At 39.2% G+C, this 947,240-nt stretch overlaps 3 protein-coding genes, 2 long non-coding RNA genes, 3 other non-coding genes and 6 pseudogenes across 22 annotated transcripts; 7 read left to right on the top strand and 7 right to left on the bottom strand.

Moving 5' to 3' along the window:
- Positions 1-116,304: 116,304 nt before the first annotated feature.
- Positions 116,305-748,836, top strand: EXOC4 (exocyst complex component 4). 2 transcript variants are annotated; one of them, XM_016148762.2, is made up of 18 exons: positions 116,305-116,432; positions 136,521-136,710; positions 146,200-146,394; positions 163,400-163,584; positions 172,000-172,109; positions 189,639-189,882; positions 207,997-208,171; positions 292,383-292,528; positions 296,789-296,877; positions 397,831-397,927; positions 558,999-559,218; positions 615,230-615,366; positions 629,413-629,568; positions 646,462-646,640; positions 687,576-687,717; positions 695,896-696,074; positions 698,910-699,069; positions 747,328-748,836. In XM_016148762.2, exons 1-18 carry the CDS (start codon positions 116,347-116,349, stop codon positions 747,563-747,565), a joined length of 2,928 nt encoding a protein of 975 aa, XP_016004248.1. In that variant the 5' UTR covers positions 116,305-116,346; the 3' UTR covers positions 747,566-748,836. The 2 variants fall into 2 exon arrangements, with proteins under 2 accessions (XP_016004248.1, XP_016004249.1); XM_016148763.2 differs by lacking the exons at positions 558,999-559,218; positions 615,230-615,366; positions 629,413-629,568; ... (3 more) ...; positions 698,910-699,069; positions 747,328-748,836 and adding an exon at positions 444,307-446,337.
- Positions 122,545-122,663, bottom strand: LOC118611073 (annotated as a pseudogene).
- LOC118611144 lies at positions 129,092-129,209 on the bottom strand (annotated as a pseudogene).
- Positions 211,985-212,100, bottom strand: LOC118611250 (annotated as a pseudogene).
- Positions 273,856-273,962, bottom strand: LOC118610862. The gene has a single exon (XR_004954124.1). It is a non-coding gene; the product is annotated as a U6 spliceosomal RNA (small nuclear RNA).
- LOC118610920 lies at positions 601,013-601,131 on the bottom strand (annotated as a pseudogene).
- On the top strand, positions 648,412-648,485 carry TRNAA-UGC. The gene has a single exon. It is a non-coding gene; the product is annotated as a tRNA-Ala (tRNA).
- Positions 739,719-745,351, top strand: LOC118610811. Its single transcript, XR_004954103.1, has 2 exons — positions 739,719-742,639; positions 744,066-745,351. It is a non-coding gene; the product is annotated as an uncharacterized LOC118610811 (long non-coding RNA).
- A 15,023-nt stretch (positions 748,837-763,859) lies between the features above and the next one.
- On the bottom strand, positions 763,860-764,108 carry LOC107512835 (annotated as a pseudogene).
- A 6,882-nt stretch (positions 764,109-770,990) lies between these two features.
- On the top strand, positions 770,991-866,242 carry LRGUK (leucine rich repeats and guanylate kinase domain containing). Of its 9 annotated transcripts, none has more exons than XM_036231131.1 (20): positions 770,995-776,445; positions 782,988-783,095; positions 785,373-785,454; positions 788,477-788,577; positions 792,059-792,140; positions 798,809-798,933; positions 802,966-803,109; positions 807,930-808,010; positions 809,661-809,747; positions 811,020-811,126; positions 815,681-815,800; positions 822,243-822,339; positions 826,240-826,353; positions 828,444-828,645; positions 828,971-829,066; positions 847,630-847,769; positions 855,714-855,802; positions 856,877-856,999; positions 862,491-862,639; positions 865,564-866,242. In XM_036231131.1, the coding sequence occupies exons 1-20, from the start codon at positions 776,149-776,151 to the stop codon at positions 865,704-865,706; spliced, it is 2,487 nt and encodes an 828-aa protein (XP_036087024.1). In that variant the 5' UTR covers positions 770,995-776,148; the 3' UTR covers positions 865,707-866,242. The 9 variants fall into 9 exon arrangements, 7 of the variants coding, with proteins under 7 accessions (XP_036087023.1, XP_036087024.1, XP_036087026.1 ...); XM_016148757.2 differs by having other exon boundaries at positions 770,996-776,445; positions 862,488-862,639; XR_004954094.1 differs by lacking the exons at positions 862,491-862,639; positions 865,564-866,242 and adding an exon at positions 849,446-849,554 and having other exon boundaries at positions 856,877-856,988.
- Positions 780,312-780,418, top strand: LOC118610851. The gene has a single exon (XR_004954114.1). It is a non-coding gene; the product is annotated as a U6 spliceosomal RNA (small nuclear RNA).
- Positions 866,243-870,911: 4,669 nt separating the features above from the next.
- Positions 870,912-907,361, top strand: LOC107512837. Of its 6 annotated transcripts, none has more exons than XR_004954097.1 (6): positions 870,915-871,954; positions 887,164-889,128; positions 892,038-894,054; positions 894,443-894,613; positions 897,005-902,955; positions 905,270-907,361. It is a non-coding gene; the product is annotated as an uncharacterized LOC107512837 (long non-coding RNA). The 6 variants fall into 6 exon arrangements; XR_004954098.1 differs by having other exon boundaries at positions 870,918-871,954; positions 892,038-892,264; positions 893,874-894,613; XR_004954100.1 differs by having other exon boundaries at positions 870,919-871,954; positions 887,164-887,301; positions 889,004-889,128; positions 892,038-894,613.
- LOC118611129 lies at positions 879,849-879,967 on the top strand (annotated as a pseudogene).
- SLC35B4 (solute carrier family 35 member B4) lies at positions 895,833-932,670 on the bottom strand. The gene is made up of 10 exons (XM_016148764.2): positions 932,402-932,670; positions 927,563-927,676; positions 913,355-913,457; positions 912,195-912,244; positions 908,924-909,005; positions 908,679-908,739; positions 907,059-907,168; positions 905,650-905,725; positions 903,178-903,253; positions 895,833-902,225 (listed from the first exon to the last, which is right to left on the bottom strand). Exons 1-10 carry the CDS (start codon positions 932,476-932,478, stop codon positions 901,979-901,981), a joined length of 996 nt encoding a protein of 331 aa, XP_016004250.1. The 5' UTR covers positions 932,479-932,670; the 3' UTR covers positions 895,833-901,978.
- Between the last annotated feature and the right edge of the window lie 14,570 nt (positions 932,671-947,240).

Genomic DNA, 947,240 nt, shown 5'->3' with positions numbered 1-947,240 from the left:
GGTGAAATCATATGACATTCATCTTTCTCTGACTTACTCCACTCGGCACAATACCTTCTCGGTCCATCCATCCATGTTGTTGCAGATGGCAAGATTTCATTTTTTTTTTTTTTATGGCTAAGTAATATTTCATTGTATATATGTATCACTTCTTCTTTATCCATTTATCCATGGATGGACACCCAGGTTGTCTCCATATCTTGGCTATTGTAAATAATACTGCAATGAACATATGGATGCACATGTCTCTTCGAAGGAGTGTTTGGGTTTCTTCGGATAAATTCCCAGAAGTGAGATTATTGGGTCCTTCTTAGTCTGTTATTATAGCCTTTGTTTTAAAGTCTGTTTTGTCTGGTAAAAGCATTGCTACCCCAACTTTTGTTTTGTTTTGTTTTCATTTTCATGGAACATCTTTTTTCAGCCCTTGACTTTTAGTCTCTGTGTGTCTTTCGATCTAACATGAGTAAACTTCTTATTTTTAAACTATCTTATTTTCCTTCATCTTTCTTGAGTAAATTTTGTCTATTAAAATTAGTATGTGTTCATTGTAGTAAATATAAATAAACAAAGGATTGAAAATTAAAATCACTCATAAATACCCACTACCTATAAATAACTACTGCTAATACGTTAAGAATATACACACTCTTTTTTTCTCCAAAATTAGTGAGATCATATAGTACATACTGTTCTTAAGCCCGCTAGAGACTTTGTTTAATGTATTGTGACTCTTTTCCATGTCATTTTCTCTTACGGCAATATTTTTAATGATTGGATAGTATTCCTTTATATAATAATCTTAATTCATTTGTCAAATTGTCTACTATTGGGCATTTAGGGTTTTTTGCCCTAATTTTAAAAACACTATTAACAATGCTTTGATGAAGATTCTTGCAGGCAATTCATTGTGCATATTTTTTATTATCTCCCTCAGACAAAATCCTAGCAATGAAATTATTGGCAAAAGAATGTCTATTAAAAGACAAATATTATATGATTCCACGTGTATGAGGCGCCTAGAGTAGTCAAATTCATAAAAATTGAAAGTAAAAGAGTGGTTACCAGGGGCATGGGGGAGGGGAAAATGGCGAGTTATGTTTAATGGGTACAAAGTTTCAGTTTTCCAAGATGAAAAGAGTTCTGGAGATGGATGGTGGTGATAACTGCACAGTGATATAAATGTATTTAATGTATAACTGAAATGTACACTTAAAAATAGTTGTGATGGTAAAGTTTATGTCCTATGTATTTAACCACAATAAAACAAAATAAGAAAAAATGTATGTATATTTTCAAGGTTCTCACGTATTTTGTCATTCCTGTAAGCCAAGAAAATGTACAGTTAGTTCTACCTGTAGGACGTGAAATGATCGTTACCAGCTTGATAAAAATCAATAGCTCACAGTTTCAATTTGCATTTACTTTACTACTAGTGAGGTTCAACATTTTTGCACATACATATTCTTTGGATTTTTCCATATGTGAACTCATGTTCTTTGTCCATTTTTCTATTGATATTATTTTAATGTATTATAGTTTATAACTTAATACTTTTTATCTCTATATTTTAATTATAAACCTTTAAAGAGTAATTCTAACTTTATAACATTAATTGTAATTTTGTCTTATACTATTATGATTTTATACTTTTTAATCATTTTATATCTATTTTTAATTGCTAATCTTTCAAATTTGTTCTCAATTTTTTACAATTGCTGTTATCTGATTTGAGTCTTTCTGAATGTTTTCTTCCAACCATTTTATCTTCTTATATAATCCTTCTTTTTATCCCATCCTTCTATTTCTTTTGAAAATCATCTTCTCTGCTTTCAATTATCTTTTTAATTATTACAAGACTAATAGGAGGAGAAGCAGGAATAGCAATAGTTCTGGGTGGGGACAACTCATGATGTGCAAAGGGGTTTCAAAGTCTCCTTTTGCTATCCACCCTGCGGTTACTCTTCTAATTGACATTTTTTTCCTTCGAAGGCTGGTTCCTCACTCCTTGGGATCCACAGATCAATTCTTCTGACCGCAGTAGCAGCCTGGGTAGGCTTCTGCAGGACGCTATTACCTCCCGTCGCCATGGGTTGATATGTAGGATTCCTGACACATCTAGCCACTAGATTTGGGGCAAGCTGTGCCAACCGTGTCCCATAAGGAGGGTGGGTAGGAAGGCAGGAGATCACACCTGAGGAAGACCCCTCCACGGACTGCCTTTCTCCCCATGATGATCAGAAACCAGAGGGTGCTGCGCCTCTGTAACAGCACCCACTCTTTTTCCTTGCACCCTGAAAGTGGGGATTATGTCTTACTGAACTTTCTATTCAGGAGTTTCTAGTCTTTGATGTATGTTTGTTAAATGATTAATTAATGCGAACCACGTACATTCTCTTTTATGAAGAGCTGGCATGATGCAGTGGAGGCAGAAATCTCAGGTTCTAGCCTCACCTTTGCGATTAGTGAGACCTAAGGTGGGACGTTGGAGATAACGTTTAATTTCTCTAATTCTTGGTTTCTCCTCTCTGAGAAGGAATAATACCCACCTGATCGACCTTATAAGGGTAATATAAAATAGACTTGCAGATTGTTATGAAGATTTCAGGACAATTTTTAAATTATTTAAATTTAAAAGTAGTTTGGAAAAATTTAGTAGACTAAAAAATGACTAAGCTGTAAGTCTACTTGTCTTCATTTCTTGCTCTTGCGCAGTAAGACACAAATGTGGTCGCCCATCAGTTCTTCCTTTCCTTGTACTCCATCCCCACTCCTGGGCAGGTGGGGCTACCCGGTGGAGGCAGAGGCACAAGGATGGGTGCATCTGTGCTGGGAGGGCCTGGGTTGACTCCAAGAGAGACCCCCAGAAGACGGAGAGGGGGAGAAGGGAAGAGAGGTGGACAGCCCTCATGGCCGTGGGATTGAGTTATGACACATACACACATACATATGTATGTATATATGTAGATTGTGGAGAGGGTACCAGAGGGTAGCGACATAGCATGGGAGTATTAAGAACTGGAGAATGGGGTGACAAGGAAGATCGGGAAATTCAGCAAGTGTTTCTGTGGACTATGAAGTGGCTTCCCTTTATTGTCTTTCAGTAGATGCCAGTTGTATCAGTCAGGGTTCTCCAGAGAAACAGAAATACTAGAAGGATCGATTGAGAGAAAGATGATAGATAGATAGATAGATAGATAGATAGATAGATAGACAGACAGACAGACAGATATTTCTAGGAATTGGATTATGTGAGGACTGGCAAGTCTGAAATCTGCAGGGCAGTTCAGCAAGCTAGAAACTGTGAGGCAGAAATAATTATTTAGGAAACCTCAGTATTACAATTAATGCCTGTAACTGATTGGGTGAGGCCCACCCATGTTATCTAGAATAATTTCCTTCCTTAAAGTCAACTGATTGTAGATGTTAGCCACATATACAAAATACCTCCGCAGGGACACCCTGATTAGTATGTGACTGAATAACTGGGTACTGTAGCCTAGACGAGCTGACACAGAAAATTGACCACCACACTGGCAAAGTTGGATCTGCTTTACATTTTTGTCCCGGGACTGATTCTTTGAGACCCTGAGCAGAGACTGAACCACACAGTGCAATGAGATTTATTCCTGCTAATGAGGATAAAGTCTTGCACATACAAGCATACAGAACAGTGCCACCCCATGAATTAAGTGGGTGCTGTGCAAAGCATTTTTGCCGATTAAAATTGTGGAGTGAGGGGAGAAAGAAAAAATAATTGGATGGGTGGGCATTCTGGCTCTGCCCTTAGGGCATTCTGGGAGGGCCTTCTCTCTGAGGGTGGACAAGCTGAATGTGTCCATCCAGGACGAAGAGTTGGCCCAAGGAAAGGATGGTGCTGTGAGAGTGACCACCTCATGTGAATATTCTCATCCACAATAACTTACTTAGTGCCTGCATCTGAAGAGCCCAAAGGTGCTATACAGTTGTAAATAGAAATGCCTCCTAAGAAGAAAGAGGTGGGTAGGAGGGACGCTGGGGAGCAAACTTATTCAAGCAACGGACAAAAAAGGACACTGCAAAAGATGTCTTGTGCAGCCTCGTGATCTGAGGCAGAACTCACCCACATGCATCAGGTCCACTCTCTAGGGATGCTCAGAGCCCTGTGCTCTCCAAGGCCCCCTTCACCAGGCAGCCAGACAAGAGCAAAGCGAGGCGGCAGCTTCCCGTGCCCCAACCTCACTCTCACCCTGAGTCCCCGCGAACCATTTCCTCCCACCCAAGCCTTGCATCATTGATCGCCAATGGGCTGTTGAAGCCCTCTGACTTTGCAGAGAGAAAGACTTCCTGGATGGGGAGGCCGTCCTCCGGATCCCCCTTCCCATGTTCCATTCCGTCAGCTGAATCTGAGCACAGAAAACACAAGCCTTGCCAGCCCACAAATCACTTCTAATGATCCCTGAGAGAACCTATCAGGGAACTTCAGGCAGCGACCTGGAAGTCTGGACGTACAGCTACAAAAACACGAGGCGAGGCAGGCGACATGCGGAGGCTCATTCCACTCGGGGAGCATCTCTGTTTCCTTCTTTCGCAGATCATTGTGTTTGCCTCTTTGTCTGCTGTGAAGTCGACATGTGTCTTATGTAAACACATTAGGAATTTATAGTTAATCTCGAGCTGTGATGAACCTTGTCAGTCTCGTATTGGTATCACGTTCATGACTCTGCTGCCTGTGTGTCCTGAGAGAGGGATTTAGTTAGGAACGAAATCCCTGTAAGAAATGCCAGCCTTCCCCTCTCAGGCTATTAAATGGTTAATATAGTTGTGAATAGCAGAAGGGAGAAATCTCCGCCCCCCCTTCACTTCATTTCTTCTGCTCTGCCTTCTGCTGCCTTTCAGAGCTAGGGTGGGGTGCTGATACCCAGGTCTCACCTCCAGCATCCACAGTCACTGTCCCCTTTCAGTCATGATGGGCTCCAGCACCAGAGCCCATCTGACTGGGGGAGGGGGTGCATCAACTGCCACAGCCCCGATTTTAGATTATGACTATGGCAGATTGAATTTTCCAAAAATGGCTACAGTAATATATTTCTGATGTTTCACCACACATGCGTTTTTTTTCTGGAGCTTTGCCACTCTCTATTCAGAAGTGGGGTCTCTTTTCCCTTCCCTTGAGCCCGGTTGGGACTTTTGTGACCTCAGTGAACAGAATGCTGCCAAAGAGATACTATACGACATCTGAGGTTTGGCCATCAAAAGCAATACGGCTTTTGCTTGGCTCTCTCTATCTCGAGATGCCATTCCAGCCGCCATGTGTTCCAGGTGACATTTCCAGCCCAGGTCCCCACCTCCAGCTGGCATCACTGCCAGACATGTGAGCGAGTGGGACTTGAGGTGACTCCAGCTTATTATGCTGACTGGCATGCTGATGAGCTCCCCCACGATGAGCCCAGCCCACATCACAAATCTGTGAGCAAAATGAATATTGTCCTGTTGTTCAACCCATAAAGTTATAAGGTAATATGGCAACAGCCATAGTAACTGAAACAATTATTCTTCCAGATCCGAAATCCAGGAGCCCTGCAATGACTATTAGACTCCAAGTTTAATGACTCTGTCTCCTCCAGACCAATCCTGAGCCTTGGTTTTCTCAGGATGCCCACTGTGACTGTAAATGCCTCCCCTGATGGCTTAGTGGAGAAGGCTGGGGCGATGAACCCTCTCATCCTCCTCACTCTAACTCTCCCCTCCCACAGGAATAAAGTTTGGTCCTGCTTCTGCCTGGTGCCCAGGAACTGACTTCTCCGCATTATTCTGACCCATCTTTGCTCTGGGATAGAGACTAGCCTGACCACCGACTACCCCTGGCAAGGCTGGCTTGCTCAGAAGCCCTTGTGACAACTATTGCCCGAGCCAGGACAGGGCGTATCATGCCCGAGAATGTTTCTTGCCAGGTGGTGACACTTCAGAAATGGACTTTGCAGATGGGCCAGCTTCCCATGTCATAGGGTTCCCAGGGACTCCCTCTATCCAGTCCCAGACTGTCTCAAGTAGATACCCCTTCAATAACCACTGGAATATTACCAGAGGGTGATTTAGGGTAAATGTGTAAACAGGTTGGTATTAAACTAGGAGTTCTGAGCAAAGCGAAAGTTCTTAGAAGGGTAGAAATTTGAAATTATTATCTAATCTTTCAATTCTAAAGTACAATCTGGAGGTCTCTCTCTATTTAACAAAATGAATAAAAATATATTCTCTTAACTGCTGGTAGCAAATTTATTTCCAGGGAAGGAAAAAAAAAACCACTTCTGTTGGAAAAATTCCATCACTTGATTGTAGGCAATTTCCGCAGACACGAACATTGGCTGATGTCAAAGTTTCAAAGAAGGCTGAAAACATATTTTGTGTAAGACAAAGAGATATTTTCGCTCTCAAATGGAGAAGGGAGGGAAAAAGTGAAAGGGGAGAGAGATGGGCTGGGGCCTGGGTGGAGGAAGAGTGTAGGCAGAGACAGAGGAAAACCACGCATCCTAGTGTGTTACGCTCCCCTGAGACCTTCACGGCCTCAGAAAGCCTGCTAAACACATGGCGTAAGGGCAGGTGCTGTGGAAAACAGCGAGGACGCTGGGGTTTGTGTGAGGCAGGTAGAGCCAACACGGGAACACCGGAGCTGGAGGCGGGGTTAGCGTAAGCCTCGAGGAAAGGGCAGTGAGAGGCTGGGAAGCGCCTGAGGCCATGGGGCAGGGAATCAGAGCCATCCTGCTTCCGCTGTGCAGGCGCCTGCGAACTCTGGCGGAGAGGGATTCCAGGCACCGCGGGGCATCTTATATTTTCATGCTTCCCCTGGCCTCCCACCACGCAAGGAAAAAGCTATCTGTGGTCACCGTAAAATATTTAGACAGTTCAAAAAACATAAAAAACAAGGTTATATTTTGGTGTCTATCTTAGAGACATATATAAAAGATACTTTTCTTTAAAAAAAAAATAGGATCAAAATAAATAGATCCTCTTGTCACCTCCTTTCCCAACTTGTAATGTGAACAATGATATAATATCTTTCCATGTATTTGTTCCTCTTTACTGGGAATAGTCAAAACACTATCATGGTTGGTGAAGAATTCTAAAAAAGATCCACCCAATTTTTTGAAAAGGGTTATTTTTGGATAAAGATATAAATGTTTCTACGTGTCATATATTAAGCATTTGGTCACTGACAACCCAGCAAACTCTCTAGAAAGTAGTCTGGAATTTGCACCAAGAGTGATTCATTTTCATAAACAAAATTTCAAATATTGTTTATCTCTGTCATCAGCAGTATCAACAGAATTGGAAAATACCAGGGCTTTCCTCAGCTGAAGGAGCCTGTAAAAAGCACTGATAGGAATAAAGTGATCGATGTGTATACTATTAAGTATACAGAAAAACAGAAATCGATGTCTAGGACAGCCAACTTATTAATTTGGTTATTTTCGAGGAGGAGAATGGGATGTGAGGTGATGAAGTTCCTATACATACTTTACTACTATCTGAAAAGAATGCTTCATAATTCCTAAGTCTAAAACCAACCAATCAGCAGTAAATAAGTAAAAGACTTGCTTTTTGACTTTGATGTAAAGTGATGAAGGGACATGTCCTACCATGTCCCTGGCCTGTTTCTGGATGTTGGGGAAAGGGACAGTGACAAAAAGTTCCCCTGGGCTTCCTCCTCCTCCCCAAGCAGGGGCAGGTGGGGACTTGTGGCCCATGGGGTCGTCACATTGCTGATGAGTATCAAATCTAAGCAGCGCCAGGCAGCCTCCTCAGATTTCTAAGAGACTGTGGTCTCCAAATGATATTCCTTTCATTCGAACATGGGGATGAAGCTTTTTGTTTTTAGGACAAAACTTTCAAACCATACCATCATCAGTAGGTATGCACCCTAGGTTATTTATCCAAAAATGGGATAATTTTCAACAGAATTACTGTTTGGTACTCTCTAGGCTTCTCTGAGAGCCACAGGCTTGATTTTGGCAGACAACTGGCCATGACTAGGAGTAACTAGTGACCTTGGGAAAGAGTGGAGTTTGAACTTGTGCTTCGAACCCAGAAAGAACAGAAGTGGGTTATTTGCAAGTAGATACTGTTATCTGTGTGGACAAAATGTGGCACCAAAACGTAATGCATCATAATTATAAATTTAATTTGCTAAATAAAGGCAAATTACTATATTCCTTGTTTATTCCCATGAACACGCATGGGGCTCCCTCTTATGCCAGAATGTTTTCTCCTTAATAAAATGGACTGAGCACAGTATATAAGAGAGGCTTATAAGCAGGGGAGTGTTGCCTTTTAGCTTGGACGCGCCTTGCCTCTCCATGTGTAACTGAAGTCATTGCTACCAAGAGCAAAAATTCTGTCATGAGTAGAAATCAAATTCCCAAAGTGCTGTGGAAGTGACAGAATCAGAAATTAAGAAACTCTCTTTTCATGCTTGCTTGAATTTATCCAAGGAGAATTCAGATTGTACAAGCATGCTAAGGCTGAGTTAGAAATTATAAACCCCCAAGAAGCCCTCATGAACCAGTAGCATTTTCACCGGAAATGTCTCTTTGACTCAGCACTACTCTGAGATGAAGCTATTCCGTCGTAGCTTTAACACGGTTATATACAAACTCTTGTGATGCTGGTTTGCAGAAAGTTTGAATACGCAAGTGATGTTTTAAATAGGCTTTTCGAAGAAATACATTTTCAAGTCCCCTTAATTCTTTCATGTCTTTTATCCTTTGAAACTCAGGGAGGGGTTTCCTGATCAAATAGGACATACTCTCCAGAAAACACTAATCTCATGCTAAGCATTTCTTGCCCTCTTTCTACAGAGTGATTGTGTTATGAAGAACAATATTGCAATATTGCAATATTGCAATTCTTCATCCTTACAAAGGACTAGCTCTCCAAAGCAGGTACTGTTTTGTGTCAGAGAGTTCTACCTCTAGTGGCTTTCTGTTTGGGGTGGCACTTCTAAGCATTAATGCGCACCTTAAACCGAACACTTAAACACGTAAATTCCTGGCCCTGTTTACAGAAATTGTTTGGGGGTCGGGTTTGGGGTGGGGCCCCAGGCATCTACCATTTTTTAGAACATCCCAGGTGATTCTGTTGCAGGTTGTCCAAGCCCCACATTGCCGCTCCAGTGGTTAAAACGGCCTTGGTGGCCTCCTGGCTCCCGAGACTAGAAACTGTCATCATGTAGCATTTGACATTTCCCTGCCTGTCATTTTGCTTTTCAATACTGATTGTTTCCCCAGTGTACATAATGACTCTATTAAGACTCAATTTTTACTTTCTTCTGGTCCCACAAGGTCCAGACTTGAGATAGAGATAAGTTTGGAGGTATAAGATTTTAGGCTGGTTGATGTTTAAATCAGAATCTAATTCTGATACAAGGTATAATGTCTCTTTGCTAAAAACAGCTTAGGGATCCTGAGCAGAGAAAATATTCACGTGAATAGGAAAAACACAATTCACTGCGGAAGAAGTGAATTACGTGGGTTTTTTCCTCCCCTGAAATGTCATTCTGTATTTCATAAAGCATAGTTTTAATGCTGAAGGGGGAAAAAAAGTATAAGGTCTGTTTATCTAAAACTGTAATTGCTAAAACCATCGCGATAGGACATTTCATGCATCCAGTCCCCAGGCTCCTCTCAACTCACACGAATAACCAGGTTGGTGAAGCACACAGTTTGACTGGGATGGTCATAATGTCCTGATTCGAGACCTCGTGCTACAGAAATCATTGTCTTACCACTGGGTCAAAAATGTTTTACCTCTATTTTGACCTTCTACAAGCCCTCTGCTCTACTGAGACTCTCTCGGGATAAAGCAAAATTGAAATGAACTAAGTAGAGTCACAAATGTTACTTCACATAGGGTCCCTGGGCTTCTTAAAGATGCCAGTAAGGTTAGGAAAGTTGATATCGCCCCTGAGCTGCAGTGCATAAAGGGATGACATCTACCCTCTTCTAACAATTAAGGGTCTGCGCACAGGGTGAACAAGAAGAATTAGGAAAATAGATGGCCATGGACAGCTGTTGGTTTTTGTGCCCCACTAATCATCCTTTCTCTTTCTGGTAATGGGATTCCTTTTCTTCTATGGCAAAAAAAAGAAGAAGAAGAAGAAAAGAAAGAAAGAAAGAAAGAAAGAAAGAAAGAAAGAAAGAAAGAAAGAAAGAAGGAAGGAAGGAAGGAAGGAAGGAAGGAAGGAAGGAAGGAAGGAAGGAAGGAAAGAAGAAAGAAAGAAAGAAAGAAAGAAAGAAAGAAAGAAAGAAAGAAAGAAGGAAAGAAAAGAAAAAGAAATTTACATGTGGTTGCGACAGAGTTGCCCCTGCCCCTCACCACGATCAGAGTACTTTGCCCCTTTCTGCCTCTCCACCCCAGGCCTGGAGTGGTTGGTTCAGGGAGAGACAGACGGCCCAAAGAATCAGTCAACAGCTCACCTGGTACTTTTCTGTCAGAGCTGAAAGAGACCTTCTCCTTTCAATGGGATTGCTAAACCAGCAGGAAGGGATTCTTGGCCTGTGGGACGTCATCATTATCATCACAATAAAAGAGCCTATCTGAGAAAGAGAGAGAGAGAGAGAGAGAGAGAGAGAGAGAGAGAGAGAGAGAGAGGTGGCTTTCTGCCACTTGCAAGCCAAAGAGCCCTGACTACTATAAACTGTACATTTATCCTTGAGATTTATGGCATGATGCCCCACTCAGCCCCTTTCCAGTTGGTGCATACATCTCCCAGTTTCCATAAGTGCTATGCTAATGACTTATACCTATGCCCTTGACAAAATGTGCTCCAAGGTCAAAATATGGTGGACAACGATTGAAGCAATGATTGATGTCAAGACTACCGATGGTAATATGTGCTTCATCTGTTCTGCATTGGTTTAACTAAAATATGCAACAATCAGATTCAGAAGGCCTCTTACGCTCAGTATCCACAGGTCTAGCAAATCTGGAAGAAGATGATGGAAATCGTGACCCTAAAAGTGCAGACAAATAGCTCAAAAGAAGTGACTTTCGATAGCATTGGAAAAGACACAGAAAAAGTTTGCCCATCTATTTATCCACTCCATGACATCTTTGTTAGAAAAGGCAAAATGCTAAAGGAGCCCAAGTTTGAACTGGGAAAACGCACGGAGCTTCACGGTGAAGGTAGCAGTTCTAAAAGTCTGCTGGGGATGAGACAGGTGCTCAAGCAGAGCGAGCTGATGGATATGAGAGCCCCCATTCCAAGAATCTGTTTAAAATTCAGTCTTTTCATGATGACAAGTAAAACTTGTTCAAGATGTTTAAAAAAGAAAAGCAAGCACTTGGTCTGTTTTATTTACTATTACAAGCATAGCAGCCGGCACATAGTAGGTGTCCAATGACGAACTGTTGAACGGATATGCAAATATTGTTTATTATTGAACTTAGCGGTTGACCATGACGCAGTGTGATTTTTGGGTAGCCCATCTGCTTAGTTTTTTCTGAACCTCTCATTAGTATTTTCCAAATGCCCCAACATCACTGTCACATATCCATTTATCATATTCTCATACGCCTAAACATACCGGTTCCATTTTCTCTCTGGAGATTACCTCCAGAAGCCTATGTCTTTCTCCAATCTTTTTGTATTTCATCCTGAGAATTCCCTTTACTGCTCCCTTGTGTTAGTCCTGCTTTCTCCTTGATTCCATGCTTCCCCTTTTGGGGGTTGCTCCCTTGTTCTCATGGAGCATATCCTCCATAATCTTCCCAAGAAAGGTCTTCTTCTTTCTTTCCCTAAATACAGTCACATTCTGAGATATCGAGAGTTAGGGCTTCAACATATGAATCTGGGGGGACACAATTCAGCCCATCACCAGGACCTATGTTGATAGAGCCTCCAGCATCTGATAGGGGGGCCATGGAGAACATGTACCCTCCCTCAGTTTCTGTGGGCAAGGGAAGAGAACACTCCAGGGTCTGCACAAAAGACTAAGTGCTTCGGCTCAGAAATGGCGCACAGTACTTACATCCACAACTCACAGGTCAGGACAAAGCCCATGGCTCTGCCCAACTGCAAGGTGGCCATGATGTGCAGGCTTCCACAAGCCTGCACGGAGAGCAGAGGCAGATACTGACAAGCCCTGGCAATGACTATCACAACCACCAACTGAACATCTCTAGTGCAGCGGCCTCACATGTGACAAGTCCAAAGCTGAGCAAACCTTCTCCCACCCCTCCCCGCCCCCACATTGGAGCCTGAGTTGTGTCTGTTTTCTCTCAGAGACTCATACCATCATACACCCATCCACTTACCCGAGCCTGAAACCTGGTGGCCATTCTCTCCATTTCTCTCTAAATATAATTGGTCATAAAGTCTTTTTGATCCCATTACCTTAAAATATTTTGATTTGGTTTTCCCTCTTCATTTCTAGTATCACCTTAATTTCTACCTGCCTTGCTTCTCTCCTGGAGTGTTAAAAGGAGCTTCTTTTGAGCAGAGAGTAGAGTGGGGGTGGGGGAAATGAGGACATGTTGGTCAAAGAGTACAAACTCTGACTGTAAGGTAAATAAACGCTGCAGATCTAATTCACAACATGGCGATTGTAGTTAATAATACTGCATTATATACTTGAAAGATGCTAAAGAGTAGTTCTTAAATGTTCTCACCACAAAAAAAAAATGGCAATTATGTGACGTGATGAAGATGTTAATTAAACTATAGTAGTAATCATTTTGCAATATATAGGTGTATAAAATCGACATGCTGTCCACCTTAAACTTACCCAATGTTATATGTCAATTATAGTTCAATAAAGCTGAGAAAAAAGAGGCTTCTTTTTACCCCTCCAGGCTTCAGGCTTCCGCCCACTCTCTACACAGCTGCCAGAAGTTACCCTTTAAAATTCAAATGGTAAAAGGTCACTGCATTACCTTCAATACTCCACTTCCTTCAGGCTACAGTTCAAGCTCCTGGGGGTTGTAGAGACGTTAGGTACTGCTGCCTCTACTCTGAAGCCTTCGGAAGCTCCCCATTTTGCAGAGCTAGTAGCCACATCTCTCCCTCCAGGATCCCACAGAAACAGACACAGTCTGCCCTGTACACACACTCCTCTCTGCTCTCACCTACTCATCCATCCGTACTCACCTGGTCCACCCATGAGAACCTTCTCACCATCTCTCCAGTACCTCAAGCCTCACTGCTACAGGACCTTGCCTTAGCCAGAAACTCTACCTAGAAAACTCTTTCCCCAGCTATTTGACGATTAACTCCCTGATTTCCTTCAAATCTTTGCTCAAAAATCACCTTCTCAGCTCTCCTCACCCCATTCACTCCTCATTCTTGATCCTATCTACCTGGCGTTTATTTTATCTTCCTTATACTTACCTCCTTCTGACAAACTATTTTTTTTTTTTACTTGTTATTACTTACTTCCACTTTCTCCCTGCTAGAATACAAGCTTCAAGAAGGTAGGGTAAGTTTGCCCATTTTATTCACTGATGTATCCCAAGCACGTAAGAGAACATAGCGCATAGTAAGTGCTAAATGAATACATGACAGATTGAAAGAATGAATCTTACATTATCTTACACAGAATATTGTAATCATCTATTTGACATATCTGCTGCTCCCACTAAAATGTGAATTTATTTCCGTAACCCCAGAATAATGCCTGACACATACATGCTCAAGAAGTATTTGGTGAATATATAAAAAAAATAGGGTAAACCCATCACTCTATCAATAAGGTCACTGAGGCCCTCAGAGATGGCTCCTTGTCACACAGCGAGTAGATGATAGGGTCCTAGCTAGAATTCAGGTCTTCCGTGTCTCTGGCCTGAATTCTCTCCACTATACAGCCCGACTCTACTAAAAATATTTTAAAGTACATCTTGTCTCCCAACTATGTTGTAAATTTTGTGAGCTGCTTTGAAACTCAAATGGCATCTGATGTAGTGCTAGGTAGATGTAATACTTATCCAATAAATATTTGTGGTTTGAGTGCTCAATAAAAATATTATTATTGTTAGCGTCGTTTCCACTTTTAATGACAGAAATGATAACAACCTCCAAGCAGTCTGCTTTAAATAGGTTCAAGACACTGAAACACAATTTTAACAGTGTCTTCCATCAGCTCGCTCCCTGGAGAGATGAAATGAGTTCATAATGAGATTCCTGCAATGAGTCAAAAAGCGGAGGGGATGAGTACAGGGTTTTGCTACAGTAGACACAGATGTTTCGCTGGTGTTTGCGAGCCCTTTTTTTCCTCTGCTACTCAGAGCTAGCACCAGGCCACAAGGGAAGGCCGGTGCTATGTGTCCCCATTGCTGAGCACACTCTCTCTTTTCTGAGCATCACCCCTGCAGATCTAGTTTAGCTGTGATGGAGGGCTGGTAGAGAGCTGATTGTCTGCTCAGGATAAATGGAGTGTGTGGTGTCGGCTTACGGAAAGCATAGACGCCTCTGAATCCCACACAAAATAACGAATTGATTAATTGCCAGAAACTACAACAGATTATTTTCTCCGTCGGAGATTGGTGCGAAGACTCTTATTTCAAGCTCCTGGTTTTGCTTGATTTTAAAGTATGGGTTCATACCATCTGGTGTTTTTAAACTTTGGTGATGAAAATGTTAGTTCAGTAGAATCTGGGCCAGTGGTAGCCAAACAAATAATTGAATGAGTAAGAGCAGGGTTTCATCATTTCCCTTGATGCAACTATCATGTCATTAAGAAAAGGAACAGAGAAAATAAGAAAAATTAGCTTGGCTCGGAACGGCTCTTGCTATACCATTCTCCATTCTTGATATGCTGTTCTGCTGCTCTCCCATCTAGGGTCGATCCAGGGAAGGTGTCCCAACGATAAACGTTCAGAATGCGGGCCCATGCATCCTCACGCCTGAGAGAGACAGTTCAAGATCTCCTTCACCCTAAAGGACTCTCTGAGACGAATAAAGGAATGCCCTTATTCCTGGTGCTCTGTGACTTGGCGGTACCTTTTCTGGCTGTGTCTCATGTCTCAAGCCCCTGAGCTGCCTTACCTCCGGCCAGGGTGACCAAGGATGACACCTCTGTGTGGGCAGCATCCGCTCTCATGCTCCCTCCTTGAGGTCACCTCAGCACTTCACTGCCTTCTCTCCATGCCCCAAATAGCACAACAAAGAGACAAACCCATCTAAAATAACCCAAACTTCAAAAGCACTGGAAAGTTGTATTCATTTTGACAGATTTCATGATCAGGCAGAAGAGAGAGCTATACTACTATTCAGTCAGCACAATTTTATAAAGATGCCCTCCAATTCCTAATAATCCACCTGCCCTTCCCGCCGCTGAGCCGGCTCTCCAGCTGTTTGGCGTTCAGCATTGCCCTCTCCAGAGCTTCATTTTCTCATGGAACGATTTAGAGCTTCCCTGGCTTCGATTTGCATCCTCACAAAGAATTTCCTTGGCATCCATCTTTCTTAGAAGAAAGGGAGATTGAAAATGACATTTTTCCCTTTGTCACATTATGTAGAGGGTTGTTTCGCGGGTGTAAAGTGCTGAGGTATGGGGTATTAGGCACTGAATGCTATGCGAGTTCAGTTCTGGTCAGGTCTTCTGAGTCCAGGGGGGAAATAAGGTCTACGAGTCCAGATATGTGGAGGAAGTCTCTTCGCCCCTTTCTTCATAGAAAGTGAGATTCATAACACCTTCCCTACCTCATCTCTGCAAGGTGGGATTAAAGCTGAGAAAGCATTAGAGAGAATAATTAACAGACCCTGTGAATTTGCATCATCTGGTTGAGATTCTGTGAAATTCCTTTCCCGGACTTACTTACAACTTCTGGTGGTTTCTATCTGTATCCAATTACAACCTCCAAACGCCTGAGTCTCTGGAATTATTGGCATGTCCATGCCAGTCTAGGGCAGTGCTTATCTTATTAACCCTTTGTTTCTGCTTTTCTTATTGATAAAGAAAACATTGCACTGAAACTAAAAATCATCCATTTTCTATTATTTTTGGCATTATTTCTCTTTACTGAGAGTGTATTTCCAAAGGTTTCTAAGGAAAAGGCAAGGAGTAAAAGTCATGATGGTAAATTGAATTACGTTGTAGCGGAAAGAAGATGACTCTCAGATAAAAAGAAAATTGTAATAATATATGCTATATCTTTTATTTTTAGCAAAAGTGCTTCTTAAAGAAGATTTCACCAAAGGATTTTTCTATTAACTTGACACCCAATTTAGCCATACAGGCATGAATAAATAGGCAAAGCAGAGAGGGAAATTGAAAGTCCAATTAGATTTGGAAGATCTTGTTTTCCTTCCTTTTCTCTGCTCTGATTCATGGTGGTGATTGTGGGAAGGAGATGATCTTCTGCCTGGGCATTTGTTGCTACTAAGAGATCCAAAAAACAAAGGTAGGTGGAATTTTCTTTGATGCCAAATTCTTTCGTAAAGCCTTTCAGAGGAAATTGGTCTACCTCATTTTATTTTCAGAAAATTCATCTAAGAAAATTTAGCTCTTAGCACGGCCTTAACACTGTCCCTAAGTCTTCTGGGATTCGGTCTGTGTTCTGACTTTCTGAAGTCTCCTTCTAGCCTGTCACTTTCATGCTCAATGGACCTGTTGATTCCATGACATGCCAGCACATGAATCCATCTGTCATGATGGCATGGTGCCCTTGCTGCAGGATGACATGCCAATATTCACCAGCCCCAGTGCCAGCCAAAGTGGCATTAGCAACAATGCCCTGTGTGACACAGTAAACTGTATACCATTCAGCAAGAAGGCCTTCCCAGGGAAGACAGAAGCTGCCAAATGAGGAACATGTTTCTCATTATGGCAAGTCACACATGGCCCATTTCAGTGTAGACCCTGTCCTGTGGGTAATATTAACTCTGCCTGCAGAGAGCCATTGTGATAGAGAGCAACTCCTCCATACTGACAGACACACTCCAGAAAGGAGAACTTGGGGTCATCAGAACACCCATAGGGTGACAAACTCTCACAATGTGTCAGGCCTGGGCTGGGGGATTTCCTGGGATGCAGGATTTTCAGGACAAAAAAAACTAGAAAGTCTCAAGCAAACTGGGGTGAGCTGGTCCCTACCTGCATCTCCATCACTAGCCCCGCTGGGTAAATCCCCCCTGTCCTGTGTCTCCATCCAATCTTGTTTCCATTTTCACTTTTATAGCAGGCATCCTCTGAGATGGCCCCAATGACCCCCACCTCCTGGTTTCACTTTTTTGTTAATGACCTGCAATTTGAAATGGACTGGGCCTATCCACTCACTTCTAATGAGAATAGGGCAGAAATGAAAGGATGTCAGTGCTGAGATTATTTTAGAAAAATGACTGTGGCTTCCATCTTGGGTACTTTCTAAGTTTCCTCTTCCTTTCTCTTTCCTCCTTCTCCCTCTCCTTCTCCTACTGAGGATAACTAGCTGCCATATTTCAATCAGCACTATAAAAGATTGTCCTATAAGTATCAAAGAATTGACGTCTCTGCCACCACCCAGATGTCCCTGACCTGAGACCTGCCAACAGCCCCCTGAGTGAACCTCCACACAGGTTCTCCCTTTGTCCATCCCTGAGCTAATTGCGGCCCCTTTGGACACCTTTACTGTAGCTTCATGAGAGGCCCTGAGTTAGGGACTTAGCTAAGTCCTGCTGGGATTCCTGACATATAGATACTGAGAAAACAAATGTTTGTAGTTTTAAGCTAATATGTTTTGGGGATATCTGGTTATATGGAAATAGATACTACAACTTTAAACTATAAGGAGGCAGACTCAGTCCAGAAACACACCAGTCTCAGAATATCACAATATTTAGAATTTGCAGGGACCAGAGAGCTAAACTGTTCTGACCAATTATTAGGAAGGTGAGGACCCTGAGGTCGAAGGAGGCGAAGGGAATTGTTATGGAGTAAGTCAGTGACAGCTAGAGTTAAGGCCCAGAGTGGATCTTCAGACTCCTGCTCTGGTGAGTCTGTTAAAAGCTGTTGCCCAGCTTGGCAAAGCCCAGCACCCAGAACCTTGCTACCTCTAATCTGGTTCACAAAAGGAGACTGCCTGAATGGAGCAGCATCTTCCTGATCAGTCTCTTCCCTGCTGGAAGCCTTTCTCACGCCTATTAGCTGGCTGGATAGTTTTTTCAAAAGCTTTTTAGGTGAAGTGGATTTGAGTCCCATCTCTCATTTGGTTCCATTTTTAAATTATTTTGCTTCTCTGAGATCTTTCAGGGAGAGAATTTACCTCTAGCTTTGTCACAGAGTTGATCAACTTAATAAAATCTTTTGTACATGGTCTAGAAACATTGAAGATTTTCCCTGGCTCTGACAATCAAGAAACCTCTTATCCTCTTTAAATCAGATTTCTACAGTAGAATAAACTATCATTTCAATTTAATTCAACAAGTAGTCCTAGATCACCTATGTCAGCATTTGTTCTAGAAGATCTGGAATGAAAGGCAGAAATGGAAAAAGTATAGAAAATGAATATTATCCTCAAGAAGTATCTCTACATGGAAATATAATCATAATTATAGTCAAGATAACATTTAGCACCATGGACTCATTTATTTTTATCTATAAGTTATATCTTTTATTTAAAAACACTTGAAAAATGATGACATGTTAACAGTTGTTAATTCTTACTGCTGAGCCCATGGTTTTTATTTTCTTTTTAAAAAATATACACTATATATATTTTTTATAATACATACATTACAGTGTATATTAAAACACATATTTTTATGATACATATATTAAAATGTATGTAAGATATACATTATATTTTTCTGCATGTATTTTCTCCATATTAAGAGTGTGTGTGTGTGTGTGTGTGTGTGTGTTCTGTGCTTCTCAGCCAGCTCTGACTCCTGCAGACCCCATGAATGAGTGACGTCCGCCACGTCCCGTCCTCTGCAGCCCAGCTCAGCTCCTGCAGACTCACGCCCAGGGTTCTGTCACGGATGGAGTCCTCCACCTCATATCTGGCCCTCTTCTTTTCCTGCTGCCTTCTATTTCCCCCAGCACTGGTGTCCTTTCTAGAGAACACTGCCTTCTCGTGATGTGCTGGAAGATGGACGGCTTCGGTGTTGACAGTTTTGCCTCCAGTGATGTTTCAGGCTTAATTTGCTCTAGGACCCACTTGTACATCTTTCTAGTGGTCCAGGGTATTCATAGAGCTCTCCTCTAATACTATATTCCAAAGAAATCACATTTTTTTTTTTCATTTCAGCCTTCTTCATTTTCTAACTTCTGCATCGCACAGAGTAACTGGGAATACGAGGGTGTGGATGATCTTAGCCTTGATCTCTAACATTTGATGAGTATTCACCATGTCTGAGGCACTCTAACAAGCACTTTAGATGTATTTCTCACTAAATCCTCCCACTAATCTTCTAAGTACTCTTTTTCCTTTGTTCCAGTTCAGAAAAGTCGAGTTACTTACTCAAAGTCACCTAGCTAATAAATGGAATTAAAATCTATTTTTATCTTATTCAAAAAACCAGTGATCTCAATCACCAAGCTTAAATTCTTACCAATGAGAAGTAACAAAAAGAATGTCTAGGTGGGGAAATAAGAGATACATGTACAAAATAAGTTCAGGCAACTTCAGTAAGCTGCCACGCTAGCTTTAACCAAGGGTTAAATCTCAGTGACTGAGTTAGCAGTCAGAAAAGGGAGAAATCAATACTAGCTAATATAATAAGAGAAGGTTTCATGAAATAGATTCGCTCAATCTTTATTTCTTGAGCACCTGTTATGTGCCAGGCACAGGTGCTAGGGGATAAAGTGAGAGTCTTCCAGGGGAGCTCACAATCTATGAAGACGGATAGGCCATCAATGAGTACATGAATAAGGTAATTTCAAATTATGACAAACGCTACGAAGAAAACTAAAATAGCATGAAAGAGTTAACAGAGGTGGGGCTCATGGATTGATTGATGTAGAAGATCCAGTTGATTAAAGTTTGAAATTATTTTCCCATTCTGCCTCATTTCTCTGAGATAGAGAGCTTTGCATGAGAAGGAAACCCCAAATTATAATCAGTGAGGCTTGTGGGGAGGGGACCCACATGTGAAGATTGACTGTGTCAGGTGAAGTATTAGATTATTCTACACATATGATATCATATGGTAATATTTGGATGTGTTAGCAGTGTGTAGGGAGGAAATAGTAAGATCACGTGCAAAGCGAGAGCAAGAAAAAGTGTCGTGAGTGTGGGCAACATACCAAACAAGGGAGGGCACAGGGATACATATTAGGAATTAGGGATAGGGTATTTCAGACAAATAAAGAAGAAATGGACTTTTGAAAGCCAGTGTGGGGCCTTGAATAAGAAAATAAGATATGGAACAAGAGAATAAAATGATGAAGCTGGTATTTTAAGCGGCTTATCCTGGCTCTGGATAACAAAGGGCAGACAGTGGTGGAGAGACAGTAGTGGGGGCAGGAAAATCTTCAGGATTTTCTTATCTACAGTTCAGATGAGCCATAGGGAATCCTTACCTACGAAGGCAGGGATTGGGAATGGAGGGATGTACCTGAGAGACATTGCAAAGAAAGACTCAACTGGCTAGCCCCAAGCGCTAGGACCGGGACGCCGATGGATGTAAGTTGCGTGAGATCCCAGTTGCAGGAGGCAGCATTGTTTTTTGCCCAATGGTTCTGGAGAATTCAGTTCTTCTGGTCTGTTGATGTTCGAACAGATTGTGAAAATGATCTCTCCAACTTTTTCCTTTTGGACTTGAGATAGAAAGTTTCTCTGAACTACTTACTTGGGTGGGCGGGAAGACTGTGAGTAGGAGTTGAGCTTCCGGGGGCAAGAGAGCTGCTGCACAGATGGATATATTACAGAATACAGACTACAATCGGCTCTAGCATTTAGAAGATTTAATTTCTCACTAAAATCTGTTCCACCCTTTGAGAAATAACAAAAGAACTTGTGCCATATGTTTCAAATACCACTAATGCTCCAATACTTTTCAAAGATATTTAAACGACTATCCCTTCTCAGTCCTATAATTAACACCCTATTCGCCAATATATATGTTTTAATTGGATTCCAGGTTTCAAAGAGTACAGATTTGCCGAAGTTGCCACAAAAGAAAACAGGGAAGGGCAACGAAGTATAAGGATTCGTAATAATAGGAAATAAAAATGGGACCCTTTCTGTCTCAGAATTTTGGCTCAGGCTTCCCAACTCATGGTTATAAGTGCAAACTACCCTTACATTCTACGCTACAGTGCTAAACTACTGATATAAGACATGTAAAAAGGGGTGGTGGAAAACATTTTGGCCAGCACTAGCCCATCACCCACCCCCAGGCCATATAAGAGAAGGCAAATTGACTAAGAGAGATAGAAGCCGAGACCTGCGATGTTTGCAAAGGGCCATCCATCACTGCTCTCCACACCTCCTCTCTCTTCCACAGTGCAGCAAATGTGCTTTGTGTTCTGCCTCATCCCCTGGCCCTTGCCACTTCAGTGGGCACTGACTCAACTACCCACTGGGTACCCCCCACCACCAACTTCCTTTGCCTGAGTACGTTCTTTGGCTCTCAAAACCCAGACCAGAAGTCCTGGTATTAATGCCTCCTCACCCTTGAACCCAGGTAGCAGCCTTCAAACATCGACTGATAGAAGTTGGTATCTAAGTACCTCAGGCCTCTTGCCCTTTGGGCGGGATATGCTTCTGGAGACTCCAACTTGCAACACTGCTCTATATGATTTCAATGCTCTGAAATGTGTGAAGATTTCTTTCCTTTTATTTATTTATTTTTGTCATAGCACATGGTCAAATCGTCCATGGGTCCTTAAAAATCATCTTCACATGAAAGATGCTACATACTGTGCTACTGGGTGCTACGAGTTTAGTTAAAATTGATTAAATTCTTAATTGTTGTAGTCTTCCATAGTCTTATTGATTTTTGTCTCCTTTTTTTTCTATGAATTTTTTGAGGGAGGTGGATAAAATCTCTTGCTCAGATTGTGGATTTATCATTTGTCTTTTTAGCTTTGTCCATTTTTGCTTTATATAATCCTTTTGGTAACAGTAATTATACCATTAAAAAGTGGTCATTAAGAAAAAAACCGCTAACAATTTTTTTTTCTACTAAAAGTCTATTTCACCCAAAGTTAGTATAGCTAAACGTATTTGCCCAGTATAACTTTGTGCCTACAAATAGTGAAAATGTTCCTCGCCCAAAGGTTCCTTGCACCCATTTCCCTTTCGCCTGCTTTCCCTGCACCCTTCCCCGTCAGTTTCCAGGCAACCACTGATCTTTTTTTTTTCTATCACTGTTGATGACTTTGCTTTTTATAGAATTTTATAAAAACGGAATAATACATTATATACTCTTTTTATACGCATTCTTTCACAACATAATTATTTAAAAATTCATCCATGTTTTGTGTATCATTCCTTCTTATTCCTTCGAATATTCTCTCTAATAATCCCCTCTCTCAGGGACACTACCAGCACGTATATTGGACCACCTGAGCTGTCTCATAGCTCACTGAAGCTCTTTCCATTTTTTAAAATTATGTTTTCTCTATATTTTATTTTGAATAGTTTTCATTGCTATTCGCCATCAGGTTCACTAATCTTTTCTTCTGCAATGTCTAATCTGCTGTTAATCCATCCAGCATGTTGTTCACTTCATACATTGTAATTTTCATATCCAGAAGTTCGATTTATTTTTTTAATAGCTTCCATATCTCTACTTGCCTTTTTAAATATACAGAACACAGCTATAATATATGCTTTAATATCCTTGTCTGCTAATTCTAATATCTTCATCAGTTCTTAGTCATTTCAATTAACATATTTTGCTCCTCTTTCTGGGTCATATTCTCCTGCTTCTTTTCATTTCTGGTAATTTTTAATTGGATATCAATCATTGTGCATTTTACCTTGCTGGATGCTGGATAGTTTTATATTCCTATAAATATTTGTGAGATGTTCTAAGATGTAATTGGGTTACATTTAAACCAGTTGATCTTTTCTGTTCTTTTTTTTTTTTTTTAAGGTTTGTTAGGTAGGACTAGAGCAGCCTCTCATCTAGGACTAACTATTCTCATCGATGATGCAAGACCCATCTGGCATCGACACAATTATGTGTGAATCAAGTTTCTAGTCTGAATGGAGGAACAAGCACAGTTCCCAGCCCTGTGTGAGAGCCTTTTGAATGGTTCTTTCCCCACGTTCAGATACTTTCTTCACATGCATGCACTGATCAAGACTCTGCTGAATACTCAAGAATCCTCTGCAGATCTCCTGAGTTTTCTATCTCTTCGGCTCCTTCTTTCCCAGTATTGTGTCCAGTAAACTTTACCACCTGTGTCTTCTTGAACTTTTAGCTCTGTTTCCTTAATTCCGGGAGTCCACTAACTTCTGCTTGGGTTCTTCTACCCTACCCAGTACCTGGAAAGTTTTAAGACATTAAACTGGGACAATGGCAGGGCTCACCTTATTTGTTTCCAGACCACTGTTCTTCTTTGCCTAATTCAAGTGTCTTGAAAACCAATGTTTCAAATATTTTGTCTGTTTCTATTGTTTGTTTCTGGTGGGAGAGTAAATTTGATCCCTGTTATTTGATCTTGGCTGGAAGCAGAAGTTCCATTTTACTTCTTATTTTTCTATAGCTTCATATTTTAGATGTGTTTTTTAAAAATAACATATAATTATATCTTTTAAGTCTAGCCTAAAAATCTTTGTGTTTTAGCTAAATCATTAGTTCACTTTTATTAAGCAGTTACTGATTTATTTACATTTATATCTACCATCTTATCTTTACATTATTCCTCTCTATTCTATATTTGCTTTTTCCTACTTTCCTTTTTGATTTCTTTTAAATTGTTTACTTTTTGTTTTTCTCATTTTTTCCCCTCCGAACTACTTTCACTTTGTGAAAGTAAGTTTTGTGAACCTAATGATATCGTCGGTAAGATTCAGAATAAGGATAACTCAGAATCCAGGTGACATAATGAAATCACAACAGGCTTCTGAGAAGAGAATATAAGGAATGAGGAATATGCGGCATGGCTACTGAGTAAAAAATTAATTAATAATGGTAAAGAAGATAGCTCAAAAAAAAATAATAACTTGTTTTATCAGGAAAGATTCTGGTGGAAGAGGTAAAATGGCAAATGCTACTGTAGTTTTAATTATGTCTGCATGCCTTATGGGGCCCAGCAAGCAAATGAATTCTTTAAGAAGATCCCAGAGATGATGGGAGGTGGCGGTATAAAAATCTAATCTTTTCTGGACCTTGCCCTTTCCCTAAATAAAAGGCCTATTCCTCAGGGAAATAATAATAATAATTACATCGATGATTGAGTATCTTAAGTATATAACGTGCAATGCAACATTATTACATGGTTTTCTCATTTAATCCTCCCAATAATCCTTTGACATAGATTTGATTCTATAGGACACTGCCTGTAGAACACTTAAAATCCTCTGAGCCTCACTTATCTGTTAATCTAGCCAATGCTATAGTGACCAGTCCTGCACACACTCCAGCTGGCTTCAGACAGAAGCGACCTGGTGATATCTGCCCTAGTCCCATGTTTCCTGGAGCTTCTCTGCTCATGCTCAGCATGGGTTGCTATGAGAAAGTCCTTTTGGGATGGGTACACTCAGAAGCTGGAAGAATTCTCTCATTAGAATTCTCTCTGACCTCTAGAATAAAAGCCACTGTGCTAGGAAGAATAGTGTGGAAGCTCTTTTCACTATTCCCATCCCCCGTTTTTCTGGCCAACACAGTAAAATCTCAGAAGGAATTGTAGAGATTAATACTACCATCAGAGGCTTAAAATATTCAGGAGCAGTGGTCCCCATGTTTCCATTCAATTCACTTACTGGATGATGAAAAACAAAAACAAAAAATCCAAGGTAGATCATGGTGGATGACACTCATTAACCTTAATCAGGTGGTAGTCTCAATTAGCAACTGCCATGCCAGCTGTCCTACCTTTATTAAAGCAGATCAACACGTCCTGTAGCTCGTGGCTTGTGGCTATTGATCTGGCAAATGCCTTCTTCCCCATCCAGATAAGTATGGGGAGGCTCAGAATCAATTTGACTTTACAAGGCAGGAACAGGAGGGCATTCACTGTCTCGCCCCGAGGCTATGTTAACTTTCCTGTCCTCCGCCTCAACCTCCCAGAGTCTACAGGGACTTAATTGTCTTGACAGTCCACCAGATCATTAATGAATCCCAGGAATGGGATCTGGTGAAATGGGAGGGCGGGTCCTGGATGCTCTTGTGAATAAGCCAGTTTGTGGAGATAAATTCTATGACGACTCGGGTTGCAAGCACTACTAGTACAATTATTTACTAATAATTTAAAATATTTTAATTAAAATAATTTTAAACATTTGCCATAGAAAATTTTAAACACATACAAAATTAGTCAGAATAATGTATTAAATCACCATGTATCTCTCAACTAGCTGCAAGTTATCAACTCATATCTAATTTTGTTTCATCTATAACTTCATTTCCTCCCTCCCATATTATTTTGAAGCAAATCCCAAACATCATATCCTTTCACTCATAAATATTCCATATATATCTCTAAAAAGGATGTCTGTCCTTTTAACATAATTACAATATGATTTTTGCATCTAAAAATCCTTAAGAATTCCTTAATATCATCAAATATTCAGCCATTTTTCAAATTTCCAGTTATTTTACAAATGTCAAATTTTTTAAAGCTGGTTTTTTGAATAAAGATACAAATAAAATCTACACATTGCAATTGGTTGACATGTGTTTAAGTCTCTTCTAATTTATCAGTTCCCCTTCCATCTAACTGGTTTTGTTCCTTGCAATTTATTTATTAAAAAAAAAAAATGGGTCATTTTTCTAGCAGGTTGGATTTTGCTAAAGGCACCCCTGTGATGTCTTTTGGCATGTTCTCCTATGTTTCCTGCAAATATGTAGTTGGTGATGAAATTTTTAGAAGTCCATATAGGCTGAAACGTACTAGGATATCCACTCTAAAGTAGAGGACAGATTTTTGTACCTTGAACCTCTTATCATTTAAAGAGGAAGCAGAATATTTGATGAGACTTTTTGGATTTTGAAAGTAGCATGCAGTACACTTGAAAACACTATTCTGACCAGTTTATCAGGTGGCCATAAAGGCTTCTATTTTCGAGTGGGATCCAGAATACAAAAAGATCTCATCAACGGTTCCAGGCTATGGAGCAAACCTCCCTGTCACCTGAGCCACGTGATCCAGCGGATCAAATAGTGCTGCAGAGATCCCTGGCAGGTAAGAACACCAAGCATAGTTTCTGGCAAGCCCTGACATGAGGATTATAGCAGGTTTCTGTAGCAAGACCCCACCCTCTGAATCAGAGAAGTACTTTCCTTCTTAGAAATAGTTTCTGGTATACTCTTGGGCCCTAGTAGAAATCTAACACCTGGGACGCCAAATGGCTATGAAACCCAGCTGACCATTCTGAGCTTACTGTTCGCAAACCACCAAGTCATAAAGTTGGGCACAGCAGCAGAGCACTATGCATAACAAAGAGTACATTTGGGATCCTGTCAAAACAGGTCCAGAATGCACAAGCAAATTTATGATTAGTTGGCCCAGTCCCCACATCACCTACTCCTGTTGCGCCATCTACCCCTCAACTTACACCAATGACTTTATGGAGCAGGAGGAGGGTGTCCTGACGGCCAACTGACAGCCAATCAGAGGATTATTGGGAGGAAGAACAAATTTGCATCTTGTTCATGGATGGGTTGGCATTACATGTTGGTGCTGGCCAAAGATGGATTTCATAAGCCCAGTGGTAAAGGGAAACTTTTCTAGTAGACAGAGCAGTGAGCAGTAATACATTTAATTATTCCATTCCTATAGATGGAGAAGTAGCCTGGGGTCTGACTAAACACAGATTTCTGGGCACTGGTGAATGTGTTAGCTGATTGGTCAGGGGCTTAAAAGAATAAGACCAGAAGATATGAGACAGAGAAGTCTACCAAAAGACGTGTGGATGGACTTCTGGGAATGAGCAGAAATCATGCAGGTCTTTATGTCTCACACTGATGCGCAACAGAGAACACCCCTTGCAGGGGAGGCTATAAAAAGCCAGGTAAATCGACAGAATGACTCATCCTATGGATGTCAGCCAGCCTCTTTCCTAAGCCACTCCAGGGGTAGACAACGGATCTAAAAACCATGGTGGCAGGAATGGAGAGACTATGCAGAGGTCCCACAGCATGGGTCCCCTCTCACACTAAATGTTCAATCTGCAGTGACCTTGACCCCTAGATATGGCATCATTCCTCAAGGACACTACCCGGACACTTCGTGGCAGATTGATTATGTCAGACCCTTCTATTCCAGAGGGAGCAGAAGTTTGCCCTTAACAAAATTATACTTACTCCAGATGTGTGTCTGCTTTTCCAGCCCACAGTGTTTCTACCAGAGCCACTATCACTGATGTACCGAATGCCTGTGTGTGGTGTACAGCACAAACACAACATTGCCTTAGAAGAAAGGGTCCATTTTTAGGGCAAATAGGTGCAACAATGAACACATGACCACAGGGCCCTCTGGCCTGACCATGTATCCCGTTATTCAGAAGCTACCAGCCTAATAGAATACTTTATTAAGAACTGTTATCCTCAACAAGGCTCCATCTCAGGAATAACGTTGTGTTGGGCTGTGACATTTTGCTCCAGGATGCAGTATATGCATTGAGAAGATATGTGATGCTGTCTCCCCAACAACTAGAATGCATGGAGCAGGGAGGGATTGTGCCGGGGGGACTTAGTCACTGAACCTGAAGCTTCCACTGCCACCTGATCACTTTGGGATCCTCATGCTGAGGCACGAGGACACTAAGAAAGGAACTATTATCCTGGCAAGAGTCGTTGACCCTGATCACACAAGGAGCTACCGTCACAAGATGGCAAGAGTATGTCTGGAACCCGGGGAGCTCAGCGGGGGGAATCTCTTCGTGAGAGGTGAATGGCAACTGCAGTGATCACTGCCTGGCAGAGCAAGGCGAACGCAGCTTAGGCTGTTTAGAGATGACTGTCTGAATCACCCCCACGAGAGAAGCAAAGGGGGCAGGAACCGATGGATAAAGGTTCACTCTCCACTCCCCAGACAACTGACTCTGCCTTGCACTTTATAAGTCTTCTCAGGAAGTCTCCCAGAAGCAAATAGCTCGTTTCTTAGAGCTGAAGCCTGCTCACACGGACATCTATACAAGGGCTCTTCCTCCTGTCCTGCTTCATGTACGCTGTCCTTCGCCCCTGTTGTCTGAGACGACACTCCTCAGTAAACTACGTATCCATAGGCCTCTGTTTTAGACTCTGATTTCTGGGAACCTAGGCTAAGACAGATACTACTGTTATTTCTACTTTACGGTTGCCAATTAATTGCTCGTCCATAGTCACACGACTATAGAACAGTGGAACTAGGATTCAGCCCCATTCTGTCCGACACCAAAGGCTACGCTCTAAACCCGTGCTGTCCAATAGAATTTTCTGTGATGACAGGAATATTCGCTATCTTTGCCGTCCAATGTAGCAGCCACTCGCGACATGTGACTACTGAGACTTGAAATGTTAGTGCCACTAAGAAACTGAATTTTAAATTTTATTTAATTTTAATTAATTTTAAATTACATAGCCACGTGCGGCTAGTGACTATCATGTTGGACGGCTCCTGATTATCCAAACCAAACAGTTCAAAACCACCTCCTCTCAATTGCCTTCCAGGAACGATTTAGGATAAGTGATGAATCACCACTGATTACATATTCATTAAACAATCTGCAAGCATAGTAGCTAACACCAATAAAGGTGCATTTGATTATTCTTGCCGAGATCTAATTGAAAAAAAAAAAAAAAAGCCTCCTGTCGGAGACTAGAAATTTATTCGACAAATTAAGCACCAATCAGGAGCCAGACACTGTGCTAAGCAGTGGAGAGACAATGGTAAATAGGACAGATGTGATCCTTGCCCTTCTCTTGGATAAAATCAAGGCCAACTATTACAGGAATATTATCTCCCTTTGTCTTCTTTTATCACCAAACAATTCATCTGTATAGGAGATCATTTTTTTTTTCACCTACTTCCTTGACCTTCGGTAATTTCGTTGTTGAGTTATCTTACCAACCCAAGGACTTCTGAAGCACGGGTAGAGAAAGGAGCATGAGCCCTACAGTCAAATATCTCTGAATTTGCAGCAAGTTCTACTTTTAAAGTCCTGCCCTATCTTAGGTAGTTACTTACCTCTCTGAGACTTAGATTTTCTCATCTGTGAAATGAGGTGGTGAAGATTAAATGAAGTCATGTATATCCCAGCACCAGAAAGTCCCACAAAAATGTTACCTCTCTTTTCTTCATTCTGACCTTTAGGTATCTCTCGCCCTAGTTCTCCTTAAGTATTTATAAAAACTTTCCACAGAACAATCAGCATGAGAGCCCACTCTGGGAGGCCGCTGATAATGATAGGTCAGCTACAAGACAATACGTAGGAAAAATTCACCAAAGGAGATAAAGTTAGAATCCTGGTAATCGCATAGCTTTCTCAAAAGGAAGAGTAAGTTACAGGCTCATAATCGCAAAGTCCTGCCACGTTCACCAGGGAAACGGGTTTGGGTTACTGACCAGAGGCATGCAAACACCAGGTAATAAAAAATAGGTGACATGAGAGCTACGCTCCTTGGATTACTACAGGAAATTTAACCCCGCTCAATCTACATGCCTAGCGCTGCTAACAGATGCTTTTTGAATACCCACTGTGCTGGCCCCAGGGGCATGACGATCGTCACAACCTGGCCTGGATCTTCCAGGCTGAGGTGGTGGAGTACCATGTACGACAGATATCGTAGGTAATATGTGACAAGAATCAAGTTATTAGTACAGCTGCCTTGTCCTGGGCTGCCTAATGGGCCTGGACAGTGCGCCAGAAGTCGTGATGTGAAGGGGTTTACCAGACAGCCTTAGAGAACAAGGCCAACTGGTCAGGTCACAGTCTACAGTGGGAGTTGGGCTGGGCCCCTGAATGATATTAATAGAAAAGCTCCAGGTTCTTGTTTGAAGCAAGGTGGGATTTAGTTTCCGCTCAACTCAACCCAGGTCTTGCTAGCTCTCAAAGATGAAACTGGAGTCTGGGACGAGTGCATGCCACTGGCTCTGGCCTCAGCTCCTAGGCAGGGCATTCTGGCAGCAGCATCCTGAGCTACTCAGCAGTATCCTCAGCAGTATCCTGTGGCAATGGCTGAGTGCCACTTGGCCCAGGAACCCTGGCTATGGCTTTATGTGGTAGCTCAACATCTCTGAGGAGACTGGGTTTTACCTGGGGAGTCAAAGCTCCTGGGAGCATCTTTGAGTGTCCACTGGAGGAAGAGAGCCCTGAGGACCAAGGGGATCAGGAAAGGCCTCCCAGACGTGGAGGATCTGCACAGGTGACCACACTGTGACCTGTGTGAATGGAGCCCCCGCAGCTGCTCAGTGTGCAACCTGCACATATTGTACATGGATAGGCAAAGAAGGGGATTAAGCATTCCAAGCATTGAAGACAATGTGAAAGATCCAGAAACTCTAATGTGACTCACATTCATTCATTACCACTTTAATCCTAGGAATACTCTATAACTCACAGGCATTTTCACCTCATTTTTACTTCAACTCTCTCCGTATCTCTGAAGGATTGCTCTGTGGCAAGTATTATTACCCTCAGAGCAACCTCAGTAGAATACATTAAAAGTAGCAACCCGGTTTCTGAGAGTGAATTATTGGCAGAGATGGGAAGGGAAAGCTCCTCATCCTTAGGTTCTAGCTCCTCTCTAGTTCTGCCTTAAGTTCTTTCACTTACAGTTTTAAAAAATCAACCCGATTTTTCAAGGACGATGGAAGAAAAGTGAGCTGGCCGTGAGTTCACTCCACTAAAAACAAGGGCCAAAGCTGGGAGTGAAAATTTAAAAATCATTTATCCTTGCGCAGTGACAAACTGAAGTTGCTATAAATGCCAAGAGAAAACAATACAGAGAAAATGGATAGTGCTACTGGAACATGTTCATAAATTTGTGCGGTAAATGTGCTGTGTGTTTTCCAATTGGCAAACGTCTGACAAAATTAAGGTACTGGAAAATCTAAGTTAATGTAACATTCCTCCACTATACAATTTAGATTTATTGCCTGAATTTTTACAGGTCTTAAAAACGGCTTTTTCTTGACATTAAATATTTAGCAGTTCACAGTTAGTCACTTTAATCTTGAATCGTTTCATATCGCATAATATGAAGGGAGGTGGGATGCGGCTGCATCCTGGGTTTGGGAACAAGTTTGGGGTTGGGATGCCAGAGTGGAAAACATCAGTGTTTCAGAAATCTCTTGCACTTGAAATAATGAAATGATGTCTTAAAGGCTTTCAAGGAAGGTACTGTGGGAGCAGGAGCGATGGCAAGCCTCTTTCCTTCATTACTATCCATTCCTGTTAGCAAGGATGGGAACAGACATTGGTCATTGCTTACTGTGTATGGGAGAAATTAAGGCACCAACAGCACCTTTCACATGGTTGGCAAATAATCACTGGTGCTAGATAAGTACATGGGAGGTTGATTAGAGTGTGCTCTCCATCTTTGCGTATGGTCAAAATGTCCATAACAGAAAGGAAAAAGATAGTACCAGGAAAGAAACATGAAACGAAAAAGAAAAACAGTACATTTCACCCCAATGACAGGGTATGAGTGTGAGCCTTTCTCTCTCTCTCTTTCTCTCTCTCTCTCTCTCTCTCTCTCTCTCTCTCTCTCTCTCTCTCTCTCTCTCTCTCTCGTTGATCCTCCCTTCACCTGCACAGTTTCCTGTGCTTTTCTTCCAAGCCATTCTGAGTCATATTCCAGGACTGTCATTGTAAACATAAGCTTAAGTCTCTTTTAAGATTTCAGTTCGGGAGAAGCCAGAGAAATAATAACCATCACAATAAAAAAGAACAATATTTGCCATGTTTTGAACTCTTACTAAGCGCTAAGCCTATGCTTTAATATACCATCTTATTTAAATTCTCTGCTCATCCTCCAAGGGAGCATATTAATACTGTTTGTCAGATAGAGAAACTGAGGCTTAGAGGACTGAATCACGTGTTTAAAGTCACGAGAAGGCAGAGCTGGCACTAGAATCTGGGTCTATTGTTCCCAAAGCGCCAGCTTAACTCCTGTGTTGAAGCTGATCTAAACTATAATCTAGAGAAAGGGCTCAAAGGAGCCCCTTTAGGCTGATCATCAGGGGTCAACTCTATTTCACACTTGAGTTTGAAATCATCATGCCATCCAGCATCCAAATTTCAGGCTGCCATCCTCCCTAATATAGACACAGGAATTCGTGATGGGAGAACAGGAGAGGGGGCATGTTACAGGTGACATCAAGAGTGATACCATTTTTTTGTGAAGGATTAATCTGGACGGTGTCATAACAATGAGTTTGTCCTGAAGACATGCTGGGTTCCCAGCTGCAAGTCAATGTGAAAGGGAAGAAACCACGAATAAGAAGGGCTGGGGTTGAGGTGTTAATTTTGCTCTGTGGGTGGTCCTCAGGGGAGAGTAGCCAGTGGTCTTTGTCCCAGTGAGAAAAGTACGGAGGGAGGGAAGGAGGGAAGAAGGCAGACAGGCAGGCAATTCCCAAGTCCAAAGGGCTATAGAAAATTTGAGCTTAGTTGAGGATGACATAAATACATGGGGGCCCAGCCCACTGAGTGAGGCATGTCAGCAGAAATTTCTATGATGCTGAGATGCTTAACAGTGGAAAAATGGCATTATGAAAGTTCAAGAAGTCCATCCTTATTATAACCCAAAACTAGGTAGGAGATTTCCCAAGTGCCAGAGGATGTCGAGGCCCCTGTCAAGAGTCTGAGGTCCAGAGAAGGACCCTTGCCCCAACAGAAACCCGAGAGTTCACATCAAATAGTCAAGGTCATGTGGGCTTGAGACTGGTCCCTGATTATTTGTTCAACTCTACCCTAAACCTGCCCCCCTCCAACACTGCAGATGACATAATGATTCCAGGAAATACTACTGTAAAGCCCAACATGACTTCTGGAAGGGAAAGGTCAACATATGTATTAGCCTTTTTATATCTGCATTTTCTAATACAACGCCTAGTCCAGAATGGATCTACAAAAATGCCGGTTGAAAGAATGATGGGAAGATTCTATACAGGGACATGATATAGAAACGTCATCACTGAAAACAGCAGGTCTCCAGACTCGATTTAATTTGGACCTTCTTTGAGCACAACCATCCTACTTGTGCTGTGTGGGACCAGGGCCTCACTCCAGTTCCCTGGTCTCCTCATAAAGACCCAGCTTCAAATGCTGGTGTATAGAACTGGAAAGGGGTTTCCACAGCCTGGTAAGACTTTCTCCCTGTGGATCTGATTCTCATTTTTAGGGTCACCCCGCCCCATTTCACGAGCAGCTGTTACATTGCCACTGGAATCTGGGCTCCAGACACTGAGTAGAAGGCCCTCAGAGCAGCTGGCTCAAGAACCTCGAATTGCCCTGATTCTGATAGAGTCACTAAGGGAACAGTGCCCCAGCATGGCTCAATTCTCATAACGTAATTGAAATCTTGCTGCATTGGCCCTTTGTTGCTTACTGCACTCAGAGTAGCTTTGAGTTAAACCAATCTGTATTCTGCAAGCACAGGTTTCTTAGAGACGATGCAGAAAACATCTTACTCTAAATCAAGTCCTTCACTTGTAGAATCAACAATTAGAATCTGTGTCGGGCTCCCTGTGGCTAGTGGCAATCTCCTCTGTTCTATGTCTTCCAGAGCCTGGTGAATGAGTGTAACGGGCTTCCTGCCACAGGGGCTGGACATGCTGCAGACTCTGGGGCTGTTGGGCTCCTCTTCCTCATCTAAATTCTAACCTTCTGCAGGAATTATCAGTGTTTGTCTTAAGATCTCTGTGATGGATGCTTCGTTATATAACCCAGATCCCCCAGTGAATGTGTTTTCCTAGTTGAGTATTCCTCATTGCCTTATTACTGTCCAGTCCGCCCCAGGACCAGCTAGTAAACCTAAATAGGAGGAAATGCAGAGTTTTATCTCCAGATGGTGACTCTTCTATGGACTTTGATAAGACCACAAGAAAGGCATTTGACTTTCCTCAGTCTTAAGGCCTTTGTATATTACAGAGAAATAGACAAAGGGGGGAAGCATATTTGTTAGATGACCAAATTCTCAAGAAAAGGGAGCATGAAAGAAATGTAAAACAATGGACATGAGACACGTTGCTTACTGCAAACTCCAAATACAGAGATGGTGGAGGAAACGTTTAAATGACAGCTGTATAACTGTGGGTTTAACTCTTGCCTTTGATCTGTGCTTCTCTTTAAGAATAGTGAGCATTTCTGCTTTTTCAGTGTTTAAAATAAGAAGGAACCTTGAGGGATTGACTCCAGAGTGAGTGTTTTAATTTTTTTTTTTTAAATTCTTCCTCCAAATGGCAGAATCTCAGAACTGCTGCTTGTAACTACCTTAGAGAAGGAAATGCCATTAAAGGCAAAGGATAGGCTGGCAAAGGAAGGGGAGAAAGGGACCCTAGGGAACCAGACGGTTTCAAGCCAAAGCTGGCCCAGAAAGTGGACGTTTCTGCATTCCTTCTACAGCCCCATCGTCAAGGAACGCTAGGTACACATTTTTCATATCTGTAAAATGGAATCGGCTTTACTTGGTGCCTCTCTAGCTGCTGTGAAAATGAATAGACTTAAGCAGAGAAGATCTTTTCATAACATATTCACCTAGACTGAACCACGAAGTGATGAGCGGTGAATTCCAGATGTTGACGATCCCCTATTGCTATCATTTCTCTCTGCGTTTGCCTCTTCTTTGACAGCTCGGGGTATGGATGGCATCCTGAAAAGGCTCGCCGCTCTCTCTGTCTCTCCCCGCTCCTTTCCTCCCTCTCCCTTTCCCTGTTTATTTCTCCCTTTGATGAAAACTGTCGTATATCAGGGTGAGATACTTTGCATATATTTAAAAGCAACCGGATTTTTTTTTCAACCCCAGGTATTGCACAAGTAGCAAACACAATCAAAGATCAACTTCTTGGAAATATGAAAGTGTCTTTTCAATGATTCGGGGAAAGCAAGACACTTCTAATGTGAAGATGTTTACCATCTGTCCCCCAAATATAGTTCTTTTATCAGGAAGCAAAATGGGCTGGGGTTCAGGAAGATTCCACAGCTTCCTTATTTTATATATATATATATAAAATTTTAATTTCAAAGAAAAATCTGGGTCAAAGATTTATCTACTTTTGTCACAGATAGGACCCTTCCTATAGTTTTTCATGGATGTCTGCAGTTTCTTAGCATTTGGAAGTTGGACTGATCATCGACGAGGTAGGGAAATCCCAACATGTTGTATCGGTAACGACATATTCTGGGCCCAAACAAACCCATCTCCTCCATAGAGGCAAACTTCCTCTGCTGAGAAGTGCTAATGTACACTGATCGGACTAATGGCAAGCCACTGACAGGTGACTAACGCTCTCTAAAAAGTTTTCTGGGTTATATAAAAGTGACAAGGGGCCTCTGACAGAAATAATAATGCCATGTTTGTAGGGCACTTCATTCTTTCGTGAGGCTCGAACGCACATTTAATCCTCATTACAAATGCATGAGTTAGAAAGGTCAGTTTTTCCTAGTCTTAAAAGATAAATAGCTCACCAGGGGTCTGTCAGGGTTGTGATGGTTAATTTTATATGGCAACTGAACTGGGTTACAGGGTGCCCAGATACTTGACTAAACAAGTATTTTTAGATGAAGTTAACATTTGGATGATGGACTTGGTATAGGGCTTTCTCCTCCCAAATGTGGGCAGGCATCACCCCATCCACTGAGGGCTGGAATAGAAGAAAAAGACAGAGGAAGGAAGAAATTGGCCCGTTCTGCCTGATTGTTGAACTGGGGCGTCGATCTCCTCCGGCCCTCGGTACTACTGGTTCTCAGGCCTTCGGACCCAGAATGGACTCTACACCATCTGTCCCCAGGTCTTCAGACTCAGATCGAATTATACCGCCAGCTTTCTTGGGTCTTCATCTTACAGATGGCAGATTGTAGAGCTTCTCAGCTTCCATAATCTGATGAACTATTCGTGTGTGTGTGTGTGTGTGTGTGTGTGTGTGTGTGTGTGTGTGTTCTCTCTATTGGTTCTGTTCCTCTAGAGAACCCTAGCACAGGAAATCAGACCTTTCTTCTCTCAGAACTTATTTTTTCTAGCACATAAGACACATGCTCCCTCACGGGTTGCAAGGCTAGCCAGTGGATCTGAGTAGCTAGCATCAGGAGCTATCAGTCCAACAGAATGTATCATAGCCTCGGGCCCACACTTAATTCTACTCCTACTTAACTGTGTGGACCTCTCTGGAGAAGATGTTCATGGTACCACATTTCCTTGACCCACTTGACTTCAGCACGGAAGGGGTGGACAGTTCCATGCACATGGCAGTATCCTTCCAGCATGGGGTCTCTACCTTGCTGACCCGGGACTTTCTCTCAAGCTTCAGAAAGTGCTCAGCAGCCACCTGCAGGTCCAACTTTGGAGTGTAGAGGGAGTGGTGTGAGATTAACCAATAAAAAGATCAGAGAGTAGACAACCCAACTTGTCTGTCCCATGGCGGGTGGAGCAGTTTTGAGGCGTCTTCTACACTGTTCCTCTGAGGTTGCCAGGAGGACTGAGCCCGAGCTGCCCACAGCAGTGATCAGTCATCAACACACCTCTACTACCTCTTACTCCTTCCCTGTTTCACTCTCTTCATCCTCTCAGTCCTGTTTCTTGAGATCACCTCCCAAATAAGCTCCCTATACTGAAGTCTTTGTCTCGGGCTCTGCTTTCAGAGAAACCCACACCCAAGTTGGTCCTCTTCCCTAATCCACTCCCCCTGCATCTCTCTCTCTGGGTTGATGCCTGCTCACTTGCCTTACTAATCATCACCAACCAGCCCCAGCTCCTCTGTCAAACATTCCCTCCTTGCTAAGTCAGCTCTCTTCCTAACAGCAGTGACACTTGCTAACGACTGAGTCAATAGCTTTGCTGTCCCAGAGTCCTAAAGGCAAGGAGCTACTACTGCACTTACACCCTCTGTCACTTACCACATTATGTGGTAGCTTCCTCTTACTTCTCTGCACCCCCTAGATCAGGGTCAGCAAACTTTCTTTAAAGGGCCAGACAATAAATATTTATAAGGCTTTGAGGGCCATGAGGTCTCTGTCCTTAACCACTTGACTCTGCTATTGTCATGAGAAAGCAACCACAGGCAACTTAAAAAGGTCTGAGCGGGGCTGTATTCTGAAAAAACTTTACATATGCACCCTGAAATTTGCATTTCATGTCATTTTCACAGGTTAGGAAATATTCTCCGCCCCCCCCCCCCCCGCCCCACCATTAAAAATAATTTAAAGAACGTTCTTAGCCCTTGGGCTGTGCAAAAACAACCAGGCACAGAGTTGGCTGACTCTGCCTTAGACCCTAAGCAACTTGAGAGAAGGAATGACTTACTCAGGAGGCCTCTGCTCTGTTTTACATAGTTCCCGGTACAAGGAATGTGCCCAGTACTAACTAGGTATTTTTAAAAATGGGGTAAATGCCAGTCCCTCCAGGGCTTCCTAAAAAACATCCACTGGTCCCCATCTTCCTATGAAGTCTCCCAGAAGGTAGTTGCGCCACCCCCCACCCCCCAATTTAATGCCCCTCAGGCTGTAGGGTGCCTTCCTCAGCACCAAAGGCTCTCTGAGAAACATTGACACCACATGGGTTTGTGTTCATTGCCTGCAACATAAAACCTCCTTTCCCGGTCTTGTTTTCAAAACTTTCCAGGAAATACTTTGGCACAGTCAGCGAGTGACTTTCAGTGTAAAAAATAGGGAATGTAGGTGACAGGTGGTTCTGCTGCTCTCGTCAGAGGAAGAAAATGGGAAATTCCAACCACATCGAAAGCTTCATTATTGCAATGACACACATACCAGGGGAAAATAATCGCAAACTCATCAAGCAACACTACCAGCCTGGTCTTCTATAAGGCCCAAGTACAGGCTGCTGACCTGTACCGGTCCATGGCCTGTTAGGAACATGCCGCATAGCAGGAGGTGAGTGGCAGGCAAGCTAGTGAGCAAAGCTTCATCTGTATCTGCAGCTGCTCCCCAGCACCAGCATCACCGCCTCGGCTCTACCTCAGATCACTGGGCATTAGATTCTCATAGGAGCACTGGTCCCTGGTACCAAAAAGGCTGGGGACCGCTGCCTTAGGTGACTTCCCCATTGGTTTCATCCTCAGTTAGGTTTACCATCTGCAGACTCAGCTGAAAGGATTTATCACCTCCTGATTCTGCTGCTAGAGCAAGTAACCGCCATCGATAAGATCAGCTGATTTAACAAATTGAACTTCAATATCATTTTTCCAAGAAAATGTATCATCCTCGATTCCCCTCTGGCTTATTGAAACAGTCCCCACACGAGATAAAAAGAGGACGTCCTGAAACCACGTGGCCTTTGGGTTCAGCACTACTCTGATTCTTGGAGCTTGTGTGGCCACATGCCACATCCAAGGGCTTTTGGAGAAATATGGTGAGGGTGGGAAGAGACTGTCTACCTAATGACACCAAAGATCCTGTGATCGTCAGGCGGGGACCCCGGGCTGACCCGCACCAAAGACGTGATGTGGGCAACAGCCCAGACCTCTGATCATCCCACCCAAGTCTTCCTCTCCTTGGTGCGTTGCCATATAACCTTATTTCCAAAAACAGGTCCTCAGGTCTTGGCCACCCACTCATTTATCAGAAGCTGCTTTCAGAAAGACTATTGATGAACTTCATACTGAAATACTGGGCTCCCTAGAATAATTTAGAACTAATTTTTTTGTTGTCATTGCTGTCTGTCTCTTTCCACTGGAACATGAGCACCACAAGGTCAGTGTGAAGCTACTTCCCTGACTTAAGAGATGCCCAGTAGACCTGTCTTGAAAGAGTTGATGAATAAGTGGTATGCAGTTGGGCGCACAAATGCTGTTTTATTGGCCACCAGAAAAGAGAGTAGGGGTGAGAGAGAACAGATATAACTTCTGCTTTAGAAAAGGCCTGAGACTCCTAGACCTACACATAATCGAATGTTTCTATTCGTACAGTTTTTATGTTTGTAGCAGACTTAATATATTTGTAGTGCTTAGAACAGTGCCTACCTCAGGGAAAACAATACGGGGGTTTCTTCAGCACGCAAACAAGCATGAATAAAATAAATAAAAAGATGGCACTCCTTCCCTTGTTGCCGAGACAAATTAGAAAAGACAGCCTCTCCCCACATCCACCTCTGTCACCCTCCTTTCCACCTTCTACCCCCATCTCCTTCCTCCCTCTCACTCACACCAAATTACTTTTGGTTTGTTTGTTTCAATTTAAGGCTATTGCTGCTGTTGATTCTTACCAGGTTTTAGTGGTCTTGGAATGTAGAGGTGGGAATACTCCTATGACTATACTCTTATGACCTGGTGGGTAACTTTGGGATTGACTTCCTTTCCTAAGATGATGATTGTTGATGATGATGAAGATGTAAAGATGATGATCATAGAGAAGATGAAGACAGTGACTGCAAGGCAATCTGCTTGCCATGGGCTATTCACTCTACCAAGAAGCTCTTTCTTCATTAACTACTCTATGCAACCCTAGGAAATAGTTACCATTTTTATCTCCCTGTTTTGCAGACAGAGGGATTAGTTAACTTCCCCGAGGACAAATTACTCGCAACTGGCGGGGCAGGGATTCAGACCCAGGTCTGTCTGTCTCTATTCATACATATTCTGCATGAGACATTTAACTAAAAGTCATCCTTAGATTACCTCTAAGTCTTGCCACGACGCTGCCAGGGAGAGTTACTGTCCCCTCCCCCATCCTTCTGTAGTTGTAACGAATGAGGCTCAGAGGAGCTAAGTGACTTGTGCGAGGTTACGGCTAAAAGTGGCGAAGCCGGCATTTGAACTGGGAATTCTCACGTTCTTTCCGCACGCTGTCCTGTCGTCCCAGCATTGTGGGTCATTTTTTTTTATTTTCTCCTTTAAATTTTAACGCTATTTTTTTCAAATTTTTGATAACAAGCATTTATTACTTTTATTTGTCTCTTTATAGTTTTTTAATTACAATGGTAATACACGCTTATTGTAAACAATTTAACACTGTAGAAGACTATATTACTTTTATAATGAGGAGAAAAGTGATGTTATTGCGTATTTCTTTAGATTCACTGATGATTTTTGTTGTTGTTGTTGTTGTTGTTATCATCAGCCATTCTTACAGGGAAAAATGAGGAAGGCCTGTGGCAATACCCCCATTCTTCACACGAAACCCCCAGTAAGTAGTGAAAGTGGAATTTACTATTAGCTTATTTTGGGAGATTCAGTACAACTCTCACGCCTCCCTTCCACCAGTCTGCAGACAACGGCACAGAGAGGGCGTGTTTCCAGAGGAAGAGACAGATTCATCTTGTTTTCTTAGAGACTCAGTGCGAGTTATAGGCTTGTGGGGGTCCGGGGTTTCGGGGTGGGTAGAGCACACAAGGGAGTATTGGGGGCAATCAGGGCTCTAGCGGCCTGCACATCAGGAGGATCACGGCAGGATACAGCTGGCCCATTCAAGTGGGAAAATTGAGACAAGTTTAATGAAGGGGTGACTTACAAGGGTGTGGGTGGGGTCAAGGGAAACCAATTAGCAGTGGTAAAGTACCCAGATAACAACAGCAACAGTTACCAGCCTGGGCCTGAAGGTGCAAGAGGAGGTAGATAGGGAAACGCCAAGACAGAGCTGTCGGGAGGCCCACTCACGCAGAGCTTTGGCCTCAGACTGTGTGACAGAGTCACCGCCAGCCCACAGCTAAGCAGTAGGGACACCAGGGGAGTAAATACTACTCCAAATTCTCTCTCCTTCCTCAGCTTCCATCAGCACCTTTTGCAGGCCCTAACGAAAGTCAGAGGGAGAGGGAGCCCTGTGGGTGCAATTCGTGGTGGCCATAACCTCCAGGGGCACAGCGTAAGGGCAGTAGTGACTACGGAGGGGCCAATGGTACAGCCGGCGTTGCACCCACCATCTCTGCCCAAGGCGAAGTCGGGCAAAGCAGACGGGCTGTACGGTTCCCAGAATGTGGAGGCGCAAGAGAAAGGAACCAAGACGATAGCCCTGGTGACCGCAGAGCCACTCCCCTCTCTTAGAACAGACTATATTTTAGAGCAGTTTCGAAGTTACAGAAAAATCGAAAAGCTAGTACAGAGCGTTCCCATATACCTCACATCCAGTTTCCCCCATTAACGTCTTCAGTAAGTATGTTACATCTGTTACGATTAATGAACCAATATTGATATATGACTATGAACTAAAATCTATGATTTTTTTTTCAGATTTCCTTAGTTTTTCTCTCATGTCCTTTTTCTACTCTAGAATCCCATCCAGAATACCACATGATATTCAGCCAAACAGATTGCTAAGGCTCATTTTGGCAAAGGCAGTTTTCCAGGCTTTCTTTGTTTTTGATGTCCTTGACAGTTTTGAGGAGTACTGGTTAGGAATTTTGTAGGATGCCTCTCTATTGGAATTTTTCTGTGTTTTTTCTCATCATAAGACTGGGGCTATCCTGCAGAAGAAAACCGCAGAGGTATATCAAGCATATCACAGCATATCAAGAAGACGTACTAGTAACGTGATTTATGACTGTTGATGTTGACCTTGATCACCTGGCTGGGGTAGTGTTTGCTGGCCTTCTGCACTATAAAGTCATTTCCCCTCTCTAAACTTCGTGGTTTAGCGTTTTTATAAAGTTTCCATTACACAGACATGATTGAGTAAATCATTGGCCATTGGTGATTGACTCAACCATCAGCCCCTCTTCCCTTTCTGGAGGCGGCTGGCTAGGATCGGAAGTTCTAATCACATGGTTGGTTGGTTCCTCTAGCAACCAGCCCCATCCCTGGGATGTTGCCTCATTAGCATAAACTCAGGCTTGGGTGAAAGGGGCTTATTATGAATAATAAAAGATGTCCCTCTCACCTTATCACTCAGGAAATTCCAATGCTTTTAGGAGTTCTATGCTAGGAACCAAAGAGAAAGGCCAAATATATATATATATTATATCGCACTTGCCTTACTTTTAGAATCTACTATTTCTTCTAGGAGCCCTGGTTCCTTTTATTGGAGAATGTTATTGGAAACTAAAATCTGGGTGCTAAGTGTGCTATTGCTACTGAGGCATTGTTCATTTACGCCCTTCCAGCTAACAGAAAAAAAGACATTTATATATATATAAAATTATATATATATATATACACATATACATACATATATATATATATTTCTGTCTGTATCTGTATTAAGCTAAACATGAGCTGATACTGATGTCTCCAAATCAAATTTATTGCCAAATGATAATAAATCATTCTAGGTTCCTTCCTTTGCTGATCTGTAAATTTCTACTCCAACAGTGAGAAACCTGGCTTCTACCATTTGCTGGTCATTCCCTTCACTGTTTCCTTCCAGTATGCCTGCATAGCAGTATCAGAACTGTTAATCTATACCCCTGCGGCTAATGACTTTATCAACTAGAATACAGTACTTATGTTCAGTGTCTTTCATCTTTAGTCTTAGAGACTCCATTCATTTCCAAAATCCCTTAGGTCGACACCTTTTCCCCTGCCTCCTTCAGTGAGATTGTTTTATACTTTTAGATTCTCTTATCATAGCTTGCATTTTTCCTGGGAAAAATGCAAATCAATCCCCTAAATATTTTTTTTTTAATTATATACATTAAAGTTTACTTTTTGTGTAGTAAAGTTCTGTGGGTTTTGACAAATACATAATGTCACATACTTATTACAGTATCACACAGAATAAGTTTATTGCCTTAAAAAAACCTCTGTGCTTCACCTGTTCATCCCATCCTCTCTCTCCCCTGAACCCTTGTAAACCACTGATTATTTTTACTGGCTGTATAGTTTTACCTTTTCCAGAATGTCATGTAATTGAAATCATATAATATATGGCCTTTTAGACTGGCTTCTTTCACTTAGGCGCTTAAAGGTTGCTTCATGTTTTTTTGGTAGCTCAATAGCTCATTTCTATTACTGAATAACAGTCCATAGTATAGACCTACCACAGTTCGTTTATTTACCTATTGAAGAACATCTTGATTCCTTTCAGTTTTTGACAACTATGAATAAAGCTGCTATAAACATTTTTGGGCAGGTTTTTATGTAAATATATCTTTTCAGATCAACTGGGTAAATACCCAGGAACATGAATCCTGGGTGGTGTAGAAGGACTATGTTTAGCTTTGCAAGAATCTGCCAAAATGTCTTCCAGAGTGACTGTGCCGTTTTTGCATTCCCACCAGGAATAAATGAGGATTCCTGTTGCTCTAAGCCTTCCCTTTTAATTCAAATCATGTCACTCACAACGTGAAGAAAATCTCCTAGCCTCTCTCCACTGCTCCAGAAGTCAGGGTTTCCACAAGACAGAGGTGGTGACTGAGGTGTAAGCCCTTAGAATCCACCATTTCTATGGCTCTAGGGGCTACCAGTTCCCAAGGGGAACCTGGAAAAGCAATATTTTTGCAGTAGTTGAGGAGGTGATGATTCTCTGAATGAAACAAGGGCGAGTGTGTAGAGGACACCCAGGAGACTAGGAAATGTCATTACACAGCCAAACGGTGCTTCTATCATATCAAAAAAAGGAGCTTTACTCACCAGACGCTCAAGATGCACATATCTTACGCGGTTCCAAGGTTTCCTCACATACACTGCAGCCAGGACAAGTTTACCAGCAGGAGCCTTCAAAGTGAAAAGATGTGATATAGCAGCAAAGTTAAGAACTTGCCAGCTTTTTCATTTGCCGACATTTGACCACAAAGATGCATTAAGCTTGTACTATGGGCCAGTCACTGTGCTGGGTGCTAGCATCCCAGAACTCCCAGTGCAACAAGGGAGGCCAAAACATCCACAAATCATCACAATTGAATGCAATGCACACAATAACAAAGGGGCACACATTGATTTGGGAGCTAATGATACAAAACTGGTAGGTAAACGGGAACAAGTTAAGTGGCAATTTCGACAACAGCTTCTGTATCCAGGGAGCCAAGCCAGTCAACCTGAGGGGCCGTAATTACTTTTTCAGGCTTATGCTAAATTACTGCAACTAGCTCTTCGTAGATGTTTTTGAGAGAGAGAGAGAGGATGGAGTCCCGTGTGTTTTTTGTGGTTATTGTGGAGAAAAAGATGGCAGGAGGTAAAGGAAAAAAGCCCAGTGATGGAGCAGCCCTGAGCTGAGAGAGGCAGAGAGACATTTATTATAAGAGCAGCTGCACCTCACGCTCACCAGTTTCCAAATCTTCCCCATCATTTGGAGAGAAGACAGCGCACATTTTAAGGACACCGCGTAATGCAAGCGATTGATGGGTCAACATGGCTGGCTGGGCTGATTTTATAATTACGAAGCAGATCTTTTAGACAGAATGGTTACCCCAACTGAGTAATTAAGAGGATCGTTAAGGAATGTTGCTAGGCTGTGCATCACCCGGGGGGCTAGAGCTACCACATGGTTACGACAGAAAAATACAGTCAGGCTACATCACAAGGTCATTGCTAATTAATTGAAACAAATATTTACAATAAAAATTTCTGTATATGAAGTATTTGCAACAGTTTGCTGAGAGAATCATAATAGAGGGATCTGATCAGGGGTGAAAATAACAGAAAAACAGGTGTTAGGCTCCAGGTTAGAGGAAAACCAATGGGCCAGTTGAAATTGGATGGCCCTTAGTGTACTTTTGGTTGAATCCAACTCTGTAGCACTGGTTAGGGCCTTATTTTGTCCAGCATATTCACCCTCGGGCAGACATGGATAAAATGGAGAAGCTCCAGAAACAAATAAGATTGATCTGAGTTGGAAAGAGCACCTATGGGGAAGATGAGAGAAAAGAGATGATTTCCTTCAAGCTATAAACCTGCATAATACATTAAAATAAACTTTTAGAACCATGAGAAGTTTTAGAAAATATGTTCTTCGGGGATAGAGATTTACCATTTCCATCTATCCTGAGCACAAAGAAGAAGTACGCCTCAACTACAAAATGAGAATTCTGAACTAAGCGCAAATCTGAATGTTTTAGATTCCAAAACAGGAGGCTACACAAATATTTCATGTAATTCCTCTGGAGCCCTTAGAATTGAAGAGAAGTCACAAATCCCAACACAGGCCCGCCTCCATGCTCTGCACAAAATTTCATTTTTATTTTTATTATTGTGGACATCTTCTTTGTTGGACATTATTAACCAGCCTTTGCTAGATGAAAACAGTACTTTGGAAAAAATATAGACCAAATCAATAACAAAGGACTTGATCTCATGCATCGAAACTGGGGTCGGTCTGTAGATTATAACTGAAGCCACTGGAGGCTTAGGTGCACATTACATATCCTTTGGAGGTTGCTTCTCATCTTAAGAGTATAGAAATTAATGATTATTTGCCTTCTATTTTCACTGCCCCCTACTAAAGAACCACACACACTATAATTACTCAAAGCTCTTTCCTTTCTGAAATGACCTTAACTGTTCCCTGTGCTTCGCAGTATCTCACTGGGTGAGTGTGGAGGTTCTCTGAGAGCTTCGCACCTGCCTCACTCGCAGGACCTAATTAGAAACCACATTGTTGGAATGGCCTCTTCTCTCTGGAGAGACAGGAGGCTCACCGCTGGTGACAGGCAGAGGAGAGCAAGAGCCTCAGTTCCCCAAAAGCTGTGTTCCTCCAGCTGTGATATGAAAAACTGCAGGATAAATCTAATGCCTTCGTGGTTTGTCAATTTTATTCAATCTTCAGCGTTTAAAATCAAATTTTAACATTATAGCGAATGCATATGCTTTATATCATAGAACGAAAATTTTACATGAGCTCTTAAAAGAAAATGAGAGTCTTCAAAGAAATTTCTTCCCTAATAAAGTTCTGGAAGAGGCTTCAGAATCCCAAGGATATGCATTTATTCTCCTCCATCTAAATATAGTTTAGAGCAGTGCCATCCATAGAACTCTGGGATCATGGAAATGTTTTATATAGACACACAGGCTATCGAGCATTTGAAATGTGCTAGTGAGACTGAGGAATTTAATTTTTAATCGTATTCCATTTAATTAATTAAATTAATTATATAAAGAACTCAGACAACTCAACAACAACAACAACAAAACAAACACTATAATTAAAAAGAGGACAGAAGATCTGAATAGATATTTCTCCAAAGAGGAAATACAGGCAGCCAATAGACCTATGAAAAGATGTGCAAGGTCACTAATCATCAAAGGAATGCAAATTAAGATCACAACAAGATATTACCTCACATCTGTCAGAATGGCTACCACCAATAAATCAAAAAGCAACAAATGTTGGTGAGGATATGGAGAAAAGAGAACCCTTATACACCATTGGTGGGACTGCAAATTGGTATAACCACTATGAAAAGCAGTCTGGAAGTTCCTCAAAAAATTAAAAATGGATCTACATTTTGAATCAGCAATTGCACTTCTGGGTATTTATCCAAAGAAAACCCAAACACTAATTTGTAAAGATCTATTTAGTTCTATGTTCACAGCAGTGCTATTTACAATAGCCAAGATATGGAAGCAACCTAAAGGCCCATCAACAGACATTGGGTAAAGAAGTTATGGTTCATATATACAAGAGAAAGATAAACACTATATTATTTCACTTATATGTGGAATCTGAGGAATAAAAACAAATTAAAAACAGACTCACAAATACAGTGGACAATTTGGTGTCAGACAGAGGGGAGGGGAATTAGGGGGCTGGGAGAGTGGGGTGAAGGGCTAAAGAAGTACAAAGTAGTAGCTGATAGATGGTCACAGGGATGGGGAGCATGGCATAGGGAATGCAGTTAGCATTAATATGTTAGCTAGGTGGAGGGTCAGGGGAGGGATCATTTTATGATCTATATAGGTGTCTAACCAATGTACTGTACACTTGAAACTAAATTTAAAAAATTCTTGCCTTTAGGAAAAAAAAGAATTCATGCAGGAAAAAAAATGTTTTCATATAAAATAGATATTATGTTCACATTAAAAAATAATTTAAAAATGAATAAATAAATATAAATAGCTACATGTAGCTAGTGGCTACTGCTTTGGACAGGTTTAATAGAAAACTTTATGTTTTACTCCAACTTCTCCTGAGAAAAATCTTTGGAATTAGGGAAGACTTAGGAAATGGAACAGAGTAGGAAGTTGTTTTTTTTTTCTTTTTCTTTTTTTTTTTTTTTTTTACCTTTTTTTTTTTGTCAGTCATTCTTCACTTCTGCTCCCAGCCCAAGCATTGAAAAGACCAGCTTCTGGGGAAAGCCAAGAATGGCTTTAGAAAAGGAAGTGTGAGGAAATCTGGGAACCCATCCTGAGTGTCTTGCGATCCTCTCAAGATCTTAGGAATCCTAGAAGTACTCATTTTTAAGTTCATCTTATAGAAGTGGAAACCGAGACTTCGGGAGTGGAGCTATCTACTGCTTAAATGACTCAGTGAAGGAAGCGGAAGCAGCGCTCACAGTCACCGTTGGCTGTAATAATGAACTTGGGTCCTCCTCAGGGGAAGGTGGTGGATTGCTCTTCACCGGCATGCAAGGTTGTTAAGATTTCAAAGCCAGACAATGCTCTGAAAAATTGATCATATGTGTCACATGATTTTCAAATGCCTCTCTGATCTGCGCTAGTAACTTATCCAAAGTAAATCATAGGGAAATATTAATATGTTATAGTAAGTGGAAAAAAGGGCACAAAATTATGTTATATTTACATATATTATTATCATGTTATAGATTATAATTATAATATATTATAATAATCATTACATACAACAAAGTATATATAATATGTATTTTTAATATATGAATCTTGAGTTTATTTAATGCGTGCATATATCTATAATAAAAATTAGAAAATATACCAAAACATTAATGTGATTATTTCTGAGTGGTAAGATTATGAGTGATTTTAATTTTCTACTTTATACCTTTATATTTTTTCTATTTTGTAATTTTCAATTTTTTTTAAACAGATATTATTTTTATACTTGGGAAAGCCAATTATTTATAGACACCAATATCTCATTTATTAATCATAATTTAGTGTCTTGTATTCGGTGAAGGCCCACATTGCCATAGCTGCTACGGACACATACTGGCGTGCTTTGGTCCTGCCCTTAGAAAGTGGGTGTCCTGGAACAGTTCGCAATTTTAAAGCCCGCTTCGCTTTCCATGTCCATTTTCTCTGAAGTTGGTCCTGCATGGAGAAAGGTATGTTCAAGAGGCAAAGCCAGTGGGCAGGAAACAAGGGAGGTCTGACAGAAGTAGTATTCTGGGAAGAGACTGGTTAGAGATCCTTTCAAATGGCAAAGAACTGGGATTGTTCTGGATAGCAAACGGTTATTGTCAGAATGTGCAGTCTTGTAGGCACCTGGTAGAAAAAGAAGTGTGTTTTTCTAATTTACAAAAGGGCAACTTCTGGGCTAATAGTAGCCTTGCATAGACAACTTGGGTATCAGTGGCTTGATCATATTCAGAGTGAAATGCAAATCTGGCAAACGATGAGGGGTTATATGGGAAGTTGCTCTCAAAGAGATTTCAAACATTGAGGCAAATGGTCAAGATCTCAAGCATATCTAATTTCTAACCACAAACATGCAATTCCAGGCTCATCTCTTCCCTGAGGCGGCTTTCGGTTGAAGCTGATAGGCTTCGTTTTTTTAAAGCAATTGCTTGCAGAATTGGGTAAATGCAACTTAGAACTGAGCAGTGGTTTCTTAGTTGTTAAGCCCATTACCTAAGCAAGATGGCTCCCCCTCCCCCACTCCCGGTCCACTGACAGACAGAGAATCAGTTGAAAGCAGGGCTTTCTGTTGTGATGTGCTGCTCCCACTGAGAACACACTGCTTTGCAGGCAGGCTGTGTAACTTTGCATTATATATCACCCAGCTTGCCACATCCTGTTATGTTGTATCCCATCAGCCTAAGCCATGATGGAGGTAAACACAACCTGGAGTGACATGTAGCACTTTGTAATGCGTTGTAGCATTTAAATCTACATCAGCCAAGTTGCACACATTGACTTAGACACAAGATGCTCGTTATTCAGAGGATACGATCTAATGTGCTGAAAAGTGCTAGCTGAGGGTATAAAATGCATCAAGGGAGAGCATCTGTGTCACACTCCAACTGAGAGCCAAAGTTCATTCACTATATTGAATTATCAGTTCTCCACTGGAAAACTCCACAACCAGGGGTCATTATGAGAGAGGATCTGACAAACAAAAATATTCCGAACTTTTGGTAACAGAACGATATGTCCAATCTACTGTGGGACAGGTCATGCTCTGTGAGGAGAGCCTCAAGTATCGATACTAACGAACCAACGGGTGCAGTGGATGCTGATGGATCAACAGCAAGTGACTTTTGAAGCATACGACTGGCTTACCAGTGTCATCTCAAATCAGAATAATGCTAAGTGATTTCCCTGGAGTTTAAACTTAAGATCTTGTTATCATAAACTTTATAACCAATTGATTAGATATATAAAACTTTTCAGGAAAACTATGATGACGAATGAATGAATGACCTGGGTCTCTAAAGCCAACTCTTTAGTATAAATAAAGATTTGACACTAGAATTCTATCATCTCCTCTTCTTCCAGTTGCTGCTTGAATGAGTGGGACTGGTAGTCATGGGAAACCTTATACTTCCCAAACCTAACTCAAAGATGAGTAAGGAAACTTGGGAACACACAGCCCTCAGAAACTGTGAAGCATTGGAGTGTGGCTCAAGTTGCCAGTTTCACAGCAGGGTGGGAATCCTCATAGGTTCTTCTTAAGAAAAGGGGATTCATTGCAATTTCAGGGGGGCTTTTAGAGCTCCCAACCTGTCTTTGGATTATAGATGCTTCCTATTATATCCCTTTTTAAAAATTTTGTGCTTGGGGTTCTGTTGGCCCAGTTAGAGGAGGAAGCATCTGGAAAGAGGAGTCAAGGTCACATTTCTCAGGAGACTTTTTTATATTATTATTAAATACAGTTGACACCCTCCCATGGATAAGCCATCTATCCAATGACTTGTTGATAAGTAGCAGGCCCAGTGCTGTGATGTCAGGTAATCCTTTAGCTTTCAAATATCCATCAGCCTTCTCTGATGTGACTAAATTCTTACCTTCCTGCCTCTGTCAAGACTATATGATTGGCTATAACAGAGACCTGCTCACACTAACACAATCAAAAAAGTGCAGCTAGACCTTGCCAGCATCGGAAACTGGAAAGTCATCTGAGTCAAAGCAGAGCCTTTTCCACCTCAAGTGGTCCCTTTTTCACTCTGGAGCCACATGACCTCTAACCTTCATTCACACTGCCTGAACATCTCTCTGACTCTGACTCTCTCTCTCTCTCCTTCTCATTATCTTTATTTTTATTTTTCTCTTTGTCAATCTATCTGTCTCTCTTAATCGGTTTTCTCTGCCACTCTATGTGCACATGAACAAATATGGCTACCATGGCCTATTTTAATTCTCCTTAGTTTGACAGTCTGAAAAAAAAAAAATACTAGTATATCGTAGCTCCGATAAAAATTCCCGGAAGACCTCGGCTCACATTTGGTCTACTCCAGTTCAATCAGTATAGTCTGCTGATTGTCCACCTCGGCCATTCGGTCTGGGTGGGAGGGCAGGGCCAAGCGGTGCACACAGAGCTACACCGTCACGTGTTCTCGTGACTATGGAAACTTGTCAGAAGTGGGAACTGTGACCTGGGCATGCACTCCAACAGGCAGGCTTGTCACTTGTTTTCTCTTTGCACTAATTGTATCCTCCAGCCAAAGGTGCACATGGATCATGGTATAATGAAAGAGAATGGGTGTGGGGGTCAGACAGGCTCGGCTTAAAGACTGGTTCAGTAGTAGTCACCAGCCATTTGACCTTGGTTAAGGAGCAAAATCTCCATTTCTCTGTAAGGACAAAGGAAATAGCATCTATCCCAAGAGGTGTTTTTTTAAGAACTGTGACCTATTTTGGAGCAAATCACCTAAACCCAGAATCTTCTTCACTTCCCATTTAGTCTACACTCACTTATTTCTAGCTTTTTCTTCCACCCTTCCCTTGAAATTGTTTTTATTAAGGTCGGCTATGACTTTTCTGCTGTTAATATGTGTCCTAATCTTCCTCTTTTTTTTTTTTTTAGAATTGACCACTCTCTCCTTCTTGAAAATGCTCTTTCTATGGCTTCTATGACAATATATTCTGTTTTTACAAATCCATGTTGCTTTCTTAAAAATTGTCTTAATACGTAAATGAACAAAAAGAGATCATGATGTTTTGTATCATCACAAAAAGTTACTACTGCTAACATGTTTGATTCTCTTTTGTTTTTCATTCATTTCTTTATGAAAATCACTCCACCATTTTGTAAAAAAAAAATTTACTTGCTCATGATATAAATTTAATTAATATAAAAATGTCAAAAAAATAAGAAATTTAGAAATAACTCAAATCTCTCCATCTTGAAATTTTATTCTTTCTTTAGGATAATGCAACTAATACTCTTTGTTATCCAAAGCATCTTTTTAAAATGCAAATATGAAACAAGAACAATAGTTGTAAATACATTCTTAAAAAATGAGCTCACACTATAGATGTCATTTTAAATTAAAAGAGTTAAACTTAATTTTACTTTATTTTAATAGATGTGAAACAGAAGAATTGTTGAATTCCAAATAAATCTTTCTTTCACTTCAATAGAGACAGATTTTTAAAATATTTCTTTAAAGCTAAAAAGAGAATTTGAAAAATATTAGGTGAGAGTCATTACACAGTTTTATTTTAGATGTCATCATTCTTACAATTCCTCTCAACATCCTTCACCCACCTCTTCATCTGCATTAGCTATATTATCATTTTTTCATAGTGTCCACATTTGTAGCTTTTACTTTTGTTTCTGTACATAATTTCTACAGTTTCTTGGGATCTGGTTTTGGTTTTATATTTGGCGCTATATTCAAATATACTTAATGCTCACTACCAGGCCTTTTATCATGGAATGTCTGTCCTTGAGTTTTTTATTTTGATTTATCTCAAGGTGGAATTTCGTTACCCATAGTTTTTCCATAAGTGCTCATGGGTCTGTATTCTTGGAGTTATTTACTTGAAGGCTTCTTAGATAATGTAACATTCACAGGTCACACTCTTTTTCCCTGAGAACTCTGATTATGTTCCCCCTCTACTTTCTTCTAGCATAATGCTCTTTGGGAAAAGTCTAGGGCCAGCCTTATTTATTGTCCCTCACTGGGTGAATGAGAAAATGTCTCTTCACCTGTGTTCATATAATTTAACTAGGTAAGTTAGCATAACTAGACTATATCTTGATGTTCCATTGTCTGAGCAATTAAGGTAATGTATTATTATATTACATATAATACATATGTTATATATAATCTATAATATGAAATGCCCATTATAGAATGTAATCCAGGGGCTGACCAAGACCACAGACCAAACTGGCCCACAACTTATTTTTGTAAACAGTTTTACTGGAACCCACCCCTGACCACTTACTTATGTATTATTGTCTGTGGCTGCTTGCCTACTACAATGGCAGAGCTGAGTAATTGTGACAGAAACCATATAGTCAGCAAACCTAAATTATTTATTATCTGACTCTTTACAGAAAATGTTTTTCAACCCCTGACCTCAACATAATCTTTTCCCCAACACACATTTACCTTTTCTCTTATAAAAATCAGAAAATGTAGCCACTGAAAAAAAAAACTTTACATTTTACTTTCTAATCTAAAACTTTGTTTTCTTTAAGAAAAGTTTTCATAAAATCTAGACATGTACCACATCAGCCTTTTCTTAATCATCTCCAAAGAAGAGACATTCACATGCATTCTATAATTTCTAAATTATATGGTGTTATCTTTCAAAGATTAGCTCAATTCTATGTCCAGAGACCCATCTACAGTTGAGATAGAATGATGCTTCAATTTAAAACTATCTACGTTTAGAAATTTGCCCTATTGCCTTCATATGGTCAGGTGGTAATAGGGCCATGTGCGATTATAAATAACTGATCAATATCAACCACAGCATGAGGTTTGATGAGAATGGGGAAAAAAGGTGAAACTGCTTCTGATTTGAGTAAAGCCAAAGAAAATTAAGTAAACCTATTAAAGGTAATTTCGAAATGGTTCAGATTTTAAAAGAGTTTTACTGTAATGACTTTGAACTGCACTTGAGCAGGATTCATCTGGTCCTTCTTCTTGAGGGATGGGCAGCTTGTTCCATAGGAAATACCTGGAGAGATCATTTCCGGCTCTGTGGACTGCCATCTACATTCACTATCTCTCATGTACCAATTTGTGAAGAGAGCGATGAGGGTAGTGAGATAAGAGGAAGGATTAATAGTCTGCTTCCTGGTGACTGGGAATGTTGAGAATAGATATTTAGCAGAGGGTGAGATAAGGAATCTCCACACTTGATGTGTGTTTGTACATGGAAGATATTATTAATATATCAGCCTTTTAGATATCCGATTGCCTTAGGTCAATAAAAATTAGAGGCAGAAGTTTTATTTAACTGTGTGTTATCTACTTTTTGCAACTTGAAGGAGAGGTAGGCTAGTTAATTCAAAATATATTTGGAGTGGCTGCATATTTATAACTTATATCAAAGGTTAAAATATAGCTCGTTCTATTTTCTCCTTCATGGATAACAGAGTAGGCATCCATAAACCTGAGAAATATTGTAAACATAAACCTAAGAGTCAACAGACCTAGCATGTGTGTGGCTTGGACAAGTTTTTTAATCTTCTGTGTCTCAGTTTATTGATCTTTAAGATGGAGAAATAATTATAAGAGTTAACCTAGTTGAGCACTGACTAGGTATGATGCCAAGCGATTTCCATGGCTTATCTCATTCAATTATATACATCTCTTAATGTATATACTATTATTATCCCATCTTACATGAGGAAACTGGAGGGTAGAGAAGTTCAAGTCACTAGTAAGTGGTGAAACTGGGATTTGAACTTGGCAGTCTGGCTCTAAAGAGTATTCTGCCTCCTATTAATAATGATATCGTTAAAAATATAAAAGAGAAAAAATTCACTAAATTTCTTATCATGTGCTTTGTATGTGGTAAGCATGGAACAAACCGTAGTGATCTAAAATAATGATCATGGTTGTGATGGAAAGAAAAATACAAAATCAAAGTGATTTAGAAAAGGTGTAATATAATCCCTGGAAGGGCTGCTGGCCCCAACCAAATGGTTCTCCTTACTGGAGAGAGGGTTTTTCTTGTACTTGATCCCACTTGGGACAAAAATTGTCTCTTCCTGCCACCGTGCTGATACAGTTCAAACTTGCTGAGGCCATTATCATAGTTCTAGATTTTGGTCTTTGACTATGCGGCATGCGCTCAGCCTTTATCTTCTACCGAAGTCTTAAAGTCAGATAATCTTTGCATATTTATGTGGGCTGTCAAGTAGAAAGAAATGATTACTTTTTGCTGTGGAAAGCTTGGGAATGGGACCCACATAGGCTAATGGGCATACGTGGGAAAAGATGGGCATATGCCCCCTCTAAGAGTCTAGTCCTGGGCTTCTGCCTCTTCCATAGTAGGCTGGTGGTAGAAAGGAAGCTTGGGAGATAAATCAGAATCTGTGAGCTGAGAAGGGAATGCAGGGAAGGCAGGTGATAAGAAGAGATGAAATCTAGGTAGGAACAATGAAAGACATTGGCAGGAACTGTGAATTACAGGGAGATGGAAGTTGGCATGGGGTCGCATGGTGAAGGAGATAAGCAGTACTTCTAAAGAGTGGGCAAAGGCCAAAATGACTGAAAGCAGAGACTTGAAAAGATATTTGTACATCCAAGTTCATGGCAGCATTATTCACAATAGCCAACTTAAAACAGAACGTTATGACCAAGATGTTTTATGTTAACCTCATAGTAACCACAAAGAAAAACCTTTAGCAGATACACAAAAGACAATAAGAAAGGAATCAAAGTATATGACTATAAAAACCACAATAGCCAAATGTGGAAATAATCCAAATGTCCACTGATGGATAAATGAATAAACCAAAAATGGTCTATCCATGCAATGAAACATTATTCATCCTTAAAATAGAATAAAATTCTGAAATATGATACATCATGGATGAATCTTTAATATTCTAGGTAAAAGAAGCTAGACACAAAAGAATAGATATTGTATGATTCCACTTATACAGGGTACCTAGAGTAGTCAAATTCATAGACAAAAGTAGGCTGGTAGTTGTCAGAAGTGAGGGCGGCGAGAAATGGAGACTTATTGTTTAATGGGTACAGAGTTTCAGTTTGTAAAGATGAAAAAGTTCTGGAGTTAGATGGTGGTGATGGTTGCAAAACAATGTGAGTGTACTTAATGTCACTGACCTGTACACTTAAAAAAAGTGGTTAAAATGGTAAGTTAGGTGTTATATATTTTTTACCATAATAAAAATAAAGGACATCTCACAATAAAAAAAAAAAAAGAATGGGCAAATATGAATGACATGACTTATCATAGTCACCTTCTAATGCACATCTATTACATAGATCTATGTTTATATCTAGTGGTGGTGGCAGCTGGGGTGAAGAGGAAACTGACTAAATATGTATAACTTTCGTTTCTGCCAATCTGAACCCATTGATCAGAAATGAGGCCTATAATTTATTCTTGGGAGCTGCCACAAAATTTGGGCATTCCTGCCCTCCTGCCAATCACTCTGCAAAGAATTCCATGGTGCCCAAGGGAGACCACATGGAGGGTGTCATCACCAGGATTCCTGATGACTGAAGCTGGCAAGATTAGATCAGCAGGAAAGTAGGTCAGTGGAGAAGCCACTTGCGGGCTTGTGGAGACTTCATTCTGGGGATAGAAGGGCAGACTGTGCTGCTGACTGTGACTCAGGGCCCAAGCCCCTTCACATACACAGTGGGTAGAGATGGTTAACATCACAAGGTTGCACAGAGCCCCCAGAAGCCAAACAGCAAGACTCTTGGCAGATCTGGGAGGCTATAGAGTGCTGGCAAATGGGGGCATTACGGGACTCTAGTCTCCCTACAATTAAACAAATAATTAAGAAATGAGAACATATTTTTCCAGTGTAAATTGATAGATGCTGGCCGGTAATGTTAGCATCAGGAATAAATTGAGCAGAAATCTGCAAAGGATGTTATTGCTATTATACAAATAAAGATCTGTCTCTGCAACCAATCAATTCAGCAGATATATACCAACAATCAAATTGTTAAAAATGACTTCTATAAATTACCCAGTGTTCCGTCTAATGGCACCAGAAGCAGCTGTGATACAATTTAGGGCTAATATAACCATACGTTGAGAGTGCTTTTTCATTCTGATGGTTTTGTTCCCTTCTAAGCAGCATAGGAGAGCCCACAGCCTCTGCCTGATGCGCCCATGTGAAAACGAAGTGCATTTCACTTCATGGGTTAGCAAACTCACTTTGACAAAAACACTCAGGAATATATGCATTTAATATGGGAAGAATAATTCAATTTTCTTTCTATTATTTTAGCTACAAGGTTGCAGTATCCTTAATTCTTCATTAAACCCTCTGGATTGCAAGGAAGTTGCTGTTCTTTATGAGCTGCCATACCTCTCTCAAATGAATGTGGAAAACACCCACAAAGGGACGTTATAATCATGTATTTTTCAGTCTTTCTGAACAGCCATTTCAATGAAATCAAAATGATTTAGTACCTTTTCTTGATAACTGCAGCACCTGAAGACTAGCTCTGTCCAAACTTCAGTTGTCTGTTAATGCCTAATCGCCAAGTCACAGGATCTGTTGGTGGCCTTTTTTTCCCCCTTTGCATATTCATGTCAGCTGATAAAGCGGTTAAATACTGGCTGAACTGACAGCAATTTTCCCAGTAGGGAGCCCAGACTACACAGGAGTCCACCTTTACTCTATAACACTTTCGAATTTAGGTCTTACATTGAAGTTTGTCTCGGAAGCTTAGACAGTGTCCAAGCTGAGACATGGCTTCCTTCAGACACAATTAACAGTGAGAGCAAAACATCTCTGGTCTCCTACTGAGTGTTAAGTTCTCTTCTCTGAAAATAGGACACCAGGAGACATGTCAACACAAATAAACATGGTCCCTGCCCTTGAATAACTTACACTATGGTGAGGAAATGGCTGAACAATTGAATGGTTTGGGAATCACTAAGGTGATACAAACTAGGGGGAGTCCTGGGACATAGATCTGCTTTAGGAAAGTTTCTATTTCTTCCCGAGATGGAGGTAGACAAGTTCTACACAGGCCTTTGTGGAGGGTAAAAAAGGAGCCACCTCCTTGTCTTGAATTCAGTGATCTGACAATCTAGTTAGTTGATGAAGAAACTTGAAGTGATGGCTTATAAGACAAGAGAAATAGAAACGTAGAGGCAGGGGGAGGAGGGAGTGGTCTAGGAGAGCTGGAGTCAGGGACAAGTCTGGAGAGGCATCACTGATCTCAGTGATATTAAGTTTGACATAGAAATAATATGCTCAGTAATCAACTGAAGTCTGAGTCTGGAACTCAGGGGGAAAGTCAAGAATAAAGATATAGATTTAGAAACGTTGTTTTTGCGGACTACTGCTCAGGTATATTATTGAATGTCCTAGAAGTCTTGTTTCTCACCCTCAAAAATATTTCATTTATTATTATTATTTTTTAGCGCACCTCCAGATTCTCTATTCTTCTCCATCTTGCTTTGTGACCCAGGGGCAAGGAAGCTGACCTTTGTAGACTGCACCATCTTGTCCTCTGGCTGCTAAATGTTTTGGCCAATGGGAGACCCAGATGAAAGATAACAGTCAAGAGGAGAGTGAGGTCAAAATGTCTATTCCCCATGGTTCCCCCTCTTTGCTTGGCCACCTCTCTGTATAGCTTCTTGCTTTCGGTTCCAGTAACAACTCCTTCTTGCCAGAGTGGCCTAGAGGTGTTGACAGCCTCCTTATGTTAGCCTGTGGTATGTGACATCATTCTTTATTAGTGTCCCCAAATTCTGACTATACTTTTGTAAATAGTGCCTTTATTAAGCTTCATAAACTTTGATAAAGTTCCATAAACTTTATCGAAGCTTATGAAACTTTATGAAATTCACCTAATTACCTAGTTTGAATGCACTGTCTTTTTGCTGACATCATAGAGTTCTCTGAAAATTTTGACTGATTGGTTGATTGATATTATTTAATCTTGGCTCTAATATACTTTCCTTTAAAAAATTTGACAACATAGTACTGGCCTTTGGGATGATTGCTTTTCCGGAAAGAAAATGCTTATGGTAGTTTTCTCCAACCTAAATATTCATCAATAGGAATATGGTTCAATAAATTATAGCCCATCTCTATATATGATATGGAAAAAAAGAATGAGATAATCTTACAGGTGTGGACATGGACATATCTCCAAGGCATGGTAAATTAACAAAATCAAGCAGTGAAAAATAGGTTCAGCATAACCTCATTTATGAAAATTATATTAAAGAAGATAAAATGAAACTTTTCAAATGAACTCTTGGTCCTTCACACTCTAGTCCTAAATTTTTCTTTTGACTCATCTCCTACTATATTTCTGACTCAACCTTACACTTCAGCTACATTATACAGTAGCTAAATTAGAACAGACATTTAATGTTCGGTGGGCGAAAGAGTTACAATTTTTAAACATGTCCTGGACGGCCCACCCCACCATCTTTATTGAGGTATAACTGACAAATAATAATTGTATATATTTAAGGTGTATGACTTGATGTTTTGACACACATATACATTGTGAAATAATTGCTACAATCAAGCTAATTAACATATCCATCAGCTCATATTTACCTTTTTTTCTTTTCATTTGTGTGTACGTGTGTGTAGTAAAAATACTTACGATCTATTCTCTTAGCAAATTTCAAATACAGATACATTGTTATTAACTCTGTTTATTCTGCACTTTCAAGATTCCATCACTTAATTGTAATTATATCACATGGTGTAAATATATTATAAATATGTATTAAGTAAATATATTGTAAGTATATCCTCTAACATAAACTTTATCTTTTTTTTCATTTTTAATTAAGTTTATTGGGGTAACATTGGTAAATACAATTATATAATTTTCAGGTGTACATTATGTTGTGCGTTTACCATCCAAAGTCCAGTTTCCTTCAGCTAGCATATATTTGATCCCTTTTACCCACTTCACCCTCTCCCAAACCCTATATTTGACTTCCTTTACCTCGTCTACCTCCCTTCTCCTCCCCCATCCCACTAGTAACCACTAGTCTACAATCCTCTGGGAACCACTAGCCTATAGTCCATGTCCATGAGTCTCTGTTTGTTTGTACTGCTCATTTGTTGCTTTTAGGTTTATATCCCACATATAAGTGATATCATGTGATTTTCAACTTTTCCTGCCTGGCTTATTTTGCTTAACATGATTATCTTAAGGTCCATCCATGTTGTCACAAATGGCAGTATTTCATCTCCTCTTATGGCTGAGTGATTTTCCATTTCATATATGTACCATAGCTTTTATAGGACACTTTGGTTGCTTCCATGTCCTGGCCACTGTGAATAATGCTATGAACATCAGCATGCAAATATCTTTTCGGATTTTGGTTTTCAAATCTTTGGAGTAAATGCCCAGGAAAGAGATTGCTGGATCACATGGTAGATCAATTCTTAGTTTTTTGAGGAATCTCCATACTGTTCTCCATAGTGGTTGTACCAATATGCAGTCCCACCAGCAGTGTATGAGGGTTGCTTCTTCTCCGTATTCTCTCCAACATTTGTTACTTGTCCTGTTGAGTATAGCTTTGGTAACAGGTGTGAGATGGTATCTTATTGTGGTTTTGATTTGCATTTCCCTAATAGCTAGCAATGTTGAGCATCTTTTCATATATTTGTTGGCCATTTGTATGTCCTCCAGGAAGAAGCGTCTGTTCAGGTCCTCTGCTTATTTTTTGATTGGATCATTTGCCGGGAGGGGGGGAGGGGTTGTTGTTGTTATTGAGTTGCATGAGTTCTTTATATATTTTGGGTATTAGGCCCTTATCAGAGGTGTTGCTTACAAATACAGTTTCCAATTCGGATGGTTCTCTCTTTACCTTGTTGACAATTTCTTTTGCTGAGCGCAAGCTTTTTAGTTTAATGTAGTCCCATTCATTTATTTTAGCTTTTGCTTCCCTTGCTTTTAAGGTCAAATTCATGAAATTCTCTTTAAGTCCAAGGTCCTCGAGTTTAGTTCCTGTGTTTTCTTCTATGTATTTTATTGTTTCAGGTCTTATATTTAGGCCTTTAATCTATTTTGAGTTAATTTTGGTGTATGGTGATAGATAACAGTCTAGTTTTTTTTTTTCTTTTGCAGATGGCTTTCTAGTTTTCCCAGCACCATTTATTGAAAGGATTTCCTTTCTCCACTGTATTTAACATAGACTTTAAATGCCTCCTTACCTGTGACATCTTCCCAAACACCTCAAGCTAGAATTTTCTGTCCCTCCTCTGCCATTCTATAGCAATTTATAACTGTATCTAAGCACTTAGGACACTTCATTCTGTATTCAGATCCAACTTCTCTACAAGATTTTAAGAACCTCGAGAGAACTTTTTGGCAATTTTATATTCCTAATACAGAGCATAGCATCTCACATGTAGTAGGGACTCCATAACTAATTGGTATATTGTCTTGAATTAAACCTAATTGATTGTTAGGGTTGGGCAAACCAGGTCTTGCTGCCTATTATAAATCATTAATTGAATGTCTCTTAAATAAACTATATTGATTAATTTAATCATGAAATTGAATGTCATCGTATTTTAAATAATTTGCTCTAAAATTTCAGGTAATTTAAATCTAAGGCATAAAGCAGATGGTAAGAGTAAGAATATAAGTAGGAAAAAAAAGAGAAGGGACTCAAGCAAAGACCTGGCCTGGCCAATGCAGGAATGAACGAGAGAGGAGAAGGTGGCACATACTTGAGCGACCTTCTCTCCCTTCTCTCCAGAGAGACAAGCATATTTTCCTGTCTACTTTAGCAGCGGTTACCCCCTGTGGATTTCCCAATGAATCAGAAGCCTCCTCTGCACAGACCCATAATCCACAGCTTGTAAGTCATTCTCAAGTCTCATTTATTAAAAACTCATTTATTTTTCAACAACACCAGATTTCTGATTAATTCCCAGCACCATGGGTTACTTAATGCAGTGGGTTTCACTGTCATTTCTGATTTCCCAAAGTGCTTGATTGATAGAAGATATTGTAGGCTTCGTCTGTCAGCATATTTTTCCCTTGTCGAGTGACAAAAAAAAAAAAAAAAAAAAAATTATTGATGAAATTGCTCTTTAAGGTGTCTCTTAAACAAGATAGAAATATGATATGGCATTGGAGACCTACAACTGTTTGGCACTCCCTAGGGAAACTAAAGTCATGCTTCAAAATGTCACTGAAATGTAAGAGATGCCCTGTCTGTTCTCTGCCTCGAAAAGTCTGGCAGAGTACCTGGTTGTGTTTTCTCATCTCATGTCAAGGAAGAAAGAGATTCATTACCATTTTGTTATTTTATGAGGGTGATGAAATGCAGTGAAGTAGATTCAGAAACATAAATCATCTTTAAATGAAACCAGCCTTATCATTTGTTTGTTTGTTTTTTAATTTTTCAGAACATTAAAGACCAATTTCAATTTTCGAGAGTAATCCTTAGAAGACAAGATATAGTCATTAAGGCTCGAAAGGAAAAAAAAAAGTTTTCATGTAACTAACCTGTCACACTGAGTAGAAACCCTTCTGTATTCATTTACTTAACCTCTCCCTTGGACTGAGATTACTTCCTCAACTTAGCCACAGAAACAAGCTAGGAATCAGGAATTAGGTATACAAATCCTGTCAAAAGGGGAAGGAAACAGGTCTTTGACATGTTGGCAGCGCTGTTTCACAGTTTGGTGTACTCTGCTAAAATGTGGCAAATCTTCCCTACAGACGTTCCATTTAGTGTCGTTGGTACTTTATCTCTGTATTTCTAGATACCCGAGAACCCTCAATGGAAGAACTGGCCACCAATGGAAAGTCCAATTCCCTCTCGTTGTTCAGATGTGAGGATAAACAATCAGATCTTCCTCTTCTAAACCGCTCCTTCCACCGCCCTCAGTGACGACAGCCCAGAGACTCGAATTGGCTTCCGTGCCCAGTGTGTCCCTTCCGCGTGGTGTCTGACAGGGGGCTATTGTGCCATGTATGAAAACATTCATTGTCAACAGTTTATATACTACCTTGAACAGCTTAGAGGATGCATACTGTGTAAAACTAAGAAATAAGGAGTCAGGAGCCCGAAAAGAAAGCATAATGCAGGATAAATCTCCGACCCCTTTCCGTCACCTCTGCTTGCTTCCCTGGAGGAATCTCTAAGGGGCCAAACTGGGATCCAGAGTTCTTAAGATTCTGCATCCCTGGGTTCTTTAAATATCAAACAATCCCACTCATGTGCAAGTTCTCAAGTATAAATAATATTCCACTGACAGTGGAATATTGTCTATTGACAATGTCTATTGACACTCTACTATCAGAAAAGTGAGTGCTTTACGATATTTTTCAAAGAGGGGGTTAGCATAATTTATCTACAAGCATCTGCATGCAAGAACATGTACTTACTGAATGACTAAACTTAGAATGAATGAGGTTTTAGTGCCCTTTACAAAAAATATAGTTTAAAAAAAGTCTCCATTTTTCACTAAGATTGACTGAGATTAAAAAGCTAATATGTTAAGATGGTGAGGAAGATATGGGGAGTGGACACTTTTATACTGTTGTATATAGATTGTTGCAAACTCTATGGAGGGTGATTTGAGAATATCTAACAAAATGAAAATGTGCTATCAGATTTCTAATTTTAAGATGGCAGAGTAAGGTTTTTTTCCTGCTCCCTTTTCTTCTTAGAAATCACCTGAAACCAATAAGGATAATGAGAAACAAAACACAAATTTCATAATCCATGAAATTAAGAAATATTTATAACTTCAAATTATCATATATGAAAACAAATGAAAGAATTAAAATGACATATCTGAATGGAGGAAGCCAGTGTAATTAGTTAACGATAGGATTTTTAAGACCCTAAAGACCACAGAAAGCGAGAGTGAGGAAAGGGGCTAAAAATGGAGATATTGATTAAAAAGTCTGTATAAGGAGCAAAGAGAACCCCTCAGAGCCTCACACCATTCTGAGCAGCCAGGTGACTTATCCCCATATACTCTGTACCACAAAGAAATGAAACCAAGGTATATTCAAACTCAGGACGCCAACCTGTAGAAGGCAGGGAATAAACACCAGGCTAAAGGGGGAAAAAAAAAAAAGATTTTATGTAAAATGAATCCCCATCCCCCACCTCCTACCCCATGCTCAGATGCCAGAACACTAGAAACCAGCCAGCCTCATTGCCATGGCCTTTTTATCCCACAATCCTCTACTCAAAGAAAATAAATTATAGAATTCTCCTCTGGAGTAACTGAATGTCCCAGAGAAAATACCCAGAGATACAGGTAGTTGTGAATTCCACCAATGAGAATCAAGCAGCATGCTAGTCTACTAACATACAACAAAACCAGCGAGCTCAGCCCTTTCACAGCTACTTTTAAAATATGAACCAACAACCAGCGATCTCTTGACTTTTGAGGAAGTCTTACAAAATAAAAGACACTAACACACCCGCACAAACACACACACACACACACACACACACACACACACACACACACCCGCGTACATACATACACACACAAACACAGGAAAGAAAAGGAACTAGGAAGAAATAGAGAAAAGGTAGGTAGCAGACAATTTATTTTAAAAATTATATATAATTGATATTCTTAGAAAAAATGAGAATAATTTATCTGTAGGAAAAGAATGGGAACTATAAAATAATTACAGAGAAATAGCTCTTAAAAAATTTAAATATTACAAAAAATTGTGTATGGTTTTCAATAAAGAAGTAAAAGAGTTTTTTTTTTTTAAAGAAACTCTCATAAAATAACAAAAAGATATGGAGATAAATTGTGGAAGAAACAATTAGAGAAATAGAAGTTCAAACCAAGAGATCCAACATCTGATTAATGGATATACCACTAAGAGAACAAAGAAGTCAAGGGGAGGGAATTATCAAAGAAATAATACAAGACGATTACAGGACATGAGTCTCCAGATTGAAAGATCCCCAAAATGTCAATACAAAGAATGAAATAAACTCACACTGAAGGACGGCATTGTGAAATTTCAGTGCTTCAAGAATAAAGAGCCTAAGCCTTTTAGAGATTTTTTAAAAGTCATATGCAACAGATCAGAAATCAGAATGACACTGGCTTTCTCGACAGCATTATTGTAAATTAGAAGGCAATGGGAAATGTCTTTATAATACTGGGAAGCTAGGATCTTAGTCTAGAGATGAGTCATCAGAAAATAGAAATAAATAAGACTGCTCAAAGTTTCATAAAATAGTGCATTGCACTTTGAAAAATCAATTTTACTTACAGGAATTTATTCTATTGTTATACTCACGCTAGTGTGCCTTAATACCATTAACGAAAGTGAGCCCTGATTAGTCTAAATAAAGTTTTATTAAAACACAGCCTCGTCCACTTATTTACATATTCTCTACGGCTGCTTTCACTACAGTGGCAGAGTTGAATAACCTTGACAGATAATTGTGCAGCCTCCAAAGCCTAAAATATTTATTATCTGGTCCTTAACAGAAAAAGTTGTTGACGCCTGATCTAAGCCAGTGGCTCTCAAACCTGAGTGTGTATCAAAATTATCTGGGACCTATCAAAACACAGATCATTGTATCTATCTACCTTTCGAGTTTCCAACTTAGTATGTCTAAATAGGGCCTAAGAATTTGCATTTCCAATTGTTTCTAATGATCCTCAAATTACCCTATATAGGCAAATACCTGTTCTGTGTCCTATATGAGCTGGTAATGGACGGTTCTCCGTCCTAAATGCCAGGTGTAACCTAGAGCAGGGCATTCAGTACAGCATCGCTCTGCCCCCCACGCAATCAACAAGCACTCTGCCAAGCACTAGGGTGGAACTCATAGCTCTCACTTTGCCTTATCATCGGCCACTTAATTTTTCCTTCCAGGTATTTGGAGGGAGAGCCATAGAACCTGGAAAAGAATGATAAGATCTGGGTTCAACTTTCTATTCTACTATGTCGTTGCGTAAAACAGTTGACCTCTCTGAAGCCCTGGAGATAATAAAATGCTCTTATCTACTTTATGGGGCTGTTGTGAGAATTAAATGAGAAACTCTATACAAACTATACCATTAATGTTAACATTTCATACACTAAAGTTACGTCGTTATATATTATTGTTAGTAATCTATTGTAACATTGATATTATTGATAACCCTAGCAGCTCTAAGCAGATGTAGCAATGAGCAAAGAAAAAGGCTGTGCCTAGAAAGAATTAATAAAACATTAATAAAATCCATCTCTGATTAAAAAGAAGTCTTTTCACCCATTATGCAGCTTCAGACATTATTATGCATTCACAGGTAAATATTTGTCTTCATTCTTGGCAGAAAATAGAAGTATGCAGGACAGGCGAGTGGTATTAATAAATCCAACTTGCCAGACTGAAAGCTCAAAGCAAACCCTGTCTGTGTTCCTGCCCAGAGGATCTTCTTAATCTCTGGATTTCATTCCCATCGAAATCAGCCTCCAATTCCATGCCAGCCTCTGAACACCTCCAGGTGCTCCAGCACCTTCTGCTGAATTACTCCAGAAGGACCCAACACAATGAGAACTACTCACACAGGAAAACTCGGAAAACTACTGCCAGCCACCTCCGAGCTGTGAAAAGCCATTAGCTGATAATGACCCTTGGCACAGGCACCAGTCGGATTGGAAGTTAATGCAGAACATGGCAACACAGCATAGCTCATTACTGTCCCCTCCGGCCACCTTGCTCCCCAGAGGCACCTGAGCTGATGTTTGCTGGCTGGCTGACCTTGTGAGTATCTTTTCTCAAACCTCACTGCTGTACTTCTTGGAGAGGTTAGCCAGAGGTGGAGGCCTGCCTATCTGCTTCGTGTTTGCTCTCTAGCTATTATTTCAAGGTCAACTTAACTCACTGGCAGCCAAGCCCCAGGTTACCCATCAGGTTGGCACATGCTGCCGGAGTCCGGATTCAAAGCACAGTGCTTACATGTGTTCTCCCTTGCCATACTCCCTAAGGTACAGTTTTACTTATTCCAGGGTTTGTGGCCTCCTAGCAATTCCCTGCTCCCAACACACACGGAACTCAGGTGACTCTCCCTGAGAGCTCTTGGCCGATGCCAAGCAATTCAAATCACAACAGTATGTGGTAAGAAGACTCAGAGACCACGAGGGCTATTTGCTGCCTTGGGAAAACGGGTGTCGTATAGTCCACGTCGGAGCGGGGCCTCCTGACCCAGCCGTGTTAGGACACGATGTGCCCCCAGAAGTGAGAACGCAGATGGCTCCACCCTTTGGAAGGGCTAACGAGATCGTTTATGCGTTTGGATTTGGAAACTCAAAGTCTGAAACACTCAGTCCAGCTTCTGATTTAATATCAGCGTATGTTTCTCTACCTGGAATGAGGGCGTCAGAGAACTAAGTCTGGTGCTTGCTCTGCCACCAGTTTACTTTAGGATCTCACATCAGTGACATAACCTCTCTGGGCCTAGGCTCCCTCCTCTAAGAACAATGAAGAAGTTGCATTATGATTTCTAAAGTTTCTTCGAATTCTAAGGTTTTCTAATTCTTTTGAAAACTAGAGATGCCATTCCTACCCCCTTACCTGCCTCCCCCCAACACATACACACATATATTCAGGGAGAATAGAAACAATTTTTTTTTTTTTTACTGTGAATCTAAGCAAAATGTAATAAAGAAGGTAAATTTGCTGCCAAAAATCTACATAATGTCTTCTCAAGCCAAGCAGAAATGGCATTTGGATTGTTTGCTGTTTTGAATTATCTGCACCACTGAACTCCTGCATTTGTGCAGATAATTGGGAGGTGACTATAGAGAAGGAAGATACCCAGTTGTCACATATGGATCACATCACAGTAGCGTTTCTCAGAGTTTGGGTTAGTGTGATTAACTAAGTTATGGAGCACAAGGAAAAGTATGAGTCATATCTCTATAGCTTTATGTAGAGGAAAATCTCTTTTCAGATGTCTCTAATTGAACTCTTAATCATAAAAGAAATAAAGAGGGTAAAAAACGCATGTGTTCACTAAATTCTTAATCAGTACACTCTTGCATTCATGAATTTTGGTTTGTGATCACAGTAACTCCAAAGGCAGGTACAGTAATTTGTCATTTTATTGATGTATGAGTTTGGATCACCCGTGCTGAGTGACAAGTGACAGGAACAAGGCCTGTAGACGGGGACAGCACCTAGCCAGTCACCGAGCAGCCACTCAGCGTCTTATAGGCAGCGACACACAAATGCTGTAAAGAAGTGATTTTACTCTGACACTTCCATAAAGCTGAAAAGGCTATAAGCTTGTCTGTGAAGATATGCAAAGGAAACACGTAACTTGGAATGCAACTCAGAAGAAAGTCCGGCGCCTGTACGAATGTTCCCATTCGCTCGAACTCAGAAATGTGAACAAGTCCTCGTGGTAAAAGTCCTGAGGGCTACCAAGGTGGAAACAAGAAGCTGCCTCAGGAATTAAAAGCAGTGATTTTAGGACAAATACAAATTAGTACTCAACAAAGCAGGTAGTAAAGAAATGAAACATGTTGCCCCTGAAGGTAATATGCGATAAAAATAGAAATAGGCTCAAAACTTGCTTCGGATAAAGTTAAGATTTATATACCTACAACTGAATGTTGCCTTCATAATAGGAAATTCAGGTATATTTGACACCTGACAGAGAATAGCTGTGCTTGCCCACAAACATTCTTTTCCCCACTCTGAGACAACTGCTGCTGTTGCTACTATCCATCATTTATTGAATACTAGGCAATTACTAAAAACTTTATACGTATTACCTTATTTAATCCTCATAGATACACTGTATTAAGTTTATTATCCTCAGTTCAGAAAAGAAACTGAGCATTGTACAAACCTCCTGGGTTGACTGTTCACAGCTCACATAATCTCCTCCACATGACCACATCCATATCACATGATCCTGATCCCTTCCCCACACTGCCTGTGATATAGGGACAAATACCTGACCCAACCTAAACCAGGCCAATTGTGTTCTCTTTCACAGAATGTGAAATGAGGGCACACGGACGTGGACCGTGTCCGCTAATGACAGAAATTTAGTTAAAGAACGTATCCTTGAAGAAAGTGGAACTTCTTACATCGTTGATGGGAATGTAAAATGGTACAGCAGCTGTGGAAAATAGTTTGGCGGTTCTTCAAAAAGCTAAACATAGGATTACCAAATAGCCCAGCAATTCTACTTCTAGGTAAATACCCCAAAGAACTCAAAACAGGGCCTCAGATACTGATATGCTAATGCTCACTGCAGCAATATTTACAAGTCAAAAGGTGGAAAACATCCAAATGTTCGACAGATGACTAGATAAACAAAGTGTGATATATCCATTCAATGGACTAATATTCAACCACATAAAGGAATGAAGTACTCACAAGGCAGAGTCTATACACATGTTACAACATGAATGAACCTTGAAAACATTATGCTAAGTGAACTAAGCCAGACACAAAAGGACAAATAGTGTATGATTCCACTTATATGAAATACCTAGAAGAGGCAAATTTATAGAGACAAAAAGTAAAAGTTCAAGATTACTAGGAGCTCGGTTAGGATTTTTGGAAGAAGTATTCAGTGTTCAAATCAAGAATAAGCCCACTTTTACTTTTGCACAAAATTAGCTTTTGTAGGCTGCAATCTGACTAGTACAGATATTTGTAGAAGAACAATCCTGTATTTCATTATTTATTCAATCAAAAGAAAGCCCCACAATTCAGGACGAAAGTGTCCCATCACTCTGGACCACACTGATGTTCAATTTCTTCTTTTACTTATCAATTTGGGTAAGTCTGACTTATCAGGTCCGACAATTCAGTGATCAGCCATGTTAATCATAAAAATATATCTTAAATTTAAGTTGAAATTCTATCCATGAACACACGCAGGGCAATATCCTTATATGTGGATCTAGAAAGGAGTAGCAACCATTACACTTGACTTGCAAATGTAGCTGCCTTTACTGCAGACACGGTTGACTGATTACAAAAACCCCCTTCCCAAATGTCTTCCTCCTTGGCATTTCCCACTATTGGGGCTGGGGTGGGGAGCTCTCCTGCAAGTAGGAGGGAGTGCATGACTCGCTTTTTTTGGTCTTTGAGGTATAAGTGAAAAACTTTCGGGCTAGGGTGAGGGATACTTCTGGAAAAGAATTTTTGATTTCCTGATCAAAAGAGAGATGACCATGAAGGTGAATCGCGAAGGAGAGTGCTGTGGCCATCATCCCACGTGGCGATAGGCTTAAGGATGAAGGCCAACAAGCTGAGGATGTAGGGCAAAAAATACGTAAAGACTTGGGCCCTGGAAGCAATACTAGAAACCACTCGCCTCTAGAATTTTTTCTCTTCTTTAAAAACATTTTTCTCGAAGTGCAATATACATGCAGAGAAAACACAAACCATAAGTATGCAAGTCAACAAACAAAATCTCACAAACTGTATACACCCAAGAAAGCAGAACCCGGGTCAAGAAACGACATGATCGGCACACCAGTGTCCTCCCATGTTCGTGTGTTTTTTCAGTCTTCACCTTCCCAAGGAGAATCCCCTTCCTGCTTCTAACAGTGCTAATTAACTTGGCCTAATTTTGTACTTTATATAAATGGAATTGTACTGTGTATATTATTGAGTGTCTGGTCTCGTTTACTCAATATTATGATTGCAAGGTTTTGCCTTATTGGCGTTTGGAGTTATGGTTCCTTGGTTTTCATTACTGTATTGGATCCATATATGTATATATCACAATTTATTTATCGAGTCTACTGTTGATGAGCACTTGTGCACTATTCAGTTTTTGGTTGCTATCAGTGAACATTCTCAAACAGTCTAATGATAAGCATGTGTGCACATTTCTGTTGGATATAAACCTAAGAGTGGAATTACTTGGTCTTAGGAGATGCGCTGTCGAACAATTTTTTAAAGCGGTTCCATCAGACATCTTTTTATGTGTGTGTGTGTGGGGTGGGGGGGGGCGGGAAGCTGTCTTTGGTTAAACCGCTATAAACTGGGTTTTCAGTAACCTGCAACTGAATGCATTCCTAATCAACAGAGCCTTCTTGGTGTTTTAAAATATTTTTATCAATTAAATTGAAAAGTAATTAAATTGTTTCAGTTCGAACAAATATAGTTGGGGAACTTAGCATGAAAAACTGCATTTCTAGCTTATTTTGAAATATTAAAAGATCTCATGAGATAGAATACATTCCTATATGGAAATAATAGGTCGGATTTGAAAAGAATAATTGCCAACACTTACACAGTGCTTATTACGTGCCAGAAACCATTCTAAGTGCTCTATCTATATTAACGCATTTAGTACCCCCAACGATCCTACAAAGAAGATACTGGTGATATTCCCATTTTACAGATAGGACACTGAGGTACAGAGAAGTCAGATATTTAGGCCATGATCACAGAAGTAAGAAATGATAGAATCAGGATTTGAACTCAGACTGTTTGTTTCCAGGATCTGTGCTCTTAACCTCGGTATGCCTTCATTAGAAGGGTCTGCACGCTCCAGCTCCCCATCACTTGCTACTGCCTAAGAGCCAGTTCTGGTCTCATGCCAGACTTCTGTGGCCATTTAAATTTGCAACCTTAGCATTACACATTTTGTGAGGGAAAGAAAGCCCAGCCTATAAATTCAGGACGCTCCCTTTAACCTCCCAGGATACTTACCACACCACCAAATTACTAACTCTTGGCACTCAAAATAATTCCATATATTTACCCATGTGCAATAATTTTTCAATTCATTATACTAAATTACCCACTATCCCCCAAATTCCTGTGGATCAAATAAAAAAAAAAAAACCTATTTCTTTTTGGTCAGTAGTTTAACAAATAATTGTGTTACAGTACGTTAACATCAGCACTGTTTGGCAGGCTAAAGCTTCTTTAGGCCCGGAAGCTCAAAGATGCTGACAGAATGAGGCAAAGGGAAGCGTTAAGAGGCCTGGGAGTAAGCGGCAAAATGGTGCAGAATGATGTGACACGATTTGGAGGAAAGCAGAAGTAATCAGAAAAGAGAAAATTACCCGAGCAGAGGCAAGTCATCTAGGAGAGCCTTGAAAGCAGGCGGCAAGTGCTGAGGGGAATATTTCCACTTAGTCTGAAAGTTCTGAGAGAAGAGAAAGGTAAACGGGAGATGAGAAACGCATCGTTTGGGTTGATTAGTAACTGAGAAATTCATCTGCCAACTGGAACTGATGGTAAGGGAAGTGGCCTCTGAAAAGTGAAGGAAAAGACATTCTTAAGTTTGAAGGAATGTAGAGAAAAAGAAGAGGAGAAAGGATACGTAGCGGACATTAATCGTTACTGACTTTCTCACAGACGCGACCCCTCTCCCAGGCTGTGTAGATCTGCAGAATTGATCTCACCCACAGGTCCAGAAATTGACGTGTGGCCCAAGCATGGCCAGGCGGCATATTACGTTTTGCTGACTACATCGAATATCAGTTCAGTGATGGGTATGCAACCCAAGCCAGGCAATGTAATTCAATCCTATCACTTTCACTGGAATTACAGGGGAAGATAAGCTCTGGCAAATATTTCTAGCTATTATTAGAAGGATGATAGATGCTTGAAGTGGCTAGGGCCCTCATAGAGAAAATCTTCTTGAAGATGATGTTATTACAGATGAGAGAAAATAAAACTGAGTTCTAATGATTTAACATGGTTCAAGCCCCCGGACCCAGCCATACCTGAAGCTCTGGACTAACCCATCACGGGAATCTATACGCTCCTTTCTGTGCTAAAGTCAATTGGAGTTAGATTTCTATCACCTGCAACAACAACAATAACAACAAAATCTTGATTTATTTCTTTACACCCAAATTATAATCTACAAGGAATAGACTAAAACATGATAGACCATAAACTGTTAACAATTAAGAGAGAGGAAGAGAGAGAAAGAGACTTTGCTAGTAGAGAATACAAGGATAATGGGTCTAAATATATGTACCCCAGAATTATCTAGAGAAAGGTGGAGCTGGGAAACAAAACCGAAGCCCCTGTGGGAAACTTAATGCTGTTTGGAAGCGGGTTGGGCCGTATGAGCCCTGATGTTCACTCCCTTCCAGATTCAACAGTCAGGGCCCCACTGTCACATCTCCCACACTGTACATCGAAATTGATAGGTCTCAGCCCACCTGTACGGTGTGGGCGGAGCCTGTACAGTGTGGGAGATGTGACTGAGAAAGTGCACGGGACGGAGTACAGGCGGCGGCTCTGGACGTAAGACGTCATGCTTTAGATGCAAGAGCGTTGCCTTGCGGAGGAGGGCGATGTATGTTTCTGATGGTGTAATGCCAGCCATCTCCTGGGTTGGGTGCCCTGGCCTATTTAATCGATGACTTTTCTTGAGATTTCTTTTGCTTTTGATTGCTTCTCTAGGCCTTTCTCATTATTTTTTTTCTTCCCACCTTCCCCTTCCTTTGGTCCAATTTCCATTTTTTAAATATTTTTCGGTCTTTTCTTCCTCAAGTGAGTTCAAAAGAGGAACTTGAGATTGTCATCATTAATCATTTGGTATTTAATTGGGTTTTGATTAATATCTATGGATTAAGGTCACATCCTTCACTTAGAATTTCTGGCAGTGTGATAAAGGTGTATATAATTCTAACCCTGAGCCCTAAACTAAAATACTGTGGACTAGGACAAATCACCTGTCAACATTATGTTAATGTTCAGCTCCCAAATTGTAAAGACAGGTTTCTCATGTATTACAGACAGCTTTAATTTAATCACCAGAATGGTCTTCACTGAGCACTGATTTCTACAACTGAATCTTTAAATTAAGAACTCCCTCTTCCTCTCCCAGTCCCTCTATGTATATGTATATATATGTGTATATATACGCATACACACATATGTATATATATGCATGTATCTTATACAAATAATATTTTTAAGAGGCTGAGATTATGGGTAGCATTGTTTTCTCATTTTAGTCCAAAAGTTTCAAGAGAATACTTTCCCTAGGTTTCATCTGTACCTAACCTTAATAAGCCTTACTCATTCCAATTCCAGATGAAGCCCAGTATCACAGCTACAAGCAATATTGGGGAGACCCCTCCCACTTAAAAAAATGTTTATAGGATCCCCATCATTATTTGTTATATTGGTGTAACTATTAACATGTCAAAACTTTTTGGAAGCAACTAAATATTTTTCCAACATACCTATTTATAGATATATTTTATCTCTCTTCATCGACTTCCTCAAAAATCAAAGCTAAACTTCAGTCAGCAATCCTTTTTCAGGTCCCCTTTCTCCCACCCTTATGTCCGTCCACTCATCCCTCAATTTTAAACCTCTCTCTTCGCCACTCCATCTTTTTCTTTCAACATTTATTGAAGGCTTTTTGAGTGCCAGCATTGTCAACTCGGAAATGACATTTAAAAATCCCTTACGGCTAAGTTACAGCCACTATTATTCTCTATTATTTGACTTAATCCACTGAGGAAATAGTTTTTAATTTCATCATTGGAAATTTCCTCAGTTTCTGATTTCCCCGGGGATTGTGTTAAGTAAGAAAAAAAAAAATTAGTCTCTTTTTTCCTCCTAAGATCTTAGTGGGTTTGAAGGCTGATATACATCATTGAAGTTTGCTATTAGGTTAGTTAATTATGGCAAGCACATAGTTGACATGCTGTGATGATGAAAGAGAAAAAGAATAGCCCATCAGTCAGAAGGGCCTCTAAATGATTTTTTCATAATCTAGGGATATTGAAATTGATGGGTCTCAGCCCATCAACTAACCAAATATAGCATCCAGTTCTTACTGAAGCAGGATCTAGAATTTTAAGGAAGCAAAATCCATAGGATCTGGGGTTGGTTGCACCATGTCACAATTGAATGAAGAATTATTTCCATGTTCCACACTTGTCACTAGCACCAGGACAAACGTGCCCATATTCTCAACATGATCTACTGTTAGTGCCTGACGTCTTTTTTGACTGTTCCATTGATAAGACTCCTTTGGCTCCATCCCTAAAACACGTGACTTGACTCCCTGAGTTACGAGTGGCCTTGATTAGTTACGTTCCAATGTCCGAGCCTCTGCCTCCATCACCAGGCCACAGGAAGAGCGTCGTCATTTTCCTGCAAATCTTGGGACACCAGAGAACTTTGGAGTGCAGGGAAGCTTGCCGAAAGTCGACTCCTGCTGTCTTTGCTGCGAGCCAAGTCAATTTCCTTGAGGTGGAAACCACCCACCTAGCCAGGTGACTGGGGTCAGTCAGCAGAGATCCAGGGGTGCTTGAATTGTTACCCCTGAGCACGAGAGAACAGCTGGAAGACATATTAGAGAAAGTAGGTGGTAAACCCACTCTCCTGTACGCCTTCTCTATCACCCATTTCCTTATCCTTCCTCCTCCTTCCTGTTACTTCTACTTTTACTTCATTTCATGCAAACGAGTATATTCAGAGTTTCCGTTATTGGACCAGGAGTCCTGGACTGAACTCAGGGCTGCTGCAAAGAGAGATTTATAACCCCATCATGCCTGCAGGTCAGCACCATGGGAGCCCCATAATGGTCATTTTCCGACCAGAAAAGATTTTTCGAGCCTCTTTACCAAAGTGCAGTAAGTGTTCCCTCCATTTTGAAGTGTGTCTGTGTCTTGATCTGCATACACTCTATCTCCTTAATAAGGGTGCCAGCAGCCTGGAGCAGTTAATATTTCCATCCTGACCTCTGCCAATGATGGCTCCCTCTTAAAATTACCATGTATCATTTTCTCTGAATAAAACTGAATATTAAAAAAGAACATAGAGAGGCTTTAGACTGAACAGGATGACAGTATTTCATCCACAGAGACAGAGGGTGTTAAAATGTTCTACAGTTGAACACAGAGGAAATTTCTTTCCCCTCACACCTCTGCGAAGCCCAAGGCTGTGTCTAACAGGTTTTCAGGGTCATCTTTACACATATTTACACTCTCACAGCTCCTATAAGGGTATCTAATCTTGTTTCAAAACAAAGTCAGCCAGGATGCACCACCTTTTCAATCTGAACCAATTAAATCTTATTTACTTCCCAGCTGCTAGAGATTCAGGTACTCGTTATTTATGTAGAAATTTGGCAAATGTCAGACAAACCCAGTGATGCTTATCTGGAGTCCTGTTTGCAAAAGATGGTGGCAAAGGGGTTATGTAAATATTTCCCAGCCTCTGCTAAGACTGCCTCATTTGAGGTTTTAGACCACAAGGTCATGCAAGGTCTGAGCTGGAGTGAAATGGTGATACTGACTGTCTTACTGGCTTCTGAGCGCTTCAGGACAAAGAGCATTACTTATTTCAATCATATAACTGTTTGCTGCACAAACTCGGTGTGCAAATATGTTTACAGTTCTTTTGTTTTCCCATTATTATTGGCCCTGCAGCAAAACTTATCCACGCGCCTGCTGGCAGAGAGCCCAAGACTTCACTCTTGAGGTCCAACTTGATACTTCGAATTATCAGTGGACACTAAAGGCTTAATCTCTGGGGAAAAGATGTTGAAAATGAGGGTGCCAGTTCTTCTAGAGAGACAGCTTACCAGCGCACACTACAATCCTTGAGGTCCTCCCCGATACCTTTACCCTATGTTTACCTCTTAGGGCTCGTTTGCTTCTCTGTCAATTTCTCTGCCCTTTATCCTAAGAAGTATTGCCTGTGAGTAGCCTTGCAAACCTCCCTCACACTGCAGGGGCCACTCTTTTCCTTGATAAGATGAGAACAGTCTCTCCAAGGAAAGTTTTTAAGCTCCGCTGTCAATGGACACTGTATAATCTCTACCTTTTAGGCACACAAATCCCAGCACGTCGCGTGGTTATTTCTTAATTCTTGATGCAAATCTAGGACTGAAAATCTCCCTAAACTAACCCAGATGTCCAAAACCCACAAGCATATCATGCTCATATCTTCTTTAAGACTCCAGATCACCACAGCACTGAACTCCACTTGCCAAAACCCCAGTTTCTCTTGGGAGGCCCCTTTAGTGCCTGCCAGATGATGGTGCCAGAAGAAGGAGAAGGCATTTGCCCTCGAGGCCGGCCAGTTATTCAATAGCAATGGGACCTGCTGGGCTTCCTGCTGACCTGGAGTCTCCATGTCTGCCCCTGCCTCCAACCAAACGCCATGCCAGGAGAGGCGGCCAGCCACACGACTACCTGTGTGAGACGAGTACAGCTCTTTGAGTTTACAGCCATTCTCACCGTGGTGGTTGGTGTCAGTGTGCGTGCTAGGAAGGCCGGGTGATAATTTTAGTCCATGTGCTCTGCTCCGAACCAGCCCTGTTTGCCGGCAGCCCCCCAGCCCAGGTTTCCTCCTTTCCTGCATGCTTTTGTCTTCTCTTATGGACTCAGATGTGCTATTTTGTGATCTGGCCTCAGGCTGGAGGACTAATACCTCGTCTACCCTTATGTCTTTCATACTCAGAGTGAAGGGGGCAGAGTCTAACATATTTTCCTCAAGTGACTCTATTGCCTCCATTTCTGAATGCATATAGAGATGTAGGATGGGATTGGGGAATTACTCCTCTCTCTGGCCACAGCCAAGACCTAATCCGGCACTAGCCCCCACAGCTAAGCTCCAATTATTGCCAACCCAAAAATGATCTTTACTTGTAGTTAATTTTTTTTTGAATGGTGTAAGATAGGGGTCTAACTTCATTCTTCTGCATGTAGTTATTCAGTTTGATTAGTACAATTTATTAAAGAGACTCTCCTTTCTCCATTGAGTCTTCTTGGTTCCCTTGTCAAATGTTAGTTGACATAAATGCATGGGTTTATTTCTGGGCTCTCGGTTCTGTTCCATGGGTTTGTGTACGTTTTTATGCCAGTATCATACTTTTTTGATTACTATCGCTTTGTAGTAATGCTTAGAATCAAGAATCGTGATGCCTCTAGTTCTGTTCTTCTTTCTCAGGATTGTTTTGATTATTGGGGGTCTTTGTGGTCTGTTGTAAATTTTAGAATTGTTTTTTCTATTTCTGTGAAAAATGCCTTTGAAATTTTGATAGGAATTGTATTAAATCTATACATGGCTTTGGGTAGTGTGGGTATTTTAACAGTATTAATTCTCCTGATCTATAAACATGGGATCTTTTCATTTATTTATGTCTTCTTCACTATCTTTTGTCAATATCTCATAGTTTTCAACATATAGATCTTTCATTTCCTTGGTTAAATTTATTTCGAAGAATTGTATTATTGTTGATGCTTTTGTAAATGAGATTGTCTTTTTTATTTTATTTTTTCATAGTTCGCTGTTGGTATATAGAAATGCAACTGATTTTTGTATGTTTATTTTGTATCTTGCGACTTTAATAAATCCATTTATTAGTCCTAACAGTTCCTTGGTGGAGTCCAGGATTTTTCTATATGAGATCGTATTATCTGCAGAGACAAATTTACTTCTTCCTTTCTGATTTGGATGCCTTTTACTTCTTTTTCTTTACTAACTGCTCTGGCTAGGGCTTCCAGCATTATGTACAATAGGAGTAGTGAGAGTAAGCATCCTTGTCTTGTTCCTAATCTTAGAAGGAAAACATTCGACCTTTCACTGCTGAATAAGAATGTCCGCTGTGGGGCTGCCATATATGACTGTTATTGTGTTAAGGTATGCCCTTTTTAATCCTGATTTCTCAGAATTTTTTTCATGAAAGAATGTTGAGTTTTGTCAACAGCTTTTTCTGCATTTATCGAGATAATTAAATGATTTTTACCTTCCATTTTATTAATGTGGTATATTATATTTATTGATTCGTTGATGCTGTGCTATCTTTTTAGTCCTGGTAAGTCTAAATAAGAGTTTGTCCTTTTTTTTTTTTTTTCCTTTACATCAGCTCTCAGTTTTATTGATTTTTTTTTCCCTTCGGACTAATTTCTTCTTTTTCTAGTTGCCTCAGGTGTAACATTAGGCTGTTCATTTGAGATATTTCTTTTTTCTTAATGTAGAAGTATACTGCTACAAACTTTTCTTTTAGAACTTCTTTTGCTACATCCCATGAATTTTGATATGTTGTGTTTTCATTTTAATTTGTTTCAGGATATTTTTAATTTCCCTTTGGTTTCTTCTTTGACCAATTTTTTGTTCCATGGGCGTGTTGTTTAATCTCCATGCATTTGTCAAATTTCCAGTTTTTCCTGGGATTGATTTCTAGTTTCAAAACATTGTGATCAGAAAAAATACTGATAAGATTTTAATCTTACATTTGCTAAAATTTCTTTTGCGACAATATACAATTCACCCTGAAGAAAGTTCTGTGTGCTCTTGAGAAGACTGTGTATCTGCCTCTTCTGGGTGGAATGTCCATTTAGTCTAAGGTGTAGTTCAAGTCCATTGTTTCCTTATTGAATTTCTATCTGAATTTCTATTCTTGAAAGTGGGGTATTGAAGTCTCCTACTCTTATTCTGTTTTTGTCTATTTCTTCTTTCAGATATATTGATATTTTCTCTGATGTTGGATGCACATATATTTACAATTGTTATAGCCTCTTGATGAACCGATCCCTTTATCATTATATAATGACCTTCTTTGTCTCTTATAACCAATTTTGACTTAAAGTCTATTTTAAAAATTTTAAAATTTTTTAGTTACATTTGACACTCAGAATTATGTTAGTTTTACTTATACAGCATGGTGGTTAGGCATTCATTAAATTTATGAAGTGAGCACCCTGGTAAGTTTAGTACGTGGTACATATACTACCCACTGACACCATACATATTTATTACAATATTTTTAAAGCCTATTTTAAGATCTAGGCATTTTGTTGTTGCTGCTTTATTGTGGCTTATTTGGATCTCAGGTCCAGATGATTCTATTGATTATATTCCTCTGTTCATGGCACACTGTCAGCTTTGGTTGGATTTGTTTTTTATGTCTTAAAACTCGAAGAAGTGTCTTTTGTTGTTATATTCATCTTAGAACCACCTTTCTACCTGACTAATTATGAATTTACAGGATAGTTAAATTCCAAGAGGGGACATAGCTGGGCACAGCAAAGGAATTCTTTGTTCTCAAAGGCTAAATCATAGGACAAGGTACTTGAGTAGACTTTGGATCTAAAGTTAAAAAAAAATTTTTTGGTATAATATGAAAAGCTATAATGCACATTTCTTCTTGTTTTAACAACCATGCTAAAATTATGAACCTTTTGCTTCTCATACCTTGTACCATGTCCCCTTTTGTCCTTACTGAAATGAATAATTTAAATCTGATCCTACTCCGCGTAAGTTCATCAGTATCCTTAAATTAGTCCTGAGGAGCAGAAATGAGAGATCCTATGCCTTACTAGCAACAGCTACATGACTCCTTTTCCATTCCCTGAAACTCATACCACATGTATTGGTACAACTTTTAGATGAGCTGGAGGCATTCTCTTGTCCCATAGCAAACAGAAAGATCATTCTTTTCTTTGATGATGTTATAGTCTTACTCTCTTTAATCATCATCCTAAAGCAAATAATGCCATCAACTAACCTATCAAAAAGAAAAGCCAAAAATTAAGTATGCCAAATTCAAAATATTTGCCATGGACAGATGTGGTTCAGTTTCTAAACTAAATAATTTTTTTATTTAATTTAGTTATCAGAGATACTTTACTTATTGAAAGCTGTTTCCTAAGAAAAATCTTGACACTGTTAACATATGCACCTAAAACCTACCCAGAGTAAAAATGAAATGGCTTTCCATCTAAACAAGAATATACATCAAACTCCTTTGCTTTTAGAATAAAACCTTGTCATAGCCATCTATATACCAGATACCTAAAGCACACAAATATTCTTAGATCAATAATGTGGAAGGTCTATGCTTTAGGTCTCAAATATCCTGCCCATAATGCTTTGTTAATTACCAACCTGAGACAACTGATAATTGTAAAGAAATTTCCAAGAAGCATAGCCAACTCTTTATTTATCTAGACTAAATTCTCCTCAAGCCTAAATTCTCTCATGTCAAGTCAAAAATTAGCAAATAACATGAATATGGCAGACATCTTGAAGCTACCTATGAGAACACGTTAACAAATCCATGACTTAAATTCCCCTCTTGGCATTTATCAAGAATATATTTGAGAACTTTCCTAATGAAAATGTTTCTATATCTCAAATAACCTTGAAGATATTCAAATATACCACATTAATTGAATATCTCCATGGCAGATAAATTTATTTTAGAAGTTAGTAGGGAAAAACTTCATGTTAGTACATTTAATGTAATAGGTAATGAAGACTACCTCAGGGATTATATTTTTTACCTTGGCTTCCAGGGAGGTCAGAGCTATGTTTTGGAATCAATCGTAGTTTTGCTTAACTTAATTTTTTATGACACAACTATAATCACCGATTGCTTGGCTCCTGTTTTTTTTACTATCCTTTGGTGGTTCTCTATTATTTTAGTCTTTATTGTAAATAATTTAAAATTTTTTGGGCAATAGATTAAATCAAAATAAGAAATAAACTGTTCGAATTTTTTATATCGCCATTCTAGGGATTTGATAGAGTATAGTAGAAAATGGAGAGAGAGAAAAAATGAGAAGGCATAGATAGAGAGAAACAGAGTAAAGGTAACTTTTCTGCCTAAAATGAAGAGTGGGAAGAAATAATCTGGTCTATGAAAGTCCCTTATTTTCTAAAATAGATTAGAATTTGCTCCTATTCTGGATACTGAGCAGTTAGATCTCCCACTACTGCTTTGGACAAACTGTTAGTGACCTTTTAACAAACACAAAGAGAGAGATACCATCCTGGTGACTAATTTTAATTTAAGAGAAATAAAACATTAGGGCTATTACCAGACATGACTTTTTATACTGGTATATGACTGTTGCTTGCTTGCTTATTGGGGGCGGCGGGGGGGGGGGGGGGGTCATTCCTCTTTTCCTCATTTCACCCAATGGTCTCTTTCTAGTTCTGTCATTTCTAAGCCCTCGAGACCACAAGTACACATGTGCTCAGCAGAGACTCTGTCATCAGCCCATCAGTTCCTTGCACTACCTTCTGTGCCAGACTCCTCTCTCCGACTTATAATTCCCAGGTCAGTGTGAATTGGCTGATGGTAAGTGTCTCTGATGTTCCTTCCACCACTTCAGCTGCAGAGTTGAGCTGTTGCCAGTCAACAAACAGGATGTCAGGCTCAGCTGTTTCAGTCAAAGAGACTGATCCTTTTCAAATAAAATCTGTTGGGGTGGATAACATAAGATTCTCACATGCTCTGACAGGGAAGGGTCACACTAGGAAAGAAATATCAGGCCACAGTCAGAGAGAAATTTATATGCTATTCTAGACCTCAGCAATTACAGAAAGGGATCTGAGAGACAAGTTGAAGGGAAAAGATTTCAATATGACCTAAAAAAAAATTTAGTTGGCTAATAAGCAAACTGATTCTGTAGTATAATTGTAGTCATAATATTGTAGAACTGAAAAGATACCCACGATAATAAAATTCAGGTTATATTAAGTGACAATCTGTACACTACCTTAAAATTGAATGTAGAACTGTGTGGTTATGTGCAAACATTCATTTTCCTGGAAAAGAAAAGGAGTCATACTTTCATCAAATTTACAAAGAGGTCAGCAATCACAAAAAGGTCCAGAACCTCTCACTGATCTAATCCAATGCCCTCATTTCGTAGAGCCCATCCAATCATAACTAACTCAAGTTACTGTGCTAAAGCAGAGTTGCCAGGTGAGAGATTAGGAAAGATCAATCTCAGGAATGGAAGTTTTCTAATAAGATTTTTTAAAAGTCCTATAGCTTGTAAGACTAAAAATACCGTAAAAGGGCAATGACGACAACAACAAAAAAGGCTGTACCATATGAAACAGTAAATGTACAATTTTTCTAATCAAAGTATTTCAAGCATGATATTTTTATGATCATTTTATGTGTTCAGAAGTATAATTTCCCCAGAGGTGCTGAATCACTTACAATAGCAATACTTGCAAATAAGAGATGCTGACATCAGTTACTAACACATCTAGATCCTTTTGAATGCTCCTCTCATCAAGAACACATGGATAGCCCAGCACCCTGGTCAATCAGTTCCTCAATTCACAAAACACCAATAAACATCACCTCCACTTTTGCTCAGCAATTTACTTCCAAGACCACATTCTTAGATTCTGTCATCATCTGGAATGTCTCTGTTTCTAAACAAGAGCTTTCACTAAAGTTCTGATCATGACAACTGCTTTCACTCACCCATCATTCTCTCTGTACCTATTGGTTTACACTTTGACATCTCTACTTTCCTGAACCTTCTGTTTCCCCATACCCAGCACTGTTCTGTATTCATTGCTTTGTCTTTCATCAACTCTCTTGTCTCATTGTCTGTCCAATTCAACCACCTGGTCAGATGACCTTTCTTGACTGACTCAACTGTCCACATCATCTGTTTCTGTATTAGTCTGTATTAAACTGTATTAGTTTAATATATGTGTTAGAAACAGAATTAATATATATACTTGTAGTCTGTATTCTATATATATAGACTCTACATAAATTTATATAGACTTTATATTATATATAAATATATATAGACTATATTATACATAATTATATACTCGTACAGAATTTATATTATATAGACTTTGTATTGTATACAATCACATATAATTCTATATAATTCTGTAGAATTATATATATTTACATATGAAGAGAGATTTATTTACTTAAGGAATTGGCTCCTGCAGTTATGGAGACTGAGAAGTCTCAAGATCTGTCGTCCTAAGTTGGAGACCAGAACAGCCAGCGGTGTAAATTCCAGTCTGAGTTTAAGTCTGAAGGCAGGAGAACGCTGATGTTTCAGCTCAGAGATAGGCTGAGAGAGCGAATTCTTTCTTACTCATCCCTTTAGTCAGGTCTTGAACGAGTTGCATGAGGCCCGCCCACATAGTTTTATTTTTAAAAGTATTTTAACAGTTTTATTGAGGTGTAATTGATGGACAAGAAACCACCCATATTTAAACTACACATATTACAGTTTGGAAACCTTTTACATATGTATACACATATGAAACCGTCCTCACAATCAAGATAATAAACATATTCATCCCTCCATCAAACCCTTCATGCCGCCTCTCTCCATCAGTCCCCGGGCAACTACTCATCTGCTTTCTGTCACTATAGATTTGAATTTTTCTACAATTTTTAATAAATAAAATCAGATAGCACATATTCTTTTTTCTTGACTTTTCTCAGGTACAATATTTTTAAAATTAATCTGCGTTATTACATTACCATTAGTTAATTCCTTTTTGTTGCTAAGTATCCACTGTATAGATATAATCTTTGAAATCATTCACGTGTCGATGAACATTTATGTTATTTCCATTTGGGGGCTATTACAAATAAATCAACCTGCTATATACGTATCCGTATAAGCCTTTGTATAGACATATGTTTTCATTTTTCTTCAGCAAATACCTAGGAGTCAATGGTTGGGTCATAGGGGAGGTATATGTTTTACTTATTAAGAAACTGCCAAACTGTTTTCGAAGTGATTGTACCATTATTCATTCCCACCAGTGGTGTATGTAGGTTATGAGAGTACCAGTTACTCCATGTCCTCTCCAACTCTTGGCATGATCAGTCTTTTAATTTAACCATTCTAATGGGTGCGAAGTGGCATCTTATTGTACTCTTAATTTGCAATTCTCCAACGACTAATGATGGAGAGCATTTGTTTATGCTATTATTTGTCATCTATACCTCTTCTTTGGTGAAGTGCCTTCTCAAATCATTTGCTCATTTTTAAACATAATTGTTTCTTTTCTGATAGAGTTCTGACAATTCTTTATATAGTCTAGATCTAAGGGGTTTTTGTTTGTTCCTTTGTCTTTTACCAGATATGTAATTTTCAAATATTTTCTCCCAGTCTGTGACTTGTCTTTTCATTATCTTACTGACGTTCTTAATTTTGATGAAGTTCTTTCTTTCAAAGTTCTTAATTTTGATGAAATTCAATGTATCCATTTTTTTTTCTCTTATGGCTTGAGTTCCGGATATTGTATCTAAGAATTCTGAGTTCATAGATATTTTCTTCTAGAAGTTTTACAGTTTTTTTAGGTTTTATAGTTAGATCTAAAATCTATTCTGAGGTTTTTTTTATATGGTGTAAAGTATGGATCAAAGTATTTTTTTAGTATGTAGTTGCCCAGTTGTTACAGAATCATTTATTGCAAAGACTTCTTCACTCCACTGAAGTGCTTTTGTACCTTTGTTGAGAATCTTGGCCATATATGTGTACATCTATTTCTGAACTCTCTAATTCGTTCCATTGATCTATTGATCTATCTTTATCCCAGTACCACACTATCTTTATTACTGTATCTTTATAAAATGCCTTGAAATCAGGTAGTATTAATCTAAAATTTAACATACTCTCTTTCAACCTAGTCTTATTCCTGTCTTCTTCAGCTCAATTTATTCATGCCAGAAGAGTATCATCTTGAAATTCTTCCTCCGCTTCTACATTTTATCAATTACCATTGCAGTACTTCTCTTCATCCTTACAGTGGCTCTTCTTGGCCACTATCACCCTTTTATTACATCTTCAATCTCAAGCAAACTCTCTTTCTTTTTCTCTCTCTCTCCCTCTCCCCCCTCCATCTTTTGCTCCCTGCCTTCTCTCTTTCTCCAAGCTTTAAAGTTCGTGAGGACAGAAATCATGTCTACCTTTTACCAATGTATCCCAAGCCTTTTGCATGAGGCTCAAAAAATTTACTTAGATAAACAAATTAATTAGTATCTCAAGCCCCTTGCATGGGACTCAATAAAATTTAGCTGAATAAACAAATTAATTAGTTAACTTATCACTTGAAATTTTATAACACATGCAAACTAGTCTTTTAACAGATTTCCTCCAGCCTTGGCCCATCCAATCCATTCTCTGCAACGTGGCTAGAGTAATTTTTATAAGCCTATTTGATAAAGTGTGTTTTCTTTTAAAGTCCTCATGGCACTTCATTCCCCTCAAGACATTTTCTAAGTTCCTTAAATTGACTTCCACCTCCCTACCAACCTGGCTCACACTTAGCTCTCTAGCCCCAGCTCTCATCATACCCGTGGTTAACATTATGTTGCATGCTCTCTCTCACCTTCTGATCTGTGCATGCTGTTTGCCTACTTGGAACAATGTTGTACCCTCCCTCTTTCTTCTTCCCTTCCATCAGGCTAATTTCTATTCATCCTTCATGCTTAAGTTGAGACATCTTCCCTGAATCCACCACACCTGAGCTAAATGTTTTTCATATTTTCATATTTCCAGAGCAGCAGGTATTTCCACTTATCGCAATATATCATATTTATCCATATACTCTGTGGGAGCAGGGAATGTGACTATTTTGTATCTTCAGCATCTAGTATAGTTCCTGGTACATAGTGGGTGCTTTATAAATATTTGTTGAATAAATGTTACTACTCTGACCTACATGATTTAAACTATGAGCATGGCATTGAAAACAAGATCAACATTGTTTCAAATGCATTGTTTTATACTGAGTTAAAACTTTTTTGAACAAAAATCAACTTCACACTTTTAAGAAAGGTTTCATGTGAAGATATATGGATAACTTTTAAAGAAATCAAAGTCTAAACCGGTGCTTTTCAAAAGTCAGTGTGCAAAGAATCACTTGAAGAACTTGTTATAAATTTCAGATTGCTGGATCTTGTTCCAAGGGTTTCTGCTTTAGCATATCTCAGAATATAACAAGGAATCTGTCCTTTTAATAAGCATTGTATTAATCAAGGTAGCCTTTCTGCCATAACAAATAACCTCCAAACCTCAGATGATTAACACATAAAAGGTTCATTTCTTGCTCATATCCCAATTTAAATGGACTGGTTGCTTCCCATGCAGAGATTCAGGGATCCGCACTCCTTAAATTTCAGGGTTCTATCATCTTTTAAGGACTTGGAGACCTCTGTGGAAAAACCCTGTCTCCAGGCAAAAAAAAACAAAGGAAGACTGAGAACATGATGTATGTAATATGTGAGAGTTTTTACAGGCTATCATGGTAGTGGCCATAATAAGTCTAGGGCTGAATTCAATCAAGAGGTCACACCTAACTGCAAATTGGAAAGGGGAATGAGTCTCATGAAATGTTCAGGTGGAACAGAAAAGGCTTGGATATTGGTGAACACTGGCACTTCATCTCCAGTGCCCTTTGCTTCAAATGCACTAATCTATGGGTCATTTGGGGGGGGGGGGGGTGGATGGAGAAACATGTTATGTGGCAAAACTCGGTTCATGTCTTTTAAATTTTAAACACGATCGCTCATAGTATAGTTTTTCCTAGGCTCGATTTTAAAATGTCTTTATAATTTCTCTTTAATCCTTATATTAAAGTCATATAATATGCCAGATGGTTTATGCCCATGCTTTTCTGCCTTAGGGTAAAAGTTGTTTCATAGCTTCCATCAACGATTGGCTATTGCGATAACTTGAAGAAGCATTTCAATGACTCCCCTTGCTCATAGCTTCTCCTGAAGGAGTTCCACACAAGTTTCAGGTCTTATCATTGATTTTTCCCATGGAGCAGCATAAAGAGGAGATTGTGACCAGGTAAGATATTTGGGCCATTCAGAAAAAAACCTCTTCGTAATTAATTTTATTTCTATATCTCTCTTCACTTGAGTCCCTTTACATCTTTGCGTTTTTTTTTTCTTTTATGTGAGCACACACTTCAATATTTTATTCTGCACATAAATAATTTTCCTTAGTAACTTCTTAAGAACTTACGACTTTGATAAACTGCCTTCTTAAGTAAACTGCTTTCTGAGGAAGATTACATAAGAAAGTAGGTTGTAAAAATTATACATTGTAAAAGCCCTAATATAAATTACTGTGTGCAAATATTTTGCCCTCAAAATTCACATTTGAAACGCCATTTAACATCAAAAGTGTAAACTTTTTAAAGGAGATTTTTAAGGTTTTTTTTTTTTATATATATATAGGACTCAAGGACTGTAGAAATTATTTGGATAATTTGAGGCATGGGGCAGGGTAGGAGAGAAAGAATTGTTTCTGCTTTAAATATGGAGTTCATCTTCATCTTCATTTTGTACCTTGTAGAAACAGAGCTATAGATGAAGACTAGGAGATAATTATTCTAAAATGCTGAGGACTCACTGAGAGGAAGAGGGGGAAAATTGGAAACCTTCTGGTTGGATTTCTCATTATGCCATCATGAGTTTTCAAATTCTCCTTTTTCCAATCTTGAGTAACTTTGATGTTATCACTCCCCCAACCTCTGCCTCGGTTCACCCGCCCTATAGACCAAAAAGTCCTGCACTAACTAATCTATGAACTTGGGGAATCATAAGTCGGAAGAACTGTACCAAACCTTAAAATCACTTTATTCTATTTTTAAAAATAGTAAAAGAAAAGATTGTTGAAAATATTGTTGGCAAAATGAGACTCTGTCTCCAATAATTAAAGGAATCATTCTCATTCTCAACCTTTTTCAAATGGCCAGGGAGATGGGGTGAAAAGAAGCTCAGCCTCCTTCCAAACAAGCAAATGTTAGCTCTTCGAATGTAATTTAAAGTTCAAGGATAAGCAGGTGGAACACATCTGGGACACAGTGTCAAAGGCTCTGTACAGAGTTCCAGGAACGAAACTCCCTTAAGCCCTGGAGTGGGTAAAGAGGTTGGTAAGCTGTGGCCTTTCTCTCTCTCTGCTGAGCTTACACTCTCACTACCATTGCAATCACCACAGATGAAAGTTTTAATAGCGTTTCAGGTTAATATTTCCCAAGCTCTTGCTCTTTAGGCCTCGCTGAGACTGGGTCCCAGAGGCTTTGTGTTTCAATCTTCATCGTGTGGAGCAGGTTCTAGAGAGAGCTCAGTTAGGATGGTGGAAATAGTTCTAATCTAGGAGGTTCTACCCTCTCATCCTTCTGCTTCCATTTTCTCATTGAAAATCTCAGATGGTGCTATACATTCCATGATTGTGCAAAAGGATGGCAGCTTGAAGACAAGAGGCTTTGAGTATCTTTTAGGAAGAATTTCCCGATGGCTTTTATGTGAGGCCATATATATCATTATGTTTAGATTGCTTTTATAGCAAATATAGAAAGGGGCTGATATTAACGCTATATTTTATATGAACTCAGGGCTCAATTAACTATCACTAATGAAAGTTCATTAGAATTAGCATAATCATAATCTCTCTTAAGATCCATTCAATGGGATTTCTTAAAATATACATGTGGAAACAATACAAATCTATTATCTTTCAGTTCGGGAGCTCTGAATTCCAAAATAGGTCTGGCTTAAGTCAAGGTATTGGCAGAGCTGCATTTCTCTCTAGACGCTCTAGGGGAGGATCTGTTTCCTTGCCTTTTCCAGCTTCTACCAGCTGCTGCATTTCCTGGCTCATGGCCCCTTTCTCCATCTCCAAAGTCAGCAAAGACAGGCCAAGTCTTTCTAATTCTTCCATCCTTCTTCTTCTTCTGCCCTCCTTCTTCTATTTTTAGACCCTTGTGGTTACACTGAGCCCACCCAGAAATCTACTTATCATTTTTTTTTTGCATTAAAAGTTTTTAAAATTGTGGTGAAATACGCATAACATAAAATTTACCCTCTTAACTATTTTTAAGTATACAGTCAGTAGTGTTAAGTATATTCTGATTGTTGTGTCTTCCCTTGGGTTAAAAAAAGAAATCCAAGTCCCCGTAAAATATGATATGACTTGTATATTTAAAACACACTTCCAAAAATCCTTGTCTTAAAAAGAAAATTGATGCAGAAATCACAAATTATTGAGAAACGAATGGCCACAGTAGCTCCTTACATCAAAACTTGTGGTATGTGGCCAAGGAAAATTTATTGCCTTAAACATACTTATTAGAAAATAAGAAAGATTAAAAATAAAAATTTAAAAATGAAGTAGTAAGTCATCATAAGGACATTTGAAAAGAACACAAAAGTAAAGGGGAAATATTATAAAAATAAAAGCAGAGGAATGCAGTTAGCATTAATATATTGGCTAGGTGTAGAGCCAGAGGAAAGAGCAATCATTTTATAAACTACATAAATGTCTAACCAAGGTACTCTATACTTGAAACTAATAAAATAAAACTTAAAAAATAAAAATAAAAGCAGGAATTGATGAAACAGAATATAAATATAGTAGACTTTATTAATATAAATAAACTATTTTTAAAAAACAGTAAAATAAACAAATTTTGGCAATTTCTATAAAGATAAAAAATATAAACCTCAGAAAAAAGAAAGCAAACAAACTAAAGGTCCAACAGCTATTTTTTAAATTCCAAGAAATTATGTAAATTTTATACCATTATGTTTGAAAATATAGAAGAAATGGATAATTTTCCAGAAAAATATACATTTCCATATTGACTTAAGGATAAATAAGAGGTAGAAAACTGAATTCAATAATTCAATACCTATGAAAGTAATTGAATAGGCAATCAAGGACCTATCCTTTAAAAGGCTCAGTCTCAGGCAATTTATACACAAGTTCTATCAAACTTTCAAGAAGCAAATGATTCTTATATAAGTTATTCCAGGAATAGGAAAAGATGGAAAACATTCCATTAATTTTCTACATTAAAAAATGGAAAAATGAACATTGACAAATGCTTTAAAAATCTGCTCAAATTTAATTCTTATTTCTGATTAACATTAAGTGCCTCATACCAAAGCAGGAAACAAAACACCCCTAACTTGATAAATTACATCTGCCATAAATTTAGCCATGGGTTCAGAGAAAGCAGAGGAACCTTCAGTGGAACATTAGAAACGTTCCCACTGAATCCAGATGAGGGAAGGGTGTCTGCGTCAGCTCGGCCATGCGATACTGTGCTGGAGCTGTGAGCCCGAAGACAAAGAAGTAAGTCCCAAATATTGGGGAAAGGTAATAAAAATGTACTTATTTTTTCCTTTACAAATTACCATTTAACGGGAAAGTTCAAGATAATTACTTAAAACTATTAGGGTTGATAAAGAAAGTTCAAAAATTTGAACCAGATTTGAAATCAGCATATAAAAATTGCATTTCCTATTTCTTCTTAAAATCCAATAATAACATGTAATAGAAACAAAAGAGATTTCTTTCATAATAACAACGAAAATTAGAAATTACTTAGAAGGCAACCTAATAAGAAATGTGCAATATCTGTAGGAAGAAAATAAAATAATACATTGAGAGACTTGCTATGTTTCTAAATGGGGACATTTAATATTATAAAGACAACTATTATCTGTTTATAAACTAATTACCATCCTAAGAGCAACAAAACACGAATTTAAATAATACTGAGAAGAAGAGCAATGAGAATGAGTGATCCACAGCTCCCTGCAATGGCATGAAGGAATCTCACAAGTACTATGTCAAAAAAAGCCAGATATAAAATAGCGTGTATTGTATGCTTCCATTTATTTACAGTACCAAAACAGGCTCAAGGAATCTATGTTCTTAAAAGTGAAGTCTTAGAGGATGACAGTGACAGAAAGGGCTTTCATGCAGGGTGCTTCATCTGGGTGCTGAGTCGTGTGTTTGCACTAGGTTTTCTAAAATTCATGTAATGGTACACTTATGGGCAGTTTTTCATATGAATACTATATTCAAGCTTAAAAGTTTTTAAAAAATGAGATAGCATTATTTTCCCCATCATATGAGTAAAAATTTAAAAGACTGTTAATCTCTAATATTGATAAGGGTAATCAATGTACCCATTCACAGAGGCTGGGAAAATAAATTTCAGAAACAAAATTTGAAGGTATCTCTCAAAGTTTTTAACTTTCATTTCTTTTGACCCAGAAATTTCACTTCTACATAAACGCATCCTATATACATAGTGACACATGTACATTACGCTTGGGGGCCATTTTACACAGCGAAGTCACTAGCGCGAAGTACGAAAATGAAGACCACTTGGCACTAAGCGGACTGCAAAACGGTTACTTGTTTACAGCGTGAGAACTGAAGGCAGAGGCAGCCTTGTTAGACATCAGCTGGGAACGTGTGCACTGGGTGACTCAACTTTTTCTGCCACTCTGTGCATATGCATGAATGGCCGTGGAAGAGACTCGAGTAATGATCCGAGGGGATAAACTGTATATACACATACTTTTAACGAGTCGAACAGCGCCCGAGGCTTTGTAAGAAGAAGGCACCACTGGCTTCCCCTACCCCAATCCATCTTCCTCTCATATCATCACCTGGCCACCTGGTTCCCTTCCTTAGGAAAACCAAAGTTACCATTGTCGTGTATCTTCTAGAGTTATTCCAGATGAGTACAAATGCGTGCACTTTTACATAAAGTTTGCATAATACTCTGAATCTTGCTTTTTTTTTTTTTTTTTTACTTAATATATTTTGGAGATTTTTTTCAGTGTCAGTACATAATAATGCTGCCTCATTCTTCCTGAGGGTTGAATAATCATTGCGTGGAATACTATTTATGTAACTCTATTGTTATCCTTTAGGTTGTTTTCAAACAACATTATCATAAATAGCCTTGAATAAGTACAAATATACAGAATAAATTATTTTAAGTGGAATCTCTGGGCCATAAGGTATGTGCATTTTAAGTGACTAGATACTTCCCTTTTTCCTAACATAGTAAAATGTTAAATCTGTTTTCGGTATAATGAATATATAAACATTGTTCACTGTTGAGCCAACTGATGTGCCATAATTACATTTATTTCCTTGTTCAAATTTGTTTTACCTGAAGTTTAAAAATACTCATTTTTTAAATTTGCTTATTATTCTTTGAAGGTATAGTCAAAATTTCCCATACAATCACAGAGAAACGTAATATGCCACTGCAAAATAATTTTCTCTGTACTCAAACTTTTCAGAAAATTGATCCTTTCTAATTTTTATTTCCTGGAAATATTCCTCTTTTACTATCCACCTTCCTGCTCCAATCCAGACACTCTGGCTTAATTTCTCCAGGAAGTAATTGTCTTATCTCCTGCAGAAGTGGGTGAGAGTAACTGTACTGGATCTGAAGTAGAGGTGGGGACATGCATGTTGCTATACAGCCTTTTAACTGATCTTCCTGTTTTGTGCCTCTTGCGGAATCATTTGTCATTCCTCACTCACTGTTCCATCTTCATGTAGTGCGACTCAGAGTTATACATGACAACATGGAATTTGTGCTTCTGCTCATTGTTTTCATTGTTTTGTGGGGGGAGGGGAGTGATTTTTAAGAGGAGAAAGGGGATGTATCATTCAGGGGCCCAAGAGGAAACGCATGGCATAATAAACTTAGCATAATTTGAGAATGTCCAATAGATGGACTACTTACAAAGGTATGAGCTGGATGTCGGGAACCACAGGGGAGGCCAGAGGCTGTGGCAGAGCCGTTACTCACCCAAGCCCCCAGCCTGAGGGGATACAGAAATGTAACTGGGATACAGAAGAGAGAGTTAAGTGGAAAAAGGCATCGTGAGAGAGTAGTAGTGACCTCTCCTGTGAAGAGGCAACTAGAGACCTCATCGTTCTTCCTTCTCATTCTTCCTCCCTCTCAGCTTTTGGGGATGGAGTGAGGGTCCTTCATGGGTGGAACTCGATCAGGATCCAGAGGTCAAAAGAGCCCACTGCTGGTTCCATACACACACATATCAATCTCCCTGATGCAAAAAGCAGGGTAAAAAGTGAAGGGGAATTGGTCTGGAGGGGGAACAGAAGATACCTGGCCCAGGGGTAGAAATGTCGTCCTGGCTTTAAGTGATCTCCTGGCTTTAAATGTTATTTCTATATTTGACACCTAAATCGATGCTATTAAGGTCTAAATTTACATCTCAAGTCAGACAAAGCTAGACTTGCAGCTCCACCTGCCTACACAACAGCTTCACTTGTACGTCTAACTGACATCTCAAGCATAACATGTTCAAAACCAAGTTCCTGATGTCTACCCCCAAATGTGCACTGCCAGTCACCCAGTTGCTCAAGTCAAACACCAAGAGTCACCAATTCCTTATGTGAATTCAAATGCAGTCTTACATCGTATGCTATTTTTTTTAAATCTTCCCCTACGATGAATGCCGGGAGTTGATATATAAATACCAGAGAATAGTAGAATATACCACCCAAAATATGACTGAATGAATTCAGTACATGCCACCTCAAAATATGCTGCTTTGGTATACTGATTATTTGAGCTGCAGGCAATTGAAAAACAGCAAATGCAGGGAGAGGCTTTCTCTGAACTCCCCTTCTCTGCCTGAGTTCCAAAGGGAACTCAGTTGTCATAAATCCCCTCTCTGGGAGTTTCATCAATGAGGAAAGATCGACTCTCATTACAAGAGAGGAGACTAGAAATCAACACCACACCCAGACACAGAATATACCTCCCGTATATTCTAAAGATCTATTTATCTTCCCCCCAAATTACTTATTCTCTGCTTACTCTATTAAGATGCAATATAAGCCCTAATTCTAAACCACCTCAGAGCATTACTCATCTTTCCCTGGGTATCTCTCATGTGCGTATGAGGTACACATGTTAATAAACTTCTGTTTTCCTGGTGACAGATATGCAAGTCAGAATAGAGCAGCCGGGATTCATACGCGGTTTAAAAGCCACCTTCTCAAAGATACAGCTATTATTCTTATTTCAGCCCACATAATTCCTTTGTTTGGTGTACATTGGAACTAATTGGTCTTCATTGCTGAGCGGGTGGCATTCGGTTGTTCCCCAATACTGTAATTAAATTGATTAACCCATTCTTTCATTGATCTTTAAATTTTCAGTGTTAATTAATTTATCAGCGATTATACCATATAGAGTACAGCCTTGGTTTATTTGGGCTTAAAACATTTCAATTCATGGCAGGCTCACTAGCACTCGCTAATGATTTGATGTATCTTCATTTAATGTCTAATGTCCAGACTTTGACAGTGTTAAGAAAAAGAAAATCAATCCAAAATATAAAAAGCTTCAACATTACTTGGGATAGTATTGTCTAACCAGTACAAGTTTCTGTTTGGGAGGATGAAAAGATTCTGAAAATGAGTAGTGGTGATAATTGGTTGCACAACATTGTGAATATATTTAATGCCACTTAAATATACACTTACAAAGGTGACGTATGTAAATTTTATGTTATATATCATTTACCACAGTTAAAACACACACACATGCACAGCTTTTAAGTTTGAATATCCTTATTTGTTCTCAGAAAAAAATTGGAGGTTCTTTAAAATGCTGTAAACTAGACCCTAAAGTCTGTAATGTCATCTAGAGTACAGACTGTTTAATAGAGTCCTCTTACCTCCCACCCAAGCATCCATTCCCAGGAGCTCAGCCCAGTCTATGATACATAGCAGGCCTTAAACAGAACTTATTAAATTGGATTTGGAATGGTTATACTGATGATGAAACAAGCCTACATTCATTATCTAGCAGTGAATAGAAACTGAAACAGATCTCACCTCATAGGACAGAGTCAGGTCTGGTTATTATTGTCATTATCCAGCTCACTCTCCTGTGCAAGAGCCTCTTATTACCCAGAAGCCCATTCCCATGGTCTCTTGTTCCTCTACCATGCTCCTCGTTTCTTTAACAATTGCTTCACATTCTTGCTGTCCTAATCTTATATCACTTCTGTTTCAGTCTCGGATTAGAGCAATGATATGAGCTCAAGATGAAAATTCAGATATAATCTGATTAGCCCCTCTGGAGTAGGAGTCTTGGGTTCACATCATGTCATACTTGGCAAGGGTCTGTCTAGTCTTTCCGTAGCCTAGGTATTTGTATTGAATATGGAGCAATCTGCAGACTGCCCTCCTTCAGAATCAGAGGAACCAGCCCCTCACTTCATCTCACCTCCTACCACCTCGGTCGTTGTTTGCTCCTTGTGCCTTGGTTCTTTAACCCCCATCTACTCCCAACTAAATTCCAGCTAATTCTTCCCACCAGACATCCTTATCTATGGGGAGCGCCGCCTCTTCCCCACTCCACCCCCCACCATTTCCTTGCCAAACTCAGCATGCTTAGTGGTGTATCCTAATCAGGGACATGTTGGTACGTGTTTAATAACTGGTTCTCTGGGAAAAACAAATTGATTCAGCAGCTTTTGCTCATTTTTGTCGTATTAATATTTCTACCTTAGACAATTTCAAGCAATGTAATGTCACTAAATATGGAGTTGGGAAGAGATAGACCATAGCACTCCATTACATAGTATTCCCACCTGTGCTAGCCCGGCTCAGATTCACATCTAATGTTTATTCCCCTCCCACACTGTTCCAGAGTTGGTCTGCATAACCAATAAAACATGAGAGAAGTGATGGTTTGTTCCCCTCAAAGTTAGCCTACACAAGACACTGCTCCTTCTCTCTCTCCCTCTCTCTCATCAACTCACTTTGGGGCTAGCTGCCATTCTGTGAGTGGCCTGATAGAGAAGCTCCTGTGGTAAGGAACCGAGGCCTCCAGCCAACAGCCATGCGAGATAACATTCTTGGAAGAGAATCCTCCAGCCCCAGTCAAGTTCAAGATGGCTGCAGTCCCGACTGACATCTTGACTGCAACGTCATGAGAAACCCCAAGCCAGAACTACTCAGCTCCGCTGCTCTCAGAGTCCTGATTTAGAACCTTGTTGAGCTAATAAATGTGTGTTATTTTAAGCTGCTGAAGTTTGGAGTAACTTGTTATGCAGCGATAGATACCTAATCTCCCACTATACATGTAAAATAGATGTAAATAACCTCAAGAGCATAGATGATAGTAAAATAGTAGTAGTAAAATAATTAGAAAACGACAAGGTTTGGACAGTAACTACCTTTGTTTTTAATGTAATTTATATAATTATGTTTGACTAATAAAAATTTTAATAAATGTTTGCATAATTAAAGTTTTAACGAATGCTTGAAAAACCCCTGAAAATTTAACTATCAGTTCTCATGAGCCTATGTAAGCCAGTTTCAGCCACCACTGACTTTTATCTGATGATTGCCAAACTTTTTGGTTGCATAAACCTGTCAGGAATGATTCTTTGAGCTTAACAACTGCAAAATACCAGTAGTTCATTTTACATTATATATAACTAGCATTGTACTAATATGGTTATAAAATTATTTAAGAAAAAAACCCGATATTTTAAAATAGATTTTATTTTATTTGTGATGTAAAACTTTTTCAGTGGAGACCTTTTAAGCAAGAGAAATGGATCAGCCCTATCAGATCATCACTGTTTTCATTTGTAATGTGGCTGAAAGACAACCTACGCCCGGAGAAGGTAAAATGTCAGCCCTGCCAGTTTCTTATTGTTCCTTTGTACTGACATTATTAAAATTCAATTTAATTTATGGCCTCCCTGCAGGAATATCTTCAAGGTCCTTCTGCATTCTGTGGATTGAAACTAAACATAACCTGCATTAAGATCATGTAACTGTATGCGTGTAAATTGCAGTATTTCACAATTCTATGAAAAAGCTAATGAGGATGGGGCTCACTGTCAATCTCAAGTGATTGTGGAGGCCTTACTCTTCCCAGGACGTTTGGCTTGCCACAGGTGACAAGCCACGAATGGAGCCAATGAGGGTGGGAATGTCAATGCATATATTAAGTATTAAAGTTTAACTCCTTTCATTTTGTAAGTGAAATAAATATTTATCGTTTTTCTTGATACACCCATGGATTATTTTATCCTATCCTTAGAACATCACATGTCTCCTCTCCCCCACCTCCGCCCCTGACATACTTTTACCTTTAGAGACCTATGACCTAATCCTTGGCTGGCAACCAACACTGACAAATTGATAAAGGCTCCTGAGAGGTGCATCCCCTCTTGTAAGAGGTAGGAAATGGCTGTAACATGGATTAACAAAAGTGGACTGGATGCAAGGGATATAAGAATACAAACAGCTAGAAAAGCTTAGCTATCTCTGTGGAGCTAAAAGGAACAGACCACGAGAAGGATATTTTCAAAAACAAAACAAAACGAAAAATTACAGCGGAGACCCAACATGGGTGATAGATGTAACCATCAGAGTTACAGTGCTTTGTTAAGAGCAGAAGTCAAGAAAAAAAAAAAAAAAGCCAGTAAGATAAAGACAGAAGCCTTAAGTGTGATTTGCAAGTACATTTTGAGTCCCTAAAGTTTCCTTTTCTGGGAAAATTTAATAGAAGAATAAAGCAGTCACCGATCCTCCTGTAGAACATCTATAAATGTGTTATTTTCCAAAAAAAAAAAAAAAGTCTTTAAAGATTATCATTCAAATGCATATTTTTCTGCATATTATAAAGTAATTTGTCACTTCCTTTGTGTTTTGATAGATGTTTCCTGGTGTTTAGCTCCAGAACGCTTCCTTTCATGTATCTGAAGCACTGTCATTTCCTAAGACTCCAATGTGGCTTTGAAAAGAGACTGTTTCTCCCCCAACCATCACCTGCTCTGTGATGGAGGGGCTTAACCCAGAGAAACTGGAAAGTGCTGGTGACTTATGCTGAACATGGCACTTGGCCTGCCTTAGTTAAACTCCTTTATCATTATTTATAACACCTTTGACTAGTTGTTGGGATTAGGGTGAAGGTGAATAGAATATACTGATGGTTTTTTAATCGAGATAGAAGCATGTATTCAATGTGGTATTCCCGGAGAGAAAAACACGTAAAATAACTCCATAATCATAGCCCTTAAAAAATTTTAAAGTATCTTCACATCCTTTTCTCATTGGAGCCTACTTGCAGTCCTAGATTGAGATTATTTTTATTTATAGTTGAACAACCTGAGGTCAGGTGGCTCACCCAATTTATACAAAGCTTGTTGCTCAGGTAAATACACACAGACACAGCAGGTCCTATGTTCCAGGATATGTGGCAAAAAGGGAAAATGAAAGATGAGTTTTTCTTCTTTGGCTTCATGTTTTTGCCATCTGCCTCCCCCAACCCCGTCCAGGTTGAGGTAAATTGACAGTCCTCATTTACTTTCTACTTGTTTTGAGAAGACTTCTAAATAAAGTCAAACCTTGAGAGTGAGATAAGAAAACAAAGAGAAAAGAGACAGGGTCGATGGAGATATAAACCATGAACGAAGATGATTGCCAATATATAGGGATCTCCAACCCCCCAGTCATGGACCTGTAAAGATCAATGGCAAGTTAGGAACTGGACCATCTAGCAGAAGGTGAGCAGCAGGCAAGCAAGCAAGTAAAGCTTCGTCTGTATTTGCAGCCGCTCCCCAGCATTAGCATCACCACCTCAGCTACATCTCAGATTATCAGACATTAGAGTCTCATAGGAGCATCGGTCCCTGGTGCCAAAAAGGTTGAGGACCACTGATATAAGGGACGGAAGAGGTTAATTAGAAATCTGCTTGGCTCTAAAACAGAAAAAATGGAGACAGTTTAGGAGGATCAGGAAAGAGAAAGGAATCAAGGAAACTCCAAATTTTCAGACGACTATTTAGCCTTTTCATAGCATCTTAAAATGAACAGAGACAGTTTGACAATGTAAGACTGTATAAATTGGGTGAGCTACATGTCTTCTCTGAGCCTCAGGTACACACGCGCGCACGCACATACACCTGATTTACAATTGCCAAATACAAAATAGTTAAATTTATATTTCGGATGAAGTAATCAATGATTTTTTTTTAGTCTAATTATATTCCAAGCAATATATGGAATGTATTTATACTTTTAAATTTTTCTTAGGAAACTTAACTTTGGGTAGTGAACACACAATTCGATACATATATGAAGTATTACCGATTGTACACTTGAAACCTATATGATTTTATTAACCAATGTCACCCCAACATATTTAATAAAAAATGTTCTTCATAATGTAATTCAAATCAAATTGGGTGCCCTGTATATTTATTAAATCTGGCAATTCTAATTATATTTGAGACCTACTTTCTACCTCTGAATGTCGTCTGACTGGTGCTGAGGACATCGTCACTGTCACCTGCTGGCCTATGATGGAACAGTCATTTTCTTGTATTAGAACATGTATATTAGTTTGCAAATAATTCTTAGTTTGAGTCCATAAATATTCCCGTTTCACATCTTAAGTACAGCTCCCACTGTGCAGGTGCTGGGAAAAGTTTTCAAGTACCTATATCTTGGAATTTGCTCTCTTTCTCCTCAAATTGTAGATCTGCTCAATCTCTTCCAGTGCCACCAAGATAATCTCATGTGCCAAACTGGAAAATATCTCCATTTAAATCACAAGTGAACATAATGTCCACCTCCTTATGGACCACATAGTATACTCCTACAAAGACTGAATCGTCAAGATCAGCATTTTCCCTGCATATCCTACTCTTTGGGTATAAGATCTATCACAAAAAGTTTGTAGAATCTCCTTCCAAGGGGTTAATTTGAAAGGCCATCTCAAATGGATTGAATTCAGGTTTACCAAATGGCAAGGGCAAAGACCAAACAATTCTTCAGATTATATTGATTATATTTTTATTGGCAATATCCAAGTCTCCATTTTGCTAGGAAGAACACATAAAATTAGACTTGTAGAGACAGTAAACTCTTGCATACAAAGAGTATAGAGGGATTGATTCCCTTATCCCTGCCCACAGTCACGAACCTGACCCCATCAATAGCTCCCCATGTTCAAAGCCAAAAGAAAGTATAATTGCATTGTGTGCTTTCGAGGGTTGTTTTGGTGCACAGAAAAGGCCATTTAGAGGTTTTTAAATTGCTATTAAATGTGTTCAAGTTTAATGTATTAAAATCTACATCCAATCTTCCTTAAGTTTTTTATTAAGATGAAATTCACACAAAATTAGCCATTTTAAAGTGACTAATTCAGTGGCACTTAGTACACTCACGATGTGATGCAACCACTGCCTCTGTAGAGTTCCAAATCACTTCTATCACTTCCAAGTAAAACCCCTTACCCATTCAGCAAATTTCTGCCCAATTCTCCCTCCCTCTAAGCCTTGGGAACCACGAATCTGCATTCTGTCTCTATGTATTTATCGATTCTGGATATTTCGTATAAATAGAATCGTATGATCTGACCTTTTGTTGTCTGGCTTCTTTTACTCAGCATAATGTTTCAGAGGTTCATCTACATCATAGCATATATCAATACTTCATCCCTTTGTATGGCTAAATAATATTTTCTTTCAGCTTTAAAATTTGGCTTACAAATCTTATTATTCTATTTCATAGAATTAGCAAATTTCAAACAATAACTTTTAAACTGATTAATATTTAGTCCATTTACATAGTTAATTAAAATTCCTTCAAAAATTCCAATAGTACTTATACTTAACATATTCAATTTTCTTTAATACTTTAATGAGCTTTTAAATTGAAATATAACTCATATAAAGTACACAACCGATAAGTGTGCAGCTGCATGAAATCTCACAAAATGAGCATCCCTAAGTAGCTATCTCCCTCATCAAGAAATAGAACATAACTATCCCTGCAGAAGGTCCCTTCTGTCCCTTTGCATTTTCCTGTGAAAGAGTTGTCTTTAAGCCTGGAATCTGAATGATTTTCTGTGGGAGATAAGCTTATCTGCCAATTGTGCTACCAATTACTTGCTAGTCACGTGCGTACTTTAACGACGAAAGTTGCTTGGCGCAAAGGACAAGACTCAGAAAGAAGCTCCATGTTTTCTTGTGGCTTTTAGTATCTCTGGCACCCCTCAGAAGCCCTCCCAGGGAACGGATTCTTCCTTTTGTGTTGTGTACACAGCAGAGGTTGCCCTTAAGTGTGAAGGGATTGAAAGTGCAAGAGAATGACATTGTATATCAATTTTATGCTGGGTTTATGCTGAAGATCAACTGCTAGCTACTGTATATAAATGTCCCACTCTTATGTGGGCAGTTAATCCTTTTGTTATGAAAATGCTTTCCGTACTGCCAGGGATAGACAGAGGAACTCAATGGGCTTTAACGGCTTTTGCTGTCAAGGGTTCCCCATGCCTAGATTTGGATAAAGAGACACCCTAAGAAAAGATGCCTTGAGAAGAATTATTTCTAGTAGAAGCAGCTCGATGAACAAAAGCTCAGAGCTAAGATAAATGTGGAAAGCAGTTAAGAGTTCATTCGGGTGAGAAAAGCAGTCTGGAGCCATACAGGAAAGGGCTTTAAAAGCCATGGGTGGAGTCCGTTGTTCGGCAATCTGGAATCTCTGGGTGGTTTTGCAAAGAGAGCTGATCAAATACTAATCCTTCTCCCCTTCATCATTATTTTTATTTTCATTTTCAGAGGGATTTCCAATGCGAAGTGTGAAACTGATGAGTGATGTTTCACCCCTGTGGCTTTTGGAGGGACATGAATCTGTTCAGCCAGGCCTTTCATTGGCCTTCCAACCTCATCATGGTGTTGGCTGCCTACCCAGCCTGCTGAAGGAGTTCAGGACATGCCACATGCAAACATCCTGCTTTGGTGCATTGATTATTTTGAGCTGAAGGCACTTGAGAAACAGCAGATGCAGGAAGAGCTCTTCGAGTTCTACTTTTACCTTAAACGAGGCCATAAAATTTCCCATGAGAAAGGTGGCTTTTCTGTACCAGGAAGAGAAGAGCATCCCCAACACCAGAGACTGGGAATTACTCGTCTGCCTAGGAAAGGAAGCTCCCTGGACAGCTTTTGCCACAGAATACTGGGGCGGGGGCGGGGGGTGGGGCGGTTAGAGTAAAAGTGGTTTTGCGATCTAAGGCAAAATAACAAAGTGCTGTTATCTGAATATCCAGTACACAGCGCCCTTTCAGAACTATTGTACACTTACTGCACAGTGCAAAGCAAAGCCCTCTGGGAATGAGCACTTACAATGGAAAATGGTTTATTATCATAATGGAGGATTCAATTACTTGCTCTGATGAGAGGTGGAGGAGTTTCTAAATTCATTGTATTAATTTAGAGTTTTGGGGGGAAATAATTAAAAATGTAGGCCACCTATGGGTGCTGCGTAATGTGGATGATATAGTGTGATTATAATGGGAATATGATACATTTTATTTATACAGTCTCTAGATACAAAGAGTATATTAGGTATTTGTGCAGCAGGGCTCAGAAGCCTAAAACAAACAAGATTAAAATCAGCAATAAACCAGATCTGGAGAAGCCAGTGAAATTCAGCAATAAATTTGACGCAAAACCAATGTGATATGCCAAAGGCCTTTCAGAATTTGCTGCAGGCTGAGGCTTATGTTTTCACATTGTAATGATATGGAAGGATAGAGAAGGTGGGGTTGATGACTGTGAAGGAGAGGTCAGCCAGGGAGCCCTTCCAACTGTAAGAGCAATTCTGATTTTGTAAAGAAAATAGAATTTTCCTGGCCTACAGATTTTTTGTGAAAACTCTGTGTGTGCGCACATGTGTGTTTACTTCCCCTGCTCACTCGTTCCTGTGCAGCTCATAGACTGTATAGTCAGCAAATCCTTCCTCCTACATGGCCCCACTTTATCTTTCTAGGTTTCCTACTAATGTGTTCTCCCTTTCTCTGACTCGCAGTTCTGTTTTTTTCTAGCTCTGTTCTCAGCTTCCAATCTTTGAAAACCTCTAAACCTTTAAAGCCCTCATGTTAATGTAACATAGCACACTAGACGGACACAAGGTTGTTGAAGTTGGATTCTGCAAAGGGGCTGTTTAGCTTTTGTTTACCCGCTCAGGACAGGGGAATATAGACTTAATGATATGGGGTTCATTGGGTCCAGGCATCTAAATGTAACGATACTTAGGAATATTCCTTATCTCAGAACTTTATGAAAATGGCAGCAAAAATTAGTTGAAAAAGACTGTTCTCTCTGTAAGGAAAATAGCTTATTTTTCTCTAGGCACTTGTATTAAATATACTCTGAAGTATACCTTCTAATACTCTGGTAAAAAGCCTAAGCCAGTAGGTTGAAGAGAGAAATTCATGTCTAGTTTGTGCCCTCTTTTATATGTTCCTTGTTGGTCTTGCTGCAAATGCAAATACATTTGCCTGTCAAAGAATCACCTCTAAGGACTGAATCTTGATTATGTGTTTCCTGTGAAAGATTTGCCCATCTGTTATGTAGTCTACAAATTACTTATTAGTCACCTGCTCACCTTGCTAACAAAAACGGGGGTGTGGTGCTGCAGCATTTATCCTTCTGCTCAGAGTGCAACACAGCCTCAGTCTCACTGGCCTTTGTTTTTGCTCTGGTGCGATCCGTGTTCCCTGTACGGTGGTGATCACAGGGCTGCGTTCATCCCCTGTGGTGGGTAGTAGTAGTACTACTTCCCGCTTGGCCGCTGTGATGAAAGATCCTGCTTTGAGCTACACAATGGTACCTTCTGGGTAACATCATTAACACTCCCTTCCTCCCGGTGCCATTGACGGATGGTGTCATCGTTTAAACATATCATTTCTAAAACTATGCAGTAGCTAACATCAAGTTATAATTGTGCACTGTTCTTGTGTTGTTTCCCTATTTGCCGGTGTGTTTCTACAAGGTGGACTCTACTTTCACATTTGCTTTATTTTTCTCCATGTCCAGCCCTTTGCTATGTATGTATTAAATACATAATGAATATGCTTTTCCCACATAAATCTTCTATATTTTTTCTATCAATATATCATTTTAAAAATGTTCAAACCTATAGAGAAGTTGAACAATAGAACTCTGAAAACCTGCATACCTAGATTTACCAGTTGCTAGTATTTGGCTACATATGTTTTATCTGTTTATACATATCTTTTGTTTCTAAACCATCTGAAAATATCTTACAGAGACCAGATTTTTCACCAACAAATACTTCAACAATTTCCTCAAAATAAGGACATTTTCCTATATGGCTACAATAGTCTCATGACAAAGGAAAAAGAACACAGTCCATATTTAAAATTGTTTTAAAATATCTCTTACAGCTATTGTTATTGCTTTTTAAAAACCTAGGATCCCATTAAGGTTCATGGATTACATTTTGTTCTTACATCCAAAATATCGCTTTGAATGAATATGAAAGTTCAAAGTCGTTTATTTACTCTTTCTTTCTCACAGTTCTTTTTGCTAGAATCTGGAATAATTATTTCTAACTAAAAAGATTATAGAGAAACCAGAAACAATATATTTAGGACACCCAGAACATGGTTTAGTATATATATCAAACACCTGTTCTTAGAAAAGTTAAGACTGTTATCAGGTTAAAATAGGGCTGATAGTCTCCTGATATACACCAATATAGTTGTAATGGTGTTAATATTGAAATGTTATATATAGCAGTCCTCCCTTATTCATGAGGGATATGTTTTGAGACCCCTAGTGGATTCCTGAAACCATGGAGTACTGAATCCTACATATTCTATGTTTTCTTCCAATAGATATACATACCTATATATAGGTATATACATAACTATGATAAAGTTTAACATGAATAAGTTAATAATGAGATTGACAACAATAACTAATAAAAATAGAACAATTATAACAATGTAGTGTAATAAAAGTCATGTGAATGTGGTCATTCTCTTTTTCTGTCGCATAATATCTTTTTCTACTGTACTCACCCTTCTTCTTGTGTCGATGTGAGGTGATCAAATGCCAAATCTATTATTCGCAAATCCATGCAGCAATCCTTATCGTAGTAAACGGCCTGGTGTCACTTGTTTCAGGGGACGCCTTGCTGAGGTCTTCATGTAGGCTCAATGCTTTCTGGCACAACATGTTGCCATCGCTCGGAACATATTTTCTGTTCGTGTCCACAAATCTAATGCCTTTTCCGCCTCAGCTAAACATTTATCACGCACTGTGGCCATAACTTTTGCAGTCTGAGATGCGACACCCAAACCAGCATGAATTTCTTTTTCCTTTTCGATTTCATGGCTAGAAAGACTCATTTCTCCCATAGGATCTTAGCAACCTCAGCATACGGGGGTTTTGTTTCTTTCTTTCCTCAGTAAGTCGAGAACTTTCACCTTGTCACTTAAAAGAAGCACGTTACGGCTTTTCTTTGGCATATCTGAATCACTAGCACTGCCGCTCTTGTGCTACGGGGCCCTTTTTAAGTAAAATAAAGGTTACCTGCACACAAGAGCTGTGGGCGATACCGCGACAGTTGTCCTGATAACCAAGATGGCGACTACGTGGCTAGAGCGCGAGTGTCCACTGCGTGTAGACGCGGGGCGAAGGGATGAGCCACGCCCCGAGAAACCGCGCGAGATTTCATCGCACCTCAGAAGGGTGTGCGACTTAAAACTTACAAGTTGTTTATTTCTGGAATTTTACATTTACTATTTTCAGACCGAGGGTGATCTCAGAGGAAGTAGGAGCACAGAAAACGAAACTGTGAATAAGGGGGATCACTACTGCACTGTTAGTTAATAACTGTCGCCCGAAGCCCTCCACAAGGTGCTCTCTTCCCCGGACCTCTCATGGCCGCTCTACGGCACCTAAAGCCTTAATTCCTGGCACCGCAGATGACCTCCAGGACCAGGCTGAGATGTCTATTCAAACTGGTCAGTACCTGCATCAGACCATTTTTAATGTTTTAAATATCTCCCCTGGATTGAAAGAATGCAAACCTCGAATGCACCCATTCCAGATTACTGTTTCTATTTTAGTTTTCCCATCTGTTAACTGAGATTATTTGTTTAAAAAATTATTTTAGAACTTCATATATTTTAAGTCACTTCATAGGTTTAGGATTAAACAGTTTTAACTATTTAAGGTGTTAAGTTGCCCTGTTACTCATTCCCATAATTCTCTGCATGTTGCTTTTCATTACATTCATACTAATCTCACTCCAACCAAAGAACACAGCACTCAGTGCTCAGGTGAAAACCATATTTATTAATTTACAACTGTTGGCACTGAACAGGTGGCAGTGACTGTTTCTTAAGAATTGTATGCATATCTGAGCATTTGTTTACTTAATATTTTTGAAATTAAGTGTGGAAACTTTACAAATCTGTAAAGTTAAATAAATATCATCTATTTTGCATTTACTTAGTGCATGCAAGTGTTTATGAAAGTGGTGCTTCTGAGCAATTATTTACATAATCAAAGAATTTGATGAGCTTTTGAGCAATCATTTAATTAAAAAAAATTTAAGCTTTAGAATGTGTAAAAAGTGAATGAATTGTGTGTAGGAACTCTGAAAAACTGAATCAGAATTGCCAGTGAAATATTAGAAGAGATTTTTAGAGACTGAAATGGAACCTGGTTAGAGAATGCTGAAGATGGGAAGTGAGAAGAGTGAAAGGTCATAGAATTTCCCCAATAGATGCTCATGGTTGACAGACAGTCATTTCCTTAGCAGGACACAAATGTGAGCACCGTGCAATGCAAAATATTAGTGACAAAAGTAAAACACAGTAAGTAAAAGCCAGAATATTGAAACTATAAAAGTCTGCCAGAACAATGTCTATAATACTGGGTAAAGCTTATTGTAATAATTTATTTAAATTATTATTTTTTGAATACGTAACACTTCGTATGGTTAAAAATGTTAAAATTTCACTCCTACCATTCTGCCACCCAGTTCCCTCTGGAGGCAACCAAGATTATCACATTATCAGCTTCTTGCATTCTTAAAAGTATACGTAATACATATATAAGCCTAATATATTCAGAATCTATATAAATTCAGTATATATATTCATACTTCAAAAAGTGAATGATATATTTGACAATACGTTGTTGTCACCTTAAAAAACATAGTAAAATTGGATATAAAGTATAAGATATAAAACCAAGTTAATACTATGTAACCACTGCCTCATCAAGAAAGAACATTATTGCTCATCTCCAACTACTACGTTGTCTCTCTTACTCAGAAGGTATCCATGATCTTGACTTACAACAGCATAGTCCACTGTGCCTGTTTTTGAACTTTATATGGATGAAATTACACAGTATGCATTCTTTTGTGTCTGTCTTTGCTTATTCCACATTATAGTTTTGAGATTTATTCATGTTGTTGTGTGTAGTTGAAGCTGACCTCTTTTTCACTGTTCTAGGATATTCTATTGTATGACTTTGTATGACTGTGGCATTGTTTGTGTATTCCACTATTGTTGGGTGTTTTCTTGTCATGCCCAGTTTAGGGATATTATAACTAATATTGCTTTGAATACCCTTTACATGTCTCTTGGTGCACAATTACTCATATATCTGTTGGGAGTATATATATATATATATATTGCAAATAAATCTTAATGTGTTATCATTCTCTATACATAGGCAATGGAAGTTTTTTTCACAACGGATTTTATGAAACAGGACTAATCGAAGCAAGGTAGTTTTGGAGAGCTAATCAAATTATACCATATAGGTAGCTGTTTTTTACCTATCAGCTGAACCAATTCAACTTAATAATCTGTTCAATAGATGTTCAATTGATAAAGAATAATTAATCCCATTGTGGATCAGGTTCCCCTATGAAGACTTTCAATCTCTGGATAACAAATGGTGGTCACATCCACTACAACAATTGTATTATCTTTTCATAACTGCTACTAACCAAGAATTAAGGGAGCTTTGGTGTGTGTATATGTGGTGCATGAATATTTAGATGAGTACCTGGTCTTTGGCTTTAAAGGGTAAGCAGAATATTAGCAAGGTAAATTGAAAGAAAATTTTTCTTAAAAATAAACATATTCTGAGTGGCTTATAATATCTTATGATCCCTAAGTCTCTCAACAAACCTGAAGATAGGTTGCAATATTTTAACAGATATGGAATCTAAGGCACAGAGTCACTTTGGGCTGAGCAAAATGATGTAGGAAAAAGGGAAATACAAGAATATCTGGCATATTTGGGACATGGCTATCGAGAGGAGAGGAGGCATCTGAAAAATGCAAAGGGAAGAGCTTACAGAAATGACCAATGCAGCCGGTTATAGATTAACCACATCCTATAGATCTCTGAATGGCCTTCTGGAAACTCTTCTCACACCTACAAGACAAACGATCTGTAAATAGGAATTCCTTCCCCCTTGCAGCCCTCACCCAAAACTCTCCCTCCCCATCCTGAGTCATGAGGTACATGTGAAATCTCAGACAAAGGAATCACGTGCCCTTTGTATGGACACTGTAGGGGTATACAAGCTGTAAGAAATCTAACCAAGGAGAGCTCGTGCTTTGGTGCTGTTAAGCCCCATGTGCTCCACCAGCTAATAATTTCTCCTTCCTCTAACAAAGTTGTCTGAGCGTACAATTTCCTCCTTCAGGTGTCGCTTCCTGCAACAGCTAGAGAGTACATACAAAGAGGAATAATAAATAAGGAGGCTGGATAGTTTGGATATGATTTTCTAGTAAACAGCTGAAAAAAAAACGTTACAGGCAATATGAATCCTTGGAGATTTTTAAAGCAAAAGTAAAAGAATCGGATTCCTGCCTTTTTGGGGTGAATCTTTATAGGATTTATTTGATATGTATTACAAAATATAAAAACCACACAAAGCCTAATTTCCACTTATATGGTGGTAGATTTGACATAATGAAAATATTTTGAAATCCAGAATACAAAGAATACAGCATAATTTGATTCCTAAGTCATTAGTTGATAAGCAAGCCTCACAGAACAGCCTCATGTCTGCAAAGGCTGCAAACACTGGATAACACATTCGAACTGACAGATTTCAACAAGTGTGGTGGGTAGACTGGAATGAGTGTGATCTATGAGAAAGGGGTAACAAGGGGGACACTATGGAAGGAGTTGAGGAAGGAGATGATGATTGGGCTATGGTAGTGGGAATGCCAAGAAGGGGACAGATCGAAGACACATCATGCAGGTCAAAATGATACAACTTGGTGTCCAACCGAACAATGACTTAAAAGATCCAAGCTCATTCTCTCTCTTACTCTCTCTCTCCATTTATCTTTTTTTTTTTTTAAGGCAAAATTTATAACATGAAATTAATCAGTTTGAAGTGCACAATGCAGTGGCATTTAATATATTCACAATGGGATACAATGCCATCTATGTACAGAACATTTCATCACCTTGGTGGGAAACCCTGTGCTAATAAAGCTGTCACTCCCTATATTTGCCTCTGTCTGGCTCTTGACAACCACTAATCTACTTTCTCTTTGAATTCACCTCTTCTGGATAGTGCATAGAAAAAGGATCACACAATATGTGATTCTCTGTGTCTCGCTTCTTCCACTTAGCATAATGTTTCTGAGATTCAACCATGTGGTAGGATCTATTAGTACTTCATTCCTTCTAATGGCGAAATAATATTCCATTATATAGATATGCCACATTTTGTTTATTCGTCTATCCATTCATGGACATTAGGGTTGTTTCTTCTATCTTTTGAATATTCTGACTAGTACTACTATGAACATTCATGTACAAATTTTTATTTGAACATCTGTTTTCAATTCTTTTGCATATATATCTATGAATGTGATTGCTTGGTCATATGGTAATTTTGTTTAACTCTTTGATGAATCCACAGCAGTTCCATTTACTTTATATTCTTATAGGTAATGTCCTAGGGTTTCTTTTCTCCACATACTTGCCAACACTTGTTATTATCCTTTATTATTTTTTTTAAATTATACCCATTCTAGTGGGTGTGAAGTGGTATCTTATGATTTTGATTTGCATTTACTTAATGACTAATGATGTTGAGAATCTTTTCATGTGCTAGTTGGATATTTACATATTGCCTTTGGAGACATGTCTATTCAGATTCTTAATTCATTTAAGAAATTGGATTATTTGTCTTTTTGTTGCTGAGTTGTAAGAGTTCTTTATATTTTCTGGATACTAGACTTTTATCAGATAGAAGATTTACAAATAGTTTCTCCTATTCCGTAGATTGTCTTTCCACTCAATAGATGTTTGAGCCATTTATTGAAACAGAAAAGATAGGGGAAGAAGCCAGTGGGGTTAGAAGAGGGAAGGAAAAGTGGGTTCAGTTGATGGCATTGGTTGGATATCTGGGTGAGGATGCCCAGAAAGAATTTGCCTATACATGAAACATTTTATGCATTTGGTGTTTGTTGAACGATGGAATCTGGAAGAGGATTTGAGTGGCAGTTGCTGCCTTAGCTACCAGCAGTCAGAGGCTCATGTCCCCCAGAAACAAAAGACATTCCCCTTTTAACAAAGTTATCCTTTATTATTGAAAATGCCATTTTTAGCAAACCTTAAACACCCAGGAACACAAATGCAGCATGAAGATTAAACTGCAATTTCCCAATCAGACAACATAGGCAGAACCAGGTAGTGAGAATATGGAAAACAAAATCAACTAGTGAGAGGTACAGTCTATTGAGATCTTACGAATTTCACTCCAAATAGAATACAGTGGATGCACATCTTAAACTAAGCTTATATTTATGTAAGATTTATTTAAACTGAAGTAATTAAAATAACTGATATAAAACTTAAATCCCAAATAAATAAAACAGTTGCTTTTTTCCATGATGAAAGCATCATTGACTTTTTCCTTTATGCTGTGCCTTGATTTACTCGGCCATGCCTAAAGCACATTATTTATATCTAGGCGAGCTGACTCTTGGAACCAGGAAATGTTAATGGGGGCATGAAATAGTTCCTTTCTCAGAGTTCTGCCCACCTGGCTGGTATTATGAGATACTCTTTTAAAAGTCCCCTGGGTCTGAGTGTCCTGTAGACACCAGGCTTGGCATGTTTTTATAAACCTCAATGAAGCATTCTGCTGCTGAGCCAGCCTGACTTACACATTTAATTTATCCACAATAATAAGAATATCAATACCTTGGATTTATATAGAACCTCTCATCCAAAGAGGTCAAAGCATTTTAATTTAATTGGATGTTCCCGTGGCTTTAAGAGCCTCTGGGTATATTTACAAATGTAATAATAAGAAACAGTCTGCCCTGGTTTACAGTATAATAGACAATATAAAACAAGACCTGAACACACACTGCTTCTTACCCTCACTGCACAAACATAACCAATGCCTGGCCATGAGATTCAAGGTCTCTACTGAGCAGATGTCCATGTGTCTCTTCACCTATGACACCACTTTTTCTCCACAAATCCTTTATTCCAGGCAAATTATCCCCTTAACATAGAATGCATGTTTTCACTTTGCAGCTTAACCTCTCTGTGTGGCCCTTCTCTTTCTCTTGAGGTGTTTAAGTCTCTACCCCACTTTTATTTTATTTTATTTTATTTATTTTATTTTATTTTTTGGTCTAATTGAATTATAACCCACCTATTCCTGGAAGATTGCTATAGTCATTCTAGCCCTCCTTGCTGATTTCCCATCGAAACATCTGCAGGATTTATGCTCTTATTCTGTGGGCATTGAGTAGACGCTGTGGTTTATGGTAATTTCCTTTTATTTTCCTGCAGAGCATGTCAGCCCCTCCACCAGAGAAGCCTATAGTCAGTTCCTTACATCTTGACAAACTTTAGCTGGTTCCAAGGTTTCAAGTAGCCTGGGGAGTTTGAGAGTCTCCAGTTGAAAGCCGAAGGTTTAAATGGGCAGACCCACTAAGCCTTTCCCTTATTTATTTATATATTTTTCATTGTTCACAGTTTAGTGCAAGTTTGGAGTGAGCTTAGAAGGTCACCTAGAATAGAAGCAATGTGAAAGGGTCTGTCTGTCACCTGAAGATGAAAGGTGCAGTGGGTAATGTTTCCTAAGGTGGAATGTGAAAGAAGTGAAACAGAGAAGCAAAAACAGTTTATTAAGTTAAGATTTAATTGGAGTGTGTCGATTTAATTATCACATAATTGTGTTTCCAGTTTGTGAAAAAAGTAACCCATCATTTTTGATGCTTATCCAATTCTTGCTGCTGAAAAAAGCTCTTTTGTTTATTTCTGTGTATAAAAGCCACACCTAACTATTCATAGAAAATTTGGGAAACAGAAAAGTGTACAGAAAAAAAAAACAAACAAAAAATTACCTGTATTCTTACTTCTTAAAACCATTTCATAATACCCACAGAGGTGTATTTTAAACAAAATTTGTACCATACTTTAGTAATAATAGCTGGTATTTACCCAGTGCCGATAAAGCACATCTCATACAGTCTCACAATAATCCTCTAAGGGAAGTGCTATTATCAACTGCTCACAGATAAGGAAACTGAAGCACAGAAAGTTTGAATAACTTGCCTAAGGCAACCTAGCCTTTAAGTGGAGAGCTGGGATTGAATCTAGGCAATCCTCCTTGCACAACATGCATTTTTTTTTTTTATTGTGGTAAAATACACACCACATAAAATTTACCATTTTGACAATTTTAAAGTGTATTATTCGATGGCTTTTAATATAGTCACAAAATTGTGCAGCCATCACTACTATTAAGTTCCAGAACATTTTCATCACCCCCCCAAGGAAACCCTGCATCTGTAAAGCAGTCATTTTCCATTCTCCCTTCCTCCTCCAAAACACCTGGGAATTAGTAATTTGCTTTCTGTCTGTATGAGTTCATCTATTCTGGATATTTTGTATAAATGAAATTATACACTCTGTAGCCTTTTGTGTCTGGCGTCTTTCTCTTAATATAATGTTTTCTAGGTTCATCAGTGCTATAGCATGCATCAGTATTCTATTCCCTTTAATGGCTGAATAAAATTCCATTGTATAGCTATATCATATTTTGTTTATACTTCTATCATATACCACTTATTATGCCACATTTATCAATTTCATTGATGGACAGTCAGGTTTTTCCACCTTTTGGCTATTGTGAATGGTGCTGCTATAAATATTTGTGTACAAGTTGTTTTTGTTTTTTTGAGTACTTGTTTAAATTCTTTTAGATATATACCTATGAGTGGAATTGCTGGGTCATGTGGTAATTTTATGTTTAACTTTTTGAGGAATCACCAAATTGTTTTCCACATCAACTACACCATTTTACACTCCTACTAGTAATTTATGAAGTTCCAATTTTTCCGTATCCTTGCTAATATTTATTTTCCATTTTTCTTTGCTCCCTTCTTTATTTTCGATTTTTAAATATTATAGCCATAGTAGTGCATATGACATGGTATCTCACTGTGATTTTGATTTGCATTTTCCTAATATCTAATACTATTGAGCATCTTTTCACCTGTTCTTTGGCCATTTCTATATCTCCTTTGGAGAAACGTCTATTCGAGTCCATTGTCCAGTTTTTAATTGAATTTTTGTCTTTTGCTATTGAGTTGTAAGAATTTTTTCCATATGCTGGATCAAAACTCACACATATATTTATAATTTGTATATATTTTCTCATATTCTGTGGGTTGTCTTTTTACTTTCCTGATAGTTTCCAATCTTGATGATGTACAATTTATTTATTTTTCCTTCTGTTGCTTATGCTTTTGGTATCATAAATAAGGATTCTTTGCCAAATCTAAGGTTGTAAGAATTTACCCCTATATTTTCTTTTAAGAGTTTTATCTTTGACACATAGGTCTTTAATTCATTTAAAGGTAAATTTTGTATGTAATTTGAAGACTGAATGTGTGCCACCCCCAAATTCATGTTGTTCCTAACCCCCCAAAGTGATGGTATTAGGAGGTAGAGATAAGTATTTTTATAAAGGAGACCTCACAGAGATATCCTGCCCCTTCTACCATGTAAAGATACAGTGAGAAGTACTGGCTATGAACCAGAAAGTGGGCCTTCAGCAGAAAATGACTATGCTTTCACCTTAATCTTGAACTTCTCAGCCTCCAGAACTGTGAGAAATAAATTTCTGTTTATAAGCTACCCAGTGTACAGTATTTTGTTATAATAGCCTGAATGGGCTGAATAGGGTCCAACTTAATTTTTTTGCAAGTCGATATCCTGTTTTCCCAGCATATTTGATGAAGAGGTTATGCTTTATCTGTTGAATGATATTGGCACCCTTACAGAAAGTCAATCGATCATGGATGTGTGTGTTTATTTCTGGACTCTCAATTATATTATTTTTATATAAGTACCACACTTTTGATTACTGTAGCTTTTTAGTAAGTTTTTAAATCAGGAAGTCTGATCCTCCAAATTTATTTTTCAAGATTGTTTTGGTTATTTTGGGCTCCTTGCAATTGCATGTGAATTTTAGGATAGGTTTTTTTCAATTCTGCAAAAAAGGCCATTGGTATTTTCATACAGATTGTATTGAATTCGTAGATAGCTTTAGGGAGTATTGACATCTTAACAATATTAAGTCTTTCAATCTATGAACACCGGATTGTCTTCCCATTTATTTAGGTCTCTTTAATTTCTTTCGGCATGTTTTATAGTTTTCAGTATATAAGTCTTTCACCTCCTTGGTAAAATTTGTTTCTAAGTATTTTATTATATTTGAAGCTGTTGTGAATGAAATTATTTTGTTAATTTCCTCTTTGGACTGTTCATTGCTAGTGTATTAAAAACACTACTGATTTTTTTTTTGTCTTGCTAATGTATCCTGCGACCTTGCTGAATTCATTTATTAGCTCTAATCACTTAAAAAAAAATTCTTTAGGATTTCCATATGTGAAATCATGTTGTCTACAAAACAGAGATAGTTTTACTTCTTCCTTTGCAATTCGTATATCTTTTATTCTTTCCTTGCCTAATTTAGCTAAAGTGAATAGCAGTAGCTAAAGTGGGCATATTTGTCCTGTGTCTGATTAGCCATGGTTTTTAAATAAATATCCTTTATCATGTTGAAGATCTATTTCTAGTTTTCTGAGTGTTTCGTCATGAAAAGGGGTTTGGATTTTTTAAAAAGCTTTTTCTGCCTCAATTGATAGATGATCGTGTTTTTTCCCTATTGCTCATATTCTTAGCTACTAGGCCCAATTAATTCTCTTTAGACATTGAGTTAATTTTATAGCCTACTTTTTGTACTTACACCATGAAAATCTTTTCATTAAAGGTCATTAAAATTACTATAACCAGTGGTATATGTTATATCCTCATAGGGAAGTTCTGTAATTTATTTACTACTTTTATGTTTCGAAATTTTCAATATTTTCTCTGTATCTGTATTTCTTTAGAAACAAAGTCCCTAGAACTGGAATTACGGGGCCAAAGGTGATGAACACTGTTAAATAAATACTCCTGATTTTTAAAAATCAGTGTGAACTTCTATCAGTGCAGTCTGTTTATTTTTTATTTTTTCCAAGCTTATATTTTTATTTTTTTAATTTTATTTATTTTTAAAAATTTTTATCCCTCCCTCTCCCCTCTAGTTTCAGTGTCTGTTTAATAAAAATAGTTATGTTCTGTGATTGCTGCTTCATAACTCCAGGACCCCTGAGTTTGCTTTCTATTTATCTCTGAAGTTCTTTAGTCTTTCCTGCTACTAAGCAGATCATCTCTTTCCTTCCTTCTCCGTATTTATTTTTCTTTATCGTTTCTCGATTTGCCCACTTTCCGTAATCTAATCTTTGTTATTTGTTAATTTCACCTTCTGAATGAATGACTAAAGCCAATAAGTCAAATGCAGGAAATATGTAAACTTACCAGTAAAAATATTAATAAAGCACACATGTACATTATTACTATTCAAATTTTACTTAGCTTAGGAAGATTAAGAATTTGAATCTGATCAGTTTCGGTTTTTTCGGTCTTTAACAATATCTATTTGGATTCCTGAGTGCATATTTCTTAGAATTATCTGAAGTATAGCAACACTAGAAAATAGTTGAACTCACATAAAACAAATGTAAAACATTTAGCTTTAGAGATATTAAAAAAAGCATTTGTCTCTATTCATTTTCGTATTTTACTCTTTTAAAGTAAAACCTTTGCATAGAGACATCAAGCATAGAGCCTCCCCACCCTCCACCCCACTTAAATATACACCCCTACGAACACAATTTGGCATCGGCGGATAAATTAAATTTAAAAGCTTATATAATTCTAAAAACGAAGCAGCTAAAAAAAAATCCCTCAAGATAATAATAAATACAAATATGACTTCACGAAGTGGTCACTGGTTTAGCTTTCCTCCGCGCCCAGGAACCGCGCAAGGAAAACTACTACTCCCAGAATGCTCAGCGCGCGCGCCGGGCCTCGAAACTTGCAGCCTTAGTCCCGCCTCCTCGCTCCGGCGATTAGCCAGTTCCATGAATTTCTCTTCTCACATTGGTGAGCTCTCCGGCGAGGTCAATTACTACATTGCCTTCGGTTTCCTCTAGCCCACCGTTCCCGCCCCCTACCAAGATGGCGGCAGAAGCAGCTGGTGGGAAATACAGAAGCACAGTGAGCAAAAGCAAAGACCCCTCGGGGCTGCTCATCTCTGTGATCAGGTGAGGGAGGCAGGAGGCAGGGTCAGGGGACAGGGGGCAGCGGGCAGCGGCTCAACCTCCGCCTTGGAAAGGAGAAGGCTTAGCTGGGTTCCACCCTGCCGTCCCTTCCCTTCCCTCCTTGCCTCCCCCCAGCCCCTCCCAAGGGTCTCCACAGATCCCCCTTTTTCTGTTGGGCTGGAGGGAGGAGCCTCGCCTTTTCTTTAGGGCCAGAGCCTTCCATTCGGGTGCCAGGGCTCTAAAAGCACGCCGTTTGCGGCTCGGTAGAGAAAGTCAGGTGTGCTCATTTATGCAGACCACGTTTAATTGTTGATTGCCTTCAGCAGCGCTCACTAAGGAAGATGCTTCGTTTCCTGGCCTTCTGGGCTTTAAGGCCCTAAAGTTTGGAGATGCCTGTCACGATTTGCAGATTGTGTTGTCACACTTTGGATACCTCCAACCACCTGTGAATGGCCACAACCTTCGCATACAGGATTCTGTAGTGAGCTGGCAGAAAGGCTGTGGGTTTGAAGGCACACATCGTTTTTGATTTTCGTTCTGCCTTCTTACTCCTGTCTGTTCCTTACACTTAACAAAACAAGTTTCAAGTTATCCTCTATGCACATTATTTTCCCAGAGTACATCTGGTGGGAGTGGGAGCGGCGGGTCTTCTCGGGGCTTTTAAAAAAAAATGAAGAATTAAAGGTTGGGGGAACCCTTTCAGACATTATTAAGGATGCTAGAGGTAGTGACGAAAAACCCGAATAAAATGTTTGACACGTTTTTACGTTGTTGACATTTGAATTTCACCTCAGGTATTATTCATAACAGTCCCGTCCCTTAACCCCCACTTTCCCCGTGAGCGAGTCCTTGGAGGGCTCCTGGAGTGTACTGATATTTTAAAAACCTAGGCCCAATAGTATCTGGTTAATAAGCTCTTGAATAAATGAACAAATTTAACTTTTCAAATAGCCTACTGCTCATGGACTGATAAAGACCTATCTCATGGGTGTTATTTAGGGACCTCTAGTTTAAGATTGTGACATAATTAATCATTACCAAAAGTTTTAAAGAATTAAGATGATAATTCTTTGTGTGGAAATAACATACTTGGTAGGCCATACAGAGGAAATGCTGTTCTATTGTGGATCCACATTCCTGCTATAACAATACACAGGTAGTGTAGATGTTTCATGATATTAAAGTATTTGTAGCTTCCCATCTTAATCCTGTGTGAAAATATAATACATGAATTTATTTGGATTCTTTTTTGAACTTATTTTTTTCTGCCTTGCAGTCAACTTTCTTTTAAACAGTACGTATTTACTGCCTGTTTGTAGTATGGTGCTTGGCACTTAATACATACTTAGTAAATATTTGTCAAGTGAATGAGTGAATGCTCTGAGTTTTGCAAAGATGAATTAGACATGATGTTACAGTAGGCTAGACTTAGGATGTCATAGATGACTATACTTGAGGGATAAAACATGTAAATAAAAACTATGACATAAGACTAGAAGAGACAGATGAAATATGGGAATCAGGAGGAGGGGTGATTACGTCTGGTGGAAGTGGAGTGAGGGAGGGGTTAGGGTAGGTAGCAGCTATGTACAAATGACCACCTCACCTGTGTACTTAAGATTCTGTAGGCTTTACCCATTTCTTTTAGGCTATAAATCAGTTTTCTTAAATGCAGTTAAATTTACCCAAATGTTATATATTTGAAAAAAGCATGAAAAACAAACTAGAGGTTTTTTACTAATACCAATTCAGAAACATACATTGCTTTCTGATACCTTTGTGTTCTTCAGGGGGAAACTCCCACTGCTGGATGGTGTGGAGTGTGAATTTGTGGTTATTCATCCATCTCTTACGCCTATATACACTACCTTCACATTAGCCTTAGGTGTTTTTTTACTCCGACTTCTTTTGTGTATTATTGTTTTCATTTTTCTTTTGACTACCTCAGACCATTTTAACAATACTTTTTATTTTGTTATATCTGTTACAAGCATGGTATAACGGAGTGTTCAGATCTAACATTGTGGGTAAGTTTAGTAAGAATTGGAGTTCATGATTACATATGACCTTTTTAAGATGATGTTGTTGGTATTGAGTATTGATGTTTATATTCAAATTTCTTTTACGGAAATTTTGGGGTTGGAGTAAGGGTGTTGCTAACTCTCGTATTTCCTCTGTGATGGGCTTTCGAACATACCCAGTGGTTTAAATTGCGTAAAGAGTGGATGTAAATGAGAGGATAGTAGTGTTAATTTGATGTTGGGGTCTGAGAGAGTTGGAGGGAAGAGTACTTCCGGGAATAGAATGAGGAATGTTGTTGCTAAGAGAGTAGATCTTAAAAGTTCTCATTACAAGAAAAAATTTGTAACTGTGAGCAAAATTTACTGTGGTAATCATTTAGCCACATACACAAAAGTCATTACATTGTATACCTTAAGTGAATAAGTATTGTATGTAGCTGCTTTGTCTATTTGTTCAATTTGTGTTTTCTGTGTTACCCTTCTTGCAACATTGTATTCATGATTCTTAATTCCTCCTATAAAACTTTGTTTACCTCCTTTTATCCTTAACCTGTTTTTAAATTTTCTCTCAAAGACTATAGCTTTCCTGGTTGCTTTGGCAACAAGCCTCAAAAAGGAAAACCCATTTTAGACATGTTTATAAAATCTGAGCATTCCCGAAGATGTATCTTTAGGGAATGTGGAACTGTATGTGCCAATTTTCTTTCATGTTTCCATGGACCTATCATTTTGTCACAATAAATTACTTGTTAGTGATAGAATCCACTGTCTTTTGAGAAGTTTGCTTAGTTTAGCTTTATCTTTTATCTTTTTTTTTTTTTTAATCACTGAGCAGTTTTTCTTTTTTGGATAATAAAAAAACTGTTAAAAATTCTCCCTCGATTCTCTTGTTTAGATATGTAAAAAGTATCATTTCTAGACTACATTATGTGTGAACATAACAGTTTTAATGTATTTTTTAATGCTATTCCTATTAACAGGAAGAGCATTTATTGTTATAGTCATCTTTTAATAGCAGATAGGAAAAAAACTGCAGGTGAATAAGGACAGGGTAGGTGTAGACATGGGATATCCCAATCTCATCACTATTTCTAGCCATAGTACGAATAGTTAAATAATCACTGTTTTGCTAGAGTGCTAAGTCCATCACTTTAAAGTATTTAAATGTCAAAGATGAAGTATAGTGTAACTGTAATAGAAGTAGTACATTTTGCAGATGGATATTTTTAAAAAGTATATTGAGGCTTTTTATGAAATTCTTAACCATTGAAAGAGTACTAAATACAAATATTTCAGGACAGTCAGATGTTTCACAGGGGAGGTCCTCAGGTTGTGAGGTGGGGCTTTGATGAGACAGACAGTGCTTGGAATTGAGTCCGTTGGAGGCTGTGGCTAACTGCAGTTTTTGGTTTTAAGTCTTTCCACTGGCCCTTTAAAATGGAACTAATTGGGTGGACAGAGCTGTGATTACCTGCTGATGTACGATTCAGACAGTTTTACATGCGTGCACACACATGTCCTTTTCTATTGCTCTCCTCCCTTCCCCCCCAACCCATGTTAAGTATGAAGTTGGAGCAGGTAGCCTTTCTAATCAGGTAATTAGCAGGGTGGCATTTGAGAGATGCTATTTTATTTTTGCGAGTTTTTGTCAGATTTTTAATTGGGAAATGTGTCTACCACTAGCTGTTAGGTGATTTGCTTTCCAATTAAATGTTGACTCTCTTCTCTTTATAAGTTGGCCTTTAATAACCAGTTTAATTGGGAAGACAGACTTGGCTATGACTTGAGGAGACCTTATTGAAACCACAGAGCAGAGCTTTTGTAGACAGACTCTGGCTACAGATGTCAAGGAAGTTTGAAGGCAAGTTGAAGGCTCACGTTTCATCAACTTTCATGTCTTCACAGAAGATGGAATTTCAAAAACGTAGAAAATCCTTTATTGTGGACACCTGTTAAATTCCCTTCCTCCTCAGAGAGTATTTTGGTCAGCCCCATATTTAATTCAAAGTAAACTTTGTAGAAGGGGTCCAGGCTTTGATCATAGCTTTGAACAAAGAGCTCTGAGGTCCCTGACACAGTTTGTGGCTGTAAAGGGATGTGCACACTGTTTGGAGCTTGGAAGTAGAGTCCTGGAACTTGTTTTAGGTGGTTAGTTTTGTTTCCGGCACCACCTCCTCTCTTGATTTAAGCCACTTGTAATGGTTTTTAGGGTTTCTGCCTCCCTTTGTACCCTGGTGAATCTTGATGTTACTGATGCAGTAAGGTTTGAAAATTACGACTAGAATACCTGGAGACTAAACTTTATAAACTTTCTCGAAATCCTGGGATATCTGACAACATGTGTGGCAAACAAACAAAAAATACCCCCACCCCTTTTTTTTCCTGGCTAAACACACAGAATTAGTATCTTGGGAACCCATGTCATAGTTTCTAACCTCATGTGTAATTTTTAACATCAGAATTTCTTGAAGGCTTCTAGGCATGTAGTTCTCATGTTGAGTAATATGGTCAGATTTATTCAAGCCATGACTTACAGGTGTTTGCGGTCACAGTTTTTGCTGGAAGGTGTGGCATAGTTAGTAGCAGCTTATTGTATTATCCATGTAAAGTAACCTGGGATCAGCCCTGAAAGCCACCATGTCTTAGTGTCTCATTTGTAAAATGGGGTGACAATATGATCTGCTGTGGTTTGGGGGAAAATTAAATACGAGGATATTAAAGTGCCTGGCATATTTGGCATTGAGAAAGCACTTACATGTTCATTCCTCCTCTTTAGGAGCTGCAGCTTCTCTGGTTAGAAACTTGATTTTAATATTTGCCAGATAGCAACCAGGGTATTTTCCACCAAAATATCCTTGCCAGGTTGGCTAGAATATTTGATTCCAGTTGTCGGAATGTTCTCTTTGTAACCAGGGAACCTTGTGTAGCTGAATTCAGATGGTTTTTATTTGCCAATTTGAGACTTAGCTAAAGAAGCTAGCATTAAATATATGTATGCTTACTTGTGTATGTAAAACATAAAATATAAACAGACAACATATAAAAAACATTTATTAGATTGAGGATAGAAAAGCCGTAGCAAGCAAATCAAAGGGCCCCATGATCTCTGTGCCTAGATAACCCTTGTTACCATTAAAAATTTATGTATATGATTTCTAAAATCATATAATTTTCTAAAATAAGTTACATATTTAAAAAGTTCAAATATTTCCAGAGGAACAAAATAAAAAGTTAAGACTTTTTTCCCTTTTCATTTCCTTCCTGAAATACATCCCTGTTAAGTGTCCTGTGGTTCCTTGAGGAAAACAGAAGACTATAGCTCCATGCAAATGTATAATCTTAAGAGAATATGTGTTATTTAATATAGTAATGCAGTTATGAATTTAATACTTAAGGAATATTTATAAAGAGTACATATAATATACTTTCTTTAAACAAGTGGGATAATACTATGTATACTTTTTTTTTTTTACCTTCATTCATTTGTTTTTCTTTATCTAGCACACATTGATCTGGGTCTTTCCTTTTAGTGGCTATGTAGTATTCTGTCATATGGATACACCATAATCTATTGAATTGGTGGATTTCCTTTTTGATTTTATTTTCTTTGTTAAGTTTATTTCAGTTTGTTTCAGTTTATTTCTTTTTATCGTCTGTTAAAAATATGTTGCAGTGAGGATTCATGTGCATTTGGGTTATATCCATGATTTAAGTTCATGGCAGTGGTGATGGACTAGCTGCATCAGAGTTTGTGTATGTGCACTTGTATTTTGACAGATAAGCCAGAATGTCTTTCAGAGAGATGGTAATTTATCCTCCTGTAATTGGTGTATTAGAGTACCTGTTTCCCCATGCCCTCGCCAGAAACTAGATTTAAAAAATTTTTTTTACAGTATAGTTGATATACAATATTAGTTTCAGGTGTACAACATAGTGATTTGACATTTACATACCTTACAATGTGATCACCATGATGTGTAGTAACCATCTGTCACCATATGAAGTTATTGCGATGTTATTGACTATTTTCCGTATGCTGTACATTACGTCCCTGTGACTCGTTTATTTATTTATTTTTATTTATTTATTTTTAATGCCTACAGCACCTGGTCTTCCTAGGTGGTCTCCTATCCAAGTACTAACCAGGCCCGACCCCGCTTAGCTTCCAAGATCAGACGGGACTGGGCACGTTCAGAGTGGCGTGGCCGTAGACTGACTTGTTTATTTTATAACTGGAAGTTTGCACCTCTCATTGCCCTTCACCTTTTAACCCATCCTCCATCTCCCACTCCTCTGGCAACCATCACTTTGTTTTCTGTGTCTGTGAATTTGTTTTTGTTTTGTTTCATTTGTTTCGTGTTTTTTAGATTCCACGTATGAGTGAAATCGTATAGCATTTGTCTTTTTTTGACTTAATTAGCATGAAATCCTTTAGTTTTATCCATGTTGTCGCAAATGGCAAGATGTAATTCCTTTTTTATGGCTGAGTAATATTCGTGGTGTGTGCGTGCGCGTGTGTATCACATCTTCAGACACTGTATTTTTGATTGTCTTTATTAACTCTGCTCTGCTGCACAATCGAGAGAGGAATATTTTTTCCATTGTCATTTAGATAGGGCTGTTGGATATATCTGGATATTTGTGTTTGCAAAAATTTTTTCCAGTCTGGTTTGTCTTCTCATTTTCTTGACAGTGCCTTTCCTGGAGCAGAAGTTTTAAAGTTTAATGAAGCCCAGCTTATTAATTCTTTCATGGATTGTGTCTTTGGTATTATATCTAGAAAATCATTGCCATACCCCAAGATCATCTAAATTTCCCCCATGTTACTTCCTAGGAGTTTTATATTTTGTGTTTTATATTTAGGTCTGTTTTCCCTTTTGAGTTGGTATTGTGAAGGGTGTAAGATCTGTTTAGATTCATTTTTTTTTTTTGCATGTGGATGTCCAGTTGTTCCAGCACCATTTGTTGAAGGATTATCCTTTCTTCACTGAATTTCTTTTGCGCCTTTGTCAAAAATGAGTTGACTCATGTGGATCTGTTTCTTGACTCAGTCTTTTCCATCTGTCTGCTAATCCTAACGACAGTACCACACAGTCCTGATTTATTGCTTTTATAAGTTTTGAAAACACATAGTGTAAGTTCTCCAATTGTGTTGTGTTTTTTCAAAGTTATTTTGGCTATCCTAGGTCCTTTGAATTTCCGTAGCAATTTTAAAACTAGCTAGCCAGTTTCTACCACAGTACTTGCTGGGATTTTGGTTGGGATTGCATTGATTAATGTGGGAGAATTGAGTATGAATAGTATCGAGTCCTCTGATCCATGAACAGGGTATATTTCCCCATTTAATTTTTAATTTCAGCAATTTAAAAAAATTTCAGCAATTTAATTTCAGCCACTTAAAAAAAAATAGATTTCAGTGTGTAAGTCCTACATATTGTGTGTCAGACTTCTCTATTGTAGGCCACTTCAAGTAGTCCCACAGCTCACTGAATACTGAGGTTCGTTTTTTTTCCCCAGTTTTTTTTTCTTGTTTTCTCTTATACACCTTTTGTTGCTGGGTTCAAGTTCACTAATCTGTTCTACAATTCCTAATATGTTAATTCCATATAATGTGATTTTTATGATTTGTAGTATTGATATCTAGAAGTTTTTTTTTGTTTGTTTTTGTTTTTTTGCTATCTTTAATGTCTCTGGTCATAAGTTCAGTCTTTCCTATAGTTACTTGAACATGTGGAATACAGATTTTATAAATGTTTTAGTGTTCTTGTTTACTAATTTTATCATCTGTGTTATTTTGGGGTTAGTTTCAGTCAATTGATGTTCTCCCCCTTTAAATGCCTTGTACTTTTTGGATACTAGATACTGTGAATTTTACCTTGTTGGGTACTGATATTGGATGTCTTTGCTTTCCTATATATATTCCTGAGCTTTGTTCTTGGTTGTGGTTAAGTTACTTGGAAATGGTGTGTCCCTTTCAGGTCTTGTTTAAATTTTGCTAACTGGGAGCGGAGCAACATCTGTTCAACATTTATTCAAAATTAGGGCCAGTTTTGTCTCACCACTTTGGCAAAAATTTTTTGAGCACTCCTCCCAATGCTCTGTGAATGATGGGAGTTTTCACTCCAGCTGCGTGTGGTTTCAGATCGTTGTTCCCGTTAATCCTTTCAGGTGTTTCTTTTTCAGATCGTTGTTCCCGTTAATCCTTTCAGGTGTTTCTTATTTTGAGTAGTTTCCTCCCACGCATGCGCTGATGATATTTAGCGGCGGACTCAAGGACGGTACCCTACAGATCTCCACTCCATCGCTCGGCCCTGCAGGTCTAACCGCCTTAACGTCCAGGGTTTTGAAACCTGTTTTTTCTTTTTTGTTTGTTTCAGTTGGTCACAAATGGCCAGAGAAGAAAGTAGTCACATGTCCTTCATGATGTTATGGCATGAAAGTGAACTAGGTATCTTGGCACTGTTGGTCTTTCTGATTTTGCAGTGTATTAAGTAGTTAAATAAATACCTTTATTTTTACATAGTACTTTTTCAGGAATTTTTCCTTCAGAACTCTTAAAAAGCTTTGGAACTCTTATTGCATCTGTTTATGTATTTCTTTATTTTTAAGAATATGGTTCTTGCTTTATTGAGTGCCTGAGATAGTAAACGGGGCTGGTAAGTGTTTTTTTTTTGTTGTTTGTTTGTTTTGGTTGGACGGCATAATATTTTGACTTTTCGTTGGTGGTTTTGTTTTGCTTTTTGTTTTTGCTTGTGTTTGGATATTTGTAATTAGCACTTGCACTTTCCCATTTGTGGTGGCGAGCTCTGCTCTCTCTTCTATGCTGCTGCTTGCATTTTTAACTGCTATCAGGTCATGGAGTGAGTTACGACCTTGGTCTACTTAGCATCCAGCCCTTTATTTGTTGGGAATATCACCTTGAAAAACATGGGAGCTCACCACTTGACAGGAAGTTCTAAGGGAGAATTGTGTGCCATTTGACATAGTAAGAAAATTAAATATTTTAAGATCTTCAAGTTAACCTTTTTAGACTTTTATTTATTATTTAAACAATTATTATAAAGCTGGTGTGAAAAATAGTAGCATTTAATTGAAAAGGTGTTGTTCCACTTTCAACTTGGTGCCTATATTTGTGCTGAATATAATGGGAAACTTTTTATACCCAAAATGTCACATGAGAGCTTGTTAGAAATACAGAACCTCAGTCATCATACGACCCACCTGACCAGAATCTGCATTGATTCCCAGGTGATTCGAATGCACGTTAAAGAAACCAATTAGCATTTTAATGTCGTAAAGCTGAGATAATTATATTATGGTTATATTTATTTTTAAAAAAGATTATTCTTAAGAGATAACATCCTGAAAGATATACCAGTCATAATGACACGTCTAGAGTTTGCATCCAAATAACTGGGGAAGAGGGCTTGAGTCAGGGTATAGATGAAACAAAATTGGAAAGTGTTTAATTGTTGAAGCTGGGTTTATTCAAGTTTCTTGTGTTCGTGTTTGAAAACTTCTGTAAAAATGTACATGCGTATGTGTGCTTACACATGTGTCTATTTGGAGGAGAGGGAAGAGGGTGGGAATGACAAGGTTCTGGAGATTAATAAATCAAAGAAATGCTAAATAATATATTCTGCACGTCCTGTTCACCTAGCCCTGACTCTTGATACCCTCCCTTCCAGGAGCACCATGCACGTAACATGTTAAAGGCTCCTGGATGTCTGTGGTTAAGAACTTTCAATTTGTGTAATCCAGAATTTCCACAATAACCTATTACCACATAACACCTATTAATATCTTAAATACATCATTTCCGAGGAACTCACCGGGAGCTCCATGTGAGGAAATAGCATAGACTTTTAAAATGACCAAAGTCTACACTGTGTTATAGCGAAAATGTTCCATTGGAGATGAAACCTAAGATCACTGTGGATAAAGCTTTAAGGATGATATGGGGGCTTCAGATGGAAGAGCGAAAGAGGCAGAGCTTGGTTCGGTAAGGGTGGGGGTCGATTTTAACTTGACTTTGTCAACCCTGGACTCAGTTTTATGCTTTACTAGGGGTGATTTTACTTAATTTTAGATAATGGCCTTCTCTGTTGGCTCCAAGATTTATAGCTCTTGGTCCCCAGAAGTGTTTTGTATAACTGAGTTAATTGAAATATTGAAAAACTGCATGTGTTGGGTGTTGTAATTGGCCCTAAGTGCTGTCTGGAGCAAGACACCAGTGAATTTTCAATTGACTTTAAAGCAGAAATTGCTTACTGTCACTTGGTATTAAATGAATCTCTCTGCACTGAATTAAGGGATGTTGTTTTTATGCATCAGAAAACTTTTTCAGAGGGACTTGTCATCATGAATTGCTATCAGTTGGGATGGGATTATCTTGTATTTTGTGGGCTCTAATAAGACATAATTAAGAAACAAGCAATTGCAGTGTATAATTGAATACAATAAAATCCGATTTAAAAGTGTAATGTAGATATGGTTATGCTTTGAGTGAAGTCATCTTGTGTGATGATATAGTGATATACATCTCAAACATTTCTTTAATTTGTGATTTTTAACAAATAGAATTATGATGAGGGTTTATTTTATAATTCTTCGGAAGTATTTATAGACTCCTCATCATACACAAAGTGTAATAGGCTTTTGAGACCTACTTGTCTGATTAGTGTTTATATTCTTAGCAATCTCTTTCCCTCCTCTTTCATTTGTACTTTTACTCTGCTCATGCTTAGAACTGTCTTTAGTTCCCTTGCTGACATAATAGGTATATGTCGCTGTCAGGCATTTCTTAGTTTGGCTTTTTCTATTTTAAAGGAAAAGAAAATCTGATGCTCACACTTTGAAATAAGGGCTAAATAGATCTAATAGTGTAATCTGATGTCTTCTGCTTAATAGCAGTTTGGGATAGAAAAGAGGATAATGTTTTGAAGAATCATGTCAGCTCTAGACTCTTGTGTCAAGATCAATAAGAAAAAGGAATATTATGTTCTAGAAAGATCAATAAGCTAGCTAATAGTTAAGTTTTGTCCAGTTAAGTTTTGTCTTAGAGTGAGGTGCCAAAACAGGTTAACTCTTGAAAATTTAAAAGTATTCAGTTTTTGCCCTATTATATATAATGTGTTAAAATATTTTGTAAGCAAAATCAAGATTCTTCACTTTACGCAGTTTATAAAAAGGAGCATTGATTGAGGGGTTCAGGTGTTTGATGAGTAAAAAGTGCAGGGGCTCTGTAACATCTGGGCCCTCTGCTCAGAGGCCCATTTTATGCTTTCCAGAATGGGGATCAGTAAGGAGATTTGATTCCTATTGTAGATTGTGCTCTGTAGAGCTGTAACTTCCTGATAAGTGATCTTTGGATGTGTGGAGCCTTACTTGTAATTAGTTTTTCTGAGTTGCTTGAAGGCATTTCCATTAATTGTTTTGTTAATCTTTTTTATTCCTGGAGGAGAGGTCACTGGATGCCAACAAGGAATGCCCTTAGTAGAAAATTAAGCCTATTAACTGTTTTCAGAAAGCGTGACTTAATGCTAATTATTCTGCAGGTGTCTCCAAAATTCAGGTGTATAATGTTAAATATTTCTTATAGCAGGTTAATTAGTTTAGTTATCTGAGGCTGTATTAGGCAGCTAATTCTTGTGGATTTGCCAAGAATCTGTTGCTATGGCCAAGGGAGGGGTGACTGATAGCATCTGCCTTGAGAATTTACCCAACCAAATTAATACTGCCTTTGTTTTGTAGGGTGGTGAGTTAGTCTGCTCAGGCCGCTATAATAAAATACCACAGACTGAGTGGCTTAAGCAACAGAAATTTGTTTTCTCACAGTTCTGAAGGCTAGAAGTCTGAGATTAAGGTACTGTAAGGGTTGGTTTCTGGTGAGGGCTCTCTTCCTGGCTTGTAAATGGCCACCTTCTCGCAGAGCCTTTCTTCTTTGTGTATATGGAGAAAGGGGGCTCCCTCTTATAAGGACATCGAGTTCCTTAAGACCTCAGTTAATATGTATTACCTTCCTTATAGATCCTACCTTCAAATATAGTTACTTTGGGAGAGCTTAGGAGAGCTTAAACATATGAATGGAATGTGTGTATGTGTGTCACAATTCAGTCCTTAGCAGGGGACTCTTTATTTGTTAACGTGCCCTAAACTGCTTCCAGAGTGATATTCTGTCATTACCTGTAGGTAACCTTAAGGCCCAGGCAAGAGCCCTGGCCAGGTTCTTAATTTTTCACGATTAGTTGTTAACCGTACTGCTGCTTTTCTGAATTTTAATATTTAAACCTCTAATACCAAATACTTGTACTGTAGACTCTCTTCAAAAATAACTATTGTCTGGTCAACTTGAACTATTAAAAAGGCTTGCTGAGAGGAAGTAATTTGGAAAATATGATTTATTTAGCCTATAAATTCCCAAATTTCTATCCTTAGTTTAAAATGGATTATTGGAAAGCTACGTGGACTATAATCAGTCTTTCAAAATCTATAGGTCTCAGTCATGTTTTAATGTTGTGTTCTTGAAGGACTTAAATGCCCATGTAAAATTTGTTACTTTGTTTTTAGGAAGTTGTTGAGAACATTGTTCACTATACTGTATATTGCCTTCTTTATTTTTTTTATTTTTTATTTTTTTTATGCCTACACATCTGGTATTCCTAGGTGGTCTCCCATCCAAGTAGTAAGCAGCCCTGACTCTGCTTAGCTTCTGAGATCAGACGGGATCAGGTGTGTTCAGGGTGGCATGGCCATAGACACCTTCCTTATTTTTTTAAGTGAAAAATTTCTTTTTAGAGTTTAAGACTAATTTAAAATTTGTTTCCTCAGAGGAACTGGAATCTATCTTTTTGATAATGAAGGTTATGCAATTGACTGTTTTTGCATTGGCTGCTAGGTACCTCAGAGTTAGATTGGGGGCTCATTTCATATAACCTATGTTTGTCCATATGACCAGCATACTTGTGTTTTCCATTTATATGGCATTGTTTTGTCCTGCATCTCTTTAACAAGTTCCACTTCTGTAATGTCTGCATTCTTGTGGAAACCATCTCAGATCTTTTTTTTGGAAAGAGAGGATAGAATTAAAATGAAACTTGAAAGTAAATATTGTTATACAATATTAGTATTCACTATTAAATCTGGTTTGAAAGCTGCCATTCTTTACCTAACCTGCTAACCTGCAGGTGGCTTCAAAGGATACTTCCAGAGTAAAAGCCCACAAACTGTACCTGATCTGGCTCCCAGTTTCCTCCCTGACCTCATCTCCTGTCCCTGTCACCCTTCCTCACTTATCTAAAACCACATTGACCACTTTGCCATTCCTTGTTCCTTGAACAGGACAAACATGTCCTGTTTCAGGGCCTGTCCATCTTCTGTTCTCTCTGGAATCTGCTTTTCTAGATAGTTCCATCTCCCTCCTTCCCCCTTCCTAGAATGCTCTCTTCAAATGCCATCTTTTTCTGAGAGGCCCTCCCTGTTTTCCTTATGTGAAATAGTCCCCATCTTCCTATCCTGCCTTGCACTTTCCATGACTGCGACCTCCCAGGCTCCACGTGTTGCATGTTTCTATTTTATTGTCTGCTTCTCCACAAGAGTGGAAGCTCCACAGGAGAGGGATTTTGTTCACAGCTGTAATTCTAGCCACTTAGAACTGTGCCTGCTAAGTAGAAGATGCCTAGTAACTATTTGTTGAATGATTAGATGAACTAAATAGTCACTACTACTGTTTTTTTCTTTCCTAGAGATTTTTACATAGGCATTTCTTTGTAGGAGATAATTTAGTTGCAATTGTTTAAGTCAGGAAACAACCTTCCATGACTTCTTCAGATCTTGCATCTTGCTGTACCTCGCTCATTATTTAGCTTTTCGTAAGCACTTAAATGTACCTGGCACCATAAGAATACAGAGAAAAGGTCTGAACTCAGTTCATAAATAAATATCCTTAGGCACTTTCCAACGGGGGAGGCTTTGGGAAATTTGGGGGTGACACTGTTATGATTCTCAGATGATTTATTTTGTTCTTACTGGTGCACAAGCCCACATTTCCATTGCACTCGATATTTTACAGAGCACATGCACACACTTCTCCAGTCCTCACCACCATCCGGTGAGGCAGGTACTCTTATTACCTTGTCTGTTTGACAAGGAAAGAAACAGACCCAGAGAAGTTAAGTGACTTGTCCAAGGTTAGAGAGCTTGGAAGTTGCAAATACCTCACGTTTGATACATTTGATGAGAGCAGAAAGAAAATTTTCTGGTGTATTTCTGTTGGTAGCATTCCAGATTTGTCCTCTTTCCTTTTGCATTCCCTTCTTCTGTTTTTGAAAGTTACTGTCCCTCTTGAATGATGGGTTACTTTGGGTGACTAACCTTATTTTCATAGGTGTACTTTTTTCTTTTATTTGATCTTCCTTTTGTCTTTTGGAAGAGTGCTATCTACTTTTGTGTACTTTCTCCTGTCTGGACTCCATTACTCTATTAAGTCTGAAGTGAAAGCAAAATTACTCTGTAGAAGGAGCCAGTGATAGTGACTAGTTATTTTCCTTTTAAAACACTTGACTGGCTACCCTGAAATATCGAAACTGATATAAAAAAGGAAAACTGACAAATTCCGTTTTTTTAGCTCTGCAGTTATTTACTCTGGGTTTTTATGATTGTTTATAGGGCTTCCTTGGAGCGAAAGGCTGTGAATTCACTAGACCCATATAACATTTGTGTTCCTACTTGGTGCTGTTAATAGCTTAATATGTGTACCATGGTTCTTTTAGCTCATGAGGTGAATAAATTCCTTCCTGTGGGTTAATTAGTCATGGTTAGAGATGTAATGCATCATGCATGATGCCAGAGCTGTCTTAGCCCCAAATACTTAGTGATCCAGAAATGTCTTTGTGTCCGACTTAACTGGAACCTAGTTTACGGTTTTCTGATCCTCCATGAACTTGGTAATAGTTTGTGAATCATAATGGTTTTGAGATAGGAATGGAAAAAATATAAATGATTCAGTATCTTGAATGCATCTTGGGATGGCAACTTCAAATTGTCCTTTGCTCGTACTTTTTAAATCTTGTCCAGATTCAAGACGTTAACTACTAAAAAAGCTGCTTGTGCTCTTTTTACATTTCAAGCTATCCACACTTTTTACATGTGACCTGTGGCTTGATTAGGGTGTAGTCCTGCCGTTCTGGAGCTTGAGGGCAGGGAAAGTAGGGATTTCATAACATTTAAAGTAGAAAGGGCGTGGGCTTTGGAGTTGAGTATACTTGGTTTTAATTCCAGTTCCAATAATAGCTGTGTATGAGTGCAAGTTACTTTACCTCTCTGTTCCTTTGATTCCTTATCTGTAGAAAGAGGGGCGGGGTGATACTACCTCACTAGACTATTTTGAAGATTACCTTAGGTTATGTCTGCACAATAACCACTAACTACGTTGCCTGGCATATAATAGACGCTTGACACATATCCTCTGCTTCACTTTTACCTTTCCTTCCCAAAATGTAGCACACAGGGGTGCATGTACATTTCTGCATTTAACTTTAAAGTTTCCCAAGTAGAAGATGAGTGAGAGCTGACTTGTTAGCACTTAGTGTCCAAAGGGTCTTGGATCATTTTTGGACTAAATAAAACGAGGCAATGGAGCTTTAGGCTAGTGTCTATTATGGGTTATAAAACTGCTTCCCGTTTGGACTGGTCACGCCATATTAGAAGTATGTTGTGTTCAGTTCTGAGTACCACATGTTGAGAGGTGAGATAGGGAAGCTTTTTAGAACCAGACTGCCTAGGATTGAGGCCTGACTCTGCTCTTTGAAAGCTCTGTGACTGGAAAAAACTCAGGTGTCTTTATCAGTATCAGTAAAAGGAGGAGTCATAATGGCACTTACCTCACAGGATGGTTCTCAGGAATAAATAATTATATGTAAACCACTTAGATTAATGCCAGGCATGGAGTAAGTTCTGTGTGAGTCTTAGCTGTTTTTGAAGAGACCTTGGAGGAAAAAGCACATGATGGTTGTGGAAGAAATGGCGGAAGAAACTGAAGGCATTTCACTGGGCGAAGAAAGAAGGGCTGACAGCCCTTTATCATTTTAAGAGAAATTTTATGAGAGAATAGGCTTATTTTGTGTTACTGAAATAGGTGGGAACTAGGATCAATAGGTATCAATTATCAAGAGGTTGATTTTATTTTATTTTAATGAAAGGCTTTGTAATAAGTAGGGCTGTTCAAAATTGCAGTGAATTGCTTGCGAGCTAGTGAACTTTCCATTGCACAGAGGCTTAGGAAGCTGAGAAGTTCCTGCCCTGGCTAGTGAGGTAAGCTAGATGATGGGGTGTTCTACATTGTTATCAGTTCACATCAAGTGACTGGCTTAAAGTAAGATAATCTCACAACAAAATTTGCTGGGTGTTGGCAGCTTGCCTGGGAACTTTCTCTCTGGAATTAGTCTGCTTTATGGTCTATTATCCATTCATTTTGCAAATATTTATGTGAGCCATTGTATTTCTGGTCTCATTTTGGAGAAAAGAACAGGTTGGGAATGAATCTTCATTTACTTGACACCATCCCATCCTTGGAGGAACCCAATGAATTAGGTTTCATTAGTGTTGGGAGACAGTTTTTCTTGGGAGTGTTGTGTTTTGGGAGTTCTTTTGAGCAAAGCACCAAGTGCCCTTTGTTTTAGACTATCTTGTCAAGGATGTTTGTTTAGCAAACAGCCCTGGAGGACAGAGATAATCTCTCCCTTCAGAGCAAGGGCAGCCGTGTTTACTGTCCAATATAAAAGATTCAGTTTTCTAAGCTCAGAGTTCCTCTCCAGTAACTCACAGTGTGTGTAGGTATCCATCTGGGCCCATCCGTTTAACCCTCATGAGGCTTGGGGGTAAGGGGGACTGAGCAAATAAGCTGGTGCTTATGCTACTTGCTGTGCTGTGAATAATGAAGTTCTTAGCCTCTGACCCAGGAGTTTTGTGTCTTTTATCAGCATCCATAAAACTGCGATAGGCTGACTTGTTAGCTTGTAGATTGTATAAAAATCATAGCCTCTTCACAGTTCTTGACATGAAGGAGTGAAGTGAGAATCAGGTCAAATCTCATGCCCAGTGCCAAACGATGTATTATTGGAGATGAAATTCAAACTTGTCTCCAAAGGGTGTCCTTTCCATTACATTGTAGAAAAATGTTACCGTTTTTGCTGCTTCTCCTTCTCCCACTAGGACTACTGCTATCCTACTGTAACTATGATAGCTAGCAACAATAGCCGACATTTACTGAGTACTGATGATATGCCAGGCCTTGTTTGGTCTCATTTAATTCTCACCAACAATCCTGTAAGGAAGGAGTACTTACTATCTCCATTTTATAAATAAGCAAAATGAGATACCATTAGCAAGGTCACAGGGGCAGTAAACGGTGGAGCCAAGATTCTAGCCCAGGCAGTTTGACTCCAGAGCCCAGGACTCTAGCAGTTAGAGAGCATAATCTGAAAACAGACCAATTTGGGTTTTGAATCTCTGTACTATCCCTTACTCTCATTGTGTGAGGTGGAGCAGATTAACCTGTTCAGATCTCAGCAGCTGGGTCTGTCAAAAAGGGAAGGGAGGCTAATAATAAGACCAACTCAAAAGGGCTGTTATGAGCATTAAACATACATTCTATAAAGTAGGCAGCACAGCTGGTTCCTAGCAGCTAGTAAGCCTCTCTAAATATTAAGCAGCTATTATTATTTTTATCCTTGCTGCCTTTTCTCTAATTAAAAAAAGAAAACTTTAATGATTTGTAGACTCAGAGTTCTCTAATTTAAGGTTCCCCCTCCCCCCCCCACTAAAGGCAAAATGTCATTCAGCCCAGTTTACACCAAGAGGATGAATTTCAAATGTAGGGCAAACCTGGCCCAAGCTATTTTCCTTGTATAAATATTTTCTCTAAAAATGAAAATCGCTAAAACCCCCCATAGACCCAGGTTACTCTTCAGTCTTTATTTTAGTAACCCTTTCCGTTTCCTAAATCACTCCTAATGCTGCGGTGACGTGTTGCAGTGACAGCCGGTGCCCGGGAAGGCGTCCTCTCTGAGCCTGACATTTTCCTTAACGGTAATTCTACTTAACGTACAACGTGAAACGTTTGCCAAATGTTCCCTTCCACAAATGGTGGTGGAGAGGAACTCATGCAAAGCATTATAAAGATGGCAAACTGATTCATCGTAGCTTTGAAAATTCTGTGGCCATTTGCCGTTACAAGGGAAGATAATAGAGTTAAATATCTAGAAACTCTTCCCTTTGGGACAGTTGATAAATTGCAGGCATTTTCTGATTGTGCTTTATTTTAGATTAACAGCTGGGAAGGTTTCAGATTTAAAGAGCAAAGTTATGTATCATAGAAACAACAGAAAGACATGCTTAGTTACTCTGTGTACCCAGTATCGCAAGTAATATTAGTGGCTCTGTCTTTGAAACCAAATCTCCCATAATTCTCCACTGTGATTTACTGTATTAGTCCAACACTATCTCTATCTGAAAGTAACCTTGGAGGTAATTTGGTGCAGCATCACCAATTGATGGAGGAAGACAGAGTTTGCCATAGTAAAGGCCTTCCTTCAAGTCTGGGAGTTCCCAGTGTGTTGCTTTCCTGAGTACCCCATACTCCTTAGAGGTTTTACTTTTTCCTTCATTGCCACCCTCTCCTGACTCATGCTAGATCTGATCTCTTGGCATCTATAACACATTTACAAAGTTCTGTTCGGAGGTTAGATTGAAGTCAAGACTGGCCTGCCGAATCTCTCTCTTAATTGAAAAAGAAGTTTTTTATATTATGTGGCTCATGAATTAAGATCTTTTGCTCTAAATGACAGTTTGGAGAAGTGCGTTGTACAGTATTTTGCTTGCAAATACCTACGAGTGGATATGTGATTGATTCACTGACAGACCATCTCTGAAAGCAGTTCTAATGATGGACTTTTAATTGATTGCATCAATCATTGAAAGCCTAAAATACCCCCTCCCTAAATTAAAAAAAGATAAATGAAATAAATTGTGTTGAATGTATAAACTGACAAATCTGAGGGAATTTAATGAAACTAAATTACTGCAGCCAACAGATAAGAGAAAAAGGTTTCTTTGTTATGATTATAACACTAAATTAAAAAAAAATTATCCAAGAATAATAATAGAGGAAACAGATCTATGGCCCATGTATCAAACTAAGTTATTGAAAGGTTTTTAATAAGTATCTCATTCTGATTATTTTTGATTCATATCAATCTTGTTAGTGCTGCTGGAAGAATAGTAAATGTAGGGACTGCCTTGTTGTATAGCTCACGTTATTGCTGTTGTAACAGGTTTTAGAATTAATATGACCTTATTTCCAGGCCGCTGGAGACTCTGTACCAAATTGAGGTTATTTAAATGAATGAGCTATTTGGAAGGTAGCCCCTCAGCGTGTGAGTAATTTTATCAGTTAGTACACTTTCAGCCATATATAAAAGAAGACCAACTGAAAGCGACTTAAACAATGGATACTTATTTCGCCTAACAAGGCAGCTGCAGGGTTGGCTGCTTTGGTGGTGACATGCCAATGACATCATTGCAGTCACTTGGCATTTCTTTGGTTTTCCCTTCTATGATTGTAAGGTGGCTGAAGTATTTGAGTATCTCAGCATCTTAACAATATTCAGTGTTGGGGAAAAGGATCTGCTTCTTGTTAATCTTCCTGAAAGCAGACTATTCCCAGAAGCCCTTAGGTCTCTGGCCAGACTTGTCATTAGTAAGGAGGATAGAATTACCAGGAAGGACTAGGATTCATTCAAACAAATCAGGACCTGTCTGGACTCTTGCAGAGTTTATACTGCCTCTTTATCTGATTAAAATTGGTATGCCAGGGAATAAGTAAAGGGAAAGCTGCCTTGGATAGGCACCAACAAATCCATTTAGGTGGTCTATTGGAATTTTCTATGAAGGTGGTTTCATATTTTCTGTTAGTAACTTGTTTCATTTTCTAGTCGGTGGGGTGAACGTATTGACTAATTCATCTTTTTTGCTTTTAAGTTTGGCTCAGCTTTATGCATTCTGTCTTCACTAGGACTTTATCTACTAGCGATGATGTGGAAGACAGAGAAAATGAAAAGGGCCGTCTTGAAGAAGCCTATGAGAAATGTGACCGTGACCTGGATGAATTGATTGTGCAGCACTATACAGAATTGACAACAGCCATTCGCACGTACCAGAGCATCACAGAGCGCATCACCAACTCCCGAAATAAGATAAAGCAGGTGAGCTTCCTTTCCTCTTGTCTGGTGATTGCAGCACCTTCCTCTTTGTCCAGGTGTTGTGGCTTGGAGCTGGGTGTCTGGGTATTGGCTAATGGCCTTCACAAGTGATTCCTAAGGACGCTTTCAGGAGTTATGCAGGTGGAAGTGTATATGCTGAAAAAGCCTGGCCGGAGAGGGTCACAGAGGGCATCCTGGGCTTGCTTTTTCCTTTTGTCTATCCTTGGCTTCTGCCATTAATTCTCACTGCAGGGTGAAATGACACAGATGGCACAACTTGAGGGACACTGAAAAGAATCCAAACCAAAGAGGAGAGCTGTTCAGAGGCTCTGGAGCCCTTACTATGAGAGGCTCCCATCAGTGTATCGAATGTATTTCATGTGCTCATATCACGCTTTGTGTCTGTGTATTGCTGTAGTGGTTGAAAATCTTTTGGAAGTTTTACCTCTGAGTATGCCACCTAATTTGAAGTTAGTTGTGCTCTCTCTGCAGTGAGTATGTAATTTTTGTGGAGAACGTCTAACTTACAAATTATTTAAATATGTAATGAAATGTTTATGAATACCACTATTCTTTAATATTCTTTAGTAGTGTTAAGCATGTATTAATTTTTATTTTGTAACTTTTTATATTTTGAAGCTGTTTCTTTTTCTTCCTTCTGTCTTTCTCCCTTTCTTTCTGCCTCCTTCCTCCCTCTCTCCTCCCTCTCCTTTTCCTGCCTTTTTCCTTTTGTGATGGTGTATGAAAAGCTCTCGGTTCCTGGGTACCGTGTCTTTAGTGCCTAAAGGATAAGCATTCATCAGGGGTATTTTTATATTTGGCTAAGGGAGGAACTGATCAAATAAATGTCGTATACTGTCACATCACAGTTATTTGGTTCTTGGTCATATATTCTGAAGGTCACCCCTTTAACACCTTTTAGTACTCTTTAACAAGTAATAATAATTTCTACCACTGGTTTAACACCGATTCCTTGCCAGGCATGGTTATGTCTATTCCTACTTTGACAAACTTAGGTTTTGAACTCTGGTCTCCCTGACTCTAAAGTGCTTGTTGCTGGTTTTCAAGCATTTTTAAAGCAGTAAACTTCTTCACCCCCCCTTTTTAAAATGAGGCGCCCAACATACCAAACATTAAAGGAAGTGGCGCTCCTTTTGCTTGACGTTGATGTGACAGGTCTGGAGCCTCAGGCTTGGTCTCTCTCCTCAGCAATTGGTGGCTGCCCCTCAAGCACTTCTGTGGGCCGAGGGCCACAGAGACCATTTGAAATCACTGCCCTGTGTGATTTGATTGGTTCAGGGATTTCCTGGACTGGACCTCTCCGATAATAGTTGTGCTTATGACATTCTCATATGTTTTCTTCCCTGTCTTCTAGACCTTATATGAGGATTTTGTAAGCAGATATGTAAATTATTTTTCCAAGAATCCTGTTGATATCAGTTTCACCTCTAAGAGTACAGTTCCAGAATCAGTAAGCTCTTAATCTTTTTTGAAGCATTGTGCTGACCTCTTTACATTTTAAAATTAACAGGACATTTTTGAAAGGAATACTATAATTCTTAGCCTTTACAGTGGTGAGTTCATCCTATGGATTTATCTGTGAAGCTATAGATCAGTTCCTCTAGATTTAAAGTAACCCGTAGTCCATTTTGACCCAATATACTAAGTCCAAGAGAGGTCAGAAAAATGAATGTGTAGAGCTGCTGACCTTCTGGCTTTGCCTCGGGTAATCACAGTCAGGGTGAAGGACCTTTGGTATTTGTGTTTTCTGATTAGTTTTCTTGACTGAAAGGACTTTGTCCTAATCTCAAGGGAAGCGCTGCAGGGTTTCTGCCTTGACTCCCTATCCCTCTGAGGCGATAGCATCTTTGCTCAAAGAGTGTTTGCTGGTATTGTAAAAGTGTCTCATCTTGATTATTTCACGTTTGTTTAGTAGCCTCAGTCTTCTCACTAATCTCATTTTTAAAGTATGGTGAGGTTTCGAGCAAAAGAAAACCAAAGAAGAAAACTTGTGTTTATCAGTTGTCAAGAAAAAGTCACGTAATTCCGTTATGAATTAGCTTCAGTACTGGGGAGAGAAAGGCAGAAGCTCTCTTCAAAAAAGCCTTTAATAATTGACAAATGTGAGAAGAAAAAAGGGGAAAAATGAAAGCGAATTTACTTTTATTGTATAATTTGACAATTTTATACTGTGAAAGTCCATTTTTTATCATGTAGGAAACACTGGTGTTTTCCTCGCTGATCTCCGTGTCGTTTTGGTTTTAAATTGCACTTTGATTATGTACAAAATATAGGTACGTGTGTTTTTAAGGTAAAAATGGGATGATTGCTAGACTAGATTATTTCAGAGCCAAGCAAGATGTTGAGAATATGTGGATCTGAGTAGAAATTTTCTTTCTGCTCTCTGCCAAAAGAATGAATATTTACTCAACAGAAATTTGTTGAGCGCTAGCTGCATGGCTGGTTCTGTTTTTGATGCCGAGGCTGTAACAGTGGAGAACACCGGTCCCGCTCCGCGTGGCGCTTACACACTCGTGGGAGGAGACAGAAAAACAAAGGATACTTTAACAGCATTGGTTTAGTCTCTGTGTATTAAGTGTCTCTTTTGTGCTGAGCATTGCTCTAGGTTCTGGTGCATAAAAGTGAATAAAACAAAAATTCCTGTCCTCTTGGAGTTTACATTCTAGTCAGGAGAGACAGACTATAAATTAATAAAGAAAATATGGTATAACAAATGGTAAGAAGTGCCAAAGGAAAATAAAAGGAAAGGAGATTAGGGAGTTGCTGTTCTAAATAGATTGGTCGGAGAAGGCCTCACTGAGGTTACAGCTGAGCCAATAGCTGGAGGAGGTGAAGGAGAGAGAGAGTTAGGAAGCCACCTCAGGAAGGAGGAATAGCGGATATATAAGCCCGAAGCAGGAGCATGATTGGAATTGTCGGGAAGCAGCAAGGAGGCCAGTGGGGCTGCAGCAAAGTGGGGAGAGGAGCCGGAGAGGGAGGAGAGCTGGTGGGTGAGGGATGGCAGAGTGGGCCAGGTCAGGCAGGGTCTTCATCACTGCGAGGACTTTGATTTAAACTTTGGGTGTGATGTGAAACCATGGTATGGTTTTGAGCCCAGGAGTGACATGTTATGATTAAAAAGGCCACTGTAGCCACCGTGCTGAGAATAGATGTTAGTGAGAACCAAAGTAGATGAAAATGTTCGTGTTCATGCTTTGTTACCTTTAAAAGCTGGAGATCACAGAATTGTTTACATTTCCCATTTTGGTATTAGTTTCATGTATGGAGTTGTGTCATATTGATGGAACCTATGTGTATCCTGGAGGATAGATAATAGGAGCCGGCAAATTTGACTCTCTTCCAAGATGGTCCACACTTTTTTACATCAGTCAAGTTCATTTGGAATTTTTTTAGATTTAAAAAAAATGCAGATCTATCCAATTGATCTTTCCAAGTAATGTGGACACTAAGCAAAATACCTGGGTGGTCCAAGTATTGGAAATACATTACAAAATTGATAAAAATGAGATGTTATTGTATTAGAAAACTTCAGAGTCCACAAGTTCTGCCAGTGTCTCTAATAATGATACTACGGCAGCAGCACCAAAATAGATAAATATGAATAGATACAAATTGGAAACTTGGGCCCTATAGTGATGTTTGTTGGTATTTGAATCTGAGTGTTTCCTCCTTGGTATAGTATGTGGATGAGATGATAGCATTTTTCTTTAAAGATACTAAGTCCACCTAATGCTTATCCTAGGAGCATGTAGGCCGAAGGAAAAATACAGATACTTGTCTCTGTTTTGATGTGTGAACAAATACATTACATTTAACCCCAGTTTTGGCTTCCTTGTTGATGCTAGGTCAAGCTCTTAACTCATTTTTCTTGCCTGTAATTAGATATAACTATACATGATCATCCAAATGAAGTCATTAGGACTTAATCATTGAGTAATACAACATTCATTCATTAACATTTGGCTAAATAATTTTGTGGCTTTTATATGAAAGTATGCCTTGAAAGGTAGAATTAGATAGAAGAATATCCTTAATATTTAAAAAGTCACAGTAGAACAAGATGGTTTTGGTAGGAAGTTATTTATAGTTCACATATGAGATGGAAAATCCTAGCTGCTTGTATGAAAAAGGGTAAAAAAGCCTCGAAATGGACACGCTAAACAGTGGGCAATAACGAGATATCATAATTCTAGGTAGTCGTCTGCAGTGCATTACTCTGCGACTCAAAAGCTGAGGATGGCCCTTGGAAAGGGTTGAGTGGAGCCTCTCAGAGAATTTAAGACCTTAGAATGGTAGCTAAAAAAAGTAAGGGAACAAAAACCTGGGAAATAAGTTTGAGGGTAATTTAAAAATGACCTATAGTTGTAAAGAGCTTTTGAACAGAATAGTGAGCAATGTTTCTAAAGTTCATTCTTTCTAGAAACTTTCTATAAGATTCTGAAAAATAAAAAAATAGACGGACCTTTACATCGGGAAAATACTAGTGAGAACACTAATATGTACATTTATTTTTACTATGAAAGGACGATACCATGGTATTTTGTACTTTATAATTAAAAATAATTTTTATATTTTCATTTACCATCTCTTAAAAATGGGGAGCTTTTCAGACTTCTGGTTTAGAATTTCAGTGATGCTGGCGTGTTTGTTGTACTTACTGTATGTAAAATGTACACTTAAAGGCATTTCCCTCCTTTATTCTTGATCCATATTCAGTGTGTTTCTGATATGACTTAATAGTTTCCGCCCCCTCTCCGTGCCTGTATCCATCAGCCTCTCTCACACCGACCTCTGTCCCTCCTCTCGCACATGCTGCCACAGTGTTATTCAGAGGCCTGGTTACTATTCTTCCCCTCTCTTTCTCAAGGTTGGGTTGCAAAAATATTGGTCTGCTGTCTGTCTGATGCTACATATCTAGTCAAAATAATCCCTTGGGCCCCGTTTTCCTTATTTTCTCTTTTTCTAGTAGTCTCTAATTAAAGTGACTTGCAGGTCTTATGTATTAAAACTGAAATTCTTGTTACCGTAGAACAGGTGATCAGGAGCAATTATGAAGTTACTATAGTTTTCAGGAAGCAAAGGAAACTTGTGTTTGAGGAAGGATTTCTGTACTTTGGTTTTGATGTTATGATTTGAACTGCTTGGCTCTTCATGGATTTATTTAAGGAAGAAGCAGAGAGTAATATAATTTTTCAATTTTAATTCTCCTGATAAATAGAATGAAATGAAAATGCTGTCACCACATTTATAAATGTAGAACAGGCATTTGAGAAATAAATGTGTAATTTGGTACCTTTGTCACATTTATGTGTTATTAATTCATTGACAGACATAGTCCTATTTCTCCCATTTGTTTAAAAAATCATATTTATTGAGCTATTATTTACATATAATAAAATACAATATTTTTGACTGTAGTTTAATGAATTTTGGCAAATGTTTATGCCCTTTAATGTGTTATCATCACCCCAGAGATTTCTCTCCTGCTTCTGCAGTCATTTCCACTCTCACATCCTTTTTGAAGCAACTGCTTATTTGAAATGATCACTGTAGATTATTTTTGCCTATTCTAGGTCATCCACTATGTACTCTTTTGCATCCAGCTTCCTTTACTCAGCATGTTTTTGAGATTCTTCATATTTTTTTTTTTATTGCTGACTAGTATCCCCCTAGCCCCTCAACTTTTAAAATAACATGTCCTCATAACTGTGGCTTTGAAGTAAAAAAAAAAAAAAAAAAAAACAAAAAAAAACTAAAGCCTCAGGGAAATTTATTATTAAGAGTTCTGAAAGCTTCTCACGTCTGCAGCTTTGATTAGCTAACTCAGTTTAGGGAATAATTTTGGCGATGTTCATTTTTCACACAGTCCAATGCCATCTCGCCCCTCCCCCAGTGCTACTATCCTTTTTATTTTTCGTTCATATACTAAGCAAAAGTGAGAAGGGAGTTGATTACATTGTGTCTATCCTAGTGTGAAAGGCCTTAATAATCAGAAAGGAGTGTGCCAAACTTGGTAAGTTTATTCCCCAGTCTTTCCATCAAGAGCCTAGTTGAGTGTTGTACGACATAAAATTTATTTCAACTCTTTCCATGGTAACCATTACAGAGGAAAAAGCTGAGATTTATAGAACCAAGGTGATATGAGAAGAATATCAGAAATCAAATTCTAAGATTTCAACTAAGATTTAAAATACAATGGACTTAATACCTAGAGTTCTTAACCCAGAGACCAAGAGTGTCAAGGGAATCTGGGAATGGCCTTGAGAAGTGTTTTAAAAAATCAGATAAAACCACAAATGCTGATAAAAAAACAAAACAAAACAAAACAAAAACAAACAAACCCAGCACTCCCCTACCTCATCCTACCCCAGTCCCAATTCCAACACTTCTGAGGCACTGACTTTTTACTCTTTTAGTGTTTCCCTCCCCCCGCCCCCGATATTTCTATTTCTGTATTTCTGAGTAACATATTTATACTATTTTTCTCAATTGTCCTGTTTTTGACACTTATATGAACTTCCAGCTATGGAAGATGAGGATTTAGTCACTTTCCCACTTTCTCCCATTCTTCCACATCTTCCCTCCTCCTCTCCATACAGTTGTATCCTAGTTTATGGTTAAATACATAGTGCTCACTTTATTATAACTACGTAAGTATTTACATCTAAGCCATCCAGAATACCGTTTTTGCTTGTATAATTTTGTTGCTTTTCTTGGAGTCAGTGACTGAATAATGCTGTTGTTTTTTTCTGCATCGGAGCCCCTAGCCCCCTTCCCTGAATCCTGGGTTTCTTCTTTTTTTCTCTTGTATTGACAGAGCACTTTCTTCAGTAGCTTGCTGAGATAATGGTACACATAAGATTTTTTTTTTTGCATGTCTGATATGCATTCTGATTCACACTTTTTTATGGGTCCTGTCCCGACTTCGAAAGCTTTTAAGAAATTGTCTCTTTATTCCTTGTGTTCTTACATGTCAGGATAATGTGCCCTGGCTTGGGTCTCTGTTTCACTCCATTGTCTTCAATACTTGGTGTACTTTTTCAGTCTGAAAATTCATGTCTTCTGGGTAATTTTCTTCTGTTGGTGTTTTTATCCACTTCATATATTTTCTTTTCCCTCCCCTGGAAGTCCTGTTTGGCAAGTATTGGATCTCTTGGATCAAGCCCTTCATTTTCTTTTATCTCTTTTCTACCCGTGTCTTTGGATATTTATTCAAGGATATCTTCTAGCCTTTGTAGTGGCTTTTTTAAATAATATTTTTAATTTTGAAGAGTATTTTTATTCTTGAGCTTTTTTTTTTTATGCATCTTGTTTTAGTTTCTTTGATCTAATATCTTATTTTTCCTAAGAAAAGTAAAGTGTTTTTTTTCTTTCTGTTGTTTAGTTTGTTCCCCCTCTCCCCTCCAATACTTTTTTTGTTTGTTTTGATTCCTGTCTTTCGATATTATAGTCCTTCCTTGACTGGTGATCCTTACTTAACTATTTGCATGTAAGAGGGAGGCACTACAAAGCCGATTGGGCCCAGCAGTTTCCTTGGTGGCACCTCATATATCACTGTCCAGGGTCTTTATATTTGGTCACTTTTGCCATGGGAAAGCCATAAGTTTCCATGTTGGGGCTGAAAGGCAAGCTGGAGCCAACTGTGGAAGGAGGGTGGGGGCCCTGGGGGCTGAGGATCTTACCGTTCCAAAGGCCCTGGACTTCATCTTCCTTTTTCTGTCCAGTGCCACACACCCTCCCCTCAGCCGTGTGTCTGGTCTAGATCCTTTTTGATTCAGTTTCTTCAGATCATAAACCTTCTATTTGGCCATTGTTGGGGTGAGGAGGGAATTACCTGTCTTTGTGGTTTGATGAGGATTTAGGGCTTATAATACTCCTCACAGAAAGTTTTAACCCTTCGGTATTCTTGGTATTGCCTTTCCAGTGTTACCAAACCCCTCTCCAGGCTAAGATTTTTCAGATTCTTCTGCTAATTTGGTTTCCTACCATCCACTGTCTTGCCAGCTTCTGAAGTTTTGTTGCCATCTCTTATTTGCTTTTTTCTTGATGTTTTATGCTTGAAAGTAATTCTTTTGCTATCATTTTGGTGGGATTGCAGGAAGGAGTACATGTAATTAGGATTATCTTTAGCAAACTTTCAAAGTGGTCTCTGACCCCTCCAAAAGCTGATAAAGTTCCATTATTTTTAAATTAAAAAAATTTTTTTTTAAGATTGAAAAATCTCCTTATTCAGGGTTCTTTTTCCATTGGAGAGTTTCATAAAAGTATGATTTAGGTATTATCCTAAAGTTGTAGGAATAGATGCTTTTTTCAAGAAACCTTCTAATCTTAACATTCTATCTTCATATTTTCCATGTGTGTTGGAAAAATGTTGAAATTTAGCTTTATAATCACCAGAAGTATAGTGTCAGTTTGTGCACCACATGAGATCTTGTAGAAGATGAATTTTCAGTTATCAGGAGCATTGTAGATTTCCTAGGGTGATGAAAGTGACCTGTATATTGCTGGTTTGAATTATACAGGTGTATGCATTCTCTGAACTCACCAAATGGTACATTGGAGATGTTTTCATGCATACATTTTACCTCAGACAAAAATAAGACTGTAAACAAATATTAAATTTTAATTGAAATCAAAATATGTGTAAGGAATATCAAAAGCATGTGAAAGTAGTTCTGTGATTTGTGAAAGGTCATTTTTCAGTTTATTTTGATCTTATTTTTCCATGTTGTAAAAATTAAAAATTTTCATTAAGGCGAAAATGAAAATCGACTCATCATGTACATTGTGACTACCCCTCCCTGCTCCCTTCTGCCTCCTTCTGTCTGTTAGTGCCTGTGCTGGTCACTAAGCTATGCAAATCTATGAGAACGCTTGTGATTGTCTTAATATTTAAAAATCAGAGTACATGGAAAAACTTTATGCCCTAATTTATTTTGAGATTATCTCTGGATGTGCCTACTGTTTTCTGGAAACTAGCCTTATTTTCATTTTAGTCAGTCGAGATGAATGCAAGTCCCTTGGTTAAAGTTCTTGATCTAACAGGATGGACCACGTGACCTATGAGCTTGACTAGGAAGTATGAAAGAAGAATGAGAAGAAATAATAGCACAGACCCTCATATCAATCATTCCTTTTTGAATATATTAACATCATTGTGGTGATTCATATTTTCAGAGTACTTTATATCCAAAGTAATTTTTTTCTAGATTCCCTCAAAGGGAAGTTAGGAGTAGTCTTCTCATTTCACAGGAGAGAAAATATAGGCACAGAGAGGTGGAGAGGGACCCAAGTGAGTTAGTGTCAGAACCAGGATTAGAATTTTGTAAGCTGACCAACCAAGGGGCATATGTGGGAGTGGGAACGAGGACCTGTTACTTACAGTAGTACCGGTGAAGGGTACTAACCAGATTTGGGGTTTAGGCTGGCAAGACTTTGGACTGACCCAGGATTGAATCTGTTTTATTGTAGGTCAAAGAGAATCTGCTTTCATGCAAGATGCTGTTGCACTGCAAACGGGATGAGCTTCGGAAATTGTGGATTGAAGGAATTGAACATAAGCATGTACTGAACCTGCTGGATGAGATTGAGAATATCAAGCAAGTGCCTCAGAAGCTGGAACAGTGCATGGCCAGCAAGCACTATCTCAGTGCCACCGACATGCTGGTAAGAGAACAGCCTGCGCTCATGGCCACTTCTGGTATGATATCAAAGCACTCCTTTTTCTCTCTGAATTCTGTAATTCACATAGCACATCACCAACTGCCTTCTTGGTATTCATGAGCCTTTGCAGGTAAAGCCTGGCTGGTTCTCTTCCTAATTCCAGTGTTTGGAATGGTAGGCGATTATTATTTATGTATTGTCTGCCCTCGGAACAATAGCAAGAAATATAATGGTAAGCAATCAGTACTTTAATTATGTTGGAATAGTAATGAGAGGTGTTTTAGCTTCAGAGGAAGATAGTTAATCTCCTTTTAAAGAATGAAATCTATATGAAAGAGAACTATAGGAGATTTGTAAACTTGATGTTCCACAAATTCTTTGAAAGAATTTTTACATTAGGGCTCTGTTTTTTCCTTTACATTGATCGAAAAGAAAGAAAATAATTTGGGGGTAGTAATTATGGAAGTAACTTTGTTAAGCAGAAGCGCTCCACAGCTTAGCCTTTAGCCTTGATCTTAATCTGTTCTGCTACTTTTTGAATTAGAAATGAAATTTAGAGAAGGTCTCAACTAGTGGTGCATGTGGCTGAGCATCTAGAAGATGAATAAAAAGTAAAAACACACATCTTGCTGTCTAATAACCCTAACTTTCCCAGGGCCTGTGGCTCTTGGAGAGGGCCCACCCCACACAAAACACACTCCCCCTCCCCCCACCCCTCACCCCCCATCTCATTCAAAGTTGTCTGAGGACTACAGAAGCCCTCAGTAGCAGATGGAGTATATTTGGATTTTCTTTTCCATGACAGGTGAAAGTCTCATCTTTGTTTCACCAAATTAGATGGGCTGTAACACTGGAAAAGGTACTGAGAGGAATTATTGGGAGAAATGGGTTAAATCTTCTAATTGGTTCTAATTCATTTAGACTTTCAAGAGGAATTTTGCCATAAGTCCCTCATAAGAGGCTTTTAAGGAAATCTGGTAGCTTAGGGGTGAGATGCACCGTGATATTCTATCATGGATTAAAACCGGTTATGTAGTGGGAGTGGATAGTCTGTTTCTACAGTGGAAGGAGGTTAATAACGATCTACTCCTGGGTAGCAGAAGAATTGGATCTTTTCAGTATCTTGTTCATAGTGACATCTGTAATAAAGACTATAGGGTGTCTGACAAAAGAAAAATGTCACCTTTCAGCTTAACTCTTGGTTTACATTTTAGGAATGCATATATGTGCTAAATTATCAAGACTCAGCAATCAAAATAGATAAACATATATATAGTTAGCTATTTGACTCACACCTATTTGAATCACATTTTTTTTTTTTTGTGGCGGGCCTGCTTTTACTAAGTACCATATGTTAAAAATAGGTTAAAAATAAAAATAGAAATAAATTCTATTTCTCTTAATTATGTTCCTTTTAGGATTTCAGATTTTTGTTTTATGGTCTTACTACTTAAGGGCTAATTTATTAAGAGCTAATTAATAATGAATACCGTCTCTTTTTTTGACGTATTTTCTTAAGGATCCCATTAAAAAGCTTTAAGTTCTTGGTTGCAAGTGACAGAAATCCAACTGTAGCTAGCTTCAGTAAAAGAATCGCTTTACTCACGTAACCGATGTGCTAAAAGGACAGGCATATGTGTTGAATGCCACCGTATGTTCTTTCGCATGTCTTGTTCTACCGTAGATGTTTCTTCCACATGTGGGCGGAGTTTGGGTGTTTAGGGAGAAGGGTGTAGGCTGTGGCATACATCTCTTCAGCTCTGTAGAGGAAAAAAATCTTTCTTAATATGAGGGGTAGATTGGGCCAGCTTGGGTACTGTGATTTTCATCAGTTCTAACTAAAACCAAGTGGCTGGGCGGTGTGGGGAGCCTGGGGTGTGGGGTGGGAAAGAAGAGCAGTCACCTTCAGAAAAGGGCGAGTGTATGAGATACACTTCCCAGAAGTTTCGTTTTTCTATTTCTAGTTCTTTATATATTCTGGGTACTAATCCTGTGTCTGTTAGATGGATTGTAAATGTATTCTCTCTGTTGGTGGTATATCTCGTTTATAATGTCTTTTTGTTACAAAGTTTTAAAATTTAATGCTGTGAAATTTCTTATTTTTTCTTATGTGATTTTTAAGAAAAAATTTTTTTCTATTCCAATGTCATATAAAGAGAATCTCTTATGTTCTGTAACCCATTTAGAACCTATTTTCATATATGGTATGAACTGGGGATCTAATTTTGTATTTTATATAAATAGCCACTTGGCTCAGACCATTTATTGAATCTGTTTCCTACCGATTTAATGCTGTCTTGGTCCCATACTAAATTTTCACATATACGTGGGTCTGTTTTTGAGCTCTTTATTCAGTTGATCTCAACTATATCTGCACCAAAACTATGCTGTTCTAATTACTATAATTTTATGATGTATCTTGATAGCAGGGGAAGACATTCCCTTAACTTACTATTCAGAATAGCCTGTGCTATTCTTGGCCCTTTACTGTTTCATATGAATTTTAGTATTAGCTTGCCAAGTTCTACAAAAGGTGTGATGGGATTTTGATTAAACTTAAGAGAATTTTATCTTTTTAATATCGAGGTTTTCAGTGAACAGGATATGTCTCATTAATTGAAGTCTTCATTTATGTCTTTTATAGGGCTTATAATGCATTTCGTAGAGATACTGTATTACATATATCTTGTTTCTGAGTATTCATTTTTTATTTTTTTAAAAAATGGCTCTATTATAATTTCCAGTTGTTGCTGATATATAGGGATGCAGTCTTTTTTTTTTTTTTTTTTAAATTGATAACATATTTCCCTGAAACTAATCCCAATCCTGTTTGCCTGGACAATTATGATTTATTCTTTAAGACTTGGTTCACATTTCAAGTCTAAATGTCCCAGGGAAATTAGATTCTTTTCTTTTTTTTAAAAAAAATCATCTATTTTTCTGTATACTTAACATGAATAGATGCTTTTCTTTGTTTCCATAAGCTGTATATATTTCATTGTGATACAGTTGCTGTCATTTGTATGGTAGGTCAGTGAGGGCAGGGTCTATATCTTAATCTGTTTTTTGTCCTGTGCTTAGTATATTGCACTTCATATAGTCAGAGTTCACAGATCATTAGCCAAATGGGTAACTGTGTGAAAGACTTTCATACCACTAAACGGAAAAAGGCAATTTCTTTCTAGGACCTCTGCTCTGGTCTGATTTTTTTGCCTTTTTGTTATTGTGTGTGTGTGTGTGTGTGTGTGTTTTGTTGTTGTTGTTGTTTTTAATGGCAAGTTTCTCTAGTTTCTGATTTTTTGCTTTTTTTTTTTTTTAAATAAGCAGCAGTAATGATATAGATTGAGCACTTACTATGTACTGGTACCATTTTAAGTATATTAAATTTGTTAATGCATTTAATTCTCTTATAGGAGATAGGTTTCTGAAATCATTCCCGTTTTTCTAGATGAGGTAGCCACTTTGCATGATCTGGGGAGTTGGCATATCCTAATCTACAATAAAGATTTCATGGAGGTAGGATTTAAGGTGTACTCTAAAGATCAGATACATTCTTCATTTTGGCTTTATGTTTGTAAGAGTGAATAGTAATGTTTATAATTGCGCTTTCATTGGGCTTTATATGAGGAAATAATCACATTTCCTTTTCTTATGGTTATGTGCTATTAGAAGTAAAATCTACGTAAGGCATCTATCTGAAGGGTCCAAATGGAAGTCTTTGCTAAAAGACATCAGAGGAAAGTGAAGACAAAATCCAGCCTTTCAAAACCCTGTGATTTCTTTGGATTCGTTTGACAAAAGATTTTGCATTTTTATTTTAAGGCAGGTGCAGATGTCCAGTAATTTAATCCCTATTCAGGTTAATAAATCCAGAGTAAATAAATCAGTGGTGACCTATGGCTCTTGTCAGCTTCTACAATTCCTACTCCACCATTAGACGAGTCTAATACCTATAGACTTAGCTTCTAGATGGGATATTTATTTCTTTTGATAAGATAACCTGAGTATTGCATAAAATGATTAAATTGTCATGACAGGAAATGTCTGCAAATAGGCCTGGCCTTTTGTTTCCTTCTTCAAGGTAAACAGCTGCTGTTAGCTTACAAAAAGCTAAAAGTGATCCAACAAGAAGCCTGTATCCGTCACATTGAAATCAGAGACTTGATTTATATTGTAGCCTGTAGCTTTGCGATATGTATGGTTTAAATTAGACCTTTGCAGTCATTGTGCTAGGTTGATGCAAACACATTAATGACATAATTTCTGGTGGCTGCATCACATTTCTGCAGTCTGTCCTTTGTATTCCACTCACATTAATTGAAGTAATTTTGCCAGTGAAGCGTGTTTCAAACCTCTGCATTTAAATTGAAATTTTAATTCCCTTATTGTCTTGAAAAGACGGCTGAAGATGCCTTGTTACAGGTTTCATTATCACTCAAAACACTCCAGCTGCTGGTTCTAATGTACAATGACTGATTAATTCTGGGAAGAATTATTAATATAAGAATAGCAGCTTCTTCCCAGTGGCATGAGCTAAGCAGGAAGGTATTACATGATAGTTAATATTTTTGTAAACTTTTTGCTAAAGGAAAATTTGTATGGAAGTCTGCATCAAACTGGAATTGTACAGATGAGCTTTGTAAACCACTTACACAAGTTCTGATTTATCAAACCGTAGAAGTCAATTCATAATTGTATTCAATCAGTGGGAACCAAGCCAGCGTGAGTAGTTTTGAGGCACTTTAGCTGACAGTCACAAGGCTTGTGCCTAAAATAATTTCTTCGTTTCTAAGTCTTCTGGAGATCAGAGAAATTTTGAATGTTTCCTAATCATTTTGTCTTTTTAAAAATTTATATGCATTTTTAAAGAGACTCCATAGCTATATAGTCAGATAAGGATTATTATGATAATTGTAATAACTTATATTGATGTAGCTGCCTTCTTCCCAGAGGATCCCAGAGTGCTTTGGTCAGAGACTGGTGTGGTAGAATTATTTCACTTAACACTGTGAAAATGTGGCAGCATCTGGAATAGAGAGAGTAAGGTAGCTATTTAATTGCATAGTTTTAAAAGTCCCTATAATAAAAATAATCATATTTGTAATATTTTTATTTTACAAGATCCTCCGCAATTATTGGACAATATTCAATTTGTCAGCATGGGTCTTAGCGAGGGTCAGGTGAACCTGAGCTTGAATACAGCTTTGATTTTTGCTAGCTCAATGACTTGGGGCTAATTATTTAATTTGACTTTGCTGAAAGTTGGAGTTTAGAATAAAGGATTATTCTAAGGGATTCTTGACGGGATTAAGAGATATTAAGCTATACTTGTAAAGTAGGCACAGTATACATAGTAAGTGCTTGGAAATGTTATTTATAATTATTTTGACTGATATGATAAGAAAGGATTTGGTGATGGCTCCCATGTTATAATCTCAAACTGTTCTGAGGCAGACTTTTTTAAAAAATTTATTTTTCGATTGTAGTTGGCATGCAATATTATTAGGTTCAGGTGTACAACATGGAGATTAGACATTTATATAATTTATGAAGCGATCACCCCGGTAAGTCTAGTACGTACGCATCTGACACCATACAGTTATTACAATATTATTGACTATGTTCCCTATGCTGTACTTCACCATCCCCGTTACTGTTTTGTAACTACTAATTTGTACTTCTTAACCCTTTTCCCTTTTTCAAACCACCTTCCCCCCGCCCCAACCCTCCTTCCCATCTGGCAGCTCTCAACATGTTCTTTGTATCTGAGTTTGTTCTGTTTTATTTGTTTTGTTCTTTAGATTCCACATGTAAGTGAAATCATACAGTATTTGTCTTTCTCCACTCAGCACAATACCCTCTAGGTCTATCCATGTTGGTTCAGATGGCAAGATTTCATTTTTTTTTTTTATGGTTGAGTAATAGTTCATTATATTTATGAACCACTGCCTCTTTATCTGCTCAGTCATTAATGGACACCCAGGTTCCCTCCATATCTTTTGTTGTAAATGATGCTGCAATGAACATCTAGATGCGAATATCCCTTCAAAGTAGTATTTTGGATTTCTTTGGTTAAATACCCAGAAATGGGATTTCTGGATCCTTCTTTGTTTCTTGATATAGCCTTTGTTTTAAAGTCTGTTGTTTGGTATAAGTATTGTTGTCACAGTTTTTTTTTTTTTTTCATTTTCATGAAATCTTTTTCCATCCCTTTGTAAATCTTTTTTTTTTTTTCTTACGACCTCCCAACATTTCCTGTAATACCGACTTGGTGGTGATTAACTCTTAGCTTTTTCTTATCTGGGAAGCTCTTTATCTGTTCTTTGATTTTAAATATTTTTGCTGGATAGACTAATCTTGGTTGTAGGTCCTTGCTTTTTGTCACTTTGAATATTTCATGCCAGTCTATTCTGGCCTGCTAAGTTTCTGTTGAGAAATTGACTGACAGTCTTATGTTATAGGAGCTCCTTTATAGGTAACTAGTTGCTTTTCTCTTGCTGCTTTTAAGATTCTTTTGGTTTTTAAACTTTGGCATTTTAAGTATGATGTGTCTTGGTGTGGGCCTCTTTTAGTTCATTTTGTTTGGGACTCTCTGAGCTGCTTGGGGTGATTTGTTTCGTTCACCAGGTTAGGGAAATTTTCCCATCATAATTTCTTCAAACAGGTTTTCAATTCCTTGCTCTCTTCTCCTTCTGGTATCCCTATGATAAGGATGTCGATATGCTTGATGTTGTCCCAAAGGTCTCTTAAACTGTCCTCATTCTTTTGAATTCACCTTTCTTGTTGCTGTTCTGACTGGGTATCCTCTGCTACCCCAGCCTCTAAGTTGATGCTTTAATCCTCTGCTTCATCCAATCTGTTGATTCCCTCGAATATATTCTTTATCTCAGATATTGAATTTATTTCTGACTGGTTTTCTTTTATGTTTTCCATCTCTATTTTTGTTTTTCTCTATCTTTTTTTTAAGTTCTCAGTTCATCTGCTCTTTCCCTAAGTTCATTGAGCATCCTTCTAAACAGTGTTTTGAACTCTGGTTATATTGCTTGTCTTCATTTTGTTTAGTTCTTTTTCTGGAGCTTTGTTCTGTTCTTTGACTTGTTTTGAGCTGATAAGAGTTGAAGTAGGATTGGCAAGTTAAGGATTTTTGGTTTCTTCTTCCTTAGCATGGATGGATAGAATGAAAGACTACTCTGCATTTTATACAAAGAAATTACTGCAGGCAGAGATTTGATTTTCTCAAAAAACTAGTCTGCTCTAACACATGCACTAATGGATGGTCAAGACCTTAAAGTTCTGTGCCTTATTTTTGAGAATTGGCATGGACAAATTTCAGATTCTGTGTCATCAGCTACCTCTTTACCTGACACAATTACATATTCAAGGGTATCCATTGACTGTCTAATTATAAGCAATGTAATTTGTTGGTAAACTATCCAAGATCAGTTTGTTGCAAAATCTACTCTTAAGTAACGTGTTATTCTGCTGAGTATTGTAATTCGATATAAGCCAGTTCACTGTTGGAGGGTGCTCATCCAAAACATTTTGCATAAGAGTAGTTGATCTTAAACTATTCTTTTCGTCAGTGCTTAGATAGCAGGACCAGTGGAGCAACTAGGTTGCTTCTACTGGCGCCAGTAAAACTGTGTCATTGCTAAATAGAGTAATTCTTCTTTTCTCATATTATGGTCAGGGAAGGGGTGATCATGCATCCACTATCAAATGATTAATGTATAAGTAAGGAAAAAAGGGCCAAAACACACATCTCTTTCATCTGGCCTGAAAGTTTCTGAGATCTGTTTTTTCCTCATCATGACTGTGTAAAAGGTATTGAGGCGAAAGCTCTAAAAATATCAGGAGTTAGAATATTCTAGTAAACTTATTGTACTTACCTGAAAGTGGTTCAGTGACTCTGCAAAAATGTTTCAGTATTCCATATAGATTTCTCTATAACTTAGTAAAAAATATATCGGGATCAATAATGAAATAGCCACCATCTGTTCCTAGTGTAGAATATTGACTTGAGTAACCGATGCCAGTGTTCTATACTAATAATTTATCAGAAAGAATCTTGCACATATTTTGATTGACAGACAAATGAATGTGATGCCATTGTTGATCACCTGCGTTGTTGGTCTATATGCGTTTGTGAAGGTCGTCTTAACCTTGAAGGAGCTTACACACTAGTAGGGAGAGACAGATGATGAACAAATACAGTGTCTCTCATGTGATAAAGAGGACCAGGAATGTTAGGGGTGGGGTAGTATGACAGCTCACTATTTAAATAGGGTGGTCAAGTGTAGCTGCTTCTAGCTGCATTTGGGACCCCTTTTTTTTCCCCTCAGACATCTGATTTTCTTTTCAAAAAGATTTAGGAAAAGCTGAAAATAAAGTTATTAAACAAATAACCTTGGTTTTTGTGTCCAAAATTGAATCGCCTTAGTGTGGCAGCTTTATTTCTTACCTAGAGAGTAAACGTATAGGGCATCATTGCTGCGCAATGCTCTTTTCATTTAGATTTGCTTTTGAAGACCTGTTTCTAAAAGCCATAGTGATAGGAACCAGGGTATTGTGTTGGATTTCCCTTCCTTTTAGTTTGCGCTTTTATCTGTTCTTCAGTTGCCTCTTTTATTTTGAAGCAAATAGAAATTGTTTTATTGCGCTAAACATCATAAGGTTCAGCAATTTTCAGTTCTTTCACTTGGCTGCAGGGCCGTGATTCCCAAACTCTTCACATTAGGGCATCCTTCAAGAATTCTAAAACCCAGGTCATACCCTAGACTGATTACATTGAAATCTCTGGGCGTAGGACGCTAGCTTCAGTAATAGTTGACATTCTCCAGGTGCTTCCAATGTATAGACAAATTTCGAAGCATTGATGTCAGATGTTGCCTATGCTATGCAATAAAGCAAAAACGAATTGCCCTTGACTTTAACACTAGCTCTAAGAAGTTATAGACCAAGTATTTGCATAGGAGAGACATCACAGTGCTGTCCTCACATTTATGTACAAATGTTGGAGTTTGACTAATGTTGCTTTGTTGCCATCCTCTGTTGCAGTTTTTGGATAGAGCTGATGAGTATTTAACTTTTATTCTGATTTTATAGCAAGATTACTTTGTCAATATGAATTCTGTTTAATGTTTAAAGTAGATGCTTTTTAGGTTCGGGCTGACTTAGCACTCATCAGAGCTGTCATCTTGGTGCTGATTCCTGCATCTTTTCTGTGTGTTCTTACTGGTATATTGCTGGGATTTAATGGATTGAAATTGGGGTAAAAATTAATTTATTGACAGGTGGTGGCTAGGTGGTATAGTGCAAACAAAATGGATTTAAAAGCCAGATGTTTTTAATTCCAGTTTGCACCTAACGATTCATCAGTTCTGTGAGCTTAGACAAATCACTTTCTCTCTTTTTTGGTTGTAAGAATAAAAATGTAATTTTTTACAGGTAAAGTGCTTTGTAACAAAATATAAGGCAATATACAAATTTCAAATGCTGTAGGTAGCATTGTCATCACTGTCATACAAAGTCAGGTGAAAACAAAAGGCAGTATGGTCTTGGGCTTGTGTATGTTGCATGATTTATCTCCTGGGTGCTTCCATCACAAATGCATACATGTTTTAATCAGATAACTGTGTGTGTGTGTGTGTGTGTGTGTGTGTGTTCACATTTACACATGTTAGTCTGTAGGAGGAATGATCTAAATCAAGAATAACACAAATCCTTTGCTGACATCCTCCATCATATTTTGGTTTTCAACCTCACACATGCACTTGTTTGAACAGGTTTTTTGACTGGTCAGTCTAGGCCAGATGGGGTTCCTAGATATGTGTAAATTGCAGCAGGTGACAATACTCATTGTTCATGGGAGCCCTCTGTATCTGATGATGGTCTGAGCTTTTGCTTGGCTTGAGAAGATAGGAGGAGCTTGTTAAAGAGGTACATTTTCTCTGAGATTCATCCCGGTACTAATTGTTGCTTAGCTCTTAAAATGGGAAAAAAAAAAAAAAAAGGCCATATCCCTTTTGCATTCTTTTGTGGGATTTTAATAGCTTATGTTAGTAAAGAGCTGTATAAGTACTGCGCATTTCTAATGGATTCGGACCTCTTACAGAGTGTGGGTGAATTGTCTTGATATAAGTGTGAGCCTGAAGTGATTCTCAAAGACCTCCTTTGCCAACTTTTTCTTGTCCTAGAATAACAAGTAAGATGACAAATATAAGTGTCTTTGGGACACTTGTTAAATGAGAACATCTTGCCTAGTGGTCTCTTGTATTTTGGAGTAGAAACCCAGGTTTCAATGCTCTCTCTATGGAGCACTGGAAACTGAACATTAAAGGGATCATAAGATTAGGAACAAGGATTTTTTTCATGAGATTATTTCATAAGCAATTACAATTCTTATCTTTCTCATAAGGTGTTAGGTATAGTTTAGTTTCATAAGGAAAATAATTGATCAGATCTGTTTTAAGTACATATAGAACAAAAAAGGGTTATAATTTGACGCTATGCATCAGAAGCCCTAGATGTGCGTGTACCTTTGGCCTTGGAATTCTACTTCTAGAATGTTCTGTTAAGGACAAATTAAGAATTTCAATTGTTATGTGTTCAGAAATATGTATACAAGGATAATTATCACAGTACGATTTATGAAAGTAAAAATAATTAGCAATTAAGTATGGGAATTGGTTTAAGTCATTTGTGGAATAGTCATAATAGATTGGTATGAAAAATACTGAAAACCATATTTAGTGATGTCAGGTGTTCCCAATATGTTGCCAAATGAAAACATTTAAAAATAACAGTTTTTAAAAAATTTTGTGTGGACAGTGATTGGAAGGCGTGAGTTTAAAATATATTGTCTAATTAGGGAGAATATGGGCCATCTTTTTCCTTTGTGTTTTACAAGTTTTCTTGATTGAGTGTTTATAACTTCTGTAATTTGGAAGAAAAATAAAGGTTAAGAAAAATACATTTCTGTTTCACCTTTTTCTTTTTTTTTTTTTTTAAATCTGTAGAATTGGGGCAGGACCCCAGTTTTGACAGCCTTTAAAGGTACTTTACAACTGAAAACTCTTATAATTTAATCCTCAGATACTGTCATTCTGTGAGGCTTGGGCTGATGGACTATCTTAGGAAGACCTGGCTTTTCCTCCCTACTTCATAAGAGAAAGACTTTTGCTTTCATAAAATATAAGAATAATTTGTGGTAGAATGCCATTATGTTTAAGAAAAACAAAACAAAACGAAATGAAAACAAAAATAAAGGAGAAACACCAAAGAAAGCTTAAAAATAACTTAATAAAATGGTATGCTTTCAGAAGAAGTCTGTTTCATAGCAGTAATAGGTTATTGTTCATAAAGCTAGAAGTCACATTTGATCTCTTTTGAGTTTTGTTTTCTAAGAGATTTGAAGATACTTTGAAGAAGATATTCAGACGTAAAAGGCCTTTTCTTTGACAGCACTTTATCTTACAGCCCCCTCCCTTCATTCACTTATCAATAACTTCATCTCATTTGCTTTATCCTGGAAATTCCATTATCTCCCAGGCAGTCTATTGCATTAAGCCTTTGGTACCTAATACCGCCTCATTTACATTGACACATGCTTGACCTCAGCCTTTCTCCTCTCTTTGTTAATGCACCAACAAGCACTGATATCTCTCTGGAGCATTATCATTTGGCTGTTAGCTCAACTAATAACAACCCTTCATTTGAGCTGATGAAGGTTTATTAAATAAAAACGTGCAATAACCCTGGCAGTAATGAAGGGAGAATGGAGGTGGGCAGCATCCTGTTTTTAATGGTGAGAGCATGCTGAGTCTGCATTATAGGTATTGGGTTTCCTGAGGGAGAAAGGGCACCTGAATGGGTCGGATCAATATTATGTTAGCAAACCGATTTTAAGAATTGGCATTTTTGATTGCTTGATTTGATCACTGTCGACTAGCTACAAGCTGAGGAGTTTGGGGAAAAAAGAGTGCTCTTGCTCCAGGCACTCGGCCTTGCCTTGTGCCAGCAGCTTTCTTGGGAAGTCTGTCTTAAGTACCAAACTGTCAATAGCCCTGAGGCCTTCAGTCATTGGCAGAGCAGAGCCTACTGGAGCCTAAAACATCTTCCTCTTCTGGGTTTCAAAGCGTGTTTCTTTGTTGTTTGTAGACAGATTTTTGGTGTTCTTAAGGCTGTTCTAACAGTTTAATTTGTGTCATATATGTAGGAAAGGAGAAGGTATCAGTTCTCATGAATAGTCTAATATCATATCTTTTACTGTATTGGGTAAGTTGGGCCAAGATGACTTTTTCAGAATGTTTGTCTTACTAGAAAAATGCTTCCTTAAGGGAGACATACTGACCTATTGAAAAGTGATAAAACATTTTGGAACCACATAACTATCAGAGTCCTGAAGGAAATATTTGTTTTGGACTCAACAGTGGCAAACATTTGCTTTCTTATATTGTTGCCAAAATAAGCATTTTCCTTAGCTAGCAGATGGTTTAGTTATCAGGTTGGTTGGTTTATACTTGAGTTTTTCTTTTTTCTTTTGGCTCGAACCTTAGTTCTATTGAGTAACAGTTACTAATGTCATTTACCTTTGTATATCTCACCTCCAACCAAAAGTTTTATAAAGACTAGTAGTTTCCTTTCTAGCTTTTTCTTTAAGGAAGCTAAGCTGCTATTGAGAATGGCCAATTTTGGTGTTTCTCCATAACATTTTCATTGGTTTACGTTAAAGCACGAAACTAGATATTTTTAGCTAATCAATTTGAGTGATACTAGTAGAAGATAAGCACTTAAATATGAAATAATAATTTCCTAATTTAAACTAAAATGAGACTGAGAAATAGACATTTGGGAAAGAAAATATGTGGGTACCACAGTTCCTAATTACAAAGAATTATTTTGTTACAGACTTTCCTCTTATCTCAAGGTGAAATTTTTGAAATACCGGACAATTCTTGATTGTGTACATTTTAACAGTACCTTTGACCTATTTTTCGAGTTAAGTATGCATTTTTCGAAATTTCTGTTTTAGTGGGTAGGTTTCTAATGGCCAAACATATTGTCTTGGTCAGTATTATGTGTTAAAACGTTTCGTAAATGTTTGCTTATTTTCCTAATCCTAACAAATATTTGTTTTCAACTTCAAAACAGTTCTGTTATCTATATGAGCAGTTTCAAACTGTGTTGAGTAGAACTCAGTGTTCTGTTAGATAATAATTGGAGTTCTATGAAAAAAATTCCCTACTAATAGTATCTTTTTTCCCTAAAACAACATTTTTGAAGATACGTTTAAAAAAATTCTAGATAAATTTAGTTGGCTCATTGTGTGGTAGTCTATTACACACACAAAAAATGATGTGGCATACCTGAGAATTCTAAAAGGTCATACATGGTAGAAATCATTTGGGCCACAAATGAATGATATTTGATTTGTGAGTAGATGTATAGACAGTATTTACCAATAAACTGTTATACTGTATGTTGTCTGTTTGATCCTTCATCTGCTACATTTTTTCCTGTAATTTTAATATATATATATATTTGTGACATTATTTAGTGTTGTGTATCACACTTATAAACTCAATTTTGATAATTTCTCATAGCCACTAACCTGTGAGACCATTTACTTTGATGAAGCTGCATCTCTTGAATTTCTGTTGATGTTTCATTAGTGTTGTTTTAAGTGCTCTCTAGTCATTAAATTTGCAGAACAGTGAAATTTATAAAATAACCATTTCTCGTATATTAAAAGAATCTCTTTAGTTGTATTTTTATTAGTGGTTATGCTCATTCCTAAATGTAAATGGATTCCTCTCCTAGTGAAGCCTTAGTTGTTAATAAGTGCCTGGAAACCAGACCCCCCAGTACACCAGAATAGGCTGTCTGTGGTGGTGGTTGGGTTGACTGTGCTGCCTCACCAAGGTTTTCTTTGTGTGTAAAACTTTACGGTACGAGCTACTTACAACCAGGTAGGATAAACGTCAGGCCTCTAAACTGAGGTTCTAGAGATCAAATGTTGCGTTGACAACTATCTCCTTTAAATTGGTTTGAGTAAATTTAGAGTAGGGGAAGACAGTGACCTTGCCTAGTTTCCATAATTGTAGCTTTATAAATAGACTTTTATTAAGAGAAGACCTGAAAATAAGCACTGTATTTTCACATAGAAATAATAGCCTATTCTCTATTCTTTGTGGTTTTTCAGATCTTTGAAATTAAGATCACTCGTGTGTGTATGTGTGTATGTATGTATATATATATGTGTGTGTGTGTATGCATGTATATGTGTGTGCATGTGTGTTAATTATATTTGTATTTGGGGTCATATTCAGAAAATTTGTCGTCTAAATGGTTATAATGGTTCTGTGAAGGAAATAGCACTTTATTGAAAATGCTGCATTGAAAAACTGAGATTTCTTTATCCACAGAATAAGGAGATTCTGTTAAAAATAATTTCAGTGAATGTTGGTATGTGCCAGGCACTGTGCTGAGTGCTTTATCTATATTTAAAAAAAAATTAATCGAATGGCTTTGAAAGTTGACATTGCTATTTAGTTTCGTATTTGGAACGTGAGCAGTTTGGGTTAAAAATCTTCATGCAAATTCCTACAAACAAATCAAGTCTGGCTGTGCAGTGGGTGGTTTTTAAGCTTAAATATCTCAGCTGGATTTAATTACCTTAAGGGATAAGGCTACATGATGGGCCAGTGGTTTACCAAATTATTTTTCATTTTCTAGATCTCGATGTCACTAAAGGTTAATGCATCCTCTTTTCTCTGCTAGCAACCCAAGTTAAAATCCATTTTAGAGCATAAGTGTAAATGAATTTGTTGTTGTTTTTCCTCCTTGGGGACACTTTGGTCATTTCGTGAGGCTGCCTTTCTATTTGGAATGGCTGGCAGCTTGCGCAAGGCCCAGGGGCTCATGTAGCAGGGGCACTTGCAAGTCAGCATGAAAATGAACTGGGGGGCTTCAGAGGGCACAGCTGGCCCAGGGCTTGTCACTCTTTCATTCCTGATTCTTTCTCAGTTAGCTTAAGGAAACTTGTTTGCTACCGACATTTGATTATAGCACATCATATGAGGAAGCCATTGCAGCTTCCTCTCTTCTTTAGCCAGTTTGCATTGGGCAGCTACCAAGGTTTCTATATTCACTGTCCACAAGCTCCTCAGTGACCGTGTATATTGGTATAGATCTGTGATCAATATTTATCACTGTTTGTTGCATGGCTTCCATTGTCTATTGCTTTTGTATAAATGCTTTCTTTTTTAGGAGCATGTTTGTATGCGTGATTACATTTAATGTTTTTACCCTAAAGTATTAATTAATACCTTTATCTGTACATATTAGGAATATTTAGAAGTGTGAGCAGATAATAGTCATGGTACGCTACTCCCTTCAGGGAGCTTGGTGGTGTTCTCTTCCCTCCGAGTTCAGCTTGTAGTCATCTCTGCTGTTACTATTTTCGCATTCTTCGTGTTTTTCTACCTCCTCCTTTTTTTTTTCTCCCAAGGAATAATACCTAGAATATCCTATTCACTTTAATCTTTTTATTAATTAATACAAGATTTTTATACATAGACAAATATAATTTTATATACATGGATAAATGGGATCATATCATACATGCTGTTTTTTTTCCCTTTGCAGTTATCACTTTGGTTTCAAAATGTGTTGCTCTAGGTTCCCCAAGCCCATCGTCTCCATTTGTTATAGGCATTCCTACACCATTGTTATTCATCCAATCCTTTTTGTCTTAAAATCTGAATCGCACTTTACACCAGGAGTATCTTTCTCTCCATAGTTTATCTCCTGTTCACTGTTCAAACCCATTTCTTCTGCCAAACTGGAATAGGCCAAGAAGAGGTGATGATTGCTACCGTCCACATGTAGCATTCATGTAAAAATTGCACTGACCACTGTGTGTATGTGTGTTGAGAAAGAGTGTGTGGACCTACATGTAGATGTAGGCTAACCAAGCTCCGGTGCATGATCATCATGAGAATTATTAAGAAATTTATGTTATGCTTTTATTTAGTCTTAGTTTTAAAAAGCTAACTTTGAAAGTCGATATAAACCATAAATAAATACATGGAGTTCTTATGAGACTTAATGATATAATCGTTTAATGGGGGAGGTCATTTTACTTGTGTCCATAGTTGGCAATGTATGTGGGTATGAATTTGGATGTATAGATTTGTTTTGGTATTTTAGATGCCTTCTTGTTTATCAAGATTGTTTTCTTTAGCATTGTCTTAGATGTTAAATCCTTCAAGGGCAAAAGTAGGCCTGCCTGTGTTATGCAGTAGTGCCCCCTCATTCACCGGGCATGTGTTCCAGCATCTCCAGTAGATGCCTGAGAAACCGCAAATAGCACCAAACCCTGTATATGCTATGTTTCTGCCTATAGATACATACCTGCTATAAAGCTTAACTTATAAATTAGGCAGTTTCACAGTTAGAAGATTCGTTTCAACCATAGATCTTAGCAATCTTAGCTTGTGATTTTTTTCTGAAGTTGAAAGCTTTTACCTTTTCACCCAAGGAAGCACTTCATGTCTTCTCTTTGGCATATTCAAATTGCCAGCATCACTGCTCCTGTGCTTTGGGGCCATTATTAAGTAAAATAAGGATGACCTGAACACAGCACTTCAACACCATGACTTAGATGGCTGCTGAGTGACGGGCGGGTAGCACATATAGTGTGGATATGCTGGACAAAGGGGTGATTTACATCCAGGGTGAGATGGAAATGGACGGGGTGAAATTTTACCACACTACTCAGAACAGTGTACAGTTTGAAACCTATGAATTGTTTATTTGAATTTTTCCGTTTACTATTTTTGGACGTTGGTTGACTGTGGAGAAAGTGGTCTGCTGTACAGAGTATGATGTGTACTTATAAGGTTTTCATAAACTTTGACAGTATCTTTTTAAAAAGTAGTCCTTCATATTTTTAATCTTGTTAGGCTATTTAGTAGTTATACTTGTCTTTTTCCCCTCCTTTCAGGTGTCAGCAGTTGAGTCTTTGGAGGGCCCGCTGCTCCAGGTGGAAGGACTGAGTGACCTTAGGTTGGAGCTTCACAGCAAGAAGATGAACCTGCACTTGGTTCTCATAGACGAACTGCATCGGCACCTGTACATCAAATCCACTAGCCGAGTTGTGCAGCGTAACAAGGACAAGGGGAGAATGAGGTTGGTTAGAGAGGCTCTTTGCTATGGTGTATTGTGGCAATGTAGAATTTTAAAGAATATTGTTTGTTTCCTAGAATATTGTTGTAGTTGATTTTACTACTACTACTTCTTCTTTTTTTTTTTTTTTAACATACTGTCTTTGAAACTTTAAGATGGTTTTATAACAGCAAATACTGTATATTCTGAAAGTCTGGCATTCAGGGTTTGTTTGTTCCTCCATTGCACATTATGGTCCTCATATGTAAAGGTACAAAAGAAACATTTGCTTCGCGCCTTTAATATACTGGAGCAGAGATACTCTGATATATCTCCAAAGGAAGAGAAAATAATCTTAAATTGAATAATGAAATCAATCTAAGTAAGAAATATGGACTATGAATGGAAGTTATAAGATTCTCTGTTGCTTAAAGTTCAACTTTAGACAGTCCTCTTTCTGAAATAGTTTAGGAGAGGTTCAGAGAGAACGCTTTACTTTAATCTGAGTTAACTGTAGCACAGTCCTGTATTTAAGGGGCTGGCTGGAATTCATTAAGTGAGTTTAGACATAGTAGGGAATAAGACCAAATCTTAAGACAGTTAAGACAGTAGGACATTGGTGTTATTAACATGTAGTAGAGAGCTATCTATGCATGTCATCCTCTCTAGATTCCTTTAAAATAGCCATGGGATCATCTCAGAGTACAGGTTAGCAGTATCTACTGAAATACTCATGTTCATAGTTTTTCATCAGCTATAGACAAGATGAACTCTGGAAGCACTACTTGCTGGGAATGAGATCTTTAAAATCCTATCCTGTTCAAACAAAATTTGCCAACTTTGTGTGTGATGCTTCAGTTTTAGAGACCCTGACAAAGAATGAGGTGTTTCTATTGCTTTTCTGCAGATAGGCACTAGAAAATCTTCAGCGAGACTCACAAATTGAGCTAAGGTTACGTCCCTGAGACTTCAACACGGGATCTCAGTAGGATAACTGTCACTGCCTTAGCGGAGGCTAAAGTGGGTGGGGCAGTATTAGGGGAATTCTTTTCACAGTGTCTGTGGTAATAGCAGGTCTGAATAGATTTCTTCCCATGCAAGGATAAAACAAAAATACAATCTAGGTTCTGTGAAAATATTCTATATAAGGGAAAATGAGAATTACATCGAGGTCTCAGAGAAGAGCATTTGTTTCAAAAAAATTTACAAAGCAGAACAAGAAAAATTTAGCACACTTAAGCTCAAACTTTCTCAAAAGATGTAAGGTGATGTAGTATTTTAAATGATTGTTCAGAATTTTCACTCCTTCCCCTTCCACTTAAGTAGGAGAAGTGTGTTTCCTGCTCTCTGAGTTTTGGACTCTTGCTCATGCTGATTGTCAGTACGTGACACAGGAGGGGCTTGTGCGAGCATACCCTCTCGTGCCTCTGCTATTGCCATGATGGCGCTGGTCTCGGGAGGGGGATGAGAGACATGTGGAACTGACCCAAGGTCAGCTGAGCTGCCCAGCGTGGATCAGCCAACCACCAAAATACGTGCTTATTGTTGAATGTCACTGAAATTTTGTGACTGTATACAGCAAACACATGGCTTATATAAAATGTTAGTGGAGAGCAATAAGAACGGAATTGGAAGATGCAAAAAGACCTAACTAAAACACGAATAGAGTGTAAGGAAAACCAAAATAAAGTAGGAAATTATGTCTCTGTTTAAAGCATCAGCAAGAACTGGATAGTGATATTGAGTGAACACTTAGCTCATCCTGAAGAAAAGACAAGATAATGAAAGAAAATAGGTATGGAAGATGGAGAATAGTGATCAATAATTTTAGATATTCTCCAGAATGACACTAAAATGACAGTGTTATGAGCTGAATTATGTTCCCCTGAAATTCATATTTTGAATTCCTAACTCACAAACTATGACTAAATTTGGAGATAAGGTCTTTCAAGTGGTAAGTTAAAATGTGGTCACTGGGTTGGGCCCCGATTTAATATGACTGGTGTCCATATAAGGGGAAATTTGGACACAGACTAGCACAAAGGGAAGACCATGTAAGACACAGTGATAAGATAGCCATCTACCTGGAGAGAGCCCTCAGAAGAAACAAACGTGGCCAACATCTTGATCTTGGCCTTCTAGCCACCAGAACTCTGAGAATAAATTTCTGTAGTTTATGCCATCCAGTGTGTGATATTTTGTTATGGCAGCCCTAGAGAATGAATACAGAGAGAAACAGAAGCAATAATTATAGAGTAAAACGAAACCTACTTAAATTGGAAAAAAAGACCTTGGTCTGCAAATCAGACCAATTTTCTGTTAATTCAAGATGAAATTAATGAAAGCATTACTCTTAGATATGATTAGGAAGTTTTTATGAATTTCAAAAAAAAATTCTGTAAACGTCTCTGCTGAGACATAGTTACTTGTTCATTCAATATCTGTTACCCCGTTCTTGAGTTTTGACAATCTTATTTTGTTCTTGGTGGTTATATGCCCAGCTGTAAGGCTACATTTTCCATCCTCCTATATAGCTAACAGTGATTAGTAAGACTTCTGCTTGCAAGCTGTTGAATTGGGGATCATAGCACAATTCTGTAAGGGTGCCAGCTGAATTGGTGTGCTCACTCTTATACCCTTTACTTACCTTCCTTTACTTCCTGTGTTGGACATGGATTGGTACCATCAATCCATCTTGGACACAAGATGACCTTGAGGATGGAAGCTACATCTCAATCTCTTTAACCACATGGAGTCTCCATTAAAACCTTGAATAGGTGACATCTTTTATATGACAGGAAGGAAAAACTTAGTTTTATTCAGGCCACTGCTTTTGGGTCTTCTGTTTTATACAGTTAAATCTAGTGCTGACACATGGGTGCAAAAATCAGGCTCACCAGGATTTGCTGAACATGAACTACCAGAACACAAAGTGTTGAATGGAGAAGAGTTGGGACCAAAGATTTCTATACACACCCAAGTGGACGTTGCTACGCATGGAGGACAGAGACATTCTCAGATATAAATGAACAACAATAACAACAAAAAAATCACTATTTTTCTGAGACAAATACTCAAAGATGAACTCCGAGATGTAAACCAAATTTGGCAACTTGAGAACAATAAAGTTGTAAGTAGTTTATAGCTAATATGAGGACTAAACACCATTAAATATGTAAATTTACATATAAATAACTGCCAAATCTATTTTTACAAGATTAAAAATATTAGCTGAAAATTATTTCAAAAAAGGTCTGTGTGGTCAAACACTATATAATAAACAGGATTGTTAGTAGAGATTGAAATTTAGAGAGGCAGGAGATAGGAATTCCGAATTCTTAAGATGAGACAGAAGTTTTATTTTGGGTTTTAATAATTAGAGAAAATATGTTTAATTCATTTAAATTTTTGCATATCAACATTATATAACTTAAAGATTTCAATATTGAAAAGTCACTAGAGAAGACAGCACAAATAAAACATATTCTCTACTGCAAGGGAAGATGTATTAGCTGGTGTTCTTGATTGCAAATAGCAGAAGTCAGTCCTAGTAACTAAAACAAGGTAAGAAATTTAATGAAAAGGTAAAGGTAGGTCACAGAATGTAGGGGAAAGAAATCTGTATAATCAGTCTCTAAAATCCAGGAGGGATCAAGGGAGATGAAGCAGCTGAGCACACATCATAGACAAGTCACAGGAAGGGTCTGTATGGTTGGGTTGCTGCCTTGCTTGGAATGATGCCTACAACTGCTAGGTTTTTAATTCTCGGGGAAATGATCTTTAAATGTCCCTGAATCTTTCCTTTAATCTCTTCAAAGTCTCAGATGGAAGCATTCAGCTTGTTGAGCCTGGGGTATGTCCGGCCTCTTTCAGCTTTTAGAGTAGGAAGTAGGGTTCTCTTTTCTTTGCTTTGACCCAGTCAATGGAGGGTATCTCCAAATACAAACACTGTTCCAATTGTTGGTATCCAAAAACAAGCACATGGACACCCAACAGGTTTTAACTGCAGGAGAAAAAAGAAATCACATAAAGGCACATACGTATAAAGAACAGATATTTTTGAAGTAGAATTTGAAAAGATATTTATTTAAATATGTATCCTTTATATATATATTTATATAAAGAAAGAAAGAAATGTATGTATGGATATTAGAAAATTCCTGAAAGGATGATGCTAAAAAGGATGATGAAAGGAATTACCTGTGGAAAATGGAAACGGGGGATGAGGAATGGGAAAGAAAGACTTATTCCATACCCTCTGCCCTGTGAATGCATTTGTCACGAGCATGTATTATTACTTTATTAATAACAGTACGGTTCTTGATGATGCTTTTGAAGATTTTTAAAAATGCAATGACAACATGTTTACCGTTGAAGGGAAATACTAGAATTTAAAATTCTATATAGGATGATCCAAAGGATGTTGAGTGTGTGCGTGTGTGTGTGTGTGGGGGGGGGGGGCTGGGATGGTTGGACAGACAGACTCCTTTCTGTTAAATATTTTGGAAGGCATTACACTAAAATTTATGAGTAGATTATTTTCTTTGTGTTTTCAGAAAAAAACCCGTAATGCCTTTAGAGTAAGATAAAATCAATAAAAAGCTATTTTAAAAATAGTTAATCCCTTATTGCATGCATCTGGGTTAATACTTGATTAACCTTGCTTTCTTGGACACTCTCTAGTTTATTGAACAGAAAACTTCAGGCCCATGGAGTTTGGTGTCCATATTTGTCTCTGGGTGTGTAAACAGCGTCCTTGACCCTATTGTGTTATTTGCTGCTTATTTTGTCTCTAAAATTTTTTTCTTTTTATATATGTCTGTTTACTTTTTGTTATATTTTAGTTCTTTCTCTTTTTTTTTCCTCTTTGCTTAGATTTTAGCTTTACTTCATTTAGTATTACATGTCTTTACTCTTGATCTGTCATTTGAGACCATGATTGTTTTTTACTTTTATACCTCTGAATCGTTATTTTTTCCGTATGTTCTGATGGATCTTTATAGAAAATTACTGTGCCAGCCATTCCTATTTTATTATTCAGTTAAATTTTCTTACTGAGGGCATATCATCCGTGACAGATATTTCTCAGCTCAGTTCGATTTAACAAAGTTATAAGCACCTGTTCTTTGACAGGTACTGTGCCAGCTGTTGGGGTTATAGAGGTGAATATATTAGTTACTAGATGTTCAACTTAAAGTTCAACTCACCGCTGTCAAGTTTTAGTTTGCATGTAAAATAAGCCAAATAAGCTGCCTCTATAAATTTTGGATATAGTCGGACACATTTATTACTAAGTGAAGGAACAGAAATAAGTTCAAATTAAAAAGCCAATGTTTAATAAACCGTTAGCACTTCTAACTCTTCTTAACAAATTTTTTTATGGCTTGAAATATTGAAATTAAACACATTTAGATGTGGCTCCTTACTAGATGGCCAGAAAGTCCTTGGGATTATGGTGGGAAGGCTTGTTTTTGGTATATTTTAATTTACTTTATAGTTTTCTTGTCCACCATCTTGTGGTTATGAAATAGCAAACCACATTTAATCTCAATATACAATTTGTATTTCTGGGGAGATGGTCTTATACTAGGAAAGGTTTTATGTCCATCAGCTGTCTTTTTCAGCTCAGCTATGAATGATTTTGAATGGACTTCACAATTTGTAATCATGTGTTTAAAAAGAAAAATAACTTATCAATATTTCTTTCAAAATAAAGCCATTCAGATCATTCATATTGGAAACTTAGAACAATCTGTTTTTTTCATTTTCAAAAATACTTCCTCTGAGAAATTCAAAACCCTTTGAAGTTATTAATTAATACTTTGTGAACCTTATCATTGATGTATCATGTAAACAGACTTTTTTCTGTTTTTTGAAGTGAAAACTGATGGACATACTATTTCAGTGCCATACTACGTAAATGCCATGTTTTATAATAGCACCTACCTTCCAGTTGAGCTTCATGTCTGTAGTAACTGATCGAGTGGGTGTGTCCCCTTTCTCTTGTGCTCTTGAGATGAAGTCCTTTTGTAAAAGAACAAGAGAAAAACTGAAAGTCATTTCCAGAGTAACTTGCCTTTGGGTTAGTGTTCACAAAGGAGAAAATTGAAGCCAAAGGGAAAATTTTAGAGAGAGGAGTCTATGAAAATAGTTTGCAGTAAATTGACTTTCTAAGAGTTTATTGATGGAGTTTGAGGGCCCTTCTGGCTCTGATAATAAAGTCAGCAGGTTGCGTTTTTCAAAGTTAAAAGGGCAAGCCATTTATCACCCTATATTTAACCGAAATATATTTTTAGATTAAAACTGAGAAAATAATTATAGGTTTTAAAGTAAAGTGAATCATGTGCACATCTGTGTTTATAGAAGTGTGTATCATACTCATATATATATGTATATGTAGATATATATATACACACACACATATCACTGTGAACATACGTATGTACTAACTACTGCTTCATTTATAGGCTTGGCAGGCAGCACTCCAGCTATATACCTGAATTTTCCTGCTAATTGATACTTTCATTTAGCAATACTTTAAAAATAACTGCTTTTGTTATGGAAATATTTATAAGTTGTATTATATATTTTTCCTGCCATTTAAAATGGAAATAAATCTTAGTTACTCAGTAGTAGTAGAATCATAAACATCAGTGATTATCCTCTGCTCTTTGGGCGTGTGTATCCAGGGGCTAGATAGGTGTATAGAGCTGGTTTTCCAATTGTGAGTAAAATGAAGATAGAAGAGGATGAGGTAGTTGAAAAGAAAAATGAGAAGACAATAGTAGTAAATAAATGAAAAATTAAATGGATTTGTCTATTGATGTGATAGATAAATGAATGTGATAAACTAATGGATTTGAAAGCGTTTTCTTTAAGATAGATAGGCAAATAGGAAATTACAGCTTTATATTGGTGGAAAGGAGTTATTGGAACTATATCAGTTCAGTTCTTGGTAAATGTTTTCTGTTAACTTTGTATCTTCACTTGAGGGTTCACATTGGTCTGTAAGTGATTCCAGTTATTGGAAATGTGCTAAGTTTGGTTTAGCTCACATTTTAGTCATACTTGGATCTTCCGCACTGGGAATAGTGCCAAGCACATAACAGATGCTCAAGACTTGTTTGAGTGATGATTCCCTCTTCCTCTTAAGTGAAAAGGGAGAAGTTAATGACTTTCATTATTTCATTATTCTTATAGCCTAGGACAATGGATCACACACATTATCAGCACTTGATAAAAATAATACCTTAAATGATAATTTCACCCTCTAACAAAGTTTGTTTTTCAGAGTTTTCTGAAAGAATATATACATTTTTTATTAGCTTAAACACACACACAACCCTAGCACTTTAGTTCCAAAAGTAGTGTAGGAGGGAGCTGGGGCTGTATCACTATAGTGGGCGTGTAGGGGGTAGATAGTTTTCAGAATTGCATACATCCTTCCATCCCATTTGGGGAAAGTTTCCTGCAGTTGTGGTCTCCTATCTGCTCTCCCTCTGCCTGCCCTCCCTTTATAACATACTTTGCAAACCACTTCCATGAGTAGGTACTGCTACAGATGATGTGTACTGGGATTGGAAAGGGATGGTGAAGATTATGGCTTTGACCCCTCTACCCTTGGGACTTAGAGAAGCTTTTCTGTTGTTGATACAAGATGGTTAGATGATTTTCTAGACAGTAGGGCACAGGTGTTATTTGCATTGGCATTGCCTACATTCTTGCATTTAACAGATGCCTATAAATGGGAATTAATTTGAAAATGTAATTGTTTTTTAGTCTTTATGCTATTTAAAATTAATGTGTTTATTTTGGAGACTCTAAAGTTAATCATTGAGACGAAAGCCTAAGCCTTGGAAAAGGTGAAAAGGGTCATCAAATACTAAATTAACCTGTTCGAGATTTCTTAAATCATCTTTTCCTGAAGTGATTCTCAACTTGATGAAATTTATGAACCTCTTTTAAAGAAAACTAAATGTAGTGAACTCCCAGAATATGTCAAAAAACTCCAGCTTGAAAAACACAAGTCTAAACTAGGCTTAACTACAATTAATCTTCATTCAGTTATCATGATATGGTGTCATTTGACCTTTCTTTGCCAATAAATTAATTTTAATTCAGAAACAAAGGAGGGTGCTGAAATTGTGCTGCATAATTTGATTATAAGGTGGTCATCCAGACGATCCAGAACATACATCATTTTTTTTTAAACTTCCATCAAAATGAAAAGACAATAGAAATTTAAATACTTGGAACCCTTAGAATACATTCTTATACCCGTCTGTGACAGTCACCACTTTATGGAAAATATACGTGGGAGATATTTAAAGTCACAGTGTGAAAAGGGCTCATGACAAAAAGGAAGTGATAAAGGACTGGTATGTAGTGGGACTTAAGTTGGTTTTGGAGTAAGTGGTAATTACTGCCTTTCCCCTTTAGCTCCCTTGTGAAAGATGCTTCTCCTGGTCCTCTGATGGATGTTACAAACCTTCCCACTCCTCGAAAATTCCTTGATACGTCTCAGTTTTCTACTCCTGGAAGCTCAAGTGGTAAGTATTTAATTCTCTAGCCACTAAACTTCTTTTTAGTTTGCTGCAGTTCCTGGACAAAGACCAGGACATCCTGAGGTTGGTGTCTTGGGGCCTGTGATGAGCCCTTTGCCACCCTCAGAGGGAATAAGACAAGATGATTGGTGGGGACTCTTGCATTTATCAGGGTTGAAAACTGACAGCTGAATCTGTCCCTGCTGAGTCACACTGTGGATGTGCTTTATTTTATTGGCACTGTTTATTTTTCTGAAGTCGAATTTGAATGCTTTTTGATGGAGTATGTGTTTTCCTTTCTTGCAAGACCCTCTGTTGCTCCTGTTAGCTTTTACCCAGCTCCTTCATGTATTATGTTCCCTGTCTGGTCCGTTGAGTGTGTGATCTCTGATTCATATCCTGACTCCTGCACCTTCCTAGTGGCCTCTCCACTTCAGTATGTGTGTGTAAACACACCCATACACACATAATGCACTTTGAGGACATAACCACAAACTAATCATGTTCCTATTCTGATACTCTTGAATAAGATAAAGGAGAGCCATTTTGGCTTATATTTAAATTTGGGGGAGGGAGGTTATATTTTGATTCTGTGTGCATGTATTTAGGGGAGTTCTGGTATGACTCGCAACCTGCCCATCACAGAGTTCAGCTCAGCCTCTGCAGAGAGCTTAGCTTCTCTGCTCTTGCCGCTTTGGGTTGGGGAGAAGGGGACTGGATGTCTTGTGGGATGCCCTGCAGGTTCCATTCCTTTGACAGCCAAAGTCTGCAGTGCCTTTTAAAGAAATAGTAAAGTCGATTATCATTGGCTTTTCAGATAAAATTAGTTCTCATAGTTCTTGTAGCTCAATAGTCCTATAGAGCTTGAAATAATGAAAAGGTAGAACAATAATTTGGATTTGATCAATTTGTTTTGTGTAATCAATTGAAATTATTGTTAGTTTTTGAGAGCCTAACAATATGTTGTTGGGGCATATTAATTACCTTTTAAAATATCATTTTAGTAAATTTTAGGTTTTTTTAGGCTTGGAATCTTGGCGTTTATTGCTTTTACCATAGGGATTATTTTATAATACATTTTTCTGTTAGTCGTCTTGGTTACCGATTTTAAAAAAACCCGAACACTGGTTCTTATATGGTACTTTACAAAGGTTTGTACTCAAGCCTCTTCGTGGAGTCACAAGGTTTTGTTTTCTCCCTCTTTCTGATATAGTGTTGCTTTTCTTTGGGGTTTGACACCGTATGAGCTGTTGTAGTGTGTGGCATTATGAAACAGAAAATATATCTATACATTTGATTTATGTCTTACCTCTAGCTTTTGTGGAAATTACCAATTGTTATAGTTTTTTGTTTTTATAGTGTGAATCATCATTGCTTAGCCCGATTATGTCAATTTGTGTAAATGTTGCTGAGTTAGTAGGCAAGTGAAATAAAATTTTAATTTTATGAAGAAATGATAGGGCAGGTGTTTTGCAAATGAAAAGTGCCGTATAAATACCAACAAGCTGAAAAAGGCCAGTTATGGAAAATTTCAGTAGAGACTTAATTTTGCAATATATATTATTTTTTAATAAGAAAGCAGCTCTTTTTGATGGTCACTTTTTCCGTTAGGCCCTGTTGTTAGCATTTATCACTTAGTGGATTTCTTGTTGACACTGTGACTTTGGCAGTCTGTTCCTTCATTATTGGGAGTGACTCTTGAAGCCATGTGGTAGTTTAGTGAGGCTGGGACCATTATGCAGACTGCTGGTAGATATGCGTACAGACCTTTCTTTTTAGAAGGGCTCATTTCCTTGACTGTTTTGAAGACTGTTGATCACGTGATTTTTCTGTGGATGATCGAAAATTATTAATGGTTAATTATTGATTCAAATCAATAATAGCATAGTTAAGATGTGTTTAGTGCCTTCTATCTGTGAAACAGTATTTTAAATGCGTTACCTGGATTAACTCATTTAGTACCTCAATAGTCTTTTGAGTTAGGTACTATAGCAGGTCTTTGAATGATGTTTTGGTTTATGTTGATGAGGTGCATAGGAACTTAACTCTTGTTTATACCGGTTAGCCTGTTGTAAAGTTGGTTTTGTTTTGCTTAAAGTTGCAGAACCTATTGACAACATTAAGTGAGGACTTACTGTATTTTTAGCCCTATTTTACAGATGAGAATACCAAGGCTGAGGGAGGGTTAATAGTGGTTTAGGCTGACATAGCTGACAAGCAGTAGAACTGTGATTTCAAATCAGGATTTGGGTTCCAGAGTGTGCTAAGTTTTTTTCCTGGCAAATGAGCTAGGTATGCTCTGTGCATTAATTTTCTATTGCTACCATAATGAATTACCACAACACAAATTTATTATTCTATAGTTTTGTAGGTTTAAAGTCCAGTATGAGTATCATTGGGCTAAAATGAAGATGTAGGCAGGGACACTCTCTGGGAGAATCCATTTCCTTGCCTCTTCCTGCTCCCAGAGGCTGCTGCTCTCCTTGACTTGCAGTCCCCTTCCTCCATGTTCAACACCAGGGACGGTCACATCCTTCTCACATCACATCTCTCTGACCTACTGTTCTGTGTCCTTGTTCCTGTTTTAAGGACTCCTGTGATGAGATTGATTCCCACCCGGATAATTCTGGATACTCGGATACTCTCCCCATCTCTAGGTTCTAAACCTTAATCACATCTGTGAAGTTTCCTTTGCCATGTAAAGTGACATTCACAGATTCTGGAGACGAGGACCTGAGTATTTTTCTGGTGTCATTAGTCTGCTTATCACACTCTGCACTGCCTATTTCCTGACTTATTTTATCTTTGGGAGCCAACGTGTAGAAATTTGACTTTCTTGAAATTACGTGTGAAGTCTTTTTAAATCATTGCAGTTTTAGTCTTTAGGACTATATTAATCTGGGTCACACTATCAAAGGGATTGTATAAATGAGGAAGATGTAAAAAATGTAGAGAACTGCATAAAATGTTACTAAGTACACATAAAAATGTGTGGCCGATGAAATATACTATAATAAAGGGCAGAAATTTTGTTTTATTAATAATGAACAGTAAGTCCTAAGAGTCTATTTGTAAAGTGCTCTGCAGGTCAGCCTAGAAAATAGTAGTCATTTTCTGCAGTGAGTTTAAGAGACACTCTTAAAGCTCCCCTCTCATCTCGTGAAATAATAGGATTGAAGGTGTAATCCATTAGAACTGATGTTTTTATGCAGGGAGTTCCAATAAAGAATCCCTGGGTATACTAGATCTCCCATTGCAGTGCCATAAATTCAGATTGGTGGTAATTCCTGAGAACTTTCATGTTAGTTTAATTAAATGAGAGTTTTGATTGTTTGTGAATGAGTCATTTTTCACATGTCTTATTTAGAGGTAGAGTTGTAAACGACTTTTCTGTGAGAGATTTCCTGTCAGTTTGTGTTATATTTTGCAAGATATATTGTTCAACCGTTGCAACAGTCTGGTGAGGTAGTTAGGACCAGTACTGTTGTCATTATCAATATGATTATTGTATTTATATTACATTTAAGTATATTATTAAATATGTAGGTTATCATGAAAGTTGTATAGAATTATAAATGTGTATGCATCATCTAATTAAAACATAAAACATGCAAAATCAAGGCACAGATTGGCAGAAACCTATTAAGAGAAAAATGATTAGCATCCACTTAGCTTTCCTACATAATAATGAAGAAAAGAAATGGCATAATAAATAGCTGGGCAAATAGTGGGCAATTCACAGAAGAGTCCATATATAGAGAAAGATTGGCCTGACAGGTTAAATATTCAGAATATATAAAGAACTTTATAAATGAATAAAACAAGCTAATAGAAAAATAGGCAAAAATATGAACAGGAAGTTTGCATAAGAAGACATCTATGCTAGTAAACATATGAAAAACTGCTATACTCTACAGTTAATCATATATTTTTAAAACTCATTTTATAAATATGACAATCGAATCCAGGGAGGTTGAGTGATTGGTTCAGGTTGAACCAAGATGCTAATTAATCATCGGTGGCTGACCTCATGCTGTTCCCACTCTAAATATGTAAGGGATGTATTTTCCAAGCCTTTTTTTCTCTTTTCACCAGTCACAGTGTTTTATAATTTACAGGGAAACTAATGCGTAATTTAGATGTAGTGATTCAACTATAACTTGAGTTGAAGGATGGGAAAAGTGTGGAGAAAAGCCAATAATTGTAGGAAAATGTTGGTTTAAGCTTTTGGATTCTCAGTAAGTCCTTTCATTTGGCATACTGCCTTTGGAACGTTTTGACTGAGCAATTACTCCCAGAGTACACAGGCATTTCATTTGTACCTTCTTTATTCATTTTATTCACGTTCCTGCTGGGCTTGCTGTGAACATAACTGTAATGAAACTGGACTTCTTTTCTGTTTGGTACCAGCTCAGGTTAGGCAATAAAACCTAAAGAGAGCACAAATTAAATGATTTTCGTTTTTGCCGCTGTTTTCTTGCTGTGTATTTTATTCATAGTCTCATTCTGGGACTTAATATTTATCTTAACACGGGGTCTGACATTTTAAACATTTTTTTCTAGTTGGGGTCAGAGCTATTAAACTCAACATAAAAAGGAGAAAAAATTCCTTTCCTTGGAACTCACATGTCCAGAATAATGAAGATCTGATTCTCCAAAAAATATTTGAGTTACTTCTGTCTTCAGGTCGAGGTCTCCCAAGGCATTTTAACAGCGGTTCCTCAAGTATCTTACATTTGTCATTTGTCCTTATGATGTATCTGTTGATTTCTATCATTTGTCATAAAATTGAGGAATATATACAGGATAGGCAAAATAAAATTAATCGCTCAAATGTATTTCTACAGTAAAAGTGAAGCAAGGCTAGAGTTTATTTTTTCAGTATTCAAAATATATTTATTATAAATATAAATATTCATTTATCAGAGATATATGAATACATAGAAATAACCATATAGATATATATGAATATAAAGAAATAACCATATATATAGATATATGTAGATATAACCACCACTATATACTTCCCACTAGATTAATAAATGTTAATATTTTTCTCTATTCACTTAAGATTCTCTTTTTTTTAAAAATGAAACATTATGGGTATAATCAAAGCCCCTTGTGATTATGTGAATTCTTTTTTAATTCCTTTCTTTTCTCTTTTACTCCAGCGGTAACTGCTATTTTGAAATTATTCTTCATCTTTTTCCTGTATGTCTTCATTCCTTTATTATGTGTGTATATGTGTACTGTTGTGAATTTGTAAATATAGAAACTATGGTTTATATATGTGTATATTTATATATAAACAATACACATTATATGTTTATATTTAGACTTATTCACCTGAAAGTTTAAGGCTTAAGTAAATTGTATAACTTAATGTACTTACTTACTTAATTTTAATTGTACGATTTACTTAATTTACTTGTATAAAACAACATATTATTCTACTACTTGGGTTTTTCATTCAACATCTAATTTTTTTGGATTTTCTTATGTGACAGTATAGCTCTAGTTTTTACATTTTAACTCCCGTGTGGCATTTTATTATAAAATAGATCATTAACCATTTCCCTATAGTTAAGGTATAAGTTGTTCTCATTTGTTATAATTAAGGACCGAGGGCAATGAGTATTCTTGTACATATTTCTGTAGGACAGAGCTGTCCAGCCCCTGATTTCTTGGGAATGGGTTATAGGTATATCCGAGATATTGAACCTTTCAGCCTTTGGGGTAGCTGGGTGGGTCTTGGGCAGTTAGAATCCCTAGGCAAGTCCTCTTTAGTCACATGCAGCCACCTCCATTTACCCTAGTTGTACTGTGTATGTACTATTATTTTCTATATGGGCCACGATGTCTTAAAGGTGGGGAATCCCTTTTCTTAGGGTTGCGTGTGTACGCATATAAGAATGTGCATTTTAAACTTTTCTTGCCAAATGGCTTTTTCAAGTGCTTATAGCAACATAGATGCCTCTGAGCTATGTGTGAGAGCTTTTGTTTCTCTACTTCCTGCCCTTAAAATTAGCTTTGGTGAACTTTAATTTCTGCAAATTGATTTTTACATATCTGACAAGTTTTGATTTTATTCAGTTTAAGTTATTTTAAATCATTTCTCTGGTTTCTAGTGGTATTGAGAATCTTTCTATGTATTTGGACCTTTTGGGTCTCTTGTGATTTGTTTTTTGTTTGCCCAGTTTTTATCAGGCCATTTCTTTCTCCATTAATATGTAAAAAAGACAAGTAGATGCTAAGCATTTTTCTGTTCCGTTTTCACCCATCTCATATAGTCAATCTTGTTAGTTTCTAGTTTATCTTTACTGTGTTTCTTTTGGCACAAAAGAGCAGGTATGTTTTTTTCTTACATCTTTCTTCCATGAAGGGTAGTATACTATAGATACTCTTATATTTTGCTCTTTTCACTTTATAATATATCTAGGGAATCACTCCATATTAGTTCATTGAGATTTAGATTTCTTTTTACACTTGAATAGTACTTTGTTGTGTCTATTTACCATAGTTCAGCCATCCTCTCATATATAAGCATTATTACAAGCAATGATACAATGAATAATCTTGCGCATATGTATTTTCATATTGTTGGAGATGTATCATTAGGGTAAATATCTAGAAGAGGGATAACTCAGTCAAAAGAGAAGCCTATATGTGTTTTTTCTGGCATTGACAATTCTTCGGAAGAGTTGCATCAGTTTACATTACCACCAAAAGTGTATGAGACTACTTGTATCCCCACTGCTTTGCTAAAGAGTGTTATCATAGTTTTTCATTTTTGCCAATTTGATAGGTGAAGATAATATCACAATATTGTTTAATTGGCATTTCTCTGATGATGAATTGGGTCGAACAATTTTTCTCATGTTTAAAGCCCATTTTTATATATCTTTTGTGAATTGTTATTATGCCTTTTATCACTTTTTAAGTTTTAACTATTAATAATGGATTTCCTAATGTTGAATCAATTTTTCATTCCTAGAATAAATCCCTCTTGACCATGGTGTATTTTCTCAAAGTGATGTTGAATTCTGTTTGCTAGTAGTTTATTTAGGATTTATATATAGGTGTTCCTAAGTGATATTGGCTTGTAGTCTAAATCTTGTTATATTTTGGTTTCAGTGTCATAATTTACTTCATAAAAGGAATCAGGAAGTTTTCCTTCATTTTCAATTTTCTGGAAGTAATGTAGGGAGGAGGCAAGAGAACTAAAAAGTTAAATCAAGCTATGTTCAGAGACTGTAATATGCTGATCAGCCCTGCAGCCAGGCCATGGGGGACACCTGCAGAACAAAGAAAAACTTCTTCTGGGGTTGCCAACAACTTATTTTTCACTACTGTGAAGGGGGAACAGGAAAAAGTCTTTAAATGGCTGCCCTACACAAGATAAAATTGTTCATTCCCTATGGCTAAAACCATAGAGAACCTGTGGATTAAATGCTGGGAACTGTCAGCAGGCCTTTCACGCTACCTATTCTTTCCTTTTCACGCTCCATGCTCTTACCCTTCCTCACTGTATGTCCATATCAAAGGAGATGGGTAAACCAAGTCTTTGAACTGTAACTCAGAGGAACTAAAGAATGATATATACACTGAATCCCCTCTTACTGTCTTTACCCTGTCCCTCTCAGTGTCTTTCTCTGGGTGTCTCTCAGTGCCTTTACTCTTTCTCTCACTGTTCTTGTCTCTTTCTATTGTCTTAGTCCTTCTGAGTCTCTCTTAGGCTCTCTCTGACACTCTGAGAGACCACGCTCTGTCTGTGGAGTGTTTACCCTTCTCTAACTTTGGTGTGTGCGTTGAATTCTTTCTATATTCTCCGCCAACAGTATAGAAAGAATTCTCTCAGTTCAGGGCTTCGTTTCCCTCCCACGTGGGAATTTGCCTAGTCCTTCATCACAATACTTTATAGAGCATTGGGGCTATCTGATGTTTAAACGTTTGGTAATTGTTGTGTGAAACTGTTTGATCTCATACTTTTTAAGGTTTTACTTTTTATTTCTCAATAATTTTCTCTACTATGTAAATCGTTCTCTTAAGCATTCTGTCTCTAGTGGAATAAATTTTAATCTATTTTTCTAGGAAATTATTCATTTCATTTAATTGATCAATTATACGTACGGGTCTATAAAGTATTATGGCTTTGAAATTTTTTGTTTCCGTTTTGTCATTCATTTGTGCCATCTCCCTTTTCTTCTTGATCAAAGTAGCTAGAGGTTTGTGTAGTATGTTTTTCATTTTCCAGAAATAACCAGGATTTGGACATATTGATTAGATAATGTATACTGTTTTTTTTCTCTACCTCATTGTCTTTTATCTTTATTATTTCCTTTGTCATGTTTTTTTTCTAAGCTAGAAATTGAAATTATGCTTTGATTTTCACTGATAAGTGTTAATGATATTAATTTTCCTCTAATCAACACTAAATGTATCCTATAGACATCAATATGTGGTGTTTTCATTATCATTTTGGAAAAAAAGATAATGTCTTATTTCAGTCTGTTTCAGGTGTTTTTAGTAGAAGAGTTTCAGCTTTAAAGGTGAAAGGGTCTTTGTGTTTTGTTTTTATTAGTACTTCTAGTTTTGTTGCACTGAATTCATGGAGTGATGTTTGTAATATTTCTACTTTATGGAACTTACATTTTCTTTGTGATTAACATATCAATTTTTGTGAATGTCCCATGGGTATTTTAGAAAAAGAATAATTATTATTAAGTGTACTATTTGATATATATCCATAAGATTTATCTTATTTAATTATGATGGTTAGGTCTTCTGTCTCCTTTTTTTTTATGTGTTGCATTAAAATTTTCTGTTAGTGTGTTTTTCCTCTATGTATCACCTTTGTTTCAAAAGGTGGTTGCTGTTTAAGTTGGTACATAAATAATCATAAGTGTTATAGCTTCATCGTGAATTGTGGCTTTTGGTATTAAAAATGCTCTTCTTTGTTATGGTTAATGCTCTTTGGCTTACATTGGTTTGTTCTATATTTCTAGCTTCTCTACATTTGTTTTAGATATGTGTATAGTATATAGGTGGGCCTTCCTTTGAGTCAAATTGAAAATTTTATAGACCAGTTGGATCTGTTTGAATATATTGAAATGACTGATAGATCTATCTCAACTGTCTCAACTGTACTTTATAAATATGTGTATCTTTGCTATGTTTCTGAGATATCAATTTTTTTTTTAAATCTTTGTTTTTTTTTTCTAGTGTTTGTCTTTTAATATATTTAATATATATAACCATTGAAAATATTCTAAGCCTCTTTTTTTCTGTAACTTTTAACTCTCAGATTTTTGTTTTTATTAATATCCTTTAATTCCCATCCATTCCCTAGATAACAATAATATACTTTATTTTCCCTTTCCTCTCTTCTGCCAGTTTTTATTTGCATTATTTTAACTTTTTCACAACATGCTACTTTTGTATAGCTGCCATTCATCCATACTCTTGCTTTCGTTTTGTCTTAAACTTTTATTTAAATATTTTAGGTGCTCATCTGTCTTTTTGCTCAGACTTTCTCAGTTTTTTCGATTGGATAAGGCTCATCTAAAAGATTCCTCAAGAAGGGCTCATAGGTGCAGAATTCCTTCCATTGAAAAATACTCTTAGAATGAGGCCGAAGGCATCACTCGGCTCAACTTCAAACTATACTACGAAGCGGCAATAATCAAAACAGCATGGTATTGTCAGAAAAACAGGCACATGGACCAGTGGATCAGAATCGAGAGTCCAGGAGAAAACCCATGTTTTAATGGGCAAATAATTTTTGACAAAAGAGCCAAAAACATACAGTGGAGAAAGGAAAGCCTCATCAATAAATAGTGCTGGGAAAACTACAAAAAAAGAAAACTAGATTATCTATTATCATACACTAAAATTAACTCCAAATAGATTGAAGATCTGAATATAAGACCTGAAACAATAAACTGCATAGAGAACAACATAGGAATTTAACTCAGGGACCTTGGACTTAAAGAGAATTTTATGAATTTGACCTCAAAGGCAAGGGAAGTAAAAGCAAAAATAAATGGATGGGGCAACATCAAACTAAAAAGTTTCTGCACAGCAAAAGAAACCATCAACAACCATCTGAATGGGAAAATATATTTACAAGCAATGCTTCTGATAAGGGCCTAATATCCAAAATATACAAAGAACTCATACAACTCATAACAACAAGAAAAAAATCCAATTAAAAAATGGGCAGAGGGCCCAAACAGACACTTCTCCCAAGAAGACATACAAATGGCCAACAATCATCTGAAAAGATGCTCAACTTCACTTGCTATTAGGGAAATGCAAATCAAAACCCTGATGAAGTACTATCTCACACCTGTTAGAATAGCCATTATGCAGAGACAAAGGATCCCTCATACGCTGCTGGTGGGACTGCAAATTGATATAGTCACTATGGAGAACAGTATGGAGGTTCCTCAAAAAACTAAGAATTGGTCTACCATATGATCCAATAATTCCTCTACTGGGTATTTATCCCTAAAGACTTGAAGGCTCATATCTGAAAAAGATATTTACATGCTGATGTTCATAGCAGCATTATTCATGGTGGCCAGGACATAGAAGCAACCGAAGTGTCCTACAATAGATGATTGGCTAAAAAGCTGTGGCACATATATACAATGGACTATTACTCAGCCATAAGAAGAGAGGAAATACTGCCATTTGCAACAGCATGGATGGACCTCGAGATAATCATGCTAAGCAAAATAAGGCAGACAGAAAAAGTTGAAAATCACATGCTACCACTTAGATGTGGGATATAAACATAAAAGCAACAAACAGGAGAAACAGAGACTCATGGACATGGACAATAGACTAGTGGTTACCAGAGGGTAGGAAGGGAGGGGGGAAGGGAGGAGGTAGATGGGGTAAAAGGGGTCAAATATGTGGTGACAGAAAGACATCTAACTATGGGCAGTGAACATACAATGCAATAACTATATATATCATCTGTCTCTATCTGGATATATAGATAGTCAAATCATACACCTGAAACTTAATTGATTTTGTTAATCGATGTCACCATAATAAAAGGAAAAAAATCTTAAAAACGAAAAATACTTTTTTACTTATAGCCTTGTTATTTAAAGGGCAGCTCGAGTGGGTATAAATTCCTTGGTTTATACTTTTGCTTATTGAGCTTTTTGTGTAAAAAGCTATGTGTGTTTTATGAAACTTCTGATGCCAATCTAATTTTTTTACCCTTGTAAGTTACTTGATCATGTAGGCCTTGAGGACTTTTTTAGCTGAGGAATTGAATAGTTTTAGTAGGATATGTCTTGATTTGATTTTTTGGGGGTGTTAATTTACCCCTGATACCCAGTGGACTCTCATTTTGTAAATTGAAGACTTTTTTTTTGGTAAATTTTCTTGGTTTTTATTTGAAGTATTAGTTCTATTGTTTGTTTTTCTTCTAATATTACTTTTTTCTTTGGCTTCCATTTCTACTACTTTCTCTTTGGTCTTTTTATTTCTTTATAGCTCCTTATATTTCCTATTTTGGTTCTTTGTATTTCCTCAATACCCTTTATAAAATATTCATTTGAGTTTATTCTCCCTTAGGTATTTTATAAATTATTTTTCATGAATGAGATAATTTTGTCTTTTTCTTTCATATATTAACTGAGTTTTGTCAATTTTCTTACACCTTCACTTGTCCATGTGTGTTCTTAGTTTTTGGATTTTTGACTTAAGTTGGCTTTTTATTTCCACAAATTCTTACTTGAGTATATAATTCCATCTGGAGTATTGTCATGTAGTTTTCTTGTGTTTTATGGTTGTTTTATTACAGGAATTTTCCTCTGTTGCGCATTTGATATCCTGAATTTTTTTTTCGATATACTTCTATATGAATCTGTTCATTTTCCTGCTCATTTTTATGATATTGGGGTGTTTATAGGAATCTTAGCTCATTAGCTCCCTCTTCTGTCACTATAGCAAAATCTAGATACTTCAGTAGACTTTTTTGTTTTGATGGGGGAAGGTTGTTCTTAGAATTTTGACTCTAGTAGGATCCCCAATTTTTCCTTTTCTTCTTTCTACCGTCACCATCCAGTAACCACAGAGCATTTCTCTATTTTTGTCTTGTTTCTCCCCCAGAAATGATGTGTCTCAAACACTGTTCCTTCAAGTTGTGTCTGCTTTTAAGTCTCTTACCTATAGTTCATGCTCTAATTTGCTTAGTTAACTTTCAGTATTTCAAAACTTAGGGTGGACTTTTTCTAGGAATTGTTTTAGATCAATCTTAGGTTCGTCATTAGCTTCCTGCTTGTTTCTTCATTACAGTTTTGCTTAGTCTACCTTTGTTTGCAACAAAGTCTTGTGGCTGAGCATGAGTGAAACAGGAGCATGAGAGATCACTTGCTGAGATTAGGTGTTTTTTTCTTATTTTTATTTGTAGTTGTTTTGAATTCAGGGCAGTTTCTTTGAGTTATCCAGAGGGCATGCTTGACATTCTATGCTGTTTTTGGAAGAAATATTGAGAGATGGGGACCTCAGCAGCCACCATTGTCTTCAACCCAAAATTTCCCAAAGCTAGAAATTTTAGAATTATCTGTTTTTCCTTTCTTTTGACTTGTTCTTGTGTTTTAATGTCACATCTCATTTAATGCACATAATTCTGTAGATAATGTTATCGCTACATTATAGGTAAAGAAATTGAGGCCCAGCAAGATTTCATGACTTGAGAGAGATCATACAACTAGAAACTGGTGGAGATGATAATCAAATCTAAAATGTATGATGCTCAGCTTTTTTCTACTATATCATGCTGTCTCCATGGGCAATTGAACTTATAAAAACATACATTAACAAAGGGCTGCAACCTTATACATTTTAGTGACTATTAATATAAACTATTAGTTCATCTTTTTTTTTTTTTGGTTCCTTTTCTTACCCTGTATCCCTGTTATATTTTTAGTAGCTTCTATTAGCTGCTATTCTTTGATCTTCAAAGTTACATCCTTCTTGCTCTAAATGAGATAATGCACATCAAGCACTATCTCAAGGGAAACTAATTCAGCAGATGTTAGTTTTGTTTGTTTTTATTTTAATCAAACCTTCCACTCTACCTTCCCCCAAGGCAAAACAAACAAACAAACAAACCCATCATTTCCCCTTAGCCCACTTTTACTTATGGAAGGACCTGTGCACATTTACTGTGCTTTAAAACTCACTGCAATGTGGCATTCGTCTCTACCTCAGAATTGAAACCAGCCCTGTTTTGAGGCTGTAAAAACTCCTAGATCCTATAAATGATAGCCCCAAGTAGCAGTTGGCAATAGCCTTAGGCAAGGCAGCCTCCTTTCAGGAGTGGAATGTATATTGTCTGTAGTTTTCTTTAAAGTAATTTAATCTGTACCCTAGGGGTGCTTAGTTAACATAGTTGAAGTACCCTAATCAGGAATCCACACTCCAGGGGTAGTTAGTTAATGTTTGAAAGACTCTAATCAAGATTCTATACTCTAGAGGCAACTGGTGCCTCAGATACTGCTCTCTCAATTTGCACCAGTGGGTGCATTAATTACAATAAAAGATGTTAGAAGTAATTTTTCATTGGTGAACCGAATAGTATTTAAGATATGTAGTTGACCAAGTGTCTCCACTGGGACATGAATGGAAGATAAGGATTTGGTGAGGCTAGCAACCTACCAGTCTAGTCTAGAGCTTGATTGGTCCTGGGCTTGCAGCCCTTGGTGAAGGACTTTGTCAGCTTACCTGGCCAGTGGAGCTTAAGTCTCTATAAACCCGCATGGGCCAAATCCACCTGCCTTTGCCGGTTTCTCTACCCAGACAGAGCTCATTGAACACACACTCTGGCTCTACTTATTGTTTGCATTTCTTGTCTATGAAGATTTTGAGCCAGACTTTTTCTTTTTAAATTTCTTAATATATATTTATATAATAGTTTTTTTTTTTTAAAGCATCTTGGGTATCAGAAGTATGAATTTGTAGTGACGCTTGGATCAGAGGCACAAGAATTATTTTTAAGTGGTAGCTCATTGTTTTCTGCTTGAGAATATTGTCAGTATTCTGAGGTCAGGTTCCCATCTGTGGGGACAGCATTGTAGATAAGCAATTCTCATCATGATAACTTTAGTGGTCTAATTAGGTTTGGTAATTTTTTGAAGGCTCTTTTTTATATTGAATTCTGTTCAATACTGGCAGACAATTATATTAGGATAATATTCTCGAATATATATAGGTAAAGTTATATAGGTCAAAATCATGTGGATTTACATAATTTAGGTACCAAGTATAGTGTAAGGAATGACATTTATCAGGATTTTTTTTTTTACAGTAAACACTACCATTATCTTTTAGACCTTAATTAACACGTACAAATGATATAGTGTATTCAATAAAAAGTTTATTACCATAGCCCTTATCTTCTGCAGTTTGATGACACTGTTGTAGAGGTATGGCCTGTGTTACTGATCTTTCTTTCCAAACATACTGAGAAAAGAAAGCCATGGACTGGTGTTAATAGTTTTCTTTACTCAATGGGAAACAGAAAAAGTAGTTTTCTTTATAAAATATTTAGCTCCATAAATGGGTTATGCACCTTTTTAATCTGTTTTTTTTTTTTTAAATGGGCTATGTATAATATAGGTATACATAATCAGCTATAGGCCTTATAATCAAAGATGGTAGAGATTTAAACTGTAGTTAATAGAATCATGGAATTGTAGAGTTTGAAATGACCTTAGATATTTAGTTAATCATTTCATGAGTCCTAAAGTGTCTTATTTAAACCCTCCTTCCAGGATTTCATGCCTAGCCTCGACCACCGACATGAGTTAACATCCATTTAGAAATGGATATATAGGCATATATGCCTGTCTGTCTGCCTTATAGGAAACAGTTGAGGTCAATAGGATTGTAGTAGAAATAAATGGTTAAAGGACATGAAAGTGTTTTAATATTTAATACTATTCTATCATTGAAAGCATTTAACACAGGTTTAAGATATTTTTACTTGTTAAGATCCTCAGCAAAAAAATCAAAGATAAGAAAATTGGAAAAGGGTGTAAAGTATTTCTATTTTTTGAAATGTTCTGAAACCTACATATTGAGTACATATTATAGAAATACAAGATATAAAGGGATGATTTGAGTTTGGAAATATGTACATTTTGTTCTAATTGTGGTGTGAGGCCTTACTGAATTTCAGCATAATTATTTTTGTACAAGGGTTTTTCCATAAAGCACCAATCATTCTATCTGACCTCACAGAGCTTTAGTGATTATTAGACTAGTCTTCATGGTTGATTATATTATCCTTTTAAATTGCCTTTTAATTTTCAGCCGATGTAAGTGAAATAGATAGTATAAATTAATTAATATTGGATCTGTTCAGTGTTTATGCTCTAGGAGATTTCAAGAGACAAACAGAAAGAAAAGATTCTAAACAAATGTGCCATTGGGGCACGTTTTATTATTCATATCCTGCTTATTTGTTATTTTTAATAAACTCATATCAGTGCGCATATAAGTAGCTATATGTTCCATAATCCAGGGGTTTATTGATTTAAACTATGTCTCATTGCCAATCACTTTTGAGTCAGGTGGCTGCAGATTTCAAGTGGCCTTTACATGGTCCTATTTGTTACTCATATGTGCTCTTTTGTGAAGATTATTTTGTTCCTACTAAATTTGTTACTTTTTTTCCTGCCTGAAGTTCTGCTTATCGTTTTGCTTCATTTTCCCCCTCTAACGTGCTACATTTAGATGGCTCATTGACTGCTAAGTACTTTTCTTGCTGTTGGGGTTGGTCTTGTAGGATGTAGTAATTATGTGGCCTGAGGTGCCTAGAGCTTTATGTATAAAACAAAACCAGTAACTAAAATGTCTATTCTTGAAATGTCACATTTGGGAACATTGGTATTCTATTTTGATTTGCCTTCAGAATTGTTATGTCATCTTTAGAGCATAAGGCTTCTTGGTTCTACTCCTAGATTACCAGTAATAATAATAATAATAATAATAATTGCCATATCAACAAATGCCCTTGATGTCATGAAGAAAATCATGATTTTTTAATTTAATTTAATTTAATTTTATTTTTTTAATGTGCTTCTCTCTACTTATGGGTTTCTGGGCTCTAGAGAATCTTAAGGCAACAGCATCATCGATAAACATGTAGAGGACTTATTAACTTTGGAACAAATTTGTATAAGTAATCTCATTCATGTCATTCAGTATCTTTGGTTCATAGTTAAATACCTTTGGTTCCCATTTAAGTACATTTTATGAGTTGGGAGCAAAAAAGTGAGATTAGCCTACGTGCCATCTGAAGTAGAAGTTTTAGAAAGTTTATGTAGTGGTTACAAGGGCTTCATCTACTGGAATATTTTCATTCTTCTCTAAATAAATAGATTTCAGTGCATTCCAGTGATGCTGAACAACTTAAAGTGGGCTTGTAGTTTAGTTAATCTTGAATCTACTATAGATGAATGTATACATTCTGTCAGGGTATTGTATACTTTTATAGTCTTCCAGTTGTTTTGAGGAGTGGAAGAGAGGAGAAGATGAGGTCCATATTTAGGCTCGTACTCATTTTTGCTTTGTCTGCCTTAATCCAGCCATTTTTAAAATGAAGGAATTATTTTCAGGCCGGAGGTTTTTAACCCGTGGTTCTCATGGCACTTGCGAAACCTCTGAAATCACATGAGAGTTTTGGTAGTTGGAGGGAAAGGATTTCGGGAGGTAACAGAAGCCTCAGATCCCAGTGCCACCTCCCCAGCTTCTCACAGGGGTCAAGAGCCTCCGTTCTAGCCTATTTCTTTCATTCCCAAACCAGATGGTTTGGATGAAAGCTGTAGTCTAAAGATCAACAAAGACTTCTGACATGTAATTACTTCTCAGAAACTTCCATCAATAAGCAAAACCTATCTTCAGTAGGTAATGATGTTGCGGTAGACATATGTTTAAAAAAATAGGGTTTTTTTGTTTGTTTATGAAATACTCCATTACTCTTTTCCTCAAAGTTTTGTCTCATTTGTACATACTGGTTTTCCTTTATTTTTCTTCATTTCTTTTATCATTTGTTATAATTTTAACTTATTTACCTTTTCTGCATGTATTTGTAACATTTTTATTTCAAGCTACTTATCTCTTCCAATTAACAAATAGAAATTTAAGACTGTGGTCTGGCTTTTTAGAATTCTGCAGCACAAACTATGACATTTTATATAGTGAATCGTGAACTGACTGAGTGAGTCCTGATAGAAGTGGTAATCTGTGGAAACTTCTCATGGAAATTTGCTTACTTGTTTTTAATTGTTTCTATCTTTTATTATGGATAGATATGATTTGAAGAACATATTTTTATTTTGTGATTCTTAGATAGTTACTGTGTAAATAAAATTTAATTACATTTTTAATTGAAAAATCTTTTCTGATTCCTTTAGGGGAGTCATCAAAGCAGTGATCTCATTTACTAGACCCATTCTGTTTTCGAATGGGATTTTGTAATGGAATCTGTGTCTATTTATTTTTCAGTGAGAGAGATAAACCTGCAGGACATCAAGGAGGATTTGGAACTGGATCCGGAGGAAAACAGTACCCTTTTTATGGGCATTCTCATCAAGGGGCTGGCCAAACTGAAAAAGATCCCAGAGACCGTTAAGGCGATCAAAGAACGCTTGGAGCAGGAGCTAAAACAAATTGTGAAAAGATCTACAACCCAGGTGGCAGACAGTAGCTATCAGAGGGGAGAGAACCTCACTGCGGAGAACCAGCCAAGGTAGACTGGAGTGCAGTTTGTTTTGTTAATAACTTTATTTATTGTATCTTTTCTAGGGCATGTGGGGGTAATTATCTTCTGTAGATGTTATTTCTTGAACTTGGGATACTATACCCCATACGAACTCAGCTTGGTGAAAACAGCTTGGATGGGCATAATTTAGCCATCTTTTGATGTAGTTGAGAAGTTTCAAAGCATTTTGTCCATACTCAAAGAATGAAGCAATTATTGTATATTTACTAAGTACTAAACATTTCAAGGCAATTTATATAATCTCATTTGAGTCTCACTACAACTTTATGAGCTACTTATTAGCATCCACATTTTACAGTTAGGGAAACTGGGGCTCAGAGAGTAAGTAATTAATTCAGGGTCCCAAACGAGAGGCTGGTCTTGGAATTGAATACAAGTCCATGGTCTTTCCTTTGCTTTTCGCTTTAATGTATGACGATATTCGATAATAGAGAAATCAGTCTCAGAATTCCTCTCTCTGCTTAAAACAAGTAATAGGATTTGGATTTCATAATTCTTGTTTTATAAGAGGAAAACTGAATTTGTATTCTGATCCAAACTCTGTCTTGACTATCAGACACTGGGAGATCATTTTTTCCTAACTGAAGTTTAGGTCCTAGACTAATGCCATCTGGTGGTGGGGCAAGATATTTGTAATTGAGGCTTTCCTAGAAAATCCGAATTTACTTTGTATAAGTCACTGTTCCCTCCTCCATCTCTGTTTCTCCCCACAAGTCCTCTGCATATACCAGACGTGGGCAAGGCAGGAGTTTGGCGAGGGGTTAGTGGTGGTGTGGTGGGGGAGGCCAGTGGAAACTACAATTTCATCTGAGAACAGAGGGCAAAGTAGAGCATATCTTCTCAGTTGCTCAAATAATGTGACTTCCTGGGAGGTGCTAGACAGTGTGTAGAAGGGATCCTGATCTTGTTGACACGTTGTTAAGGGAATACTGCTATTTGTAATTAGGGCTTTAAAATTACTTTTAAAAGAAAATAAATTAAAAGGAGAAATAATAGTAGCTTACTTAGTATAGAATTCTCCAGGCTTCCTTTAAAATATTTGGAAAAATTAATTACATTTTTATATTTTATGTATCTAAATAACATTGATTTTAATTATACTTTAAACTCTTCAAAAATGAATTTCCTTGTAAATTTGAAAGTGTGATTGTTGAAGAAACCATCCTATACCCCCCTCCTGCCACAGAATATTTCAAATCATAAGTTTTCATGAACAAGCAAGGGTTTTAGAGTCAAACAGACCTGACTTTGAATGCCAGGTCTATAATTTGAGGAGAATAATACCTGTCTTATAGTGTTGCTTGTCTTGTGTCAGATGAGGATATATAGTTAGCGTTTAGTAGAATAGCGTAAGTACTTTAACATGCATATGTGTGTATATGAATATACAAGTTTATCTTCTTGGTTCTTTCCTCAAATTCCATGTTCTTGATCCACTCATATTATGATCCAGAGAAGCTGGGGAATGGTCCTAAATTGAACTTTCCTTTTCTTCTTTCTTTGCCTGGTGCCTGGATTTCCTCGAAGACCTTTTACCTCCTTACTCATGAATACTACAAAATTTTGATTTGCTGCTTGCCTTGTTGCTGCGAGTCCCTAGAGGAATAGAATACACTGAACTTTCATAGGGAAATAACATAACTATAGTATATATTGGAAATAAAACAAAAAGGCATGGATCGATAACTTCTCTGCAGATCTTATTACAGTACCCTTAAAAGCAGTGCGTCTTTCAAAGGATTTTGACCTCTTCCTCTTCTGTTCCTTAAGCCCCTTCTGGAAGTCACGAGTGGAAACCCAACAGTGGAAGTGGAAATTCAGCATGCTGCCTCTGGAAATAATAAATGTTTCTCTGTGAAGAATGAGTCAGCAGGAGGGACTCTTCCTTTTTCATTTTTTGGTCAATATTTTAAAGGCTTTTGTAGACAGGATATACATATTGGACACTGGCAAGTGAACAAGCTATTTGTCTTGGTTTCATGTCTGTAACATGATCCCATTTTATAAAATGTACAAATCTGAAAATTTGGGCCCAAATTCTTTGTGATAAAAATAGTACAGAAAACGCAAATGTTTGTGGTAAACCATTTTTTGAAGATCAAAGATTAAATTCTTGGCCTGAGATTCTAAATGACTGATAATTTTGAACTAGTCTGTTGTGGCTGGGTGCTATCAAGTGCTTTTTAAAAACTTGTCAAGAAATAATTATCTTAGAAACGTTATGCAAAAGTGATTTGCATTGTTGCTTCTAGAGGTTTAGAAGATTGAGAAGGAATTTTGTGAGATTGTTCCTTGAAGCTTGGATGGTACTTTGTGTTTATTCAACTTTACTGGGAGGAGTTAGTGGCACTTATTTTAGAGAGAAGTCAAGTTACAGTATTTGGGATTATTTTTTATTTTATTTTATTTTATTACCACTGCAAGGAATCTAATGCTAATGTTATAAGAATCTGTTTTTCTAAAAGAAAGTTAGAGCATTGGCAAAAAGAACCGTGATTCCTTCTTCCCTGGGACGCATATTTTCTTCCTCATCCCTCAATGAAATAACCTATTCCAGATCATTAGCATATAAATGCTACTGTGAGGCAAGATACCGGCACTGTAACTTTTTCTAAATGTTTCATTGTTCAGCATCATCTTATTTAATATATTCTGGTTGTGATGCATTGCAGGCTTTTTTTTCCATTTGTCTTTATGTAAAGAGAATTAATGTTGTGTGCTATTTTGCTAGAAAAGTAGAAGGAAGTAGGCTAGTGAATTCTGTCCTACAGAACCAGAATACATTCATAGCCATTTTTTAAAAATCACTTTGGTGATCCACATATTGGATTTTATTTTTGATTCCCCTTCCCCAAGCTATCTAAACTAACATTTCCCAAAGTATCTGTTGTCTGTTTATAGGAAGACTATTTGTCTTTCTGTTCATTCATAATCTGTCTAGTATCTATAAACCTATGCTTCCTATTAAAGGAAAATATTCCACTATTATTGTTGCCACCTCGATAAACATTAGAGTAATAACATGTGCTTTGCTAATCTCCCAGGACCACCCGCTACCCATACTGTCCTCACAGAGTCAGGCAGTGTCTTCAATTTCAGACAGCTAATGCGATCTGCTGCCTGTGCAGCTCCTAACCAGCTTCTTCAGCTCCTACTGCCTAATCATTGATTCTTTCCCAAAATCTAGCTCACGAGCATTTTCATATCAATTTTATTTCAAAGAAACTGGAAGAAGTTCTCTAATATTTAACAAACAAAGGCATGAAGAAAACATGGAAGAAATAAAATCCCTTCAAAGGTGTGATATCTTGTCAAGAGTATAAAAAAGAAAAGAATGATTGGCATGTGTAAGGCAACCACTCCGTCTATTTGAATATGGTCCCGTTTAAACGTTAAGGCAGAAAATTCATTGCAGAGGGAGGTGTTGGAGGTCTGTTTTGCTTTGGAGAACTTGGTCTTGAAGAGGGCAGAAAAGATTGAATGAAATTGTGGTTGCCAGGGAGACCTTTTTCTCTTTTGGGAAGAGGCCATTTTGCAATGTTCCTAGATCTTTATTATGAGTGAAAGAAGAGTAAGTGATAAAAAAGCAGAGAACAGGGCATGATCAGTGCCCACTTTGAAAGTCATGTTGAAAGTTTTGTGGAAAACACAGGAAAGATATACTTTAATGTTAAAAGTATTTGTATTTGATAGTAAGGTTGTATGTTTTATTTTTCCACTCTATTTTGGATCTGTTAGATTATAGTGAAAAATAAATTTGTGTTTTAAGAATTAATTTAAAGTATTCGAGTTATTTTAATCAGGAGAAATAACTAAAAATGAAAATCTATTGGGAATATCAGTATGGAAAAATATAATACCTTTTTGCAGATCAAATGGATCGTGTCAGTTAGATCACTTTTTGTGATGTGTGTGTTTGTGTGTGTGTTTGGTTATTATCCGACTGCTCATAGAAAAGAAGCTGCAAGAGAAGAAAACATTCGTTTGCCTTATTCAGCATCATATCTCCAGAATCTAGCACAGTACCCACCTGACTCGGGGTAAATATTTGTTGAATGAAAGATTGAATTCCATGTATACTTAATATCTGCCACGGGCCAGAAATTGGGTCAAGCAAATAAGATGTGGTCTCTGTCCTTACGGAGTTAAAAGTCTAGAGAGTAAGAAAGACATTAATCAGAGAACCCCGAGATAAGTATATTACTACAAATTGTGTTAAGCACAACAGAGGAAAAACCGTGTATCATGCGAGCATGTAACCATGGGACCCTGAGCTGGTCTGAGTAGGTGGGCATGAGGGGAAGTCGTGTGTGTGTGTGTGTGTGTGTGTTTTAATGAAGACGGCTTTTATTGCTTGGTACTAGTTGTAGTTATCAAAGCTCCATTCATTTGATAGCACCTACCAGTTTTTTTTCTAGTTGTACAGTTAGCTTGATATCGACATATAATAAATGTGAAGGAAAGCAGCCAGATTCTTAATATGCCATTTTCAAAGTTTTACTGACCTCCGTGGTTGATTAAATTTTTATAATTATTGCCAAGCATACAATACCTAGTTCTCATGTCATCCGTAATGTTTGAGAGTTCCTATATTCCTTCGTCAATAGATTGTATTATCAAACATTTTTATCTTTGCCAATATGATAGGTGAAAAGCAGTATTTCCAAGGTGGGTTAGATGTGCATTTTTCAAGAAGACATAAGTGAGGTTAAACTTATTTTCATTTGTATAAAAAATGATTTGTTATGATATTTGGGTTATAGCTAGATATATTACTTCAAAATAATTCGGGTTGAGAGTGGGTAGAGGTATAGATAAAACAAGATTAGTCATAAATGATACTTACTGAAGTAGGGTGATAGACATAGGGTGGGTCATTATGCTAGTTTGTTTACTTTTTTAACATTTGAAAATTGCAGAAATGTTCAAGTAATGTTTATGTCCTTTTACAGTGAACTATCTTTTTCTAGTTTTTTTTTTATTATTGATTTGCCGGAACTCTTTATATATTAAGAAAATTAGTTTTTAGACATTTATATCACAATATCCCCTCGTTTCCCTTTTGACTTTATGATGTCTGGATTTAGACATTTGTTTTTATTTTTATGAGGTTACATTTATCAGTATTTTCTTTTTTGGCTTCTGGGTTTTGTGTCAAACTTAAGACTCCGTCCCTTTTAGATTACAAGAAAAATTTCCCAAACTTTCTTCTAGTACATTTTTAATATCTATATTTTTGATTCATCTAGAATCCGAAAAAGTGGCTACACGACTTTTAAACAGATATAACACTTATTACACTGTATTGTGGTGGACTGTATACCCCTTTTCAGTTCTGCTTTCCATGTGTCTGTCATGTAATCGATTGCCAGTGTTAGCTGAATGAGTGCTGAGTAATTCTAATGCTGAATCATCTACTTTATAGTCGTAGTCTTTTCAAGGTTGTTATTTGCTTTTCCTAATTTTTTTTTTTTTTTGGTTTCTCAGTCTATGAAGGCTGTAGATTTGTAGGAATACATTGAATTATTGCTCTAAATGTTGAAAATAAAAGTATTTAAAAATATTTTAAAAATTTAGAATCCAGACGTCGGAATGAGGCCATGTTGTTGTAATAGAGGAGTCTTAAAAAGTGGTTTTATCTATAAGAAGATCTAATGACACAGGTGCCAAGGTTAGCTTTGTAGTACAAGCAGAGTGTTTATGAAAAGAGAAATAAATACAATATTTTTCATGATTTCCTTAGACCTATGGCTAGAGTGAGGCATGTGTTTCTTGTTCAGAAAAGTAGCATTATCTTTCATCTCTCTCTTACTCTTGTATCTGAAATGTAGGATTTTGTGAGATTGGTCATTTTATTTTACAGAACAGTCGGGAAGAGCAGCTTTGAAGCAAGGTCAAGCGTTTGTCCTTGTGCCTTCCTGTAGCCATTCCCAAGCACTGCATGTAGCACCTGGACATGCTCGGAATCCGGAAGGGCCTCGATGTAATTTAGATGAGTAGTTAATTCAAATCAAAGCAGGCGGGAAGCAAGTAAATTTGACTTCGGTGATTATGATTCCATTTGATTAAATCTCTGCTTTTGATTACATGTATCAGTGAGAACATGCTTTAAATACACCCAGCTATTAAACACTGAAGGGTATGAATAGGATGAAACAGGGACTTATAGAAATTCCACTGTTCCTCAACTGGAATATATTCCCTGCAGCTTTACTGAAATATTTTTAAAACAAATGACAGGAATTAATTTTACATATGGGACTTATTATACCAGTTGTTAACTAAAATATACAATTCATTGCCATAGAAGGTAGGTACTGGTCCCAAATCTATGTATTTTCTAGTAAGACTTATATAAATTAATTGATAGCTTCATAACATGGTGAATTACTGAAGTCAGTAATGTTTATAGCTCTTTTGTAAACATGAAGTCAGACAGCTGTCTTTCTGATTGTATATTGTCCTTTGGTTTTAGTCTCTAGAGAAAGGGTGCTTGGCTGGATAAGCCAGATGTCTTCCTCAGTATTACATTTTCTAAATCATTGTTTTATATTTGTCAGAGTAAAAGAAGAAGGTTTTTGATTTCTCTTTTCGCGTACTACAGCAGGTTTAAATTAGAGATTGCACCAATTAAGGGAATAATAGCTAAAATTTATTGAATGGGTCATTCCTGATAATGTTACCGGGTATCCGCCTTCATGCTGCATCAAGGCCACTTCTCTCTTTGGCTGATAGTGGGAGCTGCCTTCGGTCTTGTCATTTTCTCTGTACTTGTGAGTATCACAATACAAAAGATACTCCACACACAAACTAACTCAATCTTTTTCATTGTGGAAACGTACAAAGACTTGCGTTAAATGAAATTTTCCCTTGGTGATATTTAGGGGTGGTGTCAGATATGATTAAAGCACCTTTGTGGACGTGTCTCAGGTTGTATTTCTCCTGGGCTCCTCAAGCACCTGGTCCCTCCAATTATTATGGTGTCTAACCAGATTGAGCTGCTAAGAAGGGAGTGAACTTTGTGTTTGCAATCTGATTTAGGAATGAGCATATGTTAAATGTTCGAGGAGTTTAATGAATAAGTGAAAGGTTCAAAGACAATTTTTAATAAGAAGACAATTTTTATTTATTTTTAAATATCAGCGCTGCTCACAGTGGGATCTAAGAATCACCACCAGTGTCACTTGAGAGTTAGGGATGCAAATTACCCCTGTGGTGGAGGGGTGATTAAGTCAGAATCTCTGGGTGCAGGGCCCACAGGAGTACATGCTTCAGATGATTCTTACGTGCAGTAAAGTTTGCAAACATTCTTTATAACATCACAGACATCATGGAGTTTGCAGTTTTGTAGCATTTATGCTTTGCAAAGCGGTGTGCCATCTGGTGTCTCACCTGAGTGAGCCTCACCATTGGCCTCGTCACAGGTGGGGGCGTTATTATTAATCCCAGATTTACCCAGGGAAATGTGAAAGCCGAAGTAATTTGACAGTTCACAAAGTTTGGTGGTGGTGGAATTAAGAGTAGAAGTAGTCTCTCTCTACCATGTAAATTTGCTTTTGGCTCATATAAACATGACTTTCTCATTTCCAGGGCCTGATTTTGTTTTTCTTCCGGAGAAAGGGATGTCTGCGCTGACATATCCATTCTCCCACACCCCCCATTGCGATCAATGGCAGGCCTCTCAAAGATAGCTGGACATGTTAATAAGTCTGATAAGCAGCCATAGAGTAAATGGATCTTAATTAGCTTACCTGAGAATCAAACTGATGGCTTAGAAACCAAAACAATTCCCCTAGAGACTCAGTATATTCTTGTACTGAGACTAATATACAACTAAATTCTAAGAATACGCACTTAAAATCTTAACTGGGAAGTGAATTTATAATTTTTCTGGTGTTCCACTATGATGAAATATTAATTTCGGAATGGAGAAAAGGCTTTTCACCCACCCTAGATTTATTGAGACATAATTGACACATAACATTGTGTAAGTTTAAAGCATATGACCTGTTGATGTGATACACTTATGTATTGCAAAATGAGTACCATGATAGCACTGGCTAACACCTGCATCACATCAAGTAATCACATATCTTTTTGTGGTTGGAAGAGTCAAGATCTCTCTTAGCAACTTTCAAATATATAATACAGTATTATTAACTGTAATCACCATGCTGTACTCTAGATCCCAGAATTTATTCATCATAGAGTTGGAAGTTTGTGCTTTTTGACAGCTGTCTCCCCATTTCCTTCACTCCCCCAGCCCCTGACAATCACTGTTCTAGTATCTACTTCTTTCTTTCTTTCTTTTAGATTCTACATGTAAGTGATTTATAGTATTTGTCTTTGTCAGATTTCACTCAGCATAATGCCCTCAAAGTCCATCCATGTCATCTCAAGGAGTGGGATATCCTTCCTTCTCATGGCGGAATAATATTACATTGCATATAATACATGCCCCATATTCTTTATCCATTCACCTGTTGATGGATGCTCAGGTTGTTTCCTTATCTTGGCCATTATAAGTAATGCTGCAGTGAACATGGGGGTGCAGATATCTCTCTGAGATCCTGTTTTCATTTCCTTTGGATATGCACCCAGAAGTGGAATTGCCGGAGCTTTTGATTGTTCTGTTTTTACTTCTTTGAGTAACATTCATACTATTTTTCATAGTGGCTGCACCAGTTCACATTCCCACCCAACAATGCACAAGGAACCCATTTCTCTATATCTTCGCCAACACGTATTTACTCTTTTTGATGATAACCATCGTAACATGTGAGGTGATATCTCATGGTGATTTTAATTTACGTTTCTCTGATGATTAATGCGGTTGGGCACCTTTTCATGTACTTTTTGGTCATTTGTATGTCTTCTTTGGAAAAATGTCTGTTCAGTTCCCCTGATCATTTTAAAGTCTTATTGTTGGTTTTGTTTTTTGAGTTGTGTGAGTTCTTTTTATATTTTGGATTATTAACCCCTTATCAGTTATACGATTTGCAAATATGTTCTCACATTGTGTAGGTTGTTCTTCATTTTGTTGACGATTTCTTTTGCTGTGCATGTGCTTTTTAATTTGATGTAGCTTCACCTATTTTTTCTCTTGTTGCCTTTGATTTTGTTGTCACATCCAAAAAATCATTGCCAAACGGTTGTCAAAGTGCTTGCCCCTATGTTTTCTTCTAAAGATTGCTTTTTGGATATGGTGTACGTTAGTGGTCCACTTTCATGCTTTTGCATGTGGTAGTCCAGTTCTCTGAACACATTTTATTGAAGAGATTATCCTGGGAAAAGCTTACGAGAGAATGATAACTAATACTTTAATTAAAAGAAAGGGAGCCTGGGTTTATTTTGTAATTGTAGCCAGTAATTTGCTGCACATTAGAATGAGAAATTCCTTCCTAGTCATCTCTCCAGAATTTAGACACTGAGCCTGAGAGGCTGACGTGTTAAGTAGGGAAGTGACACAGGAAGGAAGTGTCTAGAGCCCAGTTCTGCGTTATTTTTACTGTGTTTCATTCTACATTGCTAATAGTTTTTTCCTGTTCTTTTCATAGTGCAGATGGAGAATTAGTCAGCACTCTTTAAATAGTAACTTCTTTTTACATGAATATTGTTATTAGTAAGTGGTGAAACTTATTGCTACCTCTTAAAAGCAGGTATTAGATAACCTTAGAGATTAAATGTGACTATGTCCTATTTGAAATGAAAAATACTAGCTCAGCCAAGTTTATTACAAAAATATATATGTGAGATAAAGCTATGTAAAACTAAAACCATTTTGATATGAAGTAATGATGATTAAAATCTAAGTTCAGAGTTCAGTATTTTCTTACCTTTTAGATCCGAGTAGTAGTAGGGAAATATTCTGTGGTTATTGCCTTTGTCTGTTAGGGGGAAAATGCAGAACCCTGATATTAAGGTTTCAGCAGATAAGTAGGAGAATAGAACTGATTCTGCCTGCGTGTGTGTGTGTCTTTGCTTTGTGACCAAGTAAGGCTGCTTCTTGGCTGAAAACATGTGTTTTCCAGCCAAATGACTAATTCAAGGTTTCCTGGATGTTAAATTTAGATTCAGATAGTTGTATCTCACCTTCAAAATTAAATGTTTTTCACAGCTTGATGATACAGTTCTATACAATAGACACTTCTTTCCTTGTGCAATTGTGACTATTCCTTAACATTTTCTTCTTACTTCTCTGCCTTTTTTCATGGGAGTGCTTGAAAACGAGACACATAGGGATAACTTTGGGTAGGAAGTTAATAGATCGGGAAGCAAAAGCAACATTTTACTTATACATATAATAAGGCTGTTTTTAAAATTTGCCAGGTAATTAGATGAGTGTTTAAAGGACAAATATGTTCTTCATCTTGGCAGTTTTCGTGTGTGTGTGTGTGTGTGTGTGCGTGCGTGTGTTTAAGGCTTAAAATACATTTTATTACAGCATTATGTTAGCTCTGAACATGTATTTTTCAGCTTGTAACTGTACTCTTATGGTTCTTATGTTGAGGTTGATAAGGTTATCTTTTTGAGAAAGTAGTTTTATGTGAAATAGCTGTAATTCTGGTCTTCTAAAACCAGAATATTATAATCTATAAATTCATTTCCTTGCTATTTATTATCCATAATCAGGTCTCTACCTCTTCCATCTATTAGAGCTCATTTTTTTTTTCTTTTTTCTTTTTTTTTCAGCAGATACTTATTTATTGCCTATCATGTTCTGGATATTATGACAAAAACTAAAATATAGTGATACATCAGACATAGTTCTTAACTCTCAATGAGTTTACATTCTAGAGGGGGAGAGGCAAGGACAGAAGGGCTGTTTTAATAACCCAGGGAAGAGATGATACGACCTGCATTAGCAGAGTAACAGTGACAGTGGAGTGAAGTGGGCCTATTTGACAGAAAATAAGGAGGAAGAAGTAAAAGAAGTTGGGGATTGATTGGATTTGACGGGTGGGGTGGGGATTATTTGCTGGAACAAGTGGTACCATTTACTGACTTAGGGAACCTGGAGAAGTAGGTTTGGAGCGGAATTTGATGAGTTCCATAGAACACATCCTACGTTTGAGGTCTACGGCTTAGGGGAATGGTCTGGCCAGAGGTATGTTTGGGAGTCATTAGTGGATGCAGAGCTGAGGACATAGTGGCGAATGAGTTCACACGGAGAGCATGAGGATTGAGAATAGTTCACAGCATTCAAACAACAGGCGGAGGGAGAGGTTGCTGAGAAGGAGAACCAGAGAGGTGGAGGGAAAGTGGCGGAGTGCGGGGTTGTGGAGCCAGTGGAAGGCAGTGTTTCTAGGAGTGAGTGGTCAGTGGAAACAGGGGCTGCACTTATGTGAATAAAGACAGAAGGGTGACTATTAGATTAAGCAAAGTGTCATCTGAGACTTTAGCAAGAGTGTTTTCGTAGAGTGCCAGTGCGCAGTGGGAAAGTAGAGGTAACACAGACGGTTCTGCTGATTCTCTTCCCAGCCTTGGTTTCCCTAGCATCCTACAGTACCGATACCTCTTTGGCCTCTTTTCTTAAAATACTTTCTTTTTTCCTAACACCCCTTTATAGGAACATTCTCCAAAATTCAGTCCTTTGTACTCTCTTTATTTATGAGCTTTGTTTTCCTTGTCTCCAAATGAGGATAAAAGTGGTCCAGCAGGTCCTTGAATAACGTTTTGTTCCAAGTTTTATTATAATGTTGATGGGATGCTGTAGAAGCTCAACCCTTGTTTATGCCTCATTAGCTGTTGGTTAAATTGGTTTTGTTACATGCTGTTTTGCTTTGAGTTCCGGAATCGATCATTGACATTGAGGACTTACTGTACCTTCCTCAGAGAGTTGTCTTGAGAGAGAATTTTATGAGATAATCCAAATAAAGCACTTCACGCAGTGCCTGGCATGTTCTAATCATTGTGGCTGTTGTTGACGTGGTGGTCTTTGTTGTCATCTTTGTTGCTATCATCCTCATCATCGTCATTTCACGTCAGCCTTACTATTTTAGGAGTCTCTTCCATTTTGACAGCTTTAGCTGCCAGCTGCATGCAGAGGGCCCCAAGCTGGTGTCTCTAATTCTAGACTTCTAATACTGCCACCCTACATTGCTCATGCTTTTACTCATCATGGACTTGGACACCCACAAAATTTGAGTGCTTTTTCCATTCCGGGCATTGGGACATGTGTTAGGGTCAAGGTGTGGTTACAAAGAAGCGTGAACAGGGACTCCGTTTTCACTTTCTGGCCTAGGAGGCCATGCATGTCACTTTTTTGTCACTTTACACAGTCCATTGTGATCATCTGATTTTGTTCGGAGCAATTATAGAATTACAGAGAAATGAAAGAATTAGCTCTTCTGTGAATTAAGCATCTTTTGGTTACAAGTCACAGAACCCCAACGCCAAGAAATTAGATTAGAAAGGGAGTTTTGTGGGATGACATGGGACCGGCTTCTGGAACACGACGAGCAGCGCTCTGCCCCCCACGCCGAGGGTCGGGCGGAGACGCAGGCGGACGTGCGGCATGCGCAGCAGCTCTTGTCTCCGTTTTAGTTTCCTCCAGATGGTAACTGCTAAAGGTGCATAAATAACTAATTGCTTTTCATTACACTTTTCCGTATAACTTTGCATTTAATTCTCACAATCAATTCGTGTTTATGAAATTGTATTTGAGGAAAGTTCTGTTTCAGGAACCAGGAATCTGGAACAGTTCCATGGCTATTTAGTAGAGAGCTGGTGTCAAGTCTAGGTTTCTAATGACAGTCCTTTATGCTGGCATTTGTACCACATTGCCATCCCAGGAGCAATAGTTTCTCTCACTGTTTTCTAACTCTTGAAATAACCTCTGTGGGGGTGGGTGTGTGTGTGTGTGTGTGTGTGAGGTAGGGTGGGGAGAGAGAGAGAGAGTGAGAATGAGTGTTATTTTCTTCTGAAGGGTAGAAATTACAATTAATTGAAATTCTAATCTCTAAGGTTCTTAGGCTTATTTCTATATGAGGCTGTCTCTTAATTCAGTTTAAGGAATCATCTAGTAATTTAATGATTCTGCCTGCTCTATTGTCTTTTAGATCAGTGGTGAAAACCTTGAGCCTCACAGGATTTAAGCAACTGAGCTAACTGCAATGTAGTGTTTTATCTCTTATTTATTTAATATTTTGTGGTGGGAATGGAGCTGGGAATGATTTTAGTGGGGCTTTGTGTGTTTAGGTCATTCTGAGTATGTCTGCAGCTAAAGGCAAACCCTTGTTTTCTCAACATAGCATTGTGTGGGAAGTCAAAGTGTATATGAATATTAACAATATATTTCAGTTTATTTCTGGTAGCTTTAAATTGGGTCAACTAGTGCGGATACGTTCTGTTTACGTGAATGATTCCTAATGTCTTTTATTTGTTGATGCATCAGGGGCGAGTCGTCTTACTTTCTCTTTTTTCAAGAGAGGATATGTTGGTTGCAAAGTATGTGATTGACTTTGGTTTCTTTTTCCTCATTAGCCATTTACTCTTCATCCCACTGCTGAGTTCAGCTTCCCGTGCTCCTCTGAAACCCTTCCTGCCAAGGTTACTGGGAACCTCTGAGTTGTAAATTTCTCTCTTTACCTTATCTGACTCCTGTGTAGCCTTTGACTCTGTTGATACTCTCCTTTGTCTTCTAAAATTTTCCTTCCTGACTGACTTCCTTCCTCCTCCCTAGTTACTTCCTAACCATCTTTTCGATGCTGCTGTTTCAGGGAATGTTGGCTGTGGGACCTTGCTTGCTTTTCTTTTTTCTTATTCTGCATATTATCCCTGCGTAGTCTCATTCTCTCAGATATTTCTTACTTTTTAAGTTTCCAATGTCAGTCTCTCTTCTGAGCACCAGACTTGACTATCCAAGTACCTAATACCTTAACATAATCAGATCTAAACCTAACATGCTCCTTCCAAACTTTCTCTTTCTCTCTCTCTCTCTCTCTCTCTCTCTCTCTCTCTCTCTCTCTGTCTCTCTGTCTCTCTCTCTCTCTCTCTCTCTGTCCCCTCCTCCCCCCCTTCTCTCCCTCCTCCCCCTCTCTCCCTCCTTCAGAGTAGATCAAGCTAGAAACCCAGACAGAGGAATCTTGACTTTTTCCTCTCTTTAATATCGTACTATTTCCTTGACTGGTTCTATTCAGTTTTCTGATTTGATCCTTGTAGCAGTTCTGTGAGGCTTCTAGAACAGGTATTAATGAATGCTTTGATTTTACAGATGGGAATACTTGGAAAAGTTGACAGATTTTTTTCGTAATTAAAAGGTTAGGAATGATCAATGCTAGGAAAGAGTGAATTTGTTTCGTTTCTTACAAGTTACTTATATTAGAAGGAAAAACAAACAAAAAACAAGTGATTCAGAAGCAAAGAGCTAATATCTCTTGGTAGTAAGAATCTGAAGGGGTCAGCTTTCAAACTTCACATTTTAGGATACCATGTTCCTTCTTTCTCTGCTTTTACATTTTTTTTTTTCCTGTTCGGCCCTTACTGTCTTCACCCAGAGCCATAGCTGATGGTTTTTTAAAAAATAGATATATTGACATATAATTCACATGCTATACAATTTACCCACTGAAAGTACAGAATTCATTGGTTTTTAGATGATTCACAGGATTACGCAACCATCACCACTGTCTAATTCCAGAACATTCTTTTTGCTAACCCAAAACAAATCCCTTTATTAGTCAATTCCCATCCACCCAAGTAACCACAAATATATTTTCTGTCTCTATAAATTTGCCTATTCTGGATATTTCGTGTAAATAGCATAGTACGTTATGTAATTTTCTGACTTGTTCACCTAGCATAATGTTTTCGAGGTTCGTGCACGTTGTAGCACGTATCAGTACTTCATTCCGTTTATAGTCAAGTCATATGCTTTTGTATGAAGTACCATGTTTTGTTTGCTCATTAGTCAGTTGATGGACAGTTGGATTGTTTCCACTTTTACCCTTTTACTATTTAATATTACTATTACGAATAATGCTATTATGAGCATTTGCATACAAGTTTTTGTGCACATGTTTGTTTTTGTGTGTCTTGGGTACACACTTAGGAATGGGATTGCTGGGTCCATATAGTAACTCTGTGTTTAATGGTTTGAGGAGCTGCCAAACTGTTTTCCAAAGAAGCTGTAACATTTTACATTCTCACCAGCAATGTATAAGAGTTGTAATTTCTCTACGTCCTTACCGACACTTTTTATTGTCTGTTTGATTACAGCCATCCTGGTGGGTTGGAGTGGTATCTCGCGGTTTTGATTTGTATGTTTCTGATGGCTAACAATATTGAACGTCTTTTTGTTTTCTCATTGGTGGTCATATATTTTCTTTGGAGAAATGTGTATTCAGATAGATCCTTTCTCCACTTTTAAATTCAGTTATTTGTATTTTTGTTATGAGTTGTGAGCCTTCTTTAGATATTCTAACTATAAATTCTTTATCAGGCATGTGATGTCTAAATCGTTTCTCTCATTTTATTGGTTATCTTTTTACTCTCTTGACAGTATCATTTACAGCACAAAAGGTTATAATTTTGATTTTGGAGCTTCAGGTTTTATTATTGCCATGATTGTGTGATGAGAAGGCAAATGAGAACTTCTCTTTTTTTGAAATGGGTGTTTCAAAGTCAGCAAGTGCTACGAGTAGAATCTCACCACGTCTCGCCTGTCTCTTCTCCCTTTTTCCTTCCCCCGTTTAGTCTCTCCTGTGGCTACGGTGGTCACACTGCAGCAGATCTGTCTTGGCCTTGATCATTTAGGAGTGAAGGAAGTTGGCACTCTCCATATTTTATCGAGGGATCGCTCTTTCTATGATGTTAATAGTTACCATGGATCTCATCTTACACCTCAGTTCCCTGCTAGGTCTCTTTATTCTAAATAGAGCACGTCCCCTGGTTTCTGAGTTGCTCTTGTCCTTGAGTAGCAGTCATGAGCTGGTGGCTCTGGAGATAACCAGACAGCACTCCTCCGTTCAGAGGAGCCACTTCTCTTCTGGTGTTTTCCGCTTCATTGCTGCTTCGCAGGCATGTACCTAGAACTTCATGCCGTTGGGAAGTCGGACATCAGTGTGCCTCAGGCTTCTGAATGTCATGGATCGATATGATTTCACAAAATGTTGGAGTATAACATAAGGTTATAAAGTTTTAATTTTGTCAAGTAGGGACATTTGGCAATATAACTGCCACCATGAGAGAAAATAACAGATTTTCCTGTCAAGAGAGTACAAAAAAATATCAAACAAATTTAGCTTTGTGAAAAGTCAATATATGGCCTTATTTTTCTTATTTTGCTACGCACCACTGATAAATACATTATGGTCTGTGGATTGATATTTGGGAACCACAAGCTTACCTACTCAACATAAATCTTTTTTTTGAAAAATAGGACCTTCACTTAATCAGGCATTTACTCTGTGATGCCAGATACCACTTTTATACAGATTATTTCCCTGCACTGAATTAACTATTTTGGCTGTTGTGTCAGACACTCCTGTTAGTAATTTGTCCCTCTCTTTGCTGATATTTGAGTAATTCTCCAATAACAAACATGAGAAAGAAGAATCGTTTTAGGTATATATGAGTATAAACATAAATTGACCTTTAAAAGATTTTTAAAAATCATCATTCAGAAGGTAGGATGGCTCTTATTTATAAACACGGTGTGTAAATTCTGGATTATGTATAGTCTAGACTGAGAGTATGACATAAATTTTATTGATTCATCTAAATGAAACTGTCAAATAGGTATTAGGGTTTTATCTTAAGGTAGTTATTGGCTGTCACAATGACGCATTAATTATAATAATTGGGCAGTAAAGAAGCCAGAGGAATAGATAACATGCTGTATGTTTAGATGAGATTGTAGTCATAACCTTTTGTTAATGGTAATAAGATCTCGTTAGTTGACACTGCTGACAAACTCTTTTGCCTTGCTTTTCTACTTTCCAGGTTGGTTTATAAGTCTATTCAGAAACTACGAACTGAGAGCCACACAATATGCAATAAAGGTCACATCCAAAATTTTTTGTCCTTGTTCATGGTATCCACATTAAATTCATTCAGCAGAGTTTGCTGATCATTGTCCTAAGTCCTTCTAAGTATACAGATGTATATAGCAGTGCCTACACCGAAAGACTAATAATGGAGAAGGGAGGTAAAACGTCTATGTATAAATAAACGTGACCCATGTTTACTGAGACGTATGTGAGCCACATGTGGTTAAGTCAGATAAAATGAAGTAGATAAAATACTATATAAGTTCAGAGGAAAAGCAGATTCCGAGCCCGGTGGTCAGTGAAACTGCAAGCTCAGTGGTAGAGGAATTATTTGCTTCCATGACATAAAGCTCCGAGCTATCTCTGAATATACATCTTTATTCTAGAACTGTAGTGAGAGGTAGGTGGCTAAATACACTGACATGGAAATCAACTTTTGTTCTAGGCCCAGCTGCCTCCAACCTCATTTTGTGTCCTTGAGTATATAAAATTGATGTAATAATATGTGTCCAGCATCTCTCACTATGAAAAATGAGTTAATGCGGATGACTAAGCTGCTTCCTGTGGTGAAAGTCAGATTGCTTGGCAGGTGTATATTTTTTTCAGGCAACCTCAGCCATGCATTTGAATGTAGTAAGCACAGCTGTCCACGACTAAAAGGATTAGTATCCTTACCAAAGTGGCCAATTTATTGCTAGGGAATAGCATGGTCTATGTGACATCCGAACTGCTGTCTGAAAAATTGCCTGAATTCCTTGGGGGAAACTGTCTACATGAGTACAAAATGGTAGTATTGTAATCACTGAAATGTTTGTGTATTGCACTGCTACTGGTGGTTTAGAGGCTTTACAGTTGGTTTTTAAATTCTTATGTCATTTCCATTTTGTAGCAGAGGAATCGAGGCTTAGATAAGTTTTCCAAAGTTTCTTAGATCATACAACTGTTTGAAATTAAGCCTGTTGTAATCTGTTATTGTGCTGTTTACCTGTAGTGTTCTACTTCACTTTAGTCTGGTGGTTTTCTTGCAGCCAAGTGTAAATCATCTCTGTGTGTATGTTTGTTATTTACTTGCTTGGTTGTTTTTGGCTAGGTTACTTCTAGAACTGCTGGAGTTGCTGTTTGACAAGTTTAATGCTGTAGCCACTGCACACTCTGTGGTCCTGGGTTACCTGCAGAACGCCGTCGTGACTCCACTGACTCAGCAGGAAGATGTCAAATTATACGACATGGCAGATGTGTGGGTGAAGATCCAAGATGTCCTCCAGGTAAGGTCCTTTTTACAAAGGATGCTATCTTGACTCATAGTAACAGGTTGGAACGATGACAGAAAAATGAACCACCTACAATATTCTCTTAAACAGGGTGAGAAAGTAATGTTTTTGTTTCAAGGTGATGCTACTGATCTCATGAACTCTATCATCTTCACAAGACCTTTTAACAAACTTTTTTTGCCAGCCTTTAAAGTCAGAAGGAGCTTCTCAGTATGTAGTGATCAAGGATGTATGGTATTTGGCTTTTGGTTGTAAGGTACTTTACTTCACTGGAATTAGTTACATAATAAGGTAATCAATATAAAAATGTTCTTAAACACTATTTTATAAACATACATGTTGGTTAACTTTATGACCATTTTCCTACAGTCCACCCTTCCATGCATTGGGGTGAATCACTCACCGGTCAAGAGCTAATTTTGAGAGGAGAATAAATCTATAAGTGTAAATACATCATTTTGCTTGATTTGTTTAAGATTGGAGGAATGGTATTACTGTTTGATATGTTGCTGCAGAGATGGTATTTAGAAATTTTATTATATTTTCTCTCCATGTGCCGGTAAAATATATTTGATTTGGCCAGAAAATTAGAAATAATACATTTAAGAGTCAGCTGAAACAAATTTGACATAGCTAAATAGAAATGTCTTGGTTAACAGTACCTACTAATATGAAAAAAATTAAGTATATGTAGGGAATTGAAAAAATATAACTACAGGAATGAAATTACTTGCATGGAAAATAGGAGTTTTGCATTAATAAATAAATAATGAATGGAAGTTGTAGTTATTTTTGAGAGTATAGACATGTTCCTGGTGGGCTGAATGATTGAATTTATTCATTCATTCGGCATTTTTTTTTGAGGCAGTAGTACAGTCTGTGTACTTCATTGATGGTTCAGTAGAAAGAATATGGGTAGCATGTTCCCTGAGTTCCTTTTTGCTTCTATGTCAATTACTATATGCTCGTAGCAGGCGTTTGATGAATATTCGGGTATTAAGTAAAATACCTTTATTGTTTAGAAACTTGCTGTTTAACTTCTTGTATCTTGGTTGGCTAATCTATCATATGGGAGTAATATGTGCCTTTCGTGTTACAAATTCATGTTAAGGATGAAATAAGACAATAGATTTTAAAGCGATTTCAAAAATAGAATTAAGGACTTCATTTTCAGGCCATGTTGAAAGGCCTGTTGCAGGCAGCTCTAAGACTGAGTGAACTCAGGCAGTCAGCACGGTCAGTTGAGAAGAGAAAGTATGAGGTGAGCTCCACAGTCATCCCAGCTGCTGCTTTGGGGATGTTTTTCAAACGACAGCACATGAAACCTGAACAGCAGCAGACTCTCTAAAAGGCAGAGATTAGAGTTCAGGGATGTAGAGGTAGCTTTGATTTGTGGTTTAGGGCACTGGTGAAGCAAGAATTGCGAAAGAGCCTCAAAAATCTGGAGTACCAGTGATCCTTTGTTCAAATATGAAGCTGCATACACCACAACGCCTGGTAGGAAAGAGCGATTGTGGGACTGAGCTGCATGGAGATTCCAGAAGGTGCCAAATGCTTGGAAATGTTGGAGTTCAAACCACTCAGTGTGGGGAGGACTTGTTGAATGTCCTGTGCTTTTGATGTGACCTCAGAAAGGTTATGTCTTAGGAACAAGGCCCTTCTAGTTGTAGGGTAAAGGTTACTGTAGATCTCGCATGACAGAGACCAAACTAAGTATCTATGGTATCAGCCTGATCTACCCGCATACTAATTGCCTGCCAGAACAAAACTCATTATAAAGTGAGACATTATAATCCAGATTCTCAGTAACAAAGTGTTCATAATGTTGAGCATACAATTGTTATAATTGTGAAAACACCAAAAAATGTGACCGATAACTGGGATTTTAAAAAGTTGATAATATCTGAAATGAAAAATTCACCAGATTTAGCATCAGATTGCATACTATAGAAGAAAGTATCAGGGAACTTGAAGATAAATCAATTGAAATAATTTATACCGAAGCACAGGGAAAACTAGACTGAGAAGAAAAATGAGCGAAGCCATAATGTCCTATGGGACAATATGATGTAGTCTAACATTTGTGTGGTTGTAGGTATGGAAGGAGAGGGGGGAGATAAGGAGAGAAAATTATAGAGGAAACAGTGACCAAAATTTTCTAAATTTGTTGAAAAACATAAACCCACAGATCCAAGAAGCTCAACAAATCTGGAGCAAGATTAACACTAGGAAAACCTTGATACATCATCATCAGGTTGCTGAAAACCAAAGAAAAAAATCTTAAAGATAGACAGAGGAAAAGACATATTGCCAATGATAAAATTTTTTTTCTAACATCTCATGAGAAACGGTGTAAGCTAGAAATCAATAGATGGCATCCTGAAAGGGCTGGAAAATACAAAAATTGTCAATCTGGAATTTTATATCCACCGAAAATATTTTTTGAAATGTAGGTTAAATAGAGACCTTTTCAGAGGGATTAAAGCTGAGAGAATTCGTCACCACTAGACCTGGACTTCAAGAAATGTTATAGACGGTTTTTTTTTTTTTTTTTTAAGGGAAAGGAAAATTATGCAGATGGTACCATCTATAGGAAAATATAAAGAGGACCAAAAGTGGTAAATGTGTGTGTAAGAATAAAATTTTCTCATTGTTTAATTTTTATTTAAAGCTAAAATAATAATATTTGTGGGTTTTAGAATATATTTAGGAGTAAAATGTGTGATAATTATACAAATGATGAGAGTAGGATAAATGAAACTGCAGTGCTGTAAGTTTCTTACATTATACAGGCTTACCGCGGAGATACTGCAGGTTCAATTCCGGGCAATGGCAATAAAAGGAGTATTGCAGTAAAGCGAGTCCTAATCTTTTTGCTGTTGAAGGGTCTTGCCTTCAATTTGTAAAAAGCATAACATCTGTGAAGCACAATAAGACGAGGTATGCCCGTATAGGAAGAGGCATGATGGCTAAAGTGTACTGGTAAGTTCAGCATGCATGTTTTCATCCCTAGAGCAAATGCTAAAATTGTAAAATAGACGTATAGCTAAAAAGTTTGTAGAGGGGATAAAACTGAATAGTGAGTAAATATTTAATTATTCTAAAAGAAAGCAGGAGAGGAAGGATAGGCAAAGAACAAAGCAAAGATGGGATGAGTAGAAAATAGCAAGGTGTTAGACTTGTACTTACCCTATAAGTAATTGCATTAAACGTAAATGAACTGGCCACTTCAATTAAAAGGCAGAGTTTGTCAGATTGGCTTAAAAGCAAGAAAAAATAAGACCCAACCATACTGTTTATGAGATGCATTTTATATTACTTTTTAATTTGTAAATTTCAAATGTTTAGAAGAGTTGTAACAATAAGAATAGTACAGTGGGCATCCATGTATGTCTTTATTCAGATTTAGCTATTAATATTTTACTTTATCAGTTGTTTTCTCTATCTGTACATATGTACATGTATGTATATGCACACACACACACACAAATATTTTTCTCTGAACAGTTTAACAGTAAATTGTCAAATCTATTCTCTGTGTTCTAGTTTTGTCAGTTGCCCCAGTAACATCCTACTTGATAGAGTTTTTTTTTTTTTTTTTTCTTCTCCAGTAGAGAATCCGGTCTAGGGTTAGATATTGCCTTTATTTTCCAGGTCCCTTTAGTATCACTTAAGCATGAACATTTCCATAGCCTGCTTTTAAAAATGATTTATTTATTTATTTATTTTAGGCAAGGCAACCCTTGATTGACCTCACAGATTACAAGGACCTTGTCAGTTTACAATCCCTTATTTTTTATATTTTTATACCTACAGCACCTGGTCTTCCTGGGTGGTCTCCCATCCAAGTACTAACCAGGCCCGACCCTGCTTAGCTTCTGAGATCAGATATAGGGCTTGTTCAGGGTAGCATGGCCATAGACTCATAGCCTTTTTTTTGACCGTTTTTAACAGTGGTATTTTGAAGACTATATATCCATGTTTTAATACAAGTTTTTTATTTTGGGTGTGAGAGATATACTTTAAATATAAATATGTAGATAGATTAAAAATATACAAATGAAAGGAGGTATACCATGAAATACTAATAAAAATAGTTTGTATTATGCAAACATACTCTATTGGAATATATAATATCATCAAATAGAATTTTTTTTATCATAATACTATGGCATTTGAAACCCGAATACATAGTATGGTATGGACTATGTAATCCTAGTCTCACAAGATTATAAAATACTTCATAAGTTTTTATGATCTCTGCTATTTGACTTAGATAAATGTTCTAAATTCATCAATCTTTTAGGATCCTATTTATAATACTATTGTGAAGAATTATGGTCAGGAACAAAATAAGATATCATGCCTTAGCTTTCATATTTTGTCAAATGTACATGATTCCTACATGACCTAATAAAACCTATTTATGTCATATTAATATTTATAATAAACTAAGAAACTTTAAGTTCTATCAGACATTAACTTAAAATGTAAAAATGACTAAAAATGTTTTTCACATAGTAAATGAGTTTTGCTTTTCACATATGTGGTTTTAAAAGAGTGATTTGGGAATCCTATCTTGATATTATGAAATGAGTTATTTGTTTATTTAAATAGCTTGATTGAGATATGATTTACATACCATAAGATTCACCCATTTAAAGTATAGATGTCAGTGATTTTTAGTATATTTACAGAGTTGTGCAACCATTACTATGATAGCAATCTGGCACTAGTAGTACACAGGAGAATATTCCCCAGCATGGATTTAGAAAAGATTTTTGTTTTCAGTTTCCACGTAGAATTTTATATGCTTAGGGCCAATTTAGTTTTCATCTACTTGTTGGTGGAATACTCTTTCTGTTAAAGTCATTCTTGGAGAACAAAGTCATTGAGAAGACCAAAAGACACCTTCGGTTAAGTATGTACCAGCATGAATGAAGGTAATGGGATCATATGATGAATGGAGTTACAAGTGTCTCGAGTTCAAATTTCAGTGTTTCCTTGAACGGAAAATGTTTTTTTTTTTTTTTTTTTTTTGCTGAAAAACTGAATTGTTCTGTTGTTATTGAATCTTGGAAAAGAAAATAATTTTTGATCCTGTAAAGACTTCAGCAGTTTTTCTCCCCTAGAGCCTGGGCTTTCCCTGGCAGGCAGGATCCATTCTGTAGTTGGAAGGCTCATTTGTCTCAGTGCATTTGTGTCTGGGGACGGCTTAGTGAGGACACAAGGCTGTAGCTATCATAGTAACAGGGTGTCAGAGTTTTCTCCTGGTGTCAGCCCTGTGACCACACACCGTGACGCTCCTTTTTCAGTTTCACACTTTTTTTTTTTGAAACTGTGATAATAGAAATACATGTTTTTGCCTCTTTGAGCTCAGCAGCACCTTCCAAAATGTCACTTACTTGGTGACATGCCTGTCACACTATTGGCTGCACATCAAGTATATAAAGTTGAGATACATTAGAAACAATATTCCATTTATTGTGGGATTCTGCATAATATAGGAAATAAGAGAATCACTTTGAACAAACCCATTTTTCAGGTTCTGTGATTCTGAAAAAAATCTCACTTTTTTCATCTCTTTTTTAAAAACACCGCTGCCCAGTTAGCCATTGTTGGCTTAAATGTGTAACCCTTCGCTGTGCTAAGCAGTGATCTGCAGATGGAGGCAGGGAGTCCAGTTACACTGTTCGCCCCTGATGGTGACCCCCAAAACAGGTCACTTCAATTTTTAGGCCTCGATCTCTTTTTTCCTGGAGATTAACAGAGATAGAACATAAAATATTTTTACTTTTGTTAACTGCCACATGAGTCTTTAAATAATGATAAAATTAACCTCAGGCAGAAAGAACTTGAAGTTTGCTGTTGGGTAGGAAAATCCACAAATCTTACTGGTACTGATCCATGAACTGGAAAGCTTTCTTGAGGAGACGGATGCAATTTCTATTTCGAATCCAGATCTGAAACCAGTTTATTCTTAGGTTTCGTTTCATTTGATATTTTGGCTAGCTGAGGATTCCATACCTTAAAACTAGCTTTTTGTCAGTATTTCAAGCCAGATAACTTGTGAAATTGTTCCTGCAGAAATAGTTTCATCATTTCTCAGCGTTTAAAACTTTGATAGCCTCATTTTTGGGTGGCATATTACAATCATGTTGTCAACCAGGCTACTGAGTCTCCAGAAAGATGCCGACTCCTAGAATTTTTGTTCCGCCTTGTAAATGGATAGATAGTATGTTGCCCTATGAACAGAATTAAGTTAACCTTTGTAAGCTAAAGGAGAAATCTTCCTCTAAATGGGGCTCAGCTTCTATAGTGCCGAGACTCTTCCGATATTTTATGTTCACTGCTAATGCTTAAAGCACAAATTGATGAGTAGCAAAAGAGATCCTTTTGGCTCCCAGTGTAGATGTGGCAAATGCACAAGTCAGAGTGCTCAGGAGTATAAGGCCAGCGAAACCTGAGGTGAACATCATGGATACCTCAATACAGGGACAAACTTAGAAAGTAACAGCTTGACAGCTGATAGCCCAGAATAAGTGGATCTGGTGGAAAGTCCGATCTCTTTAAATTTCCTGTTACCCGGGGAGGGTCTACTTGTGTCTGGTTAGACCTTAGTCTAGCAGACCCAAGGGTAGAAGTAGCAGGTCTTCCTTTCAGCCCCACACGCCCAAAACTTATCTTTGTCTGGTTTTGTATGAGACTTTGGACCATTAAAGGCCAAGTGCTCCTCAAATGATTTAAGTGTCCTCGTGAAGGCCGCGTGCTTATCAGGCTTTGGTGCACTTGGGCCAAAGCAAAGGGGTTGCTAGGAACAAAGAGGCCATAATAAGTGGTGGTGATTAATGGTGACAGGTGAAAGAGTGTGAAGTATAGAGTTTCGTCCTATGATTTAAATGAAATTAAAGCAACTGACATTGCTTCACTAATGTTACTCTTATCTACCTGAGATTTTAGAGCAACAAAGATTATATTTTCATGAATTAGAAAAAAATTTTTTTTCTTAACCTATTCTGGTCATGGAAATCATTGGTAAGTATGCCTAAGTTCTTGTATAGTGGTAGTTCTTTTAGTTCATTGCTGCATCCCATATTACTGAGAAACTTCGTGGCTTAAGACACAGCCATTTTATTTGCTCCCAGTTCTGTGAGTCACAAATTTAGTTAGGGCTCAGCTGGGTGGTCCTTTTTACTTCATGTGGTATTAACTGTGATCGTTCACGTGGTTTCTTCACCTAAAGACCAGGCTGGATTAGGAAGTCCAAGAAGGTTTCTCTGCATGGTTTTTCTTGTCATAGGACCTTGCCACATGGTGGTCTCAAGGTGTTTGGTCTTCTTACACGACAGGTGCCTTCTAGTGAGGAGCATTCTAAAATGCAAAGGCAGAGCCTAAAGTTAGCGTGTCCTAAGGCCCACCTTTGGATTTTACATGCTGTCACGTCTGCCACATTCTGTTGGTCAAAAGGGCAGCCCAGATTCAAGGGGGAAGAACACAGTTCATTCAGTGGGAAGAGTGGCAAAGAATTTGTGGCTATCTTTATTCTGCCAAAATATTGTGGGGTTTGTAGGTTTGATTTTGCAGAATGATCCACTGGAAGCAGACTGTGGTATGAGATTGTTGCTCTGGGTCTTGGTCACAAGATAAAGGCTAACATTTTATTCTTGCCTACTACTCTTACTTGGTTAGAGAATGTTTAAATGATTACCAGGCTCAGCAAGTTTTACTAGTTTGATCATATTAAATAAAAACAAAGACCACTGAAGTCGCCTTTAGGAAAATACAGGTCTTTCATGGAATTGTTTTGTTCAAGTGAGCTTATAAAGATTCTTACAGTAATTACACTTTATCTGTCACTTTAGACTCAAGCACTAAAATGCTTTCTTTTATCTTATTAATCTCTTTGACTTTTGTTTTTATCATGTCATTTTGTCTCCATTTTAGAGATGGAAAAACTGAGATAAGAATTTTAAATCAATTTTTTATCACCAAAAGGTCAAATGTAGAACTCAGCTTGCCTCATCTTTTTAAATTGTTAAGTCAGTGGTTTATAAATGGACTCCGGGTTATACTTTGACATCTTGACATTTAATTTAAAACCTGTGATACCCTTTTAATTTATTTAGTTGAAATGATTTTAGTCCATATATTTGTAAAACGAGGGCTTCGTGTTGAGGAATATGTCACACTAGGCGTTTTGCTAAGTGTATGTATAGCAGGCAGTGTATTTACATCTGTACATATGTACATGTTTTCACATTACGAAGATTGAGGATTTCAAGTTTAAGAAGAATAGGAGTCACTGAATAGAAATTTGGCTTCTCCACTTTTAAAATGCCAAAGATTTTGATAAATGCAGTAAAATTGGTTCAAGCCTTTGCATTACTGTATAGATTAAGGAAATTAAGATTATTTCATTCATGTATTGCAGTGGCTTCAGATTAGATCATCTGAATGTTCTGAATATTTTGGTAGTCACAGCTGTTAGTGGTCGTCGAGCCTCCCTTTCCCACACCCTCTACTCACCCCTTTCTTCCTGCTTTCCCCCTCTGCTCCCCTCCTATTTTTGGAGTAGTTTAATTTTCTGTTATATATATATATATATATTACCTTTATGAAATGGTTGTCAGCAGGGAGCACAAAGAAGTTCTGGGGATTACTGTTCCTTTGAGGATGTGCATCTGTGCCTATTTGTCACTCCAGTGAGGACTGTATTCTAGTAACTATGTTAGTTTTCATTGCTTATATTGTCGTTCTGGATAAAGTTTAGAATATAGAAATCAAAGACATTACCGATGTGTGTGTTTCATAGTACACAAAGCTTAATATAGAAATTGAGTGGAAGTTAAAACGCAGGATGTTATTATTTTATGCCTTTGACCGTAAACCTTTTGAGGTGAAAGATGATATAGAACCTGCTGTTATAGTATTTCTTTTTATTTGAGCCTATAGAATCACCATTATTTGAATGAGTCCTGCTAATGAAAGAGTTACTGAAAGAAGAGTTTTCTGTGAAGCTCAGCTGTGTTGTGGAGCATCAGATCGCCATGGTTGAGGTGACAGGCACTGATGCAGAGGTCAGACGGTGTGCTGGGTGTGACCTGTCGAGTCCCATGGTTTGCCGTTTTAAACATGCATGATCCGGTTATGGAGTCTTCTGGATTCTGTTATACTAGTCATGGTCAATCTTAGTTTGGTCTTCTCTACTGTCTTAAAACAGGAACATAGAATCAGAATTACCTGTTGACCCCGCATCTGGAAAGCCTCCCTCAGTAGGATTCTAAATGATTCTAATGGACACTGGTTAAGAGATAGGTTTGGTCATATTAAAACCAAGAGAAAAATATACTTCTTTTTTAAAATGGTCATATAAAAGCACTATGAAATTATTTTAACCTAAGACAAAACATAATATACAGCAGTTTAGGGTCCCATGGAAAAATATTCTATGTGAACACAAGTGCTAGAGGAGATTGTAAAAGGAAGAGGTCAGAATGGGTTAGAGTTGCTGAGTTCATGGACAGAGTGGAACTTGGCACATTGTAATGTATTTCTACTTGCTATAATTTTTTGCTGTATGTCACATTACGTTAGAGTTGAATATATAATATGAATAGTAGTATAGAAAGGTAAAGAGAAGGGAGGTTTTTTGGCTTGTTTGTTCATTTGTTTTCTTAGAAAGTATTACCAAAAAAATAAAGTTGAATAATTTGGAATGAATAAGAGATTGAGTTTGGACTTTACCCCTTTTGGTAGAGGGCTGTTACTTTTTTCTTTTCTTTTTTTTTTTTGGTATAGAAAATTTCAAATATGTTCAGAAATACATAGACACGTATAATGAACCTTCATGTACTCGTCCATCCAACTTCACCAGTTTTGGGAGTTATCAATTTACGGTCATGTTGTTTCTTTTCTACCCCTACTCTTTTACCTTTCCTTTATTTTGGAAAAAAAAAATTAGAGATTATACTATTTTATCTGTATTTCAACATGAATCTCTAAAAGATAAGGACTCTTAAAGAAAACATAACCGTACCTGAAACATAATTTCTTTCTTATCAGATATCCAGTCAGTGTTTACATTTCAAGTTGTGTCAGGTATTGTAATTATGTTTTTTACAGTTCATTTAAATAGAATCCGAATAAGGTTTAAATTTTGCAGTTTGATAAGTTTAAGACTCTTTTACCTGTAAGTTTCCTTCCATCCTTCTCTTTCTTTTAACCCCTTGAAATTTATTTACTGAAGATACCAAATCATTTGTCCTGTAGAACTTTCTACATTCTGGATTTTGTTGATTGCTTTCCATTGGTGTCATTTGCTATTTGTTATTGTCTTGTAACTTGTGTCTGGAAGTCTAATCAGATTTAAGTTGATGGAGGGCATGATTACTTCATAGATGATGGTCGATATGCTTTTTTGATAGAGGAGCAAAATGGTGAAAATAAGTTTTAGGATGATTTATCTGGCAGCAGGGTGCAAAATGAATTGGCAGGGAAGGAAATAGATGGAGAGATAACAATAGGGCAAGTTCAGGTCAAGAGGGAAATATGAGACTTGGGTAGGGACAGTGAAAAGAAAGAGGACAGAGATTTTGAAAGAAGAGTGAATTTTTGAAACCTTTAAACACTGACTCTAAGACATGGGGAGCCATCATCAAGGTGAAGTTTTGAACCTGGGTGGTTGGGAATCAGGAGCTGGAAGATGGTACTTTGTGCCTGTTGACTTTGAGTTATTGGAAGAATATCTTGTAGAGTTGTGTTATAGGCCAGTAGAGATTGAGCATAGGAGGCTAGTAGAGAGGTTAGGGCAGGAGACAGAAATTTAGGGATCGTCTAATGATAAAGCTGAAGCTATATAAATGGACCAGATCAGAAGCTCATGAGTATGAAAGTGAAGTGAGGACTATTTCCCTTAAGTAGCTCACCAGCTCAACAGCTATCCATAGTTGCCATGAAGAGCATATTATACAGTCCCTAGAGATGGTGTTTCTTGGACTGATGCCACATTTTACTTTTGAATTTTTGTCATCCTATGTGGGTGATGCAATAGCAAATTTTTTAGCAGAAGCCAAATGTTGTTTAGGTCAAGGGCGGTGGCTTTCAGAAGCTGGCAATTCCTTAGGGGATGTGGACAGACACCATGAAGAAGAAGTAAAAGCCTGTTTTAACAGGTCTGGAAGTGAGCCTGGAAGGAAGTAAAGAAACAGAGCAAGCAGGACAGGAAGTATATTTGGGCCAGCAGTAAGGAAAAGACCTTGAAGTTGAGATGATTTGATATTTGTTTCCCTCTGAATCTCTATTAGCCAGCTTAACCTACACCATTACTGAGAATTGGTTAGTGAGAGTGGGCACCAGTTTCTTGATATCTTCTCTTGTTCGTCCATTCTTATATCCATCAGAACTCCAGGGAATGTGGTTAATGGAAAGCTACAAAAACTGCATATGGTCATAAAAACATTCTTCCTAACTTGAAGGATCTTGAGAAAATGTGTTTCTCAGAGATCTCAAACTGTTTAACACCATCATACTTACCCACCTATGTTTTATGTATACTTTTGTCCAGTTGTAGAAGAATGGACAGAATAAGTGTTGATTGTTGAATCTATGCTCATAATACAACCAAGTATTGAAAAAAGGTGATGGGCACTTCTTCAAGGCAAGTGGTCTTAAAAATCATTTAAATTTAGTTTTTCATTAGTAAGATAACAAATTTTATAGCATTCAGAGATGCAAATTTTTTTTAGTAGTGGCATGAATATTCTTCAATTAATTGCCTAAAAGTTTCGAAGGATTTTGAAATTATAAAGTGAACAACGCCAACAAAATTCATCGCTTTAAAATATGTATTCCATCTAAGGAAGACAAGGGCTGCCGCCAAGTGAACTACATACAACAGATGACGAAAGCTCAGCACGACATAGCCAGTCTCACGAGGGTGATAAATGACAGCATATTAGATATGTGTTAGCAACGTGATATGGCAGTGAAAAAGGCCAGCACTATTTTGGGCTGTGCTGCACAAAACAGCATCTCATCACAGATCTGGGGCCAGTCATCCCTGTCTACTCAGTTCTGGTGAGGCGGCATCTGGGATGCTGCATCGGGTGTTGGACACGTGTGCATCGGAATGATAGACAGACGGGTGGGAGTCCCAAGCAGAGCATCTGTAGTGATTAAGGGCTTCAGATGAGGCAAGTCTCGGTGCTTTTTGGAAAAGTTGGCATGTTTAGGAATGAGCATGGAAGCAAAAAGATGTTAACCTTTTCAAAGATAGGATGATACTGAAGAAATATCGTCATCGTAATGTTAGTCACTCAGAGAGTTATGACTAGCCAATAATTGGTTTAATATAGAACACTTTTTGAGGGGTTACTCAAGCATTTTCACAGATAACAGATTATCACAAAGGGGCTCCAAAGCAAAATTAAGCAAGTACTTGTTTATTGTCACTTGTGTTTTTATCAAGGGATCAACAAGTATGGCAGTGCCTGCTGTGCTGGGAAAGGGAATACAAAATAACTATTGATGATGTAGGTCAGATGCTTTTGACTGGAAATTCAAATGCAAATGCATTGGGAACAATGAGGGTGAGACTTTATAGTAATTCTTAAAAATTCAAGTGTGAAAGGAATTATTTACTTTCACAATAGTATACGTGAACACGGCATAAAGAAATTAAGTGCAGAATGTAAACTGAACGTCAGGGAACACTTCTACTTTGGACCATAGGATAGTCCCCAGGACAATGGAATTGAATTTCATTGGGCATTTGACAGAATTTAATGTGCATCAGTGGAGAAATAGACTGACTATCCCTGAAGGCTTTTTCATTTCTTTCTTCTCTGAGTCTGGGCCCTTGTTGATGATCTGGTCACCTGCTGTGATCAAAAAGAAACACCATCTCTTGTTTTTCTTTACCCAGGCATGTTTTAGATGCTCTGCTGACTGACATAGGCTAAAGGGGAGCTTCACTGCCCTGAGGCTGACCCTGCACCCTCCTGCCTGATTTTATAGAATTAACTCCTCGCTGTATGGGATGCAGCACTAGTAGGGTCAGTCAGGGCCCTCACTGAAGGTGAGTCAATTTGAGAGAGTGGCTGGTATGTATGAGGTCAGGGTCTTCTTCAAAGACTCATAATAACCTAACAGGGTTGCACACTGGCTCCCCTGGGGTGTTTTGGGAATAGAGTAGCTGCTGGGAATATAATACCAGTTCTGTTTCCACTCCTCCCAGGATTTTACTTTAAGGAAAAAGGTTATTCAGTGGGCTGGATGACCATAGACTTTTCCTGTATCCTGTAGAAATCTGATAATGTCACGTTCCTGGATGGGAATGGACTCCTGGAGAAAAGCTGGACTCCTTATGGTCTGATGATGATGTGTGGGCCAGTCTATAATCAAAGAAGTAAATTGAAAATGCAAAGGAAATTTTAGGTTTATTACAAATGGTCTGTGTTTCCCTGTAATAAACTAGTTTGTTGGATAAGATCATTTTCTTGGCTTGGCATTCAGATGCTTCTACAATTTAGACAAAGCCTGTTCCTCCACACCTAGTTTTATTCTTTTCTTATAGAAATGCTGTATTACAATTAAATTAGTCCCTTTGTCCTCTCAGTATGAGTCTGTTCTTTCTCACACCAGTGCTTTTGTCTGTGCTTCGCGTCTCTCCGTCTGCCTTTGCCGCATTCCTGGGCACCTCGTCTGCCGTGCTCCCGTGTGCTCTGTGTGGTCACATCTATGACAGTCACTGATCATTTCAAGAATTCGTTGCACTTTTTGTTTTTATCACTTATTTGACATGTCTCCTATTTTTCTTCCTTTGCAGAATCTACATCTTTCATTTCAATCAGATAAAAGTCCTCTGGAGGACCATTTCTTACTTGTCTTTAAGTTTCTCACAGTTCTTTTGCACTTTCAATTTTTAATTCATTTGTCAACTGGTCTTTCAGCCTTTTGAGAAAAGGGACTGTTATTCATTAATTGTGGTTCTACTCTACCCAAGAATTTGACATAGCTTCTTATGTGCAGTATGCACCTAATAAATATTTTTTGAATGAATGAGTAGTAGATACTCCAAAACATATCTATTGATTGATTTATTTAAGATTGAATTTTAAATGCCTAGTAAATATGATGAACTTTGTAGATTTAAAAGGCATGTGGCAGAGGAATCATAACATTGTGAAAAAGTTCCCAGGAGACCAGTGCACCCTGCTTTCTCTTATACTCTAGAGCAATTATACCATCCCATGGTTTCTGTCATCCAGGTAGATCAGCTCAGGGATTCAGGTAAAGGGCATGAAATAACGTTAAGAGAAATCATTGATAATTGAGTGTATCACAGTATCGTTACTAGATAACTGGTGCTTACTCATTGCCATCATTTTCATTGTAGGTGTCATAATACATTTGGAAGAACAGTGAAAAGTTTGATTGCAGGTTAAATTAAAATAAAACTATCCAAAATTGTCCTTATTTGGAAAAAGAATTCACGTTTTGATTTTTCATTTTGATTTTCTCCTTATTCAAAAAATTTTTATTCATATCCTGCTATAAGTGAACTATACTTGCTGTAAATTAAATCCACTTCTTCCAGGGACATGTTTTGTTTATAATTGCCTTTTTGAAATGTTAAGTCTTTAGGGTCCTCAGAGCTTATATGATGTAATTCTTTTGAGGAAACGCTATTTCATCAGAGCTTGCATTTCACCTGCGGGGCAGCTGGAGTGAGTGGCGTGGAGGTGTTTCCTCTGAGTAGTGTGTGAAGAGTTCTGCGGTCCTCTAAGAGGTGAGGCGCTTTAGGAGTGTAAGACTTTTATTATAACTGCGGACCTACTATACACAAAGAACCATGCTAACATCGTTGATGATTCTTTTGCATAATCAAAGAATTAAACAAAGTCATATTAATTTTCAGCTCCGTTAGAGATGCAAGAATCAGAAAAGGTGTTCGCCAAATGGGAAGGGACTAAATTGGTAGAATGAAATTTTAATTTCAAGCTTCAAGAGAATGTTACAAATCTAGCATAAAAATCCTACCAAAAGACCAATAAAGTTACGAGGAGAAAAAAAAAATGGAAAAAATGAACTACAGGAATATGAAATTAAAATTGCTGTAATTGAGTCAGTTTATGGTAGTAAATTACTTCTGAGAGCCTCAATTTGAGGATGCCCAGCTAGTCTCTGGTAATTAGTATAATTTTGCTGCAGTCACCAAGTCTTTATGTCATTGTTGCTGGTCAAACAAAAGGCAGTACTTTTGCCTTTTTTCTTACCTTGTGCCTAGCAATTGGTGGTGATGAAAAATCCATTTACTTGTGGAAGAGTAAAGGTGAAATTTCTAAAGTGAAAAAGGGACATCTAAAGTGCTCACTTTAAAGAAAGTTTGCATTTTTAATATAAAATACCTCTAATTTTCCTCAATGTTCATATAAACACCATTCCGATATATGTGAAGAGCTATTGTTCCTTTTCTGGAATCATTAACAAGTGGACTTGAGAGACAAACATGTATGCAAAGAAGAACCATGCCCCTTTCTTTAAAATAACAAACTGGAAGCAGCCAGAGGCTCTTGGGAAAACCCTTATCTTTTATATCTGTTATGCTCTTGGTTTTATATCTGCTGCATCTTCCTTCAGCCATGGCTAACTGGGATGGGACAGGGTATGAGCAGTTCACAATATCAAAGGAGCAAAGGAATAGGACCCTGGAATGGTGGTGGTTGTGAATCCATAGATTATTTGTATTGAACTTCTCTGTGACTCTGGAGGCAGTGAGTTTTACTGCTCAAGTGAAAAAAAAAATTGTATATATTATACACATAGTCTTTAGAAAGGAAAAAGCCATCTGTTCGTTTTGCCTATGTTTCTGTGGGGATTTAATCTGACATGGATCACTTGGGATTTGTAAAGAATAAGCCGGTGCTAACATTTTATGAAAAAGAGTGCCAGGAGGTGGGGGCAGGGGGCGGGAAACCAAAACTTTCTCTTCAGGGATGTTTAGCTCCCAACTTAGCAGATGCTTTTTCTCTCTCTCTTTTTTTGTTTTTCTGTTTCATTTAAAAAAAAAATATTATCGTATATGTACATGGCGAACGATTTTTTTTTTTTAATTTTAACCTTTTCTGACTCTTACTGGAAGAGGTTTATTCCTCTGTTTTACCATGAAAATTTCTCAGGGTAGGCAGTGGCATCCAGAATGATTTTAGACAGACTAGTGGTTCAGAGTGCGGTCCCTAGACCAGCATCATCAGCATCACTTGGGAACTGATTAGAAGTGTAAATTCTAGGGCTCTGTCCCACACTCACTGGTAGAGAAACTCTGGGAGGATGGGGCCCTGCAGTCTGTGCTGAAAAGTCCCATTGGTTAGGGGAACCACAATTTAGACACCAGACTGTAAAAAGGAAATACCGGTGTTGCTTCAGGAAACTTCAACTCTCATACTCATTTGTGCTGATAACTATAACCTGGACCAAACCTTAAATGCGTTATTTAACCTTCAGCCCTCAACACTTCAGAGCTCAGTGGTATTATTCCCATGCTCAGATGATGACACTGTGTCTAAGCTCACGATTGACTTTGAATTCTTGTCTGGTGTCAACGTTTATTGTCTTTACTACTCAATAGGAAGATTTTTTAAAAAATGATTTTTATTGACTTGTGACTTTTTACAAAAAAGTATATCATCAAGCAGTTTGTTATATGGCAGGTTGGGTCCCAAGAGCAAACCAGAGTATAAGCCTAGAACTCAATTCTAGGCCCGGCTCTGCCTTTATTCTCTCCGATTCATTTAGTCAGCCTAGCATCTCACCAAATAGGCTTCGTCCTGGGAGTCTTGATTCTTTAGGTGACTATCACTTCCCTGTGAAGTGTGCTACCTTTTTAAAGCAAGGCTTTCACTTCAATCTGGAAAGATGAGCACAGTAGAGTGACTTTTTTAAAGATCATCATCTCCTTTCAAGGTGAAGAGCTATAATTTGCTCATATTGATCTTGGTGTTATAAGACTGAGGTCTTCCATTTCAAAGAGCAAAGGAGTACAAACCAAAATGCTAAAGTTCACTTTCACCTGCATTTTATTTAGGAGTCCATTTGCAAACCAAAAGTATATCTTTGACTTGCAACTTCGCTGTTTGTCATAACAGTCATGATTCTGTCATCTCAAGTCTTAATTTATAACAACCTTCGAACCACCCTGGATCTACTCCAGACAGCTCACCTAGCCATCTTTTTTAGGTCTGTACATGTCTTTTAGTTTTATCGTTTCGCCTTTTTTTTTTTCTTCCCCTGTTTAACCTGAAGTTGCAGTCTCTTCAGCTGAATTATTATTAGCTCTTGGGCATGTCTTTGTTTCTTGTCTGTCCACTAATAATACTATGGCATTTCATAGCAGGTGCTTAATAACTTCACAAAGAATTAATATTTTGGTGCTTCCTCGTCTTGCTATGCTTTCCTACATCATTTCAAGCCTGCCCTCTATTATTTCATTTGTCTTTCAGTATTCATAATTCATCCTATTACCTCTAAGCATCTGTACTTGCCATTCACCTACTGCCGATACATCATTCTCTTCTCTCTAAACCTGTTCTCTCGACATTAATAATAGAAATGATACCTAACATTTATTGAGCGTATACCACATGCCACTATGCTTAGTCTTTTACACACATCCTGTGTAATCCCCATGTTGATAATGCCATTATTATTCTTACTTATAGGTGGTAAAAGTGAGATTTAAAGAAGTGACTTATCCGAACTATTAAGTGGTGAGGCCGACATTCAAACTCAGTTTTTCCTAATTGGAGTTAAGACACTTCACCCCTTTGATATATGATCTCCGTCGTTTTCAAAATTTATGTAAACCTTATTATGGCTTTGTCTACTTCCCTTTATTATGGTATCTTACTCATGTATTAGGCTTAACATACCTGTTGTAATCTGGAAAAAAAAAATGTGTAGAGACTCTGAGCAGGCCCTCCAGGCCGGCACTCCCACATGTGACATCTTGGGAATCTGCTACTTAGAGGGATCCGAATATCATAAGAGGCCATAATGAGCTATACTCTCCCAGGCAGAGATTTATTTTACATGGCACAAGTGATCTCTTCACCATAGTTCATACTTAAGATTGGTTGCCATTTTCAGTAGGTTCTGATGCAAGGGTAAGGACAAGAATGGATACATGGTCCTGTTAAGAAATAGGGTCGTATCAGCCTTTTTCTGGTTTAGTTACCTCCTTCTGCTATTACAAACAGTTCCTTTTAATCCAGGATCTTAGTGACTTTGTGCACTTGTGTGTCAGTCCTTTTCTTTATTTCACATTCACTCTCTGCATTTGCTTTATTTAGTATGTTGAACTTTTGATGTAGACTAGAGCACGTGGGGCCAGATCTTCATTTTAATAATATTCCCTTTGCAGACATTCCCCAATAATCCTTTCTTTAAGCAAGGTTTGCAGAAGGAGCTAAAAGCAGAATGACAAAGTGAGTTTTTGTGTTCCTTTATTTCAGTATGTTCCACATTTTCAACTGAAGTTCTAGAGACCAAAGAGAACTGGATTGCTTTTAGTTCCTTTGACTGTGAGCCTAACTTAGTGACTTGACTTCCATTTTCTCTAAACGGAATTACTTACATGTATTTCAGAGGATGACCTGTGGTGTAATTAGTATCTCTAAACTGATTAGAGAATGTAAAACAGTATTTAGGTGCTTATTATTTTTAAATTACATTTATGAAGGTTAAAATATTGATAACTCAACCATCATTAGCATCATCATCATTTAGAATTTGTATACCATTTGCACTTTCAAAGTGCTTTATTTATGTAAATTAGCTGATCCTCCTGGCATTTCTATAAATTATGTCGGTATTATCCTCTGAAATGTTGACATTTTTAGTTACTGCTTTTATTTCAGCCAAACTACACCTTGTTAAAAGGGTGAAAGTGATTAATAGCTTTTGTACCACTAAAGGGAAATGTTCTTACATACCCTCGAAGATAACTGGGTGCCTGGAAATACTGACATGGCCGCCAGGCTGATATTTGAGAATTAATTTATTTCCTTCGTATGAAGAGTATATGTTGGTTTTTTCTTTCCCCTCTTTCACCTTCCCACTTCTCCTTCACCTACTTATTTTGTATTATATGCATAAAAATGTGGTTACATTGTAAGTGTATATTTTTCACATATTTTCACAAACTAAACATACCCACCTAATCAGTACCCTGGTCAAGAAATAACACACTACCAGGGTCTCTGAAACTCTCTTATCACTTATTTGTTAAGTTCATTTAAGTGCAAGATTGTGTCTTGCAGACTAGAGATATAAAAATCAATGTAGTTCAAATTATGAGCATAATGAGTTTTCATGCTGAGATGTTGCTTTCAGTTATGAAATTGATTTTTATATATTCCAGAAATTTTATCCCACTGGCTTAAAGTAGCATCTAATAGTCACAGGAAGAGATGTACATCTTATGAGTAGTGTAGAAAAAAATACAGTGTTGAGTATCACAGGAGTAAAGTTGGGTTCTTTTAGGAAAAATTCACATGGAGGTGGGATTAGAGACCAGCTGCCTCTTGGGATAGAGAGTTGGATGGACAGAAGAGTTGGACTGAGTTAAGAGAAGAAAAAAGGAGGCGTGTAGGAGTGGCATATATTCCAAGGAAGGGAAATAGGTTTGTCTTACATGTGGCATGTTTTGGTGATGGAATATTCCACTTTGTTTTGGAATAGATGGTTCCTATAAGAGCACAGTCACTAACTATTCAGATTCGAGAGGTACATAGGGCCCAGATTTTTGAGGCTCTTGAATGACAGCTAAGGATTCATAGTAAACTGACACTTATTGAATACCATCTGTGTGTTAGACATAATGCCTAAGGCTTTTATATGTATTTCAAGTTTACACTCAAGACAAGGCTGTAGGTGCAGAGGTTAGTGACGCTGAAGACATAAACACCTAGAGAAAAATGGAGAGACTGGAGGCAGGAAGAGCAGTTAGAAGAGTGTTGTGGTGGTGGATCAGGCACAGGCGATGTGACCTTGGATTAAGCTTGGTCCCAAAATTTATAAATCCGGTTACCTCAAGACCCTGGACCTAGAGATAAGAGGCTGTAGAGTTTCTTGACTATTTTACATACAATCTAATTCAAGAGTTTTCAATAGTATAATGAGTTTTTAGTTGGTAGATAAATTTTCAGTCACCTGCTATTGATACATATGTATGCTCTGTGCTCCCGTTTCTGTGGCGTTGGTTAATTTAGGTGTACCCATCTAATAAGTATTTCCTAATACCTGTATATAACCGGTTTGGGAGTCACCCTAATGACTGAAGATTATAGTTCTACAATGCTCTCTCTTCAAGTTTTTTTCTTAGGAAATTTTGCCCCCCCCCCTTTATTTTTTAAACAGCAGTATGCTAATATCAGACACTGAATCTGGTTTATAGTTTCTCATTTTTCTCTTTCTCATTTCATCATTTTAGGAATAAAAGCCAAATGTCTTCGAAGAATTAACTTTTGACCTCTTTCTCTCAGTTTTAGTACTTGTTGGCCATAACAATTATCCGAGGTTTGTCTCAGTCCCTCCTTCCCTCCATCACCTCTCTGAGAAGTCTTGTTCCTCTGTTTTATGTTACCTCTTGGGTTGATCAACTAGATGATGAGAGGATGGATATAGAGATAGGTGGAGTATATAGATTAGTAGAGTAGTGGGTATGTGGGAAATGAATTGTGTGGTAGAGAAATAAGAAGGAAGGAAGAACAGGTGTAGAGAGTAAAACATACATAGACTGAAACAGGACAGAGAAAAAGAAGGTGTGAGACCTCTGAGTGATGGTCTGAGAAGCTGTTTGCAGCCGTAGGTTCATAGTCGAAGTCAGGTTCTAAAATTCTTAACCACGTTGTACAGGAAGCAGTAAAAAGTTATAAAAATATCTTTCAAGTATTTTTTTTTTTTTTAAGTCACCGTGATTCTTAGTGCCACGCCAGGGCGTGCCTAAGAACCCCTTGTTACCATCACCATTTGCATTCAGTATTCCTTAATGCCAGAGTGAAAACGATTTTTGTATTGGGTGCTCTGATGAGATGGGGCCTCGTGGTAGAAATGCTGGTGTTTTCATTTTAGCTTTAGAGAGGCAAGTTGTAGACAAGTCCCCTATTTCAGTGCTTCTCAGGTTTTAACATGCATATGAATCACCTGTTGATCTTAAAATGCAGACTTTTATCCAGTAGTTCCAGTATGCTGATAGATAATCTGCATTTCTAACAAGCTGCCAGTCGATTCCAGTGCTGCTTGGACCACAATTTGAGTAGCAAGACCCTCATTAATATTTCTTTGAACAGGAGTAGAAATCTTTTTACTCAGAGGAAACACGCCATCTTCAACATTTCTCGTCTTGAGATACTGGGAAGTGTTTGGGGTCTTCAAAGGGCTGTGGTCTCTACTCTTCTTCAGTATCCTTTTCTCCTAATTACTGTAATCTTGCTGCATTTGCGGAAAAACTGCAGGGAGGCCATCACATTTGACCTAGAACTCAAGTTCTGAACCTCTTTGTGAGTTACCAACAGTATTAAAAATTTATTTGTCTTATTACAGTGATTGGCCATTAGAGTGATGCCGACATTATTTATTGAGTCCTGCATCTTTGCTTAACTCATTGCTGGGTGCTGAGCTAGCTATGTTCTTTACTTTAGTGACTTCTGAATATTATCATTCCAGATGCTCCATATCAAAAATGTCCCATATCAGTCACTAAAGTCTAACAATTTCATTGCTTAACATCTCTAAATCCTTCAATTTCATTCTCTGCAAGGCTGCAGCTTTGGTTCAAGGCACCATTCTCTTCCCCATCCATCCTTGCCTCTCTAGGTTACGATAACTAGACTATTAACTGATTTAGCCCTCTTCTGATCTCCTCTTCACATTGCAGCTGGGATCATATTTTTAAATGATTTATCCCTCCTTAACGTCCAAGCTCTTAAAGGTAAGTCTGAACTCCTTGACATGGCACTCAAGGGCTTCCTTGAGTGTGGCCTTGGCTGTTTTACATCTCATTTTAGTCCCCTGATGGGGGTCCTATTCTTCCTTGCCTCCACACTTTCTCATTTATCATACCTTCTGTGTAAGAGAATTTTTTCTCACCTTGCCTTCCTTGGATAACACTCATTTATCTTTTACTTCTGAACTCGTCAAGCTTTCTAGAAGGCAGTTCCTGAATTTACAGTGGAGGGTTAGGGACCACTGTCATGGACTTTTCCTAAAGTCCTGGGTACTTTCCTGCTCCAGCAGTTTTGACCGATGTTTCTTGTTCTTGGCTCAGTTGAGTCCTGTGCACAACCATATTCTTTTTTTCCCTATTTTTTTATTGTGGTAAAATACACATAAAATATACAGTCTTAACCATTTTTAAGTGTACAATTCTGTGGTATTAAATAACTTATCATGCGCAGCCATCACCATCATCCATCTTGGTAACTCTTTTCATCTTGTAAAACTGAAACTCTATGTCCATTAAACAGTAACTCTTATTCCTCCTCTCCACACCCCCTGGCAACCAGCATTCTTTCTCTCTGTGGTTTTGAATGCTTTATGTACCTCATGTAAGTGAAATCACACAATATTTGTCTTTTCGTGACCAGTTTATTTCACTTAGCACAGTATACTCAGAGTTCATCCATGTTGTAGGATGTGTCAGAATTTTCTTCTTTTTAAGGGTTACTATTCCATTGTATGTATATATATCACATTTTGCTTATCCATTCATCCATCGATGGACATATAGGTTGCTTCTACATTTTAGCTATTGTGAAAAATGCTGCTATGGACATGAGTGTATAAATATCTTTTTGAGACTCTGCTTTCAGTTTTTTGGGGTATATATCCAAAAGTGGAATTGTTGACTCACGTAGTAAGTCTGGTTTTTTTTGGTACAGTGGCTGTGCCATTTTACATTCCCACAATAATACACCAAGGTTCCAGTTTCTCAACATCCTTGCCAATACTTCCTTTAGTTTAGTTTTATTTTTGTTTGTTTATTTTTGATGGTAGCCATCTTAATAGAGGTGAGTTGGTATCTCATTGTAGTTTTGATTTTTATTTCCCTGTGGATTGGTGAGGTTGAGTATCTTCATGGGCTTCTTGGCTATTTGTATATCTTCTTTGGAGAAATGTCTGTTCAGGTTCTTTGCCTATATTTGAATCAGGTTGTTTGCTATTGAGTTTTAGGAGTTTTCTGTATATCCTGGATGCTAATCCCATATCAGATATATACTATTGGCAAGTATTTTATTCCATTCTGTGGGTTACCTTTGTCCTCTTTTGATGTACATAAATTTTAAATTTAATGAAGTCCTACTTGATAATTCTTTTTTTGCTGCCTGTGCCTTTGGTGTCAATCCAAAAAAATTGTTGCTGAATCCAGTGTTGTGAAACATTAGCCCTATGTTCTCATATAAGAATTTCATAGTTTCATCTCATACGTTTAGATCTTTTATCGATTTTTAGTTATTTTTATATATAGATAAGAGCCCAACTTTATTCTTTCGTGTGTAGATATTTAGTTTGCCCAGCATCATTTGTTTAAATTCTCACAACGTGTTCTTCGTGCCTGGCATACAAATATTTATTGAGTCAGAGACTGAATTAAAAAGAAAGCTAAAAGTTAGGTATTATATTTTTATTTTGCCTAAGACAGAATGTACAATGATTTTGAGGCTATGGAAACCTTAATTAAAATCATACAACATTGATTTGGTAGTAAAGTTTTAATGATGTACATAAACAAATGTTAATAAAACAAAATTTGTAATTTTATGTTAGTATTTAGGCAGTGATCCGTATTAAATATGGAGGAGGGAAAACATGTGGAATAATAATTATAAGACTAATAATAACATTTGAATACAGATATAGAGAAGTTGTAGAAATTGTAAAAAATGAAATTCTTTTTGTAGTTTCTCTAGATCATGGTAAAATAATGTAAATATTACCAACAAATATTGATATTAAAATTCCTGTTTTCTGAATATAATTTTTATTTGCTATTTGAGGCAAATGTAGCACCCTATGATGGTAATGGGATTATAACTGAGAGCTAATGAAAGTAAAAGAAATTGCAACTATTTGTTTGTGCTGTTTACCCATCTAACTACCTGACTTGTCAACTGTTTGCCTACTGTGGGCAAGACACTGTTAGATTCTGTGGTTGCAAGCAAGGTGATAAAACGTACATAATTTGTAAAAGCATTTCAAGTATAAGTCTGCTTTGGTGGTCTTGATATAGTTAATAATTGTATAGTGACTAACTCCTTGCAAAAGTTTCATGTACCTTATCTCCTTTTATAACTATGTCACAGATGAAGAAACTGAGGCTGAGAGTAATTTATACAGTCATATGGCTACCCAGTGGAGAAAATAAACTTGAACCCAGAATAGACTCTTACACCAAATCTCATGCTATTTTTTTATACCATTCTGTGCTGCCTCCATGGGCTACCGTGGAATACCTCCCAGATCCCTAACAAGTGTTCAAGATCATAGTTTTAAAAATACTTCTAAAAATTCTTATGGCATATGTTTTAATGCTTAGTAACTTTTGAGCATGTGGACTAATAAAGCCTATCATATTACCTATTGGGTCTCGGTTGCTTGAAAACATTAAAACTGTGATTTTACCCTTAATGTTTTCTGAGATTATAGTTTTGTTTAGCTGTAAGAGGAAGGTATGTATATTTTGAAATTGATTCTTTCTCTTTGCCTTTTGTAATTTCTTTGCTATATTGATAAACTATAAAGGATGAAATTCTTATAGCTCGAAGAAACTTAGAGAAAGAAATATATTGCATTCTAGCATATAAATAAAATGCAATTCTCATAGTTCACTTTAGCTTAAATTATTTTTATATCTGCTCGTCATTTAGGCAACAGTTATTTCTGTTGACAATATCAATTGATAAAAGTGAATGTAACCATGGTTTATTAAATGTAATATCAATATGAATGTGAAGTGGTATAATTATAATATTCAGCTTGTCAGAGAGAGGGACCAATCAATTGCCGTCAGTGTGCATGTCCTAGAGTATGTGCAAGGAGCCTCGCGTCCCTTATAAGGACAGCTTCTCTTGTCCTCATTGAAGGGCTCGTTGACTCTTGGATTTGACAAAAAATCTCCTTGACAAACTTTAGTAAGGTTCCTCTGAGTCCTTTTCCCAACTAGGCCTTGACTTTGTGCTTATGTGTCTGATCTTGCTGAGTCCAGTTTTAGCAAGAATCCTAGTAAGTCAGTTTATTCAAAACTACTGTTCAGGATTTCTTCTAAGCTCTGGGATCATCTCATTTCACCTACATTTCAGTGTTTTGTCCATGTTTTACAGCATGGCTGCCAAATGTCAAAGCTTGGTTTTTGAACCTAAATCAATCTGACACCGAAGGCTACATACTGCATAGGAATGTTATATTCCTTCTCACATTTTTTTTTTTTTTCATTCCAGCATATGTGAGTTCTGTATATTTTCATAAAATAGTAACACTAGCCATGAATTCTGGGACTATCTGGCTAGGAGGAAAAGGTTAAATAGGTATCAGTGATTCTTTTCATTTATTTTTGCCCATTTTAATTTTCAACACTTTATAAGGCCAAATGACCTCTCTGAAGCACATAGGTAGCCTGTTTTAGGACCATCTTATATAAAGTTTTCTCTTTCTGAAGCTACCTGGAGTGACTACATAAAAATAGAAGTGTAATCAAAATCAGATAAACCTCCCAGTGAGTCAGTATATAGATTAATCATCATTGTTCTTACTCATAGGCTGTGCCTCTGCATTCCTCATCATGGATTGTACAGCCAGCTAACAAATTTATAAATGGTTTGCTAAAATACAATAACAGAATTATCAAGCTTTATTGCCATTTTATTGAGGTTTTGTTTTCCTGCTACAAAACTACCATTTTGATGGTCTAAAAATACCAGAATTTCAGCTGCATTAGGGTTACTCTTTTGCCTAATTTACTCCCTACTGCACACGTGAGAGATGTGTCTGTAAGGTCTGTGCTACATGCTACAGCTAAACACAGTGCTCCCCTCCCTTGTCAAAGCAGTCATGCTCAGTATCACCAGCTCTGAGAGGCCGCATATGCTGGAGGCTAAATTTCTTTGTTTATGCTCACATTGTTTCAAGAAATGGCCAGAGGAGTTGATTTGCTTTTGTTTCCCCAAACATTTCTATTGTTTCCTTTAGAGATCACTAACTCAGACAAGTGGGTGTGACTTCCTCTTATCCACATCCTGAGTCCTGCTCAACTCTTCTTACTATGGAGCATATTAGGCATTGGGCAGGCTGTGGTCGTTCAATTAATTCCTCCTTGTTGTTTTTTTTTACCCCCTAAATATTGTAATTACCCCGGGGATCTGATATTCTAAAGCAGAGGTCACCATCTCCCCTCCACCCCCACCTACCCAATCCCAGGCTGCACAGCAGGGCATGAGCCGCAGGTGAGTGAGCAAAGCTTCATCTGTATCTGCAGCTGCTCCCCAGTGCTAGCTAGTATCACCGCCTCAGCTGCACCTCAGATCATCAGGCATTAGAGTCTCATAGGAGCACTGGTCCCTGGTGCCAAAAAGGTTGGGGACCACTGTTCTAAAGAATGTTACTTTTGGCCAGTTCGGTAAGTATTAGAAATACTTTGATCTTCATAGCTCTGAGTTAAATAGCCATACAGGCTAATTAATGGAAGGGGGTTGAATGAACTAGAAATTACTGGACCTTACTTGCAGGAAAACCTGTTGTCAGTTAACATTTTTAAAGAATTTTGCATTTTCCTTGTTTTTTATTGTTAATTAGCCTATCGATATGATGATCTCAAGAGAATATTAAGAATTATTTCCCTTGTTTTACAATAAAGACATAAAGACTAAGCATGTAGATTTGAAGGAAGTCTCTTTTACTGGACTAAAAAGTGAAAATTATATTTTACCCTGGCCTGCCAGCTTATCACCTTTTCATTTTTTTTCCCTACCTCCAGACAGCCTATCCTGCTGAGCCAATACACAGTGAATGTAGTTTTGAAATGGTTTTATGTTCATGAGCACCACAGAGCCTGTAGGCATCATAATAATATATTGAGCATGTGTTTCGAGGTAGTTCAGAGTCTTTTTATTAGGACTTATAGGATATTACAGAGAAGGGAGATAGACAGCATTATATTAGAAAAAAGCATTATGTTAGGGAAATCAGTGTTTTGCATAGGGTTATCAAAAACTTAAGATAGAGGGATGTGTGTGTGTATGTATGTGATTTTCTTTTCCAAGTGAGGCTATAAATTCATTTATATTGTACATACATGGACATTTGTCTACTGTCTCATTTTGTATTTTGCTCAGATAACTACATTTGAGTTTGCAAAACATGCTTGTAAAATTTATTGTCTGAAACCTACATCAGCATCAATAGATCTAGACTATTTAAATTGTGCTAGGTCAGCGTCTCTCATTTTCCTAAAGTTTAGAACTGGCACTACATTGGATGGGACATTTTCTTAAGAAGCGGACAGTGTAGATGCTAGCTATCTTTGGGTCAACTTTTATCTATTTTTTGGCTATAGTTTATAAATTTTATATTTAATTCATAAATAAGTAATTATAGGTCAGCCATCTTTTGTATCAGAAGGAACTTGACAAAAAGAATGTGGTTAGTGTAAACTCATACCTTTATAAAAAGGAGTGAGACTTCATGTATTACATCTGTAGAGTTCTTTTTATTTAATGGAAAGAGGATTTGGAATATATATATGTATGTTTAGGGCTGTCAAATTGAGGGTATTTGGTGACTAGTAAAACCTTTGTTTTATGTTTCTCAAAGAATCATGCTGAACTGTAGTCATTTTTGGATACAAAGGAAAGGCCTTTAAATAGTTTGTTAAAAGTGTTAACCAAATGTAAGGAAGTCAAAGCATCTTTCTGTGATCTATAGATTGTAGATCCTCACTGATCAACTTTATTTATGGTAGTGTTGTCTTTAATAGTTTGTAATGTCATTAGAAATAAACGAGAATTTTTATTATTAAACATTCTTAGTTGTTTATGCATTTTAAAAATATTTCCCATTTCCTGTTTTTTCTTGACCTCTGCCAGTATGTTAGGCATGTTCTTATACTTGGGGAATTCTAACTAGATCTTGTCACAGATGTATATCTGTAGATTTCATGATTTCAGGGCTTGGCATCAGCAAAAGTAGAATAATTCCTTTGTCTTTACATTCTACCTAAACACATATTGACATTCTCAAGTAAGTTATTTGAACCAAATTTCAACATCAAATACCCCGGTGAAAGCATCTCTAGGTGCAAATTATGGTCAGATTATGAGAAATTTATCTTCAAGGTCGCAAAAGGCTGGCTTAGGGAATACTGTGTCCCAATGTCAAGTGGAACTCTTGCATTGTTGTTTACACTGAAGTACTTAAATGTATGTCCTTACCTGCTTTTCTTATGCCTTTTAAAAGTCATGGAGTAAATCATCATAACAAAGCCATTTTTTCCCCCTCGATTTTGAGCTGTAAGTTCTTTGTGCTTCTCTAATAATGCAGTCTACTTTTAAGTGTGGCCTTTGAAAGAAAGTAGTAGGACCCTAAACCTTAAAATGAATCATTAAATACAATCACCTTTCATCGAGCTTGTTTATAGTGTGTTGCTTCTCAGGGGTTGTTACTTGACTGCTGGGCTATAGACAGTCCTGCTCTGCAGTGGCCAGTCTAACTTTAAGCCTAGTAAAAGCTTCTAGGCTGTGCAGAATTTTTGATTTGCACCTGCCGAGTCCTTCAGAGTTCAGCTTTCTTAGGCCAGTATTTGGTGGGCCGGCATGAGTTAGCTGAATAAAAAGTGGCATCTTGTGGTGGGGCATTTGATCTTTCGTTTGAATATTTTGGATATTTTAATATTTTTATCCTTATTTTGGGTAATATCTAATTTTTTCACTTCTGGTGTAAAGTTAGCATCTGCCTGAGGGTAGCCTGTTTCTGCAACCTCACAATTTTATATTAATATCAAACCAACATGTAGAATCAAATATCCTCTAAGTTAATTTAAACAGAGCCCAGGCATAAGCCTAGTTCATATGACAGCAGCAAGCATGAGAAAAAAATTAGCAGTCATAAAGAATATTTTCCATAAGTAACCCCCTCAATCATATTAAAATTTAAGGGGAAGATAAACTTTGAGGGTTCTTTTTTCCCCATGAAAACGAAATCCAAAGTAGTTTGCAGTCATTTCTCTATCTTTGTCAAAACACTGGTTTGATAGCAAAGTAGTATGCAAGTACTCTTGTCACTTTCTTTAGAGGTGCTGACGGTGTTGTTGGTGCTCAGTTCATGTATAATAATAACATTTTTCAGGGTCAAAATGTGGCTTGTCTACCAGGGTCAATGCCAGTGCTCTTAGGAGAAGGGTGATTGGCATTTTAATCAGTGCAAATGTTCAGAACCTTTGTCTGAATAACTGTATTTTTAGCTCTTCAGATTTTCCTTCTTTGTGGTTCAGCACTAATCCAGAGGGGACAGCTCCATCTACTGCAGGCCCATTTCAGAATGATTCCTTCTGTCGAGTTCAGTGATTTTCCTTTTGCACAGCTGATTGAATTTTCTTCTGATTTACAAGCTTCAATGGAGGTAATGCTGAAACTGGTAATTTGTTTCAAAACCAAATTCCTTGTCATTTTGCCTAGTGCTTAGGTCCAAAGGAGTTACCAGTGAGCATTCTAAGTTCACTTTATTTAATAGTCATGTTCTGTTGGCACCTAGGTAGATGGTAAAACTGCCCTTGAGAAAATGTTGCTGTAGATGGTCTTTCTTTAATCATCCCTAGCTCGAAACTCCTTCCACAACCTGATGTTGGCATTTTATTGGTGAGGTCAGAGAAGTTACAGTGAATTTGGTGTCCGATGAGACTTGACTTTCAGTTCTGCCACTTTGGCTAGCTCTGGGATATCGTTCTTGGATTGATTTGCACTGACTGATCAGCGAGGGCAGCTGAAGGCCAGGCCATCTCAGCCAAAATCCGGCAACTCCAAAGGGCCATTCGAGCGCCATAGCTCCCCATAGTGTCAGTTGCTGCTGTGTTGGGCATTCGTTATGGTTTGACGGCTCCCTCTGCTCCATCCTGCTTCCACTACTTCTCTGAAAGGAAGCTGTGGGTGTAAATCCCAGGGGTACTTTTTAATAAGCGTCCTGCATGCTAAACTCCATCTCAGAGTCTATTTTCTGCTGACTTCAGTTTGGGAGTTTGGAGAATAGAGACTAAATGATAGAATTTGGATATTTTCCTGTAGGCAATAAGGGGCCATTGAGATGATTTGAACTCAGAAGTAATATGCTGAAAGCAGCGTATTAGACGTTTGATCTGGCATCCATATGGATCACACAGGGGTGAGACTGGATTAATCATCATGGTCACTTCCTGGTCTGTATATCGTATACATTTTTATTTCTCAGACTTAGCACACTGTGGTAATTATGTGTTGAGTTAACTGTTTTTATTGTGACCTTCTTGGGCCTATGGCACGTGTTGTATTCATGCTTTATTTCTCAGCCTGCAGAATGGTGTTTATGGTATATCATGGGCACTCAATAAATGTTCATTGAAAATAGGTTGATGAAAGATTCTGTGTTGTGCCAGCTTGAGTCAGATTCTCATGGAGTCAAGATAACTTGGTTATAGCCCTGAGAGGTTCCCAGAATCCGGGAATGTTGTGCAATGCTGGGGAGCATGCACAGATGCTCTGTATTGCATCAGACTTCCTTTTGTGGGCTTGGAGGTCTGCACTGTATATTGATGACTTGCAACCCAGAATCTTGGGTTTATAGAAGTCCCTGAGACTTTATCAGCTCCAAGAGGTCTTGTCACTTGATGACTTTTTATTCTAGGAGGTCTGAAATTGGAACAAGTCTGTCTTCTCTTTCGGATGAGAAATGTCTTTGGGTCAGTTTTCTTTAAAAATTCTCCTTCACTTACCTTATTCCTCACAGACTTACACATTCTTTTCCATTCTCTAGTCTATTTAGGTAGAATAATTTTTAAACTAATTGTAGAAATCAGTAAAATCTGTCTGAATATATTCCTATAATATTTATTAATTATTAACTTCATAGTGTCCTGCAAGTTGACTACAGGATGTTGAGTCTAAACAACAGGGCAAGTGATGTTAAAACAACTTGTTAGAGATAGAAAAGTCAGAAAAGGAAGTTATATTGGGAAATATGTTTATTTTATATAGGTTTATATTAAAATGACAATGGGCATTAGGATGAAATGTCTAGACAGTGGTAGTTCAAAACAGAAGGCAAGGGAGGCACTATAACCAGCTTTTTTGGGGGAAAAATGTCAAACTTTGAAAAGTATTGAAAGAATAATGCCATAAACACTAATATACCCTCACTTAGGTTTGCCAATTGTTAACACTTTGCTACACTTAATCTTTGTGTGTATACATATATATACACACATACGCTAAATTAAAGTATATGCGTGTGTATGTATTTATAAAGTATGTGATGTCGCACACATCAAGACACTTTACCCCTAAATATCTATTCTGTATCTTCTTACAATAAGGCCATTCTTCTACAGAGGTTCAGTACTGTTATTACACACAATTTACTGTTGATACAATAATGTTACTTAATATGCAGTCCATATTAAAATTTCTTTAATTATCCAAAAATATCTTTTATAACTGGGCTTCTGAGAATAATCTAGAATCCACCCAAAGATTGCATATTACATTTTGTCCTGCCTATTTAGTTCTCTTTAAACTAGAATAGTCCTTTCACTTTTCTTTGTTATCAGTGATATTTTTGAAGAGTCCAGGCCATTTGTTTTGTAAGAATGTCTCACATCTGGATTCTTCTTATTCATTCCTTTTGATTGGATTTGTTTTGTCAAATGTGGGCAAGAATGCTACATAGGTGATATGGTGTACTTTCTGCTGTCACTTCGGGAAGTACATATTACTTTCTTCTGTTACTGCCACTATTAAGTTTGATCACTTGATTAAAGTATTTCCTCCAATTCTCTTCATTTTAAGGAGACAGATCTCCATTATAATTAATAAGCTATCTATAGAGTGATATTTAGAGACCATTTGTCTATTATCTTTCTCAACATTTCACTGGATAGTTCTTGCATCCAATTTTGGTTTTCGTCTGAATCAATTATTACATTTGTGATTATAAAATAGTTAGATAATATAGATTTGAAATGCATTAGTTACTGATTAGTGGGTATAAGGATGGATTTGATAAATAATCAGCAATAAATGGTCCTAGAGTTGTTAGCTTTCTATTTGGAAAAAGTTAAAATTAAATACTCACCTCACACCATAGAGAAAAATAAATTTCACATAGTTTAGTTCTAAGTGTGAAAAGCAAAACTCATAAAACTTTCATAGGAGAACATACAATATGTATTTTCATGACATTGTGATAGGGAATAATTCCTTAAGACATAAAAATTACAAGCCCTAAAACAGAAGATTGACATTTTAAAATATATTAACATAAAAATTTTCAATATAACAAAAGACATTAAAACAAATGAAAAGAAACAATAGACTGGGAATACATATTTGCATCTCTTCTAAGTGATCAAATACAAGAACTCAGAGTTTGGAAGAAGTCATACAAATCAATAAAGAAATGACAAACTACTCAATAGACAATGGACAAAGGATATGAGTAGGCAATTAACAGAGAAGAGAGATTGAATATTCAATTATGAAAGATGTTCCACTTCATCAGTAACCAGGGAAATGAAAAGTAAGAACTTGGTGAGATTTCAATTTATACTTACTGGCAAAACCTAATAAGCTTGATAACAACAAGTGTTGGCAACGGTGAGAAGAAACAGGAACTCTTGTATATAATTGATTAGAATAACTTAGAGTAATATTTTTAGTGAGCAATCTGGAAATATCTGGTAGAGGTGGAAATGTGCATATTATGCAATTCAGCCATCCTGCTTTTAGGTATTAGCCTGGAAAATTGTCACTCATATAAAACAAGGAGACGTGTACAAGGATGTTCATTATAGCACTACTTCAAATAGGAAAAAAGGTAGAGGAATTGATAAATGTTGAGAAATTTGCTCCCCACACACTGGAGCAGTTAAGTTTAAGATACATAAACTGGTTATACATGTGTCCATATAGATGAATTTTAGAAACATAATACTAAACGAATAAGCTGTAAAAGAGTAATGTATATGTGTAATAATTATTATAGACACTTATATGTGAAATAGAATTATAATATGTGTATATAGCATGTGTGTATAGATGTAAACTGGTCTATTGAGATATAATTCATATCTCATATAATTCATTTTATTCAAAGTTTATAATTCAGTGTATTTTAGTAAGTTCACAGAATTTTTCATCTATCACCACAATCGATCATTTTTAGAACATTTTCATTACTCCTAAAAGAAACCCTTAGTCACCATTTCTCAAGTCTTCCATCCTCTCAAGCCCTCGGCAACCACTAATATACTTTCCGGGTCTATAGATTTGCCTATTCTGGACATTCCATGTACATAAATGAGGCAGTATGTGGTTCTTTGTAATTGAGTTCTTTCAGATGGATCATATTTTTAAGGTTCATCCATGGTAGAACATGTATCAGTCCTTCATTTTTTTAATTGTCAAATAATATTCATTGTATGGATAAAACACATTTTATTCATGTATTCATCCATCGATGGACATTTGGGTTGTTTCCATTTAATGGCTATTATGAATAATACTGCCAGGAACATTTATGTACAAGTTTTTGTATAGAAATACGTTTCAATTTCTCTTGAGTGGAATTGCTGGATTATATGGTAACTTAACTCTGTGTTGGAACTACCAAATTGCTTTCCATAGTGGCTGCACCCTTTTACATTCCCACCAGCAATGTGTCATGATTTTACTTTCCCCATATCCTTGTTGACACTTGTAACTTTCCATCTTTTTTATTATAAACGTTCTAGTGCATGAGAAGTAGCATCTCTTTATAGTTTTGATTTGCAGTTCTCTGATGGCTAATGATATTGATCAGTTTTTCATGTGTTCATTGGCTCCACATTTTAAAAATGAACAGTAGTATGTGTTGTTTCTCAAGATATATCTGTATAATCAAAGTATAAAAATGCGAATTGTGGAGAGTGGGGCTTTAGCTATATTTGTCTCATTTTACTCCTTAGAAAATGAAGAAAAAAGGCATGACACAAGGCAAAATGTTACCATTTGTTAAAGAACGGTCATAGATACCTTGTTATTTTGTTTTTGTGTGTGCATGTGTTTTAAAAAAACCACTACATTCTATATCTATATCTGTAAAGGCAACTACCCCAAAATAATAGTTGATGTGGTCAGAGTTGGAAATTTTTCTAATGAAGAATTTCAAAAGAATAGAAATTCCAGAAATGTCTTGATGCCTGCTTCTATTTTGGTGAGATATGAGAAATAGGAAGTACAGTTTGGTCAAAAAGGTTTAAAGGAGAATTATTTATTAGTAGATACTGCGTGAGGGTTGTCAACAATGTCAAATGTTGCGGAGACAGAGAATGTGGTCTTCTTAAATAAAAAAATAACGCAGCAAAACTTTTTGTTTAGTAATCAGCTCGTTAATATCCTTCAAGGATAGAGTTATGATTTTAGAAGCAAGGTTTAAATTTAAATTGCAGGAGTAAGCAATATATAGTGTGTGAGAAAAACAGTGAAACACATTGAAAAGGTTGTCAGTAAATTGGAGAGAAATAGGGCAATAACTTAAAAAGAAAGATGGAGCAAAGAACTTTATTTAGTCTCGCTCATCAGAGTTGGTACAGTACTTGACCATCATCCATGTGATCAGATTGGCATTCCTAAGTGGCACAACAGCAGCCCCATTCTGATTTAGAAACTTGAGAGTGACTATATCTTCTCTCCTGCCTCTCTTGTTAAAAACATTGTGTATTTGCACATGTGACTGTTTTACTTTCTAGCTCCTAAGATCCTTTAGGTTATTTATTTATCTCTGTACTTTTGCCAACCACAAAACTTTGCATACAGTAGACGCATAAACAATATCTTAATTTAAAAAGAAACAACTTTATTCTCATGGAGAGGCCTTATGGGGAACCCATAAAAAAGATTGCCCAATTAAATGAAACAGTGTGGACAAAGTGTATGCAAATACCTAAGTCATGGTCAATAAGTGTTAGTACACCCTTTTTACTCCTCCATAACCAGATATGTGAGAGGAGATAATCAAGGAAAATAGTTCTAGAAGTGGCAGAAAGATTGACCGGGTTAAATTTTTAAAGAAGGAGAGCTGGGAGGAGGGAGGATATGCTGGTGTTGGAGTAGACGAGGAACAGTGACGGAACCCATGGCTACTGCCCTCTGAAGGGCGAAGTGAGGTCCTGTGGTGTCGGAGGTAGCAACGTGGGGTATTAAATACAATGAAGAACATTCGGAACCTTTTTGTATGAATGAAGAAGTAAAAGGCAGATGACTAAATGCAACATCTAGCAACATTGAGTGTTTACATGAATTTAGATAGCATGAATAATATGTGAACATTTGCTTTTTGTGCTTTGGAAGCTGGTATTGAAGAAGAGTGCATAGAACGCATAATATAAGGGACAAGATTCATAGGGCTGAAAATTAAAGATTTGGTGACATGGGAATTTTCTTTTAAATGCTTGACTTTTTTACATATGGATAAGTAATTATTATTTTTCTTTTTTTTAATATTAAGTTTATTGAGGTAACATTGGTTAATACAATTATATAATTTTCAGGTGTACATGATCATTTGACACCTATATATTCTATTGTGTGTTTACCACCCAAAGTCTAGTTTCCTTCAGCTGCTGTATATTTGATCCCCTTATCCACGTCACCCTCCTCCTAAACCCTATATTTGACCCTCTTTACCCTGTCTACCTCCCCCTTCTTTCCCTACCCTACTCGTAACCACTAGTCTATAGTCCTCTGGTAACTACTAGCCTATAGTCCATGTCCATGAATCTCTGTTTGTCCTGTTCATTTTTAAGCAATTCTTTTAATTGTTTTTTTCTTAGAAGACAGAACGCAGGCTGAAGAGTTGAAGTAAGACTCTTGCTCAGTAAAAATCTTTCATTAGAACCATCTATTATTGGAATACACTATTTTTGATATATAGGGAGTTTCCGTCAGGGGAAGAATTCAGAGGCTGGGATGTGAAGTTTGGAAGATCTCACTGCACATCCACTAAAAACATTTTTCAATGTGTAGGGTGTTAAAAGGTTTTATGATAAGAAGATTGATGGGGCAAGAAAATCTAGTTTGCAGTTAGGAGCAGAAACAATGTAGTGACTATAAGCCCAAGCTAGGTTGGGTGTCAGCTGTAGCCAGAAAGGAGCCAATGGTGTAAGACAGTTGTGATGTCCATGCCATGGTTACCGCCTCTTCTCTGCCTCTTTCCTCTCGCCGTTAACAGCATGGGCTCATCCGTCAGATCTCCCAGTGCTTGTGTGATGCTCAACAGTTCGTCTCATCAGTCCCTTTGGGCTCCATGCTTTTTTTTTATTTTTAACCCTCATTTAATATTTCAGAACGAATAATTATCATTAACCTCTTTGAAATCAAAATCAGGGAGTTTTAAGTTTATTCGTGGGGTGTGCATGTGAAACACAAACTTTTTTTTTATACATATCCAGCTTTTGCATGGTTTTCTTTTCACATTCATCAATCAGTAGATGAATTTTTTATTTTGAGTAAAAGGCATATTATTAATAACAAATGTTTTTTTCTATTTTTACTAAAGCACGGTTACTAAGTAATTCTTGTTTTCTGACTTTTCTGCTTCCTTTCATCTCCCCTTTGTAACAGGACAGCAGCAGTTTCGTCATTTGCACTCACCGTAGGAAGTTAATGCCATCAAACATGCCATGAAGTCCAGGACAAGGGACAACTAATTAGTATAGAATTCATGTTAGTTTCCTTCTTGGCTCAGTGCGTAACGCCTGTAGGTTATAGGATGTGCTTTTGTAGGATTCCAAACTCAACCCTTTTTTTTTTGATGTGGTACATTAGTGCCCTGAGATTTACTATTGATTAGTTTCTCTTGCTTCATCTGAATGTGAAAGGAATGGAAAAGTAGCTTGGATCATAACGTTGCCAGTTACCTCTTTTTGCTTACTAAGGGTGTGTGTTGGTTCCCAGAGAACACTGAGTAATCAGCCTCTTCCTTTTATGTTGTATGGCCAAGATACAGCAGTTCTGCCTTATCCTTGGGGATGCATTCTAAGACCCCTGATGGATGCCTGAAACTATGAATAGTAGCAGCTCCTGTTTAAACTGTTTTTTCCTGTACGCAGATACCCATGATGAAAGTTAAATTTATAAATTAGGCACAGTAAGAGTTTAACAACCATAGCAAAATAGAATAATTAAAACAATATAGTTTTGTAAAAGTTATGTAAATGTGGTTTCTCTCAAAATATTGTGCTGTACTTTCCTTTTCACTTAAAGGAATTACTTTCCAGCTACTCTTTGGCATGATCACTACTCTTGCACTTTGGGGCCATCATTAAGTACAGTAATGGTAACTTGAACACAGCACTGCAGTACTGTGACCGTCTACTTGATAACTGAGATGGCTTCTAATCGACTAAAGTGTGGGGTGGGGGGGTAGTGTATACAGTATGGACAAAGGGATGATTCATGTTCAGGTGTGAGATTTCATCATGTGGTACTTAGAGTGGTGCACAATTTAAAACATGAATGCTTTATTTCTGGAGTTTTTCACTTAATATATTTGAATTACAGTCGACTGCAGGTAACTGAAACCATGGAAAGAAACTGCGGATAAGGGGGGATTACTATCCAAGTCACAGTTTTCATGGAAAATAAAGTTTAGTAATGCCTAAGAAGAATGTCTAAAATATACACAGTTTGGTGAAGTGCTGGAGAAAAAAAAAATGGGTCATCACATTGATTCTCTTGGGGTGAGGGTGGGAGCCATAGCAGAATCTCAGGTTAAAACTTTTGTAAATATGCATGACCCACCTCTGGAGGTTTTGCTGTAGCCATCACTCCCTGGCTTCTGCATTTTCCTTTCTCCTGCTTTTAATCATTGCATATACTCATATACTACCTATAACTACCTTAGGGAGTGTCTTGCACACAGTTAGATATAAGATGAAATGAGAAGCACAATGCCAGCGCGGATACTCAGGCTGGAAGACCATTGTAATTGATTGGCCAGCTGTTTTATAGCAAACTCTCATATAGGGCATAGGGTTAGATAAAGCCCTCATACATGATACGCTTTTAGAATTTAAATTGAAAGAGAAAAAAGGACGTTTATGGGAAAATATTGTAAGGACTATGGGTACTTTCATTATTGAGAAAAAGGTCATTCTTGACTGTGTTTAGAAGTGATAAAGTGGTTCAATATGACCTTCCCGGTAGTAGTGGATTCAGGGAGTGTCGTGCTGCAGAAGAGACAGAGGAGAGTCCTGAATAATGGTGTCACTCGAGTACCAGGTGTCTAGGCAGAATTAAAGAAGGTAGAGCGGAGAAGTGATTTCAAGAAAATAAGGAGGTGGTTTCAATTTGAGGGACATCAGACGAATCATCGAATGAGAATTCTGGTGGTTGAGGAATCACGCCGCAGGGGCAGAGGAGCCGATATGTGGTCAGCAAGATGGAAGATACCAAGGAGGGAAAGGAAAAGAAGCTCATGGCCTGGGACAGATTAAGGCCTTATTTACTGATCAAGTGTGAAATTCTCTAATTTGGCATTTATTATCGAAATAATTAAGAATTAAGTTCTGAGAACCAACAGTAAATAAATTTACCACCTGACTCATGGCGTGTTCATGTGAAGCCGGTTTAAAAGGGATAAATCAAAGACCGGATGAAGCGAGATCAGGAAGGTAACAGTGGCACGAGCATACATACTCAAGTATTATTGAGTCCTGTTCTGAGAGCCCTGGAGTATCTGCTTTATGTTGTACGGAGGTAGTAGTCTGTTTGGACAAGGGCGATCTAAAAGGTCAACCCAAACAGAAGGCGACATGGTGTCAAATGACGAGCAGCGCTGTGCAGAGCGGGAATCTCAGCTCTCAGGTGCCAACCCATACCTACCATAGTCGTTCTCTGTGACTGCCTTACAATGACCACACAGTCTGTGATTTAAAGCAGCACATCCATTTGTCATCTCACAGCTTCTGTGGGTCAGCAGTTTGGGCAGCTTCTCTGGGCTCCTCTTCATCAGGGCCTCTCACCAGGCTGTAGTTAAGGTGCTGGGTTCACTGTAGAAGCTTGACTGGGAAGGAATTTGCTTCTTCCAGGCTTCCTTGATCGTCGGCTGAATTAATTTCCTTGCTGCCTGTTCAAAGCCAGCAATGGGTAGGGCAGTCTCCTAGCAAGACAGTCTTCTGTGATATCATGTGACGTGCTATCACCCTTTGTCGTATTCTGCTGATTAAAAGCAAGTCACAAGTTTCTCACACCCAAGGGGAGGTAATTATACAGAAGTATAGATATCAGGAAGTGAGGATCATGGGGGCCACTCTAAAGCCTGTCCGTGACACCAACAAAATCAGTACATACATTTTAACTATATTCCCCAGGTGGTTACATTTTAAGAAGCAGTGTTACAGATGGTGGCTTCCAAGAGAGTTGATTTAGAGGGCCGAGAAAATTCCTTGTGCTTGGCTTGGCCACATAAGCTGTTTTATGACCAGCAAAATGGTTGTGCAAAGGCATATTCTCATTAGAGAACTTGTGTTACCTCCCCCTTCCCCCTCCCCATGCCACCGTGGGTTAAGTGTAGTGTTTTTTACTTTTGTGATGCTGTCAGACACTACTTTCTGAGAGTCTGGGAGTTCCTAACTTTCACATTTTGAGAAAAGTTGTTCTTTTCCCTTTTACTATTCTCTTTCTGTCATGGGGGTTGATAGGAGATACTGGACCTTTTTTTTTTCCCCCTTCCTTCATAGCTGAGCAACATTAGGGATTGCCTAACTATCCTCAGCCTCAATTCTCTTGTTTGTGAATTCTAGCATTCCACTCTTACAGGGGATTGCCTGAATTGAATGAATTAAAGAACATGAACACTCTTAGCAGTAAAACATTGTGTAAAGTCGTAATGGATGCCTTTCATTGTATGTGCCTAATTCACAGCACTGCCCTCTTGTGTCTGTCTGACCACAGTCTTAGAACAGGGATGGGTCCCCTAAACAGACAGGGCCACTCCGACTCTCCATTTTGGCATTTGGAGTCAAAAGATGGCCATTCTGGCCTTGACGATAATGTAGGGAGATTAGAAACCAAGGCAGCTTCAGTGCAGCTGTCTTCCACTCGTTGGAATGAGTAACAGAGAAAGCTTGTCACAGAAGGGAGAGGAAGATTAGACCTGCACAGAGAACCGTGGGGAGAGGAGATGCCTAGGCTTCCAGTCTGCCTTTTCACTTCCTGCCTGCCTTTCCTGGTGCTGGCTACATTTCTGGCCTTTGAATTATATAAAATACTTAAATTTTTTAAAAAAACAAATTATTTTTTATTTAAGTTATTTTGAGTTGTTTTCTGTTGTTTTCAGTTAGAGAGAGAAAGTGAAGACCAGTAAGTATGGTACTTGATTTTTTTTTTTTAATCCCCTAACTACTCATTCCTTTTCCTTCTCCCTTTTCTGTATAATTTGTTTTTAAGGCCTCTTATAGTTCTTCATTTATTGAACAGCTATTGAGTATATTTTTCGGGGCACTTTGGAGATGCGAGATGAAGAAATATGATTCTTACCCATAAGCAACTTTTAGTTTACTGAGGGAGATGGACATGTAAATGACCTCATATTAGGCAGAAGAAATATGTTATGTGCAGTGCAGCTCATACGAAGTGATTTTTATCTTTTGCTACATAGCCTGATTTAAGACCATTTAAAATTTTCATTTTCTTGCCGAGAACCAGCCTTTTTGTCCCCAGGTCATATTAAGGTCCTGACCGATGCTTTTGGCCCGGGAGTTGGGATCCCCTGATGGAGGCAAAACTTAAAACAAAGTAAAACAGAAGCTCAGATCTGTGATTAAAAAGAAAAAAAAAATGCTCAGTGGAAGTTATTGGCTTTCCTGGGATGACTAAGTCACCCTAACTTGTGAGTTTCTTGAATATTTCCATGTTTAAGGTTCTTAGTGGTTCTTTGTTTCTTATAGCTTGTTATTTATCAAAAGGTTATTTATATAGCTTGCATTGCATAATAAAAAAAAAAGTACCCAATATAAAGGTTCTATATTCCCTACAGCTTGCATTACATAATGGGTGCTTAAACTAGATGGAAGCCAGTGAAATTATAGTCAAACTGCATAGGGCTGCTTTTAGAACCATATTTTCTTACACAGGGAGGTTATATAGGTTATGTGTGTTACTGGCTCATGCATTTTTTCAAATTGACCCAGTTCAGAATGACATTCAACTTAGAGCTGATTGAAATGGGCATTGGTGGAACATCCCTTGGGGATCTATGGAGCAATTAAAAAAAGCTAAGAATCTCATTTTAATCATAGAAGAAATCTGTAGTTAGAATTTTAGGCAACTATATGAAGCGTTATCTTACTAAAGAAATGGAGGGAAATGCTTAATGCTTAACTAAATTAGTCTTATTTTGAAAATATCATTAGAGGAAGTAATACAATTAATGGAGTAACTAACCCAGGGCGAGCTAAATAATTTTCTTCGATGTGAGAATTCTTGTAGATATTCTAGAATTGTTCTAGAAACGTCATAACGCAGAGGAGTGGAACCATAGGTAAAACTAATATGGCCTTAGACATTCTGTTGCATCTTTTTTTTTCTTGACTTAGATGAGCCTACGTAGTTTTCTCAGCACTCTTCATCTTCACATCACTTTGCTCTTTTGGCGATTGTGTGTCTCTGTGCTACTTTCTACCCTGCTAGATTTTAAACTCATCGAAGACGAGAACCATGTGATTTCCTATTGTCATGGTGTCTCCAGTACCTAGCACTGTCCTTGGGCATAGAGGGCATTCGGTAATCATCGAATGAATGGATAGATATTTATTATTTATTCATATAACCCTGCACAAATATTCTCTCTATTTCTTATACAAGGATACACCAGAAATATTTATAAGTAACATCATTTTTAGGCTCTCAGGTTATTGTATATTTGATGTTTAGTAGTATGTGTATGGTTAGTAAATGCTCCATAAAAGTGTGATCACTTCGATTCTTATTTCTTTTATTCTGTCTGAGAGAAGTTAACCTTAAAAGAAGAAAAGAAGAATAAGAGAGGGATCAATAGGTGGGGCATTTATAATGTTTAACCCGTGACTTGGCAAATGACTGCCAAAACTCTCTGGGGGCAAAGCCTCTAGTAATTAGGTTGGCCAGCGTACAGTCAAGGTTAAGGGAGTTCTCATGCCTGTGCGAACTGAGTCAATGGTGGTTGCAGTTCCAGTGGAGGAAACAACGCCATCTTCCCAGGGCCCATGCTCAGGAGAGAGGCGAGGCCCTGTCAGGGTGCCCTTTGGGGAAGGGATGTGCTCCATGGCTCACAGTTATGAGTCTTCAGAGAGGGACTGTGAAGACCATGAGCTGAGCTGCTACATGGGGTGGGAGATATTGGTAATGAGTTGTGTTTCAAGGGAGGACACGTTTTAGAGTTGGATTTACTGCTAACTGACACCCTTCCTTCCTTAGATGTTTTCTCTGTCTGTGGTAATGATGATCTTGGCACAAAGTGTAGAACTGGTCAACATATCTGCCTGCCTGGATGATGGAGGTATTTCTGAATTCAACCTCGCTAATTCGGTGCTTACTTGAGTCATATCATGCTCCAGTTGGGGGTTATGGCTATAACTGCCACAAAAGCAGCTCTGTGTGTTATGCCTGCAGATGGCTCTGAATCTGTCAAGGAAAGAGCAAGATAAATATTTTCTTATAAAAGGATGAGTTAAACACTTATTGTTTAGAAACCAAGCTGATAAGCATATTACATTGTCTGAGGCACCAGAAATAAGCAAATTAATTACATGCAAATAACTGTTGTTCATGAAGTGTGGGATAATAATAGTATCTGTTTGGATGTTTATGGTAAGTTTATTTACATGGCTCAATTTTCTGCTAATTTTTCTGTGAAAAATGATAAATACTTATTTCCCTTGCCTTTCTTTCAGAAATACTTCATTGTAATTGTAAAAACCGGTACTTTGTTTTGCTATCATTGCCTTGCCAAGGGTGATAAAGACAGTATCTGTGTGTGCATGTTGAAGAAAGGACTGTTTATCGTGTGTGGGTTTTTTTCTGCCTTCAACAAATGCCCGCTGTCATAAGCATCATTTTGTAATACAGAGGTTCTTATTATTGAATAATAGCACTCATGTATTAGGTCCAGACTGACTTTCTGTTGATCTTTTTCATGAACATCTTTTGATGTCGGCTTCTTGGCGAACTTCAGACATTTCCTTTCTTAAGGCAACCCAGGGAATTGAGCAGTTTATATTGATGGTGTGAGCCTCTGCCTTTTCTGCTAATGAGTGATTGGGCTTATCTTGAAAAGATGGCTCTAAACTCTGCCTAGTGCTCCACACTGAATAAACCTCTGCATCCTGCTGCGACTCCCCATGCTCCCGTGTGTGTATGTTCCTTGAGGTACCTCAGAGGTGATTAGATGAGTTCTTGTTTCTTTCAGGATAATCAGTTCTTGTGGGTCATTAACTTGAGTTGTATTATCAGACGCCTCATAAGCTAGGAAACATTTTGGTTGGAATAAGGAGTAATTGCTTTTCTATCCAACTTTCCAGGCTGGGCTTATCCACCGAATGCTTCCTTCCATCAGATGATACACATCGCCAGTTACCGTTTTGTTTGCTCTCTCTCTCTGTGCTAAGTCTCTGGCATTTTACTCACTTCTGTGCATTTTCATCAACAACCCTCACATTCTGACATATTTTTAAAGCTGTTACCTCACAACTTGCCAAACACTGTGATTACTTCTCTGCTGTTCATAAAACAGGAAGTAGAATGGAAAGGGACTTTTGCTCTAATTTTTGGTCGAGTGGGAATTTTAACATTTAGTCAGAAAGGAAAACAGAGCATTTTGTACCTGGGATTAGTTTGTATCTGTTACTCTCCAAACTTGTTTTGCCATTTAGTGGTTACCTGTGTGCATCAGGGTACAAGAGAACATGGGGGTGGCGTAGGGAGTTTGAACCGCTGAGTTCTGTAAGTTAACATCTTGCCTTCGAGGACTCTCTTTGCTAGTCCTCTCCATTGATTGCCATGGTAGAGATTAGAATTTGGAAGGCTTGATAGCCATTATTTTCTCACTGTGTTTCTGGAGGGTGGGATGAGTGGGTATGGGTATTATAGCATGTGTGCGTACATGTGTGCACACACACACAAACCCACACCCCTTGGGGAGCCACAGTTCCTCCTTTCAGATTGAGGTCCCTAGGTAGAGAAATCATACTTCCTTTTCATAATCCTGATTAAAAGAAGTAGAACAATCAATTGGTAGATTTAGAGGAGAGAATCTATTTCCTTATTACAGAAAAGGATGAGAAACATAACTACTTTGTGTTTCCAAATTATTTGCTTTCAGTCTGTGATGCTTTCGAGAGTTTGAGAAATAGGGTATTTAACTTCTCAACTTATGACTGATGGGATCATGGTAAAAGTGCTCCAGCCTAATGGAAGCTTAAAGTGCAGCTCTCAGGATTGCTGAATCACACTTGACAGTGATTTGTATGTCTATGGATTATTAAACCTCAGCATAGGGAATGTCCTGATTTAAAATTTTTCAATTTTATTCACTTGGTCTGAAGTAAGGAGTGGCTATCCTTTCTGTAGTCTTGTGTAGTAGAGTATAAATTTCTTCTCAACCACAGATAAGTTTCTGGTCAGGGCCAACTAAACTAAGCTTTAAGGAGTTCTTTTGCTTTCCTCCTTCTCAGAGAATTACTAACATTTCCTCCATCCTTGACGTTGTGCGTTCTTCACTGACATCTAAATGCCATTCATTATTTCAGCCGCCATAAGTAGGTGCCACGAACGGGAGCACACGCCTGAGAGTAATCAGGAAGAAGTGATCTCAGAACAAATGCTAATCATTCTGTGTTCATATTTTATTAAATTTATTATGTAGGTCCTCATACAGTTCTCAAAATCCCTGAAGCTTCCTGAGTTTGGTTAGGTATGCACAAACTTAATGTTCAGAAATTTGCTGTTGTAGAATTTATAAATCAGGAAACTGATTCAGTAATTGTGGCTTGAAGACTTGTTTAATATAATTTCTAGATTCCCTCAGCTGCATTCCACATCAGCGTGTTATTCTACTTGCTGTTTATTCCACAGGCATTTATTGTACTTATCGTGTATACGTGGTTCCGAACCGTTATACTAGGACTTAAAGCTAATTTTGGCAAAATTTCTTAGAGTGAATATCATGACTTTTAAAAAAATTTTGTATTTTGTGTCTTCCTTTCTTTCACTAGTCAGAAGTTACCTTATGAATAGTATGCACATGTGTATACCTGAAAATCCTAATTCAGTGAGTCAAAAGATGATTAAAGGGGGATGGTAGAAATACCGATGCACTGGAAAGACTGAAGCATCAGGGAAATTATGAACCAAGAGAGAGATGACTTGAGAATAGGGATTGAGGTAATTAAAAATATGTGTTAGAAGAACAATGATGAAGAAGAAATAGGGAATATGTTGATTTAGTAGGTACAGGGGTACGGGAACAGCGAAGTCTCAGAATATTAGAGAAAGAGTTGATGGAAACATGCCTTTCCATATTCTATTTTAATTAACTTGAAAGATGTTTTTCTTGGACCTAAAATAATGGGCAAAGTGTAAAATTTACTTTGAAATCATAATCTGAATATTTTAAACATTTCACTATGAAATCTTCTGCTTTCTATTTCAATATGCCATTTTCTAAGTTTTGTTCAATTAAGTGATTTTATTACATATTTCGGCCAGTATTTTTTATTATATATAATTTTGTAAAGATTTAAACAATTGTGATATCATTCATGAACCGTAAAAGTCACAATTTTAAAGTGCACAGTTCAGTGCTGTTTAGTATATTCACAAGGTCGTGCATCCATCACCACTGTCTAATTCCAGAACATGTTCATTACCCCAAGAAGGAGCCTGATCACTGGCAGTAAGTCACCTTTAGCAGTCACTCCCATTCCTTCTCCTCCCCAGCCTTCTGCAACTACCAATCTACCTTGTGTTTTTACGGACTTACCCACTTTGGACATTTCTTGTAAATAGAGTAGTATAATATGTGATATTTTGTGACTGCCATCTTTTTCTTAGCATGTTTTCAAAGTTCATCAAGGTTATAGCAAGTATTAGTACTTTATTCCTTTTTATTGTCTAATATTACATTGTATGGACATTACATTATCCATATATTATCCATTCATTAGTTGATATAAATCTAGATAGTTTCTACTTTTTTGGCTGTTGTGCATAATATTGCTTTGAACATTCATGTACAAATTTTTGCATGAAGATATATTTATAATTTCAGTATACCTAGAATTGGAATTTTGGGGTCATATAAGGTAACTTTTTGTTTAACTTTTTGAGGAACTTCCAAACTGTTTTCCAAATTGGCTGCACCATTTTATATTCCTACCATATTGGGCATATTATTTAAAATGTAACTGACAAACCATCAAAAATGAGTTTATCTTTGTTTTCTACACTTCCGGACATAATATATACTGGAATGAGTTTTTATCTGAAGCTTTGAAAGGTCATAGAATTTTAGAGCTGGGGGGATTCTGAGGGGTCCACCCTTGCCAAGCTTTCATCATCACAGTCATCTTGAATTCACCCTTCTCCTCGAGCTTGGTGGTCCATTGCTGACCTGGTACAGCATTTTCGGACAGTTTTACAGCTTTGCTTTGGGGTTTATTGACATTTAATGAGTGTTTTTGTTCTTCTGAAATCATTTGCATGTTTACTGCTGAGGCTAGCATTCATAAAAGGAGAAAAACATTTAAATAACTGCATTTTACCTAGGGAAGATAAATTACAGTTGCCCATCAATAAATAGATAACTTTCATAGCTGCCAAGATTATTAGATTGTAGAAGACTATAAATTTTTACCCTCCCTTGTGAGTCACTTGCCTTAAAACATTCACAACTAATTATCTGAAAGTGAGACAAGTTAATGCAACTTTGCTATCTATTTACTAGTATTCTTTTCTTTCCTAATCACCCTTGTGGATGGAGGAATCAATTTTATCAGTCTTTCCTCCCTATTCTGCTCTTCCAGAGTAATATATGTTTAAATTAAATGTAGCATAGTGTAAGTAAGCATAGATTACCCTCTATCTGAGGCAGCTTTCTTAGAGCCACATTTGCATGTTAAGTGGAGTTGTGTGCCATGAAGGATAGGTTTATAGAGTGGACCCGTAATGAAGTTGAGAATTGCTGTGCAAAAGCTATAGACTGTAGGTAGGAACTTAGAGCCTTTGAATGCAAGGGTATGTATTTCACTTTCTTTTGACAAAGGCTTTATTTTATAAAGCTTTATGGGAAACAGTTAGTTCAATTACTTTAGTTAAGGCTCATTCCAGGAAGCAGAATATTAAGATGTTACTTGAAGATATTGAGATTTTCTGCTTTTTATAATGTTTCGCCAGCTGATTGATACCTGGTATTAAAGTAAGTGGTTTAACAGATTCCTGAATTCTGTTCATATTTGTCCAAATCTGTGGGACATAGCCTAGGGAGGATCATAGGCTGTTAAGGTAGTAATTATGTTTGTAGTTTATTCCGTCCATGTAGTGTTGGGAGTTGAAAGTGGAAAAATATTAAAGGATCCTCCTTTCTGTTAAAGTAAGAAGTGTATTTATGCAGATTAGCTTGGGGTGGTAGAAAATAATACCAGGCTTTTATAAGATTTGAGTTCAAATTCTGGCTCTATGACTAACTGGTTTTGTAATCTTGTTTAAATTACAGAACTTCACCAGGGGTCACTTACTCATTCGTAAAATGTGGATAATAATAATTCCTGACAACATAGCTTTCGTGCTTGTTGAATTACTGAGATGCTAATAAAGCTCCTAATCATTTCTGTTTATACCCAGAAATATATTATATTCTCAGTTATAAAGAGTTTTTTTTTTATTTTAATTTTTATTCTCTAATGGGCCTGAAAATGACAAACTATTAAAAACTCTTTTACTGAAAAAGTATAGTGATGAGAACCTCTGTATTATCAGCAGGATACCAGCTATGGGTAGACAAAAAACTCTCTAGCAGCCTGCATCTGAGGATGTAGTAGATTGAATTATTATTCAGCAAATATTCATTTCCTAACTCACCCTACCACCACCACCCCTTACCTCCGTGAGGGTAATATGCTTCCTACCCGTTGATATTGGGCTTAGACATGTGACTTCTCATGACCAATGGAATGTCAGTAGAAATGCCACAAACAAAGAAGTGAAATGTGCTTGTGCACAGGGCTTGTTTTTTGGCTAAATCCTGGATGACCAACACAAATGTGAGCGAGAAAGAAATGCTTAGTATTGTGTGTTACTGAGTTTGGAAGTGGTTTGTTGCTCAGTGGTGTTGTGACAGTAGCTAGTCAGGTGCAAAGGGATGCTGATTTCTTCTAAAGATTTCCTTTGGACATTGATTCAGGAGCCTTAGCTTTCCTTGTAGAATCATACATTTATTGTGGGATTGTACCTATTTTAATGTCAACTTTGTGTCCGGTCACTGAAAACTTCAGGATTGGAAGCTCAGCTGAAAGGAAAGCTAACAATCCTGATCTGGAAGGAGGGTGCTGGCTGACTGTGGCTATTTCTGCAAACCTGTCTGTACTTGGGAGTGGTTAATGGCCATTGGCTCCTTTCTGTTGGGTAAAGTCCTTCAGTTTCCTTGGTGGTGAAAAGGGCAGTGAATAATACACAGACAGTCTCTTTAATTATGGAAAGAGCCTATTAAAATTCCATTTTGTCTTTAGAAGTAAACATAAAGGAATCTGGAGGAGGCCAAACACCTCTTTAAAATAATGATAGTCTTGGGCTAATTTCGTCTCTGTGCCTCCAGCATCATTAGGTGCCAGTCCTACTGTGCAGGTTCATTTGCAAACAAATTGATTAGAGAGGAGAGGCTGTGTGCTCAAGACTTCCCTAAAGCAGAGCTTCCAGATACCTGCCCATTGTTTAAACCAATTACCCTCGTCAGTACTTTTATTTATTTTCTCTCTACCTAGCAAAAAATGGGGGAAAAAGATTGTTTATTTCAGAAGGCATTGGAACTCATCCTTCAAAAGAGAACCCTGAAAAAAAGAGAAAAAAGGATATTGTGTAAAAGCTCAGAAGGTTTTCAGAATTTCCCTTTCCTGCCCATTGTAAACATGATCTTTCCCTTTGCTCTGAGCTCCCCCCTCTGGCATTCATGGTATATTTCTCTTCTATTATTACAAACTTCAAAGCTCCTCTACCATATTATTTTTGCAAACCCTCTAGACTGTGAAGTGATGATGGGGCTGCTTTCATTTCCTAGAGTTTGGTGGGTTGTGGATTAAGGAATGCAGAGGAACTGTCTGCAACATTTATTAATTTTTAATTCAGTGCAGCAAAAATCGGAAACTCAGTGCACCATTGGTGTCTTCAAAGATACTTTGGGCTTTTTTAAAACCACATTTGAAGGCTTGTGTGCCCAGGCTGAAATGAGTTGCCTTTTCACAGACCTCAGGGTTATGCTGTCATAATAGAGAAATCCATAAGGCTCTTTGTTTTTGTAATTAAAGCTTTATCCTTACTGCTTTTTTTTTAAAAAAATTGTTATCTTTGTTTAATGAGTCTGATTGCTGTGTATCGTAGGTAAACTCCTAACTAATGAATCATATTTTCTTTAAAAAGAATATTGATAATGCCCAACTTATTTAGCACTGCTTAGGAATGTGATATTTTAAAGCTTACTTCCTTAGAAAACAAAATCTCACTCTTTTAAGCACCAAATGTTGTATTTTAATGTCTTCAAATGGAACATTTTGTACAATATATTTCTTAAATTGGGTCTGTAGGGTCGGAAAATGTTTTCCTTTACCTTCTTAAGGACCCTGGGTTGGTCTGAAAATTAAACTGAAAAAGACAAAGTTAACAGGAGAAAAGCATACAAATTTATCGAATTTTCACATGACACGGGAACCCTTATATGGAAATGGAAGACTCAAAGACATGGTGAGACCTACTTGCTTTTTTATATTGGTCGAATAGAGATAGTTGTAGAAAAGTGACTAAACTATGTGAAGAAACTAAAGGAAGATAAGGATTATTTTAACAAGGTCTATTTAAATAGAATTCTCTTGATCTCAATTTCTCATCCTTGATAAGAATGTACTTTCTGGTATAGAGAGAACATCTTTCATATAAGAATTTCATCTTCTAAGATAAAGGAGGTCAGAGTGTTTTTATTGTATTTGCTATTTTTCAAGTTCCTTTAATTCAAACTAGTCAATATGCCAACACGGCATATTTTGGGGTGACATGCTCTGAACTCGGGCCTTTTTGTCGTGAAATACTGAGCACATTTAGACTTTTCTTGACGATTGAAGGGCCATCATTTTCAGCCTGGTTAACTAATGCTTAATTTGAACTCTGCAGCACCGCCCTTTATCAAGTGCGTTACGGTGTGTCAGAGCTCACCTTTTCGCCTACACAGGCATGTACTGTGTTGCGCCCACTTTGAATGAGCTTCAGACTTTTATTTCTTTCTCTGTCACTTGTCTGTTTTTCATGACATCTGTTTTTCCTCCCTTGCCGTGTGGCTGTAGGTTATCATGTATATCTACCGCTTCATTGTGTCCATCTCAGGCAAGCCTTATCTTCTAGGTTGCCCAACTGCCCTGTGGAGTCTGGCCCAAGGTGGTTAAAATAAGTAAACAGAGAAGTACTCTCTAGATTTTGTAGCATAAGTAATTTTAGCTATGGAGGTGTCTCTTTGCTCTTTCTTTCCTGTTCATTAAAGTTCTCACTGTCCAGGTTGCCTGATAAATAAATTAGGTAGTGTCGTGCTAACAATGGTAATCAAATTATACCTAAAGCACCTCTATTGTAGCATTCTCTCTCCTAATCCTATCCATCCGCATTTTTATCACTTGAGTTTTAGATTTTCCATGGACATCCATTTCTGGGGAAAATGTTCCTTATCCAGTAACGTGTTAATTTTGAGACGTATCTAAGTTAGGTGTAAAGTGTCTTCCATTGCTTGTTATGCTACCTGGATTATGTGAATGAGTAAGTGAATGGATAAGTGAATGAATAAACCTGCTTCTTTTGATACTGAAGTGGGTTTTTTTCGTTCAAGTCAAATCCTTGGTTAGATTTTTTTTCTGGTATTTTTTAAAAGTAATATCAACTATAGTCATCATGTTTTACATCACATTCTCAGATCTTATAGCTGAAAGTTAGTTTGTACCCTTTTACCAACCTCTCTCTGTTTTCCCCAACCCCCAACACCTGGCAACTCTTTTTCTATGTTTCCGAGTTTGACTCCTTTATTTTTATTTTTATTTTTGATTCCACATGTTAAGTGATGCCATGCAGTATTTGTCTTTCTCTTCTGGCTTATTTTACTTAGCGCAATGCCTTCAAGACTCATCTATGTTGTTGTAAATAGCAAGATGCCCTTCTTTCTCATCTCATAGCCGAATAATACATTCCTGTGTGTGTGTGTGTGTGTGTAATGTATACTACAACTTCTTTATCCATTCATTTGTTGAACACTTAGGTTGTAGCATTTTTGACAATAGACAAGATACGGAAACAGTCTCCTTGTTCTTGTCATGCCTTATTCCTAAAGGTAGTAGTATTAGGGCGTTTAAATTATCTCAAACACCTTTTTTTTTGTATGTGTATTTTGTTTTAAAGAGATAAACCTTCCTCTTGCCAATGTTTTAAGAGATTGATGTTCACACCTTTCTGAAGAGTTTTTCTTGGCATCCAGTCCAACTGAGTGGCTGTGTCACCTGAGCCTTCCTTATGTCCCCTTTCACCATCTCAGCCCATGTGCCCACACTCGCCCATCCGTCCACCCTGAGCTTTGCCCTCCGAATGAGAGGATCTTAAATTGGACTCTATTCTAACTGGCCCCTTTAGAGCAGAGCTATAGTTACTCATATAAATGATATTGCTTTTGGGTCTGCTTTCTCCTTTGTTCTGCATTTGGCATTAAGACTCATAAATGACAGAAAACCCTTTCCCCGTACTCAGGACCAGCACCTGTTTCTTCTTTGTCTCCTTTTTCTTGAGAAAAGGCGGTGTGCTTTCACCTCATCTCCCCCGATTCTAACATTCATGTTTTGAGGGGAAGTCTACTGGCATAATCCTTCTTTATTAAGACCTTAGAGGTCAGTTTTAGGGATTTGATCAGAGGACTAGGACTGACCTGTGAAGTAAACAGCCTTTGTAAGTATCTTATACCTTTCCTATATGTGAACTGAGTGGCTTTCAATTTAGTTTAATCAGTGTGGTGTTATTAATATGTACTACATGGAATGCGTTATGCTGTACTCAAAAAGATACCCCAAAATGAAGTCCCCTCTTTTAATTTAGCTTGTAGGAAATGAAATATTTAGCTTTTTTTTTTTTGCTTAAGTTTATAATTTTTTGAGATGTTTTTCCATTAGCTTTCTGAAAAGTATATGCCTTTATGTAAATTTGCCTGTCTGCCCTGTTTATAAATTAAGGATAAATTAATACAAATATTTTAGTGTTTGACTGTGGATGGGGGTTGTGTTGCTATGTGTGCGTATGTGAGGAACTTCCATGATTCATTAAATTATGTTATAGTAAAGGTAGTTTTTTAGGATTTCTGTTTATTTTTGGTTTCTCTTTAAACTTAGCATAGTCTCCAGAAATATACATTAAAGGATTTTTTTTTAAGAAAGTACCGAGACTATTTGTTCACATTTATAATACATATTGTACTTTATTTTGCTTTTATTTTATATTTTTCACATCTTCTATATTTATGTTACTCAAATTTTTAGGTTTTTATTCTGATATGGTTTATGATTTAATTATCCACTAGACGTTCAAATATTTAAACTTTGCTGTTACATAGAGGAAAAAGAGGCTATTATCTCCTTTGTGGTACAATTTTCTGCTCGAAAAAAAATGGAAAAGTTTGGTAGCGTTCACATTCTGGCTCATTGTCTTTACACATGTTCAGCTATCTGGTGCTCACCTGCCGTTTGCTCTAAACTTGGTGCTAATGTTGGATAGTGAAGAAAAATGCCTCTGGACTCATGGCCCTCACCATCTACACGGGAGAAAATGTCACTGGTTTTACTTTACCCCTAACATTTCCCATAATTTCTCTTTGTAATCATTTTAAAATTGATAGAATTACTTCATTATCTAATTTTTTTCCTCCCCCTCGAATCTTCTGTTTCCCCATTTTGCTGTGGTATTTCCATAATGATGGTAAATGACTCCTGAGCTGTGTGAGTGAATTCCCTTAAGAGGCTCAACTTGCCATCGTCTGGGCTACTGATTGGTATGAGTTCAGTTTCGTCAAGTGTTCCCCATCTGCTTTTTGTCAGTCGCTATTTTTGCAAAGTCTTCATTCTCTCTAATTATACAAATATGTCTTCTTCATTTTCCTTGTCAGAGACAAATGAAAAAGAATTTGTTCAGTTTCCGAGCTAGTTCATTTTTAGCAGCAGCATCCTTTTCCTACTCTTTCCCCCGCCTTGATAATTTTAAAAACTCGTCTTCTCATGTCTGACTTATTTGGGTATCAGGAATTAATTTGCTACCTCTGATTCTCTAATTTTGAGCTGACTGTAACAAAGACTTTCTACCTTTCTCTATGTTTAGTTCGGATCAGTCTTCATAGATACTTGAAGAGTTATTTGTGAAACTACATTAGGTGTTTCTTGTTCATTATCATTTTTCCCAAGAGAAATTTTAATCTTGTGTTAATTATTTAATTATCCTAATTATGTCTCAGATGGTGCTCCTGGCCTCTTGCACACTGATGGAATTAATCCTTCATCCCAGGGTTTCTCAGAGTTCCTGGTTCTTTAATATTTGTACATTTATGTTGAAATGGTTCTTACATTGGTTCATAACTAACTTCCCTTTGTTTTTGTTTGTTTGTTTGTTTTGCCATTGCTCAAGTTCTGTCTCTCCTCTGTCCAATGCCCTACATTCCTTAGATTTTATTTACTTTTTTTTTTTTTTTTTTGTGATTGCTCCTTTCTTTTCATTGCCTCCAATATAGGTAATATTTTCTTGTACACTGTTCTCAAACTTTAATGGCCATGAGAATCACCATGGAATTCTTGTTCAAGAATTGCTGGGTCCCAGGCTCGGAAATCCTGATTCATCTGGTTTGTAAAGACCCTAGATGTCTGCGTTTTTAAACGGCATGTAAGAGGTTTTGGTGCGGGGTCCTCTGGCCCCTGCTCACGGGGTTCTTTGTTACCAGCCTTTACCTCAGATACGACAGCCAGATGTTTCATCTCAGGACATTTTTTTGCAAATTAATTTATAAAATGCCTACTATCTGCAAGGCACTGTGTTGGGCACACAGAATATCTAAATGAACAAAATGGACTTTGCCCCTGATTTTGCACTGCTCACAGTAGATTGACTTTTTTTCATGTCTTCCTCATCTCAAAAAACTTCTTTGATTTCCTGTTGTTTACATATTAACAGTGAGTCAGTTCTTCAGGATTTTTGCTGAGGGGTTTTAGAACATAAGAGCAGTTACTAGGAATCAGGAGACTTAGAGCCCTGGCTCCCCCCAAACCCCCCACTGATTGTGTGTGTGTGTGTGTGTGTGTGTGTGTGTGTGTGTCGTGTGTGTGTGTGTGTGAGAGAGAGAGAGATGGATGAAAGGAGGGATATTAGATCACTAATGTTCATTTCAGTCGGTGTTTGAATTTCGGTCATGTTCTCTGTCTTCAAGGTCTTCAGTCAGAGTTAGAGGAAATATACCATACTTCATCAGTTCTAATATGCCATCATTTTAAGAGTCCTTCCAATTTCAGAGATGTTAAAATGTGAAATAATACACATCATATAATCAAAGAAATACTGTCTATATGTGTATGTGTTCGTATTTATGAGGATAATGATAGTACACAAAGCTACCTTCTAACTACTGACACATAATTACCTAGGACCAAGAAAGATGTGTCATTGGTCTGGCACTAATGAAAGAGTCGGGATTTATTAAGAGACATAAAGTCTGTAACACAAAAGAAGCAAAGATGAAGTGGGAGACTATCTCTCAGCCCAGATGACCCTTCCTGTGTTTCTCCTGAATCCTTCTCACTATCGAATTGTGGAGTGTGTAGAGATTTCTAACAATGAAGTCATCAGGGCGACTATAACTCAGTGGGTAGCTCTTCCATCCATCACTCAGTTCAGACAGCTCAAAGAAACCAAACTTAGGTTAGCACAGTGCTTCTCATGAGTTACAGCCTCTTTATTTTTTTTCCTTTTAATTAAATGTGTTCATTTAAGAGCATTTTTAAAAACAAGTTTAGCGATCCAATTGAATAATCGCTTGCAACCCTCTCCCAACCCCCCCACAGACTCATACTTCATTCCCAAGTCAGGGTCTTACAGAGGTAAGACCCTGTAACTACCTTTTACACTTTTCAGAAAGTTATTCTCTTCATGTTTCTACTGAGTCTTATTGTTCCTGGATGGTATATTAAGGGACACAGAGCTTCGAAAATACTGTACTTTTATGAAGACTCTCACTCCGTTATTCTTCACGTCTTTTTATCTCTGCCCTTAGCTGCCCGCTCAATTCCTCTTCCTTTCAGGCACTTTTAGCCTTAGAATTAACTTCTCCTGCTACATTTGGTCACCAATGTTCATGATTTGACTGGAAGTATTTTTAGTACTACTGGGAGGTTTTAGTTGAAATCTCTCATTTCAGACGTTGTAACTTTAACAGCTAGCAGTAAATGCCAAATAAGTGATATGGACTCGAAGTACCAGGGGAGTTAAAGGAAAGGAGAGATCACTGAGTTTTTGGAAAATGCTTCAAGATAGGAGTGGTTTTACAGATAAGTAAGCCAGTAGGACTGGAGAAGCAGTACCAGAGACAGGAAGGTAGAGGGGCGGGTGGGGGGAGGGTCAGTACTTAATGGACTAGCACAGAGGGTCTCCATGTAAGACAAAGGAGAGAAAATCCTTTCTAGGGAGGTTTGGGCTGGGTCATTGGAAGGTCTAGAAATCGCAGCTAAAGATTTTCAATTTTATAGTTTATGGAGTAAGCATTTCTAGTATCTCAAAAAGGCATTTATCATTGTCTAACAGGCTTCAATCAGCCAGTCATTAAGGATAGGGCTGGGAATGGTACAATGAGGCTAATTCTGACTAAAATTGCTAAGCCTTCTTGTGTGCTGTATGTGCGTGTGTGTGCGTGTGCATGTGCACAAACACAATATACGTACTAGTGGATGTTCCTGAGATGGGATGCCTTACGCAGAGTGGAGGGGAGTACAGCACTGCTCACACACTTCTTGTGAGTAATGTTAGAAAGCTGTGAAACGAAATTCCGACCACACGGTCTTTTAGATCTGCCAATTACTGATGGTCATCCCGCTGTCAAGACTTGCCATAAGCAGTGGAGAACGATTGGAGGGTTTTGTTGTTATTGTTGTTGTTTTTCTTTTGTATTCTGTGTATATATTTAACCCTGGAATTGATACTATGAAATTATTGTTTTAGAAAAGAGATTCCGAATGTAATTTACATGATGAATTGGAAGGGGTAAGACTCAAGGCCAATTAAAAAAGACCCTTTTGAAAGTCTAGCATGAGATACAGAGGGACAGAATAAGGACAGTGAGAACAGAAGGAAAGGAATGGTTATTAGAGAGGATGTACCAGGAGAATTTATTCACTTAGCAAATTTATTATATCCTGAAGATTTATAGTCGAAAAAGCCAAAATGTCTGCTTCAAAAAGCCCTTACTGGTGGGCGGACAGACACTTGAATTGTGATCGCAGGATGTGCGTAATGACAGAACACTGACGGAGTGCGGTGGAAACCGAAGGAGGATTCCTCGGCTCAGGAGGGGACGGAAAGAGCTCAGGAGGAGCCTGAGAGGGGTGGTGTTTGAGTATTTACAAGCTACAGGGAAGAACCTCGTAGAGAAAGAGGGGTTTATTTATGATCAGGGGGAGAGAAGGGAGAATTAATGAAGTGAAATATGGAGGAGGTGGGAGTAAATGGATTTTGATTACCATGAGAAGGCATTTGAGGGACTTGAAGATTGGCTGGATATCGAGGACAGAGGTAAATCAAAGCTGACCGAGTAATCAGTTTTGTGTAACTAGAAGAACACAAATGCTGGTGCTATTTGTAATAAAGAGAAGATGAATTGGTTTTACACCCATTTGAGTTTGAGATGATGGCAGTTCAATGGGAAGCTTGTAGCAAAGGTTGATAAGGTTGACCAGTGAAAGATAAGGGTGAGCACCATTGATCAAAGAGTGTAATAATAACAATAATGTCATCGGCAATACTAAGCGCATGTCTGTGAGAGTGGCCGAGCGAGGGGCTGTAGTTGCTGTGGGAGGCGTGGAGCGAGCCGTAAGAAAATGTGCCTCCCTGTCGTGGTGGCGCCACGGCGTCTTTCGCAGGTGGTGTGTTTTTCCAGGAACTCGGGTGTGAAATGAGGTGGAGGCTGGACCTGGAGTGGGAAGAGTAAGTAGTGCGTGAAGCAGAAGGGTGGGTTTCTGGAGATGCCAGCGGGGGAGGCCCAGCACGAGGGGAAGATGGACAGTAGACACGCCGGTGTCTCGGTCAGCCGTGTGCAGAGCAGAATGTGGACTCATCTCTGGTTTCTTCGCCAGAATGCAGCTGGTTAGTCTTGGATGGAGTGAGAAATGAGGCCTGTAGGTAAGCACTTGGTCCGTGAAGTGCATAATAGTGGTGGAAAATGGAATACCGGAAGCTCCAATGGGACCTTTCCCGTGCTCAGGCACAGGGTGCGGAATCCAGCCCTGGGCGAGTGTGTGTCGCTGCTGCTCTGCAGATTCAGTCGCACACCTGCTGGCTCGCCTTTCTGGGGACTGTTAGGGGAGGTGTAAGTGGCCTTTAGGAAAGGATCCCCCATCTTCCTGGCTATGAGGGGCCAGAACCAAGCATGGTACCTAAGGGCCCTGGGGCTTCATCTTTATCTCTTAAAGTTACATTCCCAGGGAGGTCAGCCAGAAAATGCCCCCCAGAGCAGCATGTGGTGAAGTGAGGCGTTGTCTTCTGTGCACAGAAAGTTGAGTCCTGAATGAGGAGAAAGAGGCAGCCGCATTCAGGTTTGGAAAAGGGAGTGAAGGACTTGCATTTGTGTTTGGCCATACTGAGTTTGTGGTGCCTGGGAGACGAGGTGTTAAGTGGCAGTGGGCGCATGCTTCTGGGTGCTCAGGAGAGAGGTCTGAGCTGACAGACTGGGAGGTTTTAAGAGATTGTATTTTCAGGTCACAGGACTGGACGAGATCTCGAACTCATACTCTTTGAGGGTTCTTTTTAATCATGTCTATTTGTCTACAGATGAACTGCATAATAAATTCTTATTTTAAATAGAACAGATATTTTGGAATTAGGTAGACCTTTATGGGCATGAGTATGATTTCGTGTGTGTGTGTATATATATATGTATTTTCATGTTTCTGGATCACATGTATACTGTTTGCTAAGTTCTTCCTACCTATGTTCTCGATTCAAACAGATAGCATTTCTCAAATTTTAACAAATCTTGACAAATTGAAAAATTTCTAAACTCATTATAGAATCTACTGAAGTGTGCATATGCAGTCATAGGTTTCTGATCTTCAGATTTAATAAGAGTCCCTGAAATCCCTCTCTTAGTAAATATTGTATTTGAAAAGGATTGCTGGAACATGTATTAAGTTAACACACATCTGAGGTTCTAAAAGCCCTGAGAGGCAGGAAGGTGTGCGCTCTTTCTCTTAAAATTATGTGTAATAGGCTTTGGGATAGGAAGTAACTTGTCAAGGGCAACACAATTAAGGATCGTTGGTGCTAGTCTTAGAGCCCAGGGGCCTAGTTTGTGCCTCGGCTCTGTTCACTACCCCAGTGGTTTTCTGCTCTGGCTGTACATTAGAGTCATCTTAGGGAGTAAAAAACAAACAAACAAACAAACAACAACAAAAACCTACTATGCCCAGGCCCCCACTCTGGAGGCCTGGACATCGGTTTGGTTTTTTATACTCTCCAGGTGATTCTGATGTGGAGGGGTGGTTGTGAGCCGCTGCCCTATACCAAACTGCCTCATCAGGAGCTGTGTTGATATCACATGTATTGGCTCCTTAACTCTGAGAGGTGACTGAGCTCACCAGGACACTTTCTAATAATGTTAGTAAGGAAGGCCTCTCTGTTCTTTCCAGTAAAGTTATGGACACGGCCCTTCCTCTTACTCTCACTGTTTTTCCTGTCTGGTTGTGAGCTTGAATGCATCACACTTTCTTTCTCTGTCATCAACATTCTCTGCTCCTGTACCTGAGACCAGTGAAGCTGGATCAGTCTCTTTCTTCCCTTGGCCTAGTACAGTTATAACTGCAAATTGTCGATAAAACTGTTTTATCATTTAAAAGGGGACTTCGTCCGTTTTAAGATTGATTGATATGCTTTTGTATTTTTTGCTCCATTCTTTAAGTTATAAAACATTCTTTAAGTTATAAAATTCTCTTTGGTGACTAGGTGGTGTTTTGAATGGATACTGCCAGCTTTTAATGCAGGTGTGTCTGTAAAATGAAGATGGCGTCTTCTCTCGTTTGCTTACTGTTAGCTAGTGAACACATGCTTGCTTCTAGCTTGGCTAGCTTAGTGCTATTCAAGGTGTGGTTCTAAACCAGCATGAGTATGTGTTTACTGTTACCTAGCCGTAACGAAATTAAGTCCAGAAATTGAGCTTGAGCATTTAGAAACTCTTTGTAATTGGTCAAAGTAATTTCATTCTCTTGAATTGAATAATAAAATAAGAGCTTGGGTTTTGTTCATCTCTTTAAAATTCTACTCTTTTGTGTTTTATAAAAGTAGCTAAACTGATCTAGTTAACGTAGAGCCATGGACTAGATTTTGAACCCAGCAGGAACTAAGAGGACTGTGGCCACCCTACTTTTTTCACATGAATAGTGATCATGTTATTGATTTGGTGCCGTTTTGAGGATGTAGAGTAACAAACTGTCAGGTGGTAAACTTCACGTTCTGGTGATGGGAATCAGCCTAGAATTCAGCCTCAGTTTGTAATATAACTTTCTAAACATGTTTTGGACACTTTGTTTGCCACCTGTCCTCCTTAGGCTGCAGTTACATGTCCATATGTTTATTTAGCCCTTCGAAGACACAGGGCCATTCTGGCAGGTTCAATGTTGGATTTTTAACCATGAGTCAAGAACTAAAGTGGAAAAATTGTTTTCAAATGGCTCTGGCAGCTGATGTTTCCATTTTTAAGTGAGTCTGGCCAAGTCAACTAACCATTTCATCATTTGTGAGATTCAGATATATTTTGGCTCTGCACTGTTATGTTCTAGAAGATACATCATTTTCTAAAGCATATGGAGGCATGAAAAACATCAGTGTTGACCCTTTTCTGTTTTAGGCAATCAGAGACTTCTGCTTGCTTCTTTCCCAACCTCAGTATATAGCTCTTACAGGTGAGAAAGGAAGATTGGTTCATTCTCTGTTCTTCCCCTAGAGGCCACCGGGAAGTTCCCTTTTCCCCTTTTTTCTTGTATTATTATTTTCTAAGATATGCTCATTACAGAAATTTTGGAAATAATGTTCCCAGGACCTAGAAATAACTGTGTTCATATTCTAGTGGATATCTTTCTCCAAATATTTGCTTCATAAAAAATCATAAAATTGCCCTCATATCAGAAATGCAAAATTCTAGGCCCTTCTGTAAGCCATTTTATTCTACTTACATTCTATAAATGTAGTTGTGTGTTCATTAGACATATATAGAAAATAGCAAAAACCAATAAAGTATAAAATTTAAAAATCATCCAGAATCCTACATCCCTGAGATAATTTTTAACTTATGTTTATTTACTTTTGATTTTTTTTTTAAGCATAGTTGAGTTTATATCCTAAGTATTTTTAAGCATACCTAAAACAGGCTTAGTTATAGGACCTAGATGAGCAGAGTTAATTTAAAAAGCTAATGATTAGGTCAGTCAGTATGAGTGTCAAAAGATGCCAAAACTTATTTCTCAAGTTCTACGCAAAAGATGTTATGTTGCTCTACGTAACTGTTCCCTTTTAGAAAGAAAAATACACTTTTTATTTAGTAGTTCTCCTGAAATATTGTCCCAAATGTGTTTGAAATGGTCGAACCACTATTAGCAAGTGATAGAAAGGATAACACTGCGGTTGTCTCAGGTGTCCAAATAAAATATTTAGACTGTGGGTCAAAGTAGGTGGTTGCAGGTGGATGGCGGGAGAGGCACAGGTCAGGGAAGCGTCCTCTGGCCACGCCTTGCCTTGAGCTGCGGCGTGCCCCACTGTGCTCAAACCCATGGGGTTACTAACATCGGGGCTGGGACAACCTACCAGTCCTTTTGTGTCATGACTTCTTATGCTTTCAATCCTAACTGCTACTCATCCTTGGTGGCCTAGAGTATGTCTGAATACCCTCCCTCCCTTACAACATTGTGGGTAGAATCATGTGTACCCCCGAAAAATATGTTCAAGTCCTAACAACTGGTACCTGTAAATGTGGCCTTATTTGGAAATAAGGTGTCTGCAGATGTAATCACGTTAAGAGGAGGTGCCGCTGTGTTAGGTGGGCCCTGATCTAATAACTAATGTCCTTAGAAGAAGAAGGAAATTTGGATATAGAGAAAACAAGACACAGAGAGTATGCCACGTGACAGTGGAGGCAGAGGTTGAAGTGATGCAACTATAAGCAACTACCACAAACTAGGAAGCACCCTCTCCTAGAACCTTGGGGGAGAGCGCGGTAATGCCAGCATCTCGATTTCAGACTTCCGGCTTCCAGACTAGGAGAATAATTTCTGTTGCTTTAAGCCGCCTTGTTTGTAGTAATCTGTTTCCGCAGCCCTAGGAAACCAACATACTTCCCAAGAACACTGGGTACTTACTTTTTGAACTCTCTCAAGTTATGTTTTCTGAGCTTTTTAAAATGTGAGGAATTTTTTTTTTTGTACACACTCTTTTTCCTTAATCATCTGGTGACAGTGTTCCATAGCCTTATATAGTGTTACAGAAAGTATAAAGCTATACTCATTTTTGTTCTTTTTATGAGTTCTTTATTTGGCCTACTTTTTAAAAATTTGCATCACAAATTGAATCTAATGAGATAGAGTCATTTCATTGTCAAAATCTCCACCACCAGTGTGTAGCCTCTTGTTTTACTCATGGCATTTTCCCCTCAAAAGCAAGAAAATATACTTCGGGGTGTGTGCATATGTGTTCATGTGTGTGTGTGCGCGTGCACGCACAGGTGCACCCATGTGCACACATATATATTTTTTAAAGTTGTTCCTATAATTCTTGGATTGAATCCCTGTTCTCAAATCTTTATATCTATCATCTGTTCTCAGTCTTTTCAATCTTTGTTATTTTTTCCTTTCTATGTTTGGGAATATTTCTTAAATTTGTTTTTTGCATTTCTGATTTTACTTTACGGAATTTAAATGATTAACTTATTGTTTTTATTGCAGCTTTCTCTTCTGTTACAGCATTTTTATTTTTCTTGCAATTCTTCTTATCTTTCCGTTATCCACTTTTAATCTTATCCTGGTATCTTTTCCTTTCAGCCTGTTTTCTTTTTAAAGAGTTCTTTTACTTTTGGAAGAGGCCATGTGTTCTTTAAAGCTACTGAAGTTGCCAGAATTTATTGAAATTTTCTTTTTTCTAGTTTCTTGAAATTTATCTCTTGGTCCCTTTGCTTTTCTTGTTTACTCATTTTTAATTGAGAGGAAGTTCACCTAGACCCAATGTTTGCCAGGTTTTGGAATATGAAGACAGACTCTTAGCTTATTATTTAAATATTTGGGTGCTAATGAAATCATTTTCTTAGTTTTACTGCTAAAAATCAATTTCATGTGTACACCTGCCTGCTTAGTTCCTAGTTTTCACATAATGCAAATCTATTTCCTTGAGATGGAATCTTCAACCTCCATTTCTGCCTGACTCCCTGATACATAGAGAGTAGATGACATATTAAAATAAACATAAGTGCATCTTCCATGATTGTTTTCGTCCTTATTTACAGTCTTTTATGTAAGAGGATTCTATTTGTCGGAGCCCCACTGCCAGTCCTCTCCTACCTGCTAGCACACTGTTTCCCTTTGACGTGCTGTTTCTAATGGATGTAGACAAAGAAGTGCTCGTGTGGAGTGGACAGCAGAAGGGCCAGGTGCTTCGCAGGTCACCCTCTGCATAATAGTGAGTGGTGCGCAGTTTGGGAGGGTGGGAAGGCTTTCTGTACCTGCTTCCACGTGAGCAGATACACTTCCCATTGGTGCAGCAGTTAAACCATTAAGTTTAAACCAGAAAGGTGCAGGTTTTAACCTTGTCCCATCAGCCTTGTATTTCATGGAAAATATCTTAAAGATTCTGGCAATAATTGTGTGTGGACGTAGATTTATTTATTTGTTTGTTTGTTTTTGGTCTTTTGCACTCATAGGTTTTTTAGAGAGTACGTGGGACAGATTGTGTGGGGTACTACTAGCCAAATGCCATCTTAACATTTTAACTGGAAAGACTGATATTCTCATTTCTCCTCATAGATTTCCTACTGGCTTGTAACTTAGGGCAAGATCTTCTCTTAATCTTATTTCCTTTGGGTTTAAATTTGGATTTTAAATAAATACACTTAACGTAAATTAATATAAATATTTAGATAAGTTACTAACATTTTACTTATTAAGATAACATTTTCTTTCTTGCATTCTTGACAAATGAATTTTTCTTTCATTCGTGTGATAGATTCATAGTATTTAAAATGTTTCACTTTTTTTCCTCTTTTTTATATTTTATTCTCAGTCATCCCCAGACATATTTTGCTTAAAAAACCTTGAGTCAGAGAAAGCGTTACAGGGATTTGAGATGGTGACTACCCATCAATAAAAAGCCATGCTAAGGACAGAATGAAATGGACCCCCAATTATGATTTTTTTTTCAGGAAGGCCTTCGGCGTGTTGCTTGATTAGTGTTTTGATTGGGTACACCTGTGCATCCCATACCTAAGTGACGTGGAAAGAGGTCAATGATTTTGAGTTGAGAAGACAGAGCTATGTCCCAGGATGATCCCAGAGAGTTGGTGCCTTTCTATTATACTTTTTTTTTTAATTGTTGTAACAAACACATAAACTATACCATCTTAAGCATGCAATTCAGTAGTGTTAATTTGTTCTCATTGTTCATTGCTTTTAAACCTTTTTCTTCTACCATTGAGAAAAGGCAAGGGTCTGATAATTAGTCCAATGTGCTGTGATTTGATGAACAACACAGTTTTTTCTATGAAGTGCATGAGAAACAAGGACCAAAATAGTCAAACACACACATAAACGTACATACAATAAAGAAATATGGTAAATTTAAGAAGGGAGGGAAGAGGAATAAAGCTTAGATTAGAAATGGTCCCTATAGGCAGCAGTATCAGTACATACCTCATTTCCTTGATTTAAGATACTAAGAAGTATAAGATTAGGAAAAAAAGAAAAAGTACCTTAAATGTGTTTATCTATTTTTAAACAACTGTTGATAACTTTCTAAAGATATGTTATAAACTAGCCTTCAGCTCTTGCCCATTTCACATGTCCAGAGAAGCTAATGCTCATCGATTCTAGGTAATAGCCTTTTTTTTTTTTCTCAAGAAAGTTATTTTTAACTAGGTTGTGTTGTTTCCACCATTATGGATTGTCGACAGCAACTGACAGTGTAAGCAGTGTGCAGGGTGGGAACATGTTCTCAGTAATAATGACAGACCAGCCATCAGAATGTTACACATGTGAACTGCTAACCTTTGTGTTTGCCCTGAACAAACGAGCAATATATGGACATTTGAAATATATGTCTGTTTAACATTCTGTTATGTGAGGTTATTTCTATTTCTGTAGTCCATTTTGTATTTTTTTTGCATATGAAAAGTAACTTACAATGGCATCACCAGTTGTTCATCAATCTTCCCCTGTTATGTAAAGTCTGCCTGTACCCACCCTTTGTCAGTCTGTAAATTTATCATGACACATATACATGGAATGGATTGTTACCTTTTCTGGGGGGAGAATAAACCATAAATATGAACGAGGCTTTAAAAGAGCCTAACATAAATCACTAAGAAAAATCTGTAGTAGATGGGAAGAATATAAAAACCACTGTGAATTATAAATAATACATTGGGCTATAGAAGTCATTTTATATGAAAGCAGAAATATATTCTTCCTACAATAAGGCTCAATGATTTTAATAACATGGGTTGACCAGATTGTACATAGAATATAGTACAAAGTTCTATAGTAAAAATTCTTGGTGATAATTGATAGCACAGAGCACTGAGGCTTGCTTGCTGTTGAAGAGTGTGTTTTGTGTACTGCTATCAGCATATTATCAAAAGAAATCTTTACTTTTTCTTTTACCTTTGCTTTTTTTCTCTTCATGAATTTGTGTGTCATCTAGGAGCAGGGTCCATGCTGATCTTCTCTGTATGATTCCAATTTTAGTATCTATGCTGCCGAAGCAGGCATTAGCATTTGGATTTTTAATCCTTTAAAAATTGAAACTGTTGAAAATTTTAAACACTATATTTTCACTTAATTAAAGTGTTTTCTCTGAAATTAGCGATTAAATTTATAAAGCATCCAGAGAACTCCTTAATTTTTTTTCCTGTTGTGCCTATTTTAACAAGACTTTCCAAGGAAAGTAATTATGAACATGTAAGTTAGTAACCTTTTAAACATGTATTAAAGAGAATATTCTTTATACTTAAAGGTATCATCTCTTGGTTAATCAGTTGTTTTAGCAAACTTTTTTTGCTTTAGAAAATTTTCTTTATAGTATACAACTCTTAGACAATTAAGAGTAATATGTTACATGTTAAATGCACAACTTTATTTTGAAAGTAGGATGATTTCTTTCTATATAAAAAGTGCTTTGTTCATTTTGGAATTGAGCAGCCTTTGTGCAGGAGATGAAGAAAAAGTATAAGACCATGCTCGTTCTTAGGTGCTTCTTAGTTGAGATCAAACATATTTTTAACAGCACTGACATTTCAAGACAATATATGATTAAGTCCTAAATTGTGTGGTTCAGGCTGCTTTTAAATGTCAATCTTAAAGAAAACTAAAGACAGGCTACTATTACATTTTTACCTGTTTTCACATGTAACTGAACTGAAAACATTATTCATTTCCCAAACAGATTTCGAGATGTTTTCTTTTATTTGTAAAAAAAATTTTCTTTCACTCTGAAAGAACTCTTTATTTTTATATTTCGTATTAATGTTTTATATTATACTTTTAATTCTCCAACACTACCTTCTTTAAGAGGATTTGCTTTGGTTCATTGTTGGGCCGAAGGTTACAAAATATAAAATTTCCTCCCTGCTAAAAACAGAGCATATTTCTAATGTAGCAATATGCGATTATTATTTAATAGGAATATTATTTTGCCAACTTTCAACTCATCTTTGACAAAGCTGAGGAATATCACTATCTAGATGTCTGTTATTGATTTTCAGTTAGAGTATCTTGACTGACAAATGAGGAAAAAAAGGCATTTCTTAAAGTTACGTTTAGGACCTTTTTTATTATGGAGAGTTCTAGGTTTCTTTGAAAGGTGTTTCGGAGTTGATGAATCTGAAAATTCAAGTAATGTGATTACACACACACACACACACACCCCCCCCACACACATGCAGGCGAGCTAGTGATTGTCCAGATAGAAAAGTACTCACTGCAAACTGCATGTTAATATGCATAATTGACATTTTATAGATTTAATAGGTTTTAATTTACTACTATTTGATTTAAAAATTGAATGATTAGCTATAGTCCTAGCAGTGTTTTAAGCAATAAAAGAAACAATTCCGTAAAACATAAGCAGTGCAACTACTTCCTTCTTCGTCATGTCCCAAAGTATAAACATATTATTTACCTATGTTATTTATTAATTTGAAGATTATTGATTATAATAGCCTTACGCTCTGAGAATCTAAATTATAAAAAATTATTATGCGAGCTGCCTTTTTCCTTCCACATTGGGCTAAACCGGAATGTTTTTGGTTGCTATGCTACATTTTGTATTCAGTCCATGGAAGCTGTTATTTAAAGGTAAATACATGTTTTTTAGTTGAAAGAGAATGCAAAGAAAATGAAAGCAACTGTATCCCGGCCTATACATTGTCATTAACAGTTCTAATTTCTGCTTGCATGTTATTGTAAGTGAATTCTGGAATCGCTGTAATTTATGAGTCACCAGATTCTAGAGGGGTCGATGTGGCTAGAAAATGTTTAGGTAATGTCTTCATGGGTCTGGAAGAAAGAATAGCTGTTCCAAGGCCAACAAAATAGGTACTAATTATTATATCTTCACTGCGTAAGTACATCACACTCAGGAATTGTAAGTTCTATTGCCTTTCTGGAACATGTCATCATAATTTATGTTTGTGACCATGCCATTTAACGCCCTCAGAAGGGAGAGAAACTTCAAGATGGAGCTACTCTGGTAGAATGGGTAATAATAAAAAACTGGATTCTCTACTATCTAACCAGTGTCTCATGTGTGAGAAAATTTTGGAGATGACATAGATTGAGGTCCACAAGCTTCTATGAGCGGTGCAGAGAATCACCTTGTACCTGATGGTAGCTGTGCCTTCCCAAGTTCTCAGAAGCTGCTACTGGGCTCCAGCTGCCGGCCGTCAGGTATCATATTGCCCAGGATAAAGGACATGATAGGTGATTTGAAGAACTAGGTCACTCCACATAGTGGCTGAATGACAAATTAAGGTACTTAGGTAGTGCCTACCACAGGCCAGAGACTGTATGGAGAACAGAGCTGAGCGCTACGTCAGTGGCCGAAATCTCTGTCCAGTGCTTTCGAATGTACACTTTTGGTGCGATGTTTATAATATTTAGTGTTATTTGCAGTGTTATTTGTGTAAGCCAACAGAGAAACTAAGTGCTGCGGTTCAAAGGAATGGAAGACCACTGAGCATTGCTTTGCTCCTTCAGGGCATAAACTGTCCTATGCATCTGTGTGTGTGCAGCGCCCAGCACAGTGCTTTGCGCTCTTAAATGCTTATTGAATGAAGGGAAACACCAGTGAGAAGTTGTACTGGGCCTTGAAAAGTGATTGAATTTGGTAGCAGAGAGCAGTGAGATGATTTTTCAAGTTAGTAGGACTCTGTGGATAAAGGCACAAATATTGGAATGATTTTGAGACAGACACACTTGTTTGATTTTGCGATGCCCTGGAGAGGTCAGTCTGATTAGTGGCTTGTGGTGGATTTTATGGTGACAGGAGGTTGTTTTCAAAGACCAGTTCCCGGGAATTGTGTTCTGTCTTTACTGAAGCTTTGTGCTGATTATCTTGTTGGGTAAACCTCCTTGAGGAGAATGGGATACTAAATGAGGCCAGCCTTATGGATTTCATCTGCATAAAAGCCATTTCCTCATATGAGATTGTGCGCGTGCGAGCGCACACGCGTGCACGTACACACACACACAGTAAAACTCAGTGTAAGCTTCTTTAGAGAAATACAAAGGAGAATGAGACACTTTTCTACTGAGAAATTCTGTCTCACAGACTAATCTCAGAAGTCCTGATCACCTGCCTTAACTGTGTCCTGTGGGTCACTCTGGGGGCAGGAATAAGAAGTAAGTGCCGAGCTGAGCACGCCCACCTCCCTGCAGCCTAGAGCTCGCCACGCTGGGCTGCATCATTTTCTCACTCAGATTGCTTATTAAACGCCTTGTTGACATGTAGTGGATTGACCCAATGTAACACTCTGAAACTTAATCTTCAGGAAGAGGGAGCTCCTATTCTAGTTTCCAGTTGATATGTCCCAGTGTTGTGCCAGTTCTTGAGAGGCAGTCACAGGTACTGCTAAATAAAAGGACCTAACTTTAGTAGAGGTATTTTCCGAAAAGAACCATTTAAAACTTCTCCCTTTCCCTGTTTCCCACCTTAAGTTGGCTAACCCATTATATTGTATTACTTTTTTCACTTATGGATTTCTTTAACACAGAAGCTTCTATAATAAAATTGAATTCGGATCGTACAATTACTAGAAATAATTTAGTAGTAGCTGTGGCTCTGGTAGGAACACTGAAAACCCATGCTTTAAAAAAGTGTGCTGTAGGTACTTTGTATTGAACAAACACTGAACCTTTCTCAGACACTTAGAAGGAATAAAAATAAAAAAAGAATTAAAAGCATAATCGGAGACAAAAATAGACAAATAGTAGGATTGTAGAAGGAATTATTTTTTTCTTCCATAAGTGCATACTTAGCTTAAAGAATCATTTATTTTTACTGGCTAGATATTACACTCCATATATTTTCCGATGTTGAGTTCTGCAGTTATTTTATTCTTCTTGGTCGTCGTTATGCTCAGCGGTGGTGGTACCTGGCTCCTCTTATGCTGGAGAATCTGAGATTGAGTATTAAAGCTGGAACGAGGACCTGACCGAGGTTCAGGATCTGTCATTTATCCTATTGCAGAATACAAGCACTCGCAAATTCTGTGAAGTGCACTCCAAAGACATGGGTTTGCTTTTCAACTGTGATGACACTATAATTGATCAAATATATTCTTTCAAAGAATCATAAATTCTTATTGGAGTTTGAGGAGATGTCATGTTCATTTGTCAACATGTCACTCCAGGGACACAGGTGCAGCAAATTTATGGCGGAAGCACCTCGTGTTTCTCCTGAGCCACATAAATATGAAGCAGACTTGATTGAAGACGTGTGGCTTTAGATTACTCCTCAGATGGAGAGCAATTAAGATCTCCCTGTAGAAGGCATTTCACCGTGAGTCTCAGGTTTCTGAGCAGCGTAGGCAGGTATCAGGTCTGAGGGGACACCAGAGGAACTTTTGGAGACCTGCAGATGCTGTCTCAGAAAAGAATACTAAGGGATTTCTTCTCTGGCAGAGTGACTACTGCACATCTTTAGTCAAGTGCATGATTAACTTTGACATTTGAAAATAGAACTTCATGCAAAAATAAACATGGTACTTCTGCATCTTTAATTAAGGTGTTTAGTTCCTGTCAAGGCTGATCGAGTCCCCTCCCACCCCCCACCTCCCCACATGAAGGGCAATATATTCTCAACTTCTGAAATTTTAGAAACCTGTACTTAACCTTTAATCGTCATTCCATTTACATGGAAATCTGATTAACAACTTTTAAAGTTCATGAGCTCCTGGTAAATGCAATTAAGACCTTTTTGGAGTTTGTTATTAAGAGCTGGCATTTAAAGAAGTCTGGGACCTGGCTACTGTTGCTGTCTTCTCCAGAGCAGGCTCTCTTAAGCAATTAGCAGAGAACAAGAGGTACACGAATTGTACTGTATCGCTTCAGAGTTAACACGGTTGGTATTTAGCATGCTGTCTTTTCCTTTTCTGTGACTTGCTTCATGGCGTGAGCTTGTTACTGAAGGGTAGATTAGGGGCAAGGATAATTAGATGCCCCTGTGTCAGTTTTCATATCTGGGGGAGTGTGGCTCAGTTTCCCCTCCCTCTCACGTCCTGAAGTTATGTTTACAAACATTCACTCTCACTTGGTGAGGAGTCAGGTTAACCATCCTACCGCATTGCACTTTATCGTGTCTCTCTGCTGGATGTAGTAGTTGTTCTGAGAGTTAAAATTAAAAGATATGAATTTCAGAGAAAGAAATGATTCAGGTATACAACTTCTTTGTAAACTCATAGGCATTTCAGTGTTCAGACATTGCCCTTGGGGCGTGGAGGCAGAAGGAAGGAGTTAAATATGTTGGAGTGGGTCGAGGTAGGTTGCCAGTGATTAACAAACTGTGGTGTGCTGTATGAAAAATGGGGGGTGTATAGCCACAGGATCCTATTGGACCGTATGCAGCCAGTCTGGCAGGTTTTTTATACTTGCTGATAGAATCAGACCCTTTGATGGAGGCGTATGATGCGTTTCATAGGCACTCTGCATAGCGCTGTGTTTACTGGCATTTAGAGGAGTGATAAGAGGAAATAATGAAACAAAGTAGCAACAAAGGCAAATCAATAAAATATATTACATATAACAGTATTATCAAAGAATACTCGAATCTTTACATGTTTCTGTACTGTTTGAAATTTTTATGAGCATACATTGCTTTTAAATAAAAGATCAAAATGAGGTATTGGGGGAAAAGTTAAGTTAAATAAGAAAACCCACCTAAAGGAATTAAATTTTATGTCAGAAATATCAGTAAGTAGTTCTCCATTTTTGGGCTCTAGAGTTTCTATATTTACTATAAATGTACATACACCAGTAATGCAGTTAATTGGTTAACCTTTTATAGGATAAGCTGATCTTAAGTGTATGAAGTTAGTTTAATCCCATGTTTTGAATTAACATATACCATTTCAGTAGAAATAGTGAGCAATCATCACAGACTTATTATCGATTTGGATTTTTTTGGTAACGAAACTGATAAAATAGGATTACTTTTTATTTAACCAAGCTGTGAACATACATATATATACAATATATGTATGTATACATACATCACCCTCGTATAGAATAATTTTGCTTATATCGTAGACAACATCTTTTACAGATTTAAAAGTTGACAAAGTCTAGAAGTTACTCTTTCAGTTATAAGAGATTTTAGTTAAGGTATTTCAGTGTGAGGTGAATTCGTGGTAATATAGGGACATGTTGGACAAGGTGTTTTTTTTCAAGTTACATTGAGAGTTTAAGAGAAACATACAGGAGAAGTTAAATATACAGTGGTATATGATTAATTACCAAGTGTTGATAACCATCTGCTGGTCCTGCAGGAATTTAAAGGATGATTTTAGATAAATTGGTCATAGAAGACTTCATGAATGTAGTAGGAGCTGACTGGTTCTTTAGGGAAGGCTAGGATTTAGGCATGTGGGAAGATCATTCTAGATAGGGATAATATGTATGTATTCATAGCAGTGTGTACCTTACTGAATTTTCCATATGCACAATTTATACAAAAGAGTGTAAGACGTGATTAGATAGACTGAAACCAGATTCTGAAGAGCCTTAGATGGATTCCGTGGAGAGCTTCTTCGTGGATTCCCTAAAGAAAGGAGCCACTTTGTCTCTATAGCCTTGTGCTTTCTATCCTCAGTGCCTCCAAACCCTCTTATCGCCCAGCTTTCCCTCCAATCCTAATGGGAATGTACCTGACACAGTACCTGCCACTCAGTAGGTACAAAATAAATTTTAATTGGAATAATAAGTGCAGATTCCATTTTGAATGATCCATAAGCAAACATTTTTTATAGGTGTCAGTACTCACAGATTCTAGATAACCAAAATGAAGGTATCTTTAGTAACTGAACTGCTAATTGAAAATTCTGAGTCGTAGCCACTTAATTGAATAAACTATCTCCAGAGAGCAATTTGGGTCTTTTCCAAGATGCATTAACTCTTTCAGGTCATTAGGGTGGCACTTATCTCATTGGAGCAGACATTTAATAAATGGTATCCCTGTGATGTGAGTAAATTAATGTACCTCAAAAAGCTTTGGTTTTCACCATGAGTGTTGTAGTTCTACTCCAGGAAGCTCATGTGTGACTGTGAAACATCAATAAGTGGCTGCCCTTTGGAGCATTGTGCTTTCAATTTAGGTAACCTACTAGGGAGCACCTACTTTGTTCAAGACACTGTGTTAGATGTTAACAGAGATACAAAGGAAAGGCATGGCCTGAACTGAGAGGAGAGAAGGCAGATAGATACCTACAAGATAAAGTCCTTGAGAGACACAAGCTGCCATGTAGATTTTAATGAGAATGAGACATCAGAGTTAACAGTTAAGACCGATAGTAGGGACATGACTTAATCACACAGTATGCACATTTATGTTTGTTCATGTTGTGTGTTTGTGTATACAAATAAATATAAACAGATATATGTATGTATATACATATATTTTCACATGTAGTGGTAAAATATGAGCTAGATCAATTAGCATTTTTTTAATAATTTTCACAAATATGCCCCCCCCCGCTTATATGAGATATGAATTATTAATGTCTGGTGTTGATGTGCATTGAATATGGTGAAGATGTGAAAAACCGGAAAAAAAAAAAAAGCCAGCATCTTTTGGAGAGAGGTCTACTGGTTGTCCAATAGTTTGAATTTAGGTGTCAGCCTATTGGTGGGAGATTGACCTCCAGACAGTAAGGAGGATAAGAAAGGCCTGTCCTCCTCAGCAACACTTGTTACACATTGATGTCTGTTGTGAAGATAGAGACAGCTAGTTGTTGTCGTCAGACAAAGGTTAAGTGACCTAAAAGACCTTGCTAAGAGAACTTTCAGCAGAAGATAGCGATAATACCCCTATGAGAAGATAAAACTTTGAGGGCGTAACGGCTGCTTCTGCCTCCTCGTGCATGGGCTTGGTGTTTTCTCTGGGCACGTGGACTCTGATTTGTAACATTCGAGTGGAGCACATGTAGTTTGTTAAAATCAGTCAAGTTATACTTAAATTCATTTCTCGCTCTCATTCCCCCATTTTTGACAGATGGAAGAGGTAATTACAAGCTGGGGAGAAAAGGATAAACTCAGATATGACAGAAATCCTTGGGACTTATTTAGGGAATAGGAAATAATCTAGTTTAACCAAAAGGTAATTATTTAAAAAACCACAAATAGGAACGAAGGCTCCAGAAGTCAATTGGAGCTGCGGAAGGTACTGAATATCAGTAAGGAGTCAGAGGCTTGTTTTGCAGGCTAGGAGGAAGCCATTGAAGGGTTTGAGCAGAAGATCGATGATGTGTAACTGTGCATTAGTGAGCTTAATCTGGTATAGATTGTCATGAGAAGTGTGAGGGCAGGATGGCCAGTTGAGAGATTGTTGTAAGAAGCTATGTGAAAGATAATGAGGAACAGATTTAGAGGGATGAGTGTGGGAATAAAAATATTTGAAAGAGGAAATGGACATAAGATGAGTAGTAGAAAATCTATGGGATTTGACAGTTGCCTCAGAGTATAAGACTGAGAAGAGTCACAGCTAATTTCAGATTTTGACCTTTGAAAACCAGATCCTCTTGTAGGCAATGGCAGTACCTACCTGGAGCTTGGGAGGAAGTATGATGACGCAAGGAGATTTGGGAATCATGTGACGAGAACATGGAAGAGAATAAGAGTAAAGATACTGAGTATTCACCAAATTAGGAAGGAAAATATGGTAGTCAAACTTAGGTGAAAGAAAACATTCTAAAAGTTTGGAGAATGAATACTAACAAGTCTGAATGTAAGTGATTGAGGTCTTTGTTGAAGAGAGGAAGGGAAGAGGAAAGAAGGAGAAGAATGATAATGGAAAGGTGAGGATACGGAAATAACTTTATTTATGTTTAATAACACAGGTGCTTGTTATGCAACTGACGTTATTCTAAGTGACTTACAGCATTAGCTCATTTAAGCCTGACAGTAGTTCTATGGGGTAGTTAATATTATTCCTCTTTTGAAGTTGAAGAAACCAAGATTTTGAGGCGAAGAAATGCCAGCAGATTTCTGAGTCTCATTCTCAGAGATTATAATAAACTGTTATGTGCTAAGCATTTAAATGCTATTTATTTTCATTCTCATATTCTACAAAGTAGGTTTCTGTTATTACTCTTATTTCACAGTTGAGGGAAATAGGCTTAGTGAGATTAAGTAACTTGCCAAGGTCATAGCTAATAAGTGATTGAACTGATTTCTAGCACAGACTTTTTATATTTCTTTATTACCCTCTCATTTTACAGTAGGGCACATGAATCTATTTTAAAGTAGTTCCGCAAGTGATTCCTATGTGTAGACTAATCTTTCCAGAATTTCAACACAAAAGTTGAAGGAAGAGGCATATATTTGTTAGGAGGAGATAAAACATTGTGGGTAGAGGGGAGAATTCAGAATTGAAGATCTTGGAGGTGGAATATTTCTAAAGGAGAAAGGATGTCAAGGAGTAAGAGAGTAGAGGCTGTTGGAATTAACACTGAGAAAGACTGTGTGATGAAAAAAGGAGTCATTTGCATTGTGATGAAATGTTGTGTCTCGGGACACAGTAAACTTATAATACCAGTAGCTGAAGTCTTTGTGATAGTGTAAGATAATCACAGAGCTTTGTGGTCATTTTGATGAGAAAAAAGGAGAAAGTATTATAAATAGGTAGAACGAAGTCTGTTTGAGTGAAGTGGTCAGGGAATACAATGAAACCGCAGTTAGGAATGTGCCATTGGACATGGGACCGCTTTTGTGTCTTCCCCTAGCATGGCTCTTGTCTTCTATGTACTCTGAATGGGTTAGAAATTACAAACCATCAGAATACTATGGGACTAAACATACATGGAGGAAAGATCGACAGAATTGAACAAAGTAGAAAATTCAACAATTATAGTTTGAGATTTCAATACTTTTTTCAAGAATTAATAGAATAACTGGACAGAAAACATAAGACTTGAATGGCAGTATCTAGCACCTTGGCTGAAAGTGGCATATACTCTACCGAACACCCTCAGAATACAGATCATTTCACATTAGCAGCATATTCTCCATGATAGACCATCTACTACACCATAAAGTAAGCCTCAATACATTTAAAGGATAGAAATCACACAAAGTATGTTCTTTAGGCACAACAGAATTAAATAAGCAACAGGGAGAAATTTTGGACTCCTCAAATGTTTGGAAATAAAACAACAAATTTCTAAATACATCATTGGCGTAAGAAGAAAAACAGAAAATCAACAATCTTAGTTTGCACCTGAAAAGTTAGAAAAATAATCAGACCCAAAGCAAGCAGAAGGTAGGAAATGATAGATTAAAGTGAAAATCAATGAAATTAAAAAAAATCAGGAACAATACAAAAAAGTAATGAAACCAAAGGTTTGTTTTTTGAAAAGATCAAAAACTGATCAATTAAAAAAGAGTCAAATTTCAAAACAAAAAAAAACAAAATCAAAAATGAAAGAGGAAGACATCACTATATACCCTACAGAAATTAAAAAGATTAAGGGAATTATTATGAACAACTTTATGCTAACCATTTAGACAGGTTAAATGAAATGGAAAAATTCCTAGAAAGACACAAATACCAAAACTGATTCAAGAAGAAACAAATATGAATTGTCTTAAAACAAATAATTAAAATTTCTCCTACATGTACATAAGCCACAAAAATGTTCTATCAAACATTTAAAGACATAATACCAATGCTTTGCAAACTCTTTCCGAAAATAGGAAAGAGGAAACATTTCCCAGCACATCCTATGAGTCCAGTACTACCCTGGTAAAAAAGTAAAAGACAACAGGAAACTGTTGAGTGGTATCCCTCATGAACATAGATGCAAAAATCTTGAACAAAACATTAGCAAATTGGATCCATCAACATACAAACTGTATTTTGTACCATCAAGTGAGATTTGTCATAAGATCAATTAAAGTACTATACTATATTAATAAAGGATCAAATCCACATAATCATCTCAGTACACAGGAGAACACTTGATACTCATTGATGGTTTAAAAACAGAAAAAAAAAAAAACCTTCGGGAAACTAGTCCTACAAAGGAACTTTCTCAATCTGATAAAAGACTCCATGAAAAAACCTGCAACTAACATCCTAGGGAAAAGTTTTGAAATGTTAGAAGTGTTCTAAAATGATTATGGTGATGGTTACACAACTGTATGCATTTACTTAAAAATTGTTAAACTATACACTACAGTGGGTGTATTTTGTGGTGTGTAAATTATAACTCTGTAAAGCTGTTTTAAAAATGTGGAATAAAATCAAATTACAAATATTCAAAGATATATGACCCTCACAGTATCCTTCAGAGACCATATAGGCATACACTTAACTGTCCTAATGGAAGTTAATCTATCAATCATGGGATTCCCATTAACATTATTTTCCCTTTTACAATTATGGATTTGAGGTTACAAATAAATATGAATAAGGAAGTATATTCCAAATTTAAACTTTGTTGTCTTTATCAAATCTTTTCTTCCTGCAGTCTTCCATCTATTTTTATTTCTCCTTTCTTTCACAGAATAACTAGTTAAATTTTTTTTTCTCTGCACTGACTCCCTGATGTATCCCTTTATGTTCAATCTCATTAACACTGCTTTAGTTTAAATTCTTTTTTGTTTCCCCTTGAACTATCTTAGTAGGTTTTCTCTTCTCATCTCCCTCCCTTTATGGTGTTTTTTAAATCATTTATTTTGCCCCAAATCCCATTGCTTTCTAATATGTTATTTGATATGCTGGCATATGATTAGAGTATACTTATCAACATTTTATTTACCTATTCAAAACTTGTTATTGCCTTGTCATTTTGTATTTAACTCCAGTACCTGAACCTGGCGTTAAAGGTCCTGATACGTTAGCTCATTTGCCACCTTTCCAGATGTACCTCTCAGTTTTCATTTTTATGTTAACCTGAGCTATTTGCCATTCACTAATGATCCCCTGAATTTCCCCATCGCTGTTTCTTTCTTTGTGCTGTTACTTCTGTAACTTATTTTTTAATTTTAAGATTATATGTCCTATAGAGTCATGATCCTGAAATTTTGTTCTCATTGTCGTAAGTAGGAACAATCTCGTCCTACAAATATTCACATCAGTTTCTTTGTCCTGATGTTTGCCACTTTCTCCCTTGCCTTGCACTCCTTCCTGTGTGTTTCTGTTACTAGATAAACACAAATGAGGGAAGGATCGATTGGCTTTAATTAAAAAATTTTTATTTATATGTAGTAAAATTCACTTCTTTTAATATTAGAGGATTTTTTTTGAGTCCTGTGTTTATATCTAGCACAATGACTTGCATATTTTATGTATTAAATATGTTTAATTAAAAAAAAAAACTCTTGAAAGCTATTAAAACTGAGTTTTCCTTGTTAAAAGTTCTTTTGTTGAGATGGGGAGAAGAAATCTAAACATGAGTTCTTTTCTCGAGGCTTTGCTGGTCAGGTATTTATTTGATGCAGGACCTAAAAATACATGTGTACTCTTAGAATTTTTTTGGTTTGTTTTACTTTCAACACTAAAGAACTATTCACAAGACCATGCTAATAGCGGTGTTAATTATAAAATTGCCATTGACGATGGGTATAATTAGGCAGCCATTCTATTTTCAAAATGATTGTTTATTTTTCTTTTGGCTTCCTTTACCGCAGAATATTTTAGTCTTTATACATTAGGGAAATGAGACTGCTGTATTCAAAAAATAAGCTTTTCTGTTTTTTTTCTTTGTCATTAATATTTCATTTACTAGCAACTCTATGGAGGAGATCTGATAGCTTTTAGTAATTCCGAGTGGTGGTCCTAATTTAAAAAATATTGGTACATTGTTTTGACCTCTGTTGTAATGTTCTCTGGAACCAAGGTGATGGTTTGAGATGGGTGTATTTTACTGATTTTGCTCTTCCTCCTTCTCTTGATTTCTCAAATCGCCGGCATCCTTCTATCCGCGTACCTAGGCCTTATCAACTCCGTCTAGTAAGACAGTAGTTTCTGCTTGGGTTCTACCCTTCCTTGCTCCATGACACCTGGGAAGTGCTCTCTGGGAAAAGGCAGAGGATCTCGCCTGTGCGCTTCCTTTCTTTTTTCAGGGATTACAGCCACCAGTTTCTGCCTAATTTGGTTCCTCTCTAGGGCCTTCAAATTCTTATTTTCTATATGTTTCTTCAGCTTTTAAAATTATTATCAATATGTGGGTTAGTCCACCGGAAGCTACTTTACTGTGTCTGGAACTCCTGGGCATCTGTATTTTAAAAGAACAAATTATTGAAAATTAGAGTATTTAATGCTGGCACATTCAAGATACTGCCCAAGAGACACTGAGTCTGAGTTCATAATGGGAGTTTTTTTTTTTTTCCCACTTTGTTATTACTCCTAACAAAAAAGCAATCTAATGTTCAGATTCATCAGTGGGGACAAATACAGTACAGCTTTGATATAAATCATCAAACATTTAAAGTCAGTAGTCAGGAGAATTGGTTTCCACTACTTCTGCTGTCATGAGATATCAGGGTTCTGCAAAGACATATTTGTGATATAAATGTTCCTGAATGCATATTAGTACCTATTCATTTATCCTTAGGTATGTTAGTGAAGAAACAAAAACCTATTTGAGCTATTATAAAGAAAAATAAGGAAAATATTCTAAAGGCCATAAGGATATATTGTGGAACCCAGGGTAGAATATCTAAGACCGTATCAGCAACTGGAGTCGAGACATAGAAAGCCATGACAAACAGGTTTGCAACCTTTCACTTTCTCTCCTGTGGGTCCATTTCTCTCTCTCTGGTTATCTAGTTTATTCTTTATTTTCTCTCTCTGCAGATTGGATTTCTTTGATTTTCCATCCACATAGTTAAAGGTGGTTGCCCCAAAGAATTTCCATCTCCTCTCTTATTGACCAGCAGAAACTGTATCCCACCAACATCTTCCTGGGAAAGTGAATCTTATTGGCTCATTGAGGGCTGGCTGTCCGCCTGGTGGAATAGCTTCTTGCCAAGAGGGGAGATTCTCAGGAAAAAATGGCTACCAGGGTCAGTTCTTAGATGAGGAGAGGGTTTTCTAAGCTGGGAAGTTTCTGGAAAGGATCTACCTACCAAATTAAGTACCTAGAAGCATCTGGCATTTCAGTGTGTCACTACCTGGATAAACAGAGAAGCCGAAGAAAGGGGACGTGTCAATTTTAAGCCAGAAACCTCCATATTTATTTTTAGAAATTTCTGTGTATAAACACAAGCAGACACAGGTAATGTGTCAAAGAGGATTAAATGGTAAATGAGTGATGTCACCAATGTTATATCAAGTTATAAATCTCAAAATTATGGCCCTGCTTTTATGCATCATGAGATTTTGGACTAGCATCTTAGCAACTAATTAAGTATTATATCAGGAGATACCTGACCACCCTAATTCATATGTTTTTTAAAGCATTATATTTCTTTGCTTCAACTGCAGAACCATCCAACATACTAGGTATTCAAAAAATATGTGAATCATGATCTCACTGGGATATACAAAGTTTCAGGTGCTTTAAAACTGTGTTTTTATATTTCTTGACTTTGGTTTTACAAACTATTACCTTTTAAGTTAAACTCACCCACAAACTTTGACTTTTAGGTTTTGAACTCTTGATCAATAACAAATAGAAATTTCTGATATTTAGAAAAGAAATGAGTGTCTAAGATGTGAAGGAATTTCGAGCCAGCAAGAACACAGACTTATCTTCTGCAGATTTTCTATGGGCAGGATATATTTGATATTATGTGTAACACCCTTTGCCCCAGAATTCCAATCTTGAGTGATTTTTCCCAGGCACTTATAGGCGAATGCTTAGGATATTCATGTACGATTTGGAAGATGCAGTACATTATCCACAGTGATATAGAGTCACCAAGAAATTACGTGATTGATTATATTTTAATACTAGATGTCTAATATTTGTGTCAAGACTGTAGTAGAAGATTTAGCCTAATTCATTCAGATTTCAAGCATCTTAGAAATAGGAGCTTATTTGTTTGTTTTTTATTTGAGATATTTAAAATCACTTCTACCAATTCGGGTGTTGAAATACAACTTTACCTGTTTTCAAGCAGTATTTTCCATGTGGTGGTGAAATAGTATTAGGAAAAAGAAGCAAATACATCACAGAAATAAACAACCTAAAGCGTATGATTAAAATCACACCTACCCCTTTTTAATTTTATTTCTATTAAAGATGTTTGTACTGAGGATTCATTTATAGGGCTCATTTTATTTTTAAGACTATCTCTAATTTGTATTTTATATATATATATATATATATATATATATATATATATATATATATATCTCAAGGCTTCTGACTACATACTATTTAAAATTCAGTGAGTCACTTTTTTTGATTCTCTGATATGTTGCAAGGCTCTGGGGTAGGAGTAAAGAAATATAATGCTTTAAGGATTATAGCATGTAAATTGGGGGAAGTCAGGCTTCTTTTCATCAGATAATAGCTAGTATCAAGTGGTTTTTGACGAGTACTTATTTAATGGTGTGTAAAAACGGGTATTTTAGGAGTTCTGAAAAGAGGATGGCTGGCCTAGAGCAGCCTGGGAAAGAGCCATTGAAGAGAAACCAGTGGAACTGTTTTTGGGAGGGTTTATTAAGCCTTTTATTTTAGGAGAGAGAACAATCTAGGTTGGGCATTCCAGAAATGAGAAGGCCCAGCCATGTTCAGGGAAGAGCTAAGTGGGTGATTTTGGTTGGAGTGTTGGGTTCGCTGCGAGGAGAGTGAAACGCAATCAGAAACGTGCACTGAGATGGGATGGTCGTGCATTATGAGATGAGTAGCCTACGGCGATGGCAGCAGCAGCGCTTTGGGAAGATCACGCTGTTGGCGCATGGGAAGGACTAGAGACGAGAGTCAGGAAATTCAATAACAGCTGTGTGAGTCGAACTAAGTTGGTGGCTGTCAGAACGGACAGGAAGGGGCAAACTGATGGATTGCTGAGAAAGAATAATAGACTTGGAGACCAATTATTTTATGGATACAAGGGGTAGGGAATGTATCCAAAGCTGGTTCCGAAGTTTTAAACCTGAAGAGCAGTGAGAGTAAGAAACGACTAACAACAGCAGCAGCAACAACAAAAAGACAAGGAATTACTGATGTATTGGGAAGAGGATTTAGGTTTCAGAATTTAGGGTTGATTTTCATTGTTGAAATATGTGACCGTATCAAGCAGTCACAAATGTGGGACTGGAGCTTGAGAGAGAAAACCGGAATAAATCATATCACGGTGAAGGAAATAATATATATGAAGGCTGTGTTTTGAAGTTTGGAACCTAAAGGCAAAAGGGGAAATAAGATTTTAGATAGGTCACGAGGATCAAAGCAAGATTTTTGTTGAGGGGTAGAAATAGCACATGTTTGAAGATAGAAAGGGAGAAGCCAGTGGATAGGAATGGAATAACAATGCCGAAAGGTAATAATTGAGGAGACTTTGTTGAATTGGAGAAAAAGAATAACAATCTTTAATACCAGGGATTTAAGGATGCTGATTAGTTAAGCCTTCGCCAGTCAATATTTTATTTTACAAGGCCAGTCATTGAATTATGATGAGGACAGGTAAGCGCCTCAGAAGAATTACTTGGTTTAGTGTAGAACTATCTCTGTCATTTTGGTATTAAAACCATTGAAACCAGTGCATTTATAGACATCTTTCTATGTTATATCAATTTGATGATTCTGTTCTTGTTTTACTAACCTGCAAATTTGATTATAGACGCCTGCAAACTTTATTAGCCTCAGTGAAAAATATACAAATTGAGTCCCTCAGTTGAGTTGCTAAAGTAAAGACCGAATTCAGTACTCTCTCTGATGATTGGGCAGTTTGGGCAGATGTATTAAAGTTTATTTACTGCCATTCTCATTGGCAGTTTTTATGCTCTTAGTAAGAATAGAGTGCCATGGGGGAAGAACACAGGCTCTGGAGTCAACTGAACCTGGGTTGAAATCCTGGCCTGTTATGCTTCTTTTATTTATTTATTTTTTTTAAGTAAGACTTTATTTATTTTTTTTTTTAAGAGCAGGTTAAGATTCACAGCAAGATTGAGGGGAACATACAGAGATTTCCTATTAACTCCTGTCCTCACCAATGCATGTTGGCTACTTTATATATACCACTAGTTCTCAGTTTCTTAATCTCTAATATGCAGATCGTAACTCCTTCATAGATTTCAGGATTGAGGAAGATTACGTTTTTAAAATATCTGATATTTGTTAAGTGCTCAGTAGTGTGTATGTGCTCATATTAGAGGCATAATTGCTTTAAAACTTACATAGGGTCAACATTATGTTTACAGGGTGCTTTATAGATTTTTTTTTTTTGACGAAAATGCTTAATATGGTCTTTAAACTTGCATTGAATGAATGAATGAATGAATGAATATATATGGACATGAATGAATAATTGCATGGACCTTGAGTCTTTGAAAAGCTTTTATTTCAGTTATGGGTAGAATTGCATATATGTACTCTACCACTTGGGTATCTTAAGAATTTTTAATGTGTCTGATTATGGAAATGAATTCATATACTTTAGTTGCAGGTTAGATACTCTTAGGAGCCGAGATGATTTCTACTACAGACCTGCTATTTTCTTTCACAAGACTGGGAACTTGTCAGAACACTGGATTGGAAAATACACAGATGACAGTTGATTCTAGCCCAGGCCCACACTTCCTGAAGCTCTAATGTGGATTGATTTTATAAGCAGGACCTGTTGGCAATAGTTATATATATATTAAAAAAAGGTGTTTTATTGTTTCAAAGCTCTTAAGGTAGGTAGTGGCCCTAGAAATTATTTGCAGGTCAGGACATCTTGGCCTGCTGTGGCCCAGGAATCCTCTGAGCGGTTGGTTAGAGCACTTGCCCTCTGTGCTATTAGAGGTAGTGAGAGGGCGTGGGCCTGAGACCAGTGCCTAGGGTGCATTCCGCAACCCCTGAACCTTCTCCTGGGCCTCATTTCCTTCTCTATAATCCGAGAATTTATATGATGGAGATAATACATCTAAATGGATTTGCTCCTTCCCTGCAACCTAGTAAGCCCTCAGTAAATATTTTGGCATTGTAGCTGATGCTGGTGTAATTTGAAATAATGAGGATTAAATTATGGCTCAAGGAGAACATTAACTCAGCATAGTACCTGGCATGTAGTAGACCCCTGATAAAAATGTTCTCTTCCATGTTCAGATGCGCACCACACCCTGTTCCTAGGCAGAAAATAGATGACTTTCTGGCTATAATGAATCTTTCCTCAGATCTACCACTAGGAATACGAATAGCCAGGTTAATATACTTCTGCATGCCAAGGAAGGATAAGGTTTTAGAATTAGGTTTTTGTGGTTTACAATTGCTTTTCCTAATAGCATGTCGTAAATGTGTGTATTAAACTGCTTATCTGATTGTACAGATGCTGTTGACTGAGTACTTGGATATGAAAAATACTCGTACGGCCTCTGAACCATCAGCTCAACTGAGTTATGCCAGCACTGGACGAGAGTTTGCAGCCTTTTTTGCCAAGAAGAAACCTCAAAGGCCAAAAAATTCTCTTTTCAAGTAAGTATCTCCCTGTTGGTGAGATGGCAGGTGTCAAAGTGTTAGATCCGTGTAGGATGACTTTCTACTTTATTGGTGGCCATTACTTTACCTAGTTAAAGTTGATTCGAAATAATTTATAGGAAGTGACTATATCTCCAGGTTTTTGTACTTTTGTTTTCTGCCAGGGCAACTGGCTATTTTGGAATATGGTTAATGGACTATCTAGAACTTTTTAAAAGAGTTGTGGGAATTTGTTTCTAGAGAATTTTATATAAAATGAGGGGAAATGAAACTCTCTAGTTATATCTGGGGAATTTATATGAAATGAAAGGAAATGTAATATTTCAGTCTTTGTAAAACCCCAAGTGTCAAGAAACAACCTTTGTTAATAAAGTTATGTAAATCTCTCAGGCTACGTAGTATTGGGTTTTATTTGATTTAACAAGGGAACAATCTGGAAATTTTTTTTCTAATTACTAACCCCACTAGGCCACGTATCCTAAGTGTATATCACTTGGTAACAGCTAATAGTTAATGTAACTTTAATAATAACAACAATAATAAAAATAGCTACTGCTGAGTGCTAACTATGTATCAGGCACTATGGTAGATAAATTCCTCAAAATAATCTCAATTATACATTATTCAGATTACATCAAATTTTAGCAGCTGGAGTTCTGATTAATGCTTACTGAGCCCTTACTAAGTGCTAGCTGAGGCATTAAGTCATTTTCATGGATTATCTCATTTACTCATTAAGACCCAATAGGTGTAGGTTCTATTTTTGATCTTTCTTTGTATGTGTAAAAAAAAAATTGAAGCAAAAGAGAGGTTCAGTAACTTATATAAGTTTACATAGCTAGCAAGCGTTAGATTCAGGATTGCAATCTTGACAGATCTGTGTGTTCTTTTAGAAGTTAATAGATATTTAAAAACTTGTATCTGTAAATCTAAGCATGTAAAGTGACTACAGAAGTATCATCACAGTTTTTCGAATAGTTTGAGGCTCCGGTATCTTTTATTGATTCACTTTGGAGAATTTTTTTTTTTTAAATTATGGATTCATAGAATTTTTAATCATTAAGGAAGTTTCAACAGTTTATTTATCCTGTGGTCTAGAGAAGAGATTTACTGTGCCCACAGTGGAATAAAATTGATTCTGTTTATTGAACAGAATGTTCTCCGCCCCCACCCCCAGTTTTATTCAGGTTAGATGCAGTGTCAGTAAGAATGCTTTAGTTTGCAAGTAACGTAGAACCCCAGATGAACCACAGGACAGTTATCGTCTCACACAGTGGTTGTAGACGGTTCCTTAGTTCACCAGTAGAGAGATTATCAGCAAGGATCAAGCCCTTTCCATTGCTCTGCTTCATTTCCACGCCAGTAAAGTGGTGATGCCAAGGAAAATAGGGTGTGAGTCTTCCTGTAAATCTGTTATTTTAATTAGTAGGCTTTATTTTTTATAGCAGTTTTGGGAAAATCAAACACTTAATACAAAGAGCGCCCTTACGTTCCCTGCTCCCACAGCTTCCTCTATTAATAACATCTGGTATGAATGTGGTGCATTTGTTACAAGTGCTGAGCTGATATTCACACATCATTCTTAGCTGAAGCTCATTGTTTACACTCTGTGTTGTACAGTTCTGTGAGTTTTGAGAAATGTATGATGTCACATACCCACCTTTAGAGCCTCACACAGAATAGTTTCACTGCCTTAAACATCCTATTTTTTGCTTGTTCATTCCTCCTTCTTTTCCCTGCTCCCTGAACCCCTATCTTTTGACTGTTTCTTTAGTTTGCCTTTTGCAGAATGTCTTATGGTCAGAATTGTACAATATGAAGTTGTACAGACTGGCTTCTTTCACATAGCAATATACACTAGAGGTTCCGTCCTGTCTTTTGTGGCTTGATAGGTCATCTTCTAGTATCACTGAGTAATAATATTCCACTGTGGGGATTTACCGTTCAACTATTGCAACACACCTTGGTTGCTTCCATAAAGCTGCTATCAACATTCTTAGGCAGGTTTTTGTGTAGATGTATGTTTCAACTCATTTGGATAAATACCTAGGAACGTGAAGACCATGTTTAAGTGGCTATATCATTTCAGATCCTTTTTTTAAATTAATAATTATCACTTATCCATTAATTTTTCCTGCCAGTGACAAAGCTCTTCTGCAGGTTTTCCTCAGGAAAACTAGAATTGAATTTTATGCCCATTCCTAAACCAGCCACTAGCAAAAGGAAGTAGACCATGAGTGAGATTGTCTTAATCCGGTCAGGGTTCATCTCTGGTGACACGAGCTGTAGGGGGAGCCACTTTTCCTGAGCATAGGAAAAAAAAAGAATTACTAAGTGAAGAGGCAGCAAGGAAGCAGAACACCCAGAGAGAATGGGAGCTGTGCCAGCAGGGAAGAAAGATGGTGGCAGGAGGGGTGGTTGATAGAGGATAAGACTGCCTCAGATGCTGCCCGTTAGGCCTTCCCCCCACCCCCCTCCTGCGCCCATCAGTCTAACCCCACCAATCTAAATCTAGGTATATTGGTTTTTTGGTTGCATGATGTCAGCCATCACCCCTAACTTTCAATCTCAGACCACATATACTTTTTCAAACGTTTAGGCAATCCCGAAATTGTGGTATTGGAAAACATAAATTGTTGAAAACGAATAAGTGAACTTAATTGTTATACTTTTATTATTATTGCATAGTAATAAAAACTCATCACCCACACAGAATTATGCCATTATTATAGATCTGCCTTTTTAAGTCTTGGTTCTACCATTAGTAAGCTGGGGGGCCTCAGTGCCTTTGCCCATAAAATAAGGAGGTGAGACTGAATCATCTCCAGTGCCTCATTTACTGTAAAGTTATATCAATCGTGACTTGTTCCAAACATAAAAAGGATTCCTGAGTAGCAAAAATACATCAGGTCATAAAGGATTAAGATTTTGGCGAGCTGTAATCTGTTTTTATCACATCTATGAAGGACTTTATTACTCTCTTTAATTGCCCCTAGTCAAGGTTAATTAAGTGTGTTTAAGTTCTCTCTTAGTGTATAATGCGCTCCTCTCTATTCTTTTCTCAAGAGTTTATTTTTTTCCCCTTGTCATTTATGATCAATAGCTGTCAGCATGCTTTTTGGAGGTCATTGGCTTCTTTTCTGTACTCGACTGGCAGGTGGCACTTTAAGTGCCACAGACTTTGCCTTCCTTTTGGCTGCAGTGTCCTCTTAGTTCTTGGCAGGGTGCAGAGAAGGGATCAAGTAACCCAGTGTATCCCTCAGACTGACATTGATCTAATTATTCGTCTCCCTTGTCAGAGAATGGGTAAAGAAGGCACAGTTAAGAGAATGATGGTGTTCCTTTAATGTTGCCAGAAACCTATTCCATTATCACTGTTGTTCCTTCATTATGTTACTGTTTACCCCTTAGTGGAAGAAATTTTAGAAGGATTTCTTCTGTTGGCCTGTTATTCTGACTTCGAAGATCTCATGTTTGAAATGGAATTTCTTAGCACATCACAGGATTTACTGTTTGATATAATTATACTTTTATTTTTTTTTTAAACCTACAAGTTCCTCTTAAGACTGTGATTTGCTTTTGTTTTTATTTTGGTTTTTAGAGACCCTTTCTAGATTGTGAGATTTCCCCCATGTTTCTGACCTCTGAAACAATTTCTGGGTAGATGTGAACAAACATTCTATAGGTTGGTATATTCGAGAGCATTTTATGTGGCAGGTGGCCAGTCAAAACCCTGGCAGCTCTTTAGAAACTATTATTTTTAGGACTTTTAAGTAGAGACCATAAATGCCTTGCCTTTGGTGCAGTTAGCAGCATTTCTAGCATGCCTCTTGTACTAGTCCCTAACCGGAGGAGTTAGAAAGACAAGGTGTCTGCTTTGAGGAGCCAGGATTTCTGTGGTGACAGCTGACAGTCACTGATGGCCTTTGAGCCAGATAGTAGCAAAATTAGAATGACTATAAGTTACTTTTGTTGATGTGTGCGTAGGGATCCTGGCAAAGGATCTGGAGATAAAAGAAAGTTGTGACTGATCGGAGTTGTACCAGTTGAAATAGAAAATGAGCAAAAGATCCAAATACTTTTGTGGAAGAGTGTTGGCCTAGAATCTCATTCATAATCAAGGTCCGTGGCAGCCCATCCTGGCCCTGTTGTGGCATGGCCAGAATGTCTAGGTCATGGAACATTAGAATACGCAGCTAGACACGCCGCCTGTGTGGTTACCACCTAACCCTGTGTTCACCGTGCGTTTCACTGCAGGTTCGAATCGTCCTCCCATGCCATCAGCATGAGCGCCTATTTGCGAGAGCAGAGAAGGGAGCTCTACAGTCGGAGTGGAGAACTACAGGGTAGGTGACCGAACTTCCCTGGAAAAATTAGTTTTCTGGAGGAAGATCTGAAATGTTTACAGAATGTGAATTTGAGGTCTGCATTCACAGGATTCTTTTAAAATAGCAAAGATTTAAAGACTGGATAATCTGTCTCTTCTCTCATTTTCCAGCATCTGCTGCCCAACGGCTAAAATTATTTATGTGGCCACAGGATTAATAGATCTGCTACCATTCACGTGGGAACTCAAAGCAGAAAGAGATGTAATCAGTCTCTCTTTTGCTTTAAGGGTGGTGGCAGACATGAGTCTAGTCCCATTCTGGGTGATGCCAGTCTTCAGTGGCTGCCACTGTTACTTTTTGTTACTATTTTCAGTACTTTCTGGAATACGTCAAGAGTATCTGAGATTTGCACAAAGGCAAATGAGGCCCCTGTCATTTAAAGGGAAGAAAGATCCCTCTAAACAGTACGTTCTAATCAACCACGACTTTGATACACAGAATATTTGATACCCATATGTGGTTACTAAAAAGTTGTAATCTGCAGAAGGCAATACTTAAGAAAGTAACTTATAAATAAATTTAATGAAATAAAAAACAGACCAATAACATTTCTTTCTGTGACAAAAAGGATCTAATCATGGTAAATGTAGTCAAGAAAGATTTGTTAGGATCTGCTAAGTGCAAGACACCTTAGGCATTGGAAGGGGTAGAAGTCAAGTACAAGGATAAAAGATAAAGACTTAAGATCTAGTTATGAAAAGTAAGGTGTGAAGCCAATAACAATATCAAGTGAATGCTATCAACTAAATAGATGGTATGCATAAAATTGCTACAGGAGTTGAGCGAAGGGAGTGGTTATTAGATTATTTTAGAACTGTAGGCTCTCTCAGGGATGAATAAGAACATTTTCAATGTTTTGATGCATTGGAAACACTTGGAATATTTTAAGATGACTAGCTTATACAATTAAATATTTAGTTTTTAAGACTCATCATAGTTCTATGTCAAAATATTATGAAGTAACCAGCTAGTGTTTTTGGACTTAAAGACTATATTGCCCAGTCATTCCTGTGTTTACCTTCATTAATCTAAATATCTATAATTTTTCCTAAAGATCCTGCTATGCTCTCTCATAGGTATATCAGGGCAATAATTCCATAGCTCATGTATATAGTTACCATAAGTAAAAGCCTAGAAATATGATGGAGGATATAAGGAAGAGGAGGTTAACCCACCACCGGTCTGTTTCATATTAGTGTTGCTGTCCGTTCTGGAAAACAGTGCAGGAGTACAGAGCGAGCTGGAGCACATGGAGGAGTGACACGCTCTGCAGGGAGTGGGGGGTGGGGGAGGCGGGCCGCTGTCTCCCTGGAGTATAGGGCGGACCGCGACCCGTGTAAGGAGACGGCAGTGGTGGAACACACGTCCTCAGACTGCCACTCAGGCCATACCACGGCTAGACGTATCTCTCATAATACTCAGAGTGTCTAACGTTAATTCCGGTGTTGGCTAAAGGAGTAGTTTAAATTTACCTTCATTTTTCTCTCTACCTGCCTTCTAGTATTTGAAATTCCTTTAATGGGGACAAAGAAGACTTTTAATTTTTTTTTTAAATCTGGAATCGTGATCATTTAATTTTTTATTAATTAGCTTAGATTTTTAAACTAGTTTTAGGTTCACACCAAAATTGTGCGGAAAGTACAGAGAGTTCCTGCACCCGCCCCCCCCAGCTCCTGACACACACAGCCTTCCCTGCTGTCGACATTCTGTACCACAGCGGAGCCCTGCTGTTGACGCTTAAGGTGAAAAGCCGGCCACATAATTAGTGGAAGACCACCTAAGCAATGAAGCTTGTCACTCTGATTCAGGCATGATTAGTCAACGAGGATAAATGACTGATGCTAGACTCTTTCTTGTTGGATAGTAAGAATAGAAAGCGTTCTGTGCTTCAGCCACGTGGAATGATTTTCAGTGGCTGTCCACCCTCGGTTGTCTGGGATTTCTCGAGAGACAGTATAGCACAGAGCAGAGGATTCTGGGACCAGGTTGCCTACATTTAAAATCTAGCTTCCTATTTACTAGCCTCTGTGCCTCTGTTTTCTTATCTCTAAATGGTGATAAAAATAGCAATACCTGTCTCATGAGGTTGTTGTGAAAGTTAGGTGAGTTAAGCTATGAACACTGTTTAGAAAAGTGCGATGTGTAGTAGATTTGTTTTGCCGCCTTCTTCTCAAATATTATTACAGGTACTGACTGTTCAGAGTTTTCATATACATTCTGTTTGTCTCTGTCTGGCTGAATCCTATTCAGCTTTCCATCTTAAATTGATTTCTTACTCATTCCGATGAGCCTTCCCTGTTTGTCCCTCCTTTCCCTAACCTACTACATACACTGTCTGTCTGTCTGTCTCTCTCACACCTTTTAGTGTTCTGTTTCTGAGCACTTTCTATACTGAATTGTGGATTAAGGCTCACTCGTTTTGAAGTCCGCCACAAAACTCTAAACTCCATGAAGGAAATACTATTTTATGTCCTGTGCTTAGCACAGCGCCTGGTTTAGTAAATATTTAGTAAATACTGACTCAGTGACAGAGTAAATGAGGGCAGCTGAGGAAGGAGCTTGCCATTGACTGGAAAGGGCCCAGAGGAGACGGGGCTACTGACAGCCATTATCAGTTTCATAGGTTTTATTAGTTTTTAAGCTTAAGGAGTAGAGACTATAAATTTTTGTGCAGATATTTTGTTGTTGTTGTTCCCTGCAGCTATGCATAGCGTCATTAAATAGAAATGTTGCCCTGGAGTCTGGCCTAGGACAATACTACTGTGTGTAATTGAAAACTATTTTAAAATCCAACTAAGTTACAGAGGAATTTAGTTCTGTGAGACTGGTTAATTGAAGAATCACTATAATCTAACTAGGAACTTTTCCATCTGTGAAAAAGTTAATTGAAATATGGAACTTGCAAGCAGTAGTCTATTGTACTTACTAGAGTTCAACAAAATAGGAAAATTATCTCTGATTACCAGGGCGAATGTAGTTAGCAAACATATCATGCTCATAATAATCGTTAAAAAATAATTGAGCTGACGCATCACATGGTTGGTGAGAGAATAGATCAGCTGACCAGTTTTTGTAAAAATTTGATGGTATTTCATTCAGGAACAAAAGTTTCTTTCATATTAATGCTTTTAATATTTCAGTAAGAAAAAGGGGTCAAATCACACCTATTTTCCATTTAAAAAATGACCATTTTTCTCAGTTATTCTGTTCATCTGACTATTCCAAGGACCATAGAGGGATCTGCATTTCAGCATATCCTTGAAAAAGCATAATTGAATAGTTCAGTCAAATCATAAGAGACTGGCAGAAGATCTTTGTCTATTAACGCCACACATCTGCTTCCCAGTGGTTTGGTTCATCGGGTCAACTTTTCCTTCTGTTGCAGGGAAAGCAGTAAAGAAATCCACCAGAAAAGACCATCAAAGTAACATTAAAAAGCTCCAATTTTACAAAAGTTAAATTCCTGCCAGCATTTTCATTTTATCATGCAATTAAAAATGTTACTCAACCCAGCAACACCCAAGGGGAAAATAGAATGGAAAAAAAAGATTTCTTTGGTATCATCAACCCATCTCAATTGGCTCTAACTGTTATGGTACAGATGGTTCGTTATATAGTCTGCTGTTGGCAATTGAGCTGAAGAGGTGGGGATGCTGTTTCAAATTGTGTGTGATAACAGGTGGAAATCTAACTTGTGTATGTGTCTACGTTAATCATCGACTTCCTGTTGTTTTGAGCCTCTCTATTGCTTCATTGTATTGCTTAGACAGCGGTGTTGTAGGTTAGAAAGATATTAGTTTTAATGAACATTTAGTTTGAGTACAGCTTCTCACATTTAATGCGTGATTCTTCAGGAGAAAAAGGTAACTGATGAACACATTCTCATGAGGGTTAAAAAAAAAAATAGTGCTGCTCGCAACCAAAATAAGCTCTTAGGTTATTCAGTCTCACTGTGCCTCAGTTTCCTCCTTGGAAAATAAAGCTGTTATCAGTTCGATATTAAAACTCTGGAGAAATTAGGATAGCTGTTTTAATCTAATTTATATTAGAACGGGGCTTTAAAAACTTTATCACTGTGGAATTATGAGAAGCGCGTCCCCTTGTTTGTCTCTCATTTTTTCCCTCCCCTCCCACCGTTTCATTGAGTTGGCTCTCCTCGACGTCACTGCGACCTCCATCTTGGCAGGCTCAGTGTTCGTCTTCCTGTGTTCATCACGCTTGACCTTTCAGCAGCTGTTGCTCTTTCCTCCTCCTCATGTTTTTTTCTGGGTCTTTTCAGGCTCTCTCTGAAGTGTCTTATGGTTTCGTCCTGGGATGCTTCCTGGGATCACTCTTACCCAGGCGATCTCAGCCAAAACCAAGCTTCGCTTAGTGCCAAGGCGTAGATACTTCGAGCTCTAGATCTTCTGCCCAGATCTCATTGTTGTTCCTTGACCTCTTCCAGCATTCCAGTCCCTACCCCCATCCTGTCATTCTTTATCATAACGTGTTTTCGTTTTTCTTATAATATTTTTCTCAACATGGACATTTCTTATTAAATTGTTAAATTTCTACTCTTCCCTCAGAATACCCAGAATGCAAGCCTCATCCATTCATTAGTGCATGCCAGTGTCTAGGACAATGCTTGGCTTGCATTAGGCATTTAAAACATATATGATGGAGGCCTCTATCCTCAGTACCTCCTTATTTGTAGATATGAGCCCACTTATTTGAGAAACCCTCGTGGGAACTTTAATAATCAGAATCGGAGTCCTGTGACTTGTCTTTGGTCATTTTCAAAGATAATAAAGCTCATGTCATGAATGGATAGAGAACATTATTTGGCATTGATCCAAGTAAAAATGTATACTCAGTTTCGATTACAATTTCTTTTCTGTCTTGGGGCTACTTAGTACTTCTGTATGTCCTCAATAACATTACCTTAAGAGTGCCACTTTTATTTCTATTAGTTTAATGAGTGGCATTTTTATATCCCTGACATTAAAATATTCTGAGAAGCTCCAACCACTTGAGAATTGACTTCGCTAAGAGGATTTGCTTTATATCGTAAATATGGAAGTACTGGCATCAGGGGAAAAACTGGGCTCTTAAGCTGAACTGACCTGAATTTTCTGTTTTCCTCTCTAATGGGTTGTTGGTGATTGGCGTTGTGGATACTTAAAGATATTGTATGTAATTAATCTGTTTGGAGGTTCCTTGCCTTAAGGTAAGGCAATATTTGAAATAGATTAACTATGAGTTGATTATCCTTTTTACACAGGATATATGATAGGAGTCTTTTAAATAGCAGGCTGTTCTATAATGGAGCATTTCAAGCAAGATTTCATTTGTGCACACATTATCAGGGACGTTTTAGCTGAAGTGAGATATAGCAATTTTACACTAATGTCATATTTGTTCCACATCCTTAAATATAAGAAGTGCTCATAAAGCTTTATATCCTTAAATTTGATTAGAAAATCCTTTGTAGTCTTTTAAATTTTGTTTGACGTCTTTGTTAATAACAATATACAGGGTATATGGAAAAATGTTTTTTAATTTCAAAATAATCTAATTATTTTAAAATAACCTTAATCGTTCATAGCTATCTCTTTTTAGGTTGTAATATAGTGTGTAAGAATTGATTCTCCTTTCTTTTGTATATTTATATCCTTTTTAAAAGACTGCTCTTAATTTACTTAGATGTAAGATTTGCGCTATAATGAAATTATAACACAATTTTTATAAATGCTGATTTTTTTTTTATCCCTTAGAAGTAGTAAGTCAAATATACTTTCCTCAGGTGATGAACAGACCAATGCATTACTTCAAACATTTTGGAAAATGAAAGTATTCTTATACCAAGATTGTCATTGAGTATATCACTCCTTAGCTTTAACCTGTGCAATGTAGATATTTATTTTATTTAAAAAGGTTCTTTGTGGATTTCATTTACATAAAGTGGATTTATTTTTCTGAATAATTCCAGTTCATATAACATCCTCTCTACCCGTGGCAGCTGCATCGTGTGGAAGAGCCTGGAGGTCACAAGAAAATGGAACTTGAGAGTGTAAAATAGCTATCACAAAGCCTTAATAAAGCCTAGTAAGACCTTCACTCTTGAGAAATAATCCTTGGTCATCACGCAGAGCTAGTCAATGACATACAACCTTATTAAAAAAAAAAAAAAAAAAAACTTTTGTTCTACCTACTTATTCCTTAATCCATACAGATATGGGAAAAGAGGGGATGCTGTTAAATGAGGTATGTATTTGAGTTTTAAATGGCACGCATGGATTTTTCATTGTTTATATTATACTTGTTATTTTTTTTTTGAAAAAAGTATGACAAAATAACAGCTAAAACTTTTAACACGAAGTTAACAGAAAATTCTAAAAGTTAACTTCTAATATTTGGTTCACATTAAATTTTTAATGTAAAAATAACAACTTTGGTCATTTTTTTTAAAGACTTTCTTTAGGACCATGAAAAATTATATTTTTGGCAACTCTTGTACTTTATATAATGTAACTAATTCTGACTTGAGCTTTTTTAGAAAATAGAGGAAGACTACAAATATTTATGGTATATAGTAAGTTAATATTAGAAACTGATAAGAATGCTAAATAACAAGTTTATTATTATCGTATCAATAAGGCACAATTCATAAGGTGATTTTACATTTTCAAAATGAAGGTTGGGTCCTTTCAGTAATGCTAATAGAGAAAATCTTTTCTGAAGTGATCTTATCAAAATTCAGAAGAAATTGATTTAAACGTGCACATAACACATAATATGATGTCTAGAAAGTAAACCAATAGGTTTTACTGGTAAAAGTACTTTAAAACTCATAATCTGTGCTTTTCAAACTCATTTTTTAGTCATAGAACCTGTCCTCTGTTTAAGTCTTATTTCACAGGAGTATTGAAAATAAGTTTAAGTGGGAATAGTTTGACAAGTGGAGTTGGAGGCTCTCAGACCCGCCTGCTTAGACACCCCCACTCTGTCTCCCCTTTTCCTCTTCCGTGGGTCCCTTGAGGCACCATTACAAAACCAGAGACTCCGAAGCAGCTCTCTAAGTAAAGGAAAATTTGATATGAGAGAGAGATGGTGTTACAGATTTGTACGGATATGACAGAGTAATCAGTAGTGGGTGGTAAGACCATTGATTCTTCATAAACAACAACATAAAAAGACGTTGGATATGGACCTTGTATCATTTAGGAGAATAAATTTTTGATGGGTTGGAACTCAAATGTGAAAAGCAAAATAATCTATTGACAAGTATATTCATAGCAGCATTGTTTCAATAGCAAGAACCTTGAAACAAATACCGTAGACAGGAGGCGAATGGATTTGTAAATTGTGGTGTAGCCATACAGTAGAATATTTTGTAGTGATGAAAATAAATGAACCATACTATTCATTAACTTGGTTGATTCTCAAAAGCATAAAAATACATATGATCTAATACCATCTGTATGAATGTTAGAAACAACTAAATAGTATCTTTTTTAGTTATACATCCTTATGTGCTGACAATGTGATAAAGGTAAAGTAGGGAGCATAAATATAGAACTTGGGAGAGAGATCACCTCTGGGGAGGATGAAAGAGGGTGTAATCAGAGGAGCACATGGGGCTTCAAGGGTAATGGTACTGTTTTGTTTCTTAAACTAAGTTAGGAAACACTTTTGGTTTTATTATTTTTAAACTACAAATGTCATATGCACTCTTATATTTTATACATTTTATAAAAAGTACAAGTACAAACATAACATTTAAAAAAATTTTTACGCCTCCAGAAATAAAACCATGTATGTGGAATAAGACTTCTATTTAGAAATCTAAATCGGATTTGGAGTTTGCTGAGACGGTTGGATTGGTCGTTTGGTCTACACCCTTCCGCTGAAACTCCAGGTGCAGGTTATTAATGAACTGGTACTGTGCATTAGGTAGTTCATGAGAAGACAGCTTCGGGACAGGAGGGCTCCCTCCCCACTTACCCGCTCCTTCCTCTCTCTCGTCCTTCATCTGGTCTGTCAGAACCTAGCATCACGTGAAGCCAGCAGCTATTATGCTTTCGTTTCCTGTGTTTTCTTGGACTTTCTGTTTATTTATTAATTCTGTATAGATTTATTATGTTTATTTGTACTGGACACTTCACTAGGCCTTTGGGAGCCAATGATTAACAGAACCTGGTTTTGCCTTTGAAGGGCCAAAGAATAGAAGGGGACCATGAATGTGTCACAGAGATTGGCTCTTGTCCCCCAACATTTGTTTTCTTCTATATTAGTAGAGCCCCTGGTTTTTAGCCAGACACATGGCGACCCCAAAATACAAACAGTGCCAAGCTTTCCTTGCACCTAGCCATGGACACGTAATTTAATTCTAACCAATGGAATGTGAGTGAATTTGACGTGTATAACTTCAGGTCTTCCGTTTAAAAGGAAGGAGCAGACTCTCTTCTCTCCCAGCCCAGTGCGTGTGTAAAGGTGTGTGTACACATAGTGTGAATGACACGTGTGCCGTCTTCGAGCACGCAGGTGAGACAGCACCGTAGGGATGGTAGAGCAGTGAGATAGGAAGAGCCCGGCTTTGCGATGCCGTGGAATGTCACACCTCTGATGACCAGAGCCACCGTACTGTCCCTGACATCTCCACGAAGAGAGGAACGAACTCTGACTTAAGTCACTGGTACTTCGGTTGTGGTGCTTGCAGCCCTACTTATATCCTAATTAATTCAGCATGCAAACAAGTGATCACAGTACTGCAGTACGCATTATGATGGAGTTGTGTGTGTGTGTGCGTCTGTGTGTGAATATATAAATAAGTATGTAATTGAGATGTCTGTATAAGAGCTGGGAAAGGCAGGGAGTATTTAAGTATTTAAGTTTCAGGTATTTCATAAGTATTTAAGTTTCAAGCTGCTTATAAAGGATGAAGAGAAGTTTTTCAGATAAAGAAGAGGTGAGCATGGCAGGAATAAATGTATGAAAGTGAGAGTATAGCTCTTGTCATTTCATAACATGAATTGGATGTAAGTTTTTCTATTAATTAAGGAAGTCAATTTATGTATACAGACCTCCACTCATAATTCATGACTTTCAAGAACCAGAGATGATAGGAAGGACGCCAAAGCTGCTGTGAATGACTTTGGCCGTTATTCATAACAATAGGAGATTAAAAATTGATAGGAACCAGTGTTGTGTACTGGTGGGGATAGGAAGGTGAAAGTTATTGTTATACTTGAGCAAAAGCTAAGTGTAATCACATACTGGACTTTGGTAGTAGAGCTATGCCACTCTATTAGTAAAAATCCTATAGGAATATAACTTTGTTTAAATGCAGTTATTGTAGTGTATGTATCAGATCGTGCATGGTAGATTCAACTGGAGACATTGGCAGGGGCTGTATCGTGAAGGATCAGCCTAAAATAATTCCAAAGTATTCTGTTCAGCGTGGACTACAAATAGCAGCTTGTTCTGTATGAAGATTGCAAAATTCTGTGTGCTCACATCTGATTTTCAACTTGTAATTTTGGTGTGGATGAAAACATACATCAAGTTACTTTTGGCTTCACTACAATTTTAAACTCAAAAAGCCCATATTATAGTAATGTATGATAGTATATGTGAATGCTACATGAATATTATAATAGTCATAATATAGGATGTTCATTCCTAGAATTGTGATGACATCTACTGAATTGCAGCCAGTTCATTTGCATATTCATGCCCACTTAGCTCAAATAAGTCCCTGTTTGTTTGCACATTAATGTCTGATTTCAGCACCAGTTAACTAATTTACATATCCCTGTTCAGTTGGTTCGTGATGTTCATATATGGGGTATTGGTGTGGCTTTTTGTGCTTTGAGTAGCTTGGAGAATATCATGGTTTAGAGGAAACATGACTTATGACTCATCCTGCTTTTACCAGGCAAGCCACTTTACCTTTCTGAACGCTAGACTATTTATCTGTATAATGGAGTTAGCGACACTTACCCTGCCCAGTTTTAGGGTTGTTGTATCAATTGACATATTGGAGATAACAACATATAGTCAATATTTTTAGGCCAATTATATTCTAGACCCTGTTCCTGGGACATCTACATCTGGGAGAGTTCTAGGTGCCATGGAAGACAAGACAGGCAAACAGATATGGTTTTAATGAATCTCATAAGTACTTTGTGAAGCATGGAGGGGAAAGCACCTAGTATTCCTAGGGGGAATCATGGAAAGTGTTACAAAGGAGAAATCATTATACTGAAATCGGAAAGATGAGTTAACCACACTGGACCAGAGAAAGGGCACTCACTGCAAGTAGGAAGAAGAGGCAAAACAACACACACAGATGTTTGAGAGCTTTGTGGAATTGTAGGTGTTTTTATGGTTGAAGTATAGAATGTATGGAGAAGATTGGACCTAGACAAGACCTGGTATAACAGCAGGAAGGTTTGGGTTTTGTCCTGCCTGTGATAACGAGTCCTCTAAGGCTTTAAAGCAGGAGAGTGACATAATCAAATGTGCATTTTGAAGAGAGCATTCTTTCTGGTGGCTGTGTGGAGGATGAGTTGAGTACCGTGAGATTGCAGTCAAGGAGGCAAGTTGTGTTGTTATTTCAGGTGAGAGCTTATAAAAGTTCATGCCAGCTTTTTAGAAGGGGAATAGCAGTGAGAATGGAGAGGTGGGAATAGATCCAAAAGCTAATTGGTAGAATCAGTTGGACATGGTGACTCATGGTGCGTGGAGTTTGAGCAAGAGATAGGCATTTTGGCTGATTCCCAGTTTTCCAATCTGGTGATTTGTGTAGATAACGATGTTATTTGTTAAGATAGGAAGTTTAAGAAGAGGAGTCATTTTCATGGAGTGTTAGATAAGGGGTAAAGGTAGCTTTTAAAAAACATATTTTCATGTTTGTTTCTCTTTTGGTTTTCTTTAGATCTCTCTAACTGTATCTAATCTAACTAATCTAATTATTATCAACTCTCTTCCGGTTAAGGCATTCAGCAGTTTTTGATTACCTATCACCATTCCCTTCTTAAACCCTGGGTGTTGGGGTTATGATTTTCTTTCTTTCTTCCTTCCTCCTACTTTAAATAGCAAATACTGCTTTCTCTTTTATAGGCTTTTGTTGATCCATTAATTTTAGTGCCCATTTTAGTCTCTGAAGAATATGAATTCTTTAATTTTTATTCCTAGGTATACTGTGTATTTACATTTAAAATCAAGCTACCATCCTTCTTTTTTAAAAACTCGTGATTTTATGCAAGTCACTTAACCACTTTTCTCATTTCTGATGAGGAGTTAAATGATTTCTGTGACTCTCAGTCCAAAGCTCTATATTCTAGAGTCTCATCTCCTTGGCACCACCTGTTCCTAGGGATCTGAGTCTGAAGTCTAGTTAAAATTTCAGAGTGTAGTCTCTGCTGTCAGGCTTACTACCTGGGTGGTTTTGGGCAAATTAACTCCTTTGCATGTCTGTTTGATTTTCTATAAACTGTAAATATATAATATGTGTACTTCATAGGGACATAGTGAGGTGGAATGAGTTAACGTGTATAAAATATTTAGAATTGGCCTACATTAAGTACCAAGTAAATGTTAACTCTTGTTAATTTATCTCTGATCTGGAAGCAACTAACATCATTCTTCACACATAGGAGACGCTCAATAAATTGTTTAAAATTAATAAATGAATAAGTGTGCTAATGGACAAATAAATTCAAGTAGGATCTCCTAGAATGATCTTTAGAACATTTTTTTGTCCTGTGTTTTTCTTTAACAAAAGTCCTCCAAGAGTGCTGAGAAAAAGTGTTTACCTTAGCCATCATCCAGATCTGATAATGTTAAGTGGCCTCCGCTGTGATAGTCTGGGTGGAATTCGCATACATCTCTAACCAAGAGGGCGGCACTTAGGGGCTCCCTAGCGCTCATCTAGCTCATCTATATCCACTCCAGAGATAATATTCACGACAATAATGTAAGTGGCCATTTCTCTTCAAAATAATTTTGATCTTCATTGTCACTAACCGTGAATTTGACTACACAAATAATTTAAATTGTAATGCCCAAAGGGGATAATTAGCTCAGTTTTAGATGGCATTCATTTAGTTTTTAGCCATAGTTGTTTCATTTTATACTTTGGAATTTACAGCTCAAATATTTTGAGAAGTAATAATATGCATTGTATAAACAAAAATTGTCTCTGACACACGAGCTTTTAGTTCGTACGTGCGTACCAGGCAGTGGTTCATAGGGAAGAGATGCTGAGTCACTTCCGCTCTGAATTTCGCTGCTAAAGGTGTCCAGAAGGAGCCTGACTACAGCCATCTTTCTTCCTCCTCACAAATAGCTTGCGTATTTTCTACTTTATCAAGGCAATTTACATATAAGAAGCCACATTCATTTAAAATGAACAATTTGGTGAGTTTTGATAGATGTGTACACCCATCAAGATACAGAACATTGTCATCACCCCAAAATTTACTTGCATCTTTTTGCAGTGCCCCATTTTCTCCCTTCATTCTCAGCCTCAGGTAACTACTGAAATGACTTACGTCATAATAGGTTAACTTGCAAGTTCTAAATTTTATGTAAGTGGAATCATATAGGATACAATTTTGTGACTGGCTTCTTTTATTCAACACAACGATTTTGACATTCATCGTTATTGTTGGCTATATCAGTAGTTTGTGTGTGTGTGTGTGTGTTTATTGTTGAGCAGTACTCTGTTGGGTGGATATACCACAGTAGATATGGATATACAACATTGTTTGTTCTTCCAGCTTTTGATGTATGTACACGATATTTCTGGTATTTGGTTATTGTGAATAATACTGCTCTAAACATTCATGTACATGTTTTGTGTAGGACATATATTTTCAATTCCTTTGGGAATACATAGCAGTAGGGATGTTGCATCATATGGTATGTGTATATTTAACTTTTGAAGAAATTGCCAGTTTTCTAAAGCGAGAGTACCATTTTATATTTTCACCAGGAGTGTTTGCCAACACTTGGTATTGTCAGTCTTTTTAATTTCAGATATTCTAATGGGTATACAGTGGTGTCTCATGTGGTGGCTTGTGCACTTTTAATGTAGTCTCTTATGATGTAGAAGGCTATACCTGCGGGTTTGAGCAGTCTATATTCAAATTGGAATCAACTTCAAATCCTTTTTCTCTTGTTACAGTAATTAGTCCAGACTTATTACTCTGTGTCATTTCTTTTGAAAAAACTTTTTAAAAAATATCTACATCTGTGACGTTTTTCAGTATGGAGAAAATATATGTAACTATTTTACAAGTCAGCATGAAAGCCACATATATTTTCATTTATATGTTAAAAATAGTGCATACTGAAAGTACTCATCGTGCATTTATATAGGTCTAGCACCTTCTGATAGTTTGTATGTCAAATAGCAGAGAATGAATTCTAAATAAGTCCTGCTCTTGAGCTAAAAATTACCAATTGTTACTTTATTAGTAATCACAGGACTAATGCAAAATACAGCTAATTAAGACTTTCTATTTTTCTTTGAGTGCCACCATGGCAGGAAATGGTATCTTAAACTGACAGGCTGCAAATTAAAACTTGGAGGATGCAAAACCTACTCTAAGGAAAATGAAGTTATATATAGGTGACTTGTTCCATTTGAATTAATCAAAGGGTTGCTGGTGTAGACCAGCTGTGTTCTCTGATGACAAAAACGAATCTTGACATTTTGGATAATGAAAATTCAATTCAGCACCTCTTAGAGGTATGTATGATAATACATTGTCAGTCAGACGAAGGGGTGGAGGGGAGAGCAAAACCCCTGTCTTATTAAAATAGACGGTGTGACAAGTGGACAGCGCTGGATCTCTAGTTCCTAGGGGAAAAAAATGTCAAGGGAAACCTCTTGTTAAAAAATGATAGGAATAGCTGTTTTATGGAACGAGGGTGAAAAGATTTTACTTCTGCTGCATGACCTCTTTGACGGTTGCCTTTGTTCATGATTCCTAGTTTCATGGTTTATTTTATTGGGGTGCAGGGAGAGGCATGAAAGGCCTGGAAAGGAGACTCACTTTTTTGGTTTGTCAGTATTAATGCAATCATCTAGTTCATACCTTGTAAGCCCACTTATTATTTCCTCTGCGTGTTTTTTCTAGTTTGGCGGATTAGCTGCACTGTCTCTTCAAAGGCTATTCAATCAAGGAGGGGTTATTAAAACCGGGGCGATTTATGACTGAGAATTAATTAGAGAAGCATTTTCATGCAAAACATCCAATTTTTTGATTAGCAATGGAGCGGGCCGCAATTAACACTCTAGGAAGCTTAAATTTCCAGCTTTTTGATTCTCAGGAAATGAGATTATCAAACCAGGGTCAGACACTTGACAGGAAAGAGGGGGTGGGGAGTGTGAAATTATATGTAAAGAAAATTGTCTTTAGATTTTAATTCTGAGATTGCTGTTTAGGCAATGGAAAATTCAGAGAAGGGGAAGAACAAAAAATTTGAAAACGCAGGAGCCTGCAATCCCTGATTCTTTTGTGACCTCTTTACTATGCAAAGTATCTGTTGTAAATGTTTGCTTGGAATATGTTTTAGAAGCATAGCAATATTTTTTGTTCCTGTGTTTTTACTTATTATTCAGTCTTTCTCCAATAAATTTCTTTTAGAGATATTCAGTGGCTGAACAAATATTTAAAGTGTTTATATGCTTTGGAGAGAAGCCAAATTTTTTTCATTAGAAAAGGAACCTTCTTTTCTAAGTGGTGGTTTGCTATTTTTGTAGTCTATTTCTTTGGGGAGGGGGGTGTTTTTAATGATTTTAAATCACTTGAGGCATTGTTTAGATAGTTATCTCAAGGCATAGATTACCACTTAATGACATGCGACCTTCGTCAAGCCTAGGTATGCCTGACATAGGTCAGGCAACCCATACCTCCTGTAAGACAAAGTGTATTCTGTCATCATAATTAGTGCTCCCTAAGTATAGACAACACAGTGAAAATTCATGTTTTGAAAATATTTTTTACCTTCTCTTAATTTAGACATCAAATTTCAATTGAGAAATAGAGGAGCAATGTATCTTTTATATTAGCTCACTTCGCGGGCGTAAATGTATCTTTCTCTTCTTTATGCATTAGGTTCCAAGATTCCTAAGTCAAAGGACCTTGACAGTATTTTTTGATCATCCAGACTTCTCTTTATTGCTGTTTTTTTTTTTTTTTTGTACTTTGAATGGTGCTCTGAAGCTTTCTGTAGGTACTATTGACGAACTGCTTGATTCCCACTATCAGAGAAATTGTTAGTATTGGCTACTAAGGTGGCTCACTGGTGAAGAACAGTTTCTAGGCCTAGGGTAGAGGTGGGGTTTGAAGATTGGTTAATGGGCCTGTGGGAATCTGGCTTTTCTCCTCTTCTCCCAGCCTTGATCTTCTCTATTTACATAAAGGGTAGCAGCTTTTGTTAGAATCTTGGGGTTTTTTAAAAACAGCTTCTGGACTGTACTAAGCAGTTTCTGAGTGGTACTAATCATAAATGGAAGAGGCCATAATGGTCTCTCTATAATCAGTGATTTCTGTCATTCCATTTTTCTCCCCAAAGCATCTCTGATTTAAGAACATGATTCATTGATCTGGTCTTTCATTCTTCTAATCCCAGTATAGATTCGCAGCTTTATTTGTCAGTCTTGCTTAATCCTCCTTCCTTTACTGTTGAAGAATATCTATCACTGGATGAGTGAAAATTGGCTGCGGTTTAATTTTGGAGAAAGGAGGAGGAAAAACTGACAATTATACGCTGGAGAGTTGATCTTGTCAGATTCGTAACAGTCAACCTCAATGCTGATCTTTATGTTTTTGAGTGTTGATGATTATGTGCTTGTTTTGGTGCCCAATAAATATTTGCTGAAAGAATTTATGGTGTTATGCTTCTAGATGTTTTCTTTGTTGGATAATGCTTCTGCATCTCCAGATCCATCACATAGGGGTCCTAAACAAATGAATTAGGGATATGTAACCTACTTGCTCATTCTTTGGGAGGAGGGGTATGAGGTTGGCCTTCGGGGAGTCTGTGACCCCTGCATTCTATGCAGATTTATGGAGGAAGGGGGAAGAAAGTGCCTTGGTTTCATTAGGTTTGCAAAATACTTTTATTACACATGTATGTGTGTAAACACACACATTCACAAGTACATACACAAATCAGTTTCCAACTTTGAGAACCTTGTTATCTATAGAAGAAGAAAATAAAATAACTTAAGTAAAAGCACACAAAATGATATCCTTTTGTAATAAGTATGAACTAAATACATATATACTTATATTCAAATATTTTATTAAGTATAAAAAGTAGGCAGAAATAGTTGAATCTATAATAATTGAGAAAATTAATCAAGAGACAGTAATTAGATATGAATCATTTTAAGGAAAGCAGGGATTTTTGTTTAGTGGTGTGGAAAAATCAAGGTATTCTAAATTTTTTGGTTTTTTGTTTTGGTTTTCTAATGTTAGATTTTTTAAAAAAAATAACTTGGTATGGCTTAAACAATCAATCAATTAAGTAACTTGATTTTGCTTTAAGAGGCTCACAATTGGTAATAGCCTTATTACAAGCTGGAATTCCGAGAGGTGGGGCGAAGATGTCAGGTGTTTTACTGACAACACTTCTGCTTTGTTTGGTTTGCACTGTGCTGTTTCTGTAGTGGTGGATGGTGGACTTGGGAGAAGCGATTTAAAAATCTTTGCTGGTGATGACTGGAAAAGATAGCTTTTACTTTTCAGTATTATATTATCAATCTTAATAGTGACTGACTTATATATGTTTATATGATTACATATATTTATCTGTATAGACATAGATATTAAGGCTATAGATAGATATTTAATTATTGAAATTTCTACTGAGAAAATTATATTGTTACTGAGTGTCCGAAACTATTCTTTAATCTCATTTCCCTTTAAAATACTTGATTTGTTAATGATACCCTTTTCTAGCAGAAATAGTGTAGGCATAAAGAAGCCCATTTTCTTAGGAACCTAATCAATCTAATTTATGAAAATAGATTTTTATGTACAAGACTAGTGAAGTGAAAGGTTGACACATTAGGGTTCAAAGCAATAGATTGGGAGAGATTCAGGTTAGAGGTTGAAATATATGAATCATTTGTGTGGTAGATGGGAACCCTGGAGTTGCTGAGCTTATGCAATGGCGAAAAATGGAAAGAGAAGCTCAAGACTAAGACTTGGTTAAGAAAGTTCACACCTTTAGACACGTGAGTGCCTTGAATAAGTTAAGGAGAGAACAGACAAGTGGGCAGCCAAGGTTTGTAAGTGTAAAAATCTTCTACTAGCAGGTTTTAAAACTCACCTAGATGAGGTCTTAATGATTCCCAGTTAGCATAATCAAATGTTTATTTTTGCTTCTAGTGCCTTTCTGTCAGTTTTGAGCTGAATCTGTCCAAAATTATGGGTCTGTTTTAATGGTCGAGTAATCTCTAACTCTTGACTACAGGTTCTTGGATTAGAATTGTATGTCTTGTGCAACCATTGTGATAATGGTTAATGAAAAACAGTCTTTGGCTAACTAACGGAATTTTGTCTTCAATGGAAATATCTTTTCTGATGACATGAAGTAAAGCAGAGCCATGAAAATATTTCTAATATAGCACCAAGAATTTCTCCCCTTCTCTTACATGAACTTTCTTTGTGGTCCTGATAATTGCAAGACCTCACAAGTTTCTGAGAGAACCCCCAGCTCACTTTGATTCTTCTAAGAATTTAGTACTATTGCAAATCACATTGGTGTTTTTAGATTTCTTTATACTTTCTTGATAGTATAATAACAAAAGCTAAAAGCAAGACATTCTATAGTTAGATTCCCTTAAAAATGTAAAATATGTTGTAGACGATTAGTAGCTTGGATGACTTACCACATTTCTCTCTGGGAGTCTTAATTGCTATGGTTTTGTGGTTGTGTTCAACTTAATTGCCATTAACCACTGTTGAAGTCTCCTGCTTACTTACGGTGTAGTCATTGCTCGTAAGCAGCAGTTTGTGCAGGATGCATGAACAGACCCCGAATGTATAAATCCTTCAAAATGGTCTTTCCCAACTAGAGTTTCTTTAAAATGGGAGATATGCTGAAGAAATATTTTCAGAAAAACTCTTTCTATAGCAGTTGACTTATTTGGTAGTTATATTAGAATTGATAATTGCATGATGGGTTATGTCTTAGTATACCTAAATGAATTAGGAAGATATATTGCTTGATATTGATGTGTGATTGATTTAACTCTGTGGTAGTGGTCCAGTAATCTAAATAGTCATGTATGTGACTGAAAGGTGGATGCACTTCAGTGATGTTAAACCCCTCAACAACATTCCATTCCGACTCTAGAGGGACTAGGAAGCATCTTCCGAGAATATAGTCCAGTGGTTGTTAAACTGTTCCCTAGAACACTGAGAAGCCTGAAAAGGTTTAAGAATTTAACCACTCAGGATCCCTAGTGCTCCCTGCAAAGCTTCAACCAGGGAGGACGAAGGTTTTTGTTTTTTTGTTTTGTATATTGGGATTCAATATAAGATTTTTTTTCTCCCAAGTGTTCCCGTATATAGTTCTGTGTTTTTTGAATTTTATACATGAAATTATAGTTCATGCTTGACTAGTGTAATATTTCTTAAAACTTAAAATCTTTCAGCCTTTCACTCCTGTTCCTCTGCACAGACTACATGCATTGTGAGGAATTTAGTGTGCATTTTTGTAGTCCTGTTTATAAATTTATATGTGTATTACATGATTTCACATGAACACATTTTCCAAATTTTGCTATTTCAAAAACGTTCCATTGAACACTCTTATGAACATTTGTGAATACTCCTTTAAAACAGATGTCTAGAGGAGGAACTCTTGAGTAAAAGGATAAGCCTATTAAAAATTTAAATATGAAAATTTAAATTTGAACAGACTACCGAATTACATTCTAAAAAAATGTTTCTAGTTTTTGTTTCCTCCAAAAGTCTAGGAAAGCATTCATTTCTGTCTTTGACATCATTTGATATTATCAGTTTTTACGCCAGGTTTAGCATCTTTTTCTAATTTATTTGACATTTGTAGTTTTTTCACTGAATTATTATTGAGTCTAAAACTATTTGATTCTTGACCCCTTTTCTACTTATTTATTGGGTGTTTGTCTGTTTTTTCTTCTCTTTAATGATTTTCTGGTACTTTATATGTTCCAGATGTTAATATGTTATACTTTTTTTCTTTTCCTAGTCTGACATTTAGTAGATAAGATTTAATTTGGGGGGAAAAATTATTTTTCTAAAAGTAATTTTAAAGCCACTAGCCTAGTAATATTTTTGATGGTATGATTTCTTTCAGATAGATGGATATTTAAAAAATATTCTTAAGTAGAAATTGCAGTTTTCCTTGGGTAACTTATTCTAATGTCTCATAATCCCTACAAACTTTGTTTCTCAACTTAATAAAAATAAAGAATAATTAATATGTTCAACTTGTCTGAATATCTAAAAAATTTTCCTACCAACATAAAATATCAAGATGTAGTGTCTTTTAGTTAATATTTCAAATCTTTAACTACCAAGTAGCAACTTGACTTCAGTTTTTTTCCCCTAAAATTAGTCTGTTTTATAGACTATGATCATCATAGAGTTCCATATGGATAGATTATGAGTGGGCATCATCTGTACTTTTTAGAAGGAAGAACAGATGTTCAATAACTTGCTGTAGATCATACCACAGCAGAACCAGAAATCAGAATCTCAGTCTGTTGAGCTGGGCTCTCAAGATAAAATACATTTGCCATGCAAATGGGGCATAACCATCCTGTCTGGCAACACATGGCTCAACATATGGTATTTCCTGTAGAAGACATGAGAATCACTCCTGCGTTCTCTTTCTCAGAACCTACATGTAGAGGCACTACCTGGCTGATAACTGTACCTGAGCATGGCAGGAAGAATTTTAGCAAGACCAGTTGACTTTTCCCCTCCATCAGCCGCAGTTAGGAATGAAGTATAAACTGAGATGTAAACTAGGGCATTATAATTTCTCTCCATGGCCACAGAGGTGCCGAACTGAATATATAAGAACATTTCTTATCTGTCCTTGAAAAATTATGTCTTTTCGTTGAAAGAAGTGGAATACAGATACGTCCTGAGACTATTTTACAACCTTGGGTTCATCAGAATACCTAGAGGGTTTGTTAAAACACAGATGGCTGGACCTCATTTCCTTAGTTTCCAATCTAATAAGTCTGTGGCGGAGTCTGAGAATGTTCTTAAATGATGTCAATGCTGCTGGACTGGGGAACACACTTTGGGAACCACTACTCCAAACCTAGTAATAAAATGCAGACCAGCTACTTTTGTTACCTCTTTTACACTGTAGTGCTTGGGAATGATCTTCTTTCCCCTGCAGAAGAACAAAGCTAATAGAATTATGCATGTGCATTAAGGGATCATCAACCTTACACCTCTTCCCCTGGGCCCAGAGCAATTTGAAAAGAGACATTCCCATCAAATGACATAAAACCTGTAGCTATAGTAACAAATTAACAATTACTCGGGTCTATAATTGGGTGTTTGTATTAGTCTCCTTCATTTGGGTTTCGTGCATGAGTTACAGAACTGGAGGTGGGGAAACATTTAGGAAAAGGACGAAGGATGAGCTTTCAAACTGTTATCCAAACAGATTTTAGACTCTAATTTTGTTTTTAATATGAGTAGTCAGTTTAGATGCTGATAAGGAATATCCCACATTCTTGAAAACAATAAAATACTATAAAAGATACTGTCTTCATGCTAGGTGTTTAGTTGTACATTAGGATTGAGTTTTTATTCCAGACTTTTGATTATTTTTGGTCCTGAGCCATTTTCAAGGAAATTGAGTAGAACCTGCTGGTTGCTTAGTCAGCATTCCCTTACCAGCCTGCTTCTCCTCCTTAATTTCCCTACTTCCAATTGTATTCTAGATGGTAATGTTCTCCGGTTAAAAAATACATTTCCTAGTGTCCTTTGCAAGTGGGTATGATCAATAAAATATAAGCAGAAGTATTCGTATAGGGCTTCTGAGAAAACTTCTTAAAAGGAACTGATTTAGCTGAGATCTACCTATTTATAAACATTCCTCTTCCTCTCTACCTGGAGTTTGGATCCCATGGCTGGCTGAAGTTTCACCAGTCATCTTGGACACCTTGATACTGGAAACCAAGCACTAATGTTGTTAGAGCAGGAAGGTCCCTGATGACCGCGGAGTCAGCATTCCAGCCTGGACTCTGTACCTTCAGATTGGAGAGAGATGTAAAACTCTGTTTTGTTTGAACAATTTATGTGTATTTTTTGTTATTTGCAGGCAAACCTTGCTATTAATATTAACAATAGTATTTTCTCTCTTTTTAAACAAGGGTATACTTTAAAACCTATGAGACATTTCTACTGCTGGCCCTGTAAATTTATTATAAATTATTTCACATGTATAACTGGATCCCTGTCATCTTAGACTTTTTCTTTTTTCCATTTTCTCCTCTTGAAATAGCACATTTTTGGATTCAGATACACCTGTCTTATTTTTAACAAATTGAGACATAATTAAAATAACAAAATTTACGCATTTTAATAAGGGTAAACAGTGATATTTGGCGAATTCACTAAAATTGAGTTGTACAAATATTACCAAAATTCAGTTTTAAAACATTTGTCACCCCAGTAAGATCCCTTGGGGTCATTTACAATAAATTCCTGCCCTAGGCTCAGGCAATCACTGTGAAATCACTACTTTCTGTCTCTACAGATTTGCCTTTTGGGACACTTCATATAAATATAATCCTACCATTATGTGATCTTTTGAATCTGGCTTCTTTCAGTTAGCATAATTTTGAGGTTCATTCTTGTCATAGCATATATCAGTAGAAAAGCATATTACTTTTTCTTATATATTCATATAATATTATATGACTATATCACATTATGTTTATCCATTCATTGGTTGATGGAATTTTGGGTTGTGTCCATGTTTTGGCTATTTTGCATAATGCTATTGAATTTTCCTCTGCAAGGCTTTGACACTGGTGGCCTTGAACCTTAGCTTCTCCACTTCATAGTGTGGTAACTTCAGGTAAGTTTCCTAACTACTCATCTCTAAAAGATGTGATTTACTTGTCTCTAAAAGGTGGTGATATAGTCTTCTTCATGAAATTATTAAAAGAAACACTGTAAGAGTTCATTTATTAAAAAATCTAAACAGTGGAGGCATATAATCAATAGGATTATTTTAAAAGCATACATTAAAAACAAATCACACCATTACAGTGATTTTCAATAATGCCCTGTGGGGGTAATGGGACCCACAGGGCTGCAAATGACTATTGTGTTCAGTTCATTATGGATAGGGTGGTACAGATAACTGCAGAAGCTATGACTATATTAGGGTATTCCTGATAATACCCAAGTAGTGATGTTTTGGTGGTTTATATGGCTTGGCAGGTAAGAACCATCTCACAGTTCTAAATTGCAGTGCTCAAGTATATTTTTTAATTAGGGAGGCAGTTAGAATTGAAGGTAAAGTATATGAAACTTTTGGCCCTATGCTTAAAAGTTTGATCTGTTTTCTAGAAGGAGCTTTCTGAGATATTTCATATATTTTCTGTCTTCTTGAACAGAATAATTTAAACATAATATAACTTTTTATTGATAACTTTGAGTCATAGTTATGAACTTCAAACAGTATACTATACTACACATTAAGTCTTTCCATCCTCTTGGTTCAGAGCATCTAGCACCCTGGCCCTTTGTGTTCTTGCATCTGCTTTTTAATTTAATTCAATTTAATGTTGATATATTTGTTATGTCTTTCTTATTGTCAGACATTTTTTTGCTTCTGCTCTTATTTTACCTCTAATAATGTGTTTTCATCCTTTAGACACCAAAATTGGATATAAGAAAGCATTGCTTTGTGTAAAGTAAGAGTAAATAGACTTGAAGTGAGCAGTAAGGCTTATGAAATTTGTAACATCTATCTTGTCCTCTGGGAGGACTTTTTTGTTTCATGAAATTGCTAGATTCGTGAAATTGCTAGATATATGTGAGCTATATCCACTCTCCAAATTGCTGGACTGGGCAGAGAACAAAATTGGGTGTTCCATTGAGTGGTATTTTTCTAGCACATTTGTGACTGGCTCAGGGCCCCATTTCATGCTTGTTAATTTATGTATATAGTATGATAGGTAACATTTATTGAGCGTTATATTCAGATATTGTTCTAGGTGATTTACGTGTGTGAGTGGTATTGATGATATTTTGTTATTATTGTGCAATCTAATTTGATTAATTAAGTTCTAATATTCAATTCACAGGAACATTTCTATATTTACAACAAGTAGAAATTCCTCCATGTAATTTCTGATAAATCTCCTTCTGGAATTTGACAGGGGTGTTTCTGGGGAGCACCAGATAACCCCTTCAGTATCTAAATAACTGATGAAACACTACCTAGTCTAGCTTTAGAAAGTATTCATTGATACAAGAGGCACAAAAGTTCAGAAAAAAGAATAATAAAAATACAAAAATGTGTAACACAGAATAGATTAACATTTTTTAGTTGATCAGATAGCAGTGATACTCCGAGGGCTTAGACTTAGGAGTGCTAGGAACGAGGCACAATAATGAGACAAATCTGGGTCCTGCAGGAGGGTGTGGGTTATTTTTGAACCCATATTTTATGTTCATTATACTATAGTAAATTATATTCTCTGAATATAAGGACGTTTTTCTCTGATGTATTGGACTAAGGATAGTCTAAACTTTCTTGTTGCTACTACGGGTTTATTATTAATGAGATGTTCAGATTGATAAACCAAGTATTAAATTCTAGTTCTTATTATATTCATATCAAAAGAATAAATTTTTAGAGCATGTTTCACTTGTACACATCTCTATAAGATAGTTTACTTTCATTATTAGCTGCTCATTTTTTGATGTGACTTTATACTCTTGTTGGTATATTATTATACTATGAGAAGGATAAAAAACTAGACTAATATTTTTTGCAGCCAGTTAATATTGATGTGTTCAGGGTATTGAAAGAACTTTAGAACATACATTCTCTAGGTGGGCTATAAATCTTTACATATAATGACAGATCTCTCAGTCTGTGGCACAGGACACCACATTTTCCAGTGGCACTTGTTTTTCATCAAACCAATCTTTTACAGTAGCAGAAAGAGATACTCTAGTTCAGCCATTTTCTGAAGAACTTAACATCATGTCTTATAATTTATAATCATTAAGATAACATAATGTAACCAAGATAATGAAAACATGTCATTGAAGAGCCATATTGTCAGTAACTGGTTTCATCAATCTGAATAGAAAATTTGTCTTTGATGTTAATTAACATCTCATCAATACATCTTTGAATTGAATCTTTGTTCAATGGCAGTGCTTTTAAAATACAGGAATGATTTTGATGCATTCTATTGAGATTACAGTCTGTAATCTGGGTTATATGACAGTCTCAGCAACTGTATGAGCACTAGAAAGTTTGGGGAAGCTTTGGTTTTTTTTTTTTACACCTTTTTTTCTTTTTTCTTTTTAAGATACAGCATTATCAAAATATAATTCACATGACCACATAATTCATCCATTTAAAGTGTACAATTCAGAGGTTTTTAGGATGCACACAGAATTGTACAGCCATCACCACAATCAGTTTCTGTAGTCCTGTACCTGTTAATACTCCCCATTTCCCCTCATCTCCCCTAGTCTAGGCAGCCACTGATCTACTTTCTCTCTTTGTAGACATTCTTTTTCTAGACACTTCATATTAATGGAATCATACAATATGTGGTATTTTGTGACTGGCTTCTTTTACTAATATCTTTTCAAGTTTCATCCATATTAAAGCATGTATCAGTTCCTCATTCTGTTCAGTGCTAGAGAATGTTCCATTGTATAGACATTTTATTTATGGATTCATCAGTTGATGGACATTTGGGTTGTTTCCACTTTTTGGCTATGATCATTCATGTACAAGAGTTTGTGTGGACAAAATGTTTTATTTTGATTCGGGTATATAACTAGAAGAAGAAAGGTTGAGTGAAATGATAACTGTATTTACTGCCAAACTGCTTATTTTTTGTAACATTCAAACCATTCACAGTAGAAAACATTTAAGTACCATTTACACCTATATCCACCTAAATCTAGTCTTTCTACTCCAAATGTGTGTATCTACTTACATATCCTTCTCATGAACCATGGGATATGTGATATACTATAACCATGAAGAGATTGATATCGGACAATAGAGACTAATGAGAACTTCACAAAGTTATAGGTGTTCTATCCATTTGACAAAGTTCTGGAGATGGATCATGGTGATTCAGCAGTGTTAATGTACTTAATGCCACTTTATACTTTACAATGGTTAAAAGGGTTCAAATGGCAAGTTTTATGTATATTGTACCACCATAAAAAATGTATATCCACTGTAGCAATGAAGTATTGACAGCTGCCTAAATCCTTAATAGTGGAGAAATGGTAGGAAATAAATATTTCATTTAATTTTTAGAAAGTATTAGGTATTAACTTAAATTTTGTGACTATTTAATAAGAACTAGTTATAAATAAAAATTAAATATTCAGTACAGCCTCAAACATGTAAATAAAATATGTAAAAACATGTATGTGTTACCTTGCAAACCATGTGAAAAAAAGTTTACAAAATAATCAAGGAAAAAAGTCAACAGAAGAGGAATCTATATATACTTAACAAAAAATAAAAAAGTTTGACAAAAGTTGGCTACAACCTAATTCACCTCCAAATGAAAACTGTAAATAGTTTAGAGAAGTTGAGAACTCAGGCCTGCCAGGCGGTTTTATTAGAAAGCAGTTTTCAGATGAAGTTCTCATTGTAAAGCAGACCATTAGACCAATGGGAATGAATAGATGTCTCAGTTTCGTTAAGAACTTACTGTATGTGATAAGTCAATGCGAGATGGACATAGCCAGCAAATGGTATAAGAACAAATTAATAATAAAAAATTATTTAATTCACATCATTTTCTGACAAAAATTAGATACAGATGTTTAAAAGACTAAGTGTGTAACAAATCAGAAAAATTAGAAGGTAAAAGTATTTATTAAATGTTTGGATATACATAGACTTTTTGCTTAAAACAACTGAAGAAAAGGATAATTTAACATCACTATATAAAAATGTAAGAACTTTTAAAATATATAAAATTAAAAGTCAAAAAATTTTGAATAGTATTGCAACAAATTTGGCAGAAGGTCTGAAGTTTTTACCCGATTTACGCCTCTTTGTTTGCGCTGTGAGACCCATGCATGTCTCTTCATTTTCTCCCCACACGGTCTCCTAATCAGTGTTTTTGTGTCTGTCTGTCAGTGAGGGTTCCTTATTCCTTTTGGTATTTGCAGGGACAAGCATAAAATCTAACCCATAGATGGAACTCAGTAATATCTGAGTGGGAACAAATTGGATTTTGGGACCCGTGTTTTACTGAGGTGTACATGCTAACAAATGCATGTCAATTGATGAAGCCAATGTGAGTAAAAGGGAGAAAAGTGTTCAGGTAAATTACTGTACAAATGTAGCATCAATCATGATTTTTGGTGCAGAATATTTTAAAAGGTGAAATATGTATTGCAGTAAACAGCTTAATGGATAGAGGAGTCACGTTATAAATGCAAATAACACAGCTTATTAGTTATGGATTAATTATGGGAGATCTTTCTGTCGCCCTTATTAATTCTTCTCTGTTTCAGTTCCTGAAGTCCTGCCTTCACTTTTCCTTTCTTATTTCACTTCTCCCCTTCTTTCTTGATCTTTTTCTTACTCTCTGCCTCAGCATGAGAGTGAGGTTTTGGATTTCATGTGTGACTTTCCCCACTTAGCTATAAAAATCAACCAAGTATGTGTTTCAGAGAGCTCCAGTTTGATGGGAAATAAGCTTCGAATGCAAATGGTTACTGTTGGTGATGGTGTATAAAGTAAATAAAAGGATGTTGGCCCGTCAGGGCTATTCCGTGTACATTATATGATCCGGATGGTAAACTGAGCCTGTTTAATATTGGCAAGTGGAAATGACAGTGTTTATAAATTTGCAGAGTGACTTTGTATGAATCAGGCGTAACTTTTATTACATTGAATACACTTACTATTGTTATCTTAATATGATTCTATTAGAGCTGTTTATGCTATGAGAAACTAGCTGAAAATTTGAAATCCTTAGAAATTGGATGATTTTTATTTTACCTGATCTTAAATGATGGTTATAATTAAGATTTTGTGTTTGTTATTTATTCTACCATAGCATGTGAGAAAAAAAAAAAGCCTTTTCTTTTATGATTTTCTCACTGAAAATAGCTGTGTCATTTCTATTTTAAAATGCTCTGTCTTAAACAATAAGTGTTCCATATTTATATCTATAGTTTTTGAAGTTTGTATTGCCCCCAATGCATTTCAACAATAATAGGAAGAGTAAAAGATTACCTAAAATTATCCCCCCAGAGCAAAATATACTGTTTATTATTTATGATCTTTCCAGTTCTATGTCATACATATTTGTGACTTTAACAGTATAATGATAATGGTTTGGATTTAGCGGTCCTTAAAAATGGATTCAAGTAGTTTATCTCATGACACCTATTCATTAAATCAAAATCAGCAAAGGTATTTCATCAAGACTAATATTTGTCCTCCTCAACCACTAAATTTTAAGTTGTGAAAATGGAGTCTATACCAACCTTCGGTATTGTGTTACAGCTTAATTTTTAAAATAGTCAAGCTAGCAAAAGCTCTTCCTGAAGAAATAATGCAAACACACCCCTAAACTGCAGGTGTGGGCCACCATTATCTTTTCAGAGTTTTGTGCCTTTAATGTGTTTTGAGTCTCTGAGGTGCATAATATGTGTGATTTGCCTGAGTTCCAGCCATAAGTTAGTAGTGATTTTTCTCCATTATGGACTTTACACATAATGAATTTCAGGAAACACCTTCTTCTGCTTGTAGATAAAGACAGTAATATGATGGAGTGATCAAATACAAATGCTCCTTTAATTTATTTTACCAAGACATTTATCCATGTTTTATTTATAAGGCAATTGAAGTCATTCATTTTGTATGGAACCCTTCCTCTTCTGAATAACAAATAATACATTATCATATATTCTGCATTGGTGGAGAGAGTGATGAAAGCTATATGCGAAAATAAAAGTTTAATATTTTGGGCTCATTGGGCACAATTATAGTGGCACTTTGTTTTCAACTGAATCATAATTATGTGTGTAGATTTTTCAAAAATTGGGACAGCATATTGCACAGAGTAGGATAGAAAATAGAAAATTCTTTGTTCAAAGAAGGAAAGGGTGTTTTTTTTTTTTCAGAAGCAGAGCATTTTAAATGCACAGAATCTGTCTCAGAAATAACCCTTTGTAAGATCCTTGCATACGCATAATTTTACGTAGCTTCATTATATGGGTAACTGGAATGAGATAGCCTGGCTACCCAAGGATCTATGATGTGGCCATACGAAAGCATGGCCAACTGGTTTGTTTTGAACTCCTTTCTGAAACTATCCCATTCGAAGAGCATCTGCAGCATTTCATTTAGAAACCAATTCATGTTGCCTACTAGTGTTTCAGTCTGCACTTTGTGTTTGCTTTTGCCTAATGTCATAAAGAAATACATCTAAAGCTGTTTCGTAGTGATGATTGTTATTTAGCCTCAGTTGAAATTCCAGCTAATAACTCTAATATGCCACAGCTTCTTATGTGCTGATTGCTTGAAATTACCCAAATCTGGGATAGTTTAGAAGAAAAGCTCATTCCAGAAAGGAAAGCTTGAAGTTTAGGGTCTCATGGCATAAATGGCAGATGATTAGATAGCTAGTGCATACCTCTGTTAAGGGAGATACTGCATGTTAAATTTAGTAAGGATTTAAATATATTAACCATTAATAGCTCCTTATAAATTAGTTTGAGTGGGTCCCTGTAATGTTGAGATCATAGTTTACTGCTCTGTTTTTCCAAAGCACGATCCCAGGCAACTCAGACCTTCCCATCAGATTCCTTTCAATAATGAGCTCTTTCTTAGAGCACTGAAATTACCCTGACTTATAAACCACTGTTTCAGGAATATCCCTTATGTACAGGGAATGAACTATTGAAACATATCTGATAATTATAAAGATATCAGTTTGTGATTATTTTAATAAACTGTATAGAATTTCACAAAGTTATTCTGTTTTGTGAGGCATTTGAAATCCTTTCTACACAAAGGGCTTTTGACCTAGTCTGTGTTGTGTGACGTTTAGCCATTTGAATTGTCCACCACAGGTTATTTGCTAGTTACTACTTTCATACTGTAAGAGCCATGACTCTTGTAGTGCCTCATAGTGTCCCTTCAGTGGTACCTTTAACAGTATTTGGACCGAGGGAAATGTGGCTCTTGATGATGTGTTTGCTGAGTTATCACTGAACTGCCTTTTTCTGTCTCTGAATAACCACTGCTGTTAGCTTACTATTGCCAAGGTCAAATTGATTGCTGGAAATTATTCCTATTGAGACCAGATAAGCCATCTCAACCATTTTAAGGTTTTATTGTAGTTTTCAACTGAGAATAAGCTGGTGTTGCTTCCCAGTGCGTTTGTGGATTTCAGAAGAGAATAAGATGCCTGTGTTTTTCTTAGAAAAATCTTCCCCACGATAGGGTTTATGCTGGAGTGTGCAGTACTCTTTGGGAGTATTTCCTTTTTCCCATGCTACATCCTTCTTGGGAGTATTTCCTCTTTCCCATGCTACATCCTTCTTACCTTTTTTGAATCATGAACGCTTTCAAATTCTCAGAGTAATGTCAAATAAATGAAAATGTACATGGGAGTACAAAAGGAACTAACTGTTGAAATACAATGATAATAAATAACAAGATTGAGTGGTATGTCTAATAATACAATATTTTTCAAAGCAAGTATGAGCAGAAGTGTAATTTTGAGATGCAACAACCGTAATATGATATAAAAAATATTGATTTCTGTTGGTGACAAAATTACAGATGTGTTAATACTGTCATAGTTGTTGCCTGTAATCATAATGGAAGGAAATGCTGAATTTCAGTTAGTGCTCAGTAAAATAAAGAAAATACTTTTTTTACCCCCATGCAAGGTCATGTACTCATTGAATTTTACCCATGGATCCCAGATTAAGAAGCCCTTTTCTGAAGGGATTCCTGCTTGTCTGATCAGTATTTTCCTGATTCAGTGTTCCAGACTGAGAGAAACTGTTACTTTTGTTCCTGAGGGGCTGACTGCCATGAACATTAGCAGATAAGCCCTATCATGCCACTAAGGATTCAGTGTCTTTAGCTTCTTCCACCAGAAGAGACATATGTTTGGTGCATTATTTCCCTTTCCCCAATAATTGGCTCTTTCTTTACTTGAGAGACCAATCCAATATTGTTACACAAGCTGTTGAGAAATTCTCATTTCTTTGGGATGGTGTAGCCCAAAGCATAAATCAATTTGACAGAAATACCCAATCTTTTTCTTTCCAATTTGCTCAAATAAGTTAATCCCATTTATAAATGTTGGCCACTCCTCCTTTATCCAAGTGGATGTCGGGTTAGGACTTTGTTTGTAATACAGGATCAGTAATTAGAAGTAAAGCAGTTACTCACTGGACTAAGAAGAAAGACCAAACTGATTTGCAGAGAATTTTTTTTTTTTTAAATACATGATCTAAGATTCTATAAAACTTTTCCCATTGATTCTCTATTTTATTTCTCAAGAGAAAAGTTTACTAGGATATAGCTTCCTGCAACAAACAAATGTATCATGACTATCTAGTTTTTAGCAAATCGATTCACAAAGGCATTTCATGTCTCTGGGCACATTATTGAGAATCAGCAGTAAGAATATAACTAATTTTACTGTAGAGACTTAATGGGAAATAGATTTAGATGACAATAGAAAATGAAGCAAAGTTACAGGGACACTAGCCATAATATTACCTCTATTAATTGGATTTTTCTTGCATGGAGCAGTAATTGGTTTGAAATAAATAATACATATTTAACTCATGCACTAGTTGGGCCTTTTATGTTGATTAACTAAGGGCTCCTGCATACGGATAGAGACCTTTACCTGATTTATCTGAACCTTGAATCATAAGCGTGGTATGTCTGTCATATTGTAGACCCTGAGCTGTGGGTAAAGCAATGAGAAGATTTAGGCAGTGTGGTGGGATGTAGTTCGGGAAGGTTGGGAAGCCACTGAAAAACTGGAGAAACATTTAAAAACCCTAATTAAAATGGCGTTCCAATTGTACAGAAGGGAAGAATTGTATATAGATAAGACAAAAGGTTTCAGTTCATTTTGTGACACATAAAAAATAGGAATTGCACCCAATTAAGAAAAGTGACAGTAGTTGAAAGTGTTCTACTCAGTAGGCCACTGTAGGAAGCACTATAAAGCAGTCATCAAAATTCCCAATGAAATGCAGCATTGTTGAAAAATAATCAAAGTTCTCTCCTGTTTTTAGCAAAAAATGGGGAAAGGGGACATATTTACTGTTCATTTTCACTTTCTGACATTCTTGAGTATACCAGTCATTTTCAAACTTTATTTGCATCAGAATCACCTAGAGGGCTTGTTAAACACAGACTGCTTGCTATGTGCCGTCCTAGATTTCTGATTTGTTATTAGGTGGGACCCAAGAATTCGTGTTTCTAGTAAGTTAGATACCACACTTTGGGAACCTCTATACTTTATCATTGACTTAATCATTTCCTAGTCTGTGGTTTTGCTTTCCGCGATTTGTACCCGAGGTCAGCTGAGGTCCGAAAATATTAAATATTAAATAGAATATTAAATAGAAAATTCTGGAAATAAACAATTCGTAAGTTTTAAATTGCAAGCCGTTCTGATTGGCGTGATGGGATCTCATGCTGTGCCATGGTATGCCCTGCCTGGGCCCTGGGGATGTGTATCGTTCCATTTGTCCAGCACATCATGCTGTAGGTGCTCCCTAGTCACGTAGTCTTGATTATCGGACCAACTGCTGTGGCATTACAGTGCTCTAGTTCAAGTCACCCTTATCTTACTTAATAATGGCTCTGGAGTGCAAGAGTGCTTTAAACTATCACAGTGTCTACATTTAGGAAAAAACTGTATACAGGGTTTAGTAGTTCTGGGTACCCACTGGGGGTCTTGGAATGTGCATGAGGGGGCACTGCTGTGCATGTCAGTGTGTCTTCAGTTACTGTGATGCCGAGTTTAGCTTCAGCGATTTCCCTGGTTAGGACCTGTGTACATCCGTGGCTATACGTTGTTTTTCCTAGTGACTGATCGTCATGTTGTATTCACATTGTCACCATTGCTTGGTGTTTGCACACGTAAATAGGAGTTAGGGTCTTAAAGTCTCTTCTTTGGTCATTCTATTTATCGGTTTTTTCAAATTCCGGGTAACCATCTAAGACATTAAATGATCCAGGACTGTTGAAAGTGCTCAGATTGAGAGCATATACGTATGCATACTCTATAAAAACGTTTGATTTTCTGTAAACCTAAATCTACTCTGAAAATAATTTTTTAAAAAAGTGCTCAGAGCCAGCATGTTTGTCTGAACAAAGGAAGGGATTAGAAAATATCCATAAACGTGACAGTTACTAGAGAAGAAAGAGGCTGGATGTGCAAGGTGTGTAGTGGTTTTTTTTTTTTTTGGTTTGCTTTTAATCGCTGTTCATTTATACATCCAAACACCAACAGATGTGTGAGTTAGCTTTTGCCCTGCACCTCTGGCTCTAGGGACTACAGAGTTTTTGTGTATGGATTCTCTGCCTCAGTGAACTCTGTCATTGTTCTGAACAGCTGGGAATGGAGTATAAGCTCATTAAGACTGGAGATGTTATCCAAGCCTCCCCTGGTATCCGAAGAGCAGAGAGTATGTTTGGCTTCCCCAGATCCAAAGTATCCATTTTGTTACCACCTAGTGTTCTCTGTGCTTTTATTGAAAAACTCTATTGGCCCCATTTCCTCTTTGAATGATGTGCACAGTTTCCACCAGCTGTTCCCTTGTTATCCTTGTCTCCCTCTTCTTTGGCTTTTTATTATTTTGATGGTGTATGCTGTGCCTTTTATTTCAAAAAATAAAACCCCAGTGTAATTAGTACGTATCACTTGTTTATGCAACTAGAAGAATATTTAGAACATATTTCCGCTAATATATCACTACCATTCAGACACCACTGTTGCTTGGTGATACAGAGCAACTTTGCTGGGGAGGGGGTTGCAATTTAAATTCATTCTGCTTACCAGGGGAGGGAGCTTACATTTGAGTCCTGATTTTGTGCCGCGTGCTTTGCTCATATTCATTTGATCATGGTAATAAATCCGTGAGGTGTGAGTATTATCCTATTTTGTAGATGGAGCCCTGAGCATCAGAAAGATCAAATAACTCAATTGATAAATTGTAGAGGATGGATTCACATGTGTGCCTTTCTGATGCTGTAATCTTATTCTACTACTTATGCTACTTTTTGGTGAGATATATAAATTCAAATTCCATGTTCATTTTTCATGTGGCATCGTTGTCTGCTTATAAGGCATGATCCTTCCGAACAAAAAGAAAGACAACTAGAGAAATTATGTTAAGAATACCTGTTTTATCTGGAGCTTCAGATGCATATCTAGGTCATTTTTTTATTTAGAGAATTGTTCAGTCTTGCAAATGAAATAGGTGGGGATGATCAGGAATAGGAACCTGGAGCTTCTTTTAATTGAAGAAATATTTCAGCCTCTCTACTAACATATTTTGGGAGTTTACACTGTGCCAGCCACATACATGCATTATTTCATTTAATCCTATAGGAAGTGTAGGAATAGATGTGAAAAACTAGGTCCAGAGGAGTTGAATAAGATGCCCAAGGTCACCGAGCCTGCAGGAATATAGCCCAGGCAAGAGCGGACAGCAGATTTCAGATCTCCGGCAGTTTGAAATGTGGATGGTGTGATATTGTAGCCTAGTATATTATTTGAACACCTGACTATTTTCTTTTTCCATTAGCCAAATAGAAATATTAAGAAAATGAAGGTCCTATCCCCCTTTGAATACCAATCTCCTAAAGAGAAGTACATTTATTTGGTATACTTTTGATTAATCCAAGAAAGTTGGTGACGATTTCTATGTCACTCTAGCTTAGGTATAAATGGCAGGAGCTAGGAGTTTGGGGCATAAAACAAGGCTTAAAGCAGTGAGAGAGTGCCTAGAGGTTATGCACTTATACAACTTGGTCAAAGGAAAGAGGATATGAAGGATGTGACTCCGATTCACTTTTCATACTATGGCATCTGTGAGGAAGGAGCAAACATGTTAGGTGTCTTGGCCTATTAATTACATAACCTTGAATGATTTTCTTGGTTAAGGCTCTGTAAGATGCCATGATGTCAGAAATGTCTCACAAGATTCAGGGAGGCAGGACATAGTAGAGACTGTCGTCATTAAACATTTGGGGGGAGTAATAAATAGCTCTTAGTATACACATGCATACAGATACATCAATGCACGTATTTTCTGTAGCAAAGCAAAACTAGGAAAAGGACAGTAATATTCCTAGCGAGAAAAAGATTTTAGTTAAAAGCAATCATTTGGTACTCGTTTATATCCTTTAAAATATAGCTGGTATTGTCTTTATATGCAAAGGTATCTTTATTTTGTTGACTCTAAACGTACTTACATCGACTTTCCGAGGTTAACTCTTGAACCACATATTGTGCTGTGGGTGTTCTGTGGACCCTAACCGTATTGGACAGTACCATGCTGCTTTAATTAGTTTTAATATAATAAACCGTTTCACGTTGAGCATTTTAGATTGAGAGTGTTACTTGGCCTCTCACTGCAGATTTATTAACTGAATTTATGTTCTTTTGTTAAGTTGTAACAACTAGGTGAAAGCTAGATGGGAAACAATGGGACGTTGTAATAAAACAAAGAGAACTTTGGCTATGTCAGGGCTTGTGCCACCCTTTTGAGACCCAGGGAAGGCTTGCGAGTGGGTCTGTCAACCTCAATAGGAAAAAAGACATGAAAAGAATAAAAATATAGAAGTCCTTAGGGACATAAATCTTGGAGTTGCAGTTATGAATTTAGTTGCACTGCTTCTCAGTGAAACTGACTTTTAATAATGTGATAGTTTTTTTATTTTTTAAAAAAATCCTTCTTATTAAATAGTTCTTAGAAATTAGCTATGGGAAATAGAGGCTTGGTAGACCTAAAAGTACTCAGTTTTTACCATTTTTATTTTTGAGGAGCCTAGTTCCTTCCAAAAATCCTCTGAACTTTTTCTCTCTCCCTTAGCCTGACCTTGACTCTTTAACTGTATTCATTAGCATATGCCCCAAAATAATTCAGTTATTTTAGAAAAATAAAAGGATGAATGGGCTCAGAATGACAACATTTGGGTTAAACCGATTCCGTGAAAACCCTCTTTGGAAATGAATATTGATTGCATTCTCTTCCACTTTAAATAGAGAGAAGCTGAGTAACCACACCAATGGGCGGGTACTTAGTTTACTAGTTAATTTCCTTTCCGGAGTGCTGTTCATTCATGATGCTGTGGTTGTAGGTTAATGACAGGAAACAAAGTGCAGTGGTGAGAAAGCGTTGGCCTAGGAGAAAACCTGCTTTTGATGCCTTTTTCTTCTGGAAGTGAATGGGATCTTGGTGTGGCCAAGTTATAAATTGGCCATATCTATCCTTAAATTCAGAAACCATGTTTGATTTTGAACCTTAGCAGAAGAAAAAAATGAAATATTTATTCCAATATAAATTTGTTTAGAGGCGCCTGTAATTGACTTATTTAGAAGCAATAAAGTAATTCAGATAATTTCAGAAAATTTACTTTTGAGAAGCAATTCCAATAAAGGATAATTTAGACAATTGTATTATGCATGAGAAAAAAATACTTACTAAAAAGGGAGTAACGATGCTATAGATGGTTATTAAGAGGAGAAATTCTTTCTGAATATTGTCCGTTCCCTAAGATTTCAGGGTGAAAGTATATGGATGGTGTATGACCCAGAAACAGTCCTGTCACTGATTGCTACTGAGAATACAGCAATTGAAGATTTGCCTGTGTTGATTGACTTTTCAGTATCTGATTACAGAAGCTCCAGCAGTGTGTCTTGTTCTTTGATCTCCTTTGTTACATTTTTTCAGAAATGCTTGTAAAATGTGTCTGGTTTATTTATAGATTTTTGGATTCTTAGAAGACCACTAAACCATTTCTGTTTAGTGTCTACCAGTAGACTGTTTCAATTGATAGCAATATTAACATTATATAAAATCTGAATTAAAATTTGCTAGAATTCTGAGGCTAATAGTTTTGGCATATACCTATTCTTTGTAGAACGCCGTATATGTGAATGTTTGTGCTAGATGTTTGATCTTGAGTGCTAGAACAAGGGCCTGTGGCAGGACATGATAGCTTGCGGATGCCAGCTCTTTTAGAATGACTTAATGGTACAGGTTATGTTTTGAGTAAATTAGTCTTTAAGAATTAGAGTCAATCCTGGTAACATAAGAATCTGGTCCTTTTATTTAGAATTTAACAGTGGCAGAATGTATGAATGGACTTTCCCTTCAAACGACCTCTCTTTAGCCGGTTCTCCTCTAGCTCTGAGGGTAGCCTGCTCAGTGTGGGGTGCTGGTCGGCTTGCCAGTGAAAGCTATGGCAGTGCCGGTGCCGACTGTGCCATCTCTGTAGGTTTTCTGTTCTTGTTTTGCTTCGGAAACTGTGCTCTGCTGCTGGGAACATCGGTGGAGGGATTAAGAAGACTATGTTGGAAAATAGACATATCTTATCCACATCTTGCATTTTGCCAGGAATATATTTTGACTCTTACGTATTTTGTTTCCTCATGTGTTAATATACCGATTTGGCCTCCATGGCGTGGGAGTAGATAGTGAGAAAAGGGAAAGTAAAGAAAGTGAGGTAGTCGTGTTGAAAGTTGTGGATAAGACACCGAACTCCAAGTCTTTGAGAATGACAGATGCGAGAAGTCCACATGGCATTTGAGAATTAGTGTAGATCAGAGAATTTTGTTTCAGCTCTGATAAACACTCGGTTGGTTTCTAGTATGCCTTGTATTTTGATAATGAAACCATTCCCTCTAGCTTTTGACATGCTGTTTTGCTCAGCACTTTGGTTCTATGTATTGCCATTTTTGACTTAGCATAGGATTTGAATGATAACTGCATATGTTTTTAAACGATGTCACTTTGCAGTGTATATTTGCTCAAATTTATGTATAATCAGTAAACATATATTTTTGGTGTTTCCTTTCTGTTTCAGAGGTGTACGTTTGGCTGCCGTTGTTTTCAAAGCCCCTCCATTTTGTCCTGGGTTGAAGAACCTCAGCTAATTTTAATCAACCCTGAACTGTCATTTCTGTTCATCACTGTCACATTAGCATCATTCCTGTTCATCAATGTCACATTAGCAGCAAATCTGAACTTGCTGATTAGTAAAGTGGATGGAAATCACAGCTCTGTGTGTGTCCAAATAGCTACTCATCAGCAAGCCTTGTGATGGGGTCTGATGGTTTAATGCAGGCCTTAATCAAGGGCTGAGAAATGTTTTCTCTGCAGTTAACCTAGTAGTATTGAATTACATTAACATGTATATACACTCACATACACATGTACACACAGAAGTCGTGTGACATCAGTGTTCAAAGTCAATCAGGCTGAAACAAACAAAGGACCTAAATAAGTGACTTTGGGGATGGCTTCTCTAGTAATTTCAAGTCAGCAAACATACTAGCATATTTACCTATGGTCTCATTGAGTCATTCATATCCAGCTGAAAAACTGCTTGTTTGAAAATATGCTGTCTTTGGGTACATAAACTGAAAAACTATGGGATAGAAGGGTTACATTTTATGTTCAGAGCTGATGTTAGTTGCTTGCTTCTCAGTGGCACTCGTGTAGTTGTGTTAACACACATTTGGAATCTGGCGCTTCTAAGGCAGAATACTGAAGGGCATATGGGTCATTATTTGGAGGTAGGGTGGGGTCATGCATTATGAAATATCTCTACACTCGAAACAGCGATATTTTTTTAAAATAACAAAGTTTTTATGAATCAGTTAAACTCAAATACTATATATTGAGTGTCTACTCTAAAACTTTATGTCTTTATGTACTTGGCTTTGACATGCCCTTTTTATTTTGAGAGGTAAATGTCATCCTGACTTTACTGATGAAGTTCATAGCACTTGTAGGTGACTTCTCCACACCACTGTCTGGAAGTACAATCTGGACCTTGTATGCAAGTCTTGCTGACTCCAGGTGTAGCAATTTGTCTTTTAACCACACAGCAGCTGCCTTATTTGTGTGGCTTTACATGATGCTAGATAATTATGATAAGGACTTCATTTAAAAAAAAAATTTCTTATGCCTTGATGCCTACAATCACATCTGAATGGCGACAGCCACTGTGAATCCTAGCTTTACTTAGGATAAGCACTATCATTGGAAGCATTGTAGAAAGCAGGGATGACACCCACGTTCACACCGACTTTCTCTGAGAGGATTATAGAATTGACATTCAAACTAAGGACAGGCACAGGACTCAGGTGCTATTTTATGGAAACCAATTTAATGCATATTTTAAGTAATATCAATTTTCTTATCTGATTAAAAATTATTTTTACCTTACAGATTTTTATTTTTCTTTGTAGACTCTAGCCCCTCCATCATACATATCTATCATCCAAACATGTCATTATCTTTCTTCTGAGACTAGTGAGCACGCATGCTGTTATAAACTAAATGACCATATTCATTTTCTTCCACGATTTTTGTAACTATGACATTATCTCTTTATTTTTTGATGGCTAGATTGATAGAGTGCTATCACATTTATTTCTCTTGTCTTTTATGTCAGACTGGATGTTTTACTCTGCTTCTATTCTGAGTCTAGTAAGTTTTGTCTAGAGATAGAACTTTGAGGCAGCAGCATCACGTAATGAAAAGAGTGTGGGCTTCCGAGATAAGGACCTGAATTAGAATTCTTGCTCCTCCACTTACTTGCTTTTCGAGCTACTAAACTTTTTCCAACCACATTATCCTAATGGTAACAATAGGAATTAGTCCTGTTATTATGAGGATTAAATAGGTAGGCCAGCCAAAGAGAAATGGCTACCATATTCCCTACCCAGAGTACGTGTTCACTAAATTATCGTTTTCCTTTCTTTGTAGTACTGTTTCCCATACCTTTTATATTTCCCTCCTCCTCTCCCTCCCCTCTTTGTCTTTCGCTCTTCGTTACCTCACAGTCTAAGTGATTCTTACGAGATCGCACTTAATTCACTTTGAAGATTGGGTTCGTCATGCTCTGGTGACGAGTGTTACACAAGGAGGGCCGTCGGTGTTGCGTCTCACCAGCCTTCTTATTTCAGTGAGCTATTACTGGGTACAGTCTTCATCACACCACTTTTTTTCCCAGTCACACCTGTTGTGTCCTATGTTGTTTAGTTTATCTGCGCTCGTTCCTTTTTGTCAATTCATTTAAAAACTCTCTTTGTCTAGTTGACAAACATCCTGCCAGACATTTTTATCCTGGCCGTTGGAGTAGGTACGGTTGTGAATAACAGAGACTCAACACAGTAGCGGTATAAACAAGATAGAGTTTTATTTTTCTTTCATGTAAAAGTCTGGCAGTCAGGTCCTGGCATGGCGGCTTTGATCCACGGCATCCACCAGGACCCAGGCCCTTTATTTTATTATTATTTTTTTTAACTTTTAGTCATGCGTGCACTCCATTCCCAAGGTTTCCTTGTCCATGGTGGGTATTTGAGGTCTTGCCATCATATCTACACATTAATCTGCAGGAAGTAGGGGGGGCAGAGTCGGACAGTGTGCCCCTCTCTGGGAGTTGCCCACAGTGACTTCCTCTCACATTTTTCATTGGCCAGAACATAGTTATATGACCATGCTTAACTGTAAGGAAGACTCAGAAATGTAGTCTGTTTTCAGTCATTCATGTGCCGCGGAGGAGAGAATGGATATTTGAGGACAACTAACAGCATCTACCTGGTTGTTTTATGTGAGATGTGCTATGTCTTTAGCTAAAGTGCCGGAGAATCAAATACATTTCTTTTATAGTATTTATGTAGCTACCTGTTTACTTCTTATACCATACTTTATCTTTTTAAGTCTACACTTTCTATGGAGATAGAATAACATATATCTATTCTATTTTGTTTCTTTCCAGCCAGGAGAAAACTGTCTCCACTAGTCAGAATCTTTATTCTTGAATGAACCTGCTACCATAATCATTGGCTGCACACTTAGCAGGCAAACCTAGCAGAATGCTGTGTTAGATTTTTTCCTCCACATTCCTCTGAAAATAGTCCAACATATATATTTCAATATTGTTTTCACCTAGCATAGTAGTGGTATAGCACTCTTTAATTTTTTATTTTTATCAAAGCATCTGTGGAAATGTAGTTCACATTTGAGATTTGTTAGGACTCAAGTGTAATCTTGAACTGTATTGAAGGTGTAATTGTGAAAAGTTTTACATATTGACCACAACAGCCCATCCTTGTGGTTCCTTTCATTTTCTTTTATAATGTTTCTTTTCTTCATGGCAACGACTATAAGAACACTCCGTGCTTTTTTTTTTTTTTTTTTTCCACATATGTTATTGTGGTTGACAGATATGTGAGGCCATAAGAGTTATTTTAATAGATGAGGCAACTGGGTTCAGAGGTTGGTTAACTTGTCCAAGGTCATGTAACTAGGGAGCAGCAAACATAAGACTCAAACCTAGATCTTTTGAATCCAAACTCAGTTCCTTTTGCACTGCGGTATAGGAGCTGGATATTTTCTTATTTATTAATAATTATCTAATTTGGTGATTGGATTTGATATTAGGTATTTCTTTTCTTATTTAGTGCTCTTTCACTTACCACAGATTGTGAATTTTTTGTAAATTCTGGTTACTCCTTTTTCAGAATGGGTGGATCTTTCTTCATGGGGGAACCATCATTTCTACCAAAATATTTAGCTGGAGTAGAGTTGTTTTTCTTTTCTTTAAAAATTAGTTTCTTTTTGAATTATAGTTGACACACAATATTATATCGCTTTCATGTGTACAGCATAGTGATTAGCTACTTATATTCTTTATGGAGTGATCACCCTCATAAGTCTAGTGCCCATCTGACACCATAAATAGTTATTACAGTACTATTGACTATATTCCCTGTGCTGTACATTTTATTCCTGTGACGATTTTTAAAACTGACAATTTGTGCTTCTTAATCCCTTTCACCTTTCTCATCTATTCCTCTTAATACCCTCCCATCTGGTGAAGATCAAATCATTCTCTGTATCTGAGTTTGTTTCTCTTTGTTCATTTATTTTGTTTTTTAGATTTCGCATATAAAGTGAAATCATATGACATTTATCTTTCTCTGTCAGACCTATTTCATGTAGCATAATACTCTCAAGGTCCATCCAAGTTGTTGCATATGGCAAGATTTCATTCTTTTTTTTTTTATGGCCGAGTAATATTCCATTGTTTATATGCACTACATCTTTATTCATTCATCTATCTATGGATGCTTAGGTTGCTTCTATGTCTTGGCTATTATAATTGGTGCTGCAGTGAACATAGAGGTGCATATATCTATTTAAATTAAGTTTTTTTAAATTGCTATTGAACAGTTTCTCATTTATAGCTTAAGATCTCCTTCCCCTTTCCAAAAATCTTTTAATCCTTTTTTCTTTTCTTATATGATTGCATTTATAATATATATTAAAAATTGTGTCGGTGCTCTCAAAGAGCTTAAAATCTCTTTAGGGATACATAATATAAGTATAAAGAAAGGGTCATATTGCCACACTTGTCTCAGAGAAATCTCTCTGTGTGTATGCTTTTTTCCTTTTATCTAGCACATTTTTTAAATATAAACTGATCCTGATCTGTTATCTGCTATTCTAGAAATGTTTACTTAATTGTCATTCATTCTCATTCATATTCTCTCTCTCTCTCTCTCTCTCTCTCTCTCTCTCTCTCTCTCTCACTCACTCACTCATGTACCTTGTACCTATGGTATGCTTAAGAATCTGCTTTATGCCATTACTTCTAGAAAGAACAATTTTATATTCTCTCTCTCTCTTACACACACACACACACACACACACACACTCTCTCTATCTCTCTCTCTCTCTCTCTCTCTCTCTCTCTCTCTCTCTCTCTCTCTCTCTCTCTCCATCATCTTATAATTGCAAAGAGTGTGGCAGAAGGCAGTGGCACAATGTCCTACCCCTGAATGGAAATGGATCTAGCATCATTCTTCATTCTTTGAAGAATGAAGAATGCTTTGACTGGGTAAGAGAATTTTTTTTATTTTCATTGTCATCAGCTGGTATTGACACAAATAGCCATTGCTCCTGTATCTCATTTTGTCTTTAACTTTACCTCCTGGGCTGTATTTTTCCATCTTGCATAACTGCCAATGTGTAAACTTTAAAACAAACTCAAACTGTGAGCTCAAGAACCAGCTTCCTTTGGCAAGACTGATGTAACAGTTCTGGATCTCACTGACTTAAGGGAAGACAGGCTTAGTACCTGTTAATCAAAGACAAGAAAAGCCGTATTTCTCAGATATAAGTTCTCTCTGAAAGCTAACCATCATATCCATGTAGGTTGTGGTATTTATTAATTTGGAGTTTTTCTTTTTTTGTTGACACAGCAGTTTTCAAGTATAGGAAAGGAAATTATAATTTTATAAAGCATGAGTACTTTCCTCAGATTCCATCACAGATATAACTTGGATTTTTAGTTGTCCTTATGGAAGAAGTTCATTGCTTTATGAAGTTTATGAATCCCTGGACCTGGAATTTGTAGACTCTTTTCCAGAAAATTTGAATGAGGCATGCTGAGGGGTGCATCTGCTTTAGAGGTAATGAAATCACTGTAGATAATCTCTCGGAATCCCTTCTTGCTCTGTGATTCTTTGCTAAGCCATTCTATAATTCAGATATGTAAAATAAATCACCGACAGCAACCTCCAAAACCTAAGAGGAGTGGTTAGCTATTTTCTCTTGGTAGCTTTGAGTCCTCCAGAAGGCAGGCATTAGATAAACATAAGGCATTTTTTGTTATTACTATTGCCATTACTTGTTATTTATATAGCACCTGCCTCACTAATGCAATTGCTTACAGGAGCTGCAATTTTATTCCTGATGGCCACTTTTTGTCATTATGTAATCTGTGGAAAACCACACATAGCACCTAAATGTTGCCATTGGATTTCTTTTTTGCTTCAGATTTCAGCCCTAAAATACTGTTTCTGTCCCATTTGTCAATGAGCCACTAATGGAAATTTTTAAAAAACATATGGTACTGGGCGCTCAGGAAGAGAAAACATTAAAACCCAGTGTAACTCCAACTGATTACCCCTTCATAGTTCTTATTACCTTAGAAAACTGTTAAATGGACATTAATAAGTTCTTCATGCATGGCTTCCTTTTTATAAAAATTTCTAAATTGCTTAGTTGCCTTTTTATTTACTTTTAAATTTACAAACATAATTTGCAAATCTGCTTTCACTTACTAATGCATAGCTCATTAAGTGTGTGTGTGTGTGTGTGTGTGTGTGTGTGTGTGTGTGTGTGTGTGTGTTTCTGGTAAACTGCCATTTCTTATTCAGAAGCTTCGGGTCTCTTATTTTGAGAGATTTCGGCCAGTGGTAATCAATTTGCATGTTGTGGAACAATACTGTGACCTGATAGACTTTGCCAGTTTTGTTGCAAAGTACATAGCTTCCCATTAGAAAGTAGACAGAGACTTCGTTGCAGAGATATGTTTATGTATTCTCTATTAACTTCTCATCTAAAACTTTTTTAAAAAGTTAATTTTTAATTAAAAATTTTTTTTTTCCAGTTACAATTGACATTCAATAATATACTAGTTGCAGGTGTACAGCATAATAAAAAAAATTCAAAAAGTTTTGTTTTGAAATTTGGAATCTCTTGCTGTGTGAGTGTACTTTTACATAATGTATCAAAGCACTTCTTGCTAGTTACTTCCCTTTTTCTGACATTACTAACAATGTGTTTTTAATTATAGGAACATGAGAGTTTTCACATTAAGATAGGTAACAACAAGGAAAATCGTGGCTCATATTCTGAATATTTATGTCTACATGAAATAATTAGGTTTAATTAAGCTGATTTGTAGTCTTTGTTTACTTTTTTCCCCTTATTGGAAATGATTCTCTCCATTATTTCAAACAATTTGAGAATTTATGCACTACACAGGAGTGTAAGTCAGGTATGCCTTTTCTGAGAATAGGCCCAAATGGCATTCGGATTCATTTCCTGTGTCTGAATGCCCATCACTGTTGCCTTCTGCATTTTTTAGCACTATTGGTTAACATTTCCCTGGTACCTTTGAAAGCTGTTGACCATAAACATTTGGGAACAATGATGCATGGTGCCTCTTGAACACTTCCTTTTGGGTGTAAATCATCTAACCAGGTATATTTATATTTTAATGAAAAAACTTCAATGAAAAATTAAATACGTACTTATGCCTTTACTTGGTGGATGTTCCAGCCATGTGATAAAGTAAAAAAAAAAAACTCTAGGCAGGTTGGGAGTAGATTTTTGGGAAGGAAGTTTGCTGAGGTGCTGTATTTGCATCTCGTGAATGTAGGTTTACAAGTGAGGAAAACAAAGGCTCAGGTGTCTGTCATGGTAGGCAAGGACTTTTGACTCATGGGAGACCATGAGGTCCTGAACCCTTCTCTCAGGGTGCCTCTTTTCTTAGTACACAGGATAAGTGTGTTTTGTAAACATATTCTAAAAAATTATTTTGAAATATGCTGCTTGGAGAATACTCATTTATTACTTTATTGAGATATAATTGACATATACCATTGTGTAAGTTTAAGGAGTACAGCCTGTTGATTTGATACATTTATATATTGCAATATGGTTACTTCCATAGCCTTAGCTAGGACCTCTGTCATGTCCCGTAATTATTCCTTTTTTTTTTTGTGGAAAGAGCAACTACGATCTAGTCTCTTAGCAGCCTTGAGATTTATAATACAGTACCATTGACTGTAACCACTGTTCAATGGATTAGCTCTCCATGGCTTATCTCTTAGCTGCAGGCTTGTACCTTAGACAGCATCTCCCCAGCTCCCCCATTCCTGGTGCCTGCTAACTACCATTCTGCTCTGGTTTTTACAAGTTGGGCTTCTTAGATTCCACACATAATTGATATCATACAGTATTTGTCTTTATCTGTTTGACTTACCTCGCTCAGCATAACGTCCTCAAGATCTATCCATGGTGTTGCAAATGGCAGAAATTTCTTCTTTGTCATGACTGAATAATATTTGAGAGAGGGGGAGGGGGAGGGTGTGTATGTGTATCCATCTATCTGTTGATGGACACTCAAGTTGTTTCCATATCTCGGCTATCCTGAATAATGCTGTTACAAACATGGAGTACAGATATCTCTTCAATACATTGTTTTCCTTTCTTTGGATATATATTCAGAAGACAGATTGCTGGGTCATATGGTAGTTCTAGTTTTAATTTTTTAGGAACATCCATACTGTTTTTCATAGTGGCTGCACCACTCTACATTCTCATCAATGGTGCAAAACATACCCATTTCTCCATATCCTTCCCAGCACTACCTCTTGTTTTTATGATAATAGCCAGAGATGCCTATTTAAAAATGTCTACAAAATGATGGAAATGTTTTGAAACTAATTTAATGAATGGCATTAAAGTCAGTTATTCTTTTATGTATTCAGGAAATTTTGAATTGTTCTTTTCAAACTTGATGGATTCAGAATTAAAGCTTAGATTTAAATTTAATATTAAGTGTGTTTAGACTGGAAATATGCCAATTAAGAGCCATAGGATGACCACAGTTGTCAAAAGAATTGTTTGCTTATTTTTAGTTAAACTGCAAACATAATATCTTGAATGTTTAGGGACACTTGAGGTTTTTAAGATTTGTTCTTGAACTCTTTGTTGGCTTTTCAGTTTATGTTTTTGATATTTAGTTCCCTTTGGTAATGATTTGTGAAGGAAATCAGAGATTTTTTTTTTTATGTCTTCCAAAATTCACTTTGTATGCAAATTGAGTGTCCTGACATAATCTCTGTAAGCCTAAGATTTTTTTCCCTGAGGCATATCGTTATATTTCTATTTATTATTTCTTTTTAATTCAGTATTTCTTTGGAATCTCAGTAGATCACCTTGAGTATCCAGATGTAATTTAATTAATTCTATTGACTCCATCCAGGCTGTCATTCAGTTGATACTCCCTACTATTGAATTTCAGAGAAGTATTTTTATACTTACAATATTTAAGTGCTTATACTGTGGGCAAGTTTCTTTCTTCATTTTACTTGATTCCTTAATTCCCATTTTTGCTTGCGTTGCTCACTTGAGCAGCTTCACCTATCCTGCATACAATAAGCTTTCATATATTTAATAACTATTATTAGGTTATTCTCAGGCTGTCTTTTCTTCAGGCACAATAATCTCCATTCCTTTAATCTTTATTTCTATACTGCATTTATCCAGGCTTTAATAATTTTAGTGGCTTCTTCCAGATATTCTTTAGAAAAAAGTAGTATGAGATTATAAAATGAACCTATTGCTAGAAGTATGCTTATTGTTTATCCTTTGTCTCTGTCAAATTCTTTGAGAGCCTCAAACTGAAGCCTTCATGGGAACATTTATTATTTGTTCAAATATGGCCATAAAAATCGACTTTGCAATCATATTGAGTCATCTTGACAGTGCTGTGAGTGACAGAAACTAATCTTATCTGCTAGCTAGCATTCTTAAAATGATAAATGGACCCTCAGTCATTAGTTAGCCTGTAAACGAAATTAGGTTTATCTTATTTCTCCAAGAAATAGCATTACTTAGAAAATTTTGAATTATACTTTTCCAAACAAAGTTAAATAGTAAAGGCTAGGGGCTACATTTTTGATTATTATTATATATGTGTATTTTTTTGCCTTTGAGCACCAAATAATGGTACTTTGGGAAAATAAATGTGTTAAGAACTCAGCAGATCTTTCCCGAAGAGAATAAAAGATTCCTCATCACCATGCTTATAACCTAACTTAAAATTTATACCCAGGTAGACTGAAAAAAATACATGTTTAAATTTTTACGAGATATTTGTGCTTTGATTTTTTTTTTTTAGATCTAAAATAAAATGGTAAATCTTAATAATCACAGCATGTCTAGGACTAATGTCTTGATTGTTTTATCTGTCTTCCTTCTAGTCTCCTAATCATTTAAAGATCAAGTTAAATTGAAATTTAGTACAATTCCTGCTGGTAAAGTGACTTTTATAGTAACTTCTGCCATTCATTTGTTTTCCCAGTAGGAAACTGATTTACCTTACTTCTCCATGTGATTCTGATATCTTTGGTTTGAAATTGTCTTTTGTCAGTCAGGATCAAGGACTTTAAAACCATTTTTATCAACTCCTATAACAAATTAAATTAGGTCATCTCACAGTGTCTGATGCCTTTTTCTTCTGCATTTTAACTGAAATTTCAGAATCTCAACACTGTCATTTTTTTCCCTTTCTTCTATTCTTGATCTCCAGGACCATGCTAATAAGTTTGTTAGATGGTATTTTGTCAAATGTGCTTTAACCAAATCAAGGGAATTAAAGCAGTAACCTTTTATGTTCTGTTTCTAAAGCAACAGGATATTGATGTACTGGGTTGATTGGCCGCAGAAAAAGCCTTGTTATCTTCCATTTGTAGATCTCCTTGCCGCTTTCTCCTGGTCAGCATGCTTCAGAGCTTTGTAGCTCATGTATGAAATAATAGCGAGATAAGGTTTGAATGAATAGGAGGATAACTCTTCACCTTTTGCTCTGATTATTTTGTTTTTTAATTCCATTTCTCCTTGAGACTTTAAAAGTCCAGGGATCTGTAAATATGCTCGGTGTTTGAAAATTTTCAAGGGATTAAAAAGGTCACTTAAGCATTTTTTTTTTTTTTTTTGCCCGTGTAGTAGTAATTTCTCTGCCGAATACTCATATATGAGTGATTTCCTCCCTCTTACACTTGAAGTTCAAGACTTGTGCTTTATGGAGAAAAAAATAAAGTAATGCCTCCTTTATTAGTATCACTAAGAACTGAAGTGACTCTCAAAAGTAAATTTTCCAGATAACTCGGTCCTTCTTCTGGGGTTCACATCAGTCCTCCTTCTGGGGTTCACTGGACACGGTGTGGGCTCTCAAGTCAAATCTCAGTAAGGATCCCAGCTCCTTCAGGTTTTAGACATTGAACAAGCTGTTGAACTTCTCTGAGCATCAATTTTCTTTTTTCTAAAGACGGACTTGTAGTAATACCTACTTCAATGGTTTATTCTGAGGATTATATATGTACAACATTCTGGGATAACATGTGGTGTCAGATAGCCGTTTCATACCTTTTAGGTTCTTTCTCTTTTCCTATTAATTATGTAATTCGATTTGACTTCCCTTTTATTTTTTTCACATTTTTATAGTCATGAAATCATTTATATTTTGTATTCAAATGGTTTTCTTATCTTCCTTCCATATTTGGTACAGGTTCCCATGTTCAAATTCTTTTTCTCACAGGCTTGAAATATAGGGTTTTAGAAGCCACCCAGTCTGGCTACTCACCCAACACTTGACTTCTTTCTGCATTACTTCTTCTAGTAGTTTTCCAGTCGGAATATATTGCTTAAACATACCAGTCCCAGTTCGACCCAGTCTAGCCTCAAAGAATGTCTAATCCCAGCCTTACGTGGCAGCCCTTGTGGTACATAGGGATGGCCAGCGTATTTCCACTGAGCTGCTGCTTTTCTGGGTGAAAATCCTAAGTTCCCAGTATATGTTTTCAGATTTCCAGTGCCTTTGACATTCTGATTGGTATTTTTGACTGTTTCAGTTGGTTCAAATTGCTCTTAAAATATGGATACTCTTTTCCAGATATGATTTGACCTGTCCAGAGGAGAGTTGCATGATTTACTTCTCTTGTTCTAGATACTGTTCATCTGTTAATTTAATATTACTCTAGTTATATTTTATAGCCGATTAATGTGTTGATTCTCACTGGTGCTGTTTTAAAGCTACTTTTGTCTATTATTTTGAAGAGCAGAGTTATTAAAATATAATTTGCATACAGTAAAATTTACTTTTTAAATGGACAATTTGATGACTTTTGACAAATGTCTACAGTCATGTAACCATCACCACAATTGATAACATAGAACATTTTCCCTCATTCCCAGATGATCCCTGGTGCCACTTTATAGTCCGTCTCCTTCCCCACACCCAGCTTCTGGCAACATTTGTCCCTATAAATTTGTCTTTTGAAAATACCATTCTACTCTTACATGGCTGATATTTCTGCTCTGTTGTAGAACTTGGTCTTTGTTCTTTTAAATTTGCTTCATCTTAGCTCTGGTGCATAGCTCTAGACTATCTAGTCTTTTGGGATCCTAATTCTGTTTTTATTATCTTCTCAGTCTCATGACATGCATAGATGTGATATGCATTTGGATTGTATTTTTCTTCCATGTTATTGGGGGAAAAAATGGTTACCAAACCAAGAGCAAAGGGGGCAGACTCCTTGTTTGACACTAGAGAATGTTCTCTAAGTTGAATAAATTCTCTAATTTATTCACTTATCAATGTCTTTTGGTGTTGTATTTTAATCTACCTAAGTATATTATTGTCCTGCTTATATTTATACATATATTTTAACCAAGGGCAGCATAAGAGATCTTGGCAGATACTTCGTTGTAGTCTGGAACACAATTTTAACCCTGGATTTTCACTTACGTAATAGTCGTAACCTTTTCTGCCTACTAACATGACGTTCAGACTATCATATGGAGCACTGTTTATTAAAATTCATGTTTCACTTTGTCATTCCTGTTCTTTGTCAGTTTTAATTTTGAAATTTATGTGCATTTTACTTTCCATTAGCCATAAGTGGTAAGAAACTAATGAATTTTGTTTCTCCACTGACTTTTTCTTATGAATCAAAACTTTTATGAATTATGTTTTAAGAATTTGTATTTGAATTGAAGCCATGGTTTCTGTTATGAATCTCTCATCACTTTCATTAGGTATTAAACAACTGGTAGGGAAGAAATGTTATGTAGTGAACCATTTATATTTACAAAATAAGCTTTCCGAGGCAAGCACTGTGTCTTCTTTGTGTACCACTGTGGCCCCAACATGAAGCAGAATGCCAGACACAGTTGGTGCTCTGGAAATGAGAATCTTTAAGTCTAGCCTCAACCTCTTTCATAGCAGAGAGAACTGTGTTCAGTTGTATTAAATATTGGGCCCTGTTAGGTTTATTTTATTATATATTTATGGTCATCATTTATAACACTTATTTTTCCTGTATAAATTTAAATAATGAAGGTTTTTAAAAAAAAATATCGTTCCAAGTTTGAGACTGTAAAACCTGTATCTCTGAGCAATCCTAGCATTTAATGACATCTAGCTTTTCCCCATGAGTATTAATGACCATGCTGTTTTTCATTACCCTGAGCATTGTCATTATTAGTGAAAGGCTTTTTGTCCTTTCTCACCTATTTTCGTGAGTTAAAAATGATGCAGAAGCACCAAAGTTAGCTGAAATGCAGTAGTGTGAGGGCTGTCCACTGTTCCCTGACCCCACAAATGAGAGCTTAGTGCCATCTTCCAAATTATTACCTGTGATGGTCTTTTTAATGTGTCAGCTCGGCTAGGCTACTGTCCCTAGTTACTCAATAAAACACTCATCTGGGTGTTGCCAGAAAGGTATTTTGTTGTTGTGGTTAGAGTCCATAAACAGTTGACTTTAAATGTGGGAGATTATCCTAGATGATCTGGGGGGACCTGATTCCATCAGCTGAAGGCCTTAAACACAGAGCTGCAGCCCTGCAGAGGAAATTCTGTCTGTGGACAACAGCTCTAGCTCTTGCCCTAGCATGAGAGCCTACCCTTCCTCACAACCTTCCCTAAGGATTTTGAACTTGCCTAGTCAGCCCCCAATTCCAAAATCTTAAGATGTATCTGCTGTTGGTTCTGATTCTCTGGTTGAACCAGAGCCGATGCAGTTCCCCATCAGAAGAGGTGGTCCCTGATAGGTTCATAATGAATAGCGTGATGCAAAGCCTGGTTCTTAATTCATTCGCTTGTCCTATATTACTTGTTATAAAGACCTTTGCTATGTGAGAAATGCCTGTGTTTTGCATACTTTTCAGTTGCACAGCTGCCGTAAACTTTACTGTTGTAGCTACTCTTTAGAAGTACTTTTTCTTTAGAAGGAAAGTTTCATCTTGTGATTTTTTGGTCTAGAGTATAGGGAGATAATGATTTTGAAATTTGGGTGGTTTCAAAATTGCTCTGTTTACTTTTTAGGAAGGAAAAAAGTAGCCGCTGAGCATTTCAATGTACTGTATTCCCTAGTTAGGTGTAGACTAGGTTTATACAGGTTTGAAATGTGAATCTTCTAGAGCACCAGAACAGGAAGTTGATACAGAGGGGATGTCAGTTGCTCTGAAGTTATATTCCAGGATTCTATCACATGCTGATATAGTGCCCAAGCGTATGGATCTCCATACGCTGTTTCTTTTGGGGTTTTTACCACCTGTAATCTAGCTGATTTTTGTTCATTTCAATTTGTCCCAGAGGTAAGCAAAGTAAATATGGAAATGGAAATAACATGTCAGAGTTAAGTGCTGAAGTTTGGGATAAGTTACTGTTATTATGGTAATTACCAGGAAAAAAATAATTCATTAAATGAGTCCATTAGTACAATAAGCAGTAGTGTTTCTATCACCTCATTAACAGCGGGGAGCAGTGTATCCATTTCTGACTTGTGGAGTGGAGTGGGAAATTAATTTTATTTTATTGAGTCTTCATGAGAAGATCATTTTCGACATCTTTAAAAGTAATAATAATAATGAATTTAAATATATTTTCATGGTTCAGGAATAATGGTATTGTGAATGGCATTTGGCATTTTGATTGGATATAAAAAGTAATAAAACTGGTTGCATTCTGACTGCATGATATTGCAGTTGTTTTGTATCATTAAGAACGTTTGATTTCAGAAATGAAAGAAGGAAAACATGGCTCCAGTGGACCATGGTTTTTAGACCTCATAAAAATGCTTCTTGGAGCCCCAGACAGAGTTATTGGTTTATGTGTCAGCTAGCATTATTTTACATTGCATCGAAAACATTTCAGCTTCTCTTGAAAGCAGCTGTTTTAATAGGGCAGAAATCACCAAAGATGTCTTTATGTGGCTGTTGTCATGTAAAAGCAAAAAGATACTTCTGATACACAATCTAACGTATGTTTGATACTTTTAACTGGAGATATTTTATTGATACTCACATGTTAGGGAAATCGAGGCATAATTATTGGTATTTGAAGTTATTTTGAAAGTCAGATATGTTAGTCCTTATCTCCTTTCAACCATAACCATCCCTGGAATGTATGGCAAATTGAACAGTTATTTCAGGTCCCTTCTGCTGAGACTTAGTGGTGACTTGGAGTCGGGGTGGGGAGGAGGGATTGTCCCCCAGCTGGTGAGAGAACTTATCTAGCATGTCTCATCCACACAGTCAGCCCAGTCTGCCCGCGTGAACGTATTCACCATCATTTTCATAGCACCTGGCACAGTGTCTGTTGCAGAGTACTAAACACCATATTTTCTTGATGATAATAATAAAAAAAATCGTCTTTTTTCACGTTAAGTATTTCTGCAGTCGAGGCACATGTTACCATTACCGTCTTATGTTTACCTTCATCTTCACAAGTTTTTATTAAATCTTTGAACACAGCGCATTTGACGAAATAACAAAGAAAGGAAGGGGGAGACTTTACCCTCCCTCATGTCTCATCTGCTTGCCATCGGTGTGGTCGAAGGGCCATTTGCTTAATGCGCTTGAGCTCTAATCCTTCCCTTGCCATTTACTAGTGGGTAGGAGACACTGGGCAAGTTCCAGTATCACAGGGACTAATTCTTTATCGATAATGTAGGGACAGTATTACATATCCTACTTTACAGGATTATTATGAGAATCAAATAAGATAATGGGTACAAAGTGTTTTATAAAGTGTGATATGCACATAAAAGATTATATTGCCGTGTGTCTGCGCATGATATATTTTTCATTCCCGCTGCTGTTCACTCAGGCCTTTTGCTACCTCAGTCTTGGGTTATGTCTGTTTTCCACTCCACGAACACCCTGTCTCTGGCTTTTATAGAATGTGCTGAGTAGCCCTGAATAATATTTGAAATATGTTAGTTTTCTTTTCAAGGCTTGTTTACTATGCCACCTGTCTACTCTTCCAACTGTTATTTTGTCCTTTTTCTTCTTTTCATTCCATTCTGTAAAACTACTTGGCGCGCCTCAAGCTCCTTACACTTGCCGCCTATGTGCCTTTGCATGTACCTAGAATCCTTTCTCCCTTCTAACCTCATTTGGTCTCTACCGAGTAAATCCAATCTGTCTTTCAATTTCTATCTCAAAAATGATTTTCTACCTTTAAGTTCCCCGCCCCCCACTTTACTAGACCCAATTTTTCTTTAATAGAAATGGAATAGGTGAAGGGAGCCAGGAATAGAGGATGGCATCCATGGGGAGGCAGAACGCCCCAGTTTCATTTTCTCGTGTTACCAACACAGTGAGAGGTGATCCAGGCTTTATTTTGTTGTTGGGAAATTAGAAGTCGTGGTAGGTTTTTCTCTCTCAAGTAGCGTGCGACCAGTGCCTCCTGCCTCGACCCGTGTCGGTTCTGGAATGTTTCAATTTTTGTTTACCTCCTGTGGATTTATGTAGATCTATAAATATTTCTATTGTATGTAATATACAGGAATATCTTAACTATATCTCATTATATAAATTCCTTAGGAACTATACCATTTAGAAGAATGCCATTTTCCTTAGGAAATATGCCATTCAGAGATGCGTTATCTTGAAAGTGAAAATTCAATTTTTATATCAAAAAAGTTCACAGTTTATCTGTCATATAAATTTAGGTTTCCGGTTATCAACTTTTCTTAAGCCATACTTTATACCACGTGGCAATATCTGTACGAATGAAGCCGCCGAGGCTTGCTTCTGAAAGCCGTGAAACCCGCGCAGGCGCACTCCCATTGGCTGATCACATTTTTAGCTTCAGCTTTCAATAATTTAATAGTGTTCTCTAGAAATCTTTATTGTTAATAAAGGTTGAGCAACAAATATCTTGCAAATGTTTAAATTCTAAGTTCCTGAGCTCTCAGCAAAAATAAAATCGTTATAATTTTCATCAGTTTCCAAGTAAATTGGTCCCCAGTAGAGAAACCCACCGTGTCGCCCTCCGCCCATCGTTCTGGCAGCACCCGCACCGCTTCGCCTGTTCTGTGTTTCCAAACACAGCCAATCAATTATTTCTCCCTCCAACAGTACTGCTGTGTATCAGAATCTAATCACAGGGCCCATTCAAGTTTTAGATTTTGTGGCCACTGTCATTTCCTCTTCGTTGCTGTACTTGAACTGGCTCTTTTTCTAAGCCTGCCCGTCATGCTACAGTCTAGCATCCTGCATGGCACCTTTTTTTTTTTTTTTTTTAAATCAATGGAAAGCCACCCAACCTCTCAGGGAGAATTTAATATCTTCTCATTCTTATTCTATTATCTCCTTATACCTTAACAACCATCACATTGTCTTATAATTTTTTGTTTATGTATTCATCTCCCTAACAGATTTTTCTGACCAGGAACAGCATCTTACTGATTTTTTATAACTCTGATCCTTGCAGCTTACACGCAGTGTAAATGTTTATGGAATCAAAACATGAGTTAACAATTATGAGATTCCTCATCTTCTAGTTCCCTTCAGGTATAGCAGTATGTTACAAAGTATATAGAAACCTCCAAGACTGCTACCGATGGAAAGCAGTAGATTAGAAGTTATTGGAAAAAAATGAACCTAGCCTGTATTGCCCTTAGGGTATGGATTAATTCCTGTAACACAGAATTGCCGCAGTAAGTTATTTATCTAAATAACAAATATTTACTCAGTCTAAGGGACTATGCTAGATTTGGCTATTCTTTATATAGAGTAAGGTATCTAAATAGATTTAAAACTAGCAATAATTAAAATGCCTATTTGCTTTGCTGGTCCCTGAGTGTATAGTGGTTTAGGGGATGGTAATATTTTAGCTACATGTTCCCAGGTAGGACATGTCGGGTCTCATCCTCAAAGATAACCTATAACTTTTATTCTTTTTTAGCTACATTTTTTTCTATAAAATAGTAATATTTTGAGTAATATCCATGTGCCCCTGTTTTTATTTTTATTTATTTTTTTAAATAAACGTCAAAGACATGAACTTTTTTCCTTTAAGAAGTTAGGTTTCTATTCAGGAGCTTTGGAGTCACATGCATAGAAAGAGCATAGACTTTAAAATCAGACTGCCTAGGTTTAAATTTTGGCTTTGCTATTTCCACTGGATGATTTTAGGTATGTTTACTTTAGCATCTCTTTGCTATTTCATCATGTGGAAAATAAGGACAATAGTGGTACCTACCTTAGGGTACTTCTGATGATTAAATGAAATAATGCACGTAAGACTTACCTATGATTGTTAGAGATTAGGACACACACTCGATATGCAACTGTTTTGGAAGTACAAATAATAGTGACACATTTCTAGGTAGCATGCAAAATGCAAATTTAAATTTTCAGAATTTTGAAATTTTACTTTTTATATGTAACACACAAGTTAATCATGCTCTTATTGACAGAACCGGCCAGACATATTAGGTTGTTTCTGATAGAGATGGGTTGTGTATATACTGAGAGAATTGTAATCAATCGAGGTGATTTTTCATTGACTTCATTTTTGCTCTCAATTGTTGCTGATAGTTAAGTTGTTACAGTGTGGCCTGGTACCTATAATCTTTAACTTGTCACCGGGTATGTTCTTAATAGATTGTTGTAACTTTAATGAAATCCAGTCTTGCTGAATCACTAACCCTGCTTTCTCCTAGAAGGCTCTTTATTGGGACCTGACAGATCACCTCTCCAGAGCCTTCAGACGTCCCGGCTCTCTAATTCTTCTCCATAACGAGTTTTGTGCGTCATGATAAAATATTCATGTTAAAATAGGTTCTAAACTAATTATCTGCGGCCAGCAGTTGCCACTGCAGTCATTTGCTGTTAGCTTGGCTCAAGTTAATGGCTTGTATTTCAGTACAAATAGTCCCTTCTGGCTGTTCTGTCGCTGATCCTTATCCTAAATGGAATTTCCATACATACATAGAGTTAATTCTTCTTATTTTGAAAGGATATGTCTCGTCCTACTTTTTCCAGCCCATTTTGTTGAGATTAGCCTTATTTTATTGTCCATTTCCTTATCGCTCACCTCCATCTTCAGTCCTCGCATTGCTGCCAAAATTCCTGACTCCTACACCGTCCAGAAAGGAAAGGTCAAGTTCCAACTTCAACAGAATATTCTGTCAGGTTTTTAAAGAAACTAAATAAGAGGTACCATGGGAAGGACGCGTTTTGGTGGGTAAGACAAGCATTCCCATTAAGGGAGTATTCCGATAGGAATTAACTGCTCTGGGAAGAATCAAGGGACCAGACACAAGGGAGATAAAACATTAATGGAGTACGTTTTATGGGTATCGGTGGAAACGATGAATGAAATGGTGAAAGAGCGGGTGGATTCAAGAGTAGAGTACTAAAGACTCAGTATTGTAGGAGGGAGAAGAAAAGGAGCCATCAGTAAGGAAACCGTGATACCCAGGACTGGGCCGAGTTCCCTGCCCAGGACTTTCTTCGACTCTTTCTGCTTCCCTCTGTTCAGAATGAGTGAATGAATGTGAATGAAGTAGGTCAGAGAAAGAGAGTAGTTTAGGTAGGCAGAGGGTGGGCCCCATTCGGAGTCTTTAAGTGCCTCTTACCTCAGTGTTGATCACTGAACTCTTCAGAACAGAGCAGCTAACCTGAAGCAGTTAACTGTGGTTGACCAAGGAGACAGACATCCATCTCTTCCACATAAGTAATGCAGCTTCTATTCAACTTGACTACCTTAAAAGTCATCACTCTTTTAAATACCACCTGCCCTCCTCTTCTCCGTCTCAAGTAAAACAAACACAAAAATTTTCAGTTGCATATTGATACTCCACCACTTAACTGATACATACTGTATGCATTTTGTAAACGGCCTAGGGAATTCATGAGCCCAGTGCTAGAGGTTTTATTTTAAAATCAATGCTTTCCATTTTTCATGAACTTTAAAATAAATTAGAATTTTATTTTGAATAAATAGAGTTATTAGATTCATACTCTTAGAACTTGGCAGGATGTTATGATGCAGGTGTGAAGTACATAAAACATGCATGATTTTTATGGAGCTGTGAATAGTAAAGAAAATTCTCCTGATATTAACTGCCCAAATCCAACAGCCTATTGTACTTAAAAGAATGCCAGCATGGGGAATTAGTATGATAAGTGTTTACCACGCATTGTTTCTGACCCATGTCATATGTTTGTTAATTCAGCCACTCTTTATTCCTTGATCAAAGCAGAAATATGCCTATTAAAACACCCGTGGTGAAATGCTTCCTGAAAGGGGATGTTAGCTGGCATTTTGATTCTCCATTTTTTTTTTTTGTAAAAACATTTTTGCCTTGAAATCTGTTATAAATGTAAATCCCAAGATATGTGTAAAAGGGAAATCTAATAAGAGCATTACAGTTGTGGCTTCTTAGAGTTCAGATATAAGTTGAAATTAAAAGAGTTACTACATATTTTATATTCATTTTCAGGGTATAACTTCATAATAATCAATTTTCTAAATTAAATGTGCGAATAATAAATATACTTTATTTTAAATTCATGAAATACCTGAGGCATTTTCGAGGATAAGTAAACATTGACTACTTTAACAGGAAAAATATGTTTAAGCTAATCCTTCCCCCTTTTTAAATTAGAACAATAACTTTGGAAATGACAAACAAATGTACATATTCAAATCTCTTTCCTATTTCCCCCACTCCCAATTTTAAAGGAATTTAAAGGAATATTAAAAGGAATATTTTTTGCTTTTCTGATACCATTTGAGATATCAGAGTGAACAGTATTGATGCTTCCTCACATCACCAAATCAGCTTTCAATTGTTTGGAAGGCGAATGCTGGTGTTGAGCGCCTCTCAGAGAAGTGTGAGGGACAGAAGAACAATCCTGTGCCCAGCTCTAGCATCTCCGGGGTGCCGTATGACCGACCACATTAACCCTCATTACTTCCTATTTTAAGACTAAAGGGCATAAGAGGAGAAATAGATGATAATATACAATCATTATGCAAAATTTTTATCAGATCTTTGATTTTAAAGTTTTTAAATCAAACCTTGGTTTGCATTTGATGTGTTTCTATTTTTTTCTTTCCAAATTGCCCGTTCTTATTCCTGGACCATTTTTTCTGTACTTATTGATTTATATAGATCATGGATATCCTTCCTTCTTAAGTATTGCAAAATTCTCTCCAAGTTTGTTGCTTGTTTTATTTTTAAATCTTGTTTGAATATCATTATGCAAAAGTTTACAATTTTGTGTGTTAATTCTGTGATTTTTTCCTTCACAGCTTCATTTTTAGTTTTGTTTAATAAACCTTCCCTACCCCAATATATATATATATATATATATAAATGCTTTTTTTCTATATATATATATATGCTTTTTATATATATATAAATGCTTTTTTCTAAACTCTTATAATTTAGTAGTTCAAATTTTCCTTATGATATCTAATCAATAATATTTAATAATGCTTATGATATCTAATCCACATAGAATCAATTTTTATGAAAATATAGAACTTCAACTTAATTTTTTTTAGATGTAAAATCAGGTCCCACCTCCTTTTAGTGACCAATCTGTCATTTATCCAGTGATTTGAAATATATACTAATCTCTGTTTGTATATTCAGCTTTTTTTTTTTTTTAAATTTCGGGTGAAAAAGAGCCAGCTTAGTGAGTCTAAGCAAAAAGGGGGTAATTTTTAAGGAGAGTGGGTTGTCCCTCAGAACCACAGAACAGGAAATGTGACTGAGTCTTGGACAGACAACTGTGACCAGGGTCTCAAATGCCATCAGGTTCTTATTCTCTTTCTTCCTTTCTCTTTGTTTCTTATCTGCTTTTGTCTCTATGTTTTGGCTTCATTCTTCTTTCTCACTCTAGACGGTTTTTTTCCCCCTCCTAAATGATTCCTGTTCTTTTTACCTATGTAGAAAGAAACTGATTCTTAGTCTCGAGTCCAAAAATCTCAGTTGGGGCCAGCTGCCCTTCATTGTGTTATGGAAATGAAGTCATGTAAGAACATAGCCAGTCCTGACCGGACCCAGGTAGGTAAAGGTGCAGCGACTGGTAAAAAGCTAATACTTTCTTAGCTGTCCACTGGACGAGGATTCGATTCTGGGCTCTCTAGAAATTTAACTATTTACCAGTGCCTGTTTCATTTAGCACTCTGTACTGTTCTTAGAAAACTGTAGAAGTAACTTCTCATTTTTTTCCTTTTAAAAGTATTATTGGCTGGTACTTATTTTTTTAGATGAAATTTAGAATCAGTATATCAAGTTCCATTACACATCACATTGATTTTCTTTCATGGAAATATATTGAATTTATAGATTTATAAGCAGAAAATTGGCTTCTTATTTTGAAACTAACTTTCCAGAATTATGGTATGCCTCTCTATTTTTTTCAATCTTTTATGTTAAACTATCTTACATTGCTATATTAGTGTCAAATAAAAATTCATTTCTAATTTCTGTTTAACCAAATACAGATTTATGAAATAATAATTTAGACAAAAGAAGAAAATAAAGGTTTTCTATAATCATGCCACTCAGGGGTAACTATTTACATTGAAGCACATGATGGGCTGCACCTTCCACAGGGATTAAATTTTGGGGGTACAGTGAAGTGGCACTTGTCTCAGTTAGGAATGCATCACTTGTAAGTAACAGGTAACCTGATTACACAGGAATTTATGTAAAAAGTCTGAAGATAGGCAGTTGGTTAAATGACTCAGTGGAATCAGTACTCATTCTGTACAATTCTTTTGGCCTTTTTCTAGTAGTCACAAGGTAGCTGCTGCAATGACAGTCATTATATTCATGTTTGAGGTAAGAGGGTAAGGGACAGGATGTGTCTGGCTATTATCAGATTGCCGAAAGTGTTTTCAGGTCACACTGGCGTATGTCTGGTCACATGACCACTTCTCTATGCAGATAAGGTTGGCAGAAGCGGGCATTTTCATGATAGTAATTGCATTTTGCATCTGTTTTTGCAAATAAGGTGAAAATCACCTTTGGAAATATTAAATTATAGAAACTCAGTTTTGTACTGTAGATAGTTAAGTTCCTCCACATCTTTAACCATTGTTTTTCTATACCCCTTAATTCTTTATTTTTTGCCCTCAATGATTTTGTCTGCCACCTGTACAGTGCAGAAAATGGAGTCCTAGAAACCCCGGAAATCCTTTATACTTTGTTTCCATCGGTTTTAAATGCCATTTCATGACTAGTTAAGACCAGATTGCCTTGGCCAGTCCTCATGAGTTGGAGTGGTGACTCTGTTTTTGTTGATTTGTTTTTACTGTCAAGAAATAGCTGAACTTCTGTGAAGGGTGCCTTTGTTCTCTTAGTCAACACTGCTCTCCTGCTCAGGTGACCCCTCCCCAAGGTTTGGTTTCTGCTCTGATGACAAGAAGGCAACAGAAGTGTCACTGGGCCACACCTGATGTCTGGATTAGACTCATGGTGCTTCTTTGAATACTGGGTTCTCTTACTAGGTTCCTCTGCTTCTGACATTGCAGCCTTCTGTTTCTGGTTCATATAGTTTTCTAAATCCCATTCATCTGCTACTTCCAGACTTGTCATTTTTATTAGGTCTCATTTCTTTAGCAGTTATGGCATACCCCTTGACAAATAGAGTTCTTTCTTACCTAGGAAAAATATTAACTTTATTTTAACCATAGCTGTCTTTATAGTGTGTGAAGAGCTGGAAAATTACAATTAGTTTCAGATAAGCACAGCTAAAATATTCTTATTTTCTAGTAAGGCAACAAATTGAAAGAAGGATTGAGGGCATTGAGTCATTGTAGTTTCTAATGATACAACTAATGGATTATGGGGTTCATGTATCATACTGAGACCTTGTTACTTATGAAATCTAAAATAAAAGGATCTTAATGTGTCCTTAGTAATCCTCAAGCCTCTTAATAAGAGCTTTTAATTTTTAGTCCCCGAGTCACCACATTTTCGCATTGCTAGCCCCCCTGTGGCCAAACTGAATACTTCTCTAATTAATTTTAATAATAGAGCGGCTCATTAGGAACGCACTGGTCTGCTGGGATAGACTGGTGACTTCGAAGTCATGAGAAGAGGATGAAATCATTTTTGTCATATCAGTGGCAGTTTTTTTTTTTTTTTTTTAAATTTATAATGGCTCTTCAGGCCAAGAAAGGGGCTATTTGTGGTCAGCATTTGGGAGGTTCAGTGTTTCATTTCATTCGTTTGATTCGTAGTGGAAGGTTGTCACACTCTGGCAGTAGTGGCCATTTTAATGACCTTTTATAGCGGCATATGAAATGAAAAGAGACTGAAGTGTCGGAAGGAAGGAAAATTATGTTTTTAATTATGAAAGTATCCAGAACGAAATGAGCTTTTTAAAATTAAGTCTCAAGAACTGTATGTTTTTAAAAAGTGAATCCAAATTGGGCAAATTAGCTCTCTCTCATGAACATCTGTAAGTATTGAGTTTAATTGCCCTGCAGCTGCTGTCGGCTGTGAGGTTTGTAGTTTCATTCTTCCATTGTTCCTCCATGGTTACATGGACTTTATTTCTTCTTTCCTACTGGTGCCTGGGTGAGACGGGTTTGCTTATGTAGAAAAATGAAGTTGCCTGGTTATTTTTAAGAAATACAAGCATGCTTATCTGTTACAGCCTTTTCCTCCAAGCGCCCTAACAGATGAGTTGAATCTGCAGCAGCTGTTTCCTAGTTATATGTGGTTTGCGTGGGAGGTGTCTGATACACGGTCCTCCTTTTCTGTCTGTGTTTTTGCGGAAATGGACTTGGTAAAAAACTAGGTAGCAGAAGTTTGTTGGAAAAGAAATTGGATGAATCCTAGACTAGATGAAGACCTTGCAAAATAGAGCCCTAAACCATAGTGATTCAAATATACTTGCTTCTACTTTTCAGTATGAATGTAAAATTGGGTGGTGATAGAAATTTGTTTTTGCAAAATTGCCAGGAATTGAATAAGTTACACATTGAGACCACTGTCTTTTGACATCAGCCACTTCGTCCATCTGAACTTTCCTGTTGAATTTACTCTCTAGGCCTGATTCTGTAGAATTCGAGTTACTCTAGAGGGGAAAAAAAAATGAAGGTGTACGAATTTATTTTTAAAAATTTTCCTTGGCATAGGTATTGCTCAAATTGAGCTTTATGGAAAGGACATTTGCTTCATGGGAATCTTCTGTTTTGCCTACTCAGGTGTAGATCAAAGTCAAGTCCCCACCTTTTTGCCTTCTTTTTTACTTATTTTAAATAAAAAATATATTAAAGATGTTTTACACTTTCAACTGTAGCTTTCAAAACCAACTTCTAATTATCAATTTTTAAGGTTAGGATCAGTTAAAATGCTGAATTTCAGTGACTGACCAGTAGGAGATAGGCTAAGATTTTTACTCTCCTTTTAATAATATATCAAGGCTTGCAAAACGTAAGTCTTTTGTTATGCAGTGTGAAGACAAAGAGGAAACAGATGTGAATTCTATTCTCTATGAGTTGGTAAATGTCCCAACCTAAGGCTTAGCTGCAGGTTGTTCTGGGGCTGCAAGTTGAGGCCTGTGAACTAGTTGCCAAGGTCGGTTCTAGCAGCCTGAATCATAATGTTCAAGAAGGTCTATCAGCTCAAGCCTCACACAAACAACTGTCGATAACCCAGGGCTCTAATCTGATGAGTGAGGAATTCCAATAGAAATCTCTAATTTGGTGAGTGGTAGTGTTGGCTGTCTAGTTGTACCATTTTAGTTTGAATTAGTGGCCCAGGGTGAGACTTTTCCCATTCAGAACCGTAGCACAATGGATGGAGAGCCAAAGCTGCTTAGGAGCTGGGGGGAAGGTAATCCCAGTGGTTGGACCACATGTGAGGAGTAGATAGGGAACATCAAAACTGGGTGGCTTCTTCCGAGCATGCTGGATCCTGGGCTTCACCTCGTTTATTCTTAGTTTTTCTCATCTGTGAAATGATGACAGTTAATCATTGTAGTCACCTCATGAGGTTGTTCATAGGCATTAATTAAAAGAGGAAATCCATGTAGAGTGTCTGGGACACAGTGTTCAGTAAATATGTTGTCTATTACAGATATTGCCCACTCACAAGATTTAACTTAGGTGCAGACTTGGTTAGAAATGGCTCGTGAAGGAGCTAAGTCTAAGCCAGTGGTTCTCAAATTTTAATCGTGCGTCGGGAGCACCAGAAGACATGTTCAAACTGATCCCCCCCTTAGAGTTTCTGACTGGATTTTGATTCTGGTATAGAGCTGCCAGATAAAACAGAGGCTGCCCAGTTACATTTGAATTATAGATGAGCAGCAACTACTTTTTAAAGTATGTCCCATGAAATATTTGGGACATTCTTAGACCTAAAAAGAAATCTATTGTTTATCTGAATTCGAATTTAACTAGACATCTTTTTTTTTTTTTTTTTTTTTTGGTATATGTTATTTTTTTGTTTGTTTTTGTTTTCCTTCACCTCTGGCAACTCTAGTATGGGCGGGGCCTGGAAATTTGCATGTCAAGTGAGTTCACTCCCAGATGCTGCTGCTGCTGCTGGTTCTGGACCACACATTGAGAACCTTTCAGTATCTGCAGCTGGTGGAACTGAGAACTGTGACAACAGTTGTTTTCAAATAACTGTAGCACAAGGTGTAAAGTTCTCTGCAAGTTCAAGGATGTCGAAGATACAATGAAATAATGTTAACGTCTAAATAGTGACAATTTAGTGGGGGGTATAGATATGTGGTGTAATTTTTTAAAAATAAGGAATATGAGTTCAGTAGCATTTATGAAGGGTATGTAAATGCATTGGCCTGAATGAAGAGAAGATAATAGATTCCATTTTTTTAGCATGGTTCTAATTTAGCCATATCTTCATGAATTTCAGATTTATAGCTTTTTAATGCCAAGAAATATATTTTGGGTTTGGAGTGTGAGGGCCAAGGGCCAAACTTTAAACTCATCTAGACTTTTATCTGTAATCTCTCTTTAAGTCAGAGACTAGAAATTAGAGTCACACAGAAGCAGTACGAGAGAGATTATTTCATGAGCTTTAGAGGTAGATAGTTATTTAGCCCAATCTAAGACTCAGTTTTCTGTGTAGTGGAAATAATAATAATACCCATCTCATTGAGTGGTTGTGAGCATGACACACGAGAGTACACATACAGCACAGCTTAGCCTGTAGTAAGCACTTAAATTCCGGCTATAATAGCATTAGGATTGGCAGAAATCTTCAGTTTAGTAGGTAAGTTCTTAAGCCTTTGGTAATAAATTCTTTGAATCAAGTTGGGTTGTTTTGACAAGAAACATCATTAATCCATTATACACAGTCAGTGTGCATTGGTTAAAGATACATATTTGAACTTATTTACTTGGTTTCCTACCCTCTAGCATATTAGCTTCATAAGGAAAAGGACCATGCTTCTCTGTTTTCTCCTTAGTGCCTAGAACAGTATCTTATGCATAGTAGGTGCTCAGTTAATATTTGTTTAAAGAGTGAAGGATGACCACCACTGGCAAATGCTTTTAAAGTATATTTAAAAGATTTTTTAGTTATGTATAGGTAATCTTATTATATTTGAAGATTGTTTCTGTAGATATAACATTTGACTAAAGGTTTAGAATATTCTAAATAACAAACTAGGGCATATATAAGAATCATAGAGAATGTCAAGAAAAGGCTTTTATATGTTTGTGCATTCTTTGAAAGTACTGTGAGAATGGTCACTTGATTTTTTTTAAACCTTTTGATATACTATGCTACATTAAAAAATTTATATTTTATTATTTTAAAAAAGTCAACATAAATAGGTAATACATTCACATGCTTCAGAATTTAAAAGTTTTAAAGTGCGTGGTAAGCATCTCTCTGCAACCCCTGTATTCCAGCCCCCCTGTTATCTTTCCGACAAGCAACTGGTGTCATTAGTTTTTTTGTATTTTATTTCAGAGATTTTTTTTTTGCATGAATAACAAATATATGTATATTCTCTTTTATTTTACATAAATGATAGCACATTTTGAATACTATTCTGAACATTTTCTTTTTCAGTTAATATACCTCGGAGTTTCTTCATTCTTCTGGTGAGAGAGTATTTCATTGTACTGATATACCATGATTTATATAACTACTCCCCTAATAAAGGGCAGTTTGTTTTTAGTTCTTCGCTTTTACAAGCAGAGCTGCAATATAAATGTCCTTTCATGCACGTGAAAGATCAATTCCTGGAAGTGGGATTTGTGGGTCACATGGTCTGTACATTTGTGATTTTGAAGGACACTGCCCCTGTGACCACCATAGTGGTCGTGCCAGTTTATACTTCCACCAAGCTCTGCTAGAGGCCGTTCCTTCAGGTCCTTATTAACACGGTATCAACAAACTCTCGACTCCTTCGCATTCTGTGTAAAAAACGGTGTTGCGTTTTAGTTGGAATTTGTATTTTCATATATTTCATATAAGAACTTTTTACATATATTTTTTGTGACCTATGCATATTATTTTGAGTAATTTTAAATTGCCTCACTTCCCCCTTTTTATTGATTTGTAGGCATTCTTTATCAGGTAATTTAGCACTTTGAGATATGAGTTTGCATTTTTTCCCCTATTTATCTTTTGACTTTCTTTACCACAGTTTTTGCCATCGGAATTGTTTGATTTTTCTTTTAGTCAGTAAACAAGCTTTTCTTTTACAGATTCTTTGTAACACAGTTATAAAAGACTTTTTTCTGGCTGAAGTCATAATATAAGGAATTTTCTCATGATTTCTATTTTCCAGTTTCATTAAAAGTTTAATCTATTTGGAAATTATCTAAATGTAAAATCATTTGACTTCTGCTTTGACTTTGCTTTATTTGTGACCTCACTAATTCAACTAATTTTTATCGAGTACCATGTATGTGCAAGGAACTTTGCTGGGTGCCCTCTTTAGGACGTCTTAAAGCTTATTAGGATCTATAGGTTTTGCAAAACAAATTATACATGAAAAAGTATAATAAGTAGAATGGTAGAGATGTTTGAGAATGCAAAGAAAAGACTGATTGATTCTTTCCATATATAAGAAAGGACAGGACTCATAATAAGGAAATATGCAGATCATCCTAGTTTTCAAAGTGATCAGTGTCTTAAAATAATTTAGTTTTATAAGGTGCTAATTGAAAGATTGATTTACAGTCTGAGTTATAAGAATGTTGAATGTATCATGTGAATAGATTAACTGATGTTATTACATTTATAATCCTGGCATCCTTAGTGATAATTTATTAGCATGAAGAAATATCAGGAAAAAAAACAACTAGGAAAACTAATTTGAGAGAGACAGTTTTCAAGGTGAAGGAAAGAATGGTAGCACAAGAACAATAACATAACAACATTACAATTTTGGACCTGCCTTTGAGAAAGAACCAAGAATAATTAATAAAGATTTTTTTCAAAGGCCAAAGTATTAATTTAAAAGAATCTCAGATAACTAGAAAGATGACAGACTAAATCGTGAGGCGATATAGGAAAAGAAACTTAATAATGTGAGGAAATGTTTAACATTTTGTACAACTGATGGAAGAACATAAGTGGAGAGTTCTCAGTCATTCTACAGCAGGGGTCCCCAACCCCTGGGCCACGGACCGGTACGGGTTAGGAATTGGGTTCTCCAGCAGGAGGTGAGTGGCAGACGAGCAAACGGAGCTTCATCTGTATTTGCAGCTGCTCCCCAGCACTAGAGCCAGCATCACTGCCTCAGCTCCACCTCAGATCATCAAGCATTAGATTCTCATAGGAGCACTGGTCCTTGGTGCTAAAAAGGTTGGGGACCACTGCTCTACAGGACTTGACTGAAGGAGACAGCAAAAATGTTAGATATATCCAAAGGACATACATAAGTAATAAGAGAAAAGCTTAAGTTTTGAAAGTAAGATGAAATATGTAAGTTGACATAACCTTTAGTAAAAATGAAATTTGATGTAGTTATTTTCAAGTGGAGAAGATATCAAATTGTTTTCAAAGCAGAGTAGGGATATATAACTGTATAGTTACACATGCATTAACTCAGTGTTATTAAGAGAATAAAGAATGAGGAAGATCCAATATTGGGGAAAAGCCAAAAATATATGTAGATTATATTTCAAATATAGATGTGTATATATCTACACACATAGACACACCCATAGATATTAAATTTTGTTCTCAGAGAGCCAAAAGAAGTATAAAACATCTAATAATTCTTCAGTTTTGATACAGTCTTCTGCATTTCATGCATGAAGATTAATATTGTTCTTTTTATTCATCGAATCATTACGTTTTCAGGCTTCTCCCAGCAAATGTGTGGCGGCTGCTAGAGATATTGTCCTTTTTTACATCTGTGTCTCAACCGGAATATGTTTGAGACCTATGCTTATTACCAATGCATACACTTTTGTCTTTCTGTTCACCGCACCACTAATTTTTATAAGATAATAACAAAATACATTAAATATCAAATACTTGCCTAACTGCTTAGGTACCAAGATGGCAGTGCTGATGACACTGAATTGTGAGCTGTCAGGAAAGTCCTCAGTGGATTAACTGGAAATATTTGACAGTTCAAATCTGGTTTAGAAAAGTTGAGTTAGTAGTGTCAGTATATAATGTGTAATAGCAGCACTGTATGGGTATTGACAAGCTCACGTATTCAGAACCTCTGCAGACTCTTCATACTATGAGGAAATAACGGGTATCAGCCCCCCTGAGACTGGGGTTTGGGAATCTGAGGTATTAGCAGTAAATGTTATCATCCAGTTCAGTCACATTATTTTTATAGTTTAGGAGAGTAAAACTTAAAGGAGCTTCTTCCTGTTTGTACAAGGCAAATTTGGTGAAAGAGATGCTATTAACAATTAGGTTTTCTGACTTGTTTTGTTGTTTTTTTAACGTGTTATTCCTTTGCCAGAGTTGCTCTCAATTTTCAGTGTACCCCAAGTGATTCTTGGTAAAAATGCAGATTCATGATTTCCAGTCTCAGGGGATCTAATTCAACAGAACTGCTCTCTGGGCCAAAAATCTGCAGGTTTAAATAAGTCCCCACCATGATGCAAATGGTACACGTGCCAAGCTTCTCACAGGGTGGTCCATGTCACCTATGAAACTGACATATATCAGTGTCAAGAATCCAAGCTCACATTTCTAGGGAGTAGTGAAACCAGGACTTTCACCCACTCCTCGTCATCTTTTTGATGTATGTTTTTCGTGTTGTGGAAAGTAGGATGACTGACAACCTGGAGGTTTGGAATAAGATTTAGGAAGCAGCTGAAATCAATATGATCCACTCCTTAGGGTGATGTATGCTTGTTAATAACCAAAGTAAAATTGTTCAACATGAGCCACCTTTAAATAGGCATTTAAAAGAAGTAAGACTGTGATAACAGTTTTAAAAATGATTTAATTTGAAACTGATCAGAGATGCCAATTTAAGTATTGGTATTTCCATGCTTAGTACTCCTGGGGACTTTCCCTCCTAGACAGTGGAATTTAGAATAGTTTCAGGACCCTCCCCTGTAAGTTACGAGGCTGAAACTTACAGTCTTGCAGAAGGTCCAACTTAAATACATAAACAATTAAGGGAAAATATAAAAAGATGATTATTAAATGATTACTTTTGTGGCTCTGGGTCATGTAATGGTTCACAGGAGGAGGCACAAGTGTGAGTCAGAGTAGTGACCAGGTAACCCCCTTTGATGGTCTGTACAGACAAAATGTCATCAAACAGAAGGGAGCCAGTGTGGAAAATACTAATAAAAATGAATATCTTTAGACTGAAGAGTAATGAAAAATTAGAATTCACTGAGAAAGTAGATAAGGAGATTTTCTTTGTTAATGAGACTTCAGGTGAAAATAAACTAGGAGACGATGGATAAAATCTACTGGAGAAGGTATTAATGTTTATGAATAAAGGATTTAAGTGTCAGTAGGTATTAAAGAATCCAAACAAGTATTTGAGTGGTCATAGTTGTTTCTGCTTAGAGGTACTTTAAAATAACATTCCAGTCTATTTTCTTTCATTTTTACATTATTATAGCTTAACTTCTTGTCAAGAATGCTGCCTAAATTTCTCCTCCAAATTTGCAGAAATTCACACAGTCCATCTGAATCATAGCTGTGAGTTATTTAATAGACTAAAACACAAACCTGCCTGGAAAAGAAGACTGGAATTGAAAAATCAACAAGCTTAGGAAAAAACTTGTAAAAGCATACTCAATATAAAAATAGCAATAGATCAAGAATAATAAACAACCAGGTTGCTTGGATAATTGTTTTACTTTGAACAATGTAAGCAAAAAGAACCAATAGTTTTTCTGTGTGTATATGAAAGGTTTCTAGCATTTGGAAGGTTATAGTACAGGAAAAGAAATTTATACAAAAAAAAAAAAAAGCAATTCCTACTGGCATAACAAAAATCACTAGTAAAATAAAATAAAACTCTAGGGAAGATATTTTACTAGTTTGAAGAGCTGTTGAGATATTGAGGAAGCTTTTGGGAAATTTCTAAGTGCCATCCATTGAAACAGCATGATTTTGATGGTTGATTAATCGAAGAATAGTGATATCTGAATATGATCTATAGTGTCTTAAGATTTATGACTCAGCCTCCTACTCATAACTATGAGAAATTTTCCAATTTAATAAACTAGCTCCCTCACTATAAAATGGAACGTTTTGGGGAAATAGTCTATTAGTTTTGAATTTTTCAATTATGTATCTCCCACTTACCAGGAATTTGTAGCCAGGTTCTAAGATAATATTTTAGGATATGATCATATCATTAAGTGCTTAATATACATAGGTAATTTGAAACTATACCAATTCTGAAACAAAAGAGTGTGGTCATATATAGCTGTGATAATATGCGAGTAGACAAATCTTGAATATAGTTCATAGCTGACTTCGGAGTTCCTGATAATAAAGAAAGCTGATACTAGTCGATGATGTATGTGACACTTATAACTTTACAGAGAATGATAGAGCTAGAAGCAACTCCACTGTCACAGAATGACAAAACTTAGATGTGGAGAGGTAAATTGGCTACTTATTGACAGAGATAAATGGGAACCTAGGATTTTTGGGCACCAGTCGAGGTGAGCCATGTTGCTACGCAGAAGGGTGGAGGAAGGTCTAGTCTCACTGATAGTGAGACAGGGCAGTGCTTACTCTCGCCCTCATCCTCTGGCAAGTCTTCACCTCCCGTCTCCTACTCAGGCCTGTCCGTTTACGGCAATTGATAGGAGGGGGTCAGGGACCCAGGAAGCTTGTGGCGCACAGTCCTGCAGAACTTTATGGACTCAGAGCCGGGCCTTTAACTGCCAGTCTGTGGTTTTGCTTCGTGGCTGACAAGGTTGGTTGTTCTTGTATTCAGTACGAATTGAAGTTGTTGGGAAACTATTTCCGCTGTGAGGAGATATTCTTCAGTCTTATAAAAATTTAAAAACCTTTTGTCAAATGTTATAATTATTTTCATTATTATTTAAAATATATAAAACATTTTGTGTTTCTAATGTAATTTTTATCATTGGTTATTAGGTAAAATTTGTGATAAGCTCCTGCTCTTATTGATAGGCTGGGCGATAGTACATGAAGAAGTAGCTCTGGCTCTTGAAGGTAGCGAGAGCGAGCGAGTGAGCACACATATAAATGTATGTAGTTATACACATATGCTTGTATGTGCAATTTAATTTCAAGGTTCAAAGTGGTACAATTTAATTATACATATAATCATATATATATACATATAACTATGTTTAAATAACATGTACTCATATATGCTTTTTCAGATATATTTTGGGGGAGAATAAGACTTAATCTAGATTACAGGCTTTTAACTAGAATGTAAGCTTCTTGAGAACAGGAATTTTTAAATAACTCTGTTGTTCCTCTCACTTAATAGACATCGAATGAAAATATTTGTCGATTGCCCTGATTTTAGCACTAAGTAAGGTGGGCATTTCTTTCTAAAGGACAATTAAGGTCAGGGCGGTTTCTGTCTACATATCAGCCAGTTTGTCAAAAAGGGTTGCTGGCCGGCCACCACTGATAACTGCCTTTCTCCTGAAGTGCCTGCTTTTCACATCTGTGAAACACGACGCCCGTGGTCAGGGTAACCTCTGCTTCTCTGAAATGGAAGTGTCCTCACTCTCGTTAATACTGTACTTGTTTCTCATGCTGGCTGCTCTCCTTTTCGTCTCCGTCTTTTTCTCATCAGAACTCTGCCTGTGCTCTTTGCCCAAATGCATCTGAAATGATGTCACCTGCAGAGACGATAATTTGTGAAGATTTGGGACATTTTCAGAGTTAAAATATTATTCTTAATCTTCAGCGGTCATAACAAATCTGTTAGAAACAAGTTTTTCAAAGGAGTGTTATAATAAAAATGATACTCTTGGCAGAACAGATGACCTGATCGTTTAGTGTGCCTTTATATTACTTATGTCGGTGAAGTGCTCACCGATAATCAATTATGATTATACACATTTGTTTTTTTAAAAAAAGACATACTCAGTTCCCAACTTAAAAAGTCTTAGTGATTTTTTCCCCCATGGGAAGTCAGTATGTATTTATTACATGTGCTTTTGAAGGTACCATGTTTCTTTTATCACCTAGAGCTAACCTGTCTCCAAATCTTCTCTCTTTCATTTAGATTTAACTCTGTGACTTCCTGAGTCTTTGCCTCACACCTGAGTTACTACGTACACCTAATGCTGTCTGTTCAAATTCTGATCCATTCTGTACACTGCATTCCTAGTGTCCATTACTTATACCTGGACCATGAGGCAGAATCATAACATGGACAGGGGACGTATTGGTTTGTAGTAGAGCACTAACTTTAAAAGAGTTTCCCTCCAACTTAAACATAATTTTGGCCCCTAACACATACAGTACCACTTAAATCTTGAAAACATTTAATGCATATTTGATGAATTGGTACAGTTTCCTTGATTTAAAAATTCTGCCTTAGTGGTAGAGTCTGAGAATGGGATGGCTGTAGAAAAAAGTCAGTCCAGTATGTTCATTGTCCAGAGAGCACCAGCTCTGGGAATGAAAAGACAATATCTTGAATTTAGTTGTAATCAGCACATTAGAGCAAAGCGGGTTTACATCATAGTAGTGCTTCTCTCCTTCTATGCTTCCCCGATGCCTGGTGGTGTACACAATTCAGACATATTCTGGTGTGTGGTTATACGTCTTCTAAGTGTCTGTTCCTTTCTTCACCTCCAGTTCAGCTTAAATGAACCTTTCCTTGGTCCCATAAGGCCAGTCTGTTTTTGCATTCCTCAGTTCTGATTTCATTTGGCAGGAGGACTAGACGTGGTTGACAGATTATATCTGAAAAGGGCTTTGGTAATTGCTCGTTCTGTTCGGTGACTGTGTAGCTGACAGATGGGCATGTGAATATTGAAAGTGTTCTGGACCTCCACGTACTTCAGCTCCTGAGTGCTGAGCATGGCCAGCTTTTTATTTTCTATTAGCGAATTTAAAAAGAATTGCTTGGCTCTTTATATTTTTTTTGAACCTACAACTAAATCACGTTTATGGCTAGGTTCTCTCCCACCTCTTCCATACCCCGCTCACTATATATTTCATGGAATAAAGAAAATTCTCAAGATGTTAGTGCAGGCTGGCATGAATGGGTGCCAACAGTTCTTACAGACTTGTTAAAAGATTTATTTTTTGCCTGAGAATTACACATATGGCCTAGAATGATAATATTAGGATCTGTGTTGGTTGAGATAATTGGCAGATCACACCTTAAGAAAAGTGATTGGTTGGCTTGTCTCCTTCATTTTAATTTGTTGTCTCCATCACAGTCAAATTACCATTATGTAGTATATTGCTATGCCTTTAAAAAAAACCCATTTAACCCATTTATAGGGGCATCTGGTAGATGAGCCTGAATTATTTAAAACATTCTCTTACATGGGCCAATTTAGTAACAGGCAGCAAAACCAAAATGAGCAAAAGAGGGGATCCCAATAATCTCAGACCTATAGAGATGGTTTCTTAAATGGGGGGGGGGGGTGCGGATAGTCACCACCCAGATAAAGCTAGAGGTGATCTCACACAGTCTCAGTAGAAAAGTAAACTATCAGAAGTGAAATGGGACTTGGGAAACCATCTCAGTGAAGACTGGTTCCCACGTGGGGCGGAATATATTTCAGGCCGCAGTGCACTGTGGGACAGCTGAGTCTGAGGCCTTTGCACCCACGCAGCCCTTTCATACCACAGCAGCTCTTTACTGAGGTTCTTGAGATTTAGGGCAGATTAATCCATCCATTTAACTTCAGTGATGACAGGTGAGATGATGACCTTTAAAATATCCATAGTGATGATAATGATTAATTCAGCATTTGTGTAAGTATTGGCATTATACAATAATCTTGTTGTAACACCCAATTCTTGCAATGGTAATTGACATTTCTGCTTACAAAAAAGATACTAAGATTAACTTAATTTTTTACTTTCATTCACTGTTATATGTGTGTATGTGAGTGCATGAGAGAGAGATGTAATTTGCTCAGAGTTGGATATATATTTTCATTTCTTAATAAATGGAAGAAATATGCTCATATATTTCTAGACATAGGAAGCTGGCAAACTCTTTCACAATATAAGTTAAAGAGAGACATAATCAAAAAGAATAAATTATACAAAAGATGGAGCTGGGACATACATACCTTTGTTAAAGTTTGAATAATATTTCAGATTAGAAAAGTAAAACGTGTTACCTCCACTTGCCTTTAAATATTTACTCCACTTAATGCATCCATCAGACTTGAGGAAGCTAGCAAATATATGGTGAAGTAATAAACTTATACTTGTCTTTTTCTTCCCTTTAATAATATTTTTCTTTATGAAAATTTTTAGAACTATAAAATGCCACCTTGCAAGTTCATGGATTATCATCATAAGCATTTTCATTTTCTTTCTTGTAATAACTCTTCCAAGATATCTGTTCCTACATTTAGTGTAAATGATTATTATCAAGTTAGAAAATCTCTTGGTTAATTGTCTAATGTGTTTTACTGATAACCGAAGTCCCCAAAACTTAAGTGACTTGTTTAAGAGAATACAACAAATTAAGTCACACAGCCCAGAGAAGAGCCTAGATCGCCTCCTTCCTGCTCAGTATTCTTGCCACTGATCGTGCTGCCTCCCATGACATTCTCAGTCTGGAAAAGTCAAGAAAAGGCAGTTTTTAGTCTCGCAGTCATTATCAACGTTTTCATCCGTGTTTTAATAATTATAGAATTTAAATTTAAGAACTATAGAGTTCAGATTTATTTTCCACAGGCCTTATGTGTAAAAAAAAAAAAAATGCTGACCACATATTTGTTGACCGACTGAATGAAATTGGTAGTTTTGTTTTGCATATGCATTTTTTCTGACTTCTCCTTCAAATAAATGTTAACATAAAAAAGAAACAGAGATGGATCCATCTGGTTTATTTGGAAGGATATTATCACATTATGCAAGTAAGTGTTTGTAATTGGAGACAAATCTGTATGGTAAGATTATAAATTTTTAGAATAATAGGTGTATAGGTGTTGCTTTCATAATCCTCCAATAGGTAGATGCAAATTTTTTCCATCTCAGCATACATTTGAAATTGTTGATCTTAATGTTATTGTCTAAATTTGTTGAAATTGTAGTACTTATCTCTGATAATGGGATTGTCATGTGAGTTTCAAGAAAAGGCAGTCCATGGTTCTGTGGCCCCTTTTGGCCATATTTCTGTCTTTTGAAATGAGTTTCATCTTTCATTAAGTACTTCGTGGGATTTTTATGATTTACCTGGTCATCCTCAGTCCGTAGGAAGGAGTCTTTTCGCTTTACCTGATGCTGCAGAACCTCGAGTGCAGTTCCCGCATTGCTGATTATTTATTGGGCGACAAAACATCCAGCCTCTTGTTCTTTAGTAACATGGTTTTTGAACTTAGGATATATTTTTATATCTCAGAATCAGTGAGAATAAGAAGTGCTCATAGAATTTTTGGCTATTATAGTTATCACCATGACTAAATGGAAACCATAACATGATTTGAAATATACATAGCCCTGGCATGGTGATGTGTTCTGGATAGCTCCTTGAATTAATAGGTGATTTGCGCTGTTACATCAACATGAGTTGCTTCACTTTGGGGAACTATCAGTCAATTTGCATAAATTTATTTATAATGGAAAAGTGAGTAATGCACTATTAGTTTTATAAAACAATTGGCATAGCTGTCAAAGTTCTTTGCACCGTTAGAGCAGGAGTTTCCCAGGGCATTGAAAGAAAAAGCAGAGAAATAAATCTTTAATGACATGGCATTCTCCTTGTTCTCTTGGGCTTGTCGTGAAGAACGGGCGTTGGAGGTGTTGGGGGTGGTGTTGAAATTAGTTTGGAATCACGAAAAAACAAAACACAGCTCTTCAGATGGCCAGGGCAGAATGACTTAGGCACACCACAATTACTCTGCCTCCATCTGAGCTCATGTTCAATAGCTCTTGTTAACCTGAAAAACTCTAGGATTATGTAAATAATGAACGGGCCAGAATGCATCGGTTTTTGTAATGTAGATGAATGTAAGATGTCTCCTCAGGTCTGAAATTTGCATATTAGAATAATTTAGTTATCTTGTTCTTTAAAGAACTAAATGGCTATGAATATTCATAGATTCAATTAAAATATTAATGGTATACTGATACTTCAGTTTTAGATCTCTAGCCCTCCATAAAGAGTTTCATTTAAACTTGATTAACAGTGAAGGAATACTTTAGCATAAAATATAAAATATTGGCTTTTTGTCTCTGAAATGAAAATGTACCTGACATGAATGAGTAAGTAATTTCTTTATCTTTGCAGTACGTTGGTTCTTTTGATATAAGAGACCATTCTTGAGTATAGAGTAAGCCATAGACATAGTATGGATATCTTTTGGTGCTTAAATACTCCTTTTTAATTTATTCAGCACTACTGTTTATTATGTGGTCTAATTGCTTCATTAACTTTATTTTTATTAAAAATTTTTTAAATTGTAAGATCCAAATAACATAAAATTTACCATCTTAACCATTTTTAAGTGTGCAAGACAGTGTTGTTATATTCACCACCATCTATTTCCAGAAATTTTTCACCTTTCTTGACTGAAACTCTGTACCTATTAAACAATAATACTGCATTACCTCCTCCCCCAGCCCCTGGTAACCACCATTCTGCCTTCTGTTGCTATGAATTCGACTACTCTAGTTACCTTATATTAGTGGAATCATATAGTATTTGTCTTTTGTGACTATTCTTTCACTTAGCATAATATATTAAAGGTTCATTTGTGTTGTAGCATGTGTCACAACTCTCTCCTTTTTTAGGGCTGCATAATATTCCATTGCACATACCATGTTTTCTTTATTCATCTGATGAATATTTGAGTTGCTTTTGGCTATAAAAGTAATATATTAATATTGTGAATGTTGCAGTGAACATGGATGTACAAATATCTCTTTGAGACTCTACTGTCAATTCTTTTGGATATATTCCCCCAAGTGGACTTACTAGATCATTTGGCAATTCTATTTTTAATTTTTTGGGAATCACCATACCATTTTACATTTTACATTCTCACCAATAGTGCACACTGGTAGGAAAGTCTCTTCATATGCTCACTAGCACTTGTTATTTTCTGTTGTATCTATGGATTTTAAGTTATGGGACTTAAATATACTTGTAGAGAATCAAATAATACAGAAAGATATAAAGTAAATTGAAAATTCTTCTTCACACTCTGTGATTAGTGGGGGAAGGAGAAGGTGTAAAGGGCAGGAAGCAATGTGACATGACTTCGGGCCTGGCAGATTAGGTGGGCAGGGTCCAGCTTCAGGGGAGTATGGGTGGGGTGTAAAGCGGAGGAGTTCAGATTGCTGAATTTGAAGTGTGTGAGATATTCAGGGAAAATCTGGAGTTCGGGAGCGAGGTCAGGGCTACACATGTATTTGGGCTTCATTAGCATTCAGGTGGTAGTTTACTGTGTATTTGACCATCCAGGGAGAGAGTAAGAAGAGCAAAGAACTGGAGAACAGAAACTCAGTTTCTCAACATTTCGGAGATGTATGGAGGTCGAGGAAACCAACAGTACTTATCCGGAGAAACAGTCGTCATCTCCCCTCAAAACCCCTTTCTTTCTAAGTTTCCTTTTCCTCTCATGATAGCATTGTCAGTGTAGTCAGAATTCAAAATTGCAGCTCTTCTCTGACAGTAATCTTTGCCTCATCTGTCGCCAAGGGCTTTTGTCTTTTCTTTTCCAATACTCTTTAAATCTGGCATTTGTTATTTATTTATTTTTTTCACTTACATCATTTTTTTTTTTCAGCCCTTCGTTTTGAATCTGTCACAGTTTTCGCTTAACTTCTCCTCTCTGGAAGCCTCTCTCAGACTTTTATCTACTTAATATATCAGAATGTTATAATAAGCTTTCAAATGACAAAGAAAAATTCTGTGTAAGAAAAAAGTTTGAAAGTGTTCACTTGTGAAAACACAGGTCCTGATATGGAAGGCTCTACAGAATTTATCTTGATCCTTTTGAACAGAAACCTCAGCGTAAGTTTTAGGATTTTGCCGTTCTGCAATATTTGATCCTCCTGAGTTTGCATGTCTGTGCTCTCATGCCGTTTCCATTATCACCTTCTCTCCTCACTCATACAGAGGCCCAACTCAACAATTCAGGCCTTATTTCCTCTTTTAAAAGGGGGCAGTGTGGTGCTGTATAAAGAGCTTTGTGCTAAACTTTATGTAGCTATTATCTCTGTAACTTTCGAACAACTGACTTTTCTGACTTTCAGATTCCTTGTTTGTAAAAGAGGATATTGTATGGATTAACTTAATAAAAAACGCAAAGCATGAAGCACAGTAATTAATATTTCTGATCTTTGCCCCTCTGGGTCCTCTTGTTCATTAACTTATTCATTCATTCACCAGATAGTTGCTTCAGCAGTGCTGTGCGCAGTGGGGGTGCAGCAGTGAACAGCACGGACAAACATCTCTGCCATCATGAAACTTGTGTTTTAGAAGAGGAGATGGGTTATAGACAAGATAAAAGAGATATGTAATGTTTTAATAATGACAAGTGCTAAAGAGAAAAATTAAAGCAGGAAAGGGAGACAGGAAATATCAAGATGGAAGGTTGAAATTTTAGATGGGGTGGATGGGTTAGGCCTCTCTGAGAAGTTTTCCAAAATCCTTGTCCGTCAGGATGTGCATGTTTAGTCAGCTTTGGTCTCAACTTCGTTATGGGATTCTTGAGCAGAAGGCCAGTTTGTATTAGCTGTTCGTATCCCTCACCCCACTTGTATTGCAGAGGAAATATATCATCGTGACAAGGAATAGATACAATATCAAAATATAACTGGAAATGATAGAAAAGGCAAGGCCTTCACACCTAAGAGGACATTGGTGGAATTCCATGCAGGTTAAATATTCAGTACTTACTTAATGTAATTATTATTAGACCAGACACTTATGATTGCAAAGTCAAAACCAGAAGAATAAAGACTAGTTGGCTCCATCAGGCGTTATTAATTGCTCTTTGGAGACTTTGAATGAGGATGGCAGTGCCTTTGGGTTTCACAGTGGGAACTGGGTCCCTGAGAAGAAATTGCCTGAACTCAAAACTAAGTGAAACGCCAGTGCTCAGACCGAAACTGAACTAGACTGGCTTTGGAAAGGTGGGGAGTCCACACCTAATTTATTCAAATCATTTGGTATTTTATAAGGTGTTTCTATGTCAGACTGAACAAAATTCATCAAGTAAAATGTCCAAGTTTAGGCATCATTGTTTGAACTCATCAGTAAAATTAGATGATGGCTTGAATATATAATTAACCATTAAATTTATCCTCCAGATTCTTTTAGCATCCAGCATACAGGCAGGAAATTGGAATCAGAAAGAGGAACTCAGAATGTGCAACTCTCATTTCTGGTTCAATTTTTTTTTTTTCCCAAAGAAAAATTATCCTGAGAGGAGTTAAATTTTCTGCCAACAATGGCATGAAAGCTATGTTGTTGCTATTGCTTTTGTTTTCAACTTTGGAAAAAGAAAATCCACCCAACACTACACTTCGATTAGTTTGAGCAGTTGTTTTCCCTTAGGGGAGACTGTAGACTACAATTTCCTCACACAAAAAAAGTGGTGCCCGAGCTCTAACCAAAGTTTGAGTTTGTTTTTCCCTTGGGGATTTGATATTTTCTGTTTCCTGACATTTTTACCATTGTTAGACACACTTCTGTATTCTTGCCCTGTATTCATCCCCTAAGGGAATTCGTGTATTTTATCTTCTAGAAGGCAGGAATGTCTTCTGATTTGGACAGCCATTTAATTGTTTAAATAAATCCAACTATAGTGTGATAGACCAGTCATTAGGAACTGGGCCATGTGGCAGTGTTTAGATTCATGAGGCCCAGATCCTCAGTTCAATCCAAAAAAGAAATTAAATATCAAATATACAAAACGAATAATTTCTTTTTTTTGTTCCTACCCCACCAGACCCTCCTTACTCCGCCCTTTACAAACACTAAATAGCATCTTAAAAAACAAAGTGTCATTTTTTTTTCCTTCAGTATTTCGCGTTTGCTTATTTATGTTTTTGTGTTTGGGAGAATAATAATTTATTAGCCATTAAGTAAAATAGTAGCAAGGATTGTGTTTACGCCATTATCCTCCAGTTGTTTTATATAAAATGAGATGTCTAAATATAAAGGGAATGAAAGCCTCCTACTTTGTCGCTTCTTTTTCAGCTGTTTTCATGTAATTCTTTTTTAATAATTAAAAATATGTATGTAGTTATCATATTTTCTAGCAACATTGCCTTCTTTCCTTCATTTTTAACACTGTATATATTTATTTGACAAATATACTTTCTGGGTCTAAGTTGCTGATATGAATTTGTTAAGGGGCTTATTTAACAGCCTGCCTGCAGAAGTGAGTTCTCTTAGTCTGCACACTGCTGGACAGAGTGGGCAGTTTATTGGGTTATAAAAGGTGACATTGGTTTTGAGGGGATTGAATGAATGCAGGGTTGAGAAGTGGATCACCTGCTTTCATTTGCCCAGTTCTGTGGCCACATGTGGATTCAGAGAGGTAGATATGGGTCTGTGATGTGTGTTACATCCTGGGAGTGTAATCTGAGTCCATTGAGGCTAACCAGTTTTTGTATTTTTCTCATTCAGAACTCTGAAATCCACGTGCTGAGATTAATCTTTCCCAAACAAAAGTCTGGCAAGATCTGGATTTGAGTTCTTTGCAACTAAGGAGCCTTTGGAAAATATTTTCTTTTGGCCAATATGTTGTATGCAGGAAGGTTCACTCACACCTGAGATTATCTGAAGAGGCCTTAAATGATCCTCCTGACAGATAGATATTGATTGAGGGGGTTGAGTCTTTAAAAAATTAGGAAAGCCTTTCATTTGGTCTCAGTAATTTTTCTCAGTCTTCATTCATTGTGAAACTCAGGAGAGAAAGGACTATAAACAGTCACCACTTCTGTAGATAAATATTATGGTAGTGTTTTGTTTGGTTTTTATAAGTGAAACGGGACGATGAACAACATAGAGGCAAGGAGAGACTTGTTAAGGCAAGATTGGAGATGCTGCTTTATTCCAGCCGTGGACTCTTGACATTTCTTCATTAGTCTTGGTATCCGCAGTGCATCATCTGAAATTAACTCTGGTAATCCTTACCCAGCAAGCAGAACCTTCAGAGCCTGAGATAATCTAGCTGGAAATCTTTAAACCCTACGCCATCTTGCTCCCTGAATTACTAATGTGTGTTCAGTTATTCAGTGGGAGTCTGTTGTCTTTGGGAGTCCAGATTGAGAAGAATAGCTAATGAAGTCCACCTGTCAGATCTATGTAGAAAATAATCATAGGAGATCTTTAGGATGTAAGTTCTTAAATTACGGAAATCTCTGCTGATTTTAGACTCTTCAGTTCTGTTTTCTGCACATCAAAGGATTCATGTAAAAGACAGTCCTTTCCTTATTAACATCTAGTTGTCACACTCTTGCACCTCACTTTTCCAAAATTCTCTTGTTTCTATAATAGATGAGAAAGCATATTTGAGCAAATACAGTAAAATATACAACATCTTAAAAACAAGATACAAAATAATTTATTAAAGAAACAGATAAACCTGTGTAGTGTTTTATTCTAATTAAATATTTAAACAGAATAAATGCATTCTAATTTCCTATCACAGTCTACATTTCATGTGGTTACAAAAAGATGTAGAATTTAATAAATTTTTTAAAAAATGCATTTATCCAAAACAAATTTCTTTGATGCCTACCTGAACATTAGATGAAAATAATATTCTTCCAACAAGTAGAATTGGAACATAACGATTGAGACTGTCCTCCATCATGAGGTAGTCCTGTTGCCCATTCTGGATGTCACCGAAGCAAAACTATCACAGCCCGAATTGAGAGAGGAATTTGAGGATCTCAGGATTGTCAGGAGCCTTAAAGGGGAACCAGTCTGGTGCAGGTTAAATGTTGAAATTGTATAAAATGTTTTGTATCCAAAAGTCCTTTATTTCATTTATTTTGGTATCTGCATGATGATGCAGTTGGGAAAGTGGATGATTCTTTTTCTGCGAAGTGCAAATTCATGTCCAGCTGTTGTTTCCCTATCACATTACAAGTTAATTAGAGCAGATATTGGAAACCAGACAGATTATCCTCGACTTTTGAGAAGTTTGAATGTTGCTTGTATGGCCTAGCATTTTTGTTTTAAACCACTGTCCATCTGCAGGGGTCTTAGGCAAGGCGCTTCACTTTTTATTATCTTGATAGTCTCATCAGTTGCTTCAATAACAGTACTGTGAGGCTCAGATGAGTGTGACAGCAAAAGTAATTTGGACTTTTAGTAGCTATGTTATTGTAAGGTGGTATTACTTATGTAGACTTATTTTTCTTCAGTGAAACGACGGTGCTGTAGTTTTCCACTTGCCCAATCTTCTAGGTGCATTGTACCCTCTATTATTTGCATTGATGGAGAGAATCAATGTTGTGAATTTTCCAAAAAGGCAGATAATTAGAAAATCATTTAGAAAATATTTCAGCATTTATATTTACACATGGGTCTCTCCGATGTTCCAAGAATTTATGATTCAGAAAACAAAAAGGCAAAAGCACAAAGTCAGTCTGATTCAAAAGAAAATTGGAAACTTTACAACTTTGCCATCTTATCCCTTTGTTCCTCAGCAGCCTGGTGTGAGGCAGAAGTGCATCTATGTCTCTAACCAGGGAAGGTTTCCAGCTTTTAAAGCATTGTTAGCTTATTTTCATAACAGTTCAAACCTTGGCTCAGGTGGGACCAGACATTTGTAATATAATCCTTTTTTTTTTTCTTTAGCTTCTATAGCAACGTCAACTACATACAGATTATGCCATAATTAAAGAGTCACTATACACTTGAAAGCGGGTTTGCTGTGAACCCGCCGTCCTGGGAATAATCCCCTGAAGATCGTCCTCGCACCAGGGCCCGCAACAGGGCCGGGAACTGCCACAGCTGCAGACAGACCCCTGTGCCCCGCCGCTCCCTTGCTTACACGCCACTTTTTTGTTTGTTTGTTTTAGTTAAGAAATAGTTTATTTGGCATATTTAATTTTTAATTTTTATTTTATAATTTTTCTTTTATAAAAATTAGATAATTTAAAAAAATTTTTTATAAAATTTTTATTTTATAAACCTCTTTGTAATTGGGGTGATTTTTCAGGAGTAAAAAGTCCCAGATTGCTCTTTTTAGTTAATTGAAATACTGAATTTTGATGTTTATTGGTGTTAGTGGTTGGAATACTCATTGATAGTCATAGTTTTTCTATTCAGAGAAATTTCTCCCCTTTTGTTTGTGGGAAGATCTGGTGGAAATATTTGGTGATATAAAGCAGCCTGTGGAAATGTTTGGTTATCTGTGTGTGGGTCTGTAATTTCAATTAGGAGCTAACTCATTCCCTACAGTTCTAATAGGCTGTGAATAACTCAGAATTGTTGTCTGTCTGTCCTTTCATTGTATTCACATTCCCTAGGTGGAGATCATCTTTATAAATATACCACACATTTCAGTACAGCTTTTCCCTCCCCGTACCCCTCTGTCCCCTGCTGCTTTCTCCAGTTTGCTCCTATCTGGTGAAAAAGCCCTATCAGTATAGCAGACAAGATGAGCTCTCAGTTCCGCTTTTCTTTTCTTTCCTCCCCCTTGGTGACAGAGGACAGCTCTGCAGTGCCTTCTCCAGCTACAGTAAGAGTTACGGCATCTGCTCTATCTTAAGGCGTGATCAAGGACTTCGCCATTTTGCCAGGACGTATCCTCTGTAGAGCTGGTGGTAGAGTTAAGTCAAGCTTCATGGCTTCCAGAACAGCTGGGACTCATGTCTTTTGCCAGCAGAGGCTTGGCACCAAAAAATGCTCTATCCCAAATTTCTATTTTGAAGCAAGCCTCCAGACCATCTCTGGGATGTGGGGACAATCCAGTCCAGATCCTGCACCTGCCCACCCAGCTGGCCACCAGTTATACAGGTTCACATCTTCCAGTGTTTTTATTGATTATATAACCTTAATTGTGTGACCGGATGCCTAAATGTCAGTGTATGTGAGTGTATGCATGAGCGTGCGTATTTGTATAAATACACAGTTCCAAACATAGAGCTACTGTAGGGTATCACAAATAAATTTTATCTATAGAATGTGTGTATGTATGTGAACTTTATTTTAGAGTTTTGCTATATTGGGTCTAGCATGATGCTGACACACTGACTTTTATGAAATTGGTTTTCATTAAAGTCTGCAGGTTATTCTTGTACTGGCAATGGCTTTGATTAAGCACTGTATTAGGGTCATATCCTAGAATAACAGCATTTCGAAATCCCTGGCTGTTTTTGAAAGAATTGTGATTAAAGTTCTGGCTGTTTTCCCGTGATTACTAACGTCTGCTGAGGGTTGAGTTCCCCCAGTTGTTATTGGCGATTGAGTTGTGTGGCAGCCCCGTGTGCTTTCTTGCCAATATCAGAGGCATTCTCCAGGGAAGTGATTTTGCATTGAAATGAGAGAACTAAAAGCTGTAACAAAATTAACACGGGGTCTAGGGTTTCTGATGTGACTACAGAGCTAGAATGGGAATGTTTCCTGAAGTCTAATTCGTCTGTGATTGAATTTCAGACAAAACAATGCGGCCATGATGAGAAGGGAGAGAAACCCCATCTCAAAGAGATTACGGGTGAACAGATTGAAGAACACGATATGGCAGGGTGCAATCCAGGCAATTGGATATTTTGGCTTCAGCCAGGTCTTCTTGACAGGTGTGTTCTGGGCCTTGGCACGAGCACCCCAGGCAGCAGCACACGTGGGGACCCTATGCTGTTAGGAATGATCTCTTTTGACATTATGTGTCAAAAAAAAAAAAAAAATGGAAAATAAATGTCTAGGTGTGTTGAGGGGGACAGTTACCTAGGTTTTTAAGATATACTCTGGAGTTATGATCACCAAAAAAAATAAACATTTAATATCTACCACTGCCCCAGTTAATATATTCTTTTGTGCATAGGCAAAAAAATTTTTTTTTAATTAAGAATATTGGATAGGAATTTTTTTTCAATTTCTACTAAATTACAGTCCTACATAATTTTATTCTTTTGCATACTGGTTTTTGATCTTTGGATGTTTTATTTTATTTTTATTTTAATTTTTTCAAATTTTAATTTTTTTAAAATTTTAAAATTTTATTTATTTTTATTTTTAAAAATTTTTTTAAGTGCCCGATCTTTGGATGTTTTAGAACTTGGATATCTTCTATCCATGTAGGTTATGCATTTATTGATAAGGCATCGCAGCTTAGCCTTTTCTTTTCTCTCACTAACATACACAAAATATGTTTTCTCTAACATACACAAAATAGTTTTGTGTTACCTCTCCGTGAATTGATTTAGAATTTACCATTTGTACTCTACAAAAAAAATAATTTGAAAACTCAAGTGATGTTATGCAAATACCTAAATAAAGTTATCTTAACTTGGGAGTTCTGAACTTAAAGAATTACCACAATCAGTACTTCTTATTCGAATCTTTTTTCATATTTATACTAACTTTTGGACTGATTTCAAGGTAGAACAATGGACTTTGGGTCTCACCTCTGCTCCTCTTTTACACATCATTAGATATTGATGTATGAAGAAGAGAGAACAGCAAAATAATAGTAGGTGTTTATTTATGTATGAACTTTAGAGACGAATTCTTCAGTCATCCATCAAATACTTTCTGAGTACCCCGCTTTTATCTGATAATGTTTTACAAGAGCAAACAAAACAGAGTTCCCGCATTTTTTTATTTTTTATTTTAAATGTTTTTATTGAGATCAAATTCACATACTGTGATATTTACCATTATAAAGCGTTCAATTCAGTGATTTTTAGTATGTTCATGAAGTTGCACAACCATCACCACTATCTAAGTCTAGAACATTTTTATCATTTCCCCCAAAAAACCTTTAGCTGTTAGCAGTCACGCCCCATCACTCCTTACCCTGGCCCCTGGCAACCACTAATCTATTTTCTCTCTCTACCGATTTGCCCGTTCTGGATATTTAGTAGAAATGAAGATATACAACATGTGGTCTTTTGTGTCTGGTTTCTATTGCTTAGCATAATGTTTTTAAGGCTGATCCAGTACTGAGTATTTTATTCCTTTTTACCGAGATATGGAAGACTATTGGAAGAGCAAGTAGGAGATGAGAACCGGGTCAGAGTTTTTGTTTTGGGGCATTTTATATTAGAGTCATGCCTATTAGAAGCCCAGATATTGGGTAGTCTGTTGGACAGATAAGTCGGGATTTCAGGGGAGAGGTCTGGACTGAGTTGAAGTGTCATGAACGTATAGATAATATTTAAAGCCATTGAGTTAGATGAAATGTTCTAGGGACTGTATCAGGAGCAGAAAAAGGAGTTCCAGGATTGACCCCTGGGGTACTTGAAATGCTATAAGGTCTGGAAGATGAGGAGGAATCAGCAAAAAAATGGAGAAGAAGCAAGGAAGACACTTCACAGATGTCTTAGTAAGGAGGAGAATCGAGAGATTACAGAGTCCTAGAAGCTAAGTGAAAAAATTGTTTTAGGAAAGGAGTGGTTATGTCAATTGATGTTTCTATATCTAATAAGAAAAATACAGATTGAGAATTGTTTATTAAATGAGACCATTTTAAGATGGCAGCTTCCACACTACTATCAAAAGAGTGAATGTGAGGGCCCCAGAGCTGTGTGTATTTCTGGCAGGTTGCCATGGCCCTTCATCCCCAACAAACCTCACAAACTCACCTCTACAAGCTGTTCCATCTTATCAAATGCTTTATCTCATTCATAGTAGTTACTACAAAGAGGCCAGATTCCAACATCCTCAGACCCCTTATCCCCAATACCACTCTGTACATTTCCATTTCCCTCCTCTGTCCAGTGTCTGAATTTACCTGTCTCTCTTTGCAAATCCCTTGTATCTCAAACATCTTCATTGAATGTTCCATTAACCTCCTTCTTAGAGCAATTAGAACTAAAGCCTGTCTCACCTTTGAGGTGCTGCTTCCTTGCTACTTGTTTTAAATGGTGACTCTTGTTTCTCATACAGAGGATTGGTGTCTTCCTTGCCTCTTCCAGACCATTTTCTTTCCTTCTCACTAAAAATTCTCATGCCGTCAAATTATTCTGTCTGTTGTTATTTCTTGTTGTAGATGTTTACAGAGCCTCCGATTGTTCCATCTTGTTCCTAGCTGTAAATCATGCAGTATGTCTTTGCTAACAAAGTATTTGGTTTGCCAAGTTTGGGCAACCATCATTGTTACAGCCTGGCTTTAATGTACTTTATAATAGCAAGGACCGTTTTTTGAGACCAGTTTTTTTTTTGGAAACATTAGTAAATATGGAAGATGGCAAATGCATTAGTCAAGCTTCTGCTGTACTGACATGTTCTTAGAAAAATGCATGAATTTTAAGTGGTTTATATAGTTGAAAGGAGAACTTACCACATGTGTCAGATATGCTGATCAAATGATAAAGTGAAAGAAAATTGAGCCTCAACCTTTTGTGCAGCCAGTGAAAGTAAGGCACATTGCAGTTTTCTGAGGCAGATGGAATGTGAACAACTAATAAATCAGGTTTTGAAACATTGAAGAACAACTTCTCTCAATGCATATGGTGTTGGATCTTAGACAAGATCATATTTGGAGTAAAAATAGAGGAGACAGCATCAGAGGACAATGTATCTAAGCATCTACATAAGAATGTTTAAATCCATTTCATGGCTGAAGGTCAGAAATTCAGTAAATAGGTGATTATAGTGTGCCAAGAGGGGCCTTCAAGATCTCCGTGGAGTTGTATGTGAAAGAGATCAGCATGAAAGTGTATCATTCTTCGATCATTCTAATATTTCCTTCTCTATTGTGCTTTAAGATCAGAAGACTGTAATCTCTTTACAGACTTCTTATAAGAAGCATTAACAGTAGAAATGCAAATGATATAATGGACACATTTGCATCAGTGGTTACGGTCTTGCTTTAAGCTTGGAGCGTCTGCAGTATGGTCAGCTCTTGTTCACTGAGTAATAGAAAATGGACCATTGCGTAAAAGTACATACAACTTAAATATAAAAATGGATTTTAGAAAAGCATACAAGTATGGCTCTGAAGTTCGAATTTAATATTTACCAAGTAAAGATATCGGAGAAAATAGCAAGCAAAAATTATCATCGTTACATAATTTTAAGTCATTTTTTATGGACTATGTTTTAGTTATAAGTGGAGTAAGAAGATTTTTTTCTTTACTGTTTTGAAATAAGACATTTTTAGTAGAATTTGCTTCAACTTGAAGTTCTTCAGGGTTTCATACAGGATTTCTGTAAGAGTTTGTTTTAATCTTTAGTTTAACATAGAACAATTTAATCTGAGTTTGGGACTTTTTTTTTTCTTTTTTGGTTGGGTAAATGGAAAACAGGAATGGAAATTTATTTTTCCTTGGATAAAACATGAGAGGATGGGTCTCATGAATATCTTCTATTTCTCAAAACTATCTAGGTAAACAATTTGTTTGATTACCTCGTTTGAATTTGTAGTAGTTTCCTTCTGCCTTCTCAGAACAGTTTTATATTTGTTGTGTTCCTCAACTTCTGAATACTATATTAAACTTTTTAGGCATTGTACTAAAATAGGAGATAAAAAACCCCTGCCTTCAAGATGGTCACAGTTCCTGGAGAGGAAGAGAGCAAAATATTTAACTGCAAAATAGAGATGAAATAAAATATTAAATCATGAGATGCATGCGATTAGTTTGGCAGAACAATCATTTGTTCTGGCTGGGCCGAGAATGTAAAGGTTTTATCCAATTGTAAAGGAATTGAAAGCAACTTGTACCCAATTGTGATGATTTTCTGTTAGCCTGCCTTATGATGTACTTAGGGGTACCGTAAGCGTATGCATCCTAGGTCAGGTTATTCTTGTACTTAGATACTTTTGAATGCCACCACTAAGCAACCCTGAAGTCTAACAGAATAGTACACACTGAGAGTCATGCCATTGAGCCTTCTACTTAGCATAAATCGTGGTTTACTGAGTGTGTACTATTTGCCAGGCCTGCACTCAGCAAAAAGGATCTAAAAAAACTACAGGCAGTGTTTACCTTGAGTGTCTTTCCTATAATAGGAGGAAAATTAATATTATAAGTATAGTGAGAGATGTCTGTGCAAATTCAAAAAGAACTCCAGGAAGGCCTGATGCGTTGATATAAGTGCTTTTGAATTAAAAAGTATGGTACAGTTTTGGTCAGAATAGTTGCATTTTGTTGTTATCCTTCAATTGTCAGTAATGATGATAAGGTGTTTAGTATTCAGATATGCTGAAACAGGTTTTAGGAGGGTTTTTACTAAAAGATTCTAGTGGATCCAGGAAAATTAATAAATGGTTGTTTTCTGTGTTAAATATAACTAATGTGTTTCTGGCAGCTTTATTTATTCTTTTGGAAGAATTTCAAATACAAAAGTTGGGGAAATAGTATATACTTATATCTATCCTTGTATCTATAACCCAGATACTCATCATCTCCGTTCAAGAGTTATCAAGATTTTACCTTATTTGCTTCATCTCTTATTTTTATTTTTTATTCTTTGCTGATGTATTTGAAAGCAATTCCTAGCCATCATGCCATTTCAGCCCTGTGTGCCTGAATATGCATCTATGTATCAGTTTTGTTGTGTTTTGTTTTTTTTAAATATATTGTATTATTCAAGTTCTAGAGTTGTAGTGGTCTGGAAGCTGCTTTGGGATACCGCCCAGTGTAGACGACCCATTTTCCTGCCTCTGAGAGGAAACAACTAACTGTTGAGAGGGCTCTGGAGAGAAATGGCGTTTGCAGGAGAAAACCAGGAGTAATAGGGGTTTTGGAGATCAGAGAAATGTAGGATCTGAATCAAGAGCAAGGAAACTCAAAATATTATGATGAAGAGGATGGGTGGGAATGGTTAGATAGTTACTGTCCAAGGAGACTGGCCAATGAAATGAGAATGAGAGGTGCAGTAGGCTTTGGGTGTAGTGGCCAGAGGGTTTGTCACCTTTAGCTTGGTTGCTGGTGATCCCAGAAGCTGAAGACTCTGTGTGCTAGTTGGCATGCAGAATTGAAGGAGGTAGTCCAGAGACTTCGCTTTGGGGAAGATATGAGACATTTTGAAGCAAGACTTTATGTAAGGATAGAAATTAAGGAGAGGCTGGTGTTGGAGATTATTCCAAGTTTTTAAAATCATGATCTTCTTAGATTTGCATTAAATCATATACTCTCCTCCAAATCTTTAATAGCTTCCCAGTATACTTAGGATAAAAAATAATAATAAAAAAAACCCCAAAAACTATTTTCCTTAGCATGATGTACCACGCCTTGTGTGAGGCGGCTCAGCTACTTTCCCCTGTTATACTTTCCTTCCTCACTGGCCCACTAACACTGAGTTTTTCTGTGAACTTTTCTGTGCCTTGAAAGCGCCTAGCTCCTCTTTGCCTCCAGGTCTTCCACATGCTCCTCCCTCCCTCTGCTTAAAATACTCCTTCCTCCCCTTTTTACAGACCAGCCACCACTCATTCTCTGGGTTCTGTGTGTGTCTCTCCCTGAAAGAGGTTTTCTCTGGCCTTGAAGTAAATTAGCACCTAATTATTAAAGAGATCATATTATAGAGATTATTGTAAACATTATAGGGATATCAGCGTCTGTCCTGCCACTTTGTTCCATCTTCATAGCGCAGAAGACAGTTTGTAATTGCAGCACGTTTGTGTGCCGGCTCAGCTCCGCCGGGGCGGGGCTCTGTCTTTTTTGATTACTCTTATTTCCCGGCACCTAGCATAGTGCCTGGCACGCAGCGGACTTTCTAACAGTCGTCGGATGGGGAATGCTCGGCATATTCCAACAATGTTACGCAATCTTTAATACTCAGGTTCTTAAAGAATATTTAATGACATGGGAAAACACTCAGGATAGAGTGTTAGGAGGGAAACTCTGGCTCAAGCATTTATATATGTGGTTTCAAGTTTTTGCGTGTATGCTTTAGTTGTGCGCTTGTGCAAATGTGTCATTTTAGTGGGCATCCCCTGTGTAGTATCTTCCTTGGAATTATATCATCATGGCCGGTTTTCTGAACTTAGTTTTTGTAGACTTATTGTTGCTGGTATATAGAAATATATGCTTCTACTGACTAAATTTAATATTTAAATGAATTTACATTTTATTTTGCCTTCCTTTTGCATGCCAGGGAAGGACTTACCGCGAAGGAGGTAGTTGAGTAAAGACGTGAAGGAGGTAAGGGAGCAGCAAGTCGCACAGACCTAGCAGAAGAGGGCTGACAGAGGGGACAAGACGAACAGAGGCTCCGACAGACATGCACTCGGCATGTTCACAAAAGAGGCAGCAGGCGCGTGTGACTGGAGCAGAGTGAGACAGGGAGCAGTAGGAGCTGGACCCAGGAAGTTACCAGGGCAGATAGTATACAGTCTTTCAGGTCATTGTAAGGAGTTTGGCTTTTACTACAAGGATAGGAAGCATTTGGAACGTTCTGGAGACAGGAGTAGCTGGATTAGCCTTGCCCGTTAACAGGATCACTCTGGCTCGTACGTTGAGAATCTCCTGAAGAGGACAAGGATGGAAGCAGGGGGACCAGTTCAGGCACCAGTAATTAGGACACAGTTGGTGGTGGCTTGGAAAGTAGTAGCAGCGAGGATTGTGAAAAGTACGGGGATCCTTGACATTTGGAAGGCGGAACCGACCAGATTTGCTGATGGGTTGGATGAGAGACATGAGCAGAAGAGAGTGAGAATGACTACTGTTTCAGGTATGAACAACCAAAAGTTGGTAGTGTTCTCACTACTGCCGGGAACTTCTACAGTCCCTGCGCATCGTTGGTATGTAATAAAAACTTGTTGAATTTAATCTGCCTTCCATCTTTTTGTTCTAGTCTGTCCTCAGTTCTCTGTTGCTGGACTGATGGGATAAAAAATGTGTACGCTGAAGCTGTGTCTGCAGACCATCAATTTCCAGGCCCAAGTTGCTTTGTCTGGTATCTTCAGAGCCTTTTTGTTAGTAATCTCCTCCCATCTCTGTTCCCTCCTGAGCTAAATTGACAAGTCATTCTTTTGTGCATTTTATTTTAATAAAAGCCTTGTCTATATTTTAGACTTTTGAAAAAACACATTTAGAAAGCAGATTCACTGCTCTTTAAAGAAATACAAAAGAAAAATACTTTTCCAGGAAGAGGTTTTAAAATAATTTTACATGATGTGTTTAGGAAATGTTGATAAGTGGCTCCTTGTTATGTGATTGAGTCACTATTTTTGATCAGCCAAATGGGGTATTTATTGAATACCAATATTAGGAATTTTGTATTATGTATTATCGTCGCCAATCTTCTTTCTTTTGTGTTATTAATATCAGGCTACTTTGCAGGGAAACAATAGTATATTTTCTCTGCCAAACTATAACTTCACGTGTCTTCCTTGGTTTTATTATGCTTATAATAGGTTGGTTTCCAAATTCAAGAGCAATAGTTATATCTTGGTGGAATGCTATTTTTTTTTTTTTTTAATTCTTTTGCTATACTTTATAATAGCTTTGTCTGTCTCTGAATTTCGGTTTATTCTTTTTTATACCCCAATCATAACGTGAACTTCTCGAGGTCATAGACTATGTCCGTTAGTTACATTTATACCATCATGAGCCCACTCCTAGGCACCAAAATGCTAAGTCACTGATTATAGATGGAATTCAATTAAATAGTGTTTTCTATGAAATACATACATTTTTTCAGAATCACTTTTTGAAAACCATCAATTATAGGGATTTTTTTCTTTTAAAGTTCTGATACCTGCTTTGGGGTAAATAATTGGGAAACAATTTAGATTAAGATTCCACAGACATGCCATGAGTTTTGTCCATTTTCTGATAATCAGGGCAGAATCTAAGATGTTTCCCATGAAAGAGAATAAGATAATCCTAATTAGATGATGTAAAAATATCAGCCTGAAATGATACTAATTATTTTTTCCTGAAGCACAACTAATATCCCAAAGCAAAAATATAGTTCATTCTCATTTAAAATTCCATTAGAATAATTGCATATGAAATCTCAATAATTATAATATTTGGCATAAATTTCTATGATATTGTTATACCATATCAGAAAGTGTAAATAAAACCAATGGGAAGAATATGTTGTAAAAGAAATTTATAATCTAGGAAGTAAAAATTCATAGGTCGAAGAGTTTCTCAATAGTACACTCCCTGGTTCATTCTCCTTATTTTATTGTAAGAAGTAGATGGCTCAGCGTGGTTAAGCAATTTAGTGCCATACGCCAACTTGATATCAAAGTTAGAGAACTTCATTCTCTTAATATCGGATTTTATAATACAAATCAAATTTTTTATTATACATTGTTATTTCACTATATCAAATTAACTGATAATGTTTAAGACAACTATATTATACTCCATTTTTTTGGTATTATTTATAATGATTATCTTAGGTTTACTATGAGAATTTATTTAAAACAAACAATAACAGGGCTATCTGAGTAGAATCCAAAGACATTTACACTGGAGTAGTTAAATTCTGAGGGGAAGTTATTGGTAGACGATTCCATAAGGAGTAGGTTGTGTGGAGACCTTTTTCTAGCAGCACGATTAATACCTTCATTGATCCACCCATGAGGAAATTTAAAATATTGGCTAAAATACTTAAAACATTTCTTTGATGAGTTGGGATTATGAGGAAAAGGGGGCGAGGGGGAAGGATCGTAGCACAATAATGGAGAAAGTACTACTACTAAAGTCAGGTTTCATTTGGAGGGTATTTGCCAAACCCAAGTGATCTTACAAGACACAGGAGAACAGGAACAAAGCCCAGAACCTATTCAAGCTGGGGAGTCAAGTACAGAGTACCCTCAGACTCCACATACAGTATCTGGATCATCCAGAAATATCACCCTTTCCCATAAAGTTTCCTTGTGCTTGATTAATGGACCATTTAAAAATGTGCATGCAGTAATGTGCTGACCCTTTGGTCATCAGCTCATTTTGCTCTTCATGGAACGTGCCGTTTTAGACTCCATTACAGAAACAGCACTGTTACCAATGGGGCCTTTTTCGACTTATACTCATGGTTCCACTTGAACATGTTTTACTGATGGCTCCGGAGGAGTTATTATTAACCTTGAACTTTGTTGCTTCATCTTTCTTCTTTGTCATCCTGTTCTCCAGAACCTCTTATTATAAGTTATTGTTAGGAAGATAATTAGGAAGTGATTTTTTTTTTCTTTTTTTGGTTTCGGTTTTCAAACCAAGAGACCAACCCAAAATAATACGTTATTATAAAATTGATTTGTTAATTAGGAGCTAGAATGTTTTCAATTCTTGAACTGCAAAAGAGTATGATTTTTATTTCTTCTTAAAAATTATTTCATGGTTTTTAACCAAAAGTCTCAGAGAGATGGTCTTACTTGAAGCAAATCTCAGGTGAGGTATTCTCTTCCTAACAGTCTGCTCTAATTGAAATACTGTACATATATGTACTACATTGTCGTTTATACTTCAAAACGTGTCCTCACAATAACCCATAATTCTGCAGTCCCTGAGATTCTTTTTCTCTGCACTATGCCTTATACCTTTGAGTGATTATAGAGAAAACCAAAAGGAATGTCCCCTTCTTACCCTGGACTGAGACCTTGGGATTTCTTTTCTTTTCGCAGACTTACCCCACCCCCAAACTTGGCTGCTGCCTAATTCTCTAACTATCGGACTTTAAACTTACTGTTCCCACCCCATTTGTACTTCAGAGGAGAGTTTTCTGTGCCTGTGACCTACAGAAAACAAAGAGAGGTATAATTCTAAGTATGTCCCTCTCTAACTATAACCTTCCATTTTTCAGAACAATTTCTCTCACTGTGACTCCAGCCATAAACACTCTTTGACCTTATAGAGACCCCCAAGTGTCAACTTCTGTCATTTTCTTCATTTAAGCCATTTCCAAACCTCATTTATTGTCTTATCAAGCCTGACCCTTCTGTGGTTAATCACTTAAATTTCTCCTACCAAAACCTTCAACTCTTTTTACCCCTTGTTCTTTCCCACTTCTCGCTGGTAAATCCTTAACCCTGGCTCTGAAGTCTCTCATCTTCACTCTTACTTGTGCTTCAGAATATTCCAGAATTATATGGTATTGCTGTAAATCCCAGTTATTTTCTCTCACCTGGGCCCTCAGCAGAATGAAAAGGTTATCAAGGAATCTTTAATATGTATATTTTTTTATTCCTTTCAAAGATTAGTTGAGTTCATCACTACTCACCTTCAGCCTCCACCCCATTAAGGAAATTAAGCACAAATTTATTCAGGATTAAAACTATGGTAACAATAAAAGAAATAGCAAGGGAGGGCTATTGTAAATTTTTACTTAAAAGGAGACACAGAAAAAAATAGGGTTCTATAGGTGCTTTGGGCATTAATGCAGGCAGACTGTCCCCAATTCCCTCCTTGAATGTCCCAGCTATTTCTTCTCCCTTTCATGTTTCCGGGCTCCACCAGTGTTTGGGGTCGGAGGGGTCTTTGTACCTGCTACTGGCAGGTCAGAGGAGGTGGGGAAAAGTAGAGATAGTTTTAGTTCTTGCTGCTGGGACTGTATTATGGTAGAAAGTGTTATTTCTGGCTTCAGTAGGACCATTAAATATATTTCCCCCAGAATCATTGTGTATATGATAGTTTGATCTAGAGAATATTGTTTTTCTTAAGCTTCACCTACAGTTTTGATAAAAGAAGCTTTTTGTTCTTTGAGTTGGATAACCAGCTTCTGTCGTTAGCGTCGATTCCATGGAAAATGCATTTTGTGTGTCGAAACCACCATAAAATCAGGATTTACTGCTTCCTATTTTAGAATTTTCTTATATCACCCATCATCTATGTCATTTTGTTCAAACTGTGAGTTTCTTGGGAACATAAAATGATTTTAAACACATCATAGTATATATATATATTTGGAAAAAATAGTGAGCCTCCATTTCTTAATCTCTGTGTTAATGATATTACACGGCTATTACCAGGATGAAGTGAGATAGTTTTTGTGAAGGGTCCAGCATAGCACCTGTTTCCTAGTAGGTGAATAAAGAACACCAATCCCCTTCCTTCTTCTCGACCTTTTCTGCATGTCCTGTGTAGTACTTGACACCTGTCTTCATTATCTTCAGTACAACATTAGTTACCCAGGAGTAAAATATAATTGAGCATTGAATTATAGGCAAGAAATTTGTTTCTCTAATGGTGGAGATAACTAATTTATTTCATTTGGGAAATTGTCTCTACAAATAATATTCTAATCAATATACTTTTTCAGGACTTTATTGAAACCCAGATCCCTTACTGAGCATACAAAAAACGATTGCTATTTGTTCCTAGGTAGAATTCACTTGGTTTAATATAGACATTATCGTTTTATTGTTTGTTCATTTGTTTATTCATATATTCATTGGGCACATCTTTATGGAGTATTTATGATGCACCAGAAACTATTTCAAGCACATGGGATACATCCATGAACAAAATAGTATTGTTGTTATAATAATACACTTGGCGAGAGTTGAATGCAAAAGGTGATCCTTTCCTCGAAGGGGCTCGCTGCCTGGATTTTCTCTCCAGATCCCATAGCACTCCCCACAAGCGATAGAATGTTATCGCCGATCCTGATTTGTGTGAGTTGACTATAATTATGTTATGTGAGGGTAAGAATACATGTTTTTGCTTTCTTCCTAATTTAGTTCCAAACCCTAAGCTCATACCTAGTCCCTTGCTACAGTTTGGTGGTGGTAGCAAAAGCAACAGAATTAAGTCATAATGATAATTTGTGCTTTAAGAATAGGTGCTTGCTAAAGAACTTGATCTAAGAGAACATCTTTGGCAAGGTGATAGCTGTGAATTCAGGGGATTCTCAGACCGTTCAGCTGGTTCTTAGAGCCAGTTAAAGATCCCATTAATCGATGCAGTCAGGAATTCCATATTTATTATACTGAATGCATTCTTATAATCCTTAAGGCGTATTAGTGAAGCAAATGTTTGCTGTAAAATAATTCACCTTCATCGTGGATCTGAGTGGAAAGGCCAGCTTCAGTCCACGCCCATTAAAAATATTGGATAAGGCGTGCTGCTTGTGCAGCTCAATAAATGTGACCATTAAACTATACTATTTTAATCTCAGTACTTGGCACAAAACACTTATAATTTTAACATCTTTACATTTAATATTGACTATTTTTAATTGAAAAATGAAGAGTAGAGAAAGACGAATCTTACTCCATCACACTATATTTTCACCAATTTTCTAAATGTTTCACTGCAAAATATTGTCCTCCAAATAAGACAGCCATGTTTTAATTGGTCTCATTAATGATATGGAGTTGTACAATGTTGCCCAAAGTAGCAAGAATAACATATTTTGAAATTTGGACTTTTTTAAAAAATGTATATTCCAGTGATGGTGTGTGTGTGTGTGAGTGTGAGTGTGTGTGTGGAATCAGATCCTTAACCGCTTGGTAATTCTCAAGGGAAAATTAGGCAACAATTTATATTGAGATGTACAGGTGTTTAATGTAGTGAATGCCTAGACTGTGTCATCTTACTTAAACATCACTGCAAACCTTTGAGTTTATTGCAGTCTGTGTCTTATAAATGAGAAAGCTGAAGCTCAGTGGATTTAAATAATTTTTATCACACTTATAATATGAAATAGCAGATCTAGGCTCTGGTACAGATCTTGATTCTTCCCACTGAGCTCTAGTCCTCTCAGGAAAACAGTTCTTTACATTTCTTTCTGAGGCTTTGGTTTTCTATTCTATTAAAAGGACTATGTTATTATAAACTACATCAAATTATATTTGGGAGAACCAAGGGAAGAATAAGTTTAGGAACTAATTATTTATAAGTAAATAAAATTCTAAAAGAAGGGACTAGCTTGCAAACACTAAGATGCTGTCATTCCTGTAGACACTGGGTGGCCTTCGTGCCCCTTTCTCTTCATCTGACAGCCCGTCAAACCATTGTCCTGACTGCGAGGAACAGGAAATATGACTGGGCATTTCTTCCCCTCCTTTCTGCAGAATATATATTCTACTCGTAATACAATTATCCATTTCTCTTTCTTTCCAAACATCCATCATCATTCCACATTTTCTCTGGTGCCTATCACCTGGCCTCCGACAGCCGGGATTAGACTGTTGTGAGCATAATGAGTGATGGGGCGGGAGACACCTCAGCCCTTTTCGTGTTCTTCTCAGAACTGAACAGCATGTTCCTTGGGAATGCTCGTGACAGCAGCTCCCAGGTTACTTGATTACGGGAAGGCAAGGGAGGAGCAGGGAGTTTGGTTTCTCACCCAGAATCTTGAAGTGCTGTAATAAATCTCAGAGGAAGGAGACTCAGAGACCATACAGTCTTTAACCATAGCCTTTACTTTTGATTCTGACAGCTTTAGTTTCAAGAATATTTTCCCAGGTTTGGTGCTATTTTATTGGTAATTCAGTAAGCTAGATTTGACCTAATGGTTGGTAAAAATGAAATCGCATCAAATGCAGTGTAGATGGCACTTGGTAGTGGGACTGGAAGATTATACGAGGTTTCCGTATGTGGAATTTTGGTTGGGATTCAGGGCAGGGCCGGGCAGAATCTCTTTTCATATTTCTGCCCAAGCTTTACTTTTTATTTAGTTTAACCCCATTGTGTGAGTCAGTAATCATCTGTCTATAGCTAACATGGATTTAGAGCAAATGACAAGCTAGGTTAATCAGATCTGTGATCAATTACCAAGTACCTAAAATCACAGAAACCATTGGAGATCACATAGTCCTTAGAACATGCGCTCTTACTGAGTAGATTAAAGCGTTAGAAGACATTCTGTCTTATTTTTCCTGTCACCATAGTGTGTTACCTTTCGAGCAGTGTTCGCGGTGGTCTTGATGCTCTCCTTTTGCTTTCCTTTTAAATCAGCAAAAGCTCTGATTTAGCAGAACACATCTCCGTGGCAAATATAGTACCATAAAATGGAATTTTTTTTCCAAAAGAGAAAAAACAGCTCATAATTTTGAATTAAGAGCTGTACATGCCATCGGAATTTCTGTTTTTCTTGAGACAAACCATGCTCTGATTAGTTGGTGGAAACAACTGATCCAAATGGGATTTGTCTAGACTCTGATGCCTCTGGGGAGTCTCGATGACATGGGGTATGGATTTCTGAAGCTTCACATGTTTTTATCAGTCAATTTCCAAGATGCCTTAGAGACCATTAAGACAGATAATAAATCAGGTGAGACTTAGTTGTGTTTGGTATCATGCAAACAGCTATAATTAGAAAGAAAATGTTTAATTTAGGAAAGAAATATAAGTATAGGTTGTTAAAGCTTTGAGGAAGCCTTTTATATGGCATGTACCTTTCTTGTCAGAGGTCTGAAACTATTAAGAAATAATCCAAGTAAGGTAGATGGAAGGTGAAATACCACCTCGATATTGATATAAACTAGACTGAATGATGTAACTTAGTATGAGAGCCAAATGAATTTGTTAAATCGACATCAAAATTAAACAAATTTACTCACCCACTTACAAAAGGTGCTGGACCATTTTGTCCTCCTCTAAGAAGACAGGACCCTTATTGCAAGCTTAGCAAGACCACACTTATTATATATAGGCATTCTGGTGTCTAAAGTGGCATACGGGGTTGCTGAAGTATGCATGCCGAGCTTTTCCTTTTAATTTTACCAAAGGAGTTACTTCACTTTCCTTGGAGTGAGGAAAAGATGAAGAGAAGTCAGGGGCTGCATTTATTAAGCTAATGGAAAAGATGAGTAGGGGTTGGGGGCATTTCTCCCAGTATCCTAAAATGTATAATTTTTCACATTCTCAACTCTCTGAAATTAGATCATATCTTAAACCAACGCCATCTTAATGGCTGTCCACCAGAAGACAGCCATGCGAGTTGTTTTTGCCTCAGTGTGTGAGAGCTGAGTATTTACACCTCATACTGTGACCCTTCAGTATTTCAGTTAATGAACCTCATAAGGACCATTTGAGGAAAGGGCATGAGTCTTGGTTGGTATAAAAACATGTTTTCTTTAAATCTTCTGATACCATTAAGAACATAACATTAAACCTTGCGGAATGGGTATCAGCAGCTTGAAATAAAATACCTGATACATTCCTCAGAGAAACTCATTTGCTGACATTCTTTAGAAAACAAGGATATTGACAACTCTGAATCATTCAGAAGAGCTGGACTCAGAAAATTACATAGTTTTAAGAATGCCTTAACCAGTTTATTTTTCTTGTATCACCTTATGTGTATGAGAGACATACGGTAAACATCTATTTAAAAAGGAGCTTTTCGATAAGAGAACAAAGATTCTAAGTAATAAGGAAGCATTCTGTAGTTTGCTTAGCAGGATTTTTTTTCCCTTTGTGTTAAATAAAACAATAGTGTATCTTGTAAGTAATGGGTTCTTAGATTTGATGCAGTATGGTCAGTTAGGTTTGTATGGTTCTCTGCTCCAACTGATACAGCCCTGGCCCACTTCGAATGGCATTTCCTCCTTCCCCTCACAGTCCCATGTACCGTACTGTCCAAGATAGACACTGATGATGAGAGATTAAAAGTTTAACCTTAACTGAGTTATACTCTTGCACTGTTTCTTTAACTATACTATTCCTATCATGCTTTCATGTTCTTGCTCCAGGGTGAATATGATAATTCACAGTTTATTTAACGAGGACTACGTCAGGTCATTCCGAATAGTTTTGTAGATTTTGAAGGCAGTTGTTTTCATAGATGGTCCCATGTATGTTGGTGTAACATTTAAGTAGCTATGCTCAGTTTATTTCTTTGTTATAGTTCTAAAAACTAAATCTCTCTCTCTCTCTTTTTTTTTTCCTGAAAGGGGGCCCTGATGACAATTTAATTGAAGGTGGAGGAACAAAATTTGTCTGCAAACCTGGAGCCAGAAATATTACTGTCATATTCCATCCATTATTAAGGTAAGTCAAATCCTGTGTACTTAGTGAAGATCAATATTTTCATTATTTATGCTGATGTAGTGAATGCTAATAGGTCAGTCAACATTGAAACAAGTCATAAAAAAAAACAAAAAAACAAAAAAAATGAGCTTATTCCACTTTCAAGAGCCTTACTATCAAAGTTAATCAATAGAACAAATAATGTCAACACCACTAAAGCTACTTGTGCTTACGAGTAAAACTCCATAAATATTTCAGATTTTCTTTCCTATTCTCCTTTCCTGCCCCTGCCCCTCTCTTGCTCTCTGTCCCTCCCCTCCCATGTATTTCAGGGGTTGGCAAACTATGGCCCAGTGGAGAAAGCTAACCCGTTCCCTATTTTTGTAAATAAATCATATTGATACACACTCCTCACCATTATACGTGTTGCCCATAGTTGCTTTTGTGCTGCAGTTGCAGAGTTGAATATTTGCAGCAGAACTCATATGGCCCACAGAGCCTGAAATACTTACTCTCTGTCCCTTGGCAGGAAAAAGATTGCAGACCCATGATCTGTCTCACTAATTTACACTAATGACTCATATATCCTTTGAGAATTGGCAAGTCTCTGAACAAATATGATTTGAACAAAAACAAAAAGACATCAATCAAATATATGGTTTTATGTACTGAAGGATAACTTGACGGTGACTAAAATGACATCTATCATAATACTTACAGTTTATTGTGATAGTATAATTATAAGAAAGTAATAATCCATGATAATTCTATTTTAAAAGCTTCGGAGCCCTAAATACCTTTAAGAAGGTACTTTTTGGTATGGGAGGGAGCAGATTTGTTTAGTGGATCTAAAATTTCAGTTTTGTAAGATGAAAAAGTTCTAGAGACTATATCATACCTTTAAAAAGGGGTAAGATGGTAAATTATGTGTTTTTGACTACAATCAAAAAGGATACTTTTGGACGCAGATATCCAGTATAACATTAATTGTATATTTTCCTTTGTAGCTAACGAATATACATATTTCCTTATATTTTTATATATTGGACCAGAAACCCTTGGGTTTATTAAAAGTTAGACACCTAATATTATTATCACTTTAACGTTCTCGGATCATTCCCATAATATTTGAGGCATTTGGATTAACAGTAAACAAATGCTACTGACTTGACCATAGATAATACTATGTATATATTTATGAAACGTCTGAAGTTTATTACTGACAATATCCTACCATCTCATTAGCCAAGACTTACTAAATTGATATCATTAGAACTAATTCAATTCTATTTTCTTAACCAGTTTTTAAAATTATACTGGGTTACTTTACCTTGTTAGCTTTAAATTAAAAAAACCACACAAAGATATAAATTAAACAATAGCAACAAATCTCGCCACTTTGACACAGTAAAAAATAAGATATTTTTAAAGAAATTTTATTAACCTTAAAAAGTCTGTGTTAGCAAACATTTGCAGCAAGTAAATTCATATGATTTAAGAATCATGGAGTTAAGAGAATTAAGACTATTCCTCTAAACTTCTAGGTAAATTATAACATATAGAATTCTAGATTAAGTAACAATGCTCATATATATCAAATGACTTTGATAATTTAATACTCACTGTCTTCTCCAATTACAACTGATTTCTGCTTAGTGCTGCTAATTGTTAGGAAAGTGGGGATAATACCTAAATCACTATAGGGATCTTCTAGATTTAACACCATAATTTACTGGTAAATTACATTATGGCTTGGATAACTGGAATCCTTATGCTTGCATTTATTCCTAAAATATAGAAAAAACAAACCCTTCGGAAACTTTTTGGCAGTGTTGTCAATAACCACATTTAAAGAGATTTATTTTGCCATAAACTTTTTTTTTCTTTTTTGACATGAATGAAGTTAGTTAAATGGAAAAGTATACTATTTCACACTCAATAAACTGCATTTCTGGTAAAGTACTGGAAACATTTAATATATTACAATTTTTGATAATTATTTAGTATTATATTTACACTGCTTTACTAGAGAGTTGTTTTAAGGAGGTGTAATATTCCTACTAGTTTTACTCATTTGTTTGGGTTCTACTTTCATTCAGAATTTTGATTTATTGTTGACTAGAACTGGAGAAAGTTTTGGTGCATGATTTAAATAGTTTAGCATTCATTCATTCATTTTCTGTGTAACTCTTAATGAAAGTAACAAAAATATGGTCTGCAAGGTAAGTCAATTCCTTTGTAAGCAGCTGATCATTGTAGACTTTAAATTAGCCTTTGGCTTAAATTGTAATTTATTCTCAAACCTGTTATAGAGACTCAGCTGAAAACTCATAATGTGCTTATGGAACTTAAATGACTAAGATCTTTTAGTATTTTTTTTTTTTAATTTCAGTTTTTACAACTTAGTATTTGTGGATTATTGGAATTTCTTCTAAATTTTGGAAATTTAGTTTTGGTAATGAGAAGAATCAGTGTGCTTTCTCATACTAGTATATTTCATTTTTACTATTGTTATTTAAAAATTTTCTCATTTCTTCTTCAGTTGTTCGTTTATACTCAGTAAATGGAATGTTTCTTGCTTACTTGTGATGAATGTTTTTTCTTCTCTGAGTTAGATGTGGACTCTTGTTTAGAAATAGTCACTCTTATTTTTATGGGATTATTTAAATATATACACATATATTTTTTTAGCCTTTGCTCCTTGCTTTTTTTCCTCGTGCTAGTTCAGAATGAATGTGATTTAGCATTTTATTATTTAGAAGACAATATAACATAGCCAGAGAGGCAGTATAAAAAAAAAAAAATGGAAAGTTAGGAAAAAACACAGGATTTGAGATTTAAAATGAAAACCTGAGCCAGTTATCTAGTTGCAAATCTAGTCTCCTTCACTTCAGTTTTACTCACTGATTATGTATTGAACTCCAATTCTATGCCAGGTCCTGGGGAAACAAAACAAGTAATATCAAATCCTTGCTTAAAGGTACTCACTTGGTGGCTGCTTGGATGGCAAAAATTAGGAAGCTGGAAAACACCAATTATTGCAAAGGAGGTTGATCAGTGAGATCGTTACACCTAGTGTGCAAATCAGCACAGCCTCCGCTGGACCCAGTTTGACGTTATTGAACTGTCCACGTATCTGTCACCCAGCAGTTCCCCTCCAAAGGTGTTTCAGTTTGTGTGGAGTGACTCGTATTATTTTCCATCCTAATTTTCCAAACTTTTTTTTTTCTAATGGATTATAATTATTATTATTTTTTTATAACTTATAATGTATTCAAAAAGTAGGTTCAGAGGGAACTTATCACAAGTTGACTTTTATCACAAGCCAACACTATTCAAACATTATGTCATTGTTTTCTTAAACTCTCTTTGGGAACGCTCAAATGTTTTTCAGTGGAAGGAAGAAAAACCTTTCAAGTGTGCGGGGCCTTAATTTTCCTTTGTTGCTCATCTCCTGTGTCCAGCAATGCTTGTATTCTGTCTCCCAGAAACTGTGGCTATGGCTTTTCCACACTTCACTGATTAAAACTGTTCTTTTCTTAGTTTTTATTCAGCTTGCAGTGCATTCTCTGCAGCCTAAAGGTTTTCCCTATTGAAAACTCTGAAGCACCAGCTAAGAACACTACCCAGCAGATTCCCATCATGCTCTTTTATATATTCTCAGTAGCCATTTATTTGTACTGTCCTCCCATAAAATTATTGCATGAGGCCCTTAGATCTGATAACCTTGTTGCAAACTTATTTTCGTACTTGTCTCTCAACTGCCGCCATCTCATCACTGGGAAATCTCCCAGGGCGTTGGAGACAGGGAAACCGACTTACAGTTTGTTCAGTCATGAACTCCACTGGCTCCTCGATTTATTTAATGTTTTCCCTTAGTATTTTCTCTTTTTGGTTAAGAAACCAGAATATTATCTCTTAGAGAGCTGTATTTTAGAAAGAGGAGATATAGTATTATCCTTGCTTCACTCTTAGCCTAAAAAGTTGTGTGTAATTAGACCCCTAATGTGAGTTTTGGATGATAAGGGGCCATCTGATCAGTTTTTTTTACCCGTGGATCTAAGCAAACAAAAACATTGAAATAAACAGGTTTTTGGCCATGTCTGGGTAGATTCTAAAACACTTTCACCAAAATGTAAACCCTGAAAATTGTAGGCCTCATGCCTCCCCCCTCCCCCCACCGACATCTTTGCTGTTTTTCAGCTTTCCCTGAAAACATGCAAGAGAAATAGACGGATTAGTTCTGATGAATGAAATTTGTTTTATAGGTCTCGAATTTAGGTAACAAAGAGGAGAAATGTGAATGTTAATATTCGAATGGCATAGTTCTTTTGTTTAGGTATGATATGAAATTAGATCTTGTTTACAAAAAATATTATTTCTGAATAATTACATCATGGTAATTGTTAACCATGATCTAAGTATAAATAAACCTTCATCACTGAAGTACATTTTATTAAGGTATCAACCACAGTTTGACACAATTTAACACTTTTTAATTACAATTAATATATGATGTAGCCTTTTCAGGAAATTTGAAATTACTCTGTACCTGCTATTTGTGGTGTTTTGGGGGGAGGGAATGAGAATTTATTTTTCCCTTTGTATTTTTTTTTTTTATTTCTCATTATTCTATATTCTCTAAAAGCCTAAAAACAGAATACATCATACTTTAGATTTGTTGGCATAATTCCTTCTCATAGCAGAAAATGGTTGACAACAAAAGTTATTTCTTTAAAAATCTAAATCCTTGCAGCATCTAACTAAAGTACTCAAAAAACACTAATTCTTGCTCTTTTTATCTATATGTGCATTCAGGCCAATGAGGCCAGTTGGTGAGGAGTGTTGCTAATGAAGACAAAGTCTTTTATTAGACTCTGTTGTTCTCACCATCTCATAGCTGTAGGCTTCTGGTTTCAAAGGTGGATAAACCTCAGAAATAGGTGATGGGATTTCATGCTGCCCATCATTGCTGAGGAAAGTGAAATTCCAAATCTTTACAGCTGGGACAAGTCAGGAATGAGGACACATGTCTCCCCAAGGAAGTCTTCTCACTGTATCCTTATATGGCCTCTTCTTTTTCTTAGGATATGAGCCCTATTGGATTAAGGTCTTACCCTTAAGACCTCATTTAATCTTAATTATCTGCCATGGAGAATGTACATTAAATTTTCCAGTTTAAACACACTTGGGAAATTAATTTAGTAAATGATTATTTATTCCTTCTTTTAGCACTGGAGCTATGGTTTCAATGGAAAGGCGTTTGTGTATTGCATAATAGGCTAGACCACTGAAAATGACTGGTGGCGGGGAGGGGAATGACCACATTTTAATTTTTGATATTGGCCAAAATCACCGAACCTTAATTTTCATATCTATAAAATAAAGGAATTGGTTGGTTTGGATTTTGCTTTTTACTTTTCAAGTATTGTAATTTTGTGACTGAGAAATGCTTTTATAATATTTAGGGACTCCAAAGGCTTGACATTTTTAAATTTAAAAGTCCAGCTGACAATGTGTTGTTTCTTTTGCTTATCCGCTTTAACTAGCTTTTAAAAGGCACTTGGTTCTTTAGGGTAACAAACACTTTGTTTATATAGGGTGTTTCTTATGAGACAATTGAACAGATGTTTATAGTCTCAGAGTTACTTGGCAGAGGGTAAGAGGCTGGAGACATGGTGGATGTTGATGCCTTTTAAAGTTGTAAAAATGTCACTGATGCTTACTTTGTTGAACACAACTCGATTATTGAATATCCAGGTTGTGAGTATTTTTTCACTATTTATTATCAGCTACACTTCATTAAAATCAGACAGCAACTAAGGCTTACTGGGTAGAACAAAAAATGAAATATTTATTGCTCAATAAGGGGTAGGCTGGCATTTATGTTAGTTATGGAGATGAAATTTTCTTGGCAATTTGGGCTTTGGTGAAAGACAGTATCTCTGATTGACTGTGTGCCTTAAGTGTAAGAACACGTAACTGTAAGCATATCTAATCATATTTGTTTTTAATTGTAGAGAAGAATATCTTCTAAAAGTTAATTTTGTCAGATATACCAACTGCCAGTTAGTAGCAGTGTAAGTTGTGGGTTAAGATTTACTCATGGCCTGGTTGTGAAATAAGTTTGAAATGCCTGTGATTTGTTAAGGAGTGCTTGAAGTTAGGGAGTCAAGAAGTAGTTGAAACCAAACCCGGAAAAATAAAAGGCTCCTACACTGATTATGCCATTAATATGGTAGGCAATGTATCTGAAAACAATATTCCAAAGTAAATAGCTACTGTGATTTATGTTTTCATTTTACATTTTTTGTTTTACTAATTATTGTACTTATAATTTCACATGTTGACAATGCTAGCAGATCAAAAGCATATAATGTTCGCTGTTATAAGTAAGCATAATAAAAATCCATTTTCTCATGCATTTAACCAAATTTATTGAGTACTTACTTTGTGCCAAGTTTTTGCATCTAGTGACTAACAAGTCTTTGCCCAAATGGAAGTTAGTCTAATGGAAAAATCAGCCAAAAAAGTTGACTAATACACGCGGGTAACAGTATCAGGTTTTAGGAAGTGTTCATGAAGAACAGAGGAGTTAGGAATTAGATATTAATGGCTGGTGGCCGTGGTCGAGGGCACTATTTTAGACAGGGTGACCTGGGAAGGCCTTTCTGAGAACGTGTCATTTGATTACACTTGAAGGTGAGAGAGAAGCCATGTGTATATCTGGGGGAGAATGACTGAGGCAGAGGAAATGGAAAGTAAATAGAGGATGAATTCGTTCAACAACAGCGAGCCGGCTAATGTGAATAGGGGTGTGGGGTGCTGAGGTGCATGTTGGGGCTTGCGAATAGGGAGCTTGTACACCAATAGTCAAGGCTAAAATTTCTCCTTTTGGTTTAAACAAAAAGGAGACTGTTATATTTAGATTTGCAAGAAACTTATGGGACTAGATCTGAAACTTTGAATGACTTCTAAGGCTTAGAGATTGCCTCATGTAATGGCTGTCGGGAAAAACTGTTTTCTTAGACTTCCTTTACTGGATTTAGGACACTCAGGAAGCCCTGTTTTTAAGGGTGACGTTATCAGCACTACTGTAATTAGTGTAGTGAAAATCCTCTGTCACTCTTAACAATTATGTGTCCTAAAATGGAAAATAAATCTTTGAGCTAGCCTGCTTTGACAGTATTATCCAAAGATATCGAGCAGATATTGTTAAGCCATAAGCCCATCAAGATGTTCCTAAGGAGTTATCCCGTGTGACGTTTCAGGTTTATGAGAGTTTCTAAAGAAGAGTTGTGGCTGAAGTGGCTGAAGTGTAGATCGTTTTCTCCTAAAGAAGTAATATGGTTTGCTCAGCTGCTTTGCAGAAGGCCTGTGTTTTTTTTTTTTCTTTTTTGGTTCAAATCTAACTTTTGTTTTTTAATAGAAAATAATTCTGTGATAATCACTTAACTGCATATGAATTCTATATATTAGTCTAGCACAAAAGGTCTTTTCAACATTTTCTGGCCCTAACTCTCGCTTACAAATGAGTGTGTTTGCTGAGACCGTTTTTAGTCTCCAGACTCCCGATTCCTGTAGCATCCTGGAGCTGTGTCCCCATGATCTTTTCATTCTCAGCATCTTTCCTAACAGTACTTCCACAATGAAGGAAGGATTGCGGTCCAAATATATCTTCTGTATGAATGGAGCATACAATAAACATTTGTTTAAAGAATTAATAGGCAACTTATAGGAGTGCTTGGCAAATATTTGTTGAAGTAAATGTTTTTTTTTTCATCAGATATGAATAAAAATACAAGGAAAGTTATTTTTAGTTTAGTAATGATATTGAAATACATCAATCTTTCATACCTAAAAAATGGTGCACTACATGTTTTTTTTGCGTCTTTTTACCTCTGTCATAACTAGAAAGTATGCTATAGGATAAATTATAATGAATATAAAGGTGAATTTAGAAATTTACTTTTTTTATAACATTAATTCTAAACTCTGACTTTTGTAAAACAAAATCTGAGTCTATTTAGTAGAACTTTAGGTACTTTTTTTTTTTTTTTTTGCTTTTCTCTTACTACATTAAAAGTTTACGGTTCCATAAAGTAAGTTTTGCTTATCAGCTTTCATTAATAGTGGAATACCTTTCTAAAATGATAAAACCTTTTCTAATAGAAGAAACCTTGCTTTAAAAGCTTTCTTATTTAGCTTCTTGTTCTATTTCTGTTAGATTTTCACTTTTATTTAGAACGTGTCCAGTAGCTCTTGGATAATTTCTTGCATGTGTGTGTGTGGGGGGTATGTGTGTGTGTGGTTCATTTTGAAAGAAGGATTTAAGTATTATTATTTAGGGTAAGCATGAATGTCACAAGCTGGAATAATTATTCTATATTTCTTTTCCCAATATTTTTATCTTTGCAAAATGCATAAAAGTTGACCCACCATGTCAGTTTGATGTGTGCTTTGGTATTTGGAGGAATATCCTCAGTGTTCACAGGTATATTTTTATACAGATACATGTTTGTTCTTAATGAGCTGAAGCTTATATAGACATTTTGAAAGATGCTGGTGATTAGATAGTCTGGAAAATAACATTGTAGATCATACATTATTCATACATGGGGGGAAATGTGGCTACCCTGTTGCATTTTTATGAAACACAACATTTTTTTCCCTGACCCCAGAATTATGAAAAATATTGCTGTCTTCAGACTATCTGACCTGTGAAGGCCTATGAAGCAACTGAGTGGCGGGATATTTAGATTTCAAACCCCACATTTGAGTAACCGCTTTTGAATTCATATTAAAAATCTTAAATCCTTCTAACCTTCAAACTGGCTGACTTTTGGAGATTAACATTTTTTTTTCTAAGCTTTTACTTTTGTATTTTCAAAATATGATGTGTGATATATGAGTGGACACTGATTGCAACTAATTGGCAATTTTTTATTGCCGAGTAAAATGGAGAGTCAGTCAAGGCTCCGACCCACAACACATTATCATTGCACATCTCAACAACACTGTCAGAAAAGGTAAGTCGCGTCAGCAGAAACATACAGGCCGTTCCTTATGAAGAGCAATAGTAAGAAACCGAAAATGTTAGTGAAAACAAGAAGGAAAACAAGATTTGCTATCTGTTTTCAAATATATGGATGTCTATCCCTTAAAAGAAATAAAGCAGTTTGTTTTTTCTTGTTTCATAAATCCGGATCAGAACTAGTGTGTTGGATGTTAAAGAGATTTGACTCTATATAAATTTTTTAATGAACAAGTCAATCCAAAAATAGGAAAGCTTGCCTTGGAACGTGGTGTCCTTCCTGGAAATGCTTAATCAGAAGCCGAATTCAAGACGCAGTTGACTAGATGCTGAATTGTCAGGTCTACATTCTTTAAATCCACGATCATAAGTCTTCCTACTATACTGTGAAAACTCAGAGCTCCGGATTGATAGGTTTCTTCCATTTGGGCTACTTTCCTCACTCATTTGGGCTACTCATTTGGGCTACTTTCCTCTCCTTCATTTAATGCCGATGGTGGTCCTCGGCAGGGTCAAGGAGTTATAGTTGACTTCTGTGTCATTTCCGCTTTGACTTCTTTCCAACACAAGGGTAGGAGGGAAACTCATGTCACAGCTGTATGAGAGGAATGCTGCCCCTCCCTACCATGGAGTTCCTTCTGTGCTTTCTTTTTTTCCTTCTCTACTTCTGTTCTTGTATTATTTTTTCTTTTCCTGTGCCAGTAACTGGTACAGGGTGAGTATAAGTTAACTCTTTCAGTGACTCTGAAGGCAAAAAGAAAGCTGACTTGCTTCCGTGGTAAAAGCTAATATGAGACTAAAAGTCTATTTCCAAATAAACCTAAAACCATCATGACAACTGTGATTTTGACCTCAATTTAAGCTGACATTTTCAAAGCAGATTTTCATAATTAAATTTTATAGTTATTAATTAACTTTATTGGAAACTTACATATAAAAGACAGTAGAGGAGATTCTTTTCAGTGCAAAATGTTTACATAATTTATGTGTTGCTTTTTATGTATTCCGTACATGTATTTGTCTCGGACTGCAATAGCCAAAATATGCTTATTCAGCATTCGATGAAATATATTTATGTCCAGCCCCAGGCCCATTTACATCTGATTTTGAAACCTAGATTGATAATGTAATTTGGTATCAAAAATATCACAGGAATACCTAGAGGAAAAACCTTAATAACATATTCCTTTGGGTATTGGCTATACATTGCTTCTCTATATGATTTGGAAAATTATTTTAACATTCCCCTTGCCCGTCAGAAAACACACTCACACTCCTTTTCATTTTGTTCTCTTATTTCTGCTTTGTATACTCTGTTACAAGGGCTTTTATATGACACCATGGGCTCTTCCTTTGTCATTTTAAACTTTTTTTACATTTAGTAATTGTCATTTGAACATTAATCATTACTATTGCCTACTGTTTGTTTAAATATGTCATATCACAGGTGAAATATTTTCCATTTCACAGTCAAGAAACCCATTTTCTTTTTGTAGTTAAAAACAGATGAACAAAAAACCCCTCAAACTAAGCAACAATATTTTCTTGAGACTGTTATTTAATAACTAAGAAAGGAAATTCTTTGATTCCAACAAGAGAAGCAAGAGCAGTGAGATCTAAAGAACAAAGGTGGAAGTTTTATAGAAGACTTAGTTTTTAATTACCTTAATTTCATTTTTTGGTAAGAGCAAATTTTTGCTTAACCTTTAGTAAGGTTTTGAACTTGGAAGTTCTGGGTCTGTGCTTTTCTTTTGCAATTGAAATAGATATTGGAGTTTGTGATTTCCTCACCATAGTTTTCAGTACTTATGGAAGAATTGGAATATTTGGTGATTACTATTGTTAAACTCAGTGAGCATTCTTTAAAGCCTACTCCTGTAAGCTTCCTCATTGTAAGTAGATGAGAAAGCATTTGATATGGAAAGAAGACGTGTAATGCCAGAAAGTTTCTAGGAGATCACCGGTTAGTGAAAGAATATGGAACTATCTTAATTGGGTTCTCTGACTTCAGAATCCGTAAATATTTTAAAAGCTATTCTGTTTCTTTTTGATTAAGAGGTGACATACATATATTAACATGCATAAATCCTCAAACATGTATTAATATATTTGTATGAAATTTTACTTATGTGTACACAAGTGTAACCGTGGCTCACATCAGAATATGAAACATTAATAAGATCATCTTCAGTGCCCCAGAGACTTCCTCATATTGATAGTCAATGCCCTTTCCTAGGAGGTAACTCTTATTCTCATTTCTGTTGTTATAAATAGATTGGTTTTACCCGTGCACGAACTTCACATGAATGGAATCATTCAATATGTAGTCTTTGGTGTATGGTTTCCTCGTGTGACATTATGTCTGTGTTAGCCACCCACGTTGTTGGGAGTAGCAGCAGCAATGGGTTCATTTACGTCGTGTCAGATACCACTGAAATTTACAGTTATAAAAACAATATTCAATCATTATTTTGGAATAAATGACAACTTTTTAGCATCGTATAGTTATAAAACTGCTTATAATTTAAACATCTTCAAAGCAAACTTTTAAGAATCTTTTCATTTTCTTCCTGTTTTGTTGGGCCAAGGAACCTCTCATGCAAGTAAGAGGTCTTGGGGTTTGGGGCATGGTGTAGCCAGGTGATGAGCCAGGGTGCCCAGAAGCCATGTGGTCTAGATGATGAATACAGACTGTGTCCTACAGCATTGGGTATAAAAGCCAGGAAAACTGAAATTAGTTAACTCTATTTTTCAGACTTTGGGATTTATGAATCAATCAATGAAAAAATAATTGGCAGCTAACACTGGTTGCCAGTTTTATTGAAGAGAAGGAATTTCAACACCAAGAAAACAGTACTTTAAAATTATGAAACATTCTTTTCAAAGGAAGATAGTTGACAACTTTAATCAATATTCTTCGGCATACATCAATATGTAGGCTAGTATTTGGAAACAACAAAATTCAGTCAAGGGAGAGGAGAAGTGTCACCTGAGGGACTAACCATAAGCTCCTGCTGGCCACAGAATTATCACGGGAAACAATGAGCACACATGGGTCTAATTGGGAAGCTCTATCATATTTGTAGTGAGTGAGTAGTTACTGACTGTAAATCACATGGTTCTGGTCCATTAAAGTTAAAATATTTTGAGTAAATGAGCATGCAAATCATAGGTAAGTAGGTGGGCCGGTTGTAAAAGCACAAAATAGACTTGATGGATATTAAATATTCTTTAAATAGGTTTTCAGATTCTTATATTTTAATTCTTGAATATTAAAAGCTATATGTCTTTAACCACTTCATACTATCTGGAGCCTATTTTTAATTATATTTGTTCATCATCTTCACGTCAGCTACTTGGCTGTTAGACGATAATATATCCTGTACGGTCACATTCATCATAGCCACTTTTTTCCCCTGAGTTTTAATACATCTGCAGCCTCTCCCGGTGGCTACTCAGTGATGCTGTGCAGACCACAGGCCGTTCTCATTCTGCCCAGTGTGCTCAGGGCGCTAGCATCAGCAAAGCTATCAATATCTCGATAGCTTTGCATATTTTGTTTATTTTTTAAATGTAAATTGGAAATAAGAATAGAAAAGAAAATTGTAAGAAAAGAGACCACCAAATCCATTCTTTAAAATTAAATTAGAAATGCTGAGCAGGTTCGGTAGAGGCCCATCAGTGCTCAGATATGCATCTGAATGAATCGGCAGTTCTGCCTTATTTTGAAGCTTTCAAGAAAATTGAAATGAGGATTTCACTGAAGAATAAAAAGGAACCAACTTTTTTCACTGAAATTTGGAAGGCCCTCTGCTTTATAAGTCTGAATTCATTACATTTTCTCTTTGGCATGTTTTTTATATATTGAGTTTTCGAGATGCACCTTCTACAATAGGAGTTGACTGTATTTAAACTAAATTTTAGGGGAAATTTTTTTAATTTAGTTATTTTTTAATTTATTTTTTCAACAAATATTTATATTGAGTGCTTTCTGTGTGTGAGATAGTGTACTGGCCTTTATGGAGATTTTGTTCCTAATTAGGTTATCCTGGTAATTTGAGAATAAAAGAAAGTCCATGACAAAGAGTTTCCTTACTCCACTAGTGCTGAATTTCCCTAATTTTCTATCGTTACCCTTAGCAATTTATTGTTGTAGAGACACATTTCTTGATGTGCCCTTTCCTTTTTAGAGGCAGTTCTTTCTCTGGTCTTACTCTCATTGCCCTTCCCACCCTCTGGGGTTTGGGTAGTGGTGGTATTTTGTTTGTTTGCTTGTTTGTTTATTTTAGATCTAATCTTTCCGTGTCTTCACTCTTTTTCTCTCTCATGGCTGTCTCTCTGGGACCTATAAATAAGCTCAACTCAAACCTCTCTCATTTTACAAGATCTGTTTTTCTTAAAATGCCTAACACCTTCCCACCTAGCACTTAGATTCCTCTTTTCCTCCCTCCCAAGCTGTTCCAGTATATTCTCTGCTCATCATTTCCTTCCCTTCCCTCCCATTCTTTGAATTCTACTGACCAGTCACCGTCTCACACCTCATCTCAAGAGTATTTTTCAGTCTTCCCTCACTTGATTTTGTGAACCTTTTACACAGCTAACTATGCTTTCATGCTTCCACCTTTTCCCTCTGCTCCTCCATCACCATCATGTCTGTGGCCGCTAATTCCGTTTCAGACCATTATTCACAGGCTTGTCAAGGTTCTGCTCTCTCAACGCACTCAACCCACGTTCTCCACTGAGTCTCTCTCGAACTCTCTTCTGCTCACTCTACCGTTGTCTCACTCATGCAGTAGTCGTAGCTATTACTTTCAAACTGTTGTCTCCAACCTGAACTCTCTCTCAGGGTCCAGGATGCAGATTCAGTTCTGAAACTGAACTGATATTCTCTGTCATTCTGTCTACTTCCTGTAGTCTATTTAGCCATCTTAAACATTAAGATTTGAAGTTTCACAAACTTTGATGCTATGCCAATCCTCTCTTTCTTTGCATGTGTTTTCTCTCTACTTGATGCCCTTTCCTTCTCTTCTGGTATTTTTCTACTCATCCCTTAGCAACATCTTTTCTGGGACATCTGATACCTCTCTTACTCCTCCCCTTTCTCTATGCCTTTGTCCATCTAGCATATAATTATTCCCTGAATATTTGTTGCATAGGTTTCTCTCTCATAAAGAACATGCTAGTGACTTTTATCTTTTTAATCAGCTTTGCATACCTGGAACTTTGATGATGTCCAGCACATACTAGATTCAATAAATGCTTGGCGAGTGAATTAATAATGTAAGCTTTTCATGCAGAGTATAGTATCTTATAGTTTTCACTGCCAGAATGATAATGAGGACAGACAAGTAGTCGTTGGGTGACGATGCAGAATTCATGGTTCAGGTTTTCTGCTCCTGTGTGATGAGGGTCATTGCCCCCTAAAATAGATTTTGCATCCAGTTTTCCTTCTCGGGATTAATTTTGATATCCAAATAAATTACAAAGATAAATTTCCAAATGCGTTTTGTGGTGCAGTTGTTTAAGGAGAGCTGATTCTTATTTAGGTCGTTGTAGAGATGAAGATGAAGCCGAGAGAGAGTGTCACTTATTTTGCTCTCTTTAGTGCTTACGTTAGCTGGCAGGCTGCCCGTGTTTGATTAAAAATGATAGTCTGTAAAACTCCTTAAGGTAGACTGTTAATTTCCCATGACAGTATATGATGCTCCTCCTTCCCTCTCCTATCCTCCCCCAACTGAGCTCTCACACCAGAGGAACCTTCCGTATGAGACATTTGTTTAATGTCACCTGTCAGAAAAAGGTGCTACAACAAGCTACTCAGGTTTGAGGTTTGCAAACATACTGCTATCTTACTGAACATCACAGAGGCTGTTAAAAATTTCATTTCCCCATACATTCTCTTTTCTCTAGAAGAAAAATCATTTCAGATGTAAATGTTAGAGGAATTTTGTCATAGGTTTCCATGCTTCTACAGGAAGTTTTATTTGTAGTTTGAAATGGGGAGAGGATGGAAGCCTCTGCTGACATTTCGAATGAAATCTTTTTAGCAATCTACTAAGGGAGTAGATAGTTTTTCTTCCAAACATTAGTTATATCTTATGCTTTTCTCCCTCTTTCTCTGTAGAGTGAGCTTTTTCTGATAATCTTGATATTTCTAAGATTTCTGTTTTTCCTTTTAGTTTCTTCCCAGTCTTTTTAGAATCTCTGCTAAAACCCACTCTTGGGATTTGTCTTCATGTATTTACACAGGAGATGGATAAAATGTATTTATGTGTGCTATGCATATTTCAGATATTATTTTATTTGATGGATGATGAATAACCTCTGAGAAAGAACCAGTTGCTCTCGAAAATATAATTAGCAACCCCAGCCTAGGAAAAGTTTCATTTGGTTATGACAAAGCCTGTGGCATGCCTTCTGCAAAGACAAGAAGGGGGAAGATGGATGCATTTTTAATGTAATCAGGAAGCCCCTCTATAATTTAAATGTATTAGCGTATCCTGAGAAACCTGGTAGTAATTGAATGTCCCTAAGATAACGCAAAGTCTTTCTTAAACAGACACGATTGAATTATTTGAGGGAATGCATTAAGACAGCAGGCATAGTCCTTAATGGATCAATGCTGTCTGTACTGATTATCATAGCAAACTCCAGGAAGACTATCACTGAACCCATAAGGAATCAGGTTATTGATGCAATCATAGTGATTTTGCTTGCATTGCTCACATCCAATTTGCCACCAAAAGTTTGATGCCATGCAAACATTGAATTTCTGGAACATTAATATTGTTCCCTACTTGTATCTAGAAATGGTAATGAGCATACGTCTTGAATCCTTGTATTTTGGATTATATACAAGAGAGTAAATAATCGTTTTTGAAGCATTCTGAATTCTAGGAATGTTAGAATGATAATGTAGGATGGAAGTGATCATCTAAGTGTACGTTCTGGGTTTCACTTTTGCAATCTGCTTATGTATTGTAAAGGTCTCAGTCAACTCAAGTAAGTAATAATATAAACAAATTTTGTCGAGCCCTAGTGTTTTAAATGCTTAAAACGTATCATCTAATTTAGTCTTTACCTCAATTCTGTGTGGTAGGTACTCTAATCATCTCCATTTTATAGCTAAGTCACCTGAGGCATAGAGAGTTGACAGAGCTTGACCAAGATCACACTATTGTAAATGGAGAGGCAGAGATACTCCAGAACTCTAACCTCCTCCTGTTACCTGTATTTCAGGGTGTGACTCCATTCAAAACCCTTAAAATAGGAGGTTTCTCAGGTACTCAGACTCTTCCATGATGCTTCTAATTGGGCTTTAATTTACTTAAAAGAGATGTCTCTATTGCAAGAAAGAAGTAACACTTGAATATTCTTTAAATAGAACATTGCGATTTCTCTGTTAGCTTTGGGTCTTGGTATGAGGTGACATGAACTCCTCTGTTACCTGCAGGAATGTATTCTCTATAAACATTTTCTGTCAATATTATCTTTGGAAGCCATGCATTTTCCTATATTTCGTGGTAGTACATTATTTCTCAAATAACTTCTGCCATTGTGGGCTCTCCTTTTTTTCAATGATATATGACAAGTATAATACTGTTCTTAAATATTTTAGTTTTTGTGATGCTGTTATGAATTGATTTTAAATACAGATATATCCTGATGTATGATATAGTCCTCGTTCCTTTTTTTAAAGCAAGGCCATAAAACCGGAGAAAAACAGTTTGGACTTACCCGGGCCATTTGTTATCATCTTGCTGGGCCTTACTCTTATAAACATCTATATATTTATTTGGAAAAGTTTGAATAAATGGTTAGCAGTTTAATTCAGAAATTTTATTTTTAAAATTCACTTGCTCATTTAGTGTTTATGCTTTTCTAGAAAGGATGTGCGACAGTTTGTTACATCTTTTGTTTGAGGAATACTTAAAACAGTGACTTACGGGGACACAACGCCAAGACCAGTTTATGAAACGAAAGCAATGGACAGACTTAATTGTGCTTGTTAATGTCTCTTAATATCCCTGCGCTTTTCCATCTAGTGCTTTAGATACAGGAAGAAAGAGAGAGGAAAGGGGTGGTTTTTCTCTGTGGTAGTTTGCTATGGATCCTGAAACTTTTTTTCTTTTTTTTTGTATTGTGTTAAGCTTCAGTGTACCACTCTTAAAGGAAAAACCATTTTAAGCTTCGAAATTTAATGTTAAGCATTTTCTTGAGCTTATTATTTTAAAATAATACCCCCTCGCCTTTTTAAAATCACTGGTGTTACAAACTCTGTATAATTTCTTCCTAATGTTTGCAGAATCCCCCTGAAGGTTTCTTCTGGTTTCGTGGAATTCCTCGTCTCGAGATATTGACAAAATCATTAAACAAGCCCGAAGCTGCATGATTACTTTTCCAGCAGCACTTTCATTGCTCTTTATCATTACATTTAGTTATGTTTCATCAAGTTTTCAATATATGTGACAGGGTTCATATCCCAGCCAACTGGAATTAATTTGATAGCTAAGCATTTCATAAGCTGGCTCCGTAACACACTCTGCCAGATCCTGCCATGTGTGAAACATTACTACTTTTTTACACTGAATATTATTTATAACTTTACTTCTTCCATGCTCATTTGTGTTTCTCAAGGCGGGAGGGACTGGTGTGCCTGTCAGAGTGTTTCTCTTGGCTTTCCTCTGCGTAAACCTCGCTCTTGCTTTCCCTCGCCACCCTCTGTGTCTTTCCTTTTGTGTAAGAGGAGCAAAATGGAGCCGCTCAGAAAGCCATGCGTCTCTCCTCAGCAAGAGGCTTCGCTGGGAAGCCGTGATGTTGTCCCAGCCCATGGGCACCGCTCTCCCTTGCTGGCTTTAAAGGGGGAGGCGGGGGAGTGCGAACTGTTGGAATGGGCCTCAGGAAGTGATTTTTTTAAGAGCTCAGTTCCTTAGAAGTTACGATGTTAAGTGACTGAATGGGAAACTACTGAAAATTATGTTACTACTTTGGGGAAAAATAATTTTAGCTAAGCATTTCAGGAATAAGAGAGCATTTATATTCCAAAGATTTGGTTACCGTACAGATTTCAACCCTTTTGTGAGTATCTAAAAACTCTCCAAAATAGACTTTATTCTCTGAACTAGCCTAGGACACTCTTTTATTTGACCATTTTTCCTTTATCAGTTTGATCATTTAATTTTATGGCCACATATATGTTCCCTAGTTTACAGATTTCCCTCACATGGCATGATTAGCAATCGTGTGTGAAATGATTATGTGGAAACATTACTAGCGAATTGCTGCTTGTCTAAATACTGTATGTTTTCACTTGAGAACATTGGCTCTGGAATGTATTTCTGGCGCTGTGAAGGGAAAAAAAGAAGTCTTGATGTTAAAATGCAGCCAGAATTTAATTTGTGAAATGGAGCTTTAAACTCTGTCATTCCTCCCACTGGCAGTAACTTGAGGTTGCTTATTTCCTTTCTAGAATGAAAATTCTGCCCTTGAAGGCTACTTAATCTTATTTTTAATCTTTAAGTTGGTGTTTTCTTATAGAAAGAGCCAAAACCTTACATGGTCCATGTTTCTGTCTGTGTATGACTTAGGCTCTAAATTATAAACCATAACTAGTACCACTTAAAACTAATGGGATGGCTGTTTTGAGGTCCCTGACTCTAGTACTTATGCCCTGGGACAAAGAAGTGAATCTCGTATTAACATTTGATCCCAATAATTCTGGCCAACTTCTCATATGGTATTAAAGCCCAAATCAGGAGTAGTATTCTGATCATGAGATATGATCAGTAAGCTACAGTGCTGGATATTCACTGTTTTAACCTGTAAAAATACTATAGTAGAAGAAATTCAAAGAGAAAAAAAACAGGAGATGTGTTTTATTTTCGAGATTATTTTATCCTGAAATAGAAAGAAGTTGTTCATAAAGCTTTCTTAGCATCAAGATTGGTCAGTTTTACTTCTAGAATGGACATTTCTTGAGTATCCCCAAAGAAATATGAAAAGGAGGGCAAATGAGTTTCTTTACTAATTTAATTATAATGACCCAGAGAGGCTTTTCGAATATGTCCTGAGTACTCCCATGTGAAAAAGAAGCAAAACTGAAAGAAGTCATACAGCACATTTCTCCATTTTTCTCCCCAAAGAGGGCCTCAGAGTTCCATAATAAAAAGCAGCTTCCTCCTCGCTGAAGCTTTTGATGTAGATGATTGACAGCATGTGTAGAGACTTAGTCTCATTAGGGTCTAGGCCAAGGAAGATATTATAGCCAAGAAGATCAAACTCGGAACTGAAGCAGAAACTTTTCAATCAAACTTGCATAAATGTAGAGGAAAAGGATCCATATCTTCCAAAAATTAAAAAATCAGAAAACAAAATTTAAAAAATCAACACCTAGTTTCTTAGCACTACAGATTCTGTATTTGTTTTGAATTGAACATTTTTAGATAAACATCCTGCTTCATTAGTCTGAAAAATTATTGTATTATCATAAGAAAAGATTTGTTGACACTAATAGAAATAGGTTTTGGATCATTTATAATATGAATTAGCCTTGTAAGGTGAAACCATAATGCAGATTGCTCATTCATTGCATAGGATCATTTGACATGTTACTCTGAGGACTACTGTCTGGTATTAAAATTTCCCACAAGAACCTCTTTTGGTAACTCTGAAACTAGTAGGCAGGTGGTTTGGTAGATTGATCATCATTATTAGCTCAGAGATAAACAGAAAAGTTGGTCAGTTTTCTTTTCCAGGTAATTTGGCTGTGATGTCGATGGCTTATCACTGTCACTCTTCCTTTGAGATTCACAGTGAATATTCTAAGTGTAGATGAAAAGCTACCAACCTAAGTACTTATAAGGATGTGCTTTTTGAAATTTATTGGTGAAAAAATATGAATTGTGATTCCTTTCACAAAAGCCTAGAAGTGTAGTGTATATTTAATGAAGACAAATGGAAGATGGTAGAAAGTTTTTTCTTTTGATGATCTCAGAATAACTTGAAGGCTACATACTGGTAAATGCCATTTTCTTGCTTTCCTTTTTTCTTAGAGAAATATAAGCAATTTAATTTATCTTTAACATAATATAGAGATTGTACTGCTTTGTTTACTACAAACAACAGTTGTTTAAAAAAAAAAAAACAACTCAAAGCGTTGACGTTCCATTTAAGCCACTAAGCAGAGGGAATGCAGCAAAGGGAAGGCGTGGAGAGTGGCCAGGAAAACCAAAAAAATGAAAAAGAAAAAAGAGAGAGTGACTTGCATCCAGCGAGAAGGAGGAATAGTGGGGGGAAGAGGAAGTCGTGGTAGAGCCTCGGAGCAGTTGGCCGTTTTTGCTGTTTTATGGAATTTTGATAGTGTCTTCATTCTCCAAACTCCCATTCATAATATTCATCTTTACTTATATGTGTAAAAATAAAACGGCTTTATGCTTTTGTGGCAATATCCTAAAAACTCACATGCCGAGCATTGTATTAAAGTAGACCCTATTTGGTCTTAAATATTAACCCTGCTTTTTCCAGGGTGAAAAGAAGAAAAAGAGTACAAACCTCAGGGTCAAATTTTTTTTTTTTTAGGAATTTAAAACTATAACAATGGCAGTGCTCACTATTTTCAAATTTTCTAATTAGGGTCAGTTTTAGGAAGAGAGCAACATTAGTAAATAAGCAAGATTGTGTCCTCGAAGGGTTTCATGACCTGACATTATATATTAGCATCTATAATGGAGCAGTTGTCTGTAGTATTTTCCTGCAGATTCTGATGGCCCAAAGGGTGTCTTCTAATGAAACCTCAGAGAGGAGAAGAACATTATTAATATTGGCAATAGTAATGTTTTATATGTGTATGTAGATATTATATTTTCAGATTCTCTATTACATTGAATTGGTTTGAAATCTAAAACTATAACTCAGCTTTTATAAACTGTTTTTCCCTTAAGGTCAAGACAATCCTCTGTACTTTACCATGGTGAAACAGTTCTCGTATTTGCCTGTCACAGTTGAAAATGCCCACTGTACCAAGACAGTACAAATTTTATTTGTAAAGTTGTGCGTTCGGAGTTATTTTTCAGAGGGTATACAGACTGCTCTAGTATTTTCGTATTATCTTGCATTTGTACACAAACACAACGTTACATTTACCTTGTGGAACTTGTGCTTCTCTCTGGCAGGTTAATAGGGTAAATAGCCTCCCCTAATCTTTTCTTTCTCTGGGTCTTCAGCTCTGCAAACATTCCTCCATTCCTTGGAAACCCTCTAAAACTCAGCCAGTACCTTTCCCTTTATAGCTGAATTTTCTTCCCTGTATAGCTCCCTCTTCCTGCCTTTGGACATAAGGAAAATGAAGTCCAATGTTATGAATCTTTTTCTGTTGTCACTCTCCAAACAACCTCCCCGTTTCTGAACCGTACAGCGGAGTTCGCAGTGAACAAGATACAAAGATGTGAGAACGGTGTTGCTTGCTCCACGGCTGTTTGTCTTTATACTCGCCTGGTGTGAGAGAGGAGAGAGTAAAGACATCATAATGCCCAGGACAGCAGAGAATTCAGCTGGAGAAATTTAAATATGTTAGGCTGGAGTGGATGGGAGGTAAGAAAGTCTCACTATAATTAAGAAACCTAGTCAGGAAAGATACAGGCAGCCATGGGAAGAAATGAGTTTCCTCATAGATATCATGTATTTTTTTCCCCTTTGAGACTCATAATATAAGGTCTCTAATACATGGAGTTTTTTCTTAATAAGAAATAAAGTCGTGCATGGAGCGATCACTCTGCCATTCCAGCACTGGTTCTGTGCATGTATGAGTAAAGGATTATAAAAATCCTGCATGCAAAATAAGCCTTGGTAGGAATTTAAAGGAGCACCTTAAATTCATTAGGATTCTGGGAGCTGTGAGGAAGGTTGTTTAGCCCCGAAGGCAGAAATATATAGTACTGAGATCCAGGTTTTAGAGTCGAACCAATCAAGTTCTGTTCCTCTTTTAGTCACTGAACTTCCATAAGCCTCAGTTTCTTCATCTGGAAAATAGGAATCAGACCCTTAGCCTTCCGGGGTTGTTAGAAGATGAGCTGATGTAGCTAACTTGCTTTATAACTATACTTGAAACACAGGGAGGTCCTGATAAATGATATTTGTAGAGGCTGTTGTCATAGAGACTGAAAATGGCTAAATGGATTACCACTTTTACATGATCTGAGAGGTGTTAGCATTTGGGGGTTGTTGGTTATGGACAGAACAAACTGAAGGGGGTTGGCCTATCCGCCCCTTTCCTCTTATCTTAGTGCTGGGCCTAGCCATTCTTTCCTTTTCTTCTTGCTCAGGGTTCATTCATAGTAAAGTAATAGGATATACTGCGCCACCACAGGATTTGTAGTCCAGAGGGACTGAGGGAAAGATTGCTTACACCTAAATTATTAAGGGCTGAATTTTAAGCTTTAATGGTAAGTGATCATTTCGGGGGCTTTCATAATAATCCACAGAATATGCTCCCTTCTTTTCTGCCTATGCAAAGACATTGGAAAAATTGGTGATTGGAAGAAATAGAAAATGAATTTCACCTTGTAAAGTATCCAAAGTATGTAACTGGAATAGTGATAATTATTTTTAAGTTCGAAAAATACTAAGAAGGTAACAAATAGCCTCCTCAAATACAGAAAAAGCTCTAGTAAAATGATGAATGACCTATTAATTAAAATAACGGTGCAAATGAATTGGCAGCAGAATACAGATGAAAATACCTGTTACAGACAAATTTAGGTTAAACAAATTTGTGAGAATTGTAGTGAATCCTTATAGAATAAGAAGGTAGGTGGCAACCTGCTTAAAAAATGTTTTCATCTTTAGCATAAAATATTTCCAAAAACAACACTGGCGATTATTTAAACTAATCGATTCAGGCCTGATTCTTTATATATGTTGTGTCTCAGTAAATTAACATCAGCTAGACCAGGGGTACCCCAGCCCCAGACCGTGGACCGGTAGTAGGCCATGGCCCGTTAGGAACTGGGCCACACAGCAGGAGAGTGTGGCAGTCAAGCTAAACGAAGCTTCATCTGTATCTGCAGCCGCTCCCCAGCGCTGGCATCACCGCCTCAGCTCCACCTCAGATTCTCAGGCATTAGATTCTCATAGGAGCGCCAGTCCCTGGTGCCAATAAAGGTCAGGGACTGCTGATGACTCTACTATTGTGAAATGATGTGGTACAATTTGTAGTTTTATTTATTTGCCTGTATTTTACTTTTGAAGTTCAGGTTTAGGAATTAAACCATGAGCCTGAGGAAGAATATCTGATATGGGGACTTGAAAGGAGATAGATACAGAAGAGCATTTCCAATTAACAAATGACACTTAGGAAAAAAATTTTAAAAACCTCATTCATCTAATTTAACGTGTGCAGGAAGATCGGAAAACAGCCAGGGAGATCATCAGAAGCGGCAGGTATTGTCTCTTTTTTGTTGTTGCTCTTAGTCTAGTATGGTAAAATGTCATTTCTTCTAGGAATTGAGAGGCATGATTAAAATAAAAAACAATTTTAGGCTTCTTATTAACTTAATGGTAATGAATGAAGTCCAGCAAAAGAAAATCACTGATGTCAATTTTTTTCTGCTTGTAATTAACATTCGCTCCCAAAAAGAGCCTGCCATTCATAGCTATCAAGCAGTTATTAGTTTTGTTATTGAGAACAGAAAAATAAAATTATGAATATCAAAATTTTACTTGAGAACATCTTTTTAGCATGGATCTTAACACATCATTGGGAGTTCTGTGTTAATTAATCCATCCCAAACCCCTTGACAGACACAATTGTATTTCAATGACGTTCCAAATTTGAAAATATAGTTTTACTAAAGAGGGTCATTATACTTCAGTATAAATTATAGTTATAAGCAGAGATGATCTTCAATTTTATGAGCATATTATTTTGGGAGAGCGTGTTTTTTAATTTTCTTCTCTCCTAAGGAGAGCCATACTATCGTTTTAAAAATCAGTGTGATTTCTGTCTTGAGTTGAGTGTGGAATCAACGTTGGGAGAGGCTATCTGGAAAACTTGTTACTGAGAGGTGTGGATTCCCTTTATGCATCTGTTAATAGTCTGCATTGTCTGGCCTTCCAGAAGCAATCAAGTCATGGTTTTTGCTTTTAGGCACTTTATGTTGCTTCAGGGAGGCCAATATGTGAGCCCCGTGCAAGTCACTAGGAATAAAACAGAAGTGAATAACACTCCATGGTACTCACAGGCCAGTGGGGGAGATATACAATCCTGAGAAGGCAGTTAAGTGCCATAGAGAATGGGTGACTGGAGTAATCCAGCACAGCCTTTGAGGGACAGGGAATTCCTCTTAGAATAAAAAATGCCCTAGCGAAGACCTGGAGCATGAGTTATACTTAGGAGAGATCTGAACTGTGGTGAACCCTTATAGAATAAAAACATAGGTAGCCAGCTACCTGTTTAAAATTGTTTCCATCTTTAGCAGAAAGTATTTCTGAAAATAATGAATTACAGTTATTGGAACTAAACGGGTCAGTCTTGACTATATACAATGTAACCCTCTTTGCTTTATTTAAATGGAGAAATTGTAAATTACTTATTTAGCAGCCTCCATTCACATGCATTTTTCCAGAGATAAGTGAGATAGAGCTGAACTGTCTTCCTCTCTGGATAAATCTTTTACCAGCACCCATTTCTCTCAAACTCAAGAAGCAGGGTGATGTAGTTAGTAACTTGCTTTCCTTTTCCCTAGCCCTGGTTCGTTATTGCCCTTGGGCAGTATGTTCAGGACTCACAGCCTGAATGTTAGTAACAAGGTAAAAAAAAGGGCTGAAACAGCTGTGTTTTCTTTTTCTTTTTCTTTTTCTTTCTTTCTTTCTTTTTTTTTTTTTTGCATCCTTGAATCGATTGCTTCCCTTCCCCCAAAGCACACCCAGTGTGACCCTGATTTAGTGTGGCTTAATCAATAGACTGTAGAATGACGGATTTGTTTCCAGTCATTTCTTTATATTTTCCAAGCAAAGGAAAGCACGAGAAAAAAACTCCCGTGTGTGAGCGAGGGTGAGGGGAAACACGGAGGCCTCGACAGACAGCCGTCACCCCGTGTCTGCTGCAGTCATTTTTAAAAAGAACAAACGGAAGGGCAGAAGGGATGGCGGTGAAGATGCCTGTGCCTCTAAGATACCTCTTCTGTCATCTTCTATGAAAGGCCTCTTGGTAACAGGCATGTAGCACTTCTGTGCCTGCTGTTTCTGTTTTGTGTTGATTTTTATAAACCATGGAAAAAGATATATTCCCCACCAAATGGGCCTAGTGGAACTCTGCAAATTTTAAAAGCATCCAGTGAGAAGAATATTGAACCTCTGAGTACAATTTAGTTTTTCTTATTTTATTTTATTTTATTTTTTTCATTCCTCTCTTAACATTTCCCTCTGATTACTTTATGGTGAGACCCAATGCCAGTTTTATTCTAGGGGGGATAAACGATAAATACCTCATTAAAGTTGAGTGCAGAATTTGATAAAATGGGTAGACATGCTGGGATCTGCTGCCCCCTCCAAAGCCCGCACACAGTCCAAAGGAAGGGGACTGCCAGTCATTCATTTATTAAGCCCCAGCTTTTTTACCAACTACTTTTATTTTTAACTATTTTTTAAATTAATTAATTTTTTTCATGTCTTATCTAATCTTAATCCTCATTACTAGTCATTTGATTTTAAGAATCTAGAATCTGAGAAAGAGGTACAGAGATCTGCGCAAGGTCATAGAATACAGGGCCAGGTGATTAATTCGAGGTTCGAGCTCACATTTGCCTGACTCTAAGTTTCGATTGCTTGCCAGCACACCACTAAAGCCAGCCAGGACATCTTTGGGGTTAGGAGGGGCGCTTGAGATAGCTGCCGAAATGGCAGAGGGGTTCGGCCTCCTCCCAGGGAGGCAAAATGGAGGTCAGCTCCTTCTCCATGTGTGTCCTCTTGGGTCTCCATTGCTGCGTGCTAGCTGAGCAGCTGTGTAGCGCAGAGTGAGGCGCTGGGAGTGACCGCTGAGAGCTGCCTTTGGAGGGAGAGAAGTGTGACATCCCCTTGAGCCACATACACATCTCACTGTGTTTGTTCATTGAGCAATATAGGAGGGATTCTGTGCATTGTAACAACTACCTCCAAAACCCGAGCTGTGCCGGTATTCTGCCCTTTTCTTCTGGGTAGAAGTAAAAAGTTTTCAGCTACAAAGAACATAGAAAGCTCGCACAGAAATGGAAGAGTACACATTTTATTGGCTCTGCGGATATGTTTTATTAACTGCTTATGGTTCGGGGGTATACATTTATGAAATAGAAGAATCGTGATGACCTGTATTTCAAAGCAGATTAATGACCACTTTAGGTTTCAATAACAAATAGAGTATCCAGTTAAAAAGAAGCAGTGAGCTACATGTCCAGCAGGAGTTTGGTGTGACAACATACTGTGCAGTGAGTGTTCTTACAGATGAGAATAGGGCAGGTGTGGGTGTTAAGTGTTCTCCATTAGTATTACTTCCAAAACGTTTCTTAGCATAACAAGATGCAATATTTGAAGTGGACATTTAGTAATTAACGTTTTTTTCAAGAGGAAAATTCCTCAGAAACATAGGATCCTGAAGTTCCATATGACATTTTCTAGCCCAGTGATTCTTACTTAAGGTGAGGATGATAGATTAAATAAATGTACCATCTTATTAATAAAAACTGTAGGATTGCAGCTTGGCCAGATGTGGGCTAGCAAGGCAAAGAAGATGGAGTAAGATCGCATTGCAGGAGACACAGGCTAGTTAGGTTTCCGCTATTGAAACACCATTTTATTCATCACTCTCCTAGGCTAACATTTATTGACGAATGATTTGCTTATAATTGACTTACTACTGATATAATAGATCTCTTTAAATCTACTATACCCCTAAATTATTTTGTCTTTGGTTCACAAAGAGTTTGAGGGAGTCAAATTGCTAATTTGAGTAGGCAAAAGAAGTTAATTAAACTTGAACTAAAGAGAGTCTGGAGGCAGCAATCTCCATTTGTGAGTCACAAGAATAGCCAACAGTTTTCTCATGTTTAATATTGTCAGTCTTACATAGAATAGCTCATTGAACCTTTATAAAAACTTTATGCAGCAGAAAGTATTAATATCCATATTTTACAGATGAGGAAACTGGCACAGAAAAGATTTTTGTTTCCACAGCTAGTAATTGTTAGAGTAAGAGTCAGACAGAAATCTTGGTGATACTTAGATCCAAACTCTATAATTCCCGTGTTATTCTGCACAGAGGAGCAGAGTGATGAGACAGCGAAGGGCATAGAAGGAAAGCCAGTTACGGAAACCGTATAAGACAGTCTTGCTCGGTTTTCATAAATAAAATGTGTGGAAAGGATGAGATTGCTAATTTCTTTCTTCCTTTTTACTTTTTTTGCCCTGAAGAAATTGAAACACAAATGGGTGACATGGAACAAATATTACACCCGGTTTTCCTCTTACGCGCATTCTTTCCTGATCTACATTTTTCCTGCTGGTCAGCACAAAGCGTCACCACTATTGTGACCAGCCACTTTGACATGCTACTGAACCTGTCTGTGGAATTTGGTGCAGCTAATCAATGGCCGCCTCTTCCGAAGACTGTCTTTACTACAGGCCCTTTAGTTTTCCTCCTGCCTCCCTGGCTCCTTGCGAGTGCCCCCCTCACCTACGTGACCTCTTAGCCTGCACTACCCACAGTTTAGTTCTTGGTGGCTTTCTCTTTTTTTAATCTACACTCACTTCTCCGGTAACCTCATCTAATCTTAGGACTTTAAATACCATCTCAGACTGATGACTCCCAAATTTACATCTCCAGCCCAGACTGTTCCGGTGAACTCCAGCCTTCTGTGTTTTTCAGCTTACTCGACATTTCTGCTGCTTTGTCCTGTGGGAATCTCAAATTTAAAATATCCAGGACGGAGGTCCCAGTATTCTGCACCATCTGTCCACCAACCCCTGTCCCTTAGTCTTCCTCATTCCAATAAATGGCAACACCATTCTTTTAGTTGCTAGGCTGGAAATCTAGGAGTCATCCCTTTTTCTCACACCCTACAAGCAATCCATCAGCATAGTCTATTGACTTTTCAAAAAAAAAAATACCTAGACTGTAACCATTGATCCCACCTTCATAATTATTCTCCTGGTCTAGCCACCATTATCTCTTGCTTGCATGATTGAATTAGGCCCTAACTGGTTTCCTGTGTGATCTCTTTTTCTCCCTTTTAGCCGTAGTGATCCCGTTAAAATGTGAGTCACGTTATGTAACCTTTTTGGCTAAAAATTCTCCAGTAGAAATTCAAGTAGAGTGAAAACGAGAATTCTTAAGGATGATTCAGACACTGAGGGCATTTTCTGCAGCCCTTTCTGTAGCTCACTCCCTTCCAGCCACACTGGTCTTGTTGAATCTTTGAACAGTAGTGCATTCGGTATCCTATTAAAATTGTAATACACCCTGCTTTTCCCTCCCTATTGCCCTTATCGCTGTCTACATACTTTGTCTTTTGTCTATTTTGTTCACCGTTGTTTCCCTATCACGTAGAATGATGTCTGGCATATAGTAGGCCCTCAATGTTTGTTGAATGAATGAAATTTTAGAGTCTAAAATACAGTTGTGGAGTCAGGGTATGCAATTACATGTGTGAATAAAATGTTTCTCTTGATTTCTGAGTTATGGTCCCAAGGGAACAATTTTCCACCTCTGAACAAAGGTGCCTCTGAGTACCTAGATCTTCATCCCTGTGAACAGTCATTGCCCGTTAGCGCCAGTGTGACAGGAGAAGCACATTTTACCGTCATGTCCCTTTTGGCTCAGAGTGATTTCAGAATGCTGCCCCATAAAGGCAAACACATTCAGAGACCTTTCTAGTTTCCCTTAGCCTCTGCTGCATTAGCTGAAGATAAATCCACGCAAGTTCACCAAAGGGAACAGAAAACGACATTAAGCTGTGTGGTGATGAACACTAATGGCCTGTGACAAAATGGGTCTCCGTAGACCCAACTGTCATGCAAGGTGGGATTTTTCCTTCTTTTTGATAATGATAATGGGGGCGGGGGGAGCACATCAGCAAAACAAAATCACATCCAAAGATGCAAAGAAACAACCTGCAGTCCAAGTTCAAGGTGATTTTCATGGTATCTTTTTTTTCCTTTTTCCTTTCTGAAAGCACATGCATCTCGACTGCCAAAGGTACCGATGCCATTGTTCAGCAATGAGCGGCTGTTCTTTTCCTCCCCATTGATTGTCATGTGGTTGGTCGAATGATCTTGAGTATATCAATTAACGTTTTCTATTGTACGTGAGTCTTATGAGGATCAAATATATATGTATAAATATGCTTTATAAACTTATGCAAACATTTAAGTTGATGCCAGTGTTGCTATTAGACCAGTTGATCTCTAAGACTCCTTTCACTTGTAGAACTAAATTATTCTAAGACTTCCAAGAGCAGTCTTTCTAGTATATATTATAAATTTTGGTAACTGGGATATATAAATATTTCATGTTCAACTCTTAGAAATCACAGATTTTACATTATGTGTGAATAATCTGTCCTAGGACTTTTTTTTTTTTTTTACTATTCAGAATGTCATTATGACCTACACACACTACGTTTCAGTGTTTGCTTCTCAGATATTCAGAACACATTTTACTCCACTGCAGAATTATTTAACAACACATTTTCTCCCTGCTCTCTGAATCTCTATGGATGATCTATCCCTGCCCGCCTTCTCCTCCCAAAAAATAGCATCTCCATTTGTTACTAAATAAAACTCTGGTATGGCTTTTCTATAAATCCAGTTTTATTACCTTCTCCAAAATAATTTCTGATAATCCAACCAGAACTCTCACTTTTGTTTGTCATTTTCAAGCTAGATGGTTGAATAAAGGGGCTTCTCATTTTAGCCTAAGAAGAGAGGATTACAAGGCAGATTTCAAGACCCTGGTTTTGCTTCCTGATCCACTAAATTTGAAAATTCTAGGAATCCATTTACTTTTAAAAAACACTTTGTTCTTATTTTTAGTGCCAGTTTGTTTCAGCTTTCCCATATGCGTGACTTTTACAGCCCCGTGTAAAGTAGAGTGCTCTGCCATATTGATTTAATGGTATGTTTTAATAAATTTCCCGTTACAGCGCTGGCTCCGTACCTGGCAGCCAAGAAGGAAACAGACAGATGTGCTGGTTAACTAATTTTAAAAGAGAAAAATCCCATTTTCTCCATTCTTTAATGTCATAGCTGTCCTGCCAATGACCTAATACTGAGATGTATTAGGTTCCCTCTGACATATGTTATAGGAAGTAGTGACCTGACCTTTTAAAAATTTTATTAACATTTATAAATTTGTTTTAGTGTATTATGTTGGAAGCAATGATTTTTCTGCAGAATGGATTGGGGTGACTGGTATACAGATTGATAGCCGTGTCACATTTTGTAGGATATACGGATGCTGTCTTTTTTTTCTCTCTCTCTCTCCTCCTCCCTTTAAGGCTTATGCTTATGGGGATGGAAACAATTTCAATTTTATATTAAAGCACTTTACAAACAACTAAATCATTACTGTCACCCTTTACATAGCCAGTTAGGTTTTGATTATTGCTTGATAAAACAATGAGGCATGGGTATTCATCCGTTCATTCATTCAACCTTTCCTCAGTGCCTAATATATTCCAGACGCTGTGCCGGTCACTAGGCATGTTAGAGTGATTGCCACAATCCTTGCTCTCAAGTAACTTACAAACTAATGGATTAGGAACCCGAGCTATACAGTCAAGACCCTAATCAAAGATTTTTTTCTCCCTTTTATTTATTCTATTCTATTATGCTCTTCCTAGGAAATGGTTTATTCTTCGTCATCAGTAATATTTGTCATCGAGTTATATTGCCTTAGCAATTCTCATGTTTCTCTCTATACCTTGAGACTGAGAAGTGTGGTTTTATGAAAAGGACACCTCTCCCTGGACAGGAAACAGGAGGCGGGAGAGCTGGCAGGCTGCCTTTCTAACCTGTTTCCCGCAATAGCAGTCGTGACGGTGATGATGATCGACACGCCAATCCATCATCTGCCTTTTTCCAAATGATTCTGAAATGTAAATTAAGCCTCCTAACTCCTCAGCGAGTATGGATTGCTGTTTTATTTTACAGTAAATATTTGTTTATTTTATAGACAGGGAAATTGAGGCATTGAGAACGTAAGTGGGTAGATAAATCAGTTATGGACGCTGCTGGGAAACATCAGCTAATGTTTATTGAGCCCCTGTGGAGAATAATACTTTCACGAGCCTCGTGCAGTATATTTTGTTTCTAGCTTGAGGAAAGTATTCCATAGAACTTATTGCCATGAATTTACTTTTGTCCTCATGGAAGCTATTGTTTTCTTGTTGTACATTTTACTTTTACATTTGCATGTTCTTAAATAATGCATTTTACTTTTTACTTTAGGTATACACGATCTAATAAGAACATTAGCCATATTTCTAGGTCCCAGGCCTTTTCAGGTTCAGTCATTCAGTTTTTCAAAAACTGGGAACACTATCATATATCAGATACTGTGCTAGGGGCCCTGGCCATAAAGGTGAATTAGGAAGTAGTTCTTGTTCCCAAGAAACTCTATTTGAATAGATCCCTCTGAGTACCATAAAAGAGTAATAACACTTTTTGTTCGCTCAAGTTTAAAACAACGTTCTTTGCTGTAGAACTCTTCACAGCCTTTACTATACAAGGTTCAGTATGAATTTCCAGAGACAAGAAGCCTTTGTACCATTTTCTAAGCTTCTGTGAACGGTAAATGCGTCACGCAAGGAGTATATTTTGGAGTTAGTGTCCTTTAGAACACACTTTAGAGAACTGATGACATGGTCATTTTCCACCATCCACGTGATAATCTAACTTTCCCAGAATAGCTCTTAAGGATTTAATCTAGTCACTCTTTAAAGCTGTTTTTCCCCCAAATCGAGTAGCAGCCTATGAAAAACCAGACTGCCTCCCTACTACTCACACTTACGCTCAATCTATATAAGATATTTTTATGTGTGAGACTGCCTCTTAAAAAATAAGCAGTCACCTAGCCCAGCCCCTGTATTCAACTCTTCAGGGCACTAGAACCAGTCAGAAGCAGAGCCTTAAAAAAAAAACTCAAGTCTCCTGACTTCCATTATTCCTCAGTATGTCTCAGATGATTCCAGATCAGAAGTTTTCTACTTCAGATACTTCGAACTCCAGCAGCCAAAGTGCATTGAGTATAAACACCTACATAAATAGGCTTTACTGTCAAATAGGCTAAAAATAGCCTCTATAATCAAATGCCTTTTACTATTTTCCCACAAAATATCTGAATCAGCCAGCTGTTCTTTTTTTTGTTTGTTTACTTTGTAGCTCTCTCATCTGCTGCCTGACCCATCGGAATGTTTAGGTTGTTTTTACCTAAATAGCTATGTTACATCTGAGGCACTGGTGAGCCTTTCTCCTGTATGCTCCACAGATGAATCTAGTGACTCACTGTTAGAATCTGATGTGCTCCAGAAGTCCTGTGTGGGTTATATTCTGAATGTTTCGTGCCAAAGGAAGTGCGATAAATATAGGCAGGGGGATAAAAACCATTAAATATGTGAATGGAAAATAGGCTGTAAGAAGGCCTTACTTTTCTCATAAATGTGTTCTAGAAATACATGTAAGTTAGATGAAAATATATACACACGTCGTATAACAGTCCGTGGGTATCTTTAGGTCGTGTTCAGGGTTGTTTGCCAAATTGCCTGTTTTCTGAAGCTTTTCTATAACAAGGTATCTGATAGCAACATAACAATATAGTTTCATGCTTGTGACTAGATTATAGTTCATATATCTGTTCATTTGTTAATTGTTTGGAACCAAGAGTGCTTTTTCTCATATATATAGTCTTGCTTGTTACAAACTTCACAAAACGGTTTTATCCATAACATATCTCTAGCGTCTTAATGTAGCTTTCTCAAATTTAATGAAAAAATAAGCAGGTGTCCTAGGAGTGGATATAGAGCTAGACTTGAGATTCTAGGAGCACATCTCATTCTACAGAAACCTGGGACTGGGGTCAGAAGCTCAACTGCAATGACGGGATGTGATAAATAGCAGGATCTTAGAGGCATCCAGTTCGGCCCTCTTATTGGAGGGAATAAGGATATTGCCCTCAGCATGCCCCACTTATGCTCACCAAGGCCTGGGCTGGGGCAGAGGTTTCTTTCCTAAGAGAGCTGGGTGGTGAGGGGCAGCGTCTCCAGGGAACACTGGTGTGTGAGGTCATCCGTGGCCTGGGTCAGATGGCAGTTCTGGGGTGAGGCATGGGAAGGCGAAGTAGTGATGGGGTCTGTGCGTGGGAGGGATGTATGGGCCCTTTTTTGTTAGGCACAACAGAATTGATCTCCATTTTTTCATGTCTCTCCTTGTATTCTGCACTGTCTCTTTCCCTTCCTAGTTAGTAAGGCATATTGGGTGAACCCCCTTTCTTTTAACAAGAAGACATCGGTCTCCCCTCCCCTCCACTCCCAGCGCACCAAAACCAGATCCCTGCTTACTCCAAGGAGGAAGAAGTGAGGAAGCAAAATCAAGTTGACTCTGGTGGTTGCAGGGTCTGCTGTAGTGAAAGAGGGAGAATGTGATGTTTCTGGCAATGAGTTAGGAAGAGGGGCTTCCGTGGCACCCCAGCTGGACTGAGCAGGTGCCGAGGCCGCCTAACACAGGGCGGGATCCCCACGGCACAGTGCCCTGGAAGCCGATGCTGAGGCGGGGAGAGAGAGAGGCGGCGCCAGTCCCGTGGCGGGGCAGGGGGCCGACGGGAAGCGCTCTGCTCTTCTGATGAATTCGAATTTGTGGTTTCGTGACCGATCCTGGAAAATTTAGTATGGCATATTGGATTTTAGGAACCAAATAAACAACATTCAAAACACCGCAGCAGATGAAGAACCATGTTTATTAAATGGCCCGACTGTTTAACACAGTCTGTTCCTTTACCTTCAATCTTCTAAATACTTATATTTTCAAAAGTTAGAAATTTGCAGTAAAATGTAATTGTGTAACCACGGAAGTGTTAATAGATGACTTTGTGTCTCCTGCGTTTTTTCTTTCCGTGCATGTGTGTGTGTGGTGGTTGTCTCTGTTTATTCTCCTATTTTCCCAAGTTCCCTGCATTGTTTCTAGGTCCGCCTGACTGAGGCTGTCGCTCGGCCTGACTACACCCATCGCCGCTTTGTCCCGCCGCGCCCTCCTACATTTCATCTGGACTTGCTCACCTGCCTCCAGGCCTCTGACTTCATTCTGTGCTCCTTGGCTTCCATTCTGTATCTGACACATTGCTTGCCATCGATCTCTGATTAGCTTGGAGAGAAATCTCCAAAACAGAGACAACAAGCATACTTTTCTCCTTGTCAGCTTTTATATGTTGGCCATAATTTCTATGGTTTTAAATAACTACTGATACTTTGTTGTTAATAGTCATTTTCCTTGTTCTTCCTATAGACACTGTGCCATTATAAAATACTAAAGGGAAGTTATAGTTGACACAGAAAATTCATTATTATTCCTGTTGTTAAAATGCGCCAAGCGGGGAGGAACAGATGCCGGGGTTGGGGGGACCCCAACCCTTCAGACCCACAGTGACTTTCTGTGGTGAAGTCCAAGCGAGGCACGGAATTGGTGTCACTCTCAAGTGCTACCAAGGTTAAATCCGCCAAGAGAAAAATGCAGAGTTGTAGTGTGCCTTAAACGCTTCAAAGTCATACGAGGGGCGGGGAACGAAAATCCCAAAGGATTAGTGGCTAGAATATCTTTTATAGTCAAAAGCTATACCAAAACAATTGCACGAAACCCTAAACATCCGAGATGGAAATGAGAGTGCATCATATGTAACACGGAAGGCAAACGCACACACATTCCCTACTGGTTGGGCTTTTAATATCAGACACGCCAATTAAGGCACATCTTAGGAGAGGTCGAGATTGCTGACTTCTTCCTGCATTCATATACTTCGTTTATTTCGAATATTTGAATTATTACGATAATTGTATTATTTTAAGGTGTGCATTGTTACAATCCAGTTATGTGAAAATGACAGATCACCAAGTGGGGTATGTGTGTTTAACCTCATGATTGGGTTATATTACATTTTTGTGCCTTGCCTGGAATGTTTGCCTTCTCATATTTCTACTTGTTAACCCAGTTGCCTCCCTTTATTGCTGCCATATTACAATGAATGCTTCTGCATTTTCATGAAGAGCCCATTAGAAGCGTAGGCTTGATTTAAAGAATTTCTTCACTTTACGAATACAGTTCATCTTTGTGAATGAATTTAGCATTTTAATGTTACTTATTTACTCCACAACATAAAATGTAGTATAATAAATAATGGGTCTCTTGGGCTTGTGCTAAAACTCAGTGATCATCCTCTCAGCAGGAAGATGAACACAACTTGAGTGGAGAAATAATGATCAAAATTTACCATGCTCACTGGGATGCCATTATATACCTGAATATAATAAAGGCAGAATTACAGTGCTTAACATTATACTTAGTACTGGCATCTGAATGTAATGAGGCTGGGAGAGGGAGAAGATTCAGTCACCTTAGCAACATTTTAGAAGATTATATCAATTTCAAATTAGCAATTCAAGTATGAAAGTGTTCTTAAAAGAATATAACACCTAATTTTTTTTGGTGCTAAATAAATGTTAGATTAGTATTTTCCACCATCTTCCTCCATGGAAAACCCTTTGGACTTTTTTTGGGGGGTGGGCGGGGTGCGGGGGACGTAGAGGGATATTATTTCACAATTTCTTTATTACCAATTCATGATCAGTTTGGGGATTTTCAAGGTGACTCTAAATGACAATTATCCCTAAGTGAAATACCTGCAAGCTGGAACCTCGTTGTAGTCATAGGTCAGTAGGTCATTCTGTTTCATGGTTAAAGTCCAGAAAGAGTCAATTCGTGAATATTCAAAACCATGTGTATAAATATAAGTCTGATTATATTCTGAGACTATTCAAGTTATTTTTGTAATCTCTTTGCTTTATTTTTCTTCATTAGGCATTTGTTCCCTGAAGTAAAGGGTCACAGATTTACCTAATTAAGTGACTTAGGCAAATCGCGGGACCCTTGTTTCATCCTAAGAGGCCAGCGTATTCAGTCGTCCCCCCTCATCCACAGTTTCGCTTTGCATAGTTTGTTACCTGTGCTCAACTGTGGTCCAGATATATTAAATGGAAAATTACAGAAGTAAACAATTCAGTAAACAATTTGCTTTAAATGTGCCCGCCGGTCCGAGGTGTGTGATGAAATCTCATGCCATCCTCCCCAGAGCATGACTCATCCCTTTGTGCAGTACGTCCACACTGTGCATTCAAGGGGGCGAGAACTCCGAGCCTTGGAGATTCATCGCTTCCTTCTTATTCACTCTCTCCCCGGCCCTTTCCCTCCATGCGCATGTGCTAACTGCATTTCTGTATTCCCAAATGATAATTATATGTGACTTTTTAAAAAAACTTTCTGTAATATACATAAAAAACATCCTATTTCAAATAAAAAGTCTTATTCACTAGTTTCACTAATGAAATTATCAGGAAAATAGGAAAACAAAGAGTTCAAGGGTATATATATTTAGATGTGACACAGATTTATAATACCTGATTAATATATTTACTTAATAAAAGAGATGAAAGTATGACTGCCTTGAGGGAAAAAAGAAGGTGGTAGTTAATAAATGCTTCATGGGAAATTAATGAATCCCAGAAAGTATAGTACCTCCCCCCTCACTTGGTATAGATCAGATACTGTACAAATACTGTATTCAGCCCTGGTTCCTACACATAAAAAGATACTCTACTTGGGAAGAGCCAAAAAAGAGCAATCCAACCACTTAGGAGAAAACTGTTGAAGAACTAGGGCTGTTGAGCCTAGACATTAGGCTACTGTGATCTATTTAGAGTCTATCATAAAAGTATTAGATCTACTCTATGGTACTCCGCGAAAGAGGTATCCTTGGTCTTTACTCATTTAAAAAAATAAAACTTTGATCATATTCTAAATGTATTGTACTGTGCTGTGCTATGCTAGGTGAGGTAGAAGACATGAAGGTAACCGGACATGAATCCTGTTCTCATAGAGTATACATTCTAGAAAAAAAATTAAGACATAAACTTAGATAGAGTATGAGTGCCACCTAGTATCTGGGTCAGTGCCTGGTATATAATAAGCACTCGATGTTTTTTTTTGAATGAATAAATGACAACAACTCTCACCTCATTGATCATGTGACATACTCCTTGACTGAGCTACATCAGCTGATCTAGCTGACTCGTGCTCTATTTCAAAACTATAGGCTTATGGAGTAGAGGAAGCCTTCCCAAACAGAGATGAGCCGTGCTTTCCTCTAAGTACAGATGATACACGAAGCAGCCAGTGAACCAAACAGTGCTATGTGAATTTAGAAGTTAAAGAAATTAGAAGTAAAAATTACAAGAAGGCAGATTACATCTCAATCTAATAACTGAAATTGTCAAAGGAGCAACAAGTATTGAACCCCTAGGTACCCAAATCATCAGAAGGTTACTTTTTAGGTTCTTGTTACTTTTAACTGAAAGATTTTGTATATTTTAAATTCTTTTCATTGGTAGATAGATATGTTTTAGGAAGCCTACATTATTTAGTGAGTTAGAATGTTTATGTAATGTCCCGTAATGTGTTCAATAGCATACTGTGCGTAAAATGTACCAGTGTGGTTGTACTCTTAATCTTTCACGGACCGATTTTAATAAGACTATTTTCTCTTATATTTGTTCAGATTAAGAATAACCTAAAAAAAAAAAAGATGACCTTTATAGTATGGAAATTGTATTTCAGCAAAGCTGTTTGAGAGAGAGGAAGGGAGGGAAAGAGGAACTGGGGGAGAGAGGCAAAAATGACAAAACTGAAGCTGTTCTACTTTGGGCGCATCATCAGAGGGCAGAGCTCTTTGGAAAAGATGATAATGCTGGAAAGAATAGAAAGCATCAGGAAAAGGGGAGGACCGAACGTAAGATGGGTTGACTTCATAAAAGAAGGAAGCCCTAGGCGTGATCTCCAGTTGCTGAGCAGGGCTGCTGCAGACGGGACGCCGCGGACATCACTCATTCGTCGGGTCACCAGGAGTCGGAGCCGACTTTGGTCAGACTCAGTCTCACACATAACAAACCTACTGGGCTGTTTTCCAGCCCTGTAGACGGACTGCTTTATTCTACCTACTAAATCCAGTTCTGCGACGTGGGGAAACCCAAGTTAGCTAATTGAAACACTCACTTGGCTAACAGCTTGGGCAAGGTTCAGTGATTCTGCCTCCCACTTTGCTTGCAGAACACAATGTAAGCGCAGAAGTCTGCTCTCCACAGCTTATTACACCGTGTGTTCACTCACAAGGAAATAATTTAATACAGTTTACTTCCAACCGTTTCCCTCACGCTGACCCCTTTATTAAAGTAACCAGTTTCTCAAGGTTATGTTTATTTTGAAATTATTTTTTGGAGGTCATAAATTTAGGCACACACCTGGTCTCATTTTCCTTCCCTCCCCCCGCTTTTAAATTTCCACATATGTCACCAAACCAGCTGTTGATGGCTCCTACCCTTTGTCTTCCTGGTCGATCTTAATTATTACTTCTTTTATGTAGATATTTTATTTTCATATTTTCTGGTTGTACCTTATATGTTCAAACCAATCTCAGGACTTCTGTCTTATAAAAATACTCCAGGACCATCATTTATTAATAATTCCTTTGTTGTTGGGTCGTTTTTCAATACTTCGGACCTTGGAAAAGCCGGACGTGTTTTCACCTACTGGTAGTAGTCCCTGTGAGCCTAATGCTTCTCTCCCACAAATTGTTCTTTTGGAGATGAACCATTTTGCTGAAAGCAAATGTACCATTTTGAAAACTTTAGGAAATAATATTTTTAGAATTTTACAAAGCCCCTTTTTTCCCCCTTTTGCAGCCTTTGTTTCAAATCATGCTTTTTAACTTAGTTTCCAATAATGCCGTCTTTAAGGTCTCCCTCTCAGAACTGGCCGCAGTCAGTCCTCCCTTCCACCACGCTGTCAGCGCTCTGAGGCGTCTGAGATTTCTTCCCTTCCTGGCTGCGCACTGCAGAACCCCCCAGAGCAGAGCACGGAGCCTGACGTTCCAGGCGTTCCTACCGGAACTGCGGTGCCGTGCCCAGGAGCTGGCCCTGGGGGGTGTGTTTTGCTTCACGTGTACCCCACTTTCCCCTCGTAGACAGTATAGTAACAACAGTGCTTTTATAACCAGTTGACATTGCTACTCATCATTTGTGGCAAGCCTTTTCTTCTAGAGTTTGCATCTTCTCATTGTACAACGTTCTGTAGAAGTTCAAAGCTAAAAGATTTCTCAGACATCACCTAGGTGATAATATATGCAGTATAATACCAGTTTGTTAATTTGTCCATGATCTAAGTATGAGAGTAAATAGCAATGAAAGTTTAGAATGGTTAACACATTTTAATATCTTATTGTTAAAAAGTAGGATTTTTTTTTTAAGTAAAAATGCTTCATACTTTTTATTGATTTTATTTAATGAATTTTCTCCCTCCCAAGGAACCACCTTTATTACCCAGTGTAATCCTTGTGCATTAAAGGCTAAAAATCTGTATTTTACATCTGGAGAACAAATGTTGTCCCTGCTTCATTCTCAGACAAGAGGGTGATTCATGACTTTGATATCAAATTCTTAACTGAAATAAATTTTGTCTCAATTTGAGAGGAAATAATGATAACACAGGGTTGTCTCTGCCAGCCAACTAAGGCATATGGGACTTTTTCTCCCCCGCCCCCCGTTTTTCTTCATTTACTTCTATCCTAGACTGCAAATCCCACATTTTCTTTTAAAAGTAATTTAACAATATGGCATACATTTAAAAATAACATAAGAATAAAGCACATCCTCCCGAAACAGGAGGCCAATAGTTTATACATGCTCGGTGTAATACACTCCTCACCTTACATAAATCACAAGAAAAACTCTAAGAAAAAAACACATTCCCTTGATGCGACAGGAAGTGAAATGGATATAAACCAATTACTTTTCCCAGTTTTTAGAGCAGTCTTAGGAATGCTGACCCTTCTGACTTCATTTTCAGGGAAGAACTCTCTAACCCCACCTGCAAGGAAAAAATGAGTGAGCTGAGTTCCTAGCAAGAAGCAAATCGAGGTTTTCAAAGAATAATTTTGCTAGGACCTATGGAGCAAATCACCTTTAAAACATGCCAGAGGTAGTATCTAAATACATATAAGCCTCTAATCACAGTGGTCTTTGATGAACTTTTCCCACTTTAAAGACATCAAAGTAAGTAGAGAACGCCATTAGAAAATCATTATAATAAACAACAACATTGATTTACTTCTCTCTTTTGGAACCTCCCCTCCCTCTGTTTTTAGCTATTCAAGTGGGCTTTATACAGGGAAGTAATCAAACTTTCACAGGCCATCAGAAAAGAAATTTAAGTGATTAAAAAAAATTCTTTAAGATTTCAAGGAACCTGGTCAGTTCTGTGAGTGCCCAGTTTTTGGCTGTGACTTTCAAGTTGAATCTTTTCGATGGTAAACAGTCTCCTGCTTATGCCTGTGTGTTTTGGCTTTAAAAAAAAAAAAATCAATCTCTGAGAAAATGGGCTTCCATCTTCTTTCAGCCCTGTCTCCTTTGATGATTGATGTTAATTCAGTAAGCTGCTGACCCAAGAAAAAAGAATTGTTTGGGCTTTTGTTTTGAATAAATAAACTTAGAAAGAATCAATGGCTGCAGCTTAGAGAAATTAGACTGCGGAGAGCATAAAGTCTCTTTCTGTCCTGTTTCTCCTGTAAATAAAGCGGGTAAAGGGCATTTTAGCACCAGATATCTTTTTGAGTGATGGAGACTTGTTTCGAAGGGGAAATTGTTTTTAAGAAGTGTTCTCTGTATCTGTAACCAAGGGAAGTCTGTATTTATGATAAAAGAGGACCCCCCCCCCACCCCCCTTATTCCTATAAACAATTCCAGACCGGCCTGAGCAGAGCTGAGCGTCCGCATTCACTGGGCCTGAGCTTACACTCGCTGTGGTTGGAATACAGGCTTCAGTCTTTCCACTGCGTCTAGAAGAGCATTTTTGAAGGACGCAAGAGCATTGCATTTAATTTTAAAGTTGAAAGGCAGTGTTGTCTGCCAGACCAGAACAGTTAACCTACGTGATGTTTCTGATCCAGCAGGCTGTTTGTTGACTGACCATACATGAGTAATTTTGTTTTTCTCTGTCACAATTTTCTTTTCCGAAAGCATACCACCGAATGGTGCGCTATGGAGGGAGGTGGTGTCACCTACGATGACCGTTCTTCAGGCAAAAGATGATGTGGCAGGTTCTTGGCCATGAGGCTCACAGTCAGTGTGACAGGCAGTTCAACATACTTGAAAATATAAAGGCAGCCTTGCTTTTTATGACCTTTTATTTTGGTACCGCTTTTTCAGCAATGTCTAATAAAGACTGGGTTTCTTTCTCAGCTTACTTAATCCACAGTTGTAGCCAAACCAGCATTCATTTACGTTCATAATACATGCATGTTCAGAATTTAACATTAGCCATGTTCATTACAATTTTATAAATTGTAAACAACCTAAACATCAAGAAATAAGGAGAAGACTAAATTATGATATTTTCAGATAGTGTAGTATCGTAGTATAGCCATTAGGTCACTTTCCTGTTCTGTAAAACAGAGATAATCATACCTACCTTGTAGGGCTGAGGTGAAGACTGAACAAGTTCGTACATGTGAAGCATTGACAACAGTGATTGCTCGTGTCTGCAGCATATGGCTGTTTGCTATTTTTATTAGTGGCATGTTAAAACTGTGTCCACAAAGAGCTCTTATTAGCAAAGAGAAGTATGTATGTTTCAAGCGAACATGAGATTATAGACATAATATGATCTTAATTATGTAAAATATTACTAGGAGGTAATATACCAAAAAATAAACATAGTTATCCCTGGGTATCAGTTTTTCTTTTCTATTTTTTAATTTGTTTCTATATTTTTTGTTCCGATGCGCAGATGCTTTATGATTTGAAAAAAAAAAAATGTGATTTTAAAAAGTATCAAGAGTTCTGATATAGTATCCAAGAATGCATTTTATCTAAAAGAAATGATCTGATACATTCATATATCCTAGAAAACTCAAATATAAATAGAGTGAATACTCATCTATTTAGGCCAAATATAGATTTACAGCATAATATAGTTAAAGCTAGTTTTAAGGCCTAACTCTACTGGTTACTAGATATTTTGGTCTTAGGTAAACTACTTAAACTCTTAGAAGTCTCATCTGTAAAATGAAAGTAAGGTCTGTTTTCCCTGCCTGTTTATCTCATTATGTGGTTAAAAGGATTGGATGAGGAATTATATGTGAAATACTTTATTATCTAAAAGTCTACAAAATATTCTATCTAGACTTTTTTTTTTAAAGAATGTAAATGTTATGAACTTTCAGGTATAGTATTAACTAAAGATGTTCACTAACATTTTTAAGACAGTATGAATGAGGTATGATTCAAGAATTAGAAGATAGATTTATCTAAAACTATATCTTAGGCTTAAGCCTAAACAATATCCCCCGCTGGGATTCAGACTTCTATGAAAAACGGATAAGGTAGTTCAGAGTCTAGTTTATTTTATAGGAAAAGAAAGTCAAGTAGACATTAGTCAGAGGAATGGTGATTTTGTGCAGACATAGCCCCACCCAGCCATCCTCCTTATTTTCTATTATTCAAATTCAGTCTTCAGTAGAGTGAGTTAATCTAAATAAGGAGGAATGCCTACTTATGTCCTCATTGGCCGTTTGGACAGTGTAATTCGTCTGTACTTATGTTAAGCAACATAATTAGCACTGCCTCGTAGGTTTACAATTTTAACATGAATTTGGGAATCTACTTTCCCTTTTGCTTACAGCGAGTCATCCATCTTTTTCAGGTTTATTTTAAAGTAAAGGATTCTTGTGAAGGCCAAAGGAAATGGTATATGTAGAAATGACTTTTGAAAACACCTAAGTTACAGAAAGAGGATATTTATGTGGCCTGAGTGTGTCTCTACTAAAGTATTAATTATCGTGGTGGTTTTAACCAAAGTCCAGAAGTTCTTTGATGCTCCTCCCTCTAAGAGGCAGAGTAATTCCCCTGCCCTAGAGCATGAGCTGGACACAGTGACTTATGTCCAACACCTGTCACATCTGGAAAGGGAGGAAGAGTAACTTTTCAGTGGCAGAGAAACCTGACAGACATCTCTTTGGTCCAAGTTTATGTCACCGTTAGTATTACTTATTGATATCTTGTATCCCTTGATGTGATAAGGTGAAAAAGGCACTTCACACTTCACCTCTGTGATATTCTTACCCCAAATCCATAGCTGCAGTCTAATCTCTGGAAAACATCAAAGAAATGAAATAACTGGTGACTGCTCTTCAAAAGTTTTGAAACCATGAAAGACAAAGACTGAGAAGCTGTCATAGATTAGAGGAGATTTAGATATGACAACTAAATTTAATGTGACATTAAAGATTAGACCTTGGAACAGAAAGAGGATATCAATTGAAAAACTGGGGAACTCAGCATAAAGTCTGTAGTTAATGGTATTTTACCAATGTTAACCTTTTAGTTTGGGTAATTACATGGTTAAATAAGGGAACGCGGGTGGAGTGTAGATGGGAACTCTGTACTGCCTGCAACTCTTCTGTAAGTGCAGTTATTTTAAAATGATAAAACATCTAGGACATGGGAAGCAGCATACAGGTGTATGACAACTTCATTTAGAAGAGGTGACATGCTATGTACTATATTCAATTGTGTGTAAGGGATAAAAATCTAATCCGTATAATTAAAAAAATTGATTAATCTGATCCAATTTTGCTACCATATGGAAATTTTTTGGTTTCATCAAATATTTTTTTGATTTTTTAAAAATTTTATTTTGTTAGTTTCAAGTATACACTACATTGGTTAGACATTTATGTAGTTTATAAGACGATCTCACTAACTGCCCTTTCTCTCCTCTGGCCCTCCACCTGGCCATTACATTAATGCTAATTGCATTCCCTGTGCCGTGCTCCCCTTCCTCATGGCCATATGTCAACTACTAATGTGTACTTCTTTAACCCTTCACTCCATTTGCCCAGCCCCCCAACCCTCCTCCCCTCTGTCCATCACCAGATTGTCCTCTATATTTGTGAGTCTATTTTTGATTAGTTTATTCTTTGTGTTCCTTCGATTTTGCATATAAGTAAAATCATATGGTATTTATCTTTCTCTGACTTATTTCACTCAGCATAATAACCTCTGGGTCCATCCATTTCATTGCAAATGGTATTTCATTTTTTTAATGACTGAGTAATACTCCATTGTATGTATGAACCATAACTTCTTTATCTAATCATCTGTTGATGGGCATTTAGGTTGCTTCCACATCTTGGCTATTGTAAATTGTGCTGCTGTGAACATAGGGGTGCATAGATCTTTACAAATTATCGTTTTGGTTTTCTTTGGATAAATACTCAGGAGTGTAATTGCTGGGTCTAAAGGTCTATCTGTTTTTAATTTTTTGAGAAACCTGCATACTGTTTTCCATAGTGGCTGTACCAATTTGCAATCTCGCCAACATTTGTTTTTTGATTTATTGATGATAGCCATTCTGACAGGTGTGAGATGATATCTCATTGTGACCTTGAGTATCTTTTCATATGTCTGTTGGCCATCTGTATTTTCTCTTTGGAGAAGTATCTGCTCAGGTCTTCTGCTCATTTTTTTAACTGGATTGTTTGTTTTTTTGTTGTTCAGTTGTATGAGTTCTTCATATATTTTGGATATTAACTTCTTATCAGATGTATCATTAGCAAATATCTTCTTCCAATTGGTTGTCTTTTTGTTTTGTTGATGGTTTCCTTTGTTGTACAAAAACTTTTTAGTTTAATGTAGTCCCATTTGTTTATTTTTTCTTTTAGTTTCTCTTGCCTGAGGAGATATATCCGAAAAGAAATGACAGTTATCTATATCAGAGAGTTTACTGCTTATGTTTCTTCTAGAAGTTTTATGATTTTGGGTCTCACATTTAAGTCTTTAATCCATTTTGAGTCTGTTCCAGTTTAATTTTTTTTGCATTTATCTGTCCAATTTTCCCAGCACCATTTATTGAAGACACCATATGAAATTTTGACTTAATTTCTTTTGTTTCCTTTTTTAGAAAAGCTGTTCTCTAGTTTCACTGGCTCTCTTTCTTCTGGCAGGTCTACTTTTACATTTTCTTAATTCTGATGTTCATATTTAAATATCTACATTAACACATACTTTTCTGTGTATTATGGGGGAGAAATGCTATATCAAAATGGTTGTGAAGGAGACTTAAAAATATAAAAATTTACAAGTTTAATAAATGATACAGGAGTCAGGAGAACAAATAATCTATTAAGCATGATTAAGATAATAATAGAATAGCTAATATTTATGAAATGGCATTTAGCATTGTTTTAAAGACTTAGCATATATTCATTTATTTAATCCTTACAACTAGAACTTATAACCTGTGAGGTAGGCACTGTTGTTTATCCTCATTTTATAGAAGAGAAAATTGAGACAGAGAGGTAAAGCTCATATTTTTAAAAATACACAAACTAACCATTTGCTCTATTTCCAAGAATTATTTTACTATGTGCAGAACACAAAGTTTACTAAGGAACACCCAGCATGGCATTGCGGAAGAGGAGCTTGCCCTGAGCAATTCCATAAGCCAGCTTTCCACTGCCTGCTAGTCCTATACCAGATATACAGTAGCATTTGTGAGCAAACCCCTTTCCCATCCCATAGGGACCGAGGCTTTCAGTCAAAACGATGCAAAACCTACACCTACTGGGTCCTGAAACATTATTTTCTCAAGCAGCAACTCATTCTTTTAAGGGAAAGGAGCTTGTCTACACAGGGCAAAAGGATCTGTGGGTTTTCCTTGCGTGCTGAACACCATGAAATGCTTTTCTTGAAACAAGTTGGTATTCTGATCTTTCAGAGACATTGTCATTCTTTGAAAGGGGGGAAGTATGGGGGTCCTTTGAAAGACCACCCTTCTCATCTTGATTTTCTGAGCCTTGTGACTCTTTTGAATGTCATCTCTCCTTTACTCCTGGCTTGCTTTGCAGGACCTCCCTTCTCCTTCCCTATCTGTTTATATTACATGGTTCATTCCAGCTGACACATTATGTTAGTGTTATCAGACAGATTAGAAAGAGTAAAATCACTGTGCATGTTGTTTCTCATTCTTTCAGGTCAATGGGTGTACTTTCGAAGATAGCACTCCTTGATTGTTCTGCTTGGGGCATAATTGATCAGTATCAAGTTCACAGTTTATTCTACATCTGACTTGTTAATTTAACTCAGTGTGCTAATTTTATATGCAGCACTTGTTCATATCTCAGGGCTCAGTATCTAACATATATATTAAACTGTCAGAGGCTGGCAACAGAAGAATGAATGGTTTGTAATTTGCTCATCTGATCCATTATAACTAATATCTGTAGCTTTTGAATCAAATAAAATACATTGTGATTATTATTCTTTCACTGATCATTTATTTAGTATTATTTAAGATTAAAATTTACGAAAATAATTTCCCATAAAATCCCCATTTAGAAGCCCTAGCCTTTGTATAGCTTTTATGGTCTCTGCACAGCACATATCTCTTTTACCCAATTTTGGGGCACTCAGATGAGATTTTAGGTATTCTTGAACCAAGAAAAGTAATTTTGCTAGCTTTATTAAAATACTTTCCACTGTTGTGACACATTCATATGGAAAAAGGTAATATGTATTAACATCAAAATATGAAAAGCCGATGAATATTTTACCTATACATCTAAACACCAAAAGATAAGCATATAAAATAAAATACCTAGAAAATAGAAATTTTTATTTTTTATTTAACATAGCTTTTGAGCAGGTGATCGCATTGTGCACTCAAGTTGGTTTATATATGTTTAGCAGTCCTAAATCATTTAGAAAGTCACAAAAGTCACATTTGCTTTTTAAAGATATAGCTTTCTGACAGTATAACACGTTTTGTTTATTCAATCAGTTGAGGCATCTCAGCCTTAACAAACTTTAGAGGATGCTACTTAGTATACATATGAGACACTTGTATGAAGACTGGTGATAGCTCAGAAAAGATGTCTCTAGATGTCATATCATTCTTCTGCCCTTTGACAGTAGTATTTTACAAATGAAAGAGAAAGTATTCATCCTTCATAATGATTAAAATTAATTCCTTTATAAATTTTTTAAAGCGTCAGTTTTAGTACACTCTTTTAACTTTGTAAATGATGCACAAGTTATGGTTTAACATTACTGTATGTAAACTTGATATGCTTATTAAGACAAATAATTTTAATACAAAATTACTATATTCTTATTTAACTTTCAATTTTAAGAATTGGCAACTAAAAAACACCAAATTACTCTAATTTTTAAAATAATTTGGTTTGATGAAGTAAAATGATTTTGCATAATATGGGAAAAATTTGTGGGTTCTAAATTATAAGAAATGGAGAAGAAAGAACATTAGAAGTGACCACATAAAAATAAAATGAAAGGACTTTGATTCCTGGCAAGGTTGAAAACTAAAAAGTCTGGAAAATTTCCCAGGACAAAGCAGTTAGAAATGCTAGATATAATGCAATAAACTTCCTTTTAGATGGATTTGCTGACCTTGTTAGAGAATAAGAGGTCTCCTAGGGATGAAAACAAAAACTAAAAACCAGAGCAGTAAACTGATACTGATATCGTAGCTACCTTGGGGGCATTTGTCATTCTCAGTAACCAAGAGGTTTGAGTTTTAACAGCTGCATCACTACTGGAGACAGGACCTTGGGCCTGCACAGGAAGGAATTTAGAATTAAAACCACCATGTAAAGCATAGGAGTTTTGAAGTGTTTGTTACACCTTCATTAAAAGGGTAGAATAGAAAAAACTCACTCATCGGCAAAGGGAGATGACAAGAAAATCTGTCCTGGCAAAGCAAACAATTCTTCCCCAGAGGAGCAGGCCCTCAATGTAAGTAAGTCTTCCTTGGTTCTTCCAATGGATAAAATTTCCTAAAACATGAGTCCATAACTCCTAGTAATATGTAACCGTGAGCTGGAGTGAAGCAGAAAAATGAGCAGGTAAATTAGTTTCCGATAACTTTAGAAGTGGAATTACAAATTGGTGAGTTTCAAGCCTTTAAAAAATGAAATTTTATCCAAAACAGAAAAGAGACCATTAAAAAAAAAAAAAAAAAAAAAGACGGCAGTCTTGAAAAAAGGACCAAATAGACTTCTAGGAATGAAAATTTTAATCCACATTGAGAATTGTTTATGGTTCAAACATCAGGTTACACACCTTCAAGAAAATTGACTACCTACTGGACAAATCCGAAGTAATTACTTAAAATGCAGTGCATAAAGACAAAAGAGTTAGAAAACGTGAAACAGAAGATATGTAGGATGCTATGGCAGTTTTCAAAAGGACCACAGATTTTTTGATACTACTGCTATCTTGAGACGTAGTCTCTGTCCTTGAAAGAGATCCAGTATCCCGAGGACGTGATGTTTTGAAGACTCCCAAACCACTTGGAGCGTGCGGCCCCAGCTTTTTTGGTGACTCCCTGTTATTTTGTTATCCCCAGCTGAGGTCCCAGGTGTCGTGGAACAAGCATAGTTCACCTCTGCTCTGCCCCATCACAATTCATGACCCACAGAATAGTAATGGTCATTATGCTTTGGAATGTTTTTGTTTGTTTGTTTGTTTGTTTGTTTTTTAACACAGAACTAGGTAATTGGAATAGATGGGATTAGATGTTCTAACATCCATTTAAAAGAAATCCCAAAAGATGATGATGGAAAGAGTAGGAAAGAGACAATATTTAAAGAAATAGAAATTGAGAAAATTTAGAATTGATAAATTACACAAATCCTTGGATCCCAGAAACATAATAAATCTCAGGCAGGAAAGATAGAAGGAACACATACCGAGATGCAGCAAAATAAAACGGTAGGACACCAAAGTCAAAGATAAGATGTTATAAGCAGGCAAAAGACATTAACAGCAGAAAAAAAAAATAGTTTACTTACCAACGAAGTACAACCTACATTAGTCAGTATAGTGAAAAACTAGAAATAGAATATCCTGACTGTTCATCTGAAGGATTGATAATGCTTTATGATATGTCGTAATGATAAAAAGCTACTCATACTATCCAGCATTAAAAAATAATTGATGGGAGCCGTGCATATACACATGCATCAATCTCCCAAATGTAATGTTTAGCAAAGAATATAGTATGATGGCATTCATTTAAAAGTTTAAAAATATGAAAAAGTGTACATATGTATGGATCTCTGTGTGTATCCTTTAGCAAGCCATGCATGCGTAAAATATAAAAACAATTTTGAATGATAGACAGTAAAGTCCGTATAATGGTTACTTCCGGGGGTGGGAGTGGAGAAGGAAAAGGAATGTAATTAGTAAGGACTGCACTTAAGTCTTTAACTCTGTAATGTTTAACGAACAGGTGTTAAGAGGAAGCTGTGGACATTTCCTTGAAGGAAATAGTCTGAAAGAATTTAGAGGCTAGAGATAAAGTGATTCCCATCTGTCTTTTATTTTGAATGTATAGTTTAACACATTGGAAAAAGATCAAAACAGGTGGGACGAAGTCAGTTTTGCTTGACTGGGAGATTTTGAGCCTTGGCGGTGGGGCCACTTGGAGTGGAGGGGGCAAAGTAGTGAAATAGATATGAAACCTTATGGCTAAAGTCTGAGAATTGTTATGAATGGTATATGTTGCTTGAAAATGAGGAAGGTGGACTCTGAGCTTTTATAGTATTGGTGAATACCATTGAAAATTCTTTATATTCTTAAAATCTTTTGATCTTCTGAGTATCTATAGTAACGAATAGTCTGCCACATTTTATTGAAGATGACTACTTGTCATTTCTCGGACACCCGGCATTCAGTCTGATTTGTCAACAATAAATGAAGTCCTCGTGAGTGTAAATGGGACAGGAGGGAATGTATGTGGGGGTGAGGAGGAGAGAAGAAAGACAGGTGGGACACGAAGTCGTTCCTGATTATAAATTTGCTAAGACTGGTGGTTGCAAGGCCGCTACTACCATCTTTATTCTTCTCGCTAACGGTAGTTTGGTCAAATGGATATGACTGAATCTAGGAGACGACAGTGACTTGGAGATCGAGCTCAGTTTTAAAATCCACTGGTAAAATTTTTGCTCAGTTTTCGTGGTTGGATCTTTTCTTAGCAAGGAATGCTCACTTAGATAATTACAGGTTATGGCACGTACGTGATGTGCTTGGGAGTTATTTTAAAAACGCAAGGGAAACACAGGAACGGTAGTAAACGTAAAACTGTACAGAAGGGGGCAACAGAGTGTGAATGATACTCTTCCAGTAAATGATTCACTTTCATACTTGTTTTTCCTACTTGTAGTTTCATTTTCTCATTTTCTCACAATTCAGGGTTTTTTTTTTTTAATTTAATTTACACATCATGGCATTTCTAGTCTTTCTCTACATCATGATCCTTTAGTTGCTCTTTTCTCCGTTAACTACCTCATTTCAATTTCAGCTTTCTGAAAGTAAGACTATAATCTTGACTTCTAGCCAGCCTTTGGATTGGCTGCCATTGGATTAGATGTCTGTTGTTGGTCCATTTACCTCCAGCTTGGTGGGATGGAATCATGCCGTAGACAAGTTCTCTGTCTCACCCCACCTACAGGGACTGTGTGTGGAACAGGTGTACTCAGTGATTGTGTTAGTTACTTGATCTAATTAATATATCTAACTATGTACAGTAATCAGAGTATGATTTCCATTTAATCACCTAGCACAAACTGAGACTTGACTGGGCTGCTACAGTATTGATTAATCCGTAGGCAAAGAATAGTTATGCTTTGGGGTGGTACTAAGTTTAACAATTGACTTCCTCTGCTTACTGTTCCATGTATTTTGAGTTCTAAATTTCTGTATTAATTAATGTTTGCTGCTTTCTCTGTTGCTTCATAATGTTTCTTCCCCACAGCTCAGGACCTATTAATACAAATGCTAACCTTTCTTTCTCAAACCTAGTTAAATCCTTCAATCTGGCCTTAAAATATATTCAAGCAATTATTCATTATTTTAGCATAACTACTTATCAGTTGCCATTAAATGTGACTTAAAACAACCTGTTGGATAAAGGTATTTATTTAACATAAATGTTTGCATTAAATCTTTAAATGCTAGTATTGTAAATCTGTCAAACTGTACATATATACATATGTAAAATTTAATTTTAAAAGTAGGCTTAGAGGATATCGTTCTTGGTCTAAAGTATAACTGTTTAGCATCACTTTATGTGCCATTGAACTCAGAGTTAGAATCATAATTTAGATATGTTATAATGCAATAGAAATGTCCTGAGGTCATTGCATAATTTTATAGGGATCTTCACCAAAACCAGGAAGAAGGTAGTACATTTTATATCATAATTAAGAGCTGGTCTTTTTGTGAAACCAGCTGAAAATAGAATCCTACATATAGGCACACTGTGTATAGAACTGGCATTATATTACGTCATTGTCTACTTGCATTTTTTCTTTGATCAGTGTGTATATTTAATTAAATAGAATGAAGTCTTCCACGAAATGAAACTATGTATTGGAAAAAGTGGCAGCAGTTAAACAATGCCTTACAGCTTTTTCCTTTGAGTCCCAGTGGATTAGTGATTTTACTTTACATCAGAATGATAGTGTCGTGATGATTATTGCTCTGTTGGGACTGATAAGAAAAGAAATGGTGCCCAATTTTGTTAGTCACTAGTATTCTCTGTTATAAACAGTACGAGTAGCTCTGGAACTAAAAGAACATGTCCTGAATATTTTTTCTTCAGCAAGTAAATTATCTTTCAGGATTAGTAAAAATGTAGTTTGTCGGCATTAGAAAAATAAAACCTACAAATATAATTTAGCTCTCTGTCATTCGAAACATCTCAGAAGTCATAGCTTCATGATCCAAGTCCATTTTTCTTTGTCAAGAGATGCTTCATTGGTTCCTGTGTGAATGTTTTGACATTTATATTACACTCTGAATACTTGAGAAATGAAAGAACGCCAGGTCCTTCCCAAAGAAGAAAAAGCTAAAGGAGTTCATCACCCCCAAACCAGTATCGCAAGAACTGTTAAAGGCACTTCTTTAAGAAGAAGAAAAAAATAAATAAATAAGAATAGTGAAGTGGCAGTAACTACATATCTTTCAACAATTACTTTAAATGTAAATGGATTAAATACTCCAATCAAAAGACAAAGGGTAGCTGAATGAATAAGAAAGCAAGACCCTTATATCTGCTGCCTGAAAGAGAATCACTTCAGGTAGAAAGATACACGCAAACCGGAAGTAAAGGAATAGAAAAGGGTATTTCATGAAAATGAAAACAAACAAAAATGGGGTAGCAACACTTATACCAGATAAAATAGACTTTAAAACAGAAGCGATAACAAGAGACAAAGAACCCCGTAATCCCTTTTCTGGTATTTATCCGAAGAAACTCAAAACACTACTTTGAAGAGACATGTACATCCATCCATATGTTCATTGCAGTATTAGTGACAATAGGCAAGATATAGAACCAATCTAAGTGTCCATCAATAGATGAATGGATGAAGAAGAAGTGCCACATATATACAATGTAATATTGCTCAGCCATAACAAAGAATGTGCTACATATATACAATCCAATATTAGCCATAAAAAAGGATGAAATCTTGCCATCTGCAACTGAACAACCAAAGTAACTCCATCTTAAGCACAGGCCAGTTTCCCGAAAAGCCGCAGATAACGAGACGATCACCCCACCCTAGACTCAGCCAATCAGAGCGACTATGGAAAGTGACTCTCCAAATTCCCCGCCTTGTTCCTTGGCGCCATCACCCAGCCAATCCTGCTAAGCGACAAGCTCGTTGTACCAATCCTGTAACGCCAAGACATCACTCCCCATGCTTACGATTTTTCCCTTCAAATACCCCTGAAGCCCCAAGTTCGGGACCGCCTCCTACTCACTGCTGCGTTGGTGTGCGGACCGCAGTCCAGACTCGAGTCTGAAATACACTCCCTCTTGCTCTTGCATGGGTGTCGGCTTCTTGGTGGTTCGTGGAGATCCGAGTCGGGGCATAACACAACAACATGGATGGACCTAGAGGCTGTTATGCTAAGTGAAATAAGTCGAACAGAAAAAGACACTTATATGTGAAATCTAAACATACCATACAGAAACAGACCCATCGATACTGAGAACATTTCGATGACTGTCACGTGGGTGGGGGGTTAGGGAGATGGGTGAAAAAGGTGAAGGGATTAAGAGGTACAGATTTGTAGGTACAAAATAGTCATGGGGATAGATGTAAAGTATAGCATAGGGAATATAGTTAATATTGTAATAAATATGTATGGTGCCAGATGGGTACTAGATTTATCGGGGTGATGACTTTGTAAGTTATATAAATGTCTAATCACTATGTTGTACACTTGAAACTGGTATAATATTGTATGTCAACTGTCATAGAAAAATAAAAACTTATTTAAAACAATAAAGGATGCCATTTTGGGGGGAGGGGAATTAAGCAATGATATTTCCTCTGCCAGTGAAGCATTCATTCGCAATACTCTGTACACACTGAAATTGTTCAAATACCCTCTTTCCTTACATATTTTGTTATATTACTATTTACATAGTTTCTTCTATATGCAATTTAAGATGGCTTCTAAAAATACAACTAAGTAAGCTACACTACTGATATATGAGAGATAGGAAACTAAAGGAAACCATGGCTCAGAAAGTTAGAACCAGTTGTAGTTAGTCCGCTGGTCAGAGGTGGGCAGTGAATGTGTTGAGATGCTCATCTACAGCAGCAGCAGATCCTCAAATAACGTCTATTTGTCCAATATCATAACGTCCATGAGATGCTCTAAGAACTTAACTTTTGTTTATATCAATTAGCTTATAGTAAAATTGATTTTGTTATACATTGTTTTGCTTAAAAGTCACAGAACCTGTTGATGACGTTAAATGAGAACTTACTGTATTTCCCTCATGTGATTCCTTATATCCATAATATAAAAGTAACTATTCCAGAGAATGAAATATCTCCTAGAGCTTCTCTTGGAAATAATACTTTGTATGTAATATAATGAGTAGTGTCTTTAACAATCCAAGTAAATGCAATACAACAGAATAAATAGAATACTAATAATATTTACTGAGTATCTTCCGTATGCCAGAAACAACTAGTGGATTCAAGAGTCAACATTTTACCCTGTCCTCAGCTCTTTACTGAAGAATTGAACCTCTTTGCAGCTAAATGATCAGTCTCGAGAGTTATTGCTGTTATCATTATTTAATGGCTGGGCAAACCCAAGCCATTAACAGCTCAAATAAGTCTGTGTTGATAGTGACAGCAGCTTTTCCAGTCATTGTCATCAATGATGTGCATTAAGTTGTCTCAGCATTTTAAAAGTTTGAAATGCAGTTGTACAGGTTATCAAATTATGCTTATCCGGACAGTTATGTTGCATGGATCAAAGCCTATTATAGTAAAAGCCAAAGGGCTGTCCAAATTCATTTCTTATATTGCAATGTTACAGTTAGGGATTGCTTGAAATAATATTGTCTTATGAAGATTAGCATAGAAATATAGGTCAAGTACTCTTCATGTTTCAGAGGTTATTTGTAGTTTCTCAAGTCATTAAAAAAATAAAATATACTACTGACCGAGCAGTACTTAAAGTGTGGCATTACAAATGTAAAACGAATTCATATTTCCCCTTTAGTTCTGGTCTCTTTGTAACCTTTGGGTTTTTTGCTGTTGCTGCTGACATTGAAGTAATATCATCTATTGATTTTTTGAAATTATTTACTTTAGAGCTGCACATTAATCCCATTCACTGTTTTTTTTTTTACTGTTTCAATTGTTGTATTTATTTATCACAGTTTTATTTAAATTTATTTAATTTGTTGATGTGTCATACTCCTTTATTAGACTCTGAAGGCAAAAAGTCTTATTTGTCAGTGCCTGTGCCTGAAACATTATTAGTGTAGGCTTTTTTTTTTCCTTAATAATATTACCAATGGCTCCATCAATCGTATGCAATGTATTCACTTAATAAACATTTACTGAGCACAAGCTTCATGTTAGGACTGCTCTCTGCTTAGAACAAATTTCCTAAAGCAGATTTCTAGAATTGGCTGCTTCAGAATTACTTACAAGACTTTAAAACTAGTTCCCATTCCTTGGCTCCATCCTTGGTGATCCTGATACTATAGATTAAAGCCTGGGGCATGGAAGTTATTATTTTTTTTTTTTTTAAAGCTTCCATGATAATTCTAATGTTCCCTCAGGGTTAAGAGATAAAGATATCCTTTCCCTAGACTGGTTTGTCTTTTTCTGTATCTTTTATTATTATCATCTTTGTTTCTATTATTCTTTATCTCGGTTTCCCTTCTTGAAACAAACTGGAAATAAAATGGGGAGGTGAAGTAGCTTATTTTAAAGCTTAAAGAAGGAGAAGGCACTTTATCCCAGATTATCTCATTTAACTCCCATAATACTCCTCTGAAGTCAATGTTATTCCTTTTTTTCCCATAGAACCTTGAAGGTTATAAAAAACAACACAAGGCTACACATCTAGTTAATAGTACAGAGTGGTTCAGAACCTAGAGTCCTGGAACTCAGGAGTCCATGTTCTTTTCCCTTTTTATAACCAGCTGTATCAGAAAACTGAAATGAATTGTTTTTAAAACATATTCTGCTAACTGCATATGTGGTCTGTCGTAATAACAAAGGAAAAAATGCAAGTAAGTTGAATGCTTCTCAAAAAAGGTGAAATGCTCAATGAAAAACAGATCACTTTTATATTTTTGCCCTTAATTTTATTTTTTTCACTTGCCCTGTTTATCATTTCCTCGCCATTAAAAAAAAAAAAAAAGCCTTAGGCTATTTTTTAAATTGCATATAGTTTTAAGTAGTGGTTTCACTTTTGAGGTGAGACTATTAATCTTAAAGGAGATGCACAGGATATTGTACACCTTTTGTTTTTAGCACTACAGACTATATATCTCTTAAACTATTGACAATAACTACCAACATCAGTGGGCATGTTACTCTGTACCAGGATGTAATGTCCCGTTTTTTTCCTTATATCAAGTATGTTGGTCATTGTTTTTTTCTGTTGATGATTTTTGAGGCCATGTATTGAGATTTTGCATAGAATGTTAACGTTTAGAGGCTGATGGTTGATTTATTTGTTGGTTGCCATAATAATAAGTAAGTTGTTACAAGTAGGCATGTGCTTACCAGTTCTATGCCATGCATGTATTATTTCTTATAAAACTGCACTAATCCGAGGTTGCTTTTTAAAAGTATTATTGTTTAATATCAGCATTCATCTTTCTGAGAACCACACTGATAGGTATGATATAAATATTTGCAAGTTTGAAATTAGAACACACATTCAAGAGGCTAGTGTGAAATCTATTTGTAAATAGGGATATATTGACATCTAGACTGTTAAGGGATTCATTTTATTAAACTCTTCCCTCTGTTTGGGATGCCCTTCACCTTGAGCCCCTCAAACGAATTGATATTCATCCGCAATCCTCTCCTCAGAGGAGCTTTCCCTGCCTGACCTTAAAATGGCTGACTCAGCATTTATCCCTCTAACAGCTCCCTGTAGTGATTTCTTTAAGTGTATGTCTTCTCAACTAAATGTGAGCTCCTTCATGTAAGGACCACCTCTGGGAGCTCCAGCAGAGTCTACAAACATTGCACATTCACTCAATGTTTGATTTTTTATTTAAGGAATAAAGTTTATTATTCACCATTGCAATAGGAAATGTAATAGAGCAATTGATTTTGCATTATATATTTGTGTTCTGTGACTCTTATTTTTAGGAAAACTGAGATTCAAGGTAGCTAGATTGCTTGCAGAATGTTCCTTAAATTTAGTCCGACACTATATTTGTCTTTCAATCCTATATATTTTTTAATAATCCAGAAGTTGCTAAACAGGACACCGTACCCCACGAAATTTAACTGGGTTCATGGCCAGTCAGAGAGATGATGGAATTTGGCGGGGGTGGAGGGGGGAACCCTTGGTTAAATCAAATCTAATAGATTTTTTTACTTAAGGATGTTTCCAAACTATAATGTGCTAAAGTGATTGATACAATATGCAGTATTTTCCAGTTAAAGGTTAACAGAACCTCCTCTCTAAAATTACTCTTATCTTCTCTAGAGAGACTAGTTTTTTGAAAGATAATGGTTTAGAAAGATATCAATTCAAATTCTATATATCAAAAGTCGTCTTGACTTTGTATGTGAACAAAAGAAATTGAAAGATATTGGTCGTGGTCTTTTTCCTTGCATTTGTCTCTGATTTGCTCTATGAGTTTGGACAAATTCCGAAATCACAGGATATTGTTCCATTTATTCATTAGTAAGAGGCTGAGGAGACACATGGTCACATACTCAACCTTTGAATTCATGATTTTGAGTTTATAGCCATTGTTTTGCTAGTAGGTCCTGGTTGAAATCTATATGTCAGACTATATTATAACAAACAACCATAGACAATTAACATTCACTTATTTTACTGAATTTGTTTTATTGCCTGGTCGGCTTGGTACTTGTTTGCAGTATGGAGACTGCAGTATCTAATATGGTCCAAGCAACAATTGCAGGGACTGCTCTCTGTTGCAGTTTGTTAGTTAATAAAGGGGAAAAAAAGAGCCTGTCTCTGATATTAAATATTAATAGTATCTGTTGTAGGAAAATTCAAGTTGCTCAAATTCGAATCCTAAGCTTAATAAGAATTAAAGTTTAATTGCAAGAGGGCAGTTAGAGGTAGTTATACTGTCATTTGAGAAGGAAACCTTAGAAAGCTCATAAAGACGGATTTGGGGAGAGAATCTGGAGCACTAGTTGTAAGGAGAAAGAACCCATCAGTGTCCAGGATAATCAGTGCAAGGCAGTACTCATGCTGTCACTGTTGGAATTGGTAATGGTAAAGGGACAATTAAGTTTTAATATTTTCCCCAAGGGAAGAAGTAGCTTAATTTGGTTAAATGCAGTCTGAGGGGGGAAAAAAATCCACACAAAATAAATATTTTGAATACAAGAATGAGAACAGTGGGCCTATCTGAATAAGAAAGCACAGGGGGCACTCTAGATGTGAACTGGTCTAGAAGCAGTGTGACTGAGGACACCAGCCTTTACCATTGTCTGGCTTTGTGGCTTAGGACTTGAGAGGAAACAGAAGGTCATACCGAATATGACTAATTCTATGGTTCTGAGATAGGAATGTAAAATAAAGACAAGTAAATGATCTTTGCAATTGGTTTTTGAGTTGACATGTTAGAAACATGATCATGAGAGACTGATTTTTTTTAAGTGAATATTCCAGATTTGATCATCTAATTGAATTTTATTCCTGAAAATACTTAAGAATTTTTAAATATATAAAAATGCTGCCATTGTTTTAAACATTAAAAATAATATATTTCTTTGGAATTACTTTGGAGAAAAGTCAAAGACCTAGTGATTAAGTATACTTGCTTTATATATTTTTAATGTATTTTATATATACATATATATTTTTTATGTGTGTGTATATGTATACTCACATGTACACATTTTAAATATCAAGTGATAGTCCCTAATTTGTTTCCTTCTTCATTAGATTGAGGTTTGAATGATTTTAAATGGTCAGAAAATATTCAGCACACAAAGAAAGATGTTAACATTGAAATTTTTTTCAGGGAAGTTCCTAAAGTGGAATTCTAGAATATTTTTTACAGTGGCAGCAGCTCTGAAGTAAATATCTAGCATCCATAGACAAGTATTTTGGAGAGATTAATTCTAATTCGGACGTGTACATTCTCATATGTTTATTAAGAATAGGAATTATCTTATAGCATATTCTTACCTGGTGAAATAAACAGAAGGACCAGGTAAGCAGCACATTTGAGAATCAAAATGCAGAGATGTATGTCAGCGAAAATAAATAATATATTGAATTTGCAAGTGGTATTCTACCAAAGGATTAAAAACACCTAGAGAGTCTTTAATTCTCCAAGTTGAATTTCTCCCTGAGTCATCAAAAGTAAAATGTAGTTCTAGACTTTAGAAATATTTCTTTATCTGAATAGCTCTTAAACATCCTCAAAAAGATCTATGCAGTGTATAATAGAATTGCATAATTCACAATCCGTGATTGTGTAATCCACATTGGAGCTGAGGTGAAGCATGATACTACTTTAAAGCTTTTAATGAAGGAGAATATTAACACAATTAAACAAGATCAACAAAATCAAAAGCGAAAGATCAAACCATTTTTAGGCACTGTTAAAGAGCTTGCTTCCACTGAGGTTTTGCTGTGCCGATTATGGATCATTTTTATTTGTGTATTAATTTATACTTTCTACTACACAGCATTTATCTAGAAGTGCCATTGTATTTATAACTTTAGAAATGATCAGACTTAATTTTAAATAAAAATGTAGTATTCACTTGGCCTTTCTACTACTGTGTGAATGGACTTCCCTCCTAACTAGTTTGAATTAATGTCACTTTTATTATGTATGATAAATACCATTAGGTATGTACGCATGTGTCAATCTCTGTGTGTGAAAAACTGTGTGTCTTTTTATTGTATTAGTTCTGTTTGCCTCAATATAATTATTCTTATGAAAACACTTCAACGATTTCAGGCATGGTACCTTTCTTCTACTTTATGGAAATTTACAAACTCAGTAATCAATCAGAAAAGCATTTTTCAAAGATGATAGACACACACATATTTGTATTTGTATTTACATTCACATTTATCTGACGTACAGACTCTTAACATTAGACACATCTTTTAGTTTATTAATAAATGTACAGATCATCACTCTCCAAAAGAAATAGAAACCACAAATGTAAATTTTTCAATAGAAAAATGTGCCACATTAAAAAAGTATAAACAGATGAAATAAATTTTAATCAAATATTTTACTTTACCTAATACATTCAAAATATCATTTCAATCTGTAATTAATATAAAAGTTATTAATGAGATATTTTACATTCTTCTTTTCATACTGAATCTTAGACACTCAATGAGCATTTGATGGTTAGAGCATACCTTAATTTAGACTAGCCATATTTGAAGCACTTAATAGCCAGCTACAAGTGGCTCGTGGCTACCTTACTGGCGTTACATATAGGTTTAATGTGATTTCAAATTCATTTATTTATGACTTAAGTGCTGTTGTTTTAATCCACTTGTTTATGACAAAGGCAAAAAACGTTGCTTTGGCGTAAGCATGAAGTAAGTTGTGTCAGGATGGCATCATTCCACGTTGGTTATCCTCAGCAATCACTTCAGTGAGAAGGCTCATTAAAACAGGCAGAGAAGCAACTGTGCAAAGGGACGTTTACTCTGTGAATACTGAGGATTCATGAGGCCTGTTCGAGAGTTTCAGTTTGGGTGAGGTGACTGTTAACCTCAAAACTCTAAGACCCCTGGGACATTAGGTCCTGCCTTGCTAAGGGCTGCTGTCTTGTGGGCAGTGGGGAACAGCAGCCTAGCGGCCCAGCAGAGTCAGCCCGCGTGCCAACACCAGTGTCTTTGTTCCCTAGCAGTGCGCTCTTGGCGACAGGGGATTCTTATTTTTTCACTGGCAGCTGGAAAGTGACTCCTGGCATCCCTCTCTCTCCTGAGAGCCTCCTCCTGTAAAAAACTACACCTCCTATTAAATTTGGACTTTATTTTTCATCTCCCCTTGCTAGAATGGTATGATTAATCTGTCATTTGCTTTGAGTATGTTATTTTTTTTTTTATCTGGTTTATTAAGAGATACTGTCCCATACGTGATTGGCTTGTGAAATTATTATAAATTCCCACAGCGAACCTGGGCTAAAGAAATTGCTGGCAAAGACATATTCAATTTCTGGAGCATAATTTTGCTTCCTCCCCCAAAACAAAAGCGAAACAATCAGCCAGTGCAGGGATAGACGCTCGTCATTATGTGTACCGGTGTGATCTTTGAGGAGGGTGGGGGCTGGCAAAATAATGAAATAAGGATAGAATCATAGATCGTTTCACAGCTTCTTCAGTAATCACCGCTTATTTACTATAGAAAGTTTAAAAAAAAAAAACACCAATAGAAAAAAGAAATAAAAGAACAGCTTTCTAAATATCCGTGGACACAAAGAATATCTGCCTAAAGAGCTGCCCCAATTTTTCTTTGTTTGCTGACAGAAGCAACAGTTTTCACATTCAGAATGGGGATTAGAACCACAGAAATGTCCAGTCCTTGCTGGTTCCCTGTCAGGCTGGAAAGGAAAGGAAGCCTGCCCGCCTGCCTGCGCCGGGGCCTGCCTCAGCCCCGCTAGCCAGCAGCTCTCCTTCACTCCTGGAGTGCAGGGCTGGGACCAAAGCTACTCTGAGGGGCCGTGCAGAGTGCTCTGAGTCATTTGCTTCTCAAAGGAGATTGCATGATGGAAGTTTCTGCTCCTGTAGACTCTCAGGCCCAATGAAATGACCGTGGGGACTGAGTACGAAGGCGGTGTCTTCATTCACTCTGCCTTCATAACAGAATACCACAGGTGGGGCTGGACGGGGTGGCTTAAACAACAGAAATTTATTTCTCACAGTCTGGAGGCTGGGAGTGGAAGGTCGGGGTGCCGGGAGGGTGTCTGGTGATTTGCAGGTAGCTGCCTCCTTGCTGTATCTTCACACAGCCAAGAGAGATCTTCTCTGTCGCGACCCTTCTTTTCAGGGCACTAATCCAATTCATGAGGGCTCCACCTTCAGGACCTAATTATCTTCCAAATTCCCTGGTTCCCGATACCAGCACAGCGGGGGTTATTAGGACCTCACCATATGAATTTGGGGGTGCTCAAGCATTCAGTCCATAGCACTTGGGAAGAAGCACAGCAGAAACAGCACAGACAATAGGCTGCACATTGCAGGTTGAGGGAGCCCTGGGGGATGAGCTCCTCTCCTCTGCGCCAGATCTTTTGGGTGCTTCCCCGTTTCCCCTCTCGCTCCCAGCCCAGAGTCAGCTGTGGCTCATGTAGTGTATGGGGACGACACTCAGTAGTGAGATGACTAGGACGTGGAAATTGGTTGGGATGTAAATTGGTAGTTGCACATACACAATGCAGCAGCGTGAGACCTATCCTATAACTTCAGCTGTTTTTATTGTGCACAGAGACAAAGCGTATTCGAGGGAGAATGTCACTAATTTCTTTTCCTTTGTTTTGCTTTGACATGATTACATGATTGCCACTTTTTTTTTCTCTTCTTTTTTTTTTTTCCTCAAATAAATAACCCTAAATCAGATCCCCATGTCATGTTAGACTTGTAATAAAATTATGTCGGGCTTAATTTTAACAACTAAATTTAAAACAAAAAGAACAGAACAGAAAATGAAAAGCCATCACCCCTAGTCCATCAAACATTTTATAAAATGCGGGAGAGGAATAAATTAATCACTATAGGTAAAATGATTAAGAGGTGTAGGGTACAATATGCCACATTGTCCCCATATAACAAGAGCAATATAAAATAAACTGTCATTTCTTTTCTGACTTGTTCTGTCAGGGATTGAAGCATTTCAGTGCACAACCAGGAAAATAACAGGTTACTTTCACAACGGTAGAAGTTTAACGAATGCTCAGTCATTCACCTACATCATCACTGTTGTTGGTGAGAGCTTTACGACATGATATTGATGCCTTGCTTCTTTCTTATTGCCATATTCTTTTCAATCTGTCTGCAATGGGCCACTAAACATTTCAATTTGCTACCTGTAGAGCCAGATTGCAATACTCAGACTGAAATAAGAGAGAAATTGATTTAGTGAAACTCAAAGTAGAGAGAGTTTTGTGGCTATTTTTGTAGAAGGATGCACATACTGAAACCCACTGATAAGATACCCACGATCACTTTTGAGTGTCTCATAAAAGTACACGTTATTAAGCAATTCATGGATGTTTATAGGGAAAATAGACTCAGTTAGATACTGATAAGACCTCCTGCATTTTCAGCCACTTTCAGCCTGGGGTATACTTGCCTTTAAATACTTCTAAAATTGTGCTTGTTGGGTAGCTCTTACTGGAGCTTAGCTAGTGGAGAAGATAAAGTCCAGATTATTTTCTCGACTAATCAGACTGAGAGGAAAGGTTTTTATTCTTCAGGTAGGAGAGAGGTTTTTCTGTCTTCTGCAGTTTTAAGGAAAGGTAACATGAGGACAAGCTGACTCTGGAGGATTGAGGAGCTAAGAGATATCTTAGGTTAAAAATTGTACGTTAAAAGTTAACATAATTTAGAATATTAAACATACAGGTTTCTATATTTTGAGTGAACATAGTGGCTTTAAAAATTTTTTTTTGGTCTCATCCCTGCTCTTCTTTTGCATTTTTCTCTTCATTCCTAAGCTGCTACTTAGGGACCTTCTGTCCTAATTAACTGTGATGAATTGAAAGATGACTCCTTACCTCATCTGCATTTTGTATGTTTCACAAGACATTTTTTTTGTTTGTTTTCTCTTCACTGTTAAAGGCATTCAGAGGGATAGGAGGGGAGAAAAAGAAAGGGCTAGTGCACTATTGCCTCTAATTATTTAGTTTGTGAGGAAGGGATTTTTTATTACAGACACATGAAACCAGACAGTTTACTTCTCATGGTAACTCCTATTCTTACTCTGGAAAGCATATTTCTTCATAGGAAAGTTACTGTCAAACAGTCACTCCTGTTTAAATGGCAAGAACCAATTATAGGTGATGCAGAATCACTAAAGCAATTAGCTTTGCCTTGAATTATGTGGAAAGCATACCGCATTCCAGTAGTTTTTTCCTGCTTCTTAAAAATACAGAAAGGTCTTCAAAGACTATGTTTTACTACTGCCTTCAGAGAGGTTTGTTCTAGCATGAAACTTGTTAAATATTCTTTTTCTAGATGCATTCTATGCATTTATGCAGCAAATGTTTATTTAATACTATGTGGAGAGCACAGTAGAGTACTGGGGAGGCGAAACCGCCAAAAAGCTGACATGGTACTCTGCCTTCCAGGGGCTTTCAGTATGGTGGGGAAAAACTGAACAAGTAATGGGAAGGGCTTGATATAGAAACACCTGCCCATGGGAGAGACTCTGGCGGGAACACAGCCTATTTATAAGCATGGATTTAGGAAATTTCAAGAGAGGAGAGCGCTGCTTGAGAAGGTTTCCAGAGTAAGTATGCACTTTTCACATCTGGCCTTGCCTATTGGACTTGAAGGCTTAAAATGATTTTTAATATAGATCTGCTCTCCTGCCGTGAATTATAAAAGGGAAAATACTCTCAAAATTGCTCTTTGCTTCTAGAGTATTTTCGTAATTAAAGAGCACTTACTCGTTTTACATTAGTTTTAGAGAATCTGCAACTGGCGATAATTCACACCAGCTCTATGTTCCTTAGACTAAGATATAAACAAAGAAATAAGAAATTATATTTTTCATTCATTAAGTTTTTTTAAAAGAAGATCTTTATAGCGAGTGAGCCCATTTGATATTTCCCATAGATTCAGGTTTAGTTCTTAGGAAAGTGAGGGAGGAAGAAAAGGAGAGCAAAGATGACCTGTTATCACCGAAAGGTCCCCTGCTCGCTCCTAGCCTCTCAGGTGGCTCCTGCCAAAGAATGAAATCAGTAAAATGGCCTCTGTGTGTGTAATGCAAGGTTAATAACTGGTGCACGAATGTGTGGTCATTAAGTGAGCTTTATAATTTTATTAATGATAGGAATCATCTCCATTTAAATTAGTATTCATTTAATATCTAAAGACTTGGTGTATTTCTCCATTCAGTTGTAGAAGTTCGTTCTTCTTTAGTCCGGTGTGTTCGTCAAGGCCCTGCCGAGATGTGACTGTTCTGCCTGTGTGACCCTCCTTCTTCCCCACTCCTGTCTGCGAAGCTCTCCATGTGCTCCCTTCTCTACCCCGTGGTGCTCTATAAATTTTATTACAATGCACTATCCATATTTATCTTACTTCTGGATCAGGAGTTCCTAGTGCCAGAATAGTATCTTCGTAAACCCGATACCCAACACAGTGCTCGGCATATATACCAAATGAGTGGATGAAATGTGGCCTTCTGAAGAACAAAGCCAATTTACCTGTATACATGCACGTACGGCCAGCAAATACGCATTAACTGGGCCAGTTGAAGGTACTGAATTTACAGGGCCTCTCCTCTGCTTTTGGGAAGCTTACAGTGCCATTAGAATCAAAATGCATTTTCATGAAAAAGATGTCTTAACTAATGTTATATAGATATAGTATAGATATAGATAAATAAAATATACACACACTGATTTTATATTTTATATATATTATATATTTTGTATATAACATATGTTTTATACATATTATATATATATGAAATCAGTGTGTGCATATATATGTGTGTGTGTGTGTATCTCTCTTTCTCTCTCTCTCAAAGATGTGCTTTGTTCAAAGGCCAAAGGATCACTCTTCACTAAGGAAAAGAAAATCAGGGACTTCTTCACAGAAGAAATGGGACTTTAGTTCAACCTTAAGAGAGTGGGTAAAATTTATACCAAAACGTGGAGGTGGTTGTGCTTAGTAGGTACCATCTAGGTCTCTAGTCCTCAAGACCGACAGTACAGCGTCACTGAGCATGAGTTAAAGGATAAGTTTTACTGGAAAAAGGAACACTCACATGGCTAAATCAGCAAGAAGAAAGAAGGCACAGCTCCCTCCAATTCTCCCATCATCCCATCAGGAACGTACTAGGGTTTGAGCTCTGCTGAGCCTGCAGTGCGCATCTGAGTTCTCCTGTTATTCTGCCTAAGGGTAAGGCAAGAATGAGAAAGCGCGCTCGTAATTGGGGGACTTAGTGTGTTTAGAACCAAGCCATGCAGTTTGGTATCCCACCTGCCTACAGAAGTCGTCTGAGACTGGCAGCTGTCTAGTATCTGGATACCTGCAGAATCATGGGAAGTCTGTTTCCTCCTCCTAGGGAGTAAGCCACCAGTGCTGTGGAGGGCCGATCTGGGATACATCTCCTTCTGTGAGGAGAAAGGCGTTCACCTGCCCCAACTAGTTTGCTGTCCCAGCAACTCTGAATGAGCTCTAGGGGTCACCATCAGTTAATCCTGCTTATTGCTCTACAGTGGTTAAGAGTTTGGGCCCTGGAAGTAGACACCTCAATTCAAATTCCAGCTTGCATGCTTACTGGTTATGTGACCCTAGACCCTTAACCTCTTTGTAAGCCTCAGTATCCTGAAATGTGAAATGAAGATGGTAATTTACCCTTCATAGGATTGTAGTGAGGATTAAATAGAGTGGATGTTTAGCACATCTTAAATGTTCAGAGAACGTTAGCTGAAAAGGAAGAATAATGATTCTCCAAGAAAGATAATAGTTAAATAATTTGAAAAGGTATATACACACCTATGTTCATTGCAGCATTATTCACAATAACCGAGATATGGAAACAATTAGATGCCTGTCAGTGGATGAATGAATAAAGAAGATGTGATACATCTATACAATGGAATGCCTCTAAGTTGTTATAAAAAAAAAAAAAAAAGGTGAAATCCTGCCATTTTTGACAACACAGATGGCCCCTGAGGGTATTATACTATGTGAAATAAGACAGAGAAAGACAAATACCATATGATTTCACTCATATGTGGAATGTAAAAAAATGAAAACAAAACAAATGATGACAAAAAAAAAAAATCAACAAAAACACTTAGAGGCAGACAACAGGTTGATGGTTGTTACCAGAGGGGAAAAGGAATGACAGGAGGCTAAAATGGGTAAGGGGGGTCAACTGCCTGGTGATGGGTGGAAACTAGACTCTGGAGGTGAGCACGATGCAGTATATGCAGATGTTGGACTATAATGTTGCACACCTGAAACTTACACACTATTATAAACCAATCGTAGTGAAGAAAGAAAATACTTTAGGAAATAAGCAGATTAGCAATATTGAATTTTTTTTTAGTACTAAATTTGAGAAAGTATGTGCTAGTGTGAACTCTGAAATTTCAAGAAGGCAGTGAGTTTGCAGTATTTTCCAAAATTATTCGAGATTTTACTCTGTAGTGGAAATACAATTAACATTACCTAAAAATAGTGTCCCATGTGGCACAGTTTGATAAACATTTCTCTTTAGTAGTGCTTCGTATTTACTGTTATGAAATATAATACAAGGATTTTACTCATAAGAGAAATATGGTCACACTCAATTTTGTTTGCATCAAAAAAATCTGCAATAAATTTTCAAAAATACCATTTTGTGTCAAAAAGAAAAAAAGGAGTAGCGAGAATGTTTGTGTGGGAGCAGACATGTTCTGGGGATAGTAGATGTACCAGTCTTGTTGGAGTAAGGGCTCATTTGGGGAGATTGGACTAGATTTGTGGTCGGCCCTTAATGTAAGACTAAAGAATCATCCTCCAGTCAGTTTGGAGCCGTTGAAGATTTTCTTGTCAAGCCATGATATGTAGAGGAATTTTTTTGGAAAAATAATGTGGTGGTAGGCATTCAGGTATATAGAAAGTGAAAGGAATGGAAAGGTCACTTCTAACCTTTTAGGCTAGAAGTAATTTATTTTCCAGGAAGCCATAGATTTGAGTTGTTTGAACTTTCACTTCTATTCAGTCTGCCATTAGTCTCCATCCCGTTAGTTATAATCTTGGTCGTGGTACAGCTTCAGAGCTGTGTCTGTCTGCTGCTGTTCTTCAATGTTCGCATGAGGTTAGCTTTGTGAAAACTGTTTAAAAAGTAATTAAAATTACTTTAATAAGGCACAGTAACAAATAAAAGTATTATAAAACAACATATATACAAGAGGCATTTCTCCGGAGTGGATTTTGGTGATTTCTCATTAAATTGAATTGACAGAAACTTAAAAAATAATGCTCCCCCTTTTCAATAAATAATTTTAGTATAGCAAGACCAGAATTTTATAAATGTTTGCAATGTCTTGTTTAGCATTGTATTTCAACCCTCCCTAGCATAGAGCTTGGTAGAAACTAATCAAGAAAAAATGAATGAATGAATGAATGAATTGGTGGATTACAAAGGAGTTCAGAATTATTGGCCCTCATCCACTGGGTTGTGAATGGTTTTGAAGGATTGTCTAATGTGACTCCCCAAACAGAACGTAAGCCACTTGGAGATGTAGACAGTGAACATTCCAGCGAAGGGATAGATAACTCAAAACTGACTTGGCCGCCATTCTAAATAAGCATCATGCATGCGATGTGGAGTGTTCTTCAGTGCAGAAACTTATATGATAATTTCAAGAAGAAATTAATTTCAGGCTAAAACAGAACTTCTTAAATAAGACCTTTTAATTTTCCTAAGTAAATATAAGGTGTCATTTTGTTCTGTTTCATTAGCTTCTGGTGGACTCACTCTTACATTCACTATCTGTATCCAGTTAAGGGAAAATGGAGAAGTCGAAATTCAAATAACTCATTCTTGTAACTATATTAATGTACTGGCACTGGTTTGGGGTGGAAAAGGGAAAATGTAGAGCTTCATTTTAGTTTTTTCATTACGATTAAGAAAAACATCCATATTTTGCACATTTATCAACAATGATATTGCCTTGCAGTTACTCTTTGCTATACTCTTAGGAGCTTATTATAAAGAAAAATACTTTGAAACATCATCAAGCATACTTTCTGAATGTTACCTGTAGGGAGGTCATCTAATATCCTTGGGGAAAGAACCAGGAATCAGAACTGATAATTAGAACCATTAATAAGATAGAGAGTCTCTTTAAATATGGCAAAATAAAATGATATGTTTGAAAATCAAGAGGTCTCATTTCTATTTCTAATGTTGTTACTATATCAGAGGCCACATTTTTCACATTAGACATAGGCCATTATAAGATTTAGAGAAAAATGCAGATATAATATGATGCTTATAAGATGCAGTAAACTTTTGAACCTTATTTTTAACTAAAAGCACCAAGTCTTTTTCATTATCTTCTACTGAGTCAGTCATCTCTTTTACATGTAACCACTGGGTAGGTATGTATGGTAAGAAACTGTTGGGAGGCAATTTTCCGTGGGTCTCTTGTTTTTTTTTGTTTGCTTGTTTTTTGTTTTGTTTTGTTTTTTACACATCTTGTGAACAGAAGCACAATACCCTTTTTTTTTCTTTTCTTTTTTTTTTCTTTTTTTTTTTTTCTGGTGGGTCATCTCAAGGATGGTTGTACAGTGAACAGCCTTGAAAGAAGAGATAGAATCTCCCCACTGGAGTAAAGGGCAAATTTATTTACTGTCCAGTATTATGAAAAGAATGTCTACCTCCAGGGTGCAAAGTTTGAGCAGGTTGGCTTGCAGCCCCATTATAAAGGATTGGGGTTTCCAGACCGCAGGATCCCTCTCTTGTTCTACAGTCCACTCTGTGTCGTGCATCACCTGATCCTTATCCTGTGACTCTGTGGGAATGGAACCACAAAGAACCAGAGTGAGAAGATGATGATAATCTGGCTAACATTATTACTGAAAGTAACAAAATATCCTTTGTCTCTCACCCAGGAGGCTTTTTTACTTTTGCCAGCATCCATGAAACTGCCGGCTAACTTGTTAACTTGCAAAACAGAATAAAAACTCAGACCCTTCACAGTTCCTGACAAAGTAGAATTTAAACATATCGATTTTAAAGTAAGGGTGAGTTGATGAAGTTACATATTGGATGCACTTGGCAACTGCCTACAACTTCTGGTACACAAAGATATAGAATCATATAAAATGTAGCCTCAAGATATAAAATGTAACTTTAAGATTTTGTGTTAAATAGGCCCTACCCTTTATCTTATTTGGAACTTAGAAGTCTTAAAACCATTCTTTCATTACAATGAAGTGTTGGAAATCTATTGATAATGCACTTTGATTTTTGAGAGTTTTAAGATGTAAAACTAGAGAAAACCAGTTTCTCTGGCTCTACACATTCAGCCACTGTACCTGAGTTCATTAAATTCCCATTGCTTTTACATTTACCTGGGGTTTCCGGGGGGAAATCAGAGGCCCTTTAAATGGAGAAAAATAGTATTTTTTCTCCTTTAGAAAAAAATCAAGATTCTGCCGATGTAAGGGATGTTTAAGAAGAAGAAATGTATCCTTTTCACAGGAAAAAGGAAGCTGGCTATTGTTAAACTCTGCTATAGGCAGTTGTATGTTACCATGAGTAGCCAATCAGGAAACATTATTGGAACATTAGGCCTTTGGTATAATATAACTAGTATAGTAACCAGAAGTGATGACTATTAGGTACTTTAGCTTGAATCCTAGGCATTTTAAAGGTCATTGGGAAAGAGAAAATAATCCATTAATTTTTACTACAGCATTCATTTAAGTGTCTTCTGTGAAAATCAATGTAAAATTTTCCTGCCATTCAAAATGCAAAGTGATATGTAATATCACTACTCTAAACTGCCCTAAATTGTTGCATTTTTAAACAAGCAGACTTTGAGTTATGCCCTTACCACATAAATTCAGCTTCTGAGATTGGATTATTGCCATATGGAGGCAGTAGCTGGAAAAATAAATTTATGTCAGTCTGAATTTCTCTGCATTTATTATTTAAGCTGCTCTTAACCTTTCCTGGGTCACCGATCATCTCGTAGATTTGCTTTTATTCGTATGCCTCAGAGAATTAAAATTCCTTTCTTTATGAGTATTATTTATAAGTGAAATGTTACTTCTCCATTTACGTTAGTAGTCGTAAATTATTTACCTGCTTTGGAATTCATACGTTACAAATTTGCCAGATGAAAGCTGTCAGATGAGCCAATATATTCATGCCACTCATCTGTTGCTCATTAAAGCAGCTGGATTGGGGTTCTTGGCGAAAATAAAAAGTGTCTTGAAGGGCACAAAAGAGGGGAGAAGAGGTCGAATGGTCCCTATCAAAGTCGGCCATGCTGCGGCTTCACCAGCTGGCCTCGTGGCAATTTCCACGAAACCTTGGAGGTAGATATTCACCCTTCCACTCCTCTGTCTCCTCATCAAATCCTAGGTGGAGTCGGTGAGGGGGGAGCCAGAACTCTGGTTAAAATGGGAGGAATAATGTCTCCCTCTGGGCAGAGACCCGTCAGCACCTCTTGACTAGATGAAGCGTAAATATCTTGAGCTAATAAAGAAGTTTAATTTCTTCCCATAATGATTTATTCAAAATTAAAAGTGAAGCCCTGAGTTGTATAAACAGTCTTATATGTAATTGCTAGTCATGCCAATCTAATTTAAGGAAGAGGCAAAAATCTCATGTCAATGTTAGTTGTTAATCCCAACCTGGCAGTATCAGCAAGGGCAGGTTTTGCCCCTGGGCTGGTGAGTTGAGTCTGAGGACTTCTGCTGTTAAGTCAGATCTGGTTTTTCCAAGCTGGAATTTCCAAAATCTTAGAGCCTTTTTTGTTGAATAGCTTGAGGCGGAGAGGACTCACTTGGAGCCCTTGAGAAGCTTTCACTTTATCCCTTATTACAAAGTCAACTGAAAGGAGAGAAAAAACAGCTTTGGTGGAGGTAAAAGACAACATTGTAAATCCGCATCTGGAAGATAGGTCCGCGAGGCAGATTTTAAAGCAGAGCCCGATTCTTAATTCTTCTGCAGGGTGTTCCCATTCATTCCCTCACTCACCCACCCACTCAGTAATTCAGCAGGTATTTATCGAGTGTGCTGTGTATCTGACACTGTTCCGAATTCTGCAGATACATCAGAGAACAAAACAGCCCAAATTCCTGCCTTTTGGAGCTTACACTCCAGTGGAGAAACACAGATGTTAATATCTTACCTATTATTTTATTGGCGAATCATAAACTATAGATTTAACATGTCAGCTGGTAAAGGCGTCAAGTGGACCAACGGGCTAGTGAGGAAAGGGGTCTCTTCGAAGGTGCTATCTGAGCAGAGGCGGAGGGAAGCGAGGGAGTGATTCATGCCGATGTTTGGAGGCAGATGTTCAGTAGAGGGAACGGGCAAGTGCAGAGTGCCCGAGGTAAATGCATGCTCGGCATTCGAAGGGCCCCGCGAGAGGACTCACGTGATCAGAACACAACGAACGAGTGAGGAGGCGCGGGAGGAGGCAAGGCCAGAAGTGGTGAGAGACGGGGATGGAGGACGATCATACAAGAGGCCGTAGCAAAGGCTGGCATTGAGTGCAAAAGGATGTTACTGGAAAGTTTAGAGCAGTGGAGCGGAGTGATCTTAGGTGGTCAAGCAGTGCCGAACAACAGAAGTTTATGACGATGGAAACGGTCTGAAATCTGCAGTGTCCAATAAGCCACTAAGCACTCGTGGCTACTGAGCACTTGAAGTGGGGCTAATGCATCTAAGCAACTGAACTTTTCATTCAATAGAATTTTGATTTGAAAGCAACATGTGGCTAGCGGCTAGCATATTGGACAGCACCATTTGAAATTTTCACTGGTTGCTTTGTGGGGAATGATATATAGGGAGGCAGAGGGACAGAAGCAGGGAGCTGACTTTGGAAGCTCTTGTAATAATCCGGACCAGGGGTTAGCAAATATTTTTTTGTAAAGTCCCCATAGTAAATATTTTAGGCTTTGCAGGTCATGTGGTCTCTGTTACAACTACTTAAGTGTGCCATTATAGCACAAAAACAGAACAGATAAAACATAAATGAATTAGAATGGTTGTGTTTTTATAAAACTTTATTTACAGATGGGTCAGATTTGGTCCTGGACTGTCTGTAGTTTGCCATTGCTCGATGTGGATGAAAGGTGATATGATTCGGACCAGCCTCTGCCTCAAAGGTGGAGCTGACAGGGTTTATGAGACTACAGTGTAGTGAGAAGCAAGCTTCAAGCAAATAACTTGAAGGTCTTTGTCCTCCGCAATCGATAAAATAAAGTTGCCATTTATTAAGATGGAGAAGACTTGGATAGGAGCAGATTTGTGGGGAGAGAAATAGTCAAATTTGGCCTCGTTAAGTTTCAGATATCTAGTAGGCACCCAAGGGGAGTCGAGGATAGAGATATGTACTGCAGGGGCATGTTTGACAGTCATTAAAAAGAGTGGTATTAAACCCATGGGAGTGAAGAAGATCTCCGAGAGTGAGAGCGTGGTGATGAAGAGCACAGGCTCGAGGACTGGTCCCCGGACATACTCCAGCGTGTAGAGATGAAGCAGAAAAGGACAGCACAGCAAAGGAGACACGAGGAAGGGTGAGAGCAACCCGGAAAGGGGTGTCCCAGCACCGGACGAAGTGTGTCAGAGAGGCTCATCGGTACGTATCAAATGTCCCAGGGACGAAACGGGCACGTGTGTGTAGGTGGAGTCAGTGGATCTCTGCTCCGTGCTGACTTCTGTCGAGATGCAATTTGCAAACCCCCTGTTCAGAAGCCTTTGATGGTTCCCCATTGCCTACGAAATAAAGTCCAAGTCCTCGACCAGAACTTGGTATTTTAATATGGCCATGAGCCAAACCACAACACCTCTTCACGGGTCTTCGATAAAGCCCTGCAATTTTACATTTCTTTTTTACTCATTCTGTTCAAGGTTTATGTCTGGAATGTGCTTCTTTGCCTATTGAAATTGTAGTGATCAATCCATTAGGGGCCAGTTCAAATGCTCCCTCCTCCTTAATACTTCCTTAATTTCCCCTCTGGCTCCCTCCATCTTTCCTCACCCATTCTTAAACCCTTGTCATGGCTCTGCTGACATTCCTCTCACTCTACATTTGATGCCAGTTGTTTGTTTTAATTTCCACATGATATTTTAGACTCTTTATAAGGAGCAGTAGAGTGGAGTGATTATGGACTTTGAGAGTGGTCTAAAGCAGACCTGTTTTTAAGTACAAGCTCTGCCACTACAGGCTTGTGATTTTGCCGAGTAAGTTAAATTCATGGAGCCTCTGTTTCTTCCCCCGTAAATTAAAACAAATAAGGTTTCATGAAACATAATGAAATACTTATATTGTCTGTGCATTTATGCGTCTCAGATTAAAGCTAATTTTTTTAACGTAAATAATTTAGCGAACAGGTTTGTGCAAAGAACGTCATAAAGAGATTGCCTTTCTGTTCTTACCTCTTACAGAGTTTAACACTTTCTCTTGTATATACTTCCTCTTAAATTATTTACATCAAAAGGATTAAGCATGAACTTTTATTCCTTAAGTTAATTACAGGCAAATCTCTTTTTTCGTTTGACAATCGTTCAAATTCTTTTAAATCATTGACACTTGGCAGTTTATTAACTCGATAACAACACATGAGTATCTGATTCTTCCTTTGCCTAGAAATGCCACCTTTCTTGTTAATCAACAGAGCATCACTGAGTGAGAAGCTACAGCTAAAGTCAACACTTATAACTTTGTCATTAGACCTTAAAACGTTATGTTAAAAATTTAGGGTAGCATGTCAGGTGGAGAAAGGGAAAGTTACAAGGGGAGCTACACCTCTGTTTGGTGGCTTTGTGAACCTTCAGCCACAAGAAGCATAGTTGCTTCTTCCCGGAAATAACTATTTGCTAGGGAGCTGTCTTGAAAGGATCGTTTCTGTGACAGTATGTACTGGTGACATTTTTTATTGAGACTTTCCATTGATGTCATAGAGCGTTTGCTGAAGACAGCTTTTTATTTAAGAACTATAGATAACATTGAGAGTTTTAGAATGTCTCCAGCCTTTTTCACTACAGTGAATCAACCAAAGAGTACCTTCCCTTGTCAGATTTTAACTGGATTTTCTGTCCTTCCCTTGGAACATGGTTGTATTTGCTGATAATTTGTCTTGATATTAAGTGTAAACCATCCTTGCTTCATCACCTTCTGGCTTTTTGTAACCTATACTATGTTTCTCTATAACATGTAAAATTTTCTATTCTAAACTTCTTTGGACTCTTAACCACTTATTAGTTAGCCAATAACAATAAGAATGACGATTATGTATAGGTCATTTTTACTAAAAACCTTTAGTAATAGAAAACTCTCCATTCAATGCAATAGCCTATTAGAAAGCCTTGGTTAGCGCAGCCTTACCTGACCGTTCCAGTTCTCGCCTCTGGCTGTTGAAGGAAATAGTCTAATCCCTCTTTCACAAAATAGTCCTTCAGATTTTTGGGTGACAAGAATATAGCTCTGTTCTATAAACCCTGTAGGTTCTCAGATGATGTAGGTTATTGATGAAATTTCTCCCTTTATTCTTAGAATTAGTATTAAGAAAAGTTACAGCAAATGAGAAAAAACTTAAATGCTAACTACAGACTTGGGGTAGGTTGTAAGAGGAAATGTGGGAATGATTGACAACTGTCTTGGTTATTCTCTATTGAGTAAGTATATGCTTATGTCATTAAAAAATCTTACATTTTCAAGAAGACAGTAATTGCACTGTGTGCTGTATGATTGTTAAAGCTCTACTGTTGTCTTATTCATCACCGATCAGTGGATTTGGACTCATGTTGACCTACTGTGCAAATCCTACAAACTTGTTCAAGGATTGAGAGAAGGGAGAAACTGCCAGGTAAATATTTACTCAGCTAGAAACAGCAATACTGTCCGTTTACTGAAAAAGGCTCCTTGTGCTTCCTATTGCGATGATATTTTCTAGCGTGACTTAGAAGGGAGTGCTTACCTACAGCATAGTTTTGGGAGTCCTGTAGTGAGATTAGTGAGATTTTCTGAAGCTTTCCTAATTTTTTTTTTTTTAGTTAGCTATAGATATCTGTTTAATATTTGATATAGTAAATCTTTTTCTAAGCTTCATACTCATATTTTTGATAAAAAATGAAAGTAGTCACAGTCAGTTTTTATGATTCTCCCAAATATTCCCATGGATTCAGGAGACAGATTCTCCCTTTACTAAGACTAAGAAAACTCCTAGGTGTAAAATAACTCTGTCTCAGTCAAAGGAATAAAATTAATTAAATCTCAATCTGGAAACCTCCCAGAGCAAGATATAAAGTAATTGACCTCTAAAAATTAAGTGTTATAGTATTCAGATGAATAATCATTGACTACTGTGATTGCTTTTTTTAGATTTAGATGAAGGGACTAAATGATGTAGGCTTTTGACCAAGTAACTGGGGCTTTGATTTTCTGTTATTATAATATTGCTCTTATTTCTAAAAACCACAAAGCAAGGATGGGTCAAAAAAGAACAACAACAAAATACCCTGTAGGTTCCAAAGGCAGATAAAGCAGAATTTTAGTGACTTTTTTTTTTTTTTTTTTGACCTACATAGTACAAATGAGATGAGTGGAAACAGGGTGATAGTTACTGGGGCCCATAAAGGCGGTCTTGTTAAATGAGTTTGGAATTCCATTCTCTACCTGGACAGGGACCTTACATGGGAAATCCCAGTACTTAGCGCACAGGATCCCCAAGTACAGAGTCTTAGCTTTAATGGCCAGTGATGACCCTTCACTGAAATGTTCTAAATTCTTGTTATTCCTTTCAAACAGATGCTGGATTGGTTAAGGGTTATCAGTGGTGCTGCTCTGTCTGCTGAGCATGGTTCTCGGGGGTGGTGGGGGAGCTTTTTGATATAATCAAGCCTGCTTGGTGAACTGCTGTTTCAAGGCAGATCCTAAGTTTTCTAGATGCCTATGTGAGTGCGTTGATAAAGCCATTTGTCTTCTCGTTTTCTCTCTCTTTCCTTTCTCCCCTCTGTCTGTTATTTGCTAAATTCCGAATATACAGCAAAGAATAAGGCAAGTTCCTGTGTGTTGGAGCTTACAAATCAAAGTATTCTGGAAGAAGTATCCAGAATTATCAGTAGTGAATACTAAACATTTTAGAATCATGCACTTTATTGCCTTTTCCCCACCTTTTGTGTGGATCAAGTCACATTAACAGATATATACTAACTAGTATAGTGAGCTTTAGTCATTTCTTGGTGGATGCTGTGAAAGACATAAGCCTTCAGTAAGATTAAATATTCTTTTTTCTCTCAGATTTTTTTTGACTTCATAAGACTCACTTGATGGTCATTGCAAAGTGAATCTAGTTGAAGTGGAAAATAAGATTTTTCTTTTTACTTCAGGTTTTACTTAAAACATGAGTCACGTTTAAATAAAAAAGAAGCATGTTTAACAATCAACAGCAGTAGTAGATTTCATACTGTAAAGTATCTTTCGTGCAACCATATTTCAAAGTTTTAATGTGTTTTAAAACTCTTTTATCGCTTTATTATTGTGACAAAATATGCACAATGTCCAGTTTACCATTTTAATCATTTTTAAGTGCACCGTTCAGTGATAGGAAGTACATTCATGTTGCTGTGCAGCCATCACCACCATCCATCTCCAGAACTTTCTCCTCTTTCCAAACTGCAGTACTATCCAATAATAATACTCCTCAGTCCCCTTTTCGTTGCTTTTGATCTCTTTTATGGAACATGAATAAAAGATCGTCTTTTATTCCTCAACTCTTGTAAAATAATGAGTGCTAACTGAAGACTCTGTTTATTACTGGGATATCATGAAAAAAATTATACCAATTTCCAGGACTACTTAATTTGCAAAACAGCAGAGAAAGAGAGTAAAGAGGTAAATAAAATAGTAATTTGTCCAGCCAAAGAAAACACTCACTGGTACAGTGGACTCACACGGAATTTGGTATGACAGGACCTCAGCTTGCGTCCTGACTCGGGCACTTACCCTAGATGGTCGCTTTGAGGCCATTTACTTGACCTCTGAACCTTAGTTGCCTCAACTCAATGTTTGCTTTGCTTACCTCCTAGGGACATTGTAAGGAACCAAGGAGTTAATTACCTTCAAAGCATTGTGTAAATCAAAGCTCACGTTTCAAATGTTAATTTAAATGTTATTGCACCATGTGCCTAATGTTTTTTCTCTTATTTCCTTTCCTTGCCAAGCCTCAATGTCCTACATCGAAGTTGTCATTTATGTTTGACAAATCTGACTTTGATTTTTTTCATTATTACTTTCCCTAAACTTTAGTTTTTTTGAGTCTATAATGACTTATTTTTCGGTGTTTGGAACGACCTCATCTCTGTAGATATCTTCTAGTGATCTGTGGAGACTCTGTCCTTCATTTATATTTATTTCCTCATAACTATGCAGATGAGAGACACGTAACCAGTTGCCATCAGGAAAAGGAGCGGGCATTGCTGGCTGTTTGCCCTCTCTTCCAAACGTGTCGTGTCAGTGTAATTTAAAATGAAAAATTTAACTTATCTTTAGTGAAACACTAAGAAAATAGCGGCCTAACAATATATTTTCCCCTGTTCACTTTTTTTTTCGCAGTTTCAAAACATGGCTTGTGAGCAACATGCTATTTAAATAAAATTCTTAGAATCCAAAAAGCGCCTAAATTAATACCTTTTTAAAAGGGCTATTTTACCAACTCCATAATTGACATTCTGTCACTGCTCAGACTTTATTTCATTTCTGCTCGACTCAATATATGGATTTTTATACAAACCATTTGCCAAGCAGTAGACAGTAGCGCCTCTGGCAGATCACATCTGTGCAGGCGGGTTGTTTGCTGTCTACAGGAGACCTTCATCGCATCACTGGGACAGCTTCTGTGAGCAGCCCAGGATGAGGGCTGGTGACACCTAAAAACTCAAATTATAGATGGGAACATCCCAAATACTAGGAAGAATGGAAAATCAAACCTTTTAAGCTTGCGCAGTCATTATCACATTAAGCAGGGAAATGGTGGTGATGGGTCATAAATTGGTTTTCCATTTTATTTAAACAGAACCTGGCAGAATATAAATGGAATCTCTTAAGTTCACTTATCTTGTGATTATTCTTTCAGTTTTTTCAATTTGGGTATGAGTTTGAAACTCCTTAGACTTCATTTATTGGACACGTTATATTTAGATTTTATTTCTGGGTTCTTTTAGTTTTTGTATGTCTTCCAGAAATTCAGAGATTTCCTGACATTCTAACTTTTCTCTATTGATTTCATGCAACTTCTTGAAATTTTAAGAATTTAATAAATGTAACTCTCACTTCATTGTCGGTATTTCTTGAGGGGTAAAGTATAGTTTGGTGTTAGCCAGCTGTTTTAAAGCCATTCCTAACTCAAAACTTGGATGAGATCTCTAACTTTCTTCAGACTTACTGTAGATGCGAGTTGAAACTTTAGTTCTAGGAGTCTGTTTCCTTTTTTGGTGTCTGACTTCTCATGTTGAGCCATGTTTGTGAACCCCTACCAGCTGACTCACAAGTGTATCTGAGTCCTCTCCATGGACTCCTGCCATCTTCCTATTATATTTTTCATAAGAAAACGGCTACGTTACATCAGAAGATTGTTTACCCCCCTCAGTTAAATGGGATCTGAGGTTCTTTACCTTTTGAGGTGTTAGAGCCCTTCTCTGCTTCTTGAAGCCCCAAATTCTCCCCTATTAATTTACTATTAAAATCATGTAAAAAGGATTCTCTTAACATGCTCTTGTTCCACTCCAGAATTTTCTCTTTATCTTCCTCCTACTTCACCTCATTATCTTTCTCTTACCTCTCTCTCTTCAGCTATTCCTTTTTTGAGGAAAAACTATTCTTCTACCACATCAAGCTAAGCTTCCCACTTGTGCTTTTAATCATATCCTCTCCTAAATTTTCCAGAATCTTGCTCCATTATCCACTACCCACCACAATTCAACCCTCTCTTTGTTCCCATAAGGCATTTATTGTCAAAGCCTCGGTGATCTGAGAAGGCAGCAGGTTAACACCTTCACAACTGCATTGACTTCTCAGTCTGGCTTAGGGCGTTTAAAGGAAAATCTGTGCATTGTTCTAGGAGCTACATGCCGGTTGAGGTGGGGGCGGGGGCTGTTGTGCTTCACGGAGCCGGAGCCGTTCCTCTGACGATGTGGTCCTCTGGTGGTATCAGCAACCCAGGAACAAGGACAGGAGTGGTCTGCAAAGAATGCTATACCGGAAGGGTTGTGATCAGTCAGCATAAGGGCATCAATCATAAGTTTCAGGGCAACTTTCTTGGCAGAGATGTTCCAAGCTCTGGTTCAAGCCACAGGGGACAGTCTGTTGTTAAGCTATAGGGTAAGGAAAGGTGAGGCCTGGGGACACTGCGAGGCCTCTGCAACAGGTGTCCCAACCGGGTCCTTCTTCAGTTTCTTTTCTTCTACCTACAAATATGGGCACTCTCTCCTTATCGTAAATATACGTTCTCTTGCCATATGATTTTCTCAAGATACTATCCTTCGTTCATTTATTTTCTTTTTTAATATTCTTCATAATTCTGTCTAGAATAGTGGTTTTCAGCGCTGGCTGCATTTGAATCATCTGGGTGGCTGTAAAAAAACTGCAAATGCATGGTCACCATCTCGACAAATTCTGATTTAATTGGTCAGCGCTAAGCCTCTTTACTGATAATTTTGAAAATCTTCCCAGAAGATTTTGATGTGCTGCCAGGGTCAAGAACGACTGGTCCTAATGACCACTGTCACAACCCTCTAATTGTTAAATTCAACAAGTTTCCCGTCCAACACTTATCCTCCTTGTCTTACTAATTCTTTAAAAATTGGCGAAAACCTCTTCTGTATGCTCATGAATAGCCGTAGTTGGAACAGTGCGCTGCATTTGTCTCCCACTTTCCCTTTTTTGTGCGTCTTCTTTTGCTTCCTCTTTTTCCTTCCTGTTCCTAAAATATTGCTTCTATCCAAATTAACGTAGGCAGGTCTTCTAGTCTATTAATCCAGATCATCGATCTTATTTCCTTGCTTTACCATTATATTTACATACCATCACCCTACTCTCTCTCCTAAAATCCAGAATCCTCATTATAAACTACCTTCTAGACTAGGGGTCCCCAACCCCCTGGCCACAGACCAGTACTAGTCCGTGGTCTGTTAGGAACCAGGCTGCACAGCACGAGGTGAGCAGCAGGCCAGTGAGCGAAGCTTCATCTGTATCTGCAGCCGCTCCCCAGCGCCAGTATCGCCGCCTCAGCTCTGCCTCAGCTCATCAGGCATTAGATTCTCGTAGGAGCACCAGTCCCTGATGCCAGAAAAGTTGGGAACCACTGTTCTAGACTTCTTTACCTGCATACTCCATTGGTACTCATGTCCAAAGAAGGGCTTATCATCTTGCTGTAATTGTTTTTTTGTTGTTGTTCGTTTTTAGCTGTTTTTTTTCCCCTCTAACCAGTCATGCTGAAAGCATCATATTTATCTTCAATTTTTCCTTCCTATTTGCCACTAACATTTATTATCTAAATCCTATAGATTCCATCCTAAGAATTGCTCCTTAGTTTGCTATTCTTCTAATATTTCCACAGTCATTAATCTTGTTCTGGCTGCATGTGAACAATTACAAAAGCCCACTAGCTGCTCTTTACCATGACCTACACAGTGCTATTATATTAATTTTCAGGCGGAGTTCCAATCTTCTCATTATCCCTTAAAACCTTCTATGGCTCCTTATTAACTATAATTGAATACAAACAATTATTATGAAATCCTAGGCACTCGGTAATAGGTCCCTGCCAGCATTTTCAGTCCATCCTCGTTACTCTTCCACGGGACTCTGCTTTAAGCTAAACTAAGCTGTCTGTTACTTCCTCACCTCTAAACTTTTTTTCTGAAATTATTTTTCTGTGTAAATGATCTGCCTTGTGAAACTTATTAACTTGGTCTGAATCCCTTAGGAAGAAAGATTTTTACCATCAAAGTTGTAGGCTGTGTGGATTCTTTTTTGTATTATTCGACCTCCAAACAATGTGGAACTAAGTAGCTTAAGGTTTCTGGTTACTCAGATGTCATTTAACCGGAGTTTGCTTGTACAATAGAAGATGGCTTGTGGTTGATTGTGATGCATGGGGCACCCTGGGACTTTGTCTAGCAAATTCCTCTTCCCTTCAGACCATACTTTTTTATTAGAGATAAATCCCATGTTTTCTGTGGGCTAGAGTCTATCTTCCCAGCCTGGACCATTTGATGAAAAATAAGCCATTCAGCCTTTGAGTTCAGTGACAAAATAAATTTCCTAGAAAGCTGGACCAGTATACTTTTAGATTCTTTTAACTTTCTAAGCTTTCTACGCCCCTCAGTTATTAAATCCAAATTGTCCTACTACTGTCTTGAAAGAAATGAGATTTCTCAGCAGTAGCAAACAACAACGTCAGTCTCTCTGAGGCTCTTAATGACTCATTTATAACGCTGGCAGACACGTGAAGGCTGGAAAAATTAAATGTACAGCATCATTACCTTTGAGGTTAGCATTGCTCGGAAATAGTATCGTGCTTAGCTCAACATTTTACAAGGCAAGAAGAATTCTTTTAGCAGAATGAGCTTTCTCCTTGAGGGTGTGGATAATGGAATGACAAACTGATAACTTCTTGATATTTGAGCTTCCTGCCGCAATGCGTTCTCTAGAGATTAACTAGCAGACTCTGCATGTCTGCCAAAGCTGAGCTGTTCTAGTCATCATAATCTATTTTGCATAGATAATTTTGGACATGTATTTTTGGTGTTTTGAGAACATCACTTTCATAGAATATGCCTTAAAATCTTTTTTAAAGTAGTAATTATTAGAAATTGCCTCAGCTATTAGCTGCTTCTGATTTGAAGATGACATGACTGACATCTCCAGGGATGCTGCAGAAGGGAGGAGCCTGGGTACCATATGAACCGGCATGCCTGTAGTTCCCTTCCAGCCCCAAGTCGTATTGTTACTCCCATTCCATTTGAATTATTTTCCAGTACCAGATAAATATGCCCTAGACTAGTTTTCCTTTTTATATGTAGAACACATTTATAAAATAGATGGCTTGTTTTGATAGTTTGTAGCTGTGGAAGAGAGGGAGACTAACTGGCCCAAATGGAGACTGACAGAAAACCTGAGATCCCAAAGTGCAATCTAAACTATAGAGTGTAATATAAATGCAAATTATGTGTGCTGGCCTGGGACGTGATAGTCCTCACCTCTACTACTTTTTAAGAATACCCACCATAGCAAGGGACTCGGCTTATTCAGCGGGGCAACAAAAGACATTTTGTGAAAAGACAGCATTGAACCTCATGACATCAACCTTCCTTGTCTTTTTCATGAATGTGTTCTTTTAATTTATCCAAACCCTCCTGCAGTTTTTATAATTTTGAATCCGTGGTGCTTCCTTGAATAACAATAACAAGTTCTATACATCTTCTACCCATTATTTGTAATGGTTTTTTAGATTTGTTCTGAAATGAACTTTAAGTTTCAAAATGAACTTTAAGTTTCAAGTTTGCTGTAGGGGTAAGCAATTTGGTAACTAGGTCTGCATATCATTTTTGTAGATTATTTCAGTGAAAAAAAAATCTGGTTTTGTATCTGTATAGCTTTCTGTTGCCAGATTTTAAAGCCAATTGATTATTTTAGTTCTTAGGGCTTTATTGAGTATCTGCTATTCCTGGCATTTGAGAGGATGCTGGGAAGTAGAAGATATGATATCTACCATCAGGAGGCTTATAGCAGTTAGCGCTCGAATATTCCAAGTCATTGATTCATAAAAATCATGACTATATTCATGTTACTCTGAAGTATCTTGAAGTATCATGAATAAGGTCGAACCTGGCCTCAGGAAGTTTATATTCTGATCAGAGAAAACTTGTTCTACCTACGTGATTTGGTTTGGAAATATGAGTAAGGGCTTTAAGATAAGAAAGAGGTACCGTATGAGGAATAACTGAGTACTATAAGCAGTATTTCTATTTTAAAATTTTTCAAATTTGTATGACATTTTGGCTGAAAGTGTGAATTCAGGAATTGCCAAATGGCTTGTCCTGCCACGTTCCTATTAGGTGATCCTGGTAAACTTTTGTTTTTGTTTTTGTTGTTTTTCTCTCTCTCGTCTTAGTTTCCTTCTCAGTCCAAGGGAGGTATCATCAAGTTTATAGTCCCTATGGAATAGTGGTTGAGGTAGAACATTATATCCAAAACAGTCTGTACCTTCAGTGAAATTTCATTCAGAGCCATATATGTGAATGTTAGGTGTAATAATAATTATTCTTTAGAAGATTCCTATAATTTACCCTTTCACACAATAGATGCTGCTGTTATCACCCCCATTATATTGAGATCTATGTATTTAACATTCTCTTTATGTTATTTTCACTTTATCATTTTCTCTACTATATGTGTTTTGTAAAATCAAAATTTCATCTATAGCAGTGCCAATCATTCTAGAATGATTGGAGAATTAGAAGTTTTTAAAGCAAAATTCTAGAGATCTAATTGTGGCTTAACTTTTAATTCTAAAACTTAGTTTTGAAAATTGAAATCTCTCTTAACTATGTCGTAATTTTTATTGCCTCTTTAAGCTTTAACTCTCCATTTCTTGATGATTTGCACACCTGTCAATTACTGGATTGTAGAAATTAAAAAAAAAAAAGCTTGCCTTTAGTTATTTCTCTTCAAAACACAGATCTTTATGGATAGTATGCCACGGAATTATATTCCAACAAGTAAATTATGGCATTAAATACTGGCATTCAATCAGAAAAGCAGAAGCATGTTTAAGTGTTTCCGTGTAATGTAAAAACACACACATAATGAAAAATTTGTTTTAGAGACTTGAATGTATGCAGTTATGAGTTCTGATTAAACAATTTCTTTAGATCTCATGTTGTAATTTGAAGTCTGCAGGGTGGGTCAGGAAGGAGAGAGGGATATAAAATTAGGGAGAGTAAGGACAAGGTAGCACCCATAAGAATAAACTGGAATTCGTGTTAGTTCTCGCTGTCTCCGACCCTGACGACATGAGTGTCCTGCAGGAGACATTGGCACCCTCATCATTGAGCTAAAGACACATCTGGCATAAGAGTCGAGGAGGCTGTAGGAGGGTTCAGGAGAACATGGAGCAGTTGCAGGCCCAACAGCTGCCTCATGCCAAGGTGTTGAACCGGCAAGATCAAGGCCCCCAACCTCCCGACTGTAAAATACAGTGGCTGCTGCTTTACTTCTACCCTCGAAGAGTGTTGTGTAGCCAACTCTACCCAGAAACACAAGGAAAGGAATTCAGGCAAATGTAATTTAGCCTAAACAAGTCAACACATTTAGAAAGCTACCATAATAACGAATTAGCCTTCTGTATAACTTCTTTATCACTTCAAAAGGGTAATATTCTACAGGTCAAGGCCTTTTTTAACCTTCTTATACTATCTGGATGACTAAATTCTAGGCATAACCAGTATACATAATTGCATTGTTAATGTTTCTCTGGGGCTGAGTATCCAGTATGGGGACTGATGGGGGTGGGGAGGTTCAGCTGAGGGGAGGCTGGGGGAGGCTGTATTTGAGGGTATAGGATTCCGATGTAGTAAAATTAAGATTAAATATGTGAGACTGTTAGGGGAAATTCCTTTGAAAAGTTTTATCAATTTATGAGATCAATTCTATTATGATTTAATAATATAATTTGATTTGGTGAGTTAACGTTGGCAAGCTTAAAGATACTATAATATTAATAGTCATTAACAATTATATTTTCTATATGTATTATATGCTGCATTACAATAGGGTAAGCTAGAGAAAAAATGTTATTAAGGAAATCATAAGGAAGAGATAATATACTTACAGTACTATACATATTTATTAAACAAAATCGATGGTTGGGAGCTAGGAGAATGAGGTGAAGGGTTAAAGAAATACAAATTACTAGTTGATACATGGTCATAAGGATGGGGAACATGGTATAGGGAATGCAGTTAGCATTAATGATGTATTGGCTAGGTGGAGAGCCAGAGGAGAGAAAGAGCAATTAAGGGGATTGTTTTATAAGCTATATAAATGTCTAACCAATGTACTGTATACTTGAAACTAATAAAATTTGTTTTTAATGTACGAAAAAGTGGACCTACGTTCAAGGGTCACCTATATATGAAATGAAATTCCACTGAGTATACAAAAGAATTTTGAACTTGACAGAATTGATATGCATTAGCTTGTTACCTGTAAGCAACGGGTAAGCATATCACCCTTTGTAAACCCTAGTCCTATGAAATTTTCAATTATCTGCACATTTTGTGTAAAGAGCCTGTGTGGATATTAACATTTGCATTAGTATTAAGCCTTGCTCTCTAAATGGCAGGCTTTGGATCCATTACCCGCCAGTGGGATAGTGGTTAACATGCTTCATAAATATAGTTGCTTCAAGAACATAGGGATGCTCCTCAAGAGAGTCTCTGTTGAAAACAATGAAGTTGTTTGGAAGCACGCCAACGCTGTTGGGCAGTTTCATGGTTTATTGGTTGTCTCCCTCTATAGAATCTAGCCCTCTTTTCCATAATGACAATATAAAACGCTTCAAAAACACACATCTCAGCAAATTGCTTTTCCTCCAGACAATTATTTGCCCTTTAAGTTAACACTATTCTGAAAGGGTGGTACTTGCTGAGAACCAAAGTCCCCTTTGTCACCCCTACTTGTAATAAAATGACATCTCACATTGTCTGCAGAGATTTTACACATGTCACTTCACGTGATCTTCCGGGAATGATGACCTTGTTAGATCATAGGCACAGGTGACCATAGCAGCGATGTCCCCGTTAGGTGAGCAGCCAGGTGTTAACATCCTTGTGTTGGAATTGAGGAAAGTAAGACGCTGAGAGTTAGAGACAAGCAACTTGCTGCACCTGTCGATTGCCTGCCACGCCATACCTCTTCGCCCTAGCTGTCAAAGGCTAATTTCGTCCTGGGTGCTGTCTCTGTACAAGGCGTGGGCATCCGGCCCTTCGGGTTGCATCATGATTTGTCTAGGCCAGTCACGCCAATGCTGTTTCTTTTGCCAGTGATGGTCTGGGCTGTGGATAAGTAATACAATTCTGATTAGTAAATCGATGAGAAAGTCTACCGAGACATTTGGGGAAAGGTTTTCTCTGATTATAATATAATGCAAAGAAAAAGGCCCATTCGTTTCTGTCAGCAATGTCAAATGTACATATGTAACCTAGACTGTGATAGTCAAAAAGGGACAAGCCTCTGATGATCAAAGAATAGAAAAATGGAAAGACTCTGAGTGCTTAATGATATTGTAGAACCATTGAATTAACCAAATCTGAAAATGCCCTGCCTTTGGAATTTGTGTCATGAATACTGATAATTATTATTGTTTAATCTGCTTGTGAATCTGGTTGTTTGCACTCCAAAAACATTCCAGACCCTCCTAGTGTGCTTTCACAACTAGTTTCCGGTCTCCCTTGCAGAATTTAAGGGATGAACTGGGTTCTTCCTATTGGATGCATTCACGTGACATTTGGAAGGTGAGCCTGAGGTGCAGACTGTATTTTGCGACTTTGCTGTTTTCTGGGAGCAAGTATGGAGATGATATTTTTTTGCAACAGTGTTAAAAGTCACTAGTTTCATGACTGTCAAGAGGTAATGGTAGCCTCCTAATTCCTTACTTTCCTAATAATGACAGATGTAGTAGTTCCTCCTGTGGGTCTGTTTTCTAGTGTTATTTTTGAATAATTTCTGGAAACCCAGCTTCAACCCAGCTCCACCAGCCAGCTCTTCCCATGATACTGTAAGCACCAAATTTCTTATGTTCAATCATTTTCTGCTTAAAAGAACTAACGTGGTTTCTTTTTCTTACAGTGAGACCTTAGCTATTTACCGCTTTTAGTCAGTTTTCTATCAGTGATAGCTGAAATAAGCTTGGTCGAAACAGTCACATAATAGTAAATAGTGGAGCTAAGACTTCAGTCCAAGTCACATGACAACAAATCCATAGCTCATTCCATACCATGTCTAGGATGTGAATCAGAGCCGTGATTCAGTATCCGTTTCGTTTTGTCTGCCATTCTCTTTGTCTCCTATAGTAGCCTCCCAGTAGGTGTCTCTCTCTCTCTCTCCTCGCACCCTTGTCTTTCTAAAAACATAGCTTTTCCCTTATCAACACCTGTTTGTCCCTCCCCACTTGAGGCCTGGCCTGGCCGGAGGATGCCAGGGCCTCTGTTTATTGCCTGCTCCAGTCCTGCTGCCCTCCTCATGGTCATTTCCAATATGTTTTTAAGATACACCTTAAATTTAATATATGTGTCTGTATGTTTTTTAATGAAGCTTCCGCCTTTCTTTCTCTGGCTTAACATCTTTGTCCTAGCATAATTATCGTTTCTTTCACGGCGTATCATAATTAGAGTGTTTATCTCTACTAGACAATGGCCTTTGTAGAGAGAAAGGCCAAAGTCATATCTCCCTTTGTATTCTACCGTCTGGAACACAGTAGACACTCAGAATATATTTCCTGAACTGTTGACACATTGTCTGAGTATTTTAATCCAGTTATATTCTAATCACAGTGTTACTCTTTGGAATTAGTTAAGTCAAAATTCTACAGATTTCTTTTAGCTTTCATTTCTGAACCTTAAATATTATATGAGGTACCTGAACCAATATTTCACTAAAGCATGTTTGAAACCTGGACTGTGGACGAAGCTCTGTGATATTATCTGATGTTGTATACTGTTTTACAGATTGAAGGGGGCCTTTGTTTCCCAGTATCTTCCAATGAATTGAATGCCATTCGTTGATCTCGATTGATGACATATTTATGCCTGTGACTAGCCTTCAGGGACTGATGAAGTTATTTTTATAGATATCCATTTGCCCTATCATTAACTGCCCCGCCCCCCACCAAGTCTGTAGACTCATCACTGTATAGTTGATGTACCTCTGTTGCTATTAAAATACTCTTTATAGGGACTGAACTATTTCTGCTACTTGCTACCACTGCTGCTGCTGCTCAGTGCACTGTTTCTGCCATATACCAGTCTTTAACCTTCTTCCTTAGTCTGATGATTCTTTCATTCATTTTTCCCTGTGTGTGTGTTGGCTTCCTTCTCCTATCATTCTCCCCCATGGTTCTTAGATTTTCTACCACTAACTTGATTTTTATAGCTATTGGCAGTCCTTAAGAACGTTTCCTTCCTTCTGGAATATGTAGTAGAATTTGTAACCTGGGTTTATTCTTGAGAACTCCCTCTTTTAGGTATTTTTTATTGCTTTTAGAATTGCTAACTGCTCCTGTTTTATTTATTTTCACTTAGAGTTGATTTAAAAGATATTGATAGATGGTCAAAGGGATGGGGAGCACGCATAGAGAATGCCGTTAGCATTAATGTAATGGCTAGGTAGGGAGCCAGAGGGGAGAAAGAGCAATCAGGGGGATCATTTTATCAGCTGTATAAATGTCTAACTGATGTACTGCATACTTGAAACTAATAAAATAAAATTTTAAAAACTTTTAATATTGAATAAATAAGTAAATAAATAAAACAGAATGTGACATGATACCCCGGTTTATCAGGGTTTTTTCGACTTCAAGAAAACTGATTTCCACATAATGTTACTAAGTTGTGTTTGCTTATAGCAAGGTTTATCTTGGTAGCAATTTAAGACTCTCAACCTACAATATGTTATTAATGTTCTAGAAAACTTAGATATATGAGAAATTGAAGAGTTTTAAAGTACTGTAGAAATAATTTTTTTTTCAATAAGTTTCGTATTCTACAGCAAGGAAACTTCAGATTTCTCCCTGACAAAATAATCAGGAACTGTTAAAAGCATTTGTCAGTGATACATTAATATTCATGGTAGCTCACCCAATATTGCTTAGTTATTTTTAAGTTGAAACTTAACATACAGCAGAATTTAAAAGGTACAAGACATGCAGCTCAGAAGGATGTCACCTTCGTCCTTGGGTTGCTCATCTCTCTGGAGTTGTTGACCTGGGAGTCCTAATAGATTATATACTATTTTAGGGGAAACATTCTAACATCAACAGAGAAACAAAACGGGCTGTTTTTCTTTTTCCTAGCTGCCCCCTGGTGGCAAAGGCACAACAGATAGCAAAGGCTGCGTGGGTGCGGCTGGTGATTCCTCAGAGGGTCTCACGGCCATCCGCGCTGTACATGTGTGCTTCTGCAGGGGGAGAGCAGGATGCGAGGCCTCATTACATTTTGCTTCCCACCGGCACCTGTTCTTCTCACAGTAGCACCAGACTTTACCAGCTCAGTCAATACTTGTATATTAACAAGAGACAATCGATAGGGAAAAAAAGGAAAGTCAGGGTAATTAGGCTAAAGCTGCTGTTTATGAGTTTTCGATAATTACTTTAGCTTCCTCTTGTTTTCCCATCTCCAGAAAAATAGGGCCTGATTGAAGGACTGGGTCGTGTTTGACTGAGGACATGTCAAAATTATACAAAGCCAGGCAGGAAATAAAATTAAGCCGTATTTGTTTTAGAGCAGTAAAAGGGGCTTTGCACGACGGCTCGGGAAGAATAGACGTTGATTTAAATGTGCCCATTAGGCAGCTGTGCCATTGTCGGTACCTGTTCATGTCATCACTTTTCCCACCACTGGCAGAAGCCCGCTCAGAAGCACTGTGACATGCCATGCGTCAGTGCTCCAGGGGAAGATGGTGGAAGAATTTCTCCCAGAAACAGGATCTTTGTGGAAGTTAGATGCCACCCTTTACAAAACCATAAAACGACAAACCTCATAGCTGCCCGCATGGACCGCAGTTTGGCCATTGGTCTTTGTGGCCATAATTGACAAGGATCGCTGTCCACTTATCGGGCCTTAAAGAATGAGCTGTCTGCATTAAGTGAATGAGCCTAATCTTTGGTTTCGAGCTGCTTTTGAGCTCGTAATCTTTGACGTTTTCGTGCCCTGATGCTGGAAGTTCTAAATAAATCAGAGCCACCCTGTTTCTGAATGCTGCATTCTAGGTTGGCGTGTCTGCCTCTTAGGGGAAGGCAAAACAAAACAAAACAAACACAACAAAAACAAAAAACAGAGGAATCCCTATTTTGGGAGGGATAAATCTAAGGAGAAAAGACAGGTTAGTGAGAGAGGTATTTCATGTTTTATAACCATTTACAGTCTTCATTTGCACAGTTTCTGTCAGCTCAAAGCACTTTGTAAACTTTACAACCAAATTATGTACCAGGCTCATTTCATTCACCACGATACGTAGCGATTAAACATCTGCCAGGCACACATTTCCTAGAGGCAAAAAAAAAGGAAGAGAATTAGATCTTGTTAAATATACAGAGAAATTTTAGCTATGGGGGAATATAATATGAAGATATATATCGAACCCCTGCTATGCACAAAGCATTATAGAAGATCCCCTAGGTATAAGAAATAATGTAGTAAATTCTCTGTCACCACCAAGTCTCCACCCTTCCCCCAGCCTAAGTTTGTAAACCAAGAGTGCGTGAGAGAGCCAAAATTTGAAACCAGATAGTTTGATTTCAAAGCACGTGCTCTTAACTCTTGCGTTACATTACAATTTTGACTTGAGGTTAATTTAAAAAGACCCTCTAGGGGAAGATAAAATGAGCGAATCATGGTCTTTACGGACTGAACTCACTGAACTCACTGAACTCACTGAACTGATGGTAGTGATGCTAGGGAATGGCCACGGGAGAGTGCTGAATAAAACATACACGCCCAAAGGCATCGGAAAGTAAGACGAGACGGCACGGATAGAACGAAACTGCTAGCGAGAACTATTATTAATTATTTTTATTATAAATGCTCTTCTGTTATTCCACCGCTGGCTGGTTTGCACACATGAGTCCCTGCTACATGTAGAACCTGTTCTGATTGGTGATTTGGGCCTGTCATTTTTATAAGATTGTGTCATGCCCCCAGAAGATCCTGTGTACCTTTCGGATTAGCTGAGGACAGGGAATTCCAAATGCAGCTAAACTTAGACACATCTGATGGCTGAATTCTTTGCTGCCTATTGCTCATGATCCCCAATATTTGGAAGATTCTAGCTGATGCCTTCATGGCGAAAACAGTATATAATAAGATTTGTTCCTTTACTTAAAAAAAAAAATATTCTAAATACATTATCACTTTGGAGTAGATATGTTTAGAAATTTACCAAGAGGATAATTTTTGGAAGCTCATTTTTCCTTTTCCCTATGACCCATTTTATTTAGATGTTCCAAGGAAGCGTTTTTCTGCCTTTTTTTTTTTTGTCCCTTGTATTTGTTGCTTCCATTGCCACTCCATATGTTTTTCGTCTTTTTTGTTTTAACTCTATAAAAAGGTTGTGTACCAAGTGCCAAATAAGAATGATGGAATATTCGTCAACCATTAAGGCAATACCGTTTAGTTACGTGATAAGAGCTTTAGACCCAAGTCCAAGTCCCCGAATATTAGCTGTGCTTTAAATTAATTATGCGCTCTTCAATAAGTTACTTAAACTTTGCTGTCCAATGTTTTTAATCTATAAAATGAAGATAATAGAAATACGTATCTAATAGGCTTGTTATGAAGATTAAATGAGCTAACGTATGATAAATACCTTGTATACAGTGCTCTATGTTATTTTAATAATAAAAACTGTTAAGCTTATGTTCATAAAGCATGTATAATGATATAGAAAATGTTCATGAGAAAACTTTCAATCAAAGAAACAAGATAAAGATAGAGAGGGGCATGATTACAGCTATAAGAACAAGCACTTTAAACATTTTTGAAAGGACTGGAATAAAATAGACCAAAATATTAATTGTGGTTCGTTTTAGAGCCATTGCCTCCTGTTAATCTATATTTATTTTTGTGTGAGTTTGAGGTGCTGATCACCATATACAATTCTTTATTGATCTGTTTACGTGGGTTTTGATTGTTTTTCCCTCTAGAATAGACATTTTATGAGAAAGGACTCATGCTGGTGTTTTTCCCCATCGTGTGTCATGGGTCTAATGCCAAGTGCCTGGCAGAGAGTGTCTCCACCATAAATACTTGTGGAATTAATATGTTAACTTCTTGCTTTTTTGTGTTTTCCAATTATGTTAAAAGAAGTTTTCTGACCGCTTTGATGGGGGGAAAGCTGCTTTAAAAACACCTCAGCCTTCTTAAAGACATATTATTGCTCTACAGTTCATGATAAGACAGCAAATAGTAAGAAAATGTTTCTCACATTACATGTTTACTATTTTTTTTTCAACTCACACCCTTTGTTTTAATTTTTTGATTTTTTTTTTTAATCGATCTGGGAAAATCCTACTATTTTGTTTCAAATGTACTAAAAGCTTCTTTTTTACTGAGGAATTTGACAGTTCCAAGTGATATAGACAACTTTAGTTATTTTGCTGGTTAAGTGTTACTTTAAAGCCTTATTATAGATGAAGAAAAATTTCATTATTCAAAAAATTGCGCCCCGGTTAATTAAGTCACAGATTCCTTTGCCGATTTACTCAGCGTTAACGTTGCCAATGACGGTGTTTCTACCTATTCATGACCCACCGAGTCGTGGTACATCTCTGCCCACGCCTGAGCGACATACAGCTGTGCCAGTAAGGGGAGACACTTGGCTTCTGTGCCACGGATTTTGCTTTGTAACATTAGCCTTGGCATTCAGTGTTGAGGTCCATAAGGTTCTCTGGTAGCTTTATTATCCAGTGCTCATTTTTGAAGGGTAAACTTCAGCGACATAGGATTGTAATGATACACACAGGTTTGTACCGAGGGAATTCAAACGGAATACAAAAACCTTTTTATCTATTGCTGAAAAATTTCAAAGTCACAGAGATGCATCCCATCTTTCCCATGATCCCTCATTCAGCTGCCAGACTGACAGCAATAAATTCTGCCATGGTTCTTATAGGTCAGGACAGAGTTTTCTCTTTTCTGAAGAGGTCTCACTGAAGCACTTTGGAGAAAGCCAAAACAAAGGGGATAAAGAGGAAAGAATAAGAAAAGTTGAGGAGAGAGTCAGAGTTTTAAAGGTACAGCTATCCCTGGGGAATGTTAGGACTCAGGTATGATAAGAGAAAAAATAACATTTCAAGCAGCACTTAGAAAAGTGTTTACATCTCTAAGCCTTTGTCAGAAGCAAGAAAAATTAGATGCGTGTAGTGAATCTTCCAGTAACATTTTGTTGCTTGACGGTCTGAGGCTTCTCTTCTCTGAGCCTTGAGGTCAGGTCAATTCCAAATTGCTAATTATTCAGTTGTCTGAAATACTGTTATTGCTGTATATTAAGACCTGTTGGTTTTTATTTTCATATAACATTGGAATGCCTTGCAGTGAACACACCTAGAAGCAATTACTGTTGGAAGCAACATAGTCCAAAATAGCGAAAGCTGTGCTCTTGGTGGAAAGAATAAACGTTCTCATGGCGGTGGCGGTGGTGGTTGATACTGCCGCTATTTTGGTTTTCTTACATGAAAGAGACTTGGTATGTTTAACTTGTAACAATTCCAAGAGGATTCGTGGTAACATCATTTACTTGACATCACACCAGAAATATTTACAGAAATTGGTATGTGTGAGGGTCAAATGAAATAATGTGTGAAATGGTTTTGAAATTTACATACATTGACATGTATGCTAGCTAGTAAGATGATGATGATGTATCTATCTGGACCCTTTAGGTATCGAATTAACCTGCTCAAACATGAAGGTAGTTGAGCCTCATAGGATCAGACTGAGCATGCAGCCTGATTTAGCCTATCCATTGTTCCTGCCTCTCCCCAATTTAACATAACTGTTCCTATTCTGAGACAGTGTCTAAAATCTGTTTAATTCAGCAAGAAAAACCAGCAACCAAGGAGAATATTAATAATTTTCTTGCCTATCAGCCATCACCACATAATTACAACATCTACATCCTGATTGAAAATTTAGGCTTTCAAATTTAGAATGGCTCGTTAACTTTTTGTTCCCTGTTCTTGCACTGACTGAAAAAGAAGAATCTAGACAGGCAGAGAGGTCAGGAGACCAGTAGATTTTTTCTTCCTGTGGGTATGTCCCTGAACCCTCTCCCTAGTGCTCGGCCAAGCCTATCTGCAGACCTATGAACTGCTGGTGTGGTATGAGCTGACACCTCGCCAAGCCTGTGTTACTCCCTAATACTTGTTATGCTGATCAGTTATTGAACTAACATCTTTCTACTTGGCCTTAGATTTCTACCTCTAGAATTAATACTGGGGATTAGATAAAATGAACCTGAGAATATTTTCTTCAGAAGACTTCTTATTAAAAATGATGTAGTTTGTTTATTTAATTTAATTTTTTAGGGTGACATTGGTTAATAACATTGTATAAGCTTAAGTATACAAGTCTGTAATACGTCATCTGCATATTGCATTGTGTGCTCACCACCCAAAGTCTGGTTGCCCTCTGTCACCATAAATTTGAACCCCTTTACCCTCTTTTCTGCCCCCAAACCCCCTTCCCTCTGATAACAGCCCTTCCATCGTCTGTGCCTATGAGTTGGCTTTTTTCTTTCATTGCTTTCTGTTTTATATCCCATATATGAAGGCAGTCATATAGTTCTTGTCATTTTCTGTCTAACTTATTTTGCTTAGCATGATACCCTCAAGGTCCATCCCTGTTTTCACAAATGACAATATTTCATCCTTTCTTATGGCTTAGTAGTATTCTGTTGTGTTTATATAACCCATCATCTCCATCCAGTCATCCGCTGAAGGATACTTAGGTTGTTTTCACATTCGAGGAGTACTGCATATAATGCTGCAATGAACATACGGTTACATATATCCTTACAAATAAATGTTTTCAAAATTTTTTTTGGGGGGGTGGGGAGTAGATACCTAGAACAGGGATTGCTGGGTCATATGGTAGCTCTGTCCTTAATTTTTTGAGGGACCTCCATACAGTTTTCCAAAATAACTACTAATTTACATTCCCACCAGTGGTGTATGAGGGTTCCTTTTTCTCCACATCCTCTCCAACAGTTGTTATTTCTTGTCCTATTGATGGTAGCCTTAAAAATTATATAGTTTTGAAGAAAGAACTCAGATCCTAGAAATCTTCAGTGGCTCTCTTCTCCATCAATATTCTTTATGGATAATCTAGCAAAAGCTACTAGAGAGGTAGGTAATGTGAAGCCTATGAAAGACTGAGCTCCAGATTGGGAGGTCATTTTGTAGTTTTGTTGGAGGTCTCCAAGATCACTGACATGTTTGGAGATGCACTAGAAAGACTAGTGGAACTTGGCATGTAGTCATACCCATGGCTAAGATCTATTACAGTGGTGTAGTAAGAACACACAGCTGACCGACAAGGGAATTTACATCCTGGCTGGTCACCTGGTCATGTAGGCCCTCTCTGCATAGTGTGTACCAAAATTCCAGACCCGAAGAAGGAAAGCAGGTGTTCAGCATAGACCGCATTGTTTGCACAAACATTCTATGCACAATAGACTACCCTTATTAGTTAGGGAAAGGTGAGAATCGTTTTAAAATCCACATTCCCAAATTCTAGCCAAAGGCTGATTTTACAGGCAGACCCTTCTTAGGATAGCAGCTCAGGCGCTTGCTATGTTAGCCCTTTTTAACACAAGGGTACATAGACTAGCTTCATTCATTTTGCTAAATGGCTAAAGGGTGACAATGACAGCATTGGCTCAAGAGCCAGAGCAGTTGGCTTTAGGTCAGATATGTGTTCTTGCAGGTAGGAGAAATACCTCCATCCTCACATCAGTAAAGACGTCTCATCGTGGTAGTAATTTGGGGGAACTTCATTACTTGAAAAGTCAAGTCAGCGATCCTAAGTGTCATACTCTTCTTTTTCTTAGGACTCCCTATCCTAGCCTATAGACTGTTCAGTGGAGTCCAAAGGGATGATGGGAAGGAGAGAGATTCCCCCGGATGGCCCGCTTCATGCTTTTATCCATGTGTCTGTGTCCTGATGCATGGCGGCCCATGTTAAAAACTTCATGTATATTCAGCCTGAAGAACTCTAAAAATGTAATTTAGTTTGTTTGAGTTTGATCCAATATATGTCATAAGTAATTCTAACCTGGTCAGATTTCAAAGGTATAATATTATGTCTAAAATTCTGTAATTTAAGCACTGAGCAGGCTTCAGTGTAAACTAGTGTTTTAACTTCAAATCAGTGATCAGTTTTTTTCCCCACTAAAGTGCTTCTGCTTCCACAGTACCTTAAGATTCAAGGAAAGATGAAGAATCCTAGCCACTCAAGTAACATGTTAGCCCTTCCTAGTTGGCCTTCTTAAAGGTTGGTTGGCTTTTTCTTTACCAGTGGATTTTGGTGCCATGAAGACAAAACATAAGCCTCTGAGACCAAAATGGAAATTTATCTCAAGTGAAGGAGAGCAACAAGGCCTATTATGATTTTATCATTATCAGCAGAGAAGGGGATGTTGTACCTTAGAATTACCCGGGGATTCAGAATACATGGGCTTATTTCTCTACCACATCTACCCCCTATTGTCTCCTGTCCCCAAGATCTGAATTCTGCGTGCCCTTAGTAGTGAACCATTGTTATTAGTGGTTGACAGAAATGTGTTTTATATTCCAAGCATATTTAGACCCCAATACATTTAAGATCATTGACCTAAATCACTTTTTCCAGTGTATCCATTGAACTCATTTCTCAGTAAGTCTCAGGCCGTTTTGGGTTTACATGCTCTCCCCTGAATGGAGGCTCAGCACCACTGGTAGATCACATTTTCTCTGGAATGGATGTGTATGTAAAGCAGGAATGTCTACGGTATTTTATTCAGTGGGAAATCCGATTTTAAAATAAGGTTGTGCGGGTCATGAGAGATGGGTAACTTATACGAGAGGGGATTATAGACTTGTTTTGAACTTTTTCAATAGGAAAACCAGTTTTTGGTGCATGTACATATTTCCAAAATGCAAGAGTCAGGCCACTTGGAGAGAAGTCATTTGTTTTTCACACCCACAGGTCTGTTAGCATGGAGGAGGGCCAGCACACAGAAAGCACTTCTCCCCTGTACTGGTTTACCGAGTCCTTGAAGTTCCTTGTTGTATCGAAAACCATCACAATATTTGGAAGGCCAGTGTACTTCATGGTTACAAAGCCGTCTTTAACTGCTTGCATGAAGTTGGATCATGTCCTTCTCCTCTCCCAGCAAAGTGACACTTATTAGCATTTTTCTGGCAGTTCTTTGTAATTGCACTAGTGTTCGCCATTCCCAAATGTACAATTAAATCATTTCAGATTCTAGTCACAATTCTAAGCAGATGTACCAAATTACAGTCCAAGACTTCTGCTTGAAACCTCAAGTTCCAATTAGTCAAATATTTGGGTTGGGAAGGGTTAGCGAGGGAAAGACCTAAGAAAACACATAGCCCAAAATAGTTTGAAATTTCCTTGCTGCTTTGCCTCCACCCAAATTCGATTTTTCAGTATGTAAGGGGGCGTTACATCTTCTGAGAAACTGCTCGGTTTCCATTTCATTCAAGTAAAATTGGTTTTCATGGAGCGAGTTAAAGCAGGAAAGTGAAAATTAGGTGGATGATGTACGTGAACAAATAACTTCCTACATAACGGTGTTTTGGTTTGAGCGTTTGTTACTTCTTTGTTCTCTATTTTTCAGCAAAAGCACAGTTTTATATATAGCTCTTTGTGTCATGCTGGTTTTTACATATTGTCTTAAAACACACCTGTGAAATATTTTTTTGATTTTTCACTCGTTTCAAGAGCCCTTTAAACTACCATCTTACATACTGCTGTTTTCCCCTGGAATGGCTATTTTATTCCTTCTCTTGAATTTTCTCATTTATTTTCTTTAAGACCAGCATTTAAAGTGTCTTCTTCCAGTAAGTCCTCCTTTTGCAGGGGACTCGCTTAGTCTCTAGCACTTATGGACTTATTTTTTCAGTCGCTTTTCTTACTGTGTTGCCATCTACGGGAAGCTAGCAACCAAAAGGATGGAGAGAGCACGGGTGGTGAGTCTCAGTACTGCTGGGCTCGTAGCTGGCTTTCCGCTCACTGTCTCTGTGAGTTTGGTCAGGTCAACTAACTTTTCAAAGTGCTAATATATTCATCATAGGATGGGCCTAATGGCACCTGTCTTTCTGGAATCTTAATTTTTGTTTTATTCTTTGGGTTGTACATTCTTTCATTCATTTGAAATATGTATCGAGCACTTACTCTGTGTTGAGCAATGTGCCAGCCCTAGAGATGTCAAAATGGATATAGCCTAGGCTCTTATGATGATTACAGTCTAGTGGGGAAAAAGGACATTAAACAAGTAGTTACAGGTATCATCACTGTTTAAAAGCAAAAACGATTGCGTTCAGAATGCCTTAGGAGCGTTACAGGGGAGAAGCAATGAGAAGCTGTCTTAGTCTCTTTGGGCTCTATAACAGAATCTCATAGACTGAGTGGCTTAATTTGGAGGCGAGGAAGTCCAAGATCAAGGTACTGGCAGATTCTCTCCTTAGTGAGAGCCGGCTTCCTGATTCATGGATGGCCATCTTCTTGCTGCGTCTTCACCTGATAGAAGGGCTATGGGAGCTCTGTGGAGTCTCTTTAGGCTTTAACATGAATTTTCAGGGGACACAAGCATTCAGTCTGTAACAGAAGTCATCAGAGTATTTTAAGGGGCAGGGAACAGGAAGAAGGAGACGAAGAGGAGTCATAACACCTTTGCTCAGCAAATAAATGTTAATCTAATGGATGTTTTCATGGACGATACGCGAAAATAGGCCATGCATTGCTGCCCTTAGCAACTTGGGCGAGTCTTTCATCGGTCTTCGTTTTCCAGTTCTTCTCAGCCTTCGACCTCTGAACTGTCTTTGTCAAACATTATCCCACACGATCGCCTGCACCTGGCCCCCTGTTTTGCCGGTGCCTCTCTGCCGCCACTCCTTTTATCCCTGTCCTGCTGGATATTCTTGATGTTTTTCTCTACCAGGTGGACCATCTCTTTCAAAGACCAAAGAACTTAATCTCTTTATTTGTATGTTCTGAATCTTTTCAGGTCAACTTTATAAATATAGGAAACTTTCATATGTCAGAAATAAGAACACCAAGAAGCTGACATAACTATTTTCCCCCAAGACCAGTTCTGTAGCCTTCACTGTACCTACTTATTTTTGAAATCTCCTACCTTTCAGTGATCTCACTGAGGCGGGGACTAGAAATGATGCACTAGCACATCCAAGTAGATACGTGATAAGGTGTTTTTAAGAAAAGTATAGGTCAACAGACACTCAGAGATGAGCTTAGATTAGATCTGAACCACAAACAAAAACTCTAGAAATGAGATATGCAGATATCTTATGGACACACCCAGCTGGCATCAGTGTGGCAGAGATTCACTGGAGGGAGTAATGACTACCTGGGGACATCCAGAAAGGTTCTCGGACCATTATACCATTGTCTTAGTCCCTTCAGGCTGTTATAACCAAATACCCGACTGGATAGCTTATTAAATGACGGAAATTTATTTCTCACAGTTTTGGAGGTTGGAGAGTATCAGGGTGCTGGGATGTGTGGGTGAGGGCTTACTTTCAGGTTACGCATGTCTTAAAGGACGACGGGGATTTCTCCACATAAACAAGGGAGAAAGCACATTCTAGCCTGAGACTTTAACATGTAAATAGCATAACGTTAGCTGGAAATGTTCTCACACTTTTGTAGAACTACCAGTTGCTCATTCAATCTAGAGTGCTGGGTGTGCGTGAAGGCATGATGAGCATGAGGCTGCAGAGACCGGCCAAGGCTGGGCTCAGGGCCTGTCACGCATAGAGTCCAAGCTAATAACTTGGACTTTATGAGTTGGGGAGCATTGATGTAATTTAAGTCAAAAAAGTGATTTGAACTCAAAAAGGTGGAGGAATGGAAGGAGGGGATGGTATATTTCTTACAATGTGCCAGACAGACTCTAGACTCATGTATGCTAACCCACTCAACCCTCACATCATTGATACCCACAGTAATGTGTCAGTGGTTTAGAGAATGTTTTGAACCAGAAGAAAAACAAAGGCAATGAAAACAGTTTATTATAATAGTTTGGTTGAGAAATAATGGGGTATTGCAATAAGACTGTTTCAGTAAGGCTGAAGTGAAGGGGTCTTGTCAGCAGAATTGGCAGGTCTTAGACAAGCTCTTGGAGGTAGCTAGCAAAATGTTCTCTATATCTGTAAGTTAATGTCCATTTTACTCATTTATTTTATTCTTTAGATTTCACATGTGAGATCTTCCGGCATTTGTCTTTCTCTGATGTCCTCCACCCAGCACAATGTGCTCTAGGTCCATCCATGTTGTTGCAGATGGCAAGATTTCGTTCTGTTTACAGCCGAGTGATATTCCATTGTGTATATGTTCTACCTCTTTTACCCATTCATCCATTGATGGACTCCCAAGTTGCCTCTATATCTTGGCTGTTGCAATGAACATATGGATGTACATGTCCCTTTGAAGTAGTATTTTGAATTTCTTTGGATAAATACCCAGCAGTGGGATTCCTCCATTTCTCTTTGTCTCTTGTTGTAGCCTTTGTTTTAAAGTATGTTTTGTCTCGTATAGGTATTGCTGCCCCAGCTTTCCCCGCCCCCACCCCCATTTTCATGAAATATCTTTTTCCATCTCTCTTACTTTCAGTCTGTGTGTCTTTCAATATGAAATGAGGCTCTTGGAGGCAGCATATGGAAAGATCTTGTTTTCTTATCCATGTAGCCACCCTATGTCCTTTGATTGGAGCATTTATTCCGTTTACATTTAAAGTAATTGTTGATAGATATGTAGTTATTGCCTTTTTATCATCCATATTTTTGATCATTTTGTTTTCTTCTTAGAGAAGCCCCTTTAACATTTTTTGTAATTATTAAGTCCGACTTTCTTTTTTAGAGTTTAGAGGGGTTTATAAGTATTGTTTCAAAGATCCAGGTCTTTAAAGAAAATGAGTTAATGTTTTCACAGTAATGTAGTTGCTGACTAGTAAATGTTTGTTGATAATGATCATTTTCCTACAGAAAAAGAAAATCTCGACGTAAAGGCTGACCCTGTATTTCTCCCATATACCTTCCTCCATCAACGTAGTCTGTTTAAAATCTAATGACAGAGGCTGACAGTTAGGCTCAAGATCACCAGAAAACATCTGCTAACAAATCATCCATTCACCAGTTTTATTACCACGAGTCCTACTTGATGCTATATAAAGTTCTCCACATAACACTGGAAAGCCATATGAAGCAATCAGTAAGCCTTTTATGTAGATCCTTTTAGAGTTATAATAACAGTGTCACTAAATTTCATTTGCTGAGTGCTTACTATGCACTAGGCTCTGAGCAAATAGGAACAGTTCACGTCTTTCTCTTATCCTCACAGCTGGTATTCACGTACCCTGAACTTCTTAAACGCTTTTCCCAGATGTCCCTGTTTTTAATTTCTTCACATCTTGACTCAGGGTGGAATGTTTGCTTTGCATTCTTACCCTCCCTCCTCTTCATCTTTCAGTGCTTTCATCAGCTTGTTTGACCAGAGTATGCGTGGTGGCTCCTTTCCCAAAGAAATCATTGGAAAAATAGTGTGATACTAGTGAGATATGTAGGTGAAGAAAAAAAAAAACATGCTATTCCAACATAACAATTTTTTTTAGCTCCATACCCTCCAGTTATTTTCCTCATACATATATATATATATTCATATAATACTACACATACTAATTTATATTCTGCTTCTCACTTATACACATCATATTTTTTCATGTTTCCATCTAATTTAAATAATTATTTTCATCATAAAAACAGTATTACCCCATTACAGAAAATAAATCTCCCATGATTCCGTTCTTGCTTGCTTTTTCTAAGTACCTGTGTTGCAATTTAAAGTGAAGGGTAAAGATGTATTAAATAGCTAAGTAAGCCTTGATTGTCACTTTCTTTTTATTTGGATAATGTCACTTAAAAATAGTTCTTTCAAATTCACTTACCCTCTCTGAACTTCTTGTAGAATGAAGGCGTTGAACTTGATTGTCTCTAAGATTATCTTTAAAGTCCTTTTACACTATAACCAGTCTATGATTCTGTTACTCTTTTAATTGAGAAGTATCTATAGTATTGGCAGTTCTTCACTTTTTTGCGTGTCATTCAGCCCATTAAAAATGTGGCGAAAGCTTTAGACCTAGTCTATTTAAATATGCCCCTATGACCGACCAAACACAAAATATTTCAGACAAGATTAGCGAAGGATCAAGAATCTTTTACTTTAAACACAGGAAGTAAAAATTTATGGATATGATATGTACTTTAGAAAATATTCCATATCAGAGAAATTGTAGAAATGATGTGGTTCATTTTTCTCTTATACTGTGCAACCAAGAAGCAGAAAATGGAAAGAAATTCTGAAAAGCATATATAAAACACATTGTAAAGATGCATAAAAGTATTGATTAAAAGGAGTTTAAAATATTTGGGTGTGATCCGATTATTTAAATTAGGAGAATCATTGTGACTATGGTCAGAGATGAAGACTCTTGGAGCAGTATATGGGAATATACTACAGCTAAGCTGCTGGAACGAGAGGGGAAAATGGGCAAGGTCGTGACTGGCCGGCTGCTTTTTAAAAATCTGTATCGAAGGTCTAAATATGTTCCTTAGCGTCACGGTACATTATTATGAAGTCTGTCTGTGAAATTGATTGTTCGAGGTTTTGTTTCCTGTATGTAAAGAGCATAAGCAGATATTAGCATTCTGCCTTAACACAGATGAGGCCGCTTTCTCCTCCAGGGCCCTCTTGTAACATGTGGCTCCCAACTTTAAAATGCAGTTATAGTGGTCAATTGATGTAATGTTGAGTATAAGCCATTGAACATGAGTTGCACTTTATTGCTCAGTTAAATTTCTTAAGATTTTTCTGCTGAGTTAAGGAAGATGGGTGAAGAAAGTCGTTTTAGAAAAAAATATGAAGCATCTCATTTTTAAAGATGTCAGCTGTGTTTGACTTGTGATTTAGCTGTTTAAAAGAGTGTTATGAGGATACATCAGCTTTGGAAATGCCTAGGTTGAGGTGGCAGAAAAGACCATCATCACACAGCTTTTTTTCCTGAGAGATTCTTGGTGTCAGAACTATTCAGTTGATTCTTCTGAGAGAGGCTTTTATGCCATGGAATCCCAGTGTGCATTCAATTGTGATTCAGACAGAACAAGAGCCCCAAGAAGAGATGTCTTTCCTAATTTGTGGAAAAGCTTTCTTATCTTAAAATACCTAGAATACTGCAGGTCGGGATAAAGACAGGATTTTCGTGGATCTGGATGGTAGTTAAATACTTGTTTGGTCAGTGACCCCAAAGCTGTTGGCTTTTGAATGTCTCTTCCCAAGTCCTCAGTACTATCTGTGTGGCAGATGCTGTTCTTCGTGCTTTTATATTAAACTTATTTACTCCTGTGAGGCAAGGACTTGTGATGGTTAATTTTATGTTTCAATTTGGCTGGGCTATGGTGCCAAGATATGTGCCCAAACATTATTCAGGATGTGTCCATGAAGACGTTTTTGGATGAGATTAGCGTTTAAACTAGTCAACTTTGAGTATAGTGAACTGCCCCTAATAATTTGGGTGGGTCTCATCCAACCAGTTGAAAACCTGAACAGAACAAAAAGACTGACCTCCCCCAACCAAAAATGAACTCCGCAGCTGACAGCCTTCAGATTTGAACTGTGACATCATTAAACACATCCACGCATGCACACATGCACACATACCCTATCTGTTCTGTTTTTCTTAAGAACCCTAACTACTATGTGCTATGTGCTATTTTAACTATTTTGAAGCAGATGAGGAGACTTGAGTCTCTAAAAAGTTAAATACCTTGCCTGACACAGCAAGTAAGTGGTGAGGCAGCTGTCTGGCTCCAGAGCCTGATTTCTCGCTAGTGGAGAAGGAAGGACCACTTCCATGCTTGCTTTTATCTTCTGTCCATCAGGGAATTCTGACTTGCTGGACTATTTAGGAACAATCTCTAATGGCCCCACTTATGACCATGACCCAGGCAGAAAGTCACAAAGCTAGCATAAAGTAATGAAATCAATGCATAATTTATTGGTTGAATGGAATAGATATTTATAGAATGCCTATCATTTCCCAGGCACCATGCCAGGCGCTTGGGAGACAGAGGTCAAAAGGCCAGGATTCTGTCTCTGAGGGGCTCGTCCCGCTGTCTAGGAGAGGCAGATATGCAAACCAGCAGGCACATTTAGGATGAGAGGGTTTCTGTGTTGGAATATGTTGCAAAGGCAGTGAGAGCACTGGGGATGAACTAATGCTCTTTTTTTTTTTTTATCTCCGTTTTATGTATGCATATACATTTTAATAAGTAAAACGGAAATACGGTATACCGTTCTAATAGTGTACAATGTCATACAGTTACACACCGAAAAGTGTGTGTGTGTATAAAGTAGCATTAATTTTTCTTGCCCAGATACCAAAAAGGATTCTTTATTAATCTTTGAAGATGGAGAAGTATAAGGAGAAGGGCCAGGAGCATATCGATAAGCTAGGCAGTTGAAATATGATGAAATTTCTAGGATTCAGGGGTTGCCCCCCATGCCCCAAATCCCCTCCCTTCAGCTTGTAAAGTACCTGAAATTATGCCGTTAAAAACTTCTGGCTTAAGGCACTTTCCCCTAAATTGTATTCTGTAGAATTCTACTATTTTGCAAGATGATAAAGATGTCCTAGGCAGGCAAAAATTTCCATAAGCAAATAAGAGTAAGATTGGAAAATACTACAGCTAATCCCATTGTTGGCATTTCATTACTCCTTAGAATAATAAAGTCTAAGAAGTCTTATAGTAAGAAAAAAAAAACTATTTGGTTTTGTTTATAATAGTACTTCCCATATTCATATGACCACAGAATTTTTTTTATGAAATATTGGATTAAGATATTATTTCTCTGAGCAGTCTTTTCTTAAGATTCAAATGGATCTGGGAGAGGCTAATAAATGACAAGATGATGATAGCATATTAATGATGTAAAAAAATAATACCTAAGCTTCACTGGGTATTAACTGTCTCCCAGATATAGCTCTAAAGTGGCTTTACGTATATCATCTCATTTAAATACAGCACCCCGAAGAGCTTGCTCATTTTACAGATGAAGAAATATAGGCTTAACAGGATTGCATACTTTTCATGGTTACACAATTGGTCAATGGCAGAGGCAGGATCAAGCCCTGGTGGTGTGACTCTAAAGTGACTCACCTCTAATTTTACCAGCACTGTGTAATACTACACATAAAGTTGTCATCAGATAATTACAACCTAGAATCATGTAGTTATCGACTCCTTTCACCATGACAGCTAGCTGAACGAAGGGCCTTGCTGAGTTGGACTTCTGACGGAGGGAGAGGCAAGGGCGTAAAGAGATAGGGCATCAGTCCTTGACTGTTGTGGGGGAGGAGTACAGTAGTCAGCACCAGTCGGATCAAAGGTGAAGATGGAAGTCCAAGTCAGATCCCTTACAGGAAAAACCGCTGGGAGGTGACGGGCTTCCTTTCTCCTGTGCCGTCGTGATGTCAGGTTCTGTGCAGTGCGGCTCTTCAGAGAGCCTGTGGACAGTCAGGGCAGCTTCGGACAGCAGAGACTTTCCGAAGGCCCTGTCCTTTGGAAGCGAGTGCATTTTAACTTAGTTTTGTACAGCAACTACATATGAATGTGTGTCATACCCTTAATGAACACAGAGATTTTTTTCAAAATATTGTTTTAGTGATGGAATGGGAAAAGGAGAGATATACAGCATCTTAATATTTTCCCGTAATAGAATGTCAGTTCCACGTAAGGAGGAAGTGGGGGAGGGCTATAAAATCATTGGAAACCTGTCCTCTTTGAATCTCAGAATCCAGTGTCAAAAGTCTTTTTTTTTTTTCTAGACAGCAGAAAGTTTTGTGTGACAAAAATATTTCCAAGGCTCAGGGAATGGTTTTCTTAGTGCAAGAATATTTGCTACAACAAAGTTATAACAGGATAAACAGATATGTATCCTCTCTTGGACTTTACATTATCATTATTTGACCTGTACTGCCAAGCATCACAACTTGATTTCAAAAATAAGACTAAATTCACAATCCTGCATCCAAAATTAGCATGTATCAGCCTATTAACGATCAGTGAGAACAAACAAACTGATACATTAAGATAAACTGGGGCTTCAGCCTTCCCTAATTAAGAAGTCTTAAAGGAAGATTAGCGTTTTCTGTCGATGTTTACCTCTGTAATTTTAAATAAAACAATGTAAGCAGAAGATACCCTCAGGAACATTTTTGGAAAAGTCCCAACAGTTGCGTAGAGCCACACAGATAAAATAACTTAATTAGCTTGGATAACACTTTCTTCTAAAGCATCTGAAACAGATTCGTGAAACTCATAAAAAGCCATGTTTTTTTCTAGCATACGTGAGAGTTTAAGGGTGCTTAAGAGCATACTTTGAAAGATTTACTGAGTCTCCCTTGATAAAGTGTACTATTGCCAGAGTTATAAGGAAAAGGCTGCCTCAAGTATTGTCCAGTTGTCAATGTCACCAAAGAATTTAAAACTAGAAAGAGACTTTGGCGCTCTTTTAATTTACCTCTCTTTTCAAAAGAGTGAACTGACACATAGATCGGCTATGGACTCAGTGAAGGTCCCATAGCTAGTTGAGGTGACAGACCAAAGGTTAGACCCCAGATGGCCTGAAAGGTAAAAAGAGAAGTTCACTGTTCTTCACAGTTCCACCATATTGCTTGGCTGGTAGTTAATTTGGAATCAACTTTCTTGACTGAGATAATAAGCTCATAAATGAGTTCTCTGTATTATGTGGTTCAATTCTAACCACCTCCCTGTACAACTTACTAGCAATACTAATTAGAAAGCAGACACATTCACCTGGGCCCAGTGATTTTTATCTCTGTTTAACAAGGGACTGACCAAGTGGACAATTTAGATTGGCTTATAAGTAGTGTTTCTTCTCCATCCTCCCGTGAAACTTCACTGAAGTGACTTGCCAAGGAGTGAGGAAAAAGGCACGTGAACAGATACTTGAATGCTCTTCACTGCCTCCCTGAGCTCTGCTCTCTCATGACTGGGCTCTTCTGTCTACACCTTTGGAGCAGGAGAAAGCACAGGTGTGAGGAGTGAAGCCTTGTCCAAGAAGGCACTGAGATGCCAAGGGGGCGGGTTTCCAGTGGTTTTATAATCCCCGCTTCCTCCTTACTCCAGGAACCGACATCCTATTAAGGGAAAATGTTAAAATGGGGTTATAAATTTTATAATCCAACTGGGTCCTTGGTTGTAGGAGGAGGCAGAGCTCTAAGATGATACTTGAAAGTTGCGATAAGAATTTTTTCCTTCTTTTCATTTACACCTGTCCTGTGTCCCACATAAACTAAAAATTCCATCACTGTATAAATGATACAGCTTCAAATTCTGAAAGTTAAGCTGCTAGGCTTGAAAATAGGAAATTGCTGACTTTCAACTATATTTTACCTATAAGAGGTCAAGTTCATGTGCCTTACCCTAAATAGTAAAAATCAACAATCGAGATCAATTATGTACAAAAATGTCATAAATGGCTGGTGAATATATAAAAGTTCATTATTACTAGAAACTAAAAACTGAACATTAAAATAAGAAACTATTCCCTTACCTTTGTCATTGGTGAGCCAACAGGTATTCTTGTACTCTGCCAGTGGGATCATTGATTAATATAATTACTAAGGACGGAAATATTTAAACGTAGTGTTTTTTTTTTTTTTACTTATACATATTTATACCAAGGTAGTATATTGATATGTGAGTAAATATTTTTGTACAGGTATGTTATTCTCAGCTTGTTTATTTTAACAGTAGAAAGTTGGAAACACACTAAAATTCTAGCAATATGGGAGTGGTAAGTTCATCATGCTACATTCATATTGGTGTGGTGTTATATAGTATTTAAAATGATATTTACCAGGTGTTCTTAATGATACTGAAAAGTGTCTAGAATATAAAAGGCGAATATTAGGTAGATGGTCAGAGCAGTATATACAATATGATCTTAATTATGTAAAAAGCTGTCTATAAACATAGATAAAAGACAAGAAATTATATCAAAACATTGGTGATAGCCAGTCTTTACTTTGCACTTTTTATTTTCTTATGCAATTAACATGTATTGCTAGTATAATGTAGGAAGACATTTCAAATAATCGTTTGTTGGATACCAATTTATAAAGTCAGGATGTCTCCCGGGCCAAAGGTTAGCCTATCCACATAGAACCATGGACATATGCATTTTAAACAAGTTTCTAGCTGGTGTTGGTGCTGGTAGTCTAGGCACCACACAGCTATGAATGGTGGTTACATTTGTCTGAAACAGGACTGAGCCCCAAATATAAAATGCTTATTTTTTTTGTAAGTCATCAGGCTTGAACAAATGACGGTTCGGGCTACAGTCTGTTCACTCTCTTAGTATGTTTCTGCTCTGAGGACACAATACTGTGCCTTTCCTTTCTATGTCTCCTTCACCCAGCACAGTACCTGGCGTAGAAAAAAATGTCAAGTTATGTTGTTTGGCTTATTGAATGAAGTAAATGGTGGAAGCACAATTTTGAAATTATTAAAAAAGGAATTGGACTCCTGTCTTCATTATTTTATGAATGATGTGATATTGGACAGATTGGTTACTTAACCTCTTGGTGCCCCAGTTTGCTCATCTGTTAAATGACTTCATGGGGTCTTGGGGAGCATTAAATGAGATAATACATACGATTTGGAATAGTGCTTACTAAATGTTAGCAGCTGTTGTTACTTTCATATGGGACTGCCTGCATTTTAATGTTTTTTTTTCAGAAAAGAAAAGTTATCTGGGTATTAAGAAAACAAATTATAACACCAAACCCTTAAGGGAGGAAAATTATAAACTTTTTATTAAGTATAGAAACTTGCGAAAGGACTGTGGAGAAAACAGATCTCTGAGAGCAGTATGGCAGATTCGTACTGGACATCTATGCTTTTCAGCAGCCTTTGTGGTCCCGGGGTTTACCAACTATAGGACCTCTCAGAAGTCCAGAGTTTTAGTTTTCTTTAGATTTTTGTGGCCATGAAAAGTAAAAATCAACCACAAAGAAACATAACTCTCTGTGGGTCAGTGAATTTCTTAACCTTGTGACTTTTGCCCCTGTCTTTTATGTTAATTATGATAATTCTGATTCTCTTGTAAATTACATGCGAAGATTAAATTAGGAATTATGGGTAAATGAATTAGCAAGGCGCCAGGCACACAGCTGATTTTTCTTGTTAATAAATGTTAATTTATTTTCTTTTACTTTCCCACTTTCACTCTTCACCTCTCTGCATTCTGTTATTCTTATGTAGTTTTTAAATGTTGAACAAAAGTCAAGGAGATGTTTTTATTAGGATTGGCATACTTTTTCAAAAACGGCCCTAAAAGGTGACAGATTTAAAATAATAATTCTTCTGACACGTCTGCCATTCAAAAAGAGAAGATGGGGTCTAAGGAGTTAATTTATACGGTGAAAATATGAAGCCCTCTCTGTCTTCCAGGGCAAGAGCATTGACAGATATTTTGTTGGGGTGTCTCTCAGCTGGGGACAAGTCCGTCGATCTCTGTTAGGAGAGCTCCAGCATGCCGTGGGCTGAGAGGATTGGCCCATGAACATGGCATTTCCCTGAGGCAGACCTTCCACTGCATTTTGTTTGCTTTGTGACTTTCAGTTCAAAAACTTCCCAGTCCCAGAAGAGGAATTTTCTGTGAGACAGTTGGGGGAGAAACATTATATCTCAGATATGCCAGTTAATTTATTTTAGTAATATTTGAAATAATGAGAAAGTAAGTAATTTCAAGTGTATTGAGTAACCTGGTAAGTTGTTTTGCCATTAGTAGCTCCGCCAGACATTGCTTAATACTGATCAAGCTTTCAGTAATCTAGAGAGTGTTGAGATGTGTTATACATACATACAGACCTTCCTTCTTTATGTGACATCTGCAAGGTGGTGGGAAAGACAATAAAGTCAAAATCCAAAGACCTGGTTTTGATCCCAGCTGTGCCATTTATTAGGTAGCTGGTCTGAGGCAGGTCACTAACCTCTCCAAGTCTCAAATAACTGCATTAAACACACTGTTTACTAGGTGACTGTGGTCATGGCCATCAGGTAAGGTGAAGTGTGTGAAAACATTTTATAACCTATGAAGTCCTACATAGGAGTAAGTGGGACTTGTTAGTCTATTGGCCGTTGTCTTTAATATTACATTGTTTGTGGAGGTAAGTTTGTTTTCCTATAAAATAGGCCTATCCTATTGCTTAGGAAGTGTTTACACTTTCACTTAACTGGGTGTTGTATCTAATTAGGATCACTATCTTTCCCCCTTGAATGGAAGTGATCTCTAACAGATACAGTTATAACCCACCTGCCTTGTGATTGAATTTATCACTGGATTACATGTAACCTGTGCGAGGTAAAAACTTAAAATCTGAATAGCTAAATCTTTTTTGTATGCAGAGTAAATAGGATTTTAAAATAGCTTGTTCTTATTTTGAAAACCCAAGGTTAATGGAATCCTTCTAACGGGGTAGACTTGCAGTTGAAGTTGTGTGTACGTCTCTAGATGTGCTCTTTTGCCATGGGCAAATCATTTACTTCTTAATCACTAAACGAATCATATTTTTTTAAAGTATAGGATAAAAATAAAAAGGAATTTTTTTTTGAAGATTTTTGTATAACATAGCATTGTGATGTTAACGTTTACACTTGGAGTTATTCTGGAAATGACCTAATTAAAATTTTCTCCTTTCTGCATTGATTACCTTCCTCTGTATTATAATCTTATCTGTAAGTAAACTGTCAGATTAGTCCATCATTTTCCTTTCCTCAGTGTTTAATAATCATCATACTTCAAACTTTACCCGTGAGTCATAGTTCCCCTCCCTTTTGTAATGTATTTCCCTATTTGGGGGCTCTTTCAGGACTCAAATGGCATATGATTTCTGAGTGACTTTCTGGAAGGATAGTATACTTTAGGAGATTATGCAAAATCACTTGAGTTTTGTGAGGTTATAATCTGGTAAAGTTCAGATGGAGCTAAAGAATCAAAATCGAAACTTTTATCAGGAGTGCTGAGTGAAATGAATGATCTCATTCTCCAGTGCTCCCCCTCAGTAAGATTTTAACTTTTTTTATCCCCCCTCAAATATAGCTTTTAAGAAGCTCATATTTGGAACTTCTGTGCTTATTTTTAAAAAGACAGAGATAGCTTTATAATTACTATGTAAGAACTCTGGAGTGGGAAAGAATATGTTGGCAAGGCATATTACAATTACTTTGTCATGCATCTGGTTATGTTGGCATATTTGTTTAATTAAATTCCCTGCTAATTATAACTATGTACTTGTGTTAATTATTATTTGCTTAACACAGGAAACTGTAATTCTTTAAAGGAAAGCAACATGCTTTCTATTTGAGTTAAATTCCAATTTAATATGCTTCCTAAAATAATAATAGTGATATTTCATTAGAATTGTAGTTGAAAATATTTATCTACCTCCGTGGGATTTGGACTGGCTAAAATTTAACAGAGGTGTTTTAATATCAGATTGTAATTAAGAATCATAGAGTCCTTTCCGAACTTCTTTATCACCTACGCTAGAAGATAAAGGCAAAGAATTAATTAGTACTTGACAATGATTAGTAAAGACTACTATATTCTCCGAAGCCTTTATTTAATGTCAGATCACCCGGTTCACTTGGTTATGATCACTCACGATACTTAGTATATTTACAGGCTTTCCCAAGTTTGCAGATCTTTCATTAGAGTTAAAATAAGATTCCCAGTAGACTTGGGTCTTTTCCATTTCATTCTTTTTCATCCTCTTAGTTTCAAAATTTTTCTACCTCCATAGGTTTTCCCTTCCTCACAGTCTTTGTCAGACACTAGATTTTTTTTTTTTAATTTCCCCGTACCTTGTGATGAGCTGAGAATTCTTATTTATGAAACTTTCCCCTTTGATTTGCATGTGTGCTTGCTTCTATTCTGACGGCTTGATTCTTATCTCTTCATTTAGTTTAAAACTAAATTCTTTCTCTAAAATACCAACTTAACAATCTTTGCAATTTATTTTCCCTGTTTACTCTCTCTGCTTTATGTCAAAAACTTTAAGAGTTTTAGTTTTAGCTCCAGATAGAAACAGATTTAAAACACACCTCTTCAGGTAAATGGCCACTTTTCTGAGCCTTGGTTTCTTTACTTATAAAACGGGACTCTCAGTGACATCTGCCTTATAGTGCTACAGAGAGAGTTAAATGACATGACACATGTAAAGCATCTAAACTCAGTTATCACCAAAGTTAAATGATAAACCTTCATTGGCAAAATGGAAACATTGCAGTGTTTTTGAGAGGGATTCCTAGTTATCTAAAATTTGTATTTGGCTCACGGGAAAGTAATATCTCTTAGCTACATGATAACATTCTAATGAATTCCCTAAAATTTGATGCCATGTTTAGGACAGATTTTCAGGTCAGTGCAACAAACAGTTTTTGGTGTGTTTTCCTCCAGGCACTGAACTGTCCAGGAGGAAAAAGCCAAGGCCCCTCTTCTCAGACAGCCACAGTCTGGTGAAGAAGTCAGATCAGTAAATGGATAATTTCAAAATGTTGTAATAAGTGCTTCGGAAGAAATGTGAAGCCTAGGTTATGGGAACACAGCAAAGAGGATGTTGTATCAGAGACCATGACATTTCAATGGAACCTTTCAGAATAAATTAGGAATGAGGCAGACGAAGACACAGGGAGGGGGCGGCCTGTGTGCTTTCCGTTACAATGAAAAGCACGTGGGCTTCGACACCTGCTGCACCGGAGCTGGGCGGGCCACACACGAGGCTGTGTGATCGTGCATAGGCCAGTTACCTCACCTCTCTGAACGTCACTTTGCACGTCTTCATTTAGTGTTTACCACAAAACATCTGGAGAGTTAAGTGTGAGAATGCTTATAAAGAAGATAGCTGAGGCCCGCGGCATACTTGTTTTGAAATAAGTTGGTTGGGCTTTAAACATTGAAAATTTGACTTTCGTTACCCAGAAAGCCAAATTTTGGCATTTGATCCTGGCTGAACTTGCCAGCCACCCACACAGTGGTTAGACTACTGAAATGGAAAGTTTCATCCCCAATTAATGCACCATTTTTCTCAGAGACTGAACAGACATGGTTTTGATCCATCACATCTTTCTGTCCTGGGGTTGTGTCTGGTTTTTATTCCAATTTTAAAGTCTGTCTGCACACATTGTGCCTTGAGCCATACAGCACATAGACGGGCAAATGGTTTCTTTTTATTATTCTTTTTATTAACAACTAAGAGAGACAGTTAACATTTATTTAAGAAAAAAGACTCAACTTGAGAGAAACTTTTGGTTATTTGCTAATGAAGAAAAAAAATCTCCAAACAATACATCAATCCTGTTTCCTAGATAACAAAGCAAATCTGAGACATTTTTGAGCTTTTCCCTTATTCCCTTTATCATGAATGTTTAATATCCAAAGGAGCTGATTTTTGTACAGAATTAGCTTCCAGGTTTGAAGGACTATTAGCAGTCACCACAGGGAGCCTCCCACTTCGATGATATCTGCCACCCTTTTTTTCCAGAACAGAATCTTTTTTCATGTGGTTATAGCAAGTGCCTTTGTTTCACTGGCCTCAGCTGCTTTATTTTAAATCTGTCCACCTGTGCCAAGATGAGACATCGAGAAAGTGGACAGTTTTTATTTGGAGATAGAGCAGATCAGTGCTTTAATAAGCTTGGTAAAAATCAACATGTATACCCTTCTATACATGTAGAATGTAAATTTTTTTTTGGAAAGAGAACATTTATTTAATTTTACTTATATAGGTAAAATTCAGTAGTTAAATATTTGCTAGAATGTAATCTCGATCCCTCATGTAGCTATTTCAGTAAAAATGTCATAAAAGTCCTTGTATTTTATAATCATAATATTATGTCTTTTTTAATCACTTAACTCATACAAAGCACCTAGCACGTGTTATCCTTTTTATCTTTATGGTAGACCTAGCAAGTAGATGCTGACATGATTTCCAGGTTATTTATGAGGAAACTAGGGCAGCAGGAAATCACACATCTTGCCCGTCACCCTACAGCTAACAGCTGGGACCTGCAGACAGGCCTGTCTCGCTCCAGACCCTGGGCTCTCAGACATGGGCTCCGCTGCACCTGTTTAATTCTTCCGTGGTCTTCTAGACTTTCCACATGGCAATCCCTCATGTAGACTATGGTTTACTTGATCTTTTACGATCATGCTTGTTAGCTTATTAATAATTCCGTTTGAAAACACTAAAAGTAGGCTGGAGCCAATGCAGATTTAATAAGATATTTATTCAGTAAGTATACTTTTGCTGTTAATAAACTAAACATTATGTCAGGCATTGGAGTTTAAAAAACAACAACAACAACAACAAAATAGCTCTTACCTTGAGGAGGTCACATCCTGTTGGCAAAGTGTACACAAATTTACAATTCCAGAAAGCCCTGAAAAATGGTTTTTTTGTGTAGGGGAGGCTCATTTAGCAGTAATACCTTACCTGAACGAATATCAGGCTATATATGGCCTTTATTGATACCTTTTTGTATAGTTTTTAAATATATGTTTTGATTATGATTTTAAGCTACCAAGATTGATCCTCAAGCAAAGTACCAATTAGAATTTGTTACTTATTTTTTAAAGTTTTTTTTGTAGAATTGTATATGTTTAAGAATTGTATTTAACTATGACCCAAGCAACTTCTACCCCTTGATGATAAAATGTATCAGCCGCACGTCGATATTTTCAGACAAGGTGTGGAAGTTTGATGGTGGGAAGAAGATCTTGAATAAGCTTCCAAAGCAAAAAAGGACAAAAGGTCCCCATAGCTTCATATCTCAAAAGTAATGACGCTTAACTCGTCCTCTTCCCATCAGGAGCTTTTTTTTTCTTTCTTTCTTTCTTTCTTTCTTTCTTTCTTTCTTTCTTTCTTTTTTTTTTTTTTTTGCCTTTTAAAGAACAGTATTTCATATATAGAAAATACTATGTAAAGCAATTCTCTGAAAAAATTTGTGTTTTATCTTTATAGGGAATTCTGCCGTGTAGCCTATCTGCATTGCTAGAGAAGGTAGCCCAAATGCATCTTCTCCAGCTATTTGTAAACAAGATGTCTTACATGGATTAATTACTCATAAAAATCCTGAAAGATACATATAAACATATCGTGCCTGACCCCTGTGGTAAACTGACTGACTCTAAAGAACTAAGTCTCAGCCAGAGGTATAGAAATTGTAGTTTGCAGCCTCCAGAACCACCGTGACAGGGGACCTGGGGGTGGGGTGACAACTGGAACTCATAAGTCACGCCCAGTGGGCGGTCTCACTGTGATTTTTCACAGTGACTCTCCATCCAGTCAGCAGCGTGTTTTACCACTCCCAAGAAATTCACAAAATCACACCAAATGGTTGACTCTTCACACTCCGTGGCCCTAACAGTAGGGCTGTTCTACCATAAAGTCACTAGACTGTCATCTTCAGTTTTGGTGTGATGGTTTCAAGGATACTTCCATGTCCCAAGATCTTTCTCTGCTGCTAGAGATTTATTGAGTTATGCGTTATTTCCATTTGTTTATCATTTATTCATTTATCTATTCAATCATCAAATATTTATCGCATACATTGGGCATGTATTGCTTCTTTCTTTAAAAACTAAAGCTAAGCCCAGCCCCTTGTCAAGGGAGGAAGAGAGAAGGAAATAGCAGTTTCTGAGCCGAAACTATGTGCCAGCCACTATAATAGAGACTTTAATCTTCCAAACAACCCCGAAGGGTAGCTGGTAATAGCGTCTATTCTGTAGGTGAGGTATTTGAGACTCAGAAGAGTTACTTACCCAAGCTCCCATAGCTACCAAGGGCAGAACTAAGGTCCTGCCTCAGTTCTGTCTTCCCCAAAGCTTATGTTAATGCTTCCTGAAGGAGCGTATAACCCAGTTAGAGACACACAATGAAAGGTGGAGTGTAACACGTGCATTAAGAAGTTTGAATAAGACGCTGTGGCAGTTCAGAGAGGGATAGAAATACATCCAGCCAAGAGTCTAGGGTACTTTGTCTGGGGGAGATGACCTTTAGGTAGAGCATCAAAGATGAGAAATATCACATGTGCTCCAAATTTAAAATTTCTTTCATCCAGAAAGCAGGTGTCTTCTTACGGATGTCTTACACAGTGTTTTGGTTACATAGAAGTATAGTGAATGTTTGAAATAAATACACTCCAGCATAAAGCAAGTGAGTGGAAATTTTGAGGCATACTTTTATTTTTCCTTTTTAGAAAGTGCTCTTAGGTGAGGTACTTCGTTGGTAAAGTCTAGACAGGAAGTAACATGAAGGTATTAAATAATTAAGTGCTGAGGGAGACGGATTGCATAATTTTGAGGAGATAAATCCCAAATTGAGGGGTTCAAAGTCAGCGACTTCTAAATAAACTTCGCAACTCTAGCCTTTCTCCCCAGAACAGTCGTCCTGCAACACCTAGCCAGTGACTTTGTCGCCTTGCCTCCAACCCTTCCCCGCCTGCTTTTGCCTTACTCTCTGCTTTACCTCTGTGCCTCACTCAGAGAACTCAGGCTCTACGCTCTCCCCTCCTCCAGCCATTGTCTGGCTTACATACCAGCATTCCTCTGCTTAGCCTTTCCTGGGAACTAATTGCTCCTTTCTTTCCTCGCCACTGTACACTATGTACATTTGAGTCACAGAATCTCTAACATGTAATGCGCTTATCTGTTTAGAGGTTGGTACCCTCTTACTAGATGGTAATTTTTTTGAGAACAAAAAAACATACCTTTATCCCCCAGCACCTAGCCTTATGCCTGATACATAGTTACCACTCAGTAGATCCTAGCTGGATAGATGGATAGATATATGGACAAATGAAGAATTTTGTCTTGAGCTGACACTGTATGCAGCAACCCATTTGCCTTGTTAAACCCCTGGGCCAGCTGCACTCCCTCTAAGGCCTGAGCCATGTAAGACTATGCGCAAGGTGTTGGAGCAGAGCTGATGTAGGAAAACAAGAAAACCCAGATTTTGACTTTTTATATGGTAATTACTTATCAGTACTCTCACTGGCAGATGTAAATAAATATCTGATGTACAAGTAGATTACTAGATTTTATTGGCTCCCATGTATGTCATGGTTAAGCGACTGCTTCTCACTACATGGTCAAGATAGTAGCATTTTAGCAATAGAACATAATTATCTACTTTGATCACCTAGATAAAATATTATGGCTTATTTTACATTTCAATAATTCACATGATGGAGCTTCTTAAATATTTGTAGCATTTTAGATCTCAGCTAATTCTTCAACAGGCGTTGGAACTGACTTTACCAGGAGTCACAGGCTTGTCTTTAGGCCTCTGGTACCAGTATCATTCCCACTCTGTGTGATTGCTCCTTGCGGAGGAACCACGGGAGCAGGTGTGTTGAACAAGTAGAGCCCGGAGTTAAATTAAGGAGCAGAGAAGCATTGCACAATTCACTTTGCTTTGAGGTCATCTTTGTATTTAATGAATATTCGTTGACTGATTTCTTTACCTTAGCGCAGAGATTTTCAAAATATTTGGCCACAAGCAACAGTACACAGGCATACATACATAGATACTTATGTACATACATATACATACATATATATGTGTATATATACACATACATACATACATACATACATATATATATATATATAAACATCTGTCACTACATACAATACACTCTGATATTTTGTTTCCTGTTTTATTCCATTGCATATCAATCCATTCCATGATGGTTATGATGCACAGTTTGAAAAACACTGCTTTGGTCATCCTCTGTAATACAGATTAAGTGGGTACAGAATTTGTCTCCCACTTCCAGAAAAATCCTACATGGTTGTGGATGCGCATTGCAACAACGTTGGAGGGGGCGAGTGGGAGTTACGGGTGTATTATATGCAGGATCTTACACAGCTTCTATCGGCTGACGTTTTTTGCGTGTCATTCAGCCTCATTTGCTGGTGTGCCTTGTTTAGGTGCAGATTGTCATGGATTTGTTTGGGAAAGCTGATGAGTAATCTTGTGAATGCAAAAATGAACTGAGGGAAACGACTTTCTATAATGATTCAGGCCCCATCTCATCTTAACACCCTCGTTAGAGGACGTCAGTAATGATTCCGTCTCTGCGACTCATTCCTAAAAAAAATTAATTGGAAACTAGATAGCTCCCTAATAATTATGCTTGTTTTTGCATAATAGACGGAGAAAAGGATTAAATTCTTTGTTCTAATTAATAGGAATGAAAATAGAATCGTAATCTGTGGTATGGCAAAATGAGAGAAAATAAGGCTTGTAAGTAATTTTCATGGTTGTTTAGGAGTAATTGTTTCATTATTGAGTTAATAGTTTTTACAAACAGCTTCCATTTCCATATCATATTTCTCCAGTAGCTCTGTATTGTGATTGCCTCGGCAGAAGATGACAAGAAGTTGTTTTAAATCCATCACTTGTCTAAAATGCGAGTTCCGCAGTAGTTAGGGGAGAGGATGCAACAGGAAAAATAAGGTGCGGGAAGGAAATGGGGGGGGGGCAGGTTGAAATCGGTTGATTAATAAGACAACAAAATTCATTCACCAGCTTGTTTCAAGGGAGACTCTTATTATTCTGGGGAGAATTAGACATCAGATCCCTCATAGGCCCTAGGCTCTGACATGTGTTTTATAATGACAGTTAATTAGATACTGTCTGCGGCAATCATAGGCTGTCATTTCTAATACATTTCTGGGAAGTTGAAGGACAGGAGAAGTCACCCCCTCCCTCTCTTCCCCCTTCCCGTAACTGAAATCGGTTGCCAAAATTAACTATGAATATATGAGGCACAAGTTCAACAATTATACAGCCATTCTGCACGTCGAGTCTCCCCCTTAGTACGTGCTCTGTGTCCCAGGCTGTGCCGGGCAGGCGCTTTGCAGGCAGAGTCGTTCCTGCAGCCGCGCTAGCTAGCATTCAGGAACATCTCACACAGCGGTCTCTGACACCTGCTCTCACGGAAGACGCCACCGAAAGGTGCAACTTACGTGTTAGAACACACAGGATCTGTCACCAAACCACGAGGCACCGCCCCCCTCTTCCCGCTTTACTAAAGCAGAACTCGCAGTTCATTAATGAAAATTATTTATTCTCATATATAAACCTTAAATTTGGATAATTCCTAAAGTGGTACCTAACCTGGATTTTTAATTCCTTCTTTTGCTGAACATCATTATAACATGGCAGTAAAGCATAGCATAAAGGAAGCTAAGCCATGAGGCAGAAATCCTGCTTGTGACAGCTTAAAATCATAGATTGTTAAAATTTCAAGGGGCCGTAGAAGTGACCTAATCTAATCTTTTCACTTGCAAACAAGAACACTTGAGGGTCGGAGTGCTAAAGTAATTTCATGGCAAGCCTGAGCTGAAACTCTGTTCTCCTCACTTCTAGCCTGTTGCTCCCTTCCCTTTAAAGCATTGCCTCCTGCGTTACGATCTGGGCGACTTTGCTCAACTCACAGGACTTGTCAGACCTTGAGTATCCTCATCTGTAAAACGGGCACAGGACTAATACGTACCTCATAGGGTAGCAGTGAGCAGAAGTGGGGAAGCTACTCCACTCATCTTTGGGACTCCAAGCAATCTCGTGTGGCCCTCTGATTGCTGTGCTCACATGTCGTCTTTCCCAGTGTATGTCTAGGCCTCGTAAAGACCCACTAAGAGGCATAAGAAGGCTCTCAGTACCATTCTGGTTGAAATCCATACTCTCTTACAGGTTACCACCAAGTTTCTCATTCCTGTTTTAGAGAGATGGCCACTTGCGTCATGTGCAGAAATTCAGACTTTTTCAACCCAAATGGTCGTCACTAATGTCTCTAGGCTGGTGGCTTCCAAACATGACAGAGTCAGAATTCCCTAGAGAGTTTCTTAAAGGTACAGATTCCTGCCCGCTGCCCCATTTCTAACCTCCATCAACCCCAGCCCCATGAGGAAAAAAAAAAAAACAAATGCAGTGGGTTTGCAGCAGAGCCTGATAATCTGTATGTTTGCTAGGTTTTGTTTTACTTTTGTTTTTGCTTTTTCAGCTCCCTAGACGACTGCCTGGGAGATGCTGCTCACTAGAGCAGATCATATCCTACACTGTGCTGCTTTCTACAGCTGCTAAAATCTCCCGATACTTTTTTATGAGTTCTAATTAATTTGTACATTTAGAAGGTTGCAATGTCAGCAGTAAGCTGATGATATAAATTCTCGGAGGTGCTAGCTCTCCTTTCCTTGCCCTCATATGGTCACATGTACACAGAGCTGCCGTTCCCACTGCCCCCGCCCCACAGCTCTACCACCGCCTCGTCCACATCTCTTTGGACCTAACTGGACTCCATAGCAAATAGCCAGCGTCCATGAAGGCAGGTCCGCTGTCCACTCCCAGCAGAGAACATGTTGGAGATTTGTTTTGCGGTGGCGTTGGTTTCAGATCTCCCCACACCCTCCCTCCTGATAATAGGGCTGTATTTATATTAAGCCCCCCTCTCTCACACCTGGTGCCCTCCTGATCAGAGACACGTATTTCAAAACATGAGGTTAAGGGTATGGTGTGTGGTATTGAGTGGTTATTCTCTGTGCAGAATAAACTGGTATCAGAAAGCAAACAAAGCCGTAGTCTTGGCCTCATAGTGTGATTCTCTCACCAGTGACCTAACCAGTCAGTGACCTAACCAGTGACCTAACCAGTCAGTGCAGAGTTAGGAAGGCTACAGGAGAGCAGTCCGTCAGACATCCCTGCAGATCCAGACTGATATATTGAATTATTCTCAGGTTTGAGCAGAAAGCGTATGATTAGCCAATTGCATACGTGTTACTATAATGGTTCACTTGCTTTCTAATGAATGCAGCCTCCTCACCAGCTGTGGACTCTCAATGTTTTTAAAGGTTTAAAGATGTTCTGGTAGAATGTAGAAGGACATTGAATAAAGATATTGAAAAAAGAAGGCAAGCAGAGATAATGAGGTTTTATATATGCACATAGAAAGTTAGCTGCGACGGAACCCAGCACACAGTAAACATTTAATGAGTGTTAGCTCCAGTTCAGATTGTTAGTTCTGATGTCATTGCTGTTCAACTCAAGGTATTGCTGATAATCAGTGGCATATTGACCATAGATATTAAGCATAGAAACTTGAAGGCATTTACCTTGATTTTTTAGAAAAAAAAAAAAGTTTTAAAAATCCACTTAGTTCAAGCCTAACTTCTTACTAGATTTGTGCATATTATGGTATATGGTCCTTAACTTATGGCCACTATTTCTGAGTTCCTATTTCCATTGGATTTAGTGAATTAGATATTTTTAGGTGAATTAAATTGGCTGTTTGAAGCTCTTGCCTGGACTAATTTCAGGAATCACCGAGGCTTATGAATAACTCACAATGTCGATTCAAATTTTATGATTATTCTTCCCTAAAGATCCTAATCCTCCACTTAATCGCCTCCCCACCCCTCCCATTAGTAGAATAAATGATGATGAAAATATGGTTAACCTAAGTCTGTCACCTCCAGCAGTAACTCAAGTATATGGCAGTGAGATGGAGTTAGTTCTGCCTTTACCCTGGGCTCCAGGTCTATAGATTTTAATAGGTTTTAACTCTTTATGGAGTCACAATTGTGGCATTTTTCAAAAAGGTAAACAATATTTTACATTTTTTCTCTTAGCTTGCGTTTCAGAAGCGAAGAATTCCATTTCCCCCCTAAACTCTTTACCGTGTAGTGCCATGTGCCAGAGTTTCTTAATCTCTTTAATCTACAACAACCCCATCCTTTGGGCGAAAGGAGTAGGAATCAACATGGACGAAATGGGTGGCCTCCGTGTGTTAAGATTTAAGATATAAACCAGAAGAGTGTACGTTGGTCATCCTTAGCCTGCATTATGGAGCAGTCACTTCCAGCCACTTGTGAGGCCGTTCAGTAAAGCAGTCAATTTGGCAGTCGCACAGGGCGATCTGCAGACACCCGGCTCTCTTAATCTAGGTACACAATGTGGTACTGTCCTTGCTCTTTTAGTTTTTATCATGCTTATTAAAGTTAGGCAAGAAGACAGACTAACTGTGTCTGTCAAACAGGTAGCAGGTACACCTGGCAGAATATATGGATAGCTACACTAATGTCATGTGGGATATATTCTTCCTATAGTTTTCCCATGGATTTAGTACAATATGAGATGGCTGTGAAATAGATAAGGCATCAAAATATCCAAGAAAATACATGAGGTCTTTTTCCCTGTGCACGTCTCCTGTGAGGCATCCACAGTCCCGCAGGCTTGTTCCTTCACTCTTCCGAGGCGTGTCCTGAGTCCAGTAACACGTAGGAGAGAGTAGGACTGGGATTGGGCTCTCGATGCACGGAAGTCATGGCTGTAGACCATTTGGGATGTTTGAGCGTCTACAGCAAAAGGACTGAAATTTGGTATTCTTGAAATTTAAGAAAAAGATTCCTGGAAAATGCAGAATGAGGCTCAGTGCTAGAAGAGAACCACATTGTCCATTCTCTTGCAGGTAATACATGAATCTTCTTTTTGCTTATTGCCTTAGTGCACGTAAGGTTCTTTGGACATTCTTGGGTGTTCTGTGGATGAAAAAGAACTCTTAAAGAGATAAGGCAAAATAAGGTAGAGATCTGATTCTAGCTGGGCTAGAAAGCTCAAGGAAATAGGAACTTCAGGTTGTAAGCATGGTTTTAAGGAATAGGTTAACTGCGCGAGGAAATTGAGTTTTTTGGTTTCTTTTTTCACTGTCTCTTTATTGATCGTCACAGTCCGTTTTCTGATTCTGCCCTTTGGTGCTAAGGATACGAATGGAGCCGTCTTTCTGTTGTTGCTCAATGAAGCAACCACGCCGTGTCCTCCTTGCCGGCTGCTTCTCTTCCTCGCCCTTCCCGCTGCTAACTGCACTGGCATGATTATGAGTTTCAGTTCTGTATTAATTTATTCAGTCATCTTTCGGGAGTTAATTGAACATCGTGTCTCTTATTGAAGTATTTGGCACGTGTTGCCCCAAGCCCAATTCCTTTATGTGGAAAAAGGGACCGCCAAAGAAGGCTAATTGACCTCTTTGTGACTGAAGGGCTGCAGAGTGTGAGGGATGAATTGGGTTCCACAGACAATGTGGACAGGATTCACTCAGTCTCCTCTCTGATTCTTAAGATCATGTGTAATTGATGAAAAATTCAATTCATATTTGATTAGTATCCTCTTAAATCATCAACATATTATTTTTTAAGAGTTATCAAATTTTCAAGAGCTAACATTTGGCCCAGAGCAAGCCTATTCATATGCCAACTAACTTGGATTAAGTTCAGAAACCTATTTCTTTGAGTCTTCAAATGGGTGTTTTTAACAAAGTGTAGTTTTCTGTATTTCTTTATTGCAAATTATGAACCATGGATTCCTTCCCTGCTTTACTTACATCCTCCTAATTGCTTTGTATTTAAGAATAGTTATGCGTATTTCACTATCCCATTAAAATATGAAACAAAACTGTCCTTTAATAAGAAGGCCCCTCTAGCCTTCTGGAAAGTAACTAAAAAAGAAAACAAAAAGGAATGCAAGCTTTAATTTTGTTTTGAATATAGGAGCAATTGAGGGCTATGAAAATTACTTCGTTTATATTTTCAGGCATTATTTCATAATTATTCGTTATTGATTTTTTTTATATTTAATTGATAAGAGTATAAATTTAAAATGATTTTACCAGGATCTTTACTAATTCTTGTTCCCTATCAAGGAGAATTCTTTGAACATAGCATTTATCAGATTTTCTACTGAAACCATGTACATATACTTTGTTCTTCTAGGCCTCTGCTTATCTGTTGAGAATATATATACATTTCTTTTTTTTTGTCAATTAACTTCGCTTCATTGATAAAGCTTCAGAAGAAATTATCAGGAAAACTTATTTCTGAATTGTTTATCTAGGTCTGATTCTGACAATCTGAGGATCTCCTTTTGGACCACGATGTATAGTAAAAATACTTCCTGCAGAGGGTCATGTGAGAAGTTGTTACTCTGAAATGTGCTCTCACATTCTTAGTGAACGTTATTTGAAAGAACAAACAGTATCATGGTCATTGGTGGAATCGGGTGGCCTGATCTGGAATTGTAGTAGGAAGCAAATGAGTAATATAGATGGAAGATAGTGGTGTACGGTTGAGAATGAAGACTTTAAAACACTTTCCTCTCTAGGTATAAATCCAGGCCCAGTTGTTTATTAGCCGTGACCTTGAGGGCATTACTAAATCTCTCTGTTCTTCAATTTACTCATCTCGTATATGAGGATGATAGTTATAGTATCTTATAGGATTGTTGTAAGGGTTAAGCTTGTGAAATAAATGTGAAGTTCTTCAAACAGCCTCTGGCATATAGATAATACCTATCACATACAGCTTTTTCCATTATCATGAGTCATTATGAAGATTGTCTTGGTACCATACCTGATATTTCTGGAGCTATATTTCCCCATACCTCTGTGAAGCCTAGAGTCTAGTAACTTTCACTCTTTATCTGCTATTAAAAAAAAAAAAGATATTCTGAAAGGCTTATAAAAGTATACATGATTGATGAGAACTGCACATATACTTCCCGGGACTGTGCTGTAATTAAAACAAAGGAAACATTCAGAATATATAGAGTAAGAGTTTTAACCCAAGTTGCCCTTCATTCTCCTCTATCTCTTGATTCTGATCTTATGGAGTAATTAATGAAAAAAGAAATGTAAACCAAGTTCCTCATGATTGCCTTATTAACTTTAAACAGAACGTCATCTGTAATTTTATTTCATTTAAGACTTCTCCACCATTTCTAGGGTGTGGATAGAGTCTGAAGGCTGTGTGTGGGCCACTGTACTGACTTCCCACCATTACTGACTCGGGAAGTTATCGCAGTCTAACCAGCATTTCAGAGCTGCTTTCCCCTTTATTTTATTACACAGAAGCAATACTCCAGCAACGACTGCTTTATCTAATCCTTTCTTAGACGGTCTCTGCCATGTTGTTTTTTTCTTTTAATTCTTCTAAAATGCTAGCAGTGTTTCCTTTCCGATTTAGTGTCACGGGGTCTGCATCAGAGAATTTTAAGTAAGTCGTTACAGTGTTAATTCAGATTTCATGGTCAGGCTCTATTTCATAATAGATATGATAGGATTTGGCCTCCTCTGTATCTTTATATAAGCAATCCTCAAACATCCTTATGATCTTTCCTGCTGCCTTAGAAGATTCAATATGATGGAGGAATGAGGAAGCAAACAAATTCTGTTGTTTCATCTCTGTGAGTATAATTCATATGACAATGAGTACCTGCGCTGCAGAATTACTTTTGGGGTTTAAATTTTCATTGCAAAGTTACATCAGAAAGGTAATTTTGTTTTGTTAGGCCACAGGGTCTTGGTTGTAGAGATCATAAAATTTATATCTACTTCACATTTTCATCATGTAAGTGAGAGGCTTAAATACTATGCATTTAATGTCCTTGTCTAGAAAAATGAGTTGTTCTTTTTCTTTTAATGGCTTTCACAGTACTACTAACCCTCATCTCATAGTACTACTAACTAACACAGGCTTTTGTGCTAAGTGAGACGTGTGGATTTACAATACTATAAAAAAAACAAAGCGCGAGGAGAGTAAAGAGAAGGAAGAAACATCTTAGAAACTGTTCCTTGAATATTTTCAGAACTCACTAGGCTTTTGGATTATTTGGGACATTTCCATGAGTGATATCCAGGTCAGAGGACTCAATTCTGATACTTCACTGTGGAGTTCTGTGTGTTCTGGGAGGTTGGAACAGTAGGAATTGGATGCTGGACAGGTGGGTTTTCTTTGACAAGTGATACTATCATAAAAGTAATGATCGCTAACAGTTTTTTACAGCTTGCTATGTTTTTATTTTTAGTCATCAAGCGGTATCCTAAAAGCCTTAATATTCATACCTAACGAGCCTTTAAAAAAATCCATTTTCTTCATATTTGAAATAGTTTCTTCTTCCTATAATTGCCTCTTAAGAATCTGAAGAAGCCACACTTTTAGCATTTCGTTTGGCAGTGTTAGCAAGTCAGCGAAATGTTTTTTGTTTGTTTTGGCTTTTTTTTTTGTAAATTTGGAAAAAGGAAGCATTAATAATACTAGCCGCTTCAGAGATGTTTTATATTTGGGGGCCCAAAAACTGGTTTTAAGAGCTTGTGTTGAACAAGTTTCTTCCTATAAATTTTTTTTTTTTTTTGCCTGTCCTTTGTTCAGAGACAGCCCTCTTGTTTGAACTTAGCAACTGTCCCAGATTTACCAGGTGTCTACCAGAATTCTTGTTTATAATTCCCAAGAGCAGTGCTTCCTGGTGACTCCACGTATGACATCACAAAACTGGATATATGATCTTTTATTACTCTGTGGAAGCATGAGACACTGGCCAGTGGGTCAGCAACACTAACGAGAGAGGCACATTGCAACTTGCATTGTGGTTCTAGAAGAAAATGACATCTCTTAGATACTATGTCTTTCTACATAAGGGAAATATAAAGTATCAAGAAGCGGGAGGTGGGGGGAGGGGGTCCAAAAACCTGTAAATGCAGACTTCAGAATAGTCTATGTAGAAAGCCGTTGGAAGATGAAAACTTTGAAGGCAATTTTAGGTTATCTGGTTGGTGTCCTGGTAGCCCCGGTGCTTGAGGAGGGTTATTAAACTCTAGCTTAGACCAGCTGTTTTGGGGTTCCTGGACTGACTATAAAAATAAGCTGGCTTTCTGCATGTCCTGAAATCTAAAGCCGGTTTGTCCACGCTGTGGCAATGCTAAGAGAACAGCAGGCTGGAAGTCGGCAGACCTGAGTGTGGGGCCTGGCTCCGCCACTTACTCGTTGTTTCCTTCATCAGTCTCACTTAGTCTTTCTGGGTTTGTTTCCTTTTCTGCAAAGTACAAGAGCCGAAGTATCAGTGAGTGCAGAGACCTTTCCAATTCTAACATCCGTTGAGTCTGTCATTGTGGGGGCTTCTTCTAGACAATTGAAGACCAGCTTCCCCTATCTTGAAGCTGGTGGGAGAGCTTGATATGTCTCCAGAGAATTTGTCTTGAATGGGGCCTTCCTCACCTGTTTGAGTCTCCCATGTGGGACAGCATCAATTCCTTGTCGTCGGTGAGAGGCAGGGGCTCAGAACCTCAGCTCCCTATTGTGTTCTTGGCTTACTCATAGTTTTTATGCCTTTAGGCAAGTTGTCTAATTTACCATTAGTTTCGCCAGCTATGAAACACGAATAAACCTCCTTAAACACACAGAAGAGCTTTTGTTGTGTCAAAATCAACTTCTTTTAATTTTAATCATCCCCTTGTGGCTTCTAACACACACACACACACACACACACACACACACACACACACTTTTTTATTGTTCCTTTGTAATCCTAGCCTGTATGACTTTCTACTTAATTTATCTTTGGGGATGAACACAACCATGCCGGATCAGTATCAAAAGACTGCCAAGGGTGGTAGCATTCTATGTTCATGGTATCTTGTAAGCTTTTGCTGAGAACACGTTAGTTTCCCTAGCTCAGAGGAAGTCATTAGTTCAGAAATTATTTGCTATTTGTCAGAATGCTACATTGGGAAATGTTATATTTATACATATCTAGGTTTACTAAAATAAATGTAACCTCTGGGGGCATGCAATCATTCTAAGATCCAAACTAGTTAGATACCTGGGCCTCTAGGCTTACAAATAAGCAAAACTCCCTCCTTGGTTATATAAAATTGTTAAATTATTTCAAATCACACAAATACACCCGTTCTTGGGACCTTGAGGGCATTGACATTAATCAAAATGATGCAAAATTCAATTAGAAATTATCTGATGCTCCCTGCATGTAGATCTTACTAGGCAAGGAGTCTCTTTTGCAGTAATCTATTGGAACAGATGAGACTCGGATCAGGCAGGCTGAAAGCTGCCAAAGGATAAATTTCAAATCAGGGCAGAAAAATAATCCCAACATGGGAGCCTTCTTCACAGCATGATCCATAACAGAAGTGGAGCCGGGGCAAATCACACTTTAATGGATCCCTTGGAACACATTTTTTTGCAGACAAAGTCCAGTAAAATGAATGCTAGGAATTACTGTCCTTAGATTAAATGTTCCCAAGATCCGAGTGCATACTACAATTGTACCGTGCATGCGAGGAGAAGGGCTTGATTCAAAGGCTGAGGGTGTTGTGTGGAGTGTACAGAAAGACAGAAGTCTCCACAGACCTGCCCCCTGGCTGCAGGGTCACCCCCTGGTGGATTCTGCTCTGGTCACTTGTTCAGCCATTAGAATGCAGGTGACAGTGGAAACACCCAACTGTCAATGAAGATGTAGTAGGAAACTTAGAGCATCCATATATTCATAGCATACTTAAGTCTCATTGCTCCATAGGCTGCCAAGACCCACTCTCATTGGGGATGTCCAGAGACCAAGGATCGTCTATGGCTGATTTTTGGAAAGGTGGCTCATAGTCACATACCCGCGATGCTTACATATGAAGCACTGCTGTGCGTGACATTGATACTAAGCCATGGCCCTGGCCATTATTCTGCCATTCTACTTTCAGTTCCCCTAGGACATAATTGCTTTTATGCACAATGAATTTTATATGATTCCTTGTGGCAGAAGGCCAGAATGCTCCTCTCATTCACCATGCCAAACACTCATCCATTTGTGCTCTTAAACTCTTGCATTTAAGTGGCGTAATAAAGTATACATTCAGTGAACTGTGTGGAGAGTTGGTACATGGGATTATTGCATATAGGTAGTTTTAAAAGTTCTAAATTATTTAAAGGGAGGAAGGTTCAGATTTTGGCAGACTAACAGAGATAGCTTAGTTCTTTCTTCCTTTGCTTATGATATACTGGTGATACATGTTCTCAGTAACAGGCGATAATGCTTTCAAACCTTGCTGAAATGCAATTTAATAGTTCTTCTATGCAATTTAATTGTTCAGACTCTCAGTTGATGTCAGTGAGTATCAGGAGAAAATTTTATGCAGTAGGTGAAATGCATATTTATTTTTGCTTTGTTCTGATTTGCTTTCTTTGGATAATTTATGAATGTGATGCATTCTTCACACTCCTATCCTTGTGTTAAGCAAAGAAACAATAAAATACCTTTGAGACCAAAAGTTGTTCTGAAAGGAAGAGTTTACTCATGGCTCAATTGAGAGAGGACCAGGTCCTGGGGGCTGCAGCCCAAACCAGCAGCAGCATAGCTCCGTGGAAAAGGCGTGTCCACCGTCCTGGGGTGGATGGTGCTTTTTTTTGACAATGAGTTTGGGGAAGAAAGATGTAAGTCTCTTTGAAAGAATTTACATTGGCTATAGATAAGGGACGGTGGTGTGGGGTGGGGAAGGTGACATGGGGCAAGTTCAGGGGTGGACAGTCTGGAAGGGAGAAGTACTTGTTGCTTCCGCATTAGCCATGGGCACCAGTTTAGAAAGTTCATGCGTGAGCAGGATGCAGTGACATCTGATAGTTGGCTGTTCTTTCCGGATAATAGTTGAAGGAGCTGTCTGGAAGTTGAATCGGAGTTTCAATAAACATTTAGGAATGTGGGCAGTTTTTGTTGGTTTCAGCCTATGGCTGCTAACTGATTAACTTCCGTTGCCTCTTTTACCCTCGGGCCTGCTGTAATTTAATTTGGAACATCTCAGGATTTTTTTTCTTGTCACTTATGTTCTTAAAGAATAGTAATCATTAGTTTAAAACATCCATTTTAACTATCCTTTCATTTTTAATGATAATAATTATGTTAATTCAAATCAATAAAAATTTTAATTATGCCATTTAATTTTTTTCTTAAATCACTTTCTCATTTGATTAACCCTAAGCAAAGAAAGCTCATATTTTTTTTCCTTTATCTTTGTCATCTTTTTCTTACTAGGCAAAAAGGTCAAGTGCAAGTGCTTATAATGGTGCATAGTCATTACTGAACTCTAATGGTTAAGACTTCAAGAGACCATTAAGAGGACAGAAAAATGTACCTTTAATATCTAAATTTCCTCACTCTAATTGAGAAAATGCACCTTAATAACTATTCAGTAGGTATACTGACCTTATCATTTGCCTTCTAATTTGGACCCTCAGTCGTTGCCTTTCTGAGTTTTATCTCCATTTAACTCGATGATATATGGAGAATCTTGGACATCAGTATGTAGGTGATGGAGCTCGGCCCTTGGCCTGTTCCCTCTCCTCTTCTTGCCTGAAGTCTGTCTTCCTTGTGCATAACATTGCTGGTGGGCTCAATCAGGGACCTGACAGCACAGGCTAGTTGTAATGATGCTTTCAGATTTCTTCAGAGTCTGTAATTAAATGACATCACAAAGTCTTAAATGCATCTGCTGTGAAAGTCAGAAGGCTAAATTATCCCATTTAAGAGAGAAAAGTGTTACTTGGTGTTAAAGAATCCCAAGTTTAGTATGCTGAAGAGTTGCTTCGGGAAAGCTGTTGAAAACCAGTTGAGCATGGAACATAGTGGGAAGTCGGGGAGGCTGGAGGGCCACGTGGTTCAGAACAAGCTGTTCAAGAATCACAGCTGCACTCGGGCTAACTTTTAAAAAAAGAAGGCATTTTAAAAAATGCGTTTTTCTTTGCCAAACCAGTTAACTGCTTGGCTGCTGGTTTTTACTCTGAACAGCTGCGCTACTTCAGGCGGATAGCAGCAGCTACATGGCCCCAGAATAGTATATTGCGGTTGATTGGAGCACTGTTTGAGACCAGTACCACGAGTTCAGTTCCCATAAGACCAATTAAGTCCACTAAATTAAATCACGAGTCATCATATCTTCCTTATTACTGCCTCATTGCAGAAGGGGATCTGGGAAAAGAACCTCTGTTGATCAGGCCAAAAGCGCCACCACTATTGGAATGATACCTTAAAACTATGTCTTCTACGTGTATTCAGTTAAGAACATAATTTTTAGGATTAAGATATCATGACTTGTCGGTACAAGAAATATTTATTTCGTCTTTGTTCCTGGTTCCTGGCACACAGCCCCTAAAATCTTCAGAATCTCTGGAGTGATCTAGTGTCTTTTGTTCACTAATGAGGTGACTGGTGACTGGGTCCCCTCGGATAGCTTCAGGGTGGGGGCCGGCCACCAGAGAGACCAAAGCATGATTGGAGTGCTGGAATTTTCAGCCCCTGCACTCCTTCCTCAGCCTCCTGGGAGAGGAGAGAGGCTGGAGATCAAGTTAATCACCCAGTGGTTTATCAATCATGCCTACATAATGAAACTCCCATTAAAAAAAAAAAAAAAAAAAACCTTAAGCAATACAATTCAGAGAGCCTCCAGTTGGTGAACACCCCAGCTTTACCAGGACAAAAGCGCCTTTGCTAGGGACCTTTCTGGACTTGGCCCTCTGTACCTCATCACCTGGCTGTTCATTTGTTCCTTTATAATATCCTTTATGATAAATTGATAATGGTAAGTTAACTGTTTTCTTTGAGTTATGTGAGCTGTTCTAGCAAATTATTGAATCTGAGGAGGAGGTAGTGGGAAACTGATTTATAGCTGATCAGTCAGTCAAATATGAGAGGCATGGGGCTTGTGATTAGTGTCTGAAGTAGGGAGAGTTTTGTGGAACTGAGTCCTTAGATTGTGGGATCTAACACTAATTCCCACTAGTTAGTATCAGAATTTAATTGAATTGTTGGACATCCAATTGTGTCCAGAGAGTTGGAGAATCGATTGTAGGTATGGGAAAAAAACCCACATATTGGGTGTCAGAAATGTGCGTAAAACCGGCTCATACTTGTACATTAATTTTTTTCAGTTATCAGTTTGATGCTCCTTTTTAAATATAATAATAAAAGCACTTGATCAAGTCTTAGCATTTTCAGTAACTATTTTCTTTGACACTTCCATAGTATTGAGAAATGTTCTCAATAGATTTTTTCCTTATGTGTCTGGTTTATTACATTGTATCATAATTTAAGACATATTTTATCTACTGAGCAATGTAGGGCTAGAGTGGTAAGAGAGGGGAGACCTGAGATTACTTGGACAAAAACCACCCCATGTTCCTTTCTTGTTCACTAAGAATGAACTTACCTTCTTGAAACTGCCTGGCCCCTTTCCTCCTTGGCACCTCAGAAGGCCCTTACCTCCAGTCATTAAACCAAGACGTGAAAGGAAGAGATGGAGTAAGGAAATCGGAATATGTTCCATATTCTTTGTTTTATTTTAGAAACACGAAAGTCTTTTTACTTCAAGTCTCACCCTCTTTCCAATATACCAAGTATATCAATGAAAGGTTTTTTTTAAGTTTTTTTTTTTTTTTTTTTTGAAGGACAATGTAGTGTCCCAAGAATCCGAGCTTTGGAAGGACACCAGAGCAGCTCTGGGCACCTCAGCAAGAGGAATCTGTCTTCTCTCAGTAGTGCTCCCATTACAGGACCCAAGTCTCCCACTTTGTCCAGAGAGCTCTTGACACTGTACAGACCATTTAGTGCAAAGACAAGGCCATGCAGCAGAAAAAATAACTTCAAAGAATCTATCATTCTAGGGGTTATGGATTCTTCTTTGAGAAGGGAACTAGGTAGGCTACCCAAAAAGTGTTCACGTCATTACAGAAGGTGCCAAAGCCTTGATTTTAGCAGGTGTCAGAGATTTTTCTAGACCAACACCCATTCCAGAAATGTAACAAAAGCTTTCAGAGCATTTCCAGGACCTGAGAAGCTTGAAACAGTAGGTCCAGAAAGCATTTTTGTTCAGGCTTCGGACCGCATAAAGATCCATGTGTCATTTTACGTTTTGCTGACCTTTATTCAGTTGTTTGCCACTTCCTCCCCCACCCAACAAAGGCCAGGGAAGATTCGACAGTGGTGACCTCGTCATCCTGGCTTGTAAGGACTTATGGTTTATTTATCTGCAAGGAACACATGGTTCGTTTCATATTAAATTTTCCTTTTTAAGCATCCAGGCAAATAGAGAAGAAAACTCCCAAAGATCCATATTCTTTTTGCCTTGTCAAAAATGTAAAATAATAAAATTAGTTCACTAACATATATTAACTTCTGCTGTGCTCAGAGTATTGTGCTAGAATTATGGAGAATATAAGAAAGTTGAACCAGTTTCTGAATTCAAATAGCTTATGCTTTGGTTGACAACATAAGACGTCAACACAGGAGTAGTTACCTTTATGCTTCAAGGTTGTAAATAAATCCCAAATGATTAGTAAATAAATGGAAAGTGCTTTAGACATAAAAGGAAAAGATTCATGAATAACGATAATAAGTAACATTTATTGAGCGTTTTCTGTCAGGTAGTATATTGAGCATTTTTTATGGGCTGTGCCGTTTACTTCCTCAACACATAAGTGGTATTATAAAGTGACAAGCTCGTAGAGGTTAAATATCTTGTTCAAGGTCACACAGGTAATGACTGTATGAACTAGGCACTTTCCAGTACTCCTGTTGTTAATCATTATAAATTCTTTAGAATATACCATATTTCAGGGAATTTCTTAGAGGAAAGGGAATTAAATTCACACATATTCAAAACACTGTAATTGCTAGGTTCTTGGCTGGTTCTCACCTTTTCCTTTCTCACTGCCGTTGCTTTTCCTTTGCTGCTGCTCTTTGTCTCCAAATTAGAGTATCTCAGATGCTCTTTCTAGTCTCATGATGTTTAATACCAACTATACACTAATTTCTATATTTTTTCTCTACACTGCCTATCTCTCCTCTCGATTCTAGACTCATATATCCAACTGCCCACTTGATCTCTCCACTTAGATGCCTAATTGGCATCTTCAATTAGATTCGTCCGAAGTAAAACTCTTACTTCCTCCCAGACCTGTTTCTGTTACCGTCTTGATCAACTCAGTAAATGCCACCTCCATCCTTCCTTTTGCTCAGACCAAAACTCATCATGTCATGCTTGACACCTCTTTTCTTACGCCCATACACAATGGGTTTTTGACAAATCTTGTGTGTTTTACCTTCAGACAACATTGACCCTAAACAATGCAGAGTTTAGGGGTGCTGACCCCTCTTGTAGTCAAAAAGCCAAAACTGCTCATAGCCTGCTGTTGACTGGAAGCCTTACTGATAAACAGTCAGTTGACACATACTTTGTATGTTATATATATTACCTACTGAATTCCCACAATAAAGTAAGCAAGAGAAAGAATGTTGTTAAGAAAATCATAATAGTTACAGTACTATGCATATTTATTGAAAAAAAAAAAAAAACCTATGTATAAGTGGGCTCGTGCAGCTCAAACTTGTATTGTTCAGAGGTCTCTTCTCCCACTCTGACCCAGGCCACCATAATCTGTCATCTGCATTGTCGCAATAGCCTACTTGCTGAAGCCCTGGCTGCTTTTCTTGCCCATTATACTCTGTTGCCCACATGGCAGGCAGAGTGAAACACAAGTTAGGTCATGGCACTCAATTAGTAAATTCATATTCTTTACCATGGTCTATAAAGCCATGACCTTACGCCCGCACCCCACCCCCCGCCGTGATTTCTCAGGTGTCATGGCCCATTGCTCCCTCCGGCATCACCCACACTGGCCTCCTGGGTGTTTTTCAAATGCACAGGACGCGTTCTTCCTCAGCATCTTCGCACTTGCCGTTTCCCCACCCTGGAATGCTGTAGCTCCAGAAATCTGCTTCTCCAGGGCCTTCCTCTGACTACCCTGTGTAGAAGAGCAGCCACTCATCATTTTCCATGCCCCAGTCGCCTTCATTTTACGTCATAGCTCCTGTCACTATGTGAGATATGTCTGTTTCATGTCCGTCTCTCCTAACTAGAATGGAAGCTGCATTAGTCATTGGCTTTGGCTGTTGGGTCCCCAGTGCCTGCGGCAATGCCTGCCACATAGTAGATACTTAACAAATATCTGTGAATTGATTAGCAATTGGATCCAACTGTTTATTCAACACCAAGTAATTCAGTCATTTTAAGTGCAATGCCAAGAATCCAGTATGCTCATACTCAGCATTGACAGAAAGAGCTTGTCCCATAAAAGTTTGCTGTGAGATCCAGTGCCTGGACGGGTTCTGGCATTTTCACAGGGAACTCTGAAGCTGGAATAAGTAATCATTTAATAAATATTTGTTAACTCCAGATTGACCAGATGCTATTCTAGGCTTTTGAGAGGTTCAAAGATGTGTAAGACAGGGGAGCTGGCAGATGAGCAGCTAGCACGAGAAGTGACATTGCCTTTTTCCGATGAAGTACTGAGAAATTGTAAGGAAGGCTCTGAGAAATTCACTGTCTCCGTTTAGTCACTATTCTGCGGAGATGCTGTGGTATCTTCCTACGTAACATCTCACCTAGTTCCTGAGATGCGCATGACTTTCTTTTGGTTACTGGTTTGCAGTTAATTTGATGATTATTCATAGCATGCCTTTGTTCCCTCAGCAAACAAACAAAAAACGAAAACAAAAACTACTTCATTAATGATTATGAATGAAAAATAATAATAGTGGACCGTAAGCTAGCGAAGAGCCCAGAGAACGATTTTTAACACATCAGAAAGCAAAGGTCATCTATCAACTGATGAATGAATAAATAAAATGTGGTATATCCATATAATGGAACACTGTTCTGCAATAAAAAGGAATGATGCTCAGGTACATGTTAAAACATGGATGAACCTTGAAGATGTTATGCTAAGTGAAAGAAACCAGTCACAAGGGGCCACCTATTGTACAATTCTAGACCTGGCCATTGCAAAAAACGGGAAATAGATAAGAGGTGGCCTAGGCTTGGAAGTGGAGGGGAGTTACAGAGTAAACGGAGAGTCACTGCTGTTACATACAGGGTTTCCTTATGCGGAGAGGAAAATGTTCTAAAGTGAATTATGGTGATGACTGCACGACTCTGTTGACTGTACTAAAACTCATTGAATTATAAACATTAAATGGATGAAATATATGGTGTGCGAATTATATCTTAATAAAACAAGTATATACGAAGGGAGGGAGGAAGAGAGGGAAAGAGAAAAAAACTTCTTTATCCGAAAAGTTCTGGAACACTATGTGGAGAAGAGCATTTTCCTCAACCTTAACGCTGCACAGAAGCTCTGCTCTTGGTGCCACTCTGCTGACCTTTCTTCCGTTCTATGTCACCTCTCCCTCCCCACACCCCCCTAAAAAATGGCATATATTTTCCTCTCACTTCTCTTAATTTGTTTATTTTCAGAAAGCTTTTTAATATAATTTTATAGTATGTCACACTAAGAATGCAGGATTACTGTTTGCTGATAATACAAAACGATGCAATGTATTGGGAAGAAGAACAGTAGAGGACTTAAAAGTCCTAGCTGCTAAGCCCAGTGTTGATCCAGGTATATCGCTGGTCAAATGACAAAACTCCGAAGCTCAGGTACTTAGCTCAGTTATAAGGTTGTGTTACCATTATAATAACTGTAGGTTTACTGATGAGTCTACAAGTCTATCCCTTTCAAAGGGAAAGTGTTATTTTGATGTCGATAGTGGGGGATAATGGGAAAAGACTTTCTCTTTTCTATTTCAGTTTCTAAGAATACACTTGCAAGAAGTAAAAGACTTGATGTGTAAATTGTGCATTTTAACCATCACAGCCATATTATACTGACTTAGTTTCTAACCCTTCATCTTAGATGTAGTCAGCGTATTGATCGTCTAGACTGAAGTGTCCCAGGACTTGCCACTTTTTCTGAATAGTGAGATCTTCAGCCCATTGACCATATAATTAGAAGGAATACATATTCTCATGTAGCAAGCCTGACGCCATTAGTGTTAGGAGTCTCCTAAGGGAGTCAGAATCTGCCTGCGGCCTGGTAAATAATGAGCACGTAGCTAATACAACCTGATCTTCCCAGCAGAAATGAGAGCCAACCTACTTTACAGTCTGCAATATGGTCAGTGAATCAGTGGTTGCTGAGTGAACGGCAGTTACCCCAGCTGGAAGAGAGACAAGCTTTACGGGAGCAATAGAGCATGCACTAGTATGTAGACAGGAAAAAGAATTTGATGAATTGATTTTCACTGGAAAAATCTGAGAGATGTCTTTACCTGAGACTGCTTAGTAGTCCTGAAGCTTTAAGCTGCTAATGAGTCTCTGCCCATCCCACTGGGGGCACTTACATGTTGCTAAGCACTGAGTAGGCTGAAACAAATGATGCAAAAACATAGTCGATTTCCGGGAATTATGGGTGTGATTACGGTAACAGCTCAAACTGCACCAGAGTGACAGAACTTACACAATTGGTATAAAATACATGGAAGCGATTTGCCTTTATTACAAATTCACATGTTAGACCTGCTCCTGCAGTTTTTATTTTGTAAGTGGCCACATGCATTCCATCTGAAATAAATGATTAAGCAAATTCTTTATATAATTCATTCCCTATTGTTAGAACTGGGTTATCTTCTTCTTTAAGATTTACAAGTAGCCGGTATCTGAAGGGACAATATTGTAATTGAAATATTCTTTGCCTTTACAAAAGAAGCCTTTCCAAATTGAAGTTTCTTGGTGGAAGGTCATGTGATTGGGGGTCCTGTGGAACCTGCCTGTCAAATAAACAACATTCATTCTCAGGCATGTGGTCCCAATAGCTTTCACAAGCATTAAACTCACTTAGCAAATAATTAGTAATCAAAAAAGGCATTTAAACTCAACTCTCTGAAGCATGGAGGAAGATGTACATTACATCAATTGAATTAAATATCTACTTTCGTTGTAGACATAATTAGGTTTCAGTAAAAGAAGACCTTTATGTAGATTAGCGAGATGTGGGAATGTTTTAATAATTGAAGTATCATTTTTATAAGGACTGAATATCAGGGACCAGAACTATAGATCCTGTCTTCTCCACTTAGAATGGTGAGATGTTTATGTTTTAGAACTAGAAGGAGTTTGACAGCTGATCTCATTCAGCTGCTGCCAGTTCAGAAGTCTCAGCTTCTAGAAGTCTGGGAAGTTGATGATAAGCTTCACAAGTTATTTTCAGTATATTCATGAGTATGGATGCACTCATGATATGGCCGCAAAATTACAAATAAGTTTGTTTATGTTCTGGCTGGACTTGTATCAGCTCAAAGTGTGGCACTTACATGCAGTCTTCAAAAAAGTAGGGGCTGGGTCAGCTAAGCTCAGTTATGTGCCCTTGGCTCTCTGAATAGGGCTCTCTGAATAGGGCCTCACACATGCTAGGAACTTAATACTTGTTGATTGGATGGTTACACACATGCATCGAAGAGGAACCGATCGCAAGTTCTTTTGGCAGTTACATAAACTAAGATTAATTTTTAGGAGCAGTATTATTTAATAAATACAATTCGGTTGGTAAAAAGTATTTCAAAACAAAATCGCAGTGAGAATGAATTAGTAAAATGAGTTCTCGGTGTGTAAGCTACTGCCCACAGTTCCGAACAGGGGTCCAGAGAAGTTACTTAGCTTACTCCAAGCTGAGCAGCAGGGTGGCAGTAGAGTCAGAATTAGAAGCCAGAGTTGTTGGTCCAGTCTTCCCACCGCAAACTATGTTATCTGAAACAGATCAGGTTTCTTTATATGTTTAATCTTTATGACATAAGACTTAGCCTAAGATTTAGAGATCAAATATCTTTGGCTCTAAATGAAACACCACTATAATTGCTTTTTTACTTTTATTCTTTTGTATGACCTGTGGAAAACGAATTGAACTTTGTTTTTTTCATATGCAGATGAGACTCTTTCTAGGGGGAATTTTGTGGTTTGGGGAATTTGGCAGGGAGAGGGGTTACAGCTACCTTACTTAGAGAATCTCATGATAGCTGTGGACCATGGAGAAATACTTGTATCCCCAGACCCCTGCAGTTTTGTACACAGTATCGGGCAGTTCACAGACCCCGGGTGAAGTCCCCGGTGTGGGGAATCTGCTGCCTTTTGTCCCTTCGGGGGTTTCAGATGTTCTCTTTAGGACTTTCACATTTGCTTCGATTCAGATCAGAATTAACCATAATGCTTCATCATTTAAAACACCCCAAAAGGTATTTCTCACGTTGTCCATAGAAAGTGATTATTTTTTTTTACAACTAAGACATTTTCCTCTTTTAAGCCTATAAAAAATGAAAAAAAAAAAAAACTGCTATGAAAGAAAATTGTTCACAGGAACAAAGTCTAAATGACTAAACTATGATGAAGCCGTAAGTGGAGCTATTGTAGAATATGCATTTTTACCCCAAAATGGAACAGTAAAAAACAGAGACAATTGTGAGTCTGGAAAAAAGTGTATAAAAATAATATGCATTTATAGTTTTCAAGAGGAAGTATCAAAAGGAATAGTCAACTTTAGGTCGTCTGAGTGGATTCGGAAGCCCGTTGGTGGAGAGAGAGCCAAACAGTGAGTCATCTTCCCAGGAACATCACTGCCTGTGGCCCATCGGGACTGGTGTGCGAGAGAGAACGGTGGACTGCACTTGGCCTTTCGGAGGCAGCGTCTCCACCCCGCCCCTACTCCCGCCCCGTTCTTCATTACCCGTGAAAACGTGTCCATGACTAGTAACAAAATGCAGTGTGTTCAGTTGGCAAATTAAGATGCTTAATGAAAGCGACGCCTCAAAATCCTCAAAGAAGAGTTTGAGCTTTTTCACCTAATTTTACCATCATCATTGATGACTTTAATTCTAGTGATTGGAGGAGACTCTATAAAGGCAGTAGTACTCTGTTGGTCATGACTGTGTTTACCAGGTACCTCACATAACTTTTGAACTATGAGTCTCAAATAAAGAATTCCAAAAAGGCTTTCGGATTTACATTATCCTTCTAACAACAATGAAAATGTCTGCCTTGCATTTTTAGGCCTTTTCTTCCTTAGGCTCTCTGGATTCTGAGGGAGACTGATTGAAGAGTTGGATTTGAGGCACCTTGAGTGTGGGAAGCTGTTTTTCCCCTGTGTCTTGCCTGTTATTTTGCTGCCTAGTGTTTCTTTTTCTTTCCTTCTTTCTTTCTTTCTTTCTCTTTTTTTTTCTTTTTTTTTTTTTAAACTGCTTTCCAGTCTCTATAATCAGCTTTGAATCCTTCATGAGATTTCTAGTGTTCTTGACTCCGAGTTGGAAAAATAACTCTTTAGAGATCCCATATCACATACATTCAGGTGACTTTAGTAATTAGGATGGTATTTCATCTTTGCTGTCCAGATAAGTCGGAGACTAAGTGTCTCTCTCCCATTTTAAATGGTGAATTACCTCAGAAAGCCACTGCAGCCTAGCCCCTGTCACTCATGCTAATGATATTGACACTCCCTGGCCGCCTCCGTGAGCCTCGAGGTGGTTGGTGCCTACCACACTTCTGCTTTGGAATCCTTAATTTTCAGTGTTGGTAAAATCTCTAAGTTAAATCACCTTTTCCCTGACTTTGCACTTCAGATTCTAAACTATTCCGTCTCCTCTCTCAGCACCTGAGAGGCACTACCATCAATTCAGGCCATCCAGGTTTCAGTTCTTTCAGCCCAAGTGTTCCTTCCGTCATTTTATGTTTCCTTGGAAGCTCTCCAGACTGTTGGTAATTGCCCGCACGTGTCAGAATCGACCGCCCCCGGTCCCCTTCTGTCTGCAGCGGCACTCTGGCTCCATTGACTGAGCCTCTCTCAGTCTAATCACTGTTTCTTTTGTGGGGGAGGGGCAACTACTCATTGTAAGAGCTTTCTTAAATGTTTAATCGAAGAGACTGTGTATTCAAAGAACTTTTAAAAAAATCAGGTATCGCGCAAGTTCATATACAACTACCGTTGACCATAACTATTACCCTCAATAAATAAGGAATGAAGACACTTAGAAAAGGAGAACCGTGGTTAATGGCCCTGCTTCTCCCTTTATCCACAACCATGAAAACCTATAATCCTCATTAAAGTGCTATAAAGTCGTCTGCTTTAGTGGTTCAATACACTAACGTCGCCTTGCTTTTAGTATGTTGACCTTCTGTTCCCAGCAGCTGGGAGTTTATTAGTCTTTGTGACCTTTGGAAATGAATATTCATAATGAGATAAAAATAATATTCAGGTTTGTTTCAGTGTCCTTAGCAGTAAGGAAAGCTGAGAACGATGCCAAATCTTGCCAGCCTCTCATATAGAGTTACGGAATGTGAGGGCTGTCCTCAAAGGCTCTATAAAATTTATCTAGTGAGCAAACTGAGGCCCTGGGTTACACAGTTGTAAGTAGCGCAGCCAAGTGGCAATCTAGACCTTTCGATTCCCAGGTCATATTCTTTTCATGACATCATGTTGTCTTATATTAATTTGCCTTTTACGTAACTTCCAAATAAAACCAAAGACATAGAACACTAAAAAATATTCTTGTTCTAACCCGTTGAAAGCATGAAATGCTAAAAATCTAATTAGAATTTGGCCGCGATGGTGAGACATTTGTGACAAAGCTACTGAGGAGGATAGAGGAGTGAGAAAGGGTCTCTGTCAACCATGTAGCTTCTTAGTCGTATCTCATATTTGGGGACATTAATTTCACCAACTACATCATAGTTTTTCTTTTTAAAAGTTATCGTTAATTATTAACTTCTTTAAAACACCCATAAGTTGATTTGTGGAGAATTTATGGAACACCTGTTAAATGCTGATCATTATGGTAAATAGAGTGGGGAATATGGAAGGTTTATCGTGATGCTTCCTTTTAAATTCTTTTTTCTTAATTGTACTGTAAGCCTCCTATGAAGATTTATAATTATAAGATAAATTCATTAAAATCCTTATGATTGCATTTTAATTTACCATAGGCACCCAGTCCTCTAGCCTAAAAATTTTAGGTTAAATTCTACTTCACTTTCTCCATGTAGGCAGCTTAATTTGGTGAGTATTATACTCCTTTAATTTCTTAATGAGATCAGGTCAGATGAAAGAATGGTTTTGCTTTCCCGAGGTGACAGCATCATTTGGATCCCGGACTGAGGTTGTATTTTTCCAAGACTGGGTACCAACCAGGTTTATGGGGGAAAGGGACTCTCATGGAAAGATGGCCAAAGGCCCACTCCTCCTGATCAAGGCCACCCTTGATCTTAAGTTGACTGAAGAATAAACTAGATGGCTTTGCCTATTACAGGCATGACATCGACATAACATTAAACTAACAAGATTATTTTTAGTGGTCTGCATCTCTGGTTTTATATGGAAGACACCTGACTGCAGAGATGGGTTCCTTCCCTAGTTATGTGCCTAGGAAGCTAATTATTCAGTCGGAGGGTAATGAAAGACCCTGCCATCTGTCTGCTGATTTAATGGAGTGTCAGCATATCCCAAATAGGAAGTAATTGGATTGACAGACACAAAGCCAGTTATTAGACTGTTATTATCTGATTGGAAAAAGCAGGCGGAGGAGCATACAACTGTAGCAAAACTAATCTGATGATGTCTGTTGTTCTGGGAATGCACAGTCTGCCACACAGAATTCATGGCTCCGAAACCCCAACTGGCTTACGAACGTTTGGAGTTCCTTCTCTCACAATTCATCTCTGTATTCTTATTCCGAATCATTATAATGCAATCTAATAAAACACAGTTTGCATAAAGATGGGGCCCATTTATAAAACTGTCACCACAGCCACTCTATTAATAGAGCCATTTTAAAGATTTATCATGAGCATATGTTACTTTTTACAGGGGGCCAGATTGAGAGCTGCAGGATTTGAACATGCAAGAATGTGCTACTGGTGATAATTCAAAAAAAAATTTTTTAAAGCTAGTCTGCCCCAGTAATGTCATTAGACTCGTATTCTTTTCTTAACTTTTTAGGTATGCTCATCAAACAACAGTCTTAATGAAGCATTAAAGCAAGGTGACAGGGTCTCAAGCCATGTTACCTACGTACCTTTTTTCTTTTGTAGCTTGCAGTGTAACTACCTGGCACTTCTGATGGTCAGAGGACACATGGGATGGGCTAGACATGAGAGTTTGGAAGCAGAGCTGGGCTTGAGAGCTTTGTTCTTCTCCCTTCAGGTAGCTGAAATGGGTCTCATGGGGGAGAAGCAGTACAGACATGGCTTCCACGCATTCACTGATTTGATGAGATCCATGACCTTCTGGAGTCTCTAGTCCTTGGTGTTCATGGAAAGAACAAGACAGGAATCCAGCAAGTTAACGGTTATTCGGCAAAGATCTCTAGAGCACCTGCGGTGTGTTACGTACTTGTCCTCGTGGAGCTTACATTCCAGTAAGGCACATGGGAAATAAGCAAGTAAATAGATGTGACGTTTCAGGTTATGATAAGTTCTACAAAGAAAAAGAGGGCAGTGAAAGATGAGCTATGAGCTACTCCTGTACTTCAGGTGAAAATCAGTTATCACGTTTACCTATGACAATCACTCGGCAAGTTAAAAATGAACAACTGTCTCTCAACAGAGTAAATACAGTGCAGCTAGATTTTCCTCCAGTTTTTTCCCCCCTCTTTGGTTAAGCTCCAAAAGAACTGCTCACCTTGTGAATAACAGGCATTATCTTGTATTAAAAATGCATCTTTCAAAGTACTAGATTACATACTCAAATTTGGAAGTGCTCGATCTGAGTGAGGGAACTGGATTTGTGTCTCCCCGTCCTACTCACCCCGGGACGCAGTCCTATCAAGGAGAATGGCAGGCCACGTGCCTTGCTGTATTTACATTGCCCTCTCCCAGCCTATGTGTCATTGATTTCATCTATACTAAATGTGGGTTCCGAAACTTCACCGAAATGAGCTATGTTCTGAATGAGTAGAAAAACATAGGTGAAAGGTCCAGGCAGGAATCATTTTTAATTTTTTATGAAATAATAAGGAAATGAACAGCCTGAGGAGATGTGAGAAAGTAATGGGGCCAGATCATAGGAGGGCCATGAAAACCAGAGAGAATTCTAGGTTCATGTGATGGAAGTAGAAAGCATTGAAGGTTTCTGAGAAATGGAGTATCTATCACTGTGAAAGGGATCTTTAGTGTAGATTAATCTCATGGTGAAACGGGTAGATGAGGAAGTGGGAATGGGAAATATCAGTGCAGAGACAGTTTTAATAATCTGGAGGGTATAGAAGACGTTATAGATTAGAACTACAGGCCAGTCAGTGACGGGACTTGTGTGGAGAAGCTTTTGTTGCTTTTTCACCTTATTTGATCTCATTAAAGCAATTTAAAGGGAATAATGCACATTCAAGGGAGCATGTTGAATACCGAGAAATTAGTGACTCAGGTAGCTATAGATTTTTGGAATGTACTTTATCCTCCCTCCGTCTACCCATCCATTCATCCTATATTCTTTCCTTCCTCTCTAAATTTAAACTTATAGTCAAATATTTTACTTCCCCAGATAACAGTGCCAATGCACCACTGTAAGACGTTGGTGGCATTAAATTAGTTAATGAATATGAAAGTGAGCCCAAAATTCTCAAGATAAACTTGAAACATTATGATTATTTAGTTTTCATCTCTTTGGGATTGTCTTCAAACTAGATCGGATAGGTAGGTGTATGTAGTATTTGTATATTTGCAAATAACTATATCCTTCAGTGATCCACCTTCTAATTATTCTGATTCCTCCTGAATTTTTATAACAGTACCTTCTAGAGAATTAAGTGACTGAAGAGGAAGAGAGTCTTCTTTCTCTCTATCAAGTCCTGGAATAATCACTTTAGTTCTCTTTACGATACTTTAAATGAAAGAGTCACAACTCTAAGAGTAAAAGTTTTGCTATTTTGTTTAAATAACATCCTTTTTAATTTCCTCGTAAGACAATATTAAGTCATATCCCTGCACTGAATTTTCAGTCTCTAAGGATATAGTCTTCTTTCTTTTGTTTCAAAAGTTTAAACAATCTTAGGAACCATAGTCAGAAAGAAGTTCATTCATGGGAACATTTCGTGGACATTTTCTGCTTGTTGCTTTCTTTCAAGGTTTAGGTGACCCAAGTAACTCAAAGCATAACCCTCGAACTAGGGTTCCCAGTGTGGACACCTAACAGACAGGTAGGTGTTTCTAGTCCGTAGTAACAGTACTGGAAAGTGTTAAGCATACATAACTTCAAGTCAGAGACCAAGACAGAAAAATTTTAAGATCATCTCATGCTTTAGTTCCTTTCCAGCATTGTAATTTACATAAATTACCTTGGAGAATAGAATGGCTTAGCCATGTGGTCAAAAGTTGATCAAGCACATCTTTCTTCAGATGAAAAAAAGAATTGTTACATGATGCCCGGCCAAAAGCCACAGACACCCACCAGATACTTTAACGCAGTGGTGATGAAGGCATTCCACGGGGGGCCAGGGTGATTAGGAAACATGAAGGTGGCTCTCTTTCTGCTCATTTTTGCTTTCTTAACAATATTCGTTACCGTGCTCATTTCCGTGGGGGAGCAATGAGATGAGAGATGTGGAGTATGTTTGGAAATGATTTTGTTCTTATTGGCTGAGAGATAGACATTATTTACTAGCATCCCCTCATGCTTACGTTTTTTTGTTGGTTGAGTATGTTGTATGTGCTCTTTATAAATAATTAATAGGCCTACTTCCCTCTGCCTACACTACATTACATTCCCCAGCTAATAAGAGACAGAATTTGTCTTAGCAGCAATGTTTGTAATTTCCGAATGCTTTTTAAAGGTAGAGACTTGAAACTATGAATTGATTAGAGTTTGCACATATAACATTAGCTCTGATTGTCATGGGTAGAGAAGATACAAGCCTAACATGATTGTTAACACCGGCCAACAGCAAATGAATATATATTTTATTTACATACGCTCAGCTGAACACAGCCGTAAGTTACTGGTTTACATCATGGCCGTTTTCAGAGTCAGCTTAACTTACTACTTCACACAGGAAGTTTGCACTGGGCTTCTGCCAACGCCTTATGCTAGGCGCTGAGGGGAATGCAGTGATAAAACTAACAAATCTCCTACTCTCAGAGAACCTAGAGTCACGGAGGGGGCTAGGTATGTGAACAAATTACGGCATGGCCTGTACCTTGAGCCTGCTAGCCTGTCAAGAGTATAATTCTAAACAAATTTACCCCCTTCTCTCGCAGTGAAAATTATATTTTATGCCAGGATTCAGCATGCTGCTACATGTATGCGTTTAAAAACAAATGAATAAATACACAAAACAAATCAATATTTCCTATTAAAGCGTGTAATGTCCTCAGATATTTTCTATCCTATTTAGTCCACTCCCTCTTCTGCCACCTCCCTCCCGCCACCTCTCAGTGCTGACTGCAACCCTTTACATTTATTTCATGGCCACCGATAGTGTGAATTGTGCTTTGGATTCAACGTTGTGTTAGCCTGAGCTATCTGAAGAGAAGGTTCTATATTGTGTCCATTTTTTTTATTCTTATCATCTAGTGGTTCCTGACATATAGTAAGCACAGTAAATGTTTGGTCACTGAGTGAATAAATTAGTACCCAGATCTGCCGAGAACTACTTTTTGGTTCAACCTGACGCATAGCACAGATATAGGCCCTTATCATCTTGACCTACAGAAATAAGAAAAAATTTTCAGTGTCTCATTCTGTCACCTCTATTGAGGTGACTATAACAGGATAATAAATTATATATTACTGAGAAATTATCCATGTAGTTCATGGGTATGCAAAACATCCACTACCCTTCACTAATGGTTTCTTTTTATTCAGTATGCTGTTGAAGATTTTTTTCTGAAATCAAGACTTACAGAATGAAACCTACGTTCAATTATTTATGCTTTAAATTAATGCAAATAAGACTTTCCGGCTTGCTGTGCTGATACTCATTAATGAATATTTCACCGGGTATTAGGAAGATTCAGGCTGACTAAATGGGGCTCTTCTTCAATATAAACAAAAGCCCTTGTGTTTTTCACAACAGTGCAGGCCCAATCCTTACGTCTGGCTTTCATTAAGGCAAATGAATGTTAGATGGGTGCCTCTACGGAAGGATGGCCCCCATGGGAGCTGGAGTCACTGGAGGCTCTGCTGTAAAACAATCCTCTAGTTAAACCAAATTTAATCTCATTAGCAGGGTAATTGTATTGTTAGGAGAAATGGCCAACCAAGTTAAAGAGAAACCCACATAGTCTAATTACTCTCTGACTTTTTGTCGTTGAGGAATAGAATACTGAGCTAAGAGGCAAAAGATGCAGATTTGTTGGTAGGCCTAACATTGTATTTAAGTCTTATAAAATTTTGGCTCTTTCACGGTTCCTCGGGCCTGTGTATGGCGTTGGTGTCATGCCGTAGCCCACTCTGAGATACGTTCCTGTAGAAACAAACACACCAACTGTGGCGGTTTCTGCCACGTCACTCCTTTTTCGTACTTGCGTTCCGCCCACTCATTTTCCCATCGAAGTTGTATGTGCCCTTGCCAGTGTTTTTACAACTACCAAAAATCTAAAACCATTGTGAAAAACGTGCCTTTCCATCTTTGGAAATGAACACATTGGAAATTTTCTAGAATCATTGGCTCTAGGACCATTTATTTAACTTTCTTCTGAATTCCTGTGCATAGGAGCTTTGGTATGTTGGGTAGTATATGGTAGTAGCGACTGGCTAACTAATTAGGAGCCAGATCTAGGTTCAAGGTGTATAGTCTTAAAATTTGATAGCAATGTGACCTTCAGCAAATTACTTATCTTGTCTGAACTGTAATTTCTTCATTTGTAAAATGGAAATAATTATCACCGTCAACACAACCCTCAGAGCAGAGTGAGGTTCAAGTACGTGAATGTCCTTGTTAAGTGCTAATACGCACAGTAAGTATGAGAGGTCATTTGTCCACTCGACTTATCAGACTTGGCACCCCTAGCTCACAAGACGCACCTTATCCCTGGTCAGTAAATGTTGGTCGAATTAATTAGTTAGATGTTTGGGAAGTTTACCATCATATTTCAAATTATTGCTGGGATCTTGTATACATGATTATTTTAAAAAGAGGAAATAGAATTAATACCTCCAATCCAAAAGGAGTTTGGTATATAGCTGCCAAAACAAAATATGCATGTGGGAAATTATATAAAAACATGTACTAGTATATATGAATGCACATAGTAACAATCTGAACACATAAATGCTAAATGCAAAACTCTTTTGCCTATGGCTGTCATCTGAGGCTATAAGTTTTCATTGTTGACCTCATAAAAATGGACAGTTTTATATCTGCTATCATATTGAAAATAAACTATTAGAGGGAACTAGCTTCCAGTCTGATGGGCTAGGCATTTTTCACAAATTGCATATGAGACAAAGCAGTTTTCTGAAACATTTTTCCCCATTAAAATGTATTTTATATCTGCGCTATGATAAAGCATATACTCCACACATTTTTTTCCATCACTTTGAAAACAGGAGACATTTCGAAGGGGTTAAGAAGTACAAATTCGCAGTTATAGAATAGTCAGGAGGATGTAAAGTACAGCATAGAGAATATAGTCAATAATATTCTAATAACTATACTGTCAGGAGGATACTAGACTTATTGGGGGGGATCACTTCGTAAGTTATATAAATGTCTAACTGCTATGCTGTACACCTGACAGTAATATAATATTGAATGTCAAAAATAAAAAAAAATTTTTTTTAAGAAAAGTAAACAGGAGACATTTCTCAGATGAAACCAAGGCTTACGTTGGAATTTTTTTATGTTTGAACTGCCTCTATAAGGCTTTTTCTGTCTCTCGCACATTCAGCTGCAGCTAGTAGCGGCAGTCAGCCCAGGAGTGTAACTCGCTGGGCAGAGTAACCGGAATCCCGACGCGGACACTCGGGCAGCTGTTTTATTCTCTGTGTGTTGTAGGTGTTTGTCATCAACGTAGTCCAGAGGGACATAAGTTCTTCAGGAACTCGTAAACATGTGATCGAAATTCCTTTATAGGGTCTCGTTTTTCTTTGGAAGTGTCGTATATTTCATTATTTTAATGCCGATATGATTAACAAATATTCACCTCCAAGTAGTCATCTAGACAGGAGCCTTTCTCCTCCTGTGTTATTCCATATACAAATGTAATTTTCTATATTTTTCTATGATTTTTTTTCACCGTACAAGGTTATTATGATATTCTTGACTATATCCCCTACGCTGTATGTTATATCCTCATGACTTGATTATTTTATAACTGGAAATTTGAACCTCTTATTCCCCTCCATCATTTTTGACCTTCCCACCTTCTTTTCCTCTGGCAACCATCATTTTGATCTCTATGCCTATGAGTCTGGTAGGAGAATTTTTAACATTTACTTAGCTCAACAGAGGGTATGAAAACTTGAATAAAATAGAATGGTAGGAATTATAATGTCCTTAATCCCTATGTAGTAAGTGGACCTATTTATGAAACTAACTATAAAGAAGGAAATGACTCTGAGGCCTCTGGAAAGAAAGAAAGAAAGACAACGATAGTAGAATGCCAGCTGAGATGGCTTAAAAATGCTTACCTTCGCTCACTTTCGATATTAAGTTGATGTTACTCCAACCCATTTTGTCAGGTTGAACCCCTGAGAGTGTAATATGACAATAGATGGCCAAGAGTGAGTCTCTGCAAAGCCGATAATCTCCTCCAAATAGGAGCGAGCTCTGGGGGGGGGTAAATTTGAGGAGGACTTTGAGCCTTTATGGAAATCACTTTGCGAATATTGTTGCAATATAATTATAAATATTGGTCTGGGAAAGTGTGGCTGTGGGATCAGAGAAAGGAACCAACAGAAATGTGAGAAGATTATTACGGTTTAATTGAAATAATCAAGTATGTGAATAAAAGAGATAAAGGTATGAAAGTTTGGCAGACAGGAAATGTCTGTGACTTACATACATCATAATTGTTGACTAGGGGATCACTCTCTATTTTCCAGGTACTTTTTCTCATAGCACTTTGCAGTTAATCAGGTGATAATAAACATAAGAGTGAGATAAGAAACAATCATAAGCTAAATTCAGGAATGAGGTTAGGTGCCAAATAGGCTCATTAGAGATCATTCAAACTGAGTTATCCAAAGCATTTATTTATTAAATACAGTGAAATCCATCCTGTTGAGGAACAGTGGAGGAGAGAACCAAGTGGCCAGCCTGTTTCTTCCAGCAAACGTATACTGTAATTTTCTCCCAACAGGCTCACAATTCATGTTTTTGACACATGAAATATTTCCAGTCTCTGACATGTCACTGATGTGAAAGTAGTATTCAGCTGAGGCCACATTCACTAAATTTCAGATCACCAGGAATGCGACCAAGTTTTGATTTGCTAATGTGCCTGAAAACACCTCGTATTGATACATGTAACATAACGCATGCATCATTTTACTTCACATCTTTCTCTTTATTCTTTCACTATCTCCATTGTTTCTCCTCGTTTAACCAGCCATATTCGTTCTCTAAAACATAGCCTTAAAACAGTCTGTGCATTCTAACCCTTTTAAAAAACACTGGCCTTTCAAACCAAGTCTAAATAGTTTGTGATAGAAACATAATATTATCACTTACTAAAACATTTATTAACAGTATCCATTGTACTTGACATAGTGTTAAGTGCGTCAGGTATGATTCACAGATGTACAAAGCGCAGTTGCTGCTCTGAAGGAGCTTAATTCTAATAGAGAAAACACAGAGGGAGAGAAATGACTAATGCTATGTAATGAAGTAAGTAGTTCGAATTAATAAAGTAGTTAAAAGAGATCGGGGAAAACTTTATGAGTGAGTGAGCTTTGAATTGGTCTTTGAAGGAAGATTATAGTGAAAATGACAGTTTTTCAAGTCTCCACTCTAGCTTATGTACCACAACTTAGAAAATGCCTGGGTGGACTAGAAGTAGACCACAGAGATATGAGAAAAGGCATGGAATTTTTGTTTAAGAGTACGCAGGAAGCAAAGTTTACCGATGAATAGAAGTAAAAAACATGTTAGACTTATCGATACCTACTAGGTACCAAACACTGTCTACAATGAATAAGATACAGTCTGTCGCCCCCAGATGTTTACAGACTCGCAGGAAATACAGACACCTCGTCAGGGATATTCTGTGGCCCTGAGTGCTGTGGGGCAAAGTGAAAGGGCATTCAGCCTAGACTCAAGGGAGAAGGCCTCCTGGAGAAAGTAACGTCTAAGCTACCGGCTGTAGGGCAGGTAACCGTTAGGGAAAAAGTATAGGAAGAATGTTTTAAGCAAATGAAGCAGTAAGTGCAAAGGCCTGGAGGAAGAAAAATGGGGTGCATTCATGACCTGCAGGTGTGTGTTCTATGCCTTAGTGAGATTAATAGCTGTACGTTGGATAAATTAAAGGAAGAAGAGATTGAAGATGGAAAAAAAAATGGAATTATTTTAGGGAAGTCTGGGGAAGAAATGATCTTCAATTAGGTTCTATCTATTCATCTACACCATCTTGTTTAACAGAAGCCTGAATTGTGGTGCTGGACATTACAAATGGAGGCCCAGGCTCCAGTGTGGCACTAATTGAGGTGGCACCATTCATACCATATGCTATGTGAAGGATAGTCCCTGGGGCACGATTCTTTCACTGTGGATGCTTTAGTACCAAACAGTATGTGGCATATAGTATACACTCCAGAAATATTGCTTAAATAACTGAAGGAATGAACAGCGAATACATACATGAACATAAAAGATAATGTAAAGAGAAGGTCTCAAAGTCTGGATGCTTCTTGCATTAGTAGCAAGGCTGAAAATAAGAGGAAAGGATGAAAGATGATCAAGTTTAAGCCTGGGTAACTGAAATGAGAATGATACAGAAATAGAGGACAATGAAATAATAATGGGAGGGTAGCTATGAAGAGTTTCATTTTAGACATAGTTTGAATTATCAAGAGGACATCCAGTCGAAAGTACCTAACAGGTGATTAAAAGTGCATGTCTGGAGCTTGAAGATTTGCCAGATCCCCTGTATCTGGCACTAAAATGTCTAAAGGCTAGACGGATGTGGAACACCTAAAATAAAGCATATTTAATATGTTACACATAAGTTTCAGACGATCTGATAGACGTTTTGTAAGAAGTTGCAATTTTTCTGGAAAATTTTTCTGACAGCCTTCTCTCATAGAAAGCATAAAGAAGAGGTTATTTTACTAAAAATAAGATAAATGGAAAGGATAAAAATAATTCCAGGCCTATTGGAAAAGCAGGATTATTATTTTGTCTCTCTGAGTTTTGTATTACTAACCTTTATATATTAATTTATTTATATGCATTTTTTTGCTAGGTAGTAACAGTTAGAGCTTGAATTACTTCCATTTCCAAGTTATGGTTAAAAAAAATTAAACAGCTGTCATTTTAAACAGGCTTACTTTATTTTACCTAAAGTGCTTTTCAGCCTGGAGGGAATACTTAAATGTAGTCGAAAATCACTTGCAATAGACTCATGGTAAGGTTTTTTTTAAAGTTAAATTTGTTTACAAGCCTGCAGAGTTCAAGTTTTGTAGCTAATATTCTTTCCTCCCTTTGCTTAATGGCTTTCGCCTCTTTTCTCCTCTCGTCCTAGGCATGAATTTCACTCATTACAAATAAGAGCATCCAGATCGCTTTTTCTTTCATTAGTTCAGCAAATTGTCTCCTAGCGTATGGGCCGAGGACGTGATCGGCCTCTGCAAGGATGAGCTTATTTTGCACTTTACCCGGGAAATCTCTGTACAGAAAAGGCACACAGAGTATCCCCCCTTGGCATGAAAAATTATGGACTGTTGGGGGATCCTTTTCCTGATGTGCCTATGACTTACGTCCAGGAATTAAGAGGCAACTGTGCTCCAAAGTGCATTAACCTTTATGGATTTTTCTTTGGTTTTCATGTTCCACTGATTTATGTTCTTAAATATGCCTGTTGCTGCTGTTTCTGAACGAGTCTCTTGTAAATCACTTCTAAATGATCTTTTTCAAGTCAAATAATCCAAGCAAGTTGACTATATCTCCAGTCAATTCCCCTGAGATTCCTTTCTTGCTTTGCCCAAGTTGTTTCCAATTTGCTTGGTGCCTTAAATGTCATCTCTTAGAGTGACTAAATAAGTAAGAAACGTGTCTTAAAGGTGCCTTGCTTGCTGGGCGGCTTCTTTCTGCACGCTGAGTCTTTTTGGCCTCTGGCACGACTTCACTTGGGTTTGATTCCAAAGGCCCATTTACCTGGGTACAACTATCTGGTTCCAGTTCTTTGTGCAAGGATAGGAATGGATTTTATTATGCGTTATAGATTGATCTCTTTTTTCCTTATGGCAGAGATTTTGAGTTTGCTCTCATCCAAGTCTGCTCTTCCCCTTAGAGCGATGTGCAGGCACTGATCATCCGGCGAGCCTGACTGTTCTGAGTGCCACTTGGCGCCTTTTTACATGGGCCCATAATAGTCCAGGGAAATGCAGTTGGCACTCAGTGTTTCATTGTCTTTCTATGGCCAAGGGTTGTTTACTCAATTTGAGGGGAGATGTAATTTGATTTTGTCTTTGTGAGTCACGTGTCATTCATGATATAGGGTTGTTGTTACGCTGCCGTCTGCATCATTTCCATAAAACCAAAACGTCAGATCAAAGTTGCACATTTCAGAAAATTCAAATTCAGAATTCTGGCTTTTGGAGCACAAAGAATTCACTCATGTCACTCTCATGAACAGTGCATCACTGTTTATTGATAATAAAGTTTTTAACATATACGCATAAATATCTGCGTCATACGACATTATTTACATTAAATGCGATGACAGTGCAGTACTACATGATGAGGATGGTGTCATGGTGACTTACCTTGGCTTATGCTTATCTGCTTAAGCAGAGCTTCTGCGGACTTAACGCAATTTTTCACATAGGCACCTTGGACCAAAATGAAGAAGATGGTTAAGATTCTTAAATATGTCTTTAAAGCTGTTATACAGTGGAAGAGATTCAGAGCTTCTCAGTGGAGGCAAACACGGTCCATCTCTGCAGAGTCAAGACCAGGTGAGAGAAGCTGCAGAATATCACACATGGGTCCGAGAGGTCAGTCACATGTTTCTGCTGGATCCCATGCATGGGATCAGGAGACAAATGCCCAAGCCTTGCAGGTAAATACTATGTACATTATTCTGCCTAAACTACCAAAATAATGCACAGCAACCTCAGGAAATTTCAAAAGGAAAATTAAAATATTGTTCGTTGTGTGATACAGATTATATACAGATGCATACAGTAAAAACGTAATTAGCAATGAACACTGACGCACTCTTCACGAGAGAGGCATGGATGAATTCTTTTTGCTCCAAAAGCCAGAATTCAGAACTTGAATTTTCGGAGATTTTCACCTTTGATTTTGTATTTCAGTTTTATGGAAAGATGATGTTTCCCCATGATTGGATTGAGGTTATGTATTTTGGGCAGGAATATCAGAGATGCGATGCTGTGTTCTCTATACCGTATCAGGAGGCGCATGGTATCAATTTGTCCCATTACTGGTAATATTGTCCGTAGAAGTGAAAAAACTCATTAGAGGGTGAAGGTAAAGAATACGTATTTACTATGAGCAACTACTTTTATTCAAATGAATAAATATCATTGCAGCTTCTAAAATATAACAAAGGCCGTCTGTGCTCAAGGATATTTCCAGCTGGTGGCAGCCATAACTCTTGGCTGAGATAAAATGGAAGAAATGGAGCTTTGCAATGAAATAGAATTTGCAGTGAGAAGGCTAGGTTAAGTAAGGGCTTGGGAAACCTGAGTGACATTTTAATTAGTTAATAATTTCTCTGTGTAGAAATCAAGTCAAGGTAAAAATTTTGAAAATACTGGGTGAAACATACATGGTGTGTGCTTGTGTACATACTTGTTATAATAAAGAGTAAGCTTAAAATATAGATGCTCCCTGTGTACATAGTTTAGGATGCCCCCTAGTTGATGATATTCTGAAAAGAAACCTTTTGGTTAAATATTTGCAAAAGGCAAAATTAGAATTTTGGAAATCAAACTCATGCTTTCGATATTCAAATACAACGAGAATCAGTGATGTACTCTCATTTGTTTTTTGGTTTATCTACTTTACAACTTTACTTTTAGGAGCCTGATGTGAATAAGATTCCCCGAAATCCTGTAATTAGATGCTGTGCATATGACATTATATAGATCCTTTCCTTTGATTCTCATTCACTCTCCTTCTGTGTACACAGATGTACCTGGGCTTTGTGTTTGCTTTCTCATCATTTACAAGGATAGGGAATCCCTAGTGTGGAAGCACTTCCTGAGATGAAATAATACCCTTTTGACAGGGTTCCATCTGTGTTCATCTTAACTTTGAAGTGAAGTGTTTTCTTTCCTATTGAGATTCTTTTGACTGTTAAAAATTCAATGCTTGCTTTCTTCTGTAGAGCTGATGGGGAATGCTCTTGGGGAAACGACTTTCTGATGGTTCTCTAAACCCTAGACTCTCTCCTGTCTCCCATTCAACAGATCATTTTTAAAGTACTTAATAGGTAAAAGGAGCCATGCAGAATGCTGGGGGAATTAGGGGAGGGCGTGCAAAATATAGACTCACCCATGAAAAGTGATAAGTACCTACTCCAGGTAACTTGTACAAATAATTCAGCAGAAACAAAATGAAGATGTTCACAATAGGATTATCTATGATAAAACCCGGAGGCATCATTAATGCTCCCTAGTTACTGTTTGGTTTAATAGTGTGTGCATTAGCATGACGGAATGAGTCCGATACTCTGCGAGAGAGCAGAATGCGAAGTAGTGTGAGCAGCTGTGTTGTGCAAAGTGAACAGCAATGTGAGGATGAGGGCACGGCCTAGAGGATGTGCCTTCGGTGCGAGGCAACCGTTACCGTTGGGGTGGCGAAGAAAAAGTGGTCATTTTTCTTTCATTCTTTTTTTCTGGATTTTCATTCAAAAATTTTTTTTTCATTTGGACCTCTAGTCCAAATTCTTGGGAATGGGCATTATTTGTCAGAGAGGACATGCCCTAGGTCAGTAGCCGTGAATTGAAGTTAAAGGATCTGTTAATACTTTTTTCAATGCTTCCTTCATCAGATATTTTCTGAAAGCCTACTGTGTGCTAGCCATAGAGTAGTACTAGGCACGAAGGATACAGCAGTGAGCAATTTACACTTGGCCCCTGGCCACACGGGGCGTTTCGGTCAGTTATACGGAGAGCAGCAGCTGCCATTTACTTAGCAGTTGCTATGGGTCCACCTCTGTGCTGAGCGTTTAACCTTTCTTCTTTTTTGTTTAATCATCAGAAGAGTCCTGAGTATTACCATATCCATTTTACACAATACAAAAGTAACATTAAGAGAGGCTGAATAACCCGCGCACGACTGTACATTCAGGATTCAGACTCAGGAATACCTCCTCTAAGTCCTGCTCTTGGCCACCCACTTTCTCACATTATTCCTCCTCGAAGTGACCAGGAGTCTGCTTTACCTCCTGCGTGCCTAAGAAAGTTCCTATTCTGTATCCTTCCTGCCCCCAAAAAAGAGCAGTTTGCCCATTTAATGTATACTTGCTTCCCATTTTTGACTAGAGTAAAAAAAAAAAAAAGCGCGGGCAAGACAGCCCTAATTTTTCTCTTTCATCCTCTCTCCAACGTGTCCTGCTTTCTGCACAGTGAGGGTCCTCTCAGCTCTGAAAGCAGATTTGGAAACATGTTGAATGGGTCCCCTCGAGTTAGAGATGACAGCATCAACCTGGATGTGTCATTTTAGACCGATGTGTACACTTTAGGGAATAAATGGTTCGTACTTGAAGGAAGCCCTTCAGCTGGAGTGCTGGGAGCTCCTCCATCACTGCCGCTCAGGGCAGTCTCACATTTTAGGGACACCAAGGCAAATAAGGGACCCGAAAAAAAAGAAAGTGGGAATCATTTAGAGCCTCCTGTCACTGCAGGCTAACTACTAAAAATTTTGTTCCGATGTTAAGGATTTTGAAAATGGAGGAAGTACTTCTGGTCGGAAACCTCCAAGTCTCAGTGAAAAGAATAAATATGGCTTCCGATGATTGATTCTCATAATATCGAAAAATGATAATAAAGTAAAAAGGCCTTTGCTGTATTTATTCATTAGCAAATGCATAACAGTGGTCTTCTTTTAGAGGACAACCAGGGAGACCAAGATGCACCGAGGCAGGGCCGGGGCGGGGGGAGGGTTCTCTGGATATGAGATGAAATCAGTAGGGGTCAACATGGTAGGATGTAGGATTTAGAGATCTTAAAATTATGACCATGGTTAACTACTTTTATTTCTTCATTTTTTTTTCCTACCTTCTTCCGCTGTTCTTAAAGATTTATTTTATTTTCTTTGGAGTCATGCTTTTATTTGCCTCTTCCATGTTGATAACATCAGTTAAGAAGCCTTGTTGCTGTTTCTCATGGCTTCACAATTTTTACTTTTTTTCCCTACAGCCTTTGGGTTACATTTTCATTATGATAATCCTGTATATACTCCCTCCTTCCCCTCACACCACACACACACACACGCACACACGCACACACACGCAGAAATTAATGGAGTGTTTAACTGGTGCTATGCAAGATTAATCATGATTTATTTATTTATTAAATAAAGGAAACGCTTTATTAGCTGAACAGCCAAACTTAAGGAACATTTATACAACAAACTGTGCTCTAATTAGAAAGCAATTTGTAGTCTTTGGTACGTGTAGGGTAACTTTTATATTTTCTAATTTTATTTTATTTGAGCAGTTAATATATTCATGGTATTTAAAAATCAGATGATTCAAAACAATTTTATAACTGAAAAATCTTGTTCCCACTCCTCTTGCTGACCCCACCCCCGCTCTTGCTTTCCAAAGGAACCCGCTTTTCTCAGTTTGTTGTGAGTCTTCCCAGGGTGTCTTCATAATAGCAAATAAGGGTATGTGATTCTTAGACAAAAGTCAGTGTACTAAATACTACTAAATACGTGTCAATTTGAACCTTGCTTTTTCTCTCACTTAACCGGTATTATCCTGGAGACCTTCTCACGTTAGGGCACCAGCAGCTTCCATGTTTGAGAGGTTGGGGTTTCTGCACCACAGTTTATTAAACTGAACCCTAATTGATGGATTTTTTTTTGAGTCGTTTCTAGTCCTTTGCCATTAAAATAATGCTACACCCATCTATGTAATCACGTTCGGATATAGCTGTCACAAATTTTTCCCTGAAGAAGGATTTCTGGGTCGAAAGGAAATGTATTTGTAATTTTGAATGATAGTGCCAACTTGCCCTTCATAATGTTTGTACCATTTTTCACTCCCATCAACAATGTACGAGAATGCCTCTTTCCCTACTCGTAGGCCAGCGGAGTGTGTTTTCAGACTTCTGGGATTTGACCAATGCGTGGCTGTAAAAAAACAGCATCTCAGTATAATTTACTTTTCATTTTTCTCATATGAATGAAGCTAAGAATATTTTCTTGTTTAATGGCCATTGTATTTCTTTTACTGTAAAATTTTTATATCCTTTGATCATTTTTCTACTAATTTGTTTAGTTTTTTCTTAACCGTCATCTGTAAGTTGCCGATATATCTTCCCAGTTAGTCATTCATTTTTTTTGCATTTATTTAATGTCCTTTTCCTTCTAACTTTTTTATTGAGAAAATTTTAAAGTACAAGGTAGCCCTTGCTTTGCATAGCACTGTGGAACTAAAATTACCATGCAAAGCAATCTTAATAGGGAAAATCACAGTTGCTCTGTGACTTTAAAAACTTTTATCAAACATTAAAAACTCTGTTATAAATGTATACAGATATGAACAATAAGAAAACTAATGTATTCAGTCCACTGTGACTGAATACATTAGAAACATTGAGAAATTAAGTGTTTTAGTTCAGCATTAAAATCGTACCGAGTAGTTTGAACAATACTTACCAGGATTTTATTCTTCACTTGTCAGCGTCATGAAGTATCTCCAAGATTTCCTATGATGTGCAACTTCCTCTGGTCTTCATCCCTTTTGTCACAACCACTTTCTTCGTGTAGGTCAACAAGTTCACCCTCGCTCTGGCCGCATCTGCCTCTCAAATGGGGGCAGTGTCAGCATTTCCATGGTCGGCTATTTCTTCTACAAATCCATTTACATTCAATTCAGATTTTACTCCCACTGTTATCACTTTGAGTTTTTTCTGTACTTGTATCTGTTTTTGGCCCATTCCCTTTTTAAATTACCCCGTATAAATTGTCACATGGGTTTATCACTGGGAGACGAGAGGACAGCACAGCTACACGCCTTGCTGCCTGTACCTGAACTGAATAACAGACATTCGGTGATCACTCACCGATACACTTTGAATGTAGGGACATGACTGATCATTGATCATGATGAACTGCAGTTATTCATGTAGAGGTCTCAGAACCGAATGGCTAGCCTCAAAGTTTATACTTTTTGCCATTATTCACAGTTAATAAACTGGGGTGACTGGGATTTAAACCTTGGTTTTGGAGGGCTGGTGTTAAGTAAACTGCAGTAACGTAAATTTGTGCATATCAGAACCATGCATAGTAAAACTCCAGTGTAGAAAAGTACAAAGAATAATACAACGACATCTGCATACTCATCTCTGAGTTTTGATGGTTATTAACATTTCACTATTTATGCTTTAAGTGTGTTTAATAAAGGAAATAAATCATTACAAATAAAGTTGAAGTCGTCCTTTGTCCCCCACCTCCTATCCTGTTCCATATCATTATGAATTAAATGTGTATTCTTTATATTATCTATCTATCCTATCTATCTATCTATCTATCTATCTATCTATCTATCTATCTATCTATCTAACATTTCTACCTACATCTATAAAGATCTCAGTGGGAACGATGTAGTATTTAAGGGTGCGCTTCTAAATTTGCATCTTAATTTGTTTTCCATTTATCATGGTTTCCTTTGCTTCTTTTATACTTATTTCCTTCTTAAATTAATAAAAATATTTTATCTTCTCCCTTTGAGTTTAGCAGTCATGTTTCCTATTTCATCCTATTTCTATTCAATTAGTGAAATAACTGGTATTTAAAATATCTGTGCGCATAGACATAGATAGGGAGATGAGTATTATAGAGTGATAATTCGCTCTTGTTAAGAATTCTGGGAATGTTCCCACATGTCTCCATGGATACAACCGAAGCCTCGAGATACTCATGTTCGTTTTGTCATATTTCTATAACAATTTTTTTGATACATTTAGCAACCATAGTACTCTGTCTTCCAGATTTATTCAGGAGATTGAGCATGCCCTGGGACTCGGCCCGGCCAAACAGTGTCCTCTTCGAGAGTTTCTCACCGTGTACATCAAAAACATCTTTCTCCATCAAGTCTTGGCCGAGATCAACAAGGAGATTGAAGGAGTCACTAAAACATCTGACCCCTTGAAGATCCTGGCTAATGCAGACACCATGAAGGTGCTGGGGGTGCAGCGGCCTCTGCTACAGGTAACAATATACTTTGAACTTACTGTTTTTATCAGCAGTTTTCATTGCCTTGGCAAGAGTCACAAATTGGGGGCGGGAGGGGGGAGTGGCGGGGAGAGAAGAAGAAGAATCACCCATCTGTCTCCGTATCATCAGGGACAAAATAAGAAATAAATTATACAGACACTAGGGAAATTTAGAACTAATGTAGAGTTAATAGAAATTCCTTAAGATCTTTAAGAAAAACATGGTTAGCTTTGAACATGGGATGGAGTGAGTCTCATTAACATTCCGGCAGCTTCTCATTATTTGCCTGGAATTTGCCCTTGAAAGGAATTCTTTTTCCATTGGTGAATGCAGCCTGGAGTATGCAGGACTTCCCGGAAGGAAGTCACTCAGCCTAACCTCAACTCTACCCATTTGAGGCCTGACTTACAGCTGAGAACTTGGCCAGCTCGTGATGAATTTGAACCCATCAGCAAACTGGCTTTTAAAAGTCAAATCACTTACTTAAAGTGATCTTCTTGTTAGTATTGAAAATTTTAACTTGAATATGTAAAGAAATGGTTTCTGGGCAACAGAAATAATTTCTCAGTCGATATGTGGAGGAATAAGCTTGAGGTATTTATTTTATATTCATATGATCCAGTGACTTGAAGGTAAATATAAAACTAAAAGAACATAGTATGAGTTGAATTATAGTTGCACATTAACTAGTATTACACTGTAATTAAATTTTTATAATGTTTCTTCATTTAAGAGGAAAACAAGTTTATTTTTTACATAAGTTTCATGATATGAGGTATCTCAAACTGTGGAAAGCTTGAGCTCTTCACAGAGAAATTGTATAAATGGAAGGAAGTTAAAGTTACTTCGTTGCTGACCTTACCTGCCTTTATATACGTCTCTCTTCATTTTTCTTTCTTTGTACATTAGAACTAATGGAAGTGCTGGACACCTCATAGAGAAGTGTCCTGGTTAGGTGCCTTCTGTTTTTAATGGGCAGACTCTTCTATGGTATCGAGAAAATAGAATAGAGGGATTTGCCTCTCCCAGCACATGCCTTATAGCATCACACCAAGGAAAGGGCTCATTTTGGTTCTCTGAGTCTGTGTTAGATGTGCTCCTCGTGCGGAATCTGTACCGAGCATGGAATGGGAGAATGACCAAGGCACGTGCTCACGATCCCTCCACTGCGTTCCTCTTCCGCTGGCTCTGCATGGCTGGGACCTTCTCTCAGTCTCAGTTCAAATATCACCTCCACAGGGAAACTTTTTCTGACTATCCTACTTCAGGACATCCCTTCCCTGGCTATTCTCCATTTCCCCTCCCATCCCCCCCAGTCCATCCTCAACACTGAAACCAGGCTCTGGACTGTATCACCATAGCTCCCTTACCAGGTGACTTACAGTCAGGTTCTACCAATAGGTAGCACTAGCAGCAGATCGGAAGGTGAGAGGAGAAAGAGGTCGGGTTGTTTTTTACCTCCTTCCTTTCCATTTTGGATCATGGTCCTGGCTGTGGGCACATCCTACTATACCGTAACAGTCTTGCCAGGTGACACTCCCTCCATAGCTCAAGCACTGCCCTTCCTTCTCCTTACCCCTTAATTACAGCTTTCTTCTTTGACTAGTTTCTGGCATCTCAGCATCCCTTGCTGCTGCTTTCAGTGCTGCCCACACCTCTGCAAGTCATCTCTTTATTAATGTTTCTTCATTTGAGTCATCTGAATGGAATTCTTTTTTTGGTCAGGATCTTGAAGAGATCTCCCCAGTTAGTTGCTATTTTAACACTGATTTCTTTCCTCCTTAATACAACAACTGTAATTATTATTTCCTAACTTGTTTATTTTCTGTGTTTTCCCACGAGAATGTAAGTTCCAAAAGCATAGTACAGTGCCAGGCGGCAGGAATGTGATCAGTAAATAATTTATGGAATGAATGCATACACGCATAGGTAGGCGGGTCGATGGACAGATACAGTGAATACGTTTTGAGAGTCATAAATAATCAGAGTAGGAAGACGAGAAATAGGAAATAACAAGAACTTGTTTATATTTTTCTTTTGTCTGACCATATCATTAACTTCTTCTCCATCAGAAAACCTTTCAGTATTGATGTCCCTGAAGTGTCATGTTCTCTGCTGTACAGAGCAACTTTAATATGCTTAGTGTACTAAATTTAAAAGAAAACACAAGACAACAATGTGCTACAGAGTCAATCTGTGAACTAAAGATGCTGGTTTATTAAACAGTTTTCAGCTCGAGTAGCAGAGACACATTAAACCTCATAACTAGTTAACTTCAATCAGGGCCATGTGAGGGCCACGCACTAAATTACATCTCTGGGCACTTTACCTATGTGCTTCTCGAATGACACCCAATCTCACCACCAGCCTCTTATACATGTTACTCTGCCTCTTGTTCTTTCAATCAGTTACTCCATTCTGAGGCTAGATAATAACTCCAATTTTACCCATTCTGGCATTGACTTGCTCAAGATATGATAATTCTGTGTAAGTGAGTAAATCTTGAAACAAGTCGTTAATCTCTAAATTTACTTTCAGAACCAAAACACCTGCTTTCTTATTTGGTTATTTTGTTGCCTTCTCTTCATAAACATTTTATTATATGAGAACGCAAATTCGTTAGACCATATCAATAAATTTGTTTAATATTCTCGGTGTTATGAGATTTAAAAAGCAAATGAAGCAATGGTTGTTTTCCTTTCCCATGTCGATCATTTCTCTTGTTTTATAATGATTGTAAATTGTTTTCTAGCATGATTTCTCATGCTCAAGTTTTAATGTTTCTTAAAGGTGTTTCTTTGTCACCTTGATATTTTTTTGTTGGCTAATTGTAGGTGACTGATCTGAAGAAAAACTAAGAAATATCCTAAAACATCTTAGCCGAGTTTCCAACACGACTGTTAAGAAGGGAGCTTGGAGAAGGATGTTTGTGAAAGATGTAGATGAGTTAAGAATTCAGGTACATGGAGTGGACAAATGTCCATTAAGGTCATCCCTTCTGCTAGAGTAGAGGAAAGGATTGTGTCTGTCCCCTGAGGGGCCACCCAGTGTCATATAGCATCAGTCCAGCTGGATTCTCCAGGAAGAGTGGAGGGACAGCTGTCTCAGGGCTGCTGTCATTTGTTTGATGATGCACAGATGCAGAGAACCCCAGGACACCTGTCCTTACCTCCGTAAATGGCATCTGGGCCGCACAGACAGTTGGTTATAAGGGCCATTTCCATGGGCGATAATGTGTTTTCGCATCAGTAATTTCACTTTCTAGGCACAGAATTCATAGAAGGGAAAGAAGCAAATAAAAAGGGAGCGATTACAAGCATCATTTTATAGGCGAAAGAGCCGTGCAAGTGTCGGCCCCAAATGCTGCAGCAGCGGGACAGTAACCCTAGTGACAACAGCGTCCATAACGTAGGTAGCGGTGGTGAGAGCAGCGAGCACTCTGGTAGCCTTCCGTGTGCGCTGGAACACTGTTCTGAGCACGTCATATGTGTTGACTTCGCTGTACACGTGTTGGCAGCAGCTTTGTGAGGGCGATGTTCTTATTATGGGGGGGAAACTGAAAAACAGTGAAACCGAATCACTTGCCGCGGTCACATAGCTAGCATATGTCAGAAGTGTAATTCAAACCCTGGCACCCAGTCCTGGAGTCCATGCTCTGAATGAGTTATCTTCGAAGCTCAGCCTGAGGAGCGGGCTTGTCTGTAAGGAGTTGCTACCGTTCTGCTAGGGGCTGTGCAGAATTAGACACTGTTGAATCGAATAGTAGAAAAAAAAAAAAATGAGATTTGTGTTTTGTGTCTCTTTGAGGTTTTTAAAACTTCTTTTTTCTAGTAAATAGCTTCTATTGTATTTTATAACAGTATCAATCTACGACAGGTGGGGGGCGGGAGGGGACCTGGCCTGTCGCTGTAGTTAGGGACATACTACTCTCAACCTCTTATTTCCCGTATTGCCTCACAGAGATGTAAAGACACAGAACCACCCGTCTCTCGCCTCAGCACCCAAAGTACTTTCCAACAGATGGAATAGTTTGAGTATTTTTGTGGGGAGTCCTCCCCTAAAATCCCAGCTCCAAGAATGGTGTCTTCTTTAGAGGAGTTGTACAATCTTTAGTAAATGGGCGGATGGATGAGTGAATGAAAATGAATGAACGATGGCTTCCTTAGTACACGGACATGCGTATATGTTCTCCGCTCATGGTATGAGTCATGGTCTTGGGTTCAAAATTCTTAACAAAGCTTAAATTAAAATGTCGCGCTTCTTAAGCCTGTAGTGTTATCAGCATGAAGGCAGGATTGAACGTACCTCATGGTCTTACTGTCTGAGATTCCACTTTTTTTTTTTTCTTTTGTGAAATGGTTTCCCCATGTTGCAAGGCAAAGCAAGCTGATACCCTCTCATGCCTCATATGTCTACAGGAGCCTACAGATTGTTTATTCCTTACACTCAAGGAAACATCCACTCAGTTCTCTATTATTGATATGGAGATGTCATTCGACTTATTTCTTCTTTAGTGTCTCCATCCAAAAATATGGCGGGGGACTAATGCTTAAGATGCTTATCTTTTACCTGTCAACCTGCTGAATGGGCATCCAACTGTGTGAATAGAATCATATGTAGTTTTTTCTCTTACTCCTTGAGGGAATACACTATACCCTAGCTACTTAGAGAGTGTTCTGTGGAGGAGGACATGTGTCTTCTGAGTCAGAATCTGCGTTCGTACGGTATCGCCAGGTGATGTGTATGCACGTTAGAGTCTGAGAAGCACTGCCTTGTACCAGCGCAAGACACAGTGTGGTCGATGGACCGTCAGCATCAGCATCTCCGAGCTCGTGAGAGGTGCAAGTTCCTGAACCTTGCTCTGCTTTGGGGTGGGGCCCAGGAATCTTTGCTCTAACCAGCCCTCCAGGTGATTTTGATAGAGACGAAGATTCTAGAAGCATGCCTTACATAACCCCACCGTGCCCAGCTCGAGGTGAGGAAACGGGAACTGATACTGTGGGCTCAGTGTTGTGGTGAAAACAGCAGTCATTTAAAAAAAAAAAAAAAAAAAGCTATTTAGCTTTGTTTCATACAGGCCCAGAAATTGAAAAAACAATATTTGCAGTGGCAACAGAAGCCGCTTCCTAGTCTAGCACATTGCTGGATTTTGCGGAGTTCTTTCCCAGCACAGGATGAGCCTACATTTTCTGGCTCATGTAGGTTGCTGTGAGATAGAGGCAGCTTTTCTAATGCTTAAGCTCAGATTCTCGCACTGGAAGAAGAAACATCAGCTGTGCGAGTAAAAATTTTAGGCAATCTCAAAACATTTGAAGCGTGTTTTCATTTTTCTCACTGCCCCAGTATTTGTCAGTCCCTCTGAGGAATGAAATGGCTATAGAGTCAGCCCACAAACACCACACGCTTCCTTAGCCAGCTGCACTTCCCACTGTCACCTGTGGGTTTAGAGCTGTGATCGTCAAAGACGATACCCATTAGAATCACCCAGGAGCTTTCTGAAAACACCACCGCTCAGATCCCATCCCAGGGATTCGGCTCAGTTATCCCGAGTGGGGCCCGGGCATCAGGTTTGTAAGGTGCCAGGTGGTCCCAGCGTGCAGCCAGCATTTGTGCCACTGCCACTGGCCTGGCTCTTTCTGTGCCGTAGAGTCAATGATTGCCCTGAGAGGAAGTATATGAACGTTACAGCTGAGGCATACTTTAATTCAGTCAGGTGTGTAACAGGGCTCTCTTTGATACTTTGAACCAAGCTTGGTACCGAAGCTTTGGAAGCAGATACAAATGGCTTTAAATCTCAGCATTTCAGCTGAGAAACTTGACCAATTTGCTGACCTCTGTGTACCTACCTCCTCCTCTTTCAAAGAAGAAGAATGAAATGTGTGTTGCAGGAACGCAGGAATCATTTCTAATGAATGATTAGGTGACATAATGATCGGAAGGCGTATCTGCTTTCTTCCCTGTCACGTGCGTCAGCTTCAGCGTCGACCCCTCTGCTATGTGCCCCCCGCCTGCTCTTTAACGCACCTTCGCAGACTCCTGACTCCTGCGGGTGTGCTCCACCACTGCCGCCCCTGTCTAGATGCCGGCGGGCATCTCCTCTCATCAAGTACTTGCCGTTTCTCCACTCCTGTTCTCTGTCGCCCACGTGGTAACTCCTGCTTCCTGCCTCCCGCCCCCCTAGTGTGGCAGCAAGAGATAGTATCGTTTTACCTCCTCTGCCTTTTTTCCCGGAGTGTGTCCACTGGTCATTTATTAGCAGCAGAAGCGGTATGCAGTGTTTATGACCATTTCAGCTAGCGTGTTTGTTTTCTAGGGCTCCTGTAACAGACTTGGTCGCTTAACACAACAGAGGTTTAGTCTCATCGTTCAGAGTCCAGGGGCCACGTTCTCTCCAAAGGCTCTAGAGGAGGACTCTTCTTTGCCTCTTCCACCTTCTGGTGGCCTTGTCGTTTATTGGCTTCTGACAATATAACTCCGATTTCTGCTTCCGTCTCCACATGGTCTCTCAGTTGATCAGGAGTGCGGCCTGGGCACTTATAGGGCACTTTCCTTAGATTTAGAGCCCACACTAATCCAGGATAACCTCATCTCAATCCTTACGTTAATTACATCTTCAAAGGCCATATTTTCAAGTAAAGTCATATTTTGAGGTTCTCTGTGGAATTGAGGGGCAGGGAGACACTGTTTAACCTACTACAACTAATAATTGGAAACAAGTTATATAGAAAGAAATAGATTCAACGTGCTATGTTTTCTTTGAAGACTCTCTGCAGGAAGCGGTATAGAAGTATTGCTGTTAAGGCATTAAGGACAGGGAGGTCTAAATTCTAAGTATCAGCGAGATTCCAAACAATTTTTTTTTGGTAGGCTGAGTGATCGCTGGAGCTGTAGTTAAGCCGTATTGAAGGTTCGTAGACACAACTACTTGCAGTGCGATGATTTGCTAGAGGTAATTACACCGACGCCCAAACCTATTATCTCTCCTGCTAAGCCAAGGTACTGCCAGTCGCCTCTCGCTGGATTCCCAAGGAAATGTGGTCGGCAGCAGTAGCATGCTGCTCTCCTCACATCGGATGATGCTCATACGAAGACCGTTGCATTCGAGTGCTATTTGCATGGCGACCAGTTGTGCCGTTCCACTTGGTGGTACAGAGTAGATTCAGCTTTTATTAGCCTAATTAGATCAGTCCCGTTTAAGGTCTGCTGGAAGGCATCGTGATCAAAGATAAAGACGATCACTTGATTTTTTTCCCCCTTCTGAGAGGTGGTGCTGATGGTCTCACTGTGCTAAAAGAAGTCTTAGAACCAAAATGTTTGGGGATCTAACATAATTCTTCAGTGTCTGTCTAAACCTAAAGAAATACGAATTTACCATAGATTTTACTTTTGACTTCCTTCACATTTTACTCTTATTATTTTATTTTATTCATTAGCAATATTCGGCCTCGTCATGACACTGAGGGGCCTCAGATAAGTACTGGTAACTACTTCAGGTTTTATTTAGGAAAGTGGAGAAGATGCCTTTATCCTCATCTTTGGTTGCTTAGATTGTCACTGCAGCTTTCAATGCTCATCTGTTCACTTCTGAGACAGCTGAGCAAATTAAATTTTTTGTGACCAATGGGGACTTCAGGGATTTTATAACATTTATCTTCCATCTTTAAAATTGTTTTATTGAGTCGTATTGTTTTTGTATTGTGAATTCTGTTACTGGTCTAATGCATTTTAATGTTTGTAGAATTTTCGTTGTGATTCTTCATAGCCATTTAGGAAAATAACTAAAGTAAATTTCATCATGGCATGGTAGGAAAAGTATATAAAATGAGGATCAGGTCGCCTTCTCAGTGCAATGACCTTAGACAAGGCCAGGCCACTTATCTTCCCTGAGCTTCGTGAAGATGATGCTGGCTCAACTACCTCATAGACTAAGATGGAAAGCTCAGTGGGATCAGGTGTTCATCAGGGCTTTATGAACTGCTCTACATATTGAGTTGTTGTTTCATAACTGTTACTGTTATTGGTCCACATGCCTACTGATCATTATTTTAAAGAAAACAGCTATAGAAGTGAGCGATGTGTTTCCTGTTTTATCAAGAGCTTCACTAGTTTTTACCAACATATTGTTTCATACATGGTTAGATAACCAGTATAAGAAACTGACAACATTTTTTTTTCTAAAATTTATTATGAAAATATTTTAAGCAGCTAACAAGGGCTCAAAAAAATTGTTCAGTGAACACCCACTTACCATCCAGATTCTACAACTAATACATTGCTACATTTGTTTCATAGCATAAGCAAACTTGGTGATTTTGTTTCTTCTTCAGCCATCACAGAATTGAATTCCTAGTCATTCTCTAAGTTCTTTACTACGGGGTTATTCATAGGTTTTTAATATCTTACTTAGAAAATCTGAACGTAAATAAATAAAGTGGGAAAGTAGTTGCTTTGTGAAAAGTGTTCAATTTCTAAAAGTACCCATTTAAACATTTCCTTTAAATAGTGTCATGGAACACGAAATTGACCAGTTTATGCTCGTGATTGATCTATATTTAGCAAATATAAATCTATATATAGTAAACTACCATACAGTATAGTCACCCAGGCTTTTGGAGGAAGCCCAGAAGGGCTAGAAATGAAGAAATTTGTTTCTCTTTTGTCTGCAGAAAATCCTCTGCAACCAACCTTTTACATTGTGTAAGAACCGTTAGTGATCTCAATTTGTGTTTTTTGAAGTCATTCATAATTCCAAACGTTGTCTCCATCATCTCTCATGATGTGTTTGAAACTGATTTGAATTTAGATACAACTCTTTAAGAATTCATGTATTATATCTGAGTTATGAAGTCATTTTAGAAAGAACAAACCGGAAGTCTTTATCCATGTGGAAAGGAGAATCACAAGGGACTGACTGCTGAATGAGAAAGTAATTACAGTCAGCGACACTTGCTTTCCAGCTTTGCTTGGTACTAGGAGACTTGTCTGAGCACCAGGCTGTTTCAGAATGATGTCAGTATAGGGATGCACCCTGGGATTTAAACTAGGGTTCAGAATTTACTTTCTAAGTCAAGGTAGGCCCACCGATGGCCATCTCAGTTCTCATCTAGACTGTTCTATGAAGCAGGGCTTATTTGGGGTAAGTATTTCGAGCCATTTGTTAGCTGCTATCTGTTTTGATCTTACCTGGGCCCATTCCTGGGATGAGCGGAAGAGAAGGTGTTATCTTATGCTAATAGAGACCGAACTACATCAACACTGTCACTCAGGTCTTTGGAGAGCTACCTTTGCCAGAAATATATTTGACTTTACTTGCTAACAAAGGCATCTTCAGATTTATTTCTTTCCCTTAAACACTAGAAAAGAGGAAGAGAGTCCCATCAAAAGATACCAAGAAGAGAGAAAAGGCTAGCTCGACAGCCCGAGCAAATGATCGTTATCATTTCCGGGAGCAGCAGAATTGCTGATCTGGCCAAATTCCTGGAAGGAGCCAGAGGAGTGGAGACAGAGAGCTGCTGTTCTTGGGGAATTTTGGAGGTTCTTATCATAAGTAATTTTCACCCTGTCTGGGTACTGCAGTGCCGGCTCAGACATGTTCTCATGAGAAAGTAAGGAGAGAAATATGACTATCTCAGCTCGAAAGTTAAATAGCCCTTTAAGATTAACTGTTCAAATAAAGCAGCTGTTTCTCTTCGTGCTTTTCAAGGATCCTGTCATCCTCAACAACTCATGCCTACTTTATTTTTGCTTGCACACTCTAAGATGGACTGGTGTCTGACACATCTACTGTAACAAAAGTGAATGACACAGTTGAGTAATTTCCACTGTTGAAATTCTAATAAAACTAAGTGATAAAACACCTGCTTTGTGCTAGCACTAGACAAGGGTATGTGGAGTTGCAGAAGATATTTAAAGCATGGCTCCCGTTTCTCAGGAGCTTCCAGCTTAGTTAGGAAACCAGAATTCCTCACACCAGTGAATTCGCGAATAGTAGAGGACAGTTTATTATCCAACACTGAATGCGATGGTTCAGAAGATTTGCAGTTTTAAGAGCCGAGAGAGACCACTGAGGGCTAGAGGATTCAAGAGACCTCAGGCGAGAGGTGGGTCCTTGGCTGGCCATTGCAGGATATGTAGAAATGGAGAAGGCAGAGGAGAAGGTGACCCAAGCAAGGGGCCTAATGTAAGTGAGCACAGAAGGTGTGTTTGTGAGGCAGTGAAACTAGCCCAAATGAGTCAAGGAATGAGTAGAGAGTGGGGAGTAGGTTCACATGGGACACAGAGCTCTGATAGGGGTCTTAAATGCTGAGCATAGCTTCCTCTTGAAGTGAGAACAGGTCCAGAATCATGACGGGGTGCATGCTCGTGGAAGCTCCTTTAAGGCAGAGTGGGCTTTGGCAGTTCACGGGCTGGATTAGAGGGCAGCGAGCCCGCTGTCAGGGAGGCCAGCCGAGCCAGGGTTATCCGGCTCTGAAGGGAAGACAGAATTTCCTGTGAATGTCCCTCTCCAGACCAAAGCTTCAGAAAGTGACCTCGTGGCTGTCTGAGGTTTGGTGAGCCCCAGCATTTTGCTCAGCTTAGCATTCGAAGTCAGTCTTTTGATCGATTGTCAGCACTGGCCAAACAAACCAGCTAGGCTTACTTTCTGGAGTAAGTGCCATGCTCATAAATCTTCATCAGCTTTTCCTCTCTCAGCCTTCACAGCCAGTGACTGGATGGGGTTCTTCATCACCTCCACCCACAAGAGCAGCCATTCAGCTGCTGCAGGGTCATATTTGTTTAAAGATTAAGCTGTACATTCTTCATTTATTGCCTTTTTAGATACACAGGAGCGCCGTCAGTTAAAGTCCTGCTTTGGGGAAAACGTAACACGCAGCTAGCTCGTTAACATGTTATCTATGTCATGTCCTTTTTGGATTGTATGTATTGGAAATATTCTTTTGAGGAGAAAAAAAAAAAACCATCTAGGCTTCTGGTTTCCATTCTTTTTCTTCTTCATTTTTATCTGCTTTTCTTCCCTCCATAGTTACAGCTATTCCCATGATGGACGGTCATATCTGCGGAGTCCACAATGCCCCGAGTAATCACTTGCAAATAGCTACAAAGTCACATTCAGATAACTGCACTTAAATGAGTCATTCTGTACCTCTCCTCACATACTACTCCTTGCCCTGTTTCAACAACAGGAACTTAATTGCTTCTTCCTTTTTATTCCACAAAGCATTATTTAATTTATTCTCCCCTTGGTCATTCCAAGGTCAAGGCTGCCTATCAGGTGCTTGCAGAAGTGCCCTGGTGACCTTGCTTGCTGTGTTTGCCCATGGTTTCCACAACTTTGCCAGAATGAGCAGCCTGCCTGAGCAGAGAGAGGGTGGACTGTCAGTTAATTTCATACCTCTCGAACAAGAAATATCCCCCTTTTCTTCCATCCTTTCTGAGTTATGCTTTGGAGCCAAAAGAAATCTCTGACACATAGCAGGCACTCACTTGAGTGAATAAAGTAGAAATTGCCAATAGTTATGCTGAGGGACAGCCTCTGGCTTACACAGCTGGGGATAAGGTATGTAAAAGTGGATCTGTATTGTTTGCCAAAGAAAGTAGCATAAATATTTGGCTTTCTTTTTAAATAAACTTTTTATTTCACGAAAGTTTTAAATTTACAGAAAAGTTGCAAAGATAATACAGATAGTTCCCTTACACCTCACACTCAGTTTCCCCTATTATTCACGTCTTAGATTAATTAGTCTAGTATATTTGTTCCAGTAATGAACCAATATTAATACATGCTTATTAATCAAAGTCCACACTTTATTCGGATTGCCTTGTTTTTTAGCCAGTCTCCAACTATTCCAGATTCCCATCCAGGATACCACGTGACATTTAGTCTCCCTTTTTTAATGACCCTGACTGAGTTAGGTGTGTTGTAGAATGTCTTGCTACCTGGATTTATCTGGTGTTCTCTCATGGTTTGACTGGGAATATGTGTTGTGGAGAGGAAGGTCACAGAGATAAAGTAACAGTCTCATCACATCATTTCAAGCGTATATGCCATCAACGCGACTCATCACTGCCGACATTAACCTTGATCACCTGGCTGGGGCGGTGCTTGTTGGGTTTCTCCACTATTAAGTTACTCTTTATTTCCTCCTCCCATAATTTTCTATGTGGGAGGACGTCACTGTGCACAGCTCACGTACTCAAGGAGCAGGGCATGCTGCTCTGCTTCCTCGTTGGTAGAGAATGCGATGAACGACGTGGAACGCTGCCGCGTTAGAGACGCGCCTCCTCTCTCCCACTTCGTACTTACGCAGTCATTCATCTCTGACATGACGGACGTACGGACTTCTATTGTGTGTAGTGAGTTACAGTCCAGTACTCCTTTATTTCGTCGCTCAGAGTATTCCAGCTTTGGCCGTTGGCAGCTATTTCATTTGGCGCTTATATCTTCCGTGTCCCTATCTTTGTGATTTTCAGCACTTATTTTCTGGCACTACCAAGTGCTTCAAACTCCCATCTGTCCATCTGCCCCGGTCCTAGAATCAGCCATTTTTCCAAGGAGTCTCGGTTCCTGTTATTGGAGAATAGTATCGGCAGCCAAGGTTTGGAAACTTGGTATGCTTATTGCGTCTTGGGCATCATTACTTCTAGTTCCTCTCAGCTGACAGAGAAAAGAAATATATATGTGTATGCTAACACTCGTGTGTATTATATCTATATATATTTCTGAACGTAGCCACTTAGATCTGTTTATTAAGCTGAAAATGAGTTTATTCTGATGTCTCCAACTCTAAAGAGTCACTGTATAGATCAGTCTAGCCTCCTTCTCTTGCCTATCTGTCACTTTCCTCTTCAGCAGTGAAACATCTGGATCCCACCACCACCTTTCACGTTCTTAACCGTGCAGTTACAGCAGCGTCAGAATCACTAACCCACACCCTCGTGGGAAACAGCCTTACCAGCTAGTGCACAGTTCCCTTCTCCAGCTTCTCCTGCCTCTGCTTTTACAGACTCAACTCACTTCCAGAATTACTTAGGTCAGCACTTCTTTCTTCTTTCAGGAAGGTCGTTTTATGCATTTTTAATCCAGTTAGATGGTTTTGTCACATTCTGCATGCCATCCTGGAATCCCTTAACCTCCTAAATGTTTTTTTTTTTTAATTTGCATACATTAAAGTTCATTCTTTGTGCTTTAAAATTCTTAGTTTTAAATGCACAATGTCATGTATCCGCCATTAGAGTACCATACAGAATGGTTTTTAGCGCCCTCAAAATTCCTTATATTTTGTCTCTTCAACCCGTCTCTCCTCACCCCACACCTAATCACTAACCTTTTTACTATCTCTATAGTTTTGCCTCTTATAATTGGAATCATATAGTGTTTAGCTCTTTCAGTTAGTAATGTGCATAGGATTCATTCGTGGCTTTACATGGCTTGATGGCTCTTTTCATCACAGAATAATATTTTGCGTTATGGATTATGGATGTGTTTGTTATCTTGTTTATCCACTCACATACTGAAAGACATCTTGGTGGCCTCTATTTGGGATGATTATGAATAAAGCTACTATAAACATCCATGTGTATGTTTCTGTATGGTTATAAGTTTTCAATCCATTGGATATGTTTTTAGCTGTGTGGAAGTTGTGGGAATGAGTGGGGTTGTGGCAGTTTTGAGGACAGACATATATAAACAAGTATACCACAGTGCTAAGTGTTTTAATAGAAGTATGAGAGTGATGAGTAAACTGTTAAATCTAAGAAAAAGGCAAAAGTAAAAATAATTTATTCTTACTCTCAGGTTCTATTTTAAAACTTACTCTTAGGTTCTATTTTTCAAAAAAAAAAAAAAAAGAAAAAGAAAAGAAACACTTAGCATCCCTTTCCAGGAAAAACATATTCTCCAGCTCCACCCTCCAATCCCTAAAAAACAACCCAGCTTGCTGCAGACACGCCGCTACCACTACAGCAAAGCCCAAGTCAGGTGACACAAAAATCTTAATGTCCAAACAAAGATGGTCATAGGAATTCGCTGGTAGCAGACACCTTTAGAACTTAATGATTTTTCTTCTTCTAGCTCAAATAGTAGGGGAAAAAATCTATGTAAGGGTGAAAAGTAGCTCTTGCCCATGAGAAGGTAAAAAGGTATAGGGACTCATAACTATCTATAAACTGGAATTAATGGGGCAAAAGAACAAATTCAAGCCTTTTACCAAGTCATTCAGTGCTAAGAATGAGTTGATTTATTCTGGGATTTGGGGTTACTCCCCAGGGATTTCTTATAGAAGGAGCTAAACCCGGAGGACATAGTTGCATGAGAAGTGAAATCCTACTTTGTCAAGATCTCAACTTGTTAAAAAACAAAACTCAACTTGTGTCACTCAAGAAGGGTTTTTGTGTTAAGCTTCCTGGAAGAGATGCCAGGGGGCATTGGGAGGCCTCTTGCTTGCACACCTTGGACAGTAGGTGTGTGTATTGCCTGGGCGATGGAATGCATGTCCACAAGAGGTGGCACGCACATCCTTCTCAATATACAGTGACCTGCACATCAGTAAAACGTAGCAGTGGCTCAAAGGCTGGATTCAATTACAAGGCCTCTTTGTTTGTAGAGGAATTAATTGAGTGAATGGAGAGGGGCTGGATTATAAGTGCAGAAAGATTTTTCTCCAACACCCACCATGACAAGAAATTTATAAGCTGCAAGTGGTCAGAAACTTTTTGATGTATAGAACATAAATTTAGTTGGTGAATGTTTTAAGTAGTCCCTAGACAAGCTATATTTTTTAGAAATCTTGCTATAGTTCATATATTTGTCCAAAATGCATTAGTTAAATATTTAATTAGTTATATATTTATAATATCTAGGGTGTTTGGGGATAGTTTTATGGAAATAATCATAAGTGACTAGGTGAAAAACTAATTTTTTTCTTTACTAGCAACGTCTAGGAAAAACCAAGCTAGTTGGCTCATGACCATGCTCAGCTCATCAGTACTAACCTAGCTGCAGACCTCGTACCTGGGTAGAAATAACTCATCTATTGCTTTAGAGCTAGCTTAGGGAATGCAAATACTTCCACCAATGGTAAAAATTATAGGCTTTTAAAAATTCTATTTTCTTCTCAGATATATAGACAAAGCCTGGTCAACTTATATGACAAAAAATATAACACAGCAGACAACGAATGTTGTAACCAAACTCATATATGGGACAAATATTCTTTATAAATCATAACTGTTTAATAAAAGACCGATTGCGTATGGTTAAACCTGCAGTACGAGTCTTCCCCAGCTAGCATTGCCATTCTCTCTCCATCATGTGAAGTCTAGACTTCGGTAGAACTTTAGAGCTAGAATTTGACTCCCGCTCTGTCACCAAAGTCAAGCTCAACAAGCGTCTTGCCTCCGGTGACACATGTAGTAAATGGCAGCTCCAGCGGTGGAGTCCAGGCCTCTCTCCCGCTGACCCAGTTCTCTTTCTGTTCGACCCGCAGTGTCATTTAAAATCCGCTCCCCTTTCATGTGCCGAATTATTTATTTACATTGGATTTTACATTTTCTTACTTGTGCCGTGAGGACAGCGTTTCGTTCGGCCTAACTTCCGGAGAAGCACCGTTTGAGCCCCCGAACCCCGCTTAGGGCAGCTGTGCTTTCCCTCTTGCTCCTCTCTCTAAAGGCAGAGCACGTTTCACTCCAAAACCAAATAGCAGGCGTCTCTCTCCTAATTTATGGTTTTCAAAAATTTAGAGTGTTTTTTTTTTCCCCTTGCTGTCCAGAATGCTGTCTGAAAAGTCACAATGGTTTAAATAATTGATGGCTACTTTATGAAATTGTCAGCTGAGATCCATCCTCCCGCCTCCCCCAGCCACAAGTCCTTGAGTAGCTAATCCTTTTATGTTGTATTCTTTTTTTTTTTTCCTTCCTGGTTTCATTTAGATAATTATATTATTCACCCTGGAATATAATTGCTGTTCTACTTGGGGGGAGGAGGGTGGAGTTGGTGGGCTGCCTGCTGTTGGCATCTGCAGGTTATAAAATGTCTGTTATGCCCTAGCCTTTAATTTCTTTGCCATCCTACCTTTTAAAGATTTAATTATACCTGTGCAAAAGCATAATTTGAAATGTGACTTCTGATTCTTTGGGAAGATAAAAGAGAGATTAATCCATTGTTAAACAGGAACAAGCGTGGGACAATGGAAAAAACTCCAGATAGAATTCAGGGATCGGCGTTCAGCGGAACCATTTCTGAATGCCCGCTGTGTGCCAGGCACTGAACTACGCACCACGGAGCGCACAGACTTAAAACAAATGAGAAAACTGCACCTTAGGAATGTACGTCTTGGTGATCTGCTACCAACGTGTGATGTGACAGTGGGCAGTGTCATTATCTCTCTGGGCCCAGTTTCTCATCTCTAAACGAGGGTATTGGGCCTTTTCAGAATGTTCTTCTAGCTGTAACATTCCAAGACAATTTGAAAAAAAGACCATAAAAGTAGTAGCCACATTTCTTTCTTTGTCAGGTTTAATCGGAAGAGTAGGGGATGATAAAAAGTATACATTTTCTGTGACAGAAGTCAGTTTGTCACCTCTAAAATGAAAGATGGTCCGGACTGAAAGCTCTTAAACAAAGGATTCCTTTTTCTTCAGTATATTTTCTACCTGCTAAGTCCAGCATGCCCAAAGCAGGGCGTGTTTGGGAGCAGAAGGTAACAACCTCTGAGCAATTGAAAGTTATCAAAGAAACAGTAACTTTTCCTCTCAAATTACTGCCTAACATCATTTTTGCTAGCATGTGAAGCCCTGTTTCCAGCAAAGAGCTTGATTCTAACATGTGTTTTTCATGAGTCTGAATTTCATTGTCATTGGCCGGAAGGGAAGATTGCGGAATGGTTCTTCTGCTTCTTTCCATATTGTTCTTTTCTCTGCGGAGGTGTCTAGTTTGGATGGATATGGAGAAGCTTGCCAACTCAAGAACTTAGGAGACTTAAAGAGATTAAATATAAACACAACGATAGATCAGGCTTTGTAACTTTAAGAGGAAATGGTATTCATCTCAGCCAGAGCCTTACAGAGTGGGATAAAGTAAACCCAAAATGACAGCATATACCCTGTTACAAATGGAACACAAATAACACATGATAAAATAGAGATTTAGAATGGATTTTATAACGTGTTTATTTTCAGGGAGCAAATCATAACCTATTTGTGTTATTGGAAAAACTATTCTTCTGTTACACAGGGAAAATGGAGTATTTAAAAAAGAAATGAATATGACAACCAAATGGACTTGGTTGAAACTGGTAAATTTGTTTCTCATTTACTTGTTGTTTTTGCACTAGGGAGAGTGATACGGGGCCTAGACCAGCTTTCAGCAGTAATGGTTCCTTTATGAAAAAAAACCTAACCATCTGGGGTAAAGTAGTTTTTACATGTCCCACTTTCTCTAGGGGCATAAATCAATGCTTAAAAAATTCTCCCTTTCATATACATTATTAATGCTTTCCATAATTTGCAATCTACCTCCTCCTTCCTCTTTTTCACCTTTATGAAAATCTTCATAAGTAGCCCACTCTCCTGTCATCTGGTAATAAAAGATTATGAGTCTAGTAATAAGTCCACTTCTTTTTTGTTAATTTCATTCATCTTCAGCGCTGTGTTCTTTAAGACTGGTGCTTTTAAATTTTTAATATTCATGTTAACCACCAGGGGTTCTTTTCTAAAGGCACAGTTCGATTCAGCCAACCTGGTTGAGCCCTGAGATGCTGCATTTTGAACACGCACCCAGGTAATGCCGTCGCTGCTGCTCCAGGAGCCATACTTTGACTAGAAAGACTGTAGACCAGGGGTCAGCAAGCCTTTTCCTGTAAAGGGCCAGATAATGAATATTTCCATGTGGCTACGGGAACCAAATATTCGCTGTTTGAACAATTGTGCAGTTACCATGTAAAAGCAACTGTAGGCAGTGTGTAAATGAATGAGCATGAGTATGTCCCTATAAAACTTTCCTTCCCCCAGAATGCAGCAGCTAGATCTGGCTTGTGGGCCGTAGTTTGCCAACCCCCGCTTTAGACAATGTCTTCGAAATGATGTATATCTTTTTAAACTTGAAGGTTTTCAGGTATATGTTTACAAGGGATTGTTTTACAACGTTAGGCACATATATAAAATGGGTAGAGGTTCATTTATGCCCTGCCGAGGTGTTATGCAAGAAAATAAAATAAAATAAATAACAAGGTATCTATTCCCTCTAGAGGACTTAAAATAAGGTGAGAGGCATGATGTTTTAGCGCTATTGTGGCATAATGGTGACAGCATTTTGAAAAACCGCTTTCTGTTTGGCAAGCAGTGGTTTACAGTTATATATTGTTATACGTATGCCTCTTTCCAGACTCTGACTCTTTCCTGTGTATGTGCATTTCTTTATCACATCCCTTGCCATATCATTTGGCACCGATCCATATTTGGGTAATGAGATAGTTTGTTGTGCCTGCAATGAAGAAAATGATTTAAAATGTTTTTTAATAAGTTAACAGGAGCAAGTGTTGAAATTACTGTAATGAGATAATGACAGTGCAGCATATTGCTTTGAAGATTGTGCTCTGGTGAAAAATGTACGCTCTTAATAAATTCATTTTCACTGTATTTTCCTTGGCAAGCTTGTTTAGCGTTTGCCTATTTGTCTGCTGGTGGCACAGAAACGGGCGTATCAGTTGGTAGTCAACAAAGAAAGAAGACTAAAGCCGGGAATCATTTCTGAGTACTATTGAGCTTTAGGGTATCAGCCGTGGAAGACTTACGCCAGTACCCGAATCCCGTAGTGACAAGTGCATGTGGGTCTATTAAAATCTAAACTTAGGAACCTCAGGCCAGTGTACTAGGTTCACCTTTTTCATCCGTCTGTTGACGTAGATCACATGTACTTTATTTCTGTGACATTTAAGTGCTGTACTTGAAAGTTACGTCTCTCTCTCTCCTTGCACATCTTTAGCCAAAGCGCATCATGAGTGTAGTCATTACACAGCACGGTATAACACATGGACTTATGGAGCTAGAGAAGACCTGAGCCCTACTATCAAGTTTGTTGTTTAGTAGAGAGTGGCAGATATACTGACAAATCAGTATTAAAGCTGCCACGATCTACCTTTGTACATGGCACATACGGAGTGCAGGAGAGGGAGTGGTCTTTCAAAATGATTTCTTAAAGAGATGGTGCTTTGGCTAGATCTAGAAAGGTGAGAAAATGTTCCAAGTGGAGGAAAAGGATATAGAGGCATGAAATAGTATAGCACAGTGAGGAAAATAAATATGTTGTCATAAATACCTATAATGGAATTCTATACAGTGGTGAGAATGAATGAGCTGCATGTTATACAAAGCTTGGATGAAGTATAATGTTGAAAGAAAGAAGCAAAACACAAAAGAATATGTAAATTAGGATTTCATCCATATCCGGCAAAATTAAACTATATAGTTTGGGGATCCATATCTAAGTAGCAAAATCATAAATATCCCCAAAAGATTAAAGATTATTACAAAGGTCATCTCACTTGGGAAGGGAGTAGGTTTCAGTCGGGGCAGGGAGCACTTGGGGTACTAGTAAGTTTTGTTTATCAGGTTTGTGGTTCCATTGAGTGTTCGCTTCTTGATTATTTATTAAGATACACATCCATATTGCAACATTTTTCATATATATGTTATTGTGAAATACATATGTGTTATATCTCACAGTAAAAGAGACTTTACAAAGAACCTGAATACCTGAAATAAGGCAGTAGGAAATGGAAGAATCACATAGGCAGTGATTCAGTTGGGGGTGGAAATCCAGGGTCTACCGTGATCCCAGGTATTTTAATTTGTCTACTAGAAAGATGGCATTCACCGAGATAGGGATTATATTATCTCAAATGAGCAAGGCCTTTTCCACTGTAGCTTACTCTCCTTTTAGGCCCGTTCTCATTCCACACAAAGGTTATTATGTAAACCCGCTTCTGCAGGTAAATATAAGTCACCGCCACCTCTCCCACGGTCCTGCCAAGAAAATCTCTCAAGTGTCCCCTTTGAACCCTCGTTAATACCGACCAGCGCCTCAGACCGCATAGACCCTTCCACGTCCACATGCAGCCAGTCTAATTTCCCTGAGTCTTCACCACGCCACGCATCTCGTCGTCGCCAGCCTGACGTGTGCCTTCCTCGCCGCTCACCGTTCTCCCTCCCCGCCTCTGGCCGTCCCGCCTCTGGCCGTCCTTCTCCACCACGCTTCCAGGACAGCTCCGCTTTGTCCTTTGCTTCAGATTCCATTCAGGCTTTATGACCAAACCTAAAATCCCCTCCGGAAGTCCATTTCTGACTAAAAAGGAAGTTATCGGAGGCTCTCTTTAAACTAGGCCCCAAAAATACCTGTTTACATTAGAACCACACTAGATTTTCTTCTTTGATCATAATAGATTTCATTCTACCTCACATGGTTTCTTTCTTCCTTTTTTTTTTTTTTTTTTTTTTTTTAATTTAAGAGGGACTTTTGTTAATTCCAGCCTGAAAATTCAAACTCATATCTTGAAATTGAAATTTGTATGTATATGTAGCCTCTATATCCTGGGAACTTTGGTTTTTATTGCTTGTGTGTTCTTTCTTAAATGAAATAGAATAAATAAACTTATCTTTTTAGAAAGATGACACGAAGGACTACTGTGACTACATTCATAACATGTGGCCTGCAGGGAACATTCCATTCAGTCACGGGGTATCGAGGGCCCTGTGTGGCCCCACTAGCAGAGACAGCTAGGTCAGGGATGTCGCTTCTGTCCACGCACTGGCTAAAGATATCTGTGGGTTAGACTCATCCCAAACTACCCGGAAACCGGTCCTCTGAGAAAGTCAAAAACCCTTCCATGGGGCTTTGACGGGCTTTCTCCCTGACAGAAGCCCTTCACATAAGTCAGCAGCACGGAGCTCCTGCCACCTGCCCCAGCCACCACGTCACCCCACGCTCATCCTGCAAACTGCACCTTTCTCTTTTTTTCTTAATTAATTTTTTGTGGTAACATCGATTAACAAAATCCGATAAGTTTCATCTGTACACTTTAATAGTGAGGCATATGTATCTTTACTCTGCGTGTTCACCTCCCATAGTGAGATTTCTTTCTATCACCACATGTTTGACCCCTTTTATCCCATCTACCTCCCCCTTCCCCCTTTGCCTCTACCCTCTGATAACCACTGGTCTAGAGTCCATGCGCATGAGTGTCTATTTGTCCTGTTCATTTTTTGCTGTTAGGTTTATATATCACACATAAGTGATATCATGTGATTTTCAACTTTTTCTGTCTGGCTTATTTTGCTTAGCATGATTATCTCGAGGTCCAGCCATGTTGTTGCAAATGGCAGTATTTCATCTCTTCTTATGGCTGCGTAATATTCCATTGTATGTATCTAGCACAGCTTCTTTATCCAATCATCTATCATAGGACGCTTTGGTTACTTCCATGTTCTGGCTACTGTGAATAATGCTGCTGTGAACATGGGTGTGCAAATATCTTTTTGGATATGAGTTTTCAAGTCTTTGCATCTTTCTTGATATACCAATTTGGAGCTTGGTTGAAACAAATTTCACACTTTGTGTCGCCATGCAGTGACTTAAAGGAGGCTTTGCTTAGTTTAGGAGAGTAAAGGTCCATTGTATAATCATGTCATGAACACAGGTCACAATCATCTGGTCTTTGCTGCAGTCATGTCAGGGTGCTGATGTCTCACTCTTCTTTTGGGGGTTGGGGGTGGAATGAAGCATCTCCGATTGACTAGCTAAACTTGTTAGTCTTACAGGATTTAAAAGAATGTGAAAAGCAGGCATTTGTTTACCATAATAAACCAACAGAGTTTGCAATGAATTCTATGATAACTGCCCTCTGCTCCTCACTCCCCCAATCAGATACATACACACTGGAAAGATTTAATTTATAGCAAAAAATAGCTGGTCTTCAAACAAGCAAAGACATATGGGATAAAGTGAAAGGGAATTTGAGAAAAGACAATGCAAGAAGCAAGCTAAAACTGGAATTTCATAAAAATTCATTTCTAGCCCTCTCAGCTGCTCGCCTCATTACCATACACTTTTATTTCATCTTTTAAGTCTTTAGTTCTATTTATTTCTTTATCTTCAGTTTCTTATAAACCTCAAAACGCTGATAATAGAAATTGTAGGCCAACCGAAGTTAGTCAAGTCACTTGTAAGGACAGCTTTTTAACCACCCTTAGCTGAGTTGTGGGTGACGAGTTGGCGACATGCATCCATCCCACAGTGATACTCGGCGCATAGAGTCCCTTTCAGGTACCAAATACGTGTAGATTAGCCCTGCATGTGACACTGAAAGAGTTCGTGCTGTTGCTACTGAAAATCTAGGATCACTCAAGTGAGGCAGCATGGTACAGTGCGGGGGTCAGCAAACTGGTGTCCAGGGCCACGTGGTCAATATTTTAGGCTTTGCAGGCCGTATAGTCTCTTTCACCATTATTCAACTCTGCCTTTGTAGTGAAGCAGCCAGCCATAGACCATACATAAATGAATACATGTAGCTGTGTTCCAATAAAACTTTATTCACAGAAATAGGCGACAGTTAAGATTTGGCCCACAGACTGTTGTTCAGATGGCTGACCAACGGCTTAATGGCAGGATTGCTGTATTTCAATCTAGGTTTTTACGTGAGGTTTAAAACCGATATCATCACAATGTGGTCTTGAGTGGGTCTCATCATTTGTATATATATTTACAAATAAATTTGCAGTAATAGCATTTGTCATGCCTCCCCTAGAAAGTTAAATGAGATAACAGATGATTAAGATTTACTCACTGTGAAGTACTATGTAAACATATTCTTTCTCCCTCCCCACCCCCCTCCCCCCACCATAAGTATTATTAGCAGCAGCAAGGGCAGTTTTTCTGGAGGAGCAGAGGATTGGAATTCATTTCTAGTTTCCCACAGCTATATCGGAGTATCTTGGAACTCACAAGTCTTGGGATAGCACCTCTACCAGCCCTCAGAGGTCCCCAAGACTTGGTGGAGCCCGAACCCGGAAGTGTGTATATGCATACAATTCTAATTTGAAGCCCTAGCAACGCATCACAAAATCAGAAATGGCCCTCTTTGCCCGCATACACAGATTCAGGGAGATCATGCAGGAGACGGGAGAGGATGCCCATGTGGTCTCTGGCATCATTTACGTCAACCTCAGCAGTCAATGCCATGGTCAGCGTTATGGACGGTCTTCCTCCCATCTAAGTGTTCTCAATTAAAAATGTTAAGCTTGCCAGGAAGGATTTATATACTCAGGGGACGTCATATTGAAACTTTTCCAATTTCTGCGTTTTTAACACTAAGGAAACTAGCTTATAAAACATGTTTCATAAAGGACAGCAGAGGAAGAAAAACTATCTTCTATGGAGTGGTATATTTTGTATAACACAAACTTTCTAATTGGTCTGGTCATTGTCCTCTAAAGCATACGTGGCATATTCTTGACTCCTTCATGTCCTGTGCATGATAAACCTTTAATACGTGCTCATTGAGTAAAAACATGTTCAGGCAAAAGTAAATATGTTTTTTGATATAGGGGCGCCTATACCAAAAAGAATACCAGAATACTAAACACTTGTGTGGTAGCTTTTACCTTTTGATAGAGGTCTTATCTATTTTAACCCGAGTCTGGGGGACTTGAAAGTAGATTTTATCCAGTGGTCTTATGCTAAATATTTAACAACAGCTATGGGGGGTGGGGGGCGGGGTGGAATGCGGAATGGGAGGGAAGTCAGTAGTTCAAGCCCTACTATGTACTGTTCGCCCATTTCCATGGTGTAACTACTTCTTCCGTGGCCCATTGAAATTCACCAATGTGATACTGAGTGCAGAGCTGAGAAGAGCTGTGTGGTAGCACACCATTACGTAGACTCATCAGCATCTGGATAAAAGAGATGTAAACAACCTCGAGATCACGGATAATAGTAATAATGTGCCTGCTTCATAATGCCTGTGTTTAACAACTGTTTCACCAAAGTCCTAAAAATTTAACAATTCACTCTTGTGAGCCAATAGGAGGCAGCTCCAGCACCTCACTGTCCTTATCGCAGTGTATTATATAGTGGCTTCCTTAATTGTCTGCCTCCTTCCCTAAGTAGTGAGCTTCCTGAAGGCGTGTGCAGTGCAGCTCCAATGCCCAGCACATAGTAGGTACTCGAGAATTTGTTTACCGAATGAATCATTCCAGTCTCCTGCATTCTCACCCAATTAATACACACGAAACAAAAGATAAGGATGTCTCTTCCTAAAAACTATGTGTTATTTTCTAGGTTTGGGTCAGCTTTGACTTGCTGTGTATGTTTATCTCTGAGAACTTCAACATATTAAATATTAATGTTTTCAATATCTTATAACTAAGAGTATGTAAGTTATTCATGGGCATAATGTTCAAAGATACAACTCATAATATTAATATGTTCAGGAACTATTTTTCAGTAGAATGTCAATTTCTTTGATCTCTTTTGTGTTCTTCTAAACCAACAAAAACACCGTCAATTCCTGTGAGATGTAGATTATTTGTCCTTAAGAAATAGCAGAAAATTTAAAACTTTTCCCTGGATGTTGCATAGCTTTTATTTTTCAGCCCGAAGCTTTGGTATTGGGCAGAATTAGAAATTCTTAGCATCTTTGCACTCTAAAGTAAAGGCTACTGAGGAGAAGAGAATACTCTTCCCGTCACTCAGGCTGACATTTCCCAAAATGCATTTCCCTGCATCTAGTTCAGCCAGATTTTAATGGGTACTGTGTGGTAACTGGCTCCTGGTGAAAATGGGTTTGGGAAAAAACTAGTTCAACATTAAGCAGTTATTTACAATAGCACATTATACTAAAGGTAATACAGTGTATTCTGTTTCCAAATAATTTTTTTTTTTTTCCCCCACTGGAGTATCACAAGGATCTCATGTTCCAAGGAATACTCTTTGGGGAATATCACACTCACATATGAACAAACTTACTAGAATCATATAACGTTTAGAACTGAGAGAGCTTAAAGGTTATCTTGGCTACCTCCCCCACTCCCATTCAGAATCTGTTTTACATCACCCTGCCAGATGGCCACGAAGCCTCTGCTAAGCACCAACCTTAGCAGGAAAGTTACCGCTCCCAAAGGTGGTCAGTTCCACTGTTGGCATACTTTTCTTCTTTTAAAGCAAAAGCCTTCCTTATAATTGAGTCAAAAATCTGTTTTCCTGTAATTTATCCATTACTTCTAGTTTTTCCAATTGGAATATTGGCAAAATAAGTTTGCTTCCTTTTCTACAAGATAACTACCATGTTTTCTGTTAGCTTTCTCTTCTATAAATTGAACATTCCTACTTTATTCAACTCTTCCTCATATGAGGAAGTTTGTGCAATTCTCACCATTCTGACTACTCTCCTCTGGATAATTGAATGTCCAATGTCCCTCTCAAAGTGAGATACCTAGAATTAACCACAGTCTGCTATGGGCTGCCGAGCAAAAACATTTCACTTTTCATTCGGCAAATACTTCTAGAGCCACTATTCTGTTTTGAGCATTGTTCTAGACACTACCAATGCTTCTAGAATGTTGCAGTAAGACAGATAAGGTCATATGTTTCATGAAGCTTATAGTCTAGTAGTAGAAAAACCAAACAAACTAGGAAATAAGTAAATAAGATGGCCTCAGGTAGTCAGAAATGGTATAACAGCAGTAAGGCAGGAATGTCATTATGATAGAAGGTGTTCGGGAAGGAAGTGGCTTGTCTTAGATCCATGGGGAGGGAAGACTCAGGAGGTGGACTTTGAACTGTCCTTGAATAATTGAGGAACCAAGGCAGTATTGTCAGTAGAAAGGAAGGCCGCCTTGGGGAATATAGTAAGACAAGGGGAGAGTAACATGAACTTCTAACGGGTAGTTTGATGGACCTTGATGATCTATATGGGTGGGTGGTACATGGTACTGCTGTTCATGCAACCCAGGATTTTTGTTTCTGTTAGTTTTCTAAGAATCTGATCAATTTTCTTATTCCTACTGATTTTTGACAAATTAAAATCTCCAGATCTTTTTTTTCTTTTTTCCCTATGCCCTTGATAAAGCCAGTAATTTAGAATCTAAGTGAAAAATATTTGTTCTTAAGTTCCATAATTTTGGTTTCCTGCTTGTCAGGATAATGTTGAATCCTGACATTGTCTTCCATAGTAATGACAACATTTTCAGCTTTCTGTTTTTCTTGAATCTTATGCCTTTCTTCAGAGTTATCAGTGAAATTGTTCAGGTCATTTCCAAAGACTGTAGTCTGTTACAGATTGCCCTTGAGGTTGAGAAGAATCCATTAAGCAACCCTTTCTCAGCATAGATTTTCACAATTCTCGATTCTATGCACTGTCATCTACCTCATATTTTTAACATAAAGGTAGCCCTCTAGCTAAGTGAAGACTATAGATCACTCTTTCTACCAATCCTGTGAGGAAAAGAGAGAAAATTAACCTAAAACCTTGAATGTGTTTGGATAACATTAGATAATATTCAGATGTCTAATTAACTCATAACACTTACCTAAAGGTACATAAATATTAACTTAGATAACATTTCCTTTTCTAAGTGCTCATAACCCAAGAGATGATTGAAATTTAGTCAGTTCTTTCTAAAATGTATTTTCTCCTGTTTTTGAAAAAAAAAAGCATTTTTTCTGATTCCAGTCTTTGGGATAGAGATTGGAGCGCAAGCAAAACCCCTTATGGAGACAGGTAGAAACATTCCGAGAGAAAGGACCAGCAACATCTGCCGTCACTTAAAGTCTGTGGCTGACGTGAATTCGCACAAAACAAGTTTATGTGTATTGTGCGCTCTCACAGTGACCTAGGGACCAGCAATTTGCTAAAAACAGAACATAACGATAAACAAATTTATTAAAAGACGGTCAAGGATCTTTGCTCTGAAATACTCCTTAAAGGCCTGGGAGGTCTGAGATGAGTCAAGTTACCGGAAGCTAGATTTAGTCAGTTTTTTGTCTTTTTGTTCCCAATGTTCAGAATTGAGTGAAAAGTGTGGCTTTGTGTCAGGCAATCAAGGTCGCCCCTGGCTTCTAGGAAACCAACACTGAAGATAACTCCGTGCTTAGTCGCCAGCAAGAGCTGCTGCTTCCCATAGCTAGCTGGGTTCTGTTACCATTCGTTTGCTTTTTAATTCTTGATATTGATAGTGTCAAGATCTCATCCGCTGTTTTGATAATCATCACCTCTATTTTATGGGAAAGGAAACTCTCTCTTTGCCCTACCATCTGAGTGTTTTGGCATCAGGTTGAAGCACACCTGAGGCCCAGCAAACCATTCACAAGTGTTGCCACTCCCCAGACATCCTCCTTAGGTTTGGTGAGGTTCAGCAAGTGTTCATTGAACGTTAGCCATGGGCTCATGTTCCTATTCACCTCTAAGGCACAGAGATAATGTTCTAGAGACATTTCTCACCTTTTCTGGCCAGGTTAAATTTCAGAAGAACCTCTTGGTCAGCAAAGCCACAGGTATGAGTTACGCCCTTTCTCTAGCCCCAGGCTTTGCTCCCTCACTTCAGCCAGAGCTCATCCTCCAGGTGGTTCTCTCCCTGGCTTGATTATGAGCACAGAGGTACTCAGGAACAGGTTCTGGCACTTCCTGGCCCCTGGTGTATTTACAGACATAGTTGGTGTTTGCACTTGCCTTATGGAGGCAAGAGTTTAACCCTCACGAGGTGGTGGTGCGCGGAGGCGACAGTTGCCTCAGAGGCAGTGCTCCTCCGAGTGTCCCATTTGACTGCAGGTAGAGGCTTCGGAATGACAGCCAGCAGTATCGGTTTCCACTCTCCCTCTCTAGACACTGGTGGTTCAGCTGCCTGTCTCTCGGGAGGAGTTGGGGTAGAGCTGTGAGTGACAGACACATAGGACACGGGGGACCCTGGAGACTGGTGGAAGGAAGTACCTTGGGGGACTGAGGACAGGGTCCCGTATACTTACGTGCCCTCTCTTATCGGTCTCCTGGTTACTAGGTATGTTTCTTGCACAGTCTCCTCCTGGGCTCAGCTGTTCAAAAGAAACAAATTAATCCTGTGCTTCCTGTGCTCTGAAGCTAAAAAGAGTGCACGAGGGAGGAAGTTTGCCTCAGATCTGATGGTCTCACTGATGGTGCTGGCAAAGGACAGGTAATGGGCGCCTCAGGAACACGATTCTTTCCTTTAATCCACTCAGCAGGTATTTTATTTTAAAACTACAAGCACAGCAATCAGCAAAATTGAGAGATGGTCTAGAACCCCGAGGCACTTTAAACTTTGGAGCCCTGTCGCCTCCTACCCCATCCCTGGCTTCAGGCAGCGCCTCTCAGATGGTTCTTCGTGTGGGGTAGATCCCCTTTACTATTCCTTCACTTTACCAACCCCCCCCCCCAAAAAAAAATAAAAATAAAAATAAAAGAACTTGCCTTTTGACGTTAAGAAGGAAGAAGCCTTATGGTCTAGACCATCCACCAGACACTCGGCAGTGCATAATGCCTGCTTCTCGTGAGTCTCTTGCCATCTCTGCGTCTACCATTTATCATTTGTAGGAAGTAGGTAGCGCCCTGCTGCCCTCTAGCTGATTATGGTGTTGGAAATGGCTCTTTCTCACTGCCAGGTCAGCCATTTTTATCAGCACAGAGAACTGGGCAGTTGTTTCTCGTGCACAACTGACTCCAGGTGTTTGGTGGAGAGTGTTTCTGCTCCTTTTTTTTACTCTCCTCTCTCAACCTTTCCCAAACCCCTAACCTTCCTGGAATAATCTAATAACCTCAACCAGAAAACCAACTTTGTTTCATGTATGGATTTCAATTGCTCCTGTGTACTACAGCCAGTACCCTGAGATTTGGTCCATCTAATAAGATATGAAAATAAGATATAAGAACACCCATGTTCATATGTCTTCCACATTGGGCAGGCAGGATTGATCCTTTCTCAAGTCTCAAGATACTAGCACAACTGCATTTAAAGATCTGTGGCTTTGAGTGTAGGGCCCTGGGATCCATATTTTAGCCTATAACCTATCAAATCTTCAAATTCATGTTCTCTGTGCTAAGTGCCCGAGTGGTGATATAATAGTAGTCTGAACATAATATGGAATGCTGAACAATTCTGAAAAGCATAGCATGTACCTTGTTCTTTGGGGAGAGGGTAGAAGCAACTAGCCATTGAAAATCGGGTGTTAAGTTTAGCTCCCAGCGTTTCATGTACCAGCCACAGCAGTTGACCCTGCATTCCCCGTCACACTCAGGAGTGATGGCGAACAGTGATCACATATGTAGACTGTAGTGGGAAAAGCACCTTGTGAAGTGAAACCCTCCGTGAATATCGCTTTTAAGAAACTGGCCCATAGAGATAAAGAAGCATGGCATTTGGAATTCAACTTGGGATTGGATCCCAGACCTGCCACTCCTAGCTGTATGACCGTTCACAGGGAGCCCAACTTCCTTGAGCCTTAGTTTCCTGATCTCTGTAATGGAAATAATACTAAGGTGACCCTTACAGCATCAGTATGGAGCTTAAATAAGTAATGCATATAAAAGTACATTGCGAATGTAAGTTCTCTGCAGACTTAAGTCACCGGTGTATTTGTAAATAAGAAAATATATGTGTGATGCTGTAGCGAGAGTTGTGAGACAACATAAGAATTGAGCAGCTGCGACACACCGCCCAGGCCTTGTCCTGGCCCTGCCACTTACCAACAGAGTGGCATCACCTCTTTTGTTACTTATCGCCTGTTCACTTCTCTGTCACCCACAAGTCTGTGAATTGCTTGAGTAGAGAGGGACTGTATTCTCACTGCACTGCATCTCCTAGGCTGGTATCTAACATGTAGGTGCCCACAAGAAAAGTCTGTTGAATGGATAAATGCGTGATTTTTGTCATCCGCTACACCTTTTATACTACAGTACCTCATAGACATCACTTGCATTTATAAAAACAACATAGGTGGGAATTGGTGGAGCCATGGCCAGTTAATGTAGCTTGTATGAACCCCACAAAGCCACTTCCGTTCTGCATCTCTAAGCTTCTTAGCACTGCTTGACTCAAGTTTCTTGCTTGTGAGGTTCTTATCTGCAGCCAAAAATGCAATGAAGAAGCACAACACTTTTGAAAAATAAAGTCTCCACTTCATCTGCCAGCATAATTGTCTTCTAATGCCCTGGGACTAAACAGACATAATTTTACTTGCCAGATGGCTCCGATGAAGACACCGAGTATGTCTTGGAATACACCTCTCAGAAATGCCTTGAGGGTAGGGACTTGGCATTGTGCAGGTGCTCAAGAAATGTTGATTCTGAAATGGAACAGTGTTCTGTTCAGTTCACAAACATCAGAGTTTTTCTAAACTTTTACTCCACGGCAGTTTCCAAACCCCATTAATATTAAATTATTTTCAAGTTAGTCAAAATAGTGTCACAGTCTTAGGTATCTATTACGCTTCATCTGTTTTGAACAGCAAGTGGCACCTTGTCGCAGCTTGCTGTCCAATCCCAGGGCGCATTTCAGATTCCGATTGCTTATTTTGTGACAGTCTTCCAATCCCAGCAGGTCTCTGTTGTCATCTTTAGCACCCTCTTGGTACTTGACTCTGCTACCCCAGAAACCTTGCAAAACCCCACCCAGTGGCACCAATTTGTTTTTCAAAGACCTGATTCCACTTGCCTCATTGATCCTCTTCAGCTGAGTTAAATCTACAGCCATTTCAGACTTTGTGCAGTCTTAGTTTTTCCAAGCAGCCATTAGACAAAAATGGTACCACAGCTCCTGCTACATTTCAAGCACATGTCCCAGAGGTAGCAAGACAGAACATCAATCTTCAGTGCCACCTGGCTCCCAGATAAGCTTTTGTTTTATGTGTGGCTATGTTGTCAGGAGCTTCCCTCCCTCTCTTCCCACCTCCTCACCCAGAGAGCTTTTCCGAATATGACAGCCATCTAAAGACGAATTATCTCCTTGCAAAGTTAATTTCTGTTTCTCAGCAGGGAGCCACTGGTTCCCGCTGGGTTTGAAAGTGCTGCTGTTTGGTTAATGGATGAGTGTCTCTTGGATCCAGGTACCCACCCTGGAACTGCTGAGGCGCCTGGCTTTCCATCTACTTTAATTTCCTACTTGCAGCTGGCGTTAGGAGACCTAAATGGGTTTATTCACAGGGTAGTGACTTCCAGTCATTAGCACTGGAAGGAGATCATATCGAAGATGAGAACTAGAGAGCTACTTTCTCGCCATCCTTAATCAGTTAGGACAGTTTGGTTGTTTGGTTTTGTTTTTTTTCTTATTTTTTTCTGTTTTAGAGAGTGAAGTCACAAAATCCTTCTAGAGATAGAACAAATGACTTAACGTAAGAGGTTCATCTCCTAGTTTTAAGAGTTGGAAAAGAATGGAATTTTCTGTATGTCATCGGTGTACAGGATTGTGAAGTTAAAATAAGATGCTGTATGAAAATTGCTCTGAGCACTTCTAAGTGCAATAGTCAATCCTGCCATCGCTCTGTATGCTAAAGCTTTTTTAAATGCAGGAAATTTTGTAACAAATAGTTGTATTATCATCTAGAGAGCAGAACCAGAAGCTGACTAGACTAGAAAATTCCTCAGGCCACATACGGATGCTTCTCTCAGGTTAAGAAATCGCCACCGCTGTAGGGCGAGCGGTGTCACATATCGGTGGCTTCATGTGCTTCAGCCTATACAATTCTGGCTTTCTGGATGGAACTCTGCAGGCTAGCATCTCCACGGACATGTTTTCCCTCTCAAAAAAGCCTGAAGCCTGTTGGCCAGGATCCGTGCGTCCTTGAGAGGAAGCTGTCAGCTGTGCGAGGCGGGAATGTGCCTCGGAATTCGCCATGTTGAGGAACATCTGCTCACACAGACTGGCCAGCGTTGGGCAGCTCGCTCTTCCTTGCTCAGCCTCATTTTCGGCAGCATTTCTGTGTGTTACAGTTAAACTAATGGAGCCTGAGAGATCATCAAACCCAAACTTCTGAGGAAGAAAGTAAAAGAGCCAGCAAGCAATCCCTCATTTAAAAAAAAAAAAAAAAAAAGCCACTTATAGTGAAAAACATCAATTCTGATGACACCAGGGATGTTTGGCCATTTGTGAGAAGGAAGAAAGAACCATGCAAAACAAATTCAAAGCGAATCTTTCCCCTGTACAGCTGCTATGTGACTTTGGGCAAATATCTTAATGTCTACCAGTCTCAGTTTATACTAAGGAAAATAATATTTCAGGGAAACGTTGGTGAATTGAAGATCAAATAGTAAAGTACCTAGTATAGAGTCAGCACACACAAGTGCTTCATAGATGTTATTTCTCTTTTTCCTCCTCATTTCCGGGTTTCAGACATGGAATTTAAATTCTTTAGGTCCTGAAATAATAAGACACTTTAAGTTTTCAAAATAGCATCCACATACGTGATCTCCCTAAATGCATTATAGGAATACCATACATGATGCCAATATGTATATCTTTATTTTTCTGTATATAACTAGAAATAATCCAGGTGTATCCATTAAAGTCAACTGCTCCCTATTCTCCTTACATGCTGGGAGAATTTTTGCTTTTAAGTTCTTATTTCTTCCATTTTCTCCACTGTGAATGCCCTTCCAGCCATCCCCAGATACCACTGGCTCTACCGTCACCTCCCTCACAACTAACGTGCGTTTCTCCTCAGTGGAGAGTAATTCTCACAGTCTGTTCTCGAGCCAAAAAAGGAATTGAGGCATGTAAAGGGACAAGTCCTTTAAAGTAGACCAGTGCTCAGACAGAGTAGGCACTCGGTTTTCAGGAAATAAGAAAAAGCTACAGTAGGACCAGAAACAGTGGTTCTCAGATTGGGGTGCTCAAGAATTGCTCCTAGACATTGTTCAAAATGGAAATTCCTGGGCATTGCCCCCCAGATTCTGATTCTATAGATCTGAACCCCCTAGTTCAGGAATCCACGATTTTATCGGTCAGTCCAGGGCGATTCTGGGGAAGATGTTTCCCGGACCACAGCACGCTTTGAGAAACACTGGTTTGAAGGGTTGAGGGGAGGTTCTTTGCGTATGGAGATAATGAAGGATAAGAAGGCAAGGCCAGAATGTCAAAGGATTGCTTTCATAGTGTTATCGAAGGTCGAACCCATATTCCTTTGGTGATAACAAATAAAGGTCATAAGAGAAGGTACTTGGTCAGCTGTTGTTTATGTATACCTTCCTGATAAGCCATAAGGCATATCCCAACACTGGCTCACATGATTTATATCTTTAGTTTTTTTAATCCTTTTTTACTTTGACCTGTGTCATTAAACAGAGGCTTCATTAATTGAGGCATTTTATTTCTTTGATTGATTGGCTAATTGAAGTAGTAGTTACAGCACAAAGATGACCTCTAGATAAGCTAAGTCATTGCTTTAAGCTTTGAAACTGAGGGCTATTCCTAAGATTTTTCAAGGATCTCTATAAGAAGCCAAGGTTGCTTTTTAAAATAAAGATAGTTGGATACATACATTACATTACATTACATTACATTTCTTTTAGCACGTAGTTGTGGTGATAGATTTATGTTAGTGGTGAGAAATTAAGTTAGGGCAAAGATATGTAAGTAAAAACTTTAAGAAATTAACTTCTATCTTTTTCCATTCCCTTTCTTTGTTTTGATGGACCTAGAAGGTATTTAAGTCAGACAGAAAGATAAACACTACATGATTTTACTTACATGAGGAATCTAAGGAATAAAAAGAACAAAATAATCAAAAAACAGACTCACAAATACAGTGGACAATTCAGTGATGGACAGAGGGAATGGGGATTTGGGGGGCTAGGGGAATGGGGTGAAGAGTTAAACAAGTACAAACTAGTAGCTGATGGATGGTCATGGGGATGGGGAGCAGGGCATAGGGAATGCAGACTAATTAAAATAAATAATTTTTTAAAAAATTAATTTTTAAAGCAGAAGCTACCAGGCCGAAGGTGTAAGTTTTTTCAGGAATCATGAATCTGAATAATTAAGTCTCATACCTGAATGTATTATTTGTCAATACAAATAAAAGCTGTAATGACAATTAAACTATAAAATCTATAAGCATTACCAAATTCATAGTATCTTTGGCTCACAAAATATTTTCTTTATCAATGAGTATTGAAAGTACAAATGCTGTCACAGGGAGGTCAGCACAAGGTCTACATTAAAGAGAAATCAGTGGAGTAGAACAGAGAGTCAAAAACTGACCAATGCTTGATTTATGACAAAAATGCCATCTCCAGGCTGCGGGAAAAGAGGGATCTTTTCCATAATTGGTTCTGGATCAGCTGGATGTACAACTAGAATTTTTTTTAAATAGGCTTTTGAAAGATAAAATAGAAGAATATCTTTATAGTTTAGGCAAAGAGTTCTTTAAAAAGACGCAAAAAGCACCAGTGATAAAAGACAGGCAATTTGAGCTTCCTTGAGATCTTTTATTCATTAAAGACACCTTTAAAGGAGTAAAGGGGTAAGCCATAGAGTGAGAAAAGATATTTTTATTACGTATTTCCAACCAAAAGTGGTATGTCCAGAATATATGGAGAATTTTTACAAACTAGTGAGAAAAAGGCAGACAAGCTAATAAAAAGAGGTTGGGGTGGGGCCAAAGGCTTGAGTAAGCACTTATGAAAATAAGCCATTCCAGCAAGTACATGAAAAGGTACTCAGCATCATTAGCCTTCAGGGAAGTACGAAATAAAGTGCCATGATAAAATACCACTACACATCTAACAATGGCTTTAAAAAACTCAATACCAAGTGCAGTAAGGATGGAGCAGCTAGAATTCTCACACGCTGCTGGTAGTGCAAACTCGTATAACTACTTTGCCAATATCTGTTAAAGTTGACCGTATACATATCCTGTTATCTACCAGTTCAACTCCGTGATATAAACTCAATAAAAATGTGTACATATGTTCACCAAAAGACACAGACTTATAAAGTTCATAGGCAAAATGAAAGCAACCCAATATATATAAAGAACAGAATAGATAATGTATGGTACGTTTATATAATGGAATACTATAATGCAGTGAAAAAGAAAGAACTCATGTTAAACGCCACAACATGGATGAATCTCACGGACGTAGTGAGCCACAAAAGCCAGACACAAATGTTCATGTACTGTGTTATTTCTTTAAATAGAGTTCAAAAAGAAGTCAGAGGAATCAAAGGAGTAGAAGTCAAGGCAGTGGTTACCTTTGGACGAGGCTAGAGCCTAGCAGAGTGAATAAGGGAGGCTGTTAGAATGCTGGCAATGTTCTCTCTCGATTTAGGTTGTTACGTGGGTGCATTATCTTTGTAAAAATATATTGAACTCTATGTTTATGATTTATGCACTTTTCTGTACGTGTATTATATTTCATTTAAACATTTTGCCAGGAAAATAAAAGCCATGTTAGAGGATTCTGGCATCTAGTTTGGGGTGGCTTTTTGAGGAGTAGAAACTCCCCTACTTATCAGCTCTATGTCAGTGACTGACACTTGTGACATTCCACAGTTCTACTGCAATCTACTAACCAAACAGCCGTATGAGTAAACAGATTTCATAAATGGCAGTAGGCGATTGACGAGTTATTTGTTTTACACTTGTACCTGTTTAGAATGGTAGCAGCAGCAACAAGAAGTGTATCTAATGTTGATTCAGGAATTTGTTCTTTACGCGCCTAGGACTTATTCTTGTCGCAATTGTCATTTCTATTGATGATTGCTGACCATCTCTGCTCATTCACATAAATAGCCATGAAGAAATGCTACGTCATATGGCTACTGTGGGTATTGTTCACAGGTTTCTGAAACTTCATTTGACGAGGTCTATTGACTTATATGTGGAAATTTATAATATCAGTGACTATTTAAATGACATTTTTCCTAGCGCCTTTGTAACTTGTGTACAACAACCTTGCGAGGTAGGTTATTTCTTCCATTGTACAGGGAAGGAAACTTATCAGGTAGTTAATGTGTCACATCTAGTAAGTGGTGGGTCAGGGTTTAACATCCGGATCTTCTGTGATTCAGTGTTCTTCACACTCTACCCCACGGCCTCCTCTGGATGAGGAACGCTTTAGGGTGTCTTACTAATTTACAAGAGTTGACAGGAATCCTTAGGTAATTCCATGGGCCTCCTAACTTTTCATGCAGACACTAGTATTTAATAACTTGCCAAATATCAACCCATGGCATGTTGGTAAGCAGTAAATTGTGAAATCCTTTTCTTCTGGGCTTTTAGACATTTGCACTCAGATAAGGAAAAGCAGAGGAGATTGGTGAGTATAGATAGATATGGAACAAGAGAAAGCTCTCCTGTCACTAAAATTTTGGATTTTATAATTAAATCGTGCATACCAGATGTGGAAACATAAACATCGCATGCCGTGGAATATTTGGATCTAGTCGTCTTGCATGGTAAGAAGTGAAAATGTAGGAGTGAGGCTAGATGATCAGATTCCTCGGAGCAGAAACCAAGGAATGGACAGCTAGTACCCATAAGCCACGGTAACACTTGGTGGCCCGGGGACAATGGACATAGAAGTCCTCACTGAGCCCTCGTCTTTTCCAGCCCTGGGTGGACAGCCCTGGCTTCTTCCTCTCATTTTAGACACATTGTTGATGTGCTCCCCGTTCCCCATCTGACGAGAGGTGTGCCCACCTGTGTCGCTCTCATCCTCACTGGAGGCAGTTGGTTCACCGGTGAGATGCCAGAGACTCTTTTTCTCTTACTACTATGGTTATTTCAAGATATAAATAATAATTGATTGCTGACTAGGTACAGATATAATACTAGGTGCTCTGGGGTATATAAAAGTGAGTAAGACCAGGCTTTGCTTTCAAGAAACTTACATTTTAACACAGCTTATGAAAAAAATCCATCCATATCATGAATTTTGTCTACTCGTCAAAGTACTCACATTACTTTTTGCACACCTGGCTTATTGTTGGAGAAGACAGTGATGCTCTTGCATTTTATTTTGCTTGAATACTTGATTGATTCAGAAATTAAGTACAATTAGTTAATATAAGCAAAATTGAAAGCTTTTAAGTTACATAAATAGTGATCATAATAAACCCACCATCCCTTAGTCAAAGCCTATTTATTCTAGAAATGTTTGTCTATCTGATTTTCTGGTTCACATTATTTTAAGAAGCAGCAAATTAGGAATCACAAAAAGTGACAACGAGAGTCTACTGTCCCCCCCCCAAAAAAAAAATTGAGATTTAATAACTGCTAGTCTCTATAACAAGCACTGTATAAAACCATAGCACAGCGTGCTGGTGTGGAGCCATTTAAGTGGGGTGCACACTGCTCTGCCCACCATGAAGGCCATTAAGGACACGGGTCTGTTGCTCAGCAGAGAGAGTAGTATAAATAATGGCGAATCATTGATTTGTAATGAGTCATTATGGGGTTAAGCCAGTGGGTTCTGAGCCAGACTCCACTTGAGTTCGCATCCTGTCTCTGCCTCTTGTTAGCCGTGTGGCCTTGGACACAGTTCCTACTCTCGCTCTGCGCCTCAGTTTTCTCCTTTTAAAGTGGCAATAATTGTCCCTTCTGTACAGGCTTGATGCAAGGATGAAGTATTTCTAACTATGTAGTAATGTGAACACTTCCCAGCATAGTGGTCAGCGTTCGGTCAGAGCTCCGTGGTATCATTGCCGTCACTGTCACCAGTCATTTCAAAGCTGCCAAAACATCCTACCTCTCCCCACGGAGGCAGTCCACTTCCTTTCCCAGAGACCTGGGTGGTAGATATGCTTTCGGGGAGTTCCGGAAGCAAAAGGAAGCTGTTAATCCTTTCTTGGGGAATCAAAGACTTGGTTATTCTTTCACAAGTGGGATCAGAGAAGGAGAAAAATCTATTTTGCATTCCCCCGCCCCACCCAGTTTCCTGTAGCACTTAGAACAGAAATTAGTCTCTCAAAAGATTATCCTGCCACATTCACTTAAATGTGATACATGGCATGACCTGTAGGATAACAGGGAGAAACTCTAATCACTTACTTAAACCTGCCAAAGACTAATTTTTAGAAGCCTCAGAGGTGGGTGTGCATGTTAAAAGACACCAGGTCCTTTCAGTAGAACCCTGAGCAAATGTGTATTGATTAACTTAATTAAAGGAAGATTATAGCTCATGCACTGCTCTCTGTGTTATCTGACTATGTGGTTCCAAGGGATCTTTAAGGCAAGTGTGTTAATGGCCTTCTCATTTAAACCAGCATGAATCTGAGGTTATTTCATCAATTTGGTAATCAAATAATTTTCAAGACCACAGAAGGTAAAAACCAAGAGTTTTATAAGTAAATTACTTTAAACTGTCTTTAGTAGTAGTAGTTCAAAGCGATCCTTTCTGTTTTTCAAATATTAAGGGCAAGAGCTCTTTAGCTTTGATTTATTCTTTTAATCTCACTGCCTGGCTTGGGCTGGGGTCATAGAACCATGAAGATATGACTGAGCCATTTGGTTGGGAAACCACCAGTGTTAGTGTCTTGAGGTCACGCCTCATGGACCAGACTCCACAGAGGAAGATGCTCTAATCTGCTGGCCTCACCATCAGCATCCAGAAAACCAAGTGGGAAGAAGATGTAAGAGGCCTGGGGATTCTTGGCTTCTGGTACACGTACATTCTCTTAATTCCCCCCTTTTTCTGTCCTCCCATCCTGCATTGTTCATCCTATCTCCTCTATTTTGCTTTTTCCAGGGAATAAACCTTCAGATTTTTACCAGAGTAGAGGAGAGACAGTTACCCAATGGAGGAGGGGCCTGGGGATTTAACTTCTTCTTAAACAGTCTTTGAACTAATCCTATGTTAGTCATTCCTTCCCATTTGTCCCCACACCCGTGTACACCTAGAGAATTCACGGTAGAGATGTGATTGCTTCTCAGCTGTTTCTACTACTGACATAGGATTCCACTTTCTTAAGTTTATTAGAGCAGTGGTCCCCAACCTTTTTGGCACCAGAGACCGGTGCTCCTATGAGACTCCAGCTCCTAATGATATGAATGTGGAGCCGAGGCGGTGATGCTAGTGCTGGGGAGCGGCTGCAAATACAGATGAAGCTTTGCTGGCCTGCTCACCTCTCATCTGCTGTGCAGCCCGGTTCCTAACAGACCATGGACCGGTAACAGTCTGTGGCCGGGGGATGAGGACCCTTGTATTAGGGGCAGTTACCACTCCGATCTACTTTCCAGCCTCCAAAATTGTGTGGCTTTTGTCTTCTCCCACCTATCCTCCTTTCCATTGTAGATTTATGTCGTGGAAAGAGAGAATATCTTTTTTTTTGTCCTTTCAGTGAGATTTTGGGAGGGAGAGAGAGTAGACGTGTACGTTTGGTCTGCTTTCTTTACCCAGAAGTACATCCCCTGGGAGCATCTTCCTCATCCCTGTTCCTTATGCCTTTACTCAAAGGCCCTGCTCTGCCTCTCCCCAAGCAGCTGGAGGAACACGGGTCACTCACCCGCTTCTCCCCTCCCGCCTATGTCGTTAAGGTCCAGCTTTTCTGTCTACCGTCCCTGGAAGCCCAACTCAGATTCTAGCTTGTCTGTAAAACCTTCCAGAGCATCTCAGCATCTCATACATACCTCATATGGGTAGCTAAGTTTCTGTGTTAGATCTTTTATATCCTTTTCAAGAAGACCAAAAACTAGATTGTAGCCTCCTTTATGCCAGGGCCTTGCCTGAGAATTTGGAGTTTTAGTCGCCATGTGGTGTAATGGAAAGAACACAGGCTTTGGAATAATGCCAGCCCAAGGGCAACCTTGGGCCTCACCACGCGCTGTGTTAGCTCAGGTGAGGAATCCGACCTTTCTGAGCCTGTCTTCTCTGCGAAATGAGCTTTGGGAGGGCTAGACGAGATGACGCGTGTAGCTCCGCGTCGCATAATCCCTGCAGACTGGACGTATTTCATAAAGGCCAGTTCCCACCCTTCCATGCTCATATCTCCTTAGCGCGGTGTTTTTCCATAGTAGATGCTCAAGAATATTCACTAAATGGGCTGGAAAAAAGAAATTGATAAAAGTTCTTTAGTCAGGTATCCTACTTTTCCGTATTCAAGCTGTACCACACTATAGCAGAAAGATAAAATCCAGAAATTCTAATCCAGAATGTTATGGCCGGAAATCCTCATTTCTTAAGTAAGTGTGGGACTGGGGAAAGAAGAGCACAGTGTTCGGTTAAACGGAAGGGGCCTCAAGCTCAGCGTTGGCTTTCTCAATGCCAGCCTGAGGTTTACAGCTGCGCTTCCTTTTCGCAATTATAAAAGTGAGAACTATGTTAACTAACTTCCAATTCAGGCCACAGTTGGCCACTTGGGATCTGGAAGCTGCCTGATTTTTTGACCTCAGGTGCTCTGCTATGTAGGGTTGCCAGTTATAATTATATGTTCAGATGTCAATTAGCAAACAGCCCATTATTTGGCAGTTTTGAATAATGAGATGGATCTTGCCCTAATCTTTCAATTCAACAAGCATTCGATAAGTGCCTTATACATAAAATTCTATATTGTACTGTGCCTAGTAAAGTTATGTTATTACATATTATATACCTTTGCAAGTTCCTGAATTTTCAAATATCACTAAATTCTTGAGCAGCAAAGAAAAAGGCAGAAAGTTTTCCATAAAAACACGTCTCTCAGACACACAAGCGTCCTTTTGTATTCAAGTGACAAGAATTTCAAAGACAGTTGCCTCATGGAACAGAGATAATGGAAATTCACATAGTACAGAAAATACTGACTAAATATGATCGTACTAGACTCTATCTAGATTGTGCACAATCTTAATATAGATTCGCTTGGCTCTGGGGAAACCTCAGTGAGTGAAAGAAACAAGCTTTCTCTAAAACTTGCTAGTTCCCTGTGATACATGACTTTTTCTTCTCTCTGTATCAGAGCTTTCCATGCAGATTTTTCTCAGTGCCACATCTAGATTTGTGTATAAATAGTACTCATTAAATTCCCAATTTTTTTTTCCCTCTTTTACTCAAGTTCAGATTATTGTTCACCTAAAGCTTATTTCATGAAATAACGTCTGCTCCTTCTTGCCCTCTGTCCGTTTCCCATGAGTAAAGAATCTCCATACGGCAGGGAGGAAGATGCAAGGCCTTGCTTAGGGGGCGTGAGGGTGGGCGGCGAGATTCCCGGTGTTCTGTCTTTGCCGCCGACAGACGCGGGGCTCCTCCGAGCTCGCCCTCGCAAGCTCGCTCACGCTTGCCTTCTCTCCGTTCATCAGATTCGAGTGCGTATTCTCTCTTTCATAAGCGCTGTCATTTTTGTCTGTGTCTCTCTTCCTGCATTTATTTCTTGGCTGTGGCAGACTTGGGACATTACTGAATTTTACCATTATCGACGCTCTTGGTTATCACTGTGGCCGACAGCAGGAATACTGCGGCACCGTGTGCGCCTCCGCACATCTCGTCCCGACTCTGAGCTCGGTGACACCACTTTGGCAGCTGGGCATGAGCCGTGGTGGGAGCCTGTGCTGATGGAGAACAGTAAACGGCGTTTCCGTGGGGAGCCGGCCCTCAGACCCCGAGCAGCGCAGCGCCGTCGCGTGCCTCACGTTTCTTTGCGCCACCGTCCGAGTGGACACCACGCCCAGATTTTTGCAATGGATCCGTGGCTCCTCTTACGCCGTGCTCCCCTCCCTCCTCTCATCCCCTGTGACTCGATCATTAATTTCTTTCTCCCTGTATGTTCTACCTCCCCACCCTTCTCCCTCCTCCTCCTCCTCCTCTTTTTTTTTTTTTAACACCTACAGCACCTGGTCTTCCTAGATGGCCTCCCATCCAAGTACTAACCAGGCTCGACCCTACTTAGCTTCCAAGATCAGACGAGATCAGGCACGTTCAGGGTGGCATGGCCGTAGACTTATTATTCTTATTTTTAAAAGCAAAGGCTCTGGGGCCACCCTGACCAGCTTTGCATCTGGCTCCACGCTTTACTAATCGTGTTACCTTGGCTTGTTACTAAGTTTTTTTCTCCTGTGTTTCACCAGCTGTCAAGTGGGGATGATAATAGTATGTACCTCATAGAGTTACTATGGGCACTAAATGAGTTACTCATTTTAAAAGCACCTAGAATCATGCCTGGTATATGGTCAGCAAAATATGGATGTTTATTTAATAAAACACTTTTAGTTGTGATCCGGGCCTTACCCACAGGCTTTCTATGAGGTAGAGAGTTCTAAACAGAAAGGAGGATCGCAAAGGGAACATGTGAAAAGAAGAAGAAGAATGGCCTGGCATTGTAATAGAAATAGTAGCTCTATGGACCAGGAAAGGGTTAATGAAATAAACCGGAGGAAGAGTGGTGATCAAGAAGGGTGACTGCAAAGATTAAAATATATATCATATAAACTTATGTTTTATTTCACGTATGCATACCAGGAAAGTAAGGGCTGCTTTATAAGTGCATAGAAAATTTCCATTTTGATTTAAGCAATTAAACCAATTTTGATCCTCATTCTAGACAGAAATTTGATGGTCACATACTGAAGGTACTTAGGCTAAATCAAATTTGTATTGAACAAGAGCCATGGAGACCAAATGAGAGATGTATGTCCATATCTATGAAAAAACCAGGCCCAGGAGCCACAGTACTCATTTGTCTGACCATCTGGAAGGCTCTAGTGATCTAAGCACTTAATTTTACCCTCATTTTTAGAACAAAAGGGAAACAATAAAAGAAGAAAATGGACAGCAGGGACGTCCTTCTTTTCATTTAAAAAAAATTCTTAGTAATAAAAGGAGCAGAGAGTTTAAAAGAAAAAAATGAGAAACCATTAAAATGATTTGAATGTTCTGTCCGCATTTTGTGGTGGGCTCTATTGTTTTCGGTTACATGGGAACTGTGGTAATTTTATGAATCATTAGAGTTTTCTTTCCAAATTATATCTGCCTGTTCTTAAAGTGCCTCCTAAGTTACCCGCAGTAAGAGACTATTGAACAATTTTATTATTCCATTTCATACTTTTGAGTTTTATATTTTGTATTTCAAAAAATTTTGTACTTACAACCCAAAGATAAAATCATGACAGCTGAATCTTTGTGTACTTAATTTCTCCTACTTTTTAAAACATAATTGCCTGTCTCTGTTCTCCTCTTTAGTCTAATAAGAGACGCTAGAATAAATATGAAGCTCATCATTGATAGAATGATGTCCCATTTAAGAGCAAACCTCCCTCTACCCCAGAATTGAAAATAATCACAACAGTTGAATAGTGCCCCTGGGCATATAGGTCTCAGCAGGCACAGTGACCTGCAAAACATGTACTCTTGTTACTGATGCTTAACACTGCTTCCTAGAGCAGTGGTTCCCAAAGGCCCGTCCGCCATCCTGGGCCAGCCAGTCCCACATGGGACCTACAGAAAATGGGTAGAGTAAGGTTGATGTAATAGGCAGTGCATTATATGTGCATGTGTGTATACACACGTGCATGCTTTCCAGTTTACTTTCTTGGGAGGGACTGTCTTTTTCTCATTTCCTTGCTATTTTTTACTGTTAAAATATTCATACTTTCACCATACTTTTATCAAAACAGTGACATTGTAGGTGATCTGGTTTTGTTTTATTTTAAGCATCATTACTTGGAAAAATAAAAAGTTGGATGTATATTCATCCATTTTTTTCCTGGGTGGTGAAACCGTAAAGTCTGGAAATATAATAATGTGTCGGCTGTATCCTTCCCAGTGGCATGGGCATTTCCTGTGTGAAAAGATTGTCTTACAACAAAATGCATCAAAGCTTCAATCTTCTGATTTTTAACCATTCACTCTTCTTGGATTCAGGAGAGAAGCTGCTTTCCTGGCAGTATGTGGGTGATACTATTACCGTCCCTTTCACATAAACTTTGGTAGGGTACCACTGAGTGTAGTTCATCAGAAAGCATGATGGTAATCTCTAATCTCGTATAGGCCCCTCTCTCTACAAATAATGTGCCTTTATAACTAAAATCTAGGAACAGAAAGCGGAAATGACTCATCTCCTAAACCATGGTAGGCAGACTGGCGATGTCACCATGGTTCATGAAGACAGTCACACCCCTTGTGAATGAAGAGAGAAAGGAAGTAATTCGTTCAATACCCCAAAGGCAGTCAACTTTTAAAACCGTTTTTGGAGCCAGGTCTTCTGTTTGCTCATCATTTGATTTTTGCCCAGTGATGCACAATGTTTTTCTCAGCATGCAAAGGTCAAATAAAGCAGTTAACTTTGTTCCTAGAATGAGCGGGAAAGCTAGGTTCACCACGACCAGTTTTCAAGAACAGGATCTACTTTTTAAAATTCATTAGTTCTTCTCAAATTTTATTGCCTCTCCCAGTATGAGGCTTAGCTGAGTTGTATCTTTACCCTTGAACAAATTTTCCCTCGCGCGGACACGCTCGCTCGCATGCTCTCTCTCCCTAACAGCTCCATATGCTCCGTTTTCCTGGAAGCCAAGCTCCCTGCTCATTCTCCTCCTTCGAGGGCCCCAGATCTCACCTCTGAGGTGCATGAGTAACTGAGGCTGAAACAATTTGTAGGGAAAGTTGTCAGCATAATTGATTATTATATGGTGTGAGCCACCGAAGACAGGCGAGCCCGCACAGAGTGGGGCAAACGTGTGTGTGGTGTGCATCTCCCACTGGGTCCAGCCGGACTTCCTCCTCTGACATGTTGATTTATACATTCACAGCTCTTCCCTAATGAATCGTGCCCCAACGTGGGTCACTGGGGCCTCCTGCCGAAGAGACCTTGGCTCTGCTAGCAAAAAGGGAGCATTGTAAAGACTCTGCTCTGTGAATTTCCAGATTTGTTTCTTTGTTGGCACCAAATAGAGTGACTGAGGACATGTAATCTTTAAAAGGACAAAATAATCACATCAAATGCTGGAATAATACCACTACATCAAAAGAAGGGTTTCCGTGAATAGACGCTCTGCGACATGACAGAACCTAGTCAGAGCGGATGAGAATTTAGGAAACGTAAAGAAATGCAAGCATCTAAGACCACCTTCGGTGGCAGCTTGACGTTCAGGAGTTCTTTAAAAACCCTTCTAAGTGTTATACTTGTTCCTGGAAACTGCTTTAAGTGTTAGACTTGCTAAAATTTAGGGATGATAATGACTGCTCTACTTTCTCACAATCTGTTGGGATATTGATTGAGATATTTGTGAAGTACTCTGAGTTCTCAGGGGAAAAAAGAGGGTGTTAGAAAATGCTACATTGATATTGTCAGCAAGGCAGGGGGAAAATTATGCAGAAACATAATTTTGGAAAGATAAGTTTAAGAAAGTTTGTATTATTAGCCTGAGTCCATATGACAATCTTGTGTCCTTATGACCAATTGTTTTGTCTTAGGTATCAGTTCTGGGTAAATTCAGAGGCTGGGGAATCAGGGAATTGTGACGAGAGAAGAGCACTTGCTGGTGTGAAACTGTCACTGAAGAGACTCCTGGCTGGTGGCATTAGAATGGCCTGTGTCTCCAGAAGGCTGGTCATACATGACAGCCAACTGAGCAGCAGGAGGGGCTAATCTTCATTTCCTCTCCTGATTCCATCCTGTCCCCTCGTGGAGTTACTTCACACCTCCCTTTCACTGGCAAACGTCTCAAATGAGTGTCCGCCTTCCTCGCTCTCTCCCTTCTCAGCTTCCTGTAAACCTGGTTCTGGTCTCTCCAAACCCACCATTGAAACTGTCATCTGTAGGTGACAGTAACCTTCCATAATCAGTCCTCATTCACCTTGACCATGCTGCACTTGGCACTGTGCGCTACCTAGGAAGACTAACTCATCACTGACTCTCTGTGTTTTTACCAGAAGCAACAAAAGATTCAAGTTACCTCAGTTCAAGTACTGGCTGAAACAAAAACTTTCTAGTTGTGCTAGTTTGGACAACTCTTCGGTCTCTTGGTACTTCAGTCTCCCCAACTGTAAAACAGGGATAATCGTACCAACCTTATAAATGGTTAAAATAAAATTTATAGGGAGTTAAATGAGATTATTCATGCAGAGCACTTAGACCTATACTATTGGCACACTTCATTGTAGTTGTTATATTTTCAGAGTGTAGCACAATGGTAATGCCGGGCACATAGTAAGTGCTCAGTAATTGTTGGATAGATTGACAGATGAATGATAGGTAGGTAGCTTGTTCTAACAGTCACATTTGGATTATAAATGCTATTCGCAGATATGTCTAGTATAAGGGAAAGGAAACAAGGGTACTGAGTAGTTTACCTTCACCAGTCAAGTCAATTAAGGACTAGAATTTGGTTATCTTTGAATTCTGTTTTCTATAAGCTCATCTATATATTTTTTTCATGCCTTTTAACTTTTATGCTGCTTTTTTAAATAAATCGTTTTTCTTTGAGCAAATTACCTTTTTTTTAAACAAACAACTTACGTAGAAAACAATAAAGGATTTTTTTAATGTGTCTATAACTAGACTGTAGAGCGTGATAGTGGGCCCTCCGAGCAGGAAGAAAATACCCAGAAATATACAACCGGGAAGGAAAATCCCAGGAGACACTCTGACCCGGAGTAAGTCCGCCATTGGGGTTCTTCTTTCCTCATCGGAGGATTCCGTGGGTGGCTGGTTTGTTCCTTAAAAGTTGGATGCCCTTACACTAGCCTTTTTCCTTGAAATTCTTCCTCCTCAGCTTCTATCATACTTTGTTTCCTTGGTGTGTTTGTTTTTGTTTTTGTTTTGTTGTTTTTTGGCTTTGTCCCTGCTTTTTTTTATGGCAACTTTTCTCCTCCTGTCACTGTTGTTCAAGCCACCCTGACTGCCGCCGGGGCCCCAGTCAGCCTCACTGTGAACTGTCAGGTGTCTAATCCACCCCCCATGTGTCAGCCGGGTCCACCTTCGTCTCACACCCTTTTCCCCAGGACGGGGCACAGCGTGGGGTAGTGGCAAGAACATTGACATGGGAATGAAAAGGCCTGAAGTCTGCTTTCTTCCTTTCAAATCCCATTTCTCTTTTTTTCTTGCTTTTTCTAAGATTTTTATCTTTGTCACTGGTTTTCGACAGTTTGATTGTGCTTTGCTGTGCTATAGTTAAATGTTTTCGGTAAGATGACGCTGCTGTATTTCATCTTCCATCACATCTGTGGACCTGCAGGAGCTGACTTCCCAACATCGGCGATGCTGAGCTTGACCCCTGGATGTGAGTGTGACCTTCCGGTCCCTCCACGGGGCAGTCACGGTTTTCCTCGTGTGATTCGCTCACGTAACCAGAAAGTCATCTGTGTGGTGTAACTTCGCCGCTACAAAAATCTTCACTTTCCTACCAACTTTCATCTATTTGTTTTAGTGCCAAGTGATCATCTTTACCCCAATCAGTCGTTCTGTTAAGGGCTGCCAAGTGGTTTTCTGATTCTGTGATTTCTCCTGCATTTCTTTGTGGGCATTCTTCCTTCACAGGGAGCTTTCTCTGTTTGGTAATCGTGAGACAGAGATCCTGCTGGAAAGACAGAATAAATGCATAATTCTTTCTCTTTAGCAATTTTCAAAAAAGAACTTGATTTTATAGTCTAGTCACCTCAAATGGTGACAAGTGAATTTTTTCTGACTCACTCTCTGCATTGATCTTTTTCTTTTTTCTTTTTTTGTTCAATAAATATAGTCACCTGCAATAAGTTATTCTGTTCAATGCTCTAATTATCACCTTTGGCCAGAGGGAGCAGGATCTAGATTTTTCTAGACCTGGATTCTAGACTTTGGAGTACCATAAACTAGCGATGTATCTTTGACAGGCTCTTTTATATTTATTTTAGCCATTTTTGTTTTTAAACCAGGAAAATTAGACCGTGGATAGCAAGGGTTCCTTTCAGCTCTAGAGTCAGTTCTGAGCTGCACTTCCTAAGGTGCTGCCCTGCTCTGCCCATCTGCAGGAAGGAGCCCTTGGCCCGCCGCCCCGCGGCCTTCCACAGGTCCCACAGGTCGGCTCCCGTCCAGCCAGCCCTTCCTCTCCCGCCTCCTCAGTGGGAATGCCCTCCCCAAGCCACACTCGTCTCCTGTTGGCTGCAGGAGACCAGCTCGCCCCTTGCTCCCAGCCTTTGCCTGCACCTTTTCTCTTGCCTGAAGCAGCTTGCCTCTTCTCCTCCACGTGTCCAAACCTCACCCATCCTCCAGTACCGGTTCAGGCCTCCCCCACCCTTTTGCTCCTTGGCCCCTACATTGTCTTTGCACTTACTTGCACCTTCTCTAGAAATATCACTTATTTCTTGTTCTGAATGACGTTATCACAACTAGACTATCTTTCCTGGGAAAAGAGACTTGCTTTATACCAAGAGCATTATTGGTACTATAACCGCTAATGTTGTTATTATATTTCTATGTTCCCTGAACATGTAGCACTATGTATTTTGCTGAATTGGCAGCCTTAAGGTCTTTCGAAATATGCGGTGTATATGTGCGTGTATCGGGTGGGGAGAGGGGGTGGAGCTGGGTATATTTGTTACAAATAAGTGCTAATGCACACCTACTCATTGCTCTATTTCCACTCTCCGGGTTCCATTACATATCAAGGGGAATTGATAACCTAGATAGAGTTACATTGATTTGAGGTATAGAGGTAAACAACTAATTTTTTATATTACCTAATGTTAGCTAGGGAAACAAAAATGCCCCCCTGAGATCTCGTAGCCTAATTATGCACAACTGTTGTATACTTCTTTGCCTTTTTCTGCTATTTAGTTTCATTTCAAATATGAAATCACAAAGCCCTAAATAAACCCCAGAAAGAGCCAGCTGTGCTTATAAGATATGTTAGGTACAGATTTTATTTCTACTCAAAATGTTAAAAAATATTAGTAATAATTTACTTGACATGCATTTTTCAAGTTTTTAATTGGCAAATAAATTTTATAATCACTTACGTGCAGTCTAAAAGGATATAGAATTTTCCGATTGCCAAAAATTTTGACCTTATATTTTCTTTGGTTAAGCCTTTTTGTAAATTCTTCCTAACTCTTTAGGCTGCCAAAGAGAGCTTCGGAATGTATTTCCCTGTTGGTTGTATATTTGTCTTTTCTGAACAGTGAAACCCTTTGAAATGATCTTCCTACACTTGAGTGGATCATCTAGCGATAAGTGACATCAGATTGGATTTATTGTATGTTCTTGCTGGAGAAGAGGAAAAGAAAGATATTCAAAATTTAGTACTGTCTATGTATATGTTATAAAAGGACCTCCAGGATCTAGCTTCTGACCACCTCCCTCAGCCTGCCCTCGTGACATATACCCACCTACACACACACCTACACACACGCGCATCCTTCACCGCAGCCATGAAGAGCCACTTGAAATGTCCTGAATTCCATGCCATGTCATGTTCATGCTGCTCCCATCTGTCTGAAGGGCTTTTTATCCCCATATTTTTTAAATCTGCAAGTCACTGTCTTCCATGACTCAGTCCAATCATGACTTCCTCTTTTTCACCACCCCACCCCTTTCTGCCCTAGTCCAATTAATTCTTTCCTCCTCTCTGCCTCTGCCGTACAGTAGACAGATGCCCCGGACAGCACCTTGACACTTTATTGCCCCTATCTGTGAACTTGTTTGTCACCTCCCACTGATATCTAAAATCACTGGAGGGCAAGGATCTCGTCTCCTCTGGCTTTTTCTCTCCTGCAGTGAGCCTAATATTCGGCACAGAGAAAATATTCACCTAATAAATATGTTTCTGTTCAATCAATTAATTAAGTTCTCTGCTCTTTCCCAGACAACTTCTGGTCCCTTTGAATGCTTCTCAGTCGTAGGATTGCCAACAATACTACTACATCTTCACATTTTAAAAATATAGTATAAGTGAAAACCATTAGAATACAATACTTATACACTTATGGATGGTTGTTTTCAGACAAGATTTTGAAGGGGTGCCTATTCATGTAACAGGTGGACATAAATTTCTCAGAATTGGAATTTGACACACACACACATAACCAGCAACCGCATGTCCCTCCCAGGCATTACTTCTTCCTCCTCTAGCAAAGGGGTATAATTCTGGGTTCTCCAGAGAAAGAAAACAAAAGGAGATGTTCTAGGTGTTCCTAATAGGAAGACCTAATGGGGGTTACAGAGAGTCTTCCCACAGAAAGGAGTTTTTAGCTGAGACACCTAAAAGATAAGAAAAATTATTCTAGGAAAGGAAGACAAATGACAGAACCTTCTGGCATGTGCAAAGGCCCTGGAATGGGAATGAAGTTCTGAAGAAGCCCCAGGTAGCAGGACCTTAGAGTGGCAAGGGGACAAGGGCGGATGATGAAGCTGGAGGGGTAGACAGAAGCCATGTCATGAAGGGCCGTATGGGTAACCTGAAGAATGTAGAGCCGAGTGCATTAAAGAGCTGTTGAAGTTGGTGACAGACAAACTCAGATATAATTTGAAATTTTTTGATGTTAAACTAACTGTGAAGTGCACAAATCTTAAGAATTTTTTACATAAGTTTTTACTCACACAGCTGCTACCCAAGCAAGCTATTTCTAGTACCTGGAAGGTTCTCTTCTTCCGCTCAGGACTGACCCCTCTATGGGTAGCCACTCTTCTGCCTTCTGTCATCAGAAATTACTTTTTCCTTTCTCCGAACCACAATAATAATCACGCAGTTGTGTTCCTTTCTGTCTGATTACTTTCGGCACGTGGGCTGTGAGATTCATCCATGTTGTCACGTGTGTCAGTAGTTGTTCCTTTTTCACGCCCGTGTAGTATTCCATCATGTGAACATACCACAGTTTATTTGCCTATTCAACTATTGATGGACATGAGGATCGCTTTTATTTATTGAGTTTAGCTACTATAAATAAAACTGCTATGTGTATTGCGTTCGTGTCTTTGGATGGACATAAACACTCATTTCTGTGGGAGATACAGCTTTTTCAAAGATCATCCTGCTTAGGAAGTGGAAGATGATTTAGACTGGAGAGTAGAAATGCCAGTTCCTCAGGCACCAACACCTGGACGTGCAGCCTTTTACCAGCTGGCTCATTAAAAAAGCAGACATGTTCAGAACATTCTAGGCATCATGCAAATCAAAATGTAGATTCAAAAACAGAAAGCAGATTTCCTTTTGGCTTCTGTCATTTCTGTTGTTGTAGTTATTCCTTTTTTTCTAATTGAGGTAATATCAGTATATCACATTATGTAATTTCCAGGTATACGACACTATAATACAATATTTGTATACATTACAAAATGATCACCACTGTAAAACTGGGGTTATTATTGTTCACAGCCAGCTACAACTTGGAGTTGGTAGTAATTGTGAGGACACCATGGTATGACAGCTTTTACTGAATTGTAGTTGAATATATCTGAATAAACAAAAACATTATGTCATCATCAAACATTCATGTAGCCCCCTTTCTCCACAATTGCTGGTATGGGCGTTTGGTGTTGGTGGTGTATATCTGAAGTGATAGATACTTTATTTTATGCTTTCTTTCTAATTCTTTCTAAAGCAGTTTCCTAGGACTCTATGTTCTTGGCACCCTCTCTCAACCATCCCTGATCCAGAGACCAAAACAGCACAATTACAGAGTCCACGTGGTCCAAACTAAAGGGGTTTTTTAATTATTATTTTTTTGAAGTTTATTCCTGAGTTGTGAATATATTTGTTCATCTTAAAACTTTTAAATTGGCATATATAGTTGTGTGTGTGTGTATGTGTGTGTATGTGTGTGTGTGTGTGTGTGTCTGTCTGTCTGTCTGTATGAGAGAGGGAGAGAGAGGGAGAGAGAGAGAGAGAGAGAAATAGAGAAATAGAGATAGAGATTGCCATTATAGAAAATAATACATTCCAGTGAAATTAGTAATGTTTTTATCGAGAAATCTAAGACCTTTAATCACAATAAATGTTCAGTCTTTAGAACCACAGGAATTAAGATACAGTAAAGTAGTGGTGAAGAGGCTGTGGTCTGACAGCACCCTACAAATCAGGGTTTAAACCCACTGTTTGGCATTATAATTATACTCTAAATCTGTATTTCACCATATTCTGAATATGCTATGCATTCGCATTAATTGATCTAATAAACATTTATTGAGCACCTGCTGTATACCAATTACCTTGCTAGTTATGCAAAGGCGTAGTCACTGATTAAAAGGAATTTATAGTCTGGTGCAGGAAATGGTCAAGTGACTCATTGGTTGCCATACCCCATTTGGAGCTTGAGCTAAAATTATGCCCAGGGTATTCTGAAAGCACAGAAGAGGGGCATTTAAATCAGAGCAGGTAACCCTTGAGCTGACTCTTCAGCGAAGAGAGGGCAAGAGCTAGGAAGGTCATCCCAGGCCCGGAAGTTGGGAGTCTTGAAGGCACAAAGGCAGAAAGTATAGCCCGGTGCATTCAAGGAATGACTAACTAGTAACTTAGTGTGGTCAGATCACAAGGGCGAGCATGCACCACACAGCTAGAGAGAAGGCTAGAGGGGCCGGTAGGAGCCAGAGCTTAAAAGTCTGGGCGTGTGGAGAAAGGCAGGGACTGAGAAGGGAGAGACTGGGATTCTCACCCTATTCCTACCAGACTCCTTCTGTGTCCTCCAGCATGTCCTTGGGCCCAGCATCCTCATCAGTCTGACCAGAGAACTAAGGACAGTTGTTCCCAAACCAGTAGATGTGAAAAGATATGCTATGAAAAAGGGTTTCTTAGTGTTAGGGGAAGATCGATACCACATTCTTCTCTGCATGATTCACAATGACATTAGCGTACGAAAAGTTTCCAGAGTCCTCCAGTGAAGAAATTGTGTTTCTTTAACTCAGCATTTGTCAAATTATTTGAACTTAGAACCAGTTTTCTATAATATTAATATCAATATCCTGCTCTGAGCCCCATTTTTGCAAACAGGGGTTGAGGCCACAAAGGTCCAGTCATCTTCATTCGTTCGTTAAATTTTTTAAAAGTGCAGAATGAAAGAGCTGGTCCTTATACATCCTCTTTGTGTTTTAGATTGCTGTGTATTCCTGTAAGAAATTTTCGTTTATTTTTTCATAGCAATGGCTTTTTAATGGCATCGGGTATTCCAGTCTGGGATTTTTTTCCTCCTTTTCTCATTTTTCATGTCACGCCCAGACTTTATTATCTGGTAATAAGTTGCAAGAAAGAATTCAGTTGTTTTTGAACAAATATCAATCATTTGTGATGTGTTTAATAAAAATTATAATGAATAAAATCAGAGTTTTACTTATTAGAAGTCATTATATTCAACACTACCAAATCCCAAAATTAATAATGGATCAGTGAATCATTTGCAATGCCAAAGAGATTATATAAACAAAAATAGAATTGACCTTGTTAGAAATTGGATATTTTCAACATTTGTCTGTCAGAGCCACTGATTTGGAAATTGTTATAAATTCTTGAAAAATAGGAACTTTTTTCTCTTGTAAAAATACCCATCATTTGGCAAACTATCATGTCATTTTCCTTGAAGAGAATGTAGTGATTGATTATCCAGAGTACTACCATGACAAGGTAAACCAACCAAATAGCTGGAAAATTGCATATAATCATATAGCATCACATAGGTCCTTTGTTGATCAGCACAACCATTCATATTAAACCATGGCATTCTAATCATTTCCTGCAGGTACTTTCTGCTTACTCCAAACCCTTTATCTCTAGGGGTTGTACCTCTGTGCTTACAGTCTCCCCTTCCCCCCGAGGGTTATCAGCATAGTTCTAGTTACCTGCAAGCCATGGGATACAGATCAAACTGAATCCACTCAAAGAGATTTCAAAATGCAAAGATGTCTGCGCCTGGCATCCCTCACATGTCTGACATTCAGAAAGGTTTATTTGTGTGTATGCATGTCATCAGTACTGTTTCTTTTATTAGTAGTAGTAGTATCCCAAAACTGCTGAGAAATTATAAACAAGTGGGAGAAAGGGAAGGGCGGGAGATGGACAAAAGGAGAAGAAGGCCAGTCTTGCTTTTAAAAAGTAGATCGTCTAATCAGGAAGACCAAACATACCTGGGGCGACCTAGGACAATTGCACAGTCTTTCCTAGGTGTAAAAGCACCAGTGCACCAACCGAGTCCCCGAGCGATGAGGACCAGGAGATTAGAGGAGCCATCTGATTATCTCTAATTATTAGAAGACTAAATTGAGTCATTAGGCAGGAAGGGGTTACCCAAACCTGCCCCAGAGTTGATTATCAACAGCATAATTGGGAATAGGACCAGGTCCTTTCAATCTGAGCAGTCTCCCTGTGCTCATCATCCCTACGACTCTTTCAGATTTCAAATAGGCTTTGTTAGGATGGCTGGACTGCACTCTCCTTTTATGAATTACTGTTTACATGCTGTAGGATATCCTGTGTTCTGAATCAGGATGAGGATTTTAGATTCTTCTGAACAGCATGGGGACATATAGCCAAGCAGAATCAATTCCTGTCACTCACACACAAATGCAGAGAAACGGGATTATGGATCAGGGTGAAGCTGCAGTGTTTTAATCTTAAAATCGATACAGAAAAGGAAGTTGAACTTGTGGGGATTCTATAGAGACTGTAATTTGGTTTGCCTTACAGAATATAACTGTTCCTTCCTTTTCAACTTTGGTTTGTTTTGCTTTGGGGCAATGGGGAGAAGGGAAGAGAGAGAAAGAAGATAAGAGGGCTCTATAACCAAATAATCTTGAATAACTAAACACATGTAAACTCAGAATTTAAACTAATCCTCCATCGTGTTGAGAAAAGCTGTATACTTTTATCCTTTTTTATTTAAGTTTTAGAAGGAAAAAGATTAACCAAAACACTATACCCCATAGTCATTGTTTAAGTATAATAATAAAACTCCTTTGGTTCTTTTATTGGTCACTGTCAGACTAGAAAAAAAACACTTTTTTCAAAGTTTACTTTTATGGCTAAGTCTGTCAGAGCTTAGGTAATTCGGTATAAATAAATACTTACTCACCAAACCATCTATTGACCAAAGGATTCCAAGCTTCTAAGCCTGTGATTAATATTTACTCCAGTGTAATCTGCTTCTTTTGAAAGAGATATGAACTAATGATTTAAACAACTTAGTCTTTTCCTAAAGATTGAGAATTTACTGAATAGGTCTCTTTTCAGATACAACATTGAGTTACTGCATAATGCTCTCAGTCTCTAGCTGTAAGATGGGCTTATTTTTTCCTTGGAGATTTCTCTGATTCACTACAAAAATACGTCTGAATCTGTTTGGACACTTCTGCAGTGGCAACCATAGGGACTACTCTGATCTCATGAGAAAATGATCAGGCTACAGACAGAACTCAGGCAGAAAGGTGCAGTTAAAAGAGCAAAGCCTGGAGCCCTCACTTTGTTTACTTCCCTTTTCTAAGCCTGGTTCATCTTTAAACTGGGCACGATGACAGGATCCTTCTGCAGCTAGGAGTGCTGAGAGGATTAAATGAGACGAAGCATGTAGAGCACCTACCACTGTACTTTGCACTTATAAGAAGCCAATAAATGTTCATGATTATTATGTGAGTCTAAGTGAGATAACATGCTGTGTACGTGAAAACCTTCTGCAAGCTGTGAGGCACAATGCTAATGTTAGTCGTTGTTCTTAATAGATTGATTGTTTTAAAACTTTTAAAATAAATCTTAGAAGGCTTTTCTCTTTGTGCTGTTTCTCATAGGTCCCTCACCTGAGAGTAGAGCTCTATAGGTGGTAAATCAGGCCCCAAATGAATATACATTCTCTATCTGAAAAGCCACAGAGATACCTTGTAGATGCCAAGAATTCCATGAAATCAATTTGAAAATCCCTGTCCTATGTCCTTCCACAGTAAACACTTTCTTGGGTCTTTGGGAGACCAGCACTATGTAAAATGCTTATTTTGCTGTCGTTTTTTAATCAATATTTTTAAATATCACATCTTCCCAAAGAAAGCTCAAGTGTCTTAACTGATTACATCATTTTAGTTGTCCTTCCTTGTCGGACACATTCCTCGAGTGAAAAGAACTCACGAGTTTCTGTGCCCCCTGTGTGTTCTTTTCCAGAGCACAATCATCGTGGAGAAGACGGTGCAGGACCTCATGAACCTGATGCATGACTTGAGCGCGTACTCAGATCAGTTCCTCAACATGGTGTGTGTGAAGCTCCAGGAGTATAAGGACACCTGCGCTGCGGCCTACAGGTAGCGCTTCTGTTGGGAGCTGAGCAACGTGACTTTAGAACCTGCCGATTGTTGCGGTTTGTGGTATTGCCTTCATCAGCTAACTCTCCACCACTATAGAAAAGGACCATCCTAGAGTTTGTCCAGGAGCCCGATGGGAACATGAGCCACAGAAATAGTCTCCTAGATGCTTATGTAGTCATACTCACTCAGGGGATGAAAGAGACAAAGGGACAGGGACATTTAAAACGGCCATTGGCTAGGTTAGATGAGATGTCAGCCTTGATTTTCGTGAAAGCATAGAATCATAAGATTTGTCTTCCTCGAGGATATTGTAGATCTTGATTAGTCCATCATGTGATTCTAAAAGATCTTTAAAGGAAAGCAATTTCAAACCCTTAGTAACTGTTAATAATCTATAATGTGATTTATTCTTTTTTTTTTTTTTTTACTTCTTACAAATGTGTTTCTCCTGATGTTTGATCTGTAGCCTTCCTACTGTCATGAAAAGACATTTTTACTGTTTTCGGCACCAGTGGAAATGAAAAACCATTGTTATGAACTTGAAAACCTTTAGTTTTCTCTCTGATTTCTTTTTTATGGGTTCAAAAATCTCTTTGAACTCATGGAAAAGATCATAGCACTTCTCATAAAAAGCTAATAATAGGAACAAATTATGGTCTGGTTGACAAGAGCTGAAACAATTAGAGGAGGAAAGAATGTATAATAAAATACTAAATTTTATGTGCTATATAATTAAGTATAGGTAGCTAAAGTACAGTACATAATCATGTAGTACTTGTATAATACAGGATATAAGAGCAGAAGAAATAAAACATGAGAGAGAAAAGGTGATTGGAGTCCAGAAAGATTTCACAGACAGTGAGATTTGTGCCGCCTCTTAGGAAGACGAATGGCATTTAGGGAGGTGCAGAGAATAGATAAGGACATCACAGGGATGGAGAGGAAGCACAAATGTCCGCTGCCTGATAATTTGGAAGGGGGCATGAGGAAGTTTGAATGGAACAGAGATCCTAGTAGAAGGTAGTAGGAACTAATGCTTAATGAGAAAAGTAAGACCAAATGACAGCGGGTCTTAAAAAATAGGACTTGAAAATGTAGATGTTGTACAGGAGATGACGGTGACATTAGAAGTGAGCCAGGAAGCAGTGGTTAGGAAAGACAACTTAGGTGAATGCTTAACCTCCTTTATTCCAGCAGTAAGTGATGTTTATCCACAGCAACATCAACCGGTTAAAAGAAACCCAACCACCCCACTGAGAGATGCTTTCCCACAAACATTTAACTTTTTCTGTTCAAAAATAATTTATAAACAATTATATGTAGGTTTAAATCATACGTATAATTAATTATATTATACTCAAGGTAACAGAAAATCTTAATTTAAAATTTTTAGATTAATTTGTGCAAATAATTTCTGGCAGAAAACTCGTAATCAATAAAATACTTTTAAGCATACGTATGTGTATTCTTAATGGATAAAATTCAGTGAGGAACTGAAATAAAAATAATAATTCAAAGAAAAAAATGAAAAATATCCAACTGTCAAAGAAGAGCTTATTCATATATATTTTAAATGGTGGATATCAAATCCCTCTGGTATTGAGATTCTATTGGGTATACTTAAAATAGTAATTTTAAGTGTCTCTCTTTATAATATGCCCCAAATTATATCTTTTGCTACCATTTAAGCTCATGCTGACAGATGTTAAATATCAATTTTTAAATATTGGAAGGATAATATTTTTCAAAATTCTTTTGAGAGAGACACAAATAAAAATTTTAAAAACCACTCCTCATGGTTGGTCGTTTAAGATTGGAATTAAGATAGACTGTTATCTTTTCAGCTTTACAAAACTCGAAAGTAATTGTACCAATGTCACATCAACCAAATGAGACATTACATAGCGGATTTTAAATATTAAAACTTAAATATTAAAGAAATTAAAAAACATGTTAAAATCAGTTATATTTTAATAACTTTTTTAAAATTTACTGTTATGTTTGTTTTTAACTTCCATTGAATTCTAAGGCTTTTTTTAAAAAAGCAAATCATATTTTCTTTTTCTTATATTTCATTATGTTCAACCAGTAGTTCTAATAAATAATAATGCTGGTTAATATTAATTATACTAGAGATGTTATGTAACCTGCCAAAATAAGGCACAGTTGATTCTAGAATCATAGTCTTACTAATAGCCATTTATATATTATTATTATTTAGAAGAAAGTCTTTTAACTTCATATAGCTGGGCACCTAACTTATCACAGGAGATCTTCTCTTCATCATTTATGATCCTACCTCTCACATGTCAAGTGATGAGAAGCTCGCTACATCCACAAAGCTGACTAGTTATCGTTGAACAGTTTCTTGTTTACTGAACACAGTACTTCCAAATTAGTGTAATTCTTATACTTTAAAGCCCTTCAAATATCTGAAGATAGCTCACATGTTCCATTTTATCTTCCCCTACCCACCCTGGAATGAATATTCTTGGTTTCTGATATGTCTTGTGTCTATAAACCATCCCAGTCTTAATTCTCTCTTGCCAGTGCCTTTCTTAACAAGGAGTACCCCACGCTGAGCCTAGTCTTCCAGATGCGCTCTTTGTACTTCAGCAAAACCATCACCTCCTTTGTGCAGGACCCAGTGCGGGACATAGTGCTTCTTAGTACATCCTCTTTGCATTTGTGAGGTATTGATTGAGTATTTACCAGATCCAAGCCACTGTATGAGTGTGTGAGAATAAAGCAGTCAATCAATCACATGTTATACTTTTAATGAGCTCACATTCTTGGTAGAGAATAGAAAGGGAAATAGGGGACAAAAAAATAGGACATGTTTCTATCCACAGCACTACTTTATGACAGAAGATATGGTAAGGTGCTCCAGAAGGAGGAGGTGACCTAAGGAAGACAAGAAAGGCGTGATAAAGGATATGGAGCAGGCCTCGTGAAGAATGTGGAGGATTTAGACGGGATTTAGGCTTGAGGAGTTGAAAAAAGAAAGGAAACAGAGCAATATCGAGAGGAGAAGAAGAACAGGAAAAGGAAAAACAAATGATGAGTGTTTGAGTTTTGGAAAGGAAGGCTGACCCAACATGGTGAGGGATCTCGAATGCCAGGCTCAAGGAATTTGGCCTAAATTAGGTCGGGGGGAGTCACCGAAGGTGCGTAAACGGAGTACCAGGTGCAGACCCGGGCTTTAGGGACATTTTGCTGAGCTTTGTATAAGATGGATCGGACAGGCAAGAGTGTGGAGGTAGAAGAGAGGCAATGAGTGCCTGAGTTAGAGGAGAAGCAGGCGGAGTGGCAGGCGAGAGACATTAGGAGGTGAATTGCCAGGACGCAGCCACTGAGTGGCCGCAGGAGGTGAGGGACTGTTGTCATCATTGAAATTCACCTTATCTTTTTCATGCTGTATTTGTAGAGAGATTTTTTTTTTTACCTCAAATTCAAGATCTCATATTTCCCATTAAATTAATGTTACTTTTAGCTCATCATTTTAGTCTATTGGGACATTGAATTTTCATCCTGTCATCAAAAAATATTAGCCGTTCCTCCGAATTCCATGATGTTCTTGATTTTACAAGCAATCTTTGTTTCTCTTTGTACATCTCTTTCAAAAGCGTTCAACAGGACAGGGCTAAATTGAGAATTTAGGGGACATATCTTTTGAGACTTCTTGACATTCATCTATTACTGAGTATTTCAGGAGTTCATATGTTTTTCCAACTATGAAACCCAGAGTTAGAATTCTTGCTTGTGTCCTCCTACTCTTGATCTTTTTAATTTAATGCAGTTAACCTTCCCTCACGTCTCCCCAAGATGGGCACGTAAAAGCTAGCAATGGACAATAGTAGATATTTGTTCGGGAATCTTCTGATCCCTTCGCTTTTGGGACCGACTGCTCCATGCTCTGCCAAAACTTTTGTTAGAATTCTTGTCTTGGACAGCTTACAAATGGCCCTAGGAAACAAAATCTCTCAACTTGAGCCAAGTTTACCATCTCTTTATTCAAGTCAATGAGTTACCCAGTTAGGAAAGGAACAAAGTCATATGACTTCATCATTATGAGATCTTCCTGGCTACTCGTGAGTACCACTTCCTAATTGTTTACAAACCACCTTTAATAATATGTTCTAGAAGTTCGCCTGTAATTCCAAACTCACCCAGTTTCTATAATTTACCTTCTTTTCTTTTATGAACATCAGGGTATTTGCTCTCAGGCATTTTCCCTGTCTGCCACGATGCCTCTAGGATTATTGGCAGTGATTCTGTGATTATATGCTTCAGATTATTTCTGTGCCCTAGTTAATTTCTGTGTTTAAACTTTTTAAACCTGTCAGAATATTTTTTTTATCTCAGTAACTGTTGACACAATTGATTATTTTTAAAACAGTTTATTTACTAAGTTTCTAGGATTTTATTCATTCAATAAATATTTGTTGAGTATACAAGAGTTTATAGATGTAGCAGTGAACCAGACAGACAAACTACTGCTTTCATTGGGTTTAAATTCTCTTGGAGATGGAAGAGAGGAGATAGACAATAAATATAATATGTAAACATACTATATGTTACTATTAAGAATTTTACAAGATAAGTACTATGGGGGAAAATAAAGTAGGACGGATAGACTCTGGCGTGTAAGAGAAGGAGGTTGCAATTTTAAATAGGGTGCCCCAGTAGGTCCTGTCAGATCGAGGTTTGAGAAAAATCTCAAAGGAGTTTTGGGAGTTAGATAAGGTATCTGGAAAGAGTACTCTTGTGGAGAGCAAAGGCCATTAAGGCTGCATGACATTTTTCAGGAACAACAGCCAATGTGGTTGGAGTAGAGTGAGCAGGGAGGTTATCAGAAGGATGTCCCAAAAGGAACAGAGGGCCAGACCACCTAGGGCCTTTTATGACATTGTAGAAAGTTCTCCTCTGAGTGAAATGGAGAGCCATTATAGGAATCATACCTTTGGCAGCATGATCTCACTTATATTTTAAAATATAAGTATTGAGAATACTGTCAGAGGACAGGGATGAAAGCAGGTAGAAGACCATTTAAGGCCTATGGAGATAATCCAGGTAAGGAATGAAAACAACTCATACTGGTTAATAGCAGCAGAGATGGTAAGAACTGGGTGAATTCTGAATATAAACAGAATTCCCTGCCAGATGGGATATAGAGTGTGAGAGAAAGAAAGGTATCAAAAGTGACTCTTAGGATTTTTTATATGAGCGGTAAAAATATGGACTTGTCAGCTATTGAGACAGAGGGCACTGCCGGTTTATGGGCATGTGGATGAGGATTTAAATTTGGAGCATCGATTGGCCACGCGCATGGAGATACGGAGTAAGCAGTGGGATGTGTGCATCAAGAGGAGCTTGGTCTGGCTTGGAGACGCATGTTTGGAGGCCGTCAACATATAAATAGTGTATCTAAATGGTATCCAACGCCATGGAGTAGATGAAATCTTCATGGGAATGAGTGTAACTGCGGCCGAGAAGAGGACTGAGGACTTTAACGAGTTCGCAAGATGAGGAGAAACAATCGGCGCAATGGGAAAATGAAGAGAATGTAGAAACCAAGTAAAGGGGTGGAGGGGAGTGAGCAGCTGGTCCAGGTGCTGCTGTTCAGTCAGCATTAGAACTGAGCATCGACGGAGTGATAAATTTAACAGTGTGGACATGGTCATTGGTGATCGTCACGAGAGTTGTCTCTGTGGGTTAGTAGGAGTGAAGCCTGGATCGGTGGGAGCTTATGAAAGAAACTGGGAGTAGAGAACTTGTCAGTACAGGCAAAATTTTACAGTGAGTTTTGCTGCAAAGGGGAACAGAGAAATGGGGTAGTAGCTGGAGGGCTGAGGTCACCTGAAAGGTGTTTTTGTTTTATGTGTTATTTTAAATAAGAGAATTAAGAGAAGGTTGAGAAAATTGTTTATGAGACAAAGAAAATTCTTGATGTGAAAGAGAAAGGATAAATTGCCAAAAACAACGTTTTGGCTAATGAGTGTGGCGGGGTCGATGTAGTGCACAGTGGAGTGAGTAGACAGGAACATGGATAGTTTTGTCACCATGGTCTGGTCTGCCCTTCTTATAGGAATTGAGTTATTTCTGTCATTTATATCTCACCATTTTGTCCAGACAGCGTAACTATATCTCCGGTTCCAATACTGGGAGCAAGGCTGTTGCTTTTTGTTCTTGACATATTGTGGCCGTCAGGAATATCCTGATGCCTTCCCATAGGACACTAGTATACCTTCGGTCTCCCTCTTGACCCAAGTTCCCTGTGACGGTGCCCACCACCAGACCATTCCATAGACAAGGTGACATCTGTAATGATCTACCACAGGCCTAAGACAAATTCTACCAGGGTTGGGAAAAGTAATTCTGTGAAGCTACGAGGGGAAATAAATAGAAAACCCTTTACATGGTTGTTGTACAACAGTGCGAGCACGCACGCTCAGATAACCCCATGGTGCCTGCCGCCTGTTACTCAGTCAGGTTTTTCAGGCGAAGGGAGAAAGCGTTTTCTCATCATATGAGTGCGAAGATGCAAAATGTCCTTACTTCCTCTCTTCCCATTATTGCCCTCCCCCAGATTGGCACCTGCTGGGGAGTAATTAGGGCAGGCCTAAATTGGACAGCCAAATCCTGATTACAGTGAGAGGAAAAACAGGAAATGTTCTAGTTTTGCTGCCAGCAAATGACTGACTTAAATAGAAAGCCATATACAATTCAAATGATCCAAAATGATATAACACTGGGGAAGGAGGAAGGGAGCAGGGAAACATTGCAATCTGATTCTTTCACAGCAGATATCTTTTACGGAAATGATCAAATCCATAAGCTCACAATGCCCTCTGCTGAGAGCTGGCTTGTTTTCCAAGTTTCCTGTGAGAGCCTGAGCATCCACTGGGAGTTTAGAGATCTGGGGAAAGGTCAGAAACATGTCACCTTTCTGTGAGCACTGCCCTCTGGAGAGAAAGGCTGTACTGTACGATGATGTCATATCACATGCTTTGGATAAAGAGAGGTTTCCCAAAAGGGAAATGAAGACTAGAAGTCTTTGCCCGAATTAGTCACGCCCCTTGGGGCTTAAAGGAAAACTCAGCTGTGAATTGTCTACACCGCAGCGCTGCCTTAGCAATGAGGCAGTTGGTCCATGAGTCTGCTGCTCCCAAGCTGAGAGCTTCTCCCCCTCTGCTGCCCTCTGTCCTGAGGTGCAACCAGCAGCTTGTGTCTCAAAGAAGTCATTTTATAATGGGCAGTCACAGCTTTTTAAAGTTTCTGTCCATTCAACTTAGCATTAGTTTATTAATCATTTTTTTGGAGGGGAAGAGGGAACGCCTGTCTTGCATTGTGTTGGGGCTGGTAGAGAACACAAAGAAGACACCTTCTAATCTTAGAGGCTCAATTGACGTAAGGCACAGGCATTTTTTTTTAAAGGTAAGGTCCATCCTCAGAGTGCACCTTTCACTTCTCCATAGAAGGCCGAGAACTCACACCAGAGCATGAAGACAGAGTGACAGAGGGATAAACTTGAATTCACCGATAGCAGAACCCAGGTCTGGCATAGGGCTGGACACCTTGTTGGCCCTCAGTACATCTGACGAATGAATCGAGGAAATTCCTGAACAGGACAAATGAGCAGTAGGGTAGCATGTCCAGCATGATGGGTGGGGAGAAGGTTGAGAAACCAAAATGACCAGAGTGGACATGTGGCTGGGTAGGATTGTGCAGAAAAGGGGAGATTTGAAAACGGCCCCTGTGAAGTAAAAGAGTGCTGTGTAGATTGTGATGAGGAGGCTGACCTGACCTCTTCCATGATCAAAGCGTTTGGAGAAGGTAGTGGCCCCATTGTGCTAATGGCAGAGACTAGAGACCGGGGCCCATGATGGCTCATGAAGCGCTTCTGGTTTCCTGTGTGGCCACGGTCCTGCGGGAATGAGAGCCTAGTTGAGCTCGCCTTGCTGCCTTGGCCAGCAAGCTAACCTTGAATCTCAAAAGAACCAAGGGCACGTCCCGGGGAAACCTTTGCAAGCTTCATGCACGTTCAGCTGCTTATTTGCCTGTTTCCTGTGAACCGTCTCCAGAGTTATCAGACGTTTCTCTGCTCTTTTCCTATTTATTCCGCTACATCTTACCTTAAGAGATATTGTGTATTGAATTCGTGTTTATTTTGTTGTAATCAGCAGCATAGTACCAGCTTTTTCTTTTTGGCATCTCTCATTGTCCTTATTTCTCTGCGACTGGACATCGCACTGCAGTGCGGCCAACTGCAGGTCCATTCTTTCCGTCAAAAGTGACTACAGCAGCTTAATGTGGACTAACCTTGTCCAGGGTCCATTTGTCTAGCTTGGCTCCTGGTTTTCGAAGTGTCTGAAAGATTCAGTCTGGGAAAGTAAACATCATGCCCCGGCTGTCACCAAACGGTTGAATCCAATTAGCCCCACCTGCCCCTGGTTGTTTACCTAATGAAAGACGCAGCACCCCAGCTGTGTCCAGGGACCAGGCACACTTGCACTTTCCAACTGTTCCGAAGAGGAAGCAATGCTCATCAGAGCTAGTCGACACCAGCAGATGTTTTCCGAATGAAATTTACTCAGCTGTGTCTAGAGGATGGACCCTTCTCATGGCAGCCTTATCACCTGCTCCAAGAGGTACACCTACTTTCCTCTTGCTCCTGGGAACGGGTACAAATAGTTACACAGATGGCTCTGTCTATAGCCCATTGAGCTGTGAATTAATTAGTAGATTCTGGTTCTAGTAGTGGTAATTAACCCTACTCATCTTGTGGAATAATTGTTGGAGATTTAGCTCTCCTTTTTTGAGGCAATTTGGATATGTTCTGGAATTTTGTAGCCCACACAATCCAGTTTATCGCAAAATTACAAACTAATAGATGTAGTTGGTCAGGATGGAAACTTTGTCATTTGAATGGAAAATTCCATTTATGGTAATTGTATGTTTCTCATCAATGCCAGTATTTCCACTTAGAATATTTGGAATTGATGTTCATTCCAATATGAATCAATAATTTATTGTTGAGGGCAGTATATAGATAGCAAGTTAATTAATTTGGATTATATATATATTTTTTAAAATAAGACAAGATCTATGAATATTAGCAAAGGCAGTAATACTGAATTATTGAATTAAACCAGTCTTCCAAAAATGCATAAGTAAATAATGTGAGTACCTTTAACATAGTATCCCGCTAAGCTAATTATTTTCATTGCATCTAGTGCTAAAATTAAAAATTCTAGATCCCCAAAATATGCAATACCATCTCACTCCTGCAGACCCAGACTGTTTACTGAACCCTGGGACAGATGTAGGCCAGCATGGATGGGCTCAAAGATTCAGATGCTGGAAAACCGAGTTGTATTTGGACTTTTAACTCTATGGAGCATAATCTGGCCTGTAATGTGGGTATAAAAGAAATTGAACCACCCAAAATTTTTTCTAGATATAGACACTGAAACCTAAAATTTATATAATTTGTACATGTCACAAAATATTACTCTTTCAATTAAAAAAAAAAAACATTTTAGAATGTCAACACTCTTCATAGCTTTACAGGGCATACAAAGTCAGCTGATGGGGCAGATTGGACCAATAGGCCATAGTTCGCCCAGCCCATCATGTGGGACAAAGTTCTAATTGTAAAGTTGTAGGTGTTAAGTATAAAAGGGGGGTTGTTTTTTTTTTCCGAAAGCTTTCGAAAGGGAGCGACTACTTTAGGCTGACATAGTCAACAAATCCTTCACAGAGAAAGTAAGACTTCAAGGAGACTTTCCAATAATCGGCCACCTAGGAATAAGCAGAGTAGAAGGGGAAGGCTTGTCAATAACCATTAGCTTATTCATTTTGAGTCGGGACTTTTTTATGTTGAATTTTATTTCAGAGGTGGACACACTTGTATTCGTTATTCTGATTTGTATTGAATTCAGAAAGTCGTGGTGAAAGCCTAGTAGAGTGATCCATAATTTGGTCAAAAAGCTAAATGGCTTGATAGCTCACCTAAGTCATTTAGTACAGAGAAGAGAGAAGAAGTGAAGGAAAACCACTAAACTGGTTTTAGTTTAATGAGTTATCTAGACTCCTAAAGCTGAAGAGGACTTATTTTTATCTCCAGTTCAGTTCTTGCACACTTTTCCAATACCAGATATTGTGCTAAGCACTGCAGGCACAGAAACTAATGAGAAAATAAACTCTGTCCTCAGAGAACTCATCATTCAGTGTAGGATCCCAACTTGTAAAGCAGTATGGTAGGACCAGTGAGAGTAGAGGTTGCATGTAAGGAAGTGATTCTCGCCCTTGAGTTCACATTGGAATCACCTGGGAAACTTTAAAATTCTGATGCCTGGGTCCCATCCCCTGAGATTCTGACTTACTTGGTCTTGGGTGTGGCCTAGGCATGTAGTTGTGTTTTTTTAAAGCTCCCCAGATTATCCAAATGTACAGTCAAGGTTGAAAACCTCTGGTATAAAGGCGATGAGACACAAAAAGGGGGACTCAGCTGTCCTGGGGACATTAGTAAGAGACAAAGGAGGAAAGCAACATCAGAAGATGAAGCCGAAAAAGTAGACGTTCATGCCTTGCTAAGTTTGCCTTGGTCTTAGAATTGGGGTCAGTGAAGTTCTAAGGAGAATAAGGTGATTGTACAATTTTTAGAAAAATAACTCTTCTGACTCATATGGTGAATCTCGCTCATGTGACATGCTCAAGTAAGGACCTCAAATTGCACTTGTAAGCAAAAGCAAAAAATCAAGCAAACAAAAACTTGGAACTAGTGAAATCCATAGGATCACGAAGAGAGACATGCAAACTACCTAAGAGTGACATCTCCAAAACTCAGGGCAAACGTGGGATTCTTGCAAAAGGCAAGACACTCTGAGGTAGATCTTGCAAAACAAAATAGCAGACCACATGAGAAAAATCATTATGGGAAAAGAAGGGAAATGCAACGAACAGAACAGTACGTCTGACGTTCAAAGAACTACCACAAAATAGAGAGCCACGTAAAGGACACTTTAAAATCGCTGCTTTTAAATATTCAGAGAGACAAAGGAATGGAATCCGTCATACAAGAACAGGACATTTTGGAGTGGATTTGTGAAAGAACTAAACAGAAAATCTGGAAATGAAAAATATATTAATTGAAAATTTTTTGAAGAGCAATGTTGGATTAAATCATAGAGTAGATCTGGGAGACAGATGTCATAAATTTAAAAAAAAAACGAAGTTAGAGGGTGAAGACTACTCAGGTAATGACAGTGTCTGTGAAGGAGAGAAAGGAGGTTGCATAGAAAGAAACGCTGGATCAAAGAAGAGATTCCTTCCTTCATTTTTTTTTTTTTTGGTGGGGGGAAGGGAGGAGGAAACCTTAGGGGTTCAGGGAATATATTGAGAGAGACACAGTAGTCTCCTCTTATCCACAGGGAATACTTTGTAAGACACCCCAGTGGATGCCTGAAACCACAGACAGTATGCTGAACCCCATATGTACTGTTTTCATAGTTTAATTTCTCAATTAGGCACACTAAGAGATTAACAACAGTAACTGATAATAAAATAGAGTGATTACAATAATACTCTCCAGCTGTTTTTATATTTTTTAGTCCAAACCAATTCCTGAGTCTATCTAACTGTCCCTGACTTGCAGTAAATGGCTGGGTGTCACTCCTTTCAGGGGCCCCCTGCTGAAGTCCTCAGTTAGGCTCAGTGCTTTCTGGCAAGGCGCATTGCTGTCTGTTGGAACACATTTTGCTGTTCATGTCTTCCACCTAAAAATCTAATGCCTTTCCATCCTAACTAAGCACTTTGTCATGCCCTGCGGCCGTAACTTTAGCAGTTAGAGGTGCAACAGCAAAACTAGCATGAATTTCTTTTTTCTTTACAATTTCACAAACAAAAGATCCACTCTTACTGCAGATCTTAGCAACCCCAGCATACAATTTTTTTTCCCCCTTAAGTCTAGAGCTTTAACCTTTTCACTTAAAGGAAGCACTTTGCAGCTTATCTCTTTGGCATAAGCCAGTTGCCAACATCACAGCTCTGAGCTTTGGATTCATTAAGTAAAATAAAGGTTCCTTGAACACAAGCACCATGATAGTATGATAGTGGATCTGATAATGAAGATGGCCACGAAGTGACTTAACAGGCAAGGCATGTATGCAGCCTGAATACACAGGACAAAAGGATGATTTTTGTCCCAGGTAGGATGGAATGGGAAAACATAAGAGTTTATCACACTACTTAAAAAGGCAGACAATTTAAAACTTATGAATTGTGTATTCCTGGAATTCTTTCATTTAAGGTTCTAGACCATGGTCGATTGTGAGTAACCGAATGGGTCCTCTTCTTTTTCTCTCAGAGATAAAGGGGGACCGCTGTACTGGGTTTACAAGAAAAAGGATAATTGGGGTGAAATGATCCCCCAAAGCCTAGATAGAGGGGTTACTGGAAATGAATGAGGGTGAAACAGATTTGAGCATACTTTTATAGGGGATGGGAAGTAGAATATTTGAAAGTATGTAATTGAGTCCTCTCCTTTCTCTGCCAGATAGGAAGAACGTAGAGGCAAACAATGAGAAGATAAATAAAGGGCAAGGGTTTAAAAAATAACCATTGAGGGAAATGGGAGAGGAAGCTGATCAGCGATTTTAAAAAAAGAAGAATGCCAAAGAGTATTGAAGTTTCATCTGGCAAGGCATATCATAAATATGAGTAGTACCAACCTATGAGATTGCACCAGCACTCAAGTTTAAAAGGGTAAAAGTTAGATTGTTGCATTAATCCCTAAGTATTTCATAAATGACACAAGAAAATAAAAAGGAAAAAATGGGAATTGAAGGTACCTAGTGAGAGTAATTTGAGAGATTAGGGAAGAAGGTTCTAGTCTGATTTTTGTATTGCTGACCATAGTTATTATTGTTAAAAAGTTTTGCTTATAGTGAGTTAGTGGGTCTCTTTTTATTTTGGCTTAATTTCAGAGAACCAGGGCAATATTTACACGCTACAACTTGAGACCATGTTACCTTGGATCAGATCATCTGAGTCAAAGTTTTTAACTTCATCTTCTTTTGTCCATAACTGTGTGCTGGATACATACATGGGTGTACACCATGCAGACATTGTATAGTTAGAAGTGTTTAGTGCCCCCCAAAATAACCCTTAAGCCAAGAGAAACCTCCTGGAGCCTTGGTCAGCTTCCGAGACATAGGCAGCTCATGAGCTCCCCCTCATTAATAACTGTCACTTCCGCCACCTGGAGTTGCTGATGAAGATTTTTAGACCATTCAAATTTCCTCTAGGGACAGAAATGTTGAACAAAAAGAGAAGCTTTTTAATTAAGTTGAAATTGAACATTTAAAATGACATTACAGGTACATTCTGCTAAGAGCAGTGTTAACAGCCAACCCATGGGCCCTATTAAAAGATGTGAAGCCTGTCAACTCTTGGTCACTAGTCAAAGCCCACTGAAGAGAGTAGTAATCAATGACTTTTTCTGCCTGACATCAGGGTCAAAAGGTTTCTCTATGATGGTTAATTTGCTTTGAAAAGAGGAGCGTCCATAGTTCAAAAAACACCTTCAAGTAGAACTAATTGGTAATTTAAACCAAGAAGTCGGAGAACAACCCTTTGCAACACTTCTGTCACCTTTCAGGTGTCAGTTATGTTGTCATTTAGTAGTATCTTTTATATGGTTGCCCCAGCTAATTTTACATCTTCCTTGAAAGATTCCCCCCAAAACCTACCTTACACTTTTACTTATCCTATGAGATTAACTGTGTTGAATGGGGACTAATTAGTATTTTTAGCTTTCATGATTGCTCAACAATGAAGAAACTAAGAATGAAATCTAGAAATGATTTTTCTCAGTAATGCGACCTATTAATAGGTGTCACTGTCCCCAACTCTGATATTGGATTATGTTAGTAAAAGAGGGGTGAGAGGTATCTTTTCGTGCAGCAAAGGTAGATGAAAAATGCTACCTGGCTACCCAGTAATGTGCTGAAGTATCTCTTTTCTGCTGGTTGTGTTTAGGGGCATCGTCCAATCAGAAGAAAAACTTGTCATAAGTGCATCTTGGGCAAAAGATGATGATATCAGCAGACTCTTGAAATCACTACCAAACTGGATTAATATGGCACAACCCAAACAGCTGAGGCCAAAGAGAGAAGATGAAGAAGATTTCATAAGGTAAATGCTCTATTTTCTAATTCGCACTAAACGTAGGGAGAAGCAAACGCCTGTTTAGCTGATTGTTTCTTATGCAAAATTTTGGCCCATTCTAAATCTTGAGCTGGAATTAACTGAATTTAGTAAAATCTGTCTTCATCCTACCACACCTCATTTCCTATCAAGTATGTCTTGTGCTTAAGACTTCAGGAGGAAGGGATTGCCGTGAATCAAATTTGGAGCATCACTAAATTGAGTCTAAATATCTTTCATCTATCGGTCATTCTGCCCTCTTAGTGGACAAATATGATTCATTCATTTATTCATTCAGCAACTCTGTACCGATATCATGTACCATGCCTTGGAAATATGACGGTTAATAAGAAAAGTTTCTGCCCATACAGATATGTCACAGTCGTTCTTAACGTCTTCTGTGTTCTTTCGTTCGTGGAACTGTTAGTTGAACTTTCAGGAAATAAAAACGTGCTTCCCATATTTGTTCATATACATTGTATCATTTCCGATTGCTTCCTGCTTGTTTCGAAAAGAGTAAAGTATCTCCACTTTATCACTCAAAATTTACCTCTACAATTTATTTACTTAGCCATGAAAATGTAGCCTAATTTGATGAAGCTACTCATTTTCATATGGATGTCTATCCATAGTGAAACATTTCACCTCTGTCATTTTAGAGCTTTGGAAAGTAAGAAAAAGTAATGGAGTTAACACTTTGTCAAATTAAAATTAAGTTTATTCTTATTGCCTTTTGTCTATCCAAGTGAATAAATAAATAGTAAATTTCAGTAAGTCAAATTTACTGTTTTTTAATGGATAGGACATTCCGTATCCTATGTAGAATGCCTTGCTTATACTAAAGTCACACAGATGTTGTTCTCTAAAACCTTCACTGTGCTGAATATATTTTTTCCCCAACATCTGAAAGTATTCATAAACTGTTAAATTAAATTTTCTATACCTGTTCTCTAAATGTCCCCTTAATTTAGATGACATTGTCATGGCAATAGTAGCAGAGAGAATAGCCTCATGATTTTTTTCCATCAAGAGAGGTAAAGAATGATTGACATGATTGATTGGAGCCCTAAGTAGAAATAATTAAACAGACCTTAGGACAGAGGTCAGGCCACAGGCACTACTCTTTCTCAGTATTACCATCATTTTCCCACTGCCAGATTTAAGATGTCTGGGTAAGCACCTTCCCACTCCTTCTTGATTACTCATTTCATCATATCTATAACCTTAATAGTTGATTAGAAGCAATTGCTAGAGGATAGATTGTTTTTCCCAACTTATGTTACTTTAAATCAGTGTAAGTCTTCTTCCTGTGGTTCCTTGCCTTTTATGATATCACTGCCTAATTGTATAATTGTATTTTATGCCTGCAAAGACATTTTCAATCAGTTTTATTAGTTGTCTTCAGTACCTTAGACTTAGATGGAAGAGTTTCTAGTCCTATTCCAGAAAAAAGAGTGTTGATCCAAAGAGATGAACTTTCACATACCACTTCATGCTTCTAGTTTAGAAGAGTTAATTAAGGTCCTAGATTTCTTCACTCTTGTTTTGCTCACTGAATTATATCACTTTACATCTTAAATTTGAAGGCAGAGAAAATTATACATATATTCTTTAATTTTTGTAAGTTATACATGAAGTAAAGTGTAATCGTTACTGTATAACTAAATGAAGTATTATGTGTGATTATACCTATGTAATATCTCCCAGATCAAAATACAGAACTTTTTTAGCCCACCAGGAGGCCTGCCCTCAAGGTAACCACTATTCTGACCTTTATCACCATAGTTTAATTTTGATTGTCCTCAGATTTTATATAAATTTAATCATATGCCTGGTTCACTTTGTTGAACATTATGCCTGAAAGATTTGTCCACATTTTTGCATGTAGGCATAGTTGAAAACAAATTATATTTTGCTTTAACAGAAGAAAAACATTTTGTAGGTCTATTTTGTTTTGCATGTGATTGAGTCTTTCCTCTTAATCTGTCATATTCCCTATCCTGATTAGAAGTTCAAAGCAAATGTAAGTAGGAGAGAACACTTCATTGCTATTCCAACGCAATAGAGTTGACAGAGAGCCTTGATTTAATACATTAGAGTACCATAGAGCATGGCATGTGCCAAAAAGACTGAAAAGTCACAGTGTCCTCCTATAATTAGTTTTTAAAGCTTAGAGGGCTATTTGGCACACAGATAAATATAGGATCAGTGCCCTTTGCATTGAATAAAGGTTATGTTCTCTTCATTACTAAATGAGGCCTTTTCCTATTCTTGTTTTTAACTAAAAAATAAAATGTATTATTTCTAGGCTTAACTTTGAATAGAGGGGGAAAAAAATAGGTCAAGCCAGGGCTTTAATAGAAAAAAAGAAAAATAGCAAATATCCTTTTGTTCCCAAAGAAGCTAAAGCAGGCTTTCTAGCCCATTGTCTTTGCACCTGTCATATATATGTATATATTTATCCTTTTGAGATCAGTGAATATCCACTGTTAAAAGCAGTCCTACTTTCTGGAGATGTGATTAACAAAAAGAGTAAGGTGTTGGGAGAAGTTTAAGGGGTGGAGAGAGGTTGTCTAGGAGTTGGTGAGGCCATGTGTATTAGAAAGACTGTCCTAAAAAAAAAAAAAAAAAATCCATTAACCCCATTTAACTCAGGGCTCCAGAATATCAAAGAATAAGAATCATTTCTCTAGAGTGAGGTTTGAAAAACCCTAAGTGGACAGATGTGATTGGCAGGACCAGGACCAGACTTTTCAGGTGATAAAAGTGAATGAGTAGAGAAAATCTACAAATTAGTCTTGAATTCTAAGAGGCAGAAAGATGAATGATAAAGAATTAAATTTCTGGAAAGATCATGCAATCTATTTCAATCAGAGTCAACAGTGCCTGGAACTGGGTAGCAACATTATGAGTTTTCAGATACTCTTATCCCCATTCAATAAATAAGGAAACTGAAGTGCAGAAAAATTAAGTAACTTTCCCTAATTCTCAGAGCCACAAAGTGATATAGCTAGTTGAGCCCTGGTAGTCTGGCTCCCAGATCTCTACCACACCATGATTAACCAGCCTAAAAATGGATCAGGAATTTGTATTTTTGGACATTTTATTCATGCCTATATTTTCTGTGATCATCATCATCTTAACCAATACTCTAATCCTTTTATACCATTGTTAAAAACATTTATCATGTAGGAGCTTTTACTGTTGATTTAGTGTGTTGTCATCAGTATTATATATCATGTATTACGCTCTTGCAGGTTCTCTCCCTTTCAATCACAGGCTGGCAACAGAATAATATCCAGTCCTTTGGTGGGGGGGGGCACTATATTGAAACCAGGTGTAGGTGCTTTAAAACTGATTCTCTTGTTTTTCCTCTGAGTTTTTGTTTGCCCGATCAAAGAAAAGAAAGCAGAAAATAATTGTTATTTAAAAGAGAAAGAAGATAACACAAAGGGAATGGAAATATAAAAATGATTTAAAACAAAATATGTGGGTTTCAGATAGAGTGTGATACAGTCCTGAATAGGGAAGAGAGGCTAAAGGATATTTTTAGCTATTTTTATTTTTTGAGTTATTTAGAAAATAACATTTTATTTGTAGAATCAAATGAGGTATATGTTTATTAAGACTGCTTTTTATTGTTTAATGTAATTACCAACTCATTCTGATTAAAGAACAGCAAAATATTGTTTTCAAAAAGCAAAGCAATTCCTTTTATTTGGTGTAAGTTCTTTATTAAATATTTAATGGGGAAAAAAAAGAGTCAGAATGAAAGCAGAAAACAGGTTTGTACTTTTACTTTCCTTCAATGGCACCCTAATCATATACCACAGATCCTCAATAAATGTTGAATGAATGAAACTGAATTTAAAAATAGGAAAGATCACATATTCTTCAAGTGAAAAGAATAACATGTAAAGAATTGTGAGCCAGATCCCTTAATTGAAAGGAAGTGACTTCAGTGGCCTCCATGTTATTTATGGAGTAACATGTTCCTTCTGGAAGTTCACATGCCTGAGTTCAAATCCTTGGCAATGCCATTAACTAGGCTGTTTTGTTTTGTTTTGTTTTGTTTTTGCCTTTGGTAGGTCTTTACATGCCTTCAGGTTCTTCGTACAGCTCAGATTACACAATTAAGAGAAGCAGAATCTAGTAGACCTGGGAATCTATTTAGATATAAACATGGTATGAATAAAGTACAACATCAATTTTCAGAAAAAAATCCAGTTGGAAATTTAAAAGATTCTCAAAATAACCTGAGCAACATCTGTTGAAAGGTTGCAGATAACTACAGCTGTTTAAGAATCTTTAGAGAGATTCGAAGAACAAGTAAAGATCTGGTGCAGGCAAGAAAACTTCAGGCTTGAACGAAATGTTTTTTAGAATGGAGACATTTACTTCACTATCTCTGCATGCTTAATATGACTTTTAATTTCTAATTATAAAAGGAAAGATGAATCAGAAAACATGAATATATTAAATAAGTACAAGGGTAGGAAATGCTTTGCTAAAATGTTCTTTTTCCCTCAATTAAGCAAGATGAAGGTCATAGATAGATGTAGGACACTGGCAGGCAAGACTAGAGGAGAAGCAGACTTTAATCTCAAAATTAAACAGAAAAGACAGGTAATTAACTGGAAACTCTGCTACAAACATATCAATTAATGTTCAAGAAGATTGAATTAGGCGCTTTGTTATTCTATCAAAATGATATGACTCTTGTTTGCGTGATTGGCAGTAAATGAAAATTTTAAAAAACCTTAAAATATCCTATACATTACATAAATGCTAGTCTATTTAGACAATTATTTAAGGATTATAATTATCTTTTAGTATCATTTAAAAGTCACTGTAGAGTGTTTTCTACATTTTACTTTTGTTTAATATCAGATTATGCAGTTTTTTTCTTTTTTACTTAGGTGTACATTTAATACCATTGCATTTTTTCTTATTTGGAGTCTTAATAAAAGAAAAAGAAAATGTAACCCCTCTAATTTAGTCCCACACAGCCCTTCAGAAGGTGAGGCTAATAATGACGTTCTGTGCCACTGTGGTGGAGGGAAGGACACCTGTCACGTAGCCCGGGCAGGAGCAGGAAGAGGTGTTTGTTCCCAAGACAAGGGCGAGCAGCAAGACAGTCCAAAACCACCACTGGAAAGGCCTGAGTCTGCAGTCCCTTTTCCCCAGTCTTTCTCCATTAATGGCTGCTCTCCGTTGCAGGCTTAAATCGCCTTCCAGATCAGGAAGAACCATGTGTCTTCTCACCCCAGTCTTCCCTTTCCTATTGGACCCCCTCAGCCCCCAGTCCACCACGCCCCTTCCTCCCTACCTCCTTGTCTTTGCCACGCCCCTTCCCAGAATGCCAGCTACTCGCCCCACCTCCTGTACCTACTCAGTTCTGCTTTCAAGATTCAGCTCCTATGTCAACTCCTCCAGCAGCTCCTCCTAGAAGCCCTCTCCCCCACGCACCCCACCCTGCTTGCCTCCTGGGTTATGGGCTCACATTCTGGGGGGAGAAAAGCAAATGGGCATTTCACAGTGTGATGAGCACTCCTGCTGGAGGTAAATATATGTGTAAACATAGGTCTTAGTAATCTGAGTAATTCCTCACCCGTCCGTGGACCAGGAGGTTAGAATAAAATGTCTAAAATTAATACATCAACAGGCGGCAGCTTCCATAGATTATGTAAAGAAGTGGTCATAACCACTAAAAGAATTAGTAATAGATTTTTTAAGTTGTAGATGGTGCTTTTGGGGGCACAGGACTAAAGATGGGGTGAGGTGGGATGGGGTTACTGCTCATAATTATAGGTGATGTAAACATGAGTAATTATTACTTAGGTTTTAAGTTTATATTTTATTTAAAAATTTCACGCATCCTCAAACCCTGCTGTTCTTCACTTCTATTTCACTAATTCTCCACAAATACAATGTCATTGTAATATTTTTTATTCCTGAAAAAAATCTTAAACCATCTTTATTTTTCTGTGAATTTTATGCAAGGCAGTTTCCCCTTCTCTGAAGTATGTCACTTTGCATAGGGCTTCCCACCTCTTTCTTTGTCTTCCTCCTAAGAACCCCAAACCCCACCTGCTCCTCAGTTCCTTGCCCCTCTCTTCCAAAAGAGCTTCCTTGAAAACACGACACTTAGTTGTTAAGTTCGGGACTGTTGCCTTAGTTTGGGGTCAGTTGTTCTGTGTGTCTGTTCTGAATAGACTTAGCTGCTTCTAAAGGAAATTGTATGACAATTTAAAAAATAACCAGAATGGTCAATAAACTGGACTATTCAGACGAGGAAATTCATTACTATATAAATTTTGACTTTTACATCTGTAATCATTCTCAGTAGTTGAAAAACCAAAGTAAATGTTGAATTGGTTATTTTAATTCTATATATTGGTAATCTATTTTAAAGCTTAAATACCATTCTTTATGGAAAACTATTGCTGTTGGAATAAGTGCATAATTTATAGTGACTCCTGGCAGAAAACCTGCATAGCCCTGGGAGTTCCAGCATCTGCAGGAAAAAAATAAATAAATAAACAAACCGCCTTGTACCTTATTGTTTGTATCCGCTGTTGCTTGACAACATCCAACAAATAAAACTTAGTAAGTACCCAGGATTATTTGGGTGGCTTGGCTAAAGAAAGACGCATCGGTTATGTTCCAGGCTAACGGAGCGTTTCAGTGCAACTTTATTCCAAGTTGAGTCTAGTTCAGAACTCCGAGCAGGTGCCATCAGCCTGGAAAGAATGTGCAGCTTCACCATGAGCTCTTTGCTCCTTGTTACCCCGTATCGATTTTCATGGAATTTTTCACTGTCTTTACTCACTGATACATTGTGTACTCTCGTCTGTGGAGAAAACTTTGAGACTGAGCCTTGGATTCCTTCTCTGCCCTGCCCCTAATTCTCTGTGTGTTTTAGCAAGTCCCCTCACTCTTCTTTACCTCCATCCCTTATCCGTAAATGACAGCTTTCGATTCTAGAATGCACAGGCTGATTTTATAGTGTGTGTGTCTATTTGTTTTAATTAGCAAATTAGTTCATATGTAATGTCTACTAAAGTGTTTTTATGTTGTGTATTTATTTACACTTTAGGTTGGAGCCCTTTGTGTAATCAGTACACCTACAGCATTCTGTCCAGTTTGTGGAATTTTGAATGTAACTTTATTATTTTTTAGCTGCTCCTCAGGGTTCTAGTTTTAGTATGTTTATATTTACAGCACATTTTTTTCATAAACATTCATCATATATTTGATGTCTCAGAATCACAGCCTTCAATTTTAAAGCTGTTTTTGTAAGAAAATGTGGTCAATTCTTTGATATTGTCATGTGACATGCAGTTCTGAGTTCCACTAATTCTGATGAGTTCCACTAATCTACAAGTCTCAAGACAAATCTTTGATAAAGAGTCTAAGCCACTTATCAAGCAGGGACCTGAATTTATCTAACGGATTGAGCATTTCTGTCCAGAATCCCACGTAAGTGAAATTTTGTGACTCCCACTGTATCGCTTCACGTGAAGTCTGCCTGCGCTGGGGCCAGCCGTGCCAAACTTGACCATCTGGTTAAGGTGGTCACTGCCAGATGTCCCCATTGTCAGGTACATTTATTCCTTTCTGTGATTAATTGGTAATTTGTGGGATGGTAACACGTGACCACATGATTTTCCTATTTTCGAACAACACTTCAACCAATAGTTTTGGCATCCATCGATGAACTGTCTGAAACGTTTATTAGCTGACATTCTTCTGTAAAAAATCTCCTCGACCTCCCTCTATCCCTCCCTCCCCACCCCTCGTTCTCTTCCCATCTCATTGATAGCTTTCACATAGTCACTGCATCAGGCATAATTGGAAGGAGAGCTTGATGGTGGAACGGTGGTAAATGTACCAAAACTATGTGCACTGGGTAATGCGATACCCTTTAGTAATAATACCAGATAAGATGTCCTTATCCCTCTAACGTTAACGTGGACACTTGGTGGTGAGTCAGTCTGTGCTTTCACATCACAGTGATTTAAATGTTTGAAGGTGGCCATAATTGACTGCAAATACTTCCATTGGCCCGCCTGTATGTTTTCCTTTTCGTTACATGTTCAGATTAAAGCTCGGGATGGGCGAGTCGGGGGCAAGTAGCTGCTTTCATTCTCCGGGAAGCCTCAGAAACAGCAAGGGTTCCAGCATTTCTGAGATGTGATTGCATTAAGCAAGTCAGTTTTCTCTGTTCTGAGGATTTAACAATTTCTTGTTGCCATTACTGACATCTCGAACCTGCTGGAGCGTGACTTAGGAACATGACAAAAATAATGGAAAAACTGGAAGAGATTTGTATTTCCTTTTAGGAAAGATGGCTCTTACATCTCTCATGGTTCCTTTCTCTTAATAAAAGCTCTCTCTGCACGTTTCCCTGAGCCAAGTATACGTGAATATCCTGTGACTCAAGAACCAACTTAGAGCATTGTCCGTCCATTTAAAAAATAATAATAATAATTTAAAATGAACACGGAGGCAGCTAATTAAGTGGTCGGAGGAGCGGGCCACTGGTGGAGAGGCTCAAGCTGACCAGCTGCTCGGGGATGGTTTGTGACCCAGCTGAAGCACCGTGTCCATCCTTAGTGGAGGCCACATCCATCCACTCAGCCCCCCGTCCTCACCAGCCATTCCTCACGCATGCTCATTTACTCATCTTCCTCTTCTCTTTTCAGAGTTCTCATGCTGAATGTAAGAGTTTCGTGTCCTCCCTCTGCCCCACATAAACTCTTGAATCGTTTGTAGATGATAAACATATTGAGCTGGAACAAATATTTTTGTCCCTTAGGAGGCTTTTGATTGACTTTATTGCTAGGCCGTTGCCCATCAATCAAGCATTCTGGTCTTAAAAAGTAGGAAGGTGCCTATTACTATCAAGGGGCTGTACTCCGAGATTTAAAGACCTGTATACGCCACCCTCCTTTAGCACTGCTTACCAGTTGAGTGTTTAGGAAAGTCCAATTCCACAATCAGAAGCTATTTTTATATGTCTTTGGGCGGGGGTGGACAAAAGGAAACACTAAAGCCACTACGCTTGTGACAGGCAGTATGGCTTGTGACCCTGATTTATAAACCAAGAACAGCCGTAGCTCTGTTCCCACCTTTGCTACAGTGTGCAAATGAGCATGTCTTCCTCTGTGTGCTTCAGGTTCTCTGTAACATGCCTGAGAAATGTTTGCCATCTTAGGAGACCTAATCAAGGAACACATTCACAGAGCCAGGCCGACTTTCACACAGTATTTTTCAAACTCTGGGTCATGGCATATTAGCAGATTATGAAATCATTCTATTGGCCTTGAACCCACTACAGGAACTAGAAGAGGGCCTGGGTAATGGTGGATTCCTAGTAAACATCTTGATGACTCAATACTATTGATGACTCAATAAAAAGACAAATGACCCAGCTAAAAAATGAACAAAGGATCAGAATTGACATTTCTCTAAAGGAGATATATAAATGGTCCCTCAATAAACACACGAAAAGATGGCTCGATATTACTAACTATCAAGGAAATGCAAATTGAGGCCACAGTGAGAAATTACTTCACATCCACTAGGGTGACAATAATGAGGAGGAGGAGGAAGAGGAGGAGAAGACAGGTAATAATTGTGTAAGCAAGGATATGGAAAAATTGGAACCTCCTTACTATCCGTGGACATATGAAATGGTGCAGTCATTTTGAAAAACAATCTGTCATCTTTCCAAAGAGTTAAAGACAGAGTGACCGTATGACCCAGCAATTCCACTCGTAGGTCTACGTACCCAAGAGAAATGAAACCATGCATCCACACAAATACTCATATGTGAATGTTCATATCAGCATCGTTCATAAAAACCCCAAGTTGGAAACAACCCAAATGATCATCAGCTGGTGAACAGATAAATACGATTTGGTATGCTCATACAATGGAATATTATTTGATAATGAAAGAAACGAAGCAGTGCTGCATTCTTGAACATGGCTGAACCTCGAAACCATGTTCAGTAAAAGAAGCCAGTCACAAAAGACAGCCTATTGTATGATTCCATTTACATGAATGTGTAGAACAGGGACATCTATAGAGACAGAAAGCAGATTAGAAGTTTCCCAGGACAAGGGGTAGGCCTGGGGATGAGTGCAAAGTCTAATGGGGACAGGGTTTCTTTTCGAGGTGACGAAAATGTTCTGAATTGATTGTGCTGTGGTCGCATGACAATACTAAAAACCATCGAACTGCACATATTAAACGGGTGAATTTTATGGTATGTGAATTATATCACAAGCTGTAATTTTAGAAAATGCCCATGCCTGAGCCGCACCCATGACCAATTAAATCAGCATTTCTGAGGGTAGAGTTTGGCAGCAGGTATTTCGTTTAAGCTTTTCCAGTCGAGATGTTAGTGTGTAGCCACAGCAAGCACTGCTGGTTTAGGCTTCCTACCAAGATCCCTCTCGGCACCAGAACACCCCACATCCACAAATCTACTGTTCTGTGTCTACTCCGGTGAGGAAGCTGACTTAAAAACGCACCTTACTTAATTTCTCTGGCTGTCATCTCTGAGGGGGTAGGATCCCAGAAACCCCAATTTCTCAGCAGCCAGGGGAAAAATTAATATTTTTCTAAATCCCAAGCAGATCATGGGAGGAGTTGCTAATATTTCACACATTCATCCTGATTGCAAAGAACACCCCGAAGCCCCTCCCCAACCTCTGTTCTTCCTCTGCACAGAATGTGGACCGCTCGGTCTCGTCTAGGCAGTGGAGAGCATTGCAGGTTTCTGAATGGTAGGAGAATAGTGGGCAAGGAAAAACGCAAATGAAAAATCCTTGATTGTGATTATTGAAGGAGGAGACGAATTTCTAAAGAGTAGCAATTACTTATTAAATATAAAAAGTAGCTCCTCACATGACAATGTGATGAAGCGCCAGGCATGGAAACCACTGAAGGGCAGACTCAGTGATGAGTGTTAGCAGTTTCTAGGAGGACAAAAATAATATTGCAATCAAGGTAACTGGACTATTTTATTACTTTCTCTTTACGAAGGTTTAGCCAAGATCAGATTTTGAAAACCTGATTAAAGAAGCCATCAGCACGGTCCTCCCCTCATTATTTCTGACACACAAATTAGACAGGTTTGGAAAGTGTTGCAGACGGAGCAGTTGTAAAAAGCAGAAGTGATAAATGGAAGTCATTGTCACATCTCGTAAGAATGAGTTGGTTTTATTAGGAATCTGAGTGAGCTGACCTGACTTTTTTCTAACCTTCTTCATTTAGGCACTGACACATAGTAACTACACGATCTTTACAGGTCACCTCAACATGTCTCAGTTTGGCTACCTGTACAACAGAACTAATTAATCTCCATGCCAGAACATTTCCTCAAGTCCCAGTAGCACTGAATATGGTCAGACATCCTTATTAGGTCCTTTATAAGTCAGGGTCTAACGTGGAAAACATAAACCACTTCCAGTATTTACCTCAGAGGGGGTTTAATGTAGGGAATCGGTTATACAGGTTAATGAGGATATGGATGTCCGACAGGGGGACACTAAGGTAACCCACGGGGTAGCGATGCAGAGAGGCCCCGCCTCCCGGAAGCTGGCATGCCCGCAGGGGAGGCGCTTACCGGCGCAGAGGTGCGCAAAGGAAGCCCAGGCGTGGCGGGAGCTGGAGCCAGGGAGGGGGCGCATCCTTCGCTGGTTGCTGGCGACATCACCCAGGGAGGACAGGGAGGGGGCTTATGCCCTGGCTTCTCCTTTCTGGGCCCGGCAACGTCCCGCCAGGGCCTCAGCTAGGCGCCTGGCACGCAGCTGGCACGGTCAGCTCCCCGTCTCCCCGGTGCAGATCAGAGAAGGGAGGGCGGGAGTGGATCTTAGGGCGACCAGGCCGAGGACTTCTAGGGTCCACCCCGTTTGTTTTTCTGCATCATTACTTATATTTTAAAACTTCATACTTCTGCTTAGTGTAAGATAGCTATTCATCGTGTATAAAGTCATTCACCCCCTCTCTCCAGCAAGGGGGAGTCAGGCTCCTCAGCCATCGTATTCATCTCAAGTCTGGGATGTCCACAGTCCTCCATTTCCAGTCGGTGCGATTCCTCCTATCTGGAGCCCTCGGAACTATCTGGGAAAGACCACGTCGCCCCCATTGGGACAACTTATTTTAGTCCCCGCCCTCCCCCTGCTCTGTTCTGGGCCTTGTACCGTTTCCCAGGCCCCTGGGGCAGCTGCCTGGCAGCAGACTCCGCAGTAGCAAGCGGCGGTGGGCGACGCGGGAAGAGGGCAGGGAGAAAGAGCAGGGAGTCCGAACATATATATTATGTGACCAAATATAGCACAGATCTGCAAATCACTGAGAAACTATTTGTGATGTTTCTCTCATAAGTACATTTAGCCTGCTGAAATGCAGATTTTTTTTTCTTTTGCCTTCTCAAGATTTCAGTGGATAACACTATTATTTAAAGACTAAATGGAGACTATTTGAGGCATCTTTGGCAAAATTCTCTTAAATGAGTTCTTGTCAGACAGGCCTCTTTAAAGATCATGACTGTGTGCTAAAATGAAGTTAAGTAGGTTTTACGCTCTTGGCAAGATTCTCATCCGATCAAGCTCTTTAAAGTTTCTCGTTGTGTGGTAAAATTAAGCTTAAAAGGTTTGACACCCTTCAGTTTCTTAGCCTTCTGTGAGAGCATGCCGGCCTACTAATGATGACAGTGACTCTCCCCATGGGGCTCAGCACCTACAGCAGATAAGTTTCGAGCTCCGGTTTCTGTTCCTGGCTATGTCAGATAATCTTTGGGAAATTACTGAGCACCTATTACTTTGTCTTCTCAAGTTAATCATGATTCTGCTGCCCATTTCACTCAAAAATACACATGTTTTCATTAAATGATGTGCAGAAGATAAAGAGTAAGTAAAATTTAGATCTAGAAAGAGGAAGCAGTATCAGCCCAGTTGCTAGGTGGTAGACGGTCCGGCAGTGAGACCCCTCTGCAGGGGACACAGTCCCAACCAGCCTTCAGCCCAGCCGCTCATCGCCTCCCAGTTTGGTTCAAGTAGCTATAATACCCGCGCCCTCCAGTCTTCCATGCTGGAATTCCTGATGTGTCCATTTGAAAGGTTTTCTCATCTGTCACGTGATCTCCAGTTTGTATGGTTAATTAAAAGGTAAACATGTTTTTTGGAGAAAACTTAGAAAATACGAGGCACAAAGCATCATCGAGTCACATAATTAACATTGTGGTGTACAGATATCCAATCTTTTTTTAGTTCATATAAATGCATAATTGTGTTCTTTTTTAATGTTATACAATTTGTACCATTTCATAACAGCTTATTTTGTCCAACTATATATCATGGCTAAGAATAAACTATATACAACATTTTTGTATGGTATCAAGTATTTTCTACTGTGTAATTTCTAATGGCTGCATATTTTTCTGTAGTGTAGATATACCGTAATTTCTTTAATAAGTTAGAGAGTTTAGGAAAAAAACCTGTAGTGAGGCAGCTAAAACCGTCCCCTTAAGGTTATTATAATACATAAAAACCGTCCACCGAGCTCTTTGCCACACACAGATCCTCGAAGGAATGATTTCTCGTGTGTGAAATGGCTCTAGCTGTCAGTCATTTATTCTCAATGTCATGGCTTCTGTGCTCTCTCCAGGTTGTTAGGGGGTGATTATGGATTCCTGTCAAATGAGATGTCTACTATGTATTCAACATGAGGCAGTTTGTATTTTTCTCAGTCTATTGCTCTCCCTTCGGAGGAGGTTAAGCAAATCTCAGTGAGCAAAGGGAAACGGGATAGGCAGGGAGTGCTGGAAGCACACGGCAGACATGCCCGGGGCCCTCAGATCCCACACGAGCAGATCAGACCTCTACATAAATACATTTGTCTCCACTGTCACGTTCTACCCAGGGTTACACCTCTGTGCATAAAAATGGCTGCAAGCCTGGTTTGCAAAGCCGTCTTCCTCCCCTGTTGCTTTTTTACCGCCTAGCTCCAAGGCATTTTTTTGTGTTATATCTATCAAAGATGATTAAAGGGCTGCAAGAGTTGATATATAAGGACAGATTAAGAAAACTAAATATTTACAACTCGACTGAGTGACAGCCGAAGGGAAGATATTAGAACTGTCTGCTGGGCTCAAATCATGGAAGAGACATTGTTTTGCTTTTCCCAGTAACTCGATTTTAGGGATATCTAAATTCAGAGAAAGTTTTCTGAGGATGACATCACTTATGCTAATTAGATAATTGTGTCAGGTAGAAATTACATTTCTCTGCTCGTAGCAAAAAACTTGGAATAGTGCTGGCTTAGACAAATAAGGTTTCATTTTCTCTCCTATAAGATGAAGCCCAGAAGGTATTATCTGGGCCAGCATCACAGCTCCAGGGGGTCACCGATGCGCCCGTGCCCTTCTGTCCTTAGTGCCGTTATTCTCAGTACCATTTTCATACTCAAGGTCACCTGATGTTTGAAGAAGAGCTACTGCAATGTCACTTGCCATGACTGTGTTCCAGTAAAGGGGGGAGGCAAAAGAGGTCCTTGACAAATAAGACTGCCTGAAAGAGCTCTTCCGGAAGCCCATCTACTGCTGGCAGGTGGCATCTCACTGACCACTCATCTGCAAGAGGGGCTGGAAAATGGAATGGGTTTTGTTGTTGTTGTTTGTTTTATTTTGTTTTTAGGTTGGGTACATGGCAACCCCAACATCTGATTTAAAAAAAAAAAATCAGATAATGGATGCTTAGTAGGCAACCAATGGTTTCTACCTCAATAATTTACCTCTGAAAGATTTTGAGAAAAGTCTGGACTCCGAAACAGGGTGACATTTGCTACAATGTTACAAGGTTCAATTTTAAAAGTAGCCCTTGTGATCTAATTTATTTAATCCCGGTTACTCTTACCTATTTCCATTTATTCATCGTAGTGTACTTTGGGTCGACACTAAATAAACCAGTCATTTCAACAGACCTAAGAATAACGATAGCCGCAACCTGTTCGCTTTCACCAAGGTCCACGCACTGTGTCGTGCACTTACTATCATCTGGATGACTTCGGAGTGCCCCGAGGGGGAGTAGTCGTAGATGATGATAGATGAAAGACAGACTCACTGCGGGTTACTAATAATTGAACTCGAGCAATGGCTACATGGGGATTTATTATACTCTTCTCTCTACTTTTGTAATTATTGAAATTTTCCCAGGAAAGATTTTAAAAGTCACCTCATCCACTTCTCACATCACTTCATACGAGGTCAGTACCATTACCCCTCACTAATAATGCTCAGCATCACACGGCAAGTAAGCGGCAGATGCAGAGGTGAGTCCAGGTTTCCCTGACTTTGAAGCCTGTGCTCTGACCTAACCCATGGGAACTCAAAGGACACATGCTTCCCAGACAGGCAACCTGAAACTGGTAAGAAATGCAGATTTCGCATCCCACCGCAGGACCTTTCACAAAACCACCACGCAGGGTTGGTATGTCCACGTAAGGTTCCTGTGCTCCATCCACAGCACTGTATTGTCTCCACAGTCATGACCTACCCAGCTCAGTCCACCAATTATGACTTTCCCTTACAAATGTAACCTTCTTCTGAAATAAGAAACCTAATCATGAGTCGCTACTTGGTAGGGTAAACATTTTACTACGCATTTAATTCACAGCAGTCATTTCTTTCAACATTGAGTGTCCGCTACAATGCCGGACACTAAATGCCTGTGTGTCAATTAAGCATCGTTCTGACTATATGTCAGCTATTATTAATCACTGCTTGCTTAAAACTTAATTCAGTTCGTTCTACTTAAATAAAGCCTTTGCTTTTGCTCACTTAAGGTGTTTTGAGTTGTAAAAGCCTTGGGGCTTATGCAGAGCTCTCCAGGTGCCTGTTCCAACCTCCACCAGCATCAGCTCTGCATACCTACTTGTGTTTACCTTTCCTGAAATTTCTCCCTAACATCCTCAGTCACCTTTTATCATTTCAGGTATCTCCTTTTGAAGGAAACAGCTGTGGGGGTCAGACAGCGCGATTCCCAGCTCTGCCACTCTGTGTCCTGTAGGCAAAACAGTTAACCATCTGAGGCTTCGTTTTTTCATCTGTACAGCAGCTCCGTCATATAGTCTGTAGGATCCCTTCTGACTTCATCCTTCTGTCACCCTACGTAACATGATTTTTCAGCCCTCCGAAACATGAAGACACTGGACTCTGTTTGAAATCCACCTGACTATATTTTTCCAGTCAGTAAAAGGATCACAGTGTTCATTTTTACTGGTTTCTCTTTCCAAATAATGAATGCCTTAATGCTTTATGTTTATTTGCCCCAGATCCTTTTTAGAATAAGCAAATGAGTGACTGAATGAATGAATGAATCGAGCCTATCATCCATCTAACTCGTAACCTGCTTTCTTAAAGAGGCTGGGCCCTCTTTGCTTTTGAACATTTTAAAACAATCGTCTAGATGCCAGATTAACTTAGTTGTTTTATTTGTTACAACAACCCTCAAACAATGTATACGTGTAATATCCCAAGCCTTCCCTCGACTTCCGCAGGGGGACGAGAGGTTAGGGAAAAACCACTGAGGGAACAGGCATCAGAGCTATTTATAGGGCCCATCAAGCCCCTACTGGTCGCTGTTGAAGGTGTAATCATCAGGGTCACTTCCTTCCACCAAGAACTCTTTCTCCTACCAGAATGTGGTATACAGTATATGGCAGTTTTCTCATGAAATTAAACCTAGGAAAATGGCATGCTGCACTGCCGTGATTATAATTACCATCATGCTAGACATGCCTTAAAAAGTATTGCCCACGCCTGTCTTGTCCCTACTGTATGTAAAGTATGTTTCTGGTTTGTTTTTTTAGGGCAGCCTTTGGCAAGGAGTCAGAAGTCCTTATTGGGAACCTGGGTGATAAATTAATCCCTCCGCAAGACATCCTGCGTGACGTCAGTGACCTCAAAGCTTTGGCCAACATGCATGAAAGCCTGGAGTGGTTGGCAGGTCGAACGAAGTCCGCTTTCTCCAGTCTTTCTACGTCCCAGAGTAAGTATCGAGGAGGGGAGCTGTTGTGGGCACAGCTGAGAACCAGCCCGAGTACTTTCATTTGAAATGTGAGCATCCTTATGCATATCACCGTGTGGGGATCTGTTTAAGTTGTCAGAAGATTTGTCGCCAGAATTCTGCTCATGTTGCACATTCTATACTTTGTGATTCTGCAAAAGGAACTTTAATCTCGGCTTCCCTGTGTAGGGCACGGGAAAGCAGGATGGTCCGTGTTAACGTAGCTTGATGTTAAACCTTAGCAACATAAAGTCACCAACGACTGAACCACTGTGTCTCAGGAACAGAAAGCAATACCTTTCGTTATCCTCGCAACTTCTCCAGGGTAGAAACTGTCTTAGGGCTCAGAGCTGAGCACATGGCCGATGCTTTCATTTTAACTGATACAAAGTTAATGAAAATGAGAATAGTAGAAGTGATTGAGATGCTAGAAAATGAAGAATATGAGAAAAACAATTACTCTAGAAAAGAGATGGCTGAGAGATAATTATAGATTTCAAGGAAATTAAGGAATAGGATATGAAATAAAACTGAAACCTTTTTCTATCAAGGACTAATGACTCAGAGAAAAATAATTTGAAAACTTTAGGGCATGTAAGCTTTATTCAATAACTATAAAATAAATACATTTTAAAGGCATTCATTTATAAGTATGTGTTGGCAGTTATAATAGAATCAAAGAAGAAAATGATATGAAGAATGAAAAAGGAGATAACAGATTTGAATGTATAAATGGAGAGGCACAAACAGGATAGAAAAAAAAGTAGAAAAACAGCAAGAACATGAAAGAAACAAAATCAACTCTGAACTTAAAGTTAACTATTAGAAGATTATCAGGAGGAAACACTTGCATTATTTAGAACGTGAACTTCAGAGTAAGTTATTATCAATTGTCTTTTGAAAAGTTACAATTACTTGGTTAACCATGGTTCCAAAGGTAAAGAAGGAAGAGGTGTGGGTGAGATTCACAGGGGTAAATTATTCCCTGAAATTCTGGACCCACAAGCAGAATTCAAGAGTCCTTGAATGCTCACCACTTCTGACCTCATGCTGATCATGTAGCTGTCCTGAGGGTCAGTCGGGGGTGAGGAGAATGTCCAGAAGGAGGGGGGCTTTTGAGCAAGACTGTATATTCTGCTTTAGAAATCTTTTTAAAATATTACTTTTTTTTTATACTTTTTATCTCATGATAAAATTACATGTTTATTCTCAGAATCTATAAGAATAGAACATGTACCCACCTATTAAGGATGGTTGGGCACAGGATTGGATCTGAGCAGATTCCACATAAGTAGGTGTCCTTGAAAGGCCCACAGCTTTATACTCCCATCCTATCAAGCAGTCTGTCACAAGCAGTCATCTCAATTGCCCATTTTATCTCCCAGTGCCGCCCCAGCTTACAAAAAAAAAAAAGAAAAAAAAAAGTTAATTTCCCTTCAGCTAATTGCAAAATAAGCTGCTGTGAAAAGGGACCAGATGCCTCTTTTCCTGCTTTCCTTCGACTCTTGCAAATGCAAGACAGCCTGGGTAGGTCTATTAGTGATGATTGGAAAGTGTCCTTTCATTCGGTGAGCCATCAATACCTAATATTTAATAATGCAAGCTCCAGTGACATAGCATTCCCGATTTTATTCTGTTTGTTCTGCAGGGGCTCCATAAGGCAAGATAGAACACAGCCTCTAAAGCAAGTAGCTGAGTGGTTCGCACAGGCTAACCTGGCAACCACCGTTTTCAAAAAGAGAGAGGTTGAGGTGGCTCCATAATGTAGTGGTTAGCATGTCTGCTTTGCACACAGAAGGTCCTGGGTTCGTGCCCCAGGTGGAGCCACACAGCCCACACCCCGGAGTGCCAGGGCTTGGGCATGCCACAAGCGTGTGGAGGAGACGCCCTGCCTTCAGAGATCCAGCTCGTAAGGGGAAAATGGCAACATCCATAGGTCAGAGGTTGGGCAGAATTAAAGAGGAGGGGGAAAAAAAGAGAGGCGCTTTCTGAGTTATGCTCAACTCTGTAACTGCACAAGTCAGCTATTGTGTCACTAACAGCACTCAGTACAGTCACTGCCTAGTTCATGTCTTTGATCATCTCTGTTATTCTGACGAAGATCTCTCCTACCACGCCCGTTCACACTTTGTCTCATGTACTCAGTTCCATTTTATAATATAAATTGTATCTTCTCAGTTCCTCTCAAGGTGATTATTCCACCCAGTGAGTGATTTAAGTAACTGTCAGCATTTTGATGATCAGTGCAAAACCCAAATGAATTGTAATCACTACTTATGTTGTCTTTGTTAAAACAAAGCATCAAGCGAATCTGGTTTATTCTGCTAACAACAAGCCTAGCTCATCTGCACTAGTCTGTTCTTTAAATTCCCAGGAGAGATGCCCACTGATGTTTGTAATTTGAATAAAGCAGAGAGTTCTCTGATAATGGGTTACTTTGATTATTCCATGTCAGTGTGACTCTAGAAAGGGAATAAGGGACAGCTCTTTATTATTCTTTGAAAAGCGAACTGGATGATTACCTCAGCACAAACGTTTTCAGGTCTCCAGACTAGGTAGCATGAAGAAAATGCCAGCCTTTTGTCTAGCACTCATGGATACTCTTGGCGGGAAGAAATCAAGAAAGGATTGTAGGTTTATTGCTTGTTCCCCATCCTGTTAACTATTTGGCATGGTAACCACCATGCTTTATTATAATAAACAATCTATTAATGTAGTGGAGTAGAGGAAGTTGGCAGAAAATTATTCTCACAGAATATCTCCTCCAGTAATACAGCAGGATTCTTATCCACCCGAAACGTTTGAAACAGCCTATCATACTGAGGAGTTTTGCATTTTAGCGATAGAGCAAGGTTGGCCATTTGTCCAGGAGATAAGAGTTGACCGTTTTTTTTAAAGATAATTTTTCCATCTCTTTTAGTATTTGCCTGAACGTCACTGTGTCTTCCTTACACTTTAAAGGGTCTCTGCAGCTCACGTAGATTCCAGCTCCACCAAAGGCACTGCTCTAACTTCCGTTCTGCCGCAGCTCACGTCCCTGCTCTGTTTCTCCTGGTGCCCCCGCCCTGCTCAGTCTTCCTTGGACCTGTTTTACTTACAGTTCTTTCCATTGAAAGCCACAAACCAGTTGAAGGAAAGAGAACGCATTGATTGATAAAACTGGTCGATCAAAAGACTTCGGGTGTGGCTGGATGCAGAGGTTCACAAGATAGCAGCATGTCACAGACATGTTTACACACCTGTGTGTGCTCACTTGTGTGTTCACACACTCGCTCCCTCCCTCCCCCTCCTCTCACCTTCTTTCCTCCTTTTCTCTCTCTCTCTCTCTCTCTCTGTCTTTTCTCTTTATTGCTTTCCATCACAGGTAAGTGATTTGCATGTGGCAATGTCTTTGGCACCCAGCAGCCCCAGCATTATTTGGTCCCAGACAAAAAGAGCATTTTTTTTTTGCCGAGAGCTCCAGAAGCGGTCCCAGAAGGGACTTGGATGGACCCAACCTGACCTCTCATGGCTCCCTCCACTTCTCTTTGCATGTGCCTTGTTTCCTGACTCTCATCCACAATTCAGCCTTTGTCTCCCACTCCTCACTTCTAGAGTTTCTTTATGTTCAAGATCTGTTTTAACAAAGATGCTTTTGGTATAAGGGAGTTGAGCAGGATCATATTAGGTCTGAGCATTTGGGATCTACGTTTCTACATGTTTTCTTAATTGATCACAATTTCAACTTTCTAGTAAAGTCACAGAGTAATATCTGCCCTTTGTAGTATCTGCTGTTTGTAAGAATCCTAAATCAAGACCTTGAGATTAACTATTATGGCAAAGAAGATTCTCAACAAAATGTGACCTACATAAAAATTGTTAGAGTGTATTCAATTTGAACACTAATGATTTTCTTTTGTATTTTTTTCTTTTGTTTTAAGGATGTGTTGCTTTTAAAAATAGACGACAGAACAGGAAAGGTGCTTCATGGCTCTTTTTGTCGACACTGCTTCCTTGAGGGGTAGGGAGGGAGTCCTCTCTGTCTTAGATTCTCTAAAAGTCTCCAGGATTAGAGATTCTAAAACTTCCTTGATTACATATTCTGCTCTTGAAGCAACCTTACGCTCTAGGAGGTTATCTATTTTATATTAAAGTCCCTTGGCTTCAGTCTAAACCTCTTTCTTCTGTCCTATTCTTCAGAAATTAATGTTGAATATCTTCTCTATGAAATACTTGAATGTGTGTGAAAAGATTTTCCTGGCCCCTACCTGTCCATCTCCGGATGTCAAAGACTTTTGGCCGGGAGATCTGGTAGACCAATGTAAAATGGCTGTGGCTTCCTTTCTGTTTCCTTCAAACTTGACTGCCGTAATGACCCTTTGCCAATCATTGTACTGTCCTCTCTCTTCTCGGAGAGTCTGGCTACTGATGTAATTCCACACGTCGGTTCACTGATGAATGCTAATACGCCCATTGTAAAGAAGCTCCTGGGATTGACTTTTTTTTTTAATAAAAATTTTTTTAGAATAGTTTTAGATTTAGAGTAATGTTGCAAAGGTAGTACAGAATTCCCATATCTGGTACCCAGTCTTCCCTATTGTTAACATCTTATATTTGTCACAACTAATGAAACAATATTAATACATTGTTATTAATTAAAGTCTATACTTTGTTCAGATTTCCTTAGTTTTTATCTAATGTCCTTTTTCTGTTCCAGGATCGCATTTAGGACATCATAATGTGTTTGGTCATTATTGCCTCTTGAGGCTTGTCTAGACTGTGAGTTTTCTAGACTTCCCTTGTTTTGATGACCTTGAGAGTTTAGAGGAACAGTGGTCAGTGATTTTGCAGAATGCCCTTCAGTATGAGGTCGTCTAGTCTCTTTTCATGATTAGACTGGGCTTATGGGTTTGGAGAAGGAAAACCACAGAAATAAAGTGCTGTTCTCACATCGTATCAGCAATAACTGCTATAGCTGCGATTTATCACCGATGATGTTCTGGGATTGATTTTTATGCCTCCAATTCTCGTAGTCCTCTCTAGACAGTTCCTTCTGAGTTCTAGATAGACTTCCCACTTTACCACCGTACAATTGCTTTTGTATATTTTTCTAGTGAGCATTTTTTTTAACATGACAAATGTATCTGTTTTAAGCCCAATGTTTGGACAAGTTGAATAGCTGCTAAAAAAAAAAAAAAATAGTTATTCACCTTAAACAATTATGCAGTTGATACTGACTGAAATCTTATGGGTCTGAAAGGCTCTGTGTAGAAGGAGCTATTTTGCCTGCCCTGAGCCACTTGATTAGGGCCTGCAGATAGTTAGTTCTTAGTTGCCACTTGTACTAAACAATCCTCGATAAATGCACACAGCCATGTTCCTTTCAGAAAAAGCCATGCCGAGATTGAAAGAGTTATCCAAATTTTCTTCACTAAATACAGTCTTATTTTAACCCATCTTCATTAGGCAATAATGTATAATATTGACTTAAAACCCTACAAATGAAATTTGCTTCCTGAAAAATGTCCTTGCAGAGAGCAGTTCTCCACATGGGTGCATGTCAGTCATAATGAGTTGGAGAGCTTTTAAAATACTGATGCTTGGGGGGAAAAAATACTATTGCTGAATCCCACTCTCAGAGATTCACACTTACGCGTTCCCGCATGTGGCCTGAGCGCCCCCAAACCAATCAAACCAGAGGCCGAGAACCGCCCTTCTAAAGGACTGGCCCTCAGTCTTGGCTTATGTCATAATCGCCTGTCGAGCTTGTGGTCAGACTCTTCGGGGGACATGCCCAGGCTCCCGTGCCTTTTAACACTTTCTCAGACGGTTTCAACAAATAGCCAAGATTGGAAAACACTGATTTAGTACCCCCCAAATTCCTTCTTTAATTTCTCTAGCCCTTTCCATTTGGGAGCTCCTGCGTAGTTATGTCGCCGGTCCTTCCGTTCTCAAAAGCTTGGGCTTTCAGATGACTCCCCATTTCACGGATGAGAACACCAGACATAGAGGTGTCGTCTTCAAGTCTGTCTGTGCCACAGTCAGGTCCACAGCCCACTTCTGCTGAGCCCTTTTAGTTCCAAATTGTCTCCCAAAATCTGATTAAAAATAAAAACATTCCTCTCACCCTTTTCAAGCCAGCTCCATGAGAAGGGCACAAGGAATTCGTGTCTCTCTTAACATGCAAGGCTTCGATTGCCAAACCAATTGAATGAATGTGGAAGTGTTTACAAGTCAATCATATCATTGCAAATAAGGACAGAGAAGGTCCAGGTGTGTCTGTGCATCCCCCAGACGTGCTTGGGGGCGTACGTGGAGGCCATTATGCATTGCCTGCTATGATTTAACATTTTCTAGAAGGTGAAGCGTGGATTCTCCCATGCTAGAGCTCACCGGCGTGGGTTCTTTTCTGCCTTAATAGTAAATGAAAGATAAAACGCAGACCGCCCCCGCCCCCGGCCCACTGTTTGTTTTTCTGCCTTGACACAAATGAGAATAAAAATGTCCCTAGCCAAGATCTCCAGAGACACCGTCCTGTTTCAGCTTTGCTTTTGTCAGTCCATTAAGCGAGAATTTTCCCTGTCATAATTTCATCTGATTATTTTTAATTAAAACTCCATGCATGGTAATTCCTCTCCTGCTTCGGTATTTACAAGTTTCAAATATTTGTAGACTGTTATCAGACAGCTCCTCCTCAGACATTTGCTTAGCCTGACTCTACATATTTAGTTTCTCTCATCATCTTTTCGAGGATAGGCTTTCCATACCGTAATCATTTTTTGGTCTTATTAGCTGTCATTTTTTTTTAAAGCTGACTCTCATTCTATGGCTTCTCTCTTGTCATTCCTCTTCCTCTGTTGGTGATCCCTTCTGAAGTTATTGCCATTGGTTAACTTTGTGATCGTGCTGTTTACAGAGAACATTAAGTTACCCCTGGTATTAGATCTTCTTTATGAATTTCCCACTGTCCGATTCTGGATTCGTTTTGATCATAGCTAATTGTATGAGACTTTATCTCTATATATATTTCCTGTGCTCACTTTGGCAGCACATATACTAAAATTGGAACAAATATATTTCCATGTTGTACCCAATTTTACAATTAATCGTAGATTTTGTATGAATAAAGACAGCAAATGATAATTTTATAATTCAGTTTTGTTCATTTTCAGTCTCAATTATACTCTTGTTGTGTGTCAACTAATTGAAATTGACCTTAATGAAGAAAGAATTGTGCGGCAGGCCCTTGTGCCCAGGGTGTTTACCTGATAATTCTCAGGAACCCTCTGAAACCCGTGTTGCTGGCAGCAGCGGGGATGCTGGTCCTTCTCTCATTTTACAGGGAGAAGCATCTGGGCGCGGCCAGCTCCATCTCCACAGTGATGCGCTATGTCCTATCTCTGCTGATTATCCTCCAAGCTGCAGACCGATCAATAGGCTTCCCGCGTTCTCTCGCTTTTAGCACATTTTAAATACTGAATCATGAGGGTCAGTCTCCTTTTAAAACATTTCTGCTATTCTTTCCCTTTCTCTCAATGAGTATCCTCACATGACTTCTAAATCATGGTCATTTTGCCTCCCTCCCCCCCTTAAACATCTACATATTTTTTTTTTAATTCATAGACTCTTTCCCATGTTTTTTCCTTAGTATAGGAGGCATAGGACATATTTGACTTTGAAGTCAGGCACACGTAGGAACACCGTAGGGAAATTGTTTAGCCTCTCTGAGTTAAATAAGTTTTCTTTCCTATTAAGTAGAAATAGTGATGCACACTGTTTAGGTTGCTGTAGCCATGAAATGAGATGATGAACTTGGCGTTCTTAGCAGCGTGTGACACACAGTGGGTACTCAGTATGGGGTTCCTGGGGTCCCTGCTATAAATCTTACCGCTGGAGCTCTCACTCATTGCCTGCCTTCTCTAGTACTACATCTCTCTCCTACCTCTTCTGGCTTCTCTCTTATCCAAGTCTTGTGGTTGCTGTTAAAACTGTGTTAACAGCTGTCTAGTCCTGAATCATTCCTAGTAAGTCATGGCCGTCACTCTACCAGAGTTCCCAGAAGTCTCCTAGGTCGTGAGAATCTGCCTGAGAACAGATCTGCATCTGAGAGTCACCTCTGTCTACAAATTACTCATCTGAGAAACCAAGTTGAAGCTCAAAAAGATACCTACCTTTTTATTCTTCGAAACTATGGAAAGAGCACTCAGCTGTTATTGGAAGGCATGCCAGAACCAAACGCAGTTCCCTTCCTATCCATCAGCTGGTCGTCCGTAGCGTTCGCTGTCCTGTGCTGAGCACTGCTCAGAAAGCACCGCCCCACCTCCCTCAGCGAAGGCTGTGGGCGTTTCAGTGTAATTACGGAGTTCTAAGTATCTGCCCATAAAGAATTATGTGGCGGTTTCTTTGAAAAGGCCAACATTTGTATTCATAAGGGAAATATTTTATTAAAATATGATAATATCATGAATGCTTTAGTGTGGAGGCTAGGGGCTTCCAGCTGAATGATTATATCTTCAAACAAAACTATAAAATGGTAATAGAAGAAGAAACAGAAATGAAAATCTCTGGGGAAAGGGAGAGGCAGAAGAAGTTGGAAAGCAAGAGAAAGCTCTAAAGCGGCATGCTGAAATTACAGAGCCAGACTGAAGAGGTGGTGGAGATGCAGAAGTGCCCGAGGCAACAGCCAGAGCCGCCCTGCAGAGTTCTGGCTGCCCGAGCAGCAGCACCCGGACCACAAATCTGAAGGAACTGAGTTGGTGGCCAAATGGGAAAGTCGCTTACGGTGAGAATCAGTGGATCACTACACGCGAAGGCACCACTAAACCCAAGCTCTTATCTGGAAAAGCCCTCAGGTAGTTGGGTGCTTTAAAACTTCCACTAAGCCCACTAACCAGGGTGAACCCATGACTTGATGGACTCTTACTAGAAAAGGTGCATCTTTTAATTTCTTTGCTTGAATCTAAGTGTAGGTTTGGCACATAATTCAGTGGGTAGGAGAGACAGATCTTTTCACAGGGAAAACAAAAAAGAATAAAGAGCTGGCCTAGATTTAATGGAAGAAATCTCCACTACTTTGTGAGATTGGATTTAGAAAAATGTTCTATGTATAGACTGGATATGCTCTTTCAGACAGCTTACTTATTAATCAATAGTACGTAAAGTCCCTTTCTAGACTGCCAGCCCAGGAAAGTGTGACAAGGGGGCGGTACATGTGAGTGTGTTTGCGTGTGACAGCCCCAGAGGATGCCATGATGACGGTAATGGCATTCAACACTTAGATTGCATTTCATACTTTCAAGGACCTTTATAATCATTAATTTTTAATCTCTTATTCCTGCCTCAAGCTGTAGTTGACAGGCCAGCCTTTATTCTCTCAGTTTTATAAAGCATGACCGTGAAACACAGAAGTTTGGCCATTTGCCCAAGGTCAAAATGAGTCAGTGACAAAATCTAGACTAAACCTGACCATTCCCAGAATGCACCATAGTGTCTGGAAGGACAACCACCCATCACTCGTGCGCCTCAACACGCCAAGCCAGCCTGCCTGTTTCCTCCACGTCGGGGGTGAGGCTGTTCTTCCGCTGTCTGTCAAAATGACAGCAGCAAGATGGACGCGATGCTGCACTCCTGGTATGAACGCCACTGGGCGCACTTTAACAGGGGAGGGGGAGTGATCTAGACGTTTCACCCACTTTAAAAAAGCCGTGCCGCCCCCGCGTGCGCACACGAGCGCATGCGCGCGCGCGCGCACACACACACACACACACACACACACACACACAAGGATCTATTTTGGAACCAAATTTTCTAGTCACGTATTTAGGACAAGGTCCTTTTACTTTATTATCCTAAACTCAGTACTGTAATTTATCATCCAGTATTATAAATTATACAATAAAAATGTAAAAGGCCTCCTTCTTCCTATGAGGTACAGGCATGTATTAGGTGAAGGTCTCCAAGGAACAGTGTTGCTTGTTAATAGCAGTTAACTCTAGGTACCAACCTCTTTGAGCTCTGTTTGTTGAATCCTGGTAGATTTGACTGGAATTCTTAACTAACAACTTAATCCAATTTTTATGAAAGGAAGAATAGTGAGGACTTTTCTATAAGATGCGTGAAAAACCTAAGTGTCTTTCTGGAAACCAAGAATATCTGATCCGATTCTTCAAGGAAGCAAAAAAATCCTGTAAATGTCAGAAAGATGTTACATGCTGGAAACCCCTTTTGGTCAAATTCATCTAAAGAAGGTAGTATTTGTAGGTGACTTTTCAGCAAGTCTGTCAGAAGCTTCCAGCTACAGATAAAAATTCAATAACGTTTCACTGTGGATGTGCCACAATTATCACTCATTTAAAAACAGTCCCTCTAATGGAGTATTTTATCACGCCGGACAGTCTCTGCATTGTTCATTATTTAGTGTTTGCTAAGCCGATGGCACTTTCACGGCACTTTTCTTATCTCTGCTGCTTCGGAATTGGATTTTATATTTCCAACCCAGTCAGATATGACAAGTCATTTTCTTCCCTCTTGTCTTTTAAGAAACGCAAACTTGATTTCTCTTTTTTTTTTTTTTTCCCAACAATCACCACTTAAAGATTAAAGTTATTGGAAATGTCTGTATTAACTAGCTTTGGGTCGTGCAGTGGAGGACTATTGCATTTTAATTGCAATTGGGGTTTTCCTCTCTTCTTTTTTTCTTTTCTTCTTTTCTGATATATGTGTATTCTATATCTCTTTGAAAGCTCTTTCTTTTAAAACACATAGCGTATGGCAAAAATGAGGCATTATGAAGCTCGACATGGTTAGAAGACAAGAGAAGGTATTATCGGAATTACTGTATTATAGAGCCTCAGTAAAGGTGATGATAAGCTATGTGAGTGGCTCTCTGTATATAAAGATTGTCTTTATATGAGAAACTTCCTGAAAGGAAAATGATAAAGTCATTAGCCTGACACCTGGGGAGACATGCCAGTTCAAACAACATCTCTTCCTATATATAGCTCATTATTGAGAATTTTAACGATTGCTAGTCTTAGAAATTCAGCTACCTGTGGATCCAGATGAAATATTTTTAAAAGAAGCATATACTTCATCCAAGCTTTGGACCTGATCTACAACACGTACTTTTAGATGTTTACTTTTTCCTCCAGGCTTTATCTTAGGCACTCTATAGTTTAGTGTTATTTTCTAATGAAGAACAAGTCCCTTCTCTTTATAATGAGAAATCTCTGGGAAACAAAGGATCACAATAAAATGGCCACATATCCTCTTCCTTCATCGGAAGCTTTCTCCTTAAGCCTATTAAGGACCTGTCCATTTTCTCCATGAGAGTGTCTTGCACAATTTTTAGGGAAATATAGAATTTCAAGAACCGCGGTAATAAGATTTTGACCTTTTAGGGCACAGTCTTCAAATAGCAATATCAAGATACTGAGACAAATTGTGTAGAGAGAAATTCTCACCAAAATATCAATTTTAGGATTTATAGATTATTATAAGCATCAGAACAAATGACATCAGAGTTTTTACTCAATACACTAATTATAAAGGCCATCCTTTAGGATTCGTTTGATGAAGAAAAATATTTGCTCAGACTTGACCCAGAGAGAGAAATGTTCTGATCTTCTGTCACTTCGACTTCTAAAAGAAGGAGTATGACAGAAACTTCACCGGTGTATTATTTGTTTAAAGGTACTATGAGTCCAATTAACGCTTTTGCTCAAGCCAACAGCTTTTGGGCTTTTCACAGAAATCTTGGAAATGTGCTAGCGAAACGCCCCCACAAGAGTTTTGCATATGCTGCTGTATCTGCCTAGCTCCAGGAAGCAGAGAATGGGTCAGTGATAGACAGATGGCTGCCAAGGCGCCACCAGCAACCGGAAGCTTCTCCCACCACCTTCAGTTATCTCAAACGAGCGGGGAGAGGTACTTCCCTTCCTCACTGTGCCCAGACTTTCTCTCCCTGACCCAACCCCCCCGCCATGGAATACTGAGGCAAGACTGACATCTAATGTTAGACTCCTGCCTTAGGCACCAGCACAACTCAATAAACGGGCATGAGCTGGCCTTGGACAAGGCATTTAACGCGGATGGTGTTGTCTGTGTTATAAATCCCTCACAAGGTTGCTCTGAGGGTCAGGTCAACTGATGTATACACAACAGCTGATACAGTGTGTAGCAAACAGTAATTCTTCGATAAGTGGTAGTTTTTTTTTTTCCTTCTGATCTCTTTTTTAAAGTTCCTTACCTCATTCTTAGCCATCCCAAGAATATTTTGTTCCTGACTCTTTTCATTTTACTGCCAATACTTGCCCATGGTGGTACTCAATGTGAAATGCCCAGGTCTGCCTCCAGATGATAACTGGGCCATTCTGCTTAATAATTTAATTTCACTGTCAAGGGGTCTTTGGTGTCTTGCATTTAAAATTAGACTCATGAGCACTTATGTTTAACAGCCTTCCACAATCCATGTGACCTTTGCACTCAAGCACAAGGTAAGATTGTATTTATTTGGGCCCACAGTGAGTGAAACCTCCAGCTCTCATTAAGTGACTGCTTTAAATATGTCCTTCATTGTATCAGGGGATATGGAAATGAAGAAGCCGCTGTATTGTGCTTTTAGTAAAACCTGTAACAAAATGACAGACCATCCACCTCCACAGCCTGTAATCTCTCTGGAGCTCTTGGGCCGCTTACATCAAGGGATTCCATCTGTATCAAAGCAGCCTGATGGGCCAGCTCTAGTTAAGACTTACCCAAGCCAAAGCTTGGGTTTCTATGAGTCCAGCTTTTAAAAATTCCACATATCAGTGAGATCATACAGTATTTTTCTTCCATTTTCTGACTTATTTTATTTACATCCTCAGGGTTCATCCATGTTGTCACAGATGGCAGCATTTCCTCCTTTTTATGGCTGAATAATATTCGTGTGTGTGTGTGACATCACATTTTCTCTAGTCATCCATAGATGGGCACTTAGGTTGTGTCTCTCTCTTGGTTTATTGCAAATAATGCTGCAGTGATCATGGCAGTGCAAATATATCTTCAAGATAGTGATTTCATTCCTTCAGGTAAATACCCAGTCATAGGATTGCTGGGTCATATGGCAGTTCTGTTTTTAATGTTTTCAGAAACTCCGTACTGTTTTCCTAGTGGCTGCACCAGTTTATGTTCCCATCGACACTGCACAGGGGTTCCCTTTTCTCTATATTCCTACCAGCATTTGTTATTTCTTATCTTTTTGATAATAGCTATTCTAACAGATGTGAGATGCTATCTCACTGTGGTTTTGATTTGTATTTACCTGATGATTAGTGACATGAAGTACCTCTTCATGTATGTTTTGGCCATTTGTATGTCATCTTTGGAAAAATATTTCTTCAGGTCCTTTGCCTTTTTAATTGGATTACTTTTTTGCTATTGAGTTGCATGTGTTCCTTTTATAGTTTGATTATTCTTTATCAGATTTATGGTTTGCAAATATGATCTCTCATTTTGTAGGCTGCCTTTTCATTTCGATTGTTTCTTTTGCTGTTTAGAAACCTTTTAGTCTGATAATAGTCTCGCTTTTGTCGTTTATGCTTTTGGTGTCATATTCAAAAAAATCAATTCCATGACCAGTGTCAAGGAACTTCTTTCTTATGTTTTCTTCTAGGACTCTTATGGTTTCAGGTCTTATACTTAAGTCTTTAATTCGTTCGGAGTTCATTTTCGTGCGTACTGTATGTACTACATGTGAATATCCAGTTTTCCCAGCACCATTTATTGAAGAGATTGTCCTTTATCCAGAGGGTATTTTCCAGAGAGTATAATTGTCAATTATTATTTGACCATATATGCACGAGTTTATTTCCGGGCCCTCAATTCAGTTCCATTGGTTTATGTGTCTGCATTTATGCCAGTCCCATGCTGTGTTGATTATTATAGCTTCATAATATAGTTTGAAATCAGGAAGTGTGGTGCCTCTAGTGTTGTTCTTTCTCAAGATTATTTTGGCCATTCTTAGTCTTTGTAATTCCATCCTAATTTTAGAAGGTTTGTTTTTTTTTTTTTCTATTTCTGTGAAAAGTGCCATGGAATTTGGGGAGGGATCGCACTGAATCTACAGATGGTTTGGGGTAGTATGGACATTTTAACAATATTAACAATATTCTGATCCATAAAAGGGTATGTTTCCATTTATTGTGTCTTCTTCAATTTCTTTCATCAATGTCACAGTTGTCATCAGGTCTTTTACTTTTTTAAATAGTCCTAAGTATTTCATTCCCTTTGATGCTTTTGTAAATGAGATTTTTTTCCTTAATTTTTTTTTTCAGAGAATTCTTTGTTAGTGTATAGAAATGCAACTAATTTTTGTATGTTGATTTTGTACCCTGAAACTTTACTTAATTATTAGTTCCAATGGTTTTTTGGTGGAGTCTATCTACAAGTTCATGTCATCTGTAAACAGACATAATTTTACTTCTTCCTTTTCAATTTGAGTGCCTTTCCTCTCTCATTTGCCTGATTTCTCTGGCTAGGACTTGTAGTTGCACTATGTACGACGGGAATGTGAGAGTGGGCACACTGGTCTCGTTCCTGATATTAGAGGGACCTTCCATTGCTGAGTATGATGTTACTTTCAAAATTATCTAAAGCCCTCGATACTGTCTTCCTTTCCTTCCTAGGAAATTAAAATTTTACAATTAAGATTCAAGATTATTAATCTGTTCTGTGGATCAGCTACTTTCAATATGGCTTTTATGCCTCCCAGGAAGTATGAAAAACAATACATTGGAGAATGGGAAGAAAAGAGAGACAACTTATTTATACTTTTAAAATTGAAACCATCAGAAACAATAAAAGTTTTATTCAGACACATGTCAAGTAGTGTATGGGAGACATCTGAGGGAACCCCCAGGGATTCCACACAAAGAGGGGTCAACCTTGGCACCCTCTGCCATTTTTGGTTGTCAGCATTTTGGAACATATTATATATGGCAGAGATTTATGGATTCCATTTTCTGTTTTATTTTTACTAAACCCACCTTCAAAATGGATAATGGCTTAAAGGGAAAACCATAGATTGAAGATATAAACAAGAATAAGCAATAAGAAAATGGCAGAACTGACATTTTTCTTGTTCCTGGTAGAGCTCTTCATCAGTCCTATTATGATGTTATCTAATCAGTGATAGCAATCTGATCAAATATGACTGGGCATTGGCAAAAGAACTTGAACTTGTCAAGAATATTATTTGGAAATATGGAGCTATATCCACTGCTATCAATCTGAACTTTACCCTAAGTGCATTTATAAAAAATATTGTATTTCCCAATTGATCATTCACTCGATTTTTTTTGTCAATATGAGGACTATATTTAAAGACTAAAATGAATAATTAAAGTGATGCCTCTTTTTAATATTCCTCAATGGCATACTCTAAAGGGTCTTTATATTCATGACTTAAAATTAGCTGAATTAAGTTTTTCAGTTCAAGTATATTTCCCTAAAGTCAAAGCTTTTCTTCTCCATTGTAACACATCTCACTTGAGTTAATTGTTCATATGGATTTGTTTTTCAGTTAGATGACTCGTAAATAATGTTATATTTAAAAGCAGAGTAACTGTAGACCGTTAAATGTCTGAGTGGCTCTGAATAACCTTAGGTGACCAGAATACTGACACTTCATTAATGCCATATATAGTGGAATTTTAAAAGTAAGAAACAAATATGCATTAATTCGAAACATCGTCCATAACTTTAAAGTGCTTAATTTTTATTAACTAAATCTTTAGTCTTCAATAAAATCCTGGTGGCAAAGTATAACTTTAACCTAAAGTAGAATTTTCCTTATCAGCTTCTAAGAAGTTTAAACTCTTAAGAGCTAATGTACTATTTTATTTTCTATGTCTGCTATTTCAATAATGGATTTTTCCATGATTTCCTTTGTATACCAGTCCTTTCTAACTATCGCTTCTTCAGGTTTTACACACACATGAAACTACCACAAGGCTTCATTATCATGGAGCTTCTAGTAACTTCAGCAAAACCATTTGAAACATCTACACAGTTGAGACATGCATCCTGGAAATATACTTAGAATGCTGGGAAACAAGAATCGTGAAAATAGCTATTTAGCTTGAATTCATTAGAGGTCAATTACCCATGTGGCAATTTACTTAATTTTGTACTTTCCACCCTGAATTAGTCATGTGAATTACTCAACCCAGCCACACTGCCAGATCAGCCAGCACTAAGACTCCTTGCCCTCGTCATAATCCGTATTAGATCAGATCGTAAACCAGAGCACCAGATAGGAATCATAACCAACTTGGGTGTGTGTAGAGGGCCTAGTGAGTATTTCATGTTGACACAGATGTTGACAAGGCTGGTATAATTATCAGCATCGATAACAACAACAACAACAACAACCAATTCAGAGCATAGCAGGCACTCAGTAAATGATTCATCAAATTGAATTAAATTAACAGAATGTTTCCAGTGAGGGCCTGAAATCTGCCACCCTTCTCCCATTTGCTGAATTGGCTGGTAAATCTGTGTCTACAAATGAGCCAACTCTTTCTCCTATTTCTGCAGGTACTACCATCCCCTTTTTAACCTCTCATTTCAACCACTGATAGTAACAGTTATCTTTTATAGCACAGGGAGATTCTTCCCAAGTCATCCATTTATCCCCCTTAAGACTTTCTCCTAGGATTAAGCAGTATGGTTAACTTGGATTTCCACAGTGTTTTGCCCATTAAATGCCTTATATAAAGCAGTACATTTAATTATATGCCTATTTTATTCCTTGCTAAATGTGCATTTTATTTGCTGAATATGTTTATTCCAACCTTCTACTTTGACTCGTCTTTCCTTTCCTTAAACAGTTATTCCTTCAGTACCTGTTTTGGTTCTAGTATGTACTTACCAAGTAATGAATGTGTTAGGTTCCTTTAAACCTCAACTTAAGTATCACCTCTTCAGAAAACATTTTTGGACCCTGTCAGACTGAATTAAGTAGCCTTTCTCTGAGCTCTCATAATACCCAAGAGCGTTCTATAGCAGTTTACATGCCATATTATGCCATTTATAAATTTCTATATCTGCCTTTCCAACTAGATTGTAAGTACCTTGAAAGTAAAGATTTTTTTCTCTTTCCTCTCTATGCCAACAACTAATATAATACATAGAAGGGGCTCTAAAAATAAGGATTGTATCACTTAGCAAGTAAATGGACAAACTAATCGACCTTTACCATCATTAATAATATTATTTCAATGTGGAAATATATATTTTATTGGAATGATTTCAAGAACATAGGTCCCTGTGCTACAGTCTCAGAATAAGACCTTCCTCCTCACCTACTACCCCTGCAAGTCCCAATAGCATGAAATTACACCTAAAAGAACGTGACGTGGACCACAACCAGTACTATAGTAGAAACAAGAACAGCCTCTCTCGCTTGGGCAGTATCATGACACAGAACCAGTAAACATTTTTGAGAGCCAGTTGAGAAAGATGGAGTTGGCCTGAAGGAGGAGGGGCTATGAGTACGGTCAAAATCCTTCTCAAAAAACAATTCCAAGCTCACTCTAATGGACTAACAAATGGTTGATTTAGTCCCCCTTCCTCCCCCCACCCCCACCCATTTTTTTGCCATAGAGCAGTGTTTTCCAGGCAGTTCTGAAGGGCCCTGAGCAGGTCTAGTTCTAGACTTTCCGCCTTTGACTTTGACCAGAGCCCCTTCCAGTTTTATGCCCACAGCTGAAGATTAGTATGGATCTCAACTCATAGACTTAGCTACGAATCATTCATGCCCCCAGAGGCAGAGGCTATGAAAAATCAGTACAAGATGCTGCCTCCATCTTTTATGTTGTTCTTGGAGATTTCTTCCCAAGACATTGAGGTAACAGTGATCGATTGTGATGCCTGAAGCCTGCCTATTATTTACATAGAATGTGGCTTTAATACACCCAAGCCTGCAGTTTGCCAAGGAAGAGACTGGCATAGAATTTGGAGGGAATTTGGTAAATTGATGGATCTACAGATTGAGGGAAGTGGAATAATGCCTTTTAGAGTAAAATATACTCCAGGTCCAACCACATGGCAAATAACTATAAAGTTAATAAAGATAAACAATTTATCACTTAGTATGAACCTTAAATAATTGTTACAAACCATATGATGGATGAACATACACATTTATCTGTGCTTCCTTCATTAACCCCACTGAAACAAAACAAAAAGGATTTGTAAAGGTGTAAGTCCACAGGAACAAAGAAAACACGAGAAGAGAAAATCTAAGAGAGCTAATTTCTGAACTAGTAGTGGGAACACCAGGAGGGAAAGAAAATGGGGCTGAAAACAGGAGACTTGTTAAAAGTCTATTTATAAGACATTTACCCTCAGATTTTCTCCCCTACTTCACATAGCTGTGGCATTGCTCGTATCAAAATCATAGCAGAGCACTGGAGGTTTAGTCTCTAAAATGGTAAAACAGAGATTCCTTAGGCTGCGGGACGTAAGTCCTAGTTGAGTGTAGGGCTACCACCTGAAATTTGAGCAGTTAATTCATAGCTCACATCAGCGACTGTTGAGACCTGCCTATTTTTCTTGATTGGCAGCCAGCTTTGTACCTTCTAGAGACTAGACTGGAGAGTCTTTTCCTATCAGTCCAGACACGGACACTTGTGGTTCCCTGGTGATGTGGAGCGGCCAGGTCACCTACAACGATAGCCACAGTTCCCAAACTCCTTCTTGACACTGTGATCATACAGCCAAAGACGGGAGACATTTGAGGAGACCGTACAATATGAAACCCAGAGCCTTTCAAAAGAAACAGCAAAAATAACTTAGAGGAAACAAGGATTATCCCAAAAGAAAAGCACTTTAATAAATAGCTACAGTTAATATCTGTAGAAGAAACGAGAAGATACTGCATCCATGAAAAAATAGTATGCTCTATGAAAAGACTATTCTGAGAACAAAATATTTTTAAAAATTGCAGGACCCTGAGGATAAAGAGAAAAATCTTACAACTTTACGGGGGGGGGGGGGGAGGTTTTATAGAAAGGGTCAAGGAGCAGAAAAACAGTGATTCTTCAGAAGTAACACTGGATACTAGAAGACAATAGAAAAGATTCTAACACAGAGAAAGAACTCCAAAATGACAATGACAGATGTCAAGATGGCGGCTGTTACAGACATAGGGACTAACTAGCTCAGAGGAGGATTTAGAAGGTTTTAGGAGAGAATTGTTCAGAAAGTTGATGTTGATGGAATGCCCAATGTCTTTGGATTTATTGAGAGGACAATTGTTCGATTGGGCAGGTATTTTAGGTTGAATGATCTCTAAGTACATGAAAAAAACAATGCAAACAAAAAGACTTGTTATTAGCACCAGAAAAACCTATTTGTGTGTTGGAAGAGTGGGGTATGGAATACTGTTTTAGCCTTAGGTGTCAGCAGCATTTCTCTAGTCTTAATGTCAACATGGAGCACTGTTCTAACCCGCATTGTGAGACAACTATAGGGAGAAAGTGATGAGGAGAGTGTGTGTGTGCAGGAGGAGTTAAACCCTCATCTCTCATAGTGGGAGGGCGATAAAAAAAATGCCTAAAACTGAAAAGTCAAGACGTAGCAAAGTAGGCAAGCTCTTTAACTCTACAGGGATAAGAACCAAGGAAATCAGCTAACAGTTGAAAGTGATTGCCTAGTGAAAAAACTTATAAAAAAGTCCTTGATTCTGTGTGCGTATATCCAGCTTCAATTGAAAGAAAGCGAGCTGAAAGTGAAGGCAGTAGTGAACATTCTCACTGGGTCCTCATTTTTAAGTTTTAGTTTATACTACTATACAAAAATGGCAGGCGCACCCAATCACAGAAAAGCCTGTTACCACACACTTCCGCTCAGTCTTTCTGATATCCGGGAACTACAGAAAAGTGTCAATCAGAATCTGAGCTTTCACAATTTCTCATAAAATTTATGACAAGAAACGATAATAATCTGCCCGCATCCTTAGTGCTGAGCACCAAACCCAAATCTTGTGAGAATAACTTATTTTTTCAGGTTTGGGTGAGATGATAATAGCTCTCCTGTCCAGTAGTTAATATGATCCCAGGTGGTGTCTTCTACGTTGCTCATGGACACATTATATTGACCGAGATGTTTTCTGCTTTCATAAGGACTGTAGATAGCTAAAATCAATAGGATGTCTAACACGAAAGAGATTGTACTCGATCCTGTTTATCAGCAATGCTTCCATGAGAAACAGCAAAACCCTGATTATTTGACTTGGTTTTTTTTAGGTACAATGAAAGATTTTGAGTTCTTATATTATGTGTGTATGCATGCATAAATAAATACACATGAGAAAAATGTGTAAAATAATTCGAACATGTTTAGTATTTGGAGATATAACATTATACCCCCATAAGTACTATTATAAACAATTTACCATTTTTTTTATTATAGTTGACATACAGTGTTATGAGTTTAAGGAGTATAACATAGTTATTCAACATTTATATACCTTACGAAGTGAACACTGTGATAAGTTAGTAATCGTCTGTCACTGTGCAAAGTTTTTATGATGTTATTGACTATTCCCTATGCTCTACATTACATCCCTGCGACTTATTTATTTTACTCCTGGAAGTTTGTACCTCTTATTCCCCATCACCGTTTTGACCCATCTCCCTCACCCCCTCCCTCTGGCAACCATCAATTCGTTCTCTGTATCTATGAGTTTGTTTCTATCTTGTTTAGTTTGTTTTGTTTTTCAGATTCCACATATATGCAAAATCATATGGTATTTGTCTTTCTCTGTCTTATTTCACTTAGCATCATGCCCTCTACATTTATCCACGTTGTTGCAAATGTCAAGATTTTATTTTTACGGCTGAGTAATATTTGATTGTATATATGTACCACGTCTACTTTATCTATTTATCTATTGATGGGCACTTAGGTTGCTTTCATATCTTGGCTATTTTGAGTAAGGTTGCAGTGAACATAGGGGTGCATATATCTTTTCAAATTAACAATTCACTATTGTTATTTCCACAAGCTATTTGACAGAGTTTTTGAGACAAATCCCTGTAAGGATATAATAATCATAAGGGAAGATTTAACTTGCCTCAAATTGCTACCAGTATATTAACAAGAGAACCAAATACTATTCTGTTATAATATTCTGGCTATTAATAGACAGATCTCTGTAGATATATAATCAGAACTTAAAACCTACTTCTTTATGATCAAAACATAAAGCTATGACCAAAACATATAGCTATATGATTATAAGATCACATCATAGAACTTCCAAGATTGACAGGACCTTAGTCACTAGTCAGCCCCAATAATGAACACTGACATCTTAAATTAAGAATGTATTATTCACAAGACACGGTACTGGGAGTTTTAGGATATTATTTCTAATTTTTATAATGCTGTAAGGGTGAGTGTGGTAGGCAGAATGTAGCCCCCTAAAGTTGTCAACCTCTTAATACTCAGAACTTGTGAATATGTTCAGCAAAAGGGAAATGAGGTTGCTAATCACTCACTTTAGGGATATTATCCTGGATGATCCAAGTGGGCCTGATGTAATTAGAAGAAAGATCCTTAAAAGTAGGAGAGGGAGACAGAGGAGTTGGTCAGTGATGGAGTGTGAGACTCAACCCTCTGCTGCTGGCTTTAAACGTGGAGGTAGGGGCCACATGCCAGGAGGGGAGGGACTAGAAGCTGGCAAGGGCAAGGAGACAGATTCACCCTGAGAGCTTCTGACACCTCAGTTGTAGCCCAGTGAGACCTGGGTCACCTTTCGAATCTCCAGAACTATAAGAAAATACATTTGTGTCTTTTTAAACAATGACATTTGTAGTCATTTGTTGTAATTTGTCACAGAAGTAATAGGAATCTCATATAGTAAGCATTATTGTTTCCATTTTCACATGGCAAAAAGAAGGTTCAAAAGACTGGGTAACTTTTCTAAGTGATGCAGATAGTGAGTGACAAAGCCAGGACCGAAACCTAGGACACTGTGACTCCTAGACCTGATTCTTTTGACTGTAGCCATAACTGGCATTTATTAACACCAGCCAGGTCTGAGGCAGGCCCTGGGCTAAGATCAGCACTGCATTATCTTGCCCAGTCCTTACTGCAGCCTGTGGTCATCTTCGCTTCTGAGAGGATGCAGTCGAGGTGGAAGGAGGTTAAAGAAGGTGGTGGAGGCAGGATTTAAACTGCTGCGGTCGGGCTCGCGTGCCCCCCACTCTTAACCTCAACGCCGCTTTGCTGTCTTCTCACAGTTTATCAACAACAAAACAGAGCCAAATGTCCGGCTCTCCCGAGGCCACACATCAGTCAAGGTGGTGTCACAACCAGGTCTAGAATCAAGGTTACCTGCTGCTTCCTTGAGGACTTTATCTTCAGGAAGAACACCCTCGGTGTGGAAATACAGGTCAAAAACCCCCACAGAGCAGAAGTTGTAAATGATAGCTCTAAGGAGGAAAGGGAGCGTTTGCTCTCTACTCCTTGTTAGCCTAGTTCAGTTTCCTGAGAAACTTTACACTTAAACATTGCCAAAATCTGTTCTGCCCAAAGAAATCATGCAGTTCCCAGTAGCTGTCCCATCTGTATTTTAGTAGTTGGGCTCCTTCCTTTTACCTTAGATGAGGCTTCTCATTAGGTTAAACAAGTTAAAAAATTCCCATCGTGACCGCGTAGCTCCAGACGGGGCCGGGATACACCGCCTGGACCCTGTCGTCCCTCACGCACTCTCTAGAGAAATGACGCAGGTCATTGAAAGAGCTGGGCTCTTATTTTGTCACTTTCACACAAATCTAAATCTTATCACACAAACAGCACTTACCATGCAAGTTAAACAGATTTGAATTTAAGTGAAATTGAGTGTCCCCCACATGTGCCTGCGTCGGATCTGTGTAATTCTTTTGAGGTTTCTGGAAACATGAACCAAGCCATTTATGCTTCATAGGAACAGATTATCTCATTTGAAATCCTCAATAAAAATGCAGTCTCATATTCTACAGATGGGTGTCATTTAATTAAAATATGTATTTAAAATGCAAAGGGCTACATTAATTTCGCACTGTGGCTGAGATTTTAATTGCACTCAAGTTAGGAAATTCTGAGTTAATGTTCCCCTGGCATCTCTCATTCAGCCTCTTAGAACAGATGTATTACGATCTGAAGAGGATTTCAATATGCTCCACATGCTGTACATGTAAGGTTGGCTTTGAGATACTAGGGCGGCAGGCGTTATAAAAATAACAGTGTTCCTGGGCAGGGACACCGCAGCCTGTGGCTACTCCCCACGGTTCCTGTGTCCTTCTCGGTGGCCCCGGCTAACCCCTCCCTGCAGTTGTGCCTCATTTTACTCCCCTACATCAGATACCACAGAAAGGTTGTCGCAGGGCTCCCATATTTATGGGGAGGGGGAGGGGGTTCCCATACTTAAAGGGCTCAGAACTTTGAAAGGCTCAGAAAATTTTTAAAAATCGATTCTGGGAATGCATTTTTGTTTTAAAGCACGTTTTAGAGTACGTTCTAAGTGTTTAATAAATGCCAGTTGGCCAGAAAGAAAACCATCAGTCTCACGTAAGTACTGTTGTGACATAATGAACTCTAAACTGCATTCCACAGTGAAACGCAGGAATTTTGACCTCTTGGGAACTTCTCTTTAGATTCGAGACAGTCCAGGGACAAAAGAAATGCCAGCGCTTGGGAGTGTTTCGGACGAGTAAGGCAAGAAATGAAAGGCCAGTGGCAGATAATAGACGCCATAGGCACCAAACTGTGGGGTAACCGCAGTCAAGGAGTTGGGGGACAGACTGATGTTATACTGAAGTTATTAGAGGGGAATCCATGTTATGAAATGTCCAAAAAGAAAGAGATGAGAACTCCCGTGAGGGAAATGAAGGGTGAAATTGGTACTGAGCAAGAAAGGATATCGTCCCTTCATTCACTCTGTCACTGCCGTCGTTCGGCCTGTGCCGTGCCGAGGACCAGGTTAGGCATGAGGCTTCGATGGAGAACAAGAAGTATGTGGTCCAGGCCGTGTGGGGCCTCACAGCCTCGTGGGGCCATCGTCTGTATAGGACACGAATGCAGATAAATGGTTAAATTAGTGCAGAGGGTTGGGTTTTATTTTTAACACAGCTATCTAGGAAATATTGAAGATCATGGAGAAAAGACGAAAGAGGTAGTCCGTCTTGAAGGAATGAAAGTTAAGAATGTTACATTTAGAAATAGAGACTTGTCATATTTTATGAGGTTGTTTTTATTATGTAGGTATGCCCATGTGAAATCTTTTTAATTAAAATCTGCAGGGCTAATATGAGGTAATATATGAGAAAGAACTTCAAGTTCTTAGGAAAATAGGCAGTATATAAATCTTTGGGGAAGAAAATAAATCCAAAACCCTCTTAGAAAAATCAGCAAGAGAACCGATCACAGAACTCAGCCTTCCTGGCTCCTCAGCTCGTTCTTTGTGTCAGAATGTAATACAATCTCCTCAATATTAACTTTTTATATTAAAAAAGAAAGCCAGCTAAATAGAGGACGCAGCCGTATCTTTCTGTCAGGCTTTCACACTTAGTTTTATTGTGCGTGTGCACGTTTCACTGGTTCAGGATGGTCAGCCACGGAGCTAACAGCCACCACCAGGAAACTCATTGCCACACGGCCTTCCCCAGACCCGTCTTCTTTAAATGTCTTCTAGATGAGGAAGCCACCGAGAGGCTGGTTAAAGGCTGGAAAGAGAACCTCAGCCCTGACCACACAATCCTGAGTGAGCTATGGCGGTTGTAAACCCCAGAGAAATGAAATATGATTACGTGCTTCAGAGGCCCAGGCCTGACATCCTACTTCTGCAGGGGAAATAAGGTCTAGAGCAGGAGTCTCCAGCCCCCGGGCCGCAGACTAGTACTAGTCAGTGGCCTGTTAGGACCTGGGCCGCACAGCAGGAGGTGAGCGGCAGGACGAGTGAAGCTTCATCTGTGTCTGCAGCCGCTCCCCAGCACCAGCATCACTGCCTCAGCTCCACCTCAGGTCATCGGGCATTAGATTCTCATAGGAGCACCGGGCCCTAGTGCCATAAAGGTTGGAACCACTGGTCTAGAGGACTTTGGTAGATGGAGAAACCTAACTGTTAGGCTTAATGTGCAAGATTTGACTAATAAGAGATTGATTTCTCTTTATTGCTATAGAAGGCTAATAGGGTTTCAGAGTTGTTGTTTTTTCTTTTTCTTTTTTTTTTTTAAGTATTACCAGCTCATATATGGCTCTTATATAAATTAGATATATCTATAACATTTTATGAAGGATTGTTTTTGCCTCTTTTTCCTTCAATTTTTATTAGATAGATTGGGGGGCGGGGCAGGGATAAAGGAAAGAAGAGGCAATTTTTCATAAGGCAGAATGTTTGCAGAAACTAATTGAAAACAAACCTTTTTTAGAGGAGTTATTGCCTCCTTAAAGTGCTAATTTCCATACGAAATTTATGCCTTTTTGCAGAGGCAGAGAGGAGTACCCCAGGCAGGTCTGAGGAGGTAGTTCATTACTGGTTAGTGTACATACGCCATGAAGGACATTAATTCACCAAATGAAAAGCTAATAGAGTGTTTAACTGGCTCTTTATCACCAGTGGCAGTCTGTACTCTCTTCATCATAAATGTTTACCAACCTGATAGGGACCCTACTCAGGGCCGCCTGTGACAGCTCATCTCAAATTCGTTTATATCATTTTTTGAGCTTTGTTGAACATCCCTCCACTCTTCGTTGAAATGAGCAGTCCAGGGGTCCCAAGGAAGCTGTGAAGTAATCCTGCCCATTTTTTTTTTTAATTTTCTTCTTTTTTCTTTTGACTTCCTGTTGTGTCCTCAGTAGAAGCTCTCTAGCACTAAACACTTGTAATTTAACGCTATAGTCATCCGTTGGCTGATCCCTGCAGCCGCTTTCTGAGCTAATTAGAAAGCTAGCATCTTATTCCCACTTTGCAGATGGTGAAAAATGAAAAATTAAAGTATGAACTGTGCTTCCCAGCGACAGAGCTGGGATATTGGTCTAGGAGACACATTTCTTTTCATTAAACTAAAAAGAAACGTTACTCTGCTTCTCTAACTTTTTCCTGTACTTTACATCCTTCATCACCCCTCCTTGTAGACAGTCTGTCCACTCTATGATTCCCACTTTGTTATATGACAGACCTTTACCAGTCTTTAATCTGATGTGCTTTAATTATTTCCTTCTAAATCTGTTTTGATAATTCTTGGATATGCTTTCTACTTTCTGGATTAGAGAGTCTTACTTCTTCTCCTTATCATTAAGTCATTTCTTTACCTAATAAAAACAAGTAAAGCATGTGAATATAGTCAGTAATATTGTAATAATTATAGATACTAGACATAGTGGTGATCACTTTGTAAGATAGATAAATGTCTTAATCCCTGTGCTGTACACCTCCAACTAATATAATACTGTATGTCAACTGTAAATGAAAATAAGTTTAACATTTTTAAAAAAATAAAAATCCAAGTAGAGTCACATTTTAACAAACTTGAAATATAAGAATTGCTTCATGAAGTTCAGAGCATATTTTCCTTCACTTCATTGCCTTTCATTTCTACTCTCCTCCCCTTTCCTTCTTGGTTTTACTGAGGATTGACTTTACTACTGACTTCACAATTACTAATCAACTTCTTAGCTGTATATATGAGTGCTTTCAGCTAAAAAAAAAAAAAATGGCAAAGTGCAAAATGATCCACTTGTAGCACCTCAAAATATTAAAACCCTGTAGAAATTCCTGTATGTTTGAATTGTACATCTCATAGGGAAGAAAACACAACTCTTTCGAAACCATCCTTGCTAATGAGCAAAATATGAGAGATGTGTGGGAATTAGAAACGACATTTACATTAAGACTAAAGCAAACGTAAAAGGAAGAAGCAAGTGATTTCGATGTGAAAGTATGCACTACAGACCACTTAGTGAGATGTAGGCTATAGATGATGCTTTCTTGGTATAATGATGACACTGATGTGGTGACAGTCGTGATGGGAAGTTTCGATTAACATCCAGAAATCTCAATTCAGCGAACATGGGATGAGCAGTGAGTTCTTGACCTGTCTTTTGGATGATTTTGTTTTTCTCTCAAGAGGGAAAAATATGGAAACCCAATATCCCGTAGTACTTAATTCTGATCAAAAGGAAGAATTTTCTGAGAAAGTAAAAATTATAGTAGTCTTTGGGGAAAGTTATCATATCATGTTGGAGTTTACACAGCAAAGAAAGTCCATACCAGGTATAATTGGAAGTTTTCAGAAAGTTAATTTTCAGACATTTGGAGAAAACATAGGTGTGATCCAATGGTTAGAACCTATCAAAGGGAATGAAGTTTATGGTGAGGGGTAGGGAAGACTTAAGACATAAAATTTGATCCACAAAATGCTAAGTAATTTTTAAAAAATTAATATCAGCACAACACTTGATGTAAGGGTATATTCTTACACACACACACACACTCTCACACACACACATACACACATACACACTCACATTCATACTCATCCTTACAATAACCCATAAAGTAGAGACCATAATTTTCTCCATTTTTACATACTGGAAACTGAGGCATGGAGAAGAGAAGCAACTTCCCCCAATGACCCATTAAGTTATTACGCCTTAGAGCCAGAATTGGGGTTTATTCAGTATGCCTCCGCAGTCTGTACTCTTACACACCACACTTGGAACAGCATCCAAAGATCTCCAATGAACTCACACAGAAGAGTGTAGGAATGAAAACAGCGACCTATAGTTACAGATGAGTACATAGTAGGCACACAGAATGTAAGGTGAGCGACAGGTAAAGTATGGGGCGGGCACATTCTTGGTGACCCTTTATCCCACTGCTAATGTTCTCTGAGACTTGAGTTGCCAGAGCTCAGAAATATCTCATGAGCAGAGGTATATTTATTCATCGAGAATCGTCAGGAAAGCAGAAGCCATTTTTAGGTATTTCAAGCAAGAGGGAATTTATTACAGGGATGTTTTAAAAATTAGGTGTTTTTAAAAATTTGCTAAAAGGCCTTCAGAAACAGTTGGAAGAAAGCAAAGAACAGGGAAACTAGCTGCTGGCTTACAGAGAATGAGGAGATACAGGAAACGTGCCAGAGGTTTCACCAATTGCAGCGGAGGAAACGCTGCCGCGGGAGCCCTCCTGGAAGCAGCTGCAGCCCTCTTATCTGCCATCTGCCTGAGCGTCTTCCAGCATGACAAGACGAGAATGACGCTTTCTCTTTCCTTTTGCCTTCCACAGCTTTCGGGAGTGCCTTTCACTGGCAGAATCTAAACCCAAAACCCTACTGGCAAAAATTTGGAAAATATATATATACACACATACATATATGTATGTATGTGTGTATATGTGTATATATATGTATGTATGTATGTATATATATGTGTGTATGTATAGATATATACACTACACACACACACTCTCTCCCTTTCTCTCTCTCCCTCTCTCTCTCTCTCCCTCTCTCCTTCCTTCCCTCCCTCCCTCCCAAACTTTCAGGAAAGGGTCTGAAATGATGCCGAGTTGACAACAGACAAGGACACATGGTATTTTCCTGTCTCATTTTCTATAGTAAATTTAATCTAGGGAGACATATACACAAGAAAGCTAATAACAATTCTCCTATGATAGTAAATATGAAAAACATCTTTCCAAAATAAACCCAATTCAGCTGTTTGAGCCATAATAAAAGACCTAACTTGTCAGTGTCTTTATGGGCATATTGGAATAGTTTATAACATAATTTCTCTCTTCAAGTGAAAATAACAATTTTTTTCATGCCAGGTCAGAATTTTGGGCCATATCAATTCCTAATCATTACTCCCTTATCTATACCACATGGACACACACTGACAAGGGGAAAATAAACCGTGACTATGAAATAAATGCTAATTCTAAATACAAATATAAATATGATTTTTGAGGCAGTAAGGCAGACCCGATCTCTCAAAAACATAAAACAATTTTAAAGCTTTGTTGAATATCCTTTTGAGTTCCTAAGAAAACACCTAAGTTTACTTTGCTAAAGAACCAGGCTCTGCAGATATCCTTTCCTTGTAAAGAGAGATCCCTGTCCTTGCTGCCTCGAAATAATGTGAGAAACACGACTTTATCTCTCCCAAGCTCCTTCTGAGTGCGAGTCTTTGCTTTCCCACAGAACTACCACTTCCTCGTGCCGGCCGGAAATGCCGCCTCTTTTACTGAATGGGCAGCTCTGGGAAAAAAGTCATTCTCCCTCTTTTGTGAATGAAAAGATAAAATTTAAGATCGCCATCCTCAGTCTCCTTTTTCTCCTCCTTGTCTTCACTGATTTGAACATTTCCAGAATTCTGTAGCATTCTGATACAAATGTCGTGAGTTTACACGGTGTAAATGTCTTACAGTATCAATATATCGCGTCCTTGCTGTCCATTAGCCATGTGAATAATGAAGCCCGCAGTGCTCTGGTTTTTTGCAGGGTGTTTTGGTGAGGAATGAGATGGGTCTAGGAGTTTCCATCTCCTGGGGTTCTCACTAGAAAGTCCAACAGCGACTTAGGTTTACTGAGCACTTACTGTGTGTCAAGCATTGTTCTAAATGCTTTGTGTTTTGACTCACTGAATCATCACAATGATCATCTGAGGCTAAAACTGTTATTTCTCTAATTCACAGGTTTAACAATTTGGCCAGGGTTATTCAGTTAGTAAGTGGTTGTGTCAGAATTTAACCACTTTCTGAGCCTAAACATAGGTTTATGAGCCAAATTTTCTTGTCTACGACAACATTTCTCTCAGTTGTACATAAGAAAATTTGGTTCATAATTAATGAGAATACTCATCTTTTTTTACTTAGGGAAAAATATTTAGATTTTGAGGCAATATTCTGAAATTATATAATTACCTGATAAATGATTGCTTTTCTATATAGGTTACCCTTAACTGGCATAAAAATAGATTATTAAACTTTTGGTTTTAGGAAAGTTGATTCTGGAAGATTCTGTATGCCCTGTTAATTATTCTGGGGATTATATAGCAAGACTGGAATAGATGTGTGAACAGTATTCATGTGTTACTAATGTACAAAGACAGAAATATGGCTGCTTGTTATTAACCTTCACAAAGCATTAGTCAGTATGTGTATGGCACCAACTCATCAATTCAGCCTGCACGGAATATCTGACAAAAGAGAGATTAAAGGGGGAGAATTTAACTATTACCTTTACCACATACTGAGGAAGTGGCCACACTTGTTCTCACTGACTGGACATTCTCTTAGCAAGATTTACACCTGCAAATCCTGCACCATGTGTTAGCAAGTCGGTTCTCTGTATATTTCTAGCTTCCAACATGCTTCAAACGGAGCTGTTACCAGCTACACAGCTAGTCTCAGTGGCTGTCTGAGTGCTGGGTGGCAGGGTCAGTTCTGTCTTCTAGATAAGTCCGTTGTCTGTGTGTTTTCTACACAGCGATGGGATCAGAGTGACCTGGGCTTCTAGGATTCTGCCAGTTTTACTTTGCAGTCACAGTAGCTCATCATATTTTTGCCATTAAATATATGAAGCTAGTCTAATTGTTCCAGCTATAGAAGGAGGGGAAGGATACTGATTTTTGTTATTTATTTATTGAACATATCTTTACTGAATAAATAGTAGTAATAGTACTGGTAATAGTAATTGACATATATTATTTGTGTGTCAAACGCTATTTTAAGTGTTTATATATTTTCTCGTATAATCATCACAATCCTGTGAGTTAGGTATGACGATCCTCATTTAACAGGTGGGGAATCTGTTGCAGAGAAGTCCACCCACATGGTATATGAGAAAGTCAGAATCTGAACTCAGTTCTGTCTGTTTCAAGGGCACTTTCTTATTCACTGAACCTGAGCTCACTCGCTAGTTCCAGAAACTGCATTGTATACTGAGGACACAAAACTGAAAGTGAGGTTGTACCCGCTCTCAGTCAAGAAGGTAATTTTTGTGAGCAAGAAAAGTGGCCGTCGACATAACACCCGTGGACACATTTGTGCCTTTCCACAATGCCAGGTTTATTGAGTGGAACCGTCTCAGATAAACAGATCAGGTACCCACGCAGGTTAACACACAACACAGTGGGGAAGTACAGAGGAGTCTCATGTGACAGAGTGAAGGAATGAAAGTCCCTAGCATCTCTGAAGCAAGGTCTGTAACTGGCGACAGGGCAACCTGCGTGTTGGTCCCAAGCCAGTGGCTGCAGGTCAGGTCAGAGTCTTTTGCTCTGGAGCACCGTCCATGATGCTCTCGGGTCAGGCCTGAACATCGTCTGTCTAAGATGTTTGGGTTCCATGCACCTTACAAGGCTGAAGCCTCATGCTTACTTACCGGCCCCTGCAGACGGGGGCAGACATCTTTGGTTTTGGACATTCTAGTCACCCCCTGAGGATGTTCCCCTTATGTGCAAGTTGACCTCGCTGCCACAGCTCCCATGGAGTCCCTTTGGTAATGTCCAAAGAGTCCTCGTGTCTTTATGCTCTGTACAGTAATGGTTATTTCCCAACGTAGGTCCAAATTTATGAATGATGCAGCCGCCTGAACAGGAGACTCCGGAAAAAGGGCAACTGGGAAAAGTTACATTGAAGAGAAACCCCATGTAGGACTTTCCATTGAACTCCTTTAGTTCTGTCTTTATTTGTGGCACTTTTTCACCGTCATATTTGTAAATGGACCTAATCATTCTAATTTCCACAGTGAGTAAGCTATCCCCTCAGGCCCTTTGGAAGATTTGCAGATGCTAAAGCTGGAAGGATGCTGTTCGAACACATGGATAAGCGTTACCTCTTTGCTATCTATGTAACATTTTTGCCTCTAAAATTCTGTCAAAACTTAAATCGGAGTCACTTATTCACTTAAAATATCTGGTTAAGTATTTGTTAACGCTTTAAGATGCTCTTTGTTGCGGGGTTTTACAGAAACACAAAAGACTCCCAAGGTCCCTGGAACTCGACATAGCTCCGCAGCCGTGCCTTTCAACAAAAGGGTGGGAGCCGTTCATTACTTCCCCCCCCCCCATTTCTCTTTGATATCTGGCAGGAGCTGATTTGCCCGCACGAAACGCCTTTTTGGTAGACGATTAGGTTTTTACCAAGCCTCAGGGAGGATTATTTGGAATAAAAGACAAATCAATATTCATGTTTTCCCCCGGTCCAAAACACACCGAGTCACTCCTGTCACTCACAGGGTGGACAAGCCACTCTCCTGTGCTGGTTCGCGCTGGGTGGCGGTAGAAGCCCGAAGCCACATGTCTTTGAGGACACGGGGCCTGCTCAGGCTTGTAGCCGTCAGGTTCCATTTCGTGAGTAACTGGATGTGATTTTCCCTCTGCGGATCCGTGCTGCGTGTAGTGTATACTGCGGGCTCAGAGTTGGCCTCTCACCTGTGCTAGCCTGAGGAAACAGCTCTTTTTTTTTTTTTTTTTTTTACCTTGGTTCACGTTTTTGTTTTGCTCTTCACAATAAGCCTTACATGAATCTCTTTTTTTTCCCCACTATATAGGTCAATATTTGAAATTGTTCTTTAGTTTCAAACATCATAGTCTTTCTGGAGCTTCAGTTTCTTACCCTGAAATAGAATGATGTTCCACGCTAATGAACTATTTGGAAGATGTTAGGTTAAAGGCGCTGTAAAGATATAATGGGGAAAAGAAAAAAGATAAAATTCTTTGATCTGTCCTTAAAGATTAAATTCAACAGGCATTATTGCTGAGTGTAAGGAAGAGCCATAGGCTATGAGAGATGCCTAGAAGAATAATGTATTGCTTTTGTTTTCATGGATGTCACAGTCAACCGGGGATGCCTTAGGCAAACACCGTGCAGAATGAAAGAGAGACCCAGTGTCACCAGAGTCTCAAGGATGGTTCCTGGCTTTGTGGCAGGCACCCTGTTAGGAGCCAAGTCCCCCATTCAGTCCTCAGAACAACTCTCTAATTTGTGTAAATGAGGGAAATGAAGCTGAGACATTAAGAAATGTGTTCTAGAGGAAATTAAAAGTGAAAGAATAAATTTTGTTCCTCTGGGAAGCAGCAGGAAAGAGTATGGTTTTATAGCGATGAAAGTTACTCGTAGGCAGCATCCTTCATTCAGGTTTGATCTTTGGGCTTCTTTTGGCCTCGTAATAACACGTTCTCAAGCAGATGTTATTGACCATCTGAGTCACTAGACTGGGCAGTGAGCAGAGCCGGCATATATTTCTTTCCCCAAACAGTCACTATCTCTTGTCTATCAATTCTTTCTGGAGGAGAGAGAAGACTGAGAGAGAAATGTCCCAAAGAGTATTAAAAAGGTATGTTGCTCATAGTTTTATGATTAATAAAGGGAAAAGATGTAAAACATGGTCATTTAAATAACAAATAGTACCACAGAAAAGAAAGTAGGAATTCGCCTCCCACTTGTAATCACTGGCAGCATTTTTTTAACTGTAAATACATTATCAATTAAGTAAATAGTTCCTAGAAAAGCAAGCATAAATAAGACACCTTAAGTGTAATCTCTTCCTCCCCCATCTTTATCTCTAGTTTCCTTCCTGGCAATGAATTTCTTTTACTTTTCCCCATGCCAATTTGTTAAAAAAAAAAAAAAAAAAAAATTCCTTTCAATTGCCCTTTTTCCCCTGTAAGAGTGAACAGAAAAGAGCTCCCTTCCAGAGGCCGCGGAATAGGTTCGGCATTCTTGCCGAACTATTAGATATAAAAGGATTCATCGGTTGGGTGTTATGTCTCGTCAAGTAGGCTGTATTTCCAGAGCCGGTTATACACATGTGTACATATATAGGATCTAATCTGAATGATACACAATATGTCCCCATTCTTTGCAGCCATAATTCTGTAGGTCAAGGAACAATCTGAGTCAGGATTTCAGCTTTCAAAGTCAATCGGCTTTGCTAGTTCAAACCCAAAATTTCTAGGGAAACCTGCACTGAAAAGAAATAGTTATTATTTGAGAACAGCAGAACCATTGCTTCTGAAATAAGAAGCAAAACAAAGAGAATTTCAAAACTGTTTCTTAGATAAGGCTCATTTTTGATGTAGAAACATAACAAAAGAACTTAAAACTAGGTTATAGATTGGAGGGTGGCTAAAGCTAGGACTGTTGGCAAAGAATAGCTAGGTGTTAAAAATGTATCTCAGGCAAAAAAAAAAAAGTGATCACATAGAATCACCATGAAACTTAAAGTTCAGAGTAATTAGATAAGGAGAAAGGACATCTCTATCATAAAAAAAATTCAGATTCGATACCAATAAGACAGTACATACTTATTAAGTACATGAAGATCACCTATCCATTCCAGAAGCTAGCAGGTTTCATAGATAAGTAATTTAATGAACACTTATATAAAGTGTTTGTTGTGTACGAACCACTGGGGCGGGTGATGGTTAACTTATATAAGTTTGCAAATAATTCAAGGGCATGAATAAAAAGGACACATAGTGGTATAGAGAAATTAAGAAGGCTGAGGTTAGAACTAGCTGGCATTCAAGATCTAACTTGGAACCGGGGTCTTATATTGTATGACAGCTTTAAATCCTACCCCTGTGCTTGGCTTAATAGTAACATATCCCACGGGCATTTGGGGGAGAAAAGAGGTGAGAGAGAAGGTCTCCTGTCACAGCCCCCATTGCCTCTGTAAGCCCTATGACTTCTTAGTGTCACAGGCCTAATCAGCATTCCTATTTTTATTTTTCAAAAATGTCAGCCCGATAGCAACATAAAAGGATCTCAAAATTATTTACAGAACCTAATAACACATTGCTCTAGGAGTGAGGAAGGTGATATTACCCCAATTTTTTAAATGGGAAAACCGAAGATTGGAAATCAAATATTTTTATCCCACATTCAAGCAGAGATCATTATGTGGTATCTGTCATTTTTCTGTACAAATAGGAAGAGAAGTCAGAATAATGATTATGCCAAAATGTGATCTTCTAAAATGTTTTCCAGTGAGAAGAATCTCCTGGGATCATTCTTCATTGTCTTTTTCCATTTTCTAAAAAGTTTGAATTCACAGAGTTAACCTTTCTCTTCCTGTAGTGATAACCATCTTTCCCTTTTCAATTTATCACTTTCATGACAGCTGATACCAGTCTGAGCTAATATTGTAACAATTTTAGATAATATTGCAGATGTACAAGGACATTCTCATATGAATCAATTAAAGAAGTCACAGTAAGTTGCCATCGAAAGTGCAGCAGATGCATCCTTGAAAACAGATGCTCTTCTGGGTCTGAATGAGTCCAATTTTGACTAATTTTAAGACCTAAACAGATTTCAGTCTGGTTAATGTTAGGATGTGGAACCACTTGAGACATCCTAATGTCTTATGCTGATTGCTTTTCCATGACAGTTAGTATGTTGGCTTCCTTGAGAGATGCTGGGTATTTGATATGCCAGGCATTTTATGTCAGTAGAAAAGAGAGACCCCATGTCTCAGGGGCAGCAAGATGGCCTCATGAAATTAAAATGATTTCTAAAAGCAACGCAGTTTATAAGGAAAGTGCTCGAGCTATAGGGATTGACCAGAACTGCTTCTACCTGTACTTCTTCTATAAGATCGCTCCATAGCCCAGGAAACCAGCCATGATGAACCCTTTCCCTATCCCTATTCTGCTGCTAGAATATACTCATGAAAATAAGGTGAAAGTTATAGTTCTAAATGGCAAATTGTTCCCTCTCTTTCCTGATCTTTATCAATCATTATTACGTGAATTATTCTGTTGCTCAAGTAAATCATTTGTAATGTTTAATTTAAAAAACATTGATTGAGCTCCTGTAATGCCTCCAGTCACTCTGCTGGCACTAAAAATGGAGGAATGAGATAATGTCAATGGAATATGCTAACTACTATAATAAAATTGTGTGAGGGAAAAAAAAAAAAAAATCCATAAGAGCAAATGACCCAGCCTGAAGAACAGGAAAGCCTTTCTGAGCCAGAAAGCATGAACAGTTTTTAAACAGTAATGAGAGCCATCAAGGGTATAGAATCCTAAAACAACATGATGTTGAGGGAAGTTGCTTTAAAAGGGTGATGAGTCAAAGGGTTGGCGAGAGGAGAAGTTGGAGAGGAAGAAGAAAGTGGTGAAAGATGAGGAAAAACTGAAGTGTTTGGTCTGAAACCAAAAATGATAGAAAGCCTTGCTAAGGAGCTTAGACTTTATCATGTAAGCACTGGGAAACATTGAGATGATTTTTACAAGATGGGAACATAGTCAGATTTGTGTCTTAGATAAACAACTCTGTTTGTCTAACTCATATTTAATTAGCTTAATATGGAGGATTGAATGAAGGTAGGGTCCAGGCATGAGGTGAAGACATCGGTCAGGAGACCATTGCAGTAATTCATGAAAAAGATGAGGACTAAACCAAGAAAATGACAGTCAATATAGAAAAGACAAAATACATTAAGAAAACATTTAGGAAATAAAGTATGCAGAGATTAGTTTTTGCCGAGGAGAGTGAGGGAGAGAAGAGATTTAGAGATAACTGTTATGTTTGCAGCTGAGATTCCTAGATGTATATATCATTGATAGAAAAAGGAATTTAGGATAAAGAGCAGATGCTAGAGGGAGAGATAATAAGTTTAGTTTTGAACACATTGCACTCGAGATGTCTATGGGAGGTGCAGGTGAAATAGCTGGCAAACAGTTGACCAAATGAGGTTTAGGAGTCATCAATTCCTAGATAACAGCACAAGCCACGAAAATGGATGAGCTCACTCAGCGAGAACATATGGAATGACAAGTAAGGGAGACCGATAGAGAAGAAAGTCCCCGGGAACACCAGCATTTATGAGTGTGCTAAAGGAAGAGGATCCGGTGGAGAAAACTGTGAAAACAGTGTCAGAAGGGTGAAAGGACACACCCCGGGGAACGTGGTGCCGTATAAGCCAAAAGAAGACAATTTCAAGAAGGAAATGGCCGGGCCTATTGCATGTAGCAGAGAGTCTCTCCGTGATTAGCACCAAAAAGCACCCAGTGGATTTGACGGTTAGGCCGTCATTGGTGATGATTATCAGAATATTTATTTAATGAATAACCGAAGGCAAAAATCAGACTGTGGCACATGGAAGAGCTAACAAAAGGGAAGACCGTGGAGAAAGCAAGTGTTCACAATGCTTTTGAAGTCTTAAATGAGAATCAGGTCCACGAGAGAGGTGTCTCCAAGAGGAGGAAGGGCAGAGGGCCTCGGACAGCAACATAAATCTGGGAGGGTTGCCGAGGAAGGGGAAGGAGCTGGCCCCGCACTGGCGAAGGACTGACAGGCGATAGTGAAGGCATTTGAAGATTAAAATCCAAAAAATTTTAGCGACAGCAGTCTCTGACACTGTTTCCCTGTCAAAGGACACGTTGCATAATTGGCCCAGGGTTACATCAAGTCGCCAAAGAAGAATCTATGTAAAGAGTTATTGGCTACATGGTGACACACAGCCACCTCTAGCTACTAAAGCACGGCTGGCAGTACAAACATTTAGTTTGCGGAGTCTGTAGTGGAGTGAACAAGGGAAAATTGAAAATATCTGTTGATTCATCTAACAAGCAGTGTCTGCCCCAGAGACCAAGGTTCAGCTTCCTCATATAGACTAATCAATTTACTACAGAAAGCCATGGTTACATTGCCACAAATAGTTAGGCATTTCAAAGATGCCCGCTCTCATGCAACGATTCTAGGAGGAACACGGACATTGTGAATAATCTGACGTGGCCCGTACCTAGTATTAGAAAAAGAGCTCAAGGTGCATATTCTAATAGAATGATCAAGAGTCAAACAGCAGCTCCTGTCAGCACTGCGTTTTTGCAGATTTCCATTTGGCGTATAAGAGCTACTTCATTGTTCTGTGGTGTCTTTGTTTACCAAGCTCGGCATTTCTTTGCTCGGTGTATTCCTTCTTGTCAAGAAAACTTCGTAAATTTCAGTGAGCCCTGGAGAATTCACGAGCCAGCTTTTCGGTAGAACTCTGGGCATAATCTTTCATGTCACTTTACTAAACTCTTATGTTTCTGCTATAGATCACAGTCCAGCAAAACATAGAGTGTACTGCTGTTCTAACCTGTTTTTACCTCACTCATTGCAAGTTTTATCTTGGCTGCTTATCTTGCCATTAACTTTCTCTGCTCGGATTGGATTTTTTTTTTTTAATTGCACAGTTTGGTACTGGCCAGTTGCTACATACAGTGAAATTATATATTTCTATAAAAAGAGTTTTTTAACTTCCTTGCTGGAATTTGTCCATAATGCCTTTGATGGAGTTTGTGCAGTTCCTTATCTGTGGTTTTGCTTTTCGCTGTTTTAGTGACCCGCGCAGTCAACTACAGTCCTAAAATATTCAAACGAAAATTCCAGAACTAAACAATTTGTAAGTTTTAAATTACACACCACTCTGAGTAGCATGGTGAAATCTTAGGCTGCCCAAGATGCGAATCACCCCTTCGCCCCGCGTATCTGCACTGTACATCCTACCCTTCCATCAGTCACTTAGAAGCTGTTTTAGTTATCCGATCACCTGTTGTGGTATCGCAGTGCTTGTGTAAAAGTAACCCCTATTTTACTTAATAATGGCCCCCAAATACAAGAGTAGTTAGTGCAAGGTGTTGGCAATTCGAATGCACCAAAGAGAAGCCATAAAGTTCTTCCTTTAAGTGAAAAGGTATATATGTGTAGGAAAACACAGTGTGTACAGGGCTCAATACTCTCTGTGGCTTTGAGCTTCCACTGAGGGTCTTGGAATGTTTCCTCCACTGATGGGGGGGGGGGGCACTGTCTCACTTTGAAACTCAGACCATGAGTCTAACTTCTTCAGGGTCTGATTTTTGCCTCTTTTCATAGATATGTAGATAGCTCTCTATGCCACAGTGTCACACAACAAAGGAATCCAGGGGCTCAAGAGCCCTAAAATGCTTTGAGATATCCGAACAGTGTTACTTATAATTGCTTTCATCTAGCCTGCCAAGTAAAAACATTGTGAAGGCAGCGATCTCACTAGCAAGCAAACAATGTAAATCATGTTAACATTGGGGGGGGGGGAGGGGGCGGCATGCAGCAACGCCACATCCAGCTTCCTGCGGAGCGAGTTCGTGCTCGTCTTGGATGATGCCAAGGCTGCTGATGATTTTAAACTACATCACTACACTCCCTTCCTCCTTACATGTTCCCTTAAACAAAATTCATTTTCTGTGTTTGCCGTGATATTTTAATTTATCGAATTCTGGTTTCAGAGGGGATTAGCTTGTAAGTCTTAACTGTCTCTCTGGGCCCTACGCTCAGCTTGGCAGGAGCCTGGAAATAGATGCAGCATTGAAAGCACGCGACTAGACTCTGCTGCAGCCAGACGTTGACTCCCTACCCTCCACAGTGGACACCTCCTGACTTTTATCCCGCATCCCATGAGCCCTGAGTCCAGGGACCCCCTCTTCCCAAGGACACTGCATCCTCTGATAGGGAGAAGAATTTTCAGATAGAAAAGCAAAAAAATAGTGATAAATGGAAATTGAACTTCAGGAAGATGGAATTATCTCTTAAGTACCTTGTTGCTATAATTAAGCTTAAGATTCTTAACCTGGACAAATCACATGCTAATGAATAATAATTTTTTGTGTTTATTGTTTGTGTTAATATTGAGTTTGATATGCTATTGGTGTAAGTGTTTTATCTACATTAACTCATTCAATACTCCCAACAGCCCATGTTGTAGGTACTAATATCTCCATTTTCCAGAGAAAGAAACTGAGGCAGACAGAATTTAAGTAATTAGTCTTGGTCATATAGTAAGTAGTGGAGACAGACCTCAAGGCCAGCCTTTAAGGCTATAGAGAACTGAAAGAACTTTCTACTGAAATTGTCAAATTATTGTTGGTGATCTTTGAAAAATCGTGAGGAACAGGATATATAGCAGAAGTCTAGACTTAAGCAAATGTGGTTCAAATTTTTGCTGTTTTCCAGAAGACAACGTCCAAGTGTTATTATATATTTTACCAATTACTTGGGAGACATATAGATCTTCTTGGGACTTCTAGTTGACTGTAAGCTGTATGTGAGTTAAAACAGAAAACGGCACACTACCATTCCGCCTGTCCTCCAGAAAACTTTAGGTTAACATGTAAGCAAGCAGTGTGGGATCCAGACGAGGAATTGACAGTTCTCTCTAGACAAGCGGGCCACTCTGCAGTATTTATTATATTTTGTTCTGCGTCCCACATTTCAAGGGAGATATAGAACCATTGGAATATTTTGTTGGGGAACTATGAGAATTGAATTGTAAAAAATGATTCAATCCAATTATTTGAAGAATAGTTTAAAAACTGGGGACATTTAGCCTGGAAAAGGGAAGACTTCAAGAAAGCCAAAAAAAAAAAATATTTTCAATCCCTGAAGCACTGATACATGTGAGAATAACTGCAAAGTCAGTAGAATCAGGGCCCAGTGATTAGAAATTGATGACAAACATGGCTCGATGTGGAATGGTCAGATCTTCCAAAGGTAGAATAGCCTGCCTCGAAAGATACTGAGTTTCCTTTCACAAACATTTGTGTGGGTGTGCAACCAGAAGCTGAATGGCCACTTGAAGATGTACAGATTACACAGGCGGAGACCATGTGGTTGGCAGATGACTGTTGGGGTCACTTCCAGCCCTGAAATTCTGTTTCTATCATTCTGTGAATTGATTCAAGACAGTCCTCTGGGCTTCTATGTTTAATCAAGTACAGAAATAACCTATCATGTCTTGGACGTTTAATGGTGCCAATACGAGCATTAGCCAAATTGGTAAAAACAACATGATGAGCCATAAAATAACATGTCATTACAAAAAAATACGTAGGCATTTAGTGAAATGATTGGTGTTCTGTCCTCACCTCTTTTTTCAGTGCTGTCTCCTGCTCAAGAAAGCCACGTGAACATGGATCTCACCCCGGTGTCAGAGCAGATCATGCAGACCCTGAGCGAACTTGCCAAATCTTTTCAGGACATGGCCGACCGCTGCTTGCTGGTCCTACATCTGGAAGTCAGGTATGACACAGCAGTGCACAAGACTTTGCGACTGGAAGACACTGTGGGTCATATGTCACTTCCACATTTCTGGGGAGTATCACTGTAATTTTTGGTTCTTATAAGTGATGTCCTTTTTAAAAAAAAAAAAAAAAACTCTCAAAATAATTTTTAGTGTTATTCAGACACTATTAAATTTTGTGAGCACATGTTATATTGTGATATGATGATTCAGAGTTTGCAAGGCCGGTGATATCAGAATAACCTGGATTTAAATGTCCATACCTGCCAGCTAGTCAATCTTCAGACAGTAAATCAACTTTACTAACCCTCAGTTTTCTCATCTTAAAAATGGAAACAATAATACCTAACATATCGAGATTTTTTAACTGAAATAATAAGTAGCATTTCGATTGTAGTGACTTTGTTGCTGATATTTTTACTGAGATACTCTGCTAATCAAGAAGGTAGTATACAGATGAAAGGACCATGGTCCCTTCCTTCAAGAATTTAAGACCCAGTTGAAGAGATTCAGTTAAAATAAGAATTGAAAAAAAAAAAGAGTCTCAAAGTTGCTATGCTTCTGGACTCTTCTTTCTTCTGCTGCGATGTAGAGTATCCTGATTAGCTTTGGTAACCTCCAGTCTTACACATTTGGGAAGGGTAAGAAGAAAGGACTCGGAGGTCTTCAACTGTTCTTTCGTTTATTCAATCAATATTTATTGAGCGCCTTCTTTGTGCCAGGCAGTGATCCAAAAGTTGGGATATAGCAATGAAGAAAAACACTCAACATCCCTGGTCTCATGGAAATACATTCTAATGGGGGGAAACAGCTGATGAATAAAGAAAAAAGATAATGTCAGATAAGTGTGGTTAAAACAATAAGATAGCATAATGGAATCGAGCAGTGCTGTCCAATCCAAATATAAGTGAGCCGCACGTGAACTGGATAGATAATTTAAATTTCTAATAGTCACATTTGAAAAAATGGAAGGAAACACATAATTGTTACATTTTATTTAATCCAGAATATCCAAAATATTATTTCAACATGTAATTAACATAAAATTTATTAATGATATATTTTGTATTTTTTTTGTACTAAGCCTTTGAAATCTGCTGTTTCACATTTCTGGCACATTAAATTTGGCCCAGTCACATTTCAAGTGCTGGGTAGCCACATGGGACTGGTGCCGTCATACTGGACAGTGCAGAGAGTGACTGGGGTTGACTAGAAAGGGGGGATTTTTTTGTTGTTTATTTGCTTCTCGTTTTTTAGATAGAGTGGTCAGAGAAAATGTGACAAGGTAATACGAAGGAGCCATCTGCACAAAGACCTAAGGGGAAAGAGTTTCAGACTGTTCTGAGGTAGAATCAGTCACAAGGTCCTGGGACAAAAATCAAGCTTGCAGTTTCGAGGAACAAAGAGGAGTCCAGTGTGGTGGGGAGCAGGGGAAGACAGGCGAGGGAGGAGACCGGAGCCAGATCACGTGGGGTCATGGAGCCCGACACGTTGTATGGTCTTACAGAACAAGTGAATAGTTGGGGTTTTATTTCAGGTGCATCAAGAAGCCGTAGGAGCCTTTTAAGTGGGGAGAGAGATTCATTTATTCATCATTCATTCGTTCACATTTTTAACAGATCACTTTGGCAGTCAAGGGAAAAGGAATTGCAGGGAGAAATAGGAATGGAAGCAGAGTGACCGGTCGAAAGCAGTTATGAGCACCCAGAGTGACAGAGGTGGGAGTGTGGGAAGTGTGGGACTTTAGACGTTTTCTGAAAGTAGAGCTGATAGAATTCGTTGATGGATCAGATTGGGCGCAGGGGCTGGAAGCAGTGAGAGGAAGAAAGGACTCGAGGAAAACTACCAGCTCTGGGGCCAGAGCAACTATGTGGACGCCAGGGCCGTTAACCAAGGTGAGGACGTGAGGGAGGACGAAGATTGGGATCGGGGCGAAGATCAAGAATTCCATGTTGGAGACATTCAGGTGTGGTGCTTATTAGACATCTAGTTAGCAACATCAAATAGATAGCTAGATGTAGACTTTCAAAACTTCAGGAGCAGAAGCCTCAGGATCGGAAACTGTATAGTAACACATTTTCTTCTGTGTGACCATGAGACAGTATCAAAGTTGATAGAGTATTTTCCTTTGGAGTCTTTATTATATTTAGACTTTAAAAGGGTAAATAAGATTTTGGTTCCTATGTTCGAACTCCAGTTGGAACCTGGACATCTTTCAGACGTGCCCAGGCAAAGCCTAACTGATAATACATTGTTAATGTCACCTTTTTTATGCCACTTCTTCATTCTTCATTGTCTTGTTCGGTGAGTTACTTCTTTGTTGCTTATGAGCACCTGTGCGTGGAACAAGCAAGTACTACAGATCGAGAATCTATTTTACTCGGCATTATGTCTCCTCTTATTTTTACATTCAGCTGTTCAGAAATAAGGCTTTTCCTCTATATTTTCTGATTTGTTTAATAATAATTTTTAGACTTGTTTTCTATTTATTTACAAGCTGACAGTAATATAAATCAGGTGTTTTCTGCAAATAGATGAATGCCATAGACATGAAAGAAGAAAAACCACCCAGGAGGAACATTCTGATGCCTCTGTTACCTGGGCTGCACAGGCGAACAGGGGAGCATGGAATGAATTACTATCACAGCTCCTGGTGTTTGTGCTGTTGATGATGTGGGCACATGATGTGTTCTACATTCAGAACTTTCTGCCTATAGTCTAGTTAATTCCAAGTAGGGTATTTTCAACACATTTGAGTAAAATCTCTTAAATCTTTAACCTCTACTCTGCCCTTTTTTTTTTGTACATTTCGGCAGGACTGTTCTGTAACGCCGAATGTGTTGTAGTTATTATTTATTAACTTTACAAGAAACCATTCAGCGCCGTAACATCCATTGCTGTATCTCCTTCAACATTACTTTAAAAACAGCAAAAGATCATTTTTAAAATGAATAACAAAAAAACTCTGAGTTTTAGACATGCAGAATTACCTTGACATTTACTGGTAACGCTAAACGTGTTTTTTCTAAATTGTCCTCACCGCCTCATATAACATGGTTTCAACATCCAGGTTGCTCTCTTTTGAGTACGCGCCATCTTGTTTTTGTTTCTTTTAAAGTATGTTATGCAAAACTGGGCAGAACACTGTGTGTATGGCTCCCATAGTGAATGGTCACACACTTTATTCCTGTCACAGTAAAAAGCTTTGTTTGTTTGTTTGTTTGTTTGTTTGTTTGTACAGTTGATGTTACAAAATGAATAAGACACATCTGAAGCAAATCATTATTCTGTAGTATAATAATGCTAAAACAGACGAGACTGCTGAGTGCTCTGGGTACCCACAGTGGTGACTGTGGGAAGGACTGTTTGCTCCCAGAAGGCAGGAATCAGGTGTGTCTTGTTCACTGTTACATCCCCAGAACCTGGAACAGTCCTGCTGTATAATAGGTGCTCATTAGAAATGTCAGCGACTCTCGGAAATTAGCTGGTTTGAAACCATACCCAGGTAAAGTAAGTGCTGCTTCCCCAAACAAACCGTGTTGCTCGCTAAAGAAAACGAGTTTGTTTAGAGATTCCGTTTTTACTTGTTAGTCCACTGCATGTATTTAAGAGGTACAGAGATACTGCATGGCCAGCGTCATCCCTGTCGTCATAATCAGCAAATGCTTGTTTTGTTCTCGTCCTGCTGTAAAAGAGAATGAGAACGTAGGCCCTTCGGAGCTGGTACAGTGAAGAAGTGGCTGGTTACGCGCTCTCTGGCACTTTTCCCTAAGAAGCTACTGTAATAAGAGGTGCAGGTAGAACAGACAAAAATATTAATGGGAAAAAAGTTAATGGCAAATTCTAGCAAGAAGTCCAGAACCACTTCAAATGCAAAAACTTGTCTTATTCCTCCAAATATTTTAATTTCCATAGCCCATATTTTTCTTTAACAATGTTAAAGTTTAAATCAAAAAGTGTTCTCAAATCCAGTAGGTTCTGTGTGAAAGGACTCTTACGAGGCAAATGACACCTTCAAGAAATGAAAGACACGGTAGACCATAAAAAATTGTTGAGTATTTTTCCCTGTTTGAACTTTGGAAGAAGAAAATTAACTTGCCATTCGAATCCAAGATGTCAGGAATGTCAACCTTCATCTACTGACCCTCCCACACTCGGGAAGGCTCTGAGTGGGTTCAGCAGCAGCTGCCCATCACCGTTGGGATCCTACGTGCACACTTTCTGAAAATCAACCATCCTGCTGTGTAATCAAAAATGTTTGCAGGAATCTTTAACGCAAAAGTCACATTAAGGTCAGCAACAACATGCCAGAATTCAAAAGAAAAGAAAACACTTTTTTGAATTTGACATTTGCCAGTAACTATTTTAATTTCTTTTTCATCTCTGATCATTTTGGGAGAGAAAAAGAGCAACTTAATAGTGCTTCTGTCTCCTTTTTGCTACTCACTTCGGGATCTCAAAAGCTCTCACCTCCAATTCATAATCATTTCTTGAGTAGTCTCTCTGTTTCCAGTTGCTTCCATTCTCTACCATCAGTTCATCCTGTGTGCTGTGCCAGAAGCCAAAGCTCACATCTGATGGTACCATTTCACCTTCTAAAACCCTCCCAGAGCCCCCTGTGGCTTCTCAGATAAAGACCAGAGGCCTTGAATGGCCTCTAAAGCTTATCATGACCTGGCCTCTACCCATCTCCCCCAGCTTACCTCATGCCTGTCATGTGATCTGTGTGTGTACCAAAGGGAACCACTCATGTCTTAAAACTGCCCTTCACACCTTCATGCCCTTGTCCATGGCTTCGCATTGTCTGGGGTTATATAATTTACTGTAAAAATACCTAAGCATTGATGGCTTGATTTTATTATCAACTAAAAAATGTTTAGTTTAAATTTCAACTATAATACCAATCAATTTCCCTAGTCATGATCCTACTTCAAGATTGGTCAACATTTATTAGATCAGAACAGTATAGTTACTAATCTCTTGATCAAAACTAGACATTTTAGCCAATTAGCACATGAATGTCTAAATGAGTTTTTATTGGTGAAATTAATCATCAGTTGATTAGCAGCTAAGATGATCACCTATCATAAAAATGAACCAGTAGTCAAGGTGTTTGGATTCCCATTCATGAACAGGTTATAAGAATATTGCACATCCTATACAAAACTTAGCTCAAGATGGATGATAGATCTAAATGTAAAACTTTAAACTATAAAATTTTTAGAAGAAAACATGAAAAATCTTTGCGACTTGGTTGGGCAAAGATTCCTTTAATACTCAAAAGCACCACCCATAAAAGAAATAAATAATAAATTAAACTTTATCAAAATCTAAAACCATTCTTTGAAAGACATTGTTAAGATGAAAAGAAGCCAAAGACTGGGAGAAAATATTTGCACAGTGCATTTCTAATAAAAGACTTATATCCAGAACATATAAAGAACTCTCAAAATGTAATAAGAAAAAGTTATATAGTTAATAGTGAAATTAATAGTGAAAAAAAATGGGCAAATAATGTAAACACAGAGACATGGATGGCAAATAAGCACATGAAAATATGTCCGACATCAGTCATTAGAAAAACGCAAATTAAAACAGCAATGAGATACCACTATAAATCTAGTAGAATGACTAATTAAAATTTTAAAAAAAAAACTGACAAACACTTGAGAACATTACACTAAGTGAATTAAGCCAGATGAAGACAGATAAATACTCCTGGTATAATTTATATGCGGAATCTGGAAAAAAAAAAAAGTCACACTTAAAGAAACAGAAAAGCATCAGCTGGGGGCTGGAGAAAGCGAGGAGAGGTTGGTTATTACAAGAGCATAAACTTTCAGCTGTAAGACGAATAAGGCCTGAAGGTCTGATGTAAAGCACGGTAACTATAGTGATAGCGTTGTGTTGTATAATTGAAATCTGCTAAGAGAATAGACCTTAAATTTTCTTCCCCACACCCCTGCAAAAAAAAAAAAAAAAAAAAGGATAACTATGCAAGGTGATAGATGTGTCAATTAACTACATAGGGGGATCCTCTTACAACGTATACATATACCTAATTACTACAATGAACATTTTAAATATCTCACAATTTTATATGTCAGTCATACCTCAATAAAGCTGAGTTGTTTTTTTTTTTTTTTTTTTTTTGTGACAATAATAGGTGCTGGTGAGGATGTAGAGCACCTGGAACTCTCATAATATGTTTCTGATAGGAAAGCAAAACAAAACAGCTCCTTTGGAAAACAGTTTGGCAGTTTCTTGTAAAATTAAACATATACTTTCGATATGACCCACCAATCCCAAGAGAAACGGAAACAGATTTACACAAAAACCTGTACACGAAGCAGCTTTATTCATAATCACCCCAAACTAGAAACCACCCAGAAGTCAGCTGGCGAATGGTGAAATTGTGTTACATCCATACTCAGCAGTACCAAGGAGTGAACAACGGCATGGGTAGACGGCAGGTGCTTTAGCTGGAGTGAAGGAAGCCAAGCGCCAAAGGCGGCACACTGTACGATTCCATTTACGTGGCATGGAGTAGACAACACTATAGGAACGAAATAGATTCGTGGTTGCGAGAGCTCTGACGTATGAGTAGAGGTCGACTTCAAAGGGCCACGGGACTGTTCTATAACTTGGTAATGGTGATGCTTATGCAACTGTATGCATTCGTCAAGTCTCAAGAGAACTGTACGCTGAATAGAGTAGATTTTACTGTTTGTAAATAATTTCTCAGTAAAACCAACTTAAAAAAAAAAAAAGATGATACTCAAGCCTATAGTTGCATTGTTAGAGTTAATGCCTAAGGCTTTTGTAGCCATTTGTTTAGGAATATTTCTTGTAGCTGATGCCAGCTATAAGGAGGGTAACAGAATCTTGACTCTGAAGTGACATCGTGTCTACCTCCAGGGAACCTTCCATAGCGAGATCAGACACCGCATCCAAAACAGTAGAGAGTTAGGACTTCGCTGAGCTCACAGAACGGCTGTTTGAACTGCGCCTGCCGAGGGATGATGATGTGGTTGTCGCCGTTATTAAATAAATCCTCGTATGCAGGGTAGAATTATTTGGACTGAAACTTGCTTTCATTACAACTTAATACACAGGTTATGAAGGAGCTAGTCCTTACCTACCTTAGGCTTTTTGGCAGTTACTGGTATCTACCAAAAAAAACCTAAGAATTGTACATGATCAAACCAACAGGCCATTTCCACACAGGGATGCTCTTTCTCCTCATGTTCATTCAGATATGTCCTGTGTGACTCAAGTGTCACTTCCTGTCGCTAACCTTTCCTGACACTCTTGACAGACATCCATGGGACCCTGGATGCATGTGTTTCAAGTGACACTCTGCCTTTGTGTCATTTTTTTTTTTTTTGGTTGGCCCCATTAGGCTGTGGCATCTTTAAGGGCACAAACTGTGTCTTACATTCCCAGGGCCTAGCACAATTTTTAACAAATTCATGGGTAGTTCAGTGTTTTGTGTGAGTAATAAATTAACAATAATAAATTTGATGACAGCGCTCGTAGCCCGCGCGTATCGTGCACTTCCGCCACGCCAGGCTCCCAGCGCACACCGTGTCTGTAGTAACTACTCAGAACGTGCTATGCGTAGTAGCTCCTGAGATGTCATTATTTCCCTTCCACCGATGAGGAAACCGAGACAGAGAGAGAATCACTTGCCTCAAGTCACACAGCTAGTCAGTGTTGGAACTGGGAGTGGAGACTAAAGTCGTCTCATGGCAAAGCTCACACTCTTACGATCTGTGACCTCTGCCTCTCATTTTCACTGCAACAGTATCTGCTGGAAAATGAAACGCTTTTCATTTCACATTGGCCATATTGCTGCCCTGTCACTGAAAAGCATTCTAGAGCTCATCTATTTCTCACCCACAACGTATGGTTTAAACAAGCAAGGGTCACGGAAGCCAACTAGCTCAGGATCACTCGTTTGTTCTGTAGAATAACTAAGGTGGCTTTCTGGTGGAAAGGAGGAGGGCTGTATAAATTTTTATAGAGCTGCTGCTGCTTTAAATATGTGGGTGCTCTGTCACCAGAAGATCGTCATTTTCATCGGAAAGATTTATTAATAACTACTCATATCTCTCTCTCTCTCTCTCTCTCTCTCTCTCTCTCTCTCTCTCTCTCTCTCTCTGTCTGTCTGTCAGGGTTCACTGTTTCCACTATCTCATTCCTCTTGCAAAGGAGGGGAACTACGCCATTGTCGCCAATGTGGAAAGTATGGACTACGACCCTCTGGTGGTCAAGCTCAACAAAGACATCAGTGCCATCGAAGAGGCCATGAGTGCCAGCCTTCAGCAGCACAAGTTCCAGTACATATTTGAAGGTCAGCCCCTACCCCATCCCTGGAGTGTGGGAAGGAAGGGAGGAGGAAGGTTTTCCTGATTTTTCCATATTATCAAAGTTCAAAACTTGTAGGAAAAGGTGGTTCAGTTTTTCTTTCTTTTTTTTATTAAAGCTGCAATACCTAGGCTCTCTGTGTATGGCTAAGTAGACAACAATATGGCTGCCATCTGCTCCTGGTTGATAAGGAGATTTAATCCAAGATAAGGCAGATGGCAGCCCGGCTGCCTCCCCGACATGCCACTCGTGAGAGTTGGGTAAATGTGTGGAGGGCCACGAATTAACTCCAGAGCAGCTCATAAAAGAAAAAGAAACACACACACAACGAAGAGAGAACCCGGAAAGGTCCTTCATTGGTTAAAATTATGACTGAAAGGGGAAGTTTTCTCTCAGAGAATGTGCTGTTGTCTGAAAACAACAGAAATCTCTGATTAGCAGTGAGGTTAGGGAGGCCGCATCCATAAATGCCTTCAGGGCAGGCAGGCAGGGAAAGGTGTGAAAAACAGTACCACCTAAGGCATTCGCCTTCAGCATTTGAAAAACTCAATGCCAGCCAAGCAATTTTTCACGCTGAATTGTTTCCATAGGACCCCTTGTAGGACTTCAAAGTATCTTCCCTCTTCTCTTGTTTTGGTATGCGTATACAGACCTAGGTGCTAGAAGTCTCACAGAATCAAAGCAGTGTTACTTAAAACAATTAAGCAGGTGCATTGTCTAACTGGATCCTGGAGACCTGAGGACAAGAGTGTTAAGGCATCATCACTGGTTGCTTTATGAAACAGTTATGTTCCAGAAAATTTGGAGCGATGAAATTCTTACTTTTTTATTAAATTATGTTATAATGATGGAGATGTGTTCTCAAGGGAAATATCCCTAAAAGACTTTAGCGAAAAAGTATAGGTGATTAAAAGGTTAGCTGTTAGCCCCATGACACTGAATTTGGGGGCAGCAGTAATACTCTGTAGCTTGAGGCCTCTGCGGCCGCTGAGCAATCACTTCTTCCCGACCCAATGAGCTTCCTCCTCGCTCTTGACTGTGGCTCTTCCAAGCCCTATGTATAAACAGTCAGTCCCAGAATTTTCCTCTCATTTTGCCCAGACATTTCTTAACATCTAGTCTTGCCGAGAGGCAACATCTTGAAATGCAGATGTAATCCTCTGACAAAGGATAGATGTTAAACAGGAAATCATAAGTTTGAGACTTCCTGTTTAAAAATATAGGTATTTTTCTGTAATATAATTTTCTAAATTCTTAAGGTACAATAATGGAGCTTCCCCTGGTGGGGTGGGGGAAGCAGGGAGTGGCAGGGTTTCAGTCTTCCTTGGTGAGGCAGGGAGGTACCTCATCGCAGATACAGTTCAGAGCTGCTGGTGTGTAGTGATAACATAAAGCAGACCAACTTCCATTGTTTTATTATTACTTAGTGCTATATTACACAACTCTATTATATAAACTTATGTAATCTATTTATTATTTATTATTCTCTACACACACACACACACACACACACACACACACTGGTATTGCCTACACTTAGGGCTGACTACAAATGACAGTTGAAGTTAGGGACTCAGGCGTATCAGCCAAAACTCAACCTACAGTGATTTTCCTTCTAAATACATTTTATGATATTAAATGTAAAACTCATGTGAGCGTTTTTCTTTGAGTAAAAATATTTTTTTACTTCACTCGGAAATAGTAGCATTCACAAGTGAGATTGTGGTCTCGGAGCAACGTTGGGTGAGTGTAGCAGAAGCAAGGGAGCAGGCATCCTCTGCCTTTTCTGCCCTTGTCCAAATCAAAGGAAAGTGTAGTTCAAAGACGGGGGAGCCCTGGCGCCTGAAGATGTGCCCTGAGCTCTGATCTGAACCGTGAAGAGTCACCACAGAGAGACTATGAGTTTGGAAGAGGAAAATCACAAAAATAGTAGACCGCTCGTGACTAGTCAGACTGGCTTTAGAGTTTTGGGGGAATAATAGCTTGTTAGAGTCCAGCTTTGCCAAGAACAAGGAGAAAAGAAGGAAGATAAATTTACTTAATTCTAGGTATTTAGAGTTAAAATCTAGCTTAGAAAAATGGTAACCCACATGTGCCTCAGGTTGTTCTGAGCTGCTGCTTCTGCAGCCTGATTCCATGGGATGTGCTAAGTGGGACCGCGTAGTAGACGTACTGAGCTGCTCTTTGCCAAATTTCATAGACCTTAAGGCAGTCCATAGGATGTGAGAACAAACCACTTATGAGACCCCAGAAATGTTCGCAGGTGTCTCATGGAAACTCAACAGTTAATGCACGATCTCCTTTTCTTTGGCATTTTGTCCGATTGCATTCTCTCCAATTGCTGTTTAGAATTCCATTGTGAGTGTTGAGGTGTGTTAGCATCAATGCTAGTAGCCCAATTTCTTATTGATTTACTTCTGTTTATGTAGGTTCCCAGTCAACTTTTGAGCTAAAAAGACTCTGCTATCTGTTTTGTGGGAGGAAGAGGAGGCCAAACAGATCATTGAATTTACATGTGCTCTTCTCTGCTCCCAAAATACCTGTAACAGAAAAACAAGAGTTCCTATGCACTCTAATAGTTTATAACAACCTGGTATATTCCCTAAGCCCTGGCCTGGTGGCTTTAGGTGTATACGGCAGTGCTGGAGCTGTAGATAGACCAACTCTTGTTGCCAGCAAAGTGCAACATCAGAGAGATGTATTCTTTGCTCATTTAAAATTGTGGAGGATTAGAAGAGAGACATCCCGTGTGTCAGCTGCTACAGGAGGGCACTAACCTATTTCCTCTTTACCCCCCCACTGCGCTGTGCTGATCCCTCAGGCCTCGGACACCTGATCTCCTGCATTCTCATTAACGGTGCCCAGTACTTCAGGCGCATCAGTGAGTCTGGCATCAAGAAAATGTGTAGGAACATCTTCGTTCTTCAGCAGAATTTGACCAACATCACCATGTCGCGGGAGGCAGACTTGGACTTTGCAAGGTAAGAGGGGAAAATGGGTTCGGTTCCTTGTACCAAAGCCATAACATCATTTTTAAAAATGGACTCTTTGTTCTTAACAAGTTAGTTTAAAAAAAAAATGGGTGATAGATGTTAATTAAACTTAACCGTGGTGATTATTTTTCAATGTATACATATAGTGAATAATTATATTATACAACTGAAACTAATATAATGTTATATGTCAATTATATTTCAATTTCAAAAAAAGGGAAAAATGAAACAAATCGTTTTTTAGTCATAGAGAAGGAAATACTGTAAAATTCTATCAAATGTTTAATTATCTCTTAAGTAATTTTTCCTATTGTCTATTCTAAGTTCTTTTTACTATAAAACTTCAGTGACTTATATAAGTAATGTATACTTATTGTGTAAAATATGTAATATAGAATACAAAGAAAAATATAAACATTACTCATAAACTTTCAATCTAGAGATTGATATTTGGTAAACTTTCTACTGGTTTTTACGCATGTTCTGTGTGTATAGGTAAGTTTTCATACATACGCATGCACGTGATTTCTCTTTTTACAAAATTAAAACTATATTAATGTAGTCTTATAGTCACTTATTGTATTTTCCCATATCAATAATACTTTGAATATATGATTTTTCCCATATTCATTAATGTTCCTTGCACATATTATTTAATGCCTGAAAATATTACTTTTTCATTTCATGGTATAAATGAACCATAATTTATATAATCATTTGAAAATTTATAGACATGTGGATTTTTTTTCATTTTTTCTCTCATTATAAATAACACCTGTTGAATGTATTTTTACGTGAACCTCTGTTTGCTCATCTCGTCTATCTTGTCCCTATTGAAACCCATCTGCTTTTCCTGTTTTCACGGGGGGAAAAGTGGTTACACATCACTATCCATGCTCCCCTGTGTGCAACGAAAGGTCCTTTTAAACAACACTTTCATTTTGCCTATTCTAAGTTTGCTGACCTCAAACTTTAATGTTTTTTTTTATAACACACTTTTTCAAATTAGAGAGTTAGTTTTAGTCTCTCTTCGTGTGATCGCGACACTATACCTTACATAAATCATCAGACCTTTGGTGCTTTAATGGAAGCTTAAAACAGTCTTGAAGAGGATAGATGATTAAGAGATAGAGGATGATTATGGTATCTCGATGCTTTATTGCTAAATTTATATCAAGGTCAATTATTCCAGAAACTTTTTTATACCTGGGAAGTTACGTGTTTTTAATAATCCAGAATGCTCCTGCCTAATATTTAGTATTTCTGTGTCTTTTTGCTTGCTGTTTTGATTACTTGAAAATTCAAGAAAATTTGAAAGAATTCTTGAGGCATTTGAGGGAAGGATGAAGTATTATGTTACTTTGACGTTGTTAAGGCGTATGTGCTAGGATCGTGTTTGAGAGCCATCTAACCATGGAGCGTCATGTTTAACCTTCTCCAGTCTATCACTTCAGTTTCATTGCTAGCCTGGTTTTCTGCTTTTCTGTCCCCCCTTCCTTGTCTTATTTTTTCGTGTGTGTGTGTGTGTGTGTGTGTGTGTGTTCATTAAATTCCCTATTTTAGGCTGAATTTGATGGAAAGCCTTTCTTGCTCAGATTAGAGAAACCAGGTGTGACTGAATGTTGCATTTATTTGGCCGCTCTTATGGGGAATGATCTCATTATTGAATTAGTCTCATAATAACATTGACAAGGGGAACTTAAGAACGTGGCGGCCTGAGGGATATAGAGAAGCATTACTAATTCTCTGAGGAATATAATTTCTTAAATTCAATCATCCTTCTTTAAATGATTTTTTTTTATTTAGCCGAAATAAGTAAATTAACACAGTTTTTGGCAGACTGTATGAGACGCAGATACATACTGAAAAAACGTGCATCTGAATAATGAACCGTTAACGGGGCAGTATTGAGGTTGGCATTGGTGGGTTGTGTGCCAACGAAGCGTTTCTTCAGGAAATACTTGAATGATAACTAAGTCATGCCTTTCACAGTTGGATTTATAAATGATGTTCAAAGAAGTGTGTATGAGCTGAAATGTGACCACTTGGGCTAGACACTGCTGGTGTTACTCTTTACTCTCCGTGGATTCCAAAGGGAAACAGGCTAGCGCAAACATGCAGCAGTGGGTGACTCAGTTCTTCAGATCGTGGTTCAGAAGATATCTCCTTACTGTACTGTGAGCTCCAAAAGGCCGAGACCTTTCCTGTCTGTTCCCTCAGTGCCTGGACCAGAGTAGGCGCTCATCATGTGTACTGGATGAATGAATAAATATCAAATTAGGGCTTCCTTTGGTGTTGGCGAAGGGCTTAGATGATGACAAAATTCAGTTTACCTATAAGGCCCTGAAAATTTTAATCAACTGACAAGGATCAGTTTTCTTCTAAGCTTATGAGAAACTGAGGATATCCCTTGTAATCTATCCATACTCCTTCTCGTCTCTTTCTGCCTCATTTTCTCTTGCTCTCATACATACACACATACATAGACCCACTTTATAGCCTTATTTTTTTTTTTTCTGTTCTTGTTTTTGTTAGAAACAGGTTTCGCGAAAAGGGCTCCATCAATTCTACTGAATTCGAAGCTATGTAAAATAAATATAACAGCGATACCAAAATAGCTAGAAATAATAGACTGGAGCTGCGTGCCTCAGCATTCCTTAAGCAATGTCTAATCAAGCATGGACAGCATCTGTATTTTCAGCAAATCTCTACAGGAATGTTATCTTCTAACACAGGAATTAATCACTAGTTGCCATGTGTCAGAAAACTTATTTAACAAGAAGTTGCAAGGCTCTTGTAGTTTTTCACTTCCATGGCCTCCCTGGCCAGTGGAAAATAAACACCCTTTCCATTGTAAAGAAAGAACATGAGGGTTCTGGAGCAATTCCATTTATGTTGATTCTTCTGCTTGTGGTATCATTGTCTGTCTCTTTTTATACACACCTGGTACTCTAATCTCTAATAGGAAGATAAATCTTAGGTGAGCAAAGGATCAAGATAACCTTTATGATCACCAAAATTACAGAGAGACTCCGTCACCTCTGGTAATGATCTCTGCTGCTGTGGTTTTGACCCTTTTGACCCCACTGTTAATTTTCACAGTCAAAAAAAAAAAAACAACAACAACTTTGTCCTGGAAAATTACTGCAGGTTAACTAGAAAGTGTAGGAGCTTTACAATTGTGCCTTTCATCAGAGATCATCTTACTCTGAGCTGCCTTAGGCTTCTCCAGAATTGAGCCGCTGGGGCAGAGTCCAAGCAGTATGTAACAGGAGAAGTCTGAATGGGCACTGGAGTCCCCAAGGTGAACGTGGCAGTCTCTCTAGCCTAAGTGAAGCCATTACTCAAAAAGAATACCCCGAAGTTTTCTTCCTAGCTCTCCCCTCCCCTTCCATTTTCCCTGCGTATCTGTCTCTCCCATTGCCGTTGCTTCTCTTTTCTCCTTTTTCTCTCCTGTCACCTCTGTGTTCCGCTTTTCTTCTTCAAGTCTTCATCTCTTTTTGATTTTCTTCTAATTTTGGCTCTTTTTAGACACTGTCACTTATTCTAAAATACGACAAAGATAAAGAAATTAAAGCTAAGGTTCAGGAAGTGGTAAGGGGAGACGTTCTAACACGTAAGAAAGCTTCCTCACTCTTCTGTTCATTCAGTCAGTCAACAAATATTTATTGAGTATGCGTTCTCTGTAGATCTCGCCCTCATGGAATTGACAATATCGGGGGCAAGACGGACAAACATAAGTAAAGCCTATGTATGGCGAATGATGGCATATGCCATGGTAAAAAAAAAAAAAAATAGGCATGGGAAGGAGAATTGAGCATGCCAGGGTATAATGAAATGTACGATTTTAGAGTGTTCATGGAGTTCCTTAAAAAGGTGGTAATATTTGAGAACAGACCTGAAGGAAGAGTGAAAGCAAACCATGTGGCTCTCTAGAGCAAGAACATATTAGGATAGGGAATCTAAGAGCAGGAAACCAGAGGGAGAAGTATGCTTGGCATTTGAAGAACCGCAGCAAGGCCGGTATGGCTGAAGCGAATGAGCGAGGGGAAGACTAAGAGATGAGGTCGGAGGTTTCGTCTAAGAAGCTGAGACCTTGAAGACTGTTGTAATGACATTGGCCTTCACTCTGAGTGAGTTAAGAAACTCTTATTAGAGTTTGGAACAAAAGAGTGCCATGATTTGCCTTACATTGTTAAATAATCACTGGCTGCTCTGTTGAAAATAGACGATTGGGAATAGGAGGTCACGGGCAAGGGCAAACGCAGACAGAGCTGTTAGAAAACGATTGCAATAATCTAGGTGAAAGATAGTGGTGATTCAAACCAAGATGGTAGTGGTGGAGAGGACAGGAAGTGGTCAGAGCAGGATTTATTTTTATAGCACAGCTGACAGGATATCTTGAGAGGTTGGAAGTGAACTAATAACTCTAGGTTTTTTGTTCTGAGCAATTCGCAGGATAGAGTTTTTATTTACTGAAACGAAAATGAGCCAGAAACTTGGAAAGATAGGTTGAGTTTAGGGGGGAGGGGCAATGAGGCCAATAGGGAGGAGATATCAAGAGTTTCGGTTTGGACATGCTAAGCTTAAGATGTGTGTTAGACATCTGAATAGAGATAATGAAGAGAGAGACGGATTTACAAATCTAGAGTTCAGGAAAGAGGTCTGGGCTGGAAATAGGAGGTTGGGAATCATCAGCCTCTAGGTGGGGTTTAAGGCTATGAGACAGAGTGAAGGTGAGAGAGAGCTCAACAAGGCCACGAGGAAAGAAGGAGAAGCTGTCTGAGAGTTGAGCCTGGGTACTCCACTGTTTAGATGTTGGATTATTGACGAACCAGCAAGGGGACCTAAAAAGGGAGCAAGCTATAGAGTAGGAAGATAACCAGGAGAGGCCGTGTCCCAGAAAGAAGTGAAGAAAGTGCTTTAAGAGTTTATCTTCATCTGTGTCAAATGCTGCTGAGATTAAATTAGCTCAGGACAGAGAACTGGCTGCTCATAGGCCTCACAAAAAGCCTGCAATGCTTCAGTTTTCATTCCTTTATCTTCCCTACACAATTTACCTCATATAGGAACAAGCTTTAAATGTATTTGGGAACAGGCTTCTCACTCCTCAGTTACCTGGTAGGGAATACAAGTAGAGTGTTTCTCATGTGATCTATAAAGGATCAAATTGGCAGCTTCTTTCTTCTCATTGGATGGTCACTAAGAAAGCCCAGTGCCTCCCAGGTTAGGTGTGCATCACATGCTTCCCATCAGGAAGCAGGGCTGTGATCCCTCTAAGAGGTTACCGGCTTGTAGGGTTTCCTTTATAACGATGGGCAGTGTGTGCTCGTAGGTGCCCCACCCCTCCCTTTCCCAACCGCCATTCCAGTAACTCAAGTTAGTTCTGGAGCTGTTTTATGTATGTTCATTTAACTAGTGAAGCCCTACGTTTCCCATGTATGTTGTCCACACATAGGAACATTTGCTGTGTTCCAGCAGAAAGATCTCAGTGGTAGAGAATGAACCATTTGTACCCTGGGGATCAAAGGAGAAAAAATCTTGCCTGAAATACCTCCCTTGAACCTAGGTTTATATGGAGAAGTACAATATACCATATTCGTTTAACTCAATGAGAGATCGAATCAGAAAATGAAAAGACAGCCAGTAGAATGGGAGAAAATATTTGCATATCGTATATCCGATAAAGGAATTTGTAGTCAGAATATATAAGTAACTCTTACAACTCAATAATACAGAGACAAATAACCCAAATTAAAAAAAAAAAAAAAAAGGCACCCCAGTGGAAACAAGCACACCAAGTGCCCAGATCTTGGTTTCTAATACTGTTCTCCAATAAAAGTAACCAGAGCTCCTAGGAGAAATGGATAATTCCATGACTGGTGCAGGAAACACGTAAGGAGGAGCCCGGAACATCTCCTACCCGAAAGTAAGGAAGTACCGAAAACACACACACACAACACGTTGACGGGGATGGGTCATAGCGGCAGAGGAACCAACTGAAAGAGTTCCCAATGGCCAAGGTCAGACAATTTGAGCAGAAAATTAAATCGAGTAGCATCGTATTATAACCCAAAGTCTAAAATAAATATCGGTGAATCCATACTGATGTAACCGAGCAATCGAATATGTTGATGAGAAGAAAGAAGACACCATATCCTGTGCAGAAGAATTCCAAATAATTCATGTAGCTACTCTACCTTAAAGGACGGGAACCCTAACTCCCCACTTCTTAAGTTTAGGCCGCGCATAGGGACTTCTTTGCAAAGAAACATACAAGATGAGGAAAGTAACTTTATAGCAGAGAAGTCTGACAAACTACATTTGTCAGGTGATCAAGGCTAACAACATACATAAATCATATTGACAGATGTACACTTGGTATGAGGGAATGAAAATGACACTTTACTTAAGCGATCCTCTTCCCCCAAACCCACAACCCTCACTTAATTGTGAGAAAAACATCAGATTTAAAGAGAGGAAGATTCTACATAATACTAACCAGTACCCCTCAAAACCGTCAAGGTCATGAAAAACAAGGAAAGGTTGAGAAACTGTCACGGCCAAGGGGAGCCTACGAAGGCATGACGACTATATGTAACGTGGCACTTGGATGGGATCCTGCAACAGAAAAAGGACAATAGGTAAAAACTAAGGGAATGCAAATAAACTATGGACTGTCGTTAATAATAATATATCAATATTGGTTCATTAGTTTTGATAAATTTACCATGTTAATGTAAGATGTGAATAACAGGGAAACAGTGTAAGTCATGTAGGAAATCTCTGTACTATCTTCTCAGTTTTTCTGTAAATATAAAATTATTGAGGAGGGGGATCTATTAATTTAAAAAAATAGGCATAGGATTTGAATAGACATGTCTCCGAAGAAGGCATATAGATGAGAAGGCATACACATGAGAAGATACTCACCATCATTCACTATTAGGTAATTGCAAATCAGAGCCACAGTGAGATACCACATTGCTCCCACTAGGACTGCTAGAACCCTATAATCCAAATGTTGGAAAGGATATGGAGAAACTGGAATCCTCCTGCATTGCTGGTAGGAATATTAAATGGAGCAGGTGCTTTTGGAAACAGTTTGTCAGCTCTACTGGAAGTAGAATATGAACTTCATTAGGCAAAGACTATCCCTTCTGTAGCCACAGGGCCTGGAGCAGTACCTGGCATGTAGTAGGCATGCAGTAAATACTCATGGGTGATAACGTTAAGGTGTTTGGACTTAACCCTGTCAGTGACCGAGGGCTTTTAAACAGAAAAGCGAGGCGGTCAGATTTGTATTCTGAGTACACTATTTCAGCGCTGCGTAGGAAATGGATCAGAGGGCGATAAACTGGTACCCTTGCAGACCAATTGGAAGGTGACTGTTAAGAGAGACATTTAGGGCCCGAACTAGGTCAGTGCTAGTGGGGACGGAGGAGACAGATTTGAGAAGTAAGGAGATCAAATCTGCATGATTTAGAGAGTGATCGAATAGTAAAGGTAAAGAAAAAAAAAAATCAAGGACGACCCTCCGCTTTCTGACATGGATAACTACCTGAGTCACAGAACATCAAATAAGATACGCCTGCAGGAGGAGGGAAGAGTAGATGTGATGGAGGTAAGGTCATCAGAGGACATGACGAGTGCAAGATGCCTATGATGTCTCAAGTGGACATGTCTAATGTGCAACTGGACGCGTAAGAAAGAAGCTTGGGGGAGAGGCCTGCCCTGAACAAACAGAATTGAGAATCATCAGCATAGAGTTGTTGTTTAAAACCACAGAGGAAATATACACTGTAGATGGAGAGCAGTCCTCTGGGGAACACCAGCATGTCAAGGGCGTGAGAAGGAAGAGGAACCCTGAAGAGGGTAGGGAAGGAATTCCCATGCTACAAGGGCTGGGAGAGATCAGAGCATGACAGCATTGCCCGCACTGAAATGGTACTTTTCCATAAATTGATATGACATCTTCCTTCCCGGTAAATTAAAACGTCTTTACATTATAACTGCTTCAACTCCTCTTTGAAGTAAACTGTTTAAGTGCCTTGTCAATGTGACAGAGTGAATGACAAAGGCAGCCTAGAAGCTAAATATCATCAGTTCAGACCTCTGCTTTGTCCTTGACCTTGTACTTTCACTGAGGCCGAGAATGATCTCTGGCATGGCTGAGAATGTCGAATGCCTTCCAGGGAGCTGTTTAGGTAGACTTATTTCCTACAAACCCATCGTTCCAGGGTCATCACTCTGGTTTTCTGCAGGAAAGGTTACAGGTTTTTCCGTTGGCAGTGACCAGGGTGTGGTGCGGTAGAGAGTGATTAGCAGTGATCTGCTGCCATCTGCTGGAAACTCCCGCAGACGTCCGGACAAACGAACATCTGTGGTCCCCTCAGTCTCCCAAAGCAGGGGCCCTGCCCCTAAATTAGGCTTCAGAGGTGACTTGGCTGAAATGCCCTTACCCATCAAATAAAATTGTCTCTGAGAGCCTTGCTAGAAGAGCGATTTCGTGTCTAAAAAAAAAAAAAAAAAAAAAAAAAAAAAAATCATCCAAAATATTTCACACCTTTTCCTCCATTTTCCCAGCTTTTGTCTGCCATTGTTCTTATTTGTCTTTTCAATTCTGAGGTAACCTACCCATTTTCCAGCCTTTTCCTATAATACTCCAAGTTTTTGACTCAAGATTATTAACCATGTGGATTTGTGATTAACTTTGTAGGAGAGGTTACTCTGCTCCCCAAATTCTTTTAATGATGATGCCCCCCAAAATTCTGTTATAGCTCTTACATTTGATGGTGATGTAAAGTTAGCCCTGACTTTCCTGGAGGCCCAGAGTAAACTGAAAAATATGGTAGGTTAAATAGCTTTTGCTGCCTCGTAGAAGGAACTGTGCCAGTTAATAAAGTTTAATAATAAAACAGAAGTTTGTATGGCTCAATCTCTGAGGGAAAAATTTAAAGATCTTTATATAAGTAGATTTAAATACTATTACATCTCCTTAATTAAACCTTCATTTGACTTTGCTACCTGGTTTCTGACCATCTCACTGTCTTCTGATCTTTTTATATTAATGGCACTTACAGTAGGTTAGAACTAAGCATTCTAACAATTAATTAATCTCTAATTAATTGTTTAATTAGGACTCTTTGAAGACAGATGTGTATGCCTATTGGTTTGTATACTAGCCCTCCAAAGAAGTACCCCAAAGCAGTGAGTTGTTATAATGCTCTCAAAAATAATACCTGTTAGTTTTGTGTTTGAGTTTTCATAAACATATCTCATGTGTGAGGCTCTGATTAAGATTTATTTTGGTTACGCTCAGTTAATGCTACCAGACCTTGTACACATATAGTGTCAATGTATAATTTAGGGATTAGTGGCCGACAACGGCAGGCTTCCCTTCGTAGGCCATATGCTACCATTGGAATGATTCGGGGATTAGCGTAGGTGACAGGTGCTATTATTTCCAATAAAGATCCTAGGGAATGGAAATCAGAAGTGACTTGTCCAAAAACTCTCATCAAATTGGACTATTTATATCCTATGCAGTACCTCTGTAGTCGTCATAGTCAGGAAATTAAATTAATTCACCCAGTGAAGCCATTTTCTGCCGGCAAAGTGTTGTATTGTACTAAAAAGATATTAAGCTTGTTCTGTGACTAAAGCCCAGAGTGATCAGTTACTGACTGTCTTAGAGTTCTCACTGAAAAACTTGAGGCTGGAAGCTGACCTTTCTTGTTTTCTAAATAAGGATATAATGTTTAGTTTAAGCACTTAAAAGTCAGAAACGGACACAGTTGTTACAGCCATGAAAACGGCTCCTTAGAAACCACATCAAGGCCACACTTCCTCCCCAGCTCCTCCCTCACCCTTTTTCTTGTTCCATCGTGTACAGAAAGCCCTTCTCTCCATTCCCACCTCCTGCTTTGCTTAACAAACCTTTGCCAGTTTAAATAGAACAAATCCAACGTGCCGAAGGGAGACCAGACGACCACCGCGGGCCCAGTGGTCAGCACCCAGCCGAAGTGCCAGTTTACATGTTGGTAAGAGTCAGGATCCAAACTTAGTTCAGTCCAACCCCAGATGCTCTGCATGTTCCTAACCATATAAAATCAGGGCTGTTGTTTTATAAATATTGGGTCTCTGTTTTGCTTTGTTTAATTAAAATGCGATTTCATTTTTCAATTAGGCACTTAACTCTCAAGTATTTGTTTCCTTTATTTTTTCTCATGTCTTTCCTGCTTGATTTCCATCAAGCTCTGGTCCCTGGCAGCTTTAGTTAACTTTAATTAGCAGTTTCACTCTAGATAGCTCTGCAGATCTCTCATACTCCGAACCGTTGGGGCCGGTTTTGCTGAGCCATTAGGTTCTCTGTGCTGCTTGTAGGTTTTCTGCCCACCTTCCAAGCCACTGTCTTGGAGCAATAGAATTTGACACCCCGCACCACTCTCTGGGAACCATACCGCAGATTAGAACTGGCACATGATTCACACCACTGGTGAACACGATCATTAATCCCAATACATCCCCCTGTCCTCTTAAAACACCAAATAGATTTATCAAGTGGTTCTCCGAAGAGAGTATAAGGATTTCCTAGGGAACATGTTTTAAGTGGAATTCTTTGATCCTGTCTCTAAAAAATCTGATTTAGAAGGTCTAGGATGGGGCCCGAGCATCTGCACTTTATTTTACCAGTGCCCAGGGGCTCCTGATGTGGGTTGTTGTTAGACGCTCTTGGAGAAATACTGGCCTAACCCCATGTTCTCTGCAACTCATAAAATATTCAGGCCGTTTTTCTCTCAGACTCTTATTCTCCTTCAGAAAGTCTCTCCTCCCTCCAACCCTCCCGCCCCACCTGTTACAGATAGTAAAATTAACCTGAAACATTTTCCTGGATAACCGGAACCATTATTTAAACTACCCCTCAAAGCAGTCACCATTCTTATTTTGAGGCAGAGTCCAGTTGTGTTCTTGGAAATTTAGGGGTGAACTACATAGTATTTCATTTATCTAGTAGGCGTCCAGTAAGCAAATTCAACCCATAATGGCATTAAACTTGGGCAAGTCGCTTCAGCTCTCTTGGCTGACATTTACTCACCTCCAAAATAAAGGGTTTGGCAAGAAGATGAACTTTGGGGTCTCTTGCAGACGTGACTTGCCCAGAGTTCCACGATGTAGAGCCAGACATATAGAGTTCAGAGGTCGAAAGCTCCACCTCAACCCCTAGTTTTTTCCCAAAGGAAGGAGATTAATTGTAATCCAGTTCCATAAAGATAAAGATCTCTGAGGTATACAGTAACAACAGGTGCTTTAGTATTTGTGCACTGGATAAACAGAGGCATGTGTGTATGAATGCGTAAGGAGGCGTTGCCCTTGGGGCCAGTCGGGGAAGCGGGAGAGAGAATGGCGGCAGCCCGGAAGTGTAGTTAGCATTTTTCCACAGTTCTTCCTCATCAATGCAGTGAAGAATCCCAGGTCAGTAAGATTTAGAAAAGATTTATTACAAGTGTGTTTTAGAACGATCCAAGGAGGCACGTGGTTACAGTGAAGAGCTGTAACAGATCACCGTAACCACGAAAGCCAACAACAGAAAGGGCAAAAGGCCACACAAGGAAAGGGCCCAGAAGTGGGAACGTCTGCGTTATATCTGGGCTGTGATGGGTGGTTCCAAGACACTCCTAGGTTATTGGCACGTGAGGTCATTTTGATTGACACTTGGCTGCTATATAACTCTCTGCCTAGTGTGCATGTATGAACTCGGAATTCTGCTACCATCGGGGTGTTCTTTGCGCGATCTCTAGACTGAGCCCCTATGCCTTTGTTCCCCCTGTCACTCATGTCTGACTAGCTACCTTACAGAAGGAAGGAATGCAGGGCTGTTTCTTTACATAGTTAAGATCGTAGCATTTCTCACCAGGTACCGGAGAGTAAGACAGGCAGATAGAGATAGAAGCCGGCTACTGCTCTTACATGACCTATAAAGGTCTTATAAGGCTCCGAACAGTAATTCAAAAAATAAACATGTAGGTACTCAAAAATATAAATGTCACATCCACTGTAGCTCTTCATCTCCTTTGCTGTGCTGTGGTTTTCCAGGTGATGGAAAGGTTTTATTCAGATCAGCCATTTCACTTTTTCCTCGAGGCGTTCCTCATCTTTGTGTTCTAACCTTTACAGACAGAGGCTTCGGTTTCTGCTATAACGATTTCCATTGCCTCGCATCTACATATTTCATTCAGTTCCTCCAAAGGACCGCACACCCTCTGTTTTTCTTGGTTGGAAGTGGAGTCAGAGGAGGAAGAAGACAGGTGGGGGGCGGCGGGGAGGACCGGCCCTCGAGCGGCTGCCCCTCTTCGTCCCCGGGTCGGGGGGAAGGAGCGGATCGATGATGGCTCAACTTTGCGGCCCGCGTTCAGACTGCATCGCGTTCTCCTTGAGGCAGTCTGTTGCGCAAAGATGCTGATTAAACATTTTGGGGTACTGGGGACAGAGGAGGGAGGGAGAGGTTGAGGATTTTTAGTTGCTAGAGCATTTTATTGACAACATTAAAGGCTTCGTGATATATTCGACCAGAAATTAATTACAGCCCAGTTCCCCATTTCTCCCTTAGGTGACAGCCTTCTGTTGATGTGTGCCACTGTGAAAGTAATAATAGGTTTCAAATGTTTGTAAAAAACATAAAGTAATTACTCGCTGTGATAAATCAGTCATTTGAAGTTTCAGCTTCTCTCCACTCCATGTATGTGGCAGTGGGTCCGTTTCTTTTGTTAACTTTAATTATATAGCATGGGAGAATTTTTATTTTTCAGTTTTCAGAAATTTTGCTTCTTTTTTTTTTTTTCTTCATTTCTTGATTTCCTGGTTCTCCAGGGATGAAAGTATTGAAATGATAATGACACATCACTAACATTCGAACAAGGGAAGCATCTGTCTGCCAGGGAGCTGATTGCCTTAGTTAAATTTCGTAGCTATTCGCTATCAGCTATCTGCCAGTTCCTCTAATGAGCCTTAAATATTTACGGTTTGTCGTGCAGAGGGAAAGAGTATGCTCTTAGGCATTTCAAGGCTCCTCACCAGTAGCATATGTTTAAGTTATGGGCCCTGAAGCCAACGAGCCTCTAATAGCTCCTTTCCCATTTTTAAATGAACACACACAGAGTATTCCACTAAAACCTACAGCTCCTTTCCTGGCGTCTCTTTCTTCCAGTAGGACCTCTGTGGATCTGCTTGGATAATACCTGCAGCTCGCCCATAGAATGAGAGGGAAAGTTCCTTTTTTTGCAGCTACCTCAAAAGGGATCCTCACCCCCAGGCAGATACAATAGCGAGGGCATCACACTGGCCAGAGGCTAACCAGCAGGATGCAGCACCACACGCAGGTCTCCTGCCATCGGCGCTAAGGCTGCCTCGCCCCTAAAAATATGACCCGTGCGTGTTCGCAGTTCTGTTTAGCTCAATCAGTACTAATGTTAGGTTCTTCCGTCTAATCTGTGTTGTCCATTCCCGATCAGTGAGCCGTGACTGAGTTCTAACGTTAGAGATTCGCTCCATCTCCTGGCTCATGCTGTCCGTGCCCTTAGAACAAGAAGTCGGTGTTTTCCCTTCCAGTGTTCATCTCTTTCTTTGAACTGTTGTTTTTATTTAGAACCAAATAGAAGGACAGTAAGAACTGTTTTCAATAATTCCTTATATGCGGAAAAGCATACCGACTGGGACTTCTGTGCTTTCTCATTGCGATGATAATTGGGGTTCACGATGTTTGATCCTGAGACTAGAAGATTCTGTCCATCATCAAAGAATACTACTGCTTTTACTGTAGTTTCAGCATTACATAGATCTTACTGTGTTCTGCCTTTTAAAACTCGATGACAATACGACATCTCACTATGAGCAGAATCGCTGGTTAACGGTAACCGCTCGTTTTCCTGCTGCATCATGAAGTTTTTATCTCTGTACTTCTGCCAGGGCATTTCATTTTCACACATAGAAGTAACAAGTGCTTAAAATAAATATTACTATTATCATTAATATTATTACTAATTACTACTAGGTATCGAGTACCTACTTTGTGTAAGGCAATCTACTTATGTGATTTCCAAACATTATCTTATTTAATCCGTAGAATAACCCGGGGTGCTTAGGGATTAGCATTTTCATTTTACAAATGGGAAAATTGAGTCTCTGAATGATTAAGTAAGCCAAGGTCTGCCCAACTAGTAAATGACAGAACCATGATTCAAAGCCAGGTCTATCTGCATTTTAGCTACTGTACTGTATAGCTTGTGACAACGTAATATATTATTATTTCAGGAAGACATACCACAGCCTCAGTGATTTTATAGACTCTATTAAATGGTGATTATGGGGGATATTCCTAGTTGAAAGAGCTTAAAGGAGGGGCAACAATTTTTTATCTTCCCTGCGGGAGGTTGAAAGGAGATGTTGTTTCGTAGGCCTGCAGTGATAAACAAAAGAAGACCAAAGGCTAATGAGAGAGGATTTTAGCACCCCACCTAAGGCCTGCCTAGGAGTGGTCCCAGTCCTCGATGGGCCCACAGAGACAGGAAGTGGCGTAGGACCTCCAAGCGCCCCTGTGTGGCAGCAGCATCAGAGCGCAGATCAGGGAGGACGGCTGGACCCGACAGCACAGGGGGTGCGTGGCCACTGCCAAGTGCAAACCTCAGTCCCGCAAGTACCAGAACACCTGCCGGCGGCGGTAACACAATGCCTGATACGAGCGTCTAAACTAGGTTTTAAGAAGCTACTATGTATTTTCTACACGAACTTAAAATATTCAGAAAGGAGGGGAAAGCCAGAAGCTACATCTTTTTATCCTATCAATAGAGAAAACCTAGTCATTTTAAAAGAAAGATAAAAGCAGTGATGGATGATTCGCATTTCTCATTTTTTGACCACCTAGCTTCAAAACCTCTCCGTGATTTGGAAATGCCCACAATCTGGTCTTGGAGGGAGGCAGAGCCCACTTTCCGTCGGGCTCACTTTCTGTGTGGGCCCGACCTAGGCTGGGCCAGTCTGATACACCTACTCCAAACCCCAAGCAGCGAGCTAGGGACACCTAGCACAGGGGTGATGGAGGACCACAGGGCAGTAGCAGCCGCAGTGGCTGTGGTGTGCTCAGCTGGACAAGGCGTGGTGTCTATGTTTAGCAGTGACAGCGGTGGCATCTTCAGGAACCTGCCTTTGAAGAGTGACTCTGGAGTGATTTGAGCCCTGATCCCAACTACTGCCTGGTTTTGTTTATTCCTGCTTCTTCTCCAAGTTCAATTCTCCAGTCTTTCCTGGCTCATCTGTGAGTTAGTTACCCAGTATCCTTTCAATGATTTCTTCTCTGCAACTTAGAACCTTGACTGTTGTATGCATACGTAGTAAAACCTAAGGAATCTAGTAAATGTTAGCCTTTAATTCTGCCAATTGTCAACAGAGTTCAGAGTCTTATATTATTACTCGTTACTGTTAAAGTTTTTATATAAAATCACATTATATTTATCTTCATCAATTGCATAGAATACTTAAAAATCTATCAAGAATTTTAATTTTTTTTTTTAAGAGAAAGCAGAATTGGCTAGATTGAATGCCCTGAAGCTTGGCTCCCCATAGCTGGAAAAAATTAATGATCTATATGTACACTTGTTTCCATTATCTATTGCTATATAATAACTCATCCTAACTTAGGACCAAGAACAACCACCATTATGTTAATTCTCTTGATTAAGCAGGTTGACAGGGGCTTAGGCCGTACAGCCCTTCTGCTGACTGATCGCCTTGGGGTCTCTTGCATGGCTGTAATCTGAGGGCAGCTGAGGTCAGATCATCCAAGATGGCTTGCTTCAAAGGTCTGGAGGGGAAAGCTGGAAGGCTGTCCTGCTGTCTTTCTCTCCATGTAGTCTCAGAAATTCCTCCATCCACATAGCTTTTCCATGTGGTTTCTCCACGCAGAGTCATCTTACATGTTGACTTAGAGCTTCCAAAAGCGTGAAAGTAGGAGCTGCCAGGCCTTTTTCAGGCCTACATTCATGATTGACACTGTATCACTTTGGCCACATTCTGTTGGTTAAGGCAACTCATCAGGCCAGCTCAGATTTAGTGCAGGAAGTGACCACCCAAAGGCATGAATAACGGAAGGCATGATTCCAGAGGAGTTTTCTTTGGAATTTAATGACCACATAGTGACCAGTATTATTTGTTTGTTTGTTTGTTTGTTTATGTAAAAACTTCAGGCCTCAGGTGAGATGCTGAGCACATGGTAGAGTAGACATCAAATGTATTTGTCAAAATTCTTTCAGTTGCAAGGAGCAAACCAAATCCAAACCAGCTTACATCGAAAAGAAATGAATATCAGGTCATGCAGCTGGGAGAGTCAAGGGGTTATTGGTGTTAGATTTGGTTTTGCCCAAGGATTCAAACCGTATGAGCAGGACTCGGTCTTTATTTCCATCAAACTCTTGCTTCTCTTTCCATCTGTTTGGCTTTATTGTGGCAAAAGAGTAGCTCCAAACTGATATCATACTCATAGCTAGAAATCTAAGGGAAAGAGAGACTCTATTTCTTCTAAAATCAATGTGTCAAGTCTTACGGAGGGACTCTGATGGGTCCTGTTCATCTCTGTGCCAATTGCTGTGACCAAGAAGAATGGAGCATTCCGATTGGACATCCTGTTGTTGACTAGTGCAACCTGGACCTCACAGAACACATTCCAGAGAAAAGGAAGGTTTCTGTTACCAAAAGAAGTAGCACAAGAAGAGGCACAGATGATGAATAAACAAAACAAGAGATGACTACTACCCAATAGCAGTTTGCTGAATGACTAAAATTTAAGTAAAAAGTGAGCAGCTTAGCCAATAAAGCACTGAGTTTATTATGTGCTAATGAAGATAGATACTTTAAAAATTACTTTATGAAAAGGCATTTTTATTAGAAGATATAGAGGTACTGCTTGGACATCATTCAAAGTGGATTAAAATAATTAGAGAAAAATGTAGAAGAGACACTTTTAGAGCTGTAGGGTGAAAGAGGCGGGATTTAGAAGGAAGGAGGATATTAGGGGCAGAAGAAAGGTTACCTCCCTAAGAACCAAAGAGAAGTTTGCAAAGTATGCTGCTTCTCTCCATAAACCTTACCTTTCAGAAAACCTAGAGTTTTTGTTACCCTAGTATGTTGTACTATATAGTTTCATATTTAGTTGGTTCCAAGGAAGATTTTCTTTAACCCTGGGTATGGCAAGTGTTTTAAGTATTTAAGGGGCTCAGACAAAAATAAAATTTCCAAAGTAATTGTTATTAAGGGAGAAGAAAAGTCTTCTTAAAATATATATTCATTTGTTGTCTTCTCTCACTTTGATTAATAGTAGTTGCTGAAATTACCAGAAATCTGCATTTCTGTATTTGTAGTCCTCTCGTGAAGCTGAAGTTGTCCATGAATATGAATTAATTTAGCTCCTCTTTCACTCACATGCTAAGAAGGAAAGGAAATAAAGCCCAACTCAAATGGAGCTTCCCCCTCTCCCTCCCTCCCTCCCCCTCCCCCCTTTCTTTCTCTCTCTCTCACACACACACACACACACACACACACACACACACACACACACACGCACACACACAGTGAAAGAGGACTGTGTATTAGGAGAGAAATTAAGAAGAGTCCTGATTGGTTCGCAGGTTACTTAGATCATATTATCTTCCCAGAAACCTAAAAAGCCTTCATTAGATAAGACTTTGAGATGGTGTCATCTGGCCCCTTCCATCAACAGGCAGGAAACTGGCTCAGGGAGGTGGAGTAACTGGCCAGGAATGACCCTGATAGGAGAGGATCCGAATGCTGTCAATGCCTCCCGCAGGCCGATGTCAGAAGCTCTCAGGGGTTCACATTCACAGCAGAAACAATGACACCCTGGGCAGTGACAGGCGACCTGGAGAGAAAGGGCGTCACTGCGTGGTTTGAATGGACCTCCTCCTAGTTCCGATACAGCCCTAAGGGACTCCGTTAACCCCACTCCCCCTGACATCTCTCTTCTCTAAAACCGGAAGGATTAATTTTGCTGCCGGGCACTTCTTTACAAACAGAAGTTACGAAGTGATAATAATTATGACTTCTGTTCACTATCTACACATATTCATGTCCTCGTTACTAAGTAAATACAGAAAGATTATTAGTTTTATCAGCTTTTGATATTGATATTGCCGTGTTCTCGCTCAGCTATAAATATCTACTCTGCCCACATGGATTTGAATCTTTTTTCTTAAGTAAAGTAGAAATGATAGCACAATTAATTACTGTCTAAATTTTATTAAACTCAAGTCAAAACAAAATGTAAGGATTGTGGTTATGTGAGAGGGAGATACTGCAGGGGGAGACTTGTGATCCTACAGAGCAGAAAGTCAGATCCTTGGCGGCAGAAGCTGGAGTTTTGTGGTCACCCGCAGTGGGTGGCCGGACTCCTGTACCAGTAGGCGCAGAGCCCTTGACCCGGCTCGGGCGTTGCATGTCGTCACTGCCTTGTGAGATGCTTACTCTGGTGCTGGTCTTCTGGAGGAGAAGACTAGCGTATACTCCACAGGTGTACAGGTTCCTTTCCCGAGCCCCGGAGTTCATGGTGATCATGTAGAGGGGCCCCTTAAAGTACCAGGTAGGCAGAGAGGACCTGTGTGTCTCTGACCCGCTTGGAGGAGAGCTGAGGTTTAGTGTCAGGGTCACTTAGATGACACCTGCAGATTCTTACTCATTACTTCCTCTCTGAGAGGAATCTAGTCTAATTTAGAGACTACTGTCACCTTGAAAAAACCTCCTTAGCTGCGTAGCCATGTCTAGCAAATGGACGGGAGAAGACTCTGACCTTCCAAAGTGGTCTTTCTGAACAGTTGGGAGGGAGCCGGGGGGGCAGCAGAGCTCTTGAGCATGGGACGCCCACCTCGGTGGCTTTCTCTTAGTCTGAGAAAGGAAGCAGACCTTGTCTAGACCAAGACATGCCCAGCCAGTGGGTTGAAGGGTGACATGTTCTCGTTATCCAAACTGTGTTGCTTGGTGTCCCCGTTATTATCATACCTTAAGCCTCTGTCTCACGTTAGCACCTTGGCAGTCCTTGGAAAGCAGCCTGTTCTCAGGCTCTCACACGTCTGTGGAGCCATCTACTGTCGGCAGCTTCTGACCACTGATCGTCTTAATGAACAGAGCCATGTACATGCCTAAAAGCAAGTAATTTAAACGGTTTCAATATCGGAGGCATTTCCTAAAGAACACAGTTGCTTGAGGTGGTTATGACAAATCGGTAAGGGGTCATTCATTCCTATAATTAATACATCAAGGAGTTATCGAACATACATGAGAATTAACCGTTCCTGGAGCTTCAAAGATGAAGAAATAGTTCCTGCTTGTACAGAGTAGCAGGGTTGGCTAGTATCGTGAGCCATACAGTGGGCTAAGAGTTAAGAGTCAGAGGATTAAGATAAGAAAGGATGTTTAAGAGTCACAGGATTCACTCCTAGGTATATACCCAAGAGAAACGAAAACATATGTTCACACAGAAACTTGTGCACAAATGTTTATCGTCGCATTACTCAAAAAAAAAACAAACGATGGGAACAACCCTTATGTGCACCATTGGATGGATAAATAAATGTGATATATCCATAAAATAGATTACTATCTGGCCATGGAAAGATTGAAGTACCAATACCTGCCACGACATGAATTAACGCTGAAAACATTATGCGAAGTCACAAGAGGTTGCGTACTGTACGATTCCAACCACGTGAAAGTCCAGAACAGGGGGCTCTACAGAGACAAGAGAGTAGACAAGTGGTTCCCTAGGACTCGGTGGGGAGCCGGGGACAGGGGGGTAAAAGCTAAAGGGTGCAGGGTTTCAACTTTGAGATGATGAAAATGTTCTAAGATTGATGGCAGTGATGGTTGTACGATTCTATAAAGATGTTTAAAACCGTTGAATTGTACAATTTAAATGGGTGGATTATATGGTATGTGAATTATTTTAACAAAGTTGTCTTTTTTAAAAAAACCTAATAACAATTGAGAGTAATGGCAGAAAATGGCGAGAAGTCTTCCTCTCCCCTCTCCCCCTTTCTCCTCCTCCTCCCTCCCTCCCCTTTCTCCCTCTTTCTCTCTTTCCTTTTATTTTTTTCTTCTTTCTCTCCAAAAGGGAAAAACTTTCTATGGTTGAGGAAACACAGCCAAAAAGGTTGTAACACTGCCTCTGGAAGTGAAAGAATGCTTTTAGTAGCCCTGGTGGTTTTATAAATTATTAAGAGTTGATTATGGAGCTAATTAGGACTAAAGAATTTCCAGCCAGAGAAAGAGTAGATTACACTTGGGAGGGTAGATACAGGTATTACTAGTTCAAAATCCAATACTTCCACCCCAGCCAGCGGAAGGTTTTCTTATTATAGAAAAGGAGCTGTGCTGCAATAAGCTACTGAAGAAATAGCAATTCCAGAGATAAAATAGATGCATCTAATGGAGAGAAAGAAACTTCTTTGCAAATGAATCTAAGACCCCATTATAGATCGTTTAACTTAAGAACAGCTAAAGACATGTAAGGGAATTCTTTTGTTTTTCATTTACAGTGACGTTTTGTTTCTAAGTTTTCATTTGTTATTGAATCTCAGTTCAGATTGTTTTAATAAGCGGACAGTGAGTTCAGTTACAAAGTCATGATTCTGATCTCCCTAGTAACCCAAGCCATCTGGGATTATAAATTATGACTCTTTATTGCCACCTGATGACAACAAGGGGTACAGCCCTTCTAGAAATGCCAGCCTTTTTAGAAACATTAACCCCGTGCAAGCCGAAGTTCAGAGTCAGTGATACAGAGAGGGTGACAAAGGTTCTTTGTCAGTTCCTCCGACCTTGCTGTTAGAAAGAAACCCCCTGTCACAGGCTCTTCAAGCAAATTGAAGTCTTTTCTTATATCCACGTTACCTAGAAAGCAGCGCTCTCCATATCGAAAGTGATTTTCGACACATCACGTTTAAAGTGTCGGGTGCGCGGCACGCTCAGTCTGTCACCACCTTCTTCCGCAGCCGCAGCTGCCGTCTCTGTCCAGTGGCTGCCGCTCTGGTGTCTGTGGCACCTGCCAGGCTGTTCTCGCTGTCGCCGTCATCACCATCGCATACAAGCTGCTCCTCCTGCCACTGTCTTCCTGCCGCTGATGGGGCTGATTGGCACCTCTCCATGCCACATCAAGGTGCTGAAGCGGTTTGCCACCCCAGGCACAGAGCCATCTGACACCCTTTCTTGCCATTGCTCGTTACCACCCTCGCAGCGACGACGCCAGCTGAGGCCAGCTCAGCCCTGCGCGGGGTGGCCTCGCCGGTGAAGGGAATTTGATCGTCACCTTGTCACCTGTGGAAGCAGCTGGGCCTCACGGTGAGGCCGGACCTGCACTTTTAAGAGCCAGCACATTAGAGCCTGGCATTCCTCGTCTTTATTTGTTTTTGGAGATGAAAGCAATTTGGAAGCTATTCTATCTAGGCCCAGAAGACAGCTTCGGCAGCTTCCTCCTCACTGTGTGCTATGTGGGTAGCAAAACAAGCAACGCCGTGCTCCCCGACCATGCGCGCAATTTCAGTACCGTGTATTAAAAGTTGTTAAAATGTTCTGCAGCATCTTCAATATTTTCAACCAAGCGTATAAGATTTAAATACTACGTAGGGTTCAAGATGGCAGACCCTACCACCGTATTTTCACAGGAAAAAAAAAAAAAGGATTAAATCCACAACTGAGAAAGGATGAGGGGGATTTACCAATGACCAAAGATGTCAGTACATTTCTGGAAAATAGGAAGAAGATGGGATACAGTTAATGGATATGCCAGTGGGGAAAAACTTCCATCTGGAATCTATAATGAGTGTTTTGGAGAAGTTCCAGGCTCATAATCAAGTTCAAAAAAAAAAAAAAAAAATGTGGGAGTAGCAAGAGAAACTGAAAATAGAGGGATTCATGAAAATTTTATAGATGTGAAAATATATAGTGCGATTTTATTCACCCCTTCAAAATGTTGGCATCCAGAATTTGCTTCTGAGAGAGCCATCTTAGGAAATACTCGGGAAACGTCAAGGCTTCTGGTGTGGATGTCGGAGCCCCAGAATAAACCCCCTTCGTTGTGGCACCGGAGGAAGAGGTGCCCGGCCTGCCAGTCGGTACCCCACTTACCCTAAAGAGAAACCACAGACATGCCACGCGCATAACACTCCCAGGCAGAGCTCCCTCCCAAGAGGAGAGGCTTTTTAGCAACGTAATCTTACCTGTACCGAGAGGCCCAGCCTCCGGCTAGTGGGAGGCCTAGGAAAAGAGATCAGACAATGGAGGGAAGGACAAGCACTGAAGAAGTCCTGGAAATGCTGTTCTAAAACTGAAGCAAGGTGCACGGCTTCACAGTAAAAGAGTCCACTAAGTGTGCCCTGTGGTGGATGGAAAATAGCGTCAGCCGAACACTGCCCCGTGAATTTTCAGAGTATCCGAGGTGCGGTCACTACAAGCGTTGGGGGAGTGGGAGGGAGGAGAGGCGACTGGCATCTGACTTGTGACAGATCAATATAGCACTAAGTGCTCGGAAATCTTGAAGCGATGTCTTCTCAGCTCTGAGGAAGAATGATTTCAACCGAGAATTTTATATCCAAAGAGCGTATCAGCCAATTCTGAGGGAAGATAAAGATTTTCAGATTTATAGCGATTCACAAAGTTTACTCAAGAAAATGGATATAGCCTGATGAAGAGGTTAAAAAAAATTTTTTTAAAGAAAAATGCAAATACTGCAAGAAAAAAAACGTTGAACATATTTTCAGGAAAACAAAAACTATGCCAGAAACACATGGTCCAAGTACAAAGCAAACGTCCAGAAGCATCCTCTTTGAGAGGCCCACCGGCTACGCCTGACCTACGGAGAGGGAAGCGTGGTCAGTAGTGCCGGCCTTAGCACTGAATGGTACTTAGTGTGCACAATGACCCAAATGCTTGTTGTTTTTTCATGAATCATCATGAAGACAAAGCATGAAAGACTCTATTGTTTGTAGGACAATACAGCAAAAGCAAAAGTGTAGCTGAGAGAAAATGGATAATGAGGCAGAGTGAAAGTTGGTGCGTGGACGGACAGTAGAGAGAGGAGGAGAGAGTTTTAAAAAGGTCCGTTAACAGCCTCATCTTAAACAGTGGGGCAGGCAGGAGATTAATGGACATAAAAATAGTGGTTTAAGTAGTTTATTTAAATTATAAGGAAAAGTATTTTTGCAGTAAAATCATAAAATACTAGGAAGAGGAGAGAGGTATTAAAGGTTAGCCATATCTTTATCTTTCACTTTGGGAGATTTATCTATTAAGACATTTTGGACTGCACTTAGTTGTTGTTGTTTTAATGTTTTATCTCATAATGTGAAGTCTCAAGTTGGGCGGCTTGTAGGTTGGCTACTTCAGGGGCCCGTTGATGTCATTAAGAACCCTGGTTCTTGCCAGCCGGCTCTCTGCTCTTCCTCCCTCAGCTGTGTTGGCTTCATCCTTCACAGCCTGCTCTGGGGTCCCAGGCTAGTTCCTGCATTTCCAAGCATCTCAAAAACATCCAATGTAAAAAGGCCATTTCCCTTCCTGCGCTTTATTTTTGCAGCAAGGAAATATTTTCCAGACTTCTTTTTATGTCTTATTGGCCCAGATCGTATCACACACCCTCCTCTAAACTAGTCACTGGGGCAGCAGAAATGGAAAGCTGCCTTCTTGCCCCGTCACCGTCAGCCGACTTGACTTGGCGATGGTCCTTGGAAATGGCAATTTGTATCTCAGCACAAACTTAGGACTTAGGTATAACAACAGTTAACCTGATTTCTCTCTTAATTGATAAGCTTCCATATCAATAGGCCTGTTAAAGAAAAGCTGTTTGTGTTATCCCTATACTCAGTTCAATTATAGATGTAATTCAGAAAAAAAAAAAATCACTGTAGCGACTATCTAGCTTCCTTATTCAGTAATTCTCTCTTGAGAGCCAGAAATATAGGTTTCTTCTTTTCAGTTTATGTATCAAATCTGGATTCTTGGAACTGCTAAGTGATGTTTTTTTCTTGAATTAAACAGCTTTATAGAATTCATAGATCTTAAAAGATCCTTCATCTCTTTAGATAATCTATAGCTTTCCCACAATCTATTGATTCTATTAAAAAAAAAAAAAAAAAAAAAAAAAGGACTCTGTCCTCAGAACTTCCTTGTTTTGGAACCTAGTAAAGAGGAAATAAAATGCAAACCAGAGTTCAAATCCCAACTCTACTACTTAGCAGTAGTTGCATAACCTCTAGTAGATTTTTTTAACCATTTAACAGTGTGATTATAGTAATCTTAACTCTAAAATAGAGATAGATGATTTGTTTATATGTCGGAGTGGTTTTAAGGATTAAATGGCACTGCAATTAGAAGGACCTGGTATAACTATAGGGGGATGCCAGCAATTATTAAATCTTTCGCTTCCTATTGTAATGTGCAATGGGATATTAGCACTCAGTGTTCCAGTTTCTGTGCGAATGACAGAGGGTTGACGTTATTGAAAAGTGAGTCAAATTAAGGGGCAAGGCAGAGGAATGTAATTCTCATTTGAAACATGAATATAGTAACAAGAGGAGAGATGAAAAGCAGCAAGGATAAAGACCTAAGGGAGAAGATATCACTGCTTTTGACCAAGTTTTCACAATCAAAGACCGCACGCCGTTCCCACATTGCCCTGAGCTGGGTCCTGGGAGCCGCCATCAAGGGGGCTTCCAGTAGAATGGTTTCCTCACAGAAGGAGACCAGCATAACTGTGTTTCTTCACTGAATCACTTTGAATTCTAAAAAGAAATCAGGCTCAGGTAATCAAAAAGCATGAGATGATGGATGAAATACATTATAGGATTGTAATTCAATAATAATTGAATTTCTCCAGCATTTTTCCCTGGTGGAGAGGCTCAGAGAAGTTCAGATGTATTGTCGCAATTAGGTAAAATGTGCATCAATTGAGTTGAGGTCCTGGTGTTAGACTTTCTTCTCTTCACATCCTGCACCAAGGCAGGAAGACATAACACTGTTCCTATAGCCTTAGCATCTGTGGGTTTATACACACTGCCATGAACATTTTAGGCACAAGTTAGAAGTAGATCATTCCCATCCCTTCTCGCAGGCTTTCTTGCTTCTAAGCGGAGGCATCGTCATCTTTCTTGTTTCTTTTCTGAATGTCCTTAGAGAAGTTGCTCTAGGTTCAAACAGCTTGTAGAACAGAATGCCACAACAAAATAAACCGAAGACTTCCTGTGACTTTTTGCAAGTTGCTATTCCCCAACTATAGCCCAGGAGTTCTTGAATTTAAAACACACACACACACACACACACACACACACACACACACACACACATTTTTATTGCCAGGATTCCAATTATAAAATAGTAATTCTCAGCATCTTACTGCTTATCACCTGAGTCTAAATCTAGGGAGTTTGTTTCAAAATGCCAAGCACTGTGAATAACAAGGGACTAAAACAAGTAACTTGTCTCCCCAGTATTTACCTTTAAAAGGTCAAGATGGGAGCAAAATCCAGTGCAATATTAGCCTCCTTCACCTGCGGTAGACCGCGCGGTGGAGCAGACATCACATTTTCTGAGGCAGGTGTGAGAAGCACGGGGCTAAGGAGTTGCAGTATTGTCTAAGGATTAGCGTATCTGGCAGGCAGATGGGGTCTGTCTTAACCCATTTAGCTGAGGGACATTGGCACCAGGCGAATTGACATTGCCGAACTTTGACATGGCAGATTTCAGATTTTAACATGCAACCTGAGAAGTAGCAGCCTGAGACTTCTCCCATGGAGATCCAGAGAGCACATAAAAAGTTTCAGCGTCTATTAATTCCAGGATATGTTACACACTGCAGAATAAAAATATTTTCCCCAAGTGCTGTGTTGATACTCTAGGCAGCTATATTTACATGTAAGCGCTTCAGGGACCATGCATATAATTGGTCATTCAGAAATTACTGGCCTCTCTAATTTATCTTGCCTATCTTTTAACTTGTTTTAGAGTGCTCAGCTAACTTCTATGAGTAAATTCAGCTTTTTGAGAAGTTACTTGCAAGACGTTAATTTTATTCTTCACTGCTCCCTTCTGATTTCTCAGCTCTCCCTCTCTCTGCCTTCTCGACTGTTTTACTTCTTTCTCTGTTTCTTACCTTATATTTCTTCTCTGTCCTCGATAGCCCCCAGGCCCTCACCTTGCCAGAGAGCGGTGTGAGGCCTAGCCAAGCAGCACAGGCACTGGATGTGTTACCGTCAACAACAAGGAGGGGCTCTTGTAAGATCTCTGGGCTATAAGGTGTTGCATTTTTGTTTTGTTTTGTTTTGTTTTATGTTGTTGACCCATGCCCATCCATACTCGCTCACGAGCTTATTGTAAACCAGCAAATCTTATTTTTTTCCTTGAAGAAGACCTTACGTCTTAGGTTCACTGGTTTGTGAATTCTTGGCCCAGTGGGTGTTTTTCCATGGAGAAGGTAGACAGCATCCAAAAGCCGCTTTTCTATAAAGAAGAGTTGGCGTCACTGGGGAGACAGGGATACTTCCGAAATGAAGAGATAGGTGTTTTAGTTCAAGTTCAGCCACTGACAAGAAAAGCCCTTTCCCCTCCCTGGTCTGGCTTCCCCGTCTGTCCAGGGAGCATTGCGCATAGAGTCAAAAAATCTTCCCACTGTGCTTTCCCTTGGGGACTACTTTGCATTTTGGTCTTGGTCACCCTTCATTGTCATCGTGCCACAGTGCCAGGTGTGCCCCACTGCTCCTCACTAGGTTCCCAAGGGTTCAAAATTTGTTCTTGTTGCTTCTAAATTCAGATATTAGCATATGCTTTAGTTCACTGCCAAGTGAGGGAAAAGATCCCAAAACCCTCACTGAGGCCAACTGCGAGACAGCCCGGGCTGGGGTGCAGGGAAGACACATAGGAACACTTTGCCTAGTGGCCCCTTTACACTAAGCTGATGCTCTATTCTCGCCTCTGTCAGTGCAGAAAGGAGGCCTGTGGTGAGAATGGCTCCCTGGGCTATAAGTCTGAATCTAGACCTTTCTGGGGCTTGACTGGCTCTAGGTACGGACCTTAAGAATCAAGATAAATGAAGGTTTGCTTCCCAGCAGTCTCAAAGCTCTCAAAGCAAACATGGTAAAATATACATATCTATGTCTGTTCAACAAATCTCATAACCTATGTTTCTAATTCTCAAGATACTGAGGTTTCTTCCTTCATTTTCCTCAGAGAGACATTGAAAAATCTACCCACTCTCCTGCTTCCTTCTGGTCTGAATAGAGATCCCGATTAACCAGAAATAGAAATGGGTGGAAGAAAGCTACGTGCATGCATGGATGGATGGATGGATGGATGGATGGATGGATGGATGGATGGATGGATGGATATACATACACAAAAGTATGGTGTATGTGTAGAAAAGATGAGTGTGTCTCTATATAGATATAGATAATTGATTGTGTGTGTGTATGGGTGTGATATTTAGAGTGTAAACCATATAACCTTAACTGGGAGTGCATGATGGGCCTTCAGGGGGTCTATAAACACCAAAAGATTATATGAAATATCAGTTTTATGTTGGTGTTCATTGTTTCGGGCAAAACAGTCCATGACTTTACCAAATTTTCAGAAGGTGCTATGAGGTTCCAAATCCCGTCTCCATGGAGCTCTGTGTTTGCCCTCTCGTCTTGGGACATTCTGAATGAAAAGTCTGAGATTAGCACAGGCCATCGTACTCATGCTGCGGCCATACGATCGCGCCAGGCCTGTAGCCTGGCCTCCCCCTTCACTGCCCGCCACGCAGGCCTCCATCCAGAATTCACCGCCTCCCGCAGTCCTCATATCGTTTTGCTGAGCCGCCCCAGTAGAATGAACAACCGTGGGGACACAGTCTCAGAAGACACAAGCTTTCACCTTATTGAAGAGTATGCATTCGAAAAGAGCTCATCTTCTTATACCACAAAGTGAGTTCCCATTGCTAGACTTGACGGCCTTCTCCATTCAGGAGGGAAATCTCAATAATTCCTTGGCACCTGATTTTTTTCATTTTTCTCTGGCCCTTAGCAATTCTTCCTCCAAGTTTTCAGATATGAATAACACATTCATCCACTTTGGTTTTGGTTCTCTGCAAAAACAGGTTCATGACCTGCCAAATCTGAACCTTAGATTCTGCATTATAAAAATTCTCATACCCTCTATAGAGGCTCATCCATCGGTTTTGTCCACCTCTTATATCCAGTTACGCGCAAAGACTTGTTGACTCTTTGTTCCTCTAAATCGTTCTCGATTTGTTTCCTGTCGGGCCGTTCCCACCACCACTTCTGTCTCCCAGCTGGAATAAAGCAACGGTCCTTCAGCCGACCTTTACATCTTTCAGTCTCTTTCCCTCAGCCATCCTTTGTGAAATTAATTTTTTGCTCGATCCTTAGAGTGACTTTCTGTAAAGTATCCAGCTCATACTTTTCAAGTTTGAATAGAAATTCTCCTACTAACTGTTCTTTATTAACTGGCTAGTTTCTTCATTCATTATTTATTCCAGAATCTTCTGTTCCCATTGATTTCACAGTCTCCCTTACATGTGGCTTATAGTTCACCCTACATCCCTTCGTTCCGGCTGTTCTTTCTTATTAAACTTTTCACTTTTCAAAATAAACACCCCCACCCTTTTCTGGAATGATTGACTACCCCAGTTCACACTCATTTTTCTGTTCTCTGAAGCCATCAGCATATTATTTGTATTTCCCGTAATGTAAGCACCTGGCACATAATAGATATCTGATAAATATTTGATTACTTCAAAGATAGATTTCGAACCAGAGGAATCCCATGGCAAAAAAATAAAAATAAAATAGATATTCAATGGAAAGCAGAGTAATCACTGCACAGATTTTTACAGATATGCAACCAATTCTGAGGTCACCAAAGCTCAATTAACCATATTTCTCATACAACTTCCCAAGCGTATTCTTCAGTTGAACTGTAAAATGTGATCATCTGGTGTGTACCTGTACCTTCTGACAACCATGACGATGCATTTCCTTTCCCTTCCCAAAACTGTATGCGTCCCAAATTTGTATGCATCCACTTCTCCCTGTGGTTATGGCATCATGTTTGTGTACCGTTCCATTCCAGTTGATCCTAAATAAGGGAGATTTTTATCACCATAATTGCTGCTTCCAAGGACTAATATAAACTACTTTAGTCAGCAAATATATACATATATATATATATATGTCATCTTTGCCTTGCTAATATATTAAATTGCTGACTCTTCTTTAGACCCGACAGTCATTTCTTTGCCTCCTTAATTTATGCATAAAGCCAAAAGAAAAATCACTTAGTATTCTTAATAAAACGGCATAGGGTTCAGATAATTTTTTACTGTGTGCAGTAAAAATGCAAATGCGTGTGGCTTATTTGCAAATGCAGACATTAATAACTGATATTTAAACAGGCTGGATTAGCAATTTTACTGATACATTCAAGAGATTTTTCCAATAATTTGCACACTCAAAATCAATTTGAATACAACATGTAAATTGAATTTAATTTTTTGATATAAAATTGTAGTTATCAGCTTGAACCATTAAATTTACTATTTAATATATGCTTTCCAGCTCACTTGGTTAGAATTTCATTGCGCCTTATCTATATAAATTTAATTATGCTCGATATCATCAGTATATTATAGAACTAATTAAAGATTTAGATAAGTGCTGAGGGGGCTTATTGAAAACTCCATAAAGTTCCATTTGGAAAATGAGATATTCTTCCTTCAGTTCATTGTGAGAGAACGAGACAGCAAGAAATATTTCTTGCCGCGTCTCTGAAAAATTATTTAACTGGATTTAATAGACTTATCCCATTCTTTGAAGAGCTTTTTAATTACTCTGCATCTTTGTGCAGTCCAACAACAGTTATAATCTTTATTTAAAGGCTCTAAAATTCTCATTTTCCTCTCCTCCCACTGAGCTTGCTGTCTTGTATTCTGGCGTGAACATGTGAGCGTGGGGGTAGAGGTAAGTGCTGGAGGATTTTTATATCCTGATTGAGATCATATAATGTGGAATGGTTTTATTGGAAAGCCTATCAGCCTCACAAATAGAAAAAAGCACTGAGAAAGATCAGAGTACCCACCACAAACACTGTAGGCAAAGAGAACAGGTTAAAAACAAAAACCTTGACCCCAGCGATAGAACCTGAGGTCCTCACTCAGAGGTGTGCGTACTCTGAGAAGATCATTTTGTAGAAACCACTTTGAATTCTCTTGTATCTGTGTCTCCACTATAGAGTATAAAGCAGATTAGTTTAAAAGACTGTGATTTCAACTAAGTGCTTTATGTCTTCGTTACAAAGCACAATAAAGCTTTTTATTACAATGAGGCCACTATTACTTTCGATTGAATATGCGCTGAAAGAAAGCTGCATCCACCACATTCCCAGGGCGCTCGACGCTCTTGTCAAAAGCACTTTTTTTTTTTTTTTCCAATCCAGAATGAATGACACGATGCCTGGTAGAAAAAAAATGAAAGGACAGGCAACAAATGTGGGCCATCCAGGACTGTGTACACTGTCGCTGAGGACAGAGGCACCCAGGAAGCCAGGGAGCCAGAAAAATGTCGAGAGCCTTTGTGGTGTTATAGAAAAAAATTACACACCTCGGGCTCAGGAGAACCAGGTTAAAGCTCCGCCATTGATTAGCTGTGTGACCCGGACCCTGTTCTCTCTCAGCCTATGTATCTCTTTTCCTGGAAAACAGAAGTAATAATGCTGCCCCTCCCCCGACTTCAGTCTGCCTCCTGAGTGGAGATGGTTTGGAGGCGTCATCTGCTCTAGCCAACTCCATTTCAGTTTTCCAGATGTGGCAACTGAGGGAGCAACGGGATTAAGCGATACGATCAGGATCACGAGTTAGCTAGTGGCAGGGCAAGGCCGGAACACGTGCATCCGAGATGTCACATCGCGGCTACGCTGTCACGCGAAACGCGAAAGAACACGTGGGCATTTTCTTAACGACGTCCCTGCTGCGGGAGGGCGGGGCGCTTTCCCCCTCAAGCCACTCTTTCTGAAACACATCACTGTACTTTTCCTGCCCAGATAATTGGTGAACATTTGCACCCCCAAGCCGGAAAGAACATTGCGGTAATCTGGGTCACAAACCAATGTTTGTTTGTTTCACCACCACACTTGAAATGTTTCTCTTGGAACGCATTAGAAATCTTTGCCAGTGAAGCAGGTTCTCAGAAGTGTATGCCCGGAGTGGGAGGGACATCCCCAGTTACCTGGCTTGGGACATTCAGGGACCTCCAGCCATCGCAACCCCTGCCTGGCTCATAAGTGACGTGTATAACATCTCCCAATATGACCTTCGACTTTGACATTCTTTGGTTTTGAACTATAATAGGTATATTGAGGAGTGTTGTGGTTCAGGTAACTTTCATGGGCAGCAGGTAAATTCCATTCAATCCCGTGAATTGTGACTAAGCGTTGAGAAGGAAGAGTAGAGAATGGAGACAGGAAACTGGCCAGAACAGCCTCGCTGCAGAAAGGACAGACCGAGGCTTCCTTGCCTTTTCCTGACTTGTTCCACCCGCCCCTGCACAGTGTGTGCAGCTTCAGCACAGCTTGTCGAGGCAGGGTATTCACATGAGCTCGGTTAGTAGCGCTGGCCCAGTCAAGGATGGAGCGTGCTCTGGTGACCAGATCGGCAACTGGGGCCCAGGCGGTGGCTTAATCGTAACTTTGTTTCCGACTTGCTTGGCAACCCCAACCAACCCCCCTGCCCCTGCCTCTCCTTCTGTTTTCTCCACCAAATACTCAGGTCATCTCAGGTCCTGAGAGCCGCATACCTCCAGGCCACGGGAGAGTAGTTAATAGGCCACATCTCGCTTGCTGACTGAGCCCAGAGACCGTACTGAAGCGCGCCGTGCAAGTTTGTTAGGTGCTGAAAGCACTGGAAGTTGGGAGACTAATTCTGAAGGTAGCCAAGCGAAGGAACTGCTCTTTCCTTCCACCTTCTGCAGTCTTCGTGAAAACCTGGTTCAGATTTCTAGGCCATTTTTGCTGCCTTGACTAACTTTTGACTTTTCCTGTTAAAAATGAACATATTTTTTCTTTAAAATCTGGGCTGGCTGAGATCACAGGCCTTCCTTCCTCCCTTGTCAGCCTCAACTCACCCTTGAAGAGTCATTTATTACCATGAATAAAGATCTGAAGGTCAGCCGTGTAAAAGAACAGATAATTGCAAGAATTCTCGTCTTTCACTTTAACCAAAGTTAGCACACAGTCACACTTGGAGCTTCTAATTTTCCCCCATCCGATACCCAAGCTGAAATAATATGAATATATTCTTGCCAGATATGTGTACAGCACTTCACAGTTTACATAGGACCGTCACCGACCAGTATGATCTCAGCGTGTCTCTGATGATGAGTAAACATTTTTATCTCCCCAAGCTTTATTCTGGGTGTGAACTGTTTTCTCATGGCCTAATGTGGAGTTTTTCTGGAACAAACCGGGAAAGTGATAAGGTAGTGATTGTTATGTAGGCAGAGTTCAGCCTGGCTGTCGTTACCAGCCCGGCGACCTCAGGTATTTCGGCTCTGTGAGCCTCCTTGTGAGGATGAAATCAGGCACGTGTAAAGCACCTGGCGCATAGTAAGTATTGAATAAACACTAGTTGTTCCCCTTAGTAAAAACATTCATTAGTGAGTCTTTGGCTCAGTTATATTTCGATTACTCTGTATTATACACATAGAATTGTTCCCAGTTCTAACCAATGTTTCTAGTAGGAGTTATGTATCATTAGTTGTCATGAATTTTTCTTGAGATTAGTATATAAGGAAGGAGGGAGTTCAGAGGTATTTAGCGTGAAAATGGGTCACAGAACCTACAGAAGTGTGGTTCCGGGGCAAATGGCTTCAGTCCCTTTCAGGGGCCTGTGGTGCAAATGTTTTCGTATCTGTCAGCTTATGGAATCTTTTCCGTGAATACCACAGGAGAGTGTCACACTGTGGCAAACGTCCAGATTTGTGGATCAGTCTGCAAACGGTACTGGCTGTAGACAGATGTCTTCTGTGCCGTTAAGATGTTGTGGTCCTAGTTCATAAAATTAGCATTTTCTATCACAGCTTTATTGAGATAATTTATATACCATAAACATTATCCCTTAAAAGTGTATAATTCGGTGGGGTTTTTTTGATAGTTGTGCAGCCATCGTCACTAGTTAATATTAAAACATTTTCATCACCCCCAAACGAAACCCTCTCTCTGTTAGCATTTACTCCCTATTCTCCCCATTTCCCTTCCCCACCCACTAATCTACATTCTGTCTGTGATTTTGGGATATGTCATATAAATGGAACCATACACCATATGGTCTTTTGTGTCTAGCTTCTTTTAGTTAGCATAATGTTTTCAAGGTTCATAAAAGCAATATCTGTCTTTATATTCGAGTATGAGACTGAATTAAATATATATACCCAGGTATCTCTTTTTCTTCTGTTTTTTTTTTTTTTCCAGAGATAGAGGGTGAGAAGGAGAAAACTAATGTGTCTTTATCGAAGTATAGCATACATACAGTAAACCATACAAATATTAACTATGCAGCTTGATTACTTTTTATAAAGTGAATGTGCCCATGTTACCATCACCGAGACAAAAAAAAAAAAAAAACATCCATTATTAGAATGACCCCAGAAGCTCCCTTGGGCCCCCTTCCTAGTCATTACTCCTACCACAGGTATTTTCTGATTTTGTTTTATTTCTCTGACTTGGTTTACCTGGCACGTGGTCTCCCAGCCTCCCCGCCTTAATTCGGATCCCAGACAGACCTTTCCCCAGCTCCTGGGCCCTTCCTCAGTCACTGCATTCATGACGGTTGGTTCCCATGGGAACTAAGGCAGCACTACACCTCTCAGGAGGCCCCGCCCCACCCCGTGTCCACCTCGACTGTTCCGGGCGAGGACCCCAGGCCTTATGCCTCTCCTTGCCCTAGTCCCCAGCTTTCCTTCCAGACACCAGAGCTCCCAAAGCACAGGCCATTGCAGGAAACGGTTGGCGGGGGTTTAGGGGAGGGGGCAAAGCATCACCCTCCATCAGGTACACTTTGTGGCAAACTTTGAGCTCCAGAGGCAGGTCTTTTGAGGGCAAACTCCATTCGTGACAGAGGCAGCCCCTGACCACTCAGTGCTGGCGAGTCCCTGCCCTCAAACTCAAATGCTGTGTGGCCAGCTGGCTCTCACCCTGATCAGAAGGTTATTCCCCTCCTGAAATTCCATGTGCTTGCTTGTCTTCAAAAACAAAATACCTTTTCTTTAAGAAATTAAGGTTTCCTTTTAAATTCGCTTTATGGCCTTTGAAAAGCTTTTATTTTTGCGGATCCAGAGCTATAGGTTAGCATTAGCATTTAAATAGAGGCATTAAGCGCTCAAAGACCTTCCTTTCTTAGCTTTGCCCTTTCTGGGAGGTCTTTCAAATCCGATACTTTTTTCCTTCCTGAAAAAGGAATGCAAATGCTATATATATTTTCCCATCAAAGGCCCTTTTTTTATATATAGACTTGGGAGAGCAGTTTTGTGGAGCAGTCTCAGTACTAGTCTTTTATTATATGGAAAGGGCCAGTTTAAAAAAATTGTTCTTCTGTCCCTCAATGCCTGACTTTCTCTGCTGTCTCTGAGAATGTTTTTTCCTATGGTTGATTTTTTCCTATTATGTATATTTCATTTTCCTCCAGATACCCTCCCCAGCCTTAAATCCCAGTTCTAAACTAAGTGTCTGGTGTAAGTTCTTGCTGTGTAATATGGAGCTCCAAGTAACCAGTGCTCCCAGAAGCTCCCCATAACTGTAGTAGGGGATCCAGGGAGGGGACTGGGGGACAATCTAGTCAGTTACATGAAGACTCATGACTTTCCCAGACCCTTTATTTACCTGCCAAACTAAGGTTATCAGGCCTACTGCGTATGGTTGTCAGGAGATTAAACGAGAGACTGATCCTGATCGTAGATATAATATACAATTTCATATACAAGTATATGAATCCTAGGTGCTTATTTACATTTCAACCAGACAGGTGGAGGAGGAAGGACAGCAGGTACCTTTTGTCAAAGGATGTCCCTCCTGCTTGCTTCTGTCTTTACTGGCATCTGGTGCTGAGAGCTGAGGGTGTGTGGCACCCTTCTCTCTCCTTGAGGTTGACTGTGTATAGCTACAAGCGTGGGGGGGCATGAGTTGTGAGGAAACCTAAAGGTCCTTAGGGCCTCACAGAGGAGAAGCCGAGCAAATCAAGGACAAGCTGGGTCTTCCGGCAGCCCGAAGGGCGCGCTTGCTTCTCATACTGTCCATCCTCCACCCTGCTGCTGGAGATGGCTTTCTAAAACACAGTTGTCATCATGCCTGGCTTCCTTCTTAAATCCTTTGTCTTCAGATTGCTACAGCATTAGTTTCCAAATGCCAGGGTGTAAACCGAAGCTAGACTGTCCTTACCCTTTGGAAAATTAGAAGAATAATGACAGTACAGCGAGTTTGTGAATTTCTCATAAAGGAAAACATGGACCTTTTGTTTAAAGATTATTTCTTTTTCTACTTGGAAAGTATTAAAATACCTTCGTTTATTAAATCCTGGTAAAAGTAGATGATAATTATTTTGTCTTATAACCTCGGCAGAGTAAAAGGCTCACAGTTCTGAGCTGTCTGACCCTCCATGCCCTTCTTCCACCTACCCATGGACGTCCACAGTCTACAGCATGGCAGACAAGGCCCATTATGATCTGGCCTCAGTTGACCTGGCTAACCACTTGCCCCTCCTGCCCCCTCCATATACCCTTTGTACTCCAGTGGGAAGTAAACCATTGTAGTTCCTCCCAAATACCACATTCTTTCTACTTTCCACCCACGTCACACATTCCATTTGCTTTGCTTGTCTAGTACTTTCTCTCTATGTTTGCCTCATCGTTAATGCCCCACCCCCCAAAAAAAGTCCTCCCTGACTGCTCTGAGAAGTCTACAGCCTTCCTGTTGGTGAGTTTAGAGAGTCTCATTTGTGCCTTTATTAAGCCACCGTCACGTTAGCATAATTACGTGGCCACTGTCACCACTGACTCTGTATCTCCAGATAGCAAGGACTATGTTTTACTCACTTCTCCATCCACAGTACCCACTATATACTTCCTGGTACATAGCTGATGTTTAAATGTTTGTTGAGCAAGTAAACAAATAAAAAAAGTTTTTGGAAGGTACCGTGTGAGCACTGAGGATGCTACAGAGAGTCGTAAGACATAGTCTTTGTTGGCAAGAAGGCTGCATTCTGGGAGAAGTTAATAAATATATGTTATGGTGCATTGGTACAGTCGAATTCTCTGCAGCCATTAAGAATAAGGCAGGTCGATATGTACTGAAATGAAATCATCTCCAAGATATACTGTTAAGTGGAAAAAGCAAGGTGCAGATGAGCGTATAAACGCCATTTCTGTTTAAATATTGTGTGTGTACATACACACACGCACACAGCCATGCTCGTATACGTGTAAATGTATTTGGAAGGATACCTGGGGAACTGGTAGCATTGATTGTCTCAGGAAAGGAGCAGGGTGGGTGGCTAGGAGACGGGGGTGGGAGACGGCACCTCATGCTTTTCGTACCTTTTTCTTTTTCTTTCTCTCTTTCTTTCTCTTTCTCTTTTTCTCTCTTTCTTTCTCTTTCTCTTTCTTTCTCTTTCTCTCTCTCTCTCTCTCTCTCTTTCTTTCTTTCTTCATTTGTATGGTTTGCTTATTTAACAAGCACATATTATGTGCCAGGCACTGTTCTAAGCACTTTACATATACGAACTTAATCCTCTGAACAACCCTACGAGTAGGTACTATCAGTATCTTCATTTTATAGATAAAGAAACTGAGGCCCACAGAGGTTAAGGAACTTTCCAAAGTCACACAGCTAATAAATAAATACTCTAATAACTTTTTTTATTATATCACCAGGTCAAAAAGAATCTTTTCATTCATTCATTCATTCATTCATTCATTTTGTATTCTTTTTGAGCAGCAGATACTTTTCTAAATGGTGCATGTTACATAGGTGACCCATGCAGTAGGCAATAGCTTCATAGAGGATAGGGGACCTCAGCATCTTGAAGGTCATTCAGGCTTTGGATACACCAACTCGAGCCAAAAAGTACTTAGTATGTTCAAGGGACATTGATCCAGTAGCAAAGTTTGGCTTTAACAGAATGGAGAAGTGAGAGAAAAGGTAAGATAGAGACTAAATCTTTAAAAGCCCTTGGATATCAGTGTTCAGAGTTTGGACTAAATCCTGTTGGCACCAGTCAGCATGCAGTAGTTGTCGATGCTGCTGCTGTTGTTTGGCATAGAATCAACTGATCCAGTTAGAACTGGAGGTGAATCTGGAAGGAGTTAGGGATGGGGAGGAGATGAGTGTAGTAACCCAACAAGAAGTGATGAAGATCTGTGGTAATGAGATTGGAAAAAAGAGATGAATGTAAAAACTATTACTCCGGTAGACCTAGTAATTATCAGACAAAAGAAAGTGAAGGCTCAAAAATGATACTGACATTTTTGAAGTTTTGTGAACTATAGTTTTTTTAAGCAAAATTTGAAAGTTAAGCAAAATTTGGAAATGTCTACAAATCAGTGAAAATGAAGCTTTGATCTGTTGAGAGAGAACATCTCATATACAGGTAAGATTTGGAAGCAAAGCAAGAACAAAGGGCCAACGCCTGACTGGGAGGCATGCCCACAGTGGGCAGAGTAGAAGCCAGTAAAGAAATCAAAGGGACTGAGGGCGCTTGGAGAAGAATCTAAATAACTGGCTCAGAGAGTTGAGTTTAAGATGGAACACTGTAAAGGGGAAGAGTAATGAGCAAAGGACATTGTCCACTTGGATGTCATTGGTGACCTTTTTTTGAGTATAGTTTCAGAAAACATTGAGGCCTTAGAAGGATGGTGAATACAAATGAATTTTTTTTTTTTTTTGAGAAATTTAACGAAAGGAGAAGAGAAATGATGACAGGAGGAGTGGACACAGGATCACAAAGGGTTTGGGGTTTGTTGTCTGGCTTTGTTTTGTTTTCAAAACATGAGAATTAGAAGGACGTTCGAAGGCAGACATGAGAAAACACGCGAACGGGGTAGGTACTAGATTCAAGAGTTAGAAACAAAACGAAACCCCAGCAAGGTCCTACAGGCATTGGGAGTGATTGGAATCAAAGGCAGAGGGTTAATCTTAGGAAAAAGAAATAAGAGGAAAGAAACCCGTCTTCTGAGTGGGGATTAATAAAAAGCCATTTCAATATGGAGAATATGATACCTCATACAGTTGTGATAAAGTAAGAATATATACATAGCCGGTATAGAGTACAGTAAATGTCAGCTGTTTTTTTTTTTCTTTTTTTTTTTTTTTTGTTTTACGTACCAAGTGTCCTACCATATCATTTGATTTAATCTGCAAATTTAACCTGTGATGTGATATTATTTACCCCACATTGTGTTAATGAAGAAACTGAAGTTCAGACAGGCCAAGAAATTTGTAAGGACTCAGGTCTAATTCCACCAGAGAGTGGATTACAGACCATTAGTCAAAAACAGATCTCTTCCCTCCATGCCCTACCCTTTTTTTTGTAATTCAACCAGTTATCCCAAACACAGAGGTGCTCCACATCCACCTCACAATTAACTACCTCAGAATACCCCTTTGCCTTTGTAGGGAGCAACTATTTTATTCAAAGTTCCTCCATTTCCGGTATCGAAGAATCAGACTGCTTTTTCACGTTGCGCTCTATCACTTTATGAGATATGAGGACAGTTGGCTGTCACTTTCATTCATTCCTTTTCGTTTATTCAGGACCACTAGATGCCCTGTTCTCAGGCCACGGGGTTACAAGGAGAGGTACAGAATCCAATTTGCTCTCAAGGAGACTGTGTTCTAGGAAGGGAACAAGAGCAGGCGTTTATTTGGGCAGTAAATACTTACGCATAACACTTGCTCTGCTCCAGCCGCTGTTCTTCGTCATTCCGTCCTTGTAACACCACCACGTTGCTATTCCTTTCTCAAGCGAAGAAAATAAGGCGCAGAGAAATTAATAAATTGCCCAAGGTCATGCAGATAGTAAGAGGCCGAACTGGGGTTCAACCCTAGGCCCTGGCTCCTGAGTCCAGGATCTTAACCACTGTATTGAACTGTGCCTCTGACTTTCTGTATACATATATTTTTCAAATATGTATAATATATAAAATATATATTCAAATATTTTTCGGAAGTATGTATTTTTTTAGGTGGAGGTGAGTGCTAAAGAGAAAGGTAAAGGTCAGAGAAAGGGCAAAGCAGTTGAGGATGGGGTAGGTATCATTTTAGATAAGGTAGTCAGGGAAAACCTCACCTATGGATAAGCTGACATTTGAGCAAAAACTGGACTGAATCTCTTTTAATCTTCTATTTTCCAGCAACCTGCTATCCCTTTAATCCTGTTTGGTGCATTTTTCTGATTTCAATTGGCTTATGGTATAAAATAAAGCAATATAGAACTATGAAGTACAGCAGAGTCCTTGTCCTTTGACTGGTACTTCTTTGAAACAAGAAGTAAGAAATATTCTGGTTCCACGCCCTTACCACCCCCTCACCCCCACCACTTCCTCTCCCCCACCACCCCCACCGTCCCCCCCCCCACACACACACACCCTCATGGACCATTTATAACCAGGGCTGTTCTAAGGTTTCTCCTACCTACCGAATATATAGGAGGTTAGGATTTCTTCCTGACAAATTCACTTGGGTTTTCCCAAGGCAAATCTCATTTTGTCATTTGCCACCCATAATTCTAAATTCTCTGGTCCTTTACAGTATTTCTCTTGCTTCGTTGCTGTTCACGGCCCTTCCCCGTTTAGTAATATTGGCTCTTTCCACCACACTGTATGTTCTTGCACATTTATTTATTAAGGTATTAAGTGAAACCAGTTGTAATCCATTGTCTTTAGCATTTGCTAGATGCTTTCTCTTCTGAATTTGATTTGCAATACCCTTTGTTTGTTTTCAGCCTGTGTCTTATTACGGGTAGCCATCAGAATAAATTCTTTTTGCTAGTAGTATTTTTTTAGAGGCACCATATAAAATGGTTCATTGGCATCAAAATATATCATCAGCCACAGTGGCCTTTTCATCCACCAAATTCTCATTGCTACCCAAAGCTATCCATCACATTTGTCAGAGTGTTTGGGTCTTTAATTAAACTCTGCTGGATATGGTACATATTTCCATTAGCTCCTTCTGATTTAGTCTATTATTTTTCTAATTGACATCCCGAGTCACGTGTCCTTGAATCTCAGGTGCCTCCTTTTGGAGCTTTGTTTTATTTAGGCCTTCTCTCTTTCATAAATAACCTTAGGGGTTGAGTAAATATACCAAGTATTTGCCATTGGGACCTACTGATTTGAATACACTCACACTTGTTAAATAATCTGCTGATTTCTTGATTTTTCTCCAAAACCATTTTCCTCTATGGCCTAAAAGATACAATCTTTTGTCTCAGCAAAGTAGAGAAATGTCCTTTAACAATATCGAGAAATGTACTTGGGTTCCTGGAACAGAACTGGAACAGAAAGATCAGTCCAGGTTTGACTCAGCCAGCTAATGACCGAACAGCAGCCTCTGCATCTTAAGCACCTGCAGGAGCAGCGATAGTGGCTGGCAGAGAACTGTCCATTTAACCTCACCCAGTCCTTGGCTTAGCACACTTGTGTGCTAGCTGGGTAGGGGCAGAGTCAGTGGCTGAAAAATAGAACTAACTGGCACCTAACAGAATCCGTCCATTGTCTTGGCCTCACTGGCATAATGCTCTAATGGGCATGTTCTCCCATCAAAGCCATGCAGTCCATGTCTGCTGACCTTTGCCCTACATAGTTACAGATCAACAAGGGTCTCCATATTGTAAGTGCAGAACCCCAACACCTGTTACTCTTCATTTCTCCATCTCATCACCACCTCTGGTTGTCACTGGAGCAGAAATCTTGGTTTCTGTACCTTGTCTAGGACCCTCCAACTCTTTCCTCCTTTCCCATTTACCAAGAGAGGGAGGGGATCAGTGTGGGCAGGCAGGCAGGCTGGCTGGCAAGTCCCAGATTTGTCTTACTTTAAAACGTTTGCCTAGTGCCTTAGATAACTTTGGTCTGATCCTGGATTGGATTTTTAGGTGTAGATTTAAAACAGCTTCTTGCAGCAAGGACTATACCTTTCTATGTTATATTAGCATTTAAAACATTATTAGAACTTCCTAAGCATTAGTAAAAATAATACTAGGTTGTCTTTTGAAAAAATTCTTTGCATTATTTAGTGAAAAGTTGATAGTTCCATTTCATTGCTTGAAACTGAAAAAGCCATAAGGCATCTGAGTTATTTTTATTTAGCATAGCTCAGCAGTTGTTTGCCAGATTGTTAATCTGAGAAATATATAGTATAATAAATAATATCCAATATAAGGGCCTCATGCTAATTGGTAAACAGTATGTATCTTTGAGGCCACCAATGTTCATAATACTATGTCCTTTTATTAACCTATGCTATTAGATAATTTATTTTTTTTAAATGGAAAGACTCTCTAAAGTGGTATTTACAGTATAGCTTTCCTTAACCTGGACTCACCTTTTGATAATCAAAAGAACATTTACAGGAGTATGAGACAAATACAGTTATGAAAGTAAAATGAAGGACCTAAATAAAAAATCACAGAACAAGAGGGTAATTCTATTCACTCTTTCATATTTCATTATTTGATAACATCAGAAGATGAATCCATCAGAATTGCTTTGGCAAGTGCAAACAGAAATGTGCCTGATCAATATTTATTAAAACCTTCAAAATGGGAGAAGGAGTTGAACAGACTTCCTAATGGACTGAATAATTATTCATACAGTTGGGGTTTGACCAAAGGCAGTGCCTGACCAAAGAGACACAGTTTTAATTGTGCTGAATTTAAAATGCAGATCTTCCTCTAGCCCTACTGTAGAAAACTTAATTTAAAAAAATTATCTGATGTAGCAGAGAGTGACATATGAATCCTTAAGTTGTTGAGGAGGAAATTTCAACCATAGATCATTACAAATTTAGCATGTGTTCCAAAGGTGGGGAGCCAGGTTTCTAGCTAAGGGAAGAAAAAGAAATTTTCTCCCCTTGGGAAGAGAGTCATCATCTCAAAAGGGATGAGTGTCAGAGGAATTCCTTGGTTTTCAGTGCTTGTATTTTTTTTTTTAAAGAGAAATCAAGCAAGACTCTTGCTGCTGCTATCAAAAATATCAGGCTACGTTCCTAAGAGGGATGGACACAGGTGACTTTAACTGTTAACATCTTTCCAGGAGAGAGCTTAAGCCCCGCATACTGCTTAAGCGTGGGGATTATCAGAACTAGGCCAATAGATAACTGCCATTAAAGCATAGTGCCACTGACAAAGTGCAGTGGTATGTGAGCGTGTCACTTTATATAGAGAAAATGACCAGTCGAAGGAGCCCATGCACTTCTTACAGCAATGCACTCCCAGGCTCTCCTCTCGAATGATTTTCCGCTGCCACCAGCTGAAGGAATTTGAATTTCTGTTCTGTCTTTTTTAAAGCCCATACGTCTCTGCTGAAATGTTCCGGTCAGAACAAAAACCTACTCAATCTGTGGTCAAGAGTGTTAAAAACTATCCCAATGTAAAATAGAAATCTAATTCTGCCCCTAATGCTCTAAAAATTATTTAGCCTTTCTCTACTTTAGCTGTCTCATTCCTGAAATGGAAATAATTTCAACTATTTCAAAATAGAATTTCAGTCATGTTTATAAGCTTTGAAGAGGAAGACAAATCAGAGCAATTATATTATATTTTTTAATAAACTGATTTATTCTTTCGACACAGGGGATTACTATCTATTTTATTATTGGTCTGAAAAGTATAGCCAAACGAAGTTTACACTTGTTAAGAATATTTTAAAATCAATCATTAGTGCATCTTGCAGCAATACCTTAGGGGAAATTAGCATTAGCTAATTCTGTTAGAAACTCATGATTTTATAGGACCAAGAAGAAGATGCTATAAAGGTTTTAAAACCCCAAAATGCCAGTGCTTGAACAGCACCCACCATCATCTCTATTTTTTGTATGGGAAGCAGAGGGCCAAAGAGCTGCCAGCATTTGCCCAAGGTCACACAGCTGGTTAGGGCGGAATGAAAGAATCGGAGTCTGAGTTTAGTTGATCTCTCAAGTGTTTATTTACCTCTCTAAGTCTTTCCACTATAACTACCTCTCAATTATTTATTGAATGATTATCTAGTTTATAGATTATTCAGTCCCTTTCTTTTGTCTCTTCCCATTTCCCAGCTTATTATCATAAATACCACTGAGTGAGCTAGAACACAGGAGTTGAACGTTTTACCTGACAGTTTAGTGACTCATCTACTACTGGGTTTTTATTTACATGCTCCAAATACTGCAGCTGTTGGCTAAAGAGTTTGGGGAGCCGGAGTCAATACTAAGCTATATTCAGGTAAATTTTTCTTCCTTTGAAATTTACATTTAAGAAGTCAGCTTCAGAGCCTAATTCTCTTGTTGATATTAATACTGTCTTTATCTCAGGAAGAACTAGATGAGAAAGTCTTGACAATGAAATTACTTAATTATCTCCCTTCCTCAAGGAACTAATGAATCAGAAAGGCAGCCAGCATTTGGAAAGAAAAGTCACCTTGTCCATTACCCGTTTTGAGGGGCAAAAAGGGAGAAATAAAGAGAGGTGACAGAGTAAATGAAAAAGCCAAAAAGCTTTCATGTAACTCCCGAATGCTGAATTCACAACATGACTTCATTATTTGGTTTAGAGCACTGAATTCCCAGATCAAATCCAGTGTTATTCAAATATAACAGCAAAGTATGTAAGTGAATTTTGTATTGCCACACTATTGGCTTGTTTCATTATAACAGAAGGCAGAGAGCTGATTCAGTCTGTGAATTTTATTAAATTCATATTTCCTAAACCATGACTAAAAATGAATCAGCTATACAAGCATTCTTTGAAATTAGTACCTTTACTTTTTGCATTTTTAGATATTTCTATATTTTGGTGGCTTTGGAGTAAGTCCAGAGTTCAAAGTCCTTCATTTTGAGGCCTTAAACAAATCACTCCAACTCTCTAAAGCTCAGTTTGCTCATCTGTAAATCGTGGATGACTGCCATACCTACTTCAACGGGTCGATTATGTTAATACATCTAAAAGGTTAATGTTATTAGTAATATTAACATGTGCTAAAAAACACAAAAGCAAAGGACAGGGAGAAACTCACAAAATGTTCCACCCATCACGGTGACATGGCACTCTGGTTTCTGGAACAGGATGTTTGGTCCAAGTCTAGCAATTGGCCTTTTAATATCATTGCCATGAAGAGACCCGCTGCACAAGTCATGAGCTAGAAAAGGTCTAAATCAAATGCGCGTTCACCCACCCCATCCAGGCAGCTTAGCTGAGTACCGTCTGCTATAAAATGTGGTGCCCTGGAAGCCATTTTAATGCTTGAGGACGAAGACTAAGCTTTCATTTTCCTGGGGCCTTAATAAGTGCTGATACATTATTTATCTCAATTGGGTTACATGATTTCATTTCAGCACGTCAGTGTTCATCATGGAAGCTCAGTCTAATTTTATAGTTTGGAGCATTTTCCTTAAGGCACCTCATGGCACCCTTTCTCTACCTCCAAGGGTAACCGTTGCTATGCCAATTTACTGTAGTCTTTGCAACTGGGTGCTGTTCTGAAAGATGAATGAATTTCATTCTGTCTTTAAATATTTATGTTCCTTTATGATCTAATATATCATCATGGTTATGGGGAATTTTTTCCCTAACTATAGAAAATACGCCATCAGTTACCTGTCAATTTTGTTTAATAACTGAGCTTTGCAATTCTGGGGCATCATTTATCCAGGCTCTTGAGGACTCTTTTCGTCTCTTCGTCTACTTCAGAGTGCCGTTCTGGGATTTAGAAAGGTCTCCATTGCACAGAGAATGGTGACACATTAAGGCTTTAAGTGGCATGCCCTTCATCACTCATCACACTGGAGGATCCAGGACTAGAAATCCAGGCATCTTTGTTTCATCGTTTGCTCCTGGCGTGGAACAACAGTCTCTGGAGGAAAAAAAAACAGCCATTTACCTCTGGAAACAATTCATCAGATTTTTCAAGACAAATCAATTTCATCTGGATTGATGGGTTTGGTGTCACTCTTTAGATAAATGATGAAAATATCAGCATCAGATACAAAGAAACCCAGTTCTCTTGGTTTAATCTCATTGAAAAGCATTACAACCCACTTAACTGCTTAAGTCTCCTCCCCTAATGATTTTAGGGCCTTGGCTTAAGGAGATGGGAATGGTTGTGTAACTCTTCTCACACCAGACTCCAGCTCAGAGTCTTACTTGTTCAGAACCGTTGGCAATCACGGTATCTGGAGACGGGGCCTCAGGAATCTGCACTTTTCCTAAGCATCTCGGGCACTCTACAGTTTGGGAACCGCCAATCTTGACTTGTAGCTATCAGCTCCCTTCTAGCTTTGACAGAAGCCTGAGCCCCGAGTCCTCCCTCGTTCCACTTGGTAAATCTAGGCTTGAACATGGGTTCTTCTTGAGCAGTTTTTTTTTTAGTTCTGTAAATGGATCGCTCTCTTGCTTACCTGCGCATCTAAGGGAAACAGAATTAGATGACGCAGGGCCTCACTTCTCAAAACGGGAGGAAGCCGCGGTGTGCCGGGGACACAGGAAGCCCCAGGAGAAATGTGATGTGAGGCTTTCAAAAAAAAAAAAGATAGCATTTTTAAATTACAACAGATACATTGTGGAGCAGGAGTCGTTCACGTGGATTTTATGCCAAACGTGAAGTTTTGAAAAAGTTCCCGGTGCTAATATTGGGGTCCCCCGACCTCTGGAGGTTGGACTTCTCACACCGCTTCTATCAGAAGTGCCTCTGTCCACGTTCAAGGTCATCCTTGACTAGCGACCCCTACACATGTGGTGCCCTGAGGTTCAACGGAACACTCATTTGCAACGACTACAGAAAGTTATCCCCAGGAGATAACTGTACAAGGGCGTTGAACCGCTCGCTGCCAGGAGTCACCCATAAACCTGCCAATCGAAGATGAGCACTTTCTGTTCCTGACACTATTTAGGAAAGACCCACCGAAGAGTATTATTTCTCCCATTAAAAAAAAAAAAAAAGTGTTAGAAAAGGAGGCTCGGCAGAGCAGGAAAAGGAGGTCGCTGTGTGAAAAGGTACCAGTGCTCCAACTGGTCACGTTCCCATTGCAGCAGCCACTTATAAAACACTCTTGACATTATCAAAGTCCCAGAATGTTTTCCCGACTTTGAGGGTGCTTAGTTCTCCCATAGGATGTTCTTTTTTCAAGACGTTCCTGATGAAGAAGAAACGAATCCAAGGCCCCAAGTCCAACAGTGCGAGAGGTTTGTGGGCAAGCAGTCCTCGCAGATCTGCAACATCCCCTCACCCCCAGAGTTGCCTTAGCCCCCCTGCCTTGATCTGCCCCCTCAATCCTGGCAGAGCTGCTTTCCCTGTCGGGGAGAGAGAAGGAGGCAGACTGCACCTGGGAAGGCTCCTCTGTCTTTCGGCTGACCGGCCGTCATAGCACTGCTGAACTGTACGTACCCCCTGGGTAACTGGTGGCCGTGCAAGTCGTAGCCTCACAGTCCAGGAGACTCAGTGAGGCATGGGAGTGCATAACGTCGGTTTTAAGAATGGCAAGTGGCTCCCACCGTCATCTGCTCTCTGCGTTGAAGAGTCAGCCTGACACACGTTTCTCTTACACGCCCTGCTCATCTCTCCACCACCCAGGCCAAGCCTGGCAGCCAGTGGCTCTCGAGTCCCCAACTTTTTGCTAGAATTATAGCCCGTGTCCTCCTGGACCGCTGTACGTACCGCTGTCACATTAATCTTCCAGAAGCACAATTTGGGCTGGCGCCCCTGCCCTCAGCAGAACCTTGGAGGGCAGAGGCAGAGGGCATTTCTTGGCTTAACTGGGCCTAACGTTCTTTGCTGAGGTAACGAGCCGGATGTCGAACTCTCTCCCTTCTGGCTTCGACTGCCTTTTCCCACAGCGTCTCGCCATTCAGCTGCACCCAGGATAACCAGGATATTCTTCCCTGCCTTTGCTCATGCTCTTCTCTCTTTCTTTAATCTAGAATTTCCTTCCCCAAAGCCCCGCCTGACAGCATCCTACCCCATCTGAAGTCTTCCTCGATCCTTCCCCCTTCCCTCGGCGTGGTGCGATCTCTCCTTCCTCGTAGCGTTCCTACCTCACTCGTGGCACGTGGACAGTCTTCTCACTGTGTCCGCGAGAAAAGAGCATTGGACTTAGAGTCAGAGGCCCGGGTTCATGTTCTGGCACCACTCACTCTCTTTGTGACCTGGGCAAGTCTCCTGACCTCTCTGCTTTCAGTCCCCTTATCTGAGAAAAGGGAGTAGTAGCTCGCTAGGTACAGCGAGGGTAAATGACAGTACATGGAAATTAGCTTGTCAGCAGAAATGCAATCATTTTTTCTCTGTTTTTCATTAGCTTTCCTACTTGCCTCTGAACTATTTGAGGTAAAAGGCTACGTCTTGCTCATCATCGTGTACTGCTATTACTATTACTGCATTATTATTTGTAATTGTTTAATCACATGTGTAATTGTTTTGGGCACCATTCTAAGTGCTTTATATGGATTAATTCTTCCAATAACCTAAGAGGTAGGTACTACAATTATCCTACTTTATGAAGGAGAAAACCATGCATTTCACAGACTCCAGTGAATGAATGAATGAATGAATGAGAGATTGAATGAGACAAGAACTGGTAGCAATACCTGCCAGATGATCGTTTTCTCCCTCTGTGTTCTGTACCCCTGCTTCTCTCTCTTTGGCTCTCCTGAGGTTAATGTGAAATTAGGAGAAAGTCTTAAGTGAACTGAGACTGAAAGATGTGAGGTCTCCGTTCATGTAAACTCATTCTCACGCAGAGAGATCGCATGTGTCTTATTCTCCTATGTGCATAGGGCCTAGAACAATGCCTAGTGATCAGTAAATGCTCACTGAATAATTAAAGTGAGTAACTGATAAGCAGCATGTTCATTACAACTAAAACCGCTCATACAAAGCCGACGGTGGAGGTGGTGAGCCGTGTTCTGTCTTGCTCTCTCAGGCAGTATTACGAGATGCTGTACAACACGGCCGATGAGCTCCTGAACCTGGTGGTGGACCAGGGCGTGAAGTACACGGAGCTGGAGTACATCCACGCCCTGACCTTGCTCCACCGCAGCCAGACGGGGGTGGGGGACCAGACCACCCAGAACACGAGGCTTCAGCGGCTCAAGGAGATCATCTGCGAGCAGGCTGCCATCAAGCAAGCCACCAAGGATAAGAAGATAACCACGGTGTAACCAGTTGCACTCCATGGGTCGGGGTGGGGAATGGGCATTTTTGTCTCCTTAGTCAAACTTACCAGTTTCTTTGGTCTGTCATTTGGTATATTCTGAGCTGACTTAGTTTTCTCCACACTGATGCTTCAGTGGAAAGGGGTAAGGATTCTTTTTCTCTTTCATTTTGGCTTTTTGTATAAACTCTAAAGGGAGTTTACAGTACAGAATATGTTGATTTAACATCCGCTTTAACGCAGTGAATTCCAAAGGGACTAGGATGAGACAGGGAAGAAGGTTGTATCAAACTGGACTCTGAAGAAAATGGATGCACAAGTTCCTGGTACCCAACAGTCTTTGAAAAGTAGACTGCTACCCAAGTTTCAGTCCCTTCCGAAAATCATTTAATGGGGTTCTACTTCATAAAGAGTAAGATGTTCTCTCTCGACCGTGTTAACTTAGGAGTCAATGAAATAAGTATATGTGCATTGCTTTGTCTCTATTGCAAAGATCAAATCAAAGCCTTCTTAGCTGGCTGAAGTTTTCAACAAATTTCCCTCATCAAAACAGAATCTCGTCAGGGCTATGGAAAAAAAGTTCTTATATGTCAATCCCTGGGAGAGTTTTGTTGTTTTTTTTTTATGCAATAGCTCATATGTAGGTTATAAATTGGTATATTGCCTTTTCATTTTTATTTGTGCTGTATCAAAACCAAGACCTGTCAAATTAATGGGGAAAAAAAATGGAAGAATGAAAAGTGATTCAATCATCTTCTTGATTTTGCCCCTCTACTTTCCAAGAGAAAATAATGGTTAGAGAACTTTTCATCTCACTTGTAACATTGTCCGAATGTAAGTGATTCTCATGTGTTCTCCTTATGAGCCCCTAAGCCTTTCCCATCTTAGAAAGTAGCCCAGGTCGGCTCAGCTGAGTGCAAGAAGATGGGTCATCTGTGATGTTCCTCCACCGTGCGCCCACCAGCTGAGTCCGTTTCTGAAATGCTTTTGGGTGCTGTGAGCCCTCACCACTCCTCATACGCTGGGCCTCACCACTGTCCCCAGGTCTCCGAGTGCTCTTGCTACTCATGGTTGATACGTCGCAGAAGAAAGCAATGTGCTGACTGGGGGCCCATCCTGAAAACACGTAGAAAGGAGAGGAGGAAGGACTCTGACCACACACGGTCCTTCTTCACACCCGAATGGTCCAGAGTTTTACACCTATTTGTACAACTTTACTTTGGTCTTGGTGGGAAAAACAGAAAATTAAAAAAAAAAAAAATTGTTGGAGAAGCTTAAGTGTTGTGTATTGTTTTTCTTGTGTTCCTTATTCAGCAAACAGTCCCTGCGGGCTTGATGTGTGCCAGATGCTGGCAGGTGTTCAGCTGACACTGGATGATAAGGACACTCTTCCTCTCTGTAATAGGACAGAATAGGGGGCTGGCCTGAGCTCCCACAGCCCATACCCTTGACACAGTGAGTGGTAAGAAATCTGTGGGGGGGCCCGTCCACCTGCTCAGTGACTTCATTCACAGGGGCCCCAGCCCTGTTCTAGGGCCTCATTCTTGCCTGAATATTTTCTCAGCCTGACATTCATTTTCGTCTCAAATAGCTTGGGAAGAAAAACTCAAATACAGCCAAGTCGAATTGGTAACCCACCCCGATAATTCTTACTGTCAGGTCATATCCAAGAATGTCGTAGCACTAATGCATTCATTCAGTGAGTCAGAAAGGTATAATTGCCTGTCAGAGAGCTCAGGTGATATGGGATTCATGCAATGGCAAGCCAAAGAGACAGTCCCTTGTAACATGGAGCTTATACTTTCACTGCGATAAAGAGTCATACAACTGCCACTTTGATAACATCCTCCCCAGAGACCATATTCCCCCCTCAGTCCACCGAAGCTGTCCTTTCATTCAGGAAGACATCTCATAGGATTGAGGATCGAAATCTTCATCCCGACCCTGTGCTGCTCTGTTCCAAGCATTGCCCTTCTAGAAGCTCCGAACTGTGTCTCACTATTCGCTGTCCCCTCCGTGGCTAGCCCAGAGCCTGGAAGTTCACCATCGATGAGAAAAATAGATTCCCACCTCACGGGCTCCAGGTGGACCGAGACCATTGCCTTCAGGATTCTCGCTCTGAGGCACAGGGACAAGGGCACACAAATTTCATAGTAAGGAACAGAGGGTAACAGGACTCAGACAGACCCAGGCTACACTCACTGAACTGAGAGCAGAGGTGAGAAGCCCAGCAAAACGTCTGTCCTAGCAGGACTTGAACAACAGGAGCATTCTGGTCAACAAGATTTTGCCTGAGAAGCCAAGTACGTGTGGAAATACACACATCTGAGAGCACTTGTCTTAAGGTGTCAGGGATGTAAAACAAATTGGGCATAATTTGGAGGGAGTGTAATGAGGTACCAAGAACAAGAAAACAAAGAATGACTGGGCTCAGCCAAGGTCCTGACTCCATCCTAATTAGGCACAGTTGTCATAAGAAGTACATAATTAATAAGCGTGTGACCAGATGTGAAATGCAATGGAGTCTTTTCCCGAAATGGAAGTTGTAATGAATGTACACAGCTGGAAATAGTCGTCCTAATTTGGCGGAGGCAGAAGGCCTGCCTGGAATTTTGAAGAGGTGTAGTGAGAGGCACGCCACAGGTTTACACCTGAAAACAACAAATCCTGTTCCAGCTGGGCTGGGATGTAATGAGATATAGCTAATTATCAAGAATGTAATGAGATGCCAAAGCCACCGGAATTGAGCTGGAAATGTCTTTAAGAGTGAACTGATGTGCAAACGGCAGAGGAGAATTTCTGCTAACGGGGCTAGGTACAAGTGTGATGAAACGTGCGTGGTTTGAGAAGATGCTCTAACATAGACGAGTCGAGGACCGATGTCTAATCTGAAACGCCGCCAGGAACATTCGCATACCTGGAGCAGGCGGCCCTGGGAACTGAGAATGCAGTGACCTGTAAAAGCCGCACATGTATTTCGTAATTGTATATATGTATGCTCACGCAACTGAAAAGAAAAATAAGGAGGCCGGGTGCTGCCAAGCAAATGTAGTTTCCATTACGCTCCATCCCATTTAGAAACATGGCCTTGGGTTCCTGCTGACTCCGCAGAGATACCCCACGCGGAGAAAACTTTGCAGTCTACTCATCCCAAATTTATTTCATTACCTACCAGACTGAGTCTTCTTTCACAAGAATTTGCTTACAGCGCAAGATCAGGAAAGCATTAGTACCCGTTTTTTTTGTTATTGTTTTTACTTTATGATTGCTATTACATTCTTTTGAGCATATATTTATGAAGCGTGCATGTCAGATGCTGTGCTAAAATGCTTTCCTACGTTACTCCACTTAATCCTCCCCATAATCCTACGAGATCTTATCATCCCTACTTTATGGAAGAAGCTAAGGCTCATCCAGACAGACGCCAGCACCAGCATTCATGCTCACAGCCCCTCTAGCCTCTGTTCTGAGCCAAACCTCCTCATCCCATGTGGCAAAGTAAGGGGACCTTACATACTATATTTGAGTTCCAAGTAACATTCTCTGGCAATCGACACCCCCATCTGGTTTTTGAATCTGCTGTACCTTGGCTCAAAATGTCACCTCAGCCTTTTACAAGTGGTTTGCTGTTGTACAGATCATTAAATGCCCGACACCTCAGTTTTTTAATCTGCAAAATGGAATAATATTAATAGCTTCTATTCAACAGTGGGGCTGCATAAAGTGAAAGAGGTGTTCAGTGCCTGGCGCATAATAAATGTTACGTATACATCATAATAATAATATTCTGGTTCCTCGAGCCTGCTTCCTTTTTAACTATTAATGAGTCTGCATCTCTGCCTGCCAATGTACTGTGCACATCCCATTAAACTTGGAGGGCTCCAGTACCCTGTAAAAGTCAGGCCTTGGCACACACAGTGGCCTTCTGCTGGGTTTGAGGCTGCTATTTATTGTGCTTCCTGCCTATGCTGAGGAGAGTCAGGTCATGGAAGTCCGAGACGTTCGCAAAGTGCTCTATGAAACAGGTAAGAAAGATGTCACTTTTTTTTTTTTTTTTCCTAAATCTAGCTCTGAGCTCCTACTTACCCTTCTCAGCAAAAGTCCAACCTAAGTCATTTTTTATACTTTCCGGTTTCCCTTCCTTTGAGTCATACCAGCATCCCACTGCTGAAGCAGGTCAGGAAAATGAGGTGAAGATAATGCCATCAGTGTGTCCTGATCACATCGTCACCCCTGCTCTAGATGCCCACTGTCCTCAGAGACTGCAGCTCCGGATCCAGAGGTCCTCTCTAGAGTCGCCAGGCTTCATTCAAGGGCCTCCAGGTACAGTGTCCAGCTCCACAGGTATCCCTCAAAGTCACCCCCCGCCCCAAGGTCCTGTCCCTTGGGAGACACCGTGGAATCTACAACCTGTCTCTTCTCAACTTTGGGGATCCAACATTCTCCCCTCTTTCCTCCAAAGCCAGAGTGCCTCTCCCTCTGCCACTGGGACATACCAGGGTCCTTCCTATGGCTTAGACCTTGCAAAATAATAGTCTGCCAGAAGGAGTTTCCCAAGTGCCTCTTCCTGCCCCGTCCTTTCCCTCTTCTTTCTTGCCCCTGAAATAGGAACCCTGTTAACTAGACCCCTGGGGATGACAGGAGCTGGGATTCAGGAGCAGTCACAGATAACCTTCCTCTAACGTGGCAGAAGGAAGGGATATCCCTTTGATGTTCGTTCGGGATTCAGAGATGGCATCAATTAATTTCTCAGTACCTCACCTGTTGTGGATTCGTAAGAGCTGGGATGAACTGGAAAGAGCTTTAGTCCCAGCCATCTCACTTTCCAGAGGGGTTAAGTGAGGAGATCCAGGAGAAGGGGGTGGGGACACTTAAGTTGCTGACTGAGGCAGCATCAGCACCCGGACTTCGTGACAGCCAATCCCAGGAAGCCTGCGTTCGGGAGCTCAAATGTGCCCATCACAGTCAGGCTGCCATAGAGGAGTGGAAGGCAAGGCCTTGCTGTCAAAGACATGAGCGTATCATGGAGAACAGGGCGATGCTCAAGAAGCAACCATGGAATGTCGCAAGTAGTTTGGACTAAATACCTGAGAAATTTGGGAACAGGAAGAATATCATAGACTATTATTAGCCAGAAACGACTTAATGGAGGAGGTGAACTGGACTGTGGTCTTAAAGAAAGTGTAGAGTTGGAGTAGTCATGGGGCATTTGAGATAACGGGGTACATTTTGACAAACCCTGCAATTTAAAAAAAAAAATTAAAAGAAAACATTAACAAGTTAGAGGAGGATCAGCATAGTATAGTCATGAAAACAAGTCAAGAGGGAAGACTAGGGAGGGCGAGGCCCACCACATTGGATGCTATTTAAGTATTTGTTCTAAACCTTGCTGGGGGCCAGTGGAAACGTGGGAGCTTTGCATCCCCTGAAACTGCATGTATGCGGCATTTGGAGGGATGGTTCGTTAGTGCCTTGTATGAAATATGTCTGAGATTTTAAGCAGATTCTCAATATATCCTACTCGCCACCTTCCATGAATACACTGAGATTGCGTTTTCTACTTCCTTCGTGTTTGGGTGAGACCATGTGATTAGGTGGCCAGTGAGTCGTGAGTAGAAGAGTGTCACTTCACAGCTAAAGCATTTAATTACCTGTGTGCAACCATCCAGAGCTCACAGTAGTCATGGGGCATTTGCCCCAGCCACCCCTGGAGAGTAGGTTCTGGAAAGATGCCCTGAGTCTGGTCTTAGAGGACAGCATTTCTCAGGGAGCTGCCTGCCTGGCTTTCCTGCCCCTCGTCAATATCCCCCGCTTCTGATGCGGCACCAGTGCTTCTAATCTCACACAATAGGACCTATACCGATGGTCATTTTCCTGGTCATGGGTGTAGGTTTGCACTAAGTGGTCCATTGGACTTTGGATCTACATACAACTCACATTTGCCAGGCAGGATCCAGGGTGCAGTCCCCACCTGCCTCAACGTAAAGGCACTAGCTAAGTCCACCAGCAGCAAGACCGGGATCGGCCCCAGTGGCATGGTCCTTCTCTGACCGAGCACTCTGTCAGCCTGACGCAGAGAGCCCAGGAACCAGTATGCCCCCGAAACCGAGCCCCTATCTCTGGTACAAACTGGCTTCCTCTCCAAGTATGCAGAGCTTTCTACCCTTATCACATCAAGATTTACAGCCCATCTAGCGTATGCTATTAATAGCCAGGGCCATGTCACCAGCCCATAACTGATTAATAATGTAGAGCTGTAGCCCCTGGCTTAATTAAGCTACAAATGCCATCTGTCTCCCCAACCCCCAACCCCCAACACACACACACACACACACACACACACACACACACACACACACACCTCTGCATGATTAGAAAGTGCCATCCTGTCCCAAAACCTTTCTGAATGAACGACTCTTTCCAAGGGAGCCAGACTCCCTAAAATGTATCTTATATCCAAATAAAAAGGACAAACAACAAAAAGAAAAACCCACTATTTTCTTTGTGGAATAAGAGTTTAAGAAGGTTTTTAAAAGTTCAGCACCATGTTTATTGAAGAAACTCTAAGTAGGTATGGCTATCGGGGGACCTTGGGGGACAGAAGATTGGGAAAGGATTTAGGGGCTTTGTGAGATATTAATGAGCTTTCAGTTTTTAGCTTGGGGAGTTCAGGGTAATACTAAGGGCTTTTAAGCAAGAGAGCGGGATCAGGTTTTGACGTTTTAAATATCACCCTAGGGGGGAAGATGGATAATGAATTGGTGTGTGGTTGGCAGGGAAACGGGTACCGATCCAGGAGAAAGATGGTGGTGGCTTGAGCTGGAGTGATGGCAGCGCAGATGGACAGAAGCGGATAGATCCGGGAGACTTTTAAAAGCATGACGGCTCCACCTAGAACAACCCCTGACACACGGCAAATGATAGAGTCGTTTTTAAAATGAACGAATAGAATTGGCAAGACGTGACTGTTGGTCGGATGGGAGCGAGAGGAAACGGTAAAGGCTCAAAGGCAGCGTCCCAGGTTTCTAGCTGAGTGGCGAGCCGAGGAACCCCGGCGGGAGCGGGGAGGCAAGGCTGAGTGGACGATAAACTTAGGGCACCCGTGGGACATCTAGGGCAAGAGTAGAGAGGCAGGAGGGGGCGCTGGCTGGAGGAACGGATTCTGCAGCCTTTGGAGTCTTCCTTCTTTCAATAAACACTCGTCGCGTTCCTCCTTTGTTGCAGACAGTATGCCGGGCGTGATGGATGCAAAGATGAACAAACACAGGTCATGCAAATTGTGGCATTTCTCACAAGATCGCGGTTACTACCACGGTCAATAGTAGCCGGCGTTCCTGAGGGGGCAAGGAGCAGGCTCTCTCGCAGAATGTGGGAGGAACTAGAAGCTGGCAGGACCGTTCGGGAATGCCATTTGGCAGTACTCATCAGAAAGCTTAGAAATTTACATATCCACGACTCAGCAATTTCTCTTCTAAATATTTATTCGCTGTTCATAAGCACAACATCTGCTGCACACCAAGAAGACCCTGCCTCAGTATGGCCAGCTCATGCACCAGGCCGGTACCTAGGAGCCCCACCCAGAGATGCACAGAGCAGGCCTGGCCCCCGTCTCAGGCCTCTGAGAGCTACATCTAGATTCGGAAAAGCCCGGGTTTAACTCTGGTCTCTTGCTCACGTCTAAGGCACCTGACGGAAGGGCACTGGCTCCCTGTTCCAGCTGTATACCTCTGTGTAGCAAACCAACCCAACCTAGTAGCTCGGAACAATTGTTTTATCATATCTCTTGGTTCTCTCGATCTGGAATTTGGGCAGAGATTAGCTGGCTGGACCGTTCTGTTCTGCGTGGTAGCAACCAGGGTCACTCAGTGGCACTGAGCTGGCGGCTGAGCTGGTCCGGAGCGTCCAAGGTGACGTCGCTCATGTGCCTCACACCTTGGCAGGAAAGGCCTAAGGATGGGCTCGGCTGGGCCCTTTTCCCTCCCCATGTGGTCTCAGGCTCTCCACACAGTCTCTCCAGCAGGGTAGTTGGGCTTCTTACAGGATGAACATGAGTCTTACGTGACCGCGTGGGCACCAAGAGACCAAGACAGAAGCTGCCAGTCCTTTTAAACACCAGCCCTAAAACTAGCATAGCATCAGCCCGGCCATGCTCTAAAGGTCAAAAAAATAATAGGCCAGTAATAGATCTCACCCCTCAATAGGAGGAGGAATATCAAAGAATTTACAGCTGGCTTTAAGCTGCCACACTCCCTAGTTCAGGTTTACTGAGAGGGCAAGATCTGGCATGTCCGTTCCAGTTATTCTCCTTCTACCCCTCTACTGTGCGGGCCAGTTCCTCCCCGCATGCATATTGCAAAGTGAAACTCTCTTGGCCTCTCTCTCCATAGAAAATCAGGCTTATTACAGCAAACAAGAGATCCCTATAACATCACTCTTAATACCTGTCTGTGACACACACCGAGGCAGGCGGTCTGGTTCCAGGGACCTGCTGACCTGGCTCACCTGGGAAGGCTCTGTATGGTGAAAGAGAGATCGTCAGCCTAGCCTCAGCCCTTTGCTTTCGGGAACGTGGCTTGGCCAAAAGTGTGACGTTTCTACTGATTAGTTACTCCACTGAACACCAGGTTTAACCAGCCACTCTGAAAACAGCTACTTATAAGTCAACTGTATGAACCTAAGTTATAAATCCAGAACACTCCTGCGGAAACCATGGATAGTTCCACATTTGTCCAATAGCAGAGAGACCTGTCTCATGTTAGGTGTTACCGGTGGCATAAAAGCTCTTGCCAGAGTATCATGGACTACACCGAAAGTGCCAGAGGGGCCGGCCAAAGGCAGGAATATGGCTCCCAGTTCGTAGGGCACCTGTGCTGCCCTTGGATCATCTTTACATCAGAAGGGCCTCCAGCAGGGGCCTCTGGATGTAGACACCTCCCATCTCCGTTCCCAGTGCCCACACATGACAGGGAATACATATTTTACAGAATTTGTCCAAGAAAGGTACTAACGAACAACAACAATAACAAAATAGCAACAAAAGCAAACCCTGGTGAAGGAGGGCGTCTGATTTTCAAAGTTGCCACATTGTATTATTTTAAATGTCCCTTTTTCAACTAATAGATATGAAGTTTCTTTTCGGGGGATGAGGAAAGTATTCTAGAATTAGATAATTATGATAGTTGCACAACCTTCTGAATATACTGAAATCCATTGAATCGTATACTTTAAAAGTGAATGTTATGGTATATGATGTATCTCAATGAAAAAAAAATTGAGAAAAAAAATGTCCAGTTTTCAACAAAGAAATTATGAGTCACAGATAGAAACAGAAAAGTATGGCCCATACACAGGAAAAGAAGCAGTCATTGGAACACGTCCTTGAGGAAGCCCAGATGTTGGACTTACTATATGTGACTTTCAGTCAGCTATTCCAGATATGTTCAAAGAACTAAAGGAAGCCTTGCCTAAAGAATTAAAGGAAGAATAAAGAATAATGCCTCACCAAATAGAGAATATCAATAAAGAGAATTTTTTTAAAAAAGAGGCAGAACTTAATTCCCTTCCCCTTGAGTTGAGTTGCAGTTAGCAATTCAGTTCTAAGTAGAATATGGCAGAGTGATGGTGTGTGATCATATCGGGTCCTAGAGATATTGAGGCTTCTCCTTGCTCTCTCAGATCGCTTGCTCTGGGGAAAACCAGCAGCCATGTCCTGAGCACATGCCAGCAGCCCTACGGAGAGCCCCACGTGGCAAGGAGCTGAGGCCACCTGCCAACAGCCTTGTGAGTGAGTCATCTTGGAAGCAAATCTTCCAGCTCCATTTAAGCCTCCAGATGACGATGGTCACACCAACTGGCAATCATAACCTCATGAGATGCCCTGAACTAGAACCGTCAAGGTAATTTGCTCTTGGAGTCCTGGTCCTCGGAAACTGTTTCTCACACTCACACAAACTGTTTAAGCAGCTAAGTTTGGGGATCATCTATTATGCAGCAATAGTAACTAATGCATGCTGAGAGGGAAAATCCTCCTAAATTATCAAAGGAAAAAATTAACATCAATAGAGACATGTTACCAGGAAGCTAATTTGGTTTCAGTACACTGAGAAATTTCTACAGTGAGGACAGCCTACAGTGGAATTGGTCACATTTTAAAGTCATGAGCTGCTTGTCACTTGAAAGATTTCAAGCAAGGATAGATGGCCATTTATCACTGATGGTGAGTGTGGTTTTCTTCTCTCGTGAGTAGGTGGTGTTTATAAATGACCTCTGTTTTTAATTTTACTTATGATTTGGTACCTGCCACTGGTGATGCCTTCTGTTTTCCAGAAAGAATTTGAAGTAGTCTGGAATTAGGACACAAATAAACAAACAAGCCAAGATTAAAAATGAAAAGCAGAGACCAGAAACCGCATAGAAGAATTAGGAGAGTTTCTACAATTAAAATTAAGCCTGATGGAAGCCTAAAGAAAAAGGAAGTTATACTGGCCACTGGAGATGTGACTCAGCAGGCCTAGCGTGGGACGTAACAATGTGACCTCTTTTGTAAGCCCACTCGCTAATTCTGGTTAGAGATCTTCTGGCCCAGACTGTTCCAACTCTGTCACCTCCCCTGCAATTTTGTCAGAGGCTAAACATTACCTGATTTAGGGTAAGCTGAAGAATATTCCCTGTTACAGAGAGCAAAAAAGACGTATGGGTAGCTGATCCCTTACGGTGACTATGGGAAAGCCTAGCTCCCTCTTTAGGGAGCAAAGCGTATCTCACTGTTGCTTTCAGGGAGTGCATTGCAGTCTCCTAAAGGCTATTTTATCTTGCTGACTCTAGGAAGCAGTCTCTGTGGTTCACTCTAACAGGATTCAGAGGAGGTGCTTTGGACTCATAGGCAGCCCCTGCTGAGAGAAGCTTCTGGGTGACCCCAAACAAAAGTCACCTAACCAATCCCAGGGCCTCCTGCACATTGGCCAGGGATCGACCTCTGCAACCTGACGTGCAACGAAAACGCCCAAGTTCCTGGCATCCCTTTCAGCCCTGAGCCTCTCCTCCTGGGTATTTCGACATGCCCGGAAAAGACACTGAGATGTTTTAGCTCCGATTTGGAGTATGATTTGGGCCTCGAAAATGTTCATGGTCATATCATTGGCCACCGTAGTCATAACAGATTCTGGGGGAAATCTGATTTGGGGTTGTGCCGCCTTCTGATGACAGCTCAGATGATGAATGATGGTCAAGGCCCCTAATAACTACAGAACTCTCAGATCCCAGCTCTGTGAGCTCTGAGCAGCGAAGTCAAATGTGTGGAAGCTGGTAACACACGTCCCAAGCACTGCCGTGAAAAGAGGACGCAGGCTTATTAATCAAAACCAAGTCTGAGACAAAAGTAGAGAAATGGCATCCGATGTGCTTTTCAACCGAAGTTTTAATTCCAAACCTGTTCTGCGGGCTGGAAGTCAGGGGGCTGAAGGGTGATCAGTCTTCGGCTGGAATTAAAGCCGGCTGCGATGTTAATGAAGAACCGCCCGGTGGGTTTGCTGGAAGGTAATTTAGATCTACATAATTATGACTTAATCCCTCACCCTGTGACATCAAAAAGGTCCCTACCCAAGTGGAAGCTGCGTGATTTCATGCCACAGAGAGTGCAGCTGTCTGGCTCCCCATTCCTTTTGAGTCGAGCGCTCACATCAGTCATGATAGCTTTATTAAATGGCGTGACCCAACCCCGCGCCTGCACACGGGGCACTATCTCCTAACTAAGACTGCAGAATGCGGCTGAGCAGGCTGTGAAAAGAAATCAAGATCTGCATCTTAAATAGCAGATAGATTAACTGCTCTGGACAGGAAAGCTGCTGGCCAGTGGAGATGGCTCAGAGCAGTCTCAGGCCCTCACTGGTAGCAACTAGAAGTGCCCCCTCTAGCCACAGGTGGTCAGGGCGTCTTCAGAGCCCCAGCACTGGGTCTGGGGACAGCTGTCATGGCGGGAAGTTGCCACTGGGACACCTCCTCATCACACAGCAGGTATGTAGGGCCAAGGAGAGCCCTCCATGAAGGATTTAGGCTTCTCCAACATCTATCTTGCAAGGGAGATAAGAGGTGGGCATGGGAATTAGAGACCCTGCAGTGAGTCCCTTCAAAAAATAGCTTGGAGGCAACTCGACAACCTAAACCAGATGCAAAGCCAGCGCTGATGTCATAAAGTGCAGAACAGTCGTGGGCGTTACTTGGGCCAGAGGTGGTCACAGAGGGGTAGAGATTATGTCAGGCTTGGAGGAGGGAGATGGAGAGTGGGTCTCGGATGTCTCCAGAGGAGATGACACGTGGGCGTGGCTATAAGGATAGTATTATGGGTTGAATTGTCTCCTTAAAATCCATATTTTGAAGTCCTACCCCCCAGTACTGTAGAATGCTACTTTATTTGGAAAAAGGGTTATTGAAGATGTAATTAGTTACAACGAGGTCACACTGCAGTAAGGAGAGACCCTAATCCACTGTGAGTGGTGTCCTTATAAAATGAGAAGTGTGGACACACACACACACACACACACACACACACACACACACGGAGATGCCATATGAAGGTTGGAATTATGCTGCCTCAAGCCCAGGAATTTAACTAGAAGCCAGGGGAAGACCTGGAACAGATCCCTCCCTAGCACCTGCAGCGGGAAGAGGGCCCTGCTGACAGCTGGATTTCAGACGCATCCCTGAAACTGTGGGACAATAAATTTCTGTCATCCTAAACACCTAGCTTGTGGTACTTCGTTATGCAGCCCTAGCGAACGAATACAGATGTGTGAGACTGTTTGTTTATGAATAGGAAGGTAGAACCTCGGGCGAAGGGAAGAGCCCAGCTTACTGAGTGAAGGGTGGGCCTGCACACGGGGGCCGTTCAACAGTTCAGTTCTGCTGGAACCAGGAGCCATGGGAAATTATCCCGGGGCCAGGCAATGGAGACCTTTGGATGCCGGGAATGTTTTATCTGGCAGAGTTTGCTTCTCAGTTGGTTTCGTTTTGTTTTGGTTTGGTTTTTTTTGCATTTATATTTATTTATGTTCACTTTGGCAGGAAGTGATTTGAGGTGTCTGGCTTTAGTCTCCAGGTCGTGTGCTGGGAGGTGACTTGATCAGAGCCTCCACAGGAAACTGAGCTGGGACACACCTCCTCAGAGAAGTGAGAGACAGTCACCTGAAAAGAAGCAAAGGAGTACAGAAGCAGGCAAGTGGCCGCAGAATGAACGGGAAGAGGCGAAGACAAGGGACGAAATTACATGTCGACCTGGCAGACGTTTGCGAGCAGAGAGGAAGGGAGACAGGAACTGCGTGATGCTATCAACGTGTTGAGCCTGGTGACGGGGAGGACAGTAGTACCACGCACAGATTTAGGGAGGAAGGAGGACCATGACGTTAGGGCACCTGTGGGGTTCCCACATAGAGGAGTGTGTCAAGCAATTGAACTCGGAAGAAAATATGAACTTGAAAGGAAACATGACATCATTCACCTAGACAAAAGAGTTGAGATTTAGAAGCCACTTAAAAAACAATGGTTCTAGTATATGTCCAATGAGATGGAGCAGAGGGACCGGTGTTAATCCATTTAAAGATTGTTCTGATCTATTCAAACGCGGGATGTTGTTTCGTTGTTGGGTTTTGCATGTGTGTTGCGTGTTGTGTGTGCGTTTAGGACTATTAACAAAGAAAAGCCTGGTCAGTGGCAAAAACTGCTTGAAACTTGCTTTTAGCAAATGCATCCCTCTCTGTAGAAGGATGAAGTAATGAGATAACTGTTTGTCAAGGTGTCTTTCATACCTGGAAAAATAAAAGCATGAACTCAAGCCTAAAGCCCTGCAGCCCAGAAGGGTGAGCTCCTCACTTTGTTCTCCTGGCCTCGCAGGAAACCGAAGCGGGGACACCCGGGGGAGTCAGAGAGCAAAGCCAAGCGAAGCGCAGATGAGAGCAGCCTCGCTTCCTTTGCAGAGTTAATTAGGTGGTGAGCACTTAGCTCTCTGACAGGGAAAGCTCTGGTCATCAAAGTGTTCTTAATTGATGCATCGGGAGAAAGAGACAAAAGAAGCCGCATCTGGGAAGAAAACCTTGGATGCTTTTAGCACTAGGATGAAAGAAAGTACTTTAATGCAGAGTAAGAAAACACTTGGTCAAGTTCAGCAGTGATGGGTAATAGGAGAATATGCTTACTTAACTCCTACCCAGTTCCTTGCATAAGTATAACTTAAACTAGTAAAAGTGAAAAATATCTTATGATCTCCTCACCAAGTCTTATTGAGCCAAATAAAAGTAGATAAGATCTCACATGGTGGCTCTTCACATAAACTGCTCACTACCTCGTCGTTGTCCAATAAAAAGACAGTGCGAGCCACAAGTAATTAAATAATTTCTAGCAACCACATTCTCAAAAGGTAGGAAAGAAACAGGTGCCATTAGTTTCAATAAAATTTAATATTTTGATGAAATATCTTAACCCAATATGTCCAAAATAATACCATTTCAACATATAATTTTTAAATTGATGGATTTTATGTTTTTGTTTTTTGTTTGTTTGTTTTTTGGTTTTTGGGTTTTTTTGCATGAAGTCTTCGAAACCCAGCATGTGTTTGTCCTCCTTACAGCGCACCTCAGTTCGCACGAGCGCATCTCAGTTCCCACTTCAAGTGCACAGTGACTGAGCAGGGCCATTTTTACCAGAAACGCAACCCGACCTCTTCTGAAAGGGGCTTCTGCCCTTGCTGAGCTGTCTGGATTTCCTTATCTTTGGTCATGAATGAGTCACACGAATACAGGCCACGTGATATCCCAAGCCTGTCTTACGTCCTGATCAAGGCACATGTGTCACTCAATACACCCCACCTACTTCCCTTCATCCCACCCACACAGCACCCCGTGCATCTGCTCAGCATAGCACCAAAGCCGGGCAGGGAACATTATCCAGAGAAGGAGGCTAAGCCAGCTGCCCAGAGCCCTGGGAAGTCTCAGCTCTTCCTCCCCTTCTGAACTCTCCTCTCCTGTTAAATCCCACAGGCGGAGGGATGGGACTGTACTCGACATCTTGGAGCCAGGTCCACCTCACACCCCGTCTTAGAAGAGCCTGGAAACTACCCACCTTACGAGAAAAAAAGGAAACTGAAGGTAATGGCAATAGTAAGAACAATAACAACAACAATAATACGTTTTTAAAGTAGTTGAAGGGCGATCCTTATTTGAGAGAGAAGGTAGGAATGTACAAAAAGGGTCAACAGGCTGCGTAAGAAGAGAAGTCAGAGAAAGGGTCAGGTGGAAGCATCTTTCACCCGCAGTCAGTCCCGTAGCTGATCTGCAAACTGGATGAGGTACACAAGGAGCTGACTCGTCGTCCGCTGCCCACTCACACCCTCGGCCCCACCTGCCCTTCCTGCCTCAGCTGGCCAAGAAAGGGATGCTGATTTGTACTTTCCGCTTCCCTTAATCTACTCTGGCTTCTTTCCTTTACTAGAGTATAAGCTGACTGAGGGCAGGGACGTCACCGTGCTTATCACGGCGCTTCGCAAATAGCACTGTGCATTTGCACCGTACTCTGAGCATTCGTTGAATTTAAGGGTAAAAATCTGGGGTGCCCTGTGACCATTAAGTTGTAATATAAAAGGGTTAAAAGTATGAAGAACACAGGGAATATTGAAACATTCATTTGAATTTGAGAGAAGGGGGAGGAAGATGCTTAGAGGGGGATCACTGGGAGAAGAGGTGCAGGTGGGTGCAGTCTGCAGACCCTTGAAGAAATCAGAGTGGGTGTTACCACATTATCACATTAAAGAGCTCCAGCGGGGATGAGGGCTCTTTGCTGACAGACACCTGTTTGATGTTACAAAGGAACATGGGGAGAGAAGTTTCCTGTGGCTTCTGCGGAAATTGCTCTGCATTTCACAGAGAAAGTTCTCTGAATTCAAAAGAGAAATGAATATGCAGTGATTAACTGCCCCAGATTCTGCCAAAATGGGGTGGACATAAAAGGCAAAATAGCTCAAGTAGCTGGTTAACCTTTGGAAACATCCAAGAGTTCCCATCATCAAGGGGAAGACCCAAGATGGTCCTCGGCCTGGGCAGAAGGCAGCCATTTTTGGAATCCCAGGCTTCCTGTGACTGACTCCATCCCACTTACTACGAAGGTTGGTACTGCAGGCTGACACAGTTCCAAGAGCCCTACGTGGAGGTATCACGAAACCATGCAAGAGGAGACCATCTCTGCCTCCGAAACTTTTTCTTTTAATACAAAACGCGTTTATTGAGATGGTCCCTCACTCGTCTTGATTCGGGGTTCTGTTAGTGCTGCTTCCTTCTGAAGGAGCATCCTTCTGTGAGTCTGGCTTCTCCTCTTTTAGGCTAATGGAAGACAGTGGAGTAGCCAGCACACAAAACTGCAATTTGTGCATGGCTAAAGATGGTGATTTTATAGCATCCTGGTCATTTCACGTCCATGAAGTAGGAGTCGAGGCTCTGCACAAGTCGCTTCATGTGTTTCTTCTTCTCCTCTTCTGGACAGGGGTGAAGGAGGTCCTTAGTGAGAGGCATGTTCTCATGGGGAGGTCATCACTGCTGGAAAGGCTGAACCTTTACCTTTAAAGAGCTGGGAAACAAATGGTTTCTCAGAGACACACCATTGGCCAGACGAGTTCCATGTGACCAACCACAACCAATCACCAGCAAGGAACGGGACATTCTGATTAGGTGAAATCAATCTGGGCCCTCAGCAGCGGCCACAGCTAGGTGAAGGCCAGCCTCCAGGAACAGCAGCACCTGTGGCCACTCAGGTATTCCTGAGGGGGTGAGGTTTGTTAAGGAGTGGAGATCAGGGGTGATAGATATTAGGCTGGTAGCTGTTAGGTTGCGCTCCAGCCTAGTATCTCATGATCCAGACTTTGATTTTCCTTGTTAGACTAGTCTCAGCTCTTTTCCAACATGAGATTTCAGCGGTACTTGATTTTCTTTCAGGTTTCTGTGGGATGCGCATAATGTGGAAGAAAGTGTGGGGCTTTGGGATGAGAAGCCCTGATTTTACATTTTCTACTGCATCACCTGCTGGCTTACGTTCTCCTAGGTAAGTCACGTAACCTAAACTCTTTTCTGGTCTGCAAAGTAATTCCTACTCTTCTGAATGTTAAGTAACAGAACGTTTATAAAGAACCCAGCATAATGCCTGACATACACGAGGTGCCCCTATTGTGAAATCTATTTGTTCCATCTGCGTTAGAAATGGTGGCAGTCCCAGGTGAGCCAGTTTTTTAATAATTTGCTGGGGCCAGGGGGTGGGAGGCGGGGAGTAGCCTGCTAGATTTGTTTGCTAGGGAAACACATGAAATAATTCACATTTCCGCCAAGTTCACTGAGGAAACTGGCGGAATGAGGTCTTTCCCATAAATACTGAAGAAAGGAGGCACGTTGAGCCAGGCGAGCAAATTAGGGGACTCCAAGAAAAAGGAAGGTGTTGGCGCGCCCTTTCTCTCCTCTCTAGGACTTGATGTTCTGCTTGTTCACCAACTTATGATAGTGAAAAATGCTGGATTCAAAAAGGGCTGTTAGCCAAGGCCGCCCCCACTTCCCCTTGGCACCTGGGCCACGGCTCTCACATCGTTTCCCAAAATCCACCCATTTTTACGAATCGTCTGTGCCTGGTGCAGTTTCTCCTAACGTGCCGTGGGTTAGCCTCAGCGCCTCTTCTTATTTTGTCTCCCTAAGGGAAATTCCAGGGTTCTAGAAGCTCCTGTTTAGTATGTAAATGGGAGAGACTTCCGTTCGCTAAAATGTGACCCTTTTTAGTGCTGTGATGAGGTCATGAGACGTTCATTTTCCTCTCTAAGGGTTGCCTGCGAAGCTAACAGAACCACCGGCAGAGGAGCCATCGGCAAAGCCGGTGGGTGCCGAGGCCCCGGCCCACGTTGCATTTGTAAGCTCTGCCATCTTCTTGCTGAGTCGGTCCTTTTCTATCTCGGCCTCTCTCAGCAGCTCTCTTCGTAACTGCCGCTCCCGGAGAGGGCGTTCTTGTTTCCCCATTCTAGTAGAGTGGCTCCAAACAGAGAATCAGCTTGCTTCAGTTTGCTGCTTTTCTCCAAGAGCTGTGTGTTTACTAGACTCGCTTTAATGAATGTCCAGTTTTCTGAGAAGTCTTGAGGTTGAGCAGTAGTGGCCTTGGCCCTATTTTGGGTTTCCACACATTACTCAGGATAATGGTTCAGTTTTCTGATGGTTGGACTCAGAATTATAGCTTCGGCAGCCTATAGTTCAGATTCTACAGTCCGTCACATATTTAAAATTTCCTATGGTCTTTTGCTCTCAATTAATTCATTGGTAGACCTGCGTAACAATGAAATGTGTTCAGTTTCCACGTCTGTCATCTCTAATCAGGTGTTGGGCGGGTGGACCTTTCTGGTGGCACGAACAGTAGGCCAGTTTTTGTTTGGGAGATGGGAGGGAAAGGGGGCGAGGCGTAACTGCCGCAGACCCAAGGTCTGCCCCCCAAGTAAACACCATGTTCCAGCCAGTATCTCAGTGATGAAAATGTGGTAAAGGCTTAAAGCCAATAGCCACACTATCATTTGGAGCCGCGCAGACTTGTGTTCGGCTCTGCAGGACACCCCTCACTTTTTCTGTCAAAGCACCTGATCTTCGACTCGATAATGGGCACTTTGGTTTCTGGCGTGCTCCACGCCGTGGCGAGACAGGGGTCCAGAGCCTGGCCTCTGCTGTCTCTTCTTACACTCCCTCGTCTCTTCTCCGACCACCGGAAACAGAGTTACTGTTTCCTGTCTGAGTCTGCTCATGCTCCCAAGATTCTCACAAGTACCCCAGGGCATTCTCTCTTTCCCAGTCTTCCCCTCTCCTGGTCCCCCATTCCTGTCATCAACCTTTAAAACAAAAAGGCAGGCCATTTAGCCAGGCAAATTGAGTTTATTTGCGAATGGTAGAAGCATCGCAATGTAGGACTTGCAAACAGGCAAGTCCAGAGAACAGAGGAGAGGAGCGTGCTTTGACAGGGAATAGGAGAATGTGGACGGGGGTGTTTTGAACAAAAGTTTATTGGAGGAGAGTGACAGTTTGGGGTTGTGGCGGCGTCTTATTGGCTGAGTTATTGTTGGGCAAGGAGGAACCCTTCCTCCTGCTGGGGTGTGTAAAGTCATCTTGCTGGTGTGTGTAAAGTTAAGCTGTAATGGGTGGTACGTGTGTGAGAACTCGCCCCTCATGGCTTCCCGAGTCCATTTGGAATGAGGTTTTCCTTTATTCTTTTTCACTCTATCTACACAGTTTAAATGACAACCTCTCACTACAGTGGCAGCCTCTTCAGTGGAGGCTGTAATGAAATAGTATGGATCTTTCTCCTCTTTACTCAAAAAACTGATGTTTTTTGTACTCAAAAGAAAATGAGGAGCAGCCGAAAGTGGAATATTAATGACGCTAAAACCTAATTGTCATTCAGCTTTAACTTTAAATCCTGCTTCCTCTTCCACAAATTCCTATTAATTCATCAGCTAAATAATGTGACTGCTTCTACAGATTCTGACATCTAATTCTCTGCCTGTGTAGGTTTATTGTCAGGGTGAAAAATACTTTGTCTTTTTACTTTCATTTTTAAAAACAAGTATAATAAAATATAAAATATTCTTTAGGATTTATCTAAGAGGACTTGGCAGCTACTTTGAGAAATGGTTGGACGGGGAGATATGAATCAAATTTGGAAGGGCTCTCTCCCAGCCTTTTCGTCATTATTTGAATAAGTATGAGCTGATTGGGCATGGAGAAGATCTCTCTATCTGTATTTTTAACTATGACCCACATCCATTTGTTTCTTTTAAACTTTAACATATGAAGGGTAATTTTTGAGATGGTAGAAGACTAGGAATTAGCCATGTAATGTCTTGTAAATTGTGACAGTTGTCATCCTTGGAATAAGTTGGATTTACAAAATATCCCACAAGTAGTGCACTAATTATTCCCTTTCAAGGTATAACCCTGCGGGTGGGAGGCCGATAAATACTATTGGGAGGTAGTTGGGAATGTTTATAAGGGCAGAAGCATCATTTTACAGATTGAATCATCAGTGGGGGGGACCCGGCAGGTAGAGGAAGTGCTGTAATTCTGACTCCACATGTCCCCAGTTTTTACGCCTAGGGTACAAAATTCTGGGTGTAGTTTACAGAATGAGTTAATTTAAGTCCACTTCGATGGCAGAGGTCCCTTTCAGGCACAATCAGATTAGTTCATGGACTGAGGCAGGCCTGGGCGTGGATGGACTTTGCCCATTCATTAGGTTCAAATGCATTGAAGAGAAATGAGCCAACAGGAGATACCGTTCCTTTGAGAGAGAACTAAAGGAACAAGACCGAAAGAAATAGAATACTTGGGTGCTCCTAGATTCGTACCGTCTGTCTCATTAACTTCTGATACAAACGATCGTTTCATGTACTTCAGCCCTGGCCTTACTTCTAATGCCCAAATTGTAAACATATTTCTATGGCTGCTGTATAAACAATGTTTAACTTCTTGAGAGGTTTGGAGAGACTGGAGAAACCTTCCTGGCAGCTTTGAGCTGCTAGTAGTGTGAAGTTATTTTAAAAAATAACTTCAGAATTTCCCTCCCTTCCCCTTCCCTTCTAATTCCCTCCCATTAAAAAAAAAAAAGAAGAAGAAGAAGGAAGAAGGAAGAAGGAAGAAGAAGAAGAAAGAAGAAGAAGAAAGAAGAAGAAGAAAGAAGAAGAAGAAAGAAGAAGAAGGAAGAAGGAAGAAGAAGAAAGAAGAAGAAGAAAGAAGAAGAAGAAAGAAGACTCCTGGACCTCTCTTAATCAACCTTCAACTTCCAAACAAGATGGAAGCATCATGGTGAAAATCTTACTAAAATAATTAGTTTTATTAATTCCTTTCGAATGGTGTCTTCATGTTCACCTACAATTGTTATCTGTCAGGGGCCCAGCAGGAAATATTGGACCCACTCAGGTAGGATTCTGAAGAGAATTTAATAAAGGGCCTGTTTAAGGAGGTATGCGCAGAGTTAAAGAAACTAGCAGGGGATGCTGAGAGACCCAGGGCCACAGCAGGAACCGAAGGACCTAGTGAAGCCAAAAATGTTCCAGAGCGGAAGTTTTGGAAGGAGGGGGGGGCCTCCAGACGGGAACCATAGTCAGTCTCGGAGGGGCGCAGGTGTGAGGGAAGCAGTGACCATTCCCCTGCCTACCCTCCCACCTCCTGCCTCACCTTGGACAAAGTCGATCAAAGGACAGACAAGGGAGCCAGGCGATGATGACGTGTGCAGGGTCAGCCTTCTGGGAGTGCAGAGGCTGGAAGGGAGCGGGTGGGGCAGAGGCGACCTGAAGACTTCCGGTGCCTGCGCCTTACAGAGCGTTACGTGGATGCCAGTGAGGCGCTCAGCGATCCCCACCGTGTGACTAGTCTCATCTTGCACAGTGTTAATGCGCTCCGCCTAAAGAGACGATCTTTGTTTCTTCCGAGAATTTGAAACATGAGAAAAATAGGAGTGTCTTGAAGCAATTCTGGGAAAACTGGATGTCCACATGCAAAAGAATGAAGTTGGACCCTTGCATTACACCACATATAAAAATTAACTCAAAATGGATCAAAGACCTAAACATGAGAGCTAAAAACGATAAAACTCTTAGAAGAAAGCAGGAGGCAAGCTGCGTGATGTTGGATTTGGCAGTGATTTCTCAGGTATGACCCCAAAAGCACAGGCAACAAAACTAAAAATCAGTTGGGCTAAATCAAAATTTAAAACTTCTGTGCATCAACCCATGACATAGGAGAAAATATTTGCAAATCATCTATCCGATAAATTAATATCCAGAATATGTAAAGAACTCACAATTCAACAACAACAACAAAATAAGCAACCTAATTTAAAAATGGGCAAAGGAGTCGAATAGACATTTCTCTGAAGGAGACATACAAATGGCCAATGAGCACATCAAAAATGCTCAGCATCACTAATTATAAGAGAAATGCCAGAGAAACAAAACCAGAGATAAAACCGCACACCCATTAGTATGGTTACTTTCAAAACAACAACAACAACAAACAAACAAACAAACAAAACACTGAAAATAACAAGTCTTGGTAACGAACTGGGGAAATTGGAACCCTTGCGCACTGTTGATGGGAACACAAAATGGTGCGGTGACTATGGAAAGCAGTGGTGAGTCCTCGAAAAGTCGCAAATAGAATCAGATCCAGCAATTCCACTTCTAGCTGTCCACGCCAAAGGATTTACAGCAGGCTCTCCACATACCTCTCTACACACGTTCATAGCAGCGCTAGTCACAACACACAAAAGATGAAAGCAGCCCGTGTCCACTGACAGATGGAGCACACATACAATGGAAGATTACTCAGCCATAAAAAGGTAGACGGTTGTTGACACATGCTTCAACACGGATAAACCTTTAAGACGTTATGTTCCGTGAAATGAGCCAGTCACAAAAAGACATGTCTGTATGATTCCACTCATATGAGGTGTCTAGGCTGCTCAGATTCACAGAGACAGATGACAGAATGGTGGTTGCCAGGGACCGGGCTGGAAGTCGAATGCAGAGCTACTTTTCGATGGGCACAGAGTTTCGGTTTTACACAACGAAAAGAGTTCTGGGGATGGGCGGGGGTGATGGTTTCACAACAGTGTGGATATACTTAATGCCCCTGAATTGTACACTTAAAAATGGTTCCGATGGTAACTTTTATGTTATGCGTATTTTGCCACAATTTTTTTTTTTAAAGCTGCAGTGTGAAAAAGCTCAGTACCTAAATAGTTAAAATCAAATTTCTCCACCACTATGATTCTTATGCAGAACCGTTTTATAAAAGCTATAAGTCACTTTGTGAATGAATTCATAATTAAGGTGGGCTCTTGAGTAACTTGATTTGGTCAGGAACAAAAACCAAAACCCAATGGAGTGAGAGCTGCTCGAGGGGACCTCAATGATTAATGAACTTGGAAAAATGCCCTAAGCCTCTATTTATTTATAATGAAAATTCTGTGCATATTCTGAGCGGTTTGTATCTGCAAGACTCTTTACAAAGCAGGTAAATAATTCAAACAAATTTGCTCACTCAGCTATCTAAGGGCAGTAAGAGGCCGAAGGTTAGGTTTCTAGCCTGTTCTTCTGACGGTTACTGAGTTTTGTTCCCCAAATGTGCATTCGTTGCCAGTGTCCCGTGACTCATCAAAGGCATGTGGCATGACTCAAGGTATAATTTCTCTCTCTACCATCCTCTTCCCACTTCTGACTGTATAATGTTTCATTTGAAGGGAAAAGAATTCCAAAGCCACCTCTTGTCTGCTTGTACTTTTTCATGTGTGTGACTGCTATTATTATTATTATTACTACTACAACTACTACTACTTCCTCTTCCTCCTCAACCAGTTACTAACTAGTTAGGTGAGATCGAGGAGAATCCAGGCAATATATGTATAAGTAAATTTTGCTGCCTTTCAAACCATATCAGATCTTAGTGGCTTAAAATATATATATATTCATTTAGCTCATGATTCTTTGGATCGATAGCACTTTTTCTGGTCTGGTTTTTTGCTCTTCTGGCTTTTGCTAGGTTCCCTCGGGAATCTTGGGTCAGTTGGTAGGTCGGCTGGTACTGGATCTAGGCTGGCTTCAGTCGCATGTCTGACAAGAGGTGGGAGGCAGTTCCTCAAGGCCCCAGGAAACAAGGCCCCTTGTCTCTCATCCAGCCAGCTGGCCCTGGCTTCTTCACAGGACGATCAGTGTGCCTAAGAGCAGCCCAGAACCCAAGCATCTTCAAGTCCCTGCTCGTGTCACATTTCCCGCTATTCTGTTGGTCAGAGCAACTTACACAGCCAAGTCCAGATTCAAGGAGTGCAGAAATAGACTCCACCTCTCGTTGGGAGGGGCTGCAGGCACCTTGCAAGGGGTGCGCATACAGGGTCGAGAGAATTGGTGGTGGTCCAGATTTGCAATTTACTGCACCGAATCAGCCAATTTTACACTCCTCTCATTTAACTCCCCCCGTAGTTACTTGGGAAGTAGGCATTAGGACTGGCTTGGATTAGATCCCAGGTCTGACTCTTAAATTAGTCTTGTCAGCCCCTTTCAACACTTTATTTCCTTGGTGGCTTCAGATTCCAGGTACTCCTTTCTGAGACAGGCGTCCTGCTGATTTAATTTCAAACACTCATCTGCCCAGATGGCATTTCACTCAGGAGGAGTGGAGCGGCAGCTACCTTCGGCATAATCACTAGAAAGCTGAGCCGTTGAGCCATCAGGACGTGGTTATTAAACACCTACTATGTGCAAAGAGCTTTTTGCAAGGCAGGGGGAGATCCCTAGTGAAGAAAGATGAGTGAGAAAATGTGTTCAGAAAGTGTAGAAGTAAATTGTGTGAGGTGCCTAAAATATACAGACTACCAGAGATCAGCAGAGCCTCCTTTTAATCTCCTGGGAAGGAATCATCTGTATGTACAACTGAGAATAACGAGGTTCCTGCCTTCTCCTCGTGGCTGTCAGAATCGCTCACCAGTCCCAACTTTCCTGCCTTTTATCTTCCTCTTCATGTTGGGTCAGTCCCGAAAGGTGATCGCCATCATCTCACATCCACCTTTTCTTTCTTAAGTCTCATCTCATAGATTCTGCCGAGCCATTTTGACACCTGAGGCAGTTTCATCCACTTCCTCACTCGTGTCTCTTTTCTTCCAGGGAGGCATCACCCCTCTCTCCACCCCCTGCCTCCCAGCGCCCTGTGAACAGGTTTTGTTTCTCGTGTAGCAGTGGATTCTCAGAGGCCCTCCCTGAAACACATCCAGGCCAGCCTCCTTGCCTCTGTTCATGCTACTTCCCATTCCGGGGCTGTACATCTCCTCCCGTGAGTCTCTTCTCTCCTCGAAGACCTAGCTGGACTCTTATTTCATCCAGGAAGCCTCTGAGCATGTGTCTTGGGACACAGCTTTATCTCAGCTGAGAACTCCCATGGACTGGCCCGGGGCACCGCTTTACCCGTCCTAAGGAGTGAGCCCTGTCTGCCGAGAGTGGTCGAAGGAAGGGGTGGTCGGCATCTGCCCCTACGCAGCCCCTCCCTGAGGGCCCGTAACACTGGCTCCAGATCAGTCAGCTGGGACTCGCCTTCTCTTGTGCACTTTTAATTCATTTTTAAAATCTCTGTATCCTGCTGCCCAAGCATCATGGAATCCTCTTCAATAAAGAGACCAAGACTTTAACTCTTTTTTGCATCCCCAGCACCTAAAACATAGTAGGGCCTGTTTAAGCAATCGGTGATGGTGGCAACCTGAATGTTTTCTGTGCTTTACCTCAGAGCCTGCATAACTCGCTTCTCCACGAAACCCCACCACTCCAAACTTGTTCTTAACTAGATTAAGTATATTGCGTGTTTTGCAGTGTTTGGGTTGTGACGGGATTTCTCGCACAGTTCATTCGTCTGCCTTCTATTTGCTTTTTATTGGTTATTAAACACTCTTTCCTTTCTGCCACCTCCTGTGATGATTTCTTCCTGAGCTCCTCCTGGTCTCCTTCAGTCTTCTTCTGAATGTCCTAGCATAAATATCCTCGAATCCCACATCTCCTCCTAGAAGATTTCATGCCATCCCTTTTGGTCGTCATTTTAACATTTTAATCATTTTGATCTGAAGTTGCGACTTCTCTGATGAAATCCCCCTTCTGTCTGAGAAGGAAATCTGAGCTAGAAATACTCAGTAATCTGTATGTAGTCCTCTGATGAGATTTTAATTCCCGACTTGATGCTTGCAATTCCTTTGCAAACAATTCTTCATTCACTTGATTTTTCTACCTTTGTCTATGAACTTTTAAGATTACAATTTTCATCTTTGATCGCAGCACCAGTATCTGATCCAGAGTATCTATTGGTGGGGCAAACCCCACAAAATGCCTTTGATATCTGCTTAGAACAAGTATTATTTGGCTCGGCCGAGGTCTGCCTGGTCTTTATCAGCCTGATTAATTACAGCCATCATAATAGTGTACTGAATACAGCTGACTGCTGCAAAATAATAAGTGGAGTTCTTCATTTGTCGTACTGTCTTTTCCCAACCTTTTTGGTAATCGTTGCGATGCTCCAGCCGTCTGTCTGACATGTTGAAGGACCCTTCCCCACCACATGGGGGCAAAGCCCCAGGTGACGTTCTCGTAGCTCCTATAACCCCTCCTTAGCCCTCATGGTAATTGAAATTAAATGAGTATTTGTATTCTTATTTGCTTAATGTCTATATACCCACTACCTGTTATTAGATAATAAACTTCCTTCCTTATGAAGAAACATCCCTTTCTCACAGAAAGCGATAACAAAACATAAAAGAACACAACGTTGATGCATTGAATTATCTCAAATTTAAGGTTCTCCCTGTCTTAGTCCGTTTGAGCTGCCATCGCAGAGTACCACAGACTGGGTGGTTTATGGAAACAGAAATTCGCTTCTCACAGTTCTGGAAGTCCACGTTCAGGTTCTGGTGAGGACCTTCTTCCAGGCTGCAGACTGCTACCTGCTCCCGGATCCGCACGTGGTGGGAGGAGGGAGCTAGCTCTGCGCCTTCTTGAACCCAGTTCATGAGGCTCCACCCCCCTTGACCTAATCACCTCCCAGAGGCTCCACCTCCTCATCCCACCACGTTGGGGGTTGGCTTTCAACACATGTGTTTGGGGTGGGACAGAATTTCAGTTCGTAACATCCTTTATAGTGTTTTACTCAAGCAGCCAAGAGACAGTGCAGGGTCGTGATTAAGGATGTGGGCTGGGAAGCCAGACCTTCCATTTGCGTCCTAGCTTTGCCGTTGTGTCTCAGGGTGGGCCAAGTGGGTCACATAACCTCTCTACGCCTGCCTTTCCTCATCTGCACTATGGGGACATCGTATCAATCTCTACATTCTGGGGTCCACGTAGGGCTAAAATGAGTTAAGACATAAAGCACTTAGAAGGGTGCCTGGAACACACATTCCTCGTAAATGTTAGTTGTGGTTGTTTCCACTGTTGTTGTTATGTCATTGGTCCATTTTCTGTGGCCTGCGTTACCAATTTCACAGTATTCTATAAAAATTATAGTGTCCCGTAAAAAAATACCATATGTTTCATTCTATTTTTTGCATGAGAATCATGTATCTAACTTTTTGAAAATTATCCTTTGTCGTAATTGACTGCCTTAAGACACTTTTCTTAGTGGATTGACCTCGGCAACATTTGCTTTGCTACAAATACCGATTAAGTTATTGGGGGAAAAAAAAAAACATACTGGGTTTCTGTTTTTATATTTTCTGCCCCCTTCTTCCCTATGTTAGTTGGCTAGAGCCAGGTCCTATGGGGGCGAAGGTGGGGAAACATCCCTTGGAGGAGACTCTACCCACTGGAAAAAGAAGTAACGGAGCAGCAAGATGAGCCTAGCAGGAAGCGATACTTTCATTGTAGCCCTTACATTTATGACTAGCAAGATAATGAAGGAAGGTAATTCTGAAAGCTTTATGTCACTTTTAGCAGTCCCTCAAGCATGGAGAAAGATAATAGTCAATGGATGGTACCCATAGGAGTTTTTCTCCTTCTCCCCTGACAGCCATTGACCAGGATCATTTTGTATTTGTAACTGCTGTCGCTGAAGCATGGAGAAAAGGCCCTGCAAGGCCAGAAGGATGAGAGTGACTTCCCTGTAAGAATCTTCTGTTATCATCACTATGGCAGTAATAGTTACTGTAATTTTCATTCTGCTTTTCTATAGAGTGTCTACTTAGTGGAGCTTAAGGCTATGGGAGTTGAGCCACAGAAAATCATACTACCATAAAATCATGCTTTGTAATCTTGCAAGAGAACCTATACATGCTTTGTAATCTTGCAAGATAATAATTACCAGTGCAGGTCACTTGACTAATACAGTTATTTATGGGATGCTAATAGCTTTTCAGAAGCCTACAGATACAATGTCAATTTGACAGTCGTTTTTTTCTGTTTAGCTTATTTGACCACTGCCAGTTTTTCTCCCCAAGGACATGGCTCATCATGTGAGAGGAAAATGTAAATTAATTGCAAATCAGCTTCCAATCGTTTTCTGGTAGTTTCTCTTTATTATCTGCCATTAAACTGTCAGGTCAGGAGCCATGCCTTTTATTTCATTATGCACACCCTCATCTCCTAAAACTGCTCTCTGCACAGAGTAAAATTTCAGTGTTATTAGCTTTCTGATAGAGAATACTAGAGATATCCAATACTTCCAGAATACAACTCTGGGAAAGGAGCCTTCATCAATGAAACAGGATGTGGGGTGAGTGGGGAATCTTAGGGTGGAATGAGAAATCTCAGAGAAATCTCGAGGTCGGGAGAAAACAGTTGGACACAAAGGAAAGGGCTGTGGAGAAAAGAGATGAAAACTAGAAAGACAAGCAAAAAGAACGAAGCCAGGGATTGAGTGGACTACAGAGAGAAAACAAAACAAAACAAACAAGAAAGGGAAAGTCGTCAACCTAGGTGCTGACTAAAAGCAATGACTCGTGGAGGGATGGAGACTACGGCCCCCAGAATCCCTTGCGGCGCCTCCTTGCTGGGCGTCAGTCTCCTAGGCAACCTCGGTAAACAAGATGGCTACCTCCGGGAGAGATCCCCAGTGGTCGAAGCTTTCTTCTCACCAGGGATACGGGAACAGTTCACGCAATGGAGTCGGGTCGGTACTGTTGCGCTCAGAAAAAGATCGCTGGTCTTCTTTTCCCATGGGGCAGAGACCTAAAGGTAGTTACCGCAAAGGCTCCTCCTACCTGCTCCAGCAGCTCATTCACCGCTATCAGGAGTCGGACGCAGACAAAGAGGAGTACCAGGGCGAAGCTGAAGACGAAGTGGAATCCGAGGAGTCCTCAGAGTCAGAGATGCTGAATTTGGAGGTGTGCCTTCTCCCCACCCCTCGCCCTCTCTTCTCCAGCCCTGGAGCCCTACTGCTTCAGCAGCAGCTCCGGGCACACCGGGCACACCGCTCACCTGCTTGCCGCTTACCCCATCCCTTAGGCTTTCGGCTCCAGGAGTGCGTCTTTCTGACCGCTCGGAGGCTCCCCCTTTCCTTCCCATTTCTGTTACTTCTTTCCTCACCCCTTGTTGAAATATTTCCAAGCCTTCTTTATTTTTCATGATCACATTTGCTCTCTTAAAAGTCAAAGTACGCAGCATCGTTAAAAAAGAAAAAAAACTATTTGTACGGGAGTTATGGCTTTTACTTTGTCAGAATTATTCCTTGACAATATTGTCAATAGGTAGAGTTCACCTTTGGCATCCTCTGCACCTTCCACATGATTGTAAAGTACTCCAGCCCTCTCCTTCGTGTCTAGCTCCTTCATCCTCCCTCCTCTAGGGGGGAAAAAATTACTTTTTTGAAATAATCTGATAAGTGCTTCCTCAAACACTAAGTGACCTGAAAGTTTAATATGTTACTTCTGCCAGAGGTATATGTTGCATTTTACAAGCAAAACACACACACCCCTACCTCACTGTGAGAGTATTTTAGCACGTGTGGAATATTTCAAACATTCCCATTTATATTGCCTGGGGCAGGTCTCTGCTTTTCACATTAATACATATTTCCTCTTTTCTGCAGTACCTCTGCTAATCACCACTCAATTCCACTTATTTCTTCTTATCATCCTGCTCCTTTCTTAGCCTGCGTTACATGTTTTCTTGTCCCCTTCCACTTATCATATCACTTCTTTCTCTTGGTTTCTGATATGTTATTTGCTTTCTTTGAAAAACATGAATTGATTTGCCCCCTTTAATAAACTGTTGCGTTTTCCTCTTTGTCTTGGCCGCCAGGAAATTTAAATCATTATTTTTCTCAATTTCAATAGTTTCTCTGAAGATGAGGTCTCTCTCTCCCCTTTCCTCTTCTGCTATAAATTGCTTCAAATTCTTTTCGGGGGTAGACGTGATACAGAGAAATAGAATGTTCCCCACATCCCCATTCTGTGATACGCTTCTGACGTCTTTGCGCCTTGGTTCTTCTCCCTAGTCACCCTTCCTCCTTGAGACCGATGTTTCTCTTCGTTACGCCTGCTCTCTCACAAATGCTTTTCCTTATCGGTCTTACTTCTTCTTCTCCCCTCTAACTTGCAATGTCTTTGGTTACTCAGATTCTACCATCTACCACTTACACTTCCCCCCACTCGAGTTTCCTTCTTTCGTAATGTCCTTTTTGCCGACTTTCAATATTTGGCCCGTTTTTTTCCACCCCCATTTTGTCTTTCCTTTCTACCTCCTTCTACATGGACTAGTTACATACTAGTTTTGCTTAAAGTGGACCCTAAGCAATGATTACTTATTTGTTCGCCTTTTGTTGATTTGCTTTGCTACCCTTAACAGTGAGTGACTATTGCAGAACTGTAGCCGTGTTTTTACAAGTTCAAGATGTTTGTATGGTTTCCACGAGCTCGCACCCCAGAGGAATTCAGAAATGAATCACCAGTTCACTTTATTATTCTAATTAAGCATGCTCTTTAGTTATGGGCTTCATTAAATCTGTCTTCAGTATGCCATTAACAAGCCTGAGAGGGGGGGCTTGACTTGAACTAGTTATTCCTTTTTGGCTTATGATAGGATGTGTGTGGGAAAAGTTTATCAGTTCTTCCTTTTCCATTCTAAATATGAATATTTATTTTGTGTTCTCACATTCTATTTTAGCTTTTCATAGTATCATAAATTTTAATATACTGAATAAACTAAAAAGTTTAAAAGGAAACATTTGAGTTTTTATGTTCAGCGGTATATTTTCCCTCTTGGCCTAGTTATGATTTATAATGTTGTGATGCCCACAGTGATTATAGAGTGCCTATAACGCAATTAGCCTGAGACCTCAGAAGCCCTTATGAACTTAAGGGAGGTAGTTCAGACCAGTTGTTCAGAATACTGCCTTTGGTTCGTGGAAAGCCTTTTGTTGTGAGATTTTAAGCAAGTTGCTTTCCCTCTGTTTTATCTGTAATATGGGAATTATAGTAATGTCTATCTCATAAGAGAGGTCTGAGCATTAAATGAAATCCCATATGTAAAATTCTTAGCATAGCATATCATTTATACTGTTACTGATACAAAAAATGACTTGCATGTTTTTTCTGCAAACTATAGCCTATTAAATGATTTAACTAATTCAGCCCTCATTGGACAAACATGTACTGAATGATTGCCATGTAGGAAGCACTGACTATATAGGGCAAAAGAAGTATCTGGGCCCATTATATGTGCCTGATGCATGACAACCTCTTTGCCAGTAACTTAATGTGGGTGAATAATGCCTACTCATTAGATAGTTACGAACATCCAATGTAACGAGAAACTCTGTGTTAAAGTTCTTAGCATAGTGTCTGATACAGGGTAGACTCTCAAAAAATTATAGGTGTTATACATAATAACAACAGTAATGATAGATGATGAGACCAGGATCGAGGACATACATGGTCCCTGCTTTCAAGGTGAGATAAAACTGTGAGTATCGTAGCTATTCAGCATGTGCAGTTTCACATACACAGCCATGTACAGGTGACAGCTAGGTCGCAGGGATCATGGAAGACTTAAGGAAAAGAGACTCTTGTCCGGGTGGAGAGGTGGTGCGTGGGCAGGCCAGATGGCTGCTTTTTCTACCAATGAGTTATAGGTGAGAGCGGAAAAAGCAGCCGAGGTGGGGACCAGATTGCGGAGTCTCTGTGCTGCTATATGGACTGTGGACGTGGGTCTCTAAGCAGTGGGGAACCGCTCTTGTGGCTGAGTGGGGATTAGATGAGAGGCAGGGTGATCAGTGAGACTCTAACAGTATCTATGTGGGAGAGACAAGAATCTGGATTAAGGCAGGAGAAGTGGAAAGGACACTAAAGATGGAAACATTTAAAATGTTTGAGATAGACCGTTCCTAACTGAATATTAGAAGTCTGGGATGGCTGCTGGGTTTATTGCCTGGTAGGGGGGATATCAAGGCCGTTAACTCTAATAGGAAAAGGGACAGGAGGAGCTGTGCATTAAGGAGTCGAAGGTATGAATCATAGGACTCTGGAAATCAGGGAGGGGGGGCCAGAGTAGGAGACCTGGGAATCATCAGCATTTGGAGTCTGTGCAATCCGCCAGGAAGAACAGAGAGAGAAGAGGAAGGCCAAGAGTGGAACTGTAGGGTACAGATATTTAAGAGGCAAGCACATAAAGGGGTTCGGGGAAGGAAACTGGAAAGGACTGGTCAGAGAAGTAGAAAGGAGCTGTAAGGCAGGGAAGCCAAGGCGAGAAAGGGTCTTGAGAATGTGGGCATCGTTTTGCTGCCGAAACGTTAAGTGGGAAGAGGCCTAGCAAGCGCTTCTTAGCTTTGCCGGAGGGTCACTGGAGGCCTTGGCCCTTACGGTTTTGTGACACAGTGAAGGCAGAAGCCAATGCAGTGAGTCGAATGAACAGGAGGTGAAGACAGGGAGCCGAAGGATTAAGAGGCAACCGCGGCAGAGCCTGGTTGTTAAGGGAGACGGTGATGGCTGTAGCTCAAGGAACATGCAGGACCGAAGAGCCCCACATGCTGTGTAGTTGGAGGAGTGACAGGCTGGAGAATGACAATGGCGAGTGACCGGTCAAAATCACAGGCAAAGGAACGCCGAATTCATGGCTCCCGAGGAAACATGGAGTGGGACCCCGCGCGTGGGGGAGCAGGCTTCCTCCCAGACCCAAGCGAGAAGCGTCAGGACAGGCGCAGAGTGGTTAGTGTCTGGTCGTTACTACTTTGCCTCAAAAGTAGAAGAGAGAGGTGCTCGCTTCGGCAGCGCATATACTAACACTGGAACGATGCAGAGAAGATTAGCATGGCCCCCGCGCAAGGATGACCCGCAAATTCGTGAAGCATTCCCCATTTTTAAAGAAGTACAAATGGGCAGTTGACAGATGGCCATGGGGGTGGGGAGCACAGCATAGGGAATGCAGTCAGCATTCACGTAAAGGCCAGGTGGAAACCCAGATGAGAGAAGGAGCAATTGGGGCATCGTTTTACAAACTGTGTAAATATCTAACCAACGTACTGTATACTGGAGACTAATGGGCAGAAAAAAGGGGGGGGAAGGGAAAAGAGAAGGGCATCTGCTGAGAGTTAGGACAAGGGAACCGAGGCGCTGGGCAGCTTGAGGAGAGCAACGAAGAGCCGACCAGCCAAGGTGGGGAGTTGAAAGGCAGCTGACGAAGAATGGGGGCCTCTTATGGTGCGCAAGTCCAGCTAACAGATAGCTTTAGAGCGGCACCAGGATGCGCGTGGGGGGCCAGTCCCAGCCCACTCCGCAGCGCAGGGGGAGCAGGCGGGGCGTTAGTCGTCCAGCCGTGGCCGGTGTTTGCACGCCTGGACCGGGTGCTGACTTCCTCCCTTCCCACTTTCGCTTCAGTTACTTTGAACTCTCTGTCGTTCCCCTGATGGGCCACGCTCGCCTTTGCCTTTGGGATTTCGCACATGTTCTCACTGCCTGCAAGCACCCTTGTTGGCCCTTTTTTGCCCACTAGAACGGACAGAAAATGGGTTCCCTGCTTATAGTCAAAGCAGTCTGCCTACCTCTATTGTAATATTTATCGGATTCCCGAAATTGCGTATGTGCTTGTCCGGCTTGTGCTTCGCCTGCCATACGGATTTCCATTCCATGTGAGTGATGAACGTGACACAATCCCTGTCACTGCACAGTCCTCGGCTGTGGACTTGATTCAAATTGGGGTGCATATGTGGTAGTTGCAGTCAGGGGACATGCAGTCAGAGACTTGAGGTAGAGAGACGCTGAACTTGCTCCTGGGATACCCGGGAGGGAAAGAAGTAAGGTCAGGAGGGGACAGACTCTGAGAAAGGGAAGGACGAATGGACCGGAGATTCTGTTCTGGTCGGAAAACGAGTCCAGTAGGCGTTGGAAAGGCAGAAGCACAGGCGGTGTGGGATCAGGGAGTCATGGAATGACGGGCTCCCGGGTTCCTGGGCTGGAGCAGGTCGGCACGATGACCAGGTCCAGAGCGTGGCCGTGGGCGTGAGTGGCAGAGGTTGAGTGGAGATCAGTTTTATGGTTTGCACAGTTGAGAAAGAAAAGAAACGTGTGCGTGTGCTTGGAGTAGTAGTTGTGATGAATGGCCGTCCTCGGGGACTCTGAAGCCACCTAAGATGAAGATAGGGCTTAACAGGTCTGAAAATGACCGAAGACAGAAGGGGAAGGCCTGGTACTGACAGATGGCTCGAGGGGGTTTCGGGGAGAGCCTTGCGTTGGGGGTCTAGGAAAATGCCGACAGTGTGGCTGGTCTCTGTGTCAATGGCCACGATGAAAAACACGTCCACCTGCTACAAGGGGCGCGATATCGTCTCGTATCCAGGAAATGGAGGGGGCGGCTCAGGCAAATGTCAGATTTAGGCGGCAGCTTTTGGAGGGAAGGTGTCATCCTCACCTCTGTTCCTTCCCGGGCCTTATATAAGAAGTCGAAACTTTATTTAGAAAAGTAAATATCTTTCTCCCATTTTTGTGAACAGATTGATGAGTACGGATGAATGAAATATTAAGATGTAGAATGTCCAACTTCATCAATTAATAGTAACAACTGTCATTTATTGGGGACACTTGCTATATTTAGACACTTTTTTTTTCCTATTCTTCCCAAACGTTAAGAGAAGGTAATAATATTTCTTATTCATAGATGAAGACTGTGAACTCAGAGAAAACTTTATCTGCCCAAAATCAATATATCCAAAATGGCACTGGTCCCTGCATAGCTATAGACCAAGGGCCTATCTTCTTGTGGAAATGATTATTCCTCTTTTAATAAATATTACCAATTACGAAAATCCAGCAAAATTAGCTAATAGAAAGCAAACCGAGGACCTGTTTTCTCCAGCGAGAATACCAGATTTACAGAAGTTATTGCCTCGGTTCGATGTAACTATCCTTTGGGCTGCGGACAAGCAATCAGGTGTAGTAGTTAAAACTGCACTGGGCTTGGGAAGATCTGGGTTTGTGTTCTGGCCCTATCGCCTCCTGGCTGTGTGGTTTCTGGCAAGTTAAGCTCTGTGAAATGGAGGCGACAGTACCTACCTCAGGTCGTCAGAGGATTAAACGAGCTGATCCGCTGAGAGCGCAGCACGGGGCCTGGACAGGCGACACACTCAGTCAACGTGACGCACACCACTCCGTGAGGAGCCCACGGCTGTGTTCGTGTGTTTGTTCTGCTTTGAACACCTAACACGGGTGACCACCTGCACATTTAGTAGTGACAGAAACCCTGATTTGGTGGCTTTATCTTTAATCATACGTAACGTGTGCGTCTTGAACACCATGCTCCTTGGGGCCGGTAAGTCTTGGAGCGCTCAGATCCTGGGTACGTAATATACGAAGTAAGCACTGGGCGTGACGAGGTCGATTGTTCACTTCGTAATGGAGGTCTTCTCTTTGTCCGCCTCTCTGATGTTTTTTTGCAGGAGGAATTTGATGGGGTGCTGCGCGAGGAGGTGGTGGCCGAGGCGCTCTACCATCTGGGCCGCTCAGGTTCTGGGACTGAACAGGTCTACCTCAATCTGACTTTATCGGTGAGTGTGATGACGTTGCCTTTGGCTGGCTCCATCTTGACACCGGCTGGACCGCAACCATTTTCTCTGGTACTCATAGCTTTTGTGGTGGCTCCAGATTTCAATCTTGCATTTGATGGCGTCTGGCAATGAGAGTAATTTATGTAAATGTTAGACATCAAAGAGCCCTGGCCAGTCCAATAATGAGCTCCTCGAATTCCTTTGTTTTCATTCCCTTCACAGTCTGTTTCTTTCATCTTGAGTAGTCTATATTATAGTAATCAATGCCTCTTTCCAGAAGGTCGAATTTGATTTTGTAAAACCAATCAAAGACTAAGAATTTTCTCTCTGATTAGTGCCAGAACTAAAATTTATATCTGAGTCCAAGGGAACAAAGGATTTCGGTATTGACTACTCCCCCCACCCCGCCCCCACACCCCACTATGTCAAGAAACAAGTAGCTTTGAGCTTCCTCTCACTTTCCAAAAGATACCTATTATTAATGGGGGAAAAAGTATTGTTATTCATAGTGTGGCATAGAATTTTGGCTCTAATTTTATCACGAGAGGCTTGTAAGAACCGGATACTCAGAGTACTTCAGCTTCTTTTCCATTTTGTTTTCTATAGTCCTTGAAAAATAATTTAACTCCGTGTGCTTCCTTACATTGTCAAGCATTCAATATTCCTTGGAGATCCACAAGGTAAATGCAGATATATAGGCGGAAAAAGGCACACTAAACTTTTGCTGTAACACTGTAACGTGGCCCAAGTGTCTAAAATTCATAGCAAGGCTGTTCTGTATTGGATTTGAACTAGTAAACTATCCGGGAAGTGTTAAGCTCTTTTCACCCATGCTGGGTGCATGGCTTGTCCTTCGAGGACAGCATATTGAGGCCCTAATCTTTTACTATTCTCACTTCGTAACATTTTGGAGATGGCTCAGCCAGCCCGGCACTAACATGCAGGGAGCCCCCTGTGTGAATCTCACCGTGTCAGGCATTGCACTGGTGGATAATTCCACAGCCAGTACATCCCCACGCAAGTCCCTTTCAATCGATAGTCTACTTATGTACATAGCACGATGGCTTAAATTGATCTATCGCAAAAAAAAAAAAAAAAAAACCAATTCTTTAAATCTTGTTTCAGCTTCAGCTGGATGGACCGAAGCTTAACTTTGCCACTGACCTCCTTACGTTTGAGCTATTACACGTGGAATCACTTTGCCTTCATAACCTGTCTGACTGAATACACTTTCTTAGTGTTGCCTGGTTTAGTGATTTTTTTCCCCCTTATGTCTTACACGGGTTCTTTTGTTTGTTTTTTACTTTCCCTAATTACTTGTGTACGTGTCTTCTCTCTTACTCAAGTCTCAAGTTTCTTAAGGGCACGATACAGTTCTTCACTATTGTATTTTTCATCATGCCAATCACAATGCCTTGTACGTAGTAGGTTTTCATAGTATTCATTACTGTCCTAATGGCCTTCATTAAACACTCCTATCGTTATTCTAGTTGAGAACCTGCTTCTTATAATGGCATGTCACTGGTCGGCTTTTTCTGACTCTGACATCACAAAGTAAAGCAGAGATAGGAGTCATTCTTCCGAGGGACCAGATTCCCCTCCGGCCCCCCTTGAAGTTCACTGGAAGCAGAGTGCCATGGAGAGAATCTTGGACAAGGATTCAAGAGACTTGGTTCTGCTTCTCGGTCCCCAATTGGCTGTGTGATTTTAGGCAATGGACATATCTCTCTGCACCTTGTAGTTCTCATCTCTGCCCTAGGGATTTCGCGCATTTGTTTGATCAGATAAGATTTTCCTGGGAGAGATTTGAAAATAAACCCTGGGGAAGTGTAGGCAGTGGTGGCGTTGATGATCTGATTAGTTGTGAACGCTCTTAAATGTCTCATTTAAATCCTAGGCAGTCACCTTTTTTTTTTTTCTTCTACCTGGCATAAGCTTTAGCTTTATTACTATTACACATTTTTTTTTTTAAATATAAAACTCTGTTCTAAAGGCCTTCATGACACTGCTTTCATTTGCCTTTCCAGTTGTATTTGTTCTTGCTAACAACACTGATTTTCTACGCTGTTATTCAGAGGCCTGCATTTTTTTAAATGGGGCATACAGTCTGTTTTGAGATCCTATTAGTGTTAGGCTTCAGATTTTGTCCTCTCACGTCTCTATTTTTGAAAGAAAGTCAGGATTTCTCTTGTCACCTGTTATTTCCAGATGGTGTGAGAAGGCTGAGTACTAACCTGTTAAAGCAACATTAAAGTCTTTTACCTTTTATTTTCTCAGGGTCGCGATTTAACTGATGTTAGCATTCTCAATGGATATGTCCACCTACAGAAGTTGGATCTTTCATCAAATAAAATTGAAGGTATGTAATTGTCATTCTAGTAAATTGATAGATCACTGAATCATTTCAAAATTTAAGCTGTGCGGTATGTAATGTAGTTTAATACCACCTAACTTGATCTAAGTACTGTGGTGGACAATTTACATTTGGTCCTGCATTTTCCATGTAGAAAAGGCACCAATGACTGATGACTATAGGAAAAGTCAAGGTCAGCAAACACGCAACATTATGCTATGGTTCAGAGGCACTCAGTGATACTGAAGACTATCAGATGGAATGTTTGCTCTTGTTAAGAGATGGGTCATTACTTCTTTAATACTTCTTGAATATTTGATGATTCCTTTTGCTTTCCCTTTATTAGTTTTTTCAGTGTAGATGAATTAGTTTTCATTTTTTCCCTTTAATGGACTCTTTATTTTGCATTGCATCAACATTTTAATCCTGGCCAGCTACTTGTGTTCTTATTCGAGCATCAGTGACTCACAAATTAATTTTTTTCTTTACTTTTACTGTTGCTGTATATTTAGTGGATTCTTTAAACCCTAACTTTGCCATTCATAGTTCTTTATAATCTATTTGCTGTGACACCTGGCTCACATTTGTTGAAATTAGTCACATTTTCTTCAAAGTTTGATCTTTGTTTCTAATTTTCTGATCTTATTTGGAGTTAAAGGATATAGTTTCTTTTCTTTAGACTTCTAGGAAAGGGAGCAAATTCTTCTTTCTGCCCTGCTTTCTTCGCTGATAATCAAATCTTTCCACTCCCTTCTTCAGTCTGTCTTTTTTATGATGATTAAATGTTGCCAATACAATCTTCTCTGGCTTATTTTTTTTTTTATCCCTCTCATATGACTGCAATAATTAATATCCACTTTCATTTCAATGGCTCAGAAATATTCTAGGATATTTTAATTCTTAAAATGCTTTTGTTTTGAAAGACTTTATTTTGTTTTTAAAGACTTTATTATGGAAAATGACAAACGTGTACATCTATAGAGACTATTGTTGTGAATATTCAGGTTCAAATAATTATCAGCCCAGGGCCTATCTTGCTTCACCTCCACCTCTCTGCCCCCGTTCCCGGGATTATTTGAAAGCCAATCCCAGATGTCATATTACCGTAAAGACGTTTTTAATGTCACCAGAAGGAGCTCTCTCCACACCCCCAAAGTCGGTTTCATCTATTGGCTAAGGAATTGCAGAATGGTGGGAGGCTTCACCAATGCTAGTGCTAGGGAAGAGGGAAGAGAGCTGGCTCCATACTTGTCACTAAGGCAAGGAGCCCAGCGTTGCAAATGAAGCTCTCCTCTTCACATCAGTCTTCTTTAACCCTGTGTGGCTCGTCTTATTAACTCATCAAATGTTTGAGAACCTACCGTGTATAAGGTACAGTATATTTTTTCTTTTGGTGAGGATAGTTTCATTGATCTGATGTAGACCAGATCTCAACTTGCATCAGAATCACCTTGGTATGTGTGTTGGGAAGGGGTGAGTGGGGTGGGGGTGGGGGGTCTGGTAAAACATAGATGACTACGCCCCTCCCTCGGAGTTTTCGATTCAGCAGATCTGGGGTGGGAATTGAGAATATGCATTTCTGGTTAGTTCCTAGGTGAAGGTGATGCGGCTGGTCCAGGACCAGACTTTGGGAACCAGGGATGTAGATGTGAGGTGCTCCTGCCATCTGGTGGACACAGAGGTCACTACACCGAATAGGGCCTGCCTGTGTTGGAAGCCCAGCAACACACAACATGGTTTTTTTTCTGTCAGTGATCTGAGCATTGTCCATCTATAAGCTACAAAATGTACTCGCCATCTCTTTATCTCCGTGTAATATCAGCTCCAAGGGGGCACAGGGGTGATAGAGATTAAGAGTCGAGACCACTATTGACAGACTCGGGGCTGAGCTCAAAATGGACAAACAGGGGAAACTTGTAAAGCAATGACAGTTTCTCCTTAAGTTTCCCCTCATAGTCAGCCCGCCTCTATTTGCTCTTTAATTCGCACCAAGGTGTTGATGTTTCAATGTATCATCTTTTCTAGAGCAATTTCATTAAAAAAAAAAGACAGGCCCGAGAAGTTTGCAGTTTAGACCAGAGAAGTGAAGTAGAAACTGGTGGGAACCTTCTGATTTCTGTGACTGTAACCGCTAGTTGTGTGAGCCAGATTGAGAGGAGAAGATGTTATTATCATTACTGTTTTCGGGTGGAGGAACAAATTATTGGTACAGACAGAGTAGTAAATCCTCATCAGTGATTCCCCGAGTCTATTTCCCATTCATCCTCCTCTCCTGAAATGCTTCTGCTGTAAAGTGTTGGCCAAGGACAGTATAATGCTTTACTAATTTTATGTTTTATGTGTAATTTCATTAGGAGTAAATGTTAGCACTACAGTCCTTTTCTTAGTATTCAAGATTCAGAATATTTGCTTGGGATAAAATGTGAAACTCAGACATACATGTGAGCCAATCCAGAGTCGAAGTGAAATGATAGCAATAATTTAAATCGCTCCAAATAACTAACGAGATTTAGGATTAAGTCCAACTAAAACAAAGTTAAATTAAATTCATAACAAAGAAAGTTCTCTAATTGTGGGCTTTCCGAAAAGACCCAGTTCAGTTATTTAGGAGCTAATTATCAAGAGGATTATCTGAAGCTAGTTTGTCGTCTTTTCCTCCAAGGCCGGCAATGTTTGAAGCATTTGACTGTTAGCACCTTGTTGGAAAGGGAGCTGGGACACTCCAGGCCCCGCTATTTGTCCCTTGGCTTTCCTGGAAAGCGGGGGTTGGAAGAGGAGGTAGAGAGGCTCTGGGGAAGAACATTCAATTATTGGCTCATGGAGAGTTGTACACACTTTGTGTGTGTGTGTGTGTGTGTGTGTGTGTGTGTTTCACACACTATTCATTTCACTCACCTGGAATAATCAAGATGTGCTTGCATCTGGCGTAATTTTAAAATGTTCTGATATAATATATGCTGTTTTTTATGACTTTGTCTAATTTTTATTTCATCAGCCTACCTTATTCTGTATTTATTTCCTCCCACAGATTTGTCTTGTGTGAGTTACATGCCTTATCTTCTGGAACTTAATGCTTCTCAAAATAAACTGACTACATTCTTCAATTTCAAGCCACCCAAAAATCTCAAGGTAGATCAATACATCGATTACGTATGTTAACTTGTTCGCAAAGTACGTTAATAAACAAAACGGCACTAAAATAGAAAATTCAGAGAGAATAAGATGTAGGTTTAAATAGCCTAAGTGTCTGAAATGAAAGAAAAAGGGAGAAGGGTTGATTTTGGAAAATGGAGGCGGTCTGTCAATAGAGAATCTTTTTACAAAGCTTTGCTAAAACCTAGTGTTCAAGCCAAAGAACTAAGTCCTTTCTGTTCTCTCTCCCTCATTTAAATACTAGTTATTATTTGCATGTTTTTATTAGTGCAGAATTGAACTCTGAACAAGGTTTGGGGGAGCGGCTTGTGCCTCAGCGTGCACACAGGTCACCTGGGGTTCTTGTGGAAATGACACCGACTCAGGAAATCTGGGGTCGGGCCTGGGCTGTTATTTCGAACAACCTTCATGGACCGCACTTAGACGGACAGGTCGCGGAGCAGTCGTTCCCAGACTTTTCTGCATGCTGCAGTCGCCCAGAGAGTTTTAAAAACCACCGATGCCTGGATCTCACTGCCAGAGATTTCGATTCAAGTGGTCCAAAGTAATGATGGGGCGTTGGAATTTTTAAAAGAACATTATCGCGGCTCTAATGTGCCGACAAATTTGGGAAATGAAACAGTGCCACAGAGTCTGGGGTTAGTGTTCTCCTATTGGACTCAAATATTTATTTTAAAAGTTTTTTTTTTATGTTTAGGAATGAACATCAACTATTGCCTTTTATTAGCTACTAGTTTTATTTCATTTACAAACCAAATTAACTTAAATCTACAATATCCTGCCGGTGTTTGCACAGATGTGGATTTTGAGACCTGACGTTGGTCACATGACCTGACGTGGTTCACACGCCAGTGTGACGTCCTTCCTAATTCTTCGGCTGCTTCACATCCTCCTTTTTTTATCAATAGTGGGTTCCCTCCCGCCTTTGAAATTATAGCTATTGCTAGGGTGACTTTCCTTTGTCCAAATGAGGTGCCCGCTGTGACCCCGCGTGGGACCACAGGTCTCCGCGTTCTCAGGAATTGCGCTTGAGGAGCTGCTGTCCTGCTTGGCCCCAGCCCCAGGGGACTCAGTCCTGGCAGCAGCTGACCTCTCCCCTGGGAAAAACTTCCTTGGAGTTTCTTCCATTCATACCCTTTCCTCACCCTCTCATAAAAAGATGCCACAAATGAATAAAAACATATCAGATACCTCATATTTTTTTTAAGAGAGGTTTCAGGTTCACAGCAAAATTGAGAAGAAGGCGTAGATTCCCCACATTCCTCCTGCCCTCACTCAGGCACCGCCCCCCGCCCCCCATCAGCCTCCCTCGCCAGAGTGGTGCTGTTTGTTAAAGCTGATGGACCCACACGGACGCATGGTTGTCACCCAAAGTCGTAGTTTACGTTAGCGTTTCTCTCGGTGTTGCACATACTAGGGGTTTGGACAAATGCATAACGACATTTGGATGGACGTATATCCATCATACGGCAGATACCCCATCTTTAAAGTTCCTGGAGAATTAAGAGCAGCTATACCGGTGACTTAGAGAACTGCTCGTACATGTCATACCACCCAGTGAGTGGCTGGGGGAACCCTGTGTGAGCCTGGGGGCCCGACGAGGGTGGGGGTGGGGTGGGGTGGGGTGGGGCGGGGCAACAATTGAGGCCACCTGGTGTTTCCAATGCAATGTCTTATTTAATCCTCCCAACAAAGCTGTGAGGCTGCTGGAATGGTCCCAGTTTACAGATGAGGGCGCTGAAATACCGAAAGGTTGAGTACCTAATCTTCACTGGGAGGTACAGGGCCGGAATTGAACCCGATGGCAGAGACCCAAAGCCTGTACCTTCCCAGTGAACCAGGCTTGTATACAATGTCCCACCCTCTGGGGAAGCTCTGCTTCCCTTTTATTGTCTGTAAACCTCATGCCACAAACCAGAGAAAGCATACTTTTCCTAAAGAGCAGGAACTTGTAATTCCACTCTTTTCGGCATTTCCTAGGATGCTTTCGCTCTTGGTGAAGAAGGTTCATTTGATTTGACGGGCCCTTGCTCCCAGTTCTGGTGTCCAGTGCAGCTCCCAGTGGGAGTCAGAGCAACGTCGTAACCCTTTTCAGGTCTCTCAACACACCCGGAGGCGCAGGTGCCTGGAGGACATAGTATTGGCACATAGGTGTAGTTGGATAGATAGCAGGAGGAGATGCGTGTGTGGCAGAAGACCGAAAGGTGTTGATGAAAAAGTGCCAATTACAAGTAAGCTCAGAGAGTTATGTTTGTTTCTAGTCTGTCATTATTATGGAGAAGAGAAAAAGGGAACATGAAACGCCATTTACATCATGACAACGGCCTTCTTATTTCAGTCACAATATGCATTTTGCAAGCTGCAGTTTGTACTTGCAGGAGGGTCTGTGCCCCGGGATTTTTTTTTTTGACTTCACTCCGTCGGCACGCTTCTGTTCCCACGCCCCCTTCGCCTGGGTTTCGCGGCCGTCGGGCGCAGCCTTCTCGCTGTGCTGTGACCGCCTGAACCTGTTTTCTCCTCGTACCACTTGGGTCGTTTTTAATTGTTCTTCTTTTTAGAATTCAATATGTAGAGTTTTTAGTGTTTAAAGTATTTAGTAGTTAATGCACTGCTAAAATAACGTGAATACATTTGGGGGATGGAATCCTGTTTAAAAGGGTACAAAAATTTAAGAATAGTGCTTATTATAGAATTGGTTGATCTTTTGCAGCAAAATGACTATAATGTGTCCAGTACATTCTCAATGCAGTGTTTCTAAGAAGTTCGGATTTTCATTGCTTTTTTTTTAAAAAAAAAAAATCATTGTTTAGTCTTTGCCAGTAGGTGAATAATTAAATAAAATTATTTAATGCTGTATTTCTTTAGTCTCATATTTTTGACTAGGAACAACTGATGTTACTGAAAATGTTTTTCTAAAATAGTTCATGTTGAGAACGGGTGTTAAATTAAAGAGGTATATAGCCTGAGGAATGAGTAAGAAAGATTTTTCTGGCGTTTAGGGGGTGACATGGGAGAATATATCAATATAGAAATAGAAAGGCAAAGAGAAACAAGATATGCGTATAAACGAAGTGAAGACAGCTTAATGGGCATTAGAGAATCTTAAAGAAATAATGATAAGTGAGGGAGAAATCGAGGTAAATCCTGAAGATCAAGAAAGTTTAAAATAAATGCCGAAATGGGGAGAGCAGCTGCCGGAACTGGGTGTTCGGGTCGTGGGGATGGATGTCTGCTCTGGCCATGAGGACGGGGTCTCCATCGCAGACGCTCTCAAAGCGGACAGACAGCATCCCAGCTAGAAAATGATGCATTGTTGGTAGCTATCTTACCCTTAGTGTGTTTTCAATAACGAATTCTAACTCTACACCCAGAAACACATTCCTCTTGCGCATTTAATTATCGTGGTTAAGATGAATGAAAAATAAAGTATGACGTATTGTTCTCTTTTTCTCCTCAGAAGGTGGATTTTTCCTGCAACCAAATTTCTGAGATGTGTGATTTGTCAGCATACCAGGCTCTCACTAAACTAATTCTGGACAGTATCCTTTGAATGAGTAAAGGGGAAATTTTGGTTAATAGAGCCATTAATAATTGTGTACCAGATGATATGGAATGGTACCAGATAAGCAGTTTATCAGAGATGGGTTACTCATTTAAATGATTAAGAATTGATATTCACAAAATGAGGGAAGATATTTTTATCTACCAAGGAATAAGACTGCAAGTCAAAGCTTACACCTGAAAAGCTAAGTAAGATAGTCATTCTGATAAATGTAGGCTTATTTTTAATTCTAGAACCAGATAAGACGTTCTGTTTTAAATGACTACTTTCTTCAAATTTACTTAAACTTGCATTCTAGTTTATATAAATTCGGCGTCTGAAAATCCAGATGTAGTCATAAAGAAAATTAGTAATTTTTTATTTTGCAAAAGAATTCACACTAAGGTTCTCTAGCGTATTTAAAATATACTTTCATTAAAAAAAATAATAATAATAACTTGATTTGCAGCCAACCTCAGGAACAGGTGCATTGCATGACTCAGGCTCCCATGCAAACAGCACCTGCTCTGAGGTAGGCATGCCCCAGCTTCTGGAGTCGACGGGGTTAATGGGGGATCTGTGAGTTTAATGAGCTTGAGTCTCTTCTTTACACCAGAGACCAGTGTTCTCTGGGTGCTAAGGGAGCCAGCCATGCCTTCTAGTTCTCAGTAAGTATCTTTCCACCCACCTGAGGATTTTCGGGGCAGGGCGGGTACCTCATTCCAGGGATAGGACGGCAGCCAGCACACACTACGCTTGTAATAAGGCTGAGATGTGGGGAGGACGGAGGGTACCTTTTCTCGTTTTCTTTTTCTCTTTTAATTACAGTTGACATTCAATATTATTTTATATTAGTTTCAGATAGAAGGTACATTTTCTTGAAGGAAATGTACTGTAGGAAAAAACCTTTACTCAAATATGATGGAGAGCTTAGAACATAGGCCACACCCTTTAGAACTTGTATGTGAAAATGAGCAATTAGTGGACAAAATTTAAGAAACCTAAAAATACCACGGGTTGGAACACATAGATCAAGAGGATCTTTTTTTATCTTGCTTACGGGTATGAAATTAGTTCAACCGCTTTGGCAAACAGTTTGATCCTGTCTTGTAAAGTTGAACATCTAAAGCCCCTACGTCCTAGCATTTTTATCCCTACATATGGAAAGTTTAGCATACGTGTACCTGGAGGCTTATATAAGAGTTAAGAATGCTCATAGTAGCACTGCTTAAATAGCAGAAAAATTGAAACTGCCCTAATGCTCAATGATAGAGAAAGCATAAATTATGGTACACTCACACAAATAGCTTATCATACAGTAGTGAAAATGAGTGAACATATTTCCAGGCGGTAATCAGGAGGAATCTTACTAAAGTCAGATCATTTAGGTATAAAACCGATGGGGAAAGGGAAGAGGAGCTAGGCAATTCAGCATGGGGGTTAGCTCTGAGAGGGAGACATCATGATGCCACAGGAGAGGTGTGCAGAGGTAGATACCGGGTAATGTCCTCCTTGGGTTGAGGGTGCTGGTGATGGTGGCAGTGTCAAGACTCTTCATTACATCTTTAAAAGTAAACAGCAGGCCACGTATGGGCAAATGATTTACCTGCGTCCATTAAAACATTTAACAGCCTGAAAATTAGACATTAACTTCTGCGGAAACAATTATTTACCAAACCGTGGCTATGTCAGAATCCCCTGGAGGACTTGTTAGACACCTGTGGCTGGCCCCGTCCTCAGAGCATCCGATCGGGTGGGCCCGGGGTGGTACCAGAGATGCTGCGTCTCTCACGAGTTCCCAGGGAAAGCTGATGTTGCTGGAGGGAGGACCGTGCTTTGAGATCCTCAGCTCTGAGCTGCTGAGCCCCCTGTCACACCTAGCAAGGCATGCTTTCCTCATCTGCTGTCACCCGGCTGCCTGTCCTTTGTCGACTACTTCAAAAATTTGACTGTTATCTTTTTTAAACTTTTTATTATATTTGTTCAGGCTTTCCTTAGTGGGCTTATGTGACTTTTCTACTTGAGGGGAAAAAAAGGTGTCTTTTTCTATAAAACGAAGTTAAATAAAAGTATGATTATCAATATAAAAAAACAAAACAGAACAATTATTTAAAATAGAAACGAAATTAATCAAGCTAGTAATACTGACTTTGCAAGTAGGACATTATATTAATGCTTCAGAGTGAATTCAATAAATCAGCTTTATGGTTTATTATGCTATCTTGTCCTTCCATGTGTGAATAACTGGTGATTAATTGATAATCGTCATAAATTGCAAGATGATAAACTTTGCCAAGGGTAAGCAAATGTGTTTATTCTTGAGAAATGATACATTTTATTTCTACCTATAAATGCTAACTAGTTGTTCACTGGGATTTATTTTATGATTATAGACTCATGGAATTATAAAAAGTGATTCACAGACTGTTTAGATCCAGACAGCTCTTTAGAGATCATCTAGTGCTAACCGTTATTTTATAGGAGCTCAAGGCCCAGGGAGATTCAATGACTTGTCCAAGATTATTTGGTAAATGGTTGAACTGAGACAACCTTCTAGATCGCTTCGTTTTTCCCATGTTGCAATTTATTGAGTAATTACTGCTTTTATCACATCGCCATTTAAAGTGTATGCGGGCCGCATTTCTTAGAGAGTTTCACTCCTATAGTGAAGAACATTTTTCACTGGAAAGGTAATATAGATCTTTCAGGATTGGTTTTGATTAAAACCATCATTGGGGTTCTCGCCGCTAAAGAGAATGGTGATGGATTCCCTACTTATTTCTCAGTAACTGTTTTCCATACACCCGAACCATATTTTATGATCGTAGACAAATGAATAAGAGTGAATTCTGAACTAGTGAATAATTCATGTCAAGCACTGTGCCCTACTGACAGCATCGCCAAAACGTAAAAATATATCGTTGGCCTTTTCCCTAGCTGTAAAGTTATCTTATGTGCCACCGGGTTCCAGTCAGTCTTCACAAGGATCTAAAATTCCACGGTAAAAGGTTTATTCACAGAATAGAAAGCTTTAGAGCCAGAATTGCACTATGTTTATTATGGATTCTTCAAGTCTCTCCTGATAGTGGCCTTTTAAAATCAAAACATACAGAAGAGGATTGACCTGGTAAGCTAATTCATCATAATAGATTATATTTCTTCCCATCAAAAGTACCAAGACCTAAGAAAGACAATGAAAGAGTAATGTCAGGAGGAAGGGCAAGTGACATTTCTTGAAGGTTTTTAAAAACAGGAGGTTGGAGAGAGAAAGGTATTCCTGAAAGCAAGCTATGAATTTAGAGCTCTTAGGAACCAGTCCTGTATATTGACCATTGTCGTTGCTGGCTGTCACATAGGATGTGACTGTGGGCGTCATCGGGGACAAGCTGCAGTGCCACCATTAAAAGGACTCTTTACTCAGGAGCCTGACCAAATTATAGTGCCTGGCATTCCTGGGCATTTAAAGGGGACCGAGGAGTTGGGACCTAAGAGACATTTTTTTGATGCGAACGTGTTTCTCAGCAGAGATGCCCAGTTGGTTCCTAACCCTTAGCCCAGTGTGGTGAGTCTCGGCAGTGGGAGCTGCCAAAGCTGTGGCCATGGTTGCCGTGATGCCTCTGTGTTCCTCCTGCTCACGGCGCTGGCAATACTAGTTTCATAAAACATGACTTGCCGTAGACAGAGCTGCTCAACTGGATGTACCAAGGGAACTGTGGTTAGCCTCTAACGTCTTGGAAAATTACTGTGCACACAAATAAACAAGCTTTCCCTTTCAATTCTCATTATCTCTTTATAGTTTCAAGATTCTTGTTTTCTAGTTTTCTGATCCTTGCCTGCTTCTCGTGGGAAGGCTTCCTGGCTCAGCTACCCACAAACATCGGTTATACTCTTTGTCATAATTCAGAGTATCTTCAGTTCATTTGGAGCAGAGCAATCAGGACCCTCATGTTCCTGAAATGTGACTTAAAGTCTATTGCTCCCTCTGCTAAATTGAGACAGATGGCCATCCAAAGTTTTCCTTGCCAGAGACCGCCTACTCAGAGAATATTTTATTTCCTCTATGGCTGTGTGAGAGTTTAATATCCTGTTTCGTACATATCACATCCTTTGTTATAATCGGTATCTGCAGAAATTTGGGGTTGGTTTGTTTGTTTTTTAGTGACAGAGTGATTATTTATATAGCCCAAAGAAAATGGCAGCAGAAAGGAGCATGGCGTTTTTGAGCGTAAACGTCTATTCGTAGAGCTGTTCTGGCAGAAAGCTTCGTGAAAGTCGATTCGAAAATGCGTATGACGACAAGCAGAGCCATAGCCATGGTTCTGCCCCGTGACTGAGTCTGAACGAAACCAACGCCAGGAATTTCCGCTTCATTTGGCAACATCTTCTCATCCTTGCTTCTAGGTTCCTAATTTCTTTCTGTGGCCTGGGTCTTTTCAGAATCAATCCTAGTCTCGAAGTTTCCATTTTGTGCTGTCGGCCAGGTGGTAGAGGGTGTGTGAGTCCTTGGCCTCACGTGCTTGTAATTTACTAGCGACAGCAATGCCTCGTAACCGTAGGTGCTTTATGCCTCCTTCAACTCACTCATACTCATGTCCCGATGCTTCCTCATGGTCTTACCTGGCAACCCGGTATTATCCTCGCTTTACAAATGAAACATCTGAGCAGAGAGTACTTAAGTCACATCGCTAGTAAGTAGCAGAGTTAAGGTAACTGCAAGTAATTATGAGGCAAAATATATGGTTTTGTGATGCTTATGATTCTTTCCTTTCTAAAAAGGTTGATTCTGTGATTCATGGAAGGAGATAGCTCAGGGGTATGAAACTAACCAGAAAGGGCTGTGAGGAAGGAATGGTTTGTCTAGAGTGGACACCAAGAAGCAGAATTGCTGTGACATGTTTGTAATTATAGTAGACACGGCAAAAATGACTCCCAAGTGGCTCTCTCATAACGAACCCTCTTACCCAGGAGTGTGGAAGTATCTGCTCCTTAGAGACTTTAAATGTTTGCTAAGCTCGTGGATGCAGAATGGCACCTCGTCTTGTATTCTCTGACCGCAAGCGAAGCAGAGGACCGTTTCACGAGTTTATGAGCCGCTTGGATTTGCTGTTCTGGGCATTTCCTGGGAATATCCTGCGCATATTCTTTCTCCAATTTCTGTCAGGTTGACTTTTTTTCCTGTCAGTTTATGGTCATACTTTATACATTCTAGATAGCAGTCCTTTGTCACCTAAATATGTTGGGAATATGTTCTTCCAATCTATCATTTGTACTTACTTACATAATAAAAAAAAAAAATAAGAGAAAATAGGATCATCTGTCAAAAAGAAATAAGATATCGGTTTAATGTAAATGTTACAAAAGAAAAGAAAAAAATGGAAATTGAAATTGAAGTCATGAAGAATGTGAAGGGTTTAGAAAGGAATAGAAAAGCAGTATGAAAAATAAAAGGTATCGCTGCCAGGTAAGAAAGTTCTGGTGTATTCTAGAACTAGTCAGAAGATAATACAGAGGAGGTAAAATTAGAGAAGCCTCATTGGATTATAATGGGGATGGAACTGGATAAATAGGTATGACTTCAAGTGAAGGGCCTGAAATGCCAAAGTGAGAAATTTGGAATTTGTCCTGTGAGATGTTTTTCAATTGCAGCATGATATCAGTATTTCGAAAATATTAACCTGACTGCAGTGTGTGATGTGACTTGGGGACAGGATTTTAGGCGTATCCATTGGTGCTAATGCTGAGCTAAGTTGCGGAGGAGTAAATGAAAAGGAAGGGAATAATTAAAGAGATGTTTTAAAGCAGAAAATGCCAGGTCTTGGTGATTGACTAGATGCCCTGAAGATTATAAGTAGCTGAGAAAATGGTGACATCTCAGGCTGCTCTGGAAAGAAAACTTGGCTCTCGTGGGGAAGTGATATCAAAGCCTGAAGTTTGCCAAAGAGATCGAGGACGGAGAAAGGGGAGTAGAATGGGCGACTCTGAGATCGCAGTCTCAGGCAACTGCGAGGATGGAACGCAAGAGGTTAAAATTGGAGCGATGAATAAAAAATTAATCAGTAGTTGAGGAAATTAAGGCAGAATTTGGGCCTCGTTTATTTTACACTGAGAGGAGAAGCCAGTATATAGGGAGAGAAAGGGCTGTTCCTGTCCACGTCAGGGCACTGGTTTTTCTTCACCGCCCTCTGCTCGATGCCATTTCTCAGGCCGTTCCCCCGGTTCTGAGGAGGATGGAGCACGCTGCCCACTGCCTGTCCAGCGCAGGCCTGGGTCCTGAGGCCCTGCCTGTGGGAACGCGCGAGGGTTCCTCGTGGAGACCGAGGGACCAAGGAGAGCAGGCTGCCACGGGGTGGGGGGGCGTGGTGTGGGGAGGGTGGCAGGGCAGCAGAGCGGCAAGACATCTCCGAAGTTCCTTTCCCTCCGATTAAATGAGCCACGTATGAACGAATACAGATGCAGTAGAGCCACGCCTGCAGAACATGTCATTCGAAGTGGTGCTAACATTAACTTCTACTTTAACTTCCACATTTCAAGACTTCGCGTTCATCCTATAGTGGGCATGTAATTAATTCTGCTCTGTTTGTGCTATCGTCCGATTGAACACCGATTCCCTCTTTTTGTCAAAATGTTTCTAACAACATTTTCCTTAAACGTGGTCATGGTATATAGACAATGAGATAGAAGAAATCAGTGGCTTGGAGCTGTGCAGCAACCTGACTCACCTTAGCTTGGCCCAAAACAAGATCACAACGATTAATGGCCTAGGCGTGTTACCCATCAAAATACTCTGCCTGGTGAGTCTAACAAACAATGTTACTCTTTAGAAGTAAGAGTTAATCTGTTAGTAAATGTATGAATAATAATTACTTAGGAATATTTCTTTTTATGAAAAGAATTCCTTAATGAAATGTTATCGTCTTCAGTTTGATTTGCTCCTTTTCATATCCAGGGTGTGTGTGTGGGGGTGGGGGGCCAGGGAGGGAGGGAGGGAGGGAGAGAGGGATCAGTATTTCATGCCAAAGCGAAGTGATTTTCTAATTTGGTATCCAAATTCCACTTTTAAAAAATTAACTATTTACACTGAGAAAGAAAAGTATGCTTTTAACAATTATTTAAAAATAGATTTTATAATGTTTTATCGATGAAAGAACATTTAAGCATATTTAGGCATGGTATTTATTGCTGTTAACACTTTGGCTTTCAAATGAACCATAAGATGTTCTCTGGGAATTGAATTTTGCCAGTCCTTTTATATTAATATATACCAGTCTCCAGTTCTGCCAAACCGGAATTAGTGCTAAGAAAAAATGAACAGTTCCAATCAGAGAGTTTAAACTTGTTTATTCTTTCCCATAGAGAGCATTCTTCTTAAGCTATGTGATGTGCTTTGTGACTGTGACTCAAAGAAAATACAGATAATTTACCAAAAAAATCAGCAGGATCATAGTAGTCCCAAACACACAGTATTTCTGAAATAATTACAGAGCTCACTAATTTGGTGGGGGGGGTGATAATATAGTTTGTAGATTATCCAAGATTCTCTCTTCTTCCTTTCCTCCTCCCTCCTACTTAATTTTTTTAATTATTATTATTAGTTTCAAGTATACAGTACATTGGTTAGACATTTATATAGTTTATAAAACGATCCCCCTAATTGCTCTTCCCCTCCTACTTCTAAACCTCAGGTGGCTTTGCTGTTCTTTATTGTATCTATCGCAAAGTGGGCAGAGAGGATTTTAAACCATGAGGTGACAGTGTATTAATTTTCTATATGAACCATCCCACAGGAGAGTGTTGAACTGTTATTTGAAATGACATCTTGGGTTGTCTGCAGAATTTTGACATTCAGTAGACTATTCCTGTCTTATTTAACCACAACTAGCAGCTCGGAGTTCGAAGTGCTCTGCTAAGACCCCTCACCCCGCACAGTGAGTTAGGCGGGGGCAAAGCGCGGGTTCCCAGCACCAGGGATGGCAGCGAGGCGTGGCAAGGTTCCCTGATTTCCCAGAGGGGTCATGATTTCTGACCACTAAGGCACATTTAGCAAAGCATAAGTGAAAATGAATTCGATAAGTTGGATTATTGCAAATAGAAAAATTACCAGAGAAAGTCACACTTTGGAATCATGACGATCTGAAGGCGTCTTGGGAGCACGTGCTGCTGCATCCTCTGCCCGTGGAACCCTCTCCTTCTCCTTACGTGTCTCTTCTGTGCCGGCCTCCCGTTAACCTGCAGCGGGGCGCGGTGTCTGGAAAGGGATGGTGGGGGTGCGCTTAAGGGGACGAAAATCGAGCTCATTATTAAGAATAACAGCGCATAGCACTTTCGTCCTGAGAGTTTGTTTCAGTAACTCAATAAATCCACGCTGACAGCTTTGTTGTCTCGAGTAGCTTTTAGAAAGAAGCATGAGATTTATTTCTTTTTCTACAAATAGATTGAGATTGTTCTCAATCCCCGCCCCTACCACCCAAGATGAACTAGAAAATGCAGAATATGCCATCATTCATTTTCCTTAAAAATCTGAGAATAAGGTTTTCTCTTCCATATATTAATAAAATACATAAAGCGATACACATTTATGTCAGCAGTTTTTTAATGGTTTTATTTTTTTAATTTGTGGAATCAGGAGACTAATTGCCTTCCTACTGAAAATCATTCATTTTACAATTTACAGAAAAAAGAACAATTCACTGTCACATGAATAGTTAATTGTCCGTCATCAACTTTCATGAGGAATGTAAGGGGAAAGTGTGGTTCATTTACGGACCGTTGTGACGACCACCTCCCATAGCAAATAAGAACAACGCAGTTCAGATTTTAAATCGTATTTTGTCTTAGTAAGAAGCACTTGTCATTTCCCTCCCAAACTCGGAGCTGAAGAATATTTCTCATTTCACTTATTTAAGAAAATGGCCTCTTTCTAAAGGCCACCTTTACCCTACTAATCATGACAAAGCAAGCAAGAAGAACTGATCATGGATGCCCACATAGAGGAGTGATGTATCAGTTTCTCAGAATTGGATAAAGGGTTTGAATAGATGGCTTTCGACTCAGAAATTCTGTGATTCTGAATATTTCTCCATTCTGCTTTCTCTTATGACCATAGGGCATCTAATTAAACTTTTCTATGCCTCTCTCTACTCTTATGCATCTACCACTTTGAAAGCCATCAGAGACACTGTGAAGAATTATTACAGGCTATCTTCCACATCTACATACTTCAAAGTTCTTTGGGAAGAATATTGTATATAAATTTGATTTGTGGGCACATTTTAAATTGGATATCGAGGTCTTATTTCAATAAGTTAAATTAATATGGATATTATGTTAAGTTTAGTGTCATTTTTTTCTTTTCTATTACACTTCCTAGAACTTTTTTGAACTCCGAACAGTAGGAAATTTGGCCTAACTTAGGCAAACTGGGTTATGAGTATTTTTTCCTTCTTATAATGGAATTTTTCAAACATATAAAAAAAGGAAAATGGTTTAATGAGCCCATGTGCTATCACCCAACTTTATAGATTATCACCATTCTATTAATATATTTTAAAGAGCCATAAATTATATTAATAATGCAACTCTTGCTCATTATTAAAGTAAAATCATATGAAAAATAGGATGAAAATGAGATCTTGCCATTAAATGTACCAGGAAAAATATTGTAGATGGAAGAGAATACCATAATTTAATTTTTTAGTTTTTAAGTGCTTACTAAAAGTTTTGAAAGCTGAAAGATGAGCATAATGTGGCAGTCAGTGAACCCTCAAATTTCTCATTATTATGATTCTCAATTTAATCTAGAAGTTTAATTGTGGCGTATTCTTATACCTCAAGGTTAAGGAAACCAAGAAACTATGAGTATGTTAGAAAATGCAAGAAAACGGCAATTGCCGTTATCACCACAGTTTGTTGCTGTGCGTATATAGGGTTGGGGAAGAGGACGACTTTTGAGCCTTGAAACTGAGTCTTGAAACTTTCCTATGTGTCAGTCATGGAAGAACTCTGTCTGGTTTTCTATTGTTGCATAGCAAGCCACCCCCAAGTGCAGTGGCGTAGAGAAATTTTTTTAGCTAGCAGTTCTGCAAACTGAGCTGGATTCAGCTGAGTGATTCTTCCGCTGGTCTCGCTTCATTCAGTGAGCAGATTGGGTGAGGGCCAGGCTCAGCTGGGATGCTGGAATTGTTGAGTTTTTCCTCTCTTTAGTCTCAGAGCCCCTCTATGTGATCTCTCCTTCTCCATGTGACCTCTCCACAAATTATTTCCAATAGAGTAGTAGAGTTCTCACATTTCAGCTCATGGCTCCAAGACTCAAGAGGGAAAGCTGCCGTGCCTTCGTAATTCTTAGACTTGGAACTGGCACACGTCTGCCATATTCTTTTGGTTGAGGCGAGTCGTAGATCCAACCTAGATTCACGAGGAGGGAACTGCACTAGAGCATGTGTCAGACTGCCACAGCCCTCATATGAAATGTTCCTGAAACTAACAGTATTCAAGTGGTTTATTGTGATGCTGACGAAAGAAGAACTGCATTAAATTTAATGTCAAAAGATAAACCTTAGGCTTCAGGTTATGCAGTGTAAAAAGCTTATACGACCTAGCTTTTGTCTATCCTACCGATTTGAACATTTATCTTGCTTTAAGTTGAGTGAAAGCATGTATATGTGTTTAGGAAAGTGAATGACGAAAATGGGATGGGAGGTGGCAGACAAGAATGGCTAACTGATTTTAAGAGATTTGGGGTGGTTGGTCTCCGGGACGAAAACTTGTCACTGCGCTTTTCCCTACTAGAGGCCTTTAAGACACTGAGAGTATTTTATCAATTTTAGAGCCATAACCAGATTGAGAAGATCACAGGTTTGGACCAACTACAAGCCCTGCAGATCCTGGATCTGTCCCACAATCAGATCATTAGCTTCCAAGGCTTAGAGAACCACGACTTCTTGGAAGTGATCAACCTGGAGGATAATAAGGTAATGTCATACTTTGTACGTCTGGCTTTCAGTGTCTACGTTAAAAGGACATATTAGGACCCATTATTGGCTTCTCAAGGGCTGTTGCGTTAAATGCCGACTTAAAGATGTCATTCTTCTAAGCAATCGGTGAAGAAGGACTATTCTTTTTTTTTTAAATAACCACTTACAGTTTTTAATTTTGGAAAAGTCGATGGATCCTAATTACACTGTTGTAAAGGTTTGAGCTGCAACGAAGTGCACGTGGCTTTCTGAAGTAAATGTGTTCCTGTGAAATTTTGTGTAGAAACATAACATCAGGAATGTCTGAAATGTCACAGCAGGGAAATGTAGACATAAGGATAACCTCAGGCCAGCTTCCCATGCCCACCTTTTAAAGAGGAGAGACACAGGAGGTGAATTCTGATGTCCCACTAGGAACAAGAGTGTGTGTTTCCAGTCTGTATGAGTTGGGATTGGACTTTTTCAAATTTCTGTATCTGGCTCCGTGCACGTTACTTTACAGATCGTGTGAATTGGCTTTCACTCTTAATTACCCTTTATGTTTTAATAAAACACTGTAATCCTAATCGTGGTGTTTTAAGTTGGTACCTAGAGCTGACTTCTTATGCAATAAGACCTACTTTGCGATTTGATTCCTATTGAGGGCTCCATCACATTTTTGCAAAGGATTTCATAAGGACGTCAATCGTTCATTTCTTCTTGAAAAGCAAATGTTCTGCTGACCCTGAAGGAGACATTGTTCCTGATGGGGGTGAACTGTGACACTGCGCAGACATTTCCATGCGCGGCAGTGACGGGGCCGACCGGCTGTGTCAGATGACTCTTGCTCCAGTGAACTTCCATCGTCCGTCGGGTTTCTAAAAATTAAGAAAAGGCAGTCATTAGATCTGGAGAGAAGTGGACATTTCATCACAGACAGAACTGTTCCTCCTCCCTCTCATTTGATTTGTATGTTAAATGGTTTTGTCAACTTCTACAGTGAAGTCTAGTGGATGACTTTTGTTCACTGTGCTGTCTGTCTTCAGGAATCAGCGTAATCTCTCTCTCATATGGTTTTAGTGTCTTTTTCATGAAATCACCATTAACGCGATTCTCACGTGTATGCAAGGAGTGTTGGAAAAATAAAATGCACTTAGTGAATCCTAACCCAGTGCATCTCCAGATTCAGGAAAAGCAGTAATGCTAATACTAGTACTAACGATCGTGATACTCATTTAATACTTATGCACAAGGCTCTGTACTAAACACTTTACATGTCTCTCATTTAATCCTCATTATAACCCTCTTGTCACTGTTTACAGATGAGGAAACTGGGGCACAGAGAAGTTAAGTAACTGGCCCAAAGTGAGTTATTGAGCAGATAGCAGAGCCAGGGTCAAATACAGAACGGTTTGCCTCCAGAGTCAGTATTCTTAACCCCACAGGATAAGACAGTAAATGCAACGCCAGCGGCCCTCTCACCAGGAAAATGTATGACACGATGCTCCAGAGGAGTGCTTTCTGGTAACAATACAGTGCAAACCATAAATGCGAGCCACATACGCAATTTTAAACTTCCTAGTAGCCATAGTAAAAAGGTAAAACAGGTGAAATTCATTTTAGTAATGTTTAGCCCAGTACATCCAAAATATTATCATTTCAATGTGTAATCTACATTTAAAAAAATTATCGATGGGGTATTTTATATTCTGCTGCTTCGTAATAAGTTTTCGGCATCTGGCGTGTATCTTATACTTACCATAGATTTCGTTTCATCTTGGCCGTCCGTATTCCAAGTGCTAAGTAGCCACACGTGGCTAGTAAATACCATATTGAACAGTGCTGGTCCAGAATGACTTAACAAATAATATATTGTTCTCTTCCATTTCAAAAGACTTTCCAAATTATATTTGAAAAGTTTAAGGAAAAAAGGGATATCATTAAGTAAAGAAAGGAGTTGATAATTTTCAAATGTTAAAGAGGCTCCATTAAAAAAAAAGAGAGAGAGAGAAGTGGCCACATGTCCCAAAGCGGGGGAGCCTTTGACAACGATTGGGTTTGTAACAATAACACAATTCCCTGGATCCCACTGGGCAGGTTGGGGAGCAACCAGCGGTCCTTTGAAATATTCTTTGAGCCACCCAAAGATTTCCTCAGAGATTTCTCCAGTACTACTGAGACTGCTATGCGTGAGGGATGGAAAATTTATCATGTAAAAGAAACATAACATAGCTGCTGCTTAATGTGATGTTAGGAATGTTTTGTCGGTAGCACTTTCATCGGAATTATTTATTTGGTTTTCGCTGTTGAAACATAGCCACATCTTCAGGTGATCGCTTGAATATCTCTTTTAAGTTCCTTTGCAAATGTTTACTGTCAACTGAGGATTTGGGGGCCTTTGCCACTCTCTACACTTAGTCCCTGTTAGTTCAATGTCATTTCTATCATTTAAAACTTGTCCCCACAACGTCAATTCTATTATGACCTCATTCCTGTCTCCGAGAAGCAAGATTGGTCTGGAAGTTACTTAGGGAATGGCATTTTACTTTTCTGAGCCTTAGTGTCATTACTTCACAAATATGTCTGTCTGTCTGTCTGTCTATCTATGTAAAGGAAAAGCTTTAAAAGACCCCTTTAGGTCTAGATGGTGAGGCTTGGAGAACATGGCCTAGAAAGAAATGGCAAGCAATAAGGAGTCAGCTAGATTGCCCTCTCTACAAAGATAAAGTTGACAGGTTCCTCTGGAGGTTGAGGAGTAGCCAGCAGGGGCAGAGTAGGTTCTAGAAGACGAGCAGACTGAAATCTAGAGATCGGCTGTGCTGGTATGACATTTTTAGCAGCAGACGGCTGAAGTTCCTTTAAGAATATAACCTTTCTGGAAATATTTCACTTTCAGTCACTGGGGCTCTGTGTCCTTACCTCTTCTGTAATCATCTGTGACACAGGCAGCCTTGGTGCTCGGCATTTGAAGAGAGGAGACCAGAGGGTGGGTATGCCGTGGAGCAGGGTCTACGGGAGAGGGCGAGCACATGCACCCTTGAGCAGACGCGGGAGCTTGAAGCCCAGCGACTCCAGACCTGCTCCCCTCCGCCCCTCTCTGCTCTCAACAGCCTCGTCCTACTTGCGGAAGGACTGGGAGGGCCGCCGCTCCGTCTCATTTGACTCTCGAAAGGCTAGTGGTCCCAGCCGACACATTAGTGGTCGTATAATTCTGTGGAATCCGCGATCATTCTGCTCATGGTGTTGGCAGTGCTTTGAGATCTTCCCTTGTCAGTCACCATAGATGTCATCCCCCGCCAGGTGCACGGTGTTCCTGTTATGGGGCTGTACCAGGACTCATTTAACCACACAATGATGGAGTTTTTAGAAATTTACGATATTTTTAACTTTTACTAAAAACCTTTGAGCATTCTCGTATCTAATTTTTGCCTGTCTGACGATCCGTTCAGTCTAAACCTCCTGAAGCAGGGTAGCTGGTCAATAGCTTATGCACATATAACGCATCAGATTGCCCTTTAGAAAGAAAGAATATGCCGATTTTCACGCTCACCAGCCACGTGTGTAAGTACGCATGGCCAGGACTTGCTGGTGACACATACCGACTGCAAGCAAACAGCTCCTCCCAGCACAAGAGCTGTTTGCTAGAGGGAAATCGGCCCACAGTTTAAACCACGTTTACTGCTCCACCATCCTGAATACCGCAACGTAAAAAGAAATCGCTCCTTTCGTAGATGTTCACAGCAGCGGTCACATGGGCAGCCTGGTCATCTTATGGAGAAAAGCTGTGTTTAATAGCATAGCGTTTCCATAAGTAGATTCATGTGTGCGGGTTGTATATTCTAACTTAGAGTTTGCCTTTCATATTATATCTTTGAAAATGACATCCTCTGAACATGGCGCATGCGTTCTCTCCCCGATTCAGCTTTGGGAATCGTTTACATTTCAGCCGCGTCTTGTGGTTTGTGAACTCAGAAATTATCAGTGACTCTGCGGTTGGAGTTCTTTCACAGTGCATGCAGAAATGACTTGGGGAGAAATAGGAATGAAACGTGATTATGAATTTTTTTTTGTAGAAGTTCAATATCCGTATTTGAAAAAAAATTATAATTATGCTATTACAGGAAATCTGAGTAAAAGTGTTTGCCTTTAGTGGAAAATTCAAACATGTGGCAACCTAAGCTCTATCCTTGCTTAGATTAAGGAACTTTTTTTCCCTTACTTTTAAAAGTTGTGAGACATAACCTACACAGAAGAGAGTAGAAAACATCAGCGTACAGTTTAGCAAAATTTTGAAGGTGAACACCCTCGTCAAGAAACACGTCATACAGTCTTCCGTTTTTCTCTTTCCTTAAAATAATTATTGGGGAAAAAAAATGATAGAGCTACACACGTACATGCAGTAAGAAAGCTTCACCAGTCACAGATAACCAGACCAGCAGAAGCAGTGCTAGGGAGGGAAACTGGGCAGCTGGGGGCTAGGAAGGGTGGCGGGCAGCGGCGTGCGGAGAACCAGCAAGCCTCGCATGCATTTTTTTATCTGATTCTATGTACTATTTTATTTCTGCCTTAAAATAAGTGTGGCTGAGGTGAGGAACACCTCACCGTTCTCTAGCTAGAGAGGAGAAAAAAATGTGGCCGTGTGTATTCACATTTATGGAGGGGCATGCAATAATGCGGTGTAGCTTTGTGGAATTCTCATTAAAAAGCTGGATAGTCAACAGAGCAGTTTTTAAAATAAACTGAATTTAAAGGATCCAAAGTAGCTCCTTGTATATTATGCTTTCTATTATCTTTGTGCGTTCGGTATGTGTTGATATTTCGTTTCTTTGATTAAACAGATTGCTGAGCTGAGCGAAATTGAATACATTGAAAATCTACCTCTCCTTCGAGTGCTCAATCTTCTAAGAAATCCAATTCAGGTAAGAGTTCATTTCCATCAGCAGAGAACTCCAGGTCAGGTAAGAGACCATTTCTATCGTGGTGTGGGGGATGAGGGCTTTCTTGGGACTCTTCTTCAAGAAGTCCTTCTGATAAAGAATATCGGGAATGTGAGTACAGTATTTATCTTCATTCTCTATCTCTCAGGAAACAATTAGAAGGGTTAAGCAAGGTGTCGCACCCTGTGCGCCCTGCCAGTCAAAGAAAAGCCTGGCATGATCTGTTCTGTGCTATTGTTGGCTACTGATCCCAGATTGTAGTAGAGGTTACAGGAGGGGTTATTGAGACCGTGGGGCAAGGTCCTTTCACCAGAGGATGAGTGATGCTGGCGGTGTAGACAGAGTATGGTTCCTATTTTATAACAGGGGAGAAAAAAATCTAAGATTAGATACCTATTTGTCTGCATATAGCTGTGAAATCAGTGATGTTGGAAAATTATTGCAGAAAAAAAAAAGATATTTCCTGTGGATCCTTTACCTCTGGGATTCAAAAACCCGAGACTGTATTTCAGGCTCTCTTCGTTTCCATTGATGGACAATTTCTCCTGGTCTCTTTCCCTCCCTCTTTGTTCATTTGTCCTTCATTCCACTCTTCTACCTACATATACCCTTCACTTACCTTTCCATAGACTCTTGAATTTGTACCTTTCTTTTTGTGTGTAGTTTAATGAACATGTCCAGACAAGCAAAAATAAATAAATAAATAAATAAGGAAAGAAAGAAAAGAAAGAAAGAAAGAAAGAAAGAAAGAAAGAAAGAAAGAAAGAAAGAAAGAAAGACGAAAAATAAGATTTAAAAATAAAAACAATCCTCGGTATGGGCATCGTGGCAGGTAATTTAAAAGCATCTCTGAGAAAGAAAGCAGCAGGGCTCAGAGTGGCCAGCACCCACCAGTTTTGGGTCCAGGAAGTGTGTGGGCATGTGCATCAATAAACAGCACAAACCCCTTCTCCACACCTAACTCATTTACATGCACAAACTCCCTCCGATTTACATATTGAAGTGAAAAAGAGACACCTTTGTATATTCATTTCATGTATAGTCTCACCTATGGAAAAAATATATTATCCACTTATATCTTTCCCTTCAAAGAGATATAACTTAATCCAAAAAACTTTATAGTTCTAAAAGTCAGATTCCAAACACAGAAGAAGGGAGGGAGTCATAAGAAATTCGTTCCATAAATGAATATCATTTTGGTATTGTAATACATATTCATAATAAATGATACAAATTAATACAAAACAACACAAAGGAATAATAAATAATGGTAAAGTAATAATAAATAATGTTTCATCATTTGCTATATGAAACTTTGGAATTAGAAGGTAGGGTTGGAGTCACTGGCCATGGAAGCTTAGATAAAATGCTTTGCCTCATTGAGGCTTAGCTGTTTTTCTCGTTAGATGTGAAGAGACTCTTACCTGTCCTGTGTGCCTCACAGGGAGATTAACAAGATCACACATTGGAAGAGCTTTATAGGTTACAAGGCTGGTAAACGTGGAAACATAGAAACCTGTGAATGACGGGGTAGGTAGTAGGTGAGAGGCCTATGCTCGTGGAAGTAGCATGCTGGTATTTATTAATTTGGGGGAAGGAAGGGAATGAATAATCTCTCAATATTTTAAACAGGAGAAATCTGAATATTGGTTGTTCGTAATTTTTATGCTGCTACGACTAACAGAATTAGATCAGAAGAAGATTAAAGTGGAAGAAAAGGTATGTAATCGCATGACATCATGTGTCTGTAAGTTAATAAGCTGAAAAGCTCACGCTCCCTGCTGCAGGACCAATATCGCCAATAAACGGCACACACGTATTTATTCAGGGAGTGTTTCCTTGTCCATTTGAGATCCATTTAACCGTCCGCAGAGCCGAGCATCAGTGCAAACGCAGCGACAGCCCTGTGTTGGCACCGCGAGAAAACCAGCAGAGCAGCAGCAGCATGGCGGGCCGTTCGTTTAGATAACTGTAGTATTTGGAGGGGGTGGGGTGTATTCTGTCTGTGTCGCTCTAAAAATTCTTTTAATAATGAAATGCCTTATAAGGTCATTTCACCATACACCCAAAGGTATTCAAATGAATCAGTACACTGCTCTTTCAAATCCTTGATTCCGCTCTTGAAGATCACGATTCACCTGGACACACAGTTCCCGAGTGACCAGACCTTGAATGCCCGCACCTGCCTCCCCTCCGCCATCCCTGTGCTAGCTGCTTGGTCTCGCCTTAGTGACGGGCGACAGCTGAAATCTCCACTAATGAGGGGTTTCTTATGCTGGGTGCAAATTTGAGGTGGGAATGAAAACAGGTCTAAATATGTAGAGCGGCCGGTATGCCATCTCATAAATGCCTTTCTGAAATCTTGGTTAAAAATAGGTACAGCTGCGAGTCTGCTGTTATTCTCACACTCAGAGGCACTTATTAGATTTCTCTTTCCCTTTAACATTTTGGAGAAGGGAATAAAAGTTAGAACTGTGTAGTAAGGTGTGGGAGGTAAGGATAATGTATTTAGAGGGATGACAAAGACAAAGGGATAAACTATCGTACGTTATGAAGAAAAGGCCTGTCTCTGTGAACAGAGGACGTTTGCTGAAAGAAGAGGAAGTTTGGGTGGCATTTGAGATAATTGGAATAGTTCCTGGCGAGATAGCATGCAACGACCTAGAATCCTCCTTATACTAAAAGTTGAAATGTTTACTTTATTAGAAGTCATCTTGGACTTTAGAGGTTTTGTTTTTTGTTTTTGCTTTTTCCCTCTCAAACCAGAAAGTATAGAGAAGTAGAGGACCGAAGGACCTCAGCTCAGTATCTTAAAATAATTAGGAAAGGTAGAGTAGACACGAAGGCCAAGCACAAAGACTCGTGAGCGTGCGTTCAATTATTTCCTCTACCTGGATGCACACGCTTAGAATATTTCATTAAAGAAAAACCTAAGCCTTTCTTTTTAGAAATGCGGTTTGTTTCCCTTTTGCATTTCTAATTCCGGAAAAGGTGGCAGCAGTGAATAAATACAACCCTCCCCCGGAAGTGGTCGCCACCCAGGATCACCTGACCCACGTGGTCAACAGCCTGATGCAGCCGCAGAGGATCTTTGACAGGTAGGTACCGACTAGGGATGCGCGGGACGGCGTTTTCCCCAGCCCTCTCTTCTGTGACCCATTCCTTTCTCGCCTCCTCTGAGGGAAGGGGCTCATCCGCATTGTCTCAGTTACAGCCTGTTATCATCACATGCCTGAATATGGGCTCCCTAGGTGTTTTCCCAAGTGTCACGAAGAGTGGATTCCTCCTCCCTCTTTCATCTGGGCCCCCTGACATTGGACAGTGAAATAATAATGAAAAAAAAAAAAGTTTGTGAACTTATCTGCTGTAGGATAGAACCACAGACGTTTCTGATCATTTCTCTCCACTCTAAAATTTTCCTTGGCCGTGAGCGAATGCCAGATACCCCTTCAGAGAGCATCCCATCAGCGCAGATCGTTTTGGGAGTCCCCGGAAGGCAGCCCCGCGAGCCCGCGGGAAGCCTGGAAGAGCCCGTCTCATGAGGGCACCGAGCTGCACTCAGCCCTGCAGGGAGGAGTCGCTCAGCTTGGTTGAACACATGAGTAGTCTCTCACCTCTAAGTTCGAAGGCAGATCTACCAGGGTTTCTTCTTTCTTTTTAGACAATCTGTCAGAGCAGATGGCCATTTATGCTATAAGTATAACGCGGAAATTCTATCCATACCCAAAGGCGTTTTAAAAATACTTGTAAGATCTCTTGGTTATAAATGGCTTCTCGTCTTCATGTGATATTTGCTCTTGTACTTCACATGGTTGGTTTCCCACTGAGAGAAAAATGTTTTATTTTGCATCTAGGACATGATTTTTTACATGTAATTTAATAACACAGACATTGGCAGTTTTATATATTTATGGCGGCCCTCTAGGTGAAGTGATTCGTCATTTATTTGCATACATCTGGAAAAGCGCATTTGATTTTAAACAGGGGCATTTATGTCCTCGTTGTATTTCTTCTCTAGTTTATGAAGATGGCTAGTAGTTTTATGCTTTAGGGTACCTTTATATAAAAATATGTATCAAAGGAATTTACAGCAGCATCTGATGCACACGTATTCCGTGATCATTTCTGGCTGTGGAGCAGATAAGAGCAAATGGCCAAAGCTCCGGGATGAGTGGTTTCCATTGTGAGAAACTCACAGGGCAGAAGCAAGGCCTGCCAAGCTGAGCCAGTACGCAGCTCTCTGGCAGCCCCGAAAGAGGAACCCAGACTCTTGACCTTGGGACTTTTATGCTGTGTGTTGGGGGAATCACTCTCTCCTCTCCTGCCACGATCAGGATGAGGGTACGATGTTAAAGTGGCACACAGGACCTTGGCTCTGGCCTGGTGATCACTGATAGCTTCTTGCTCTCTGGTATGACAAGGTTCCCCAGGCCCAGCTTATACAAATCCTGCCCCAACTGTGAAATCAGCCATTTCTCCAAGAAGCCCTGGTTTGTTTTAGTGAGAAATGCTATTTCCCAGTCTCACTGTGGGTGCTAGAGATAAACATTGTTTCTAGGCCATTTAGTGGCTAGAACTAGGAATATATTTTCCTTCCTCTTTCCCTCCCTCCCTCCCTTCCTCCCTTCTTTCCTTCCTTTTTTCCTTCCTCCCTTCCTTCTTCTTCTCTCCCTCCCTCCCTCCATCAATTTTTATCTATCCTGTGTCTCTCTGTTTGTACTTATCTATCTACATATGTGCGATCTGTTTATACCTAATCTATATCTGGGTAGATATATCTGTCTCTGCCTATAGATAGTTGATAAAATCCCTCCTGAATTCATATTGATACTTACAGTTCGATTTCAAGACTTTGAGCTTTTACTTAACCTCCTTTCTCTCATATCTGTATCTCCTTCTCCCACATCAAAGATGCAGAGGAAGGTGGAATTAGAATATCCCATAATTACTCTTAAAAAAAAAAAAACAAACATCCCGCATCATGCCACAGGAGCATCCGAATACCAGCACGAGCACTGCCAACGTGACTACGGAAAGCACGGGAAACACGTTTCGCTTGTGCTCGGCCCATTACCATCCCCCCATTTTCTTCTTATGGCAAAACATATGTAAAACAAAGCTTGCCATTTTAACCAATTTGAAGTGTACAGTTCAGTGCCATTAATTATATTCCCATCTTGCACAGCCATCACCACCAAATATTTCCAAAACTTTATCCTAACTCCAAACAGAAACTCTATAACAATAACTCGCAGTGCCCGGTAACTTCTAATCTACTTTCTGTCTCTACGAATTTGCCTATCGTATATATCTTACATGTGTCAATCACCCCATTTTAAAAATAGCGTACTATATTTATATCGTCAGAACATATATCCATCATGTACTGCACATTCTCCTTGGCTGTCATTTAGCCTTGTTCTGTGGGTAACTGCATACTCATTGCTTGCTCACTCACAGCTCTCATATTGATGTCTCTTGAGCCCTCCCGGTTGTATGAAGCTTGTTTTCTAGCAGATTCCTTAGGAAGGTCTATGGGATCAGTATCTCCTGAACTCTTGCATGTTGATAATAGTCCCTGCTCTTCATATTGAAAGTCGTTTTTGCCGTAATGTATAAAGACTCACACTTTTTCCCCCTTGAATATATTAACGATGTTACTGCATTTCCTTTTGGTGCAAAACATTGCTGTCAAAAATCTGATGACAGTTGAATTTTCTTTTCCTTACAGCTGAACATCTTTTTTTTTTCTTTTTCTTTGAAGTCTGGTAATTTTACTAGATCACGTCTTGCTATTAGTTATTCTGAGCTAATATTCTCAGGGATGTTGTGTGCACTTTCACAATATATAGTTTTATTTTTTTATTTCAGGGAAGTTTTCTCGAATTACAGCCTTTAGTAATTATTCTGTTCCTTTGATTGGGTTTTCTTTTTTTAGGAAAAAGATCTCCTTTGTCTGCCTTCAGTAGTTGTCACTTTCAAATCTTTTTTCGTTTTAATCACTAAAAAATTATTTCGAGATAATTTTAGATTCACACAGAGTTGTAAGAAATAAGACAGAGAGATTCTGTGTGTCTTTCGGTTTCCCCCGGTGGCGATGCCTCGCCATGGCCCAGGGAGGACGTCAGAACCAGGAAGCTGATACTGATGCAGGCCCGCAGCCTCATCAGGTCGCGCCGGCTTGGCTCTGTGCGCTTTTATCACGTAGGTGGATTCAGATGAGAAGCACTGCGGTCAAGACACAGAAGAGTTTTGTCACGAGGTTCCTTGTGCCTCCTTTCAATAGCCACAGCCACCTCCCTCCTCATCTTCCCTTACCTAATAGTCTGTTCTCCGTCTGTATAATCTAATAATTTCAAGAAAGCCATATAAATGGAATGATATCACAGATAACCTTTGGGATTGGCTTTTTTTTTTTTTTTTTAAATACACTTAGCCTTATTCCCTGGAGATCCATCCAAGTGGCCGGACGCCTCAGCAATTCACTCCTTTTTATTGCTGAGTAGTACCCCTTGGTATGGATGTGCCACATTTAGTTTAACCATTCATCTGGACCAATGGCAGTTTTCGGCGATTAACACACGTCCGCCGTGAACGTCCACGGACAGGCTTTGGTATGTGCACGGTTCCTCCCGCCCGCTCGCCAGTGGACGCCCTTGGCCGTTGCGGGTCTTCCTTGCTCTGGGGTCTGTCGGGTGCTGCCCATTGCCTCTTCCCACTTCCTCCTGCACAGAGTCCAGCACTGGGAACACCTTGTGGCTTTGTGGTTCATGGCGACACCTTTTCATTTGGTTATACAGGTTTTCCATGGGCTTTTGCACTTGAGTTTTTCTGTGTTTATGTGGGTACTCACAGAGATCAAAAAATTACGCCGACACCCCCCCCACCTTCTCCACATCTCAGCCATGTATTTTTTTTTAATGTTCTGTCTTATTCAATAATTAGTGTCATAAGTAGAATCCAACACTTGAAGTCAGCATGTCGCAGGAGATTTTAGGAGCAAATTCATGCTTTAGTCTGACCTTTCAGGCCCAGAAGCCAAGCCTAGATTCAAATATCAGCTCTTATGTATTAACTTACTTTGAGCAAGTTAATTAACTTCTCTGTCTACTTCAGTCTCCGTGTGTTAAGTGAGGATAATGATAGAAATATCTACATTACCTTCCCATGATAATTAAATGAGGTAATGCATGTGAGACTCCTAGAACAGTGCCTGGCATGTAGTAGTTGCTTAGGTAAATTTTAGTCGTCAAGATTGTTTTGCATATCGGTGTTGTAATTCACTAGATATGGATGTTAAAGGTTAACTCTCAAGGGCCGTCTTCTTTCATTCTGAAGTTCTTGGAGTACTTGATCAACCAAGAATTACTATATCTTACCATATATTTCCTTTTTAAAATGTTGTTAAAGTAAATTTACATATATTTGGATTTTGTGTGTTATCTACGCTTTGGATATTATTTTTGCTTCGTATGATAATCAGCTTGCGTCTGGAAAGTAAGAGCAGCTTTCTACACAGTGTCCGCATGTAGCAAGTGCTCCACTGCCGAACTGACCGCGGCAGTGACACGGGCGGTCCCTCGCCCTGACATGGCCGACGCGCCGCGCGCCCCACGGCCGCGGCCCGGCGCTGACTCCACCCTGTCTTGCAGCACCCTGCCTAGTCTGGACGCCCCCTACCCGGTGCTGGTACTGGCCGGGCCTCAAGCTTGCGGGAAACGAGAACTCGCCCACCGCCTCTGCAGACAGTTTAGCACTTACTTCAGATACGGGTAAGTCCGATTATCGGCTGGTACGAGTATAAAAGATTGGATGTTATTAACTTTCGGCCGGTATTTTTAAGCAGGTTCAAAATGAGCATTGAAGGCTTATTCGCTTCTTTGCCATTCATTGCGCTGTGACATATAGTGTACCTTTTTTTTTTCTTTTTTTTTTTTTACTTTAAACTCTAAATGTTTATTTTAGCTTTTGAAATCGCTCTCCAAGGTTTGGAAGCACGCGTGTTTGTAATTAAGAATGGGGGGCGTTAGAACTTGGGCTTGTCCTGCTGCCCCGCGCCATGCGGGGAGAATCACAGCGTCGCGATGTGTGCTGGGCAGATCTGTGCACCGGTGACAGCTCCCTCCAGTCGCTGCGGGAGCTCACGCTGATATCGCCACCCGAGCCTTCCTCTTTCGAGGCACGTATGGGGAGGAAGGAAGGAGAAGGGGTGCCAAGCGTCTTTCCTTTCCCTCAGAGTAGCATTCAGTAGATTTCGTTTTCCGGAGCAAATATTTTGCTGCGTGATTCCCTAATGACCCAGTTAAAATAGAGGAAATACTCCCCTGCTGCCAAAAAAAAAAAAAAAAAAAAAAAAAAAAAAAAAAACAAGAAAACAAAAAAACAAATACCAAAGAACAAAAAAACTAAAACCATTGGATTTACAGACCTCTGAAAAGTTTCTGAGAATCAGATTTAGAATGATTGCTGCATTCCTTTCAACTGGTTTCCTCTTTTATTTTTATTTTTATTTTTTTCTGTATGGCAAAGAAATAACTTTTAGTAAGGTTTATTAGTGAGCTGAGGATGTGACCGCAAAGATACATGTATAGGACAGCAAGAAAATTAAATGCAAATTATTTCCTAACGCTGTTGCGGGAAAGGCCCTGCCCCTGAGCTACACGTGCTTGAACAGTGTAAATCCTGTTCTCAACAGGTCCGTTTATTTCGAGATCTAAAATCACGTTCCTCATTTGAACAACCCCGGGATATGATGCCTGTGGAATGATTTATTCATTAATATATTTTAAGCACCCTGAAGTAACAAAAATAAATTAAAGCTTAATATTAGAATAAAAAAGTACGGAGTGTCGTTATGCTCATATGGTGGTACTGAACCTGTTTTAAAAGAGCAGTGAAATGCCAAGAATGGAGGGTCAAACTAGGGCAAAAGGATGGATCCTGACTCTTGTGCTAATACGAAAACCTGGACCCTTGAGTAAAGCAAAGAGGGGAGAGCCAAGGCTTTCTCTGATTAGAATTCCTTTCATCTCTGGGGCACCATTTGCGCTGCAGATGGTCGGTGGCCCTGTACCTCGTATTTGTGTGCGATATGCACTACTGAGGCACACTAGGTCAGATGTGTTCTCAGAGGTGTTTATTAACTCATCACCAAGATTCTGATCCAGTCTGCTTACCTGGATAGCCCCCTGACCCATTACTTACTTTCATTGAAGTCTGTGTTTTCCCAGTTAGAATGCTTATCCTTCATGCTTGTAATTGATCTATTTAATGTCTGTTTTCAAGCCCAGCAAGGGTAGGGACCAATGTCAACATTGAGTTCGATGTCACTATTGAGCCCTCAGTGCTCAGAAGGTAGCCAGGTACTTACTGCACACCTGGTAAATATTTGTTAAACGAATGCCTAACCGGCTGAGTGGATGGATGGAGAGATGAATGAATTAAGGGTATTGTATACAACATTTAGTGAGAAATTACTGTGATGAGAAACACAAGCGATTCCCCCCGACCTCCACTGATGGATATGTGGAGAGACAGGTGGATTCATTCATTTGTTCATCCGTTCTTTCAGCAAATACTTACTGAGTCTCTCCCATGTGCTCGGCCGTTATGACGCAGTGAGAACAAGATTGGTGAGGTCCTTGATGAAATGTGTAATCTAGTCGGGAACTCAGGCCTTAAATCGTGTCGTGTGCAGTTTGCATGGAGCACGAGATGGCAAAACGTAAATCCTAAAATCAGCTTCATGCTTCCATACCGTCGATGCTGCCACTGCTATTTTCCTCCTCCGGATGGAATTAGTGGCACGTCAGAAGACACTCGTCAGCGCCCACGACCCAGTACACACTCACTCACCCCTCCCTCGCAGGTTCAGAGCGCTGGCCAGCCGCCCGCGGGCATCTGCAGGGAGGCAGGGAGCAGGGCTTGTTCAGTGGCAGATCGCTCTCAGACTTCCGTCAAGGAATGAATCAAGGACCCTATCACTGGATGGAAAAGGGCGTTAGGTAGCCAATCATTTCATCTATTGAGAAACTAAGATAAATACTGCTATCATATGCAGCACCTTTCTAAATAAAATGAAGAAATAAACCAAACCACACCCCCAGGGGCGGGTCATGGCTCTCGTTTAGATTTAGTGTATTCTTCATCCCACATAAGTTTTATTGTTTTTTAATTAAATGAAAAGGGGCATGAATACAATCTCATCGTGGAACATGAGCGTTTACCAAGGTACTTCCTCTGTCATTTGCGTGAAGCTTTTTCTTTCCCTCCTACTTATTTCATTTTCTCCTGGTATTTTGTATTCCTTTTTAAATTGCACTGACCCCAGACCAAGACATTCAATGAAATTTTCACATGCTAAATTGCATATCCAGATATATAAATCTTAAAAACATAACTCAATGGTGTAGCAAATGTTGGTGTGGCTGAGAGATGGGGCTCTTGTCTTGGGTTTGATTTTGCTATTCGTTTTTGGTTTTAGAAATAGGTCGTACGTTCTTTGTTTATATGTATTATTAGTAGCCTAGAAATATGAATTTACTACCTTCAAAGTCTATGTCCAACCTTAATATTACCACACAAATCAGTAGCTTCCTGGAAGAGTTATGTAACGAGGGAAGCATTAAACAATACCAGCATGCTTGTTCATCTTTTAAAGTTAAGGCCATTTTAATGATCCGAGTAGTCATGAAAGAAAACTTTATTCTTTTTCCTTAGATTGCTATTTTATGGCACTCTAAATTATCATAACCTTTTTCATGATGTTGACTACTAAGTACATGTTACTTTTAGCACTCTAATACAGCAAAGTGAAAGACCACAGCTTTTTTTAGCTAAATGAGAATGGTACGAGCTACAGCAACTTAAATTTTCTCTAGTCCAATATGTCTGTTTATACAGATGTGACAAGCCAGTAGAATGGTCCGTGCAGTCAGTCAGTCAGTATTCATTGAGCACCCTCCATGAACCATGTGCCGGTGATAAAACTGTAAAGCAAACAGATTTGGGTCCTGTCTTCTTGGAAGCTTACAATCTAGTATGGGCTTTAGACAAGGAACTGCTGCCCAACAAGATCCTCGTTTGATGGGTGCTGTGAGGAGGAAAGTCACGACCCTCCGTGACAGAAGTAAAAGATCCTCTGGGACCTGAGGCTTGAGCGGGGTGCATTTCGGATAGAAATAACACACATCTGATTTACTGAAAGTACACTCTCTAGTAAGGCTGAGCTGGAAGCATGAAGGGAGATGGCGGAAGCTACGACCGGAAAGATGAGGGTCTGATCGTAAAGGGTCTCTAAGCAAGGGCGTGTCATCATCACAGCTGCATTTTAGAAAGCGCGCCCCGTGGGCAGTTTGGGAGCGGGCTGAGGGAGGGAAGGCTGGAGCCCGGGAGACCAGTTAGGCTGTAGTGACAGGTGATGATGGCGTGAGTGAGAGAGAGATGTGTAGTTACTGGAAAGCGGGCAGAGGTGCTCAGGCGCAGTAAGTGCTGGAATCTTCTGTGTTGATGACCTCTTAAACTATGTTTGGCAGTTCACTGATATAATTCGTATTGAGCATTAGGACCAATTTAACTTGCCTCTCGAATACCCTATGAATACCTGGGCATTTGCGGGTGCCCATTGAAAGAGTTCACTTTCTGACAGTATGGCATGCTATATAATCCGCTTGAATTTAGATGCGCTCACAGCCAAGCCTTTGCCTAAATATTTGCAGTAACGAGAAGTTTATTATTTCCTGAGGCAATCTGGCCCAGATTTTAGATTCTAAATCTGCATGCTTCTGAATCCCACTGAAAAAACTTCTACTTCCTCATCCACCTGCTAGCTCTTCTTAAACCATCTTTTCTTCCTGTTACATTTCCTTCGGTGTTTGAGCAGTCGGTCCATCATTCGGCCCGGCGTTCTGGGTCCCTTCCCCTCCTGACCCAGTCCTCTTCTCTGTGGACTTGGTTTGTGAGGACCCTCGATGACGGCCGCCTGATGAACTGGCCTTTAGAACGTCCGACTCACTCAGACTTCAGCGCCAGCGTTGCTGCGTGAGGTTCATCTCCAGCCCCCTTCCCGTGTCCGTTGAGTGAAACTGAGGGAGTATGGCTCCCAGGACAGACCACGAGTTAGCTTAGTAAAGGATAAGCTCATGGAAATTTAAATAATACTTGAGATTACGTTTACATGGAGAGGAAGGGTACGGAATACGATGACTGAAGCAGATTTCTTAATTTAAATTTGGCATTGTCTTTCTCTAAGTTTCGTGAAACGTTGCCTTCACTGTGAAGTATTTCCGTTTTAAGATGTCCATATTTGGGGAGTATACTTCACAGCGAATGTTTCTGTATGTGAAAATTGGACGACAGACTTAAAAAAGTCCTCAGGGTGTCTTAGGTCTTTCTTAAGAGCGAGCTCCGGAGTGGATGAGGTTCTGTCATCAGTATTCTTCCCATCAGCGAAGCCATCTCTTCATTTACCTGCCTAGAAGCTTCACATCGCTTCTTTGCTTTGTCTTCCTTTTAGAAATTCTGAAAACTGTCCCGACGCTTGGTTTCTTTGTTGGGAAATGCGAGTTCAGCGCAGTGCGTACATAAAGGCTACGCGAAGTGTATGACACCGAGTCATACCTGCTTTTTCCTTACTGCCAAGGACGCCAGTAGACAGAGGGTCCCGGGTGTCTGCCAAGGTGTACGAAGAAAGGCCACTGTATTCAGACAACAAAACAGACCTCGTGAGGATTTGACAGTCTTCTCTTAGAATGCACTCTCTTTCCTGAGTATGCAATTTAAACGTGATGTTAAGACCTTAAAATCTACTAGCGTAGTTCATTCTCGATTATGAAGGAAAATGAACAGTGGTATAAATTGTAAAGTGTATTTGTCTTTGATTTTGTAATAGAGGGGCTTTTGAGGTTGCAACTCTGCCCTCTTAGTTCGATAGTGAGAGGGACTGGCCTCGGCCTTGCAACTTGGTCACGTTATGTAATTGCTGTACCTCTGTTTCATCATCTGCAAACTCAAAGTAATACCTACCTCATTTGGTGGGGAGGGGGGAGGTAAATAAGATGCCAACCGTCTAACTATTCTCAGCTCCTATTTGAAAACGACAGGATAATCTAAAAATCAGTTTGCGTTTCTAAAACTGTCGAGAAGTCAGAATGGCTAATCGGAACGCCCACAGTTTAGTTCTGGGACCCACACAGGCCTGCCCCGTGGCCTTGGACAAGTGTTTTTTCTAGTCGTCCATAAAATGGAGTTCATTGCAGCTGTTGTCCACTTCACATGTTGCATTTCTTCATTCGTTTTACAAACATTTAGTGGGTGCCTGCTGTGGACCAGGCATTGCAAATGCAGTGGCAAACAAGATAAACAAAATAAAGTCCTCGCCTCTTGGTTCATGTGTCCTGCTGGGGACAGGAAAAAAAAAAAAAAGATACATGGATAAAAGAAGGTGGTTTTGGAGAGAGGGAGTAATTGGGGGTGCGGTGGTGTGGGGTGGAGATGCTATTTCAGACAGTAAGTAGGAAAGGCCCCTCTGGTCGAGTTGAGAGTTTCATTCAGCACTGAAATCATGGATTCCCCGAGGGGCTTCATTCCCCGTGTGATAAGTACTGACAGCTCAGATGAAAGCGCTCGCTTCCGCCCTCAAGCAGCAGAGGAGCCGGGGTCCTGAGCAGGGAATCAGGGTTCAGTCAGTGGCAGGCACTGAGGCTAACTAAGCTAAGGGAGTGATGAGAAGAGGCTCACAGTCCAGCAGTAGCGGGTCAAGAAAGGCTTTTGGGGGGGGGGGTAACACTTAAACCGAGTCCTGAAAGACAGGTGAGCCAGCCAGATGGGGGAATGGGGAGAGGAGCATGCAGAATAGGTCCACAGGTCGGAGAGGACAGGAAAACACTCGGGTGGGAAATATATAGGTGTTAAACATTGTTATGCTTCCTAAAGCATTCTTACGTGGCGGCAGAGGAAGTGTTCCAGAAGATCATAAACGACATGAGTGAAAAATTGGGTGTGGAAAATCCAAATGTTTTACCATCTTTATAGGGCATAGCGCCTGAATGTAGTCTGGCATTTCAAAACCACAGGGGTTTCATAATTATGTTACTTTATCATTTGTGATTCATGGATCAATTTCTGTTTTTTAAAATATGCTTTATATTGAACTCATTTCCATTTTGAGTTTCCAGTTACCAGGTATAGACTAGGTTATCCGTTTTACGTTTTCAGGGCCTGTCATACCACAAGACCGCCTTACTTCGGAGAAGGGGATCGAGTCGACTATCATTTTATCTCTCAAGAAGTTTTTAATGAAATGGTCAACATGGTAAGAATGTTCTCCTTTTTTTTTTAATGCACAAGAAGTACATGTTCTTTGGTATAAATATTAGGATATTGATATCAGGATAAGGTATTAGGATTGAATAGTGAATTAAAAAAGAAAACACTTTTGTCTGTTATGAGAGACGTGTTCTCACTGGCTTGTTCTTTCTTAACTCACTTAATACATCATTGTTCACACGCTGCTTTCTTTTATGATCTTAAGAGAAAATATTGTAAATTTCCAATAAGACCAAATGAATAGACATTTTAAGAAAATCGGAGTAAAAGCACGATGCACAAATCTTGTGATCTGTGTTTATCGGGCGCTGCTATTAACCAGACTCTACTCACTCAGACCTGGCGCGAGGCACGCAGCTCGCGGGCTGAGCGTGCTGAGGGCCGGCGTGTCCTGTCCCTGGCCCTCCTTCTCTGTGTCCTTTGTTCTAACTGTTGTGACCCGAAGCACCGATTCATCACCGTGCGTCCCATTCTGTTGGCCTCTCCTGGACACGTATCCAGACAGCCCCAACCGTCCACTGTACCATCCCTGTGGGAGAAGCGCTGAGTCTTGGAGGCCAGGCCGTTCCCTAACGCCGCTGGGAGCCCTCATTATTAGCCTGGAGAAGCCCTAACTTCTTGGAGATCTGTGTCTTTACAACGTGAGGGTCACGACCCTGCGCTGGTCTGTTTGGCAGTAGCTCTGGGCCAGTTAAGAATTTTTTTCCCCTGAAACCTTTTAACCTAATTGGTAGTAATTCATAACACCCTTGTTGCTAAGTTTCTTTTCTTAAAGATAATTTGTTTGTTCTTTCGTGGCCTTCACCTGCAAAGGGAATCCTCACAACTCTAGTTTCTCTGTCAAGAGTATATGCTGACGTCAGTCCATATCCACCCATGACTTCAGTTAGACTGAAAGAATACCTCCCGTCTTCATCACCGCCCATGAATCTGTAAGCCTTTTAGTTTCTCCTCAACCATGGGCCGTATTTTTGTTTTTATGACCATTCTTCCTGTCACCAAAGGAATCCTCCACCACGTTTTTATTCTGAAGCCTACCAAAGGACCAGATTAAGTATTAGTCTGTGTTTCTGCTTTCGAAAGATCACTACCCACCAGTGGTGCTCTTACAGTTACGTCCTTCTTCCCTCTGTCCCCTTCTTCCTTCCTTCCTCCTTTCTCTGCCACCCGCCCTCCCCCCACCCCCAAATAATAAACCCGGCCTATACCGCAGTGCACAGAACCATGGAACATTTAAGCAGAGGCTCTGCAGTTTCTGAATTTGAAGTCTGAATGACCATCTTTACACATGGGGTAACTCTTACATTTACAGAGAAGCCTAAGTGAGAAAGTCATATAATCCCTGGGCCATTTTCCCTCTAACCTTGTCAAAAGTACCACTTGAAAATTCGTTATAATTTTCTCTCCTAGGGCTCCATTTTGACAGTTCGGTTTAATGGATCAAGAGCACTCTGGGACTTTATATTTCTAAAAGCTTTAATAGAGATTTAAGGAGTTATCTTGGTATTAGCAAGACGCATTCTCTTAGGACCCTTTGGGTTGAAAGACAACTAGTTCCTTAAATTAATGTTAATTTCTTCAGTTAGAGTATGAGGCATTTTTTTTTTCTTGGTTCGGTGCGCTGTTCTCAGTACCCATATGCTCTCCTGATGTTCCATACCTTATATCTGTAACCAAGTAAGTCTGGTTCAACTTCTTGTCAAAGAAATCACTGTGCTTCTATACTATATTTAGTCCTTAGTTGCGTTTCCTCTGCAAAACCCTCATGTGTTTGAAAAATACTCATTTTTACCACTTCCGCTAACATATATTACCTCAGTATAATGTAATTTCCTTCAACTCGAATTTTGCTTCTGATCACCCTCTCTTCTCTTTAACCTGAGCTTGAGACTTTTATGAAGAGAGATGAACCTAGAGGTCATAAGCTCATGACGCAGTGCTAGCTTAGCCCATCACGCCCACACACTCAGCCTTCTGTACACAGATCCCCCCTCTGCAGAACACCCGCCCAGGCAGCCTGCCCTCCCCCCATTTACCTACCGCCCCACCCCCTTGACAGACAACCCTGGCATTCCTCACGCCCACTCACCTACTGTGGGCTGTCACGACCACCTGCTCTGACAGGTACACGTGAGACCCGCCTACCTTCCCATGGACACACTCCTCCCTGGCACACAGATCACCCCCCACAACACACATGCCTGCAGACGGACACACAAACCCTTCGTAAAGACATACACACAGTCACTTACTTGTAGAGACTCTTCCCCTCTTGTGGAAATAAGACCTCAGATCTGGAGGCTTCCGAAATAAGATTATATTGCTGCTTATTAAGAAATCCACAGGCAGGGAGAACCGAAAGGAGTATCACCGACCAGAAGCTGAAAGATCACTTCATCTTAATTCTTAAAATAAACAGTTTTTTTCAGAGTCTGTTGTACATACATAAGTACAATGCAAGAGTCCTCCCAACTCTACATTCTTCCAGAAAATGCACTTGGGAACCCACAGAGAGAGGCCCTTATACACAAAAGTAAACAATCTCATAGTGTACATCCGAAAAAGCGTTCAACTGTACATTTTGAAAAGAGCTTGAGTCACAGTAAGCAAGATAAAGTATGTACCTGACAGAATATTCAGGCATCTATCTATCTAGATATAAAACCTGTATTTTTAAAAAAAATGGAATCACAGTATTTGTTCCACGGAACAAAGGGTATGACATCGAGGGAGTAAAATATTAAGGATACTTACGGTTGAGTTTTTAACTTTTAGGGTGCGTGATATAAACTTCTGTTGATTACAGGACGTGAGGCGGGTTTTCCTCGTTCACAGCAGACACGTACCCCAGAGACCCATCCCACCCTGTGTCTGTCTCCTGGCCTTCCAGCACTCCGCCCCCCCACCCCCACCACGCATGCACGCGCGCGTACACACACACACACACACACACACACACAGCCCATCCCCCACCACACAGGTCCCCAGGGCATCCGGGTTCAGGAGGCTCATTCCGGGTAGATGCTGCCTCGTGATGGGATTCAGCCTTCAGCATTTCACTTCGTTATTTATTTCAAAATCATGCATGTGAGGAGTCAGAGTTGCCAGGATTGTCCACATTTTTATTCCTTCTGTGGTCATCATTCTCTAATTTAGATTAGACCTAGTGGTTTCATAAACATGATATTATCAAAAAAAAAAATTCAGACAATTTTGAGAGATGTACTTTTTTTTGTTTGTTTGTTTTGTTTTGCAAGAGAGTATAGCTTGGGAAGAACTGGGCAGTTTTTATACTGCAAATGACTATAGTGCCCACAACAGTTCCTTAGGCAGTTTCAATAAAAAGTGATGTTTATAAGGAAAAATAGGATGAGTCTGGTTTTTATGGCTTATCTCAGAATATAAGGGTTTTAGGATGTCCCTGTAATTCGTGGCTTTCAGGCTTATCTGAGAATGCAAGGCTTTTAAGAGCGCAAGTTTATTCTGAGCTACCCGGTATGCTGGTGTAGCCCAAATGGCTGAGGCAAAGGGTGAACTATTAGTTTTGCTCTCTCAGTAATGAAGGTTTGTGGTACAGGTTTGGCAGGAAGTGGGTAGGTAGTCGAAATGACCTGTCCTATCAATCTTCAGTGACTTCATGTTCCTCTAACATTTGTCAGCAGATATTTCCAAAAACTTAATTTTTTTTACCAGCTGAAAATTCTGAATGAATTTCTGTATCACAGTTCGATATTAGCGTTTATAGATCCATTGCCATTCGTATGTAATTGTTAATATCGGTAAGTTTTATGGAGTCGTATAGAAGTAAGACGTCGAATAATTTTCCTTATATTAAATTTACTATAACAGCTGCTATATTGAAATCTTTGTACTTCTCAACTTTCAGGGGAAATTCATTCTAACATTTAATTATGGTAACCACAGTTACGGATTAAATAGGGACACCGTAGAAGGTATCGCAAGAGATGGTTTAGCAAGCTGCATTCACATGGAAATAGAAGTAAGTGTTTTCCATTCAGCCAACTTATTTTTCATGTGTGTGTGAGTTTGTAGACGTGCATTCCGGGTTGGGAGGGGGCTGCAGTGTGCAGAAAGCACACCACTAGGCGCAAGAGGAATGCGTGCAAAACTGAGATTTTAAGTTGGTAATTAGTATGTGGCAGGTAAGACATGTGAAAGATCACATGACAGGAATTAGATTACAACACAAGAAATCCCACATTTATTACGAGTAAAACTGGCCCTCAAGATTTATTTTCCGGATGAATCCTAAATTATCCTTTTTCTTTGTACAGCCTGGTCTCTGTTTGATAAAACGATATTAGATAAAGCCTGATTCTAAGGGCTTGTGGAGCTGGTTCCCTGCCCTTCAGGACAGTGGCAACTCCATGCACTTGACCTTGTTCCTCCATTCTTCAGGGAGACGTGTGGGCTGTGCTGTCGTTGGACCCACTTGTTCGCTGGTTGCAATATGTTCATTCCTTAATGAGTTAGACGTGCAGATTTCAGGAGATTTTTCTCTCTGTCCTAATATCTCATTTCCTCCCAGTGATCTTTTATATTAGAGCATATCTAAGTTTCTCCAAAATGAAGCTCCAGAGTTAAATATATATATGGCTTTATTTTCAAAACAGGTTTTTTTTTTCCTTTAAGTTACCTTTACTGAGCAGTATAACACTTTTGTAGTCAGAAAACAAATTATAATAAAATAATTCCATTAGCACAGACTTACAGAAAACCTGGGCACATCTTGTGTTCCTTTACTATCAAGTAAATCTTTCTCAAGACTTTTTTTCTCCATAACTTCCCAGCGCAGGAGACCATGATTGCTTTGTGCCTCCTTGTAGGGGTGTAAGTGTCCCCTGACTTCAGCGACACTGGTCACCTTTCGTCCAGCTCTTTACTTTCCCTAACTTCAAAATCCTGCAATTCTTATCTTTCTGCATTTGATAATGGTTTTGCACCTCTAAAAAGGTTTTCCTTGTTTCTGTGCTAATAAGCAAAAAACCAAAAAACAAAATCAAACAAACAACAACAACAACAAAAAAACCCGCCCTTTTGCAGAAATGTCTTCCTTGGACAAGGAAGAAACAAAAACTGACGCCCCCAGCTCCCGTGGCTTCCCGTTGCCAGTTCAGCTGTTCTGTGCGTGCTGGTTCCCATTCGACTTTTCCCCTCGTGAGAGCATTCGCCTCCTCATTTCCAAGAGGTTGAGTCTATCAGTCAGGCTTTATTCCCCGGATTCTCCCCAGCAAAAGCATTTTCCCTCAAACTACCCTTGTCATTGAATCTTTTAGAAATTGTTTAAAAAAAAAAAAAAAAAGCCTGTATTTCTTCCCCTGAATTTTTAAAACAAAGATTTCGAACACTGAGTTAAACTGTTGACTGTGGGACTGAGCTGGAAGGCACTGTGGAGTCCGTTTGGAGTAACTCATTTCGCCCTCGGGGAAGCCGGGCACCCGGGGAGCTGGGGCGATTCGCACTGAGTCTGCAGTAGCTGGAGAGCAGCGGCCCCGTGACCCAGCCCTCAGGTCTGCACAGCACCAGCTGCCACTGCTTCCTGCCCTGAGCGCCTGGGCTCAGGGGATCATGAGCCTGACCTTCTCAGGCCCTGGGTAGAGGCTGTGAGCTGTAATAGGAACCAGCCAACCAGGTGACTGATTGAGGAACAGGAGATGGCAAAGGGGTGACAGAGGAGTCTTTTGTCTCTGATATGATCTCTGTCTCCTGATGCTGCAGGACACCCTTGGAAATGTAGACTCGAAATTACTTTTCAGTAATAAAGGTGCAGTACTGCTGTGAGTGTACCTCTCTGTATCCAGTAATTTTTTTTAGCAGTCATAGTCATTAGAATGATTCATTAGAGGATACCAGGAAGAATGGATTTTTATATTTCCGATGAAAATTTAATATTTGATGAACAGGGAGAAGTAATCCAACCTTGAGATATTTATAGGAAAATAATAGCTAATTATACAAATAAATTCTTCAACGTAATACTACTTGTTATATACTGTATGTTGTCAGACAGCTCCACACTGATTTCCAAGTTTTGTGTCTGTTGCTAATTTATTTTCTTTCAATGTGTAGGGTGTAAGAAGTTTGAAACATTCCTATTTTGAGCCTCGATATATCCTGGTGGTGCCCATGAACAAGAAAAAGTATGAGGGACATTTGCGGAGAAAAGGATTATTTAGTCGTGTAGAGATTGAATTTGCTGTCTCCAGAGTGGACCTTTATGTTCAAATTAATCAAAAATTTCCAGGATACTTCGATGCAGTAATCAATGCAGGTTAGTAACTTTCAGCAAAACTTTATTTTTGAAGTGTAAGCTCACTGGGGAAAAATTCGCTTCGAAGTATATTATTATTGTTGGGGAAAAGCAGTTTCTTAGGGGCGTAGGACGGAGGCCTCTGTTTCCTTGTTGGCTGTTTGCCAGGCATTGTCCTCAGCCCTAGGGGCCGTCCCCAGGGCTTGTTCATGTGGTGGGGTCTTCGTAGAACTCTGCCTACCTGCAATATTCATAAAACTAAATGTAGCTATAAAATCATTCCCACCAACAGTTGCAAATTGACTATGCTTTGATGTGATTCTGTACACTGTCCCCTTTCCTGCAGATGATCTGGATGCTGCGTACAAACAGCTGAGTCAGCTCGTCAGAGAATACCTCGGATTATCTGAGGAAACTGCCAGCACTTTGGCTCCAACTGCAGGTACTGTCCTAGTCCTTCTGTGCCAGAATCTTTGCCAGAAAGGAAAACGAGTCTGTGAATTGTTATTTGGATCCTCATCAGCCGGGCTAAGGCTGGTTCTAACTCTTTAATCCCCATACTTCCTCTGGGGCTGTCGTCCCCTTGGGCGAGCTGCACGGAGTCAGCCCTCCGGATTCGTCTCGGTGACCGTAATGGACCTCCAAGGATTGCCCTTTGGGGACGTGCCAGGCAGGGCCTTGGAGGTTCATGGCAGGTCATCAGCCTCCTGGGTCAGAACTCAGCCTTCCAGAAGTTTGGCTCCCTTAGGGTCCCGTGAGATGCTGTTCTGCTCCCTGGGCGTGTATTTGGCGTCGTTTCAGTCCAAGAGATTTCTTCCCCCTTTTCCTCGCGTCGCCCCAGTCCTCACAAGGTTGCACCTCGGAGCATAGAGGAGCAGCGCCGGTCAGAGCGTGTGAGCCCAGTTCTGGCCCTGCTGCTCCCTGGGCAAGCCGCTTAGCTGCTCCGAGCCTCAGTGCTCTGTCCTGCAGAATGGAACTGAAGGCTCCCCACGCGCCCCGTGGTGTGTGAACGGCTAGAATGCACGATATATGAGAGCATCTCCTCAGATGCAGGATCCTAAAGCCCTAACTTAGAATGTGGGTATATGAGCAGTTTGAAATGTGTTTAAAATGTTCCCCCAAATGCACCTCACACCCATTAGGATGGCTACTACAAAAATAAAAGGGAGGGAAGAAGGGAGGGAGGGAGGGGAGAAAGAAAGAAAAGGAAAGAAAGAAAGAAGAAGAACAGCAAGGATGTAGGGAAATTGGGAATATGAAATGGTATAGCTGCTCTAGAAAACAACATGGTGATGCCTCAAAAATTAAAAATAGAATTACCCAGCAATTCCACTTCTGGGTACCCCAAAGAACTGAAAGCAGAGACTTGAACAGATGTTTAGATATGTATGTCCATAGAAGCATTACTGACAGCAGCCAAAAGGTAGAAGAAATCCAAGTGTCCATCGAATGATAAATGGATAAACAAAATGTGGTACATACACAGAGTGGAGCAGTATTCAGCCTTAAAAAAAATTCTGACGCCTGCTGCAACAGGGACAAACCCTGGGGACATTATGCTAAGTGAAAGGAGCCAGTCACAAAAGTACCTAGAGTAGTCAGCCTCATAAAGACGGAAGTGGAATGGTGGTCACCATGGGCTGGGGGGCGAGGGGGAAGGGGAGTCACTGTTCAGTGGGTACAGAGCTTCAGTTTTACAAGACGAAAAGAGTTCTGAGGATGGATAGTGGCCATGGTTGCCCAACAGTGTGAATGTACTTAATGCCATGAACCGTACACTCCAAAAGTGGTTAAGATGGCAAATTTCCTGTGACATGTATTTTACCACCATAATAATGAAAAAAGGCCTCTCGATGGACTGAACCCCGATCACATGTCGCATACCGTAAAATGTGGACTCGAGACTCTTGCCACTGTGTAGATGTCCCATAGCTTTGTGTGTACGTGTGGTTTATAGCCTTGGTGACTCTGACCAAGTAGCGTTTTGCTTGCCAGGCTGCATCCTAGCTGGACTGAGGCGGGCCAGGTCATAATTTCACCAGAATTCAAACTAATTTTGTTGTTTTGCAATTTTACGCACTTACCCCAGGTCAGATGACCCTGGAATTCTGGAATGTGGGCAGGTGAGGCTAGTAACATTCAACACGTGATGACTGAGATTTCTCTTCTGCATACGTCTCACAGGAGACAAGTGACCAGGACACCACCTACTGCCTTGAATGTACCTGAAGAAAGAGCACCTGTCTGAAAACGGGCATTAATGGAGGGGCGGAGGTCTGCACTCCGCCCGTAGGCCGGGGGTGTGAGATTAGGAGCCACGCTGCACTAATCATGCTGCCCATGATTCTCCACTAGGGCCTCGGGCTTCAGAAAGCTGGGCCCGTCCAGCAGCAAGCGCGGCCTGTCTAATGAGGCTTCCGCAGCTTGGTGGAAGTTTCTCTTGAGGAAATCTGGCTCCCGTTGCTTTCAGTCTCTGCTAACCCAGCAACCTTCTGATCTTTAATTTGGTCCCCTGGGTGGCCCCGTCCCTGTGGGGGCTGTCCCCTACGTTAGAAAACCCTCCCCTGCTCCCTGAGGCCAGCCCATCTCCCAGTGTAAATTAATAAATTGGTGTTCTGGCTTTTAAATCAGCCCCTTGTGAGTTTGGATAAGCTTGAGTCAGTCCCCTGAGCCTGGACCATTCTGAGCAGCTGAGAAGAGCATGTTTCTGAGTCGGAGCTCGGAGGGCACCGCTCACTGGGCCCGGCTCCGCCTCCACAGCCCGCAGGGCTTGGTCCCTGCATCTCATTCCACAGCCGTCAAGAACACCGAGTGCTGGGCGCAGTGGCCATTTGAGAAGTTAATAGACCGGATAATGTGCACATAGGAAAATGGACTCCCATTTTAGTGTGTATAATAAAATTTCATTTATTGGGACTAATTAGGTTAGGCCTGTCTGATTTAATGAAAAGTATGAAATATAGAATTTGTAAAATCTCAGATTACTTAATAACTGAAGGTGGGCCATTCAGTTATTGACTAATAGAATCCCAGCTTTAAAAAAAAGAGTTGGGAGAGTTCGTAATTAATATAGCAAATCACTGGCCTCAACAGCTCCTGTTTTTCTGGCTGGTTTAGTATTTTAGAAAATAACGTGTTTCTCTTAAGAAGCCAAACACTTTGTCTTGTTTATACAGTTAATCTGTGGAGGAAGTTACTTTTATTCAGTTGATGGCTTAAGGATAAACTTGCAAACAAAGTGACTTAGTGGAGGCCAGACATTTTTCAAGTAAGTGGGTATTAAAAAATTCTAATTAACGAAATCCCTATTAATAAGCTTTTACATTGTCTCTGGTGGCCCAAGAGTAAAGTCAGTTACCTCTCCGAGTGTCAGGGTTGTGAGGTACATGCCAAGGAGCATGGGCCAGGAGTTCACAGGTTCACTGCCCGAGAGCCTCCCCCGTCCCCCACCCGTAGCCACCATCACCTCAGAGCGAATGTCACTGCCACAAGCCCCGATGGCTCTCACTTTTTTGCCTCAGCTCTGAGCTGGGTCACCCTCATTTTAATTTCTGTAGTGTAGGAATATTCTTATAAGAATTCCGTATCAATGCAGACTGCACGTTATTCCCAAATATTTGAAGTAATAACAGATGGCTTGATGTTTAGTCATTTTATAGTGCTAATTTGTAACTGAGAATGCAAATTTTAATTTCTATTTTTCAACAATGAGAGTGGCACAAAATGGTAAAAGTAAGCCCAAAGTTATCATTTCTGAGTGTATAACAGGACCCAGAAACGTAAATCTTCAACAAGAGAGAGACTAATTGAATTTTCGTGTAACACATGTATAAAATAGTAACTTTAGATGCAGAGTGATTATAAATAAACACTTGAGAGTTTTACATATACCATTAATAAAAATGTATATCAGTTAAAGTACAGAATTGTCTTAAATTATTCTTCCTGTAGCAATGCAGGTTATGTTCATTTCTAAAACATGAGGACTACAAAAAGCCTGAGTAAACAATATAGTTTCTATAAACAATAAGAAAAAAATCAGTATATTCACAACCCAGGATACCTTTGCTCTCCATTTGTCTCCATACAGCCTATTTCTGGACTAGGTGCTTCCAGTAAAGCTTTTAAAAAGCCGATCCAACGTCTGCCCTAAGTTCTTGCTGTAGAGATCATAAAATAAAATTATAATTGAAAACCGTTATTCAGAATTGTGACTAATGATAGAGGAAAATGATAGTGATAATGAGTCAAATGGGATAATTGGTCAATTTACGAGCCCATAAAGTAGTGCCTTTCTCTCTAATAAAGGGCATGAAACTGTTTGCCAAATTATGTGAATTGTAAAATCGTGAGAGTTACAGGGGGCGGATCCTCATGTGTCCGATCATAGGAAACCAGGAAGGCTTAAAGATGGAAAGAATCTTCAGCTTTGGGTTTCACTATTCTTATATTTTTCTTTTTATGTATTAGTTTTTTACTGTGTTAAAAAAAAATAACAAAATTTGCCATTTTAACCATTTTAAGTGTACAACTTAGTGGTGTTAATTACATTCACAGTGTTGCGTAACCATCACCATTATGTATTTCCAAAATTTTTCATCACCCCAAACAGAAACTCTGTACCCAATTAATCAATAACTCAACCTCAGCCTCTGGTAACTTCTAAATCTATTTTCTGTCTCGATGAATTTGCCTATTCTAGATATTTTCACTGTTCTTATATTTTATTTTAACCTTGTTTTTTGACTAAATTTGTATTTTAATTTATAACTGTCATAAACTAGGGAGATGAGAATGATTAATATGATACCCTCTCAGAAACCCCATTAAGGGGCGAGCTTTTCCTTGGGCCCCCTCTTCCCCTCCCCACAGACACGTGGCTGACTGCATAGAAAGGGTGTAGCCCTCCACTAAGAGGTTCAGGGGAACCCGGAGTAGTCCAAGCTCATCATGCTTTGTGGGGAGGGGGGGCTGGTGGCCAGGGACATGGTCAGCTCCTGGGGGACCACCTGGAAAGTCTGATTTGCTTTGGAGCCTCTGAGTATCAGCCGTCCCCCAAAGCGAGCCGAGACTAGTTTCTGCAAGGCTGTTTCAGACTGGCGTGCCGGTTCCGACCACTAGCATTTCAGAGCCACGTCCTTGGGACTGAGTTAAGGTGATATACGGGCCATCATAGTATATCAGGGCTTCTGTCATTAACAAGTGCTTGCTGGGGTGATTGTGTCCATGAGACCAGAGCCACTCCAAGAACTTACTGTCATGGTGACCAAAGAAGCAGTTACCCTCTGCAACACTGACCACTGCTAGTGGCCTCCCAGAGCCATTTTTTAGGTTGTTTTTTGTTTTTTTTACTTTATTGGGGCGACATTGGTTAATACGATTGTACAGTTCGGTAATACATCATCTGTATGTGCACTGTGTGCTCACCACCCAAAGCCAAATCTTCCGTCGCCAAATATCTGGTCCCTTGTGTGTATGTACCACATCTTCTTTATCCAGTCATCTGTTGTAGGACACTTCAGTTGTTGCCATGTCTGGGCCGCCATGAATAATGCTGCAGTGAACATCGAGGTGCATACATTTTTATGATAAATGTTTTCAAATTTGGGGGCAGATGCCTAGAAGAGGGTCATAGGGTAGTTCTGAGTTTTCTGAGGAACCCCCATACTGTTTTCCACAGTGGCTGTACCAATTTACACTCCCACCAGCAGTGTCTGAGGGCTCCTTTTTCCCCACAACCTCTCCAATACTTATTACTTGTTCACGGTAGCCATCCTAACAGGCGCGAGATGCTATCTCATTGTGCTTTTGATTTGCATTTCCCTAATAACCAGTGATGTTGAGCATCTTTTCATATATCTGTTAGCTGTTTGTATGTCTGCTTGGGAGAAGTGTCTGTTCAGGTCCTCAGTCCATTTTTTAATTAGATTGTTTTGTTGTTGTTGTCGAGTTATATGAATTCTGCATATATTTTGGATGTTAGCCCCTTATCAGAGGACTTGTTTACAAATATCTCCTCCCATTTAGAAGATTGCTTCTTTGTTTCGTCGATGGTTTCTTTTGTTGTGCAGAAGCTTCTTAGTTTGGTATAGTCCCATTCATTTATTTTCGCTTTTACTTCGCTTGCCTTTGAGGTCAAATTCATAAAATCCTCTCTAAACCCAAGGTCCTTGAGTTTAGTACCTATGTTTTCTTCTACGCAATTTATTGTTTCAGGTCTTATATTTAGTTCTTTGAACTGAGAGCCACTGTTGAAACCAGGGTGGATTTAGAGGGGGAAAAAAATAGCCCTGGGGGGTGGTGACGGATCCTCTGGAGTAGCTTACGCTTCCATCGGATCTGTTTTCTCCTTCCTTCTTTCATTCAGTTCTTGTTTGCTGAGTGCCTCCTGAGCTTCATGCATGTTGCTAGGTATTGGTGAACTGACGTAACTCTCGTAGTTTCTTTGAGGGGACTGCCATTAAACAAGGAAACAAACGGGACTTCATCTGGCTTAGATGTCCATCTTCTAGTTTCTACCATCAAAAGCAGCGTTGACCATGAAAATTTTTAATATCATTCCCTTAGAAAATGTTCTTGCCACTCTTAGATCTGGTTATAAACTCTGGTTCTGTGACTAAGCCTCTTTATGTTTATTCATTGAAGTTTATGTTTTCAGGTGACTAAAATTGTCCTAAGTTCCACTAAAAGAATTCTAGGCACATAGGATCCCCAATGAGAAGGGACAGTTAAATTCTTTTATATGTGTAATTTTATTCCTTTTAAGGGCCTATGTGCATCAAAAATGCGAACGATGTGTTTTTTTTTATTAATTTCTAAAGTTACACAGTCATATTTGTTAAGATATTTTTAGCTAACTTCTCTTTGTGTCAAAGCAGGAGCCCCCTCTAACAAGAAGGCCCCCTCTAATAAGAAGACCCCCTCCGGGGTACCAGCACACCTGGTTCCTTCCCCAAGGCGCTTGGCAAAACTGCAAGCAGACAGCCAGATAACAGAGCATCTCTCTAGCGTGCAGGTCCATGCAAAGGTCTCTGAGAATCAGAACGGCGCCCCCTCCCAGACTGAGGAGGGAGCAACCCATCAAAAAGAGCTTCCTCCCAATAGTCACGCCAACACTGAACTAACTCCACAGCGGGGCTCATCGGGTCTTGGTAGTCCCCAGCAGGCCCGAGACTTAGCCCCAAACCAGAAGGACGGGGACGGTCAACAGTCAGATCTTTCTTCAAACACAATAACCACAAATCTCTCTGAAAGTGAGGCCCAGACATCCGACGGGAAAGCAGGTGAAGTAGGCCAGCCTGCCACCACTCCTTCCCAGGGGCCTGCCCAGCGCCCTGACTCACCTGCAGCCCACAGCCCTCAGCTGCACCAGGACGAGGAATCCGGTGAGGCCACGGTGGCCGTCACTGGCCCTCCACCAGCTGAACCGCCACAGGGGCCTGGCCCAACATCCTCCAGCCCCCAGAGAACCGAGGATGAGGAGACTGAGTCAGCCAATCTGCCACCCAGCAGTTCTCATCGTGATCCCCCAGAAGAGCCTTCCCACCCTGATGGGGCCAAGACGCTCCAACCACCTCCGGAAGGTGCTCAGCAACCCCTAAAGGAGGGAAACCCAAAAGCAGAAGTTGTCCGGGTCGACACTCCTCACCCAGGATTGCCACATCCCCAGGACCCCGCAAGGACCCAGCAGACTCAGGACAGGGAAGACCCAAGGGCCGAGCCTCCCAGAGTCTGGCTGGCGCCTACCAGGCTGCCGCAGCCTCGGGTCCTCGCCCCGCTGCAGAGTCGGAGGCCCACACCCAAGCTGCTCTCGCCCAGCAGGGAGGCGGCTTCAGGACTGTCCTCCGATCCAGCCGCCACCCCCTCTCCCAGGCCTCCGCCAGCTCAGGAAGGAGACCCCGGCAAACTGCCTCTCCTCAGCCCTCCCCATCCCAAACCCGCACGGCATCCGAGCCCCCACGCGGGCCACAGTCCTCAGGAAGTGAAGCTACCTCTTCTCGGGGCCGCCGTGCAGGAGCTCGCCCCGCAGCCCGCCCCCGCGCCGCCCCAGGAAGAGGGGGCTCAGGCCGTCAGGCTCCCTCGCATTCCCACGCCCTTTGGGGAGCAGCAGTTGCCTCAGAACGTGGGGGCTCGACATGAGCCAAAGTCGGCAAAGGAGAAGCAAGCACCCGGAGTAGGCCGCTCGTCCAGCAAGAAGATTCCAGATGCGCAGGCCTCGCCCCAAAACCGAGAGCCGGCACAGCAGACGGGAGCTAGGAAAAAAAAACTCCCTATCCAAAGAGAGACAGCTAAAGGACCAGCACATCTGAAAAAGACGCGGCCCAGAATCCACCCGACAGCCCTGCAGCCCGAATCCCGGAGCGGACCGACCCGCTCCAGGGCGTCCAAACGCCCTGGCCCCAGCCCTCCTGGGAGCCGCCAGGGGGACCCGGGACGCAAGGCCCTTACTCCAGAAAGTCCCGAGCCCGCCCACGACCGACCGGTGCCTAAAGATCCCCAATCGCTGGAAGAGAAGAAGGAAAAAGTACAGTACTCCAGAAAAAAGACGCGTGCCAGCCTCCCCCCAGACGACCTGGTTCCGAAGGTAGCCGTGTCCCAAAAAGGGCCATCTTTGAAAGAGAATTCTGGAGAGTTATCTCAAGAAAACGAAACAACCGTCAGCAGTGATCATCCAACTCAGGAGGGTCAATATCCACGCAGGAGGCCTCTCCCGGGTGCCAGGGCCTCTGCCGAGTCCGCACTGGCCGGTTCTGCGCCCAGGGAGCGTCCACGGAGAGCAGAGGGTCGTAAGAGCCGGAGGTCTCAGCGGGGAGAGAGCGCCTCGGGTCTTCCAGCGCAGGGGGGTGCGGGCCCCTCCCAGCAGCCTGTCAGAGAGACCAGTCAGACCGGAGAGAGCTCTGTCCATGGGGACAGCGCTTCCAGGCAGCACACCAAAGAAAAGCGCACCCGAAAACCTGGGGGAGCACCCCAGGACAGGAGCCCTGCCGCACCCCGGGATCAGGATCAGGTGTCCGCTGAGGAGCAGGGCAGCCGGAAGGGAAGACTGCGAGCCAGGGGCAGTCAGAGCACCAAGGTGTAAGCCATTGCTGGAGCCAGCTGTGACCGTCACGTCCGTGCCCCCTGACGGAGAGCTGTCCCCGCGTGGAAAGCGGAGGCTGGGCGCCACGCGGGTCCGTGCCTCGACTTCCCTCTGCAGCCCGCGTCCGCGCAGGCGGAGGGCCCGCCAGCGCTGGCCAGCCACCCGCTGCTCAGAAAGCCGCCCGTCCCTGCACTTTGGTGCTGCTTTCAAGGCTTGCCATCGCAGCCTGCAGGAGCAGCCCCCATAAAGGGGTGCCCATAAAGGTTGGCGTCAGCCGGGAGCCGTGGTGCCCAGACGCATACGAATTCCAACATGCAGTCCAGCTCTTGCTGACGCAGCGCCGCATTGCCATTCAGTTCTGTTCATTAGAAATATTCGCTGCGCGAAAAGTCTCCGGTGCGTCTTGCATTACTGAGGGGTCCAGAAGCAAGAACTCTGAGAAGGAAGCCTTTGCAGTTTCTGGGTCTTGGTCTCTCCCACGGTTAATTTGTGGGAGTCCTCTGGAGGGAAGAGGACAAGTTCTTTACCTGCAGGACACCGTGACCCAACATTTCACATGTGCGTTGGCAGCTATTGCTTTAAACTTGTGTTTGAAACATATTTCAAAATGAATGAATACTTTCCTTCTTCCGAATAGGAAACTCATGTAAATTAGCTCGTATCTTCATTATGCAGATCTGGCCAAGTCAGTTAAACAAACGAATAAGTGGGGAGAAAGTTCAGGCAAATTCGATTTTCATTTACCCGTCTGTACTGTCAGGATTCCTTTGCTGGCCTGTGACAGGAGTTGACCCCAAGCAAGCTTGCGTGAGTCTGTTAGAAGGGAGGGGACTCCACAGAACCGATGGGCGGGGTCGGCAGAGGTGCTGGGAGATGGGGGCCCGTCACTGAACATACCCCGGACTCTCGTCATCTGCGGCATCTCTGTCATCCCCAGTGCTTTTGTCATCTCCTGGACTCTCATCACTTCTCATCTCCGCTTCTTTCTCCATGTCGGTCTCGTTCTCTTTGCTACAGATGACTGTGTTATCAGCTTCTGCACACAGCAGGCAAGTTGGCCACTACCGTTTCTCGAGTTTTGCATCTCATTTGACATCTGGCAGCTCCTACTAGAACGGGATTAACACAAATGTTCCGTAATCGTAAGATTAAAAAAAAAAAAAAGTTCAGGGAAAGTATCTGTCCTAGCTTGTGTCAGGTGCTCATTCTTAAAGCAATCAACTGGCTACTCTGGCTGGGCACAGGGTCACTTTTAGACATACCCGCTGGGCCCATCCAAGGTGTATGGAGCCTGCATTCCCAGAGAAGAGAATACATGTGAGCAAAGCAGTGAATCCAAGATTCAAGTCTTAAAAAGTTATAGTATATTTATTTAATGTTCATTATAGTAAGTACACAGTGGCATGCTAAGTTGTGTCTGGCGCTCTGTATTTTATTTATTGATTTTTATTTTTTTAATTTATTTTTTTGTGGTTGGCACTCTATTTTAAAAAAATGTAATTGACGACTAAATGCCTGTATAAATCCACCTTTCTTTCACAAAATGTGTGTGTCCACAAGATTGCATGTATGTTAAATGTTATTTAACGGGCAGTAGAGGAAATCGATATCTTTAAAATCCAGGATCCAGGGGTCCTCTTGTAAAATGAAAAGCTTAAGTTATGCTAGTAATTGCCCTCTGATTTATCCGGTTTGTCCAAGATGAAAGTAATAAGGTGAATTTTTAAACATATCATAACATTTTTATTAAGTCGTTTCATTCAACAAGCATTGATTACTTCCTATGTGTCAGACACCCTGAGAGCTGCTCCATACAGTGAAATGATGAGGACACTTCAAGGAGCCCGGCCTTCAACAGGGGAGACAGGTCAGAGGGCTCATCACAACACCATGTAACTTGGGCGGTGGGAGGCCCCGCTGCATACTGGGCTAAGTTTAGCATTGAATAGACAAGAAAATTATTTATTAACTTTTCCAGACTGTCATAGGTACCACGAAAGGACAGTGAATTCAGCCTGTGATGTGAAAATTGGATTAGGAAACACTTCCAAGAGGAGGTTGTCCTTCAGCTAAGTCTTCAAGGTTGCAAAATTAGCAGGTTGACGGGAGAGAGGGGCGGGTTTCTCAGAAGTGGGAACAGCATATGCCCAAGCACGGAGGCAAGAACAGGCATAACATTCTGAGGATCCACATGTCGAGAGAGCTCCAGGCATATGTGAATCCAGCCTTCTGTGCCGTGCCAAATGAACTTAGAAACTTGATCTACCAATGGGGAGCCACGGAGTAGTTAAATTTCTTAGGGACACCTGTTTAGAGACGGTATAGAAGATAGATTTAAGGAGGGCCGTAGAGGAGGCAAGAAGAATGGCAGGGAAGCCACTGTCATGACAGGAAGGACCTGAAATAAGGCAGGTGGCAGAGATGGGCAGATTCGGGGATGATTTGATTTGCATGGATACAGGAGAGGATGGATTGTGAAAGGACTGAGGACAGACACTTATTTTTTTTATGAGCTGCATGTGGGGTGTTTCAGAGGCACCAGGACCTCACTTTGGTGGAGGAATTGAGAAATGTACTGGCTTCCTCTTTGGGCAGCTGTTTCTGAGGCTCTTTAAGGTATTTTCATGAGGATACTAATGGGAAGTGAGAAGCTAAATTTCTCTTCATTTGACGTGGAGGAAGCTCTAACCTCCTTCCCTGGAGTCAACGATAGTGTAGGATTTTTTTGTTTGTGTTTGTGTTTGTGTTTGGTGGTACAAGATTCAGTGCAACTGGACAGCATTTTGTGGTCCAGGGAAGGGTTTAGAAAAGGTCATCAACGCCTCTGGTGAGAGGTTTTTACTGCTGTTATTGATTTTCTTGGTGTAAGGGAAACTTCTGCGTTTTAATTGTTAGAATATAAATAAGTATTTTTAAATTGTCTTTTTCTGGCTACACTGATCAAGTTCATATCACTTTCAGTTGCTCTGTTTCTCAGCAAAGTGCTCTTTATGGGGAAAAATTATGGACTTCAATCATTCTATTAACTAGTGTAATCTTCAGCTTTTAAAAGGAAGTCTGATCCCTCATATTCACATCAACAGAGATAATAGTTCCACTGGGCATAAGAGCCTTCTTCAAATATTTAAAGAGCTAAATCAATTATTTCCAAACCTCAAAAGATAATTGGACCAAGGGCATGATTGGCTAATTCACAAAAGAAGAAATAAAAATGGCCAATAAATATGTCAAAAATTATTTAACCTCACTATAAATTGAAACAGAATGGACTTTTCTGGGTACTCAATTGGCAAAGATGGAAAACAAATTCACACCTGTTCTTTGTAAAGCTGAGGATAAGTAAGTACATTTTCTGTGTCATCACCAAAAAGCAAATTGGCACAACTTTTCTGGGGACAGTTTAACAGTATCTATCAAAACCCTAAATATTTTCGTATCTTTTGTCTAGTAATTCTAATCTGGGAATTATCAGGAAATAATGTATGTACAAGGATGTCTTTATACTAAGACTCGAAAATAATGAAGCCACCTAAGGGGATTTTAAAAATACATTATAGGAAAAAAGTTATGGTACACTAATTTATATAGTGTCTAGGACAGTATGTATATGAATTTAATTAATTGCTTAGTTCAATTTGAAAGACAGAATTCTAGAAATCACTTTTCTTTATTGACCAGGCATTCAGAAGAGAGCATAAGAAGAGCCTAACTTTCTTTGTGTTGATAGATCAATAATGTGAGAAGACCAAATCTTTAATCTTTTAAAGGTGATACGGAGAGTGTAGTTATGATTAGGAAAGCTGAAGACTTTTTTTTTTTTAAGAAAGATTGGAAATTCATGATTTCAAGTAACACTGAAAGTGAAAATAATCATTGGAAATTTCTCTAGTACCATCTAGCCGTGTGACCTTGGGCAAGTTACAAAGTTCTCATGTATAAAATGGAGATGATGATATCGGCTATCTCAAGATGATTGTGAGAATTAAATGAGTTAATATATTGGAAGACACCCAGAACAATGTCTAACATAGAGTAAGTGTTTATGTGTTTAATTAGTACTAACGTGTGAACGGCAAAAAAAAAAAAAAAAATTCTATTATTAGTTTCAAGTATACAGTACATTGGGTTAGACATTTATATAGTTTGTTTCTTAAATAGCATTTTATCATTAAGTAGAATAGGACACCACCATTCAAACTAGGTGGAAATATTTGGCAAATGGGATGCTCTTCTCTGAAAATCCTTTTAAAAACATTGACAACCTTGATTGAATTGAAGGGCTTAGGCAGAATTAGAATAATATTGGAAAGAAATTGTAGCTCAGCAAAATGTTACTTAAGAGGTTCTTTCATGGGCATTCACAGGCAGCATTGAAATGTACTTGTGATACACACAGAAAAGACTTGTAATAGCTTACCTAATACACAGGACATCCTCAACAAATGCTTATTATTTTTACCATTATTATTTCATTATTGATAAAATCAAAGGCATTTATATTCTGCGTTTCAGTTTGGTTAAATGGTAAATGCTGCCGAGTTACCTAACACAGGAATAAACTTTCGGATAGTGGGCATTTCATTTTCTTTTTGTGGTGCATTGAGACAGAGACTGGCATTCACAAGCCACCATTTCTAACGACCTTCAGTTTCCAAGGACAAAGACAGAGACACAAAGTGAAGGAAGACCAAATATATCCTTGCCGGAGGAATTAACCAAGGAAACATCTCTGAAAAAGTTGTTCTTGAAGGATCGACCCTTAGCGAGCAAAGACCACACTTACCAGAGAGGGGTGGGGTGTCAGGTTGGATGGAAGTCACATGGGGAATCTCATTATCAAACATATTTGCCCAAAGGAGGGGAAATCTTTGGTGTGTACTGGAGCTCCCTAAAAGTTTCTAGCCTATTTCTGCCCGGTCTCACTACCCTTTTCTTTTTATTCCCTTTCCGAAATTCTGTACACATTCATATCTTATGTGTCAAGTTTCAGCTCTTGAAATTATCCTCTATGCCACATATGGGATCTCCTACAAAGTGTCCATTAACTACTTTATAATAAACTCATCCATTTATAAGAACTGAAATTCCGAGTACTATTGTTACATGTTTTAAGTAAGACATTCTGGATACAGTGTCCAAATACTGAATTCATTGCTTCAACTCTACTGAAGACATTCCAAAGTTTGCATTTCAATAGAAAGATTTATTGTACCTCATCTCTCCGTGTGATGATACAAATTCACATGCTTTCCTTTATCCTGATGTAGAATCTGTTCTCTGTTTAAATAGCTGAGTATTGCTTTGATTGGACATTCAAGAATATAACACGTTACAGTTAGAATAATTTCTTAAGTATGTTCATTTTACCATACGTAACATAGACATTATCACCATATTCCTTGTACTTAAACAGTAGCTTTCTACTATAAGAGCTTCTTTTGCTATCGAAAATTGTTATGGATATTATGTGAAATGATTAATTTTTTTTAGTTGCTATTATTCCTTTCATATAAGACAGATGGACAAGACCATCAAGATTTAATTCTGTCCTTTGCGACAACATGGATGGACCTTGAGATAATCATGCAGAGTGAAATAACCCAGACAGAAAAAGTTAAAAATCACATGATTTCAATTAAATGTGGGATATAAGCCTAAAAGCAACAAAGCAACAGGACAGAGACTCATGGACATGAACTAGTGTTTACCAGAGGGTAGGGAGTGGGGGGAGGAGGGAGGTAGACGGACTAAAGGGGATCAAATATGTCATGACAAAGAAATCTAGATTTACACAGTATAAATATGTATGTGCCTTACTGTTCAAGTGTACAGCTGAAACTTACTGGATTTCGTTAACCAATGTCACCATAAAAAATAAATAAATTCATGTTACGCGAACCATCAAAAAAAAAATAGGTTCTTTTAGCACCTTTTGTCTTGTGAAAACACTTCCTAATGAACTGAGCTTTCCCTAATTTTCCACTAAAAATTATGTAACCTATTAAAAATAAATAAATACTTTTAACAGTATAGCAGATTATTGTGCTTTAATTTGTTTTTCGGCCCCTTTTCTGGTTACGTTTCAGTACTGAAGACTCCTTTGCAGGGATTTTATAGGTGTTAATGTTTTGTATGTGTATTTAATCATGGTACGTATAAATTACTCCTGTTAGTAAAAAATGGAACACAGTATTTTTATTACCTAATATATTACTATTACCTCACTATTACCTAAATAAACATAGTTTTTCTTTTTAAAGGCTCATTTGAGTGGAGGGAAAAAAATGAATGATGTTGAAATCGTCTAGCTCTCTGTGGATTTCTTTGTCTGAAAATTAAAGCCTATTTCTAAGTCATACATTTCCAAGTGTTTTCAAAGAGAAACAAACCCTGGTGTTGATTCATTTTTTGCAAGGTTTTATTTAAATGTTTAAAAATTATATTTAAACGTCTTTAGTCTTGTTTTTGGACAGGAGACTGACTTAGTTGTTTTGCTATGTATGTAATCTCATTAGTATAAGAAAATTGGTTATTCAAATAGAGATTTTGTTTTTCAAAACACAGTTGACTTTTGAACAAAACAGATTACGGGTGCCAGCCCTGTGTGCAGTTGAAAATCCATGTGTAACTTTTGATTCCCCAAAAACCTTGCTACTAATAGCCTACTATTGACTAGAAGCCTTACTGATAACATAAACAGTTGATTAACATATTTTGTGTTATATGTATTATGTACCGTATATTACAATAAAGTAAATTGAAGAAAAAGATGTTAAGAAAATCATAAAATACATTTACTGTATTGAAAAAAATCTACCTAAAAAAGGACCTGTATAGTTCAAACCCCTGTTTTTCAAGGGTCAACTGTATTAATTTTAATGAAATTAGACCCCCAGATTCTAGTTTTCTTATTAGTTATCAACATGATAATGGACCTGTAATATGAGATCATCAACATCTTTTATTTTCTCCTTTTATGCAGTAAAAGGCCCAGTTTAGTCTGTGTGATTATGTAATACTAAATATATATACAAATGTTTTATTCCTAGGTACATGGCTTCTACCGCATTTGTTATTTGTGTTGTATTTAATGCTTATCTTTTAAAATGTCGTATACAGAATTAAGTCACTTAACTGCAAAGGGATATGATTCTAAGTAAAAAGGTCTAAGCTATTTAGAATTAATTTGAGATGTAGTTCCCACCTGTCTCGGATATTTCACTTATATTTTCCTGCATTTGGTAATGACACTAATCCATAAAGTAACTTTAAAATCTGTCATGCATCATTAAATTCATTTATGCTACATTGTAAGTATTTAAAAAAATTTAGCCTATATACTGAAGAACTTGGTACTTTTTGTAGACTGTAATTTTAATATATGTGTATAAATATATAAATATTTTAATGTTGCCTCAAGGTTGACTTTAATTTAGGTACTTCGAATAAGATGACATTAAGAACTTGTTGCAGGATATTATAACATTGGTAATTATGGTTTTTTTTTTTTGAGAAATAGACTCTCTTATCCATTGATGTATTAAGGCATTAGAAACTATATTAAGAACTGTTCGAAACTGTTTATTATAGAAGTCTAAGTCATTAAAATGGTGGCATTACAATATAGTTTAATAGTATTTTAAATACATTACCTTTGCCCAAAATGGTTTGTTGCTGAGGAACCATTAAGACATAAATTGTTGGAATTACAGCTGCATTGTATCATCAGGTTGAACTTGGCTTGTTTATACCATATCACAAATGGCTTGTGTCTCAGAAATCTAGAAAAAGGAACCCTGAACAAATACTATATTCTGAATAAGAGAGAGAGAGAGAGAGAGAGAGAGAGAGAGAGAGAGAGAGAGAGAGAGTGTGTGTGTGTGTGTGTGTGTGTGTGTGTGTGTGTGAGAGAGAGAGAGAGAGAGAGAGAGAGAGAGAGAGAGAGAGAGATCATTTTTCTAGAAATTGATCTGGTCTTTTTCACAATATTCTGCTCTTAGAGTCCCATCAAGAGGGCAAGGGTTGTTTTTTGTTTTTGTTTTTTTTAAATGAGCCCAGGATCCAGCCCCTTCATCTTGTTTTTAACTTGCCTCAGCCATCCTGAATTCTTTAATTCAGTTGTGTTAAGCGTGCCACCGGGTCCTTGGACGAAGCCATCCACCCTGCCTGCTAAGCTTTGGCCCCCAGATGCCGGAATGCCTTCCTCCATGACTCTGTCACTGTCCAGATGTCACCAGCTTAGAGAGGACTTCCTCTGACTATCACGCCACCCACCCCTCACTCTATCTTCTTATCCAGCTTCCTGGTCCTTCATCACACTTACCGCCGCCTGACATTATCTGAAGTGCTCTTCGTCTGTCTCCGCCGTGAGAATGTACTTCTCACAGGTGAAGGACTTACTGTACTGCTATATCCCCAACATGCAAGGCAGTGTCTGGCACATAGTAGGTGCTCAACCAATATGGGTTGAACAGCTCTCCCAACGCGAAAACTTAACAGAGAACGTTTCCGCACGTGTGGTTGTCTCCTTTTATCACTGTGAGCATCATAACTCCAGTTCCTTTACAGTGCCATTTCAGATTGCTCTCTCTCCCAGAATGCCTTGGGTGCGGATTTGCCTGTTGGTTGCATCTTCGGAGTCTCCACGCCCCCCCCCCCCCCCCCAGACAGGTGCTGGTTTGCAGAGCTTTAGATTTCCCTACCGTGATTAAACACTTTTCCTCTACCTGCAGCAGCTTTCACCTTGTTTCATTGGCTCGGGGTTGCCAGCCAATTCGGTGGGAGTTCAAGTTCAGACTCCATACCAGCAGACAGCCCAGGTTTACAGGTCCAACTTTCTACAGGTATTTCCGCACTCAGTCCAGGTGAGACTCTGTGACCGGGCAAAGTCCTTCGGTTTGTGTGCTGAGATCTGCAGACACTCCCTTTCTAACTTCTCACCTTGTCACACAGCTGGGGCCTTGCACATTAGCCCCCAGGGACTGGTCTCTCTTCTCAGGCCAGGTACCTCGCCCCCACCCCCCGCCTCCCCATATACCCTGAGCTCTGGGCATTAATTCCCCTTCCTCTGCCTCGTAATCTTCACTTCACTTCCAACACCTGGAAGTTTCCATTTCTTGGTTTCAGCTTTGCTATGTCTTAAAACAAACGCCTGTTACATGTTATCCCTCTGCTCAGTCAGCCACGTTGGCTGGTGGTACATGAGGAAGTTATTTCTTTTAGTATTTTGAAAGCAATACTACTGAAAGTGTTGATACTCTTATATATGCAAAGGTATTTACACCAGGGCCCTCTAGAGATGAGCAGTAATAGAAATTTAGATTCTTTTTATTCTAGGTCTCTAGACATTCCAATATTTTAAAGGAGGCATTAGACATTATTAATAAATTCTGTTAAAAAGTGACCTCATCCATTTCATTCTCTTCTTAGCATTGCCTGTTTTCTTTTTAGTCTTTAATGAGAATTTCATCAAATGGAAGGTAATTATAAGGGTGACTTTTCAGTTAAAGATCTGGAATCCATTGTTTTTGCCAAATTTTACTTGCTTTAATTCCATTCATAAAGCTGTATTGATTGAGCACAAAGTATATTCCCAGGATGAGTCTACCAGGTGCTGTGGGCTGACTTTATTATTATCAATAATCATAATCTTACTCTGACATACTCTTAGGTATCTTACTTTCAAATTGAAATGCAGTTTGTTGTGTTCGGACAAATCCAAACACAAAGCATTTATTTCACTTCAGAAATTTCCTTTTTCTGCTTTTATGTCTTTTATTTTAAACATTTGTCCCCCCCCCCACCACCACCACCAGATACTAAGACACTTCAGCCGAAATCTGCTTTTATGTCTTTTATTTTAAACATTGGTTTTTCTGCTTTTATGTCTTTTATTTTAAACTTTGGTTTTTTTCCTCCCCTACCAGATACTAAGACACCTCAGCTGAAATCCGAAGAGTCTCCCGAAAAGTTTAGGGATATGAGTTCATGTGATTTACTGCGTTCTACAGACAGAAACTACTTTGAGAAATTATGGGCCAAACGTACAGCCAAAAAATCTCCAGTGGTAAGGAGGGATGAGAGACGGGGTAAAGCCACCACGGGGCATCATTGCACAGTGTCAGACAAAGGGGGGTTGATACTTCCAGACTGATGAGTTTCACCAAAACTACTTTCTGACTAGTGTCATCTAAAGACAAGTTTTTTTTTCACCTCTTTTCTACACCTCTAAGAATAGACGTGGATTCTAAAGATGGAATGTGCAGTTCAGATTTTGCGAGTACCTTTCCCCTTAGGCTCCTAGTCAAGACCGACACTAAGCTCTTCTATTTAGCAAGAATAGAAAAGCACGACAGTAGAATTAATGCTGAGAAAATATGTGTTTCCGGGGAAAACCGGCTTTCTTGTTGGGATTTAATTTTCAGTGTTCTTGTGCTGAGTCGTGAGAGTGAGTTCACTCAAAGAGCCCATGTTTTATAACTTGGCAGTATTTAAACCAGTCATGTAGTTTAGTCCCGAGTCGGTTCTCTGAGAACTCAGAGACGTCGGTATGTGCAGAAGTGTCGAATGCAGAATTGGCACTACATTCAAGTCAGGTTGTGCTCATTTTGCATTCGTGATAGTTTCGATGTGAAGATCTGGGAATCTGGAGTGGTCTAAGTCATAGCAGCGACAGAACTTCTGTTTTGGTTGTCAACTCTTAGGATATGTGCCATGAAGGCTGGCCTCTTCTCAGCAAATAATCACATCATCTCCGCAAGTCAGAACCATAAGCAGTGGTCAAAAGAATCAGACTGGGTGCTTCATATGAAAAGTCGGAGGCTGCAGTATAAACAGGCATGTGCATTCGGCTCTGACTTAGTCGTAAGAGTGGGGTGTTTGGATGTGCAAGAAGCATACTCATTCAAGTCAGCTTAAGTAAGAGGTGGCTGCATTATAAAAAGTACGACGAGTAGATTCACAGTGCGTCGCGAGCCCAGATGAAGTGCAGCCCTCGCAGAAGTAGGAGCCAGGACTGGAAAGTTACATGCTGTCTCCTCCTCCCAGAGACATCGAGCTCCTTTCATCTCTGCTTCTTCTCTTTCGTAAATGGTTTTGTTATCCTCTTTTCCTTTCCTTCCCTCCCTTCTTCCCTCCCTCTCTCCCTCCCAATCTCTTGCACTCACTCAGGCTTTCCGCCCACATAATTTGAACTCATTCTCACGGGCACCAGCCCCAACTCCCCACGACCTCTTGGCTCCGTGTCCATAATTCCCAGCAACTTCTCTTGGGCTCTTTAATTCATATTGCAGAAGGCAAGGGACTCTAATCGGCCCAGCTGGATTTCCAGGCCATACCACACAGATCACATTAGATTGTTCGTCCACCTCTCCATGGCAAGGCTAAAGGCAGAGCACTTGCTACAGATCATGGCTTCTTAGAAGCCTTGAGTGGGCTCTAAACATCTATAAATAATACAAATTTGAACCATGATACTTGACCACGTATTTATCCAAAATAAATTAAATCCAGAATTGTTCCTGTCCACCAGGATCTGTGGGATACCAAATATCAGTCATTAGGAGTGGGGATGACGCCTATTCTTTGAATTAAGTTCAGGAATCCTGAGGCTTGTACACCATCCTGGAAAATTGGAGGAGGGCCTCCAGACCACCTGGATACCACGGAGATTCCTCTCGTCCAAGACCCTGAGTCCCATTCTGAGCCAGTGGCTCTGATATTCTCCATGTCCTCCCCTACTAGAAGCTTTGCTTAGAACTGACCCCTGAGATCCTGCCACACCCTGGGGCACCCCCTCTGCATAAGGAAGCCATCAGCACCCGTCCTTCCCGGGAAGCCCAGCTCTTCTCAGGTCAGTCCCCTGCTTTCTCTTCTTCCTGGATGGTGCGGCTTCATGCTTCTTGGAGCTTAGATTTTCAGACATAATAATCTCTCCCAGGACATGGCACATCCAGAGTGTAAACTCCAGAACACAAATCCTGGGCCACCTTGATTCCTTAACGAGGAATTTGTGTCCCAGTTAGCATGTGCTTGAACACAACTTCATACCCACTGATGGGAAACACACCATCGATTTGCAGTCCTCTGCGGGTTAGTGGGTATTCATGATTTACTTACACATGACCAATCCGAATATTCCTGTTAGAAAACTTTCAGGCCTAATTAAAGATAGCTTTTCTCTGGTCAAGGGCACACAGCTACCCAGAGATGAAAAAAAAAAAAAAATCCACACTATGTGTTCGTGCCAATAGTTCATCTCTAACATTTCCATATAAGATTAATGGGCAGTATGGAGAAGCTAGAAGAGGAAGCGGGCGATGAAAAAGCACACGCTTCCTCTTCTAGCTTCTCCATGCTGGTGGCCCCTTGGTGGTGCTAGGTGGGGGAGGGAAGCAGGTGTTACCACCTGTCGTCAAAAAGAACCTCACCCTGGGCCACTCCTTTCCTGCGGTCACCTGCCTGAGCAAGTGTTCAGCCGCATAACCCAGGGCATCAGAGAGCCTAGCCTAGAACACCTACAGTGCCGGGTGGTAGAGGGTGGGCAGTTACCTGTTCACGAAGACAACAGTGCTGGAACCCACCGCCTGTCAGTGCAGCTGGGGAGACAGTGGGACACAATCGTTTCGTAGAAAAGCAACCCGAATCGCCTAAGAACCCACAGGTTCACTCTTCAGAAGTTGGTGCAAATGTAACACTAAACTACCGATTGTTTGTAGTGCCCCATTTTCTTATAAAGATGATGAATTCAACGCTATTTTGAAATGCTGAGTATTTAGCACATTTTAAGGTATTTTCTAGGGCATTAACATTGTGCGTAGCAACGTGCCTTTTTAAAGTCACAACAGAAGCGTCAGTGAGTTTGTTACAGTGTCGTATTGGAGAACACAAACAGCCTTTATACAGCGTTCATAAATTCGGGAAGGACTTTCATGAAAATTATATCGCATGCCCCTCATTATACCCCTTAGGAGAAGATACTTTTGTCATTTTACTTTCCCAACATAAACTTTCATGTATTTTTTAGAACTTTTTAGTGGATCGAAGACAGTAATTGCAACTTCCTCTGTCAAAAACCTGTATCTTAAATTGTTTAAAAAAAAAAAGTAGAAATTTTTGTGCTTTTTGGGTATCTTAATGTGTTCATCTTTGGAAATTATCAAGAAAGCCATTTGACAGTGAGGGACGGTAGAAATTCCCCTCGTCGGTGCTTTGTTGGTCCTGTTTCTCTGAGGCGCTCTTCCCATGTATGTTAAAGACTGCGTCTTCCTCTCCACTCACACCTGCCCCAGAATCCACCGTGGCCCCGGGGTCTCTCGGTCTGATCCCTCCGTTCTCACACCCCACTCTTTCCGTGTGCATAGTGCGTAGCTCCGTGTATGTCAAGGTGTATGTCAAATAATGAGACCGGTTTTTTGTGTGTCTCATGGATGGTCCATCCTATTCTTTGGTCGTCACATGCGCACACGTCACAACCTGTTGGGTAAGTGTATATTTCTGTGTGTGTTTGGGTCTGTGTATGTTTTTGATCTACTTGCTTCTGTCTACCTTTAACTATTGGCTTCGTGACCTGAGAGAAAAATGCACCAGCTCTGAGTTTATGTGACAGTCTTGCCACCTACTGGATGATCTTATAAAAGTCACTTAGCTGCTACGAGGAGTCATTTTCTCTCCTGCAAAGTGGAGCTAATAATGTCCACCTTGCAAAATTATTATATCAAATGCACGTGAAACTTCTTTATGCATTGTTGAGCATTAAACAAATGTTAGTCGCGATGGTGATAATCTCTGGCAGGGAGGGGAGAGTTCAGGCCCCCAGCTGTTGTACACCTTAAACTTACACATGTTATTAGTCAATTATCTCTCAATAAATAAAAGTAATAATCAGTGTAATTTAGGAAATAAGTGCATTTGTCAAGGTTATCAGATACCATGTCAACGCTCAAAAATAGATTAGATTTTTGTATAATGGCAATATCACAGCCCCTTCCGCCCTTCCTTTCCCTCCCCTTTCCTACCCTTCCCCCTTCCTTCCTTTTTCCTCATTCATCCATCTCTCCCCACCCTGAATTTGTGGCCTTCCTGCCTTATATGTAGGATCCGGATTTGCTTTTCAGCGTAGAGCAGATATTTGTTGACCAGACGCTGTTCTAGGTACTGGAACAAGGTGGACCGCCCCTGCCCCTATGGAATATATATTCTGGTAGTGACATCCCCTGGTCAGCTCCCGCTGGTAGGGCGAGGTCAGTGTATCCCTAGCCCTTCTACTACTGCCTTTTTTCTTGAAGTAGAAAACAAGCTAATGGAGCATGGAGATTCTCAGTGTGACTGACTCCTGACATACTGGCAGCTGTTTTTAGTTCTTGTATCTAAAGTCACTGGGGACTTACTCTAGGACCCAACTGACTTGTCTTTGTTGGGAAAAAAATGTCCAAGAGTATTATGCTTTGCTCTTCAAGTCTGAAAAAAACCCGCAACATCACTTTTCTTGTTTGTCATTCGAATAGTTTATCAATATAAAATGCTTTCTCTGTATATAGCCATAATTTAATATGGGTTTAAATAATTTAACAAAGTATTCAATTTACTCATTTCCTCATTCCTTTCTTATACAATCCTTTGTTGGTTTATTTCTTCTCTCTTCATAGCTTAAAGGGTATTTACTTTTCTGAATGACTCCCAGAGCACGTTACTTGAACATCTCTAAAAGATTCTCTGAGAACTGTACATATAATTTTCATCAGCCTTGCTTCTTAAATACAATTTTCAGGTGTGAGTAACAAAACAAAAAAAAATGTACAGCTCTTTTTTGCTGCAAAAAGTATATAACAAGCACTATCCAATGGGAAGTTTTTATTTATACGACACTTGCATGTGCTATTGGTTACAAAAATCTAAGTTCCTGTGTTTTCCTTGTCAGATCTCATTATGCTTCATTATCCCTCGCTGATGGCACCCCAGCCCCCTGTTTGCATGTCTGACTCCCTGGGGAGCATACAGGAAGGTCATGACGCCTTAGTGACCATTTTTTGCTCTGGAGTTATTGTGACTTCCAGACGGTCTTTGCCTTCTAGAAGAAGCGTAATTGTCCGAATTTCAATTATATCTGTTTCCTCAACAAGCTCCTCTGACCTCCTTAGGGAACATCCTTAATTCCCGAAGCGGGCCAAGTTACTGACAGCCAATTCTTGAGGGGAAAAAAAAAAAAAATTGCTGAATGACCAATTTGTTCAAAGCTGACTTAGCAAATGCGTGTGCGTAGCAGATAAGGCCGGCGCAACTTTATAGAGGACCCAGGTGTGTGAGGGCCGGTGGGAAAGTGTGTCTGCAGCGACACACATGGTCACCTGCACCTGCTCCGCACTCTTTCCTTTCGACACCGTGAGGCGTCCGCTCAGGGAGCTCGCCCAGGGTTCCGCAGTCTAGACGTGTTTATTTCAGCTCCAAAAGAAAAGCCCTTTCTTCTACTCAGGTGCCTTTTTCAGTGCATGAAATTCAGCACGACATTTATTAGCTGAAATAATACTGTAAAGAGACGCTTCTCTCACTGACCACCTGGTTACCAACTGCTGCAGCTCATGTAAGATCAGCAGTCTAAATGCTTTTTTTTTGAGGTAATAAATTGGTTTCCTGTTAGTCTCTGAAGGTGACCAATTAACTCTAAAATACCATTTATGATCTCGATTGAAGGGTATCCACTCACTGCATTTTTTATCCTCATTGAAATTTATCCAACCTTTGGCCAGTGCGAGCCTCTTTGAGTCGCTCCTGCTGACCCATGTAGTCTTGGTAGCCATCTTGCTGTCTTTTATGACAAGACAGTCTGTGCTCTTTCGTTTCATTACCTGTTCCAGACCTGGAATCAATCTTTCCTCCAAGAAGCCTTGCTTCTTTAGGTGGGAGATGGTCGTACAAGACCACATTGCCCAGGAATGCTTATTGCTATTGGGGTGGTCACTGTGCCAAGGCCATTTCTGTGGATAGATAAACTATTTCATGAATTCAAGTTGATATTTCCAACTCAGATTCAGGACTTCAGGATTTTTACCTAACTTCTTCTCTATTACATATTTTTCCCCCTCCACACCAAGAATCCCAATTCTGAAAGGCATAGGAAATGATAGAATTACAGTATCTCATTAAATAGCTCCTTCGTTTTGTCTACATTACACACAGAAGAGTCTCAGAATAACAATACTCATCCCATCAGCGCCCATTATAAAAAGTGAAAACTTTCTAAAAATTGTTCGTCTCCTATTATTTATGGTTGTGTTATAGCTATGGTCATTATATACTCTCTCCCTTTTAACTCTAGTTTTGTCTTCGTTTTCAAGACAAAAATCTGTAGACATTTGATAGTTATCATTAGAATTTAAATTGGTATCTCTCTAGTTATTTTGTTATCTAAGTTTATTCTCTAGCAAATATGGAAGGGCTATGGGACCAATGTTTCCTGAATTCTTACCTGCTGTTAACAGTCTGTTATACTCTATAGTTGAATCGTAATTTTTATCCTCTATCTCGTTTCCTTTTTTTGGTTTACTTTGTCAAGGATTTATACTTTGGATCTTTTTTGTCTAAAATATGTGTCATTTTCTTTTGAAACCATTTCACCTCTTTTCTTTTTTTTATTTTTGAGTTTAAAAGCTTTTCTCCATTCACTTCCTATTTCTCTTAAGGCATTATTGGTTTTGTTTATTAAGTTCTGTGTTCTTTTTAGTTCAGTTTTTTGTTTCTAAAGTGATTTTTCTCCTTATATTTCTAAGTCTTTCCTGAGTTTGTAAAATGGTCATTTATTTGTTCCTTAACGTGTTGTGTCATTTTCTTAATGTCTTTTAGTTTATTCTGAAGTAGTAGACTGTAAACTTTATCTGTTTTATGAGCAGGTTTTCGTTGTATGTAGAGGTGTTATTCTATTCCTTTTTCTCTGTTTTTCTTATAATTTGTATGGAATTTAACTATAAATTTTCTCATTTTTATGTAAAATTATTTATCAAGCTCTTAGGAGGCAGCATGTTTCCTTCAAACAGTGTTAACATGGAAAAAAACTTTCCCTTCTGAGATTTCCTGGCTCTGTTGCCCTTGCCCAGTCTGGGCTACACTTGACTCTATCCTAAGGAATTTTTCTTCTACTCCTACCAGCTTTTCCTCAGTGTGAGGCCTCAGAAGGGAGCCCCACTGGGTCAGTTTCAAGAACTCACAGTTGATCCGGCTTCTTCAGAACTTACTGTGAACCCCTCGTTCTTACCTACTATTGGAGTGAAAACAAGATCTCGACATGTTTCAGCTGTGTGTTTCCCAAACTGTACTATTTTGAGGTTCTCCTTTTCTCAATTGTTTCCTTCAGCTTCCTCTTGCATAGAAACGGAGACCATGCCAGTTTTGTGGCTGTTATCACCTGTATTGGGGGGCTTGAGGAATTACCCTGTCGCCTAGTTTTCTTATAAATATGTTGATACATCTTTCATTTTATTCTTTTTTCATGTGGGGATTCTGGAAAATCCAAAAGCTATGCTTCCACTACCTCTGTCATCTTTTTAGTCATGATCTAATTGAAACCAAGCATCAGCAAAGGAAAGAAATAAGGGTGGTATGAAGTAAAATCATAATAGTCGATGGACATACAAATATAGAGTGATTCAGAATGATACTTAAAAATTGTTGAATTTATTCAATCAGTTACTAAGGTTTGGGAAGACCAAAGAGAATAATAATTTGGATCCTTGAGAGATAATCTCATTAGAAAGATAAAGAATATAAACATGAAATGTTAATAAAAATTTGCCACAATATTATTTGGATGTCGTATAAAATTTATATATTAAATGGCAGCCTTCATAAAAGTATTTTGATTTTATTTATAAAGTTGTTTTTTTCCCCCATAGAACAAATAACAATTGTTTTTTTAGACGTATCTATTTTTCCTTTTTCTTTCCACATATTTGGCAATCTCCGGTAAGAAGAGACATATTTTTAACATTCGTGTAATTTTCTGATCATATATCTTGTCTAGGAAAGAAAATCTTTGGAGAGACAGTATAAGGCAGCCCGGGAGGCCCTAATGGGAAAGACGCCTCCTCACCACACACTCCTGTTTCAAAGGTAGCGACTCACCACGTTTATGTATAGCTGGGCATCTTCTGATTGATTTTCTAGTATCCAGATACAGCAAATGAATCCTAAATCATCCACATGAGCAGGGACTTCGTGCTAAAATGAGCCCGGCAGTGCAGAATTTAAAAAGCCATTTCAAATTGTTTTAAATTACAGTTCTTTTTATTGTCTGTAATGTTAAGCTACCTGTTGAAAATCTTCAACCAATATTTTGTCTGTTTCTCTCCATGTATGAAAAAAGGTGTGATTAATTTTCTCCATATTGGTAGGCTATCTTTGGATGGTCTTATTAAATGACAGGCTCTGTGGTATGTACAAAGTTCTGTTGGGGGTTCTGGAGGATTGTGGCCAGGAGATAGGCAGTGAGTGTCCCTAAAAGAGCTAAAACTTGGGCCTTGTGACCTCTGACCAGCAATGCCTATAAAACATCGTAAATAAAGAAATTAAGACGTTTTAAATATGAGCTTGAAATGGGTCATACGAGGACAGATAGATGCTTTGAATTTGCATTCATTTATATGCAACTGGGCTCCTTAGCACATAGCAACTCTTTAGCAAGTCTGGAGTGACTAGCAGTAGGATTTATTCACTAAAAATGGTTAATGATTCTTTTAAGTCACTCTGGGGAAACAGAGCATAATATTAGAATTTTTAGAATTATTTTATTCTGGTATTATTTCAAGCATTAGATTACTTTAAAAAGTAGAAAATATCTATTTTAATTTTTATAGCAGTTGATATATTGTTGGGCCTCATATAACAAATGAAGCAGAGTTTACAATAGAATATGTACTAATCAACAGGAAGATAATTTGCCAATACTAATCGTTTCATAGATAACAGATATTTACAACAAAACAAATTTGCCTAATCTACGAATTAGAGTATAGTTTCAGTGTCTGAGTTGAATATTCATGAGTGTATGCATTACATTAATCCAAACTGATTTTATTGGCATTTGCATTTATGTGAGATGTAATGGTCAGTTTTTAGGTATTACATGTGTGTACGCATGGTATCATTATAATATTCTTTGGATTTTTTTGTTATTTCTAATTTCAGGGGTTCGGTACCAACACCCATCATCAATGATTTACATTATTTCACAGATTTACAACTACAAAGAAGTTCTGAGCTTTATGAAGATTCTTTTAAAACTTACTTTGGAACATATCCTGAAAAGAGGTGAGTTGAGTTTTATTCAATAGAATCAGTTCTTTTCAGCTGAATAGTTAAAATCGTGGCCCTCTAATCCTTAGGCTTCAGGCAAATCCTAAAACTAGGAAGCAGAGCCAAATTCCCACCCTGGAATTTGAAGGGAGTAAATGCTAGCCCTCCAGGGCGTGCATGGGCATGTAACCTAGGCATGCATGGTCATATAACCTAGGTTCCTACAACCGGAAGCTTCTCTCTGGGTCTCTGAGTCTTGAGTGACAGAAAGATACAGGGACAGTTGGAGATCCTTTAAGTCACCAGTGGTGGAAGAATCAAAAATCCACTGCAGAGTGAAAGCAGTGATGTCTTCCAATCTCTGTATATTGCAACTCGGCTATGTTTTTGGCACCTAGCTTACCTTGGTTCCTGCCCCAGATTTTAAGCCTGGTTCTCTTGTTTTCTACTAGGTCTATAAACTACTCAATGGCTTTTCAATAACTCTCTCTTATTAATATTCAAATTGGCCAGAGTTGGCATCTGTATTTTGTAATCAACATCTCCGATTAGTACAATACTATTTCAAATTATTTACCAGCCAATGTCCAATATATAAAACGCTGTTTCAGGGTCTTAATGGTTAATATGTCAGAGTGTGGTTGAAAATATGAATGTATAAGCTGAGGACTCCATGTGGACTGTTATTGCTGATTTTAGTGGTTGGCTTTTGCAGGCATTCTGCTACCTTCTGTTTCGACTTAAGCTGTGCCTGCCACAATAATTGGCCATCTCTCTGTAATGCCTTGAATCCAAACTTCCCAAGCAAAGATCTGGCTGGTTGGGTCAATCACCACCTACTATGGGGTGCCACTCTTGGGTAGAGATCTCTAATCAGGGCCCTGGTAGATAACAAGCTGATCTGTAGATCGTTTACCTTTTTGTCAAGCACCAATGCTTTATCCAATCATCGGTGGCCAGACCAGTAACAGAGAATCAAGCAAAGAACTCTTCAGAAGAGGTCGGGCAGTCTCTCTGGAGTGTCTGAATGCATAGCAACGTAATAGACAGAAATGCAATGGGAGGAAGTACACTCAAAAGTTAACAGTGGATATTCCTCTAGGCTTAGCAATTATTTTTATTTTCTTTATCTTTTTCTCTAACTTTTAAATTGTCTACACAGGATATATTATTTTTTTTGTTTTTATAGCCTAAAAAAAAATATTAAAAATCCATGGGACTTTGATGAACTATTCAAAAATGGGGAAAATAGGTCCTTTAACTATAATGTGGTTTCTCATATCACTCTATATGTTAAAAAATTAAGATAAATTATTATAAAGAGTTAAATACAAATCAGTGCCTATAATATAGTGTTAAAAGTCAGTTGCAAATGTATGTCCAGCATAACGTAGGTCTAAAAATATTTATATGTATGAATAGAAAAGAAAATGCTGAGAAGAAGTACATCAAAATTCTATCAGTTATTATCTTCTTGTGATGGGATTATGGCCAATGTTAATTTTTTTGTTTTCCCCTATATATTCAAGAGTGAGTATTTTATAATTTTCAAAGTATTAATATAACTTTTAAAAGTCATTTTAAAGGTCTACCACAGTGAAGAAACATTTTATGAGACCGATGTGTATCACGATGATGTAATGAGCATGACGATTTAAAAAATAAGTATTGCTTTTCTTCATTTCTGAGTTTTATCATTGGAACACTTTAGGTTTCCTTCAATAATCTGATGACAAAAAAAACCCGTCCCTTCTAAATGGTCCACCCAAATCTGCACATTTCACTAGATTCTAGAGACTGCGACAGTGTTAATACTGTGGATCTCTGAGGATTTGTTCAAGTTCTAACTTTTTAGTACAGAAAGGTAGGTTGATGGGAATACAGTGAGAAAGAGAACGTCTCAGTTCAAGCTGCGGTAACAAATTTCTGTAGAGCAGATGGTTACTTCTCACGGCTCTGGAGGTTGAGAAGTCTGCGATTAGAGTACCAGCATGGGCAGCTTCTGACAAGAGTCCTCTTCCCGGCTGCAGGCGGCTGCCTTCTTGCTGTGTCCGTCCTCACATGGTGAAAACAGAGGAAGCAAGTTGTCTTGTGTCTCTTCTTTAAGGGCACTAAACCTATTCATGAGGGCTTCCCCTCCTGATGTAATCACCTCCCAAAGATCCCACCTTCTTATACCAACACGTTGGGGGTTAGGATTTCAACATACGAATTTTGGGGAAGGCACACAACAGTCAGTCCATATCAAAAAAAAGAGAGAGAGAGAGAGAGAGAGAAGGAGAGAATGCCTAATAGGCTCAGTGTGCCTACATCATCTGTGACCTATGTGAAAAGGATGGGTTGAACTTGTCACCCAACTCTGACCCTTCACACGTGGTAATTCAACTCCACCACTTTTTGACTTCTGACTTTCGAAGCATTTTTATTTAAAACTTTGATACAAAGGAAGAATAATTGTTGAAAGGCAACCTTTGTGAACCTTTTTTTTTTTTTTTGGTGTGTGTTTTAAATGGAGAGGAGACTAATACATATGTACTACAGGTTGAATCATACCCCTCCAAAATTCATATGTTGGAGTCCTAACCCCCAGGACCTAAAAATGTCACCTTATTTGGAAATAACGTCATTGCAAGTCCTACTGGAGTAGAGTGAGCCCCTAATTGAATGTGACTGGTGTCCATATAAAAAGGAGAAATTTGGATACAGACTCACACACAGGGTGAGAGCTCGGGGCGATGCAGAAGCCAGGGAACACCAGATATTGCCAGCCAACTGCCGAAGCTAGGAGAGAGGCCTGGAAGGGATTCCCCCCTCACAGCCTCAGGGAACAACCCTGCCGACACACTGAACTCAGACTCCTGGACTTCAGAAATGTGGGACGATACGTTTCAATCACCCAGTTCACAGTACTTTGTTATGGCAAACCTTGCAAACTAATACACTATCTATTCATAAAAACCCAGTGAAAATTTTCTTCCCATTTTATTTCTGTGTTCCCTTCAGCAGCGATTTGGCCATAAAAGTCCACGCATTATGATGTTTTTCACATTATAAGGAAGAACATCTTTATGCTTCTATAGTTTGGAATAAAAGATCTAGCCCATAAAACAATAAACGCATCTAAGACCGTATTTAGGGGAAAAGACTCAGTCGAGTGATGCTTCTAGAGACGATCCCAGGCGTGGGTTAGTGATGGCATTTTTCCACTGCCAGCGGCAGAGGGAGGAGTTAGTTGTTCCGTCACTGGAAAATCCAGATGGTGGTGGTGTTGATCTCAGTTGTTACTTCTCCAGGAAGTGCTTTCTGGACGAGCTCAGTAACCCTCCGTGGGAGAGAGAGACTGGGACGCAAAGTCTTTTAGGAGCACGGGTGTTCTTCCGGAAGGGGGCTAGCATTCGGCGAGGAGGTTCCAAACGCTGTTGTCTAACAGGAAGAAGACACACCTAAGAACTCAGTCCAGGGTGGTAAGAGGGGTCTCCTCCATCGAGCAAGCAATTCGACCTCTTTATCAGTTACTAACAAATAATCAGAACTTCTAGTACATCACCTAGGTGCAGGGCTGTTGCTATACAGCCCTCTCCATAGTTGATGGGAAGCCCAGGGCCAGCGGGGGCAGGTGTTCCTGCTGAGCAGTGGAGGAGCTTTCCAGGAGATCTGGTCCAGGACCCAGCTCACGAACTGCCACCAAGCGACGCAGCCTCTGCTTGCCATTCAGACGTAACACAGATGATGTGCTTGTGCCCCTGGACACGTCACCGTGGTATGCATTTACCACCCACTACAATTCCTCCCAGGTCAGGGACAGGCCCAGATAGCTAACTGGACTGTTTTCATGATGGAGCCCTGGACTCCTGAGGACACCTTGCTGAGACTTGCTTCTACCCGCTTCATCTCAGCTTCGGCCTTAATATCCTCCTTGTAGACATGGACACGCACCCTCATTTAAAGGACAGGCCTTGTCTTGAACAGACTCAATTTGCATCAGCCTTTGCTACTGCCAGATATGAACTTAAGTTAAACGCGGAATGAGAACAAGTAGAGGTCAACTTGAACTTGATCCTAGAAAAGTAATTTCTTAATTTTTTTGCCGAGTAGGGCTCAGTACATGGAGCCACAAAGAAGAATGCGTAACCAGAGTGCTGCGAGGCTCTGCAGTAAACGATTATCTATTAATGTTCAACATCTTTAATCAACCTTTGGCTAAATCATGAAAAGATACAACGATGAGGTCAACACTGTACAATCGACATTGACAGTGAAAAGTGGAGCTCGAATGGCAAAGTTTGGGAGGTGGAGGCGGAAAGTCAATATGTATCATCTGTCGTCGATGGGACAAGAAATGGCACAAGGACGTGAAGATGCAGATCGGACAGATGGAGGAACTGAAAACAGTGACAGAACTGCTGGAGGGGAGGAAAAAGTTAGGCAAAGTGATACGAAGCGAGCTAAATCCTTTCCAGTCCTTGCAGAAAGCCGTATCTACCAAAGATACGTCGAAGGCTGATAAATCAGTAAATGTCAGTAACATCTAAAACAGATGCGGTTAAAAACGGTTGGCTCTCTGGAGAGGGAAATCGGGGTGATTATTACTTTTTATTATAAGCTCTTCTGTATGATGCGACTTAGTTCTAACTGTGTTCATGTAGTAGGTTGATTAAAGTGTTAATGTTTCTCGGAATGATGAGCAAAATCACAAAGAAGAGATGAATCTATTTTGATGATGTAAGCATTTTAAGTGTCTCTAGATCCAAAACAAAATTAAAAGGAAAACAGTAAGCGACTTAAAATACAACAAGGGAGTTGACATTCGTGATAAAAAGATTCACACGAATCGTTATGGAAGACACGAAGATCCTCAAAAGATAAATGAGGAAAAGATGTTAACAGTTCACAGAACATGGGAGACACACTAATTAATAAAAACGAGACGCAGTGTTTAATCTCACTGTGAGCAAAGCCCGGCTGCTTGCTCTGCGGACTGAGCTCCAGGGCGGAGCCAGGAGGCGGGTAAACCCGGAGGAAGTGCACTGGCCCCGACACCCGCACTTCGGGCACCCAGGTCACAGCCCAGCCTTGTCCTCACGGTCCCAGCGCGTGGTCCAGATCTCTCCCCCTCACGCCCTGGCATTTTCTCTCTCCTTGACACAGAAGGAACTGCTGTATATAAAGTACACTCGGTTCTAAAGCCCTAGGGTTAGGACCTGTGCCTTACTCACCTTGTTCTATACTCCAGCACCTGTCGTGATGCCCGGCTCTCGGTAGGCATGCGGTTATGTTTTATATAACAGGCGAGGAGTTTATGCCAACATGTACACGCCTCGATATGTCAGCCGCTCTATAGGTTTTGCTACAAATACCACTGAAAACGTCCGCTCAGCAGAGACGTGTTCGCACGCTGCTGACAGGACCTGGTAAAGGTGACCCAGTGAAGCCATAGGCACAGGACGCGTGGTCACTCGTAGTTTTGCAGCTCACGGATATCACTCATTTGTTTGATTTTCAGCAGCAAGGATTCTCATATTGATATGAAATTTTCTGCATTGTCCGAGCTTTGTCAATGGTCAAAAGACTTGCCTTTCGAGCCTATAAAGTACCCTACTTATTCACATTCGGGATCAGAAACAAGCGATGGCAAAGAGGATCAGGCCCCAAAAGGTATGAGTCACTTTACCTATGATTCGCATTTAAATAGCAATATTACAATTACGTGTATTTCCCATTGTTTTTCTGATCATTACTGATTTTTTAAATTAAATGAGTGTTTTAAGTCAGAATGTCCTTTTGTAGGTAGGGTGGATTATTTGTCTCCCACTGTTATAGATGGAAAACAAAGTTCACAAAGGTCAGGAGTAGGCCCAAGGTCACTTCGCTTGTTAGAGAGGATGCTGCTACTCTGCCCACCTGACCACGGGGGGCGGGGGGGTCTTCCTGGGCGAGGGGCATGTGCTTTTCAGAGGAGAGGGGACTTCGGCCTCCACCTCTGACGACTCGGGCTCCTTTCAGCGAAGGTGCAGAGAAGCATGCGAGGTTTCAGATTGCCGGCCAGTCTACTCTGGGCGTCTGGCAAAATCCTGATGGTTTCAGGGTGGAAGATTCTGGCCCAGTCTCTCTATTTCATTCCCCCGACCCCCACACTTTACCCCTGTCCCCCAACACACACATGAGAGTGTGTCTTTGGGCACAGACTGAATGGTCATTGCATTTTTGTCTCTGGGCTCAGTGTCATAAATGACCGTGAGTAAAGACCGGGAACCGTATGGGGAGAATGACGGGCTCGAGGTGCAACGAGGCACAGAAGGAAGAGACGCAGTGTCGGGATGGACGGTGGGGCTCCGTGAGCAGTTGACAGGGGAACGAGTGAGCCCGTGGGATTCTTCAGGTCCCGGGGGCCGTGCGGCGCCACCATGGGCAGCCCGGGGGAGGAGGGGTGGTCTGCCTGAGCCCAGAAGAGGACATAAGTGTCCCCTGCTTGCTCCGGTGACCAGGGGAACCGGAAAGAGAAGGTAGACTTGTTAGATTGCAGGGGACAAGGGGACACTGGATGGCACCTCCAGAAGGAAGAGGCGCCTAAAGCAGGCATCGTTAGCCCATTCAGAGGCGGCCCCCCTCTTCAGCCATGGTTATGCTCAGGATAGCTGGCCGAGATAAGGTATTTTTGAGGATTTTACTCATGAGGGTGGACACAAGGAATAAATATTAGGGTCCCAAGACCAAAGTTCCAGGAAATTATCCCATATTCTCAAGTAGACACTTTACGTCATCTTACAAGAATGGGAAGTATTCTAGGAACCCCACTCTAGGGCCTGAGGGGGACCCAGGGACCCTGGACCAAACATGTCACAGTGGCTCATCATATGTGCCCAGACCTTTCCCATCTCATTTTCTCTGCCTACATCCTTCCTTAAGTGAGATGCTGAGTCAAAACTGCTTTCCAAACATAGTCTGGCTAGAGCTAGTGGTGCCATTACCTGGAGGGTGGTTCAGTGGAGAGAACGTTGGATTGGAAATCAGAAGATCTGGGTGCTGGTTCCATTTCTACTCTTGTCTGGCTGCCTAGTGTCGGGCAAATCAGTTCATGTCTGAGCTTTGGGAATAATATCTGTCCTACAGTAATACAGTAATATCCTAGATTTGATTACTGTAATACATGTATATTATATTGCAATATATAATATAATATATAGGACCAGAAAGGACGAGTCTGGTATAAGTAAGAAATAAAGCGCCAGATACCTATTAGGTATTATGATTGTAAATTTTTATACATGTAGCAGAGGATTGTGATAGTTTTCTGTAGGGATGGTTTCTGGAGACTTATTTTGTTCCTTTGAATGGGCCATGTTCACATTTCTTTGCATGCCTTGTGATCTTTTGTTTCAAGTTGGGCATTTGAAAAAGCAGCCCCCTCTGCAAGTCTGCACACCGGCTCCTCCGTGCAGGGGGAGACCTTGACCAATTAGCAGGGCATGTGCTGAGCCCAGGATCAGCCCTGCATGAAGGCATGGGGTCGTCTTAGGCCTTTTCCAGGCATGCACTTTTCCTGGGACTATCTCGGAAGCTAAGCAAGGTTGGGTCTGGTTAGTACTTGGATGGGAGACCACTTAGAAAGACCAGGTGCTATAGGTGTAAAAATTTAAAAAAATAAGGGATTGTAAACTGACAAGGTCCTTGCAATCTGTGAGGTCAACCAAGGTTTGCCTCGCTTTAAAAAAGGAAGGAAGGAAGGAAGGAAGGAAGGAAGGAAGGAAGGAAGGAAGGAAGGAATAAAAACTAGCAGCAAACACGGAAGAGATTTTTCTTTTCTTTTCTTTTTTTTTTTTTTTTTTGCCTTCTGTTAACTTGACATCCCCTTCTCAAGGAGTGTGCCATTTTGTATACCTAAAAAGGTCCGTTTTGCCTTTAGCGTTTTAGACGGCTTCACTTTGCCCAAAAGATCGAGTTTTCCTGATCTTAAGATATAGGTCACTCTGTTTTCCTCCCTTCAGAATCCTCTGCCTCACTTTCTCAGTCCCTACTACACTGCCTTCTCCCCAGTGAGAATTCGGCTTCCTCTGTGGCCACCATGTTTCTACCTTCAGTCTCTGTGGTCCAAACTTCCCTGGCTTAAGACAGCCCTCAAAGGAACCTAGCTCTTCTTCTGGTTCTTCATCCTTGTAAACAGACTGACCTTGGAGGGCACGAGATGAGTTTTCCCCAGGAAGGACTTCACGGCGTGTGTTCGTGTGTCCGTGTACATGCCTCTGCATGCACTAAGTCTACGTGCGTGTGATGGTGAGCGAAGAAGGTACAGGGCCTTGTGACAGAGGGCATGAGCAGCATAGAAGTGGAGCCTCGGAACTGCCGCTATGGCAACCTCTGGTCATCGGTCAAGTCTCCACACCCCAAGCCCGGTCCAGTCACGCACGTGGGACATTCTGAACCACATCCCCTATTTTTCTCGTTCGAATGTCATTTATTCTTTAAAGTTTGTTATGAATGACTTCTAAATATTATTCCAATGCTCACATCATGCAATGCTTATTTTCTTTGTTCAGTGTAGCAAGGAGTTAACTGTATCTTTTTCTCTTAATGTTTTATAGAACCACATAAATCATCACTTCAACATGATAAAGGGTCTATGCAATACAGAAGACACCAGTTGTCAGCCATCAGTTGTGTGGGTTCCAACACCAAACCCACCCTTCCTCCAATCCCTCAGGGCCGCAAGTATTCCAGTGTCTGACCTTGGATCTTAACACGGAAAATTTGCTCTGATCACGTCCAGTTCCTTTGTCTAACCCGGCTATGGATTGGACTGTTTCCCACTCAACCAACCACCTACAACAGAATGTTCTATTTGCCTTAATTCTCTCAATCGATTTCTTTTGTGATTCTATGAATAGTGTCTCTTTTTTTCATAAGTTATTCTTAACCTTTTGAAACGTAATTTCAGTTTTTCCCACAGCCATTGATGATTTCTCCAGCTGCTTCCTGCTTCCTGAAATATCGGATGGCAAAATCTCCCAGGGTCTCTGCATTGCTTGCTATGTGTGTAGTGATGTTTGGATACACCCACCTGGGATTGTGCTCTTGAAATTTCGGTGCGTCCATTTATAACAGTATATACTCTATGGGATTGAAATATTTTATATGAAAAGGTTGCAGAGTTCTATTTAACTGTGACCAACATCATATTGACTGCATCTCTCAAAGGGAATTAATTAATATAATTTTTCATGTTTCTTGATTAGCTTTAGCGATATGAAGGAATAAAAAGTCTCAGATATATATATATATATATGTACATATATATATTTTTATATATATTTATTTTACCCTTTCTGGACTCTGGTTATGTACTGCTTGTCATTAGAAATGTTTTGAACAACTTTTATCATCTTTGTGGTTTCACAACCTGCTGTTTTCAAAAAAATTTTTTTTGAATAGTTACAGGTAAGGCCGGTTGTTAAACTTCGAAACACATCCATATGGATTGATAAATGGTCTGTTCTCTGAGATGACTCACGGGAACAGGTGCCTTCCCATAGTACTGTTATAATTGTGAAATATTTTAAATATCAAAACCCTCTAATGACTTTTAAAAATTTCAAAACCCTCTTTAATAACTCCTTTTCCCATAACTCAAATTCGAATGTAACATAATTTACTATTGGCTTCTGGCTTCCACCCTACCTACCGCTATTCTCAGCAGGAGCAGGTTAAAGTTTTTCTTTTCAGGGGACCGGTGATGTGGGAACATGAAGAAGAGGACAAGTGTGAACAGGAAAAGAGAGACGATCCCCTGGAAAAGTGGGGAGGCCGTGAGTGAGTCGCTGTGCCCCCCAAATCTTAAAGAATAGGTTAACTTTCACCAGCATCACCTAATCATTTAAGAAGTTATTTTTAAATATTACGAACACAGTAGAAGATGTAAAAATAATATCGCTTATAAATATCAGACAACATGGAGATGTGCTTTTCTCTATTTCTCCCACAAAGTACAACTAAAGTCCTAGAAATTACATGTAAAATAAACAGGAGGACTGAGAGGCGGAAAGAAGAAGGCAGACCAGCTGGGGACCTTAGGACCTGAGTGGTGGCACAGTGGTGAGTTTCCTGGGTTTCCTTTTTGCCTCAAATATCTTGAACTAGGTGCTGGAGAAGCTACAACCCCCAAACACTAATGGCGCCGACAACAATCGCTCCCTCCAAACGCCTGCTCTCTCTCTAGCTAAAGGATTAGAAAAAGGGCAGCCTAACAAGACAGAAAACTTTTAGACAATAACTGACTTACTGTAGCCAAATCTCGTGGATAAAACTGTAGCCCCACCCTCATCCCTACCCACTGTCAGCAAAGGCTCTACCCTTTACTGGCCATGACAATGTTCCCCTACTCCTCTCTGCTGGGATCAGGTCAGAGAAATTCTTGTGGAAAGCAGGACTTTCGTCACCACTCAATATTAACGAGAACTCCCTCCAAGAGAGTAACGAGGTGCCTCTGCCCCTTCCCATCAGAGAAGGTATCAGAGAAGGTCTTGTGGGGATTCTAACTTCTGCACTCACCCAGCATTAATAAGGCATCATGTCCCCATTTCCCAGCCGACATGTCAAAATCAGCAAGGCTATGGAAGAATTCAACATCATCATCAACCAATAGGATTTAATTGACATTTATAGAGCATTACATGCAATGACAGCCAAATAAACATTCTTTTCAAGTGCTCATGGAACATTTGCCAAGATAGGCCATATCGTGGGTCATGAAAGAAACCTTAACAAATTTAAAAGACTTGAAGTCCTACTAAATATGTTCTTTGACCACCATGGAATCAAACTAGAAGTTAATAACAAAGATAACAGGAAAATCTCCAAACATCTAGAAACTAAACAACACATTCTTAAATAATCCATAGATCTATAAGAAAGTCTCAAGGGAATTAAAAAATACATCGAACTGAACAAAAATGAAGACACGCTATCTCAAAATTCATGGGATGCAGCTAAAACAGTGCTAAAAGGGGAACTCACCGCACTAAATGCATAAATTAGAAGAGAAGAACCTTAAATCAATGTGCTCCTAACTCAAGACCCTAGAAAAAGAGCAAAATAAACCCAAAACAAGCAGAAAAAATAATAAAGATAAAAGCAGAAATAAAAATGAAACAAAAATAATAGGGAAAAATCTAAACAAAAAGCTATTTTTTTAAGAGAGCAATAAAATTGACTGGTTCTTTTTGGTAAACTGAAAAAGAAAAGAGACACAATTATCAATGTTAGAAATGAAGCAATGGATGAAACTACAGACTCTGCAGACATCAAGAAGATAATAAGAGAAAATTGCTAACAGCTCTGCATACATAAAATTGATGAAACTTAAATGAAATGGACCGATTTTTCCAAAACACACACTACCACAACTCGCATAATATGGAATAGGTAATTTGAATAACCTTATACATATATTAAATCGAAGAATTAAATTGAATTAATTTAAATCTTTTAAAAGAAATTAATTTCTTCTTTTAAAAAGAAATCTCCAGGCCCAGACGCCTTCACTGGAGAACTCTACCAAGCATTTACAGAAGAATTCACATCAGTTCTATACAATCTCTTCTACAAAATAGCAAAAGAAGGAATACTTCTCAAATTATTTTGAGTCCAATATTACCCTGATTCCAAAACCAAGCAGTCCAAAGAAAGAAAACTACAGAGTAATATCACAAGTATAGGAGCAAAAATCCTTAGCAAAATATAAACAAATAATATTCAGCAATACATAAAAAGAATAATACACTCTGACCAAGTAGAATTTAACTCAGGAATGCAAGGTTGGTTCAGTAATTTAAGTCAACCAATGTTATCCACCATAATAACAGTCTAAACAAGAAAAATTGATGCTTACATCAGAAAAAGCATTTAACAGAGTTCAATATCCATTCATGATAGAAATTTCAGAATAGAGGATACTTCCTCTCAACTCGATAAAGACTTGAGTGTTTATGTCTCTATCCCTAAAATATATGTATATACTTTCGTTCACCATGATCTTAAATTTCATATTATACACACGTTCCTCAATTTATGATGGGGTTACAACCTGATAAACCCATTTTAAGTTGAAAATACCATAAGTTGAAAATTCATTTTTTAACTGAACATCATAGCTTAGCCTTGCCAAAAGTGAATGCTTATCACTTTTGCACCATTGTAAAGTCGAAAAATTGTAAGTCAAACCATAAGTCAAGTACCATCTGTACCATATATATTCAGCAATTATCCTTTCTTTCAACTTTGTATTTGTGGGATTAATCCATGTAGGTCGTGCTGTTTGAGTTTTAAATTTTCCCCTGCTACATAATATTCCACTGTAAGAATGCACCACATTTTATCCACTTTCCTGTTGATGAATGCTAAATATTTTTCCACTTTTTTTATTTTTATTGCAATTGCAACAGCTGCAGCTAAAAACATTCTTGTGTAGGATTAAATTGCAGTGTTATAGGTATACAAATCTTTACCAGTTATTGCTACATTGGTTAGTTTTATATGCCCTCTCCAACATGTAAGAGAGTTGCCATTTTTCTGCATCTTCACCATTTGTAATTGACAGTCTTTTCATTGCTAAGCAATGGCTATTAATATAAATTCATTGTAGTGTTTAATTTGAATTTCTCAAATTACTAGTAAAATTGAACATTTTTTATAAGATTATTGGCCACTTATGGCTTCTCTTCTGCAAATTGTCTATATTTTATCTTATTTTAAATTAGATTTTTAAATCAGTTTTCAGGATTAATTTATATATTCTGGTTATTCTTTGTTGACTGTGTGTATTGCATATGTCTTTTTCAAGACCCTCTTGTCCTTTCATTTTTTAAAATATTATCTTTTAATGAATAGTTTTTAATATGGCCAAATTTGTCAACCTACTTTATATACCTTATGAATCACAAATACAGTCTCCTAGATATTCTTCTAAATGCTTTCTTTAAGAAGTTGTGATTTCCCTATTTAGGTCTGTAGAATACCTGGAACAGACATTTTTGTGGTACTGTTTGATGTGAGGTGGCATTAAAATGTTTCCCCAGCCGTCCTACCCTTTCCCTCTAATCTGTAAGACTGTTTCTCTCCCTTCTTGTTTCCACAAATGCTTGGGTATGTTTCGGGGCTCTCGGTTACTGTTTTACTTACAGTCCATTTATAATAAGACTTACAACATGATAAGACAAGTTACGCACTTTGATACTCTTTAAAATTATCTTAGTTATTCACATTTTGCTTTTACAAGTAATTTTAGAATTTGTACATCAAACTTTACCAGTCTCTTACTTGGAGTTGATTAGAATTACATTTAATTCATAAATTTGGGAAGGCTCGTCTTCTTTTCAGTATCAGATCTTTCTATAAACATGCTCCATTTGTAACAATTTAATTCCTTTAACAAAACTGTATAATTTTCTCTATAAAGAACATTTTTCTCTTCAATGAGATTTATGCCCAGGTGCCTTTTATTTTGGTGGTTGTAAATGGAATATTATTTAAGATTATGTTTTCTGTGACTGGTATATAGAATGTAATTCATTTCTATAGCTATCATGTGTATTGATTCTAACAATGCATTTGTAACTTATTTCAGGATTTCCATCCAGATATCATCAAAAACTATGCTATTTTTTTCTTTCCTATTATTGTTCTTTTTTCATTTTATTTTTCTTTTTTAAAAACTGCCCCGGAAAGAACCTTCAGTTCAGTATTGAATAGAAGCAATGGTAATGGGCATCTTTATTCATCTCTGATTTTAAAAAGACTATCTATTGCTTCACTATTAAGTGTAGAATTTTTAATAGGTTTTTAGCAGATAAATGTTGGGAAAAGCAGCTTTATTTAATTCATGATTTAGGTATGTATTAATTCTATTATATTAATAAAAACATTTATTTTAGTCTTAGGTTTTTTTCCCACCTACTCACACTGATGTTAAAAAAAAAAAAAAAAAACTCTCACAGTTATTGAGTTTCTGTTCCTTTCCCTCCAGCCCTCTGTCTATTTCTGGTTTCCTACCTTCCTGGATTACCTGCTGACTAGAAAAAGTAGTGGTACATAACAGGAATGCTTACGGAGGCATCAAAGGTAGTAGCATCACACAAATAAAGAACAAATAGCAATATGATAGCCAAAGTAAGAAGTTAGGACAAAAATCACACCCTTTTACGTTGAATCAGGTGCATCCCATTACTAAGATATAGTAGTCACAGACCTTATGGATTTTTTTTTTAATTTAGCATTTATTTTATTTTATTGTTACTTAATCTTTTTTATTGTGGTAACATTGAGTAATAATTACATAATTTTCAGGCGTACAACACTGTAATTTGTTATCTGTATGCACTATAGGTACTCATCATCAAAAGCCTAGTTTCCATCTGTCAGCAGACATCTGACCCCCTTAACCCAGTCCCCCCACACTCCTCTTCCCTTCCGCTAACCAGCGATCTATTGTCTATATCTGTGAATTTAAACCTTTATGAATCAAATCATGTAACATCAAAGTATATAAACAAACCATGTTAAAAATGTAAGTTACCTTCTTCTATCTGAATCAAAGCACTGTTATCTATAAAATTAGGGCTATAACTGCAGTGCCCCTCAGGATTCTTGCCATGAATAAGCTCGATAATGCATGTGTAGTGAGTAAGAATCCTTCATGCACAACTCTTAATTTTCACAAACCCTTAATTTGAAGCTCAAATCCAATGTGAAAGAAACTTAATCTTATTGTCAGTCAATTCAAGACAACTGTAATCAGTCTTGTTTCTCCTCTCTTGCTTTTTCCCTGGGGCTGCGTCTAACAGCCCGGGAACTATAGAGTTTCAAGACATGACGGGGAGGCAGCTGGTTCCTGCGTTAAGTGAGAAAGTCTCGGGCCTCGCCTACTCTCCTGGGACCGAGGCTGTAGCTGCTGCTGCATGCCCATCGTTCTGACCACTCCAGGTATGTCAACCCCCCTTTTTTATCCAACGTTGGTTCTTTTCATGAAAGCACATAATAAAACAGCTGCTCCCTTGTGCCATTCTGGGGCCTGGGATCTGTCTCAGCCCCTCTCTGCCTTGATACCTACAGAGAGTCCTTTCTTTGACGAGTTCCTACCACATGGCTATATTGGGAACTGGGTGGACAGGCTGCCAGGTAGAGCTCTGTAGTGGGCAGTGGGCACAGATGCCCACCCCCCACCACCACACTCAGATGGGATTTCCTCTGTACTCGGACCCTGAAGTTATATCTCTAGAGTAATGGTTCTCCATCTGGTCTGCATATGACCATCTCCATAAGCTTGAAAATTACAAAAATCCAGGCTCCATCCCAAGCCAATCAAATGAGGACCTGTGGGTCTGGGAGCTCAGGCACTGTGTTCTTTAAAAGTCCCCAGAGTGATTCCACTAGGTAGCCAGGTTTGAGAACCATTTCTCTACAGTTGAGTAGGTGCTTTCTAGAATGATTTTGTCAAGTATTTATTGGCCTTCAGAAGTTTACAAGTGAACATCTTGCCACAGTCTCATTAGCATAAAGTGTATTATAATTTTTTATGCTTACTAATTTGATAGTTGAAAAATATGTTATTTTATTAATTAGGTTTAATGTTTTCCCCATGCTTTTTTTAATATTAGTATTTCCTTATAAATTGTTGGTTCATATCTTCATTACATTTTTATCCTGGATGTTAGTGTTTTATATTTTTGTGAGAGTTATGTGAGTCCAATATTAATGATTAGGTCTCCATTCATTATCATGAGTTCTATTTTCTAAAAGTAATGCTGTCCAATGGCATTTTCTGCGATAAGGAAATACATAGAAATATCTACATTGTCCTATATGGCCACTAGCTCCATGTGGTTACTGAGTGCTTAAAATGTGGCTAGTATGAGTGAGGAGCTGAATTTTTAATTAAGTTAAATATAAATAACCACATGTGACTTGTGGCTACCATATGAGACAATGCAAATCTAAAGGATTTATCATCATAGTTTGGGGGTTTTATTGGCCCAACAGTTATTTTAAGAGTTTTCTTTTATAAGTTCCACTTTTGGTGGATTATAATGAAGAAATAAAAATATGGTTTATATAATAAGTATATTTTATAAACTTTCTTAATGTTCTTTATCCCTTGGCACGTGCTCAATTTAAAAAAATTCATCAGTGGAACTGAAAGTTTATGGCATAAAATTTTACTGCATCTACTAATTCAGTTTTATTAATTGCATTATTTAAACTACCTAGATATATCTCCTTATCTTTATAAACTTGCTCTGTCATAGATGATATTGGTATTTTAGTATCTCACTACAGTTGTGTTTCTGTGTCTTGCATCTTACACATCAAATGGTTTTTTTGCTGTATATATTTTGATGTTAATAAGCTCATAAATGCTCAGGGCTATTATAACATAATTACGGATTTCCCTTTGTTTCAGTACAGAAAGGTCCTTTTTGCTTCATTGGATCCTTTTTCGCTTTGAACTCCCATTTGATAATATCAGTGGCACCTCTGCTTATTTTTCTTTGCCTGATATATTTTATTTCATCCTTTTAATCTTATTCTTTCTGTGCAATTTGATTTTGGTCTTTCTGTTGTAAGAAGTGTAGTTGGATATTCTTCCTGAACTCAGTCCAAGTCTCTGCCTCTTATTTCAATGGTGGAGCAAAACTATTTTATTTCCTTTTAATGCCGATGAGTTCAGTCCTGTTCCCGCCCTTTTGTCTTACATTTTGTGGTGGGTTTGAGACGGTTAGACACAGCTGTTTCACTTACTGGTGTATATCTTTTGCTATATATTTTGCTCTTTTCATTCGTAGTGATTTGGAAGGTATATTTCTCCCTACTCTGATGTATATCATGGAATTTAAAATGTTTCTATTTCTCCCCGCCTTTCCCATTCCCACAAGTTCTAAAATTAATTAGGAATTATAGACCGAGTTTGTAGAACTTCACCCCCCTATTTCTACCCAAAGGAACCTCAAGGGCTGTTTCGGCTTTATATTCAGTCGTTATGCTATTTCTCTCTGGGTTTTTCAGCATCGTCAGTGTTTACTACCAGTTCTTTTATAGGATCACTTACTCACTGTCAAATTCTTAATCTAAAAGCCTGGAAGGGACGTAAAGGAAGGAGAACCTTTCAGAAAATGGTTCTACAGTAATGGGGGAATCTGTTTGATGTCTCTATTCTGGGAGGAGAGATAAGAGGTGAGAAGTGACCGAACGTTTTAACATTTTTTTAAACGTGTATTTTGCTATTCCCAAGACATCTTTTCTTTCTGCTCTCCCCAGGGTTCTGTGCTCAGTGGCTATCCCAACACCTGGCATATGGGCTTAACTTTAGACTTTATTTCTAATGCCAGTTATTTTGCTTGTTATTGTTTTCTTTGCATTTTACAAGGTGGGGGGCTTCTTTCATGATTCATTGAATGGAAAGTTAGGATAAGTAGATGCTAATATGCTACTATATGAACCCAGGCATCTGCATTTCAATTTCTAGAAAACACTAGTTTTTAAAAGTACACACACAATATACCACTCTGTTCAAAAAAATTTGAGAACGCTTACAGTGATACATCTAATTCCATCAGAAGATAAACAAACAAACGTGAAAAAGTAATGATATTGGGGCACAGGGAAAAAAAAAGACCATGTTTAATCTGTAAAGTACAAGCCCTAATTGTTAGAGGTAGGTCACAAAACTAAGCTTCCGAGTAGTGACAGTAAAGAAGGAAAGGTGATGAGTTCCACAATTGCAAGATCCATGGCGACTTAGGATAAAGTCAAATAATGGCCCAGGAACAGCATAGATTTTCTTGATTAACGAGACTTCCGAGACATTTCTTTCCCAGTCCTCCCAAAGCGGGCGCTGTACGCATGTGTGGACTGCATTCTCGACACCTTATGGCAATAAATACAGTCTTGTGTTTGACAAGCCATTTCTTGAAATGTCCTTCAATGTAGATTATATAAAAATCATAATCCCTGCCCTGTCCTACCCCCCCCCCCCAAAAAAGGGAATTTTTTGAAAGATCCTGTCTAAATATATGTAGGGAGGCAATATAATATAATGATTAACCGTGTGAGACTGCTGTCAGAATTTGAGTTAAGATCCTGATTTGGCCGTTTGCTAGGAGTCTGACCTTAGGCAATTTACTCACTTCTCTGGGGCGAGGGTATGTAATGAATCAGACAGAACAATAGCAGGCAAGTCTCCAGCCTCAAGTCTCCAACCCCCTGTGGTGGGCCTTGGGAGAGCATTAATAACCAAGTGGTGGAAAATTAAAGGGGGAAAAAGGTATTCTATCAATTCTAAGAGTCACATTTTTTCATATTTTAATATCTTCAAAATCAGGGCACATTAAAAAATTGATGGCGTGCCATAGCCGAATTGGCAGTATCGTTTTTCTTCCTTGGTGGACTATCAACCGATGGTGTATATTTCAACGTATAACATCTCGGATTCAATAAAATATGGTAGTGGTGATTATTCTGAGAGACCGGCTTTTCCTCAGAGGCAGCCAGCATCTGTTTGGAGAGGTAAAAGGCCCCCCGCTGAAGTTTCAGCAACCTAAGAGGCCCACAGCCGTGGGAGAAGGTATCGGCAGAAAAATGACTCTGCCGCTGTAAAAAGAAGCCCTACTTGCGTTAGTCATCTTTTCCGGGTCCCTGGAAAGATGAGAGGAAAGCGCTGCTTATACCAAGAAACTCCTTTGTCAACAAGGCAGAAGAGTTAAACCACGAATAAATGGAAGAATACAGAATTAGAGGAAGATGGAGAGCAAGCAGACAGCCTGCCAGGGTCCCCTCTAGCGCTGCTGCTGCCTTACGATTATGTATTTTTTCACCAAGTCAGATGGGACTTTTGAGAAGTCATGGCTAGTAGGCCCTCCCTCTGACCTTTCCTTGTGTGTGGTAGCACACTGTTGGCAAGGCCGGCTGCAAATCCAACAGGAAGGGCATCAGAGACCACCGTTGCTGACCACATAGAAACCCATATTGCCTGGGAAGGGCAGACTGTGGATAGCTATACCATCCAGTTTGATTGAAGAGGCTACATCAAGCATCAAGAGAAGATCACACCCTTTCCCCACCCCAGGAATCATCCACATAAAGTGCTTATCAAATGATAAATGTTCAGGAAACATAGTTATTTTTATTTTCTATAAGTGTTTTTGGCAAAGACAGGTCTGGAAGGATATGAAGGATCTATTAGGAAAAACCGAAACACTACTACTGTGTTTTTCTATGTCTGGGAATGCCAGGGTGGAGTAGACCTGGACATTCCCTTGTGGGTTCAGTGATCACGCATTCCAGTTTGCTCAGGGCTGTCCCAGTCTATGCTTGTTGTCTCAGTAAAATTCTTAACAGGACTACCTTCACTTGCAAGAGCATTCTAGAGTAGATAATAATTTACATGCTCACTCTATTGTATTCATACAATGTGAGAAATCAAGTAATTTAAAAATAGAAAGATAAAAAACGGAATTAGTCAGATACTTAAAAGCTTAAGAACAAGAATTTCAAAGCCAAGAAATCAACTTTTATAATCAAATCAAAACTCAAAAGGAAAAAAGTAAATAGGAGATGCGTCGTGTAAGAAGTGTCCATATTGAACTTGTGAAATGGAAAACATTGGAGATGTTAAAAGAACACCTTTAAACTCTCAAAAGAAGTATTTTTGAAGAAGTATTTTTAAGAAACGTAATAATCTTAAAAAGACGAAACAGAAAATCTAAAGATTAAATAGACAAATTGTAAAATAGGATAAGAATATAAATAGAAAACAAAACGGAAATAGAGCAAGAAAAACTCACTAAAATGATATATGCCTCTACATATAATGTACACATATATGTTTATAATATATTTATATATACATAATATTTATCTTCTTAGTAAGACAAGTAAACCGAAAACTAAAAGAAATGGCAAAAAAATGAAAACCAGGTCATGGCTGGAAGCTAGTAAATAGCAGCAACTCCTAGAATTCTGTGCCCGGATGGTTTTCTCACAGTGCAGGGGCCGAAGCGTCGTCCCTTGGAGGAGAAGAGGTGTAAGGGTACCCAGAGAATTGCCTCACCCTCTTCTCTCAAACCACATCAAACCCCTTAGAGGCTTCTTATGACACTGTCGGCGAGATGCTACATATTTGAATATGTGCTACTTAGGTCTCCAAATGCCAAAGTATTTGTATGTTATTGCTTCCGTACGTACTTGGAAAGTGGTCATGTGAAAAAAACTCTTCCCTAAACTACCTGATTAATGAAAACCCCCCCAATCTCAATCTCGTGGCAGCAAAGGATGTTGTTTACAAAGATGATGAAATCAACACCTGAAGATGTAACAATCAGCCTACCACCAGACAGGCTCTATGGTATCACTGTTTCAAAAAAGCATAGGCAACGAGTTTTTCTGAACAAGTGCCATGAAAAGCGAGAGCAATTTGATCCACTAATTAGAATGCCTCCCTCAAATCAAAATGGCTCAGCTAAGGTCAGGTACTACTTGCTCGTATTTAAAAAGGAGAAGGTCTGCAGTTTTATATTTTCTCTTATTTATTAACATGTGAAAAGCTCCAAGTTTTTAATTAACCCAGGCAGTTGTTCACACAAGAGATGAGTTTAGCAATTTGATGAGGTGAATTCCACAGCATATTAAATCAGAATCCGGGACACTCAAGCCCCAAATCTAATTTTCACCATAGTTTATAAGGTTCTCTTGAAAATTGTGTTATCCTAATGCATGCCTCTAATTCTGTAACTCCTATAAGAAATAGTACTTTCCACCTATTTTAAAGTCAAAAATATTCTTAATTGCCACTATGGAATATTTAAATTTTATATTTACTGGATCATCGAGCTTAGGAATAGAGGTACAATCTGTTTTTCCTGAAATTGTGATTTGTGAAATTACACCAAAATTCCCTATCTAATTAGTAATTCTCCAAATAAAGATTTTGCTTGGGCCACTACATTTACCTAAATAGTAATAACTCCACTTGCTTGTTCCTGGGATAGGTCTTTAAAAGCCCAATTAATATATGATTCAGAAAGCGAGACGAAAGGAGAAAAAAATGAAAACAAGAAAGGCAAGGTGACTTTAAGTTGAAGGATGTTGGCTGGTTCCAGTGCACCAGCATTTATAAGGCGACCTTCGCATGTGAAATTAACCTACAGCGAGAGCACATACATTTACTGCGACTCTGACCCAGGCCCTCTTCCCCCAGATAACCACATGGCTCCCTCCCTCCCCAGTAACAGGCCTTTGCTCACACATCACTCACTCTCTCAGGTCTTCTGTAATCATCCTATTTAAAATCCGTCTAGAGCCCCCATCCCACTCCACCCAATACTCACCCCTTTTCCCTGCTTCATCTGTCTCCAGAGCACAGTTCACCATCTAGCACTAATTTTACTGATCTTGCTTACTGTGTACTTCCCTCTATTAAAATGGAAGCCCTGGGAGGGCAGAGATAAACATAGTTCTGAATTTTCAGTTTGCCATTACCTGGTGTTTTTTTTAATAGCACATTATTTTTTTGATGTTGATAGTTTTTGAGCTTTATGAAAATGATATCCACTCTGTCGTCTTCTAAGATTTACTTTTACATTCAATGGTATAGTGTTTGAGGTTCATCTTTGCTGACGGGTGAAGCTACAGTTCATTCCTTTTGCATTTTTCCATTTTCTTGTCAATGGCAGTTTTGGTCTTTTCCTTGTTATTTTATTTTACTTTTTTATTTTGTAGAGCAAGCAGTACTGTTACGAATAGTCTCGGGTATGTCTGTGGAGCACACGTATAAGAGTTTCTCTAACATAGCGAGGGGTGGAATTTCTGGTCACAAGAAAGACTGATTTTCAGTTGTAAAAGATAATGCCAAATTATTTACCAAGTTGGTGTTCTACCAATTTACACTCAAGAGAAGTGTGTAAAAAGTTCCTGTTGACATAATCCTTGTCCACACTTGCTATATTCTGACTTTTCATGTCAGCCTAGCTGATGAATGTAACATGATCACTGCTTTTTTAAGGCGTATTTCCTAAATTATTAATGAGATTGGGCATTCTTCATGTCTCATAGCCATTGAGTAGTTTTTTTTTTATTTATTATTATGTGAAATACCGCTCACGTCTCTTTTGACCGTTGTTCTATTCAGTTGTTTATCTCTTCCATATTGATTTGATGCGTTCTTTATAAAAGCTGGATATTAATCCTTTATCAGTATATTAAAATATGTTCTAGTTTGTAGTTTAATTTTTCTCCTTTCCTCTTCCCTTCCTTCCTCCCTTTCTTGTTACACTTTCGGCTAGAACAGGAATTGGAAGGGGACCCACGCATGTCAGTTCAACTCATCACATTAGTATAGAGAAATTCCCAATAGACTCTTCCTCATGAATTTCCCATTCCTAGCATTTTTTGGCATCTTTTCCTACATAACTTTTTGGAGGAAAAAAAAAATGGGCAACTCCTTTGACATTTGAATTATTAATTTTGTTTTTAAATTATGGAAATAGGTTATTTTTTTATTCTTCCCTCTGTGTACCATTTGTAGTTATACCAATTTCTAATATTCTTCCATAATTTTAACTAACTGAACATATAATTTATGGGTAATTGCATAATTTATGGGTAATTGGACAGCTGCTGTAATGCTTTGCGAATTTTAATACCATTTGTTAGAATTATTTGCATAAATGGTATTCTGAGAGTCAATTTTCCTTTTATTCTTATTTTTTCTTTCCCAAAGCTCTTAATTCTGCATAAATTTAACATTAAATCTACAGATTCCTGATTATAGGCTAGATCTAGATTCTTTTTCAGTCAATTACAAGTTCTATAAAGACAGAGGCCCATCTATGGCCATGCCGCCCTGAATGTGCCTAATCCCGTCGGGTCTCGGAAGCTAAGCAGGGTCGGGCCTGGTTAGTACTTGGATGGGAGACCACCTAGGAAGACCAGGTGCTGTAGGCTTAAAAAAATAAAAAATAAGGGATTGTAAGCTAACGAGGTCTTTACAATCTGTGAGGTCAACCAAGGGTTGCCTCGCCTAAAAAGATAAAAAATAAGAATAAAAATAAAAAAAAGTAGAGGCCCTGTTGGTTTTGCTTGCCAGTGAATTCCTAGCACCATAGCACCACACCTGAAACTTAGCAGTTTCCCTAATGAATTTTTAAAAATTGTTTCCTAATGAATTATGTGAAGTATAGTTTTCAAAAATTAATCATATGTCTTTAAGAATCTAAAACTGTTCACAGCCTATGGGCCAATAAATCTACTTCTCAGGACGCATTCTAAGAAAGAAAACTGATCAGTGCAGACAGATTGATATACAAGGATGTTCACGTATCACTACTTATAATAAAGTAAGTTTGGAAACATTAAATGCTAAATGTTCAACAGTAGTGAATTTGTATGAACAATTATGGAACATCCACATAATTGAATGTCACAAAGTCATTAAAAGTCATCTATCTATCTATCGTGATCCTAATTTTGGTATATGGTTTGTAGGCATAGAAAAGACTAGAATTTTTCTGTATTTTTCAGTAGTCGTCTTTGGGTGGTGGCAATCACCAATGGATATGATTATCACATTAGACTATAAGTGCTTTGAAAATAGTACTAAGTCTTTTCAGCTTGATATTTGTATAGTTTAGCACAGGGCTTGCGAATTATGATACTCAACGAATAATTAGAATGCACTTAAAAAGTAAAAACACTGAACTTTTATAGCCTGTTTTCAATAACTCGTCATTATCATCATATATTCTTGCTTGCCGAACAGGTGGTTGGCTCCCCGTGCCAGCCACGTCCACCAGGGGCATTCTGGGCCCTGGAGATGGCAGAGAAACATAATATACTTCTCACCAGAACCTTTGAATGCCTGCAGATTGTCATGATGAAGTGTGTTTGTGGAATCTATGCCTTAGATGTGTGTGAAGTGAATGCAACGTGCAGTATATACAACAGTGTGTACGTCTTTGTTTGATTTGGAATAGATATATTTTTGTTCGCTCTCTGCGAGAGATTGTCAAGCACAAGGCACTAAGCATTGCTGAGCTCCAAGTGTCTTCCACTTCCATAAATTATCCTTGGTAGTTACCTTTTGGCTTATAAGGATGATTCACCATTTTGTTGAATCTGTGAGTTTATTTTTTATCTGTATGTTTGTTCATTTGTTGCCTTTTGTTTTATATCCCACATATGAATGAAGTCATACAGTTCCTGTCCTTTTCTGTGTGACTTATTTCAGTTAGAATAATGCTCTCAGGATCCATCCATGTTGCAAACGGCAACGTTTTTATGCCTGAGTAGTATTCCATCGTATATATGTAGCACATCTTTATCAAGTCATCTGTCAGCTTAGGTTATTTCCATGTCTTGGCTGCTGTGAATAATGCTGCAGTGAGTGTTGGAGTGCTTATACCTTTATGAATAAGTGTTTTCAAAATTTGGGGGTAGGTACCCAGAAGAGGGATTGCTGGGTCATATGGTAAATCTCTTCTTAATTTTTTGAGGAACTTCCATACTGTTTTCCATGGTGAATGCATCTCTTTACATTCCCACCAGCTGTGTGTGAAGGTTCCCTTTTCTTCACATCCTCTCCAACACTTGTTATTTCTCGTCGTATTGATGATAGCCATTTTAACAGGTGTGAGGTCGTATCTCATTGTGGTCGTGATTTGCATTTCCATCATGACTAGCGATACTGAGCATCTTTTCATGTATCTGTTGGCTATCTCTATGTATTCCTTGGAAAAGTGTCCAGTCAGGTCCTCTCTCCATTTTTTTAATCAGATTTTTGTTGTTGTTGTTTTGAGTTATATGAGTTCTTTATATATTTTGGATATTAGCTCAGTTAGCAGAGGGGACGAGGGCTGGGGGTGGGGGAGAATGTAAAGGGCTCAAATATGTGGTGATAAAAGGAGACTAGGCTTTGGGAGGTAAGCACACAAGAGTACACAGACGTCATATTAGAGTTGTACATCTCAAGTTTATAAAATGTCATTAATGTTACCCCAATAAATTTAATAAAAAATTTTTAAAAAGAGAACAATCCTATCTGGAGGTAAAAAATATTTTTTTTTTAAAAAAAAAAAAAAGGGTAATGAGGGAATTTGAGGCACATGTTTTTATTAAGAAATATTCTGATCTCGTCCTATTACCCACTGACTGACAAGATCTGACCGATCTTGTATGTATAGTGTGCGACTCCAGTGGGGCCTGATCGTCATGTCTTCCGGGGCCATTCAGTTTATAGGGTCACAAGTCCTCCTGCACAAGGGCCCCCAAGGTGCCCTGGCAGAAGAAGCCATGACGAGGACTTTGGGAAAGCAGGAAATGTGTCTGGCTCCCTCAGAGATAGGGTCTGAAAGAAGCGCGCCAGCTCTCAGACACGACCTCCTAAGACTGGCTGAAATTCCTGTGGCTGCGCAAGAGAGAGACAACTCCTCCACGGGGTCCCGGGTTGAGGAATGGGCGAGGATGCAGTAGCAGAGGCCAGGGCTCCTCGTGGGCCACGTTGGGCACCAGCTGCACCGTCCGCCTGAAGGAGGTGGTGGGGGTGTGAGTCCACTGGGAAGCCAGGAGAACACCAGGTTGGCAGAAGGCCCTAAACCAAGCCCTCGTTCCTTCCTCCACCCCAAAGCACGGAAACAAGATCTGTAGTTGCACACAGTGTTTCACTGAGCAGTGATCTGCCTCTGCCTTCCCATTTTTCTTCATTAAAAGCCTTTACTTGGCTTTAATTCCCTGTCTCCAGGCGCTCTGTGCTCTGGACCCAGGAATAAGCCAGGTGTTTGGACCAAGGGAAATGATAAGAGTAACAGACCCAAGAGGAAGCCAAGACAGCGTTTCCAGGGCCGGCACTGGAGCGGCAGGGTCACCAATAACCAAGAACGGACAGAAATTCTGAACCACTAGTGTGTTTTGTAAACATCACACAAGCCTCCTGGATCCCTGTCTGACCCCAGGGGGTGTGGGAGTGCTGGCAAAGACAGAACCTGAGCGCCCCATCAGCCTGGAAGATGGGGGCTGGGAATCAGTTCTTTAAATCAGCGGTCCCCAACCTTTTTCACACCAGGGACAGGTGCTCCTATGAGAATCTAATGCCCGATGACCTGAGGTGGAGCTGAGGCCGTGATGCTGGCGCTGGGGAGCGGCTGCAAATGCAGATGAAGCTTCGCTCACTGGCTCGCCACTCAGCTCCGGCTGGGCATCCCTGTACTTAACAGGCCACAGACCTGGTACCCGTTCGCGGCCCGGGTGTTGGGGACCCCTGCTTTAAGTCAAATTTTTCCTTCAGTTATATGTGACATTCCTTTCACAATCCAGTGTGATTCATACCCATTACACTCACACTTTCTAGGGCTGGTGGGGAGTGTAGTATTTGAGCGCTGATAACAAAGTCGTGCTTCCCCAAGATGTTGGGGGGGAAAACTCAGATCACATCAGTGAATATTTGAACCCCATAGAGCAAGAAACCTTTTGTCTGCCACCACATGACAGCAGAACGCTAATCTTAGCGTTGGTGAAATACCTTCTGTCTCGGTCCTCCGCCTCGGTTTTCTATTGCCCTTAAATGCAGTCTTGATTATATATTCCAGCAAGCATGCCCCTCTTCACATAACGAACCACCTCTGCAGTGGTTAATGGATGAGGAAGCAGCTCTTTAAGGAGTCAGTCCTGACTCATCCCATGTCTCCTGCAGGATGACACGTGCTTCTGTGCCAAAGGTAGACTGGACAGGATGGGGAATTTACACACGGCCTTTATGGGGTCATTCGCTAGCAGACGTGCGTGCATGTTATTGTAAACCACTGCGTACCATGTGATCACAGGATTAAGAAAGGAGTGCATTGCTAATCAGGTCGGCCCGGACTGTTTTCTTCCTTGATAAATTTGCGCTGTTACGCTTTGGGTGAAGAAAGATTGTAATTGGCTGTTGACACTGAAGGAAGGAGATGTAGGGGGTTTTGTTTGTTTGTTTGTTTGTTTGTTTGTTTGTTATTTAAAAAGAGCATTAATTAGCTTGGCGAGGGAGGTGACACAATTCAAATCTGCGGTTCTCACAGCTGCAAGACAGAAGTGAACTGTCAAAGAGTGTGTTCACCTCTTTCTTCTCCACCTGTTTTTCTCCTTTCGATGACACCTTTTCCAAGATTTAACACATTTAAGATTGGCCCACCAAAGAAAGAGAGTGGGGGACAGGGGCAGACTGGGGAGCTTTCAGAAGAAAAGGGAAAAAAAATGTAGCTTTCGGGGTTTACACCAGAAACCCTGCAAATGTGCGTTTTTATCTGCGTGTGTCTAAGCAGTGTCTGAGGAAGGTGGCAGAGACAGTAAGCTGGGCCAACTCTTTGTTTCTCAAGTTGATCTGAACCAGTAACAGATAAGTAAGAACTGGATGCTTATGTGGCAGCCAGAAAAAAAAAAAAAAAAGGATCTAGGTAAAATGTCACTGAACTAGAGGTGGAAGTGGTGATTTAAGAGAAAAGGGCGATAGCTTGTTTCTGTGTGAGGAATTGTCCCATCGTATTAGGCAGAAGCATGCTGCTTTACTCCGTAAACAAGGTGTCCCAGGACTCTGCTGAGGAATTAGAGTTTCGTTCTGTTATGATTTGCAAATCGGGGAACGTAGCCTTCAGCATGAATTGAAAACATGCTCTGACGTGGCAAAACTAAGGCAAGGGTTTTAAAAGCAAGAGTTGCAAGCAGCTGACGGCCAGAGGGGTGGGCGCCAGGAAAACACGTCATTCGTCTTAGGTCCTTTGTCTTCCGATTGGTGCGGGCAACTGGACTTTCAGGGGTCTGCTGACTCCTGGTCAGCAGGCACCGTCGCTGGACACGGCCAACAGTTAAAGTCATAAGACGTTGTCAGCAGGGAACAGGGTGTCACGAGGCAGGGGGCCAAGGCCTCCGTTTCCTTCGCCGTCTGCAAGATAAACTAGTGAAACAAATGTGGTGAGACAGGGAATATAGTTCGTCAGGGAGACAGAGTTTAAACTCCAAAACAGCCTCATCGCTAGAGCAGGATCAGAGACCAAACTGCAGAAGGGTCTGGACATCTGGTCACAGAATTATATTCGAATCCTCAACTCGTTTGTTCGGAGGTTAAGTATTGTTGAATGCTCCAAATCGTTTGGGAGTTCTGGAGTCTACATTCCCCAGAATCTTCACCAGCGGTGTTCTGGGATAGATTCCTCTAATGACAGGCGCCCACGTGACGTGGAAGGCAGAAGTGAAGCAGAAGCCACACAGTCGCTTCTCTGGTGACAGTGGGCAGGCACATTGCCCGTTGCAGGTGTGTCGCTTGACAGCAGCTTTCACTTCCTTTCCTCGATGACCTCACGTGGCTGAACCAGCCCCAATCTGCCTACCTCTTGTGAAAAATAAACCGTTAGGTTAAGTTACTATGGTTTGAGTTTCTATCACATGCAGGTAAACCTATCCTGATAAAATCTGTATCAAAGGAATGACAGTTACATTTTCATATTCCAACATCACATATGCAAACATCTGCAGAGACAAATGTTTTCTAGAACTAAAGTTTCAGCAATGCCGTAACATGGATTCCTGCTTGAGAGGGGGCTCTCGGGCAATCCAGTGAATGACGGGTAATGCATTAAACTCCATTTGTGCCAAAGAAAACTGCATCATTGAAAAGGACAACTCTTGGCATGATCTTTGTATAAGGGTTGTGGGTTCCTTATCAAAGTATAATTCAAGAACGGTATTTATTCAGATGGAGATGACATAATTTAAATGCTTTCTGAGACAGAATGTGGAGAAACTAAAAGAACAGTTAACGCGTGCATTAACCATTCTGCAAATTACAATGACTGAAGCAAATCGTTGATGAAGGCTTTGAGATGTGATTACCTAAGTGTCTGTACTGCACGTTTGATATTGTTCATTAACCTGAGGCGTGCGCTTCAGATGCCAGGAAGAATGGGTACATTCCGATGTGAGCGTTTAAGAACCAGAGCCCTCCAGAGTCCTGTTTTGCTACTTTCTGGATTTTATTTTCTTCTTGTTTTGTACTATGCTGCAGATCATAAGCTCTTAGAGGAAAGATACAAATAGGATATGAAGTCAAAGACATATGCTAACGTAACGGTGAACAAACAAATTTGAGACTAGTCATTGACATTTTGCATGCAGAGATCTACTCCAAATGGACAGATAGAGCCAAGGAAGGTTGTATAGTCTCTTACTGAGATTTTAGAGGCAGCATTGTGCAGTGATTAAGAGAATGTAGGTTCTGGAATCAGTCTCCGTGGGTTCAAATCCCACTTCCAACGCATTTGACTAACTGAGGCAGGTTTGCTCCTCTGTGCCTCAGTTTTCTGACCCGTGACATAATTTTCTAACTTCGATTTGTCATAAGGATTAAATAAGTGAACGTATAAGTCAAGCAAAGTGTTTCGCACATGGTAAATATGTTTACTATTACACTATGTCATTCTGCTTAACTGCTGGCGTGAAAGCAATTATCTTAACACTGGTAAAGACTGTGGGAACCCGATACAGATGTGTAGCCTTCGTGAGAAGACTGTGCGCATGCAGTCTTCATCTGAAGCTACTCCAAGAAGCAGTAAAACTCCACAGCTCTCATCATAATATCCCATAGCTTTAGAACACATCTGTGCACCACGAAGGCACACGCAGTTAATGAAGCCAGATGTTAAATCTTTGAAGTGCTGATTAAGAAACAATCAGACACGAACATAACTTAATTTTAATGATGGGATGATTTTATTAAGTTAATTTGCCGATTTAAAAAAAAAAAAAGACTGAAAAGGCTTGACTGTTAACAAATACTTGCATAGCCAGATGTGCTTTTTTTTTTCTCCCCTTTAAAGAGGGCTTTCAACATTAATACCCATTCAGTTCACTTATCCGTACCCATTTCTGATCGGTGCTCGCACACTGAACGGAAGACAGGGTCAAAGAAACTGGATCTCTGCGGACATCCACCTGCGCGTGAGCCCTGACGAGTGAGGGCCCAGACAGCTGCTGCCCACGTTTGCCTTGCGGCCGGCAGAGATCACAGGGCGCCGTGCGAAGACCGCTCCTCTGCCAAGATCACACGACTCGCTAAGTGACTGAACTCAACCATGATTCAGTCTCCCCAAGAGTTCTTTCCCTTTTTTTTTTTTTTTCAGGCACGTGCTTCGTAACATTCTAGAGTTCACCACCCTGTACGCCTACACGATTCGAGAGTGAAGGGGCTCAGAGGAGGCCGAGACCAGTGCACAGTGCGGCTGCAGGCTCGGGATGGTCACACGCCGAGCCCTGTCCCGGTGAAGTCCCGCGCGGTTTTTAAAGGGAAGAATTTTACTTATGCTATATCAAGTGCAGCATCTTTTTTCTCTTTTCCTTTTAATGTTACATACCCACGGGCTACTGAATAATAGACTAGTATGGTAAACTGTTTTGAAAGTTGCTTTCGTGTTAAGATTTACTTAAAAGCAGCAGATTGAAGACAAAGAGAGCTGACCATCGCGGCATTACAGAAATCAGTGTGTTTCTATTAAGGCAAAGGGAACCAACTGCTGGGAACCAACCTCCCAAAGGAGGCTGGTGCCCTGTAAATTTCCGAAGCAGAAACAGACCTGTGGCCTGCGAAGTCAGTTATGGCTGACCCAGCTGCTGGGCCTTGGAAGAGAGGTCACTTACGGCCATTTGTCATAAAATGCACCACCACCACATAAGGCAAAAGTTGGAGAGCTTTTGAAACTGCACATAAGCTCCTGGAAAGTAGTGGTGATTGCAAACACCTGTGAGAAATGTATCACTTTTATTAAGAAACAAGGCTTGTACAATTCAAGATAAAAACCAGGTGTCTAATGAGTCGTTTCAGAAGGTAGAAAATTGCTCTTTTCTAAGAAATTGTGGAAAAAAGCCTCATGCAGCTTTTTTGGAAAGGCATTTTATTCACAATATCTCCCTTTCTTCCTTAACTCTCCGCTCTAATAACTCAAAAGGCTGGAAGCCGATGTTTGATATTTACACAGCTCAAAATTTGAATACTCGCTAATGCCTTTTAGCTGTTCTACATACTCTACTGCTGTCTAGTCTCCTCCTCCCCTGATCTCTGTGCTTAAAATTTAACGCTGAGCAAAGAGCTCAGAGGCCGGATAAATCAAATCCCCACCGCCTCTCCCCACCTCCACAGAATTTGTTGGGAAATCCTCCTTTAAAAAATCGTCCTTTTTTGGGAGGACGCCGCTATTCTCTGGAATCGAAAGCAACTCGCACAGAAATGGCATGCGATTGCAGATAATGCCCAGACATTTCTATGGCGCTGGGGAGTTAACCGCTGCTTCTCTCCTTGGTTCACAGGAGTGTTCTTTAGATGGCAGAAGACAAATAATTCAGTGCACCAAAGGAATCGCTGGAACCTCTTTTCTTTAAAAGTATGGGTCTTAACTGCCGCTAAACATAGACCAAGCTTTCCTCTCCGTCTCTGGTATTCTTGCAGCTTGCCTCACTCGATTTAAAATCGAGGAAATTTGGTAGGATGGTTAGTGATTTAAGTAGGTAAAGCCCAGGGGAGGTGTCTCAGCGTGATGCTGAACAGGTAGGCAGCGAGCTCTGGGCGACATTCTGTGCTAACTGACCACACCAGCTATGGAGATTTAAGGGTCACCCCAGGCAGCCTACTTCAGAAACTTTCGAGAATCTTTAATGCTACCCTGACAGGCATCTCCTTGCAGTCAGTGTGCACCAAATACTGCAAGGCGCCAAATGTATAACGAATGCTCTTCCCTCCTGGCACCAGGCGGAGGAGAGCAAAGAGCCACATACCGCCATCAGGTCCCTGGTGCGTCTCTGCCGCTGCCCTGGCTTGGAGGCTTAGGGCCGTTTCCTCTTAACTGCTTTCTTGTCAGCCAGCTGACGGAGAGTGGGAGCAGGCATCAGAGACCGTTAGAGGGTTTCTCCAAAACCTGAGGGAATCATAGATCTTGGCGAGCACTCATTTATTCATGTCACTCAAGTCAGATGCTGCTGGGGCTGGCAATGCTGAGGGAGACATGCGCTCTGCTCCCCACCTTCTCTGCGCTGTGTACCACGTGGAAACTGCTGGAAGGAGAAGGGAACACACGGCCTCGCCTCCCGCCCATCTGGTACGTACTGAACATACCCCGATGCTTATGTCCTGCTTATGACAGGCTCTCTTGCTTGCAAATATCGCTTGCTTATACTCGTTCTCAACTGTCGAACCGAACAGTAATAATCATGGATTTTTTTTTTTAATCTTTCATAACGGTTCTTTCAACCTAAGAATGACCCGCCGCAGGAAGTCCCACTCACATTTTTCAAAATAACGCTTTGATTCCCTAATATGGGCAGAATCACTCATTATTCTATTTCCTCCAAGCCAAAGAGAAAGTAACTACAACCCGGGGAGGGTCTGGACTCCGGATCTCTGTGACGCGGTTCTTCTCAGTGTGTATTTATTTGCGTATCTGCTCACTGAGGAGCACGTCCACCAGCCCAGAGCTAAGTCACTGGTTTAGAATCATTCCTGACCTAACGTCTCCCACCTCCTCTGCCCCCGCGACATGCAGCACTGTGGAAGTCAGCTAGGGGTCGGGCAAATGAAGCGAAGAAGACTGTTTTCCAAATACAGAAGGGAAAGGCGGTAAAAACTCTCAGGCTCCCTGTGCGCGGTAACGATACGTATTAGCATCTTCACATAACCCTCCATGTCCACACTCGTCTACGCACGTCTTCACATACTCTGCCAGATAGTCTCATCCTTGGAGACACGAACCCCTAATGTCGATGCTTACAACAGTGCGGAACGAAATACTCGCCGCACAGACGTAAATACTCTAAACACTCACAAATGACAGAGGCATAAACTGATGATTATAGGTGTGGCTGAGTAGAAAATGTCACAAGTGAATGGAAGCTGCAGTGAGGGGCGAGAAGGAGAGAGCGTTCAGGGAAGATGTTTGTTAGGATCCTTTAAAAACGTCAGGTCGTCTTTCCCAGAAGAGGTTCGTTGTGGGTTGTTGTAGGTGGCTCAGATCAACTCAGCTTTCACGAGTTTTCTTCACTTGTAGCACTGACCAAATTGAAGTACTATAGCATTTCATCTTAGATAACTGGGCAGGAAGAAGGAAAAAAAAACTATTTGGATTGTGTCTAACTACTTTAGAACTTAATAGAAACTTATAAAGTGCATTAATGGTTATTTTGGACGAAAAAGAAAGGATCAGAAATAAATTGCTAGTAAAGATGAAATTATAAATAAATAGCACTTGTGACAATAGAATTGTGGTAAACATTGAATTAACATAATTTATATATCCACTGTAGAGTTTTGGATGTCTTAAACACCCATCTCTATTGCAAACAAGGTATATTCTCTACCACTGGGGCACAAAATGACATGGTCTTGACCCAGAGAAAGAGGAGAGGTATTTAACAGACATTTCTCCTCCAATCAGGTAAGTCTGACCCTCTGCAAGAAAGGTTTATTTGCCCTTTTAATAAATGCTGAAATCAATTTCAACCTGTATTGAAAATCAGCTAACCTAGAGGAATGGTTTAAAAAAAAAAAAAAGTGTTTTAAAAAAGTATTAACTTGTAACTGTTACACATAGTTCCTTATATCCAACTGCTAGAGAGAAAAAACAATTCCCAGGGCATTTCAGACATTCCGTTCTTAGATATGCCAATGTCACTGGAAGTGTGCCCTAATCTGTCCATACATTATCCTCCTGTTAAGATGGTGGAGGTGTTCAGACTGAGAGAACAGACCTCTCTAAAACCAGAATGTAAAACCCAGTTAAATACTGTCTGTCTACATCGACACATTTCAGTCAATTGTAATATTTCCCATCAATTTTAAAAGGACGATACTATGTTATGTAAGGCTCATTCTATTATGGGTATTCCTGTAAAGATATGTAGCAATCAGACAGCCTTTAGGGCCAGGTTTTTCTATAGAAAAAGTAGCTTTTGTTGTTTTTGGTTTTAAGAGGATATTTAACACATGGTATTTATGGCCATCAGTCTGAGGGACTCCACATATTTCAAAGAAAGTAACTCTTGATTCCAGGAATGAATTCACACCTAAATCAGCATCTTTTAGAACAGATCATTACTGGCACTGGACAGTTGTTAATGTCCAAAACAACAAATACAATCTAACAATCTTGTTACTTAGGTGAAGAAACAGTATCTACATTTGTGCAACAAAAAACCGAGGGAGCTTTTTTAAAAGTTTAAGTATAATTGCTATACAATATTATAAGTTTCAGGTGTACAACATGGTGCTTTGACATTCATATACCTTATGATGTGATTACACTAAGCCTAGTAATCACCTGTCACCATGCAAAGTGATCGGTATTATCGACTGTGATTCTCCTTCACCTCTTTCCACCTGTATCTCTCCCCTCCGGCAGGCCTCAGTTCAATCTCTTTATATGAGTCTGTTTAGATTGCTTTGTTTTAGATCCCATATGCAAGTGAAACCATATAGTATTTGTCTTTTTCTGTCCTGTTTCACTTGGCATAATACTCTCCGGGTGGATCCATGTTGTCACAAGTGGAGAGGTTTTATTCTTTTTTTATTTCTGAGTAATATTCCATTGTGTATATACAACATTGTCTTTATTTGTGTATTGATGGACATCTAGCTCGACTACTGTAAATAATGCTGCAGTGAACATAGGGGTGCATTTCCTTTCAAAGTGGTGTTTTCGTGTTCTTAGGGTAGATACCCAGGAGTGGCACTGCTGGGTAGCGTGGTGGAAATAGTGTCAGTTTCCTGAGTAATTGCCATACCACTTTCCAGTGTGGCTGCATCCATCTGCAGTCTCCCCGACAGGGCACAGGGTTCCCTTTTCCCCACTTCCTCATCAGCGCTTGTTATTTGCCGGCTTTGTGATAGCAGCCATTCCGAGTGGTCTGGGGTAGTAGTATCTCACTGTGGTTTTGACTTGCCTTTCCCTGATGACTGGAGACGCTGAGCATCTGTTCATGTGTCTGTTGGCCCTCTGCATGTTGTCTACCCTAGGCAAGAAAATGCCTGCTAAGCCCCAAGCTGGACTGCCAAGCCTCGCACTGTGCTCCTGCCATCCGAGCTGACCCTTACGAAGGAGTTCCTGGAATTGCATTTCAACCAATAGGCTGAGGCCTCTCCCATCCAATCAGAGCTGCAGAGCTACATGCTCATTTGCTTCTTTACTCCACAAAAAAACAATCAGAATGCATGAAGCCGGCAGATCAGGACAGAGCTCTAAGGTAAACCCAACTGGATGGTATATATATTTTAAACGGGTCTTGAGGCTGCTTTTCCCCTCTCACCTTCTGTACTTCTGGGAGGTGGAGGGGAGGTGCGGGCAGCAGCCATTTGTGCTCAGGCTCCACCTGTGCCACCCTTTTCCCTCCCTCTAGGAAAGTCTGGTCCCTTTAAATTCAAGCCCTCTTTGCTTGCTGAGCTTTCCAACTTTATTATGCACATTTACTTCCCCCCCTTTTTTTTTTTTCTTCCCAATTTGTGTTTATCTGTAAATCCACCTTAAGGGGCACCTTAAAAGAAAAAAATCTCAAAACTCTCAGAAAATGAAATGTATTCTCTGATTTTAAAAACTGCTTTAATGGAATTCTCACAGCATGCAAAGACTTTGGCCATCTGAGCAAAACATTTAACTTAGTCCATCTGCTAAAAACATAAATTGGATCTTGTTCTGTTTTTGTTTTGTATTATTGTGCCTGGGATACAAAAGCTAGTGTTTTTAAAATGAAAGTTATAAGATTTCTGTGTTTATGTGCATGTTTATGCACATATGTCTACATATGTATGTTGTAGATACGGTATATTTCTACCACTGGATGGTATTCCCAAGGTTGAACTGTAATTTCAGAATTGGGCTTTAAAGGAACTTATTCAAGTAGCTTAAAACAAATGAGCACTTCTATGAATTAGAAAAATAACACACTAACCTAAATGCCTTTCAGGTGCATATGATCTAGGATCAGTGGTCAGTGAATAAAGAGTAGCTTAAAGTTGTTCATTTAATTAAAACAGGCATGTCTTTAGATATAATGGTTAACCATTTTGAGGTCTCATAAAGCCTTTAGGAAGTAATCCAAAATTAATTGCTAAAAACAAATGAGATAAATAGAGTAAGAGTTTTTAGGTGAAATTTTGGCAAACATCTTCAAAAATTCTTTGATTACTAAAGACCTTAAAGTCTATTAAGATCCAGATACTTGTGATAAAGCCTGATTAGGACATGACACTGACTTAAAATGACTGGGAAAAAAAAGATGCGTGCTTGGTAAAAGAAGTTACAAGGAATGGAAATACGTTTTGTTGAAGGAAAAGAATAATTTTGTCCCAGAGTAAAATGACCGTGAGGGAGTAAGGAAAAAAACAAAAGCTGAGATGTTTATGGAAGTTGAAGGTGGCTTGTGGAAACCCTATGTATGGTCAAGCTGGCCAGGACTGAGAATGGTTTAACTTTCTTTAATTTCGGAAGCCCACTGACACAGAATTGGAATTTGAGTTCTATTTCTGTTAAAAAGGACAACTTTTCCTGTATTAATGGTACGCTCTTGGTAAAAAATTATAAAAGGAAAGTAAGGGTTTGGTGTTTGTGTTATCAGGTCTCTGATTGCTTGGGTAAACCAAACCTTAATATTGAAAGCTAAATTTTGCTTCTAACCATTTAACTTTCTGTAATTGCTTGAGAAGTCTTTAAACGGACGATTAAATGAATAACTAAATGGATAACTAAAATAAGGGAATCTCTCTTTACAAAAGGGAGAAATGAAACTAGGCATATTTGATATGCTAAAATTCTGAGGTCTGGAAAGTGGATTTAAATCCAATTGCTCCCTTCTCAAGGAAGAAAACATACCGGTGGTGACTTCTCTGTTTTCTCATTGGGTGAAAAGCATCCGCATGCCAACCAGCTACAGCCGCAGCACTTACTAAAATACTTCAAGAGGATTTTTCTCCTGCTTGGAAAATCACAGAGCTCCACAGGAACTGGGGAACGCTCCCTACAGGACAGATTCTCCACCAGGTATGCAAAACTCGGCCAACGTGGCAGCATTTGGAGTGCACTATTCCCCAGTCCTCTGGTTTTATAGAGTCGATGAGGTAGTCACAATTCAATTGGGGAGACTTGTTGAATTTTTTAATCTGCCTGAGCCTTAAGCCCCTCCCTTGGATTCCTTAAAGACTTGTTCCCTTTCATAAACACAGACTGTCCGCTTTTAAAATCATTTTCGGAAGACCTGTGAGGCTAGATCAGGGAATGCATGAACCTGCTGTAAGGAGACTTTATGACTCATTGCAAAAAACTTGGACTCTCTCTAGTCCACGGGCAGGAAACGTACCAGGTGTTGCTGACTAATCCCTGCAAAGGTAATAGGTATTAACCCATGAATTCGTGTTTTTCATTTTACAAGGCTCTCACACTTCCACCTCATTCACCTGATTGAACGTTCCGGCCTGTAGGACACCTCCAGTTAAAGTTATGGAGAGCAGACAACCGCTTGGACCAAAAGCAGATGGCACCCGACACAGATGACCTTTCCCAAGACCCAAGACCAGGCCAGTCAAGTCAGCCTCTGCAGTGCGTAAGTCTTATGCTTATTTCATTATTCTAGTGGTTATATTCCTAGGTATGTTAGTGGTTTTAATTTCTTGTGGCGAGCTGGTCACCTTACCTGTGTTTTAGATTGTATTTTCTAGTTATTTCATGTCATTAACCCTCAACTATATAGCGCTTCCTAATTTTCACTGTCTTAACCCTTGTTAAGTGGGAAACTTTGACACAGAATATCATGGTACAATACTCTAAAACCTTAGCTTCCTCAGGGAACATGCTAGAATGCTGGATTTGTCATCTCATGTTTGCCTCTACCTTTTGGTAAGAGTGACAAACCCACAGTTATTCTTGTTATTAATTTCTTGACCGTAACGTAACTGTTGATTTTGTAAAACCCCCTCTGTAAAGCCACTAGGGCAGGAAACAGCACTATTCAGCACGCTCTGCCTACCATCAAAGTAGATATTCCAGTCATTTCATCTACTACCTAATAGGGAAATAATCAGTTATTGAGGAAAAATTGTAGCCTCCTACATTTCCTTTGTACAAGGAGCTGTTTTGGACCTACGTGCATTTTCCTGTTTCTGACCAATGAAGCCAGGTTGGTATGTCCCGGTCGAATGAAATGCTGCTAGTTTACAAAGGGTAAATTTTTTAAACTAGGTAAATATGAATCATTCCTTTCATCGTGCTAGGAGGATTTTTAACCCCTACAACGATGTCGACCAGTTTTTTCAAGTGAAAAAGACCTGCATTTCAATTGAGGTGATTTAGAGCAAGAAGGCAAGGCAAAAATTGACAGAAACACTTTTATATACAATCTTTATGAATGTGTGTTGTTCTTTACTCCGAAACCTTAAACTGAAAAGAAAATTCCCTTTAGAAAGGAGTAGTATCCTTGTAATAGTCAGTCTGCGGCTTAAGTCACTTTTCTTACTTGCCGGGCTGATTATACTGGATAGAGGTCAGGGTTTTGAAGACTCCCCTCTGTGAGTTCCTTGTATCCACCACATGGCAGTGTTTAAAGACTGAAATGCACTTTGAGTGATGTGTGAGAGAGAATAAGCCTAAATATCTATTAGTATGATAACATTTAATTAGAGTTTGTAAAGTTAATGATTCTAGAAATTGTATTATTGGAGTTAAAATACAGATTTGGTTTTCTCTGAGACGGAAGGGAAAGTCCTTTTTCAAATATCATCCACCGAGTGGAACTCGTGCCCACAACAGGAAAGAATGAGACCTGGTCCCGTTTGTTGAGAAATTTTAATTCGATGGAAAAGACTAGACAGTTACTTGACAATTAGAGGACAGTTTCACTTCACTGGCAGCTGGTCTTAACCCCTCAGTCACTGATCCAGGAAGTGTTTCAACCAGAGACATGACTTCCCGGAATCTCATACCAGATTCATGAGTTTGGGCAAAAGAAAGAAAAGGAAAAAGAAAAAAATGGTGAAGAAATTGAATTGTTCCCTTTCCACATCTGAAAGTACAATGATGTATTTGGAGGGGGAAAGATATTTAAAATCTCTTTCCCAGCACAAGGAAACATTTAGGTGAAAACAAATTAGCACTTAGATGTATGCTTTCAAATTCGGGGCTATTGGGTCTTTTTCCTTAAAATTTGAGTTGCTTGCTCAATTGGTGTAATCGGCTACATATTAGTATATGTCCGTAAAGGCTGTGTCCTATTAACCATTACAGAGTTCACAAATAGTGAGTCGCGTGGTGAACAAATTACTATGCCTCTTAGTAAATTTGAACATATGACTCGGGTGCTCTTGTGGACTAATGGTACCTTTTAAATTCCAACACTAGCTGGCTTTGGCTCAGTTAGACATAATGATGTGAAATCTAACCAGACCCATTAACAGAACAGCCGACCCAGCCGCGAGAGCCACCAGGGCTCAGCAAACATCTTTAGACTCCCCAGCTCTAGCTCCAGTAGCCTCACACCAGGATTGCTGGATTATTTGCTTGCAGCCCAGGGAGAAGCTGGTGGCACAGCCAATACCTCCTGCTGTACCCGGATAAATAACTCTTCCCAGGTAGGATCAGAAACCACCAAACGCCTTCAACTTGCACACTCTCTTAAGGGGCATTCCAGTTTTGCCTTGAGCACGGCTGGCTGGTTAGGACTGAAATTCTCTGATGTTTTCAGCTGGCTCCCAACTGGGCTCGGAGCAGTTTTAAAGTCTAGGCTGCAAACTGTTTTCCTTTTTGTTATTCTAATCTGTTCAATATGTATCATTGTCAGGCTATTGGTATTCTGCATGACAAATGTTTAAAGCCCCCTACAAACTCTCAAGCAAAGCTTGCACAAAGGAGGGCACCGATCCATCATGCAACTGCACGCCCTCCATACTGAGTAATATGTTGAAGAATAGTGGTGAGAATGAGCATTCTTGTCTTGTTCCAGATCTTAAAGGACAAACTTTCTGCTTTTACCATCGAGTCTGACTTTAGCTGTGGGCTCATCATATCCAGCCTTTATCATTTTGAGGTAAGTTCCTTCTATACCCATTCTGTTGAGAGTTATCATAAAGGGATGTTGAATTTTATCAAATGCTTTTTCCGCATCTATTGAGATACGATTTTTGCCCTTGGTTTTTTTGATGTGATGAGTCACAGTGATTGTTTTGTGGACGTCGACCCACCCTCGCATCCCTGGAATGAACTCCTTTATCACGATGTATAATGCTTTTTAATGTATTGTTGTATTCAATTTGCTAGTATTTTGCTGAGAATTTCTGCCTATATGTTAGTCAAGGATGTTGGCCTATAAATTCTCTTTTTTTCGTAGTGTCTGTCTGGTTTTGGTATCAGGATAATGCTGGCCTTACAGCTTTTGGGAATAATTTAAGGATAAGTATTAAATCTCCTTTAAATGTGTGGTAGAATGCACCAGTGAAGGCATCTGGTCCTGGGCTTTTTTTTGGAGTTTTTTGATTACTGCTTCAGTCTCATTGCTAGTAATAAGTGCGCCTAGATTTTGTGTCTTCCGGGTTTAGTCTTGGAAGGTTTTATGTTTCTCGAATCTATCGGCATATATAATTGTTCACAGTGTTAATGATCCTTTGTATTCCTGTAGCGTCCATTGTAAACGTTCCTTTTTCCTTTCTGATTTCATTTATTTGGACTCTCTTTTTCTTGATGTCTTGATAGAGGTTTGTCAATTTTATTTATCTTTTCAAAGAACCAGCTTGGTTTTATTGATCTTTTCTAATTTCCACTCTGGACTTTGTTTCCTTCATTCTATTTTGGGTGGCATTCGTCCTTTTTTCTAATTCTTTTAGGTAAAAAGTTACATTGCTTATTGGGAAATTTTTTCCTGCTTTCTAAGATAGGCCTGTAGAGCTATGAACTTTCCTCCTAGAAATGCTTTTGCTTTATCTCATAAGTTTTGAAAAGTTGTGTTTTCAGTTTGTCTCAAAATAGTTTTGTTTTCCTCTTTGATCTGTTGGTTGTTTAATCTCCATGTTATTTGTATTTTTTCCAAATTGCTTCCTGTTGTTGATTTCTAGTTTCATCCCATTATGGTCAGTCAAGGTGCTCGATATGATTTCAATCTTCTTGAATTTACTGAGGTTTGTTTCCTGGAAAACGTTCTATACATATTTGAGCATAATGTGCAATCTAGTTTTGGTATACAATGTTCTAAAAGTCAATCTGGTCTAATGTGGCATTTAAGGCCATTATTTCCTTACCAATTTTCTGTCTGGATTATCTATCCAAAGTCCCCAACTACTGTTGTATTATTGTTAATTTCGGCCTTTACGTCCATTAATTTTTGCTTTACATACTTGGGGGCACAGACATTTACAATTGTTATAGCCTCCTGTATTGACCCCTTTCTCATTGTGTAATGACCTTGTCGCTTTTTATACTCTTTGTTCTAAAGTCTGAGTATTGCTACCCCAGCTTTCTTTTCATTTCCGTTTGCGGAGAGTATCTTTTTCCATCTCTTCCCTTTGTGCCTTTCAATCTAGAGTGAGCCTCTTACAAGCAGCATCCAGATAGGTCTTGTTTTTTTTACCCACTCTGCTACCTTGTGTTTTGATTGGCGCTTTAGTCCATTTACATTTAAAGTATTTATGGATAGGTATGCATTTGTTCATTGTTTTTTGGCTGCTTTTGTAGTTCTTCTCTTCCTTTCCTCTCTTGATCTCTTTCCTTTTGGTTTGCTGTTTTTGTTTGTTGGTTTTTTCTCTTTATTTTTTGCAGTTTTTTTCTTTGTGGTTACCATGAGGTGTGTGTATATCCATCTATATCTATAGCGGTCCATTTTAAGCTGACAGGCGTTTTAAGTTCAAATGCATTCTTGGAGCACATTTTTTCACTTTCCCTCCACACTGTTTTGAATGTCTTATTTTACTTCTTTTTGCTGTGTGTAGCTCTTGATTATTATAATTTCACTTTTTTGTCTTTAATCTTAGCTTTGTAAGTGGCCAATTCACTCTGTTACTTCTGTACCTGCCTTTACCTGTGATGTTTCTTTCCCTGTATTTTATTTTTGGCACGGCCTTTTCTGCATAAAGACCCTGTAACATTTCCTGTAAAGCTAGTTTAGTGATGAACTCGTTTAGTGTCTGCTTGTCTGGGAAACTCTCTCTTTCAATTCTAAATACAGGTGGAATGTTTTCGGTTCCTTTCTTTCAGCACTGCCTCTGGCTGGTAAAGCAGCTGCTGGCCCTCTGTAATTCACTGTTTTCACCCTCGAGGCCTTCAAGATTGTGTTTGTCTTTAATTTTTGCCATTTTAATTACACCATGTCTCGCTGGGGGCCTCTCTGGGTTCCTCTTGTTTGAAACTGTGCTTCCTGGGCGTGTTTCCTTCTCTAGATTAGGAAAGTTTCACCCATTATTTCGTCTCCTCCTGGATTCCTGCCGTGAGGACGTTCGCGCACTGGACGTTGCCCCGTAGGGCCCTCAGACTACCCTCATTTACAAAAAAAGATCTTTTCCCTTTTTACTGTTCTGCTTGGGTGATTTCCGTGCTTCTGTATTAACCAATCTGCTGTCAGTTCCTTCTAGTGTTTTCCATTTGGTATTGTGTTCTTCATCTCTGATTAGTTCTTTATCATATTTCCTATTGTTTGATGTTCTGGGTTCCTCTATCCTACTCAAGTTTGTTGAGCATCCTTATGAGTTTCCTTGAAATGTTTATCAGGCAAATTACTTACCTCCGTTTCATTAGTTCTTCTCTGGGTTTTCTCGGTCCTATGAGTGAGATGAAATAGCTATCCCGCCCAGTCTTCAAGAAGTGGAAGTAGCCGCCGTGTAGACTGGGTGGTTTTGGCAGGCGTGCACAGGTCCTGGGGTGCTTGGGGTGCCGTCTGGCGTGCGGGCGTGTGGAGGAGCTCCCTTGTGCTCTGGCTGTCCACAGCCAGACCTGGGTCTGTGCCCGCTGCAGAGCCTTGCTGGGTCCACTATGCTTCGAGATGGGGGTGCCTGGTGTGTGCACGAGGCTCACGCGTGTTTTGACCGCCACCGTTCTGGGATGGGGGGCCCTCTGAGCATGCGCGGCAGCGTTCCTGGCTCCCTCCTGCTCCAGCCGGGCTTCCCTCCGTGTGTGCAGCTCACCCCGCTGTCCTGACTGCTGCTGGGCATTGCAGCCCTCAGCTGGTTCCCTCTTCCTCTGAGGGGGCCTCTCTCGCCAACCCTCTTTTACTCCAGTTGGGGCTGTCTAGCAGCTGCGTACAGCAGGGGTCTGGTGCAGGTGCCCTGTTGGGCCCTGGCTCTAACTGTGGGCACCTGCTACGGCACCTTCTTGCTCCCACTGGAGATGGCCCCAGGAGGGGTGACTGGAAATGCAAACAGTGGCACTCACCAGTTCCTCTGATCCTGGTGGGTTTCCTCAAATTCTGGGGAGCTCCTGCGGTCCCCCAATCTTCTTGTGATGGTCTCTTCTTTGCCGTGCAGACTCTGTTCAGTGTCCCTTGTCTCAGGAGAGGTGTGCGTTGGGTGTGTTCATGGGTTGAGCTCTGGGTCCTGTTATGCTGCCGTCTGGGACCCGCCCAAACCCAGGCAACTTAAGCGACTTCCCCAAAGCAACCCAGTTGTCCTAGGGCACTTATCTCCGACTCCATCGAGTAAGTCCAGGCAGTGGACTATACGTACCACAGCGTGGGCCGAGCACAACCTGCACCCAGGAAAAAACGAAAGGCTTGTGTCTGTGCGCGTGGACTGGCTGGTAAGTTAGTTTACCTGCCTGCAGAGGAGCAGGACTGTGTGTGAGGGCAGTGAAGGTCCAGGGCTGTGAAGAATGAGGAGATAAAACCCTGACTTCCACGCTCGTCTCGCCTCCAAAATAATCGCACACAAACTACACAGAGGCACATGCTCACCTACACACGCCATGCAGACATCATTTCTCTGTCTCAAAATTATGCCACAGGAGGAAAACTAGACCTTTAAATGATTTCTACATTAATAAAACACAAGCCCCCTCCTGTCAACTTCCATCAAGAACATTAAGATACCTCACAGGAAAAAAAAACATTTTAGTTGTGATTTGACCTAATACAGCACACCCACTGTATCTATGCGTCTACTTGTGAGCCTGTTTGTGACCACGAGACTTGCCAGGCAGAGCTGGACTCCTTGGGTAAGAAGTCTTTCAAGGACTCACCCCACACGCTCGGAAGGGGCCCTGGGCTCTCTGGGTGCTGAGCGGGGCCGTCCTGGCGCCACCCTCTCTGCTCCAAGCTCATGGGCGTCACGTAGAAGACCGAGGGGAAACATCTCTTTCCCAGTTCACACATAACCTTTCTTATTAACACTGTGCCACGCAGAGCTATGCTGCAGGTTTCTTCTAAAAGCAACAGATGTGAAAGCATCTAACTTTTGCATAGAAAACAAAAGCAAAATTTGGGAGAGGGTTCCCACCAGCCCTGCTGCAGGGAGTCTAGCCCCAATGTCACCAGTGTTTTAATGCACTTGGTCGCCGACAGCGCTGCCTGGAGCATGCGACTGAAAAGTGCTGCTTTAGAGGAGAAGGGCGACAGGACAGAGGGGAGAAGCCACAGGACGATGATGACTATCATGGCAGAGAATCATCAGCAATCAGAACAGCAGCAAAAGGGCTAATCTCATCCAAGACCACGGCTATAAAACTAGCAGCTCTGGGGACTCGGGATTCATTAACAAGTACAGTACTGAAAAATGTAAACAAAACATAACGAATGAATGGCTGTTTAGTACAGTACTACTTGTTTTTTCTAATTCAGGGTTACGGGATTCCTGTGCAGAGTCCACACGCACTGGGGGATCTGAGCCGGCCCCGCCCGCCTGCCAGGGGCTCCGTGGCGCACACACAGCTCGTTCAGTACTGGGGGCTCACTCAGCATCAACGCAAGGGACCTTGCTGGACCGTGGCTCATACGACACTGGCCTCAGTTCTTCTTGTCCTCCTTCTGAGGCTGGCTTTTTGTGGCTCCCAGGTTGGTCCACACCTCTGTGTACATGAGGGTCCCAATGAAGACAAACAAGGTGCCCAGCCAGTGCCACAGAGTGAACGGGTTCTGGAAGTACAAGATGGAGAAGATGAGGCTCACGAACTTGCGCAGAGTCACGAAGAGTGTGACAGTGAGGGAGGCGCACTCCGTAGTGAGGATGAAGACGCCCCTGATGCACACGTACCTGGGGGCTGGGGTTAAGGTGGTTTTCTGTAGATACCGAGAGGTTGGCTGAGGGAGACCCTTGTGGCCTGGTCCTTGGCCTACATGCTCGTATTCTAAGAACTTAGAAAACGCGAGGGCTTGGCTCCGGCTGCTCTGAGGCCCCTGCCTGGTGGAGCACCCTGCGGCATTCCCGTCCTGCCGCTCCATTTGTGGATCGTGGATCCCAGCTCGAAACTGCCTAAGACCTCCCGCTATACTTATTCCAGATTCTTCCCATGGTGCACAGCGAAGGTCACCTCCCAAGTAATGCCAGAGCGTTAACACGCTCGGTGAAGGTGATCACACCCACCTTTCTCTGATGTGGCCCCAGCCTGCCACCACCTCTAAAAAAGAACTCCGTACGACAGATCTATGAAGCGACTTCAGAAGGATGAGGGCAGTCTGCTTCACTAAAGACTGAATTCTTATAATGGATTTTTTTTGATGGTTCTTTTGAATGACCTTAAGTTTTAAGTAATTTGAAATTCCTTTCAGAATTTTGTAGCAGTTTGTGCAACACCCTAGGATGGTCCAAATCACAGAACATGCGTGTCATGCACTAACTGTTGCCTCTCCCCTCCCCCAGGGCATTTCGTCACGGTGCCCTGTGACTGACTGACCTCCGGCACCGCTGTCATTCCCTCGGCCCTCCACAGAGGAGCTCGCTAGATGCGCCTCTCCGTCTCCTGCTTGCTACAGAAGAGATCAAGGTAAGAATGAAACTGTCACTGCACTGTTAGAACAACAAAGGCACCGCTGTCATTCCCTCGGCCCTCCACAGAGGAGCTCGCTAGATGGGCCTCTCCATCTCCTGCTTGCTACAGAAGAGATCAAGGTAAGAATGAAACTGTCACTGCACTGTTAGAACAACAAACATTCCTGTGCTGAGACAATCCAGAAAGGACCACAGGGCCGAGGCGGGCAAAGGATACTGGGTGACGACGTTCATGAGGAGGTAGAACCACATGATGGGCACTTCCACGCCGACAACGGGGACTTGATACAACTCTGCAGGGATTAAGAGGGGAGACGGCTGTATCACTTTTGAGAGCTAAAGTTTTCATCTTTTTGAACAAAGTAAGACATACCAATCACGACAGAGACAGCAGCGTCGGTCTGGACCATACGCCACTTTACTGGTCTTGAGGCTGATGTAGCCTGGAATCAAGAATCATTACTTCGTTTTCTTAAAGCAAATGATAAACTCATAACCATTCACCTGACTAGGACCCCACTTTACAGAGAAAGACTGTAGCGCAGGAAGTTCAAAATGACATGGTCATAGCTAACACGATGGGGAAGGCAGCCAGTAACCAAATGCCAGTTGGAAGTGTGTTCAATCCTCCTCGTAATCGAAAAATTCTAAATTAAGGCTGTAGCATTTCAGACCTAATGAATTAGCAATTAAAACTTTAGGAATAATATTCTAATCTGGCAAGGTAAAAGTGGGATTGGCAGCCACTCGGTGGTGGTATAAATTGGTGTTTTCAAAAAAATTTCACGATTCTTATTAAGGTGCTATAAAAGTATTAATACCCATTCTAAGAAGTTAATCCTGGATAATTCAAAAAAAAGTTCTTCATTGCAGTAGAATTTATAATAGGGAAAAACAAAATCAATCTGTGCAATGATAGAACAATGGCTATGTAAGCAAAGACACTTTAACTAGATGAGACCTTATACATTCAAAATCATAAAGGTTACATTTGGTCACAAAAAGAACCAGCAGAAAATGAAGTAGAAATTTCAACACAAGGATTACAACTATGTAAACAGTGTCTAGAAGGGAACTGGTAAAATGAAATTAACTGATGTGGAGAGTAATGGAACTTTAACTTTTCTACCTTTAAATACATTCTTATGTTAGATTTACATAATGAGGTTTGCACAGTGAATATTTGGGAGAAAGTAAAATACCCAAGATTACAGAGAATAGGACATTATAATCCTCGAAGGCCATTTCTTTCATATTGCTAAATTGTTTTCGGAGTTTAAAACATACAGCATAACTGAGGAAAGTCCAACACAGTGATGCTGAGATCTGGTTAGGAAAACAACATTAATTTTCTTTTGCAAAAAAATAAAAAGCCATCTAGATAAATAATTTGTTAGAGCTGTATGTCTGGACTAGTGGGAAATCCCAATAATCTGGTATTCTATTGTCTCCAAAACATTTTGCAAGTATTGAAATGAAAGTTAACAAATGTTATTACTGTTTTCGGAGATCCACTGTATCAGTTTTCTGAGGAAAGAGACAATCGATATGATGTAAAATATTTAGATGGATATTCAGCTCTCAGAAAATTCAAGGAGAACAGGTTCGTCTGAGACACTAAAACTCATAACAAGAGGAAAAAATGTATATTTAACTTAGGAATGTTCTGAAGAAGCTTAAGGCAGTTTCCAAAAACAAAACTTTATATAAATGCACAGCCCTGTGATTTTTAGAAGAAACATTCTAGTAACTAAACCAATTTAAGGAATTTCATATATTTCAATAGCAGTTTGCTATGCTGTGGCTGTCGAGACCTTAAAAACCACTGTGTCAGAAATCAGCTGTCAACTACCTCCCAAGTTTAAAAAATCTGAAATGATTAATTCAGAGCCTTAACTTTCTTACACACTCTCTTCATCAAACATTCCTAAGGGCAAATGGGAGAGGCGATACTGCAAACTCGGGGTGGTCACAGCTTCATACTCAGGTTCGGACAGCAAACGAGTGTTTCCTGAGCACCCACTGCCGTCCTACAAAACACACTTCACAAGTATGGGCAACATCAAGCCTTAAAGTTTTTAAATATTTACAGGTTCTTCGTGTTTGTCTATATAACATTCTATGTCCTTTAGTAGACGACTGGGTTAACAGGCAATTTATAGCTAATTTATTAAATAGCCACTTTAAAAAGCATTAGCTAACTTACACTATTGACTTTTGAACTAATTTTGCTTTTTCCTGCTGCCTTTCTTCCTGTCATTTGGGGAAAAAAAAAAATCCCTGTCATTGGTTTTGCTTCTGTTCCCCAGGGCTGGGCCCCAAACGGACCTGCCTCCGGCACGATGAACCAGCACAAACTGCTGATCCGCTGCCCACCCTCCCTCGTGGCTCTAATGGCTACAGTTTGTGCGTCCTGCAGACAAGCCTTCCACATCCAAACGCACACATGCCAAAGCAAAACAGAAAATCTGAAGATAGCACTTCATCTGCAAAGAGCTGAGAAGCGCCTGTAAAAAAGCTTTTGCTATTGCAACCACTGATCAACAGCGTCGATCACGGAACTGTGATGGTTTCAAGTGGAACAGATGATTTTGGATTAAAAAAAAAAAGCAATGGGCAAGTCAAGAGTAAGACTGAAACTCTGCCTCAGAAACTGTCAGGTCATTGTACTGGATCACGCCAGACTCACCAGACTTATTGAAGAGAACTGCATGGTCATAAATATCCGAAGCTAAGAAGATGAATCCAGGAAGTGGAAGGGCGTGCTATGGGAAGAAATATTCCACATAAACGTAAATGCAAAAACACTGAGTCATTGTAAAGCTGCTCTCATTATTCTAAGTTTTACAAGTTGTTGGACAAACACTACCATGAAAAAGCAAGTTAGACTTAAGTTCAATGTATCCAGTGCCTCTAAACTACTTGACACTCTATGTCATGATAACGCCAAAATCACAGTTCTTCTCCTTAAGTGTAATGGTCACCACACAAAACAAAACAAAAAAAATGGAGCCAGCATCCTTTCCTCAACAAAAGGGAATGAGAAAATTAAATACACAGTCATTCTACCCAAAAGATTTGTTACGTTTTCCTGTTTTAGAGAATGGCTAAGCAAATACAATGGATTTAAAAATATAAAGAATGCGAAGGCAGATTTTAAGGAGTTTAGACAACTAGCGGGAAGAGAGAATGGAGGGCAGGGAGAAAGAAATGAAGATAAGAATAAAAAGAGGTGGAAGAGGGAAACGGCAGGTTAGCACGGATCACTGTGCTTGACGACGACCCGCCACCACCACGATAGTACGGAATCACAGGTAATGCTTACTGAGCAGGCACTGTGCGCCACGTACTGTTCTGAAGGTCAGATGTGACCCCAACAGAACGCTCCTTTCTTATTTAAAGTCCAAAACACACACACTATTTCCAATTAAATCTCGAACAGCTTGTCTGCAGCAACTTGGCAGTGAAGATACCCCTAAGGTTACTACTGAACCAGAGGCCATCACGTCACCCTGACCGTGAGGGGCTGTGCTCTGGGCATCACCTCAACCAGAAAGAGGGAGGAGGAAGTGTCTCTAGAGCGGTTTAAAATGAAGATGCTGAAGACAGTATAACCAGCTATTTAAACTCTCCATCACATGGACGAAGCCCATCTGAGGGACTCATCCTCTCGCCCGTCCGCCCCAACGCTCTCCAACGCCTGCCTGCTCATACTCCCCTGAGCATGCTGGTTTGGTTGTTTTTTTTTTTTTTTTTTTGTAACTTATTTTCCTTTTCCAGGCTTCCATATTGGTTTCAACCTGATTTCACCTGCAGGGACACTGGAGGTGAGGTTCTTTGTCCCTACAGTAATTCCTGGTTAGCAGACACGTTCTGTTCACACTGACTGATCGTGATCGTCCCGCGTAGAGGACGGAGGCTCTGAATGCACACCAACCGCCTATGAAAGCACTTCGGTCTGTGGGACCCGAAGCAGATGACCAATAACAGACTGATCCTTCACCTACGTCAGAAGGATGGCCTATGACATTTGATCCCATATTACAACAACAATAACTCAGTAATACTTATCCTCCCCAGGTTCAATAAATTACTTACATTATAAAACAAAGCCTCCTTGGAGTGTTTCCCAAATTGTTTGTAAAGAGTCTCCTGGAAAATACCCATCCTTGCGGACATCAGAAGAGCAAACGTTAGTGCTCCAATACCTAAAAAAAAAAAAAGATCATGTTACAAGATACCTATATTTGCTTATTTCCAGGTATCTTCCCCCCCCCCAGATGTATTCTTAAAGAACATTTACTGGTTGTTTACATATTCTACAAATATTACAAACTAATGTAATGTAAAACGTGTACAAAGTTTTAAAAAGGAATAAAAATCAACCACAATTTACCATTACAGTTTTCTACATTTCTCTAAATATATTTATGTATATTTTGTGCTAAGACAGGCTCTAATTTAAAATTTTGTACCTTGCATTCTTCACGATCTTTTTCCTGGATTTTTCTTCAGGTCATTCACGAAAGTTTTTCAAAAGTCTGATTTAATGGCTGCATATTTATCATCTGTATGTACTATACTTAAAAGTCTTACAATATAAGATTACTTCCAATTAAAACATCACTGAAAATCAATGTACACCCCTCTACATAAATCTTTTTTTAAATATTATTTCCCTAGAATAAACTCTTATAAGGATTACTAAGTCACAGGTTGTAGACATTTTAATAACTCAACATATAAATTATTTTCCAGAAAGGCTATGTCAATTGATACTGTAAACAGTTTATGTGAAAATCTTTGTCTTACTGCACCCTCAGCAGCAATGCAAATAATCACTTATGATCTTGCCTATATAATAGACCAGAAATAAAAAGGCACTGCATTTTGGTTTCAATTTGCATTTCTTTGATTATCAGACAAGTGAGGCTGAACAAAAAATTATTGGACATTAATTTTTCCCCAATGGTATGTTCAATTCTTTGCAAATTTTTCTTATTGGAGAGTATTTTTCTAATAGCTCATAAAGTTTATTCTTAACTTTCTATGTTAAGAACAGCAATCTAAGGGGGCAAAGTTTCAAAGCCAAGAAGTGAGGAGAATATAATTCTCTTTCACACGGTCGGTCTCAATCTGCTATTGCTGTCACTGAATGAACTTGGAGAATTTCACCTCCACATCACACAGTGCGAGGGCCAAGCTCTACCGCTGTCGTCTCATTAATTTCACGAAGAGATATTTGTTTTTTAAAAAATTCCCCAGCAAATTCTGCTGATCCACTGGGTTTGGGAACTATGCCATATGGAACGACTAACTTCTAAAGAAAACAAATCTAAGATTTAGAAATGGGTCCCTTGGAAATTCTTTTTAAAGAGTCAACTGCTGTCATGTGCCCTTCTGCAGAAGCCCTCCTGACCACACAGATCATGCGGAAGTGGACGGCACTCCAAGCGCTGATCCCAGAGAGCGTGCTAGGCAAGCAGGCCTGTACTTTTCTTTCTATACCAGTGTCAACCAAGAAAAATATGGATCCGTGTTACAGAACACATTACCATGAACCTGGGCATTTTCTTGAACACTAAAGTTCAGAGACACACGATCCCAGGTGCATAATTTGTTTAGCCAAAGCTTCTTGCCAAGAAACCAATCCCTGAGGGGAGAACTCAGCAAACAGATTGCAAAGGCAATTATCTTCATTGTAATTACTGTACTTGCCTAGTAACCACCATGCGAACGCCTGGAATCCATCATTCTCACTCAAGCTGGACTGGGAAGTCTAGGAAATAAGAAAAAAATCATTGGTATAGAGACCAGACTACATACAAGGGGCCCAGACTCAGGAGAAATATTTATTAGCCACTCTTTCAGAGATCTGAATCCTTGTATTACATAAGCATTCAAATTATTTTATCATTAATAAGTAGTAAATAAATATAAATGATTTGTGAACTGATTCTTACCACCTGCTTTGCTGACATGAAAGTGCAAATAAATATCCCCACGGACACCAGGGCGATGGAAGTGTATTTGAATATACTGTATCTGCAAAAATAAGAACAAGAACACCTTAGGAAAGCAGAGGTACCAGTCTCCCCGCGATGTTCAAGCGGGATGGTGCATGACAATACATACGGGTCACCAACATACAACTGAAGGTCACTTCCCAGCAGAGCCCATGTAAGTCTGTGTGTGAACGGTTGCTATATGACACCCTTTTTCTTGGTTTAAAGTCCTTTAAAACACTTTCTGATAGTTGATGGACCAAAACTCGTTTCATCAGGAAAAAAAAAAACCAGACATTTCATTCCATCCTGCTCTCAAAAGCCCAAATGGAAGCCTTGCTTGGATCTGGCATCTGCTGCTTTTCCCGTTTTGGAGGACCCAAACCTCGGTGTGAAGACACACACCATGCGAGCAGGGGAAGGGAGTATCTGGCACAAGCGGCAGGACTCACTCCTCGGAAAATAATTCAGTCGTTCACTTTCAGGGGGGTCTGTTTTCCTCAAAGCCTCCGAATGACAAATGTTGTTTTTAAATGCTGGCATAGTTGAAGAAAGGGAGGAATGTTAACAAATAGGGCCGTTGGCAATGATAACAGGCGTTTCACATTCACTAAAACAGTATCATTAACGTCCCTCTCAGGCTCTTGGCATAAAGCAAAAGGCCTCAGGCAAGAATGGAAAGAAATTAAACTCACAACAGGATGAACCACTCAAGGTTTCCGCTCCAGTACTCTCTCTAGTTCTGGTCACTGCGTCTCATAAAAGGCCGACGGAATGGGCTGAGAAGCAGAGCGAGGGGCTGTGAGCACCGCGCTAGGGAAGAGGGGCGGGGCGGGGAGCAGGCACTGCTGGAGGCAGCTATGCAAATAAGGGAACTCTGCAGTCCGGGAAGATCAGAACAGAGAGGTTTATAACTCAGGCCTAAAAAATAATGAATGGCACGGGTAAAATAAATATAGATTCGGTTGTCGAATCCTGGGACGACGAACACACTATGCATTTGAGGGGCTTCTACCCGGGATAAATAAAAGGAGATAACTATTAAAAAATAAAAACGCTTTGAAATGTCAGAGCTGCCATGCTGAAGGAACTTTCTTGCACTCTTTTGCCTCAAACCTTTGGAATGTTAAAACAGGGCAAAATAACCTTTCGATTGGGCCTAAAGCCACACTGTGCCTCAAAGAACTGTCTGCAAAGATAACAAGAAAGCAGATATTACAAATACCAGAGAACTACTGGCCTGATCATTAAAAATGGTTTGGAATTAGCATCACTATGTTTGCTTTCTGCACCAAGAGAAATGCCTTCCTTCTATTGTTGTAATTATTCTTCCCTTTCTCAAAAATACCGTTTGCCTAATCAGAACACTATTTGGGTTTCTGCCCAAATCAGTGTTTTCCAAATAGTTTTTTTTTTTTTTTTTTTTTTTTTATCTCATAATGCTTGCTACTGCCCACTTTGGCCTTTTACTTTTAGGTAAACATAAGTTAGTTACTAATTCATGGTATTAGACAGTTAACATAGGCAAACCCCTGCTCTCTGGCTAATACACTCAAAGTCAAAAAGGCCAAGAAAGTTAGATTCAAGATGACAAGGCCAAAACAAGTTCTTAAGTGTTTGAGAAAGCCCCCTGACCTTCTGAGACAGTATCAGGAGGATACATCTCTTATATAATATGTGCTTTTGTATCCCTGTCATGTTGCGGAGATGGTTTGGAAGAAGAGTCGGAGTCTGGAAATGTGTAACTTACGTGGATAAAGGAGAGGAGGAATGGCAATGCTAGCACCCCCACCCCTGTCTCCTTAGCTTTTTATTAAGTTTCACTACAATGCTGGCTTTGTAATTTATTAAGAGTTACTGTTAGGTTAGTAAATACAAGCTACAGCCAACTCCCAGACTCAGCCTCAAAGCCACCACTGTGTTCTCAGCTATTTTTTCTCAAGTATCTTTCTCTTATCCTCTAAAGTATCCTTTTCTAGTCCTTAGAGCAAGAAGTCTCATTACCGGTCAGGCGTGTGCGCCCGTCCTGCAATGTGTCCTTGTGTGCAAGTCCACACTTGCTTCTGATGTCCTCGTTGCTCCAAGCACCAGACATTCTGCTAGGAACATTCTGTGCCACAGGCGTCTCTTACATGTTATGAACCCAAACCAAAGGTTGGAAGGACCACAAGTGTGCCGGGGGTGACTTCTACACTACTAAGATACACAACGCTTACTTCAAACATAACAAACTGACCATTCATCTGTAGGTTTGCTTAAAGCAGAGGGACCTAGGAAAGAAATCAACTACAATGGCACTTATCTGGAGAATACAGAAGCCTCGGGGGGTAAAGAATTCATGATAAAAACCTTAGTCAGAGAAGATAATTGTTCTTTTTGACACAACCCTTATTACTTCAAAACTCTTAAGTCCCCACACCCTGAACGGACAGCTATTTTCCAAGCTGGTATAGAGAGTTCTAATACTTAGGCTGGATATTAAATACATTAAAAAGTTGGCATCGAATCACACAATTTTGGACTTTATAGTAAGGGTGACCTTTCCGAGGAATGTTCCAGACTATTTGTGCTGTCTTTCCTCAATGCACCTTCTTCTTGGGAGTGAGAGGTGGGGCTAAGAATGACGGTGGGATCCAAATACTTTTAAAAAGCACCCCCAGAGTAAGCCCCTGGTGACAGCCGCAGAGAACAATCCTGAAACTTTTCGTTCTATCTTCTTGGCCATCTGGGCCTTTGTTAGGAAAATTCCTAACAAAGGAATTCTAATAGGCATGATTATTCCTTAGTTCGTGACTTTGTACTGATAAATGCTTTCTATAACAGCATCGTCCCACAGAACTGTGAAGCTGGAAATGTTCCAAATCTGGATTCTCTAAGAGAGTCACCACTAGCCGCGTGTGCCTACTGAGCCCTTAAATGTGGCTAGTGGTGATCCTAAGGGACGGTGAAGTTCTAGATCAACTGGCTTCATAGGCTGGAATGGTTCTAAGGATTCAATGATGACACGAGCTAATTCTGCACAGAAAATGCTGCTCAAAAGCCACAGGTGGGATCTCTTCCCTGGTCAACTGCCCCAGGAATGACATCGTTGTCACAGGGGACTAAAAAACAAAGTAGGTGGCTAAGAGCAAACTGTCTGCACTGTGAGAAAAGGAACCCAGATGATCAGTTTATAGACGGGGCTCAGGGTATGCTTCCTATACATCAGTGACAAAAGTGTACTGCTTACCTTTTCTTCAAAATGATAATTCCTAGAACCATGTTGGCAATTAGAGAACCCTATAGAAGGAGACAAGAGAACGTTTTAGTGCACGAAAGACAGTAACATAATTCAAGATAAATATGAACACGGATGGGGTAAAAACAGCTGGAAAGAAGGAAGTCGGGATAAATAAATAATAAAGTTCAGGTGTTCTTATGGCAAAAAGTATAAACCGCAAAAATCTGTCTTGTAAAATAATAAAACCTTTAAAGAGGACAATGAAAATAAAAATGATCAATTCTCAATAGCTGAAGCTAAGGTTGACAAGAATAAATTATATCATAGACTTATTTCTGTCCAATTTTCCTTCTACTTATAAGATCTTTTAACAAGCTGCTTCTCACATTTAGTTTTAATGAAAGAAGTCGTGCAGGGATCTCCTCTCCGAAAGGGAGTCGATTGATCATCAAGAGCTTGGTGCTTTCAAGGTCATCTTAGTAATTAGTTGCCTTGGGAAAGTCTTTTTAGGAATAGTACATTTGATCTCAGACCACACAGAAATGTTATAATTTCAATCATTATCCATTTTGTATTATTCTGCAATGCTATCTACATACTTTCTGAAGTCTTTCTCATTCGAGCTGAACTGTTTAGTTTGTATGTAAATAACATACAAACTATGTTATATGAGGCAAAGAAGAAAATGTCTACTACTTTGAGAGAAACCCCACCTCATCTAGAAATTTCCTTTAATTATTATCTCAAGTCTCTGTTTAAAAAAAAAAAAAAAAAACAGAAAAGGGTCTGTTTCATGTATTACAAGTAGATGTAAGTTTATGAGAGAAAAAAGTGATGAAAAATAAGTTAAATAACATATGTAACAAGTTTGAATATAAGATCACCCAGATGCAGGAAATTAAAGGTAAAATCTGTTTCCCAGAAAAATTTTATCTTTGCTTTTATTAATCACCCATAGACCTCAGATAAATAAACCGTCCGCTTTCACATTCTTCTCTTTTTTGCCTCATTTCTCAGATGAAAGCCAGCCTCGGCTCGCTCGTCATGAGACCTGTTCTTACACCCTAAATAGCACTTATCACAAGGCCTTCCTACTTTGGCACGTGTCTAGTCTACCCGGTTGGCTGTGCTTTTCAGAGGACATACTCATGTGAGCCAGCGGCACTTACAGATCTGAATATCATATGCAGGGGCATGGCGATGTTGAGGTTCAGGGCGTAGTTGTTCACCACGCTGACGGTGAAGAACATGGTGACCATTATGGCATAGTACCTGAAATACAGAGGTAACAGCTTATCATCACGCAGAACCTGCTACTTCAAGATCAAGCATAGAAGGAAATACGTGTTTTAGTTAAAAAATTAATTTGCTGAGTTCCTCCATATTAAGACTGCATCACTATTATAATGTGAAGCCGAATACTAAGTACCTATAAAAAGACTTCACAAAGCCCGGCTAACAAGAAAACTTGAATTATAGAATGTGTTTCAAGAAATACTATTTTAATGTCTCAATTATATAAAGACATTGAAAACTAGGCTTCAAAAAAATGTTACCTAATAAACTCGATAGGTTTTTTTAAAAAAGTGAATGGAGAGAGGAATGGCCGCATCCTGGAGAAGTGGGAAGATCCATTGTTTCACCCCTTAAATTTACAAGTCGGACAATCAGAACAAAGGAGTTCCTGCTCAACACAAAAACACACATGAAAGAGCCACCCATCAGGATATCTGAAGGTGGGAAAATTGGAAAAAGCAAGGGGGCAGGATGGGAGGAAGGCCAGGGGCGGTGGCTGCAGACTCAGCTGGACGCCCACCCAGGCTCCAGTGAGCACAGAGTGGTGAGGTCAGGCGGCGGCCCTCACACTAGGACCTGCAGTGTAAGAGGGGCCGAAGGAGTGTCCTGCCAGGAAAAGGCATCTCCCTTCCCCACCCCACCAAGGCAGAGCTGGGTAGAGGTGGCTGGAAAGCTTTAAACAATATAGCGAAGTCATCAGCCATTACTGTAAGGGGAGCGGGCGAAACAGTGAGATCGTAAACCTGCCTCCTCTGCCCCAGGTGCCCTGGCAGAGCCCAGTAAGGCCAAAACACACTGGAAAAAAGGAAGTAGCGATTGGAGCTCACAAAACCATTTTTCCACCACTCATCGCATTCCCCACCATAGTAACAATGGTGCTCCATAACCAAGGCGAGCCAGTCACAGAGGGGACATTCACCGCCCCAGTGGCCACATGGCATTTTCCTTAATGTAAAGTGATGCCACTCCATCATGATCCCAGGGGCATAAATAATGCAGGTTAAGAGAAAAAACTTGTGCTAAAATACCATCTACATGAAAACAAAAAGTACCCTGCCTATTAACCTGGTGAATTGTTGAGAGCAAAATAGTATCAAACCAAAAGATCACTACCTCAAATGCACAAACAATCCATCAAATACCATAAACAACCAAGGTAACTTGGGAACACAGGAAGAAAATGAAATCTCCAGAAACCAAACTCAAAGTCATGGAAAACTATGATTTAAATAACAGAGAATTCAAGGCTGCAGTTATGAAGAAATTCGACGATGTACAAGAAAACTCAGGAATAAAAAAATTAATGAACGAAAGGAGTACTTTACCAAAGAAACTGAAACTATAAAAAGGAAACAAATTCTGGAGCTAACGAACTCAATAAATGAGATGAAGACTACATTGGAGAGCACTGGAAACAAAGCAGACCAGATGGAAGAAAGAATTTGTGAACTTGAAAATAAAAACCTAGAAATGACCCAATAGGAAGAAGAGAGAGAACTAAGAGAAGAAAAAAATAGGGAAAGGGGAAGAAGTGGAAAAGGAAGGGGTAAAAAGAGAAAGAAAGAACTCTATGAAATCTGACTACATTAGAAAAGAAAACTTAGGATAATCGATACACCAGAAAATGAGAGGGAGAAGGGAAAAGAGAATCTACTTAAAGAAATAACTGATAAGAAATTCCCAAGTCTATGGACAGAACTGGACTTAAAAATACAGGAAGCTGGCAGAACCCTTAATTATATCAATGCAAAAAAGAACTTCCCCAAAGTACATTTTATTCAAACTGTCGAAAATTAATGACAAAGAATTCTCATGGCAGCACGGAACAAAAAGACTGTAACCCACAAAGGAAATCCCATTCGTTTATCTTCATCATCAAATCTTTCAACAGAAACATTACAGGATAGGAAAGAGTAAAAGGAAATATTCAAAGTGGTGAAAGACAAGAACCATCAGCCAAGGATAATATATACAACAAAGTTATGTTTTAGACATGAAGGAGAAATAAAGGCTTTTCTAGATTTAAAAAAAAAAAAAAAGCTGAGAGAATTTACCACGACAAGAAATGTTGAAAGGATTTCTACTGCGAACAAAACACGGAAATATATAAAACTTTGAGTTAGTTGATTAACGGACTGACAAAAGCAGGAAACTGCAAATCTACTTCGGAACAGGTTATTAACACCTAACCATAACGTGAGCGTTAAAGGGGGAAGACGCTAAAAATGATCATCGCTACTGCGTTTTGGTAACAAACGCACAACATAAAGAGGGGCACGATGTGCGAGGAAAACACAAAAGGGGGGGGGAGGCCTGAACCCAGGCGATTGAAGATGGAGCCATCGGAAGGAAAAGGGCTATTGTGTGAGTGAGACATTTTACACAATGGGAACCACACAACAGAAACCCAGAGTTGAGGCATAAAGCAAACGAGCCAAAACCAAAATTAAAAAAAAAAAGAAAGAAAGAAAGTCATAGAAAACGGCCACGTTAAAATAGCAGGTGGAATCACAAGGGAAAAGAAACAATGACGATACAGAGCAAGGAGAAAACAAAAGCTCAATGACTATACAGTTACTCCTCATACATCAATCATCGCCCTAGGAATAAACGGACTAAACTCACCAATCAAAAAGCACAGAGTAGTGGGATGGCCTGAAAAATAAGACCCAGCGTACGGTGCCTGAGGGAGACTCATCTCAACTACAAAGACAAGCACAGGCTCAAAGTGAAGAGGTAGATGATTCTTTAAACAAATGGCATCCAGAGAAAAGCAGGTATAGCAGTATTTGTATCAGGCAAAACAGATTTCAAGATAGGAAAAGGTAACAAGAAACAAAAATGGATATTTTATAATGATAACGGTGGCAATTCGTCAAAAAGACATAACACTTGTTCATGTATGTGTACTCAATCTGGGAGCACCAAATATATAAAGCAATTACTAACAGACCTAAAGGGGGAAACTGAAAAAAAAAATACAATTATAGTAGGGGACCTGAATATTCCACAGACAGCGATGAGTAGATCATCCAGATGAAAAGTCAATAGAAAATATCGGCCTTAAATGACACATTACATCGAATGAGCTTAATTGATATTTATAGAACTTTCCATCCCAAAACGACAGAATACACATTCTTTTCAAGTGCACATAAAACATTCTCAAGGACAGACCATACGTTGGAGCACAAAACTAGTTCCCATAAATTTAAGACTGCAGTCATATTGAGCATATTTTCTGACCACGTGGTATGAAATGAAATTAACAAGAACTCTGGAAAAAACACAAATATGTGGAGATTAATCAACATCTTACTGAACAACCCTTGGGTTAAAGAAGAAATAAAAGATCAAAAGATACAGAGACAAATACAAATGAAAATACAGCATCCCAAAAGTGGTAAGGAGGAAGTTTACAGCCTTCATTACAGGCCCACCTCAATAAACAAGAGAAACCTCAAACAATCTAACATTACACCTTAAAGAATTAGAAGTGAAAGTAGTCCGAGATGGCGGTGACACAGGACACTGAAATCGCCACCTTCCATGAGCAAACTCAAATATACACGTACATAGAGAGCAATTACTCTTGTGAGACAACTGAGGGCTGAGTGAGCAGCTTCTAAACAGGCAAGAGAAAGAGACTGAATAGAGAAGGCTGGGAAAGCCACAGGAGCCCTCGGGGAGCTGCGGGGAACTCCACGGGCTGGCGGAGCTCTGCCCCACCTGCAAGATCAGAGCAGCATTCCCAGCTACGCACGCTGCCCAGAGCGTTTTGCCTCCAAGCAAAGGAAGCAACCAGGAATAACAGGGTGTCACCACATGAACCTGGCCTCCCTGCTGGGGGCTGCTCCAGCCCAGCAAACCTGCATCTCAGGCACCAGAAGTACCTGCTGGGCTTCCCAAAACTACTTGGCACATAAAGCCTACGCAGAGGCTGCTTCTACATAAGACCATGTGCTATACAACGAGACAGAGCTGTAGAGCTCTCGGTGACTGTGGGAATTATCCGTGGCTGGGGGTGCCTATGAGCGCCATTGTTTACGCCCCCCTTTACTTCCATAGGATGAGTGGGGGCTCTATCCAGCTGCTCTGGCCTATCTGAAAGGTTGCTATAGTGTGTACCTGGATATACCGTCCAAGCCCATTTCAGCCATGAACAAAGGAAGCAAGCAGGGTCGAGAGGGCATTACTACACGCTCTGGCGCAGTGGGCCAGTGCCCCAAATGCCTTAGGCACCAGCTTCGCTCCTACAGGCCCACCAAAACCGCCTGGCACACACGGCCTCCACAGAGGTCCCTTCTAATAAGGCTGCCTTTTCAAGACTTGGAGAGACAGTCATTTTGTCTAATTTATAAAAACAAATGCAGAAAGTCAAATAAAATGAAAAGATGGAAGAACAATTCTCAAATGAAGGAACAAGAAAAATCTCCAGGGAGGGGGAAAAAAAAAACCTAAGGAAATGGAGCTAAGTAATCTGCATAATAAAGAAGCGAAAGAAAGTCAGAAGGATGCTCACCACACTTGAGAGTGGAATAGAGGAACTTAGGGAGAAAGCGTAATAAAGAATCAAGCAAACCTGAAGAATAACTGAAATGAAAAATACATTAGAAGGAATCAACGGCAGGTTAGATAATACAGAAGACTGAATCAGGGACCTGGAGACAGACTAGTGGAAATCAACCAATCAGAACTAAACAGAAAAAAAAAATTTTTTTAAATGAGGATAGTTTAAGGGACCTCTTGGATACCAAGAAGTATGCAAATATTCACATTATAGGAATCCCAGAAGAAGAAGAGAGAGAGAAAGGAACAGAACTTTCTTTTAAAAAATAATGACCTATCCTGACTGAGAAAGGAAACAGATATTTACATCCAGGAAGTTCGAGAGTTCCAAACTGGATGAACTCAAAGAGACCCACACCAAAATATACTATAATTAAAATGGCAAATATTAGAGACACAATCTAGAAGGAAGCAAGGGGAAAATAACAAATTGCATGCAAAGGAAATCCCATAACGACTATCGGCTTATTGCTCAGCAGCAACTTTACAGGCCACAAGAGCGGCAGCACATTAAAGTCCTGAAAGAAAGGAACCTACGATGATTTACCCAGCAAGGTTATCGTTCAGAAATAAAGAGGAGATAGTTTCCCACACAAGCAAAACCTGAAGGACTTTATCACCATTAAACCAGTTTTAAAATAATAACAAAGAGCCTTCTGTAAGCAGAAAAGGATAAGCCCGATCCAGAAACAAAATATGAGAAAGGAAAACAATCCCACAGGTAAAGCCGTATATTAAATAAATACAGTGAAGAAGACATTTAAAAAGCTATTAAGGTCAAAAGGAAGAAGTATCAAACTCAAACTACAGTCAGTAGCCAGAATATACAAAACACAAAGCGCTAAAACATTATGTCAATAACATAAAGCATAGAGGGAGTAGTAAAAATGTAGTTCATACAGATTATATTCAAACCTAAATACCTGTCAACTTAAAATAGACTGCTCGAGGTAGAGGTATAGAATTTAGACAGATAGATATAAAGATAGATATAGATATAAATATACACACATACCCTCTCAAGGTAACCACAAACCAAAAGCACACAAAAGATATACAGAGAATTAAGAGGAAAAAAACACAAAACACTAATGAAAACCAGCAAACTACGAGCGAAGAGATCAAGAGAACTATAAAAAAATAAAAATAACAAAACGACAGTAAGTACATACATATCAACAATTACTTTTAATGTAAATGGATTTAGTGCCTCAAAAAAAAGACATAAGGTGGCTGAATGGATTAAAAAACATGACTTTTACATATGCTGCTTACAAGAGACTCCAAATTGAAGGACACATACAGACTGAAAGTGAAGGCATGGAAAAATATTCTGTGCAAACAGAAATTAAAAGGTCGGGAAAAAAAGATGGAGTAGCAATATCAAGACAAAAGACTTTAAAACAAAAAAATTGAAAACAAAGGATATTACCTAACTCTAAAGGGGTCAATTCAAGAAGAGGATAAAATAATCATAAATATCTATACAGTCAATATAGGAGTGCCTGCATATATAAAGCAATTATTAATAACATAAAGGGAGAAGTCCACAGTATTATAATAGTATAGGATTCTAATACTCCACTCACATTAATGGATAATCTGAAAAAATTTAATAAGGAAATAATGGCTTTAAATGTCACACTACACCAGATCAATTTGATAAACACTTTCAGAACATTTCATCTAAAAACTTTAGATTACACATATTTTTGAAGTGTACATGGAACATTCTCCAGAGCAGATCACATACTAGACCACAAAACAAGCCTCAATAAATTTGAGAAAACTGAAATCAAGTATCTTTTCCAACTATATGGCATGAAACTAGAGATCGACTACGGGAAGAAAAGTGTAAAACACACAGATACATAGAGACTGAACAACATGCTACTAACCAACCAATAAATGAAAGAGGAAATCAAACTTATAAAACACACGAAAATAAAAACAACTTTTCAAAATTTATGGGATGCAGCAAAAGCCGTTAGAAGAGGAAAGTTCATAGCTATACATGCCTACCTTGGGAATCAAGACACTACAAAAGAACAAACAAAACCCAAAGTAAACAGATGGAAGGAAACAGTTAAGATCAGAGCAGAAATAAACAAAATAGAAATTTTAAAAAGAGAAAAAAATCAATAAAACTAAGACTTGGTTCTTTGAAAAGATAAACAAAATTGCAAGTCTTTACCTAAACTCATCAAGAAAAAAATAGCCCAAATAAATAAAATCATAAATGAAAGAGAATTTACAAGTGACACAAAAGCAATAAAAAGAATCATTAAAGAATACTAGGAATAATTATATGCCAACAAATTTTACAATGTAGAAGAAATGGACAGATTTTCTATAAGTATATAATCTAAAACTGAACCAGTGAAACACAAAATCTAAACAGATCAATTACCAGCAATGAAATTGAAGCAATAATTTAAAAACTCCTAAAAAACAAAAGTTCAGGACCAGATGGCCTCACTGGTGAAATTTACTAAACATTCAAAGTAATAATACCTATCCTTCTTAAACTGTTTCAAAAAATGGAAGAGAGAAGTATACTTTCAAACTTACTCTGCAAAGCCTGCATTACCCTGATACCAAAACCAGGAAAAAACATTAAAAAAAAGAAAATTATAGGACTATATTCTTGGTGAACAAAAATGCAAAAATTCTCAACAAAATATTAGCAAACCAGATCTAACAATATATTTAAAAGATTATACACTGTGACCAAGTGGTATTCATCCCAGGGGTGCAAGGATAGTTCAACATCCATAAATCAATCAATGTGATACATCATATTGACAACATAAAAGATAAAAACCACATAATCATCTCGATAGATGCAGAAAAAGCATTTGACAAAATTCAACATCCTTTTATGATAAAAACTCCTAAAAAAGTGGGTTTAGAAGGAACATCGCTCAACATAACAGGCTGTATGTGACAAACCCGCAAGGTGGTAATATACTCAATGGTGAAAAGATGAAAGAAAGCTTTTCCTCTAAGATCAGGAACGAGACAAAGATGTCCACTTATCACTGCTTCTATTCAACATAGTATTGGAACTCCTACCTACAGCAACAAACAAGAAATAAAAGGCATCCAAATCAAAGAGGAAGAAGTAAAACTCGTTTGCAGATGACGTGATATTATATATAGAAAACCCGAGACTCCACCAAAAAAAAAAAAAATTAGAATGAATTCAGTAGTTTCAAGATGCAGAATATACAAAAATCAGTTGCATTTTCATACACCAGTAACAAATAATTAGGAGAAATTAAGAAAACAAGCCATTTACAACTGCATCAAAAGCATAAAATACCTAGGAATAAATTTAACCAAAGAAGTGGAAGATCTGTACTCTGAAAACTATAAGACACTGAAGGAAAAAAACTGAAGAGTAATAAATTCAAGAATATACCTTCCTCGTGGACTGGATTAATATTATTAAAGTGTTCTTACTATGTAAAGGAATATAACAGATTCAACGCAACCCATATTAAAATACTAATGGCATTCTTCTCAGAATTAGAACACCTAATCCTAAAGTTTATGTGGAACCACAAATGACCCCAAATAGCCAAAGAAATTTTGAGGAAAAACAAAGTGGGATGTATCACATTCCCTGATATCAAACTATACTACAGAGCTACAATACTCAAAACGGTATGTTACAGCCATAAAAACCAATACATAAATCAGTGGAACTAGAAATGAAAGCCCAGGAATAAATTTTTGCTTATACGACCAATTACAACAAAGGAGGCAAGGATATACAATGAGGTAAAGACAATCTCTTCAATTAGTGGTGCTGGGAAAACTAGACAGGTACATATTAAAATATATATTATATATATAAAGTTACCACTTTCTTACACCAGATACAAAAATAACTCAAAATGAATTAAAGACTTAAATATAAGACCTGAAACCATAAAACTCCTAGAAGAAAACACAGGTAGTAAATCTTTGACATTAATCTTAGCAATATCTTTTGGGCTATACCTCCTCGGCCAAGAGAAATAAGAAAAAATAAACAAGTGGGACTACATCAAACTAAAAAGTTTTTGCACACCATCAACAGAAAGAAAACCATCAACAAAAAAAGACAATCTACTTAATGAGTTAAGATATTTGCAAATGATGTATCCAATAAGGGGCTGATATCCAAAATATATAGGGAACTCATACAAAACACCACCAAAAAACAACAACAACAAAGCAATCCAATCAAAAAATGGACAGAGGGCCTAAAGAGATATTTCTCCCAAGCAGACATACAGATGGTCAACAGATATATGAAAAGATGCTCAACATCACTAATTATCAGGAAATGAACATTAAAACCACAACGAGATACCTACTACCTCACACCTGTCAGAATGGCTATCATCAGTAAATCAACATATAACAAGTGCTGGCGAAGATGTGGAGAAAAGGGATACCCCATATACTGTTGGTGAGACTGAATTAGTGCAAACAGAAGAAACTGTAAGGAGATTCTTCAATAAACTTAAAAATAGAACTGCCATATGATCCAGCAATTCCACTCCTATTTATCCACAGAAAACGAAATCACTTTTTCATAAAGATTATGCACCCCTATGTTCATTGTGGAATTACCAGTAACAGCCAAGTTATAGAAGCAGCCTAGATATCCATCAATGGATGAATGGATAAAAAAAGGTGTGGTGTAATATATCTAATGGTACATTATTGAACAATAAAAAGATAAAATCTTGCCATTTGCAATAACATGGAGGGCCTAGAGGGTATTACACTAAGTGAAATAAGTCAAAGAAAGACAAATACCAATGATTTCATATCTATGTGGAATCTAAAAAAAAAAAAAACAAAAAAAAACAAACTTATAGATGTACAGAACGAGCTGATGGTTGCCAAAGGGAAGGGAAGTAGTGGAGGTAGGAATATTTTAAGACTTTAATTTAAAACATAGCTACTGAACAACTACTGGGTCAAAGAAGAAATCAGAGATCAAAACATACATAGGGAAAAATGGAAATACGACATATCAAAATTTGGGAGAGGCAGCAAAAGTGGTTCTAATACGGAAGTTTAGAGAACTGTAGGCCTAACCCAAAATAAATAAAGTCAAAAAAATTTAGCTCAGCAAATAGAGGAAAAAACTTTCTTAAAAAAAATGAAATGAAGAAGTAAAAAAATAAAAACCAGAATGAAAATACATGAAATAGAGAAGACAATAGAAAAAAAAAAATGAAACAAAGAGCTGGTTCTTTGAAAAGTTAAGCAAAATTTACAAACCTCTGGCTAGACTAAGAAAAAAAAAGACTAGACTCAAATAAAATCAGAAATGAAAGTTAGAACAGAGACCATAGACATACAAAGACTTATACAAGAATGTTATGAAAGGTTACACAACATCGAATTCTAAAAATGGAAAATTTTTAAAAGCAGACAATTAGGAATATATAGCCTTCTTAGACTGAATCATGAAGAACTGGAAAACCTAAATAAACTGATCACTAGTAAGGAAATTAAAATAGTAGTTAAAAAACTCCCCAAAAAACAAAACTCCAGGACCAGATGGCTTCGGTATATTCTGCCAAATATTCAAAGATTTAACACCAATTCTTCTTAATCTCTTCCAAAAAACCAAAGGGGAGGGAATATTTCCCAACTCATTATGAGGCCAATATTACATTGATATCAAAACCAGGCAAAGACACAAAAAAAATGACAGACCAATATTTCTGATGAACACAGATGCAAAAATTCTAAACAAAATACTAGCAAATTAAATACAATACATCATGACCAAGTGGGGTTCATTCCAGGGATGCAAAGATGGTTTAGCATTCATGAATCAACCAATGTGATACACATTAACAAAATAAAAGATTAAAAATCATATGATCATATCGAGAAGCAGAAAAAGCATCTGACAACATAAAACATCCATTTATGGTTAAAATGCTCAATAAAATCGGTATACGAGTACCTCAACATAATAAATACCATCTATGACAAACCCTCAGCTGATATCATATTTAAGAGTGAAAAACTTTGTTTTTCTCCAAGGTCAGAAACAAGACAAGGATGCCCATTCTTACCACTGTTATCCAACATAGTACTATAAGTCCTAGCCAGAGCGATTATGGATGAAATGAAAGGCATCCAAAGTGAAGATGAAGAAGTGAAGCTGCCGCTTTTCGCAGATGACATGATTTTATAGATAGAAAACCCTAAAGACTCTACAAAAGATTATTAGAAACAATAAACAAATACAGTAAAGTTGCAAGTTAACAAAATCAATATACAAAAATCACTGCATTCTTATCTACTAACAACAAAATGTCAGAAAAAGAAACATAGAACACAATTCCATTTACGACTGCAACAAAAAGGATAAAATATCTGAGCATACACTTAACGAAAGAGGTGAAGGAACTGTACGCTGAGAACTATAAGACATTGTTGAAAGAAACTGAAGACGACTCAAAGGAATAGAAAGATATTCTGTGTTCATGGACTGGAAGAATGAACCTAGTTAAAATGGCCACATTGCCTAAAGCAACGTACAGGTTGAATGCGATCGCCATCCAAAGAACTGTATAATTTCAACCATATGTGGGATATAAAACAAACAAAAAAACAAATGAACAAGCAAGCGGAAAAACAAACTCATTAACACAGACAGCAGAATGGTGGGTACCGGAGGGGGAAAAGGGACAGAAAGAGCATGAAGAGAGGAAAGAGGACCGAATACACAGTGACGGAGAGTGGCTGGACTCCGGGTGGTGAACTCGCAATGCAGTATGACAGACGTCCTACTGGTCAGCTGCACCCCTGAAATCTATATAATGTTACTACCCAATGTTATCCTGATACATTTAACATAAAAAAGTGAATTGGTCATTTTTTATTACTGTATCAGTTCTTTGGATAATTTTCATATACCTCTGAAGAACCTGAAAATGGTTCATTCTCGCTACTACTTCCACTATACATTTGTTTATACTAATCTTCACTATTTCTGAAGAAAAGATTTGATAAGTCAAGAGTTTCTTTCAGCCTATTAATTGTTAATAATTATCCCACATTCTGAACCCATGGCCTCCAAATTAATGAGGACATCATTTAACTTGACTAAACATATTTAAAAGCAGGGCCCATGTTTTTAAGTTTATACTTCTTAAAAAAAAAAAAATCCAGTTACCTTAATACCTTAAGAAATATAAAGGGATACAAAGAAATGAACGATTATGAACAAATGAATTAAGTAACTTTATATCTGTATGTCTCCATTTTGAACTAGAAAATACTTAAGATGTCCTTCCTACATAGCAGGATAAACCATGTAAAATTATTTTTTTTTTTGTAAGTCGAAAAGGCTTTAGAACATCAGCAATTTCATTTGATTCGACCTAATATATTCGCTAGGAGAAAAAAATAATATTTGAAATAAATGGCTAAAGGAATGCAGGGTAAATGGCTAAAGAAACGCAGGGAAAAGGCAAATAAGTGGTTCCATATTCTTCAGGATATATTGACCTTTGTCCACAGATCCCCACTCTTTCCTCATCCTTGCACATCTGCAGAATGTGACAAGCACCAAGTCTCCAGTTATCTTTCCTAACAAGAGCCTATTTTGCATTGTTGGTTAGGTATGGAGCTACATGGCCTAACAGGCAGCCATCCCGGGGCTAGACTAACATAGTCTGGGAAGTCTGAGGAGCTGCCCAATGAATGCAGAGCACAGTATCACACACGTGCAGAACTGTTAGCTGTTTCACGGCATCTAAATAATATGGTACTTGGTGACTTCACAAGGTTTCTGGCCAAATTTTCTTAGCCCTGTCTTGAAAAGATGCCATTTAGAGATAAAGTGAGTTCATCAAGGTCTTGCAGGATGATTCATTCCAACTACATTCCACACTGCTGCCTACACAGCACTGCCTGGAAATCACTCGTGGGGATGAGTGACATGAGTGAGATTTTGATTACGGCTTCACAGACAGACAATAAAAAGCCAGCACACGTGACACACGTGAGAGGGTAGCTGTTAAGACAAAGATCACAGGAGCCTCAAGGGCAGGTCAGGAACTCTGGGCTTCCCTCTGATCCTAACGGTGACCCCCGAGTGCTTGCGAGAAAGGGTGCCATGATACAAAGGTAGGAAGTTGACATGGAGGGACGAGGTGACAGGCAGGTCAGCCAGCCAGCTAGGATGCTATTATAAAAGTTATGAAGAGAGAAAATATGTTCCTGAACTATGCTTATGGCGGCTAGAATGGGAAGAGACGTGGGAAGGAAGGAAAGGGTCAGAGGAATCAAAAAATGCTGCCACTCCTCCTGTGACGTAAATGCTGGTCTTGGGAACAAAAGGTTCTATGCAGATACTAAAGCCAATAAAAACAAACAAAAAAGTATTCAGACTATTTAGCATCGCATTGGGAAATTTTAAAATACAATATTAATTACAAAATTCAGCCAGATTTACTATAGCAAGCTATAGAACAATTCAGCGTCATTTAATACATCTACAATGTTGTATAACTATTACCTCTATTTCCAAAAGCTATTTGTTTTTAACTTTAAAAAATTTTTTCAATTACAGTTAACATGCAACATTCTATTAGTTTCAGGTGTACAACAGTGATTAGACATTTATATAACTTACAAAGGGATCCCCTGATAAGTCATAAGTACCCATCTGACACCATACATAGTTACTACACTATTACTGACTATATTCCCTATGCTGTATTTTACATCCCCAGGACTGTTTGTACACGTGACCATTCGTACGTCTTAATCCCACCCCTTTTTTCACCCATCCCCTCCACGCCATCCCGTCTGGCAACCATCAATTTGTTCTGTTTCTATGGGGACTAGTTTGAAGATATATGCACCTCTATGTTCACTGCAGCATTTACAATGGCCAAGACGTGGAAGCAACCCAAGTGTCCACTGACAGACAAATGGATAAGATGTGGTAGATATTTACAATGGAATATTCTCAGCCATAAGGAAATCTTGACATTTGCGACAACATGGATGGACCGAGAGGGTATTTCACCAAATAAGTCAGAGAGCGACGAAGAGCATGTGATTTCACTTTATGTGGATTCTACAAAACAAACTAATAAACAAAGCCGTTTGTTTGTTTTTTAAAAAGGAATAATGATACCACTCCAACCATATTTGATCACATAAGGATAGCATACATAACCATTTTAAAAATTGGTGGTTACACCAGACCTTTAACTGACCATACAATACTTAGACACACATTTATAGCCCTTTTTGTCTCCATTATAGTTATTTTAAGTGTTATGGCAGGAATTTCATTCTAAATACAGGCTCTCTGGAGTTTCACGACATATTAAATTCAGACAATTGTCATGCTACTCATATCTTTGATACAAATCTTATAAAAGGATATCTCACATTCCTTTTGTGTAAGTACGAGAAATGCTCTTAAACTTTACAAAACAAAGGCTAAAAGAGACTTCGGTGTGCCATACCTTATTGGGATAGCGGGCTGCTTCCGTCCCAAATCGGCTTCAAAGAGAAAGCCTTCCACAGCGATAAATAAAAATTGTGCAAATGTCACGATGTTCCCGCATCCTGGATGTTTCCTGTGTGACAACAAAATGAAAAATAAAGGCACAGGAAACTGAGATGAGGCCACTATGACTTGTTATAGTGATAGGTCAAAATAACTGGAGAGATTTCTATTGCTCACTGTCCTCTGTTTTCATATCCTGTGGGTCACATACATTTAACTGTGTACCTCTCAGCACCATTTCACTCTTCCGTAGTGTAACAGGCCGTAAGAATCACTGATACCCTCATTTCCTAGAACTATGCTACTTTCCTAGTAAACTGTGGGAAGTTGGTCATATGCTCTTACTGGGAACCTCGCTCTACCAAGAGGGCTTCAGGATCCCAGTCGGCTCGGGCAGCAAAGCCCAGAGAGAAATCTGCTCGGGCCTCTTGAGATGTTTGCATATCCTCCAGACCAGGAATCTGAGACTGCTGTCAATTGAAGAGGCGTACCCAGTGTTGGTGACAGGGACGTTTCCTTAGACAGCGCCTCCATGGGGGCGAAAACTGGATCCTGGGGTGGAAGGGAATCTTATTATTTTTATAAGTATGAAAAACATATATACTGCTGTATATAAGCTCATATGTGGTGTATCTGGGGTGGGGGGTGAGGTGATTGGAAAAAAAATGTCTAAGACGGGGCCTTTGGTCAGCAGGGGGGGGTTAAGAAGCAGCAATGAAAAGATGGAGGATACTGTTATAGGCCACTAGTCTCCACAGCCCTAAACACAAATATATTAGGCACTCGACAAATGTTCATGAAATTCAATCGAACTTCTGCAGTGATCGACGTCAGGAATAGGAATCTTCCACGGTGACTGCTGAGAACAAACTGACAAGGCAGAAAATTCCTTCTGACAGCCCTCTTGAGGTTCTCTGTGAAAATTACTTAAAAGGTTTGTGGTTTTGAGTGTATCCTCCATTAGGCTCTGCGCAATCAATGGAAGTACAAAGTGAGCAGTTGTCTTTGTTTTTCTGAAGCTTCCAGATTTCCCGTATTACTAATATTCCCATAGTACAAAACATGGCCTTTGTATTCTGTATTTTCATCTTAACCCAAAGCTACTGACTAGAGGGATTTAACTGTATTATGTTATTAAATATAATGGTATTTATTAAAAACAACTCCATTCTCCATTGGTGGTATCAATATTAAATAGCAGTGCCAAGTATACAAACTCTTAAATACCCCCATCCGGCATAACAAATAAACAATAAATAAATTCCAAGCATAAGCCATTCTTGTAGAGCTATGCTTACTGTCCGACGCAGAACGGCTGCTACTCTTTACGCTCTTCTGCCTGTGAAGGTGTCCCTGCAAACTACTGCTTTATATTCAATTCGGTGACTTCTTTTAGCATTTCTTATGTTCAAGGGACAGGGCTATGCGTTGCAGGAATCCATAAATAATCATGTAAGACATTTACCTCATTCAAGGAGCTAATTAAAACCATTAGCCTAAATATGAATGACAGGATGAGGATCTTTAGCTCTAGATAGTTCCTAGCACAGCCATTTTCAACTCTGGCCAGGCTGCTCATTAAAATCCATGTGGCTGGGGAGTTCTCGCTGGCTTGGTCTGTCTGGAGTAGGGCCCTGGCGCCTGTACTTTTGAAAGCTTCCCACTTGATTCTAACGTGCATACAGAGCTGAGAACTGACCACCAGTGTAGGTCTGAGGAAAGGCCGGGAGGGGTGTGTGGGTGTAAGACACGCAGCTCATTATTGTGTGCGACACAGGATTGAGAACCACTATGCTCCATAAAGGTTAAAAGTACAGGATGACAGGCAGGACCCAGCTCTGTCCCTTACCCTGTGACAGTGGAAGTTAATTACCTTATCTACATCTGGTTTTCTTATCTTTAAAACTAAAATGGGAATTGCATTACTGCCTATCTCAGTGGTTTATTATAGAGCAAATAAGCCAGTCTCTGAAAGCATTTGCCACGGTGTCTGGCACGGAAGGAAAAAGGCAAAGACTAGAACTCAAGGGCAACCAGTCTGAATGAAGCAACTTTGAAGAAAAATTGGGCAGACGATTTATGCCTTTTTGTACCTCTCCTTCTAGATTTAGGAAACTTTCCTATTTGATTCAGCATTAGGCACTTGATTGAAAAATAAAATGGGAAAAAGAAAATGTTTCGAATTGTTCTTATGTAAGACACACAACACCTTGCCTTGTTCGTGAGCTGATGCGTATCTTGCTTCCAAGAATGTAAGCTTCAGGAGGGAGATCAAGGCACTCATTGTTTGCATCTGTTCTTTACATTGCATTGTGCTTTATATTTTATTAGAGGTCCCAATTATAGGTATGAAAATCAGAAATTTGTTTTTCAATTTGGGAAAAATGGTTAAAAATGTTCACTTCTCCCTGTAAGTCACTTTAGCATTTCCATTTATGTTTAATGTTCTACTGGTCACTTATTAGGGCACCCAATGGTTCCAAGGAAGCCATAAAAAAAGCAGTTCCTTCCTGCTCTATAAAAATTTACGAGCTTTCCACTGTGACGTCCCAAGATAAAGTCACAAATTCTGAGAAAGCCAAAACTACGAAAAACTTTAAAGACCACCTGGTCCAAACAGCTCTTATTTTATTGATCTGTAACATGATAAGTCGTGAGTTGCCCAAGCAAATCAAGAAAAAAGCTGCTCTTCGGTCTGGTGTGCCATTCATTAAATTAATAACTGTACCTCTCACCACTTTATGAAAATCCGTTGCTGTATGCAAAAATCCAGACTTAGATAAAAAGATGAGTGATGAATTATTTACAAATTATCCAAACTGTTCTAAATAGAAGCTCTAACACCAGAAAACATTCTGTAAACAAACGCATTACACAAGGTATCTCTGTCCTGAAACAAAGTTGTTTAAAAGTAGGGGAAGGTGACTATGAGCAAGCTTCAGGCTTTGCACAAGAATCTCTTCAAAACCACGTGAGTGACATTTTTTTTGTTATGAAAAGACTCCGGAGACAAATTTAGCCAAGGGCTCAAAACTAGTAAAGAGGCCATTCAGTTGCTAGCATAACTGATGTCATATAGCCTTTGGTAAGATTTAACTTAATAGCATATTCAACACAAAGATTACACTATCATTCTCTGACCTTTATATTTCCAAGGCTGGTCTGATTTTATCACTTTCAATTTCCAAAGTAATCTTCCTTTGTAATGTACCAGCTTACAGCAGGATACATTATCCCTCGCCACCTACTCTCAAGAATGACAAATGACAAAGCTTCATCAACACTTTCTGCATAACAAAATTTCAAGCTCTGTAACTATAAAAATTAACCCCACACAGTTTAACTTTAAATAAACTGGTTGCATCAGCATGACTTAATCAATGGTATCAAGAAAATACATTTCTAGTAGGCACCACATGAGGAACTGGGGGTCCAAGACCTATAGGCTGCTCAAGTTCAAAATTAACAGGGAGGCTGAAAAAAGTATTGGACTATGAATTTAGATATCCTGGATTCCAGTTCTGGCTCTGCAAGTAGTAAAAGATTGTCTTACAAGTAATAAGAGATTATCTAACTTCTTAGTACCTGTTTCATTTTCAGTAAGACAGAGATGATAATTCTTGACCTATTTTGTATACAAGATTGTCCTGGTCAATGGAGAAAAAAATGTTGACTCAGAAACATGGACTAGATAGCACCACAGACTGTATTTTACAGCAAGAAAAAGGAAACTCAGAAAGGCTAAATGAGTTAAAAGGTCATACAGCCAGCATATGACAGAGCCAGGACTGAAATTCATAATTTTGAGATGTTTAGTCTGGAGCCTTTTCCAGTCCACCTGTTGTCTTTTCTGTAATGGTTTCTACCCACTGAACTCTGCACATTGTTACTCAACATTATTTACGTGCCACCTCAATAAAGCCAAGCTAGTCTCCCTTTGGTAAAGTATCCTAGCCATTCTTTTTTTGAGGCAACGTTAGTTTATAACATTATATAATTCAGGTGTGCAACATGAGAATCTGACATCAGTGTGTAATAATACGTCGTGCTCCCCACCTGAAGTCTATAGCTTCCATTCGCCATCCCTTGATCTGTTTCGCCCTCCCCATCCCTCATTCTTAATTTATATGATTACACCTCAAAACACATGCTTCCCAATTTAAAGACTAACATCTTAAAGCTGGAAGTTCTTTCAGGTCAATCAGACGGGCCTCATGCGTAAATACGAATCTGTTCTACTACATCACAGAATCGTGTTTGGAAAAAATACTCATAACCATCTTCAGGGGTAACAATAAAACAAATGTTCTGCGGGCCACTTTAACAAATGTTCTGAAACTTTCTTTTCAGCGTGTACAAACTCAGACTGCCTTATAAGTCAAAAAGCTTTGCTCAAATCAAAAGTATGGTATTATTAACAGGATAGAGAAGAGCGCTGGGGGAACCCTGGCTTCTGCCAAGAGCTCCCTGCCCACCTGGGACCAGTCACGTGAAAATCCTCGCGGCTCTCATCCTCCAGTGAGTGAAAAAGGGGCGAGGACAGCAACTCCCCGAGTGCTCCCCTCCGAGGTGTGCTGTGAAACCGTCAGGGAGGACGGAGGACCGTGCGCAGGATAAAGGAGTAGCCGACTCGGCAGGGTCCGGGACAGCCCAGAGGCGACCCCGGGTTCTGACCGTCCTACAGCCGACCCTGCGCGCCGCGGGTAGGGGCGCGGCCCCGGGGGCGGCGCACAGACACCTCCGGCTTTCTCAGTGCAGTCCCGGAACACCGGTGCGGTCTGCGGGGATCACTTACCTGGCCAGAAGCTCTAAAAAGATCACGTTACTGCAGCAGCCTGCGAAAACCAAGCCCACCGCGAAGAACGGGCGCATGGCCGGTGCGGGGAACGGGGAGCGAGCGCGCAGGAGAAGCGCCCGCCTATACCGCGACCCCAGGAAGCCGGGCTGCTTCCTCGGCCGCGGCACAGAACATCGCCACGGTCTTGAAGCGCAGCTCTTCCTTGGGGCCGCCGCGGTCTCCGGCAGAGGAGCTGTAGTTCGCAGTCAGACCCGGCCCCATTCATCTGACAGGGCGCCCAAGTCCGGGCCAGACTACATATCCCAGGACGCCGTGCGTCCTTACGTCAGCCTGGGTCGCGTGCCACCTCCGCTGCGTGGCTCCGCCAGAGAGGGGAGAAGGGCGGGGTACCCGTCATGCGTCGCGCGATAGAAGGTCGCGGGGCTTGCTGGGAAGTGAAGTTCTCACACTGCCTCAGCAAATCAAGAGCTGTGGCCGCTAGGCTACAGACCTGTGATTGATTATTGGAGGCATTCTGGCATCTGAAACAATTCTGCTGAATTGAGTGAAAGTAGCAATTCTTCTGAACTTAACTTTTCTACCTTTTGGAAAGAACGTTGGGTTCAGGAAGTCCTGGGACTGAACCTTGGCTCAACTACTAATCACCATTGCTGTCTCAAGCATCTTCTTTAAGCCTCAGTCTTATCATAGCTAAAGACAGGAACAGTAATAGCACTTTAGCAAGTTACAATCTGTGATCACCTGGAAATCTCGTTAAATATGTGTTCTGGTTCAGTACACCTGCAGTTTGCCCTGAGATTCTGCGTTTCTAACAGGTTCTCAGGGCTGCTGAAGCTGCTTGTCTGTGGACCACACTTTGAGGAGAGATGCTTATAAAACAGTTGACTTCTAGAGACTATTTTACCCCACCCCTCTTATTGGCTCTGTGACCTGCAACCCAATTTTTCCTTAGTCTCTTTCTTCCTCTTAACCTAAAATTATGCTCAAACTGATTTATTTTTCTTTCTCCTTCACTTCACTACCAAATATCTTTAAAGAGTAATCTATATTCATGGTCTCTGCTTTTTACTCTGATCAAAGCCAGATTTTTGAAAATAGTCTCATTTAGAATACTACTGACTTCTTAATCGTCAAAACCATATATAGCAGGTCTTCAAATAATGTTTTCTTGAGAACTTAATTCTTGCTTATATTAATTAGCCTATGGCAAAATTGGTTTCACTATACGTTGATCGTTTTACTTAAAGTAGCAGTTTCCAAGAACCTATTAATGATATTAAGTGAGAATTTACCACAGATTCATCTTACTTGATCTTGCAGTGGCTTTTGACAATGAAAGCTCCAGTTTCCTGACATTCTCCTGTCCCTCTGCATGAGTCTCCTGTTTCTCTTTCTACTTCTCTTACCTATTCAGTATCTTCTGCCCACTGAATTCTCCTTCCAAAGTTCCATTATTTATCCCTCCTTTTATTGCCCTTAACACTCTCTATTGGTGGTCTCATCTCCATAACTTCAACCATTACCATATGTAACTGTGGTCTCCCTGTGTCTTAAAGTTTCCAACTGCTTATTTGACATCTTGACCAATACGATGCGTGAGCAGGGAAGCTTTATGCTCACAAAAGCTTTCTGTGTGGAGCTTTTCAATGCACCATTCATGGGACCCTCCTCTATATCTCCAGTACCCCAGTCGTACCTAAACTATTCCAGGAATCATGTTGCATTGTAGTTATCTGTTTTCATGTCAGTCTCCCTCACTCGACTATGCCTTTTTGTGGACAGGAACCAGGAATCACTAATTCATCTCTAGATCTTTAAATATCATATATAGTGACTGGTATGTAATACGTACATAAGTTTCTGTTGAATAAATGAACGAATGAGCTTGACTTCATTATTTGAGTAAAATAATTCACATCTCATAAATTCAATAAATGTGCAATATTTTCAGCCTAATTTTAGAAATGTAAACATTGAAAATTCACTGCTCAATGAACTTACATAAACAATGACATGGAACCAATACCCTGCCAGGAAACAGAATATTACTAGCACCCCAGAACCCCTCATGCCCCCTTCCAATCTCTAATCCCCTCCAGGAGTAACTGCTTTTTTTACTTTCTAACACCTGAAATTAGTTTTGCTTTGGGGGGGGGGGGGGACTTTATGTAACCAGAATCATACAGAACATTTTCTTTTGTTTCTGCTTCTTTCACTCAACATTGTCAGCTCATTGGTGTTGTTACATGTATTCGTAGTTTAATTATTCTCAATACTGTATAGCATTCCCTTGTATAAATATACCATGGTTTGTCTCATTCCTAATGATGGAGAGTTTGGCTCTCATGAATAATGCTGCTATGAAATTTCTTGTATAGAGCTTTTGGTGAAATAAACACATATTTTCATTGGATATTAGTATATCAATCAAGGACCAGTAAGAAAATAAAAATCACCCAATAATTTGAACAGGGAAAGTTTAATATAAAGAACTATTAACTAGTGACAGAGGATTTGTTTCTATGAGGTGTTTAAAAAATCACCCAAGATTATAGGGAGGAGAGCAGATACAAGGAGCAGCTACTGCCTAGGCCTGAGGAAGGAGCAAATTTGGAAGAGGCCCTTCTCTCTACCAAATTGAGATTCAGGCCTTCTAGAAGAAGGTTTGGCTTCAGCCCTCTGGCTATCAGAGAAGTTCAGTGAGATGCTGATTAAACTCACCCTGAGCCACCCGTTGGAGTACAGCAGGGACACTGGTCAATTTATCGGGAAGCTGCTGGTAGGGGATGTTATACTCTAGAACCACCTATGAGGGTGCTGCTGGACTTGCCAAAGTGAGTGCCACAGTGTGTTTCATACACTGCAGGGACAGGAAAGGAGGAAAACACCAGAACCAGAACGAGCAGTCACCTCCTGTAGTGCACCTGCAGCACCCGCCCTGACAAAGCTCGGCATTTGCGCCACCTGGCAGAGGATAAATGTCCACGGGATTCAGCTTCGCCATGACAAGCAGGGCCAAGAAAGGTAGACTCGGTGCTGAGAGGCTGTAAATCAACAACTGGGGCACCCCAGGCTGTTTTATTTTTTAGGGATTATTTCAACTTCAACATTTTAATTATTTCATCATAAAGCCAAAGCTATGACGTAGCGGCAGATTTCTTTTTTTCTTTTTCCTTCTCCTGACCTCAAACTTCTAGCATCTTTGAATGAATAGCATTTTCTGAGATGGCAGCTGGACTCACTCTGTTTAAACCTTGGCACAGTCCTCTTCCCCTGTGAAGAAGCACCTCTCTCTCTGGGAGTGTTATCATCTTTGCCACCGTGTTATCAGCAGGAAAAGCTGTCAAGGTTGTTTTAAAAGCCATTTTTGTTTCTAATTCCAGCCACTCAGACATATTTTGAATCATTTATAAAATCCACTTAACCAAGTTGTTGACAAAAAAAATTAAGTAAGACGATTCCTGTGGGATAGTGCTTGACAAGTGTCCTTGAGTTGACAATCCTACAGAGATTTGTCACTTGATTTTTTTAAAACTTGTTTTCCATATCTATCACATGAGGATGATTTTCTCCTCTCTGTATCACATAAAGCTCGAGATGCTTGGCAATGTGCACAGGAAAGGCACACTATAATATACTTAAGGTATTATACATAACATAAAAACATTTTCGTTGCTCGCTTCATAGTTCAGATTTCAAGCAATGCTCCAGTGTATTGATAGATATATAGAATCTAGTTTCTTCAAGGGTATTATCTGAAGACAACTTTTTCAGAGTACTGCAGTTAAAGCACATAGCGTTTGGGCTAGGAAGGAAAAGTGCTCGGCCAGAATGTTAGTGACACAGGGTCAAGGACTTTTATCTTATTAGCCATAGTACCCTCCATATCCAAATGGCATCTGGCTCATAGTAAATGCTCAGCGAGTAACGGTTAGAAGGCAAGAAGGAAGGAAGGAAGGCAGGGACAGAGGGACAGATGGGGGTTGGGCCTGTGGGGAAGGAAAAACCGGCTTCTTTTTTAGGGACTTTTATAAACAAAGTAGGAGAGGGGTTGAAAATAGTATTTGCCCTGGGAGAAGGTGCTAAGTAAATAATCACCTAAAGAAACAATCTCTGTGCTTAGGCTGTGGGTGACCTCCTTAACGACAGAAACCTCCTCTGCTTGATCTTTTTCCTCACAGTTTCCCCTTCTTTGCTGCTGAACGGATGTTTGTTAAATTACGTTATCGAATCAGGGTGGCAAATCTACCTCTGAGGAAAGGACACTTTTGAGACCACCTTTAGAAAAGGAACAACGTCAGAGAGCCAAGTTTTCTATATCAAGTGTGACACGCCTCAAAGTCATTTACTAAACTTCAACTCCCCCAGAACCCCCATAACTGCTGATATTTTAAGAAAAAAAACCCCACAGAATCATCTAATTTTAATTGTCTTATGCTGGTTCCATTACCCTTTCCCTGTCTCAGGCTTTAAGTGTATGTGAAGATGATACTAACTTATACACTGGGACTGACGGTTTCAGTTAATAAAGCCTTCCACACATAGCTCATCTACCTCTCTGTCAATTATGTGAGGTAGCTAGAGATTATTATTCCTAGGAGAAAATCTGAGGGTTATAAAGGTTAAATGTATGTCCTAAGCGTCACAAATTTGAATGCATATGGGGCCAGGCATGTAAGGTAAATGTGTGAAACTGATTTTTAGGCAAAGTGTGAAACTGGCTGCAAAACATCTGAGTTTTGTTGGGGAATTGGAAAGTTCTGTTTGGATACATTCAAATTCACATTTTTAAAATTTTATTTTTAGTGGGTGGTGACATATATAACATAAAATTTACCATCAACTAATTTTTAAGTATACAGTCCAATGGCATTAGGTATCTTTACATTGTTGTGCAACCATCACCACCATCTCTCTCCAGAACTCTTTTTTGTCATGCAAAACTGATCGTGAGTACCCATTAAATAATCATTCACCCTTCCTTCCTCTCCCCAGCCCCTGTCAACCACCATTCTAGTTTCTACTTCTATGAATTCAACTACTCTAGAAATCTCATATAAGTAGACTCATACAGTATTTTGTCTTTTTGTGAATGGCTTTTCCTCTTAGCATAATGTCCTCAAGTTTTGTCTGTGTTGTAGCATGTCAGAATTCCCTTCATTTTTAAGGTGCATAATATTCTATGTATTCCACATTTCGTTCATCAATTCATCTATCAATGGACCTTTTGGCTATTGTAAATAACACTGCTATGAGTATGGGTGTACAAATATCTCTTTGAGACCTTGCTTTTAAATCTTTGGGGTATTATCCAGAAGTGGGATTGCTGGATCATATGATAATTCTATGCTTAATTTTCTGAGGAATTGTCCTACTATTTTCCACAGCAGCCATACCAATTTATATTTCTACCAATAGTGCACAATGGTTCCATTTTCTCCATATCCTCACCAACACTTGTTATTTTCTCGATTTTTTTGTTTGTTTGTTTGTTTGTTCTAATAATTGACATCCTAATGGGGGTGAGGTGGTATCTCACTGTGGTTTTGATTGCATTTCTCTAACAATTAGTGATGCTGAGCATCTTACAATGTGCTTGTTGGCCATTCGCAAACCTTCTTTTGGGGAAATGCATATTCAAGTCCTTTGAATTCACAATTTTAAAACATGGAGCACACCAGTCTTTAAGCTAGGTTCTTTCTGGCTTGTGACCCCTAATCATACCCCAAGTGACAGAGCCAGTAAAGGAGGCAGCCTTAGAACAGCCCTCATTTGGCACCTGCTCAATGTGGTCTGTCTTATCTCAACATGCTCCCTTTGGGATTGGTGACAGTCTTTACTTTTTCTTCATTTAAAGATTTTTTTCATAGAATTATTTTTGAATTTGTAATATATGTAAATGTACAAAATTCAAAAGGCAGTTCACATACCAGTGTAAAAGAATTTCCTTCCCTCTCCTGAACCCCAGTCACCCAGGACCCCTACTTTGAGGCTAGCATTGCCACTAATATTTTGTGTGTCTTTGTTTTGTAGGGTTTTTTCCCTCACTCAGATACCAATTTTTTTCCTTACCAATGTAGCTTGGAGAATGTTCCATATTAGCATTGTCTTGTTCTTTTTAGTAACTGCACAGTATGCATTCTATTTATAGATGCACCATCTTTTATTTAATTGGTCTCCTGTTGTTCGATCTTTAGATATTTTGCTCTAACAAACAGCACTGCACTGAATATCAATGGCATGTACTTTTGAGTAAACCAGACAGGTGGACAATTGGCCATAACTGAGCTACGAAAGTCAAATTAACTGACTTAATCGATTCAAAACTGTAGCACCAATTGTATCAACCTTTCCCAGGACTCCCATAGCTAAGCATACTTCTTCCCAAACCTCCTCCCTATAACTAGATGGTTAAAAAAAAAGACCTAAGTAGATACTTTATGCAAAACTTATGTACAAGACAAAATATTACATAGTATCTCTCATGCATTGTCTAAGAACTATGGCCTAACAATAATTTCTGTTAGATCTAATATCACTAGAAAATAAATGGCAAAGCCACGAAGGCTAGATTCCAACCAAGCAAAAATGTTTAGTTAACACATCAATTTTAGAACTGAAAATTGTACCGAAATAACTTTGAATGAAAACCTTCATATAGTTTCCTGCTTTATCAAATATAATACAGAGAACGTTGACTGTTCTTATCCTGTGCACTCAGCATGGTGGTTCGGGGCGTCCGTTATTGCATGGTAGGTGTTACTGGGTTGCTGGATGAACCATGCGTGCATGGCCTGGGAGCCCAAAAGCCCCCATGTCTTTGAGAAAATGGTACCTGCTGGTGAAGACTGATCAGTGCTCCTCCAGCGCCCTCTAGCGTCATGTTTTGCGTGTGATAAGGTTTACTCTGTATTCGTTGACTGATAAAGGAAAAGTATAGAGAACATCGTCCAGTGGCCCTCAATGGTAATAGCTAATGTATGGAGCACTTACTCAATGCCAGATGCTTTACTTAAATTACCTCATTTAATTTTCATAAAAATCCAATGAGATAGGCGTTATTGTCATCTCCATTTTATAGAGAAAGAAATCGAGGTTTAGAGAGATTGAGAGACCTTAATCTCAAGTTGTGAGCTTGGCTAACACCCAGACCCGTCGGATGCTTGCGACTGTAGTCACAACTGCTCTGCCCCACAGACCCAAGAGATCGTTAGTGTCATCAGGGAAGCAAGATAAACACACTAAACCACCGAGACTTTGCAAAACACCCCAGCTCAAGAACTGGGCTCTGGTACTTCTCTTCATTCCTCCACCACTCTTCCTTGCGCAAACCGCTTCTCCAGCCACATCGGACCACTTGCTGGTTCTGCTGAGTGCATTCCTGCCCCAGGGCCTTTGCACTTTCTGCCCTATGCCTGGAACACTCTTCCCCCACATGTACCCATGGCTCGCTCCCTCATTTCATTTAGTTCCGAGCTTAAATGTTACTTCCTCGGAGAGAGCTTTCTCGATCACTGCACCCAAGTGGCAATCCCTGACATTCTTCTATCTGAACTTACCTCGCTTTATTTTCTTTATTTTACCATTAGCTGACATGATAGTAATGATCGTTTTTATAGATTTTTTTTTATTTCCTGCATCTTCCACGCGAGAGTAGACACCAGGTACTTGCGTGTACCTCCAGCAACCAGAACAGTGTCTGGCACATAGTAGTGCTCACTATATACCTGTCAAATGAACGAATTATTTTATTTTACATCAGCGTTCTTTAAGATAATTGACAAGTACGAAGCAGCAGTTCTGTGCCAGGCATTCTGCCAGTTTTGGGTTGCAATGCCTCATGTATTACTCTGCTGTACCCCTAGGAGAGAGGCATGCTATTTTCTTCTCGTTTTATAGGCACAGATAAGGAAACTGAGTTCTGAGAGATTACAGACTGTGCTCCTGGGCAGTTAGTGGCTGAGCGGGGACGTGGACGTGCTCCTTCCCGCCATGGATTCTGATCTGACGGCTCCTTCTCCCAGGCCTTATTTGTCTTGCACAACTACTGTCTCTATCACCCAAGCTCTCAGCAGCAAGTCGTTACTCTTCCGTTTGGCACAGATGATCTTCCACCGAGACCTGGCAGGACAGAGAAGAAACGTGGAGCAGGGGCTTTACAAACTCCAGCCCGATGCCCACAGCACAGCCGCCAGGGTCAGAGCACAGGACGGCCTCCGGGAGGCTTCCGGTCCCTGCCGTCGCTGCTGTGTTTCAACCGGCGACAGACGGCTTACAGGGAACAAATAGCTCTGTGAGCAGTGAGTGAGGAGGACAGCGGTCAGAGCAGCTGCGGGACAGAGAAGGAGAGCTTGTTCCCGTGCAGATGTTTTCCAGAGTTTTCAATGATGCATCCGACAGGTTTGTTTCAAGTGCGGTGCTTTCCTCATGCTGCTCTGGTTGCTGGAAGTCGCACCACACCCTGAAAAAAGTGGGAAGGCCGCCCCTGACCTCCTGCCGGAGAATAATCACAGTCCGCATGCGGGCCTGGAAGGTTTGATCTTTAACAAACCTACCCCGTTCGCTTCAGCATGTCCTCAGGGGGGAAGGGGTGAGGGAAGGCGGTTCTTCCATGCAGAATCGGAACAAGTCAGAATTCACGTCAACTCATGTTTCCCACGAGGCACCAATTGTGGTTTTCGTTACAAATAAAAGTTTTGGCATTGCTTTCTTAACGGGCCCTCTAAGGATACCGATGCTCTCTTTGTCAGCGTTGCGGAGTCAGCGTTGGCTTCCTTCTCCGGGCCCCCAGCACCCACGACTTCATAAAGCAGTGAGGGGTGTCACAGAGGAAGGTGGTGGATTTGAAAAGAGGAAGGTCTCGTTCGTGCAGCGCTAAGCTTGTGGTGGTGACAGCCGAGAAAGGGAAGCTGCAGCACACGCCATGCCAAGTGTTGCTGAGGCGACCGGGGTGGGGCAGTCCCTGGGTGTTTCACTGTCCTTTGTTAGGTCTCTTATCCCTGTACGCACTTCTGTGGAAAGTCCTGTCATAAAACTCTTCCGTTAACCCTTTGAGTACATCATCTGTTTCTTTCTGGGATCCTGGCCGAGATAACGTCAACTTCTGCTCCTTCTCCTTTGGGATCTATCTACCTGTTTCGTATCTTAATGTAGACATTGATTTTGTTGGAGCAAAGAGTGAGCAAACTCCCAAGGAGGAGACTCCTTGTTTTTGTAAATAAAGTTTTAGTGCATCTCAGTCAGCCTACAATGGCAGAGTTTAGTAGATATGACAAAGCCCCAAATATTGGCTATCTGCCCCTTTGCAGAAAAAGTTTGCTGATCCCAGGTACAGAATAATACATACCTCCTCTAGACTTATCTCACATTGGAATTACTGTCTGCACCCACAGACTCATGCAGAAAAGCCACACAGCCTTTGCACATGCTGACCCCACTGCTGACTGGTCAGCAAACATTTCACTGAGCACCCTGGAGTGTGCGGCTAGCTGGGACCACCCGCTCTGGCACCAGACAGACCTGGCTCAAGTCTCAGCTCTGACAACCACTGGGTGACCGTGGGCAAGATTTTAGAATCCTTTAAACCAACCTCATGTTCTTAATCTGCACAAAGGGACTAATGATCCTCCCTCCCTCCTTCCCTCATAGACTAGTCATGAGAAATGAATAAGATGGCACAGTATACGATGCTTAACACATGGCCCGGTGCACTGTGAATGGTTCAAATCCATTAGCCCACTGTGCGCCAAGCCCTGCACTACGTGAAGATATGTAAGACGTAGTCTTACGCCTCCAGGAGCTCACAGGTATGAGGGAGAGAGATGGCTTCACGAGAGATTTTCTCGCGTTTGGTTTGGGATTACAGTACAACCTGACCCCTCCCTCCTTGGTCCCTGGCCCTGTTTAAACTCCCGAGACTGTCCCTTCCAGTCCCAGCTGTGCAACTGCAGAACCTCGCACCCTTTATTATTTCCTCTGCCCTGTTTTCATCCTATCGGGTGGCAGATGATCCCTGTTCAATCAAAAGCGATTTGTACTCTATTTGGATGTTATCCTTTCAAGGGCACCCAATTCCACTGGTGTGAGTAGAAAGATGCAGCTACTGTAGACCTTCCATTGACCTGGACCCCACGAGTCACCTGCAGCAGCTTCCATACCACAATACCATTTAAAGGATCTTCATGAACTTATTGGCATTCCATAGGAGACATAGTGACAATACTGAGCTGATGGAAGGGTCTTATGAGTCATGAATATGAATATCATTATTCAAATTACTCTGGTAGATGTCGAAGATAAAAGGAAATGTTTTATTTTGTGTTCATTAAGCACTAGAGGGTATGTGTCCCCTGATGCCGACTCATTATGCCTGTAACGTTAATGGGAGTTAAATTCCAGCATCGCATCAAGGGAGGGAGAAGATCCCTCAAGTGTCTGGCACCGCCTTTCTGCAAATGGCAGATCAAAGGTAGGTTGTGAACTTCTAGCTAATGGATTTGACTAACTGCGTTTGAATTCTTTTTTCCCCCCTTCAAACACTAACTCTCCCTAAATAGAGATGATTACAGAAATGTTGTAAGCTTGAGAGATTGTGAGGTCTACCAGAGCCAGCCACCGTTACAGGTGTCTCCTCCGGGGGAGAAAAGCTAGCATTGTATGAATGCCTGTTACGTATCGGGGCTTTACCTGTGCCCTCTCGCATTTCACGAATCCCCAATGAGATAGTCCTGGCTTAGACATGAGAAGCCGAGGCTCGGAGTGGTTGAGTAACCGACCCCAAAGCGCAGGGCTGGTGTGAGGGTGAGGTGACGAGCCCAGTGCTGTCTGTCTAAAAAACATTCTAATGCGCTATTTTGGGCCGTTTCCCAAGCGTCTGTCAGATACATCCTCTGTGACAAATGTTATACACGGGGCAGAGGTGGGCCTGTATACAAGATGAGGAAAAGTTAACAAAATTGCCAGTGAGGTGTGACTGGTGCGTAAGAACTCGCCCGCACTATCCGGTGATGTGGTCTCCCCTTTCCATCGTCCTGCTGATGGAAAAACGCATTTAATCCCAGATCGCGGTGAGTGCGTGAGTAGCTGGGCCTCTAAGTGGCCTCCCCGTGGCTTGGGAGAGGAAGGGGCCCGTGCAGCAGTGAGGGCGCATGGGTGAGAAAGAGCAGGGTGCCGGGTTCGTGGAATGCGATACCCCTCCTTGTGCCTCACGTCACTGTACAGGGGGCTTCTAGCGACTTCCAGAAGGAGGGAGAACCCAGAAAGCTCAGCCCCATGCAGGTTTTAATGCCACTTAAGATGACATGTCCCCGGTGAGGCGTCAAACCTGTCCTTTTGTTGGCGCCGAAGATGGAGGAGAAAGCGGCTCCCTGCCCTCTCTACCCCATTTTCCAGTGACTGCCTCTGGCCTGTAAACAGAACAGGGCTCAGCTTTGTCGCATCTCCTCCTGGGACCCGGTTTCTGAGTCTGGGTCACGTTTCCATTGTTCCCCTTTGTGCTTTCCCGTCTGGAATGAAATGTGAAGACCAGGAGGAAACGGAAGTGGACCTGCTAAGCGACCCTCAGAGTAACAGACGACACCTGGAGGGCCCCACCTGGAGGGCCATACTCAGCTCTGAGCATCTCATTACCAGCCAGAGCGATGGGTCGGCAGCCAGAGCGATGGAGGAGGAGAATGGGATTTCTGAAGGAAGATTAAAAGAGCCGAATAGGTAGAGCCCTGTAAATGATGACCTGGGGGAATTCGGGGGGCGGGGGGGGGGGGCGCATCTCCTTATATCAGAAGGTTGTAAACAGTCAGCCCAGTAAGAATTATTTCGGTTAGACCTAAGAAATATAGCGAAGGGTAATGAAAAGAAATATATAATAATAATGGACTGTAATTTTATACCTATTCCTATCCCGAGAAACCTCGAAACATTTTACGGCTTAGTATAATTTACACACTACAGTGGGGTATATTCAGACTGTCAAGTGGCTTGTAATTTAGCAAAAGCCTTTGCAAAAAAAATAACATTTAGCGAGAGGGTAACGGGCACTCGGCGTATAAAGTGCAAGGCCTTGGCTTCGTTTTGCCTGCCGCCTCCTCACGGGCACAGTGTGGGCGGGGAAGAGTGGCGCTTTGTACTTACGAGTGAGACCGCGGAGCTTGCCACTGACGTTTGCAGAGGCGCACACACGTCCACCCTCCGTTTCACACACACACACACACACACAAAATGTAGATGGATCGTCACAGCCAGAGAAATACAGGTCTCGGCAAACCGCGGAAGGCAGCCCCCACCGACGTCTGAACACTGTCTTAGGTCATCGGTGGCCTGATGGGGTCGGCAGGACCGTGGCCGAACCTCTTGTGTCTTAATCCGGCGCCTGTCCAGATGAGGGTGTGGCGGGGTCTCCGCCCTTCTCTGGACCTCAGCCTTCTCGGCCTCCACCTGAGGAGGCAAAGCTTTGTCTCTTCTGATTGTGATGCCGAGTGATGGGTGAACCTTTGCATTTTTCTGCGCCCTCTGTTTATAACGCACCTTCTTCAGATAGCCGCGTTGGTCACTTCCTCATTCCTTCAGGTTTCTGCTGAAATGCCGGTTTGTGAGAGGGGCCGTCCGTACCTGGCCACCTTGGCTAGAAGGGCAGTACCTTCCCCGCTTCCTCTCCTCCAGCCCCTTTATGTCTGAAGCGTACCTATCAATACCTGACATTATTATATCATATATTACATTACATTTTATTAGGGTTTATTTTCTCTCTCCTCTGACTAGAATGTAGACTGATCCTTAAGGACAGGGACTTAGCTGTTCTGCTCAATGCTATATCGCCAGCAGTACCTAGGTCAATTCCTGGCCTCCCACGGTATCTACTCAGCACATATTACCAAAGTGGGTTTGTCTCAGAATAAAGGGACCTTATCAACTGCATGGTTTTGATCTCTTAAAACTCTTACCCTTTCAATAGTCCTCGTGGTCTGCTCTCCAGTGTACAGATAGGAAAACTGAGGCACGAAATTATAACTTGGGAAAAACTTCACACTGCAGGAGCCAGATTTAAATCCCGAGCTCCTGAGTTTCCAGACCTTCCTTGGGGCCTTTGAGCATCTCCTCTCAGAATCCAAGTTTTACGTCTATAAGCTCCTCGCCTCCTACATAAACTCGTAGAAAGTCATAAAGGGATTATGAAGAAACTCTTCACGCAGAATTGAGTAAGTGTATAAAATAATGATCTCATTATAGGGAAATTTATACAACTGGGCTAACTCCCCTCTGCCGCTAGTTACAGGAACCCAAGGTCTCTGGCGCACGTTGTTTGGACAATATATCCTTCAACTGGCTGCGCGCTTCACGGTTCCAAGTAGCTAGGAGGGTGGAAGGGAGGCTTTGCTGCTGAGTTTTTTCTGCCTTCCATCTGGTTAAGATTCTTAATGGCTGTTGTGCATGGCTGATAATGTGTTTTCCAATCTAAGTTTTTAATGATTGTCCTTAACTTGCAATTTGCTGATGTACCAAGAGGATTCCAAGGTTTCTCCACTCATGTTCCTTTATTGGCAGCTGTCAGCATCATTTTTTTCGTTTTTTAACAGAGTCAACAATATGCCAGATAGCAATACAGGGGGACCCGGGGGGTGGCAGAGAGTCCTTGGCGGAAGCCTCACAGGAAATTTTAGATGCAGAACTGTAAGCGACAATTGTTGTCATCTGGGGGAAGTGAGGCCATCATGTGCTGTTCGCCACGTTAGGAGCCTCCGAAGTGGCTTCTTACACTGGCAGGGAGTTCAAGGGCAATCGGCTGACCGAGGGCAATCCGGGGTGGACCAGCCACAGACACGAAACCTCCAGGGACTCATTGCAAGTTATGCGACAGAACATTTAAGCCTGGCTTTTCCTCTGCCATCTTCTGAACTCTGCCTTGTGTATTCAGAGAGCTGATACTTTGCTTCGTTTTTGCAGAAGGCTTTCCTCTGCCCAACGACTCAGCAAGTAAGGTCAGACCTCTTGGTCCCGCCGACAAGGAGCTGAGGAAATGATATAAGATGATTCTGAAGCCCCTTGACTTTCCTCAATTTGCAATTATTCCATCTCTTGGAGAGTCCACCCCGCCTCCCCCCGCTGTCCCCCCATCTTCTTAGAGACCCAAGATGCAGTCTGGGAAGATCAAATTAAAAATATAAGGACAAAAAAACCAGGTGCCAGTTAAGAAGTACCTTTTTTGAAAGAAAGCGTTAATAGAGCCAGCCACCTCAGACACTCTGCAGACCATCCAGGCGAGGCAGGTAATGATTAAGTGACCCCTCTTCTTTCTTTTTAATCAAAGATTTTTTTTTTTCTTTCCAGTCCTTCACCTGACAGTGAGGCGAGTTCATTAGCTGGGGGAACAAAGGGAGTCCATTTGGGCAACGTGCTTTAGAAGGGAAGAAATTAGGTTCGTTTGCTGTTCGATTTTACATTTTGTGGGGGGAAAAAATTACAGTTAGATTTATGTTGTTTCTTGAGATGGTGAATGACAGGGTTCCATCATTCGGTACCCCTCGGTACCACGTACGCAATGTGGCCGCCTCAGAGAACGGTCTTAAACATCCCTCGTCCTGTGCTAGGGTGAGGCCTGTACCATAGGTTCCCCCGAAAAGAATCTCCTCCTCCGTTTGAGAGGTCATGATCATTTGTTCATTCTGAACACTCCCAGGAAATAAATAAATCCAGAGATGGAAGTGTCGGAGTGTGGGTGGTGTTTTGAGTCGTGGGTGGTTGATGATTTTAACTGAGCTCAAAATGTGCGATTTTTGTTTCTTCCGTGAAAATGCTTGTCTTGAGGTTTTCTCCATCAAGCCTTAATTTAGGAATATGTAAA

This window comes from Rousettus aegyptiacus, unplaced genomic scaffold (assembly GCF_014176215.1).
Source record: "Rousettus aegyptiacus isolate mRouAeg1 unplaced genomic scaffold, mRouAeg1.p scaffold_m13_p_13, whole genome shotgun sequence".
NCBI classification, from domain to species: Eukaryota; Metazoa; Chordata; class Mammalia; order Chiroptera; family Pteropodidae; genus Rousettus; species Rousettus aegyptiacus.
Note: the sequence above shows the minus strand (reverse complement) of the source record. Positions and strands in the feature narration are given on the sequence as shown.

Excerpts from the sequence above, each read along its gene's own strand:
- LRGUK (XM_036231130.1), top strand. The coding sequence starts at position 776,149 with ATGGCTACCTCCGGGAGAGATCCCCAGTGGTCGAAGCTTTCTTCTCAC. Across the intron at positions 776,446-782,987 it reads CAGAGATGCTGAATTTGGAG|GAGGAATTTGATGGGGTGCT; the intron begins GTGTGCCTTCTC and ends GTTTTTTTGCAG. Across the intron at positions 826,354-828,443 it reads GCATTCACATGGAAATAGAA|GGTGTAAGAAGTTTGAAACA; the intron begins GTAAGTGTTTTC and ends TTCAATGTGTAG.
- SLC35B4 (XM_016148764.2), bottom strand. The coding sequence starts at position 932,478 with ATGCGCCCGTTCTTCGCGGTGGGCTTGGTTTTCGCAGGCTGCTGCAGT. Across the intron at positions 913,458-927,562 it reads CAGCCCGCTATCCCAATAAG|GTACTATGCCATAATGGTCA; the intron begins GTATGGCACACC and ends TCTGTATTTCAG. Across the intron at positions 907,169-908,678 it reads GTTCGCATGGTGGTTACTAG|GTATTGGAGCACTAACGTTT; the intron begins GCAAGTACAGTA and ends TTTTTTTTTTAG.
- EXOC4 (XM_016148762.2), top strand. The coding sequence starts at position 116,347 with ATGGCGGCAGAAGCAGCTGGTGGGAAATACAGAAGCACAGTGAGCAAA. Across the intron at positions 116,433-136,520 it reads CTGCTCATCTCTGTGATCAG|GACTTTATCTACTAGCGATG; the intron begins GTGAGGGAGGCA and ends TGTCTTCACTAG. Across the intron at positions 292,529-296,788 it reads CCAAAAAATTCTCTTTTCAA|GTTCGAATCGTCCTCCCATG; the intron begins GTAAGTATCTCC and ends GTTTCACTGCAG.